Source organism: Dromiciops gliroides, chromosome 5 (genome assembly GCF_019393635.1).
Source record: "Dromiciops gliroides isolate mDroGli1 chromosome 5, mDroGli1.pri, whole genome shotgun sequence".
Lineage (NCBI taxonomy): Eukaryota > Metazoa > Chordata > Mammalia > Microbiotheria > Microbiotheriidae > Dromiciops > Dromiciops gliroides.
The window spans coordinates 50,349,114-51,502,546 of NC_057865.1; the positions used below are offsets into that span (position 1 = coordinate 50,349,114).

Sequence of the window (1,153,433 nt, forward strand, 5' to 3'; positions counted from 1 at the left end):
TAAACAAGTGAATTTCTCTCTCTGAGACAGTTTTCCCATTTGAAAAATCAGAGGACTGGACTAAATGACCTCAAAGGTTCGTTCTTGATTTAAATCTATGATCCCAGGGGAATAAGTTTAGGGACTAGACTTGTGATTCCATTAATTTAGGGAACCAGTGGCTAAGGAAACTTTTTTTAAAAAATCAATACAGGGATTATATTTGAGGGGACTTCTGGGGCAGAGCCAAAATGGCAGAGGAAAGGCAGTGAGCTCTCAAACTCATGACATGATTGCTCAAAAAACTCCAAATAATGCCATAGGACAATGCCTGGAGCAGCAAAAACCCACAGAAGAATGTACTGAAATCATCTTCTAACCAAGAATGGCTTGGAAGGTCAGAAGGAGGGAGCTGCTGTGCTTAGACAGGGGTGGAGACCAACCCCACAGTCACCCTGACACAGATCCAGTCCCAGGAAGGCCTCACCAGAGAAGGAGACCCCCCAGAGCCTCTGAATCAGCTACAGCACCAGTGTCATCTGGAACTAAGCTCACAGTCTGGCTGAGCCTTTGGCAGGGGGGAGATTACAGGGGCCTATGCTGGTACTGAGACAGAACTTGGGTTTTTCACTCCTGCTGGGAACAAGGAGGGAGGCTTGAGTAGCAGTGGCCCAGGTGGGGGAGGGGCACAGGCTCATTAGAACTAACAACCACAACACACAAAGCTGGTTGATTAGCAAATTGGTCTGGAGTCATCTATGAACCAGGGAACAGGCCAGGAGAGGGAAGAACCTGATCCTCCTTAAATCATACCACCTGGGACTTCTGAAGCTTGGGATACTGCAGCCTGGAAACAGTGCCCCACTTTAAGGAACTAAAAGGCAGGTAAAAGAAAGGCAAGATGAGCAGACAGAGAAAGGTGAAGAACATAGAAAGTTTCTTCAGTGACAAGGAAGATTGAGGTGCATCCTCAGAGGAAGATGTCAACATCAGTGCTCCTATATATTAAGCTTCCAAGAAAAATATTAATTGGTCTCAGGTGATAGAGGTGCTCAAAAAGGACTTTGAAGATAAAGTTAGAGAGGTATAGGGAAAAAATGGAAAGAGAAATGAGGGTGATACAGGAAAGATATGAGAAAAAAGTCAACAGCTTGAAAAGTCAAATTGGCCAAATGGAAAAGGAGGTACAAAAGCTCTCCAATGAAAATAATTGCCTAAGAATTAGGATTGAACAAATGGAAGCTAGTGACTTTATGAGAAACCAAGACAAATCCAAATGAATAAAAAATAGAAGGCAATGTGAAATATCTTTTTGGAAAAACTGCTAACCTGGAAAAGTATTTTCTCCTTGACCTGGGAGCTCTGGAATTTGGCTATAATATTCATAGGAGTTTTCCTTTTGGAATCTCTTTCTGGAGGTGATAGGTGGATTCTTTCAATGTCTATTTTACCTTCAGGGCAATTTTCCCTGACAATTTCTTGAAAGATGATGTCTAAGCTATTTCCTTGATCATGGTTTTCTGGTAGACCAATAATTTTCAAATTATCTCTCCTGGACCTATTTTCCAGGTCAGTAACTTGCCCAAGGTCACACAACCAGTATGTTTCCAAAATGACACTTAACCCTATATAGTCTTCCTGCTTGCTATCTACTATACTACATTCCTTCTCATGAGCCCTATGATTTTACTTTGTTAGTTACCCATTGAGTAGAGCATCTGGGGAAAAATAAGTGGGAGGTGACATTTTAGGGTGAAGTTTCATGGATTCCAAAGGTGTAGTATAGTCCCAACATATCCCTATTGAGTTTACATTTCTGCATTTTGAGGTGACTACATTTGAATACCATTACATTGTTAAATTTTCTTAATAAAATGTATTTTTTTTCAAATATCTGTGTGACTTCAGAAGATTTTTTAAAAAAATGTTGCTTCCTTTGGAAAAGGCTGAATGTGTTTGGTTCTTTTGTAGGTGTAAGAAAAAGAACCCACATGGTCATTTGGTCAGAAATAGTTATTTCCCACTTGGGAAATGCCTAGAGTCACTGGGAGCTGTCCAGTACTGAAATTCCTTTGAAGGAATAAGGGCAGAGAGAGAGAGAATCAAATATCTGTCCTAAAATGTATGCAAGCATGCTTGCCATACTGAGTGCAATAGATTGTCAAGAACTTTTTACTGTAGTTCATAATTTATTGGAAACCGGATTTCTAGATAGTTTAACCTGATCTCAGAATGTATATCATGTCTGTGCCTTTGATCTTTCAAATGCCCACATTGTCACTTTGTCAGATATGCAGTCTGCCTGTTTAACTTGTAATTTCATGTTTGTTTCTCTATTAAATGGTCTTCTCATTCCATATTACCCCAATCTTGCTTTTAAATCAATCTTTCTCTCTCATATATATATATATACACATATATACATATACACATATACACATGTACACATGTACACATATACATACACACACATATCTTTGTTATTTGGGACTTCAATGCCCTGACTGACATCCCAACCATCATTCATCCATAGGATGTTAGCCAGTTTCATGGAGGATTCTGGGACACTTGTCTTTGCCTGCTTTACTAATGCCTGAATGGGGACAGGGAAACTAGCACATGATATATATTAACAGACAACACAGAACTAGGAACTGACAAGTTATATAAATATCAAGGTACTACTATTAATTCAGTGTATGACATCTGAAATATTTGTTTCTATTTTTATTTAGATAAAGATTGTGTTAATGCCAATTTAGGCATCCTATGTTCATATCCTTTACAGTGTTTGCTTTCAGATCTCCCTTGTACTATTGTTGACACTTTGGCTTATCTTTACCTCTACCTATTCTAACTCTGAGATTTGGGTTTTCCTTTATATAGTAATTGATTAAGCCAGTAAACAGTGGACCACGTGAGGATTGTCTCTTAAATCCATCTCTTTCTATTTCCACTGACCTTATTACCTTTCACTTAGACTACTGTGTTACCACTCCAAGAATTCCTCTCAAAAAGAGGATTAAAGAATCCTAGAGTATTAAAGCTGAAAGCAACCATAAGGATAATAATGAGTTTTATACTCTCAATTAAAAGTTGAGGAAATGGCAGCCCAGAGAAATTAGGGAGCTTGTACAAGGTCTATCAGTTAGGAAAGGGCAGCACTAGGACATGGATTTGAGACTTCTGACTCTGACCCATGCTGATCTACATGTCTTCAGACATCCCTCATTGAGATTCATCCTCTACATCCTTGTCAGAACCTCCTTTAAAACACCAAGATGTGTAGTTATTCAGCTTCTGCTTAAAGACCTCCTGGGATGTGGCACTAAGTCCCTTGTTTAAAGTAAATAAAGTATATACCCTTTAAAGTGCTAAATAAAGCTATAAACATCCACACTGTCATCATAGATAGTCCATTCCAATTTCGTGTAATTCTAATTGTTCCAAAAATTTCCTTACATTAAGACAAACCTTTCTTGCTGAAACTTTTACCCATTTCTTCCAATTGGTCTGAGTAAAACAGATCTGATTCTTTTTATATAAGATAGCACTTCAAATACTTTAGCCAATTATTATTTCTCCACTATGTCTTTTTTTTTTTTGGTGAGTCAATTGTGATTAAGTGACTTGCCCAGGGTCACATAGCTAGTAAGTGTCAAGTGTCTGAGGTCAGATTTGAACTCAGGTCCTCCTGAATCCAGGGCTGGTGCTTTATCCACTGTGCCACCTAGCTGCCCCTATGTCTTTTATTCTTTATGCCAAATACCCCTAACCATGTAGATGCCAGACACCCTTGTCCCCTCATGATGGTTAGCTTTCCCTGGAAACTCTCTGTCTTGTCAATGTCCTTTCTTTTTTTTTTTTTTTTTTTAGTGAGGCAATTGGGGTTAAGTGACTTGCCCAGGGTCACGCAGCTAGTAAGTGTTAAGTGTCTGAGGCCGGATTTGAACTCAGGTCCTCCTGAATCCAGGGCCGGTGCTTTATCCACTGCGCCACCTAGCCGCCCCGTCAATGTCCTTTCTTAAATGAGATACTCAAAACTAAAATAAGTTTTCCTAGATGTAGTCTGACCAGGAGTAAAAGTTTCTCATTATAGATACTAGAATTTTTACGTGTCCAAAAATGATTCATTTTAAGCTCACAGTCCAATAAAATTCTGGGTATCTTTCTCTTCTCACTGATATCTCTTGTTCTTATGTCACCTTCATTTTTGAATATATTTCTCTTCCCTTCCTTTGCTACCCAGAAAATCAATCCTTTGAACAAAGTTTTATAAAGATACAAATAAAACACAAGAAAGAAACCAACTGTTTTATAAAATCAACCTCCACATCAAAAGGTTGTTAGTATAGAAAATGATATGCAGTTCTTTGTTACTCATCTCTACAAATCAATGAAGAAGGGACCTTTAAAAAAAATCTCTCTCAGGCTGTTTGGTCAATATTATACCATGTTTGGTTCCATTTATTCTTTCCAGTGACAATTGCAGTTTTTTGTATATTATATAATTTCCCCAGGTTTGTTTACTTTACTCTGCATCCGTCCATATAAATCTCTCCATGTTTTTCTATAGCATTGGTGTTGTGGAAAGAGTATTAGATTCCAAGTTAGAGAGTCTAGAACCTAAATGCTACCTCTGCCTTTTACTACTTGGGTGTGAAGTCACTTTAACTGTCTGGGTTCTCAGTTTCCTCAAGTGTAAAATGAATGCCTCAAAAATCCCTCTGTCTCTAAATTTATGATTCAATGAATAATTTACATTCATTGTTGTTGCACAACACTATCCTGTTATATTCATGTACCACGATTTGTTTTGGCATCCTCAGTTGTTTGGCACCTATATGGTTTCCAGTTCTCTGCTATTACAAAAGAAGGGCAGCTAGGATGTGCAGTGGATAGAGCACTGGCCCTGGAGTGGGGAGGATCTAACTTTTTAGCTCAGACACTCACTAGCTATGTGACCTGGGCAAGTCACTTAACTGCAATTGCCTTAAATATTCTGGGACATCTCCAGACATCCTGATCTATATCTTCCTACTGGAATCAGATGGCTCTGGAGGAAAGAGTGAGGTTGGTGACTTTGCACACACTTAAATCTAATTCACTGAAAGTCAAGACATCACCCCAATATCGTGTTCTTCTTTGAGAAGAAAGGACAAACAACAACAACCACCACCACCACAAAACATATGCTTTAAACATTTACACACATACACACACACACACATATATATGTATATATATATATATTTATATATATATATAAAACACATTTATTTTCATCTTTGACAATTGTGATATGTGCCTCCTAATGGAATTTCTGAGTTAAAGGGTATAGATATTTAAGGCTTTTTAAAAATGTATAATTCCAAATTCTGTCCAAAATGAATGAACTAATTTCATAACTCCACCAATAATGATTTCTTTTTCCTGTCATCCTGTAACCATTTTGTAGGTTCTTTTCACATGAACTTTTGTGTAATTTTTCTTGTATTTTATTAACTAGATAGTTTATTTTTTGAACCCAAATGTAGTTTATAATTATCTCTATGATATATCATCTTCGAGAGTTTTGTCTCCAAGTGTTCTACCTTTCAAGTGTTTTGCATATAACAAATAAATGATTATTGCCTGTCAGCTGATGTGTATCCATGTCATGGATTTCTAGTAAAGGTATCATATAATAATCCTCTTTGATGAGGAAAAGACAGAAGTGACATTAGAAACTTATCCAGGGCTTGCTTTACACAAGTTCACATAGGTCCAAATGGATGTCTTTTTAGAAAAATTTTATCATTTGGCCTAAAATTATAACCAACATTTATATAGTAGTTAAAGTTTATAAAACATTTTCCTTAAATTATTTCATTTGAACATTCAAAGAGCTCTCCAAAATAGGCATTGCAGGATTTATTATCTCATGTTTACAAGTTAGGAAACTAATACTCAGGGAAATTAAGGTCCTGCCCATGGTCATGTATCTACTGAGTGTCAGAGGCAGACACAGGGAATGCAATGTTTATCTTGGCAACATTCTTTGTGAAGTGGAGACAAAAGGACACAGTATGTTTTACTTTGGGCAATGCATTCAGACAGGGCAACTTTTCTGAAAAGATATCTAATGAGCAGTTTCAAGTGGGCAATGATTCTTTAAATGGTAGCCCCTCCACTTGCAGGACTGAAAATCTTCTTGTGCAGTAGGAATCCTCGGAGATTCCTTCTGGTTTCTCTACTGGCTCAACTCCAGTGGTTCTCTGTTATATGTATATGTGTATGTTTGTGTATGTATATGTGTATGTATATGTATATCAGATCTAGATAGATCTATATCTGTCTGTCTATATCTATCTGTCTGTCTATATCTATCTGTCTGTCTGTCTATCAAGGATAAAAATCCTTTGTTTGACTTTTAAGTCCTTCACAACTTGGTCCCTTGTTACTTTTTCAATGTTCTTACAATTTGCTCCCCTCCAGACCCCTTATGACTCAATGACTGAGGCCTATTTGCCCTTCCTTGCCCACTAAATACCATCTTCCTGTTCCATGATTTTGCACTGTCTCCATGCTTAGAGCTCTCTTTCCCCATCTCCATTTATTAGAATCTCCAGTGTCCTTCAAGACTTGTGTCAAATGGTACTTTTTAAAAATTTAATACTTTCTTACCCCTCAACTGCATGTAAAAACAATTTTAACATTTCCCCCCAAATTTTGACTTCCAAATTCTCTCCCTCCTCTCCCTTCACCTTACTGAGAAGGCAAGAAATTTGACATTTATTATAAATGTGTAGTCATGGAAAACACATTTCCATGCAAGTAATTCTGTGAAAGAAAACATAGACACAAAACCCCAAGAAAAATAAAGCAAGTAAAGAAAAAGTATCTTGGATCTGAAGTGCCACTTTTTTTTGCATGAAACTTATGTGCTTTTCTCTTCCCCTTAACTACTAGAGTCTTAGTTACATTTCATGTACTCTTTTATCTGTATGTAAATATTTATTTACATGTTGTCTCCCCCATTAGCCTGTGAGTGCCTTAGTAGCAGGTACTATTTTTTGCACTTTTTTATCCCTAGTCCCTAGAAAAGCCTAATACATTTAAAGCATGATTATTGATTGATTTGATCTACCAAAATCAGAATTCATAGATTGTTGGAGCTAAAATGAATGGACCTGTAGTCACCCAGTAGTTAGATAGGCCTTAGATGTATGGTCTTTGATACCATTCAAGGGTACTAAACATTTTTAGATCAATCAACCAAATGCATTGGCATTAGCTTTCTGTGATTTTCTGAATGGAGTCATGAGATCATAGTTTTAGAGTTCTAAGCAGTCATTGATGTCATCTAGTCTACCCCCTAGAATTTACACATGGAAACTGAGGCTTACATGACCTGCCCAAAGTAATATAGGTAGGAAGCATCAGAAGTGGGATTTGAACCCAGGTCATCTCATTCCAACATAAATTCCCCTAGGTGGCTTGATAAATTCTGTTTTTGGTTTGATTCAGCTCAAACCAGTTCAAAAGAGAATTTTCCATGGGAATCTTAAACACTTCAGTTCACTAGCAAATGTTACAAATCAGGGGTTCATTGTTTTGTTGATTTTCTAGACTTATGAAAGTGATGGAGGAAGTGTTAATAAAACAGATTAAAGTTAAAATTATGTCCTTTTAAAATTTTGGGAGAGTCAATTGTTAAACATATATCAGCACACCCCTGTTATGATTTCACAGATGGAAGAACTTGTGACTTACTGTATGTGATTCAGGGATAATAGATTATTTTTTTGCTTGTTTTTCGTTTTTTTTTTAGACAATGGGGGTTAAGTGACTTGCCCACAGTCACACAGCTAGTAAGTGTCAAGTATCTGAAGCCGAATTTAAACTCAGGTACTCCTGAATCCAGGGCCGGTGCTTTAATCACTGCGCCATCTATCTGCCCCTAGGGATAATAGATTATAAATAAGCCCAACATAGGTTATATGTCATCTTGTCTCAGGATAGAACTTGATTAACTGAAACCTTTGTTCGTTTTTTTAAAAACAGTTAGATTTTGAGCACCAGCTTGAACAAAATATAGATTGAAATACTGAGCTTGAAGGGAAGTTAGAAATCACCTAGTCTAACATCTTCATTTTTTAGGGGGACTGAGGCAAAGAGACATTACTAGCTGAGTCAGGAAGACTTGAGTTCAAATCTTGCTTTAGACACTTACTTAGCAACATGACCCTGGGTAAGTCACTTAACCTCACTTAGCCTTAGTACCATCATCTCTAAGATGGCTATAATAATACCTACATTCCAGAATTGTTGTTAGGATTAAATAAGATAATATTTGCCCAGTGCTTTGCAAACCTTAAAGAGCTGTATGTATGCTAATTATTACAATTATAATAATAAGTAGCAGTAGTAATGTAGTAGTAAGTAGTAATGTAGTAGTAGTAGTAGTAATGTAGTAGTAAGTAGTATGTAGCAGTAATAATATTTAGCAGCAGGAGTGGCGGTGGCAGCAGCACAAGGTGGAAGAGGTAGACTTTGACTCTAGATTTTTCTATCGATGAAATGGGGAGACTAATCCCTTTATCTTCTCCCTTCCATGGTTGCTTCTAGGAAAAATGATTTTTGAACCTTAAAGTGAGAGAAATGTTAGCTGGGTTTGAGGGGATTTCTTCTCCCCAGTCTCTGCTCCAGCAAATGTTTATCTCCCCCTTTCTTTTAATTCTGTGAATTCGTTTGTCTGCATGTTCTGGAGGATAATGTCTCTGGGGTTAGAGGTAGAAATTGTATGGACTTTAGGTCTGCTGAAGCTCACCTCAGAGAGAAGCAAAGGGAGATAAAAATGAATAAATATAGGCTCCTCCGATCTTGTCACCAAATGCTACCCCCATGACTCCTAGTCATTTCATAAAGAGTCGTCCAATAGATCCAGAAGAGCATTTTTCTTAACAGAGAGTGAAAAGGACTCATTGGAGGAGTCTCAATTAGGTTTGGCACAGCAGAGATTCTTGGAATCAGGCCTCATTTGCCACACTGTGAATTTGACAGTGCATTCCAAGAAAAGGTTGAGCCCTGTCTGCCTCACTCTTATGTAAGCTTCCAGATCATTCTTTCCACCTCTTCAGCACATCATCACTCCTTTGCCCCCATTGCCACTTGGGAGATTAGTATTTTATATGATAACTACAGTCTATGGTGATAGGATGATAGTGACAGGTTCAAACTGGTGCTAAGCCCCCTGAAGCAAGGCCCAAATATTTTGTCCAATAGGGATATGGTGGGTCACCCCTGGGATCAGAGCAGAGGGTCAAATGCTTTTATTATGCCATCGAAGTGGCCTTGGAACCCATCTCTACTGAGACCCAATAGTTCAGGTCCCAAAGTCAGCTACTTTGAAAAAAAATGTCTTTACAGTGTTATAATATGAAAAGTTCTTATTCTGTCCATCTGAATCTGTATCAGTTCATACAAATCTTCTTTTTCCTAGGTTTATCTCCCAACAGATGTGCTGGACTAAATAAGCAGAATGACACATATTTTTGTATATGGCCAGTTTGGGTATTTTTATGGCCATATTTATTTTTCTTTAATTTTTCTACTTCAGAAAGTAGGAAGGGGGGTCAGCTAGGTGGTGCAGAGGATAGAGCACCAGCCCTGGAGTCAGGAGTACCTGAGTTCAAATCTGGCCTCAGACACTTAACACTTACTAGCTGTGTGACCCTGGGCAAGTCACTTAACTGCCCAGGGCAAGTCACTTAACTGCCAATTGCCTCACTAAAATAAATAAATAATTAATTAATTAAAAAAAGAAAGTAGAAAGGGGAGAAAGAAATTCTTGTTAATTGCAAAAATAATTTTAAAAGCTTAGGGGCCTAAATTATGCATATTCCAACCTTTGGTGGATGTTGGCCAATTGAATGTCTAAGTTCTGGCCTGTTCAGATTATGAGAATGATTTGGGGACTGATTTAAATCATATCAATGACCAAATGATCACTTTTATGCCACTGTAATAGGAAAAACTTGGAGTAATTGTGGTGTAAAACCAAGGGACTGAGTGCTAAGAGATCCAAGCTCTGGAGTCAGCTAGTGGTACAACTTTTGGGAAGTGACTTAATCTTGTTGGACTTCAGTTTCCTGAAATGCAAAATAAAAGAGTTGTACTCACAGGATCCCTGAGGTGTCTTTCATTTCTAAAATTCTCAGACTGGTGACTGGTTTTAAAATAAGCCAAGACATTCATTAAGCTAACTGAATGCCTCCTAAGGTACTGTTGTTTGGTTGTTTTCCAGTCATGTCTGACTCATGACTCCATTTGGGTTTTTTTGGCAAAGAAACTATAGTGGTTTGCCATTTCCTTCTCTAGCTCATTTTACAGATGAGGAAACTGAGGCAAACAGGGTTAAGTTTGCCTGGTGTCACACAGGATCTCTGAGGCCAGATTTGAACTCAGGTCTTCCTGAGTCCAGGCCTGGTGCTCTATCCACTGTGCCAAGAATTCCTAGTTTCCTTTACTTTTGTTCCATATAGGTCCTAGCTCACATTAACCTACTAAGTACCTTATTCAGATTAGTAGTCCCTTATTTCTTCTCTGGTTCCTCTTTGTGGAAGGGTCTTAGCAGCTCTGTAGAAATTTCTGTATTTTAGCAATCTAGTAGTACTTGCTAGTACTAGTAGTACCTGCTTAGTTTTTCATCCTATCCATTATAATCTGAATAGAAGCAATGTTGAGTTATTTTCCCTGTTTATGCGTATTTATTTTGAAATTCTGATATCAGTATATGAGCTGTCAATGTTTTGCATATCAAACACTTTCATTTTCATTTTGACTAATTAACAATGAAGGATCTTGTTTTCCTGTCAGAAAATAGTAGAGTTGAAATATTTTTGGTAGCTTTCTTGATTACCCTAATTATAGATTAGGTATATATTTTGGAGGTCCAATAAGTAATGCTATCTGCAAATACTAAATCCTAATCACTGGCTCCCTGGGCCCAAATGCAAGCTAAAATTCCAATTGAGCCTAATAGTACATATATTTGTGATGGCACCTACAGCATTTAATGGAAACAGAGAGAGTATTATATGTCACATAGAATTGGCTCGAAATTGTTGCATCCTGGGAGTGGGGTTGGTGGTGGTGGAAATCTCTTTAAAGTGAGCATAACAATAAACACAAGTTATTTAAACAAGAGAAAACAGTCATTGACATTTATCAGAGATGTTATTTCTCTAATATCAGCCTGAAAAGATGAGCATCAATTTATTGATTGCTAAACATTTTTCTCCTTTCTACAGTAGATAATGTGTCCAAGCTTGGTTTCTGCAACTTAGTATTGAAACTCAATTTATGGACCGGGAGATTTTAAAGTCAGTTTGAAGCATATCTATCATATTCCTTAATCATCATATTTTACACACATTTCTATATCCTAACCCTGATATCTCTTTTGTTCCAATGCAGATCAACTTTCTTCTACTGCTAAACTAGGCTTTGACATTGGGCCATTTGAGATTCTCCCTTAGTAAGATTTTTGCTTTAGAATTAGAAGGTACCTTTGAGTTCATCTAGTCCAGTTTTACCAATGAGAAAACTGAAGTCAGGACAGGTTAGGTCATTTCCCCAATGTCTCATAGGTAGTGACAGAGTTAATTTATTAATCCAGTACCCATGACTTCCAACCTGATACCCTTTCAATTTCACCATATTGCTTCATTTCATTGTAAATATACATATGCATTTTCAAACTTTTCTTTGAATTCCTTCTTCCATCTCTTCAAACTCAAATGTAATTTTCTCATTATGACCTGATGCCTCTTAAAATATTCGCTAATGGAGACGAATTTTTCTCCCACACTCCCTGACTTATAAGGCCAGGAGGAAGGACAAAGCTACTTCTTATTCCTGATGCTACTTCCAGACCATTGCTAGGTTACCATTACCCAATAATTTCTCTAATTTTTGAAATTTGTGCTTTCTATTTATACCACCTTGTAAGGTTTGGGAATTTTGAGTAATAGAGCCCTAGTTGCTCCCATTCTAAGGCAAATACAGTATTTATTGAATCATATACAAACCAGATTTATTCATCACTCTCAAGGGCACAACCATCTTCCAGTGACCAAGGCTCACAGCCTCAGTGTATCCTCAACTCCTCACTCTCAACTACCCCACATATCCAGTCTTTGTGAATTTTGTCACTTTCACCTTTGTATCATCTCTTGTCTATATCCCCTTCTTTCTACGCATTCACCCACAACACTAGTTTGGGCCCTCACCACCTTTTATCTGGATCACTTCCAAGGCCTTCTAATTGTGCTACCTGCCTTGAATTTCTTCCCCATTCCAGTTCATCACTGCCAAAGTTGTTATTATTTTTTAAAATATGGGTCCAACCATCTCATACTTCCCTACCTCAATGACCTCCAGCATCAGGGCTAGAGGGTGGCACTTGTCACTCACATATATGGGTCCATCATAGGTCAAATCAGTGTGAGTGGTAAAGACTTCATAGCAGTGGGCAGGGGGTTTGTCAATGGTTCTCAGGAAAAGAGGAATAATTAGGAAAATCATCACTGATGTTAGACTTACCTGTTGGAAGACTTTCACAAGCCTGTCCTTTTGTGCAATTCTAGCAGATATGTTTAAAATGTTCTCTAACTGGATAAATCTATATTTTAACTTATTTATGCCTGTCCCATGAGAGTTTCTATGATTTTTTTTATGGAAAAAGTACCAATAAGGCTTCCCTGATCTAAAGATACAAATGAATGGCATTTATAGAGCATACTGCATTATACCTTGACATTCATAATATTATTTGAAAAAATGTCCTGCTTCACAGGGACACTAATGATTTAGCCACATAAAACTTGCCACTATATGAAACCTTGGGTTTTAATTGAGATAAATGTCGGCATTTATATGGCTGTGTAATCATTGTGTGCACTGAAGTGATGGTCTCGTTGCAGGCATTAGCTCAGCCTTACGTAAATATTGTGCTTTATCAGTGGACAAATGTATTATTTATACCTCAAGGCCTCAAATGCAGAAACTTCGAATTTTAAATAGGTGCTTTCTCCTGAGTTCTTTATAGTATAAGGGATGTTTATAGAGTGCAGTAAAAAATGTGTCACATTGCCCCATGAATCATAATAGCCAGTCATTGATTTCATGCAAATCAAAGATTATTTGACTCGAGAAGATGTGATTCTTTACCATCATTAGTTGGTTTGTCTGCCAGCATGGTACATGACTTGAAGTTTAAGATTAGGAGGAATTATGTGACTATTATAAACACACATATATCTCTATCTCTATCTATGTTCATATATATGCATACACATATGCACACATAAACACACATATGTTTATATAAACCCAACAGATGAGTTTAATATAAGAATAAATATAATCATTGATGTTATTTCTGTACTTAAAGATCACAAGTGGAACAGTAAGTAACTTAAATGAAAGTTGCCACCTTCTCATTGACCAGAGTTTATGGCGTAAAGCAGTTCCACTCAGAAGCACTGTTTGTAGACAGTTATTTGGTCAATAATACTTCAATAATCATGTAGAATGTCCAAGGCAGAATTGATCTGTTCCAAGTATGACTGTCAATAGAAGTTAGAGCTTCAAGTGCTGTGTGTAAGTAAATATTGTACAACCTAGTGTTATGACTTCTACGTCTTGACCAACACGACTGGGATGGCATTTATGTATATGTTTTGACTAGGTAAAAGAAGTCATTCTTTGCTTTACTTCTTACCTAGCCTTAATCACTGAATGGGTGTTGCCTCAAGCAAACTGAGACCAGGGAAAGACCTTAACTTAAAAAGGTCAGTATCTCACTTCACTGGGGTCATCTCCAGTCATCCTGATGTATATCTTGCTACTGGATCCAGAGGGTTCTGGAGGAGAGAGTGAAGCTGGTGATTTTGCATAGCTCTCCCTCACATAAATCCAAATTACTGCAAGTTATGACATCACCTCCCGATGTCATGATCCTCTTTGATAATGAAGGACAAACATTAATCCAGTCAAAGATATTGAAAAATCTATAAAAATAATACATTATTTATCATAAAATTGAAATTTGTTAACTTTTTTTTTGGTGAGGCAATTGGGGTTACACAGCTAGTAAGTGTCAAGTGTCTGAGGCCAGATTTGAATTCAGATCTTCCTGAATCCAGGGCCTGTGCTTTATCCATTGTGCTACCTAGCTTTTTAAAGAAAAAATAGTGAGGATTTTTTTTTTAAATTAGTGAAATAGTTTTTAGGGTTTTTTGTGGGGTGGGGTAAAACAGTTTAGACTGATTTTATTAGTGAAATGATTTGGGGCAAGAGGTGAGAGTAGGTCTTGATCTATAATTTCATCAATGTAAAAAATTCTTCATGTGGAAATTTTCTTCACCAAAGTGGCAACTTAGAGTCTTAGAGACTTGTCTGGGTCATTTGGCCATAGTCACACATGTAAATGTATGTTTCAGAGGAAACACTTGAACTCAAGTCTTCCTAGGCCCAATTTCTTTCGTCTTTCCACAATCTCATTCTTCTTCTTGGTAAAATAATTAAATAGAAAGTAAAAGTATAATGGAGAAGCATCTACATTGTATCTGCTTGGCAAAGTAAGACCTCCTCAGTTATATACCTTGTGTAGTGACATATGATTCTTTAAAAAGAATGAAAAATTCTATCTCTTAATTGAAGACAGAAAAAGCAAACTACCAAAGAAAAATATTTTTAAAAGTTTAAAAAACCCAACCTCCTTTCTTACATTTAAAAAAAATATACAACTATTCAGCATATTTCAACTTGCAAATTTAAATTTATACATGATAATTTTAATTGATATATTAAACCTGTGATATATGAAATCCCTGTATATAGTTATTCCAATTCTCTGTATAGGTCCACTCCTAAAACAGAAGTTAACATATGGTTAGTGGTATATTCTTATATTGCTTTCATAAAGGAAACCTAACCACCCAATGGATACTTTTTTTTCTAGCACTTATGTAACACTTTAAGTTTTGTAAAGAGTTTTATAACTACTATTTGATTTAATTCTCATGATAACCCTGAAAGGTGTGTTATTTTTCTTTCTCTTTTACAGATGAGGAAACCAAGACAGAAATAGGGTTCAGTGATTTGTTGAGAATTTCACAGCTAGTCTCTGAATCCGGATTTGAACTCAGTTCTTCCTGACTTTGAACTCAGAGCTCCATGCACAGTGTTGCCTAACTACCTGATCCCTAGTTATTTTCTTTCTTTAGCTCTAAAATGAAGGAAAAATAGAAAATGACTTGAGAAACACACAACAATGAGATTTCTAAAAATATTTATAGTAAGCACACTCTCCATGTTTAATATTGTTTGTTCAGCGTGGAAAGAGTGAGTAGAAACAGAGGTTGATAGTGTGGTAAAAAGTTTTAACAGTCGGTTAGATAATGGATAGATGCCAGTTTTTTTTTTAGGACCACCCTTTTGGGGAGGAGATCAACAGCATGAGCTACGCACACCAGTCCGCCTGCGACGCACGCCAGATTGCCTGCTGAGCACTCGACTTCCGGGGTGCGAGCTTAAAAGGCAAGGAGAGAACGGAAGTGGGGCCTTTTTTCCTGCTCCGCTGGTCTCCTGGCTGCGCTGCACAGACAGACACGGACTGGAGTTTGACTCGGCCCGGCTCTCGGTTAACAGCATGCGCTTGACTTGGTCTCTCGCCCCAAAGGTGGCCTTCCACTTTTGGTGAGTTTTATACGGAATATAGACTAAGCCTAGACTTAAGACGATTTGTATTGTATTTCTACTTTCCTATCCTTCTAATCAACATCACCTTGTGACTACCATACAATAAAAGCTCTATCTAGAAAACCAGAAGCTTCTTCCATTTACTAGTCTGGGAGATAAATTAAGGGAAAGGTTAAGTAGGGTAGATTTATGACCTAATATCCAATTTTAATCTCACAATAGTATGGAAAATTTTGTTACATTCCCAATCCTAATTCAATTTATTTCTTTTAAAATTAATTTTAATATATTTTCCAGTTATACATAAAAATTTTTGACATCCATTTCTGAAAAATTTGAGTTTCAGATTTCTCCCTCCCTCCCCAACCCTTTTTTGAGAAAGCAAGTTATTTGATATAGGTTATATATTTGTAGTCATGCAAAACATTTCCATATTAGCAATGTTCTGAAAGAAAACACAGATCAAAAAAGGAGAAGAAAAAACTAAAAGAAAATATGAACTGATCTGCATTGAGACATCTTTTGTTCTTTCTCTGGAGATGGATAACCTTTTTCATCATAAGGCCTTCAGAATTGTCTTAAATTGGGGCAGCTAGGTAGCACAGTGGATAGAGCACTGACCCTGGATTCAGGAGGACCTGAGTTCAAATCCGACCTCAGACACTTGACACTTACTAGATGTGTGACCCTGGGCAAGTCACTTAACCCCAATTGCCTGACCAAAAACAAACAAATGAAACCCAGAATTGTCTTAAATAATTTTATTGCTGGGAATAGCTAAGTCATTCACAGTTGATCATTGTATGGTATTGCTGTTACTGTGTCTGATGAACCACTTGAACCACTCACTTCACTTCACTTTGATTCAATTTTATATGTCTTCCCAGGTTTTTATGAAACCATCCTGCTTGTCATTTCTTATCACACAGTAGCATTGCATCAGAATCATATGCCACAACTTGTTTAGCTTATTCAACCATTTCCCCAATTGATGGTCATCCCCTCAATATCCAATTCTTTGCCCCCACAAAATAGCAACTATAAATATTTTGTACATATAAGTCCTTTTACTTTTTAGCTGATCTTTTTGATATACAGGTATAATAGTGGTACTTCTAGACCAAAGCATGTGCATAGTTTTATGGTCCTTTCAGTATAGTTCCAAATTGCTTTCCAGAATGGTTAGATCAGTTCACAACTCTACCAATAGTACATTATTTGAACCATTTTTCACATCCTCTACAACGTTTGTCATATTAGTTAATCTGAAAGTTGTGAGGTGATACCTCAGAGTTATTTTAATTTGAATTTTTCTAATTAGTAGTAATTTAGATCATGCAGTAGGTAGAGTATTGGGTCTGCAGTTAGAAAGACTTCTTCCAGTATTCAAATCTGCCCTTAGACTCTAGCTGTGTGACCCATGAGTAAGTCACTTGACCCTATTTACCTAAGGTTCCTCATACATAAGATGAGTTGGAGAAAGAAATGGCAAACTACTCCCAGTATCCTTGCCAAGAAAACCCCAAATGGGGTCCTAAAGTGTTGGACATACTAAAAATCCACTGGACAGCAAAAAGTATGTGTCATGTGTAAAGAACTATGCATTTGAAGAGATATGAAGGTTAAAGTCTTAAAAAAAATTTTTTTTGGTTATATGCTATGGATCATTGGGAGGGGAAACAGAAGTGATACTGAAAGAAATTCCAGTGATGTACAAAACAAAATATTAATAAAATATATTCAAACAGAAAGTTTCAAAATGTGTTGACTGACACACCTTTGCAGAGAGTGTGGGACATGCTCTTCCTCCTCAGCAGTGACTGAACACTTTCTATCCAGAATAGGGGAAAGGCATATTTGGTGTATATTTATTTCAGTATTATACTTGTAATCACTGCAGAAAATGCCCCACCAGGAGTTGTGAACCTATAGTATGAATGGCAGGAGTTAATTTTTTTTTTCAAAAAAGATGTCTCTGTCACCATAGAACTCATAACTAGCAAGAAAGAAATCTCCTACAAAAATAGCTCCAATATAAAATTAGGATCTTGTGATGGAAATTTAGACTGTGAGTTTATCAGTGAAATATTTGGGGGGCAGCTTGGTATATATGTGTATATGTGAGTGTATCTATCTATCTCTCTATCATCTCTCTCTCTCTCTCATATCTCTATCTCTTTCTCATATATAATTTTGGAGGTTGGTTTTCCAGACCAATGATTTCATGAACAGAAATATTTTAAGCTATTCATATATGTGATTTATTTCTCACTAGATTATAATTTCTATGATGGCAAAAACAAGGCTTTATGGAAGAGACACTTGAAAGATGGATCATTTCAACACAACAGAGATGGGGTAGAATATTTCAGGTGTCTGACATGAGAAAAACAAAGGCATAGAAATAGGACATCAAAGGGGCCATGAGAATGTAAGCTCCTCAAATGCAAGGAGTGTTTTGGTCTTATTTTTACATCCCTGGCACAATAAATGCTTATAGATTTATATGCAATTGGTCCGTAGTGTGTAGGGTTCCATAGTACAGTTTGTTTGGAGTATAGAGTATTTATGGGGGAATACTATAGGCTGTGACTAGAAAGGTAAGGTAGTTTCATATTGTGAAGGTTCATGAACTTCAGATTAAGGATTTAAGACCTTCTTCAGTGGTAAAGATGGAGCCATTGAAGGACTTTAGGTAGAAGGGTGATATGATCAGATTTATACATAAATGAGATTGAGGCCTCATTGTGGCATCAAAGTAACCTAGACCATACAGGTAGATCACAAACTTTAGCAAGTTATTCCATGTTGGATGAGTTTTCAGAAAAGGGTTGTAAGCCTCTTATCTGAAGACCAGCCTAAGTTTGGAGAGGCTTATGAAGAGGTCAGATAAAAAGTTTTAATCTTTTTCTCCAGCATGTTTGGAGACAATATGAGACAGTTTGTGAGAGAGTAGAACATTGGATTTAAAAGCAGAGGACTTGGGTTCAAATCCTGTTTCTGCATGACTTTGATTAGATGAGTCATTCAATTTTTTTGGACTTCAGTTGACTTCTTTGTAAAATTAGGGGGTTGGATTAGAGGATACATAAGTACTTTCCAGATCTAATTATTATAATACTATGAATGGAGGGGAGAAATTGGACTTGGGGAGATCAGAGAAGAACTATTATAAGAATTTGTGTTGCTGTTGTTCAGTAATTTCTGACTCTTTGTGACCCTATTTGGGATTTTCTTGGCAAAAATATGTACTTTGCCTTTTCCTTCTCCAGATTATTTTACAGATAACCAACTGAGGCAAACAAGATTGAGTGGCTTGCCTAGGTTTACATAGCTAATAAGTGACTGAGGCCAGATTAGGACTCAGGAAGATGAATCTTCCTGACTTCAGGCCCTGTTTGCTTTCCACTGTGCTCTCTAGCTGCAGAGGGTAATGAAAACCTGAAATAGATGTAGATGAGTGGCAGTGAGTTTGGGAAATGAGGGAAGGGTATGAAAGATATTCTAGAAGAAAGATTGATATGATAGTTGATAATTTGGGATGTGTGTATATGTGTTGTATTATTACAGAGTATAAGGCAAAGATACATCTCTTCAGTATTCAGCATGAGTAATTTGAATACTTACAAAAGTAGGGAAGATAGGGGGCAGCTAGGTGGTACAGTAGATAAAGAACTGGCTCTGGATTCAGGAGAACCTGAGTTCAAATCTGGCTTCAGACACTTGACACTAGCTGTGTGACCCTGGGCAAGTCACTTAACCCTCATTGCCAAAAACCCCCCCACCAAAACCAACAAGAACAAAAAACAAAAAAGCAGAGAAGATTGTTGTCAGATATGATGAACTACTCTTGTTTTTGTGGAGAGTCAGGGAGTGATGGATTATTTTGTTTTATACGTTTGAAGGCCACAAAATATTTGAAAATTTAAGTTTGGAATACTCAAATAGTCCTTGAGTGTTCTTTGGAGTTGATATTTGAACACTTGAAAGAGACTGTATTTAGTGTGAAACTCTAGATGGAGAGAAGAGGCGCAGGAACAGAGCCTTGGTGGACCCACATTTAGGGGGAGACCTTGGAAGTGGCACCAGAAGCTGAGCAATGAGAACTAGGAAGGTTGAGCCATGGAATTAGTTTAATGGAAGAATTTTAGTGAGTAGGGTAGTGTCAGTGCAGTCAAAAGCATTAGAACTGCTGAAGATAAAGATGTGATTTTACATCTGTTAGTAATGATCAGTGGCTAACTTTGAGTGAGAAGTTTTAGTAGAGTTATGGGACCTTAAATCCTAAAGACCAGTTTAGTAGCAAAATGTTTAGCCATATGTGCAAGATGAGGAAGTTGATAAAATGGTAAGGGACAATTTTTTAGAGAAGTTTAATCATGGGAAAGAGTGCAGTCAGATAGCGTTTTTATATAGAGGTGACTTGAGTGAAATTTTTAGTAAAGGAGAAGGAACACGGAGAGGGAAAGATTAAAGATACCAGAGATGAGAGATGAAAATTAATGGAGCAGAGTTGAAGAGGAAGTTTTAAGGAATTGTGGGATCATAAATACAAAAAAGAAAAAAGCGGGGCATGAAAAGTATAAGCTATAGATCTTTCTCTGAGACATGAAGGATGAAGGAAGGGAGAAGTGAAAATATAAACAAATTTTGACAGATGAAGAAAGGTGAGGTCACATGTTTTGAAGTGGAGAGGAGGGAGATTGATTGAGTTCTTATTAGAATACCTCAATCTCAGTCAAGTTGGAGGCAACATAGGCATGTATAAAGCATGGGCTAGGTGTTCCATCATCAATTGTTCCATCAAAGATGGCTACTGATCTCTACCAATAATTAGTAAATATAACGAATGGCTTCTCATTCTAGGTCCACTTTGATCATACTCTATGAGCACCCATGACAGAAAAACTCATTTTCTGAGAGTGAAGGAGGTGGAATCAGAGTTTGAGGATGATAGGAAGCCTTATAAAAGCTCTCATGGTCAATGTGCCACACAAGAGATCACTTCAAGTCTTGTTAGGTTGCCATTAAAATACACTTTAAGGATAACAGGTGATCTACACAAATAAGTTGATGGCTTAAGTCTACATCCACTGTGTGTAGACTTTGTGGCAACAAAAGAAGGCTTATAAACCTCCTTAGATGGAAATAGGATTTTTCTAAACCTACCACCAGTTTCCACAGCAATTTTATGTCCAACAAGCTCCTGAAGTCTTAAGTTCTAAGAAGTAAATACAGCCAGCCTCGAATCACTAATGCTATTTCTTGCCACCCAGCAGTGGCTTTGGAGAGAAAGCTGTATGTAAAACAGTTGCTTTCAAGATTGCTGTGGAAATTAATTTTCTGCAATTCCCTGGTGAGTTCCCAGATTACTCAGCTGATATCAGGAACACGAACCACCACATTCCCAGTTTATGATTGTCATAAAATAATGTTTGCATTCTTCTTATCATTCAACTCAAAGTCTGCCAGTGAGTTGGTTTGACCATTGACTGTCAGTTGCACTCAGCAGAATCTCAATTTACTGTTAAATGAACTGTTTTCAGACTCTTTAGAGGCTAACTTTGAGGAAGAAGTTTTAGCTAATCCATTTATATATATATATATATGTTTAAGTGAGCTACTCATAGTCCTTCTGCTCTTATTTCACTTGCCTTCCTTAATGATAATTTTAGTGGAGGAATAAAATCATTATCACTTATGCATAAAGATATTTATTGTAAAGTATTTGTGCTGGAGCTGGTTCCTACTGGTTCACAAGAGTTGATAGTTAAGTTTTCTGTGTGAGCCTTGGAAATCAGCAAACAATACAAAACAGGGCTCAATTTGTTGTTTTGTTGACCATCTAGACTTCAGAACATGATGAATATTTTAACAAGAGGGGAGAGAAGAAAAAATAAAAACAAAGAAAGTTGCATGGTGACTTTATTTTGTATTTAAAAGGAATAGCAAGGTTTACATAGTAGGTTTGCAGTTTCATGTTCAATCATCCTTTTTTATTCTACTATTCTATGGAAGTGCTTGTGTTATTTCATAAATTAAAAATAATATAAAATGAAAACAAATAATGAAGATTGAACCTTTATGTTGTGAGTACATCCCCCCTTCCCTCACAAGTCTATTGTTAAATGTATTTATCAGCATACCCCTTGACTACTGTGGAGCAGAATTACTCAGTTGCTTAGATATAGAATGTTTTTTTTTCCTGGCACACCAATAGACATACTGTAACAGTAGCACTTTGGGAACTTGAATTGTTATTATTAATGAAACAGTGTATTGGTGGTCTTGTACAGGCCCCTGTCAGGAGTGATCATTAAGAAGAAGGGACTTGTAGCTAATGAGGTACATATTATAACCTGAAATCAAATAAAAAATATGCTGTGCAATCTAAAAAAGAAATATTTGAAGAAATGCAGGATTCTGCAGTAAAGTGTTGCCATTTATATATGAATTTCTCTTCAGGGGGTTTAGCTCAGTGTGAAGGTTTAAATGAGGTGGTCACTGTGGGGAACTAATTACACTGGTCTTTACCAGGCGACAAGGGACTCAGGAAAACTTTTTTTCCTACTGTTTGTTTCACCTTGGGTTTTACTGTGATGACCCCTAACTGGTGTTAGTCCAGTCTTCTTTTTAGCTGAGAATATGAACTGCTCTCTTTAAAAATATAGTGATTGAAATAAAAACTGAAAGACTGTGATTGAAATATGTTTCTGATATGTGAAAAGTGTCTTACCCTTTTGTGAACCAAAATCACATGTAACACTGAACATTTGGAAGGTTTGATTGAACCTTTTCTATGACACTACTATATTAGGCATGTCTCCTAAACCACTAGTGATTAAAAAAAAAGTGCACAACTTATATCCAATTGCTGGCCTCCTCAATGGGGGAGGGATGAAGGGAGAGAATTTGGAACTCAAAGTTTTAAAAACAAATGTTAAAGGGGCGGCTAGGTGGCACACTGGATGAAGAGCTGGCCCTGGATTCAGGAGGACCTGAGTTCAGGTCTGGCCTCAGACACTTGACACTTACTAGCTGTGTGACTCTGGGCAAATCAATTAACCCCAATTGCTTCACTCCCCCCCAAAATGTTACTAATTTTTTTTCATGTAACTAGAGAAAAATAAAATACTAACTAAATTCCAAAAGAAGAAAAGTTAATAAAATTTTCTGAATTTAAAAAAGTGGTATATGTATGTACATGCACACGTGCAGACGTGAACACTCACATTTGTTTTAAAGAAATTCTTTAAGGAAGCCATGAAAGAATTATCCTCTCCCAAACTCTCAACAACTCTACCCCTCACAATGCAAGGGAGCCCCTATTAATCTTTTTCTTCAGAGAGTTTTATATAAAGATCCAGGCTCAAACCCCGAGTTATGTAAGGAATAAAAATAATTTTGGAGATTGACCTAATATTTGAGCAAAGCACTACATCTCTGGAGAACCTTGCAAATCTCCAAACTCACCTAATCCAAATTTAGAAAGAACTTCGTTTTTTAAAATAGCAATATTATTGTCTTGTTAATTAATTTTCTATACAGTCATGATTGGAGTATGAAATGAATGTAAATTAGTTCTAGATGATAATTTCTTTTTAAAATGTAACATAATAAATTTCATTTTTTATTTAAAAATGTCCGATTCTTTTTATCTTTAAATTTTAACCTTACTTATTTTTATATCAAATAATTTTCCTTAATGAAGAAACTCAGTGATTTGTCCTCCACTGACTTGTTTGTTTGAAGATAAAAGTATTATTTACATATATGCATAATACTATATATGTGCATATGTATTTATTTTATATAAATTGAAACTAAACATTTTTGCTAGGTCCATTTTTTTCTATTTATCTAGACCTAGCAAGCCATTTTAGGCTCAATTCTCCCATTTCCACTGAGAAATATATAGTCCTTGGGCCAGCAATGCATAGGCTTAAGAGGATGGACTCTTTCTCTGAAGACTATGGTTTCTTCCCTGTGATTGTAAGAACACATCACAAATTAGGAATTGAATTACCAGTAGATAAGAGTAGCTTTTTCTGTGCTGAAATTAAACTCATTTTCAATTCTGTGTGAAAATGATTATGCTTTATGGAAATTGGTGAGGGCTGTACACAGTGTCATGTCTGCACTAGGGTTCAATAAATTTCAATGCTTCTGCAATATTTAGCACTTCTAAATTAGTCTTTTTTTTCAAACCAGTAAATCCTTTCAAAGTTAGAAATTATGGAATCACAAGAGCTTTTCTCTCTTAGTAATAGGTGCAACCCATTATTGCTTCCTCTGTGCTTATTTTTTGTAGCTCATTGCAATGCCTTATAGGAACAAACTAAGGAATAATCACAATGGCCTGAGAAACTGAATAGAGTAGGATTATGGTCCTTTGCTAAGGAATACTCTATTTTATTCTGGAAATAAAATCAGTATATGCCATTCTAGAGGCATATCGGGTCTATGAAAAAAAAATCAACTCAGAAGAAAATGTTACCTTTTGAAGATATACCAAGGCCCTTTTCCTACTGATCCTCTCTAACTCATATGGTGTTGGTTTTCTCTTAGAGAGGTAATTGAGAATAGTGAGATGGTCTCTGGAAGAGAAGATAGATAATTTAGACATTTTTCGTAAGATTATATACTTTGTGAAGGATATAGTTGTTGGCTAGGTCAAGAGAGAAATTTTGGGGGCAGCTAGGTGGTGCAGTGGATAAAACACTGACCCTGGATTCAGAAGGACCTGAGTTCAAATACAACCTCAGACACCTGACACTTACTAACTGTGTGATCCTGGGAAAGTAAATTAACCCTGAATGCCTGGCAAAAACAAAACAAAAACAAAAAAGAAAGAAATTCCAAGTCTTTTATTTTCCTTTTCAAAAAAAGTTTTATTGATGCCTGTTGCATTTTCTGTTTTTATGAAAACATTTTGTCCCCATAGAAGAGTGCAGGCTCTTAGAAGTCAGAGACCATCTCCATTTTGTTTTGGTATCTCCAGCATTTAGCATATGGCCTGGAACATAGTCATCACTTCATAAATTTTTACCAATCAATTTATAAATCCCAGGCATGTCCATTCTCTTTCTTGTAATGCCCAAAGTATCTGGTGGAAATTAGACCATACAGAGTAGGAGTTCTTAACTTTGAGGTCATAGACCCTTTTGGCAGCAGGCTGGTGAATCCTATAGATGCCCTTCTGAGAATTGTTTTTATTTTTATTTTATTTTATTTTTTGATTGATTGCTTGATTGCTTGATTTAGCATTTCCCCCCACCTTACATGTAAAAACAAACTGTAACATCAATTTTTTTTTAAGTGAGGCAATTGGGGTTAAGTGACTTGCCCAGGGTCACACATCTAGTAAGTGTTAAGTGTCTGAGGCCGGATTTGAACTCAGGTACTCCTGACTCCAGGGCCGGTGCTCTATCCCACTGTGCCACCTAGCTGCCCCAAATACTTTGTAACATCAATTTTTAAAACACTGTGTTCCAAATTCTCTTCCTTCCTCTCTATCCTGCCTTAAGAACTCAAGCAATTCAATATAAGTTATACATGTGCAGTTGTGCAAAACATAGACAAAAAAAAACACTTTAGAAAAAGGAGCTAACAACAACAAAATATACTTCCATCTGTATTCAGACACCATCAGTTCGCTTTCTGTAGATGGATTGCATTTTTCATAAGCCCTTCAGCATTGTCTTGGATCATTGCACTGTTGAAAATAACTGTCATTCTCAGTAGATCATCTTACAATATTGCTGTTATTCTATATACAGTACATTTCATTTCGTATCAGCTCATGTAAGTATTTCCAGGTTTTTCACAATTGGTTTTAAATAATTGAAGGAAGTGTTGAATTTCAGTTGGAGCCATGGTATATCATCAATATATCCCTGGGGGAGCATGACTGATCTAACTTGGGTCCTGTTTGGAAGTCAATATATACAGTGCATAAAAAGCAGTTGTAAGCAATGGTATGCTTTACGGTTTTAATCTCCGAGCCAAATATGTTATTCTTTATGACTTAACTTCAGTCCCTTAATATTGCAGGGAGAGTGCCTAGTGGTGGAAACCCATATGTCAGGGCATGGTAGTCAAGTTTATGAAAGCAGGAGAGTTAATGGCCAGGTGAGGCTCTAGAATATCACAATTTCATGTATTCATGCTAATTTTCCCAATGCTTGTGTTGTATTAACCTTGGCTGCTGAGCATCTGTGCAAGATAGAGCCTTGTATGTTGTGTCCATGCTGCCACATGTGTGTGTGTTTGGTCCATGCATGGCCTTGTTTTGTTTCTGAGCCAGTATGCATCAGTTAGAAGCTCAGACTGGAGGTGATGTGTCATGCAAATACATACTAATTGGTTATCTGATCCTCTGCTTCTGAGCTCATTTCCCTGACACCTGAAAACTTTGCTAGTGATGAGCCTCTTATATAATATAAAAGACTATTTGATTACTCTCTTTGCTCAGAAGATATTGCACTATGGCCTTTATTAAAATTCTGGGATCTGTTGTGGGAAATTTGCTTTCATTTGTAAGATTTTTCTACTTTTCAATAGATTCTGCACCCCTCCCCCCCAACACACACCCTTTCTCCAGTATATCCCAAAAGGTAATCCGGGCTCTTCATGCTGCAAACACCTCTGATGGATAGACTTTATAGGGATGTTTGCTTTTTAATAATTAGACATTTTCAGCTTGGAGTGTCCATGATATTCATGGAGGGTGTTCTGCTAATTCTGCAGATGTTAACTGGGTAATGAGTTGACAACTGAGTGACCTTGAATCTTCAATTCAAGTAGAGGCAAATAAAATAATTTCATTAATTGTTTTAATATCCACCATGATTTATAGATAAATAATTGTAGGTGCCTTGTACATTTTTTTAGAAACTAGAAAGATCTCCCATAGTCATGATCATGGCCAAATTATAGGTTTCAATAAGCAAGAAAAAAGGAAAGGGAGAAAAATATGATTACTTTTTCTCATAGTGAGTATGCAAGGGAAAATGTATTTCTTTGGTAAACTTTAAAGAGATCTATATTTTTTTACAGGTGATACAGTCTTTTTTGTTTTGTTTTGGTTTTGATACAGTCTTAAAGGTATGCTTTGTTTATACCTTATTGGTTATTTACTTTTTTGTTAATCTGTCATTACTCTCCATTCTCTTCAACAAAGTAAGAAAAAGTAAAAGAAACCATTCAAAATAAAGCCTTTTTTACTTACGTAAATAATCAAACAAAAAATTCTCACACTAGCCCACATTATTTTTCAGAATTACTGGAACAATTCATATCTCTACCAAGTATATACCAGTGTTTCTGCAGCCCCTGACATTTGTCAATTTCCTCTTTTGTCATACTTACTGGTCTGATAGGCATGAGATAAAACCTCAAAGTTGCTGTAATTTGCATTTCTCTGATTATTAGTGATTTAGAATATTGTTTTTTCACATGAATGTTGATAGTTTGATTTTTTCCCCTTTAAACCCTTCCTTTTCATGCCTTTTGGCCATTTATATAATGGGGGAATGCCTCTTATTCTTATAAATTTGTCAGTTACTTATATATCTTAGAAATGACAACTTTATCAGTGAAATGTGCTGTAAAGATTTTTCCTGCTTTCTACTTTTAGCAATGATAATTAGTGAAAAAGAAAAACTAGATTTTTTCTTTTGATCATTTAGTCATGACTTCTTCCTCTATTCATCTGATCAAAAAGTAATTGATTTTCCATATTTCCCTATTTTTAATGATGTGACCTTTTATATGTAGATCATGTATGTATTTTGTATTATTTTGATATATTTCATGGGCTATTTATCGAAACATAATTTCTTCCAGACTGATATCTAGTTTTCCCAGCAGTTTTTGTCAAATAGTGATTCTTTCCCCCAGTAATAGGTTTTTTAGTTAATTAAACACTATGATACTGGTTATGAGTATCAAATGATATGATATTTGTAAAGTACTTAGCACAGGGACTGGCACATAGCAAGTGTTCAAAATGCTTTGTCCCCTTTCTTTCCCCCTTATTTAATATTTTTCTCTCTCCCTGTCTGTCTTTTTCTCTGTCTCTGTCTCTCTCCGTCTCTATCTGTGTCTCTCCCCCCTGCAAATCAATTAAAATTTTGTCTTTATTATTTCTAATTTGTAGTACATTTTGGGATCTTCTACTAATAGACACATTACCTTATGTTTTTTTCTATCACCCAGAGCATTCTTGACTTTTTGTTTCTTTGTATGCATTTTAATTGTTTTTCTAGCTTTATAAAATTTGTTGGTTTCATACAGCACTTAATGAGTAAGTTAATTCAGGTCATATGATCAGTTTTATTACATTGGCCCTGTCTACTCACTAATAGTGACTGTTTCTCCAACTATTTAGACCTATCTTAATTTCTCTAGAGTATTTTATATAGTTGTATTCATAATTGGAATCTTGGTGGGTAGACTCCCATGTTACAATTTCTCTAATTATTTTGAATTGAATTTCTCTTTCTGGCTTTTCTTGCCACATATTATTGATAATATGCAGCAATGTTAATGGTTTACATGGGTTTATTTTGTATTCTACACTTTTGTTGAGTTCAATTATATCAATTAACTTCAGTTGACTCTCTAGGATTCTTTAAGTACACCATGATATTATCTCAAAAAGGGATAGTTTTGTTTCCTCCTCATCTGTGCTTCTTCCCTCAATTTCTTTTTCTTATCTTATGTGTATAGCTAGCATTTCTAGTAAAATGTTTTTTGTGTGTGTATGTATGTGTGTATTTAGGTTTTTTATTTTTCTGATTTTAAACATTTTAACATTTAACATTTTTGGCATTCATTTTTAAATCTTTGAATTATGTTAAGAAAATAATAATTCCAATGATTTCTAAACTTGTAAACAGAAAAATGGTTTGGATTTTGCCAAAAGCTTTTTCATTATGTATTGATATATGGCTGATTCCTGATTTGTAGGAATAACAAATCTCCTGAAGTGGTTGCATGAATTTGAATTCACACATTTTTGAAGTTTCACTTATGCCAGTTGTGTATTGGTTCCAACACAACAGAAATAAACAATGTGAATTTGAATAATGCAACTACCTCAGCAATTCATTATTTGTACAAATTGGAACCTAAGTATGTGAATATGCTTTTATTCATATTATTAGCATAATTTATTATATTTACAGTATTTCTTATGTTAAACCAGCTTCCCATTCCTGGTTGAAAACCAATCTGGTCTTAGTATATAATCTTTCAAATATATTATTATAGCCTCCTTACTAATATTTCATTTGACACTTTTGCAATAATATTAATTCAAGCTTCGTTTGGTATTTTTCTTTTTCTGCTTTGTCTCTCCCTGGTTTCTGTACTAAGACCATACTTGTGTCATAGAAAGAAAAAGTGCTTCTTTTAAAAATAAGCTTTTATTTATAGTTATTGTTTCTAACATCATTCCAATTGTCCTAAGTATCCTTCTTCCTCTCAGAAATCCATTCTATATAATAAATAGTATTTTAGAGCTTTTTATGTTTGATAAGTTTAATGTTGGAGTTAATTTGTCTTTAGTTTTTTATAGAATTCAATTGCAAATCTATCTGGTTCTGGAGTTTTTTCTTTAGGAATTTATTTATGACTTTAATGTCTTTTATTTTTAATGTTGGGTAATTTAGATTATTCTTTTGTTTAACTTTGTATTTTACATTTTAAAGTATTAATGTATTTCATCTAAGTTCTCTTTGTTAGCATATAATTAGGAGTTGGGCCAGCCTTTTATTTTATTTTATTTTTTGCAGGGCAATGAGGGTTAAGTGACTTGCCCAAGGTCACATAGCTAGTAAGTGTCAAGTGTATATGGCTGGATTTGAACTCAGGTCCTCCTGAATCCAGGGCTAGTGCTTTATCTACTGCACCACCTAACTGTCCCTGTTAGCATATAATTAGGCAATTTCTGGTAATTGTTTCCCTTTTAATTGTTATATATTATCTTTTTAATTTTTGATAATTTTTTTCCTCTTTTAAAAACTCAGATTAAGTAACAATCTATTCAGTTTTTTAAAGTTTTTAAAGTTTTCAGTTTTATTTATCAGTTAGATGTGCTTTGCTTCTTATTTTATTATTCCCTTCAATTTTCAGAATTTCTACTTTATTACTTATTTGGAGATTTCTCATTTGAGCTTTTTTTAAATTGTAAAAACCAATTTGTTGTTTTCTTTATTTTCTTCATGAAAGACTTTAGAATTGTGAACATTCTTCTCAAAACTATTTTTATTGCATCCCATAAGTTTGGGATGGTGTTTGTTTCTTTATCATGATTTTCCTTAAAGTTTTCTATTACTTCTATAATTTTTAGCTTTTCCCTCCCTTATCTATATTTTTATGTGACCCTTATAGGAAAAGTCCAAATATATAAAGAGGGTACTATGTTGTTAATGCATCTTCAGAAAAAATTAAAATGTCATTGGAGTGTGAAAAACAAAATATTTTAATAATAGAAGCTAAAAATAAAATTAACGAAAACAACTTTAAATAGATTGGGGAATAAACAAAATTTGTATTTGGTCCTTTCTATTCTTGTTATTTTCTCTCTTCATATCAGTCTCTGTGCCTTTATATTATTTCCCTCTTTGTAGTCACTCGATTTGCCTTTAATGTGTGACTTTCTTTTTTTTTAGTGAGGCAATTGGGGTTAAGTGACTTGCCAGGGTCACACAGCTAGTAAGTGTTAAGTGTCTGAGACCGGATTTGAACTCAGGTACTCCTGACTCCAGGGCCGGTCCTCTATCCACTTTGCCACCTAGCTGCCCACAATGTGTGACTTTCTTTTCACACTATACCCCATCTATAGGTCTCCTCTTCTCTTCATCATCTTTACTTTTGCTATTACTACTTAACCAACAAAGCTTAATAATTGATATTTCATTGCTTTTGAACCCTGTGCTGACTTTCCAAGGTTCCCAAATTAGGTAACCAGGGAATCAGATGAAGTGATTTGTGCTATTCTGCTAATAAAAAATCCTACTCTAATGTCTTATTGAGGCATCAGGATAGCACTAAATTCTCCAAGCCCATGCCAATAGAATATAAACTTTGGCAGCTTTTGGTATGCTGGAAGACCTTTGATTACAATCTCAGCAACATAGTGTGTCTACTTAACAAGGGCTAAGCTAGGGGAACACAGACATGCTCGTTACCAATAATCCCATTGATGGTTATGCATGCATTGGCTAAGGTAATCCATGAAACAAAGACAAATAATAAAATGGTCCATGTCCCTTGGGCAGCTGCTTTGCTGTTTCTGCAGTGGGTGTCAGAGTGACAGTAAAAAAGGACTACCAAGTGTTAAGAATCATCCAGTTTTTTGATATTTATAAACAATTCCTTTTATGGTGGCAAAGGATTGGGAATTGAGAGGATGTCCATTAATTGAGGAATGGCTGAACCAGTCATGGTATATGATTGTACTCAAATACTATTATGCTATAAGAAACGAAGACCAGGATGATTTCAGAATAAACTGGAAAGACTTGCATGAACTGATGCAAAGTGAAGCGAGCAGAACCAGGACAACATTATACCTAATAACAGCAATAATGTAGGATAATAATTTTTTCTGGTTTGTGCTTTTAAAACATGACTAATGTGGACATGTTTTGCATTATTGAATATATATATATATATATATATATATATATAACCTATATCAAATTGCTTACTATCTCAAGGAGGGGGAAGGGAAAGGAGGAAAATAATTTGAAGCTAAGAATTTTAAAAATGAAAGTTAAAAATTGTTTTTATATGTTAAAGGGATAAATAAAATATTATTTAAAAAGAATTGTATAGGTTTATGACCACGTATAAGCATAAACGTAGCTATATGTACCCAAAATGTCAGACACTTCTCCTCTGACTAACAAATGCATGCACCAGTGAAAGAATTGAATTGTACCAATCCTGATATCCTTGCCATAAAGGAAACTAGTAGATAGAAGGAAGTTGCAGTAAAATGGAGGAATGTCTCACATTTTCTCCTTAAAGAAGCAAATAAAAGAGTTGGTGTAGTCATTTTTACCATGTGTCCAAAGGAAACAGGAAATATAATTTCATGAAGAATTTAGGCATCTTGTATTTCAGGGCTTTTGTCAAATATTTTCCAAAAGGCCATGATGAAAATAATTGCAGCTTATGCAGTGACAAAACATACTATTAACATTCCTTGAATGAGGAAAAATGACAACAATTAATTTATATTTTAATAATGGTGGTGGTATCTACATATTTGAATAAAAATGTATATATTATGCATGCATATATGTATGTGTGACCTTAGTCATTCAGTATAAAGAAGCTGTGTTTGTTTGTAATGGGTTACACTGAATATTTTATGGAGCCAAATCGACTAAAATAACAATGCTTGTTGAATAGATTTCCAATGGATTTTCAATCCCACAAACATTTATTCAGGGACTACTTAATCAATGCTAATCATTATTCTAGCTACCAGTTATACAAGGACATAACCAAAACAATCTCTGTCCTCCAGGAACTTGCATCCTATGGGACAACATGACAGGTACACAGATTAGTAAATATAAAGTATAGAAAAAATAATACAGTACAAAGGAATTATGAAATGGAGAGATGATATGCTATGGAATGGGGATGGGGGAAATCAAGAAAAGCCTATGAAGGAGGAAAGTACTTGAAATGCCCTCTGAAGAAAATTAAGTATTTCTAGGAGGTGGAAATGAGGAAGATGTGTAATAATTATTGATCCCATGGATACTTCCAAGGTCCACAAAATGGAAACCATTTGTCTAAATAAACTCTATTTGATGATTGGCTTAAGTAGACCTTTTTAAAGGTGATAGGTTTATAACGATTTAAAGGGAGAATAAAGAATTTGAAGTGACATTTCTACTCTTTATAACTCAGTAGAGAAACATTGTGTCATAGCAGAGAGAGAACTGGTGATAAAACCAGAAAGGACTGGGTTCAAGTTGTGCCTAAGATACATGCTGGCTGTGTGATGGGCATGCCATTTAACATCTGTGTGCTCCAGGCAAATCTCCAAGCCTGTAAGTTGCAGAGAAAATGCCAGTCTGCATTCCCTGTAATTTCTGTTGCCTAAGAGTTTCCTATACCAATGAAGCCACATATCTAGTGCTTATTCCCTGTTCCTCTAACTTGATAACATAGAACAGCGGCTGAGGAGAGAGAGCACTGTGCCTGGAGTCAGGAACACCTGAGTTCAAATCTGGCCTCAGACACTTATTTACTTTCCCATGACCCTTGGAAAGTTAACTTCTGTTTGCCTTAATACACTGGAGAAGGAATTGACAAACCATGCCAGTATCTTTGCCAAGAAAATCCCATGGACAAAATGGTCCAGTATATACACAGTAAATACATGGTAGTTTGGGGAAGGAGAATGTTAGCTGCTGTGAGACCAGGAATGGCTTCATGTAGCAGGTGGTACCAAGGACATGGATTTTAAAAGCAGAGGTGTCCTCAGGCAGAGAGTGCATTTCAGGCTTTGAGGACACTGAGCACATGAGAGTTGGAGTATCAGTGTGTTAAAAAACGAAACGAAACAAAACTGCAAAACGGTCAGTTTGACTGAATCATAGAGTTTGGGGTAAGAAAACACTATGTGTGTGCTCCTCCCCCAAATGGCCTTATTTGATTCTGCTAGGTCTATGAAGCCTACAAACTTTTCATTCTTTGTAGGTTAGAAGTTATGAGTATTTCATTTGGTCACTATTCTAAATTTTTTATTGGTTAATGTCACATCCAGGAGATTGCGGAAAATGGTTTTGTCTGTGATGCTGCCCTAGTTCCAGGATGTTTAATTTGCTGAATTCTTGAAGATATTTTCAATTTTATTTGTAATACAGAGGTTTATGATTCAGTTTGTTTGTGAAGGATAGAAAGTATCTTGTATATAATTCTGTCCAATTGAGCATGTCTTTCTAAGTATTTGATAGATGGTAAATGTTTGCAACTTTGGTTATATGTTACATAGTTTCTACCTTTTATTTGTATGTTCTATACCAATTGATATGTCTTGGCTCCTTAAAGATGATCCTTCTCTAATGAAAGGGAATAGGGAGGCATCTGCAAATGATGGTCAGCAATGAACCACATCATTACCATTTTCCAATGAACTGAAAGATGTAGGGAATTTCTTTTATTTTCTATTGGTTATGAAAGACCGTTTTATTCAGTATAGCGAAATTGTTTCCTAAAAGCTCTTTTTCAAAGAGATATATTGTAGGTCTATATAAAAATCATTCCAAATTCTAAGCAAGAAATAAAAACAGACATAAATATGATCAATGGCCTTTTGATGATAAGTATCAGGTAAAGAGTAACATGGGGATTTGAATTCTCACCAAAAGTATTCCTTGTGAGAGAAGAGATTCAGCACAGAATCCAAGTGAAAGGGGGATTTCCTGTGTATGAAGATTATGTTCCTGCTTGCCAGTGATTTTATGCTGGTGCTATTAAAATCTGGAATATTGTAGAACCTCCTGGAAGAGAGCTGAAACAAGATTTTGGCTTGACCATTCTCATGGGAAAGATCAGTTAGAAGAAAAAATGCATTATTTAGGTTCCAACATGCATTTGAATAGACAACTTATACAACTTTTCTCCCACAAACTATTCCTGTGACATATAGTATTAATAGATAAGGAATTGGGCTTGTTATTGGATAGACTCCATTAATCACCCTAGACTACCCATGAGAACAAAGGTCCATAAAAACCAAACAACCAACAAAAACACTAATATTCTGCTTGTGTTATGTATCATTAGGACATGAAACACAATAGTCTCAGGAGAAATAAAAATGAATATCACAGATAGGGCAATGGAAAGGGTGCATTTAGGTAGGTGCAAGAGGCAACATATAAATTAGCAATAAAAATTTATAGGTGAATATGATTAGAAGTTGTCAGTAAAATGCATGCTGGATGAGAAGTTGAGCTCATCATTTGGTAAGTTGATTTGAGAGATGGGAGGAGGACAGCTTGAGTTTTCCACTCCATCTATTCTTGATTTTTCTCCCTTCTTCCTCATTGCTTAACTACAGAATCACCTGATGGAACAGTAGACAAAGACAATGCGTATCTTTGGACAAATTCTTATTATCAGTTAGATGGTGGCTTTAATCTCTCCCAGACAAAAGAAAGTTTCTATAATTTGCAAATGTCATCTTATCCACAGTCCTAATATAGTTTTCAAAAAGATTGACTTTATGAAAATCTTTTGGAAGTAATGACTATATCCACTTTAATCCATGAATGCTAGACTAATTATATAATTGCTTATGAGCTACATATTTAGCTAAGGAGGGGAGGGTGTGATAAGTGAGCAGGAGGGTTTTAAAGGACTTATCAGAGAAGTTGAAGAATCAGAAACCTTTTCAGTGGAGTAGACTCATATCATAAGAAAATAGGAATACAGCTAATATTTCTTAGTATATGTCTTTCTGATCTGTATAAAAATGCTAGCTAGACATTAACTCGTACCTTGGTAAGGAAAAAGTTGTATTAAAGTAATTTATTAAGAAGTAATAGGGGGCAGCTAGATGGCTCAGTGGATAAAACACCAGCACTGAATTCAGGAGTACCTGAGTTCAAATTTCACCTCAGATACTTTACACTTACTAGCTGTGTGACCCTGGGCAAGTCACTTAACCCCCATTACCCCACAACCCCCCCCCCCAAATAAAACCAAAAAGAAGTAATAGGGGCATCTAGGTGGAACAGTGGATAGAGCACTGACCCTGGATTTAGGAGGAACTGAGTTCAAATGCAACCTCAGACACTTTACACTTACTAGCTGTGTGACCCTGGGCAAGTCACTTAACCCCAATTGCCTCATCAGAAAAAAAAAAGAAGTAATAGACTTCATGGAAGGATGAAAGGATGGAATTATGATAACCTCTCTTGATTTTTAGCAAGTCTCTTATTACAGCCATGCCCAGACCAGAGAGTTTACTCAATGGATATGTGCTATTCCCAGGGAAACGATAACAAATGGTATTCTATAGATGTCCTTCCTGGACCCAAAACAATTTTCCATTATAGATAAACTGTGTCAAACTTGTTGCTGAACCAGATTAGAATCTAATAGGGAAATATTTAGCAAAACAAATACAAATATAATAAAACATAGATATTTATTTTAAAACTAAGTTAGTAATCTGTCCATGAGGATCCTTATGGATGGTTAGTGGCCCCAATTTCTGTTTGAGTTTGACATCACTGGCCTACATGACAGAAGGAAAGGGAAGAATATTAGAATTTTAGATGAGACCATGGTAGATCAACCCTCTGGAAAATAGAATATGAATTGAATGACCTTGGGAAATTGAAGAGCCCAAAAGATCATAGATTTAGAACTGAAAGGGGTCTTAAAATGTCATTTAGTCCAGACCTCTCATTTTAAAGATGAGGAAGCTGAGATCCAAAGATGTTAAGTGACTTCTTCAAGGTTAGTCACACAGGGAGTTAGTGGAAGAGTGAAGATTTGGATCCACGACCTCCGACTTCAAATTCAGTATTTTTTTCAATACTGTCTGTTAGAGCCAAGCAAAAAACAAACAAAAACCAAAAAAACCCACACACAACCAAACAAAAGCAAAATCAAAAGAAACCCCACCAAAATCCCAAAAACATCTTGCTGAAGAAAAGTACATATCATAATACTTAAATAGGAAATTAATTATAAATATAGCAAAAGGAATGATTCTATATAAGTGTAGGGGAAAATAAAACACTGGGCAAGTGTAGAGTGTTACAATAAACAGCATGGTATAAAGAGCTGTCCTTGGAGTCACGATCTGGGTTCAAGACCCACCTCTGATACATTGTAGCTGTGTGACCCTGGCCAAGTCTTTCAACTTCTCACTGGCCCCAAAGAATTCTTCAAGACCATAAGCAATGCAGAAATGGTTAATCTACATTTGTAGAGTGTTTTCTCACTTGAGCTTCCCTAGTTTAATGAAATTACAGGTTTAGACCACTGCCAAAATAAATGACTTATATGAAGAGGAATAGAGCAAGCTTATATTCTTTCATTAAATTTCAGAACTTTTTAAAAAGACCTTAAATTTATCTAAAAGAAATTCCCATCTTTTAATTATCAATATTCTTTTTTTTTTTTTTTTTTTTTTTTTAGTGAGGCAGTTGGGGTTAAGTGACTTGCCCAGGGTCACACAGCTAGTAAGTGTTAAGTGTCTGAGGCCGGATTTGAACTCAGGTACTCCTGACTCCAGGGCCGGTGCTCTATCCACTGCGCCATCTAGCTGCCCCAAGTATCAATATTCTAACAGTTTAATGAAAATCAGTGATGATACATGGCAATGTTGAAGGAATTAAAAATGTGTCACTCAAAGAATAATGGAAAGGCTAATGGAAGATATGACCAGCGTGCAATACATAAAAGAACATAGGGAGCAGCTCTGGAGTGATAGATGTCATCAGAAAATGTATGATTATGGGGGCAGCTAGGTGGCGCAGTGGATAGAGCACCAGTCCTGGATTCAGGAGTACCTGAGTTCAAATCGGCCTCAGACACTTAACACTTACTAGCTGTGTGACCCTGGACAAGTCACTTAACCCCAACTGCCTCACTTAAAAAAAAAGTATGATTATAAAAGGGTTGGTTATGTGGCAAGAGGAAGGGATCATGGATGGTCAACTTTTGTGTTCAATTCAACCTTAAAATATCAAAAGAAAGAGATCCTTTCCAAGCATTATAGTAATTCCCTCTCATCCCTGCCCCAAGAACTTACCAGTGACTTGAACAAAGATCATACAGAGTAAATAGATGTAGATGACTTGTCATATACATTGTTAGCTAAAACACTGATGATGTGATCATAGATACATTCAAGGGTTTGAGAGGCTGTGCCAAGAAGATGATGAGTTACCTGTAGATTATTTACCAGCTAGTTTAAAGGAAAGAATGACATTATGAGAAACATGGGGATACATTGTATGGAGAGGCTTTGTTTGGAGTAGGTGCTTAGTAAGAATTTGGGGAATTGAATAGAAGGACTCTTCTCCATGATGAGGACTCTATGAATCTCTAGTACTTGCTCTGAATGCAAGTGAAGAATTAAGCTAATCATTTGTCAATACGAGTATGGTACAGTGGGGCTGGAGAACTGGTACTGGAGTCAGAAAAACCTAGGTTCAAGTCCCACTTCTGACTTATTTTATTCACTATGCAAGTTGGCTATCCTCCCCATGCCCCCAGGCAACACCCTGGGTTATAAACTTCAAGAGCATGTGCCAATCAGCATTGGTAGAAGGAGTTTCTCACTGAAGGTTCCCTAGGGAATTAAATCACAAGTATATATCAAAAAATGTCAGTTACACTGACAAATCTAGAAAATTGATTGTCTCATTATTCTTTTTGGATTATGACAGAAGAGAGTAATGCATGATTAATAACAGATAGTACCATTATAACAACAACTACTGACTGATGTAAGAACTTGAAATCCTTTTAGAACTAGACAGTATACATGTTTTTCTTTACCTTCTGTTATTTCTGAAAAATTCAATTGGGACATAGCAAAGTATATAATTATTGGATTTGAGACTTTTCATTTTAATCAGGTTTTGGGAAAATATGTTTATATCTGTATCTTCCAAAGTCAGCCTTATTAAGTATTTGTAGTCATATTTTTTGTATTTGAAATATAATTTTGATTAGAAATGCATAAAGAATTAGGAAGACTTTTATATGAATTGTTTACTGATTTTGCAAAGCTCTTCAAAAATAATAATAAAAAACCCTCTCAATTTTGTATATAAAGCAGGTAATGAGACTGTCATCCGGCAGCAGTTTATACATTTTTAAGCAGTCATTAAAATGAGTTAATATCAGTATGTAGTACAATAAAAAAGAAAAAAAAAGAAAAAATGGCTTCTTAAAAATTGAGGCCAACACAAGAATAATGATCTCCAATGAGGAGCCTGAACACAGATATACAAAATGTAAATGTGTATTAAAACAATAGCAGCAGCACCATGGATCTTAGAGACCGACCTGCTAACATTTAACTAATGAAATAAAGTAATCGAACTCTGCTGGTTTAGTCATGGTAGTTAAAAAATGAGAATTGTTTTGTATTTCCCTTACTGTCTGTATTGAATTGAGACCAATGATGCCAATAAGGCTGATGAGTCTCTGTAGGAAATGATCCTCGAAGAAAAAGGCTTTTGTCTTTCTCCGAAGACAATCCAATTTCACTGAACCTATTGTTGATATTCTACTAAGTCTATTTTTAAGATTTACCTAACCCTTCCTCTCCCACCAAAAACAACACTGGCAAGAACAACCACTACACCACCATTATATACAACAAAGAACAACAGGTTTGTTTTGGTCACAGAGTTAGAGTTGGAAGGAGCTCTAGTATTATAGTCTGACTCATTTTTCAGATGGGGAATAATGACCACCTAGAAATTTTTGCCTGCCAAATATAGATATGAAAATCTAGAAATGGCGCTAGGTAAAAGGCAGTTAAGGTCCTTGCTCTGTGGGTTTAGTTTTCTTTCTATGCATTCATATTTTTCAAGAGTTTGCCTTTCGTCTCTACCTTCTGGAGAACTTTCATCTGGATGCTCTATATCTGAACTCAATATATTGAAACTCAGCTTATCTGAAATAGAACTTATTATCTATCCTCCTAAACTCATCCCTCTTCTTATTTCCCTCCCTTTCTGCAAATTATACAACCCTTGTTCTAGTGATAGTAATATAAGAAGCATCCTTGCTTTTGACTTCCTTCCAACACTGCACTCAACCACACCATTAGTTGATATGTAGTGTGGATTCCACCTTCTTAACACATTTCTTGCATCTGCCCCCTTCTCTGTATTCATACAATAGTCATATTCCCCATTATGACTATGCTTTCCATTCTTACCTCCAACCCCTGGAACTGTGATCAGCTCAAGTTTTACTTTCTCTTAGATGCCTTTCCTGATCTATCACCCCTTGTTAGGATCCTCCAAAAGTGTATCATACAATCAATCAATCTATCTATCTATCTTTTACCTACCTACCTATCTCTTCATTTATTTATTACTTACCCTACATTTACCTATCTCTGAACATATCCTTTCTGAGAAACATAAAATCTTTGAGAATACAGAATATTCCATTATATTCTGAGCTCCTGGTGGTAAGGGCATGTCATTGTTTAGTCCTTTATCAGTTGTGTCTGACTCTTTGTGACCCGAAATTGGGGTCTTCTTGGCAGAGATACTGAAGCAGTTTGCCATTTACTTCTCCAGCTCTTTTTTGTATTTGAATAAACTAAGGCAATCAGGGTTAAGTGACTTGCTCAGAGTGACCACACCTAGTAAGTGTCTAAGGCCTTATTTGAAGTCAGGATGATAAGTCTTGCTGATGGCAGGCCTAGCAATCTACTGTACCACCTAAGTTACCCTGGGAGTATTTTTTGTCTTTCTTCATATCTCCAGTGTTTAGCTCAGTGTTTGGTACATAGTAGTCACTAAGGAATTGCTTATCAACATTTTATGTTTAAAAAAAAAGGATTATCTATTACACTCTTGTGGTAGAGAAAAATGCTGCATTTAATTCTGGGGCCCACATTTTTAGGAAGGTGATTGATAATCTTCAGATAAACAATCTGAATGGTGAAGGCCCTTGAGATAAAGTCACATGACAATCAGTTGAAGGCAGTTGGAAGAGAAGGCAGTGTGTGTTTGGGAGTGGTTAGGAATAATAGCTGCTTCAAGTATCTGAAAGGCTGCCACATAGAAGGGGACCAGTTCCATTGCACCAAGGTATTATTAATTGTTTTAATTGGATAGGAAAACCATTGATCAGTAATCAAGCCCCTGTATTATGGGATCCAGACAACTTCAATATCATATTCTCTCACTACTAGGTTGCAGTAATTGTTGCCCTGGGTATAATGAAACTAGTGCCTTTAATGAGAAATCCTCAAAGGCAAGGCAACCAATGAAATTCTATGGTGTACTAGAATTCATGGGCTGAGCCCAAAGGTGGCAGCAGAGACATTGCCTTACAGTTGTAGTGCCCAACCTTTCTGAGGTTGTAATGTGCCCCCCTTTTTTGGTCTCCCTCCACTTTGTAGAACTTGTACTTTTAATGTCATGTGGTTGAGAATATACATGATAAAAACTTTCTATGTATTTTCTAATGCATTTCCTTAATGCATTTAAATGAAATTCAACTATGTTAATCATAACTTCTTATTGCATGAAAAATTGCAAGATACATATTTATTCTATCTATATGTGAACATACACATATACATATATTCATATATATGTATACATATTGTATGGATATACATATATATACACATATGTGTATATATATATGTATATTCTAGAACACGTATTTATCAAACTGAATCACTTTGTATAGTTTGTGGGAGCTATATCAAGGTCAAAATGATACTTGGTGCACTTATGCATTCTTAGACCTCCCAAATAACTACACATTTTCCTAGATGTCTTCAGCCTATAGGCTTGAGATGGAAGCTTTAGCAAGGAACCACTAAGCCAACTCCTAGGTCAAGATCCATTGGTAGTTAGCCATGCTTTAACTGGTAAATATTTAAGTCACTTGTCACTTTATTCCTCCACTCCTCCAGCATTCTCATCTTTTCTAGGTTTGCTCATAAAGCCTCTGCAAGCTGCCCATAAAGGAGCACTGCTAATAATATCTTCTTTCCCATCCTGCTTAGCTTTATATTGTCCAGCACATCTCCTTGACTCCTCACCTCCCTCTGCCAGTGATAGGGGAATGAAAAACATTTCTTCTTCATAGAAAAATCAGGTGTCCTTATAGTTAAATACTTCAGATATGGAAAATGGACAGAATGCTGATGGACTTTGAATTCTCATCTACCTCTGGTTGTGATTAAAAAGGGACCTTACCCACATGATATGTATAAATAATTTGGGTATAGTAGGGTGGTCTTTGGTTAGCATGTAGGAGATGGTTATTGATACGGTCTTTCATTCATATCCAAAGTCCAGTGAAAAATAAGTCCCCAGGTTTTATGGAAGTTTATAGATTTTGGTTTTATCTTATTTTGAATGACATATCATTATTACATTTAATTGCAAAATATAAGCTCGTTGAAGGCAAGGACTAATTTCAGTTTCTGTCTTGGCATTCTTAGCACCTAGTGTAGTCCCTTGTATATCGCTAGCACTGATTAAATTGAATTTATTAATCTTTTCCTTGAGCGTATGCACAACTATTAAAACAAAAACAAAATTTAAAAATATTAATAAAATTGCCTACTCAGCAGTTGCACTTGCCATTAGTAGAGTTTTAGAGAAATCTCCCTGGACTTCATTGTGTTTTCAAATCCATTTAGACTCTGGTCTATGCCATATGAACTCCCCCACTGCTCTTGGTAATGACTTTCAATTAATAGGGTCATTTTGTTGCCCATCTTAGTACTCCAGCCAGCTGGTGTCTGTTAGATAGAGGAGAACATTCTAACTTACCTTTGATAGAGTATATTTTAAAGCACTGAGGAAAAATGCATTAGTATAGCTTAACTTTTAAGTCTAACAACCTAATTCTAAATGTTTGGAAATCTCAAATTGTCTATTGGAAATATGAAGACACAAAATGTTTTAATGATTTATCCAGATCTATGAAGCAAATCAGCTGGCAGACGTTAAATTAATTTTAATCCCATAAAAGTAGAGGACTCGGGGCAGCTACATGGCATAGTGGATAGAGTACCGGCCCTGGATTCAGGAGGATCAGAGTTCAAATCTGGCCTCAGACACTTAACACTTACTAGCTGTGTGACCCTGGGCAAGTTACTTAACCCCAATTGCCTCACCAAAAAAAAAAAAAAAAGTAGAGGACTCATTTGCTTTCAGATATCACAGTGAGTGACCAATGTGGAGGGAAATCCAGGGTCACATGGAAGGAAAAAGCTGCTTAATTGTGTTTTTTAGAATAAGAAAATTTAAAATTATAGATTTTGAGTTAAATTCATGGTCCATAAAATTAAAATATAGCTAATATTTAAATCGGTATTTCTATATATTTTATAGTCACTTGGGGAAAGAGTAAAATGCATGGAAGAAAGAAAGAAGAAAAAATGAAAACAAAAACCAAATAACTAGGGAAGGACAGAGAGGAATGAAGAAAGCCAACAGAGAAAAAGCTACTAGGAAAAAACATACTGTGAAGTGGAGGATTCAAATATGTATCATTTGAGATAATGTAAAATGAATGCATTTTTATTTTTATTTATACCACAAATGTGGTATTCATTTCTTCCTTTGAAAGGTGAAGTTATGCATTCCCTGATAATTAAATGGATCTATGTGACTTTAACCCTGTGGGTATTCTATCATCCACAAGATCAAAATTCATTCATGCCTGCTCATCTTGGCCTTCCCTTGCCAATGTCTTCCTATAAGTTTTTCACAATGGGTCCATATAATATATGTGAAGGACCTTTCTTGTTTTAATTCATGACTAGAGGATGCAAAGCATTCATCCCTGATTCTCCCCAAGTGACTAGTCTCTCTCTCTTTGAGTAACCATGTCTATGACAACCCATGTACTCCAAACAGGATTAAAATCAAGACTTTATTTCAAAATATTTCTGAATTTTAAGAAGGCTTTCAAAGCTATTCAGTTGAACTATTTCAAATCACATTTTGTTGAGTAAGCACATTTAAACTTGACAAAGTTCAGATTCAATGCAAAATTTTGAACATATTGCTACTAGATGGTAGCTGGATGAACTAATTTTTCCTAATTTTTCCTATTTCTTATTTACATGGTACAAATCAAGATAGTTTTATAAATGGTTGAACCTGTTAAGATCATGCATACTGGAAGGTACAGACATTTGAAAAGATGTAGCTAGATAGTGCTTAAGCTTAGCAAATCTGTATTCTTTGTCTTGGCCTTAATTCTAGTTTACATGAATGATCAGTAATTTTGTGTGTGCTGGTTAAAGGTTAGATTTGTTTAAACTGCCTATCTAGAACAACCTTATTTCTTCTATTTCATCTCTTTTTTGAAACTGATGAAGTTTTCTTATCAACCTGCCATTCACTTAAGCAGCTCTACACAAAATCAAGTATTGTGTTGTTGTTTTTTTTTTTAAGTGAGGCAATTGGGGTTAAGTGACTTGCCCAGGGTCACACAGCTAGTAAGTGTTAAGTGTCTGAGGCTGGATTTGAACTCAGGTAGTCCTGAATCCAGGGCCAGTGCTCTATCCACTGCACCACCTAGCTACCCCTTCAAGTATTGTTTTAAAGAGATTATGTCAGGATGGCAGGGTGTAGCCAAGATGGCAGAGGAAAGGCAGTGAGGTCTCAAACTCATGACATGATTGCTCAAAAAACTCCAAATAATGCCATAGGACAATGCCTGGAGCAGCAAAATCCCACAGAAGAATGTACTGAAATCATCTTCTAACCAAGAATGGCTTGGAAGGTCAGAAGGAGGGAGCTGCTGTGCTTAGACAGGGGTGGAGACCAACCCCACAGTCACCCTGACACAGATCCAGTCCCAGGAAGGCCTCACCAGAGAAGGAGACCCCCCAGAGCCTCTGAATCAGCTACAGTACCAGTGTCATCTGGAACTAAGCTCACAGTCTGGTGAAAGGGCTGAGCCTTTGGCAGGGCGGAGATTACAGGGGCCTATGCTGGTACTGAGACAGAACTTGGGTTTTTCACTCCTGCTGGGAACAAGGAGGGAGGCTTGAGTAGCAGTGGCCCAGGTGGGGGAGGGGCACAGGCTTGTCAAAGCTGACAACCACAACACACAAAGCTGGTTGATTAGCAAGTTGGTCTGGGGTCATCTAAGGACCAGGGAACAGGCCAGGCAAGTGAAGAACCTGATTCTCCTTAAATCATACCACCTGGGACTTCTGAAGCTTAGGATACTGCAGCCTGGAAACAGTGCCTCACTTTAAGGAGCTAAAAGGCAGGTAAAAGAAAGGCAAGATGAGCAGACAGAGAAAGGTGAAGAACATAGAAAGTTTCTTCAGTGACAAGGAAGATTGAGGAGCACCCTCAGAGGAAGATGTCAACATCAGGGCCCCTATGGCTAAAGCTTCCAAGAAAAATATTAATTGGTCTCAGGCCATAGAGGTGCTCAAAAAGGACTTTGAAGATAATGTTAGAGAGGTAGAGGAAAAAATGGAAAGAGAAATGAGGGAGATGCAGGAAAGACATGAGAAAAATGTCAACAGCTTGAAAAGTCAAATTGGCCAAATGGAAAAGAAGGTACAAAAGCTCTCTGCCTAAGAACAAGGATTGAACAAATGGAAGTCAGTGACTATGAGAAATCAAGACACAATAAAGCAAATCCAAATGAATAAAAAAAATAGAGGACAATGTGAAATATCTTCTGGGAAAAACTGCTGACCTGGAAAATAGGTCCAGGAGAGATAATTTGAAAACTATTGATCTACCTGAAAACCATGATCAAGGAAAGAGCTTAGACATCATCTTCCAAGATATTCTCAGGGAAAATTGCCCTGAAATTCTAGAAGAAGAAGCTAAAATAGAAATTGAAAGAATCCACCAATCACCTCCAAAAAGAGATCCCCAAAAGAAAACTCCTAGGAATATTGTAGCCAAATTCCAGAGCTCTCAGGTCAAGGAGAAAATATTACAAGCTGCCAAAAAGAAAGAATTCAAGTACTGTGGAGTCCCAGTCAGGATAGCACAAGATCTAGCAGCTTCTATATTAAAGGACCGGAGGGCATGGAATATGATATTCCAAAGGCCAAAGGAAATGGGATTACAACCAAGAATCACCTACCCAGCAAAACTCAGCATAATCTTTCAGCAAAAAAAGGGACTTTAATGAAAAGAAGACTTTCAGATATTGGTGATGAAAAGACCTGAACTGAATGGCAAATTTGACTTTCAAATACAAGACCCTACAGAACCATAAAAAATTGGAGCTGGGGACATACCTGGGGTCGTACAGTGGGCAACTGTCTTGTGTCTGAGGCCAGGTTTTGTCTGATCCCCTTGGGTCCAGGGGTGATGCTTTGTCCACTGTGTCACTTAGCTAGGTGATGACATCTTTAGTGTTAAATTGAAGGGTGAAGGGAATTCACTGGGGGAGGGGGAAGGGCAGAGTTGAAATCCTACATGAAAGAAACAGGAAAAGGCTTATGGAGTGGGGGAAGAGATGGGAGAGGAACAGGGCAGTAAATGAGCCTAACACTCATCAGAATTGGCTCAAAGACCTCAATCTCATTAGAATTGACTGAAGGAGGGAATAATGTACACACTCAATTGGGTGGAGTAATCTCTATAACCCTGCAGGAAAATAGGAGGGGAAGGGGATAAAGAGAGAGGGGCAAAAGAAGGAAGGGCAGAGTGGGGGAGGGGACAGACAGAAACAAATCCCTTTTGAAGAATGATAGGATGAAAGAAGATGGATAATATAATAAATATCATGGGGAAGGGAATAGGATGGACGGGAAACAGATAACAATAGTAATCATGAAAAAGAGAAAAGGGGGAAAATTGTACAAAAAATATTTATAGCAACTCTTGGTGGAGGCTAAAAATTGAGAATCAAGGGAATGTCCATCAATTTAGGAATGATGGGAAACGCTGTGCTATGTGATTGTAGTGTAATGGTCGTGTGCTACAGGAAATGACAAACGGGATGATCCTCCCAAAACTTGGAAAGACTAATGAACATCGATGTATAGTGAAGTGAGCAGAGCTGGGAGGACATTGTGCATAATGACAGCAGTATTGTTCAATGAGCAATTGTGAATGACTTAATTACTCTCAGCAATGCAATGATCTAAGACAATCCCAAGGAACTAATGAGGAAGCTTACTATGCACCCCTATAGAAAGAACTGATTAAAAGAACACTTGTGGATTGTACATATATAACCCAGTTGCAATCTTGTGGAGAGGGGAGGAAAGGGAAGGAGGGAGATAGAAAAATTTGGAACTCTAAATCTTATGAAAATGAATGTTGAAAAGTATTACATGTAACTGGAAAATAAAATAAATGTTGCTGAAAAAAGAGATTATGTCCAAATATTACCAATATTGCTTCATCTTGCAAGGTGCTTTTTATTTTACCTGCTTCACAGTTCAGGTTTAAAGGGACTGTTACAAGATAGAATTATGTTTTGGTTCACCTTTGTCCTTTCTAAAGAAAGCCCAATTTCAAAACAATATAGCCTGCTCATAATGACGAGATTACACTGTCTGAAAGTCTAGTACCATTTAATTATGGATTAATTCAGTTGAAAGGTTTTCAAGGACTATATCTAGAATATTCAGGAGGGCAGAGATATTTCACTGTGTAATTCCAAAAAGTCTGTTCTTCTCTTCCCAATATTTTTCTTGAAAGTGAAAGTTCAGAAACATATAAATGTTGCAGTTTAAATCTACTCACAAGAAATCATCTAAACTTGTGAATTTAATAGACTAATACATACCTTACTTGTATGTCTGGTGCCTTTTGTGGGCAACTGCATCTATCACTTTGCTCAAGTACATATCCAATTGAATTATTATTTTGCAGCAAGACCTTCATAACGTCTCTGATCTTGGTAATGATATGTGAGATATTAGTATGTCCTAAATCATGATTTTTTTTTTAAATTGCTCATCAAATGTCTTAAAGTGCTATTTAAGACTATGGCTATAAAAATCTGGACAGATGAACCAAATGATGGATAACTGGATGTCACAAAGGACAGCTAATTAAAAGATCATTAAATTCTGTAAAATATATTTTAAAAAATCATTATAAGCAACCAGATTAGAGAGACAGAGCATTTAATTCCTCATAAATTTCTTAAAATGATATGGTAGGAAGTAATCTCCCAGACTGGGTAAAGAAAGAAAAAAAAAAAGAAATGGGATTTTGATAATGTATCTTGTTACTGAGTATGAAACCCCAGATGAGTTCAGTGCTTCTGGGAATAAACACTCTTCTGGGTTTGTAGGCTTCTGCATCCCATTTGTCAGATGATTGACAGCCATATCAATGAAGAAGATGCATGACTCATAAATGATTGATAGTCAGCTATCAGGAGGAAATAAAGTGCAGTGTATCGGCAGTCAGAAGAACAAAAGGAAAAAATTATTCCTGTCTAGTCTCCATTAATTTTAGTCACCACCACCATTTGTGCTTTCATTGGGAAATGCTAGATGTGCACAGGAAGTCAGCAAGCATACCTTAATGAAAACAGACACAAAGGCTATTACTCTATTTTGTGCCTGCTATTGACAGGTATATATGCAGAATTATGAAACAAATGAAACTGAGAGAGAGAAGATGGGCAGATAAACTAGACTTCTAGGTATACATATATAAGCTTAACTATAAGGTTTGGGGCCACTTTGCTTAAAGTAATGCAAACCTACAAAAAAGCAGAGCATGCTTTATGTAGTTCAAATCTAGTTACATGAACATTTGTCTGGTCCACTGTCTTATCTCTTGGATCAAGTTCCATATTGGTCAACAAATATATATTATGTTCTTACTCTGTGCCAGACATTGTGCTAAGCATTGGGCAGATGCATGCACAGAATAAAATAAACCTAACTCTAAAGAAGCTTACATTATCTCAAGGGAGACAAGTGTATATATAAGTATATGTAGAATAAATATAAAATGCATAAATACAACATAGTTAAGTACAAGGTAGTTTGGAGAAGAATACACTAGAAGTTGGGGTGGGGGTGCTAAAGTCTTCCTGGAGAAGATGGTGTTTGAGCTTCATCTTAAAGGAAGAGAGGTAGAAGAAAGGAGAGAATATATTCTGGAAGGTGCGGAATATCTCATGAGGTGTGAAGAATGGGAGGTGGAGCTTCTTATGTGAGTAAAAGGGGCAGCTAGGTGGTAGAGTGGATAGAATACTGGACTTGGAATTAGGAAGTAAAATCTGGTCTCAGGCTTTTTCCAGCTGTGTGACCCATGTCAACTCACTTAATCCTGTTTGCCTCAGTTTCCTAATCTGTAAAATGAGCTAGAGGAAAAAAATGGCAAACCACTCCAATGTCTTAGAAAAGAGAATTTCCAAATGGAGTCATGGAGGGTCACTTGTGACTGAAAGTGACTGGACAACAAAAAATGCGAAGGAAAGAGGCCAGTTTAAGTGGATTGCCTACTGTGGGAAGGATAATAATGTCCATCAAAGCTGGGAAGATATTTTGGGCCTAGGTTGTAGAGGAATTTAAAAATTTTAAAAAGAGGGACAGCTAGGTGGTGCAGTGGATAAAGTACTGGTCCTGGATTCAGGAGGACCAAATCTAGGTTCAGACATGAAACTTACTAGCTGTGTGACCCTGGGCAAGTCACTTAATCTTCATTGCCCAGTCCCCAAAAATGAACAAAGCAATTTATATTTTATCTAAAAATCATGAATTGGTTGAATAGGAGAATAATCTTTACTTATGGAAAATTATATCAGCAGCAGTTCATAGGGTGGATTATAATGGTAAGGACCTTGAAGCATGGAGACCAGTTAAGCTGTTGAAATAATCTAAGAGAGTAGTGATAAGGCTTGAACTAAAGCAGTAGTTTTTTGAGTAGATAAAAGAAGTAGAATATGAAAGCTCTTCTTATAGGTTGAAAATGAAGGATTTAGCAACTGATTGCATGAGTGAGGTGATGAAGAGTGAGAGGGAAGAGTTGAGGATAATGCTAAGGTTATGGATCTGGGAGACCAGAAGGATGTTGTTGCTTTTGGAATGGCAGAAGAGGGAAAAACTTGTTGATCGAAAGATAATGAGTTCAGTTTTGCACATGTTGATTTGGAGATGTCTCTAGGATATCGAGTTTGAAATGTAGAATAGGCAATTGATAAAGTGAGGCTGATGAGCAGAGTGGAGTCAAAAGCATTATTTTTCTGCTCATTTAATATCAAGATACCTTTGGGAAAAGGAGATTAAATATTTTCTTCCAACTTTCACTCATCTACTTGAAGTAGATACACATATGTAACACCTCTCCCTTCCTCTCCCTCCTGCCCTCCCTCCATCTATCCATGAACACATACTCACAAAGTGATGATTGGTGTATGATAAAATTTTGCAAGATCATCTGATGACCTCAACTCTGAAAGGTCCTCCTTTTTGTGTGTTCTTGAACTTTGCAGAGGCTCCTAGGTGGTAGCCAAGACATCAGTGTTATTGGATTCGCTGGGGCAAGAATGTTTTGATTTTTCAATATTGTCCGAACTGGATATGCTGCAACTTGCCTTGGATTGTTAGTTTCACTTCTTTGGATGACTGATAGAAAATCATTGTGCCATGATTCTTCATAGTTTGAAAGAGGCATAAGTTCCATCTGAGGATTTGAGGTATGTTGATGAGGTAAACTATAGCAGAAAATTTCAGAACAGCAAGACATATTGATCCTCTTTTATGTTGGTTTACCCAGTAGAACCAATGAGAGTGCTTCAGTGAGTTTTTTCTGATTTCCCCAAGAGTACTTTACATCAGTTCAGAAAAGTATTCCCCTGTTTCTTTGTACTTATCATATCATTTTTTTCTTATGATACAGTCATATTTCATTAAATTCATTTGCCACAAATTGTTTGGCCATTTCCCAATTGGTGGACTAGTAGTTCATGTCCAGTTCTTTGGAATTTGAATCAAAGGGCTTTGGAACAGTACCACAAAAACCCCAGCTTTAGTTGTTATATTTTTAGAACAAACTTTAGCTTCTGCTTATTAATTCCTTCCTTCCCTCTCTGCTAGCACATATACAGTGATGCTTGGCTGGATTTTAAGACATTCCATTTTCTTATACTCTTAATTATATTTTGAAGCTTCTGTGGGCTGGGACCAACCTTGGAAGATATGCAGATGTGATGAACCACTGTATAGCACAAACATTAATAATAGACTAATAACAAATAGAATGTGGGATGTTAAGGAATGGTTAGAATGCAGCAAGAAGGAAGGGATTAGGAGTAAAATTCCAGGTAGAGGGGGAAAAATACAAGCAAGGGTTGCACCATTGTTAGCTCACTCTGAATTTCTCTGATTCAGTCGTCAACTCACCAAAGTAAAAGACAACACCCCCTCCCCCCAAAACTAGCTTTCACTGTAATGACTATCGGTCATTCTCAGAGTCAAGGCTAACTCCTTTCATTTCCTAGGACACAAACTGGTATTAGTTTGTCTTCCTTGTTCATGCTGTTCTATTTTTTTTCCTGTCATAACTTTAAAAGATGTGAGTGTGTGCCTCTGTGATGAAGGGTGGGGTATGAAATATAAGAGTTTTTAACTTAGAGTTCATGAACCTGTTCATACACACACACACACACACACACACACACACAAATATACATACAGACATAATGCATAGGATTACTTATATATAGTTCTCTCTCTCTCTCTATATATATATATACGTATATGGTTCTACTATATAATGTTTATTATAATAATCATATGCATTTTGTTTTATGAATTTCAAAACTTTCTGAGAAACGGTCCATGGCACAAAATAATAATGCCCATCTCCCTTCCTCCCATAGAAGAATGAAGAGCTACAGTGGGGAAAGGAAACATTTCTAAACTTCTTTGGTCAGAATCATACTCTTTTACTGAAAGCAATTAGGAAAACTCTGAAATGTTATAGAATTTCTAGAGCTCACACCCAAGTAACAGCTATTTATTCCATATCTGGCTAGCATAATCTCAACCTGGTCATCCAGATTCACTAAACACATTATAATGCTGACAATTCTGGTTATTTGTCCAGTGGTGATAGGGATTTATCTACTGTCTGTAACCTGATCCCCTTGTACCCAAGAGTATAATGTGCAAAATCATTGAGAAAATTTAGGGTGGGAATCTAAGACCTGGGACATACAAAATCGAACTTTCCTTATAGTTTGGGCTCAGTTGTCTTCCTCAAATGCCAATACTATCCTGCCAGTAATCACTCTACCGTGATCAGTTACGGCCCATAGCTAAGACCTGCTCCTCAGCATTGACCGTATCTAGGTTCAGTGGTCTCTCCATGCTACCTTACATTTCATCACCCAAATAACTGTTGGCGTATTGGCTTCTAGACACTCAGACCTGGAAAGCTTCGGATAAGACAGAAACAAATACCTGCACAATGATCCTACCAGTAAAACTCAAAAAGACCCTAAAAGTAACCCTGATTAAAGTGTTGACACCCCTTTGGTAAAAGGGGGCATAGCATGGAATAACTGGGGCTTGCACTAGGAGAAAAGACACATTAAGACATTTCCTTTGCCTTTCCTACTTGTTCTGATTTCACTGAAATGGCCTTCTACCATTGAAGAAAAAAGGATGACTTTGAACAGCTGCGGTATTCAGGACCCCGGGATGCCTGAAGCTGGGAAGAGCTTTCATTTCTGTCTTTCTTCTTCAGAACAGGAGTCTGTCACTCTGCAGGAAGCCTCTTTGAAGTAGCAGAAGCTTAGGGAGAGCCCGGTGTAGAGACTACTCAAAGAGAACACGTTTCTTTTAAAAAAAAAATCCTGTCAGCTAGGAGTTAAAAGTTCAAAAGAATTTTTTCTACACATTTTTCCTGGGCTTTTCATATGTCTATTAATAGGACAGAAGGTGATGTGGCTTAAAGGCTTGGACCAAGTATTTGTGGTAGATTTCTGAGACTAATGAGAATGCTGATTAATGGAATCAGGCTGGGGTTTTTCCATAGCCATCTGGGTTATTATGAAGCATGGCCCAATAGAAGTAGAGAAGTTCCCTGGATCTTGGTGCCACCTTATTCTTTTGGCTCTCAAAAGACTTCGATGGCATCATGGATAGAGTAGTGACTTGAAATTAGGAAATGTTGTGTACAAACCTGCCTCAGATGCTTACTGACTATAAACACTGTTGGTTTTTGTTTGTTTGGTTGCTTTTTGTTGTTGTGCCTGATTCTTTGCGACCCCATTTGGGGTTTTCTTGGTAAAGATACTGGAGTGGTTTACCATTTTCCTCTCCAGCTCATTTTATAGATGAAGAATAGAGACTAACATGGTTAAGTGACTTGCCCAGGGTCACATAGCCAGAAAGGTCCTGGGGCCAAATTTGAATTCAGGTCTTCCTGATTTCCTGAAACGTTGGACAAGTCACTAAATTTCAGTTAGCCTTAGTTTCTTATTTATAAAATGAGGATAAGAATAATACTTCCCAGAATTGCTGTGATGATCAACTCAAATTTTATATAAATACATAATGTCATATAAATATGCTATAAATATATATGTGTGTATATATATATATAATATTATATATATATATATATACAGTGTTTTGTAAAACTTGAAATGTTTTATAAATGCTTTTATTATCTTCATTATTATTATCATTGTTATTAGTAGCAGTTACAGTAGTAGTAGTTATAGTGATAGTATTTTTCATAGCTGAGGAAGTACAGGTATGAACAGAGGCAGCATGGCATAGTAGGAAGAGAAGTACATTTGGAATTAGAGGGCCTAGATTCATATTCTGGCTGTCGGTCTCTGTGTGGCCTTGGCTGAGGCACTTAGTTTCTCTAGGCCTCCATTTCCTTATATGTCAAATGAGTGGATGGATTTAGGTGGCCTCAAAGATCTTTTACAATGGTAAATCAGTACCCCTTTGTGGCAATAATGAGAGATGACTATTGAGCCTCCCATATGCTGCTATTAGTCCAAGATGTCAAGAAAAAGTGGGAGGAATTATCTTCATTCTGCAACATGAGTATGTTTGGTATGACCAGATCAATCTATCAGAAGAATGAGTCAGTTCTTTTGACTCTTACAATTGTTATTCAAAAACAGTCACAAGGATTTTGTACCAGGGCTAAATCTGGGAATTTGGAGACTCAGCATAATATGTGGGATTAGGCAGAGATGTTAGAGCACATTGATGAACCAAGAATTCAGCACTATCTTGGTCTGGGGAGTTGGGATGGGCATCAACTAGTTACTAGATATGAGAACAGGCATTGGATCCAATCCATAGAGTTGTAAAAATTTTATTTTTAAGGTAGCTGTTTGGAACTTAGATCATTTTCCAATAGAAACTACATCATAAATGGTAGTTTCTCAAGTGAGTCCACAAATGCCTATTTAATCAATAATTGAGCTGAGATCCTATGAAGTGATCCTTACTCCTCAGCTTCCTGAGGAAGTTGGATGGGATAGAGGAATAACTAACATGTTGATGCTGTGATACCTGAAAAAGCCTCATGGTAGCCTTGGGATAGAACTTAATTAGGCAGGAGTTACCATTCCTATGTATGGACCATTTGGAACTTGAGTGCTTTTAAATAGGAAGATCACTTTTTATTGCAGTAATTTTCTGGTTGATTCAGGTTGCCATAAGTCCACCACATGATGCTGGGGCCCCTCAGTATTGCTTAGCTTCATGATCTTATTAGAGTCCATAGTTGTTCACTTTTACCAATGTAGATCTCTGTGGCAGAACACATGTGATGACACACAGATTGAATTTATTCATCCCAAGCTAAGTATCAACTAGGCCAAAGGAAATTCTCACTGAAGAGGACTAAGATTGTTGAAAAGAGTGATATTAATTTTAAGGCTCTTCCATGTTCTGGCTGGCCTTGACTATCCAAAGAGCAAAAATAACCTTGAGCATGGGTAGTCTCACAAGAGCATGTTGACCCTCCCCAAAAGGCTTTTAATAAAATAAAATAGAAGGGTAATAGCAAAGAGTAATTTTTAATTGCACAAAAAGTCACCATTCTCTCACAGATTTGATGGAGAGTCCACTTCTGTTTGGAGAGGAAAAAATCCACCCTAGAAAACTCATCTTCAGGTTGTGTCCTGATTGTGATGATGGCTCCTAGTTCCACCTGCTATCTCACGCCTCCTCTCTATTGCTGCCATTACTTTCTATATCCCAAACTGTCACGTACCACTACCCCATTAATTGTTGTCATCTGCTGCAAGATGGTTTCACCCATGAGCTGCTGCTGTCATCTGCTGTTCTGCTGCTTTCCTTGTGATTAGCTGTCATCTGATAGAACTGACATCTGCTGGACTTCTTTCAATGTTTAAAACAGATATGACACCGGAATCTTTCCTTTCACCAACCTTACTTCCTTTCAGTAAAAATACTACAGGCCTGTATGATATTTAGCTTGAAGTAAATAAATTCCTTTCAGAGCCCATTATTCTCTTGGAAGCTAGAATCAAGATCATTTAAATTAATCTGAAGCTTTGACACACGCCAAAGTGACCATTTTCATCACTGAAGTTGGTGATTTTTGCCTCCTCCTTTTTACTACTTACGATTAATTTCTCTTCAAATATTAGATCAGTTGCTTTGATCAGATTGAGTGGACCTGCATTTCTCCCAGTCTCTCAATGTGGCAGCTAGGTGGCACTGTGGATAGAGCACTGGACTTGAAGTCAGGAAGACTCATCTTTTTAAATTCAAGTCTGGCTTCAGACACATACTAGTTCTGTGACCCTGGACAAGTCCCTTAACCCTATTTGCTTTAGTTTCTTCCTCTGTAAAATGAGCTGGAGAAGGAAATGGCAAACCACTCCAGCATCTTTGCCAAGAAAACCCTAAATAGGGTCATAAAGAGTTGGACATGACTGAACTAAATAGCAACAAACTCACTGTAATACAATAACAATATTTTATTTTGTTTTTTTAAGTAATAAACATTTTTATTTATAGTTTGGAGTTCCAATTTTTATCCTTTGTTCCCTTCCTCTCCTCCCCCTTCCCTGAAGTGGTAAGCAATCAGATATAGGTTATACATGTATCATTAGGTGAAACATTACCACATTAATTATTTTGTATATGAAAGCCTGAATAAAAGAAAAAATGAAATAAAGTGAAAAATACCATGCTTCAGTCTGTGTTCCATCAATATCAGTTCTTTCTTTGGAGGTGGATAGTATGTTTTATCAATAGTTCTTTGGGATTGTCTTGGATCATTATATTGCTGAGAATGGTTAAGCCTTTCACAGGTCTTCATTGATATCTCTGTGTACAATGTTCTCTTGGTTCTGCTCAATTCACCATACATCAGTTCATATAAGTCTTTCCAGGGCTTTCTGAAATCATCCTGCTTGTCATTTTGTATAGCACAATAATGTTCCATCACCATCATATACCACAGCTTGTTTAGCCATTCCCCAATGGGCAAATCCTTTGATCTCTAATTCTTAGTCACCACAAAAAGAGCTGCTATAAATATTTTTGTACAAATAGGTCTTTTTCTCTTTGGTGATATCTTTGGGATATAAACCTAGCAGTGGTATTGCTGGATCAAAGGATATGCACAGTTCTATAGCCCTTTGGTATAGTTCCAAATTGCTCTCCAGAATATTTGGATATTTTCACTAATCCACCAATAGTATATTAGCATCCCAGGTTTCCCACATCCCCTCCAACATCCAATATTTCCCTTTTTAAAATAACAATATTTTAATTCTTTCTTTTTTGTGACTTCTTTCATCTGGTTAGAATGTTGCTTTTCCCAGGTTGGGCATAGAACACAATACATCTTTCTTTGTTGTTGTTGTTGTTGTTTAGTAATTTTCAATCATGTCTAACTCACAGTGACCCCATTTGGAGTTTCCTTGGGAAGGATAATGGAATGGTTTTCCATTTTCTTCTCCAGCTCATTTTACAGAGGAGGAAACTAAGGCAAATAGGGTTAAGTGACTTTTCCCAAGTAACACAGTTAGTGTCTGAGGCCAGATTTGAGCTCAGGAAGATGAATATTCCTGGTTCCAGGCTTGGCACCATATTCACTGTGCTACCTCATTATCTAGAGACTCCTCAATAGTTATTTTTGTTATACCTCTCCATCTAGAAGGTCCTGGACTTGAAAGGACTAAGAAGCATTACCTTTATTCTTTCATCTTCAGAAAGATGCTTATGGGAAGTTGGTCATTTCTGCACAAAAGTTAGGTGACATGTTCATGTTATGGTTATAGCTAGACTACATTAGGGGTTCATAAGAAATTTCTACGGTGAATTAGAGGTGGTGTAGTGGTAAAAATACTGGACTTGGAGGTTGATGTCCTATACCTTTAATTAGCTAATTGCTTGGTAACCATAATCAAATAATTTTGCTTTGAAAAGCCTCTGTCTTCTCATTGGTAAAATAAAGAAGTTTGACTAAGAGGTCTTTACAATAACCACCAATACTGATAATCTTTGGGTTTTGTTCCATAAAACTTGTGAGGTCATAAATCACAGACCTAGAACTGAAAGGGTTATCATTTTGTCCAACATCCTCATTTGTCAGATGGGGAAAATGAGACCAAGGGAGGTTCAGTTTCCATGCTAACATAGGAAGTAAGCATCAGAATAAGAATTTGAACCAAAGTTTTCTTACCCAGAGCTAATTCTCTTTCCACACTTACTTTATTATATGTACACTTTAAAGATTCTCTAATTAGATAGGCTTCTTGCATGTTATTGCCTGCCCTCAAACCCCCACCCCCAGTCACCCCATCCAGCGAGTACCTAAATGTAGCTCATAAAGTGTGCAGAGAATATGATAATAATTTTTTCCCATTTCCAACCTATATTTCTCTTTCACTGTCCTTCCTGTCTCATCCCATTCCACCATACCCACTTGTACTCTCCTTCAGGCTCCCAGGGCTTTCATAAGTGAGCTTTTTGCCTTATCTTGCCTGGAACCAGGAGTCTTTGTCATTTCCCAATCATTCCCAAACCATGCTGCCTCAGTCTCCTTTCCCTTCCCTCTTTTCACAACTGCCCATTTGTGCATTCTCTTCCTTCATTAAGATGTAATATTCTTGAGGACAGGGACTTTCCTTCTTGCTTGTCTTTGTATTCACAGAGTTTAACATATGCCTTGCATATAGCAATTCATTTACAAAAATAAAACTACAGGTTTGTACTTCTAAAGAGGAAATGCTGTGGGAAGACATTAAATGAAATGAAATCTTACCCTTGGCTTAATGTTGAAAAATGAAGGTTTAGTTCATAGAAGGAAGGAATATCTGCCTGATAATTATGCCACCAAATGTGTCCTAAATTACATTTTCTTGGGATATTGCTGATTTTTTTCTCCCTTCAAAAACCTGTTCACCTTTAATTTACATACTTTGAAGAAGCTTATAAATCAGCAAAGAGTAGAATCACCAGGAAAGAAGAAGGAAGAACAGGCCCAGAAATGTATTCATGAATACCCAAAAAGGGGGAAAATGAGTTTGTAATTTATGGCCGCCCAGAGGCGGCAATAACTAATACACTGAAAATTTACCCATTTTATGCATCTATTTTGCTTGTTTTACTACTTTACTGTTCATAAAAAGCACATTTATTTCAGCAACTGTCATGTCTCTTGGCATTTATGTGATCTTGGAGCTATGCGTAAAAATATACATTTTTCTAGTTTTCAATTTTTATTGAAAAATTATCCCTTGCCAATTTATATCAATACAATTTGTTCCTTTATAGAACTATTTTCATTGTTCTTTCTCTCTGTGTGTTTTTACCAATTTTGATCTTTCATTTCAGGAAGGCAACCTGAACACTCTTGTTCTAAATCCGATTTAATGTCACATCTGCTTTCAATCTCCTTTCAATTGCAGTCTTAATGGCACTTTATCATTAACTGGAAGGAGGAAAAACATGAGGGGTTTTTATAGAATCCAAGTCACACCAGAGATTATTCAATAAGAATAACATTTCCAATGTACATGAAAATAGCATTTCTCCAAAATGCTCAATTTGCTTCACAGATGTCATGTAATGAGTTTTCATATTATCCCTCTGCGGTAAGGGATATAGAGAGTTTTTACTTACAGATATCTTTCACTGATGTGTTGTTACTCAATGGTGTTTCTATGAAGGAACTGAAACAGCATTTTTTTCTCTAAGTATTGCTCACTGACTAGACTTCTGTCCATAAGTAATTTATTAAAGATGCAATTAAATCCTGTATTTCAGAGACTGGAGAGTTGAGAGGGGCCAGAAAAGACTTAAAGGATGGGTATCCTGAACAGTTCCTCAAAATGGAGATTGTAGAAGGAGCTCAAAAATGGGAGGAGGGACCTGCTCGGCAGAAAGATCCTCAAGAGGGAGAAGCCCACAGAGAAGGAGGGATCTTCTAGTATGGGATGGCAGCTGAAGCATGGAGCTGATTCTGCATTTTTAGTTCTTCATCTCTCTATTGGGCGGGGTATTAGAATCTCTTCATCACTGGTTCTCTAGAATCATGATTGAATGAACATTGCATGCATAAAGTTCTCAAGTCTTTTAAAAATATATGTCTTTGGGCAGCTAGGTGGTGCAGTGGATAGAGCACTGTCCCTGGAGTCAGGAGTACCTGAGTTCAAATCTAGCTTCAGACACTTAACACTTACTAGCTGTGTGACCCTGGGCAAGTCACTTAACCCCAATTGCTTCACTAAAATATATATATATATATCTTTACAATGTTGTTATTTCATAAATTGCTTTCCTAGTTCTGCTCATTTCACAATGCATCCATCTCCGTCATTTCATATAACTCAATAGTTTTTCATCATATTATATATAGTAATTTATGTAGCCCTGCCCCAATTGATGGGTAGCCTCTTGTTTTCTATTACTTTGTATTACAGAAAAGATAGTTATACATATTTTTTCTACATGTAGGAACATTCCCTCTTTCTGTGATTTCCCTGGGGGTATAGACCCAGCAGTGATATGACTGGGTCAAAGGGTATGCACAATTTAGTAACTTTTGGAATATAATACTTATTCTTTTCTAGAATGGTTGGGCACACTTACAGATCTACTAATAGTAAATTAAAGTGATATTTCCTCAAGATTTTTTATTTTCCTTTTTAAATAAACCTTTCCAATATAACAGGTAAGAGGTAGAACCTCAGTGTTAATTTTAATTTTCATTTATCTGATTATTAGTGATTGGAAATATTTTTTCATATAATCTATGTATAGTTTGGATTTCTTCCTTTAAAATTGCTTGTTCATAACCATTGACCATTTATTATTTGGGGAATGGCTCTTATTCTTATAGAATTTACTAAGTGTTTTGCATACCTTGGAATTAAACCTTTTTTAGAGAGACACTGCAAATATTGCTCCCCTTCTCCTCCCTAGTGAACCCTTTCCTTTTGAATCTTATTTGCATTTGTCTTATTTTTGCAGAAACTTAAAAAAATTTTGATGAAATGATCCCCTCTATTTTTTTATGATCACAAACTATTTCTCTATTCATAAATCTGAAAGGCAACTTTTCTTGCTTGTCCGATTTGTTTGTGATCTGGTCTTTTATATTCACATAATTTCCATTTGAAACTCATCTTGATATATGGTATTGGTGTTGCTCTAAACTTTATTTCTATAAGACTACTTTCCAGTTTTTCAAACAGTTTTGGTCAAATATCAATTCCTTGGTTTAATAGAAAAAAATCTACTAGGTTTTGTTTAATTTTGTTTGTCAAGAGCCCCATCTGTTGTACTGATAAATCTTAACTCCCCCTCCCACCTTCTTCCTTCTCCAGCTCTTCTTCCTTCTTCTTACCAATTCCAATCATTTTGATTATTATTGCTTTGTAGTATAGTTTGAGACTTGGTACTTCTAGATCCTAGCTTCTTAAACTGTGAGTCAGGACCCCACATGGGGTCATATAATTGAATTTGGGTGTCATGAAAAATTTGGCAACAGTAAGAGGTTATGTATACCTATTTTATATACCTATATACCTGGAGTTGTGTAAAAAATTCTTAGTCAAAAAGGGGTTGCTAGTAGAAAAACTTTAAGAAGCCCTGTGCTAGACCACCTTCCTCCCACTTTGTTCATTATTCCTCTTGACATTCTTGAACTTTTGTTTCTTCATATGAATTTTACTATCACTTTTTCTAGTTCTATATATGAATCCTTTGGTAGTTGGATTGGTATGGCACTGAATAAGTAAATCAATTTATGTAATATTTTTATCATATTGTGTCAGCCCACTCATGATAAATTAACATTTTTCCATTGTTTTAGGAGTTTATATTTTCTTACAGTAAAAATAAAATTTTAATTTTCATACATTTTCTTTCATAGTCACATTTAACAAAATTCTGTGTTATCTTGATAGTTGCATTCCAAAGTGTCTTTCATTTAGGTTTTTGGTTTATTGGAACATATTTTGGTGAAATGGTTTACAATGATATTTGTGCATTAATTTATAAATTCCTTTTCATTTTTGATGTTTATTTGGGTTTCATATTTTAAAAATTAAATCAACTCATGGTTTATCTGTTTTATTCTTTAGATTATCTCCTAATTTTATTTATTAACTCAATTTCCCCCTCGATTTTGTTAATCTTATCTTTGATTTTCAGGATTGTGCGTGTGTGTGTTTATGTGTGTGTGGGGGGGCAATTGTAGTTAAGTAACTTGCCCAGGGTCACACAGCTAGTAAGTATTAAGTGTCTGAGGCTGGATTTGAACTCAGGTTCCCCTGAATCCAGGACCAGTGCACTATCCACTGCACCACCTAGCTGCCTCGATTTTCAGGATTTTTATTGTCTAATCATCTTTGTTGGTTTTCTAGGATTTTTGTGGGGGAAGAGGACATTCTATGAAATTTGTGGCTTTATTAATTTTCCCTTTGGTTTAAAGGATGTTTAGAAATAGAATAAAAATCTTTCAGAATTCTTTGGCTGCATGCACCAAATTTTAACATGTTGTTCCATTATCTAATTTTCTTTAATAAAATTATTGACCATTCCTGTACTTTGTTAAACTACTGATTGTATCATTATAAGATTAAGATTATAGTATTTAGTCTCTAATTTTTAATTCTTTCCTCAAGAATCTGTCAAATATAATTTCCCTTTGTTAAATATAATTTTCATTACCTTGTGGTCAATAAGGAATGAGTTTAATTTCTCTACTTGTATGTATTTGTGATGTTTTTATGCATATCTATGTGTATATAGAGAGAGATTGTCAAGTTGTAAAGGTGCTATGCACTAATTAGGTATATGTAACTTTCTTTCCATTCCTATTAAATAATCATCAGAGGTCTTTCCTATTTAGCTTTTCCAAAATTCTATTTAGTTCCTTGATTTTCCTTGTTTATTTTCATTAGATTTGTCAAGGTCCAAAAGGGGTTATATTAGGGTCTCTCATTGTTATAGGTTTTCTGTCTTTCTACCTGTTTCTTGTTTATATCACCCTTTAAGTATTTAGGTGCTATGTCATTCAGTGCTTATATGTCGAGTATTGATATTAATTCATTATCTTTGGTACCTTTCATCAAAATGTAGTTTCCTTTTTTCTCTCTTCAATTCTATTTTTTTCCTGTCACTTTGTCTGAGATTATGATTGTTACACATTCTTTTTTGAGGTCAACCAAAGCATAATAGGTTTTGCTCCAATCACTCATTCAATTCTCTGTGATTTAAAAAAAAATGTTTTGAATGTGCTTCTTGTATGCAACATATTATTGGATTTTGCTTTCTAATCCATTCTACTGGCCTACATTTTTTCCCCTGTTCATCCGAATAAAACTTGTTTATTTGCCTATTTCCCTGCATCCTAAAGAGTATTTTCAGCACCAATGTTCTCTGCTTGATGTAATCTACTCCTGCTTTTCTACCCTTCATTATTATTCACTCCTACGCCAATCACAGTGTCTTAACTGTTTTTTTCTTTCCCTTTAAGCCTCTCATCATAAAATGCCCTGAGTTTAGAGTTTGATTTGTTTTTCATTAATTTCCCCCTGAATCTATTTTCCTCATTTCTTCCTTTCACTTTTCCACTTTCTTTCCTGTTTTCCTATGACATGAATGTATTTCTACATCAAAGTGTGTGTGTGTGTGTGTGTGTGTGTGTAAGTGTATGTGTAAAATATGCAATGCTTCCTGAATTTGAATGTTAGCTTTGTAGAAAACCCATGCTAATCTTTTCTGTATACTTTAAATTTTAGCACATGTGCTGCTGAAGCAAATACATTAAAATGTAGTAGGAAATGGGACTAAAAACAGTGAGTCTGATCAACAGAACTTTCAGTGAGGGGTAGAATTTTGTATGTTTTTATCTCTTAAGCTAGATAAAGAGAAGGAAGCATGAGAAAGGAAAGAACCAATAAAATTTCCAGGAGATGACATCTGGAATAATGGCAATCCATAGCCTAAAATATCTATAAACAAATGCATCCAGCATTGGTGATATGTAAGATAAACAAGAACAAAAGGTTAATGCAATATATTGAAATGACTTATTAAAAATGAAAAATTGACAACAACAATAGTTCAGCTATTATGTGCCCAATTCATACGCCTTTAGGATTTCTAACAACCCTTGCTTGTATAAACAATCTATTCTCTATTGCAATTTAAGGAAACTTTGGTCTGGTAGATGTATATCTGATGCAAGTCCAGAGGCAGACTACTATTTTGGAGACCTCTGCTAAGACTTAAATATTCAGAAGGATCTATGGTCTTTTCAAGTTGGGAGTTCTGTTCAATGATGGAGATTATGGCCATCTATGCCAGCCAATGCTTTTGTCCTTACTTCTCCAAAAGATCTCAGTGGAGGTCCACTCAATGCACTATAAGCCTTTTTTTCCTTTTTGTACATGTTCTTATTATATGACTGGAACTCTAGATATCTGTCAGTTGGTCATTCCTTATTCTTGCCATGGCTCTAGCTCATTGTCTTTTCCTATCATATCCTTGATGACATCTTTTAATTCTTTGTTGGCCATATGTCATAGCATGCTCACATCTACCATGTACCTCTCTATTGGCCTCTAGGTGATAATCATTTTTTAGTTCTTTTAAAGCAATTTTGTCTAGGTCTCATTTATGTCACAACACTATTGCAAAGACAGGCTTTTTTATTTTAAATTTTATTGATTGATTGATTGATTGATTTTGGTGAGGCAATTGAGGTTAAGTGACTTGCCCAGGGTCATACAACTTGTAAGTATCAATCAAGTGTCTGAGGTCGGATTGGAACTGAGGTCCTACTGAATCCAAGGCTGGTGCTTTATCCACTGTGCCACCTAGCTGCCCCAAAGATGGGTCTTTTCATTCATGAGAAGCTTGTAGTCAGTAAACTACTTCTTTGAAGCAATCTAACCTATTTTCCTCCTGTTCTTCCCTAGGATTAGATCTCGATCTATCTGTACTCTCTGCCATAGAGAAAAACTTTTGGACAAAAATTTCCTTAAATTGCTACATAGGATAGAGTTGTAGACAGGGTGTCTTTCCAAATGTGTGCTCAGGTTTGGACAATAGGCCCTCTTTATCTACTAGTTCTTTCCTTTGTGCCCCAAAGGTCAAACTGTTGGGTGATTACAGAGCTCTTCCAGAAGGTGGCAGTGTCCTTGAACAAAAGTTTGAGATGTACATCTCATCTTGAGATAAGTATTACTTCTAATAATTATGTATGTATGACTAACATAGATTGTGAATTCTTTTATTGCTGGAAGTTTTAAAAGCAAAGACTCCATGGCTATTTGTTATGAATATTATAGAGTAAAATTCTATTCAAATATGATATGAACTAGCTAGCCATTGAGGTTTTTTCCCACTCTGAGATTTTGTGAAATCTCACCTTTCTGATGAAACCTTTGGTGAAGTAGCTGATGGCCAGGTATGCACTCATCTTAGAACCTCAATAGAGTTCTCTCTGTACTTCTCCTATGCTGCTTCACATCATCTTATATTAAAATTATTTCTGACCCCCAAGGCTCACCTGCTATATTACAAAAGTCTTTGAGGAAAAAAAAAATTGAGACCAAAATGGGCATGTTGGAGAAAAAAAAGCATCAACCAGCCAGTAAGTATTTATTGAATGTCTAGTATGTGTAGTACAGAATGAGAAAGCAAGTAGATTAATCAGATTTGTAAATTGGGATAGAAACGGTAAACGAGGAGCTGGCTCTATAGAAAATAATGGTGAATCAACAAAATATCAGCTCTAAAGAAAGTAGCTTTACAAGTGGACTTTAGCAGTGATATTCTGGAACAAGGGAGTTATCTCTGTGTCTCTTAATTCTGACTTGTCATAGATCACTTATTGTATTTAGAAGTCATCAGAGCAGATGATGAAAGGTGTTTATCTTTTTATTATTTAAAATAGTCCAAATAAACAGTTAATTTAAAATGATAAAAGAATGAATTGCCCATTCTTGTCCATTAAGAGAGAAAAACAAATCCAAGGAGCTTGTTACTTTTGCTCTGATGATAGAGTTAGTCAGTCCTTCTGTATGGGAGAAGTGGAGCCTCCTCCTTTTGTCAAGGCTTCATCTCCTGGCTGCATTGTGGGTCCAGGGCTCCTAGAGCAATCTAATTTAAGGATGTGAATAAGGTTTTCTGTCACTCAGCCCTTCTGATCATTAGTGGTTTCTATGCTACATGTTTGATTCTTTTCAACTATTTTTCCTCCTGCCATAACACCACAGTGAGAAGCGCTGCTGATTTCTAGCTCTTTTTGAATCCCCCTAGATTCTTACTGATTTTGTGCTCACTTAGAGCATTGGGTCAGGCGTCTTTAAAATGAGCAGCGATTACACTGTTCTCCTACCCTACTGATATCTCAGGAGCTGGCCTGTAACCAAACCTAAGTGAATTCTCAGGAGTATTTTTTGACTTGCAAAGCAATCAGAAAGGTTGAACTTGTATTTGCATGAGTTGGTTTCTGTGTTCCTAAAGGGCTTCCAGATTTGATCCCCTGCCACCTGAGCAACCCTGAGCAGGGCCACGGTAGTGGAGACATTATGCAAAGGCTAGCTCCTTTGTACACGCATGGTTCCACCTGAACCTTTTTTAAAGAGATTTTTCATTTTTCTTCCTTTTTAGGCTTAAAGGCTAAGGTGGTCACAAACATATTTGTCGCATAGGAATCACAGACAAGCTTGCTTTCAAATCTTCTAGGAAGGATTGTCGACTAGGCAGAAAAATGGAAATAAGGAACACTCTTGCATGGTTCTTTGAACACAGCTTCCAATGTATTTGCAATGAGTTGGGCACGGAATTGAACTGGAAGAGAACTCGATAGATTGTTTCTGGGAAATTGTAAAGTACTTTTATGACCTCAAGCTTCTCCCTTAAACAAAAGCACATCTTTTTATTAACAATATTCTTCTGCAAAGAACAAACAAACAAACAAAAAACAATATTCTTCTGCTCTTGTAAGGTTATGTGGTACAGAGTACTTAAGTTTCTGAAGAATTGACATTTAGAATCACGCAAAGGACAATGGAATGGAACATAGTGGAGGCTATAACACATGCCATGGTTAAGAACTTGTGCTTTAGAAGTAAGGAGATTGACTGTGAAATCCATGTGACATAAAATTGCATTTGATGTTGAAGCAATAGAGTTGATATGGGATACTTCCATAGATTTTCAGAATTTGAAATTATTTTGTATGGACTTTAAATTTAGTTATATGTGCACATACTGTGCAGAATGCAATATAAACATAATGGGATAGATGGATGGATGGATGGATGGATAGATAGATAGTAAAATTTAAGTTCCCTTAGGGCAAGGACTGTTATATTCTGATCTATAACTAGATCACTTAGAACATTGCTTTTCACAAGATAACCACTTCAAACATGTTCATTGAGTTAAGTTTATTTTGTTTATTGGCAAATCTTATGATTAATTAACTAATTAATAATCACACCAACCATTAATTATCATAAATGAGTCTTAGCTTCTAACTTTAACCTTCAAAGTGCAACCTTTTTATTTTGGGATCACAAATTTCTCCATTTTCCCTCTTTACCTCCCCCATTGGGGGTACAATTAACTAGATCTCTTTCCCCCCCTTTTGTACATATAAGAATTAAGTTGTATAAGTTTTCCTTTTAATTATCTTTTAACTGCATCACATAAATATTGGCATGATGTCTTGCTGTCATTCTCTTAAATATAATGTTGTGTTTTGACCTAGGTTTTTACTTAGGATATTATTATTTGACATCTACTTAGTTTGGCATGTTCTCATTCATATTTCTATCATTGATTATAATTTTTCGTTACTGTCTATAAATACTATGTTCAGTAATTCAAACTTTTTACACATATTGGAGTTCCTTAGGCTTGAACATGTAATCAATTTTTGTAAAGGGCGTATGACTGAAAACCATGTATAGTTTTTAATATTTTCATTCACTAACTGCCTGTGGCATGAAGGATAGACTCAGAGAGTAGAAGAGGGAGGTTTTGTAAGGACTCTATCACAATAGTCCATGAAGGGAGAATTGGGGTCTATACTCTTTTTTTTTTGGTGAGGAAATAGAAAGAAGGGTATGATTATGAGAAATGTTTTAGGGATGAAATTGGGACAATTAGATACTGATTTGATATGAGTGATCATAGAGTAGTAAAGTAACAAACACTAGCATGACTGGGTGAATAGTGATTACAGAAAATACTAGTGAAATCAGAAGAAGAGCATAGAATTTCAGATAAATATAAATAAATATGAAGATGTATAAATATGTGCATATAAATTATATATATATAACATATATATAAATATAAATAAGATAAAGATAACCATCTTGGTCTTAATTTTCAGTTAGGTTTTGATATCTTAAAGGCAACTAGAAATGTGTATCTAGATCTCAGAAGGGAATACAAGATGAGAGATGTATAAATAAAACCATTTTTAAATGTTTAATGTTTTTCTAGGGTAAGTTTTTACTGGGACTATATGATTCTATTTGAGGTAACAAAACAAACTAGACACTAGATCTCCCTAGGTCAGGGATTCTTAATCTTTCTATGTGTCATGGACCACTTTGGCAACTTGGGGAAGTCTATTATTACTATTTTCTCCTGACTCCAATCTGCCTTTTTGTCCAAACTATACCCTGGCTATCTTGTGGTCTCCCTCCCCAATATGAGTATTCTCTTTTTCCCACCTCTGATTTTGGTCTCCCCTTTATGTATTATCTCTTCCCCAACCATTAGAACACAAACTCTCTAATGGTAGGGACTATTTTATTTTCTTGCTTTTGTGTCCCCCAGCACTTAGCCCCATGTTGCCTGACACACAGTAAATACAGGGTGGGCCAAAAGTCATGAAGTTTTAATAACTTTTTGAAAATTATTTTTTCTGTGTTTTTCACCATTACAAGATTGGATTTTTCACACATAATATAAATTAATTACCTATATATTGTATATGATACCATGGTATTAAAAATTAAAAACAAAAAGAGTTATTAAATCTTGAAACCCTTCATGACTTTTAGCCCATCCTGTACCTTTTTTTTGCAAGGCACTTGGGGTTAAGTGACTTGCCCAGGGTCACACAGCTAGTAAGTGTCAAGGGTTTGAGGTCGGATTTGAACTCAGGTCCTCCTGACTCCAGGGCCAGTGCTCTATCCACTGCGCCACCTAGCTGCCCCCATCCTGTACTTTTTTAAGTACTCTCTGTCTCTTTCTCCAATTTTCTCTGTCTCCCCTGTCTCTCTGTTTCTCTTACTATTTGTCTCCCTCCTTCCTTTATTCCTTTGCTTTGTCCATCCTTCCTTCTCTGAACTTCTCTATTATGTAGCTATCTATCATCTAGCTCTCCTCTGAATAAAGATTATAGGTACAGTTATGGATGTAAACAAAATTGCCAAGTAAGAGAGTATAAAGAAAGAAGATAAGATGGCCAAAGATAGACCTTAGGGAAACATAAATGGGAGAGAAGGAATAAGAGAAAGAAGAGCCATTAAATGAGACAAAGAAGGATTAATTTAAAATGGATGATCCCATTGAAGCTAAGGGAGGAAAGAATCTCAAGGAGGAAACATAATAAAGTGAAAATGATGTTTGACTCAATATCAACAAGGATATTGTTGATTTAAGAATTTAAATTCTACTTCTGATACTTCATGGGACCATGTGAAAGTCACTTACCTTCTTTAAGACTTAATTTCCTCCTTTTTAAAACAAGGAAGATCATGTAATCCTGCCTCACAGGAATATCTGAGTAAGAGAATATATTTTAAATGTTTTTAAGCCTTAAAACACCATATCAATGTCAGTCAGTATTATTATCATGGTTAGTCAATACTGTCAAAAGCAGAAAGAGTTCATGAGAGAGAAATGGAGAAGACATTTTTGGATTTGATGATTAAGAGAGTTTTAGGAAAGCAATTTCATTGGAATTGTCAGGGCAAAAATATGTTAACAAAGTATTAAGAGAGTGCATAAAGAAATTGAGGCATGAGATATTGTTAACTTTTTCAGGAATTTTAGCAATGAAGGGATAACAGCCCCAGTTTTGCTCTAGTTTTCATGAAATATTAAAGGAGTCAGATGAAAGCTTCCAATGTGTTGGGTAGATCTTGTTTGGAGGATTTAGACATTGATAAGAATCATTCAGAGTGAGAGGGAATGTGATCTGTACTGGTTGACTGGGTACTCACATGGCTGAGATCACAGTTCAATTCAAGTATAAGATTACTTTGCAAGTCCTGAATTAGACTTTTCCCTGTACTTAGGCCAATTCCATCTAGCAATTTTCAGAAGGGCAGACACATTTGCACATGGAATTTAACACATATTGGTTAGCCCATCTCTAAGAGTCAGCCTGTGAATATGAAAAAATCTACCTACCTGAAGGCAGAGAAAAGCTTAATTTACAGTTTCACAAATAAGTAAAGGAAATGGGAGAAAAAAAACCCCTGAGTTTAAAGCATTATTAAAATTACCTTTTTAAGGACCGACTTTTACAATTTTCTCCTATTTTTCAATTCTATTGAGTGGTTTTTGTTTGTTTTGTTTTGTTTCTGTGGGGAAATGAGGGTTAAGTGACATGCCCAAGCTCACACAGCTAGTAAGTGTCAATTATCCAAGGCCACATTTGAACTCGGGTCCTCTTGAATCCAATCCACTGAGCCACCTAGCTGCCCCTTAAGTGGTTTTCTGAAAGAGCCAACCCTGATCCTGACACAAGGACCATGCACAATACCTTTAGGGTACATCTCATAAAATTTATCTGTCTCTTATTTTACTTTTCCTAGGAAATACCGTGGGCAGGTGTTCTTAACCTAGATGTCTATGAACTTGGATGGGAAAAAAAATGCTGTGCCTTTATTTTCACTGACCTCCATCTAAAGTTTAGCATTTCCCTCAATTATGAATGTAGGCAAGAAACCATAGTAATATTAGACTTCCCCAGACTGTCAAAGTAGTCCATGATGCGTAAAAAGATTAAGAATCCCTGACCTAGGGAGACTTTAATTTGGGGCTCATTTTCTTCCCTCAAATAGGCCAATATATCCTCTGCAAAGTCTAACAAGATATTGAACATAAAAATGGCTTTATTTACATACTAAAATGCAGAAAAGATTCATATCGAAATATCTGTCATCAAGAAAACCTCTTCACTCATCTTTCCCATGAGGTGTGATTCAGAGTTGTGTGCTAGTCAATATCCCCCTTGGACCTACAATGTTCATATCTCTCCCAATACCACTGAAAAGCAAGATCTGAGTTGACCAATTTAAATTATGGCTCTTTGCCACAAATCCTTTGTTCTATTATGTTCAACCAAGCTAGTTGAGAATCTCTCCTCATCCCACCCACCCCCCCATTTTGGGGCTCCATCACTTGGAAATATATTTGTTCCATTTTATGATATTCTGTTCTGGCTGTCTGAGGATAGCAATCATCATCAAGCAGTCATTCTGTCTAAGTTTGAATGCCCCTGTTGGTAAAATTGTTAGTGCCACCACAAAGTAGAACTAGAACCAATACCTCCGATCCAAAACCAGTATCCAAACCCAATACTATAAATTTAGAAACCAATGAGGGTTTTCACCAGGAAAGGAACTCCACCCACCCCTCCCTGTAGGAACAAAAGGACAAAGCTTATATAGGTTTCAATTTAACCAGGAGATGAATTGGGTTTGGGGTACCTGGGAAAGGACAAGGCTGTAAATGGGGGCTTTGAGCTAGGAGTAGGCAAGGTGGTATATTGTGATTGGACAGGGCTGTTGCTCAGGGCTAGTAACAGGAAAAGCTCTTGTTGTTCAGTCATTTCAGTCATATCTGACTCTGTGACCCCATTCAGTCATATCTGACTTTGTGCGCATTTTCTTGGCAAAGATACTGGAGTGGTTCTGCCATTTCTTTCTTCAGCTCATTTTACAAATGAGGAACCTGAGGCAAATGGTATTAAGTGACTTGCCCAGGGTCACACAGCTAGTAAGTGTCTGAGACCAGATTGGAACTCAGGTCTTCATCTGGAGCTCTATAGCTGCCCCTAAAAGATTGGATTGTCCTTGATGTTTCTGCATTAAGAAAGGTTGCAGACAGAGTGGGGGTTGCATGACAAGCAAAGTCAGGGACAAAATAGACAAAATGTAGACAAAATGGTGTTGCTTTGGCTGTCTCTGTTATCCACACCTTTCAGTGTCATCAACTCATTTTTTCTGGTTGTGTTTGGTAGAATAACCCAGTCTACCTGTTTCTTGTTATATAACAACAACTCCCCTTCTTGGTCAAGTGTATACAAGATGGAGGAGGCTCATCGCCTTTTTCTTGGTACAGGCTTGCTCCTTATATCTTAATTGCTTATATCATTTCTGTATACACTATTATTTTTTCCTAATAATTAGACAGGTTCTGATCTACGATTGACAATTTCATCAATGTCTTAATTTGGACCTTAATGTTCTCCAAAAGGTCTGGGATAAGTAGGGGTGCATTATCCCCTCTGCATAACTAAGATATTGAGGTGTGAATAGTCACACTTCTCCCCCATCCCAGTTAGTTACAACAATGTGGGAAAATGGATAGAGAGCCCAACTTGAAATCAGGAATACTTGGATTCCAGTCCCACCTGTGACACCTACTGGTGGTGTTAACCTCTTGTGTTCTAGGTAACTTGCTAAGATTGTAAATTACAGAGGGGATGACACCCTGTCTTACTAAGATGAGATTTCCTTACCTGGGCCTTCCCTTTACCAAATAAATCAATGGTCCAGTCCCTTCCCCTATTCTACAATTACATATGCACACATAATTGATTTGCTTTATTGCTGTTTCCTAAGTTCAGATCCCATTTATAAATCACTTTGGTATTTGCTGAGCACACTAGATATATTATCACATTTGAGTCTCCCAATAATCTTATAAAGGCCAGGACTACTAATATTATTACTGTTTTACAAAGTGAAAACTGACATTGAGTGGTCAAGTGACTGTCCCAGTATCATGCAGCAAGTAAGTGTTGATGGTAAGGTTTGAACCCAGGTTTGACTGTAGGCCCAGCGATCTTCCCACTGTGAGAAAATTATTAATAATAGGGTGTTTTGGGGTTCTATGAGACCCAGAGAGCCTGGCCAGACCTTTCTTGGGGCCAGCCCAGAATCAGGAGAAAGGAAATGTCGTTGGACCTTGGACTGTGAATAGGGATTAAAACCACAGCTACCTGAAGGCTTTTTCCCCTCCAAGGGCTCTGTACTGTGATATGTCAGCCCACTGTCAAATCCAGTAAACCAATAGATTTGAACGATGGTAGCCAATTAGCTTTGAGCAATATGTAAGGGTGGGCTCTCCTCCTGTCCGCAGCAAGCTTACACAGGTACTTGCTCTCTTGGCCTGGAACTTGATGAGAGTGGATGCAGCCCACCATGGTTCCCCACTAACTCTCTCTCCTCTTTTCTAGATAGGCTTTCCTAACTTTCTGAGCCATGTGCTCTCTTTACTTATATTTAATATGCTTTAATAAATGCTTAATGCCCCCAAACTGCAGCAGCCTCTACTTTCTAAGTAATAAATACATGATAAACCCCAGCTACGTTCCCTAAACTTGTGACAATAATAGGGCTATCCCACATATAATTTTATTCGCCACACCACTATGCCATGCTGTCTCCAACTCCATTTGAAGACCTATTCAAAATGCATGTCAGGATGTGATAACTTTTGGTTTATTTTCTTTAGACTAAGATGGATCTTACTTTTGTGTTTGTGTGTGTTGCATGCTTGCATGCATGTGCCACAGGGCATTCTTAAAGCCCACCATATTCTCATAGAAATTATATCAAAATCAGATTAAACTATTTTCTTTTTCATTATTCAAGAAGAAAGGAATCATGTGTTCCCAGGATAGGAAACTCTATCTGATTGCTAGCATCTTTCTGGTAACAGTATCCATTTAGCCACCCTCAGGAAATCGAAAATTAAAGCTAGTCCTGACCTCTATTTGCAAGCAAGGACATTCTTATTTCAGAGAATATGGCACATTCCAGTCTTCACCAAATTGAAAAAAGTATGAATTTTCTCAAGTATAGTATTTCTCAGAAAGACTTCAAAACCCACAAAATCTACCAATTGAACACTATTTTTTTCTAGTTCAGAATGTTGTCTCTAGGCTGAGTGACTTGCTGGAACCTCCTCTCATTGTGAGCACTTTGGGCCTGTTTAGATTTTCTGATGATAATAGGAATATAACTGCCAGAAGGCATGATCACAGTAGCACTTATCCCACCCTATTCTGAAATTGCTCTTAACCTTTTCCTCTTTTTTTCCTTCTTTTTGAACAAGTTTCCCCATTTCTTTGAAGGGAAAAGCTGACTTTCCCCATTCTGTAGGCAGGTTCTGCTTAAAGCCTTGCTGGGAGAATTTCACAGCAGGAGAGCAAAACCATTTTCTTGCCCCTATTTTCAAAATCACTTTTCGAATTACAGTAATATACACAAGAAGCAAATAAGAAAGGCAATCTTTGTGGGCAATAATAGAACATTTATTCCTTAACCTGTAACACAAGTAACATATTCACTTTGTCCTCACAAGTTTATTTTTTAAACCCCCTGATCCCTTCCTCCCCGCCCCCACATTTTACTCTGTTTGAATTGCTAGACTCTTCTAGAAGTAGAGAAAACAAATCAGAGGTTGAATTATTCATATATTTCTCCGTAAGACTAGAGTTTCCAACCAGCAGCGGATACTGTTGTCCTATCAAAATTTGAAAAACCAACTATTACTGCCGGCTGACTTATGTCTTATTCAATAGGTAATTAGATAACAAGTTTCAATATGGGCCAAAATCTGCTGCAAAAATTGGGAAACTACCAATGTATAAAACCTGGCTGATTTGCTCCATTAGTCTAATTATCATAACCTTTCCCTGACACTTAAAAATTATTATACTTATGGTCAAGCAGAAGGAAACAAAAAACAGTGAACTTGATCCATCATCCAAGTTCCTTCCCCAAGTTTCTTACATGTACTTTTTTTCTTGGCAAGACAATTGAGGTTAAGTAACTTGCCCAGGGTCACACAGCTAGTAAGTTTCAAGTGTCTGAAGCCACATTTGAACTCAGGTCCTCTTGAATCCAGGGCTGGTGCTCTATCCACTGTGATACCCAGCTGCCCCTTTCTCAAAGTTTCTTAATGCTGGTCATAAAAATTATGGTTATAACACCCAGACAAACATTAAGGACTCAGTAACAGTGTGAATGAAGAAAAGCAATAGTTTGAGTACTGCGTGGAAGAGATAATACAAAATTTGTATTTGTGTTTAGTAACTGGCCTTAGACACCAGGTGTGTGACAAGTCAATTAACCCCGTTTGCCTCAGTTTCCTAATGTATAAAGTAATCTAGAAAAGGAAACGGCAAACCACTCAAGTATCTCTGCCAAGAAAACCCCAAATGGGGTCACAAAAAAATTAGACATGACTAAAAGAACTTAACAACAAAATCGGTATACAATACTAAAGTTTTGACCATCTTGCCTTTTTCTTAGTCATCAATTAAAATCTATTGTCACTTCCAGTATATAATCCCCACAATAGCTAGGATAGGAAAAGAGAATTTAGCTGGATCTGCTCAGAAGGTCTATTGGGTGAGTGGGGGGAATTAATCATCACCTTCATCATCACTAACATTTATATAGCACTTTGAGGTTTGCAAAATGCCTTACAGGCACATACAAATGTGACCCTGGGGCATGTTACCTCTGGGTTTTTGACCCTAAATTCCTTCCTCTGTTAATACGGGGGTTTGGAATAGATAACCTGTAAGGTTCCTTTTTTTCTTGAAATCAGGAATCCTATAATACTATGATTTTTATTCAGAAAGCCACTAATCCACAAGGCATATAAACATTGTACACAAAATTAGAATTTTAATGTATGATTGGTTACTCCAAATACTAATTAATTTAGTACGGTAGGAATTTGAAATCAGAAGACGTGGCTTCAAATTCTAGCTCTGCCCTTTGCTCCCCCATGGCCTTGAGAAAATTATTTAAACTCTCGGGGTCTGTGTTTACTTTTTTTCACAATGAAGGGATTTGACTACATGGCTTCAGAGAACTAAATCTACAATCCTAGAAGCTAACTACACCTCGCTCTCTTCTTACTGGTCATAGCTGTTTGAAGATCTTAGAATCCTCTTTAATAATAATTTTGGATGGCAAAGAATCGAGCTTTAATGTCCAAGGCCTTGTGAGCGATTGTGAAGCACTTAATGGTCTCCACATTTGCCTGCACGGTCAATGGCCCACTTGCACCAAACTCATTTCCGTAATGCTCTGTAGGGTACTTTGAGTCTGAAAGTCACTATCTAAAACACAAGTCAATTCACTGCTGTTCTCCTGCTAAGGCTCTCTAATATTTCTCTCTTAAATAATTTCTCATCCGTGCATGGGATGAATGGGCCACAATTATTTTCTGCTTCAGTGCTTACTCTTGCCACTTAGAATAATAAAAAACAGCCATATTGTAATAGCCAAAAAAAAAAAAGAAAGAAAGAAAAAAAGAAAAAGAGGGAAAAGAAATCCACTTGCCAGAGATAGAACTAGAATAAAAAGACCATCAGGTTTTTTGAAGAGGAAAAAGAAAAAGATCTAATTCTTTGAATGAACTTTGAACATTTCTTAGCTACTAGACAGTAATAGTGTCCAAATACAGAAGTATTCCCACTTTTTCAGAGGCAAGACAGCTTCAGTTATCTTGAATATACCTGCTATTTCAATTAAAGGAAAACAAACAATTTCTGAGATACATCTGTGTACCAAAGCCTGGCCATTTTGTGCCACAGAAAGTGTTTTCACTCAGAGCTTTACTTTGTCATTCCAAGAGACTTCAATATCCTCCTATTGTCTTGAATCTACGTTCTTGAAGACAATACCAGCAGAATACAAACCCTGGTAGGTCCTACCATTTTTAAAAGGCAATGGGCCTGGTAATAGACATGTGTCTACTACTACTATTCAATGGCCAGACTACCTAAATTGAAGAAGCTAATCATTAAATTGCCCATGGAGGAATGGATTGTTTTTGGTCAGAGCCACTCACCCACAGCCTCCAAGTTATTGAGGAGTAGCCATCTATGTCACTTTGGGGAGACTGACCAAGTGAGTGAAATCATTGACTCTGAGTTCAGAAATATTAGATACCCATTTTTCCTTCATGAAACACGATACAAGTAACATATTAGAAAGGACAGGGAGAGGAGACAGACACACTGGCATGAGGGAGAGAAAAACAGCTGACCACCTAACATCAGGAAAAAGAAAAAAATGAAAATTTCAAAGTAGACAAGGGCAGAACAGCTATGTGGGGCTAATTGACGTAGAGGCCAACAATTGTCCACATCTATGTAATAATGCCTGATAACCTCGCTGTATTACACTGCATAGTGACTCATCGTTAGCATTTATCTAGTGTTTTAAAGTTTACAGAGTACTTTAAAAATATCTCTTTTGATCCTCACAACAACCTTTGTTGTAGGTGCTATTATTATCCCTATTTTTTCAGGTTAAGCATTTTTATTTATATTTTTCTGTTCCAATTTCTATCCCTCATGTCCTCACTCTCTTCCCCTCCCCCTTCCTGAGGCAGCAAACAATTTTATATGGGTTATACATATATGATCATGCAAAACATCACCATATTTGTCACTTAATGAAAGAATGTAAAAAATCGCATGCTTCATTCTGTTCCATCAGTTTTTCTTTGGAGGTAGATATTATGTTTCATCAATCTTCTTTTGGGATTGTCTTGGATTATTGCATTGTTGAGAATAGTGAAGCCATTCACAGTTCTTTATTGATCAATATTACTGTCTCTGTGTGTAGTGTTCTATTGGTTCAGCTCCCTTCCCAATACATCGTTTCATACATGTATTTCCAACCTTTTTTGAAATCATCTTGTTTGTCATTTCTTACCACACAGTAATATTCCATTACCATCATAAACCACAGTTTGTTTGGCCATTCCCCAATTGATGGGCAAACCTTTGATTTCCAATTTCTAGCCACCACAAAAAGAACTGTTATAAATATTTTTGTACAAATAGGTCTTTTTCTCTTTTGGGGGATGTTTTTGGGATATAAACCAAGTAGTGGTATTGCTGGATCAAAGGGTATGCACAATTCTATAGCCCTTTGGGCAGTCTCAAACTGCTCTCCAGAATGGTTGAGTCTTTTCCCAACTCCACCAACAGTGGTATAGCACTAAATAAATAAATTAACTTAGGTAGGTTTATCATTTTTTATTATGTTTTAAAGATTAATCATATACAAAATGACTGCTATGGTAATAAAAGAAAAAAATGAAGGAAAGTGAAAAATTGCATACTTCAGTCTGTATTCCATCAATATCAGTTATTTCTTTGGAGCTGGATAGTATGTTTCATTGTTAGTCCTTTGGGATTGTCTTGGATCCCTTTGAACTAGCAATACCACTGCTAGGTTTATATCACAAAGACATCCCTCAAAACATAAAAAGACCTATTTGTACAACAATATTTATAGCAGATCTTTTTGTGGTGGCTAAGAACTGGAAATCAAAGGAATGCCCATCAATTGGGGAATGGCTAAACAAGCTGTGCTATATGATGGTGATGGAATATTATTGTGCTATAAGAAATGGCAAGCAGGATGATTTCAGAAAGGCCTAGAAAGACTTGTATGAACTGATATATAGTGAATAGAGCAGAACCAAGAGAACATTGTGCACAGAGACAGTAATATTGTTTGATGAAGAACTGTGAAAGCCTTAACTATTCTCAACAATACAAATAAGTTTATTTTCACATGATGTCGGGGGAAAAACTTTCCTAATAATAAGAATTCTCTGAAACTGGAATGACCAGTCTTTTGATATCAAGTCAACAAGCAAGCATCTATCAAATGCCTACCATGTGTCAGACACTGTGCTAAGTGATTGTGGATACAAGGAGAGGCAAATAGCAAAGCAAAACAAAACAAAGCAAAAAAAGAAAAACAAATCAGTCCCCGATCTCAAGGATCTCACAGTCAGATGAATGAGACATGTTCACAACTATGTATATAGAGAGGTAAATAGGAGATAAACTCAGAAAGAAAGCATTAAGATTAAAGAGGACTAGGGACAGCTAGGTGGCACAGTGGATAAAGCGCTGGCCCTGGATTCAGGAGGACCTGAGTTCAAATCTGGCCTCAGACACTTGACACTTACTAGCTATGTGACCCTGGGCAAGTCACTTAACCCCCATTTCTCTGCAAAAAAAATAAAGAGGATTAAGATTGCTTATAAATTTTGTAGAAGGTGATATGTGAAAGAGGCCACAAAAGCCAGGAGGTGTGGAGATGATGGAGAAAGTTCCAGGAAAAGGGGAAAGCAAAAATGCCAATAGCTGGGAGTACTATTGTTGTACGTTTCCTCTCACTGAGCCTCTTCAACCAGACACTACATAACCATTTATTGGGTTTGTCCCTTTTCAGTTATGGCTCTGATTTTGAAATTTCTCCTAACTCTAAGATTCAAAGATTTTGAGTCTTTGATCATCTTCATATATCTGGTTTCCTATCCCTTTACACTCTCCAGTTTTTCTGTATGGTTAAAGCCAATGTGGGGGACATGGGCATGTTTGAGTGGGATTATCACCTCTGCTGTTTTGAACTTTAAACCTCTCTTAATGCCCTAAGTCTTGTTGATTTTTTTTTTTTGCTTTTCAGTAATTTTTCAGTTGTGTCTGATTCTTTGTGATCTCATTTGTGGTTTTCTTGGCAAAAATATTGGAGTGGTTTGTCATTTCCTTGCCCAGATCATTTTAGAGATGAACTGAGGCAAACAGGGTTAAATGACTTGTCCAGGGTCACACAGCTAGTAACTGTCTGAGAACATATTTGGACTCATGAATATATGAATCTTCCTGACCACAAGCCTGACACTCTATCTGCTGCACCACCTAGCTGTCCTTGTTGCTATATATGCCCTTTTTAATTAATACTTTATATACAAACATAAGCAAGTAGTTTTAAGATAGTGATAAATAGTAAGCAAACAGGATACCTTGGACCTAATTGATAAGCTGGGATTAATTCGATCTTCAGGGTCAGATGTCATTTCAGGGTTTTTAAGGAATCTTTAAGGTGAAATTGCTACATAAATGAAAATAACCAACTATTACAAAATGGCCATGCCAGATTACTGGGGGGTTACCAGTGTAACTCCCATTTATGAATGTGAGGAACATATAGAGATAGCACTCCAAGAAAAAAAAGCTTATAATTCTCACTTCTATTACTTTTTAGAGGGTAAGAACAATGAGTACTTAAGAACCATCACATACTGTTTGAGAGGCAGCATGATTTCTGTAAAGAAAAACAAATGTCACTGAGTTTTTGAATGGAACCAACCAGCATGTTAACAGGGGAGACCCATATGATACAAACAATTTAGATTCTCAACAGAGTCTTTGGAAAATGTTTTATATCATCAACTATTAAAAGAATAAAGAAACAAATTTACAGAAACAAAGCTCAATAATCAAGTTACTGACATGGCACAATTGGGAAAATAATCATCAATAGGTAGGAAGGGAGCCTAGGATGGGGATAATACTCAATTTAATTGCCTTAAACTTAGTTTTGTTTTTCTCCACCTCCCTCAAAATAGAGCTTATAGTTATTAAAAAATAAATTTTATATATATATATATATATATATATATATATATATATATATATACACACACTTTCCATTTATGAACTATTTCCTGAATGTTTCCCATATCGATTACGGAAAACATTGATCATAAATATTTATATGCCAATATGGGGGCAACGGTACACTTCAGGGAATGCTCTTCAATTTTTTTTTTCAGAATAATCTTTTAAGAGTCAGTAATATAATTAAATGTTATTGCAAAGTTATTTTTTAAAAGATTAAATTTATGCATGTTCAGTTCTCTATGCTATATGAATTCTATCTCCCTAAGTGGTTGTCTCTTCAGTTATTGATAAAGTAGAGCAGGTATCTTTAATGTCATTTTTGTTTAAGCTAGTAAATTACCTGCCTTCTATTTTGACTCTATAGTGGAGAAACTTTTTTTCCATCATTGGAAATTAAATTTGAATTCTCCAAAGAACACTGTATTGATATTAGACTGTATATACAAGTTATGAACTGGATTATGTTGCATATTTAGTTTATGACATTATTGTAATTTCTTTATTTTTTTCACTGAACTATGTCTGTTGCTTCTTTCCTTTTAAGTTAAGTTTGAAAAATACCTATTGCTCAGATGTCTTCCTTTTGAGCATTTCCCCCAAGTTTTCCCAATTATATTATTTCAAAGTTAGGGTAAATTTTAGTGTTCTTAAACACTGCTTGGTCCACATTCATCCTAAATGCCATTCATTAAAATAATGATATTTTCAGTAATAAGTCATTCCAGATAGCTTAGTTTAATTGATCCAAATGGAATGTAAGCACCTTAGGGTTAGGGATCATTGCATTTTTTTTTTGTACCTCAGCACCTAGGATAGCATCTAACACGACTTTAGCACATAGTAGGTACTTAATAAAGTAATGTGGAATTGAGTTTAATTGAATATTTTAACAAGTATGTGGGGGGCAGCTAGGTGGTGCAGTGGATAAAGCACCTTCCCTGGATTCAGGAGGACCTGAGTTCAAATCTGACCTCAGACACTTGACACTTACTAGCTGTGTGACCCTGGGCAAGTCACCCTCATTGCCCCACCAAAAAACAAACAAACAAGTATGTATATCAGATTTGTAAAAGTAGAATATATTACCATCATCGGGAGTAATTATCCATCAATGAAATTGAAGAAATGATTCTCTGAGATCAGTGCCTTATAAAGTCATGGGAGTAACTTGGGTTCTAGAAGACAGCACGATCAGAAGACTAGCTCTGCTATGTTCTACCATGCTGAAAAGCCTTAGGCAAGGACCTCGTGATTGACAGTCACTTGAGAATACAGAATTTGGAGGCAGAAGGGTAGGTTTGAGACTTGGTTCTGCTGCTTACTACACAGTCATTTTCTCTGGGGTGAATTTTGGGGTTTACTCTCTAATTTTCCTTCAAGTGATAAATGTAGGATTCTATGATCCTAGAACCAGCTTAAGTTAGGCAAGACTGGTCACAAACTGGTGAGTTTGGGGCCACAGCAAAATAATCCACTAGGTTTCTACAAGGGTTGTGATTTGCACTGGTAGAGAAATGGCTAACAGTGAGCAAAACAAAACAAAAAAAGAAAAAGAATCATGAATTAAAATAATAATAATAATAATAATAATAATAATAATGATAATAATGACCATTAACATGTGGATACTTTTTTAAATTAAAAAAAAACTCTTTACATGTCTTATTTGATCTCACAACAACATTGTGAAGTAGGTGCTAACATTATCTTTATTTTACAGATGAAATAGAGTCTGAGACTTCTCCACTTTTATAGAGTTGTAAATGGCTGAGGGAGGATTCAAATTCACATCTCCCTGACTCCAAGTGCAAAACATTGTAGACCAATCCATGTAGTACTAAACTATTGGCAAGTCTATCCTTCTAAGTTTTCCCCCATTAAAAAAACCTATATATTTCATAAAAAGAATTAGAATACATAAAAATATAAGTATTAGAATCATATAATCACAAAACATCAGTGAGTGAAAAAAATCTTCATTTAGCCCACATATCTTAGAGATGAGGCTAATAACAGATAATTCAGGTTATTTGCCTAGGGCTACATGGTGACATGGTGATAAAGCTAGGGTTCGAAGCTAGGTCTCCTGATACCCTATTTTATTCCACAAAAGCTCGTTGACTTTTCTTTGTGGAGCTGGAAAGACCCTATAGATCACTTTATCCAGTGCCCTGACTTCCATTAGATTAGGCACCAGTAACCCCTGCTTTTAACCACTTCTCATTTCTATACTTGGTTAATTGAAAACTCCTTAATATTCTCACTTTGCTTTTTTCCCACCTATTCATTTGACTTCTACAATCAGGATTTGGTCTTCCAGAAATTTACCTTGAGGTGAAGTCCCCAAGAATACTTTGTGTCTGAAAACAGGAGAGAAACTTAATGTTATCCTCATTTTATAGATAAGATAACTGCAGTAAAGAGAGTTTTGAGGATTTGTTCAAGGACACTCCAGCCTGTCTGGTTTCAGCCCAGTATGTAGTGATCTAAAAAGTAAGGTATTGCTTTTACTCAAAACATTTTCCATTTGGTTGAGCATGCACCAATTGTAAATGATGAGCACAATATTGGATTCACCACAAAAACGTTGGATAAGGTCCAAGGCTTTCTTGAATGTTGATGAGGATGGGCTATGACAAATAAAACATGGTGAAGTGTCCAACTTGGCCATCTGATCAGACCAATGTGACATTGCCAAAATGACAAAAAGGGGATGTGTTTAAGACAACTGACTTGAAGTTTCAGGCCCTGGTTTTCCTTGTTTCTCCATGTCTACACCATTTCATTTTACTGATCCTCTTTATCTCTTAAACTTAAGTTTCTTTGCTTCACTGGAAAAGTAAAAACAAGCCAAACCCTAATTGTTAAGTGTTCCCAATTCATCCAAACTTTGAGACAGTTTCTGTCAGAAGTGCCTAATAGAGTAGGTGCAATAAGGTAATATGTTTGATTCTCCTCAACAATTTCCCTCCTTTGAGTTTTTATCCTATAGAGAACAATTTTAAATTGATTTAATTTTCTTTCAATCACTGAACCATACTTATCTATCAAAAGTCAAATGAACTATCAGGGGTTAACAAATGAGCTCACTGTGGTGAAGAATGAACAGTATTAAAACATAGAATGCTTTAACATAGGATCTTCACTTTTCATGTAGGGATTATTTGACACGTCCCATTACCCATGCACTGCTTTGGAAAAGGGCCTCTGAAATGAACCCACACTAGGATGAGCAAAGTTATAAAGTAGGTCCCTGTGGGGAAATCTCCAATGTGTTCTTTGACTCCTTTACACTACTTGTGAAGGACTTGCCTATGAAGATTCAAAGTGTTAGAGTTTTTATATGCCAACAGGAATTGGGAATGTATTTCTGGTGGTCTGTGTTCTACTTCCTCATTCAAATGGAAGAAATGGGAAGGATTAGAGAGAAAGATAACCTTCTAAACTTTATACTTGGGAAAAGTTACTAAACCAGGACTTCTGGAATTGGAAGAAGACAATTGATTACAGCAGATGTTGGTTGTCAATGAAGTGGAGAAATCACATACTGAACTTGGCATTTAGGAGGAAATATCGCTTGAGAAGGCTGACTATCTTAGAACGTTATGTAGTTTAGGCATTGGGGTTTTCCCTCTTTCAGGATTTAAGGGACATAAAGTTCTTGCAGACAACTAAGAGAAATCTTGCAAGTTATGAGTGCTGATTTTGTGTACTCAACCCTCCTCTCTATACTGAATCTTATAATTCATTGAATGACATCATATGGTATACTTAAGGTAATGATCTATTCAAGGGGTAGTATAGTAAAGTGTGGCAGTAGAATAATCTTGTTGCTTGTAGTACTATAGGCCAAGAACAGAAATTTAAGGATGCTTTGTTTTATACATGGTTCTTTGCCGTCAGATCTTTGTATTATAATAATAACCTCCAAGTAGTAGTAATAATAAATAATAATAATAGCAACAACAACAACAATCAATTAATCACATCATGCTTTAAGAAATATTATCTCATTTGATCCTTATAATTATGTTGGGAAGTAGGTGCTATTATTATCATCCATATTTTACATATGAAGAAACTGAGAAAGACAGGTTAAGTAACTTGCCTAAAGTCACACAGCTATTAAGTAGCCCAAGCTCCATTTGAATTCAGGTCTACAAGACTCTAGGTCTATCCTCTATCTACCATACCTGCCCATAGAGAAATATACCCTGAATGTTAATGGGTAGTAAGTAATTAGTAATAAGTAATATATATATATATATATACATATATATATATATAGACATAGACATAGACACACACACATATATACATACACACACACACACACACATATATATATATATATATATATATATATCAGGGCAATGGGGGTTAAGTGATTTCCCCAGTCATAAAGCTAGTAAGAGTCAAGTGTCTGGAGCCAGATTTGAACTCAGGTCCTCCTGAATCCAGTGCTTTATTCACTGCACCACCTAGTATACCCCCAGTTATGGTATATTCTTGAAGAAGAGTATGCCTCTGGATCCCAATAGTTTTTATCTGAGCTAAGATCTAATTCACTGTGTAGAGTGTGAAAGAGAGAATGAATGGGAAAATTTCACATAGCTATTAAGGGCAATAATGAGAAAATGAATTTGTTTGTGTAAAATCATTGAGGTAGCTCACCTATGGACAATGGAATCTAAAGACTTCTCTTTCTTATTGACCCAGAAGCAAGAAATAATTGAAATCTGTTTTGTGTTCATCATTATAGGAATGGTCTTTAAATATGTAACTTCATGATGCTTCATGCTCCATGTTTCATATCCTGATTTCTAGAATTTTAGAGATGAAGAATTTTAGAGGTGAATTTTCCAATTGTCTAATGAGATAGGCTAATTAAAAACTTTAAAAATTCTCCCCAAAATAAAACCCTCCAAAATAAGTATAATTTTGTAACGATTGGAATAACGCCACCTGCTGGAGACTTACTGTAGAAGAGTTCCGCCCATGAAGCAAAGGTCTTTGAGGGCAAGACCAGGAATCTTTTCTTTGGCATCAGGAAGTGACGCGGGCTGGTGGGAGGAGGAAGGAAGAGACTGGTGCTCGCTCTCAGGCTCTTTCCTTTGGACTCTGGTGGAGAGCGGAGCTAGAAATGTGCTCTCCCTTTAATAGATAGAGGAATCTAGGCCTTTCTTCTCTCTTTACCAAATTCTTATTCTCCTTAATAAATGCTTAAAAGTCTAACTCTTGCTAAAGCTTATAATTTATTGGCGACCACTCATTAGATATTTTAGACAAACTAGCTAGAATTTTAGCCCTTAACATTTAATTGTGTTAAAGAGGATACTAGAGTATGTTCAAGATAATGAAACAGCTTTATACATGCTAATAATTATATTTATACAGGGTGTCCCATTATGAAATACCCTCTAAATAGTACTTTGACATTTACAAGGCATTTTACATACATTTCCTCATTTGAATTGTATCACAATGCACTATGAATTTTGCACTATATGTATCATTAATCCCATTTTAAACATGAGTAACTGGGCCAAAGCTCCTCAAATGACTTAACCAAAGGCAAACAACTAGTAAATGCCAGAGGCATAGATTTGAATCCAGGTCTTCCTGTCTGCAACTCTATACTATCCATTATGGAGTTTTACTTCCCTGAGGCATATAGTTGGCTATAGAAATATGAAGTTAATTGGGTAAGGGGGGGGACTAAAAAGTCATAGAGAAATGAAGATGTGAACATGAACATAGTGAGCAATATGGAAGGCCAGATGCATCATGACTGTTGACTAGAGATATAGGTCAAGAAATAATGTGATACACAATTTATAGGCAGCATGAAGAACATGACAATCAACTTTTAGTAAACAACTATTGATAGGTTTCTCTGCCCTCACAGATCCCAGAGCCTACTATCTGTAGTTCCATTTGGTAGTATTGGTTCCAAATATCAGCAGAGTCAGCCATATTTTTGTCTTGGAGAGCTAGAAGGGACTGCAAAAGCTATCTAGATGAATCTCTTCTTTTTATAAAAGAAATTGAGACCTAGTGAAGTTTTGTAAGTTGACCAAGGTTATATGAGCAACAAATATCAGAAGCAGAGTCTGAAACCACATCCTTTGACTATAGAATTGTGCTCTTTCCACTGTACCATGTAATCTTGTGACAAAGGTGATAAAGAAATAGATCCGGAGTGAGGAATACATGGGATCAAACCCTGCCCCTGGCATGTACCCTATCTGTATGACCATGGGCAAGACATTTAGCCTGAGCTTCAGCTGTTATGTAAAGCTTAGCTTTCTGTATATATACCCCTTCACAAACTTTAAGGTGCTTTGGTAATCTTAGTTACTATTGCCATCATTACTTAAAGTTTTCCAGATAAAAAGTACTTTTGCAACAACTTGGATAACTATATGTTCAACTGGTACCCAGAAAATCTGAAAAGATGTAAAAAAGCCCCTCAGTCAGGTGAATCATTCTCTTAAGAATATGGTCAACAATAGAACAGGACAAAAAGCTATGGACAGGCTTTTATCTATATTAGTGGTGTCAAATTGGAATAGAAACAGGAACCATTAAACCATACATAAGTATCCTTGGAGGCCATATATTAACGTATTTTACAAATGTAATGTAAACTATATTTTATTCTATTTTTATTTTGCTAAATATTTCCAAATTATCTTTTAAACTAGTTTAGGCAAAACTTGGGGATGTCGTAGGATACATGCAGTCCATAGTCCCTAATTGACGTCTCTCATCTACACTAGTTGAGGGAATATGCACTTTGATGAGGTAAAAATATAATATATCAAAATAAGTAGAGACATTGGGAATCCTTCAAAACAGAATTCTCATCTTGGTTGTTCTGCTTTATCCACTCTCACCTCCATCTATTCAGACTTGGACTCTGTCTAAAAAGTAGGCTTCCAGAAGAAAGAATTTTAGATCTGAACTATTCTGTCCTGACTTTTGAATTACTATCTGGCTTGGACATTTGGTATCAGTATATACCCCTTGCTTCCAAAACAGTTCAACCCCTTGCCTGTTATTCTACTGTCACAAAGTCTGCTCATTGCCTTACTATTCTAAGAAATACAAATTTTTGATCTGTTTGGGTCTGAACAACACACCCACGGGCTTGCTCCTATTTGTATTTCCCAGAAACTTCAATTGGACTCAACTTTTGTCAGCCAGCTGTAAAGCTCTCCTGGTTCAAAGTGACAGAACTGCTGACTCCTCTTTGGTCTGGTATTCCTGCCCTGATTTTCTATCTTCAGGCTTCAGTGTGGCATGGGGAATGATGGACTTGAAGAGACTGCTCTATCACTGGCAGGTGAGAGCCACACAGCTGCTTGCTTCTAAATGATTTTTCTTGCTCTGTGTCTTCCTGATATTCCATTATCTGGGCAAACCTTCCACTAATTTATTTTACAAGTATGGTTTGTATCTATGAAGATACAAAAATTGTGCTTGAAAAAATTTGCTAATCTCCATAAAAATTGAAAACATGACATTGAATTTAAGCGCAATTTAGTAATAACAGTTTATATGCAAAATCTAGCTTTCTCTAAAGAAAGCCTTTTGGAAAGTTTTGCTTTCTTTTGTTTTTGTTTAGTATAAATGGACCTAAAATGGAAATAACCTATTGTTTTTTCCATCAGTACCAAGGGCCTTTGTGTGAACCAAGATCATTTTGTCAGTGGAGGAGCTATTCTGACCACTTTTAAGAATGTCTGAGTATAATACTGGGCCTCAAGGCTTAAAAAGACTGTAAACATAAACTTCAGAGGTTATGTGGAGGTTGCAAGTGAGGGTAGATGGTACAAAAACATATTTTAATCACTGTCTTTGAAATAAACTTTGATCCAAATGAAGGAATCTGGGCCTCTCATGATGTCTTTAAATATGACCTTAAGGCAGAATTGCTCCTTCTGAAGAGAAGCTTTTGGTCTTCTCATGACATGCGGTATGATCAATGAATGGCAGTGAATAAGAAAAAATACTCAGATCAAAGAAAACTGTATCAGTCTGAATTGGGAATAAGAGAAATAATAATGTGCTTGAATCCTCAAAGTGATAAACTTGTAAGAGTGATACCTCAACTCTCTACCCATGACTGCTCACCTTTCTGACTCCTAATGGAACCAGGACAATAATACTTTTTACTAATTATTTGACAATTAGAGATACTTTATTTAGGTCATGGTGTGTGTGTGTGTGTGTGTGTGTGTGTGTGTGTGTGTGTGTGTGTGTGTGTGTGTGTGTGAGAAATCGACTGACCAACTGACCGACTGACTTCTTTGGAAATCTGTTGAAGCCTATGTAATTCTCAGAATCATGTTTTTAAATACATAAAATAAAATATGTAATATTATCAAGGAAACAAATTACATTGAATGTAGTTATCAAATTATTTTTTTAAAGTTCATGGATTCCATGTTAAGAAAATGTGATTTCGGGGGCAAATGCTGTAACCTTGCTTAATTGACTAGCATGCTATTAAGTGGAACCACTGGTGGAAGATCTGTGGCCAACTGGACATAGAGATTTATCACTGCCACAAGTCCTTCCATTTGTTTGTTTTTTGTTTTTTGTGAGTTTTTTGTGGGGCAATAGGAGTTAAGTGACTTGCCCGGGGTCATGCAGCTAGTAAGTGTCAAGTGTCTGAGGCCGGATTTGAACTCAGGTCCTCCTGAATTCAGGGCTGGTACTTTATCCACTGTGCCACCTAGCTGCCCCTCCCATTTGTAGGAAATAATGCAAAATCAAGCAGGAAGAGTCAAGAGAACAATTTGTACAATGTCTTTATTAATGTAAATGAGAATGTCATTTAAAGATATGAGAACTCCAATCAATGTAGTGACCAATCTCAGAGGACTCAGAATGGAATATACCTATCTTCTCTTGGCAGAAAGATGGCATGTCAGAGGTACAGAAAGAGCATACCTTGTTAAAAGTGGTTAATGTATAGTTTTGTTTTATTTAGTTCATATACACATATTATATACACACATATAAATATATTTATAAAGGAGGATTTTGTGCTGGTGTCTAGTGGGTGAGATTCTTTTTATATAAAATAATAATAATATAAAACATCAATAAAATTAATTTTAGTAATATCATATACATTTAAGACCTAAAATAGTAGTTCATTCAATAATTAGGCGTGGAATATGTGCAGACAGTATTAGTTACTATATTCCTTACCCAGGTCATTCCGACATATTTCTCGAGGAATATATGATCATTGAAAAATTTTAACGATTCTGGCTCATTGAACTGTTTTATGGACAAATATTTTTTCTTAAAAAGTTCACATTGGATAGAAAATTGTTGACCACGATTGTGATGACGTCTAAGTCAGAAAACAGATGGCAATAGTGGCAGATTCAGAGACTGCAGACAGAAAAGCAAGCTTGTATTTGATGAATCCTGCTATGAATGACTGCTTATTCTCTCTCACTATTGTCTCAGCTTTGTCCAGATTGCTGATATGTCGAGGGTTATAACAACATACTTACCCAGCAGTCAATTGTCCAGAGGGAACTGAAGCAGCCATAGCTATTATGGTTCAAGTCATTAGAATAGATGACCCCAAATGTTTCCATCAACCAGTGAGTTAAAATGTCATCTCTGAACTACTTGGTTATTTCATGGTAAGGGCAAGGGGAAATAAGGATTCAGACCCTACATTTTAATTATGGGATGTCTTCACAGCATTCACAATTGGTCTGCAAGTGGAAAGATGCATTTTCAGCAATCTCTCCTCCAAATTGTGTGCTCTCCCAAGGAAGACAAATGAAAGACATGTTTTCTTAACTAGCACATGCTGCTCCAAGTACCACCATTTGTGATTTTTTAAATGAAAATGGAAATTGTTTTTATTTCTCTGACTTTTATTTGCCAGTTGTGCGCAGAAAACCTGTGTGCCTCCTGATCAAAAGTGACAGCTAGAAGTAGCAACCCGTTTAAGAGTGACACATTGTATTACACTCAGCGCATCACCAGTGCAGGGAATTACAGAACAAAAATATGCAAATGGAGAATGGCAGGCACCCATTTAACTTGTGTTTTTTCCCAAAGCCATGTTAAATCAAAATTAGAAACCAAAAGAGCTGCCTCCTATAACTCAAAAGCGCTTCCTTGACATAGCAAATAAATGAGTTGACAATATTACTTTCTACCCTTTCCCCCAACCAAAATAAAAAAGAAAAGAAAAGAAAAGAAAGAAGGAAAACTTAAAAAGAAAACAAAAAATCAGGAAATAGGAAATAGAAGTCATATGAAAATGAACAAGTCTGATTAAATTTTCATCTATAAAATAAAATTGCCTTTTTGGATCAATTTCCTTCCCACAGTTACAGTGGCCTTATTTAATCAATTCACAATGGACCAAATCCTGCTGACCAACTCAGTTTGCAGCGTAGTTTGATTACAATTGACTGCTGAAATCTATATTCAAATATAGCATCCCCTAACCTCTTCTTTATAAGAGCAAATAAAAAAGAACTTTTGCTTTTTCTTTTGTCATATATTGAAAAAAGTTTCTGTTGTTGTTTTTGGCTTAGTGGTGAGAGCATTCTGTTTCTCAGAGATTAATCCATATATGGATAGAGGGGGAAAACTGTTTTTCTTTAGGTATTGAAAAAATGCATTTTCACATCATGGATTTGAAGAGAGTGTTAAATGGGTATGCTGGTTTACAAAATCATGGAATCTCAGAGTTGGAAGGAAGGTCACATGTCATTTAATACAGCTCATTACTGAATAAGAATCCTTTCTAGGACCTGATAAGTTATGAATTAACTTTTAAAAAAAATCTCCAAAGATACAGCACCCATACTAGTCCATTACACTTTGGGATCATTCTAATTTTTAGTGACTTCTTTCTTATATCAAGTTTACATTAACTGCTTTGTAAATGCACCCATTGCTCTTTTTTTCTTTTTTTACCCATTGCTCTTAATTCTGACCTCTGGAGTACAACATATGAAAGCACTTCATATTCTTGACAAAAAGATATCATATATTCTGTCACCCCTTTCCTGTTACTGCTGATATTCTCTTCTCCTAAACAAACACCCTCAGTTCCCTCAACATATGAAATCATGGCCTTTGATTATCTTGATTAGTTTCCTTCTTAACACTCTCAATCTTGTAGCATTCAGGATGGGAATCCCTATTGATGAGTTTGTCTTTCTATGCCAAATATAATACCTATCTAGGGGCAGCTAGGTGGCGGAGTGGATAGAGCACCAGCCCTGGAGTCAGGAGTACCTGAGTTCAAATCCTGCCTCAGACACTTAAAACTTACTAGCTGTGTGACCCTGGGCAAGTCACTTAACCCCAATTGCCTCACTAAAAACAAAACAAAACAAAACAAAACAAAACAAAACAAAAAAACAAAACCTATCTAGATTACCACTGGATCATTTCTAAATCAAAAGATGTCATCATTTTGGTTATATGTGTGTACTACATAATCATTCCCACTTTATGTCTTTTGTTTTCTCTTTGAATCACTTCTTCCATTATTTCAAGGAAAATATTTTTCTCCTTTATATCCAGTCCTTTTCTCCTATAGGGTGGAAAAGGTCTAGCATTTGGTGCATACGTGGTTATTACTTGGCATTGGCAGAGACACATAGTACATATTCTCATAAATAAATGGCAAAATTAACCTTCCCATTTATACTAGATTGATGTGAGATCGATAGACCCTGTTAGCTCTCTTGGTTTCCCCTTATATATGAGATAAAATAACTATTTCCTTCTTTAGATTGTTTTTGTTCATACCTTTCATTAGTCCTCCATAAGACATACCGCTTATCTGTGAAAGGCTTTTCTCTGGTCATTTCAGTACATCTAGGATATTAAAATACTGCCTATACTATATTCTACTATATATATTCCTCACTTCATGAACACAGTGCCTCCATTTCCTGTCATACATAACTTCTGCAAAATATCCTACGTAAATTTTGTGTGATTAATCTTTATATGTGGTAACTTTATTCCCATGATTCATATTGTTCTTTCACTTTGAATTATTTGTAATTATGATTCTCTGAGATCATGGCATTCCATATTGGTAGAAATCATGGAACATGGCTTTTAAATAGTGAATACTAAATTAAAGAAGTTGTCATGTAGCAGGGAGAAATGTGGCATGAGTGTATACAGTGAACAATTCCTCAAATGCAATCTATTTCAATCTTCCTCAACATGTTGGGCTTATTGGGATTGATACCTCATTGTCTATCTATAGCACTTTTCTAGGCTATGTGTATTGTTTTATTTATTTATTTAGTAGGTTGCCTGTCAATCAACAAACATTTATTATGGATTTACTTAGTGTACTAGGCACTGTCCTAGGCACTAGTGATAATCAGACCAAAATGAAAAAGTCTCTATCCTCTAGGTATTTGTTTATTGCTGGTGGATGAGTGAGACTTGAACCCATGTAAATACAAGGCATTTTCATAAGGGAGGTACACTAGAAGAAGGGGATGTCATGAAAGGTTTGATGTAGGCAGCAGAACTAAAGGGAAGCTATGGATTCAAAGATGTGGATGTAAGAAAAGATTGCATTCCCAAGTATGAGGACATCTTGAGCAAAGACATAGAAATGGAAGATAGAATTTTATAGATAAAAAATAGTAAAGTGGGCCATTTTAAATGGGATGTAGTATGGGTAAAGGTATGTAATGTTGAAATAGACCTGAAAAGGGAGATTTGAGTTGTTTTGGCAGTGCTAGTTTGACTGCCATATGAACAGTGGATTGGAGAAAGGAGAGACTGGATGCAGGGAGATCATTTGGGAGGATATTGTGTTAGTCTAGTTGGGAGGTAATGAGGATCTGAAAAAAGGTGACTCTGAGTGGAGAGAAGGCCATGGATATGAGAAATAAGAATGTATAATTTCTAAGATTTGGAAATGATTTCATAGTAAGATGAGGAGAGTGAACAGTCCTTGACTCTGGGGTTACAAAACTTGGTGAACAGAAGGAAACTGATGCTTCCAGATAAAAAAAGGAAGTTTGGAAAATGGGTGACTTTGGGAGGGGAGTGAATGAGTTCAATTTCCAACAGTTTGAGTTTGACACTTATAGAACATACAGTTGAAAATATCCAACAGGCAATTGTTGACAATAGACTATAAGCCAGAAAATACAACATAGGACTAGATTTATAGATTTGAGAGTTATCTCTGTAAAGAAGATAATTAAATTCATGAGAGCTGATTAAGTAATCAAAGGAAAGTATAGGCAGGGAAGAAAGAGAACATATAAAACATTAAAGAGCACCCATATTCAGAGAATGTGCTATGAACTATTAGCAGTATGATATTGTGAAAAGATTGCTGACCATGGAATAATATGATTTGAGTATGAATTATGCTTTTCTCATTAGATTCTGAGATCTTTGGGTACAGAAACTATCTTTTGCCTCTTTTTGTATCTCTGTGGCTTAGCACAATAACTGACATTTTGTAATTTATTTATTGTAGTGTAATGTAATGCTTATTTACTTCCTGCATGCATTTTGGTAAATCATAACCTTTTTGGGTCTTGGTTTCCATATGAGTAAAAGAAAAGAATTGAACCAGGTAATTTCTAGGTTTTATTCATTTTCTGGTAAAGAAAATTGAGGTTGCTTTGAAAAATAGATAGAAAGTGAGCTAAAAGAGTATTGTGGCACAAAAACCAAAGGAAGAGTGTGTAGAAGTGTTTGATGCAATGGGGAGATAATGAAGGATGAGGACTGAGAAAAGGCCTTTGGTTTTGATAATTAGAAGGCCATTGGTAACTTTTGTTTTGTTTTGTTTTTCTGCATGTATTCCTTTTTTTAGAATTTTTATTTTCCCAAATTACATGTAAATACAAATTTTGACATCAGTTTTTTGAATTTTGTGTTCCAAATTCTCTTCCTCCTTCCTTCCCCACCCCTTTAAGAGCTCATACAATTCAATATAAGTTATATATAAGTTGTCATGAAAAACATTTCCACATTAGCCAGGTTGTGAAAGAAAACAGACAAAAACAAAACTTCAGATAAAGGAACTTACAAAAAATTATGTTTCCATCTGTATTCAGATACTATCAATTCATTCTCTGTAGATGGATTGAATTTTTCATAAGTCCTTCAGAGTTGTCTTGGATCATTTCATTGCTGAAAATAACCAAGTTATTCACAGCAAATCATCTTACAATATTGCTGTTAATTTGTATACACTACATTACATTCTGCTTCAGCTCATGTAGGTCTTTCCAGGTTTTTCTGAAAGCATCCTGCTATCTTTTTTTTGTATAGTAAACTACATTTATATAGTACTTTTTAATTTTTTTAATTAAAAGTATTTTATTTTTTTCCATTACATGTAAAGATAGTTCTCATCTTTTGTTTATACAAGCTTTACAATTTCAGATTTTTCTCCCTCCCTCCCCTTCCTCCCCCCTCCCCTAGACAGCAGGTAATTTGATATAGGTTATATATATATATATATATATATATATATATATATATATATATACGTATATACACATAATAACATTAATCCTATTTCTGCATTAGTCATGTTATAAGAGAAAAAATCAGAGCACTGATGAAAAACCTCAAAATAGAAAAAAACAACAGCACCAAAAACAAAAGAAATAGTATGGCTCATTCAGCATCTATACTACACAGTTCTTTTTTTTTTTTCCCTTGGATTTGGAGATCCTCTTCCATTATGAGTTCCCTGGAACTCTTTTGTACCATTGCATTGGTGAGAAGAATATAGTCCATCACAGTAGATCAACACACAATGTTGATGATACTGTGTACAATGTTCTTCTGGTTCTGCTCATCTCACTCATCATCAGCTCAAGCAAGACCCTCCAGGTTTCTCTGAACTCCTCCTGCTCATCATTTCTTACAGTACAATAGTATTCCATTGTATTCATATACCACAACTTGTCCAGCCATTCCCCAATTAATGGGAAACCCCTCAACTTCCAATTCCTGGCCACCACGTAAAGAGCAGCTATAAATATTTTTGTACATGTGGGTCCCTTTCCTCCTTCCATGATTTCTTTGAGAAAAAGACCCAAAAGTGGTATTGCTGGGTCAAAGGGTATACATAGCTTTATCGCCCTTTGGGCATAATTCCAAATTGCTCTCCAGAATGGTTGGATCAGTTCACAGCTCCACCAACAATGAATTAGTGTTCCAATTTCCCCACAGCTTCTCCAACATTTATTATTTTTGTTTTTTGTCATTTTAGCCAATCTGATAGGTGTCGGGTGGTACCTCAGAGTTGTTTTAATTTGCATCTCTCTAATCATTAGAGATTTAGAGCATTTTTTCATATGGGAATAGATAGCTTTGGTTTCTTCATCAGAAAACTGCCTGTTCATATCCTTTGACCATTTCTCAATTGGGGAATGACTTGGATTCTTATAAATTTGATTTAGTTCCCTATATATTTTAGAGATGAGGCCTTTATCAGAAGCACTGGCCTCAAAAATTGTTTCCCAGATTTCTGCCTCCCTTCTAATTTTGTATGCATTGCTTCTGTTTGTACAAATTTTTTTAATTTAATGTAATCAAAACCATCCATTTTGCATTTTATAATATACTCTATCTCTTGTTTGGTCATAAACTGTTTTCCTTTCCAAAGGTCTGATAGGTAGACTATTCCTTTCTCTCCTAATTTACCTATGGTATCACCTCTTATGTCTAAATCGTGTATCCATTTTGACCTTATTTTAGTATAAGGTGTAAGATGTTGGTCTATGCCTAATTTCTGCCATACTATCTTCCAGTTTTCCCAGCAGTTTTTGTCAAATACTGAGTTCCTATCCCAGAAGCTGGAGTCTTTGGGTTTATCAAACACTACATTACTAGTGTCATTTACTACTGCATTTCCTGAGCCTAGCCTATTCCATTGATCTACCACTCTATTTTTTAGCCAGTACCAGATAGTTTTGATGACTGCCGCTTTATAGTAAAGCTCCAGGTTTGGTACTGCTAACCCACCTTCCTGTGAATTTTTTTTCATTATTTCCCTGGATATTCTTGATTTTTTGTTTTTCCAGATGAATTTTGTTATTATTTTTTCTAGCTCTATAAAATAATTTTTAGGTAGTCTGATTGGTATGGCACTGAATAAGTAAATTAATTTAGGCAGTATTGTCATTTTTACTATATTAGTTCTGCCTATCCATGAGCAATTGATATCTTTCCAATTATTTAGATCTGATTTGATTTGTGAGAAGAGTGTTTGGTAGTTGTGTTCATAGAGTTCCTGGGTTTGTCTTGGCAAGTAGATTCCCAAGTATTTTATATTATCTACCGTTACTTTAAATGGAATTTCTCTTTCTATCTCTTGCTGCTGGACTTTGTTGGTCATGTATAGAAATGTTGGTGATTTATGTGGATTTATTTTATATCCTGCTACTTTGCTAAAGTTGTTAATTGTTTCGAGTAATTTTTGAGTTGATTCTCTAGGATTCTTTAAGTATACCATCATATTATCTGCAAAGAGTGATAGTTTTGTTTCCTCCTAGCCTATTCTAATTCCTTTAATTCCTTTCTCTTCTTTGATTGTTAAAGCTAACATTTCTAGTACAATATTAAATAATAGGGGTGATAATGGACATCCCTGTTTCACCCCTGATCTTATTGGGAAGGCCTCTAATTTATCTCCATTGCATATAATACTTGCTGATGGCTTTAGGTAGATACTGTTTGTTATTTTAAGGAAAGCTCCCCCTATTCCTAAACTCTCCAGTGTTTTTATTAGGAATGGGTGTTGTATTTTGTCAAAAGCTTTCTCTGCATCTATTGAGATAATCATATGATTTGGATTGGTTTTCTTATTGATGTGGTTGATTATATTAATAGTTTTCCTAATGTTGAACCAGTCCTGCATTCCTGGTATAAATCCCACCTGGTCATATTCTATTATCCTGGTGATCACTTGCTATAATCTCCTTGCTAATATCTTATTTAAGATTTTAGCATCAATATTCATTAGGGAAATTGGTCTATAATTTTCTTTCTCTGTTTTTGCTCTGCCTGGTTTTGGTATCACCACCATATTTGTGTCATAAAACGAATTTGGTAGAACTCCTTCTTCACGTATTTTTCCAAATAATTTGTATAATATTGGAATTAATTGTTCTTTAAATGTTTGGTAAAATTCACCCGTAAACCCATCTGGCCCTGGGGATTTTTTCTTAGGGAGTTCATTAATGGCTTGTTCAATTTCTTTTTCTAATATGGGTTTATTTAAGGATCATATAGTACTTTAAAGAGAAATTTCCTTACAATAAACCCATGAGGTTGATTATTGCAATGAGAGTAATAGATAACAATTATATAGTACTTTATACCTTACAAAGAATTTTCTTCACAATAGACAAGTAAAGTAAGTACCATACATTTTATTACCACTACTACCACCACCACCACCACCATCATCATCTTACATTGCTCTTGCCTCTACTTCAAAATTTTTTCATAGTTACTATTGGTTTTTTTTTTTTTTTTTTGGTTAGGCAATTGGGGTTAAGTGACTTGCCCAGGGTCACACAGCCAGTAAGTGTTAAGTGTCTGAGGCCGGATCCAAACTCAGGTACTCCTGACTCCAGGGCCGGTGCTCTATCCACTGCGCCATCTAGCTGCCCCCATAGTTACTATTGTTAACTGTGTTTGTGCCATCCTATTCCCTCCCCATGATATTTACTCTATTTTCTATCTTCTTTCACCCTATCCCTCTTCAAAGCTGTTTTGCTTCTGACTGCCCCCTCCTCCAATCTGTCCTCCTTTCTTTCACCCGGCCCCCCTTATCACCTTCCCCTCCTCCTTTCCTTCAGGGTTAGATTACTCCACCCAATTGAGGGTGTATGTTCCCTCCTTGATTCATTTCTGAGTAGAATAAGGCTCACCCCCCCCCCCTGTACCTCTCCCATCTTCCCCTCTATTCCATAAGCTTTTTCTTGCTTCTTTTATGTGAGATACGGTACCCCATTCCACCTCTCCCTTTCCCATTCTACCAATGCATTCCTTTCTAATGCTAAAGATAGCATTCCTTCATATTTAACTCACACCTGTACCCTCTGTCTAAATATACTCCATCTGCTTGCCCTAATAATGAGAAATTTCTAATGAGTTACAAGTACTATCTTCTCATGTGGGGATGTAAACAGTTTCACCTTTTAATATCCCCTATGATTTCTTTTTCCTGTTTACCTTTTTATGCTTCTCTAGGGTCTTGTATTTCAGAGTCAAATTTTCTATTCAGCTCAGGTCTTTTCATCACGAATGCCTGCAGTCCTCTCTTTCATTGAATTCCCATTTTCCCCCCTGAAAGACTAGACACAGTTTTGCTCGGTAAGTGATTCTTCTCTTGGGGTGGTGGGGCGGGTAACTTTAGAAAAGAACAATGTCAGTTCACTAAGGAAGTCATAAGCCAGTTAACAAGAGACTCAGAAGTAAGTGTGAGAAAAGGATGATGAATATAGTGAAAAATTTTTTTTCCTTTTTTCCCCTCCCCCTTTTTTGAGCATAGCTGAGAAAGGGAGGAGGGAAATAGTATGAATGTGAAGAAATGGCAGGATTGAATGAACTTTTTTTAGTATTGGGGAGCTTGGGGCACATGTATAAACATTTTAGACAGGAAGAAGTATGTAATAGATGAGAGATTGGAGATTTGTGTGAGAGAGGGACACAGGGGAAAGATGAGATGAGATTAAGAGTATGAGGAGAGACCATGTCCTTGGCAATGAAAAGGGGTCACATATTTATAAGCAACTATAGTAAAGGAGAAAATGAGGGATGATGATGTTAAGTTATTATAAGATGTTGAGTAGGGGAGAAGTGAAATTTCAGGGGAAATGGCCTCTAATTTCTCACTAAACTATGAGGTCTCATCCTCTGCTAAGCAGGAAAGGGGAGAGCATCATTTGGCAGGCAAAATAAAGAGAGGGTTTATGAAAAAGAGTTTTGAAATGCATACTGTTATATTTAATAATCAAGGTAATATGTGCTTCTATTATTTACATTTTAAGGTTATATTAGTCTTATTAATATAATAATAAGAATATTCTAGATTTCACTAAGTTCCTTGAACTACACTGATGATGGATGTGATGAATATGTCTTGTAAATGCTCCTTTGGAGAGCCTTGTCATCAACAAGGAATCCTTCTTTTGGGGGGATGAGGGTGAGCAGGAAGCTTCTATAATACTCATAAAACCCATGACTGAGCATTCTTAATTATCTCTCCCTTGTCAATACTGAGAGGATAGTCGAGAAAAATATTTCTCAGGTCACATCTCTCAGAATAGCGCATAATTTCAAAGTCTGTGTTGAAGAAAACTTCTTTGAAGAGAGTTTTCAAGGTTGTATTTTGTTTGACTAATTCATATGCTTCTTTTGTTGATCAATAAAGAGTAACTACAGAACAATCTTATATTCCCCATACCTCTCACTTATGTGAGTGAGTGCAAATACTTGTTCAACTACATAAAATTGTCTACAAGTTACTAGACATGTAGTTTTTTTCATATGTTTTGAAAGGATGGTCTTACATTACATAGACCATTCTGATGAAGGATTTATAAAGATGGACAATCAAGCATATAGTGGAGAGTTGCTGATACTATCCCTAGTACTGTCCCTCTATCCCACCACCCCCAGTGACTCTCTCAAAGCATTTCTTTGGAATCTTCTCTTCTTTCATATATCTTAAAACCAATTTCTGAGTAACATTAAAATATTGTCATCCTCGATATGAAGTCATTTGCATGTATTTGGTCAGACCCAACTACCTTTCCTGAATTTACCTTAATTGCTATTATATGTTCCTTAAATTGTACATGAGGTACTGAGGTTATAGAATGTAGGGTTTCTAAAATCACTGCTACTACTAGTAGATCATGACAAAAATGGCATCAGATCTCTTGTATTCTTGTGACTTCATTCATAAATGCTGTGAGTCGTTTTAGATCTCATATCAAATTCAGTAGACCCATCTTTCTCTGAAATTCTTTTCACTATTATACGAGATGATATTGCACATTGTCTTCTGGTTTTTCCAACTTGGTAACATTTTGCAAATGAATTTGTAATATGATCTAGGGTTTCCTCTGGCTGCCTTTGTAAGTCAGTCAGCAATCATTTATTAAGCACCTACTGTATGCCAGGTACTTTGCTAAGTGATGGGGAAACAAAGAATGGCAAAAGGCAATCCCTGCTCTCAAGAACCTTTCCATCTAATGTGAAAAACAACATGCAAACAGCTTGTCATATATATATGTATATATGTATATATATATATATATATACACACACATATGCAGACATAGACATACACATATGTGTATATACACCATATTTTAGATATATACAGATATGCATAATATACATAATATATACATATTATATATGGGTATATATAGCTATAAATAGCATGTAGATGATATGTATATGCATCTGTATGTATTTGTAGATACCTATGTATGTATACAAATTGGAGATTATCAATAAGGGAGATTATCAATAAGATCATCATTAAGAGGGACCAGAAAAGGCTTCTTACAGAAGGTGATATTTAAGCTGAGGCTTGAGGGAAGAAATGGAACTTAGGAAGGAGACAGGGAAGGAGTGTCAAGCTTGAGGTATATAGTTAATAAAACATTATGAAGTCATGAAATGGATGATCTAATTGGGGGAACATCAAGGAGGTCAGTGTCACTGAATTACAAAGTACGAGGATGGAGACATAAGTTGTGAAATGACTGGAAATATAGGAAACAAAAAGGTATTGAGAGACTTTAAAAGTCAAAGAGAAAATTTTATATTTGATTCTGGAGAAAATAGGGAGCCACTGGAGTTTATTAAATAGGAGGAAGTATGAAATGGTCAGATTTATAATTTAGGAATATCAATTTGACAGCTGATTAAAAAAATATACTTCATTGGGGAAATACTTAAGGGAGGAATACCAAAGTAGTAGGCTGGTGAGAGTGAGATGATGAGAAGGTATAAACAACAGGAGTTGGCAGCTGGTTATCCAGTAGAGGCATGAGAGAGTGAGGATCCAAGGGTGACATTTGTGGTGGGAGCCTTACTTATTTGGAGAATAAAGGTATGTTCCATAGTAACAGAGAAGTTAGGAAGAGTGGAGAATTTTGGAGAAAAGGTAGTGATAGAAAAGATAGCTTGGGACATGTTGAGTTTTGCATGTTTAGTAGTCATTTTGTTTGCAATGTCCAATTGGTGGTTGGAAATGCAATAGTGGAGGTCAAGAAAGAGGTTAGGGCAAATACATTACCTTAGGCAGTTGTCAGACTCCTGTAGTCTCCCAATCATGGCTTCTGTTATGCATCAATTAAACATCATTAAGAAATGGTGAATTATTTTCTAATTTTGCCCTTTTTCTGGATTTTTTCCAGAATTGAAAGCTATTTAATAAAACAGGTAAAATTAGAGCTGCTGCCAAACAATATCTTACTATATTTGTCTTTCGGTAAAACCAGTCAGTTGTCTGAATTAAAACTTAAGTGGGCAGTGTGGTAAAAAATGAAAGCTTTTAACTAACATTTAAGAGTTGGCTGAACAATAACTGAAGGATGCCAGTTTTTGAAGGACCGCCCTTTCGGGGAGGAGACTGTGACGAACAGCCATGCGCCTGCTGATACTCAGGAGAGTGTGACCGAACACTCCACTTCTGGGGTGCGAGCTTAAAAGCAAGGAGAGAATGGAAGTGGTCTCTCTCTCTCTCTCTCTCTCTCTCTCTCTCTCTCTCTCTCTCTCTCTCACTCTCCCTCTCTTGGTCTCTCTCTTTCTCGCTTTCACTCTGCACACACACGCCGACTCAGGTTTGACAGCGTGCTCTGGTGATCGGCCCTGGTCCTTGGTAACAGCATGTGCTTGATGTGGTTCTCAGCCTCAGAGGTGGCCTTGGGATTTGGTGAGTTTTATAAGGAATATAGACTAAGCTTAGATCTAAGACTATTTATTTGTATTTCTACTTTCCTATTTCTCTAATCAGCATCACCTTGTTTGTTGGCTAATTAATTCCCAAACAATAAAAGCTAAGTAATCCATCTCTAACTAAAGCTCAGAAGCTTCTTTCTCTTACTGGTCTGGGAGATATATAAGGGAAAGGTTAAAGGGGAGTTTAATGCTCTTATATCCAATTTTAAATCTCACAGCAGCCAGGTGGCACAGTGGATAAAGCAAAGGCCCTGGATTCAGGAGGACCTAAGTTCAAATCTGGCCCCAGATAACTTGACACTTACTAGCTGTGTGACGCTGGGCAAGTCATTTAACCCCAATCTATATTTATGACTTCATGTTTTCATTCCAAGACATCTTTGGTATCTATGTTTATATCTTGTTGATATTAATAATCAGTGTTATTGCACAAAGTTACCTCTTTATTACCTATTTCAGGGAGTATCATATGATTTTGACATATGCATGGATAACAACTTATAAGAAGAGAACTTTGTGGGCATTAGTCAGCTTTGCTGACTCAGTTCTTTAATAACATGCAGTAATCTTAGTGGGATTTTGTGTTTTCAGTTTAATTATGTGATTATAAAGACATCATATATAGTATATCACTTATGAAAGCTTGTGTTTTCCCTTCCCACGTCTTCATCAAGGATATGTGTAGATTATTTTCATATGCTTTTGTAGAGAAGAGACAATATTGTTCAGATATCACCATTTGCTCAGTTGCTTTATTTGACTAATAATGATAGCAATGATACTAGCTAGCAGTTATACAGTGTTTAAAGGTTGGTAGAGAATGGTTTGAATATTACCTCACTTTATTCTAACCAGACTGAGATAGATACTATTATTATGCCCATTTTACAGATGAAGAGACTGAGGCAAATGAACTTAAGTTATTTGCTCTGGGTTACATAGCTAGTAAGTGTCTTAGGTTGGATTTGAACTCCGGTCTTCCCGATTCCAAATCCAGAACTTTATCCACTGGGTCACTTAGCTAATAATAAGGTCTGAGACGTTCCTCCAGGCATAAAATATTCTCCTGTTTTCTGGATATCTTGAGAATTAATTAATTAATATCCTCAACATTGTGTTAAGTCAAATATGAGTCTAATAGTATACTCCAGCTATTGTTTTCATCTCTGTTTCTTTTTTTTTAAATTTTATTTTCTCATATAGCTCTTTCAATGTTGTGATATTAATGTTCCAAAGTTAATGCTACATTGGTATTTATGGAGTAAATATTTCCTAAAGAAATCTATACAGATCATTTCCATTTCTCAAGTTTGTTGTCCTTCTTTCAATTTCACCTTTAAACTCAGCATGATTCCTTAATTGGGGCTTTCACCAGGATTTCTAAAAACTTGTTTTTCTGTCCACTGATATTTGATGCTTTGTGAGATGATATTAATTATGATGTTCTGCAGTTCCACTTGAAAAGATTTTACAAGCAAGTTTTTAGTCTAAACTAATATTGCCTTTATTGGTACCCTTTGTAGATAAACACAAGTGTTTTGTACCCTAAGAAACAAAACACGTGTAAAACAGGTATTTTGGATCTGCTTGTAATGTTTGATTTACATCTTTGAATTAGTATATTATGAAATCATAGTAGTCTGTTTCAATGTCTGTTCATTTTTTTGCTTTCATAAATTGATAGTGTATTTAAATAAGTAAGATGGGAGGATGACTCAATTGTATACAATATGTTCTTATTTTTAATACCTCTTGTTTGTTACTTATTTTGATCTTGGTTTTATAAGTTGATGGATTGACCATGCAAAAATCTGATTGGAAAATGACTTCCTTACTGATGGTCAGTTGCTACCTCTCAGAATATAATCAGCTTGATGTTTTGTGTCATTAATTATTTTATCCACATCCTGATTTTCTTCTTTAAAAAAGCATTAATACGGGGCAGCTAGGTGACGGAGTGGATAGAGCACTGGCCCTGGAGTCAGGAGTACCTGAGTTCAAATCTGGCCTCAGACACTTAACACTTACTAGCTGTGTGACCCTGGGCAAGTTACTTAACCCCAATTGCCTCACAAAAAAAGCATTAATATGTGGGGCAGCTAGGTGGCATAGTGGATAAAGCACTGGCCTTGGATTCAAGAAGACCTGAGTTCAAATCCAGCCTCAGACACTTGACACTTACTAGCTGTGTGACCCTGGGCAAGTCACTTAACCCCTCATTGCCTTGCAGCAAAAAACAAAACAAAACAAAAACCAAAACAAACCAAAACAAAACAAAGCATTTAGAAGGGTCAACTAGGTGGTGCAGTGGAAAAAGCACCAGCCCTGCATTCAGGAGGACCTGAGTTTAAATCTGGCCTCAGACATTTGACACTTACTAGCTGTTTGACCCTGGGCAAATCACTTAATCCTCATTGCCCCGAAAAAACAAAAGAATGAATAAGTATGAGTTTTCTGTATAGCTTATAAAGTTTTGGCTTTCCTTGTTTTAAGTTTCTGAACTATATTCGTAACATATTTTTGTCATACTTTCCTATGTTTATGTCTGCATTAAAATCAACACATATTTGTTTGCTTTTTTTCTTTTAGTGAGGCAATTGGGGTTAAGTGCCTTGCCCAGGGTCACACAGCTAGTAAGTGTTAAGTGTCTGAGGCCGGATTTGAACTCAGGTCCTCCTGACTCCAGGGCCAGTGCTCTATCCACTGTGCCACCTAGATGTCCCAGAAATCAACACGTATTAAAGTATATTTTCATGTAATCTGAAGGGTCTAATTCTCTGTAAATTTTGTCTACTTCCTCATTGACTGCACTGAATATTAAGTGCTTAGGTAGTAATTAGTTCTTTTTCGTGGTCATATTTTGCAAATATTTCTCATGAGTACTGGAATTTAAGCTGTCCAAGTGCTCCATGAAATTATTCATTTTTAGGATGCAATAACCTTCCATAGCTAGTACTCCACTGGCATACCTTTCATTTACCCTGGATACTGAAGTGGCCTTACTCCTTAGCAAGACTAATTCTCTTCTTACTCCGAACAGAATGATCTGTTTGGCATTAAAAGTCCTCTGTAACCTAGCTCCCTCCTACCTTTCCAGTCTTACAGCTTATTCCTGGACAAGAATTCTTTGATCCATTGACATTGATCCCCTTGCCATTCTACAAAAAAATACATTCTATCTCAAGGCTCAGGAACTTTCTCCAACTGTCTCCCATCCTTAAAAAAGTCTTTGTCCTCCATTATACTTACTGACCTTCTTAGCTTCCTTTTTCTCAACTAAAATTCCCTCTTTTACTGGAAGCCTTCCCCAGCACCTCTTAATTTTAGTGCCTTCTCTTTTTATCCTATATATAACTTGCTTTGAATATTTGTTTGCATGTTGTCTCTCCTTCAGATTTTAAGCTACTTGAAAGCAAGGACTATGTTTTGCTACGTTTTATGTCTAGTCACTTAACACTGCCTCGTACATAGTAAGTGTTTAATAAATGTTTATTGATTGATTATTCATTGATGTTAACAATACAGAATCTGATTAAGATTTGTTTCAATAACTAGAGAAATTTCTTAAGTAGTAAGACCATATATTATGGCTTCTCTTACATCTCCCACAATTCTCATGGTGTTCCATAATGATTTGTAGTTTTGTTCATTCATGTGGAGTAGAATTATGTCTCTTACAATGGCAGCAGCAAAGAATGTTTATGCACCAGAATGGCTGTTTCCTGTTATGCTACCATTATTACAAATGAAGACTGTATTATGAATAACCATGATAGGGACAGTGTATGGTCACTGAATTCTGTGGTTAAAATATTCAGTGATGTGCAAAAGAAAGGGAGGACCTTCACTTCAAAACTCTTCTCCATGAATTATGACCCATAACCCAAAGGATCAAAGTTCTGGGTAATAGCACTCAACCTGTTACTTCATTAGCACAGGGGTGAGGATTAAAAATTTTCTGCGTTATTTGATCATTTTATTAATAAATTCAGCAAGTTATTAACGAAAGGATGCTCATTGGCCATCATCTCTCAGACCAAAGACAAAAATGGTAATGGACTCGCAATTTACATGCTCTTCCAAAGAAGTAGGTGGTCCATCACATAGCAATCAAACCTAATTGGTTGATGTGATTGGAGGTGAGTTATATTGAAATAAAGGACTGAGGGGCACTTGGATTGGGAAAATATGTCTATGTAAGGTCATAAATTCAAAGAGTGTAGAACCCACCAAGCTGAGTGGAGCACAAGAGTTTCCACCTGGGTGTGGTCTGGAGCAAGAAAGTCCAAATCATATCAGCAAAGTCTTTCAGAAAAAACCTGAAGGAAGGGGGGGGTGCTCTGAATTTCCTAAAGATATTAGTTATTAATAATTATTTCTCACATAGGGAACTCCCAGGTAGGGATATTTCTTCTACTAATGCTGATCAGTACCTTCTCTGCTACTTCTAGCCTTAGCATTAACAGAACACTGAGATGTGAACTAACTTATTCAGGTTCACACAATTATTTAAAAGTAAGTTATTCTACAATCTATGAATTTCTATAAGCTCCATTCAAAATGAACAAAAGTTAAGCTATACAAAGACAAATTCGGGCCATATATACAGCTTCCTTTTACCCATCAGATGTCCTATTTTAGCTTCAAAAAGTGTCTCCTCAGCCTTGATACTCTGGGGATTAGGGAAGACTACATTCATTTTAGTTTTATAACTAATTAATTACCTTACATCTCACCTAAAGTTCTAACCTTCAAATGAAAGATGTTCACTGCTCTTTATTATTTCTGTTGCCTTCTGTGGGTCTGTTTTGGAATTGGTAAGTTTAAAGGGAATAAACTCTTTGGTCACTAGCATATCATCATTTGCCAATCCTGCTTGTGGTAGATGATAGTAATTGAATACTTGTAAGACAGAAACTGAGGAGGTTTTTGACATAGTTTAGTCTTATTGGATAAAATAATATCTCCTTCTTCACAGCTATTGATCATTAATAACCCTTGATTTAAATATGCTTATTGCTAAATTCATGGTGAATAGAGGTAATTGGGCATACCAAAACAACTCTCTAAGGGTCTTTAAATTGGTTTAAGAGTAAATAATGACTTACAGTCAAATGGATTCTTTCATATAAACTCTTCCTTAATTATTTTTTCTATAAACTTTTACGCATCTAAAGTATGAAAGCATATTGATTTTTCTCCATATAAGATGAATTTTCATGTAGATGTGTGTAGTGTAGAACTAAGTTTCAAAAGAATAACATGAGACACTAGATGCTGAGCCCAAATTGTGCAAATTTATAGATACATATTTCTTTTGGGGATAAACAGAAAGAACTTTTGGAAATACTTTTTTTTTTCCTAGCAGGGAGGATATTTCTGATGCCACCTTCTTTGTGGAGAGAAACAAATGAAGATTATGCAGAGGGTGAAATGCTTTCTTTTCCCCCTGCAATACTTGGGATACTCAAGTACTGAATTGTTTTCCTTGATTGAATTGTTCATTCTGGTAGAGTTTTTATTGGTAATAGGAAAATGGGAATTTTAAATTTGGTACTCATGCAGTTGAAGTGGGGAGGCAGCAATTTTTAGAGTGTGGAGGGCTCTGGAATGCAGGGTTACTCTGAGAACACTAATGGCAAGGCAGTGAAGAATGCTTCAGTACATGATTGGGATATATTTGTTTCCTCCATTCCCTGCGTTCCCTCACTACATTCCCCTTATCCTGGACTTTAATATCTGTTGTTAAGTGAAGTAGAACCTGAAGACAAAAGGTGACAGTGACTTGTTTTGTCTTTTTTACTTTACAAATCAAACAAAAACTTTTCTGAGGCATAGCAAGAAGAACCATGGTAGCCTATTAAGAGAATAAGGGAAAGTAAAGCATTGAGAATAGCAGTTCTAAGCAATATCCTAGAGATATTATATTGTGCTTATTATTTTGCCTCTTTTAGATGGTGGGAGGTATGCTAAATCTATATTCACTATTATGATAACATTGAGCATCATTACCTCTCATTACATATAAACATTTATGTTTATATGTGTGTATGTATGTGTAAGTAAGTGTGAATAATACTTATGGATTGTGTGGATATTATGCTAGATCCTGGATAATTTGGAAGAAAACAGAATTGAGGCAATTATTGAATCTTGAAAGTTGAAATAGACCCCAGACATTACCTAAGCCTGAATTGTCCACATGATGACTAGCCCAAAGGAACTTCAAGCTCTAGCATAACTGACATGTTTCACAGAAATAAAATTATAAAGAAGCTGATCTTTCACAAGAGGTACTCATTTTGTGGGAGAGAGGCAGGCCATTTGTGTCATGGTTGGGACTGAGACTGAAGATGAAAAAAAACACATATTACTGAATATATGGATGAAAACTGAAAAACAAATTAAAAATTAATCATCCGTGTATTTGTAAATGTCAAGATACTTGGTGTCATGATGACTAAACACATAAACACACACATACAAGTATATACATGTATGTACATACACAATTTGTGTATATGTACTCATATACATACACATACAATGACCATGTGCAAGTATGTATTTATACAATTAATTTGTGTATACATATACACACATGCAATATATACATACATATAAAATGAGCATATGCATTTATGGATATGCACAATTCATACACACACACATACATACAATGGGTATTACTCCAAATTTCTTGTCATCCTTTATCTTGGTTCTATGTCTTGGTCCTTTGGTCTATTTAGTCAATATTTTAATTGTTAGGAATTTGAATGAATAAAATGAATTAATTAGAAGTGGGCAACAAGTAAAGATATTTCTATAAGCTAGTGATTTGATGTTTAATTCTTTGACTATGGCAATTCATGAAACTGAGAAAAATATGAAATGGCCCTCAATCAATCAATAACATTTATTAAATGACTAATATACCAAGCACTCCCATGTATGGTTGAATTTTCAGAGTGGGTAGCAGACTAGTAAATGCAATAAAATATTTTTATTTTTAAATTTTTGTTATGAATGAAATCAGAAAAAAAGAAATTGCAGTTCGGTGAAAGGGTGGCTAAGAAGTTCTTAGCTTTAGTAGGATTCAGTCAGGCTTCTGATTCCAAGTTCAGTACTCAATCCACTGTGCCATTAGTAGCCATTTTACTATTTACATTACCTTGCAAGTTGAGGAGTAGGCAACATAAATATTCTATACTCTAATAGATATGTGATTTTGCCAAGGTGGGTACTAACTCTAATAGTACAAAACACAGTTCACAAGTGCCCTTTTTTCTTGTGCTAGTCTTGTTTGCAACTTGTTGTAAATCTTCCATTGACAGCCCATCCAAATGTTAGGGACTTTAAAAAAGTAATTAGATGGTAGAGAAGATGTTGCTAAGTCCCGTCAATTTTTCTTTCATAAAATTTCTTGCATATGAATGCCCTCTCTTCTCCAACACTGTAACCAACCTGGTGTTTAGCCTTATGACATTACAACTGGACCCTTTGCTAAGTGATTTTCCTGCTGTGGCAGGAATCTTTTTCTATTTCAGTTTATTCTACACTCAGGTAGTCAAACTGATCTTCCTAAAAAACAAGTCTCATGGGGCAGCTAGGTGGCACAGTAGATAAAGCACTGGCCCTGGATTCAGGAAGACCCGAGTTCAAATCCCAGCTCAGACACATGACACTTGCTAGCTGTGTGACCCTGGGCAAGTCACTTAACCCTCCTTGCCCTGCCACAAAAAAAAGTCTCACCATATTAACACACAAATCAGCATTTACATTTCTTGTATCATTTAACGTCTCTTGGCCTCAATTTTCTCATCTGTAAAATAATTAACCACCAGCAAAAAAGGTTTTGTGAGATTTAAATGAGATGACACATGGAAAGTGCTTCTCACAACATAAAGCACTATATCAATGCCACATATTATGGGAATAATACTGATCACAACAACTAAAGCAGGTGATTAACCCTTTTTGACAATAAAGATACTAATTTTCTAATACCCACCTCCACACACACCAGTTTTCATTTTTAGATTCTCTTGTTCAGTTGTTTGCAGTCATGTCTGACCCTTTTGACCCCATTTTTATTTTTGTTTTTATTTTTGGGGGCAGAGATACCATAGTGGTTTGCCATTTCCTCCTCCAGACCATTCAACAGATGAGGAAATTGGGGGAAACAGGGTTAAGTGACTTTCTCAGGGTCACACACCTAGTAGGTGTCTGATCCAAGATTTGAACTCCAAAAGATGAGTCTTCCTGACTCTAATAACTGCACCACTAAGTGAATACCTAAGATATCGATGAAGGTACAATGTAATGCAAGAACAATCTTACTTGAGGAGAGGGCAGGTATATTGTCTAAACAGTATTAAAAAGCCCAATAATGACACATTGGGGTCTGCATTCAGATGCGTCTTTTAGGAGATTTCTGAAAAAAATAATTTGAAGACAATTGTCCTTCAATATATCCTTAATAAAAAAAATAAAACAACCAATTTCACTCAAAGACTCTCTGGGCCATTCATTTGGCTTGTAATTTTAAAAACTGAATTAATATTGAAAAACCTAAAAGGCAAAAGGAAAACATGTGAAGTTCATAAATCAGTTTCATGGGAATAGCTAGGTGGTGCAGTGGATAAAGCACCAACCCTGGATTCAGGGGGACGTGAGTTCAAATTGGGCCTTATAGACACTTGATGCTTACTAGCTGTATGACCCTGGGAAAGTCACTTAATCCTCATTGCCCTGAAAAACAAAAAACAAAAAACAAAAAACAAAATCAGTTTCATTTTCTTAATAACAAGTTGTATTCGATAAATGGTAGAGAAGACATCATGAACACATTGGTAAATAATTATTATTTGAACCATAACTATGGTTTTATTGGTGTCAGGAACCCTCAGTAAGGAAAATGCCTCTGTCCATGTAGATCTTTAACTCTTGAAATCTACAGGATTAGGAATTTGATTGGAGGGTCTGAAAGATGGTTCTTTCAGAGTCACACCATCAGAATGTTTCTGAGGTGGGAATTGAAGACAGTTCTTTCCTTATTCTAGATTGCTTCTTTATCTACTATACCACACTAGCTCTTTGGTTCATTTCTTTGGTATTTCTGAGATATGAAAGTAAGCAGAAAAATGCTATGTACATATTGGGTGGGTCTCCTGTGGAGGATTTATGAAAAGACAGAGACAATAATCTCACAGGATGAGAAGGTATGGAAGTTTTCTGATCTTTATTACTATTGGGAGTACTTCACTAGTGAAATATGGATCCATCGAAGTATTGTTATTCCCAAAGAAGCCTAGTACAGATTTGGAAGTTGATGATGAAGATGCCAAGTAAGTTATTCTTTGAATGTAGCCTACCTGTGGAAAGCAGACTCTCCTGATCGACGATTGGGTATCTTTCACACATTTCTGTCTTGAAAAGCTGTCAAATCATGGTAGATAAAATGCACAATGCTGCACCTGATTTCCATATGTCATTTCTACTAGGATAAAAGTTTACAGGTGGGAGAAGAGCTGTGATTTTAACTACAAATGCTCTTGGGATTCATAGCCATTACATGCTGTTGTATTTGCTAGATGCCCAGCAACAAAAATATGCTAAATAGTAAAGAAAAGAGAACTCCCATGCATGTTGTCCATTAAAAATGGCCTGAAATAATTTCTTATGAAACTGAGCTGAATTATGCAGTAATACAGACATTTCTTCAATGATCTTTGGTGTAATAAAATTCCTGATTATCATGAAGTCAGTTACCCCACATCTGATCATTTTGATATTCATATTCCAAGGAAGTATGTGTACAGCACCTCTAAGGATGTGCTATTTCCTAGTTTTTGTAAAAAATATATGTAAAGTAGATACATGAGATTATAAATGTTTAATGATCAAATCTTGATTCAAAACTTAAAAAATATCAGCACCAAACTACCAGAGCTCCTTTCTTTAGGATATGGTTTTCTGGCCTTTACATTTCAATTAAATGTTAACTACGTCTGTCACCACTAATGGAGAAAGTGGAGAGGTTTAGAGAGAAGCCTCTTGAGAAGATAAGACATAAATTTTTTCCACTTTTTCCATAATGGAAGAGAGCAAGGGAAGAAGGGAGAGAGTCAAAACTAGAGAGAAGGAGAGAGACAGGGATGGAGAGAGGGGGAGAGAGAGTGTGTGTTTAAAGTAAATTCAGTTGGGCAAGTGTGCTGTCTTGTTTGGTGAGGTAATCTTAGAAACACAGACACTTTTTGTGCCTCAATGAAGAGAAATGATATGTGAGCTGTCTGCCAATCTATCTCAAGTTATAGTTTTTTTGATATTTAATTTTATTTTTAATTAAAAACACTTTACTATTTCTACCCCCAAGTGGCAAAAACAAAACTCCCAACAACTTACATAACATATATGTATAGTTAAGAAAAGCAAATTCTCACATTTGCCATACATTTCCAAAAGAGACATGTTTCATTCTGAATCCTGAGTCCATAAACTTCTCTTGTCAGGGAGTTGGTAATCTGCTTCAGTGGTTAGTTATTGCATTGATCAGATTTCATAAGTTGTTTGCTTTTACAAAGCTGCTGTTATATACATCCTTCTCCTTGTTCTACTCCTCTATCAACTCATATAAGCCTTCTCAACTCTCTCTCAAACCATCCCCTTCATCATTTCTTACATTCCAGTAAAATTCCATTATATTCATATATTATGACTTATTCAGCCACCTCATAGTAGATGGTACTGTCTTAGTTTCTGGGCCCTTGACACAATAAAAAGAACTGCTATAAATATTTTTATCCAAGCAGGTCCTTTTTCTCCTAAAGCTAGAGGTTGAGTAGTAGCTATAGTTTTCTTAAAATAAATCAATATTACCAATATTCCTCATCTTTAGTGTCCGTTAGCATGGATACAAAGAAATAGAAGTAAATACTCAATAAAATTTGCAGAAAAATTTTCACTGAAAAAAATAATAATATTATTTCCTTTTAGTATTCCCACACTTTGCCTTTCTTGTGTTATTTCTCTTAAGTCTGCATTTAACATCTTAAAAGTTGCATTATTCCCTCTTAGCTTTCAAAATAGCCCATTCTTTGTAAATGACTACAGTGTCAAGGTGATATATTGTTTTTACAATTTATGGTGACTTTTTATTTTCCCAAATGAGTTAAGGAGCTTTTGAGACATAAAATCTTTAATTCCCAAAGTCTTTTAATTGAATTATAAAATGGTGCATTGCTGTAAAGTAGAAAACTAAGGGCAGCAGTATTTTAAACAAATACTTTCCACAATATATATTCCATTTCTATTTCTTAGAACTGTCAAAGAAGAAAACAAATTTAACTCATGAACAAGTTAGCAAATCAATAAAAAATCTGGGAAATATTCAAGTCTTGAATTTCCTGATTTACTGAATCATATTCACAGTCTAGATTTGAGTGGCGTTCACTTTTTCCCTACCATTGCTCTTCTTCTAGCTCCATTCTTTCTACCACAAATCTGTTCCCTTATCCCTCCGAGCTCACAGAAATACACACATAAACATACACCAGCACACAGAGTTAGAAAAGATTTTAGGGGTCATCTGCTCCAAATTGATTGCTCTCACTTATCCTGTTCCTTCTTGTCTCATCCCATCCTGTCATCCTCTGAAGTCAGTGTGGTATAGTAGAAAGAATCCTGCCTCTGGAGCCAAAGGACCCAGGTTCAAATATTGCCCTGATATAACCTTGGATGAGTTGCCTACCCTCCCTGGACCTTAGTTTCCTAATCTATAAAATGAGAAATTAGATTAGATGGACTTTGAGTTCTCTTTTGTTTTTAAATCTTTGAGCCTATCTTTACCTTCAAGCATTGAAGTGTCCATTACAGAAACCTTGTCATTAGGAATAAAAAGAAAATCACATACATACATTAAATATACACATATACATGCACATATGCACACATATACAACACATGTATACACGTACACATGCATTTATATATGCATACATATATTAATGCGTGTGTGCATATTTTTATGTGTATGCAGATTGAATTTTTTTTGGTCATTCTTCTCTTTCTTGATTACTCTGTACCATTTGATACTGTTGATTACCCTTCCTTGATATTTTCTTTTTTCTTGGCTTTGATGACATTGTTGTCTAATTGCTCTCTTCCTCCCTCTTTTACCACTGCATTATCTATCTGATAATGTAGCTTTTCTTTATCCTCCTACCCTTTGAACATTAATGTCAGCCAATGTTTCAGACTTGACTCTGTTCTCTCTCCTCTCCGCCCCCTGCTATTCCTTTCTCCTCTCCCCTGCCTTTACCTGTTTCTCCTTTCCTTTACTCTTTCTTTTCCTTCTCCCCCAATATAATTTACCATAGTAGGGTTAATCATTACTCTTCTTCATATTACCCTGGAATTATATGTACATGTATACATGTCTGTAAAAATGTATACATGTATAATATACACACATATTATATATATCCATATATGTGCGTGTGTGTGTATAGAGAAATGTGTTTGCACTTGTAAAAACATATTTCAACCTGTCTATAGAGCTTCTATACTATGTTTCCAACTTGCTGGATTTATCCATGTGATAACTTGTTAGCACCTCAAACTTCTAATGGCCAACACTGAAGTCCTCTCACAAAAAATATTCCCCCAAAGCCTGTCTGCTCACTGACTTTTCTATTCACATTGATGAAATCATCATTCTGCCAGTCACCCATGACATCTCAGAGTCACCTTTGACTCTTCTCTCTTATTCATTCTATCTCTGTGATGTCATATTTTGTATTATTGTTACATGGGTTCATGCCTTTTCACATAACTAAACTATAAGAACCATGAGGATAGAGATCATGTCTTATTTATACAATTTCCCTTAGCAGCAAGCATAGCACTCTGTATGGAATAACTGCTTAATAAATGTCTGAATGAATGCATCAAATAATCTATCAGTTGTCAAATTCTCTTGATTTTAACATTTTGCATATATTTGTTCATCTTTTACTTTCAACTTCAAGAACTCTGTCTAGTTTGGGTCCTCATTATTTCTTTCCTAGACTACTGAAAAAGTCTTTGTGTTCTCTTTCCTTCAGCCAATACCCTATTCTCACATTCCTTTACAATGCTTCCTGGATAATTTTCTAATGCCTTATTGAGATTATTTTACTTCTCAGATCAAAAATTCTAAGTAGTTCTCCAGTAGCTACCAAAGCAATTTAATTTCCTTATTCTGACATTCAGTGCCTACAAAAATCAGCCCCCCCCCATCCCTTTTTAGTATTATTTCATACTACCTCATTTCCTATAATTTGGCTCCAGTCCAATTGGACTACTTATTCTCCACAAATCTGATCAGGCCCTCTTCCATCTGCGTGTCTTTGGTCACATCATCAGACTTCCATTAGACAGTTTTTGAATGAAATAGCCCATTTCTTCTTATTAAAATTGGTTTGTTTATATGCCAGCTCAGATGTCCTCTATGACCTACTTTCACTTAAAAATTTGTTGAGTTGAATTAAATTGAATCCTTCTTGAAAGTGATCCCATTATGTTTAAAATCCTCATAACACTTTTCACTCTTTTGTGTTCACCCCCATTCTGCCTTGAATTCGAATTTGTGTATATATCTCATTCTCTATTCCAAGCCACTAGGGGAGAGTATCCGTATCTTGTTTTATCTTTATGTCTCCAATGTCTAGACAGTGCCTTGTACATAGTAGGGCTAAATAAATCTTTGTTGAATTGAATAAAATTAAATCCATCAACTAATGCTGTCAGCAAAGAATTATTAAATGTCTTTTATGTGTTGTATCTTGTGGAAAGTAGTCCATTATTTATTTGCTGAATACCAATTGCCTCCATGTTGAATTGAAGCAACTTATCCAAGAACTTTTTATTTGGTCTGAAACTGACAAGATAATGCAATCCATAAATTAGCCATGATTATACATTTTTACTACTGTAGTCAATTTGTACATGTCATATTTCTGCAGTTAAAAGTTTCTGAGCAGGGTTTTGCTGTCAGTTTTACATCTAAGAGGACTTTCTTTAACCATGCAAGCACATATCCCATTGATGTTAATAGGGAATGTGTATCAAGGGGAAAATGAACTCATCAATTTCAGTTCAATTATAGTTGTGGTTTTTTTCAAATGAGTCAAAAATGAATGGAGACAAATATTGCTTTGACTAACATAAAAATCATATGACTACAATTATCTCCATTAAACCACTTAGGCCCTTGGTGTATTCTCTCTATACTTTCATTTATCAGAACATGTCAGTATCTCTCATACATATTCCATAGCTATAAAATTCCTATTTTCCAGATTACTCCCCCCTACCCTTATGTGATCCAAATGATTTTAGAATATAATTATATACAATTTAATTTGGTAGCAAAGCAGAAATATAGAGATATGAGTATTTTATATTAATGCCTCATGCACAAATGTGACATAATATTCTAACTTTCCTTTTTTTTTAAAGAAAGATTAGTAAAATTTATTAGTGGTGTTCAGTCCATGTGAGGCAAGTATTACTGATCATAGGGTTCATTTCTTTTGCTGTAAATCACTTTGCTCTTGGTGGATTGTGGAGCAATACATATTAGTATATGTCCAAAATGGTGTGCTGTTTCTAATAAGAAGTTGCTTAGTTATAAATCCACCAGTGCTTTTTAGCTCCTGAGGACAGGGCTTTTAATGAAGATATGGTATACTGGAAAGTGCATTCTCTTTACAGTCAGCTGATCTAGATGCAAATGCTCTCTCTGCTAATTACTTACCCATGTGATCATGAGCAATAGATTTCATTCTCTAAGTCTCAGCATTCTCATTTATAACATAAAGAACTGAAGTAGGTCAGGAGTTATTTACCTGGGGTCTATGGATCCCCAAGAGGTCTATGAATAGATTTCATTGAGTCTGTGATGAGCAGGCAGATTTGAGAAAATCTGGATAGAATTATATGAACTGATGCTGAATGACATGAGCAAAATCAAGAGAACATCATATATAATAACAATGACACTGTGTGATGATCAAATGTGATAGATGTAGCTCTTCTCAGCAATATGATGATTCAAGACAATGCCAAAAGACTTATGATGGAAAAAGCTCTCCACAAAAAGAATTATGGGGTTTGAATGCAGATCGAAGAATACTATTTTCCCCTTTTTTGTGTTTGTCTTCTCTCTAGTGTTTTTTCCTTTTATTCTGATTCTTTTCTCACAACATGACTAATGTGGAAATATGTTTAACATGATTGTAATGTATAACCAATATCAGATTGTTTGCTGGCTTTGGAAAGAGAGGGAGGGAGGGAGAGGGGGAGAAAAATTTGGAACTCAAAATCTTGCAAAAATGAATGTTGAAACCTATCTTTACATGTAATTGGAAAAAGAATAAAAAAATATTAAAATGCCCAAAAAAGAACCCTGAATGGTGTTGCTTCCAACCAAGATCCTGCAGCCATCAACTGGGGAATTATTTCTATGTAGCTATGAGCTGGCAACTACCATCATTTCCCCTAGTGAATTATGAGCTCCTTGAAAGAAGGGACTATCTTTTGCTTCTCTTTGTATACACAACACAGTGCAATGTCTGGCAGATAATAGATGCTTAACAGATGTTTATTGATTGACTAAATGCAGCAATACTGTTTCAACAGCCATATTTATAGATGACCAGAAAAGTAACTTATCACTGAAAGACTAGGCATTGTCAAATGGTTTGTTATCAGAAATGGGCATGGTTTCAGTCTTTAGAGATACGTTGTCATATGCTTTTCTTCTTCACTCTAAAGAACATATGACCTTTCCATTTAACTTGCACCTGACCCCTCATATATATATATATATATATATATATACACATACACACATGCATACATATATACACATTTATATATGTGTGTATGTATTCTTTCTTTTTAGAATGTGAGCTTCTTGAAAACACTCTTTTATAGAGTTCCTTCCCCAGAATTTAGCATAGTGCATTGCACAGTGTTTTATAAATGTTTTTTGATTGATTCATTTATTTTCAGAAAGGATGTAGATGGCCAATTTTGTAGAACAAGTGCTTAGTACCTGCTCAGTCTGGAAGTTTTGGAAGACTTCTTTCAAGACCACGTGAAAAAGAAAGAGAATAAATCCAAACAGAAGTACTGAGTAGAGTTTGGGCAAACTAATGTGAGAGCTGAAAATTTATGTTTTATATATTTTTAGTGTACATCAGGCATTTACTATAAAATAAATATGTAGCTTGGCTTTGTTCTTGTGTGGATTATATGATGTTTTTGTTATTTTGATATTACTTCAAATTAGCACTTTATTACTAATTTTTCTGCAATTATGATCATGATAAAATAAATTTGATAGTTTCTTGATGTGCCTTACTGAAAATCTTATATCTTGGAAATTTGAAGAACCAATATAATGAAGCTATAAATTGGATTGAATTCTGAAAAAAAGAGAAAGCAATAGCTGATGGAGTGAATGTCAGTGAAAGCTTAGGGGAAATGACCCCGATATAGAGTTAGTTATAGCTAAGGAAAAAAAAATAAGATAGAATCAAACATATAAACTGCTTATCTTGGGGAAATGACAAAGAATGGGAGAACTATCCAAAGATTGGTGGAAAATGCCCTCTTTTAAATTATATTTTTAAATTTTTCAACATGCATCTTTTAAATTTTTGAATTTCAATTTTTTTCCCTAATTCTTCCCCTTTAACCAACCCTTGAGAAGGTAAGAAATATATTAAACATGTGAAGTCATGCAAAACATATTTCCATATTAGTCATGTTGGAAAAGAAAACACAACACACACACACACACACACACACAGAAAAATAAAGTAAGTAAAAAAAAATGTTTCAGTCTTCACTCAGAGTTCATCAATTCTCCCTTCAGAGGTAGATAGCATTTTTCATCATGGGTCCTATGATATTGTCTCAGATCATTATCTTGATCAGAGTTTTTTTCACAGTTGTCCATTGTCACATTATTGCTGTTACCATGTACAATGTTCTCCTGGTCCCACTCATTTGACTTTGCATGAAATCATTTAATTCTTCTCAGGGTTTTTTTTTTTTTTCCTGAAACCATCCTGCTCATCATTTCATATAGCACAATAATATTCAATCACAATTGTATACCACTACTTTTTCAGCCATTCTCCAATTGATGGGCATCTTCTTGATGTCCAATTCTTTGCTACTAAAAAAAGAATAGCTGTCAATAGTATTTCCCCCTTTTGCTTGATCTCTTTGAGATACAGACCTAGTAGTAGTACAGTTGGGTCTAAGTGGGTGTACAGTTTTATAGCCCTTTGGGTATAGTTCACAATTGGTCTCCAAAATGGTTAGACCAGTTCATAACTCCACCAGTATTTCATTAGTATACTATTTGTCCAGCATTTGTCATTTTCCTTTTCTGTCATGGTAAATAATCTGATAGGAGTGAAACAGTATCTCAGAATTATTTTAATATTAATTTCTCTCATCGCTAGTGATTTGGAGCATTTCTTCACGTGACTCTTGATAGTTTTGATGTCTTCTTCAAACTATCTGTAAATATCCTTTGACTTTTCATCAATTGGAGAATGGCTCTTTTTAATAAATAAACTTGCTATATTTTTGCCAGCTTCCTATTTTCCTTCTAATTTTGACTGTATTCATTTTATTTGCACAAAAGTCTTTTAATCTCATGTAATCAAATTACCTATTTACTTCCTGTGATCTTCTCTTTCTCGTATTGGTCATAAGCTCTTATCCATAGATCAGACAGATAAAATTTTCCATGTTCCCTTAATTTGCTTATGCCACCTTTTATGCTGAAATAATTTATCCATTTTGACTTTATTTTGGTATACAATATGAGATGTTGAACTCTGCCTAATTTTTGCAAAACTGCTTTCCAGTGTTCCCCACAATTTTTTGAAAGGTAGAGTTATCCCCAAAGCTTGAATCTTTGGGTTAATCAAATGCTAGATTAATATGGTCCTTTATATCTGTGTATTGTGTACCTAATCTAATCCACTGCTCCACTGTTTTGATGATTACTGCTCTGTAATATAGTTGAAATCTTATATTGCTAGTCTACCTTTCTTTTTTTTTTTTTTGTTTGGTTTGGTTTGGTTTTTTGTGGGGCAATTGGGGTTAAGTGACTTGCCCAGGGTCACACAGCTAGTGTCAAGTGTCTGAGGTCGGATTTGAACTCAGGTACTCCTGACTCAAGGGCCGGTGCTTTATCCACTGCGCCACCTAGCCGCCCCTAGTCTACCTTTCTTAACATTTATTTTCATTGATTCTTTTTATATTCTTGACCTTTTATTCTTCCAGATGAATTTTGTTATTATTTTTTTCTAGGTATAAAATAATTGTTTGACAGTTTGGTATGACACTGAATAAGTACATTAACTTAGTTAGAATTGTTGTTTTTATTATAATGTCTTGGCTTATCCATGAACAAGGAATATTTCTCCATTTGTTTAGCTCTAACTTCATTTGCATGAAAATTGCCTTGTAATTGTATCCTCATAGTCTCTGGATTTGTCTTAGCAGGTAGGCACACAAATTTTTTATATTGTCTTCAAGGGAGGATCTTTAAGAAATGTTGAAAAGGGAAAATTGACAAGTCCTGGCAATAGATCGACTATATGGGGTAAGAGATAGTGAGGAGTCTAGAAGGACTCCTAAGTTGTGAACCTGAGGAACTGAGATCATAGTGTTGCCCTCTGCAGTAATATGGAAAGGAGGACAGTAAAAGGGTTTAGAGGGAAAGATGATGAGTTCAGTTTTGGAAGTGTTGAGGTTAAGAGATGTAAGGGACATCCCATTTTAGATTTCTGAAAGACAATTGAAGATGAAAGAATGGAGTTCAAAAGAGTTTCAAGTAGGATAAGTAGATTTTAGAGTTATCAGCATTGTTGTGGTAATTTATAGAAGCTGATTAATTCTAAGGAAAAAGTCCCTATTCTTGAGGAGCTCATGGTTTTGTTTGTTTGTTTTGTTTTTTTTTTGGGGCAATGAGGGTTAAGTGACTTGCCCAGGGTCACACAGCTAGTCAGTGTCAACTATCTGAGGTCAGATTTGAACTCAGGTCCTCCTGAATCCAGGGCTGGTGCTTTACCCATTGCACCACGTAGCTGTCCCCAGGAGCTCATGTTTTTATGGAGGAGACAGAATGAAAGAATTTATATATTTGCAATATATACAGAGTAGATGGAAGGTAATATCAGTGGGAGGCATTAAGCTTTCAGTAGGGGAGGGAGAGAAGGAGAATGAAAGCATTTCAGATATGGAGGACAGCCATCTAGAAGGTAAAAGGTTACAAGATAGAAGGGTTCTCTGTGCAAGTAAAACCATTAAGGACAATATTACTGGGCAGGAGAAAATGCACTTAGGAGTAGAGTATCAGAAAACTGAAGACATAGAACAGGTTGTGGAGGATTTTAGAAACCAAATACAGATTTTATATTTGATCCTAGGATTAATAGAGAACCACTGGAGTTTTGACAAGGGTCACACAACCAGTAGCTATCTAACATGAGATTTCTTCCTGCCTGTGAGATTACAAATAATTTCTATTCTATATTGCCTCAGGTACTCTCCAGTCAAACTTACCTATTTGTTATTTCCCATATATTACATGTGTCATCTCCTGTCTATATGGCTTTATACAGGCTATCCTGGAAAATACCCTCTTTTCATCTCTACTTAGAATTCCCAAATCCCTTAAAAGCACAGCACCAATGGTACTTCCTACATGAAGCCTTTCCTGATCCCCACAGCTAAGAGAACACCAGTTACACTGATTTTGCTTGGCAAAATTCTTTTAATTAAGCTTAATTGCAGTTGTCTAGTTTAGCCTTTTATTTCCACCCTTTTTCTGACTATGAATTTGTTTCCTTTCCATGTTTTTCCTTTCTTGCTTTTTAATGCCAAGACTTTTTATTGTTATTTCCCCTTTGGAATTTATTATTTTATATGGTATAAGTTGCTGGTATAAACTTATTTTTCCAACAACCTGCTTTTCAATTTTCCTAGAAATTTATGTTGAATAGAAGACCTTCCCTATATATCTAGTGTTGTTAAGTTATGTAATATGTAATATAATTTGGGACCTAGTAATGTTTGTCCAGATATATTCCTATCTATTTTCATCATTTCTCTTGAAATTTTTATTTTTTTTGTTCTTTTTAACTTTTGTTCTTCTCTATGAGTTTTGTCATTATTTTATGTAATTCTATAAAGTAGTCTTTGGGTAAATCAAGTAACATAAGATTACATAATATTAATGTTGTTATAATATGATAGGCCAATCATGAACATTGAATTTCCTCTTTCATTTCTCTAAAATGTTTCATAATTTTATTTAGGCAAGTCCCATGTGTAGGTCTTGATAGATTAGCTTTCTCCCATGTATTTTAAGTGCAATTTTTATTTTTGTCTTCTTCTGTTGTATTTTGCTGTAGTATATAAGTATTATATGCATTGTTAAAAATCCTTTTTAATATCTGTAATAAAATCTGTTAATTTGGTTTACTAGTTTTTTTTAATCAACCATTGTAGAATCTGTAAATATTTTGCTGCCTCCTTGCCAATGCATATTCTTGTCATTGGTTTATACACATACATATTCCTCAGACACTGGACTGGAGGTTGACTAATGATATAGAATGATTCTGATGTAGGGAGCAAGGTAGGTGAAGAACTTCATGATGTGTGAGGTTGAAAGAAAGAGGAGAAGTTTTGGAATAAACATGCATAATAGAGCCATTGGAGACTAGAAAAAGATTGATGTGCAACAGGCAGGTAAAAATTAAGATAATATGAATGTTTAGTAAATGCAAACGACACATTTATATACCTCCTGAAGAATTAGTCCAATGCATGGTGGCAGGAGCAGACAAGATGTATATTAGAAATTACATTTGAAGAATCACAGATGATAAATTACAACATTGAAAGAGGGAAATTGATTCCAATATAAAAGTCAGAGAATAACCTGGTTAACTTTGAGATCAGGAATGCAAAGAAAGTAAAGTGAAATCTGAGCATGGGTTATTGGGACAGAGAAAGAGGGTTCCAAAGTCACTGTGAGAATGAAGAATGGATTTAAAAGGAGCAAGACAGGAGAGAAGGAAACTTAGAATATTATGAGTATAGGAAACGTTCAGGATTCAAGATCAAGGAGATAGAATCTGTGGTGATGGTAGTACCTAATGTAACCCACCTTAGGTGGAAAAATATAGGTGTTACAAATTCAGGATAAATATAACCCTAGGGGAGCAGCTAGGTGGTACAGTGGATAAAGCACCAGCTCTCTAGATTCATGAGGACCTGAGTTCAAATTTGACCTCAGACACTTGACACTTACTAGCTGTGTGACCCTGGGCAAGTCACTTAACACTTATTGCCCTAAAATAATAATAATAATAACAATAATAATAATAATCCTAGAGGCTAGGATCAATATGACATCATGACTTACCACCCACATATATGGGCAGGAAGTTGGGTAAAAGACCACCAATCACATTACCCAGTTTGAGTGACTCCTTTATTTTCAGGTCAGTTGTAACCATTCTTGAATATGTCTGCATTGCTCGATTACCATTTTTTTAGGGACTGTCTTCCTCCAAAGTGTCACACACTTTGTCACTGTTAAGCTTTAGAGAACTGTTTCCTGAGCCCCAAGAATTATTTAGGACTCGTGTCCATTTTGTCTTTCCTAGTCAATGGCCATAGGTAAATCCTCTTTCAAGTGGAAGAAGACTTTTCTATATTTCTGGGAATATTTTCCCCCGCCACAGTTCTCTCAACTGACTACTATCTGTGGCACTGAACTAGGAGACAGGGCCCCCCTGCATTGGAATCATCAACCCTGAGGTTGCTGGTATTATAATAACCTGAAAAACAGAGGTTCTTATTCAGTCTCTTTATAGACTGGTCTTTGAGATATTCTGATCTGAAGGGCCCTATTCCTATAACCTGGACACAATGACATCACCAAGATAGAGGAATAGGGGTTCCACTTTGGAAGCACAGGATGTGGTAATTCTAGTACTTTTACTCCTTCAATAAGTTGAGTGTATGTCTGACCTCTATCCTCAAGGACAGTTCCCTTATGACCCCTCCTTCCAAGAAATAGATTAATTTTCTGTTGCTTTAGATTATTCTTCCTTTCTGACACAGACCCACATACTTCCACATCCATAAACTGGATCAAGTGATATCTCCTGAAAACTCATTTTTTCTTATACAGTGTTCATTACTTTGCCAATCAGAAACTATATCTACTAGAGCTCTCTCTTCATCCTTCTTCAAATGCAGTTATTACATGGGGACCAGAAATGGTATGTGACATTCATAAACTCTCTAGATAAAATGAATATTGGAAATCTTGCCCTTCTCTGGTCTTAGTACCCACTTCCCCTGTACCCAATTTGGAATCTGTACCAAGGTCCAGCACTTAATGCCCTTCCGCCCTTATTTCATTCCTCGGTATTTTACTTTCACTCAATACAAACTCAAACTAATCCATACTATAATTTATTCACTTCCCTTGTTCTACCTCATTCCTTTCTACCTCATTCATTCTGTAATAATTCCATCCTCCATCACAATCATGGACATAGGCTAGATCTCACTGCAACAACAAAACAACAAACAACCATTATATATCTTTTTAAAATTTGCAAGGTGTTTTGTATATATTAGATCTTTTTATACTCACAATGATCCTGTGAAATAGGTGATATTAATATCACTCCTTGACAAATGAGGAAATTGAGACTTATAGATGTTAAATGAGTAGACCAGAGTCACATAAATAGTAAATGTCTGCGGGGGGAGTGTCAGCTCTTCCTTATTCTAAATTCAACACTAGTGACTAAACCAAACTGTTTCCTATGCTGAAATGACAACCATGTTTGATTATGACTGACATGAACAGAAAACCATACGCAAGTCCTTGATTAATACATTATTGCCTAGGCACCCTCAGGTAAGTCTGTAAATACAAGGTGCATAGCAGAGGAAGTTTTCTGAATGGGGGCTCCCCCAAACAATAAAATTATAGGTCCGTTTCCCCTTCTGCCTCTATAGTCTAAAAAAGAAAATAAAACATATCATTATCCTTTATACTGAAAGGATCTATTATTCTACATAACCCATGAGCTAAACTGTTATATTAAATGTATATTTTGGTGTAAAGGCACTCAACTTTTTCTTTTTTGAAAAATGTGAAAAACTTGTCTTTGGCTTAGAATTCTTTTCTTCTCCTTTTCTTCAGTGAAAATTCATAAAGAAACTTATATGCCACAGAATGCTGGCTTTTCACATAATACCACAGTATGGGATATGGTTGTTGAGCTATGATAAGCCCATAGAACATTTCAATACACAATTAAAATCTGAGGTGGTATGATAGTAGATACAGAATCCTAATCATTTTGTTACTCCAGTTACAACCAGAGCTAGCTTTTTCTTCTGTGTTCTGCAGGAGTCACTTAGAAGCACCAGGAAGTAACAGTCTGATCATCCCATGTGATATTACATAAGGGAAAAGACAGCATCTAATGCTATTTTGTTCACTGAAGATTATGAAATCTGTAGTCCATGGAGTAAAGCCATTGGGTTTGGGCATCTCTGTGAAGAGTGCACTACTAGTGCCAGAGAGATAAATCTGTATAATCTGTCTGTTAAGACTCCTTTGGACCACAGTTTTAAAACCTTGAGTTCTTTGAACTTATAGATAAATCACTTAGAAGATTAGACAATTTGGCAAGACAAACAAAAAAAACTTGTAAAGGAAAAATAGAGTGCAAGCTATCTAATTTGATAAAAACAATACTTGCAATCAGGCAGGTAAGCTGAAAATCAATGTGTTGCTTGTGATTATTTTAATTTGGATCATGAAAATTTACCTATGAGACAAGGTCACTGTTACACAGATTCTGCACTTTCTGAGTTTCAGTACTTAGTAAATTAAATGTTGTCAATTAAAAGGGGATCCAAAACTTCAAATATAAGAGTTATGAATAAATTCTCACATTCCATATGTAGTAATATTTATAATATCCTCATGATATTGTTTCTGACAGATCCTGTGGCATCACATAAGTTTGTTCTGACTACATGGTGGTGTTGATGGGTAAGTCATTATTATTTGGCACCTTTTGCTTTATCTTGGAAATTGATACACTCAGAGAAAGAAAACAGAAGGCAGATCAAATTATTTTTGAACCAGGAAATAAGCTAATAATGTCTTATGAGGTAGATAGGTTACCGAACTCAGAATCCAGAGAGCTGGGTAGTAGTCCTGGCATTTACACTAACTAGTTTTGTGTTGCCAGGTAAGTTGTTTAATTTCTCTGGGATTCAATTTCTCCACCTAAAAGATGAGGTTGTTAGATCTAATTATTTCTTAGCATACATCTGGTTCTAATAATCTAGGGATATGTCCCCAATGATACATATGGTTGTAACTAGGATTCCATGTTTCAAGATAAAATTATTCTAATTTATGTTGTTCAAGTTCTATCTTTTAAATAGAGTATAACAGAAAAACTGAAACAGAAGCCTCAGTCTTGCCTTCTTGCTGTAATGATATTGAATTTAGTTAAAATTCATAGATTTGGCTACAATGACCTTAATAAAAGAAACAACAACAACATTAGGTGGAAACTTTTTTTTTTCTTATTTTATCACCACAGACATGAAATTTGCCCAATGAAAGCTAAAGGTAGCATTTCAGAATAAATTAACCTGTGTCTTTTAAAGGTTGGGAGTGTGCTCTGTCCATGGTTCTGAATTGTATTTCTGCATCTTTTTAAATGTATTGCTATTGCAAGAATTGATTTGGGATAAGACATATACAGCACTTAACATATTATTAGTGAAAAATTGTATTTTTGGCTGAAACAACCTCAGGGTAGGAATCTGACATTTCCAAACAGTGGGGTTAATTCCAGCATTATTAGATTATTAGATACATAGGTAACATCATCTGGAGTAATAGGTGGGGGTGGGCAGCATTGGAGGTGTTATATATAGATTAAATGATTTACAGCTAAAAGGTTTCCTAGATGTAATGAAAAACAATTCCTTCCTTTTTTACAGATAAGGAAACAAAGGTACAGAAAAGTTCAGTGATTTACCCAAGGTTAAACAGGTAGTATCATAGCCAGAATTTGAACTGAATCCTTTGACTCTAAATCCAATTCTCCTTTCATATACCACTCAAAAATTCAACTCTCAAAAGCATATGAATAATATGTGAATTTACTTTAACTACATCTCTCTATGACCTTCTTCCTTAGACTATTATCCACAGGCTAGGTTTCATAATACCTCATTTTAAATGTCCATGAAATTACTTTAGGTGGTCCCTAGACACATATCCTGGCATATATTTGGTTCAGAAAGCTGTCCAGTCTGACTTGATTTTGTATTAAATCTTGAATAAACTCATGTGAGCCAATTAGATTTAAGCTGGTTTATGGCTACTTTTGGTTGGTGAATTCATTGACTTTCCACCATTAAGGTACCTTTAAGAGGTGTACCAAACATATCTAGGCATTGTTCTGAATAATGGAAGAAAATGGTATTTTTAAGCTGTGATTCTTATCCTCCCTTCATTTTTATACCTTATTACCTAGATTTTGTTTGGTTCTACATAATCAAGGTGAATGTCTCCTATAAGATAGATTTGGAATTGGTTTAATGGCTAGATCTAGGGAGTAGTCATTAATTCTTCACTGTTAATTAGGAAGTTTTCTAGTAGATATTCCTCAGGATTTTTACTCAGCCCTAAGATAATGTAACAATTTAATCAATGACTTGAATAACACCATAAATTGCATGCTCATCAAATTTGAGGATGTCACAAAGCTGGGAATTGTATAGTTAGCCCAAATGGAGCACTGATACAAAATCCAAAATGATACTGCCAGGCAAGATTGCAAATATGGAACATACAGCCCATAAGCCAAAATGTAGCCCTACAGTAATCCTAGGTACAACCCAAACCAGATAAAAATGTAATTAAAAATTATTTAACAAAACACAAAACAGAATAGATAATATTAATACATCATTTCCTAAGTCAATATAAAGCTCATGGGGATACTTAGGTACAGTTTAGTGGCCCATATATTGATTTGAGTTTGATATCATTGGGTTAGAGAATTGGGCTGAATCTAATTAGATGGAATTTAACAGGGACAAATGTAAAGTCTTATACATGTTTCAAAAAAGTAAGGATCACATGTACATTATGAAAGCATGAATATACTACATTTTATTTTGAAAAAAAACTGGAAGAAGAGGGGCAACTAGGTGACACAGTGGATAGAGCACTGGCCCTGGATTCAGGAGGACCTGAGTTCAAATCCAGCCTCAGATACTTAACAATTATTAGCTGTGTGACCCTGGGCAAGTCAGTTAACCCCAATTGCCTCATCAAAAAAACCTGGAAGTTTTAATGGATTTAAAACTCAATATGAGGTAATGAAGTGATACAGCAACTCAGAAAGTTAATACAATATTAATTTATATTAAGAGAGAATTAGGAATGGCCAGGTGGCATATTTGAAATAGCAATACAGCCAAACTCTCCCACAATTACTCTCTAAACAACTTTAAAATAATGCCTCAAATAAAATTTTAGAGTCACAGAGTCAACAAATGGTCCCAGTGATAAATTTTTCCAGCCTAAGACAACTTAGCAAGTTGGCAGGAAAGGTATATGACACTGGGGTGGGAGCTAGCCTAGAGTGAAAGTGGCAATAGTACCAATGGTGGGCCTTGGAGGCAGTCATGAATGTGACAACAGCAGCTTTGAGAGGTTAGAGATGGTAAAAGGGCCATACAACTGATCATAAAGAGATTACAGGGGACTCTTTGCTGACATTGGGAGCTGCTGGTAATGATTTGAAACTCAGGTATGCTTATAGTTGGCCACAAGAGAACAAAGTTGCAATTGCAAGGAAGAAAAGAGTTTGCAGCTACAGGGAATAAGGGCATTGTTCATAGATTCATGGCCAAGAGAAGAGTTAGCACTTGTGCCTACAGGGGACCTTGGGCCCTACCCAGGTAGATACCAGAGCACAGACAATGAGAGTAGTGACCACACCTCTCCCCAGATCACATAACCTTGGAAGTATAAAAAACTTTCAGACACCAAAAAATAGTTGTGATAACAGCAGAACAATAAAGCCTGAAACATGGAGCAATGCTTTTCCAGTCCCAGTTGAGTAGAGTCCAATTATAACAAAAAGTTCAAGGTCAAGAATAGGGTTGGGGGGAAGGGCAGGGCCAAGATGGTGGAGGAAAGGTCATGACTCTCCCACGTTCCCTACAAATCCATCAACATACCTCCAAAAATAATGCCATAAGACAACCCCTGGAGCAGCACAACCCACAAAAGAACAAAATGAGACTATTTTCCAGCCAAAGACATCTTAATTAGGTGACTGGGATCATCTGTTGTTCGAGGTGAGAGAGGAGCTCAGCATGGCACAGATCCAGCCCCAGGCATGCTGCACCTCCAGAGCCTCAGAATCTTCAGCAGCTACTTCTTAAACTTGGTTCACAGACAGGTAAGAGGGTTCAGCAGCTGGCCGGGGGAGGAGAGGAAGTAGCTGTGATCTCTGCTGGAGCTGGTACAGAGAGCCCATATTCTGAACCAGTAAGCAAACTTGAGCACCAGTGACCCAGTGGGGGAAGGGCACCGGCACTCCAAGCTTCCAACCACAGATAATTAGATTTCGATCAAACTTCTGCTTCCGGGTCAAAGAGAAAGCAGAGCCATGGTTACTTACAGGCCAGGCAGGCTGAGAATGAACCTAATCCTTCCCCCTTGTACTCCCTGAAGCTTAGGTCAGTGCATCCTGGAAGTAGCACTACATGGTAAGAAGGAGTTAAAAGCCAAGAAATAGCTGGTGAAGATGAGTAGACAGAGAAAACAGGATACCATCAAAAGCTTCTTTGTTGGCAAGGTAGATCAAAATATACCCTCAGAAGAAGATAATAACAAAGGCAAAGTTATCACATCCAAAGCTTCCAAGAAAAATATGAATTGGTCTCAGTGCATGGAAGCTCTAAAAAAGGACTTTGAAGCAAAAGTAAGAGAGGTAGAGGAAAAAATGAAGAGAGAAATGAGAGTGATGCATTAGGGTCATGAGAAAAATCAATAGCTTGAAAAGCCAGATTGACCAAATGGAAAAGGAGGTACATAAACTCTCTGAAGGAAATAATTGCTTAGGAATTAGGATAGAGCAAATTGAAGCTAATGACTTTATGAGAAATCAAGACACAACAAAGCAAATCCAAATGAATAAAAACATAGTGGGTATTCTGAAATATCTCCTTGGAAAAACAGTTGACCTGGAAAATAGATCCAGGAGAGAGAACTTGAAAATCACTGGACTACCTGAAAATCATGATCAAAGAAAGAGCTTAGACATCATCTTCAAAGAAGTTGTCAGGGGAAATTGCCCTGCTATTTTAGAAGCAGAAGGTAAAATAGAAATTGAAAGAATCCACTGATCACTCCCTGAAAGAGGTCCCAAAAGGAAAACCTCCAGGAATACTAAAGCCAAATTCAACAGCTCCCAAATCAAGGAGACAATATTGCAAGCAGCTAGAAAAATGGAATTCAAATACTGTGGAGCTACAGTCAGGATACCACAAGATCTAGCAGCTTCTATATTAAAGGACTGGAGGGCATTGAATATGTTATTCTGGAGGGGAAAGGAACTGGGATTACAACCAAAAATCACCTACCCAGAAAAAATGAGTATAATCTTTCAGGGGGGAAAATAGGGCTTCAATGAAAAACAGGACTTTCAGGCATTTGTGATGAAAAGACCTGAAATGAATAGAAAATTTGACTTTCAAATGCAAGAACCCAGAGAAGCATAAAAAGATAAACAGGAAAAATAAATCATGAGGGACATTAAAAGGATAAACTGTTTACATTCTTACATGAGAAGATAATACTTCCAACTCATAAGAACTTTTTCAGTATTAGGGAAGCTGAAAGGAATAAAATTAGACTGAGGACACAGGTGTGAAATTAATATGAAGGGATGATATCTGTAAAGCATTTATTCTTGTTTTTTGTGGACAGGCAGGGTGGGGTGGCTTAAGTCTGGGGCCAGATTTGATCTTGGGGCATCCTGGGTCCAGGGCTGGTGCTTTGTCCACTGTGTCAACTAGCTGACCCATGATGACATCTTTAAAATAAAGTTAAGGGGTAAGAGGAATGCACAGGAAGAAAGGGAAAGGGAGAGGTGGAAGGTAGTTAAGTAGCTCACATAAAAGAAACAAAAAAAAAAGCTTATGGAGTTGATGGGTTGATGGAAAAGGAGTGGAGCACTAAGTGACCCTTACTTTCATCAGAATTGGCTCAGGAGGGAATAACATAAACACTCAAGTGGGTATAGTAATATATTTTACCCTGAGGGAAAGTAGGAGGGGAAGGGGAAAAGGGAGGGAGAGGTGCAGGAAGGGAGGGCAGATTGGGGGAGTTGTAAGTAAAAAGCAAGACACTTTAGAGGAGGGATAGGGTGAAAGAAGATAGAAAACAGAATAAATAGCAAGGGCAGGGAATAGGATGAAGTATAATACAGTTAGCAATACTAACTGCGAGAGAAATGATGAGTGGGATACTATCAGATGGATGTATGAAAAATGCAAACCATCAACAGAGAAAGAACTGATGGTATCTCAATACAGATTGAAGTATAATTTCATTTGTTAGTTCCTCTTTCTAAAGTTAGTTTGTTTTTTCACAACATGAGTAATGTGAAGATGTTTTGCATCACTGCACATGTATAACTTATATTGAATTGCTTTATTTCTTAGGGAGGGGTGAGGAGGGAAGGAGGAAGAAAATTTTGAACACGAAATTTTGAAAAAATCATTGTGAAAAAATTTTTGACATAACTTGGGGAAAATTCTAATTTTTTTTTAAAAAGAAAGAAAAAGATTGGAAAAATGAGTAAAGAACAAAAAGGAACTTGATCAAAGTGTCTACAGTGACAGGAAGACTAAGACCCATACTCAAAAGAAGACAATAATGTGAAAACAGCCACAACAGTCAAACTAAAGCCTCATTGAAAAATGCTAATTGTATATAAGTCCAACAAGAATTTTTGGAAGATTTAAAGAAAGACATGAGTGATTAAGGAAAAATTGAGAAAAGGAATGACAATGATGCCAAAAAAAGTTATAAATAGAGAATTAACAGCTTGGTAAAAGTGACACACAAAATACTGAAGAAAATAATTCCTTAATATATTTTTGTTGTTTTTTTGTTGTATTTTAGAGTTGTTCAACTCTTCAAGGCCTCTTTTTGTATTTTCTTTGCAGAGATACTTGAGTGGTTTGTCATTTCCTTCTCTGGCTTATTTTAGAGATGAGAAAATTAAAATCCACTAAAGAGAACTCCTTAAAAAGCAGAATTCGCCACATGAAGAGGGAGGTACCAAGGTTCACTGAAGAAAGTAATCCTTTATGGGGGCAGCTGGGTGGCACAGTGGATAAAGAACCAGCCCTGGATTCAGGAGGACCTGAGTTCAAATCAGGCCTCAGACACTTGACACTTACTAGTTGTGTGACCCTGGACAAGTCACTTAACCCTCATTGCCCTGAAAAAAATAAAATAAAAATAATACTTTAAAATTAGAATTAGGCAACTGGAAGGTAATGACTCCATGAGACTTCAAGAAATAATAAAACAAGGTTCAAAAAATGACAAAAAGAGAAGAAAATGTGAAATATCAGAAAAACAACTGACCTGGAAAATAAATCAAGAAGAGATAATTCAAGCATTTTTGGACTACCTGAAAACCTTGATCAAAAAAGAACCAAGACATCACATTTCAAAAAAGAAAAGTAAAACATCCCTTATATCTTAGATCCAGAGAGTAAAATAGACATTTTTAAAAATTCAGTGATCCCCTCCAGAAAGAGATTCCAAAATGAAAACTCCCAGAAACATCATAGCCAAATTTCAGAGCTCCCAGGTCAAAGAGAAAATATTGCAAGCAGACAGGAAAAAAAAACTCAATGAAAATATCATGAAGCCATAGTCAGAATCACACAGGATTTAAAAGCTTCCATATTATAGGATCATGGGGATTGGAATATGATATTCCAGAAGGCAAAGGAGCTAGGATTACAACCAAGAATAATCTATCCAGAAGAACTGAATATTCTTCTTTAAGGGAGAATATAGATATTTAATTAAATAGAGGACTTTCAAGTATTCCTGGTGAAAAGTCCAGAACCGAATAGAAAATTTGCCATTCAAACCTGAGATTCAAAATAAATAACCATGAAAAGGCTGAGTTTGACTGGGATTCTACCCACTTCCAATGTATTCTGATTACTTCTATAGGTCAGCTTTTGAAAGTTATATTTTGAATTTATTATATACATACAAACTACAACTATACATAACAGACTCATAGTTTGTGGAAAATCATTTCTTTCCTTTCTATTCTCTGTATGAAAATGCTTATTTTTTTGGTGTCCATTAAGTTCAGGAAATTTAAAAAAGTTATCTTAAAATAAAACTTTTAAAAATAAAGAATTAGGAAAGTTAACTCTGAAACAGAACATTTAGTTGCTCTTTCTTCAAATATTTAAAGTTCTAACTTGTGGAAAAAAAGGGTACACAACTGGTAGGATATGAAAAGAAACAGTTAGGCGTTGTGTAAGGGCAGGGGGAGAACTGCCTAACAATTAGGGTTATACATAATTGTATTTTGTTGCTTTTGTGACATAGTGGACCTGTGCAAAACTTTATAAAAAACAGTATATTGATTTCTTGGCGGTATGGTTGAAAGAGTTCTGGACTTGAATTCAAAAGAACCTGGGTTCAAAACCTGCCTCTGCCACTTACTTAGCTATGAGCCTAGGCAAGTCTCAGAACTTACCCTTTTCATTTAATTTAAATCTGCCTTTCTAAATGCCTTTTAAATCATGTATTAAATGGAAGTATTTATGCCATCTACCTTACAGGGTTCTTGTGACAATTAAATGAAATATAAGTAAATCCTAAAGCATCCTATATAAAGGTCAGCTCTCATTAATACTAATCCTACTCCAACCACCACCACCAGCACTACCACTCATTCTCAGAGAACCAGGTTTTTAATGCTCCCAGTTTCTCTCCTCCCCATTTATACAACCTGTGTGAACTAGTTGTAGCCTGTCTCTGTTGCTTAGATGTTTATCACAGTTTCTATACATGTTTTTCTCTGATGTTTCATCATGGGGTAGAAAGAACCAATGATTCTTGTTTTTTAATCAATCAACAAACACAGAAGTGCTTTCCATGTTCCTCTTTGATGTGAACTTATTTCAGCAAATCTGAACTAATTACATTGTACTATTGACTAGTTAGACAGTGTGACAGACCTTTTAGGTTTCTGTTCTCAGTTGTAATTTGTTAGATCTACTTTAATCCAAATTCTTGCCTTTGTATCTTAGGTCCTAGCATAAGAACCAGTCCTAAACTCCTGATACCTCTTTTTATTGTCAGCTTGTATTTCATCCAGAACTTTATTCAAATTATATTTAACCCTTCCAAGATAAGTCAACAGGAAGAAGGACTGGAAGAAGTCCTCTTCTAAAAATCATGACTGTCTAGTACCCCGTGAATGATATAGAATGAGGTACACCTTCACCTTCTCTTGCTTTTCCAGCTATTGCATACACAAAGACAGTTAAATTAATATCAAGTCCAATCATACTCCATGGCTTTATATTTGGTCATTTAAGTGCTTTAAGAGTTAGATGTGAAGCACTTTGATATACTGAGAAGGGTCAAAGAAAATCCTAGCTTTGCAACTTACATCCAATGGGTTCCAATCCAAGCTTTGCAACTTATTTCGATGTAGTCGTGGACAAGTTATTTATCTTTTGGGGTCTCCAGTTCCTCCGCTATAAGATAAGAGGTTGGACAGTGAAGTTTCTTTGAACTCTAAATCCTAGAAGTCTGAGAGAAGATGATTCTGTCATCAACATTTCACTCTGTAGCCAAACTAGTGATTGCTATTGCTGAACTTACCTAGGATGAAAGACATATACTAAGTTTTCTGGGCTCACATTCAGTGTTTTTCCAGCTATGTAGAGTCTGGAAGAATCTATGATATACAGCATGACTTTTCTGACAGTCTAGTACTCTAGCCACTCTACTGCCGAGGTGCCTTTTTCAAAGCCAATAGAAACTAAATCCAAAGGAAACTAAAACTGTTGTAGAATTTGAAGTTGAAATGTTTATAGCATCTTCTAAATTGGATTAATGAAGAAATCACATATTTCTTAACACTCTTATAGTCCCTTTGAAAAAACTGACCATGTGCTAGCATATAAAGAATTTTAAAGCAAAACTATTCAATACTATTATGCTGCAGCAAAATTAAAGCACAACAGCTTGAACATGAGTGTGAAGTGGAAATAGTTTGCAATGCATGGAGCTGACTCAGTTACTGACTCAGTCATGGTAATTTAAGAAGTTTTCCTTTTAACCTTGAGAGGTTTGACTAACCTTAATAGATGACCAGAGTTGTTATGTTTGTGTTTTCTATGGGGTGTGGCCTATGAGGTACATTATGGCAATAGCTTTCCAGGGCTGCAGAAAACCAGGGCATTGTGGTCACTCTGGGGGAGAACCAATGATAAGGCCAAGTTGCCTTCAGGAGCGCTGGATTCTTGATGTGCCTGATTGAAGTCTTATTTTCTGTAATGATGGGACTTACAGTAGATTCCTGACTCTATGGGAAAACAATGTGTTCATAAAAAATAGAAGGCAATTTGTAGAGGGGGAGCTAGCTGCTGAGAAATTGAAAATCATACTAACAATCACATAAGGATATTTGGTTACTATTAACTGCCATAGTGTGACCACAATGCTCTGCCAGCAGATACCATTTCATTTTTTTCTATGAATCCCCAGGTGCTAACATAGTGCCAAGTACATAGTAAATGCTTTGATTGAATTGATTGATTAAATGTTCTTTGATTGCTTAAAAAATTAGAACCATGATTACCTCCAACACTATGATGAGAAATCAAAGTAGAACATATGTGAAGGAATCAAGGATCAACTAAATAATATAAATGGGATAGAACCTTCTACTTACAAAGTAGATGTAGCTCTTAAGACAATGCAGTAGGACATATGTAATTTTCTAATCTCAATGTTAAAGAATTCTTGTAGTAGAGGATTATGGGCAAAACCTGGACTAAGATACATAACATCTTAGGATGTTTCCATTATATAACTGGATGGGAAAGTCAGGGACATGAGCAATTTTTAGACAATGCTTTTCCAGGACTGTGTGACATGGATAAGAAGGAATATGGAAATCAGTATATTAATAAGCCTTTTTTAAGTATCTATGTACTATGTGTAAGACCTATATTAATCATTGAGGATATAAATGAAAAAACCCCAGGTCTTCCAGGAGTTCACATTCAATCAAAGGATATGATATATCTATATAGGTACCTATATACACATATAATATGTTTTATATATCTATAGATATATCTCTATATCTCTATCTCTATATCAAGTTGTTTTCTTTTTTAAATTTGGTAAGGGGAAGAAACAGTAGAAATTGGTGCTTAAATGGGGCTTTAAATGAAACCAGAGTTTTTCAGAGATGGAAGTGTAGACAGAATGTATTCCAGGCAAAGGGGATAGATTGTGCAAAAGCATGAAGCTAAGAGATGAGACATGATATGTGAGTAATATCAAGACTAGTTTGGCTGGATTGTAGAACACATGAAAGGGAATAATATTTATAATAAAGCTTGGAAATTAGATTGGACCCTGGTTGGGGAAAGCTTTTCATGATAAAGAGGGAAGTTTATATTTAATCCTAGAGATATTAGGAAGTGATTGCAGCAATAGTTCATTAAGCAGTGGAGTGATGGGGTCAGAACCATGTTGTAGGAAAATGGATTGGAAAGAATATAGATACATAAGGCCAGGTGACCAATGGGAAGTTTATTGCAATAGTCTGACTGATATGGAATGAGATCCTGAAATAATATTGAAGTTGTATAAGATCTATTTTGAAGGTGGAATCTGACAAAACTTGGAAACTTAGATTTGTGAGATAAGAATAGATAGAACATCATTTATTAAACACTCTGTACTAAATAATGTGATAAGGCAATTAGTGATACAAATAAAATAAAGTAAAATAAAATCAATCTCTTCCCTCAAGGAGCTTATAATTTAATGGAGATGAGAACACATAAAGGTGAATGGTGGCAATAGAGGGGCACTTAGATCAGGAAATGCACAAGGATAATGAGTGGCACTTAAGGGAATAGGTAGACATTATTCCCCATCTAGGAGTAGTGGCAGCGTTGATGTGATCATAGTTCATGGTTCTAGAATTGAGAGTGTGGAAGGAAAGGGTATCTTCATGGTATCAGGTGAGGAAGCTGGCTGGTGAGGTTATAGAGGAGAAGACAGGACAGTTAGGAGTAAAGTGAAGTATAATTGGGGCTTTTCCTGAAATAGCAGTCTAGAAGATGTCCCAGGGCAAAATTTTCTCCTGGGTGAGAACTCTCTAGGAATGAGTGAGGAGCTTTCCTATCAAGTCTATGTTTTAGATACTAGAATTGACTTTTTAAATAATACCCAGAGCGAGGTGGTGCCATGGATAGAGCACCAGCCCTGGAGTCAGGTGGACCTGAGTTCAAATCTGGTCTCAGAAACTTAACACTTACTAGCTGTGTGACCCTGGGCAAGTCACTTAATCCCAATTTCCTCACCTAATAATAATAATAATAATACCCAGGAGAAAATGGGTAAACAGTATAGATATCAAATAACAGAAACCACTGTCCCTAGCTAAACCAGATCTTCAATCAAGCAAGGTCATTCATTATTTTTGAGCCTCCCAAAGTCTTATTAAGTCTCTCATTAATATCTCTGTTTCCAAAAGGCAAAAGGATGACAATACTCTCCTCTCTAGAGTAGAATGTGAGCCCCTTGAGGAAGTTTCCTTTTTCCTTTTGTACCCTAAGCACTTCCATAGATTGTGTGGCACACAGTAGATATTTAGTCAATGCTCATTAGACTGAATGTAATGCTGCTAGAAAATGTTTGTAAAAAGATTTAGGATGTTATGGGTATTGTCACCTATTTGCCTTTGCATATTAAAGTAGTTATAATGGTGAGGTAATAAATGAAATATTTCATAGGGGAGGAGATTGAGTCATAAGGAAATACAGTGTTGCAAATCTGTATGAGAGTTTGGTTATTCAATGTGATCCTATTCAATAAATGACTTACTTTGCTTCAGTTTTGAATTGGCCATTTTTGGCTTCCAAACACTCTGTAGCCTCTCACTTCAGGGCTTTATTTACCTGAAGAAAGCAAACTGGGCAAGTATACAATCATCTCTAAAGGCTGTGTGTGATCTTTAGGACTGTCCACATGGCCAATGTAAAAACATCAGGAAATCAAGCAAAACCATATCAGTGAAGTTCGTTTGCAGTGTGCTACAGTGCAAAAATACTGTTTTTTAAATCAGAGGACCTGATTTTGATTCCTGGTTCTGCCATTTACTATCTGCATGACCTAGGGAAATCACTTAATCTCTCTTGGTCTCAAATTCCTTACATGTTAGACAAGGGGGTTGGATTATTGAACCATGAAGGTCCCTTGCAGCAATAAGTCTATGGTCTTATAAGATTGTGAATTTTCAGCACTTAGAAGGCCCCCAATTCCCCAGGTATTTATGCATCTATTTCCGTACTTAGCTTTGACTGTGTTAAAAAAAAAAAAAAACAGCCCCTGGGTTTCATTCAAACTGCAGACTTTCAAATAAAAATGTACATTTCTTTCCCTCAAATGCAAATACTATTCATAGGCATTGGGGGATTCATCTACCACTAACTCTTTTTTCACTTCTAATTAGAAGAAATGTTTTGCCCCTTTAGATATAACTATTTGGGTAAAAATAAGAAATTCAGCGAGATACATATTTTATTCCAATTTTATTTGCATAGGATTAATATTTAAATACACCACTAGTTAGAGCAAATGGAAGCAAAACTGTCTGGATTTTGGAGATTTTTCTTTCTTTCCTCTTGTTCTTTTTCTTTTTATTCTTGTTCTTGTTTTTCTTTATTTTTTTCTTCCTCTTTTAACTTGAACAATTTATAGGCCTTCAGGGCAATGCTTAACTAGTACACAAATACTGGACTTCACCTAACTCAAAATGCAAAATTATGATGCATTTTGCCTTTCCCTCAAATGCTCAAAGAGATGAAATCATAATTTTGTTAACCTAGAATTCCAGTTGCATGCCCAATCAAGAATGATTGATTGGAGACGTCAGCAAGAGTGGCAGCTGACATTCCTTCAGTTGACCAATGGATTTCAAAAGGCAAATGAAACCACAAAAGACCCTTAGTCCATTCAGTTAGGTTTTTTCTTTAATCTAGACCATTTCTGGGCTGGTTTTAATTGATCCATTGAATTGCTAGTGAAATGGAACAACCAAACAATACACGATGACTGCTGCTATTCTATTCTTGTCCCTGAGGTAATAGTATCTCTAAAAGAGAATAATTTAATAAATACAGATAAAGACAAGACTTTAATACAATAATAGAAAAAAACTTATCAATCCTATCCAGCTCCCTTAATTTAATGGTCATCAATAACATAGTATTTGAGCTGCATAAATAGTTGTTACCTTCATCAGTATGCAAGACATATCTATCAAGAATTTCTTTCAATACTTAATCTAAGCGAGGGATGCAAGTAGGCAATACTGTAAACACAAACCCAGTAATGAGACAGGGCATAAAGGGAGTAATACGTCTTTATTAAAATAATGAGGCTGTTTGACAGTTCAAATTAAATGAAACCATTTCATATCCCTGCAATTTTTAATTCATTCGCAGCCTCACATTTCAGCAAAAACATTAATTTCTGAAATGTTTGGAGGTGGGCATGTGCAGGCAATATCCTGTGATCAAGCATGTGCTAGTGTGCTATTCTGAGGTGTGCATTTTATTTTCAGCAACTTGAAATCCCTCAGTAACCTTGCATCCAATTAGACTTTAGTGGAGGAATTTACAAGGACAATTTGAATTTACTTCCTTGAAGAAAAAGGAGTGAACTGTCACTTGATAGATTGATGACCTAAGACATAATAGACTGACCTCAGATTGTAAAAGGGTTTTAGATATTCCAAGATTTCAAGCTTCTCTACTGTCTCCCATTCCATCTTCATATTTCTTTTGGGGTTCTGGGGCAGTTTAAGTCTTATAGTTGTTGCCTTAATTATTATCTACTTCTTTGCCTCCCTGCAATGCCATCTTGTACACAAGTAGGCATTCATTAGATTGGTGTTGATTGATGGATATTTTATATTTAGAAACTACTTCCAATCCTACTTCATCCCCAAGCATCTTTTTCAAAAGGATGCCGAAGGGTATTTATGTTGGATACAATGAGTGGTTCTGTTAACAACTTCATTGAGTATAAGCTGTGGAGGCATTGAAAATGATAGTAGAGAGGATGGTCCCTCCCTAATTTTAAGAAGCTGGCTATCCATTTACAGAGACAATATATAAATAGCTTGATAATGCTTACCATATAAGCCATTCACAGATGAAAACTGAAGAAGGGCTTGTAGAACAGAAGAAATGACTGCTACTGCTGGATGTTGTGTGAATAGCAAAGGGCTTTTTTAATATTGCACCATTTATTATATATGTAGTATGTAAGAGAGACAGGGCAAAGAAAAAGTATGCTATTCTTATAGCCAAGACTCTGTAACACAGAAGAGAGCATTAAACATTGAGCTAGAAACCCTGGGTTTAACTCCAGCCTCCCTGTGTGAATTTAGGAATATATTTTCATTTCTCTGAGCCTCTGTTTCTCCATGTGAAAAGTGAAGATAAAGCACGTATTAATTATCTCACAAGGTTATTGTGAAGCTAGGGCTTTTATACTGTAATGCTTAAAATAAGTGTAAGACGTCAGCTACAGCTACCCTATGGGGAGAGAGGGAAAGATAAGATGACAAACATTTATTAAGGACTAACTAGGTGTTAAGTGCTGAGGATAAAAATAAAAAAAACACAAAAAAAGAAAGATAGTCATTGTCTTAAAGGGGCTTACATTCTAATTTCAGGGAGCTGAAAAGTGGAATGATGGTGGGAAGAAAGGTAGAATTATGATACCTAGGTGGGGGTGTAGTTCTCAAGTCTAAAAAAAGCAAAAGCATAGCCAGGGAGGGCATAAAGGTTGGGCAGTTTAGAATGCTTCCAAAAATAGAAGTGCCAGATTGAAATCACTAGGGGTTTGTTTCAGGGTGAGTGCCTGCAGAAGTGGATGGATGTTTCAGGGTAAGGAAATCCCAGAACAAAGTTCCAGGATGAGACTAAAGCTGAGGCATGGTGTTGAAGTCTGGAAAGTCAGAGGCAAGCTGATGATAAAGATGGTGATGGGGAAGGTAGTGAGACTAAATGTTGCCAGGCAGTTCATTTCCTGACACATCAATTTTAAGCAGAGAAATGTCTCATTTTCTTTAGCACCCCTTCATCCTCACAGAAGAGCTGGACCCAAAGTTCAGCATTTATGTGATTCATCTGATTTGTATGGAAATAAATAGAAGCCACAAACAGCTGTTGAACACATGTATACTTTATCTATCTATCTATTTATCATGTATTTATTTATTTACTCACTCGTTTATTTATTTGTTTGGTTTTTTGTTTTGGTGAGGCAATTGGGGTTTAGTGACTTGGCCAGGGTCACACAGCTAGTAATTGTCAAGTGTCTGAGGCTGGATTTGAACTCAGGTCCTCCTGACTCCAGGGCTGGTGCTCTATCCACTGTGCCACCTAGCTGCCCCTGCCACTTAGCTGCCCCAGCTGTTGAACACATGACTTTTTACAGAAATAGGTGGCAATTCAGGACCAGGTCATTAGCTCAAGATATTACAGAAAGGTTATCCTTAAGTAACTGAGAGATTAATTGATTGATTACAGATAATAAAATGAAATTTATAGAAAGTGTACAACATATAACTACATGTTGCAAAAAAATTAGCACCTACTGAATTCTTAGATATAATTAACTGGCCAGAATTATGCCTCAGAAGCTTTTCTTCCTTCATTAACTGACTCTGAATTTCCATAATATAAGTACAGATCCCAGTCTGAAAATTCACCAAATACGCTCTACTGGAATGGGAGCCTTATTATAGAAAAAATATATTCCCCACACTCATATGGACTTAGTACTGATTTATTTTATTTTATTTTTTGCAGGGCAATGAGGTTTAAGTGACTTGCCCAGGGTCACACAGCTAGTAAGTGTGTATTAAGTGTCTGAGGCCGGATTTGAACTCAGGTCCTCCTGACTCCAGGGCCAGTGCTCTATCTACTGCACCACCTAGCTGCCCTCAATACTGATTTATTTTTAAAAACTCAGTGTATGCCACTTTTAATATATGTCACCATACCAAATATCTAAACCATGTGAAGTCAGAGGTTTTCACATTGTAGAGATATAGTAGAAGAAACCAAAACTATGTGAGATGAGGACTAAGCCATATCATCCCCTTCATCCTGTCTGCTACTGAATTGTCCCAAAGGTGCTTTTAGTGAGGTCAGTGAGTATGAGCTTAATTCTAACAGTTTTATTCAATTACAAAAAGTAACCATTTATCCAGCTACATTGACATAAAAGAATAATAGTGAGTAACTTGTCCTCTCATGTTTCCATCCAAATGACATTAAAAAATTAGAATAATAGTGATTACTAATACAAATTTTATATTTGTATATATTATTAAATGTTGTTAAAGGATGCCTTCAGGAAAATTATGCAAAATATACCTTCAAGACAAAGAAGCAAATATAGGGGAGGCCAAAAGTCTGGAAGTCACAAAGGAGTTTCAATATTTAAAAGCTCCTTTATTTTTTGTTTATGATTTACAATACCATAGCATCATACATATATGTATGTATAGGAAATAAAGAAAAATGCTTTTCAAAAATTTATTGAAACATCATACCTCTTTGAGACTTTTGGCCCACTCTAGACTTTATAAAAGAAGAGTGGCATTCTGTTCAACTGAAGCAAAACACTCTACAAAGCAGACATAGGTGTGGTATGCATCATTCCAAAGATTTCCTCATTATGGCTAAGGAAGAAAAAGCATTTTGAATAGTTTGAACCAATGTATTTATTGGATTAATTAAGCTAAAATATAACGTCCAAATACATCTCAGCCCCCTTAAGTCTAATACTTACACTCCATTGATTATTTCAAATTTATTTTGTCTATAGTCTCTCTGGATGAGCAAAGTGTTACAATTGATAGAGTGTTGATCCTGAAGTCAGGAAGAATTGAATTTAAATCTGGTCTCAGATGCTTACTAGCTGTGTGACCATGGGCAAGTCAATTAACCCTCATTGCCCTGCAAAAAAAAAATATTAACACAGTGCCTGGTACATAGTAATTTATATGACTGTTTTATTATTCATTATTATTAATGTTATTGTTAATATTTAATGCTGGTATTAATTATTACACTATTGATATTTATCATAATGATCATTATTAATTGTTTTCACTTTGTCTCTCCCATTAAACTGTGAGAGCTAAGACTGAGCTCTTGAGAGCTAAAACTGTCATTTACTTTTCTTTGTATTCCTAGCACTTGCCATGGTGTCTAGCATATAGTAGGCTTTTAACAAATGTTTAATAACTAAATGCCCCAAAGCATCTGCATTGGAAAGGCCCCAACAGGTCAAAATAATCATCAATGTAACAGTGTTTAACTTAAGAGAATTTCTCTGGGAGAGACATCTTTAACCATCAAATATTGAATGCTAAGCATCTCCAATTCTTTCGGTTTTTCAAATTTCTGCAAATTCCATTCAATTTTCTTCTCTTGTTTTAAGGAGACATTTCACCAAATGCATATTTTAACGAGGTCTAGGGTTACTGTGAAGGAAATTACATATAAAAGAATCTTCCACTCCATATTTTAAAAATTTGAATTTTGAATTTTGCATTTTGAATGCATATAATTTTAAACAACTTAAGTCTATGGTAAATTCTACTTGATTTCCCATCTTTGGGGAACCTTGAAATTCTCAGGATACCTTTATATAGCCTCCCTTTGAGGTCAGTAATTTTGGCCTGTAGAACATTTATACTTTCTCTCGAAGTTATAGGATTTTTCTTCTCTTCTGTCAACTGTTCTCCCATATCTGTATTTTTGAGTTCCACATATGTCATTCTTTCTTTGAGAGCTTCTATTTTCTAAAGAGGTTATCCATTGTGTGTTCTACTTTACCTAACCAGTTGTTTGTCTATTTTAATTTTGCATTGAGTTCTGATTTCCAAACTAGTTTCTATCTTAGTATCTTCTATTAAAAACATTTCTGGGGTAGCTAGGTGGTGTAGTAGATAAAGCACCAGCTCTGGATTCGCGAGGACCTGGGTTCAAATCTGGCCTCAGACACTTGACATTTACTGGCTGTGTGACCCTGGGCAAGTCACTTAACCCTCATTGCCCCACAAAAAATCCAACAATAAAACATTATTTCTTTTGAATAACTCTGGAATTTCTTGCCATTATCCCATGCCTTTGGGAAATCAACAAAATTATCTTTTAATTGTGGATTTTAAGTTTTGTTCACAGTAAAATACATATCTGAAGTATTTTAAACCTTTGAATTTATACCCATTTTCTTACTGTCTTTGGTTTATATGATTGTGAATGAAGTTGGTACTTTGTTTTGTGATTTAACCTTCTATCTTCCAGCCTTTCTCTTATATCCACATTATCTCTGATGTTCCTCCTCATTTTTTCGTTCTTTCTTCACCCATTGTGGTATAGAATCCCAAGGCTGATTATCCTAAGACTCCTTTGTTTGGGAGAACTCTGTTAGGCACCTTTTTACTGTAAGCTCCATGAGAAGACTGTCCTCTGTAAGGTTCCTAGGTACCTTTCCATCATATAAAAATAAAACAGAAGAAAATACAACTACAGAAAAACCCAACAACTTCATCTCTAGCCAACTAACCACTTCTCTAATGTGCAGGAGTATCTAGAATCATTCAACCCAAAGTTATCCTCCACTTCTTTTCCAAGAATGGGAAGAATCAAAGTTGTCTTCTTCTTGTTGTGTAGTGGAGAAAGGCTGTGAGACAGACCAAGTCATTGCCACTAGAAAACAGGGCATGAAATGTTGGAGAGGATGTGGGGAAAATGGAACACTAATGTACTGTTAGTGGAATTGTGAACTGATCCAACCATTCTGGAGAATAATTTGGAACCATGCCCAAAAGGCTTTAAAATTGTGCATACCCTTTCAACCAGCAATACCACTACTAGGTCTATATCCAAAAGAGATCATAAAAAAGGGAAAAGGACCTGCATATACAAAAATATTCATAGTGACTTTTTGTGGTAAGAAAGAATTAGAAATGGAGGGGATGCCCATCAGTTGGGGAATTGCTAAACAAGTTGTGGAATATGAATGTAATGGAATACTATTGTGCTATGAGAAATGATAAGCAGATGGATTTCAGAAAAACATGGAAAGACTTACATGAATTGATGCTGAGTGAAATGAGCAGGAATAAGAGAACATTGTACACAGTATCAACAAAATTTTGTGATGATCACCTGTGATAGGCTTAACTCTTCACATCAATACAATGATCCAAGATAATGCAAAAAACTTAAGTTGGAAAATGCTCTCCTCATTCAGAAAAAGAACTATGGAGTCTGAATGCAGACTGAATCATACTATTTTTGCTTTTGTTGTTGCTTTTTATTGTTGTTCTTGCTTATTCTTTCTTGCATTTTTCCCTTTTGTTCTGATTAATGTGGAAATATGTTAAACATGATAGTAATGTATAACCTATATCAAATTGCTTGCTGGCCCAAGCAAGGAAAAATGGGCTAGGGTTGGGAGGGTGGGAGAAAAATTAGGAACTCAAAAAATGATTTTACATGTAATTGAGAAAAAATTGTTAATAAATTAATTCATTTTAAAAAAGAAACAAAATTTAATTAAAAATTGAAGAAAAAAGAAAATGGAGTATGATATTACAGAATGAAACACTGTAACATACATTTGAGAGATCACTTGGCTTGGCTGTTCTAGTCAGTAAGTAACAAGCATTTATTAAGTTCTTACTATGTGATAGGGGAGCTAGATGATATAGGGGATAGAGTGCCAGACCTGTAGTCAGGAAGATTCATCTTCTTGAGTTGAAATCTGGCCTTAGACACTTACTAGCTATGTTACCTTGGTCAAGTCGATTGACCCTATTTGCCTCAGTTTCTTCATACATAAAATATCCTGGAAAAGGAAATGACAAACCACTCTAGTATGTTTGCCAAGAAAAACCCAAATGGGTCAGAAATAACCAGACATTACTGAAATTATTGAATCACAACATGTGTTAGTCTCATGCTAAATACTAGGTAGAAAAAAAGACAGAAACACTCTCCATACTTTTAAGTTGCTTACATTGAGGTCAATGGAAATGTCAAGTGTAAGCTTTAAATATTCTAGTCCCAGTATGTTATTTCTTGAAGCTTTTGCCATATGTAGTGTCTCTTTCTCTTATAGTGTAGATTGAGATTTAGTGACTATCTGTTAAGCATATACTTTCACCCCCTGACATTTTTAGGTTGGAAGCATTTATGCTAAACTACTCTGCTATATTGCCTTAAAAATGAGACATTCTTGGCTTCTATCTTTCTCTGATCTTCTATTGATAATATTGTTTGTTGCCCAATGCAGCATTTCACACTACCTTGTATTTTTTAAACATTTTTTTGGTGGGGCAAGGAGGGTTAAGTGACTTGCCCAGGGTCACATAGCTAGTAAGGGTCAAGTGTCTGAGGCCAGATTTGAACTCAGGTCCTCCTGAATCCAGGGCTGGTGCTTTATCCACTGTACCACCTAGCTGCCCCAACCTTGTATTTTTTAAATCATAAAAGTATTTTATTATTTTCCATTTACATGTAAAGCTAGTTTTCAACATTTTTTTCCTAAGATTTTTAGTTCCAAATTTTTCTCCCCCCCTTTCCTCCCCCCTCCCCAAAACCTCTGATAGAGGTTATATATGTACATTAAAAATATGTCTGCATTAGTCATGTTGTGAAAGAAGAATCAGAACAAAAGGGAAAACCTCAAAAAACAAAAAAACAAAAACAGAAGTAGCAACATTATGGGTCAATCTCCATTCAGAATCCACAGTTGTTTTTTTCTGAATGTGGAGAACATTTTTCATCATGAGTTCCTTGGAATTGTCTTGGATCAATTGCTGATAAGAGTTAATTTCCTGTTGCTGTTACTGTGTACAATGTTCTCCTGGTTTGGCTCACTTCACCCAGCAGCAGTCCACTTAAGCCTTTCTAGGTTTTTCTGAAATCTGCCTGCTCATCACTTCTTACATCACAATGGTATTCCATTACATTTATATGTCACAACTTGTTCAGCCATTCCCCAATTAACAGGCATTTACTCAATTTCCAATTCTTTGCCACCACAAAGAGGGCTGCTATATTCTTATACATGTGGGTCCTTTTCCCTTTTCCATGGTCACTTTGGGATACAGACCTAATAGTGGTATTACTGGGTCAAAAATTATGTACAGTCTGGTAGCCCTTTGGGCATAGCCCCAAATTGTTCTGCAGAATGGTTGGATCAGTTCACAACTCCACCAACCATGCATTAGTAGCACTACTTTGTATTAAGAAAGGAACGTTGGTATAAAAGAAAAAAGCTCAGGCTTGGAGTCAGAAAGCCAAAGTTCCAGTCCCATGTTAGCCATTTGCTTTTCATGGGACATTCAGCAGAATACAACCTCTGTAAACCCCAGTTTCTTGTATGATAATTATAATTGGTAACATGCTCTAGACAACTTGGAGTCACTATGTGTCTTTTCACTGCTCTTTGAGTCATCTCTAGTTTGATTCTCATGAGATGATGGTGTTTAGTGATTCGCAGCTCTGTCCTCTCTACATTGTGGGACACTCAATGTTTAAAAGGTAGAAGGAGCTTTGGAAGCAACAAGCAGCTTGTTATCACTGTGAGAGCCATGCAGTTTCCAGGTTTAATTTAGATGGAGCTCCTCCTCTTTTTATTCTCGACCAAATTCATTGTGTTTCTTAGTGTTCGTTAAAGAGATAGGTAATGATGGACTAACTCAATAATCGTCTGAATAGAAGTAGCTCTGTCATGTTCCAAGCATTATATATCCTTTAATCACCTTGTTTCCTCTTTTAGCTAAAGCCATTATCTAGTAGCTACCTTTGAGATCATCTAGTCTTGAGTCTAGAAATCAAGTCATCTTTAACATGGTGGGTTCTGAAAAAATATGGGCTTAGAACATGAGTGTTCTAATAGGTTACTGTGACTAACACTACCACCCGCCCAATCTCATTCACAAGGTCATTTTGAGATCCAAATGAACAAGCCATGTAACTATTATGCACTATAGAAGAGCCAGTTATCATCATAACAACTCCAGCATGATTTCTACATCAAACATTCCCCCTTTGGAGAAAAGAAATAGATTCATGGTGAATATGGGTAGACTACATCACTTTACCAAGGAAGAATTGCAAAGAATCTCCATAATGGATATGGTTGAAAGATTTAAGAATAGGAAAGAGGATAGGTTGGTCACATTGCACAAAAGATGGGTTATCAATAGATAGCTTACCTCCTCTACTTTCCCTTTCATACAATAGCAAAAGTTCTAACCCTCCCCACTACACACACACATTCACACACACACACACACACACACACACACAATAAATAATTGGATTAATCGAAAAGACATAAAGACATGTATAGGAGTCATACAGAATGAGAAGGAAGGGAGAGATTGTTCTTTGTATCACTGGGCACTATTGCACCATGGATGAGGTCATAAATCCATAACATTTTTGAAGTATCATCAATACTTTTCTCTAAATGTTTATTACTATTTCAGATATTACAGATTCCTTGAATATTTAAAGCTCTGTTCTCTGCTTCTTCTATTTCCTCTACCCACCCACCCACAGATCCTAGTTCAGTGCTGGGGACATGGCAGATATTCCAAAATGCTTATTCATTAACTGATATGCTCTCTGGTAGGCAGACCAAGTTCACTTATATTTTGAAGAAGCATGGTATAAAAATTGAGTGGGTAGATTCCCCTACTGGATACTATTTTGCCAAAACTTCCTGAAATCCTCATCTATGCTTAGTAGCATATACCAAGGGTTATTTGCCTTAAAAGGTAAGGCAGCAAATCATAAAGTTAGAACAACTGGCTTAAGTAAATAAATATCAACCCAAACAATAGTAGAAGAGCCAAGCTTGACTTCTAGAACTGAAGAGACTGAACAGCTAATGTGTTAAAGAATTTGGTGAAGGTTGGGCAGGCAGCAGCATGGTGAAACCAGACCTCAAATTTCTATTTCCCTTTCAGGAGATTTCAAACTCACTACTCATTTTTTTCTATCTTTCATTGACTCCTCTTAGGCCATGTGAGAGCTATGTAGCATATTTGTGTACAAATGTGTGGGGATCTTGTAAAATGTAGTCCATGCTTCTAATCTCCTTGGCTAACTCTGCCAGTGATTTCCCCTTTCAGGTTTGTTCAGTGTTGACAAGAAATAGGAAAGTGCTATTGAAAACCTAACTCATTTGTTTACTTAGTGTGAGAGATGGGAAATTATTGTGGATATAAGAATGGTTAGACATGAACAAATAGGACACCCACCAAGATCCTTGGGTCACTTGGGTCCCTGGGGATCATGGAACCATAGAAGCATAGGAACAGGCAGAGAATGAATGTGGTTCCTGTCAACCATACCCACTCTGAGGATAAAATTTATTTGAATGACTGTCTTGCATGGCTACTAGTGTTTCACAACAGTTTTGCCAACTACCTGAATAAAATGGGAATCAATTAAAGAGTAGTTAAAGAAATTGTAGTACATGAATAAAATGAAATATTATTGTGCCACAAAGAATGGTAAATATAAAGAATAACCCAGATTTATATTACCTAAAGCAAGGTGAAGTGAGGAGGAGAATCAGGAAAACAATATACATAATAACTATGACAATGGAAATGGAAAATCTAAAGGGACAAAAACAAAACAAGGTAATATAATAACCAAGATTGGGGCCAAAAGAAAGGGGGAAAACATATTCCTTTATTCTTTACAGAGATAGGGGGAATGGATATAGAACTTTTGCTATGCTGTAAATATTCAATGAAGAGTTGATCAGTTTTGCTGAACTTCTTTTCTTAAAATTTCCCCTTTACTTTCTATTTTTTTTTCTTTTATTGGGGGCAGCTCTCTAGGGAAGGGGAAAAGAAGAGGTATATTTGGAAAGGAAGCTGTTTTAAAAATAAAAGAAACAAATAAAATTTATATAATTAGAAAAAGAAAATGAGCAGTCACTATATATGTATGTATACATTGCATATGTATGCATATACACACATGTACACACATCTACCTATGTGTATTTCTAAAGGGTAGCTTTAATTCTTTATGAAGACATAAAACATGTTATATTTCAGTTTGACAATTCCATCATTATTAAACTCTCATATATCCAGTTATAGCATTAGAAACATGGATATAAAACCTCTGTTAAAACCAGCTCACAGTGCTTTGAAAGGTTGGCATGAGACCACACCTATCTAAGGAGAAGTTGCTGACTTTCTCATCACTGCTTTTAAGGCTGGTAAGCAGAAGAGTACCATTATTGCTGACGTTCATGAGAGCTCTCTTGGTCAAGTCTTATATTGAGGCAGTCAGTGAAATCTGTCTCCTTAGGGCAAGGAAACATCTATCATTTTGAAAGTAGTACTTGTGAGGTGTAGAGCTCTGAAGGGGTTTCTTCTACATGAAATATTTATGCGAAAGGGGGGATCGAATGTGACTTTGGGGAATGAGCAGCAAGTTTCAGAACTATTTTTAGCAAGAGCCAGAGTGGTCTGGAAGGAGATGGAGTGGTCTAGAATTCCCAATCTCTTCCAGGCATCTTCTTTTCCAGTCTTATAAATGTCACTTTATCCTTTGGGCGTGTGCCTCCTTTTATTTAAGTCACACTTCTCTACTTCAGATTGGCACTATAACTTAGAAATACACATCTCCAATTGTGTAAATAAAAACCTCATTCTTGTACTGGGGGCCTTCCTTGTTTTCCTTCATTTTTGAAGTGCACCAAAAATTACATCCCTACGTTGGGGTCAAGATATAGTGTATCCAGTTGTCGCTGATGAGACCAAAATGAACTCAAAGCTCTACATATAGTCATGTGAACATCTGGACTGAAGATATCTCCACATTTTCACATCTCATATTTTTTGAGCCACTACAATTCTGCTTTGCTCACAGAGCACAGTGCCTTTTTTATGCAGACACACCATGCTGGACAGTCCTATATCAGTGTCTCCCATGTCTCATAATCAATTCCAAAGTTCTTCAGAGAGCCCTTGAGGATATCCTTGAATCACTTCCTCTGACCTCTGTGTAACCACTTGCCTTGTGTGAGTTCTCAGTAAAGTAATCTTTTAAGCAAAGATATATTTAACATTTGAACAACATAGCCAACCCATTGGAGTTGTGCTCTGCAGTAGAATTTGAATTCCTCAGTTATCTGGTCCTTTGTCTTGCCAGATGATCTTCAGAATCTTCAATGGAAACAATTCAGTTTCCTGGCATGGTGGTGTATAATGTCCAGGTTTTACAAGCACACAACAATGAGGTCAGTATAAAACCTTCCAAACACTGAGCTAGCTCTGGCAATGTGTGCATCAACCTCATAATCTATGTGGACATCCCTGGAAAGTCTATTGCTAAGGTAGGTTAACTTGTCCATAGCATTCAGAATTTCTCCATTTGCTTTAACTAATGGTTCCACATATGAATTATGTGGTGATGCCAGGTGGAGAATCTCTGTTTCATGGGTGTTGTTTGGCCAAAATTGGTACAAGTGGCAGATAATCCATACCCTGTTGTCTCTCAGCCTCAGAGGCTGCACTGAGTGTGCAATCATCTGCAGACAAAAAGTCATGCATCAACTCTCCCTCTGCTTTAGTTTTGTCTTGTAGCCTTTTCAAGTTAAATAATTTAATGTCAGTATGGTAGCTGACTTGGATGCTTTTTGATCCTTGTTGAATGAGTTTGGCAACATTGCAAAAACCATGTTAAGAAGCACTGGGGGGTGCAGCTAGATGGCTCAGTGGATAGAGCACTGGCCCTGGAGTCAGGAGGACCTGAGTTCAGGTCTGGCTTCAGACACTTACTACTTAACTAGCTGTGTGACCCTGGGCAAGTCACATAACCCCAATTGCCTCAATAAAAAAAAATAAAAGCATTGGGGCAAACACATAGCCCTGCTTCATGGTATTGGTGACAGGGAAAGTGTGAGAGCATTGTCTGTTATCCAGAACTTGTGCCAGCATGGATTCATGAAATTCACATACAATACTAATGAACTTCTCCAGGCAACTAAATTTTGTGATTATTTTCCACAAACCCTAATAACTTGATGTGCAAGGAGTAACTTTTGGGTATGACCCCAGTCCATAAGTAGCTGAGACTTGGGCTGATCTGGCACTCATACTGTATGGGTACTTGAAATGGGAGTGAGTAAAGCCATGTAAGAACTGAGCTAAATTGTGAGCCTATTCCTCCTGAGACTGATATTGTGTAGGGGAGAGTATGCCCTGAGAAGTGTGTGCATAGGGGAGAAATAAATGTTTGTATGTTTGCTCGGGCTGTGTCTTTGAAATAAAAGTACTTTTGTCAGTGTTAATTCATGTTAAGTGGTTAAATGGAACTAGAGCACTTAGTCACTGGCCTCTAACAATAGAGGAAACATACTTGGTGGAGTCTCAAGCTGATGAGAGTGGAAAACACACACAAGCTCACAGGCTACCCCTCTGGAACCCTGAGGCTTGACTCTGAGCAAATGGGGCTGCAGTGTTCTTACTACATTAACATACACACAAAGAGCTACAGAAGATCAGAGAAAGAATATCTCAGTTCCACAGAGTATCAGAGGATCATCACTTTAGAGCAGGAAGAGACATTAAGGGCCTTCATGTCTATCCCCCTCATTTTACAGGTGGTAAAACTGAGGTAAACAGAGGTTAAGCGACTTGCCCTGTTCCTATTGCTAGTAAATATATTTGCCTAAACGATTCCTTTACTGAGAACTCATGCAAGGCAGGATTTCAACTCAGGCCTTCCTAACTCCAATGCAACTCTTTCCATTGTGCCACATGCAATAGGGGAAATTTTCCCAGATTGGGGGACAGTCAATTTTAGTGTTCAAGGAAAGGTAGGATTTTCTCAGCAAGGCAAAAGCATTGAGAGTGAAAGGAATTGGCTGAGAGTGAAAGGAATGGCCCTAGAGATGGTGAAATGGTGGATAATCTGTTTTGGCTATCGGGTCAAATAGAATAAAAGTAGGAAACAGAGGCTGGAGAAGTATCCTGGAGTCAAATTATAAAAGACATTAAATCTCTGGCTAAAGAGAATGGACTTCATTTATTAGACATTCAGTATTCACTGAAAATCTCAGTCCAGGAGGTTGATATAAGCATGGCCATGTTACTCTGGCAGTGAAGTATAAGACATAATGGAAGGAAAAAGATGATAGGAATGAGGTCAGTTAGGAGGATATTGGACCAGTTCTAGATCCTGGAAGAATAATTTACACATACTGCCCCTCAGTTTTCCCATAACCAAAACAAGAAATATAATGGAATATGTCATTAGTGAAAATATTACTTATGCTACCTAGTATCCAATGGTTATCTGATCAAGAGATAATGACTAGAAAGGTAAGAAGCCTGGACTGACTGAAGAAATTGAGGATGTATAACCTGTAGAGAAGTATAGGAGGGCATGATCTTCCAGCATTTGAAGAGCTATCACATGGAAGAGGAATAGGTTTAATTTGCTTGGCTCTGGGGGGACAGAACATGAAGCGATAAGTGGAAATGACAGAAAATCTGGTTGTGTATAAACAGGAGGGAATCCTTCCAAATAATTAGACCTGTCCAAGAGTGGCATGGATCACCTTACCAGAATTTGCATTGTTCATCCCTGGAGGTTAGGAGTCAGACATTTTAGAAGATATTATGGAGGGAATTTCTGTCCAGGTAATTATTGATTAGATAAGGTCCCTTCCACCACACACACACACACACACACACACACACACACACACACACACACACACACACACACACACACACACTCTATGTGATTCTAAGAGGGATAGAAAATATAAAGTAGAAGCCAACTGGAAAATATAGTACTACTGAAGAACCAATCACAGATGAGCAGAATTATCTTTTATCCCAAAGCTTCAGAAAATCTTGAAAACTCTTGGCTAGACCCACATTTTGACAGCTTTGGGTCATGTCATCTATGCTAAATGTTTAAGTGGGTAGAAATAAGTGTGGCTAATGTTTCAAATCAAATGAGCAAATATTTATTCAGTACCTGACCTATGCTAGGCACTGTGCTAAGAGCTGGGAAAGGAAAATGAGTGTCAGTTCTTAATGAGCATCCAAGGTGAGGAGCAAAATTCAGATAATTATACAAATAAGATCGATACAAGATAAAGTGGACATCATCACAGAGGGAAATAACAGTCGCTCTAGCATTGAGAGATAACTCTTAGAGAAGGGGAGATATTAGCTGGGATCTGAAGGAAGTTGAGAACCATCGATGAGGAGGGAGAGAATTCCAGGCATGTGGGTCAGCCAATGAAAATGAACTCAGTCAGGAGATGGACTATTGTGTGTGAGGAACATCAAGGAAACCAATGTTACTGGATCACAGAGTACAGGAATTGCATAAAATGTAGGAAGTTTGTAAAGGTAGGAAGGAACCAGGTTATGAGGGCTTTAGAAGTCAAACAGCGACAATTATAGAGAGTGTCCCAAACACCCTTGTGCTGTTTTAAGGTTTAATATCTTAAAATACCACTAACACATTTGGGATATCATATATTTGGTCCTAGATATATTGGGGAGCCACTGGAATTAATTGAATAGGTGAATGATATAGTCAGATATGTACTTTAGGAAGATCAATTTGACAGGTGAGTGGGGAGAAACTTAAGGCAGAAAGACCAATCAGAAGGTTCTTGTAATAGTCCAGGCATGAGATGATAGGAACCTGAACCAAAATGGTAGCAATGTTAGAGGAGAGAAGGGGGAGTATATATGATATATCATGAAAGCAGAATTGATAGGACTTGACAACAAATATGAGGGATAAGAGAATATAAAAAAATCAAGGATGACACCTGGAGTGAGATCCTGGGTAACTGGGAGGATGGTAATGCCCTCAGCATTAATAGGAAACTTAGAGGGGAAGGGTTTTGGTGGTATGAGGAATATTCGGTTTTGTTTTTGTTGGATTTAAGATGTCTACAGGAAATCCAGTTGAAGATGTTCAATAAGTAACTGGAGATACAAGACTGGAGGTTCAGAGTGAGGTGAGGGCTGGATAAATAGATCTTCTAATCATTTGAATAGAATAGTTGAATCAATAGGAAATAACGATATCACTAAGTGAAATAATATAGAGTGAGAAGAGGACAAAGGATAGAACTTTGGGGAATACCCAGACTTAGGAGATATGACCTGGATGAAGATCCAGTAAAGGATCCTGGGGAATGGTCAGTCAAGTAGGAGAACAGGGAGAGAATAGTATCTTGAAATCCTAGAGAGAAGAGAGGGATTGACAGAGTCAGAGTTTACTTGAGGATTGCATAACTAGGCTTTTTTTTGATACCTAAAAAATAGTTCACATATAAAAATTATAAAGGAAATCCAATAAAATAGAGAAGATTTTTGAAGTCAGGCCAGACTTTTGTGGAGAAGGCTGAAATCTCAATGGATGCTTCTTCATCGTACATGGATCTGCCATTGTGTTAAGACAGCAGGTCCCTTATTCTTGGTGGGGGCCTATTAACTGGAAAGTTAGATTATTTTCCTAGCTTTCTTGTTTAGTGAGAAGTTTTGAAGTGAAATGATCAGCTTGTAAAGGGTGTTTGCATTGTATTTAGAACTATTAAAATATGTTTATTCTTAGACCTCTACAACTGTTACTAGAACCAATGCTGGCTTGTCTAGGGCCATATTGTTAATGGGGGAAGTAAGGGTTGAGTACTTGAACAGACTTTAATATGTTATTAAGTAAGGGCCTAGCTTAACTCTAGAGGCAGGTGAATAGGGAGAAGTACCAATTTCTACCTTTTACAGAAATTTCCAAGGAGTTGCCCATGCTATTCATGCCTATTTTTATAGTGAATGTATATGATTGATGATCATATATGTGGAATAATCAGGAGATGTAAATTTAATAAACAACTTTTTATTCTCTCTGAAAACAATGGTTTTGGGTAAATTCGCTTATTATACCAGGGCATTATGAGTTATGAATAAATGAATTCGTCCTTAGCTCCACTAAAGACTCTCTGTGAAACCTTGGATCTTTGCTAGTGATATTAATTTGCTGTAATAGGATTTAAAGTTCTTAGACCTCCAATGTTGTCTTTTGTATATAAATATATTGATTTTGGCCTGCATTCAGTAAAATCTGCCTTGAGTTGTTTTTCTTGGAGTGGGAATGTATTTCACATGATCTATGCTATGGAGAGGCTACAGTTTAACTATAGTAAATGTGTTGTTTGCAAAATATGTTTTAATGTTTAAAATTGTTCAAAAGAGAAATGTTCTTTAAGAAATCGGCTTGCTTAAGCATTTTCTGTCAGCAAAAAAGCCAAGCCAGAGAAATCTTTAAACTGCTGGATTTCCAAATAAACAGACTTAACAGAGTACTTAGGGACTCATGAGCTCTGAGGTGATTGGGGAAAATGGCAGAAGTAGAGACTTAGAAATGATGGGAAAGACCTAATACTCTGGATAGGGGAACATCCAAAGGAAGACTTCTGAAATAGATTTAATATATGCCATTTTTTCCTGACTGGAAAGAGAAACAAACAGAGAGATGAAAAGGTAGGGCTAGACAGCTACCATATTCTTGTCTTTGAAATCAATTTGGGTTTAAAGCAGATGGGGAGCAGAAACAAAAGAGCAACATCTTTTTTTTCTAGCACTTCATGATTTGCAATGAATAGCCAATCTTTGAAGAATTGAAGTGAATTAAAGATTATTAAATGGCTTAAAAAGTAGGCTTTATCCCTTATAAACCAAAGCACCTTCAGAATGGTGGGGATGGAGTAAGGAAGGAGAGGAAGTAGATATACTCAAGAAAGGTTTCTGATCAAAATAAGCCTATTGGTCTATTTTTATCTTGGTGAAAGGAAAATAGCAGATGTTTAGTTCAGAGAGAGTAGAGTTGATAGAAAGTGCTAAAATAAAGCTAAAATTATTATTTTATAAAATCTTGCTTTGAATTGGTGTGTCGCCCTATAGCTTTTTTAATAATAGAGATATAAATTAAGCCATAGGTTTTGTTTTTAGTAAAGATCCTATAATGTAGAGGTCTTTATCAGTTGGGAATTAATCAGTAAACAAGTGTTTATAAATAGACTACTAATTCCAAGCTAAGAACTGGAGCTACAAAGAAGGATAAAAACTAGCCCCTAGGCCCTGCTCTCAGGGAGTTCACAGTATAGTGATATCTGTGAAGAGTTTCTCAAGATCATGGTATATGCTATCAGAACAATTGTACAGTTTATTGGTGCTTACCCTGAGCAATGGGTATAAGTATGTTCCATATTTCAGCTTCTAAAGAGTGTGGCTGAAGATACATTACATAACTCCAGTGATATGCACATGAACATATGCATAAAGGTCTATATGTGTGTCTATGTACATGTACATCTTTATAAAATGCCTGCATTCACCTCTATGCATTGTATATATGCATTTATGGGTATGTTCACATGTGTGTATGCATATGCATATGTTTCTAACATTATTCTGTAACATTTTTTACCTAGTTTGTAGAGTATATATAACACATATGTGTGTATATATACATATGCCCACATATATTCCTCTGCTTCTGATTGTGACTAGTGGTGTGCATTTCTAGAACTGGCTGGAATTAGGAACATAACTGAGTATGAATTGAAAGATATAGAAATTATAGATAATTTAATGCTATGAATGTTAATAATTTTATTGCATAAAATTATAAAACTACTTGGAAAATTGTTATCTATTGAAATAATGTATTATTGGGTATAACTGACGTAGAGGGTCATAGTCAAATGTAAAGCACAAATGGTTTGTTAATGGAAAGCAGAAGAAAAGGTGTCTCTAATAGGTTGAAAGAAAATGATACCACAATTGAATTCATACACTAGTCAAGGTTTTCTCCCCAAGGGAAATGAAATGAAATCTTGACCTCAGCAGCCAAGAGAAATTGTTTCTATTTATTTAAAAATATGAATTGACTGCTTTTTAAAGAATATTGGCTTCATATTGCAACTGAGAAAGAATAGAGAGTATACAGCCTTTCTTCCTTTTTGAATAATGGGATTTTCTAAAAACCTGTCCTGTAAATTCTGTAAACTAATATATGGGGCATAGGAATACATTTAATTTTTCACAAAGAAAGCAAGCACCAGTTTTCAAATTTTCCTATGAAGTAAAATCCATCAATAATCATTTATTATTAAATGTCTACTGTGTTTAAGGAACTGTTTTAAGCATTGGGGAGAGAGATAAAGTTTAGATATGACATAGTCTCTACCTGCATGCAGCTAGGTGGAACAATGGATGGAATACTGGACCGGGAGTCAGGAAGACCCATCTTCTATAGTTTAAATGCAGCCTCACACACTTATTGTGTGATTCTTGGCAAGTCACTTATCCCTTTTTGCCTCAATTCCTCATTGATAAAGTGAACTGGAGACGAAAATGGCAAACCACTCCAGTATCTTTGCCAAGAAAACTCCAAATGGGGTCATAAAAAGTTGGACATAACTGAAAAAGGACTGAACAACAGGAAGCATGGATTTTATAGTGGAGGACCTGGATAACACATTTGATAGAGGCATAATGCATAATATTCTAAATCAAGTACATTGTAGGTTATAAGGGAAAGTTTTGTGTGAGGTAGTTGCCAACTGGGGAAATCTAGGAAGACTTCCTGGAGGAGAAGGTGCTAGAAATGGATTTTAAGATGGGCAAAGGTTAGAAAAGAGAGCAGTGGGCAAGGATTTCATTCTAAGAACAGGAAGAAGCCTGGAATAAGGCAAAAATGTGACTGTGTGGTACATTTTTTTTTTTAGTGAGGCAATTGGGGGTTAAGTCACTTGCCCAGGGTCACACAGCTAATAAGTGTTAAATGTCTGAGGCTGGATTTGAACTCAGGTCCTCCTGAATCCAGGGCCAGTGCACTATCCACTGCACCACCTAGTGGTGCATATTTTGAGGCTAAGAAGTTGTGCAACTAAGATGTGCCATTCAATAGAACCTGAACAGGTGATCACTGAGTTAAGGCTGGAAAGGAAAAGTATTACCAGGTCAGGGAGGTCTGGAAGACCAAGCAAATCAAGTATCTAACTAGTCCTAGGCTCAAAAATCTTCAGTGGCTCCCTATCACCTTCCAGGTAAAATTGGCAGTATCTATGCATAAGAAAGCTTTTTCTGGTAACACACTGAAGAATGGATTGGAGGAGGGGGACATAACAGGTAGAAAAGATCTCTAAAGATGTTGCTACAGTCATGTATCTTGGTGGTAAGGCAGTTTTGAATGAGGATTATGAAAGAGGATGGATTTAAGAAATGTTGCAAAGGGACTCGAAAGACCAAATAGCATTGGATTTGAGAATTGAAGGAGCAGCAAAAGTCATTACCCTAAGGTAATAAACATGGCCAGTGGGGTGACTGATGATGCCACAGAAAGAAAGAGTGAAGTGAGCGAGAGCAAGAGCGAGAGAGAGCAGCAGAAAAGCAGGTTCAGGGAAAAAAGAGCTAGTTCAGCTTGAATTGGGACATCCTGTTGGACTTGTCCTGAATGCAGCTGAAGGTGTGGCTCTGGAACTAGAGTGGTTGGAACTGGAGATAGTGATATAGGAGTCATCTGCTTAGAGGTACAAGTTGAAGGTGTGTGAGTGAATAAGATTACCATGGGGAGAGGATAGAAATTGCTGAAAAGATGGACAGGGTCAGATCATTGGGGAACAGCTACATTAGGGGGTCTGGCAATGGAAGAAGAAGAGAAAGAAGGATCAGACAGACTGGATCTGAGGTAAGAGTATGAAAGAACCAATTTCAAATTTTCAGGGGACTGTGTCTCTGTTTAGTCATTTTCTGGGCCTGTCTAAGTTTGGTACCTATATTTTATTGGTGTCCTGAGGCAGGTTTTCCACATGACACTTTTATCACCTACCACACTTCTATCCTTTCCTGTAGTACCTGAAAATAAGAAGTAAAAAATCAGTTTACATTCCACTCAGACTGACTAAGCTGAGAAATGTAGTAGGGGATGGTCTGATGAGTAAGATTGATGGTCACTGCCTTCCCTTGCTGAAGATTAAGTGCATTGGGCCTGCAATTGTCTCAATTGCTGAGCAACTGGAGCAAGGGGCTTCAGGTTGAACAAAACTCCTTTTAATTTCTGGCAGTAAAGCCAACCCTTATTGTAACCTGTCACAAACTGTTTGCTATAGGAGGAAATGAAACTATATATGTCAAAAAACAGAACTAAAAGAGTTCTTCTTCCACCTCCAAGTGACCCTAGCTCTTTTCAGGGCTCAATCCAAGTCCCATTTATTTTAAAGGAACCACAGTTTAGAGCTTAAGGGACCCTTACAGGCCTTATTGTCCAACTCCTCACTTTACCAATGTGGAAAGTGAATACTAGAGAGTTTGAGTGACTTACTAAAGCCTACACAGTTAATAAACATGTGAAGGTGGATTTGAACTTATGTAATACCAGTACTTTAGCCATTATACCAAGGTACTTTTCCTTGGTCTCTTCTTGAAGAGACTTATCTTAATCACCCCACTTATTAGCTCTGCCCTTTCTCATTGAATATTTATTGTATTTATGTATCTGGGAAGACATGATGAGCTCCTTGAGTGTAGAGACTTTTTTTTCTCTGTATTTTTCTTTGTTTTTATTTTTTTGTCAAGTCCTGTCATACAGTAGGCACATAATAAATACTTGTTGTCATTCCTGTGAAAACTTGTATTAGCCATCTAATTAGTAACTGCTTTAAAATGTAAAATTCTAGGTTCTTAGAGTCCAATTTCATCTATCCCAATTCTTACGTGTTTTTTGTTTTTTGTTTTTTGTTTTTTGCGGGGCAATGGGGGCTAAGTGACTTGCCCAGGGTCACACAGCTAGTAAATGTCAAGTGTCTGAGGTCAGATTTGAACCCGGGTATTCCTGAATCCAAGGTTGGTGCTTTATCTACTGCGCCACTTAGCTGCCCCTCTTACATATTTTTAAACAAGCATTTATTAAGTGTTTACTATGTGTCAGGCATTGTGCTAAGCACTGGGAACACAAATGCAAGTATAAAAGAGAGAGAACATGTCTCCTCCAGGAGCTCAAATTCTAACAAAGGAAGACATTAAATAAAAGAAAGCTAAAAATTTGAACAGGGGTCACCAATGGATACAGGTACCAGGCACAGAGATGCCCCTATAGAGGAAGCTTTGACAAGAATGAGACATGTCTGGCCTGCATATTTTCCTTAACTGGAGGCTATGGGATATATATCCAGTCACAGGAAGAGGTCTCAGAGCCAGAGGATGCTTGCGATATATGAATTCCAAGGCTGGAGTAAGGCTTCAAGATGAAAAACTGGAGCAGGGTAAAGAAAGTCTGGCCTGAAGCTTAGAGTAGGATGAGGCTACGTGAAGTATGCATCCCCTTAATGATATCTCCAATAAGCACTCATCTAGCCTCTCCTTGACTATTTCCAGTTAAAGGAAACTTCCTGCCTCTTAATATAGCACTAATAGGCCATACATAGTGGAGATATATATATATATATATATATATATATATATATATATATTTTGGTGAGGCAATTGGGGTTAAGTGACTTGCCCAGGGTCACACAGCTAGTAAGTATTAAGTGTCTGAGGCCAGACTTGAACTCAGGTCCTCCTGACTCCAGGGCCGGTGCTCTATCCACTGCGCCACCTAGCTGCTCCCATACATAGTGGATAAAGTGCCAGCCTCAAAGAAAGGAAGACTTTGACTTAAGCCCTGCTTCTGATACATATCGACTTTTTGATCCAAAGCAAAGCCCTTAGCAACCCTTTGATGTTCTAGGTTGCTTTCTAAGGCTGAAAGCTGCAGCAGAGTTACCTAGCTGCATTAATAGAGGAAGTTCTCTGCCGCATAGTTCCTGACACTGATTAAATAACAGGTTTGCAACTCAACTTTTTTTTTTTATTTGAAAGGTTTTAGGAAGTTCTTAATGTTGAGTTACAATCCACTGTATAGATTCACCCACTAGCTCACTTCCCCAGAGCAAAAGGCAAAATGAATTCCATCATATAGTTGAAAATAATACATATAGCTGTTCTTTCCTTCTTCAGGCATCAGCATCATCAGCATCACCCTCAGATCAATAGAAACATCCTTACATCTGTTTACTGTCTTGCTTGTCTTCTCCTTGACAAACTCATGCTAGTCAAGGTTTTAGCAGAGCTAAAAACTCTACTACGTGTAGAGTACGTGAGGCCTGACAATGAAACATGCTATGTAGATATACCAGGGAAAAGCAGCCTTCTAAGTGTAAAGGATAGAGCACTAGACTTGCTGGCATTCAAATCCTTTTTCAATGCCCATGAGATCTCATTGATCAATCAATCAGTAAACATTTATGAAGTGCCTACTATGTGCCAGACACTGTGTTAATATGGGTACTATCTCCCTTGGTACAGTTTATTATCCATATATACCTTCTCATCCAGTGTGACTCTTGGCTACATCCTCCCATAAATCCTCCATAGACAATTTTACTCAATGAGTAAAATGAAAGGTCTTCCATTTAATCTCCCTATATTGTTACGATACCCCTAGAGCATGTTGGCTGTCTCATGTTGCTATCATTATATGACTAATTCAGCTCTTTTCAGTCTTGGATGACATTCTTTACATTCCTTCTCCTAATAAATCCTTCACTCCTCACAGGTTAGAGCCTGCTTATATCTACCATATGCCTTTATATTACCATTTGAGGCCCATGAATTTTTAATTCTTTTGAGACTATAGTATTATGTTAAAACAGTAATATAATATAAGAAAAAATTGATATTAAAAATATGGGTTTTTACATCAGTGAGAAGCTTGTGGTCATTTAAAGCACCATACAACCTTTCAAGGGAAATTCTGCCCACCTCCTCATTCTAGTCCTTTCTAGGACCACTTCAGTGATCATAAACTCCATTTGTCTAAGATCTATGGAGTGATGGAGCAGCTCTATGAACTGGCCATCAAGCTGCATATAATATTTCGAATAATGGACGTTTTTATCTACTTCATTTTCCTTGTGTAGAGAGAATTAAGACAGATTTTTCTGATTGATTATGGATCTCATTTAGAAGTCTCTACAATATTCCACACTAGAAAGAAAACATAATATCAGTTACAACTAAGAGTATCAGGAGGATCACACAAGCTTTGGGGAATCCTTCTTCCATTTGTAATCTGATTTAGACATCCTTTATGGCAGTGGTAAAAGTCTTGGGTGAGAATATATCTCCCTGTTCTGTGCTTCATTTATTATTAATTATCACAGTGCTATCTAACAAAGTTATCTATGTTGTTTTATCTTTCAAGAAATCTTGTGTGATATTAATACAAGCTATTAAAGTTTAAAACTGCACTAAAATTTGGCAAACATCTGTATTATGGAAAACATATTCTAACAAGAGAGTTAAAGTGCTTTTAACAATCATCAACAAACTATTCGAAGTGAGATCTTGTATTCTCTATACATTTCAGGCAATTGCATAAGAGTACAGATGTTGGATACCACAGAATATCATTAGAATGTCCTCGATACACATGTAGATTATTCCCTAAAATATTTTAATGGAAAATCAGGCATTTGACTAAATGTTATTCTTATTTTACAAAGCACCCCCATTACTTGGGAATAAGACTCATGTTTTAACTAAATGTTTGGGTACCACACCCTTTTCAAATACCTTGAGACGTGATCCTTCAGTGCCCTCAAAATTGTTAACACCAGCACGGACCACATGTGTATATCCTTATTTGGTCCATTTCAAATGCCCCCTTTTTTTGCAAGACAATGAGAGTTAAGTGACTTGCCCAGGGTCACACAGCTAGTAAGTGTCAAGTGTCTCAGGCCGGACCTGAACTCAGGTCCTCCTGAATTCAAGGCTGGCTCTTTTTCCACTGTGCCACCTAGCTGCCCCCCAAATGCCCCTTTAACCATTGCTTGCCTTAGTGGTACCTTTACTTCACATAGTACACCTAGGTCAGTGGTGTTAGAGTCCAAATATGTAAAGTTTATTGTACACATTTTGACAGATTGTTACCATTTTTTATTGTTTCCTGCCCATCTAGTTTAATTCTTCAATGCTCTTGGTATCATCCATTTAAATGAGTATCTTGCCAGGTTTTCCGTAAACAAATTTTACTTGTACTGCTTTTCGTTGTTCATGATTGCATATACAATTTTCCACCATCAACCTTCATAAGATTTCACAGAAGAGTTTCTATTCTAAAATGATATTGTCTTTGGTTTCTGTCTTTCTTCAGTTGGCAATGATAGCACATATTTATTGCATGTGGTTGTTTCTACACTACTTCAATCTCCTTTTATGATGATTGACATCAATAAAGTTTTCTTAGGAAACAGTGTTAGTCTGTGTCAAGTTCTATTCTTGTCTTCATTTCCCTTTTTATATGTCAGTGACTTGTTTGAACGGCATGCTTTATTTTCTTATTTTCAAAATTTTATTTGGTGTTGGTATTTATCTTTATCTTAACATATTGGTGATTTCATAGCACATAAACAGGAGACTGAGAAATTATTTCTACATCATTAACCAATCATTTTTTGTTCATTAAAATATCATTAGTTGGGGGGCTGCTAGGTAGCGCAGTGAATAAAGCGCAGGCCCTGGAGTCAGGAGGACCTGAGTTCAAATCCGGCATCAGACACTTGACACTAGCTGTGTGACCCTGGGCAAGTCACTTAACCCTCATTGCCCCACAAAAAAATATCATTAGTTATAGTTTTGAGATGTTATTATTTGATCACCATTTTTCAAACATTTTGACTCTACTGGAAGAATGCTGGAAGTATTGTATAATGGGAAGGAATCCGTCCAAGAACCCTTTCAGCTTCTTTCCGTATGTCTGCTAGTTTATTAAGGTCACTGAATTTTAAAGGAAATATTGATTTAATTTGGAAGGTCTTGCAGAGTTTTTATAGAATTTCTCTACTTCCTCACCCTGTGTAACAGATATTGGTACATAAACTACAATCACCTTCATGCTTATCTCTTTTTAAATGCTTATGGTGATTACTGCAGTATGTGATGATCATGTATTAAATTTAAAGATGTTGCTTGTTGCCTTTGACTAAACTGACTCCTCTCATTACTTTATTTACTTCTCCAAGGAGATCATGTGACCCAGGTTTTTAACAGTTTAAACTCCCTTCTATTTCTTGGTTTTGTTTACATTGGAGCTATGAGATCCTTTATAAAGAGAACGCTATGCTTGATATAATTCTGGTATCCCAAGAGTAGGGACAAGGATGGGGATTGGGCCTTTGATTTTTACTTGTATAGGGGACTTCTAGGTGAGTAAACTCCTAACAATGCAGGTTGATACATACATTGGGGGAAGAGGCATGAGGAAGAGAAAATGATACCTGTCAATTGAAAAAAATAATTTAAAAGAAAGAACACAGAGAGGCTAAGTGCCTTGCCTAGAGTCACAGAGACAGTATGTATCAAAGATGGGACTTGAACCCAGGTTTCCTGAATTCAAGGCTTCCTCTCTACCCATCGCATCATGCTGCTTATCACGTTTTTTTTTTTTCCTGGAAAAGAATATCACACCATAATACTATTAATACCACCTAGGATTTCCATAGCTTTTTTTCATTTTTTTTTTGGGGGGGGGCAGGACAACAGAGGTTAAGTGACTTGTCCACGGTCACACAGCTAGTAAGTGTCAAGTGTCTGAGGCAGGATTTGAACTCGGGCCCTCCTGCATCCAGGACTGGTGCTTTATCCACTGCACTACCTAGCTTTCCCCCACATTTTTCCATTTCTAAATCACAATGTTTCCAAGAAAAGACCCCAAGTACTCCTTTTGGGGAGGGAGGAATATTTTTGATTATTATTAGTGAGATTGGCAAAATAATTACATAGTTGATAAGAGAGCTTCATTAGTCTATCCTTTGTTACATTTTTACTATGAATAGCCTTTATAGCTTGATTGCTTAGCCCCAATCCACAGTCTTCTGTGGGAAGGCTATTCATTTGCTCATGTCCTCTTAGTTCTTTGAAATGTCCAAGTGACTTGTACTGTGTGTCAGTTGTATTTATTGAGATTTGTATGATGCTAGAAAAGCCACTTGATATCTATGCATCTCAGGCAGCTCCCTAGCATTTACCCCATCTTCATTGCAACGTGTGTTGAATACATGGTGAAAACAATGACAGATCTCATGCATGTCTGCATTTGTATCATTAAAGGGATCTATTGTAAGATCCAGCTTGATGTTTCCTGAGCCACACTATTTTTCCTTCTTAGGACAGTGGAACAAGGCATAAATGGACAGAGAGAAAGAAAAAGAGACAGACAGAAGCAAAGAGAGGAAAGAGATGGACAGTGAAAGAGAGAGAGTGAAAGAGAGAGAGAGAGAGAGAGAGAGAGAGAGAGAGAGAGAGAGAGAGAGAGAGAGAGAGAGGAGAGATGAGGAGAATGGAAAATAAAGGAAAAAAGGAAATAAATTTACCAAGAATTTACTATATGCCAGGGTATAGTCTGGAGATGAACAGGAAGTGGTACAGAGGCCTGGTTCTAGGCAGAATAGGACACAGGCTTACCCATATGAGACAGGGTACCTACAGATGTAATACAAAGTTGCAATTGGAGGGAGGAGGATGAGAATGACAGATGGAGTGCAGATGGCATGTTGCAAAGATGACTAGGAAGATGTGTATATGTGTGTATATGTATGTATATGCGTATATACATACATATACGCATATACATGCATGATCAGATGATTTCTGTAGTCAACTAGAGACAGAAAAGAATGAAAATGTTTTATTGCCTTGCATTAAGCTTTTAAAGATAAGAACTGCTACTGATGAGAATGTAAGTTCATTGAAGGCAGAGGCCATTTGCTTTCTTTCACCATTTGTATCCTCAGTCCTCAGCACAATGCCTGACATATAGTAAACACCTGACTGATCGATGCATTGATGCTTCTCAATCAGTGAACATGTCTGTAAAGTCCCCAGAGATGGTTAGCATACTCACAGAGTATGCTTTTGCTGTGGGTATTTCTGAATGTGTTGGATCCAGCCACAATTTTCTGTGCATCAGCATCACTACCAATGAGTACATAGATGCCCCACCCCACACAGCTGGCTTTTGAAGCAAGTGATAATCAACATACAGTTATTAAATGCCTACTATGTGTGCGGCACTGTGGATACAAATGCAAAAAATAAGATGATAAAAAAGCCTCCAGTATCACATTTCCCCTTATCTTTCTTGCCTTTTTTTGGTATTCAAATTTTATTAAATTTCATTACTGATAGCACTACATTACTATATGCTATTCAAAATCAAAACTTATTTTTAAATGGCCATGAGGAAGGCACAACCATGCCAACAGGTATTTATGGGTCGTGTCAATGCACATTTCAACAGCAACTTAGGAAAATCACAAATATTTAAAATAATGGCTTTAGGTGTCCAAGTATACAAGTGGGAAAGTGAGCTTTAATTAAATAAGCATCTCACTGGTGATTCCAGCAAGGTTGAAAGTTATGTCCAATGTTATTGTCTCTCTTTGAACCGTTTCCCCAAAATACTCATTGTGAAGGGTCTGAGAGAGCGACCTGATTTCCTGCAGTCTGACATGATCTGGGGAAGCCTGGGGGGTGATCCTCAGAGCTCCCTCAGATCAAGACTGGAGGAAGGGAAGAGAGGATGAAGCCAAACAACTAATTCTTCTGAATAAACTCATCTCTCTGGATCACCCAGGGTTTATAGTCTGTCTATGTAATCTGGTGATTTAGTTCTACATGGGCTTGTGGTTGAAGGTGCTTTGACAAGCGAGGAGAATAAAACAGTTGCACATGTCGGAAAGGAGGCAGCCCAGATTGTAAATGGGATCTGCGCCTTCACCTTCCTTTGCAAGAAACATCATTGTCCTGGGACTGGCATGGAGAGAGATAAGCAAGCCTGGCCACCCCAGAAGTCTAATCACATAACTGATTCAGAAGCAACTTCAAAGCTGCCAAAGGAGCTGTTTGAAAAGCCTGCCAGGGCAGCAGATCCTGCTGCTAGGGACATGCCTTTCAAAGGCCGGCATCTGGGTCCTGTAATTGCAATTCAAGGAGGGCTGCGGCAGCTTTGTAGTTTATCTCTGGTGATCGGGAGCTTGGGCCATTGCGGGGCTGTTTGGACCATGAGGTCTTTCTTGTCTTCATTCACTATAAAAGAATGTCTTGTGGTTTCATTTCTGAATGAATTTCTGTACAATTGCCTTCCCCACCATCCCCAGACTGCATTGGCTCATGTGTGTGGGCGTGCACCTGCTTCATGCTGTGCCTAGCTGTCTCCCTCTCTTCATAGGGCAAACATTACAAAGTTTGCATATGAATATATACACAAACACACACATATACACACATGTGCACACATGCATATATATATATATACATGCATTAGGTTTATTTATATAGCTACAAAACTAATCTCTTTTAATATATGAATATATGGGAGCAGCTACATGGAGCAGTGCATAGAGCACTGGCCCTAAAGTTCAGAGGACCTGAGTTCAAATTTCGCCTCAGACACTTACTAGCTGTGTGACCTTGGGCAAGTCACTTAATCCCAATTCCCTTAAACATCTGGGGGCATCTCCAGTCATTCTGATATATATCTTACCACTGGATCCAGATGGCTCTGGAGGGGAGAATGAGCTAGTGACTTTGCATAGCCCTCCCTCACTTAAATCCATTTCACTGCAAGTCATGACATCACCCTTATGTTCTGGTGCTCATCAAGAATGAAGGACAAACAACTTCTCTCTCTCTCTCTCTCTCTTTCTCTCTCCTTATATACATAAATATACACGCAATATATACACACATACATTTCTTTAATATATATGTATTTGCATGTATGTATAACATACACACATATATGTATATATGTGTATATATGTGTGTGTGTATACACACACACACACATATATATATGTATACATACACACACACACACATTTTGTTGTTTAGTCATTCCCAACTCTTTGTAATCCCATTTGGAGTTTTTTTGGCAAAGATGCTAGGCTGTTTTGCCATTTCCTTCTCCAGATCATTTTATAGATGAGGAAACTGAGCAAATAGAGTTAAGTGACTTGCCCAGGGTCACACAGCTAGTAAGTGTCTGAGGCTAGATTTGGAATCTTTCTGACTCCAGGTCCAGCACTCTATCATACACTGTGCCACCTAGTTGTCCATATATACATAAATACCATATGTATGTAGGTAAACTTCCAAATCTGGCTAATTTGTTCTCTTATAGTTAATTGATGCATGCATAGACCTGTATACATGTATGTATGTATGTATACTTACACACAGAGTACTGAAAAAGGAATGCCTGGTCCATTTTTGACAGAGAAGGCAACAGCCACTAATAGAGCAAGCTCAAGACAAAGGCCTAAAGTAAGATTTCTGTGAGCAGAGATTGAAAAGAAGAGAGCCCTCTCCCTGCCAAAAAACCCAGTATGCTTTTAGCTTACTGAATAATGCCAATCATGCTTGCCCAAATATTTCTCACTTTTTCTTTCTTTTGCCTGGTCTGTACCCTGGAGACCATGGATAATTATCATTGCAGTAGAGTTTAGGGCCATTAAAGTTCTCTGAGAGGATTTCTGCTGCCTTGTTTTATTTCACATGCATTTCTGCAGATCGAAGTCACTTTTTAAAGTTTAATCTGCAGGTCATGGGGCCAGCTATGGTCTTCTGGGACTTCTGGGAAGGTTTTGGAAATGGAAAGGTGGGAGTTGGAGATAGGCTTAGATTTACACAAGCCTTCATTTCTGTCCATGTATTTCCTCAAAACAAAAACAACCCTAACCCATGCCCTGAAAAATATAAGCAAAGTAGGCAACTAAATTTGATCTTATCTACCTTTTTACCTTCTCTTCCATATCTTGCCACCTCTAACACAAGTGGAAAAGAGCTGAGTCATAAATTCAATGTCTTGTGTTCTATGTTTCCTATGTTGGAAAATCATCTTCTACATTTATTTCAGGGAACTGAATTGGGAAGCATATAATATCTCTGCCTCCTACCCTCCCTGTGCCAAGGGAATGTAAGCTTGTTGAGGACAGAGATTGTCTTCGTAGATGATCAGGAACTGGTTCATGGTAAACACTTACTTAAAAAATACTGGCTTCAATTGGAAGAAAGAAATATTACTAAAGCTGATTATTTTAGGGTGAAATGCTCTCCCCAGTCTCGAAAGCTGGAAACATCTTGATCTTTGCCCGTGTTTACTGTGATATAACAAAACCATAGATATTTTGCTTTGCTTATCTGCTAACATCTCTCATTACATGTGGTATTTTCTAGTATCCAAAGTTATTTCTACTGCTACTCATCAAAGCTATTACACTATTTCATATAAGTACTATCCCAGAAAGTCTTCCTCCTGCATCCCCAAATTCTCTTGTTGAAATTCACTTGATTAAGAGAAAATAATCTTGTGTTACTCAGCATACCTCCTTCTCCCTCCCCTCATTCTGACTCCTAGCTAGTGAACATTTCAAATAAAATCTTTTTGATTAGGAAAGTGTCAGAGATCTATTATTTTCCCATCTGTACACAATCTTCCCATTAGAGTTGCAGTGAGTGTGAACCAAGTAATTCTCCTTCGTATAGCTATTGTGTGTCTACAGTGTGGATTCCAGAAGGAAGCTGAATGGAATTTACAAATGAACTGTTCAGACTGAGAAAGCTAACAGGAAAGGGAGCAGCTGTTCTTGGCTTCCTACATCTGGAAATACATTTGCATATGCGTGATTGTTTATGGCAGGCTTCAGTTGCTGAGTGTTTCCCACTTTCTCTTATGTATGTTCATTTTGCATTATTTTGTCCTTTATAGTTAAGGAAGGGATAAGAGAAAGGATTGTGGGAGAAATGAAGGACAATTTTTAAAAATGGGAATGTTTAATCAAGACTTGGAATCAAGAAGAATAAATAGAGTTTCACACCTGTCTCAGACTCTCCCTATCTGGGTGACCTCGAGCAAATCACTTAACCTCTCTGTGACTCGGTTTCCTCATCTGTAATATGGGTATAATAATAGCTTACTTCCCAGGACTGTTGTGAGGATCAAGTAAGTTAAAATATGTAAGTGTTAAAGTATTATATAAATGCTAGCTATAATAATAAATTTATTTCAGCCAGCTCAGTATATATAATACTCTTTGGGTCTTGGCAGGAAAACTTTCCTGATCCTTCCACTGCTAGTGTCCTCCCTCTATAACTTTGTTATTTTTAACTAATATTTTAAACATATTTTAACTAATATGTATAAACATTATATATGTACATATATATCTATAGTCATATGTATATATTGACTTGATATTTTTACTGTATATATTTTGTGTACTTGCCCCCACTATTAGCATGTAAATTCCTTATGAATAGGCATTGTTTCATTCTATGAACTTATAACCACAGTGCATAGCACAGTTCCTGCTACATAATAGGTCCTGGATAAATGCTTATTGCTTGACTGATTGGCTCCCTGCAAAGCCAGATTCATTCTATTCTGTTGCTCTCTTAGCTAATTCAGGACAGATCTGAATCTCAACCTTTCTGCCATTTTGTATTCCACCCACCATGGTATCTTTTTGCAAGTTTATGACAGAGAATGCCATGTTTTTATCTCAATTTCTTTCCCCTTTCCTACCTTCCATCTTGAAAATTGCCCTCTTTCTTGCTCGCATAAATATCCCCCAAAAAGAATTGCTTTAGCAAATGTTTACGAAGGCAGTACATTGCAGTGTTCTCAAATTGCTGAGATATAGTCCCAAAGGAACAAGAAGTCACATTTTTTGTTTTGTGAAAAGTTTTTTTTTCTTTGTTTTTGTTTTTTCACTATGAAGAAAATCACTTTGGGGGTCATTAAGAAATGAATCACACTACTCTATCAGCTTCAGAAAGCCTAAAATCTTATTAGTGAAAGAATCTGTGAATCAATCAGCAATAAACAAAAATACTAGGCCCTTATACTGTACCAGATCACCATGCTTAAAAACTTTATTATTCATATGAATAAATGGAGCTCAGAAAAGTTAAGTGAGTTGTTGCATGTAGTTAGTAGTTTGATTGGGACTAAAGCCCAGGTTGTCTGACTTTGAAATTAGTTGTCTTTATACTTCATCTTTCTGACTTCTTGCCCAGTAATTGACAGATCAAACAAATAAAAACACATTTTACTTATTCCTTTCTCTCATGTATCTTGATCTCTCTTACCCTACACATGAAATCCTACCTGATTCTACATTATTCCAGAGATTGAACAATGTAGAATAATTGAGGCAAGAAAGCCTTAGATCAAATTAGTGTTTTCCACAGATTGCTTCCTATGACTTGACCTCATTTCCTTTAAGGAACCCAAGTTTGGGAGATTCATGCTCATGTTTAAGAATTACAAATTGATTGATTAGGTGATATGTTATATCCAGTCTAAAGGACCAAAGTCTTCTGCATGATACCAGAATTCCTTGGAGCTTACTGGCAGGATGGTGAAGGTAAGAAAGAATGGAACAGGAGTAAATGTTGCTAATAAGAACTCAGCACCAGGAAACATTGATTTCATGGTAGATAGGAATCTTGTTTCCAGTAGTAACTTTCCAAGACCTCTTTATTTCCTCTGATAATTGATATCCTCAGTGGCTTGACTGTCTATTGAGGAGGATCCCCTTCAGAATCATGCTAGAGACTCAGTTCTGCAGCATCTATACAGTCTAAATTAATAATAGTACAATCATGCAGCCTTCCTCACTCAACTGACACCTTCATGCTCCTCCTTCCCTAATTATCTGATGCTTGCATCATAGCTCAGTAAATTATAGTTTAGGCAACTACACATGTTATAATGTTATAATATAGATTTTCATATATACATGCATTTATGCCATAAGTTATCTATAATTATAGCTTCATAACATCCAAACAATTGAGTTTTTTAGTGTATAGATATATGGTGTTATTTAACATCTTACCAATAGTATTGAGGCATTGGATTTGAAGCCATGAAATCCTAGGGTCAATTTTCTGAGAAATTCACTTATTCTCTTTGGTCCTCAGTTTCCCTAATCTGTGAAGGTATCAAATTCAATTACATCTAAGATTCTTTTTAGTTCTATGGTTTTATGAAAATTAATGGTGGAATTTAACCCCTTCAAAACCAAATTCATTGAATAGAGGTTACATGCTTGCAAGGGCAAACAGTGTCATGTGCTTTGGCAATGACTATACAATAATAATCAATCATGTTTATTTAGTGCTTTGCTGTCACAAATGCTTTGTGGATATTAGCTTAATTACTCTTCTTCGAAACCTGGATAACATCTTTTGCACACTAACATACATTGGTCATTTAATAAATATTGTTGACAGAGCAGAGGCAGTCTTTGTTTTGTGGAGGCTTGTCAAAGTGAACTGAGCACAAGGCATTTTTTCTTCATCTCTACTCTTGTGTGACACTATGCCCTCTGTTCTTTCTCATATAGAAAACTATGGCAGTAACAAGGAGCAAGCCATGATAAAATTTAGTCAAAATATTAAAAAAGGTAATTTTATGTAGTGCTAGGGAATCAGTTAGTGGAAGCTAGGTAGTACAGTGGATAGAGTGTTGGACCTAGAGTCAGGAAGTCAGAAAGATCTGAGTCTAAATCTGGCCATAGACATTTACTAACTATGTGACCCTGGGCAAGTCACTTAACCTGTTTGTTTTAGTTTCCTCATCTGTAAAACGAGTAGGAGAAGGAAATGGCAATCCACTTCAGTATCTTTGCCAAGAAAACCCCAAATGGTGGTCACAAAGAGTCAGACATGACTGAAATAACTGAATTACACAAAAGGGATCAGAGGGACATAAACATACTGAGAAATTCCAATCGCAAATATTTTTCTTTTGTAAAACTGAACTCATTTGCATATATGTTTATTAGATTCTTGTCTCTCCCTAGAAAATATTATTACCTTGAACTCTTCTTGTAGGCAATTTTGAAATAGTTTCAAAATTTTCAGAAAGGTCAGGAAGGATTAGCACTGAGAAAAAGCCACTGGACTTGGCAATTAGGAGGTCATTAGCAAGTGTGCCTTGAATGGCAGCATGCCATCATGGAATGATTTCTGGACCTAGAGTCAAAAAACTTGGCTTCTGATCCATACTCTGTTACTTGATACTTGTGGAACGTTTTTCCTCATCTGCAACTTGAGGAGTTTGTACTAGATAGCTTCTAAAAGCTTTCAGACTTGATTTTAATTCTATAGCCCTGGACAAATTACTTAACCTCTCAGTCCTCTAGACCAGTGGTGTCAAACTAAAAAAAAAATGTACGTAAGGATCCCTACAGCCCACACATTGACTTAGAAAACTACATATCAACGTTATCTGTATTTTATTGTAATTTAATGTATCTTGTTAAATGTTTCCCAATTAGATTTTTTTTCATTTGTTTATTTTATTTTTTCATTTATGGAGTAAAACAAACATTTTCATAGCATAGTATAATAAAAACATGATTACACGTAAAACTACAAACCTATTATGTACAACTTGTTATTCCTTTTAAAATATATAGTAAAGTTATGTAAATTTATTTTTTCTTCCCTCCTCCCTTCATCCTAGAGATGGCTACCATTAAACACAAATAGGTATATATGTAAAATTATTCTATACATACTTCTATTTATCACTTCTTTCTCTGTATGTACATAGTATCTTTCTTCATATGTCCTTTATATTTATTTGGGTATTTGTAACAGTCAAAATAACTTTTTTTTTCTTAAAGTAATTTTCTTCGGGTGGGGTAATGAAGGTTAAGTGACTTGCCCAGGGTCACACAGCTAGTGTGTCAAGTATCTAAGGCTGTATTTGAACTCATGTCCTTCCGAATCCAAGGCCAGTGCTTTATCCATTGTGCCACCTAGCTGCTCCTTAAAATCATTCTTCAAACAATCTTGTTACTATATACAATGTTCTCTTAGTTCTGCTCATTTACTCTTCATTATTTTGTGGAAGTTTTTCCATGTCTTCCTAAGATCGTTGATCTCATCATTACTTATAGATAGCACAGTAATATTCCATTACAATGATGTACTACAATTAGGTTTTAATTGGTTCAAGTCTTACTGGGAAGTAAGTGTTGCCTGAGACATGCCACTGAAGACAGGTGTTAGAAAGCTTTGTGCCATGCAGTCTCTAAGACAGGGAGCTGACCTGCTTTCGAAAGAGATTTCATCCAGATGTTTCCTATAATCAGTGAAATCACATATCAAGTTCTTATTGCTAACCTGTGCTCTATTGTTCATTTTCTTTTGACCCCTGCAGACTTGGTACCTTGAGATAACTGATCTCATTGACTTGAATGATCCACTGATTGCTTCTGTGTTTTCACTTCTATAACTATTACCTCTGCTGACATCCTAACTTTCAATATATAGGTCTCTCCATTATGGTCTGTAATCTGGACTGTTCTGTCCTCTCTTCCCAGTCCCACCCCCAGACTAGAAGGAACTGTATAACTCTATGAATTTAGGAAGTCATAGAATCACAGATTTTGAGAGTTGGAAGGAATTTTAGCAACCATCTATTGAAGTCAATACACAAAAGTCCTCCATCCTATAACATACCACACAAACAGTTTTCCAGCTATTGCATGAAGACCTCCAAGGACAGGGAAATTACTACCTCTTGAGGACATTCATTCCACTTGTGGACAAGTTATTTCACCTCTGGCCTTGGTTTGCCCATACTCAAAATGAACAGGGTACAGATTTGGATCACAAAGGAAGTTGGTTACTTTCACATAATATTTCAAAGCTTAGAGATGTTTTACATAGAGTAACTTATTTCATCCTTCCAATAACTCTCTGAGGTAGGAGCCATTATTACCACCATTTTTGGGGGGGGGAGGGGGCAGGGCAATGAGGGTTAAGTGACTTGCCCAGGGCCACACAGCTAATAAGTGTCAAGTGTCTGAGGTGGGATTTGAACTCAGCTCCTCCTGAATCCAAGGCCAGTATTTTATCCACTGCTCCACCTAGCTGCCCCTATTACCACTATTTTACAGATGAAGCAAATGAGGCTCAGAAAGATTGATGCTTCACCAAGATTACACAACTGATAGGGGGCAGCTAGGTGGCGCAGTGGATAAAGCACTGTCCTTGAACAGAGTTTAAATCTGGCCTCAGACACTTGACACTTACTAGCTATGTGACCCTGGGCAAGTCACTTAACCCTCATTGCCCCGCAAAAAAAAGAAAAGAAAAGAAAAGAAAAAAGAAAAAAAAAAGAAAAGCTTACACAGCTGATAAATGTTTGAGGTAGGACCTAGGTCATTTCAACTCAATTTTGATACTCCATCCACTATACTATACTATATCTCTAGGTTCATTAAGAAAATAATTCTGGGGGCAGCTAGGTGGTGCAGTAGATAAAGCACTGATTCTAGATTCAGGAGGAACTGAGTTCAAATCTGTCCTCAGACACTTGACACTTATTAACTGTGTGACCATGGGCAAATCACTTAACCTCATTACCTCATAATTTTTAAAAATAGTAAAGAAAATAATGCTGGATCATAAGTATATTTTGAAAAAAATTCTAGGTGTTTATTAGCTTTAATTTCTGTGTCCTAAATTATACAAAAAACAACACTAGAGGAAGGTAGTCAACACAGAGCATAAAGAACACTGGACCTGGAGTCAGTAAAAGCTGTGTTTAAATCCAGCCTTAGAAATTAGCAGTGTGAGCATGGGTAAGTCACTTAACCTGTTTCTGCCTCAGTTTCCAAAACTGTAAAATGGAGATAATAATACCAGCTACCTATAAGAGTTCTTATGAGGATAAAATGAGAAAAAATATTTAAAGCACCTACCACGGTACCTGACAGGTAGTAGATGCACAGTAGGTGAGTAAAATGTAGACTCTTGGCTTAATATCTGAATGCATGATATAAAACCTAACTTTTAAAGTCATTCTGTTCAAGTGGTAGGAGAAAATATCCTTTTTAATCCAGTTTTATTCTCTTAGATGGGCAATTTAAAAATTACTATTTTTGCTACATGTTTTCTTTTCTCTAACAAAATGTTCAATGGAATGACAAATGTGATTTGTGTCCTAAGTCTGTCTCCAGCAGTCCAGTCTCCTTGCCCATCACAGTAAATGGTCCTTGCACATCATCTGGCTTCACTGTGATCTCTTTTAATTCTAAATTCTAAATAACAACAAATAATCCTGGATGTTTCTGAAGGCACATTTTCCCTTAGATATTTAATCTAAGTTAACCATTCACAGATTTCATTTGTTTTGTGGGTGATTGGGTATGGATGCCACCCACTACCAAAAAGCAACTCAGTACTTTTTCCTATACCTAGTAGATTCTCAGACCCAAAAACCTAGATTCAGAATTTCCTATCACTTTCAAAGTTTCTCTCCTTTCAACAAGAACTACTCATGTTTGGGATGTTTTGTAATTGAGTTTCCTGAAGAATGTATGACACATTGTGACATAGTGTAAGGGGATTTCAGAGTTATCCATTCCCAGTCCCTTCATAATCCTCTAGAAATATATTTTCCTTTCTCCTGTCTATGTTTTAGAAAGCCCCACCAACTTCATACTTCTTAATCTGGTCTTATTTCCTGCTCATCAATTTGGATTTTCAGGGTCTAGCAGAACCTGGTTTTCTTTGAATAACATCATGTCCATAAATTGTTATCTCCATTTTTCTCCCAGTGTTTCTTTTAGGCCATAGGGACTTGAAACCCTGGAAAATTTTTTTCCTTTATAGCCAGAATCACAGGTGACCTTTTCATTGCTACTGAATAAGTTTGCACTCTGTAATCCTGGAGTGACCCTCATCATTTAAAGAGAGATAATGAGTAGCTCTGAATGGCAGTTGGGGGATGATAGAAGAAAATCAACATTAAATGAGACACTGCTATAAAAGTCATGGGTCATCCTGTTGTTATTTTTTTTCTTTTTATTTAACTCTTCACAGTTTCTATTGCTTTAAGTAACTAGTAATTTATAAACTGGGCAGCAAGGTAGCACACTAGATAGAGTTCCAGACCTGAAGTCAGGAACACTCATCTTTCTTAGTTCAAATCTGGCCTCAGACACTATCTGTGTAACCCTGGACAAGTCACTTAAACCTGTTGCCTCATTTATAAAATGAGCTGGAGGAAGAAATGGCAAAGCATTCCAATATGTCTGCCCAAAAAAACTCCAAATGAGGTCACTGTAATGATTGGAATGATACCACCTGCTGGAGACTTACTGTAGAAAAGCTCCGCCATGAGGAGAAGGCCTCTGAGGGCAAGCCATGTGGTCAAGGTCCTTGGCCGTTTGCTTGTGGGTACTGTCTATCAAGGCTACCAGCCAGTCAACTTGAGGAGCCTCCCATTTCTGGGAGGAGAAAATGAAAGAGGAAGCAGATGCTGGTGGGATTAGGCTTTCTCTTTGGCTGCGAGACATTGGCATGGTGGCAGGAAACTTCAGAAGTGGGAGATTAGAAAGGCTAGGATTGCCAGGTTATAAGAAATCTCTTCTCAATCTTTCTCTTTCTTTTACTGTCTTTCAATAAACCCTTAAAAAATTCTAAACTCATTTATCAGTGATTTTAGTCAGTTTCCCCCCAAGACTGGGGGGGGGGACAGATTAGAACCCACATTTAGAATTTTAAACTACACGTCACAAAAAGTCCTCCAAGAATGAATTGACTGAACAAAAATATAAATTCTTCTAAAAGATTGTAAACTCTTAGAGAATAGGGAATGTGTTTTGTTTTTATTCTATATATCTAGCACAGTCACTTCCACTTTTTTTTTGTTTTAGTTAAGACCTGTGATTTTGTCCTTGTAGGGAAACTCTCCATAGGGAACCTTCTACCAAGGCCGATTGGCAAATGATATATGACTTTACATCTCAGGGAGTTGTTTGGGATAAGGGAGGCAGTGAGAAGAGCAACTTATCAAGCAATAAGCCTTTACTGAACATCTAGTATGTGTCAAGGCACTTAGATACAATACACAATCCAGTCTCTGACTTCATGGAGCTTATAATCTATTGGAGAGAAACAACATATGACATGGCATATTGACACATAATTCAGTAGAGGATAGGAACAAAATAAACTGAAAAAATTGCAGGGCAGGGGCATCTTATACTAACCAAGGTGGCGTAGCAAAGTAACAGACAACTAGTATTTAGCAGAGACAGGATTAGAATATGGGTTTTCTTCACTCAAAGGCTGACCCTTTTTTCCATTATGCCATATAGTAGAAACTTAATGTTTGTTGAAATACTTTGATCACTCATGCCTTTCTGAAAAGACCCAGATGACGGGAATTTCAAGTAAGAACCTGAATAAGACATGTTCTTGGGTTGTTGTTTCAGTGAACTAATTCAAGAGGCATGAGTTGAAAAATGTACCAGAAACAAAGAAATGTGAAACACACATGTACATACAACATACCTCTTGGTTTTAATAGGGTTACGTCATCTGCAGATGGGTCAAGGTAGGGAGTGTCTAGCAGTTAAACTTGCCACTAAAGTTTGTGTAGCAGTTTCTTAGGATACCTTTGGAAGAATTTACCCTTTCTTTGAAAACATTTTCTTTCTAAAAAAAACCAGCACCAAAAACAAATACGTAAAAAACATTGCTTCTATAACCTGTTTTACCCACTCAGTGAGATTGAATCCTGTTAGAATATTTGATGAATTTCCATCTTAGCCAACCTCAACTCTATGTTGTTGGTGTTTTGTTTTTGTTGTTTTGGATAATATCCTACCCTCTTCATTTTTAATTCATACTTCCATCATGATGCCTTAGTGCCTAACAAATGGTAAATGTTTAATAAATGCTTGTTAGTGACTACAAGGTATGGCTATTCAAAGTACCTGGGCCATCGTACTTAGGTATTTTTAATAATATAGCACTTAAAATTTACAAAGAAGTTTACATGATCTCATTTGACTTTACAATAATCCTTAGAAGTAGGTGAAACAAATATGCCTATTTTACAGATAAAAGTTAAAGTTCAGAGAACTAAAGTGACTTGCTTTCTCAACATCCACAAGCCACAATAAGTGGCAGAACCAAAATTCCAACCTAGTTTTTCTGTTTGAAGTTTTGATGTTCTAAGTTCCATCTCATAGAAGAAGATATGGGCTTAGGGTGGTAAGCCTTGTCTTAATGAGGTTTAATTTTAATAAGTTATGCTTGCCTACTCAGGTTGAAATATGACATTATAATCTTTTTGAAGTGACTGAAGAAAAGAAACTTCTAATACATTTCAGAGTTGGCCAGAAACCTGAAACAGGATGAGAGAATAACCTTAGTGACAATCAATACAATTACCAAATAAAATATTTTTGCCTATGTGTGCAGCCACACAGAATATGCATTTTTGCTCTATAATCTATCAAAAAAAAGGCCTTGGGGGCAGCTAGGTGGCTCAGTGGATAGAGCACTGGCCCTGGATTCAGGAGGACCTGAGTTCAAATCTGACCTCAGACACTTGACCTTACTAGCTGTGTGGCTCTGGGCAAGTCACTTAACCATCATTACCACCCTCCCCCCCCCAAAACGCCTCGATATAAATTCTTGTTCTGATGGCATTTCAGATACAGAGATTGCTTCTGAATGCAATTGGTGAAGTGATAAAGTTGCAAAAAACAATGTAGACTTTAATGTCTTTGTAACAGTCTTGGCAAAGGTCTTTTTCTTTTAAATAGCTGCCATGTTATACCTTGTAAACAGCTTCAAAATAGGGTCCTTGTCTGATTTGAACATATTTGCTAGTGTTTACTATGTGTACAGCATGATGCTATGAGGGTATAAGAGGAGCAGCTAGGTGGTGGAGTGGATAAAGCACTGGCCCCGGATTCAGAAGGACCTGAGTTCAAATCTGGCCTCAGACATTTGACACCTACTATCTGTGTGACCTTGGTCAAATCATTTAACCTTCACTGCCCCACCAAAAAAAGAAGAAGAAGAAGAAGAAGAAGAAGAAGAAGAAGAAGAAGAAGAAGATGATGATGATGATGATGATGATGATGATGATGATGATGATGATCATCATCATCATCATCATCATCATCATCATCATCATCATCATCATCATCATCATCATCATCATCATCATCATCATCATCATCATCATCATCATCATCATCATCATCATCATCATCATCATCATCATCATCATCATCATCATCATCATCATCATCATCATCATCATCATCATCATCATCATCATCATCATCATCATCATCATCATCATCATCATCATCATCATCATCATCATCATCATCATCATCATCATCATCATCATCGGGGCAGCTAGATGGTAGAATGGATAGAGCACTGGCCCTGGATTCAGGAGGACCTGAGTTCAAATCCGGCCTCAGACACTTGATGCTGACTAGCTGTGTGACCCTGGGCAAGTCACTTAACCCTCATCGCCCTGCTCCCCCCCCCAAAAAAAAAGTATACAGAGGAAGAGTAGAGAGTATAGGGAAGGAAATAACCCTCTATAAAAGGACACAAGATATAGTAAATTTTGGATGGCATAAAATCCATTAGGTCAAATTGTATGCTCTGAATAACCACTCCTCTAACCCAAGGAGTTCAAAGATAGAGGAAAAGGTTTCATTTCTACTGAAATATTCATAACAACATTTTTGAAAGTATTTTATTATTTTCCAGTTACATATAAGGATAATTTTCAATGTTTGTTTTGACAGGAGTTTTAGTTCCAAATTTTTCTCCTGCCCTCCCTTCCCTCCCTCCTCCCCAAGACAGAAAGCAGTCTGATATAGGTCATGGCAAAACAAACAAACAAACAAAAACAACACCTGGAATTAGTATGGTTTTTCATTGACCAGGTGGACCAGCTAAACAAATAGTGATATAAAAATGTAGTGAGATATTCTCTGACCATAATAAATAATGACTATGAAGAAACCAGGTAAACTTGGGATGATTTCTTTGAACTGAGTCAAGAGAAAAGTAACTAAAATAGTCTTAAGGAAAACAATGCTTAAATGACCTCAGGATTCCAACTAAGGCATGATGCTTCTCTTTAAATATCTGAAAAGCAGTTATGTAGAATTTAATTTGTTTTAAAAATAATAAACATTTTTATTTATAGTTTTAAGTTCCAAATTTTATCCCTTCTTCCTTCCCTCCCTCCTCCCTCTCTTATGAAGGAAGCAATAAGATATGGGTTTCATATATATATATATGTAATTATGTAAAACATTACCATATCAGTCATTTTGTACAAGAAAACCTGAATAAAGAAATGAAAGTGAAAAATAGCATGCTCAGTCTGTGTTCAATCAATATCAGTTCTTTCTTTGGAGATGGATAGTATGCTTCATCATTAGTCTTTTGGGATTGCTTTGAATCGTATTTTTGAGATTATTTAAGTCATTCACAGTTCTTCATCTAACAGTATTGCTGTCTCTGTGCACAACATTCTCTTGCTTTTTCTCACTTCACTATACATCAGTTAATATAAGTCTGTCCAGGCCTTTCTGACATAATACTGCTTGTCATTTCTTATAGCACAATAATATTCCATCACCATCATATACCACAGCTTGTTTAGCCATTCCCCAGCTGATGGGCATTCCTTTGATTTCCATAGAATTTAATTTCTTCCATTTGGCCCCAGAGAGATGTAGGAATGATCGGTAGAAGTTGTAAAGGAATACATTTAGACTTGATGCAAATAAAAACTTTCTAAAATGTGGAGCTGTCCAAAACTAAAATGGGATCCCCTAAGATGAAGTGTGTTCCCCATCGCAAAAAGTCTTCCTGAAAAGACTGGATATACTCTTGATGTTTATGTTGTAGTGGGCATTCCTTTTTCAAGAATGAGTCTAGTGGGTAGCTAGGTGGTGCAGTGTTTAAAGAATTGGCCCTGAATTCAGAAGGAGCTGAATTCAAATGCAGCCTCAGACACTTGACACTAGCTGTGTGACCCTGGGCAAGTCACTTAACTCTCATTGCCCTGAAAAAAAAAAAGAATTAGTCTAATTGCTTCACTAATGACATCCTTTCTAGTGCTGAAATTCTGTGATACTTTAAAGACTTTTTTTTTGATGGGGCCATGAGGGTTAAGTGACTTGCCCAGCGTCACACAGATAGTAAGTTTCAAGTGTCTGAGGTTGGATTTGAACTCAGGTCCTCCTGAATCTAGGGCTGGTGCTTTATCCACTGTGCCACCTAGCTGCCCCATAAAGACTCTCAAATAAGGAGGAATACAAAAATTTCAAAATAGAAAAGAAAACTGCACATCTGTTTATAAACTTAATGCTTCTTGTGACTGTGAGGTTTCTCAGTTGTGTTTGCCATCTTAGATTTTTATAATCCTTTGGCATTTTCGGTACCATGAGTTTCTGTTTGGGAGAATTCGGAACTGTGCTCCAGAGAGAGGAAGACACAACAGAAAAGGTAACAAAACTCTGACAATAAGTAACCCAGCTACAGGGATGATTTATTTAAAGAAAGCCTATGTATCAGGGAGGATTAAGCTGGCATTTGTTTATCGAAAGAAACATTATTGAACAAGAGTATGAAATACAAAGATGCTCCTGACCAAAGAAAATGGTGTACAGGGCAAAAAGACTTGGGCAAGAGTAATTGCTGTCTCTAAACCATTTAGTAGATTTGTCACAAGACTGTAGCTGTAGAAGATTACTCTTACGGAGTGATTTTCCACTCTGTAAATCCCCAAGTTTTCCATATAAGAAATGTGTGTTTGGTGTGTCCTGCTTTTAATCTGGTTTGTTGTCCCATGGACTTCTAGTGCCTAGGAAAGATTTCTTCTCTGGGTGTAGACCAAGGATTGAATAAAGGTGATGCAACTTGCCAGAGGGATCAGGAAAAAAAATTTGGAATGTTCCCTTGTTATTTTCCCTGGGCCTATAGTTCTTTATGACAGGAAAATATAAAAATCTCTGGGCCTGTTAGGGGAACAGAACAATGTTTATGAGTCTTCAGTGGAAGGGGGCACAATGTTAAAAAAAAAGGAATGTAATAACTCAGCAAAAATTACATGAAAAATACCAGTCTGGCAAAAAGAAGAATTACTGACTTGAATCAAGAGAAGGAATTAAATTTTTGGCACTCCCACTGACTTACATCACTTAAGGCAATTGCTTAAATTCACTGTTTCACTTCTCCAACCTTAAGGGAAGTTTAAGTAATGAGATGTTGCTCCAATCATTTAAGTTTATAAGAAGAATGATGGTCTCAATACAGCAAAAATATTTATTGAAATACTATTTTTGGGTATAGAGTAAATATAAGGTAATATTACTGAATTCTGTCACTGACATTATTGGCTTATTTCTCTTCTATTGATGTACTGGTAAATGTATCCAGGGGACTTTGTACTTTTGTTGCATTTTAACTTTATTTTCAATATTCTTGTGAGGACAATGTCTTTATTATATCCTATCCTATTGTTAGGAATAATAATAATAAATAACAGAAATTATTATCAATATTAATGAAGGTAGTTAAAATGCAGTGTCTGGAATGATTATGTGTGTCATTCAGGCAGTGTTTGAAGACCAGATTCATTTAACTCAGTGTCATACATAATCAATGTCTGCTCCCACCTCATGATTGATAGGAAATCTCTCTTTGAATTGGCCTATGTGCAGAACATTTTCCATAAATGTAAAAAATACCTTTAAGAAGCCTGCAACATCTCTTTTTTTCCTGGTTTGCCAGATATTAATGGTCAGATGGTTGTTGAACAAAGCAGTGAAGTATCTATTGAAGCATCCAAATACCAATATTAGAGCATTCTTCATTTGCTTTCTCCATTTTCTTTCATGAGACTTCACTTCCATAGTTCTCTATTTACCTTTGAAAATTTGTTGTTTCCTTTGCTACTGTTTTTTGCCCTTTCTCCTCATCATTAGAAGCCTCCAGGCTACCATTACTTTCTGATCTCCTCTCTCTTTCTGATGCCACTTATGCTCATGATTTCAATTATCATCTCTGATTCCTAAATCTACATCGTATTTATCTTCTGGACTATAACCATATATTTAACTTCCTCTAGGAGATCTTCATGTGAATAGTTTTTTGTAACTTCAAGATTAATATGACTAAATTTGAACTCACTGTCCCTTCTGCCCCATAACCAAATGAACTCCTTCCCAATTATCTCATCTCTATTGATTTTTTTATTCTTTTGGTCTTTCAGTATGGATATATGAGGATCATTTGAATACTTTCCAGGATTTCATTACCTATGTCCAATCTACTATCAAGTTGTGTCTTATCATATCCTTTGAAAGATCTCCAAGCATTGCCTTCTGTTCTCTGTTACTACTGCCACAACAATAGCCTTACCCTTTTCTCCCAGATTACTTCAACAGCTGGTCTTTCACTTTCTGTCTCTCTATTCCCAGCTATTCTAAACTCAGCATAATGAGGTTGGAATAGTGCACTGGGGCCAGATTAGAAAAAGGCTAAACAGAAGAATTTATATTTAAACCTAGAAGAACTAGGAAAACATTTGAGCTCATTGAGTAGGGGAGTGACATATATGCAGATGCTTTTGTGATTAATATAGAAAAATGTTATCCAAAAGTGATATAGCAGCTTTTTATTATCATATATTTTCCTCAATCAAATAGAATAATCATTACCATGTAAAAGGTATCCATAAGTTTTGACATTTTAAAGGACCTTCATACTTGAAAAATAAGGGAAGGGGGCAGCTAGGTGGCACAGTGGATAAAGCACCAGACCAGAATTCAGTAGGACCCAAGTTCAAATCTGGCCTCAGACACTTGACACTTATTAGCTGTGTCATCCTGGGCAAGTCACTTAACCCCCATTGCCCCACAAAAAGAAAAGAAGGAAGGAAGGAAGGAAGGAAGAAAGAGAAAGAAAAAGAGAATGAAAGAGAGAAAAAGAGAAAGAGGAAGGAAGAAAGAGAAGGAAGAAAAAGAAGAAAGAAAAGGAAGGAAGGGAAAGAAAGAAAGAAAAAAGAAAAGAAATGATGAGCTCGATGATTTAGGGGCAGCTAGGTGGTGAAGGGAATAAAGCACTGGCCCTGGATTCAGGAGGAGCTGAGTTCAAATCTGGACTCAGACACTTGATACTCACTAGCTGTATGACCCTGGATAAATCACTTAATCCTCATTGCCCCACAAAAACAAAACAAAACAAAAAATAAGGGACCCAATGGTCTAGGTATTTTGTTTGTTTCTTTAAATTTGATAGAGATGAGGCATCATGCATGAGACAGTATAAGAATCCTCAGATGATCAGAAACCCAGTAGGTTTGAAAAACTCTGGTAGAAAGAATACTGGATGGATTATTTCATTGAGTTCAAATATTCTATAATAGCATCAATAAAGAAGTACAATTTTTGCCTCTACTTTTTACTCTTGATATGATAATGTATTGAACCCTAAAGAATCAACTAAAAGTAATTAAAAGGATTAATAACCTCACCAAACTTGCATGATATAAAACAAAATCTCAATAGACCTCTTACTGACAAGTAGAACAATGGAAGAGATGTGGTCCAAGGACCAGGAGTTGAGAGCTGGTTTCTACTGTGAACTGTGTCAAGAATTAGCTATGTGACTGGGAAAATCACTTAACCAATTTGTGACTAAGATATTCCATTAAGGGGTTTGAATAAATTGCTATATTCTACTTTAGATTGAAAGTTCTATGATACCATGACTTTATTCTCCTGTGCTTCAGTTGTTAGATTAGATTTTCATTGGTATAAGGAACTCCCCTCTACCAATGCACCTTGGCACCTTATCTGCAGCTTTTAGATTTAAAGACTTACCTAGAGCATTGACAGATTGAGATTTGTCCCAGGCAGGACCTGTCAAAGGCAGGACCTGAACTCAAGTCCTCCTGACTTCAAGGTCAGCTCTCCATCTGCTATATTATACTGTCTAACATTCTTCTTCTATACGATCATTAACATTATCAATAGTAAGAAAATTCTTCTATAACATAATTAATATTATTGAATGATAGAATCATTTCCACCAGTATTTTGGATTAAAATTGCGTGAATGAGACTTTCTGAAGGGAGCTTTTTTATTTTTCTCTGGACTATGCATTTTGTGTGGTGATATGTGGTGGTGGGCTCAGTACACATGGAAAACAATGCAAAATTTGACTTGATAATAATTTCAAGTCTAAATAGATCTATTTTTGGAGTTTGGTAAATATTGACCATTATATGGTATTTTACCATATACATGATAAAATAGTTTATTATTATTATTATTATTATTATTATAGTGAGGCAATTGGGGTTAAGTGACTTGTCCAGGGTCACACAGCTAGTAAGTGTTAAGTGTCTGAGGCCGGATTTGAACTCAGGTACTCCTGATTCCAGGGCCGGTGCTCTATCCACTGTGCCACCCAGCTGTCCCAAAATAGTCAATTATAAAATACCTTTCTTAGGTACTAGATCTAGATTAGGAAGAGACCTCAAAGGCCTTTTAGTTCAACTCTCTCATTTTATAGCTAAGTAAACTGTGGACTAAGGGAATTAAGTTATTTGACTTTATATTAAAGTCATAGTGAGGAACTGTGACATGGAATTTGAACCCAACTCCCCTGACTCTAGAGGCAGAATTCTTGCCATTGTATCATGTTTAGTTTGCTTTACAGTCCCCAGTTTTCAAGGTGCTATGGAACTTAATATTATTAAATTTAGATAAGAAACATTCCTAACAATTATTAACAGTCTTTATTGTATGTTTTCTATATACTTTTAAACACTTGTTTTTAGCACTTGTTTCTTTAATTCTATTTCTTAACCTCAAGAAGACTGCCAGAGACTAGCTTTGGTTGAGAGAATAATTTTCTTGAAATGACCAAATAGATCATAGCTGTAATACTTCAGTGCTAAGCTATATCCACAAAGAGGCTTAAAAAGTTCCAAGTGACAGTTTGGCAGGGAATGCTGGACAGGACTGAGTCTTGACTGATTTTTCTCAAATCATCAGAAACCACAATTCTGTAGTTAGGACTGATGTCTACAAAATCAATCCCATAATTCTTTCATAAAAGCTTGGCTAACCCATTTGAAAGCCCATCGTATTTCAGATAAATTCTAGGGAAAATTTTTTGCCATGTGAGCAAGAATTGTAGAAAGCATTATGATCCCTTTGTCTACGTATCACTGTGGAAATGGAATCATTAACAAATAGAGGATTACCCCTTTGTTAGAAAGCAAATTATAATTGGGTTTCATAAAGATGCCTTAATGGAAAACTGTTCTCTTATTTCAGTTTTCCTTTGAGATACGTGACTTGTATACATTTTTTCATGTGTGTAACAAAATGAAGAATATTTATGTCCTTAGGCAACTTGAACACCACATGTTATTATGAGAAATGAATTTTGCCAATGGATGAGATTTCTTTATAATGGGAAACTGAGGCATGTAGCAGCTTCTTGATGACTACAATTAGATGAGAGTGTTGCCAGAGAAAGATTTGAAAATCATTGCTGTTGTTATTTTTTTTTCTTTTCTCACATTTATTTTTGTGGCAGACTCCCAAGTAATCTAAAGAATACATATGCAAAGTTGCTATTATCATCCTGGAGGTGAGTAAAATTTAAAACTAAGCAGCTGGACCATCTCTGAAATTTGATGATTAAGTAATTCCAGCCTAGTTTTATCAATGAATGCTTCCAGCTATCCAAAAGGACATCCCTCATGGCCCACTTGAGGTAGTTGAAATTCCCAGTCTTGGAATCATGTTGTTGTTTAGTCATGTTTCAATTGTGCCCAACCCCTTGTGACCCCATTTGGGGTTTTCTTGGCAAATATGGCAGAGTTGTTTGCCATTTCTTTCTACAGATTTTTTTTTTTTGGAGTTTGGTAAAAAATGGTAATTTATAAAATGTCTTTCTTTGGTCCTTGATCTAGAATGGCAAGAGACACCAAAGGAATCATAAGATAATAATAACAGAGTTAGAACTGAGAAGATAACCATAGGACGTCATTTCATCTAAGTTTCTCATTTTGCAGATCATTAGATTATAGCTTTAGAGCTGAAAGAGATATCAAAGGCCATCCATTCCAGGCTCCTCATTTTACAGATGTAGGTGTAGCTGTAGATGTGTGTATTTTTTTGTGTGTGCATGCTTGTGTAAACTGCCAATGTATTTTATGTAACTCTGCATGGATCTGTCTAGATGTGGCTTCTCCCAGAGTGGGGGGCTTGCTTAAGGTCACAAAGGTAGTCAATAGAAGAGACAGGATTTGTTACCAGGGCCAATGACTTGAAATCCATTGCTCATTTGCATTGACTTTATGTTCCCCAAAGGCTCCTATTAAAATATTGACATGTTATCTGGGAAAAACAACATGCCCATTCACACACAAATTAATTATACAAATTAGTTGACACTTAGCAATGAGTTGAGGTATCTGAGGGGAGAAGGAAAGGTATGGCCCTACAGGGTGGGGCACTGAGAGTAGGTGATCTCTGGGCAGGGAACCACAGTGGAGAATCCTTAAAAATTGTAGTGATGTATGGGGCACAAAGAAATAGAAAGGTCAGGGAAGAAGGTTCATTGATGGGGAACTGGGGTTTATGCCATTAATAAATGTTACCAAAATGGATGTTGAAAACTCTTTTTACTTGTAATTGGAGGAAAAAAGAAAAGAAAATTCTAAAATGAAAAAAAAGATAAATGTTGCCTCAAAAATCTTAAATGAGGGGCAGCTAGGTGGCGCAGTGGATAGAGCACCAGCCCTGGATTCAGGAGGACCTGAGTTCAAATCCGACCTCAGACACTTACCACTTATAGCTGTGTGACCCTGGGCAAGTCACTTAACCCCAATTGCCTCACCAAAAAAAAAAATCTTAAATGGTTGGTTATGAACAACATATAACATCAATGTATTCAATTCAACTTGCTTTGCTTTAACTTGAATTTATATACAAGAAATCCTGCCCATTAACTGTCATAAGAAATTTTTAGCCTTTCCCTCTCATTCAACTTCAGGATTCTTTGCCCATTCCTTCATATATATGACTGTACATTTTTAGGAGACATAACACAAATTCCTTACTGTTTGCTATTTGATTCGCTTGTAAATACTCCAGATCTTATAAAGTTTAGCAAAAGGCTCATTACACACACACAATGTTAAAAAATGGGGGTGGTAGAAGAGAGCCAAAAAGCTCATCAAAAGACATGCATTTTGGGACTTCACTGAAAGAAAGAAGTTGGCATCAAACATCTCTGAAGAGAGATTAAGCTGAAGCATTTTACGTTTGGACAAGCACAAATTATATTAGCTTAAATAGTCTCATTAAATAAATTCAACTTGAAGTAAGACTTCCAGCATATTGAAATTGCAATCTAAAGCTCTTCATGCAGTGAAATCATAAAATTTAATCATATAAGTATTTTCAAAATCCATGAAAACCCAGAGAACCTGTAATTTTATCAATATGGGGAAATCCCATCACTAATGTAGATTACATCCAGTTTATGCCTTAGTAGATAAATGTTAGGTAGTTGTTTGAGGAACACAGAAGATATCTAGGTATTACAGGTGAAGAAACTGAGGCCAAGAGAGGTAGAGAGGAGATTACCCTAAATAGTGACAGAGGCAAGATTTGACCCAGTAACTCTGATAAAAAAAATCTAGTACTTTCCCCACTGTTCCATGGGAGAATCAATTTTATAAAAATAGATCATTGAAGGGCAGCTAGGTGGTGCAGTAGATAAAGCACCAGCCCTGGATTCAGGAGGACCTGAGTTCAAATCTGGCTTCAGACACTTGACACTTACTAGCTGTGTGACCTTGGGCAAGTCACTTAACCCTCATTGCTCCACCAAAAAAAAAATCATTGAATATCATTCTGGAAGATATCTTGGAGTTCATCTAGTCAGATTTCCTTCTTTAATGGTGTGTCTGGGGGTTGAATGGGATGGAATTGGGAAAAGGAATAAATGATTTTCCCAAGGTAACACAAGCAGTAGTTCACAAAATTCAAACTCTTAGTCTTATGCCCTTCCCAACATGAGTCAGTAATATTTAACCCTTATTTAAAGGAATGTCTAGGTGATGGGAAACTGATAAAATGCAGTTGGGACACTAGATGACTGACAGTACTAGAGAAAATGGAACAAACCATATCATTTCAAGACTTTTACAACCTGCTCCCAGCCTAATTTTCAAGCTTTATTACTGTGTTGTTTAAAATCTAAATTGTGGTTTCTAATCTCCCCCGCCCAGTTTTTTGGGGGAAGCTGGCTAAAATCACTGATGAATTCAGCAAGAGTTTAGGCTTTTAAGGATTTATTATTTTATTTTATTTTATTTTATTTTTGTGGGGACATGAGCATTAAGTGACTTGCCCAGGGTCACACAGCTAGTAAGTGTCAAGTGTCTGAGGCCAAATTTGAACTCAGGTCCTCCTGAGTCCAGGACTGGTGCTTTATCCACTGTGCCACCTAGCTGCCCTTAAGGATTTGTTAACATATATATTATAAGTTAGTGAAGAGAGAGAGAGAGAGAGAGAGAGAGAGAGAGAGAGAGAGAGAGAGAGAGAGAGAGAGAAAGAGAACAGATTCCTTATAGCATGGAAATCCTAGAATCCTAGCTTGGATCCAGAGAGAAAGAAACAAACTTCCTTTCCTAGCAGTCCACATGAAATCCCTCACCACACCTAATGTCCTGGATGACCAGGGGGACCCTCCTCCTTCTCCCATCTGCTCCCACACCAGTTCCTCCACGAAAAAGAGACAGAGGCAATGTGCCACTTCCTAGTTCCTCTCTCCCTCCCTGAAAGGGGAGGTCCTTCCAATTGATTGGTTGAGAGTGGTCTCTTGCTGATGTCATTACTACACCACCTCTGAGAACAACGCATCACTCAGGGCCAGCCAGGTGTAGTCTCCAGCCAATCACCCTTAAGTAGGTACTTAGTTTCTCAGTCTCACCCAATTCAAACAATACTAAATCAATTCTCAGGTGGGACCCCTGGACAGCTGCCAAATCCCATTATTTTATCACATTACACTTATTTCTCTTTATTCACTCTACAATCCAGTCAAAACATATTTCTTGTTTCTCATGCAAGGTACACTACTTCTCATCTCCATGCCTTTTTTCAGGGGCTGTTCCCCATGTCTGGAATCAGGGATGTGTTTAACAAATGGCTCTCCAAAAAGAAAAAATAGTATGCATGACATAGAAGTTTAATCTGCATTGCAAAAATTTTCTTCATCATTTTCTTAATCAAGACAAATAAGAAAATAAAGAGAACAACAGATAATCAAGAAAACAATAAAACAAACTCTGATTTGTAGTGTTTGCAGGTTTCTGAGGTATAAATGTTCACACGGAAAATGTAATAATGGGCTGGCTCCAACAAACGCATGGCTCTTTCTATGGGGAGTTCACTCTGTATTCATCTCTGCCTTTTAGGATTTCCTAGGTTCTCTCCTTGCCCAATTTATTCAACACTTTCTACAGAAAATATTCTTAAACTTTTTTTGTCATGGATCAGTGAAATCTACAAATACCTTCTTTCGAAAATGGCTTGTTGTGAAGTTAATGAAAATAAAAATGGATGTTTCTTTTCTGCCATCCAAGTTCATCTACCTCCTGAAATCTATCCATAGGATCCATGTATCCCACATGACGAACTCCTACTCCACAAAGCATTTCCCAGTCTTCTCTGATGCTAGTGGCTCCTTGTGTCTAAAAATAGTACCTTTTATCATTTTTTCAAGATAAATGTTATCAATTAATCAAAATATAGCTATGTAATTGCAACTGAATCTATATTTAGCTATCATCTATCCTGTCTGTCTGTCCATCCATCCATCTCTGTCTCTGTCTCTCTTTCTGTGTGTCTCTCTATCTGTGTGTGTGTGTCTGCCTTCCTGACCATCTAGCTGTCCTTCTCTCTACCTACTTAAATGCTGCATACCCTGATTAAATCATAAGGTCTTTGAGGTAGGAACAATTTTACTTTTGTCTTTGTCTCCCTATAGCACAGTACATAGAAAATTTTGTGTGATCACCCACACATTGGATATCTACAAACAATGCAAATCCCTGCTTCATATATTGTTTTATTGATTGTTTAAGAAAGTGATGGAGAAAATGAAAATGTGAATTAAACTTAAAAGTGTCATGTGTATTTCTCTCCCTGTCCCCCACCCCACAAAAAAGCCAGGTGTTAAACATTTACCAGAACATACCTGATGCATCATCATATAATTTTTTACTGTCCAGTGAGGACCACTGGGCCTTTCCACTCAAATTGCAGCTGAAACCTCCTGACTATACTGTCTCCCCCTAGAAAAATGGGAACTCCTTCAGAGCCAGGGCTGTTTTGCATTTCTATTTGTATTTCCAGAATTTAACAAAGTGTTTTGTACACAATAATCACAATTAAATTTTTAAAAATTTTTTCAGTCACCCAACATGTGCGTCTGCCTTCAGTCTCCCCTCTCTAACCATGGAGCCAGGCCATGACTTTAGGCATGATGTAACTAAGAGTAGAATTCAGAACTATAGTGTTAGGTAAAGTTTTCTTTTTTGTTTGGTTTGTTTTGTTTTGTTTTAACCATGAAAGAAATTGGAGAATGCTACAGTTCTCAAAAGTTTAGCTAATTCTTTTGTTTCTATCGTCATAATTAAAGAACACACCAGCATGATTGTTTTAACTCTCATGATATTGTGCTTATGTTTTCTTGATTTCTGATTGAGTCCCACCTACAGTAATAACAAAGGCGAATGAGCATCTCCAGACCAACAGAAAGATTGCCCAGCTAAGGAAGGACATGCAATCCCATGGAATTTACTTTAAAGTTCAGTTGTAATTAATATTTATCCTTTCCACCATATGTCCACCTGGATACCTAACCAAATGCAGTTGAATTCCCACAAAGCTTGCCAAGCTACCGGCTCAGTTTCATGCACCTGGCAGGTGCTGAATGAACAGAAATAGTTGTACCTGGCATTATCTTATGACCATGGTTCAGTGACTCGGTTTCAGAAAGCAACCAGCACGAGAGAACTATATACGAGTGCATAGAGGAAAATTGATAGTTCCTGACATTAAACACAAGTACAAGCAAACGATATGTCTGGTATAGAGGAAGAATGAAAATGGCAGAATACCATGGGAGGCGGAGTCAGAGGAACAGGGAGAATGCATCAATATGCAAGATAGTTTGAGCTTGTCCCAAAGCTAGATTGGAAGCTTGGTGCTCCAAAGAGGGAATTTGGGGCTGTAGATGAGGGCTATGGTGACCAAGCTGGTTTGCACCCATTAGGCCATCTCAGCCATGCTCTGATTCGGTTAGAGAACTGAAGTAAAGAGATTGAGGTAATCATCACTTCAGGAGAGTTCTTTCTTCCACATGCTTGATACAAAGGAACTCGCATTGAAGGTGAAAGGTCAGTCTATCAACACAAGTAGTGGAATTACTTACAAGCCACATCCAAAAGTTCAATGGGAAGGAAAATTACTGAACAATGATAGTGCAGATTGACACCCCCTTCCCCTGGCCCCCTCCATCCCCAGCAGATAGCAGCAGCATGAGAACAAGCTTGAGTGATAATGGCACCCTGCTCACTGCACTAAGGAGCAGAAACACAGATGACAAGTTGAAATAATAATAGTTTTTGCTGCAAAATCAGGTACGCTTGTCCAACTGTAGAATTTGAGAGTTGGAGGAGATCTCAGCAGTGATTTTGACCAATTCATATTTGAAAAAAAGTGGGCATCTAACCTTTCCTTCAAGAACTCTAATAAAGGAAGGGAAATCTTTCTGATGAAGATGATTTTACTTTAGAAGTGGACTTTAGGAGCGAATTGAGGAAGAGAACAAGCATTTAGGTGTCTACTATGTGCCTTAGTTGGGTAGTTAGATGGTACAGTAGATGGAGCTCTGGGCCTGGAGTCAGAAAGACCTAGGTTCAAATCTGGCCTCAGACACTTACTAGCTGTGTGACCCTGGGCAAGTCACTTAACCCTGTTTGCCTCAGTTTCCTCATCCATAAAATGAGCTGGAGAAGGAAATGGCAAACCACTGCAGTATCTTTGCCAAGAAAACCCCAAATAGGGTCACAAAGTGTTAAACGTGACTAAACAACATGTGCCAGGCACTGTGCTAGGTGTTTTAGAGATATTATTTCATCTACCTATTGCTTCTAGTTTTGCTACGATCAAACAAAATTACTATAATCTTTCTTTCATATAACAGCCTTTCAGATATTCGCAGACAATGTACCCAACAAAATTGAGGGCTAAATGGTTTATCTGATTCTCCCAAACTTGCAAAACTGCCCAAAAAAAGAGTTATACCCAAGAAAAAAGGTAATTTTAGCTGCCTCTGAAGCCCAACATAAGTCCAACAATGAAACAACCTGATGAATTAACATCAGAGGAGGCTAATCACTAATCTCTGATGCTCACTCAGCACCTACTCCCATGCCAATCCCCATGCTCTGGCGGGACAACAAAACCTGATTCATGGATTTATGTTCTGGCATCTAGATACTCAATGACTTCCTTGCTGTTGTAGTAATCTCTTCCAGCAACCCCCCACCTTACCATTCCTGCCCTTACCCAAGCATTCTGAAGCGTGCTCTTCCTAATACTACAATACTTTATGATAATGATATTCAGCTGGAGTGTTAAGTAACTGAGGTATCCGAGGCAGGGCCTTTATGTGTGAATGAGGTAATATCAGGCCTGACAGAAAGGGGACAGGCACTCAAGTATGACCAGTTTTGTCCGTGTAGAAGCCATTTGGAGCAGGAACTGAGGCTGGTAAAAATTCCCCACCTGGAAGGAGAATGAAACAGTTTTGAGATCTGGGTCTCAGAAGAACCACTATGAAAGAAGAAGTCAAATGGTGAGGAGGAGAGGGGCAAAGATATGATATAAAATACATAAAGATACCTACCATGTCCCCCCTCAGTGTTCTCTCAGGCTAAAAGTCTCCAGTTCTTTCAATTGACATTACATGCCATAGGCACTCAAAATTCTAGATGCCCTCCTGTGGACTTCTCCACCTTATCAGTGTTCTTTCTAAACTGTGGTATTCAGAACTGAATACATTATTGCAATTGTGATCATGCTAGAACAGGGACAGCAGGAATTTTTTTCTCACTACCAGCCGGAGCTTATACTTTTCTTAATGACTTTTCAGGCTAGTTCCAAATTACTTTATACAATATCTGGACAAATTCACATCTCCCTCAGCAGTACATCAAAGTTCTTATTTTATTTTTCTAACATCCCCTCTAATATTTGTAATTTTCATTTCTTGTCAACTTTGCTAACCTGATTCGGTGTGAAGTAAAATCTGAGAGTTGCTTTAATTTCCCTCCCTCTAGTTATTAGTTATCTGGAGAATTTTTTCATAAGGTTGTCAATAATTTGGATTTCTACATTTGAAAACTACCTCTTCATATTTTTTGACCATTTATCTCTTGGGGAATTGCTTAGTCTTATAAATTTGAATCAGTTCCTTAATTATCTTTGAAAATGAGAAATGTGTCACAGAAATGTGCCGCAAATAGTTTTCTCCCTGCCTGATTCCTTTATAATTGTAGCTGCTTTGGGCTTTAAAAAAAAAAAAAAAAACTTTCAATGTTTAAAATATAATAAAAGTTGTCCATTTCCTCTTCTATAACCTTCTCCATCTCTTATTTGGTCATAAGAATGCTTCTTTTATCTCTAGTTGAGATACCAATTTTCTTCTTTGCTCCTCTAATTCATTTATTATGTGAACTTTTAGATGCCAGTCATGCATCCATTTGGAGCTTAACTTGGTATTTGGTATAAGGTGTTCGGTACCTAACTTCTGTGAAACTGATTTCTAGATCTTCTAGCAATTTTTGCCAAATAGTGAGTCCTTAACCCAGGAGTTGATAGCCTTTGGACATATCAAAGACCAGACTGTTACATTTATCTAATTCTGCCTGTTGTCTAGTCAATCGGTTCCATTGGTTGGCCTTTTTAAAAACTAGTACGAAATAGTTTTAATGATAATTGCTTTATAGTATACTTTGAAATGTGATGTTATTAGGCTCCGTTTCTACTTTTAAAAAAATATCTCCTGAAATTCTTGACCTTTTTTTCTTGCATATACATTTTATCATTTTTTCTAGCTCTATAATCTTTTGGTAGTTTGATTTGTAAACCACAGAATAAGTAATTTAGCCAGTATTATAAATTTTATCACATTGGCATTGTAAGGGGTTAAAATTCTAGATAGTCTGTCTAAAATATCTAACGAGTGGTCGCCAATAAAGTATAAGCTTTAGCAAGAGTTAGACTTTTAAGCATTTATTAAGGAGAATAAGAATTTGGTGAAGAGAAAGAGAAAGGCCTAGATTCATCTATCTATTAAAGGGAGAGCACATTTCTTGTTCCCCTCTATATGAGAGTCCTGGTGAGAAAAAAACAAAAAACAAAAAACAGAGCGTCAGCCTCACCCCCTCTTCCTCCCACAAGAAAAGGTCACTTCCTGATGCCAAAGAATAGTTGCATGGCCTTGCCCTCAGAGGCCTTCTCCTCATGGTGGAGCTTTCCTACAGTAAGTCTCCAGCAGGTGGCATCATTCTAATTGTTACAGCATGACTTTCTAATGAGTAATTAATATCTCACCAATAATTTAAGTTAATTTAGCTTCTTTGCTATTTTATTTAATATTTTTACACAAATGCTTATTAGGAATATTGGTAAATAGTTTTATTTCTAGACATTGTATCTCCCTGAATTAGGTATCAAGATCAAATTTATATCATGGTTAATAGACTTTTTGTCCTGTTTTTCCAAAAAATTTATGTGATACTGGAATTATTCTTTGGATGTTTAATAGAATTGATTTATAAATTAATCTGGTACTTTTTTATTCCTTTGGCAGTTTACGGCTTATTCTTTTTTTTCTCATATTATTATTTAACAAATCTATTTCTTGTCATTTTAATCTAGATATTTTATATTAATATAATTCATTTATTTCATCTAAGATATGTTTTACTGTTATATAATTTACCAAAATTTTTTGATGCTTAACTTTATTTCTTCCTCAATATTTATTTTTCTATGTTTAGTACAATTTGGTATTTCTGTATATATATTAATCAGACTTCTTAACTGTTCACCTAATTGTTTTTATTTTTTTTATTTTTGAAGAAACAGATCATAGTTTAATTTATCAGTTAAATGATTTTTTCAATATTATTAATCTCTTCTTTGAATTTTAGGATTCTTATTTTGTTGGGTTTTTTTTCCTTTTCTTTTCCTTTGTTGCTTTTCTAGTATATTTTTAGTAGCACTCCCAATTTCCTAATTTGTTTTTTCTCTCTTTTGTTTGTGAATATGTAAAGAAAGATATAAATTTTCCCTTAGGGACTCCTTTATATGTATCCCAAAGGTTTTGGTATCTTGTCTTATTGTTTGCATTTTCTTTGATGCCATGTCCTTGATTTGTTTTTTAAATCAGCATTTCATTAATCATCAATTAGTATTACTCTTTTCTTCAAAGGTCCTGTATTAGATATACTTTTATTACTTTATAGTCAGTTAAGATGTACTTAGTATTTCTGCTTTTCTGAATTTTTCTGAGGTTTCTATCTCTAAAATAATGGTCAATTTTTGTAAAAATGTCATGTGCCCAGCAGAGAAGTAGGTAATCTCCTTTCTGTTCCTATTTCATAATCATCAAGATTCTATCATACCTAAATTTCCAAAAGTTTTGTTCAGGTCCTTGACTTCTTACTTATTTATATTTTTGTACATTTATCCACATCTGAAAATGGTATATTCAAATCACCAACTATTTTTAGTTTTATTTTATTTATTATTTATTTACTAATATTACTAATTTTACTGCATATTTCTCCTCCCAATACTAGGAACTTTGTAAGTATTGAGATGCTATGATGTTCAGTAAACATTTCTTTGTTGCCTTCAAACAACATTATTTCCTAGCTTGTCTCTTTTTATCTAGTCTATTCTTACTGTTCTCTTATCTGAAATGATGATTGATATTTCTACTTTTTTTGTAGTTCACATGAAACCTGATATTTATCTCTGTAGCTCCTTATTATAACTGGATGAATTTTTATGTTTCAAGTATATTTCTTGTAAAAAATATTGGATTCAATGTTCTGTTCCATTGTACTATGCTTCCAATTTATGAGTGAGTTTATAACATTCATGTTCGTGATTACACTTGTTAATTCTATAATTCCCTCTATGTGGTCCCCTTATATTTTAATTATTCCTGTTTTTCATTCTCCTTTTTACAAAAAAAATAAGGAAGAGATGAAAGAGGAATTTGCTTTACAGAAGTGATCTATCTAGAATCATTTCTGTTTCTACTTCATTACTTCTCTTTTCTCCCCCTTGCCCTGTTTTTTTATCTTTTAACTTTTTCCTTTCACATGCCCCTCTTCACTTTGTTATTGTGCTGGAGTTTGTTTTAATTGTGATGACTCCCTCAGTTATTCTGCCCTTCCTTTAAATCCCCCTCTTTTGTTTCCTTGTTGAGCATAATGTATCCCTATACCAAAATCTCTCTCTCTCTCTCTCTCTCTCTTTGTATGTGTATGTGTATGTGTATGTGTATGTGTATGTGTATGTGTATGTGTATGTGTGTAAATCTGTGTAAGTATACTCAACCTGCCATTGTCTGGTTCAAATGAAAGTGAAGTTCATTGAATGCCCATTCCCTCCCGCCTTTTCCTCCATGTTTTTATATTCATCATCTGATGTATCTCTAGTATATGACATAGAAATTTTCCTCTCCTTTTTACTTCTGCTCTTCATTAAATTCTCATTTCATTTTCTTCTCCCAAGCCCATTTTTTAAAAAGGACATACCTACTCCTATACCTTCTGTTTATCTTTTTTTTTCTTTTCTTCAGGACAATGAGGGTTGTGACTTGCCCATGGTCACACAGCTAGTAATTGTCAAGTGTCTGAGGCTGGATTTGGACTCATGTCCTCCTGAATACAGGTCCAGTGCTTTATCCACTGTGCCACCTAGCTACTCCCCTGTTTATCTTTTAAAACTTTATCTTAAAGACATTGAAGTTTATGAAAGATATGTTTCTTCTTCCCCTATTATACTGCAAACAGTTCATCATTGAGTCAGCCCTTCCAATTGATCACATGGCTTTATCTTTCTATATTTATTTTGATTCTTTCATTTACAATTCAAAGTTTCTACTAATTTCTGGCCTTTTTATCAGGAATACTTGGCGATCATCTATTTAATTAAAAGTCCAGTTTTCCCCTCTATGATTAAACTTAGTTTTGTCAAATAGGTTATTCATATTTGTAAGTATTTTTATTTTTTGCCTTTGGAATATGGTATTCCAAGTTTTACCTCCTTTAAGGTCTTAGTTACCAAGTCTTTCATGATCCTTACAGCAGATTTATACTTGAATTCTTTGTTTTTGTTTGCCTGGAGGCTTTTTTTTAAAACCTAAAAGTTTTATGTTTGTGCTATGAAATTCCTTGGACTTTTTGTTTTGCTGTTTATTTGAGGAGGTAACTAGATGCTATTTCTGTTTTAACTTTGCCCTATGGTTCTAATAGAGATAGACAATTTTTGTTAATTATTCTTTGAAATATGACACCTACATTTTTTTGGTCATGATTATAATATAGTTTGATGATTCTTTTCTTTCCTTTCCCTGACCTGGATCCCACATCTTCAGTTTTTGGTAGAAGATATTTTACATTTTCCTCCATTAAAATAAAAAAAAAAACCTTTTGATTTTATTTCAATATTTCTTGTCTCAGTGTGTTATTGCTTTCTGTTTGGCTTATTTTCATTTTCAGGTATCTCATTTCTTGAGTAAGTTTTAACATCAAGTGCTCTGTATTGGTGCTTTTTGTCAGTCTTTCCTTCTTAGTTGTCATTTCTTTTAAAGATAAAGTTCTTATCTCTTGTTTCATTTCCTCAGGATGCTCATATGGTTCTTGAGCCAAGAACATTCTCTTCCCTGAAGTTCTACTTAGACTTGTTATGGAGTAGCTATTTTTCTTCTGAATTTGCTACTTGACATTTTCTCAGTCCAAATTATTTTTATTTGTTCATTGTGTTTTCTCAAATTAGCAGTTTCAATTTATGGTTTGGGGATTACTGTTTGAGTCAGATTCTGTTCCCTTTCACAATTTTGATGGTATATGTAGACTGTTTTTTGGCCATGAATATAATAGCTTAGACTGGGCTCCATCTTCCATAGCAAATTATGGGTTGGGGATAGTCTCAGAGTGACTCAACTTATGCATCTTTGTGCCTTGATGCCCTTTCTTTATCTTCCTTGTATAGTTCTAAACCTCGACTTAGCCACAAACCTTACTGTGACCCTGACAGACCCTAAGTAAATGTTTGTCATCCTGCTAGCAAGCCTCCTACAAGATCCCAGGTGATTTACTTTCCAGGTACTGTCCTAAACCTTTCTCTTCCTGTGACTCTTCTGTATCTTGGACATGTAATACAGAGCACTGGACTGCCTAGTCACTGGTCTGACTTTGTTTCCTGCTGTAGTTTATGCCTAGCTGCCTGGACTTTATATTAGGCATGGACTAACTGGATGTTATGCTGGATACAGGACCTATTCATGCAGACCCCAAGGTGGGGGTTGCTGTATCCCCCTCTCCTGAAGAAACTGGAGGGATAGCCTTTCATGGGACATTGTTGTGGCCCTACCTCCTGCTCTGAGTCCAAGTCACATGCAAACTTTGCCCATATAGCCCAACTTGTTTCCCCTGAGACCTTTTGCAGAATTCTAACAGTTTTTCTATGTAATCTTGGAGTAGATGGGGGAGTTATAGCTGCTTTTGTTTTCATTATCATTATTCCTTCTGATGCATTCTTAGAGCTTTACAGGGGTATTGGTGGTGACCTTGAGCCTTTCAAGTTCCTAAAATACCACTATCACCATTTTTCAAGAGCTGAAAATTTCATAAATTTAGTAAACATATCATCGATGCTTTAACCTAAATGGCTGTAGCAGGTACCATGGTTTCATCTGTGCTGATCAGTAAGCAATAATTCTGTATTTCTTTGATCTTTCTTTATCAACAATTTTAACTTCACTTTGTTGTGCTTAGTTTGCCTTGCCTGAACAGCTCATCATGAGTTTTAGCACTCTTGACACTGTTCTTACAATCCTCTGTCACAGTTTTGTATTCATCTTCCATAAGCTCCTCTTGTTTCCATCTTCTCTACAAGTCTCATTAAAAATTTAAGTCTGTGGTGATTTCTCTGTGCATAGATATCAGTTTCTTTGGACAACTTCGATTTTTCTTCCTCATTGCAATTCTTTCTCTTTGTGTCTTCAGAATCTCCTTCTTGGGGGCTTCCCATTCCTCTTGGGCTGAATTCTTGCCTAGAATGTTAAGACAAGGGAACCTACCTACCCTTCCTCAGATTGCAGTTTAATATAATTCCATACGTATACATGAAGTGCCTACTGTTTGCAAGGCATTGTCAGGTGGTGAAAATACCAAGGCAAAGCAAAGACAGCTCTATCTTAGTATCCATATGGATCATCTCTTCTCTGCTCTATTTCACCCCTTCATTCTTTTTGCCCTCCCCATCACATATAAACTAACTGTAATGATAAATATTGTCATTAGTTTAGCTTCACATTTAAACATGAAGAGTAAAGAAAATCTACTTTCTGCATGACTCTTAGTTATTTATTAAAACAGCAAAAACACATCATTTTGCAATGCTGTATAAAGAGCCCCTGAAATAGGATATCTTTTTGCTTTAAAGAGAATGAAGGTAAAAATATATTTAAAGAAAAATTAAAACTAATTTTTCAGTGTTGATTTTTAAAGTAATTCAAACAATGTAATATACAATGAATCAGTATTAATGCAAACTAAGAAGGATAAAATTAATCAGTTTTGCATAATCCTAAATGATGGTAAAGTGAGAGAAATAACTTCTTTCTCAGCATCTGTAAACATGGAAGAATCCTTTTCAGGAAGATTTGTCATTTGCAAACCTCCCTCCTTGGTGTTTTGTTTGGTCAGTTACCATTGCCTAATAAGGTTGAACCAATTACAGCATACAAACCATGTCTTTGAAATTCTTTCTGCTGCCCCAAAGGTCAAATGTCTCAGCAATCTTGTCTTGAAATGCATTGATTTTCTTCCTTTGTCCTAATGAGTCTGCATGCCTGTTTTCCTTTGGAAGGCCCAATTTCCTGAGAATGACTATCATAGTTGAAGACATTAATCCTAGCAGTTGGCTGTTGGCTCTAGCAACAGGATTGACTGCAAAGATTTTCCCCTCCCTAACCATATTTTCCCCGTACCTCCCCCCCCCCCAGTCATGGCATACAGCAACAGGTAGCCCTTTCGATCACCTGGTGAGCAAAAGCAAAAAGATTTTCTAGCAAAAGGTCTTAGTCTTGCTTCAACTTGCAAATGTAATTCAGGAGAAGCAGCACCCAGTTAATATAGATCTCTTATTACAGAGCCGACACATTAATTTATATTAAATTTCCTGCAATTTCATATTGAAGTATGTGAAGTGCTGCTTCATTCAACATCACCTTATCTCGTGTCATTCTGGCCCATCGAACACCCCAGCATTATTCAGATTGTTATTTCCGTATGGTGATTTTGTGCATTTCAATTGAACCCTAGGGTTTATCCATTTGCCGTTTGGAAGTTTCACCCAGAGATGTCCAATGTCTCAGAAGAGTCACATTTTAAAGGCATCTCTCTGAGGGGAGACAAATGAAACTGGGTTGAAGAAATGATCCAGCAGATTGGATGGGAAGTTATTATTTCCTACTGTGACCTGGATCTCCAGAGGTTGGAAAGTATCAAGTAAAAAATCCAGAAAGGCGGCATATTCATTTGTTGCTCTTGCTGCTTGCTGTTTATAGAAATGTTGTTATATTTTCTTTCTCGTTTGTGTGCACACAGATTAATTGCTTTTGCCAGTAATGGATGGTTAGATGAGTAATTACTCAATACTGTAGCAAATTTGTGTGCAGACTGATATGGCTGCCAATTTCTCAAGTCGCTTTATAGCGATCCTTGGGAAATATGATGTAAATTGCTCTTTCTCCTCAAAGCATGGATATGATGAACATCTATATTCTCTGCTATCAGAGTGAAGGGATGGCAGAGATCACTTGAAATACCAGGGACAATCCCATAGTCTTTACAATCATTGCATGATGGAATCTGAGGCCTTTAAAGGACCTCACATAGCTTCTCTTTCAAACTGTTTTATAGATGGAGAAACTGAGATGCAAAGAGAAGCATCCCACCTGACATCCCATAAGCTATGTGATGAAAAATAATCCATCAGAAAAAAACCCCAAGGTTCCTAATTCATTAGAAAAGTTTTTTTTGTACTCAGATTTAACAGCTTAGTTATGTTTAGCTTACATTAATGTTAAAATTAGAGAGAGAACATAGCCTTTGTAGATGGAGGGAGGGTGTTTGAATTAAAAGCACTGGCTTCAGGTACTGACTTTCACATATGTTAACAAACCTGATGGCCATGGGCAAGTCAGTCAGTATCCCGGGCAGATCTCTAAGATCTTGTAGGTAAATTGATATGTAATCTGCATTAAAATCATAGTTCTCTATAAGTATGTATGTATATATATCTATAAATCTCATGTATCAATGCATATATTTGCATGGGTATATTCATACAGATTCCATTATCTATTATTAATATCTACATGAGCTGCAAAGAGGACAGAGTTAGCCTCAGAATTAGAAAGACCTAGTTTGAAGTGGTAGGTCTCATACATTGGTAGGTGACTCTGTGTTTGTTTTTTGAGGCAGCTAGATGGCACACTGGATAGAGTGCTGTTCTTGGATCTAGGAATCCCCGAGTTCAAATCCAGCTTCACATCCTTACTGTATATCCCCCCAGACAAGTCACTTAAACTCTACCTCAGTTTACTCATCTGGAATATGAAGATAATAATAGCACCTACATCCAAGGATTGTATTAAGGATTAAAGGAGAGAATATTTATAAAGCTCTATGTAAATCTTAAATACTAGTAATAACAATAATAATATCAACATAATAATATTTGGAAGGAGAGATATTTGGAAATAATAATACAATTTATTATTATATTAATTTAATTATATTACAAATAAATATTGTTGTGTGATTTCTTGAACATGTAAATTGCTATCCTTGTGAAAGGGGAAGAGAAATATCCCAGGTAGAGGTGAGAAAATATCTACTATATGTTTCATTTTGAAGGTGACAGCTTGATGATTTCCTCAAGCACTACATAACCCCCAAATGAGATCTGCAGCTATTTATAAAATTTTAGTCTAATATACCACACAGAAAAAGACAAAACAAAACCAACAGCAGCAACAACAAAAAAACAAACAAAAACAACAAATGTGTTACTGAAGAATCCCTAAAGTCCAGATTATGGGATGCAGTAAAAGCAAGCCCATGGGCTTATAAGAGCTGAATTCAAGTGCCACCTTTGATACACACTGGCTTTGTGATGTTAGTCAAATATCTTAGCCTCTCAATGCCCCAGGGAATTCTCTCAGAATAAACATTATAGAAAAGGTACTAGTATGTTTTTATAGAGGACAGATCTTCACTGGGAGTTCTTTATAGCAATGAAATGAGAAAAGCAGTGGAATGTAGTAGATCAGAAGAATGGAATGTTCATTGTGTTATGCCATTGGTACCTATACTTTTATATAAGCATCGCAGACCGACAATGAGCTGGGCCAAGGAATGAACAGTTGGAGGAAAGAGAGGGCTGAAATCTATTTGGGAAACTATTCAGTATTTTTTTACCTACCCCAAGCAGCTCTCTGAAACAAAAGGCCATCTATTGAAACCCAGTATTCATCTAGTCATACTATAGGGCTATGAATAATAGAATATCACAATTTCTGAAGACTCATACTTGTGAGGGACCCAAAGGATAGAGAGACACATATTGGATTTAAGTAGACTTCATCTTTTTGATGATGATGATTTGTGCACAGGAATGGGTATATAAAGCACCATCCTGGATATGCCTTATTGGCAGAAGAGTTGAGCTTGGCATGTATCAAGAGAGAGGAAGAGCAGATGGTCAGCATGAGTACTATATTGCTGTCATACAATATGAAAAGGTCCAGAGCAGGTATTATTAACTTTTTCATGTCACAGACCCCTTTAGTAATATAGTGAATTCTATATATCCCTTCTCAGAGGAATATTTTTAAATACTTGAAATAAAATACCTAGGACTACAATGTCAAACAATTTTTGGAGACAGTTATTAAAATATTTTACATAATTTAAATGTTTTCAACTATTTGAATATTTTAAATAGTTAATATTTTCATCTTAATTAGATGAATATTGCACAACTTAATATGTGCTAAATAAAATTTTACAATCCTGAGATCAACATCCATGAGATTAACCCCCGACCCAACTTACAGAGACACATTAATAGCAATTATGGCAAGAGACAGACAAGGTTTACACAATATAAACAATGGATAGGTTTCAGTCTTTGCTTTTGCAGGCAATATACTCAAGAGATCTCAGATTTATAATTAAGAAGGAGAATTAGTTTGTTTTACTTCTGTGGTTTCATCTGCAATGCATATTTTGGACAGTTCCCTTCAAGGCATTTCTTGCCCAAGAATACCAGTCCCTGTGCCAGATGTGAACCTTAAAGCCAGGTCCTCCAGTCTCTGTAAACAACTCTCTATCCATAATACCACCCATACTACTCACATTCATATAATGCTTTAAAGTTTTCCAAGTTTAAACTTTGAAAATTTAAAACTTTTCTCATAGCATCATTATGATACAGTAGTAAAATTCTATTTTAATGATTTTACAGCCAAGGAAATTGAGGCTCTATGAACTTAAACTTCTCAACTGTAATCATATGGCAACTAAGCATTTGAAACTTGAATGCAGGGTGGCTAACTCCATTTCCAGAGTACTTTCCCTCATGCTACACTTGGGCTTATGTTATTAAATTATTATATGCACAATAATTAAAGTAGGTACTAGTGCTAGCTCATATGTATATAATATTCTTTTTTTTAATTTATTTTATTTTATTTGTATTTTTGTGAGGCAATTGGGGTTAAGTGACTCGCCCAGAGTCACACAGCTAGTAAGTGTTAAGTGTCTGAGGCCGGATTTGAACCCAGGTACTCCTGACTCCAGGGCTGGTGCTCTATCCACTGCACCATCCAGCTGCCCCTAATATTCTTGTAGTAGTTCATTAATTTGAGCCTCATTGCCATGCTATGAGTCAGGTGGTAGGAGTATTATTTCTACTTTCAAGATGACAAAAACAATAACCTAAATTCAAGCTGTTGAAGGGTCTGAGGAAGGTTGCAGAGGTCTCATTCCCAAAGTTCTGTTGCTTTCTTGGCTTTAGTGTTTGACCATGTGATGCCTCCATCCATTCAACACTCAGTAAATGCCAGGGGCTCCCTATTAACTCCAGCATCAACTATAAAGACTTCTCTTTGACATTTGAAGTTTTCATACCCTGGCCCCTTCCACCATTTCCAGTCTTCTTATCTTCTCCAAACACATTATGATCTTCCATATTGGCCTTTATGCCATTTCTCATACATGATGCTTTCATCACATTGGCTGTCACCTATATCTGGAATCTTTTCCTTCCGCTCCACTTTTTATTATCCTTGGCTTGCTTCAAGGCTTAGCTAAAAGGGCACCTCCCTCATGATCTCACCCCAATGCCCCCCACCCCAGCTCAGCTACTAGGACCCTTCCCTCCAAGGTTACCTTACTTCCACGCATTATATCTCTTGTATGTACCAATCCATTTACATGTTGTTTCCCCCATTAGAGTGTGAGCTTTTTGAGGACAGAGACTCTTTTTACCATTCTTTATATCCACGCATAAGAGTACAAAATAAATGCTTAATAAATATTTTATATTTATTTATGGATAATGTCGTTCATAGTAGAGCCTTCTCTCTACCCAGAAAGGTGTAGACAGTTCTTTTGTTAGTCACTCATTATTCAAGTAATATCTGTTGTTGTTCAGTCACTTTCAGTCATGTCTGACTCTTTATGACCCAATTTAGGGTTTTCTTGGTAATGATACTGGAAGGATTTGCCACTTCCTTCTCCAACTCAGATGTGGAAACTGAAGCAAACAAGGTTATATCACTTGCCCAGGGTCACACAGCAGGTGGCTGAGCCAGATTTGAATTCAGGAAGATGAGTCTTCTTGACTCCAGGTCTGGTGCTCTATTCACCTAGCCACCTTCATCCTAAATAAAACTCTTCCCTAGTGGAAAAGTTCAATGGCTTCATTCTTCTGCTTTCTCCCCCATTTTTCTTTTCCTACATTTTGCCTTGTTTTGACCTCTGCTCCTTACATCTTTTTTCCTTACAAGTAAAATTAGTGAAACTATTGGTAAAAAGAAGAGTAGTAAGAAACAGTATCTTCTCTTGATTTATTGTAAGATAAAGTGCAGTTTCTATTTTCAACTCAGACTAACAGTCTCTTTTGGAATCATTTGTTCACTATTTTAAAAGTATGAATTGAAAAACAAGGCATTTCTTTCATAAAGATAATACCTATATATTCAAAAGGAATGAAGACCTTAAACAAAGGTCTGGTGAATCCAGTCACCTCTTACCTTTCAATTCCATCTTCAATAAAAATATCCAGATAATTCAGGCATTTTTTTAAAAGACCAAATAGGTGTGGACCAGAGGAATAGAGGTAATTTCAGGAGAGTCTTTTCAATTCCTCTCTTAACAATATATATTCACCTCAAATTCTTCCTTTTCAGCCCTGGGGTTAAAAAATAATTGCATCTACTCCCCCCCAAATAAAACCCTTTACAAAGAGATCATTTAGAATTTTGTTTTAAAAGGTTTCATAACCTCCCATGGAAGAATAAGAAGAAATCTGTTCAAGCTCTATTTCACTAAGTACTGTCTAATGCTTTCATTATATAGCCTCTATTTAGTCTGCTTTCAGGTGATATGGTCTCCAAGCAAGACAAAATGTTGTTAGTTCAAGGTAAGGTTTGGATTGATCTCTGTAGCCTCTGAGGGACCTTTCATCCCTGAGACTCTGACATTGAGTTTCTGGTCCATCTGTAAAGCCTATAGCCACTATTATTATTATTGTTGTTGTTGTTGTTGTTGTGGGGCAATGAGGGTTAAGTTACTTGCCCAGGGTCACATAGCTAGTGTCAAATGTCTGAGCCTGGACTTGAACTCAGGTCCTCCTGAATTCAGGGCCAGTGCTTTATCCACTACGCCACCTAGCTACCCCTATAGCTGCTATTTTAACTAGGCATTTGTCCCCTAGAAATTGTTGGATCACTTAGGACACTTTTTTTGGTACTTCCATGGATCAGTGATATCATCATATATCAATATCTGTACTCTCTGTATTGGTGTCGAATGTGACTTATTCATGTCTTTTCATCCTATGTAATTTGGGTTCATGTTCTTCCATAGGTCCTTTAGAATGTATCTTGCTAACATTTTCAGGATTAGTAGAACCCTCATTACCATTGCCATATTTCTTCAGTACATTTCCTCAATTATATCCTTTATATTAATTCTTGAATACTGGTCATGATGGGAAATAATTTACGGCCTTCTTGGGTATACCCTGAATTTCTTCATTGTCCTTTTGATCATTCACAACTTTCATTCCTCAAAATTGTATAATTCTACCATCCTCATAGCCAAAGCCAAATATATAATCACTAAGAAAATGTGCAGATTGGAAAAACAGGTCTTTTTTCTACATATATTTTTAATTCATTAAATATTTCTCAATTACATATAAATAATTTTAACATTCATTTTTTTTAAATTGAGCTCCAAATTCTCTTTCTACTTCCCACCTCTCTCCAACCAATTGAGAAGGTGAAAATTTTTATAGCAATTATATGTGTGAAATCATGCAAAACATTTCCATATTAGACATTGCAAAAGAAAACAGACAAGGAAAAACAAAGTTTAAAATTATGTTTCAATGTGTATTCAGAGTTCATCAGCTCTCTCTCTGGAGGTGGATAGCATTTTAAATTATGGATCCTTTGGGAGTGAGTATCTTGGAACATTGTCTTGATCAGAGTAATTGTCTTTCACAGTTGATCATCATTAAAATATTGCTATATTTTTGTACAATGTTCTTCTGGTTCTCCTTACTTCATTTTGCATCAACTCACAAAAGTCTTCCCAGGTTTTTCTGAAACCTTCCTGATCATTTCTTATAGCACAATAATATTCCATCACAATCATATATTATAACTTGTTCAGCCATTCCCCAATTTGTGGGCATCCCTTCAGTTTCCAATTTTTTGCCACCATAAAAAGAGCTGCTTTAAATATTTTCGTACAAGTTGGTCCTTTCCCCTTTTCTTTGATCTCTTTGGGATGCAGAGTTAGTTGTGGTAATACTGGTTTAAAAGGTTTACACAGTTTTATAGCCCTTTGGGTGCAGTTTCAAATTGTTCTCCAGAATGGTTGGACTAATTCACAATTCTGTCAAGAGGGAATTAGTGTTCCAATTTTACCATATCCCCACCAGTATTTGTCATTTTCCTTTTCTTTCTTGTTACACAATCTGATAAGTCTGAGGTAGTGTTTCAGAACTGTTTTGATCTGCAATCCTTTAATCAGGAGTAATTTAGAGCATATTTTCATGTGACTATAGGTAGTTTTGATATCTTCTGTATACTGCCTGGTTATATCCTTTGGCCATTTATTTTATTTTTATGAATTTGCCTGAGTTGTTATATATTTGAGAAATAAGGTCTTTATCAGAGAAACTTGTAAAAAATTTTTTTCCCAGTTTCCTCTTTTCCTTCTAATTTTTATGCATTAATTTCATTTATGCAAAAGCTTTTAAATTTCATATGAATTGTAAAAAAATCATCCATTTTATTTCCCATGATCCTCTCTATCTCTTATTTGGTCATAAACTCTTTCCTTATCCATAGATCTCACAGGCACATTTGTCCATGATCACCCCCTTTATGTCCAAATCATTTATCCATTTTGACCTGTTCTTGTTATATGGTATGGGAATGTTGCTCTATGCCTTGTTTCTGCCAAACTATTTTCCAGTTTTTGCAGCAATTTTTGTCAAATGTTGAGTTTTTACCCCAAACTTGGTTCTTTGGGTTTATCAAATACTAGATTACTATGGTCATTTACCACTGTGTATTGTCTAGCTAATTCATTTCACTGATCTACCGCTGTATTTATTAGTCAGTACTGGATTGTTTTGATGATTACTGTTTTGTAATATAGTTTGAAATCTGGTACTACTAATTCACCTTCCTTCACATGTTTTTCACTGATCACTTTGATATTTTTGATCTTTTGTTCTTACAGGTGAATTTCATTATTTTTTAGCTCTATAAAATAATTACTTGGTAGTTTGATTGGTATGGCAATGAATAAAGTTATAAGTAAATTAACTTAGTTAACTTATAATTGTAATTTTATTATATTGGCTCAGCTTACCCATGAATAATTAATAAATCTTCAATTATTTAGATCTGTCTTTATTTGTTTGGAAAATATTTTGTAATTATATTCATAAATAGTTCCCAGCTTTATTTTGGCAGCTAGACATCCAAGAATTTTATATTGGCTGCAGTTAATTCAAAGGGAATTTCCCTTTCTATTCCTTCTACTGGGTTTTGATGGTAGTATATGTAAAGGTTGATGATTTGTGGGGGTTTATTTCATACCCCACAACTTTGCTAAAACTGTTCATTGTTCGTAGATTTTTTAGTTTCTGCCCTTTTTTTGGTTTTGGTTTTGTTTTTGTTTTTGTGGGGCAATGAGGGTTAAGTGACTTGCCCAGGGTCACACAGTTAATAAGTGTCAAGTGTCAGAGGTTGGATTTGAACTGGGGTCATTCTGAATCCAGGGCCAGTGCTTTATCCACTGCACCACCCAGCTGACCCCTTTTAGTTTATTCTCCATTGTTCTCTAAGTATACCATCATATCATTTGCAAAAAGTGATTATTTTGTTTCCTCATTGACTAGTTTTATTCTTTCTTTTTTTTCTTGTCTTATTGTTATTGCTAGCTTTTCTAGTACAATCTTGAGTGGTGATAATGGACATCCCTGCTTCACCCTTTGATCTTATTGGGAAGGCTTCAAGTTTATGCCCCTTACGCATCAATGATTCCTATGCTTTCTAATGTTTCTAAAAGGAATGTATGTTGCATTTTGTCAAAGGTTTTTTTCTATGTCTATAGTTATAGTCACATGTTTTATTGGTTTTGTTCTTGCTATGGTCAGTTATGCTGGTAGTCATTTTTAAAAATATTGATCTAGCCCTGCTTTTCTGGTATAAATCCCACCTGATCATAGTGTATGATCTCTGTGAAATATTGCTATAATCTCCATTATACTATTTTACCTATTTTTTTTCATTTATATTCAAAATTGTTCACTAGTTTTCCTTCTCTGTTTTTGCATTTCCTGGTTTAAGTATCAAAACCATATTTGTGTCATAAAAGGAACTTGATAGGACTCTTTCTTTACATATTTTTTTTCAAATAGTACTGGGATTAATTGTAAATCCATCTGCTCCTGGGGATTTTCTCAAGGGAACTCATTTATGGCTTGTTCAATTTATTTTTCTAAGATAGGGTTGTTTAAATAGTCTTCTTCCTCTTCTGTTTATCTGGTCAGTTTATTTTTTAAAAATTCATACATTTCACTTAGGTCATCGGTTTTATTGGCATGTAATTGGGCAAAATAACTCCTGATAATTGCTTTAATTTGCTCTTCATTGGTGATGTATTAGCTATTTGACAAAGAGTTCCCCCTCAAGGCTCTTACTCCATCTTGACCAAAGTGCTCCTCTCTGTCCTTGAACAATGACCCAAAATAGGTATAGGCAGTGGAGTTGCCAAACAGCATCTTGTCCAGAATCTAGTCTTAGTGTAGGGGTCCCTTGTACTTTCTTTCTGACCAGTTGGCAGGCCCCCTTACTGTTTCTGGTTTAAGAGCTCTTGAAGCTGCTGCTACCTCTGTCATCACCTCCTTGTCCCACCACTGATGTCTAATCCATATGGACTCTGGTTCAGTCTCTTCCCCAATGGCACAGATATCTCTTTCCAAGCTTCTAACTTGTCTTGGGCTGGATAAATGCCTCCCTCTGACCTTTGGTGGCTCTGCCACTCTGTAATTCTATTTGAGGTATTATCCTAAGGTTTGTTTTTTTGGGAGGGGGGGAGGAGGGATTGTTTGGCTGAGTTCTTTCTTTATTCTACCTTCTTGGCTCTGCCCCAGAAGGGGAAAAATAGGTTTTTGCTATGAGAAATCTTAAGACTATTACAAGCACTGGGAAATTTCCCAAATTCATTCTAGCCTGTTGTTTTCATTATCTTTAGTTCTGGACTCAACTCTTTGTCCACTTGGAGTGCCTTGCCCAAGAATAAATACTGATGTAATAAGCCAACCAATCATCTGAGTATCATTGTGTATATAAGACATTTTCTATCAATTAATTTATTTCTGTATGGAATACTCCTGAAAATCACTGAGGAGAACCTGTAATATTCCAAAGCTTGATGCAAACACCATAATGTCACTCAGAAACAGGATCACACACGCAAAAAAAATAACCATATATGGATCATTTCTGCTCCATTTGGAACTTTGTAAGGATTTTCCATGGAATTGATGGACATCTGGTTTGGGTGCACATTTTATTTGTGCCTTGAATGAAAATTATCAGCAGATTATTGAAGTTATCTCTGTGATTGCATTTGTTAATAACTTTTATTTTGATTTTCATATATGCTTAAGAGAAATTTTAGGGGGGGAGACTTTAAGTCTCTATTGTGTAAACTGCTTTTTATGATAAAGTAGAACACAGTTCTCTATTCTCTGTACCATTTACTCAGTAATGAGATAAAGATATGAGCTGCCATTGAGAATCATTTACAAAAAATTCTTAGTTGATGTGTATAATGTCATACAAAGGCATGTATACACTTGGACTAGGTTTGCTCCCATAGCCCATCTTCTAAGGACCAGGGCAAATGGAAATGGTCTCCCAGGGTATGCTAGAACATTTGGCCCATATTCAATAAGTACCCAAAATACTAAGAGCCATTCCACAAAAGATAAGTAGTTCAAAGGATATTAACAAAGAGTTCACACAAGGATTATAAATTATTAATGATTGTTTAAAATATTGCTCCAAATCACAAGAGAAATTGAGATTAAAGCATCATAGACCCAGTGAATTGGCAAAAAGGGCAATCAGTTTGGAATTGCCCTCTCCCAGCCAAAGTGGCCAAATTGTTCATATCCTTTGATTCATAGGTTGTTATGACATATAACCCAAGAGATCAAACACAGAGAAATCTCATAGGAACCAAAATATTCATAACAGTAGAAAAGATTTAGGGCAAAGCAGATGCCCATCAACTGGAATTTTCCAAATTGACTAAAATAAATTGATGTATATTAATTGACAAGAATTGATTTTTATTGTAAGAAGTTATAAATATAAGGAAACAAGGACTTTTTTATGAATTAAGGCAGAAAGAATTAGGCCAAACCTATATGCTAAAAATAGCACACACTGTGACTACAATAGTATAAATGGGGGAAAATACAACAAAGCTAAACAGTACTCAGGTATAATGACAGATCTTGACCCATAAAATGAAGTAAGGAAATCTACTCTTCTTTCCTTAAACAGGTGAGGAGTTTAAAAGTCTGAAATGAAGCCTGAGGGTTTTTTTCCCTTTTTTTCTTTTAACTTTTATTTTTACCTATTACAAGAGAAAACTGAAAGGGAATCTAGAAATGTCTATGATATATAAAGCAAAGGGCATCAATAAAAGTTTTTTTTTTTAAATGACTGTTCTGTTCTCTTTTTCTCACTGAAGACACTTTATAGATATGTAGATAATTCTCATAAAAATTTTATAAAGATGAAAAGTTCGGCATATGACTTGATAGTCATTGATATTCTCTTAATTGTCTGTTGGGGAGCATTAATATCATCTCTGATTTTTTTCCCCATTCTTTTGCTATCTTCCCCTCTCTGAAGATAAAGTCTTTAAAACTTTATGAAAAGACTGTAGAATATTAAAAGAAATCGACCTCTGCGGGCTGCTAGAGCCACCATTCGGAACTAAGACTGCTGTCTCAGCTTCCTTCAGTTACCAGACAACATACGAACAGTGGCTGCCTCTCATTTGTCACCAAGAGGAAAGGGGGGAGAGAAGTCGCTTGGGTATGCAGCATTTACCATGCAATTAGGCGGCCACCTTCTCTCAAGTTAATGAAGTTTATCATGTCACCTGTCAAAACAAGGAAGAGGAAGCTAACTAGCAGAGAAGTCACATGCACCTTGAATTACAATGATCACAGATGTTAGGATATCTGGAAGTAGGAAGCAGTATCAGAGGCTGTCAATTTAACCTTTGCTTGAACAGGAATTCCTCAGAGGATGTACCCCACAAGTGCTTCAGATAATCTCTACTTAAAAAGCCTCCAGGGAAAAACCACCTACCACCATCTCAGGTACCTCATTCCAGTAGGGGACAGCTCTCATATTTAGTTAGGAAGGGTTGTTTGATTATTTCTGCCTAACATTAAGCACAAAAGATTGCTTAGTGTGTGCACTTGATATCTACCTCCTTGCAACTTCAACCTACTTTTACTTTTGCGCGTTGGGATGATGCAGAGAAAATAGATTTCCTCTTCCACATGACGGGTTTTCAGATACTTAAAGGTAGCTGTTGTGTTTCCATCCCCACTTCCCAGTCTTATAGTTTTATAGCTTCAAGAGGTCCTCATCTATCAATTCATCCAGTTTTATTCACCCATCATTCAAGTCATCCCCTTCATTTTACATATCAGAAAACTAGTCTACAGAGGACTGGCCCAAGGTCATCGAGGCAACATGTGACAGAACTGAGATCTCTAGTTCTCTAGTTCTTTCAAATAATCCTAAAATTCTCTCACTATTATAACCATACACCCTTCTTTTTTTTCCCCAAGGGCAATGAGGGTTAAAGGACTTGCCCAGGGTCACACAACTAGTAAATGTCAAGTGTCTGAGGCTGGATTTGAACTCAAGTCCTCCTGAATCCAAGGCCAGTGCTTTATCCACTGCACCACCTAGCTGCCCCAATCATATCCCTTCTTGAAATGTTTCAACCTGTCAATATTCTTCCTCAAATATAATGCCAACAATGACGTGTGCTCTCAACAGGACAAAGTAGAGTAGATTTATCACTTTCCTTTTCCTGGATACTCTGTCCCTCACTATAGCCTATCCTATTGTCATGTCCACTATTTTGGCTTCCATGTTGTACTGTTAACCCATATTGAGTTTGCATTCTGCTCATCCCACCCCTATTATATCATGTTATCAAGAAGAGGAAGCTAAGCATTTAAAGCCAATGAAGATAATGCATGTTTTCTTAAGATGTGCCTTGGTGGTGTCTAGAGGTTGGTGACTGCCTGGAAGGAGGGAGAAGATTAACTGTGGAGGCAATGTGGTATAGAGTATCATGGTCCTAGAGGCAGGGGGGAAGCTAGGTAGTACAATGACTACAGCACTGGCCCTGAAGTTGGAAGGACCTGAGTTCCAATCTTACCTCAGACACTTATTAGCTATGTGACCCTGGGCAAATCACTTAACCTCAATTGCCTTAAACATCTGGGGCCATCTCCAGTCATCCTGCTGTATAACTTACCACTGGACTCAGATGACTCTGGAGGACTGAGTGAGGTTGGTGACCTTGCAAAGCCCTCTCACTTAAAGTCAATTCAGTGCAAGTCATGACAAGACCCTGATGTTATGGTCTTCTTGGAGAATGGACAAATAACAGCAAAACAACAACCTAGAGGCAGCAAGACCCTGGTTCACATCCCATCTTTGATATCTGCTAGCTGTATGAACACGAGCAAATAATTCTTCCTCAGCTATTGGTAATTGTACTTCAGTACCTACTTCACAGCATTGCTGTGAAGCTCAAATGAGAGAATGTATTTAAAACATATTACAAACTTGAAAACACTATATAGAAGTCAGGTAGTGTGATTAAATGGAAATAGTCTTGGCAGAAATATGTCTTTTTTTTTTTTAATTTCAGCTTCTTTTTTAGTGGGTGCCCCAGAAAACCTGCCTGTAGCCTCAGGGGATGTCAAACCCATAGTAAGACATATATAGCTGCGATCTCAGCATAGTGGAGACAACATAAGCATTTTCAATTGTGATGGGGATGGGGTATTAGCAGAGCTCAGAGAAGAAACAAGTGTTTTTTATTGGGGCAGAGATCAGAGAAGAGGTGGAGGTCAAATAGGACAGAGGGTTCAAGGTGGCATCTCCTGAGGTGGAAGCTGAGGTGGAACTAGGCTGCCAAACCCTGTCCTTAAACAGTGAACATTTCTGCTGACTGAGTAAATGGTAGCCTTCTGAGCCAAACGTGGAACAAATAAAATACTTGTATAAAATATGTATTATCTGAGTCAGTTGAAATACTTTTAAAATTACATACATACAAGGCATCTTCCTAGACATTGATATGAATGAAATCTCTACCTCGAGGAGATAATAATCCACCTTGGAAAGATAAGATGCTACCTCACTGAAAATTAAATATTGATAGAAGGAATGCTACATGCCAAACACAATCAATTACCAAAGAATTATAAAGAGCATGTGCTACCAGAACATGGGAAGAAGAGGTCATTTGGAGCTTATTTGTCCTTTTTGAAGAAACTAGGACTCAAGTTAAAACTTGGAGAATGGATACAGTTTAGATAGTTGGAGAAATGGGAGTGAAAAAGCTCAATGTGAGGGGAAGACCTTGGACAAATCCACAAAAGTAAGACATATGTTCAAAAGATATTAAACAGACCAGTTTGTCTGGTGAAGAGGATTTATATGGAGAAGCCTTTTTTTCTAGGCTCTTTCTTTGGCCATTTTCTGTTCTCCTCAATCTCACTTTGGGATAGACCCACTCACACTCTTAAAGCTCACATCCTCAAATGCCATTCTAGTTGTGCCTGTTCTAGATGTGCTCCTTTCCCATGCAGACCCTCCTGGAGGCTGAGAACTGACATCTCCAAGAGCTTTGTCCTCAACTGTCCTCAAATGCTAAAATATCTCCATGGGGACCATCATTAGGACCTAGCTCATGACAAATATTGTTGGCTATAGACATAGCCTGGGGAGTCCTGCCTCTATATATTTACTTAATTCTCAATCACTCGGGGGTCTAAACTATAACCTTCAAATTACCTGGGCATTTCCAGCCCAACCCCTCTACTCACCCACAGCAAGCTATGTTCTTTAATACACTCTAACTCATGAAACTTCTCTCAAATTCAGGTCAGTCATGGAAACCAAACACTAATTCTCCATTGACACTCTGTTCTCCATACTCGGTGCCCCATAGCTCTTGCTACTCTGTCATGAACACCTAGATCCTGGCTTCTAACCACATTTATTCTACTAGTTGGTAACATTGACAAATCATCCTGATATTCCTTTAGAGCCTAAGGAGCAATCAATCACTAGGACTGTCATGAGGCTTCTTCTGCTAAAGCCCACACTTGCTACCTTTTTGGTATTTATCACCCTTGGCAAGCTCATCCATTTCCATAGCTCTAGTGATCATTTCTATGCAGATGATGGTCAAATTTAAATCACTTGTCTGGCCATTCCCCAGAGCTCTAGTTCCATATTTTGAGATGGTTCTAAAACATTTTCCTATGAATATCACACCAACACCTTCAACTTACCTTTCCAAACTGAATTTAGCACTTTTCCTTCATAAATTTTTCTTAACTTTATTTTTTCTTTTTTACAGAAAAAAAAAAACCACACTCTTCTCATAGTAATCCATGTTTAAAATCTGGAAGTTATCTTTGATCCTTAAATCTATTTTTTCTGCTACGTTGAATTAGTTTCAAAATCCTATAGATTAGGATTCTATTGTATCACTTAGCCATTCTCTCTCCTTTCTATAGGACTTCTACTGTCTATACTATAATCCAATTCCTCATGAACTCTTACATGAACTTTTGTAATAGCTTCTTAACTGTTCACCCTGCATCTTGTCTCTTCCCTCTCCAATGTACTCCAATATATTCCTCATATTGTTGCCAAAGTCATTTTCCTAATGGGCTGATCTCCTTTACTCAAAATCCTTCATCAGCTCCCTATTGTCAAGAATAGAAATACCTTGGCGTCGCGTTCAAAGAATTTTATAATCTGGATCCAAATTTCCTTTGCAGATTTAATTTCTTGTATGTCCTTTCACAAACACTGTATGCCAATTAAATGAGTTTACTTGCCATTCTGTCTTCTTCTGCAACTCTCCCATGCTTCTGTATATTCCCTTAGTTAACCACTCTATGGTTGATGTGGATTTCCCTTGTATCTTCCCTGTTAAAATCTTTCATTTTTTTTTCAATGCCCACATTAGGTGTCACATCCACTGTGTTTTTCCTCCCCTCTACTGACAGAAGAAATTCCCTCTTCTCACATCGTATCTTCTTTTTTTTTTTTTTTGCCATTTCTATGAATGAAAAGCATTTATCTCTATGCATTTCACCATAATTATATTGTATTGTAGCCATTTGTAAATGTGTCTCCTAGTGCTACTAGATTGTTAGACTTTTTGAGGATAGGAACTTTGACATTTTAGATATATAAATAGGTATTTGTGTATATTCAGCACCCAGCACTGTGTCCTAAATATATGAGGCACATAATAAATGTTTATATTAAACCAAAGTGGGAGAGATAAAGGCTATTGAGGTACAATGGGACATGCTGTGGGGGTGAATGGGAATGCTGGGCTAAAGCATTTTGAATTTTATGAGAATCCATAGGTTGTGGATATGAATTCTTCTAGAATTCTCAGGTTGAGACACCTACACTTTTGCCAATTATAATTCTTTGGCTAAAAACTGATAACTAGGATAAGATCCAGCTGACCGACTCTAGGAAACAGCCTTTGAGAAACAGGAGGCCAGTCAGAGAGAAGCAAGAGAAGAGCCATGGAAGAAGTTAACCTGGTTACCTATGAATATGCATGGGAGACAAAGGATTGACTATGAAGATTTATGTAATTTCAAAAACTTTACACTATGATTGATCTCACAAATCTATGTATGTTTGCATGTAGTGGTTGAGAGTACTAAAATCCTTTAATATACCTTAAAAAAAAAAAAGAGCCAGTTACTGCTTTTGAATAACAAAACTATGGAAGGGCCTGCATTATCTAGTGGAAGTCAAATTAAATGCAGGGGGCCTGCTCTGAAGAATGAGTCGTATTTGGAAACTGGTTCAGAGGGTGCTATGAGGAATCCATCTAGCAGTGGGAGAAAAAAGTGGTTGCCATCATGGGTCAATGGTTATTGTGGTTCTCTGAAAATAGTATATTTCAAGAATTAGGGGAAGGAATGAGTGAAGACAAGTAGAGAAGATGGAGTAAGAGAACATTGAACACTGAGGATGTGAGAGAAAAAGGGAGTAATTAAGATAGCAACTTCCCATAATTGTTATATTAATAATATAATAATTAGATTAATATCAATCATTCTAATAATTATAATAGTTCATAAAGTGCTTTAGAAATATCTCATTTTATTCTCACAATTACCCTGGGATGTAGGTGCTATTCTTATCCCTATTTTAGAGCTGAAGAGATTGAGGCAGAGAAGTTAAATAATGTGCCCAGGGTTGCACAGCTACTAGGTGGCAGCTAGGTGGCACAGTGGGTAGAGCACTGGGCTTAGAGTCAGGAAGACCCATCTTTCCTAGCTCAAACCTGGCCTCATACCCTTACTAGATATGTGACCCTGGGCAGATCCCTTAACCGTTTTCCTCATTTTTCTCATTGGTAAAACAAACTAGAGAAGGAAATGGCAAACTACTCCCGTATCTTTGTGAAGAAAACCCCCAATAGGGCCTGAAGACTGACACAACCACAACCACAACCAACAGCCAACAACCAACAACAACAACACAGTGTTTTAAGCTGAATTTTGAAATCAGATTTTCCTGATTCCAAGCCCAACACTCTAACCTACTATAATACCTAGCTACCCAAAGAGGTAGAAGGATTTGGGATCTAACCATTGATGAGAAGTTAGCCCTCAAAAGACAAAAGGAAATCTGTTTACTTTTTTGAAGATAATGACAATAATAATAAAAGTAGTAACATTATGGATGTGGGAGGGTAGCATTGTCTCCTCCAACCTCCAGCACAAAACCTTAGAACTTGCCTTAACAGAAATTCTGGAGCTTTTTTAGTGAGGCAATTGCGGTTAAGTGACTTGCCCAAGGACACACAGCTCGTAAGTGTTAAGTGTCTGAGGCCGGATTTGAACTCAGTCCTCCTGACTCCAGGGCCAGTGCTCTATCCACTATGCCACCTAGCTGCCTCTAGGGCTTAGGTATTTTAAAAGCCTACAAAAGAGTGTCTAATTTTTGTTCCTCACAAGAATTTACCACCTTTAGTTTTATCAGGGAGATGTTTGTAGCTATACTTTCTTACTACAATAAAACATTATCATCTGGTGGAAAACACACACTGCCCACCTACAGAGAGAGAACTGATGAATTCTGAGTGCAGATTGAAGCAGACTTTTCTTTTACTTTCCTTATTTTTCTTGTTTTGTGTGTGTTTTTCTTTTGCAGTATGGCTGCTGTGGAAATATATTTTGCCTGACCTCTCAGGCAGGAGGGAGGGAGAAGATTTGAGGATCATTTATTTTTAAAGGATATAATTTAAAAATATTTAATGAAATAAATAAAAATAGAAAAGTACAAAAAAGAACCTAATAACCCATCATTCTAGATCTAAATCCTATCACCAAACCAACTAAGTTGGGGGTGGGGTACAGTGAGGCTGGAATCAACATTATCTTCCTAAAGTCAGAAAAGTTTGCAAAGCACTTTTACATGCATTATCTGATTTGATCTTCACATTAGTCTTGTGTGGATTGGACACCAACCCACTCTGTTGTCATTTGAGAGTGTATTTGTACAGAAATAATGGTCCCCAAGGTGTCAGCAGACCCCTATGTTCTGCTTCCCACCCACTTTTACCTTACACAGCACTCTATTTAACATCTTTCTAACACAATTCTTAACCTAGGTCTATGGGCCCTTAGCACTCTGCCTCTTTCCTCTGTTACCCCTCTAGTTATCCTCAGGCAGATTGTGCCCCCACACCTATAGTGAAAAGCATGGCAACCCCCACCCCCACCCCCACCCCAAAGCTTGGGTATTCCTAGCTAGAAACTTCCAATCTGCTTTGGCTATGACAATATTGAAATACCTGATGCGTGAGAACAGCTTCAAAACTCAGGTTTTGAATTTTGTAGCAACAGCAAAACCACAGTGAATCTATGTCCCTGATATTATCCAAGATCTATTTATTTGAAGCCTCTTTTTTCTCTATTTCTTTTTTTCTCCCCCACTGACAAATGGCTTGGATTGGACTGAAACCGCTGTGTGTGCTTTTAGGCTTTCCTGGAATTGTGATTTGTGGTTAAATAAGTTATCCTTTCTTTCTTCCTTTGATTTAACATTTCATTAGTCAGGTCATCCACTGTTGTACCCGCTAAACCTTTCATTTAAATTTACCAAAGGGCCAGGTTGTTATGAAAATATGAGATGCTATAAAGCATCCTCACTGAGTGGGTAGCACTGTTTAATTGTGCAGAGCCTGGATCCAATCTCCTTGAATGTACTTCTGCACTGGCTGGGATAGCTTGCTATTATTGCCAAGTAAATTATGTCTGTGTCTCTAGCACATGAGAATGTAAGAATATAGCATATCTGTTTTTTTACATTTATTTTCTCATTGCTCATGACCTTGATTTGAGGACAAACTGATGGGCACAGCAAATAAATGCTCTGTGCCTAACCCTAGTCATCCAAGGCCTAGCTGAGAGAAGAGTCTAGGGGCTTCATGATCACCAATGATAACCTCAAACTTTGCCTTGCTGGTCTTTAGTTCTTTGCTGATTGTTGACTGTAGAACTAACCAGATTGTCTTAATGCATAAATCACAGGCTGGTAGGAGATTGAAGATATTTAGACTACCAAAAAGCTATCTTGTACAAGGCTGTAGTAATCAATTAAACCACTTCAGGGTGGTGGTTATTGTTGCTGTTTTAACCAGTTCACGTAAGCTTTGGCTTTGGCGCCATCTTCTCTTGAAGATGTCTTTTGAGGGCACACATTGCTTCATCACTCTTTCATCTAAGAGAAAGTTGATCCATTGGGCCTCCATCATAAAGTGACGAATTTGGGAAGGAAACTAGGTGAATTCACTTTCCTCTAAGGAACCATTTCACTTCTGTGAATACACCTGAGTATTTGCCTTATGGTGATGGGAAATGTTTTGAGGTATATGGTAAAAATTATTACTGCAGTTTTTAGCTGACTCATTTGGGAGGGGCCACACCTGGCCCACCCTGAGGTTATGTATGCTACTGAGGTCAGAAGGAGAACTCTCCATAGGCAGTTTTTGAAGACCTCCCCTTTTGGGGGAGGAAAGATTGAATGCTCCCTGAAGGGAGAAAGAGGCATCTTCTGGAATGCACCCTCGGAACTCTCCCCTTGAGGTGGTGGGCACGAAGCAACTGTAGACTCCCAGGCTTTGGTGAGTTAATTATGGAAAACCCTAAATTCTTTTGAACTAGCTTAATTGGAAATGGTCTGGGGATTACATAGGTTAAGTTTAGAGTTAAAAGAATTGATCTGTATTTCTTTTTTCCTATTTCCTTGTCTTTGATTTTTATTAGTTTTACCTTTGTTGTTTAATTAATTCCCAAGTAATAAAATCTGATCCTTTTGAGAATTAAAGCTTAAAGGCTCCTTTCTTATTGGCCTGGGAGACATATCTAAAAAGGGCAGTTCAGAGGGGAGGGTGAACCTAAAAGGTCCCTCATATTTCTGGGACCCCAGTATTAAGGTGAGTCACCCAAATAACGTTCCATATGTCAAATTTTGGCCCTCACAGGTGTAAGACAATTGATTTATGATCAAATTAAACAGTAATAAACACCAAGATTGTTGCATCTCCTTGGTGTTATGTTGTTGTTGTTCAGTTGTTTCAATCAGGTCTGACTCTTTGTGACTCTATTTGGGGTTTTCTTGGCAAAGATAGTGGAGTGGTTTGCCATTTCCTTCTCCAGCTTATTTTATAGATGAGGAAACTAAGGCAAGCAGGGTTAAGTGACTTGCTCAGGGTCACAAAGCTAGTAAGTGTCAAGTATCATAGGCCAGATTTGAACTAAGGTCCTCCTGAATCAAAGGCCAGTGCTTTATCCATTGTACCATCTAGCTGCCCCCATAGATAGCTTAATTTCATATACAAAAGCAGCTTCTTCCTATGAGGAAACTTTACAAACATAGAAGAAAAAAACCACACATTTCAAACTGATTTATCCTGCTTTCTTCAGTATAACTTTCTTGATTGATTATTAATAAGCCAACATAAAATAGCTTTCTCTAACCTCACAAAAATCCCTTTAAGGAGAAAAAAAATGATGTGCTTATTAGAATTTTTGAAAAAGGTTTATCCTGTGTCAGTATGACATAAATCTCTGCTATAAGTTGGTCTTAAATATAGGACTAATTCAAAAATTTTTTTTAACAACACAATTTGAATCACTTTATTCATGACTTGGGTTCACTTTACTTGTCATCATCAGGCAAAATAATCTTGGTGGGGTCAAAATAGTTGGAATCCATAAGGGGAAGGCCCTGGGTATTCCTTCCTTCCTCCTGTAGCTCTGCCTCCTTATGAACCCATTCCTTCATCTTGTTGTCTGGGAAATAAGTCCCAAAGGTAGAGCCTAAGTCAAGGGCAGCAGAGAGAACACCACTCCCATGTTGCAAAGGTCTATATCAGAGTCCTTGTCAAACCCATTGGAAAAGTTGACTAGAAGAAGAAGTAATTTCTGACCTGGCTAGAGGGAAAATAATACATCTCAGGAGGAAGGGATGTCATGGTAGTTACTTCTTTAACTCTGTAATTGTATTAAAAAAAAAGTTCTCTAAAGCATTAATCCTGTTTCAGTCTATCAATAAGAAATAAGTAATACGGTAAATGTGAAATGCAAATGGGATGAGATCTAAATGCCATGATAAATGCAATATCTGTTATGCTTTGAGTGGGATACTTTCAATACTTGAAGCAGGGAAATATACTATATTAATAATGCTTTCTTACAAGAGATTTAATTGGTCTAAGCTTTTATCAAAAGAGAGAGAGAGAGCTTGCTAATAAGCTCTTCTTACAAGTGATTTCAGCACAACATTTTGGAAGAACTATTGGTTTTGTTCAGACTGTTTATTTTTCTCCAACTGTAGATCCACTCCTTTTGCCACACCTTCTTGTAGGGCCACCACCTTCTGTGTCCTTTGCTGTGATTGCATTTAGGAAAGCATGTTTTCAATGTAGCCAGTAAAGTAATTGGTCTGGATTCCAACTGCTTTCCTCATTTTGGTGAAAACGTATACCATGAGATTGTGTCAAGTGCAATCATTCCTTTAGTGACTCGATCAATTGTGGGGCCACTGCCTGTCCTTTGGACTTTGGTTTTACCACTGGACTCTGATGACTGGAGAAGTCAATGAGGCTCAAGACCTTGTGTATCTTTGCCTCCCTTAAATCCAATTCATGCACAAGATATCGCCCTCATTGGTTGTCTTGGAGAAAGAAGGACAAACAACAAAAAACAACTCAATAGATTTCAGTTTAACAAACATTTTAAAACCCTTCTTACATGCCTAGAGCTAAGAGAGGGATACAGAGGCAAAAATAGTCCCTGTCTTCAAGATGATAGCGGGGTGGGGGAGAGGGAAGATATGCACAACTAATTAAAGGCAAAAAAAAAAAAAAATTCAAGAGAAACACAAAAGAATTTCAAGAATGTCAAAGAGGAAAGCCAATGTTTTTAGCTACTAAATCCCTTGACTCTCTTCTCTTTATTCAACTTCTTCACAGCTTTTGATTCTGTCCATCCCTCCCTTCCCCTAGAATAATCTCTTCTTTATTGGCTTTCCTCAGAGTGCCCTCATTGGGTATACCCCTCTTATTTGTCTGACTTTTTATTCTCAGTCTGTTTGTTGGATCATCTTCCTGCTCCCACTCACTAAGAATGGGCATTCCCAAAGGATCTGTCCTTAGCACTCATTTCTCTTCTCTCTCTCTGCTTTCCCTCAGTGACCTCATCAGCTCTCCCTGGGCTCAATAATCACATAATGAAGATGATTATATATCCATCCCTAATTTCTCTCTCCATTCATGTGATACCAACTCCCTGCAGCTCATCTTTACTGGGATGTGCGATGGTCATTTAAAACTTGACACATTCAAAACAACTCAGCATTTTCCCTCCTGATCTCTCCCTTTTCCAAACATCCCTGTTTCTGCTGAAGATATTACCGATCATATTTCCAGTCACATAAGTTTGCAGTTTTGGAAATATCCTTGGACTCTTCCATTTCCTTCACCTCCAATAACTACATTGTTACCTTTTTTTTTCATTCTACCTTCATGAAAATCTCCTAATCTTTTTCATCCCTTCACTCACAATACCTAAATCTGTTTGAATCTACACACTTCTGCTTATAGACTATTATTTTACTCTCTTAAATGGTTTCCTTGTTTCCAGACTCTTTATTGTCTAATCTGTCCTCCAAAAAAACCCCTGCCAAAATAACCTCCCAAACACATGTATCTGACCATGTCATTTGGTCAGATACCTTCTTTTTTTTCCCCCTTTAATGGTATTTTGTCTTTTTCAATTACAGTAGATTGCTATATTCACTTACTTCCATGTTTTGTGTACCTAACTTATTCCACTGGTCCACCTTAGCCAGTACCAAATAGTTTTGATGATTGCCACTTTATAATGAAGCTTTAGATCAGATGCTTTCTGTAGCTCCCTAGTTCTCTGGGATAAAATATAATTGAATGGAAAATAGTACTGCCCTAGCTTTCCAACCTTATTTCAGAAGATTTGTTACTTATTCCAAGTCTAGCCAAACTAGATTTCAATTGTTTCCTAGACCCAATTAAGAGGAAAATGACTCCTGCTCAATAATTCTCTGGAACTCAGCAGTGGCGATGTGTCAAAGGCTCATTTATTCTTATTCTTGAGAGAATGGGCACCCCAGTGTGCAGCTGGTGGGTGTAAAGAATTGGGGCTCACAGGCCCCATTTTAACCCCTAGTCCCTAATGTGAATGGACCCTCCCCTTTATCATCACTGGTCACTGGTCAATTAACTCAAGGGTTACAATCTACACACAAAAACTAGCTAATTTCCATAATTATTCTTTGGGTTCTTAGCCAATGGGGGAGGTGACATAGGGATAGTTCTTCAATCTTCCCTTATACAGACACAGCCCAGAAGAGGAACTTATTGAGACCAGCTCAGGGCTGATTGAACTATGTGATCTTGTTTGCTGGAGGGGAAGGAGAGGGACTGAGACCTTTGTCCTCAAACAGGTCTGGAGGAGTGTAATTTGCATGGTGACTGTTGTATCCTTACTGAGAGGAGACCATTACCCATTTCCTCACACTGTTCCATCTTCCTCCTCTGAACATTTGCACAAGTCATTCTCTTCCCTATAATGCTCTTGCTTTCTATTCCCCTTTCAAAGGCAGTTATGAGAGTCTACAAGATTCAGCTAAACTTCAGTTTTTGCCATACAATTGGAGGCAATGGGGTGCAGTGCAAAGAATTATTGGCTCAAGTCAGTGGTTGTAAGTTCAAATCCCATCTCTCCTACTACCTGTGCACTTTTGGGCAAGTCACTTAATTGCTCAGGCCTGGACTTAGTTTCCAGGACTGTAAAATGATGGCATTGGGTTAAATGACCTCTGAATTCCATTCCAGCTTTTGATGTATGATGACCCCAGATTTTATGTCTCTCTCCCTTCTCAAGTTATTTTGTATTTATGTACTTAGTAGAACTCTCTTTTAGGCTTTCACTTTTCTTTGCACCATCAAGGGCTGGTACAGAATACCCCAAGATAGTGGATGCTGGGTAAAATAAAAATGTACATAAATTTTTGTAGACCTCTATAACAAAGGTACTGACATATTTTTAATAAATATGATAAGAGATTTACACAGACACTTAGTGATATCTTTATGAATGAAAAGGAATTATACCATCAAGGTGAGATTAAAGCAAGGAGGTTCATTTGCCCCCTTGTTATTTCCTGTGGCCCTAGAATCAACTTAATAAAGAAAAAAAATGGAGAAAGTTGGCAAGTCGTGTATGATAGATGAACATAGAGCATCACTACTGACTTATGCTGATGGTACTGTTAATAAGTGATAAATGGGACAACATGAATGATAACATCAGTAAATTAGTATTCTGTTGTCTGAGTAGAAGGAAAATATAGACTTAAAATAGCAAATTCTTTATGATTCTCAAAGGGTCATGGATTTAGAGCTAGATGAGGACCTTGGAGCCAATCTAGTCCAGCCACATCATTGCATAGATGATGAACGGCTCTAGAACAATTAAATGACTTATCCAGGGTTATGTAGCTAGTAAGTGGTTGAACCAGGATTTGAACCCCTATCTTCCTGACTTGAAGTCCTATTCCCTATCCACTCCACCATGTTGTTCTAATTTTACCAAATAAAAATCATGTGTAAAAGTCCTTCTGCCAAGTTATTGCAAGGGCTAAGATGCTAAATTCCTTAGGAATGGTACTCCTTCCTGCCTCAGAAATAAAGGCAGGGGGACTACATATCTCGGGCCCTGAAGAAACATTTGACAGCATACACTTTGGAATGGAAGCTAGTCTTTGAAAGGCATGATTGTGACCCTAACTTTGAAGTAAGATAAACTAAAAAACCTGATTGCATAATAGCGGGAGTCCAAGATTAAGAGCGATGCCAAAGCTGAGCATCTCAGATGAAACAATGACATGGTTTTGTTAAAAAGCATAAGCAGAACAAAATTAGCTAAACTCCACAATGATATTTGATTGAATGTTAGTAATATCTTTCTCTAAAGTGCATATCTGGGCTGAGGAGAAGCAACCTGGTTTATTCTTGATTCTGTGGAAACATTCTCATTAATGTGCATTACATCTCACCTTTATCAATGTTCTAGAATAATAATCCTGTAATTGCTAATTAAAGCAATTTCATAATGAAACAAAAGTGCATATGTGTCTGATAAATGCACAGTAAATGTATTCCTGATGCTGCCTGCTGAATACTGTATGCTGGGGAAAATGAACTTTTTTTTTCCATTTATGCCTAAGTATCTGGAGGTCTATTACTTACCTGAAAGCTATTTAGCTGGTGTTATCTTAAATGCATGATTAATCAAGCTTGTTTCCCTATTGTTTCATAATGACAATCTGGAAGATAAGGATTTTCTTGTTGCTGGGTTAGAAATTTGACACAGAATCACCTGTTTGTAGGGGGGGAAAGGAAATAATGGCCCAGGGAAACTGGTACAACAGAACAGCTCAGCTGAAACACTTTCAAACCTGAAAGTTTTAGCAAAGCAAACCTTGCTTTGGTAGTTGGTCCCAGAGGACACTAAAGAAAGGTCTATGTGCTGGTTGGTTTTTGTTCTTCACATAAAATCCAATGTATACCTAGGCTGAGGAGAGGGAGGAAGATTTTAATTTGCTTCCACAGGGTCAAAGTCATATTCCCCTGGGTAGCAAGCACAAGACATTGCATTGAATAGGTCTGCAATAAATATTTGTTGCTTTGATTTATTTAGAATCTGGATTCTGGAGCAAAAATCCCTGAGAATCTTCTGAGCATTTTAAGTGAAGCATTGGGTCTTGAGTGGGGATAGGGCATCACAAAGGTGTTACAGTTACCCTTTCCTAAACATTTACTCTGATGTCTTATTGTCATGTGAGGGTGAACCTTGGTTGTCAGGATAAAAGCTGTCAGGTTCTACCAAACTGCAAAGACTTCCAGTATGAACTCTAGGAATCTGTCATGGGAGTATTCTTATAGTCTGCATCAAGGTGGCAGAGGGAAGAAGAAAAGAAAGAATGAAGGAAGGAAAGCAAGTAAGAAAGAGAGGGAAAATTAAGACAGGAAGGATGGAAGGAAAAAAGAAAAGGCAAGAAGGCAGGCAAGAAGGAAGGAATGAAAGAAAGGAAGGAAAGAAGGGAGGAAGACAAGAAAGAAAAGAAGGCAGAGAGGGAAGGAAGGAGGGACACAGGAAGGAAGGCAGGAAGGCAGGAAGGAATTTAGCATGTGCCAAATACCAGACCCTGAAGCTACAAATGCAAAAGTGAAGGTTCTCTGACCTCAAGGAAGTTATATACAAGCGGTGGAGACAATGGGTAATTGAGGAGTGGTAGCAGGAAAAGTCTGGGGATTCAATTACAGGGACTGTGATTGGAGCTGTAGGGTACTTAATCACCACCCATTTAAAAATCACAATGCCAGTATTGATTTGATTCACTGAGTAAGAGGTAGAAAGGGGCAGGACAGAGGGAGTAAGAAGGCGAACCCAAAGGGATTCTGGGTACATTCATGTGAGGTGGCAGAGCACCCATTAAGGGGCCTGAGCAGGTCCCAGTTTCTTGGCCGATTGTAGCTGTATGGGATGGTCCCACATCCATGAGGAAATGAAGCATGTTACTCTGCTAAAGAGCCCTAATCATCTCGCAGCTGTTCTGACTTCAATCTTGTTAGCATATTTACTGTGCCCCTTCTTTCACAAGCTACCAACTTTACTGAGCCAGGTGTTGGACCACCTGGTCCAGGTTTGGCAGGGGAATTCAGAACCCAGCATCATCTCCTGCTCTAATATTGGATGGTTTGCATTTGGCTGGCTTGTGGTTTGGTTTTTATGTTTTCTTAAGTTATGTTTATGTTTTCTTACTCCCAAATGTAAAGCAGAAAGTGTAATATGCTAGGAAATCACTGTCTAGTAAGTTGTAGAGCATATCCTGTTTGGGGGTAGCCACTAGCATAGTGCTTGGCACATGCTAAGCATTTAAGAAATCCTTGTGGATTGATGAATTAAAACCCATTTTGTAAGAAATCAATAGTAAATACAGAAGGGTAACTTTTTCTCTAGGGAAGAAAAATAACTTCTGAATCTTAAGGCCAAAGTTTTCCTGGTCTGAGGTTCCCTAAGGATGATGTATTTGTGTGGTATGTTTCCTAACTACAGGTACTTTAGGAGAAAAGCCTTTTGTTTTCTAGGAGGGAATATTCATAGCAGAAAGGTGGGGAGTTAGAATTTTATTGGCTTAATATATTGAGAAGCAGCAGGGGTTGTAGATAGAGAGGGGACCTTGGAGCCTAGAAGAACTGAGTCTGACCAATACTGACTGTGGGGCCCTGAGCAAGTGACTTAACTTCTTAGTATCCCAGGTAATTCCCTAAGAAGAAGAGCCTCAGGATCAGTTTCTTTACCTGTATGATGGGGATACTAATCACACTTAGCTCTCAGGGTTAATGAGATGATAATTTATGTAAAACACTTTGCAGATGTTAAAGTAACATATAAATACAAGGAAGATGAGGAGGAGGAGGATGTAGATTATGATTGGGCTTTTAAAGATTATTGTGGCTACTGTACTTTATAAATTAATTGCTATTTCTGTTAATGGCTATTGTCCCTGTTTTGGGGGAGACTTGCAACCTGCACTGGGGGGCTAGCTCACCCAAAAAATTGGAGGCTTATCACGAATCTTGTAAAATAAAAAGATTTATTAGGAGAAAGAAATATGGCTGGGGAACAGATAACCTGGGTGACCATCCCACTGGAGTAAGAGAAGACTAGTCTTTTGTATTTTTACCAGACAAAAGGGAGGGAAGGGCATTACAAAGGACTGGGAGGGAAATGTAACAACAGGGAGGAGGTTTGGGAATAATGGTGCAGCAATAAGATATGTGGCACCCATCCATATCTTGCATATCAGTGTACCCGTGCTCAGCAACACCCATTCCTGAGGTGGGAGGCAGAGCTGCCTCCCCTGGGAGAGTTTAAGGATTCCTTGGAGGGTTGGGATCTTTAGCTTTCTTGGAGTCCCACTGCATTCCCATAACATATACCAGCAAAGAATTGACTGTGTGTCTCCCTAACCTCTCAGTGTCAGTCTCAGTCTTCATACATATATAGTCCTAAGAGGAAGCAGGCACACCAAGAGAGAGGGGCAGGAGAGGGTAAAAAGATACTGACCCTGGTGAGGCTAAAAGTTTTATCCTCATTAGATAGAGGTGGATCTAAGCCAATTGGTTATAGCACCATTCAGTTCCATGGATTAACATAATTTGAGGGTGTTCTAGAGAGTCTGCAAAAGGGATTGCCTACTAGACCAGTGTCTAGGTGTGGTTTTTTTTACTTAGACAAACAAAAGAATAAATCTCCATTTCCCCTGATCCCTTGGGCTCATCCCAGGCAAGAGCTGGACTTTCTGGAGGGAGGGAGAGAGAGCAATAAAATTGATCTCTGGGTCTCCCCTAGAAATTCATCATTAATAATTATTTTCTCACATGATGATCACTACATGTTGCCCAGTCCTTGCTGATCTGTGTTGCTGGAGGGACTTTCCTCAGCATAGTTCCCATACCAATGAAATCAGTTCCAGATCAAAGAATAAATATAAATATTGGTATGACTTATTTTACCTCATTTCCTTTCCCACTGTAGATAGAGTATTGCATAGTAGTGCTAGACTTGGAGACCTGATGTCAATTTCTGCTAATTATGGGACCCTGGGCAAGTCATTTAACATCCATGTGCTTCAGACTCCCTAAGACTTATCTACTAAGTCATAGAAGGGTTAATGATCCATAGTGGTGAAGGGAATTCCCATACCAGAATTTCTCCTATGCAAAGATCACTGTGAAGGTCAAATGAAATAATATATGTGTAGTGCTCTATGTATAAATTGTGTTTAGATAAGTATATTTCATTGAAGGGATGCAAAATTTTGTTGATACAGGGACATGCCAGGTAAACAAAGTGCTTCTACCAATGTAAGCCATCACTTTCTCTGAATGTTATCATCTTGGAGAATTGCCTAGACTCCTGAGAGGTCAAGTGACTAACCCAAGATCACACAATCAGTACTTGAACCCAGGTTTTTCTGGCTTCAATGCCAGCTTTCTGTCCATGGTGCTTTTCTAAGAAAATGAAATTCCCCCCAATTGTATTGTGCTTTCACTTTAAAAAAAATACTCTCATGAGAAATTTCTCATTTTCCTTTCAAGAGTTTTTATTCCACCTGACAGTGCATCCTTACAAGCCACCTCCAATGGAATTAATGCCACTATAAATATCTGTAAATATATTTTCTACATTCCCTGCTGTCATATTCAACAATGGATCTTTGTCAGTGGTAAAGAGCCACCTAGCAGTGTCTTAAGTGATTATTTCCCCTTTTAATTGCAATGTGCCTGTTGTGATCTGGCTTCATAACCAGTTAATTATCCACTAAAATAAGGTTCAGTACTTCTTGGTGTTGTTTCGAAGCTTTGCCATGCAGTTTTTCAAACAAGTCCTTCTCTGACATAAAGTACAATGGTTGAACACATTTAACGATAGGACAACCTTTTTTTTCTTTAAGAAAGCAAAAAAAAAACCCCTTGCCACTGTGAACTACCATTGACAAGGAAGAGTGGAGCTGGGCAGATACTCCTTAAGAATCACACAAGGGAAATCTGTAGGAGATTTTCTGTGCCTAGAAAGATGCTTCGGGATGGGATCTTCTTAGCAAGAGTTTCAGATAGCATTCATTTCTGCCATCTGCATCCAATATTTAGAGATGGAGAGGCATTATCAAACCAAATGACAGAAAGTCTTAGTTCTTCGCAGTCTTTGTACCTGAGAGACAGGTTTGAATTAATCGTGGATTGCTTTGGCTTGAATGAAATGAATCCTGAGGATAAAACTGAATTGACTGTATCTGTGTTTTCACAAAAGTGTGTTCAGAAGGAAGGTAAGTCTAACTTTTTTTCTCTCTCTTCCTCCAAGGCAATGGGGTTGAGAGCTGCTTATCATCTCTACTTCTTTTCTTCTTCTTTCAAAACATAAAACTATCTGCCCGTTTGGATTCCAGTGAGTTATTTCTTCTGTAATTGTCTTGCCTGATATAGCTTTCCCCCTTTGTGTTCATGGTTAGAGTTCATTTAGAGATAGTAGTAACCTTAGAGATGATCTAGATCAATCAGTTAAATGATTTGACCAAGGTCACAAAACTTCGATTATAGCCAGTATGTGAAACAAACCAGAGAGGAGCTATCATGAAATAATAGAAAGAGAACTGGCTCTGGCTCAAATCTCACCTTCTTCACCTTGGATAAGGTAATGTGTCCACCCTGGGCTTCAGTTTCCTCTTCTGTAAAGTGAGAATATTAGATCAGATGACCTCTAGAGGCATTTCCAGTTCTATATCTATGATCATGTGTTACCTGGTTCCAGGTTTAATCAGGAAAACAATTATTAACCCTTTATTAAGCAAGCAGCCATACTCTGTGCAAAGCATCAGCTATATAAAGACAAGCAGTGTACATGTAACTGGCACGAATGGGCTCAAGGTGCTTTCCACATTGCCGACTCTTTAGCTATTCTTTTTTAATTTTTTTCTCATATTCTTCATTTTTAAATTTTTCTTATCAACATGCTTCTTCTTCCTAAATCACTACCAGTGGGAAGGAGCTCAGTAAATGTTACACCCATCTCACTTTTAGACAAGTCTATTTAATAAAAAAAGTTACCTTTATTATCTTACTCTCTCTTTATGAAGCTTTCTCATTATTTCTGGTTCTGGTTAGGGGAAGGAGGGCAGTAGTCAAAGTTATGCAAAACAACAAAAAAAGCAAGAAAAGTACATCAATGAAACATTTTTAGAACATACAGAAGAGAGCAGAATGCAATTTGCAAAAAGCAGATCCATGCTAAATTTAACATTTTAAGAAAACCAAGTTGGGTACAATATATTCATGTTTTATATCGACACCACCACTTTCTGCTCTTCTTTCTATATACAGATTTTCATGTTTACTAATCTTTTTCTAGTTCATAATAATTAAAAAAAAAAAACCTTTTTCCTGAAGATTTCTAAATTTGAAAATGGGGGCTTGAAACACTTGAAGAATGTTATCTCATTCTTTTATTTTTTTTCATTCTTTTATAAAAGGGAAAATATATTCTTCAAATTATTGTTTAACGAGTTTATTTTCTGTCAAGATTATAGACTGTTGCTAAAGGAATTATTTGTTGGCATTTAGAAAGGAGAGATGTAGCTAAGTGGCAATGTATGTCATATGGCAATCAATTGAAATGAGAGAGGATATTTAGCCTGATGAAGAGAAGCCTTGGTAGGTAGGATTGGTGACTGTATTTAAGTCTTCAACTTTTGGGTTAAACTAGTTCTGATTAGCCCTTGAGAGCAGAACCAGGAACCAACACCTTCTTTGAATGCTATCTTCTTGGAGAATTGACTCCTGAGAGGTCAGGTGACTAATCCAAAATTGCATAGTCAGTACTTGAACTAGCTCACCACTGAGGTCCTTTCTGACTCTCAAAATCTATAACTCTGCAACATGGACTTATTAAGAACAAGTCATATTCACCTAAACTCTTTAGACATTTTTATGGGGTTCCTAGACTAGTAGATCCAGAAATATAGTATATTTGAATAGAAAGAAGGAATTGGACTGAGTCTCTTATGATATGTGGATAAAAAGTCAGTTGTATGAGATTACATCCAGGTATATTGAATTTTTTTGGGGGGGCGGAGTTGTTTTTTTGTTTTGTTTTGTTTTTGCAGGGCAGTGAGGGTTAAGTGATTTGCCCAGGGTCACACAGCTAGTATCAAGTGTCTGAGGCTGGATTTGAACTCAGGTCTTCCTGAATCCAAGGCCAGTGCTTTATCCACTGTGCTACCTAGCTGCCCCATGATATATAGTCATATTATCATTCCCTTTTCTTTTTCTTCATTTTTTTTCTTTTCTTTTTTTTTCCAGGGAAATGGGGGTTAAATGACTTGCCCAGGGTCACACAGCTAGTAAGTGTCTGAGGCTGGGTTTGAACTCAGGTCCTACTGAATCCAAGGCTGGTGCCTCATCCACTGCACCACCTAGCTGCCCCAACATCCAGGTATATTGAGAACTGGTTAAATGGCCAGAACAAGACAATATTGATTAAGGTATTAATGTTGACCTGGTGTAAATATCCAGTGGGATGCTCTAGTAATCAGTCAATCAATAAATATTTATTAAGTGCCTACTGAAGTACCAGAATTTGTGCTAAATGTTGGGAAGACAAAAAGAGGCAATAGTCAGTCCATGCCCTCAAGGAGTTTACAATTGAATGGAGGAGCTGTCCTGGCTGCTATTATTATTTAATTCTTGTAATCATAACTTAGATATCATGCTCATCAAGATTATATATGACACAAAGTTAGAAGGAACAGAGATATGTTTGGGGACAAAGTCAAGATGTCAAAAGCTGTCAAATGGCTAGCTCAATAAGCTGACTATAATGACATATAACAAAGATATATGTAAAGTCCAACACAGGCACAAAAAATCAATTACAGTCCATGGGGAGATATGACCACACAACCTACTTACTTGAAAAAAAAATCTTGGGCATATAGTGGACTTTGAAATCAACATAAATTATTAGTATTATAATGGAAGCTTAAAAAAACAAGACAAACAAAATGTAAGAAAACTCTGCTCAGAAGAATAGTGTCTAGCATGAGAAAATGATAGTTCCACTGCATTCTACCCTGGTAAGATCACATTTGGATAATTTTTCTGGGTGCCACATTTTTGAAAATTTATTAATAAATAATAATAAATTGTAAAATTGTATAATATATTGTATTCAGAGAAGGAGTCAACGGAGAGTGAGAGGACTGGCAATCTTGCCATACAAGAATTGGCTGAAGAAACTGGGCATGTTAGATTGGAAAAAATAGTGCTTGGGAAGAAGGGAGATTTATCAGTCTTAAATTTTTTTGCAGTTCTCATGTGAAAAGGAGGTTAAACTTGCTTTATTTGTCCCCAAGGGGTCAAATTAGGAGAAATACATGGAAGTGGCAGAGAAGCAAGATTCAGGGTTCATGGAATGAAAAACTTCTTAGAGCTATCCAAAAATGAAATGGGTCACCTCTGGAGAGTTGCCTCTCTTTTCCATGGGAGCCTGGATGAGTTCTTGTTGGAGATGCTTGTGTACAGATATAAGCACAAGTCATTTTCCTCATTGCAAAAGCACTTCTCCTTACATGGATTTAGGAAGACTTAGAAAGACATCTTTCTTTTCAGTTACTCAGAATGCAATCTCTGTGTTAGACACTAGGTGGCTCTCTGAGCTCCCAGCCTAGGTCTCTTGTACACCTGGAAAGAGGTGGATGCATCTCTGCACAGGTATAGTAAAGGGTTCCCTTCTGGATCTGTGTGGCATCTAGCTAGAATTTACTGTTTTTGTCACTGGTCTCGAAGGTAAAGATAGCTTCAGTTCTTCATGATCCCAGCCTCCTAGAACCTGCCTGCTTTTCTACATTATTGATCCTAGGGTTAAAAATTTAAAGTAGATTATTATACCATACTTGAAAGAGGTTTATTTCCCTCCCAATTTCAGGTGATAGAAAAGAATCAATTAACCTTTCTGAGCCTCATCTATGAAATGAAGAGTTTGGATCAAGTGATCTCCAAGGTCTCATCAGTGTCTAAATCTATGATTCTGAGAAGATTCATATAATAGATTAGAACTCATATATTGCAAATACAAAGATATATTCTCACCCAAACCCCACCATACTGTACTGTTAACTGAATATACAAAGTGATCCATGACTCCAGATTGGTAGAGAGAATGCTGAACTCTATGCCAAATACCTGCTGGGATTGACTTGAGTGGTATCACATATACTCTTTGATAGAGACATGAGGGGAAAGGAACTCCACAGAGGAGTTTGAGAGAGTCTACATGTAGACCTTTGAACCATTGGGACTAGGACCCATATGTATTGTTTTTGTCCTTTAAGATCTGAAAATCTAGTTAATGTTGAGAAGGGACCACCTCCCCTTCCCCTACTCCCATTTTTATGTATTTTCTGGTATATTATAATTTATATAACTTCAATTTGTTATTTTATTTGGTTAAGTGACTTCACTCACTAAATCACATGATTTGTAATTATGTGTGTGTGTATAACTAGAGTATAGTGGGTAAGGGCTAAATTGTTGAGTATAACTTAAAAGTTACCTTTTCCCTTAAGAGAAATCTAACAAGTAGCTATTTTTCTGAACCCATACTCCAACTCTTAGACCAGAGATACCAATTCTCCAGTTGAAATATGATCAACCCTCCAATTCTTTTTCTGTCACAAGTGTTGATTTTTCCAGTAACACAGCTTCTAACCTTTGGTGTCTTCCTAAACTCTTCCTTTTTGACTCCACATATCCAATAAGTTGCCATATCTGGTCTTCTTCATCTTTTCCGTCTGTCTCTTTATTATCTACCCAGCCATCCCCCTAGTACAGCCTCTAATCAACTCTTACCTGCATTATTGCAATAGCCTCATAAGTGGTCTCCATGCCTCAAGTCTGTTCTCACTCCAGTACATCCTTCACCTAGCCCCCAAGGCATTTTGCCTAAGTACCGTGTCATTGCCTTATTTAATAAATTCCAGAAGCACCCTATTGCTCGTAGGAGCAAATATAAACTCCTCTGACATTTAAAACCTTTCACAAACTGGCCACAGCCTACATTTTACAGTCTTATTATGGGTTACTTCTGTACACACTGTGGTTTAGTTCAATTGGCACTTACTGCTGTTTCTCAAACATGGCATTACATTTCTTCTCTCCGTTACTTTTTGTTGCTTTCTCCCTTACCTCTGTCTCTTAGAATCCCCAGTTTCCTCCACGGCTCAGTCTCTCTTTTCCATATCTCTGTTCCTACCATCTCCTTAAAAAGCATCTTGTAAAATATCCTGGATCCATTGTGCATATACTTATATGTGTATAAACTATGATCCCCAGTACAACATGTGGGCAACTATTTGGCTTTATGGGCAGAGTGCCAGACCTAGAGTCAGGAAGACATCTTCCTGATTTCAAATCTGGCCTCAGATATTTATTAGCTGTGTGACTCTGGGCAAGTCACTTAACCCTATTTGCCTCAGTTTCCTCATCTGTAAAATGAGTTGGAGAAGGAAATGGCAAATCACTTTAGTATCTTGTCAAGAAAAACCCACATAGGGTCATGAAGAGTCTTATACAACTGAAAAACAAAACCCTAAACAACAAATGTATAATGTAAGTTCCTTCAGGGACTATTTAACTTTTCTCAAAAACAAATTTTGGTGTCTCAACCCCTAACCTAGTACCACCAGAGGTAAGCCCTTAATAAGTACTTGTTGATTGATAAGTACTAAACAAATGCTAGATATTATTATTGAACTTCAACACTGCCCTAATTCTCTTTTCTCCTCCCCTGTGCTCATTACCTTGCTCTCACTTCCCCTCTGGAGTGCCCTTATTTCACTCAGTGTGGAGCCATCCCTTGCTTTATAATATGTTTGATTCCCATTTATAAAATTTACTTGAAGGGAACCAAAGGGTCCTCTTTCTAGGGCTTGGTGGGATTTCTACTGCAAGGCTATTAGAATGGATTGCAACTTTAATGTAGCACCCCTGCAGGGAGGGACTAGCCAAGTATCGCAGTACAATCTAATATTAATACAGAGTATTGGTGAGAGCAGGCATCCTACAGCTCACATCAAAGGCCTCCCGCATAAACTTCCGAATGGAGTCTTTCAGCAGGTTGCCATTGCCAGCCAAGCCATAGAAAATGGAAATAAACCCAGTCTTGTGAACATACTTCCTCTTTCAACAACTTCCCTATTTCTTACATCAGGCTTTTATTTTTTCCCCAGACAGAGTCTGCTGCCTCCACAATCCTTCATCTCCCCTTACAATTGTCCACTAAACTGTTCTTGGCCATCTGTTAAAAGTTAATTATCTTTCCAACTCTAAGTCAGGTCATGCACTCCCCCACAACCATCCCCCTACCCAAAAAATTCAACTGCATTTAGCTCAAGATATTATATCATTAAACTATTTTTTCTATCCCTAATTTTAATCTTTTACTTACCTAGGAAATTCCTCTTATCTGAATGAAAACTTTTTCAATCTCTGATCAATTTGAGACATTATCTATCATTGATCCATTCATTGATCCATGCATATCATTGATCAATCCATCCATCTACACACAAACACATGTTGAGCTAGAAAGGATCATTTAACCCTTTTGTTTTACAAATGAGGAAACAGTCTAAGGAAATTGTCACTTGCCCCAGATCACTCCAGTAGTAAGTGGAAGAACTGAAAGTCAAATGCAGGTCTCCAATTCCCAATCCAGAGCTCTTTCCTGTGCCAGATGGAAGTAAGCATTCACACATTCATTCCAAGGTCAGCAGGTACCAGTGGAGTTTAACCAGTGGTTAGCAGTTGAGACAAAAGAAAGGAGGCATCTTCTCTGCTATTTTCAAAACTAAAGAAGCTGCAAAATGAGAAGCAATCCTCCTCATCCTGCTCATCATACAGCTGATCCTTCATGATCCCATTCAGGGTTTTCTTGGCAAAGATAGTGGAGTGGTTTGTCATTTTCTTCTCCAGCTTATTTTACAAATGAGGAAACTGAGACAACCAGGATTAAGTGACTTGCTCAGGGTCATATCTCTAGGAAGTGTCTGAGGCCAGATGTGAACTCAAGAAAAGGATTCTTTCTGATTCCAGGCTTGGTGCTCCCTCTACTGCAATGCCACCTCACTAACCCCTCATCATGTCAAAGAGTTTATGCCATATGCTGCTCCTATAGTCTATCAATTTCCTACCAAAAAGTGAGAGGCATGTTTCTTTATTAGTCACCTGGTGTTATGGTGGCTTGTTTTGCTTTGTAATAGTATGCAAAAAAAGAAGAAACCATGTCTACCATAGATTGCTTTACAAATATTATCTGATTTTAACTTCTGTTGGGGACAAATTTAATATGGAGAGAGTTAATTGGGTGACTCATCATAATATTGGGGTTCAAAAAATAATGAGGGACCTCCAAAGTTTCCTCCCCTCTGAACTGCCTTTTTTAGTTATTTCTCTCAGGCCAATAAGAGCTTAACAACCTCTTTTCCACAAACAAATCAGGTTTTATTTAATGGGAACAAAATACACAGCAAAGGTGAAATTAATAAAGTCAAGGACAAGGGAATAGGGAAAAAGGAAAATGGATTATCTCCCTGGCTCTAGCAAGGGCTGTCTCAAACTCAAACTTACTTCCAGCTCAGCTAATTCAAAGGGCTGGATTTAACTCACCACCAGGGGTCCATAATTTCTATGGGAGTCAGCAGCCAGTCTCTAGTCCACTCTGAATGCTCCTCCAAGGCCAGAGAGGGGCTGTGAGAGTGAGAGTAAACCACTTCCTGTTGGGGTCCCTTTTTCTACTTTTTTCTCCCTCCCCCAAAGGGGAGGTCCTTCAAGTAGTGACTCCTTCTCAGGGTCAGCCAAATTAAGCTAGGTCTAATAGGTCGGCCAGGTGTGGCTAAAATCTAATCACCTTTAAGTGGGTACTTAGTAGCTTCTCATTCACACCCAATTCAAACACTACTAAGTCAATCAAGTCCAACCCCTGGGCATCTGCCAAATTCCATTATTTTGCCACACTTCACATTAATACTTCCTTGCTATCACTTAACCTGAATGAGTGACTTAGCCTATGTGTTTCCTAAGTTTCCTCATCTAAAATGATGATAATAACATCACCTGCCTTTTGTTTTTGTTTGTGTTGTATGCCTATTGCTTGGAACAAGTATTTAATAAATAGTTGTTGCTTTGGTGATTAAAAAGGTTTGAGAGGAATAGTTTCTGGGTAATTTAATAATTTTATTAATAAGGCCAGCACATTATTAATAAAAGGATAGTCATTTGATTGTCTTTCTTAGACCAAAGACAATCGTGGTGGTGGGCTCAGTCCGAGCTTATATGTTCTCACTTTCACCCTTGGACAGAGAAACTATACAGGCAGAATACACACAGCCTTGGGCTATCTAGACAAAAGGATCAGTCTCCACCCAAGCTTGATTGAATGGAATTTACCTGAGATTGGAGATCCTTTGTATGGCTGGGTTACTTTGGAGAGAGGAGAGGTTTAGCTTGACCTTCAGAGACTGAGGTCTTGGAAATAGAAAAGGGGGGACTCAGTCTCCCCAAATCATGAGTTATTAATAATCATTCCTCTCATTGCCTAGCTTAGTTAGGAATCACAGAATACCACTATTCATCTCCTCTTTCCATTGTCTTCTCACCTTCATTTCCTAGATCTTGTGAGTCACATCCTACAGTTCTGTCCCAATATGTGAACAACATCATACTTCTTTCAGCCCACCAAACATTCATTGCTCTTTCTTCTTTTTGTTTATCACATTCTTCTACTGCCCAGCTTTCTGTTACAGATTTCGAGTGCCTTTTGTTTTGTGAGATTCTTTAGTTGTTCCTCCCTCCTCCACTCTCCCCCTTTTTCCTCCCCCATTTCCATTTTAAAGTATTTCTGGCCTAATTTCAAGAAATATTTCATTTGTTTTGATAATCTACAAATCTGAAGGAGTATGTAGTATGGAACAGTAGAAAGAGTAAAGAATTTAGACTCAGATTTAAATGGATTTAAATTTAAAACCTAGATTTAAATATCATCTGCCACTTACTCCCTGTGTGACCCTGGAAAAGGTATTTCCTTTCTCTAGGCTTCAGTTTCCTATTCTGTAAAATTAAGATGTTGGACCAGATGATTTGCAAGGGTTGTTCTAGTTATAAAATTATAATCTTATAATCCTCTGGCCCTGTTCTAACTTCCCACAGGGGAAATAACCATGATGAAATTGAAAAAAAAATGAATTTCTTGTCTGAGGACCTATGTCTGAATACTGTTTCTGCCAGTAACTACCCATGGGGCATTGGGGTACTTATGTAATTACTATGGCCATAGGGTGTTTGGAGTAGGTGACCTCTGAGGTTCTTTTCAGGTTGAAATGGAGTTGAAGATACACTATGGCATAATGGATAGAGTTGGCCTTGGAACCAGGAAGTCTCTGCTTAAAATCCTGCCATAGCTATGGGAGCTATGGGCAGTTACTCTTAGTTCTTCTGACCTCGAGTTTGCTGAAAAATGAGGAGACTGGATGAGATAATATCCGAGCTCTAAATCTATGTTTCTATGTTAAATTATGATCCTACAAACCTACCCTGTGTATAGAGTAATCATGTATCTAGAATGCAGTCATTATATGGAACAGAGAGAAACAAAGTACATTCATTCTCTGTGGGTCACTGAAAAATTACTATTATCATTTGTACTTATTCTAACAACAACAAACAACAACTGACACCACCACCACCATCCACAACCAACCAACTACCACCAACAACAACAAACAACAACAAATATCATAGCTTTATATAGCACTTACTATATGCCTGGGGCTGTGCTAAGCACAATGTTTGCAAATGTCTCATTTCATTCTTACAACAACCCTCGGAGGTAAGCATTATTGTTATCACCATTTTACAGATAAGTAAACTGAGGCAAACAGTGATTAAGTGACTTGTTATTAAGTATCTGTGACTGGATTTGAGCTCACTTCTTCCTGACTCTACGTCTGGCACTCCATGCACTGTACCACCTAGCTGCTCCTAACTTAGACCTGGGAATGCTAGCTCTCTATCATTTTTGTTGCTAACTCTTGTAGGCTAATTTTCCTGGCAAACTGTCTGTTTACTCTGATGGGGAATTCTAAGCAAACCTTTATTGGTAGAAGCTATTTGTTCCTTCTGTCAGTGGTGTTCCCTCTGTTATTCCTGATCTAAAATTACTTGTTCACTTACTCAGCCTTACTGTTTGTAGCAACGATCTATGAGATCTTATGTAGGAATCCAATTTTTTGTTGCTTCTTAACTTCTGCTCCTCTTTTTAGATTCTGTTGCCCTAATACCTTCAGACCTTTTTCAGACCTTTTTCAGTCCTGTCTCTTTGTGACCCCATTTGGAATTTTCTTGGCAAAGTTACTGGAGTGGTTTGCTATCTTTTTCTCCAGCTTATTTTAAAGATGAGGAAACTGAGACAAAAAGGGTTAAATGACTTGCCCAGGATCTTGGGCCCTATTTGAAATTAGATGTTTCCTGACTCCAGGTCTGGAGCTCTATCCACTGTGCCACCTAGCTGCTCAACTTGGCATGAGATCATAACATTAATCTATAAAAGACATATTATTATCTGACCCTTCCCACCACTCATTTTCCTCATTTCCTTGCCTCTTAAGGTAATTAAAAATAATTTTTTCAACATTTTCCAAACCGATACCTTTTCCTGTTGAACAAGTATCTTTGAGTCAGTTTCCTCATCTTTAAAATGAGTGGCTCCAACTAAACTTAAACTAACCCCTTGTCTCTGCTTCTAACTTTCTGTATTTTCACAATAACATGCCACAACTGCAATATTACCCTTGAACTTCCATTTGTTGATAGTACCTTCTCATCCTGCAACATCCTTCTACCCCACTGAAGCCTTTTCACTGTGGAACATCCCATTCTCATTGCTTTCCCTTTCTCCTATTGGTGAATTCCTCCCAGGACCATCATTTTTTTGGAAGAACCCAGGACAGTCAATCTTTATTCTCCTCTTGGCTCTGATTCTGACTCTTCTGACATCACTGACACCAGACCTCTGGTGTGTCACCTTGTTTAAAGTTCTATTAGCATTTCCATTCTGAAGAGTTTATTTTCAGGGTTCATGAATTTAGAATCTGCACAGGTGGAGAGCTAGGATCTTCAGGGAGACAACAGCAGTGTTCCTTGGATGCTTGCAGCTGGTTCTGCACAGTTCAATGCTAAACACAGTAAATATGCTATAATTGTGTGTTATGCACAACTCATTATACATCCTCCTTTTGAATCATTAAAGTAACAAAACAATGAGCTTTCTCAAAGGAAATCGCCAGCTGTATTTTGTACTTTGGAGTGAAGAGATTTGAATGTGAAAGGCAATAGAAAGGATAATGAAAATTAGTAATGGAATAGACAATACCCTGCCCCCCCCTCATTTAGCCCTTCACCAAAATTGCTTTAATGCCTACTTAAAACACCTTAAAGTGGGTGTAGTGCTTAAGGACAGAGGAGCAAGTCTAGGTGAGAAGGGAGGTTTGGTTTCCAGATATCAAACTCCCCCACTCCTTTGCCTGAGCATCCTACTTCTCTCTCTATTTGCCTTCTTTCCCTTCTTTTTCTATCTCCTGACTCTTCCTTTCCTTTCCCTTTTTTTCCCCTCCATATCTTTGGTTCTCCACAAAGGATGAGTGCACATGCTCATGCGTGTGTCTTCTAAGAGAAGGGGAGGCCAATGAGTTCAAGTTGTAACATGGCAGACTTATGTTTAAGAAACCTAAGGAAGCACTTTCTAATCATGAAAACTCTCCAAAAGCAAGGGGGACTCCTTTAGGAATGGCCCCCACCCCCTTCTTTAATGTCTGGGGTTAAATATGGGAAGTCAGTTTGTCAGGAAAAGGAGGCTCTCATCTATTTCACTGGTCAAGTCATATTAACAATCCCCTCTTCACTGTATCACAAAACATTTATCATTTTCCCCAGCTGGAAGCCCTCAAGGCATTTTTCAATCTTCCATATATTATGTTTCCTCCATATAACTTATTACTAAAAATTTTGGTTCTTAAAAAAAACAAAACATTTCTCATCTGAATATTCCCTTCTAACTCTTGTACAACTATCCCTATCTGTCTCTATCTCTGTCTCTATCGTACGCACACATACATACTTATACACATGCACACAGTACTCACATCATTCCTTTGTCCATTTCCAGGTTTTTGCTAATGTCATTCTTCCAACCTAGAATTCCAACAAATTTGTCTTTCTACCTCTTTCCCATGCTTCAAAGCTCAGCTCTTGCCACACCTTCACTATGAAGTCTTATCTGAGTTTCTCAACTCACACTAATGGTCTCTTTTTAAAATTTCTATTGCTCTGAAAGTCAGTTCCTCACAGCTTAGCACTGATTTTCTCTCTAATTTTTCATGTCTTCAGTCTTCAATTGGATTGTATGCTCTTCACGTCTTCAAAACCCATGGTTAGGCTCAATTTTCAGAACCTCTCAAACATCTTTTTTGATCACTTTATCCTCATCTGGGATTTCTTTTGAGAGCATCCAATTTTGATTGATTTTGTCCGAAGGACCCTTTGCTCCCATGCAAGCATCAAGGTGAACAACATATCACATATGGGACATAATGATAATGATAATAAGGATAACAACAATAAAGCCTTTCACAGCTTATCTCATTTGATCCTTACAATAATCCTGTGGAATAGGTGTTATTTTCATTTTAAAAATAAGGAAACTAACTGAGACTGGGTAAAATTAGTGATTTCATGGGCATAACTTAGTTGTAAATGTTGATAACACCCAACAGAAAATTCAAAGTACCTGTACTTCATGTAAAAGTCAAGAAAACTCACTCTCCTCTGATTGGCTGGCCTTCTCTAGGGGATACCTGGGATGCACACTCCCCACAGAGCTAACTCAGGGATTCTAGAGAGTCAAGCAACCTACCCACTTTAGTGGGTCCAGCCATCTGTTGTGATCTGTGAAATCATAATGATAACAACAACATTTATATAGTCCTTGCTATGTGCCAGGCACTGGGCAAAGTACTTTCCATTATTATCTCATTTGATCCTCACAATAACTATGGGGGGATATGTTTTTATTATTCCAATTTTTATAAATGAGAAAACTGTGGCAAACAGAAGTTAAGTGCTTACCCAGTGTCACACAGATAGAAAGTGTCAGAAGTCTGATTTCAACTCAGAGTTTCCGGAGTTCAAGTATTAGTAATGAGACTGGTGCATTTCATGATTCTCTGTTGTGCCAGTCCTCTTGACCTTTCTATCTGATGAGAACTCCATCTCTCCTGTATTTTCACACCTCTTTTGATCTGTGCCTCTTCATTGGTCTATGTCTCCATCTGGCTTCAGTCCCTCCTTTCCTGGGACTGCTAAGGTTGGACCCCATATGTGAGGTTCAATTTTGAATCTGAGTCAGTGTTAGAACCAAGGCCTTCTAAGTGGGCCAATGAGGCATCAGGACACTTTGCTTAGGTAATTTACACCTTGTCAGTGTGATAGAAGAGGGAAGAGGGCCTTCCTGGCTCACTACTCTGCTTTCCTTGGGCATGTCCACAGCTTTCCTATTTCTCACAGTGACTAACACAGTGTGGGGGGAAAAATAATAACTGCTAAAAATAATACTGCTGGTCAAATGATAGTTCACAATTCACTACAAATAATCGACATGAAGGCATTCAAGGTGATAATAATTATTCTTAAATGTAAAAAGTGGAAAGACTTTCAAGTTTTGACACCCGATTTAAGATATGATTTAAGGTCATGTTGGGTAAATTCTTTGACAGGAGACCAAAGACAAGGGTAGCCATTATCCCCTTTGGTGACATTTCTCTTTAAAGTTATAACTCACCATGTTCCTACCTGCTGCTAAGGGTCACTCATGCTAGAAGTGACTTCCTTTACACAAGACATCAAAGAAATATACATCTGTCAGATGGAGTAGAGAAGTTTATTTGGATGAGTTCAGTGTGAAGTGTCAAGTTAATTTGGTTACTCATTCAATGGCTAATCATTAGAACTCACTGCCTCAGATATACACATGTGTGTGTACACACAAAAAAATGTGTATACACAAAATGCAAGTATATGTATATATACTATAAATATATCCATATATGTGTGCATACACACATGATATATCGCTGGAGAGATAGATAGATAGTTGTCTAATTCTTTCAATCATGTCAAACTCTTCATTACCTTGTTTGGACTTTTCTTGGCCAAGATACTAGAGTAACTTTATAAGGCACAGTGGAAGAATTCTGGATCCTGAGTCAAGAAGAACCTGAGTTCAAATTTGGCATCAGATATTTAGTAGCTGTCAAATCCTGGGCAAATCACAGAGCCTCTGTTTGCCTCAGTTTTCTCAAGTGTAAAATGGGCATAATAATAGTAACTACTTCCCAGAGTAGTTATGAGGATAAAATTAGATAATATTTGTAATATTTCTTAGCATGGTGCCTGGCACATAGTAGGTATTGAATAAATGAATGTTTTCTTCCTTTACTCTACCATGGACCAGATTAACAACTATTTTATTGATGTTTTAATCTTATGTCAGTTTCTTCAGTACTAAAGTGTACGAGATGGCCAGGCATGTGTGGCTTGGGATTTGCATCAATGGAGGGATTGCCCACATTAGTGAGTTGACTGATCTACAGTAGTTTCATATAGACCCTCTACTAATACAGATTGCAACCCTTATTTGTCACAATAGAGCATTTAATGGGTTGCTTTGACACAGAAATTAATTTTGTGTGGCCAAACCTTTGGAAATGAATTTCTGAATTTAACTAGTCATCAGATGACAAACACAGTCAATAACACTATTAATTGATTCAGCCCATAGCACAGTGTTTGGCACATAGTAGGTACTTAATAAATGCTTGTTGAGACACCATTTATATTAAACTCTTTCAAGCTTGGTAGAGTCTTCCAGAAGTTGTATTTCATTGGCAAAGTTTTTGGGAACCTGAAATCAACTCCATATCATGATAATATGCTAGAGATGGGCTTTGGTGGAGAATTTTATTCCTTGCAATAATAATCCTTGTTAAACTTTACCAAAAATACTGATAAGGGGATTTGAGACCATTGTGATGAGTAAAACCAAATGTGGTCGCCTTATTTCTATCCCAAGTTTGGGAAATTTAGCTTGGGTTTCTAATATATATGTTATTTATAAATTAGAAGCTTTAGCACCAGTTTGGGGGCATTGAGTGTTTATTAAAGCATACCAAGTATTAGTAAAAAGAGAACACCTGGGTCAGAAAGGCCTATCTAGTCTAGAGCTCCAGCCTGGCCTGCTTCTTTCTCCAAGTCCTCCACTGCAAGCCTGTTTGAGAGAAAACCTCAGAGTGGAAGCTCTCTCTGCATCAGGAGGAGAGGTGACCCTTACACACTGCTATAAGCTAATTGGCTAGCATCACCCAAATCCATTGGTTCACTAGACTTGAGGGTGGTCCATGAGCAGAATGTCCTGAAGTCAGAGAACCCACCCCCTGAGAGCCAGCATCTCAGGTAGGTGTGGTTTCAATCAAGTCAACTTCAAGTGAGTCAATCAGGAAAGTCAATCCAATCAATCTTTTTTTTTTTTTTTTCAGGGCAATGGGGGTTAAGTGACTTGCCCAGGGTCACAAAGCTAGTAAGTGTCAAGTGTCTGAGGCCAGATTTTAACTCAGGTCCTTCTGAATCCAGGGCCGGTGCTCTATCCACTGTGTCACCTAGCTGCCCCAATCTAATCAATCTTAATCCAATCAACCCCTCAGCTGGGGTCTTTGGGTGTTCCAAAACCCATTATTTTCTCACAGCATTAAGGTAGCTTTATGAAAGTTATATAGATGCTATATGATATAGTGAATAGAAAACTTGTCTTAAAGGTAGGAAGACTTGTATTCAAACCCTCTCTCCTGGCACATACTTGCTGTGTAACCCTGGGCCATCCATTTACCCTCTTAGAGTCTTTGGTAGGGGAAGTTCCTCACCAGGAATTCTCCTTGGAATACTGCAATCATCTCCTAATTAGATTTTCTGCCTCAAGTCTCTCTCTACAACAATCCATCCTTTACACTGTTGCCCAATGTGTAGGTCTGACCATGATACCTCATACCCCCCTCATTACTGAGGTAAACTCTAGTGTCTCTATATTTCCTTCAGGATCAAATATAAATTGATCTGTTTGACTTTTAACATTCTTCAAAACCTGGTCCTATCCTACCTATCCAGTCTTCTTACATTCTCTTCCCTTCCACACACTTTTTTTTTAAAGTGAGTCAATTGGGGTTAAGTGACTTGCCCAGGGTCACACAGCTAGTAAGTGTTAAGTGTCTGAGGCTGGATTTGAACTTAGGTACTCCTGACTCCAGGGCTGGTGTTCTATCTACTGCACTACCTAGCTGCCCTTTCCACACATTCTTATGTTCCAGCCAAGCTGGCCTCCTTTTCTCACAAATAACAACCCATCTCCTATCTCTTTGTGCCTTTGACCTTGCTGCCCCTCATGCCTGGAACAATCTTCCTTAACTCTAAGAATACTCAACTTTCTTTAAGACTCACTTTATGAGTGACCTCTTCTAGGAAGCATTTTAGAATACCCCAGATGCTATCATCATCCTTCTCATCTCCGTTTCAATAAACTCCCTATTATCTCCATGGTCAAATATAAAATCTTCTGGCTTTTAAAGATCTTCATTACTTGGCCCCTTTCTACCATTCCCATCTCCTTATACATTATTCCCCATTGCAAATACCTTGCAATCCAGTGATACTAGCTTCCTTGTTATTCTTCACACAAGACTCTCTATCCTTCAACTAGATAAATTGTCTTTTTTTTGTTTTTGTTTTTGTTTTTTGGTAAGCCAATTGGGATTAAGTGACTTGCCCAGGGTCACACAGCTAGTAAGTGTGTAAAGTGTCTGAGCCCGGATTTGAACTCAGGTCCTCCTGAATCCAGGGCCGGTGCTCTATCCAATGCACCACCTAGCTGCCTCTTAAATTATCTTTTTTAAAAAAATTTCTTTTCAGTTCTATATCTGCCTTCCCTCTCTCCCACTCACCCAGTTGAGAAAGCAAGAAAAACAATTCCTGTTTACATACATGTATAGTCAACCAGAAGTCCACATTGGCCTTACCTAAAAAGAAATAAATGAACAAAGAAATAAATATATGAGGCATAATATCTCAATCTGGACTCAGGCATCACCTCTTTATTAGGAGGTGGATAGCCTGTTCCCTTTTTTTGTGGAGCAATGAGGGTTAAGTGACTTGCCCGGAGTCACACAGCTAGTAAGTGTCAAGTGTCTGAGACTGGATTTGAACTCAGGTCCTCCTGAATCCAGGGCCAGTGCTTTATCTACTGTGCCACCTAGTTGCCCCCTTAGCCTGTTTCATCATGAGTCCTTTGGTCATTATGATGATCAGAAATCCTAATTCTTTCAAAGTTAATTTCCTTAACAATATTGTTTTATTGCATAAATTGTTTTCCAGGTTTTGGTCACTTTACTCTGCATCAATTCATATAAATCTTCCCATTTTTTCTTAGAACCACCCTTCACTTCTTATAGCATAATAGTATTTTTTCACATTCATCTACCATAACTTGTGCAGTCATTCTTAAACTGATAGTCATTCCCTCATTTTCCAATTCTTTGCCATCACAGAGCCTTTATACACATGGATTTTTTCCCCTCTTCCATTGATCTCTTTGTAGTATAAATCTAGTAGTAGTATCAGTGGGTCAAAGAATATGCATAATATAATAGCTCTACCCATTTTTCCACAGCTCCACCAGTATTTGTCAATTTTCTTTTTTGTCAACTTTGCCAATCTGAAGGATATGAGGAAGAACCTCAGTGCTGTTCTAATTTGTATTTCTCTAAGTATTAATTAGAGCATTTTCTTGTATTTCTATTGATAACTTGGATTGCTTCCTCGGAAAACTCCCTGTTGATATCCTTTGACAATTTAACGATTAGGGATTGGCTGACTCTTTGTATTTTCATTGACTGGCTTCCATGTTTGGAATTCTCTTCCTCCTCATCTCTGCCTCCTGACTTGACTGACTTTTTGTTCAGACCTTTGGTAAAGTCCCATCTTCTACAAAAGACTTTTCCTAATCACACCCTCCTTTAATACTATTGCCTTACTTCTGTTGATTATCTCCAATTTATCACAAACATCTGTCTGTCTGTCTGTCTGTCTGTCTGTCTATCTATCTATCTATCTATCTATCTATCTATCTATCTATCTATCTATCTATCATCTTCATCATCTATCTTTCTATCTGCTTCTTGAGAGCAGGGACTATTTTTTGCCTTTAACTGGATCCCTAGTGCTTAGTTAAGTATCTGGTAAATAGTAAGTGCTTAATAAATGCTCATTGATCTGACTCCCTTCCTTCCAGTCTGTATATATCTTATATATCTAGATCTAGATCTAGATATACACATACACACATACATACCCCTTATAGTCTCTTCCATCAGAACATTAGTTTCTTAAGGTAGGGAATGTTTTTATTTTTTACACTTAGTACAATGTCTGGCTAATAGTGAGCACTTATCGCTATGTGTTGATTGATTGGTCTAAAATGTCAGTCATCTAGTCATGTGTTACAGTATGGCTCTTTTTTTTTTTTTTTTTTTTTTTTTTTTTTTTAGTGAGGCAATTGGGGTTAAGTGACTTGCCCAGGGTCACACAGCTAGTAAGTGTTAAGTGTCTGAGGCCAGATTTGAACTCAGGTACTCCTGACTCCAGGGCCAGTGCTCTATCCACTGTGCCACCTAGCTGCCCCACAGTATGGCTCTTAATGGCAGCTGATATTTATTAACAAATAAAAAGGTATCTAAGTGAAGTCAGTTTAATAATTTGTTATTCTTGAGATCTCCTTCCTCTCCCTTTTTGATAGCTGTGTATATTAATCTGGCCAATTGCCTGACTAGCCAAATCCTCAAGATTCTTGCTTTTTGTTTCTCCCAATTCCTCTTAAACTTCTGCATATTAGCCATTATGTCTACCAATTACGAATCTACCTATATTTCCCCCATTCTCCTGCAATACTTTTTGCCTCCTGGTTCCTGATGTGTATCAGAGAACATAATTCAGTGTCTCCATACGATGTTAGAGAAATGTCACATTGGTTGGCACCTGAGGACCTTTTCAATTCTGGAGGATGATTTTTAGACAAACTGAACTTCTCCCCCTGCCCCTCTTGCCCATAAATTTCCAATCTTGCCATATTTGCATTTAATTTCCGAAGACTAATAATGACACACCAACATTTTATTAATAATGTTCAGGATATATATCTCTGGGTGATAAATAAACAATTATTTGGTTTAACAGTCTCTTAAATAATTTGATGACATTCCACACTAAACTACATAAATTGTAGTAGTGAATCTCCTGATGAATATACATGGGTTGAAAAAGTTATGTACATATCGTTTCTCTTTTAGAGTATCTGAAGCCCAATAACCTTAATCATTGGAGTGAATTATAAATCTAAATTAGATATCTTTAATTTCCATATGCTACAATTTCATTTTTAAAATTACCTATAGAAAGCTGGTTCATACTCTATCTGAAGATGACTTAAGGCCCAAGTAATTTTGCTTTGCTCTAACCCCGCAAAAGGCATCCTGGAATAATTGGGAGAGAACTGGACCTGGAGTTAAGGAGGCCTGGGTCCCAATTCTACCTATACTGCTTCTTAGCTGTATGATTCTGGTAAATTATCCAATTTCTCTAATCCTTAAGAATCTCACTGAGATTATATGAGATAAATAAATTAGGATCCATACTCAAGGAAAGAACTCACAGATAGGAGAAATTATGGCATTTAGATGTATTGACCTAAAATATCCCATGAAAGCATATAGAACCATGTAGTTTTTCACTTAAATAAAGAAAACCTGGCATTAAAAAAATGAAAGTGCACACTTACCAAGAATATCAACTTTGGTGGGTAATTCTATAATAAAAGATTTTTCACTTTCTGTTGTATTTTATCAAAGGGTAAACAGGAAAGAACTTAGTATATGCATTTGTTAATGGATAATTCATTCCAATAAAGTCTTAAATTGATAACTCAGTCTCTGGTGGAGGTCACCCTATATCAACACTGGCAGGTCTGGGCATGTCAGCAAGGCTTTGACCATGTTCAGGAGATGGCTCACAGGTTTGCAGGAGAACCAAGCTAAATTTAAAGAGACTAATGGCCCAGTTGGGCAGCAGGTTATGAATTTTTCACCTATTGTAACTCTCTAAAACTATCTATGTAGTTTCAGAGGGATTACAGCATGTGTCAGTGGATTAAGTCCCAAAGTAGACCCCGAATCACAGTCCCTGGCAATGTGGAAATAGCTACTTCACAAGGAGGCTTAGAAGCAGCGGACTTTGTATTACAGTAGTCACTGCAAATAATAACTCACATTTCTTTAATGCTTTAAGGTTTATAAAATGCTTTCCTCATCACCATCCTGTGAGATAGCTAGTGAAGATATTATTCCCATTTTACAAATGAGGAACATTTTCTTAAGAGCTTTTTTATCATTACTCTGCCACTTACTATCTTATAACCACACACACACACACACACACACACACACACACACACACTTCAGTTTAATTCAATAAACATGTATTAAGTGCCTACTAAATGTGTGGCACTGTGCTAAGGAGTAAAGATACAAAAAGAAGCAAAATACAGCCCCTGCCCTCAAGGAGCTTACATTCTAATGGGAGAGACAATATGCAAACATATACAAAACAAGCTATAAGCAGGATAAATAGAAAATGTTTCACAGAGGGAAAGCAATGGAATTAAGAGAGGTCGGGAAAGGCTCCCTGTTGAAAGTGGGATTTCAGTTGGGACTTAAAGGAAGCCAGGAAGGTCAGTAGTTGGAGTGGAGGAGAGAGAGGGTTTCAAGTATGGGGGAGAGACAGGGAAAAAGCGTGGAGCTGAGAGATGAGGAGGTGGGGTTCTTATTTGTTGAACAACCAGGAGGCCAGTGTCACTAATCAAAGAGTACATGTTGGGGTATATTGTATAAACATACTGGAAAGGGAAGAGGGGGCTAAGGTATAGAGGGCCTTGAATGCTAGGCATAACATTTTGTATTTGCTCCTGGTAGTTGAGTAGTGGGGTGACGTGACCAGACCTGTTGCATGAGATAATGAAGGACAGCACCACAGTGGTGGCGGGATCAGCAGAGAGAGAAGGGGGCATATCTAAGAGATGCTGCAGAGGTGAAATCCACATTCCTTGGCAACAGCTTGGATATAGAGGGTGAGAGATAATGAAGAATCCAGGATGATTCCTAGGTTCTGAGTCTGTGGGCCTGGGAGGGTGATGTGGATATTTATAGCCATACGTATCATATGTTTGAATGATAGAATGTGCAACAAATAATATGTGATACAATATAAAACATAATACCATAATGTAATATACAATAGTATAATATAATGCGCAACAAATAATATGTGATACAATATAAAACATAATACCATAATGTAATATACAATACTATAATATGCCACAATGTAATATACAGTAATATAATCTGCAACAAATAACATAATATACAATAATATACCACAAATAATTTGTATAATACCTACAACTATGTGTATTTGTGGATATACAACTATGTGTGTTTATAGGTGTATATACACATGCATAAATACACATACATATGTGGATACAAATATATATCAGATGCATATGAATATATGGAGAGAGAATGACAGTGTACACACACACACACACACACACACACACACACACACGTGTATATGTTTATCCACAGTCTATTCTCACCAATAAAATGTAAGCACTTTGAGGGTAGGGACTGAAGAGGCCTTCGGAGCCTTCACTGTGTAAAGCGTTATTTCAGTTTTGTCTCTTTATCTCTAAGGCTTAGTACAGTACTGTCATGATTGGAATGACGCCACCTACTGGAGACTTGCTGTGGGAAAGCTCCGCCATGAGGAAAATGCCTCAGAGGGCAAGGCCATGTGGCTTTTCCTTGGCGTCAGGAAGTGACGTTTGCTCATGGGTGCTGTCTATCAAGGCTACCAGCCAATCAACTTGAGGAGCCTCCTATTTTCTGGGAGGAGACAGGAAGGAAGAAAGAGAACCTGCACGGAGAGCTCTCGCTCTTTTGGGTTCCTGACTTGATGGTGGTGGTGGTGGCGGCAGAGGACTTCACAGGAAATTTGAGGAAAGATAGGAATGCCAGGCTGTTGGAATTCTGTTCTCAATCTTTTTCTTTCTATTTTTCAATAAACCCTTAAAAACCTAAACTCGTTTTATCAGTGATTTAGTCAGTTTCCCCCAAAACTGGGGGAACAGATTAGAATCCACATTTAGAATCTTAAATTACACAGTACCTTGCATAAATACATAATATGTGCTTAATAGAGATATGTATTGAATAAAATTGTGGCTCCAAGGGAGGATGTGACTAGCCTAAAGTTCTAAAGCTATTAAGTAGAAGAGCCAGAATTCAGACCCAGGTCTCCTGGTCTCCCACCGCCTCCCCAAGAAGGGGTTAGGCACCTCTGAAAATACCGTGGGAAGTAAATTTAATTTACAGAAAAGTAAAATATTTTCTATATGATTTCTCCAGACACATTTATTGTGCATCAGAAAAACATTTAGAGTGAGAAAAGTAGCCATTTTTTTTTCAGTCCAGTTTCATGAGTGTTTGGTCCCCAGGACTTAGGAAGGGCCTCCTACAGACATTCAGTTGGAGCCTGGGGCTGGTATGTAGTCAGAGAAATGTAAGTGAATTCTAATATTAGCTTAAAGAAAATGAAAACAACCCCAAATATAATCCTATTGCAAAACATCAGTCGGTAACTTCCAAAGATGTAACAGATGTCTTGGGGGAGTGTCTCTCTTTTGGCCTATACTCTTCTATTTCACTGATAACCAAAATTGATGGAACTAGATTTTTTTCAGTAGATTTCTTGCTATGCCCCATTCTTTCCAGTTGAAACGTTTACCTCCTCTCTTCCTATGAAGTCTGGGGAAAGAGGGCCTTATTTTCTCTGAATGTTTCTCTGAACAGTCTGGTTTTGAATCTCTCAATTTCAGCTTAAGTGAATTTGAGCCCTGTCACTTCCCACTGAGATGCTCTGTAGCCATTCAGAAATACTTCTTCGTGCCCCCACTTGTGCCCATTGAGTCCAATGTTACAATTGCTAAAGAAAGAAAAGGACTTTCCCTTTTATTTTAGACTCCTGATGGGGTTATCTGACAAGACCATGCAATTTGGGGAGAAGTATTTTTCGAATCCACAGAACCGGCAGAGATGCATATTTGTGAGATCAAATGCCTGAAAACAGTGGTCTCCAAAAGCATTTAGTCATTCACCTCTATTTTTTTTGTTTTTGTTTTTTTGTTTTTGTTTTTTTGTTTTTTTGCGGGGCAATGGGGGTTAAGTGACTTGCCCAGGGTCACACAGCTAGTAAGTGTCAAGTGTCTGAGGCCAGATTTGAACTCAGGTCCTCCTGAATCCAGGGCCAGTGCCTTATCCACTGCGCCACCTAGCCACCCCCTCATTCACCTCTATTGCTTTTTTTTTTTCATAGTGGATATGCTGGGTAAGGGAGGGAAGAGTATTTTTCTAGTGGTGCTAGTATGGCTTCTGCTGTGAATGCCAGTGTTGGGATTGTGTTAAATCAGCCCAGAAAGGTTGACAGCCTTTTCAGAAGGAAAGTTAGGAGCTTGCAAGTAGGTGGAGTGTTGAACTGTAAGGGGTGAAGGGTAGATGGGACTTGGTTGTCTACTCTGAAGAGAGCAGGATGTCACCTATCCACCCACCCTCCAACTGGTTGATCATATGCCACTTAGGGGCCAAGTCAGGGCTCATTTTGTTCGATTTTATTTCAATTCTCACTTGATTTAGAGCTAGAAGGGATTTTTGGTGTGTGGTCTAACTCATTTAATGTAGGAAAATGAAGCATAGAGAATAATTTGCCCAAGGACACAAAAGTAGCAAGTGTCTCTGAATTGGGGTTTGAAACTGCATTGTCCTGACTTCATGTCTAGCATCCTTCTCCATTACTCCAACAGACTCTTCGGTCATACCATGCCCTGTCCCCAGAGATCCCTGATGCCAACTTTCGAGACTGCTGTCTTAAAGGGATCTGGAAACAAAGTTCAGAGCTGGGTTTCATGTTTGTTATCATTTTTTCCATCCTCCTCTCCTGTTATTTTAAATGGCTTTATACTTGATTCTTGCATCAAGTAATACTTTCTCTGCTATTTTAGCAGCTGATTTTATTGTTCAGAGCCAGGTTGTGGATCTTCTTCCCATTTATTTTTTTCTGAGGATCTGTTAAGTGTTTATATTACTCATTAGACTTTGATCTGTATGCTATTGACACCCCTGGTGAGCAAGCTATTTTTTGGGAATGTAAATCAAAGTGTATTCAAAGGTGGGGCTCGAAACTGACATAGAGATTCTTGTCCAATATTTGTAGGGTTGTTTGTATATGCAAATGTTTTATAGCTCAGTATGTTTATTTCTTTTTCCTACTGGCTATTTGATGTTCATTAGAATAACAAACATATTTTTAAACTTTTCAAACAAAAAAAATTGTTGTCCACTTATGAAATAAACAAACTGGGGAAAGAAGTACTTCTTATCTTCTCCCAAGGAACTCTAAATCTGGCTGTGACTTCTTGGGGTTTGTGAGAAGGAGGGCTGAGAGAAACAGGACACCCTCCCGTGTCACCAAATGTCTGGCCACCCAAGTTCTCTTTTTTTCTCTGCCCTCTGCGGGAATCCAGTTGGTTTCAAATGGAGCTCTATGGGAGGTAGAAAACTGGAGGAGAAGAGGAGAAGTAGGTAGTGTTTATGAGAAGGACAAATGAAATCAGGGCAGAATGAGTCACTTGGGCTTGTTCATTGGGAGACTCTGTAACACCTTACTTCTACCCAATTAAGAGGTTGGGAATAAAAGGCAAGGTTGTGCTGATAACATCCCAGGGCATTGTGGCATCCATATGGCCAACTTTATGTATTTTGCAGCACTGGTCAAAAGTCTTACTAACTTTTCCTATGGGTTCAAATTCTATCTGTGTGACTTTCAAATATTAGTTGTGTGTCTTTAGGTAATTAACTTAACCTCTCTGAGCCCTGATTTCTTCAACTATAAAATTAAAGTCTTGGACTAAATGGTTTCTGAGACACCTTCAAAGATAAATACAGGATTTGAAGTCAGTCATCCAACAAACATTTATTAAGTAACTACGATTTGCCAGGCACTGTGCAAAGTTCTAGGTAGACAAAGGCAAAAGAAAAAAATTCATATAAACTATATGAGAAAAAAATGACCATATATGCATGTATACAGAACACTTAAAAAGCTGATATATAGAAACTTGGCAGGAGGGAAGGAACCAGTAGCTGGGAAGAATGAGGAAAGGTCTCATGTAGAAGTTGGCATGATCTATGTCTTGAGAGAAGTGAGATTCTAAGAGTTAGAGGTAAGAGGAGCGAGAGAATATTCCAAGTATAGGAGTAGCTGGTATAAGATGCTAAGACAAAGCATTGAGAAGCATATATGAGGACCAGCAGCTAGGCCAGAATCACTAGGATGTAGGATTTGTGGCAGCCTGGTGGCACAGTGGATACAGCACTGAGCTTAGAACCAGGAAGACTCATCTTCATGAGTTCAAATCTGCCCTCAGACACCTAGTACCTGTGTGACCCTGGGCAAGTCACTTAACCTTATTTGCCTCAGTTTCCTCATCTGTAAAAGGATCTAGAGAAGGAAATGGCAAATAACTTCAGTATTTTTCAAGAAAACCCCCAATGAGTTTACAACTGAAATGATTGAACAACAACAAACACGACTCAAATGGGGTCAGACAGTATTGAAATGACCTAATGGTTTATGGAAGGCAATATAACGTCGCATGCTTGGAAAGGTAGAATTGGTCCAAGTTGTCAAAAGCTTTAGATGCCAGATGAAGTTTATCTTTATCCAAGAATCAGGTAATAGGGAGGGAACCACTGGAACAAGAAGTAAGTAATACCGTAAGACCAATCATTTAGGGAAATTACTTGGAAAGAGGTGTCAGGATGGATTGGAGTGTGAAGAGTCAGGGAGAACAATTAGAAGAAGGCTATTGAAATATCTAGGCAAGAGGTGATGAGGGCCAGGAATATGGATGTGCCTGTGAATGGAGGAGGTATGAAAGATTTGTAGAATGGAGATGAAAAATAACTCAAGTAGCTACTTCTTGGGATTAGTGTGATGATCAAAGGAGATAATGCATGTAAAATGATTTCTACATTGTTTAAACATCAACCACTAAAATTGTAGTATAGTGACCCCCTTAGGGTCTCCTGTCTTATGCCTGGATTAACTTGTATCTTCACTGTGGTTCTCATATTTCTGCACTAATATTTAATGCTTTCACTTTATCCTGCCCAGGGCTGGCTTTTGGGACTAGTGTTTGTAGATTGTGCTTTTAGAATTTTTCTGTGTGCTTCTGGGTTTCCAGTTGTTGGCCAAATGTGTTTATGTCCATAGATGATACTGAGCACCTGTTACTTAACTGCTCCAAGCAGCTGATTCAAAAGCCATTTCTGTTTGACAATGTGTGAGCTAAATATTTTCTTTTCCTTTCTACATGTTGAGGCCCCCTGGCTCTTTCTCACATGTTATACGTTCATATCCCTTGAGAAAGCTATCTGAAGTCTAGAGGGTCATGGTATTATAGATTTAAAGCTAGAATTGACCTCAGAGATCATCTGGTTCAGTTCTCTCATTTCATAGATGAGGAAAGGTGAGGACAGGAAGCACATCTTATTCATCTTTGCACATAGATGTAGCTTAATAAAGGTGAACTTGAGACCAAAAGGGGCAGAGAAAGAATTGTATTGCACTAATATTACCACAGTTTGTATAGAAGTAAAAAAGGATACCAAATAGCAATCTTTTTCTTCTTCTTCTTTTTTTTGGTGAGGCAATTGGGGTTAAGTGACTTGCTCAGGGTCACACAGCCAGTAAGTGTTAAGTGTCTGAGGTCGGATTTGAACTCAGGTCTTCCTGACTCCAGGGCCAGTGCTCTATCCACTGCGCCATCTAGCTGCCCCCTACCAAATAGCAATCTTGTTGGAAGGAGAGCAGCTTAGAAGCCCATAAAGCCTTCTCTAAGATTAAGCTGTGGTGTGGTTTAGGGATTTCTGGGAAATAGACCACAAATCTGTCCTCTTGCTCTTTTCACCTTCCCTCCCTTAGTGCTATCTGTGCTATTTCTATCCACGTTGCCTCTTTATGAAGATGCAGCTTGTTAAATAGAAGTCTTCTGCTTAGCATCTGACTCAGGGTGTCTGTCTAGAAAGTTCATTAAAATATTTTTGTTTTGTTCTTCTGTCATTTTTAGTGGTGTTTCACTCTTTGTGACCCCATTTGGGGTTTTCTTGGCAAAGATGTGGTTTGCTATTTCCTTCTCCAGCTCATTTTATGCATGAGGGAATAGAGGCAAACAGAGAGAAGTGACTTGCCCAGTGTAACAAATCTAGTAAGTGCCCAGGGCCAGATTTGAACCCACAAATTATCTTCTTTCTGACCCCAGGCCTAGCCCTCACTGTATCTATTGACCTAGCGGCCAAATAGTTGACTTCTTGTGTATTTAAAATTGTATAATAGGAGGAAACGTGGCAAAAAAAGATAGAGGACTGCTCTTGGAGTCAGGAAGCCCCACGTTCAAGTCTTGTTTGACATATACTGGCTTCATGAGCATGGACCTCTTTGAGTAGCCAGCACACTGCTCTAAGATTTTAGTTACAGACCAATTGACAGCAGCAATCGTGAGTTTTCCTCCTGAGAATTTTCCAGTTTTTGTTTTTGTTTTGGGTGAGGCAATTGGGGTTAAGTGACTTGCCCAGGGCCATACAGCTATTAAGTGTCAAGGGTCTGAGGCTGGATTTGAACTCAGGTCGTTCTGAATCCAAGCCCAGTGCTCTATCCACTGTGCCACCTAGCTGCCCCTCCTACTGATAATTTTAAACATGGATAAAGTCACACATGTGGATGAAAACAGACCAAAAAAAAAGAGCATACAATGATTGCCATTTTGAGGAATGATAATTTAAGAGAGAGAGGGGAAAAAATTAAGCCTTTTTTTTAAATGAAGTCTTATAAAGTTCTATGTTGTGGATGCGTTTTTAGTCCACACTTTGGCATTGAAATTTTGCTCTATCACTATGTTGGGCTTAATGTGGGCAAATGGATATACCTGAGAAATCTCTAACTATCCATTGGCTTTATTGTATTTTAATGTTTGTGATCAAATTTTAGCCTTTAGTGCTATTAGAAATGGTATATCAAATGACATGTGTGATATGGATTGAGGAAACTACCAGCACATTATGGTATGCTTAAACTGGGTTGTGGAAGCAATGGGAAAATATTTAACTTAAGAGACTTTTCTAGTTAAAGCAGGTGGTGTGTGAAACTTGCTAAAGAGATGAATAATGATCCCTTTCTCCATCTGTCTATATTTAAACTAACTCACTTTTCTGAGTCGAACATTTTCCCTTTCATCTGGCCAGTTTTAGCTTTCTAAAATACAAATGATTGATCTCATAACCATTTACACTGCTCTCAGTTTTCTCACTCATTACCAGAAGGGATTCAGAAAGTCTCATAGCATTTTAGATGAACCCAAAAGAAAGAAAAAGAGAGTATATCTCAGTCATTAAAGTTTCATTTTCTTCTTGGGTCTCTGGACTCTCAGGAAGGCATTCCACCTGACTCTAGGCATTTTCTTTTGCTAGTTCTCTTTAGAGCTTGTTGATACCCAGGGAGAAGCTTATTGCCCTGTTCTATCCTATGTGTTGGGGAATTCACATGGTCGGCAGTGAATAATGAAGTAGCCTAATCTTTTGCCCCAATTAGATAACTAGAATAAGTTTTGTCTTTAAAAGCCAGGATTATATTCAAACTCAGTTTTTCCTGGGGTTGGGTTTCAAACAGAATCATTCATTGACCATTGCGCTATTTCCAAAATTATCAAAAGGAGATTTTCAGATACAAACATACACTGTGGTTAATTATTCACTTATCATTGTCTGGATAGCCATGAATGTATTTCAAATACACATTCTTTCCTAAAATCTATGAAATTCAATTTCAAGTGCTACAGAGAAGCTGCCATAAGGAAATTTTGACAAGAAGAAAAACTGTTCATATAATTTATTTCAAACTGTCCTTATGAAGATGCTATTTGTAAAGAATAAAAACTAGCAAATACAAGGTATTATTGTCATGAGATATTAAAAAGTGTCTGTCTTATGGGTAAGGGTAGAACAGAGGCTAATGTCTTCAGGGGAAACTAAATGAATAAATTAGTGCCCTATTTAGACCTCTTTCAGCAAAACCAAGATCAATAAATCAAAGTTTCATGGAGACATATTTTGGCTTAACCTCAAGTAATACCTTTCTAATAAATAGCATGAGGGGCAGCTAGGTGGCACAGTGGATAGAGCACCGGCCCTGGAGTCAGGAATACCTGAGTTGAAATCTGGCCTCAGACACTTAACACTTGCTAGCTGTGTGACCCTGGGCAAGTCACTTAACCCCAATTGCCTCACTAAAAAAAAATATATATATATATATAGCATGGCCCTGCAGTAAAATGTGCTTCCTTGTCCATATCCAATTTTTAAAAATAGAGTACATTTACATCACATTTTGCTCACATCAACCTCATTGGGTATTATTACCCCTTTTTGACAAATGAGAAAACTCAATCTCAGAGAGACAGTGACTTTCCCAGGGTCACATAATTTGAAAGCATTACTGCTGGGGAAGTGGGGGAAAATGGAAAGACAAAGATTTTTTCAGATTTCAAGTTCAAAGTCTTTCCCCAACACCAAGTTTCCCCATGGACAGATGCAAATAAAAATCCTAAGGTCATACAGCTTAGTTAGAGTCTGAGGTTGGATTTAAAACTCAGGTCTTCCTGATTCCTACCCCAGCTCTTTATCCACTGCTCCAACTTGACCCAAGGCTAACATTTGGCCCCCAGACTCAAACATGTAGATAATGCTTTAAAATGTTTGAACAGAATTGTGTTATTAGAAATGTCATAACAGGGGCAGCTAGGTGGCACAGTGGATAAAGCATTGGCCCTGGATTCAGGAGGACCTGAGTTCAAATGTGATCTCACACACTTGACACTTACTATCTGTGTGACCCTGGGTAAGTCACTTAACCCCAACTGCCTCACCAAAAAAAAAAAAAAGAAAGAAAGAAAGAAAGAAAAGAACAGTTAAATTTTGGGGGCAGCTAGTTGGCACAGTGGATTCAGAACCAGACCTGGATTCAAATCTGGCCTCAGACACTTAACACTGACTAGCGGTGTGACCCTGAGTACTTACTCACACTTAAACCCAATTGCCTCACCAAAAAACAAAACAAAAATGTCATAACAAATGACATGTGTGAAATGGATCAAGAAAATAGAGTCTACCAATGCATTATGACGTAGAAGTACAAATTGATGGGGAAAAGCACATTTAAAAAATTTCTTAATATTTATATCTCACAGAACCATAGAATATCATAAATGGAATGAACTTTAGAGGTCACCTAGACAGCCACTCTATTTTGTAGATACAGTGATGGATGCAAAGTTTTTAAGTTTGCTCGATATCAGCCCACTAGATAGACACACCTAACAGAACTGTATGATATGGTAACTAGATGTCATATCACAAACCTATTGATCTCATTCTCACTGATTTCTTTACAGATCTGTGTGTACCCTTTTCCCTTATTTATCTGATATCATTACAAAAGCCAGAAATTGGCAAATCAAAAGCTCTTTTAGGACCTCCCAAAGGTGTCAAGTACAAGCCTGAAGTGAACTGTATTGTCTGAGCACAATAGTGGTAGTACTTAAATGAATGTTTCTTTAATTGAATTGAATAGAAGATGTGATCACAGCTCAGAAAGCATATAGACCAAATAAGATCAGTGGTTCACTCAACCAAGGATGGTGAGTGCATGTTGAAGTACTTGTTTTCCCCCCTAGTTACATCAACTAATAAAGATGACTTCTAAAGGTATAGAAACATTGTGGAGTGAAGACTCACAGTGATGGTATCATGGGATTCTGTGAGTTTTGTGACTATCTGTGTATAAGTACATCTCCTTTACTCTAAGTTCTGTAAGTGTAGGGGACAGCATCTGATCTAAACATATTTCTCCCTGCATTGGCCTATTGGTATGTCCGTAGTGACTGTTCAAGGAGGTTGTGTTTTATTTAACTGACAGAAGTTAGTATCTTCTTTTTGAGCATCTAAGTAGCTAGGCATGGAATCAGGAACACTCCTTTTCTTAAATTCAAATTTAGACTGAAGTACTGGCTGTGTGACCCTGGGCAAGTCACTTAACCCTGTTTGCCTCAGTTTCCTTATATGTAAAAGAAGTTAAAGTAGGAAATGGCAAACCACTCCTGTATCGTTGCCAAGAAAACTCAAATAGGTTCATGAAGAGTCAGACACGACTGAAAAACAACTGAACAACAACAAAAGTATCTTCCTCCAACTCTTTTCACCCCACAAAGCTAAAACATACCAACCCACATCACCAGAAAAATCCATCTAAGCTCCAAAGCCAACCACCCAAACTGCATGTATGTCTATATAAACATACATACATGCACAATACATACACACTTATACATACATACATGCACACAAGCATACTCGCTTTAACATGTCAATACACACACCTGATTGGAAGTTGAAAGAAACAGAGGGAATGTGTGCGCATGTTCTTTCCTGCTATTTCAAAACACGTCTTTGTACTCATTACATCATTCATCACATCAGAGGCCAGAGAATGTGTATGAGACCTGTTTTGTCTCCATTTTCCATGTGCTCTAGCAATGAACTCGTTGCAGTAATTATATTACCATAAAATGGTGGCTGTCTTATGGAATATGGCCTCTGTTTGTTAACTTGTCATAGCTAAATCCTTCTGGGTTGTTAGGAGATAGTGTCCATTGTTGAGAATAGCTCAGTAAAAAAAAAATACACATATACACCTATATATTTCTCTTATAACATCTCTTGGGTGCATCTAAAGGCTGACAAGTCATTGTAACAATAACATCACCTGGATGCAGCAGCAAAATCTGACTATAAAGGAAAACATTCCCTGCTCCACAAAAACATAGTAAGGCAAGAAAGAAATCTGAGGATATCTGGGAGTAGGTAATTAAAGTCACTTAGGTGACTGGAAGCCAATAACTTGAAAGCACTGAATATTGGAATAATAAAGAAGGGCTATGAGCCTAGGACCATGAATCTTTCTGCCAGATGGCATTTATAATATGGCTTCCTACATGATCATTTTCAAAATATATATAAAACTTTAAAAAAATCATAAACAGCTTGGACATTTAGGTATGATGGGGTTTTTCCTGCTGAATAAATGAAGAAACAAACAGTAAATAATGCAGTCTGCTCTTGCCTCTCATATTAACTTCATCAGAATTCTGTGTTAAATTTCACTAGTTATTTAATCTCTTTATCATATGGTTCCATTCTTTGAGCACTTGATTTGTAAATAGCTTAAATGCTAAGGTATTTATGACAAGACTATTTATGTCAACATTCCCGCATGCACTTGTGTGTGTGTGTGTGTGTATACACATGTAGTTTTTAATTCAGTCATTGTTGGGAACAAACACTGTTATCTTTCATATAGAAAGAGGAATGATAGGATTACATATTTCATTATGATCTTTTTCCCTCAAGAAAAGGAATGTTTTAAGTAAAACAAATGTATTAGTTTGGTGCTCTACATGCCATCCCCTACATTTATACCTTTGCATAGCCTCCTAAAATCCTGAGATCACTTATCTCAGTGGTTGCCTTCTGCAGGAAATCCTCAGTTGCTTTGCTTTCTCCTTAAAATTTCCTTGAGGTTGTTATATGTTTAATGTAGAATATCCCTTAACATAAAATAAGTTCCTTGAGGGCAGGACTTTTCTTTATTTTTTATTTTAAACCTCCAGAATCTAACCGTACCTTCAACATAAGACATGCTTAAAATGTGTTTGTTAAATCAGTTCACTCAAAATTATAGAGAGGGGCGTTGTGAAAACCAGGGCTACGGCCCCCTGAAAAGAAAACATGTGACTAAGTGACTGGAAGTTACCACCTGTAAGTCTTGTCTATCAATGCTATCAGTCAATTGGCTTGGAGCTGTGTGTGTAGGGACCTCTCCTGGGTGGGCCTGCTGAAGGCTTCTGCTCAGGAGAAGGGGAGAGAAGTCTTTTCCATTGGAGGTCAGGAGAAGAGCAGCTTCAGGTGCAGTGAGTGAGGTTTCAAGGTTTCTTTTCTTTCTTTCTCCATGTGTTCTCTTTATTAACCCCTAATATACTTTAATAAATGCTTAATGCCCAAAGGCTGGTGCTAAAGCTTCTAATTTATGGTGACTACACATTAGATTTTTAGACATCACAGTTAGAATTTTAATTCCCATGGGACTTACTCCATAGCAAAACTTAAGATGTAGTATGGAGGTAATTTGTTTTTCATTTGTGTTAAAGACTGTTAATGATAGTTCCTTAGGGCATTTTGGTCCCATTTGAATGAGTAATTTTTAAAAAATTGAAAGAAAGCAGACTTGAACCCAGACATTTTGGGAGATTTGAAAATTTTGAGATAAGTACACATTCCTAAAATGGAGGCATACTATATGCAATAAACAGTGAGCCGAGTATCATGTAGGATTTTGAGAGAGTAAGAGTCTCAAAATTGGAAATTGAAGTATGAAGGTCATAAGATCATAGTATGTTAGAACAGGAAGAGACCTTAGAGGTCAACTATGTTGACCTTCTCATTCTAAAACCAAATACCTCAAAACCACATGATAAGGGCAACAGGTGAACAGACAGATTGCTCAACTAGTATCCTTATGATGTCAGAATAATTCAAGGTGGGCCACCAGCACAATGGGCAGACTCTCCATGGTAAAGCTATGGGAATACTTGGTCAAGAGTTGCATGGAATAAGTAGAAATAGATAGATCTGGCCCATTGGAGAGAACACTTACATTGATAAAATCTCTGATCCATTCTAGTAAAGTGAGACCCAAATTGATCCAAGGTCATAGAGGAAGTCAACTTGTGTACTTTTTGCAGGCAGTGGCTAGCCTAAGCAAATCTTGGAAATAAGTTCTATAGCTTGGGCCTGAGCTTAGAAATTCCAATAACCAAAGACTTTCAGGGCCTGTTGAGGAATGATCCCTCCCTGCTAAGGGATAGGAGACAAAGTGTGTTGTTGGTTTCTCTGAAGCTCTTTATTTTTGTATCTGTCTTTAAGCTTTAAGGAAGACTGGAGGTGATATTATGAATGAACAAAGCTATATTCCTCCAATCCTTAGTACTAAGAGAAACAATGCAAGATGGTACATGTCATAATTTTTACTTGGGAGTTACTGCCTAATTCCTTTGAATGGGATATTTGGGGGATATTTAGATTCTTAGCATAACTTCTATAGTTAAATTACTTAAGCTATACCCATCACTAGATTAAAATGTACAAATTCAGTCTCCCCTGGCCAACATTTCTCCCTTATTTAGACTTCATGCATCATACACTGTGAGTAGAGCTGATGTCTGCAAGCTTTTAAAATTTGAAGGTCAAGAGAAATTTCATTTTATGGAGCTAACCTTTAGAGAGTACTGTAAAGTTTACAAAATAATGTCTATGTATTCTCATTTGATACTCACAACAACCCTGACAGATAAGTAGCATCAGTATTATTAGTACAGCCATTTACAGGCAAATAAACTGGCCATGAGAGGTTAAATGATTTGCTAAGGGAACTCAAATCACCTCACTCTAAGTCTGTTACTTTACCTGTCTTGAGGTTCAAAAGCAAATGATGAATTTGAAAAAGATCTGGGGTCTTCAAAATATTTCCAAAATAACACACCTCAGTTATATTGCACCATCAAAATAAGAAACAGTGAATTTTGCTGCAAACTCAAAGGAGAGGAAAAATTGAAACAATTTTCCATTTTTTTTCATGCAATAAAATTAAACACTTCTTTCAAATGACCTGCTTCTCCACAAACATTACTTATTTGAATTTACTCTTTTCTGTATTGTTCTCACTAAACACTAAACCTTTGAAGCTTTTTTTTTGGTGAGGCAATTGGGGTTTAAGTGACTTGCCCAGGGTCACACAGCCAGCAAGTGTCAAGTGTCTGAGGCCGGATTTGAACTCAGGTCCTCCTGACTCCAAGGCCAGTGCTGCATCCACTGCCCCACCTTTGAAGCTTAATAACACTGTTTCCCTGCTCAATCCTCATGTACCTGAGTCTCTATGATCTTGTTGCGGGTGTTGAGTCCATGGAGGTAATCTTTTTGAACTAATACTGATAATAATGGCGAACATTTATAACACCATGAGACTTGCAAAATTCCTTATGATCTCATTATATTGTCACAACAACCTTCTGTTGATGCGTATTGTTAATATCCCCAATTTACAGGCTGCTAAAGGGTTAATGGTTCACCCAGGGTCACATAATCAGTAAGGTTCTGAGGTAGAATTCTAACTCATTTCTCTCTGCATTCAAATCTTGCACTCTTAGCTATATATTCTCTCTCTCCCTGCAAAAGTCCTCCATTTATTTATATATATATATATATATTTTTTGGTGGGGCAGTGAGGGTTAAGTGACTTTCCCAGGGTCACACAGCTAGTAAGTGTCAAGTGTCAGAAACTGGATTTGAATTCAGGTCCTCTTGAATCCAGGGCTGATGCTTTATCTACTGTGCCACCTAGCTGCCCCCTCCCCCCCATTTAATTTTAAAACTACCTCCCATGGTTTTATTCTAAGTGGGTACACATCAAATATCCTGATTTTCCATTTCCCAGAAAGCACCCAATGATTTCAGAGAGTGACTTCAATCTGGGAGGCAAAAAGCTTATTATTATTTTTAATTAAAGAATTCAGTTCAAAGACAAGGACCTCATGAATGCAGTTCTGTCTAAAGTGTTCATGAGGATGGTGATGCTGACATATGCAGAATCTCTTATAAGGCAGCTTGCCTCTGAACTTTTCATTTATCTCCTAGGTGCAGGAAGCAACATATTTTGTTTTGTTTTGTTTTGTTTTTCCTATTTATCATCTCTAATTCTGGGTTACTCCTTAATTAGTACTGTGGGTCTTGTTTTGGATTCATCAAAGACCCTATTACTTATTGTGCAGCACAATCGATGAAGACAGGAAATCATTGCTGGCTGTGATGAAGCATTTTCAGCATCTATGCTTTCTGAATATTTGCTCCTGAAATGGCCATGGCTTTACCCGGGCAGAGGGAAAGGAACTATTGCAGCTGACCACTGGCCTTCTATATTGATAGCAGGAATGCAGAGGAACACTAAATAGCTTCTGATTAGGTGTCCTTGACCTGGGGTTCCTGAACTTCATTTTAATATTTTGATAACTGCATTTCCATATAATTGACTTCCTTGGCTGTTGAGGGTACTTTATTTTATGTATTTAAAAATATTACTGAGAAGGGGTCTGTCCGTAGGCTTAACCAGACTGCCAAAGGGGTCCATTACATACACAAAGGGGTAATAACCCCCAATTAAGGTTCATTTAGTTAGCGTGCAATTGTGTCTTACTCAAGTAACTAACATTTCCAGACATATTCCATGTTTGTAATATGCCCACATTATTTCTCAATACTTAGTTGGGAGGGTGTGCCTCAGTCTTGCTTCAGGAAAAGCCAGGTGATCCTGGGCCAGTCACTTAACCTCTGTTAGATCATCTGTGAAATGGGAATCATAATATTACCTAGCTCACAGGGGTGTTGGGAGGATTAAAAAATAATTTGTATATAGTGCTTTGCAAATCTTAGTATACAATATAAACACTAGCTGTTAATAGGAAAAAATGAAGTGGGGTACACAGAGAGAGGAAGCATGCAGGACTTGTGATTTCATCATTTTAAGACCCTTCTGGTGTGGAAACTCTGTGTACCAGTGCAGAACAGTAACCACTGCAACTTTCAGTGTTAGAGAGTTGTCTGTGGTCCTGATAAGTTAAGTTAGGTCAGAGAGCAATTGTGGGTCTGATAAGAAGCAGCACTGAAAGCTACCTATTCCTGACACCAAGGCTGGCCCTCTATTCAGTCCTCCACATTGCCTCATTTTGTTTTAACCTAACAATAAAATAGGCACAGGCCATTGAGTGCCAAGGCTATAGTTTCCTTTGGCTTTAAAAGAGGTCTGCTTTGGTGATCATTGTAGTTTAGTGTAAGAATGAGGGCAGATTGAGTAGATCAATCAAATCACTCTCCACCCCCTCTAAAGTAAGGGATGAGAAGCCGTTCCCTCTTATATTTATCAGGAAAGGACACACCTCCATGGTTCACTAGGTATAAATATGGCCTGGATACCTGTAACAGGAAGTTAACTTTGAATTGTCTGAGGGATTTGGTCACATCCTCCCGGGTTTGTAATAAAACCTTCAAGCTAGTTGGAATCAAGATTTTTGGTGCTTTGCCAAGAGGAGATATTCCAGCCAAGCTCTTAGGAGAGAATGGATTTCTTTTCTTTTGTTTGTTTGTTTTTGGTTTTTTTTGAGGGGCAATTGGAGTTAAGTGACTTGCCCAGGGTCACACAGCTAGTAAGTGTTAAGTGTCTGAGGCTGGATTTGAACTCAGGTACTCCTGAATCCAGGGCTGGTGCTCTATCCACTGCGCCATCTGGCTTCCCCCGAGAGAATGGATTTCTGAAGCTAGGTTTCAATGTCAGTCTCCTCAGCCACCCCTCCTGAACTTTGAAAGGCCTGCAGGATTTGGGCTTTCTCTTCCGTGTCCTAGGATCATCCCCGGAATGGTTGATGAAAGTGCCTGCATTGGGAGCCAAAGACAGATTGGACAACATGAAGAAAGTAGATTCATAGTTCTTCGTATAAAGAGCTCAGCAGGAATGGTATCTACAGCATATCCAAGGGGAATGTCTTGGGGATTTCTGGGAACTGTGAGTTATCTCCTTGGCACATTTGCTTTCTAAGTATGAACCTACTCTCCCTCCGCCCCCTCTAATATGCACATGTGAGAGAGTGTCACAGACTTATAGGGAGAATTTTTTATATCAAGGACACTGACATGTTAAAATACCTCTTTCTAAAGGCTAATTAAAGTCTGTCTTGCCAACTGATATCAGCTGATAGTCACAGTGGGCAGCATAGAGGTAGGAGCTTGTGAGGTACAGCACAAAAAAAAGTCTTTTCTCTCTATAGGGTACCTCTAGTCTCTGAGGGGACAAGCAGCACCCACACCCTGAGGACACAGCCTACCAGGGGGAGTGGGAGTTGAGAGAGAGAGAGTTCAGAACTTGTTCTACCATAAGCTTACTATTTTGAGGGTGCTGCTGTTTCTATATTGAAATTTGGTATTTACAAAAGGAAGCTGTCAATCAGAAGAATTTGGGCATTTTCAGCATTTTTGTTTCATGCCCTCCTTTATAAAAGAAAATACTGCATCGAAAACACTGGGTATCTATTGAGGTCGCACATGATAATGCCAGTTGAAGATTTGATCTACTATGTACCTGCAATGATTTTGAAAGGTTGGGAATGGATTCCAATAGCACTTCATGTGGAAAGAACCTTCCCTGTTGTTTTCCCCCCTACCCCAAACTGGATGTAATATTTTCAAGTTCTAAGTTGTGTTGTCATTAGGTTCCTGTTATCTATCTAGAAAGTGCTTTATTCACACATAGTAAGCACTTAGCAAATGCTCATTGAGTTTACATTTGGAAGCAATGTGTAGATTTTCTTTTCTTTTCTTTTTTTGTTTCTTTCTTTTCTTCCCTCCCCCCCCCATGGGGCAATGAGGGTTAAATGACTTGCCCAGGGTCACACAGCTAGTGAGTGTCAAGTGTCTGAGGCTGTATTTAAACTCCTGAATCCAGGGACAGTGCTTTATCCACTATGCTACCTTGCTGCCCCAATGTGTAGATTTTCTAATAGAAAAGACCAAAAAAAATTTACTGAGGAATTTCATTAATATTTTATTAAGAAAGTCCATTCGGGGGGCAGCTAGGTGGCACAGTGGATAAAGCACCAGCCCTGGATTCAAGAGTTTAAATACAGCCTCAGACACTTGACACTAGCTGCGTGACCCTAGGCAAGTCACTTAACCCCCTTGCCCCACCCCTCCCAAAAAGTCCATTCAAATTCTATGCTACTTATTTTTCTCTTTATTTTCCTCTTCTTCCCTTTACTATCCTACTTTTGCCTTTCCAATTTCTTTTCCTTTCCTCCCTTTTTATCTATTTTCCTTTGCATCATTTCCCTTCCTTCCCCTTATCATTTCTTTGTTTTCCCTTTCCTTCCTCTTCCTATTTCCTTTCTCCTTCTCTGTACTTTTCCCCTCCCTTTTATTCTCTCTCATTTCCCCTTGTTTGCCTTTCCCTTTTTCCCCATTTTTCTTCCATTACCTTTCCTTTCCCCTCTTTTACCAAGCCATTTTCTTCCCTCTCTCATTCTCTTTCTTTTTCATTCTTTGTTCCATTCCCTTCTTTTCCCCTTCCCCTTCCTTTCTTTGCTCTTCTCTTTTCCCTTTTCTTTTCACATTCCTTTTCTTGTTCCTTCCCCCCTTTATTTCCTACATTTGTTTTCTTTTAATCACCTTTTTATTAGTGTCTTCCTGTGTACCACTTGTTTTGATGTCTTGCAGTGCTAATTGGTACATTATTGATCATGACCCCTTGGTCTCAGCTGTCCTGGCTGCATTAATAGACTCATATTTGAAAACATTTTCCAAAGGATTGTGAATATCTAAAGGAAGAGTAGCCACCAGCTATCTTTAATCCACTATCTTGTTTATTCCCTTGATGACTACTGTCAGGTGAGGACAGCTTGCTGGTTTATTCCTATCAACATCTATACTCCCAGGTGCTTTATGAAGATAGGAAAATCTCCAAAGTTTGAGGTTTAGTTCAAAACATAGTAAAAAGTTTTGATCCTTATCACGAGTTAGAAATCTCTCAAAGTACTTCTCTATCTGAACAATCCTGTAAAAAGGTTTCATGGGGATCAGTTCTCATTCTTTCTATCTGGGAAGATGTATTTTCTAAGTATTTGTTTTTCCAGAAATTCTGCTCCTGCTCTGGGGTGATATGATGAATCCCAGAAACAGATTTCCATGTTGTTTTAAGGTGTTAAGTGAACTCTTCCCATATGTCTAATTGCCACAGATTTTCATTAATTCTTCTGATTAGTTTTATTACTAATGTGTTGAGTATCATCAAAGCTTTTACACTAGATTTGTAAAGAGGATTTTTTGATGTGTTTCTCACATATTCTGCATATTATCAAAGAGAATTTATACATGTGCATTTGATTTGATTGTTACCAGGTTGGGGGTACCTAGAGGAAACACTGGAATTAAATGAGCCACTTGCTAATACCAATTCACTTTTCCTTCTATTACATACAGCTTTCACAGGACTGTAGATCTAAAGCTGGTAGAGACTTCTGAGGTCTTTTAGGTTGACTATCTTCATTTTCAGATATGGAAACTGGCATACTGAGCTAAAATGACTTGGCCAAAATGACCCATGTAAAAAGTGGCAGAATCAAGATTTGAACTTGAATTACTATTTAAACTGAGTCATTATGATTATTTAATTTCTTTAAAAATATTGTCATAGATACAGACTACTTTCCCTCACTCCTAGCAAAAAAAAAAAAAAAGACCTTCAAATACAAAAATCTATGGCAGGTTATTCATCACTCCTTCCCCTTCTGGTGCTCTTTAATTGTTTCATCTATAAACTCACTCCTGGATTTATGTAAGTGGTTTTCTTTGAAACAGTCAGTTTTGTTAAATACACTGATATTATTTGGCTATCTTCTTTTCTTTGCATTATTTCATTTAGTTTTTTATATTTGTCCATATCATTCACATTTGACATTTTAATTACCTTATTATGTTATTATATTTATTTGTTCGTTCATTCATTCATTCATTTATTATTTATTTAGTGGGGCAATGAGGATAAAGTGACTTGCCCAGGGTCACACAGCTAGTGTCAAGTGTCTGAGTCTGGATTTGAACTCAGGTCCTCCTGAATCCAGGGCCAGTGCTTTATCCACCGCGCCACCTAGCTGCCCCCTTATACTGTTATTTTAACTCAATTTACCACATATCTTTAATTCTCTGCTTTTTGCCAACAATTATACCAAGGGCTGAAGTTTCAAACACATAAAAGAAAAAGTCCCTGGCCTCATGAAGTTTATATTCTTCTGGGTGAGTGGACTAAGATATGGTACATTCACAAATAGGCAGTTCTGTGTTAAAGTAAATAGAGCACTAGATTTGGGGTTCAGATGACCTGAGTTCTACTATTTCTTCAGACACTAGCTGTATGACCTGGGTCAAGTCATTTAAACTTTCTCAGCTACCGTCTTCTCATTGGTAAAAATAAGTATTTGTTTTTCAGTCATTTCACCCATATCTGACTCTTAGTGACCCCATTTGGGGTTTCCTTGGGAAAGATGCTGGAATAGTTGGTAATTGTCTTCTCCAGCTCATTTTATAAATGAAACAGAGGCAAACAGGTACTTATCCAAGGTCACAATAAGTGTCTGAGGCTGGATTTGAGCTCAGGGCTTTTTGACTTCCTGTTTCCAGGTGCAGGTACAGCTCTCTATACACTGTGCCACCTAGCTGTCCTTTAAATAAGTATAAAAGCATGTGTGTGTATATACCACATATAGATACAGTGCATTGTAAACATTAAAATACTATATATGTTAGTATTATATTATAAAATAAGTATAATACAAGAAAAATTGATAAAGAAAAGAACACTCACAACCTGGGAGAAGACAATATAACAGAGAAGGGTTCATGGAGTTGGCCCTAGAGTCTTGAAAGAAAGCAAGGATTCAGAAAGGTGGAAAGGAGAAATTCATTCTAGGCACAGAGAATGGCTTGTATAGACACACTGAAGAAGAAGATGGAATATAAAGTTTAGGAAACAGTGGTCCAGTTTGAGTTGAAAATATTTATTTCAGTCCTGTCAAGTGTGATGGGAAGAAGATTGTAGAAGGTCTTAAATGTCAGGGTAAGGTTTTATATTTCATCATATGGATAATGGAGAACCACTGCACCACTAGGTAGTGAAGTAAATAGAGTGCTAGGCCTGGAGTCAGGAAGACCTGAATTCAAATACTCGATGTGTCACCCTGGGAAAGTTACTTAACCCTTTTTGCCTCAGTTTCCTCATCTGTAAAATGAGTTGGAGAAGGAAATGGCAAACCAAAGTCTCTTTGCCTATAAAACCCCAAACGGGGTCACAACTCAAACACCTGAATAGCGATAAACATTTTTAGTGGAGAATAGAGTATTTGAACTCTTGCATTGGGCAGCCTTTTTTCTTTTTTTTTTTTGTCATATGAGTGGAAGACAGGTTGAAGAAGTGAGAATAGAAACTGGTAGGAACTAACTATAATTTTTCAGGTGAAAAATGAGAGCCTGAAATTAGTTCAGTGGATGAAAAGAAGAAAAAGGGAAGACATGTTAACGAGGTTAAATGGATGATGTTGGATAGGGAAGAATCCAAGATAACAAAAGTTATGAAACTAGGTGACTTTTGTGTAACAGTGATCCGCTGAAAGATATAGGATAGTCTAGAGAAAAAGCAGTTTTATGGGGTACAATAATTAGTTTCAGTTTTGATATGCTGAGTTTGAGATGCCTATGATACCCACAGAAATGTATCTACTTTTGTTCAGCCTGGTATTCCCCAACTGTTGGGCCTATTAGTTTTAGTGATATACACATATATTTGAGTATGTATATATATGTATGTATGTATGTATGTATACATACACATAGAAGCTATAAATAATATTGAACAAAAATAGCTTTTATTTAATAATGTTCTTAGTATATATCCCTATTTTCAACTTATTGAATCAGACATTAAAATTTTAAAGTAATTTTTGAAAATAATAAAAATAATTCCTACAGTTTACTATAAGATTCCACTACAAAAACATTCTCCTAATTTGTAATGCATTAGTGAACCTCATTTTCCAAAGCTGCAGTCACATTGAGATTTATCATCAAAATCACATATTTTTCCAGGCTGATGTGTTGATAATTCTGAGTTTTTCTTAATGTCTATTTTATTAATTATAAGGGAAGTGGAACACGTCTTCAAATCACCAGTTTTTAAATTTGTATAAACTATTTAACAAATTACCTGTTCATACTTTTATGATTTATCTAAAAAGTAAAAATACATCCTTTGAATATTTTATCAGTTCTTTGTGTATGTTCTATATAAATTTTTTCATCTATCATATTTGTGTTAGGTATTTTTGACAGTCTTTTAAATTTATTTTTATCTTGTTTATGCATATTTTGTTGTTATACAGACCTTAAAAAAGGATTTTATGCAATCCAATCCCTTTTTACCATTTGCCCTATAATTTCTTACTTTTATTCAATAGATAAAAATGTCTCACTCCTTCACAGTTGAGATAAACACTATTCCCTTTTCTTCTAATATAGTTTGAGAAAATGACTTTCTTTTTTCAATGTGACCCAGCTAGATTTAAAAATGCTATATGTTCAATCTGAATACATAACAAACAAAAATGAAGTTGATTTGATTAATTCAATTAAATGGCATAAGGTATCAAGGATGATTCTAAATTTATTATTTTTTTTTGCCATGTAGGTATCATAGTTTCCAAATAACATTTATTAAATGAAAAATTATTTCAGTAGCTTTTATTTTCAGCAGGCTTAAAAAGTGTTCACTTTTGAATATACATTTGAATCTAATTCTGGTATTTTATTTTGTCCTCTTAGTTTAGTTATCCAATATCTTTTCCAGAATGATTGATAATAATCTACCAATTAGATAGCTCTGATAATACATGTCATTTTTAAATCCTGATGGTTGAAAACCTTCTTAAAGTACCTTAAAATGATTTATTTTTAGTCCTTTTTTATATACTTTTGTGATACGTCAAACAAGTTCTTTTTAAAGCACAAACACATTTTGAATAGGTTTCACTGGATCTCTAAATTAATTTAGGCATTATCTTTTCAACTACGCTGCTCCACTGCATCTATTATTTCAGAATAAGTTTTTAATTGATTTTTTGTCACCATAATTTTCCCTATTTCCCCTCCTCAAAAACCTAGCTAGAGAATCATCCCAGATAACACATAACATTTTCAGAGACAAAAAAAGAAGTGAAAAAACACAGCATTACTGGTTAATACATAAAAAAATCTGAAAACAAAGAAATGAATAACACACGGACCTTCTACTCTTGTAAAAGGGTGAAATCGAGACAGAGAAGGGATTGTTAAATTTTAAGTTTAAGCAGTTTCACTTTGGAAATTGGCAAATTATATAAATCAGTGCTTTGTTTATTGTTTTCATGATTGCTAGACTTAAAGTGATCGAGAAAATGTTTATAAATCAGATTAAATGGGAAAGTGTGTTTTGTGTACATTTATTTTTCCTCTTGGAGAGGCAGTTTTTAAGCATTGCATAACCCAGGGTGAGGAGATATCTCCTCATCTCTTCTTCCAGGCCATTTTATTTTTGTAATTTTACAACATCATGTTAGATTTTTTGAGGGGTTGTCGTTATTCTTTGAATTTACGTTGTTGTAGTCATTGTATAGTTTGTTTTCTTGGCTCTTCTGAATTTACTCTGCATCAGTTCATGTAAATCTTCCCATGATTCTCTATATTTATCACATTCATCCTTTATTACAGCACAGTAATATTCTGTTACATTCATGTATGACAGTTTGTTTAGACATCTAAATTATTTGGATTTTCTAGGTAAATTACCGTTCCAGCTCCAAATAATAGTAGTTTGGTCTCTTCATTTCTAATGTTAACTTCTTTTCCTCTCATTTCTTGGATAATTATAAATAGAAGTAGAGAATATGGACACATATTTTTTCCACTGTGTATCATTTTTATTATGGTTTTTGTGTCAATATTTGCGATTTTTTTGACACTTAAAAATCACTATATGACTTTTCTAAACAAATTTAGCAACAAATTGTTATTGAATCTTAAATATGTTTTCTGTGGTTGATGTATTATGTTGACACATTTGAAAACATTTAACTAGCCTTGCCCACTTGGTTTAAATTCTAAATGAGTGTGGTATATGATTTTTCCAGAATGCCACTTTGCAGTAAGATATGAAGAGCAGCTTTATTTGAGACAAATATGGGAAGAGTTGTAAAAAAATTATGAATAATGAAATGAGCAGAATCAAGGGAATGTTGCATATAGTAACTATAATATTATTTGAAGAATAAGTGAATGAGTAAGGTATTCTGAGTATTATAAATATTCAAATCAACTGAAAAGTATCTATGAAGGAAGATGATATCTACATCTAGAGAAGGAATTAATAAATATAAGTCTTCACAGTATTGTTTTACTTTGTCCTTCGATCTTGAAGAGGAACATGACATTGGGAGGTGATGTCATGACTTGCAATGAATTGGATGTAAGTGAGGGAGGACATCAACCTCACTCCTTTTTCTAGAGTCATCTAGGTCCAGTGGCAAGATATACATCAGGACAACTGGAGATGTTCCCAGAATTTTAAGGCAGTTGGAGTCAAGTGACTTGCCCAGGGTCACACAGCTAGTAAATGTCTGAGGGGAGATTTGATTTCAGGTCCTCCTGACTCCAGGACAAGTGGTTTATCCACTGCCTATCCAGTGCTTTATGTACTACCTAGCTGAGCCTATGTTTTAAGAACATACAAATATACACATATAAACATATATACATATATAATATATAGACATATACCATATTTACATATACAAACATGTACAAGTATACACATCTCTGTCAAATGGTAGACTTCTTTATTGCAGAGTGGGGAGGGAGGCAGGCAGTTTGGAACTTAAAATATAACAAAAATAAATTAAATGAAATTTTAAAAATTCTATTTGACAATGATGAATAAATTTTAATATTCTGCTAGTTCATTTTTCACTTAATACATTTATATCTGTGTTCATTAGGAAGATTGATTTATAGTTTTCTTTATCCATGAATGTCTTTTAACCAGTCAATCAAGAAGATTTTATTAAGTGCCTATTATTTGCCAGGTCTTCTACAAGGTGCCAAAGGTAAAAAGACAAAGATGAAACAATTTTTTGTGTACAAGGAGTTTTCATTCTATTATAGAGAGGACTTTTATTGGGGCCCTTTTTTCTTATTTAATTCATTCAATTTTTACATCTTTATGCGTAGTAATTTTCCCTAGGGGGGAAAAAAACCCTATAAGGGTGATTTTTCTTTTCTATCTTTCTTGTTTTTTTCATCTGGATTAATGGGTATCATTGCTTTGAGGCGATGAAGGGGATCTGAACTTTGTTGTGGCCCCTCATTCAATAAAGATCAGAAAAGACCTAGTGAAGGAGGTAGAATGTAGCTGAGCTTGGAAAGAAACTAGGAAATAGAGGGTTCTTTCATAGTGTTATTTTTGGGCGGTGGGCATTGGAGTAGGATTCCAAATCTATTTTTCATCTGTGTTGCACTCTCTACATGGAAACCCTCTCTACCAATTCAAATCAGAAAATCACATTACTCTCAGCCTAAGCTACAACTAGGCTGAGGTCACAAGGGTATTTTTCCAGTGTACAAACCTGAGGCAGACACTTCCTTTCCCACCCCAGTGCTTCTACTTTCTCTGCTGTGTTACCATAAAAGTCCCATCCTTTTTCTATGTGGGTATTGTGTCTAGGCTGTCATGGTACCATTGCAATTAAAGGGTTTTGGCCCCTCTCTTAGAAGCTGATCTTTTCCTGCCACCCTGCTCACCTCATTTCTGGCAGGACCTTCTCTCCTTTATTTTTTTTAATGGGTTGCTCTATTCCAGTGCACCATGATGCTCTTTTCTCTCTTCTTTGTCCCATCCTTTTACTTCTCACTGCCTTAAGCCTACATCACTCATACTCCTCAAGAGATTGTCCTATATGCCTGGATCCAACTGGGACAGATTGTCTTCTGTGTCCTGTGGTCACGGAAGTGTGTCACCATTATTTTCTCAAAAAGTTATCTGATTTGGCTATGCCGCTTAGGTTTGGGTCCCATCTCTGAACCCCAACCACTTTCTTCCTCTTTATTCTCTTTTTTCCCAGAGATTATCTATATAACTGAAATGAAAGCATCAAGCCATCTCTGAGCCCTCTTTCCTTCCCCACCCCCCAGGATTGTCTGGTTGGACTATTGCCCAAAAGGTCCCATCCTTCCCATGAGGCCCACCACCTTTCCCTACCAGTGTGTTCCTGCCTCCTACCCCACTAGTGTTTCTTACCTGTGGTATTCTCTCCTCTCCCTTTACCTTCTTTAGGGTTTTGCCCATCAGGACTGGGATAACCAAACTGTCTTAAATTTTTTAATAGTATTTAATTTTTTCAAATTATACGTAAAGACAATTTTAGTATTTGTTTTCCCAAAATTTTGAGTTCCAATTTTTTTCTCTTTCTTTCCCTTCTCTTCCCTCCTCCTAAAATAGTAAGCAATCTGATATAGATTATATATGTGTGATCATTTAAAACACATTTCCATATTATTCACAGCTGTGAAAGAAGAAACAGACCCAAAGGAAGAAGTCACAAAAAAAAATAAAATAGCATGCTTTGATCTGTATTTAGAAACTATGAGTTCCTTCTTTGGATGTGGATATCATTTTCTATCATGAGTCCTTTGTAATTGCCTTGGATCATTGTATTGCTGAGAAGAGCTAACCTATTCATAGTTGATTATCACACAATGTTGCTATTATTGTGTACAAAGTTTTCCTGGTTCTTCTCATTTCACTTTGCATCAGTTGATACAAGTCTTTCCAGGTTTTTTCTGAAATCTGCCTTTTCATAATTTCTTATTGAGTAATAGTATTCTCTTATATTCATATACCACAACTTGTTCACTCATTCCCCAATATACCATCTGTCTGTCTGTCTATCTGTCTATGTATCTATCATACATGAAGGTCTTTTCTCTTTTTCTATAATCTCTTTGTGATACAGACCTAGTAGTGGTATTACTGGATTAAAGTGTATATACAGTTTGGTTGCTCTTTGGGTATAGTTCCAAATTGCTCTCCACTATGATTATATAAGTTCACAATTCCACCAACAGTGCATTAGTTTCCCAATTTTCTCATCTGTTCTCCAAAGTTTATTATTTTCCTTTCTTTGTCATATTAACTAATCCAATAGGTGTGAGGTGGTACCTCAGAGTTGTTTTAATGCGCATTTCTTTAATCAAAAGTGATTTAAAATACTTCTTCATATGACTATAGATATCTTTGATTTCTTCATCTAAAAACTGCTTGTTCATATTCTTTGACCATTTATCAATTGAGGAATAGCTTGTATTATTATACATATGACTCAGTACTCCTTATATTTGAGAAATGAGGTCTTTATCAGAGACACTTGCTATAAAGATTGCTTCTCAAATTTCTGCTTTGCTTCTAGTCTTGGTTGGATTGGTTTTATTTGTGCAAAAACTTGTAAATTTAATATAATAAAATTTTCTAGTTTACATTTTTAATGCTCTCTATCTTTTTTTGGTTATAAATTCTTCCCTTCTCCATAGATTTGACAGGTAGAGTAGTCCTTGCTTTTGTAATTTGATTATTGTATCATCCTTTATGTCTAAATCATGTACCCATTTTGACCTTATCTTCGAATACTGTATATGTTAGTCTATACCTAGTTTCTGCCATATCATTTTCTAGTTTTCTCAGTTTTTGTCAAATACTGAGATCTTATTCCAGAAGCTAGAGATAAAACTGTCTTTTATGCCCCCTCACTTTTTTCTGTAGCTTCCTCCTTGGGACTACTGCACCAGGGAGGTATTATTCTTTGTGCTCCCCTTTCTCCTTTAACTTTTAGGGTAAGACAGCCTTCCTAGTGTGACTAAGCTGCATCTATTTAGCATTACTGTCCTTTGCCTCAATTCTATTCTCTTAACCCCTGACAATCCTAGAATAGAGAATTCTTAGTTTCAGAGCAATGCTTGGAAAACTGAGAAGTTAAATGCATTCTTCTTGTTAGAATGCTTGTTGATCAATTAATCTAGTTAGTGAAGGTTATACAGCTAGCACAAGCCAGAACTAGCACTGCAAGTCAAGCCCCTTTGACTGAAGGGCTATACTTCCATCCATTAGACTCAGGTGCTTCTTATGGCTGTAAAAAAAATGTTGACTACATTTTACACATTGTTACTAATGCTACATAATATTTAATGCCACACCTTAGTTTGCTTCCTTCTTGCATTTCTCTTTTATCATGAAACCTGAAAGTCCTCTTTTTCATTGAAGTCCCATTTTTCCTCTGAAAGACTATGAAGAGTTTTGCTTGATAGGTGATTCTTGGTTGCAATCCCAATTCTTTTGCCCTCTAGAATATCATATTCCATGTCCTCTGATCTTTTATTTTTATTTTTTATTTTTATTTTTTTTGCAGGGCAATGAGGGTTAAGTGATTTGCCTAGGGTCACACAGCTAGTGTCAAGTGTCTGAGGCTGGATTTGAACTCAGGTACTCCTGAATCCAGGGCCGGTGCTTTACCACTGTGCCATCTAGCTGCCCCCCCTCTGATCTTTTAATGTAGAAGATGCTAGATCTTGTGCTGTCCTGACTGTGGCTCCACAGTACTTGAATTCTTTTATTTTTGGCAGCTTGCAATATTTTTTCCTTGATCTGGGAGCTCTGGCATTTGACTATAATATTCCTGGGATTTTTCCTTTTGGGATGTCTTTCAGGAGATGATTGGTAGATTCTTTCAATTTCTATTTTACCTTCTGCTTCTAGAACATCAGGGCAATGTTCCCTGAAAATTTCCTGGAAGATGATTTCTAAGCTCCTTCCTTGATGATGGTTTTCAGGTAGTCCAATAATTTTCAAATTGTCTCTCCTGGATCTATTTTCCAAGTCAGCTGTTTTTTCAAAGAGATATTCCATATTGCCCTCTATTTTTTTTTTATTCATTTGGATTTGTTTTTATTGTGTCTTGATTTCTCACAAAGTCATTAGCTTCTATTTGCCCAATCCTACTTTTTAAGCAATGATTTTCTTTAGAGAACTTTTGTACCTCCTTTTCCATTTGGCCAGTTTGACTTTTCAAGCTATGACTTTTTAAAAATGACACTCCTGCATCCCTCTCATTTCTCTTTCCATTTTTCTCTACCTCTCTAACTTTATCTTCAAAATCCCTTTTGATCACCTGTATAGCCTGAGATCAATTAATATTTTTCTTGGAAGTTTTGGATATAGGGGCCCTGACATTGCCATGCTCCTTTGAAGGTGCACCTCAATCTTTCTTGTCACTAAAGAAACTTTCTATGGTCCTCACCTTTCTTGGTCTGCTTATCTTATCTGTCCTTTATTGACTTTTAGCTCCTTAAGGTGGGGCACCGTTGCCAGGTTGCACTGTCCCAAGCTTCAGGGGGGGTCTTGGTTGGTTCTTCACTCACCTGGCATGTTCCCTCGTTCATAGATAACCCCAGGTCAACTTGCTAATTAACCAGACAGCAAACCTTTGTGTGCTATGGTTGTTAGTTCCAAGGAGTCTGTGCTCCTCCCCAACCTGGGCCACTGCTACTCAAGCCTACATCCTGGTTCCCAGCAGGGGTGAAAAACCCAGGTTCTGCCTCAACACCAACAGAGACCCCTGTAATCTCCTCCCAGTCAACCACTCAGCCATCTCACCAGACTCTGAGCTTAGTTCCAGATGACACTTGTGTTGCAGCTGTTTCAGAGGTTCTGGGGGTCTCCTTCACTGATTCGGCCTGTCTGGGACTGGATCTGTGTCAGCGTAACTGTGGGGTTGGGTTCTACTCCTAGCTCAGCACAGAAGTCGTCTCCTTCTGACCTTCTAAGCCATCTTTGGTTGGAAAATTATCTCAGTACATTCTTTCATGGGTTTTGCTGCTCTAGGAATTATCCTATGGCATTATTTGGAGGTTTTGTAGAGTGAATATGTCATGAGTTTGAGAGCTTACTGCCTTTCCTCTGCCATCTTGGCTCTGCCCCAGAACTCAGCCATAACTGCACTTCTCTTTTAAAAACATATGCCTTATAACATGACAAAAAGGGAAAATAATAAATGTTGGAGAAGCTGTGGAAACATTGGAACACTAATGCATTGATGGTGGAGCTATGAACTGATCCAACCATTCTGGAGAGCAATTTGGAATTGTGACCAAAGGGCTATAAAGCTGTGCATACCCTTTGACCCAGCAATACCACTTTTGGGTCTTTTTCCCAAGGAGATCATAGAGAAGGGAAAAGTACCCACATGTTCAAAAATATTTATAGCTGCTCTTTTTGTGGTGGCAAGGAATTGGAAATTGAGGGGTTGCCCATCAGTTGGAGAATGGCTGAACAAGTTGTGGTATATGAATGTAATGGAATTCTATTGTGCTGCGAGAAATGATGAGCAGGAGAAGTTCAGAGAAACCTGGAAGGACTTGCATGAACTGATGATGAGTGAGATGAGCAGAACCAGAAGAACATTGTACACAGTATCATCAACATTATGTGTTGATCAACTATGATAGACTGGATTCTTCTAACCAATACATTGGTACAAGAAAGTTCCAGGGGACTCATGATGGAAAAGGCTCTCCAAATCCAGGAAAAAAAAAGAACTATGGAATGTGGATGCTGATTGAACCATACTATTTCTTTTGTTTTGGGTGCAATAGTTTTTCTATTTTGAGGTTTTTCCTTATTGCTCTGATTCTTCTCTTATAGCATGACTGATGCAGAAATATGTTTAATGTTGTTATGTATATGTAGATGTGTATATATATGTATATATATATATATATACATTTATATATATGTGCATATGTATATAATACCTATATCAGATTGCCTGCTGTCTGGGGGAGGGGGGGAGGAAGGGAGAAAAATTTGAAATTTGAAATCTTATGTAAACAAATGCTGAAAGCTATCTCTACATGTAACTGGAAAATAATAAAATGCTTTTATTTCTTTTAAAAATCATATGCCTTGGATCGTAATTTCCACTAGAGGTAATGACAAGCTGACAGCGTTATAAAGTTTTTGTAGTATACTTATCATTCTATTGTTCTAAAGTCTCCCTGATTTATTTTTTTCTTCTTTTTTTTCCTGAAAGACTGGCTCTCTCTATCTTACCCAAGTTGGAAGTGCAGAGGCTACTCATAGCCCAGTGCAACTCTGATCATCCCAAGAGGTCAATTTCTGACCTGGACCAGTTTGCAACCTAGTAGCTTCCCACTCCTGGGGAGACATGGGAAGAAATGCCAAGAAATATTCCAATTTCAGCTTCCCCATCAGTTGGGTTTTGGATGTGTACCAACATACCTGCTCCTCTGATTTATCAAAGTGTAATTATTAATATTACTGTTATTAGTAATATCATTATTATTATTTTGAACTTTACCTAAAAAATTTTATATGCCTTTTTCATTTTTGAATGTCATCATCCTGCCATTAATCATAGCACTCACATTTGCTAGATATATCATTCTCACTTCCCAAGCATTATTTTTCAATCCTTTTTTCAAAGATTTTGAAAATCCATTTTGTAGTCCTTACATGTTTTTTGCTGATAAATTTACAATAATTTTTGAGAAATGATTTCTTTGTTTTTAATTTTAATTCTTGAAAATTTCTCTTCATCTTTGGAATTTTTGTGCTTAATAATTAGGTGTCTTTGAGATTTTGTTTTTGCTTTCCTATGAACTCTTTCTAATTGTGAATTATTACATGCTGGCCAGTCAGAGAAATTGTATCAATATTTTTTTTTCATATATGGCATCCAACTTTTTAAAAAATTCTCTACTTTTCCAAGATATCTGTTAATCTAAGGTTTTAGTGTCTTGATTTTTCTTCCAAATCTCTCACTTTATCCTCCATTGACATTAATTATATTTTAAGTCTGGTGACATTCAAAATTTTATCTATTTAATTCTCATTAGCTATTGATTTTTACTTTTATATATTTTTCTGATATCACTAATATTTTAATGCTTCTCTGTTATTTTTCATTTCATAAATCACTTCTTTGTCTCTAGCTTGGATCTGTTGAACTAAAATAGTCCTCTAATTTATTTAATGTGCTCATTTTTCAATTCTTTTAAAAAGTTTGGCATTTATTATCTCTTTTAGATTAATTTAAGGTCTTTCAAAATATATTTCTCTTAATCCCAGTATCAATAATGGTGTTCAAAAGGGGTGATGGTGTATTAGAGCTTGAAGGTACTCAGAGATGATAATGATGATGACATTTATGAGGATACTATTAACTATACTGTATATAGCACCTAGTACTTTAAAGTGATTTCCATGTTATTTCATGTATTATACAGTGATTTGGGGGGGGGGCAGTGAGGGTTAAGTGACTTGCCCAGGGTCACACAGCTAGTTGGTGTCACGTGTCTGAGGCTGGATTTGAACTCAGATCCTCCTGAATCCAGGGCTAGTGCTTTATCCACTGCACCAACTAGCTGCCCCTTATCTCATTTATTATCACAACAACCCTGTGAGAAAGAACCCCTTCTCTATATGACATCATGAGCCAGAAGCAAAGCTGGAACTTGAGTCCAATTGTTCTGTTTTGCAACCAATAGCATTTTCTACTGTTTGTTGTCATTGAATCACTTCAGCCATGTCAAACTGTGTGACCCCATTAAAGTATTTCTTGGCAAAGATGCTAGAATTCGTTTGCCATTTCCTTCTTCAGATCATTTAACTGGTGGGAAAATGGAGGCAAACAGGGTTAAGTGACTTGGCTAGGGTCACAGAGCTATTAGGTGTCTGAGGCTGAATTTAAACTCAGGTTTTCCTGACTCCAGGCCTGGCAATCTATCCATTAGGCCACCTAGGTCTTTCTACTATCAGCACCCAATAGCAGAATTTGTCCATCATGTTAGAAATGCTTTTCTTTTATAATCAGATATGATATTCATATTTGATGGGAAAATTAAACTTTGTACATAGATGGTATAGTTGGCAGCTAGTTTTTGTACAAGACAGAGCCCCAGACCTGGCATCAGTAAGACCTGAGTTCAAATCTAGCTTCTAGAACTTAGTAACCTGCTAATCTTTGCAAGTCACTTACCATCTCCTTGCCTCAGTTTTCTCATCTGTAAAATGGAGATAATAGCATCTAACTTCTAATATTGTTGTGAGGATAAAAATGAGATAATATTTGCAAAACACATTGCAAACTTGAAGTGCTATATAAATGCTACATCTTCTAACCTAAACGCTACCTATTATAAGGGGAATTGTGGTGGAAGGATATTTTCCAAAAATGAACGTGAAATAAAAGTATAGATTATAAAAAAGTGCTAATAATGGTATAATATTGCCTAAAGTTGTATACCATTATAAATTATCAGTGCTTAAAAACAGAATCAAGGCTTCTCATGTGACTGGTCATGAGAATGGGAATTTGAGGGAAGTTACATTCAAAGCTAAGGTTTCCCTGGAATAATGAGAGCGACACATATTTTTTCCCAGTTAATGACCCATACATGCACACTCAGTCATCTGTGTTTCCCTATTGACCCTGGAATACTAATTCTATGACATTCTATGTAGGGATTTGAGGGTGAAAAAAGGGAATATTTGTGAAGGGAAGTAGAATGATGCTGTGTGAGAGGTGTTTATAATCTTACAGCTGAAAAACACATTGGAAGTCATTTAGTTCAACCTATTCCTGAAAAAGGAAGATGCCATCTTCCATCCTCTTGAAGATATCCCTAGTTGTGTCCTTTACCACTCTACAAAGGGACTGGAGGAATGTAAACATTTATATGGTGCCCATCACATGCCAAGCACTATGCTAAGTACTGCACAAATATCTCACTGGTGTGAAGTAGGCACTCTTTTATCCTCATTTGCCAGTAGATGAAACTGAGGCAAACAGAAGTTAATTTTCTTGCCCCAGGGTCACACAGTTAGTGTCTGAGGAAAAATTTGAACCTATGTCTTCTTGACTCCAGTCCCAGAGTTCTGTCCACTGCACCACCAAGTTGTAGGACAGTCTGCTTTGGGACAGTTCTTACTTTAAATGATCTCCAGAAGTTCATTCTGCAAGATGAAATCACCTTGGAAACTCTCAGCTCCTCAGGTCATTTTCCACTATTGCTACAGGACTTGATCATGCCACCACACAGTCTTCCCTGACCCCTCCTATTTTTCATGTTCTACTTATATTTTGTCATCTTCCATTAGATTGTGAACTCCTTGAGGGCAGGTACAATCTCTTTTTTTCAGGGTAATGAGGGTTAAGTGACTTGCCCAGGGTCACACAGCTATTAAGTGTGAAGTGTTTGAGATAAGATTTGAACTCAGATCCTCCTGAATTTAGGGCTGGTGCTTTTATTCACTGCAACACCCAGGTACAATCTTTTTTTTTTTAATTTTGTGGAATAAAACAAGCATTTCCAAAACATTAAACTGCAGGGGCAATCTTAAACCTTTCTTTAGATCCCCAGAGTTTAGCACTTTGCCCGGCACATAGTAGGTGCTTAATAAATGTTTGACTAAGTGAAATGAGGGGGTTTAACTAGACAGTCTCTGATGTCCCTTCCAGCTGTAAATCTATGATTCTACAGTAAGTTCAAATTGAAGACTAGCTTTAAGTAATTTACATGAAAACATAGTAAAGTATAAAAAAGCAATAAACACGTGTGTAAAACCACCCCACCCCAAGACCAGATTGTATTTGGTTTTTCTATCTTTAGCCTTTCTAGCTAAAATCAGAAGAGTGGGAAAAGAATCAACTCAGAAGTCTATTAACAATAAACCTCCCATCACCTGGTAAACCAGTAGGGAGATGCAAGCATTTAATTCACATGTTCTTTCAAGAGGTAAAAAGATAGACTGTAGAAGCATCAGTGATTATTAGGTTTGCAGCTATATAGACAAAAAGAACAGCAATTACTTTACTGCAGAGGGTTTGACCTAATGTCTTCAAAAATCTATTTCACTTTGAAGTCTCTCCTTCCCCCCTTCATTGGAAAGGGTCCCTACTCAAAGGCTATTAGGGCCATGGCTTCCCAGAGCTCATTGGCAAGGAACCTGAAGAACTGTGCCATTATCCCGGCCATCTCTTTCTCTAAGCCTTTGTCTTTCAAAATCTCACAGGCAGGTCTGGATCCAACATCAGTCTCCTCTCTTCACAGAGTCAATGCCCACAAGGCACTGTGCATTTTAGGATGCAAAAAGGAAAATGACTCTCTGCCAAGTTAGCAGCGTCCTGGCCAGTGTTCCCCTCCTGTAATACCTTTGCTTTCGCATAAACTGAGCGCTTAAGAATAAGACTCATTCCTTGGAAATTTTGGTTTATGATCAGATTGATATTATTTGACAAATTGGATGTTCTCTCCTCCCTCTTTTCACTGCCATTTTTTTCTTGTTGAAACTCATATAAGTAAGATTTATAGATATTCAATTTGACAATAATACTAATTGCATTTCTACAGTGCATTATGATTAAAGGCCCCTTTCACGTACATTTGCTTATTTGACATTTACATATTAGTTTTCATCCCCTTTTTAGAGATAGAAATAGGAGGCTCAGTGAGCTTAAACAGGATGCTAATGCCAGAGGCTGGCTCAGAATCTACACTAATTTTCTATCTCACCTCTTTCCTCCCTACTCTGCACCATTCTGCACTTAACATTTTAAACAAGCTACCCATTGAGCTTCTTTTTGAAGTTATTTAGTTTTTTCAGCCTCTGCATTTGAGTTCAACCAAGGTTAGGTTCAGGACAATGGGAAAGTAGCCAGTCATTTCTCATGCAGCCTGCATTCAAGTCCTTTTTTTTTTCTTGATAAACATTGTGATGCTTAGGACAGTCTGTTTCTTCTCTATGGAAATAGCACATCAACTATCTAAAAGCCATTTCCTTTGATGATACATCTTTTTATCTTGAGTCTTTTTCCAGATTATAATAATTTAGAACTGAGATGATCTTTTGTTTCCCCTCACTCATTTTAAAGTTCTTTATGGAAAGGTACTCATGAAACAAAGGGGCTTTTTATTTGAACTGGAATCTGGTAGCCCTAAAAAGGAAGGAGCACTCTACTTAGAGCATTGGCAAAGCTATATGCCCATCCAGTTGATTATCCCTTGATAATACTGTCTATTGAATTTTTTTCCTCTTTTCTATGTGAGTATATGTCTGATTTCTCTTCTAGTAAAAAGAGAGAAATGATGCTCCAGGGATCCATTTACTCATTAACATTTATGAAATAAAAGTAATATATTTTCTAATTCCATTGACTTGACTCTGAAAGCTTCCCAACTCAGACAAAGGCATCTTCTCAGTGGAGAGCTCACATGGCAACAGTATCCAGGTGGAATCAATTTGTTTTTCCTTTCTTTTTTTCTCCTTCTTTAATCTGTTTTCCTTTCTCTATATAAATTTATTACTTTGTTTTTCATTAATATGTACCTTTCTGCTTCTACTAATATGAAAATGGTAGCTTTTCCAAGTTCATTTGAAAATCCAACGTCACTCAATGTGCTCATTATGCCTCTGAAGAGGTCTTTCCCATGGTGGTATAAAGAGAACAAGTGTTGAATTCATGCTTCTATCTTTATTTCTTTTTTTTAAAGATATATGTTATTAAAAAATTAACAATAATTTATTTTCTCATTCTCCCACTGTAAAAAGAAAACAAAAACCATTAACACCAATCAAACAAACCCAATTCTCACATTAGCCATGTCCAGTGTGTATCTTATTCAGCATATTTATTTATCTCCAGTCTTTCAAGGGGGCAGCTAGAGGGTTCAGTAAATAAAGCACTGGGCCTAGAGTCAGGAAGATCTGAATTCAAATCTGGCCTCAGACATTTATTGGCTGTGTGACCCTGAGCAAGTCACTTACCCCTGTTTGCCTTAGTTTTGTCATCTGTAAAATGAGCTGGAGAAGAAAATGACATACCATTCCAGTATCTTTGCCAAGAAAACCCCAAATGGGGTCACAAAGAATTGTATATGACTGAAAAATAACAAAAATTTTCAAGGGATAAATAGAATTCTTTATCATCAGTCATTCTTGAGTCATGACTAGTCATTGATCTAAATTCTCAGGCCTTTTAAAATAGTTTGTTTTTGCAATATTGTGGTTATAGTATAAATTGTTCTCTAGTTCTTCTGCTCCCTTTGCAGAGATTCGTAGAAGTCTTCCCCAGTTTCTCTGAAGCCATCCTTTGTTCCTTACACCATAATAATGTTCCATTATATTCATATGCAATAATTTATTAAGCCATAAGCATAGTTCTTTTTTTTTTGGTGAGGCAATTGGGGTTAAATGACTTGTCCAGGGTCATGCAGCTAGTAAGTGTAAAGTGTCTGAGGTTGGATTTAAACTCAGTTCCTCCTAAATCCAGGGTTAGTGCTCTATCCACTGTGCCACCTAGATGCCCCCATTACTTCTTTTTTGTTTGTTTGTTTGTTTTGGGGGGTTTGTGGGGCAATGGGGGTTAAGTGACTTGCCCAGGGTCACACAGCTAGTAAGTGTCAAGTGTCTGAGGCTGGATTTGAACTCAGGTCCTCCTGAATCCAAGGACAGTGCTTTATCTACTGCACCCCCTAGCTGCCCCTATAAGCAGAGTTCTTATTCTAGTTGTCTCTGAATATTTGTTGCCTAACCTGAGACCAAGAAGCTAACACCCTTTCTGTGTTTGTGTACTTAACAACCACTATTTATTCTGAGTTCAATAAACTAGGACAAGAATATAGTTATCAAATTTAGTATCACATGATGGAGGAAGTAATAATTGAATGCCAAATTGAGGAATCCATAGAGTACTCTGCATACACAAAAAACTTGGTATTGAAAGGGACATCTGGTAATATTGGCAATTATTCTTCATAATCAGGCTTCCTATTATGTTTAAGAACTGAGTATGTAGAATTCAAGGAAGAAGCATAAATGGGATGATAACAGAGTTGAAATGAGCCTTAGAAGTCTACAAATGATGAAACTGAGGCAGAGAGTTATGAATTGATTTACCTTAAGTTATATAGGTAGTAAATGTCAGTACTAGCACTTGAATCCAAATCTTTTGACTCTGAATATAGTATGCTTCTGCTATACCACAAGCAAAAATAGGTCTCTCATTCTTTATAAATCTACCCTTGAAATGTCAATGAAGGGAAGAAGAAAGGAGTGAAAAGTAATAGAAGGCATAGGGGAGTGTCTTTGTACACCATTCAAAACAGGCAATGGATTTATATTTGTGAGTTTCCCTTATTTTCACCTTAATTCCACAAATTAGGTGACATCCTGATAGGAAATAATCATTGGAGAACATCCACAGTCAAGAAGGGCTTACCAACTGCTGAGCAATAATAAGGCATTCACAGGAGTCAATCTCCAACTGCTGCTCTCAGCTGTTGTGTCAATTACATAGGTTTATGGGGCCATGATCCTTTCTATTGCTGTTCCTCAAGGGACTCTGTCATCTCTGTTACCACTGGAAGGAGTTGTATGAAATCAATAGATATAACAGAATCACAGGGATGGGAAATCACATTAAAAAGTCTGACTTTCTTTTTTCATTGCTGGAGGTGGTGACCATGATGCTCCCCCCACCCCAGTCCAATCCATACCTGAAGAAAAATTCACTCTATAACTCAGCAAACAAGTGGTTATCGGCCATTCTTTGAACCCCACCCCCAAATAGAGAACAAATTTTCCTTCTGAATGAGACCACTCCTCTTTTGGTTAGTTCTAATTGTTGGGAAGTTTGTCTCCTTAAAACAAGCCTAAATTTGCCTCTTTCCAACCTTGACCTTTGCCTGTTAGTTTTTTCCTTTTGATACTAAATGGAGAACATCTAAGCTACTTACATGTGGGATTCCATGCCCTTCTTGAAAGACGGCTATCATGGGCTATCTTGACCCTTGGCTTCCCAACACCAGTCTTCTCTTCACCAGGTTATCTACTCATTTCAACAGATTTTCATGTGGCATAAACTTGAATCCTTTCAGTATTGTGGTTGCTTTCTTTATGATGTTCTTCACTTTATCAATTTTCATCTTAAATTGTGGAGACCAGAACTGAACTCAACACTTCAGTTATGACCTTGTGTGGGCAGAATACAGTTAGGCTAGAACCTCTTTTTTCCCAGGTATGCCTTTTAACACAACCTGAGATCACATTACTTTCTATGACTACTGTATCAGAACTTTAGATTCCTGTTGTGTTTATAGACTATTAATCCCCACAAATTGTTTTAAGACAACTTTTTGTTCAACTATACATTCCCTAATCTATAGCTAAATTAATATATTTTTAACATTTTTAACATTTTTTTTTAAAAATTAGATTTATCCCTTTTCAATTTTATTGTTTGAGTTGGCCCAATGTTCTAACTTGTCAAAATATTTTTGAATTCTTACTGTCATCTATAACATTGGCTATTTCTACTAACTTCGTGTGGTCTACAAATATCATAAGCTTGTCCTTGATGGCATTCATCCATCCAAGTCACTGATAGAACTATTATCATTGGACTAAACCCAAATCACTGGACACATTATTCCAAGTTGAAATCCAAGTTGGCTAGTGGACTTTTCAACTGGACTTTGAGTACCTTATACAACAAAATATAAATCTTCAATAATCTACTAAGTAAGGAAAAAATGTCTAGAGGTCTAGGATCTTGTGATATTGTCCAACCTACTTTGGGATGATGCCCTTGCTGATGATGTTACATTTCACTTCTCTGAAACTTAATTTCATCATCTTTAAGATGTTCCCTACTTCACATAATCTTTGGAAAACCTTTTTTCCCAGAGAAATAAGACCAGAGGGTAATATTTGTCTAGAAGTAATAATGGTTGCACTCTTTGTATTTAATTTCAATAAAAAATAATTTTGATAAAAGGAATACCAATGACCAAATTGTCTTGAATGGCACATAGAAAAATCTTTTTGTTCTTTATTCTAATGACATATGTGCCTTTAGAGAATGATTGAATCTTCCAGAATGCACTCCCATGATCCCTTTGTTGACTTTGGAATATAATATATGGTCTCCTGACATCACCAGTTTAAAAGGTGTTGTTATAAAATTATCCATATGTCTGATAGACCATTAAAGTGGAAATGGTAATGTCCAGGGAGCTGAAGACTTCATTACATGAGTATTTGTGCAAGTGAATTGATTTGAACATTGGAGCTAGAATCATGCCATGATCCACCTCCTTTGCTATCATTAGCAATTATTTCATCAAGGGACAAAACAGTATGCCTTTATGGGACATTGTCTCCAGAGGTTTCTGTTCTGGGAACAGTTATATATCATAAAAAGTTCTGGCCTTTGGCAAAACCTCCAGAGAAATTTAATTTCATTGAGAAAACAGACTCTCTCAGGTGTTCCACATAATTTAACTTGCTACTATATTGATTGAGGAGAGAATATTGCTTATGCCTTTGACATTAGGCAGTCTCATGTATGTCCTCTTGCCAGCTGCCCTACTTGGAGCTTGTTGCCTGTTTACCCAGCTGTTTCATTATTTTTCTCCAGTTTGCACCATAGTTGTTTGCCTCTTGTTCTAAAGCCAATGAGCAATGTGGAAAATCAAAGTACATCCTATTAGTACCCAGAATATTTGGAAAAGGTCATCATTGGTTATTGCTTAGTTATCCTTTGCTAGGACAGAGTGACTCATTATTAGTGAGGGGCTGGCTAATCAATAAGTAAGTCTGCATCCCTGTCATGCTGATTGTGTGGGAAGTCTTTTCTAAGGTTAATGTAGAACTTCCTCTGATTTGCAGTGCTGAGCATTCTCTTGGCTTTGGTTCAAGCTGAACTACCACATCCTGGATGGCTCTACCTTCATAGATTCTGTCACTGCCTATCAAGATATTTCATTGCTTCTGACTGTTTTGTGTCATGTCCATGAAACATTTTGCTGTCCATCCTGGTCAGATCTACCCTCTCTTTCTCCTCTAAGATATTCTGTTCTCATTAATTTTCCTCTCATGCTATCCCTGACAAAGATTACTTTTAATGATCATTCCATCAACTCTGAGGGAGGAAATGCATTCTGGGACCAACTTATAGGAAGGTTTTGTTTTTTCTAATCATTTGGAGCTGAGTATGCTGTGTAGTTGATGGCAAGAAAATTTAGCTACAGCTCTGATATGGGTAAGAAGTTTCATGCTCCTAGCTGAGAGGTACATTAATGCTTTGTAGACCTGTAAAGAAATGTCTCAGAGTTGGGGTTAGAGCATGAGAAAAGAGGAGAGAAGGGAGGGGGAGAGAACATTCAGCTACCACTTCAGGCATTAGGGTGAGCAGCATCTTCCTAGAATATGTCAATAAGTGGAATACATGGAATTCTACTGTCTCTAAACCTGGGTTCCTTAACCTTTATTGTCTCATATCCCTCTGGCAGTTTGGCAAAACCTGTGGAGCCATTCTTGGAATTTTATGTTTAAATGCATAAAATAAAAAAGAGGAAGCTGATTGTTTCTCTGAAGTACAGTTATCAAAATGTTTTTAAAAACTACATAATGTATTTGAACACAAAAACTAGTACATCTGATAGAAAATTTAAAGTTACACAAACACAGTTCATGTCTATTTTATGAAAAATTTAAAGTGAGAATAAGTATACCTATTCAAGGTACATATCAACAGGACATTGTAATATTAAATTGTAACATTGAATTAGTTCTGTTTTTATATCAGGCCCCAATGTCTTTGAATTTCTATAATAGGTACTTTCTACTAAAAGCCATTATTTTCTCCCTCCTATAGAACCTTATTTGTTTTCTTCCTTCAACTATAATTGCCAGCAATTTGGTTCCAGCTTCAAGGATCAGTGTAGCACAGTACAAATTTTGCTTACACACACATAATATATGCATGCACACATATGTATATATGTATACATGCTCTCACATACAGATGATACACATATATTATATAATATAATACACATATATTATATACATATATAATACATATATAATATTTATCTCTATCTCTATCTATCTCTCTATCATCTATCTAAAATGTTACGCACCCAAGGTTAAGAGCCCCTGCAAGAATTGAAGTTAAGGATTATCCAATGGATAGTGGAGAGATATAAGGTAGCCAAGATCAGGTTACAATGTATTATAAATGAACACTGGGGGCATCTAGGTGGCACAGTGGATAGAGTGCTGGCCCTGGAGTCAAGAGTACTTGAGTTCAAATCCAGCCTCAGACACTTAACACTTACTAGCTGTGTGACCCTGGGCAAGTCATTTAACGTTAACTGCCTCACTAAAATATAAATAAAAAAATAAAAAATAAATAAATGAACACTGGGAGTATAGAATGAATTATGTAATCAGAACTAGAGGTGGGGAGGGAAAATGAGGTGTTATTTTTTTTTAGCCTAGTAAGAGTGAAGGATAACCACACACTGCCTGCATGCTACATTGGTATGCCAGAAGAACATGACCAAGGCTCTTTGCATTATCTGTGGCACATTCTTAGAAGGACATGAAGGAGTTGCAATCTGCATTTTAAGAGGGGGATCCCCATTAATAGATCATAGATCTATTGAAGTATTAGGAACATTTTGCTAATTGGATTCAATCTTTTTAAGTCTTGTTCTCAGATATCTCAATACCTTTCTAAAACATTCATTGAAAATATAAGTGACCAAGGGCCTGAGAGTTTGGGGCATTAGACAATTTTTTAAAAATCATATACATGGAGTCATTAAATCTCTGTGTTGACTGAGACCTGACGTACCATGTAGCCTAACCCCCAGCCCCTCTACAACATCCTTGACAAGTGATTATACATAGATTAATCAAATATCTTGATGCTTACTATTTTAGAAATACCAGTTCCCATTTCTTCACAACCAGTATTGAATGACAATAGGAAGATGCTAAGTAAGACAACTGGTGCCAAAAAAAGAGGAGACTTTGGAAAAATGCCAGCATCTCATTTGATCTGCACATCTAACAAGTAACCAGTATGCGGTTAGCAATATCTCTAGATTCCCAGTTAGAAGAAGCCAGTCCATTAAAAACCCCAGGTATGTTTAACAATTAGAAATGAGATCTTTTTCCAAATCTCAATAACAATAAATGATACCAATCTCCTTGGGGAAATTTTTAATATTACATCAGTTATTTTAATATTATATCAACTAAAATAGGCACGGATTATTCAGGGAAAATGCTAATGATATATTATATAATATATCAAAATATCTTGTATAGATGAAAGGTCAGTTAATTCTTATCTTGAATATATATATATATATATTTGTGTATTCATATATATGTGTGTGTATATTTTTAACACAAATCCCAAAGAGACAGTCCTTCATTTATATTTATATAAGCATTATATGTTATATATTATATATATTATATTTTGCTTCATCAGCATCTCGATACCAGGTACCTGACCTAGAAGCTGTTGGTCATACTGTGACAAGCCTTAGGCTTTTCTGAAGCCTAACAAGACTGAAGAGGTCTGAGGCCAAGTAGAACATGGGTTGAGCAGCCTGAAACTTGTTGTATCTTTCCCACTAGTTGCTCTCCAAAGATAACAGAGTACATACAGCTAAATATGGAGTCATTGAAACCCCAGGGACAGTAAAAGTCATTGTGTGAAAAGAAGGGGAGAAAGATGGAGTGAAGGAGGGAGAGAAGGAAGGAGGTGGGAATAGAGAAAAGAAAGAGACCTCCAGACCTGCACAGGTTATTAGTCTATGAAGAACTGTATTTTGCTTAGTCTATCTAGAGGAGAGAGGAAAAGATCCTTGTGAGCTTATCTTTTAGTCTTTGAAATTTCATCAAAAATTACTTACAGACCTATGCTCCATCCAAATCCCAGGACATCTCGTTCTGCTTCTGCCCTATTTTAGATAATGAATTTGACTAACAAAGTATCCCTTCCTTTTGACAACTCTATATCCTACTGCCCTTGACCTCTTCCTGGTGGCCATGATTAAAAACTGCATCTTTCATATTCCAAACTCTCTGTCAAATCATACTGCTTCATTTAGGAGATGCTGCCCTTCAAGTGACATGGTTAATTGGTGTCAAATATATCCTGCCTTCTCATCAGGAGAAAGCCAAACCTTTGATTCACTCATATATTACCTTGGTACTCTCTCCCTGAAACCTACCATAGCTGCCCCTTTTGATTTTGGCCTAGATAACTGTTCAGTGTGATCTCAATTATCAGTGAGAAAGCAAGGACCAGTCAGCATGTTCGAAGGGACTGACCTCTTTTTAAAATTGAAGCAGCAGTTTTCTACCAACCCTGAGAGACATCCAAGGATAATAGTGCTTATTTTACAAAGAAGGGATTTGAATTGTTGGCAAAGGTAAAGTGATTTGCAAACTTGTATGTGGCTGTCAGCATTATAAGCCAGGTCCTCTGCTTCCCAGACTAATTAATGTTTCCTTCAACTATTTCACTCTGCCTATGTCGAGTGAGAATAGAACTTCGGCAAAAAAGGTCAATAAGGGAAGTGGGGTAGGGCAATGTCATCATTGTTAGTAATATAGTTGCACAGATTAATAGCATGTTTAATTGGTACCAAAAGAATGTTGGCTAACAAAAGATCACTTACAAGAAGGTCTCTAAGGATTTTTAAGAATTTTACCAAATAGATGTCTCTCACAGTCAACATTTTTTTTAAATCAATCACTTGTATAAAATAAACTATCATGACTGGGCCTTTCCTTTACAAATATAACTGCATATGGATAGATAGGGTGACCAGGATTGAGAAGGGTTTGAAAGTCATGTCACACAATGAATGTTTGAAGCAAAGGGAATGTTTAGTAAAGATTAGGGAAGACAGAGGGTGTGTGTGATAGTTGTCTCCAAATATTTGAAAGGCTATAGTACTGAAAAGGAATTAGACTTTCCAAGAGAGGATGATTATTACAATAGAAGAGTGTTATTGGGAGTCCATATTTGGTCAATGTAAAGAAAGAAAATTTGAAAATTAGAACTATTTGTTATAGAATGTACTGACTTCAAAAGTGGCATTATAATAGAAAGTTTTCAAGTAGATGGTGCATGTGGGGTCCCATTGAACCTGTTCTTTTCCACTGGCTTCCATTTTTCTTTAAGTATTAGACTCTACAATTTTCTCTGGCTCTCCTATTCTTTATTGTTTTTTGTTTTGTTTTGTTTTGGTTTTTTAAGTGAGGCAATTGGGGTTAAGTGACTTGCCCAGGGTCACACAGCTAGTACTTGTTAAGTGTCTGAGGCCAGATTTGAACTCAGGTACTCCTGACTCCAGGGCCGGTGCTCTATCCACTGTGCCACCTAGCTGCCCCTCTCCTATTGCTTTAAAAACATCTATTGATGATTTCTGGTTTCTTTTTACTTTAGTACTTTCCCCATGGAACCCATTCCTTATTCTTGTAGAACCTTCCCATATAGCAAAGAAAAGCTAGTAAGCAAAACCAGCTTACATAGCAAGAGTATCTATCAATATTGGCAACTTTTAGAATTCCCTAGTCTTCACTACCCCCATACCAGACAGAAGAGGTAAATTTTATTACCAGTCTGCTGGAACCAACATTGGCCACTGTATTTATACAACTTTGTTGATACATGTTTCAAGGACTTTGCATAATTTTAACATGCACAAGGGAGACACTTTGTTGGAATAATTTCCCTGTAAAACACATACATGCATACATGCATGTATGCATGCACGTATATATACACACATGTACACATATTCTATTACCAATAAATAATATTTACAGTAGGATTTTATATCCTCTATCCATTTTAGCCAACGAGATCAATGTAAAAATGTGAAATGTTGCCTGCTATAGATTATCATCTGTGACAGCGAGATTGTTTCCTTATCAGAATTTCATCAATACTATTACCAAAGTACACGTGTATGTGTATATATATTACCTTTGAAGGTTTTGTTAACATGGAAAAGTAGGTAGATGGATCAGTGATTACTGATGTTTTCCCATTTACCTTTAAACAAATAAATATTCCATCTAGTTGTGAAAATATTCTTACCATCAGCCTTGCTAAAAATAGGGCATTAATTAAGAAAAATGCAACAAACTGGGAAATGGATAAAATAACAAATATTAGCATAGAGTAACACCATTTACTAAGGAAGCTTAAGTGATGAAGATCAGTTTCTGCTTCAGCAAGCAAATACTTGATCTTCCTGCCAAGTGAGGAGAAATGGTAGTCAAGAGAAACACTAACTTAAAAAAACATTATTTGTAAGATCTTATGGAGGATGGTAGAAGATTGTGATCAGTTTTCCCTCTTAACAAACAATGAGAAACACTAAGGGGGAAAGGTCAGGCTTGTAGAAATCTGGGGGACATTTATTTTAAGAAGCACAAGCAGGCAATACTAGGTCGTATTACAAATTCCTTTCTTCATCAATGACAATGGAGTCATCGCATTTGGAATCTAGCATCCTAATTCTTGATGTGTTCTATTAGAAAGAGTATGTGTGCATGCATGTGCATATGAAAATATACATATATGTACACATGTACACGTATACACACGCATTTCTATACATATACACATGCATATGTATATGTACATATATACATATACACACACACATATATATATCAGAGGAGAGAGAGAAGAAAATTTTCCTGTTTGATAGTTTACCCTCTGTCAAATATCTTGATAATTAGTCCCAAAAAACTATGACAATAAGAATGCTCTCTCTGGCCTAAACCATGTGTTCTTTTATATTTGTCTACTTTCATGCTATTTCTACTTACTCATAGAGCACATAACAATTTGAGATGTTAGTTTCCAAATGTGGTGACCCAACTCTCATAAAGATCATTTAAGCTTAGAAGATGTAACAAGAGAAATAATCCCAAAGAATTTTGATAATAAACTTCTAGTGAGGCAAAAACAGGGAAATGTATATCTGACAATGGTGTTTATCACCATTATTGAGGAGACACAATGTAGAGTACAGGTCAAGAAGGAATTTCCAGTATATTTTGAATTCCTTCAGATTCTCCTGTTTTCAGATGATGTTGTGCTGATTGCACTAAGTCCTAAATTACTGAAGAGCTTCCTGGGGGAGAACTGAAATCACTCCATGGATTTGGCCCATCTATCTACACATGAAAGACAAAGTGGATGAAAAATAGCTCCCCCCCTCAGATTACAACATGTATTTAGTTGGATATCTTATAGAAAATGCCCAATAATATATATATATATGTGTGTGTGTGTGTATGTATATATATGTGTGTATATATATATATGTGTGTGTGTGTGTGTGTGTATGTATATATGTGTGTATATATGTGTGTGTATTTTATGTATATATCTGGGACAGACATAACCAATGTAGAATCAGGCAAACCTGGAGTTGAATAAGAGGAGAATGGGCTGGATTGCTGGATTGCTTTTGGGATAGTACACAACTCTTTCATTGACTGCTAGTTTCCAATGAAAGCAAAAGTCCATATTTTGTTTACTCATGTTACTATATAGCAGTGGGATGTAGAATATCACTTTAATTACAAATAACTAAAAAGAAGTATGAAATCAAGGCCCATGGAGAGACACATATTAGATATCTACAGTCTGAAATATATGATGAACAAGGAATTCTGAAGATCAGGTGGCAAGGACATCATTAAGGAGTGATATGGCAGGAAGTGACAAAGGACTGGTCATGTGATAACTGTGAGGGATAATGTGTGAGATAACCAGACTGCTCCATTGGTACCCTTAAAATACATGAAGTAAGTAAGTAAGGCCTCTGGACTGGTGGGATGATCCCTAGTTGTGAACTTTTGGAAGAACATGGAAAAGAGTTACATAAGATGAGCAGGCATAGATAGGGTACAATTTACATTGTAGGAAAGAACTAAAAAATTGGAGATATCACAGATAAATTTGAGAATTTATGTGTGTGATATGATTTGGTGTTGAATCACCTTTTTTTTAGTAATTTCCAATTCTTTGGTTTTTTTTTGTTTGTTTGTTTGTTTGTTTTTTAGTGAGGCAATTGGGGTTAAGTGACTTGCCCAGGGCCACACAGCTAGTAAGTGTTAAGTGTCTGAGGTCAGATTTGAACTCAGGTCCTCCTGAATCCAGGGCCAGTGCTCTGTCCACTGCGCCACCTAGCTGCCCCTCAATTCTTTGTTGAAGAAAATATTTTTGAAGTATTGATATGAGGCTTCCATATAGTCTACGAGCCCTTGACTTTTCTTTCCTACTCATAATTTTCACTCCTCTCCCATATGATCACCTTTGCTTTGAAGTAAAGGTTTAATATATATGATGATTTGCCTTGAAAGGCCCTATTAAGTTCTTCATAAAATACTTCTTTCTCATCCTGGACAGCATATGTTGTCACATAAGTAGTAATCATTTTCACAATGGACTTTTTGCAGATACTCATCATGAATGTTGTGACACAAAATGATCATTAGTATCAGGAAATATTTCTTTTGGTTTTAATATATTTTATTAATATCTTTTACAGTCTCTAGATTTCTTCCTATCATTTTCTCCCCAGAGATTTTTTTAACAAAGAATTTTTTAAAAGAGGGGAAAAAAACCTAATCAACATATAGAAAAAAATTGGATTATATACAATGTTCCACACCTATAACTTCTGCCTTCCCCTCACCTTTGTAGAAAAATGGACAAGGTGGCTTCTTACATTGTTTATTTGGGGCCAAAAATGGTGGTCATTATAATTTTGTAGCATCCGTTTTAAAATTTTTTGTAGTTGTTGTTCTTTCCAGATCTATTACACACCTAAATATATAGGTTCTGTATATTGAATTTTGAATCAATACATATAAATCTTCCTAAGGTTCTTCATATTCACTATTTCAGGAAAGAAATAGAATCATGTTTCTCTTCATTTCCTACTCCACAGCCATCTCCCCCACATGAATAATCATAGTCTCTCCTACCCGTCTTTAGTTCTGAACCATGAACTGTGACTAAATCATCTCTTTTATTGTTCCTAAAAGGGGTATATCTGTATTACCGTACAGCCCCATTTACCATTCCTTCTGTAACTCTCAGCAAAGTGCTTCTTCATATCTACTCTTTCCCCCATTTGTATGTAACTTCTTTGATGGGGAAAGACTATCTTTGCTTCTATATTTGTTTCACTGGTGCTTATCATAGTAGTAGTTTAATAAATTATTTTACCTTTATTCAGTCATTCATATGAATTGATCCTTACAGCAAAGTGATATTACATTTTATTCATGTGTCACAATTCATTTAGCCATTCCCCAAATTATGGGTATCTACTTGTTTCCATTTCTTTGTCACAACAAAAATAGTTCTGCTATAAACATTTTGGTATAAATGGAACATTTCTTTCTTTTTTAAAAAAATCATTGGCCTCCTTGGAATATGTGCCTAATAATGGAGTCTCTGTGTCAAAGGGTGAGGGAAATTTAGTCACTTAATTTTCATAATTCCAAATTGTTTACCAGAATGGTAGTACTAATGCAAACCTTTACCAGCAATGCATTAATATGTCCATCTTTCAAAACCTTCTCCAACATTGACTGTTTCTATTTTATTATCTTTTTGAACTTCCTAAGAATGAGTTATTTTTGTTCTCATTTCTCTTATGTTACTTAGAATATTCTTTCATATGATTATAATATTTGTAATTCTTCTTTTGAAAACTGTTTATATCCTTTGACCACTTATCTTTGAGATCTCATTGCTTTTTGACAACAGTAATACAAACTCCTTTATCTGCCTCTCCAAGAAAAATCTGTGAGCTAGCCTTCCTTTTAGTTGTAACTTCCATTTGTGTTTTGATTTCATTTATGGCAAGCATGGAAAGTTGAATAACAGAAAGAGATTAATGGGAAAGTGTTGGGGGAGGTATGTTTGTGTTGGAAACAAGCTCCATGGTTTGCTAGCCTAGGAGGGTAGGATGGAACCTGTCTGTACCCTCTGATTGGCTGATTTCTCACCCTTTTTAGTCATCCTAAACCCCTCTTAGGATAATGCCTCTTCCCTCCCTCCCTCCCCACATACACACTTTAGAGACTTCTATATTGATAAAATCACAGATCCAGACCAAAATAAATACAATATCCTGAGAACCCATACTCTTCAATTGCTTAATGAATACCTATGGAATTGAATTGATAGTATATAATTTTAAAATCAACTTTAAAATCTCATTTAATACCATTTATTATTATTGGTTTATGTGGCTTGGTTTCCCAAAAAAGAATGTTTAACTTTGTCAGCTATAGGGCAATAAATACCCAGTGCTAAAATAGTCTTGTTTTATTTTTCTGCTTCCTTCTTTAGGGCTTCTACATGCAGTTTATAAATAACAAAAAAGTCATGAGAGAGAATGCAATGCAGCATACGATTAACAACGACCTTGGTGAGGCCCAGGCGAGCCACCAAAGTTGATGATTTGCAGATTATAGCATTTTTTTACTGAATTGTGTTGTCCTGAAACACTGAATTCATAGAAAAAGAAATGAGGCACAATGATTGAATGACATATATAATGCCCCATGAAAAACCAAGATGCATCCATCTGGTACACTGATATGTAATTGCAAGATTCCAAAGCCACTTAACCAGTAACTAGATTTCAGATTTACCTTGTAAAATCCGGGTAGTGAGTATGACTACCTGATCTTAACAGCACCAAGCTTTAATATGTAACAGCTTATAGGGATAAGGTAAGATTATTGCCATTCCCTTTTCTTTATTCTTCCAAGGTTTTTACTTGTAAATTTGGGATTTTTTTTTTGGAAACCATCAATAACTGACAAATTAACTGAAGAGGAATCACATGGAATTAGAGAAGGCTGCTACCTTCTGGGGGTTTTCATTTCTTGCTGGTTTTGCCATATAATCTTCTACAACCTTCCAACCCTCAGAAATAAAACCCATGTGAATAGAAATATAGGCTACCTATCTTGTCAGTAGCAATAGCCATAAGAACTGACATTCGTGTGGTAGAGAATCCAAGGCCAGGATCTGTTTTGGTTTTGTCTTTGAATGCCTAGCATCTGGCACAGGGCTTGCCATATTTTGGTTGCTTAATATATACTAATTTCTTTTGAGGTTTTAAAAGTGCTTCTTATACACATTATCTTACCTCATCTGATCCTTACAACCTTGAAGAGTCAGCTCTTGGTGAACCAGAGGGATGTATTCCATTTGTTTTGAATCCCATGCACTACCTGGCACAATGTCTTAACAGAACAATTGTTTAATAGAGATTTAATTACCTTAATTATTTACTGGGGCTTTTTACCTCAAAATATCCCAATAGCCTCAAATTCACCATTAGAGCCTCATTAATTTGACTCAAGACTTTTGTCTACCATTAACTTTTTTTTTTAATTTTTTTTTTTTAGTGAGGCAGTTGGGGTTAAGTGACTTGCCCAGGGTCACACAGCCAGTAAGTGTTAAGTTTCTGAGGCCGGATTCGAACTCAGGTACTCCTGACTCCAGGGCCGGTGCTCTATCCACTGCGCCACCTAGCTGCCCCTACCATTAACTTTTGAATCTTTCTTGGTAGGAGAAAGTAACTTCTTATATGTTATATGTTTTATTTATCTATCCATACATACACACATGTGTGTACATGTGTATTTTTGTAGGAAAAGTTAGAAGGTGGATTATTATATGTTATGTTACATATAACATGTAATATATAACATATAAGAAGCTACCTTCTCCTACCAAGATTTATATGTGTTTGTATATATACATATATACATATACATCTATACACACACAAGCTAGGTAGCACAGTGAATAAAGGGCCTAGCTGGGAGTTAGGAAGACTCATCTTCCTGAGTTCAAATCTGTCTTCAGATGCTACTAGCTCTGTGACCCTGGGTAAGTCCTTAACCTTGTTTGTCTCGGTTTCCTCATCTATAAAATGAACTGGGGAGGGAATGGCAAAACCACCCCAGTTTCTTTGCCAAGGAAAACCAAAGGGGTCATGAAGAGTCAGACACCACTGAAAATGACTGAAAAATCTATATATACATATACATATATGTGTGTAGAAAACTTTATATGGCAGTCTATATGTTAACTATCTCATTACCGTATTTATTTAATAAGATGAATGGATTATATCAGGTCTTTTCCATCTTGACTGCTAACACCACATTTTAGATAGTGGGTATATGAGCAGAAATGTGAGCAAATTGTCCACTAAGTTGGGATAAGGGTAAGGGCAATAGAAAAGGATATAGAAAATTGTTAAGGACTGACTTTGTCTCCATGGTTTTGTAGAGGGTTGCCCTAGATTGCTTTGAGGTACAGTGGCCAAGACTTTCACTTGGGGAGGCAGAGTGATGCAATAGACTGAAAGCTGAATGCAGAGTCAGAGAGAGGTAGTATGGCCAGAACACTGAATTTGGATCAGGAAGGCCTGGGTTTGAGTCTTTGTGTGATCCTGAACAAATCATGGGTTTCAGTTTCCTCAAGGACTAAGTGACCTCTGAGATGCTTTTCAGTTCCACATGTGTGATCCTGTGACTTGGGTTTAAATTCCAGCACTACAACTTACTGAGTGACCTTGGGGGAAGTTGCTTTACCTAGCTGGGGGCCAGCTTCTTCATTTGTTTTTTAAAAATAAAAATATATTGAACTAAATGACTTCTACCATTCTTTCTAGCTCTGAGTCTATGGTCCTGTGATTCTTCTTTGGTAGCTTTAATTCCTCTCCCTGATCACAATGGAGAATTTTTTTTGGGAATCTCCTCCATCTTCTCTTCTTGCATTTTCTTTTTTCCTTGTCTTTTACCTATACTTCTCCCTCATATATGTCTTCCCCCTTTTTCTTCCTCCCCATATTTCTTTCTTTTACTTATCTGTGTCCTCTCCTCTCCCTTTTCTCTTTCTCAGAGCTCCAAAGTCTAAGGGAAGGGAAGAAATACTCAAGTTTGGAGAAAAGGGTGCTTCGTCATAGAAATATATTGATACCTCTTAGAACTGGAAGAGCGCATTTGGTCCAGTTTTCCACCTTCAGCAAGGTAAGGATTTTTTTTTTCACTTTTCAGGAACCTACCACAATTTCTTATAACTCCTATTGTGTCTTCTAACTACTCTAGAATACGAGGCATTTAGGACGCCTAAAGTGACAAGATTGGGGAGCAAATCTCCTCAAGCATGGGTTTCATTGATTATTTATCCCAGAGTTCATACATGGTGATATAGATAGCATAATTCCTTAACTTGAGTAGATATTTTAAAAGCCTCTAGAAGAGTTTGGGTTCCCAAGCTCCCTTCAGGATCTCAGTAATCTGTCATCTCTGATTTACATACATATGTGCATGTGATATTTACCAATAGAAAGCAACATGACCCTAGTGGTTAGAAAACCACCACAAAGTCAAGAACACCTGCATTCAAATCTTGGCCCTGATATGTAATGGCCATGTGACCCTGGGCAAGTGATCACCCAACTTCTCCCTGCTCTAGGTTACTCTCTAGAACTAGAAGTTACAGAGAAGCTATGGACCAGCAAGCATAAAAGGAGACTCCACACTTTAATGTTCCCCAAAGCACTGAAATCACAGGTCCCATTCCCATTTAGAGGGTAGCTTTCTTTTTCCAGTATACAAGTTCCAGTTTCTTCAGAACTTCCATGTTATAGCATTGGAAAATACCTAGAACAGTGATCAGGATTCGGGATAAGCCTTGGCAGTGTCAGAACAGAGGTTCAATACATTGTTTTCCCAGTAGTTTAGAAGTTTAGAAGCCTAACTGTGGGATGACCAGGGCTTTGGTGTACCTGAGAGTGGACAGGACATCTTCTATAGGAGAAACTATTTCATACTTCAAACCAGTTGTAGAAAAAACAAGAAAGAGAGAAAGGAAGAGAAGTGAAGAAGCAGGGAAGCAATAAACATTTCCATAGTGCCTTCTCTGTGTTATCTATTAAGTGGTGTACAAATATTATCTCATTTGATCCTCACAACAATCCTGTGAGGTAAGTGTTGTTACTATCCCTTTTTTACTGTTGAGGAGGCTGAGGTGAACAGGGTCAAATGACTGGCTCAGGATCACACAGCTAGTAATAATAATACTAACTAAGTATACTATCTAATAATAATAGCTAATTTATATGATGTTTGCTCTGTGCCAGCCACTGTGCTAAGTGCATTACAAATAGTTTATTTGGTCCTCAAACAACCCTGGGAAGTAGGTGTAATTATTATCTCCACTTAACAGCTGAGTGAGGCAAATAGAGTCTAAGTGACTCACCTAGGATCAACTAAGTGTCTGAGGCTCCTCCTGACTCCAAGCCCAGAGCTCTATTTACTTACTGCAAAGGACCTGCTGGCCTCTTACATTCCAGAAAGGGAGAGTATAACTCACTCTGGAAGAGCTCAAACTAAACTCCCTTGGCCTCAGTTTCCCCTGTCTAAAATGAGGGGGGTTGGAAGAGATCTCTAAGGTCTCTACTTAGAGATGGTCTGTAACAGTAATGGTGTCTTTAATCCTTCATATGTGGGAAATTTAGGCATTTCCATTGATCTTGCCAGCACCAGCGTTAAACAGTCTCAGGGATTCACTTAGAAGTCAAGCACAAGAATAAAACAAGGAGAGATGAAAAAGGAGATGGTGGGAACTTGGTGCCTTGAACATTTATTCCAGTGGTTCACATAAGGGAGCATTTCCCATTTAAGTTTCGTTGTCCATCGCAGCCCTTCCTGGGCTAGTCTCAAAATGATTTCTCTCATTCTTTTTGTGTTTTTCTTGCTCTCTGACTTCAAAATGTTATTTTCTTTATGATTCAGAAAGCTAGACTGGAGAGTTTCTGTTTCCTTTACAAGAGAAACCCATTTTTAAAATCTAGGAATAGAGGTAGAAGGAAAGGAGAAGACCAAAGGGAGAAAGACTTTTGCTAAGAACTTCAACTTAACAAGAATCTGAAAACATTCTGATTTTCTGGTTTTGTTCTAGATTAGTATATAGTTTAAGAAGAAACTTTTTTTTTATGTCCAGACTTGTGATTTTTTGGGGGTAGGGAGTATCTGGGTGAGGGAAATTCCTCTGTAGATTGACTACTATTGTGCAAACCATAGTCTTAGACTGGTGGGTTAAAATAAAATAGAAACTGGGACCATTAATCCAAACATAAGGACCCCTTTGGGCTGCATATTGATTTAATTTTAAAATGTAACATTATCTATGTTTTATTATATTTTATTTATTTTGTTAAATATTTCCCTATTACATTTTTGGGGGAGGGGTCAGGGCAATGAAGGTTAAGTGACTTGCCCAGGGTCACACAGCTAGTAAGTGTCAAGTGTCTGAGGCCATATTTGAACTCAGGTCCTCTTGAATACAGGGCCCGTGCTTTATCCACTGTGCCACCTAGCTGCCCCTCCCTATTACATTTTTTTTGCGGGACAATGGGGGTTAAGTGACTTGCCCAGGGTGACACAGCCAGTAAGTGTCAAGTGTCTGAGCCCAGATTTGAACTCAGGAACTCCTGAATCCAGGGCCAGTGCTTTATCCATTGTGCCACCTAGCCACCCCCTCCCTATTACATTTTAATATGGCTTACCTACAGTTAGAATTGTTGCAGAGGGCCAAGACACCTCTGACTTAGAGAATTTCCCAGAGCACCAAGAGATTAAATGATTTGCCTGGGTCACACACAGGCGCCAGAGGTTTGATTAGAACCTAGTCCCAATTCTAGAGCTAGTCCTCTCCCATGATCACATCCCACCTCACTCGAGAGAAGAAGGTTTAATTTCAGCTGGTGCTGGGTTACTGCCTGGATGCCTTGTTGTTTGTTTAGCTTAATTAGGGTATAGTTCACAGTTGAGGAAAATAAATGAAACACTTGGGTTCCATTGAGGTTTCCAAGATTTATTTAATTAATTACCAGTTTCTATTCCTATCAGCTTCCTTCCTGTTGCAGAAGGCAGTGCTCTACATAGTGAGGATGGTGGGAGGGACAGGGCTCTATCAATTCAGTTCAGTCTCCATTTTTTATTCAACTGTTCTGATTCTTTCATAAGTTGTGATATGTTGTAAAATGAAGGAGACTTGGGAGAGAGGCTGGCTCACTCTTTGGGAGCCACAATTCAGTATAAATTATAAGGATTGGGAGGGAAAGAGGCTGAGCGAGTGGTTAAGGTCCTTCCTACTGCTTGGTGGTCTTGGCAAGTGGTGCTGTGGCAGATGTCTTAACTCCAGCTCATGGTATCTTGGCTAAACCAGTGGTCAGTAATTTAAGCAGGAGTATTCCCCCGTCAGAAAAAAAAGAGCAGGGATAAGAGAATGGGAACAGGGAGAATGAGTTCTTTGTTTAAGAGCAGGGGGCTCTCTTGTACATGTCATGGTCTCAGTGGGAGACAGAAGACCCTTGTTGCACTTCATAATTGAGAGGCATTTTTTTTTGATTTCCAGTTATTTGCTGCCATTAAAATGAAGATATAAATATTTTGATATATGAAGGACCTTTGTTGTCTGTCTTTGATCTCTTTGTATACATCTTCCCATCAGTGGGCTTTCTGTAACAAAGGGTATGATCAGTTTATTTATTTTTTCCCCAAAATTCCAAATTGCTTTGCAGAAAGTAATTCCTCACTCTACCAACAGGGTATCAGTGTCCCTGCAACTTTTCCACCATTGACAATACCCTCATCTTTTCTCAATTTTGCCAGTTTTCTTGGAATAAGGTAAAACTTCAGGGAGGCTTTAATTCACATTTTTCTTATTAATTTGTAATTTATGTTCTTGGGTTTATTGAATGCTGAGTTGTTGGGTTCCATTGTTTCTGATTTTGCCTTATCTAGTATTTACAAAAATGATCAAACAAGACAATTTGGCAGATTTCTTAATAACTGCAATGCCATCAATATCATATTATGCCATTAAATCAGACATGAATTCTCCTTCTTTCCAAGATGTCTATAATATATTTGAATGAAAGTGTCACTTTGGTTTTTTTCTTTGTTGACCTTCATCCAAACGGCCTTCACCATGCTTCCTTCCTCTGATGACGGGCTTTCCACACATGACTAGATCTTCTTGGTATGCAATAGTACTTTTCCTCTTTATCCATTCTATTGGCTTTGTTGAAGGCGTGCCTCTCATCATTCTAGGTATCTATCCCATCCCACAAAGTCTCAGTGCTCACCAGGACTGAGTTGACCTCTTCATATTAGCATTTTAAAGTCATTCTCAAAATTACCTATACTTCGTTTAATTTTGTATAAATCCCTAAGGCCATGGAATTTATTGCTGGCTCTCTACTTGGTTTTTTTTGTTTGTTTGTTTCTCATGAATTACAGTAATTTTCTAATCATATTATTTCCACATTGAAGCCCTTATATTCTATGGCATCTAAATTGCTAGACTATTGGTGGTTTTCTTTTTTTATCAGTTTTATTGATGCCTTTTCTGTTTATGTCCTAGTTATTAGCCCATTGTAGGGTTATCAATTGGCCTAATTTCAATATTGTTTCTCAGGGAATAGGGTGGCCAGAGGAGAGAGAGAGGGAGAGAGAGAGAGAGAGAGAGAGAGAGAGGGAGAGAGAGAGAGAGAGAGAGAGAGAGAGAGAGAGAGAGAGAGAGAGAGAGAGAGAGAGGAGGGGTGGGAGGAAAGAGAGGAAACAGCCAGTCTGTGGAGCAGTTAGAACACTCACAACATTTATCAATTAAGTTTGCTGCCCTCTTATATGGGAGGGTTATGTCTCTCCAAAACAACTACCATAGTAATATCAAAGATTACTGATCACAGATCACAATACAGATGTAATAATGATGAAAAAGTTTGGAATATTGTGAGAATTACCTGTGATGTTTAAAAAATTAACTGTGATGTCTAAAAATCTAATGTGTGGTCACCTTAAATTAGAAGCTTTAGCACCAGTCTTTGGGCATTAAGCATTTATTAAAGTATATTAGGGTTTAGTAAAAGGAACACGTGTAGCAAGAAAGAGATCTGTCTACTTTCCCTATTCTCCCTGCTCCTGCCGCCAACAGCCGGGAAGAACAAAAAAGGGCCAGAGCTAGGGAGCCAACCTCCCTTCCTACTTCCTGTCTTCCTGCTCAGAAGGGGTCATCCTTCAAGCTGATTGGTTGAAGGTGGTCTCCTGTTGATGTCATAGGCCACAGCCTCTGAGAACAGCACCCCACTCAGGGCGGGCCAGGCATAGTCTCGATTTTATCAATCTTAAGTAGTTTCTCAGTCTTACCCAATTCAGTCAATTCCAACTCAATCTTCAAGTGGGGCCCCTGGGCACATACCCAAAAGTGACATGGAGACATGATGTGAGCACATACTATTAGAAAAAAAGGCACCAATAGATTCATTTGATGAAGGGTTGACACAAATCTTCAGTTTGTAAAACAAAACAAAACAAAACAACAAAAAATGCTATATGTGTAAAGGACAATAAAGCAAAGCACAATAAAATAAGATATACCTGTACTCAAAGTCAGAAAGACCTGAGTTTTAGTCTTGCCTGAGACCACTTGTGTGATCATGGGCAAGTTATTTTAATCTTTTTTTTTTGGTGGGGCAATGAGGGTTAGGTGACTTTTCCAGGGTTACACAGCTAGTAAGTTTCAAGTGTCTAAGGCTGGATTTGAACTCAGGTCCTCCTGAATAAAGCCAGTGCTTTATCCACTGTACCATCTAGCTGCCCCAAGTCATTTTAATCTAAAACTCTGTTTCCTTATCTGTAAAATGGGGGCAGCAATAGAATATCCTAATAGATATCTTGTCAGAAATAAATATTGATAAGCATTATATTATAGATAGCTTGTCAGGTCATCCTATCTTGTTTGTCATGAGGACCAAAGAAGATAATGTATGCAAAGCACTTTTCATACCTCAAAACAACATATAGATGCTAGCTAATTTATATATATATATATATATATATATATATGTTTATTAGGCATGAGGATAGGGACTAGACCTATGATTGCATTGGTACAGGGAACTTCTGGTTGAGTAAACTCCTTCTACCCATGTGGGTTAGCACATTCTCCATAATTTATACTCTTAGTTGCCTAGAGGCCTAAGAGGTTAAGTGATTTGACCAGGGTCAGATAGTTAGTATGTATTTCTCTAGGGAAAGTTTTGAAATTAGGTCTTTCTAACTCCATGGCCACCTCTCTCCTTTCACAATGCCATCTCTCATTTTTCTAATTAATTACCTATGCTTTTTGTTACCCTAATGTTGAATTAACTTGCTATAATGAATTGTCTTCTGGATATATTTCTATTGTCTTTGAAGAAAATCTATTTAAAATATTTCCATCAATATTCCTTAGTAAACTATGTCTATAGTTTTCATTCTTTGCTTGTTCTCTCTATAGTCTAGGTATCAGAAGTGTTTTTGCCATGAAAAAAGAATTTGATAGAGTGTCTTCTATTTTTGCAAATAGTTTTTATAGCATGGTTTTTAATTGCATTTTAAATATTTGATAGAATTCTATATGTCCTGGTGGGTTTTCCCCTCTGTGGCAGTTTATTTATGGCCTGCTCAATGTCTTTGTCTGATATTCTGTTGTTTGAAATCCTGCCTTGCATGGTGTTGTCAAATAATCAGTAGACATTCTTTTCATTCATTTATTCATTATATTTCTTGTTTTGTTGATTTGTTTTGGGATTTTTTAGATACTCATCCACTTCCTTTGAATTCTCAGAGTTGCTGGAAAGTAATTATGTATAGTCATTTCTGATAATTATTTTTATTTCCCTTGTTGTGAATTCATATGGCTCTTTTTTTATTCTGATCATTAGAGTTTCCTCTCTTTTTGTTTAATCAGGCTAGCCAGTCATTTACAATTTTGTTGGTATTTTTAGACAATTCTTATTTTTGTAAATAAGTTTTAGTCTATATTTCTTTATTTCTTATATATCAACATCTCATCTAATGTTCAAGGTTTTCTTCTTTTGCACTTGATTTAGTGTTAATTTATTTCCCCACATGTCTAATTGTATGATCAGCTCACTGTTACTCTCCTTTATTATGTTGCTAATGTAGATTTTCAGAGCTATAAATGTCCTTTATTTTTTTTTTTGTGAGTGTGTGTGTGTGTGTGTGTGTGTGGCAATTGGAGTTAAGTGACTTGCCCAGAGTCACATAGCTAGTAAGTGTTAAGTGTCTGAGGCCAGATTTGAACTCAGGTCCTCAGATTTGAATCCAGGGCTGGTGCTCTATCCACTGCGCCACCTAGATGCCCCTATAAATGTCCTTCTAAGGATGGCTTTTGTTGCTTCACAATGTTATTTTGTTTTTATCATCATCTTTATTATGAGACAGCTGGTGATGCAGTGAACAGAGCTGAGTTCAAATCTAGTCTCAGATAGTTATTAGTTATGTGACCCCAAGCAAATCACTGGACCATATTTTCTTCCTTTTCCTCATCTATAAAATGAGCTTTAGAAAGAAATGATAATCCACTCTAGTATCTTTGCCAAGAAAACCTCAAATGGGGTCATGAAAAGTTGGGTATGACTAAAGCAACTGAACAAAAACAACACATCTAGATAGACAGACAGAGACAGTAAACCCATAGGAGTTGAATAAGGTTACTGGGAGAAGGTATAAAGAGGGAAGAGAGGGAGACTTAAGAAGAACCTTAGGGAAGACCTATAACTATGGAGTGTGATTAGGCTGATGAACCAAGAAAGAAACTTGAGAATAAGTGGTTGGATATGTAAGAAGAGAATCAGAAGAGAGTAGTCACAAAATCCCAAAGGGGGAAGAGTATTCAGAAGAGGAGGGATGGGGCAGCTAGGTGGCACAGTGGATAGAGCACCGGTCCTGGAGTCAGGAGTACCTGAGTTCAAATCCAGCCTCAGACACTTAACACTTACTAGCTGTGTGACCCTGGGCAAGTCACTTAACCCCAATTGCCTCACTAAAAAAAAAACAAAACAAAAAAACAGAAGAGGAGGGGTACTGAAAGATCATCAGTGCTGATATTCACAATTAGAGAAACAATGTACAAAGTAATTTCTGTGATTAGATTTTTCAAATAATCTTGCATAATTTAGATGTATACATGGGAAATTTCTTGTTGAAGAGGATATTAAAGGTAGCATATCGCTCTACCAAATTATGTGCTATTCCACAGTTTATCTAAATTTAATATTTAACCTCGACAAAGATTAATAGGTTATGGAAGAGAGTGGGTGACATAAAACTCTGCTGATTGAGAATTATTAGTCTTAGTAGAAGCAGAATGTGAGCAACATACTCTCTTCTGAATTGGCTAGGTTCTGTGAGGCTGCTTGTGACAGTGGAATTCTATCAGCATTCAAATACCCTTGATTGCTACTGAAAAGCCAAACAGAACTATTTTCCTTGAGTTTTGTTTTCTTTTTTCATTGGTATTTACTAATTTAAAGTTACATGACTTGTCTGACAGAATAGGGCTATGAAAATGAAATTAGTGACAATCCTCCATGTGCCCAACTCCCAAATGTACATACCTCAGGACTTTCTCATTAACTTTTCAAAGCCTACCAACTTTTGTGGAATCATTGCATCGAGCTGTAAATGATGTATGAAATGAAAAGCTCCCAGACAGTCAAGGCCTGGGAGAGCAGAGAATGAGAGGCAGAGAGATGGCATAGCAAATGAAAACCATGCTTTATTGGGGCTTTCTGTAATTTCTATTTGCTCAGAATGTATTAGGGAAGTTAAAGGCTTTGTTTGTTGGTTTGCTTTGCTTATTCACATATCACTTTCAACATCAAGAAGAAACGAAACTAAATTTACTATTTAACTAATGTTAAGTGACAATGCAATTCAACAAACAGTAAGCGCTTACCTGTGATGGGTGAGATATTGTGAAAGATGTTTGAAATATAAACAAAAATGAAATTGTCTCTGCCTACACAAACTTCACATTCTTTTGGGAGGAGATGAGGGAGGTGATCAAGATGTGTCCAAGAAAGTATACTATAAAACATGGAATGATGAGCCTATAGGGAAAATCCAGAGAAAATGGTCTCAAAAATGTTGGAGAAAACATCTTACAGGGGTTAGGGAAAGGGCGAATCAGGAAAAACTACACAGAAGTAGTCCTTAGAGACTGACAGCTGAGACCTCAAAGGAGATTTAGGTAAGAAAACGCATTACTATCATCACCATTCATTTTTTGTTCTGCAGGTGTAGAATTTAATCCTCAATTTGGGGTTAGGTTGGAATTAGGTGTTGGGAGGGGTCAGCTAGGTGGCGCCATAGTGCATAGAGTGCTGGACCTGGATTCAGGAAGATTCATCTTCCTGAGTTCAAATCTGGCCTCAGACACTTGCTAGCTATGTAACCCTGGGCAAAGTCACTTAATCCTGTTTGTCTCAGTTGCCTGATCTGTAAAATGGGCTGGGAAAGGAAATGGCCAAGCACTTGAGTATCTTCCCCAACAACTGAATAACAAAAGGTGTTGGGAATTCCCAGGAAACTCCTTCTACTGATGCAATTAGGCAGGAATCTTCTCTGTAATTTTTCAATCTTAGCAAGTTAGTTGTTTAGCAGTAGTGCCAAACTAAAAAAGAAACCCAGCTCACTAAATCGTATGTAGTTGTAGATTGACTTAGAAAGCCACACATTAACATTATCTATGTTCTATTTTATTTTATTTTTAATTTTATTTTGTTAACTATTGCCCAGTTACATTTTGTTTTGTTTTGTTTTGTTTTGTTTTGTGGGGCAATGAGGGTTAAGCGACTTGCCCAATAAGTGTTAAGTGTCTGAGGCTGGATTTGAACTCAGGTCCTCCTGAATCCAGGGCCAGTGCTTTATCTACTGTGCCACCTAGCTACCCCCAGCCCAGTTACATTTTAATCTGGTTTCAGTCATACTTAGATGGCCCTGCTGGCCCCATGTTTGATATTCTTGCCCTAGTACACAGGGAGTTAGTTAACTTGTCTGAGATCACATAGTGAGTTTGTGTCTCATGTGGAACCTTAATCCAATTATTCCTGACTGTGAAGCCAATTTTCTATCCATTATGTCGTAATATGTCTCCTAACCCCTTCTGTGAGCACTAATACTATTAATTTATAATTATGTTAATGATTGTATTGATATTAGTATTGATTGTTACACCTCATGTTAATATTTACACAGAATTTTCCTCTCAAAAATTCAATTGAAGAGCCCTGGATTTGGATGTAAAAGGTCTTAATTTGAATCTCAGCTCTGTTTCTTTCTACATAGGAGGCCTTGGGGAAGTCACTTACTTAACTGATCTTGGCCTCATTTTCCTCATCTACAAAATGAAGGGGAAGCAGGGACTAGAAATATTCTGAAGTCCCTTCTACCTATTGATCTGTGATTCTAGGAACTTCACAACAGTAGGTTTCCCACTGCCCAAAACAATTTTAGGGATGGTTGATTCTTTATGTCTCCATTACTTGAGCCCTTTTTACTGTTTTCTCATGCAGAATAATGGAATCACCTAAGGTCTGATCAGAGAGAGAATGTATGGATTATCCAACCCAACACCCCTGATTTTATGGGTAAGGAAACTGACATGCAGAGAGGTGAAGTCATTGGGCTGAGGTTTTGTAGCCGGTTAGTGTCAACTCTGGGACTAGAGCACCAATCTTTCTGTTTCTACTCATAGGATTAGGTCTGGAAGGGACTGCTATTTCAAGTGTTTCATTTTACAGAAAACTGAGACCCAGATGGATTAAGTGCCTTGCCCAAGGTCACTTACATCATATACTGCTTTTCTTCCCCTCCCCCTGAAAAATAGCTAGTAAGCATAGGTAGGCATGGCTCTGTTGAAGGGAGAATGTATGATTGTGTGTGTATGTGTGGTACTTATAGTCAGAATTGATAAAAGTATAGGGCTATGTCAGAAATAGGTCCCAAGAAAAACTTCTGAATTTTATTTTCTCATAATTAAATGTAAATCACCTAGATATTTCAAAAGTCCTAGGATGAGAGAAGCTTATTGAAGTCATGTTTGTTATTCAAAAAAAGTTAGAAATAACAGGGAGAAATCATGACCCTCAAATCAAAAGACTAAAAACTGGACCACGTGCTTGGCCAAAACATCATTAGGCTGCATTGGTGTTCTGACTAGCCAGATATGGTGTTCTTTGCCCCATGACTGCTCCTCAAATATATCACTTCTGCTCAGTGAAGACCCAGAAAGGCATGTCCTGGCCAGTGAGTGTCAGGAACTTTTCTTCAGGACCTTGGTTCAGATTCCATATTCTTTTGCCCCTTCTCTTCGTTTTATGTGACTTTGGGCATTACGATCAATTCTCTGGCTTCCTTTTCCTTAGCTGTAAAAAAAAGGAAGGGGTTAGACTAGATAGCTTTTAAGGTCTCTTCCAACACTATATATAGGAACTTATGGCCTGCTAGGAAGTACTACATTTACTCCTCTTCACTACACTGGTGATATGAAGCAGCACAGACCTTGACAGCCAAGAGGATGCAGTTCTTGTCTCAGGACAGTAGCAGTTATCCAGTAGAGTAGACAGGACCAATGCAAGGAGTCAGGAGAATATATATGGACAAATGGGTAATTTCATTGTTTAGGAATGGGACCCTATGGTGCTATGATTGCATCACTATCCTCGAAGAAAAGCAATAGGGTAATCTTTTGTGGGTTGGAGGGCAGGCAAGGAGGGCAGGGAGAAGAGGGAGGGGTTAGAAATATGTCTTCCCTCATTAGTCACTTGAACTCCAGATATTTCTATTCTAGCAAGCCCCCTTCAAATCCTTCTTGAATTTTGAATCCATGCCCCTTTCTTTCACTGCACTACACTAATTAAAAACTCCATTTAGTGAAGAATTTATGACCAAACAAGAGTTATTGAGGATCATAGGAAGTAAAATAGATAATTTTGACTACATGAAATAAAAAAGCTATTAGCACAAACAAAATTAGGAGATAAAGAAACTAAGAAACAAATTTACAATAACTTTCTCTGATAAGGTTGTCATTTCTCAAATACAATGAGAAGTGAGCTAAATTTATAAAATAAGAAGCATTCCCTAGTTGATAAATGGTCATGCATATGAACGGGCAGTTTTCAGAAGAAACCAAAACTAACAATAGTCACCTGAAAAAAATGCTCCAAATCACTCAGTTTTTCATGCAAATGAAAACAACTCAGAGGTACTACCTCACACCTATCAAATTGGCTCATATGACAGAAAGTGGAAACAACAAATGCTAGAGGAGATGTAGAAAAATTAGGACACTAATGCTCCATTGGTGGAGTTGTGAGTTAGTCTAACCATTCTGGAGAACAATGCCCAAGGAGCCATAAAACTGTGCATACCCTTTGACCAAGAAATACCAAAGAAGACCTATTTGTGTAAATTTTGGTTTTGTAATTTGGACCTAGAAATCTTATAAAAACAAATGTTGAAGATTATCTCTACATTTAACTAGAAAATGATAAAATAATTTTATGATTAAAAATAAAAAGAAAGGATGAGCAGGATGTTCCCAGAAAAACCCAGAAAGACTTACATGAGCCAATGCAAATTCAAATGAACTATATACAAAGTAACAGCAATTTTGTAAGATGATCAGCTGTGAATGACTTGGCTATTTTCAGCCACACAATGATCCAATACAACTCTGAAGGACTTATGAAAAAATATGATCCATCTCTAGAGAAAGGACTGATGGTGTCTGAATACAGATTGAAGCATTAAAAAAGGGGTTTTTTTTGGTGGTAGCCTTGAATAGTATGAATTATGATCCTCATGTGGTAATCTCTGGCCACTTCTGCTCATGAAAGGTATGCCCTGAGCAGTCAGTGCCTGGAACATTTAATGCCTCTCCTTGGACAGGTCCCCCATGGAGGTAGTATGGTACAAAGGAAAGAGCACTGCTTCTTGGTTTCCTCTCATGTGAAATGAGGAGTAGGGGACTAGACTAGATAACCTTTGACATTCTTTCTAGCTCTAGATCAATGATGCTATGAAATGTGTTCCTTACTTAATAATTCTGTGAAACATACTCCAGTGGGGGAGGGAAAATCCATAAAGGATTTTTGAGCTAAATTCTGAAATCAATATGTACGGGGCAAATTTCCTTTTATTGGTTTATATGCCAAGTTATCTGTATGTGAATCTCATGGCAAACAATCCAGGGGGATGGAAGCAATGTCCAATACATCTGCTTCCAACCACGAGTGTTAACAAGCTTAAAAATAAAAAAAAGAAAGAAAGAAAAAAGAGAACCTCTAAAGCCATGCATTCCTCCCTGGAGAAACATTGCTACTCACTACTGCAATGGATTGCCAGCTGGCCTGACTTATGGTAACATAAAAGCAAAAGCCTTTAAAAATGATGAGAAACAATAGAGGTGGCCACAGTGCCAGCTGCCAAAAAATCCCCTCACTTGCAATGTCAGGCTGCAAACAAATGGTCAAAGGAACCACCTGTGTTATGGGCCTTAAAAGAGAAAATGCCCTTAAATAAAAATAAGTCTCAGGGAAAATAAAAGGCCCAGGCAATCTGAAGGTAGTTTTGGCTTTGCCAGTTCAAGAGAGCCAGCCATATTGCTCTCTTGAGTAAGCCTCAATCCTTGAGTCTATCTCCCATCCCTGTTCTAATATCACTGGAAATTGACAGGAAAGAGAATTGTCTAGGTTTTTTTTTTCTTGGACCACAAAACCCAAAACAAATCCTAAAACCTTGGCCCTCAAGTACTTATTTCTTGCAGCAAAGGAATCCACTGAATTTAAGACTGGACCTAATTAGTGGGATATATTACTAAAACCAATGAAAACAGACATAAAACAGACATATTATCCTATGCGTTTGAAATCCCATGTGGGATAGTTTAGTTGTATTTTCAGTATGTGACACAATAATATACCAGCCTCAATGACTTTAGCTTCATGTCCTCAGGGAAATATGAAAGAGATGATTTCCTTTTTTCTAATGAAGCATCAAATCATAAGAAATTTGATTGACCCACCAAAGGAGGAAGACTTAAGGCAAATGTTACCTGCAATGCCTCGGCTCTGGTAGGGATCATAGTAAGAAAATACTCACTTGAATTTTAGGGTAATGCCCTGAGTGCCTTTTTCTTTGCCCAATTCTTCTTCCAAAAATTCTCTCTGGGATTATAATATGATGGAGTTACTATTGAGCTGATACATTCCACCCCAGAGCTTCAGGTACATTGTGATCTTGTTTCTTTTGCCTTACTAGCCTACTCTTCTGTTGTGACATTTTGGAGGCAATTGAGTTCAGTAAGCTTGGCCTCATTCCCAGTTATGAGGTTTCATCTGTATCAGGTCAGAGGAGATCAAGATCATATGGCCTTATAATAAGAGGTACTCCAGGATATATCTTGGGTCTTTTCCAAACATTGCAATCCCACCTTCCTGGATGGACCTACATATTCTTTTGGGGATGGACTTTCTGAATAGACTTAGCTATTCTTTCTGGGAGTGTCATCCAGTTAGCACAGTGGACAGAGGTCTGGGTGAGGAGTCAGGAAGACCTGGGTACTAAAACAGCCTCAGACACTTCCTAGCTGTGTGACCCTTGGCAAATCAATTCTTCTCTGTTTTGTCGTTGTCGTTGTTGTTGTTGTTTTTTAGCTTCCTTATCGGTAACATGAAGATAGTAATAGCACCTCTTTCCCAGGTTCTTGTGAGAATCAAATGAGATATTTGTAAAAAGTTGTAGCATAAGATCTGCACATAGTAGGTGTTATAGAAACATTAGCTTGCTGTTACTGTTGCTACTATTGCTGCTGCTGCTGTTCTTACTCCTACTCGTACTCCTACTAAATTATCTCCAGTCTTCCTATTTGGCATATTCATTCATTTCACTGTGTATTAGAACCTTCTATTAGATTGATTGGGTTTGAGTAATAATTTACTTCTGTAAGGCATCTACTGTGTTTAATTTTTATGTAATTAGTTGGATAGTTTATTAAAATCTATAAAGGAAAAATCATGCTTATATTTAAATAGTCTGTGAAATATATTAATTATTTTCAATAGAAGATAATATACATAGTGAAGAAGCATGGACTCTATAGAGAATAAAAATGGCTTCAGAGTCAGGAAAATTCGGACTTAAATGCTGTCTCTGACATATACCATTGTGTGTGATAATTGGTCAAGTAACTTAATTCCTAATTGTAGCAGGAATCTATTCACTAAGACTCTAAGTCAAAGGGAAGGTACTGATCAGGAGCTCCTTAAATCAAAGTAATCATAGTTTTGATTTTTAAAAACACTAGGAACTGCTGGTTCTAATAAGTTTTAAATAATATGTTTTCTACCTAAGGCATGCTTCCAGGTACTAAAAACACCGAGAAGACAGAGACTTACAAGGTATTTGAAAGGAAAAGGAAGATCTAATAAGGGATAGGACCTTTGACTGGGGTGGATGGGACAGTGAGCAGTAACAACAGAGAGAAGGCAGACTAGATCAATTCAATTTTGTTTCTGTTTTCTTTGCAAAAAGACAGACTTTTGTCTTTAAAAATGGCAGCACAAAAATAACTAATAAAGAGTTGATAGCCAAGATAAGTAGAGAGATAAAAAGTAAGAAAGCAAGAAAGATCTCAATGAATTCAAGTTTCTTGGCCCAGGACCTGCAGGAAAATGTGATTAAGGAGCCATTGTTTGGGATATTTGAAAGATCATAGAAAATGGGAGAGGTAACACAAGATTGGAGAAGAGCCTTTGGCAAGAGATAAGACTGCTAACTATGGATTCAGTTCAGAATTGATTCTGTTATTTGAGAGTTGGATTTTCCCTCAGCCTAAGATGTAATCAAAGCTCAGAAGGGAGAAATGAATATTTGTATAGTACCTAGTGTATCCCAAGAACAAGTGCTTTACAGATATTATGTCATTTGATTCTTACAACAATCCACAGAGGTAGGTGATGTTATCCCAGATTTATAGTTAAAGAAACTGAAAGGTTAAGTGACTTGGGTTATATATCTACTAGCAGGCATTAGAGATACTAGATAAGAAATAATAAATTAATTTTAAAGTAGGATATAATGATAGAAAGTAAAGGAGGAGGCACAGAAGTAGAGAAAGGTATTAATACTTGTTAACAAGGTATCAACACTCTACTACATCTTTCCACTATAAAGTTATCTCTGAAAGAGTTATAGGAGCAGATTGCTATTGACTGATGGATTGGCCATACTCCTGGATCTTCTTACAAAGCTGGCTTTCTAACATCTTTATCTAGCTAAGGCAGAAGTCAGTAGTTGAAGAAGAACAAACATCCTGAGGGAAAAATTCCTCTTTAAATCTTTGGGGCAGGTGGGATTTCTCTTTCCTCCCCAACCTTCATTGGTCATGGCATCTTTAAGTGGTGCTACTTATCCAGTAGGAGACACAGTTGAAATGCAAGTTTAGTTCCAAGGTACATTCTCAATGGCGGCATTAGACAGAGAGGAGGCAGGTTGAAAGAGTGAGAACTCTGGCAATAAAAATGATAACTGACTGGATCAAGAGGGAATTGGCCCTGTCAATTGAGAGTTAAACTGTGCAAAAGAGAGAAATGGATCTTTCAAAACCAGCAAAAATAGACACTTTGGGCAGCAGCATGTGGATCACATAAGAAGGTAGGAATATTGAAATAACGGAGGTTCTTTATGTACCCCATACAGTTATTCTTTCCACAAAGTAGGGCTTAAGGACATGGTACCCTGTGATCTGGAAAATCCGTGTAAACTTTTTTGGTCCTCCCTTCATACCAGAGAAGTCTGATTTTTTTTCTTTTTCTACTTTGTTTACAATATTAAAAGATACAATATATTGATGTTAAAAATACTAAACATATATTTTATGCATTTCTGAGCTTCTAAACTTTTTCTATTATCTGCTGGCCTTTGCGCATCATCTGTAGCTTCCACTAATCTCCCCCAAATTCCTATTTAATTTCTTATGCCAACCCATGGTATATCAAAACCATGATGGGGAAAGTTGTGATGTGAAAGGGATAATTTTATAGATGTGTATTACTGCTACTTTACTCTAAATTTGCACCTACTTTTATCATGGGTGCTTATCATGAGAGACTGGGCCCCAGGTTTATGGGAATAATTATTTGTAGCCACTGTACTTATGCCTTTGCTTAGTTTTAGAAGTTTTAGTTTTTGTTGTTGTTGTTGTTGTTTTGGTTTTTTTGTTTGTTTGTTTTGGTAGGACAATGGGGGTTAAGTGACTTGCCCAGGGTCACACAGCTACTAAGTGTCAAGTGTCTGAGGCCAGATTTGAACTCAGGTCCTCCTGAATCCAAGGCCAGTGCATTATCTACTGCGCCACCTAGCTGCCCCGAAGTTTTAGTTTTAAAAGACCCACAGAATGACTTAGAACATGGGAGTTGCAGCCACAATATGAGTGCAAGTTGTAGGAGTAGCCCAGAGGAGTACAACTCAAGAATAATTTTAATACAGCATAGAATATAAGTCCTGTATAAAACTTTATAAATAATATAGAGATAAATACTATAGCCACAAACATAATAACATGGATACATATCATATAAATATAATCTAAATATAATTATATATATATAAATACACACAGATACATACATACAAACATACATTTATACTATCAGGTGCTTTAAGGCAAGAGGTACCAAACATGATCCATAGCCACATGCAGTCTATAACCCTCCTCAGTTTAGTTCTAACCAGATTAAAATGGAATTATAACAAATTTAACAAAATAAATAAAATGTAATAAGACATAGATGATGTTACATTTAAAAATTGCTAGTATGTGGCCCATAGGGATCCTTTGTGTATATAATTTTGGTCGTTATTGTTCAGTCTTTTCTGTCATGTCTGACGAGGCCTATAATCCCCATTTGGGATTTTCTCAGCAAGGACAATGGAGTGGTTTGGTATTTCCCTTTTCAGATCATTCTACAGTTGAGGAAACTGAAACAAACAGGGTTAAGTGACTTGCCCAGGGACACACATCTCGTAAGTATCTGAGGCCAGATTTCAATTCAGGAACATGAGTCTTTCTGACATCAGTCCCAATGTTCTATCCACTGAACTACCTCACTGCTTCTTATGTATGGAATAGTGTCTGTCATTTCTATTTGAGTTTTATGCCACTGCTTCAAAGTTTAGAAAGCACTTGTTGTACAGCTTTGTAGAAGGGATAGAATGATGTTTCTCTCCACTCACATTTGAGATAAAGAAATTGGGACTCTAAGAGGTAAAATAATTTGCCTATGATCACACAATTGGTTTGAATCAGAGCCAGGATGCAAACCCAGGTATCTAGACTCCAATTCCCAAACCCTTTCAACTATACCATGCTGCCTCAACAAAGAACCATATGAACATAAAAGATACAGTTTGGGGTTGGACGATCATGGATGGCTTTATGGAAGAGATGGCATTTAAACTAAGACTTGAAGGATTTTTCCAGGCCAAGGTGATATGGGCCAGAGAGTGGAAGGTAATGGGAAGTGAGGGAGTATACTGAAGACTCCAAGCAAAAAGAATCACATAAGCAAGGGAACAAAGAGATAAAGATCTTAGAGAGCACCATAGGCAGGCGGGCCAATATGGTGGGCAGGTACATTAGGCATAAGCAAGTAGAGGTTGGTAAGGCAACATGGAATAGCTCATAAACTGCTTTGGAGTTAGGAAGACTTGGCTTTGAAGCTCAACTTAGCCATTTACTGTCTGTGTGACTCTGGAAGGTCACAGTATCACAGAGTTTGAGAGTCCTTCACTATCTTGCCTCTATGCATCTTTGTAGGTCATGCCCCATGAAAGATTCCCTCTTCATCTACATCTCCACCTATGGAATTCTTCTCTTCCTTTAGGACCCAAGCCAGGTGCTACTTTGTATATGAAACATTTTCTGATAAGATTATATGAAAGTGATTTCTCTATGTTCTCATTTATGTGATAGTATCAAAGAATTTAAGAATTGAAGGGGATGTCAGTACATGTAGAATTTAATATATTAGATTGTAAGCTTCTGGGGAGCAGAGACTCTCACAGTCTACATCTTTATGTATGTAGCATCTAAGACAGAGACTTCTGTATAATAATAACAATAAATCTCTTTTGAAAGGGATTGGTTGGTTCCAGAAGGAATAAGTTGGGAAAAAGATGAGATTCTGAAAAAGGCAGAATTCAGTTAATTTAAAAAAGATTTTCTAATAATTAGAGGCCTCTTCAAATGGATTGGGCTGTCTTAGGACTTAGTGAATTTCCTGACCTGCGAGTTCCTGGAACAGAATTTGAATGGCCATTTGTCAGGGATATTATAGAGCACATTCATGCCTCAAGTTGGGCTGGCTGACCTCTGATATCCTTTCAAACTCTATAATTTCTCTGTTTCTCACCTAAAAGGAACTCTAGTTTCTGCTATGGAAAAAATATTTGCTCAGAAAAAAGAAAAAAATCTGTCCCTCTTCATTGGTTTGGGACATCTTACAGTAATACTTTGCAGGCATAATTAAGTACCTCTTCTTGATCTCTAAATGGATGCATCTTTTATAAGCATTCTTTAAATATTATACATGCCCTGAATTACCAGCAGTAAGCCAAAAGCCAGAAATCCCATAGAGTCATTCTAGGTGATATGATACATTCTAAAAAGCACAGTCTACTGATGTGCAACATATAAGAGTTCAGGGCGATTGTATAATATTTTAGTTAAATGTTTGGTGCTGTGTTATGTGATCTAAACCATGCTAGAATAATGTTTCCATTTAATTCATATTCCTTTTCTTTCTCTTAGCCTCTATGGTTCATCTCAGGGTATTTTGTTCAGGCTGTGTTTTCCTTTCTGCATGCTAGCTAAAGAGAGTTGGTTTCCCCAAAATCTCATTTCTGTTTTGAAATAAATTGTGTAAGGATAACCAGGATGGGCAGTAATGAGGGAAGTAAGGCATAAGAATGGAAAGAGTAATCATGGATAAACTCAAAAGATCTGGGGAAATGATCTAAGTTATTAAGAACCATTCAATTCAAGTCAGTGGCATCTAAGTGCCAATCACAGTATATACAAGGCATTGGGCGAGCTGTTGGGGGTACAAACACACACACACACACACACACACACAAAGAAACATGACTAAGAATAAATGAGCCCTAACTTCAGGGAACTTTTATACTCTCCTGGAAGAAGCCTTTACCAAAGACATGTTATAATTATTTCTAGCTTGATAATTAGTTGAGAGAAAAAAAAGGTAATTTTGATTCCAATCAATAAGTAATGGATCCAGATAAAAATGTTATTTTTTCAAAGGGGAATATTTAATTAATTAAGAAATACTCAGGGAAATTTTAGTAAAGTTGCTTTTGATTGGAAACACTTGCCATCCAGTGAACCTTGCCTGTGGTTTCCTGCAGCAATGTCTTTGGTCACAACATTCCCTAATTGTGCCATGTGCTTTCTTTCCTTCACCAGATCTCCAACTAGTGAAATCCTAATCATCCTTCCAGATTTAGCTTGAATGTCTCCTCCTCAATAAGTGTTTTAGGATTGTCCTTGTTGGAAAGCATCTCTTCCTCTTCTGAGCACTCATTTTATGCCTCTTTTACATACTCATCATATTCTATTTTGAACTGTGGTTATGCATATTCACATGGTTTTTCTTTTTGTTAAACTGTAAGTTTCTTGAGGGCAATGACTATGTTTTGTTTATCTTTAAATCTCATTTAGTACTTAGTACAGTGACTTGAACAAAGGAAGCATTGGATAAATGTTGGTGTAATGAATGGGCGAAATGAATGGATGATTATTTGATGGCTTGAGGGATAACTTCAGAGTCACTTTTGACCTTTATGTAAACTCTTGTTAGTTCAAATACAGTTCAGTTCACTGAGAAGTGGTTCCAAGAAGTTTTCAAAGCATAAATTTTTAAAAATGCATTTTACTTCTAAATGAGAACACTAGGAATTCAAAGGAAATTCATAAAATGCTCAATAAGACACTACCAAACTCGAGATTGCTTTTATTGTTCTATTTCCCCTTGATTAGTTCTCTGCAGTGTATATTCAGTTCTTTAGCCAGAATTCAAAGTGAATGGGGATGAACTTTTAGCTACCCTTCACACATGATCATTAAGAGGCCCTGGCAAGTTAAATTTGTACTTGTGCAATGTGCTTTGCATAAGATAGCAGGCATCTTTTGCAACAAATCAGGACCTTACTATTGTGTGTGTGTGTATCATATCACTAACGAACCATCTGATTTCTTCATTCTTTATTTGAGTGTATAAAGAGAACAACACCAATTAAGTTAGCTTGGAGTGGGTAGTTCAGAAGAGTACATTGGGAATTTTTGTCCAAAGAAAGAAACCTGTGTCTTTCTGTCAATCACGTCGTGATAAGCAGTGGGGAAGAAGGCAAGGGAAGCAGGAACTTTTCTGAGAAATGAACAGATCACATGTTACATCATATTAAAAACCCATTAGTAAAAAGCAATCTGTGGGTATCTATGGATTTCAGTGAATAGAAAGACTTACTTTTTTCATTTTTCCTTGAATTAAAACAGAAATAATGATCCCACAGCTAGGAAAACTATCAGAATAGTTAATTATGCACCTCTTAACTCTTTAGTTACAAGAAACCAATATATTGCAGTGGAAAGATTTCAAAATCAAAAAGACCTGGATGGTAATATCCATTGCCCATTGTAATTTCTAGATTCTGCCTCTATTACCCTGCTTTAAGTTTCATTCAGTCCACATTTATGACCTGATCAAGATTCTCATATCTACCAACTTACTCAAACCCTAACTCCTAGTATATTTTCTGAAATGAATTCATTGCCTATCTCACAGTATTTCTTGTCACTTCAATACAAATATTCACATTTTTTCAAATACTCTAACTTCACTTCCCATGACCTCTTCCTTCACTCAAGCCTAGCCTTCCATAGATCTTACCATACCCCTCAAGTCTTATACCTGTGTTTGTGAATTATGATATCCCTTTATCTGTTTCATAATCTTTTATCATTCAATTGTTCTCTGTGCCTTGTGACCACAAACACTGTTCATCCTCAAAGTGATTTCCAATCCCTCCACCCTTCAGTTCTTTCATAGCTATCATCCCAGCATTGGCTACACACTCTTCTCATTACTATCACAAATCAATTCTACAGTATACTCTAAAATCAAAATTTTCTTGATTTCTCTGCAGTATCTGATGCCATCAATCACCTCCATCTACTTTTTCCTCTAGTTTTTCTAGGATTTGTGAACTGCTGTTTCCTACTTTTCCTGTAACTACTCCTTAATCTCCGTTCCTTCCCTGTCATGACCTCTAACTGGGTGTTCTCCAATGGTCTGTAATAGGACTTCTCCTCTTCTCCATTTATCTCTCTTATTTTATCAGTATCTATGTGCTCAATTATCTTTCTTTCTTTCTTTCTTTCTTTCTTTCTTTCTTTCTTTCTTTCTTTCTTTCTTTCTTTCTTTCTTTCTTTCTTCCTTTCTTCCTTTCTTCCTTCCTTCCTTCCTTCCTTCCTTCCTTCCTTCCTTCCTTCCTTCCTTCCTTCCTTCCTTCCTTCCTTCCTTCCTTCCTTCCTTCCTTCCTTCCTTCCTTCTTTCTTTCCTTCTTTCTTTCTATTTATCATCTACCTATCACCTATAATCTATCTATGCATATACAAATACGTATTTATGTATGTATGTATGTGTCTCCCCCAAATCTCTCTGTTGAGTTCCGATTTCACATTATCAATTACCTTTTTTTTGTGTTTGAAGCAATTGGAGTTAAGTGACTTGCCTAGGGTCACACAGCTAATATGTGTCAAGTGTCTGAGCCCAGATTTGAACTCAGGTCCTCCTGAATCCAGGGCCGGTGCTCTATCCACTGCACCACCTAGCTGCCCCTATCAATTACCTTTTGGCATTTTGAACTGTGTCTCATAAGCATCTCAAATTTAACACACCCAAACAGAACACATTAGCTTTTTCCTCACCTTTCCTTCTTCCCAACTCCCCCATTACTGTTGTGAGAATTGGAATACCACATCCTGCTGGAAGAGATACTGTAGGGAAGTCCCTCCATGATGAGAAGTCTAGTGAGGACAAGCCAGGTGATCTTCAGCATCTGGAAGCTGGCCAGCTTGCAGTTGCAGCTAGAGCCGCCTGTTAGTTCTGTCAAAGTTGCTAGCCATTTAGCTTGGGGCTGGGTGTGTGGACAGCCCTGTTTTCCAGTTGCATGGAGGTTTTTGGGATAAAGCCACAGAGGAGAGAGCATACTCTGGCATGCAAGGGAGAAGGGAGAGAGAGAGAGATGCTGTGCAGCTGGTTCTCTTTGGAACTGCAGATTCCAGGTGGTGGTGAGTTTGTGAGTCATATTTTTTTCCTTCCCCTGTTCCTTTTTTTCACTTTCCCTAGTTCTATTACCCTCAATTGTGTTTTAAATTTGTTCCCATTAATAAATCCTGTTTTGTTTTTTTGAAAGAGGTTGTTAATCTCCTTTATTACCCCAATATTACAGTGAACTGCCCAATTAATTCTCCCCATACTAAATTTGGCCCTTACACTGTCAAAGGCATAACCGTCCTTCTGATCAGTCAGGCTTCCAGCCTCAGTATCATTCTTAACTCCTCACTTTTACTCACTCCCCATTATCCAATCTGTTGCTGAATTTAGTCATTTCTACCTTTACAACATATTTCAAATATGTCCCCTTATTTCCACTTATACCACCACCACCCTGGTACAGACCCTCATCACCTCACACCTGGGCTTTGCAACATCTTGATAATTAGCCTCCCTGCCTCAAGTCTCTCCCTATTACAATCTATTCTCCACTCAACTGACAAAATAATCCCCCCACCAGCACCATAGTATCCCATTATTCAACAAATTCCAGTGTCTCTGTACTACCTCCAGGCTCAAAATGAAATCTCTTAGGCATTTAAAGCCCTTTACAATGTGGCTCCTTCCTACCTTTGAGTATTCTTACATTTTACTACCCCCCCACCATTTACTCTAGCCTCCAATGGAATTGACTTCCTTGCCATTGCTCATATACACCATTTAATCTTCTAGTTCTATGCCTTTCCCCATGCCTGAAATACTCTCTATCCTCGCCTCTGCTTTCTAGCTTCAAATCCTCCCTTCTACAGGAGGCCTTTCATCTTCCCTTCCCCCAGTGTTAATGCCTTCCTTCTGAGGTTACCTTCCATTTTCATTGCATTTATCTTGTATGTACAGTTTTTTTTGCATTCTATTCCCCCATTAGAACATACGCCTCTTGAGATAAGAAGCTGTTTTTGCCTTTCTTCATGTTCCCAGTACTTGGGACTTAGCAGCTGGCATATAGTGGATGCTTCATGTCTGTTGACTCATTGACTGACTTACAAAAATAGTTTTCTTTTAAAAGAAATCATCTCAATCCAAATATAAGAATGAAGCTTTAATCATGGAATTTCAGGAATCCTCAGTTGGTCTCAGTGTCCTCATCTGTTCACTGAGGGATTTCAGCCAAATGATTTTTTTTTTGATGAGGCAATTGGGGTTAAGTGACTTGCCTAGGGTCACACAGCTAGTAATTGTCAAGTGTCTGAGGTCAGATTTGAACTCAGGTCCTCCTGAATCCAGGGCCAGTGCTTTATCCACTGTGCCACCTAGCTGCCCCATCGGCCAAATGATTTTTAAGGTTCATCTATTGGGCATAGCAGAAAACAAACTGGTCTTGAACTAAGGAGAGACTAAGATTATACTGTATCAATATTTATCCACTGTGTAAGTAGAGGGAAGTCACTTAGGTTCTCTGATCCTCAGTTAATTAGGTATAATGATACTTAATAAACAGGATTGTTAGGAAAGTGAGCTAATATAATGTATTATATTGCTTTGAAAATCTTAAAATATTATATAAATGTTAACTCCTTTTTTCTCCTTCACCTCTCTCACTCTTTTCCCTTTCATTCCTTCCTTCATTCCTTATTTCCTCTCTCCCTCCCTTATGCCTTTCATTCCTTCCTTCCTTCCTCCCTCCCTCCCTTACTTCCTCCTTCCACTTCTTCCTCCCTCCCTTATGCCTTTCATTCCTTCCTTCCTTCTTCCCTCTCTCCCATCATTCCCTCCCCTCCCTCCTTCCTTCTTTCTTCCTCCCTCCTTCCTCTTTTCCCTTCCTCCCAGTTTTAATTATTTGATTACTATTTTTATAAGCTTAGAGAGACATTTAGTCAGATAGGTCTCCCCAGTGCCCATAAAATCATATACATAGGTGGCCACCTATGTTGCCTATTCATGTCAATCCTTGACTTTATTCCATTATGTTCCCATAACCACTGCCTTTTTCCATTACTCATGAACTCATAAAGTACTGGAAATGAAAGAAATCTTAGGTATCATTTAGTCTAGTTTCTTCATTTCACATATTAAAAAAATGTGATCTATGAGGGGACTTCCTGGAGATAATACTAATTAGGGAAGTGTATGACTCAGCTTTCCTATCCTCATACTTTTTCGAGCACACCATCCTGGATCTTGAGGAATAGTCTCAATCTCCTTCAGATCTTTTAACATTCATGCTTTTATATTGTACAAAACACTACTGGGTAGTTGTGGTGGATATTTTAGATGAAAATGTGACTTTAGAAGAACCCTGGGGGCCACTTGGTTATCTCACAGACTGATGTTTAGGAAATGATTATTTGAAACAAGTGATTAATGGGTAGCTGTTGAAAAGACGCATAAATGTCTTTAGTTTTCAAGCTTTTGTTTATGTACAGACCACACTGACTCTGGAGTGGTTTTCATTAAAAAGTTGACATTTATCTTGTTGCAATATTTACCTTATTGAAGCAAGTGGCTGTTTTTGTCTTATTCCTGCAGTGAGATATTACAGCAAGATAAAGTAGCCAAGACACGTTAAATGCCAGATTTTAATGGAACTCACCAGTATGTGGTATGCACACCTCATGTGCACAGACACTTACCCATAGAGAGAATTTAGCAAGTATTACAAGTATCTATGATCATAAAACAAACTATAATTTTTAAGGCTCAGGTAGAGTTAAAAGGAACCTTGCCAAAAAGAAAAATCCAACCCTATTTAATGATTTTGTGTCAGAGACTTGGTATCAACAGACCAAGGTTTGAATTGGGTTCTACCCCATATTCTGTGACCCTGGGGGAATTGCTAACCATCTCTGGGCTTCTGTTTCCTCACTGTGAAATGAGAGATGATGGAGTAGAGTTGGGATGAATCTCAGAGGGAATCTAGTTCAACAATCACATTATAGATGAGAAAACTGAGGCCTAAATAGGCTAAAGGAATTGTCCAAAGTCAAAAAGGTGAGAAAGAGAGCCAATATTTCAACCCCAGTTCTCTCCCAGCCAATCTATCCTGATTTCCATTGTACCAAAGGTGCCTCTCTAGAAGATTGTATTAGATGATCTCAAAGCTTTCTTCCAGAGCTAAAATCTTGCAACTCAGGCTTCAATGTTTACCAGCCAATGTTACATAATGAAACTGGGTATGAGATTCCATTATCATTCAATCAACAAACATCAATGAGCTTCCTGCTAAGTGCCTCTGTGCTAGGTACTAGGAAAATAAGCACAAAATGCATCAGCCTAGGTTGTCAAGAAGCTTATATTGAATTGCTTGAGTAATTCTGAAAAGGTGAGGATTTTAGACCAGATTACACAAATTTTTGTAATGTAGAGCAGAATCAGACCATAATCCAGTGAGATATTTTTGTTTCTTGTTTCATTCATATGCATGTTGGGTTTTTTTGTTTGTTTTATTTTTCTTGTTTGGCATCAGATTGTAGATAAACTGAATTTTGGCTTCTTAAAATTAGAGCAAATAGACAACAGCTCAAGATTGGAGCAATTAAGTGATGTGGAAGCTTCTGCAAAGGAGGCCAATGCAAATCAATCTCGATTAGTAACAGCAGAGTACTACATTACCTTTCCATCTTGTTGAGGTTCCAAAGCAGCACTGGCCAACTGTGCCCAATTAAAGGATGCTTTTTCATGATCAACTTTGGGGATTTAAATGGAGCCAGGTAAACACATTCATAAATGTTGACACATGCTTTTATCCAATTAGAAAATAAAATGATCAATACTTGAGAAACAAAATTATTAAATATAGTTGGAAACCAGTATGGCTCCCAACTTCTACTAAGTTGAAGTTTTTTTCTACCTTCATTACTGATTTCTTGAGATGAGTATTTTGATGATGCTTATTTCTAACCATTCCCTCAGTCTCTCATGAACAGGCAGCCCTGTTCCTTTCTAAGTCAAATATTTATATAAGTCCACTTGATTTTATATCCTCAATCTCATTCCCCTTATCCCAGAAATTTCAACCTCTACTTATCAACATCTTTCTTCTCTACTGCCTTCAAACATGCCCAAGTCTCCCCATTCTTAAATAAATAAAACAGCTTCATTAGATTCTACCATCTCCTCAGTGTCTGTCTCTGTCTCTGTCTCTCTGTCTCTCTCTGTCTCTCTCTGTCTCTCTCTGTCTCTCTGTCTCTCTCTGTCTCTCTCTGTCTCTGTCTCTGTCTCTGTCTCTGTCTCTGTCTCTCTCTCTCTCTCTCTCTCTATATATATATATATATATATATATCTTTTCCATTTCTCATGCATTTTTCTCTTGAAAAAAGGTCTATGTGCAACGCCTCCACTTCTCCTTTAATTCATTCCTCATCCTTTTGCAATCTGGCTTTCTATGACTGAAACTCATCTCTGAAAAGTTACCAATAATGCTTTAATTTAAAAAAAACCTACTTTCCATCCATTTCACCTTCTCCCCAGCAGGAAAGAACAAACTGTTTTCCAGTCAGTTTTTTCTGATAAAGGCCTCATTTCTCAAATAGAGAATTGAGTCAAATTTATGAGAATAAAAGTCATTCTCTAACTGATAAATGGTCAAAGGATTTGAACAGGCAGTTTTCAGATGAAGAAATTGAAGCTATCTATAGTCATATAAAAAATGTTTAAATGACTATGAGGGAAGTGCAAATCAAACTCTGAGGTACCACTTCACATCTATCAGATTGGCTAATATGACAAAAAGGAAGATGATAAATGTTGGAGAAGATGTGGGAAAATTGGAACGCTACTGCATTGTTCGTGGAGTTGTGAACTAATCCAACCATTCTGGAGAGCATTTTGGAACTATGCCCAAAGGGTTAGTTCATATCTGTTCATATCCTTTGATCCAGGAATACCATTACTAGATCTTTATAGTAAATAGATAATAAAAAAGGGGAAAGTAACTACATGTACAAAAATATTTATAACAATTATTTTGGGGGCAGAAAAGAATTTGAAATTTAGGGGATACTCATCAATTGGGGAATGACTGAACAAGTTATGGTATTTTAATGTACTGGAATACTATTGTACTATGCAAAATGATGAGTTGCCATATTTCAGAAAAACCTGTAAAGACTTACATGAACTGATGCCAAGTGAAGTTACCAGAAGCAGGAGAAAATTGTGCACAATGATAGCAACATTGTAAAATGATCAACTATGATAGACTTAGCTCTTCTCAGCAATACAATGATCAAAGACAATTCCAAAAGATCCATGATGGAAAATGTTATTCACATCCAGAGAAAACTATGGAGTCTGAATACAAATTGAGGCATACTATTTTCACTTTTTTTGTTTCATTCTTTCTCATGTCTTTTCCCATTTGTGCTTATTCTTCTTTCACAACATAACTAATGTGGAAATATGTTTAACATGATTTTACAAGTATAACCTAATCATATGGCTTGATGTCTTCAGGAGGAAGGAGGCAGAATAATTTGGAACTCAAAATCTTATAAAAAGGAATGCTGAGGGGGAATCTAGGTGGCACAGTGGATAAAGCACTGGCCCTGGATTCAGGAGGACCCAAGTTCAAACCCAGCTTCAGACACTTGACACTTACTAGCTGTGTGACCCTGGGCAAGTCACTTAACATTAATTGCCCTGCCAAAAAACAAACAAAAAACAAATGCTGAGAAAACTATCATTACTTGTAATTGGAAAAATAAAATACTATTAAGTGGGGAAAATTTTAAAAAAGAAACTGCAAAAAAATTTCAAAAAAAAAAAAGGAAAGAAAAGAAAAAGGAAACCCATGTTACCAGGATCAAAACCAGAATCCTAAAATATGTTGTTTACAAGAAACACATTTGAAGCACAGAGGCATACACGAGTAAAGATAAGGAGCTGGAACATTATATATTATACTTCAGCTGCAGTAAAAGAAAAAAACAAACTGGGGTAGCAATCATGATCTCAGTCAAATCAAAAGCAAAAATAGATGTAATTAAAGGACAAGTAAGCAAACTACATCTAACTAAAAGGTACCATAGACAATGAAGAAGTACTAACAATACTAAACATATGTGCACCAAATGGTATAGAATCCAAAGAGGAGGAAATAGGCAATAAAATTATACTAGTGGGGAGACCTCAACTTTCTTCTCTCAGAACTAGATAAATCTAACCACAAAATAAATAAGAAAGATATTAAGGAATTGAAAAGTTATATATGATAGACTTCTGCAGAAAATTGAATGGGGATAGAAAGAAATGTTTTGTTTTTTTCCTCAATAGTACAAGGCTTCTACACACAACTTGATCATATATTAAGGCATAAAAATTCCACAACAAATGCAAAATAGTAAATGTATCCTTTTCATATAAGAATGTAGTAAATATTCTCTTCTCATCTCTACTCTCCTTGACAATTTTGGCAAGGGACCACCTGCTAGATACTCCCACAAAGCTTGGCTGCTGCTTCATTTTTTAAATTACAAATTTATTTTATTTTCAAGTCACAGAACAAAATTGCACACTCATGTTTCTCCTTCTACCTTGCTATTTCTTTTATTTCTCTTTCTCTAGATTCTAATCTTTCCCCTATTTTCTAAGGGTAGCTGTCCCCAAAATTCAAAACTCGGCTTTTTTCTTTTCTGTCCCTATATACTCTGGTTTATTTAACCTTACTCTTAAACCTGCCTCTCCTAACTTGTGTGTGTATGTGTGTGTGTGTGTGTGTGTGTGTGTGTGTGTGTGTGTGTGTGTGTGTGTGTAAATGGCTACATTATCCTTCTAATGTCAGGCTGGTAGCCTTGGTATTGATTTTGATTATTTCTTTTCCCTAAGAGCACATGTGATTGGAGAAATTACTGACTGCATGAATGGCTGAATGAATGAAATAGCTTTTGTTATATACTTTGCACGAAGCATTATGACAAGTAGTTGGGATACACACATAAAAGCATGACACTTGCTTCTGACAAGGAGATTACATTCTAATAGGAAGAGACATTGTATATTGAAGATTTCAATTGCAAGTCAGATGGATAGGTCCCTTAGTCATTCTGGTACAGTGGCAAATCATATGGTAATACACCTTCTTTCATTTTCATTTCTATAGGAAAAACCCCATCTTTTTCTGATTTTGAACCATTTGACAGTGCCAAAGACTTTGGTATTGGGAATTTTCTTTTCTGAGGCTTTAGTAACTGTGGATGATGATGAGCTGCCAATTGGTGGCACTTAGTAGTCGATGGTATTTATGCTGGTTTGATATTAATGGCATATTCCATCTCCAGACTCTTCCTCAGGGTGAACCACTGCTTTTGCTAGGCTGATCTATCTCCCCCATAGTGGGTAGTTGTTTGGTAGCTGCTGGAAATAATTAGTCTCTTCTCCATGGGATTTGTGTCCTTTGGATGATAATTGGAGGGGCTGAGCTGGTATTGGGGTCTGACTGGGGGAGCTCTTATTCCCAGGGTCTTTGGGCTTACCTGCCAAAAACACTTTACAGTATCTCTCACACCCAACCTATCCTCTCCTTCCTGCTATAACCAACTTACAAAAGTACATCTTTGTCTCTCTTCATCAAGACAATGGAGTTTTATTGACTTCTAATCTGCCCCTTATCTATTCTTTCTCCAAATTCCCTTTATATAGCTTTCCTCAAAATTTTATTAAAATTCTATTATAATTATATCAGACCTTTGGTTGCTCCTCATTGCCTCTTGAATAACTATAAAGTCCTGACTGTGAGATTCACAATCTTCTTGATCTAACTTGAACCTATTTGTCCAGCATAATTTATAGCAGGTTTTCTTAAACTGCAGTCTATGAACTTGTTTTAAAAACACTTTGATAAATATTTTAAAATATTTCCTTAGCAATTCTATGTATTTTATTTTATTTTATGCATGTAAAAATATTCTTAGAAGGGGTCCATTGGCTTTACCAAACTTATGAGACATAACCCCCAAAGGTCTTATGACCCCCAAAAAGACTTAAAATGCTGATCTAAAGTAGTATTACTCCTCTTCACATTATCTGCATTCTAGCTTAAAATGCAAGTACATCTCTTCTCTCTTCTCTTTCTACCCTCTCCCATCTCTTGCTTTAGCTTATAATATACACCATGACTGCAATGCAATCACTTTTCCCCCATCTCCATCACCATTCTCTTATATGAAACTCAGGTGCTATTTCTGTGAATCTTTCCCTATTACATCCAACTGGAAGTATACTCTCCATATTCAAATATCTCAAAGCAATTTGCCAAGATCTAGCCTTTGTATTTATCTCATCCTCCCTTATATAAGAATTATTTTCATAGATGTTTTTTTTTTGTTCCGTTAGGTAGCAAAATCCAGGGGAGCAGAGCCCATGTTTTATCTATCTTTTGATTCCCATTGCCTAGCATAGTGTCCCACCTGTAGCAAATGTTTAATTAAAGGAATAAAAACCTGGGCACAAATAGCAGCTTTCTTAACCTACTGTGTGACCTTGGGTAAATTACTTTTCCTTTGTGTGCTTTGGATTTCTGATCCATGAAACCAGATTTGTGTCTAGATTACCTACAAGATCTGTTCTTGCTTTGAAGATTGCGATCCTATAATACTTTAATAATTAATATAATCATGTGAAGTGTCTAAAATATGGAATGAGAATAATTCTAAAGAAGTATATTGGGGGCAGCTAGGTGACACAGTGGATAGAACACGGGCCCTAGAGTCAGGAGGACCTGAGTTCAAATCCAGCCTCAGACACTTGACACTTACTAGCTGTGTGACCCTGGACAAGTCACTTAACCTTCATTGCCCCGCCAAAAAAATAATTTAAAAAAAGAAGTATTTTAATCACATTCCATAGACACAATTCTTTTCATTAGTCTTTCCTCATAGTCACCTTGGGAACTAGAGTTGTTTTTAATGTTTCCATTTAGGGGGAAGAAATAGGAGACTGAAATTTTTAGACCACTTGCCCAACATCACTCCTAAAATATCATCTGTGAAGTCATGGAGTATTTTTTTCTATTTCATTTCCTGATCATGATAAAAGGAAGCTGCCTTCATACTAAAGATTTTCACAACAAGGACATTCTCTTGGGGACAACATAATTTAAAAGTTAAACAACAGGAAAATATCCAAAGCTTTATTTTTCAATGAGAAATAGAAATAGGAGCAGGTAAACATTCTTGGTATTTTAGCTCTAAATGATGCCAGTGAAGACAGCTGAATCTTCCTAGAAGTGACAGATAAATTAAGTGGGTTGGATGAGCTAAACTCTCAGATTTGCCTCTGATCTTCATTTCAGGCAGGTTATTGCATTTCTCAAAAACATGGACTTATGTCATATCTTTTGAAACTTATAAAGCCATTGCACACAAAACCCTGCTTACCATGGTCTAGGATAAATATTCCTTCTATCCTCATCTTCTATCTCCCTTCAAGCCCTTCTGCAGAATGGAAATTGCCTTTCCAAAGTCTTTTTGCTTGGCTTATGATAGGATCAATCTCCCTGAGTTAGTGGTTTGACAAACATGTAATTATCACTGATTTTGGAATTGTCAAAACTACATGGCCATTTGCTGGTAGGAGATTAATGCTTTCTTTTTAATTGATTTATTGATGGGAAATGTCTTGAGGGAGTCATATTTGAAACATAACTTTCATAAGGCCAACTCTGGCCACTTGGTTTCTAAAATTTCTGCTTGATCTTATTTTCTATTGCCTTGAAGAAACCACTCCTTGAGCTACAATATGCAATTACCATTACTTGTTTGAGCTGTTCTGCAGGCATTAGATCCAACATTTTGGAGGTCTCTCAGGCATAGTATGTAATAGTATCAGGAGAAGCAATAGAAGCGGGACAGAAATGCAAAAATGATGTCTTCTCTTCCCCCCTCTATCGTTTTTCCTTCCCTGTTATCCTTTTTGCTTTTCCCTTTCTGTCCCAGTCTCCTTCTCTCTCTCCTTCTGACTTTTGCTACCCTCTTTTCTCTTCTTTCCTCCATTATTTCTCCCCTTCTCTCTTCTCTTTTACTCTTCCTCTCTTGTCTTTCACCCCTCTTCTCCCTCCCCCTTTCTTTGTTCTCTCTCTCTCCTCTCTCTTTTTCCCTCATTCTGCTTCCTTTCTCCATCCCCCTCTCCTCTCCTCTTTCTCTCCCTTTCTCCCTCTTCTCTTCCTCTCTTTCCCCTCTTCTTTTCTCCTTCTCTTCACACATACTATCAGAAAAAAGTCAAAAGCGGAGATTTGGGGGGATGGTAGTAAAGGAATTTAAGCAGCAATCAACAAGCTTTAGGGAAATGTAGTAATCAGCAGCTTGTGAAAACTTGGTTTCATTCTACAAGAAGACCTGAGTAGCAAAGTGGATTTTTAGAAATAAGGGGCACAATGAGCACTAATCAGAGATGAGTGATTGTTCAAAATCATATTTCCAAAATATGGATGTGCTTATATTTCTACTCCTGCTGAGCCAAGAGTGCAAAGCTCATCCCAAATATTTATTCTACATGTCAAAATTTTTAAATTCAAAAGGTATTTTAAATAACAAGAAACACTACTGAAAAAGCCCTTTACTATGCAGCTTACCACATGGACCACATATGTGGTGAAATGAAAAGAATATCGGAAATGGAAAAGACCTGAGTTTTAATTCTGACACAATCTAAAATTCTGCCAAATCTAAAAACACTAGATAAATGCTAGCTCCTGTGTTTATCGTTGTCGTCGTCATCATCATCATCATCATCATCATTGCTGCTGCTGCTAGTGCTTCTACAGCTTCTGGCCTTGTGATTGGTCAACTTATTTCATCTCTCTGAACATCAGCAAAATAGTTATGCAAATAATTATCTCACTTACCTCACAGAGTTGTTATTAGGATAGATAAATTTTTTCAACCTTGAAGAGTTAAAGAATTCTTGGTTGCTGTTACAATTTGTTTTGAAACCTGCTGTGATGCATTTGTACTTTTTTATAGGAGTCCACTATATTTAATTTTATACGATGAATCTAGAAAATATGCACAGTCCACATTTATCCCTGTTCCTTTTGGTGAGTCAAATCTGTTTGAATGGAGAATGAACTGTCATAAGCACAAAGACTTATGTTCTACCTAAACAAAGGAAAATAATGGAGGGTAAGGATTTGTGCTTTAGACAAACTAGATAAGAAAAGTTCTAGAGGTTGCACTTAGGTGATCCAGGGGACAGTTTCAATTATTATATATGTCAAGTTTTGCCCCCATACTTGCCTGCCCATATCACAGCCTTCTGGAACTCTAAGCTAGGAGTAAGGAACTAAATAATCATTTACTGAGGCCTACATGTCCTTATGTAAGTCATTGTTGTAAGTGCTAGGGATCTTCCTGAAAAGATATATTACTGAAGAGAGCAATAGACAATGAGAATCAGTGGTACAGAGTCCAAAGAAAACTGATTTGGGATTAGAATTATTGAGGCTAAAGCTCTTAAACTCTCATTGTCTCCAGGAAGATTTATGTCACTGAAGGAAGTTTTCACACTGAGAATAATCCAATTCTATGAAATCACAGGTATGGGGGTGTTATGAAGTGAAGAAATAGACAATAGTAGTAAAAATATGAAAGGTTATTATAACTCCAATCAAAAGAGTGATTGTTGATATTAGCAAAACCCCAAATAATTAGAAAGGGATAGAAATAAAAAAGAAATCATATGATGCAATGCTTTTTATTTTGTGTAATATGGAGGTGAGGGACAATACATGCTCTTGCCAGTCTTGCCAGTTGAAACTCCATCCAGCATTCAACAAGGCTTGGCAACAGGTTGGGTGATTGGGAGAATAGTAGTTCCTTTGACAATCATTCCAAGGTTAGGAAAAGAGAAGGGTATGGGGAGGGGTGATAATGAGTTGAGTTTTATATATGTTGAGTTTAGGATGGCAAGAAGACAGGTTGTTTGAGATAGCCAATAAGGAGTTGGAGGTGTTAAACTGGAGCTCAGAAAATAGATGTTTGAAAGTGATCAACAAAGAAATGAGAATTATCAGCACATAAATGATAACTGAATTTTGAGGTTACCAAATGAAGTAAGTAATATAAAGGAAGAAGAAGGCCCAGGACAGAACCCTAGGGACACTCACCATTACTGGATGTGACTTGGACAAAGATTCTACCTTTGCGACATCTCTAATATATTCCTCCTTTTCTCCTGTGGCACTACCACTGCTTTGGTGCAGGCCCTCATCACTTCACACCTAGACTAATACAATAGCCTTTGATAAACTCTAATAGTTCCTTGTCACTCTAGGATCAAATATGAAACATTTTACTTGACCTTCAGAGCTCTTTATAACCTGGCCAACTCCTACCTTTCAGGTTGTCTTAAATCTTTTATTCCCTTCCCACATACTCCATGACATTGACTTATTTGCTCCTTCTTGTACAATATATTCCCATCTTTTTATTGTAGACATTTTCACTGATTATTCCCCATGCCTGTAATTTCCTTGTCTCCTGGATCCTTCTAGTCCCAGCTAATATTCTACCTTTTATAAGAAGCCTCTCCTGGTCCCCTTTAATTCTGGTGCCTTCCGCTTATTGAATATCTCTAATTTGTCCTGTCTATATCTTGATTGCACATCACTGTTCACATGTTGTTTTCCAAATTGGACTGTGAGCTCCTAAAATGAGACCTGGCACTACCTTTGGCCATTCTGTGTATCCTAGCTGGTTAGCACAGTGCCTGGCACGTAGAATGAACTTTAAAAAATGGATTATTGACTGATTGGCCAGAGTCTAAAAGTATCTCAAGAGGTTGTCAAGTAATGACAGATTCTTAAAGATCTAAGAAAAATAAGGTATTACCCTTACAACTCTGAGGTTCATTCTGTGGCATCTTGTATGGAGGGTGGCAACATGGTACACTGTAAAGCTTTCACTTTGAAGTCAAAGGACCTGATAATGATTCCTGGATTTTGCTACTTATTATCTGTGTGACCTTGAACAATTCATTTATCTTCTTTGGGGGTCAGTTTCTTCATCTGTAAAATGAAGGATTTGGACTGGATGACTTCTAAGTGCTCTCCCAGCTCTAACTCTGTGATCTATGATCTATGGGCTTATGTCCTGAGACCAGCCATACATCACCAAGAATATCCTTGATAATAAGGATTAGATCACTTTTATGGTCTCTTTTAGCTGTAAATATATGTTCCTATGATTTTAAGTTTTAACAGTCCCCAACAAGTGATTGTTTAGTATTGGCATAAATATAAGAGGAGGAACTCCCATCGTGTAACTTTGGGAAAATATTTCTTTATATAAAGCTTCAAGTTTCCTTTCTTTAGCCCTCCAAGTATTTGGAGAAAGCTATCTATTATATCCAATAAAATATTTTCTTCTCCCAAATAAATTATCATCATTATTTCAACTGATCTTTATATGCCATAATGTTGTCACCATCCACCTTATTGATTGCTCTGCAGAATTTTGGCACTTGTCAGTGGTCTTTACTAAAATGCACTACTAAGCACAATAATCTAGAAGTGGGCCAAATTTGGAAAGCAACAAGAGAATCCTCTCCATCAATCTGGGCATTCTGCTTTCGTTGTTAGCCATCAATGGCAGAAGTTATTTTGGCTCCAATGTTATGTTTTGGGCTCATATTGAGCTGGCAATTGACAAAATCCCCATATCTTTATCATATGTATTGTTGGCTAGCCAGTCCTTGCTGTATTCCAGATGGAAATGTATTTCTTAACCGAAATGTAAAAAAATACAAAGATGTTATAGAACAAAGATCATTTGTACACATTACCACAAAGAGAAAATAAGGGTGCCAATGATACTGTAAAGAATTAATTGTTATTTGAGGTTTTATGACCCCATCTTTTGGCTAGAATTTAAAAAAAAATTAAAAACCTCAGCACTCACACTGGCCTCTGGGGCTCCACAAATGGCATGGTGCTCCACCCACTGGTAGTAGTCATCGCCATGGCGCTGGCACTTCACGTCATCACCACTTGCTGACACCTACATGGGTCTGGCAAAATTATAATTATTGGAAGTCCAGTGAGGGTAGTCATGTGACTGTCAGAGCAGCCAGCCAATTGACTGGGGGCTGTGTGTGGTCAGCCTAGGGTCTGCTGGGACATCACCATTCTAGCTTGAGGCTGGAAGGTGACAGGACGCTGCTGTGTGTTCTCATCTGATTCCTAGGAGGTAGTGTTCAGGTTGTATAATTTCCCTTTCCCCATTTTATTTCCTTTCCCTTGATCCTACTGATCCTGTTTGTGCTTTTTAAAGTTCATTCTTGTTAAATAAATCCTGCTCTGTTTTGAGGGAGGCTGTCTCCTTCCTTGCCCCAGTATTGCGGTGAGCCACTTAGCAAACACTACCCAATTAAAAATTGGTCCCCACAATTCTAAGGGTCTTATAGTTCAAATATCTATGTGTGTACATAGACATATATGCATATAGTCACATACTTACATACATATATGTGTGTGTATATATACATATATGTGTGTGTGTGTATATATGTGTGTGTGTGTGTGTGTGTGTGTATATATATATATATATATATATATATATATATATATATATATATATATATATATATATATATATATATATATATATACCACAAAGAAGCCCCCACCCCCCGCCCCGAGAAGAGAGGCAAGGATTTTGTTTGAGAAGGGTGGTTTTTTGCATTATGTTTTGGGAATATGCTTAGAGAGAAGATCAATGGAACTTGCATTCTCTGAAAATGTTTGGCTTGCTTGCTCACTATTTCTGAGAACTAGAAGATTTAGCAATTCTCTTGTTCTTCATCTTAGCAAGGATTTAGCAATTCTCTTGTTCCTCAACATACCCCTGAGAGAACAATCCAAGAAGAGCTTAGGGAAAGTGTTTTTATTTTTCTGTTCTGTCTTCTGAGAAATTTGTTTGGTGAAATTTGCAGCCTGCACATCTGTCATCAGTGTTCTTTCTTTGTGTGTGGACTTCTTTTCCCTCTTATTATCATTAGTCCTGTTCATCTCTATCCTACTAAATCTGCTCTGCCTCACTCTGGTGTTTTTAAGTCACTCTTCAATTATTAAATTTCAATTCCTCTCAGAAAGTAGTTGACTGATTGAGCCAAATATCTAGTGGAAAGTTGACACTTTGAATGCTTTTAAATCTAACACTTTGCTTTATGTGTGGAGTACACAATGTTTGAATTGCTTACTATATTTTTATTATCCTCCAAGACAATTATGTAAACAATTGTTGAATTTTTTTAGCAAAATATAACTATCACTTTTCCCCACAGAGAATATGTGTGAATATTTTGACTTTATCATTTTAATTCCTAAGAAAATACTAAGGGACCTGAGATTAGGACAGATGGGAAATGGACAACGAATGGAATTCCTAAAATTTCTCTGTAGTGACTAAAGTAGGCAATTAATTAATGGGATTTTATTCTCAATTCTGAATCTTCCATACTACAACCAAGGGTAAAGAACTTAACCTTGCACTCTTTAAATCTTCCTTTCAGGAAGATGAAGGCTATGAGACAATGCTTAATTTGTTTGTGAGATGCGCCCATGAGGATGCTATAAAAAGCCTAGCCTTATTATTAATGTGCCAGTTCTGCTGAGTGGCTCTGGTTTATTTATTGCTATGTAACTGCAATAAGTGCTGCTGTCTTTCTTCTCAATGAATCAAAGCATAAACAACTCACATTTGTGAATTCAATTAATCCATGAATAAGAAGGGTTTCACCACAATTGTATGGGACTACTATTGATTTGTCAGGTCTGTTCAAAAGTCATTCTGTCTTTCTATCCTATCATTCTTAATTTCAACTGTTAACCCTATAAGTTGATTTCTTTTGGGAGCAATAGTACCTGGGTGTGTTCCATTCAAGTATTTAAAAAGTTGTATTTATTAAAAAAAAAAAAAAAAGAAACCCTGAGAAGATGCTGAAATCTCCCATGTCAACACTAGAATTGGAAAAAAATAGTTTGGAAACTGTTTATAGGACACTGTTATAGCCATTTTAAAGCCATTTTAAAGCAAATAAGCAGGTTCATACATATGTGCACAAAATGTCTCAGTAAGGAACACATACATCGAATTTTTAAAGTAATTTTTTTTATTTTTGATCCCATGAAACAACCCAATTTTAACACTAAAATTTTAAGAAATAGTCTAAGAAATTTCAGCTTTTAATATATATATATATAATATAAATATATACAGTAATAAATTAAATGAATTTTCAGTTCTGCAGATTAAAATACAGAATACTTCCAGAATACTTATTTTGTATTTTACTTTTATCTTATATTTTGGTATGCTTTACATTAAAAATACATGACTGACACTCATACCATTAAGCCTTTTATTGAAAAAAATATTATTGCATTTAACTACATTCCCAGGAATTCCTTGAATAACCTAAAAAAAGCTGCATTGCATATACAATAGTGCAATTTACTTAGCTACTATGTAATATAAAACACTTTGTACAGAATACAAAACAGAATTACTAGTTTATATAGTATACTATCCAGAGTATTATCCAGTTCATATAGAAAATAAGCATTTTAAAATCAACTGAGTCATATGGAAACTAATGGTGGAAAACACAAAACATATCTACATATTAAATATTTTACAGCAATCCCTTCCCCAGTGAAGAAATGGACACTTCAGCACCATGGATAAGGGACCCCTTGTAATAAAATATTAAAAAAAAAAGAGGTGGATTGTACCAGTATATGGTTATGGTTTGAAGAACATTTTTAATTTAATGTCATAGTATGTAAGTTAACCTCAAAGTAAGGGTCATGGAGGGAAAGGAAGAAAAAAGCAGGGAGCAGGACATTAGGGAAGAAGGAATTGGGGAATCTCTCAAATTAGGCCTAGGGCATTTTCATTACTATCCAAAACAGAAATGGAAAGGGGGGGAGGGAAAGCCCTTTTGCTTAACCCTTAAATATTTATATTCTTTGAACTTAAATCAGTTTAATCACAGGATCCATTTTAATACAACTTCTTCAATATAGTGCACAAACCATCTTTCAAATATTTTACTAATAAAAGTAGTAGTTACTGATTCTTCTAGACAGAAATTATAACCTTTAGGAATCCTCTAGATGCAAATGGCAGAGGCAAAATTCATATTCTACATTGGAGGCTTCCATATTGTGAAGAAGTTTGAGAGTCTCAAGGTACAATTAACCATTTCTACTTACATTGGAATTGAAGTTGTCATTTATATGGTTTTTAATGATATTCACATTTTCTAATGAAGGCAAATTTCACTTTGAATGGCTCATCCAATTTGAAGAGTCAGTATTAAACTTCATCAAGAAGACTGCTAGACTAGCCATAAATTCTCAACTGCATTAGGTCAATTTCACACATAGCTACTTCAGCAGCATCTACTGATGTTGAAGATTTGGTCCCTTAAATTGAACTTTCAAAAAATTGGAATCAATACTCTTTGTCTTCCTTCTGAATATCAATTAGGACTTGTGTTAGGAGGCCAAGAACATTACAGAGATTTGAAATCATATTGAACCTAATCTCACCCATTAGTATGGTGCCAATTGTAGAGTGTTAGGGGGTGATATTGATGTTCACATGGTGTAATATTTATGATTTTGAAAGACGTTTTACCTAAGTGATACCCTTAAGGATTCAAGCAACATAACACACACCCAGGAGATATCATGTTCACAGGTCATATGATATTGGGCCATTTCTGTTAAGTGTTTTATTAATGAGAGGATTTTATAATATTTATCTCTTTAGAAAAGTTTTACTATGCGATTATAAAACATTCTGTTAATTCCTGGAAGAGACTTGAGAAAAGGAGAAACTTTAAAACTTTGAATGATAGTGAGAAATTTCAGATTATAAGTATATAAAATGAAAAAAAAACAAAAAAGTATATAAAATGTGTGCTTTGCAACCAAACCCAGTTAAGGGAAATACCTGTGTGTATGTTTATGTATATGTATATGCATGTGTGTATGTATATATGTGTGTGTGTACACACATGTATGTGTCTTTGTATTTTCATTTTTCATTTTTTTATCATTTGATTATGTGTGTTGGGATGATATCAAGAACCAGTTTACTCTAACCTTATGAATTCCAACTAGTCTATAGCTGAAGAAATGCTGTTTATGCTATGGGAAAAAAAACATACTTTTCCTTAATAATTATTTCAGTTTTAAGCTATCTATTTTGGTTCAGAAGTTTAGGGTAGGCATGAAAATAAATAATGCTACATTTATTTATGTCTTAAAGGTAAGCAAGCTGACTTACTGAAGCTTAAGCAGTTAGCATAAATTATTTCTAAAATTAAAGTTAAATTTCAATGATTTTCTAATATAAATGTTACACTAGTTGCTGGGCAGCTTACTGAAACTCTATCTCATTAATTTAGATTTTTTTTTTGGCAGGGCAATGAGGGTTAAAGTGACTTGCCCAGGGTCACACAGCTAGTAAGTGTCAAGTGTCTGAGGTTGGATTTGAACTCAGGTCGTCCTGAATCCAATGCACCACCTAGCTGGCCCTAATTTAGATATTTCAAAATATTTGTAACAGAAAGAAGAAAATAGAATAACTTAAACCATTAGGTTTTAAAAATCCATCAACTTCTCAAATTTCTGATTCAGTTGAGAGTGGCAGATAGTTATCCTCCACCATCAAATTTTCTTTCTTAGAAGTGTTTTACCCAAAATGCGTTTGTGTTCTGTCTTCAGATACTGATTGGTAGAAGGAGAGAAAGAGATGAATGGCTTAAAAATCTAATATGTGGCAGGTTATATCCAATTTATGATTAAACAGTTTTGGTCTATAAGTCATAAATCAAATTATATCAATATGTTCAAATTATAGCTCATACTCAACTTGAGGCTGAACCTTTTCTTATCAATACATGTAACACTTACATTTATTCCTGATTATGTAACATATTTCTGTTTTTTTGTACTGTTTAAAAGCTGAATTCAAAAGCCCTATATGTATGTCGATACCTTGTCCAGTTTCTCTCTTTGCTGGGTTCTCTTATGATTCTGAAATCACCACTTATCTTTAGAATTTCCAATCAATCACAAGCTGTCTTCTGCTTTTAGAGACTCTGTCCAATGAATCATGATTATCTTTTCTCTGAACTTTTTAGAATTTTATTTCCTGATCTCCAAAGTGGATATTTGATTATGTCTATCCTTCCCTTCCTATGCTATTATGACCTCTGAGATGGCAGAACCATTTTCTTTCAAAGTCCCCATGACCTCCATTTCACTAAACTGTCCTTCCACATTGGTCATGATGCCTTGAATATAAGTTCCACTAATTCATCATTTAAAGAGATGAACTTGTGCAGAAAGTATTTATTTTTTAAAAGCTGCTTTTTGAGAAAACATGAAAATTTGAATTGATGTCCAGATAATTAATGTCCCACCCATCATGTCTACTATACCCCCCTTTTCTATGCTAGGTTTAGGATATTAGGAAATTATGTTACATATCCTAAGATGTGTACAATTGCTGCTTCCACTTTCTTACCACCCTATTTACTCTATCACATTTTATGGTAAACAGAAATGTATCTCAGAATTCTAGTATCTCAAAATATCAGTGACCTCCTTTTCTAAATTCAATTGTTTTTCCCTTTGTACTCATTCTCCTTGACCCTTCGGCAATACTTTATTGATGCTCTCTTTTTTTCACTTTCCTGATGCTGCATTCTCCTTATACTCATTCTACCTTTATTAGTTTCTCCTTTATTTTCCTCTTAATGTGGTTATTTCACAATATTTTGTCTTTGGCCATCTTCTTTTCTCTACTTTCTGTTCCTTTATGATCATTCATTCTCAAAGTTTTCCTATTTTCTTTATGCAAACGATGTCAAGTATATATCTCCAGTCTAAACTTCTTTCTTCTGCACTCCAAACTCAAATTCCCAAATAGCTATTAGATATTTCTTCTTGGATGTTCAATCAGCTCCTTAAAGTTAACCTTTCCAAGATGAATTCACCATCTTTCCCCTCCAAACCTGTTAATTTTCCTATTTTTTCTATTTAACTACATTCTCAAAATCACTTAGGCTTATAGAGTCTGTCTTTTTTGAATTGTCTCTTCTTCTGGCCCTCCAAGTACTATAAGTCAATGTGTCTTGTCTACGTCTATTTCTAACATATTTGAAACATTTCTTATATCTGTACCCTCCTTTTGAATCTCATTGCTAAAACTTTAATATAAATTCTCATTACCTCTCTTGAAATATTGTAATTGTCTTCTAATCATTTTCCCTAGTCTTTCACTTGTTTATCCATATAACACACTAGTGACCAACCAATCATCTTAATGCTGATGGCTAATAATTAAGCAAACATTTATTAAGTACTTGTAATGTTCATAATCATTGAGAATACCCACTTCTCTCAGGGGTTTAAAATCTAATGGAGGTATAATATAAACACAAACATATCATAAAATAGTTTTGTATTATAGTTATAAGTATAGGAGAGGTAAGAATGGCACGAAAGATTCAAGAAAGGAAAGATTTCTCATAATATTAGGATAAATAAAGGCATCTATGGAGAATGTAGCACCTGAGGTGGGACTTAAAGGGAGAAGATTTCCTAAGGCAGAGAAAAAGATAACATCCCAGGCATGGAGTCTAGTTACAAAGGCATACAGGCAGATGTGAAATATATAGCAGAGGTAGCATTGACAGGACATGTCAACTAAGTGGAGGTGGATGGAGAGAGGAATTAGGTTTTGAGGCTGGGTAACTGGGTAAAACATGGTATGATCAATAAAAATAGAGAAGACATAGGTTTGGGTAAATAGATGATGTCAAAATAAAAGTTCATACTTCTTATTTTGATATTCAAGTCTTACTGCACTTACCCTACTAAAATCTGCTTCTGATCTCCCATTTCAGACTTAATTCATAGCATTCTGAAGTGTCCTATGTTTCAGCCAAGCTAGATTTGCTTCCCCGCTCAACCCCTCCAAACAATATAGTCTCTTTTGTTTTACTCATATTGTCTCCTATGGCTACAGTGTATGTGTCCTTATTATTGTGAGTTAAAATCTTACCTACACTTTAAAGTCCATAACACAAAGGTAATTTCTTTAACCCAGCCTTTCTTGCTCATCCTAGACAGAAGTGAACCACCTTTCCATTGTAAACAATCATGCCACTTAACACCACTTATGTGTTTCTGTGATCCTTCATATAATGTGTCTTTCCCCATCACTTGTATGGTACTCTGCACATAGCAGGTACTCAATGTGTGTGTGTGTGTGTGTGTGTGTGTATCTGTGTATGTGTTGTGTTGAACTTAACTGAACTGAATCTCTCAAAGAGCTGGATCACTTCTAATTTTTCATATTTTATTTTCACGCAAGTTGTACATTTTCATAGAGGAATGTATCTTTTTGACACAGTGCTATTCTCCTGCTTCTTAGATTTTTCTGCACATTTCTGTCTGTTCCATCATAAGTTCCACCTCAAAAAGTCTTGGTGATACATATGGAATCCTACTGATTGAAATTCTTTTAGAAAAGTAAATTCAGAGATGGGGGATTTTTAAGAATAAAATTCTTAAGACAAAAAGAAAACAATTGTATTGAAGAAGAAATCCTAGAAGATGTCTGAAGAATTTAAAACAACTTAAATATTTAAAAGTTATACACAAAAGAAGGAAGTCAGAAGAGATATTTTAAAGGATGAATAGAACATGGCATAGTCTGCTTAAAAATAGCACCGGGGATACTAAAGCTCAGGCTAGTGAGTAAAGTAAAAGTTAACAACAAAGGGGACTCATTATATTGTAGAAAAAATGAAGAGTGAAGAAGGCATATGATCACTGGTTGGTGGGAATGTGATGATCATACTTGCTATATTACCACTGTATTTATTATTCTCTGGCAAAGATAATACATATTGGACAGCAAAAGACAGAACAAAATGATTGGCAGGGAGTTTCTAACCAAGAGAAGCAGAGAAATACTAATGACACACCTGACCCAGATGAATTACATTCTCAAGGAACTAAAAGAAATGGTGGATGTGATTACCTGAGTCACTGTCAGTAATGATTGAAAGAGTGTAGAGAACTACCTAGTTACCACAGAACTAGAGGAAGGCATACATTGTTAGAAGAAAGAAGAGAAAGAGGGGGGAGAGGAAAGAATTTACAAACTATAAAACAGTTGTCTTAACTCTGATTCCTGAAAAAAGGCTTGCATTCATTATTAGAGATATAGTCTAGAAAAGGAAGTGAAGGTTACAAAGAGTCATATAAAGGTGATGACAAACTAAACATTTCATTTTATATCAGGGTTTTATGGGGGTGTGTACATATACACATATAATGATAAAATTTGATAATGTATATATGATATATGATATATACACATATACAAAATACATGTGTATATACTAATTTATACATGTATACATGCATATTTGGATGTTTGCATAATTTATGCAAATATGATAAAGTATTTCACCTATTCTTAAAAAGAGGAAGGTTATGGACTGAATATTAATAGCATGAGATTTGAAATTGTTTGAATGGCTACACTCAAACATTACTCATTAATGGTTTAATATTAACTAGGCAGGAGGTGTTCAGTGGAGGTCCCTTAACATCTGTGCATTTTCCTGTGTTGTAAACCATTTTAGTTAATGACTTGGGTGGTACTGTACTTGCCATTCTTATTTCATATGCATATGACTCAAAGTTGGTGAAGATAACTAACATAATATGTTGTAGAGTCCAGATGCAAAAAAAATAATTTGACAGGCTGACATCTAATAAAATATGACAGAGAAATTTTTTTTTTTTTTTTTTTTTTTAGTGAGGCAATTGGGGTTAAGTGACTTGCCCAGAGTCACACAGCTAGTAAGTGTTAAGTGTCTGAGGCCGGATTTGAACTCAGGTACTCCTGACTCCAGGGCCGGTGCTCTATCCACTGCACCACCTAGCTGCCCCAGAGAAATTTTTTGAAAAGTTTTATATTTGGATTGAAAAATCAATGTCATAAGTATTGGATGGAGTAGGCATGATTGTTGTTTTTGAGTCATTTTTCAGTCTTGTCTGACTCTTCATGACCTCATTTGGTGTTTTCTTGGCAAAGATACTAGAATCATTTGCTATTTCCTTCTCCAGTTCATTTTACAGATGAAAAAACTGAAGCAAATAAGGTTAAGTGACTTGCCCATGGTCATACAGCTAGTAAGTGTCTGAGGCTGATTTGAACTGAGGTCTTCCTGACTCCAGGCCCAGTGCTCTATCCACTTGGCCACTTAGCTACCCATGATGGATGGCAGTATATCATTTTATTTTATTTTAAAAGATGTGGGGACTTCAGTGGATTGCAAGTTCAATATGAATTAGTGATGGGGCAGCCAAAATATTAATTAATTCAATCTTGGGCTACACTAAGGAAAACATAATTTAGGGTGGGTTCATAATCCTTTTTTCGATCTTGATCAGACTACATCTGTAATACATATTTAGTTCTGGGGCTACCATTTAGAAAGGACATTGATTAATATTATAGTGGCCAGTAAAGGCCAGGCAGAATGATGAAGAGCCTTGAGTTTTCCTCATTTCAATATCAGTGAAAGGAATTAGAGATCTTTAGCCTGGAAAAGAGAAGACTAGGTTGGGGAGGTAGGGTGGATATGAAAACTGTGTCTGAGTATTTAAAGAAGAGCCATGTAGAAGAAGGATAAAAAAATTCTCGTTCAGCCTTGGAGAGTGAAACCTGGAACAATAAGTAAAACGTGCAAAGAGACAAATTTACACTTAACAGAAAAAAATTACCTAACAAATTTAACTGATGGTAAGTGCAATGGCCTCTCTTGAGAGTGGGTGGATTATCCATCTCCCTCATTGCTAATTTTCAAGGAGAAACTCAACAATCAACAGTTGGATATATTGTAGTGATTCTTTTCTGAGTATAATATGGACTAGATAGATATTAAAATTTCTCCTGTCTTAAATTCTTTGATTTGTGATCATTTCAGTGACTTTCAAGCCAAAAATATTTTTTCCTAGGACTGACTGCTCTATTTTCAAGATGTCTTAAGCTATGGGCACCAAAATATAGAATATTCTTCAAAACATTCTATGTAGCCAACTGTTTACTCTCTATCTACTTCCATTCTTCCATATTTGCCACCAGCTTTCCATCTCCATGAAAAAGTGGTCTAGCAGCACTAACTGGGGACAGGAGTCTGCTGATTAAAGATTTCTTAAGTTGCTATGCTTTTAAAAGGAACAACACAATCCCCTGCTGGCTGGGATGAGTGAAACTTCAGATCCTTATAGGCTTCAGAAAAGCTAGTCATTTTGGTAGTAAGATGAAATCCTAGCTTCTTTCAAAGATTTCTGGTTTCAGTTTTCACCTGTGTTGATATATACAGGTGCAAAGGTGGTAAATGTTCCCCAAAGAGACCTAATTTTGAATCCTGAATAAAAGCACAGCTTTGTAATTATGCACTTTGTCAATTATATAATCTACTTTTGTTGATCCTGTCAAATTGCCAATGATAAAATATAGAGTGTGGGGGGGGTTGGGGGGTACTCTGTTCACTTCAAAGTTAGAAACACCTCTAACTGAGCCTTAGCTGATGTACTTTCTTCATGATGAAAGCACTGGGCCACCATCAGCATAGGTGAGAGGACAAAGCCCTGGATTTGGAATAAGAGAACTTGGATTCAAATCCCAATTTTGCCACTTACTACTTGGGTATGATCTCGAGTGAGTGATTTCACCTTTCTGAGACTCAGTTTCCTCAACTGTGTAATGTAATGGGTGGAGTATATGACCTCTCAGATTATGCCTGGGTCTTAATCTAGCATCTAGAAAGTAAACTATAGGCTGGTTGAAATCTCACTATTCGACAGTTTTGCCCAATTGTTTTCAGGAGATGCACTTTATAGGATTTTTTATGGTGGCATCTGTTATGTCAAAACAATGTAGCACTGTATTTTTAAGGTGAACAGTTGACTCCATAGAACACAGTGTGTTTTTATGAATGATGGCTAATGAAAATAGAAAAAAAGTGAAAAAGTCACTTAATAGCTCTAAACTTCGATTTCCTTGTCTGTAAAATGAGAAAAGAAGGTGTTGGACAAAATGATCACTAAAGCTTTTTCAACCTCACAAGTTCTAAAATTCTTTAAGTGTCCCAGAGACATAGCTTTTCAAAGGAAAAAAGAGACATCTTTCATACCCACAAGTCCTTTAGAATCACTGGTGATTCATTTTAGACATTTTCTGACTATCTTATCTATTCCTACATGAATCCATCTATGTGGGTGGTGGGTGGTATATTTTGTAAATAAATGGAAGATCATCCAGTTTTGGAAGATTATATACTTTCCCATAGGTAAGTCAAATTTAGACATGAAGTCACATCTGTACCACTCAGCAGGAAATAGCCAAGTACCATTCCATGTCTCTCCTACTTTAGATCAGTAGTATCATGATGCACTATAATTGTTAGAATTGGTGAATCTTTTGTTTTCCCTCACTGGAATGTAGGATGCAGCTACTTCTTTGTTTGTTTGTTTGGTTTTTTTGCAGGGCAATGAGGGTTGGGACTTGCTTAGGGTCACACAGCTAGCAAGTGTCAAGTGTCTAAGGCAGGATTTGAATTCAGGTCCTCCTGAATCCAGGGCCGGTGCTTTATCCACTGCACCACCTAGCTGCCCCCATATGCAGCTACTTTTTCAGAAGGTCTATTTTTACCTTCTAATGGAAGAACCTCATACCTTTTGTAAAACTCCGATGATATATATTTTCTTTTCCATCTTCTGTGTCATGATGTCCCATTTGCCAAATTTTTAACATTGTGATTGCTCCCTATTCCCTTAGGATTTCCTCCTGTCTCCCTCTCAGGGCTATTTCTATTCCATTTAAGAAACCTTCCATGTATCTAATGACCCAAAGAAATTCCTTGCATTCTTTTGCTTTCTCTAGTTCCAGGATCCATTTGTATGTAGCTTGTGTAATGGGTAATTACTTCTATTTCTCTTGCTTGTGATTCCATCAAATTATACTTTCATTCAGGTGGTACAAAGAGCATTGGAAGTAATAAGAAATATGTTGTTGCTGTTGTTACTAAACTGATTGGTTCCTTTGACTACTCTTGAATTAAAGGATCCACATAGATAATCCAAGCTGTGACTGCATTAAAATCAGGATTAAACAGAGTTGGAAAAAAATCAGAATGAGGCAATGACCAGATGGCTAAGTGGGATGGGTGAAGGTGGATAGCAGGGACTAGATAGGGAGGTAACCAGAATTGAATGTGAGGTACATAGGGATAATGATACAGAGGTGAAAATTAGATAGAGGCAAAATGTGTTTAAGAAAAGGGATGCAAGTATTACCCCTACTTAACAAGGGGTAACACTGGATGATAACTCATTTATATCATACTCCAAAGTTCACAAAGTACCTGCTTCCAAACAACCCTATAATAAGAAAATCTAGTCTCCATTTTACAGATTATGAAACTGTCTCAGAAAAGTACTGTGGTTCACCTATGGTCATCGAGTAAATGAGCTGGAACTTGAACATAGTTTTTTTCTGATTTTGTGACCAGTATTCTTCCCATTACACAACAATTGTTAAATGGGGACAACCTAGATTTAGTGAAATAGAAAATTATTTTTGACTAGTGACTTTTGAAAATCATATATAAAGTCTGGTTTATAGTCATGCCACTTGTGAAACTTTGAGTGAATGGAATATTTATATATTTATTGTGAAACAATGGAATAGGATTTTAATCATTTACCTGTATAAATGCTTAATTTTGACACTATATTAAGTTTCTTTAAAACTGGTTTCCCTTTGTGTTTGAAAATTAGTTGATGATAATTTTGCAAGCACTGTTAGCATTCTAGGTAGAAGAGCAAAAGACTTTCTATTCCTTATGATGAATGACAATTATCATACATTTATCCCAATTATATTTTATTTTGTATATATCATCCAATATCAAGTACTAACTATTTGTGAATACTTATTTTTGTAAGAAAATGATAAATATTAAGGCCTTATAGTGATAGGAGAGCATCTGAAATTAACTTGACTGAACTTTTTGCCATTGCATATGGTCTCTTTCTACTCAGGCATAAGACGGTGAGGTAAGAGTAGTCTAAGGAATCTAGAAAATGTAGATAATCAGTCTGTCAAAAGATGCATGCTTTTATTAGAATTAATTACTTTTTAAAATCACTTCCCTTTGCCTGTGTAGACAAATTCATAGTCTATTTGAGTTTGAGACCAATCAACACAGCAATTTCTGTCAAAGAGCCATTTTGTTTCTGTTGTTACCAGACTGATTGGTTGCTTTGACTGAGTATTCTATTCAATCAAAACAATCAAATTGTCTGTGTATGTTAAATATATAGTTCATTATTTGCCAGTTGCCATATTTTTCCTTAAATGTTACTACTATGCCTAGCAGTCCGTCCAAAATGTAACATTGCCTCCTCATTTGTACCTCCTTTTTTAAAAAAATATTTTCAAGTTAGTGGTACTGTTCAACTGAAAAATTAATTTAAAAAAACTGTGAAGATCAAATGCTTAGTAATTCCCTATTTATACATGAACCCCAATCCTGCCAGTTTTCAAGTCCCAACAACTTTTGATTCTGACCACAATCACATACCTCATTTCCAAAACATCTTTCAGTAGGTAGACATGATCTCTTCTTAATACACACCACCCTGCCCCCCAGAATAGAGAGGTAATTGTTAGTTCAAGTGAGCAGAAACATTCAACACTTCTTTTACTCGGTTAAACTGCTGTATTTGACCAGAGCAAGAATGATGACAAAAGTCTTGCCCTTGAAACACAGGTTGAATTAAAGGATTCAGATGAATGATGGAAGCTGTGACTGGATTCAAGTGAGGCCTGAACAAAGTTGGAATAAATGCAGCATGAGGCAATGGCTGGAGGGCTAAGTGGGATGGGTGAATATGGGTAGCAGGGACCAGATGGAGGGGGTGCCCAGCCAAGAATGTGGGGTGCGCAGGGATGATTGCAGGAGTTAGAGGTGAAAATGAGATGGGGGTAAAGTGTGTTTGAGAGAGGGGATGCAGGTGAGCTATAGGGAGGTGTCCTCCATGAGGATTCATGGAAGCAGAGACAGCAAAGTGTTGCAAAAGAGTGTGATGGATAGTTGTGATGGACGTGTGCTGATGGACGGGCATCGGTGGCATTGCGGTGGTGGAGGAGAAGGCAGGGGGACTTGTGGCTTTAATATGTTTGGACAGAAACTGCTTCTGCATATGCTGCTGGGCTTGTAGCTGAAGTAGCCTATATTTGTCTATTTCATCCGGTGTAAATGTTATGGGCTGTTGGGTCAAAGGGGGGGAGATAGATTTGTGGTAGACTTCCTGTTCTATTTCACCATACTTCTGCATAGTACTATCAAAGTAAGAGTTGATATTCCCTTCTACTTCATTCATGTCCATGCTGGCATCATGTCGCTCTAAGATTTTTTGTTCCTCTTTGGTCTCTGATGAATTAACAACACCAGAATATCTAATAGATGGCAGAGCACCAGGGAAATTATTTGGTACTGAGTCAGAGCTTTGTATAAAAGGTTGGGTTCCACTAATGGAAGGGCTCAATTGTTCTTTTGAAGCAGTGTTCATTTTTATGTTTGGGGACTGATAGTCTGTTCCTATTTGAATTATACCTTTGAAAAGACAGTTCTCATCACCAATGTCTAACAAAGCAGCATCGTTCATTGTCTGTGATCCTTCATCCTTGTCTCTCTCAGCACCTCTTTGAATCAAACTGCCTTTACTCTTGGTAACTTTACTTATGTTCCGTGTTTCTTCTAACAAAGGGAACACTGGTGGGTTATGTACGGGTTCTGGGAGCTTAATTGCAAAGTGACTTTGTGAGGGATCCTCTACTTCCATCTGGCAGCCATCTGAAAAGACCTCACCCCTGTTTGTTTGTTCCTGACATTTTTCTGGGCGCTCTCCATCTAAAAACCTCAGGGCTGTCAGTGATGTTTTGTCTCTTTCTGAAATGGGCAGCCCCGCGATCCTCGAATTTCCACAGTCTCCATCATTCTGTGGCCAGTTGATCAGCTCAGAGGTATACTGTACAAGGTTTACTTTTCCCAGGTTGGAACTATAAGAGTTTTCCATGTCCTCCTGAGTCTCACTGCCTTTGTATGGATAATCAGTTTTCTGCCTTAAGAAAGAGGCTGAATTTCTATCGCAAATTCCTGGGTTTTCAGGAGATCTGTCACTGCTCCTAGAATGCCTTGTGAAACAGTTTTGGGTGCTGGGGTCCCCAGTAGGTTGATTGGCTTTGGGGTCTAGACATGAGTGTCTTGTCTTGCACTGCCTTGACCTACCCCGGTTGTGAGTATACCTATATTTTGATTGTTTTTCATTTCTAAACCCACCACCAAGTTTGCAGTTTCCCCTTCTCTGACTTTTTGATGAGAAATGGCTACTCCTTTTATCATTATTGGAACAGGGTAGGAAGCTGTGCTTCCTAGACTGGGCTTTGTGCCATTCCTTGGGGTGGCATTCCTTTTTACACAAATAAAGCAAAGTGTCTCTGCCATTTTCACAGGATCCATGACTTGAACAAGTGCTTCTGTGGCTGCTTGTGCTATAAAGAGAAATGTCAGAAGAGCTAGACTGTCTGTCCAGTGATGACTTTGGAGAGGAGTTCCAACATCTCTCAGAACTTCCAATCCTTTGGCATTCTGAAGCTTCTCTGACTACTTGTAGGTGATTTTCACTCATCCTCCCATGGAGGTCTTTCCCACCATCACTTGCATCGCTGATGCATTCTGTCAGACTGGAACTGAATGCCCAGGGTTCTTGGTTTCCACATTTGTATCTCAAATGAGTATCCCATGTAGCAGATTTATGTTTTTTAGTCCTAGAAACATAGGGAGAAAAGTACTTGAGCTCACTGGCATCTTTCAGGGTAACCCTTTGGCAACCTTGTGAATGTTCCTTCAATGGTCCCATAGATTCTGTTTCATGGGGATGCCTTTCTACTACACAGTCCTTTTTAGAGGCATCAAGATAAGCAGGCACTTTAGGATTTTTTTCATTTAAATCATTTGTACTATATTCTTGTTCATTCCCATTTGGTTCAGAGTTATTGAGGCCTGATGGAGATTTTTTCAGGGAACATTTCTCTTCTAGATTACATTTCATCTTCTTTGGTTTCAGTGACTGATTATCTTCTTGTATCACTCTTCCTTTTTCTTTCATTAAACCTGAGGCTAGGCTCTCCTTTTCCGTCTTATTCCCAGAAGACTCCATACAACATTCTGCATTCTCTTCACTCTGTTTATTAGCAGCTTTTGTGTTTCGAGAATGTTTGAAATCAAAATACAATGGATTGCAGCCATAAGAGAGGCAGGGCTTTGTTTTTGTAAATAACAGAAGCTCTGTGGGCCACTGGAGGCTGGTGCTACCATCTTTACTGAGCACATGGAGGAAAGGCAGTGTTTTGGGTTCTTCTCCATGGCTTAATGTATCTTTTACAAGAGATTCGACATTTCTTTTAGCTGTGCCTGCTTCTTCAATAGATTTTATTCTGTTATCCATTCTAGAGCTGGAAGTTATCTTAATTGAATGTTCTTGTCCCATTGGTGATGGAAACTCATCCAGACATTCAAATAACCTATATTCACTATGCTTACATGTGTTCTGTGGTGTGCAAAAGGGACTTGTTTGGTAGCGATGATAGCTATGGCCTTTTGGAGAGTCCTCAATCTCATTCATTTCTTTTGCATGTTCTTTTTCTCTAAACGAAGAATTTAAATCTAGACCCGAAAGATGAATATGAGATTTGGACACGGAAGGATGGATGTTGATGGAGTCTTGTAGTTTCCTCTCATTGGTATCATTTTTGTCCTTTAAAACTTTAGTTCTCATAGGAACAGTGTTGCCAAGCACCTTTTCTATATGACCTCGGGGATTATTTGTTCCTTTCCCGGAAGTGAGTGGTATATCTCCTCCATCTGAAAATGTATAACCCTTCCAGCTCCCCGTTGTTTGTTTTGTTTTACGGGTGGGGGATTTGGTGCACTCACATGCTTCTTCTGTGTTCTCATTGAAAACTGATGCAGAGGACTCCAATTTTAGATGAGCCTTCCTGGAGAAAGAAAAAGAGACTCCAGTCCTGTGACAAGGATTACTGCCGTCAGAAAGTGGTTGCAGGACCCGACTTCCAAACAGATACCGTCTCTCGGTTTGGAATGCACGCCGATTTTGCATAACCTGACGTTGTTTGCTGGAAAAGCTTCTGGGGAAGTTTTTCCCTTTAAGGAGAACAGAGCTCTTCACATAGCCTGTATTTCTACCATCCTTAAATGGGATAACTTCTTGTTGGAACTGCTTTTCTGGGGCCACTCTTGCGGCTTTGAATACTGGTCCACTTCCAGAAACACTGAAAATGTAACAAATATGATTTCAGTGACTCAGGGAATCAATTCAATACCATAGACATTTTGTTGTTGTTGTTTTGTACCATAGACATTTGAACAGTGCCACAGGGAAGGATTGTACCACTCTTATTTCAGTTAGCCAGACAGAGTTGTTCTGACACATCACTGACTCAGTTTTAAAGACTGTCAGGACTTTCCTGCTTTGTAACGGCAACTTCTAAGCTACCATAAGGCCTCCACTTTCACCTTTAAAAGCTTTTGAAAATAGCCAACCACACAAGAGATAACCAGGCCTCCACCCTATCTTTTCTTAAAGCTCCAAGGGAAAAGCAAAATATTTCCATTTTTTCAAAGAACATCTCCTTCAATAGGGCCTTTGATTTGTCGTCGTTGTTGTTGTTGCTTGTTTGTTTTTTTGCAGGGCAATGAAGGTTAAGTGACTTGCCCATGCTCACAGGAACAATAAGTGTCAAGAGTCTGAGGCCAGATTTGAACTCAGGTCCTCCTGAATCCAGGGCTAGTGCTTTATCCCCTGTGCCACCTAGCTGCCCCAACAACAGGGCCTTTGAAAAGAGCCCTGAAGTCATTTCCTGGGAACTTGAAAAAGATGTCCTTGGAAGAAGCAATAAAAGGACCTTAATAAAAAAGAATTGCATCTAAAGGATGCCAGGTTTATTCATTTATTTTTTTTTTCTGCTTATTCATTAGCTTGTAGTTTGGGTCATCCCAGTTCCATTTCTCTCTATTTTTTGGATTAGTTTTTTTTTTTTAATTTTTTATGCAGAGCAATGAGGGTTAAGTGACTTGCTCAGGGTCACACAGCTAGTAAGTGTCAAGCATCTGAGGCCAGATTTGAACTCAGGTCCTCCTGAATCCAGGGCCGGTGCTTTATCCACTGTGCCATTTAACTGCCCCTGGATTCGTTTTTGATGATGCGGTCTCTTCTCTTCTTAAACGCCAGAGAATCAAATAAATGATAAAAGAAATTATACCAGGTATCTAATAGTAAAGAAATCCAACAAAGGCCCTGGCCTCTGGGAGCTTCTATTCTATTGGAGGGACTCTCAGTATCTGAAATTCCCTTCTTGTTTAGTGCCCTGTTCCCTTCAGTGTTGCATTATTTAAATATACGTTGCCCTTTATATCCCCAGGCCTTAGGAAAGTACCTAGCAAATAGTATGTACTAAAACAAAGTCTTAGATTCCTAATATTTTTTAGTTCAATTGATTCAAATTATCTGGCTCAAGCCTACCTTTCCAGGTGGGCTGAACACTGAACATAACCTTCCTTCACATATGTCTACATACTCTAAGGCAGCGAGGTGGTGCAGTGGATAGAATGGTGGGCCTGGAATCAGGAAGACCTGAGTTCAAATCTAGCCTCAGACACTTAGAAACTAGCTGTGTAACTCTGGACAAGTCACTTAATTAACCTCAATCAGCATTAATTGCTTTATGTGCAAAATAGGGATGATTATAATACGGCCTTCATCCGCAGGTTGTTGTGAGCTTGAAATGAGAAGAAATTTGTAAAGTACTTTTTGAATCTGAAAGTGAAATATAAATGCTGGTTATCATTGTTATTATTATTGCTACTCTCTTTCTCCTCTTTTTGTATCCCTAGCTCTTGGCCCAATGCTTGGCACAAGGAGGTACTTAATTATTATTTATGGACTATTATTATTATTACATTCTAGCCAAACGGACAGGGTTGCTATTTACTCTATACCATTCAATTTCCTGTTTACAAGCTTCTGAGCATGGTGTCCCATAAGCCAGTAATATACTTTGCTGCTTAGAATCTCTACCTTCCTTGAAAGTTCAGTTCAAATATTACCTCTTATATAAACTTTGGACTTGAGGAATTTGTAATGTAATGCAGGAATTATTAAACTTTTTCTACTCACAATCCCATTTCACCCGAGAAATTTTTATGTGACCCCAGATTTATAAAACAAGTATACATAACCTTTTACTGTTGCCAAATTTTTCATGACCCTCACATTCAGTTACATGACCCTCTATGAGGAAGTGGCCCACGGTTTAAGAAGCTTTGATCTAATAGGAGGAAACATACTATAAAGAAAATTTAAATATAACTATATTGAATATTAATTTAACTAAATGAATTATAGGGGCAGCTAGGTGGCACAGTAGATAAAGCACTGGCCTTGGATTCAGAAGGACCTGAGTTCAACTTCAGCGTCAGGCACTTGACACTTACTAGCTGTGTGACCCTGGGCAAGTCACTTAATGCCTATTGCCCCGCAAAAAAACCCAAAACAAAACCAAAACCAAACAAAAAACAAATAAATGAAATATATGCAAAATAGATAAACAATGATTTCCACAGGGAAGACATTGGCAATGAAATACTACCTTGTGTATAGGCAATGTTTTGTTTCTGTTTTTGTACCTAGGGCCTAGAATGGCTCCTGGCACATAATGGATGTTTAATAAACACCCATTGTTAAAAGATGGAATGAATTTAAAAATTGAAAATATGGGGCAGCTAGGTGGTGCAGTGAATAAAACACCAGCCCTGGAGTCAGGAGGACCTGAGTTCAAATCCGGCCTCAGACGCTTGACACTCACTAGCTGTGTGACCCTGGGCAAGTCACTTAACCCCAATTGCCTCACTGAAAAAAAAATGAAAATATGGCAACACAATACATTTATTGTATTATTGTATTATTATTTATTAATATATTATTTATTGCATTATTTATGTATTATTTGTTGCATTAGTTTGAAAAAACTGACTGGATCTGGTCCTATAGTTGGTATGTGTATAATCATCGTAGGAACATCCATGTTGTTTTTGTTGGTGTTTAGTTTTTTCAGTTGTGTTTGACTCTCTGTGACCCCATTTGGGGATTTCTTGGCAAAGATACTGCAGTGGTTTGCCATTTCCTTCTCCAGCTCATTTTATAGATGAGCAACCTGAGGCAAACAGGGTTAAGTGACTTGCCCAGGGTCATACAGCTAGTCAATATCTGAGACTGGATTTAAACTCATGAAAATGAATCTTCTTGATTCAAACTAAGGGCTTTTTATCCACCATGCCACCTCGCTTCCCAGAAAGAACCACAACACTGCTTTTGTACAATATGTTATAAATAGATATTTTCCCCAAATCCCCTTTTGTTTTTGTTTTGTTGTTATTGTTTCGGCTTTTATCATGCTGAAAGAAATGTAGCGGGTTAAGGACCATGAAGCAAGGCATAGGTTAAAATTTAAATAAAACCCACTAATGATATTGGTTGAAAGTTGGTATTCAGATCAAATGCATTTAAATATTTGGTAATAAAAACAGATACCTGTGTATAAAAAGTCAACAGAAAGTCCCAGATTAGGTTGACATATTACAGTAAACTAACTACAATTTCACTTAGAATGAAAGCCACAAAATAGAGACATTTTCCTATGAAATAAATCTGACTACTCTTCAGTGGTGATGTAATTAAGTCACTTACTACAAAGATTGCCTACCATTCATTTAAGCAACAAACAGTTTTTTATTGGGAAAGTGCCATGCATTTTATAATTTATCAGGTTGATAGTGCTAAATTAATTAGCTGCATTAGCGTTCTGCATAATGATTTATAGGTACACATATCGCAGCCTGTAAATTAAATGGGTTTGGAGAAACAACTTTCCTTTTCTGAACTATTCCGTCGATGTGTCATAAAATCTCTATTTCGTAGTTGCAATGGGTTATTAGTATAACTCTTGTTTCCTTATAATTATTAATTTAGTCAGCACTAAAAGGAAAATGCAAATGAAGTAATTACATCTATGTTTGTCATCCAGCCATTGATAATGACATTTACTCAAGGGTTTGAATGAATACAAAGTGATGTTAAAGAATTTACGGAGTAATCAAAGAGATATTACCATTCAGTTTTCTTCTGATGATATAAAATAAACCACATAAATCATACTACTCAATTTATACTAGGAAAATATAAATTTAGGTCCGGTTAATAAGCTAAATACTATTATTTCAGAATCAGCCCTTGGTTCCTTCTTAAAGGGTAGATTAAATGAATAGTTTTAGAAGAAGGGAAAGTCCTAAAATGACAAGTAATTCATTTAGGGACTTTAAACATTAGGAGAATTTATTATGCTTACTTCACTTCTTTGCAAGTATAGTAGATTGTGGGTATGGGATACTCCATATGTTGTTGGAAACTCGGAAGAAGTGAAATATATTTGGAAATGAAGGTAAGGTAAAAAACAAAATATACTGACACATGCACACATGCTTACATGTATACCTATACATGTAATACACATGTGTATGTGTATGGATGACTAGATTAAGTGAGCTAGGTGGCATAAAAGATATAACACCTGGAGTCAGTGAAATCTGAGTTCAAATCTAGCCTCAGATACTTACAAGCTATGTGAAAGTCACTTCACCACTGCCTGCCTCAGTTTACCCATCTGAAAAATGGGGGCAATGTGTCTCCTAGGATTGTTATGTAGATAAAATAATATTTGTAAAGCACTGTAAACCTGGAAGCACATCAATGCTATATAAATACTAGGTATTATATATATATACACATGAAGCATTCATTATTTGGTACTATTTCAGATGCCCCATGTACATGGGTGTGAACTGGTTTAATAATGTTATCCTAGAGGAAAACCAAAACTCTAAAGTATCACCTGAGTTTCTCATTCTTACCATTCTGACTGTTGCCTTAATTCAGCCAGCTGATGTAGCCGCTTGAGTGCTTTTTCTTGTTTCTTCTCATCTTTCCATGACTTAGAAGCTACATTTCGAGCAAATTCCCGTTGTTTTAGTTCTTTCAGTCTCTGGGGGAGAAAAGTTAAAAGGAAAAGGAGTAAATAAATGCAGAGGACCATAATGTGTGTTCTTCAACCTGAAAGTCTTACTCTCCTCCTTTTTGGCCTGATTGTGTTCTAGCTTTCTTGGAATGAAGAGGATAAATGTCTTTCTTTTGTCTTTCCATCTCACTAGCATTCTTCTCCCTATTTCCAGTAGAAAGTACCTCTCTCAGGGCAGCTAGGTGGTGCAGTGGATAGAGCACCGGCCCTGGAGTCAGGAGGACCTGAGTTCAAATCCGGCCTCAGACACTTAACACTTACTAGCTGTGTGACCCTGGGCAAGTCACTTAACCCCAATTGCCTCACCAAAAAAAAAAAATGTACCTCTCTCTCAAGTCCAGACAGAGGTTAATAGAACTGTCCCTTAACTCTCTAAAGAGCTCAGGGATCAGCATTCCTCCTCCCCTTCCTTCTTATAAATGCCCTCAAATTAAAGATACCAGCCATGGTTTTCTCATAACACATGGCATTTCATGCAAGTCCCTGTTCCTCAATGAGTAAGAATCCAAAGAAACATGGATTAGTGCCAATAGTTTTCAAGACACTATATAAAAGTCAGCATATGGAATAGTGAATAGAAAGCTGACTAGCTCCAGTGTCAAGCAGGCTCAGGCTGGTGTCCCACCTCTGACATTTTAGCTTTATTAGCCTGGGCACGGCACATAACTTCTCAATGCACCAGGAAACTAAGAGTAGAGACCATATGCTAATTTGCATTGATAGAAAAAATGTCTTCACAAGTAGTTCTCTGAATCAATCAAATCACAGGTTTAGGCCAAGTACATATCTATGATTTGTACATATATACATATACATTAGATAGATAGATATAGATATATGATATACACACATATGCAAACATATTTTATATATGTATATCTACACATATGCACACATAAAATATATGTGTAATTATGTACTGTATGAATGCAAAAATGAAAATATTTCTTGCCTTCAATGAACTTATATTTTCTTAGTTCCTTCTACCCCTTTTTGCCAGAGGAAGGAACTTCAGTTGCTTACATTTAATTGAGAAAGAAAAAAATGTAGGGATGAGTGGAAGAACCTAGGTAAGCATCTTTAGTACAGTGCTCAAGTTAAAATAGCGCTCAAAGTGTTTAAAGTGATTTGTTATTGTTTCCAACACTAAAATGGCTTGGTATTTACATTCCAGGGCACTCCTTGCCTGCTCAGCTTTCCACCTCTTGATCCTCTACTAAGCACAGATAATCACATTTAACCCCAAATGTCACCAGGTTTCCATGGAAGATCAAATGAACATTCCCTGAGCTCTGGACTCAGGCCTAGATTTGTAGCACATCCGAAGGTCAGTCTTTCTTAATCCAAACACAGAGGTTTAAAACTCTCACTGCTATCTGTAAGTATTTCCCCTGTCTTTGTTTCCAAGGGCAAATTTAAAGGAAATAGATGGAATCCAGATATAGCAGAATCCCCTAGCTGTCAAGTGAAATGATCGTGCTATGGTGGCTTATTCCCTACCTGGAGGACAAAGGTCAGAACCTTTAAAGAACATTAGCGTCTTCCTTGAGAGAGAGTTAACTCATGGGGAATTGTTGTCAAATGACAATGCCCCAGATCCCAGACTGCCACTAAAGAAGCAGAAAGAATAAGGTATAAATATTAACTTCTTAAAGTGAGAAGGGTAGTGGGAATTCATGACAGGAGAGTTTACAGAAAACAGAGAGCAGCCATAGGGGAAATGGTGTTGTCAACCGGATGGTATAATATAAAAAATATATTAGCACCTCCTTCAGGAAAGAGAACTTGTAGAAATAAAAAAGTTGGTCTCTCTGTCTGATACCAAGCTTAAAAACCAAATTTCATTATAGCATTGTCTTTAGGAGGGCCCACTAGCACACCCTCCTTGCTCCCACTCTTACTGTCATAAAGATTTGGTGTCTTCTGGGATAACCCCAGAGGAATCATTTCTATGGTGAATGCCAGCCCTGCATCTTGCCCCATACTTGTGTGCCAGATACCCTTACCTATCAGGGTAACATCCCTCACCCAACCACTGGGAATAATTAGGGGTGGAAATTATATCTTAATCTCATCTTAATATCATCATCTGATACTCTCTGCTTCCTGTTCCTTAGCTCCTGTGTGATTTGGGGGGAAAGTTCTAAATATGGAATCAGAAGATCTTGACTCCAGCCTGTGTGACTGAGCAAGTCACTTTTCTGCTTTTCCTTTTTTCCTCTGTAAAATGGAAGCATTAGAATAGATGGTCTCTAAGGTCCCTTTCAGGTCTAAGCCTATGAGTTTAATAACCTTTTTATTGAATTTTTCAAGGTCACATAAGTAGGAAGTAGGAGAATTGGGACCTGAGCCGAGGAACAGGACTCTTTTTATTAAATCACGTTGCTTCTCCTAACAGTATTATGATGAAGGCAACCTCATTCCCATTATAAGAGATACCTCAAACTTTAATTGTTTGCAAAACCATTCAACTTTTTAAAAAAGACACACACGTTTGAAAAACGTCATTTATTGACACTTGTAATGGATCGGCAGTCACTAGAAAGTACTCTGGGGCACACAGTCATTCGGGAAAATAGAAACCATTTCTACCTGTCATGGAGAGCAGTGTGGAAAGTAAGCAGGGTATTGTGGGAGGCAGGGAGTGAAGAGGGGTGCCATTTCTTCTCTTGACAGTTTGAATGGTAATCAACAAAGCAAAGGGAACTGCTCCAAGAATAGAAAGAAAAAAAATAGCTGCATTTTCCCTTCTAATGATGAAGGGTTGATGCTGGAGAGTAGAGGGAACCAAAAAATATCAAATTATCCCACCCAGAAGTTCACAAACAGGTATTCTGGGACTTGAAATGGAAAAAAAAAATTAGGAGTGTGACCACTAACTGGCCATGACTTTGGGTAAGTCATTTAAATTCTCTCTGCCTCAGTTTCCTTACCTATTATATAAGGTATTTAGACTAACTTATTTCTAAGATCCCTGAATCTGTGATCTTGTAAAACATAAGAGACAAAGAAAAACATGCTTCTCTATACTACGGTTGGCTTGATCTCTAAGACTGGGAAACAGCTGGTGTCTTCACACAGGTTATAGATAGAGATGGAAGGGACTCAGGCCACCCAGCCAGTGGGGTCAAATTCAAATTGAAGCAAATCCCACTAACTTAGAAAACCACAAATTCACATTATATTGTATTGTATTTTAAATCTATTTTGTTAAACATTTCCCAATTACATTTTAATCTGGCTCAGGCCATTTTCTCCTGAATTTTGCTAGTGATAACAGGTAGGGAGTTTGACACCTCTGACATAGTCTTAGAGTTGAGAAAAATAGGGAGCCGAGACAATTGAAGTGACTTACTGAGGGTCACCCAGGTAGACCCTGAATCTTGCTTCATAGTTCTCTGTTAGCTGCCCCTCCCAGATTCCAACCAGTGGGGTTGGACTGATCCAAATGCCAGAACAAGAATTTAAATCCAGGTCCGATGATTATACATCCAGTACTATTTCATTGCATACTCACTTCTTGGCCCCAAGACCACTTCTTTGTGACCTTAATCCTGTCTTGAAGTACAACAACTGTCAATCGAAAGGCTCTTCACCAATTTTTTCCTAATTTTCTAATGGGGTAAGCAGGCTTTTGAACATTTGGCAGCTATGAGCAGGCCAAGAAAGCAATGCTTCCTTCAAAAATAGCTTTCCAGAGGGTAGCCCTTACCTAGGATCTTTCTGTAGCATTTTTCATTTTGACACCTCAGGCATCTTTTCAAAGAGGAATGGAAACATCAATTATGTATTTGGAAACTTTGTTTTGGTTTCTTTTTAAGAACAAAGGCACATAGATAGATATACACTCACACACATATATACACATATATACATGAATATATATACACACACACACACACACACACACACACACACACACACAGATTTCCTCCCTGCCCTCCTTTTCCAGTGTAATGCCTAGCCAAGTAATTATTATCAATAAAAATAATGGAGGAAACTTGTGAGAAGTTACATGCTAATGTGATGATTTTGTGGTGTTTTTATTTTATTTTAATTTTCTTATTTTAGAAAACAAAAGTACTGGGGCAGCTAGGTGGTACAGAGGATAAAGCACTGGCCTGGGATTCAGGAGGACCTGAGTTCAAATCTGGTCTCAGATACTTGATACTTACTAGCTGTATGACCCTGGGAAAGTCACTTAACTTTCATTGCCTCGCCCCGCCCCAAAAATACATCTGAAATATGCTACCTAATGAAAAGTAGGAAATTAAATTAATAAAATAAAGATTGGAGAAGGCATTTAATGTCTCCCAACTTCACTCTCTTCATCTGTAAAAATGAGTGGGATGGAAATAATTAACAACAAAAATAATTGCATTTATGTCACTTTTAGATTTTTCAATTCACTTTATATGTATCATCTCATTTTGTGACAACAGCTCTGTGAATAGCTTCTAATACTATCCCCATTTTTCTGAGAGGCTAAGAGAGGTTAAATGATTTGCTTGAGTTCACATAGTTTAGGAAGTATATGAGGTGGGAGCCCAATTCCTGTGCTCTATCCACTATGTCACTGAGCTGTTCTATGAGGTCTCAATGACCTCTGGGGTCCCTTCCAGATCTAAATCTATGATACTATGAAATCTATGATGCTATGATGATAGCATCATTTGATTGAACTCACAAGGCAGAACTAGAAGTGACCAGTAAAAGTTAAGAAGATGGCAGGATACCAAATAACAAACTACTTCCCAATAAGAACTATTGAAAATTGGAAGGAGCCATGTTAGACAGGGTTGGGGGGCGTGGGTCATTGAGTATTGGGTTCCTCCTCACTGGAGGTTTTTGACAAAAGTCTATATGACACTTAGAAGACATTTTGTGGAGGGAATTATTTGTCTAAATGGTCACGGAGATCTCTTCCAATTGACAAAAGTCTATATGACACTTAGAAGACATTTTGTGGAGGGAATTATTTGTCTAAATGGTCATGGAGATCTCTTCCAATTCAGAGATTCTGTGATCCTAGTTGTCGCTTCATTGGGCCCATATCTAGACTTTGGTCAGTTCTCTCTCTATTCTGGTTGGTCTGCCTTTTCCTCCTGCAGAGTGCCTGATTGTTTCTACTTTGTGATCCCCTATACTCCTTCTTTCTCAAGAGTTACTAAAACTTTGGGTGATTCTGGTGACTTTTTTGTTCCTGTGACTTTCCCCAGTTATGATATGTACACTGCTCTCATTGAAAAGCTTTTGAAAAAGAAATAAAACAAATTTTCTTCCTCCAAATCATCCCATTGGCAGCTCTGATTCCTTTCCATCTCTCCACAAGTTAAAAATACCTAACTAATAAACAATAAGTCTGTTGGAAGGCCCAATTTCTCTTCATATCTTTCCAAATTAACACCACTTTCACGTTCTATGCTCATGGAGACACACCAATCAACTAGAAGGCTCAATAGACACAAAATACTAGGAAAAGATGGAAAAGTCAGAATATTTCTATGAGTTTAGAAACAGATGTATATATTTAACCTGATCATTCATTTTCAGAATATGGTTTTTGTGTTGGACCATTGAATCACAGAATCAGAATTTGACTTAGTTTTTGCTTATCTGAATTTAAGAAAATGATGGAGAAAGTATCATACTACAAATTAAATTTAAAAGTGCATCACACTTTTTTTGGAGAGAGGGGAGAACTAATTAAACATTTACCAGCATTACCAGTATGAGGCCCAATACAGCCTTATTTTCAAAGGATGCATTTCTTATCTCATCTCTCTCTCTATCTCTCTCCATCTCCATCTCCATCTTATCTCCATCTATCTATATATGTATATATATGGTCTCACATATGTGTGTATATATTCATCATTTATCATGTGTATGTATATGTATACACACACACACATATAATTTTCCCATTATTCTTCAGGGAATCCCAAAGGATTATTCTCAAATCTAGCCAAACATAATATCAAAATGTCTAGCTTCTACTATATATCCCATCTTGTAGAATCTCAGTAGCTGACAGGATAACATTATATAAAACTTGTATTCCTCACTTTCCCAATCAGAGTCTGTCTAAATATCACTCAATCATTTATTAAATGTCTACTATGTGTCGCTGGGGATACAAAGTAAAAAGTAAAGTAATCCCTGTCCTCAGGAAGCTTATATTCTATTCAAGGAAAAGACTTGAACCCATAAAAGTACAAAACTAGACAAAATAAAATACAGGGTACATTTCTGGGAGATACAAATAGCTGAGAAGGGGGAAAGTCAAGAAAGACCTCATGTAGGAGATGACATTGAATTCAGCTTTGAAGGAAGTGAGGGATTTTCTGAGGTGGAGGCAAGAAAGGAATGTATTCCAGGAAGAATGGAAAAGTAGAGATGGATAAAGTAAATATGGGGATGCAAAGGCATGGAGATGGGAAATGATAAAGCAAGTGATGTACAATCATATCCTTGTCTTTTGAATATAAAGGTGATGAGCTTCAAGCTCCTGGAATAAGGTTAGTAGAGCAGACATTGAGAGATGATTCTATTAAAGTTCTATTAGTGTTGAAATACACTGTTATGGAATACAGCTTTTACATTTTAATAGCCATCTCCAGCCATGAATCTTACAGTGCCCTATCCATAACCACCTTGATCACACGGGGCCATCTATCATCAGTGACTCAAAAGGTAAATGATGACAAACAATAGAGATTAATTTGATAGGACTGATTTATATGTTCACATCATGCTTAGCTTAGCTTTGTTTGGCAGGCACACAAATATGTGGGAGTAAGGAAAACTGTGTTTTAAAAGAAACAAAAAAACCTTTAGGCTAAATTCTGTCTCCATCTTTGTTTATACACAATTTCAAATACCAAAGGTCTAAATGCTAAATATAATTTAGCCAGCTCTCCCAGGAATCTTATTGCTTGCCCCAAGCACAACGAAACTGTAGAGAGAGGTAATGAGTTGAAAATAGGGCCTATTATCTTCAATGAAAGTTGAGCCATGGATGTTTGCCCCAAACTGACACAACTCTACTAATGCCCAGTTTGCAAGAAGGTAACTTAGGTTTTGTCAATTTAACATGGGACCTAATGCTTCTGTTTCATTAGTTGGTACAACATTTGGATTTTGGTATTTTACCAAGTGTTGATTCATTTATAAATTACTACCCTTTTGGGAAGGTTATTATTTTCATCAGCATAAGGAAAGCTAAAATTATTTCATTTTAGTGTTGGAGCAAGAGAAAGCTCTTAGAAGATATAGGTTTTCTCCTTAAGATGGATGAGAGGAAGATATTGACCAATGGAGAAAAGGTCCAGCTCTTAGACTTTTATTTCCCTTCTGTTATGCAAGTTTCAAACTCAATGCCATCTTCAATTTTTATTCTCACTCTTATCCAATATACTGTCAAGATTTGTCAATTCAACTTCCACTATATTTCTTGTATCCATCCCCTTTTCTCCTTTGAAATAGCCACCACCCAAGTGAAACCTTCATTACCTCTTCTCTAGAGTATTGCAACAGCCTCCTAATGAATCTGCCTACCTCATGTTTCTCCATGTCCAATCCATCATCACACAGTGGACAAAGTTCTGTCTCTAAATCTCTTGTCTGACCATATTACTTCCCATTAATTCCCTGTTTCTTCTAGGTTAACTATAAGCTCTGCAGTTTGAAATGTAAAGTCTTCATAGTCTGTCTCTAGTATATTCCATGCTTGGAATGCCTCACACTTCTTTATCTCAAATACCTTTCTTTTCTCAAAGCTCAACTCATGTGCCATCTCCTATATAGGATGCGCATAAATATCTGTGTAAGAGAAACATAAAATTTTATACTTGGGTTAAAACAACACCACCACCACCACCAACAACAACAACTCCCCTAGACAAATATCATGAAGGAATACCTAGATAGCCATTCATTTAAAAAAAAACTGATAATTTTAGTGGATTGCAACCAGTCAAAATCATGACATGGTGATCACAAAAAGCTACTACTAATGGTATAAGAGATAGTGTGCAGGAAGAAGGAAATGATTGGCCAGTTGTCCTAGGTCCTGGTCAGACTCCATATGAACATGGTATTGAATTTGGAAGGCCACATTTCAGGGAGAACCTTGAGGAAGATTATCAGGCCTGGATAACACAACAGAATTGAGTCTGTTTAGCATACAAAAGAGAGGAAGAGCAATAACAGCTGCTTTCAGGATTGTGGAGAGCTATTATGGGGAATCAAAATTAGCCATATTCTTTCTGGTACAGGAGGATAAGCTTAAGAGCAGTAAGTTGCATAACAGTAAAGGCATACAAGGAAGACCTGTTCAGACACAGATTGGCCAGTAGGCCTGCTGGAGCCAATGACCTCAGGGCCTTTGGCAGAGCCATGCTTCCATTCTACTGGATGGGGCCTTCTAAAATTATTTATTTATTTATTTGGTGTTTTATTTTTACCCAGTTACATGTAAAAACAATTTTAACATCCATTTCTTACAACTTTGCGTTCTAAATTCTCTTCCTTCCTCTCTCCCCACCCACACCCCTGTAAGAAGGCAAACGATTTAATATGTTATACATGTGTAGTCATGCAAAACATTTTCATATTAGTCAGGTTGTGAAAGAAAACAGACAAAAAACCTCAAGAAAAAAAGTTTAAAAAAAGTATGTTTCAATCTGTATTCAGATATCATCAGTTCTTTCTCTGGGGATGGATAGCATTTGTCATGATAAATCTTTCAGAGTTGTCTTGGATCATTGTATTGCTGAAAATAGTCAAGCCATTTATAGTTGATCATCTTACAATATTGCTGTTACTTTGTACACAGTACATTTCACTTTGCATTACCTCATGTAAGTCTTTCTAGGTTTTTCTGAGAGCATCCAACTCATCACTTCTTACGGCACAATAGTATTCCATCATAATCATATGCTACAATTTGTTCAGCCATTTTCCTATTGATGGGCATCTCTTCAATTTTGAATTCTTTTCCACAGATGGGGGACTTATACCACAGACTGGATTCCCTAAGAAATAGGATATGACTAACTTTATGGTATAATGTGAGAGTTGGGTGAGAGAACTTGTGAATATAGTCATATCCCTTTCTTTAGTGGCCAGTATTTTTATACTATATCAGGAAGGCCTCACAATGGATAGAGAGCCAGGCTTAAAGTCAGGAAGACTAATTTTCCTGAGTTCCCAATTTATCCTTGGACACTTACTAGCTGTGTGACCTTAGGCAAGTCACTTAACCCTGTTTGCCTCAGTTTCCTCATCTGTAAAATGAGCTGGCCAGTATCTTGGCCAAGAAGCCACAAACAGGGTCATGAGAAGTCAGACATGCCTGAAATTGACTCAACAACAACAACAACAATTTTCATACTCCTTTTTTTCAAGTCAACTTTTAAAAGCAATATTTGGACACTTTTGCCTTGAAGTTTCCACTGTAAGCATACTGGCCAGGGTCTTGAACAGAGGGCATGATGGGACGTGAGGCAGTGTGGTGCAATGATCACTGGACTAGGGCTCTAATTTTGATGGTACTTTTTGTTGGGCATGAATTTAATCTTGGCTGGGTTTAATATCTTCGTCAATAAAATGAGATAACTTAGATGATTTCTAACGTCTCTACAACTCCAAATTCCATAATCCTACGACCTTTAGGGACCTCTCCAACTTGGGCATTCTATGATCTTTCAAAAGAACATAGCTGAACTTGCAGATGGTAAACCTGAAATATGAGATATGGTATGATATAGATACAACATTGGGAAAGAATACAAAGAATATGGGAAAAACACAAAACAAAAACAGAGATCTGGAAAGTTCATTCTAACTTCAGCCTTTAAACTGGTCCAATGTATTACCTTTAGCTTCACACCATAAGGAATAAAGCTCTAGTTTACAAACTCAAGACATAATATCTGGATTTGCATGGTCATGCCTGTGTCCTAAATTATTTTTATTGCACTCTATTAAGTAGAGCAGTGGAAAGAGTGCTAGATTTGAAATCAGGAAGACCTGAGTTCAAATCCCACCTCAGATTCTTAGTAGCTGCATGACCCTGGGAAAGTCACTTTACCTCCATCTGCCTCAGTTTCCTCATCTTCAACATGAGGAAAATAATAGCACCTAGCTCCCAGGATTGTTATAAGAATAAAATGAAATATTTGTAAAGTGCTATGTAAACACTAGTTATCATCATTAATAAATAATTCCAATCTTTCCTTCAATGAAAAAGCTTTGTGAAAGCTTTTCCATATATTTCTTGTCATGATAACAGGAACCAATTCCAAGCATGGACATTATATAGGTCAAAAGTAATTCCAAGAAATAAATAGTTATACCTGAATGGAATGGAGCAAAGGCACAGAGAGGATAGATACCAAGAATACAGAGTTTATGTTGAGGAGTAGTACAAGATTTTTGTACAAGGAAGGTAGGGTCACATTATTAGGGCCCTGTGTGTAGGAAGACAGTTGTGGATTGAAGCCGATTAATACGAAGAGAGCTCAATACAAAAGTACCATACTTTTTTCAGGGCATAAAGCACTAGATTTGTTGACATCAGAGATATTTTGTGGAGACTGAGATCATATGGTAATAGATAAAGAATTAAAAGAGACCATCAAATCCTCCTTTTAAATATAGACTAGGAAGTTTAAGCACCTTTCCTGAATTCACAGAGCTAGACATTCTTAGAGGTGGGTTTTGAACCCAGGACCTTTGATTTCAAAGCCAATGACATTTTCACTGAGAACAGCAATCCCCTAAGCAGAAGGTATCACAGAGGCTAAAGGTTCAGAGATTACATAGAAAGGATTAACCCAGGATAGCTGGATATCTGGTGGAGAAAAGATAAAATGAGACTGGGAACACACCGGATAATGGGTTTTACCTATACCTGGTAAATTTTTTTTGTTCAACTTTTCACAAAAATATCTGCAGAAGCTATTTCTTGAGGGGTGGAATGTCAGTTTTGCTGCCTGTGTATCCATAGTAACTACTTGAGAAGGGATTATTGATTATCACCGTGATCGTGCTTTTGACCAGTTTTTTGGTTTGTTTTGGTTTTGCTTGATACCTATTATCCAAAGGCATGCTCAGTAGACCTTACTTTGGGATAGTTGGAGAGATGGAGACATTTATAGGTAGAGAAATGGATAATAATGATGATGATAACTAGTATTTATATAGTGCTTTACAAATATTATTTTATCCTCACAACAGCCCTAGGAGGTAGATGCTATTAGTATATTCATGTTACAGATAATGAAAATTGGGCAAACAGTGGTTGAATGACTTACCTGAGGTCACACGACTTTTAACTGTCTTCCAAGTCCAGCATTCTATCTACTGATTGAGCATCTATTAGGTACTTGCTATTTTCCAAGCACTGGAAATACATATACAGGCAAGAAAGGTCTTAGGTATGTTTTAAATCGTCTCATAACCAAGAAAGAGAGCAGTATGTGGTGATATACTGGGAATGCAGACTCAGAGCTTTGCCTACTCTTTCTCTGCTAGGGTACAAACCACATAATGAGATGACCCGTGCTAGCATGTGAACCATAGGAATTACAATAGGCATCTATTTCCCATTGTTTCTTCAGGTAAACTCAAGGAAAGCAGCTGGATAAATGGATAGAATACAGGTCCTTTGAGGGCGGGAGCCGTTTCCTTTTGTTTCCTTTGTGACCCCTAAACCTAGCCCTGTGCCTAGCACATGGGAGGTGCTTGGCAAACAATTGATGATTAATGGATGATGTTGACAAAGGCAAGGTGGAAAACAGTCATTCTAGCTCCAAGAAAGACAGTGCAGAGTAGGATCAATGTAGGGATCAAGTAATCTATCATTTCTTCACTATCGACTTTCTCTCTAATAATGTGGTAAACTTCAGCACGGTATAATGGGTAAAGGGCAAGGTTTAGAGTTAGGAAGAGCTGAGTTTGAATATTCCCTTAGAAGCTTACTAGTTGCGTGACCCTTAAGAGAGTCACTGGACCCTTCTAGGACTCAATTATATCACCTGTAATGTGAGGCAGTTGAACCCAGTGATCGCCATGGTTCCTTCTAGCTCTAAATCTATGATCTTATAACCCTATGAATTCTTTTCTCACTTTAGTATTTGCCAGGATGAAGATTCCTGACCCTGGAACCAGCCTGCTGATGATCTCTTCTGACCTTTCCTGGGCTGCTCTCACTGACATCAGATATGAGGGCTATCAGAAGGCCCATAATCTGACTCTTTAGCAAGCCTCGTGATTGTGGCTTGTTGCTTTATCTTTTGAGAAAGCAGGGACACACCTCCAGGCTACAAAGAATAAAGCACATTTAATTTTTTTAAATTAAATTTTAACAGTAAAACTACTTGATTCCAGAGATTTATAAAACATGTGTCAACAGTCTGGGTATCCTTAGTTACAGGATAAGTTACTGATTTTTTTTCCGGAATCATTCATTCAGAATCATTACCTAGCCCAAGTTTCTGATCAGAAAGGTGAACCTGCAGTCAAATTTTATTTTAAAGAAAAATATATTACCTTTAAGTCAGGAAGGATGCCATGTATTTTGCAAGTCTGATCCAACTCAGAATAAATAAAAAAGGAAACTGAGCAGATTATTCAGTCTCTAGGTGTTTAGAAGAACAGCATTCCTCATATATGTATGTATGTATATATATATATATATATTTATTTATTCCTAGAAACAAGTAGATGCTTGAATCCCTGTCCAGCCTACACACTGTCTCTTCTCTGCTTGGTATCACTGAAGCCAAAAACATACATGGAGATTTCCACCAGCTGATCCATTTCTTCCCTCTTAAAATTAATCATTGTTTCCATCTCTGCACCTTTTATTCGCAGGCTTTAAGGTTCTTTCTGGGAATTAATTAATTCTCACACCAAAACAGGACACTGATGGGGGCAGGTCAGGATTATTAACTCCATTTTACAGATGGGCAAATAATCATATAAAAGTTAAATGATTTGCCCAAAGCTACATGGCAGATCTCCAAAAGAGCTGATTGGAGATCAGGAAACTAATTCCGAGTTAGGGGGGAGGAAAGAGTCAGAGAGTGCATACACGTGAGGTCCCACACACTGAAAAGACTTCCATTTTGTGAATCAAAAAAAATGTCTTGCCCAAGATATGTCCCTCAAGATGATTTTTAAAAACTACATTTATAGATCAAAAGAAACATCATTCTCAAGTATAACAAATTATACCTTAATGAGTACAGTTTGTCATCTGAGTCTTTGAAACATGTTTGAGTACATATAAATTCATCATTATTTCTTGAGGACTGAAGAAAAAAGTATTATTCACTTCCAGCTGCCATTGAATCCTTTCCTTTAGAAAAACGTTGGATTCCCAGAATCCCAGTGCTGCAGAATTGAGAGGGACCTCAGCAATCCCCTAAGCTTATTTTCATAGAAAGCATGAATCCTGTGTATAGCATTTCTTACCCTATGATCATCTAGCGATTTCCAGTCACAGGGAGATCATTCCCTTTACAAATAGACCATTGTTTTGGGGGGAAGCTTTGGAGACACTCGACATGTTGCTTTCTTCCCAAAGACTTTCTCCCTATTTCATGGAGAAATCTTCTTTCTGAGAGCTCAGATTTTCACATGTCTTCTCTGGAACCCAAAACTCGGAAGAAAAGGACTCTCCTTTTTCTAGATTTTACCAGTTCTACCCAAAAGCTCTGAGTAATCATTCTCTTCACTAAGGAGGAGAGTTTTATGCAAATACCCAGGTTTGAACTTTTGGTTACATTGCCATAGTTTGGAAGTTCTTTATATTGAACTGAAATTTATGTCCTTACACTAAGGGTTCGTCTCATGAGTCCTATTTCTTCTCTCTAGCAGAGCATTTTGAATCCCTCTTAGGAATTTGGTCTTAGAGAAGTCCTGGAGCCGATCCAAGTGAAAGGGATACATATCCAAGGAAAGCCTGTACTGCTCCAGCGCAACATATTAGCTGGGCCATAATCTTGTTATACCCTCTTCCCAAATCTGGAACTATAAAAATGCACACAAATAGCAAAAGTCCATTAATGACTGAGGGTTCTGTGGGCCCCAAATTCTCCATCTTTCATTTCCTTCCTCAACCCAAATCTGAGGGACATAGCAGGTCAGCAAAGTGACTATGTCACAATACATGTGACTTTTCTTTTAATGACACAAATTAATTTCTTGAAATGTGTGAAATAGCTAATATTTAAAGCTTCTAGCTGCATTGTAAACATGTTTTTTTTTTCCTTTTTGCAGGGCAATGAGGGTTTAGTAACTTGCCCAGGGTCACACAGTAAGTGTCAAGTGTCTGAGGTCAGATTTGAACTCAGGTCTTCCTGAATCCAGGTCTGGTGCTTTATCCACTGTACCACCTAGCTGCCCCGAAAATATGTTCTTTAAGGCCAGGAGAACTCCCTAGTCAGTCAGTCAACCAACAAGCATTTATTAAGCATTTACTATGCTACAAAGAAAGGCAAAAACATGTTTTCTCTCCTCAAGAAGCTTCCATTCTAATGGAAAAGACCACATGCAAATGATTATGGATGTACAAGTTATGCAGGTAATCTCCCCAAATCCTTCATGGAAAAGTCATAGGGAAGAGAGGTGCCTTTGCACTGATCACTAAGAACACTTTTTTTAAGACAGAAAGAAAGAAAAATCCTAGAAAAATCCCTCTTGCTCCCAGGAGATTTTGTGGCTCTTGTCGTGGTGCTGTCTATATTTAGAAGGTTATTATCTGCTCTGCAACTTTTCTTGCCAGGCTAAGGGATCTTGATAGACACACCCTCCACATTCAGTCCATAAAACAGAACTTGACCTCCCACACCCTTAACCCAGCCATCCAACTGTTTCTTTAAGAGCAATTTCTTGTATTTCAGTTTCTCACACAGCCTAACATTATATTGATTTTTAAAAGCTCTTTCAATTTCTACTTCATCCTCCCAGTCTTTCATGCCTTAGTTTAGGGTCAGTGTTACCTGCTGAGAATATAGCCAGCAAAGGTATTTAATCTGAACCATGCCTACTAATGAAGACTCAATGCTGAAGGGAAAGCATCCTTGGCATTTTATCAATTTCTCCCTGCATGGTAAACCCAATTTTTTAAAAATCACATTCTGTGAGAGATAAGGATTATGATACTAACCTAGCAATGGGACTTGGAATTAATGAAATGGTTCTAAAATATGGGAAAAATCTGACTATCAGCAAAGAAACAGAAATTTACAAAAAAACAAACATAAAACTTGCCTGGTCTTGCCAGTAGTGAAAGGCAGCAGGTATTGCTACTCTCCCAAATTTATGGTCTTCTCCAGGAATGGAATCTCCTTTCTGATACCATTGAATCATTGGGTTGTAAAATAGAAAGCAGCTATTTGGCCCAACATAGGGGAGGTTCCACATGGTTTCTAGCTGTACCTTCATGGATGGTTTAATTAAAATCCTTTCTCTCAGACGATCAATTGAGGCTAATAATTTACTGAAAAACAGGGTATTGGAGAACAGTTCCTGTCCTCCTTAGGGTGGAAACTTCATCCTGTATTTACTCACCTAATGGTTCCTTTTCCTTGAGGAGTCAGAAAAAAAACATCAGATTGGGGAAGAGCAATCAGTGGAGAAAAGAGTGTGTGTGTGTGTGTGTGTGTGTATGGAAGAAGGACATAGAAGAAAAATAACTTTTTAATCTCCCTACTAGAAGCCCCTTTCCTGCCATTTTTTTCCTTTTAAGATGATGAATACTTGAGGATAATAATAACAGGAAAAAATAATGGTAGTAATAATATTACAATGTTTTGTTAAGTTTGCTTTATCTTAACAGCAATCTATCTTCCCTTGTCACTGAGTGACACTTTTTCTTGTTCATTGAATGAAACAGAGCAGTAGATGGCTGTTGAGTAACCATCTGGTGACTTTCTTGGTTTTGGTTTTCAAAAACAATGTTTTATATAACTCTCTCTTTCAATGAGATGAGGGTGGGGTTCCCTCTGGCTCTAGAAGGAAGAACATATAAAGAACTTATAAAGTGGGGAAAACATGCCTTCCTTTCCTCTCCAGGGCCCTCTGTTCAAAATGGGCCTCTTTGTTGGCTTAAGTGAAGAACTGCTCTGCTTGAGCCAGCAGCCTCTAGAGCTCCTAGTGAGTTCTCGTTGGCTCTTAGTGAGCTCTGGCTGAATTAAAAAAAAAAAAAACTTTTATTGATATGTGTTTGTTTTCAACATTTCAAACATTTATAGAATATTCCCCTTGCATCACAAGTTTCTCATAATAAAGTAAAACTAATAATATGGTGCCCTCATTTCAAAGCACACTCAATATTCTATACTGGTAGCACTCTATTTTTTAAAAAATGAACATAAATATATGTTCTTTCTCATCCCTACTTCATTAAAAAAAAGAAAAATAAATTTCTTGTAATAAAGGTGCACATTAATTAAGCAAGGAAAAAACAATGGATGTCTGTATACATAAATGCATGTATACATATGTATATAGATGCATTATATATATATCATTATATGCATTTATGCATATGCTTATACATATACATATGCATGCATGCCATTCTGCACCCTAAATATTTCACCTGTCTTTAATGCATAGCACATATCAGCTTTGGTCCTCTGGAATAATGAATGGTCATTATTTGGTCATAGTTCATACAGTTTTCACAGGTTTTTTGTTGTTGTTTGGCTGTTGCTTTTTGTGTATAGTTGTTGCGGTAGAAATAGTTTTCCTGGCTCTGCTTGCTTCTCTACTCAATTCATGTAAGTTTTTCCTCGTCTTTGACACTATCTTTTTTTTACAGCATAATAATCTTCCATCTCTTTCACATACCACAGCTTATTCAGCCATTGTTCAATTGATTGGTATTTTCTTATTTTCCACTTTTTGCCATTATAAAAATAATGGCTATAAATATTTTTATACAAATAGGACCTTTTCCTCTTTGATCTCTAGAGGCCTAGCAGATGAATATGACTGGGTTGTTTTAGAGAACTTCCTAGATTATAATACTATCTAGCATACAATAAAAGCTTAATAAATAAACAAAACAAATCTCAAGGAGCTTAAGGGATAAAGTTATCCAATTAATAAATGTGAGAAACAAGATTCCAGCCCAGGACTCTTTCCACTGGTTCCAGTAACCACTTAGATTTCTATGCACCTAATTCTGTTGTAGTCCCTTACATACTGTGGTCCAAGGAAAAGGATGACAGAAATATTGTGTTATTTAATTTCAAATCTCAAAGATTTTCATATCAAAGAGATTGACAAGCAGTTCATCCACTTTTTTTTGTTTGTTTTTGTTTTTGTTTTTGTTTTTTTTAGTGAGGCAGTTGGGGTTAAGTGACTTGCGCAGGGTCACACAGCTAGTAAGTGTTAAGTGTCTGAGGCCGGATTTGAACTCAGGTCCTCCTGACTCCAGGGCTGGTGCTCTATCCACTGTGCCATCTAGCTTCCTCCATCCACTTTTATTTATTTATTTATTTGGTGTGAGGCAATTGGGGTTAAGTGACTTGCCCAGGGTCACACAGCTAGTAAGTGTTACGTGTCTGAGGCCGGATTTGAACTCAGATCCTCCTGAATCCAGGGTCAGTGCTCTATCCACTGTGCCACCTAGCTGCCCCTTTATCCCAACTCTTTTCTCCCTCCTAAATTACCCATGTCCCAAATCAGAAATAGTTGAAAGTCTTGGAAACTTATTTTTACATACTTTTTCCTTTTTTTCCCTTCCATTCCCCTTCTCCTTGCTTTCTTTCCCTCTCCTTTCCAATTAAGCAAATTTCAGTACCTTACAGAGTAGATTTCATTCAAACTTAAAATCAGCAGTGCTATCATTTCTTTTTCTCAGGGCCAGATTCACTTAATGTCACTGCTCTAGATCCAATAAAAGAGGAAAGAAGCTAGGAAATATGTAAACCAGTGAAATATACCTCACCTGGGACTTTGTAGGAACCTTTTTAAAATCCATATCTCACCCAGAGTGAATGATGATCCTACAGTCCAAAAAAGGTTCCTTTGTCCTTATAATCATATTAGAGCTTAAAAGGCAATTTCTGAAATATGAAATGGACTTCAATAAATGCCAAAGCATCAGCTCCATTTTGAGAAAGGGAATGGAAACTGAAGGGTTAGAAAGCCAAAAAGGAATCAATCCATTGTGAAATACAAATTCATCAGGATTAGGGAAATATCTGCGGTGCACATGGAATGTCCACACAAACAAGTGTGTATACACACACACACACACACACACACACACACACACACACTTTTTTTTTCTGTTTTTTACCTTCCAATGAATTTGGAGCTGTCAGAGGAAGTAGTCTTGTCAATATCTTCTCTTCATCCCAATCCTCTCTGAATACTATACTTGGACTCTTTGCATTAATATGGTACATAACCCACTCTAATTTGATTTCAGGGGAAGGTGAACAGATTTCTCAATTTGGCCAGAAAAAAAAAACAACCATAAGAGGTTTTTTTTTCCCTCATGTCCAAGTTTACTGGCTTGCTACCACTATGTTCATCATAGTCAAACATTAATCTCCCTTGGAAAAGATATAGAACCTACCTTTTTTTTTTTTTTTTGGTGAGGCAATTGGGGTTAAGTGACTTGCTTAGGGTTACACAGCTAATAAGTGTTAAGTGTCTGAGGCCAGATTTGAACTCAGGTCCTCCTGACTCCAGGGCCGGTGCTCTATCCACTGAGCTACCAATTGCCCCTAGATCCTATCTTCTAATTGGAAACTTTCTTCTTTTTTCCATGCCTCTAAAATGCAGTCTTTAAAGTACTTTTAAGAAAATTATTTTTCCTTCATTTTTCAAACTGGAAAATGAGGCCCAAGGAAGATCGTGTCTTTTGTCAAATGTCACACTGAGAGTCAGTAGCTGATGGGAAGTGGGGTATAGACTCTTTGGGCTGAGCTTCAGACATTAGGTCTCCCTGTAGCACTATCAAACCAAAAGCCATCAGCTGGAAAGTCTTCCAGGACCAATATTCCAATACATTCTTATTGTTGAGTGTCTGAGGTTGACAGGCCTTGCTGAAATATGATCATCCAAAACCATTAAGAAAAAAGATATAAATGTAAAGCCTTTAAAAGAACTGAATTTTAACTCCCCTTTAGCCCATTTGACTTATGGCATCCTGCTTTTTATCATAGCTAACTGTCTTGAAAAAGTTGTCTACATGCATTGCTTTTACATTCTCACTTCCCACTCTCTCCTTATCTACCATCACTTCCCCTCCCCACAAGAAAAAATAAAATTCAAAAAGCATCTGTAAGGCACCTACTAACTTCAGGATACTATTTTAAATGCTATAGATTCATAGACAAAAAGAAAATGGATGCCGACTTCCAGACTTCCATTTTTAAAGATGGTAAACATGTAAAGAAAGAAATATGTACATAAAAATATGAGGAAGGGGGAAAAGGATTAATGACTAAGGGGATCATGAAAGTCTTTGTGGATCAGAGATTATATCAGCTAATTCTCTTCTTTCTTTCTTTCTTTTTTTTGTGAGGCAATTGGGGTTAAGTGACTTGCCCAGGGTCATACAGCTAGTAAGTGTCAAGTGTCTGAGGCTGGATTTGAACTCAGATCTTCCTGAATCCAGGGCTGGTACTCTATCCACTGCACCACCCACCTGCCACCTATCAGCAAACTCTTGAAGGAAGTTAGAGACACTTCTACAGAGGTAGAGGTAAGGAAAGAATTTATTTCCAGCATCAAGAACAGTGCAAAGGCTTGTAGATGGGAGATGTTGTACTGTATTGGGCCTGTTAACTAGCACTCATAGTGCATGTAGACATAATTAGTCTGGAATCATCTTTTTCAATCAGCATCTTCTTGAATCACTTTTCATATTTGATGTGGGTTCCTATCTCCTTTTATTAAACACTTCATTATCTCTGACCTTCAGACACACTGCACTCTTGTGTTTCTCTCCCTATCGCTAATTACTTATTTTTCCAAAGGAAGGACTGAATCATGGAAGTTCAGATTTGAAACGGATGCCAGTGGTGATTTAGACTAGATGCCACCCAAATAATCATGCTGAGCATACCCAATTTAGGAGGTAGCTCGTAAAGAGGAGGTATCCACCATACTCGAAGGAAGACCATTCCAATTCTTGACAAATTTAATGGTTAAGAAATATTTCCTGGCATCGTCTAATTCTGTCTGTCTGTAAATTCTATCTGTTCTTTGCTATGAGTTCTGCCCTGTGGGGCCAGATGTTTAATCGCTCTTTCAAAGATCAACTCACCTGGCTGGCTCCTTGTCTTCTTTCTTACTCTTTTGGGTGAGTTGGTGTCCCCATGTCAGTCCCAGACGTTTTTCCCCTTTCCTCCCTTGGAAATCTTATTCATTCCTATAGTTTCACCTCCTATTTCAATGTAGATGACTACCTGCAGGTGCTCTGCCCAAAGGAATATGTGTTTTGATTGCTTAAACCTCGCAGATGTCTGGAGGTTTAAGGCCTAGATGTTTTTAAGGACCATGCCTTAACCTCAAATCACACTGACCCTCATAGATTTGCCAACAATAGGTTCCAGCCCAAGCCTCATAGGTCATTGTTTGGTCTCTTAATAGCTCAGAAGGAAGGTAAATAGAATTGCTTTTGTTTGGGCCAGAAATCCTGAGAGCCTTCCCCTCCCCAACTTTTTTCTTCCTTCCTTCCTTTCTCCATTCCTTCATTGTTTTTCTTTTAATTGAATTTTATTTTCCAAAATGTATGTAAAAACAAATTTTATCATCAATTTTTTTAAAACTTTGTGTTCCAACGTCTCTTCCTCCCTCCCTTCCCACCCCCCACCCACAAGAACTCAAGCAATTCAAAATAAGTTATACATGAGTAGTCACGGAAAACATTAGCTAGGTTGTGAGAGAAAACAGTCAAAAAACCCCAAAACTTCAGATTAAGGAATTGTCAAAGAGGGAAAAATTTTTTTTTAAAGTGTTTCCATCATTTATTTGTTTGTTTTGACTAGGTAATGGAGGCCATTCTTTGCCACACTTCTTTCCTAGCCTTAATCACTAAATGAACATTGCCTTAGACAAACTGAGACTTGGAACTGACCTTAGCTTAAAAGGCCAAAGTCTCCCACTGCATAGGGGCCATCTCCAGTAGTCCTGATATATACTATCTTGTCATTGGACCCAGATGGTTCTGGAGGAGAGAGTGAGGCTTTGCACAGCCCTCCCTCACTTAAATCCAATTCATTGCTAGTCATGACATAACCTCCCCATGGTCATGGTCCTCTTCAAGAACGAAGGACAAACCACCACCACAAAAAAACAAATCCATATCCCTAACCCTCCCGTCACTTCTGTCTGCTGTATATTTCTTTCATTTCTGCCCTCCTCTCCACACATGACTACTAATGTATTTAAGGCAGATCTCACTTCTCTGGACTACCAGTTCTAGCATCACCTGACCACGTACTTCTCAATTAATTATATTCTCATTGCTAACCAACCCATCTTTCACACAGCTGCCAACTTGAGTTTTTTTTTGTTCTTGTTTTTTGTTTGTAGTAAGGCAATTGGGGTTAAGTGACTTGCCCAGGATCACACAGCTAGTAAGTGTTAAGTGTCTGAGGCCGGATTTGAACTCAGGTACTCCTGAATCCAGGGCCAGTGCTCTATCCACTGCGCCATCTAGCTGCCCCCAACTTGAGTTTTAATGTACAGATCTGTCCCTAATAATCCTGATAAATAACAGTTTTATTATGATCAGGGGCTTAGAGATGGCAGGGATCTTACCAGGCATTTAATCCAAACAAGTCCAGAGAGTCAAAATTACTTGTTGAAGACCATGCACTAAGTAGTAAGTGTTAAAACCACTCGTGCTTCTTCAACTCATTTAACTTTGGTCCATGCTCTCAAACAAATTTGCCATGTGGGTAGCCTCCAAATTTGCTAATGGCCTACACAGTATAGTCCCTAGTGTCCATCCTTCTGGTCATGTGACTGGCCCATTTCCTTTTCCATTCATACATCTCTTTGAGGTTATCATTTCCTGAGGTGCTGCAGTGGGTAGAGTGCTGGGCCTGAGGTTAAGAAGACCTGAGTTCAAATTCAGTCATACACACTGACTAGCTGCGTAACCCTCGGAAAGTCACTTAACTGCTGTCTGCTTCAGTGTCCACCTCCCAGGATTGTTGTGAGGATCAAATGATATATTTTTTTTTAAATACTAAGGGGGGGGCAGCTATGTGGCACAGTGGATAAAGCACCAGCCCTGGATTCAGGAGGCCCTGAGTTCAAATCTGGCCTCAGACACTTAACACTTACTAGCTGTGTGACCCTGGGCAAGTCACTTAACCCTTATTGCCCTTCCAAAAAAAGATACTAAGGGGGCAGCTAGGTGGCGCAGTGGATAAAGCACTGGCCCTAGATTCAGGAGAACCTGAGTTCAAATCCAACCTCAGACACTTGACACAAGCTGTGTAACCCTGGTCAAGTCACTTAGTACTTTTTTGTTTTCAGGGCAATGAGGGCTAAGTGCAGTGCCTGGCACAGGATAAATGTTCAATAAATATTTGTTTCCTTCCTTCCTTTTTTACACATATGTAAATTCATCATATATAATATACTATTGTATTGGGTCCACAACACAACTTTCTATTGCTTTGAGGTAAAACATAATTTTTCAGAGACTGTGATATACCACAATTCACAGTCATAGAATTTTGGTATAAAAAGATTTGTGCTATTGTTGTCATGTCAGGCTTTACCTTCAGATCATTGAAAGTGCTGGGAAAAATGCCCCAAACTATCTATCATATTCCCTTTCTCCCATTCAATTTTAGTTCCAATTCATTTTTTATTCAAGATATATGTAATGATGGGCCAACTCAGAGTGCTGTCCATCTAGTTGTAATGTGAAGCATTTTTCATCTACTTATTTTTTTCTTCTGTGAACAGTCAAGTTAACTCTTGGATGATTGTGGATCTCACTTAGGAGGCTCTGTAAGGTTCTGGGGCTCAATGCAGTGAGGACAATAGTATCCTCAGGCACTTACCATAGTACCAAGAAAATAATACATTCTTAATAAATACTTGATGGATTAATTGAAGATATCACTATAATAAAAATAGTTAGAACTACCATGAAAATATCAGACCCAATTAACAGCAAAGGCAAAATTAGAACTTAGATCTCCTGACTATTCACTAAACAAAATACTGGCTCTTTCTGATTCCATTGCTTCTCCATATATAAAAAAGCACATTCTCTCTCCCATTGGACCTCATTTTGGGACAAGGATATATAGAAGTAACTCAGCCTGCGCCAAATCGGTTTGAAAACAGAATTAGAGTAGAAAAGGAAATCAGGCTGGGGAGGTGATTCTCATAACCAAGAAGCTTTGGTGCTATCCGAAAGAGGAATTATGTTCCCCTCTCTCCCCATGAGGAAGCTAGGTAGTACAGTGGATAGAACATTGGGACTGGAGTCAGGAGGACCTGAGTCGAAATCTAGCCTCAGACACTTACTAGCTGTGTGACCTTTGGTAAGTCAGTCACCCTGTTTGCCTCAGTTTCCTCATTTGTAAAATGAGCTGGAAAAGGAAATGACAAACAATTTTAGTATCTTTGTAAAAAAATGGGGTCACAAAGAGTCGGACAGTGAAAAAAAGTTATTTCTAGGATATTTTCAGACTTCAAGGAGTGAGTCAATGTCTTTCTGTGAGATGTATCAGAGACATTTTATTACTAATAGTACATATATAAATGCTTTTTTTTCTTCAGCAATGGTGGCAGGTAGGGGAAGAAGGGAGGGGAATAGAAAATTAACTTGTAATTCCTAATGCATCTTCCTTACAGACCTCTAATTGTAGCATTCATCCCAAATTAAATCCCTGTAGTGTCACAAAAAGGATGAAATAAATAGCCATTACCAGAACAGAATAACTCAATACCTTATGATGTTCTGATACCTTTATGATAACTCAATCAGTAACTTCTCACCACAGTATACAATTTCTGATGGGCTGTTCAAAAAATGTGCATTAGCATTTGAGGTCTCTTCATTATGGATTCGTGTGGCATCCACCAAAATAGTCTTGGCTGTAATGAAATCACTGGGTATTTATGTAGATGGTCCTAGATTTCCTTAGGTGCTTCCATTGTAATTTGGTATTAGTTTGGGGACAACTTAATGAGTTGTCAACTGATTTGATGCAAGGATTGTTGAGATTCAATTCTTCAGAAATTGCTAGGGCAGTAAAATAAAAATTAGTCCAGAGTTGCCTTCCTATTCTTGGGAGGCAAATAAATGATTATTAACATTTGCAAACAACTTTAAAAATCTAACTAAGCCAATAGTTTATAGCCATCATGATAATATAGATGGAGGGGTGGGATAGTGAGGAGGGACACCTCTTAAAAGAAATATAGCAGAGAGAACATTTTTCCAAGCACTGGGATTTATGATCAGCATTACTTGAAAGCTCCACAGGACTCAATTATGCAGGTAACTTTTCAACATTCATCACTAAGTGAAAGATGCAGCTGGGCATGGTTTATTTCATGTTAATAACAAACCACCAACAGTTAGAGGGGGCAAATTAGATATATTACATCTAGGTGAAGGGAGCCTATGGCTGCAAAGTTGGCCATAATTTTAGAAGTACTGGACAGAATATGATGACATAAGCAAGTAGTGATGATTGTCATTTGTTGCACATTGATGTACATATACATATACACACACATACATATATGCATATGTACACATATACAAACATGTGTACATATGCACATGCATACACATATACACACATACATATGTACTTATATACACACATATATACACATACACATACATATATATTTGTGAGTTGCCCATAAGGAATACAAAACCAAAGTTACCAATGACAAGTGAAATTTGACAAATGAACTTAGGTACTTGTCTATACAATCACGTCCCATGTGTAAATTGTGAACAAGGAAAAAATAAAAGAAATACCTCACTTCAGCCCAAAAGCAATTTCTTTCCCCAAAGAAAGGAAACTGTAAAAATAGCCTTGATAAATTAGTGACTTAGGCTCAGACTTTTTCCTTTCTGAGTTTGCATCAGCATATGCCTGAGACTAAAGAGTGGAAGAATATAATACTAAAATCAAAACTTTGTTCCAAGGAGGATATCTGACTTAACCATTTGCATCCCCAAAATATTTTGGGACTTGAAATCCTAAAGCATTTAAATAATGAGCAGATGACCAGTTAAACATTATTTCTGATTATTTTTGCAAGATTTGCTAATGTTCTAGACTTTGCAATATTTTTTTAAATAGGATACTGTGATTACATTTGCAAAACCATTTTAAAAAAACATTTGCAGTTATTTTTGATGATTTTTTCATTTTCTTCTTTCTAATTCCCTCCCTCTTTTCCTTCCCTCCCTCCTTCCTTCCTTTCTCTCTTTCTTCCTCTCTCTTTCTCTCATGTTTTTCTTTCCTTCCTCCTTTCATTATCTTATTACTGCCATGAGTAAGGTGAAACAAAGTTTGGAAAAGAAAAATCCTTTAAACAACTCACAAAGATTTAAGCACATACTCTCATAACAGCTGAAAACAACAAACTATGCGTGTAGTACACATGATTTCATAAAAGTGTGACTACAATTCTGAGAGTGTCTGTGATGTATAATACTTTCTATAGAACACATTTAATACACTTTCTGTTCTCTGTGAACTTGCATTTGAAAACAGTTTACCACACACACACACACACACACACACACACACACACACACACACGAATATAGGGTGATCTTCCTTTTATGCTTATGTTCTGTTCTCACTCTCCTGCACAAAACTTAATTTGTATATAGGATTGAATCAATCAACAGAAACCTATTATGAGCCAGGCACTATTCAAAGCACACTGAGGATACAAAAGAACAAGGAAGTTCTTGCTCTCAAGTCCTTTATATTATATATAATTACATATATAAGTAAATATAAAGCATGGCCAAGTAAATTGGGAGATAGCATTAGCATTGGGGGTGATGAGAGAAGGCCTCATGTTGAAGATGGTATTTGAGCTGAGCTATAAAGTGGAAGAGAGATGTTTAAGAGGTGAAATTGGAGTGTATTCTAGGATTGGAGTATAACCCATACCAAGACATGAAGATATGAGAAGGAATACTGTGTGTGAAGAACAGCAGGTAGGCCCTTTTTTTCCCTTTAAGATTGAGAGTTTGTGAAAGAGAATGAAGTGTAATAAGTGTAGTGAGCTAGCCTGGGGTGAGGTAAGGACCTTAAGTATCAAACATTCAAATATGTATTTGATCCTAGAGGCAAAAGGGATCCACTGGAACTTTTAGTGACATGATCATATCTAAATATTAAAATATTAATGAATATTGCTTTAGTGGCTGTGTGAAAAGGGTTTGGGGAGAGGGAGTATTCGATGCAGAAAAACCAATTAGAAGGTTACTGCAGATGGGGAGGATCTGAACAAAGGGTGGCTATGTGAGTAAAGAGAACAGGATTGATGTGAGAGATTTATGAAGGTAGTTCCTATAAGGCTTGAATATCGATTAAATATGAAATTGGGTTCAATAAGGGTAGGGAAAGACTTGACAATAACACTGAGGTTGTAAAGTAGGTGACTGGAAGGATGGTGAGTCCCTCCACAGAAAAATCAAAGTTAGGTAGAAGGGTGGGTTTTAGGGGAACAATAATGAATACAATTTTGAATATCTTGAGTTTAAGATATGTACATGATATCCAGTTGCAAATGTCCAACAGGCAATTGATGATAGATTGAGTGGATGATAGGGTCAAGTGAAAGTCTCTTAAGGATGGGGGAATGACTGGGCATGAGCATAGCAGTCCGTAGTTAGAAGAAAATTGAAATTAAGATAAAAAAAAGAGATGATCATAAGTGCCACTTTCCATTGGAGTAGTAAAGGATGAGATCCCACTGCAAGTGAAGGGAGTGACCTTGACAAGGATAAGGGCCACCTCTTTGCTTGACACTGGAGGAATAGAGTAGGGAATTGTAGATGATGACAATGTATTTTGACATAAGTTGAGAAGGAGAGGAAATGCAAGGCAAATGGCCTCTATTTTCTCAGTAAGTATAAGATAAAGTCCTCTAGGGTGAGTTGAGAGATGAGAATGTTGTAGAAGGTTTGAGATGAAAAGAAAAGGCTAATAATATTTGCAATGGGGGATGAAATAGAGTCAATTGGGGAAGAGTAAAAAGATTGTGTCAAGGTAGGGTAGGTCAAGTTGAGATTGTGTGATCAGTAACTGAATCAGGAAGTGGACAGTTCACACAGTTGTTGGACTTTTTCATGAGGTTGGAATTTGTCAAGTCATGATCAGAGATAGGAAAATGGGGCAAGGGATTAGAGAGTTCAGGGAAGTGTGAAGTTGAAGTGGTTAAGTTCCAGCCAGGAAGTCAAGATAGAATATCTTGACAAAAAAAGACAAGACATTGACAAAAAGAAAAGACAAGAAATTAAAGCCAAAGTAAGAGTGATTGGAGGATTGGAGGCCATGCTCAGGCTAGAATTAGTTTTTGTTTGACAGAGAAATATCAAAATTCATGATCAAGGAAGTAGAACACTTGCAAGTGATGGTGAGACTAAGGATATGACCATCCTTCTTGGTGGCTGAGGTGAAATGAAAGTGGAAGTCAAAATAGTTAATGAGATTCATGAACTGGGAGTCCAAGGTACATAAGGGAACATCAATATTTATTTTGAATTCTAATAGTGTAAGAGCTGAGGTGTAATAGAAGGCTACAACCAAGTATTAGGCTACTTAGGAAAGGAAGAAGAATAACTTGGGCTTCTGATAGTGTGATTATATTTGTCATCTATGGAACAGCCAGTCAAGATGAAGATATAATAATTGTGGAAGACTAGCCCCTAAGATGAAGTTTCAGGGTCCAGAAACCTGTGATAAGTATAGAAGAGCTGACACCTCTTTTGGTAGAGGGAGTCCCCAGATATAAGATAGATACTTTGAGAAAGATGATAGGAATAAAAATATAGCTGATAACAATGTCTGTATGTATAACACACAGATATATATATATATATATATATATATATATATATATATATATATATATATATATATATATATATATATGTGTGTGTGTGTGTGTGTATGCAAAATTATCCACATGTCTATGTATACCTATAGAAAGAATCTTTTATAAAAATGGATGACAACATTGAGACACCATCATTTGGTCTTCAGAGTGGTAATAAATTTGCAAGGAATCCCCCATGTTCTCCTGATAGGTTTTATTGATGCTCAGTCTATAATGTCTGGAAGAGATCTAGCCAATGATAAGGGTAATGCAACCTATGACCACAGAATGTAGAAAAACTCACCTACTTACCCTTGATAGAATCCATGACCTACTAAATATAGAACTCTTGCCAGGATCAAACTAACTTCTTATAGCTAAGTCATCCATAGGGTTTCACGGAGGCAGTAGAATATATTGACTAGAGGGCTGGACTTATATTCAGAAAGACCTAACTTCCAATACCAACATGTATCTAACTAGGTAATCCTAGGAAAGTCGTTAAACCTTTCTGCCTTTCAAGCAATTCTGTAGGACAAAGCTACTTTAGTCATAGATGAGTTGCCCTCTACCTTATTTGTTGGACCAAACCCTGAGGGTTTTCCATGGGAGTGGAATCTTAGATTATTCACCTAAACAGGGATTTTCATGGTACACACCTGAGATATCTTGGGAAATGATCATTGATATGGAAGCTCCAAGAAGATGGAAACCAATCTTCCATTTTTATGCTTAATGCAACTTTATCATTCTCCCGTTACATAATGATATTTACAAATGGTACTTATTACATTACAGGTGTATCTAACAATTAAGCAAGTAAGCTCTTGCCAATCGTCAGGTTTGAAAATGACCTTACTGCTCCGACAAGTAGGACATATCAGTATTTTTCTTCCCTGTGTTTTCAATGAACAACATCATCATTGATGTACTGACATAAAAAATGTTCCCATATTGGATAAAAATAAAACTGCCCTTCCTGCTTTATAGAATTAAGATCAACACTATTACCATCCTCGTCTTCCTCAAAGTTAGCAGTTATATGGTGCTTCCAGGTTTGCAAAGCACTTCATATTTTATCTGCTCATAATGACTGAGAGGTGCATTATCATCTCCATTTCATGGATGAGGGATAAGGAAATTGAGGCTGAGAGAGGTTCGACTTACTCAGGCTCATTAAACTATTAAATGTCTGAGGCAGGATTTGAACTCAGCTATTTCTAATGCCTGGTCTAGCCTCTCTGCCCTCAGCTGCCTCAGAATCATGGAAGGTGATAGTTGGAAGGAGCTATAGGGGTTTTAGTCTAAACCCCTTAATTTCCAGAGTAAATTAAGGCTTAACCAAAAATCACACTGTTAATTAGAGGCACAGTCCAAACTGAAGCCCTGCACAATGCTTTCAACTATACCACACTGTGTATTCAACATTATGATTCAGTCAACTTAAATCATTTTAAGCTGGCTTGGAAACTCCTTGCTGTTAAAATGGAGATCTCTAGTTATAGCAAAGAGAAGCCTTTAACCACTCACCCCACCTAGCTGATTACATTTGGCTTTCATCTGTAACCCAGGAGATGTCATTAAAAATCCAGATGAAAGCATTCTTCGACCAAGAGAAAAGAGACTTGGTACTTTCCTTTCATTAGTCATGGCATGATTTGCTCCGTGATGGTTTGCTTGTGAAACAGCGCTGATTTGTGATTGTGTAGCTCAGGGTCACTGCTTTGGTGTGTGCCCTTTGAAGCTGACATTTTCTTTTTAAACTCTATTTTCAGTCACAATTCCCCCCTAAACTGAACTACGAATAGAAAAGCTTGTGTTTACTCTTGGTTTCAGGATTGTAATGAAATGTGATGGACATCTTTGCTGTTATCTACATGGAAGAAGTCTATTTATTTAGCCATTAAACCATTTTCCAGACTCATGTGAGAATAGCAGAGGTCTAAAAAGCTGCAGAATTTATAGACCTTTGAGAATTAATTAGAAGCAGTCATTTCTTTTATTAATACTACCAGAATTTCCTTTAAAACATAATCTGGGGGCAGCTAGATGGTGCAGTAGATAGAGCACCAGCCCTGGATTCAGGAGTTCCTGAGTTCAAATCCGGCCTCAGACACTTAACACTCACTAGCTGTGTGACCCTGGGCAAGTCACTTAACCCCAACTCCCTCCCTAAAAAAAAACAAAAACAAAAACAACATAATATGAAAACATGCCAGGGATAATACAGAAAAATTTGTAAAAAAAAATTTAAGAGCTGCACATTCCAGAATATTGGGATAGGTCTTAGCATTAGAGATGCTTAGGAAAGCCTAATAAAATTGATTATATTAGATGTTCTAATTATCTTAGTTCTTCCTGATGATGGTTTGGATTACTTGCCTTCACCTCACTTACAAAGAATTCTTTCCTCATAATTGCAAAAATGGGGCAGCTAGGTGGCGCAGTGGATAGAACACCAGCCCTGAAGTCAGGAGGACCTGAGTTCAAATTCATTCTCAGACACTCAACACTTACTAGCTGTGTGACCTTAGGCAAGTCACTTAACCCCAATTGCCTCACCAAAAAAAAAATAATAATAATTGCAAAAAAATCAAAATGGAGAGAATATAGGAGGAGTGATTGTGCTCATTTTCCCTTTGCCTTCCCTAACAGATGATTAGAAGCAGCTGGGTGTCATAGTGGATTAGAGCACTGGTCCAAGAAGAGTCAGGAGGATGTTAGTTCAAGTCTCATACACTTCATAGCTGTGTGACCCTGGGCAAGTCACAACCCCAGTTGCCTTTAACATCCAGGGCCATCTCCAGTTGTCCTTATGTATATCTTGCCACTGGACACAGATGGCTCTGGTGGAGAAAGTGAGGCTGGTGATTTTGCATAGCCCTGCAACACTTAAATCTAAATCACTGCAAGTTATGGCACCATCTCCTGATGTCATAGTCCTCTTCAAGAACAAAGGACAAACAACAACACTAACAGATGGTTAAAATAATGTGGTTAAAGGATCATTTCCAAAATTAATTACTATATTGAATACAAACTGTAAAATTCATCCATTTTATTTGTGTTTGGCTAAATTCAGACTGGTGTAATAATCAATCTGGTATTTCAAAGGACCAGTTATGTGAGCATCCTGTCACTGGTACACATTGTAAACCCTCCATCCTGACTGTCCCAAACAGAGTTTCTCATCCTTGCTTCTCCGTAAATTCTTCACCTGACACACTGCACTAGAAACCTTCTTCTAGTACTTTTAACAACTTGGGGATACCAATAGGATATTGGGGCTGTCTATTTTTTACCTCTTGTTCTTCCTAGATGAACAGCTCGTTCCCTCTTCTATGTATAAATGTCTTAGAGAGTATCTTTCTTATCACTACCCTTGAGTAAGCCATCATTAAAATTATGTGCTGGAATTACATTGACCATTAGGTTACCAGAACTTTTGATTCTTCTGAGATAGTAGTATTCCCTGCCTGTAGCCATATAGAATTGCTAGAGGAATACTATTAAAAATATGGGATTTTATGGTAGTGAGCAGTTTAAATCACTGAAAGTGCTGCAAAATTTCTCAAATGTAACCTATCTTGTGTGCTTCCTCTTATCTAATTCAGTCACTTTTACTTGCCCAAGTGAATGTTTTAAAACATTAATTATATTGATATTTTTTATCATCTTCCCAAAATGTATGCCTCGCCCTCCTGAGAATCATCCATTTTAACAAAAAGGAGGGGGAGGTAAGGTAGGAGAAAGGGAGGAAGGGAGACAGAGAGAAGGAGAGAGAAAGAGATGCAGAGACAGAGAAAAAGATAGATGCATGCACAGATATGAAAGGCAGTTTAACACAACTAGCCATCAATCAACTCTGACAGAATATACAAGGCTTTACACATAGTCCCATTTGTGTATGAAAGATGCATTTTCTAAACTTTTCTCTGGTGCTAAACTTTTTCATTGTACTTATAAAATATTTTAGAGGGGGGTTGGATTCAATTTATATTATAGCCAACATGTATATTATTTTCCTCGTTCTTATGTTACTTTGCATCACTTCATGTAAATCTGCCCATATTTTACTGTATTTTCCAATTCATCATTATTTTAGCACAGTAATCCATTACAACAATGGACCCCAATTTCTTTAGCCATTTTCCCAATTGAAGTGCATCTACTTTGTTTTCAATTCTTTGTTACAACCAATGTATTGCGATAAATATATTTTTTTGGTGGGGCAATAAAGGTTAAGTGACTTGCCCAGGGTCACACAGCTAGTAAGTGTCAAATGTCTGAGGCTGGATTTGAACTCAGGTCCTCCTGAATCCAGGGCCAGCACTCTATCCACTGCACCACCTAGCTGCCCCCGGGATAAATATTTTGATATAAATGGAGTGTTTCTTTTTGTCATTGACCTCCTTGGGGAATATACCTCACACTGGTATGTTTGAATCAAAAGTATGGACATTTTAGTTACTTTCTTTGCAAAATTCCAGTTGGTGTTCAGAATGGTGGGACTAACTTCCAATTCCCCTCATGACATATCTGCTAATTTGCTGGATGTGCCATCAAAATTGTAGCATTGTTTTGTCTGTATTTCTCTGATTATTGGTGACATTGAACATTCTTCCATTTGGTTGTTGATAGTTTGTAAATCTTCTTCTGAAAACTATCCATTTCCAGGGTACCCTCAGAATCCCTCTCTTCTTTCAAGATACAACCCAATCAACATCTTCTATACAAAGGTTTTTCTGAACTGCCTTGCTGTTAGTGCTTTCTCTCTCAAATGACCTTGTACTTATTCCCTTTATATTTATTCTGCATATACTTACACCTATGCTTGTTGGCTCCTCTGTTAGAATATAATCTAGTAAAAGGAGATTGTTTCATTCATTATATTTGTATCTCTGGCACTTAACACAGTGTCTGGCACATAGTAGGTCCTTAAATATACATGTTAATTGTTGGTTATTAAGAGATGACACTTGGTCTTATACAATTGTGTAAATTTCTTATAGATCTTGGTTATCCGGACGTTATTAGAGGTAATTGATGCAAAGATGCCTCTCCTCTGCTCCTCTCCTCATCAATAGCTTCTTTTCTTATCCTTCTTGTCTCAATATTGCTCATGCAAAAGCTTTTGATTTCATATCAAAATGATCTATTGCCTCTATTTGTTCTTTGGTTAAGAACTGCCTCCTTAGATCAAGCTGCAAAAGGTACCTGATCTAGTTCTCTACTACTTATTGTAAGGTATAACCTTTTATATTCATGTCACTTATACATATAAGTTGATGGTTTAAACCAGGGATCAGCAAACTACTGCTTATAGGCCAAATATGGCCCACCTTCCACATTTACATTTGTAAACTAATTTATTCTCATTCATATTCTCATTCTCTCTCTCTCTCTGTCTCTGTCTGTCTGTCTGTCTGTCTGTCTCTCTCTCACACACACACACACACACACACACACACACACACCTTCAAGGCCATAAAAAAACAGACAGTAGGCCATGGTTTGCCAACTCTTGGTTTAAACCTAATTTCTGCCAAACTGCTTTCCCGCAAATGCATTTCTTAATTAAAACAATATATGTTTTTTTTCTGATCTTACATCTGGCTCCTTCCTTCTTTCACAGTCAACAATACTGAGGCTGAGTCCCTCTTCACCACTTGCCTAGACAATTTCAGTGGCCCCCTAACTGGACTTTGGTAACACTCTCTCCTTTCTTGAAACTATCTACCACAGTGTGCTAAATAACCTTTCTTATATACCTATCCCACCATGTCCCTTTTGCCTCTAAGATAAAATAGGTTCAGTGACTTTATTTTTACCATTTCCATCTTCTTGAAGTCAATAGCTTTTAAAAACAGGTCAGATTGGAGTTGCAATAATTGCATGAAATGTTTTTCCTCATCTTTATCCTTTCTGCAAGTTTTATATTAGTTTTGACCTTTGCTCTAAACAGTCAATGATCTGACTGTCAATAGATTCTATGATGTTTCTCCCATCAGTAACCAGTAATTTTCTAAGAGGTTGTTTACTTTATTTTTATAATGTTGTTTAGGCCTGTTTATATCTAACACGTTCTAACTCTCTTCCTGGAGCAAGAATGCATGAAGTATGAGTGTGATATTTTTATTCAAACAATCAACAGGTATCTATCAAGTGCTTACTAGGTAGGAGTCAGGCACTACATTAGGTACTAGGGACACAAGTACTTAAGTCAAACAATACCTGCCATTTGAGCCAATACATATATAGTTATTTAGAAAATAGATATAATTCAGGGTTAAAAATGACCAACTAGAGAGGGGGCACTGGAAAAGGCTTCACCATGAGGGTGGTGATTGCTTGAGCTGATCCTGGAAGGAAGCTGGAGATTCTAAAATGTAGAGGTTAGGAGGGACACATATGAGGAATAACATGAAGATCAGTTTAACTTGACTATTTTGTACATGGATGAGACTGTTAGGTAATCAGACTGGATAAATAGGTTGTGGCCAGGATGTGACAAGCTCTAAATGCTGAGCAGGGAAATTTATATTTGATCCTTGAGGTATTAGGGAATCACTGGAATTTAATGAGTGGAGGGATGGTGAGACCATAGCTTTTGGCAACTCTGGGGACAATGGCTGGAATAGAGAGAGACTTGAGGCAGAGGTTAGAAAGCTATTTCAATAGTCCATGTAGGAGGGCCTAAAGCAGGGTAGTGGCTGTTTGAGTAGAGATGAAGGAACAAATGGGAGAGTTTTGTGGAGGTAAAAAGTGACAAGGCTGAAAATGAAGATTTTAGCAAAACATTGAGATTGTGGACCTGTTTGGTGGAAGGATGGCAGTGCCCTGCATAGAAACATGGAAATTCTTAAGAAGGATGGGTTTTGGGGGGAAGCTAACTGGTTATATTTTGGACATGGTAAGTTTGAAATGCATAAGAGGTGAGCCATTTGAAATGTCAAGTGGGTAGTGGGTGATTTGGAATTGTAGCTCAGGAGAGAGGCTAGGACTAGCCATGTGGATCTGGAAGTTATTAGCATAGAGGTGATAATGAAATCCATGGGTCTGATGAAGAGTCTCAGTGAGAGTAAGAGAGGGAATAGTTTGCACGCTAAAAAGTCTGAAAGTCCAAGTGCTCTTTGATTTCTCAATCCCCATTGAACCCAGCTGTTACCAGGTTCCCTTGTATTTATCTTCCCATTGAAGTCACCAAGTATTAAGCTTGACCTAGTTCTAAGCATCTCATGAAGTTCCCCATAGATTTCTGAGCTTCTATGTGTTCTGCAAGAAATGTTATATAATATGTGCATAAGGGTAAATCATTTTAATAGCAGCCTCTTTGCTTGTATGCATCATAAACAGGGCAGCTTTAGACTATGTCCCATGGAATGATACCTCATTTTACCTTTGACAACAAGCTGACACCCAACTCCACAAACTCCTTACCTCTCTGTGGAGAACCTATTCACTACCCTTCCACCTGACCACTACTCTTTTATATATATTTGATTTATGTTACTAATTTCAATATGATCTATCTTCTCAAGTAGTTTAGCAACCCATTGTGACAAAGTTTATACATAAAGATGCTTCCAATTATTTTTTATTTTATTTTTTGGCAGGGCAATGAGGGTTAAGTTAAGTAACTTGCCCAAGGTCACACAGCTAATAAGTATCAAGTGTCTGAGGCCAGATTTGAACTCAGGTCCTCCCAAATCCAGGACCGGTGCTCTATCCACTGTGCCACTAGCTGCCCTTTTTATTTTTAATTTTTAAAAAATGCTTACAATTAAATGAATGTTTACAGACATTCTAAGAATTTGATGATTCTCAAGCCACCTATCCCTTTGATGACCACTGCCTCTATCCCTGCAAAGGCAGGAGAAGAGTCAACAAAGGGTCAACTGAAGGCCATTTATGTTTTTATATATTCCATGAAGTCATGCACATAGTTCCTATTACCTACTATTGGACAATATTTGGGTGATGAGCTTCTTGGTACTCAGTGGGATTGGTTCTTTTCAACAGATGTCCTCTGTTGCACATAGGACCCCTAATGTAACCTCAATGGAACTCACCAGGGCTGCAATTCCACTGGTATATATCCTTTAAGCATCCATCTCATAGTGAGACACTGGTGGAATCACATTTTATAAAGGTGATAGTGGCAATAAAAGCTTAGATATACAAGCAACTTTGTGGTTACAAAGTAGTTTGCATATGCCATCTCATCGGGGGATTTGAGTGAGGAGTGGGAGTATAATCATTCCCAGCTGAGGTTCATAGAAATTAAATGACTTTCTTGTGGACAGACAGCTAATAAGCATCAGAGTTGGAGCTCATATCAAGGTTTTACGATTACAAATCTAGTGCTCTTTTTACCACACTGTGTTCCAAAAGAGTATACAGATTTTTATAAATCCCATATACAACTTTAAGTACCTGGATGCATAAATATTAAGTAAAATTTACCTTCTGTATATCTGGCAATAGGCTATGATTAGCATACTGCAAATGTGTAGATAGGTGGGGGAAGTTTCATCCTGGCCATTAATGTCAATTCTTTTTAACCAATAACTGTAGAATTAGGGAAGCAGTTTTTATTAATAAATTAACTGATACCAGAAGCTAGCAGTGATAAAAAAAAAAGCCATGTAGATAAACTTATAAAGTGTAGCAGCTTGGAAAATTTCTTTCCAGGGTAAAAAAACCTCAATTGTCAGCAATCCTTGACAGAGTCCCTATGGAGAGAGCTAGGTGGCACAGTGTATATACAACAGGGCTACTAGAGTCAGGAAGACTGGAGCTCAAATCTGGTCTCAGACACTTAGTAGCTGTGTGACACTGGGTATCTCATGTAACCTCTCTATGCCTCAGTTTCCTCATCTGCAAAATGGGGGTAATAATATCACCTACCTCCTAGATTTTCTGAGAAGATCAAGTAAAATAATTGTAAAGTGCTTAGCATGGTACCTGGCACATAAGAACTATTATCAGTATTAGTTATTATCAGCATTATCATTCTTCTTCTTATTATTATTATTATAATACTCAGTCCTAAGGAAATGTAGGAGCTGGTGTGTTAGACCATATATTACATTTTTCCTCAATGATATACCTCTCTTCCCCTAACACATAAACATACACATATGGAGCCTGGGCTCTTTTAATTTCCATCAAATTTCTTTGAGGTCTTTGACTGATAGCTCTATGCTAAAGTAAGTATTTTACAACCATTTTTGGTGCTTGGAGTCCCTGTGCTTTTTTGAAAGTCAATATATGACCTTGCCAGTATGTAGTTCTCTTAGCGCCTGGTTGAATCCTGTTATGTAAAAACCAGGGGGCTGTCTATATTTTAGTGTACCCTGGTACTACAGCTTCTCCCATAAGGCTTGTATAATGGTGATGCAGGTGAGTAAAAAATTTACCTGATTTGATCACAGTCACACAGGGAGTCACTTTTCTGACAGGCAGAATAGTAAAAATGCAAATTAAACTCTTGGAAAGAAAGCTTAAATATAAATTTGAATTCAGATTGAAGAATACTGATGCTATTTTTTTTTTTAACCAGTGACTATCACTAAATAAGGTATAGAGATGATATCAAGTTTGGGTCTGGCAGGAAGGACAAACATCACTAACAGACTTGCTAAATGGTACTCCTGTAAGATAATTTTCATGCAGTGGCCAAAGGCAATATGGGAGCTGAAAGAGGTTGAAGGAAATTTAGACTGAATTCAAGGAATGGCAACTGAAGTCTATGGAAGTCAGCTTTTATTTCCAAGGGTTTTTCTGACTGCCTTATTTATTCTGGGGATGAATAACAAAAGTGCTGAGGTAGTCTCTAAAGCTATTAATTTAAAAAAAAGAACTGAAATCCCTCTTGATTTTTTTTTTTCATAGAGGCTATTGAACAGGGAAAGTGGCTAGTATTTGAAGTCAGGAAGACCTGATTTCATGTTTAAGATCTATCAGCCTCAGTTTCCTCAAGTGTAAATTGGGGGTAGTAATAGCACCTACCTCCTAAGGTTGTTGAAAAGATCAAATAAGATAATATTTTCAAAAAGTGCCTGGCATAAAGTAGGTGCCATATGCATGGTAGCTTTAGTATGGAATAGCTGCAATTCAGGTGAGAACTAGCAGATGGCAGCAGAGAGATACTGAAGAGAACAGGTTATTCACAAGGCCAGCAGATGGCAAACAGAGTGGAGGATATAGCCCAGCAGAGACTCTGCATTATGCAACAGTGGAGAAATCAGCTTGCCTCCCATTAATAGACTAAAAGATGATATCAGCAGTTCTGCAGTGACATAAGCAAGAGCAGCAAATGCATATACTTCCCTTGAAATGTGTGTGTTCTTGCCATAAATTTGTTCCCTTTTTCCATCAGTGATGTGGTAACCTGTGAAGATAGTAGACCCACTGGTTCTATGAAAGGGATATTCTTTTTCATTTATTTACTTATTATGCCTTTCATGTTATTACATGTCTTTTGCTTTGAGTAGTATGTCTTCTGGTTGGTTTGGTAAAAGAAACATTGGTGGGGGCTCTGAGTTAAAAAAATCATTGGTGCTGTTTGTTTAAATAAAAGATCTCCCCACTTTTATATCAGCTCCCACCATGAACCCTACCTTGTAACAAAGAAAAACAGTTAAGTGAAACCAACTGTTACAGTAACAATGTTTGACCATATAGTCAGCATTTCACTATTATAGTTTTTTATCTCTCTATAGAAAGTAGGGAGTTACTATGTAATAGCAGTAGGGGGAGAATCTGTAAATGGCAATGGGGAGCAAAGATTATTCCATTTTATGACCAGTCAGCGATATGAGCAAAAGTACAGTCAATGTTAGAAAGGAATACTAGAGGTTTTTCTTTTGTTTTGTTTCTTCACTTCAATCATTTTGAATATGGAGTTCTTTTGGCCTGTAGTCCCACTTCAAGCATTATTTGACTTTGTTTATTTACAAAGGTGGCAGTCAAAACCATTTTCACCCATGAGGTTCTTTAAGATGCTGAAGAGTTCATGGACTTCTGGCTTTCAGAGCCTTTAAAAATGTGCCCATGCACATGCCCACAGAATTCCCTGCACTCTAAATTCCCCTTATATCTAATGAGAGATTTTAAATTTATTGTCTTACAAACCTTTAAGTCCTTTATAAATATGAGCCACAATTACATGACCAACATTTTCTGGCCGTTCTGTCTGTGTTTACCAGTGTCTCTGAACAGCACCTTCTCTTGGGTTGATGATCCCACTTGTTCTTTCTTATTCTTTTCTTTCCACCTTTGTATTCCATTCCCTTTCCCTATTGCAACAGATGCTGACTTTAGACAGTCAATAAATGTTGCTAGACTTATAAATAACCTTATCAGAGAGAACCATCATCACTGTGTTTGTTATTGAAAGATGAGCAAGGTGAGAAACAGGAAAGGTTGATTTCTGAAGTAGATAAATTTAATAAAAAAGTAATTTAAAATTTTAATTAACTGATTAAATTTAATCAATAAAACTGATTAAGCACCTATCAAGTTGAAAGTGATGTGATTCATATGGCAAAGCAAAAGATGCAAAATTACATAGCTCTTGCCCTCAAGGTGCTTTCAATCTAATAGGTAGAAATATAACATAGACATAAATAAGTTTGGTAGAAAGCAGAATGAGGAGAGATTCAAAAGGTTCTATGAAAAATTGGGGAAGCAGAGAGGACTTTTTTGCCAGGGGAATCAAGAAAGCCACATAGAGGATGGGACCCCTGAACTGAATGTTGATGGATGAAATGCATTCAGACACAGAAGTGAATGGGATATGTTCCTAGCATACAGAATGATCTATGAACATGTCCTGTGGTGAGATTGTACAACTAGCACCAGGACCACCATGAAATAACCCTAGCACTGTGAGAGCCAAACTGCAGAGAGTTTCTGAGCAGAGGAGTGTTTATATTCACACCTGTGTACCAGGTAACTTCATGGAGTGGCTACTGAGGAATGGGGTAGAAAGGCTGTAGGCAAGGAGACTTGGTGGACTATTCCAGGAATACAGGTGATGAAGGCTTGAGATTAGCTGGTGACTGTGTAAGTAGAGAGGATAGAAAAATCATCAAATAAAAAGCAAGGTAAGATCATCAGCAGTAGATATGCATGGCAGGAGGAGGGAGAAGGAAGAATTAAAGATGACTCCAAGGTTTTGAGCCAGCGATAGTGATAAGATGATGGCACTAGCTCCAGAAATGTAGAAGTTGAGAGGTCAGGGACAGGTTTTTATTTTATGTTTTTTTTCCCCTTACCAACAGGTAAGAAAAGAGATGAACTTAAAGTCAGAGAACCTGAGCATCGATCCTGGCTCTGCTGCTTCCTATCTGTATGACCCTGGACAAGTAATTTCATTTTTCTGAGCTCCAGTTAAAATAAATGACTACTAAGGTCACCATCGGCTCTAAACATTTTATCCTCGGTCCAGAAAGTAGTGAGAGGCATGAAATTGGGACTCTGGAACAATCTTGGAGCTGGATATTTGGAGTTGGAAGAAATGTGCATAAAAGTGATCATTGCAGGCATGAGCATGAAAAAGATAGCCAAGGCAAAGATTATACTGAGAAGAAAGAAGTGATGAAAGAAACATTTAAAAAGCACCTACTATGTGTCAGACAGCATGCTAAGTACCTTACAGATATCTCACTTGATCCTCACAACTGTTGAAGGTAGAAGCTATTATCATCTTCACTTTACAATGGAGGAAACTGAGGCAAACAGAGATTAGGTGATTTGTCTAGCTATTAAGTATCTGGAGTGGAAGTTAAATTTAAGTCTTTCTGATTCTTGCATCTGTCTCACTTAGCTTGAAGAATGGGAAAAAAGAGGAGAAGAAGCCATGACAAAGGTCTGGGGTGACACCCACAGCAGAAGGTGTTAGATTAGTAGTGTCAGAAAATCATCTCAGGAGTCTAATTATAATTCAAAAACTAAACTGCATCCAAGGCCAGAGATAGTCCAAGCACCTCCAAAGAACCTGGCTATGATACTTCTGAGCTGTGAGACTTTGAGGAGAACATTTAACCTTTCTGCACCTTCCTTTCCTCTTCTGCAGAAGAAAGGTGAACCCAAAGGTCTCCTTTTAGGTCTGAATGCTCTGATCCTTCTTTTCTCTGGTGTTTCCTATCCTTAGCCCATGGAAAAATGTCATCAGCAGCTCCCAGGAAAAAAACACAACAACTACAAAAACAGCAACAAAACCTCAACATCTCAATCCTGTTAAGCATACTGACTCTGGTGGGTTTTCAAAAACAGACACATGAATAGGACACAATTCATACTGGTCTGGAAATCAATTGATATCATGAAGGACACCTCCAAGGAGCTATTTAAAAAGTTTAAACCTCTAACAAATAGCTGGATGAAGAAAACAATAAACCAAACAGTGCAATGTATAAACTCCCTCCTTCTGCAAATGATTTTGGTAGCTTCTCCTCAATTCACTCTCTCCTGTGCAGGGGTGTGACCAGAAAGACAGCCAGTCTCTGCCTAAAAGAATCTTAAGGGAGGGACTTGGGTATTATGGACTACTGAGATTTCACCGCAGCTGTTCCCACTCCAGGGCCGCCTTCTCAGTCTTTGCCAGTAGCCATTGCCAGAGGTCAAGGAACAAACAGATGGTGGGTGGCACTGCAGACAGAAGATGTATTGCTGCTTCTCTGACAATTTCATAATTAAGGCTGAGGGATGCTAGACCAACAGCAGTCTCCAAAAGCAGCAATTTCCCCCAAGCAGCCTCAGGGATTGTAGGAGTGAGTTAGAGGGAGACACTGCAGAGAGGAATCAGACCTGAGATGTTGCCATTTCCTCACTCCATCACTGCCACTTTTCTCTTAGCAGTGATGAAGCAGAAGAGATTTCGCCATTGAGATGGAAGAAGTTTTCAAGGAATTCTCATTTCTGGAATAGTGAGAAATATAATGGACTAAGCATTCAAAGGTGCCTGTTCTACTCCCAATGGTGCCACCTACCAGCTGTGTGATCTTGGGCAAGTAACAGCCTGGATAAGCTACAGTTCACTAATTTAAAAATAGGAACAGTGATACCTTCCTTGGATATTTCACAGTTTTGTAATTTAAAAATATTTCTTTGAATTCCATCTCTTCCCCATAAGCTTTATTTTCCTTATTTTTTTTCATAATGGCTCTTACTTTTTTACACTGTGTGGATAGATAGAGTCTCTCTTTCATACAGACATACATACACATGCATACACATAATCCTCTCTCTTACTAAACAGAAACTGCTTTAAACAGCATCACATACTTTCTTCCTCCCCCAAAAAAATACTGTAAAGGGCTAAAATTCTAGCTATTCTGTCTAAACTATCTAATGAGTGGTTGCCAATAAATTATAAGCTTTAGCAAGAGTGAGACTTGTAAGCATTTATTAAAGAGAATAAGAATTTGGTAAAGAGATCAAAAAAGGCCTAGATTCCTATCTATTAAAGGGAGAGCTCATTTCTAGCTCCCTTTTCCACCAGCGTCCTCAGGAAAGAGCCCGACTCAGAGCGCCCAGCTCTTCCTTCTTCCTCCCACTAGCCAACGTCACTTCCTGATTCCAAAGAAAAGATGCATGTTCTTGCCCTCAAAGACCTTCCTTTCATGGCGGAACTTTTCTACAGTAAGTCTCCAGCAGGTGGCGTCATTCCAATTGTTACAATACTGTATATATATTTATGAAGCAGGTGGATTTCCCCCAATAACTTTATTATAAGTGATAGGATACACTGCAACTAAAGTATCAATTCTTAATTTGAGGTCCATAGGACTTCCAAAGGGGTATTTGGATGGATTTGAGGGATTCCATGAGCTTAGATTAGAAAAAATAATTATTTATTTCAGCATAATTGATTTCCTTTGTAATATGATATATTTAATTTTTGCATTTAATAACATTATAACAAAGGGGGTCCCTAGGCCTGACCAGATTACCAAAAAGGTTCATCATACATACATACATACACACACAGTTAAGAACTCTTACAGGGTTAAGACTATTAAAGTTTTTTGTTTGTTGGGTTTTTTTTGTGTGGTAATGAGGGTTAAGTGACTTGCCCATGCTCATATGGCTAGCAAGTGTCAAGTGTCTGAGGCCAGATTTGAACTCAGGTCCTCCTGAATCCAGGGCCAGTGCTCTATCCAAGCACCAGGACTATTAAAGTTTAACCTGGACAGCTGACACAGGTCTTCTCTTTGAGACACACCTTGAAGCAAGAGAGATAAGCCCATCAGGCTGCAGCCTGAGTGGAAAGGGGGAAACTGAGATGGCTAGAGAGATGAGAGCCGCATCTTGCTCAACTTTCCCCAGCCACCACCAGTGGGGAACGGTCCTCCCTTATATGATCACTCCCAATAAGGGAACATTCCACAGTCAGATGATCAGACCACCATTGGTCCTCTATAAAATCATTTGTCTGTCTCCTACTCAGAGTACCACATCTCTGTGCCATGCTATCTCCCCTTGGGGCTTGTCTCAAGGTTTTCCTTTCTCTAGCACCCAAATAAAATATTATTTGATTCTAATTGGATCTGTGTTGGAGAGGGTGTTATTCTTTAAAGAGGAATTCCTAAGAAACCCCAGCCCCCCCACCCAGTTCCCTCCATAACAGAACCCTCATTGAAATGCTACATTTCACAGAGCAGAGATTTCAAATTACTTTTTAAAAATTTGGTGAAATATAATATAGACTGGTCCATATAAAGGCTGAATGGAGGGAAGTATATTAGACAGTTTAGAGCTCTTATTTTATAAACTCGAGGTTTCATCAAATCTGACTTTTTTATAAATACAGTTATTATTGCTTAGTGCTTAATACATTTTAATCCTCCAATTCACTCTAAGAAGAGTCATTGTGAAAATCTGACCCCAACTTGTGCTAAAAGCTTAGAAGTTTTTCTCTGACTTTCCAGTTTGACCTAGGGAGGAAAAGCAAAGAATAGGAAAATAGAAGAATAAAAAGTGTATAAATCTACATGGAAATTCTAGGGAGAGGTAGATGAAGAGTAGCAGTCAGAGAACTTTGGATTGAATCCCATCTATGCTGCTTACTAGTTATGGGACCTTCAGCATGGTCCTTCGCTTTTCTGGGCCTCAGTTTCTCTAGCTTTGAAATTATCTCTAACATTTCCTTGGCCCACAGTTCACCTTCCTATTAATTTTTAAAAGGTGAATTTCTCTTCCTTTTCCTCTTACTCCTTAATGATGAAGAATGGAATGGAATAGAATGGGAGAACATTTACTAAGAATATATTATGGTATGTGCCAACCACTGGGCTACCACTAGGAATGACACCAAAAAAAGTGAGCCCATCCTTTCTCTCAAAGAGCTTGCATTCTAATGAGGAGAGACAACACATAAAAAGAAGGGTCAGCTTCAAGGCAGATGGCAAGACCATTTATGTTTTTTGTTTTGTTATTGCTGGGCAATGAGGGTTAAGTGATTTGCCCAGGGTCACATAGCCAGTAAGTGTCAATTTGTCTGAGGATTTGAACTCAGGTCCTCCCAAATTCAGGGTTGGTGCTTTATCTACTGTGCCACCTAGCTGCCCCAACCATTTATGTTTCAATAGATACCTTCCTAAATGCCTGATTAGCCATCCCATTTACCCCCAGGAACTTATCTGACTGATGAGATTTGACTGAATAGAAAATAAAGGGGAATGGCAGAGCCTTCCCCATCCCAACTTCCTTTTAGATTTCCTAGAAAATCAGTAGCAGTGACAAGGAGGAAGGGATAGCATGTGCCAGTGGTTTAAAATGTTTTTATTAATTGATTTAATATTCCCCAGAGGTTGTATTTTAAAACAAAGTCAATAGTTAGTAATTAAGTCCTATATGTATTTTGAAGTCAACTTTGCTCCTCTTGAGTGGAAAATTGTCATGTTTAGTTTTTGTGCCCCTAGGACCTAGCACAAGGCCAAATAACAGACACTTGCCAAATGAATCCAAGCATTTATTAAGTGCCAACTATGTGCCATTTGCTGGAAATATAAATACAACAAATAACATTATCTCTACTGTCAAGATCCTTATGTTTTAAATGGGGGATATAAGTCCATGTCTAAGTATATAGAGAATAAATATAAATAAATACAATAATGAGAGAAGAGGGCAGTAGCAGTTGGGAGGATCAGGAACAGCTTCAAGTAAGAGATGCTTTTCTAAGATAAACATTAAAGGAAGTATTCTGTGGGGTAGAGGTGAGAAGAGGGTGCATTTCAGGAATGGTGGACATCCAGTGGAAAGATTCAAGAACCAGAGAGAAAGCACATTTGGCTGATTCATAGGGTGCCAGAATGAGAGTAACATATAATGAGATTGTAAAGGTAGTTAGGGGTGAGGTTGGGAAAATCTCTAAAGGGAACATAAAGAAATTTATATTTTATCCTGCTCACAATTTGATGTTGATTTGTTTCAGTCATTCCTGATTTTTCCTGACACGATTTTGGGGGTTTCTTGGTAAAGATATTGGAGTGGCTTGTCATTTCCTTCTCCAGATCATTTTACAGATGAGAATACTGAGGCAAACATGGTTAAATGACTTACCCAGGGTCACACAGCTACTAAGTATCTGAGGGCATATTTGAACTCAAGAAATGAGTCTTCCTGGATCTAGAACCAGAGCTATATCCACCAGGTGCCACGTAGTTACCATGGATACAGGTAATAGAAACTATAAGAATTTTTCAACCATAGGAGGTGGTATGGTCAGACCTTTTTATAAAGAAAATTTCACCGGAAGCTATGTAAAGGATGAACTGGAATGGAGATATGTTAAAGCAAAAAAAAAAAAATCAGAGATGATTTACATGAATGTAGGTGAAGGGAGTGGCCAAGGGACTGAATTAAGGTGGTAGCAAGATGAGTAAAGAGAGAGGCTGGATGTGAGAATGTGGTAGAAATAAGGGGAATCCAATGGGCTATTCTGTTACATTATTATGCTCAATTATTAGACTATGCTTGAGTTTTCTTCATCTCAGGTTGGGTCTAATGATTTAAATATAACCTGAAATAATGTTGTTGTTGTTTTTCCTAAGGTGGCTAAAATAATAATACTCTGTGACCCAGAGATCCCATTACTACACATAGATTCCAAAGAAATCAAATGTGAAAAACAAGATCCCACATATACCAAAGTATTCATAGCGGATCTTTTGGTAGTAACAAAAAAACCCCTAAAAAACTAAACAAAACAAAACAAAAAACCACCAAAACAATATAGATGTGAATTAGTCAAGAAATGGCTAAATAAACTGTGGCATTTTAATAAAATGCAGTAACTTGGGAAGATCAATACAAACTAATACAGGATGAATTAAACCGAGCCAGGAAAATGAAACATGCAATAACTATAATAATGTAAATGGAAAGAATAACCACAAAAAAGAAAAACAAAACAGAAGGCTGTATAATTAAAAAGACAAAGAGTTGAGAAAATTGTCCTCCCTCCCTTCACAGTAGATGTATGGAAGTATAGCTCCCTATGGTTGTGGAATACTGAATAATCTCTTCGATGGTGTTGATATGCTGGCTAATCTTTGTTACAAGACATAGCTCACTTGGGAAGGGAAGGGGAAGAAGTATATTCAAAAATAGAATACATCAATGAAAATAAGATAAAAATGTTCTTTTTTTCTTAAATCTAAACTGAATATAATTATTGGACTCAAAAGAATCTCTAGGGGTATTTTCCTTATCTTTTGCCATTCCTCCAGGGCTAGCCTACAAGTTGTGATTGAAAAGAAACAAAAATTGTCTTTGTAGTTCACAAATCTATGTGCCTACCTTCCTACCTGAAATTTCCAGTATTAACTCCTTGAGGAAATATGTAGGAAGAATACAATATGTTGGGTTAGCATTCATTTGCATTTTAGCTTGAATTAGCATATCAGATTATACAGCCTTTCCTCCCTTTTCCCCAGAAAGGATTTTAACAAAGAACTGTTTAATTGATGAGAGGAAAAGCTCAGAACTTGGTATTGCCCAAAGTGGAGAAGCCTAGTTGGACTACCTTACATAAAGGCAGCAAGTCCTTGGAATAGTTAACTCTAAAGGAAAAGAGTGAGTAGGTGCCTTAAAAGGACAGCTGTATGTTGTGAGGGAACAACTTCACCTACATCTCAAACTTTGTTGAGTGTTTTGTGAACTATGACTAAGAGAGCCATAAGATCATTTCTATGCATTCTCCCTAAACTAATATGGAATTACATATTAAAATAATTATTACAAAATACATAAAAGGCATCAAAAACTTGTATTTCAATCTAGCAAATTTCTGGCACAAAATAGGGCTATTTTTCTTCTATTTGACTCTAAAGTTTCCTCAACTACTTATAATCCTAAATTCATCTCATTGTTTCAGGCCATCTGGACCTCTCTTTAGCGTTTCCTATATTATACTGAAAGCCCCAAAGTATCCCAAAGTCATGTTAAAATGGTACTCTTTTTATATCTAGTCAACCTTGTAAGCCTCTACTACAGCAGGATTTTGGAGGCAAAAGACCTGAGTTCAAGTCTTGGTTTAGCTACTTACTATGTGAGTGACTTTGGGAGAACTACTTTATATCTATAGACACCCCAGACCTCATTATTCCCTCAATAGGGAAATGGGGTCAGAAGAAACCCAAGTCTAAATATTACCTCTTGATAGTCATAAATCATGATAGCATTTATGTAGTATTCTTTGAGGTTTGCAAAGTGTTTCACATAGGTTATCTCAATCGATTCTTGTTTTCTTGTTGTGTTTTTTTGTGTGCGTGCCTTGATTAGCAAATTGTTTAATTAACCACTCTAGGCCTATTTTTCACATTTGTAAAATGGGACAGTAAATATGGTAGTGCTTGCCTCAAAAGCTCATTGTGAGGATCCTATTCAAAGGACTTAGGAAACTTTAAAGTGTTATACAAATGTCAACAATGACTTCAATAGTATTGGAAGTATTCACTGACATTTTCGAAGCATACTAAAGCTAGAGGAGGGGGTTCCCTGGTGATGGTGTGGTCCTCTAGATGTCTCTGTATGTATGTATATATATATATATATATATATATATATATATATATATATATATATGACATTTGCATCAAACTCAAGTACACTAAAGAGAAATCCAGGATCACTCAAGGGAATTTGGCTAAACAAAGGGGAGGGGGAATCAAGTGAGTAAATAGAGGCAGTGAACTGGATCAGTGATGTCAAACTCAAAGAGAAACAGAAACTAGGCCATTATTCTATATGTAAGGGTCCCTGAAGGCTTCATATTGACCTAGCTTTAACCTGTATTATTTGTTTTATTGTATGTTTATTTATTTTGTTCAATATTTCCCAAATACATCTTAATGTGGTTGGGGCCCAATCAGAAGTATTGGCTATTGGACAATGTGTTTGACACCTCTGGACTATATGATCTCTAATATTCCTCTGAAAGTATCATTCTAACATTCGAACCCAATAGTCTACTGTTTGATAGTCAGGAGAATAAAAACCTGTTAGAAAGAGGTTTATTTGACAAGAAGTGCTGAGAAAATTTGCCAAGAGGAATGTAGGAACATGAGGGGGAAAATTCTTAATCAGACAAAGGACAGAGTAAATTACAAAAGGTAAAGTAGATCATTTCAATTACAAGAAGTTGAAAAGGTTTTGTAGAAATAAAACTGATATGTCTATGATAAGAAAAGGAACTGTCAAATGAGGGAAAATCTTTGCATATATCCAGGATGCATAGGACATTTGAATGAATTTATATGAACATGAGCCATTCTTTATTCTTGATCATAGACAAAGGACATGAACAAAGTTCTCAAGAACAGTAGGGGATTTCTAATTATGTGAAAGATTGTACCAAATCATTGTTAATAGAAAGAATGCTAATCAAAACAACTCTCAGGTTTCACCTCACACCTAACAAATTGGCAAAGATGACAGGAGAGGGAGAGAATCAATGTAAAATAAAAGACACCAATTTAAAAAAAAAACAATCTTATTCTAGGTAGATGGAATGTGTAAAATATATATCCATCATTACAGAAGTATTTAACCTGCAATCCAGGCATTCCTGATGGATTTGATGATACAGTTTAGGGGGTCTATGACTTTGGATGTATAGAGCCTAGAATCAGGAAGACCTGAGTTCAAATTCAGTCTTAGATATTTACTAGCAGTATTACCCTGGGAAAGTTAACCTGTTTACCTCAGGTTCCTCATTTGTAAAATGAATTGGAGAATGCAATAGCAAATCACTGCAGTATCCTTGCCAAGAAAATTCCAAATGGAGTCACAAAGAATCATGCATGACTGAAACAACTTGAACAACAAACTTGGATGGGGAAAAATTGCATCTTTATTTTACGCTTCCTTTCTAATCCTATTTTATTTTATGCATTCAAAGATTATTCTGTGAGAGGTCCATAAACTTCTCCATACTGACTAAGGGGTCTATAACACACCAAAAAATTAAGATCCCACTGCAGTAGAGGATATTTCATAACATGATTGCAGAGCTCATTTTGCTACTGAATTCAATGTTTCATTATAGCTAAAACATTCCTATAATAAGACAGTCCATTGTCTCACTATAATTCAACTCAGGATGTGTACAGGAAGCAAGAGAGAATGCAGAATGTTGTTGATCAGTCATGTCCAACTCTTTGTGACCCATCCTGTGGTTTTCTTGGCAAAGATACTGGAATAGTTTGCCATTTCTTTCTACAGACCATTTTGCAGATGAGGAAACTGAGATAGTTTTAAGTGACTTGCCTAGGGTTGCACAACTAGGAATTAGCTGAGGTCAGATTTGAACTCAGGGAGATGAGTCTTCCAGACTCCAAGCTCAGCATTCCATCCACTGAACCACCTAGCTATCTTTGAGGACAGAAAGCTATGATGTAAACCTTCATCACATGTACTGTTCAGCCATTCATAGCAACAACTTTTAAAACAGGATCAACTCGTCATTACTGGTCTTTCATCTTGGGATAATGATATGCTCTTTAAAAAAGTCATGTGTGCAAAATAGCAATGATCCAAGGCATCATTATGAGATACTGATGTGTATTCTGCTCCGACCTTCCCAAGTGTAGTAGGTTATTTAGCTATGTTGCAGCTAAGTGCTATGCTATGTATTTCCAACCAGATCAAAATGGTTTGATTAGATATCACTGCCAATCCTCATCTTTTTCTGATTTCAAATATATTTTTTTTAAAAAAATATACATTGAGGCAATTAAAAAGAGGTCCAAGAGAAGATGTTTCTCTATACAATGAAGAAAACTTTCTAATTTATATCTCTTATGCCCAGTGGTATGAAAAGCAGCTATAGCATTTTATACTGAATGAACTTGGCCTAAGGCTCTTGAAGCTTGGTTTACAACCACAAAAGGGTTGGTTTGCCCTATGTATTTAGGGTACTAAAATCAAGATATACTATGTATAAACTTCAACAGAATCTTGACTAAGGACCACGACTACTTCCCTTTTGCTTAACAACCTGGCTGATATAAAGCCTGCATCCCCAGCCCAAGCATTTTCCAAAAGACCACCTCCTTCTACCTCCACCCCTTGTCTTTACAGTTATAGAATGGGATGTCAGAAGAAAGAGTCCCTGTATTTTCATCGCACATACTTGCTCCCCATTGTGGGTGTTTTTATGTAATTTATGACAATTCCTTTATTTATTTTTTTTCAGGGAGGAAAAATATCTGGACCTGCAATTTAATCAATATGTGGAACTCCAGGTGTAGAAACTCTCTCCACCAATTGTAGAATCATAGAGCTACCATTGGAACAGACCTAAGTGTTTATCTAATCTAACTTTTCATTTTATCAAAAAGGAAACTAAGGGTTAGGGGCAGTAACTGATTTTCCCAAGGTCAGCCAGGTAGTCAGCACCAAAGGTGGGTTTTGAACCCAGATACTTTGACTTAAGAAAAAAAAATACTCTTTCAATTTCACTTCATTTCCTCCCAGTAAGTCATTTACAGCACATAGTCTTAAAGAATTGCCTGGGGCAGTGAGGGACAGCTTGGTGGTAAAATGGATAGAACACTGGGCTCAGAATCAGGAAGACTCATCTTCATGAGTTCAAATCTGGCTTGATATATATGAACTGTGTGACCCTGGGCAAGTCACTTAACTCTGTTTGACTCTGTTTCCTCATCTGTAAAATGATATGAAGAAGGAAATGACAAACTCTTCCAGTGTCTTTGCCAAGAATACCCCAAAAGAGGTCATAGGAAGTCGGATGCAACTGAAAAATGACTAAACAACAAAGGAGCATTAAGAAGCTATGTTCTTGGGGGCAGCTAGGTGGCACAGTGGATAAAGCACTGCCCCTGGATTCAGGAGGACCTGAGTTCAAATGTGGCCCCAGAAACTTGACACTTACTAGCTGTGTGACCCTGGGCAAGTCACTTAACCCTCATTTCCCAGCCCCACCCCCCAAAAAAAAAAGAAAAAAGAAGAAGCTATGTTCTTGAAGAGGATAACAACATTGGGAGGTGATGTCATAACTTGCAATGAACTGGATTTAAGTGAGGCAGGGCTGTGCAAAGTCACCAGCTTTATTCTCTCCTCTGGAGCCATTTGGATCCAGTGGCAAGATATAGATCCAGACAACTGGACATTGTCTTGAATGTCTTCGTCTGCATCAGAAGCAGGATTTGAACTCAGTTTTCCTCCTGGCTCTCTACTCTCTACACCAAGATTGACCTTCTATCTTGTACCACACTGCTTCTCACCTTAACAACCTTATTCACTTACAAGATGTTCCTGTTGTAGTTCTTGTTGTTTTCATTAACTGATGAACCTAGAAACTTAAAGCACCTAACACATCCTAGAAAAGTCTGCAAGGCACCCACTGGTAAATGTTAGCATTATGTAACTCAAATTTATCCTGTAGCTATCAATTCAGTTTCATGGAGAATGTTTTTATTCTTGTGCTACCAATCTCTACTTTATTATAAGTAATGAGATAAAAATGCTTTAATTAGTTAACACAGGATTTTGTGGAAGAGCAGGTGTTTACATAAGGGGATTAATGATGAGGGGAATAATTACTAGACTTCCCTCTGCCATGCCAGCTGAAAATACAATTCTCATGCTTTTCTCTGTTCATCCACAGAAAGAAGGGGAGGGAGGAAATGGTCCCAGCTCTGAGATGCCATGAGACTCTGGCCTATTTAATTCCCCTCTACATTAATGTAAAGGGATTCTATCAATAGTATATGAACTTCCCCTTAGCATAGCACTGCAGTGCGTAGTTTATCTCCAACTCATCACCCAAAGTGCATGTTGGCTTGTGGGACAGTGGGCTATGCAGACCCAAGCAAATGTCCAGAGTTTCTATCAACAGGAGCTATACCCCTGCCAGACTTCTATTCCCCTCTGATCCTGGACTCTCAGAAACACTCTTCTTTTGGGTATACATGGTATAACATGATATAACATGATATATAAACTGTGTTCACATATGATATAGAGTATAAATTATATATGCATATAAATATATTTGTGCGTATTCATATAGTATAATAATAATGTGATGAATGAATGTGTGTTGGTTTGAATTGAATCAAGGTCCCATCCAGGTCTAAACCCTAGGCCTCAATAATCTCTGGGACACGTTCAAGGCAATACCTGAAACAGGTATTAGCTGGTCCTGTATATAGAGCAAGAAAACTAGGACAGGATCTTTATCTGCCTCTGCTCTTATCAAGGGGAAAAAAAAATCATAATCTGTGACCAAGTCAGGCCTGTCAGCAGGGCCTCACTCCATAGACATGCTGCAAAAATTCAGCAGCTTAGGTTAGCCTTTGGTGGGCTCTGAGCAGAGCAGAATGTTGAGTGGCAGAAAAACGAACAGAAAATATTCTTTCTTCTGACAGACGTGTGTGATTCAGGCTCTATTTTAAAATGCTCCAATCTGATCCTATAGGCATTTCTGTAATTCCTTGCATAATGAAATAGTAAGAATTGTCTTACAATCATTGGGCCATCATTAACAACTATGAAATTAAGTGTCCCCTGGGTTTTTCCAATTTAAAGGGGGTTAAATTGCTCATTTGCATGTTAATTAGCATTCACTTTAAAGAATAGCAAGTGTAAGTCTTTTCAACTAACATTTAATGACAAATTTAGCTTATCTAGCCATTAAATTTAAAGGAATCTCTGCATTATTTCCTAGAGATTTCTTAAGTACTAATGATTAAAGGAATCTCATTATTCTAAACAACATGCAATTTCCAAAGATGAATACTACTAATTTGTCTTCTTTGCTTACTGGGATCAGAAAGTAGGAATGCACTCATAGGGCACCTGGCATAGCAGTTTTTAATGAAGCCCACTGGACTTCATAGACTTGTGGCATTAAAATAAAGGATTGTGCAGGTTGACATTTCAAATTGGAATTTGTTGCCTTAAGACATAAGCCTGTGTTCGATGGCTTTTGATAATTCAGTTTCTGCTACTGAAACATGGCTATATTACATACAATTATTTCATGGGAAAGCAAAGAAAATCACCAGATAGCACTATTAAACTAATAAACTCCATGCCCAAACATTCAGAAAATTAGTCCCTGATTTTAGAAAACTATCAAACATTATGTCAACCTGGGAAGAGAAAAAGAATGGTAAAATTTCTATCATAGATGCTTTGTCAAGAATATATATTTTTCCTCTAACAAAGTGATCACTTGCCTTTTCCTTAAGCAGAGTACAATCTAATTTCAAGACTGCATTATTTTAAAATTGAATTTGCTATAATTTCATGGATATTCCTTCAGTTGAGGATCACCCAAAGGGTGAACAGAGGAATATGAATGATAGTCATAAGCAGATGGCCCTATATCACAAAGAAAGAATAACTTAGGAAAAATGTTATAAAAGGATGTCATCAAAGAAATGTATTATTGAAAAAGATGCTGAGCCAGTCATGTCACAAGAGAGAGGGATAATGCATGCACAGTCCTCCCATTTCATTGCTCTCCTTTTGATGGAGAGGAATTCAAGGAAGGACTTAAGCACATTGGATGGAGCCTTGTCTATAACTACATGCAGATTTGCAAACTGGATAACTCAGGCCCAAAATAAGGCTCACTTTATCAGGTTTAGTGGTCTAATGTGGTCAAATTAGTCAGGAATTTTCCAAAACACACACAACTCATTGTAGTGGAAGGGACCTGGAGAGATCATCAGAAGGACAATAATAGGCAATTATGGAGGCTTTGTACAAGATGTTTAAGCACAGTTAGATTGAAATTTGTATATCATTGAAAGGAATATTCATGCCAGGGAGACCACACATCCACTGGGGTATGGGGCTAGGGAAAGGGAAGGGTATGTCTCTGTATAGTACCTACTGTGTGCAAGCACTTATGTGAAGAGCTTTTTTTTTTTTTTTTACAAATATCTCATGTGATCCACCCAATAACCCTGTGAAGTAGGTGGTGGTGTTACCCCTATTTTATAGATGAGGAAACTGAGGCAAACAAAGGTCCAAGTGACTTGACCAGAGTCACACAGCTATTAAGTGTCTGATGCTGGATTTAAACTCAGATCTTCATGATTCCAAGCCCAGTGCTCTAAATACAGCACCACTTAGCTGCCTTGGAGTATTGCAATATTTATGTAATATATTTGTTTGGGATATTTAAGATTACTGAAGGGCTCTACCCTCGATTCTGGCCAAAAAGTCAGAAGTTGTCCAGTACTGGACAACTCTTCTCTTTGTTTCTCTACGGTAAGTATAATATTGGAAACCAGAAGGAAACCTACTGCAGGTAGGTGTCTATCTCACATTTGTATGTCACTTAAAGGCTTACAAAGTGTTTCCTTCACAACATCATGAGATGATGATGATGAAAACTTTACAAATCAGGAAACTAAGACTTATAGAATTTGTCTGCTCATAGCCAAGCAACTAGTAATGTTAAAGCCAAAATTCAGACCAAGCCTCCTGACTCCAGATACCATGTTCTATTCACTAAGGCCTGACTTTTGTCAATGTTATATATAATCCCTTTCCACTGTGCTTGTATGAATATAGTTATTTGGTTTATACTTGTGAACTATATAGCACTGTGAGAATACCAATAATTCATATAGATGCCTTGAATACAAGAAAAGTTGCAAAGAAGAAAAGTTCAATTTGGTATCAGGAAAAAATTTCCTAATGATCAATGTTGTCCAAAAGTAGGATTTGAGCAGCTAGATAGCTCAGTGGATAGAGCACCAGGACTGGATTCAGGAAGACCTTAGTTCAAATCTTGCCTCAGATACTTACTAGCTATGTGACCCTGAACAAGTCACTTAAACCTCTTTGCCTCAGTTTCCTCATCTGTACAATGAGCTGGAGAAGGAAATGGCAAACCACTCCAGTATCTCTGCCAAGAAAGCTCCAAATGGGGGGTTGGACACAACTGAACAACAACAACAAAGAGTAGGATGTGCTGCCTTGGGAGGAGAGTCAACCAGTCAGTTAACAGGGATTTATTAAGTACTCACCATGGGGTACAGTACAGGTCTTCAAGCAAAGAAAGTTCAAGTAGATCCCAGAGAGGATGTAGAGATTGAACACAGAAATAGAAGGCAGCTAGATGATGTGGTGGATAGAGCATTAGGCCTAGAGTCAGGAACACCTGAGTTCAAATCTTGCCTTGACAGTATTAATAAGAATTATGAACCACCTGGATTTGATGGAGCTGCCTTGTTATCCAAAAGTATTTTATGAAACTCTGGATTAATAGGAGCAAAATGCCCTTTGACTGAACTCCAAACTGAACCCAGATAGCTAGCAGATCAGTCCCTATCTGGTGATTTCTTTCCCCAGAATAGTAAGTCCCTGCCTTGTGGAGACATCTGGGCATCTTCATCCTTGCCAAACTACTTTTTTGGAATCATGTTATCTTATCATAGTGTTTCTTTATTTCCTGCATACTTGTTATAACTGAAATTGTTAAACCAATTTGTATTATGTCTATTCTTGTCACAGTATTGGCTTTTAAGTTGATTTGTATCATGCTAATGAAACTGATAACACCCTGTAACCAATGAACAAAGAGAACTTATATACCCTCAGAAATAGGGAATCTTTGAGCTCCTTCTTTGGAAGGGGTCCCTGCACGATTCAAGCCTGCCTGTTCTTGGGACACATAAACAGGTACTGTTTTTCCATAGCAGTTCTCTGATCTGATTTTGTTTATTTGTTTGTTTGTTTTTTCCCATAGGAGGACAAGTACCAAAACAAAAATTGACAACTTACTTGCTGCGTGACCCTGGGCAAGTCACTTAACCTATATTTGCTTCAGTTTTCTCAATCATAAAATGGGGATACTATTAATGATATCTACTTCCCAAGGTTGTGAAAAGCAAATGAAATAATATTTGTAAAGTACTTAGCAGAGTGACTGCCATATGGTAGGTTCTATATAAATGCTAAGCGCTATCATTATTACAAAGTTGCTTTCAACTTTTGAGATTGTCTGATTAATTATTACTCAATATGCTTAATATATGTTACATATGTGTATCTATGACATATATTTGTTAATGTATAACTCATAACATTACAAAATGTATCTGCATGACACTTTTTAAAAGCTTTGTATGGAAAAAGACATTTTTAATTGCTTTCTCACAAATCAAGCTACACATTTCTTTTTGTTAATAAACACTTTGCTTCAGTGAAATCAGCAGATAGAAGAACTTCAGTATGGTCGGTCTTCAGGGCACTAGAAGGGATGGGGTCTGATGCTTGTGAATCATTATCTTTACCCCAGCTGATTGCCCACTCATTTAAACTACTATATGAATAAAGCAAAGGTTCATACTATTACAGAATGTGAAAAATGCCTTGGAGCTTATTGCAATTGGATTGCACTACACAGAGAGAGATATATGACTGTAGGCATTCTCATGTGTGTGTGTGTGTGTGTGTGTGTGTGTGTGAGAGAGAGAGAGAGAGAGAGAGAGAGAGAGAGAGAGGGAGAGAGAGAGGGAGAGAGAGGGAGAGAGAGAGAGAGAGAGAGAGAGAGAGAGAGAGAGAGAGAGAGAGAGAGAGAGAGAGAGAGAGAGAAAATTTGTTCTACATTAGGTTAATGTTTAATCATTGCTCAAATGTTCAGTGTCAAGAACACAGGAAAATCTTCCTTGAAATGCAAACAGTTTAACAATTGATCAAACCAGTGATTCCAGAGAAAATCAGAAAATCAATTGGGATACTCTGAGGTGTATGTTTTCTCACACATTTCTTCTCATTGAACATTAGACAATTTGGGGGTTAATACTGATCATTAGCCAATGACTTGGCATTAGCTGGAGCACAGGCTTCTATCTTTTATTTTCAGAGATAACACTACCAAAGTTTATGTGCACAGGCTCCTAAAACCCGAGCATCACCAACAGAGCTTTTCCGCCCTGTCCATATAAGAATACAGTTATTTGATTTACATCTGCAAGCTACACAGGGCTATGAAATGATAAAGAATTTATATGGTTTCCCCTCAGCCACCACAAAAGTAGCATAGATGACCATAATTTTTACAGTGGCTATCACTGTGTCATTCAACAATGACAACCAATGTATGAAAGCTCAGAAGGGGTCTGTTGCTGAGAAGACTGCATAATCCATTTCCCAATAATACACTGCATACTCAACCCTCTTTACATTTTATGCCATTAGTCACTAGGGCTCCAGGTGGGACAGCATGAATCAACATAATCCATCCCCATGGTAGAAGGATAAAAAAAAGTTCATGTCTTTCTAAAAGTGGAATATCTCAATCTATATTTCTATTGTCTAACTCTAATACACCTTATTTGCCTTCTTCATGAGGGTGAGTGGAATAGAGTTGGTAACAAGTTATAGGCTCAAGTTTCACTGATAACACTGAGAATATTCCCCATATGGGAAAATGGAAAAAAGCTAAGACTAAATAGGAGTGGGGCAGCTAGGTGGCACAGTGGATAAAGCACCAGTCCTGGATTCAGGAGGACCTGAGTTCAAATCTTACCTCTGACACTTGACACTTACTAGCTGTGTGACCCTGGGGCAAGTCACTTAACCCTCATTGCCCTGCAAAAAAGAAAGAAAGAAAGAAAAAGAAAGAAAGAAAGAAAAAGAAAGGAAGGAAGGAAAGAAGGAAGGAAGGAAAGAAGGAAGGAAGGAAGGAAGGAAAGAAGGAAGGAAGGAAAGAAAGAAGGAAGGAAGGAAGGAAGGAAGGAAGGAAGGAAGGAAGGAAGGAAGGAAGGAAGGAAGGAAGGAAGGAAGGAAGGAAGGAAGGATGAAGAATAAATAGGAAAGAAAGAGTAAGACAATGGCCTAAGAAAGAGTCATAATTTACACGAACACAAAATATTTTTTAAAAATATAACTTGAAAATATTCCTCTCTTTCTCTTCCTCTCTCACTCTTTTTTTGGAAATCTGGGATATGTGCCCTCCCCCAGCCAAATGTTACCTCTCTGGTGCTGCCTGATCCCTTAAGATAACTGTGACTCATCCATTACAGTTTCCATTTTATTTCAATATATGAAGATGTACTGAATCAGGATCTGGAGAGATGTGATTGTCTCACTATTATGGAGTCAGGAAGAGGATAAAGTAACAAAAGGAGATACAAAAAGAAGGGTTAAAGTAATGGAAAGAGTACCAGGATGGTGCATTGTCTCAGAAGCCAAGAGAGGAAAGAGGGGGCAACAGTGCTATCAAAAAGAACTTTGTAGGAAGGATAAACACCAAGAAATGAATCACTGATGGTGGAATTTCAGGAATCAGTAAGATATATTTTGGGTGTGCAAAAATCTCCAAAGAAACTTAGAATCTTAGGGTCAGAGATTCAGAGCTAAAATATGTATTAGAAGTCAGTGAGGGGCAGCTAGGTGGCACAGGGATAAAGCACCAGCCCTGGATTCAGGAGGACCTGAGTTCAAATCTGACCTCAGACACTTGACACTTAACTAGCTGTGAGACCCTGGTCAAGTCACTTAACCCTAATTGCCCTTCAAAAAAAAAAGAAAGAATGAGAGAAGTCATTGAGTTCAGTTCCCTCATTTTCCTTATATGTAAAATGAGGTAAAGAGAAGTTAAATGACTTTCTTAGAGCCACTCAGAAATCAGACTAAAACCCAGGTCTTCATGAATCCAGATTTAGCACTTTGTCCTATGCACTGTCATAAAATACTTAATTTTATAATGCAAAAAGTTGGAAACCCTCGCTAGAGAGGACTACCTCCCCTTAAAAGATGATTTCTCCTTTTCTTCTGCCCCCTCCCGCCCCCCACTGAAGGATTATCTCCATAGAGTTCATTGTTAATTTACCTCAGGGATGAATCCTTAACAGGAGGGAATGCACAGCACTTTATTTCCTTTTCTTCATCATAGAATCAAGTATAAACTAAGAATCTTTTTTAATTTAACATTGTCTTCTTGGAAAAGGGCAATTGATGAAAAGAAGAAAAAAGATGACATAGCATGGCTCAGCAATGGCAATTTAAGTAAGTTTGTCATCAAGATCAAGACACTAATAGAAATGGACAAAACAAAGGAGAGCCCATTATTTGCTTTAAAGCAATTCCGTCAAGTACATTTCAGAAGACTGAAAGCTTATCTTCCTGAAATCCAGTGGGATAAAACAATTATAGAGAAGGACAGAATACATAAATTTAAAGACTTAAGGAAGAAATTATTTTCTACCACTGTCCCCTCCACTCCTCTCCCCTCCACCCCCAGCCAAAGGTATCATCTAGTAAATACACGGGGGATGGAGAGAGGACAAAGCAAGTGAACCTATAGTAAATTAAGAGCAAATGAATCTGACTTCAGAAAAGCCAATAGAAATGCACCTACTATAAAGTAAAGAAAACAATTCAAAACCAGAACCTAACATATGTTCATTTACATTGGAAGCAAAAGGTGGATGAAGAGGGGATTATCACTACAAGGTAGCTAACAGACTTGGTTCAGGAATAGATGTTCAACTAGAAACACTGTTAATAGTCTACTGATTTCCCTCCCCCCACCTTTATTCTCAAAGGTAGGCTTGTTAGACTGAAGGCAGAAGCATGCCTATGTTGCTGCTTATCTTGAATTCTTTCCCAAATTTTCACCTATCCACATCTTACTCATCCTTCAAAGTTGAGCTCAATTTCCATCTTTTCCATGAAGGCTTCCTGTGTTACCTTTAGCTAACTGTGATCTCTTCTTTCTCACTCATTGTCTTACTAACTTGGCAGCAAAATATAAACGGCTTTGATATATTGCTGTCTTGCTATTCCATTCTTAGATTTCTACTAAACTCTTCAAAATAAACTAGAAGACTGTTTGGTGAAGACATTGGAGAGAGGATCCTAGATCAATCACAAGCTAAATGGTCTTTGTGGTTTTTCTGAATCTGAGCTTCTCTGATTGGGTATTAACACATTTCCTGTTGCCTCTTCCACTTTTAGCACCAAACTATATCACTGAAGGGTTTATGGCTTATAATAGTTGGGTTCTGTTCATTCCATTATTGTAGTTTTATTACCCGACTGAACACCTTATATAGATCATCACGGACTTCTTCCAGATCCTTACACCCTATAAGTACTCAAAACTTTTAAGGTTTTGTTTGTTTGTTTGTTTTTTTGTGAGGCAATTGGGGTTAAGTGACTTGCCCAGGGTCACACAAGCTGGTAAGTGTTAAGTGTCTGAGGCCGAATTTGAACTCAGGTCCTTCTGAATCCAGGGCCGGTGCTCTATCCACTGCACCACCTAGCTGCCTCAAAACTTTTAAGTTTTAAGGAGCAGGATCATAGAAGAAGGATACAAACATCACTAATCTTAAACAATGATAGGAGAGGTACTATTCTTATGTTTTAAAGGACTAATATACTATTCAATTCAGGCATTGTGGAACTGTAACAAAACAAAAGTCAATATGGTATGAGATAACTGGGAAATGGGTTAAAAACAACATAGAATGGAACAGAGTAAAGAAAAATCATAGGCAAAGATTTTTTAAATATCTTCAGGATGCAAGAAAATAGAATATATCCAAAATACTGTATAAACAATGGGATCACTAATATTAGATGATGTTTTCCAGGGAAAATTTAAAATAATAAATGTTTAATTGTATAACAGAAATATATTAGTGAGGGAATTGGGATACCAAAAGAACAAATCTAATAAAATCCAAAGATGGATCTACTAGAAAAATGTAGGAGATTTAAAAAAAAAAAAAAAGAAACTGAACCAGTTGTCTACTTAAAAGAAGAAATAGTTCAGGGCATGAACAAATATAATAGATCTTATTTTCATCTCTAGGACTATATTTGGTGATTTCTCATAGTTCCACCTTCGTTTCACACATAGAGAAAGCAATCAGAAGGAAGAGACTAAAAGTAACATCCAAATTCATAGGGACCAGAGGCATGCTTATGAACCCTGCTCCAAGTACTAGCAGTAGATGCTTATTTTTCCTGGTCTAAGGCTAAGTGGAAAATATGTTGACAACTAGTAGTGTGATTCATTTATTTTATCAAAAACTGTGATTGGTTGTCTACTGTATGTAAGACAGTATGCTAAGAAAACAAACAAAAAAACCCAAAACTTCACAATTTCTTTTAGCTTTCCAGACTGTCTTATTTGTGTTGTTGTTGTTGTTGTCGTTGTTCAGTTGTGTGTGACTCTTTTTGACACCATTTGGGGCTCTCTTTGCAAAGATACTGCAGTAGTTTGCCATTCCTTCTCCAGTTTATTTTACAGATGAGGAAACTGAGGCAAACAGGGTTAACTGACTTGTCCAGGATCATACAGCTAATAAGTATCTAAGGCAAAATTTGAATTCAAGACCCGGCATTCCGAGTTCAGTACTCTATCCACTGTACCACCTAGAAACATTCATGAATTTGCAAGTGGGACACCTACATTAGAATCCTGCCTCTGACGTTTAAAAGCTCTGTGACACTAAGCTTTTGTGACACTGTATTAGGTAGCAAAAAAAGAACTTTAGATTTTCTTTCCTTCCTTCCTCCCTTCCTCCTTTTCTTTCCTTCCTTCCTTCCCTCCTTCCTTCCTCCTTTCCTTCTTTCCTTGTTCCCTCCCTCCCTTCCATTTTTATTTAGTCCCTTAAAGCTTCCCAGTAATGGGATGGGTTAGCCTTTCCAATGGTAAGGTGTTCATTGCTAGAAGTATTCGAGCAGAAGTGAGATGACGTACAAGGAATTCTTGCGGCAAGTGAGAGTTTAACTTCTATAACCAAAGGATCATCTTTACTACCAATATTCCATCAATTGGTTTTTACCTAATTAGCACAAATTATAATTCAACCCATCTTATCCCCTTGAATCAATTGAAAGCCAATTTGATAGTACAGCAAGAGCCAAATTAAAGGAGATAGTTTTACCTTGCTTAGTATAGTGCCTTGACTATAGTAAACAATCAACAAATATTTGTTGAATGAATAAAAAAAAACAAGACTCCTAATACTAGGAAAAGACACTTTGTTCATGTAACCCCATCCTAGACTTAGATACAGAACCTTTCACGCCCTTATACCTTCTAAGATGAAGCTTCCTAGTCCTTCACTTTAAAAGGCCATAGAGGCACAAGGAGCAAAACACCCCCCCCCACCTCCAGACTGAGGCATCCCAGGGTAGGGTTCCAGATTATAACAGGCTCCATCACTTCTGATTTGTTAGAGGCCTGTGCTTTATATACCAGCTGCAGAGCCAAGAAGCAGATCAGAGACAGAGCCATTCAGTTTCACTATATAATCTGTTCATCCATTGCTATTGTTTTAAATGGAAATACAAAGGCAAGATAGTCCAGCCTCAAGACAGTCTCATACACCTCTCTGATTCAAACACTGAACCAGACATCAACCGGGGGAGACAAGATCATGCATGGTCGTGTCTCAACTCAAAATGAGTCATAATAAATGACAACAGAAATCATGAACTAATTCCAAACCCCCCAGTTTATCCCAGTTCATGGGACTGAATTCCTCCTCCAGGTCATGGGTCACTCTCCCCTGGAATCAGTACACTGAAACAGGACCTCTTTTGTGCTAAATCTTTCCAAGCAGACCAGCATGGGGAGAACACATGTTTTAAGAATGGACCAGTTTGAATTTTGAGAGAAGCCTGACACAGAAATGAACTACTTGAGAGGGAAAACAAATCCTTTTCTGAGTCAAATGGAGATTATAGGGATTAGCTTCATATGTGGAGAAGCTGAAGGTGAATGGATTCTGTATTATGACAGACAGTTTTAGATACTAATTGAACAGGAGCTGAGGCAGTTGATTTTTCTAATTTGAGATGAAGCAGACTTTGTACTGGGCAGAGAGGGACTTCTGTCACTCCTGAGTATGGTGACGATTTGTTTGAGCATTATCCAGATTTGTAGTTACACTCAGAAGAACTTTATGGCTTGTAGGTTGCCTCGTAAGGAATTAATATTTATTGTTATGTTAACTGTGTTAATAGTTACCCAAGTGTTCTTTTTCCAGGTGGTTCCTTTAATTTATATACAAGTTCAGTTTTCTTTAATAATAGAGTGCAATATTGACAGGTGAATTAATTTAATGAAGAACTCACACTAAAGAGCTAAAAAACCAAGGGACTACTTAGAAAGTATTTGCAATTTGTAGAGGGACCAACAAAAATTAGGCTTTATCCTTTTGTTTTCCTTGTGAAACTTCATAACCTGGGTTCATAGCCGCATAAAATTCAAAAAAAATCAATTTTTAGTATCGGATTACTAAATGTACCAGCTGCTTAAAGTGAAAGCTATAACTTCCAAAAATAAAAAAATGATTTCTATGTATCCAATCTATAATTATAATAAAAACTATTTTTTTAAAAAAACTGAAGTAAAATCCTTGAAACCCTTGTGTTTAATATGAGTTTGCATCCCAGTTACCCACTTCAATTAAATTCAGTAAACATTTATCAGGTGTCAAACATTTATCAGTGTCTGTGCCTACACTGAAGATACAAAAGTAGTTAAGTGATAGTCCCTGACCTCAAGGGGTTTACACTCTAATGAAGGAGATAACATACACACCAATATAAACAAAACAAGGTATAAATAGGATAAATAGGAAACAATGAAAAGAAGGAAAGCACTAGAATTAAGAAGGGTTAGGGAAGGCTCCCTGTAGGAGGTGGGATTTTAGTTGGGACTTAAAGGAAGCCAGGGAGGTCAGTAGTTGGACCAAAGGAGGGAGAACTTTCCAAGCATGGGGGGGAAGGGCAGCCCAAAAGAATGCCCAGAGCTGAGAGATGGAGGGTCATGTTCATGGAAGAGCCAGGAGGGTAGTGTCACTGGACTGAAGAGTATGTATTGGGTGGGAGCTTGGGGTGGGGGTTGGAGGTTAAGGGGTTAAGGTGTGAGAAGGCTGGAAAAGCAGAAAGGGGCTAGGTTATGAATGGCCTTGAATGCCAAACAGAACATTTCGCATCTGTTCCTGGAAGCAATAGGGAGCCAATGCAGTTTATTGAGTAGAGGGTAATATGATCACACTTGTGTTTTAGGAGAATCACTTTAGTGGCTGAATGGAGGCTAGATTAGGGTGGGGAGAGACTTGAGACAGACAGACCCACCAACAGTCTGTCGGAGTCATTGAGACAGCAGAGGATGAGAATCTGTACTAGAGGCATGGCAGGGTCACAGGAGACAAGAGGGGCCATATTGGAGAAAATGAGAGTCATGCTACCTACGTCTCACAGTTTTAAGGATAGCTTTTTGCAAACATTAACATACTGTCGAAATAGGTAGTAGTACTATTAATCAAAGCTGAATTGAATATACAGACTAGATTAGCATGCAATTGCTAGCTCATGATTATCTTCAAAAGGTTTGTCCATAGTTTTAAGGACTTTCTATTATTTTGGTACCAAACCTTTGTGTTTCCTGTAATCTAGTCACAAGAATCCTCTGAATTCTCCAGGCAGCCATACTGATTTTTTTTCTCAATCCCTTCCATATCTCAGATCAAGTTAGAAACTTCTTACTAAATAATTCCCCAGATGTTCCCTAACTTAACATTAGATAAAATCTTGGAGGAAGAAAGAGAAATGAAGTAGTTAGATCAGTACAGAGTGGTCCACGTCTAGCCTCTCCCTTCCCAGGTCACAGGAAAAAAATCAGGAATGAAATGCTCTAATGCTTCAATAGCTCTGTACTGGAAATGCCAGCAACTGTCATTTGAGGTTGGGTATTCCAAACAGATTTCACTTTTTTATAAGACACCAAGTCTTAAGCCTACAATGACCCCTGCCTTGAGCACAAAGAAGGACTAGGAACTCATCCTCTGCCCTGAACATGCATGAACTCCCTCCTTTTCATTTCTTGCTCAGGGATTGATAATCAAATCAACACTACGAGTGGATCTGTGAAGGGCTGACAAACTTCTTCCAGGTAGCTCCACACAGAATCTCCATTATTCTGAGTTTTAGGTTGTCTGGACTAAAATTCCTTTCCCTATTTCAGTTTTCTGAGGTCCTTATCCTGCTCTCCCTTCCAAAATCCTCATTCTGTTGTTAAGAAATTGTCCTTTCATTTAGACATGTGTTTTCTACTCCTCATTAGATATTCTGTTAGATAATACTCTGCTATAATAATTAGCTTATTTTAAACCTAGAGACAATATAGTGGTCCCTTAGGCCCATGGGATTTCATCTTCTTTTGCTTTCTAGAGTGTATTTTAGATTTTTTAAAAAAATTATTGTTATTGCTCTGAGCCTCCAGGAAAATTCCTAACATTTGATCAGAGGTTAGGTGCTCTGTATTAATATACATTTATATCTACAAATAACCCCTGGCCTCTCTGTGGTTAAGGGAAAATTCATGTTACAGGGAATGTTTGGATAGGAAGCATTAGATTATATTACCACCTCTATCGATAGGCACCAAGAGGAAAACCTGGAGAAAGAGGAGACTTTTTTTTTTTTAACTTCCATCAGTCTCCAATTATGTAGGTACAATTGGTGGAGTCAGCCTGGGTCTGAGATATCCATAGAACTGATGTTGATAATGCCGAATATGCCCCTTCTCTTCCTTAGCTCAGTCTTACCTATTCTTTCCCTTTGTGTTGGTTAAAGCTAGGTGGCCTTTTCTTTCTGATTCAACTCTGGAAGTCTTTACTTCCCTCTACTAGAGAATCCCTGATTATTAGATAGTTCTTAAATTTACACAAATTCCTCAGGGCATGTCACACTCCCCTAAATAGGTTGGGTGGATTCAAGGAGGCAGATAGATTGTGCTTACTCTTATTTCTGACTGACTAATTCAATCAAATGTTGTTCTTACTTAACAAAGATGATTATTTTTCAGTGGAATGGGATGATGGTGTCTCTCTTCTCCACCCCCCCTCCCATAGTCTCTATTTTTTTTTAAATGTTTATACATGTTTCTCTTGATAAATTCTTTTTTTTTTTTTTTTTTTTAGTGAGGCAACTGGGGTTAAGTGACTTGTACAGGGTCACACAGCTAGTAAGTGTTAAGTGTCTAAGGCCGGATTTGAACTCAGGTACTCCTGACTCCAGGGCCGGTGTTCTATCCACTGTGCCACCTAGCTGCCCCTTGATAAATTCTTTAAGGGAAGGGACTGCATATTTGACAACTCTGGCTTAATGAAAAGGACCAAAGAATCATCCCACCTACCTTAAAATTCTAAATTTCTTTAGTTGGGTCTATTGAGGACTTCTGTAAATCACACCTTATTGCAAAAGGACCATCCCATTTGAAAACATTTGTCAGCCAACATGACATATGATTAGAAAAATCAAACTCAACAGGGTTTCTAAGACAAAGGTATACAGTGTTTTCTTCAGCAATTTTCATATAAAGAAAAAGTTTGCCAGCTTTGATGGAGGCCTGAACTGGTTAGTAAAAATGGCAGTTACACTCCATGTCAACTTACCTGCTTGTGGGCATGGTCGTAAGAATTGATGTGATTATCAAACTCCTGATGTTTGTGGTATTGCTTGTCACACAACTCACAGTAAAAGTTGGCCTTGACATCTTCCAGGGCTTTGGCTGTGGTCTTCTCCTTTTCGGCATCATCCTGAAAAGACAAAGGTTCTGGTTAGGGTTCTCATTAACTTTCCGGAACCCTGATCTCAGATGAATGGCCTGAATGGCTAACTGGGCTTTAATGAGAATTTGTACAATGGACGATCACTCCAAAAAAACTCCGAATAATGCCATAGGAGAATTTGTACAGTGGTAAGACTCAATGGACACTTGAGATCACCTTCTAGGGGTTCACTGTTCTAGAAACCTATAACAATGGAAAAATGGACCAGATCAACCCCATCTGGGGTTTTCTTGACACAGATACTGGAGTAGTTTGCCATTTCCTTCTCCACCTCATTTGGCAGATGAGGAAACAGGCAAACAGGGTTAAGTGACTTGCCCAGGGTCACACAGCTCATATATATTTGAGGCCAGATTTCAACACCGGAAGATGAATCTGCCTGATTCTAGGCCCAGCACTCTATGTACTATGGTGCCACCTAGTTGCCTACTATATCCTGTATCTGTCTTATTTGCACATAGTTATTTGAAGGTGGTCATCCCCATTAGACTGTGAGCTCCTTGAGAGCAGGGGTTGGGTGTTTCTTTTGTATTTCCAACACTACACTGTATTATCATGTAAAAACACTTAATAATGCTTATATACTTTACTTGTACTTCTGCTCCAGTCAGTCCCTTTCCCTTTCTACACCTAACTTATCACCCTTGCTCCTATAGTCTCCTTCTTACATGCACTATTTATTTATTTATTTATTTATTTTTAGTGAGGCAATTGGGGTTAAGTGACTTGCCCAGGGTCACACAGCTAGTAAGTGTTATGTGTCTGAGGCCGGATTTGAACTCAGGTACTCCTGACTCCAGGGTGGTGCTCTATCCACTGAGGCACCTAGCTGCCCCTAAATATATTTTGTTTTGATAACAACCTAAAATCCCCAACATATTGTTTTTTTGGTTTTTTGTTTGATTGTTTTTTGTGGGGCAATGGGGATTAAGGGACTTGCCCAGGGTCACACAGCCAGTAGGCTGTGTCAAATGTCTGACCTCAAATGTCTGACCTCAAATGTCTGAGGTCAGATTTGAACTCAGGTACTCCTGAATCCAGGGCCAGCGCTTTAATCACTGCGCCATCTAACTGCACCCCTTACATGCATTATTAACAAATTAATTCGGTATAGAAAACTCTACGTTGAGGAACCTCCTTCTTCCAATGCAGCACCTTCTCTGCAAGTTACAGAAAGAGCTGCTGAGAACAAAGCAAAAGCAATGACTCAGGGGCAGCTAGGTGGTGCAGTGGATAAAGCCCTGGTCCTGGATTCAGGAAGGACCTCAGTTCAAATCGAGCCTCACACACTTGACACTTACTAGCTGCATGACCCTGGGCAAGTCACTTAACCCTCATTGCCCCAACAAGGACAACAACAACAACAACAAAACAAAATAAACAAAACAAAGAAAAAAGAAAAGAAAAGTAATGACTCAACCAGCCTTACACAGTCAGTATTTGGTAGTAGTGACACAAACCCAGGTCTTCATGGCTTCAGGGCCAATTCTCTATATATTATGCACCATACTGCCTCTATATTTGCCCTTTTGGAGTACAGATTCTGATCAATTGATCTAGCTAGGTAGCTATCTAGCTAGCTACCTATCTAATACTCATTTTATACCAGTGTGCTAGGGGCCGGGGATAAAAAAAAGAGAAAAACAGTCCTTGCTTCTAAGAAGCTTATATTCTATTAGGAGAGGCAAATATTTGTATGTATATGGATATTATAAATATGTACAAGATACAAGGATTTTTTCTGTGTGTGTGTGTGTGTGTGTGTGTGTGTGTGTGTGGGAGCAAGAGGATTAGGAAAGACCTGATATAAAACGTGACAGTACAGATTCTAAGAAGCTTCAATGAAAAAGGAAGTATGTTCTAGACTTATAAGATAGCCAGAGCAAGGAAACATCCATCCGTCCGTCCGTCCATCCATCCATCCATCCATCCATCCATCCATCCATCCATCCATCCATCCATCCATCCATCCATCTATCCATTCATCCATCCATGTGTCTGTGCCTGTCTTTCTGTCTGTCTGTTCATCTGTCTATCTGTTCTAATCTGAATCTATGATTCTATGATGTAAAGAACTCTCATTGTTGAGACTCATTTCACCAATGAATACTCACCATTCATCTAAAACTTAAGAGTATAAGAAAATGGTTTCAGTCACTGAGAGATTACTGTAAATAACCTGCCCATGATCACATGGCCAGTATGTGTCAGTCAAGAAGATTTAAGTTCAAGCCCTACCTCTAAGACTCTCTGGGCTATGCAAATTAATATTTTTCTGTAAACAAATGACCCTTCTGATATTCAGTTTTAGGTAGAATATGTAATGGGAGAAGAGTAGAGAAAGAGAAAGCTTCACATTCCCTATTTCCAACTAAAATATAAGCCTCTTGCCTTCTTCTCTTCTGCTCTCTAAGGGAAGGTGTGACCACTGTCATACTGGAAATTCCTTTGGCCTGTGGGTTAGACAAGATGTTCCTTTTAATTCTCAAATGTATAATTTTACTATTTTATTTTTGTGTCTGTATCTCTAACACCTAGCACAGTACCTTGACCGTAGTATAGGGATAATATTTTTTCAATTTGTCAGTTGATTTGAAAAATAAAAAAAGAAGCCATGAAGTAATACTTTCCAAATATAAGGTTTTTACATGGATTCTCCTGATACTGTTATTAACCCCCTACTTGTTTTTAATCTAGTCTAGAAGAGATGTTTTAGTAGCTTATTTTAGTAGCTTATTTTTAAATTAAAAGAAAACTTCTTGTTAACCATTCTTACTTATTCATAAAATGGTTGAAAAGTGAATTATTAAATTAGTTTGAGAGTTTTCTAAAAAATAATTTTTTAAATAATTTGATTACAGTGGTTCTTTTTCATTTTGTAAATTGATGTGAATTCTTTAGTCATTACATTCCACAATTAATGTTTTGGAAGTGTAGGGCTATTTATAGAATCATAGATTTGAAAACAGAAGGAATTGTAGAAGACATCTATTACAACCCCATCATTTTACAGATGAAGAAACTGAGGTTCTCAGTGACATCAAGTTCATACAAGATCGTACATAAGTCACGATTCAACCTTCTGACTCAGTATCATAGAGAAACAAAAGAATCATGCCAGAATTCCCTGTTAAGGATTGAGTATACAGAACTATAGGATCTTTGACTAAATTATTCACTTTTTCTTCAAAGTATCAAGTCATATAGACAAAAAAAAAGAATTTCTGACAGCCTCTGGTAGTAGAAATATCAGATTTCAGTTTGGGGTTGTCCCATCAACTCATTGAATGACCTTGGGTAAGACTCTTTGCAATGCTGTTTGTTAATCTCCTCATTAATGAAATAGAACCAATACTATTCAAACCATCTCTTCCCTCAAAGAAAAAGCAAGAGGAATAATCACATTGTTCCAAACAATTATGAAACCTATAAAACTCCTGAGCCCCTTGGAGACTTCAGAGATACAAGGTAGAGGTATCATTTCCAGTGATACTGAATATGTGCTCAGATTATGAAACTGAAGTAGCTGGAAATCAATTTCTGTACTTCATATCTCTTTGATGATAATGCCAGCTCAGAGCTTTGAGGATTGAATTCATATTCCTTACATGAAAGCCCAAATTTGACCTTTCACTCTTATGTTCAAGGGACTACTTCGAGAATTCCGGTATAATCTAACTTGGTCTATTATCTTGGCTCCCCAACAAAACTACTTGCGCGCGCGTTCTCTCTCTCTCTCTCTCTCTCTCTCTCTCTCTCTCTCTCTCTCTCTCTCTCTCTCTCTCTCTCTCTCTCTCTTCAACCCTCCATCCCTCTCCACTCCCCCCCCACATTTAGAATTTGAAACAATTCTCTCTTCTGCTACAATTTACTCTGGAAAGGGATTAGCTAAAGGAAACTAAGGAAGTCTAGCTATGGAGAACAGTGTAGAAAGGGGGAGGAAAAGGAAAGGAAAGGGGAAGGGACCAAAGATTTTGGAGACAACTAAGAGAAAAACAACAGAAATTAGAAGGGTCTAAAGATCAAGGTGAAAAGCCAAAGTAAAAAGCAGCTCACAAGAAGATAAATTGGGAGAGAGGCTTGTTAAGCTGGAAGGAAAAGGTGGGGGGAATGAATAAAAACTCTGAGGACGTAAAGGAAGAAAAATGAACCAAAATTTCCTGGTCAAATAGATAATTCTGAGGACTCATTAGGTGTCATAGAACAATAGCATTAAGAAATTCCAGAAGGAGGAAGGAAGGAAGGAAGGGAGAGGGAGGGAGGGAAGAATAGAGGAGATAAAGAAAGCAGGGAGGAAGGAAGGAAAGAATTAAAGGACTGTATAAGGAATCAAATTTAATTGGAAATGAACTCATAAAAATAGAAATAAAAATAGAAAAGGGCCCACATGTACAAAAATATTTATAGCAGCTCTTTTTGTGATGGCAAAGAATTGGAAATTGAGGGGATACCTATCAATTGGGGAATGGCTAAAAAAAAGTCATGGTATATGAATGTAATGGAATACTATTGTGCTATAAGAAATAATGAGCAGGTAGATTTCAGAAAAACCTGGAAAGAGTTACATGAACTGATGCTGAGTAAAGTAAGCAGAATCAGAATATTATACACAGTAAAAGCAACTTTCTGTAATGATTGCTTCTCAGCAATAAATGATTCAGACAATTTCAAAGGACTCATGATGGAAAATGCTCTCCACATCCAGGGAGAGAACTATGAAATGTGCATGTAGATTGAAGCATAGCATTTTCACTTTTGGGGGTTGTTTTTTGTTTTTTGTTTCTTTCTCATGGTTTTTCCCTTTTGTTCTTATTTTTTTCTCACAACATGACTAATGTGGACATATGTTTAACATGATTGAACTATATAACCTATATCAGATTGCATGCTGTCCTGGGAAAGGGATAGGGAAGGAAGAAAAATTTGGAACTCAAAATCTTACAGAAATAAATGTGGGAATCTACTTTAATATGTAATTGGGAAAAATAAAATGCTATTAAGTGAAAAATAGTTTTTAAAAGGAAACTAGAGAGCTTAATAAATGCAGTAGTAAAAATAATAAAGGTCACAGAGTACAGAACTTATAATTTTTGACTGACATTCTCACCAAAGACATGGAAGCTTTTAAAGTAGAAATAATATTTGGAACACAAAAATTCAGAAACTGAAGAAAATTTGGCAATAACAAAGATGCAACAATGTTAAAAGAATTCAAGAAATATTGTTCATGATGTTCATGTGTTTTGAAACCAAAATATTATATCCATAGCCAAGTAATAATTCCATTCCAAGGAGATATTTCTAACTTGTTGAGGGGGAATGAGAAGAACTGAGTTTAAATCTATTGTTAATTATCTGTGTGACCTTAAGCAGCAGTATGCTGGAAGTGGGTCTGAAAACCCTTTGTTAAATTTTCAGCATGACCATTTACACCATAGACATTTGCAAATACTACAAATAAGGGCTTCATTTATTGCTTTGTTCATTTCCTAGACTTAAGAAAGTTATAGAAAATGGTAATAATGCAGATTAAACTTTCAAAGGTGTTGTTTGAACTTTTTTCCCCCAGAGAGACAGGTGTTAAACATTCACCCCCTTCCTTAGGACCTCAGTTTCACTGAATTTATTAATTGATAGGGATGGACTTGATAATCTCTAAGGCCCTTCTATTTCTGACTGTGATGTGATAAAGCCCAAAGTTACATTGACATACCTCCCATAAATCACCCACGTTTGAAGCTGAGCCTTTATTCAGATGGAGAGCCTTTCACTCACACCAGTAAAACCATAGAATTTTAGACAGTGAAGGGGCCTTAAAAAACATCTAATCAACACCCTCATTTCATAGATGAGGAAAGTCAGGGTCTTGGCCATTAAAATACAGCTAGTCAGTGATAGGGTCGGGAATAGTATTCAGATCTCCTTTTTCCTAGTCTGGCATTCTTTCCCTAACCTCACCCCGCTGCTTTCTCTATGATTTCCCTTTTAATTGAGAACACAGAACTGGAACCCACTGGCTGATTTTCTAATTTACTCCAGGCATGCCTTTTTCCCTAGTGACCAGACTTTTAGCTTCTTGGGCTTGAAGGAAACATGGCCTTAATGATTTCCTAAACCTCAGGAAAAATCATGACACCTAAATTTGAGCCTACATACAAAAAACACTGAATACACGAAGGTTTCTGAGGACAGCAGGATTTAACGGCAGCTCATTTTTCCTTCTGAGAGTGACAGAATGCAGTTTCTGACTTTTCGGCAAGTTTCCAGAGCTTTGATTTTTTTTTTAATTCCCTGCTCATGGACTGACAATTAAACGCTTAGCGTTTGCTTGTGTAACTACATAAATCAGAGGATCTCTCTAATTGGCGGAGGTTGAACATCGGAGATTATTTTTGAGAAATATACATTGCGCTGAAACTGCTGTTCATCAGCATTCTCTCCCACCAACTCCATCTTCTTCAGTATAAATTAATACACAGCTCCTCTTCCAGGAAGACACTTTAGAAAAGGAGCAAGGCAGTTCCCAGGTGCACCCTAAGATAATCACAGAAGCAGCTATTGCCTTATTGCTTAATTATGCTTGTCTGCCACGGGGGAAAAAAAAGATATAATTTCCTGCTTGCTTATCGATCAAATACAGATGCTGCATCACACAAGTTTATAAAGGTCAAGGATTGCTTCCCCGAGTTGTTTAACAGGCAATGTAACAATGAATTGCACATAGGCAAATGAACTCCCATTTCCATAGCACTAGGACCAGTTCCTCTGAGCTGCAAAGAATACTGAGTACCTCTGTAAAGAGCCGCTAGACTCACTCCATTGGAGTTGGTCTCTGAAGGGTTTGCGATACACCGTTTGTAGTGAAAGAGAAAGAGAAGTGCTATGAGCTGGTTTACAATTTTGTCTCCTGATCAGGGTAGAGACTTCGCCCATCACAGGACAGCTTCTCTTCTCTTTCATTAGTAGCAAGGGAGGAGAGAGTATCCAAAGACTAGGAAAATGTGTTCCATGATAAATACAATACCCTCGTGTATCTTGCAGCATACAGAGCTGAAATTTAGGATGGCTAAAGGACAGGTGTGAGCCTTTAGGCAGTGGAATGGAATGAATGGAAGACTCTCAGTGGGCAGAACAATAACTAGGGTGGGACAATCACAGCCTTGACCTATGACAGATAATTTCAAGTCCACTGACAGCATCCCACTTCATCTACGGAAAGAGCTTCAACAAGTGTCCCAGGACCCTTTTCCCTGCCCACCATGAGGTCAAAGCAGTCTCACAGGAGAAATACTTCCTCCCCCTTCTGTGATACCTACAAACACTTCCTCCCTCAATCAATCAACATACACTTAAGTGACAGTTATCTGCAAAGCACTTGTGTTAGGAACTATGAGCTACTTGGCACAGGCAAAGAAAATACTGGTTATGGAGCTATTTGGCATCTCTTCTCTCACTTCCTCTCTGGCCCACAGAAGCAACTTTCTGTCCAAAGTTGGGCACCGGATAGGTTGGGCTGCTGAAGATCCTCTATCCTCAGTGCTATCAGAAATAAAAGGTAAATATGCAAGAAAGGGAGCTTATAGAATATGCTACCATGTGGGAGTGAGAAATGTGAAACCAAAATGGGTTTTCTTCCGGAAACCAGCAATACTGTCTCGTTTATAAAGATGGCAATTACCACCCCATCAATTCAGCCTACAGATTTGTATAATGGTAATGAATATAGACATGTTACATTCATCTAAATTGAATACATTTAAATGAATACATTCATTGTGCATTAGACAGGAAGTGCTTTCATTTAGCTGTTACTCCTGCTGTAACTGCTTATTGTGAAAATGCAATTAATAGTACCTGACATTTCATTTTCTAATATAAGGAAAATCAATGAAAAATGTCACACCGCTAAGTTTTCAAGAAAGTTACCACTGACATCTACTCAATTAGGAGCCATTTATTATATCCAACATTTGTAAGAGATATCTAATAGAGTGGTTGACCATTAAGGGAAGCTGACCTAGACATTGCTCAATTTTTGTTCCAAAAAGTGATTGCAAATATATCCTCCATTCATGCCCACATGGGTATTCTCATATATTTCTATAGAGCTGTGTCTCCAGTGTCAAACACGCCAAGCATGAGTCTGTAGATCTCTATGGCGACAGAGGAGTTAAAATAGTTAAAAGCCAATGATTTTACTTTTAGAGAAGAGCAAGACAGATAAAGGCCAAACAGGGCGGGCATTCCCTTTTTCTTTTGAATGCTGGTTTATCAGACCTGAGAATAAAGACGCTATATCTGGCCTGCTTGTTCTATAACAAGGGATGTTTAAAAAGTTATTGTGCTCACAAAGGCACCCCATTATTTCTAATTGGCTGTTCCAGGCTTCTACCGATTGAAATTCTAATAGGTAATTTACTTTCAGACTTTGAGAAAACTAGCAATTGTGGAAGAAATGTGTTCTATGCAAGTGCTATGGTTCAGATCTTGAAATATTAGCTTCATGCTGGGAAAATGGGTCCAAGTGGGGTAAGCCTATTTAAAGCAGGAGCTTTATTTGCTCAGAAAGGCATGCCTAGGGGCAAAAATGCAAACTATCAATTCCATAATCTCCATTTCCAGGTCTTGACCCCAATTTGATGTTACCTAGTGAAAACATGTATTACCTATCCTTCATCTATTAGCTATTCACATTCCTAGTAGGTTCTTGAAAAGCTTGTTATTATGTTATGGGGACTACTCAGAAAGGAGACCTGCATGTCAGTCTTGAGGATTTACAAGCACCTCTTATGGGGGGAAAAAGGTGGAGACTCATGTCAGACCAACTGTCTTAGTAATGGACAGACAGACAAGATCAAGTTCATCCAAGACTGCTGTGCAGGGAAGATATCTAAAAGCATCCCCATGGATAGCTGCTTCAAATCTATAAGGGAAATACGTTTCCATAGATGTTTCAGCAGTTTTTTATCAACATTCACAAAATCCATTCAATCTATCCATTAAGTAGGATATTTTTTTGTTTCCCCTTCCCCTGCCCCCAAGCCCAGCTATTTATACTTAATATCCAGTTCAAGACCATTAGGAGAGAAGTTGTAGGGCCAGTGGAAAACAGCCCTTGGAGAAATCATGGACTCATATAAATTTAGAATGACCTAAGAGATCATTTAAGTTATTTTCCTCTCCCCATTCTATAGCTGAGAATATTGGCATGCAGAGGGAATCATGTATTCGAGAGAGAATTATATATCTAACGTCACACAGTAGGTCATTGGGAGTCAGGACTAGCTCCTATGTTTCCAAACTTCTGTTAAGTACTCTATCACACTGTTATCTAAAAGAAAACTTTGGACTACTTATTTAAAGAAAAAAAGTCAGATCACAGATAAGTACATTAGATTGGCAGTGTGGCATAGTGATCTAAGTTCAAGTCCTATCTCTTAGATTTACTGGGCTATGTCACCATGGACAAGCCACTTAACTTTAGTGCCCCAGGGAACACTAAGATCATAAGTAGAAGAGCAGTTGCTGGTTCAAGATTGGTAGAGGGAATTCCCTCACTGGAAGCTCCCTACCCTGATGAAACTACAGATTCTGGGGGTGGAAGGTAGGACTAACATCAAAATCTGCTATAGCTATGTAGGCTTTTGTATCAGTGATTCTTAGTAAATCCAAACTGAACCCACAGTCCATCTATTTACCTGATTTTTAAAATTCCATTTATAATACAGCATCGTAATGATGGAATTAAAAAAAATTGTTAGGATGGCAATTTGAGAAAAGAACAGGTCTTATTTATCCTTAGACTTACAAAACCCAGGGAGAAGTATCCTTACCATCAAATCCAGCTCTAAACAACTGAGATGTCCTCAACTTGTTTCCCAGATGGCATTAATACCTCAACCACAGTTGACTTGCACTGTCAAAACATGCTTCACCTTCTAAATTATTATTATTCCATGAATGTACGGTACCTAATGCTTTTCTTATGAAACTTTCTATCTCTTTCATATGGGCACCTTCATTTTAAAAACATCTCATGGGGCGGCTAGGTGGTGCAGTGGATAAAGCACTGGCCCTGAATTCAGGAGTACCTGAGTTCAAATCCAGCCTCAGACACTTGACACTTACTAGCTGTGTGACCCTGGGCAAGTCACTTAACCCCCATTGCCCTGCAAAATAACAACAACAACAACAACAACAACAAAACCAAAACATCCCATTAATGGGATTATGGCCCATTCTCCTCCATTCTACCTATGAGGAAAGAAAGGAACAGATGTAATGTGGCCTTCCTATAGTTGCTTCTCAATTCTGTGGGCTCCCTTAACCTCACACTCCACATCATGTGGAGTAACTAACATGGTCTTTGAAACCAAAGAATCAGAGACTCTTAAAGTTGTTAGAGACCAGAGAGATTACAAAATCAAAATTTTCACCTGATGCAAGCATTCCTGTTGCAAGTATTCTAAATCTGGGTTCCATAGATAGATTTCAGGCAGTCTGTGAGGTTGGATGGGGAAAAATTACATCTTTATTTCCATTAACCTTTGGTTCCCTTTTAAAGTCCTACATATTTTATTTTATGCTCTTAAAAGTATTATTTTGAGAAGTTCTGAGGCCTCCACCAGACAGCCCAAAGGGGTCAAACAGGTTAAGAAGCTCTCTCTATCACATTTGTGGAAACCGACTACATATTCAGAGAAATACAATTAACTAAAGGTGCTGAGGATACCAGACCTTAATGTGATCATGTTGATGATGCAAAAAATGAATTATTATTTATTAATTTGAAGTAGTGGCTCTCCTCAAAAACTACAACTCAAGAGAGAACCTTTCTTCAACTATCCTCTGATTACCCATGTGATTCTCTCTTTTTTTTCAGGGCAATGAGGGTTAAGTGACTTACCCAGGGTCACACAGCTACCCATGTGATTCTCATAACACAAACAGAATGATACTGACCAAAGATATTTCCTGTTCTCAAGTAGGGATGACCAGGACAGAATCTAAATCAGAAAGGGATCCCCTATAAATGATGAATATATGCTCCTGTTTACAGACAATGTTGTGCTGCTTGCATGAAGTCCCAGAACACTACAGAGTCTCCTACATGAGACTTTTTATTACTTAAAAAGTCCAGCCTAACTTTATCTGTATGAGAAAGACCAGACAACCCCTCCTGTTGGTTAGACAACTGACAAAGCTCATCCATTTGTGTATATATCTGGGTTTCACACTACATAAGGGCAGTGAATTGGAATGAATAGAAGAGCAAGCTAGATTGCCTTTGGGAATATACATGATGCTCATAATTTTAAGAAATAGCATATGGAGGGCAGCTAGGTGGCACAGTGGATAAAGCACTGGCCTTGGATTCAGGACAACATGAGTTCAAATCTGGCCTCAGACACTTAACACTAGCTGTGTGACCTTGGGCAAGTCACTTAACCCTCATTGCCCCACAAAAAAAATAGCATATGGCCAGTGGAACTAAACCTATAATTTTATTGATATGATCAATTCATTATTGCAGAAATGCTTCCTACCCATAAAAGTTGGCAACTTCTCTGTCACTTATTTATCTTAGAGAGTTTTATGGGCCTGCCAAGAAAGTTAAGGGCCTTTTTCAAGGCCACATATCCAATATGGATCGGAGGTGGAATGTTGACCCAGGTCTTCTTGACCTCAGGATCAACTCTTTCTACACTAGCCAGTCTAAAAATTAAAAAAGCTAATCTTAATTACACCAACCAACTTCTAGTGATGTGGAATGACTACAAATCATAGAATACCCCAGTCTCTGAAGAACTGAAGTTGAGGATGAGAAGTTGAAGGATGATAATGAGGTGTGTAATGAATATAAGTAGGATGCATCAGGTTTCCAATGAAAAAGTGCCCAGGTGATATGGCTTGAGAGTGTTTTATCATATATATGAAATGACCAGAAAAAGCAGAAAGGATTACCATAGAGAAAATAGGGCATAAAAGATGGATCTCCCCAATACTACATTGATAACCAAAAGAACTAGAGAAAGGCCCCCCGCACAGCAGGTGGATCCCCAATGGAAGGTCTCTTATGAGGATGTGTTCAATAGTTTCATAGGAAAAGAAGATAGGGAAGGATTACAGTCTGTACCATTGGAGAGGGATAAGTACACCCCATAGATGAGATCGCAGATCCATTGTAGTTATTGAAATATCACACCATTAACTCACATTGAGCTTGCAACCAACTGAATTGTTCAAATTTTATTTAGATGAACAGCTACCTACCCAATTCTCTCCTTCATCTTGTGTTTACATAGGATTTTAAAAACCAAAGTCATTATTTTATATGTGGCCCAACATTTCAACCAATCCGGACTTTAATTATCCAAGCCATTAACTATTCTTCCTTGCTTCAGGTCATCCACAAATTTAATGATCATCCTATCTATTCCATTTGTCATTGTTTTGTTGCTTGTTTTGGAGGGAAATTTGAGACCCTATCCCTCTAACATACTCAGGATGGAAGGAAAGCAGCCCTTCACTCATAAATCCAACTCAATTATTCATCAGCATGGGAACTTTGACCTGCTCTATTTCTGATCTAGTCTACTTTGCCCCCATTAAGGCATACTGATGGTCCCCTGTTCCAAGGGGCTCCCCAAACTGGTGCCAGACTTAGTGCAGACACCCTATTGGCTTTAGCCCACTGCAACTCAGAATTCCTGAGCTCTAGTAACCACCTTCATCAGCATGACCAGTAACCATGATTACAGGTGTGTGCCAGAATACCCAGATTTCATTGAAAAAACTGTCTAAGAGGCCAGAACCATGGGAAGATTCCTATAGACTTACTACTACTATTAATAATAACTCGTTTGTAGCATAACACTTTACAGGAGGCAAAGCACTTTTATGTATATTAATTAAGTTTCACAACAACCATGTAATGTCAGTTATACAGGTATATATTACCCCCATCTTGCAGATTAGGAAACAAAGCTTGTCATATAACTAGGAAGTTTCAAAGCCAGGATCTGAATTCACATCTTCCTTGTTTAATTTTAGCACTTTTTTCACTTATCCTATCAGTAGAAGCCCGCCTCACAGATGATGAGGGTGCATTAACCACTCTTTTCTATGATTGTTCAACCATCTGTTATTTAGTCTACATTTCTGAACTTATAACATAAAGATATGAAAGGCTTTGTCAAATGCCCTGCTGAAATCCATATAATCCTTCCCCTGACAGCAATCTAAGAATCTCATCTCCTGTGATGATCCAAAACAATTTCAAAGAACTCATGATAGAAAATGTTCTCAACACCCAGAAAAAAGAACTGTGGATTATGAATTCAGATTGAATCACACTGTTTCTACTTTGGGGCTGGTTTTTTCCCTTCTTTTTTTGAGGTTTTTCCCTTTTGCTCTGATTCTTATTTCACAATATGAATAAATGCAGAAATATGTTTAATGTGATTGTACATATATAACCTATATCAGATTGTTTTCCATCTTGGGGAGGAAGGAGGGAAGGGAGGGTGGGAGAAAAATTTGGAACTAAAAATCCTGTGAAAACAAATGTTGAAAACTATCCTTACAACTTATCCTAACTGGAAAATAATAAAATATTTTAATTTTATTTTATTTAAAAAAAGAATCTCATCTAAAAGAGAAAATAAGGTTAGCTTATCAATCAAGTGATAAATGCCTCCAATGTGTTAAGTGCTAGAGTAGGTTTGGCCTGACCTAATTGTTGATTAATGAATCCAGTCTCTCTCTCAGTGATTATTAAGATAACTGGACTGGTCGGGGCTAAATTATCTCCAGTTCTTCCAGCCAATCCTTATGCAGCATAGTCTCTTTCCTCTCCTCTGGACATGTTCCAATGTACATCCTAAAACAGCACTCCATCCAACACAATATGGTGAATATCGTCTGGCTAGGACAGAGTCCAATGAGGTTCTCACTTTGGTTTGTATACTGTGTTTCTCTTAGAGCTCTAACTAAGGAAGGACCACTGGAGCCTTGCCTTTGGAAAGAAAACTCCTCAAAGACAGGAAATTTGGGAGATATTGAGAGAGATACACAAACCAACGTTATTCCTCTAAGGTACACTGCGATGAGTGTGGAGGTGACCCTGTGTCCTAGGCCAACAAGTAGCAAGATGTTGAGAGTAGAAGCAGTAGGAGCACATTATGACTGAAGAAGCAGCTTGATTGCCTAATAAGGCTTCTCTGAGAGAGATGGGAGTTGGCTGGCAAGTCCCATGTAAGAAGTGGGAAGGAAGGAGGCCCAGCCCTTCCCACCACAGCCGGCCCAATCCTATAATGCCAAAATGGACAAACAGAAGGCTGCCTCCCAACCATGACTGGGAAGAGGGAACAACCCAGGGACCATTAGCACTTGCTAGAGCAACCCCCTTTTGCCCATGTGACAGTCCTAACACAGAGCAGCCTGGCGTATCATCAAAACGTAGTAAGTGCTTCTTGCCCGATGGACAGACTGTGGCTGCAGCCCAGTGAGCCAGTCAATTGGATCAAGACAATGTAGGGAAACGGAAACGGTGCCTCCACTCCTGCTGGAGACTCAGGCCCTCCTGGGGACTAGGAGCCCATCTCTGAGCTCTCTTCCTACTCGAAGATTATGTATCGTAAAAAAAAACCTCTGTGTTTCCACTGATATCTATGTTTTGCAGTCTCTGCCAGCCTGATGCTTTTTTTACTGATATGAGACACAACCATGCATTTTACTTGGGTTATCTATCCTTCTTTTTGTGTGTCCTTTTTAAATTTGAGCTCGTTGGGGCGGCTAGGTGGCGCAGTGGGTAAAGCACCGGCCCTTGATTCAGGAGTTCCTGAGGTCAAATCCAGCCTCAGACACTTGACACTTACTAGCTGTGTGACCCTGGGCAAGTCACTTAACCCCATCGCCCAGTAAAAAACAAAAAAACAAACAAACATTTGATCTCATCAAAAGTCCCCCACACAAACATGCCATTATTTTCCTTGGACAACCTTGATTTTGCCTCCTTAATTGGCTTCTGGACTCTCTTGTCATTCTTTGGCTTCTTTTCAGGCTTAGCTCAAATGTCACTTTCTGCAGAAGGCCTTTTCTGGGGTCTGCAGTGATGGTCTAACTAATCTAAAGTTATTTTCCATCTGCTTTCTATGTTTCTTACATATACGTCTTTATTTACATGTTGGCTTCCCCATAAAAATGTTAACTCCTTGAGACTAGAGACTGCTTATGCTTTTTCTTTCATTCCCCTGCCCTAGGCATACAGTAAATGCCTAATAAATGCTTGGCAACTACTTGATTGATTTTCATTCTTCTATAACTACCTCCCAGTTTATAGGGTTTGTGACATCATGTCCCCCACAGTCTGAAAATTTTAAATATTTTCCAATTCAACAGCCATTTATTAAGCATGTACAATAGACAAGGCACTGTTTTAGGTACTGAGGGTACAAAAGTTAACATGAAAAAACACCCAGAGTCATTGGGAAGCTTATATTCTATAGTACAATCCTTCACCCTTCTTAGCATCATCTGTTCTAATGTTCCCATGAACACAAAGCATTACTTTTATTTGATCCTATGCTTGCCCTCAAGACAACTTAAAATATATATTTTTCAAATTATGCCATTCATCTGGGCACAAGCCAAAGAGAGCTTTTTTGAAAGACTGGACCCAAGCAGGAGCTATTAAATCCAGAACTGTGTTTCTGGGCAAGGGACTACATATGACAACTAGATGTGTAGGGAGCTGCTATAATATCATTCTCTGTGAAAATGTAAACTCCTTGAGAATAGGGGTTGTTTCATTCTTTGTATTTGCATTTCCAGTGCCTCAAACATAATAGGCACTCAATAAATGCTTACTGAATATATATATCTCTGTGCCAAGTTTAAAAATCTGTCTCTGAACTCAATCAATCAACAAGCATCTATTAATTAATTGTTGACTGTCATGAACTTTGTTAAGTACTGAGGATATAAACAGGTTCAATCCAAAATAGCCTTACAAGACCACTTTAAGGTTTGAGAAGATATCTATGTAAATAAACAAACAAATAAATATAATACAATATAGACACACCTAGAAATACATGTATGAATATATGTATATATTCATATATATGCATATATATATGCATCTCATTTGGTGCTCACAACACCCTTCTGAAATATATGATTACCCTCATTTTATAGATGAGCAAACTAGGGTCAAGAAAAACTGCCCCTTGTTCATGGAATGTGTGAGGCTGGATTTAAATTCCAGAGTCCTAGCTCCAAGTCTAGTGTTCTATTATACCATCTGGCCACTTTTCCAATATGGAAAGGACTGTCACCTTTTGGCAAAACCTTTAAGAACATGGGCATGCTGTGCTTTTAGCAGAATTTTCAACTGCCTAGCCTACAAAGAAGAGAGGTACTTGACGTTCATTCCTCTTAATTTCATCTTATGAGATTTGGTTCATTATTTTGGTCTATCAGTTTTCTAGGTTCCTAGATATAAATTCTATCATCTACTCCATTGGGCATCCCTCCTAGCTTCTTGTGAATCCAAAATTTGGTCATAATGCCACCAATGCCTTCATCAGAAAATATCACATAGGATAAGGACATAACCTTGGGAGACCTTGTTTTGCTTTTCATCAAAATTATTATTAGGATCTAGCCAGTTGACCAATTCATAAACCCTTCATAAATGCTCTCTCTTTCCTTCCACATCTCCCAATACTATCTACAGGGTTCTTAGGAAAGACATCATCAAGTGAATTACCGAAAGAAGCATCGATGATTATGTTGCCTCTTGTTTTTGTTGTTGTTGATGGGGACTTTGTTGGCTTTACTTTTTACAGAGCCTGACACACAGTAAGTGCCTAATAAGTGCTTGTTGACTAATGGTTGATTATGGATGTCTACTGAAATATCAAGACAATGTTCGAGATATAATTAGCAACATGAGCAAAAGAATTAGAGCACAAGTAAACAGTGTCAAGAGAATATACAAATTGTCCAGGTTAAAATAGAAGGGACTTGATGGAGAATAACTAATGACACATTTTTATTAGGGGAGAAGGGGAGGGAAAAAGGAAGGGGAAATAAAAGGGAAAGGGAAGGTATGGCAAATTAGGAAAAGACCTTAAATGCCAGCCATTGCAATTTCAATTTGTGCCGATCATCACCAGAAAGCCAAATTTTCCTCCATACATGCAAACATGCACTATTAGCAAATCAAAAACAGTCAGAAAAAGTCACATACTATTCGATTTCTCCCCACAGGGAAGAGATGTAGTATTCTGCGTCCAACTGAGTGATACACTAGGCAGCTGACAAGATTTTATTCTTGTGGGAGCAGTCTTTGTGTTGCAAACTGAATAAAAAAAAATCAGACTACAAAACAAGCAGAAGTCTCAGCCAGACACTTAATCACAGTGCTCTGAGGACACCAGTGCCCTTTACTGCTGACTCCTTTATTTTCCAACTCTCCATGGTGCCATACACTGTATAAGTATGCTTGTTAGAAATAATGCCCCTTATGTTACACATACATTTCCTCTTTTATAAACAGGCTCTGCTTTCTAACACAGAGAGTGGGCTGCTCCTGGCAGGGTTTTTCCATGGCTTAATGCCTTTACTCACCATACACAAGAGTTAATGCCAAAAGGACACTTTTGTTATCAGAAATAACTTTTCCTTTTCCACATTTTTATTAACAATTAATACGTATTGATGAAAGCATATTCTTCTCCTTAACAATCTGCAATGTTTAGCTGCCTGATGAAAAATGTTTGCTCAACACACAACATGAATTTCATCAATAAATTAAATTCTACATTATACCCATTTCTTGGGCAATTGCCAAATGGGTCTAAAAATTTCATTCCTTTGGCATGACTCAGGAGAATCTCGTGTTCTCAAGAATTACATAATGCAGCAAATATTTGTATCTTTCCAATAAACTTGAAAAAAAGGTATTTTCTTTATATCATTGTGCATTTCATTGTATTAGCCCTAAAACCAATGTCATTTAGTCTCAAAATCATCCTACTATTCTTCAGCTGCCATATTTTGGCTCATGTAATTAAGATCACAGGATTTTAAGAGGCCAAGTCCAACCCCTTTATTTTAGAGATTAAGAAGCTAAAGTAGAAAGAAGTTAAGTGACTTGCCAGAGCAAGATAGCTAGTCATTATCTGAAAGGAGATTTGAACTGAGTCCTGACTCTAAGTCCAGAGTCATGTGCATTGGGTCATTGCCTCATATCTTTAAGCCTAGGATGCATAAATCTTTCTCTCTGTGTGCAAATTTTCTTTTCTAATAAGATCTTAAAATCAATTAACATGGACATTTCAATGTACAAAGGATAGAAGGTTTGTATATGAAATGGAACCTATGTATCGTTTTCAAAATGTATATCATAAGTAAAACAACAGTAACAAAACTATCTCGGATATTTGTGTCCCCTTTGGGACCACCTTCTTTTCTTTTTTGTGTATTTTTAGTGTTCTGTTAATTTTCTTTTCTTTCTTTTTTGTGTGTACTACCCTCATTATTCATTTCTTCCTACCTTCTGCTAGAATTTCCTGAGCCTCAATGGAAGACTTGCCTTGGAGCAAATAGTTTAGTCAATCCTACAATCACACTGGCCATGATTAAGAACATTTATCTCCTTTTGTAACTTTGTCCAGTCCTTCTCTTTTAAGTTGGAGGCATGGTTTCCCACTAGTCTTCTTAAGTCCTTACTAGTCATTGCATTGATCAGTTTTTAAGTTTTTCGTGATTGTTTTCCTGTAGTTGTATATATTCTTCTAGTTATTCTCCCCTCCCCTGCCTTCTCCAGTGATTTTATTTTTTAATATTCTTTTTTTCCATCTTAAATTCTGTATTTTTTTCTCTCCTTACTTCCCTACCTACCTTTTTGAGAAGGCAAGCAATTTGATATAGATTATACTGTACTATCATGTAAAAAGATTTCCATATTAGCCATGTTGCAAAAGAAAATGAAGACCAAATAATAAAGTAAAAAGTATGCATCTGCATTCAGATTCCATCAGTACTTTTTTTGAGATGGACAGCATTTTTCATCATAAATGCTTCAGAATTTACTTGGATATTTGTATTGCTGAAAATCCCTAAGGCATCCACAATTGATCACCTTACAATTTTGCTGTTATTATTTACAATGTTATCCTGGTTCTACTCACTTCACTTTCTATCAGTTCATAAAGGAATTCCCAAATTTTTCTGGAACTATCCACCTCATCATTTCTTTCTTTCTTTCTTTCTTTCTTTCTTTCTTTCTTTCTTTCTTTCTTTCTTTCTTTCTTTCTTTCTTTCTTTCTTTCTTTCTTTCTTTCTTTCTTTCTTTCTTTCTTTTCTTTTTTTTTTTTTTTTTTGCAGGGCAATGAGGTTAAAGTGACTTGCCTGGGGTCACACTGCTAGTAAGTGTCAAGTGTCTGAGGCCAAATTTGAACTCAGGTCCTCCTGAATCTAGGGCTGGTGCTCTATCCACTGCACCACCTAGCTGCCCTCCCCATCATTTCTTATGGTAATAGTATTTCACCATAATCTGTTCTGGTTATTCTTATTTCATTCTTCATACAAACCTTCCCAGGTTTCAGTAAATCCATCTGTTTGATCATATTGTAAACTGTAAAAATATCCCATTAATGTAATGGGCCTTAATTTGTTCAGTTATTCATGTAGGATAATTTGTCCAACAATTGCATAACTTTTGAATGCCCACTTTATTTCCAGTTTTTCACTAAAAAAAAGAAAAAAATGCTGCTATAAATGTTTGTATGTATGGGTCTTTTCCTCTCTTGGACCTATTTTGGTGGTATCCCTGGCTCAAATGGTATACACTTTATAGAGGTTTACAGAAGTTTTAGTGACCACATTGCTTTCCCAAATCTTTGGACAAATTCACAGTTCTATCAGCAATGTACCAGAGTATCTCAGCTCTATTTGCTCTCCAATAATTACTTATTTCCTTTTTTGCCAACCTCATTGGTGTGGGGTAGAATATCATAGTCATGTCAAGTGGTATTTTTCTTATTATGCTATGAAGAAGATGGGCTAAATCAAGGTGAAGGCACCCAATATTCATCATGCCTGTTAGCGAATTAGGGAAATATCTACCACAAGCATGTGAAGATGGCCCCCAGCAGAATGGGTGAGTGAGATCTATTTATTCCAATGGCCATGAAGGCAGTTGAAACAAGTGTAGAGTGCGTTGAGCTTAATCAGGCATCAAAGATGCTGAGGACATCCATTGTAGCCTAGGCCATTCCCAGTCCTGTTGATTTTTATCTTGCCACTGGACTTTGATGACTCTGCAAGAGAGACTGAGGCTGGCAACTCTACACAAACAACTGTGCACTTTAATCCAATTTGTGTGCAAATCAAGACATCGCCTGGTATTGCCATTGGTCCTCTTCAAAAATGAAGGATGAAAACAACAATGATATGAAACTTTTTTTTGAACGTTTCCTATGAATATCCTTTTGCTATTCATATTAACATATATACACACAACAATTCCCTATATATCTTGGGTATTATCAGATCATTATCAGAGAAATTTGCTGCCAAGATTTTTCCCTAGTTGACTATTTCCTTTCTCATTCTTACCATACTCATTTTATTTGTACTAAAGATTTTCAATTTTATATAATTAAAATTGTCCAATTATTTTTTACAAATCTAAAAATTCCCCTTATTATGTTTTTGATCAGGAACTCTCTCCATATCTGTACTTGTGAAGTGTATCTCTTTCCCTTCTTTAATTTAGAGGAATTTTTTAAATCTTTAAGTCCTGTGGGGAATGGAAGGTAATAAATATTTATTAGGCACCTATTATGTGCTATGTACTGTGCTAACCATTTTTAAAATGTTTAATTTGATCTTCACAACAACCATGGGAGGTAGGTACTATTCTTCTTTCCATTTTACAGATGAGAAAACTGAGCCATACAGAGATTAAGTTACTTCCCCGGAGTCTCATAGCAGGTAAGTGTTTAAGGTCATTTTGAACTCAGGTCTTTCTCACTTCAGGCCCAAAGCTCTACCCACTGTAGAATTTGGCTGCAATATAATCATTGGGCATTGGTATATTAGGTTTGAGTTGTTGGTCTAAACTTAATTTCTTCCAGACTAATTTTCAGTTTTCCCAGCAGTTTTAGTTGAATAGTATTTACCCCTGTATCTGATATCACTGATTTTTACTGAGTCTTATGCTATTGTGTTTATTTGCTTCTGGGACTTATTTACGTAATCTATTCCACTAACCAACTTTTCCGTTTAACCATCACTTGATACTTTTGCTGATTACAATTCTGAAGTTAAATTTGATATTGCCAGGAGGAGATCTTTCATCTTTTGATGACAGTGATGATGATGTCCCTTGATATCTCAATCCTCCAACTGAATTTTGTCTAGTACTAAAAAAAAAAATAACCCCTTGATGGTTTCATATGGATGCTACTCAATCTATAAATTAATTTAGATAGTATTTCATTTTACTACATTAGACTCATACAAGTATAAACAAATTTATCTTCATCCATCTAAACCTTTGGAAAGAGCATTTTGAGATTGTATTTGTATAATTTCTGTTTTTGTCTTGGTAGGTAAACTCCTGGATACATTGTGTATTTTTTTATTTTTGGTGAGGCAATTGGGGTTAAGTGACTTGCCTAGGATCACACAGCTAGTATATTGTGTATTTTTTTAAACATACTTCTTCTTCTTTTACAATTCTTTTCTTGACCTGTTATAATTCTAACCACCCTTCAAGACTTAAGCAAAATATAACATATTCCTTGATGTGCTATCCTATCTTCCTGGAAATGATCTTTCCTCCTCTAAACCCCCATAAAACTTCAATATTTCAAGCATCTGATTTTTTTCAGTGAAAATTCTCCTTTTATTGGAGCAAAATGCAATCCCTCTATGTTAGAGCCTTCTAACCTGGAATATAAGATTTTTTAAATAACTATTTTAACCTAAATGACTTCTTTGAAATTCTATGTATTTTATGCATTTGAAAGTGCTATTCTGAGAAGCAGTCCATAAGCTTCACCACACTGCCAAAGAGGTCCACGGTATAAAAATTGTTAAGAACCCCTGATCTAAATCCTCTATGGGTATAGACCTACAGTGCTTGAGAACTTTTGCGGATAAAACCTTTTACTCAATCTGCTGTTGGGCCTTTCAGACCTTATCCAAGCTGGTCCTTAAATGAGAGACACATAGTTCATCACCATGTCTATTTAAAACCCTTTCTTAGTCTAGTAGGATATATATATGACTAAGCTCTACTAACATATCCTTCAAGAACTAAAGGTTACCTTCCTTCCATGAGAAGCCCAAATTTTATTTGGATTCTGATTTGCATTACATTTTGTCTACATATTATGCATAAGTTCATAAATAGGACAGTCTTATGTATCATCTACCTCTATATCTTCCTCAGTACTTAGCCCAGAGTACTGAGAAAATACTCAATAACTCTTCCCTGAATTACTGAAGGGAATCAGATATGTTAATTTTCACATTCAAGGTTGGTAAATAGCAAAAAAAAATGGTAGATGATTGGCAAGGCCATTGATTGCTTCCAATTATCATCTATAACAAACATATTTCCATCCTATACAAAAAAATTGCTTGGCCCTGTCCCTAAAGCCATTTCTAAGTAAACAAAATGGAACTGAGATAAATTAAGGGACTTAGCTAGAATCATAAAGCTGACAAATTTCAAAGGTGGGATAAGAACCCATGTTTCCTCGTGTTTTTTCATTAACTCATTAACACTACTGAATGGTTCTTAGTATTTTCATGCAACTCAAGCACCACTTTAAGTATGAATATTCTTGTTTGTCCTTTGATCTCAAAGAGGACTATGACATCATGGTGATGTCATGACTTGCAGAGAACTAGATTTAAGTGAGGGAGGGCTGTGAAAAGCCAGCAACCTCATTCTCTCCTCCTGAACCTTTGCTGATCCCTCCAATTGTTAATCCTCTCTCTGCAAGCTAGCTTCAAATTAAATGCCTGGTATTTATTCCTTTCATATTTATTCTGTACATACTTATATATGTTTGTTGCATTTCCACTAGAATGTAAGTTTCTTATAAGTCGGAACTCTTTTATTCATTGTAGTTGTAACCTTTAATAATGGACAAGATGCCTGGCACACAATAGGTACTTATTAAATATCAATTGATTAAACCCCCAAATGAGGCTATATTTCCCCAATATTTAGCACTTTTCTTAAAAACAACTCTAATCCACTATGACTTCATTTAGCTAAATTAAATCCAGTTTCAACAATCTATTCAGAAACATGTCTATTGAGCAAAAAATCAAAGTTCTAAGATAATGCCTCTTTGCCTTTATGAATACAAATGAATGTGCAAGTGGTCAAATATACTGGACTGAAGAAGATGGCTTCAGCTTTCCATTTCTTTGCAATAAAAACTCTAAAAGCTTTTGTAGTCTCTTATTCTATGTGAGAGTTGTATGAAATAGAGAATTCTGGAAAATGTGGGTAGCAGAGAGTAAACAGAAGGTAATAGAAAAAGGAAGAGAAAAGAATATTATTCAGATTTTGGTTCATGATGTACATAGACCTGTAGGGAGGAACCAATAGCCAGTAACTAATTCCCCCAAATGTAAATGTCCTCGGATTTTTATCTAAAGGAAAACTACACCAGACAGCTCAAATACATGGAATAAACTCTTAAAATGCTCTCTTATGGCAGCAAACCATTAAAGCCAACCTAGCCTGTCTTGTCCCCATCAATAGCCTGAATTTATTTGCATGACTTCAGCAAGAGAATGTGAAACCATGGACATGCTAAAAAAAAAACATAGCCACCTATTTCCAGAACCATTTACAAAATCAACAATAAATGTCATATTTTTCATGCCTTTGGCAATTTTTCTTTTTTAAATCCAGTCATTTTAACTATTAGGGTGTTTCATACAGTCCTGTGGGAAACTGTCCATTTGTGAGCTGCTATAGAAGTTGCCTTTGAGTAAATCTGAGCTAGGTTTCACTGACACTATACTGATGCCAAACTGAAAAAAAAACAATGAAAAGTAGTATGGTGTATCATAGCGGTTCTCAAAGTTTTTGGTCTTAGGAATCCTTTCCATTGTTAAGGACCCTTCTAAAATGCTTTTGTTTATATGGGTTTTATCTATTGAAAATTATAATATTAAAATTTTAAAGTTTTGGTATTTTTATGAAAATTGTTTTGATCTTGCAGCCCCTTGGAAAGAGACTCAGAGACCCTGAAGGGTTCCTGTACCACATGTTGAAAACAACCTTTAGAGTGAAAAGATCTTCAAGAGCCAAGATGAAGTATTAGGGAAAGCCAACCAAGCTGAATTCTTCCAATATTTCCCTCTAAACAACTTTAAAATAATGTCTCAAATCAAATTTTGGAGTGGCAGAGCCAACAAATAGTCAGGGAGAGATATTTTTCTGACCCAAGAAAACTTGAGGCATTGACAGGAGAAGTCTATGGGAGTAGTGGGAATCATCATGATGGGTAGGACTCTATGACATGATATGGAGCAATTTCACTGAGAGCTATAATGTGGGGATGCAGAGCATAAGAGCAAGGGATACTCTAGAGCCTGAAAAGGAAGAAGAGGGCAGCTATCACTTCATTGGTTCCTGCAGCCCCATCAAAGTGGTTTATAAGTAAGGACTTGATTAGCTGGTGTCTTAAGTTTGATAATAATTATAATAGAACCTCTCAGGACAGGGAGAAGAAAGGAAAATGCATTCAATAGAAGGTATTATTTAATTGTTCCCTTGCTGGCAAAGCTCAGATTTGCAACTCATTTCTGTCTTTTATGCGGCCTTTAATAAACCTGTTCTGTGTTTAAGTACTTACTGTTAGAGTAGTACTTGAAGTGGAACTGAGCACTCTTAGGGGAGGGGTAGAAATAAACTAAATCCAAATAATACCAACATATGGATTCAGAACGGGTTGGATTACTGGAATCAAAGAGTCACTGCCAATAGCTCAGGGTCAACATGGTGGGATGTCTACAGCGGAACACATTACAGATCAATAAATTTTATCAGTGACTTGAGTCAAAACATAGGTCTACTAAACAAATCAATAGATGGCACAAAAGGTAGAAGGATGCCTAGCTAACATATAGAATGAGAGAATTGGGACTTGACATCCCCTTGACAGGCTAGAAAACTGGGCTAAATCTAAAAAGATGAAGTTCAATTGCCATAAATATAAAGTCTTGCATTTGACTATTTTAAGAGCAAGTCAATCAATACAAAGTAGTAGAGATATGTGTAGATGGCAGTTTTCTGAAAAGAATCTAGAGTCCTTAGTGAACTGCAAGCTCAGTTTAAGCCCACAATATGATGTGCAGCTTAAAAAAAGTGAATCAAATCTTGAATTGTCTTAAAAGGTACACAGTTTCCAGGAAGAGATGATAGTACCACTGTACTTTGTCCTTCTCAGACCCCATCTATGATATTGTATTGTTTTGTTCAAATATAGGAAGACCTGTGTATGGAGAAGAGATTACACTTGTTCTTTTGGATGCTAAGTGTGCAGAAACAAGAGCAACAGGTGGAAACTGGGAAGATGATAATTGAGACTGTCTATCAGGAAAATACTTCCCAACAATTAGAGCTGTGCAAAAATGGAATGGTTTTCCTGAAGAGGCAGTGGATTCCTCCTCCTTGAAGGTCTTCAAGCAGATTTTGGGTTAGACTTGTTAAGAATAGTATAATAGAGTTTCTTTGAACTGGACTGAACACCTGCTGAAATCTCTTCCATCTTTTGACTTTTGTGATTTATTTTTTTTTGCCCCGGGGTGAGGACCTGGAGGGGACCTAAATATTATTGAGTCTACTGAGAGACCTTCAAGATTAAACAGAGTCTGTGAGAATGAAGAATTGTGGTTCTCTGCCAAGGGTTACATTTATATCTGCATGCTCAATTATTACATTAGAACACTTTAGTCTAAGCATAGTATTCCCCCCACCCCAAATCTTCCCCACAGCACACTACAGTAACTAAGGAATTTGATGTGGTTAGTTAGTTTTATCAATTGTTCTACTCCTCAAAACTGAAATCATTCAATCTACTTTGTTATGTGAACCATTTGTGATTGTGAAAAAACAATTGTCATACATCAATGTCTTAAACTTTTTAATCTATATTCTATTCTTTTGGTGATTGTATTTTTTTAAACAAACCTTGAGACATCTGGTTTCACAAAGGATTTGTCCTAGTCATTATTAACTTCTGGTTTAATCAATTACATTTAAAATTGGAATTGTCTTTAAAATTCCAGCCTGCCCTTCTAAGGAACACCTTAACTCTCTCATCTATTTGCAAAGACCTCTGGACAGGCATTAGTCTCACACATAACATCATTACTATTTCCTTCAAGTAGTTGGCTGTTTCATTTTCCACTTCAGCTGATGAATCTCTTTTGCATAACTTTATGGAAAACTCAAGGTAATAATTTTATAGATAAAGTTTCAATCACACCAGGAAAAGCTTTTCTGAGAGGGAAGCAACATTTCCTACAGAAAACGTGCTGTGTTCTTTCCCCTGGTTGTTATGTGCAATCCTGAGAACACTTATTTCAGAATTTTTCTCCTTCTACCTTGTTACAGTTCTTTGAATTTCTGCCATCTACATAATATCCTCAAGCACCTTTTTGTGTTGTTGTACCAGGCAGGGCTGTTCACACTGCCTGTTCATTTCGATCTATCTTTCTGGCGATAGTTGGGAATTTTTAAATGGCTGACATTAATGCCACTTAATTTTATTCACGGAATGGAGTATGGGGTAGGTGGTGTTGTGTGGGTTTTCTATTTTTTGTAAACAGTTTTGTGGATTCCCTCTAAGTTTGGAATCTTCCTAAAGAGCTAAAAAAGAATTGCTGTTGATGAGATAGTTAATTTATACCCTGAAGACATGGCCTGACACCTGATGAGGTGCTCTTCATTCAGGTGAAACTTCAGTAATTTGGAGGGCAATTTCTCACACTTTATCAGCATTGATGAGGCACTAACTGCGTTCTGGTGACACCCCTTTGAGAAAAGAGGTAATTATTTTTACCTTATAGCCTCTTGAAAGTGGACTCTTTGAAACCTGGCTAATCAAAAATGATTTATACAATGGATTTAATAACAAAGTAGCCTACTTTACAGAATGATAATGAATATATCAGCGAATTTTAAAACCCCTTTTTGTTGCTCTAACAGCTCTCATTGAGAAATATTGCAATATTTTACATTGGGGGAGGTGGTGTTATGAGTTTTCTCTGGTTTTCAGTACTATTGGGATTCCTTTATTCTCTTGGTCAATGAAAGCTCTATCTTGCCTTGACATTGTTGATCACTCTCTCCTCCTTGAGGCTTACGTCTCTTTAGGTCTTCAGGACACTGCTCTCTCCTGGTTCTCCTCCTACTTATCCAACAGCTGTGCCCTCTCACCATAGGCTACCTCAGGGTTGTATCCTGGCCCCCTATTCTTTTTCTTCTAAACTTCTTCATTTGGTGATCTCATCAGCTCTCATGGATTTAATTACCATCCCATGCTGATAATTCACAAATCTATTTATACTCCCCCAAGTGCTCGCTCTACTGACTTCCAATCTCACATCTCCAATTGCCTTTCAGACATGTGGAGCCGTGAGTCCAATAGAAATCTCAAACTCTGTATGTCCATAATGGAACTTGTGAACCCCCCCCCTCCCTACCTTCTTTGTTGCTGTAGAGTACAACAGCATCCTTCCAATTTCTCAGGTTCACATCCTAGGAGTCATTCTGGACTCTTCACTATCTCTTAACACTGCCTCCTCCCCCAATATCCAAGCTGTTCTCTAGCCTGTCAATTTTACCTTTGCAACATCTCCCAAATATGCCTCCTTCTCTCCTCCAACACTGCCATCCTCCTGGTGCATACTCTTACCACCTTACATGTGGAATAAGTGCAAAAATCTGGCCTTGGGTTCTGCCTTTTTCTACTCTCTCCCTACTCCTATCCATCCTTCATTCAATCAAAGGAGTAGCGAGGTGGTGGACTGGCCCTGGAGTCCAGAGAAACTGAATTCAAATCCAACCTTAGACACTTGACACAGTACCTGTGTGACCCAGGGTAAGTCACTTAACCCTCTTTGCCTCAAACATCTGAGGCCATCTCCAGCCATCCTGATGTATATCTTGCCACTGGACCCAGATGGCTCTGGAGGAGAGAGTGAGGTTGGTGACTCTGCACAGCCCTGCCTCACTTAAATCAAATTCACTGCAGGTCATGACATCACTTCCTGATGTCATGGTCCTTTTCAAGAATGAAGGACAAAGAACAACTACAACAACAACAAGAACATTCAACCACTGAAGTGATTTTTCTAAAACACCAGTCTGATCATGTCATATCCATACCCCACCCAACTTAATAAACTCCAGCAGCTTCCTATTATTTCTAGGTTCAATTACAAAATGCTCTGTTTGAAATTCAAAGACCTTCATAACCAAGCTTCCTCCTACTCCTCCCAGCTTCTGACACACTTTACTCCCTGACCCATACTTCCCATACTTTTTTATCCTGACACTCGCCTCCTGCCTTTTCCATGAACAAGATCTTCCATCTCTCAGCTCTGGGCATTTCCTCTGTTTGTCTCCCATGCCTAGAATGCTCTCTCCCTTCTGTTCTGACTACTTACCTCTTTGGCTTCCCTTTAAGTCCCACCTAAAATTCCACCTTCTGCAGGATTCCTTCCCCAATACCTCTTAATTCCACTGTTTCCCCTCTATTAATTATCTCCTTTTTATCCTGTACATAGCTTGCTTTATATGTATTTGTTTGCATGTCATCTCCCACATTAGATTGTAAGCTCCCTGAGGAAAAGCACTGCCATTTGCATCTATTTTTATATGCCCAGTGCTTAGCATAGTACCGGGTACATAGTAGGTATTTAATACATATTTATTTTTTCATGATTGATGTGAACATCTGATTTAGAAATTAGTTAGATGAAAGTAAGCTAAATCAGCAAGAACTGATAAAGATCACTAGATCCTCACCTCCATCTTTTAGGATCCTTATTTTTATTCAAGACTCAGCTAATGTCATCTACATAAATGATAAAATATTTATTAAGTTCTTCCTAGGTGTGGGTTGCTGTGCTGAAAACATGAAGTACAAAAATAAGCAAATAAGGCAGTCACTGCCCTCAAAGACATTTATATTCTAATAAAGAAAGCCAAGACATAAAGGAAAGTGAGAAGGGTGTGAGTAGGAGGTGGGTACATGTTAATGTGCGTGAATGGCATGCTATAGATATGGCCCAGAAGTGACCAAGAAGCCTGGTTTTGTGCAAGATGAGATAAAGCTTCATCTATCAAAGTCCAATGTGTGAAGGACGGCATCCAAGCTTCCAGTGGGAAAGGAATGAGGAAGATGACACTACTGTAGCTGCCATCTTGTTGAAATGATGTAGAAGTCTTTCATGATCTCTCTAGCTGCTTGACCCTTCCCCCACCCCATCCCTGTTAACCTCCAATTTATTTCGGATGTGTTTCATTTGTGTCTATACATGTACATATTGTTTTCCCTGATAGAATATAAGCATCTCGAGGGTGGGTTTTTTGTCTTTGCATTCCTGCCAATTAACACAATACCTGAAACATGGTAGGTGCTGAATGAATGCATATAAATGGATAGATTGGTAAACTAATGATGAGTCACTTTTCCTAAGATAATAGAGAACATCACTAAGCATATATTTGAAACATTTCCGCCCCAGTAGCATCACCAAGTTTTTGCTCCATTTGGCATATAGACTTTGAGAGGTCGAGATTCCCTTTATGCCACAACAAGGCATCGAAGAATGGCTTTGGTGTGGAGTCCATTTTTAATATATCCCTTTTAGTAAATGTATTCATAGTCACCAAAGAAATAAGCTTCTCTAGCAGAGTGAATGAATCAGGCAACTGGATATCATTTTAAGTGTCTGAAAACAAGTCTGTCTAGGATGCCTTGCTTCCTTCTCAGCCCAGAGCATTTTCAAAGTAAATAAAAGCAATAATTGAGATAATGCACTGTCACATTTGCAATCTACTAGTGAGATGCACATGATCCTTTGGAAAATTTAGGATTAGCCAATGGATTCTTTTTCTGGCTTATGAAAAATCTATGCTCCCCAAATTAGGATTTTTTTTTCCTAAAAGAGTTGGAAATTGAAAAAGATCAATTCTAACCACTTAGAGGCGAGGTTAATTCCCTGTCAGGCCCTCAATGAATGGGTGATTAGAGATGCTATGGCTTTGCATTTCAAATGGAGATCCCAACAACACAACATTCAAAGTCAAGTGCAAAATTCTTGACTGTGTTTTGTTTTGTTTTTTAAATCAAAGGACTTTAGGATTTGTGCTTCTGCAAATACAATGTTAGAAGTAACTTTGGAATAACATTCTGAGACAGTCATCAAGGCTGACAGAATCTATCAGATCTTTACTAAGAGACCTAAATTACAAAGGCAGTGGGTTGCAGGTTTTGCTTATCTATCGAGGTTCTTGGGCTGATTGATTCCTTAGAGATCATTTGGCAAGGAGTTCTCATTATTTTCAAAATGCAGCTAAAAAGTGATTTTCTGAGTCCTCAGAAGATGTATTTATTGATGCAATAAAACAATCCAGTCAACTTACTTGTAAGTCTCCCGGGTGCCTAAATCTATTGTGCTATATATTTTTTAACACCTTACTGTTTTAACTAGAGATTACTATTCATGAGAAAGGGGGTGAAAGCCTGTATGTTCCAAGATAAAATGACTAGCATACAATTTACATGAAGTCTTCCCAAAAGCAAATAAAGCAGTTTGTTCTGGCATACAACACAGAAACAAATGAACCAAGTCTTTTAAAATTCAAAATTCAAGGGAAAAGGAAATTGGTCAGTATTTGTTAAGAAGTATTTGACTTTGTGCATTTGGTTATATAATAGGATTTTTTTTTTTTCCTGCATGAACTTCCAGTCCCTACTTTGGGATGGGTACTTTGGAAAGGAAGAGAGCCAGATAGATCTTATGACAAATGTTGTTGGAGATATTAGCTAAGGCAATAAAAAAAAAGGAAAAAAAGAAAAGCTTCTTGCAACCAGGTGTCTTCTTCCTTAAACCCAGACAAAACCTTACAGAATCTACAAAGGGAATTCACTTTCAAAACAAACAAACAAAAAGCAAACTAAGACAACCCCAATTGCCTCACCAAAAGTAAATAAATAAATAGATTTAAAAGGTCTTATTTAATAGCAAGGTTCGGTAAAAAGTGAAAGCTTTTAACTAAGATTTAAGAGTTGATTAGCGATAACTGAAGGACGCCAGTTTTTGAAGGACCACCCTTTCGGGGAGGAGACCATGAGGAATAGCCTTGGGTCTGCTAAAGCGCTCCACTTCCGGGGTGCGAGCTTAAAAATGAGGAGAGAAGGGAGGTAGTCTCTCTCGCTCTGCACACACACACACAGGCTGACTCAGGTTTGATGGCGTGGTCCTTGGTGATAAGCCTGGTCCTCCATAACAGCACGTGCTTGACGTGGTTCTCAGCCTCAGAGGTGGCCTTGGGATTTGGTGAGTTCTATACGGAATATAGACTAAGCTTAGATCTAAAACTATTTATTTGTATTTCTACTTTCTTATTTCTCTAATCAGCATCACCTTGTTTGTTGGCTAATTAATTCCCAAACAATAAAAGCTAAATAATCCATCTCTAATTAAAGCTCAGAGGCTTCTTTCTCTTACTGGTCTGGGAGATATATAAGGGAAAGGTTAAAGAGGAGTTTAATGCTCTTATATCCAATTTTAAATCTCACAAAGGTAAGCTTATATCTTTTTCTGGGGGAAAAAAAGAGTTAAAGTACCATCTAAGTTGTTCAGTTTCTCATCCTAAATGCTTTTTGCTTCCATTTTTGGTTTTTGGTGGGGCAATGAAGGTTAAGTGACTTGCCCAGGGTCACACAGCTAGTAAGTATCAAGTGTCTGAGGTCACATTTGAATTCAGGTCCTCCTAAATCCAGGGCCCATGCTTTATCCACTGCACCACCTAGCTGCCCCCTTTCTGCTTCCATTTGTGGAAGATATATTTTATTTTAAAAATAAGTATCGAGAGGCGGAGCCAAGATGGTGGAGAGGAAGCAGCAAGCTGCCTGAGCTCTCCTTCTGTTCCCTCAAAACGAACATAAAATCAAGCCTCTGGAAGGATTCTGAAACTACAGAACCTGCAAAGAGACAGAGAGACACAGTTCTCCAACTAGAGATAATTTAGAAGACTTCAGGAAAAGGTCGGTCTGACTCGGGCAAAAGGGAGGCCCAGTGCAGGGCAGCAACCCAGCGCTGAGGGGGTTGGGGCAAGTCAGCAGGAGCTGCGGGCCACAGCCGAACAACTGAGGCCCCTGGAACCTGGTTCGAAAATCTGGTGGCCAAGAAGGACAATGGAAAAACCTACCTGCACCGGCCGAGAGGGCCACGAACGGGTCAGGCGGGATCAGACACCAGGGTAAGGCAAAAATAGCCCCTGCCCTCAAGAAACTCATATGAATTTACATATTCAGTACCATATCAAACTATCAGAGAATTATTTAGTAGAGCAAGAAAAATAAGTGACAATTCATCTGAATGAACAAAAGGTAAAAAATAATAAGAGAATTATAAGGGAGGAAGGAGAAGAGAAGGAAGAAAGCTCAGTAGTACTAGATCTCAAATTATATTACAAAGTATAATCATTGAAAAACTTTAGAGGCAGCTAGGTGGTACAGTGGATAAAGCATGGGCCCTGGATTTAGGAGGACCTGAGTTCAAAGCTGGCCTAAGACACTTGACACTTACTAGCTGTGTGACCCTGAGCAAGTCACTTAACTCCAATTGCCCTGCAAAAAAAAAAAAAAAGAAAGAAAGAAAAAGAAATCTAGTACTGGGTTTAATAATGACAGAGGCTGATCAGCACAAAATATTGGGAATATATATATATATATATATATATATATATATATATATATATACACACACACATATACATATATATGTATATACATGTATATGTGTGTGTATATATATGTGTGTATATATGTGTATATATATGTGTGTATGTATATATATATATATATATATATATATGTGTGTGTGTGTGTGTGTGTGTGTGTGTGTGGTTAATATGACTATAAGGATCACCTGGATTTGATGGAGGTACCTTATTATCCAAGGGGAGTTTTATGAAACCCTGGATTGAACTCCAAACTGAACCCAGATAGCTAGCAGATAAAAGACCTTACGTAGTGACTGACTTCTTTTCCTTCAGGATAGTAAGTCCCTATCTTATGGTAACATCTGAGCTTCTTCCTCCTTGCCAAACCCTTTTTTGGAATCCTGTAGTCTTCTCATGATGCTTCTGTATTTCCTCCAAACTTGTTATAACTGAAATTGTTAAACTACTTCTTGCTTCTGGGTTGATGTCTGTATCATACTATTGAAACTGACAATGCTTTGTAATCAGTGGATTAAAACCATATATAGGGAGTCTCCACATGGTCGTGTTTTGTTAACTTTGTTCTTGGGACAATAAAATATTAAATAGATAGTATGTTTTTTCTGTCTGTCTCTGATCTGTTTTCGTAGGAGGAGAGGTATATTTTTTCTGTCTGATTTGTAGGAGAAATTAAACATGACTTCTCTGATCTGGTTCATTGTAGGAGACAGGCAGATATAACATGTTCTCTTTCTAGTTAGTAGGAGATATAATATTATAATTTCTCTGATCTGTTTATTAATTTGTAGGAGAGATTAAACATTATTTCTCTGACCTGTTTGTAGGAGACAGGCAGACACAAAAGCTATATTTTAATAGTCAACTATACATATATATATGTTGATGAAAATTAAAGATAGTTTTTGTTGCCTGTTTCCTACAAAAAATTAATAAACAGATCAGAGAAATTAATTTTATAATATCTCCTACAATTTGTTTCCATACCTGTCCTACCAAAAACAAACAGATCAGAGAACATAATGTAAACAGCTCAGAGACAGACAGGAAAAACATAGTACCAATTTATTTGTACCAAGAAGAAAGAAACATGATCATGTGGAGACCCCTTCCAAAAGGGGCGCAGGGACTCCCTTTTTCTGAGGGTACATAAGGTGTTTTTGTTGTTATTGCTGTTCACTGGTTACAGAGTGTTGTCAATTTCATTAGCATGATACAAATCAACCCAAAAGCAAATACTAAAACAAGAATTGATGTAATGCAAAGCAGTTTTAACAATTTCAGTTATAAGTAGTATGGAGGAAATATAGAAGCACCATGATAAGATTACAGGATTCCAAAAAGGAGTTTGGCAGCGATGCCCAGATGTCCCCCATAAGATAGGGACTTACTATCCTGAAGAAAGAAGCCACCAGGTGGGGACTTTTATTTGCTAGCTATCTGGGTTCAGTTTGGAGTTCAGCTGAAGGACATTTTGCTCCTATTAACCCAGGGTTTCATAAAAAATACTTTTGGAAGGGGCACCTAGGTGGCCCAGTCATTCCCCAATTGATAAATGGCCAAAGGATATGAAAAAGCAGTTTTCCAATAAAGAAATCAAGACAATTTATAGCCGTATGAAAAAAAAAATGTTCTAAATCACTTAAGTTGCCTGTTTGCTATTCCTGGTACATAATAGTTAATTTCCTACCTCAGTGCCTTTGCATGGACTATCACACTTTATTCCCACCCCAGTGTTCTCCCTCCTCATTTTGACTTCTTAGAATCCTTCAATTCAAGTGCCAGCTCATTAATGAGGCCTTTCATAGTCTTACTAATAGTAGTGCTATACTAATCCATGAAAAAAAAAACAACTGTATTTCCTTTTTAGACATCATGTATTTATTTTATTTGTGTACATGTTGCTCCCTCCCTACCAATACAATGTAAGCTTCTTGATGACAAGAACTGTGTTTTTGCCTTTGTATTCCTAACACTTACTATAATAGCAGGCATGCAGTAGGCCATAATAAATGTTTGTTAAATTGAATTTTATCATTTAATTATATAGTATTGAAATAAAAAAAAACCTCCTGCTAATACAGCATCTCAAAGATGGAAGGGAGCTCAAAGGGTAACTCCATAGAAACAAACAAGTGTTTAATAGTTGAGTCTGCACAAAAGGATTCCATAACCATGATTCTACTCTCTCAGTCCTCCAGTGCTAAGCATTTTCACTTGCGAAGTGTACACATAACCGTCATATAATAATATTGATCATGTTATTCACAGTACAATTCAGAACATCCCTCCAGAATATCCAGTTGCACAACTTTTAGTATATGTCCACCCCATTACAATGTCAATGCTTGGTTGGGTTCATCTCTCAATCAAACCCTTTCCTTTGACGGCCTTTTAAAAATTGTGATGCCTTTGGACTGCATTTGGAGTTGGGAGACGGAGGTTTAAATCCTGGTTCCAACTATTAGCAGCTATATAATTGTTAGGAAGGTCCTTAAATTCTCTAAGCCTAAGTTTCAAGTTTCTAAGTTTCATCTTTTAAATGGGGGTATAAATATCTGTGATAGCTGCCAGGCTAAATTGTTAAAAAAAAGTTTTTCATAAGCCTAAGCACTGTTTAAATGGGAGATGTTTTCATTAAATAAAGAGAAATCATTTGATCAGAAAGCTTAATTGGTGCTTCTTAAAAGACAGATCTCAAGAAGCCAGTCTTCCTGAGTTTTCACCTTCCCAATTGACCATCTTAGTATTAATGCTGGCTCAGGACTGGCAGCTACAAGGATTTTTGCTGAACCCCCAGTTCCTAGAAATCCAAGAGAATGTATTTGATGAAGTAAAGTCGCAGCTAGAGCCAAAAATGCAAAGAAAAAAACCCTACAACATCCTTAAAATGTCTTAGCCTGAAGGGGAGTCATTAGGAGGTAGGACCCTATTGGGCAGAATTTGACAGGATGACTCCCCAAGGAGGAAGCACTTTGCAGATTCTGGAACCCTCAAGGCAGTGGGCAGAGATATATAGTCCAAGAGCAAGCAGTTGAACTTGAAAAGTGCCAGAGAAGCAAGACAGAGGAATAGAGGTGAAGGGCGATAAGGGATGCTTCACAAAAATGAATCACACTTGCCCTGGGTTCCCGGGCTATTTTCAGGTTCAAAAACAGTGTCACAATGAATGTTTCTCTCACCTTTCCAAAGCTCCCTGAACTCCTTTAATTGTGTTCCCTCATGAAAACAGTCTTAGGTAAAGTCATCAAGGGGAATTCAACTTGATCAGGAGGCCTCAATATAAGATAATTCATCAATTGTGGACTCCTCTGAGTGATGGTTTCAATTAACATTGGTTGGGCCAATAAACTCAAGGGAAAATGTGTTCCATTCTCATTTGCCCTCAAAAGGGAATAAAATATAAAATATCAGAAATATTGTCAAAGGGATGAATGGTTCAGGAAAGAGTTGGGAGCAAGTGGCCAGGCAATGCCCATAGAGCAGCTCTAGATCCATAGGATTTTAGAGTGGGAAGAAGTTATTATTACCTTCCTGGCCAGGGGCCAGGGGTTCTTAGGTAAGAGAGACACAGAGAGACACAGAGAGAGACACACAGAGAGACACACAGAGAGAGACACAGAGAGAGACACACACACACACACACACAGAAAAAGAGAGACACAGAGAGAGACACACACAGAGACAGAGAAACACAGAGACAGAGACAGAGAAACAGAGAGACAGAGAGAGACAGGGACAGAGACAGGGACACACAGAGAGTGACAGAGAGAAAGAGCAAGCTCTGGAAGCCTAATGAAGTCTATGGACCCTTTCTCATACATACATACGTACATATTTTAACTGAATGAAATGCTAAACTTTAGCTGAAGGTTAATGAAATTAAGGATGTAATCCTACCTCCCCCACCCCTTCCCCCAGCCCTTCATGCTCACAGACAATAAACCTCAGGTTAAGTAGCCCTGATCTAGTCTTAATATTCTCATTTTACAGAAGGAAATGGAAGCTCAGAGCACAGAAGAGACGAGGCCCAAGTTGACAAAGATGTGAAGGAGTTAAGGTTCGAGCCAAATTTTTCTGTTCAAAATCTCGTCCTCTATCCACTACAAGCTGAGTCACCCCAAACTCAAAGAATAGTTTCAGAAGCCGGCTCCTGGATGTTCCAGAGGGACAGATTCCATAGCTTAGGCAAAGGGCTATCCTGTGGAGCTACACCAATTGAGCTTTCATTTACTTATTTTGTATCCAAGCTAACACAATACTTGTACTTTCCTGTGTCCAAGGTTCTGTAGGGAGGCTGTCTGTAATCCATACATAGTGCCTTATCCCCAACCCCAAGCCGGCAATGTTCTATCACCCTGTGAACAAGCCTTGAAAGTTATTATTGTTATGGGCCTATCGTACCCCGTTTTCTGGGGTAAATCAAAAGAACCTTCTCCTTGAGAAATTAAAGGACAGACACACCTAACCAGTCTCCCCCACCACTCTGGGAAATGGGATTGGGTGTGGCTGCTGCCTTTGTGGCATGAGGAGCAAAGAGATGACTTGAGAGATCCAGAGCCGCCCCTCACCCAACTTCCCCCAGCCACCACCAGTGGGGGATGATCCTTCCCCAATAAGGGAACTTTCCACAGTCAGATGATCACCTCATCAGCCGACCATTGGACCTCTATAAAAGTACCTGCCTGTCTCCTGTTCCAGGAGATAGGTATCTCAGAACCACACCTCTGTGCTATGCCTTCTCCCCATGAGAAGAAGTCCAAGGATTTCACTCTTGGTTTCTTTTCCCTAGCACCCTAAATAAAATATTATTTTATTCTAAATGGATTTGTGTGCAAGAGGGTGTCATTCTTTAAAGATGAATTCCTAAGAACCCCTACCCCAAACCCCCATCTATTTCCTCACAACATAATATTATTTGCATCTATCTCTCTCACAGTCCACTGATGGTCAAATTTATCTGTGCACAGGCTGCATCCGCTCTGGGATATCCTAAGCTTTTTGCTAACAGGATATATTTTGATGTACTCATTTTTTGGTTCTTGTATTCTCATCACTCAGCATAGTTCATTGTAAACAGTAGGTTCTTAATGGATTTTTGATGTATGTGAACAATTTGTTGTATCCACTTTTAAAAAAATTGTTGCTCAGTCATATCCAACTCTCTGTGACCCCTTTTGGGGTTTGCCATTTCCTTCTCCAGATCATTTTACAGATGAGAAAACTGAGGCAAAGAAGGTTAAGTAGCTTGCTCAGGGTCACACAGCTAGTAAGTATCTGAGGATGGATTTGAAAACGAATCCTTTTTTAGGGGGGTGGGAGTGGGGCAATGAGGGTTAAGTGACTTGTCCAGGGTCACGCAGCTAGTAAGTGTCAAGTGTCTCAGGTCCTCCTGAATCCAGGGCCGGTGCTTTATCCCCAGCAGCACCTAGGTGCCCCCCCCCATGTTCTATCTCTGGTATTACATTAACTTAATGAAATCTCAGGTAATTCCAATTTAGACAAAGAATCATTTAGTAAATCATTGTTATGCAGCAGGCACTGGACGAAGTGTTAGGTATATTAAAAAAAGGCAAAAGCAGTCTCTGATCTCAAGAAGCTCATGCTTGGAAGACAACATGCAAACAGCTGTTCACAAAGAGCTCATCATAAACAGTGCAACAATACTTGGAGAAATTCTCAGGGGGAAGGCACCTGTATTGTGGGAGATCAGGAAAGGCTTCTTGCAGAAGGTGAGATTTTCGCTGCAATGTGAAGGAATCCAGAAAGACCAGGAGGGGAAGAGGCAGGAGGAGAAGAGGGAGGGAATTTGACATGGATAATCCTCCACTCTACCCCACCACATACATATAGAGACTTGTGGTATGACACTAATCAGAATATCACTTTAAGATCCTAGGTGAGTGGTGATGAGGCCTTTACTCAAGGTGTTGGCCAGGGTAAATGGAGAAATGGGGACATATGGGAGATTTGTTGTGAAGGCAACTCTCTAGATATGTGGGATGACAGAAAGTGAGGAGTCAGGGAAGCAATTGAAGTTGTTTGCCTGGGTGATTGTCAGGAATGTCATCCTGTAAACTGGCAAGGCAGGGAAGGCTATCAGAAAGATAGAAGATGGTTGAAGGCTCCGCCCCAACACCCCAATATGATAACCATTATTCCATAAGACAAAAATAAAGGTCCTCAAGGAGCTTACATTCTTTGATGGGGGGGATGTATAATACTGATCAGTGAACACAAAAGACATTTTAAAAGTATATACAAGGGGGCAGCTAGGTGGCACAGTGGATAAAGCACTGGCCTTGGATTCAGGAGGACCTGAGTTCAAATCCAGCCTCAGGCACTTGACACTTAACTAGCTGTGTGACCCTGGGCAAGTCACTTAGCCCTCATTGCCCTGCAAAAAAGGGAAAAAAAGTATACACAAGGATATATGAGAAGTAGGGACCTTGTTGTTCTTTACCCTTCCTTTTTGCAGAGGACCAGTGACATCACCAAGTGATGCCTTGACTCATGTGTGAATTGGATTTAAATCACCAGCCTCACTGTCTCTTCCAGAGTTGTTGAAATCCAGTGGCAAGGCAAGAATCAAGATGACTGGTGATGGCCCGGGGTCCAGTTACGGATGCTCTGGCCATGAGGGGGAAGCTGACCATGGAAAATACAGTTGATCAGCTTGCTGGAGTCAGTTAGAAAAATTACTCTTTCCTTGGAGAAGCAAAGTAGTTGACTAACCAGGGGGTGGTTGGTCAAACAGATAATAAAGCAGACATGTCAGGAACACCCAGAAAGCTGGTCACCTTGAATTTACAGCATGAACTATGTTGGGAGTCAGTTATGCTTTGCTATGTGATTAGGACCAAGTAGTGACAATAATCTCAAGTTAGAAATGTGGAATTTTATTATTCATATATCCAAATAGCTAACATCACCATTTTCCTGGCTGTTGTCACTTTTCAGTCTTAGGTCTCTCCCCCTCCCCCCTTCTTGCCTCTATAAAATGGTCATTTTCTCCTTTGTTCAGAGAATTGGAGTTTAGAACTCCTCCTAGCCATACCTCTATGTGTTGGCTGATTAAGGAACATGCCATAAACCTGTTCCTCCCTGGGAGTTGAAGTCTAGGCTGCTTCTCCTGGCCATATCTCTGTGTTCCAAATAATAAAAAAACTTTTATTTCAATTTTGATGGGATAGTGTGGGCAAGGAGTTTTTTGAAAGAGGAATATTTTCAGAATGAATCTAGCGGCAACAAGAACAGTAAGGAAGCCAGAGTCTAGAACACTGACTAAGACAAGGAGAACAATGTGTAATAAGTCTTGAAAATTAGACAATTCTTTAGATACTAAATTACAGAAGAGTTGATTATCTCCTTCCTAGAAGAAGTTTGAATGCCAGGCAGTGGTCATTGCATTAATTAAATCATAGTCTTTATAAGAACTGCACGTTTTAAGTTAGACTTGGTGTAGTGCAAAGAACCCCGGACTTAAAGTGTAATGGAAAGAACTTAGACTTCTGAAGACAGGCATTGAAATCACACCTCAGTTAGTAGCTGTGTGACCTTGAACACGTCACTAAAACCACTCTGTGCCTTAATTTCCTCATCTGTTAAATGAGAGGTTTAGATTCAGTTTGATCTAGTGATTCCATGGCAATATGCAGTAAGTTCAAAATGATCACTGGATATCTCTAAGAAGTTTAACTTGATATTTACTTAAAATTGAAACCATGGATAGGTTTTCTTCAATTCTAAAATGTAACTTTAGTGTTCAAATCAACCTCTGATTGGGGTACCTCAGAACAAGAGTTTAAATAAACATGTTGTTGAGCGAATAAAATATATTCCATCTCCAACTGCCCTCCAATGAATAACCTATAAAATGTAGAGCAAATTCTATTATAGCTACTTGGTGAGAATACATTACCCAGACAGTAATGAGCACTTCTAGAGGAGCCGCTGAGACCCGGGGCTTCCTGAAACAACAATTCCAAGAGCTGATTACAGTTTGATGCTGCTTCATGAGCCCTCCCGGGGCAGCAATTAATCCCTTGAACTCATCCTGTTCCACATTTATTTACCAAAAGGACCTGAAATTAATGACAAAAATGTCTCCGTCTCAGAAAGATGATCCCTTTCTGTCAGAAACAAGTATCTGTGGCTCCACCAGTACCTTACATCAATACACGAGCAAGTCTTTGATTCAAGGTTAAAAACATTTAACTTCATAATTTTTTTTCTTTGCAAAATTCTATGGTGGCCTTTATTTCCATCAAGGTATTAATTCAAAAAGGTCTGACACTATAAAAGTATCTAGGTCCTCTCTGGGCTTCACCTGAGATTTGCAATGAGTCATTTTAGAATATCTAAAAAGGAGTTATAAACTATTCAAGATGACATCAATGTTGAATATATTTTATTTAAGGGCTTTGTACCACATGCAACCTACTGGAAGACCTGATATATGCTAGCTTCCTCCCTATTAACTACCCAATTGATAGCATGTTTCTTTAATGGTTAAATCTGTAGGCTCTCTAACTAGAGAATTAATTGAAACAGAAGCCACAATGAATTAACATTGAACAGATGACATTTAATTCAAAAAGAACCATGTAGAAAATTAAGCATTCTGGAAGATGTGACACCATGGTGGGCATTTTCTCATTGTGAATGGTGCTATCAATCACTAGTTTATTCATCCTTTTATTTTTTGTTTTGACTGGCAAGTACGAATCATTTCCCAAATAAAGAATACAACAATCCGGGTCATCAAAGAATGGCTCATATAAGTTCCTCAAAGTGAAACTAAACTAGCTAGATTTGGTTTTTATTAGAAATTCAAATTCAAGAAGCCCAACTTATCTTTTTTTATGGGAACCGTAAAAGGGATGTTGTTGTTGTTTAGTCGTTTCAGTCATGTTCAACTCTCCATGATGTCGTTTGGGGTTTTCTTTGCAAAGATGCTGTAGTGGTTTGCCATTTCCTTCTTGAGCTAGTTTTTACAGATGAGGAGGAAACTGACCTAAACAGGATTAAGTGACTTGTCCAGGGTCACATAACTAGTAAGTTTCTGAGGCTGGATTTGAACACAGAAAGATGAGTGAATCTTCTTGACTCTAGGCCTGGCATTCTATTCCCTGAGCTTAGCTCACCAGATGCCATGATACAGTAATCTTAGGCTGGTACAGGAACAAGTACTATGGATGATAAGACTTCATTCATATATGCATACTTATTTATGAATGCATACACATATGTATCTCAAAACTAGGTCTCTGAATTTCAGGTTCAGTGTTATTTCTACTATATAATGTGTCTCTTGCTTTCTTTATCACCCAAGCTCACTATCTCAGGGTCGTTGTGGGCTCTTCATTCTTACTGACCCCACTAGGTATTCACCAGCTGTTGTTATTTTGCTACAGCTATAGCAGTTATAGTTGTATCTATAGCTGTACATAGCTATAGGTTTGCTATCTGAATGACAGCATCTGGTGGATATGTGGGGTGAGGAAGAGCGAGGAACCAATGGTGACACTAAGACAGTGGACTTGGGTGATTAAGAAGCCAAGACAAGCTTTATTGACAGGAAAGAACACCAAATGCAGAATTGAGACCTAGCTTGAGTCCCATCCTCATTGATAACACATTATAAAATTTTGGGAAATTCATCTAAGTGGGACTCAGTATCCTATCTGTAAAATGAGCAGCAATTAAGTATTTTTAAGTATAGATTTTTTCCAAAGGGAGGATTTTTATTCTTATTTATTTTATTCAGAAGCTTCTTTCTAAAAGCATATTTAGAGAAAAAACACCCAAAGGACCAGGTATAGCAAATTCCACCTGTGAATCCAATATGGAATTCTCATAATTTTCTAAAAACATATTCTTTGATGGCATAATAGTTGTGACAAAATTAGCCAGAATTATTGTATTCATTTTATGATCAAAAATTTAAAAATCAACAATAATTCTTATTATTGATGTCACCATCTGAACCATCTCTAAATCATTTAAAGTCAGAAGCATGAATTGTGTGAGTTCTAATTGTCAAATATTCCTTCAATGATCCTAATTAAGAACTTCCATCAACAGGGAGTTGAATATACTCAGGCAAATGTAGTATTAAACACCCTCTCATTGAGTCCATACTTCAAAGACAGTCTAGCCTAAGTCCCAAAGATAGGGTTGAAATCATAGAATTTTAGAGATAAGATGAAACTAGGGACTTCCATCCACTGGCTCTTATTCTACCTTCTAAAATGGTAGGGTCAAGCTCATATAGAAATGGGAGGCCACTAATCTGTGCATAAGGATCTATGTGGGCTACATATTGACTTAGTTTTAAAATGTGATATTATCTAAGTTTTATTATATTTTTATTCTGGTAAATATTTCCCAATTACATTTTTTTGGCGAGGCAACTGGGGTTAAGTGATTTACCCAGGGTCACACTGCTAGTAAGTGTCAAGTGTCTGAGGCCAGATTTGAACTCAGGTACTCCTGACTCCAGGGCCAGTGCTCTATCCACTGTGCCACCTAGCTGCCCCCAAGTCACAACTTCTTAAGCAACTCTCTAAGAGTTGTAGAAATGGTGCTTATCCAAATGGGGAAAGTGACTTTCTTTTTCAGGGGTTCACTCTGTCATTGGAATCAAAGGTCTAATTCAAGGTAACAACAGTAAAAACAAATGTGACTGTTATTCCCTATGACCAAAACAATTGATTTCTAGAGGTATCATAACATGATGAATAGCAGGATGCTGATCTTGGAATCAGGAAGGTCTGGGTTCAAATATTGCCTCTGATACTAGCTATGTAACCAGGGCAAAGGCTCTTAAGCTCTCTGCATCTCAGTTTCCTTTTCTGTAAGAAGGAATAATATTACTTATATGTAGCTACCTTATTAGGTTATTATGGGGCCCCAGTGAGATAATGTTTATAAAGAACTTTACAAAGGGCTATTCAAGTGTGACTTGTTATTATTGTTACTAATTCTTGTTTACTAATATTATTGATTTAGATCCAATCTGGGATAAGAGCTTTCTTATACTTAAGCTTGATTTACTTTTATATGGATCTAAAGGTTTGATTTTGTTTAAGATTCGACTTGGAATCCCAGGAATCCCCCATATAAGGCCTCTAAACAACTTGAGCCAACATTGGTCAGAGCCTTCCCTGCTAATTTTGGCAAGAAGAAAATTACCTTCAGTCCGTTTGCTTAGACATATATTTGCACAGTGATGGCTATTGCATTAGACTTCCAAAGATAATGGATCCAAGCTTTATAGAGATTTCTATTTTGTACTCTATACAGATAGGAACATTCTTTGAATGTTCTCAACATGGCTTCAGTGGCAGAGGAGGGGTGGAGAAAAGCCTGAGCTACAAAGTAGTTGAGTCCATTAAAATGAAGGGGAATGAAACCTTTAGACCATTTTCTTCTCTCTTGATCTTCAACCCCACAAACACTACAATGACCACTCATACACCAAAGTAAATGCTGAAAAAAAACCAAACTGCTATTTATTTTAAAGAGTCAATAATATTATCTAGTTCAAGATGACCAATCAGTATATTCCTGCACCAATTTTGCTCACTCTTTTTACAAAGGAAAGAAACAAGGAAATTTAAGTGACCATAATTTTCACACCTAAATGATCTTAGTTAAACAAAAAAGCAGTGAGGAATCCCTTGAAGAGCCAAATACATTAAAAGGACACGGGCCAAATTCAGTAACCTTCTCTATAATTCCAACCTGTACAAATATTTTGTCTATATTTCTCATGTCTTAAAAATTATAGGATAGGAGGTTCATAAAATAAAGATCTGGAAGGAATATTAGAGCCTAACAAGTTAATTCTATCATTACTATCACAGAAAAGTTACTTGATTTTCCTAGGGTCACAAAGCTCGGAAGTTTCTGAGATGAGATATAAATCCATGTGTTCCCAACCTTAGGGGAAGCCAGATAGAGTGCCAGGCCTGGAGTTAGGCAGAGTCCCTGAGTTCAAATCCAGCTTTAGCCACTTACTGGCCCTGTGATCCTGGGCAAGTCACTTAACCTTGTTTGCCTCCGTTTCCTCATCTGTAAAATGATTCTGGGAAGGAAATGGCAAACATCTCCACTATCTCTATCAAGAAAGCCCCAAAGAGGATGAAGGGTCAGACAAGACTGAAACACTGAACAGCTTCCTAACTCTAAGCCCAATATCCTACTCACGTTACTATGTCCCAAATCATCGCAAATTTCAAATTCAGACTCTATCTCCATGCAAAGCTTCTGAAGGAAAATAAAGCCCACATATTCATTCCCCTAACCAGCAACCTCTGACAATTGCTGATGCCCAAGTTGGCTCAGTGTTGGGTTTAAAAAGGAAAAACTTGGAAGAGGAAACCTATCTGAAAAGTCATTAACTCACTTAACTCTCACAACTCAGGGCACTATGCACAATATTCAGAAAGTCTGAAACAAATAGGTTATGAGACACAGCACAGAAAAATACCCTCCAATTTTTCTTTGCAAACCCCAGATATAAAATTTTTAAATATTAGCCAAACTCCTTTTCAATTCAACAGCTCCCAAAGCTGCTAAGAACTTAGAACGAATAAACAATCCAGGGAATTTCATTCTGTCTGGGAGGCTTCAGGTGTTCAGCTATTCATTTCAATGGTAACCACCACTTGGGTTGTTTTAGCAGGAAGAATTTCTGTGTAATCTTAGAGTAATTAGTATATAACAACTATAAAACCAAATGAAAGGAAGAAGTCCATCTTGAGAGAAAGAGTGATGGTGCAGTTATTTTTGTCTGTGACCCAGGCTGACTCTGTTAATGAGGATGTGAATTCCTCTAATGATTTCCTTGAAAATCACGCTTAAATCTGGATCACTCTGCTTTGGAATTAACCACGAGCCCTGAGTTTGCTTGAACAAGTGTTATAGATTATTATTAAACGTTAAGGTTGGTGCCTAATGACTTTAAAAAAACTTTATTATTATTGCTAGAAAAGGTGTCTTTTTGTGGTTTCTTTAGTTTTTATTTAAGGATGTAATAAAAAATGAGGCTACTTAGTGTAATCAGTGAGTTTATGACAAGTTGTATAACTTAATGATCAGTACTTGTGTCCCTCATTTTCTTGCTGGAGATCTTAGGCCAGCTTATTAGAGAATAGCGGTGTTTGCCATCTTACCTAAGATAGGATGTGCATAGTTCAATGAACCCTAAAACAATTTTATAGTAGGGTTTTTTATTCTTCCCATAAAAATCATGCTTTAATTCTGGCAAACCTTATACTAACTTTTCAAGATCTTTTAAGAGAGCCGAAGTTCTTAAGTCTTAACGACTCTAATCAATGAAATATCCAGCCTTGGTACAAAGAAAGGAAAATAAGCAGCTTTATTTATATGGGATAAGCTACTCATTTCCTGATGAAAAAGGAAATCACTCTATATGCAGAATGAGACATATATATCTGGGGTTCAGGGGGACTTTGTTTTGCTTGACTCTGATTATTTGTGATCAGGATTTTGTTTTTTCAATGGGAGAGTGGGAGATAGAGAAAAAGAATGTAAATTTTAAATAATTAAAAAGAGAGCTTTAGCAGTAAGCAAGCTATGGACTTATATGTATGATGAAATTATGTCTTCTTTAAAACTTAGCTGCTTTCCTCAGTTTGCAAATAGGGCCCATGTTTGCATGATGCAGAGAAGCACATTCTGAGTCTGAAAATGCAGACCTACAATGGCAGGTGCATCATAAAGTAATACAAATAAGAAAGCAGGAGCCCAACAAAAAACCACCCTGCCAATGGGCATGGTTATAGATTGTATTAATTTTCAGAGATACTATTTAAACTTATTTTTCCTCCCATGAAAATCCTCACAAAGCTCAAATAAAATGGGAAGTTTGGAGTTATGCTGGTTCTTAATAAATACTCATTGATTGATTGACACACTGATTCTGCTTAGCCCCCAAGGGAAGAAGTTGCAAAAAAGCAAATTTAAGCTTAATGCAAGGAAAACATTTCTAAAAATTAGAACTGTCCAAAAGTGGAATGGAGTGCCTCGAGATATAGTAGATTCCCTTTAGTTACATCAAAAATTCTTCAGTTGTTTGTTTTTTTTTTTTGTATCGTGGATCCCTAGGACAATCTGTGGAAGCCTGTTGACACCTCCTCAAAAAATAAGTTTCTCTCACCCTCTCTCCATATATGTATATATATGCATATATATACACATGTATGTATGCATGTATATATACATATATGTATATACAAAGAAAACAAATCTTGTAGAAATTCAATGATCAATTTTTAATAATTCTTGGGCACCAAAGTAGGGACCCTGTATTAGGTCTTTAAATAAAGGCTGCAAGTCAACTCATGAGGTTTGTGCAGAAGGCATCCTTATTCAGACCTAATGGATCCTGGGGTTCTTTCTTATTTTGAAATTTTGTGGTTCTTAGGATTCCTCAATAGAAGTTTCACAGAGTTGGAAACAATTCACATGGAAACATTCAGAATCCATTACATGTTTCAGAGGATAGAAAGAAAGAAAATACAGAGAGTCACGGAGACCAGAGTTCAAATCCTGACTCAGACACTTTGCTGTTTGACCCTACAAGGGTCACTCCCTCTCTGAATTACCTTTTCCTTATCTAAAAAATAAGGGTAATGATAACTAGACTACACAATGGGACTGTGGGGAGTCAAAATCCTTTGTCAACTTAAAATGAAAGGGACAGTGAGTAGACCCGTGATTATATTTGTATAGGAGATCCTGAGTCAGATGGCTTCCTCTACCAAGGTAGATCAGAACATTCTCTGCAACTAGAGTTAACTAAGTTTGTTAAAGCCAGTTTATACCAAATCCTGGCTAGCTAGCTAGCTATTATGTCATGCCTCTAAGTCACACCTGAAACCTTAAAATGCTATGTAAATTTTAATTTTAAAAATTAAAAAAAAAACATGTATGAAGGGCCTACTATGTTCCAGGGACTGTGTTAAGTGGTTTACAAAAGTTTTATTATTTTATCCTCACTACAACCCTGTGAGATAAGGGCCATGGATATTGCTAGTTTTACACATGAGGAAACTGATACAAAAAGAGGTTATGGGATTTGTCCATGGTCACACAGCTAGTAAGTATCTGAGGTCACATTTGAACTCAGGTCCTCCTTACTTGAAATTTAGGGCTCTATTTACTGTGCTACCTAGATGCCCCCAAATAGGGGCAATAAAAAATAGTTAATGGGGCAGCTAGGTGGCACAGTGGATAGAGCACTGGCCCTGGATTCAGGAGTACCTGAGTTCAAATCTGGCCTCAGACACTTGACACTTAACTAGCTGTGTGACCTTGGGCAAGTCACTTAACCCCAATTGCCTCACCAAAAAAAAAGTAGTTAATTTCTAGAGAGTGGAAAATGAGGAAAGAAAAGTTCTAAGTTCTAAGTTTCCTGTTATGATACACCAAGCAAAAATAACAGGCATCACATTTTATGAGATTATTTTTCTAAATGTGGTATTGATCTATTGGATACTAAACTGATAGTCAAATTACATAAATCCTAATGTAGAGGGTGGGCCCAAGGTCATGAAGAGGTTTTAATATTTATTAACTCCTTAATTAAGTCCAAAGGTTGTCATGCCAGGGTGGGAGTGGGGATAAGCTCCCACTCTCTATAAAATGCTCCAATAGCGTGGGTCTCAAATGGCCTCTGACAACCGAAGCCCAACTCCTGGCCTTCTCATGGTGGAACTGTTTCCACTAACAGGAGAAGGGGTGAAGGCGAGTCACTGGTGCCTTAAAACCAGTTGCTTCAGGCAGGTGGGGCTCGTTAGCCTTGGTAGGCAACCCACCTAGGGGAAGGAAACCCTGATTTTAAACCTCTGCTGCCTTGCGGCTATACCCATATATGGGAAAGGCTTCGGGAGTTAACCCCGAGGAAAAATCAGGAGTCAGAGTCCCTTAGGCAGTTGGATGTTGGACATCACATCCCTCTGGCAACTCCTGCTGAGGCACTGGTGCCAAACTGTATTGGCTCTGCCTTTCCTTTGGATCCACCAATGTCTCAGAGAGGGAAAACCTGCTGCATGGGCAACAGCCTGTTTTTCATATTGATCTGCCCAGACCAGCACCCTGGAGAGGACACTCCAGCACAGCCATACTGTGGCCTATGGCTCTCCAGGGTGCTGATCCATGGTCATCCATGACTGGCGGAGGCCTACTACTACTACTACTACTACTACTACTACTACTACTACTACTACTACTACTACTACTACTACTACTACTATACATACAGTATATATAGAAAATAAATTTGAATTAACATGTGAAAAAATCAAGTCTCATAAATGGCAAAAAATAAAGAAAAATAATTTTCAAAAAGCTGTTAAAACAGCGTGACTTTGGGCCCACCCTGTAGTTTGTTGTTGTTGTTGTTGTTTTGTTTTGTCTTTTTTGGCAGGGCAATGAGGGTTAAGTGACTTGCCCAGGGTCACACAGCTAGTGTCAAGTGTCTGAGGCCAGATTTGAACTCAGGTCCCCCTGAATGCAGGGCCATTGCTTTATCCACTGTACCACCTACCTGCCCCCCATCCTGTAGTATCTTATAATCACTAATAATCACAGATAAAATGGATACATTCCTCTTTGAACACACACACTTACTATCACCAGTATATCAATATTTAAAGAGAAGATATGGAGATGAAAGCTTTCTTCAGTTATCTGAAGGGTTGGTTGTCAACAGAAGCGGGATTAGGCTTGTTCTGCCCTAGACCAAAGAAGAGAATGAGGAGTCATGGATTAAAGTTATAGAGAGGAAGATTTAGGTTTTATGTAAGAGTTGAGTGACATGAAAATTCAACAGGACATTCTTCTTCCAAGTGCAAACATTCCAGATTCGAAGCCAAGCTTATACCAGAAAGGGCTTCCTGATAACTGGAGCGGTCTAAAAGCAGAATAGTTGGCATGTAGATGGGTTGTGCTCCCCCTCCCTGGAAGTGTTTAAGCAGAAGCCAAATGAATACTTATTAAGGAGAATTTAGAGGGCTTTCCTATGCAGGGAGGGATGACATTTCGATCCTGATGCCTCTGCTTCTCTGCATTTGGTGTTAGAGACTGAATTTGGATGCCGTCTCCGCCGTTAGGTGAAAGCCGTATAATTGGTCAGGTCACTACCTCTCTGGGCCTGTGTTCTTATCTCTGATAATGCAGCTGTACTAAATGACCTCTAATATCCTATCTATCTTAAAATCTTATTGCCACCTACTAGCAATACTGTTTGAAAATATTTGGAAAATTGTTTATATCCAGGCTATATAAAATCCATCATCTTGGGGTTTAGGCAGTTCATCTTTTACCCAAACATTACGATGCATATTTTGTATTTCCTAGAAAGAGAAGCAAAGACGACCCACCTTTAAAAATGTACCCCATAGGGTTAGGGTATCACTTTGCATCTAAGATGTTAAAAACATTTATTCAATACATATCAATTTCTACAGGGAATCCCATTAGCATATCAGTCACCAAAGTAAATATGGATGAGCCTTAAAGACTCCAGACTATGATCCTGTGGGTAGTGTGTGTGTGTGTGTGTGTGTGTGTGTGTGTGTGTGTGTGTGTGTGTGTGTGTGTGTGTGTGTGTGTGTGTGTGTAGCTCCTGGTCCTAGGAATAAAGGATACATTTCAGGAGGCTTTCAAAGAGTGGTGGAATTGGAGTCAGTCAGAGTGCCCAGCTCATGTGAAGTGATTAATAGTTAATAAATGTTGGTTGACCTGACTTGAGAGGACCTGCTTCCAACCTCTAGTTCTATCATTTTGCTACTTATGTGACCTTTCACAATGTCACCGTGTCACTTTTCTAAGTGAGCTTCCTCATCTGTAAAATGAAGCTTGATTGGATGACCTCTTAGGTTCCTTCAAACTCTAAATCTAAGATCTTATGAGTTCAAGTAGATAATATGATAGAATTTGATGGAAAAATCGCCCTGGGCTAAGTAAAAGTTAGATCAGGATAGTATAGAATTCTATTTTCCAAGCTTAGCACCATATTTGTCACTTTTCAGGTCCAAGAATGGAAATGACCAAAAAAACCAAAATTCTCTAAGAAGTACTGCTTACTCTCCAAGTTACTGGATCTAGGAAGTTTCAGTAATAGCAGTAATAATAAGCATAGCTAAAAGACATAAGCATAGCTAAGCCAGGAGTAGTAACAACAAGCAGAGTTAGTTTTGAATCTCACTTCATTTTCATTACATCCTCATTATCAGGTACTTATTATTATAGGTATAATGAAAAAACTGAGACAGAGAGAGGTTCGGTGATTTGCCTAGAGTTACACAGCAAGTAAGTATATGAAGTAGGACTTGAGCCTCTCCTGCCCCCAAGAACAGCCCTTTATTATTGTACTTAGAAACCTCTAGTTTAGGTAGACAGATAGGTAGATAGGTAGGTAGGTAGGTAGGTAGATAGATAGATAGATGATAGAATATATATATATATATATATATATATGTATATATATATATAAACTCTAGTTATATATATATACATATACATTATTTATATATATGTAAAACATAGGCATATATAGGACATATATATCATAACAAACTAATGTGTCAGTAAGGATTTATGAAGTACCTACTGTGGATGATGTTACAAATACAAAAGTAAGACAGTTCCTGTGAGAAATGGTGATGGTTTGATACATGGTAGAATCTTCTCAGAATAACTTGATACATCAGGAGATCTTCCCAAGGAAAGCATACCCATATAGAGTACAACAGATGATACTAAATAGTATTGTCTGATAGTGAATTACGTCAAACCAGGAAAGAGAAAAGTAAGTTCTTCAGGGCTAGGGATAAAAACCAGTTTGAGCTGGCTCTTGCTGGTATCCTAGAGAAAGCAGGTAAAAGGTTGACTCTGGTCTCTACTGTGCTTGCTTAAGAGACTTATTAATATTAATTTCTCCTCCCCTGTCTAAAATCTCCACCCCATTTTTGATTAGGTATGGAAGGGGTAACCTATCAAGAAGAATTTAGCTAGAAGTCTTCCGGAAAGATTGTGAACCTGTGCCTAGCAACCTATGGTGGCTCAGGGGAGGGATTGATGGAAGCAGGATGTAGGATATATAAAAGGTGCTTGCTTTCAGCATTTGCACTCACTTATTGCTTTTCTTTCTGTGTGCCCATTCTCAGGAGAATGAAATAAAAGCTTTTTGTTATATCAAAGCTGCCTCTGAAAGAACTTATTTTGAGGTGGTCTGCATCTGTTTCTCACAGTTCCTAAACTCAAGAAACTTATATTCTACTCCAAACAAATTATATTGGAATGAAAAAATAATTTATCACACACTCCAAATTGCTTGACAAACAGCAATGGATTGCTCATGGTTAATGATTTACCATTCTTGGTGAATAGAACCCCAAACAAAAATGGATCCTATGCATTTGATTACATTCTGATTTTTATTACATGCATCGAATAATCCTAGATCAGAAGCCCAAATGAAGAAAGGGAAAGCTTCTTGCTCCATTTTCTGTCCCTATCAACTAACAATAGTGCCTTAAATGCAGGAATATTTACATGAACACCTGCTGAAATATTATTAAAGGCGAGTTAGAGACCTCCAGGATTACATGTCAAGAACTGGGAACTGTAACTCCTACCTCTTTCAGCATCCACACAATTGATGTTTGATTCAGGAAAGGAGAAGACTAAAGGAGAAACAAGGAAAACAAAATAGACTGAGCCTTTTACCATTTGATAAATGTTTTTTTTTCCTTGTTATCAGGGCCTCTTACATCTCCTGTCTGCTCATATAAGATACTGACACTCTCCAAATCCATCTGAACAAAATGGTCAGGATGTAAAGCATTTAATTTTATAGGCCGGGGATAGTCAGAAGATTAGATTTTTTCAGATTTTGGCCCTGTTGATACCACAAAGGTTTTGAGGGTTCCATGTCGCATCATTTCTAGAGATGCTCTGCTTTTATCTTTCTCTGTTATGTACTACATTGCCTTCTATCCAAATCTAACTGTAAACCTTCCTCAAAGATCTGGGGACTAAAGCCCTAAATGTTGCTTTTCATGGATCAAAATTTTATTTCACAAGAGTCCTTTTAACTTTTTGGAAGCATAGCTAAAGCAATGAAGGCACCATTAACAGGATACTTTAAGATTATTTCCCAAGGTGGCACCATTGATAGGGATACAACACCCCATCCCCTACTATTGTTCATTTTATTAACACAAGATAATAGGATGTGGATTGACATCACTAAATTTGAGTCCTTGCAGGGGAAGAAGAAAAAGAAAAGAAGAAGAAAAGCATAAAGAAAAAAATTCCAAAGGATTTGTCTTAGAATAGCAGGCACCAGAATTACATATTTTAGGGCTGAATTAAAAGATCTAGAGTAAATATCAGTAAAAGTCTCTTTTAAAAGGCTGGTTATAAAGCCAGTGTCCTCATCTGTAAAATGTAGGTATTAGAATGGTGGCATATTAAAGAGAATGTGCTGAATTTGGAATGTAGAAGTTCTGGATTTGAATCCTGCCTCAGATACTTCTTCACTAGTGAGTGTAACTGTGACTTTGGGCAAGTCAATGAACTCATCTAAGCCTCATCTATAAAATGACAGGGTTGGTCCCTTCCAGCTTTAAATTTACGATCCTGTGATCCTTTAACTAGATGATCTCAAAGGTGCCTACTTTCCTGATGGATCACTGAACTTTTTTAAACTATCTAATCTACCCTGGAATTACTACCATTTAGAAGACAAAGTAAGGGGAAACTGGGGTAAGTGTAAATAGCAATATCTCTTAAGGACAGTGTATTAGAGAGAAGTAGAGTGTATTCAGGTAAATCAGTGTGTTTATTTGAGAATGTTTGTAAAAATCACTTTGTGTGAAGGCTCCAGCCTTAGTTGAGTAAACTGACAGGTCCATCGAGATTTGGTGTGAGTGTGTTTGTGGCAGAAGTTTGGGATATGCTCTATGTCCTAGTTTCTTCAACCCCCTCACAATGGAGTTATATCAATATTGGGTAACTGTGTTAATTCCATTCCCCCTTAAACTTATTTTTTTCTAGTTCTACTGATCCTAGAAAGCAAAAGTAGGAATAATAACTAGAATTAAAGCAAGGGAGATTAGGCAAATGAGGCAAAGTCAGTGGGGGTATTTAAGAGAAAGTCCACTAAATTAGGTGGCTCATGGGTGGGAGGGTCCTTAAGATCCCTTCAGGGGTCGCCAAACTGTGAGATTAAAATTGGATATTAGATCATAAATCTACCCTATTTAACCTTTCCCTTAATTTATCTCCCAGACTAGTAAATGGAAGAAGCTCCTGGTTTTCTAGATAGAGCTTTTATTGTATGGTAGTCACAAAGTGATGTTGATTAGAAGGATAGGAAAGTAGAAATACAATACAAATCGTCTTAAGTCTAGGCTTAGTCTATATTCCGTATAAAACTCACCAAAAGTGGAAGGCTACCTTTGGGGCAAGAGACCGAGTCAAGCACATGCTGTTAACCGAGAGCCGAGCCGAGTCAAACTCCAGTCCCGTCTGTCTGTGCAGCGCAGCCAGGAGACCAGCGGAGCAGGAAAAAAGGCCCCACTTCCGTTCTCTCCTTTCCTTCCGCACCCCGGAAGTCGAGTGCTCAGCAGGCAATCTGGCGTGCGTTGCAGGTGGACTGGTGTGCGTAGCTCATGCTGTTGGTCTCCTCCCCAAAAGGGTGGTCCTAAAAATAACTGGCATCTCTCCATTATCTAACCGACTGTTAAAACTTTTTACCACAAGGTATAAGTATGTTGTAGAAGGGATTCTTGTACAAGTATGGATTAAACAGAATGGTGAGAGCGAGAGAGAGCAAGAGCAAGAAGGGGGGGGGGGCGCAGCCAGGCAGTTCATGGTTCTAACTTAGTTCATTTCTGTGTGAGAAGATAGAATAAGTAAAAACTTGGGAAAGGAGAAACCTTGCTATGGTGTTTGAACTACTCCAATCCCACTTCAGTGAGAAATCCACTAGAAATATGGACATACTTTGTAAGCTAACTAACTTCTCCCCCCCCTCCCCCCGCTTCTCTCTCTCCCCCTTCAGCCATCTCTCTCCCTGTCTCTCCCCATCTCTCTTAAAGGATGGGTAGGAAATGGATGGGAAATCATTCCAGGCATAAGGAACAAAGTCATAGGGTACAGTCACAGGCAGTGAGCAGTCTCTCCCTTTGGCTTGGGTATACAGTACATGAAGAGGACTTTCAGGATACAGATATATTTGGAACAGCTCTGTGGGACAATGCAGGAAGATAATTATTCCACGGTGATTAATGAAACCTTTTCAAAACTATAGAAAACAACACTTGAAGTGTGGTAATTTTCTGACATCAAAGAAGACTTATCAAGTGATTTTATTCATTATTATCAGATTGGGATAAAATGGTGTGTGTCATTATATCTTTCTAAGTGACACCGTGTTCATCTTAGCCCTGTTTTAGGACATGTTCTGCAGTTCCAATATGAAAAATGATACCTAAAAACAATGAAAAGTCTTCACTATTTTGGATGAAAAGTGACGGTGCCATGAGAGCCGAATCACTAATTAGCTTGGCAGATCTTGACATTTCCCTTTTATTAACTAGGACATATTAATTTGTGCTTCAGGATTCAAGCTTTTGAGTTCAAGAGATTTCAAAGTTGTATGGGCACTACTTATGTCTACTCAATTTAGCTCTTCCCCTTCTATATGAACAACCACCCCTGCTGGGTCCATCAGACAGGAAAGTTTCTCGTTGACATCATTGGAAGATCTCTCCCCTCCTTCTCCTTCCCCCTTCTTGGTGTTGTTTAACTGTCCTTGGCAATTCATAATTATCAACTGACACTGAACTGCTTTCTAGAGGAATGTCACTCCTCTCCCACTGGGATTCTGACAGAACTATTAATGACCTAGTGGTCTCAAGAAAGTGGACAAAAATAAACCATGTGGCTTGGATGAAGTGGCAACAATCTGATATTACAGAGCCTCCTTGAGTGTAGGCTGACTAGTCACTTGAAAAGAAGAGCACATTAACATCTGGCACAGAACTTTAAAAAAATTTTTTTAATCTTCTTTTCTTTTCTTTTTAGTGAGGGAATTGGGGTTAAGTGACTTGCCCAGGGTCACACAACTAGTAAGTGTCAAGTGTCTGAGGCCGGATTTGAACTCAGGTCCTCCTGACTCCTGGGCCGGTGCTCTATCCATTGCGCCACCTAGCTGCCCCTGGCACAGAACTTTTAATGAAGAAACTTTCCCATTGCTTCAACTTCTTAAGAATAGACCTAGATCCTGCCAAGAAGAAACTTGATAAAAAACCTAACTAGACCATGTTTCATAGATGTGGCTTATTGATGCTCTTTATGCTAGATAGAGAGAAGAGTGGAAGCAAAGATCCTCTGGTGGGCAGAAGAGAATACACTAATTGCTTCTCTCTCCTCCCTACTTTCCCCTTTCTTTTTTTCTCCATCCTCTCTCCTCCCTCTTCTTGCCTTAGAGTTAAAAGCCTAGTCTTATACACAGACACACAGACATATACCGACACATGCACACACACACACACACACACACACACACACATATATATACACACATACATAAATATATATATTTATATATTTTGTGGGCCCAGGAGAAGCAATTTAATTTCATCCATTTTTTAAGGCATGCTTATGTGTCATATTTTTAGAGTTATTATTATGAGTTTTCATTTCAATTTATAGGAATGGGATTCTAAGTTTATACTGAGCTAGAATTTTCCCAAAACTCCATGTGCTTACTAGTCCTCATCAAATATCTCTCCCCATCCTGAACACACATTTTGTTTATGCAATCTGGTTCAGGTTTCCAAGTAGTTTTATTATATTTATTTATGGACTTTCTTTTCTTTCTTTTTTTCTCTTTCTTTCTTTCCTTCTTTTTCTTGGGGGAGACAATGAGGGTTAAGTGACTTGCCCAGGGTCACACAGCTAGTAAGTGTCAAGTGTCTGAGATCAGATCTGAACTTAGTTCCTCATCCAGGGTGGTGCTTTATCCACTGTGCCACCTGGCTGCCCTTTGATATTTTTTTCAAACAAACTCACAATTACCCCTCCATCCCCACAATGTACACAGCAAAGCACGAACACAATACACAAGATATAATAGAAGTTTTCCTTTTCTTAAAAAAAAAAAGGTCGGATATACTTCAAGAAGTTACTAATAAAGTTGTCCACTGTATCTGACTTCTTTTGCTGACCTTTAAAACTGTCTTATTGTTTATGGCTGTGGTCAGTGTGCATATCAGTCTTTTGATTCTACCTTTTCACTCTACATTGCTTCTTGCAAGATAACTCATGTTTCCTTAAATTCTTTGTATTCTATTACAAACATCAAAACGAACCGGCAATCTCTTGTAGAATAAAGAAAGCAAGACTAGGGAAACAATTTTTAAAATATCAACATTTAAAAGAAAAACTTTGAAAGATTTAAGAACTCTGACAAACACAATGACCAATCATGATTCCAGAATACTCATGATGAAACACGCTGCTCTCCTCCTGAGCAGTGATAGATTCAAGCTGCAGATTAAGACATAATTTTTTGACATGACTAATATATGAATTTGTTTTGCTTGACAATGCATATTTGTTACAAGAGTTTTGTTTTTCTTTCTTTTTAAAGGGGAGGGAGAAAAAATAAATTTTTGTTGACTGGGGAAAAATAACTAAAAAATAAACAGATTTGGAATTTTTCTTAGATAATTCTAAATTGTTTTCTAAAATTGTGGGGCAAATTCATAGCTGTATTAGCTATGAATCATTGTTTTTATTTCCTATTTTCCAGTTAATATCTATAGATTTTTTTCACCTTTCACCCTCTTTGCCAATGTCAAGATTTTACTTCAGGTTTGTTATACTTTGCATTTATCAGACTACTAATAATTTTGAGCACTTTTCCACATAGTTGTAGACATTTGGCATTTTTTTCTCTTGAAAACCATTCATATCAATTTATTCCTTTTCTTTTGGAGAATGTTAATTATATAGATTGGTGTAAATTTATTGTATATTTTAGAAATCATACTTAAGTCAGAAATGATTAATGAAATCAATTTTCCTTCTCCATATATTTTATTCTTATTCTAGCTGCACTGGGTTTATTTGTGTAAAATATGTTGTTATATAATCAAATATGCCTATTCCTATTTGTGTTTATATTTCAATTTTCCCCCTATTCATTATTGAGAAAAATATAGCATTTCATTCTCTTCTAATTTTATAGTGCCTCCATTTCTATTTAAATAATTCAGAATTTATTTGGTTTTTAGTATTCAATACTGAACTAAGCCTATTTTACACCAACCCAATACCCCATTTTACTAATAAAATAATTCTTATTAAATAAGGATTTCATTCCTGTGTACATTGTGTTCTTTGGTTTATTGAAGTAAAGACTATGGTGTGTCTTGCCTTCAAAGTCTTATTTATCTAATCATGTGTTCCACTTAACAGCTTTTAAAAAAATGTATTTTATTCTGTATCAAAGTGTGTTAATGTTAATGATTACTGCTTTATAATATAATAAGATTTGGTATTGCCAAACTGTGCTTATTCACCCTACGTCCCCCTGCCCAACTATTCTTGATAGTATAGTCCTCTGTTCAACATTCAAATTGTATCTCTAAATAATTGTGTTATTTGTCTTCTTCTGAAGCATCTACTTGGTCAATGATTGAAATAGCACTAAATATCTAAATTAATTTGGTTATTATCATTTCTATAACAAAGGAATAGCCCATTCATGAAATATTGAATCTATTCAAGTTTTTGGTTTTCCCTTATTTCTTTGCGGGGGGAGGGGTTGTAGTAGTAGCAATAATGCTAATATTTTAGGAGTAACAGCAAACATTTATATAAGCACCTACTATGTGCCAAGCATCATGTTAAGCATTTTACAGATATTATTTTATCCTAACAACAACTCTGTGAAGGTGCTATTATTATCCTCATTCTACAGATGAGGAAATTGAGGCAAACAAATGTTAAGGAAATGGCCTAATGTCACATGACTGATTAGGGCTTAAGACTTGATATGGACTTGGGTCTTCTTGATTCCAAATCAAACATTATCCATTGTATCACCCAAATGTTTATATAAGGTTTCTTTTTGCCTTGAGAGGATAACCTCCAAATATTTATCCACTTTCTTGCTAATTAATAGGCATTTTCCTTTTTTCATTCTTTATGGCTTTTACTAATACTATACAGAAATTCTAATGATTTTTGTAGAATTAGACTTTGTGAAGCTATTTAAAACTATGGGTTAAATAGAGTTTTGTGAGCTTGTTCCAAACTTGAATGTCATTTATAACATTGTTTCCACAGGAAAATATTTTCTGAATCCTAATCAAATGATTTGCAAACGAACTTCACACATTGGGATTGTCTATAGATGGAGAATAAGGAAATGTGATAAGTTGTTGAGGTGAGAAAAGCATACATCTCTATCTACTGCAAGTATTTTTTTTAAATCATGGATATAGCACGCAAAAAGCAAGATCAAATTTTGGTTAAACTCGATAATTGCTGAGCATAAATGGATAATATTCATTAGACTAAATGTTACACTGGAAACACCCAATAGGAACATTTATTTATTAGTGATTACAGAAAGAGGGAAAGTAGTTCTTGTGCATATTAACTTTAATAATGTTTTATTCAGGCATGCTCAAAGTTCTTATCAGCTTCTAATTATCAATAAGAAAGATGGCTTAGGTCACAGTAAGGGAACAAATGTGCTTATCTAATAAGTCAAGAAATTCCTTCTGACATAATATATATAATGTAAAATGACATGTCACTTGTGGTTGGAGCAATATCAAATAAAACTGAAATGTTCCCACTATGTAGGCCAAGATCATTTTTTTCCTAAAAAGGCAATGAAGACAAACTCCAATTTTAATCGGTCCAGAAGCCTAATCTCTACCCATTTATATAGCTTCTGATTCATCAAAGTTATAAAAAGACAGATACTGAAGGAGTTGACCCCCAGGCTTGACAGATGCCGAGATGACATGTGAGTCAGCATAGTTAAGTCAATACACTTGACTGGGTAAATCTATTTGCCTCCACAGAGGTGAGAGAGGAGCTACATCCAACTGAACCAACATGATATCTTTGCTTAATATCCTTTATATGCTACTGTTAAGTAAAAATACTTTTATGAAATGTTAAATGTTTTGCAAAAGTGTTATTTTGTTCCAATTGAGGAATCGAGCCACCAACAGACTGGCTTAACTAAGGCCTTCTCCAGAAAACCAATGATAGATTAACTCATTGAGTCATTGGAAAATGACATAGAAAACATTAAAAATTAGTATTAGCAAAGTAATCACAATACATTTTATTTAGACCACTCTTTCTAATTTATTTAAATCTTTCATGAACTGTTTCTTAGGACCATAGATTTAATCTAGAAGGGATTCTATAATGGATTCACACAAAGCTAAGAGGTAATGAGTGCAGGAATTATTATATTAATTTGAACAAGGAGGAGGAATCCAAAGTTCAAAGAAGTTAACTTCAAAAGGGTTAAGTCACTTGACAAAGTCATATTTCCATTCAATGTCAGACCCAAGACTCTACTTTGACCCCAAAAGTCTTCTTCCACTATGGTTTTTTACCACACCATGAAGCCTGCAACTAGAAATTAAAGTAGTATAATGGAAAAAGTACTGGATTTGACGTTAAAGGACCTGGCTTTAGATCCTGCCCTTCCCACTTAGCCATTTGAACTTGAGCAAGTCACTCCAATTCTCTGACTCAGATTCTTCCTCTATAGGATGAGTGATTGGATTAGATATGTTCTCTTTATGTTCTTTCTATGTCTTCATTAGTCAGTCATCCTCTTCATGAAGTATACTGATGTTCCTCAAAGCTCTGTCTTATCTCCCAAAAGAGAAAAAGATCTATTTGTGAAAAAAAAAATATTTATAGCTGCTCTTTTTGTGGTGGCTATGAATTTGAAATAAAGGAATGCCCATCAATTGGGGAATGGCTAAAAAAGCCGTGGTATATGATAGTGATGGAATATTATTGTGCTATAAGAAATGATAAGCAGGATGATTTCAGAAAGGCCTGGAAAGACTTGTATGAACTGATGTATAGTGAAAAAAAGCAGAACCAAGAGAACATTGTGCACAGAGACAGCAATGTTGTTTGATGAAAAACTGAGAAATACTTAATTTATTCTCAACAATATAATGATCCAAGACAATCTGAAAAGACTAATGATGAAACATAATATCCACCTCCAAAAAAGAACTGATATTGATGGAACACAGACTGAAGCATGCTATTTTTCACTTTCTTTCATTTTTTTCTTTTATGCATGGTTTATACATAAAATTATTATTATTATAATGTTTTACATAATCATACATGTATAACCTATGTCTGATTGCTTACCACTTCAGGTAGGGTTGGGGGGAAGGAGAGAAGGAGGGATTAAAATTGGAGCCTAAAACTATAAATAAAAATGTTTATTACTTCAAAACAAATAAGTAAACAATTAAATAAACAGTTAAATAAATAAATACATTTAAGAGTAGGGTCAAAACCACCCTATCTTTACCTTTATACTTTTTTTTTTTTGGTGAGGCATTTGGGGTTAGGTTACTTGCCCAGGGTCACACAGCTAGCAAGTGTCCTCCTGAATCCAGGGCCAGTGCTCTATCCACTGTGCCACTTAGCTGTCAAATGGGTGGGGGGGAATGAGGAAAGCTCTTTTTTATTGCTCTTGTCTTCAATCTTTACATTTTTTTCTCTTCAGTAATCTCATTTACTCCTATGGCTTCAACTTTTATGCAAATAACTCCCAAGTCTGTATCTCTGGGCCCTACATTTTCTGAGTAGCAGATCCACTTCCAGGACACCTTTCACTTTTTATTTCTTACCAGAACCTTAAAGTCAATATGCTACAATATGAAATTATTATCTCATTCCCTAAACCTGCCCCTATTGGACACCGCTGCTTCTGTGGCATTGCCATTCGTCTAGACTTCCATGATAACAACCCTGATGTTATTTTTGATTCTTGCATCTTCCTTATGGAAAACATCTAATTAATTTCCAAGTTCTGCTAATTCAACCTCATTAGCCTATTTCAAATTGTGAGGAAAATCACTCCTATAATAATTTTCTGGAGCTCAGCAGTGGTGATGTGTCAAAGGCTCATTTATTGTCATTCTCGAGAGAATGGGTCACCCTTGTGTACAGCTGGTAGAGTGACCAAAAATTACCCATCTTTGCCAGTCATTCACTCCAAGATCCAGCTAAACAGGCCACCTTCCTGTTCCTGATGAATACGACTTCATCTCTTATCTTCTTGTATTTAAATGTGGCTCTCTCACAGTCATGCCTCTCCTCCTCCCTTCTACCTCTTACAATTCCTGCTTTTCTTCAAGGGTCAGCTCAAATACCACTTGAAACACATAAAGCACTTCCTGATTCCCCAGCTTCTAGAGCCTTTTCCCCCAATTCACCCAGATATGTCCCTGCTATCTTTCATGTCTAGACTGTAAACTCCTTGAAGGCAGAGACTATTCCATGCCTGTCTTTGTGGCACAGTGCCTGACAAGAAATAGGTGTGCATCTAGGTGGCACAGTGGATAAAGCACCAGCCGTGGATTCAGGAAGACCTGAGTTCAAATCTGACCTCAGACTAGCTGTGTGACCCTGGGCAAGTCACTTAACCCCAATTGCCTCACCAAAACAAATAAACAAACAAAAAACAAAACAAAATTAGATGAGAAGTCAACAGTTGCTAATGAAGCTGCCAAAGGGGCCTTGTCTTCATTGTTTCCAATATCAGTTATAATATCCAAAGTCCAAAATATGGGGTTCTCCCTCACTGGATCTTGACCTTTTTATTTAATTACTTCTTTAAAGAATAGATCAGCATCCAACTAGAAAAGATTCTACTTTATTTTAACTGGTTTCTGGGTGTTTAGGCTTAATTTCCTTTCCCTTCAATATGTGTAGCTCAAAGTTCTCTAAGGAGGTGTAGTTTCCATATATTGATTCAGATCATATTATTCAATCACACTTCTATTCTCCTTTATCTTAATAAAAGCTAAGTAATGAGCCAGAGTCTCTTCGACCCTTCACTGTAGGCTGGGTACTGAAGCAGTAAGTCATTGAATAAATGCCTAAAGGCCAAAGAAAGTTAAAAGGATTTCCCAAGGTGCCTACCAAATTGTCCGGAAATAGCTTTTTCCACAATGAGCTTCAGCAGAACTCAACAGCCTCGAATCTACAAACTCATCAAAAGTCTCTCTTTGGAAAAGACCTATTTGTACAAAAATATTGATAGCAGTTCTTTTTGTGGAGACTAAGAATTGGAAATCAAAAGAATGCCCATCAATTAGGGAATGGCTGAATAAGCTGTGGCATATGATTGTGATGGAATATTATTGTGTTATAAGAAATGAGAAACAGGATGATTTCAGAAAGGCCTGGAAAGACTTACATAAACTTATGTATAGCAAAGTGAACAGAATCAGGATAATGTTGTGCATGGTGACAGCAATATTGTTTGATGAAGAACTGTGAGTGACTTAACTATTCTTAGCAATAAAATGATCCGAGACAATCCCAAAGAACTAATGATGAAGCATACTCTCCACCTCCAAAGAAAGAACGGATATTCATTGAACACAGACTGAAGCATACAATTTTTCATTGACTTTCTTTTTTTTTATTCATATCTTCTTATACAAAATGACTAAAAGGATAATGTTTTACATAATTGCATATGTATGACCTATACCTGATTGCTTACTGCCTCAGGGAAGGGGGAGAAAGGGAGGAAAGGAAGGATAAGATTTGGAACTCAAAACTTTAAATAAAAATGTTTATTATTATTTAAAAAAAAACACCTGTCTCTTTGTTCTTTCTATGCTTTCTCAACATACCTTTATTAGAGTCCATTTCAATTCCCAATTCTATCCCTTAAATATTAGAGTCATCCTGGGTGGTGCTGGTAATAGAAAATCATAGACTTAACTAGAAAGTGCTTTGGATGTCATTTAATTAAACCCCATAATTTCACAGATGAAGTGATCGAGGCCAGAAGTTAAGTGACTTGTCTAAGTTCATATTGTTGTTACAGACAGAACCAGATCCACAAGCCCAGTCTCCTGGTGCTCTTTCACAGATGTGATACTACATCCCCTATGTTACTAATAGCAAATAAAATCACAGAGCTAGGTTAATGTTTGCTTTTCTTTTAAAATTTATATCAGTGTCTATTTTTTATAAACTTCATTTCCAAATATATTCCTTCTAACCCCTCATCCAGAAAGCTATCTCTTTTAATGAAGAAATTAAGAGAGAAGGGAAAAAAACATAATTCCATAAAACTAACCAACAAATGAGAAGTAAATGTTTTTAAGGGGAGAATTTCCCTGGGGCTAAGTAGATGTTCAAGATAATAATTTTAATTTTTCATGATAGATTATGCATATGGCTTTTACCATATGCATATGGTTTATGAATGGAAAGATTAAAGCTTGAGATTTTCCTTGAATTTCAGCAATGAGTAACTTACCCTGCCATCTCTATAAGGTATTTTCCTATTTATCTGTCCTCTTTAACTGCCACATTATTGAAAGTAATCTTCATACCTCCAAACTCACCATCAACCCAAACTCTCTGAAATGCCTTTTCCCAAGGACATTAATAAAGTCTTAGGTGCTACATACTATGGCCTTTTCTTAGTTCTCATCCTCTTTGACCTCTCCACAGTATTCAGAAAACAAACAAACAAAAACATTTTTGCAGGATACTCTCTGTACCCTTGGTTTCTTTCACACTGTACTCTCTTAATTCCCCTCTTTATCCGTTTCCTCATTTTTATGTCTTTTTCTTTCGTTCTTCCTTTTCCTTCTTTCTTTCTTTCCTTCTTTCCTTCCTTCCTTCCTTCTTTCTCTTTCTTTCTTTCTTTCTTTCTTTCTTTCTTTCTTTCTTTCTTTCTTTCTTTCTTTCTTTCCTTCCTTCCTTCCTTCTTTCCTTCCTTCCTTCCTTCTTTCCTTCCTTCCTTCCTTCCTTCCTTCCTTCCTTCCTTCCTTCCTTCCTTCCTTCCTTCCTTCCTTCCTTCCTTCCTTCCTTCCTTCCTTCCTTCCTTCCTTCCTTCCTTCCTTTCTGGTGAGGCAATTGGGGTTAAGTGACTTGCCCAGGGTCACAAGGCTAATAAGTGTTAAGTGTCTGAGGCCAGATTTGAACTCAGGTCCTCCTGACTCCAGGGCTGGTGCTCTATCTACTTCACCACCTAGCTGCCCCTTCTTTTACTTACTTATTCATCCATTTCCTTACCCCTTAGAATGGCTGTTACCCAGGCATCTGCTCTGGGTTTTCTTTTCTCTATATATATGTTCCTTTCTCTTTAATTTCTACATATAATCTCTTAGAGACATCATCAGCTCCTACAATTTAAGTAATAATCTATATAAAGATAGTCCCCAAATCCCCATGTCCAACTCTTATCTTTTGCATGAAGTCTTCATGTATGACTATCTGCCAATTGGAAATCTCTTCCTCATCTTAAACTAAATCTGTCCAAAACAGATCTCTTTGTCTCCCAACTAGATTATTCCAATACTTCTATTGAGAATACTGACATCCTCCTATTCACCCAGATGCACACCTCATATCCGACATTGATTCTTCCCTATCCTTTACTACTATATACAATTAATTCCCATTTTCTGTGAATTCTACTTGCACAAGTCTGATACTCTATTCATATGGTCACAACTTTAGGAAAGCCTCTTAATGCCTCTTACTTAGATTGCCATAATAGCCTTTTAACTGATCTTTTCACTTTTAGTATCTCCACTGTCCAATCTATTTCTTAATAGCTGTCAGAAAAATTTTTCTAAAGCAGAGGTCTGACTATATCAATGGCTCCATTTTCCTATAGGATGATATTAAACTCCTTAGCATAGCATAAATTCACATTTTCCAACTTCAATTGGACCCTCACTAGAGCAAAGTGGTCTATTTATTCCTTCCTAATTGAGTCTCTATATCATTTTTCCCTTGGTATCTATTCTGAATCTTCTTTTCTTCTGAATTCCGAATCTTCTCAAATTGAGCCTTCTGCTTCTCTCCCCTGATCTCTCTTACTCTCTCACTGCTACTTGAGTTTACTGAAAAATGGAGATCATTGAATAAGAGCCCCCTCTTGACTCCTATTCACCACAAAATCTAATCCCAACCCCCTTTACACATCATCCCCCCCCCCCAAATGGAACTTCTACTCATGAACAATCCCTCTACACATGAGCTCCGTCCCAACCCCTCCTGTCTTTTCCAGCATAATGCAACCCTAATTATCCCCCTGTTCAAATCTTCAACCATTCCTTCTTTTTATACTGTCTCCTCCATCTGTAGAAAAAAAAATCTTTACTAGATCTTCCCATTCCCTCACACTACTATTTTCTATTTCTCCTCCCTTACTCATCTAATTCTCTTTAAAAGCTGCCTCCATTTTCATCTCTTCTCTCCCATTTGTCAGTCTGGATCCCAACCTCAGCACTCATCTTAACATGTTCCCTCAAAGATACTAACAATCTCTTAATTGCCAAATTTGAAGTCTTTTCTCGGGTTTCATACTTCTCACCCTATCTGCTACAAATGGCACAGTTAGTCACCTTACCTACTTAGACAGTTCCTCCTGTCTCAATGTTCTTCATAATACTTTCCCTAGGTTCTCCTGCTCGCTCGCTTGCTCTCTCTCTCTCTCTCTCTCTGACTGCTCTTCCTCCATGCCCTTAATTATTATAATCCATACCACTCCCTCTAACTGTGGTATAAAACAAGGTTCTGTACTAGACTTTCTTGTCTCTCTATAGTCTCTCTTGTCAATATCATTAGATCTCATAGATGTAATTATCATTCCTATACAGATGACTCAGACTCCAGGCTCTACCCTGAGCTTAGATCCTGCATTGCCTCTTGGATATTTCAAAATGGATGTCTGAAAGACATCTTAAACTTAATATGTCCAAAACTCAACTCAACTTTCCCCTTCCAAATTTCAGGACTCTTACATTTGTAAACTACACATTATTCTTGACTCTTTACTCTCCTCACTCTATATATCCAAACTATTGGCAATCTTGTAATTTCTACCTTCCCAATTGCCTTTCTTTCCTTATACAGTCCCTCATCATCTCTTGCCTGGATTATTGTAAGAACCCCTGACTGATTTCCCTGTTTCAAGCCTCTGACCTATCCATTTATCCTACACATTACTGCCAAAGTGATCTTCCTCAGCTAAAACGATGCCCCATCTCCTCTCTATTTGCCAGTGGTCCCCCATTCCTGGAATAATATCCACCCTCCTCACATATGCACAAACAGAATTCCTTTCCTTCAACATGCAACTCATGCAACCTTCTATGAGAAACCTTTCCTGATCCCCTCTATTGTTAGTGCCCTATCTCCTAAACTCCTTGTATTTGACTCATTTGTATTGATTCTCATCATATTTATTCTGTATATATGCATAAAGGTACTTATCTTCTCCATCAGAATGTAAATGGCCTTTTGAATGCAGATTGCTTTACTCCTTGTATTTGTATCTCTAGCACCTAGCACTGTGTGTGGCACACAGTAGACACTTAATATTTACAGCCTGGGTACTGTCTTTTTCCTATTACTTCATCCCTCCCCTTTTCACATACTCTACATTTCAACCAAAACAAATGACCAGTTGGATTCCTCCTCTTTCCAAAATTACAATGTAGGATGCCTCTTCTATTCTAACTCTTAAAATCATTATGTTCTGTCACAGCTACTTCACAGAATCACAGAATTTTAGAGTTGGGAAGGACCTCAGTAGCCTACTAGTTCAACTCCAAATGGGAAAATAATTCCCATTATAATATATCCAAATAATCATCTGGCCTTAGTTTTAAGACTTTCAAAGAGTGGAAACTAACTCTCTCCTCCCACCTCCCTCCAGCAGGAGGCCTTTCCGCGTTCCTTCTTTCCCACCCACCCCCAACTCATCTCAGGGTGCCTCACCTTTCAAAATCACTAACATCTACTCTGTGTACATCCATTCTGTACAGTTGTTGCATCGTAGACTTTCTCATTCAAATGTAGCCCCTTGAGGACAGGGATGCATGTTTTATTTTGTTTTGTTTTTCTTTTTTTTAGGGTGTGTGGGTATCCTCAAGACTTAACACAAGGCCTAGTATATAGTAAGTTCTTAATAAATACTTGTTGCATAATTGACTGACCTCTAAGGGCAATCCATTCTAATGATGTATAGTTCTAATTTTTAGGATGCTTTTAAATTTGTCTCTTTCCTACTTCCCCCCATTATTCTTAATTCTGCCCCCAGAGCCAAGCACAAAATATCTTAATCCCTCTCCCATGTGATTGTCCCTTATATAGTTAAAGACAAATATCATGTCTCCCTAAGTCCTCTTTTCTCCAAGGTAAATATCTCTTGTTCTTTCAATTGATTCTTATCTGGCAATAATCTGTGGAACTTCACCATCATAGCTGCCTTCCTCTGAGAACTCTCTATCTTATTAATGTTTTCCCCAAATATGCCACCTACATATCAACACAGTGGTTTAGATGTGATTTGAGCAGGGCAGCATTTTACACATATTTTCTCTTTTGATAATACATCATCACTTCTCATTGGGGAAGGAAATGGCAAAACACTCTAGTACCTTTGCTGAGAAAATCCCAAATGGGGTCAACAAAGAGTCAAACGAAGCTGAAAATTGGCTGACCGACAACATCATAACTTGACATCAATCCTCCAGCAGTCTTCCAAATGTGCCAATCCAACTCGGAGACTGCATGTGCTCTCTCTCACTTCTGCTGACCAGCTCATTTCCTTTTGTTACTGGTTAGCGGCTCTTTGTCTTGTTTTAACATCTTGAGAATAATACTAATGTCACTGGGTTCACTAACATCCCTTTAATGATACATTCTGGAATGTTGCCAAGAATGAAAGTCAAGTTCACTGGCATGTGCTTTGTAGAATGCTTTGTCTTTCTTTTTTATGTTTTTCTTTTTAAAAATGAGGACAGCCGCCCTTATTCTACTCTCCTGTATATTTAATGTACTCTATGATCTTCCAAAGATCACTGACAGTGGCTCAGTCTTCATACCTGCTTGTTCTTTCAGTACCCCAAGTTCTAGTTCACCCAGCCCCATGACTTGAGGCAGCCAATCACATTCCTGTTCTTTTTATTCTTAACTTCACAAGAATCATTCTCCTTGGCCGAGCAATCAGAAGCAACATATGAATTGGACAGTTCCACCTTCCTTCTGTTGTTCATTATCCTAGGCTTGTCCAGAGCAGCAGCCCTGTCTCTTCCCTGATCTTCCAGATTTACCCAATTTAAATAAAAACAAATAGAAAATAAAATACAAACCCTTTTTTGGTGTCCTTCCCTTTCCTCATGAGCCTTGGGTCATTCTCAGTTTCAGCATCACTGACATTTATGGAACCGTGCAATGCTTCTGCATTCATTCTCTGTTACCTGCCTTACTCATCTATTTTTTTTTTTTGCACGGGGCAATGGGGGTTAAGTGACTTGCCCAGGGTCACACAGCTAGTAAGTGTCAAGTGTCTGAGGCCGGATTTAAAACTCAGGTATTCCTGAATCCAGGGCTGGTGCTTTATCCACTGCACCACCTAGCCGCCCCTTACTCATCTATTTTTAAGAAAATGGTGTTGGTTGAATTCATAATTATGTGTTACATATAATGTATTGGCTTTGTGACCTTGGGCAAATCATTTATACCTTCTAGGCTTCAGTTTACCGTTCTGGAAAGTGGGGATAATAATTTATATGCACTCCCTACCTCAGAAAATTGCTCTGCAGAGAGCAATTTGTAAATGGTAAAAGGCCAATTAAATAAATATGGCAAGTCTCAAAAGTCTTAGTGCAATTTTAAAAAGTGAAAATTACACTAAGCCTTTTGGAATACAATGTATAAGACAGAAACCCAGGAGATGTGGAGTCAAAAGTTCCTATCTAGGTTCTACTATGTATGACTTTGTTTCTAATCTTGAATTTGTCCCTTAGGGCCTCATTTCACTTATTTGTGCCAAGAAGGGACTAAATCTGATGGCATCTAAAGTCCCTTCCAGTTCTAAAACTGTGATCCTATTATTTTGTCAAAAGAAGTCTGACATCCCCCAAAAGAGAAAAAAGATCTATTTGTACAAAAGTATTTATAGCAGCTCTTATTGTGGTGTTAAAGAACTGGAAATCAAAGGGGTGATTATCAACTGGGGAATGACTAAACAAACTGTGGTATATGATTGTGATGGATTATATATATAATATATATATACACACATACACATATATATATACATACACATATATACATACATGTGTATATATGTGTGTATATGTATATGTATATATGTATGTGTATATATATGCATACATGCATGCATGCATGCATGCATACATACATACATACATACATACATACATGTATGCTATAAGAAATGACAAGCAGGATGATTTCAGAAAGGCCTGGAAAGACTTACATGAACTGATATATGGTGAAGTGAGCAGAATCAGGATAACATTATGCACAGTGAAAGCAATATTGTTTGATGAGAAATTGTGAATGATTTAATTATTCTCACCAATATAATGATCCAAGACTGATCCAATCTGAAAAGACTAATGATGAAGCATGCTACCTACCTCCAAAGAAAGAATTGATATTGATGGAAGACAGACTGAAGCATGCTTCTTTTTTCACTTTCTTTCATTTTTTCCTTTTTATTCTAGTTTTCTTCTACAAAAGAACTAATATGGAAATGTTTTACATAACTGCATATGTATAACCTATATCTGATTGCTTACTGCCTCAGGGAGGGGCAGAGAAAAGAAAGGATAGAATTTGGAACTCAAAACTTCAAATAAAAATGTTTATTAACATTTAAAAAAAGAAGTCTGAGATAGAAGAGATTTTTTTTCTAGTTGGGTAGAGTAAGAGAAGTCTTGATAAAGGAGATATTGCTCAAGTTAGACCTTGAAGTATAGTGTTAAGATTTTGATAGGCAAAAGTGGAAGGAAAATATAGATATAAAGTCCAGTGCCTACCTCAAAGCCTTGAATATATTAAGGTGCTTTATTAATTATTGGTTTCATTGAACCGAATGGAATGGAGGTATGGAGGTGGCAAAGTGTGAAGATGCTAAGCCAACCTTAGCCAGAACGTAGTATTACCCAAAAAGGGAACTGGGGTTGGGGGATGTATTAAGCACTTACAATGGTGATGCAGTGTATGGCGTGCCAGGCCTAGAATCAGGAAGATTGGAGTTCAAATCCTGCCTCAGACACTTACTATCTGTGTGACCCTGGGCAAGTCACTTAACCCTGTTTGCCTCGGTTTCCTCATCTGCAAAATGAGGTGGAGAAGGAAATGACAATCCACTCCAGTATCTTTGCCAAGAAAACCTCAAATGGGGACAGCTAAATGGCATAGTGGATAGAGCACCGGCCCTGGAGTCAGGAGGACCTGAGTTCAAATCCGGCCTCAGACACTTAACACTTACTAGCTGTGTGACCCTGGGCAAGTCACTTAACCCCCATTGCCTCACTAAAATAAAAAGAAAAAAAGAAAAGAAAACCTCAACTGGAGTCACAAAGAGATGGACACGACTAAAAAGTAACTGAACAACAATAACAAATACCTATGAGACAGGCACAGTGCTAAAACCTTTACCCATATGATCTCATTTAATCCTCACAACCACCCAGGGAAAATATATTATCACCCCCATTTTACAGATAAGGAAACTAAGGCAGACACACGCGAAGTGACTTACTTAGTATTATACAGCTAGTGTTAGAAGAGAAAGACAAGTCATTGCCCAGTGGGGAAGGCCTTGAATTTCAAGCCAAGGAGTTTAAGGTCATGGGCAAGATAATGATCTGGTCAGAGGAGCTGCAGGCTAGATTAATCTGGCAGTGATGTCAAACATGGTTTAGATCCAGGAGAGGAGGAAGTTAAGGAGACCCATTAAGAGGCTAATACAATAGTCTCATCAGGAAGTAATAAGGGCCTGAGGTCAATGTCTGGGATACCAGTTTTAGCTTTCTTGCCACTGAGTGATAAGCCCTTCCCTAGAATAACTAGGTGGTCAACCAAAAGCAGAAAATTAGTCTATTCCCATTAGGGGCAGGTATTCGGTGGTTCTCTTAAAGTGCTCCCAGAAAATAATCCTGATAGACCAAATATTCCCTCTGGTAATCTGTTTAATTGATGGTTTGTGGTGTACATGTTCTCTGCTATGTAGAAGGGGAGGAAAGAAAGGATGCTGCAATCGAGGTTCTGTAACTAGGAGATCCATCAGAGAAAATGGAGCAGGACACTTAAGAGATTGAGGTGAATTCACTTAAGAAACAATTCATCAATAGATGCAGTCAGTACAATATAATTTATTAGACTCTTCTAGGTATTGTCTGTCTGAAGCAATGGTCTGTGGTGTGTGATTATTCTGAATTCTATTAGTAAATCCCTAAGTGCCTGCATTTCTGTTAGAAATGTTTTTCTGTGTAGCCAGGTCCTTTCTTTGTTCTTTAAAGGGATTATGGATCTAATTTTCATCTTATCTCAAGAACTACTGATCACAGCTCTCTAGGCACATAAGTTTATTATGGAATCACTCAAACAGCCTCATCTGAACTTTATTTCTGTTTATGGTGAGCAAGGATAGAAGTAAGGTAAAAAATGAAGTTTTGAATTCTCCTAGGAGAAGCACCTTGACTTTTTCTCTAGTCAGAATCCAGGCTACTGCCAGATTGATTCCTGTCTCTTGTCACTGACTCACTTTCTATTCCATTTTCTGGCGATACTCCAAAAAAAGTATCACTGACCCAGTAGAATGGCCTTAGGTATAGTCCCACCCACACCCAGCTCTGAGTGATCTGCTGAATGGGATCATTCAGCTGTAGCAGCATGTTCCCATGGAATCTTTCACGTGGACAGCACATTTCAGAAGCAAAGAATATAAGTACAGAAAAGTCTGTCCTGTTTTCTTGGGGATCAGCACCTCTATCCCTCATACACCAGGGTGAGCCTTTGTTGGTAAGGCTTTTCTGTGCCAACACCTTAACAAGGTGAATTCTTTTTCAAATGTTTAACTCCAGGTTAATGCAAATGGATATTTCTTCCTGACATTGATGATATCTGCATCTAGAAAGTGAAACCCTTCCCTAGTTATAATTGCAGACTATATAAAATACTTTGAAGTCTACCTGTCAAAACAAAGCCAGGAATTATATGAACACAGAAAACATTTTTCAAACAAATAATGGCAGATCTAAACAACTGGAGAAATAATTACTTATGGGTTAGCTGGATTAATATAATAAAAATGAAAATTCTACCTAAATTAATTTACTGATTCAGGACCTTACTAATCAAACTAACAAAAATTATTGTATAGAAGTAGAAAAAAATAATAAAATTCATATGGAAGAACAAAAGAATATAAAGGGAATCAATGAAAAAAAAAAGATGTGAAAGAAGGTAGCCTAGTAATACTGGGTACCAAACTGTATTACAAAGTGGTTGGTGATCATCAAAACAATTTGGTACTGGAGAGTGGTAGATCAGTGAAATAGACTAGGTATATAATAAATACATTGTAATAAATCATGATAGCAATCCTGTGTTTGATAAACCCAAAGATCCAAGCTTTCTGGACAAAAACTCACTATTTGACAAAAACTGCTGGGAAAACTAGAACGCAGGTAGCCAGAAACTAGATATAGACCAACATTTCATGTCACATACCAAAATAAGATCAAAATTGGTACATTATTATGATATAGAGATATCATAAGAAAATTAGGGAAGGATGGAAAATTTTGCTTGTCAGAGATATGGATAAGAGAAGAATTTATGACCAAACAAGAGACAAAGAGGAAGACAGGAAGTAAAATGAATAATTCTGAGTACATTAAATTTAAAAGTTTTTGCCAAAGAAAATGAATGCAACCAAGATTAGAAGGAAAGCAGGAAATAGGGGAAGACATTTTGCCATAAGGTTTTTTGATAAAGGTCTCATTTCACAAATACAAGGAGAACTTAGTCAAATTTATAAGAATCTGAGTCATTCCTCAACTGATAAACAGTCAAAGGATATGAACAGTTTTCAGAAAAATAAATCAAAGCTATACATTTTTGTTGTTGTTTAGTTGATTAGTTATACCCAAATCTTTGCAAATCCATTTGGGGTTTTCTTGGCAAAGGTCTTGGAGTAGTTTGCCATTTCCTCCTCTAGTTCATTTTACAGAAGAGGAAACCAAGGCAAATTAGGCTAATTGACTTGCCCAGGGTTACACAGCTAGTAAATGTCTGAGACCAGGTTTGAACTCAGGTCCTACTGACTTCATGGCTGGCACAGTATCCACTGTGCCACCTAGTTGCCTCCAAGCTACCAATAGTCATATAAAATTTCTTTAAGTCACTATTGATTAGAGAAATGCAAATTAAAACAACTCTGAGGAACCAAGTGACACATCAGATTGGCTAATATGACAGAAAAGACATGACAAATGTTGAAGGGGATGTGGAAAAATTAGGACACTAATGTACTGTTGGTGGAGTTGTCAACTAATCTAACCATTTTTGAGAGTAATTTGGAACAGTGCTTACTCTCTGACCCAGCAATATCACTACTAGGTTTGTATCTAAAAGAAATTAAAGAAAAGGGGAAATGACCTTTAAGTACAAAAATATTTATAGCAGCTCTTTTAGTGGCAGCAAAGAATTGGGCATTGAGGGGATGACTATCAATTGGGGAATAGCTGAACAAGTTGTGGTATATATTGTGTTGGAAAACTATTATTCTATAAGAAAAAAACAAGCAGAATGTTTTCAGAAAAACCTGTAAAGAGTTACATGAATTGATGCAAAGTCAAGTGGGCAAAACCAAGAGAACATTGTACATAATAACAGTAACACTGAATGACAATTATATGAATAATTTAGCTATTCTTAATAATACAATGATCCAGGACAATTCCAAAGGATTTATGATGATTAAAAATGCTATCTACTGCCAGAGAAAGATCTGATGGAATCTGAAGGCAAATTGAAACATTTTTTCACTTTATTTTTCTTGCTTTTTTATATAACATGGTTAATATGGAAATATGTTCTGTATGATTTCACATGTACAAATGGGGGGGGGCAGGGCAATGAAGGTTAAGTCACTTGCCCAGGGTCACACGGCTAATCCGTCAGTGTCAAGTGTCTGAGACCGGATTTGAACTCGGGTTCTCCTGAATCCAGAGCCGGTGTTTGCTAGACACATATATAATTGATATAACATTTCTTACCTTCCCAATGGATGAGAGATTGGAGAGAGGGAGAAAATCTAGAACTCATAATTTAAAAATAATCAATGTTTATATATATATTTAAAATCACATTTGAGAATATTTGATTCATGGAGAGTTTTCTTGAACTTGAGCTACACCCTTGGACTTGATCTTTAAAATGAGAGGGGGGGAGGGAACACACACACACACACACACACACACACACACACACACACACATATATATATATAGTAACGATTGGAATGACGCCACCTGCTGGAGACTTACTGTAGAAGAGTTCCGCCCATGAAGAGAAGGTCTTTGAGGGCAAGACCAGGAGTCTTTTCTTGGGCATCAGGAAGTGACGTTGGCTAGTGGGAGGAAGAAGGAAGAGACTAGCGCTCTGTCTCGCACTCTTTCCTGGGGACTCTGGCAGAGAAGGGAGCTAGAAACCTGTTCTCACTTTAATAGATAGATGAATGTAGGCCTTTCTCTCTCTTTACCAAATTCTTATTCTCCTTAATAAATGCTTAAAAGCCTAACTCTTGCTAAAGCTTATAATTTATTGGCGACCACTCATTAGATATTTTAGACAGACTAGCTAGAATTTTAGCCCTTAACAATATGAATGAATGAACTAGAACCGAAAGAGCCAGAAAGATGATGATGAGACTTTCCAGACACATATCTATGCATACCTATTCCCTAGAGTGTTACTTACAAGGACCATTCCCAAACCTACAGCCTGTGTTGGGAGCCATGTAACATCAGGGGAACCACATGTCCTCAGGAATATCGGCCAACAAGGGCAGTGTTGCAGTGATGATGGTTTCTTGGGCCAAGCCAGGATCCGGGGAATGAGGGTTGGCAACAGCAGGGTGACAGTGGAATAACAAGAGTGGCATTGGCAGAGCAAAATAGGGGTTTCCCAAGCACACAGGGAATTTCTTGGATGAAGGTTGCTGGAGAGAAGAGAATGAGGTTTGGACCAAATGGATGAATTTTAGAACAGAACAAGAGCCAGAGTAGCCTGCTTTGGAAAAAGTCACAATATGGCAAAGCAAACTCAAATAATGCCCTTTCCTAATCACAAATTTTGCAGGGCTGGGATGAAGGAAAAAGGACTCACCCCTTAGTGAGTCAATGCTTTCTCCTGAAGGGATATCTTCAACCCTCTAATCATAGCACTATAGGACTAATATATTTTGGTTCTTCAAAAGCCCCATGGAGAAGGAAGAAATTGGGGGGGGGTTGTTGTTAATTGCTTAAGGGCTCTCTGGTCCTTTGAGTTTTTCATTTTTTGTTGAGTTCCTGGGATCCTAGTAGAATGGAGGACTGACCAGAAGGCTCCGTCCTGGTACCATGTGTGCATTTGGCAAGCTTCTGGAAGTGGGTGATAATGTAGGCTTAAGGGGCCTCATTTTCTATTTCTATTTATTTTTCTAACCCACTTACCACAAGGTGAAGAAACAAGCTTTTGACTGGCTGTTGGATATGAATCCAAAGGTATGTAATAGCCAAGCAAAGGGTATTTTTCTCCCTTGGGAGTGATCAAAGCAAGTTCTAATGTAAGCCTTCAAGTACTGGGGCCCTGGTTGGGGTGGGCAGGCATCTGGCACAAGGAGGCCAATGCTTCCACTGCTGTGACCTCTCTCTTCCCAAAAAGCTTATTGGAGTCTCATAATGAGAGAACATCTAGGATAACAGATTATCCTCATCTATAAAATGAGTATAATAATAGCACTTCCTTCCCAGGGTTATTATGAAGATCAAATGAAACAATAATTGTAAGGGGCTTAGCACGGTTTGTGACACATAGTAAGTAATATATAAATGTTAGTTATTGTTATTAGTCATAGTAGTAATTGAGTAGTCTAACCCCTTTATTTTACAGATGTGAGGATTGAGAACTAATATGGTTAAAGGAATTCATCAAAATCCCACAGAGCAATAGATCAGAGGGGAATTCAGGCACTGATCTTCTCAACCCACTATATTTTAATGTATTGTTAGCCCAAATACTTGCATGGGATCTCAGGACCTCTTCCTTTTTCACATGGAGACTTCAATGAATGCCAAATGCAGATGTTGCTATGAGAAAACCTTACTGGAGGACGTAAGGAAAAAAAAGACAATACCAAGATTGAACTCTGTTCATGGAAGCATAAAGCCAAGACTACAGTCCACAGATTATACAGTTTTATATATGTCTGATGGATTAACCACAGGTTAGGAAAATCAGGAAACAACTGCTTGATACGGATGGACAATTACTGTGATTCTAAAGCAATGAAATCAGTGTTCCTGGGTGCAATGCAAAATCATTACTTTAACTTTTTAGTCACAGTTTATAGGTGTGCAGTGGAATAAGGGGAGAGGAGGAGAGAGAATAAGAAAGCACTGAATTAGAGTGACCAATATGCCACAGCTACCCCCTGTAACTTACACATAGTTTTATTGATCCCTGAGCCAGGAAATAAACTGGGTTTCTTTGTTGTCATGGTTTCCATAGTTTCCAGCAAGTGCAAGTTTGACTAGCTCCTTAGAATTCCATGGCTGGTACTTCTGGAGATTATCCATTTCTATGAATATGTATTATCTATTAGTTACTTAATGCTTTCTTAGTAATGATAAAAATTGAAATGTAAAGAGTATTTTAAATGTCTGAAGCCCTTTACATATACCATTTTATTTTTACTTCACAACTACACTGTGAAGTAGACACAACAGTTATTTCAGCCCCATTTTGCATAAGAGGAAACTGAGTTTTAGAGAGGTTAAGGGATATGTTTACGGTCTCTTATCCTAACCACTGGAGGTAAAATCTAAATAAAAAAATTTGCTTGGGGAAGCTAGGTGGCAAGGTGTATAAAGCACAAGCCCTGGATTCAGGAAGACCTGAGTTCAAATTCGCCCTCAGATACTTGACACTTGTTAGCTATGTGACCCTGGGCAAGTCACTTAACCCCCATTGTCCCACCCCCAAAAAATAATGCTTGGTACCAACTCAAGCATTCCTGCCACTACTTCATCCTGGTTCCATTATATTCCCATGGGTGTTTTTAAAGTTTTTTTTTAAGGGAAACTTTAGGCAGTTTATCTAGTACCATCACCTACTTACTGATCAGGAAGGTGGAATTGATTAAATTTAGTGCTCTTGCTTTTTGACAGGATTAATATCTAGAAAAGTTTCATTCCCCCTCATGGAGATTAGGCTAGTTTTTTGTCTATATGTGTAAACATTCTTTCTCTAAAACATTTGGCTAGTCCAGAGGAACAAGTCTCAATGTTGCTATGGCTTCTTGGTTGCCTCAGGCCATGTTGATCAATGCCTGGTCATTGAAGGACTTCAAAAGACCCATTCACATGGAGCAGAAGATCTTCAGTCTTGTTAGATGTCTCAAGGTTCTAACCTTGCCCTACTGGTCAAACCACTGAGGCCAGGAACAATTTCTCTTTTTGCTTATATTTGTACCCCCATCACTTCACTTATGGTCTGGCACATGCAACTTAATAGATGTTGGTGCCTGTCTGCCTAGTCTACAAGCAACTTAGATGAATTAAAATGGGGTTTATATCAAACAACAACTAACAGATGAAAGTCATGTGAACAATGCTTTGTTACTTTCTGCTGTTAGTCCTGTTTTTCCTTCTTTTTTTTTTTTCTGGGCAATTGGGGTTAAGTGACTTGCCCAGGGTCACACAGCTAGTAAGTGTTAAGTGTCTGAGGTTGCATTTGAACTCAGGTGCTCCTGAATCCAGGGCTGGTGCTCTATCCACTGTGCCACCTAGCTGTCCCGTTAGTTCTGTTTTTGAAGCCTTTCTGTCTCTTTCTGTCCTGATAGCAACTCCCAGACCTTGACCTTCAGAAAACCAGGGTCATCTCCACCCCACAAGGAGGCAGCAGAGTAAGATTTAAGTCAAGTTTGTCAATATGAGATCCCTTAAAGATTCCAGATTGGGTTTTAATGATCTCAATTACTGTATATCTTTTGCACACAGTTAGAGATTCTCCACATTCTGATACTCTCAGAAGCAATTCTGTAGTTCGACAGGTACATTATCACATCCCTCCAAGAGGGATTAGGCTATAAGACCTTCTTACAGTCTCATTACTGACAAACACTCATTGATTTTCTCTTCTTGATCATCTTTTGGGTATGTTGAAATTCACAAAAAGTAGATTCCATCAACATCTCTGACCACGTACTGATGTTTACAGATGTTCCATGGTAATAATGCTCCTAGGGGATGATGGTTTAATGCCTCTCTGTTGGAGGATAATGAGTTTAAACATAATTTGGAAGCTCAATGATCTCTTTATTTGGAGACTGATTCAGAGCATGCTGAAGATCCCAATTCATTCTGGTTCCCTGCCAAAGACTTCATGAAAGGGGCTAACACAACATAAGATTCAGGAAGTAAAAGGAAAATATGTTTTGTTTTTGCAACTTTAAATTGGAAAATAAGAAAAAAAACATTCAAAACATGTCCAAACCTAAGTGAAACTGAGTAAATAATTTCGTGAATTACATCCCTGACCCCATAGCTATTTAAATTAATTTCCTCATTGAAATTGCTTTGTATTTACCTACTTCTGGATTAAAGTCATGTTGTTTTGAAGGTATCATTAGTATTAAGAAAATCACTTATTTCTCTCAATTTTTTAACTCTATTGGTTGTTTATTTTACAATCTAGTTATTTATTTTTATAGAAAGTAGAAATAAATTGGTCATGGGATTGAATTTGTGAGATTTCATTCATCCAGTGGTCTTAGGCTCAGTATAGACCCAATATTAATCGTCCTATATGCTAAAATTGTGATTGAAATATAATCGTTTCACATTAATGCAAAAGTTTCCTCTCAAGTTTTCTAGTTTATTTATAAATCTCTTCTTCAATGACCAAATGAGACACTGAAAATACTTTGGCTAATAAAAGATTGGTGACATAAACATAAGAGTTCTAAATATTATTTAATTCTTAGAAAATATTATGTTATTTTGGACTTCAATTCCTTCTTTAAAAACATGTAACCCAAAATCTGAAACACAGTACCTCTTACCAAAAGCAGAAGAAATGGAAATTCCTGTTTATATGTCCTTTAGTCTTACTCCAACTGTTCCTTTAAAATAAAGCTAAGATCCTATGACTTAATTTATTACCATATATAAATTACAACAATAGTAGAGTTGTTTGTCTGGCTAGGACAAAAAAATAATAGTCAGGTTAAGGCCTCTTCAGAATAGAACAATGAGGCACTAGATAATTTCCCTTGTGTATCTATGTTTGAAGATATTTCCCAAGGGAAGTCTTATGCATTGGGCTCTGTTGTAAGTTGTATGAGGTCTCAGACACAGGAAACACTAAAGAGCTGGGGAAATGATAACTCTGTGTGTCAAAGGTCAGCAACTGCTATGTTTTTGACTGGACATGGCTGTTTTAGAGATCTTTGGAGCATCAATACAGGTCATGACACCAAAGAGCTGAAATTGGAAGAACTCACCAACTCATTTCTAAATAACTAGAGAAAGCTTCATTGAACTATGTTTTAGAACCCTCAACTACAAGTCCAGATGTAGAGCCATTTGATGAAACGAAGGCACAGCTTATCACAGACCACTCCATAGGTATAATGAACCCTGTATGTGGCAGCAAGTAGCATGGCCATAGAATGATAAGATGCCTATGGGTCCTAGCTTCCATAAGCTCACTTACAACTATGAAATGAAGTGATCAACAGATATACAGATGAAAATAGCATAGGCAGTAAACTCAAAGGCTGATACTTATTTTCAAGAGGATGTGATACTGATGTTAGTATCCCTAGTTGGGATGTTTTCTCTACTCTAGTCTGAATTGTCAGTTAAGAGTATTTAGTTATACATAGAAGGGCTTATGGTATAAATCAATTTATACCATATTCTATACTGGGTTTAGATAGATGGATGGATAGATAGATTGATGGGTAGATAGATCGATGGGTAGATAGATGATAGATCTACAGTAATGTGTATACACATATACATACACACACACACACACACACACACACAGAGGCACACACACCCCAGTTCATCTCCCTGTATCCTATATAAAAAGCAGTTCTTATCATCCCTCTCATCACTGAATAACCAATTCACATTTTCTGTTAGACATGAATATACTGAATGATAGTTACAGTAGATAAAGGGACAAAATATTTTTTTTCATAACCAAAGCATATTAAAAATGAAGTGAGATAGTAGAAACAAAATGACTGCAAAGACTGAAGCTTCATCTTAATATCATATATTTTTGCATCAGATATCCCACCTGTTTGTTTCAGAAAGGCACAAGAGAAAAATAGAGATGCCTCTCATATCCTTTGGACTAATGGAAGTGAGGAATATCAATTCAACAAGGACCTCTGAAACTTGGGTTTACTTATAGGCATAACAGCTACATGGATGGTGAGCACAGAGGAAGAAATTATGGATAAGGGGTAGGATATGTTTCTTTTTTCAACTACATGTTACTTAAAATTTCAAAATATTTAGTGAATCATGGAAGGGTTTAGCATATCCTAGCCTCCTAAGCAGAGAACTAGGAAGAAATGTTTATTGACACTGGGAAGTGGGAGAGGGATCCAATAGAAAAAAGGGAAACTAAGGAAATGGTACACTAGCTGCAGGGGTGGATAGCCTTTACAAAGTAGACAGAGAAGCTTCCTATGATATCAAGCCATGCCTCCACTGTTGTTTTCAAATGAGGCTTCATTGAGGCATAGAGGTACCTGTGGGCGCTCTAGGATTATTTCAGTTGAACATAAGTTAAATAGGCATTGAGTATGGACCTGTTAGTAGACCATATCATTTATCTAAGCACTTAGCCTAGCTAAAGGCAGACCTGTTGATGACATTAGAGATATATCAATAGATTAAAATACTTGTTAAAAAGAGCATGCTTAAGTCAAGGTTGCAATTGACTCATCTTATCCACTGACCTTTTTATATCATTAGAAAGCCAACCTTCGACCAGAAAAGTGGCAGGTACCTTCCTGTGTTTCACATATTACTTAGAGTGAATTAAAGACTAAATGCAGAGCATATATTAAGAGCTTGCTAAGAGCCTTTCTCTCTCAGTACTTAACAAAAAGCATTTGACACATAATTCCCAATCAATCAGCAAACATTTAGTAATTGCTTACTAGGTGCCAGGCACTTGCTATGTGCTGGGGATACAAAGTAAAAAGTGAAACATTACCTGCCTTCAAGAAGCTTACACTCTCCATTAATAAAAAATATAAAATTGTTAAATTAGTTAAATTAATAAATTTTAAGTATAATTAATAAAATGTAAAGAGAACAAGGGGAACAGGCCAGAGTTGGGGTGGGAGATTTATGGTCTGGGAAATCACAAAGAAGTTCAGCAGAATACTATAGCAGTCTATTAATACACCCTTTCCAGTGGTAGGAGTAGTGATTATTTGATTACCAGTCCCTGAAAAGAAGATTGGGGTGGGGGAGGGCAGTATTTTTATATTACTTAAATTTACAAATGTATATATCCCTATTCCTCTAACCAACCTTGTCATGTAACAAAGAAGGGGTGAGGGAGGTAGCTAGGTGGCACAGTAGATGAAGCACTAGCCCTGGATTCAGGGGGACCTGAGTTCAAATATGACCTCAGACACTTGACACTTACTAGCTGTGTGACCTTGGGCAAGTCATTTAACCCCCATTGCCCCGCCAAAAAAAAAAAAGTAAAAAAAGAGTAACAAAGAAGGGTTGAGAAAGCAATTTGGTAAAATTAACCAAGACTTTATTCTAATCTGACATTTTAAGTATCTATCCACACCCATTTCCCCCTACCTTGGGAAAGATCTACTCATTTTCAAATACAATAATTTTTCATTATTAATCATGTTGAGATAATTACTTTCCTGCATAGGAGGGTCTATAGATACTTAGCATGAGATATATTTCCATACATTCCACCTGCTCTACTCTGTGAACAAATGGGGACAAGTCTGAGAATCAGTGAATCTCAGTTTCCGTGTCTGAAAAACTAGAGAAAGTAGTACCTGCTTCTTCCTTCACATAGGTATTCAGAGGAGTAATGAGATAGTGTCTGTAGTATACTTGGAGTTCCCTGAGGAAAGGCACTGTATAAACTCAAATTACTACATCATTATGATTTATCTTCCCCTTATATAAATAGATTACTATCCACGGCAGTTTCCTTTCCGACTTTTTTATGTGGCCAAAGTGCATTACCCACGATGCCCATGCCTCCCTTGTTCTTCTAAAGACTCTGAGGCGATATAGCATTGGAATCACAAAAACTGCATTATGAAAAATTGTTCTCTTGAAGGACTACTTTGGGTCTCTCACATAAGCAATTTTTGTGGGGTGAGGTCACTGAGGAAGAGTGAGTAGAAAGACCCAAGGGGCAAGCTGAAATACAACTTGTAGCAATATACTAGACATTTAACGGGCCAGCTAGGTGGTGCAGTGGATAAAGCACCAGCCCTGGATTCAGGAGGACCTGAGCTCAAATCCAGTCTCAAACACTTGACACTTACTAGCTGTGTGACCCTGGTCAAGTCACTTAACCCTCATTGCCAAAGAAAGAAAGAAAGAAAGAAAGAAAGAAAGAAAGAAAGAAAGAAAGAAAGAAAGAAAGAAAGAAAGAAAGAAAGAAAGAAAGAAAGAAAGAAAGAAAGAAAGAAAGAAAGAAAGAAAGAAAGAAAGAAAGAAAGAAAGAAAGAAAGAAAGAAAGAAAGAAAGAAAGAAAGAAAGAAAGAAAGAAAGAAAGAAAGAAAGAAAGAAAGAAAGGAAAAAAAAGTTGTAATGATGCAATGAAATGTTCATGGCCAAAAATGAATTCCAATATAGTAGACATTTACTAATCACTGGAAAAGGGCTGAGCAGATAGATCGAATAACTAAGCATGCTGGCAGTACTTCATTAGAATAATAACAGCCATTTCTATGGCACTTTGTTTCACACACACACAAAAAAACCAACCAACAAACAAACAAACAAAAAAAAAACATTTGTACATTGTCCTAGATTGGTTTTCACAACAACCAGGAAAGTCAATCTTTCTGCTATTATTATATGCATTATACAAAGGAGGAAATAAAAGCTGAGTTTAATCAGGAGAAACGTATATAGTTAAGAAGTGTTTAAGGGAAACTTACCAACCATCCATCCATTCATCCATTCATCTACTCCTCTCTACACATCCACAGGGAACATAGTAGCGTGGAAAGAGTCAGGAAGTGCCCTAAAGCCAAGAAGCTTCAGATCCAATCTTGACTGTGTCAGTCACCAGCCATGTTACCATGGGCAAATCCCAGCATCATTTTCTCTTAAATTTCCTCATCTTTAAAATGGAATATAGACACTTATTTTACCTACCTTAGAGACTTGTTCAAGAAAAGCACTTTGTAAATCTCATAGTGTTATATAAATATGAGTGATTATCATTAGAACGATTCCCTCTCATTTTGTTTTCCAAAGACACATCCGTAAGCATGATGATCATGTAGAATAATAAAGCGGAGATGAATTCTGTCAGTAGGATTTCTATTCCCTAAACTAGGGCTCCAACCCTTGGTATTGTATTTCATAGGGTTCTCTCATTTGTTCTCTATAGCCTGTTATTTTGTCCTTAAAATTGTACCTTTCTTGCTACTTCTCCCACCTTGGCTCAAGAATAGAAACCTCATAATATGTTTACTATAGTTGCCTCTTACCCAGGTCCTTGACTCAACTAAGTATCTTTTCTTTCTAATCTCTCTTTTATACCACTGTAAGAGAAATTATACAAGATATCCCTTAAAGTATGCACTTCTTCCACTCAAAAATTTTTAAGTTCTATTCCATCAATTAACTTCTCCAGTCCTTGGCTGTTTTTTTTTCCTCTTTGAAAAAATTTCTAAGGTTTCTTTCAACTTAGTCTAAATCCTATAAATATGAACACTGTGGTAAGAACAATATTATCTATTTTTTCCCCTGCCATGCTCATTAGACAAACTTTTCTTTAAAAAAATCTGCCTCTGGGGCAGCTAGGTGGCGCAGTGGATAGAGTACCAGCCCTGGAGTCAGGAGGATCTGAGTTCAAATAGGGCCTCAGACACTTGACACTTACTAGCTGTGTGACCCTGGGTAAGTCACTTAACCCTAATTGCCTCAGCAAACAAACAAACAAACAAAAACAACAAAATAATCTGCCTCAGGACCCTAATGCATTGTTGGTGGACTTATGAATTGATCCAACCATTCTGGAGAGAAATTTAGAACTATGCTCAAAGGGCTATAAAACACAGGGCAGCTAGGTGGCGCAGTAGATAGAGCATTGGCCCTGGATTCAGGAGTACCTGAGTTCAAATCTGGCCTCAGACAATTAACACTTACTAGCTGTGTGACTCTGGGCAAGTCACTTAATCCCAATTGCCTTACCAAAAAAAAAAAAAAAGGCTATAAAACAGTGCATACCCTTTGATCCAGAAATACCACTGCTAGGTCCATATCCAAAAGATATCCAAAAACAGGGGAAATGACATATATATATATATATATATATATATACATATATATATATATACATATATATATATATACATATATACATACACACACACAGATATGCGCTCTCTTTAGTGGTGGCTAAGAAGAGGAAATCAAAGGGATGCCTATCAATTGGAGAAATGGCTAAACAAGCTGTGGTATGTGATTATAATGGAATATTATTCTGCTATAAGAAATGACAAGCAGGATGACTTCATAAAAACTTGCACTTATATGAAATGATGCTGTGTGAAGTTAACTAAACCAGAAGAATGTCGTAAACAGGTAGGGTAACGAACTGTGAATGACTTAGCTAATCTCAACAATATAATGATCAAAGACAATCACAAAGGACTATTGATAAAGTATACTATATTCCTCCCGGGGGGGGGGGGGCAACCTGATATTAACTGAATACAGACTGAAGCGAACTATTTTTTTTTACAAATTTCTTTTCTGTTTATTCAACTCTTCTTGTACAAAATGACTAATATGGAAATGTTTTGCATAACTACATATGTATAATCATTATCTGACTGCTTACCATCTCAGGGAGGGTGAAGGAAAGGGAGTGATGGATAAAATTTGGAACTCAAAACTTTAAATAAAAATGCTTAAAAATTGGAAAAAATCATCTGACCTATGAAAATCAGATTAATTTTCCCTTAAAAGGCATTGAAACTCTCTTGGAAATCATATCCCTAAAACATGCATTAATAAGATTGGGGCAAAAAGAGGATTATGATTGTGATGGAATTTTATTATGATACAAGAAATGACAAGCAGGCAGATTTCTGGAAAAAAAGAAAAGAAAACAAACAAACAAAAACACCCAGAAAGACTTTCATGAACCGATGCAAAGTTCAGCGAACAAAACCATGAAAACATTGTACATAGTAACAATAATATTGTATGATGATCAAGTGTGAATGACGTAGATACTCTCAACAATATAATGATCTGAGACAATGCCACAAAACTCATGATGCTATCCAACTCCAGAGAAAGAACTGATGGAGGCTGAATGGAGATGGAACGTACAGTTTTTCATTTTCTTTATATTTACTTTGTTCTTGATATGTTCTTTTACATGACTAATATAAAAATATGTTTTGAATTATTGCATGCATATAACCTACATCAAATTGTATGCCTTCTCAAGAAAGGGGAGTGGGAAGGGAAGAAAGAAAAGAATTTCAAATTCAAAATTTTTTGTCGGCATTTTTGTTTTTTTCATAAAATTATTTTATTATTTTCCAGTTACATGTAGAGATCGTTTTCAACAGTTGTTTTTATAACATTTCTAGCTTCAAATTTTTCTCCCTTCCTCCCCTCCCTCCCTCTCCCCATGACAGCAAGCAATCTGTTATAGGTTATATATGTATAATCATATTAAAGATATTTCTGCTTTAGTCATGTTATACAAGAAGAATCAGAGCAAAAAGGAAAACCTCAAAAAAGAAAAACAAACAAAAAATAGAAATAGTATGGTTCAATCAAACTCAAAAATTAAAAAAACTAATAAAATATATTTTTAAAATAAATTAATTAATTAAAGTTTTCAACCTTTGTTTAGATAAGATTTCCAATTTCAAAATTTTCTCCCACCCTCCCCTGCATCCTCCTCCCCTAGACAGCAGGTAATCTGATATAGGTTTTATATATATAAAATACATACACACACACACATATATATATATATATATATATATGTATATAATAACATTAAACAAATTTTTGCATTAGTCATGTTATACAAGAAGAATCAGAGCAAGAAGGAAAAACCTCAAAAAAGAAATAGTATGGTCCAATCAGCGTCCATATTCCACAGTTCCTTTTGTTTCTGGATTTGGAGAGCCTTTTCCATCATGAGCCCTTTGGAATTCTCTTGTACCATTGGATTGGTGAGAAGAATCTAGTCTATCACAGTTGATCAACACACAATGTTGATAATGTGCACAATGTTCTCCTGGTTCTGCTCATCTCACTCATCATCAGCCCATACAAGACCCTCCAGGTTTCTCTGAACTCCTCCTGATCATCGTTTCTTACAGCACAATAGTATTCCATTACATTCATATACCATAACTTGTCCAGCCATTCCCCAATTGATGGGCATCCCCTCAACTTCCAATTCCTTGCCACCACAAAAAGAGCAGCTATAAATATTTTTGTTCACATGCGTCCTTTTCCCTTTTCCATGATCTCTTTGGGAAAAAGACTCAAAAGTGGTATTTCTGGGTCAAAGGGTATGCACAGCTATATAACCCTTTGGGCATAATTCCAAGTTGCTCTCCAGAATGGTTGGATCAGTTCACAGCTCCACAGCTTCTCCAACATTTATTCCTTTTTTGTCATTTTAGCCAATCTGATAGGTATCAGGTGGTACCTCAGAGTTGTTTTAATTGCATCTCTCTAATCAATAGTGATTTAGAGCATTTTTCATACGGGAATAGATAGCTTTGATTTCTTCAGCAGAAAACTGCCTGTTCATATCCTTTGACCATTTCTCAATTGGGGAATGACTTGGATTCTTTCAAATTTGATTTAGTTCCCTATATATTTTAGAGATGAGGCCTTTATCAGAAGTACTGGCCATAAAAATTATTTCCCAGCTTCCTGCATCCTTTCTAATTTTGGATGCATTGCTTCTGTTTGTACAAAAACTTTTAAATTTAATATAATCAAAATCATCCATTTTGCATTTCATAATATTCTCTATCTCTTCTTTGGTCATAAACTGTTCTCCTTTCCAAAGATCTGAAAAGTAGAGTATTCCTTCCTCTCCTAATTTACCTACGGTATCACCTCTTATGTCTAAATTGTGTATCCATTTTGACCTTATTTCTGCCACACTATCTTCTAGTTTTTGTCAAATACAGAGTTCCTATCCCAGAAGCAGGGGTCTTTGGGTTTATCAAACACTACATTACTAGTGTCATTTACTACTGTGTCTCCTGTGCCTAGCCTCATCCATTGATCCTCCACTCTATTTCTTAGGCAGTACCAGATAGTTTTGATGACTAATGCTTTATAGTAAAGCTCTAGGTTGGGTACAGCTAACCCACCTTCCTGTGCATTTTTTTTTCATTATTTCCCTTGATATTCTTGACTTTTTGTTTTTCCAGATGAATTTTGTTATTATTTTTTCTAGCTCTATAAAATAATTTTAGGTAGTCTGATTGGTATGGCACTGAATAAGTAAATTAATTTAGGTAGAATTGTTATTTTTACTATATAAGCTCTGCCTATCCATAAGCAATTGATATATTTCCAATTATTTAGATCTGATTTGATTTGTGTGAAGAGTGTTTGGTAGTTGTGTTCATAGAGTACCTGGGTTTGTCTTGGCAAGTAGACTCTAAGTATTTTATATTATCTACCGTTACTTTAGCACATGCTTCTAATAACATATTGCTGTGCTATAATCAATGACAAATATAAAATACAGAGAAACCTAAATATTTGTATTAAGTAATATTAAACCAAGTAAACCAGGTCAGAAAACCAATATATAAAATGACTACAGCAATGTAGAAGGAACCAGCTATCATGAAACAATACCAAATGAATATTAAAACATTACAATAAACAAGCATGGCCCCAAAGAAGAGATATGAGAGGATATCTCCCTCATCCCTTTGCAAAGGTGTAGAGTTCACAGTTGCATATCTTGTCCACTTTTTTTAGTACATTGATTGGTTTTGCTGATTGTTTTCCCCTCTTCTATTTTCTTCTTCTTTTTTTAATGTTATATGTAATGGCTCTCTGGGAGAGGGGAAAAGGAAGGATATGGCAGGAAATGTAAACTACATAAAAAATAAATCAATAAAAATTACTTTAAAAAATAAAAGAAACCACCCTGAAGATTTCATTGGTTCAGTGGACTTAATGTTCAGTTTAGTTATGGCTCCCTGACTCACGTGTGTGGAGCTGCAGATTTGGTAGATGGCTCACAGCCAAGTGAGATACCACATTTTTCTCTGCTGAACAGACCACAAGAGATTGGCCATATCTAACAAAGACATATGCTACATCCTTTTTGAGCATCCTTTAAGTAAACCTAGTTTGTTAACTATTCAATGACTAAAAGTATTTTATTTCATTTCCCATAACATACCAGGGAACCAGACTAAGGCCCGGTTTATTACAAATGGCCTTTTCCACACAATTTAGCACTTTATCACTTATGGTCATGTTGAACATTGCTGTCTAGAATTGTAGCTCAATGCCTGGGACAGAAATGCTAATTGACCGATAAATTAATTCATACGTGTTAGTCCTGTTGTTCTTCTAGATGGTCAGCTGGCTCCTTGATGGCAGAGATAATTTCTCATATCAACAAAACTTGCCTTAGTGTCTCCAGAGAAGTTAATACCTGCTTCCATTGTCGTTGTTTCTTTCTTTCTTCATTAACATCCAAGGCAATTGGTCTCATTATTTCACAATGATTCTTAACACCTGTGATTGCAGAAAGCTAATTATGCCACGCCTCCAGCCAAGTTAAGGAGTCTTCCTCTTCCCCATTCCCTCTTTTTACCCTCTCCTTCCTTTATAGCAAATAGTCACTACGAATGCAATAAAAGTTAGTTTATCTCTATCTGGAGATAAAACCCATTATGAAAGTACATAGGGGGACAGCTAGGTGGTGCAGTGGATAAAGCACTGGCCCTGGAGTCAGGAATACATGAGTTCAAATCCAGCCTCAGACACTTAACACTTACTAGCTGTGTGACCCTGGGCAAGTCACTTAACCCCAATTGCCTCACTAAAAAAAAAAAAAAAAAGAAGTACATAGGAATTAAACACATCTTAAAACAGTAGGAAATGGAGGTCAGTTCACCAGGCAGCAATAAGGGAAGGAGAAGGGGAAATGGAAACCAGGTCCTAGCTCTTTGAAGTAGGTATAGTCAGCCAAATAGCAAGTTCCATCCCAACATTCCTCAAGTAAGCCAAGCAAGTTTCCAGTTACTCCCAATAATAGTCAGTTGTGTAAGCAGCATCCTGTGTGATTAACTCCCACTGTTCATACCCCATACAAGTCGGCTCAGCACCATGCAACCTATCTCCCTCCTCACAACCCACCCCATGAATCCACAGTCAGACTCAGAACTCTCCCAATATCCTTTTGTTCTTTAAACCCAAGTGATGCCTACCTAGGATGCCAACTCTCTACCCTTTGAGGTCTTTAGCATCTTCCCATCTGCCAGCTACACTACACTATACTTTCCACCATAGCTAGGAAAGTGCTGAGCACATAGTAGGTGCTGGATTAAAAGTGACTAATTAGAGGTTTTGTTGCATGTCTGAGGTTTGGTTTTTGCTGTCAGAGTTCTGACCTTGGTGTTATAGACCACGAGCAGGCAGATTACCTACTGAATTTTCAGAAAACAAACATATACTCTGGAAGTGTCTTGGTTAACTGTAGGTATTTCGGAAAAGGTGAGCTTATTAAGGGGATTATTTTTTTCCTTTGTCTTTGTATTCTCAGTGCCTACCTCTTGGTAGCATAGGGGTAGAGCTAGAAGAGACCTCAGAGTCGATTTAGTCAAGCCTTCTTATGTTCTAGATGAGGAAATTCAGGTCTAGAGAGGCCAAATAATTTGTCTAAAATAAAAGAGGTGAAAAACTAGAGGATCTTTGGATCATAGTTATAGAGAAGAAAGTGCCTTTAGAGGTTATCCAGTGCAGCACTTCTTAAACCTCTTCCACTTGTGACCCCTTTTCGCCCAAGAAATTTTTAAGTGACCTGGGATCTATATGTTATATGAAATAGGTATACATAAGCTTTTACTGTTGTCAAATTTTTTGTGACCCCCTGCATTCAGTTACCCAACCCCATATGGGGTCCCAGTTTAAGAAGCTTTGATCTAGTCCATCCCCCTAATTTTACAACAGAGGAAACCGAGGCCCAAAGATGTGAAGTGACTCACCCAACGTGACATATATATTAAGTGACAGAGCCAAGATTTAAACCCATGCTCTCTGATTCCAGAGCCACTATTAAACACTATGCTGGTGTTTAATAATTGCTTATTTAATTGAACTGTTCCTCTTCCTGAAGGAGGGAACTGAACTGTCCTGGAGAGTTGAAGGGTTCATGACAATTAGAAACAGCATCACTGAAGTCATTTTTGAATATAAAGTATGACCCACGGAGTACTCAGTTAGCTTTTTCAAATTTAATGTGATTTGAGATCTTCCCATTTCCTAGGGAGACAATTTCCTCTGGGAGTCTGACATTAGCAAAGTTCTGACCCCTGAGTCATTTTCCCTGACATTCATTTTAGACTCTCCCTTTTCCCCTTTATCAGATGTCTCTCATTTGTAGCTTTTGGTGCCATGCTCAGGACTTCCTGTCCCCTCCTCCATGATTACACCCTTCAAACATTTGCAGACTGTTATGAAGTCTACCCTTTAATCAACATTTGTCCAGTGTATGCATATCGGCTTCTTTTAATCTCCAAGAACACATGTTGGGGACACTGAGGTGCCCATGCCGACTGAAAACATTTTATTACTTCTGACTCATCTCAAGATGTCTACGCCAGCCGTGATTTCACTTGTAGATTGGGTCTGGCCTCCTTTTCCGGTTTCCAAATAAATCGAGCTAAATCCAAAGCCATGTTTACTGATAGATTTCCCACTGTGCTTCAGACATTTTGATTATCTTTTAAATTAGTACAAGGGGGGGCTTAGATTTCTTGCCTTGTTCATCCCTCTCTGCACAAGAACTATAGAAAACCAATTTCAATCCTATGTTCACTCAGATCAAGAAGATCTTCACAGCTGGGTGAACTTTCTTTTATCCTGTAAGGGGAGAACAGATTTAATCCCATTGACAGAGTTCTTCTCTACCTAATACCTAGATGACAACAGCCCAAAGGACAAGCAATTTATAGAAAGTGCAGGCAGAGTCATAAGAGATCAGAATAACTGAGGCTTTGTGGCAAAGCACTGGATTTAGAGTGTGTTGACTGCATTTGCCCATCCTTTAGCAGCATCAACACCACAGAGAGTAGGACATCGGGATTGGTTGTTTTCCCCCTTTGATTTCATCAGTAGAGAAGAATTACCTCTACTACTGCAGAATGGCATTTTCTCTGCAATTTATAGTCTATATTCTTACAGCTGCCTAGACTACTAAGAGGTTAAGTGACTTTCTGAGGGTCACAGACAGTATTAGCCAGAGGTATGATTTGAACCTGGGCCTTCCTAGTCCTAAACCATCTCTCTATTTACCATACCATGCTTTATCTCTCCTGCTAGGGCAATAATGCATAGGTGGGAGGAAGGGGTAAAAAGTTACTGAAAAGAAATACTTCAAATATATTAGAACAGATTTGTACAAGACCAAGACAGAGCAGTCTGTGGACTGCATGCTATTCAGAGCTCACATGAGGAAACCTGCCGACACACTATTGCTCATCGTAACTATTCAGCAACTGAGAATTGCAATATTCTGGTGGTTTTACATTTTCTCTGTTTTCCTTTCTCTCCAGATTTCCAGATGCTAAGAAAACATTTGGGAATTAGATGGAGAACACAAGCTGGTCCAAAGGAATATTCTGCTCTGTACTTTTTAAAGAGGTTTTTTTTTTTTTTTTTAGTTCTTTTTTCTCCCTCTCTCCCCCAAGTATGACAGGAAACATTCAGGATTGCAACAGAAAGACAGGTTTTCTCATGTTTGCTGCACTGCCTCAAAGCTTTTCCCCTCAAAACCACTCTAACTTGGATGACAAAAAGACTTGAAAAAAATTGTTTTGGGAGCTGTACTCCTTGAATGTTTTAAGGCAAAAAACGGTAAAACAACTTTTAAACCCCCTTCACTACCCCTCTCCACCCCACTTCATGTTTTCACTGGGGTTTACAAAGATAGTTTTCTATAAGAGCTGATGTTTGAATTTTTAGGAGACCCCTCCATAGACACAGTCACATCCATATTTACCATGTCCTCACTACTGTGTTTTCCAAAGGGGAATAATGTTTTCTTTCAATTTTCAGCTTTGACACAATTTATATTTGAGCTATTATATTTCTTTACAAATGTTGCACTGTTGCCCCTTGATGGTATCAAATATGAAATGCATCACCTAAGATAAACCAGGGATTGCAGGATTGGTGCTCTTTAAACAGACTAGCCATTGCTTTGATAGAACTTTATTTGATTTTTAAGAATATGATATAATATATAAGGTGAGGTATAGTAAAGTATGGTACAACATACAACAGTAAGAGAAAACATTAGAGTAAGATAAATCCATACATTGAATATAATTCTTAATATTCCATGAAGTTTTCTCCTGGTTATACCTACGACATGATGAATACTGCTAAGAATTCACTTTCTGAATCAGATTTGTTCTTGAAGCTTGAACCAACAGATAAGAACAATGGATATGACTGGTCTAATTGGTTGTGATAGAGTAACATGGCTCCAGGAGTGACAAATAGGTGTTCTTATTTATGAGTTCTTATTAAGCTTGGGCCATGGGCAAATAACTTGGTCCTCTGACCAGATTTTATTTTGCCAAAAATTATGACCATAATGTTACCCAGTAAACCATTTTCTAATAGATAAAATACCTATTTCTCATTGTTTTCAAAGATCACCTTCCACTCCCAAAGCCCACAGCTTTAACAGGAATATTCTCTTGGTGATGGTATATGGCCAAGAATCATTCTATACCACAAATTCAGAGGAACAAATTTACAATTAAGCCAAAAAAAACCCAATGAGAATGTTTCAGGGGTGGGTGGTAGGTGTCACAGTAAGCAGGATCATTGGTTATAGCATGCATGCAAGAAGTAAAGAAGTCATTAAAAAATCATAATGGAAAATATGAGCAATAAAGTTGTGTGGTCATTACTGAAAATGAGAGATAATACATTTCCAATGTACTCGATTTCTACCTTATGAGATACTTGAGAATGAAAGGAAGACCTCCAGAGTGTGGAGTAGAATCTTGATAGACAATGTATGGGAAAACATGAACAAGAATGGAATATGGTCATAAGGCATGTAATAGTTAAGAGCTACATAATTGGGAAAAGTACCCACCCTGGTGAAATCACCAATCCATTTAAGCATCAAAATAATGAAAGAACCATAATTTACTTAGTCAAGTAAATTTAAAAAGATGATACAATAAAGTAAATCATAACAGGAAAAAAGGAACATATTGTAATACTTATACATTTGAGGACATCGTGATGAGGTATCCTTATTTGGGGCAAATAATGATTTAGTTTCCCTAATGCAGCTAAACAATTGTACAATCAAGTCAGGCACATCAGAAAACTGCATTAGTGGGTGGGGCCTCTAAAGGTCTCTTTAATTTACACCTACTACTTCATGAATAAGAGGGCCTTCATCCACAACCATTAATTCAGAGTCTCAAAATGCTAGATTTACAAGTGGAAATGAATCAGGCTGAAGAGGATTTTCAAAGCTTGCCACTCATAAAAAAGTATAAAAACATTTGCAACCTTGGCTGATCTTGAAACCACGGGGGCACAGCTAAAGTCTATTTTAACTGTTACCAAGTAGGTTGCACAAAGCAAAAGAACTCAAAATTCAAAATTAATTCAAAATACCAGTGCCATAAATTTATAAGGAAATGGCCTCTGGAGATTTTTAACTTTCAAAGCATTTGTAAAAGCCTCTAGTGACTGACTGGTGTTCAGGATTAGGTAGTACAACTAAGCTGGAAACCTATTATATGCAAGGGTATTTATTACTCAGTCCAATCCCATACTTTTGAGAGGTACCAATATCTGAAGAGCATGCCCAATGACTTCTTGCATTTCTCATACACCTGATTGGAAACGTGGTCAAATTTGCTACATCAGGGAAGTAAACTGAGGGCTTCAAGGGATGTTGTCTTCCATGAAAACTTTTGTCCCAGAGAGAAACTTCATCTACTAATGCACACAATTAATATAGTTGTGGAAAGTTATCCATGGGCATTTAGAGGTTAAGTGACTTGCCAACGTTCACAATATATCAGACTGAGGAAGGACTTGAACCTTAATGAATCCCTATGAAATGTGCCATGCTGCTTCTTGCTAAATTGCTCTGAGTCCACACCTCCGAAAGTTACATGTTAAATTGGTTATATGGCATTAGACTGTGAATTCTTTTTACCCTTTTTTTTATCTCCAGTGCGTAACATAGTGGCATGCACATACTAGACACTTGATAAATGCTAAGTTGAATGACTGAACACTTAAAAGCAAAAAATGTTGTACATGATAGATATTCACAGTTTTGTAGCCAATTGCCTTTCTCTGTTCAGCTCTGCTTATGGAAATGTCCACTTCTTTGGTGTCCATTAAAGTTCAGAAGTTTTGAAAAATAATTTTAAAAAATGCCTTTTGTATGTTGAGTTAAAAAAATGTAATGTTCATTTCCTTGGTATCTCACTGCCAGGCTTACACATCTGGATATCTGGGCTCAGCATGCATGCTCTCTAAAAAGCTAAGGAGCTTTCTCTATGGGGAAGTACCATTTTCCTTGGTAAAACAATGAAAGGTAGTTGATGCATTTTTATTTCTATGTCTATAGAATAAGATTGCAAACCTGAATCTTCTACATGCATAGAATGATTTTACTTTGTTTTAAGGGAAGTGAAAGCTTTGTGCATGAGCCTTGGGCATAACTAGATTAAGGACAGATTATTTTGTGGATAGAGGACTTCAAAAATAAATCTTGGAATGACTGCACCTGGAGCCCAAGCTCTGCTCCCAGCAGCACTGTCACTCTGCCCCCACCTTGGCCAGCTGTGGTAATCGCCCATTACAATAAAAGCTCTACCTCTCTCCCCACCAACTGCGTTGTATCATTTCAGGAGGCAAGTGTTTTTGTTTGGGAAATGCCTGCTCTGCCTCAGAAGCAGAGTTAATTGGTTTTCCCTGGCAGTAGTGTCCCTTGCTTCTACCTCCTAGGAGAGTATGTCAGGAGGAAACAGGGAAGGAAGACAGGACAAAAGAAGCAAAGCCTATTTATGAATAGGAAGGTGGGAGTTATTGTTTTTTTAAATGATTTTATTTTTACAATGTAATTGAGCATGTTGAGTGGCAACATGAATAGAACATACATGTACATAGATATAAATATATTTATACATACACATATACATACATATATGTGTATAAATATATGCTGATATATCTATCCATATATATGTACACATACACATACACACATATATGTTGATGTTCTTATTAATTTAAAAAGGAATTGGGAATAATTAATTTTTCAGCATGAGCAAGCTCATCAAAAAATCATCAGATCTCCTGCTTTGATCTAGTCAGTCACTCAGTCAAGGCAAGTAAATTCCTGATTTCATGGAAACTGGGCTTAAGGAGGGGTGGGGTTGAGATGGGAATCACTAACACCTGCTCCAACAGGACACATCCTTCTCCACCCTGAATAGAATGTAAGCTGTTTAAGGGCAGAGATGTTGTCAATTTCTTGGTATCACCATAGACTAGCACAGTCTCCAAATCTCAATGCGTATTTTTTGGATTTAGTTAATCCTTAAAGTCCCTTCCAGGTGCAAAATCTTATGATTCTCTGGGGCATGGACAAAGGAAAAAAAATCACAGAAGAATAAAGCTGGAAGGACTTCAGATGCCATCAAGTGAAGCCTCCTTATTTTAAAGATGAGGGAACTGAGCGCCAGAAAGTTGAAATGTCTTCTCTAAGATCACTTCACTAATAAATTGCAGAGCCAGAAATCAAACATGTGTCTTGTGGTTCAAAGTTGAGTAATCTTTCCACTTTACTCCAGATCATTCATTGTGATAAGTCATCTCTAAGATACATACATTTTGGTTGTGTGGGTGGGTATTTTAATATTTTTTCCCCAATTACATGTAAGACAATTTTAACATTTTTAGTGAGGCAATTGGGGTTAAGTGACTTGCCCAGGGTCACACAGCTAGTAAGTGTTAAGTGTCTGAGGCCGGATTTGAACTCAGGTACTCCTGACTCCAGGGCCAGTACCCTATCCACTGCACCACCTAGCTGCCCCTCTTTTTTTCAAATTTTGAGTTCTAAATTCTCTCCTTCCTGCCCAACTGCCCTCATTGAAAATGCAGGCAATTTGACATAGGTTATACATGTGAAGTCAAGCAAAGGGTGTGTTTTTTTTTAATAATACATTCTATACAGTACATCATACAAAAACCTAGTATAGTCACACTTGAAATCCCAACAATATGCACTCTGAAAGCTTCTCCTTTATATGAAATCTTGCCCCTTAGTGATTTATTATTTAGTTTATAAAAAGATAGAAATGTATATTATGAAAACACAGTTTGTGCCAATGTTAACCATTGTTTCTGATGAGTTCCATTACTGCTTAAAGTCAGCTTTGCTTATATAGTCAGAGTAATTGAAAACACTGTCCTCTTGGGATTACTTTTTTCCACTCTGTATCATTCATATAGGCCTTTCCATGTTTCTCTGAATTCCTTATAGTCATCATTCCAGTAATAATGCATTGCATTTACATGCCACAATTTTACATCATTTTTCAATTATTGAGTGCATTTTCCCCATAAATCTTTGCCATTTTACAAAAGGGCTGCTTTGAAGATATCATTTAAATACATATTTCTTATTACAAATTACTTCCCCCTAGAACACAGATACAAGAGTGAAATCATTGGATCAACAGACATGAAGAACCCAGTTCCACCAGTGATTTAGTGTTCCTATTTTCTCATATTCCACAAATATTGATCCTTTTAAAAAAATCTTACACCGTCCTTGAGAATTTAATGGGTACAATTTGTTATCTCAGACTTTAATTTGCAATTTTGAGCATTTGCTTGGATAGCTATTGATAGCTTTCTTATTTTAAGAGCTGTTTATTCATAGCATTGGATCACTTCTCAATTGGGGAATGTCTCTTAATTTTATGGATTTTTTTGAAGTTAACTTTTGGATGTCAAGCTTTATAGAAGATATTTTTGCAACATTTTGGCATTCCACATATTTTCTTATTCTAGTAGCATTTTTCTTATTTGTACAAAGTTCCTTAGTTTTTACTTTTATTGGTAAATTTAATACATTAGCATTCAATGTTATCATTTTAAAGTTTCTATTCATTTCCATGAAATCCTAAGTTATTTTCTCTTTTGTTTTTAACAACCTAATCTTACTCTCTGCAGTCACACAGTTATTACCAATCTTCATCCACCTATAATACAAATAATGTTTATCTTTCTTTGTCCAATGGTGTTTTAATCCCTGAAACCAGACACAATCCAGATTCCCTCTCTAAATTCCTTTACTGATATGATCTTTTTTAAAAAAATTGTTTTCCCCCCCTAGCTTAGCACAGATACAAGAGTGGTTTGAGTCACTTTCTCTCCCACATCATAGAACTCTTTTTAACTTCACCTGTGTTAACACATCTAAAAAAACCATTGTTTCACTTACCAACTATTCCTTCTCCTTGGTCCCCCAGATGACCTAATGCTGTCATTTCAAATTTCAAGAAATTTCCTCTCTCAATTTCCTAGCCTTCATATTTTCAATGACCATCACACCAAACACAACTTAAAAGCTTACCAACAGTATCAGCCTTTTACTTATTATTTGCAAGCTAATTCCTTTGCCAAGCACTTTGTAGCTATATAGAATACTATAAAAAAGAGTATTAGTCCTTTCAATTAAATTCTGGTGAAATTGAGGCAATAATTAAAACATTCCTAGGCTTCTTGGCTTCCTTCAAGACTTACCTAGAACATGCTCCTGAATAGTAGGCATTGCTTTTATCTTTCTTTGTATCCCTAATGCTTACTAGAACATCTAGCAATTAGTAAATATTTAATAAATGCATGGTGACTTGACTTGACTCAGTTAAAATCCCACCTTCTGGAAGAGGCCTTTCCTAGTCTTGCCCTCCCCTTCCCTCTACCCTTCACTGCTAATGCCTTGCTTCTCAGATTATTCTGTATATACTATAGGTACATATTTGTTTGCATGTTTGAAAATACTATATATAAATATATATATATATATATATATACACACATATGTGTGTGTATGTGTGCATAGATATGTATAGATACAAATGCATGATAAAGTAATATAAGATTTGATGAATATCAGCCCCTTCAGGCTAGGGATCATCTTTTTTTCTTTTCCTAGCTTAGTAACTATTACATGATAAGTACTTAATACTTATTGATGGTGATAATGTGTAAGGTATAAGAATACACAGGGATGAATATTATAACTTCTCTTGTCTGTTTTGACTATCCTGTCAATGTCAGAAGTAGGATTAAAAAACAGATCTCTGTCCCTATATCAAAAATTTCAGGAGTTTTGAGCTATCATTGTTATTATCAGAGAACCTCAGAACCATAAAACATTAGGAATTTTAGTCCAGGGGATCTTAACTGAGTTTTTTAGTCATATTTTGTCAGTTTGATGAAACCTCTGGACCCCTTTTCAGAATTAAATGCATGAAATAAAATACATAGGATTACAAAAAAATTATTATATTCATATATAGTTGTCAAAAATATTCTTTAACACAAAAAAGGTCACATATTCCAGGTTAAGAACTGATGGTCTAGTCCAATATCTTTGTCTTAGAAATGAGACACTGGGGACTAAATGGTGAAGTTACTTGCCTAAATTCTCATAGATACCTAGGGTCCATTACCATTATAAAAAGTACTGGCCCCATCTTACTTACATATGGAGTTATAAACTACTTTATAAACAAAAAACCATGGGGGACAAGTTTTACAGTTCCCCACTGAATCTCAGAATTCTATAATCTCTAGCAAAAGGGAATTTAAACATTTTGGCATTTCAGCCAATGGCTACAATCATCTGGAAGTAATCCATAACTTTCGATTGGCTTTGGGATAGAACTTTCTGGCCTAAGGAACTTAATTTAATAGCATATTAAAAGTGAAAGGGCCAGGGGCACATTATGTGGTGGCTATTTTTCCTGTGAGAAACCATTACATTGCCTTTGAAAGCTCAGGAGATCTCATGTTGTTTTCATTTAATCAACTTTGTGCCCTTGTTCTATCATGTGCTGATTGTGGTGACGCTTTTCCTGTTTCAAAAAGAAGGCTGAAATGGCAGTGTACATAGGGAACTGAAAACCATTTTTCCCTCCTGCATGTAAAATAAAAATTAAATAGTCTTAGAAGCAAGGGGGTTACTATGACCCCAGTTAAATGGTATCATATAGATGTTTAGTTATATTAGATTTATCACATTGCTACACATGTATTCTATTTCTTTGGGGAATTGTAAGCTTCCTGAGAGCAAAGACTGAGTCACATTTTATCTTTGTAACTTCAACAACTAGGATAGTGCTTTGAATAAAGTAGGTGCATAATACAAGGTTTTTGAAATATCATTTATTTATACTTTGCAAAGCAAGACTCAGTGTTGAGTAATGCTTAACATCATTATCATCATCACAGTTATAATAATTATAAGAACTAGAATTTATATAGTGCTTTAAGATTGGCAAAATGCTTTATAAATAGTATTTCATTTTTTCGTCATTTTTTATTCGAGTCTGACTTTCTATGACCTCATTTGGAGTTTTCTTGGCAGAAATACTGGAGCAGTTTGCCATTTCCTTCCTCAGCTTACAGATGAGAAAACTGAGGCAAACAGGGTTAAGCGACTTTCCCAGGGTCACAAAGCTAGTGAGGGCCTGAGGCCAGATTTGAACTCAGGAAGATGGGTATTCCTGACTCCAGGCCAAACATTCTATGCACTATGGCACCACCTAGCTGCCCCTACCCTCACATCAGCCCTGAGGGGTTAATGGTATTATTATCTCCACTTTACAAATGAGAAAACATAGAAGTTAAGTGACCTGTCCAGGGTCACATAACTGATAAAGTGTCTTCAACTCAATTTGAACTCAGAACTCCCTGACTCCAAAATTAGTGCTCTATCCTCTATGCCACATAGGTGCCTTCTTAATGATAAAACCAATGATATAGGCTTGGAAGGAAACTCAGGGGCCAAATCATTCATTTTATAGACAAGAAAATGAGGTCTAGGAAGATCAAAAGTCTTGCTGCAAGGGAAGATTTCAAAGTTGGGATTTATGACAATTGGAGTGACGCCACCTACAGGAGATATACCATAGGAAAGCTCTGCCATGAGGAGAAGGCGTCTGAGGGCAAGCCATTGTCACAGATTTAAACCCTGTATTTCTGACTTAAGTACAAGTATTCCTTTCACTGTATGGTGCTGCCTTCAGGCTGACTTTGGGGTCAGCCAGATCTGGGTACATGAAACCATGGACAAGTCATTTACCTTCCCAGTGACACAGGCCATCCTTTCAGGCTCTAAATTACAGCTGAGCTATTTATTCTTATTAGCAAAGGGCATTTTCATTCTGGGAGTTCCCCCACACTGAGGCAATCCCAGCTCTGAACAAACAAAATGTGAGTTTTGTGCTGGGGGACGGAAAAGACATAGAAATAATTGTCACAGTCTCTATCCTCAAAGAACCAAATTATATTTTCAGTGGTAAGCATAGGACATGTACTCAGAATAATGATAGTTACTATATATGTAGTTCTCTAAGGTATGCAAAGCATTTTTCTATATTATATGTATATATACATATATATGTATATATTTATATAGTTATAAAATCTGATTCTTATTAAAATTTTGCAAGCTAGGTGCCATCATTATTCCCATTTGAAAGATGAGGAAACTGAGGCTAAAAATGACTTATCCATGATTGCACATATAGTGTCAGAAATGGGATTAGAAAGCAGTTTTCTCCTGATTTCCAAGTTCAGGATTCTTTCCACTATGCATCTCTTTGACTCATAGTATTATAAGGACAACAGAAAGGATATTTGTGGGGCACAGGAGACAAACAGTGTTCTAAGAAATTTTGTAAAGGGAGAGACCATATTTATCGGATGTAATCAAAGAAGGCTTCATGGAAGAAGTGATCTTGAAGGAAAATGCAGTTTCTGAAGGCAGAAATGAAAAGTGAATACATACCCATGTGTATCCATAGAGAAGGGAGATAGCACTCCAAGGTTAAATAATAGCTAGCTGTCCAGTTTGGCTAAAACATGGACCAGATGGAGGGAGATAATATGAAATAATTCTAGGAGGGTAGGTAAGAGAAAATTTGTAGATAGCATCAAACAGCAGTTTAAGGAGTTTGTGTTGATCCTTAGAGATAATAAGCAGCTACTGGTTTCCAAATAAGGGAGAAAATAGCTAGAAGCATCAAAAATATCATTTTGGCAAGTGTGCAGAGGACAGACTAGAAAGTAAAGAGACTAGAGGAAAGGAGAATATGTTAGGAGGCTAATAATAGCTAGGGGACAGACAGTGAGGGTCTAAAATATGTGGGAAACTGGAGGGAGAATATTATGTTATTCTTTTTTCAAAAATTTTTTTTTTGTGAGGCAATTGGGATTAAGTGACTTGCCCAGGGTCACACAGCCAGTAAGTGTTAAGTGTCTGAGGCCAGATTTGAACTTAGATACTCCTGACTCCAGGGTTGGTGCTCTATCCATTGTACCACCTAGCTGCTCCAATACTATGTTAATTCTGTGGATGTAGTCCCATATATAAAAACACTTTCCATTTGATATCAACCCAATCACCAAATATAAAAGCATATTAAGCTTTCGACTTTAAAAAGGGTAAAGGGAAAGGGAAAAACAGATGATGAATCTTGTGAATATATCAAAAGGAGAACTTTTTCAAAACCTTTCTGTGTAGTTTTCAAAATCCAATGCTATGACTACCTCTAAACACGAATTTCAAATACTATAGACTTTAAGATCTCATCCTTTTATACCCTATAGACATATGCCCATATTTATGCAAATGTGTGTATACACATGTGTATATGTAGTTTCATGTGCATATAGTAAGGTTAATAAATACCTGCATAGTCCGAGATGCCATAACTTCAGAATACCTGTATCACTATCAATAAGGAACTATGGCATCAGTAGCAGGATTCAAAGCAATTGCAATTTGAATAGTTTTAACCTTAATCCTATCAAGAAAATTACTTGAACTTGGCCAACTGAGTGTCTCTCTGAGTAATGGCTGTTTTTCTGTTTCTGATTGAAAAGATCTTTCATACGGCACAATTTTAATTATTTAAAAAGGTACCCTGGAGTTGATCAATTACCACATTCAAGAATGACAGCAGATAATATGGTTAAAATGGTAGGGAAAACTCCGGCATCTTCTCATCTATGTGGTTTTAAATTTAAAAGAAACACATGAGAATTGTAATAATGAACAATTTAATAATCACCTGTGCCCTGAAAGTGTGATTTTTCTCAATAGTTGTCACATGAGTCTCATCCATTTTAAAACACATTTCTGTAATAGGAGCTAATTACTCATTGGACTGCCAAGCAGGAATTAAGATCAGAGGTACAAGAACCAACTTGCTTGATAATGGAGTGATCTCAACTATGTAAACGATAATTGAGAGGGAATAAATTTGTAGCCAGATAACTGGGGTCCCATGGTATCAACACTTCAAAAGCATGCTTTAAGTGCACTTTTAGTCTACTATTTAACTATGCATGTAACTTGTAAAAATGATTTCTTTGTAAATTTGTATTTGACTTTCAAGAGTTTGTATGTCACATGACTATTCTAGAGACTTTTTTTTTAAGTGAGGCAATTGGGGTCAAGTGACTTGCCCAGGGTCACACAGCTAGTAAGTGTTAAGTGTCTGAGTTCGAATTTGAACTCAGGTACTCCTGACTCCAGGGCCGGTGATCTTTCCACTGCACCACCTAGCTGCCCCTCTAGAGACTTTTGATTCAGAAGTCTGTGAAAAAGAAAAGGCATCGTTTGGGAAAAGGAATGGATTGGAAAACATAACAAAAGATGGGAAGGTAAATGTGGGAGAGGTTATAGGTAAAAGAAAACTAATGTGTTGATGGATCTATGGATTGGTTCAATCATTCAGGAAAACACTTTAGAATTATATTTAAGAAATCATTAAATTGTACAAATCTGTTGACCCAAGGATAGTACCACTGGGATATTTAAGGCAAAGAAAAAATCCAAAATATACTAAAATACTTATAATAGTACTTTTTATAGCAGCTAATAATTTGGAAGGAAAGTGAGTACCGATCAATAGTGGAATAACCAAATCACTGGTGGAATATAGATGATTCAGAATGGAAGATTATTTGAGCCATAAGAAATTATGAACATGAAAAATTCAGAGAAACACAGAAAGACTTAGGCTAATATAAAGCAAAATAAGAAGAAAGAACAGTTTGTATGATGAACAAAATATTACTAAAATAACAGTGTAAAATCAAAATTATGGTAATGCCACAACCAATCATTACTTCAGAGGAATGAGGGTGAAGCATGTCTCCCTCCCTCCAAAAAATAAGTGGTGAGCTATCCATGCAGAATGAGGCACACACTTTCTATGTACTTATTTGTTCTGTGCTGCAGTGTTAAAGTCAGCCAGGTGGCACAGTGGATAGAGTGTCAGCCCTGGAGTTAGGGAAACTAATTTTCCTGAGTTCAAATCTGGCCTCAGACACTTATTGTGACCTTGGGCAATTCATTTCAACCTGTTTGCCTCAGTTTCCTCATTTATTAAAAAAAAAATGAGCTGGAGAAGAAAATGGCAGACAACTCCAGTATCTTTTGCTAAGAAAATCTCAAAAGTGGTTCTGAAGAGTCAGAAATGACTGAAAATGACAGCACAACAGATATCACTTTTTTTTTTTAAAGTGAGGCAATTGGGGTTAAGTGACTTGCCCAGGGTCACACAGCTAGTAAGTGTTAATTGTCTGAGGCCGGATTTGAACTCAGGTACTCCTGAATCCAGGGCCGGTGCTCTATCCACTGCGCCACCTAGCCGCCACCAGATATAACTTTTAAAAGGATGGTTTCCATTGTAGTTGAGAGAGAGACACTGGAAAGGATATCTTAAAAGAGGCTCAAGAAAACATTTTTAAAGGAAAGTGCTAGATCTAGGAAAACTGCTGTTGAAATCTCCAGGCCCTGACACAGCTGCTTTTGCATACTCAGCCAAAATTAAATTAGCTTGTCTTTTGCCAATCCTTTTAATTAACATGGTAACCTAAGATTCTTAGTAACTACACATGTCACAACCCTTGTACATGCTGAGCCATAGGAAGCTCAAATATTTTATTCAATAAACATGTTCTTCTCTCTCCTCTCAACCCTTTTCATTTTAAATTTGACTGTGGCCTTTGTACCTCTAATAACTGTTTCTAAGTAATATTAAATACTAATGGTGACAGTAATAAGCCAAGTTTGACCCTACCTTTGGCCTGTGGACATATTTATAGACAAAAACCTAAAAGATACCCTGGATCGTATAAAAACTAAATTTGAGGGTTACCTTCTAGAGTTTTACCTTTATTTCAATTTCTTAAGGAACCTATAGTAATAGTGAGTTTTTTATGTTTGGAAAATAGCAAGAAACCAGTTGAGATATATAGATGCAAGATTGTACACATGGGGAATCATTCCATTTGTTTTATTGAAAAATAAGATGTACAACTACAGGAGTTCAAAGAAATAAAACTTTGATAGCTTAGGTAAATGAAGACATATGCTTTGGAATATACCTTTCATACTTTTCCCAGGATAAGGAAAACACACCACAGCAAATACCAGGATGCAAAGAGGACAGACATTTCACCAAGAATAGTATTCATCACTGGCCAAAGTATGGGCCAAACATAAATTAGCAAAAGATCCCTCCTGAAATGGATGCTTACTGTTTTCAAGAGAATTGTAGTTTTGCCCCGATCAGGGATGCTAAGATACTACAAAAATATCTTTCTTGTACATGTATTTAAGTGTATTTGAACACAAACATAAATGTGTATTCACATATACCCATGTGTGTATAGAAGGAACATGTCTCTTCTGACAACCTACTGCTATTTTCTAAATCCTAGAACAAGGGTGTGGCAATATACACTTTGCACTAGGGCCCCTTATTTACTATTCTTTAGAAGCATTTGGAATAACAGTCTATTATCTAGTTAACAAGAACAATTACATGCACACACATGCATGGATATGGATATGCATGTGTGTATATGTATGTATGTATTTACATATTCCTAAGCTTACTTCATCTAAAATAACATAAAGTAACTCCTGTTAGTGCCAGAGAAAAACAATGATTTTAATAAATTGCTATTGGGTACCATAAATATGAAAACATCATGACCTGGATAAATTTGCATCATTCGGCTATTAAATCTGCATCTGGACAAGCAATAGAAACAAAACATTAGATGCTCTGAAAGTGGTTATAAATGCACTGTAATTCCAATCTAAAAAGACTGTATAAATTAAGGAGGGGTAAGGTTTTACAGCTACATAATCACATCAGTAAAATGTACAGATATACAGGGTAACAAGAAAACATGTGTGAAACCTATCCCCACCCCAGGCACACACACATAGATGTTTATAAAATGTCAGTGATGGCTTTGCTTTTACAACAGAAATTTTCAAGTATTCACCTATATCCATCCCCAATGAACTCTATGTGATTTTTTTTTTCTTTCCTCCCCTGAGAATTCTGTTCTTTAGGACTCCACAGAATGCAAAATGGATCCTAAATAACAGGGTATTTCTACTTGCAGTATTCTTATTCCAGAGTCTTTCATCAATATTTCAGCTCTAAAACACAGGCCAAACAGTTTAGAAACTCAAAATTCCTACCACAATGTATCTATAAAATGCCTCCTTCCTTAATTTATATACTTCTCCTGGATGCGAATTATAATATATTTATAGGTTCTTTCAAAGCATCTGATTTTTAAAAAAAATTCTTGCCCACATGTTGGACTCAACAGCTGATTAATGCAAATTTAACCATTTGACATTTTTATATCCCTGATACTCAATGACAATTTATTAATTCAATGTTTTTCTCCTGAACACCATGACCTACTTCAAGTTTCCCTAAACTCCTTTCAAATAAACTGGTGCTATGTGGGAACTATGTCATATGAGAGCAAGCAAATATTTATGTTGTGTGTACAGAAACATAATGCAAATTTAACCCTGTCCTATTTTTCATACCTATAAAACTTAATGGTAAGCTTTGGAGAGAAGCAGTTTAACATATAAAGAGCTGGCTTCAGAATCAGGAAGATGGGGCTTCATGTCCTGCCTTTAATACATTCTGGTTGTGTGATAAGTCACTTCATCTTCCAGTTGTCCTGCCAAGTGTCTTAGATTATAAATAGCAGAGCAGGTGCTAATCTGTACTCATAGAGGAAGTGTCTCAATTGGAAGTTCTCTAAAGCAACAAAATCATGTCCAATTTAAAAAAAAAATTGTAGAGAATGAATCATTATACCTGAGTGCAAATCTTATCCAATTTAATATTTACCAGTTTTGTCTTGAACCAAGAAAACTCCAGGACATATCAGGGCAAAGCTGATACCACCTGCTTGATCTGGTGATTGGTCATGACAAAAGAGGTTTTAGCAAGCCTCCTTCTACTATATATATCCTCCAACAATAGCCTATGAGAGAACCAAGACTGGAGTGTATCCTCGAGATTTTTATACTAGCATTAAGGTCTCCCGTCCCCTAAGAGTTCCCTGTCCCCAAACCAATGAAATTCTTGTCCCTACCCTTCAACTCACCCGGCCCTTCCTCCTTACCAATATTTTAACACGTGTCTTAAATTCTCCTGCTTATTTTAGTTCAAATCATAAAAAGATTATCAACAGGGACTTGGAGTTGGAGGAGTCCAGTTTGTAGATAGGAAAAGCATTAAATTCCACTGTGACATAGGAAAAAATGTGTTCATATAATGCTGAATTGAAACTCTGAATGCATTTTCTTCTAGAACTATGATTCTACCTGAAGGTTAGGATACACACATCCTAACATCCTTAATATACATCCTTAGCATAGGATTATATGTTTCTGCCACACTGGAGTTTAGTCTGCATTTGTGGACAAGCCTGGGAACATAATTACCCATTAATTACTAAACCCAAGGGCTTCTTTCTAGTTTTCATCTTCCCCAAACCTTCTGAAATGTATGCTGTATCTAATTAAAAAAAAAAAGTCTACATCTATGTATATAATCTTTTTAAATTTTTGTCATTAATAATCTGTTTGTGGTTTTCCTAATATTGCAATAACCTTGGATTCCTGTTATAAATCCAATCTATTCATTGTGTATTATTTTTGTGATATGTTTCTGTATCCTCTTTGTTAAGATCTTAAACATTTGATCCTCCTGACTTTCTTCCAGATATTCAATCCTCTCTCAAGTCCAGGGCCATCAGATTTTTTTGAGTTTTTCCTTGTTCCTTCTCAATTTCTTGCTGACTTCTCATTCTTTTTCTGAGCCCTTAGAATGGGCATTCATTTGGTTTCTTTCCTTGGACCCTTTTATTTTTTTCTCTTCATTCTTTTTTTTTTCTCTTTTTTCTCCATACTCTCTCCTACCACAATCTATCATTACAATCCCACCACCTTTTTATGGATGACTCCCAAATTTGTGTATCATGCCTGATCTTCCATTGGAGATCCAATCCTACGCACATGCACATGCCCCAGCTCCACATGGTAACAACCAACTTGTCTGTTGATTCACTTCCTCCTTCTCATATCACTAGTTCTGCTATTGACAAAGCCGTTCATCAGGTTACTGATATATTGTTTCATTTCTTCAGATTTGAAATGAATCAGCACATTTGAGTAATATAATAATAACTGGCATCTCTATATTAACCTTCAGTTATCTAAATGATTTGCTTATATTATTGGATTTGTTTCTCTCAACCACAATCCAAAGTCGATAGTGCGGGTGTTATTCTGAATACACAGGGGAAGAACAAGATATCCAAAGAAGAGGAGTGAAACAATCAACCATGGTCACCGATCTACTAAGCTGGTGACTCGGTATTCAAATCCAGCTCTTCCATATTCAAGTCCACTCTGTACACCACACTGGATCCTTCTTTAGCCTGTTCCCTATGCTTGTGAGGACAATCAATAAGTATTTATAAAGCACTAGTGATATAAATAGTCACAAATCTGCAAAGGGGCCCTCGGGGGACTTATAAAAATATAAACAAAACTAGCATGTTTGAAACAACAAAAGCACAAGGAAATATGAATTGTGTAGAGCTTACTTGCTGTAAGAGTGACACAATTTAGAAAAGTTATACACTGGAATAGTGATCAAGACATCTTGATTTAGCCAGCGTTACTCAAAGCTATAATGAACCCCAGATTAAATGCACATGCAGCAGTTTAGGTACTCATCATTTTAGATAGTCTGTGACCATTTTGGGACCAACTCAATGGCCCTCTGGCTAATCCTGAAGAGAGATTTTATAGGCAGTAGGTGACTAGGTGTTGTGGTGGATAAAGTGAGACTGAGTTAGGAGGATTAGAGTTTGCATCCTGCCTAAAATGCTATTACATGTGTGCCATTGGGCAAGTCATTTGATATCTACTTGTCTTGTGTCCTCATCTGTTCAGTGGGGATAATAATAGCACATCTCTCCCTGGGTTGCTGTGAGGATTAAATAAGATATTTGTAAAGCACACTGCAAAACCTTAAACTTTATAAAAATTACATAATGTGTTCAGTTATCTCAATTGTGTCCAACTGTTCATGACCCTATTTGTGGCTTTTCTCAACAAAGATACTGAAGTGGTTTGCCATCTCCATCTCCAGTTCATTTTACAGATGAGGAAAATAAGGCAAATGGGGTTAAGTGACTTGCCCAAGATCACACAGGTAGTAAGCATCTGAGGTCACATTTGAACTCAGGAAGCTGAGGCCTCCTGATTCCAAATCCAGTGTTTTTATTCACTGCTGCCCAAAATGATACATAAATGCTAGTTATCATGATCTTCATCATTATTATTATATGTATGGAAACAGCACTAATCTTAGGTAAATTGTATTGATATTAGGTATAACTAGGTCATTTTCTCTATTTCTATGGATATGTATAGTAAAAAATCTGTTCATCACTGCAAAAAATAAGTCCTAACAAAACAAAAAGTCCTTGGTATCTTGGTCCTAAGAGAGGTAGTATAAGCTAGTGGAGAGAGAGGTGGCCACAGACTCAGGAAGATATGGCTTTAAGTCCCACTTCTAACAAAAACTAGCATTGTGACCTGGGCAAGTCACGAAACCTTTTATGGCTCTAGGTTTAGAATCTCTCTAGGATCCTAAATTGTTGCGAAGGTGCTGACAGGCAGTGGTAGAAGGGATTTCCTGATCATGGAGTTCCCTATTCTAATGAAATTACAGATCTAATTTCTATCATATCTCGATGCTATCTCAAATGATAACATAAAAGTCAAACTTCACAGTTTAATTTAAAAGAGCCAACTAAATTAAAAAAACACCTTCATCTCCTTTGCAATATTCTAGGAATCCTGCCAGTCACTGTACCCCAATGTACGATTTATTTCAAGTGCTATTAGTAGATTAAAAATGTTTCTTCTTGATCAATGCTCTTTTTTTTTTTACTAATTATATCCAAATGATTTATTTGACTTATTAATATATCACAACTATTAAGTGGACACCTTTCACCTTTACCAATGCTATAATTCTAGTTAGGTGTCACTTTATTTTTCTTTTAAAAATCCTAAGATCTAAGCTAACCAATTCTTCAACCCTCTAACATCATACCACCTCCTCATCTTTGGTCTCTTCCTCCCCACAGGTTTTTCCCTTTTAAATCTTCAAAGATACACAGGTTTTCTCAATTTTCTGTTAACTTTCCTTCACCTGATTCTGCTGCCCCATCTAGTATCCTCCTACCAAGAGTTTGCTGTTATAATTCTTGATCTGAACTTACTGCCTTCATTTTCTTATCATTTCTTCCCTACTTGGAACTTTGGGCCAGGTGTTGTCACCATCACTACTGAAACTGCTTTCCTAAAGGTCACTGGTGATAGGTTTCCAATCAAATCCAGTGGAATGATTCTCCTTGACCTTCTGTGGCATTAGACACTACTTAAGGATCCCTCCTTAAAAATCTCTCCTTTTTTAGTTTCCATTATTACACATCATCCTTATCCTCCTGCATATCCAATCACTTCTTCATATGCCACTGAATATACAATTCCTCTTTTTTCACCAACTGCCTACCCCCTAAGATTTAAGATTGAAATTTTTCTGTTCTCCCTCTATACTTAATCCTTGAACATCTTAGTGGTATATATGAATGCTACCATGTAGAATAGAAATTAGAGAGGGGGCAGCTAGGTGGTACAGTGGATAGAGCACTGGCCCTGGATTCAGGAGGACCTGAGTTCAAATCCAGCCTCAGACACTTGACACTTACTAGCTGTGTGACCCTGGGTAAGACACTTAATCCCCATTGCCCCACAAAAAAGAAAAACAAAACAAAAAAGAAATTTGAGCCAGAATAACGCAAGTTTCCTGGGGGTGGGACTAGATTTTTTTTGCATTTTCATCACTTAGCACAGTGCCTGCAACATAGTAGGTGCTGAATAAATACTTGTTAAATCACATTAAATTGAATTGTTTTGCTTGGCCCCAGAAAATGAAACCCTTCCCCAAAATTTGTAGAAGTTACAGAGAAACTTTAGGTTTAGACTAAAAGTAAAGAAAGGATGTGTTCATACTAAAGCTATCAAAAAGTGAAATAGACAGTCTTAGAAGGGAGCAGGTTCTCCATCACCATACATCATCCAGTGAAGTGTTGAAGACCACTTAGCAGGAATATTATAGAGTCAATTTTTGCTCTCCTAGGTCAATACATTTAAAGTACTTTCCAACTCAATTCCTGCGATCATCACTCTGTGAACTTTTCTTCAGCTCAAGTTCAATCTACTTACAAGTCAATCTACTCAATCTACTTACTCCTCCATTATATGTCTAAACCTCATGTATATCAAAATAAACGCATTTCTTCCTCCTCAAACAACCTCCTTTCCCCTATTCTTTATTTAGATCAATATTAGACCACATTTTCAGGTTCACCAGACTTGAGATTTTGGGGTCTTTTTATTCTAACTCAGCTAGTCAACAAGACCTATATATTTCTTTTATTCAATCAGACTGACCTCAACAATCTCCCATTTATTTACTGTGTTCATTCCTTCCTTCATCTTAACTGTGTTGTTATCTCTGCTTGGAAAGCTATTCTGCATCCTCTTCGCCCTTTGAACTTCAACCCAATGTTTCATGAATTAGTTTAGTCCCAATTTGTTTATGAAACCTTCAATGAATATTGCAGTCCTCATCTATAGTTTCTAACATCTAAAGTGGAAAGTAAAGTACAGTCACTATGATGTAGTATAAATTGCGGAGAAGAAAAAAGGTTCCCATAGTTATAGATATAGACATATAGAGAGGGAGATTGTAAAGTATATGCCAGTGAACTTTATTCCTATTTTTTGCCTAATTACAAAACACACTATTAAAGTGATTGTTTTTAGTTAAAAGCATAAACAGTGATCAGTAAAATTCAGCACAGATTCATGAAAAGACATATCATTCTCACCTACTTTTGGGGGGAAGTACAATGAGGGAGAAGTAATATTAGATTAGAGAAATGGCACAATCTCGTTAAACTTCACAAAAGCACTAGACAACACTTTTCTTGCTATACTAAAATGAATAGGGTTCAGTGCAAAGTTCTACACCATTGTTAAAAAATCAGGTACAACAATGTGATCAGAAGCACCTTGAATAGCAAAGAATCCCGGTGAAAAATATTTGTAGACCAAGCAAAACCAATACTAGGTCTATATCCCAGAGATCATAAAAAAAGGGAAAAGGACCCACATTTACAAAATATTTTTGCTGCTCCTTTTGTGGTGGAAAATGATTTGAAATTTAGGGGATGCTCAACTGGGGAAGAGCTGAAGAAGTTGTGGTATATGAATGTAATGGAATACTATTGTGCTGTAAGAAATGATGAGCAGGCAGATTTCAGAGAAACCTGCAAAGACTTACATGAACTAGTGCTGAGTGAAATGAGTAGAACTGCAGAATCAACAATGCTGTCTGGGGGGCAGCTAAGTGGCGTAGTGGATTCCGGAGGACCTGAGTTCAAATCCGGCCTCAGACACTTGACACTTACTAGCTGTGTGACCCTGGGCAAGTCACTTAACGCCCATTGCCCGCAAAAAACACAAAAAACAAACAAACAAAAACAATGCTGTGTGATGATCAACTGTGATAGACTCAGCTCTTCTAAGGAATACAATGATCCAAAATTATGCCAAAAGACTCCTGATAGAAAATACTCTCCACATCCAGAAATAGAACTATGAAGTCTGAATGCAGATTGAAGCATGCTATTTTCACTTTTGTTGTTGCTTTATAATTTTGTTGCTTCTTCTTTCTTGTATTTTTTCCCTTTGCTCTGACTCTTTCTTCTCTTATAACATGGCTAATGTGGAAATATGTTTAACATGATTGTAATACATAACTTTTATCAGATTGCTAGCTGGCTTTGAGAGGGAGAGGGAAGGGAGGATGGGAGAAAAATTAGAACTCAAAATCTTACAAAAGTGAATGTTGAAAACTATGTTTACAAGGAATTTGAAAAAATAGAGGTCTGGTAAAATGAAAAAAAGAAAAGAAAAAAATATTTGTAAATGTTAGTGCCCTATAAGTGCAATCAACAGCATCATATCTCAACTTTTTTTGAAAGAGCTAATATTTTTTGGGGAAGCACTAAAAATGTCCAAATGAATAACATGAAGCTGTATCATTATTTGAATGTCCCTTGCATATTTCTATGGGCCTGGAACCAATTGCCATATTCTAAATATTCTGACCACTTTGAACAATGTAAATTTGAAGAGCATAGATTTTGCAGGATTTATCATTCACTGTGCTCACTAATTCAAACTTAGCTGCACTATGCTCTAGTTATACCACATATGGAGTGTCATGTGTAGTTCAGTGAACCACATTTTAGAAAGAACAAGGCGAAAGGATGGTGAGAAAAGCCTACCACACCAGGATCATTTAATGGAACTGAGGACCTTTAGACAAGAAACAGGAAATTAAAGAACTTATTGTTTTAAAATATTTCCAGATAAACCCAAAGACTCCAAATTTTGGTATAGGAACTCAGTATTTGACAAATACTACTGGGGAAATTAGAAGACAGTATGGCAGAAACTAGGCATAGACCAACATTTTATACCGTATACCAAAATAAGGTTAAAATGGGTACAGGATTTAGACATAAAGGGTGATACTGTAGTTAAATTAGGCAAGGAAAGAGTAGTTTACCTCTCAGATCTATGGAGAGGAAAACAATTTATGTCCAAGCAAGAGATAGAGAATATTATGAAATGCAAGATGGATGACTTTGATTACCTTAAATTAAAAAAGTTTTTGTACAAACAGAAGCAATGCAGTCAAAATTAGAAGGGAGGCAGAAAGCTGGGAACCAATTTTTACAGCCAGTATTTCTGATAAAGGCCTCATTTCTAAAATATATCAGGAACTAAATCAAATTTGAGAAATGGTCAAAGGATATGAACAGGCAGTTTTCTGATGTAGAAATCAAAGCTATTTATTGCCACATGAAAAATGCTCTACATCACACTATTAATTGGAGAAATTCAAATTAAAACAAATCTGAGCTACCATCTGAACCTATCAGATTGGCTAATATAGCAAAAAAGGAAAATAATAAATTTTGGAGAAACTGTGGAAGAATTGGAACACTAATGCATTGTTGGTGGACCTGTGAATTGATCCATCCATTCTGGAGAACAATTTGGAACTATGCCCAAAGGGCTATGGGACTGTTCATACCCTTTGACCCAGTAATACCACTACTAGGTCTATGTCCCAAACAGATCATAAAATAGGGAAAAGGACCCACATGCACAAAAATATTTGTAGCAGCTTTCTTTGTGGTGGCAAAGAATTGGAAATTGAGGGAATGGCCATTAATTGGGGAATGGCTAAACAAGTTGTGGTATATGAATGTAATGTAATACTATTTTCCTGTAAGAAAAGATGAGCAAGAGGATTTCAGAGAAACATGGAAGGACTTACATGAACTTATGCTGAGTGAGAGGAGCAGAACCAGGAGAACATTGTTTTTTGTTAATTTTTGTTTGGTTGTTCATTTTGGTGGAGCAAAGGGGGTTAAGTGACTTGCCAAAGGTCACACAGCCAATAAGTGTCAAGTGTCTGAGTCAGAATTTAGACTCAGGTCCTCCTGAATCTAGGGCCAGTGCTTTATCCACTGTGCCACCTAGCTGCCCCACCAGGAGAACATTGTACAGAATATCAGCAACATTCTGTGATGATAAACTGTGATAGATTTGGCTCTTCTCAGCAGTGCAATGATCTCATGATAGAAACTGTTCTCCACATCCAGAAGAACTGTTGATTGTGAATGCAGATTGAACCATACTGTTTCTACTTTGGGGCTTGTGTTTTTTTCCCTTCTTTTTTGAGGTTTTTTTCTGTTGTGTTCTGATTTTTCTTTCACAATATGACTAATGCAGATATGTTTAATGTGATTGTACATATATAATTTTATATCATATTTCTTTCTGTCTTGGGGAGGGGGAAGGGAAGGCAGGGTAGGAGAAAAATTTGGAACTAAAAATTCTATGAAAACAAATGTTGAAAACTATCCTTACATGTAACTGGAAAATAATAAAATACTTTTATAAAAATAAAAATACATATTTCCAGAACTCTACCAATAACAGCAGCAGCTAATCTTTGTATATTGTTTACTACATGCTATGAACTGTGCTAAGTGCTTTATAATTATTATTCCATTTGATCATTGCAACAACCAGGGAGGCAGGTGCTATTTCTATCCCAAATTTACAGATGAGGAAACTGAAGCAAAGTTGAAATGACTTTCACAAAACTAGTTTCACAAAACCAGTTTCACAAAACTACTAAGTGTTTGAGGCCAAGTTTGAAGTCATTTCTTCTTGACTCTTAAGCTAGCAGTCCATCCAAAGAACCACCTAGATGAATTAGGCTTGTTCTAAAGTGGCTTCTCCAAGATTTAACAAATCCTCTATGGTAGAGAAAAAATATTATCTCATGACTTCTGATTCCTAGTTGAATGTTCTTTCCACATACAATACTGCTTCTCTGTGCTTTACCTTTATCTATTTCCCTAATATGTTCTTTGAGGGTATGTACTATAAATTATAATTCTTACATACCCCAAAAGTACTGTAAATTGAATGTGTTGTTGCTTATTTTGTCTGAAGCTGTGATTTTATCAGTGTTTGGGACTTATAACAAGGGAAAATCCTACTTCAGGAGTTGCCTGGTAACACTGAAAACGTGAGTATCCTTTCCATAGTTACAAACTAATATGTGTCCAAGGTAAGACTTGAACTCAGGTCTTGATGTTACAGAAAAGTAAAATGTAAACCAGTGTAATACAAAAATATTATATATAATGCAAATAGCTATGCATGTATTAATATAAATTCATGATATGTAAATGGAAAACAGTGTAATGAAAAAAGTATATTTTTCAAAGGTAAGATCTTGAACCTAGGTCTCAACAATATGTCCAGTGAAAAGGATACTCACTTCTTCTGGAATCAGAGTTCTGAATCTGGGTTCAAATGCCACCTTTTAACTCTACAACTTATGTGACTGACTGACCGAGTTATTTAACTTTCTGACACCTAATTTGTAAAATGAGGGGTTTGAACAAAGGTCCCTTCCATGTGTAGATCCAAGAGTCTTGAAGCAGGCTATGTGACCCTTCGAAAGTTACCTAACCTCGCTGGGTCTCAGCTTCTTCTCTAAAATGAGGAGCTGCCTCTCCATGTAAAGAATATACACCCAATAAATATTCCTAATTACTTAGTAAATATATGGAGCAATATAGATAGTGGACTGAGCTCTGATTTTAAAATCAAAGAACCTAACATGGAGCCCTGAACCTGTTTGACCTTGCACAAATTAATTAATGCCACCGAGCCTCAGTTTACCCATCTGAAAAATATTAGGATCAGATTAGATCATCTCTCAGATATTTTTTAGCTCTAAATTCCTGATCTCACCTAGCACATTATTATTAGAGGTAGGATGCTACAAATTTAATCATTTACTACAAATTGGAAGAAACAAGGATATGTTTTCCATTTCACCTTAATACAGTAGCATCAAGGTTGTCATTTTCTGCTTTTATACCCAGATATTATTGTCTCAATATCTGGTCCTTCTTTGGAAACCAGTTTCTGTAAATAAGAATTCCTACTCATCATAGGCACACTCTTGGTGAATTTTTATAGTTTAAAAGTAGAGAAGGATTCAGAAATTTAAAAGGCATAAAAATTACTGACCATATAATTTAAAGGAGGGGGCAAGTGTATCGGGCCACAAGTAAAACTATGCCAAAAGCCCAAGCTAGAGCAGATAGAAGTTTATGTGGTATAGTATTTCATATTAAGAGTTTCTAAGGAAAATTAATACGGTAATAAACTAAGCATATCTGATAAAAATGCAAAATCTTCACTTTGGATGCATCTGCTTTGAATACCAACTTCACCCAACTGGTGAAGTACACACCATTAAAAGCCGTTTCTTGAGAGCTGAGTGTGCCTACTATAGGAGGCTGCTAGATGTAATGAATACAGATTACCATGATTTTCCGTAAGTGACTGTAAGCGAACACAGCATCTTTGAATGATCTTATGTACATTAACAAAACTGCAACATTAAAGGAGTTCTTTCTAAAATTGCACTGCATTTTCTTATTCATTAATGAATTTTTGTCTGGTAAGAAAAAAAGAGATAAGACTGGATTCATGTCTCCCTGAATGTTGGCTGATCTGAATCCCAGGGGAAATTTCCTGGCAGAGCAAAAGCAAATCATGAATCTAGTTACTATATAAACTTGATATAGAGATTGTATATGACAGTGGAATCACCCTGATAATAATATATTCTTGGGCTTTTTGCAAAGTTAAAAAGATAAATAATTCAAGAGTGAAATGCATTTGTCTGGAAAACTTGCTTTAATAAATGCCAAGTTGTTTAAATATAGCATATTGAACATGTAGTACACAAGAGAGAAATCTAAAAATCCAGGCATTAATTTTCTACTCCCCTTTATCCCATTTGTTTCATGGCATCTTTTAATTTCCTACTTTTCAAGAAATAATTATAAAGTCTTAAACTGTGTCTACACAGGTACCAATTACTTGATTGCCTAAACCTTCACTCTTTTCTGAACTTCCAACCAACCTCCATGGGACTGTGGCCATCACACCTCTCTGGAACTTCCCCCCAGTAACACCCTTCCTAACTTCCCACCTCTCAGGGAAACATATGGGATGAGTGCAGGAGACAAACTACCACCGCCTCTCCCTGCCTAGTCCACTTCCATCCACAATCTTCCCTTGGACTCTTTTCTAGTGTATACAATAAGAGTTTTTCTCATTTGTTTGGCAGGGAGAAATCGCTGACCTTAGAATCAAAGAACCTGAACTCAAATCAGCAAGTTTTGTCACTTCTTACATGTGTGCCCCTGGAAAAGTGTTCCTGGACCTCAGTTTCCTCACTTGTAAAATGAGGGGGTGCACTAGATTTCCTCCAGGGTCCCTTCCTACTCTTAGAGTTATGATCTTAGGATGCCAGACCTCTTGCTTTCAAGGTCCTTTCATAATGTGAGGCTTACTGAAACCTAGCCTACTCTTTTTTTTTTTTTCTGTTTTTTGTTTTTGTTTTGTGGGGCAATGAGGGTTAAGTGACTTGCCCAGGTTCACACAGCTAGTAAGTGTCAAGTGTCTGAGGCTGGATTTGAACTCAGGTCCTCTTGACTCAGGGCCGGTGTTTTATCCACTGCGCCACCTAGCTGCCCTCAACCTAGCCTACTCTTAGAGATACCACATCTGATGGCACATTCTCCAGGGCTGGCTCTTTTCTTCCTTTGTACCTCTTGATCCATGGGGCCTTTCTAGTTGGCATGGTCATTATTTTCTGTCACTCTCATTTGACCATCCCTTTCATATTTTCCAAATGCTTGTTAGTGTCCTCTATGGAGCTCTGCGTCAATTTCCTTCCTCCCTAATACATTTGGTGTCTCTTTGCCTTTTAATCTTATAGATTTTTCTCCAGTCTAATGCTTTCCTTTCTATTGTAGTTTGTAAAATACCTTGAGGTTTCATGAAGTCCAGATCTTCTCTAGAATTTAGCATTTTCTCCTCTCTATCCTTTGTACAAAATGGGACCAAAGTGATGAAGGGAATTGCACTGAAATCAGTAGGCAGACATCTGAGAATGCAAATAAGGCCCTTAGCTACAAAGTAATTCATTCAGCTGCTACCTGTTATTGAATAACTGAGATATGCATTAATTCAGAATCTATAGCTTAATCTCCTGTCCTTAGATGCTCTCCCAAAAGAAGTGCAATTATTTCCCTCTCCCTAAAGTGGGAAAGAAACCTACTTCAACTATACCCCTTCATTCAATATTTTGTCTTAGTGCCCCCATATTCCAGAGGGGAATGAGTGAAATAGTTTTTTACTTATATAAAATGGTACTAAGTAGCTAATCCATATTATTTTGGTTAAGAATTTTGATTCAGTCTGGTTTAGATGAAACAAGGCTGTTTTAAAATGGGTGTTTTTCTGTCTTACTGACATAAATATAAATGTCTATTCTCTACTAAGAATAAACCAAATGCTCTTCTGATTTAAATATATTCATGTACAATTTTTAAAAGTAATTATAAAATAAAGGTAGTTATAGAATAAAGCAATTTTGTAGCCTCCTACATTTTTGTAGACAAGATGGAAAACTGTAAGGTAGACTATTGTCAGTCAGTAAGTCTATAAGGATTTGTTAAATACCTATTATGTACTTGACAATATGCTAAACACTTAGGATACAAATAATAGTGAAGGACAGTTCCTGCCCTCAAGAAGCTCACATTTATAATGAGAGAGAAAACATGAAAACAACTATGTACAAATGAGCTATATACAAAATAAATTAGTGATAATCATAGAGGGAAGGCACTAGCATTCAGGAGAATTGTGAAAAATTTTTTGTAGAAGGAGGGATTTTTAGCTGGAACTTAAAGTAAACCAGTGATACCAGGAGGCAGAGTGAAGGAGAGAATTGTAGGAATGGAGGACAGCCATTGAAAATGCCCAGAGTTGGCAAATAATGTATCATTTTCAAGGAAGAGCAAGGGGATGCCATTATCATTGGATAGCAACATATATAAGATGTAAGAAGAAAGGGATGAGGAGGGGGAGCCAAGATGGTGCATTAGGGATAGCCACCTGGCTGAATTCTTCCAATATCCCCTCCAAACAACTTTAAAATAACATCTCAAATCAAATTTTAGAGCAGCAGAACCTCAAAGTCTAGGTGAGACATTTTTTCCAACCAAAGAAAATTTAAAAGGTTGGCAGATGTCTTTGACACTGGAGTGGAGGCCCAGAGCCCATACATACAATTCTCAGCCCAGAAATAGTAAAGGGGTGAAACAAATGGTTAGAAAGAAATTAGAGGGGACCATTTGCTGACATGGGTACAGCTAGCCCAGATTGGCAAATCTATTGCCCATACACAATTCTGGTTCACAAGTCCAGGATTGAGAGGAACACTAGGGATTTGTCAGAATAAAGCAGGGATTGTGGTCAGAGTTCTAAGGCAAAGAGGAACAGTAGCACTTTTGACTACAGGGGACCAGGGACACTCCCTTGGTAGAGCCTGGAGTACAGATGATGAGAGCAGTGACCATACCCCTCTTAAAATCACACTAACTTGGAATCATCAAAAATTTGTATACCCCCAGAACTAGCTCTGAAAACAAGCACAGAAAGGCCTGAATCTTGGAACAGTGCATTTCCACCTACAGATGAGCAGAGTTCAATTTTAACATAAAGTTAAAAGTCAAGAAATAGGCTGAAAAAATAAGCAAATGACAAAGAAAGAATTTGATCATAAAAGACAACAATGGCAGGAAAGACCAAAACATAAACTCAGAAGAAGGCAACAATGTGAAAACTGCTACCCAAAAAAAAGCCTTAAAGAAAAATTCTATTTGGACCCAAATTCAACAAGAATGCCTGGAAACATTAAAGGAGATAAAAGTAATCAAGGAAATTTGGAAAAGAAATGAGAGTGATACAAGAAAATTGTGAAAAGAGAATTTATACCATATTCATAATTATGCCTTAAAATTAGAATTGGACAAGTCAAAACTAATGACTCCATGAGACATCAAGAAATAATAAATCTAAGACAAAAGGATGAAAAAAAATAAAAGAAAATATGAAATAACTCGTAAAAATAACTCAACTGGAAAACAGATCTAGAAGAGATAATTTTAAAATTATTAGACTAGGGGGCAGCTAGGTGGTACAGTGGATAGAGCACCAGCCTTGGATTCAGGAGGACCTGAGTTCAAATCCAGCCTCAGACACTTAACACTTACTAGCTGTGTGACCCTGGGCAAGTCACTTAACTCCCAATTGCCTCACTAAATATATATATATATATATATATATATATATATATATATATATATATTAGACTACCTAAAAGCCAGGATCAAAGAAAGACATTCTATTTCAAGAAATCAGGAAAACTGCCCCAATATTTTAGATCAAGAAGGTAAAATAGAAATGGAAAGAATTCACTGATCATCTCCTGAAAGAATTCCCCAGATGAAAAATCCTAGGAATATTAAAGCCAAATTTCAAGGTTAAAGAGAAAATATTTAAAGCAGCCAGAAATAAACAATTCAATTATAAGGGATTATACAAGATTTAGTGACTTCCACTGACTGGAAGTCAAATGAGTACAATTACAACCATTTTTCCAACCCTGAAGAATTCCTGATGTAAAGACCAGAGCTGAATAGAAAATTTGACATTCAATATAAGACTCAAGAGAAGCATAAAACAGTCAACATGATCATAAGGTACACAATAATTTTAAACATTTTGCATTCTTATGTAAGAAGATAACACTTGTAACTCCTAAGAACTTCATAATTATATGGGCAGTTAAAAGGAGAGTTTACACAGACAGAAGATATGAGTGTGAGTCAATAATGTTGGAATCATCTTCCCCCAAACTGAAGAGTTTAGAAAGAGGAATGCACTGAGAAAAGGAGAAATAGAGAGGTAGAAAAGGGAAATTTTTCTCATATAAAAGAGGCACACAAGGAAGAACTTTTACAATGAAAGAAGAGATAGTGGGCAAAAATAATTGGCTCAAAGAGGGAAGAACACACACACAATTTGGAACCATGACCAAAGAGCTATAACATTGTGTATATCCTTTGAACCTGCAATATGACTACTAGGTATGTATCCCAGAGATATCAGAGAAAAAGGAAAAGGATCTATATGTACAAAAATATTTACAACAGCTCTTTTTGTTGTGGCAAAGAATTGGAAATCAAGGGGGTAGTTATCAATTAAAGAGTGACTGAACATGTTGTGGCATATGATTGTGATGGAGTACTACTACTGGGCTATAAGAAATGAGAAAACTTGGCAAGAATTATATGAACTGATGCAAAGTGAAGTGACAAGAACTGGGAGAATCATTCAACACATTAAGAACAATGTTGCAGTGATGATCATCTGTGAAAAGTTTGGCTACTTTGATTAGTACAATGATCCAAGACAATTCCAAAGGGCTCATGATGAAAAAACAAATGTTATCCACCTCCAGAGAGAGAACTGATGAACTCTGAGTGTAAATTGCAGCACAATTTTCTTTTTATTGCATTATGGCTAATGTGGAAATATTTTATGTTATTTCACATATATAATTGATATATAATTTGCCTTCACAGTGGGTGTGGGAGGAAATGGAAGGGAGAGAAGTTATAACTCAAAAGTTAAAAAGAAAATAATATTAAAATAAATAACAAATTAAGATATTTAAAAAAAAACTAACCTAAAAAAGAATAAAAGTATGGGGCCAGGTAGTGAAGGACTTTGAGTGCCAAACAGAGAACTTTATATTTCATCCTACAGGTAATAAGGAAATATTTTTTATTTGAGTTTATTAAATAGGGCCATGATATAATCAGACCTGCACTTTAGGTAGATTAATTTAACAGATGAATAAAAGGATTGGAGTGAGGAAAGACTTGAGACATGGCAAACAACAAGCAAGCTATTGCAATAACCTAGGCATAAGTTTATGGGAGTATGCACTAGGGTGGTTGCAGTATCAGAGTACAGAAGGTAATTATAAAAAATAAGATACGGAGGCAAAATCAACAAGACTTGGCAACAGGTTATTGATATGGGATGTGAGAAAGTGAGAACTTGAGGATGACTCTTAGGCTACAAACCTGACTGACTAGGAGGACAGTGGTGCCCCCAACAGTAATAGAGAAATTCAGAATGTAGACAAATTTTGGAGGAAAGACAATACAAGTTGTAAAGCCATAACCAAAGGTTTGTCATTTATTGTTTTCTGTCTTCTTAGATTGAAGTCTATAGTAGAATGCCTCAGTAATCTGCACTTGCTCCTGGGACATTTAACATTTTTTTCTTTTTCTTTTTTTTTTTTTTGGTGAGGCAATTGGGGTTAAGTGACTTGCCTAGGGTCACACAGCTAGTAATTGTTAAGTGTCTGAAGCCGGATTTGAACTCAGGTGCTCCTGAATCCAAGGTCGGTGCTCTATCCACTGCGCCACCTAGCTGCCCCTGTAACGATTGGAATGACGCCACCTGCTGGATACTTACTGTAGAAGAGTTCTGCCCATGAAGGGAAGGTCTTTGAGGGCAAGACCAGGAGTCAGGAAGTGACGCGGGCTAGTGGGAGGAGGAAGGAAGAGACTGGCGCTCAGTCTCGCTCTCTTTCCTGAGGACGCTGGCAGAGAAGGGAGCTAGAAATGTGCTCTCCCTTTAATAGATAGGAATCTAGGATAAATGCTTAAAAGTCTAACTCTTGCTAAAGCTTGTAATTGATTGGCGACCACTCATTAGATATTTTAGACAGTTTAGCTAGAATTTTAGCCCTTAACAGATGGCTGACCACGAAGAGGAAAGCTAACCCTCAGTCTTCTGATCTTCTAGTTGGGTAAGAAATTTCCCCTCCCTCTCCCTTTAACTGCTAAGTACTGGAGCACTGGCTGTGTTTTCCTTTAAATTTTTTCGAATGGACCTTTTAAACTCCCTAATTACCCTATTTTTGATTTTAGTCTGTTTAACCAGACAAATGGGAGATAAGATCATGTTAATGCTTTGTTTTTGTGGATTTTCTATTTTTCTTTTTATTTTTGTTAAAAGAGCCAGCAACTTACTCACACAAGGAAATATCTCTCCCTCTCCCAACCATGCTTTTTCAGAGAAACCTGAAGAGATTCCTGCAGTTTTTCCCAGTTCTAACAGTAATTGTTGCTTTAATTTTGCATGCCTGGAGGCAATGACCCACCCTCTAGAAGCTTTTAATCCCCTAGCACCTGGAGGCAAAGTGGGGGAAGAGGAATCCAGGCCTGAGTTCAAAATCAAGTCTGATTCAAATTGCTCTGGTCCCTCCCCTCCTCTCCAGACCCCACCCTCTACTCCTCCTATGGCCAAGCCCATAGCTTCCCCTGCCTGGGAAGTCCAGAGATCTAATGCTCATGCGCAACTTTCTCTAACTACATTTGCAGCTTCAGGCTCAGCCCTTCCCCAGCCTGGCTGTGCTTCTGAGACAACCTTAGAAAACCCTTTAAATTCCAGATATGCTCGTTTTGTTCATAATTTTGCTAACCTGCTTTTGTCTTTAATTAGTAATATTATAAAGCATTTGTATGGTGAAAAGACTGACAGACAATATAGAGGGGTTAAAGAAGAAAAACTTGAGCTGAATAAGAATGACAACCATCAACATAGTTCAAGACTCCTCTTCTTTTGCCATGGAAGGGTATATATTTTACAGAAATGTAGAAGTAAGCAGCAAGGTATTGATATGAGTATTGGGGATTTTAGATATCGGAATCATAAGTGTTCTGAATTCACTCAGAGTAATAGTATCAGTTCAGAGGTTACATAGGATTTCTATGCTATTATATATACATTTTGAAATTAATGGTATGGGTTTATTTTCATAGAGATTTTCATGATTTTGAGATTGTGTCTTATACTTAGTTTTTAAAACAAGGAGAATATTTGTAAAAGCTTTTTATAGTCATGTGATCAAGTTTATATTTTGTAATACTCTTATTAATATTAAGTTCATATTCATTTAGATTTCCCTAGTTTGAATTTCATTGTCTTTTATTATTCCACGTGTATTTTCTTCTATTCATTCATCTATCTAATTTTGAAACATGGTTTTGATTTCATAATACAATGTTAATTCTAGGAGTATTGTGCTCCCATATTCTGAGTTGTTTGTTTTTGTTATTTTTTTTTTCCTCAACTGATTATTTGATCAAATTCTTTAAAGCATTTCCTTGGCAAATTGGTTGCCATGGCAAGTGTAAAGTGATTCTAGAAGTATTATTTTTGATAAGCATATTAAAAAAAAAAGAGGGGAACATTTGTAAAAGTTTTCTTTTTTTAAAAAAAAAGTTTTCTTTGAGATTGTGTTGTGCTTTAACTTGTATTTAAATGTTTCAATTTTTCACAAAAGTAATTGTATACTAAGTAAAAAAAAGATATTATTTGAAATTGTTGCATAATTATATATTGTGTTTTGAGTCAAGATGTATTCACATTTTTTGCAATCATTTATTATCCTCAATTTTTAAATCCATATGAGATTTTAAATTATGGGAATTTATCATTTAAGACATTAATTGCCGTTATTCTGAGTTATCAGATGCCAGTTGGCCAAGATGCCATCCAATCACAAGAGGAATACATGCAAGAGCAGACACTGAACTGTCACATGAGGGGAGACATGCATGAAGTCAAGGTATGGCCGAGGGAACGGCTTTTGACAAATGTTGAGGTTGGATTCTCTTGGTTTAATATTTTATTCTCTTTTTCCCCACAATATTGTACAGATGGCTGGAAGTATTCATCCCACCCATCTCACTTCTACACCTGGCTTCTATGCTCCCTCCTATATGCCTGATGCCATGGACATCTCAATCCCATGCATCTGATTAAGTCTGACTCAGTTTCTTCCAATATGTTCGGTGGCATGGACATATATTCCATCCACCTATTTTAAGTCTGGCATACTGTATGGGCAGTACATATTGCTCAAGTGTGGGAATGCTCATATCCCATCATTTCTCTGTTCTTTTATGGTAACCCCCATAATTATCTCAGGTGTCATGATAAATACAGTGTTGAATTTGGCCTTGACACCTGTTACTAATTATATTAGATTTTAAATTTCTCATAATGGCATGAGGATAATTAGGCAGATGATGCAAAAAGTGATAAAACAAAGATAAAAATTATTTTTATTAATTAATATTGCAGCAATTGTCTTCTCAATTACCCTCCATAAGGGGGGACTATAGTAATATTATAATTTTAAAGAATGTTTCAATTTTTGTTTTCTTATATGTTTCATGTGTAACAACTAAGATTATGAATTCCCTTAGACAGGTTTTTGAGAACTTTCATTGTTTGATTTGATTATTGACAAAGCTATTTTAAAGTTGTGTTAAGCTCAATTTTGTAGGAAATTTCCTGGCTGATTACCAGCATCCACACATCAACCCCTGAAAAGACTTCCATTCCACGACTACACCTAGAGGACATCTGAGAAAAGACTTTCAGAGACTTTAAATGAACAGTTTTGATTTGTTGTTTTTGTTGTTTTTTTCTCTTTCTGTTATAATATACACCATCTGTAACATGTATTCTCTGCAGAGGCCCTCCCTTTGCAAGACTAATGTCAAAGCGTCGGTTCATGAGGACAAAAAAAAATCGCCCCTCTGGACAAAACTTTCCTCTCTTCCTTTTCTATATTGTTGTTCACATATTATTAGTTAGCAATAGTTATTATATTGTTTTTACTGTTCCGTCAAGGAAACATTTTGTTTCTTGAGGAACAACAGGGGGGACTGTAACGATTGGAATGACGCCACCTGCTGGATACTTACTGTAGAAGAGTTCTGCCCATGAAGGGAAGGTCTTTGAGGGCAAGACCAGGAGTCAGGAAGTGACGCGGGCTAGTGGGAGGAGGAAGGAAGAGACTGGCGCTCAGTCTCGCTCTCTTTCCTGAGGACGCTGGCAGAGAAGGGAGCTAGAAATGTGCTCTCCCTTTAATAGATAGGAATCTAGGCCTTTCTCTCTCTCTTTACCAAATTCTTATTCTCCTTAATAAATGCTTAAAAGTCTAACTCTTGCTAAAGCTTGTAATTGATTGGCGACCACTCATTAGATATTTTAGACAGTTTAGCTAGAATTTTAGCCCTTAACACCCCCAACATTTTTTTCTAATAACTCAGATAAAGACATAGGATCAAATTTTCAGATACAGTGCTATGAGGTATAGTTAACATGATGGGTGACAGGAAACAAAATGATCTTGACAGGTTAGGTGCTGTACCTAATCAAATAAGATGAATTTTAACAAGGATAAATATAAAGTCATAACTCCTTTGTTCAAAAAATCAGAAAGCTCTCAATTAAATTCAACTATCATTCAATAAGTATTCACTATGTGCAAGGTATTTTGCTAGGTGCTGGGAATACAAAGTCCCATATGGAGGCTCCATTCTTTTGGTTGAGGGGGTGGGTTAGATTATGTGGATAAGAAAGTAAATACAAGTTAATTTGAGGCAAGAGAGCACTGACAACTGGTGGGGGGGGAGGGAAGAGGTAGAAAGGTTAGAGGATTCACGGAGAAGGTCACATATGAGCAGAGCCTTAAAAGAATGCAAGGATTCTGCAAGGAAGAGATGAGCAGGGAATACATTCCAGGCATGGGGAATTATTTGTATTCATGCATATACATGGGAAATGAAGTAATGAGCTCCTGAAACAGCTATAGTTTCACCAAACTAGACTATTAGAGTTGGTGAGGGGCAATGATAGGAAATAGAGCTGCAAAGTTATGTAGGAATCACGTTCTCTTTGGTTATCTTTAAGAGATGATAAAGTTACTAGAGAGTTTAACTGAAGCTACTAGAGAAGGAATGTTTTTAATGATCTAATAAGCAGAGATATCAAGGAAGGAACAACAGTGGAAGACATGTAGTCACCTAAAATCTTTCCCAGATAGTATCAGTCAAATTCAAGCAAAAGAAACATAATTCATTCATGGTAAAGTTTTACAAGCTGTATTTTCAGATGACCCTGTATTCACTGCACCGAATACCAGAACACTGCAAAATCTGCAACTGGCCATATAGATTGGGAACACAGTCTCTGTATGTATGTTTGTACGTATATGTGTTTGTATACACACACACATAATGTATATAATTTATGTGTATATCTATATATTTAAACATAAACACATATACATTATATATACATATATTTTTGTTGTTGTTTTTCAGTGGTTTCAGATGTGTCCAATCCTTTGTGACCCTATTTGGAGTTTTCTTGACAAAGATAGTGGAGTAATTTGCCATTTCCTTCTCTAGCTCATTTTACACATGAGGAAACTGAGACCAACAGGGTTAAGTGACTTGCCCAGGGTCACACAGCTAATGTGTCTAAGGCCTAATTTGAATTCAGGTCTTCCTGACTACAGACTGTATACTCTATCCACTGTACTACCTAGCTGCCTTACATTTCTCTCTCTCTCTCTCTCTCTCTGCACACAATACACATACACACACACACACACACACACACATATATATATATATACATACATACACATATATACATATATTCTCTATTCTCTATATATACACAATCTATACATGGATATTTATATACACACATATACTGCTCATATATGTGTGTATATGTATGTTTATGTATATAAATACATACTACTCATATATGACATACAGCTAAATTGACCACTTATTTAGTCAATTAAAATATGTATATCTTTGAGTGCTATACATGGATGTTGAACTTGGTCCAAAAATGAATAGTGTGAAGAAGTAAAACTGGAATCCTTGAAAGCAACTGGAAGTTTTACACATTTGACCCAATTTTAATTTGGGAAACATAATATTGCTTTCCAGGATTCCAAACTCCCTATTGCTTCTAAAGACCCTGTCCCTTTTTTAAACACCAAGTTTTCCCAGTCATGCTACTTGACTCCCAATCATGGAACACCACACTTAGAACAAATTAAACCTTAACTCAAATACTAAGGAAATACACATATGGTGGAAATAATGGAGGTTGTGACATAATTACAAAAATGATTTATATTTGAAAAGTACTATAATAGATATCTAGTCCATAAACACCCAGAAAAAAGATAGCCTGTTAATGAAGGAAAAAATGAGATACAACAGATCAATAAGACAAGTGTTTTATTCCTACTGTGGAGACAGCAATGAGAAAAGTCCCCATGGCATCAAGTTGGCCCTTGATGTAAAATTAGACCATCATGCACAAAAAGAGTATCAGTTGAGAAAGCATGGTGAGGACACGAACCTCATGAGTAGAAGAAGTATTCACATTAATGAAATTATGGATTTCCCAAAGAATCAGAAGAGAATAAATTGAAAGATGAATTAAGTACATTTTTAAATGATGGAGATTATCTAGGAATGTGGTTTTCGTACTGTTGGATGGTATGTAGACACTGGCAGCAGGTAGAAAAGAGATAATGTATTAGATTAAGGAGTTATTCCTTTACAAGATTTCTCATAACATCAATTCTATTTTGTCCCACTGAACGTATTTGCCAAGGTAATAAAATTCTTTCCAAGTTTTTGTAAAGAACATTTCAGGAGAGGTACAACCGATATTATATGTCATAATGATTTTCACCTTTTTGATTAGTATCTTCTCCTTCTCAAGACACAAACTATAATTTTATTTATACTCAGCATCAGCTGCTCTTTTTGTTGCCAATAGCTTTGGTGATATGCCAAAATAACTGTCAAACCCTTACTTTTTCAGCATGCTAAATCACTGTTCCACTTAACAAACATTCTGGAGCTTGATTCTTTGCTCCCAGACAAATCATTTTCTGTGTGGCTCCATTGAAGTTGATTTGGTGTCGGCTGGCCCTGTCACCTAAACCCTCTTCTTCTTGAATCAGGTTTCATTGTCCCTCATTATTTTCTCTGCTTCCTATTTGAGCCTAATTTTCAGTTTCAGAGATTTTGCTTCAATACTTTCATCCAGCTCATTTATGCATATTATAAACATTCATGCTACTAAAATTGATCTTTAATCCAAGTACAGAAAAGTCAGTCATCGAGTGACAAGGGGAGTTAGCAAATAAAAAGGAAATGAAAGAAAATATGGAGCCTGCTTTAAAGCAATTGCAATAGACCTGGAGGGCTCAGCTGATAAATGGGGATAGCTGCAAGGAACGCTAAGACACAAGTTCCACCTGCAGATGCACCCTCACGTTTCCCATTAATTTGAGTTGAAGATTCAGCTTCAATTCCAATATAGGATTTAGCCCAAGGCCATCCTGGAGGCATTTGGAAACTTAGTCCTACAACCGAGACGGTTTTTGCTTTATGTACAGATTAAAGATCAGAAATGTTAAAGATGAATTATAGGGAACAAATAATTCAGCACCAGAGCTATGAGGATAGTGTAGGAGAGGGAGTATAAAGGTAAGAATTATAATGACCAATTTATTGAGAGGATACTAGAAAGTGCCCTGCATTTAAAAATAGAACATACAGGGGGCAGCTAGGTGGCGCAGTGGATAGAGCACCAGCCCTGGAGTCAGGAGCACCTGAGTTCAAATCTGGCCTCAGACACTTAACACTTACTAGCTGTGTGACCCTGGGCAAGTCACTTAACCCCAATTGCCTCACTAAAAAAAAAAAAAATAGAACATACAGGAGCAGGTAGCTGAGATTGTACAGTGGGATCAGATGTTTAGTCAGGAGGACCTGGATTTGAATCCTGCTTTTGATGCTGGTAAAATCACATACCCTACTTCAGCTTCCATTTCATCAACTTCAAAATGGGAATAATAATAGCATCATCCTTTCATGATTTTTGTGGGGGTCACATCAAATAGGATAACATGGAAAAGGCTTTATAAACCTTTAAGCACTAGGTAAATGTTAGCTATTATCATCATCATCATTACTTAGCTTGAATTTATTTTTCAAATTCTAGCCTTGGTAATAATTCCATGAGGGACTGGAGGCATCTCTTTTACCTAAACTATCAAATTACAGGGTTGGACTAGTTACCTGTGACCCTAAGCCATCTTCATTCAATGTTTTTAAAAAGCAGCTCCAAAAATTATGTTTCTATGTGACAGCATCACTCTAAAATATACTCACTTTCTATCCACACACATAGGTGTAATACATATATATGCATGTGTAGGTATATGTGTACATGAATTTATATATACCTATACATGCATGCTTATTCTAGAAGATAATTGCTTCTATGGAAATATCCATAGGAGGTAAATCATCTTTGCCAATGAGATACTTTAGCAAAACACACTGTTATCTAAAGGACATATATTATGTCAGGTTTGAAATTTTCCCAACTCCCCTAAATGGTCCATCAGGTTGCCTAAAAGAGCTATCATCAGAAAATAATTTAGACAAAGGGCAGTCGAATCTGTTTAGAACAATGCCAATATGGATATCTTGGAATGCTATGCAATGCTTCCATTAAAGACCTGAAAGAAAGGAGATGTGGGCAAATACTGGTGGGTGGTCCTGAGTGGGCTAGTATAACAGGTGTCTCTGAGCAGGCAGAGGATATAGTAAGAGTACTAGGTATCAGAGAGGTGAGAAAGGAAGATGAGTACAAAAAGGAGGACTTGGGTACAAAGTAGAACAAAGAATGTTTGCATTTGAGAGAAGTGGTTGAAAGGATACCTTGAGTAAGATGAAGTGTTCTCAGACTGTACTCTACTAGCTTCCTATTTTATTCTTAGTATTTTTTTCATTTTTTTTTTCTGGAGGGCAATGAGGGTTAAGTGACTTGCCCAGGGTCACACAGCTAGTGAGTGTCAAGTGTCTAAGGCTGGATTTGAACTCAGGTACTCCTAAATCCAAGGCCAGTGCTTTATCCACTGTGCCACCTAGCTGCCCCCTATTCTCAGTATTTTTTTAAGTGAGGCAATTGGGGTTAAGTGACTTGCCCAGGGTCACACAGCTAGAAAGTGTTAAGTGTCTGAGCCTAGATGTGAACTCAGGTACTCCTGACTCCAGGGCCAGTGCTCTATCCACTGCGCCACCTAGCTGACCCCTGTTCTCAGTATTTTAAAAGTGTTTTGATGTCTTTTATTTTTATATCATCCATTCTCAGATATATCTATTCCTTCCCTCATGTTGATACTTACTTTCCTTGTAAAAAAGGTTAAATAAAATCAATGAACAGACACCTTATTTGACAGCACATACAACAATCCACACTCATAGACCTCTACCCTCTCCCTCTAAGGGGTAAAGGTAATTTTTTTTTTTTTGCGGGGCTATGGGGGTTAAGTGACTTGCCCAGGATCACACAGTTAGTAAGTGCTAAGTGTCTGAGGCCAGATTTGAACTCAGGTACTCCTGAATCTAAAGCCAGTGCTTTATCCACTGCACCACCTAGCTGCCCCTGGTAAAGGTATTTTTAAAACTATCTTCTCCATGGTCAACCTTTGTCATTGTTATCATTAATTTATTTTATCATAGAGTATTTGTTATCATGCATTTATTTTATAATCTACTTAATTTACATTGTTAGTCATTAGATGGCACAATGGACAAAAAGCTGTAATCAGGTAGATGAGTTCAAATCCTGCCTCAAGACACTTACTAGCTGTGTGATCCTGAGCAAGTTACTTAACTTCTGTCTTCCTCAGTTTCCTCATGTATAAAATGGAGATAATGTTACCACCTATTCTCAGTTCTCCTTATTTCACCCTGCAGCATGTACATTTTTCCATGTTTGTATGAATTCAGCATAGCACCCACTTAATAAGGCACAATGTTACATTCATATAAGCAGTTCTGCTTAGCCAATCCCTGATAGCAATAGTAGTAATGGTAATAATTGATAATAAACATTGTTTCCACTTATTTGCTGCCACAAAATGTGATGCAATGATATATATATTGTGCTTTTGATCTCTCTCAGGCACATACGTAGTAATAAGATCTCTAGTCCAAAAGGTATGAAGAGTTTAGTCACTGTTTTCTAATGACTTCAAATTGGTTTTTCAGCATGATTGTAAGTGACAGTTCTGTAACAGGGTGCTGGTTGGCTGTTTTCCCAAAGCCTCAGCAACATTGACCCTTTCCTTTTTTTTTTTTTGTCATCTCTGCCAATTTGCTGAGTGTGGACCCTCGAGTTTACATTTAATTTACATTTCCTCATTCTCCAAGTAGCATCAGTTGTGAGAAACAAGTCCTGCCATTTTCCTCTATTGCTATAGTTATATGACCTTTTCTCTAGAATTGATTGTGGTATATGACATAAGTGCTAGTCTAAACCTATTTTAGGTGTAATAAACATCTTTTTAGGTTTCCCCTAGTTCCTCCAAACTCTAAATTGAGAGTCCTTCTCCAAACAGTTTACATCCTTGGATTTATCTAACATAGAATTATCCATTTAATTTATTTGTGATTATTGCTTATATAGTTCATTCCATGTACCTACTTATATACTGTTTAAACTAAGGTCTAATAGTTCTGATACTTACTGCTTTAAAATAAAATCGAGGTCTGAAAGTGTAGTCACACAATCATTCCTATGTTTCCCCATTATTGCACTGAGATTCTGAATCGTTTATTCTTTTTTTTTTTTTTTTTTGGTGAGGCAATTGGGGTTAAGTGACTTGCCCAGGGTCACACAGCTAGTAAGTGTTAAGTATCTGAGGCAGGGTTTGAACTCAGGCCCTCCTGAATCCAAGGCCAGTGCTCTATCTACTGTGCTACCTAGCTGTCCCTGAACCATTTATTCTTCTAAATGAATTCTGTATTTCTTCTAATACCATAAACTAGTACCTTTGTTGTTTTATTATTGTAGCATTAAATTTATTAATTAATTTATATAACATATAATATACACACACACATATATTATATATATAATATAAAATTTCCATACTATTGATGTGATCTAAAACTGAGCAAAGACTGTGTCACTACACTTATTTAAATCTTCCTTTATGTCTAAAAAGAATTTTTGTAATTTTATTTAATTATCTTGGGTATGTCTCAGTAAAATGATTTCAAAGGTATTTATTCATTTTGTTATTTTGAAAAGAATTTATCTCTGTTTCATTTCCACCAGTATTTTGTAACTGCTATATAGTAATTTTAATGATTTCTCTGGATTTATTTTGCATTCTGCATTTAATTGAGTCAATAAATCATTTCAATTAGTTTATTATAGATTTACTGCAGTCTTCTAAGTAAGCCATTGTGTCATATTTAAATAAAAATATTTCTGTTGGCAAATACATATGCTTACTTTTTGTTCTTATCATTTGCATTTCTGGAACTACATTCAATAACTTTGGGAAGTGGTAGTATCTTTGAGCTCTGTTTTTAAATACTATATTCTTTATTAAAATTAAAGATGGATTATGATTTTGATTGTATAATTTTAATAATATTAAAAATGGCCCTTCTAAGGCTTTGCTTTTTTGGGTTCCCAGAAAAATGAGTGCTAAATTTGGTCAAATTCATTTTTCTAAGTCTATTGAAATGATAATGGAATTTTGGTTGGTTTGGCTTTTAATAATATTACATTTGTTATTTTCCTAACATTAAATCAACCACGCATTTTTCTTTTAAAACAATTTGGCCAAAAGGGTTTTTTTGTATATTTTGTTAGGATTTGATTTAAAAGTTGGTACATCACTATCTATTATCCTACAGTTCTTTTTTCTTCTTTAAACCACCTTAATTTAGGTATTAGAATCATATTTATTTCAAGAAAGGAGTTTGAAAGTACATTCTATCTTAAATACTAAGATTAATTTGTGTAGCATAGGCATTAATTTCTCTTTTGAAACTTAGATTAATCTGTTAATTTGTCTAAGTTTTCCTTTCTTTAGTAATTTCTTTGCATCTTCATTTTCAAAATGAGACTGAGTTTTAAAAAAAGACACCTCTATGCCTTGCTTGGTTGTTTGTTAAATAATCATTTTATAGGTAATCATACACACACACATATCTATATGTCTATATATCTATATATCTACACACACACACACACAAATGTATGTATGTATAAAATGAAGAGTTGAGTGGTGTTATATATGTATATGCACAGATGTGTGTGTTTATATATATACATATATATATATATATGATTCTGGTAATTAACTATTTTTGGTAATTCAATTTCCCTTGCTCTTTCTAAATTCATGAAAGAAATAATTATCAATTTGTTAGCTTTTTCAAAGAACTATCTTTTAGCTTTATTGTTTTCATAATTATTTGGCTATTAATTTACTTTTTCTAATATTCAAGATTTTGTTTTAGTGTTTGTTTTGAGTTTATTAAGGTATTAATTTTCTAGATGTTTAGGCTCATACTCCATTCCTTATTCTGTTTTGGCAATATACTTTTTCAAAAATGTAATTTTCCTCTGAGGACTGTGTTAGCTTCATCGCACAAATTTTGCTCTCTTGTCTCATAATTATTTATTTTTCATATAGTTATTCATTTTATATGATATTGCATTTGTCACTTTTCTTTGTGATCACTGTGTTAACTAATATTTTTATTGTGTTTTTATGGTTCATTTCTTTGTTTCTCTGTTTTCTTATATGTAGCAAATTTCTGAATTTTGTTTTCTTTTGCATTCTGTCATTCCCTTTGATTTTATCAGACTGTGAAATCAATTCACATTTGAGGTTATGATTTTTAGGTTGACATTTTCTTCCACTTATTTCTGTTGTATTGATTTTTGCCCATATCCTCTTTTAAGTCAGCATTTTGTCCCTGTGATTATTAGTTGAATCATTTTGGCACTTATTGATTCTCACAAGTTTTATTTCCATTCCCACTATCATTTTCCTTCTTGATTCCAAGTTTCTTGAAAATATTTTAAATTTTAACTTTTCTTTCTATCCTTCTTCCCTTTCCCTACCTTCCTTCCTTCTTTTCTTCTTCTTTCTTTCTCCTTTTCTTCCTTTCTTCTATATATTTGCTTAACTAACCCACCTCTTTGGACTCTTCACCTTTTCTACCCCGATAAATGTATGCTTCAAAATCCACCCCACCATTTTACCTTCAACCTCTTGGTTAAAGGAGCATTCTACTGTAAAACCTTTTTACCAATAATTTTCCATTTATTTTTCTTCCTTCTTATTTCTATCCTCTTCTAATTTATCTGGATTCTATTCCACCATTTCTGGGGATGCTTCTTTTCTATTAGTATCTATGAGACACAAAACTTCTAAAGTATCACATTTGAGCTCTCTTCCTTTTTCCATTTCCCTGTTAGTACATTTATAGATTTTTTTTCCATCATCTTCCCTTTCTTCTGTGTGTGTGTGTGTGTTTCTTTTTATTTGGGGTGGGGCCTTCTTGTACTAAACTTTACACTTAGAAGTAGCAGTTCATACAGGAGTTAGTAAAGTTTAGTGAGACTCATTTTGTGTCTCAGTCGCGAAGCCTAGTCCTACCCTTGTCCATACCGTGATCACTACCTTTCCTGAGAACAGTATATACCATGTATGAGAATAATACTTATTTAAATCTAGCCTTAGATAATGACTAAACTGTGTGAGGCTGGGTAATATACCTAACCTGTGACTCACTTTCCTTAACTGTAAAACCAGAGTAGTAATAGCAACTTCCTCCCAGAGTTGTTGTGAGATCAAATGAGATAATATTTTCACTGCACTTTGTAAAACTTAAAGTGCTATATAAATGCCATCATGACCATCATTGTTGTTGACTTTCCCTATATTTACATACACTATACACACATATATCTATGCACACAATACAAACATATATTGTACACACATAATACATGTATAGTTTAATATAAATTTATACATGCATGTGTATGTATATTCTGTTATAAGAGGGTGGGATTTAATGTACTATTATTTCAGTTTTCCCCTCCTGTTCTCTAGCTTATTTATATCCCCTTAAATCTTCGTCCTTTTATGTTGCTTCTTTGTACTTTCATTCACTCTTCAATCCAGATTAAAAATAAACCAAAGAAAAAAATTCATGCTAGAAGCATGAAGAAATTGATTTCATTGCTTGATCATTTTTTGATAATTATGCTCATATTATTCATGTTTCTCTTGCTTGAGGTGTTTGAAGTCTGAATGCTCTGCCTGATTCTTTCTTTGCTATTGTTATTTTTTGCAAGAATTCCTCAATAATTGTTGTTGCTGTTGAATACCTTGGAAGATACATATTTTTCATTGATTATTAGGTAAATCTTTGCAGGATATGCGATTCTAGACTTCAAAATGGGCTCTTTGATTTTTGCAATATCCTATGTAACATTTTTCTCTGATTTTTTAAGGTTGTGGAATAATCCTGGACTAATTGATGTTCTTTCATCTTGTTACCCAGATGCCTGCAAAAATTTCTTTTAGAACTGAAATTTCCAAATTTAACTATCAATGATTCGAGTGCCATGATTATCTCTTGAACATGTCTGTATATTTGGCCAATATATACATGTCTCTTTAAAACTTCTGGCATGGTTTCTTGTATTTTTTCCTGAAGTACAGGAATCAGTTTTGAAGCTTCATTATTTTTCTAGGTCAGCTCCTTAAGGTTTGTATATGAATCCTGTTTTGAAGGTCTGTCAGTTTAGCTGGTATAGATGCCTGTGAAGAGTGGTTTCTCCTGCTGACATCAGCAGCATATGTCACTCAGGACAGGTCAGGTGTGGCCCATCCCAATCAGTCTGCCAAATTTCATTATTTTACCACAATTCATAATATACACTGGCACAGTGGATAAAGCACCTGCCTTGGATTCAGAAGGACCTGAGTTCAAATCCAGCCTCAGACACTTGACACTCACTAGCTGTGTGACCTTGGGCAAGTCACTTAACCCCCATTGCCCTGCAAAAAAAAAATACACACACATACACACACACACACACACATATATATATATATACATATAAATGTGTGTGTGTATATATATATATGTGTGTGTGTGTATGTGTGTGTGTATATACACATATATATATATATATATATACACATATGCTTTGAGAACTACAATTTTAGGTCAAATATCTACCTTAATATATTATTTTAAAGGTGTCTTTCTTTTAAACTATTATGAAATTTCTTATTTAATAATATCTTAAAAGTCTACAAAATTATCTTTGTTTTTGAGGCTTGGGGCATTTTTTTCTTTATTCATATTTATAAAATGTTATATCCATTTCTATTTTTATTCTTTTTTTTCCTTTATTTGTAATTAGCTTTGTTAGTTTATTTGCTTGAGATATAGTCTTATGTCCAGTCTCTTTAAAATTTTTCATCTTTCATCCATTTTTTTTTATATTCCCAGGAGCTTATTTCTGGGATTTCCTTCCTTGCTCTTTCACCTTCCTCCTTCCATTTCATTAATGTGCATATACCTGTGTTTATTAAATTATTGGGGAACTAGGCTGGGTTTCCCTAAAATATTGCTACTTACAAATTATAGACAATTTCACCAGTTTAGACAGTAAGCATTTATTACTAATTAATATCACATATTATTACCACGAATCTCCCTGACTTCCCTACTAGTCACAGGCTTACAGGCCTAAACAATTACATACCCAGTATACTGAGCCAAGAGGATGAGGAGAGGACATGTGTAGAATCCAAGAGAGTACCAGGAAGAAAGAGAACAGCCTTTTTCTTCATTTTAATTGAGGCAGCTACTTACACACTGATCAAAGCTAATTGGCTACTATGATTCAATTCCATTGGTTGAAGTGACTTGAGGGTGGTCCATATTAAAATGAGCTCTACACTGATGACATCAGGGTCTAATTGGAGACCCCCTGAGGGTAAAGGCCCATTGAGATAGGTGTGGTTTAATCCCTTCAATTCACTGAGCTAGTAACAAAGAATCTATCTGTAACGATTGGAATGACGCCACCTGCTGGAGACTTACTGTAGAAGAGTTCCTCCCATGAAGGGAAGGTCTTTGAGGGCAAGACCAGGAGTCTTTTCTTTGGCGTGAGGAAGTGACGCGGACTAGTGGGAGGAGGAAGGAAGAGACTGGCGCTCACTCTCACTCTCTTTCCTGGGGACACTGGTGGAGAGCGGAGCTAGAAATGTGCTCTCCCTTTAATAGATAGGAATCTAGGCCTTTCTCTCTCTCTTTACCAAATTCTGATTCTCCTTAATAAATGCTTAAAAGTCTAACTCTTGCTAAAGCTTATAATTTATTGGCAATCACGCATTAGATATTTTAGACAGTTTAGCTAGAATTTTAGCCCTTAACATATCTCCATTCCTTGCACACTTTGCAAGCCCTGCAATGGATTAGAACTCCTCTTAAAAATTTACCCCTCTAAAGTGGGGGGGGGGGGAAGGAAGAGAAAGTGTCCCCACCAAAAAACGTTATTAATAATCATTTTCTCACATACCTTTTCTTCAGTATAAACTTTTTGAGTTTTGAACATAGGCATGCCTACAAAGTCTGTGGGTTTGCTGGAATACCCTGCAGTGCTCATTTTCTTTAGTCTTACCCACCCTCTCAGGAGAAGTGAGTGGACACTAGTGGGTATTCCAGTACACTTTCTGGGCCTGTCTATGTTTGTAAATTGTGAGGGGCCAAATGGGTTTCTGCCCAGAGTAAATTATATGAGAAGAGGAATTACTTTAGACTTTTTTTTTAAATCTTTTTATTAATTTTTTTGGTTTTTATATTGCCTCAATTTCTCCCTCTGTTAATTTTCCTACTTCCTACTTCCAGAAAGCCAATATTTAAAGATTTTAAAAAGAAAAGAAAATTGGAAAGTGAGGAGAAAATAATGCTGATTGATGCCTTGAAAATATGTGTGTGTATACATATACATATACACACAGAGTATTCCACACCTGTCAGTTCCCATTCTATCACTGCAAAGGAGTGAGAGGAGGTCTTTAATCTCTTCTTTGGAACCAAGCTCATTCCTTGTGATTTTGAAGTAATCACTTTCAGCTGCTCTTTATTTATTCTTTCCATGTACTTGTTTCCTTGCATGTGCTTACTTCACTTTGCATCAATTCATTTATGTTTTTGCATTCTTCTCTGTATTCATATGTGTCATTTCTTTCAGGACAATAATATTCCTTTATGTCCAACTACCACTAGTTGCTTAGTCTTTCACTAATCATTGGGCATCTATTTTGTTTTTTGATATTTGCTACCACAAAAAAAAGTGCTGTTATAAATATTTGGCATATATGGAGCCTTTCTTTTTATCAATGACCTCCTTATGCCTTACAGTGGAATCTCTAGGTGAGAGATTTCAACATTTTAGCCACTATATTTGAATAACTTCACATTTTTTCCCAAATGGTTATATTAACACATTAATAAGACAGTGATATGTTAGTGTGTCTGTCTTTCCACAACTGCACCAACATTAATAATTCTGGTATTTGATCATCTCTGCCAATTTGCCATTTAGGTTTCTCATACCCTTTCTCTCTTTCTCTTTGACACAGAAGGTCCTTTTCCACAGTCTAGCCAATTCTGCAATACCATATTATTTCCTTTCCTCACTTTTGCATGGCCAAGTAGAATGAATGTTTTCTTCCTCTCGTGAGGTATGACTGGTTCAAGCTAAGTCACTATCATGGAGGAAAAGGGCCAGGGTCAAGCTAGCCAGATCTCAAGACACGACTTTGTGATCTTTCTTATATTGGTTAACACTAGGCATGTGGAACACATCACTCCCATATCTGAGCTATGTGGCTCTGGTCTCTGAACTCCAGGGCTTCTGTAATGTTTCAAGTCAAACCGCAAATCCACTTTCTAACTGTCCAAACTCGCCAGGCTTGGTCCTATCTGCTATGAGGCAAAGGGGGGGGGGGGGAGAAAGCAAAAGCAAAACAACAACAGAAACACTACTACCATGAGTTTAGACCTAGAGGAGCACCTTAAACATTTGCCTCCCTTAATAGATCTCTATCCATATATGAATACTCTGATTGGGCTCTTTCCTCAATAGTTAGTTGACTTTTTCCCAACCTGAAGACTCTTCCCATCCCAGAGATTCTGAACAACCAGTTATAGATGTAACAAATCCTCTCTATCATGAATTGCCTACTCTTGTACTACGACACACTCAACCATATCTTCCAAATGTCTCATTCCAGATCTACCTTCCCCTTATACTGTGCTCTCTTGAATTAATTAATTAATATAATTAACAAACTTACTTTCATCTCAAACCTTTTCCTTTTTCACTCTTTCCATCTTCTTGGACCTCCTGAGACTTGTTTCCCTCCTGCTGCATATTTGGCTACTTTTTAAAATAGCTGGTTGTATTTTCACTCTTACTTACTGGCCAATCCTGTTGGTAGAGTTACAATACTCTTTGATTTCATTACCAACTCTAGATCTTCTACCAGAAACCTACCCTCCATTGACATATGTCTATTCAAATGTATCACTGATTCTAGATCCTGATGAATAACTACAGTAACTCTAGAGAGATTGCTCTTTCCTTCTTCAATAAGTACTGTCTGGCTCATAGTCTCTCTCCCATCCCCATTCCTGTCCTTATACTAGGGGACTTCAATATACATACTGATACATTCTTATACATCCTAACTTCCCAAGTCTAATAAATCTCTGTGACCTGCCCCCTCTCCTATACCTCAGCTACACACAGAGATGGTCATACCCAGCATCTTACCATCATGCACAAGTTTCCCTTCTATGTGATGAACTTTTATCACATTACAAGAGTTTATCACCCTATGTTGCCCTCTGCCTTAGGACCCTTTTATATGACCATTATAACCATTTTATTTGTCTTCACTAGGACCTCTATATCTTCAGTTAGTTCCCAGGCCATTATACCTGCATTGGCTGGTTTTGGGGGGACAATGAGGGTTAAGTGACTTGCCCAGGGTCACACATCTAGTATGTGTCAAGTGTCTGAGGCCAGATTTGAACTCAGGTCCTCCTGAATCCAGAGCCAGTGCTTTATCCATCATGCCACCTAGCTGCACCCATTTGCTATACTCTTGTATCTTAACAATTTAACTCTTTGGTATATCATTTTAACTATATATTATCTTCTACTCTTGCATCCCTTGCCCCTCCTAATATTCCCAATCATGTCTTGCCAAAGCCCAACCTTGACTTATTTCCACTGTCCCGTGACTTTGCTCTTATTCATTTACTACTGATTTGAGCTGGAGTTGATCATAAATCCACAATCACTAACTCCATACTCTCTGTCTCTCTCCCTCTCTTTCTCTTCTTTTTCATCTGTCCCACAACTGTGTCCCCTGTCATAGGAGTGTCATCTCCTCCAAATAGAATGTGAGCACCTTGAAAGCTCTACTGATTATCTATCTGTGTCCCTAGCACTTAGTATAGTACTTGGTACATTGCAAATACTTAATAAATGCCTTTTAAAATTATACTCCTATTATTCTCATTTTATTTATTGAGGGTTGGGGAAAATGGTTCTGGTGCAAATAGTTATCCTGCTCTCATTCCTTTATTGCTCTTGTTATTTTTATCATAACAAGTCACATTTAAAAACTATTGAAGTTTACAATGAGCTTTCATCATAACATTAAGAACATGCACTTGTTCAGGTGAAGGGAAACAATACAGAGAGCATTCTAGTTTTACAGCTAGAGAAACAAACCAGCATCATTTTAATCACTTACCCAAGTAACATAGCTTAATGAAAGCATATATTATGCCAAAACTGTATGAAAGTCACTTTTCCAGGTACTAGAGATAGAAACAGAAAAAGGAAAGAGAGACAAGATATTTTAAGTGCCCAGATAAGTAAATATAAGGCAATTTGAGAGAGAAGAGATAACTCTCCTGCAGAACTGTCTAACAATGAGAAGCTTCAGAGAAGACTTGATAGAGGAAGTGGTAACTGAGCTGTCTAGAAGGAAGACAAGGCTTTTTGAGAAGCAGAGAGGGAGCTGGAGTTGGAGTGCCTTCTAGTAGTCATGGCATAGAATCAGTGCAAATGCACAGAGATAGAGAATTGGGAACACTGAGTTTGTCCTTTTTGCCAGATTTCTTGTGGCCCATCTGTTCTGAGGAATTTGCCTTCCCTATCAACTATTAGCACATTGCTTTTAAAGTCTTTATCATTAAAATATCACATTTCCCTATCATGAAACAAATTTCATCTGCTTCATTTATTAAAATGGTAGAGCTAAGACTCAATGAAGGTCTCCTGATAATCCAAGCCAAATGTTCTTTCTATTCTTTCCATCCTTTCACTATTGGTGGATGTTAGAAGGTGGTGATTGGAGATGAAGTAGAAGCAGCTAGTGGCAAAAGGGGAGAATTAACCTCAGTGCTTACTAGCCAGTCTCATATATTATGAAGGAAAATAATAAATGGAACATATGAGCATGAATATATTCATGTCCTATGCCAACCCTCTCATTGTAGTTAATCATACTTTTAGTTATGTAGTTGTGCTTTTAAAAAAAATTGGTTATCTTGTCATACAGAATATGACAAGATAACCAAATTATGTCATCATAAAATTCTCAACTGAAAATTTGGGGAAAAACAGCAAGTCAGAATTATCCAAAACACACCAGAATATAATCAACAATTTTCTTCATCATTATTTGCACATTCAAAAATATCCATTAGGAAAAGACATTCTATAGATTTAAAATTATATTTGATCTATATTTCTTTTTAATGTACTTTTCCACTGCTCATAAACAGAAAAGTTGTAATAAGCAACATGTATATAGGATTACCAAATCTTTCCACTGAACTTTAAATGGGGAACAATGGTTGGAATGAAGACAAGGATTGCTCATCTCCTTCACTTCAATATTTTACTAACAAGAGTTTCTATAATTTAAATCCTCTTAGTTGCATTACCGAAAATGAAATCCATTTAATCTACCAAGTATACTTCAACAGGCCGTGTTACTTCCCTGATAGAGACTAAAAATCAATAATACACCTACTTCTTTGAAAAGTCTGCCTCCTTTCATTTCTGAGGTTCTCTACTGTGCACAGTAAAGGGATAATTTGGTGTGAATTCTATTTTATATGAAGACAAATGCCTCTTATAACTGCATAACAGAATTACTCATATACAAGTTTCCCGGCAAAATTAACTCATTGTAACAAACATGCAATAGATCATACTTTATAGAACTTTGGGGAAAGAGCCTCGTAAAAGGTTGCATCCTGTAATTCTACCATGTGCTGTTAGCATCTTAAGCATAAAACCATTGCAAGATACCATTGTTAAATAGTTCAGTTGAACATTCATCTTAGATATTTGTCCCTAGAATGGATTAGACTGACCCCACAGAATGGAGGGTTAACACTCTGTCTTCCTGAAAAACCCAATTCTCTTTTTCAATACCTTGTGGCTAGGAAACCATTGGAATGGCCTACCCTGATCTCTAAAATTCAGCAATGACTATGCACCCTATAAAACAGCGTTATTATACAAGTAATACAACAAAGGTCACCTGATCACAGGACATGCATTTGTACCCAAACTCCCAGTTTCCTACAATGAGAGCTTTATGGGATCCTACACAAGACCTTTCTCCAAAAATAAATAACACCAGAAGGCCTGAACTTGATATTTCTTTAGACGAAAACACACACACACACACACACACACACACACACACACACAATTAGCTGGGTTTTTAAACAAAACACACTTTTACAATAATAAAACAGACCTTGATAAATTTTACAATTTTTTTAAGTACCTGAATCATCTGTTAGCTGAATGGCACAGAGGGAGCTTATCACTTTTAAATAAGAAAGTCAAATCGCAGCAGACATGTAGAACAGGAAATGATAACAGGTTCTCTGCTAGCTGCCTCTCCAACTGTCTTATATTTAGTAGGTAGATTAAGTCATGGAAGATTAGAACAGAAGCTTGCTCAGGGCATGTATGAAAGGAGAAAATGCAAACACATTCCCATCACATAACACGTGAATATATAACATGAAAAACAGGAAAAGCTGATTGGAAAAGTAATCATCTTTAAAATGTCCCCAAAGACTATAAATATCCCTAGATTATATTTTATGCAGGATCTCCATGGTATGAAGACAACCCATTAACTCAATCAGAATAACGACAGGAGGGCCATCAGGATGATAAAGCCGGTCTAATGAAATGCAGACAAAGATTAAAAAGAATTAAAAGTGACAAGTAAAATCCATTAGAGAACAGCCTTTAGCTACTGTAATCAAAGGATTATTACTTACCTTGTCAATTAGCAGCTGTGGGTCTCTTGTATTGTTTCTCTCAGTGGAAAAAAAAAAACAAAAAAAGGCCTCTTCTAAGTATCATAAAGGCTTTGATAAGTTGCCTTGTCTTGGAACTTTGCATATACCATGGTCTGTACTTCTACAAATATTTAGAAGTTACAAAAAACACAATCAACTGGGTTCCCCTGAATTCATATCATTTTTACAAATGGAACACACTAGAGAAGGGAGGCAATTATCAGTGGATCCCACTGTACCTTTATCAATCACTGCCAAGAACTACCCTTCACTGTCAATAGGCCCAATGATGCAAAGGTTTTATGTAGTGGAAAAGAGCCAGGCAAGAACTTTAAGTACACAACCCCAAAGGAAACAGCGAGTTAATTTTCCCTCACTCGATGTCTGCAAAAAACCAAAAACCCTCATTCTTATATCCTTGCAAACACTACAGTAAATGGTGAAGAGGAAAGAAAATGTGTAGCCAAAGCTAAATGCCATTCATATAGACTGTGCACAGCCTTTGATAACTACTGGCCACAAATGAGAAAGCACTAATTCTTCAAACAAGTTTTGATTTTGACAGTCATGTTCTAAATGCACAGGGTGGATGTTGAACAAGTAATTTCCTTTGTGAAGATTAACAGAACAAGAACACAAGGGAAAATGGAATTGTGCACAGAATCAATTCATTCCCCTGAAATGAGAAAGCCACATCACTCCCTTTGCCCCAAAGTCAATATTTGTCTTTTTTTATCATTCTAATAAAATCAAGGTTTGAATGACTATTTACAGAAATTGTTATGTTCCAAGCTTGTACTCTATTATTTAATAGGATTAGAAATTGATAACATATTACCTTCTACTAAGATGTATTCTTGTTTGAATTCTTTTGAAATTAATAGCCAATGGATTGCCTATTATTGGCCAAATCTGGTGCCGGATACTGAGATAATCCTCAAGATGTGTATATTCTACATGGGAGGAAATAGATGGATGTAATTAGATATAGTATGTATATAGATAAATGAATGCTGGGGGCTTGAGATAAGGAAGTACATTCCAAGCATGAAGGATGGTCCAAGAAAAAACAATTCCTGTCTCTATAGACTGAAGATGGAAAATGAATAAAGAACAAGAAGTTCCATTAGAATGTAAAATAAGTGAAGAGGAGTAAAATGTGACAGTGTCATAAAAATGGGCTGGAGATAGTTGTAAAAAATCTTTAAACTCTAAACAAAGGATCCTGTATTTTATCACAAGAGTTTTTGAAATTTTTGGTAATGAAACAAATATTAATTTAAATTATTCACTTGCCAGTAAACACAATAAATTTGGTAGTATGAATGCTGGTCCTTCATTATCTCTTAAATGGATCTATGATCTCACTGATTGAGTTGGACTCTCCAAGGATGCATATGTCACTCTCTACCATGCCTCTCCATTTTAGGTATCTCTTTTCCTTGATCTCCCCAAAGTTCACTCCAGGTGAGTCTACCCAATGTGGTAGAAGCCAAAGGTACCAATGGAGCATGTCTTCTTCTTGCCATGTGACCGGATCATCTTCTTTTCTAGTCATTACAACTACTTGATGAAATTCTTTACTCCTATTCTTTGGAGTTCCTCAGTGATTATATTTTCAACACTATATATGTCCCCACTTGTCCTCCCAATCTCCTTTGTCTTCTCCAGGCAAACTATCTCCATTTAAGACAATGATCTTGATAAAGAATGAACTCTGGGTCCCTCAATATTTTGGCTTTCTTCCTCTGGGCACTCTCCAGGTCATCACTGTACTTCTGGAAGTGTGATATCCAGAACAGAATCTACTTAGTCTAGATTTGGTGTGACCAATGAAGAATACAAGAAGACTATGACTGCCTCTTCATTGCTATTCAATGTTCCACAAAATCAAATGAGATTTTTTTCTGGCTGTCAAATCACCCTATTTGTAGCAAACATGCAGGTTACCAAAACCTTAGATCTCTTTCAGACAAAATGGTTATCCAATCAAGTTTTCCCCATCACAAACACACTTGTAAGGGTATTTCTTTCAACTCAAGTATAAGACTTTACAGTGATCTCTATTAAATTTCCTCTTATTAAATGTAGCTCACTATTCTAGATCTTACTGGATCCCATCTGCCAGGGTTTTAATTGTCCCTTCTGGCTTTTTCACATTGCTAAATTGATTAACAGGCCATCTATGCAATAACTGGGAAAAAATCAACCTCTGATGCTTGCTAGCTATGTCACCTTGGGTAAGACCTTTAAACCCAGTAGGCTTTAGTTTCCTCATCTTCAGGTTGAGGTCAGGAGGCAGCTTTTGGCAGGGCTGTGGATTCTGGACAGGTTGAGCTCAGGAGTTCTGAACTGTAGTGGAATAAAGCCATCCACGTGTCTAGGCAGCAATATGGTAAGTCCTCAGAATGTGGGCCAAGGTCTAGCCTCCCTAAGGAGGAATGAACTGAGCCATGTGTGAAATAGAGCAGGTCAGACTCACGGACCTGGGTAGTTCACATGTACCAACACCATTCAACCTCATTGTGATGGCATACCCATTCATTCTCAGAATTCAAACTGTTTGTCAGGCCTGGGTAGATATTTTTTTAGACAACCAAAACTTCTGAACTTTTCCCCAAGAATAATTATCCTAAAATATTCTACTCTAGCACCACCAAGGTAATGTCATTTTATCCACTGGTCACCTAAGTAGAACATAGCAGAATTTGAATGTAAAGATTCTGACTCCTTTGTTCTCCATAAACCAGTTTGTATGTGAAAGAACTAGTGAACACTATAAACAGGTTCCCTGAGAGTAGGAATTGCTTGAATCTTACAGTGTCTGGCACATTGAAAGTGCTTAATAATTAATTGATTTAATAGATCCAGTACTAGCATATCACCTTACACAAAGGAGATGTTAAATAAATAATATGAATTGAATTGAAGAAAAAAAAACAACTTCCCTTTGTCAGCCATTCATCCTTTGATAAATTCACAAGGTTAAAAAAAATTCATCCACTTTGTTTACACAGTGTAAGTTATAAAAACACCTTGGGAACAATACTCAACTTGGCCTATGGTCAGTACCCCTATATCATAATAGGCAAAAGCCACTGGGCTCCCAGAATCATCACTGAAATGGCAAAGGGCATGTAATCTTTTAATATCGTCACAGGGACATACACAGCTCTGTGCAGAGGAATACCTGATGGCCTTGTGCTTAAAGGTTTACAAAGCATTTTGTTCCTTAATACCACCCTCTGAGGTAGGTGTTGTTAATTATTTCCATTTTACAGATGTAGATACTGAGGCTGAGAGAGGTTAAGAAGTTTGCCTTGGGTCACAAAGCTAGTATGTGTATGAGGGAATATTTGACCTCTTCTCTCCCTGACTCCAAGTACAGCATTTTATCCTCTATGCCTAACAAACAATTATTTCTGACTTCATGAAACTAAGGAGTATGGTCAAGAGCAAACCCCCTTAAATTGTATTACTATTTTTTCAAAAATTGTATTACTATTAAGAGATGTGGATCTGAGGGGGTCAGAAGGAAAAGGAGCATCAGTTGATTCTGAGAGTTTGCAGAAAATGGTTAGAGCTAATCCCTGGGTCTATTGAAGAGCATCACACCTGATCTTTGCTGCATGGCATAGTCAGAGACTGTGCTAACTATAAGGAAGATAGGAGCATGGATAAGGAGTTACTCTTTAGGGACAGAATAATAGAGCTGGTGCTCAGAATGTGAATGGTTATGCAATTAGAGACCAAATTCCATCTGAAAGGATTCTGACAAAGACAAAGAGCAGGGAGTGAACCAATCTGCACATGTGGCAGGAGTGGAGCCAGGCGGGGAGAACATCAGGGCACATGTTGACCAATACAGAGATAGAACCTCTAATGGCATTCCACTCCCTGCAAGGTGAGAAAAGTTATCTCCCCCAGGTCCTAGACTCCCCTCCTACGGACACCTGAGTATATCCATAGAGAAGGGATGGGAAATCTACAAAATCAGATTTTCCCTTATACAACCTATCTGAGCTGCAAATTTACGAGCTTCTTCTAGTTCCATTATAAGAAGAACACATCTGAGAGGTAAAAGGGCATGAGGCATGTGTGACAGTCTCATGACAATAAATATCCACTTTTAAATGTGTTCCATGAGATCAGAAAAATGGGTAGTGGGAATGAATTGGGGCAAAGATGGGACTGGTTACTTGGAATCCTACCTCCCAATGCTTAGTTATTACATTCCTTTCCAGCCGTACAATTTGAGGATGAAATAAAATAAGAGAGACCTGTCAAAGCCAGGGAAATTCTCTAGGTACTAGATAGTGAAGAAAGGGGTATAATGAGTTAAGTATTGTCAGAAAGAAAAGAAAATGAAACTTTAGCTAAATAATAATATTCCTCTGATGGGTATACTAGCACCATTTTTTACTCATTAATTTAACCAAGATTTCGCTGATATTCCAAAGGGAGGAGAGTGGGCTTCCAATCCAGTTTTCATTACATATGTTTCCCCAGTGTTTCAGAAATAATGGCGTATCAAAATGTGTACAGAACAAGTCTAATGTAGTCAGCTTCCCCAAATCATAAACAATTTCATTTTCTCCCTAACATATTATTTCCAGTGACTGATACACATGTCCTCAGAGCATACAGCAAGGTAGCAGCAAGATCAACACATTCCAATACTCTTAATTGAGCATTTCCATTGTGATCACAAAAGACCAAAGGGAATCCAAATGTAGTGTGTTCTCTTTTCCTTCCACATAATGCACTGATTAAACTTTATTCTCTTCAGTGCCCAAGTTGCTGAAGCAATAATGTACTGAAGGGGACCTTGGGGGGCTTGAAAGAGTTAATATAACTTGTTCAGTGTGTATCTAACTTACTATGGGCACCATAGGTGGCTCTCCCTCATCCTGACCTTAACAGGATTGTAAACATTTGATGTTACTTGGTGAAATCATGCCCTGATGGCTTTCTGTGGCTGAAGGGGTATGAAAAGAAGACTTATAAATAGGGTTCTTGTTGATTTCATTTATAGAAGGTTCTGTGGGTAAATATTTAACTATATGCTTACCAAAAAAGAAATACCTGCTACATTTAAATTTAATCTGTATTAATTTTCTCCATCCCTTAAAGTTAAGGCAATCAATTAAGCAATAAATGAAGCCCCGATTTGTAGTGTGGGCCAATTTCTGAGATATAAATGTTGACAATTAAAATTTTAACAATCAGTCTCCAGTGGCATTCCAGTAAAACTCACACACTACAACTATTTAGGATCAGACACACAAACACACACTCATGTGTGCACACACACGAACACCCACATGTCCGCATACACATACATTCCCATTAGAGATTATATCAGTGGATACCTGGAACCACACGGTAAATCTTGTCACTAACCCTTCCATGAAATATGATTTTACTGATGTTATAGCCCCCAGCTCCTCTCTTTCAAATTTGGGCATAGAGTCTATATCTATATATTCATCTAATACCATCCAGAAAAAGAAAACAGTTTGGAGAGGCTGATGTAGATGAAAATTTGATATGAGGAATTTTGAGAGGGAGGAAGGGATAGTGGAAGGGAGGAAGGAAGGAAAGGAAGGGAGGGAGGGAAGGAGGCAGCATTTACTTTATGCCTAGCACTGTGCTAAATTCTGAGAATGGGAATATGAGGGCTAGATAGTCCCTGTCCTCTAGAAACATACATTCTAGTAGGGGAGACAATACATAAAGGAGATCAGGGCCATCAAAGGAAGGGATGTTTAGTGGAGTCACAAGGGAGTAGACTGACACACCCTTTTAAGCAGTAATGGTGGTAGTGATTTCTTTGATTATCAGGGCAGAGATCACCAGGATAGAAAGATCATATGATCACAGGGAAGTTCAATCTGATTTCCAGCTATTTGATAATTTCTTTTGAAGCTGACAAACTCAGAGTAGTCTCTTTATGGCACCAAAAGAAAAAAAAAAAACCTTCCAGTCTTCCTCCGTCTATCTTTTCCACTCTCTACACCCCCCCCCCCCCCCCGCCATTTACCCTCATTATACTGTCTAGGAACCTGAGCCCTCCCACTTCTCTCAGTCCATCTCCTCCACTTTGGAATTCCTTGAATCAATGACTAACTGCAACTCATAACCCAACATTTTAATGATTTATTACCTAACACACTGGGTTCACTCACCCCCTAGACCTTCTGCCATTGCCTATACCGGTAACCTTCATTCTTAGGTGAGAAATTAGAACCCAGATCTTCCAATTCTAACCACAGTGCTCTTCTTACACTACTATGGTATTGTGGAATAAAATAATGGAAGAAATAGAAAATAATGACATTGAGAATATTGGTGAGGAGGGTCCTCTAAAAGGGAAGTCAAACCTTCAGACCAGAGGAAATAAAGGCCCCTCAAATATGCACAGTGAGAAGGTAGGCAAAGGGTACAGGGAGTTCACAGAGAATGGTCTCAATATTCTTACAAGAGTAATAAGGATTGGGACCAAGACTGTGATTTCACTGGTAGAGGACATCTAAGATGAGGAAACTCTACTAATGCAAGTTGCCAACTTATCTGCCACATGTAATCACAGTGGTTAAGTAACTTGCCCTGGGTCTCATAGGAGAAAGAAAGGGCAGAGGCAAGATATGCACCCAGATCTTTATAACTCTATCTATTATGCTATACTGACTCTCCATTGCTGAAGTAATAAGAGCCGACATCTATCTGGTACTTTAATATTTACAGAATGCCTTATATATAATATCATCTCATTCTATCCTCACAGTAATCCTATGATATAGATAATGCGAACCATCCTATAAATGAACAAATAGGGGCTCAAAGTCATAGGGAATATAGGAAGTAAAGTGCTAGGATTTGAACCCTGGTATCTTCTGATTGTAAATGCAGTGTTCTTTTCACTATAGTGAACAATTTCTCCAGTCAGGGGAGGCAAGGTCATCTCTTGAGAATTCCAAGGCCTGAATGTGAAGGTAGAGATTGGGAGAGAGAAGAGCAGGTTTGGAAATATCACTGGAGAGAGTGTGATAGAGAATCACTAAGAGATAGAAGGAGAAAAGAATTGCTTTGTTCTGTTCTGTACAGTATAAAAATCTTTAAAAGTGTTCTAAAAAAACAAGTGGTGAAGCAGGAACAGAGAGAACTCATATCCTTAGAACTTAAGGGGCAACTCTAGTCTAAGAGGAATGCAGGACTCAGGGACTGTCAAGCCCTAAGTATAAAACTTGGACAAGTTGAGTCTATTGGACAAGTCAAACCTAAACACAGAAAGAAGACGTCTTCCCTGAAAGAAGTGATTTTTTTTTCTTTCCCCAAGCAGAGTGATACTCATTATAGATGATCATCCCATTATGCATGAGCTCTGGGGAATTTAAATTCTTTGTCTTCTTAGAATCTTCTTGGAAATTCTATGGTTTTGTTTCTTGTGCACCATTAGGAAAATATCCACCTTACCATCTTTGATCCAGCCTACCATTTTTGTGGGTCAATCATCAATAGTGTTAAGAGTTTCCCAATCACTGAGCTTCAGGGCAAAGATTTCACTTTTCTTTATTTGGAGGGAGACTCACTTAGTTCTTCCTAAAATGCCTAGATCTCAGCAAAGCTTTATTTTTTTTCTCTTAGAACTCAATTTTTACAATAGACTTCCAGAGGCCTGTTTGCAGACTTCTAAGAGTTCTGAAAATGTCTAGTTCTTCCCAGTTAAAGTCTCTACAGACTAACCAGCTACATCTCTAGCATATTTCTAAATCACATATCCTTGGGCTATCTGCAAAAAATTTTATGAGTAGCAAAGGCAAGCATTATTAGGAAATTTCACAGACAAAGCTACTGCTTCCTTGTCATTGAGGTTTGGTAATATATGTGTTGCACAGCACACAAGTGACAGAGACCTTGATTTTTAGGAGTTACATCATGCATATAGGTTATTGGTCCTACATGGAAATAAGCCAAATAGTGGGGTACAGTAGAAAGAATTCTGGCGTTGAATGTTATTGGCAGAGGCTATTTGAATTGTGTCTCCCATTCTACTATAAATTGAATACACAAAACTACCTCCATCTTGTCTAGGCTGAGTACAGGAAGTTCTGCTGCACACAATACTCTTTAGTGGAACATAGCCCCACAAACATTGTACCCAACACACAACTAGGAACTTTCTAGGCCAAATTAGTCCATTCAAATGATGTGTGTTTTTGATTGGCTATATACTTTAATTAGGACCTGAAAAAGCTATAAAAGCTAAAATCTTTACCCTAGGGACCCAGAGATGCTACTAAAGAATAAGCTTCCTTAGCAGATTAACAAATATCCTTTCATCATTTTAGCCATTATTTCTATTTGACCTCCAGTCTTGCAGACCCATTGTTAGATGGTATTCTTCCTGTGTTCTCTGGAAACCCAATCTGGAAAATCCTCCAACAGAGTTAGAAGGATCTGGGTTCAAACACTATCTCTGATGCTTACTATGTGACCATGGACAACATTTAACACCCCTCTGCTCCGATTTCCTCACCTCTAAAAGGAAAGGGGAAAACTAGTTGACTCAGAGGTCCCTTTGAGCTCCATATTGTTGTTCCTGATGATCAGAGATGTTTTTGCTTTGGTTTGTTTTGGTTTTTTTGCTTTGTTTATCACTTAGACATGAAGACATTGTGAGTGGAATTTGTGAAGAATTAGGTATGGATATCAGTGAAATCAGAGATATGTAGAAATATGTGACCTGATAGCTGTAAATAGTAACCATCATTTCTTCTCCAGTAAGATGTGAGCTTTTTGAGATGCAAGTTACTTTACTTCTATTCTCATCTTCCCAGGGAATAACTCTCATGCCTTACAACTACTACTACCACTATGACCACCACCACTATTACTAACAACCATACTTATATAATATTTACTATATTGCCAGGTGCTATGCTATGTGCTTTACGATCACTATCTTATTTGATCTTCATAACAACCCTGAAAGGTAGGATCTATTATTATTAATTTTTAGATTATAAATTACAATCATGTTAAACAAATTTCCATATGTCATCTTGTGAGAGAAGAATCAGAACAAAAGAAGAAAAAAGACAAGAAAAAAGAAACAACAACCACCAAAAAAAGTGAAAATAGTATGCTGTAATCTACATTCAGACTATATAGCTCTTTTTCTTCATGTGGAGACCATTTTCCTTCATGAGTCTTTTGGCATTGTCTTGGATCCTGTATTGCTGAGAAAAGTTAAGTCTATCACAGTTGATCATCACATGATCACACGATTGATACTGTGTACAATGTTCTTCTCTTGGTCCTATTCATTTCACTCAGCATCAATTTGTGTACATCTTTCCAGGTGTTTCTGAAATCTGCCTACTCATCATTTCTTACAGCACAATAGTATTCCATTACATTCACATGCCACAATTTGTTTAGCCACTCCCCAATTGATGGGCATCCCCTCAACTTCCAATCCTTTGCCATCACAAAACGAACAGCTGTAAATATTTTTGTACATGTGAGTACTTTTCTTTTTTAATGATCTCTGTTTGCATATAGACCTAGTAATGGTATTTATGGGTCAAAGGGCATAGTGCTATTATTATTTTATGGATGAAGAAACTGAAGCAAACAACTATTGATTGACTTGCCCAGGGTCACACAACTAGTAAGTATATGAGGCCAGATTTGAACTCAGGTCTTTCTGACTCCAGGCACAATGTTCTCTATTCATTGAATCACCTAACTACCCCATTAATAAGCTATATAAATAAGTACCTAATACTTGGTTGTTGAGTTAGTAGAACTGAATAAAACTGGGATGTGGGAAAAGATGAGCATCATATTGTAAAAGCATCAGATTTCTCATTCCAAAACCAAATCAGCTTGATCAGACTTACAGGAATCAGAGCTAAAGAATAGATACTGATAGCAAATGTAACTTACAATCTTAGAATACTTTTAGGTTTACAAAGTTCTGTCCTCACGACAACTCTGGGAGGCACTTATGGTGGCTACTATTATGCCTATTTTATGGATGAGAACCCTAAGGCTCTGAAAATTTAAGTGACTAACTCAGGGTCACAGAGAGTGTTAATGCTAGATCTCTTCCAATGCCCTGTCCAGAGCTCTTTCTGCTGTAATACATCCTTCAAAGTCAATGAGGCTATAATCATTAACTTATAATGTTCTTTTTTTAAATTAATAAAGTATTTTATTTTTTTCCCATTACATGTAAAGATAGTTCTCAACTTTTGTTTATACAAGCTTTCCAATTTCAGATTTTTCTCCCTCCTTCCCCTCCCTCCCCACTCCCCTAGACAGCAGGTAATCTGATATAGGTTTTATATACATACATACATACATACATGATAACATTAAACATATTTCTGCATTAGTCATGTTCTTTTGTCTCATCTGTACCCATCCAAACCAGGATAGGATTTTAGTCTTGCCATCTTTACCCCTGCTTGCCACTAAAAAATGAGAATAAGCTTTATGGTATAACTTAAAATCCAGAATAATACAATCTTCCCTACATAGCTTAGAGAAATATTCTCCTCTTCCCACCTTCACATTTTTCTTCTAATCAAGTTTCTAAATAAACCATTAAAAAAAATTCCTCGAGGACACACATATGCATGCAAAGAAACACACACACATATGCACGCACACACCAGATGAGCTGCAAAAGACAGACTAGGAATGAAAATTTGAAGAAGAAAACTGATACGATGGAGAATCAATCAGATTATTTAGAGTGGACTATGTTGCCAGTGAATGAGTATTGTCACTTTAATTTAACATCCAATATTTTAAAGTTCATTAAATGCAACTAATTTCTGTTACCAAATTGAAGGAAATAGTGCCCTATAATCACTCTTTTCCTTAGGAAGCCAGTTTGAGAAGCAAAATAAAACAGTCTTCTGCAAGAAGCTACGGGATAGGGGCAGCTAGGTGCCATGGTGGATAAAGCCCTGGCCCTGGATTTAGGATTACCTGAGTTCAAATCTGGGCTCAGACACCTTATACTTACTAGCTGTGTGTGTGACCCTGGGCAAGTCACTTAACCCTCATTGTCCCACAAAACAAAACAAAACAAAACAAAACAAGAACCTATGTGATATATAAATGGTTCCTAGGCACCTACTTATCAAACGTAAGAGGCATTATGGCTTAGAAGAGAGAGAGCTGATCTTAAATACAAAAGATCTGGGTTCCAGTTATGTCTCTTACATGTGCTTACTGGCCCTGACACCCTAGACAAATCTACATAGTTTCTCAGTGTTCTAGGCAATTCTCTAAGAATATAAATATGCTGCAACACTGACAAGTGGCAGTGGTCAAGGAATTTCCTTCACAGGGAACTCTACACACCAATGAAGTCACAGGATGGTCCCTAATCCTTTCTCTTATTATATATAAGGCACTGAGCCATGCTCTGGGGCTACAGAGACAAACCTGCAGAATCCCAGGCCTTATGAAGCAAAGTCTGGGAGAGAGCATATATAATTCAAGACCATATTTATAATCGATTTGTTGAAGTAGGAGAGGCATAGTAAGGTAGATAGATAGAAAGATAGAAAGATAGAAAGATAGATAGATAGATAGATAGATAGATAGATAGATAGATAGATAGATAGATAGATAGATAGTTGACTGATAGATGATAGATGACAGATGATAGATATGTATATATATTCATATATATGCATATATAGATATCTACACACATAAAACAATAAGCAAATCAGAGAGCATTATATCTATAAATATTCACATTATATCCCAATATAAATGGGTACCATTATATGCTAGGGAGAATAAAAGAATAGAATAATATTAAATAAAGGAAATAATTATATATGATGCTGACAATAAATAACAAAAGAATCAAAATTGAATGCTATGAAAGTACAATGATAATGTTTGGTTCCAAAGAAGAGATATGAGACAGCAACTCCCCCTGATTTTTTGTAGAGGTAAGGGACTATGGGTATGGAACACTGTACATAATATCACAGTTTTTTGATTCTTAGGTTCATTTTACTAAATTTTCTCCCCTACTTTTTATTTTCTGTTATAAGGGCTGGTTCTTTGAGAGGGAAATGGGATAGAGGATATATTTGTAAATGTAGATGATATAAAAACAAAGCTTATCAATAAAATTTAAATTTTAAAAAGTACTCAAGTAGGAGCATCTAGATGGTGCATGGGATAGAGCACCAGCTCTGGAGTCAGGAGGACCAAAGTCCAAATCCAGCCTCACGTTTAACTGTGTGACCCTGGACATGTCACTAACCCAGATTGCCTCCAAAGGGGGAAAAATACATAAGCAATCAGACAGGAATTCAATCAATATGGACTATAGCTTTCCTAAAAACCTGCAGAAAAACTGGAATTTGAGTTAATTCATTAAGGATGGGAAATAAATGGGCTGGAGAAGGAGGCAATCCAGGGAGAGGGAAATAAGGAGACTTCCCTGAGGAAAGCAGGCCTATGTTTAGGGATGACGGAAAAGTAATTTGAATAATGAAGGGGAAATTATATAATGAAAGATCTTGAAAGTTAGTTAGAGATCTTTAAATTAGATAATAAAGGGAAGGACATCAATAAATGTCCATTAAAAGAATGAAGAGAATCTCAGTTTCCTCATTTGTAAAATCAGAAAATAACTTTCTCTCTGTGTGTATATATTTGTGGCAGGGGCAGGGAGCGGGCAATGAGGGTTAAGTGACTTGGCCAGGGTCACACAACTAGTAAGTGTCAAGTGTCTGAGGTCGAATTTGAACTCAGGCCCTCCTGAATCCAGGGCCAGTGCTTTATCCACTATGCCACCTATCTGCCCCCTTTCTCAATATATTTTAACACAGGATTACTGTGAGGAGAGTGTTTTCTGGGGTTTAATACACACACATTATTGTTATTGTTGCTATTAGTAAATGAAGGAAGCATTTTAGAAAGTTTAATCTGACAGTGGCAGGAAGCATGAATTAAGGTGAAAAGACAGGCTGAAGGTAGAGTGCAAAAGGAGTTGTCTGAAAAGGGAAGACATGGCAGGGATGTAATCAATACAACAGCTGTCTTCAACTATCTGATGGTCTGCCACAGGGAAGAGGGATTAGGTTTGTTTCTTAGGTATGAGCAGGAGCTGTGGAAAGAAACTGGGAGAAACCCAAATTTCTAACAATTAGAGTTATAGAACAGTGGGATAGGCAACCTCAGGAAGGAGTGAGATCCCCTCTCAACAGGAGCAGGACACTGACCTCTCTGCTTTCTTTATTTCATGTGATATTTGCAGGAAAATAACATCATAGCTCTAGTTCTAGAGCTACTTTCCAATGCTTCATTTTACAGATGAAGAAACTGAGGCTCAGGAAGGTTAAATGAATTCTCCAAGGTCAGAGAGAAGTAGGTTTTGAACTCAAGTCCTCTGACTCTATTGGCAGTGTTCCTAAGAGGCAGTGGAACCATATGCATAGAGAGTTGACTTTGGGGTAAAGACCTGGGTTCAATTCCTGACTATGACACATACTGGTTGTGGCAAGTGCTACAGTCAACTCAAATAAATCCTGAGATATAATACAAGTAGTAGTATTTGCAATTTAGGGATGAAAAAAACTAAGGCTCAGGAAGCTGGTTTCTGGCTCACTCTCAAATAGTAAATTGAAGGAATGGACAGAATTTGGACCCAGGACACCTAGAACACAAGACTAGTGCTTTGTCTCATGCATAGGGTACAACGAATCTGGCTCTGGAATTTCGTTGATATAGAGCACTCCCAGGTGAAGAAAATGCCTCTGTTAAAGTAGGGAATCACCTTTTCTGCAACTTAGAGTTTTGGAAAGTTACCTGGAGCACTGAGGGTTAACTTATCTACCTACAGTCACAAAGCTAGTATGTATCACAGTAAGGAGCTGAACCCGGGTCCTCCTGACTTTAAGAGCAGCTCTCCATACAGTATGTACATGTGTAGGTGTGTAAAAATACACATACATACAACACACATATGTGTATATTTGTGCGTGTGTATAAATACACATATAAATATACTCACACACATATATTTAGATGCATGGGCATGTGTGTATATAAACACACATGTGTCTATGTATTGTGTACATATCTGTATGCATGTGCATTTAGAATAAAATCTATAATTACACATGTGTATATGGCTGTGTACATTGTCTACATGTGTACATATGCAGTGTTTGTATGCATACATGTGTATTTACCATGCTTCCTCATGCTCCCAAATATAAGTAGGCAAAACATGTTTCTCAAACTTTACCCTAAATGACGTGGGAGGATATGTTCTTTTGCATTATCCTTGCCTCCCCTCCCAGCCATCCACACACTCACCCACACAAATGTTATATCGTAGAGTTCATAGAATCCTAGATTTAGAGCAGAAGGAGGATCAGACGATAATTGCACTTTCATCCAGTAATATGGCGACACTGGCCAATGGGTTATTTTATGGCATCTTAATCATCAACATGCAGACCTCCCCCAGATTCCTCCATGGTTACCTTGTACTTAAAAAACCCAATTTGCATCTTCCTAGCTACTCCCTCCACTGTGCATACCTGTTGAGTGGCTGCTAGAGTAGCTTCATGAATATTGGTCCCTATTCAGCATAACTCAAGGGGAATGAGCATCTGGTCACCAGAGAGCAATTTGGCTGTGAGAGAACAATTCTAGGAGGTTGTTAAAGTACATCATGTTGTCTTATACCAATGGACTGTGGCCATTCTTTGTTAAACGGCACCCTGTGGCCAGGCTTCCCTCCTCCCTTATACAGACAGTGTTGTAAAGGCCAACAAAATGGGAATTTTAAGAACCTGTGACATCTCTTTAGGTAAAATCAGGGTTACGTTTGCCCATCAGGAGTGACAAAAGATCGACCCAATTCCCAAATATAACAACAATAAAGGATAATGATCAAATACCTGTGGGAGTAAAAAAGAAAAGGAAATCCATTAAAATGTTTCCGCATATCATTTTTATGGTGATAGTATCAATATAAAATTATGTTAAACCATAAAAGCTCTTTTTCTAGCTTGTACTAAATTTTCTGTTTTATGATCTTTTAACAATTAAAAAACATAAAGGTAGAGACTGGATGACAGTAATTATGAAGACGTCATAGGAACCATTAACCTTTACTCTACCTAAACCATTTTGAAAGCTCCCCATATCTTCTCACCCCCAGGGTAAAACGATGTAATATTTGCAGCCTTCTCCTTTTAACATAGCCTTTTTATAATGAGAACAAGGAAGCCATGTCACTGCCAATCAAGCCCCAGCCAGCAAGGGGTATTAAGACAGAAATCAAAACATGAGGTTATTTTAATATTCCTTTGGTTTTTTATTAAACCAGCCACCTTGACAAATGGGCCTCCCTCTGAGAGCACTATGACATCCCCTGGTGTCCTTCTTGATAAATATTAAGATAAATGCCTACATTTCCCCCTTCTCTCTATATGCATAGACAGACTCATAATCTCGATTAATTTTTTTTAAATGATCTCCTTGGGTTTTTGATCCCACAGTCCTCTATCCTTCATAGTGATGCCCATTTAATTTCCACCTATGGTTTTATTTTGTTCTTAGGCAGGAGGAACAGGAGGAGGAATCATTGACATATACTTCAGGGTATCACAGGATCATAGGTGGAAAGTTGCAAGGGACTTTTGCAGTTATCTAATCACCCCCATTTAAGAGATTAGAAAACTGAGGCTCAGAGAAACCAAATGGTAACAAAGTTGGTTATCAAGGTCAGAAACTGAACTGAGATTCCATGACTACCAATACAGCATTCATTCCACTATACTCTAGAATACTGAAGAACATTCTTACTGGCCCAAAACAAAGATGACAGTTGGGATGAGGTGCATGGAACCTGGTTGGAACTGAAGGTACTATAAGAGGCTCAGCAGGTTAAAGGAGCTCACCCAAATTACCTCCAAGATAACTGAAGCCCAAAACACCCATCAAGAATTCATCCTCCAGTTGGTTCCAATCTGGTAATCGCATTATCAGAAAGAGATGGATGCTTTCATCAAATATATGGATAGATACTACTCCCTTCCTTCCCTACTGCTTAAACACCTGTCTTCCATATCATTATAGTCTGACTATAAACCCAAGAACGACCTATCAAGATCCAATAGACAGCCCTTTAGGCATGTAAGAAACTAATTCTGGTTATTTTATGTAACCAGGAAGCCTAGAAACAAACACAGTTAGGAACTAATTAGTGCAAATAATGAATTCTGTAAAGTGGTCACCTTATTGCAATTTACATTATTGAAGACAAAATTATTAGTAAAACATCTGAATTGGTTCCAGGCCAATGGGTATATGCAATGAAAATTAGAATAATGTGAACACTTTACCTTAGTCATGTTCACACTAGCTGTTAAAATAAAAAAAAGTCTACTTTGCTTCCCATTCTGTTGCCTTTAGTAGAGTGGACTTAGAAACACCTCTTTCTATAGACATTGGACTAGGCTATTAGCCTAGTGGGTCTTTACCCACTGGCTTTGCAGTAAGAACACCTGGTTTTCAATCCAGCCTTAGACATTTGTTGTGATTCAGTTATTCCACTACTAAGAACCTCAGTTTCTTCATCTGCAAAAATGGGGGTAAAATATTCATTCTACCTCAGAGGGTTGTGGTGAGGAAAGCACTTTGCTGATGACTGGAATCTAAGCTCATAGAGGGCAGGTGTATTTCAGCACAGTGCCTAGCACATAGATATCACTTAGTAAATGTGATAATTTGCTATGGTAGTACAGTAGACAGAGTTCTGGGCTTGGAATTAGAAAGATTTGATTTCAAATCTGACCTCAGACATTTACTAACCATGTGACCCTGGGTAAATCATGTAATCTCTGTCAGCCTCAACTGTTAAATGGGGTTAATAATAACACTTATGTCCCAGGATTGTTGTGAGGATCAAATAATGTATGTAAAAAGTGCTTAGCGCAGTGTGGCACATAGTAGGTGTTTAATTCCTGGTTAGATAATGGAAGTCTAGAACTCAAGGCTCACTCTACTACTAATGAAGACCTAGAACCTTCTTGATAAGGTTTGTGTTTCAGGGGAATCAGACAAGCTATGGAAAATGAAAGTAACTGCACGGAAAACATGGAACTCAATAAGGCAACACTCTCTCCAGGACAGAAAATGTTCCCAGGTAGCGATGGAAGTCCTGGGGAAGCAATCTAGAGAGGCCTATATTTCTGAAAGAAATGGGAGGCAGGCACCCTGGGACATGACTACCTTGAGGCAGTTCAACTTGCATTTGTTAATCCTAGACTTATAGTAGATCTAGATCCTTCTAGCACCCAGGCAAAGAAGGTAATGACGGACTGACCGTGTTAAATTAGGAATACATAGATATAGATATATAGATATTATTTACATGTTTTAATTTTTAAAATATGTATAGATATAATATATACACTTATATGTATATACATTCATGCATGTGTGATAAATACATAACACGTATGTAATTTATGCATACAACATGCATATAAATATATATGCAAATACATGTGTGTGTGCATACATGTATGTCTATCGATCTAGATTAGAAGTGTATAGATTTGTGTTGATGGTTATTACTATTACTTTTGTTGCTATTTTTTTTTAAGTGAGGCAATTGGGGTTAAGTGACTTGCCCAGGGTCACACAGCTAGTAAGTGTTAAGTGTCTGAGGCCACATTTGAACTCAGGTACTCCTGACTCCAGGGCCAGTGCTCTATCCACTGAGCCACCTAGCTGCCCCTTTTGTTGCTACTTTTGTTATTATTATTTTGGAGACTGGCTCTTTTTAATCTCTTATGCTGGAAGGTCTCTCATAGATGCAATCCCACTGCTCACCAGGAGCTTTAAATTCCTCTCTTTCTAGTCTAGGCCAATTCACACATCCTTAGGTAGCCTGGTGGGCCCTGATGCCATTGGGGAGGAGGCGTCATCTTATTGGTACTACATTAGTGCATACACCTGATCAGCTTAGCCCACAAGAGCTCAGACCTCCCAAACTCTAGCAATCCACCAGGGTCAGCCTCCCAGGTAGCAGGGTTTATAGGCATATGCCACCAGGCCAGGCCTAAGCATTCATATTCTATGTAAACAAATAAAAATTAACTTGGCTACCATATGGGGTGCCGCTTTAGGGAGACAAAACAAAACATTAGGAATGCAAAAAACAATACTATAATGTCATCAGTATCCCAGTGCCATGATGCCACTTCTTCATCTAGTTAGGAAAATTCCTTTTCTCCATTAAACTACAATATTATCTAGCATTGTGTCCTTCAAGGATTTTAACCATTTTTAAGTCATGAACTCATTTGGCAATCTGGTGACATCTATATAACCTTTCTCATAGCCAATTTTTATCAAGCACACAAAATATTTAGAAATACAAAATAAATCAATTACATTAAAATGGATTTATCAGAATATTTTCTTTTAATATTTTCTTTCACAGATCCCAGGTTAAGAACCCTTGGCATAGTGCAAAGATAACTAGGTTCTAGTGCCTCCAACCACTTGTGTTTTGGAGTATCTCTGGCTCTCAATTGCCTCATCTATAAAATGAGGTGGTTGGCCTAAATAATCTCTACAGTCCCTTTTTTTATTGGATTTTAGTATCTTGATACTTTTATTGGGTGGGGCAATGAGGGTTAAGTGACTTGCCCAGGTCATACAGCTAGTAAGTGTTAAGTGTCTGAGGCCCAATTTGAACTCAGGTCCTCCTGAATCCAGGGATGATTCTTTATCCAGTGTGCCAAGTAGCTGCCCCTACAGTCCCTTCTAGTCCTCAAATTAAATGGTCACAAAGTCAATGTTGCACCTTAACAATATCCTGTCATAGAGGCTATGGCAAAAAGGAAAGTTAGAGGCAGGGTTTGGTAGAAAGAGAGCTGGGCTGGAAGTTAACAAGAAGGAAAAGAGAAAGAATCCTGGTGGAGACAGATCTGAAGGATTAGAAAAGTGTCAATGCATTTTTGTATTAAGAATAATTAGCTTAAATGTAAATAATTACTAAGTAAGGTGTTCAATATCAAGTTTCTAATAAGACACAACTGAAAATTGTTGTTGAATTATTTCAGTTGTGTCCAATTCTCTGTGACTCCACGTGGGGTATTCCTAGCAAAGATACTAGAGTTTCCTTCTCTTGCTCATTTACAGATGAGGAAATTGCAGCACAAAGGGTTAAGTGACTTGCTCAGGCTCACACAGCTAATATGTGTCTGAGGTGGGATTTGAACTCAGGTCTTCCATACTCCAGGGCTGACACTATATCCAATGTGCCACTTACCTGCTGGTTTATTCCTAACTTCAAAATATTCTTAAATTCAAAAAATATGTATAACATTATAGAGTCACAAGGAAAATAATGGTGTTAAATATAGGCTTTTGAGACAGAAAAAAGCTCAGAATCAAATCTATAAAGAAAAAGCACGGTTCAAAGAACAGATATGAGAACACAATCCCACTGTACCCATTTGCAGAGGCAGAAGGTTCACAAATGTATACATCTCACATGTTATCAGACTTTTCTGCTATCTTGATCGCTTATGCTGATTTTCCCCCTCTTTTCCTTTATTTTTCCATAAAATATACTATTTCTATAAGGGTTGGGTCTCCGGGAATGGGGAGGGGAAGAGGAACTGGAGCAAATTATAGAAATGTAAAAAAAAAAAGTTGGCAATAAGCAAACCAAACAAAAATGCATTTTGTACTTTTTGAAATTAAATCTGGCCTACCCTCTTCTTTGTGTTGAATTCTGAGGCCAATTCAGTGTCCATCAAAGGTATAAACTGGCACATAGGCTACTAACCCTAATTTAGGCACCTACTTATAATCTTGACTACATGCATTTTACATTTGCCTTCTTGGTGGTGGTGGTGGTGATGGTGGTGGTGTTAGTGATGTTTTCCTCATGTGGAAAGTTAGGCCAATATGTTTACAGTGACTCTGGATCTCAATGAAGAGGTCTTCCAGGCTCCTGGAGGCAATGCCAGCTGTCAACAGCAGCTTCTGAATAATTACGCCTCCTAGAGGGAATCCTTCTTCCATCTGAACTCTTCACACGATCTTTTACCTGACAGTGGTGAATACATTAGATGAACATAAGTCTTTTTCTTTCATACCTCACTTGAATTTCATACTCAGTGGATTGCTGAACAAAGTTATCTCTCTGGTTACATCTGTCATAAACTCTCATACGATTTTAATATATGCATAGAAGACACAATGTGGGAGGAGAGCCTGTAGTCCTGCATTTTTTTTCTTCTAAGTCATATGAATTTTTTTTTTTCAGATCAACAAAATAACAACATGAGCTAAGAAGAAGGATTCTGACTTTAGAATCAGAAGATTCAGGTTTGGATGCTGGTTCTGCCACTTGCTACCTATGTGATGTTGTGAAAAGTCATCCATACTTTCTGGGCCTCAGTTTCTTCATCTGTAAAATGAGAGATTGGACCAGGTGATCTCTAATGTCTGACAAGCTCTGTACCCCTCCCTAGCTACTGGTCATCTTGCCCTCTTTAAATTACTTTGTTTCTTCTTATTTTTTTAACTACTTGTTCTTTTGTAAAATGTCATCTACTTGAGGGCAAGGCTTGCTTTCTGTTTCTCTTTCTACTCTCGGCACTTTAAAAACACACTTCTGCTCTTCAGTCCAGAGATTCTGAATTCTTGCTGTTCCATGAATAAACTAGTTACTCTATTTCTCATCTCCCAGCATCCTCTCTGGCTGTCCCCCATCTCCCTCCTCAACTCCGCCTCCTGGTTTCAATGATTTCCTTTAAGTCCCAAGTGAAATCCCGTATTCTACAGGAAGCCTTTTCCAAGTGCTTTTAATGATAGTCTTTTTTTTTTTTTTTTTTTTTTTTTTGCGGGGCAATGGGGGTTAAGTGACTTGCCCAGGGTCACACAGCTAGTAAGTATCAAGTGTCTGAGGCTGGATTTAAACTCAGGTACTCCTGAATCCAGGGCCCGTGCTTTATCCACTGCGCCACCGAGCCGCCCCTGATAGTGTCTTCTTTAAGGACAGTATGCCAGGGGGCATAGATGCTGTCAGATGGGGAAAGTCACTCAGGTTTCCTTGTCCCAGTAAGCACACTAGTCTCTGCATCTCCTCAGCACCAAGATGATGCATCCTACATAATAATGATGTATCAAACATTTCTTGAATCGCAATAAATGGTTGATTTGGCTAAAAGTATCCCACGTTTTCATTAGACCATTTTAAATGCATGCTTGTACACATGGTATGCTTCCTATGTTAGTTCTACAGGAAGGGTCAATCAGTCCTCTAATGAAGGAGATCACCACTTTCCTCTCTTATATAGCAGCTGTATTTTGCAGGTTTCTTTTTTTTCCCCTGTAATTGATGGTTTACTTTTATCTCTGCCTCAGTTTCCCCATCTATAAAATGGGAACAATCATAGCACCTACCTCATGGAGTTTTCTTCGAGGATCAAATGAGATAATATTCACAATTATTTTAAGTTGCAATTAGTATATAACTGCAGTAGGCCATGTAGCCCAACTTCAACAAGACAAACTCTCATATGGAAATCAGAGGAAGTGGTAGAAGAACATTCTCAAGGTCTCTTTAGAGAACTTTAGTATTGACTATGAAATCTGATAAAAGCACAGGAACATCCACCATGGTGCACTACTACATCAAAGAAAGTGCTGTGCTCCATGAGCAAAGCAAAATCACAATATCACGAAGGACATGTGAGATGTACAAATCTACAGGCATCTCCATGCTAGATGTTCAAATGGACTATTTCTGCCCTACCAGTGGTAGAGCCTTCCAAGCTCATAATATACTTATCAACCATGGTCAAACACACGTGCCCTGACCCCAATATTGTGATGTCATTGGTCCTTTTTGAGTATGAAGGACAAATAACAACAACAACAAGAAATAGATACTAAACAAATGTTAGCCATTGTTATATTCTTAATTTTAATAACACTAAATTATGCTCTTGATTATTCTTTGCTTAAAAAGAATATAATATAGATATTTACCTCTCTCTTCTACCTCATGTAATTTTATTGATCTTTGTAAAAATTAATGTAATTATTCTTAAAAAATTAATATCACTGAATTTTATTTTAAATACTTATCTGTTGACTCCCTCCCAAGCCATAGATTTCTCAAGCCTTGTTTTAAAAGTCCTTCCAATTTTTAAAACTCCTACATTTTCTCCATGTTCTCTTTTGTATCATCCAATCCTTTCTAGTTATTAGCCTGTCTCCTGACCTATATTGGCATTTTCAAACCTGACAAATGACACTCACTAGATTTTAGGTACTTTCTGGTTTTAGGGTTATTCATCATACATGGCTCATTTCCAGTTATTAGATAGAGAATAATCTATACCCTTCTAGACCATATGACTTATAACGTAATGAAATAATTCTCCCCTTTCTCAAAGAATAAGTATCCTTTTACTAGTAAATATCTGGACAGTTAACATCCCATATGACTGCCTCTCTGACATTTTTACAGCCTTCCTTATTTCCCAGCCCAACTTTTTTCATTCCATTGAGAAGATTTATAGCAACATCCAAGTAGCCCCCTTTTATTCTTTATATTCATCTAAGTAGTCTCTGCTGTGTTACACGAGACAGCAATGCCATAACCTTCATTTTAAAATTTTAATTCTATCTCTTAAGGAATTTTCACTCACCTATCATATTTCCCTCCTCTCGGCTTATTTTGACCGAAACTTTTGCAACTGTTATCCCTAAAAACAATCTACCAGTTTGAATGCACTGATTCTAGTAAATGCATAACTTTTTTCAACATTATTGAATAAAATGTACAATTTTTTCTCCTTTCCTCTCTTTTTAAATTTTGTTCTTGGTTGCCTCCTCCCCCTTCTCCTTTCTCTCTCTCTGTCTCTGTCTCTGTCTCTCTCTCCCCCATATATGTGTGTGTAGATAAAGATATATACAGAAATACACAATACATATATGGACATATACACATATTTAATATATGTGTGTATATATATACACACATGTAAATATATGTGTGTATATATACACATGTAAACATAAAGCCATATTATATAACTATACCAATGGCAGATATAGAGATATTAATTTGAAACCATTTTTTTCCCCTGATTCTATAATTCTGTACTAAAAAAAAATGTGCCTTACTTTCCAATTTAGGCCATTTTGTTATACTGGAACCTGAAGAAGAAAAGACTTGGTGCTAGGGGATGGTAATAAGAGTTGAACGACTTGAAGCCAAGAAGATGAGTTCAAATTCTACCTTAGATACTCCCTAGATGTGTGGACCTACACAATAAATCTCTTTCTCTATGATTCACCTTTATCTATAAAATGAACATCATCATAGCATCCACAGGCAAATGAATTACAAAATGCAAATCATTTTACAAACCTTACATTTCTATAAAGGCCAATGATAATAATAAAGACAATGACATTATTGTTATCATTATCATCCTATCTGGGAAGTAATAGGGAACCATTGGATCACTGGGGTGACACAGTCAGACCTACACTTGAGAAAATCATGTTGGCAGCTGAATAAAGGATGAATTGGAGTGGGAAGAAACGTGAGACAGGGAGATCAATTAGAAGACCATCACAATCGCCCATGTGATAGATGGTGAGGGCTTGTACCTTACAGAATGATTATTTTGTAAATAGAGAGAAGGGGACTTATACAATGTGAAAATCACATACCATTTTAGAGGACAGTCTTTTCTTTGTCTTTTTTTTATTCTCTCCCCTCTCCCTCCTCTACCCAGAAGTCAAATGGATAATCCTAAGGCATTCATTGGTCTGATCCCGCCCCTCTCTTGCTTAGGAAGCTTCAGTGGCTCCATATTGCCTTAAAATTAATATAAATTCCCTGTTTTGCATTTAAAGGTCTTTATAATCTAGCTCCAATCAATTTTTCTACATTTATTGCCCACTCATGCCCCTCATACTCAACTTTTTTGGTTTTGTTCTTTTGGGGGTTTTTTTGCAGGACAATGATGGTTAAGTGACTTGCCCAGGGTCACACTGCTACTAAGTGTCAAGTGTCTGCGGCTGGATTTGAACTCAGGTCCTCCTGAATTCAGGGCCGGTGCTTTATCCACTGTGACATCTAGCTGCCCCCACTCACACACAACTTTTAGCAAAACTGGACTACTTGTTTTATTCCATATATGCCATTTCATTCCCTGCCTCCATGTCTTTGTATAGATTCCTCTCCATTCCTCAAGCCCAATGTTTGGGATGTCCTTCCCATTTACGTCTGACTTTTGGAATTTCTATTTCCATTTTAGGACCAGCTCATTGTGCTTATTCAGCATCAGTTATAATAAGGATGTGTGTATATGCATATGTATATGTGTGTCTTATATGTATATATATACATATAAGACCATATTCTTAAGTGTGCCATTATATTTATTCTGTCTTTTTCTTTCTTTTTTTCTTTTTTTTTTCAGTGAGGCAACTGGGGTTAAGTATATTGCCCATGGTCACAGAGCTACTAAGTGTCAAGTGTCTGAGGCCAGATTTGAACTAAGGTCCCTCCTGAATCCAGGGTCGGTGCTCTATCCACTGTGCCACCCTGCTGCTCCCTATATGACCATATTCTTAAGTGCACAAAATTATATTTATTCTGCCTTTTCTGATATACTTTGTTGATAGCTCTTCTTTTCTGCCCCTTCCCACTCTTTTGAAAATCACTTTGTATAAACTTTGTGTAAATATGAAGGTATAACCCAGGGAAATATAAATTCTTTGACTATGGAATTGTTTACATTTTTACCTTAGTAGACCCATTGTCTTGCATAGTAGCTCCTTAATAAATGCTTGTTGAATTAAACTGAAAACATCAAAGAAGTACTTCAGAATTATTTTCACACTAGAAAGAATAGGTATGTTAACTCTATTTTAAGAATATTGTTAATATAATTTACCATGAATTCTACTCTTTTTACTAATGCAATAAAATACTAATAATTAAGGGAAGAGATTATATTTTAACTTATAACTAAAAATTATCATGCTGTTCTTTATATTTTCTCCACCTTAGGTATGAAAAATAAATATACTCTATCAATTAACAATTTCCAGGTATTAATTTTAAAATTTATTTTTTCCAATTACATGTAAAACAATCAATATTCATTTTTTAAAATTCTGAGTTCCAATTCTCTTCTTCATTCTCCCTCTCTGAGATGGAAAGCAATTTGATATAGGTTATATATGTAGAACCATGCAAAACATATTTCCATATTAGTAGTGTTATGAAAGAAAACACAAACCAAAAAAACCTTAAAAATTAAAAAAAAACCAAGTATGCTTCAATATGTATTCATTAATTCTTTCTCTGGAAGTAAATATCTTTTTTTTCAGCATAAGTCCTTCATAATTGTCTTAGATCATTGTATTGTTGAGAATAGCTAAGTAATTGACAGTTGATCATCATATATTATTGCTGTTACTATGTCCAATGTACTTTTGGGTCTGCCCACTTCACTTTGCATCGGTTCATATAAGTCTTTCCAGGTTTTTCTGTAACCATCCTGCTCATTATTTCTTACGCTACAATAGTATCCCATCATAATCATATACCACAACTAGTTTAGCTATTCCCCAATTGATGGACATCCCCATAATTTCCAACTCTTTACTAGCACAAAAATAGCTGATACATTTTTTGGACATATAGTTCCTTTTCCTTTTAAAAAAATCCCTTTGGATTATAGACTTACTCTGGGTCAAAGGGTATGTACAGTTTTATAGCCCTTTGAGCCTAGTTCCAAAATATTCTCCAGAATGGTTAGATCACTTCCCAATTCTACTGACAGTACATTAGTGTCCCAATTTTCCCACATCCCCTCCAATACTTGTCATTTTCCTTTTATGTCAAATTAGCCAATCTGATATATGTAAACTGGTACCTCAGAGTTGTCTTAATTTGTATTTTTCTAATCCACAGTGATTTAAAACATTTTATATGATTATAGAAAGCTTTACTTTCTTCATCTGAAAACTGTATATTCATGTCTTTGACCATTTATCAATTGGGGACAAGGTATTCTTAAACTTAAATTCTGACATTTCCCTCTGCCAACCCTAGGACGCTAAACCTCTATCTTCTTCAGAGTCTTAAAAGAACAAAAGCATAAACTATCCATTCAAGTAGTAAATGCCATCATCATTGTTACTGCCATTACTTCTTTCATTCTTTTCTCAGCATGAAGAGTTAAATTATAGACCCTTTGGTTTTGTCTAAGTCAGAGCAGACATTTCACATCTTCACAACCTTAGGAAAGAATGGTAAATATAACAAATAGATGAGCAGGAATGCATGGGGGAGACTGGCAAAGAACTGCCTAAAGTAATATGATTTCTATTAAAAGCTCCTTTGGTCCTTGTAACAAATGGGTTTGCAGCTGCTAATATTACTCTTAATCCTAACTGCTATTGAGGTTGAAGATGAATATTTTATGTCTGAATTATCTTATACTGACTTTCTAATATAGGATCAATTATTTTATATGTGTTTTCTATGTTTCTGGATTAACTATAGAACCAAGAAGTTCTGATGTAAGAAATAAAATGACTAGGAACAGGTGTTCCAAGTTCGGCCACAAGATATAAAATGTCAAATCAAAAATTATGCAGAGTAACTAATAAGAAGATGAGGAGTTAATGTAGTATGAGGGCATGTTTTGAATGCTAGTAATGTCATTTTAAAAACTTTGTTGTCAGAAGGAACACCTAACAGGTCATTGCTACTGAAAATCCAAACCAAAAGATTTTTAGCAAAGTTCTTACACAAGAATCAGAATCCATTTAATTTAAAATCATGGATGAGGCAAAACCATTAGCTATGTAGCTAAAATTAATGGTAACAACAGCAAATATCTGAACCACTTTGGAAGAGATATAGGTAACCTACATTTCATGAAAATAGTAATGTTATAATAGAATATAGAATATGTATTTCATAAGAATAAAAATCGCTAGCATTTAATAATGCTCTTCTGGTTTGCAATGCACTATACACGTTATTTCATTTGACCCTCGCGACAGTCCTATGAGGCAGATGCTATTATCATTCCTAGTATACAAATGAGGAATCTGAGGCACAGAGAGGGTAAATGATTTGCTAAGTATCACAGAGCTAATAAGGGACCATGACTTGATTTGAATTCAGGTCTCTCCTGACTTCAGATCTCTTATCTACTAGGCTACCTAGCTCATTACATGTTGCTTTAATAAAGAACTAGTAAAAGTATTCTTTTCAGGACCTCTAACAATAAAATGATCATCAGAAAGAAATTCAATATTCCTTGTCTCCAATTAATTTATTATAGAAAATTTGTGAATCATCATGCCAATCATCTCTTGGCCAAGACCTTAGTCATTCAAATTTAGAGAGCTACATGTTGGAGGAAGCCACTTTGGAGTTACACCAGTCCAAAGCTGCTATCTTCTGAATGAGTTAAGAAGGCATTTACTGTCTTCCTCATCCACCATCAGGAACTCACAAATAAGGTATACATGACCCTAAATTTCCATCTATTGATAGAGGTTGGAAAATGAAATGGACAAGACAGAAATAAGTTCCATTTAGTCAAAAAATGCAAGAGGAAGGAAAAATAATTTCTAGATCTTATGCTTGATTTGTCAAGTTTGTATATTTTGTTTAGAGAATCTAAGTTGACTTTAAAGTTCCCATTTATGGAACATTATTCACCCTGCTAAAGAATTCATACACTTGGAAAAGTAGAGGAAGCTTCCTAAATTGTATTCTACTTTGTTCTCTATTCCATTACCACATAGAGTACCTCTCTCAGGTTATAAATGGAGTCTTTGGTAAATAGAGTACTTGTTTATTGTCTTCAAGAATTATCTTACTAACCAGAGTCCTAGTGGATAGGGTATTAATGTACTTTTACAAATCACTATTCTACTCCCCCATTACCATTAACAACTTTAAAACACCTTAAAGGGGAATGAGATCTTAAAAATATAGGTCTTGATGGGAAAGTGAACAATAAAATGACTCTCTGATCATCAATGAAATGAATCTGAGGATCAGGTTTGTGTGGAGTGAAGAATTAGTCAAAAAACTGCTAACTCCAAAGCTAGCATTGGAACCTTGCCAGTCTCTGATTTGAATTTTATTACAGACGGAAAATGGTGTGGCTTTGTTTTACAGGCAGCAATTATTTCAGACCACATGAATATTGATTAGTTTGAAGATTTTGATTCTATGCTTTCTTATGCGGCAATAAACCATAATCCCTTTTTTCTTTCTTTCTTTCTTTTTTTTTTTAAATTTAGGACTAGAAAGGAAGTCTTATGGGAAGTTCATGTTTCTGCATTAATGGATAAAACTGCTATCTAAGTCCCTTGGTAATAATACGAAAATCTTTTTCATCTGCATTAAAACTATAGTTCCAAGTTTCTAAAAGTCAAACTTCTTAAGTATATGACCCTGGACAGGCAAAACCATAGTTCCTGGGACACATAATGGAGTAAAAGGAACATTCAAATCAAGAAGTTGCTAATGTTTGGGTTTTTTTCAGTCAAGTCCAACTCTTTGAGACCCTATTTGGGGTTTTCTTGGCAAAGATAGTGGAGTGGCTTGCCATTTCCTTCTCTAGCTCATTTTCAGATGAGGAAACTGAGGCAAAGAGGGTAAAGTGACTTACACATGGTCACATGGCTTGTGTCTGAGGCCAGATTTGAATGAAAATGGGTCTCTTGACTACAGGCCGAGCACTCAGTGCAATACAGTGCCTCATAGCTGCTCCATAGGTCAATATTAATTCTGTGCAATTGTAGGCAACTGTTCAGTCTGTAATAATGTTCCAAATCTGGTACAGTTTATTGGTTGACTTCTCAAGGATATTTAAGGTGTGGATTTGTAGAAACTTAGTGAATGTCAACAAAGAAGTAGTAGCAGAGAAATGGCTGTCATGCAGGCTTCTTTGTTAAAATGGAGCTGTTTATGATAGTGATTCAGGACCAAGTCATTACTAGCTGAAATCACAAACGATTGTCCTAGAGGAGATAAGATTTTGTGGTGAATACAGAATCTGCAAAGAAATGGTAAAAACTGTTTAACACATAACTGCAGGCTGCAAAAATTTCATGTGTACCAAATACCTACCCTACATGACCTGGTAGTTAGAATTATACGTGAGAAGCTATTTTTTGGTGAAGTGATGCTTGCTTGCTCCAAACATATTTCAGTTTTATTTATTTAATATGTGCTCACAAAATGTCTATCGATCCTCTTTTCTAATTTTTGGTGACAAAGTTTTAATCTTTCTATAGTGCCCTTAGGCTGATGGGTCATGTTGTTATTGTCCCAATCTGCTGTGTTTCATTTTATAATGACTTTTTTAATAATAACATTTTATAGTGGCTCGCCTGAAGGGGACCAAGGTATTTGTAAATGTTGCCTTCATCTATTGGTTAAATTTGACCTCGAAGTACAAGCCTAAATCCTTCTGTATCTCTCTTGACTTGTCTACATTAGAAATGTTACACTTATAGAATCCAAGTCAAGTGCTAATATCTCATTGAGGAAGATTCTATGAAGTAACAGTATTTTAAAATTGGTTTCTCAGTAGAGAAACTTGATGTTATCCAGATACATGAAATGATTAATAAGATGTTTCGGTTCAATTCTCTTAATATGTAAGTCATATTTGGTTCTATTTGGAAAAGATAATGGATTTAAGACTGGGAAGAACCATAATGGGTTTAAATTATTTCCCTGAGAATACAATATTTCTAACAAGCTGTTAATAAGTTGGTCTAAATTTTATTATTTGTTAAGTTTTGAACAAGTTATTCTCAACTTGATAATTTTGGGGGTCATTTTGTAAAAAGATCAATTTTCCATAAGGATACAATATTTCCATCAAATATTCTAGTATTACAATTATACTCTAATTTATTTGCAGAATATAAGCCAAGAATGTATGATTATCAATAAAGTCAGAGCAGATATTATGGTACTTTGGGACCATATAGAAAGGCCACAAGACTTTTAACAGGATGAGGAAATTAGGACTTTGTCCCAGGTCTTTGAAAGTTTTGGGATTGGTGATAATATTTGTATTCTTTCTGTAGGAGAAAAAAAAACAACTAAGCTTATGTGTTACTTAAAATATTGGGGACTAGGCTGTGTTTTCTAAAATATTGCTACTTATAAATTAATGGCTATTGCACCAATTTGGGCAGTAAGCATTTATTATTAATTAATATCACATATTAATAAAGTATTGAACATGTGTTTCCCTGACTTCCCCATTAATCACAGGTTTATAGACCTAAACAATTACATACCCAGCATGGAGAGTAAAAGAATCCTAGTAAGGAGGGCCAAGAGATAAGAAACAGACCCCTCATGTCCCCAGGGATTTCTTTCTGGTAGAGCCAGGTCACCACACATTGATCTAAGCTAACTGATTAGCATTATTCAGATCCATTAATTGATGGGACTTGGGGGTCGGGTGGTCTAGAGATCAAATTCCAACCATCTAGGTGTTCTTCTTCCCCTAGCTAATCAGAAGGATCAATCTCCCTTCCTTTTGTTAAGGTGAAGGCTCATCCCAGGTTGGTTTCTGGGCAGGGGGAAAGAGCAGCTAAACTAATGTCTGGGTTTCTCCCAGAAATTCATTATTTTTATTTATTTATTTATTTTGTTTTGGTGGGGCAATGAGGGTTAAGTGACTTGCCCAGGGTCACACAGCTAGTAAGTGTCAAGTGTCTGAGACTAGATTTGAACTCAGGTCCTCGTGAATCCAGGGCTGGTGCTTTATCCACTGAGCTACCTAGCTGCTCCCTAGAAAACCATTATTAATAATTATTTTTTCACACTTAGAAGATACTCTGCAAGAATAATTATTTAAAATAGGAAGCTACCCAATGGTCCACTTTCTGCCTGGTCCCTGATGTGTCTCAGAAAAGCTTCTCTGCCAGTCAATCCATTCCAAGGCCTCCTCAGAAGCAAATTCTCAATGTTCCTGGGTCTCTGACTCTGTTTCTTCCCACCATCAACAATATCCCAGAGTCTCTTTGCCAACATATGTGGTCATCAGAATGACTGCATGTAGGATTTTATTATGCCTGGTTACTTTTGGTAGTGACAGAATCATACTGATGATAATACTAATAGCTAGCATTTACATAGCACTTGAAGGTTTGCAAAGAAATAACATATGCTATCTCATTTGGTACTCACAAGATTCTTGTGAGGTAAGTATTATTCTTAGCTCCATTTTACAGATGAAGAAACTGAGGCTGAAGAAGGTTAATTGATTTCCCCAGAGCCATACACTTAGTAAGTATCCAATGAAAGATTTGAATTCAGGTCTTCTTGATTCCAAGTCTAATGCTCTATCCACTGAGCCATCTATCTGTTTCAAGGCTTGACTTCTCTTGTCTATTTCTAATTTCTTTCTTGGGTATCTATATGGGTTACAATGGGGTTTAGCATTCTTTTATCCAAGTAATGCTAATAATTAGTATGTTAGACTTACACACTGATAATCCAGGTAGAGTTTTAAAAGGATACCATGTGTGGCTCCCTGTTAGTCCTGGATTTGGCTAGCACTCTTTTCCCCTATTATTGACCCCTCTTGAATAATGTTGGGCACATTAATTAAGATTCCTTATCTGTTTAACTCACTTCAAAGACCACCGAAAGTTGTTTGTAGATAACTTGAAGTAAAAGTTTATGACTAGGGGGCAGCTAGGATTCAGGAGGACCTGAGTTCAAATTCGGCCTCAGACACTCGGACACACTAGCTGTGTGACCCTGGGCAAATCATTCAACCATCATTGCCTTGCCCGCCCCCCCCCAAAAAAAAGAAAAGAAAAAGAAAAGGAAAAAAAGAAAGAAAGAAAAAAGAGGCAAAGAACAGTTCCTGCCCTCAAGGAGTTTACAATCTAATAGGGAAGACAACAAGCAAACAAACACGTGCAAATAAGTCATAAATGGGGTAAGTAGGAAATGATTATGAGATGGGAGACACTAAAATAAGACAGGTTGGCAAAGCTTCCTTCCTGTATAAGATGAGATTTTAGCTGGGACTTAAAGGAAGCTAGTAGGGAAAGATTAAGAAGGAGAGAGTGTTTTGTTCATAAAACAACCAAGAGCCCAGGGCCACTGGATTGAAGAATATATGCTGAAGAATAAGGTGCAAGAAGACTGAAAAGGTAGAAGGAGGCTAGGTTATGAAGGGATTTGAACAGCAACTAAAGGATTTTGTATTTGATCCTGGATGTGATAGGGGGCCATTGACGTTTATTGAGTAGAGGCAAGGAGGGGTGCGTGATACAGTCAGACCTGCACTTCAGGAAAATCATTGTGGTAGCTGAATGGAAGATGGATTAGAGGGGGAAGAGAATTAAGTCAGGCCACACATGGTTCCTGAAACAGTTCAGAAGTGAGGTGATGAAAGTCTGTACCAAAGTGGGGCCAGTATCAGAGGTGAGAAGGGATTGGATTTGAGAGATGCTGCAAAGGTGAAATCAACAGGACTTGGCAACAGCTTAGATATGGGGAGTAAGCGAGATCTAGGTGTCCAGGATGACATCTAGATTGTAAATCGGAGGAACTAGGAGCGTGATCATAGCCTCTACAGTAATAGAGAAGGTAGGAGGGTGGAGGGGTAAGAAGGAAAGATAATGAATTCAGTTTGGGATACGTCGATTGTAAGATGTCTACTGGACATCAAGTTCAAGAAATTTGAAAGGCAGTTTAAAATATAGTTGTGAGATTGGAGGCCAGGAGAAAGATATGGGAAATTATTTAAATCTGGGAATTATTAGCACAGAGATGTTAATTAAATCCATGGGAAGTGATGAGATCACTGAGTAATGTGGTATAGCCAGAGAAGAGAAGATGGCACAGGACTGAACCCTATGGGAAACATGTAGTTAGAGGACATGATTTGGATGAGGAACTAGCAAAAGAGACTCAAGAGAAGTCAGATAGGAGGAGAACCAGGAGAGAATGCTATCCTGAAAACCTGGAGGGAAGACAGACTGCTGTAGCTCAAATCATGTTTCATCCCCGTTGGGTTTGAGATTCAGCAATCTTACAATAATGGCCCTTTTTCTGATTTCTAAAAACAACCTTCAATTCTACCTTATCAGCAATGATTTTCTATAATAACTTGCCACTGAAACTATAGTAGAGGGCATGTCAATTTCTCCTGTAGCATTCTTTTTTAAGAATGCACTGTGCAGGGGGCAGCTAGGTGGCACAATGGATAAAACATCGGCCCTGGATTCAGGAGGGCCTGAGTTCAAATCCAGTCTCAGACACTTGACCAGCTGTGTGACCCTGGGCCAGTCACTTAACCCTCATTGCCCCACAAAAAAAAAAATGCACTGTGCCTATCAGAGTGAGAAAAAGAGTGGATTTGTCATCAGAAGACTTAGATTCAAATCCCAGCACTGCCACTTGCTATGTATCTGATTCTGGGGCAAGTTACTGAATTTTTATGTTGTCAGTTTTCTCAAAAGAAAGGAGTAGAACTAAGTGACCTCTAAGTTCTTTTCTAGTCCTAAATCTCGAGATATCTTTTACGTGTTGCTTTCACACCACTCACTCGGAGACCTTCCTAATTCAAGCTCATATCACCTCTCACTTAGACTATTGCTATTGTCTTCTAAGTGGTCTCTGCCTCAAGTCTCTTTCCACTCCCATTCATCCTCCACTCAGCTGCTAGAGTGATTTGCCCAACATGTAGATCTGACAATATCACTTCCCTACTCAGTAAACCCCAGGGCTCCCAATTACCTGCAAGAGTAAATATAAAGTTTTCTCATAGTATTTATACTTTTATACCTTGGGCCCCTTTCATTTTCCAGTTTTCTTACAATTTATACTCTTTTGTTCACTCTATAATCCATTGACACTGGTCTTCTTGCTCTTCCTTTCCTTTAACACTTTATCTGTGTTTCCGTACCTCTGTTCTGGCTTTCCCTCCTTCCTCACCTCTTAGTTTCTCTCTAATATTTTCCTTCCTCATCTCTCTCTCTTAGCTTCCCTGACATCTCTCAATATTCATATTGAAGCCCACCTTTTTCAAGAGTCTTTCCTTATCTCCCCAACTGCTAATACTTTCCACCTTTGAGATTGCCTTCCTTCAAATCTGTTTATCTCTTACATATACATATATGTGTACATACAAATACATAAATCCTCACTGACATTTTCCATGGGACCTTTGGGAAGTCACTTAACCTCTCTAGGCATATTTTCTCACCTCTAAAATGAAAATATTAAACTACAAGATTGCTCAGGTCTTTTCTGTCTCTAAATCAATGATCTCATGATTCTTCTCTTCATTGAAAATCTGAAAGTGAGGTAGGCAAATTCAAATCTAATGTCATGCTGAGAGGAAATAAGAAAGAAAGTGATCATTCTCTCAGAATAGAGCTAAGGTTTGGGGAATAACTTTTTGGTTATCGTGCATAAAAGCCAGGAGGAAATGTTGACATTTTATCACATCCAGAGAAGAATGGCTGCTAATATTTTAGATCACCACATATCAGTGTTATATCATTTCTGTGTTGGAAGATGTTTTGCTAACTTTCAACCTAGTAGTGGCTTCATTTCCCACTGAAATTGCTTCCTTAAAGCATTTGTACATAAAATACTGAGTTTGCTACATTACAGAGATTGACCTTTATTGATAAGGCACTTACTCAAGGTTTGTTGACTGTTCAATATATTTTATGAAATATTGTGAGGATATATGAGTATAATTCACTTTATGCTTTCATGGAGATCCTTGGATTCAGTTACTACCTGCCATTACCTTGTGGGATAAATTCATACAGTGAATTATATTGCTGTTATTGAAATTTCTATTAATGTTGATAAGTGGTAATATGTTCCTTTTTATAATCTATATTTTTAAAATGTTAAAGATTTTTAGTAGATCTATTAATTGCTGCAAAAAAATAGAAATCTTATCTCTTTGGCATTTTTTAATCAGCAGGGGAGACAAAAAGTACTCTTCCAGCTGAAAGCAGCATTGATATGAAATAGAATCTTGAAGAAATACTAATCTTGGCCATCTTGAGAGGTAGAGAATGCTAGAAAATTTTACACTTATTCATATCAAGTTTTAAATAGATACTGGCTGCAATGTGATTTGATGACTCTTTTAGTTGTCGTAATATTCACCTTCTTGCCCATAGTGTCTAGCACAATGCCTTGTACATTGTTGGAGCTTCATAAATGATCGTTGATTGCTTGATATTAATTAGAATTAAGTGGGGTTGGGAATTTGACAAAATTAAACAATTGACTTTTTAGAAATACCAGTGTTCATGAACAGAATCTATGTTGTATTACAACTGATTGGAGATACATAGAAAACATCAAACTACATGCTTACAACAATCAAAAGTAAGGTCGAGTAACCATTTCATTGGAACATTTTTTAGTTATCAGTTTCCATAAAGAGCAGCTTTTTCCTCCCCCGTCATTTTCCAACTGGGAAAAGTCAATAACTTCATAAAGTTCCCGAATAAGTCATCAGCTAGAAATGTAAACTTTTTTAAAAAAATAATATTTTTGCAACAAGAATTCTGAATAAAGACACAAATGTTAAAATGAATCTGTGGTAGGGGACAGCTAGGTGGCACAGTGGATAAAACACCAGCTTTGGATTCAGGAGTACCTAAGTTCAAATCCGGCCTCAGACACTTGACACTTACTAGCTGTGTGACCTTGGGAAAGTCACTTAACCCCCAATCCCCACCCCCAAATGGATCTGTAATCATACTGCTTCAAAAATGCAAGTTTACAACCTATCTATGTTTACCCATCCTATGAGGCTTTGACCCATAAGTTTGACACAGCCTGCTGGGGGCTTCATCATTTTCTCTTAATATATCATAAGGATGGGAAAACTTGAGCTACCTACCTGTCCTCCCTCACTCATAATATATGAAGTGATATTAATCACACACACACACACACACACACACACACACACACAAAATTTCCTGAGTCTACAACTTTTTACCATGAATGTCACTATATAGATATTGATGAACTATACAATTTTCCCTATTGAATGATTTCTAATTAACTTTTAATATTCATGTTCCTTTGGAAAAGGAATAGAGGTGCTTCAAATCTGCTCAGGTAAATTAAACAGTCTTCAAAAAGCAATGGAAATGTATCTTTAATTAAGGGGAGAGAGTTTCTGTAAAAGTCTTAAAGACCCATTCTCTTAATATACCAACCTGAAAATCCAAAGCAGTAGGTGTAAAAATTCATTTTAACCTATGTTGTTTATGGCAAGTAAGAGGTAATTAACTTAAAATAGGGGGGTGTTGTTTTTTTAAAGAGGTAAGGAAAAGTAATTTGTTTAAATTATTTATGTTTTTCCAAAGCAGCTGCATTACTTTGTCTCAGTGGGAAATGATTAAAAACTGATTTACATTGATCAAATACAGTATATAATAAACTGCAATATGTTGGCATCCCAGGGTAACCTGTATCTTTATAACTCTAAGTTTGGATTACTGAAATAAAACTGTCTAAAATATTCATTTTGTAGAGGAAAGATCTCTGTGTGGGAGATATATGAGCTGGATTCAAATCTTAACTCTGTTAAATATTACTGTTATATATTACTAACTGAGTGACCAAGGGCAAATCAGTTAAACCTACAAGGTCTCAGTTTCCACATCTATAAAATAAGGGGACTAAACTAGATGGCTACTATGGGCCCTTTCACCTCAATATCTATGTCTTATCATCCTAAGAAAAAGATACAACAGATTATTCAGAACATCTGATTAGTAGATACTTCCTATATAATGAGTACCCTTAAATTAATTCCATTGGTTATACTTTGTATGTATATACTCTTAAATAAATTGAATGTGTATATACGGTTGTGGATGGAGGGCTGGATGATAATTTGTTGTTCAAAGGTAATTTATGTTCAAAGTATTCAGAATGACTTCATCCTTTAATCCTCTCATCTAGAAGGTATTTTTTCTCCCAGTTTTTGTTCAGCCATGTCTCTTTGGTACATTTTCAGAAAAAAATCTATTACATTTCTGTGCTTACTTTATAAAGAAATACAGCCATATGCATTAATGACCTTTAGCAACAACACCTTGGAACATTTTATAGTGACGGATGAATTGTTATGAGATAATGTCCTTCTACTTTGTCAGAGATGTCATCCATGTCCAATTTACAGATGACCCAAAGCTAGGAGAGAGAGCTCATGGCTTGGATGACAGAGTCATGTTACAGAAAGAATCTGACAGATTGAAACATTGGGGCAAAACTTTATGTATGGGTTACTAAAAGCAACTGCACAAATACAATATGGAAGAAATGTATCTAGATAATAATTGTCTAGGTAAAAAATAGGAGGTTTTAATGGATTTTAAGTTCAATGTAATTCAACATTGAGATGAAGCAGTCGAAAAAAACGGTAATGTGATCTTAGATTGAACTAAGAGAAGTGTACTAATGAGAATAAGGGAAGCAGTGGTCTTGATATACTCTCTCTTATTAATACAACAGGAATACAGTGTTGAGTTACAGGTACCACATTTTTTGAAAGACACGGATAAACTGCTAAGTATCTAAAGTAAGGTAAAGTGCCTGAAGGTCTTGCTAAATGATGATAGGTTGAGGGACCTTGGGGATTTTTAGCCTGGGGAAGAAAAGACCTAGGGGAATATGGTAGCCATTTTCAAATATTTGAAAATTCCTAACATGAAAAAAGAATTAGATATGTTCAGTTTAATCCCAAGGGGGAGCACTAAGAGAAAAATAGAAGTTATGGAAGGCAAATTTAGACTTCATATAACACTAATACTAGAGCAACCTTATGAAATTTATATGACATTTTAAAGTTTTCAAAGTGCTTCAAGAATTATCTTGGGAGCAGCTAGGTGGCACAATGGATAAGGCAATGGCCCTGGATTTAGGAGGACCTGCGTTTAAATCCAGTCTCAGATGCTTGATACTTAACTAGCTTTGTGACCCTGGGCAAGTCACTTAACACTCAATACCCCACAAAAATAAATAAACAAACAAATAAGTAAGTAAATAAAAAGAATTAATTCTCTCAAAGATAACCAAGAGAAGAAAGGTATGCTTTGTAGAGATAGTGAGTTCCAGGCCACCAAAGTTATCCAAGTGAAAGCTGGGTGACCACTTGTTATTGAGGAGATTCTCAGCTGAATAGAGGTTACACAGGATAGTTAGTTTCTGAGATTCATTCCAAACTTGAGATTGTCAGAGATAGACTGAAAAATTCCCAGTTTCTTTTGCTTAATAACAAAAGGGACCATCCATATTACTCAACTGGAATTTCAACCACTAACATTTTCTGATTAGACATCTTATATGAACATCTAAGGCATGACACACACTACGTCACCATGTCAAAATACTATTTGTTTATGAGAGTGAAATGAGGACACTAGCCATATAAGGAAATAGTTGTGGTTGTATTATATCAACCTCAGAAGGTAAGGTAATAGGTATTAGATATGATTAATTTCCCTTAACAATTCTTTCTGAACTCAACATTCAAGAATTATTTAAGCCCCTCTTTTAACTTCTCACTAGTTGGAGTCAAAAGACGTGGTTCAAGTCACAAACCTACTACATACTACCTGTGGTACTGTGGGAAAGTCACTATATCTCTGCAGTTCATTTTATTTTTTTACTAAAATTATTTTATTTTTTCCGGTTACATGTAAGGATAGTTTTCAACATTTGTTTTCATAGGATTTTTAGTTACAAATTTTTCTCCTACCCTCCGTTCCCTCTCCCTTCCCCAAGACGGAAAGCGATCTGATATAGGTTATATATGTACAATCACATTAAACATATTTCTGCATTAGTCATATTGTAAAAGAAGAATCAGAGCACAAAGGAAAAACCTCAAAAAGGAAGGGAAAAAACAGCTTAAAAGTAGAAACAGAGGGGCAGCTAGATGGCACAGTGGTAAAGCACCGGCCCTGGATTCAGGAGTACCTGAGTTCAAATCCGGCCTCAGACACTTGACACTTACTAGCTGTGTGACCCTGGGCAAGTCACTTAACCCCAATTGCCTCACTAAAAAAAAAAAAAAAAAAAAAAAAAAAAAAAAAAAGTAGAAACAGTATGGTTCAATCTGCATTCAGAATCCACAGTTCTTTTTTTAGGATGTGTAGAACATTTTCTATCATGAGTTCTTTAAAAATGTTTTGGATCATTGCACTGTTGAGAAGAGCCAAGTCTATCACAGTTAACCATCACACAATGTTGCTGATACTGTGTACAATGTTCTCCTGATTCTGCTCCTCTCACTCAGCATCAGTTCATATAAGTCCTTCCAGGTTTCTCTGAAATCCTCCTGCTCATCATTTCTTACAGAACAATACTATTCCATTATATTCATATACCACAACTTGTTTAGACATTCCCCAATTGATGGGCATCCCCTCGATTTCCAATTCTTCACCACCACAAAGAGAACTGTTATAAATATTTTTGTACGTGTGGGTCCTTTTCCCTCTTCTATGATCTGTTTGGAATATAGACCTAGTAGTGGTATTACTGGGTCAAAAGGTATGAACAGTCCCATAACCCTTTGGGCATAGTTCCAAATTGCTCTCCAGAATGGATGGATCCATTCACAGGTCCACCAACAATGCATTAGTGTTCCAATTTTTCCACAGTTTCTCCAACATTTATTATTTTCCTTTGTTGTCTTATTGGTCAATCTGATAGGTTCAGGTGGTAGCTCAGAATTGTTTTCATTTGAATTTCTCTAATTAATAGTGTGATGTAGATAATTTTTCATGTGGCAATAAATAGCTTTGATTTCTTCATCAGAAAACTGCCTGTTCATATCCTTTGACCATTTCTCAATTGGGGAATGACTTGCATTTTTATAAATTTGATTTAGTTTCTGATATATTTTAGAAATGAGGCCTTTATCAGAAATATTGGCTGTAAAAATTGTTTTCCAGCTTTCTGCCTCCATTCCAATTTTGGCTACATTGCTTCTGTTTGTACAAAATCTTTTTTATTTAATGTAATCAAAGTCTTCCATCGTGCATTTCGTAATATTCTCTATTTCTTGTTTGGATATAAATTGTTTTCCTCTCCATAGATCTGAGAGGTAAACTATTGCTTCCTCTCCTAATTTATCTATGGTATCACCTTTTATGTCTAAATCTTGAACCCATTTTGACCTTATTTTGGTATATGGTATAAGATGTTGGTCTATGCATAGTTTCTGCCATACTATCTTCCAGTTTTCCCAGTAGTTTTTGTCAAATACTATGCAGTTCATTTTCCACAGTTTGTCCTTCTAGAAACCATTATGTCTTTCCTGAGGTATATAAAAAAGGAGTCAGATGGTATACTCAATCAAAGGGGGAAAAGGTAGCAATTAGTCAAATGCTTGGTGATTATATAAAAGGAAAGGAGGGAGAAAGGAAGGAGAGAAAGAGGAGAAGGAAAAAGTGAGAGAAGCAGGGAGAGAAGGAGGGAGGAAGAAAAGAAAGAGAGATATGGAAAAGATTCATCTTTCCAAGGCATAGAATAGTTGAAATCTCCTTCACTGAAGGGGGTATCTACACCAACAAGATCAGAGACTCACTAATGTGGCAAAGTAACAACATTAGAACACATTTAACCACTCTTCACCACCTTGGCCTATTTTCTGTTCCCTCATAGAACTTCTAATCTTCATATTTTTCTTCCTTACCCTACTTCCTGACATTTAGCCCCCCCTTCCCAAAGCAGAAATAAATAACATAATCTGAAAACTTAGAGATCTATTTATTTCTTCATCTCTACAATTTAAAAGTGTTAAATTAGGCCAGAAATTACAAAATTATTATTGTTCCTGTTTTGGGGGTAGGGAGAGTGAGGGGACACTGTAAGACTTTTATGAAGAAAGATGTGAGGTCAGATCATGAATGGATAGCTCATCCACTGTTCATTTAAACCAATGTAGATATAGTCATAAAGGTCATGGCTTCAATTTAATATTTTAATTAATTGACTTGAGTATCTCTCTGTTTCTCACTTTCTCTTCCTCCCTCCCTGTCCCTGTCTCTTTCTCTCCCCTCCCCTTCCCCCCATCTATCTGTCTTGATCTCCTTCTGTCCTCCTGGTCACTATGACCTACTCAAGGTCTGGTTATACTCTTTGAACTGCTTCACATTGGCCTTACTCCTTCCATGGACATATACTGCACCCCCCACCACACACACACTCAATATCCACTACAGTGGCATAGGTTGTAATATAGAAGGTACCCAAGCCCTCTGAATGTGAAAATCAGCAATTATATAAACCTCTTGAATAATCTAGTTGCTATAGTTCACTGGAGATCTTCCCATTAGCCAGATCAGCAGATGCATCAAATTGTAATTGCTTTTATAAATAAAAGTAGACTGTAATTGTTAGTATGTGTCCCCATAAAGATCTATGGAGACAAAGTATTCATTTCCCAAGAGCTAGTAATGGGGTCCTGTGTATGGCTTCCAATACACTTACTTTCAACTATTACTCTTTATAGTGGACCCTACACCACAAATAGTTTCAGGCTCTTTCTGGACTAATTTTAGTCAACAGCCCACAACTGGAAATATAATTCAATTTAATTAAACATAAAAATAATTAGTTGTTTATAATTAAATCTGGCAGTTAGTTTTATTTAGCCATATTTGAATCAATGAAGGTTGATGATGTGCGATAATATGAAAAGTGCTATGCCTAATGATATAAAAACCACAATGAAGCAATTCGCAGGACAGGTTGTAAATATTTGTGATTAAGGGAAAAAACTGCCGTCTGCATATCTTTAAAGTGGTTCTCGTTTTACTTCAAGAATTTGGTTGTTACTTGCTCACAGTGCTTTCAGGGTCTCTCAGAGAACCTTGAAGTTATTCGATAGAAATATCAAGTAAGCAGAAGTCCATAGAATCTGTTTGGCATGATTTTCCCTTTTGTTACATTCTGCATCATTTTCCCCAGCTTTTCCAGTGACTTTTGTACCTAGTACATGCATGAGTTTCCACCCCATCCCCTTTCCTCCTCATGAAGAAAATCAGTATGTGCAGAGGAAAGAACACTGACTCAAGAGCCAGAAGCCCTAGATTCAAATCCAGCCTCTGATACCTACTGCCTGTGAATCTCGAGTCACTTAACCTTCCTCGGCCTCAGTTTCTTTCATATATAAAATAGGGTGGTTCTTCCTGTTCTTGACCTATTATCCTCAGATATTTTGAGACTTATTTGAACCATGCCCCCAAAAGTCTAGCCATTTCTTGACCCAAATGGCTTCAAAGACCTCTTCTTCTATCCCAGCTCAACCACACCCTAGTACAATCATTTCTTACCATCTCACAGAATGTCCCCATCTCTTATATTACTACCTATGACCATAACATCCTACCCTTCCACCCTTCCCACTTTCTCAATCACACTCAAGTTTACCCTTGATCTCATTCTGACTTCCGAGCACTTGAACCCTGTATTTTCTCTCAGTTCATCCTCTCCATCCTGGCTTCACTGACATCATGACCAGCCTTCTTGAGACTATGGTCAGCCATTGTAATGATTCACCAGTCATTATGATGGAATCCCTCTCTCCACCCCTTGCTGCTAATCTTCATTCCTGGGTCACCATGATAAAATTGGTTCTGCCAATTCTGTTTCTGGGCATCCCTTGGAGAAAGAAAATATTGAGCTTTCACTTACTAAAAATTTATGGAGCATAACCTCAACAGGACATTCCTTGCTGCTCAGCAATGCTCCCACTACTCTCTTATTGACTCCCTAGCTAATTAACCATAGCAGCAGGTCCAGATCCTTTCCTCTTTCAAACTCCTCAATCGCCCCATGCCCCTCATTCTTGAAGCATAATTTTGTGCCTCCTATTTCACTGAAGAGATTCAAACTATCTGAAAAGCTTCCTCGAACGCTTTCTGCACTCCCCAAAATTCCTTGGTTACATCACTGACTTCTGCACCTCTGATCTCAATCCCTTTGCACTTCAATAAAATAACATTTATTAAGCAACTACTCTGTGTCAGACACTATATAGTAATTGTTGGACTTTCCTCCAACAATTTGTTCCAATTTTTTTTTTCTTATTCAGGCACCTTTAATTTCTCCTTACACACTGGCTTCTGCCCACATTTTTTTTTTGTTATCTGCCCACATTTTTAAAAAAATGTTCACATATTTTTTTTAAATGTGAATTCTACCCAATCCACCTAAAAATGGTTTTTACCCTATTCTTCCATTTCTTTACCAGCTATTCACTCCTCAATCTTTTTCAATTAGGTTTATGCCCATCCTATTTACCCCCACCATTCTACTGAAATTGCTTTCCCAAAGTCATCAATGCCTTCCTTATCACCAAATGTAATTCAGATTTTTTCCATTTCTCAAACTTAATGATCTTTTTTGCAGGATTTGACACTATTGACCACCCTGTCTTCATTTTATATTATCTTCTCCCTTGGATTTTGAAACATATTCCTTCCCTGATTCCAAACCCTACCAATCACTCTAACTGGTATTATGTAGTAGCTGGACTGGTGGACTTGGATGTGATTTTGGATCTTCCCTCTGACACCAAACAGTTGAATGGCATTTCACCTCAGCTTTCTTATCTGTAAAATGGGGTCCCCAATACCTATAGCACCTCCCTTGCTGGGTAATTATGAGGATCAAATGAAATAATTCATTTAAAGTGCTTTGCACACTTTAAGGTAGTATAGAAATACTAGTTACTGCTGGTCATTCAGTCAACAAACATTTATTAAGCTCTTATTATGATCCAGGAACTATGTGAATCTCTGGAGATACAAAAAAGGGAGACAAAACATCCCCTACCCTCAAAGAGCTTACATTTCAATAGGGGACAATATGTAAAAAAAAAACAAACTAAGTATATGCCATATATATTTAGTATAAATGGATGATAACCTCAAAAGGGAAGATAGGCACTATGAATACAGAAGATATGGATTTGAGATGAAAGAAGACAAGAAAAATTACAGGCCATTTTAAGGGGGAATATAGCATTTTAGGCAGAGAGGAGACAGACAATAGATATATATCCTATTCCATATGCCTTTGATATAAATATTCTCTAAAGTGTCTGGTTCTCCACCATATTCTATTTTCCCTTGGCAATTCCATTCCCTCAACTCCCAATGTTTCAACCATATTGCAGGTGATTCCCAAATCTGTGTTCCTACCCTTGAACTCTGGGCTTCAGACCCACAACTCTAACTGCTATAGGACACATCCACTTGGAAATATCAGAAGTAGATTAGATTTCAGATTCAATATATCTAGAACTCAAGTGAATTTGTTTCACCTCAAATGTGTGCCTCCTCCTGACTTCACTTTTAAGGTTGAGCATTGCTATTTACCTCTTTTTATATATTTAAAATATTAGGGCCATCTAGGATTCTTCTTTTGCATTGCTATCTCATACCCAATGGGTGAACAAATTGTATTGATTCTACTACTTTAATATCTCTTGTATCTACCCTGTCCTCTCTACCACTCGAGTATAGTACAATGGACTCAGATCACAAAAATAGTTTCATAAAATGCTTCCATTCACTACTTGCACCCCACCCTCATCACCCTTGAATATGACCTTCATTTTAGATAAATTTTCCTGGTATGCTAAGCAGCATGCTATATATAATACATAGAATGGTAGACTTGGATTTAGGGAGACCCAGATTGAAGTCTTGTTTCCTACACTCATCTAGCTAAGTGTCTATAAATAAGTCCCTTAACCCCTATGAGCCTCAAATTTCTCATATATAAGATGGGGATAATAATAACTATAGAATTAATTATATGGTATTGCTGTAGGGATTAAAAGCAAGGTAGCTTATGGGCACATTGCATATAGCATTGGGCCTTAAATCAGGAATATGAGTACAAAGCTGATTTCAAACACTTTCTGTGTGACCATGTACCAAATAAATCACTTAACCTCTCTCTGACTCAGTTTTCTAACTAGCAAAATGAAGATACTAATAGCAACTGCATTGCAAAGTTCTAGTGACAATAATGAGATCTTATTTGCACAGTACTTTGAAACACTTAAGACATATAAAGACTAGCTGGTATCATGATCACCATCAAATATTGGAAGAGAGAAAGACCCCAAATCCAGCAATCTTTCCGATAGAGCTTTTCTTATTCTCCTTTCTTATTCCAATAGACCATTCTTTTTCTCCTAACCTTTGGAGTTGCACAAAGTTTCCCAGTTCAAAGTCTGAGTGTCCCCCATGTTTCTGAAATTGTATGATCACAGATGTTAGTTTTATCTTTATCTTTAATTTTATCTTTCCAATGTTTAATCTCATTTCATTCTGACTTTTTAAACAAGTGAATAAAGACTAAGCAATGTCTGGAACCCTAACTGATGGTTAGAGATCAAAAATGTACCCCAAAGTGAAAAACAGTTATCAAATGTGTGCCACTCCAAACCAAGCCTGGTACATATATTTTGTGTTTTCAGGTTTTAATTCCAAACATTTATATCTCAGCTTACTTTTTTCATGGCATATGAGGCATTATATATACACGTACACACATATTTATATACATATCATATATATGTATGTAAGTATATACATATATACATACACACATATGTATGTGTGTGTATACATATATATATATATCCCCTAAGCTATAATCATAATAAAAAGCTAGAGTAGCTGATTAAAAAAACAATACATGCTTTTGTTTTGCTAATAGTTCAATAGACTCCTGTGGCAAGAAATCAGAAATTGCACCCTGGGGAGGCTTCTGAACTATAATGAAATGAAATTAAACTCTTTTCATTGTTATTGACAGAATCTATCCAAAGTGTCTCTAACAAAATTGCCTTCACGTCCTTACTTCGAACATCCTATCTGCATGGATAATTAAGGCAGTAATTAGGGTTTGCTCCTTTTGAACAGGTAAGAATTTTCTAAATGGATTGATTAATAAAAATAAGTGATATTTTATTTAAGAAAATGACTAAAAATCTAAAGCTCAACTCTGCCAACATATAAAAAGCAGCCTTACTGACAAATGTCTTCAAAAAGAGACTATACCTCACTCCCCATAAAAGGACAATTCTACAGTTACCAAGCTGCAGCCTTTACATGCCACTCTCTGAAAAATATAAAGGCTGTTGAGCTATCAGATATCTAATATGCCTCAGGTTTTCATACTGCATCTAAGCAAAGGGGATGACTACAACCAGCACCAAATTATAGTTGTCTTTTTTTCTTTAACATGTCCTATGAGAGGGAGCATGGCATAAAGGAACACACTGGCCTTGAAGCCAGGAAGACCTGGGTACAAGTCCTATCTCTGAGACACAAAGGTTGTGTGGTCCTGGCTAAGTCACTTGTCCTCATAATACTCTTCTTCAGTAGTGTCAAAATAAAAATAGAAATGGTAGCCACTAAACCTTACATAAGCATCCCTGCCGGCTCCATATTAACTTAGAAAAACCAGATATTTGCATTATCTATGTTTGATTATTATATTTTATTTACTTTGCTAAATATTTCCCAATTACATTTTAATCTAGCTGGGTCACACTCAGGAGTGTTGGAGACTGGCAGGCATGTTTGAATCCTGTGACCCAGGGGGTTCTCTATGCCTATTCATTTCAGAGATGCGGCTGGTCTGCATTGATAGAAGGCGTTACCTATACTAATAAATCACTGGTCCAGTCCCTATGTCTCTCCCTTATGTGTGTGTGTATGTGTGTGGGGGGGTGCTATGTGGTATTTGGTGTGTGATGTGTATATATGTGTATGTTTGGTGTTTTTGGTGTATGTGGTGTGTGTGGTGTGTGTGGTGTGTATGGTGTGTATGGTGTGATGTGGTGTGGTGTGTGTGTATTAGGAAAAACCATGGGATTGAAGGTAAGATCTGGGTTTGAAAATTGCACTTCTGCTCCTTGGTTGCTGTGTAGCCATGGGAGAGTCACTTAACTGTCGAGAGAGGCCAGCTTTTTAATCTGTAAAAGGAGAATTATGATACTTGAATGATCCACTTCACATGATAGTTGTGAGAATTATAGATTTCAAGCTGGTTGGGACCTTTTGGTCTTTCTTATCCAATCCCTTCATTTTAAAGACAAGGATGCTGAGAAGCAGCTTGTCCAAGGTCACACAAATAGGAGCAGATATGAGACCAGTTATATAAGAAACATTTTGAAAACAAAACAAAACTAAACACAGAGAGGTATCTAGGTAGCATAGTGGCTAGAGCACTGACCCTGGAGTAATGAAGGTCTGAGTTCAAATCCAGCCTTAGATAACTAGTAGCTTTTTGAACCTAGACAAGCTACTTGACTGCTGTCTGCCTCAGTTTCCTCATCTGTAAAAATAGGGATATTAATAATACCTATCTTCCATGGCTATTGTGAGGATCAAATGAAACAATGTGTATAAAGCATTTCTCAAATCTCAAAGCACTATATAGATGATAACTAATATTATTCCTATAATCACATCCTTATCATTATTATTATGTAATATTATGGGACATGAATTAAAGGGAAAATTTTGTGGTAGCTATCCTATCCTTCTTTCATATAAGGGGGCCTATATCATGCTTAGGGCCATAACTAGAAAAATATTCAGGTCAGGAAACAGAGTTGGGTTATTTACCTTGAATGGGATATAACCTGGAAAAGGGAAAAGCTTATGCCTGGGAACCCTAACATTTCTTTACTGCTTATGTATTACCAATAAGGGAAAGAAAAGCTGCTCTGCTTCCAGGGAAGTAAGCTTGAACTGGGATATTGAAAAGGAAGGGAAATATGCTGGACTATAAGAGGTGAAGTTGGGCTGACTACCAGGTCTGCCACTGCTGGAGGCAGGACTGGAAATAGAAGCAAGAAAGGTGGTAGACAAGGTCTGTAACAAGGTAGACAGAGGAGGAAGTACTTCCATGAAGGCGGTGGCTGTTAGCATCTTCTAAATTTGCTACTTTGAGGCAAAGCCCTAGCTGTCCTAACCTAATTAAAGCACTGATGATGACTTTCTTCAGTGCTACAATGGCCAATGAATACTATTCCTGAAAAAGGGATGAGTGGATGAAAGAGGGAAAAAGATTTCTTACAGACCTAAAGTCATTTACTACACCAAGTCTACTTTTATGTGTATAAACAAAAGGGATAATAAACCCTTTCCAGTTAGAAGCTAGTGTGAAAACAATATCATGAAGTAGCACTAAAATGGATGTAAAAATGTTTCTGAAGGTAGTTGATTCTGATTATTATTTGTAATTATATGACTGAAGAAAGAAAACTTAAGCAAAAGAAAGGAAAGCAAGGTAGTATATCTGCAGAAAGAATATGGAAATTCCTACTGAATGACCTTGTCTACTGAATGTGGAATCATGGAACATAAAATCAAATCCTTTCTGCTCCATACTACCCCTGTAAACTTTGGAAAGTTAACTAAACTCTCTAGGCCTCAGTTTCCTCATTTGTAAAATGAGGTAGATGGACTAGCTGTACTTTGAAGTTTCCTTCTGCTCTAGACCTGTGATCCCCATGCTTCTAATAGAAGTATAATTAAGGTAGTACTTAGGGTTTGATCCTTTTGATCAGGTAAGGATTTGCTCTTATTTACAAAAACAAGGACGATTCCTATAGGAGAAATTAGAAGTGTTAGGATGGTATGAAATCATGTCATTTCTTAGGAGCCTAGAAAACCAATCCCTTCTCCCTCCTAAAACTTTCTTGATCCCTGGAACAATGACTCTTCTTCTGAATGATTTTATTCCTATTGAGCAAAAATATGTCCCTCTCACCCCGGATTGGCAAAATATAATGTTTCAAACTGATTTTTACAAGTCTGTAAAATTTTGGTTTCAAACCAGAAATCAAACATAGAAAATCATTTCCTTGGGTGTTGAGAAATACCACTCCTATTTCCAGGTGTGTCCTGATTTCTACATCCCAGCCTTTCTTAGAAACTCCTGCTTACATTGCATTTCATTCAGTTTGTAAATTCACTTTCAGTTTCACATTTTAAGCCTGTGAGGTAATTAAAGCTTCCTCTCAAGAGTGGTATAAATTCACCCTTCTTTGTACACACAACTTCGCCTTGTAATTGTCTTGCTCAGAAGGGATTCAGTGGTACTCAGAAGTGACCATGTTTTCATTCTTTTTGACCAAAGACTTATAGAAAAGGAATTAGTAACTAATATGTGTACATAAAGCTAGTTATAAAGAATAGAGGCAACATGTCATGGTGAAGAGAATGCTAGACTAGGGGCCTGCTGCAAATTCTTCCTATGATACTTGCTAGATTGCATAATATTAGTAAAGTCACATAATCTCTTTGGCCTTAGCCAATTCCCTATGAGTTATGGGCTTCTTCAAGGTTACATAGGGCATATGTGGCAGGTCCATTTACTGCACATTCAGCAGGAAATGTTAGAGTCTTAGATATGGTACAATTTGATTTGGGGTGGGGAGTTCCCACAACGGGAGTTCAATCATGTTGATGACATGACATATCCTTTGTACATTCACATATATGCAGTTGGAGGCACTGGACTTGGAGTCAAGAAGACCTGAGTTCAAATCTTGCCTCAGATATCTACTAGCTCTGTGATCCTGGACAAGTCACTTAACCTCTCTCCTCCTCAGTTTCCTCATCTGTAAAATAGGACAATTTTTTTAAAATGCCACAGAAGGATTTTTGTAAAAATCAAATGAAATGATGTCTATAAAGTGATTTGTAAATCTTAGATCACTTTGTAAATGCGAGCTATTGCCTTCATTGTTGTTGTAATTACATGTAAGTATCATTCTGCTTATATATGTGAATGATATAATCATATCACATTTCCATTTAATATTTTCTTACACACAGAATTCCCTTGGGGGTGGGGAGAACAACTTTGTCAAAATCAACCTATGTGACACTCCCCTCATGACATTAAAAAAATCAGTTCCCTGGAATGCATTATAAAGAATTTTCAGGGCATCATTTCCACATGTGAAGCTACAACATTGTGTGACAACATTTTTGTCCTTCTTTGAAATATTCACATAACTATGAAATGAAAACTACCCCCCCCTAAAATTGAAGGGAAAAATGAGTTTCCAGGAAATGTTGCAAAAGATAAGCTTAGTTCTACCATATCATGCAGCTTAAGGCTTATTTCAACAAAAGATATGTTTTAGGTGATCAGGCTAGAAAGTTAGCTAATATATTATTCATGCTTCACAAAGAAAACTTAGCAAGAAGTGAGACATTGATGCGTCTGCCTTGGAGCCACTGAATAGGTCTCACTAGAAAAAGCAAGTATAGAAATATATCAAGCAGAAGACAAAATGAGGGCAATGCTAGGGATACCCAATGTATCCAAAGCCTTTAGGGAAGTCAGTCATGGATCCCCCATAATAACTGGCTACCATTTTTCCTGAGGTATGAAGTAACCTTCTGTATGTTTTATGAGAACAGAGACTCTTATTTAATGAATTTGTAACACTCCCAGCATCCTTCATGTAGTAGACTGATCTTTTTTTTAAAAAAAATCCTCCTTTTTGTAGAAGCTAGCCTAGAACAAAATCTAACTACATTCTAGGCTTTTCGTCCAACTCCTTACTCCCCCCACCTCCATTTTTTCCCTATTAAAAAAGACAACAACATTGATTTATCAACAGGATTCTCCATCTGAACAGCTCCCTACTCTTTATTTATCTTTGCCTACAGAGTTTACTTAACTCTTTCTTAATATAGTGACGTCTAATTTTTGCAATTATACAGAAAGGAACCAGATATTTTTGCGGGGGAGGGGTTGCTTCTTTCCAAAAATAAGCCTTTTTAAAATATCAGTAATGGACTACTTCTATGTCATCATAATTGTCTGTGCTACCCAAATGTCAGAAAATTACTAAGAGATTATATTTGAAACTCTTGTCCTATTAGCTCCTGGTAATCACAAAAGTTATATTACCACAGGGATTCTTATGCTGGTGTCAATCAACTTAAAAATATTTTGGTCATCATATTTCAATGCACTTGACATCTTTTGTGATACTATGTATTTTATTTCATGTATTTAAAACATCATTTTGACAAGGACCCCAAGGGTTTCAACAGTATCAGAGGGATCCATGACACTAAAAAAGTTCAAAACCCCTGAATTACTGAATGGAGGACCAAATTACAATGAAGATTATACAGAATCTAAGAGGCTATCTAGTAGAGTTCTCTCATTTTACAGATGAGGATGCTGAGACCCTGAATTGAAAATTGGCTTGACTTAGGTCACACAAGTCATAATTATCAGAGCCAGGATTTGAACCCAGATGCTCTGCCTCCAGACCCATTGTACCGCACTGACTTCTTCTTCTTTTTTTGTGAGGCAATTGGGGTTAAGTGACTTGCCCAGGGTCACACAGCTAGTAAGTGTCAAGTATCTGAGGCTGGATTTGAACTCAGGTCCTCCTGAATCCAGGGCCAGTACTCTATCCAGTGCTCCACATAGCTGCCCACCACACTGGCTTCTAAAGCACATTTGTTGAAGCTAGGGGAAAAAATATAGTAATCTTGCTCAAGAGTTCTTTTTAAAAAGATTTAGTATGAGGCTTTTGTTTCAAGCTGACTTGAGGTCATTAAAAGGATTTTTGTACATTCCCTTTCTTCCTTCAACTATGTGCCCAACTTAATTACACCAACGAAATCCATGAAAAGAGAAACCGAGAATACCATGTTGGATGGATCCTGATGGGTGAATTTATAAGAGGACACAGATAAAAGTCACACAGGTTGGGCAGGCACTTACAGGATGCTGCTATCTGCATGACTGGAGGGAGGGAGTATCTGTATTATTAACATCACAGATTCTTATTGAGGGACCTGGGTATTTTTTTTTTTTTTGGGTGAGGCAATTGGGGTTAAGTGACTTGCCCAGGGTCACACAGCTAGTGTTAAATGTCTGAGGCCGGATTTGAACTCAGGTCCTCCTGACTCCAGGGCCAGTGCTCTATCCACTGCGCCATCTAGCTGCCCCGACCCGGGTATTTTTTAGAGATAAAAAGCTCAATCCACTGATTCCTCTTCTCTTCAAGTTAGTCTTTTTTAAAGAGAGGGAAAGAGGAAACAACAAAAGTGATGAACTATGAGGAAACTGAAGGATGAGTACAAAGCATGACGTATCATTTGGAAGCCAGTATCTATTTTATAGTGAAATGCAGTGGCCAGAATATTGCCTTCTTAGAACAATTCAGCTTGAATCTGGGTTATAATGAATTTCTGCAGCCTTTCATTTTTTTTTAAATGAGGCTTTTTAAAAAGAGATTCTTTTTTTTTTATGAACTTTACAAATCTGGTAAGTTATTTCAAAAGCATTTTTTTTTTGCTGGTATCTTCTTCCTTGCATCAAATTTGGAAAATGTCATGAAAATGCAAGCATATATTAATAGAATAATGATATTCATTACTTTATAGTTTTCCAGGCTCCCAAGAAATGACATGATTTCATACCATCCTTCCACTCTGATTTCTCCTACAGGAATCTTCCTTTTATTTGCAAATAAGAGCAAAATCCCTAGTCTTTGGTTCACTTAAGTTCTCTACAATTGGCCCTTTTAATTCCATTTAAGAACACACCATCTTTTCCTTTTAGATACCTCATTTTAACTTTCTGTGATGTTTGCCAGATTTAAAACATTCTGAAGTTCTATTAGCTCATATGTGGTTCATTGTGATTTGAGAGTTAAGTATAGCACAACCAAATAACTATTTTATCTCTGACATACCACTCGGTGACAGTCAAAAAAGATGAGGAGTCAAGAAAGGATTATTTGTTTAGGACTACAAACAATGACAGATTTAGCAAGTATCTGAGAAAAACCTGCATGCAAGTAAAGTAGGGAACAGGCTACCTGCCCACACATCAGTTGCTAATGCCTTCCCCATTCCCCCTCCCTTCATAAATGACTGTCCACCCACTCTGTATATACCTTTTATATGCCTAGGTATTTAGATATTTCCCTCATTAGAATGTAAAATTTATTGAAGGCAAGTGCTCTTTGTTATTTTTTTTTCTTTTTATCTTCTTCACTTAACAGCAGAAGTAGTAGGTACTTAATAAATTCCTTGTTGATTGACTCATTCATTCCTTTTGTTTTGGATACTCCAAGGCTCTATCAATCTGGAACTATTTCCCACACTGTCATTCTGATTCAGATACTCCCATTTTTAATTATAATATTAACTCCCCAAACCTCCCTGTTAAAACGCATTTTACTAGTGAGCAGTGATGTTGTTCAGTCATTTTGCAGTCATGTCTGATCCTTCATAACCCCATTTAGAGTTTTCTTGGCAAAGATACCAGAGTGGATTGCTATTTCCTTCTCCAGCTCATTTTACAAATGAGGTAACTGAGGCAAAAAGGTTAAGTAATTTGTCCAGGGTCACACAGCTAATGTCTGAGGCTAGTGTCTCAGATTTGAACTCAGGAAAATGAGTCTTCCCCTATCCAGGCCAGTACTTTATCCACTGTGCCATGAGGAATAATATATTAACACACTTAGCATTCATATTCTAAAATGATTACTTTATTCTATTAATATTGAGTAAAATATTTTTATTTTATTTATATATTGCATATACTGGTTTTATATATTTTGTCATTAAGTAGAGGTTAGAGTTTAGCTCAGAGCTTGGCAAATAGTAAATATCACCTCCACCACTATCATCATGATACTAGCTGGCATTTATTTAACTCTTTAAGGTTTGCAAAGTGCTTTACAAATAGTATCTCATTTAAAACTCTCAAAAACAGGTGCAATTATTGTTTTCATTTTACAGATGAGGAAACTGAATTTCACAACTAGTACATAAAGGGGAACAGTGGATGATAAGCCCACAAAGGAAGACTAAAACCAAATTGTCCAGGGCTATAAGTGCCAAAGAATGGAGTTTGTATTTGATCCTATAAGCAACAGATCCAAGGGAGCTTCTTGAGTAAGGCGTGCTATGGTTGTAGATGTGTTTTAGGGAATGGCAACTATAGAGAAGGAGTGGAGAAGAAAGAGACTTGAGGCAGAGATTCTTAACCTTGGATCTGTGAACTTTGTAAAATATGATAACAGTAGTTTGATACTACTAGTTTCCTTTTTCATCATTTATGTTTTATTTTACTTGTTTTAAAATATCGTTCTGAGAAAATTTCTATAGGTTTCACCACCCTACCCAAAGGAATCCACAACACACACTAAAGGTTAAGAACCCCTAGACTTGAGGCAAAGAAACTCAATATAAAGTTATCATCAGAGTCTAGGTGAAATTTGATGAGAGCTTGAACTTAGGTAGGTGGTGTAAAAATGGGGAAAAGGAAGAAGCTATGGAGGTAGCATCATGTGGAGAACCAAGGGCCATCTCTATTCCATCATGGATCATGATATTAGGACAGCTCATGGTCACTTTAGCTCCGGCAACAGTAGAAATGCTTAAGAGATTCACCCTCATGGATCAGGCTGGCCAACAAACTTCTGAAATTGGATTAATGGCAGCCATAAGGATGTGTTTGATGGTGAGACTGGTTATATAAAAGTTAAGTGGCAAGGGTTATCTGTGGAGACTATGGGCTTGCTGGGAGGAAAGGACATTCCGTCCAGGTGTTATCTGAAAAAGAAAAATGAGGCCCTTGACTGTGTTAGAGCTTTGGTTAAGTGCTTGTAAAGGACATGTATCTCTTGCCTCTATTTACTGGTTTTCTCAGCATGTCCTGGGAAAGTGGCAGATGACTATCAGTGAGAAGAAAAGGCTAAGATTATTACAGCAGCAGCAGCAGCAGCAGCAGCAGCAAAAAAAAGAAATCTCTACAATCATTCACTGGCAATAGCAAAGCAATGAAATACTTTGCTCTCTGCCCTCTATGTATTAGCTAGAAAAATAAATAGTTATCTGAGATTGGAAAGGAAAGTACGGGGTTGACTCCATCAGGAGAAAAATATGATGTGAATGTTGCTTTTCGGACAGATGAAAGGTTACTCATGGCTGGGTTTCATGAGGTCTGGGCAGTAGCCTGTCTAGTCATTGGGCTATTATCAGAAGAGAACCTCACAAAAACCATAGCTGCTGGCTATCAAAGAACTCACTGTTTAGAATGGATAATTTGAAGTGTGTAAAGATTCAGGCATTGGGTGGTAGCGGAAGACTGTACAGGGAGGCCTGAAGTCTTTCTCCAGACACTGTCAATTTGGCTGGGTGACTTGCCACAGTCTGGCAGGGCTGGGAACCTGAGGTCAGCATGAGCCCTGATTTCTTTACAATTTATTCTCAGGGGGAAAAAAAAAAAAACAAAAAAACAAAAACCTTCCTTTCTGTGGGGCAAGTGATAGAGGATGAGTGACACAGGAATGGTGCTATCGTATCTCCAAGGAAATAAATACACCCATATGCCCAGGACCTCAAAGGAAGGATTGGCTGAACTGATATTTAACATGAAGTTTATGAAAGGACTCATTCGGCCTAAAGGAACTTTAATGCCTCTCTTTCCATGTGCGAATCTATAGAGAAGCTCTGAATATTGTTGAGGTGGACATATTTATATTTATTTTATCTAGGAAATGGAGGAGCAGTAGAGCTTAGCATAGTGGTAATTGCATCCTAGGTATTCAACAAATACTCGATTAATAACAACGACAATCCCCACAGCAGAGCTCTTTAGTATTCAAAGAACACTTTCCTCCCTGATGAGGTATGGCGTGTAAGGATTTAATACTCATTTTACAGATGAAGAAACTGAGGCTCTGAAAAGTCAATAGTAGCTGACAATGATATAAAGATTTGAAGTTTTGTAAGTACTCGACGTACATTTCTCTAATTTGAGCTTCACAGTAATCCCAATACAGAAGTACTATTATTATCCCCATTTTATAGATAAAGAAACTGAATCTTAGAAAAATATTTAAAAAAAAACTTACATTATTTAAGGCTTTACATATATTTAGGGTGTTCTATGTTCATTACCTCACTTGACCCTCATGACACCTCTGTGAATTGTGTAATTATCATCCTCCGTTTTATAGATGACAAACCTGAGGCTCCAGGTTAAGTGGCTTTCTCTGGCATTCACAGCTTGCCAGCACATGCCTTAGACAGGATCTGAATCCAGGTTTTGCTGACATTAAGCACAGTACTCTAGTCACTACACCATACTGCCTCTCTGAGTGACTTTCCAGGGCTACAAGTAATAATTTATCTGATTTGATAGGAAATTATTGGGGAAGGAGACATTAAATTTGGAGAGGGGTCATACACAATTTGCCAACATACTATGATTTTTGTTGCCTTTTATTGAACAGAGGTATTATTATGTTTTCCTCCAAGAAGCTAGAGAAAACATGGAACCAAGCCAGCACAACTTCCTTGACAACACATAGTTGGATGTGATCTGATTAAAAGAGGCATTTTTTGTTGTTGTTCAATCACTTTAGTCATGTCTGACTCTCTGTGACCCCATTTGAGGTTTTCTTGGCAAAGATACTAGGGTAGTTTGCCATTTCCTTCTCTAAGTCTTTTTACAGATGAGAAAACTGAGGCAAACAGAGTTAAGTGAATTGCACAGGGTCACACAACTAGTAAGTATCGGGCTAGATTTGAACTCATGAAGATAAGCCTTCCTGACTCCAGGTCCTGTACTCTATCCCAGGGCTTCTTAAACTTTTTCCATCCACAACCCCTTTTTCATCCAAGAAGTTTTTATACAACCCCACCAAATTTTTGTGACCCCCAAATTCATATGGGGTCACCCACTGTTTAAGTAGCTTTGTTCTATCCACTGTGCCATCTAGCTGCCCCTATGTGTCTAAAGATCCATGTCCCACTTCAAATATGTTTGGAAGAGTAGAAAACATGAAAAATAGTCAATAGATGATATGAAAACTCAAGGGAAAAATTATGAAAATTAAACCTCAAGGCAGAAACAGGAAAGTAAAAACATCCACATCGTCACCTGAGATCAGAAGAGAAAACATTTTATATGTAAAGCTGGTTCTTCAAATATATGTGACCACATAATCGAACCATGACCACAGGGAAAATAGCAGAGGTTCTGACAAAATTGATGTCTCAGTTTGAAACTTACCTATAGAGCAAAGCTGTTCATTGGTTACTAATCTTTCTCTAGGGAGCAGTAACCTTCTAATTCCCCAAAGACTCTTGACTATTTAATTGAACTTATGAGTATGGCTAACTTCAAATTGCTATTCTTTGATAAAGTCACACATTTCATGGCAATAATGCTCAAATAAGGACACTGTGTCCCAATAAAAATTCTCCTTTTGAATTCTTTTCCTTTCAACTCAGTAATCCAGTTGACATTCATTAATGCATACAGAACATTGTGCTAGGCAATAGGGGACATCACTAAATAAATAAATATATAATTCCTGTCCTCATGTGGATTATAGTCTAGTACAAAGGGATCAAATACTCCCCTGTTTGGTCATGCAGTAACAAAACTCAATGAATTAAGTGTAATTGAGGCAGCTCTCAGGGATCCTTATATGTGGTTTAGAGGTTATTGTTTCTCTTTAAAACTCCTCATCTACTAGATCTATTATGGGGCACAATGAAGCAGGGCATTCACTTCATATTGTATTAATAAATGTTATTTATTAATAAATTTAAGATACTATTTTTTTTTCAGGGTAATTAGGATTAAGTGATATGCTCAGGGTCACACAGCTAGTATGTGTCAAATGTCTGAGGCCAAATTTGAATTCAGGTCCACCTGAATCTAGGTCTGGTGCTTTATCCACTGCACCACCTAGCTGCCCCCAATCCTTTTAATAAACAATAAAATATAAATTAAATTGTAAAAAAGCATTAAGGGATTTTTGGTTTTTTGGCTTTTATTAGGAAATAGGTTTAACCACTGAAATTAAACATGTTTATAAATCCCAATATCTATTTCCCCAAACTGGATTAAGGTGACTTTAAAACTCCATATGACCTCAAAAGCTACAACTACCATTCTCTAAAGCAGGTAACAATTTCAAATCCCTAATAGTACAATAAGAAGATAGCCCTTTAAAAAGGTAGTGGCTCCATAATATGCTGTGTCAGCTCTTGCTGGATGAGAAAGCATTATTTGATTTTTTTGTTTTGTTTATTTTTGTGAGGCGATTGGGGTTAAGTGACTTGCCCAGGGTCACACAGCCAGTAAGTGATAAGTGTCTGAAGCTAAATTTGAACTCAGGTCCTCCTGACTCCAGGGCTGGTGCTCTATCCACTGCGCCACCTAGCTGCCCCTGAAAGCATTACTTTGAGAAAATGTTTTCCTGAAGTTAGAATAGACAGCAAAACAAGAGATTCTCCAGAAATTAAACCTACAGTGGAAAGGAGTGATGCTTATCCAGAGGATTGGTAACCTGTAACCAGCACTGAAGGTGATCCTGAGCTTGGATTCCAAATGTGCTTTTTTTTGTTGACTCATACCATTCTTCTGTTTATTCAGCAGTTATCATGCTACCTGTACTCAAAATCTCTAATGGTAGTTGGCATTTACATAGCATTCCAAGCATGCCATGCACTTGATATACATCACACTGTCTCATTTGAGTCTTACAACCAACAGGAGAGGTACTTAGTATACATATCACCAGACTCATTTTGCATTCAAGGAAACTGAGACTTGTGTGTATTAAGTGACTTGCTCATGAACAAACCATTTATAAATGTCACAGTTCTTCCCAATTCCAGACCAGACTGTTTTAATCTTTTATTTGTTTCAGTTATGTCCAACTTTTTGTGACCTTGTTTAGGATTTTCTTGAGAAAGACACTAGAGTCATTTGCCATTTCCTTCACCAAGACGAGCCTGCCTCAAAGCAAATGGAAGGAAGGAAAAGAAGGAAGGAAGGAAGGAAGGAAGCAAAGAAAGAGAGAGAAAGATGCTTAGTTCTACAAAAGTGTTAGTCCCAGGTTACATCCTTAACAGTATAATACTCTAGATGAATTCCTTCAGTTTAAATTTCTCTCTCATGGGTTTATTTCCAATGAAGACAAATAACACATTCATGGTATTAATGAAAGTTTAGGGGTGCCCAACTATATGAACAAGTGCTAAAAAGGTAGAGGCATGTGAGAGATAGAATGACTATACATGGTCTTGGGGAAAGGGAAGATGAAGGTGAAGGTGAAAGGAAAGGGGAGGAAACATTTATGAAGCACTTACTGTATTCCAGACACTGGGCTAAGTGCTTTACAAATATTATCTCATTTGATCCTCACAACAATCCTACTAGGTAGATGTTATTATCTCAATTTACAGATCAGCAAATAGGGACAAATAGAAGGTAAGCAATTTGCCAGGGGTCACATAGCTACAATGTGACTGAGGCCAAATTTGAACTCAGAACTTGCTGACTCCAAGCCTAATATTCTATCCACTGTTTGAAGTAGGAGAAATTTCAAAGGAAGAAACAACGTTAAGTTCATATATTCAATATAAGGAATTCAAGAATGGAAAAGACAAAATGAATACAGGAAAAGTCAGGAAAAGATGACAGTAGTCCTGACCATAGTGGAATCCTGGGAAATGGACAACAGGTAAATGATAGTCTGGGGGTAGGAGACCGTGATCAGTTTAGTTTTCAACGTTCTGAGTTGAAATCTGTAACAAGACCTACCACACAGAGATGTGCTAGAGACAATCACAAATGTGAAGCTTGGGAATAAAGACCAGGTAAAACCTGGATATGTGGGTATGACCAATGTCTTTAAGGTTTTGAGTTCCAAAATTTATCCTTCCCTCTCCTCCCTGAGGTGGTAAATAATCAGATATAGATTATACATGTCCCATTAAGGGTATGATCAATGTAGATAGCCCCAAGTCATGATAGTACATTAACTATCTTAGTAAGTATAATATTGGAAGAGGTCAAGGACCAAAAAATAACAATAAAATTTAAAAAGACTTATAAAGAACATATTTAAAGTATAAGAGAAAGTACCATAGATGAAAAATATATGAACTAGAAAAGGGTTTCATGAACTAGGGGATGGTCAACATTATAAATATTCCAGGGAAATTGAAGAAAATTTCATTGCATTTGCCTAGAAAATGATCAGTGGGGACATGAACAACCATTTTATAAAGCACTTACTATGTGCCAGGGGCAGCTATTTGGCACAATAAATAGATATGGGGTCTGGAATTGGGAAGACTCACTTATCTTCCTAAATTCAAATCTGGCCTCAGACATTTTTTAGCTCTGCGACCCTGGGCAAGTCACTTCTTTATCTGCAAAATGAGCTGGAGAGGAAAATGACAAACCACTCCATTTTTTTTTTTGGCCAAGAAACCCCCAAATGGGGTCATGAATATTGACAGGACTGAAAAATGACTAAATAACTACTGTATGTTAGGCACTGTGATAAAGACTAAGATTAAAGGGAAGGAGAAAACACAGCTTCTACCCTCAAAGAGGAAAGAAACATCACTTAAGAGATTAGGACAGAAACCATATTCCAAGGATTGAGAAAGGAATTTGTGGACAGGAAGTGGAAGTAATATATGTCATGCCTTAGAAGGCAGCATAGAGCTGGAGAAATTGCCAGATTTGGAATCAGAGAGGCAGGGTTCAAATCTAGGCTCTGCTACTCCTTTGTTACCTTAGACTACTCCTTCAACCTCTTTGAGACTCAGTTTCCTAATATGTATAATAAAGGGGTTGGACTAAATGCTCCACAAGGTTTCTTCCATCTATAACCTGAGGAGCCTTGGAAGTGATTGTTATGGACCAGAAAGAAAGAAATTAAATGTTAACTAGGTTTAGCAGAATCAAGAAAGTGATTTTGATAGTATTCTTTTCTCCAGTGACAAAGAAGAGTTGAACACATTTGAAGCCTGAAGGAAGGTCTATGGAAAGGAAAAGATCAAAGATATTTGAGAGGAAATGGTTAATCATGGTATTAAAGTTCAGGAGGAGATGGAAAAGGAAAGAGGTCCAGAGTATAGGTGGAAATGTTGCATTTAGAGAAGAAGAGAGAAAGCTCTTCCTCTGAGATTAAAATTAAGATTAAAAGAAAAAAATAGAAGGTCAGAGATGTTAAGGTGAAGATGGAGGTATCCAAGGAGCCTATGTCATGTGGTCTGCTTTGTAAAGCACAAAGCAACCTTCAAGGATGAGTATATTTTAGTAGAAAAGAAAACATGGGGACTACTAAAGATGACCAGCAGCCCTAGGGGGCCCCAATCCATGTGTTGCCATTAATACTGAATTTCCTCCCTTTATTCTTTGATTTACACCCCAACTTACATTCTCTAGTTGAATCTGTTTCAGCTGGATCTGATGTGGGATGTCTAGAGAGCCAATAAGAGGTGAGTAAAAGGGGGTGATGAGCAGCTACATCCCAAGATAAAGCCACACAGTATGAATTGCCCAGGTGCCCCCCTCCTATACTTGTCTCCAACAGCACTTATACCCATTGTATACGTTCCTAGTGGGCAAGGACTGTCTTTGTTTCTTTCTGTGAATATCTATATTCAGAGCTCAACACCCTGCCTGACACATAGTAAGATTTAATAAATGCACTTTGACTTGATTATACTTCTGTTCTTTGTTTTCAGTTAATGAGATTCTTAGAAATGGATTCTATTCCTGAGCTTCGAAGAATTCAATTCCTCTCTGTAGACCTCTATTTCAATCTCTCTTAAATGAAAGGTTTGGACTAGGTGACCTCTAAACATCCTTCTAGCTGGAACATTTTTTGACTCTATAATTCTAAAACTGTCATCAATTCTTTTATTGTCTTGAAATATACATGTTACCAGGGAAGAGACTTCATGGACTATTCCATCTCATTCAATCTTAAAAATAGATATTTTATGTCAAATGATAAGAATGGAAATTTTTAAAAGATTTGAATAAAACTATCCCTCACCTCCCAAAATCAAAATGAGTTATTTCAAGATTAGGTTGAAAGTGTGCGTGTGTATGTAGGGGGTAGGATTACAAAAAAAAAAAAATATTGAGCTGTGCTACCTATAGTTCAGATGACATGTCAAAAAGGCACAGCCACTGAAATCCCTCTGAGACGAGCTCTTTTAAGCAGAAAGACCTAACTACAGTAGCTCAACCACAAGCTTTCTGACTGTGGTGACTGGTGAGTAGAACAGAGACTGAGTACCAGTACATGTGAAGGAAAGAGAGAACGGAAAAGAATTCTCCATGACTTAAGGCCTTTGAGACTTGACAATCATTTTGATCCACACCAAAAGACTCTTACCCCAAGGAAGGTAATAGTTTCACTCTACCTTGTTTTCTTCAGATCCCATCTGGAGTATTGTATCTAGTTCATGGCACCATATTTTAGAAAAGACATTAAGAAGGTAATGCACAATCAAAAGAGAATAACCAAGATAGTGTTATGCAAGTACCAATGGAGGGAAATGGGAATATTTAGCCTAGGGAAGTAAGATTTAGAAGACAGATCACAGGTATTGTCAAACAACTAAAGGATTGGCAAGTGAAAGGACAGTATGGTTAAAGGTATAATGAGAAATTTCTGCTCAGTGAAAGGGGGGGGGGCAGGAGAGACAATCAGGTCTGATGGATGGAATACTGACCTTGGAACTATGAAGACCTAAGTTCCTCTTGACTTTTATATACACTAGCTACATAACCATGGGGAAGTCAGTTACTTAACCTCATGGTGCCCAATCTAACTCTCTAAAGCCTGTATTGATTACAGATGTTTATTAGGAGGAGAGTTCTTTCTACCAAAGAAATCATAGATTCAGACCTAAAAAGTATAAAGATAAAGGATTTAATGGATTTCTCTTTCTTGGAAGGGAAAAGAATAAGGTTTTATAGAACAACCACTATGTGCCAAGCACTAGGCTAACTGCTTTTTTTACAAATATTATTTCATTTTAAACTCATAACAACCATGGGAGATAAGTGCTATTATTATTCCCTTTTTTACACTTGAGGAAACTGAGTCAAACAGAGGTTGTGACATACTCAGGTCACAAAGTTAGCAAGTATCTGATGCTAGAATTGAACTCGTCTTCCTTATTCCAGGCCCCTCAACTTCTATACATTGTACCTGTTTCCTAAATGTCAAAAAAGGCTTCAAGTGGAAAATGAATGACCGTTTATTAGGGATATTATATATAGAATTCAATTTGGGGAGTAATTGGACTAGGTGATCTCTAAGATTTCTTCAGTAAAGATATTCTATGACCTCAACTCTGAGATTCTCTGATACTACAACTGCTTTCCAGCATAAGTTTGAGGGAAGGGGGTAGGGAAGAGGCTAATATCTACTATTGGAAATATTTTCTGTATAGGAAAAATTAATGAAAGTTGATAGTAACAGAAAACATCCATGAGATTCATCAGAGGAGCTGTCTCCAGATAAACATGTGAGCTGAACCACTTGTCATTCAAGTATTGTAAAGTCATTAGTTCTCTGATTTGTCACTGGTTAAGAAGAAGTCAAATGAGGTTCACTGAGTGCCCACTGGATGCAGAATACTTTAAGATAGAAACATCCAAAATAAAAAAGCTTATGGTTTTGTCCATAATATCCATTCTTTGAACAACCAGTTCACAGTGTACTTCCATCTGGATGCCATCTCTGATTCATTTAGTCTCATTTCCCTTGATCCTTCATTTTTGTTCCCTCTGAATTCACATCCTTTCTGTTATATCAATTCACTCTCTTCATAAAAAAGACTATAATATCTAAAAAGAAGACAACCTTGTTTATGAAGAATGGAGGGACACAGGTGCCAAAGGTATTTTTTGTCAAGGGAGAAATGTGAAAGTTTAAGGTGGAGGACCATAGGGGGTTCAGTAAGTTGCCCAGGGTGCAAGTGACAAAGCCAGGATCTTAAACCCAGGTGCTCTGATTCCAAATACTGTACCCTTTCCATTATACCACATTGACTCCCTAGTAAAGAGCACTGCTTCTGAAGTCATGGGACATAGGATCAAATCCCACCTTTGATAGTTCCTAACAGTGTGACATCAAGCAAGTCATTTGACCTCCATAGCCTTTAGTTTTCTTATCTGGAAAATGGAAGTTTTGACACAGCTTCTGATATCCCTTTCAGCTCTAAATTTGCAATAGCTATGTTGGTGATACTAGACTTTCTGTGGAAAGAGAACCAAAGGTTAAGAAATAAATACTTAGGATGAAAATATTTGATAAGACTTGATTGGTCAGAGAACATGAAGGAGAAAGATGAAGAATCAAGTCCTAAGAGGATGATTTGTCCAATGATGGAATATTTTTTCTCTGGACCAAAAATTCTAGTCTCCTTTTTGGTATTCCAGACTTAAGCCTTTAAATGGAAGCAACACTACACAATTATGCAAAGTTATCCCTTGAAAAAGACTTATAGTTTAGATTCTTTATTTAAAAAAAAAATCAAATAATAGGAACACTAAAAATATTCACGGCTGCATAAAAAAGCAAAATGGATGGAACAATAGTAGTCGTCATGGTTACCTGCATGCCATCATCACACTATGATTATACAATTCATTCCGATGAATAACACAATTATAGACTAACATAATACACAACAATCTTACAAAAAAAGAAAGAAAGAAAGAAAGAAAAATCCCAGAAGCTATTTAAATCAACAAGGCCCCCAGTTCCATAATATAAACTCACCCTCCCTGAATGAGTAATCCAAGTGTTCTGTATGAGCCCCCTCAATTTTAAGATCACACTTCATATAACAGTGACTAAATTATTCATGGAGGTCCAAGGTTCACAAAGTATTGTGTAAAGAGAATGAAAGGATAAAGAAAGAAAAGAGTGGCCAAATTTAGAAGGAAATCTACAAATAAATGGAGTTTTAGTGCATTAGGTGCTTTCATTATAATGATTAAATCTTTATTTATGGGTTTTATAATTTGCCTTGATTATTTTTTTTCTTTTTGCAGCACTTCTTTTTTTTTACAATTACCTCTTAAAATCTGTAGTCAGAAGGTACCAACATGCTCCCTATTTTGCCTTTATCATACTGTATAAGCTGCAAGTCAGATATTCTCAGCCAACCGTTTGTTTTAAATACAGATTTAAATTATGTTAAAACACCTTTTGTGAAATGGTTACATGGATTCGGGGAGTAAGGTTTGAGAAGAGATGTCATAGTCAACAATCATGTCTGCTGCTTGATAATTCCTGCCAATATAAGTAGTTCCTTAACTAGTAGCCCTATAAGATGGCAGGTCTACTTCCTAATGATAAGACAACCTGATAACCCTGGCCATGTGAAAGTAGGGTAAGCCCTCTTTTCATCAACCTCTTATAAGGTGATGCATTCCCAGTACCCGTAGGTATTCCAAAAGTGGTTCAGTGACTACCTTGGGATGTTTGTTGACAGGATTCATGTTTTCCATAAAGGTTGGGCAAGATGGCCTCTGAGATCCATTCTAAGGAATCTGAGATTCCCACTGGCCACATTAAATTAAGGTATTAATAAGGTGATGAACTGAGGTACAATGAAATGAGTGTTAGATTTCAATAAAGAAAACCTGGGTTCAAATCCTGCCTCTATCACTTACTACTCATATAAGCTTGGGCAAATCACTTAACTCCTCTAGGCCTCAGTTTTTAGATCAATGTTATCAAACACATAGAAACAGAGATACTAATTTTTTTTTTTTTTTGGTGGGGCAATGAGGGTTAAGTGACTTATCCAGGGTCACACAGCTAGTGTCAAGTGTCTGAGGCTGGATTTGAACTCAGGGCCTCCTGAATCCAGGGCCAGTGATTTATCCACTGGGCCACCTAGCTGCCCCCAGAGCTACTAAATATTACACAGAAATCCCTATGGGTTGCATGTGGACTTCATTTTTAAATGAAATAGTATCTATGATTTATTATTTTTGCTGATCAATCATTTTCGACATTCTGTGATCCTCTTTGGGATTTTTTGGGCGAAGATACAGAAGTGGTCCACCATTGCCTTTTCCAGCTCATTTTACAAATGAGGAAAGTGAAGCAAACAGGGTGAAGTGACTTGCACAGGTCACACAGCTTATAAGTGTCTCAGGCCAGATTCCTGACTCCAGGTCCAGTGCTCTAGCACTTGACCACCTATCTGCCCCATGTTTTATGATACTTGTTTCTTTTGCTAATTACATATTAATCTGGCTTGACTGTAGACCAACTATGGCCTGCAGGCTGCAGCTGTGAACTCGATGACCTCTGGGAGTCCATTTCAGCTTTAAATCTATGCCATGAACATATGAATTCAGTGAAGCCAAAGGTGAGAGGACCAGTATGATGACATACCAAGGTGACAAAACACTGGACTAAGAGTTGAAGACCTAGATTCTACTATAGCTTCCATGACCTTGGGCCGGTCACCTCACCTTGACAGGTCTCAGTTTCCCTTTTATAAAATGAGTAGGTTGGTATACACAACCACTGTGGTGCCTTCTGACTAATATTTTCTGATTAATTGAAAGAGGCTCCTTACACAGGCCAAAGATACTTGTCTTCAGTTTGTGAAATACCTGCTAACATTTTATCTGTTTATCAACTGTTCTCAGCTCTTGTATTACAAACTGTCCAATGGTCCATTCTGAGCCCAGAAAAGTTAAGCAATGCCAACAAATTGATACAGTGCTCAAGAGCACTGACACCAAAGATGAAGTTTGGGTAATATGCTTCAAAAACAGAGGTATCAAATAGGCTGCCACCTGGATGCCACACTCCCAAATGGATCAAATCAGAATAAAGTGTTACTGGGAAATAGTTAACAAAATAAAAATACAACAGAACATAGATAATGTTAATGTGCAGTTTTCTAAGTCAATATGTGGCCCCATAGGCATCTTTATATAGAGTTTAGTGGGGACTATTCCAAGTGAGTTTGACACCAGTGCATTAAGGAAAAGAACACTAGAGGAAGTTAGAAGACCTGACCAAGAAGCCTAATTCTGCCACTGAGCAGTGGAGTCCCCTTAGGTGACCAATTTAATCTCTCTGAGCCTATTTCCCTGGCTATAAAATTCACTACCTGCCTATGTGCCAAATGTAGATTAAATTAGTGAAGATCAAATGAGACTATGTATTACAAATTAAGTATGCTGTGGTTATTGTTGCTGTTTCTGTTATTTCAATTTCAGGGTGAAGGAGGTGGTAAATCATTCTACTATTCTGTCAAGGCCATTTTGAGAACTAGTTAATTATATTCAACTTCCTCATAATGGAGACCATTCACTGATCTCTGTACTTTCCTATTAGATGAAACCTTTCTCAGGAAAGAAAATGTATTAGCCTTTATTTACACATAACCAAAATGCATCTAACTGTCATGGGAGGATTATGGGCCCCGGTCACCCCAACAATTCCCTGGGGGGTTCAAGGAACTTTTTCCTTGAAACCTCAGGGGTTTTCCCTTGAAATCAAGTAGGCCTCTCCTTGAACACAATCGAGGACACACACACACACACACACACACACACACCTAATGGAGATAAGCGTCACAGATGGAACTGAGCATGCTCCAGGATCATCACCCTACATTCCAGTCATCCTAAGCATCTGGATGAGGTAATCCAGGAGAAGACCACCTGGAACCACCCATCAGCAGACTGCTTAGACCCATCAGGACAAAGTTGACACCCACCACCAGATCACTAACGAGGGATTCTTCCTAGCCCAGCGCAATGTGAGAAGACCACCAGCCCCTCACGCAATAAGAGACTCTTACCCACCCCCATCTAAACCCTATAAAATAGCACCCCACAAGTTAGCCGGGGAAGAAAGCATTTTGTTCTGGCAAAACCTTCCTCCCGGCCGGTTTCTCTTGTACCCCAATAAACCTGTTCTCTTATTCCTAATTAGGTCTTGTGTGAGAGTGTAATTCTTTACAGAGGAATCCTAAGGACCCACGTGCTTTCTCCTATCGGTTTTCCCCCCATAACATGATGCCTTCCCTCAGCATCTACACAGTGGAGACAACACTTGTTTTTATGCTGGAGGACCTGAGTTAAAATCCTCTCTCTGCCACTTAACAAACTGTATGACTGTGGACAAGTCATTTAACTGACTTCTCTGGGTTTCCATTTCCTCTTCAGTAAAATGAGGGGTTTGCCCAGGCATGTTGACCCTTCCATGTCTGTGATCAGAGCTACAGGGGGAGCTGACCTATGGATTTGGCTTTTTTTTTTTTTTAGTGTTTTGATAGCTGACCTTTGTGGTCCTATGTATTTTATTTTATATAATTAAAAATATTATTCATAAAAATGAACTTTAAAGGAGGAAAACTTGCTGAGACACAATGGTAAAGGGAGAATATGAAAATATGAGGAGGGAAGCAAAGAGTAGTCTGACTTCCCTTCTATGATCAGTAACAGAGCAGAAGGAGATAAGGAGAACGGATGGTATAGCCAGTGATATAGACACAAGGGAGGCATTAATACCTGGGGCAGGGTGGATTCAGGCCTTTGTGAATGGGAATAGATGGAAGGAACTAACTAAAAATGTCCCCCAGAGTCAATAAGTAAGTAAATTAAATAAATCACCATCCTTTTATCAATACAGATGCCAAGTAATCAATTTGAAAGGCTTCTCCCCTCCCTCCCACCCCATCCTCTTGGCCAGATTCATTCATTAAAAATAAAGAACTTCAAAGTTTCCTTAAAAGCAAGATGAGAAAATGATAGTAATTTTGAGTTCCTAAGGGTTATGCCAGGGTCCTTCTTTAGATGAAATAAACAATGCTAGGGGGGAAAAATGGAAGCCTGGAAATGTTAGATTCTGGATGTTATTTTTGATGTAAGACTTAGAAAAGAATTATTCCATGAAAAACTTCTTTAAAAAAAATCCGTATGTTAACATTCTGGCTTAGCTAAATTCAGCACTGAGCTTAAACCTTAGGGTACACTTAACATAACACCCTCAAAGCCTTTCTTGCAGCATTTCATTTGTGACTGCTTTGAATTTAAATACATTATCAAATGAATTTTTGACATTTTGTGAAGCTGAATAGGTAAAACGATGGAATCATGCTCCCACAGCCTTTCTTTAGATTCCCCAGCGAGCAACATTTCAATGTGTTTGGGTAAAGAACTCTGGCCTTCTCTTTGGAGCCAAATGCGGGAAATTGGTCTGTTGCCTCCATTCAGCTGGTCCTGGTTTGAGAGGGCCTACCTTACTATTTCATAGTCATCCATTTAATCTATTTCTCTTGAGGGAACTGTGATTTCTCAAAGGGAAACCTAACAAACAGAACTACCTTCTATAGTATCATAACTTTAGATGTGACAGGGATCTTTGAGGTCATCTAATCCAGTCACCTACTACCTACCCTTTTCAACAGTCAGGAACTTTTCCCCTTGAGTGTCAAGGTCTTGGATAATGATGTAGATTTGTTTTAAACTCATCAATATCCTTCTCAGGGAATATGATGTGGCTTTCATTAGATAGAATGCATTTCCGATTGCCAGGATAGGCTTAATTAGTTAAAGTGAAAATATTGTTTAAATATATGCTTAGCCACATGTTTCCTCCTAAGTCATCAATACTTAGCTGATACATTTTCGCTATCATCAGCACAGCAAAACTAGTAGATCACACTTAGTATAAACCCCATGATTCCAGCCTCTTTTCAGTGGATTAATGGTGGTGACCAAAAGCTTAACTCTTGTCTAGAAAAAGATTGTGGCCTTCCCTAATCCTGCCTAAAACCTACCCAGAAGAAGTTCCTCCTTCTATTGAAAGGAAATACCCTCTCCACCTTGTATTCAATTTAGATTCTCAATATATATATCTCCGGGAGGAGCCCCATTGATTCCTTGAGGAAAGTGATAGTAGAGAAATGGGATGGAACCCAGACTATATTTTAGAGTAACTTTTCCTTGTTCAAGAGATTCCTACAAATGTTTCCAGAATCTTGGAGGGAGAGAGAATCATATTGGGGGGGGGGAGGGTTCAGGATGACAATTTGGACATGTCTCATCAAGCTAGAAATAGCTTGGATGTTGATTAATGATAGACTAAATAAAATTGTTTGTGGCAGACAAGCCAAAATCACAGAAAATAGTATTGATAGTAATATTTTTTTCTTCCAAATTAGCCAATGCCAACATTATAGATAAGTATTTTATCAGAAATACTTTGGAAAGTTCAATCCCATTTTTAGACCACTAATCAGATTGCAAATACTTAATGAGATCACCTCACTACCTGAGAAAACTAAAACCTTTCTATTTTCACGGCTGGATAAACACTACATTAGATGAACAATTGTGATGGTTGAAAAAAAGAATCACTGATAAGTACCATTGCTTTGGAAGGTGCCGGGTTCCCTTCTCTGAAGATCCTCAGGCAAAGGCTAGGGCCAGTAGAACATCAAAAATCCTTCTTTGGATATAGTTTGGACTAGAAGACCACCCAAGTTTCCTTCAGAATGTAAAGTCTTAAAGAAAAGCACTGATTGGTTTTTGATTTTAGAACAAGTGACTTGTACAAAGCAAAGGCCTGATCAACCTTTGTTGAACTGAATTCCATCCAACTGAAATCCACCTCTGAGAGACCAGGATTCATATAAGCAGAGATTTAGAGAGTGACCATAAATATACATTTACTCCAAACCATCACCATCAGATACATCCTCCTATAGAGAGCCGAGTTTTACAAAATATACCATGATTAGGAATTCAGGCCACATACTCCTAGAGTATTCAACACTACTTCTTTCAGCTTATTTTCCCTAGAGTTTTACACACACACACACACACACACACACACACCCCCAAAAGACAGTGAATAACTAGCCTAACTAGAGGAGACTAGGACCATCTTCTGTTAAACATCTCTTCTCTGCTTAAGGTTTAAACTGTAGTAAGTTCTGGTTAGTTCTGGCTGATGAAACTGTCCGGCAAGTGTCCTGGAAAATTCCACCTCCCGCATCTTGTGTAGGTTTTCCTGGTTAAGTTTTAGAAACTCTTATCTTCTACTAGGGGTCCATGGTCTCTGATGCTCCTGCTCAACCAATGACACGACCGATCCTAGTGAAGACCCTTTGTATAAAAATCCTATGTAACCCCAAAGTCACAACAGCGTTGTATCTTCTCCTGGAGAGTTCATCCCATAAGTTGTCCATACCAACACTAAGCATATTGCCCCATGAGTTTATAAGTAAAGGAAGCCACATTTTGTGCCATCTTTGACTGCATCTGTCCCCATTCTCTCTAAGAGCACCAATAAACCACGCTAAATAATGTGGCTAAACTATTCTCCTGAACCCCTCCTCAAATGTGCATGGTGGTCAGGTAAGTGAAACAGAGCATGAAAAGGGAAAACTAATCTTATAAATAATTTCTGCAAATTCACATTTAAACTTTTCTGGCTCCCAATGAGACATTTAGTATTTCTAAACTACAAGCAGCATACCGATTGTTCTTTAGACAATGCTTCCTACCTTTTCATTGAACACATTTCTTATTTATGCTATTAGAAACAATTATATAGACACCTGGCATGGCTATCTTGTGGAAAGAAAGACTTTTTCTGCTTATCCATCACTAGCTCTTTACAATCTTGCCCAACCTATCTTTCCAGCCTCACTGTGAATTACTCTCCCCCTGACCTCTGCAATCTGGATGAACTGGTCTCCTCTCCTTTCCTTACCTAAGACATCCTATCTCCTGACTCCTGTCCCTCCTCACCTCCATCTCATAAAATCACCCACTGCCTCCAAAACACATTCAAGCACCGTGATCTTCATGAAGATTTTCTTAATTCCCACCAATAACTTCTAGTATTCTCCCTCTCATACTACCTCATATTTTAATGACTTTGTATTTTTCCTTTCTGTATTATATCTCTTTGAATTATGTATGGGTGGCTAGATAGCAAAATATATAGAGTGATGGGACCTGTAATAAGAAGAATCATCTTCTTGAGTTCAAATCTGGCTTTAAACACTAGCTATGTGAAACCCTTGGCAAGTCACTTAACCCTCATTGCCTCAGCTTCCCCATCTGTATAATGAGGTGGAGAAGGAAATGGTAAACCATTCCAGTATTTCTGCCAAGAAAACCACAAATGGGGTCACAAAAAGTTGCTGACAACTGAAATAATTGAATAACAAAATGATGTATGTGTTTGATATTCTATTTATATGCATATTTTATATATTATATGTTTATCATATACTTTGTTGTTTCCTTTGTTAAATTGAAAATTCCTTGAAAGTAGAGATTGTTTCACATTTTATATTTATATCCTTAGCACCTAATACATAGTATGTGCTTAACAAATAATTGATTAGTAATGAAAAACATATGTATTAACACATACTCATTTCAATTAAATCAAACAAAATGCTAAAGTATGCTGCAAAACATTGGAAAAATAATTTTATTTAATACCACTGCTAGTCTATCTATATCATCTATACCTATGTGTTTATAGACAGAGATACAACCAAACATGTACATATCTAGTTGTGTCTCTAATTCTTGCCATGTGTTTCAAAAATATTTTTAAATAGGATTTCTTCTAAAGGAAAAATATTTTAATGTATAATTCACCAAAATGTCATTTAAATTTCAAACATTTCTTCATTTTTCTTTTCTGCAAGATTTCCAACTTAGCTAGCATAAGGCAATAAAAACCCTTTGATTACAACCATTTTCTTTTTTATTTAGAGAATTAAATGAGATACAGATTTCTCTAGTGGAGAAACAATACTCCAAGTGGCAATAATCACAGAGCAGCTGATAGGCACTCTCTTGCAAAAACTAATGTTCCCCTTTCCACCTATTCCTCTTTCTGTCACCCCATTTTTCATAATCACATTGTAAGAACTCAATCAGGGATGATGTATAACTGAACCACAAGACTCCTAGCTCATGTTTTGACAGCCACTTTGGGACATTCTATTCTATTCTATAAGCTAAAAGAAGAACTGCAAATTTACTTAATGTTGATAAAACAAACAGTGGGGCTAACACTAGGGAATACACCCTTCCTTTCCTCCAGATTAGCATTTGATTTCATTCTGTTTGAGATTCTGTGTTTTAGGCAGCCCTCTTAGATTAGAGGTTGGAGATATTTTCCTGGAATCAATGATAGAGGGAGTTTCTGTTTCTTGGGAAGCTCCCACAAAAACAAGCTTAAATCCAGACTCAGAACAAAACCAGGAAATGTTGACAGTTAAATTAAGTAATTAGTGTTCACTGTAAAGGCTGAAATGATTCTTCCACTAGAATTCTTGGTCTCCTGTATTAAAACTGATTGATCTAAGTCTTACTTGGTAGACAGGATTATATCCCATTGTCCATTTGGCACTCTACTCTTGCCAAACCCTTCACAGATAGGTGATAATAACTCCCCCACAATATACCCCTCACCTTGGAAGAAATCTTAGTACCTACCAATATTAATAACAATAACTTATGTAATAAAAGCTTTAATAATAAAAACTTACATAATAAAAGCTTACATTTGTATGCTGCTCTAGGTTTAAGAATCACCTTTCTTGCAACAACCTCATGAGGTAGGTAATGTAAATACTGTTATTCCCATTTTACAAATGTAAAAACTGAGGCTAGCTCTCCATGTACCACTTATACTGCCAGCAGTATATTTAACCATACCATATTACACTATCATAATTTTCATAAAGTTCAAATAAAATGGAATGAAGAATCCAAGAAGGGTTGAGATCACTTGCAGCCAAGAGAATCAGAGAAGGCTTCACAGTTCAATGACATAACAAAGGTCATGGAGCCAATATATGTTAGAGTAAAAGGTCACAGGATCACACAATTTCAGAGGTATAAAGACCACTTAGTCCAAGTTATACCCAATAACAAACTTTCTTCACAAACATAAGAACCACACTTTTCTTCAAGACCTCCTGGGGGTCTCCCATTGCATCCTCAAATGGTCCTTTCCAATTTGAACACATCTTAGTGTTAGAATTTTTTTTAACAAAGCTAAAATTGTAGCTTCAACTATTTTTATTAGGTGCTTTGCCTTTTTAAAAAACCTTAACCTATAACTTCATTGGCATAAAAAATTACTGGTAAAAGATCTCTGTCTACCAGTGTAGATATTCAAATGCTCTGAAACTTAATAGTTGGCCTATGCAGAGAGAGGGTCACAGTGGAAACACAGCAGAGACAGAACCAATCTTCTTGACATGAAAGAAATAACTGACTTTCTACTATCCCATTCTGCCTCTCCTAAAACTTAACAGATTAAAAATCAATCAATCGGGGCAGCTAGATGGTGCAGTGGATAGAGCACCGACCCTGGAGTCAGGAGTACCTGAGTTCAAATCCGGCCTCAGACACTTACTAGCTGTGTGACCCTGGGCAAGTCACTTAACCCCAATTGCCCTGCAAAAAAGAAAAAATCAATCAATCAATCAATCACATTCATATATATATATATATATATATATATATATATATATATATATATATATATATAAAACTTTAAAATTTGTAATATATTTCACCTGTTAATCCATTTGATCTTCACAACTCATTGTTGTTGTTGTTATTTCAGTTGTGTTCAGCTCTTCATGACCTATCTGGAGTTTTCTTAGCAAAAATACTGGAATGGTTTGCAATTTTCACCTCCAGTTATTTTTACTGATGAAGAAGCTGAGGCATATGGGGTTAAGGGACTTGACCAAGCTACTACAGCTAGTAAGTATCTGAGGCTGGAACTGAATTCAGGAAGATGAGTATTATAGACTTCCAGCCCAGTACTCTATTCACTGTGCCAGGAAAATGTCCTTCAACTCTATGAAGCAGATACTATTATTATCTCCATTTTACAGAAGAGGAAATTGAGACTTAGAGAGGTTAATCAGCTTCCCTTGAGTCATTCACACAGCTAGTAAGAATGTGAGGCTGGATTTGAACTGAGAACTTCTTGACTTCAAGTTCTATGTTCTGCTTACTGTGACACTTAACTATTTTATTCTTTTAAACAGAATCCAGATGTACTTCTGAAATGTGTGGGGGTGTTTACTAGAATTATGAAAAATTATTTAATTGGAATATATTTCATATGTATTTTTCTACCATATTCATATCACACACCAAAAAAAAAAATCCCCAAAGGGCATGACATCAATGAGTTCCTTCAAAGGTTTTCTTCTTTCTACAGGGCATCTTCTACAGGTTGTTTTTCCTACATATAAATAGCTTCCAGTACAAAAAAATCAGGCTTCAAAAGTTTATTTCTTAGTCAGTTGTTTGGAATACAAAACATTTCACCATAGAAGTAATGAAGATTATGGTTACAGGCCAGATGGAAATAAATGTCTATCAACTATCATGTCCTTGAACTATTCTCCATTTACAGTAAAAGATGGTGGGAAAAGGCTGTTACAATATTAGCAATTGAACAAACTTACAATTAAATGGAAAATATTTTATTGTGTTCTGAAGCCTAAGAAAAAATACATATGAAGAAAGATGAGCAAAGAAATGAAGACATTTGTGGAGATTCTGAAGGAGGCTCCTGGGTATTTTCAAAGACTTTGGGGGTTGCTAACATTGTTCCTTTATTATGAATAATTAAACTTAAAAAACATGGCTATTCTGCCCTTTGATATAAGCAAAATATTAGCATAACTCATACAAATCTGCCATTCAAGAGTTTCTGGGGTTCAAAGATGGAAGAAAGAGAAGGAAAAAAGAAAATAGGAGGTAGGAACAGAAATTTGAATGAGGTCACGTTTGCTGAGGTAGCTGAACAAGGGTTGAAAAAGAGGAAAATAGAAAATTATTGTTATTATTATTACTTAATATCAGTAATAACATAGGGCTTTAGGGTTTATTAAGCATTTTACTCATATGAGCCCCTGTATTCCTCATGAGAACCCTATAAGGCAGGTGCTATTATTATTATTCCTATTTTATATGTGAGGAAAATAAGGCTTGGCCATTTCGAGTGATTTGCTCAGGGCTGCATAGCTTATATGAATTTGATGAAGGATTCATAACTAAGTTTTTCTAATTGCAAATCCAGCAATCTTTCCACAGTCCTGTGTTGGAGATATGAGTCAAGTTAAAAGAAGAGTTGAATGACAAAAAACTGATTGACCTATGACCTATGACCAATTCCAAAGAGAGAAAATGGGGAATATTATTGGAGAGGAAAGGAAAGTGATTTATCTATAATCTACCTGGTGAGGGAAAAAGGAGGATTTTGAGAAGATGTATTGGTTCAGAAGAGTTGATAAGTAAAAGTATCCATTCACTGCTGTGAGGACAGGGCAGCTTGCTTGTTGTCCAGAGGTATCAAGAATGCAGTGGAAAGTAAAGGAAAGTGGACATGTGGAGAGTTCAGCAAGAGGATCGAGAAACAGTATGTAAAGATAGATGGATAGACAGACAGGCAAAGAGGTCAAATATTGTCAAGTCTGTTCTTCATAACTAAGAGAATAGCTCAGGGGCAGCTAGGTGGTACAGTGGACAAAGCTGAGTTCAAATCAGGCCTCAGACACTTGACACACCAGCTGTGTGACCTTGGGCAAGTCACTTAACCCTCATTGCCCTGCAAAAAAGCAAAACAAAACAAAACAAGTTAAAATTAAAAAACAATAAAAACACCCAACAAACAAAAAGCTAGCCCAACTTCTTGGAGTGACTCAGTCTTCCTGGGAGGTGATGTGTGATCTCAATTGATCTTTCCCACCTAGTTTCAGCTATACACATGGAATAACAGAAGCAGGATTCAAGAAGATACTGAATTACTGCAACACTGGGACAATCCTAAGAAGATGAAACGATAGGGATAAATTTAGTCTTGGACTTGCATTCAAAAACAATCAGCTTCAGTAGTATAACACGGGAAATATTCCACTTTATCTGAATAATAATTTTAGTGTTTATTTCTGTAAGACTTTTTTGGGGGGAGGGGAAGGGCAATGAGGGTTAAGTGACTTGCCCAGGGTCACACAGCTAGTAAGTGTCAAGTGTCTGAGGCTGGATTTGAACTCAGGTACTCCTGAATCCAAGGCTGGTGCTTTATACACTGCCTGCCCCATGAATAACAATTTAAAAAACAATTAGCATTTACATAGTCCTTTAAGGTGGACAAAGCATTTGATTCTCATACTAACCTTGTGAAACAGGTGGTATTATCTCTATTTTACAGATAAGGAAATTAAGGCTGAGATGAAGTTGTGTGATTTATCCAATGTCATATAGCTTATAAGTGTTGAAAGCAGAGCTTCCTGACTCCAGGTCTGCTTATCCAACTGCACAGATGAAGAATATCTAGGGTTTCTAATGAAGTGAAAAGCCAGTACAAGTCAAGAATATAACACCCAAGAGAGCTAATGCCATCTTAGGCTTCATAGAGGTAAACATAGAGTCCACCATGGAGAAGATGATAATCTCACTGAATTCTGTACTAGTTGGATCAAGTGTGAAAGAGTATATTCAGTTCTGGGGATGCCATTTTGGAAAGGGCATTGGGAGAGTATCCCAAGGAAAGCAACCAGGAGAGTGAAGGGTCTCAACATTATGTCATAAGAGGAAAGGTGGAAAGACTGCAGACATTCAACCTTCAGAACAAAAGACTTAGGACAACATGAGAGTGCTCGAAGGACTGATGCTCGCTATAAGGATTAAACCTATTGGTGCTCAGCACCAAAGGGAAGAAATAACTGGAAATAGAAATTGCAAATGTAGGTTCTTTGTAAGGGAAAAAATTTAAATTAAAAAAAATTCCACTTCATAACAATTAGTGCTTACTCAAAGTAAAAGAGACTTCCTTGGGAGGGAATAGGTTCTCCTTCACAGGAAGTTTTTTGCAAGCAGCCACTGGCTGCCAATTTCATTGGCATGAATCCATGGCAACTTTGTCCAGGTATGGGGTGTTCTAGATAGCTAATCCTGAGATTCCATGATTCTATAATATGTACAACTAATCCTCAGGAATTGGTGAACAAGATAAACATATATTATGAGACTTGTTTCTGCCCCAATTATGTTAATGAATGTGACTAAGGCAAAATAATAACAAATATATAGGATTTCCAAGGGACTCTAGCTCTAAATAAATGAATGACAAATTAATTAAACATAATAAATGTTACAAAATATGACTCAACAATGAAGGTTAAATATTAAGATGAGAGGGCTGCTATGAAAGAAATTAATTGCTCAAATTATAGGATTGTGCCAGATGTAATCTAGACTTGAACCATTGTTCATTTTTAAAGGTAGGGGACTAAGTAAATGACATGAATTTCTAGTGAGCATAAGGCTGCATTTATAAACAACTTCAAATATCCATATGAAAATCCTAAAGTTGAGCCTTTTAAAATATTTAAGTATATAACTGTTGGGTATTTTTATGCCAATGACTATTTTTGTATTCTTTTCTAAACATGGCTTGGTGGTATGTACCTATGGTCAAATACTCCCACTAAAGGCCATGGGGGGGAAAAAAAAAGGTTTCTGCTTTCTGAGACTATTACATCAATGCTATAAAATCAGGCCAGTGAGTTCAGAAATAGATGTGACCCAACAAGATTTTTGGTCCTTTGGTTGCCAGTATCTAGGTACATATGTATGTTGCCTGAAGAAACTAGTCCATATAATTTCCCAATCCAAGATCTCATTTGGATACATCAAAGAGGAAACTAAGGCAGATAAATATTAAGCAAATTATCTACAATCACAGAATTAGAAAGTTTCTGAGGGTGATTTGAATTAGAGGAGGGAGAGGAAATTCTTAAAATTTGAAACCCAAGGACATCCAATTCACCAAGCTAGCATCTAGTATCTTATGCCAAATGTGATTTTTTTTAGGAGGATAGTTCTAAATCTGTGATTCCATCTGTGAACAGAACTCGAAGAGTGGAAATTTTTAGCTCCTATACGAAGTTAACAAGTCAACAAGGAATTATTAAGAACCTATTATGAACCAGCAATCTGCTAAATGCTTTCTGCATGGAGGCCTTCTAAACTGACAATTTATCTGCAACTAGATGGATGAATAAGAGATCCAAAGTGCATGTGGCTCTCTGTGTTTATCATATGTGTATAGAAATAGTTACAGACAGGTGTGTCTATATCTACATATACATATTAATATCAAATATTTCAAGAAACACTTTGGATCTCTTATTCAGCTATTTAGTTACTGTATTTATAGTGATTTTTTTCAAGGTTGTTTGAAAGACCATCAAATTGGAATTTTAATTCAATTTAATTATGTGTATACATATGTGGACACATGTGTGTGAATAAATCAAGTAGTTCTGAAAATCCTTCAGATTTCTAATTCATCTATCTAGTTGTTTGTTGTTTTCTTTTATTGGTTGTTCGAATTCTTCTATGTCAGAATTTTAATGCATGATCATATATAGATTTAAAGTTAGACACTGATTTACATGAAGTCTATAGTATATATAATCTGAGTTGTGTATTTTCATGCAATTGTATGTATGTGTGTGTGTGTGTGTGTGTGTGTGTGTGTGTTCTGATAGTGGAAAGCCCAGAATCAGGAGGACCAGAAGAATTTTCAGAACTCTGAATATAATTCTTAAGGTTGGTAGCAATTTTGATCAGGAAGACTTTAAAATCAGATGGGTTGTACTTACTGGGAAATGATTTCATAAATAATTTATACTTTCAGATTTACAGTTATCCAAAGGGACGTTGGCAAATCACAACTGAGAGATTCACTTATCTAATGGAAATTTTATAAAGGAGTTTCTATAGAAATAAATGAACCAAAATGATGTATTTTCATTATTACATTGACATTAAATCTTTATATAAACATGTAGTGACATATTGGTTTGCAAATAAATTCCGGAATCAACTGCACTAAACAGGAGGTGGTTAAAATGAAAGGAATTGGGAATGTAGAGTTATCGTATGGTGAAAGAATTAAATCTCTCAGAAATAAGGCCATTAACTCAAGCAGAGTATCAGTGAGGTCAAAGAGAGAAGAAAAAGAAACAAGACAACAACAGTCACAAAGCATTCATTAAACACAAAGTAGGAACAAAATATCAGATCCTAGAGATTCTAGAGTGAACGTGAAAGTCTTTGCTCCCAAAAACTTCTCTTTCTATTGGGGAGAATAATGAAGTACAAATATATCCAAAGTAAAAGCAATCCATTTTTTTGTATGGTTTGGGGAAGGTTCTCTTAGCTGGTGGGGCTCAGAAAATTAGTTAATGGCTAACATATACAATACTCTAGTATTTGTAAAGTGTTTTTCATATTTCTTCTTTTATAATAATCCTGTGGGGTGGATGATAATACTACTACTACTGCTGCTACTAGTAGCAGTAGTAGTAGTAGTAATAACTGTTGTTGTTTATCCTGATTTTATTAATAAAGACAGACTAAATCACATAGTTAATAACTATCTCATTATTGCAACTCAGATTTTTCTGATGCAAAATCCATCATTCTATCCACCATGCCACTTAAGGACAAATGGCTTCTTTTATACTTTGGCTAATTCTTCCTGCCTACTTCTTGGATCAAATATAAAGTCCTCTGTTTGATGTTTAAAGACCTTATTGACCTGGGCCCTTCCTGCTTTTCCAATTTTCTTAGGTTATTTCTTTCAATTTCCTCTTTCCTCCTGATGTCTTCCCTGGCTACACCACTCTGGGACATGTAACTTTTCTACTATGTACAAGGAACCTCATTATTAGGAAAACTTCAACATCCTGCAAGATCCCATCATCCTTGGTACTCTACCTTACTATTCTATGAACTAGAAAACATCCATTTAAGGATGGAGTCTGGGTCAGGACATCTCACCTGGATGTTAGAATAGAAAGAGTGTTTGTAAACCCTAAAGTGCTATAGAAATGTAAGGAGAAATATATATCTATAGATACAGAGACAGAGACAGAGACAGAGATAGAGACAGAGACAGAGACAGAGATAGAGATATGTGTATAGAAATGTAAGCTGCAGCTTAGGAAGGAGTTGATTTAGAACCCTGTCTCCTACAAGTTTATGCTGCATAAACAAGATCAAGCCTCTTAACCCTCTGTGAATTTCATTTTCCTCTGAGGAAGTGTTTAACTCATAGGCTTGTTATGAGGCTCAAATAAGACAATGGATGCTTTAAAAAATTTTAGAAATAAGACAAATGGATGCTACTTTCCAGAAAGGGCTTCATAAATGTAAGTAATGACAGTGGTGATGGTGGAATGAGAGGCAGAATGTTTAGAGAGATTGCCTTAAAGTCAGAAGTCCTGGGTTCAAGACGAGTCTCTAAATCATATTGACACTGTGACCCTGGTCAACTCTGTGGTGGCAATGGTAGGTGGTATTAGTTATTGTTGATGGTGGTACATGATTGGTGCACGGTTCACTGATTCAAATTGTAAAGAGCAGTTTTTTCCACTAAGTTTTGTTAGAAAAAGTCACCTTATCTTCATGATGATGATGATGAAGATGAAGAAAAGGGTGGGGTGGTGATTGTTAATATATTAATAATATTTAATGATAATAATTACAATAGCATTTATGTGGCACCTTTAGGTTGGCAAAGTACTTTACATGTCATATTATTTGATAACAATAAAGACAGCCAAGTAGCGCAGTAGATAGTGTGCTGGATCTAAGGTCAAATACAAGATCTGAGTTCAAATCTAGTCTTGGATAATTACAAGCTTTGTAACTCCAGAAAAGTCACTTAACTTGCTGTCTGCTCCAGTTTCTTCAACTATAAAATGGGTATAGTAATAAGCACTCATCTCCCCAAGTTATTATGCAGATCCAATTATATAATATGTATAAAACACTTGTTATATAAATAATAGCTGTTGTTATTATTATTGTCATCATTGTTATAGTCATTATTACCTTGCAAAACCAGCAGTCTCCTTAACAGTGCTAATAAATTCAAAAGCACTAGGGACAGCACCTCATTAAGGCCATTCCCTCAATTCTTTGCTCTCTAAGGAAAGGAAGATAGGCCAGATTCATCAGCAAAATAACAAATACACAAATTCAGTCCAACATAGAATGGTTCTTCCTATCATAACAATTTCTGGATGTTAATGAAAGTATCTGTAAATAAGAGCTCTACTTGCAGTATTTTGAAAGTTGACATCATATTTCTCTACTGAAAAAAATAGTATATAAGTAAAGAATAGCACAAGTTAAATATTTATAAGCCACTATTTTCCCTAAGAGATACAAGCATTCTGTGGTGTTTAGAGTCCTTTTTTTATATTAAATAATTTCCTTTAAAAAAAGCAAAAACAAAACATCTTGTGACTTTTACCAGTAGTACTTGAGAATCCAGAAGTGTTATTATAAGACAAAACTAATTTCTATGTTAATAACAGTTAACAGAGAACAAGTAATATGCTCCAACAGTATGTCCATTGCTTCATAAAACAGTGAGGAAATTCCTTCCAATGATAGAGTCTATCAACTTCTGTCTTAGAGAATTGTATGAGGTTTTAGTTATGAACCTATGGTCACATAGCTGGTTTTTGTCAAAAGCAAGTCTTGAACCCAGATCTCCCCAACAACAAGCCCCAACCAACAAGCTCTAGATCATGCTAATTCTCTTGTAAAGTATACAAGGGGGAGGGAGGGAGAAAAATCTGAAATTGGAAAGCTTGTATAAAAAACAATAAAATACTTTTTATCAGAAAAAAATTTTTAAAAAATAAAGTATACAAGAGGGAAAAAGGTAAATTGCTCAAAAACAAAAAGAAATGTTAGTATCAATTGTCTGGCATTTCCAATTTTTCCTCTATGACTTTATCATGACTGCAGAAGTATGTTCAGGTTTTTGTTTTTTGTTTTTTGTTTTTAGGTTGAAATGTGTCTTTTTCACATCAGGTTATGTGACCACTGGAATAGAATTTACTATCAGCCCTAGATAGTAACCAGAAAATGACTGAGAGTCAGTTAACTCATCAACTAGCTACTTAGTCAAGCTTCTCGAGAGTCAATTTAGTCACAACTGTGGAAGGAAGGAAGGAAGGAAGGAAGGAAGGAAGGAAGGAAGGAAGGAAGGAAGGAAGGAAGGAAGGAAGGAAGGAAGGAAGGAAGGAAGGAAGGAAGGAAGGAAGAAGCATTTATACAGTGCTTATAGTGCCAGGCACTGATTTAAGAACTATATAAGTATTATCTCATTTCATTCTAACAACAAGTCAGGGAAATAGGGGCTATTATTATTTCCCCCATTTTAGAGTTGAGAAAACGGAGACAGATAGAAGTTATATGACTTGCCCAAGGTCATTCAGCTAGTAAGTTTTTGAGGCTGGATTTGAACTTATGTGTTCTTGACTCCAGACCCAGCTCTCTATCCACGTGGTTGCCTCTAATAGATAATGTATGAACATATACAGACACATATATGTGTCTGTATACACACACAAAAACAAATAAACAGTGAGAATGCTAATTTCTTCCCTGTGGAAACTCTCTCACCTAATGCAAATGGACTTTATTCCTCTTAATTTATTATCTTAGAGAATTATCTGGGACACTGAGATGTTAAGGGACTCACACAGTCACTTTGCCAGGATGTGTCAGAGACAAGCCTTGAAGCCATGTCTTCCTAACTTTAAGGCTCTTCACCTCTCCATTCCACTCTGCAGCCTCTCGTGGAGAATGTGTGGATCGTGAAAAGAACAGCTCCAATTTATAAAGCATTTTGTTTTTCACAGCATTTTTCCATTTATTATTTCATTTGGTCCTCACAATAACTGTGTAAGGCAGATGCTAATATTTATCCCCATGATAGATGAGGGATCTGAGGTTCAGAGAGGCCCAAGGTCATAGAACTATAAGTGTCTGAGGCATGATTGGAACCCAAGTCTTCCTTCTCCCAGGTCCATAACTCTATCATCTACTCCACATCCCTTCTTTAATGAGAGCCCAGCTGCCTAAGAAATACCCTCTCTCTCTCAGAGTTTCTCTAGAAACATTTCATAATTCTCTCAGCACTGTAATGGGATGGTAACTAGTGCATCTGATGTAAATCTGCTGAGTATCAAAAAGTCATGTAATCTGGGTTCTCCCACCTTTCCTTCCATCCTCAATCCATCATCTCTAAGGAAGAAGTGGGAGCGACAACTGATGGGGTCATCTTTACCAAATCTGTAGCATAGACAGTTCGTCATAGCTAGTTCTTTTTAGCAAGACTAACTATATTCTGAAACTTCTGCTGAAGCCAGTTTTCTGTTATTCTCTCCCCTAACTAGATATGAAAGCAAGTTAACTTACAGACACATAGGGACCAAGTGACTTTGGTTGTGGTCAAAGATTAAAAAGCGGGAGGAGAAGAGATAATTCCATCCTCCCTCCCCGCCCCCCTCCCCCCACTCTGTACATCTTAAGCAAATTCACAGCTTTTGAATATGATATGGAGCCTGGGAGAACACTCTCAGGAAGAGAGTGCAAACAGGCTTGCTGGCTCCCCCATAAGCACTATTAAAACTCCTGTACCATTTTCTCTTTCTTCAATGAGGGAGAAAAGAGATTGTTCACATTCCTGGATGCAGAGGAGACAACTAGGACCCAGTTCTTTCTGCTGGTACGTGGACAAATCATCTGGGCTGACATTTACTCATCCGCAGGAAGATTGAATAACGTTGACTTAGAGAAAATCCAACTAAGGAGGCCTATTGGAAATTCTGTGGATCCACAACGAAAGCAAATTATAGCCCCGTTATATTATCTACATTGAAAAGGTTTCTTCCCAACTTCTGGGTCCCCTTTTCACACAAAATCTTCATTCATAGTTTCCCAAAGAGGTAGCCATGCTCATTCTTTTTTAATGCCCTCTATTTCCATAACTGCAAAAAGTCATGTTTTTACAGAGAAAATAAAATTCACAAATTGAGGCCCAAAGCCCAACAAGATTGCTTTGTGAAGGCATCAAAAGCCATCATGAGATAATACTTTGTATTATGCAAAATTACCTTTTAATCAATACAAAGCACACTGTCTGCTCTCTTTGCCTGATCCCCATTGCTTTTCTGGGCTGTTTTGGTGGTTTTGTTACTGTAATTAAAGTGTTTCTGCTATGTACACAGCTCCACCATTAGGCCCTCCCTCTCTTTGGGAATGGTCTATAAATTACACACACAGATGATAGTTAATGCCATTATATGCAAATGAACAGCAAACATCTCCCTTGTTCACAAACATTAAGGCCAGAGTCAGAACAGGCAGGAGTTTCCACATTTTCTGACTAAGACAAGCTTTAATTCATTTCTAACCCCCTCCCCATGTGACTGCCATCTTTATTCTACATTCCAGGTGTGTCATTTTAGGCCATGCTTTCAAGATGTATCATTTCTTCATGTGACACATTAAAAAATCTTTGTATGCTGCTTTCATTCATTAGGATTCAAATATTGTGAGAGGGACAGACACAGCACACTTTCTAACGGCAAGAATAAAGAGAAAGAAATTAAAAAAAAAAACATGAAATCATTCAGTTGACTAAGGTCATCTGGACATTAAGTATCAGAAGTCAGATTTGAACTCATGTCCCCTAGTCAAATCAAGTCAGCAAGCATTTACTAATGACTTACTGTGTGTGTGCCTGAGAGTTAGGAGTGAAGTGTGAATAAGAGTGAGCACTGTTAGTCTGGTCACTTACTCGGAGATTCTGGGATAATCTCACCAATCAAGTTATAATCAGTTACACACTGAGATCATGGGAAGGATCTATGATTATAAAGTATGTGTGCAGTGGACAGTAGGGTGACAGAGTACCAAGTAGTAAAATCAGTTTATTGTAGTTCCTATGCTAAAGCAAATTATTCATTCCTAAATCTCTCTTCTAGATATAACTGAATTTGTGTCTGTAAGTAAATATTTCCCTATATGACCTTAGTGAGTACATGAAAGTGTTACACAAAGGAGTTGTATCTACTACAAAATTAAATGTATGATTACAAACATTTGGCATATGGATCATATTAACACTAGTTTGCCTTTTAACAAAATACATCCTCAATACTTTAGAAAATCATATTAAAAATATAAGCAATGTATATAGGTTGGCCAGTTTTCCTTGAACACATTTTTTTTTGCTTCTGTGTGCCATTATTTCTAGGACATGAAAATCTTCCTAAGTTTCAAATTCAAGGATTCACAGCCCCGAGATCTATTTTTATTACCAATAGCATAAGATAGATCAGAGTAGGTCCACTCTAATTCCATGAATTTTTCAAAGTGACACAATAGGAACTGCTAAAGAGATAATTAAGTATAAGTGAATGAATGAAACAATGAATGGATAGGATTTGTTAAGTGATTATTATGTTCTAGACACAGTGCTAGGTTCTGGGGTGACCAGTACTAAAGTGAGACATTCCTTGGCCTCATGGACCCCAGGTTCTAGTATAACACATATATGGGAAGAGAAGGCAGGAAGAACTATTGCTTGGAAAGTCACTGGCATAGTGAATGAAGCTGTAGGGGAGTGGATCACCACATACATATCGAGTAGCAAAAGCAGTATTGATGCAGTTGTAGTTTCTGAACTGAAAAGTATATGGGGATATGTCTGTGAAGGATAGAAGATAGTAGGCAGGAAGATGGCTGGAAGTGATTGTTATGGTTATGACTACAAGGCTGGGTTAGAGTTGGGGAAAGGGGAGGGGAACCAGCTTAAGACGTCCTGATTGGTGGTGAGTGCCTCACGTGGCCCATTATACCTGGTGCACCCTAGCCATACTTCTTTACATCCCAGACATTTTCTTATCTGTTACCCCACTGTCCATTGCACATATACTTTCCAATCACAGGTGCTTCCCATGCTCTCAGTATATGACTAGCTGAAGCCTCTGAGTTCTTTAGAAGCAATAGCAACTGTGACCATATGCTTCTTCAAATCACCCTTTTCCAGCTCCCTTTTCTCCTTAATATTCTCCTAATATGGAGATTGCTTCCATTTGAATTGTCTTAGGAAGATTCTAAGGATCACCTGGCCAGATAAGGTGTTGGACAGTGGGGTCCTTTCTCAAACTAAATTGTCAAACATTTATATTCGACTGCAGAGAGTGCAACTCCCATGGGCCATGTTGTTTGAACGCCAGAAGTACATTTGTATAAAAAGACTATTTTATGGAGAACTCATACAAGAAAGGCTCTCACATGGCGGTCACAAGAAGGGCTACAAGGGCACTCTCAGGGTCTCTCTGAAGAACTTTGGAATTGCTTGCATGAAATAGGAAATGCTGGCAAAGGACTCCCAGTATGTTGTGGCCTCATCAAAGAAGGCACTGTGCTCTATGTGCAAAACAGAATTGCAGTAGTTCAAAAGAAATACAAGTACACAAGTTTAGAGACATCTACTTCCTAAATTTTCATATGGACTATTTGTGCCAATCTGTGACAGAACCTTCCAAGCTCATATCGATCTGATTTGCCACAGTCAGACCCACTGTAATTTGACTCTAACATGGTGATGTCATTTTGGCCCTCTTCCAGAATGAAGGCCAATCAACCAACCAGAACAGTTAGTGGGTAAGGACATAAAAGGTATCTGGGCCTTGGTCTGCTATCAAGTTCACTACTTAATTCGCTTTCATCACGAATCAGGAGAATTTATTCACAGCAAAGTTTATTCATACCTAGTTCTCCTAAAATATTATTCTTCTTTAGCAACTTCCCCCATTACTGAAAAAGGACTACTCAGAGGAAAATGCCCCAGTAAAACTTCAGTGCACATTGTGGATTTCTAAGATAATGACTGGGGGGAAAAGATTAACAAGTGAGTGAAAGGCATTCCACTAACATTTATTAAGCAGCTTCTCTGTTCACAACACTGTGCTAGGTCCTGGGGATGCAAAGAACCCTAATGGCAAAGAGCAGAGCAGCAGGAAAGGCTTCCCATTGGTAGAGTCATGAAGGAAGATGAAGATTCTAAGAGGCAGAGGGTCAACTAAGGCTTCTCATCTGTAAGCCTTAAAAGAACTGAAGAATTCTACAAAGTACATTTCAACATGTGGGGAAACCTGTGCAAAGGCAATCAGATAGCATCTAGCAACTAGGCGAGCTTGGCTGCAATGACTCAATCAGTCATCGAGCATTTATCAACTGCCTTCTATGCACCAAGCACCATATGGGGAGGGGGGGAAGTACACAAAAGAAAGTAATATCAAATAAGTCTGGAAAGGTAGGCTAAAGTTAGTCTTGTGAGCAGTTTTAAATACCAAGCTGAGATATTTGAATTCTACCTTAGAATCAATAGGGAGCCATATAAGATCTTGGAGCACTTAGAATTTCTTTTTATTTCTAGCTTCCTGTTTGAATATTAGGTACATTTAATAGCATGACTTTGGGCATAGAATGGGCACTCAACAAATAGATTAAGTTATTCTAGAGAAACTGGAATCAAGCAGTTACAGAAATCTTGCAAACTTAAATTACCCAGTGTTCCTATGGCTCTCTCATTTTTTTTTTAATTTATTAGCAAGGTCCAAGGCTTGTTTGGCTGGATCTTTGCTCAGCCAACTATTTTCTTACTGTCATTATTTCTCCTCTTAATCTGTGTATCTAATTATCCAGTTTTGCCTAAAGGAAAAAGATGCAACTTTTATCTATATCCATTATAACAGTTCTAGAAAGCTTTAGCACAGAGAAGATAACAATTAAGGCAGGACTTTTAAAACTGGGTTCAATTAACTTTAAAAAATTATTATATTTTGTTTTAAATAATTATATTCACATAATAATTATATGACTATATAATTATATTACATTATAATCATACCATAATTATTATATTCATATAATGAAATAATTATATATAATATGTGTGATATATAAATATATGTTATATATAAATAGAATTATTTTCTTTTGTAATCCTATGAATTTTACCTTAGGCCTTTATATCCTGAGAAACGGTCCATAGGCTTCCTCAGATCGACACAGGCATTTATGACACAGAAATCATTAAGATTCTCTGAGTTAGAGGGACATGATAAAATTTCTTCAAATATTGAAGGATTTTTTAGGCAGCATGAGTTTTCTTTGTTCTGTTTGTTCCTGGGCTCACCAAGGACTCAAGTAGAAGGAATGATGGATTAGAGATAGAGAGAGATGGATTTCAGTTCAAAATATACTGACAATTAGATCTACCCCCCAAAATGACTGCCTTGGTCAGTAGTGAGTTCCAAGTAACTGCAGGTCTCTGAGCAAGGGCTGAATGACCACTTGTCAGGAATTCTGAGGCTGGATTTCATGATGTAAGTAAAGGTTGGACTCTGTGACTTCTAAGGTCCTTTCTAACTCTAGCATTCTATAAGTCCTGTCTCTTTGGGGGTGCTCCCTGAAAATAGCAAATGACCCTTTCTAGTTTTTGAAGGATTTCACTATTGAATACCACAGGGGTTTAAAATAATAAAAGGGAATGTTGACAAGTTCACACAACCTTACCAGATATTGTTGATGTTGCTTATAAAACATAGTCCTCTGTCTTGTTCAGCACACTATAACTTAATTATCAACCTTTTCTTGTAAGTCTTAGAACATGGTTGGGGGAAGGAGAGGTCAGGGATGTCTGGGTTGGATGTTAGATAAAGTTTCAGATTTCTAGTAAATACATTTGATTTGGAAGGATCCTATCAGTCTTAATCCCTCTAGAATCTCTTTTTCCAAGTTGGTAGATCGAGACCTAGGCTTAGAGTCAACACCTGAATCTCAATTCTACCTCAGACACATCATTAACAGCATGACCCTAGGCAAGTCAATTAACTGTGTCTCTGTTCCCTCCTTGGTGAAATGTTAGGGTTGAATTCCAATGGCCCCAAGTTCCCTTCCAGATCAACCAACATCTCTTCTCCTGTGATCCTCTAGAAGTAGAAGCCCTAATCTTTTGGCAAATATCTCTCTCTTTGGTCCCTAAATTAAACCTTTCCTAGGATTTAGGTCTTCAAGGAACTTACAATAGCTCCCTTCAACATTGTCATTGCTGGCCATGGATCTCTGTAAGCCTTTTCCTTGCCCCCTGGTTCTGTGAGGAGAAAAGGCATTTCCTTATTTGGCTTCCAAAGCTTTCTCTGTGTGAGCTTTAGGGCATCCTGCATTAAATCCTGACTGTAACACCCTTCACCCTCCTGGAAATCATGTTTCTGACTACCAAGAACATTCTCTCACATTTGGTCCATCACCTCTCTCTTGGTTAGTTTACCTGAATCAGATTCACTAACCTCCAATAATACCTGTTTTTTCCATCAAAAGCGTCACAGGTGGAGCCTCACAAAAGTCTAAATGGACAGGTCCTGTAAACATCCGTGGAAGGCAGTGAATTTAGAATCAGAGGGAGTGAGTTTGAATCTCAACTCTTCTTTTTACTTACTGGATAATTATGACCAAGTCAATCCACCACTCTGGGCCTTGGTTTGCTTATATGTAAAGAATGTGGGCGTTACTGGTAGGTTTATGTCCCAAAGACATCCAAAAAGAGAAAAGGGTCTATTTATACAAAAATATTTATAGCAACTCTTTTTGTGGTGGCTAAGAATTGAAAATGTAATGGATGCCCATCAATTAGGGAATGGCTAAACAAACTGTGGTATATGATTGTTTTTTTTTTTAAGGATATATGATGTTATTTTTATTTTTTTTATGTATGAGGTATTTTATTTTTTCCATTACATGTAAAGATAGTTCTCAACTTTTGTTTATACATGCTTTACAATTTTAGATTTTTCTCCCTCCCACCCCTCCCTCCCCCCTTCCCTAGACAGCAGGTAATCTGATATAGGTTATATCTATATATCTCTATACATATACATATATATATATATATATACACACATATATATATATACACATAATAACATTAATCCTATTTCTGCATTAATCCTGTTACAAGAGAAAGAATCAGAGCAGTGATACAAAACCTCAAAATAGAAAGAAAAAAAAAACAACAGCACCCAAAACAAAAGAAATAATATGGTTCAATCAGCATCTATACTCCACAGTTCTTTCTTTCTTTTTTTTTCTTGGATTTGGAGATCCTCTTCTATCATGAGTTCCCTGGAACTCTTCTGTACCATTGCATTGGTGAGAAGAATATAGTCCATCACAGTAGGTCAACACTCAATGTTGATGATACTGTGTACAATGTTCTTCTGGTTCTGCTCATCTCACTCATCATCAGCTCACGTAAGACCCTCCAGGTTTCTCTGAACTCTTCCTGCTCATCATTTCTTACAGCACAATAGTATTCCATTGTATTCATTGTGGTATATGATTGTAATGGAATATCATTGTACCATAAGAAATGATAAGCACGATGACTTCAGAAAAAACCTGGAAGGACTTACATGAATTTATGTATGGTGAATTGAACAGAACCAGGAGAACTTGATACCTAAAAACAGCAATAATGTTTGATGAAGAACTGTGAATGACTTAGCTATTCTCAGCCATACAATGATCCAAGACAATCCCAAAGGACTACTGATGAAACATACTATCTACCTCCAAAGGAAGAACTGATGTTGATTAAACACAGCCTGAAGCATGCTATTTTTCATTTATTTCTTTTATTTGAGTCTTATACAAAATGACTCATATGGAAATGTTTTATAGAATTGCACATGTGTAATCTATATCTGATTGCTTATTACCTCAAAGAAAAGAAAAGGAGAAATGTAGGGAAGAACAGAAAGAATTTGGAACTCAAACTTTAAAATATTAATTAAAAAGAAGAAAGAAAAGAATGTGTGTGTTAGACTAAATTATCTCTAATGCCTCTTCCTTCCACTTCAAAATTCTATAATGCCTGGTTAGGCATCAGGAAAGATATAGAATTTGAGATGGACACTGAAGGATGCTTAAAAATTGGCCAAGCAGCTCTGTGACTAAAGAGAAAGAAAAGGAAGCATGTCCAGATGGAGCACATAGTCTCAGCAAAGGAATAAGAATAGATAAGTAAGGGATAATTTTTATTAAGAGGTAAATTTAAAAGTCTGACTACAGAATAGGGCAAATAAAGGGAAATATTGAAAATAGTGGAATGGTGGTTGGATCCAAATTACAGAGCATCTTCAATGCCACGCAGTTTAGATTTTGTCTTATAATAAGATATGAATGCCTCCATTTATATAGATTATTGACTTTTAATTATTGCAATTAGGTGGCACAGCATTGGGCCCTAGAATCAGGAAGACTCATCTTCCTGAGTTCAAATCCAGCCTTAAACACTTGTGAGCTGTGTGAGTCTGCACAAGTTTTCTCATCTATAAAATGAGCTGGAGAAGGAACTGGAACACCACTCCAATATCTTTGCCAGGAAAGCCTCAAATGCAGTCATGAAGATTTGGACACAAGAGAAATGACTGAACAACAATAACACAATTACAGAGAAAAGGTACAATAGTAGAGATTTTTAAAATCAACACATTCTCTTCTATCTTACATACCCACCAAATGCAAAAATAAAACTATGAAGATTCATCCATTTTATAAATTATATAGAATACAATGCTAACCCATTTTTGGCAATCCTAATCTCTTTGTGATATAAAATGAAAATGTCACCTTTGTTTTAAAATTGGTAGAAAATATTGAATGATCAATGAATTACAAGGAAACAATTATGTCATGGAACACAGCTCTTCAGAAATTGTCTCTCCTCTTGGCAAACAATCATGGGGATGACATGTAATTTTAACTAATAAAATGCAAAGTGTTCTGAGGAAAGGTGTCATCTCCTGCAATTTATTGGTTGCTTAAACGATACAAGTAAAATGAGTTTGACTTGTGCTCCACTGTGGAACACTCAGAGTAATAGCCTGTCCTTGCTGCCTTCCTCTCATTTCCCCCATATCTAACTTAAAAGTGAAGGGGGAAGAAATGCCATTTTAATGGTAGTAATCGTTGCCTAATGGCAAGCATGCTGTCAAATTAGCCGAAATGCCCATCGAACAGAAACCTTGTATGTGGTTTGCCAAACTATTAAGGCCATTATGGGAAACATGAAATTGATTTATTTTGCTCATTGAATTAACCTCATCTTGCATACTCATCAGTTCTTCATACAGGGCAAAGTAAATGCACCTTGATGTTTTAAAAAATTAAATTGAACATAAAGTCATTCTCTTTTAAAAGCTAGACATTACTATAATAACAAGAGGGTGACTAAGCCTTCTGGAATCTCCATTTCTTGTAACTAAATGAAGCTTTGGTAATAGAGTCCTCATGGAAAATAAATTTTGTGTCACTGTACACCAAATGTAATTAGTAGCAAGCAGCCTTTATTTTTCTGGGTTATGGGCTCTTTGATCCAGAAAGCCGAGAGACAGGTACTTTTTCACCTAACTACAGGCAATTTAGGGAAAAAGATCAGCTGTCTGAACAAAAACTCAATTTTGAATTGGCACTTGCAAAGTAAATGATGTGGTCTGGTAATTTTTGATATAACAATGAATCTATACACAAATGCACATCAAATAAGAAACTTAAAGGAAAAAATGTTTAAGACATGGCACTCTGGAAAATATATTTCATGTAACAGAATAATTCTACTTTCTGAAGTGGTTAATCAATTTTAAAGTGTGCTTGTCAAATATTTCATGGTACAGTCAACTAATATGTTGCCACTGGCCATATTCCTTTGTTGGACAGCTCTTCTGGATTTAATCTTCCACATGTCATCCTTTGGTTCCCCAGGCCAATATCATTTTGAGCATATAATTAATAAGCATTTTTGAATGAAAGTTTCTCACTTTAATTTTTAAAAATCATTTATTTGTTTAATATTTTATAGGTGAAAAACACTTTTACACAAATTTATTCATTCAGTTAAATTTATTCAGTGCCTTTGGCAAACAATACACAGTGGGAGAATACCAAGATCCATAGGAAATAGTACCTATACTGCAAGACTTTACAATCTCTATAAACATAAGGTATATATAAAAATAAATATGCTAAAAGACACACTATATGAAATTCCATAGAAGTAATACGATTTATAAGTGATAACAGAGATCAAAGGAAAGTGAGGTCACTTTCAACAAATCTAATCAGGGAAGAGTCAATGGAAGAGATAGCATTTGCTTTGAGTCTTAAAGTTGGGATAGATTTTTCAACAGATAGAAATGGAAAATTATAGCCTGTGTTTATAAGATAGCAAGTAGACCACTGGGTTTACCTCACTATAAGAATGTAGAAGGACACAAAGCTGGAAGCAGACATAGCAATGAGCCTGTGGAAGTCTTGAATGCCAAGCCTAGCATTTGGACTTTGTTCAGGAGGGAGTCCCTGAAGACAACTGAGCAAAATACAGTTGTTGTCCAAATTGAATTTTGGGGAGATTAATCTAGCAGTAGAATGTAAAATGGATTAAAGGAAGGAGAGTCAGGAGTCAAAGAGGATCTGGCCAAATCTAAGAGCTGAAAGGGAACTCAGAGACCAGTTAGTCAGATTCATCCTCTAAAACATCAAAAGCACAAAGCTGTTGGTTGGCTAGTTGTTGTCCATTCTCAAAGAAGAGCAAAATGACACCACTATTTTGGCATCCAAGTACAGTGTGTCCAGCTGTGGCCAATCAAACCAATTTGAGCTCAGAAGGCTCTACCACAGGTCAGGTCTAGATAGCCCATATGGATATTTGGAATGGAGATGTCTCTAAATCTGCACATTTCATTTTTCGTTTGAGCTATTGTAATTCTACTTTACTCATAGAACTCAGCACCTTCTTTGATGGAGGTATGCCATACTGGGAGGTCCTGTAACAGTTTCTCACATGTCACACAATTGATTCCAAAATTCTTCAGAGAGACCTTGAGAGTTTCCTTTTATCACTTTTTCTGATCTCTGTGTGAGCGTTTTCCTTGTGTGAGTTCTGTTTAAAATAGTCCTTCAAGCAAACTTACATTTGATAATCAAACAATGCAGCCAGCCCATCAGAGTTGCTCTCTCTAGGTTAGGAATGCTTGGCCATTTAACTCAAGTGTCTGGTACCTTATCATACCAGGTGATCTTCAGAATCTTCCTAAGACAATTCAAATAGAAGTGATTCCATTTCCTGGCATGGTGCTGGTAGACTGTCCAAACTTCACATGCATACAAAAATGAGGTCAGCACAACAGCACTGCAGACCTTTAGTTTGGTAGGCCGTCTAATACCCCTTTTCTCTTACACTTGCCCTTAGAGTCTTCCAGACACTGAACTAATTCTGGCAATGCATGTATCAACCTCATCATCTATGTGGACATCCCTGGAAAGTATACTGCCAAGGTAAGTGATCTTATCCACAACATTCAATATTTCTCCATTTGCTGCAAGGAGTGATTCCATGTATAGATAGTGTGATGCTGGCTGGTAGAGAACCGGAGTTTTATTGGTGCTCATTGTTAGGCCAAAATTAGCACAAGAAGCAGAGAACTGATCCATTCTTTGTTGTATCTCACCCTCAGAAGCAACAGTGAGCAAAAAATCACCTGCCAACAAAAAATCATGCACTGGCTCTCCTTTACTTTAGTCTTGGCTTGTAGCCTTTTCAAGTTAAATTATTTACTGTTAGTGCAATAGCTGACCTTGGTGTCTTTTTTGTCCTCGTTGAAGGTATCTGATAACGTTGCTGACAGCTTCATGCTAACTGAAAAGCATGGGAATAAGCACAAAGCCCTGATGTATTCCATTGGTGACTGGGAAAGGACAAGAGCATTGTCTATTATCCAAAACCCTTGTAAGCATACTGTCATGAAACAGATGTATAATACTTATGAACTTCTCTGGGCAATCAAATTTTGCCCTAATTTTCCACAAGGTCTCATAACTGAAAGTATCAAAGTCCTTAGTGTAATAGCTGAACAATGTGTATAGACATCTGTTCCACTCCTGGCATTTCACATGGGGTTTTTGAGTAGCAAACACCATTTCAACTGCTTCTTGGCTCTTTCTCAAGTCATACTGACTCTTAGATAGATTAACATTTTCCAGGTGAAGGACCAGGCTATTAAAGGGAACTCTGGCAAGAATCTTGCTGGCAATTCCTGAGAGACACCGCCCCACACCCTGTGATTGTCACAGGACAATCTATTTCCTTTACCTTTGTAGAGATGGACAATGGCAACATATTTGAACTGCTGGAGGATAACTTCCTCTTGCCATATAACCCAGAAAATTTCATTCAGCTTTTGTGCGAATTGTGGGCCCCTTGCCTTGTAAATCTCAACTGGAATAGAACCAGCACCAGGCACTTTGCCACATGAGAGGAGTCTGATGGCATTCACAATTTCTTCTTCAGTTGAACATTTAGCTAGAGGGATTGACTTCAACCTGAGGTAGTCAATGACTTCAGCTCTGACTGATTATGGTTTGCTGAGTACATGATGCAAGCATTCAGCCCATCACTTATCAATGTGATTCCATTAGCACTGAGTAGTTGAGATATCCCCTAGGTCTTTGGCCCATAAATAGCCTTCAGGGCATTATAAAAACACTTTGGTTCATCACCAGCACTGTAAAACTGAACTTCATCTATCTTCTTACTAGCCAAGAATTCTGCATCTCTCTAAGCTTCACTTACACTTTTGAGGTAGTCAAACAATGCCTTCTTAGAGATGGATGAACTAGCCTGCTGATGGAGTCCTCATTTTTTATTTAGCATCTTCTGAATTTCCCTGTCATTTTCATCAGACCAATTTTGATGTTTGCAACTATTCTGGCCTAGATTAGTAAATGTGATGAATGCATACCAGTCTCACTTCCACTGTTGTCGATTGTGTGTTGGCTCAGTTTTCCCTCCAAGTTAGCAAGGAAGTGTTCCTTCTCAAAGAAGTTCTCTAATCTGTTAGCATTGAGTCTGGTGGGAGTCATCTTGCCTTGGGGCAGCTAATTTGGTTGAATGTAAATATTTAGCTTAGAAAGAATAAGTCTGTGATCAGTCCAGCACACTGTGCCACACACCACCTTCCTCATTCACATCCTGTCTTTCTCTTCTCCTTACAATGATGCAGTCTGTTGAATGCTGATGTTTGTTGAGAAAGTGCACCCATGATGTTTTATTGTACTTAGGTAAATTTATAACAGTATTGGTGATGAGATCAGGAGATGCACAAGTCTTCAGTAGTAAGTTACCATTGCTGTTGTTGTTTCTGATTCCATTCCTCCCAAGGACTCCCTGCCACATGATAGTGCCTGCCTACTCTATTATTAAAGTCATCCAAAAATATTTGCTTCTCCTCTTTTGTACATTGATCCCAAGGATCTCCAGGTCTTCAAAATTTGTTCTTTTTCAAGGTTCATTATGGTAGTAGCATAGACACTGATGAAGGTGGTTTGGCACTTTCCTGCAAGCAACAATCATATTGTTATGAGCTTATCATTCACTCGTTCTGGTAGGCATACAAGCTCGCTGACTAGATTAGTTTTGATTGCAAAACCTATGCCAGTGCTCTCCTTCACTGCAGCCACTCCAGCAAAAAAAACAAAAAAACAAAACGACACCCAACATGTATCCAGCTCTAACTTCAGTACGCTGTCCTTCATTTGCCAGCCTTGTTTCACTCAGGGTTGCTATTTGAATGCAATACCTGCTGAATTCTTTCACAATAAAAGCCGTCTTTCAGGTCTACTGGATTTTGTGTTCTCCGTAAGTGTGCTTACATTCCATGTACTGATGGTGAGCAGAATCTTCTTTGCAAAAGCTTTTGTTTGTATATATATATTTTGTTTTGACCAGCGGGTGGGATCCCTGTCTACTGCAGTAATCAGGCCAGGACTGGGCAAAGCAAACAATTTTTAGGGCACCTTTTTATAGCCCCTTCTAGAGGTGAGCAGTGTGGTCCTTTAAAAAGGCTACTCAGACACCCAGTGGGGATGCCAAATCCCACTGCTGCTTCAATGCAGTAAGAAGATGGCCCTATGGCCTGGGCCACCTGCATGTAAGGCTGTGATTACAACTTCCATTGTACCCACACCTGCTGCTTCATCCTTTGCCTGTCACCACAGGACTCTGAAATAGGTAAAATGGTAAAGCTGTATGGGTGATGTCTTTTGATTCGTGAATAAATTGGATTTCAGTGAGGCAGAGTTGCACACATTTGTTGGCCCCATTCTCTCTTCCTAGTCATTGAAGTCCAATGGCAAGCCAAAGTGAAGATAACTGAGGATGGTTCAGGGTGTAGCAGATGATCCTGGCATTTTTGACATCTAACCAAGCTCCAAGCACTCCATAACACCTGCTTCAGCCACCTTCGAGGTCACTGGAACAAATTGTTCTCATCTGCCCATTCCAAAAGGGGAAATCTTCACATCCTTAGAGCAGCTACCCTCCTAACTCCCTGAAGGGCTTGATTCCAATGCTTGCAACATTGTAGGCACTTAATAAATAGAAGTTGACTGACTAATAATCGTTTGTTGTATAGGTTCCACTGAAAGACCTCCAATGAGGAGGGAGTACGTTTCATTTTTGGATAATTATAAGGAATTTTAATCTTAAAGCAAGTCAAAATGATTGAATTTCCCCTATTTTTGCTCTCTCCTGATATCTAAGGCCAAGGAGGGGAAAAAATAAACCTTTTCAACAAGAACACCCTTAGAATTTTTGAGGGCACTCCTCCAATCTAAATGTCTCAAGTTCATGCAACCTTTCCTTGGGCATATGACATCATCTCCTATCTTCTTATCCTTTCTACCCTTTACTCAGTAGGCTTCAGTGTGTCTGTGTCTTTCTAAAATGTGTTGCCCAGAACTAAACATAATATAGGGCTAAAAGACCAAAGCAGTAATCCTGACATGAAACAATTATAATAGGAATGGTCAAGAAAGTAGCAGTATGAGGAAGACTTTAAAAGAAAAAAGAAGCCTCAACAACTGATTGTATGGGTGGGATGATAGAGGGGAAGGGGACAAATATGACTGGTTTTAAACCTACATGACTTGGAAAAAGATTGAAACCTTATTAAAAATAAAGAAGTCAGGAGAAAGTATTGCTTTGAAGGGTAAAAGGAAGGAAATAATCAGTTTAATTTTACATATGCTGAACTACATGTAATATAGAGATATTAAAGTATAAATTTCTAACTAATATTTGGAATTTATTATTTCTAACAAAATTAAGTTTGCAATATAGTTTATATATATTATCTTACTTGATCCCATATAGAACTATAGTTTGGGAAGGATGTCAGGATGGATGTCAGATTCAGGAATCATGGATTCAAATGAATACATTTTAGGAACCCAAACAAATTAGAGAAAATATATTCCAACCTCTTAAAGGTAAAGAAACAGGAACCGAGGGACATTACTTGACTCAGTGGACTCATGCAGCTAGTGGGAAGTAGAGCTGAGACTATAACTCCATTGCCTTAAACACCTAAACAAGTGTTCTTTCCAAAATACTAGACAAGTAAGATTTCTGGAAAGAGATGATGAGACCTCCAAGGGAGAGGAAATAGGAAGATAATGCATGCAAATGTACTTTGCAAACCTTAAAATGTTATATCAGTGTCAAGTACTATTATTATTTTATTCTTAAAATACATAGTGACAAAAAAAGAAATCTTGGAGGCAACTTTATGTAACTCTAGTGGGTAGAGTGGGAAATGGACATCATTCACAACTGCAAATGATAGATATGAACTTAAGAGGAAAAGGCAAATATGAATCAGTTCTGATTTTATTATTGAACATAAGCTTAACATAAAATCCTAATGGAGTTCAAGAAAGAAAAAGGAGAGAAAAGTAGAAAAAGGACAAAAGAGGAAAGGGAAGAAAAGAAATAAAGGAGAAAAAAATGATAAGGGGAAAAGGGCAAGGAGGAAAGAACACTGGTTGATTTCATGTGCTTGCTATGTGAGCCTGGGCAAGTCATAGCCTCTATCTACTCAATTTTCTTCTTTGTGAAAGTGAAATGATAGCATCTACTTCCCAGTATTGTTTCAAGGATAAAAAGGAGACAATATTTGTAAAGCATTTTGCAAAGCTTAGAGTGTCATATGTGCATATTATTTATTTATTATTGTTCAACTTGAAGGCTTTGAAGGTGCTTTACTCGGATTATCTCATTTGTTCTTCATAAAAACCTTGTGATAGGGGTCAGCTAGGTGACACTAGCTGTGTGACCCTGGGCAGTTCACTTAGCCCCTGTTGCCCCGCAAAACAAAAACAAAAACAAAAACCTTGTGATATAGATGCTATTATCCCCATTTTATATATAAGGAAACTGAGGCTGAAACAGATTAAGTGATTTGCCTGAAGTTATACAGCTAGAAGGTATCTGAGGCAGGATTTGAACTCAGGAGTTCCTACCTCCAAATTCAGCACTTTATTCAATGTAAAGCCAAGTGGGTACCATAGAGTAGTACTAAAGGAATTCAAATGAAAGAGAAATTTCTTTCATCCTGGGCTGGTTTCGATTTTGTCTAAGCATTTCTAGAAAAGGGGATTATAGGAAATAAGGTATGGAGGGCAGAGGTAGGAAATTGCCAACCACAATCACGTACAGTGAGCAGGACAGTTTCAATGTAGTGAAAAATTTATGTTGAAGAATATTAAGAAAGAAAATCCTGAAAAAAAGGTAAAATATGGTCTGGTTAGAGAGGAAGTAGAAAGCCAGCGTAAAGAGACTAGATTTTGTCTATCGGTTAATGAGAGCTTGTGATGGATTTTGAGACGTGAAAGTGACAAGATAACAATGGGATTTTAGGAATATGAATAGGGAAGCAGTGCACAAGGAAAGGATGTAGGCAAGGGAACTACTTAAGAGTGGACTGCAGCTCAATGTAATACTTTGTAAAAAATGTGGTGGTGTGTGTGTGTGTGTGTGTGTGTGTGTGTGTTGTTGTTGTTGTTGTTGTTGTTGTTTTCAGATCAAGACTCCTTTAAGACAAGGTTCCATTTAAGAAATACCTCTCCACACACCATTTTTCTAGAATTATGTGGATAATTCAATGATCCATATTTGTATAACCAGCCCCACTCCACTCAACACCTGGTATGACCCTAGCAAGAGCACCAGAGAAGGGAAATCAAACTCGAATTAGACTCTATCAAACTCATGGCTTTCTTCAGCATTGGTTTGCCCCAACTGTATCCCTTCCCTGTCTCTGATGTAGAGGCCCATAATATCTTGGCAATATCCTTCCCTTATGGCTACCATCTTGAATTCTTAGCCCTAAATGTTTCCTTATGTCCTCTCTTACTTATATTCAAACATACATAAAAGATTGTTATGCTGAGCATATATTGGCCCAGCTGATATTTTTGTAAAAATCCATGTAACTCTCAAAATTACTGAAACAGCTGGAGAAGTCAGTTATGGGATGATAAAGCCCAAAATTATAGGGTGGCAACTGTAGTCAAAGGAACAGGACAAACAATGTAGACATTCTAAGAAAGAATAATTAGGAGTCAGTGAATGACTAGAGATATACTATGAAGGAGAAAAATGAGTCAGGAAGATATGCCATAATTATTACCAAGAGGTTTGTAGGATAATAGCATCTCTCACATTTTAATCCTTTAAAATACTATGGGACTAGTCCTTTAACAACTATTTGTTTTGCTAATAATGGGTGAGAATGCACCACAGACAGCCAAGCCAATGGGAAGAAATAGATGAGAATTTTAGAAATATAAACCTGGTATGGAGGCATAATTATTTGTTGCAAGATTTTAACTATCCAGGGTTCTGCTGGAACTTTATGCTATAATCAGAGAAGCTGATAAACTGAGTTTCTTTAACAATAATTTCATTCTTATAAAGGTGGCAGAAGCGAGGAGAGAGAACTTTTTTTGCCTGAGTCTAACCAAGAAGGAGGAAGGGGTTGTTGATTTACAAATAATGGGAACCCTGGGAAGAAGTTTCAGATCCCTTTTATTCTTTACTATAGATAAAGGAGAGATAGTCTGATGAAATTTGGGGAAAAATAATGAAGTATTCAGGGAAGATTTAGGAAAGATCTAGGGCATGAAACTCTAAAGGAGAATTAGTTGGTCAAATCTTTTTTGCCAGTATTCTTTTGAGGAAAAATAAATGAAATCTAACTACCCCAAAACAAAATATTTTGAGAAGGAAGATTCTCTCTAAACCGAATGGTTGATCGTCAGATAATTTGCTAATTATTGTAGTTTTTTTTCTTGTTAGTTCATTTGTTTGCTTTTATTTTTGTTTTGTTTTGTTTTTGTTTGTTTGGTTGGTTGGTTGGTTTTTTGTTTGTTTTTAAGACAAGTCCAGAAGATTCTGCAAGGGCAGATAACTGAGAAGGCATACAAGAGGTGGCACCATCCTCTAAGAATCATGTCAGTGACAGGAGTGCTAACTCATAAAATAAGCTCATACTAGCAATGCTAGGAGTAAGAGAAAGAGCTTAAAAAAGAAAATCATATCATAGGCAATAGTGGTAGAATGGAAGGGATAGGAGTAGGGCTTATAGTAGACTATCAAAAGACTATAGAGGCAGAATCACTGGCAAATATGCAATTACTAAACATACGACCCCGGACAAGGCACTTAACATGCCCAAACCTCAGTTTCCTCATGTTTTAACTGGAGACAATAAAGCCCTGTTGGGAGGAAGGTGCTTTGTAAAACTTAAAGCACTACATACATGAGCCATTACTTTAGCTTTAGACCATCCTGTGAGACAAGCATAGCAGAGATTATCATATGTGTTTTATGGACAAGATAACCTAAAGGCCAAAAGGTCCCAAGAAATTTCTCCAAGTGCACAAAGTTAGCAAGAGTGTCATGACAAAAACTTATGCCTCTAGATTCATGGGAGAGTGTCCCTTGCCATGAAATATCTTCCATATCCTACATATCCTATCTGTTTAAGTCATGAGCATTTCTCAAGACTATTGGTTAGACTGTTGGTCAAATACCAACCTGTTTATTTCCGATATGAGTGATAAAAGCCACAGTAGATGATTATCCTTTTTTTCAGGGCAATGAAGGTTAAGTGACTTGCCCAGGGTCACACAGCTAGTAAATGCCAAGTGTCTAAAGCCAAATTTGAACTCAGGTCCTCCTGAATCCAGGACCAGTGTTTTATCCACTGTGCCACCTACCTGCCCCAAATGGTGCATCTTTGATGGCCCAAAGGAGTAGAGTTGACCAGTTGCCATGGCTATCCCCTTAAGAAAGGGCACATATTTTAATATTGTGTACCTCTTCTACATAAAGCCAAGCATGATCTACAAAGTATGTGAATGATAAGTTCTTGCCCTGCAAAGCATGTAAATGACCTGCACAAGCATCCTCGCATAATATTAGAAAATCATGCAGTGACTCCCCGCCCTCACCTTTATTCTATATAGGAAGGGAAGAAATGAGACCTATCATCTGTATGCCATAGCTAGGGTACTGAATCTTAGGGGATTTGAGAGAGATGAAATGATTCGTGGATTAGTGGCACTTTCAAGCCTCTAAATTCTTTGAATTTCTTAAAGACAAATGGCATCACATAGAAAGATGCCATCAATCCTCATAATTATTAGATCCTTTCAATACATGGATCTAGTCTATGAAAATAAGGGAGTAAGAAAAGCCAAGGCACCCAGTCACAAATGGCTTGTGGATTTCAATTTACATGATTGACGTTTCCTTCAAATGCTCCACAATTCACATAGACAGAAACAGGCAGACCATCTGTTTTCAGGTTTTACATCTCCTTATAGCTCAGATGTATTAGCAATAGCCAAACAGAGGAAAAATTACATTCTCCACATGTGATTTGCTACACTTTACAATCTTTCTTCCCGCTAGATATTTTTTATACTAATGGCATGGAGGGATACTGACCTAACCCACAGTAGAGAATTTTTTCTGCTGATGAGCATTATCAAGACAAGGTGACCTCACAGTAGACTAAAGATAAAATAGCCTCCAGACAACATCCTAACCAAATTCCCAAAATGTCAGACCCTAAATAGAGTTTCTGAGGGGCAAATTCTGGGGGGTATGTAATGTCACTAGACCTAAATTCATAAATGTAGTTCTTTAAGAACAAAGAAGATATACAAGTAAAACAAAAAGATATGCAAGTAATCATAAGGAAATGTTAGGGACAAAGGGATTTGTAAGAAACAAACCCAGAAGACAATAACTAAATATTATCAATAAGAAAAGCCTCAAAACATGTTACCATATAAAGAATAAAGTATATGATACACAGTTCATAGTAATAATAAAATGTAGTATACAGTGCTATATTCTGTACTAGAATTGTTAGAAATTATGCAAGAGTTTAAAATGATTATGTAAAAAATTTGAGAGCCCTAGAGAAAAGAACGGGAAAAAATGAGAATATAGAATTGGAAGGAAAATAAACAGTTTAATCTAAGAAATATCACTCCTTGAAAATTAAATTAGACCAGAAAGATATCAATGTCTACTTGAGACAATAAGAAATACTGGGGGCTAGTTTTTTAAAAAAAAATTTTAATTCAGAAACTGTAATGTATCACTTATTATTTATCAAAATAACTGAGCTGAAAAATAGGTCACAAGATAATCTAAGAATCTGCAAACTACTTAAAAATTTCTAGTATTAAAAGCCTATATACCACATCTCAAGAAATCCTGAGTAAAAACTGCCTAGTCCTAATAGAACTAAATAGAAGAGTAAAAACAGAATACATGGGGAAAATGCATCAAACCTTCTTTTAATGAAAGAAGCCTCAAAATCAAAACTACCTGGAACACCATAGCAAAACTTTGGAACTTTTGGTCAATGAAGAAAAAAAAAATACTGGGAATAGTCAAGACAAAAGAAAATAAAAGGTTTAAATACGAAAGATTCACAGTCAGAATTGAAAGAGATCTTCACCATTAAGCAGAAGAAAGCTTTGAATACAATGTTCCAGAAAGCAAAACATAAAAGCTTACAACCAAGAATAATTTATCTTCCAAAGCTGATTATAAACTTAAAAGGGGGGATATAGGGCTTTAATCAAATAAAGGACTTTCAAGTATTACCAATGAAAAGCATGGAGCTGAGTAGATGCTTTGAAATGAAAAAAAGGGTAGTAAAAGAAACATAGAAAGGAAAATACACCTATGTAATTAGAAGGCACTATACACTGATGAATTATTTTTTTCTCCTTTTTAGAATATAAACAAGTGTTCCTGTAGAGTCCAAAGGGTCATAAATGAAGTGAAAAAGGGATAGGAGTAGTTTTGTTATTTTTTTTAATCTTAACAGGTATTTTTTAAAAGTAGGGGGGAAAAGATCAAGTAAGCAAGAAATAAAGGAGATAGAGCTTATTCCCATAATTAAATGTGTGACAAAACAAAGTAAGCATTGAGAAAGTGGGTTTGGAGGAAGTGGGCTCCACATGAATATCTGATCATGATTTTTGCCTTTTTAAAATTTTTCTTTAATCTGATACTGACAAATGAGAATTGAATGTGTGTGGGGGAGAGAGAGAGGGGGAGACAGAGAGACAAAGACAGTGAGAGAGACAGAGAGAGACAGAGACAGAGAGAGGAAGGAGAGAGTTTGGCTTAAAACATGCTAAACTCCAGATGAATTTTGTTATTATTTTTTCTAGCTCTATAAAACAATTTTTAGGTAGTCTGATTGGTATTGTACTGAATAAGTAAATTAATTTAGGTAGAATTGTCATTTTTACTATATTAGCTCTGCCTATCCATGAGCAATTGATATCTTTCCAATTATTTAGTTCAGTTTCCTCATCTATAAAATGAGCTGGAGAAGGAAATGGCAAACCACTCCAGTATCTTTACCAAGCAAACCACAATAGGGTTACAAAGAGTTAGATATGATTGAAAATAATTGAACAACAACAAATGGTCTTAGAGATTTGCCTGAGAACTGAAATGCCAAGTGACTTGTATGTACTTATATAACTAGTTTGACTTAGAAGCAAGACATGTACGAACTTTCCAGGATCCCAAACCAGTTTTTTGTCTACCATGCCACACTGATTCTAAACAAACAGAAGAAATAACTGGAAATAAAATCAGTTTCTTTGATTGCATTAAATATTTTGAAATTTTTGTAAGAAAAAGTTCAAATTAAAGAAAACTAACAAAATAAAGGAAAGTATGGTTAATACGGCAGATAAAAATTTAACATTTAAAATAAGAAACTGTTAAAAAATAGGCAAAGACAATACCAAGTCCCTAATGAATAATAGTCAATGGATAGGAAAAGAAAATAGAGATTGCTAATAATCACTCTTTCAGTCAATCTCACTGATAATCAAAGGAATATAAATTTGGTTTTTGTTTGTTTGTTTTTCAGGGCAATGGGGTTAAGTGACTTGCCCAGGGTCACACAACTAGTAAGTGTCAAGTGTCTGAGGCCATATTTGAACTCAGGTACTCCTGAATCCAAGGTCAGTGCTTTATCCACTGTGCCACCTAGCTACCCCAGAATATAAATTTAAACAACTTTTAAGTATTAGCGTGCACCCATCAAACTGAAAAAAAAAATAAAGTAACAGTAATAAAACTGTTCTAGAGAAACTGAGGCATTTGTTCACTATTGGTAGAATTGTAAACTAGTGGAATCTTTTCAGAAAACAATCTGAAAGCCTGCAGAAAAGTTACAAACACTTTGAATGTACTTTAATGATTCTTTTATTAGGAATACCCTGAAAAAAAAAATCACCAAAAATTTAAAAAAATGTCATGTGTTGAAAAATATTTCTATTAGCATTATTTGTAATTTCAAAATATTTATACCATCTAAATGTTAAATAACTTGTGGTATACTCTCCCCTTTCCAGGCATCTTCTCCATAACCCAGGAAAATATTTCATCCTAGCCATCTTCCTCCCACACCCTTTGGAAACTTTCTCCAGCTACATCAGGAAAGCGACAGCTAGCATACTTGATTTATTTCACTCAGTACTTTCTGTTCATCTCCAGAGCTTCACCTCGCTATGCTCATACCCTACCCCACTTTAGTTCTATAATCATGAACTATGATAAAATCAGCTCTGACAATTTTTCCTGATTAGGTATGTCAACTATTTCCTGATAGCCCCACTCACCACCTTTGTAATCTTTGATACCAAAGAGACTCTTCTTGACCACTACTCCCCTTTGTGTATTCTCTCCTCCATAAGACTGTAAGGTTCCTGAAGGCAGGAACAGTCATAACTTAATACGTGGTTTTTCATTCTTCATTCAAAGAAATGTTACAATACAAGTTACAATAAATAAGAACGAGGAATACAAAGACACTTAGAAATAATTTTATGGATGGATGTTAAATAAGAAAATCAAAATCAGAGCAGACTACACACTACCTTTGGCCATGTTAAAGTAAAAGTAAAAAAAGAATTAACAGATAAGTGAGGGTCATGGAGACATTGAAAGTGTGCTTGACAAAATGCTATGGATATTTTGCATTTTGCATTTTATTTCTTTAAGTGTACATGGTTATAAACCAAGTTAATTGGTCATTTTGACTTTTAATTGCTTATTATGAATTATATTTTGAAAAAGCTAAAGTAAGGTTATTAAATCTAATTCCTTATTTTGCCAATGAAGAAGTTAAGTCTTAAGCAACAATATGAAGACAATTATGATTTTTATCTCTATATTTACTGTGTGAACATTTCACCATTCTAATTATTTTGTATGAAAGTGTGTTTTCTTGTACAGAAAGTCACCTGACATTGCCCATAACATGCTGTTTACAATGTCATTTATGCATTATAAACAAGCAACTTTTCAACCTTATTTTACATAACTTTCTTTTATAGACTCTAAATTTTGGCAAAACTGGAGTAACAGGTATTTACTGACATTAGACTGTCCTAACTCGCTACAGTGTACTTCTTATTTCTCTCCATCACTCCAAATAGTTTTATTCCTTTGAAGCTCAGCTTACATGTGATGACTTCTATGAAGTCTTCCTTATTCTCCCCAAATGAACATGTTCTCTCCTTCTTCAATTTCTTTAGAATATTTTGTTTTGATCTCTCTCTTTTGTTTCAATCTCATCGTCCCTACCTTTTGTCATATTTTGCTATGTAGATGACATTCCCTCCTTGAGCTTATTGGCCATTTTAAAAATCTGTACCTAAGCACATCACATACTGACATAATAAGAGCGTCATAAATAAATGCTCATTGAATTGAAACCACTACAGAATCCCAAAAGCCCACTGTAGTATCATTTGGCTTATCTCTAAAAGCATAAATCTTTGCATAGTGGCTGAAGGAGTACTAGATTCCCAGCAACATTAACACCCTTGTCTACTTACTCTCCCATGTTTAATTAATCTTGTTCCTGTGGAGCTGCCTCCTTTAATGTTGTCTCATCTGACTCTATGGCTTCTCAGAGGCAATTGATTACTTGGATGAAATATAGCATGTTCATAAGCATCTCTTTCATAGGTAAGTATACATCACAGTTCATAGAAATAATAGACTGAAAGCTAGATTGGACCTCAGAAGTTCATCCAGCTTAGCTTCTTTATTATACAAATGCTTAAAGTGAAACTCCAAGAGTCTGGTGATTTGTCCAAGGTTACAAGGAATCAAATACAGGTCCTCTAACTACAATTATTTTTGTCTAGTGTTAGGGTGGAATGCTGTTCTCTTGTAAGAATATGAATACATTACCACTGATAATCAAATGCTTATATTTCATTAATGAATGCAACTCTCTTATATAAATAAGTTGCATAGGATAGGCAGACGTGAATGGGTAGTAATCTGCTTTGTTGGAAGGACTATCCACAAAGATCAGCCCATAGACCCATTGGCATATTTGAATGCAGAAAATTTGCTGTCTGAACAAGTTTGAGTGGTCTTTAAAGGCTCTGGTTGACATCCTCAGTACAATTCTACTTATACATGTGACCTCCTAAGTTGATCCCAAGGGATCTCATATAAATGGACTTCATGATCCTTCATCAGACTGACAGTGCTGTTCATTGGGTCCTGTCCTAAATCTTTGGCAATAATTCCCTGGTCAACAGCTCTGGGGACTTATGGAATTGGTGGTGCTTGAGAATTTGTTGGAGCATTTTACCTGATAAGTCCAAAAAGTTCAAACATAGATTAAGCTATGGACTAAGTTCATTCTAATTGGCTTCGGAGCCGAACTATAAACTAGATATACAGATTTAGATATCTATATAAACTATAGATCTATATACATAGGCTATATATAACTACATACATTCTAGTTGTACAAGTCCCTGGAAGGATTCTACGGTCCCATTCAGGATGAATTTATCTGAGTAGAATGTATGATCTTGCCTTCCTTGATCCATCAAAACTTCTATATTGAGCAATGGCTGAATTTCCCATTTGAAACTATGAGCAAGACTGAGATCTTCAATCCACTGATACCAAGTCAATGATGACCAGAGGAGCAAGGTCTTAGTCAATTTCTGTCTGTCTTTCTCTCTAAAAGAGCAAGATCACCAAATATGGTTCTGTGTGTGTGTGTGTGTGTTTATGAGCAAATGGGACATTGCATGTGCTTGCCCTTTCTACTACAAATGGAAGAACATCACCAGGCATGCTATAAAACAGGAGTGTCAAATGCCCACATTATTCTTAAATGTGGCAGATTAAAATATTTGGAAATGTTTAATAAAATAAATTAAAATACAACATAGATAATATAATTTATGGTTTTCTATTTGGGTTTGATACTATTGCTGTAAAGCACCTACAGCAGGGTGGCTAGACTATCATGACATTCCGCCCCCCCCCCCACATCTAACATAAGGCTTTCCCCCTGTTTTTACCTAGTTAGAAATAGTTGGTGGCACAGTGGATAGAGTACTGGGCCTGGAATCAGGAAGATATGAATTCTAATCTGGATTCAGACACTAGCTGTGTGACACTGGACAAGTCACTTAACCTCACAGGTTAACCCTCTCAGTTTCCTCAACTGTAAAACTGGGATAATAATAACACCTACCTCATAGGATTATTACACCTACCTCACAGGGTTATTATGTGGACCAAATGAGATAATATTTCTAAAAAGTGCTTAGCACAAAAGTTGGCCCTTTGTAGGCATTATATAAGCACCTTATAAAAGCTATATAAGGTTAAGGTAAGCTGTCCCATTACATCTCAGAATACAATGATGACATGTGTGTGGGGGTGTGTATACATATATCATATTGTATTCCAAGACACACATACAGGCATATATATGTGTGTGTGTGTGTATGTATATGTATATATATATGTGTGTATGTGTATATATATATATGTATGTATGTATATAAATCCTCATCATCATCAAAACTACATTGTATTCTGAGACCCAATGACAGATCATATCTTGCTGAGAGATCAATACATTATGTTGATCAATAGACGCCTTTATATCTCAATCCCAAATGCTTATGAGAACAAGCATTTCCACCTGAGTACCACCTCTCAGGAGGAGAATAGTATACTTTACATAACTGTTCTATCACCTTCCTATCAAGTGCCTGAGAGTATATAGCACAATCATCATGAGAAACAGCAACAAGGGGGCTTTTCCCTTTAGGCACTGTTGCCCATTCCACACATATGACCACCATTTCTAGAACTGTGTGAACCATCTCCCAAGTCTTACAGAAGCCTGATCCATACCAAGGCCAGCTTGCCAAAGCTTCACCAAAACTGAAACCTTATTCCCCAAAGCTCAAAGGGAGTAAAAAGAGATTATCATATGCAGACAACCATGATGTATGACATCAAACCTACAACAGATAGAGTCCTCATCCAAAAGGAAATGAATTATGAAAAAGACTATGAACTGAACCAGTTCTGAGAAATGGTTCATGTAAATAAACAATGGTTTATGTAAATAAAGTATATCGAGACATTAAGCATAACATCATGTTTCTCCAGTACAAGTAAAAACACTGTAGTCAGGTACCATTAGCATCCTGAATGCCTGTCTACTTACCATCACATTTAGAATGCTATCTATGCAATTGACCCCAATGATTTTGTTTCATCTATCCCCATGCATTCTCAGAACTATTAATGACTTTGCTAGAATATGCCTTTATCATCAGAAACATCTGTAAAGCATCTCTTTCAATGTCATTATATAGCTGTTATTAACAATGAATTCTTCTTGATCAGCATTAAAATGGGATTTCTCATTTAACATATGTAAAGAATTCTGCAAACTTTGAGGTACTAGATTGATATTAGCTATTATCATGCTTTAAAAAATGAATGCATAAATACTAATAATATTTAGAGTTTGTTAATAATAATCAATTCTCTAAATAGATTCAAATGCAGAGTCCATAAATGTGGGGTTTCTCAATATCTGAAATAGCCCCCCAAATATTTGCAAATACTCCCAGTATATTTTCATGTTATTCAAAGATTTTCCTGCACATGAAAGCAAGCACTTCAGTCACCTTTGTAAAAACACATCCATCAATTCATGAAACCAGTTTGTTGTTGTTGTTTTAATGACCTTATTTCTTCTCAATTAACTCCAAACCTTTCATCACAGTTCCCAGGAGGGAGAAATATAAATCAACACATGAGAGAATGTGTCCTTCCATGAGCCGGACAATAAAACTGGGCAGTATGTATAAAAACAAGCTTTCCTAGTCAGCAGAGTATATTTTAATCAAATTTCACCTTAAGAGTTTATGTACTAGAGGGCAAAATCTGAAAGAAAATGTAAAAACAGACCCCTTTTGAAAAATTTACTGCTTGGTATTCCCTAAGTGACTGTGAAGTCCCTCTTTCACAGGAGATCTGGTTCCTGAAAGATTTATGAAATGTGGCAGGGCAGCATCAAGGCATGAGAGCCATTAATTTAAAAAGACTTTCGTCTTCTCACTCGGGCAGAAACTGCTGAGTCATCACCATTTTTTCCCTCTACCTTTGGCTTTTGGTGATATACTCTGTGTCAAGACAGGATCACAGTTCCCTGACATTAATTATACACAACTAGAATAAACTTTTTTTTTTTTTAAATCTCATGTCCACAAGGGAAAGATTTGGGGGAGGAGGTTCAGGCTAAACTGAATGAGCAAGCTCTTCTTGAGGAATTTCATTTGTGCACTACACATCACATATCACAGTCCAAGCATGCTTTCATTTTAAGAACTTTAAAGAGGTCACTGACATATCCAGGGTTACACATTGTAGAAAACCTAAAATATTAACTTACCAGGTAAGGATCAGTACTGAGTCCAATTTGTTTTTTTGATATACTGAGACATCTGACCTGGACATGCCTTTCCTCTCCCTCATCTCCCCATGTCCCATCAGGTACCAACTCTTGTTCATTCTACTTCCAAAACATGTCTCAAATGTGTTCCCTTCTTTCCATCCATAAAGCAACCAACATAGTTCAGAGCACTGCCCTGTCTCACCTGGACTACTATGAGAGCCTCCTTATCAGTCTTCCCATCTTCTTTGTCTCCCCACTCCAATCCTTCTTCCCCACAGCTATGAATCCTGAAGTCCATGTATGATCATGCCACTGCATTTAACATCATGATTCTGAGAAGTCCATAGGCTTCGAAAGTCCTGGTACAAGGGGCCCATGACATATGAAGTTATGAACTACTGAACCAAGTACTTTCCCATGAGATATCGAATTATAGGTTTTCTTGGGAAATGGTCTTCAGGAGTTACACACAATTTGAATACAGAGTAGGAAAAATACAAAAGATAAACTTATGCATAATGGCATGAATTGTTCAAAGAAGGAAATGTCCCTTCCAGCTAGAGAGAGGGAAGAACAGGAAAGGCTTGCTATATATAAGAAGAATCTAGGCCCTGTCTTGAAGCAATACAAGGATTTCTCTTTTTATTAAATAAAAATCCCCATTTACTCAGATGAAAAGGTATGTCAGAGACCCCAGGATAAGCCACTTGGAGCTCTTTACAGTCAGTTTCACTTAAATAAGAAATCACTCCACCCCACTCCTTGGTCATCCCCAAAGAATGCAGTCTAGTATCCGTGTTTGGCCTCCAAAGATTCCACCACCAGCACTACCACCAAGGACAGAACCTGCTCTAGAACATTGTCAGAATAAACTGATCCCAAAATGTGGCTAGACATTGGGCTTGAAACTGCAGGTGTCATCCTTATTGAGGATTCTATGGACTTTATACCAATGTGATAGTTGGCTTTTTACATGTCAGTGAAAACACCATATAGGGACTTCAGCTATTCTTTTGGGAGGCCTATGATATCATGAGTGAAGACTTCAGGATTCAGGGATATCTTGGCAATATGGGCGTAATGTCCTTTCCCACTAGGGTAGTATTCAAGTTTCTTTTGCCTAGAATTTATTTCCAGAAATGATATCAAATAGACTTCCTTTCACTAAAAGAGAAAAGAAATGGTTTCTTTTCTACCCTAATTCATGGACTAGCTCCTGTATGAAAAGCAACATGGAGGCCCTGCTCCTGAAGGACTTGGGAACTGATTAGAGTCAGGAATATAAATTCAAATCACCTCGGATAATTACTAGCCATATGGCCTTGGGCAAATCACTTAGCCTCTGTTTGCCTCAGTTTCCACATTTATATAAAGGGAATAATGATGAAACCTACCTCCCAGGATTGTTGTGAAGATCAAATGAGATAATATTCATAAATAATTTAGTATATATTAAATGTTTATTATTAAATTATTAAGTTAAATGTTAGTTATTGTTTTTCATTAATTTTATCACTGACTGTTATTATTATTGCTGTTATTATTATCATTTTTTATTTATTCATTTATTTGTTTGTTTATTGTTAGGCAGCTGCTCTGCTGCTCCAGCCTGGCTTGGTACCAGTATCAGCACCACCAAGCATTACCCCAATTCCATTAAATAGCCACCATAGTGAGTGGGGGATTAGAAGGTGGAGGGGGTCAGGGGAGAGAAGAAAAGAATGCCCAGAGGCAGAAGCTAGGGAAACTACATTCCAAAAATCAATCACTGAAATTTATTAACTACAGGTGAGACAAGGCAGCTAGGTGGTTTAGTGCAAAGAATGCCAGTCCTAGAGTCAGGAAGACTTTTTCCTGAGTTCAAATCTGGCTTCAGATTCTTTTTTTTTTTTTTAGTGAGGCAATTGGGGTTAAGTGACTTGCCCAAGGTCACACAGCTAGTAAGTGTTAAGTGTCTGAGGCTGGATTTGAACTCAGGTACTCCTGACTCCCGGTCCGGTGCTCTATCCACTGCACCACCTAGCTGCCCCTGGCCTCAGATTCCTACTAGCCACATGACCCTAGGCAAGTCACTTCACCCTATTTGCCTCAGTTTCCTTGTCTATAAAATGAACAGGAGAGGGAAATGGAAAATTATTTCCATGTCTTTGCTAAGAAAACGCCAAATGGGGTTACAAAGGGTAGGACATAACTGAACAATGACTGAACAACAAATAGGTGAGGAACTATAGTAAACTTAGGGGTTAAAAGAAAAAGTAAATTACATCAAAAGGAGACAACGTATATAAATAGATATGTACAAGACATACACATAGATGGAAGGTAAGCTTCAAAGGGAAGGTGTTTTCTGTGGAGTGGAAAAAGGAAAGTTTCCTATAGAAGGTGATTCGTGGGTTGAGCTTCATAGGAAGTCAAGGAGGTGAGAAGGAACAGAATTACAGGCATGACATTGAGGTGGGAGGTATAGCTAATGCAAAGGCATAGAGATGGAAGACGGTACAATAAGAGGAGGAGAACTTGGGACTGTAAATCCAGTTTGTCTGGAAAGTAGAATGTGTTGAAAGGAACTAATATGAAGCATGGTAATACATGAAATAAAATCCTGGTCTCCAACTTTGGGACTATCACAAGGCTGCATCACAGTCTCTTTCTTCTCTCTCTGTATTTTCTCTGTTGCTGATATTATTAACTCTCATGGGTTTAACTGTCATTTCAATGCAGATGACCTCAAGATTTACAGTATATACCCAGCCTGTTTCTTTTCTGAATTCTAGTTTTATATCACCAATGTCCTATTGCATAGTTGAAGCTAGATGTCCCATAGGCATCCTAAACCCAACATGTCCAAAAACAAAATTAAGCATTTTCCCCCTAAAACCTATCCTTTCTTCCAAACTTCCCTATCTCTACCTAGGGTGATACCATTCTTCCAATTACCCAGGTTAATCTTCAGTTACCTTGGCACTCCAATCCCTTGGTAGCCATCCTTGAGTCCCCAGCCTCCCTAATGCCACATACTCAATCAATTTTCAAGTCTCTCAGACTCAATAACCACAAATCTGTCCTTTTATTTTCATTTCTGTGGTTGCCACTCTACCAAGCCTCTAACACTTTGGTTCTGTGCCACAAGTTTGTCATGGAACTGATCAGAATTCTAAAGTCTTAACAACATTGAAAGGCTTCAGAATTCATGCACTCCATCACCAATCAGCCTGATGGCAAAGCATGTCTCCTTTGTCTTGGCAGAGAGATGAAGGCCTAGAGGTACAGAATAAGATGTGTGTGTTCATACATGGACATTGTATTCATGTAATTTGCTTGCGTTTACTTTACTTCTTTGGTGCAAGGAAAGACTTCCAGTTGGAAAGGATGCAGTAAATTAATGGATGGTGATAGAGAGTACCAAAAACAAAAACAAAAAAAAAGCATCACCATAATATTAAAGATGCAAAGATAGAGAAAAAAAGTCCAGAAAAAAAAGATGCAAAAAATGTATTACCTTCCTTTCAAATGTAATGCTTTTCAAAAAGAAACTGTACATAACATATTGGTTGTTTCATATTTATTATATTTATTTTAAACATTTAAATGCAGTGGATATAATATGACTCTTTTCATTTGAGCAAATTATATAGCACGGACACATCCTCTAAATAAACATGAAGTCAATCCATAGAAAATGTGTAATGTAGGTATTGTTGGGTTATCTTCTTTTTTTTTTTCTAAAGCACTCACCTTTTCTCCTAGGATCATAGGTTTATAGATTAAAGGGACATTGGCAATTTTAAATTGCAAAATCTTCATTTTACACATGAGGAAATTGAGGCAAAGAGCAAATAAATGACTTTCCAAGGTCACCCAGAGACCATGTTTCAGAAGCAATATTCAAAGCAAGGTGTTCTTAACTCCAAGTTCAATGTTCAATGCATTATAGTATGTGTGAGAAAATAATTATTAATAATGGATTCCTTGGGGGACTGAGAGATCAGTTTCTCAGTGACTTTTTTTGTTTGTTTGTTTGTTTTATTTTGTTTTTGCAGGCAATGGGGGTTAAGTGACTTGCCCAGAGTCACACAGCTAGTAAGTGTCAAGTGTCTGAGGCTGGATTTGAACTCAGGTACTCCTGAATCCAGGGCCAGTGCTTTAACCACTGCACCATCTAGCTGCCCCTCTCAGTGATTTTTAACAGAAAAAAATGTAGTGGCCAATTTTGCCTTCCTTCATCTAGGACTGAAAAAAAAAAATTCAATCTCTTTTCTAATGTTAATCACTTTTGTGATTCACTCCAGGAAGGACTGATGGGATCAAGCCACACCTAGAAAATGAATTTTGCCTTAAGCAACATGAGCCAGGCTCTTTTGCATTTGTTTCCCTGATGTCATCTGTAGAGTACATTTTAACTTAGACCACCTTCAAGTCCTGTCAACCAATGGAATTGAATGATGGTAACCAATTACTTTTGATCAATAGATAATGACCTGGCTCTATCTAAAGAGGTAAAAACCCTTAGTTAACACCAGGAGCTCTCTTGAATCTCTCTTTTAGGACAGCATAGGTTCTTATAGGAGTTCTGAACTCTCTTGGGTCTCCTTAAGACCACCTGTTGTCTTTCTGGAAGACAGCACATTCTGGAGCTTTTTCTCCTGTTTGTGGAGCTCTTTCCCTGCTTTCTCAACCATGCTATGAGAAATTAGAGAGACCTGCTGTCAATCCCTTACTGCCATATACTATTAATAAACTAAAATAGGATTACCCAAAATTGATATATATGGCAATAGTAATTTTAAAAAACACAAATGATTAGCTAAAAAGTATGACAAAACAGAAATATAAAATTCCCTAAAACTACAATGCTCTGTGATTAACAATTATAGCAGCAAAAGTCCCTTTAAGATGTTTCTTTATTTCTAGTTCCTTGACACTTGACTTTTGGAAAATACTCAATGGTTAAAAATAAAAAGGAAAGAAGTCAGGCATTCTCCAGGGTAATTAAAACTCAGGTCATGTAGGACTTCCTATCAAGAATATCTCTAGGATTATATATGTGAATGGTCTTTCTCTCCAAACACACCTCAAAGGGTAAACTTTCCATAAAACACTGGTGACACGTAAAACATTTTCTATGAGTTCACAACAAAAATCTATGAATCATACTCTGTCTGAAGGAAAATATTTCAAGGAGAATGATCTAGATATGCAAATGAGAAGTCAGGAACTAGATGAAAGCCTAGAATGATGGAAACCATATTATAGTAGGCTAAGCTGAAAATGCCATGCATTTGAGTGATTCACATTAGAAAAGAGATTGAAATCTTTTTTTTTATTTTTTTTTGTCCCCAGACATAGGCAAAGGCAGGCAAGACCGGCCACTACATTTCTATCTGGGAACTAAGATCCCATTTACAATGATCTCATTTGAATGCTAGTGCCCATCTTGCAAGCACCCAATCTAAAAAAGGAAGAATCACCACCTTCCCCCCATTTTGCAAATGAATGCAAAGTACCTTGGACATTCCATCAGAAGAATCACTTCTAATATCTGAACTAAATAGATCTATGACTGGAGCAAGTCACTTAACCTGACATTCAGTTCTTTTCTCTGTCTGAGAAAAAGAATAATAATGGATCATAGACTAAAGAGGCAGAAGGGATTGTAGAGGTCAATGAGTCCAATTTTCTCATTTCATCAATAAGGAAATAGAGGCCCAGGGAGATGAAATCACTTGACAGGTCAAACACTATAGTATATGGCAGAGTCAAAGGCCAAATCTGGGACCTCTGATTCTGACTCTAGGATACTTTTGTCTCTATCACACTGCTTTATGATGAGAATTGGGGTGAATAATGTAAAGAATACCATCAAACACTACTGAACACTACAGTGGAACAAATAGTCCAGTGGGAGTTATATGACCCTGTAAACCAGAGTTTCAGTGCCAGCTCTGCCACAAATAGGTTACCTTACCATGACAAAGCCACTTCTATTGTCTAGGATTCAGTTTTCTCAAAGATAAAATAAGTAGTTTAAATCATACCCTCTTTACGATGCTTTTCATTTCAGACATTCTATTCTGATAGAAATAATACCACATTCCCTACAGGAAAATTTAAGGGCATATGGTATCTATCTTTAAGAATGTGAGGTTATAGGGATAATGGGGTGTCTGAGTGGCATATTCCATCATGCCACAACATGGCCTGCCATTTAAAATACTGTTAAGTAAACATTGTGACATCTTGGAGAAAACAACACAAAGTGACCACATGACATCAAAAGTCACATGTGTGGGTGACTTTGTGGATCACACATCAGGCCAGCATCTCCCTCAATAGGCCATTAAGTAGATTCATTAAACAACAGCCAGTAATTTTCTCTTTACTACCCAAGTGGCCTTAGTCAAATCGCTTAACCCCTCTACACAATGCAACTGTACTAGATTGATTTTAAGGTCCCCTTTATCTTTCAATCTTTGCTTTTGTGACCCTATTGTGATGAAGATAAAATTAAGTATGTGTCAAAAAAAAGAAAGTAAAGAAAAATCATTAGCATTATTTTTTTAAATGTGCGTACACTCATGCATTTATACAAAAAAACTGACAGTGAACCATGAATGATTTAATAATGCTAAATATCGATAATGAATAACTATATATATATATTTTTAAATTTTATTCATGCATTTGGTCCCTATGAGTACATAATAAAATATTTCTTATAATGAAAATGGAAAAATAAACAGGTGATTTGCCATTAACTGAATACCCAATTTAACTTCAATATGTCACATTTTCTTTCTTTTCTTTTTTTTTTTTTGGTGAGGCAATTGGGGTTAAGTGACTTGCCCAAGGTCACACAGCTAGTAAGTGTTAAGTGTCTAAGGCTGGCTTTGAACTCAGGTCCTCCTGACTCCAGGGCCAGTATGCTATCCACTGCACCACCTAGCTGCCCCCAATATGTCACATTTTCATTGTTGACTTATTTTCTGTTGTAAAATTCAAAGTTTCAATCACTGAGTTGATGAATAGTGACACAGTCCACACTCAGACATCTCTGAACACAATGATCTGATGGCAGTGTCAGTGCTATGAGAAGTCTAGTCTTTATAAGCAAAAGATGGCTCTGCTTTTATGCAGGAGTGATTATATCAGTAACTAGAAATTATATCTTTTTTCTAAAGACAAAAACCAAACCAACACTGAAGAAAAATTTGACTTAGCATGCCCAAATATATAGACTACTTTTTTATTAAATAGTGTTTCTGGGGGCCGCTAGGTGGCACAGTGGATAAAGCACCTACCCTGGATTCAGGAGGACCTGAGTTCAAATACAGCCTCAGACACTTGACACTTACTAGCTGTGTGACCTTTTGCAAGTCACTTAACCCTCATTGCCCAGCAAGCAAGCAAGCAAACAAACAAATAAATATGATGTTTCTTAGCTTATTGTATGCTAGGATCATGATATCATTTCAAGCCCAAGAAACAAATCTATTGACTTGCTACCTATGCATCCATGAGAAAATCAATGAACTTCTCTAGCTCTCAGTTCTTCCATTATTTTCCTTTGTGGGTTTTTATTTTATTTTACTTTAATAGGGTTTTGTTTTGTCATGTATGAAATCTCTTTCAGCTTTTAATCTTTGATCCTGTGAGTATAAAGAACAAATAAGGAGTATAAATTATTAGTGAGATCATAGGATTTCAAACCAGAAGAGACTTTCAAGACCATTTAATCCAACTGTTTCCTTATACAAATGAAGAGACTCAGAGAATTGAGATGACTTGAATATGGCCATGTAATTATATAAGAAGCAGAAACAACATTTGAACACAGATCTTCAGAATTCACATCTTGTGACTTGGGCTTGAATTTATCACTACTAACACTGTCAAAACCTTTACCTTTACCTGAATTTATTCTTTTTTCCTTTTTTTTTTCTTCGTGGAACTTTTAGTTACATTTGGAATCACATTCCTACAATTAACCAGAGTATTTTAAAAAGTGAAAGTGGTTTTATTGATGTTCTTCCATAAATAATGCCCCCCAAAAGTCTCCGAAATGCCTTTTCATCTATTGAGTTGTTCAAGAACTAGCACATTTTGCCTTTTTCAAGTGTTTTCTCTCAGATGAGGGGAGACTTCATTTCTCTTGTATTGGCAATAGTTACAGGGCAATGCGGTATCAGGGTATAAATTTTTTTGAATGCAGTAGGCAAGTTATATAGACGAATCCACTTTCGAATCATTATGTGGAGAAATATGTACTCATTGATGCAAAGAGACTCATTCTCATAGAAAACTTAATGTGATAGCTTTTAATCCAAGATTCCTTAAGTACTAAAAATGGAAAGGAAGCTAAGTTTAGGATGGCCCATTTAATACCGCGACTGCATATCAATTTAGCTTCTCATACTCCTTGAGGTGAAGAGATAGTAGATAGATACTATCCCAATTGTTTTTTCCATTTATGGAGAAAGAAATCATAAAGAATGAGGGGTGCAGGGCACTTATAAGCTTCCTGTTTTAAATGGACCACTTGGTTTAAACACTAAGGGCTGGTGTCAAGATGCTAACTGAAAAGAACTCAAGGCAATGCATGCAAATTCTCATTATTAAAGTTTTTGTCGGGGGCAGCTAGGTGGCGCAGTGGATAAAGCACCGGCCCTGGATTCAGGAGTACCTGAGTTCAAATCCGACCTCAGACACTTAACACTTACTAGCTGTGTGACCCTGGGCAAGTCACTTAACCCCAATTGCCTCACCAAAAAAAAAAAAGTTTTTGTCTTTCACAAGTCTTGGTGTTTCAAGGGGAAATTGCCATTAATTTAGGGAATTACAGGAGAAACAGAATATGCTTGTTTCCAAGGAGAATTCTTTGACTGTGTCAAGAGGAGGGGAAAGTTAGTCCTGCCTACTATAAGATATATGAGACACAAAAACCCAAATTTTAATCATGTCCTCATGCCAAGGGGGAAAGAAAAACAAAGATGCAATACAGCAAACACTGCAGCCAGAAAATATGCAGCACTTTAGCAAAATGCTGAACAACCTCATGTTTTATAAAAGCAGCTTCCAAACATAAACCTTCCACTCCCACATTCTTACAATGGATCTCTAAGGGGAAATGTAAGCTGAATTTTGCTTACTACAAATCCCTCCTTCCTATGTTCCCGTGATCTATTTTCCTCTATCCACCTGTGTTATCTACTCAGGGAAATGTTAGACTACTTGAGAATCTGGATGGCTTTTGTATTACTTTGACTCCATCAAGCAATCATCAAGTAAGTTACTGTCTACTTTGTGCTGGGGTTCCAAAGACATAATTACAACAGTCTCTTACCTCAAGGAACTTATATTCTCTTAGGAAAGATGGAATGTACATGTAAAAATGTATATAAACTATACATAAAAATTGAGAGTTGGGGGCAGCTAGATGGCGAAGTGAATAGAGTACCGGCCCCAGATTCAGGAGGATCTGAGTTCAAATCCAGCCTCAGACACTTGACACTTACTAGCTGTATGACTCTGGGCAAGTCACTTAACCCCAATTGCCTCACAAAAAAAAAGAAGAAGAAGAAAGAAAAAAAAGAAACTAACTAGGAGAGAGCTGTATTAATTGGTTAGGAAGTATGTACCATCTCCCTTACTCCATTATATCTAACTAGCTGTAGATCAGGCCATACTTCATCTCCCATCCATCAGTTAACCCCAGACATCCTTTCCACATTTTGCTTTGGGCACAGTAATCAAGTAAATACTGCAATCCATCCCCCACCCCTGCCCAGGAAATCTTGTGTCATTCTCTTGCAATAATGAGATCAACTTATCATCCTTAGGAAAATCAAAAGAAAACTCCTGTCCTTGGCCACCATGCCCCTCTATGTGTTGTCTCCCACCATTAGAATGTAAGCTTCGTGAAAAACAGAGATTGTCTCTCTCTATTGCATTGTTACCTCAGCACTTAGCCTGAAATATATGATAAGTGCTTTTTATTCATTCATTTATTCATTCTAGGCTTAGAACGAATCCTAGGCTTATGTTTTTGTAAATCCTTATAAAAACACAAAGATGAAAGATAGAGTATTGTGATTCTAAGAAAGAAAAGAAGGATAGTTTGGCTGATTTTAGGTTAAATGAAGCAGAATATTGTGTAATATACCTAGGAAGGTGGGTTGGAGCCAAATAGGGACATTAAATTTCAAATTGGGGAATTTGTGTTTGATCCCACAGATAACAGAACCTCTAGAGGTTATTTAACAGGGAAATAACATATTTATATTTATACTTGAGAGAAATCACTTTGGAAGCTATGTAAAGGATGGTTAAGAGAAGGGGAAGAGATCAAATAGACAAATTAGGAGTTCATTTCAATAACAGGCTATTATAATAGCAAGGAGTCACATGGTCTGAAACTTGGGTAATAGTTGTGTAAGTGGAGAAAAAGACAAATGAAAGAAATGTTGAAAAGGTAGAAACAACCCAAGAGAGTGAAGAATCAGGTATAACCCCCATTGTTATGAACATGGTTAACTAGAAAGATGGGGAAGGTTTTATCAGAAATTTGAGGTTCTTAAGAAGGGGTGGGCCAGGAGAAGGGAGGGGGAGCATGTTCTTTGTTCTGTTTTTGACATGTTAAGTGTGATATGCCCATTGGATATCCAATTTGAAAAGTTAATAGTATTATGTGGTGCAGAATACATAGACTGAGTGACCTCCAGATTGAGATTATAATAGAACATCAGGGCTAATGAGGTTATCAAGTGAGGAAATTTAGAGAAAAGAAGGTCAGGGTACCAATCTTATGGTATAGTCACATTTAGGAGGCAAGATATTGCCACACAATAAAGACTACTCTCTGGTTGCTAGAAGAGGTTTATCAAAGCTTTATGGGAGAAAATGGCCTGAATTTAAGTAAATTAATTTCCCTAAATTGGGAAATGTCCTTTAGGAGACTGTTCATACCAAGTTACCTAATCAATAAATAAGGATAAAACCAACCAATCATTCAACAAGAGTTTTTAATAAGTGTTTACTATGTGCCAAGGACTGGGTTAAACATTGGAGAATCAAATGCATAAAAAACTCCTGCCAACATATAAAATAAAATGTGTAAATAAACAAGATGCCTGAAAGGTCATGATTTCCTTATTGCCAAAATTGAGATATCCTGCAATTTCTGAAATAAAATAGTTGGCTATGGTAAAGACAGGAATATAAGAAGAACCAATGGATCATACTGATTGAGTTGGCTTCTGTGGTTGGGTAAGATTTTCCTGGGTAGCAAAAATAATAATACCACATGTTTATTAAAGTGTAGAAACTTGTAATTAGATAGTCAAGTGCATTCCCAATCTATAAATCTAATGGAGGGCAATTTAAAAATTGAAGTACTTAAGCTAAGATGGTGTCTACTGTCTGGATGATGAAGTAAAGAAGAATGAGACAGAGTTGTCAGACAGATAGGATGAGAAACAGGATAAAGTAGTGTCCTTAAAACCCAGGCAGGGAGGGGGCAAGAGTGAACTGTGGAGTTAGGAATTATAATGGTAGAAATCATACTTTCCCCCTGACATGCTCCTCCCCCACAAAAACAACAACAACAAAAAACCCAGTCATATCTTTGAATATGAAGCTATAATTTTTAATTAATAGAGGTTTAAGAACTGAAAGGAACATTATTCTAAGTATGCCTTTGAACAGCACTAGAGAATTCACTGTGACCTCAAAGGCATGGAATTATGGGAATAATGGACACTAATTTTCTTCTGGACTATAAGCTCCATAAGAACAGGGGCTCATATGTCTTCCTATTCTTTGTATCCTGATCAATGTCAAATATAATATCTTACACTGAGGTGGCACACAATTAGTCTATGTTGAATTGCAGCTCTGAGACAATTCTCCATGAAATATGCCCCCTAGGAAATGGTAAATAATATGAGGTTTGCTGTCATTAATGTATCCTAAAATCATAAAGACAAAGGAAATTCTGAAAAGGTTTCCTCTATCCCCCAGGGCAGATGATAAAGCATCCTATTTTCTTCTTGTTGGTGGGTCTTTGAAGGCAAGTGTATACAAGCCTAAGTATAAAAGAAAAAAATTTTACTTTGTTAAAACAAGATAGCTAGCAGTAGATGATTTAGCTTGATTCAGACAAATGAGTTTGTGAATGGTACTTCAAGGACTCAGAAGGCCAAAAAAGAAGTGGGAGATGGAGATAATGACTGATGAGCCCAGTCTTCTAATTGGGAAGAGTCAGGCAAGTAATGCTCGTGAAAATCACATTGATGAAACTGATCTGCCTGAAAAACAACATTAGATCAAGAACAGCCTGTCACTAGAAATTCTCATAGAATGGGGAGGGGAAAAAAAAAAAAAACACTAGACATTTTGTTCCTTGCTATTATTGCATTGATGAGTTTATAGTTTATAGGAAATAAATTATTTTAAGGATAAAAAAAATTATGCTTATGTGTTAAATTGGTTAGAAGTCACAGTCTTCATTTGGTTAATATAGTTATTTCTAATTATCCAAAACTTCATTTTTATCTCAACTAAATAAATGTTTATTTAGCATCTATTTTAGAGAAATTACCTTTATGAGATTACAGCATAATTAAAATAAATCCCTTGCCCTCAAGAAGCTTACAGTCTAACGCAAGCAATAAGACACCATATAACTGAAACTTATTTTTTTTCATTTCTAAAATGAAGATAATAACTACTCTCCCTGCCTCACCAGTTTGCTGAGAGGCTCAAGGGAGATAATGTTCTTGAAATTTATTTGTAAATTGTAAAGTCCAAAATATATAATTAAAAGGAGCACATAGGTATGAGAACCCCCTTGGGTAAGAAAACTTTTCTACCAATGTACTTTCCCTTTAACTTAGTCTTATGGAGAGTTGCCTTAGAGATTAAATCACTTGCCCAGGGTCATTCAGCCATAATGTATCAAAGGCAGGACTTGGGAACATGGGTATAAGGAAGGATTAATTTATCATGGCACCCCACTTCAATAATATACCTTAATCAGGTGCAAACACTTCTGCTCAATCAAAGGGCCACCTCTATTGAATCAATCAATCAAAGGCATCAAACTGGATGTGAAAGGTTTAATTAATTAGGAAGGAATTAAAACCATTGGATGAAATGGAATGGAGCTACACAAAAATTATATTAGGCTTGGCTGAAGAGATTCAGTCAGACCCTGTGGGATTTTTTTTGAATAAAATAGTAAAGCAGTTATTAACATGTTTGAGTGGCAGGTCATTTCAGTGATAGAAGCAGTTCTAGGGAGCCCCTGAGACTGAAATGCTTGTGGGATGGAGAGCCACTGTTTCTTTCTGTTCTCTTCCCTACCTTTGATCAGTGACCTGGTGAACTTCAAAGGCTGGAAGGTTTAGGATTTCCCATGAGTGTCTCCAGAACGGTAGAGGCTAATGCAATGTCTGCATCAAGTGTCAGGGGCAATAAGCTGGTTGCCTTTAGGAAAGAAAGCTTCAGGACTCTAGAATAGGCCTAGAAGAAAATTACATCATACCTAAGTGGAACTTCATGAGATCCCTCTAAAGGGAAGGGGGTGAAGGAAGGGAAGGAGTTTCAACAAAAGGACTCCCAGGAGTTGTGAACTCTGCTCTTTGCCAAATATGTACTTGAGCCCACTTTCCCCAGGGAGTGTGGGTATACTTGTGGGACAGGGTGCCTCCAGTTTGGGGATGCTTTACACCTTTGTAAAGATTCCTAGCTAATCCTTTTCACTGCATCATGACAGAACTAAGTATAGATGTTAAGACTTTCACCTATGTAGAGATGACAACTGTTACCACTGAAATAAATGAAATAAAACAGCCACAAATACCTTAGTTTTAAGAGTTATTAGTGATCATTTTGCCCAGCAGTTCTTAAATATTTTTTGTGACATGGATCCCCCTGGCAATCTAGTGAAACCTATGAACCCCTTCTTAGAACAATGTTTTTAAACACACACACACACACACACACACACACACACTATTCAGGGTTGAAAAGAAAATAAATATATTGAAATAAAGTTATCAAACTATCTTTGAAAAGGAAATTCACAGACCCAAGGTAAGGACCCCTGTTCAAGTCTAATCCCCTACTCAAGGCAAGAATTCTTTCTACATCATTCCTGATGAGAGCTCATTAATTTCCATTCATGGGGAACTTGAAGCTTCACAAGACAACATGCCATTTGGAGAAACTCTACCCATTAGGAAAGTTTCCCCGGCCCCCCCCCATTAATATTGAGCCACCAGAGTGCCAACCCATAATTCCACCCATTAATCTCAGGTCCTCACTCTAGAATCATGCAGATTGATTGTGAATATTTTTTGAGATTGGAACACTTGAAACAGCTATCATGATACTCCCCATTGTGGTAAACATTCCTAATCTGATTCCCAGAACTGACTGGAGTATGTTCTAAAGTGACCAGGGAAAATATGGTGGGACAATTATCTACTTTGTTCTGGATGTTGGGTTTAAAAAAGTAAATATGGTTAGAGGCAGAGTAAACACTATTAGCAAAGAGAGAGGCCAGTGTAACATTGTGCAAGTGTGTGGAGAGGGGCTGCACTCCAGCAATCAACCACCATCTTCCCCCTCACAGGGTTGAGTGATTCAGGTGATCCCTCTCCCCACCCACTTTCACAATTGTATTAACTTTTTTTGGCTACTATATCATGCTGCTGACTTTTATTGAATTTATAGTCAACTGAAAACATAATTATTTTGTTATTTGAATTGTTAAAAAAAATAGCTTTCCTACCCACACAAATGTTGTTGTTTTTTTTAAAGCTAACTTCAGAAATTTATTTTCATCCTAATTATCTATATTTTCTTGTTGGGTTCAGCACATCAAGAACTTTTTGGATTCCATTTCAATTCTCTAATATGTAAGCTAGCCTTTCCTAGCTTTGTATCATCCACAAATTTTGGAAGGAAGGAAGGAAGGAAGGAAGGAAGGAAGGAAGGAAGGAAGGAAGGAAGGAAGGAAGGAAGGAAGGAAGGAAGGAAGGAAGGAAGGAAGGAAGGAAGGAAGGAAGGAAGGAAGGAAGGAAGGAAGGAAGACCACTTATATAACCCATTCTAATCAGTGATTAAAGAAAAAGATGAACAGGACAGAGGCCAGGACAGCATGACATAGCTAAACTACTTTAATTTATTAATCAACAGTGGTTGAGGAGAGTTGTTTGATTCAAAGTCCCAGACATTTATTAAGGACCTATGAGTACTAGGGAAATGAACTATAACAAAGTAAAGCTATTAGATTCATTGATGTATAATGAACTTTAAAACTTTTTTATATAAAACTCTTTTAATGTTCTATATTCCATCTATCTCCCAGAATTGTTATCAGGATCAGATGAGATAATACTTGAGAAGTTCTTAGCACAGTGCCTGGCACATAGTATGTGCATAGAAAATACTTCTTCCCATCTCCTTTCTCCTTCTTTTTATATGTCCTCTTATTGAGTCACTTGGTGCTTTTTTCCTGTGATTTATACATAGTTAAGAAGATTGTGAAGTATTTTTTTAATTATTCATAAAAATCAAACTTTTAGCACTCTGGATATTAAGTATACATTTGATGAACAGCCCAGTTCATTTTTCAAAATGTTTAAAACAGGATAAATCCCAGGCCATTGAAGCATGTTTATCTCTATTCCTTGGAAACATCCCTTAACTTTTCATGACATGTAGGAAGGTAGAAGGCCATATTGTAGCATTTGCTGATCCCCAACTGGGAGATCAGCAAAGATGCAAGAATAGGAAGAAACAGTACAGCCTCGTACAATTGCTCCAACAATGACCCAAGATGAGGCCCAGACCAAGTAGTAATCAGGGAAGATAAATAGAAAATAGAGCAAGTCATCTTCCCAGGCCAAGATTACAAATTCAACTCACAGGCAAGTGACCCGGCAGGAAGAGTAGAAGAATGGTGAGCCAAAATCATGCACTGAGGTTCAGGAATTCTGAACAGGGCTGGGCTAGGTACACAGTAGTAATGAAGGCTCTTTAACTCAGCTCCAGGCCCAGAGAAGAGACAGGACAGCAGCAACACCAGAGTAGATCATGGACTCAACCCTGGGACCAGAAGAAGGCTAAACCATCAGTGTGATCTCTCATAACCTGTTGAGTTAGCTGAGAGGGTCTGGGATGAACTACTGTCTACTAGAACACCACCTGAGGACAAGTCTGCAGCTATATTACTTAGACAAAAACTATATTCAGACCATGTCTTTGATAAAACCTTAGAGGGCCTATTGAGCAGCTTCTTCCCTCAAAGCACCCTTGTTACCAATAAAAAACACAACACTTAAATACATGAAGAATGTAGCAGCAGGACCCTAGATAAGGCAGGCCAGTTCTATACAAGACCAAAGGGCCCCAAGAGTCTGACCCTAAAACAAAGTCCCAATCAAGGAAGTCTATATGAATGAGTAAACAAGAAAAGCAAAGATGATGTTTTGGGGGGTGTCCAAGAGACAAACCAACGGAGAAGAGGAGAAAAAAGTCCAAATCATAGACAAGGCCTCAAAGGAAAAATAGTACTTGAATGGTTAGAAAAAAAACCATGATAGTTTCTTTTTATGAGTTAAAATGTTATGATTAAAAATAAGAGTGCTAAATGAAATAATTAGGAAAGAAATGAGAATTTTGGAGGAAAGACTCGGGAAGAGACTTAACAGCTTAGCAGTGTAAGGGTCAAATTTAGTATGGGAAGAGTTAAGTGGGTGGCTCGCCGTAGTATTGGGGTAAGAAAGGAAACAGGCTCTTTCAAAAAACAAACCAGGTTTATTAATGGGAACAAGTTCAAAACACAAGAGAGGTTAATAGAGTTAGGAAATCTAAATCTCTGGGGTAAAAAGGCCCCAGGCACCCTGAACCTGCCTCCAGCCCAGCCAGCTCCAAAGAGCTAGCTTTGCCTCCAAAAAACCCCAAAAAACCAACAAAAAAACCCAAACTCACACTACCAATTGTGGATGTTTTTGGACGGGAGGAGTGGGGGTTTCATTGTTTGATGAAGATGACAAGATCCTATTGGCTCATCTGAAATTTTTCTTTAGTATACACTTGAATTAGGAAGTGGATTGCATCAGTGGAACTTACCATTTTTTTTTTGTCCCCCAATCCCCACTATTATGGTCTTTTTGTTATCTTCTCCAGCAACAAGCCATTTTCTCCTTACCAATAGTTGCCAGCTATTTTTGTCTTGGCTTTACCCAGTTAGTACAGGGAAGATGCATATTTTAGGCTTGTTAATTACATTGGGGGAATAGGCAAATAAAATATATCCCCCTTTTATTAAGGAGAACTCTGATGCTCTGGAGGGTTGTCTCTTGTGCCAAAATATGCTCAACCACTATGGAAAACAACTATAGTTCATTTTTTAATAGTCCATCAACAAACATTTATTAAGTGCCTACTATGGACCAGTCATTGCACTCAGGAGGAGAGATACAATACAAATAAAAACATTTTTTGTTTGAATAATAATATTCATCAATAGATATCAGGAATTTAGGAATTTCTAAGATTCTTCAATTGACCACAAACAGTTTTGTATTGTTTTACTGGAAAGCTCAAAAAAACTGACAGTTTACAGCACTGTATGGTCTACTGCAAAAGAGATATGGAAAAGAGTGATCTGTCATTAATAGTAAAACATTAGAATCATAAATTCCCCAGTGTCCTTGATTCTCTTTAATCTGGCTTTAGACCCAAATGCAAATTCAAGACCACATAGGAAATGCATTTAAGGGGAGAAAATGTGAATTTTCAAAGTAAGTTTACAGAGCTTCCATGAAGGAAGAAAAAAAAATCACATTACAGTTTGCAAATACAAATTCTGTCTGATATATTTCAAGTCTGGTTTCCTACACTCCTATTAGTTTAATAGTAATGTACTAAGCAAGAATGAGGGAGGGTGATGATCTGAAACGATCCATGTTCCTATTTTGCCTGAAATGGCTATTGAGACAGACAAATTACCTTTGTCTGGCTCTTCTGGAAAAAAATCAATTCTTATTCATTTTAATAATGCAGTTAGAATGAAATTAAAACTAGATCTTTAAACAATTAAATTCCTAAACACATTTTGGACTTTTCAAAGTAGGCAGCATTCTTCCTGTTGGATTTGTACTTTAAATACTTTTGTAGTCAGAATTCTAGAAATAAACTGAGATCCTTTTCCCCATATATGACTTTACGTCAATTCTTACCTCAAATACAGGTCAAAGATATTTTTTTTTCAATTATCAGGATTTTTTTTTTTGCTTCCCACTTTCCTCCACCCAAAAGGAAAGAGGAACAGAGGAGAGAAAGAAGAGAAGAATATAGGTATATGGGGCTAGAGAGCATCTCTTGTATCATCTAAGAAGAGTCTAGCAAAACATACCCATCAGATTGTCAAGAATGACAAATTTTGGAGAAGTAGAGGAAAACAGATTGATACCCTGTCTATGGACCCATAGATGGGTCCAACCATTCTGTCAAGAAATTTATATTTATGCACAAAAAATTACTACACAATAGCTAAAATGGCTAGACAGCTATACCACTACTTAAATGAGATCAAAGAAAGATGAAAATATCCTAAACATACAAAAATACATAGAGAAGCTCTTTCTGTAATAGAAAAAAAAAAACAAACCCTGGAAACTAAGGAGATGCCAATTAACTGGGAAACAGATGAATTAATTGTGGTATATAAATGTGATGGAATAACATTGTGTTATAAGAAAATGACAGTTGAGGGAGAGAGGGAGGAAGAGAATTTGGAACACAAAGTTTTAAAAAAATTGATATCAAAATTTGTATTTACATATAATTTGGGAAAATCAAACTTAATGGGAGAAAAATAAAATAAAATTAGGAAAAAAAGAAAATGACAAAAAGTTTCAGAGAGGCATGGAAAGATGTATGAACTGCTGAAGAAATGAAGAGAGCAGAATCAGAAGAACAATTTAGAACATTAATATTATAAAATGAATAATTTTATAGATAACTCTGATTTAATTATCAACCATGATTCCGGAGAACTAATAATGACAAATTTTGCCCACCCCATTCCAGAGAGATCATAGTCTAATATACAAAATAAGACTAACAATTCTTAAAGGGCACTCCCCATGACCCATTAACTAAATTTAAATGAGCGGATTGTAACAAATGTGCCTTTCTAAATAAAAATTATCAGCCATTTATGTAGCTATATATTTGTCATCTCCTCCATGGGAATGCAAGTTCTTCAAGGGCAGAAACTGCTTTTGCCTTTCTTTGTATTTCCTAGCATTTAGACCAATGTCTGACACATAGGAGAGCTTAACAAATACTTGTTGGTTGGCTGCCTGAAATAAGGTCTCAGTTAATCAATGCTAGTCAGCTACTTAGCATTTTTAAGAGTTTACTATGTGCCAGATGCTGTGAAAAATGCTAAGTTAGTGCACACTACAGTTGCAAACTTCAGAAATATGGAAACTGTATCCTTTTGCTTCTGAACCACATCCTATTCTTCTCTTTGCCCTCTGAACTTTGCTGCAAAATTATTATGACCCAAATATGTTTTCTCTTGAAAATTATAGCTGAGCAGTGTTTCAGCCTGCACCCTTGCCAGCAATTTGTTGCGTGAGGAGCTCTGGAGGAGGATGAATAATATCAATGATGTCAATAACAATAACTGTATTAGAAAAGTCATGGCATCTCGCCAAGCCCATCATGACTCCACCTAGAGAACCCATGCTAAAGTCATTGGGAATTCCAAGAACCAATCAATTTGAGAATGGTGCTTTATTCAGTCCTGCCAAGCTATGGTAATATTTCTAGCCTCTGCACTCGGTTACTCCTCCAAATGACATTTCAGAGCTGGAAACGCCGTGGCTGTGGAGCTAAATGATAATTCCCCAAAGCATTGCTTTTCAGGACATGAATTTCCAGGAATGAGATACCGCCCACAGCCAGCTGGGTACCAAAGAAAATAATGGGAAATCTACACAAAGATCAAAGAGAATCATTCTTAATGTTTAGAGATTTTGAACTTGCAATAGTGGACAGTTTGTTGAAGATTCAGTCATTTAAAAAGTTATTCTGAAATATGTTAAAGAGAACAGGAATTGCTTACATTTGCATTAATTGGCATTTATAAAAAATCTTGGAGCTTAGTGCAGCTGGTGAATACCTGATGGCCACTTTGTTTATCTACATATGCTATTCCACCACGGCCACATAAATTGTCTCTCAGAAACATTTTGCAGTGCAAATCATGCTGCATATCATTAGAATGTAAAAATTATTACTTCCATATGAAATGAGTACACTAGAATAAGCCTTCAAAATATATTTTTTTCCAAAATCCACCAAAAGGGATCTTAAAAGAAAGGAAAAATAAATATCTTAAAACAGTCAAATAAATTTTAAAAAGCAAGAATTTTCAAATGACTTAACTCGTCTTCCTAGTGGAAAATTCTGATCACCATTACCTTACACACATAGTATGTTACCAAGTCAAGATTTGAACATAATACCAAAAGTTGAATCTAGTTACCAAAATGGAACACTAATACCATAGGATCAGCCTAATCTTTGCTTTTTCCTGGTTAAAAAGGTATATGCAAAATATAAAAGGATAGACTGAAGATAAGGGTAATGGTAGTACTGAGAACCAACAACAGATTACCATTTTGGAATGTGTTTGGGCTGTATCCTTTAAGGTCCCTTTCAACATGGTTCAAAGGGCTAGACTGCATTTGTCTTCCATTTGGTACACCATACTTTATTCCCAATGAAACAGTTTAGTTTGGTTTTGTGGTTGTTTGTTTTCTGGATTAGCCCTCAAAATCATGGTTTCTAGACACTCTTTCCCCAAAATGACTGTGGTTTCATACTAAAATCACAGAAAATACTGACAACTATTGTGTGTCCCATAGAGAAGAAAAAAAAAACATGAAGACATGCATAGCCAACCTAATCTTTCATAATACACAAATATCCATGGCTCTTTCATGAGTGTTTTTAATAGTTAAAACACATTCTGGAAGGCATCAAAGGCAGGCTCAAGAAACTGAAGAAACAAATAGGACTTTTCCTACTTCTAGAAACATGAAGTAGCTTTGAATATGTCAAGACTTTTGGAAAGCTATTTGTTTTCCAATAAAGGCAAAGTGGCAAAATGTATAGAGGGTTGGAACTGGAATCAAGAAGACTTGGGCTGTGAATCTTTCTTCTGACATTTACTAGCTTTGTGACCACTTGACCTTTTGGACCTTCATTGGAAGGAAGGAAAAGATTTTAAGACGATCACACTTGTAAAGTGCTTAATACAGTGTCTGACATAAGGTAGGTGTTTGTTTCAGTCACATTCAACTCCATGACTCCATATGGGATTTTCTTAGCAGAGATACTGGAGTGGTTTGCCATTTCTTTCTCCAGCTCATTTTACAGATGAGGAAACTAAGGTAAACAGGTTTAAGTGACTTGCCCAGGGTCACACTGCCTAGCAAGTATCTGAGGCCAGATTTGAACTCAGGAACATGAGTCTTCCTGACTTGAGACCCAAAGCTCTGTTTACTGGGACACCTAACTGCTCCCTTCATAGTAGGTATTATTTATTTGCTTATCTGTGCACCAGGAGCTACCTCCATTCTTTCTGAGGGATGAGAGGGACTAGAGAGATCATACTGAATAAAGAGCATTCTGAAAATAACAGCTTTTCTTGGTCAGTTTCTCATCACTTCTTGAGGCTGTTGAAATCACTTTCTGATTGTTCTGTTTGCCTCAAGTCTCTTTCCACTCCAATCTTTTCAACTCCCCTAAAACAATGGTCACCACTATCCCTTTCCTCCCCCAACAAACTCCAGTGACTCCCTATTGCCTACAAGATTAAATATAATGTCTCTTTTTGCATTTAAAGCCCATAACAACCTGAACCCTTTCTGCTTTTCCAATTGTTTTACACTTAACTCCCTGATACACATTCTAGTAATCTATTTATTTTCCTTCACATAAGAACCTATATCTCCTGACTCCATGCATTTGCACTGATTGTTCCTAATGCCTGGAATCCTTTTCCTGTACCTCTCTGACTGCTAGCTGTCCTGTGTTCTTTCAATACTTGGCTCAGATTCCACCTTCTATAGGAGATGTTTCCAAGTTATCACCAGATCATCACACGTCTACATGAGAGATTCTTAATTTTTTTTATCTTTGGCAGCCTGGCAAAGCCTACAGGCCCCTTCTCAGAATTAAGTCATTAAATGAATAAAATTAAATACAAAGGACTAAAAAGGAATCCAATTATATTTAAATGTAGTTATTTATTTTTAAAAATACATTCATGAGCCATACATTATTAATCCCTGATATTATGCGCATATCTTCTATGTTCCTAATTATTCACATGTTGTCCTCTCCACTAAAATGGACATCCCTCAGCAATAGGGAGTATATCCCTAGCATTTATCACAGAAGCTAATCAATCAATCAAGTATTTATTGAGCATCTACTATATGCCAGACCCTGTACTAGGTTCTGAGGAGGTAAGTAAAAAGAAAGAAAGAAAGAAAGAAAGAAAGAAAGAAAGAAAGAAAGAAAGAAAGAAAGAAAGAAAGAAAGAAAGAAAGAAAGAAAGAAAGAAAGAAAGAAAGAAAGAAAGAAAGAAAGAAAGAAAGAAAGAAAGAAAGAAAGAAAGAAAGAAAGAAAGAAAGAAAGAAAGAAAGAAAGAAAGAAAGAAAGAAAGAAAGAAAGAAAGAAAGAAAGAAAGAAAGAAATGATAATGATCTCTATTTGCAATAAGTTTACATTCTAATCGGAGAGGAGGGGGAAGTTGCAACAAGTAAATAACACACACATATATATATAATATATTCATATATCCATAAATATGTATATGCAAATGTTGATATACATACATAAATATATACTAAGTAAAATATATAAAATTAATATACACATACTGTACACAAAGTAGTTACAAGGTACTATGGGAGGCACGGCTTGAAAAACTAGAATTAACTTTGAGTGTTTAATCCGATTAATCAATGGTTTCTCTATCACTTTCTTAAGTTTAGACCAGCGGTATCAAACTTAGGCAGGCATCCTTCATGTGGCTCATAACATTCCCCATGGCAGCTGATGGAAACTAAAGTGTAACTGGGAAATATTTAGCAAAGGAAATAAAAACAAAATAGAGCATAGATAATGCTAATATGTGGGGTTTTTAAGTCAACATGTGGTCTAAAGGGATCCTTATAATCCTTATGTGCTGGGATTTTGTTTGTTTGTTTTTTAGGCAATTGGGGTTAAGTGACTTGCCCAGGGTCACACAGCTAGTAAGTGTCAAGTGTATGAGGTCAGATTTGAACTCAGGTCCTCCTGACTCCAGAGTCGGTGCTCTATCCACTGTGCCACCTAGCTGCCCCAAGTGCTGTTGTTTCTATCTGAGTTTGATACCAGATTGCATTCCAGACAATCAATAAAAATTGATCAAACTCTAATTTGTAGCATTTGTGGATTTTCTAGATGTAAATGTTCACACTGAAATTTAACTAATCAGGAGCCAGGATTAGTTGGTTCCAGCACCTACCAGGAGGAAGAGCACTAGTACTTGGGAAGAATCAAGAAAGGCTTCCAGCAGAAGATAGCATCTAAATTGCATCTTGAAAGGAAACAGACACTGAGGTGGAGATAAGGAAGGAGTTCCTCAGGTATTACAGATTGTCAGTAAAAATGTATAGAGATGGGTGATAGAGTAAAGAAGGGAGAGAAAACTGGTTTGGATGAATGGAAGAAGAAAGAAGAAGAAATAATGAACAATGAGGCTGGCACCTAGTAAGTGTTTAATAAATGCTTACTGACTGAACCATTTCAAATTTCATACATCAGAAAATTCTGAATCCTGTCCAGGTCACTGGTGACTGAAAACCATGTGATCATTGCTTGGTGGAACAATGAGAAATGAGACCGGGGACACAGAGTCCCATCAGAAACCTTTTGACTACTGACCCTCATTGGCACCACTTTGGGTTCTTGCTGAAGTGACAGGCGTTGGATAGCTACATCCTGCAGAGAATGAGGTAATTGAGCACACAGCGTACGGGTAAGGTTTCAGAGCCCTGAGCAGACAGAAGGCCAATGGGATTTTTTAAAAAATCAATAGCCAGGTAGCCCTGAGTGAATTTGCTTAAACTACAAAACATACAGGGGCATTATTTTTTTATGTATTTTCAGAGAGGATGGTCATCAATTTCAGGAACTTTACCTGAAACAGTGAATAGAATGCTAGTAATCTTTCTTCCATTCAACTTAAGAAACATTTATTAAGTGCCTACAATATAAAAGCAGTACAAAAACAGAAAAATCGAATAATCCCTGCCCTAAAACAATATACATTTTACTGTAACATTTTTTTCAATTAAATTTCCTAGGTTGGTCCTTCCACCCCTGGCTGATTTTTTTTAAATCAGGAAATGATAATAGCCATAGGTTACATCAGTATTCATGGCAAATCAGACCCATGAATTTACTTATGCAACTGTCATTCTGATCCCCAGGAGAGGATGCCACTAATGAACATTATTGCCTTTTAAATATTACATGACTCTGGATCAATGTAGGTTAATATTGTCGCTATAAATGAGCTTGGATGGAGTCAATGTCACAGCAGATTCCAGGGTGAATATAAAAAGGGACAGGATAATGAAGAAACTTGAAAGAGAATGAAAATATTTTTGCAAATAAAAATCTAGAAAAAAACAATAAACTTCTTAGCACCTACAACTGCATAGAACTATAGCAAACTATCACTTCCTGTGGCTGCCAACAAGGATAGACTAGTTCAGTTTAAAAGTCCATGGTCTTTAAAACCAAATGCATTTCTTTGCTCTAACCAACAGACTTCCAAAGTATAGGTAAAGGTTAAATAAAGCCAGTTAGTGAATTCAAGGGGGACCTCAGGTACAAGGAAGACCTTTGGGAGAAGATCAAATGATCAACAGAGAGCTAGAATCGAGGAACCATTAGGGTTGGATTGATTTCATTAAAATTAAATGTAGTGGGGAATTGATAGGGAGAATCATGGGGAAGGGAGTGATCAGGTGATTTCCCCCAATCCATTGGATTGGGGTGGGAAACAGAGGCTATCAAAGGTTAGGGTAGCCTTTTCACTCTTGTGAGTGGCCTATATTTGCAGTCTATAAAATCAGGGAAAGTCTCATTCGCCCAAATGTACTTTTTTTTGTGGGGGGCAGGGCGATGAGGGTTAAGTGACTTGCCCAAGGTCACACAGCAAGTAAGTTTCAAGAGTATGAGGCTGGATTTGAACTGAGGTCCTCCTGAATCCAGGGCCAGTGCTTTATCCACTGCACAACCTAGCTGCACCCTCCCCCCCCCCCAAATGTACTTTTAAAAATACCTTTCAGGCTTTGATTCACCCATTCACACCTTAAACCTAGAGTACCCTAACAGAACTCAACCTGCCTGGGCAAAATTAGTGAAACAATTGTTAGGAAACTGTGTACCACTCTGTTACTTCTAAACTTAATTAAAAAAAAATATTGCCATGCTCATATTTCTTCTTCTGTTTTTTCCTACCAGATAAAATAGAATCAGATAAGTTATTAAATTTGCATTCAATTGAAATGAACAAAATCATATGTGTATTCACTAATACTCATTCTAAAGTATAATTTTAGAATTAAAAACTATTGAATCTTGGTTTTGTTTATTAATCACCAAAGTAAGAGGAAAGTTGAAAAAATATGTTTCTTGATCTGGCTTCTATCCTTGCCACTCTAGGAAAACAGTTCTGTCAGTGGTTACTAGTAACTTCTTCTTCTTCTTTTTTTTTTTTTTGCAGGGCAATGAGGGTTAGGTGACTTGCAAAGGGTCACACAGCTAGTAAGTTTCAAGTGTCTGAGTCCGGATTTGAACTCAGGTCCTCCTGAATCCAGGGCCGGTGCTTTATCCACTGTGCCACTTAGCTGCCCCCTACTAGTAACTTCTTAATCACCAACTCTGTTTCTGTCCACATCCTCTCTGATTCAGCTATGGTACTTGACATTATTAAGGGCCTGCTTTTTTCTCCATGCTCTCTTCTTCTTTAGCTTTGAACTTGCCATGTTGACCTGCCTCTCTGATGGCTTCTTTGTTGTTTGTGAGAGCTCTTTATGCGACTCCAGATCCTTTAGGGTACAAATGTCAAACATTTTTGTCTTTAGCTATCTTCTCCCTATATATTTACTCTCTTGTCAATCTCTATTCTCCCCATAGCTTCAACTCCTACTTCTAGGCAGATGGCCCCAGCATCATAATCTCTAGCCCTGACCTCTCTCTTGAACTCCAGACCTGTCTTTCTACCTCACTGTCCCACCATGACATGATAATAATATCTCCCATCTTTCCTTTCACTTTTGTCAGAAGCTCCACCTCCGACCCTACATGTTGGAAATCTTGGGATTATCACTGACTTCTCCATCTTCCTGGCCCCTCAATACAACCACTGTGGACATAAAGAAAACTTGTCCCAATTAGTAAAGAACTTGTGATTTTGTTGGCTTGAGGTACTCACCACAAAAGCATATTACTATCCATCTAGGGCTTAAAAAATCACGGAAAAATAAATTTATAGTGGGAAGGGACCTTAGAAATCACTTATTTCACTCCCCTCATTTGAAAAATGAAGAAATTGGGAAATTAAGTATTTTTTTCAAGGTCTCATGAGCAGTAAATGACAAAACCAGTATTCAAGCCCAGAGGCTAAGTACAACATTTTTTCTACCTCCTAGAAAGTTATCTAAGAAACTGATGATAGGTTAAATGGCATAGCAGTTAGGTATCAGGAGCAGGAAGCAACTAAATGGTTCAATAGATAGAACCGTAGTCCTGGAATCAGGAAAATCTGAGTTCCCATTTAGCCTCAGACCCTTGCTAGGCACTTAATTTGCCTCCGTTCCTCATCTAAAAAATGGGGACGCACTGAAGAAAGAAATGCTAAACTACTCCAGAGTCTTCACTAAGAAAACCCACAGACTAAATTCATGGGGTCACAGAGAGTCAGGTACGACTGACTGACTAAACAACAATCAGGGGCAGCGATTAAAACCCAGGTCCTCCTTATCTCCAATGCTCCATCTCTTACTTGATTACCTTCTTAATTAGCATGCATATAGGATCCGGGTAGTAATGTCCCTCATTTTCATCTCTAGGTTTCTGATATTCTGGATAAAAAGATTCTCTTTCCAGAAAAGTAAAATCCCAAAGGCAAGGAAACATCCTGCATGGGCATGATTTTACTCTCTATATATTTCTCAGGATGTAGTATAGTAGAACTGACTTGCTGAGGCAAAGCATGCTAGTAAAATATTCAGTGCAGTGATTAAACTGACAGGTGCCATAAAATCTCTCAAATTAGCAATGGTTGAACTCCTAAATTACTGACCAAAAGTAAAAGAGCCGAGCAATGGCCAGCATTAGCTAGAAGTGGCTATTGATGTCTCCAACATTAATGCCATTGCCTTGCAGAGATAAGAAACCCCCAATATATCACTAGGATGTGTGATAGATATTATTTCATTAACCCACAGTCTATGTCTAGGGTGTGCAATATTATGGATATATGTTGAATGCAGGGATCCTTCTATGATGGTGGGAGCCGAGGTGACAACTTTGTCCCTTTCCCGTTGAATGCTCTACTGAACAATCCATAAGAGGTCATGAAATCTAGGGCATTTACCCCTCCCTCCCACCTCTGCCCACCATAAAATAAAGTTACCTATCATCCATGCATACACACGCAATAATTCTCATTAGTGTTAATGGAAGTTCAATGCATGCATCATAAAGATAATTCACAAGAAATAATTTGAAGGCTGTTTCAAGTATAGTCAGGGGTATTTTCTAGGAGTCATAATCTTAGATTTATATTCGAATGGTATTTAAGCTAGAAAGAAAGTAGTCCTGATTTTTAAGGTATATTTCTCCCCAACTATCCATCCATCTCAAAGATGAACAAGTTCAGTCATTTTTAACACTGTCAAAGATTGGGCAGTACACCTTGATGAAGTCAGACACCGAGACAACCTTACATTTCAACTAGAAGACATTAAAGATCATGCTGTAACTATTCAATTACCTTCAGATTACTTAATTGTTTCACTGCTTCCCAAGAAGACAATCAAATCAAGTCTCTCTTTAAGGTGAACTTTTCCAAAGTATTGTAAGACCTTGTGGTCTTTGTGGATGGGCGGGGCGGGGGGGGGGGTAGAGAGAGAGAGAGAGAGAGAGAGAGAGAAGAGAATTTGAAAAATTTAAGACATTGCTCAATTTTATTATAATCTGAATTCATCCCTCAGCATGGATATTGAATCCCAGACAGTAGGTTTTCTGAACTGCCCAAGAAATCCTGTAAAGAATAACAACTGAAATAAATTCAAATGTCGAAAAAATCATTACATGGACACTCTAAGCTTCACTGAATTTAACTTAAAACATTGCCCATGTCTAAGGCTAAGTGTTCTTACAAAGGTCCGAGAAATTGGCAGCTGATGTTATTTGCAACTAAAAAATTTCTAGTCATCAAAAAGCTAGAGTCAACTTTGGAATTATATATTTTTCTGTTTCTGAGACCAAGAAATAATTTTCCCTGATAAATTACAGAGAATATCTGAAATACCTTTCCATATATAGCAATATATTATTATTTTTTTTTTTTGCTGGGCAATTGGGGTTAAGTGACTTGCCCAGGGTCACACAGCTAGTAAGTGTCAAGTGTCTGAGGTCGGATTTGAACTCAGGTCCTCCTGAATCCAGGGCCAGTGCTTTATCCACTGCACCATCTAGCTGCCCCTAGCAATATATTATTACATATGAAATGTTAATATATAATAAGGAAATGTACTTCAATGATATATAGCTAGATATAAATACATCGATCAATAGATATACCTATAGATCTCTATCTAGCTATATAAATATAGATCTATAACTATAGGTAGATATTATTGTTGCCCATGTGTCCAAGGCCAGATTTGACTTCCAGTCTTCCTGCTCTATCTACTGTACCACCTAGCTGCCATATTTTTGGGAGGAAGCGGGTGAGGGGAAAGACAGAGAGACAGACAGATTGATCACTACATTTCCTGTCTGACCTTAGTTGGAAAAATCACTTAATTATGCTAGGCCTCAGTTTCCACATCTGTAAAATAAGGGGTTAATGCAGATGGCATTTAAAGCTATGTGTATATTACCTATGTCAGTCTGACCTGCTAATGTTTTGTCCTTTGTTCCAAAGTATAAATTATCCCAGGAATAGGAACCATGTTTATTGGTGAATCAATAGCATTTATGTCCTCAGAACACTGCATACACTCTCAGATGTGGGTCATATACGGCTTATTTTTGCTGGTGTTCCCCCATGTCCCTCAACACACACACACACACACACACACACACACACACACACACACATTTTTTAATCTTTTCTGTAAGGGATGGCTCTCTAGATAGGGGAGAAGGAAAGGCTATACTGGGAAATGCCAGTGATGTAAAAGGAAATGATAGAAAAAAATTAAAATCTCAGGAAAATTTTCAAACTCTAAGTGAATACAAAAGCAGGTCATATCAAGAAGAGATTAATAAAATTGGAGAATTTATAATATCAGAAAATTTCCTAGACCTGGAAGGGAATGTATAGGTCTTCTAATTCAATGCTTCTCAATTATCAATCCAAGGAAAATTGTTACCAGCTGACCCAACCTTTTGTTTTTTAATCAAAACTCTCTGTCTTACAATCAATAATAACAATAAATAATTTCCCCTCTCTGTCCTGCAACACTATTATTCCCCTGCTTCTTCTCCCTGGCCCTGAGTTCCCACTCCCTAAGCTGCTAAACCATTTGAGGTAGGTCCCTCATAGACACTATAAGAATTTATCAGGGGGCAGCTAGGTGGCACAGTAGATAAAGCACCAGCCCTGAATTCAGGAGGACCCGAGTTCAAATCCGGCCTCAGACACTTGACACTTACTAGCTGTGTGACCCTGAGCAAGTCACTTAACCCTCATTGTCCAACAAAACAGAACAAAAAACCACACCCACAAGAATTTATCAAACTAAAGTATAATTGGAGTAAAAAAGGACTAATTTACTCTAATCCCTCATTTTACACACGAAGAAACTAAGGCATAGAGAACAAATAACTTGCCCAATTACATGAAAATGGATAGAAGAGGGGAGGAGAAAAGTCAAAGCATTTTCAGTCCTGAAAAATGAAGGTCTTTGCCTAGGAAATTGATGATTTTTAAACTCCTCATGTCACAAAGTGTGACTAGAGAGATAGCAGACAACAAATGATGTTTCCCCAAAGTCCCTTCTTCAATTTGATTAAGAATTTTCTTTCCGGTGACACCGGTGACTTGGGCCAGGGTAAACATCATTGTTGTTGTTGTTGTTGCTGTTTATCCTTCATTCTCAAAGAGGAGGACCATGGCATTGTGAGGTGATGTCATGACTTATGGTGAAATGGATTTAAGTGAGGGAGGGCTATGCAAGGTCACCAACTTCACACTCCCCTCCAGAGCCATCTGGGTCCAGTGGAAAGATACATATCAGGATGACAGGAGATGACCCCGGATGTTTAAAGTAATTGGAGTTAAGTGACTTGCCTAGGGTCACACAGCTAGTAAGTGAATGAGATGACATTTGAACTCAGGCCCTCTTGACTCCATAGCCAGTTCTCTATCCACTGTGCTACCTAGCTGCCCACTACCAGGATCAACATACATAACAAACTAACTCAAACTTCATTTGGAACAAAGGTGGAAAACAGACATAATGATGCTAAGAGGATTCAAATCTGAGCTACGGGATAGTGACATAGGGAAGTAGGGTGACCTTGATATAAAATGACGTAGAGTGAAGTGAGCTAAACTTGGAAAACACGTCCTGGAATTATAACATCTTAGAGAAAAAAGAAACGTTGAAAGACTTGAGAATTCTCATCAATGTTGCCTCCAGTAGATAAAAGATGAAGTATGCCAATTACCTCTTGCCAGAGATGTGAAGGGCTTAGAATGCAGAATGAGACACATTTTTTTGGACATGAGCAATGTGGGAATGTGTTTTGCCAGACAATATATATTTGTTATGAGGGTTTTATATTTAATTGTTTGTTGTTGATGTCCACCTGTGGTAGGGGCAGTGAGATGGAGAGATTGCAGTGCTTATAAAAACAAATATATGGGGGCAGCTAGGTGGCAATGAACCTGGATTCAGGAGGACCTGAGTTCAAATCCAGTCTCAGACACTTGACACTTACTAGCTGTGTGACCCTGGGTAAGTCACTTAACCCCAATTGCATCTCTCTCTCTCTCTCTCTCTCTCTCTCTCTCTCTCTCTCTCTCTCTCTCTCTCTCTCACACACACACACACACACACACACACATATATATGTATTTTTTTTTTGGTCCAGTTGTTTCAGTCACGTTTGACTCTTTGTAACCCCATTTGGGGTTTTCTTGGCAAGGACACTAGAGTGGTTTGCCATTTCCTTCTCCAGCCCATTTTACTGTCTAGAAAACTGAGGCAAACATGGTTAAGTGACTTGCCCAGGTTCACACAGCTATACCAAGTGTCTGAGGTAAGACAAACTCAGGAACATGAATCTTCTTGACTCCAGGCCTGGAACTCTATTCACTGTGCCACCTAGCTTCCCATATATATGTATATACATGCACATTTTTAAAGAGGGTTAAAAATAGAACCAGTGTCAACAAACATTTGGGTTTTGTTTTTTTTGTTGTTCTGTTTATGTTGTTTGAGAATCTATTCAGCTACTTATTCTGGGGATAGAATGTACTTCATCCGAGGCACAAAACATCCACCGGATATAAACCAGCCACTTAGAGGCAGCCAGAGCCCAAGGTTGTATAAAGAACAACCACCAATAAGGAATCCCATCGTGATACCAAGGAGAGGGATGAAGGACCCAGAGCCAACCAAGTGATGGAATAGCGGAATGCTGAAACCTGAATTTCAAGATGGGCAAGTAGACGACATATAGCATTTATCATCCCGAGAGACCGAGACTGAGTACAGAACAGGAATCAAAGCACACAGAAGGTGCCAGCCTCTGTTTGAGGGGAAGGGGTTTAGAGGGAGAAGACTCTGAGAATCAACTTGTTCCAGCAAACCATTGCTTCCCCTTTTCTGGGAAATACCTTTCGATGACTGGTGGTATCAAAGCATAACCTAAAAATAGCACACATTAAAATGTGTGCCAGATGTAGCCGATCTGAGCTCTTTTCGCCCCGGGGTATTTGCCAGCTCCCACTTGACACATCCCAAACGTTTTTAGCTCCCCAAAGTCTCTTACTTATTGCTTGCACAGCTGGTAGCTAAAAATACCTACACTTGGTTCAGTGTGCATCATGCTACTTTATAAATCAGAGATTTTTTTTCTCTGTACAATCTCTACAGGGTATGCTGTCATAACCAGGTCTGGTGCTACCTCTGGGTGTTCAAAGGAGGCATATCCTCAGAGTTGAACAAAAGATAGGCATGGACACATGGGAGCAAGGCCAGAGCTGAGGAACCCTAGGGACAAGTGAAAGCCTGAAAAAAAGTCTGTAGGAAGAAGGAAAATTCTGCAAGGGAAAGCACTAATGTTTCAAATTTTCTTTTTTTTTTCTTTTTTCTTTTTTTTATTCTCAGCCCTGAAGAGAAACCTTTACATATAGTACTTCCTTTATGAATTGTGGTCGGAATGGGAGGCCCAGGAGGGAAATGAAAATCATTAATGAAAAGATTGAAGCTGATTCTGAGATTCATGGTTTCTATCGAGTTGAGATAAGTGAATGACTGAGGTCCAAGGAGAAGTAAGTTACGTGACATAAGTCATCAAAGATTTCTGGAAACATGCAAGAGGGACCCAGTTACAGAAAAGCTTGGAAATGTTTGAGATACTAGGAAGTGAGGCATGATGTCCATGAAGCTGGAAGGAATGCTAAGGATAGGGAAGTAAGGAGAATAGTTTCCAAAGATCTTAGATACAGGACTGTGGAACCAATGACAAAACATGCTCATTGAAAAACAAATGAATTTAGATACAAGTGAGGATCCCAGGTTGTTGGGGAAAAGTGAATCTAACTCAATGGTAAACTGGTGAACAACTGACTTTGCTCTTTTTCCATTCCTTCCAAATAGGGACAAGTTTGGTTTCAAGGTCTAGAGAGGGGCTTAACCTATAGGTGAGTCTTTTGTGGTCCTAGATTTGAAAGTTAAAAATTATAGTAGCAAAGCATTAAACCAGTCATTACATAGATTACATAGGCTTAATTAATGGCTTTTATTTTAAATTATGATTTTAAATAGATGGGGGCAATACCAAGTTTGAATCATATTGTTTTTCTCTTTTACGTAAATACAGTGAGGGCAGCTAGGTGGTGCAGTGGATAAAGCATCAGCCCTGAGTTCAAATTTGGCCTCAGACACTTGACACGTACTAGCTGTGTGACCCTGGGCAAGTCACTTAACCCTCATTGCCCCAGAAAAAAAAAGATAATTACATAAATACAGCAATGTTCATTCCTGCCTTGTTATTTTACAGGTCATTCTCTTATAATTATTTGTCATTTTTCAACATTGTTGACTTAAAGGACCTCTCAAAATTATAGCTAATTTTTAGATTTAAGTTTCTATAGACGGAGCCAAATCTATATTGAAACAACTGGGCCTTTACATTCATGTCACTACTTAAAAGGCATTGATAGCTATTGTATTATAGGAAGAAGCAGCTTGGTACTCAGTTTTCAAGAATAGAATTGATTACCTCTTCCCCAGCCCATCCTCACTTGTCTCCTTCCTTTCTAGAGGACATATGGTATCCTGGATTCTCTGCTGCTGTTTCCCATTAACAGAGTATCATCCAGATAGTCTCAGGACAAAACAGCAGCAGAAGCATGGTTTTGAAGTTCAAAAGTCAGGAAAGGGTCCAGGAGGAGAAGTTAAACAGGTTTGGGTCAGCCTTCACTCCTCAGCAAGTCTCCAAACTCTTAAAAAGTGCTTTGAGAAGCACTTTTCTAATAAACTATACTCTAATAAAAAGAAGCACTTGTTTCTTATTTTTATTCTTATTTTTGGTTTGTGTGCCGGCATAAATCAGACCGGTTTGTAATTTATTACTAACATAGAAATAAACATGTAGTAGTTCTGCAGAAAGAAATGAAATCATAGTTTGGAAAGGACTTCAAAAAAGGGCTCTCTAACATAGTTAGGTCCACTGTCATTGCACTGTTGCTATCCAGTTGAGTGGGAACCAATGGATCTCCTACAATTTCAGAGCCCGTACTTTTTAATTTGTGAGCAAGGGGGTGAGGGAGAGAGATTTGTGGTATCATTCTCCATCATCATCTTGCCTCTTATTCATTAAGAGTTCTGAAAAATACTCACAGATGGCTGGCAACTCACATACATTCACTCCGGTACCCCTGTCAAAAGTACAGGCAGAGCACAATATAAATAAGCATGGGCATTTTCCAACCCACAAATGGGTTGTGTTGCAAGAGTTCATTTTGGAGTCAGTTGTTTGGAACTAAAAACACATTTTCCCATAGAAGCTGTGTAATAAATGGTGGTTAGAGTTCCAGCTGGCCCACAGACGCCTATTTAACCCATAATGTATATTACTAATAGGATTATTTTCCCTATTACTTCTGTCAACTCTCCTCTGCTGTAGACCCAGTCTCCTTCCACCTTCCCTGCATTACCCTGCTAATGGGAAAAAATAGCTCCTGATGCAGCAGCAAGTAAGAAGGCAAAGATTCCAGCTACAAAAGGGTTTATGATGGACATAGAGAGGAGTTGTTGTGGTATCAAGACTTACAGGATCAAGAAAATCCCAAAGGACCAATGATGAAACAAACTATCCACCTCCAGAGAAAGAACTGATATTGAACACAGACTGAAACATGCTATTTTTCACTCTTTCATTTTTTTCTTTTATTCAAGTTCTTATACAAAATCACTAATATGGCAATGTTTTATACAATTGCACATGTATAACCTATATCTGATTGCTAATCACCTCAGGGAGAGGGGAGAAGAGGGAGAGAAGGTGGGATAGAATTTGCAACTCAAAACTTTTAAATAAAAATGTTTATTATTTTTTTTCAAAAAAAAGACTTATAGGATCATAAATTTTTAGAAATGGAAGGGATTGGGGCAGTTAGGTGGCACCATGGATAAAGCACCTGCCCTGGATTTAGGAGAACCTGAGTTCAAATCCAGCCTCAGACACTTGACACTTACTAGCTGTGTGACCCTAGGCAAGTCACTTAACCCTCAATGCCCCACCCCTCCCCCTCAAAAAATGGAAGGGATTTTGGAAATAATCTAGTCCAAATCTCTCACTTCTAGAAACTGAGGCTTATCAAATGATTAGCCCCAAGTCACTCAGGAAGTACATAAAACAGGCAAGACTAGAAAAGCCAGTCCTCTGACTCCAAAGCCAAAGCTCTTTCCATTTTACCAACCTGCCACTTGACTTCACTGGACTCACATACCTAGTAATTGGCAAGAAAGTAGCCTAGAACTCAAGCCTTCTGACTTCGTCTCATGTTCTTTACCTCATAAATCAAGAGAAATATGATTCAAACCTGGCACCCATCTCATCTACCGAAAATGATCATGTCATAGTCACTAAAGCTCCCCCTCCCTGCAAGTGAAGGACAGTTGCTAAACTGCATACACAACCTTCCAACCTCCATCCCCCAAGCATGGCCAAAAAAGAAGGTTGCAGCTTCTAACACTGCCATAGCAAGCAATTATAAGATTCTTCCTCCTTGCCAAGAGGAGTGAATATCCACACACAGCCATTTTCTGACAGATAAAAAAAAAATTAGTTATCTTAATCTGATGGTAAATTTGGCAAGAAAACCCCCCAACATGTGGTGAATTTTTGCAGAGGGAAAACACAGGCGCACATACGCATACTATATATACATATATACATATGTATATGAAACTATGTGTGAATATGCATATGTGTATTACATACACAGGCACAAATGTGACTACACATGCATATACACACCCATGTATATATATACAAATATGTCTATTTACATGTCTAATGTACATGTGTATGTTGTGCCTATATGTAGGTTTGGTACACAGTATTCCATGCATAGTATATAAACATGGGTATGTGTGTAGCTATGCGTGCATGCATGTATGTATGTGAAACTTTTGGCCTTAGTGGATGAATCCCATGGATACCTCCAGGTGGGCACATTCAAATGTTCTCCTTGCCCTTCCATGAGCTCTAGGGACCATTTAGATTCTGGCCATGGAACCACATGTTCTTCTCTTTGGCTACCTTCTGCCCTTATTATTTAAGTTCCTGGAGGGCAGGGACTATCTTTTGCCTTGTTTTGTATCCTTGGGGCTTAGTACAATGCCTGGCACATAGAATTCTAGTAATAAATGTTTATTGATTGATTCATTGGCCTCTGCTCCTGTGACTTCCAAAACACTGTTCTCAGTCACCAGGTTCCTATAGGTAGCATTTCTCTTTTTAGAATGCAAAGTCTTTGAGGATGATTGATTTCACTTTCTATAGCCACAGCTTAGCACGGTGCATGTTCAAGTGTTTAATAAATGTGATTTTTTTCCTGCATGTATCCATCCTCAATCGGGCCCTCACTGAAGCAAGGCAGTCTTTTATTCTTCCCTAAGTGATTCTTTGTCTCACTCCCCACAAAAGCTGGCCATATCCGTTCTTTTTCTCTTCAAGCCTCCCACATCTGACCTCTGTTCTTCACACATTAGACCAGGTCCATATGACCTCTTACCCAAATTACCGCAACCACCTCTTAACTGGACTCCTTGCTTCAGCTCTCACTACTCCAGGCCCTTTTACACATTTGCTATCCCTAAAGACAGACTTGGCCATTTGACTCCCATACTTAAATTTAAGGAGCTTCCTAGTACATCTAGGATAAGATAAAATTCCAAAGTTCAGTCTTTAAAGGCCCTGACGATCTGGCCCCAATACATCTTTCTAGCCTCATTCATCACCAGATTCCATCCTCTACTACAGTCCAAACAAAAAGTCCATTTCCCATCTCTATACCTTTGTACTGACTATGCCCCATGCCTAGAAAGGAATCTCTCCTTAGCTTCACCACATAGAACTTCTCTCCTGTTTTTTTTTTTCTCTGCATGAAATTTTCTCTGATTCCCCCCAACTGCTAGTGCCCTTCCTTCCAATCTACTTTGTATTTAACTACTTTGAATATTATATCTATATATGATATATGTATGTGTATGTGCATATATATACATTCACTTGATATTTATGCTATATATATTTTTATATGCACTGTTAGAAGCTAACTCTCCTTCCATTAGAAGCTCAACTCAATGAGAATACAGCTTATTTTATTCTTTCAAGTTCTTTCAAGTTCAACAGAACTTCCCATCTTACCTGGCAAATAAGGGGCACTTAACTTGTTGATTGACTGAACAATTAATAAAATTTTATTCATTCTTTCCTGTTGACCTTGAGCAATAAAAATGGGTGAATAGTATGACTAAGCCAACTGGTATAAGAATACTTTAAGGAACTAAAATTTTGTCCCTAGGGTTGGCAGACCCTCTTTATTAGTCTCCAAATTAATGTAGGAAAGGCTATGGATTTGACTGAAATCAACAATTATTAAGTCCATACTCTGTACAATGAGCTAGAAAGATAAAAAATTTAAAAGGGCAGGGGGCAGGTAGGTGGCACAGTGGATAAAGCACCAGCCCTGGATTCAGGAGGACCTGAGTTTAATTAGGCCTCACACACTTGACAATTACTAGTTGTGTGACCCTGGGCAAGTCACTTAACCCCCACTGCCCTGCAAAAATAAACAAATAAATAATGAATGAATGAATGAATAAATAAATAAATATGTAAAAGGTCCCTGCCTTTTGGTTGCTTACATTCTAATTAAGGAATATAACCTGCACAGAAGTCAGTAAATCCAATTTATACAAAATTAAACAAGAATGAAAGACTACTAACAATTTTGAGTGGGGGGAGAAAAGAAGGAAAGAGGGATCAGGAAAGAACTCACTGACCCCTGAGCTGTGCTTTGAGGAAAGCTAGGGATTCTACAAGCAAGGAAAGGATGAGGAAGAAGTAAATTCTAGAAGGATGATTTGGGAGAAATGTGCTTGTATATAAGGAACTTTGTGTGATCTAAAATAAAACTGTGCAGAGCTATTGATTTTGAAGCCCATTGCAAAACTGTTTCAGGCAATTTCAAATTGGGCAGTTTGTACCAATTGACCCTGATAAAAGGAAGTTTGAATTCTGAAGAAAAGCCATTCATATGCCTCAGGTGGCATTCACATCAACAGGCAAATGAATGGGAAAGTAATTGAGATTTATTCATCCCTTGAAACAAACATCTGCATAGTCTTTCTAGTTATATAATGACACCCCCCTTTCCCTTTTTTTATATTAGCCACTCAAGAAGTATAAAGTAAAAAAAAATTTTAAAGGACAGTATTTATGATGAAGTCTATTTGTCTATTGAAAAAAAAATTGACAGAAACTTGGGTGGAGATAATTCGTCAAACTACTTCTTGGTAAATTGCTTCCTACATTTCTAGGTATTGCATTTTTAAATGAGCATCTCACCTAATTTTTTAAAATGTATGTTACTGATGAATGAATCAAGCTCACTAGGTAGCCCTTAATAAGACTTATGCAGAACACAGCATAAAAGAATGCCTGTCACCTGGATGGTAGGAATCATATAAAGAAGCTTATATTTTCCCCTATTGATTCTTGTACAAAAACATAAGTTTGATTTATGCTGTTTTTCTTCTTGAAGTTAATTGAATAATAGTTTATTTTCAGTATTTTTTGTTAGAGTTGCAGGGTGCTTAGTGGTTGGCTTAAACTGCTTAGCTCTCTGACTATAAATTTTCTTTTTAGCAAGCTCTCTGACTATAAATTTTCTAAAGATTGTGAAATGCAATGTTTAGACCCTTAACCTCTTTTTATCTTTTTACAACTGTTGTACCCTTATCCTTCTCTTTTAAAATTCAATTCATTGTTGTACAAGTAAATTACGGAATATTTCTATGCCATGAAAAATAATAAATATAAAAAATACAGAGAAGTGTAGTGATATTTAATATTCACTAATGCAGAGTGAAGTGAACAAAATCAGGAAAATGATATAGAAAATGACCAAAATAATAGAGGAGAACAACAACAAGAATTGAAACTGATGCTATGAAACTGTAATGACAAATTTGCCCTCAAAAAGATATGAGGGGCAGCTAGGTGGTGCAGTGGATAGAGCACTGGCCCTGGATTCAGGAGGACCTGAGTTCAAATCCGGCCTCAGACACTTAACACTTACTAGCTGTGTGACCCTGGGCAAGTCACTTAACCCCCATTGCCTCACTTAAAAAAAAAAAAGATATGAGAGTGCATCTTTCCCTTCTTTATAGAAGTATTGTGGGTGAGAGACACATACATGATGTGATTATTGCATGGAGTGTTTGGTGTGCAGTGTAAACCTTTTTTTTCTTTTTTATTCTTACTTATAAGGAATGATTTCCAGATGGGCTAGAGGAGGAGAGATACACTCAGAAATTAAAGATAAAGGACATATTTTTAGTCTAATAATATTCAGCAAACATTTTAAATCCTATGAGATAGATAGAATCCACATAGGGATGCTTATGGTCAGCAATCATGAAATGGTGATAGCAGAAAAGGATACTGCTGGACAATCACAGAAATAGCCAGCCAGTTCATTTCCATCTTTCCAGAATGTAATGATTTACATTCATTTGGACACATTTTTACACCACTAGGTTCCTTGAGATTATGCCCATCACAGTGAGAACAGGTATTCATTAATATATTCCCTAGGTGTGGTAAGAGCAATTAGAGGCAGGGCAACATCATCACCTTTTGTACAGGGTTATCTATTATTAATTCAGTGATATAAGATTGTCCTTCAAAAAAAGATAGAAATGAGATCTCTTATTATTAAAAAAGAAGAATGTCCAAGATTGTGAACACTTCACAAACACATTTCTAGTCTACCAGAGGCTGAAGCCTTCATTCCTGGGCCTTTTCTGCCTCCTCCCTCATTTCCCTCCTTTTTTTTTTTTTTTTTTTGGTGGCAGGGCAATGAGGATTAAGTGACTTGCCTAGGGTCAAACAGCTAGTGTCAAGTGTCTCAGGCTTGATTTGAACTCAGGTCCTCCTGAATCAAGACCTGGTGCTTTATCTACTACACCACCTAGCTGTCCCCCTCCCTTATTTTCCTTCAGGGGACCATCATATTGCTAGATTTCCCCTCTGCTGCTACCCCTAGTGGGTAAGACAGCATGCACTTATTATTCCCTATATGTACTACTGAAACAAAGCCATGCTTGTTTTATAACAGACAAAATACTACAAATATGTTAGCATAGATTAGTAAGTGTTCAGTTTCTGTGGAACAAAGGGAGAAATATTTGGTATCTAAATTTGAATCAACAGTCAGTTCTTCATCCACACTAACAAAAGGGAAAACAAAAGCTGAGATAATCCAAAATTGTTTACAATAGTCCATAGTTTGAAATTCAGACTTCAAACAGAAAAAATGAAGCTGCCTGCTTTCGATTTTATCTTCATTAATTTCATAAATGTTTCCTAAATGATCACTTGAAAGCTACTTTAAACTACCTCCTTCATTTTTCTTTAGCTATCAGAACTATAACCCAAAGACCAGTTTCATCTGATCTCCTTCATTTAAGCAGTGAGGACAGTTTAATTAGCATAGGGGGAACAGGTGGAGTGAGGATGTAAAGGAATGAATGAAGCATCAGAAACACATTTACAAGTACCCTGCATGTGAAACTGAAAACAAAGAAGCCAAGCCCTGGGGAAAGAAATGAACTTGGCAAAAAGTGTCTTCTTCAAGGCTTCCATTCATGTGTTTCTATGACCTCCTCCTACTCCCTCTTACCCTGTACATGGTGATCTTCCAATACCAGTATCCTGAATCTTTTTTTTTTGCCTTTCACTCGATTATCAAATCTGGTCTAGTCCTGCGTACACACTGGTACGCATTTCTGTTCATGAGTTAGCTCTCCTAGTTGTTTTTCCTTTTTAAAAAAGATTTCAGGTTACAGAATGAAAGGTTTTGACCATAGCTAAATCAATTTCAACCTTTTTCTTCTCTTCTGTTATTATGGGATCCAACTGGACAAGATGGTGGATTGTCAAAATGGAAAATGGTCTTCCCAAAAACCCAGGAAGCCCCAGACAAGGCTGATTTATGTCAAAGGATGACAGCTATCCCAGATGCTCTACTTACTCTCTTCCATCCATAGCCTTTGCCTCTCATCCACTCTCTTCAAAGTCTAAATTATTTCTAAGAATTGTAGCCAACCCTAATGTTTTCTCTTTGCAAGAACTGTTTTGAATCATTTTGGTTGGCAAAGTATCCTGAGACAATCAATAAAAGGTGCCCTGACAATGAGCCCTATGACACATGTGTTCAGAGTTCTGCTGTACAGGTGTCTTTGGGATAACTGGGTTCAAGCTCTTTTATAGATGGCATGGTGGGAGCAATATCCTAACTCATTTCCCTCTGCAAGTTAGATTCATTTTTCCTTTAAAGGTATTGAGAACATCCTCAAGACTTGATTGGCTTAGGGGACAAAAGGCTCAGGCACACATCACTATCTCTTCCTGATCATTTGAGTATAAAAGCCATCAGGCATTCCAAGCAAGCTCTGATGCTTGGCTGGAGGACCACAATGGGAAAGTCAGATAAGGGAGTTTTACTGAGCTGAATTGGATCAGGGGTCCCCCCAGAGACTATCCTTAATGAATATCCTTCTCCTTTTATGAATAAGTATATTTCCTTTTGTTAGCTGATAAATAGATCTACCAGTATTTATTCTGTTTCAATAGCAAAGACAACTTATCAGTGTACTTTCCCAAGTCAGTAGCCATAGCAAGAACTCTTCACTAATCATAGGAAGGGCTACAGTGTAAAAGATATTTGACATTTGGAGCTACTTATTAGTGACACTCAGCTGTTGGAAGACTCCATAAGAGTGTACAATAAATAATCCATCATCAGCAAATGACTGTGAGTTGACTATAGTAAATGGTGCTAAATCTACTAAATATTAAAACCCGCAAAAGAACTTTGCTTAAATGCTTTAATCTATGTCTGGACTCAGGAAGACCTGAGTTCAAATCCATCCTCAGATACTTATTAGCTGTGCAACCATAGGCATTTAACTTCTGATGCCTCAGTTTCCTCATTTGTAAAATGGGAATAATAATAACATCTACTTTTCAGAGTTCGTGTGAGGATAAAATAAGATATTTGCAAACAGTTTTGTAAATCTTAAAGTGTTATATAAATGTTAGCTATCATTTTTATCATCATCATTATTAATACTAGTAGTAGTAGAGTCCTCTTGTTCTCTTTAAGGCAAGGCAGGATGAACTCCTATTGGAAACATTATGGATGAGGACTCTTATTGAGGAAAAGATTGGAGTAAACAGCCTCTTCAATCCCTCCCAACACATATTCAGAATTCTGTGCTTCTGTAAAGAATGATCATTGGGGGGGGGGGGTGAGACAATTGGGGTTAAGTGACTTGCCCAAGGTCACACAGCTAGTAAGTGTCAAATGTCTGAGGTCGCATTTGAACTCAGGTCCTCCTGATGGAGGGCCAGTGCTCTATCTACTGGGCCACCTCGCTGCCCCAATAATGATTATGTATTAAAGATATTTTAATGATTCATCTAATGCTTAATATTGAATAGAAATCTTAATTTACAAAATGGCAATGACATAGGGGCCATGTTGAAAAACAAAGTCTGCTGCATGCTGATTTTGGTCCCATGATATCCTACTAAAGCTTCTATGTTTTTCTCTGGGTTAATGCTCTTCAGGATTTAGTAAAAGAGCTAGTAGCCCAATGAAACCCAATGTACTCCTGGGAAAACTAATCTTAGTATAATTTATATTATGGTGAGTCTATAACATGTCCCTGTAAAAATTTCCATTAAAATGTTAAGCATTTCCAGTTATTTAATAAACCCTGGGTAGTTCAGTGAATGAATTAATTGTGAAGTGGTACAAATCACAGGAAAGCTAAATTGATTTTATTAAGTTATTATTATTTGGGGGGGGGCAATGAGGGTTAAGTGACTTGCCCAGGGTCACACAGCTAGTGTCAAGTGTCTGAGGCTGGATTTGAACTCACGTCCTCCTGAATCCAAGGCCAGTGCTTTATCCACTGTGCCACCTAGCTACCCCTTATTAATTTATTTTTGTTCTTAATATATAAGTTATTACTTCAGCAAAATATTGCCCAACATGGATCTCCTAATTTGGCCAGGCTGTTCTATGTATTCTTCACACACACCTTACTCCTGACTGATTCCATGTCTTTGTTCATGGCATTTCCCCAACCTGGCACATTATACTCTACCACTCTGCCAATCCAAATTCTACTCAACCCTTAAGAACTTACAGTCCCATCACCTCATCTACCAAGTCTTCCCTTGTCACTCCAGTTCATGCTAAGCTCCCTCTTTTCTGAAAAGACACCAGAAGTAGGGAAAAGGCCAGAGAAAAATATTAATTTATGTGATGAGATAGTATGCTAGGTAGAACAATGAATTTGGAGTCAGGAAGACTGGAAATGAATCCTGCCTCAGTCATTTATTCTATGAATGGCCTAGGAAAGTCACTTCATAGGGTCGCTGATGAGATCAAGTACAACCTTTCATTTTACAGATGATGAAACTACAACACAGAACAGTTAAATGACTTGTTTGGGGTCACAAGGCTAATAAGTAACTGACACAGTATTTCAAACCCAAATTTTACTCACTCTACTACTAGTCCTCTGTCTACCATGGCATACACATTTAACCTCTCTCAGTCTCAGTTTCTTCATCTACAAAATGGGAATAATAGCTTTTGTGAAGGCTACTGTGAGGTTCAAAAAAGATAATGTACATGTATGTTTTACAAAATTTTAAGCATTCCGTTATTTTTAAAGGTCATTATCTATTTACTCCATATGTCTTAGAAGCATTACAATTTCTGAATAGAGCGTCCCAATAGCTTTGGTACACTAAAGCTGGTTAACACTTTGGTTTATGTTTTGTTTCTGTTTTTTTTTTTTTAAGTAAGATATTTTGCAAATAACCAGAAATTCGTTTTATTAACTCCCTCTCACAGAATCATAGAGTCAGATGATATCATAGCTGAGAAAATTCTTGGAGAGCTTCTAGCCAAAAGTGAGAATATTACTTAAAAGGGAACCGGGACCAAGAAAAGTTAAGCAGACTGTCCAAGAGAGCACAATGAGTCAGTGGTAGAATAAGCAATTTTTCCACTAGAGAAAAGCACTCATGGCCTCTACTATTCATTGTGGCACCTGATTATAAGATAGATTATATCATTATCAGGTACACATTTCTTGCCTCCCTAATTCCACCATATTATCTAAAGGGCAAAATCAGCCTTTTTAATTTTTTGTATGACCCCACCACCTTGCAAAGTATGACATACTTGGCAATCACTGAAGAAACACTTGAAATGAATAGTTCCCTGATAGTCTGTGTCTGAAGGAAAAGAGCTGACCAATACTCTTACAAGTTTAATTATAAAGGAATGTACATTATACAATGCAGGACATTCAGTTTCTGTCTGATGAAATTTTAAAATAAAGGAAAGAATCACAAGACATGCACGTATAACATTACATTATATTGGCAGTGTTTGGGAAGCAGGGTTAACTTGTTTTATAGTCTGTGTTTGAGAGTTTTATCTTTCTCTGAACTAATTTGGGTGGGGGGAGGGCATGATTTTCACAGCGATATAGCTGAATTTGTAAAATATTACGTCACACTATCATGAAGTTCCTCTGTACAGTTCACTGAGAGGAGAGCACAGGTTTTTAAAGGCCTTCAGGTAAATATTTAAATATTCAGTGGCATATGCAAGCCAAAATTAATTAAATTTGGATAGTGCATATAAAATAAAACAGAAGAAAAGAAATCCTGTGGGTCAAAGTAATTTTCCTACCTCAAAGTTCCATATGAAGGTATTTTAATTACATCTATTCTAATTGAAAATTACTCAATTCTACTATAATTCCATTTTTCCAGGGTAATGCAATAATCATAACTGATATTGTATTTTAATATTTTCAAAGTAGTTTATATCCATGAGAGTCTGGTCCACATTTTATACATTAAAAAAACAAAAGTTAGAGAAGTTGAACCATTTACCTGTGGTCACACAAAAGATGTGAGAGGTGGAATTTGAACCTTGGTCATGTTAACTCTAGGCCTAGCATTCTAGTCAATACAACATGGTCTCTCAAAAGAAGATCATAGTTGTTTTTGTTGTTGTTTTTTTCGGAGTCTCAATTTGTGTTTTTCCCGCAGGGCAATGAGGGTTAAGTGACTTGCCCAGGGTCACACAGCTAATAAGTGTCAAGTGTCCGAGGCCAGATTTGAACTCAGGTCCTCCTGAATCCAGGGCTGGTGTTTTATCCATTGTGCCACCTAGCTGCCCCCAATTTTCTTTTAAAAAGGAACTTCCCGTAGGAGAATAAACTTTCTGAATAGCACATTCATTAACAAATCAATGATAGCATTAATGTACAGTTACTTTAAAATAAATTCAACATTGCCCCTGAAGTGGTTGCGTTTTTCCCATTTGCACTGTATGTTTACATTGGACTAGAACCAATGACCATATTCTACAGTAACATAACCTCAAATCATACAAATTATAATATTTGGGACCACTTCAAAGGACTCATTATTCACACTAATTGAAAATTAATTGTATAGTCAGACACTTTAGAAATACTGGTTAATTTTGCCGAATTTCCCGATTTTTTCTGAGAGAAGACAATTAGACAGTGAGCTTCTCGATAGCGGGGATTTTATTCCCCATTTCTTTGTATCTTCTGGGCTTAGCAGAAGGCCTGGCTCATAAGAGGTACTTGACGAATGCTTACTAAATTTTCCTTCTATTCATTTTTTGTTATAAGACATGACTTGCTTCATAGAATTGGGGGGAAAGATATATTTAGAATTAAAGTGATAACAGCACAACATTTAAAAAACATAGAGGCAAGGGGGCAACTAGGTGGCACAGTGGATAGAGCACCAGCCCTGGAGTCAGGAGTACCTGAGTTCAAATCCAGCCTCAGACACATAACACTTACTAGCTGTGTGACCCTGGGCAAGTCACTTGACCCCAATTGCCTCACTAAAAAAAAAAACCAAAACATAGAGGCAAAATAAAATCAGAGTTTTAAAGAGTAATCCTTTAAATTCCATTAAAGTTCTATATCAATGAATCATCACGCTGTGCAAAGGATCCTGGATGGCCAAGGTTATGCCATCAAAGCCAATAATCTACCAAGTTGTATAGGCTTTGAATAAGAGCTGTACCATGACTTGTCCAAGGATTAACTTCAGTGTGGACAGATTCACCACTGGAAGGTCCGAATATCTCTGGCCACAGAGACACATGAAAGAACTTATGAAGTTTTAGGCACTTCACTCTGCTTTGGTAGGAGCACGCACACATACACACACACACAATCTCAGAGATCACAGCTTTCTCAACTATTAAATTGTATGTACCTTTAAAAACCAAACTTGTACTATTTTTATCTTATTGATGAAAGTCAATATGACCTCCTTACCCTGGCTGAACTGATTTTTTTTCTCAATGTTCCCACTTTCTACGTCAAGGACAAAATCATAACATGGAAACATCAGTGCCTTAGATGTGTGGGTTTTTTTTTTCTCTTTTGAGCTTCTTTGAAGAGGATGCTTCACTTTGAGTAGTTTGCTGCACTTAACACACATCAGAATAGAAATGCAACCATTTTTCTTCTCTAGTGATCTGTGTAATGGTTAGGATGTAGGAGGTACAGGGTTGACTTTTAGAATCACAAATGGTTTAGGATTTGGATTGTTAATCAGACTTATTATACCGGGGGAAAACTTTTCACTTTTGAAGTTTAGAAATATATTATTGAAGCCATGTCTCTGGATCATAGCATCAATGTCAGAAGGACAGCTGCATCTTTGTGACCACAAGTGAATGAGAAGGGGCGACAAAAGTGTTTTAACTCAGTCACCATATGTGGATAAAGAGAGGTGCCAGACTTACCAAATTCTCCCTAGGGACTAAAATAATTCTTGAATAGTGAACTCCATTCCCTTACAACACATAAAAGTTATCAAGCATAAGATTTTAAAGAATAAATCCGGCCCCTTGGAAGGAAAATCATGAAGAAAGAAAGAGATGGGGTGGCTGCGTAGAGGAAGGGATAGAGGAAGGAAGGAAGGAAGGAAGAGATGGATGAACAAAGGCAGAAAGGGAGGAAGGGAAGGAGGAGGGAGGGAGAAAAAAGACAGAGAGGGAGGGAAAACAGAGGGAAGAAGGGAGCAAGCAAGTGAGGGAAGAAGACAGAGAGAGGAGGCACAGAGGGAGAGATAAAGGAAGGGAGGAAGAGAAATAGAAGAGAAGGAGAGGAATAGGAAGAAGGACCAAGAGGAGGAGGAAGATGTTAATAACATTAGGTTAAGTATTGTAGCCATTATAATGTACCAAACACTTTACATATATATTCATCTCCCAAAGTATGACCCTGGTGCCTCATTCTGGTGCAGTGTTGCCTTTAGGTTCCAGAATGCAATACAAATGGAGCACAATCTTTGCCATACCACCCACCCCCCAGTTTGAAAGGCTTTCAGCATTAGCTTGGTATATGAGTTTGAATCCTACCTCAGACATTCACTAGACCCTGGGCAAGTCAATTAACCTTTTTTCTTCCACATCTGTGAAATGGGATTAATACTTCTATTTGTACTACCTGCCTCTCAAGGTTGCTGTGAGGATAGAAGAGATGACATAGCTAAACCTTAAGGTAACATGTAAATCAAGTAACATGTAATGAAGAGTGAGGAAGATGACACTGATGACGGACAATAATGACTGTGAGCATGTGACCTGCCCAAGATCACTCTGGGAAATGGGCAATTCTGAGACTAGAACTGAAGTCTTCAAAATCCAAGCCCAAAATTCTTTCTACTACACAATTTGCCTCTATGACTTGTTTTGAGAAAAATGTTTCATAGATTATAAAGAAAAGCAGAGCTTTTATTTTTTTTTTCCCCTCAGTAGCAAATATCCTGACTTCCAGTAAATCAGTTGTGGGTCAGAAGCACTTACTAAGTGACAATCACCACACTAGAGTAGTGATATAAAAAAGGCAAAAAACCCTTTCCCTGGTCTCAAAGAACACACATTCTAATGGAGAAGACAACATGAAATAACTCTGCGTGTGTGTGTGTGTGTGTGTGTGTGTGTGTGCGCGCGCGTGCACACACACACACACACACACACACACAAGAATGTGAATTGAGTCTTGAAGGAAGCCTACTTTTATTTCTACTTCTAGAGTCAGTCTCATTTCTACTCCCATTTCCCATGGGCAGTCATTTATGAATCCTTTTTAAAAATCATATTTTTGGTTTTTTTCTTACTTCCCTGTCACTTTTCAGTATCTCACCTAGTCCCAATAGAACCCTCACTTCTTACAAGGAAGGACAGGTATGCAAAACAAAGTGACATATTGACTGTCTAACAATAATGACTTGCTGTGGGTAGGATCCATCATCTACCTTTAACTAATGAGTTGAAGGCAGAAGGTTTTATCATCAGTCCTCATAGAGTCAAGATTGATCAATGTATTTATCTGTGTCCTATTATCTCTTTTCTTTTATATTATTTTTCTTTTGTTTGTAAATATTTTATTATGTATCAGTTCAAACAAGTCTTCATACATTCCTCTGAATTCCCCAAATTTACTAATTACTGAATTCCCCAATATTTACAATATTATATTACATGAATGCATCATGATTTGTTTAATTATTCCTCAATCAGTGGGAACCCATTTCCCCCCTAGCTTTTTGCTATTAACAAAAGAAATAATGCTACAAATATTTTCATTAATATGGCATCTTTCATTCTATAGCTGACCTAAAAGCAAATGTCCATTACCAGCATTAATGGGTCAAAGAGTGTTCCAGAATGGTTAGACTGATCCAGAGTTCTATCAATAGTATATTGTGTCAGTTTTCCAACTTACCACAATCGGAGGCCATTTTAACTCTTGGTCTTCTATATCTTTCCCAATTTTCTGAATGTGAAGGGAAATTTGAGAATGGTTTAAACTTGTTTTCCTCTAGTAATTTAAAATATTTTTCATTGTGATCATTAATAGTTTGAATTTCTCCTTTCCCTCCCCTACTATCTTTTTCTACTCAATGAAAAGGCAAGAAAGACAAAACCTATGTATATATGTAGAGATATACAAAACAAATGTCCACATTAGCCATGTTCCTTCCCATCCCCTCACAACAAAAAAAAAGGAATAAAAAGGAAGAGAAAAAATATGCTCAATCTATACTCTGAGTCCAACAGTTCTCTGTTTGCAGGTGGACAGCATATTTTCTCATGAGTGCTCTGGAATTTTTGTGGGTCACTGTGCTGATCAGAGTTACTAAGTCTTTCACAGCTGATCAGCATTATACTACTGCTTTACAATAAGGTCCAGAACTCTCTATGACCTCCTATTATTTCTTTAGAGAATAATTTTCAGGAATGTGGCTCCCAATCAAACTACTTGCCTTCAATGAACATTCATTTCCCAGCCTCCATGTTTTTTACAAGCTATACTCCGTGCTAGAAATGCTTTGCTTTCTTTCTTCCCACTTTGGAATTCCTGGGGCTCCCTTCATGCCTCACCTCAAGTGCTTTTTCCTACCTGAAGTCTTTCCTGAGCTCCTTGCCTTTTGTTCTGCCACCTCCATCCCCAAATTACTTTGCAGGTATTGTTTTATTTACTTGTCTGAGTATGTGTTTTTTCCCCTTTCTACAGAAAGTAAACTCCTTGAAGAGAGGGAATGTTCAATTTTTTTTCTCTTTATTTTCAATGTCTACTATATAGTATTCTGGCATGTAACGTGTTTGATCATTGAAATGAACTGAAATAGTTTTTCAGTATTACCTTTGTTTCTTTCAAATGCTCCTCATGTCACTAGTGCAAGATAAAAACAATAATAATAGTAGTTCATATTTATATAGTACTTTAGAGTCAAATAGTATCTAATTTAATACTCATAACATCCTAGGGAGGTAGATGCTAATGTTATACCCATCTTACAGAGAAGGAAACTGGTATAAAGAGAGGTTAAGGGGCAGCTAGGTGGCGCAGTGGATAGAGCACCGGCCCTGGAGTCAGGAGTACCTGAGTTCAAATCTGGCCTCAGACACTTAACATTTACTAGCTATGTGACCCTGGGCAAGTCACTTGACCCCAATTGCCTCACTAAAAAAAAAAAAAAAAAGAGAGAGAGGTTAAGTCACTTGTGCAGGGTTACATGGCTGAGTGTCAGAGGCAGGATTCATACTGAGGTTAACCTAATTCTAAATTAAGGACTCTCTTCTCTCACCACCTAATTGCCTGAAATACATACAATAGGATCATAGAATTAGAGTTAAAAGGTACTTTTAACTACTCCAACTCTTTCATTTTACAGATGAGATAACTGAGTATGAGGAGAAGTGCATGACTTGCTCAGTCACTCAGCCTGCAAGTGCCTGAAATCCGATTTGAACTCAGGTCTTTTTTATTTCAAATTCAATATCCCATATGAATAAAAGTATATATATATATATATATATATATATATATATATATATATATATATAAAATAATTGAACAAGATGGGAAGACATAAGAAATGGTGAATTTACTTAAGGCCGCCTTTTAGATTATTTATATTGTGAAATCTCTCTAAAACAAACTCTGCTTTCTCCCAGTGCCTCAGAACAAATATCCTGACTCTCTTCTTCAGTGGTCATACCTGTTTCTTATCACAGTTACCCATAATTTATGCCAGATATACCTCTCCTACCCTGAACTCACCATAAGATCCATGAGGGCAGATAATGATCATTTTATATTCACATCCCCAGCACTTTGCATACAGTAAGTGCTGGATAAATGTTTGCTGAATTGTGTTAAATTGAATGAAATTTAATGAACCATGAACTTTAAGGTCAACTTCTGTACTGATTTTGTATATATATACACACACACACACACACACACACACACACACACACACACACACACACACACACCAGTGTTATCAATCCTAACTTTATTTCTGCTTTGTTTCTCTCTTAAAATTACAGGTAACTTGGGGGCAGCTAGGTGGCACAGTGGGTAGAGCACCGGCCCTGGAGTCAGGAGTACCTGAGTTCAAATCCAGCCTTAGACACTTAACACTTATTAGCTGTGTGACCCTGGGCAAGTCACTTAACCTCCATTGCCTTGAAAAACAAAAACAAAAAAACAAAATTATAGGTAACTCACAGACAAATCTTGTCCATACTGTACCAAATCCAAGTACACCAGAAATGAACTCTATAAAAACATGGAGATCAATGGACATTAGTTGATAATCATCTTAGTATTTTTGATCCAGCACTGTGATTGCATCACAGTCAAGGCAACTCCTTCTACTGACTCAAACAAGTTTAACTTTAGTAGTTGGGGGGAAAGGGAAGGGCTAAAAGGTCATATGTCTTGGGCACAAGGTCACACAGGTAGTCTGTTCAAAGGAGGATTGAAAGGTGCACCCTTGAACTTAAAGGGCAGCCCTGTTCCTCTTATCACTCCACAACACTGTCTCTCTAAATGTTACCTACCTGTAATAGATCAAATAAGATAATAATTGTAAAACACTAAGAATAGTGGCTGACATAATAAGCTTTATATAAATGTTGTCGTTGTTGTTGTTGTTGTCACTATCACTTGAGTATTCAGTTCATTATAAAGCTGTCACTGGTATCTGCTAATATATTCCTAGTCTGAGATTTCTTAAGCCTGAACTTTATTTTAATTACCCAATTATTTAATTAACATTGTTCCCAGATAACCATTTTTAGATGCCTGCTCAAAATTCCAAATGCAACTCCAGTGAAAAAGATACCCTTATTTCTTAACTCAGTTCAACACCAGACAACACAATAGAGACACTGTCAAATTTAGTACAACAGCCATCACACGATGAATCAGCAAAGAAACTGAATTCTGACTTCACAGCATGAGAAGGCCAAAAGCACCTAATCATATTGCAACTGAACAAAAATGTCAAGACAAAAAATTTTTTTTTCAACTCTAGATCCTACCAAAAGAAAAGCAATTCTCAGAGGCTGAACCAGATGACCTCAAAGGTCCTTTCTAACTTTGAGATGCCAAGATAATTCTATTATTTTTGTATTCTGTCATTTCCTTTCTGCTCAAATTGTTAGCCGATTTTTGTGTTTCTTTCTCTGAAAATATTTATAGAACACTGAAACTTAAAAAAAAGGAGCTCCAGTTGCTTATCTGGTCCTTCCTACAGAACCAGAGGAGAACTTTGGACCATTTATCCAGCTGAGTTTTAAGCTATTTTAAATTAAGAGAAATTCTGTTATCTTCCCATAAGTTATTCTTCCTCTTTTGGTACTGAAGTTTCATTGTCAAGAAAGTTTTACCAATAATACTACCGACATCTTCCTCATTGTAACTTCCAGCTATTATGTCTGGATAAATCTCAGGTTAATAATTCCTTTCCTTAATTGGTGCTTTCTCTTTCAAATAATAAGAATAATTTCCTATCCTCTCTTAGTCATTACTTTGTATAGTTATATATTCTGAGCTGTTCCAATCTTTACTGTTTCTGGATCTCCTCCAACTCACTCACATTTTCCTCTTCACAGAGAATTTTTTTTTTAAAAGTGAACTTAGGTCCATGAGCAATTTCAGCAAGATCATGTATAACAATGAGCAATTTGCGACTTTTCCTGTGATCATATCGATGCTTTGCGCACTGTGAGAACTTACATGTGATTTCCAATAATTCACTCATTCATTCTCTCAAAGTCCCTTAGAAGATGGTGCCAAATGGGACAATTCTTCTCTTCTAACCAAAGCAGTTGAAAGAATAAGAAGATCATGGAATTAGAGCAGGAAAGACATTCTGAGGTCATCAGAGCCAAACCCTCTCACTTTACAGATAAGGAAACAATTCCAAGGAGGCCACACATCTAGCCTAAATTCAGAGAGAATATATATATATATATATATATATATATATATATATATATATATATATATATATATATACACACACACACACACATACACACACATACATATATATGTGTATGTGTGTGTTATATATGCATACAACATGCATACATATATGTATATATATATAAAATACACATGTATATAATCTCTCTCTACCTCTGTCTCTGTCCCTCTTTCCCTCCCTATCCCCATCCCTATCCCTATCCCTATCCCTATCCCTATCCCCGTCCCTATCCCTATATCTATATCTATATCTATATCTATATCTATATCTATATCTATATCTATACCTATCTCAGAGTGGGGAGGACCCACTTTCTCTGACCCCAGGGCTAATGCTCTTTCTATTGTACCACTGGTTAAATGGATGAGAAAGGTCAGATGGGAGCCTCTAACCAATGTCAGAATAGTCTGGGACTTCTATCTGGAAAGATACACTAAATAGGACAAATTCTAGTTTGAACGCAGTAATGTTCTGATGCAAATATAATCATGTGCCCTACAAAGAGGGGCAGTCCTTGACGGTGGTAGAACATTACCAATTAGGCTCCTCTTTATAGCTTCATTAGCTTTGCCACCATCTTTATTAGTGTCCAGGTTAAAAACTACTCATGAGTTTATCAGAGGATTTAATTTAGAGCCAGAATGGCCATCAGAGGTCATCTAGGCCAAACTGCTTATTTTACAGTTATGAAATGGAGGCCTAGAAAGGTTAAGTGACTTTTCCAAGATCACATAGGAAATAAGCATCAGAGAGAGGGTTTTAACCCAGGTCCTTTTACTTTAGAATAGAGGCTTGGAGCCTGGAATAAGTGAGCTTTATAAAACTGTAATTATTTCAATTTGATCTGATTCCTTTATGACCCTATGTATTTTATCTACATGTTTAAAAATATTATTCTACAAAGAGATCCATAGGATTCATGAGATGGCCAAAGGAGTCTAGGGATTAAGAACCCTTGTTTTAGAACTAGCATGCTTTGAACTACATTGCCTCTTTATTTTCATTGATTTGTCCAACAAAGAAGATAAACACCACCCAGATGTTTCTAAAAACAGCACCTCTAGCAAGCACTCAATTAGATTCATACTCTGGACAGAAAGTAAATTGTTTTTAAATTTTTCACCTAGGTTTCTCCGAGTATGCCCAGATTCATTGCCTTGACCATACCTGACAATTAATAAATGTTTGCCAAATGGAATTGGTTTAACTGAATTTTATGAGTAAAATGTTCCTAGCAACATAAAATGTTATTTTAGTTCAAATAACAACATTTATATAACACTTACTTTTGCAAAGCATTTTACATATTAAATGAACATTTATATATAATATCCCATTAACTCCTGATTTTGTATTGTGCACCCAAATAATGTACAATTTATTTTTTTTAAAGACTGGTTTTTCTCCTGGTCTATTCATCCATTATATGTTGGAAAATTCAGAGACTACCATTTTTATTGGGTGATTTTATTTTAAAAAATGTAGAAGAAACAATTGCCACCCATTCAGAAAACATGATCAAAATAAGTGGGAAAATGTATTATGTGCCAATATCCTAAGAAATGGAGATACAAAAATGAGCAAGAAAGATAATCCCTGCCCTCAAGGAGCTTCCATTGAAAACATAAAGGAGAAAGATAGCCAGGAAGGAACATTTTCTACAGAGAAGTCAAAGGAAATATTGGACTCTTCATAGGGTAATGGATTAAGATGTTGTTTCCATTATTGACAGTGTTGGTTTAATGATCATTCTAAGAGGTGGGGTTATAAGGAGATGAATGCTTCTCAAGCAGAGTTCATTGTTCTGGAGGTAAGAGTCCTCATTCTGACAGGGCTAGAAGTTGGACTACAAGCTATGTAACAAAGAGAGGAATAGAAAGTGGCATGGCAAGCCTGAGTCTGGGCAAAATAGGGTGAATGTTTCCAAATCAGTGCCATATACACCTAGCATTGGTGTATGCTAGGAAAGCTTCCATGGGGAAGTCTAATTCCTGAAAAACAGTACAAGATATCTAAGCAATATCTCAGGCAATAATACCATGTCCATGTCATTATAGCCCGTCATCCTTTTTTCTTTGCTTCTCAGGGTCAGGATTTTCATGGGCAGTTACACCGTACTGAACAAAGGGAATAAATATGATTACCATGTGACCTTGGGTATAGAAGCTAGTTTGTTGCCTATATCATTAACACCATTCACAAAGCCACCGGTGTTTATCATGGCAGCCTATAGACTATATGGAACTTACAATCATCTAGTACAAAACCATCATTTTACAGCCAAGGAAACTGAGGCCCAGGAAGGGCTTGTGACTTGCCCTAGACCATATAGAAAATAATAGGAAAGCTTAGATTGATTCCTAATTTTTAAACCCACCATATTGTCCTTGATATTTATGGTTAAATTACCTAAATTTACAGAAAAAGCTACACTGTCTACATCTCAGTTGCCCATATCTTGATCCCATCTTTAGGAGAATTCAAATGACTTCAGCCTTTAATTTATATCTACTGTTGAAGGACCAGCCATATTCAATGCCAGTACAATGCTGTGACCCAAGAAACCATCTGGAGTCTGAGTAGCTCATGTATTACATCAATGAAGAGATTTTTGCTTTTGTTTTTAATTTGTTTTATTTGTTTAAAAACCGTTTTCATGGCTCATGGCTCACAGAAACATTTTTGTCTATAGTTTGGAAAGCTATTCAATACAACTTGACATCTCAAAAACATATTCTTAAAGTTCCTACCACATCAGACTATTTTGATTCTTTCAGTCAGTGAGTTAACAAACACTTAATAATTGACCACTGAATACAGAAAAAAAAAAAACATCTTTGATGTTGAGAGAAATACAAAACTCAGATGCCATAAGACATGGTCATTGCCCCTCAGGATTTACAGTTGAGGGGAATGTAAGTCACAAACACAATAATGTTAGTACACTGTAATACATATGGACATTTCTAGATCTGGACCACAAGGTACCCTTAGAATTGTTATTTCTCTTATCTGTACTAACCATATGTATTAGTCTCTAATAGCCATCTGTATTAATGTTAGAGGGCACGTGAAGCTATATTTGGTACTTTGGCCCCGATGCTGGATACCATACTTATCACATTATCCCTCCTCTTCCATGTGCATTTGAGTCTGATAATATTTCAGGCTTCATAAAATAACTAAATTACTTCATTAAAAAAACTAATTACAACGTTTAGGAAACAGATCTTGGGCTCATAGATTTTGAGCTGGAAGAGACCCTGGAAATCATCTAGTCTAAATCCTTCAAATGACAGGTGAGGGCACTGAGGCTTAAGATTAGGTTGTTGTGTAATTTATACACAGCAACACAGGTAGTAAGGGACAGAGGTGGGATCTGAACCCAACTCCTCCGATCCCCAAAACAATATTCATTCTACTACACTGCAATACTCCTTCTCTTGAGCAAATGCCCACATAACACTCTCCTTCCCTTGGTCATTTTTCAAAATTCGACTCTATGAGTTTTTCTAATATGTCATTCCTAACTGCCACCACTGAAAAAAAATGTCTTCAGTCTATATTTAAGCATGCAATTTCTGCATGTGACAAAACATATGAAGTAGAACTCTCCAAAAATCAAGTTTTGAAATTTAATTACTTTTCAATAAATCCATAGTGCAGTCTACTGGACACATGGGATAATTTACTTCCATTATGGCTCCTTCCATTTTGTAAAAGCATAAGCTACCTCAGCCATTAAATTCAGACATATGTAATTTGGTCTTAATGTGCACTCATTATTTGCTGGCTGGATGTGAAGTCGAATTTCTGTCCAAGGCTTTTGTCTAACTTCATTTCATGTATCTTTAGAAAGAGGCTTTTTTAAAAATAGCACTCTCTCTGGACTCATCCTGTGCACTCGGGTTTCAGGTACCAGTACTGATAGCCCCAAAAGACAAAATGATTAGCTGCTCTTAATTACAGACACCTTCACAGGTGATATAACACACACTGCCAAACAATGACATGGTATTATAAGTACTATCTGAAAAAAAATAAGTCGCCAGGTTAAATCTAAATGCCTTCCCATTTTTCTCATTGTTTGAATGTCCAAATCTACAAAGCTTAAAAAAAATAATAATTTATCCCCCCAAATAATTTTCTTACTTCTACAAAGGAGCAATAGAGTTTCTGCTAATATGGAATATTTAAAATGTGGTTTCCTTCTGACAGTCAGATAGAAGCTAGGAGAATCAAAAAATGTATCTAGTATATCAATCCCAAAATAAAATTTATATGAGTTACAATGAGTTCCCTTTGAGACTCTTTGGAAATAAATAATTCCACTAAAGGTTGAGTGTGTGGCTTCCCTATTTGATTTACTCAGTGTAAATCACACAAAGGTCAACAAAAATTAAATGTGGTTAGTATCCATTAAGCATTAATTGTAGAAAGAATTGAGGAAAAGTACCAAAGGGGGTGGGGTGGGCATAGGAGTACAGTATTACTGTGACATTCAGGCTCTGCTTGAATATTTCCAAGAACAAAGAACTCATATTTTGAAGTAACCCTTCCATGAATGAACAGCTCTAATTATTAGAATATTTTTCTTTAAGATAGCCTAATGATGAAAGTTCTAGACATGGAGTCAGGAACCATTTGGGTCTGAATTCTGTCCCCCATACTTAAACAGTTGTATGTCTTTGATCAAGATACTTAACCCCTGTGGCAATTCAGTTTCCTCATCTGTTAAATAGAGATAATACAATGGGTGAAATAATAATTTCCTCATATTGTTGATGGGGGGTGGGTAGAGATTAAATGAGATAATATATTTAAAGAGTTCTACAAATCTTAAACTGTCATATAAATGTTAGCTATTATTATTATTCATTTGAACCAAATCTGCCACCCTATCACATTTTTTATACTAGATTTGCCCCCTTTTACCTATTTCAGAATACTTCCTCTCTTTCCAGATTCTAGTCCTTCAAGGGAAGGAGAGTACAGTTTGGTGAATTCGAACTGATCCAATGACCAAGTGACTATGGGGATATCAAGCTAAATAAAGGTATCTAATGGGATTCCCCAGCATTATCTGTCCTTGGTTCTGATCCTGTCAACATGTTAAATTAATAGCCCATGAAGACATTAAACATGATTGTCAAATTTGTAGATCCCACAAAGGAGGAGAGAGATAGATAATGTGTTGAATAATAGGATGGATTTTTAAAAAATCTTGTCAGAACTTCACAATAGGCTGAATCAAATAAGATATATTTAACAGGGATACATTCGAAGTTCTATAAATGAGATAAAAATAAATCAACTGCACAAGTACAGAATTGGTAAGAGCTAAACAATGGTTCATAAAAGATCAAAAAGTTTCAGCTCTTTGATTCTTGTCCTTTATAGCATCTAGACAGATAATAGCACTTCCTTTGTCAGTTCTGACCTCCTGAAATACAGTGATAATAGTTGATGGCTAACATTTATATAGCACATTTTATTTGCTACAAATCTTATTTCATTAAATCCTCATAACAACCCTGGGAGCTAAGTGCTGTCACTGTCCCCACTTTACAGAGGAAGAAACCAAACCAAAGAGAGGTTAAGTGACTTGCCCAGAGTCATACATCTAGTAAATTTCTGAAGCTGAATTTGAACCCAGGTTTTCTGGACCCCAGGCCTAGGACCCTACCCACTGTACCACCAAGCTTCCTCTGATGCATTTACAAAATCAAGAGCGACAGATTGGAGAGAGATATATCTTGATTCTTCCTTTTAACTGACCATAATTGACCAGTTTGCCAAGTTAAACCTTTTAACAATCTGGTCCTACGCTGAAAGTCTGCAGCCAGATACTGTGGCATGAACGTGTAATCCCTGCTCCTGGGGCATCCTGAGGCTGGTAGATACTTGAGCTCAGGAGCTCTGAGGTTCAGGAGGGCTCAAGATGATCATGTGTCTGCAGTAAGTCTAGTAGCAATATAGTGAGCCTCTGAGAATGGGAAGGGCCAATAGTCTTCCTGAGAAGGGACAAACTAGCCCAGGTTAAAGGGAACAGATCAAAGCTTCCCTGCCAATCAGCAGTTAGGATCAGTGCTTGACTGGCCACTGCACTTCCAGCCTGAATGAAATAGAGATATCTAATCTCAAAAAGAAAAAAAAAGTTATAAAGTACCTCAAGCATCACTTCAATCATTTTATTCCTCAATAAATTATATGATGGTCAAGGGTCATCCTATTTTCTATATCCTAGATGTAAACTAGTTTCTACATAGTTATTGTATCTTGTACCTATCCACATATGAATAAACTATTTTCATGGAAAGCATTATATCTGTACCTATATATATATGTGCACACACACATATATATATATATATACACATATATGTGATGGAAAACAAGTTTAATTAAATATGATATGGTATTTTTAGCATAAATACTTATAAAATTATTAAAGCATAATCAAAAAATCATTTCAACAAAATAAAACCTATATTACTAATCTGAAAGCTTGTTCACAAAAGTAACTAACCAATCAAACTCACCATTCAGTTTTATTGTGCATTTTTTTTCATCAAGCATCACTTTTGGCAAGAATCTACCAAGGCAAAGGAAGAGCTAAAACCATTATCCAAAGAAAATGACAAGAAAAATGGCAAATAATCCATATGCATATTGAAACTTGCAGCAGTCATTCTAAATTGCTCTAAAATCTTTATGCCCCTCTCTATTAAAAAAATCCCATAATTTTTCTTCAACCAGACAGATTTTGTATAATTCCCTCTGATAGTACTACTGCAACTTCATCAAAACCTTGAAGGAAAGGGCCAATGCTTTTCTTTTGCTTGGATGGAATTAATGAGAAATTTATGAAACTAATTTTTCCTTGACATTTTTCTTACTGAGATTTTATAAAGGAACATACAATTGAAAAATTAGCTGCCAATGTGATTCCATATATCAATATTCTTTTTTTTAATTCTTTTTTTTTTTTTGCGAGGCAATGGGGGTTAAGTGACTTGCCCAGGGTCACATAGCTAGTAAGTGCCAAGTGTCTGAGGCCGGATTTGAACTCAGGTCCTCCTGAATCCAGGGCCAGTGCTTTATTCACTGCGCCACCTAGCTACCCCCTGTATATCAATATTCTAATAGCTTAATGCCTGGGAAATTAGCAACTTTTCAGTTCATAGACTAATGATTCAAAAATCAACTGTTGCTTTAACAAAATGATGAGTTAAATGTAAAGGAAAAAGATGTCTGAAAATTCAGGAAGAGTCATCCCTTTGGACAAAATGGTGCCATATTCACTTTGGGGTACTATCATGGTATATCTTGAGATGAATTCTGCACTTGAATGTCCAAGTTTGTTAAGGAAAATTTAATAATTATAAATTCAAGTGTTAGAGGCAGGATCTGAATCTAGATCTTCTTGACTTCAGGCCCAGTATCCTATCCACTAGGACAGGCTACACCCATTTCAAATACAGGAAAACATGGTTTCTGTTCAGTGTGTCAGTAATTCTCAGTCACAGGGATGATAAAAATGAATTGGGGAGGGGCAGCTAGGTGGTGCAGTGGATAAAGCACTGGCCCTGGATTCAGGAGTACCTGAGTTCAAATCTGGCCTCAGACACTTGACACTTATTAGCTATGTGACCTTGGGCAAGTCACTTAACCCCCATGGCCCCACAAAAACAAAAAGAAAAAAATGCATTGCGGAGGGGGGGGAAGCTAGGTGGCACAGTGGATAAAGCACTACCCTTGGATTCAGGAGGACCTGAGTTCAAATCCAGCCTCAGACACTTGAAGCTTACTAGCTGTGTGACCCTAGGCAAGTCACTTAACCCTCATTGCCCTGCAAAAAAAAAAATAAATAAATAAAACAAAAACAAAAAACCTAAAAAAAAATTCCCAAAAAGCAAAAAATGATATCTTCTAGAGACAGGTGGGTGGCACAGTGGATAAAGTAACGGCCCTGGATTCAGGAGGACCCGAGTTCAAATCCAGCCTCAGACACTTGAAACTTACTAGCTGTGTGATCCTGAGCAAGTCACTTAACCCTCATTGCCCTGCAAAAAACAAAACAAAAATGATCTCTTCTAAAGTGAAGTTAGAAGACTCTGTAAGAGATATATGGCTGTGTAAATCAGCAATGCTAATGACATTGTGGCACCTACCTTCCAGCCTGTTGTGGTCAAGACCTTTGGCATTATCTACTACTGCTTCTCCCTCCCTTACAGTGGAAAGAACTTGGGATTTGGACTCCAATGACCTGGGTTCAAATTCAGGCTCTTTCAACTGCTGAATGACCTTGGGCAAGTTTTTTAACCTCTCTAGGCCTCAGTTTTTTCATCTAAAACAAGGAGAGGAATGAATCAATGACCTTTCAGATGTTAACCAGGTCTAAATTGATGCTCCTCTGATCATGTCTTTCAATTTATCTATTTAAAAACTTCCTTGCTACTTCGTCAATCAGAATACTAGCCCATCTTCTCATGAAATGCAACCTGGATTACTATGCCAGCTTCCTAGCTGGTCTCCCCATCCCCCTTCTCTCCTTATTCCATTCCACACAGGAAATAGCCATCAGTATAATTTTCTTCTAATGATATTTTATTGTCAATCAGCAAATAGTTAAGAAAGATTTACAAGGTATCCTTGAAGTGTGTTAGATGTGGTATGCCAAAGATGCACATCTTACTGCTGTTCAGAACACTTCCATCTACTTAGAACAAGGGAGGAACATGTAAAAAGTTCAATTATAATGCTACATATAAATAACAATTCCATGCTATAATGGAAAACGTATCACAAAGCAAGACATGATTAATTGTTAAATGAGTGTTAGAGGTCATGAGTACCAAGACAATCCAGAGAAGTAAAAGGATACTTGCTGTGACTTGCTGAGGCTTCCTGGCAGGGACAGGATTTGAGGCAGATTTTGAAAAACAGGAGAGTATTCAAGTAAAGCTAGGAGTACAATGTAAAGCTGATGGAAAACTTAGCACATCACTTTCTTCCACAAACATCTTTGACTTCTGTTTATTGTTATCAGGAGGAAATGTATATTTAAGCAGGCAATCATCTCATCTTTACACATATCCAACTGCAACTCTAGCTATTCCTTCAAATAGCTTCCCCACATTCATAAGGACCCATTCTCGTTACTCTCAATAATGTTTGGCTTATGCTTCCATCTTATCTTCCCCCTTCCCTTCCTGTCCCTTTCTCTGTGCCAGGGAGTCCTCTCCTGTTTGATTCCCATACTCTGTTACCTTCCATTCAACTATCTTGTAAACCCCAAGGAAACAACTTCTAGAGATCACTTGTTCATGTGCATAAGAAGCAGATTTATTCATTTCAATGGGAAAATATAGTTATTCATCTTCACAAGGTTCCTTGGGTTATGCAAACACCAAGTTGGAAATTTCTTTTCTATCCCAATCTATTTCCATGAATTTCTAATATATGTAGATTTAATTTTCCCCTCTAGGAATTTTTTCTTGACAAACCCTGGGAAATAAGAGAACACTAGAAGGTAATGGACATATGGGTAAGCTGCTTGAGGGTAGAGACTCTTTTTATTTTCTTTGTATCTTGAGATTCTGGTACAGGACCTAACACAAAACTGGTGCATGAGAAATTCTCATTAACTGGTAATTAACAACCACACCAAAGCTTCCCTTATTCCACATTCCCTCAGAATTTGGAAGATTTAACTTTCATTGCTAAACTTCTGTCTTATAATAGTAGGTTAGCCACACTGTAAGTTTTATAAAAGCAGAGACTACATAGGCTCACTTATCACAGGAGTTGAAATGAACCTCAGTGACTATCTAATCCAACTCCCTCATTTCACGGATGAGGAAACTGGGACTGAGGCAACTTCAAGAACTTGCCCAATATCTCGCAAAGAGCAAGATGTCAGAAGTAAGAAGCTTCCTCTCCTCTTCCACTTCATCTAATCCCTATAGTAACTCTGAAGTATACACAATGAAAATTCAAATTACTGAATGAATATATGTGTGTATATACATATATGTGTATACATGATGTGTGTATATATGAATACACATATATGAATGAATGCATATATATGCATTCATTATGCATTCATTCATTCATTCCACAACAGCTGGGTCATTGGTAAGATTTTCATATGGAAAGACACAAAGCTTTCAGAATTGATGAAATGACACTTTTTTGGGGGGAGCAGGGCAATGGGGGTTAAGTGACTTGGCCAGAGTCAAACAGCTAGTAAGTGTCAAGTGTCTGAGGCCGGATTTGAACTCAGGTACTGCTGAATCCAGGGCCAGCACTTTAACCACTGCGCCATCTAGCTGCCCCGAAATGACACTTTCACCATTCAATCACCCCTGGATTACATCTGACAGGGAGAAGATATGTACTGCAGGCAGTGGTGTGAGGTACCACAGTGATAAAAACCAATTATCAGGATACACAAGCATAAACAAAGATCCGTAGACTCTCAAAGGTGAGAGTTGATCTAATATCATAGACAATGTTCTGGTCTTGCAGTCAAGACTTGGCTTTTAATCGTACATCTTTATAAAGTGTGTGACCACAAGGAAGTCCCTTAATCTCGCTCAGCCCCAATCTCATCATTGGTAAATTATAGTCCCATTTTACATCTCTAAAATGGGACAAAAACAACTCCAGTAATTATTTTATACAATCATTGGAAGCTTAAATGAGCTAACATGAAAAGCTTTAAAAATTTTAAAGTACTCTATAAATGTCAGTTATTATTATAAGTTGAATTTTTTGAGCTGCAAAATGCAGGCCACAGCATGTGTTCTAAACTGTTGGAGGCAGAGACTAAAAATACCTGTTCATCTTTTTTTATTATTATTATTATTCAACTGCAATAATGATTTTCAGAAATATTTATTATAAATGCTGTTTTTAGAAAACTGAGTTTCCATCTTTCCTAGTTATTGTTGAGAGTTGTCTCCATGTTTAAACATGTATTACAATGAGATGTGACAGTTCAATGGGATAAGCATAGCATTTATCTCATCTAAGAGACAGGGAGACATTCCCTCAAACACCTCTGAGAGCTATTAAAAGTACAGTGTTCTAAAGACAAGCATTTCCTCTTCATCTCAAAGCAATCTGAAGTCAGGGGCACATGGCACAAACTCAGAAATTTGGGAGAGATTGCCCTGTTTATTGTCGATGACAGAAATTACTTTCAGAAACAGAGAATGTCTTTAGTGACCTAGTTTTAGGAAGAAAAAAAATCCACATTGGTAGAGATAAACTTGATGTCTTCTCTGTGCTGAGATAGCCTTGGGCTTTATCTGTTTCTACCAACTCGGTATATTCTTTCCCCGACTTTTTACCTAGCAGGATTTTTTCCCCTTACTAGTTACTGTGGTGTTCCTGAGATAAAGCAATACCTCATGTCAATATGTAAATTTCGCATGCACCATGGGAACATAAAGACAGCATGGGTGGGGAAGTCTTATCACGTGTCCATGGCTTAAGTAGGCAGTTATCCACATGAAGCCACGTAAAGACAACATCCAATGTGCCAGGAGAACAGAAGCCACATATTGACACATGGAAGGTAATTAGTCCCATTAAGCAAACGTGCTCTCTCAACAGGTCAGGAAGTAAATAGCGATCAGGGCCAAATTGATTGCAGAGGAAATAAAAAGGGGGAAAATGCAAATGAAATCCAAATGAAGGGAACTTACTGGGTCACGTGACAAATATCAATCAAAGTAAATTGATTGCTAGGGAATAAGGACATTAACGAGGCAATCAAGCAGGCTCTGAGTCTTTGCAACATAAAATCTTCTGAATTAAAGTAACTAGAATTCAACAGATGAATGCAAGCCCAAACTACAGTATTAGAGGGTTCCATGGAAAATCATGAAGCTTGCTATGGAAAAATGGAAAGGGCCAAAGAGAGAAACATTCTCAAGTAACGTGGTAATTTAACAATTAGGGCCAGTCTTTATATTCTTCTGCTATCTCACTTTGTACGAAGAATGACAACTACATACACACAATTTATGGTGGTGGTGGTTGCTGTTCAGCTCTGTCTCACTCATCATGACCCCATTTGGGATTTTCTTGGCAAAGATACTGGAGTGGTTTGCCACTCCCTTTGTCAGGTCATTTTGCAGGTGGGGAAACTGAAGCAAACAGGGTTAGTTGACTTGCGCAGGGTCACACAACTAGTAAGTGTCTGATGCCAGATTTGAACTTAAGTTTTCCTGACCCAAAGCCCAGCACTCTATCCATTGTGACACCTAACCATACCCTCAAAATACATAAAAGTACTAGTCTCTTAAATAGGTTGACTCTTCTTCCTGGAAAACAGCTAATAATTCAAATGTGGGTCACTGAGAAAAAGGTAAAGGAAGCTATGGATGGATTCTTTAGCTGGAAAAGCCGGTACAACTTCTGTTCCCAAATTCCCATAACTTTTATCTCTATATTACTACACAGAAATAATCAATATCTATAATGATGACTCCAACTTAAAGTAATATTTTCAACTGCCATTTGGATTATGCAAAGAAGACTTTTTCTTCAAGACTTGTAGTGCTGTGTTTTTTTACTGTATTATAACATAAAACCTTGTCACCTCTAATTTACAAAAGAAATCCATATGTATGATATCTATATCTACATCTGCACCTACATAAAACCTTGTCATCTCTAATTTACAAAAGAAATCCATATATATAATATCTATCTCTATCTACATCTACACATACATATAGATATACACACACACATATACAGGTTGTCCGTTACTGTATTTGTACATTGTAATAGATTAAAACTGCACTAAGGCTTTTGGGACAGCCTTTATATATCACATACTAGAAGATTCATTTAAGATAACCAGAAAATTGATTTAATTAATCAGAAATTCACTTGGGAAGAATGTGCTATTCTTCAACATTTCTTGATAAATTGGGGTTTATCTTTTTATATTTGAGATATTTATCCTATTTTAATTATATCTTTCTATGTGAATTACATTTTCATCAAGCCAAAAATTTGAAAAAGAAATGGGATGGAAAAATAATGAGAAAGTTTTGATTTGTATGTCCACAATAAGAGACAGACAAAAAAGGAAAAAGACATTTAGATTTCTTTCATATTTTTCTCAAGGATTAGAAATTACTCCCCCTTTTATAATGCATTTAAGCAGTCCTCTTTCTAAAAGTCATTTTCTGTGTGATGCTATGAGAAAATCAGCACCCAAAGGGAGAAAAAAATCTGCTCAGACCAAAGGGAAATTTGAAAATTCCCCTCAATTTTTAGAGATATTTAATACTTGTAGATGATGGATGGGAAAATGAACAAACAGGGAAGTTTTCTTAGTCTCTTGAGTTTAAAACACAATTTCACCCTCACTCAATCAGACAATAAAAGATATGCATGCCAAAATTTAAGATCATTGTTTTCAGTCATCTGTGAAATCAAAGATGCAGTATTTATTATTTTCTCCAATTTATAAGATTCATACATCAATTACATTTCCTAGTACAACTATAATACACGGCAACAAAAACTATCTGAAAATGAAACATCCTGGAAACATCACTCAGAACCAAACTCTACCTTCACCCTTTTCCAGTCTGTTTCTACCACACTGAATAGCTTTAAGAGGGAGAGACAGAGTTAGAAACAGGGGAACAGAGATGGGCCCTATGCAGTGTACCCTGAAAATCATAGAATATTACTTTTGGACCTCTAATTTAAAAAAAAATTCAGGATAACGATTGAAGTTCTCTGAGCACTCTACATATGGGGCCTGGGATCATCTTTATTGTGCCCTAATTTCTCATTGAGCCTTTAGAAAATGTCATTAACTGGCTGATTGACTAACTAAAGAATTTCACCAAGATTGCTAATACCAAACACTTAATTTACAAGAACATAGACAATCAATCTCTTCATTTAGCCCCAGCCATTTCAGTGTAAAACTCCAGTACTTTCTAAGAGGTATAATTTCTGTGGGCAGATACTTCTTCCACTGATGTAGAACCCTATCCTTTCAAATATCATCCTACACACTCCATATCCATGTTTTCCCACATACTTTCCATTGAGCATCTACCCCAGTGCTAGAGGTCTTTCTCCTATTTTTGAGTCTTGGAAGTATTAGGTAATGCTGAGAATGAACTAATGTCTTTAATTCTCATAACATGGAATCAGACTCTTTTTATTCTGGTCCTGCATGTTTTAATCAATGTTTTATTTTCATTATTGTAAATGATTTGATACTGTGACCAAACAACTGAGTAAACATAGAAGGTGTTTTTAACCTGGGATCCTATGGAATTTTAAAAATATATTTTGATAACTGTATTTTAATAAAAATTGTTTCCTTTATAACCATAGGTATTTTATTTGATATAATAAAAAAATCTGAGAAAGTATCCCTAGATTTAACCAGATTGCCAAAGGGATTCACGTCACCAAAAAAGGTTAGGTATCTTTGCAATAAAGAGCCAGTCCTATAGTCCAGTAGACAAGTTCTAGTCAACACTCTGACACATGTTGGTATTGTGGTCCTAGATAAGTTACCTAACAACTGTGAGGCCCAGCAAACTCCCCAGGACCAAAAATATACTGAGAGATCCCCACACTGAGAAAAATCACAGTTGGACAAAAAATCAAAATAAAAATAATATACATAATCTGCTTGTGACTGTCATGAATATTTCTATTGTCCTCTGGCTTATTGACAATTGTACTTCATCTGACATCATGATATTCCATTATTCAAAGACATGTAGAATCACCAGGAGACAATCAAAAAACCAGTCAATTCAGATATAAAAATAGAGGTTTTAAAAATAAAATGTAGGGGGCAGCTAGGTGGCACAGTGGATAGAGCACCAGCCCTGGATTCAGAAGGACCTGGGTTCAAATCAGGCCTCAGACACTTAACACTTACTAGCTATGTGACCCTGGGCAAGTCACTTAACCCCAATTGCCTCACCCAAAAATAAATAAATAAAATGTAAAAATCAGTAAAAAAAAAAAAAAACAACTCATTTTTTTTCAAAAATCAAAACAGTTGTCTAAATGAATAGACTTTTTTCTTATTATATTCACTGTTTAATCTAAATTGCCAAATGGTCAGTTCATTGCATAATGAGGGCTAATTTAAAGTGTACAAAGTATGTTCTCTTTCTCTATATACACATGTATATTCTAATGTGACTGAAAGGACTGCAAGAGAATTAGCTAAGACCTTAACCCCATTTTAGAGATGAGGAAACTGATGCACAAGCAGCTGAATGAATTGTCTATGATTACACATCTAGAAACTGTCAGATGCAGGATTCAAACTTAAGTCCCTTTTCTACCGTACCACATACGCTAAACCAATAAAAACTGAGTTTTTAGCCTAGACTAAGCAAAAAACATATATTTTAGTCAATCAGTTGGTAAAAGTTACTTTGCTGTGTGTGAGATACATAAAAAGGGATAAAGTAGAACATAGGCTTTCAGATTCATTCTTAAAAGGTAAATATGTTTCTTAAAACCACAAACTCACTTTGCATCATGGGAAGAAATACTGAAACAGAACCAGAAAAACAAAAATATACACAACAGCTACAACACTGTAAATGGAAAGAACAGGAACTAAACAATTATACATCATGTTTTGTAATCACAATGGAGTAACCTGGCCCTGGAGAAGAATTAAGAACGTGCACCTCCCCCTTCCTGCTTTGCAGAGGTAGGCAATTATGTGTGTGCAAATATCAGACATGGCTGTTCTTTTGGTTGATTTTGCTGAACTGGTTTTTTTTTTCCTTTTTCTTATTCATATTTTTAAACAAGGGATGATTCACTAGGTAGGGGAGGGAAAGCAATATAATCAGAAGGGAAGTAGTGTGAACACAAAAAATAGGAATACAAATAAAGCTTTGTTTAAAAGAAGGGGAAAGCTGACTTTTCACTTTTTAAAAATAAAGTATATTGGGGCAACTAGGTGGCACAGTGAATAAAGCCTTGGATTCAGGAGGACCTGAATTCAAATCTGGCCTCAGATAATTGACACTTACTAGCTGTGTGACTCTTGGTAAGTCACTTAACCCTCATTGCCCCCCCCCCAATTTTTTTAAATAAAAATAAAGTATATTGATATAATCTGTTTTTACAGCAAAAGTAATTGCCAGACATTCCCTTATTTTCCCTTTCCTAAGAATAGTCTCCTTGTAACAATAACAAAAAAAATTAAGTAAAACCAAAAGACACAATGATTTTTGTTTAACAGCATATACAACTCTTCATACCCATAGTCCCTCACTCAACAAAGGAATAAAAGAAGGTGAGAAGAAAGCCTTTATTGAAAGATTCCCAATACTTTTATCTTTAGTATAGATGAAAATAACATAAAGTACGATCTTTTCATTTCTGGTCTTAGCCAAAGAAATAAATATATAAATAGTCTTTACATTTTTTAGAAATAAAGAAATAAAAGGAAGAAGTCCTTTTTTTCCTTAATTGAACATATTATTCTAAGTTCAGCTGTTCAAAGGAAAAAATAGAGAAAATAAATCCAAGATGCCTACAAATGGGAAACCAATTTATATAAAAAAACTGATTCATTTTCATTATCAATTGGAATGAATAGAAAACTATCAGAATTAATTCATATCTTCTAGCATTATTAATCCCAATGATATATGTTACAGATAAACTAGATAGATAGATAATAGATAGATAGATATAAACATTCACATGTATCTGCAGGTATAAATTCAGAGCATGAATGTTTTCATCATTTTCTATATACTCAAAACCTCAAGAGATTCTGTCTCCTGACATAAGCCAGTCCTTTCTCAAATATATCTATCTGCATGCTCCAGGATCAAGAAAATTCTCCAGCTGGTTAGTAATAAAGCCTAAGGATGCTTTAGTTTAGAGAACTGCTCAGAAAAATGGCTATCAAATTTAGCAATTAAGAGATTGTTCACAACTTTAGAAAGAACAGTTTTAAATATGCACTGAAAAAAAAATATGCACTGAAATTTCCTCCATCTAAACACATCTATGAAAAAAAAAACCCGAATGATATGTTATGTGCTCAAAATGGAAACAAGTCATTGTCAAGAAATGAACCATCTTCAATAATCCAACAGTTTAGGATTTTGTTGTGTGTCGTCTCTCCACCACTGTAGATCACAACATGTAGATCCTCAACAATGTGGTACTGTCTTCAAAAGCCCTAGGCAGAGGGGCAGCTAGATGGTGCAGTGGTAAAGCACCGGCCCTGGGTTCAGGAGTACCTGAGTTCAAATCCGGCCTCAGACACTTGACACTTACTAGCTGTGTGACCCTGGGCAAGTCACTTAACCCTCATTGCCCTGCAAAAAAAAAAAAAAAAAAAAAGCCCTAGGCAGTTAGGTTGTATAGAGCACCTGACCCAGAGTCAGAGAGAGTTGAGTTTAAATCCAGCCCAAGACACAGTAACAACAGCACTTGACTTCTCTGCCTCAGCTTTCTCATCTGTAAAGTGGAGGTATTAATATGAACTACTTTTCAGAATTGTTGTGAGGATAGCATGAAATCTTTGTAAAGCAATAGACAATCCTCAAATGCTAATTATTACCAATTGAGAGTTGCTGATGCTACAAGACTTCACTACAGCTCCCAGTGAATCCTCCTCCATCAAAAAAAAAAATGCTTTGCATACATGTGTGTCCTTACCTGCCCCCCATTGTGGAAGGAAACTAGCTAGCATTTACTTATAAATTCAGCAACAGTTTAGGCTTTTAAGCATTTATTAAAGTGTATCCAAAGTTAGTAAAGAGAGAGAGAGCACATGTCTCTGAAAGAATGGAAAAACACTAGCTCAAATCTACACTAGAGAGACAGAGACAGAGAGAGAAAAGCTCCTTTCCCTAGCCCCTCACACTTCAGAAAGAGCAAGAGTCCCTGTCAATTTCCCCAGAATCCCCCTGTCCAACAGGAAGAGGGCAGTCTCCACACACAGCGCCAAGCTAATTGACTGGTAGCATTCAAGTCCATTGATTGACATGACTTAAAGGAAGTCCATGAATTGTGACTTGACTTTCAGGATGCCAATTTGATCTTAGAAACCTCAGAAAGGTCACCTCATGCTTTCTCTGCACGGGGTGGCGCCCCTGGTTCTCACACAGGTCATACAGATCTTCCTATTTTTTCCTGAATTCCTCATAGTCATAATTTCTACTGCTCACCATATTCCACTATACTGATATATCATACTTCTTTCAACCATTCCCCTATTGATAGCCATGTAATCCCAGTCCAAGCTTTACTTGGTCATTGTTTGGGTTTTTTATGGCTGAGTGAAGGTGAATAGCAATTGTTTCTAATATGGCAAGAAACCCTGAGATTCTTCCCCTCCCAAATTGTTTTCAAGTAGGTAAAAGAGGCCCTTTTTTGTCTTATTTCTTGCCTAGCCTTAATCACTGAATGGCTGTTACCTCAGAAAAATTGAGACTTGGGAAAACCTTAACTTAAAAAGGCCAAGGTTTCCCACTGCATCCAGGGGCCATCTCCAGTCTTCCTGATCTGTATCTTGCCACTGGACCCAAATGTCTCTGAAGGAGAAAGTGAAGCTGGTGATTGCACAGCCCTGCCTCACTGAAATCCAATTCACTTGCAAGGCAAGACATCACCTTCCTGATATCATTGATCCTCTTTGAGAATGAAGGACAAACAACAGCAGCCATGTAATAAACTGATATAAATCATTTGGTACATTTAGACCTTTCAGTTCTAAATTTTGTCTCCTTGAGATCTGTGCTCAGCAGCGTGATAAATGGGTCAAAGAGAATAAACAGTTCAGTTCTCTTTTTTGCATGACTCCAAATCAATAGCCAGAATGGTTGGACAAATTTATAATCCCAACACAATATTAAGGGAGCTATCTTCCCTCACTCCTACAATATTCACTGTTTCCACTTTTATTATCTTTCCTTGTTTTCAGGGTGGAGTTGAAACCTAAGAATTGCTTCATTTTCCATTTTCTATTTCTATTAGAGAACTGAATTTTTTCCACATATTCATTTACAATTTGAAGTTCTTTTTTTAAAACCACTTGTTATATCTGTTGATGACATCTATAGGAGATTAGACCTTAGTGTCATATGTTTGCATCATTTCCTTCTATAGCTTGAAATAGCAAAATATCATCTCTGACATTTTTATCACTTGATAGTTTCTCTACTTATTCTGGCTTCATTGTTTTTATTCATACAAAAGCTCCTGAATTATATTTAATTGAAATTATCCATTTTGCTTTCTCTGATATCGGTCACCTGTTCAGTTAAGAATTCTCCTATGTGATGTTTAAAATCTTAATTGTGGTCACCAAAATTTAAAAGGCTTCAGTACCAGTCTTTGGGCATTAAACATTTATTAGAGCATACAGATATTTACAAAGAGTTCAGAAGGTTATGAAAAAGAAGTCCTACCTAGCCTAGAGTTCCAGCCTGGTTGGGTTCTTCCTGAAGTCCTCCTCCACGAGCCTGCTTTAATCAGGAACACCCTTTTCCAGCCTGAAAGCATTTCATAAGGAGATATATGAAGTTCTCCTTGGTCTACTGCGTAGATAGAATAATGCCAATGGTAGAACATCAGGCCATTTCAAATGGGTTTCAGTACATAATTTGCCAATCATACTCTTAAGCTCTTTATTCATACGTTCGACTTGGCCTGAACTTTGTGGATGGTAGGGCATGTGGAATTTTGGAGTCACTCCCAAGAAAGAGTAGATTTGGGATAAAATCGAATCGATGCGGGCTGGTGGGCCAAAACGAGGTACTATCTCTTTAAGAAGAATTTTGGCAACAAAAGCAGCTGTGGCTCGGGGGCTGGGAAATGCCTCTACCCACCGAGTGAGCTAATCAACTATAACAAGGCAAAATTTATAATGTCCTGCTTTTGGCATAGTAATATAATCAATTTGTAAGTGCTCAAAAGGTGTATATGCTAGAGGACGCCCTCCATAAGCTTTGGCCTTAAAAGCATACTGAAGCCTTTTAAATTTTGGTGACCACAATTAAGATTTTAAACATCACAGTTTGGCGACCACGAAGGGATTTTTTACTAAACCTTAGCATAGCGTTGTCAATGATCAAATTTAGTACATTCCATTACACCTAGCTAAAATTGTGAAATGTATCTTTTTTTTCAAACAACCAATGTTTATAAAGCACCCGTGAGCCAAGAACTGCTCTAGCCTCTAGACATTGAAAGAACAAGAGTAAATATTTCCTGCCCTCAAGGAGCATGTATTTATCAGGGGAAATATGCATACAAAATAGATACATTGTAATGTTGGAGGGAAGGTACTATCAGCTTCTTATAGAAGGTAGCTTTTAAATCGTCTCCAAAGCAACTGGAGATTCTAAGAGAAGGAGGTGAGGAGCATTTCAAACATGGATGGCAGCCAAAGTAGAGAATAGATATGGGAGACAGAGAGCTGTGTACAAAGAACAGTCAGAAGGTTATTTTGGCTAGAACGTAGATTATGGGCAGAGGCTTAATGTGTAATAAAGCTAGAAATATCAGTTGGACTATGGAGAGATGTGGAGAGTTTTTGTTAAACATTACATGATTTAGCAGCTGATTGGATATATGGGATAAGGGTGAGAAGCTGAGAATGACACCCAAGCTAGTAGAAGGAGAACATTGGCCTACACAGGAATAGAACAGTTTAGGAGAGGAGTTTGTGGCCAAGGCCACAGACCCCAAAGTATATAAAGCTTTCAGGGGACCTGTGAACTTAATTTTTAAAGTAACTATATTTCAATGCCATTGCTTCCCTTTGGTAATCCTATGTATTTTTTGCCATGCCTTAATTTTTGTGTGTGTGTGGGGGGGGCAATGAGGGTTAAGTAACTTGTCCAGGGTCACACAGATAGTACGTGTCAAGTGTCTGAGGCCAGATTTTAACTCAAGTCTTCCTGAATCCAGGGTCGGTGCTTTATCCACTGTGCCACCTAGTTATCCCCCACCTCAATTTTTAAAACTTTGTCTTCCAAATTTTCTTCTTCCTTCCCTCCCCACCCCCCATTAAGAACTCAAGCAATTCAATATGTTATACATGCGCAGTCATGCAAAGCATTTCCACATTAGTTAAGTTGTGAAAGAAAATAGACAAAAAAACTTTAGAAAAAGGAACAAAAAATTATTCTTCAATCTGTATTCAGTTTATATCAGTTTTTTCTCTGTCGATGGGCTACATTTTTCATTAGTCCTTCTGATAGCATACTCCTCATCATTTCTTACAGTACAATAGTTTTCCATCCAATCTCATCCCACAATTTGATCAGCCTTTCCCCAAGTGAGTGACATCACCCCAACTTGAATTCAACTTTTTAAAAAAATCTCTTTTAGGATGCCAACCTAGTAGTAGTATTGTTAGGTCAAAGAGTATGCATGATTTTATAGCCCCTTGGCCATAGTTCTGAAATGCTCTATAGCATGTTTGAATCAGGTTACAACTTTACCAAGAATGTATTAATGTCTCATTTTCTCCATTTCCCATGCAACATTTGTCATTTTCTTCTGCTGTTCTATTATCTAATAGGTAGGAGGAAGTACCCACAATTGTTTTGACCTGTATCTCTCCAATCAATAGTGAGTTATAGCATTTTTTTCATATGGCTATAGGTGGATTTGATTATCTCATCTGAAGATTTCATGTCTTTTGATCATCTATCAAATTGGGGAATGGCTCTCATTTTAACAAATTTGACTCCGTTCTCTATGTGTTTGAGAACTGAGGCCTATAAGACAAACTTCAAATTGTTGTTTTTTTTCATAATTACTGTTGGTAACTTATAACCCTCCATCCTATTCCTCCCTTTGATATTTACTCTATTTTCTATCTTTTTTCATCCTATCCCTCCTCAAAAAGGTTTTACTTCTGACTGCTCCCTCCCCCAATCTACCTTCCCTTCCTTCACCCCTCCCACTTTCCCACAGGGCAAGATATATTACTATACCCAATTAAGTGTGGAAGTTAACTAAGATTTTTAATGCATTTTGTAACATTTTGAATTAGTTTTTTTTCTTATAATTTCCCCCCACTATAGTCAGGGCTTTGGACTTACTCTCCCAACTCTTAAACAGACTGGCTTTTGTCCATATTATACAGAAATGCTAATGATTTTATGGATTAGTATTTTACACAACAATTTCCCTGAAACGATTAATTATCTCGCTTTGTTTCTTCACTAATTCTCTGGTAAGTACATCATTGTGTCATCAGCAAATGATAATAATTTTATTGTCTTTTTACTCAGGATAATAACCCTAATTTCTTCTCTTATTATTATTGCTAGCATGTTGAGAATTCAGTTAATATTCAGAGAAGGGGGAGTACAAGAAACTTCCTTACTTTAAGACAGTTGGTATTGACAAAGATTCAAGTTTTTTTTTTTATTCATTGTAAATAATACCACCATTTGGTTGAAGATAAATGATTCTTACAGTAAATACAGACCTCTAATGTCTATATTAATGTTGTTTTTAACATAAATAAGAACTTTATGTTATTGAAAGTTTTCTGCATTTACCTAAATAATTATATGCTATTGTTTTATTGTATACATTATTAAAAATGCCAATTGTTTTCATAACATTGAATCATCCTTGAACCTTTTTTATTAATATAATTTAGTTATATTATTTTCTTTTTCTTTCTTTCTTTCTTTCTTTTTTTTTTTTGCAGGGCCATGAGGGTTAAGTGACTTGCCCAGGGTCACACAGCTAGTAAGTGTCAAGTGTCTGTGGCTGGATTTGAACTCAGGTCCTCCTGAATCCAGGGCTAGTGTTTTATCCACTGTCCCCTTAAAATATTATTTTCAAGAAATACTGCTGTAATCTATTTGTGAGAAATTTATTTTAAAAATTGGCATCATTATTCCTTAGTGAAGTTAGTTTTAGTGATCTTTTTCCTAGGTTTGTGTGTTAGAATGATATTTGTCTTATACAAGTACAGTGCCTTTTATTTTTATATTTTATTATGATGTTGCAGCATAGCTATTAATACCTCTTTGAATGTTTGCTATAATTAGCATATAAACACACCTGGCTGAGAGTTATTCTTGCTGTGGTTTCCCTTTTAGCAATACATTTATGATGTTTTCAATTTCTTTTCTTAAATTAAATTGTTTATGCATTCTTTAATTTACTTGTGTATTTTGTAATTTTGCTGATATTTATCAGCTTTTTGCTTTGAATTCTGGATTTTGCTAACATAGAATTATTTTTGTGTGGGAGGGTTGCATTGAGAGTTATGTGTCTTGCCCAGGGTCACACAGCTAGTAAGTGTCATGTGTCTGAGGCCAGATTTTAACTCACGGCCTCCTGAGTCCAGGGCTATTGCTTTATCCACTATGCCACCTACCAGCCCCTAGCATAGAATTTTGATGAGCAATCTCTGATAATTATTTTCTCTATTCTCTAAAATCACCTTTTCAGTGTTTTTTAATATTGTGCTTTTAGTTATTATTTCTTCATAATTCCAACTGGTCAGTTCTACAGTTTAATTGTTAAGTTTCTCTATTTTTCTCCAATTTACATAATTTATACTTTGTGTATGTTGGGGTTACATTAGAGGCTCAAAGAAACCCTAAGTTTCACTCTAAATATGATATATATTTTGAGGACACCTAAGTGGCACAGTGGATAAAACACTGGTCCTGGATTCAAGAGAACCTGAGTTCAAATCCAGACACTTATTAGCTGTGTGACCCTAGGCAAGTCACTTAACCCTCATTGCCCCACCCCACCCCAAATTATATGTTTTTTAAATGCATTTTCACATGAAGCAAATTATAGGGCTTTTGTTTTCTTAATTTTAGTCTTTCCTCTAATATCTTTAATTTTATAGGGAAATTTAATCAATTTACATTTAGAGTAATGATGGTTAATGTTGTGTCTTTGTATCTTCTTTTAAAATCAGCATTTATTTTCTGCTTTGTTTTAATTTGTTTTAATTAAATCTGATCCCTGGCACACCATCCCACACTCTACCCCCAACCTGCTATCTTGCCTAATCCCAAGTTTCTTGAGTTTTCTTTTACTGATTATCTATGTTTTTTACTCTCTTCTCTTTTCATCTTGTTTTACCATCACCTTTCCCAACTCTTATAAAAGAGTAGAACCCAATTCTTTTTGTGCCTCTATCCCACATCTATTCTTCCATTTCAATTCTGCATTCGTTTCACATCTAAGAATCACAGAGAGGGGGCAGCTAGGAGGTGCAGTGGATAAAGCACTGGCCCTGGATTCAGGAGGACCTGAGTTCAAATCCAGCCTCAGACACTTGACACTTAATAGCTGTGTGACCCTGGGCAAATCACTTAAACTTCATTGCATCCCCCCCCCAAATTATGAAAGTGAAGGATTAACAACAATAATTTTTTTAAATTCTTTTCTTTTTTCTTTCTTTTTTTTTTTTTTGGTGAGGCAATTGGGGTTAATTGACTTGTTAAGTGCCTGAGGCCAGATTTGAACTCAGGTCCTCCTGAATCCAGGGCCAGTGCTCTATCCACTGTGCCATCTACCTGCCCCAACAATAATGTTTTAGAATTGGTTCCCTCTAATGTTAATTTTTGATAGAGGTAGAAGATGAAGTTGGTAGTAAGAGGTCTTTAACCTTGATACCCTAGAAAAAGGATAGGGTTTTTTTTTTTTACCAGATTTTTCCCCCTCGAGGTTTCTAACTTCTAGAAAACACCTTAAAATAAATTAATCAAATATTTTGTCACATAAATTTCACAGTCTTTGAAAAGGGGGAGAAATGTATTCTATATTTCTGATGCATTTACATTTAACTATGTTTTTAGGGTATCTGTTTGCTCATCATGTGTTACTATTGCTGATATTTTTTAACCTAACAGAAAATAAAATTATCTGTGGAGGAAATACACTAAATATTTGTAAGAAAAGTTGTTAAATTACTTGAACTTCACCTTTTAGATTGATTTGAAGATATATTACTTTGATATGCTCTGAATTTCCACCAGCTTGAATGCTAGGTTTTTATAACATCTTCAAGAAACTCTTATTTATATTTTGGCTTGATTTTACATTGGTCAAAGTGCTAAAAAATCACATTCACCCCTTTTATCATTAAAAGTACAAAGCAAACTTCATCTAACTTCACCACTGCTTTGGAAGAAACTGCATGATAAGTCATACAGAAATGATCTTTCCAATACAGCAAATAGCATTTCCTTCAAATGCTTTTCCCAGAGCTGGAACGAGGCATCTGCCTACTTTTGGCAAGGCTTGAAATCATCCCCTCTCCTTCACCCTCAGTGACAGCAGATAAATAATTTTGTATCCTAAAAAAGTTTGCTCATTTAAATCTCTAAAATTAATTTGGTATTGGTACTTCAAGTACAGTGTCCCAGAAGATCAGTGGTTGGCTATGTCCTGCCTGTCAATGACTTGGATAAAAGCATCCATGAAATGCTTATTGAATTTGCAGATGACACAACCCTGAGAGAGATAGTCAGGATGCTGGACAACAAACAGAACTGAAATCCACAACTTTTGGAAATTGACACTGGACCAAACTGAATCAGATAAAATTTAATAAAGGTAAATATAAAGTCTAACACTTTTTTTCAAAAAATCACCTCCACAAATCCAATTTAGGTAAGGTATGGGTATACAGTAGTTAGTCTGATAAAGATCCAGGGCTTTTAGTAGTTTGTTTTTTTCTTTTTTTCTTTTAGTAGGTTTTTTACAGCTAGATGGAACAGTGGATAGAGTGTTGGGAAGATCTGAGTTCAAATTTGACCTCAAAAATAAATTTGACCTCACACATTTACTAGCTGTGTGGCTCTGGGCAAGTCATTTGACCTCTGTTTACCTCAGTTTCCTCATCTGTAATATAAGGATAATCATAGCATCCACATCCCAGAGTTGTTGTAAGGAACAAATTACATAAAAATTGTGAAAGGGATATCATACATAGTAGGTGCCACAAAAATTTTAGCTATTAGTGGACTACTAGCTCATAGCATGAGAGAGAAGCTAAAACTTTACTGTAAGTGTAAGCTGTGAGTGATAAGCCATGCTGTGCTCTACCCTGGTTGGATATATAAATCATTTCCATCAAGGCTTATTATATATCTACTATGTGCATGTCACTATGTTAGTCACTGGGGATATAAACACATACACACACACACACACACATACACACACACACTCAGCCACTCCCCTCAAAGAGATTATATTCCACAGAGTATCTACAACATGCACATCACCCTGTCTAGACACATGAAAAGCAACCAAAACATTTAAGGATTAGTTTGATTTCCTGGATTCCAAGAATCCTTTCCTATTTCCCCTTTCCCTCATTCATTCATTCGCCCATCAGGTTGGCAAATATGACAAAAAAGAAAATTCATAATTGTTGAAGATGTTACAGTGAAACGAGTTTGATGATACATGGTTGGTGAAGCTATAAATTGTGAATTCGTATAAAATTAGGTAGATATTATCATTTTCATTTTTCAGATGAAGTAGCTGAGGCACAGAAGGGTTAAGTGACTTGCCCATGATCACATAATTATTAGTGTCTGAGGCCAGCTTTGAACTCGGGTCTCTTCTCCAAGTCCAATACCTTATTCATTGTACCACATAGTTCCGTGAGACAGATTTTTTTCATTTGAAAGATGGACTTCCTAATTTTCCCATGTGTATTTCTAGCATTAAGTATAGAAATCGGCACATATTAAGTGCTTAATAAACTCCATTCCATTCATTCAGTCAAATCAACTATTTTTAAATTTATTATTATATTTTCTTAATATAAGTAAAACCCTATGCCTTGATGATGAAAGCATTAACTGGGCCTTGATTAATGATGTAAAAAGAATCATTCATTCAACAGTGACTGAATACTTATAGGTGCAAGGCATTGTGGGTGACACACAAAAAAAAATAAGAAAACATCTATGCCCATGACATTTACTATCCACCAAAAGATTTTTGCAATACAAGATGATGAAGATTTAGAGGAGGCAGGGGGAGATCAATTCTGCTGGTAGTGGTTCCAAGCAGTGAAGGAAGGCTCCATGAATCAAACTGTATTTAAATTAAAAAGATGGTTGGGAACCAGATTGTTGCCGTTTGTCCTTCATTCTGGAAGAGGACCATGACATCTGGGTGATATCATGACTTGCACTGAATTTAATTTAAGTGAGGGAGAGCCATGAAAGGTCATCAACCTTACTCTCTCCTTTAGAGACATCTGAGTCCAGAGGCAAGACGTACATCAGAACAACTGGGGATGACCCTGAATGGTTAAGGCAATTTGGGTTAAGTGATTGTCCATGATCACATAGCTAGTAAGTGTCTGAGGTGAGATTTGAACATAGGTCCTTCCAACTTTGAGCCTAGTGTTCTATCTACTGTGCCACCTAGTGGAAAGTCATTATAGGTGGAGAGAATACTGAATGAGCAAACAACATCAAGAAGGGAAAGTCAGGGATAAACTAAAGCAACAAATAGGGGTATAGGGAGAGTGAGGGGGAGAAGTATGAGATATGTATAAAGGAGGTTGGGGCCAAATGGTGGCATGACCTTAAATGCCAGACAAAGGAATTCAGAACTGATCCATCAAATAATGAGGAGGAGACTAGAGAATGAAAGCCAGATGTGGAGTCAGAAAAAATGACCTTAAATCTTTCCTTCTGGAGCAGCTAGGTGGCGCAGTTAATAGAGCACTGGCCCTGGAGTCAGGAGGATCTGAGTTCAAATCCAGCTTCAGACACTTAACATTTATTAGCTGCATGCCCCTAGGCAAGTCACTTAACCCCAATTGCCTCACCAAAAAAAAAAAAATCTTTCCTTTGTACATACTAGATACATACTCAGGGGCAAGTTTCACAGCTTCTCAAAGTTTTAAGCAGTTCTTTAAGGTTACAAATAACACAGTTGTCAACCTGCCATGGCAGAGCAAATTTCTACACTGGGAACTCATTGAAATATGATTTCATTGCTATTATCTATCAAGTGCACCACAAATTAATTTGGCCAAGATGACACAGGAAGAGTCCAAGCTAGAATTTCAATCCAATATTCTTTGATCCATTGGAGTAGGGAGGTATTGAAGACATAGGTGACCCTCTCAGGTAGTTACTGTGATCCGCCTGAAGAAGGATAAGGATATGGTCTATTAGGGTCAAAGTGGGAGCAAGGAGAAGCCGAGGGTATGAAGAAAGATAAAAACATAGCTGTGAAATTTAAACAATCTTCATTTACTCATGAGAATTGATGGCTTTAATGAAGTCTTAATGGAACTAGATTCATTCAAACTAGATAATGATTAACCTTGACAACAGGAGTATAAGCAGGCCCTTAATTAAATATCCTAATTGTTCTTCTCTGTAGACATTAGCCCCTTTCAGTGTTTAGCTGCAACAAATACACACTCCAATGCCACTGTCAAATATTGGTCAATATCGCTTAATATCTTTCATCTTATCTTATAGTTAAATTAACATGTAACTCTTGTCAGGGCTAAATCTCTCCTCAAATACTATTTCAAAACTAATATTATTCTTGTCTTCATTTATTATGTGAGTAGCCCAGTCTATGACCTCATTGTACTCTCCCATCACCTGTAAAATTCTCTCCAGGGATGAACAGCTCATGAATTCAGTTGCAGATGCTTTTTGAACAGATGAACTGTTTTGCATCTATCCTTATTAGAGCTCATTTTATTCACCTCTACTCATCCCCTGAGCCTTGTCAGATTTTTTAAGCTACTCTCTATAACGTTAGTTACCGCTTGCAGCTTAGTCTCCTAAAGAAACCTGAGTAATATACAACTTTATTTCTATTCAGAATGTTATGCATTACTACTGAATAATTATAGATCATGTCAAATTTCTAGGAGGATACTGCTCAAAGCCCCATTGCATTTCATCACAGGACCATATATAATTGTTTTCTTTGCCTGACAATCAAGTCCCTGCACAGACATCTAATAGGTCTAGTGAGTTCAGGAAACATCTTTTTTCATTTTTTCTCCAAGAATATCAAGCGGAACTTTTATAAATGGAACATGAAAATCAGGAGGGGGAAAAACATTGCTGACTAGATGTGCTATTTTCCAGGTTCATTTCTTTTATAATTATAATAAACTCATGCTGCTCACTAATAGTTGAATTGAGAAGTTCCTATTCCCCAAATAGGAACAATATAAAAGCCCAGATTCTATCTTGTTGTTGAAACCACTCCACTTCTATATGCAATGACAATTTTTTTCATGAAAATGCGCTTTTTTAGGCAATTTGATTGGAATGACTCTGAGCACATATTATTAAAGTACAAATTTAAGTCAAGTTTTTGAAACTTGATTTGAATATAGGTATACATTGCTACATTACAGCTTTACTTCATACCTTATTTCAATGTAATTTGACAAACTTTATTATGTGCCAACCCAGGACAAGGAACTCTTTATTCTCTCATTTACTAACCATGTATATCAGGAAATTTCAACATAGTGTTTTTGATTATTTGAGCCTTAAAAATCACAAAGGAGGCAAGCATTGGACAGTGGGAAAAATAATGGATGTTGAGAACTGCAAAATTTACTGAGAACTGATTCCCCACCTAGTCCCCTCTTTCCCTGGCAAATGAATTGCCTGGGGCTGACTGTCTTCGTCATTTCCAGACTCTTGATGGACTTATGGACCTTCCTCCAAGAACTTATCCCCTCCCAATGTTCCCCACCTTACTCCCCGGACTTTATGTTATTATGTAAAAAGGGTCCACCTGCATTAAGTAGTTTCTATTCAGTCAGTAAAGCCTATACTTAACTTAGGAGCTGTTCTATTATTTCTTCTGTCAAAGGTTCATTTACGTTAATTAGCTATATGTCACTTGGGAGCAATCTTTTGGTTCCCTTTTTGTTCTGTTGCCCCATTAAAAACCCTGTCCTCTGTTCTCATCTTTGGGTATTCCTAGCTTCTGAGCTTTGCGATACCACGAGCTATAGTTCCTCTGCCCTGATTAAACACCTTATTTCTCCTATATTGATTGTTTCCTTAATTTCCAGGTTATCAATGTGAAATCAAGAAGAACTGGCTTGGGATCCCACTTAAGTCACTTATTGCTGTGTGACCCCAAAATTCTATTTTTCCTCCGTGAGATTCAGATGTTTTATTTGTAAAATGAGAATGGTAATAGTACCTACCTTCCAGTGTTATTGGATGGATGCAATGAAATCATGTATAACAAGTTCTTTGCAAAGCTTTAAAAATCATATAAGCAAGCCATCAGCAGCAGCAACAAATTGAAATAAAATTCTTTTGATTGCCTTTGAGCAAGATCTGGAGAACTATTTCTGGTCTATTTCCAAGCCATTCTGCCTGCTCTCCAGCCTCCATCTCTAAACCATTTCTAGAAGAGTGATTCCTACATTTGTGGTCTCAGGTTCTGAACAGTGAGCATTCACCTTACCCTTCCCTGTCTCAGGACCTCCTCTCTGCTTAGTCAATATCTGCATGCCATTTCACAGTGTATTTAACTGTTATCTCTTTTCCAATCTTATCTGAGAATAGTAATCAAATTAACATTACCATTCTTGGAAAGGACATGCCAAACACTGGCCTTGGACTCCAATTACCATTCCTTTTGACTTTACTTATTCTCCAGCCACCATTTCCCTATGTTCCACTTCATTATTAGAATGTAAACTCCTTGAGGGTAAGGACTGTCTTACTTCCTTGTATTCCTCTTCCCAGTACTTAGTACACTGGCCATCACATAATAATCCCTTAATAATTTTCTCATTCATTTGTTTTCATTCACTCATTCGTTTACTCATAGCTATGATATCTGCTTCAGGCAAAAGTTGAAATAAACTTTCAGAGTCCATCACAACTCTAAAAATCTATGATTCTAAAAAGGTTTTCTACTAATATAACATATTGAAACTAAATTTTACAAGGCAATCTCTATTCTTTTCACTAGCCAAATGATAAACTTTCATTTCCACACATAGAGCTTTTGAGCTTTCAAATTATGCTAAAGAAAATCAATGACCAATTTGAAATCCTTTATTAATATGGTAATATCTAAATCAACTAGAAGGACAGTATTTGCAAGTACCTTGCATTTCAAAGGACAGAAGAATGAAAACTTCCAACATCTCCAATTCATCATGTAGAAATCCTTCATTTTGATGGATGCAGAAGGTGGGGCATTTGTATTTCTGTCTTTATATATGTGGGTGCTATATACCCCCCATAATTGGTACTTAAATGTTTGTTGAATGATTAATTGAGGTGACTTGCCCAAGGTCACACAGTTAATAACTAAAGAGCTAGTGCTCAGTCAAGATTTTTGATTATGGTCCCAGTAGTATAGTGGAAGAAATGATGGCCATAAAGTCAAACCTGGGTTCAAATACTAAATCTGCTAAATTTGCTTTGGAGAAAAAATATCACAGACTCAGGTTCTCCATCCAAATAATGGAATAAGTCCTACTTGTGCTACCTATCTCAAAGGGCTATAAGGAAAGTACTTTGTATTAATGTTAATTTGATGGACCTTAGGTAGCAATATGGATACTAGCCACCCATCCATGGCTTTTCCAACTCTGGAGACTATCAACTAATTCTGGAGTCTTTAGGCTATGGAGTGTAGGCACTGGCAGGATCTACCATATTGCAAAGGCATTTTATGAGGTACAGGTCAAGAACCGATTACATTCAGACAATCAAGCTCAGCTAAGTACAGAAAAGCTCATTGTCAACAGGCTTGTAATGAATTATTTAGCCACTGCAGACCCAAATAAAAACAAACAAAAAATTAACTCTTTAAGTGTGAATTATTGTTATTTATTCTAAAGATTTATAAATATCTCTGATATGTATACCATTCCAGAGTGATCAAGTACACAACTGGGCTGTCCTTGTTCTTTACTTCTTGTCTTTCTCTTGCTTCTAGGGATGCAGAGACCTTTCATTTCCCCTTAGCAACAAGGCTAAGGAACTTGGGCCCTGGAGGTAAAATTCACATACTACCCTTTTGCAACCTGTTAACAACTCAGGTTAAAAAAAAAATAAATGGTAAGGGGAAAATATAATAGAAACTTTTGGCTGAAATGGAATTATGAACCATTTACAGATTTAAATTATTCATTTATCAGTGAACAATTTATACAATTTATAAAAATTTATAAAATAGTCCCCACCATGTCCTAGGCATTGTGCTAGGTATGGGGGACTCAAAGATGAAAGTGATTAAGTCTCTCCTGTTGAGGAGATAACACTCCATGAGATGGGGTGATGATCTTCATGGATATGGACAGAAACATTGATTGCCTTAAATCACATCTACTTGGAATCAGAGGCTCTCAGAGTTTGCAGAGAACTCAGGGACCATCTAATCCAAATCAAAATGATAATTAAATCTTTGCACTCTCCTTCACCCTTCTTTTCTCCCCAAAAGGATGCCAACTCTACATTCACTAGCTTTAGAGTGAATGACTGTTTTAATCTGCTTTTTGGAAAATTACACAAGTAATTACACTAAGAAATTTTTTAATGAATTATAACTTATTGTCCAACACTCTGAACTCATCCTGAAATGTACAAATAAATCCATTTCTGTTATATTAAATTCAGATACATTAGTGCTGACTTTCATTTGGAATGCAAGTCCAGTCTTGAGTTTTATTTCAAATTGATTTTTTTAGGAAGTTGATCATGTTGATCAAGCCCTATTTTCTTTGAAGATTCTCACTCTTTTTTCTTTAAATTCTGTTTATTAACAATTTTGACTGAGCAATAACTTCCCTGGCAGAAACTATTCAGCTTATTCCCTGATGTGCCAACTATAGCACATCAATTGCAGCCAAGCTGTATCTGTGTTTGTTCCCTCCTCAACTAACTCTCAGATTTACAGACCAACCAGATCAAAGAGAAAGGCCTCATCTCTAGACCTAAAGCAGGTTTTCAGGCTAATCATACTGCTCTGAAATGGATATTTTTAAATTTACATCTGGTTGTTTATCTAAAAATATACTAGAAATCTCAAAGTATTCCAAGAATCTTTCCTTTTTTAAAAAGTTTATTAACTTCACTATATAGTTGAGTTTTAAATTCTGAGATTTATCACATCCTTATTAACATGTTTTCTATTCTAAATATTTGAGGTTACTTACTATATGCATATTTCTTTCATATTCACAACATATGAATTATTTTGTAAATTTGCAAAATTCCATGCTGAGACTAGCATTTTACCATTTTCCCTTCTAGTTTTATGAGAATTTATAGACTAGAACAATGATTTTCACCAAGACATACACAGAGTGAAGTTATCAAATCAAATGGGAATAATAAATTTGACAATGTAATGCCTTGGTTCCTTTTAAAATACATTAAGAAACTTCCATAGACAAGAAAGCCAGCAGAATAAAATTGTAATTGAGTTTCATATACCCAAACCAAATCACAAAACTGGAGAAATCTATAAGACCCTCTGGAACAATTGTGTTTGTGGGATTAACAAAAATTCTTTTTTTATTATTGTAAATTTGACAAACATGAGCATTTCCTAATGGAAAATAGAAAAAGAAAACTATGTATGACACCATGAATCTCTATCAGAAACACCTTATTTTAAGTATATATTAAATTTAATGCAATAATATCAACACTGCTCTTCTTGTCTGCATGTGGCTTTTTTTTTTTTACAATAAATTTTTTGGTCTAGGATCTACAATTTCATTGGTATAAAGAGCTCTTAGTGTGGACACTGTATCCCTGGATACAGATCAACAATTCCTCTATAACATATAATCTCAGAGAGCTGCCCATGGACTGAGAGATTAATATAATTTACCCACATTCACATGAATAATATGTATCAGAATTAGGACTTGATCTAGATCTTCTTGGCTTTATGCCCAGTACTCTGCCAATCGTGGTATGCTGCATCTCAATAATTTCTTAAAGGGTAGAACTACAATATTTTGATCAATAAAAATTACTATGTTCATTTTCACCTGAGCAAAATATTAAAAAATTGACAAATAAAAGTTCATAACCTTCAAACACAGAAATGAGTATTTAAGTGAGCTCAAGATCAATTGATCATTTATTGACAATCATTTATTTAGTGTATACTATGTACCAAACACCTTATTCTAAGTATTAAGGATATACAAAAATGAAATAATTTCTGCCTTTAACAAACATATTCTATTATAGGTAAGATGAGATTTAAGGGCACATTCAAAACTAAAATTGTATAGCAAATCAGCACAGGATAATTTGGGAAGGAAAGCAAGAATGCCACCAGCAGCTGGAGGGATTAGAAAACATAGAATATTGCCCCTGAGCTGAGTTTTGAAGGAAACTGGGGCTGCTGAGACCATTTTTAAAAAAACTCTGACCTTAGGTCCTCTATTGATTATATGCATGCGTGCGTGCATGCGTGCGTGCGTGTGTGTGTGTGTGTGTGTGTGTGTGTGTGTGTGTGTGTGTGAATGCAAACTCATGTGACCCCATTATACCTAATGATCCCCGGCCATGCTCAACCACCATTTTCTTATCTGTCCTACCATTATACATCATCTTCTATTCCTTAATTCTGCCTCTTGTTCGGGAAACTATAATAAATTAAACCTGCCATTGCTACTATAAATGTCACATTAATCAACTCTCCTGTGATTCTCTCTACTCACTTTCCTTGGGACATTTCAGATGAAAGTATCCTTCCAAGAAGACCATTTCCTTATATGTGTGGTTTCCTACCCCCTTTAGAATGTAAGCTTCGAGAGGGCAAGAACTTACTACTTTTTATGTTTGTATTTCTAGAACTTAGCACAGAGCTTGACATAATGCCATTATGTGATGCTTTTATCATTCATTCATTCATTCATTCGTGTATGAGAAAATCCAGGCTTCAGAGGAGTTGGGTGGAGCCACGTATTGGAATAGGATACTAGAGATGGATTATTAGAACAAAATGCATATGCTCATTGAATGGCCATCAAGCCAATCAAATTGTTTATTTATAGTCAATTCTCCTCATATATAGGGAACCCTAGATAATGAAAAATCAAATTATCTTTTATTGAATCTAAAATACAAAATAAATTTGTCCACAGATCAGGGGGACTTCACTTTATTGACTTTCTTGACAACTTTGAGTTAATAAAAAGTTATGCCAATTATATATATATACATATATGTGTGTGTGTATATATATGCATATGTATATTTTTTAATTACACCCACAATCTACAAGTTTTATGGACTTGGAAATAGCTATGTTTATATTTCAAAGGTTTGAATCGGGGCAGCTAGGTGGCACTGTGGATAAAGCACAGGCCCTGGATTCAGGAGTACCTGAGTTCAAATGCGGCCTCAGACACTTGACACTTACTAGCTATGTGACCCTGGGCAAGTCATTTAACCCCCATTGCCCTGCAAAAAAACCAAAACACACACACACACACACACACACACACACAAATATATTTATATATAAAGTCCCAGTTCTTATCACAGTTCACAGAAAGGAAATACAGGAAACCTTAGAGAAGTTCCTGATTCCCCAGTCTAACCCCACTTAAAATATTCATTTAAAGGAACACATATTCCCCCTGCCTTCTCTGACCATAACAGAACACAAGCTCCTTCAGGGCAGATTCTTAGTTTTGTTTTTGTATCTGTTGGGCCTAGCACACTGCTCAATATAATAGCTGCTTAATAAATGTTTGCTAAAGCTATCCAAAGAAGAATTATATTATTTAAGCCAAGACATACACACATAAGTGCCTTATGAGCTGTGCAACAATTGTCTGTCATCACACAATAAGGCAGATACAGATAAAGTTCTGTCTCTTGAGAATTACTTCAGAGGAGGAGTGAAAGTGAAGATAATTGATAAGGTACTTAACAAACAGTTATCTCTAGCAACAAGACCATGCAATGTTTGTTTAGTGGGCCTTTGTAAATATAAAAACTAAACTTCTCTGACTTCTTTCCTCTCTAATATTCACCTCTATAAAAATCGAAATTTGTGTAATGGCTTCATTGTGTTTTTAAGTCAATGTGTTTCTATATTTTATTATAAATTCAAGCATAAGTTGTTTTTAGATGCTTGTTAAGGTGAACTGAATCAGCTGCCAACCAGGGCACTATAAAAGTGGAGAGCTGCCAATACCTTATAACACTTCTCATGTTAGTGGGTTGGTAATATCTATCACTTTACCTAACACATTACCAAGCATATTAGGCATCTAGGTGGTGCAGTGGATAGCATTAGACTTGGAGTCAGAAAGACCTGAATTCAAATCCACTCAGACATTTATTAGTTATGTGACCCCTGGCAAGTAACAACCTCTCTCAGGCTCAGTTTCTTTAGGAGTAACATAGGTATAATATTAGTACCTACCTTGCTAAAGTATTGAGAAGACTAAACGAGATACACATGTAAAACTTAAAGCAGGATCTGATATCTATGAACTGTTTTTTCTTTTCTTTTTTCTTTTCTTTTCTTTTTTTTCTTTCTTTTTTTTTTTTTGGTGAGGCAATTGGGGTTAAGTGACTTGCCCAGTTTCACACAGCTAGTAAGTGTTAAGTGTGAGGTGGGATTTGAACTCAGGTCCTGCTGCCGCCAAGGCTGGTGCTCTATCCACTGTGCCACCTAGCTGCCCCAATCTATGAACTTTTAAAAAATATTTTGATAACTGTATTTCAATATAGTTGGTTTACTTTGTGATCCTATCCCTGCCTGAAAGTGCTATCTAAATGACAGGTGATATTGCAATTAAGTACTACAGAAGCTGAGGACATCTTGAGATACCATGTATGGACACTGTGCTTAATTCTAAATATTGCTCTAATTGTTAGCATTTGTTTTTGCATTAGATGATGCTAGATCAGTCTGCTGTAGTCAATGTCTGTTTTCTTAGCTGTTTTCTCTGTAGACAAGAAGAATAAGCCTAACCCCTCTTCTACATGTTGACTCTTCAAATACTTGAAGGCACTTTTAATGTCCCTATTCCTGGAAGTCATCTTGTTTCTAAAATTTTTGTTCATTAGTCATGTTTGATTCTTGGTGACACTGTGGACCTCTGTCCATGGTATTTTCTTGAAAAAGATACTGGAGTGGTTTGTCATTTCCTTCTTCAGTGGCAGACCTTCTAGATCACACAGCTAGGAATTTTTTGAAGCTGGATTTGAACTCAGGTCTTCCTGCATCAAAGCCCAGCTTTCTGTCCACTATACCACTTAGCTGCACCCATTTCCAAAATCAACATCCCCAATTCTTTCAAATGATGTTTGCTTCACATCTTCTCGTTTAAATTAATTTATGTATACAAACATTTCTATTATGGCCAATCACATATATCTAATTGTGTCATGGAAGTGAATGGCTTCTCTAAAGCTCTTTAGGTGGAATTTAAGCCTTGGTAGATATTAGTGCTAAGCCTGGGCTTTTCAATTCTTCCAACAAAAAGCAAAAATCCTCATTTTCATTTATAAGTTAATATGGATTGTTAGCATAGGTATGGACACACCCATTTATGCGGGTTAAAATTCCTTTTGTTGTATAATCAAAATTAAACTCTTTTAGGTCAGGGACTCTTTGTCCCATACTCTCGAGGTCTCTCTGAAGTACTTGGAAATCAATTGTGAGACATGGGAGATATTGGCACAAGACCATCCAGCATGGCTTGCCTGCATCAAAGAAGGTATACTCTCTAAACAAAGCAGAATTGCAGTAGCTCAAAAGAATTGTGTGATGCACTGATTTAGAGCCATCTCCCTTCCAAATGTTCATACAGACTATTTGTGTTCGACCTATGGTAGAATGTTCAGGTATCACTTACATATACATAATGTATGTATATTTATATGGCTATCTAAAACTGAAAATGATATTACATAGATATAAATATTATTATTAGACATCTTTTTAAAAAAACTTCTTTGGCTTCCCAAGAATACCTAACATAGAATGAGAACTCAATAGACTTTTTAAATAATCTTGTGGGGGAATTTTGTGACTTATGACATACTCTGAAAGCTTAATAATCTAATAAGAAAAATATGTCATGATATGACAGAACATTATAGACTATAATATAAAGTATTAAATTTAAATATTAATTTCAGGTAATTTTATATTGGAAGAGGAAGAATGGCATAGCACAGAGGTGTGTAAAGGCTCCACTTAAACCAGATTAAAATGTAACTGGGAAATTTTTTTTAATATATAAAATATATACTAGAATATAGATAATGTTAATAAGTAGTTTTCTGAGTCAGTAGGGGATCGTTATATGCTATTTAATGGCTCCCATTTCTATTTGACAAGCCAGCTTTAGAGTGAGGAAGACCTGGATTCAAGGTCTACCTCTGATTATTACTGCCTACATGACCCTGCACAAATCAACTAATCTCTCATTGCCTTCAGACAACTCCTTAAGACTATAAATTGCAGAATAGTTTGCTCATCTACAATGTGGAATTTTCCTCAGAAAGCACTATGTCAATGTAATTAACAGTAGTAAAGACAGAGACTAGATCTAATATATCACTGATGTAACTCCCAAATGTGGAAACTCACTCTACCAATGCACACTGACATTGTATTTCTTTTTTCATTCCTTTTTTCTTTTTTTTTTTTTGCAGGGCAATGAGAGTTAAGTGACTTGCCCAGGTTCACACAGCTAGTAAGTGTCAAGTGTCTGAGGCTGGATTTGAACTCATGTTCTCCTGAATCCAGGGCCAGCGCTTTATCCACTGCAGCACCACCTAGCTGCCCCATGACATTGTATTTCTAACTTCAAGTCTTATGTGAGCTTTCTAGAGCCTTTGAAAAGTTAAGTGGCTTGTCAGTATGTGTTAGTGGCAGAACTGAACCCAGGTCTTCCATGTTTTAAGGTTGCTTTAGTGTTGAAAATTGGACTGTTAATTTTGTGGTCATCTAAAAGATGATTACAAATGATTATTCATAAGGTAAGAATTTAGTTTATGTTCTCAGGAACTGGATACTTTCTATGAATATATCATTGAGTATCATTTCATTCTTTGTAGATGCATCTCTCCACACATCGTAGCACTTCAATGCTTGTTGACTGATTAGTCATTAAAACAATAATAATCTCAAACATCTGAATGAAAGAAATCATACACTGAATTCAGTCAAAAAACACAAAAGATGTTTTTTATGTGAACAGAACCTTTGGATCAGGTGGACTACAAAAGAAGTTGCTGCAATAAGTCTTTCCAAGAAAAAAATATGACTCCAAATTCCCTAAAGATTTTTCTGTAATTACTTAAAAAGCAAACAGAATTACATAAAAGCAAACTGACCTGATGTAAGTTTATATTTTTTTTCAATTCTCAATAGGAAAGAATAATGAATAGCTTACTTTTTACTTTATGTACTAGCTACTCTGTATACTATCCAAGATGTGAGTCTGAGATCAATAACACAACTCCCCATGATGCTATAAATGATAATGAAAATTGCTTTGCACAGTCAGAACAAGGGATCCTAACAAATTCGTCTCTATTCCAAGAAAATCTAAACAGTAACTAAAAACATCATGACAAAGTTTCCATTCTTTTTATCTCATCGTATATAGCTGATGTTATCAACTACCTGTGTCCATCTATATTAGGAAATATATTTCATGTGAAATATATTTCAATGCTACACAATCTGTTTTTCAGTCATCTTTTAGTAAACAGTATGCTTATAGACGGAAAGCATTGTCAGGCTTAATATATAGAAAGCAAAGTCTTACCTTTGACATTCAAATTATTGGGAAATCATTATTGATTTCAACAATTAATAAAATTATGTTATCAGGCATCTCTTTGAAAAGAATATAATGGGGTAGCTAAGTGGCACTGTGGATAAAGCACAGGCCCTAGATTCAGGAGGACGTGAGTTCAAATCCAGCCTTAGACACTTGACACTTACTAGCTGTGTGACTCTGAGCAAGTCATTTAACCCTAATTACCCTGCAAAAAAAAAGTAAAATAAAAAGAATATAATGCTTTTGACTGAAAAGTACAATATAAAACTTCCCTACACACTTTAATTATCCATAATGAATAAAAATTTAAGTATTTTGACCAAATTAGTACACAGATTTCTCTGCTCAATTTTACTGTAAGGTTAAAATTAAATCCCCATTTATTTGTCAAAATTGTCTCAATAAACTTATCATAAAGATAAGAAAAATAAAATACAATAAAATGAGAAATTGACATACTTTATTAGAGTCCTACCATCCAACAAAGAGCCTTGCTTAGATCACTAATTAATAAATGTTCATTAAATAAAAGGTTGTCTGAACAGTTCATTCATATAAGTTTAGCTTCCCTTGTTTAATATTTTAATTTTTCCCATTTTTAAGATTTGTGGGTTTTTTATTTTGAATTCTCTCCCTCCCTCGCTCTTTTTCTTCTCCCCTCATTGAGAAATCAAAGAATTTTGATATAGGTTATATATGTGCATTCATGCAAAACATTTCCATATTAGTTATAATGTGAAAAAAATACTGGCTAAAAAAAAAAGAAAAATAAAGTTTAAAAAAGTGTGCCTTGAACTGCATTCAGACTCCATCAGTTCTTTCTCTGGAGATGGACAGTATTTTTCATCATAAGTCCTTCAAAATTGTCTTGAATCACTGTATTGCTAAGAATAACTCATTCGCAGTTGATCATCATATAATATTGCTGTTACTATGTACAGTGTTCTCCTGGTATTGCTCATTTCACTTTGCATCAGTTCATCTAGTACTTTTCAGGTTTTTCTAAGAGAATATGGCTCATTATTTCTTACATGGTTCAGTCACAATTGATGGGCATCCCCTTAATTTTCAATGCCTTGCACCACTAAAAGAGCTGCTGCATATAGGTGCTTTCCCTTTTTAGCCTTCCCTTTTAAAAACCTTCTCCCAAGTTTATATAATTTACTTCCTTGACAATTTTGACTTCAAAATTCAATAGGGGCAGTTATCAGACTGTCCACTACAAGTAATAGTATATTCTTTGCTCCTCACAATGTTTTGGGATTAAACACTCATTTCATTATTAAGTTTTTGATGCATAAATAATAGATTTAGATATCATATTTTTATAACTTAATATGCAAAAACCCAGTTAGAATTTCTCACAAAAATTATTCACAGAAATGTGTATAAATTAAATTCCTAATTTTATTTAAAAATAGATACACACACAATCCCTAATTGTTAAAGATATTTCTGAGATTTTATACTATATGTACATTTCCTTATCCTCCTTCCGCTTTTGTTGAGGTTCTAGGTGGCTAAATATTCAACTTTTAAAGTATAATTATCTAATAAGACAATATATGCTGTAGGGCTGTTATCTTCTGAACATTCTGTTCCCACCAAATTTTGGTAGTACATGGGAAATCCTAAAATCAAATCAGTAACTAAAAAATGCCAGCTTTAATGAAATCACTCCATTGTCTTCTAAAGAAAAAAATTACTGGATAAGCATAAGTTAAGTGTAGTCAATGACAAAATTAAACTATTCATGCTGTAAACCCTGAAGCACCCCATCCTTTCCCCTGCACCACCCCCCAAAAAGTGTAGGTGAAATGCATACACAAAAGCTCTACCTCTCCAATCCCTAGGCCACTATACCTAAGGTTCCATCTGCAATATACCCTTCTTCTGTGTCTCACTCATCCCCTGATGGTTTTTAAATGGTTGGGGATTATCAAGTCTTTCTCAAAGGTGGGCTACTCCCTTTCCCAGCACAACTGTACCTACATCCTATTTGTCCCTGTACTAGCTCCCAGCTGAATTTGTGTTGGATACAAGATTTTCTAGATTGTCCAACATAACAACTATAGCCCTAAAAAAATGTGTGGACCCTCATGGCCTTTACTTTCATGATAAAATCCCAGTTATCCAGTAGAATATTCCCTTAGGATATAAGCAAATTTTCCAAGGTTCACTTGAAACAAAGAATGACCAAAGAATAGTGAGTGGAAAGCTAATGCTGCTGCCCTGGTGACAAGCATTCATTCTCTCTCTCTCTCTCTCTCTCTCTCTCTCTCTCTCTCTCTCTCTCTCTCTCTCTCTCTCTCTCTCTCTCCTTCCCTCCCTCCCACCCTCTCTTCACCTACCTACCTCCCTCCTTTCCTCCCTCTCTTTCATACATTGAATTGCTTTGTCTCTGGCATTTGTTGACAGGAGGATTTGGAGCGGCCATGCATTCTGGAGCCCAGAGTAGAAAATCATTAAAGACAAATTATTGGGAGTAGCTCTCCAGGAAGGAAAGATAAGCTGAAGAATTCATAGGCAAAAGATAATAAAAATAATTGAAGTGTATGTCCATGGTGACTTTTCCTCAATGGATGTTTGGTGTCCACATTCTGTAGAAAATTTGTTCCATAATAAAAAGAGAAATATTTATGTAATGCTGACCATTATAAGAATCTTCCCAAGAGATCTTATATCTTGTGTGTTAAAGGGAATGAAAGAACTGAAAAGAGCAGTATTTCAAATTCCTTTCTGGTATAGTTAATACATCATACTTAACCATCTTTTTCACATGCTTAGCTTTTATGGATAATAGTTCAAGATTCAGGATGTGCATCCTTCCAACATCAAAGCAGCAGGATATCACCAGTTATTTAAAGAATTCTTTAGAGGTCAGTCTAAACTATTGCTCATATTGAAACCATTTATATCCTCATCTACTATACAAGTCAGGAGACTTTGGAAAGAACTCACTGCCAAAAGGGAAAAACATATAACTTTCATTTCAGACCTTGAAAACAGTACCCCAGATTTATACCTTTGACACATACTTCTGTCACTAACTCAGTGTGACAACCTGTTATTCCTCAATGTTAAACCTAAAGACTTGTGGTCTGTAAAGAAGGAAATGAAATTAGAATGAAAACCTATACATACATATCTAAATATATACATATTTACACATATGCATATATGTGTGTATATGTGTGTCTGTGCATACATATATGTAAATGTATCCAAAAGCCATCCTTCTGTCTGATCTGTATCAGTTGGACTTTAATCGATTAGTTTGTTTGGGTTGCTCACCTTGTTAAATGTGCAACAGGTTTTAGAAAAGAGCAGCAAACTTGATTACAGGGATGGAAATAGATGATTTGAGGGGTTACAAGAATTAGAGATGAAGCTACTGGTTCTTTAAAACACCTAGCCACTTGAGAGCATATGGGCTGGGTTAGATGATTTGTTAAGAGAACTTCTAGCTCCTTTACTGGAGGATTTAAAAATTATATTTCCTTCCTTAATCATTAAACTCACATAATCATACTAAGGGTGAAATTTGTTCATTGATTTCAATTATGTTGGACTCTTCATAACCCCATTTGGGGTTTTCTTGGCAGAGATAATGGGACTATTTGCCATTTCCTTCTCCAGATAATTTTACAGATGAGGAAACTGAGGCAAATAGAGTTAATTGATTTGCTCAAGATCATATGGCTACTAAGTGCCAGATTTGAACTCACAAAGATGAGTCTCCCTCACTCTAGGCCTGGCACTCTATCTACTGTGCCACCTAGTTACCCAGGGAAGAAATAGGTCTGAGTACATATAATCTGCTTTTAAGGAAGCTTGAATTTTGAAAGGTGTTTATGCATGTCATTCTCTAATAGAGTAAAATGTTTTCCTTTTAATTTGACTGCCACCATCATGTTTGTAAACATAGTTTGTTGTATGTGTCTTATTTTAAAAAATAACTAAAGTCACAAAAATTAATTTTTTTAATTGTAAGGCTCTATATAACTGGGGAGATTGAAATTTCTTCCAATACAGCTATGGAATTTAAAAAATGCTCCCCCCAGCATTTTTTTTTACCCTGGGTCCAACAAAACTATAATTCTCTATACAGAACACAATAATAATCCCTAATTATATCTATTTCAGGACACAGAATACAATTTTAAAAAACATCTATTATTTACTTATAATGTGATAATCAACCTTCCCCATTTGATTTTGTTCTTTAACATTTCTTGAGTTTTGTTGTTCCTGCTGTTGTTATCTTACATATACAACTTTCTAACATAGTAAGGTACTTTATATCTCTTGACTTCCCTTCAGGAAGATTTTAGACTCAATAAAGGATCAACACTTCTAAAAAGTTCAGAATTCTTTAAAAAAAACTGCCTTTGGAAGGGAGTTACCAAGAAAACCCCTATATTTTTTCTTGCTCTAGATTACTTTAGAGCTAAAAACAAATATGGGGGAAAAAACAATTGAAGACTTCTAGAAGCTTACTTCCTAGCCAGCAGGATGGGGTGATTAAAAAGGGCACTAAGTCCACAAATCATTTTAACAAGATTTTCCCATAATTCTATGACTTCACCTTTCAGTCCACTTTCTAATGTCTTCTGGTTCAATTTCCTTTAGAAAGTAGAAGGAGTTTCCTGGGGGTGAAGAGAAAAGTGAGGAAATAGGCACTAGTATTTCCATTCTCCTGAAAATATAGAGGCAAACTCATTCTTTCCAGATTTCCTTAGATGGTTTCATTGTTTTACTGTTTATCCTAAAGCATTTTCATAGGAAAAAGTTATTTACAAAATAATTCCTTCATTTATACATTTTACCCTAAAACAAGTCACCCATAACTTTATATAAATAAATGTTTTTTTGTTTTATATATTATTTTAAGCTTCCTAGTATAAGAAGCTTGCTTCTTTACTGTAACATTAAAATTATATATTATATTTTATTTTCAAAATATCTTTTTGTGATATAGAGTAGCTGGTAAAATAATGCCCATTCTATGTATGAGAAACTGAGGTACAGAAAACCTAATTGATTGCCCAAGGTTATGCAATTAGACTGTCATGAATCTCAGACTTTCAGCCCAATAGTCTCATGACTCTCTTATGCTATACCACTGCTGATCTCAGGGCTTGATACTTTTTCAATTAAAATAGCTCTTGCTGACCATCCTTCTACTCTAAGAAACACAAAGTCAGCCAAGTACTAGGAAAGCACATGTTTTCTTTCCCTTTAAAAATGCAAAGGAATAATTGCATTTTTAATCATGCTGTTCCAACTTCAGTTCACAAATTTTCACCTTAAAAATGTGTTCCCCTTGGTTTGACTGGCAACCCATAATAAGCTCCTACCTAGATTCTCTCCCTATGTTACTCTACCAAAATTGAATCCTGGGGTTGTGCTTAGCCTGCTGTGGTTTCTACAATCTTGAGGGCCTTCATCAAAGACAGCTCCCCTGGTGTAGCTTTGTGTAGTAAAGCACTAATAATCTGGAAATCTGGACTCCCTCAAATGATTAGAGCAGTTTGAAGAATTTCATTTCAATAATTCCTTTATGAAATCCCCATTAGTGATCTTATCTTTTAAAGTGAACTATATATATATATACATAAAAAGAAATAGATACACACAAAAACCAGAAATAGATGGTAGGGATATAATAGATCTTCATGTGTGTATAAATATATAAACTATATATCCATGTATATATATATTTATACATATATATATATGTCATATGTGCATGTATTTTTTGTTGTTTAGCCATTTCAGTCAAATCTGACTCTTCATGACACCATTTGAGATGTCATGGCAAAGATACTAGCGTGGTCTGCCATTTCATTCTCCAGCATATTTTACAGGTGAGGAAACTGAGGCAAACTGGGTAAAGTTTGCCCAACATCACACAGCTAGCAAGTGTCTGTGGCCAGATTTGAACCCTTGTGAGTCTTCCTGACTCACAAAACTGAGACTTGATGCCCAGTGCTCTATCCACTGTGGCACCCAGCTGCCCACACACATAAATACTTATGCATTTATAGAAATAGGAATCAAGTCACATAAAGAACTCTTGGGTTAGGAAATTCCCTTTGCCAATGCAAATCTACAACTTCTCCCTAGCCACCTCTCTCAATTCATCTTCTACATAACTATTAAACTGATATTTCTAAAACATAGATCTGACTATCAATCCTCAAATTTTCATTAGTTTCTTATTGCTTCCAAGAGAAAATACAAACTCTTCAGAGTACAAAGCCCAAGAAAATTGGCAAGAATCATAAGGGGTTGAGTGACCCTCTAAGAGTCCTACATCAGGATGTCTCAGAAGCAGGTCACAAACCCAAATTCTGACTTTGAGATTGCTTCTATATCCATTTTACCACACAGCCTCTATTGTATTTATTGATACATCTCTCTCCCTACAAAAATGACTTTATTCTGTGAGATCTACTGATAAAGTTGAGTCATTCACATCTAGATAAACTGTTCAATTATTGTTTTTAACACAGAACACCAAATTTTTATCTATTTCAAAGTATATTTCAGAATCTTCATTATAATAAAATGTTTACTGTTTAAAAAAATTCCAAATCCTCACCACTGGTCTAGCTGATTCTATGGCCATTTGTCCATTCCCTTTTGGGGAGACTGAGGGAACTGGGACTGTGAATTCATTAGCATGAAAAAGTCTTCTTCAGATGAAGAGATAATTCATCTGTAACTTACAATCTTAGCTGCCCAAGGTTCTGAGAGCTTAACTTGTTCATGGGGTGGTGGAAAAAATGGTATCAGAGGGAGATCTTGATTATGGGTCTTACTAACTCAAAAGTCAGTCTTCTGTCTCTGAACATCACACTTGGCTCTCTGACTTATACAGAACAATAGTGTATTGATCTGTTTGCAACAAAATTCAATTAATCAGTATTTATCACACTTTGAGTAATCTCACATTAACATATTTGGCATTCTGAAGGACATAAAATATAAAATATGGTCTCTGACCTCAATACCTTAGAGTCTAATTAGGAGGACAAGAAATAAACACATGAAAAGTTAAGTGATAATAGATGAGTTGATTAATAATACAAGATAATGATGCTAGGACTTTGTGACATAGCAGAAAGAGTTCTCACTTTGGAGTCAGAGCCCTAGATCTAACCTTGGTAATGTTAGTTATATGACCTTGAGGAAATAAATTTATCTGTCTCATGCTCAGTCTTCTCATCTGGAAAATGAGGAGATTTTACCAGATGAATGCAAGCCCCTGTTTTAAATCAAGTATTTATTAAACTCTTCCTATATCTCAGGTACCATGCTAGGTACTGATAATACCTAACATTTATATAGCACTTTTAAGATTTGCAAAGAAAAATATGTGTCCCTGTTTTATACAGGAGGACCCAGATTGATGAAGTGACTTGCCCAGCTAGTAAGGTCTTGAAGCAGGAGTAAAACTCAGGTCTTTGCTAAAGGGATCCAATAAGGTAGATTAGAAGCAGCTGCTCAGCTGAACTTTCCCAATATTACCCTCCAAACAACCTTAAAATAACTCCTCAAATCAAATTTTGGAGTGGTAGAGACAATAAGAGATCAAAGTGAAATATTTTTATGGCCTAAGACAACTTAAGGGGTCTGCAGGAGAGGTCAGTAATACTGGGGTAGATACTAGCCAGAGCATACTGCAGGAGCAACAGTGGTAGACCTTAGAGATACTTGCAAAAGCAGAAGCAGTGACTTCAGTAGATCTCAGCCCAGAGATGGTAAAGGGGTCACACAACTCATCAGAAAGGTGTTATAGGGAAACTTTTTCTGGCACTTGCTATAGCTGGCACTAATTGTCCACTCTATTGTCCATACGAAATTTTGGGTCACAGTTTCAGAGCAGAAAGGAGCCAGTTCCAGGAAGAGAAGAGTGCTGATGACTAGTCACAAGGGAGCAATAGCTCTGGTCACAGTTCTAGGGCAGAGAGGAATGCTAGCTTTTGCAGCTGCAGGGGAACAGGGGCCCTTCTTGTGTAAAGACCAGAAGGCAAAAAACAAAAACAAACAAACAAAAAAAAACACCGGAAGGCAGGCTTGGAAAGCAGTGACCAAACCTGTTCACCAATCACATCACCTTAAAAGCAATAAAAACTCACTGGCTGCCAGAAGTATCTTAGAAAACAGCAGCACAAAGAAAGCCTAAAGGTTGGGATACTGCTTCCCTACCCCCAGGTGAATAGAGCCAAACTTTAACATAAAGTTCCAAGTAAAAATATAACCTGGGAAAATGAGCAAACAAGAAAAAGGGAATTTTACCATAAAAAGTTACTACTGTGGTAGTAGATCAAGCTATACAATCACAAGAGAATAGCAAAATAGCTACAACCAAAGCCTCAAAGAAAAAAAATGTGAAGTAAGCACAAGCCCAAAAAGAATTCCTGAAAGGGTTAAGAAAGAGATAAGAGTGGTAAAGGAAAATTTGGGGAAAGAAATGTGAGTGATGCAAGAAAATTATATAAAATAGCTTGGCAAAAAAATAGAAAGAAAAAGGACAAAAATATTGATTAAAATAAAATTTCAAAAGATAAAATTGACCTAATGGTAAAATAGGCACAAAAATCACTGAAGAAAAGAACTCCTTAAAAAGCAGAATTGGCCAAATGGATAAAAGAGGTACAAAAGCTCACTGAAGAAAATAATTCCTTAAAAAAACAGAATTGGGGAAGTAGAATCTAATGACTCCAAAGGACATCAAGAAATAATTTTTTTTAAAAGTCAAAAAAATGAAATAAAAACCCCATAGAATAAATTGTGAAATATCTCATCAGAAAAAAAAAAACTGACCTGGGAAATAGATCAAGGAGAAACTTTTTTTTTTTTTTGTGAGGCAATTGGGGTTAAGTGACTTGCCCAGGGTCACACAGCTAGCAAGTGTTAAGTGTCTGAGGCCGGATTTGAACTCAGGTACTCCTGATTCCAGGGCTGGTGCTCTATCCACTGCACCACCTAGCTGCCCCGAGAAACATATTTTTAAAAATTATTGAACTAATTAAAAGTGATGATCAAAGACAAAGCCTAGATATCATAGTTTAAGAAATTATCAATGAAAACTGCCTTGAAAGCTTAGATCAAAAGGGTAAAATAAAAATAGAAAAAACCTAATAATCACTTCCTGAAAGAGATTCCAAAAAGAAAACACAATAATATTATAGCCCAATTCCTGAGCTCCCAGGTCAAAGAGAAAATACTTCAAGAAGCCAGAAACAAACAATTCAAATATCATGGAACTGCAGTCAGCATCATACAAAATTTGTTAGCTTCCATGTTAAAGTGGATACACAGAAAGACAAAAAAAAAAAAATTCCTGCCCTCAAAGAGCTTACTTTTAAACTAGGGAAGATAACAGGTAAATAAAAAGGTACTAATTCATATGGGATAGGTGAAAGGTAACATTAGAGGTGAAGAAGCTAGCAGAACTTTTTTTTTTTAATGCCTGTTTCTGAATGGTAGAAAATAATTGGGGGCAGAGAGCTATACTTCCCAGCTAAATTAACATATATAGAGAAGCAAGGAAATGGGCAAAACCAATACTATATAGACTTGGATTAGATTGAAGGCCTTGCCTTCAGTTACTTTTCCCTGCAAGTTTGTCAATAAAATTCATTTTCAGGGTAGCTAGGTAGTAAAGTGGATAAAGCACTGGCCCTGGATTCAAGAGTAGCTAAATTCAAATCTGGCCTCAGACACTTCACACTTACTAGCTGTGTGACCTTGGGCAAGTCACTTAACCCTCCTTGCCCCCCCAAAAAAAATGAAAAGAAAAATCAAATGAAAAAAATACATTCTAAAATTCAGTTCCATGACAAGGATATTTCACCAAGTATGCTGTTCCTCTGTGCCTTGATTCAACCAGGGAGAATAATTAGCTTCCCCTCAAACCCCTTGCTGAATCAGATTAGATATATGTCCGTTATTGCTGCTAATACATGTTATATTGCTGTTGTTTTTAACATGATAAAACTTTCATTAATTTTACTAGCTTAAATTTTTCTTTTAATTAAAAATTCTCAAATAGAATAGTCTGTTTTGTCTGAAATTACTATATTTTCCTCTCTGGCCCATTTCAGGTTGTAGTATCTCTCCCAATCCAAATCATTTCTCTCCATTAAAATCCACTTGATTAACTAGTTGAAGGTTATAAAAACAAATACACCTCTTATGGTATCTCTTCAGTGCCCCCAAATTTTCAAGTGTTCCATTCCCTATTGAATAAAGGCCAAAATCTTTACCCTGAGTTCAAGGTCATCTATTTTTAGACTCCAAACTAGTTTCTCAGTCACACTTCCTAAATCAACAATACTCTTATGTGACACTATTCTGTAAAAACACATTAGGCAAAACAATGTCAAAAAGCAATAGTTTCATTGGAGCAATGATATAAAAACAGCTGTGCTCACAATAGACACTTCAAAAATGCTTGTTGAGTTGAATTAAACAGTAAATAAACTGACATATTCATGGGAGTAAAATGCCTCTTGGTCTCAAGTGCTAGCTCAAATTGTTACCCACCTTCCAATTTCCTTCACAGTTGATTGTCTCAATGATATCAGAGGGGGTATGAGTTATAATGTGTTAATGATTTTAATGCAAAATAATAAAGCCAAATTATGTAGGCTGTCATCTCCCTCATAGACTCTATGTTTCCTTTAAATTTACAAGCTCTTCTGTTTGGCATTTAAAGCTTCTTCTAATCCAGCTTCATTCTTTTTTTTTTTTTTTTAAAGACTGGTTTCACATTCATTCCCCTCCTTTATTCTATTTTCCAGTTAAAATGTTCTTCCTCTACATGTCATCTCCTAAATGAGTCCTTTCTTGAAGCTTCTCCCTTTTTAATACTTATTCACACACCAAAATGAATTTATGTATACCTTGCACATATAAGTATACATGTCATTTTAACCTATTAGATTATAAATACAGTAGAAGGCAGGACTATTTCATCTTTCTCATTGTATTTGCAGCATGGTGCTTGGTATATAATAAGAAAAGTTCTAGCTGTGTGACCCTGGGCAAGTCACTTCACCCTCATTGACCCACAAAAAAAGTGACTTATTTCATTGTTATAGGAAACTCTAGTGAAAATCCAGGTCAGCACCTCTTCTTCAATTCAGTCAGTCAATAATCAGGAAACATTTATTCAGTGTCTATTCTATACCAGGTATTGTGCTAAAATGCTGGGGATACAAAAAAAGGCAAAAGACAGACATTGTTCTCAAGGAACTTACTATCTAATGGTTTCACAGTCTTGGAAATTTGTCTAGAGCAATGAGATGTTAAGTAACTTGAGCAAGGACACAGAACCAATATGTGTCAGAAATAGATCTTGAATCCTATCTTATTGGCTTCAAGGTCAGTCCTTTATCCACTACACCAGAGATGCCACACTCATGGTCAACTTCCAGCCCAAACCAGATTAAAATGTAATTGGGAAATGTTTAACAAAATAAATTTTAAAAATACAATATAGATGATGTTCATTTGTGGTTTTCTAAGTCGATATGTTTATTGGATTTCTTTGTATTGAAACTGCACCAAACATGTCTCTAATTTTCTTACCTCTATGCAATTCCCCAGATTGACATGTTCCGATTCATCTCTAACTCTTGATATTCTGCCTATCTTTTGAGGTCCAACTCGAATACCACTTTTCATGAAGACTTCCTTGATTCTGTCATCCAGAAATTACTTCTTCCTTCTATGAAATTCCATTATACCTTATTCCTACCTAGTGTCCATTTATTATATTCTACTTTGTAAGGTAGCTATTTGTATATGTGCCCTACCACCCTCCAGAATTATAAAGTCCTTAAGGACAGGGACTGTATCTTTGTATCTCACTTGTCAATAATACCAAGTAAGTCCACGTGGTATGTACTTGATAGAGGCCAATTGCCTGATTGTTCAATAGGTACTAAATCAATGTCTCTTGAGGAAATCAAAGCAGAAAGGCAAAGAGAAATATATTATGTCATGTAATTTGAACCAAATGCAATTAAGTTTATGCAAACTAGTCAATAACAGATATTTTTGTAAATATAGTTATATATTCAAAATTGGGAGCACATTCATTTCATGCACACTATATAAGACATACAATTGCAGGTATCATATGACCTCTTTCATCATACATTTTGTCTCTTAAATGAAAGCTGCAGCAGATCCCCAACTTATCATTATTGGCCGAAAACTATAGATTTAGTTCCCCTTCTTTTGCATAAATCGATTTTTTCCCTCCTTTAACCATTTTGCTGCTCTTCCCTAAGTGCTCCTCCGATTTTCTACAGTTTTGTTAATGAGTTGACCAATATTGAACTCAATGTTCTTCCATCAAGCAAAAACAAGAGATAGAAAGTTACTTTCCATTTCATGCTCAATCAATACCTTGAGCCACTCAAAGCAGCCTTAGCCCTTTTGTTCCTGTTTAGCCATAACTATTTCCCAAATTTCCCTCAAATAATCAATTGCATGCTTCAAGCAATGCCTCCAAGTTACATCTCACTTTGATATTTTCTGTCTGTACTTTCCTTCACCCTATTAGCTACCGAGTCTTAATGTGTTTCCCTTACCACCCACCTTTTTATTTTCTCAAGATTTAATGATGATGCCTTTCATCCCCACTTACAGATTAGTGTGTGTTGCTGTCAGATTTTTAATTGGAGGGTGGACAGTACCAAATTCAATCTCTTTATATTAAAGCAAACATAAGCTTTTACTGAACTGGGTTGTTGTTATTGTTGTTGTTGTTGTTTTATTAGGCATTATGGTATATACAGAATAATTAGAGAACTCGGGACCATGTCCTTATGGAGTCTGCATTTCTTTACAATGATTTGTCCCCTCAAATAACTCCTGTGAGAGTTTGGCTAGGAGTAGGTGTGGTGGTCTGGGGTAGATCAGATAATAAAATGTATCTTCCAGGAAAAATGCATTATCAGGAAATTCTTCCTTCTAAGCTTCAGCATTGGTACTCACATCTAGGTGAGCAGGGAAAAGGGAAAAGGACCTATATGTTCTAAGGTATTTATAGCAGCTCTCTTTGTAATGGCAAAGAACTCAAAATTGAGGGGATACCCATCAGTTAGGGAATGGCTAAACAAGTTGTGGTGTGATTGTGATGGAATACTACTATTCAGTAAGAAATGAGGAGCAGATTGATTTTAGAAAAACAACAAAACCATGCATGAAATAATGAGGCAAAGTTAAAGTGATTTGTCCAGAGTCGTATAGCAAGTTTAAACCCAGGTATTCCCGATTCCAGGTCTGGAATTCTATCCACAGTGCCACCTACTTGTCAACAATTGCCATTGAGTTAAGCAGTAATTCCCTTTAGAGCCTTCCCTGCTAGTCCTTATCTCTATATTAATAAGTTTCGACCATTACCAGGTACTGCTAGGGATAGAATGACAAAAAAGGAAAATTCCTTCTTTTGAGAGACAGAGACAAAGAGATGCAAAGGGAGACAAAGGCACAGAGACAGACAGTGAGAGAGACAGAGACAGACACAAAGACAAAGAGAGACAGAGAGAGAAACAGTGAGAGTTAGAAACAGAGATGGAGAAAGACAGAGAGAGACAAAGACAGAGAGAAATGTCTGTGAAGGAGGGGTACAAGCAGACTAGTCTTCATCTAGGAAGTAAAAGTTGGACTAAACTGGGAAGGACACTAGAGATGATACAAGACAGGGGTTAAGAGGGGTTGCATCCTAGACGTGGGGAACAGCTGATTCAAAGTTATGGAGATGGGGAATAGAACATTGTAGAAAGGGAAAGTTTTGCTGGACAATAAAGTATATGAAGGAGAAAGCTGTGCAGTGAGCATGGAAAAGTAAGTTGGATTCAGATTGTTTAAGTCTATAAAGGACAACGAGAATTGCTTCCCAAGGGCAATAAGGAGCCATTGAGGCTTTGTCAAAAGAGGAGTAGCATGTTAGACCTGTGCTTTGACAAGTGTGTGTAGGATGGATTGGAACCAGGATAACTGGGATGGAGGGAAAGAAAACTCAATGAAGAACTCAGTTGAACTCTATTGCAACCGTCCAGATGGGAATGGATGAGGACCAGATCTTGGGTGGTCGTCAACTGAGTGGAAAGAAGGAAATGAATGTAAAAGAGGTAGCAATGGAATATAGAGTACTTGTCAAATGATTTGGGTATTAAGGAAGGATGAGGAAAGAGCATATGTCTCCAAGGTTGTGAACCTGGGATATGGGATGCATGGTGGGATCTTATGTAGGAGATAAAGAAGGGGTTAACAGACAAAAATCTAAGACCCTAGTTCTAATTTAGATCTGAGGTCTGAAAGGGATTAATAGATAACTTAAGACTTGGGCCCTCATCAAAGTCAGGGCCTAGGTTCTTGTTAACTGATACCTGGAGGTCTGGCTCCTATTAATTACCCCCATTAATCAACACCCACAACAAAAATAGAAAGAGGCAGGTAACAGAGACCTTAACTACAACAAAAACATAAAGAGACAGGTTAGAGAAACCCTAATTGATAAATGTTAATACTCAGAAACCAAGTCTGAGAATGAAAAACACAGGGACACTCTGACCTTGGCAAATTGAGGTAATATGTGCAGAAAAGGCCAAATTTGTCCCCAGTTCACTTTATGGCATGTAAACCCCCAAAACACACCTCCACATAAAAAGGTACCCACCTCAGGGGTTGGCTTAAGCCCTCAGGAACTCCAAATTAGAATAGGCCCTCCCCTATACCACCCTAAGGTGGAGATTATTATAATGAGACTGATAATCAATTTACCCATACTATAAATATAGCTGTCTTCCCTTTCCCTATTCAAGAGATATCTCTATGATGCTCTCCCTGTGGTCACTCACAGTGTTGCAATAAAACTTGGAAAACTGTGTCACTGAGTCTTGTAATTCTTTGGGACACTTCATGATCATTCTGATCAATTTCCCATCCCACATCAGGATCCTCAATAGAAACAGGATATATAGAAAGAAGTAAGAATTAAGGGAGTGGAAGATAATGAGTTCTGCTTTGAACATACCAAGTTTAAGATGCTTTAGGGACTTCCAGTTGGTTATGTGGGACTGAAACTCAGGAAAGAAGCTTGGATAGAATAGATACAAATAGATCTTGGAGTGTTCTGCTTGGAGACAACAGTTGAACCTCTGAGAGCTGATGAGGTCACCAAGAGCGAATAATTATAAAGAGGAAAGAAGAGACCACTGGACAGGTCCTTGGAATGCAAGCACAGAGAGTTATGGGACATAGAAAATAATTCAAGAAAGGAGACTGAGAAGCAAGAGCCAGGAAGCAGTAAAACCAGGAAACATCAGTGTCCCAGAAATCTAAGGAGGAGAGAGAATCAAGGAAGAAGGGAGTGGCCAACGGTGCTAAATGTTGCAAAAGGTCAAGAAAAAAAAATCCCAAGAGGACCCTGAGATTTGGCAATCCAATCCTGAGATCACTTGCTGATAAGCCTCAGGGAGAACAGTTTCAGCTGCAGAATGAAGTAGGAGCCAGATTGTCTATTTTATAACCTAGGTGCTCTCTTACTCCTAGGCTACAGTCATTTCCATAAGACCTTTATTAATTCCCAATTGGTTAAATCAACTTTCTCTTTATTTTTCTGTTATGGCTAGATTTAGAAAATTAGCTCATTACCCAAGTAATTTAAATTTATCATTAATTTCAAGTTCCCGTTCATTTATTAAATGGCCTCTTTTCTCTCATATGTCTTTTTTTCCCTGGTAAATTTATAAGAATTCCAATTTCTAGTTTTAAATCATCCCAATGGGTGTTTTCTTTCCTCTGTCTTCTTTGCCTTTCCATTTGAGATTCCGCTAAAGAAACTTTGCCAATTCTATATAGTACTGTTCAAATCACCAAGATAAAGAAAGTATGGTAGAATTCCTATTGAATGAACTCCCTCTACCAATGTTGATTGCAACCCTTCCCTGACTTGATGGATGAGTCCTAAAGAGTAGCCAAGAAGGACATAAAAAGCAAAGTTTCTTAATCTGGGATCTATGAACCTCTCCCATCCCCCTGAGGCAAATTTCAAGCAGACTTTGAATTTATTACCAATAAAGATGTTCCCTAAGACTCTTTAGTACAACAAATTGGGAAAGTCTTTTGTTTTGTTTTTTGTTTGTTTGTTTGTTTTGCAGGGCAATGAGGGTTAAGTGACTTGCCCAGGGTCACACAGCTAGTAAGTATCATGTGTCTGACCCTGGATTTGAACTCAGGTCCTACTGAATCCAGGGCCAGTGCTCTATTTGCTGTATGACCTAGCTGCCCCCAGACTCTGAATTTAGATGAGGGAAACAGACATCTTTATTTTCATTAACCTCTAACTGAAATATAACATTTCCTTCAATTATGATTTTAAAAAAATATTCTAAAAGAGAGTTCATATCTTTTACCAGACTGTCAAAAGGGTCTGTGTCTGTGTGTCTCTCTCTCTATTTGTCTGTCTCTTTCACACACACATGGAGGGGGGGGGAGCAGAATTCCTATTATAGAAGCTAAATAACTTGCCTAGAGTCAAGAGTACTTGGGATTTGAATACTCAAGACTTCCTGACTCCAAGCCCTGAAAAAATATTTCATTTTAGTTTGTATCAGAATGGTGAGTGGTATCTGATTCTTTCAATTGCAGAGAAAGTGCTAATCTGAACTAGTAAAGGGAGTGTTCTCACCACGAGAGCCCTATAGGCCTATGCCAATAAAATCATAGGTCCTCCCCCACTCCAAAAAAAAAAAAAAATGTATTTAAACCCAAAAAGTTTGCTGAGCACGTTTCTGGACACAGTTCCAAGGGGTCCCTTAGTGGTGCCCTCCCCCAACCTCACTCAGACATTCATTACTTGCTAGATGAATCAAGTCATTAATTAACATTTCCATTCTAATGCTCTCATTGCATCCCCATTGCAACCCCTACTTGCAGGGAAATTTCACCAAATGCCAGAGTTGAGTTTCTGCCAGCGGGACCAATCTGTCATTGTTGGGCTATTTTTATCTGTCTGTGCCTTCCACCCACATAACCAGTTACTCCAATTAATTTTGGGAGACAATTCTTGCTGTCAAAACGCTGGAGGAAATGCTTGCTGTCCAGTTCTGCAGGGACACTATTGGAGAAGGTTCCCCCACAAGGTGGGTGGGAAGCATCATGGCACATCACTAGGAGAGCCCTTTGAGAGGAGCCAAGCCTTCGACATGGAAACCTGCATATATTTCTTGCACAAAGTTAAGTGTCTAGTAAATATCAATTGAAATGATATTGCCATTGTTACTTCAGCCTAGGAATGGGGTGTGATCCCCAGTCACATATGCCTTTAACGAACATGTCCCTCATGGTGTCATCAAATATATGGAGAGAAGGAAGCACCTTTAGATAATTATTCTTGTTATTCCCCTTTAAAACCTTATTTTTAGGGGGCGGCTAGGTGGCGCAGTGGATAAAGCAATGGGCCTGGAGTCAGGATTACCTGAGTTCAAATCCAGCCTCAGACACTTGACACTTACTAGCTGTGTGACCCTGGGCAAGTCACTTAACCCCAATTGCCTCACTAAAAAAAAAAAAATTTAATTAAAAAAAAAAACTTATTTTTATATACCTAAATTTAAATGCTTAAAGACACACACATCTCTCTCTCTCTCCCTCTGTGTGTGTGTGTGTGTGTATGTGTGTGTGTGTGTGTATGTATGTATGTATGCAATTTTTGTCACCAGGAATTGATATCTGAGGAGACTTTTGTATCTTTTCAAAACAGAATTTCAAAGGCCCTTTTTTTCCTCGTGAAATCTAGATTTAGTTCATCGGCTTCAACTACTGAGTTCAAAAGCTTCTCTAAATGTGACCTGGCATATTTGCCTGCCTTTAGATATGTGGTACAGCATCTGAGATTAATAGAGAACAAGAATAAGGAGGTCTTGGGTCCTGTAGACATCAATAACAGAAACCAACCAATCAAAGTTGGCAATCAAAGCCTGGCATGATTCACATGAACAGCCAACAAACAGGGCTGTGCTACTAGGTGGAGATCTTCAGGGGGAGAAAAATCTATATTCCCAACCTCTTCCATCTGGCTCTCAAATATAAACAGTAAAAAAGTGACAAAATAAAAGTAAAGAAAGCATTTTTACTCTTTTTAAAACTGAGAAACCAAAATTAATGTTTATGTGATTAGCAGATAGTAAATAATATGCTACAAAAATTTACAGCTTCTTTATTCAGTTTTGTCCTGCCTAAGGTTGCCAGAATCCTGTCTCCTCAATAAAAGGACGCTTGGACTTCCCTTGCCTACCTGAATTAGGAGACAAGCTTGGGAATAGTAAATGCTCAGCAAATCATTCTGACTAGGGTTGAGTACCTCTATGTTGGGGGCCAGGGCATACTTAGGGTACAATGATTTCCATGATGCCCAGTGCGTATTTCTTTGTGATATCAGGGTTGGAACAGGAAGAGAGATTGGAAGCCATCTATTCCAAGTCCCTCATTTTACATATGAAAACATTAAGACTCAAGACTGTTAAATGATTGACCCAAGATGATCCAGGTAAGAATTGTCAGAGGCAGTATTTGAACAGTGATTCTCAGATGCAAGAGAGAGATTTAGATGGCACAACCTATTGTTGAAAAATCAAAACATCCTGAAGCACCTTCTGAATCATAGAGATTAAATTGTATTCTTTGAAAAGTTGTATTTAAAGTGCATTTTATTCTATTTTAAGATATCATATACTGATGTGATGTTTTTGATTAATCTCTATTAAGAGATTAATAGGGGCAGCTAGATGGCGCAGTGGTTAAAGTGCTGGCCCTGGATTCAGGAGAACCTGAGTTCAAATCCAGCCTCAGACACTTAACACTTACTAGCTGTGTGACCCTGGGCAAGTCACTTAACCCCCATTGCCCCGCAAAAAAAAAAAGAGAGATTAATAGATTAATAATAATAATAACCTGTCTTGGGTAACTGAGGTTACTGTATTAATATCATCCCATATATACTCAGGAGGGGCAAGGACTCATACCTTAAACTACTGAATGTAAAAGGAGCCAGTTACACCTCCTAATATTTTTTATAATAGTATCTATACTATGCTATACTCATATATATTATACTATATAATATAGATATTTGTATATAATTTATAATATTTTACACATAATATTATAATAGTGTATAATATATTAGGCACATATTATAAAGGTATAAAATATATAACCATATATATGATATGCATGTGTATATATGTATATCAGATATAATCTACATTTATACATGTGCACATCATATACATAACATGTATAAGACATACATACAATTGTATTACAAATACCTATACATGTATAAATATAAACATTTCATTCCATATACATGTATGAATATAAATATGTGTGAATGTATGCAAATGTATTGTATAATACATGCCTATGTGCATGTATAAATGCACATAGACATATATACATATCTGCACACACACATATATGCACATATAAACACATCTTTATATGTGTACTTTAGGTGGCAGCGTGGATAAAGCACTGGGACTGAAGTCAGAAATAACTCGAATCCAGTCTCAGACATTGATGAGCTGTGGAACTTTGGCTAAGTTATTTAAGGTCTGTTTGCCTCAGTTTCATCTGTGAAATGGGGATGATAATAGAACCTACCTCCCAGAGTTATTACAGTGATAATACGAGATAATTGGAATGTGCTTATCTCAGAGTCTGGCACCCAGTGCTATATAACAACAACAACAACAACGATTGATGATGATGATTCTCTTGTTGCTATGTTGTTGTTGTCGTTATTATTTCTTACACAAATAATTCTATTAAAACATCAAACGTACCAGTGCTACCACTATATATCTATGTCTGACAATAGAATTAGAGATGGGTAGTCAACCACCTTTACCTTGATCTCTGTATCTAGACAGATCTAGGTATCTATGTACATCTTCTTTGTGACATCTCCCAATTCTGTGCCTAGCACTTAATACATGCTTAATGCTTGTTGCTTTTTGACTCTAAATAATTGAGCGTGATGCTGAGGTAGATAGGTTTCTCATTAATGGGGAAAGAGGGTGAAGGGGAGCATTGTTTACACTGGAAACTTCCCCAAACTGATAGACTTCCAGACTCAATTAACTTGATTGGCTACTGAAACACTCTTTATCATCTTTATTTCACTTTTAACATTCTTGCTCCACAAATTTCACTGTTTTTCTTTTTCTGAGAACCACAATTCACGCCATATAGTAATTGTAATACTATCTTAGGCACAGGTGTATAAATACGTAACTGTAGGTGTTATGTGACACAAACATACTACCTAGAATTTTAATTTTAGTTCATTTCTTGTTGTGGCCTATGGAAGAGAATTTCCCTCTGAAAATACCAAATAACCAGATCAGTAAGGAAGTAATTCCCATCTTTGCATTCACAGCACTCAAGGGAAGTAGATCTCAAACTTTTTTGATCTTAGGACTTTATCCTTTTAAACATTAGTAAGTGCTCCCACTTCCCCCACCCCACTCCTGGCTCTCTCTGAAAAGAACTTTTGTTTGCATGGCTTATATCTATTGATATTTACTGTACTAGAAATTAAAACATCTTAGTATTATTTTAAAATAATATTTTATTTTCTCCAATTACATATAAATACACTTTTTAACATTTATTGGTTTTGTTTTTTAACTTTTGAATTCTAAATTCTATCACTTCTTCTCTCACTATTCCCTTTCCTGAGATGGCAAACAATCTCATAAAGGTTATGCAATCATGTAAAATATTTCTATATTAGTCATTTTGTTCAAGAAAACTCAGGAAGGGGGGCAGCTAGATGGCTCAGTGGTTAAAGCACCAGCCCTGGATTCAGAAGTACCTGAGTTCAAATCCGGCCTCAGACACTTGACACTTACTAGCTGTGTGATCCTGGGCAAGTCATTTAACCCCCACTGCCTGCAAAAAAAAAAAAGAAAACTCAGGAAGGAAGGAAGGAAGCAAGGAAGCAAGCTTTGGATCTGTATTCAGACTCCACCTGTTCTCTCTCTGGAGATGGATAGCATTTTTCATCATAAGTCCTTTAGAACTGTCTTGATTCATTGTGTTGCTTAGTATAGCTAGGTTTTTCACAGTTGTCCTTCATTAAATGTTGCTGTTACTGTGTACAGTGTTCTCCTGCTGCTTCTCATCTCTTTTTGCATCATTTCATGTAAGTCTTTCTAGGTTTTTCTGAAATCATCCTGCTTATCATTTCTTATATTATAGTAATATTGCATTACTGGGCAATACTGCAATATCAATAAGCCAGTATCTTATAATTTTACAAGTAATGAAGGCATTAAAAGAAACTCTTCTAAATATTTCATTCTAATTTCTGAAGACTGAGTTGAAATTAATGGCTGGTCCTATAGGGCAGTGAGTGATGCATTAGTACCAACCTAGAGAGAGGGCCTTAGAAGAATGTCCTTGAACCTAATTTGTTTAAAACTTTTATCAATGACTTGAATGATGACATGCATTTCATGCTCACCCCATTTACAGATGATACAAACCTCCCATAACAAATAGTCAACTTGAGATCTAAAACATATATTGACAGACTACTAGATCAATGAATCCAATCTATGCAGATGAAACTTGATTTCGAGAAGCCATGATTTGTTTTTTCAGCATAGGTAGACACTCTTTCTATGACAGGTAAAATTTCTTTACAACTTAGTGAGAGTTGCCATGATTGAAAAAGTCTGTCACACTATGGTTAATATCATAGGTACCCTCTCTCAACTGTTTTTGTTTGTTTGTTTGTATGTTTGCTTTTTTTGCAGGGCAAGTGACTGGTCCAGGGTCACACAGCTAGTGTCAAGTATCTGAAGTCAGATTTGACCTCAGGTCCTCCTGAATCCTGGGCTGGTGCTTTATCCACTGAGCCACCTAGCTGCCCCCTCAACTGGTTTTTTGATGGTAAGCACTGAGACGATGCTTTTCCTTTCTCAGGTTGTAGGACTGACCATGGATTTTGCTCCGTTAAGGTATTCACAAACCCAGAGTCACCATCACATAAATGATGAAACATAAAACAAAGATTTTAATGGAGGATTAATTGTAATTGGCAACATATGATTCTTAGCAGTTAGGTGGTGCCATAGTGCATAGGGTACTAGGCTTAGAGTCAGGAAGACTCACCTTCCTGGGTTCAAATCTAGCCACCTGCACTAGCTATGTGACCCTAGGCAAGTCACTTAGCTCCATTTGCCTCAGTTTTCTAATCTGTAAAATGGGCTAGAGAAGGAAATGGCAAACTACTCCAGTATCATTGCCAAGAAATGCTCAAATGAGGGTCAGTTAGGTAGCACAGTGGATAAAGCACCAGCCCAGGATTCAGGAGGACCCAAGTTTAAATCTGGTCTCAGACAATTGACACTTACTAGCTGTGTGACCCGGGGCAAGCCACTTAACCCTCATTGCCCTGCAAAAAAAAATACCCAATGGGTTAAAAAAGCATCAGACACAACTGAAAAAATGACCAAACAACAATGTATAACCCTCCTCTCAGGTTCAAAAAAAATATGTCCAGATTTCCAGTTTAAGGGGAGTATGTTTACTCTGGAGTAAATATAAAAAGAGACCATGTAGTTTTAAGAGGCAGTACGCTGAGTGTGAATTAAGAACTGATCGAACCTCTCCCCACTTTACTCAGGTGTTTAGCAACTTTCTAAAGTGCCAGTCTGATCATGTCAATTAACCCTGTTCAATAAACTACAATTGTTCCCTATCACCACTGGGATCCAATATAAAAACCTCTGTTTGGCTTTTAAACCCATTCATAGCCTGGTCATTTTGACTTTTCCAGTCTTGCACCTTATTCCCCTCTACATATCCTCTGTGCTCAAAGGAAACTAGCCTCCTTCATGTTCCTAGGACAATGAACTCCTTCTCCCTACTCCAGAACAATTTCATTGTTTCTTCTCTATACATGGAATACCTTCTTTCCACAACTCTGCCTCTTGGTTTCCTTGGCTTCCTTCAATTCTGAACTTATGTCCCACCTTCTGCAAAGAGATTTCTCTCTCCATCTTAATGTTAGTTCTTTCCCTCTGGGATTGTCTCTGATTCATCCTCTATATTTCTTACACATAAACAGAGTTGTTTGCATTTTGTCTGTCCCATTAGATTATGGGCTCCTTTTTAGTTTGTTTTGCATTCCTCCTCCATTCCTTGTATCTCCAGGGCTTAGCATCGTGTCTATCCAAAAATACTCACTTGGTAAATACTTCCTGATGACTTGGCTTAAGCTTCATCAATAGACAAAAAACCAAAATGAGCCAGTTATCAAGTGAGAATGTGAGATGTAAGATAGCCTCATCGCTACCTTCATACTCTCAGGAAACAAGAAAAAAAGAAAAGGAATGTCTCCAGTGTGTCAATAAATCCTTTGTGAAGGATTTTAATTTTGGGGGTGGGGTGGAGGACAAGACACATGGGATGAGAAGATGAGGAGGGATTGAGATCCACATCAATCAAAGGGTAGGGAATATGCACCGAGGTAAAATCTCTGATCCATCAAAGAATCAGTTTTACAGTGGTCCCCTAATGCTTTCAGTAGAGATGAAGACATGCTCATTTCCAATATCAGTGTTTTTTCTTATATTATGACTACAAAAATTGAAAAGCACTTTGACATTTGTGTTTAAAAATATCAGCCTTTCCAGCACTAAAACAAAAACTTTTAATGTTTGTTTGTGTGTGTGTGTGTGTGTGTGTTTTAATTCTTGGTTTTAGGTAAGCACAATCTATTAGCAATTATGCCTCTCATAGCCATTTTCAGAGAAGTATCATTTGCAAATGGGCAGATTATTCCAGTCCAAATTCAATCTAGTTCCTCCTGTCTCCTTCCTATTAATGTTACTGTCTGGGCACTAAAGCGGAATTAAAAAGAGGAAATAGTGTGTGCCTATTTGCCTGATATGCATCCCGGGTGCAAATGGTTGATTCTAGAAACCATTCTAGTTTAGGAAGGAGGAAGGTTTATGTACATTTTGTAAATGATCATATCTAAACTATATTATCTTCAAAATCCACTGCCTAATTAATTACTCTGCTTCTAAAATGAAAGAACATGGAATTCTAATCTCAAAGACTACAGATGAGAAATTAGCAAGAGGAACTAAACCCTGAATGACAGGATTTCTGCTTATTCTTTTAAATGTTTTCTCAGTTTCCCCAAATAGAATTTCACTCTTCTAGGTACGCACAATTAAACTCCACTTTTAAACCTGAGAAGTTTAACAATACAAGTAAAGATAGGGTCCTTTTTTTAGACAAAAGCTTGTAATTTTTTTAGTCAGACATGCATGCAGAGAGGTGGTCAAACCTGATGCTTAAATGCTCGTCCAAAATAATTCTTACCTATGTGGTCAGTTTTTAGATGTTATTGCTTGGATTTTGTGTATTTGAACAAAATTCTTTTAATAAATAGTTCTAGACTTGCCTCTCCAATAAAATGCTAGCTCTTCTTTTTTAGGGGAGGTACAGCAGAATAAAGGAGAGGGGAGGGGAATTAAAATTATATCTGGGTATGCATACATATATGGTATGTGCGCATGTTAACATATGCATATGTATGTGCGTGTGTGTATAAACATATGTGATGTTTAAAATCTAACTGCTCCCTATCATGATACATTATCAATAACCTAATGGCAATAAAACAGGTCATATAACTTATATGCATGAAATGGCCAAAAAGAAACAAAGACAATCTTTTTTTTTTCCAACTCTCTTAATTCAATCTTGATACTAACAATAGTAACAGAGGAAACTAGATTTCTGTTTAGATACATCTAATCTCCCCATGGACAAAGTTAGAATATTTTTTAAGTGGAGACTTCTTTGTAAACAGACCATAGGTCTAACTACTACTTCTAAATCTCTTTCCCCAGGTTATCTTGTTTCTGTTATTCTTTAAATGTGTGTCTTACCTAATTTTCCAGTCTTTTTTTTTTCAGAAATTACATATTTAAATATTACTTCAATTTTTTGTACTATAAAAGAATTAGAAGCAAAGCAAATGCTCATTAGTTGAAGAATAACTGAACATATTACATATAAATGGTATGGAATACGCATGCATAAATATATAATATAAATGAAATATTATTTCACCATAAGAATGAATATGAAGAATTCAGAGAAATTTAGAAAGATGTGTTAACTGATATGTAATAAAGTATACAAAGAAAATAAATCATACAATGATCACACAAAAAATTTAAAAGAAAACCTTATTGAAAGACATCAGAGGGGGCAGCTAGGTAGTACAGTTGGATAGAGCATGGGCCTTGGAGTCTTGAGGACCTGAGTTCAAATCCAGCCTCAAACACTTGACACTCACTATCTGTGTAACCCTGGGCAAGTCACTTAACCTCAATTGCCCCCCCCTCTCTCTCTCTGTCTCTCTCTCTCTCTCTCTCTCTCTCTCACACACACACACACACACACACACACACACACACACACACGACATCAGAATGCTAATCAGTGAAACGACTAATCTTGACTTTTTAGAAGAGAGGTAATGAAGTATTCCTCTCTCCTCTTTGCTGAGGGAAGATGAACTATAAGGTGTGAAATAAGGCAGAAGCTGAAATATATAGTCCATGTGTTGAATTACTTCTTTTTACCATATTTCTTTGTTATAAGGGACAATTTTAGAATTGGGGAGGGGGGAATCAGTTACTGGAAGATGATGGTAATATATTGGGGTTTATTGAACCATTAATAAAATATGTATTTAAAAATATTATCTAAGCCATATTTCTAGCCAACATGACTAAAGATAGAAGCCAAAAATCATCAATTTCATTAACAAAGGGTAATCATATCTACATATCATTCAACAAGAGGCGCCCTGTTGTAAAATACAAAAAGCAAGACCTGGGTTCAAATCCTATCTCTGATACATACTCTAGACAACTTAATGTGACCAGAAGTTTCAGAGAAGCTTCTAAAGAGGGGTTTTCTTTTCTCAAAGTTGACTATATCAAGGAAATCACAGGTCTAGTCCCTGTGATGAATAATTATCTCCAACTTAACCTGTATAGTCTTCTTTGTACATAGCTGTTTTCATATTTTTTCCCTCCCACAAGACTTTGAGCTCCTCAAGATGCAAGGTTTTATTTTTTTTGTTGTTTTGTTTTGTTTTGTTTTGTTTTGGGACAATGAGGGTTATGTGACTTGCCCAGGGTCACACAACTACTGTGTCAAGTGTTTGAGATTAAATTTGAACTCATGTCCTCCTAAATTGAGGGCTGGCACTTTATCCACTGCACCACCTAGCTGCCCCCAAGATGCAAGGTTTTTATATTTCTTTGTATACCCCTAGCTTAGTACAGTACCTGACACATAGTAGGTACTAAATAAATATCATTTTCCTATGGGAATGTGTATAGTTGTGTATGTGTTAAGAACTAAAACCTACAGTTTCCACATGCATTTGTTGGAATTAATTCATGTTTATGTTACAATATAATCTTTTGATGGTTATCACAGTACATTTAATCATATCACCTCCATGTTCATGCACACACCATTCAAAATCCCTTTAATTGTCTCTTCCCACACCTCTGAAATGAATTCCTTTCTTCAAGGTCCAAGTCAGATGCTACCTCCTCTATTAAGTCCTTTCCTGATTTCCACTCATCTATTTCATGCACGACATATTTTCCTCTGATTCTCCTCTGTCATTTCTTGTTTGTAAAGCCTATCCACACCCACAGTGCCCCTCTGCTTTGCCCTTTGCATGATACTCATTTCCAATATTTTAGAGACTATAATGTTCCATGACTCACAGAAATACAGCAAATCTCAAGTCTGTCTGTTCCTCTCCACCTCTTCTGCTCTCAAACAGTTCAAAAGCAGTCAGTCTTGATACCATGTTATTAGCCCACAGTGGGAGCACTGAGATAATTTAAATGATGGAATGTGAGCCATCCACACCTCAAAAAACACCAATTCTGCAGACAATGAAAGTTTAAACATGAGTCAGAGCATCCTGCTATCATTGCTGGATGCCAAGAACAACAATATTCCTAATGGGGAAAAAAAAAAAACATCTATTTTTTAAACAATTTCCCCCTACTTGATAACTGAGTGCTATCAACCAGAATTCTAGCATGAAAAGGAGATGTCTAGAGCTGATCCCAGGCCCAGGGCCCCATCTACTACGCCATGTTTCATCTTCATTTATAAACATTCCCACCTATTCCATCCTTCTCATCCCCAGCATGTCATTTTCTATTTCTTTTCCCTCAACTATAAAAAATTTCCTTGAGTAAACTCAATAATCATTTTATATTACTCACTTTCAAATCTATCCAATTTTATCACAGACATATCAAGTTTCACATTGTTTTCCTCATCTTTAAGAGTCTCTGCTGGGGGCGGCTAGGTGGTGCAGTGGATAAAGCACCGGCCCTGGATTCAGGAGTATCTGAGTTCAAATCCGGCCTCAGACACTTGACACTTACTAGCTGTGTGACCCTGGGCAAGTCACTTAACCCCCATTGCCCCCCCCCCAAAAAAAGTCTCTGTTACTCATCTTTCTCCCCTTTCTGGGCTCCACTGCTATCAATCTGACAAGCTCTTTCCCCAAATATCCTCATACCCTTGAACATCCTAAACTCAGTTGCTGATGGACAAGGTAGAGTGAACTTGAGGGCAGGGTTGGAACAAACATTTTATTTATGGAATCTAAGAGCGAAAGAATCCCAACTTCCTTAATAGTGATATCCACAGTAATCACAGGGACAATGTGTGTCTTACTTAACTCTTGCTGGTTTTGTTGACCAATTACTTGACATGCTTCCTCTGAATCAGTAAAATGTCAGTCAACAAGTATTCATTAAGTACCTACTATGTTCCTGGCACTGTGCTAATGGCTGAAGATACAAAGACAAAAAACAGTCTCTGTTCTCAAGGAGCTCATGGGCTAATGAGGGAGACGACATGTACTCAAATACACAAAACCAAGCTACATACAGTATACTAGGATTTTGGAGGAATCACACTATGCCATGCTGTCTTATGGGAAGTACAATATTTATGTGTGACAAATGACTTTTCTAGCGAAAAAATGTAGAATCCACATTAAATGAAAAATATTGGATTTCATTTCGAAAATATATGAAAACTTGGGGCAGCTAGATGGTACAGTGGATAAAGTGCTGGCCCTGGATTCAGGAGTACCTGAATTCAAATCTGGCCTCAGACACTTGACACTTACTAGCTATGTGACCCTGGGCAAGTCACTTAACCCTCATTGCCCTGCAAAAAATATATATGTATAAATATATATATGCATATATGAAAACTGGTACAAGTATTATTTATAGATACGCCATTTTTCAAGAGGTAAAGAAAGATCACAATAGAACAAAGTCCAACATGCCAGCTAGAGAAGGAATCTCTACCTTTTCCTGCACAACCCAAGACAAAGAAAATGTTTTTGCTCAATTTAAAGACAATAAAGTGGTAGGTGGCACTGTGGAGAGAACACTAGGACTGGAGTCAGGAAGACGTGAGTTCAAATCCAGTCTTAGACACTTTCTGGTTGTGTGACCCTCGAGAAGTCATTTAATCCCTCTTTGCCTTGGTTTCCTTATCTGTAAAACAGGGATGATAGTACCCACTTTCCAGGGTTTCTGTAAGGATCAACTGAGGTAATAATTGCAAAGTGCTTAGCAAAGTGTCTGGCACACAACAAGTGCTATGTAAATATTAGCTGTTATTATATTGTTATTAATTATGTTGTTATTTTTATTATTATGAAATGTATTGAGAAAAAATAAACAGGCATTTTTTTTTTATTTTTGTTTTTTAGTGAGGCAATTGGGGTTAAGTGACTTGCCCAGGGTCACACAGCTAGTAAGTGTTAAGTGTCTGAGGCCGGATTTGAATTCAGGTACTCCTGACTCCAAGGCTGGTGCTCTATCCATTGCGCCACATAGCTGCCTCAAACAGACATATTTTAAAGGTTAAATTATATGCCCAAGAACAACAACTACCTTGGACCAAAGGACTTGCCACTAGTGGGAAAAAATGTTTATATACATATGTGTTTATATACATACATGTTTATATACATGTGTGTATGCATATGTGCATATATATAAGTACATGTATATGCACACATACACACACGTAGATATATACGTATGTGTGTATACACACACACACACACACACACACATAGATATGATATTCACTTAGCTCTGTATATGCTATTTTCCCCAAGCAGAATATAAGTTTTCTGGAGGCAAAGACTACTTTCTTTTTGTTTTTGTATTTCCAAGGTATACGTAAATAATTACCAATCCATGTCTCCTAAGTACAATGATCTTTTTTTCCTCTTCTGGGCTTCCTGATTTATAATCGTAGCTTTTGATTTCCCATGGTAGCATCATAAAACTTCCCAGACATCTCTATCACACTACCTGCACTCCACTTAGGCCATCATCTCCACTCCATGAGAATGATAATCTAATCCTAGAACCACCATCATGTTGATAGGCTAGCTCTGTTATTCTCTTTCTTGGTTGCAGCCTCCCACTCCATTTTCTGCACATTTCTTTTTTTAATTTTTTTTTTAATTTTCTGCACATTTCAAGCCATGTCCTTATTACCTTTCCATCACCTCCCCACATCACCTCCCAGATTGCCCTTTATATTGTTTTCTTTTCCTGTTAGAATGAAAGCTCCTTGGAGACAGAAACTGGGTTGCTTTTATTTGTATGCTTGGCACAGTGCCTAGAACAACTAAAATTCTTTAGTTATCGCCATCTATTTGTCCATCTATCTAACTAACAGAGTCATCCAAGAGCAAATTAAACACATCCTCATGCATAATCCTGAGGAAGACTTCACAGGTTAATTAATGATAGCCTAGTATCTCACTCTCTCAGGAATCAAAGATTGAAGTCAAAAGCTTTAATATTTAAAGGTGATTTTTTAAAAAGATGACAAGTCAAGCTGACATTTTTCTTCTTCCATGCATACACAAATACACACACAATTCGACTCTTCATGTGTGGATATTTTCCAGTACCTATGGTTAAAACATAAAATGTTTTGATTTTAGCCCAGGGATTTTTTTTTACCATTTACTTTCTTCTTCAAGATCAAGGGGACCTCAGAAGGGTCCTGTTGAATTGACAACATCCTTTCTCTCCCCTCAGCGTTAGCCAAGCTCTTATCAGGCCACCATGGTCATTTGGGGTCTCTGTAGTTGAGGTGAGATAAGAAAAATCTGGACAAAGTTCAAAGGAGAGTAATATAAATTACTGGAGATGGTCTCAAGGAGGGAAGGCCATGGGGAACAAAATTAAATGGGTTAATATCTCATGTATATGAAGAAATAGTTTAAAGGTAGCAGGGAATAGCTATTCTGCATGTAAATTAAGGATTGGTTTCTTGGCTGATCTGTCCTATAGCTCATTATCTCTTTGACCCAATTCACCCAAAACATAGCTACTAAGATAATGGTCCTCAAAGGCCACTTAATGCATCTTTCTCCTATAGAAGAAACACACAGTAGATTTCTATATTCCACAGTATCAACTCTTAACTCCCATGCCTAGAATTTAAATATCTTTACTCTTTCCTTAATCTTCCAAGCTCCTGGCTCATGACTTCTCCAGATTTCCCCCTCATTATTTGCCATGTAAATTTATATATTGTCTCCCACATACAAATTAACCCATTTCTGACTATCAGTCTTTTTCCCACTGGGAATTCTCTATTTGTTAAATCATGGCTATCATCTCCCCTCAAAAGCAAGAGATGATTCAAAAGTCCATGACTTACTTCCAGAAGCACTAATCACCGTTCTAGTCTCTTTGCACTTAGACCTGCCTGAGACCTATTCCCTGAAAAAATTCTTCTTTTCAATTGAGTATTTCTCTCCCTCATACCTTCCCCTTTTGCCCAATTGAAAAAGAAAAAGGAAATAAGATGCTTGTAACATACATACAAAGTCAAACAAAAGAAAAAGAAAAATCCTGCATTGGGAATTGACTGTAACAATGTATTTTTCATTCTGCATCTTGAATTGATTACCTGTCTGGACATAAGTAGCCTGCTTAATCAAAAGTTCTATGGAATTGTAGTTGGTTATTAGATTCGTCAGAGTTAAGCCTTTCAATATTATTTGTCTTATAATGTTATTATAGAAATTGTTCTCCTGGTTCTGATTATTTCAGTCTATATCAGTTCATGCAAATCTTCCCTGGTTTCCCTAAAACTATCCCTTTTTGTCATTTTTATTGCACAATTGTATTCCTTTCCATTCATACATGATAGTACGTTCAACTATTCTCCAATAGGTGGTCACTTCCTTAGTTCCCAGTTTTTTGCTTCCAAGACAAAAGCTGCTAAAATATTTGTGTACATATGGGTCTTTTTCTTTTCTGTGATCTTTTTGGAATATATGCCTAATATCGATATAACTGGGATCAAAGAGTATGCATTTTAGTGACTTTGGGGACATAGTTCCAAATTGCTTCCCCGAACAGCTGGATCAATTGGTACCTCTAAGAGTGTATTAGTGGTTGGCTCTAACTTCTAATAAGTTTTTCTGTACATCAAACCTGTTTGTTTCTTGACAGCTTCTGCCCATTGCTCTTTGTTGTGCCCTTTGGAGCACAAGAGAACAGGCCCAAACCCTCTCCTGTGGGAAAGTACTTCAATTGGATTTTGAACCAGAAAGCCCATACTTAAAAAAATCATTTACCCTAACTGCTTCATTTACAGGTTGAGTGACTTTCCTAAGTCACTCATAGTCAACAAGCACTGGCAGACCAGGTATTTAGACCCAGATCTCCTGAATCTAGATTTAACATTCTTATCCCTGTTCTACATTGGAGAATTCATCATCACCTATTCTGTCCCTGCAACCCCAGTGATAATATTGTCATCAAGCCAATAGATGTGTAACAAGAGTAATCAGCACAACTCACATTGATCTATTGCAGGTATTAATGATTTCACTCATGCCTCCTCTACCCATAGATAAAAGATGGGTCAAAAACTTAATTAGATTTAAAAAAATATATTGTTGGATGCAGCTGGGTGGCACAGTGGATAGAGCACTGGCCCTGGAGTCAGGAGTGCCTGGGTTCAAATCCAGCCTCAGACACTTAACACTTACTAGCTGTGTGACCCTGGGCAAGTCACTTAACCCCAATTGCCTCACTAAAAAAAAAAGAAAAAGAAAAAGAAAAAGAAAAAAAATATATTGTTGACTAGTATTTTATTTCATTTCAGTATTTTTCCAATGAGAATTAAGTTCTACTTTTATCTCCAAATCAGACATCCCATTCCTAGCATATGGATGTGTGTATGTGTGTATATGTATACACATGTATACGTGTATATATGTATGTATATGTGTTTATACACACATGTATGCACACACATAAACATTTATGCATATGCATACATGCATATATGCACATACACATCCATACATAATCTTTAGGGGTTTCAAAATTGGAGTTGTCAAGGTCTAGAAGTAGAATAAATCAAATGCAAGTTATGGATGACAGGCACAGTACTACATATGTAGTATGGGACAAGTTCTTGTTGAAAGTTCCCCCATTGAATAAATGGGGGAAAAGAGTACTGAGAAGCCAAGAGACTCTAGTCTAGAACCATGAAGCCTTATCTATACTCTGTCCATTTTATACTCTGTCACCCAGGAAGCATAGGGTGCTTCCTCCCTTTCCACTCAGCCCATCCAACTCTTGTTTAGAGAATATTAATCCAATCTGTCATTACCTCTGGAAATGGATGGCAATCAAGTGACCTATTGTTTTGCCTACCATCTTTTTTTGGGGGCAAGGGGAGCAGGGCAATGAGGGTTAAGTGACTTGCCCGAGGTCAAACAGCTAGTAAGTGTCAAGTGTCTGAGGCCGGATTTGAACTCAGGTCCTCCTGAATCCAGGGCCGGTGCTTTATCCATTGTGCCACCTAGCTGCCCACTTACCATCTTTTTTACTTCCAAAACCACAACTCCCTTCCCTGATCACCATTCCCCTATATAAATTGCTTTCCTATTTGTATATAAGCCCCTTGTGGGCAAAGACTGTCTCAATTTTGTTTTTGTATTTCCAGTGCTTAGTACATTACTTGGCTCATAGTAAACATCTGATGAAATTTTCATTCATTCATCTTTAGGGATTTATATAAGTTATAGAAAGAACCTTCTTCTAAGGCTTCTAGGTGCTCTCAGAGCTATACCTAAACTCATCCTCCTTATCTATCCTTAATTTTATACTTACTAATGAAGCTTTTCCTAATCCCTCCAAATACTAGTGTTCTGCTAAATTAAATTTAAACTAAATTTTAACATATTAAACTAATTTTAACATATTTATATCTTATATAATATATAAATAATATACATTTAACTTTTAATAAATAGGACTGTACATATTTTTTATTTGTACTTGCCTCTCATTCCCACCCCCATGAGACTGTAAATTCATTGTAAATATGGATTGTTTCATTTTCAAATATTTGTGTCCCTCACACATGGCCCTTTACCTGGCACACAATTAGCAACTAACAAGTATTTGTTCATTGACTGAAGAGTGGGTCTTTTTTCTAGCCATTTCTCTGCTGAAATTTCCAGGTCTGATTTTTGCATCATTCTCTCTCAGAATTAGGTTTTTCATTATCTAAATATGGACCCTAGCAAATGAAGAGCCTGTCATTTTTAAAGTTTGAATACCAGTTCAACCCCATTTCCCAAAGATTTCCCTATTTCAATGAAACATCTCCTCAAAGTTAAGTGTTCCTTTTACATAAGCTAAAAATCATGATTTGATTACTAAGGTTGGTGTTCTCTCTCCACTCTGGACATCATTTGAAAAAATAAAAATAAAAACTATAGATGTGTTTTGTTTTGTTTTGTATATCTGTTTGAGGTACCTTTCAACCTTATGAGTATATGATTCATTATATCTATTACCCAGGATCCCCAGGAAGAGAAAAATCTGATTGTTCTCTTCCACCTTAACCCAATAAAGAGAGGCTTCTCAATTTTCCAAACTCAAAGTGAAAGCTTCTCACGTGGAGCTGACCCTTTTGCCACCATTCACAGCAATCTCTGTCCCTTTGTCTGAACAGCTATTCTCTCATTTGAAAGTCTTTTCTTGTCGGTAACCTTATCATACATAAACCCATTGACATCTGCAACCTTTCTGAAACCTCGTACCATCAATTTGCCCTCTTTCCTCTGCCAGAAAACTTTCCCCTAGGATATCTGATATTTGAATAGTTCATCACTCACATTGAGGAGTCAGTGGCACTCCCATATTCTGGGCTAAATTCAAATTTGCCGTTTTCCACTTGAGGTCTTTAGCATAGTACTTTTCACCAGCTCTGTTCCCACCAATCTCAATGCTTTTAGGGACTATTTCAGCATTTTTTATGCTTTGTTTTATTTTTCCTCTTTCTCATCATGAACTGCTATGTTCTAGGAGGATTTACCAAATTCATTGGTTTATAGTTCAGAGCTGCCAGGGTCACCCAGTCAAGGCCACTCATTTTTATAAAGAACTGACCTATCTATAGAGGTGAACTTCTCCCAGTGTTCATGCATTTTAAGTGACAGAGCTGAGATTTGAACTCAAGACCTCTGACTCCAAATCATGTATCCTTTTCACCGCAACATAATCTTTTTATCTGCTTTCTCTATCCCCTTCCTGTCATCCTCATTCCCATGGCCAATGTTATATACAAGATTTTATTATCAAAAGTATATACTCTTTTTAAAAAGCTTTTACCATGTTTAATGCGGTTGTACATCTATAACCAAGTCAAATTGCTTTCTGTCTTGGGGAGGAGAGGAGGAAAGGGAGAGGGAGAGGGAGAAAAAAAATTGGAACTAAAAATCTTATAAAAACAAATGTTGAAAACTATCTTTACATGTAACTGGAAATAATAAAATACTTTAAGAGTGGGAAAAAAGGGACAGCTAGGTGGCGCAGTGGATAGAGCACCAGCCCTGGAGTCAGGAGTACCTGAGTTTAAATTCGGCCTCAGACACTTAACACTTACTAGCTGTGTGACCCTGGGCAAGTCACTTAACCCCAATTGCCTCACTAAAAAAAAAAAAAAAAAGAGTGGAAAAAAAAAGCCTTTACCACTCAGCACACAAGCCTACACACACACACACACACACACACACACACACACACACACACACACACACCTTTTTGAATGTCTTACTTATTGCCATACAGCAATCCATGCAATATGACAGGGATTCCTAACTTTTCTGTATTGTGGACCCCTTGGGCAGTCTGGAGAGGACTAAGAAAGTCTTCTCCTAAGAATGTTTTTAAATGCATAAGATAAAATTCACAGAATTGCAAAGAAAACTGTTTTTATTATCATTCATTAAACGATTATTGCAAAGACTTTTTTTTTTAACAAGTTGATGGAACCTAGATTAAGAACCTGTGTTCTAGGAACATCAGATTCTGTCCACTATATAGTGAGATGGGGAGTTGAAAGGAGGGAAAGTCAGAGGTTGGAGAAATGAAGGGGCAAAGAGGAAAAGGAAGTAACAATTACTGTGTCCACATCCTTAAGCTGCTTTATTTGTGTAAGGAAGTAGAATCGCCTCTACCACCACCACCCTGCCATGACCCCTCCCCACCCATTGTTAATTGGGCAAGTCCAGTAACCTCTCAAACTGATGGTATTGACATTAACAGCTGACATTTATACTTTAAAGATGGCACAATAGATAGGATGTAGTCAGGAAGATCCAAGTTCAAATCCTGCCTGAGAGACTTATTAGCTGTGTGACCATGGGTAAGTCATTTGAATTCTCCCACTGCAGCTTTCTCATCTGTAAATAGGGATAATAATAGCACCTATCTCACAGGGCTCTTAAGATCAAAAGAGAAAATATGCTTAAAAGTACTCTGTCAACCTTAAAGGGTTATATAAATGATAAAAATATTATAATTATTAGTAAAGGTTTACAAAATGTTTTCTTGCATTTTTATTTGGTAACTGAGAAAAAAGACTTGTCATTTTTTTGTTTGTTTTGTTTTTCCTTTTGGTTTTTTCTCTAGATAGAGACTGCCTTGTTCAAATAGCAAAACACAAGAGAATATGGAGGGGCTAGCTAGTACACACAATTAGATTTTCCAGCCAGATTTATGTGTTCCCTGGAGACCATCTGCTGTCTTCTTCAAAAGTGTATACCAAGATCCCTGGGGCCACTGCATAAACCCACACAAATGAAAGTGAGACTCAAAGGGGAAAAGAAAAATTAAATGAGAAATCAAAATGAGAAAAAGGCAGTGGAAAATGGGATGGGGGATTATTACTTGTTACTACAGCATCAAGCCTTAAAATACCTCAACTCTAATTTTTTAAACTTAGGTATCATATCTTAAAACAAAATTAGAACTCATAAAGAGAAATTAACTTTTTTTGAACACTAAACATACTCTATGTACAGGTTTCAAACCAGAAATTCCATCATTAGAGATTCGTTTCTTTGCCATAAGCCATTGACTTTCTAGGAATCTTTTTAATATGTATTAGCTTGAATGAGGTTGACACAGAATTGTCTAATTCCTTTGGATATTGGAGAAGGATAACTTGTAATTGGCATATGAATTGAACATATGTATCAGAATTCTTCTAAAATGCTTGAAAACAGTTTATTTTCAGCATTTTATTTGCAACTTCTATAAAGTATAATGTTTCAGAATTTTATAAGGACCAGGTAATTGCTTGCTTTTTCTGGCAAGGTCCCAGCCCAAGTCAACATTTTCATGGAAAATCACCAAAAATTAGAGAAATGTAAATTAATGCAACTCTGAGATTCTACCTCACATGTATTAAATGGGGAAAGATGACAAACACTGGAGGAATTGAGGGAAAATAGACACATTGATGACTCTTGGTATAGCTTTGAAGTGATACAACTATTCTTAAAAGCAGTTTGTAAATATAACCAAAAAGTCACTAAACTATGTGTATCTTTTGACACAACTATAACACTATTAAGCATGTACCCTGAAAAGATCAAATAAAAAGAAAAAAAAAAGATCCATCTGTACAAAATTATTTATGGTAAATCTTTTCCCAGTAGCAAAAAAATTAAATTTGAGGGGGTGCTCATCACTTGGGGAACAGCCAAACAAATTATATCTGCATGTAATGGGATATGATTATGCCATAAAACAATGAAAAAAAAAGGATGGTTTCATGAGAAACCTAGGAAAACTAATATGAACTAATGCAGAATAAATTGAGCAAAAACCCAAACAATATACATAATAATGTTGTAAAGACAAATAACGTTGAAAAGATTTAAGAATTCTAATGAATGCATTAACAAAGCATGATTCTAGAGACTGATAATGCAGTAGGCGGTTACCTCCCAACAGAGAGGTGATGGATTAAAGATATAGATTGAGAGAGGTCAATGCCCAAATCAGTAATTTCTTTTGATTGACTATGCATATTTGCTACAAAAGTTTTCTTTTTCTTTTTCCATAAGGGGAGAGGTAATGGAGAAGAAGTAATACGTGTTGGATATTAATTCAGCAATTCACCAAATATCTAGAGATTTCTAGGATAGAAAATTCTTTACATAGCCCCTGAAAAAAAAACATCTCTGCTCTATGGAACAACAGTCATTTCTTCAAAGGTAGCATCAAAATCCTAAATGTTTGCTCTACCACAGGGCCCAGGTCATCTGAGAATCTTTACAGTGCTGTAAAGAAGAATTTCTCCTTGGCATTTCTGCTGGTGAGCCTACATAATGAAAACGGCAAGATGCTCAAGAAATAATACGCACATACTGTATAAAAATTTGAAAAGGTACCAAGTGAGTTTTCCCAACAGATTTAGGTTAGAAATAATACTGTTGTGCAAGGCAGAGCAATTATTTCTGATATATTTTCTTTGGAAACAGCAGGCCCCAACAAATCTTCAGACTATCCCTTCTAGGGAACGCAGCATGTTGTTTGAAAGTCTCAGTTTCCTCAAACAGCTAATTGCCTTAGCTGGCTGTCTAAATAGGTAGATTATATGCAGGAGAGTTAGGTACTGACCTTCTTTAATTGATGCTAAGCCACTCTATTATTATCTAACGACAGTGCTACCATTCATGCAACTATAATTAAAGTCCCAGGATTCCCATTTCCACCCCCAGGATTTTAGGGCTTTTGACCTGTTTGTAAATGTCTGCTCCAGGCTGAAATCCATAGCTCAAGGTTATATAAATAATAGATTTGGGATATAACTGCTATAGAGACTTGATGCCCCTACAGAGCTGGCTGCTCTCCATGTCATAGGAGTCAGCTTCTCTTATAAAGGTAAAAAGTCTGGAGCTAGACAGACGGTAGTGACCCAATCCAGTGGAAGCAAACCTTTTGGCTGTTGCCATTCGACTTTACTGTAGCTACTTGGTAGGGACATGGGAAAGTATAGCCATTCAAGAGACCTCTAGGAGGATAAAACAAAAAAGTCACGCATCCTGCCTCAGAATGACCTCAACTATCTGACTACTTGCCCAATTAATCAACATGTGTTTTATTGAGCACCTATTGTGTGTCAGGCCCAGTGTTAGATGCTGGGGGTACAAAGATAAAAGTGAAACAGTCCTTGCTTCCAAAGAGCTTACGTTCTAGCCAGCTGACACAAAAAACATACTTACATACACAAAATAAATATAAGATAATTTGGGAGAGGAAACCGATAGTAGTTGCGGGGGGAAGTTTTCCTGTAGGGGATGGTGCTTAAGTGGAGCATGAGATTTTAAGAGACAGAGGAAAGGAGAGCATTTGAGGTCTGGACAAAAGATGTAGGAGATGGAATGCCATACATAAGAACGCCAGCATGGAAATGCCATGAGATATAGATAATGATTGTGAGAGAGAAAGAGAGAGAGAGAGAGAGAGAGAGAGAGAGAGAGAGAGAGAGAGATGATAGAGATATAAAGATGATAGAGATAGATGATAGATGTTAAAGAGAGATGATAGAGATAAATGATTGATAGATGATAGGCAGATGATAGAGATAGAGATGATAGATGATAGATAATAGATGATAAAGACAGACACACACATATATATGTATATATATATAAAATCAAGGAGGAATACTGTAGGCATTAAATAGTCATTTTGGATGGGATGATTGATGTTCTTCTAAGAATTAGAATATGATAAAAGACTCAGTACTAAATACAACAAAAATTTATGGAAAATAATCCATATACACAGAGGGTATCCTGGATAAGGTTTGAGGAAGGAACAGTTGGGCCTCTATAAGCACTATATTATAGTCAACCACATCTCTACAATCACAAAATTGACTAAAAGCTCTAAAGCATATAAGCACCCATTGTACTCATGGATTGTGGATTAAACACAAGAAAACAAAAAGCAGCAAATCAAAATGGTGGCTCTCCTCCAAGGACAGCCCTCATATGTCAGTCATACAAAAGAGTCCTTAAAAGATCTCACAACAGAAATAACTTTAATGCTCTTCTGATGCTTAACATCAAGCAAGGCAAAAACAAACAAACAAAAAACCCACAGAGGCGAATGCTTGCTGATGGTATGGATCCCCATGGTAGAATACAAGAGAGTCACTGTCATGGAAAATATCAATGACAGGGATATCCCAAATGTGGTGACATCTTCCTCATGCTCCTCTCTTTGAACATGGCCTTGTGTTCATTGCATCAAGTTCAGAAAAGGGCAGGGCTCCCTAAATGACATCTGCAATTAACCAATTGAGTTCACCTTCACTCTCCACAGAGGAATAACGTTCAGATGAAGAAAAGGTATTGTCCGGATGACGGCATGCAATCATACAAACTGAACATAGATTTGGTCCCTGATTAACGGAAACATCCTTTGCAAATGGACAGTGAGCTGGGCCCAGAGCTGAAAACAAAGAACAAAGTGGACTGGAATGGCCTTTGGAAATCGTGCATGGTTTTTTAATGACCCCAAGAATTTCTCTGAAATAAAGACACATTTTTTAAAAAGCAATATTCTCCTGGAAAAGTTGTATGGCTACAAGTCGTGGAATACCACAGTCTCTGAAAAACTCAAGCTTATAGCCACCCAAAGGGCAATGGCAAGGGACACAATGGGGGTGAGCAGGTTATAATATTACAAATAAAGAATTACACAGCAAACACGGCATAAAGGAGGTCACTGGAGAGATTTATGATGGGGAAGAGGGAGGTAGAAAATATTGGCCAGGCACACAGCAAGAGTGAGGGATGATAGATGAGCTGCCTATGTGATCCATAGGTATCCATATAAGTTAAGAGATATAAAGGCTTCCAGCATGCTGAATTGGATCCCCTGGGAAGGATTTATGGGACAAAGAGACTAACAAGAGACACATGAGTTGAATAGACATGAATCAGTTGCAATCTGCATTGCTAGAGGGAATACTCATATTGATTAAATCACAGATCTACCAAAGTATAGAAATTAGTAACAATAAAACTATACTGAATTTAATTGTAGTCTCTGGTGACTCAAAAGATACTTTCAGATCTTTCTGGAAGTCAATGCTTCAGATTTGATTGTGAATTTCAACTGTCTATGTATTTATTAGTTTGGAAGTGCTGGTTAAGAGATAGGTCCAGTTGAAAGAATGCCAAATGCCAGAGAGTTTACTGCACTATATAATTTCCAGATGAAGACATGGTAATAGACTCTTTTTGTAGTGCATTACTATGTACAGCAACATATCAATGAGTACTCTATTCCCTATGTATCAATAAGTATTTTATTTAAATTGATGAATAAATCATTCACAGTTGAAACTTTTGAATACATCTGTAATCTAAACCAATCATATTTCGACTCGCTGGTTTTATGGGTGTGGCCAACATCGTCATTCAAAAATGATTTTTTGAAATTTCAAATACATTAAAAGGCTCCAACGGTGGGAGATTTGCTAATCAAGTCCCCCAATTAAAAAAATGTTCATATATTAATTCTTATTCTGAACCATTTCCTAGCTCAGATCCCTCAGTTTCCTATCCCTGGAAAGATACTTCTTTCTAAGATAAAACCAATGTTTAACAAGTGAACTATACACAGGCAAATGTTTCAACATTATGAGCTGTTGTGTCTAATGAGATCCAACACATGCCTCAGTGTCTCCCCTACCCCCACCATGTTTAAAAATTCCTCCCCAGTAGTATTAATGTTTGTGCATAAGTAACATAATTATATGATGGAACTCTGATGAGAAACAGAATACAAAGCATTTTTGTTTAACAAGAAAAAATTGTGACTGGATATTATTCCTGTTTCAAGAAAGATTCCATTTAGAGAACATTCATCCAGATGGGAAATACTCATTAGTGAAAGACCACATAATAGAAATGAACAGGATGCCAATCAAGGGAATGACTACCATGATAATGTTAATTAGGACAGGAAATACTATAGATGAATAGTTAATTGTGAAGTCATGCAGCCAGAACACAGCTTTTCAAGTGAATATAAATGACTGGTAATATTAGAGTCTTTGGAAAGGCAACTTGGCATAGCAGATGGAGGCCTGGTCTCAAAGTGAGGAAGACCTGGTTTTGAGTCTTTCCTCCGAGATATACTCATTGGGTAACAGTGGCCAAGTCCCTTGACTTCTTAGAGCCCTAAGCAGCAGCTAAGACTAAGATGCAGAGTAGATGCCAATCTGCACAGGTGGAGAGGGTTCTCTGACCAGAAACTACGTATGGCAAGGAAACTGGGTACAGATCTCTCAAAACTGAGGGAAATAGTGGACTGATGACCTAGTTCTCCTTCTGTGACTTCAAGATAGGAATGGTCTTCCAGAAATGAAATCTCTGTAGCTGATGTCTTTGAGCTTGCATGGTATTGTACATCCTTTAAAACATGTAGAGAAAGTCACTAGCAGGCGGCCAACATTCCAGAGATTCCAATTAGCATTATTATATAATTGACATAAGTGACTTGAGAAAATAATTTCTAGTTTCTGAACATTCCCCTCCTCGGGATAAAAGCTGATCCATACAATTAATAAAACAAAAATGTAATAAGTCTTCTAAGAAAAAGAAATCTAAATAAATTTTAAATGTATATATCAACCTCACAGTTGTCTACCCAATTACTCTAAGATATTAGCTCTCTCCAGACTTAGACATTATATCTAGGTTTATAGACTGATCCAGTTGGTTGGGCCTCCACAAACTCATACTCTGAAGTCTCTTCCGGGCATAGAAGCAACCCTGGCCTGTATTCAAGCATTTAAAAAAAAGGAGAGTTTCTTTTCTTACACATTGAGCATAAGCCCCCTACCCCTAGCTCCTGGTAACGCTGAGGACAATGGTTTCTATCCCTCTAGTTCTATTTCTCCTCAGCCCACTCCCTGAAGGCTTCATATCCTACTTCTACAAAATCATATTCTCACAATTAAATACAAATTCTCATTCATGTTACTACATTTTGATTTGAGAAAAGGAGTAGTCACCTCTCCCCCTCAGCTGTCTTCAGATATGTCCCATTGTATAGATCTTTCCTCAAAATAAGACAGTTGTTTACAAAACGAAAGGTCCCCTAATAACAAAATAATCTATATCAAACAACCAGCATTGCCCCATGTACTATCCTTATACTCCAATATATTTGAAAAGACAAACATACACAACCCGCCCTCCATCCTGCAATGAAAGGACCCCACTATGATTAGCGATGCTGCTGCTGCTTTACGAAGCTTCTTAAACTCAATAGTAAAACCAAGCTAGGTATTTATTTCGAGGTTAAAATTTTTAAGTATGTCAAATAATATTCCTTACATCAAGTTGGTTTATAAAAGTAGAAAGTAAATATAAAAAAAAAAGTGACATCATGACAAGGATTACGAGATGTATGTGAAATGGTTTGAGGGTGGGTGTATCAATGTCATAAAGCCGAGAGGAAGTTAGATGCTTCAGAAGACAGATCCTCAGATACTTACTGGCTGTGTGAGCCTGGAAAAATCCCTTAGCTATCTGCCTCAATTTCTCAATAAAGATGTCTTTCCTGAAAATAGGGCAGTGCTTCCTATTTGCTACTTCCTGCTTCCTCAAGTCAGAATTAAACATGGCAGAAGGAAAAAATCCCTAATAATCAGAACTACCTGAAGGGGGAATAGCCTCCTCCCTCCCCTTACGGGAGGACTTCACTGCAGAAGCTACATGACCCCTAGTTGGGTCAATTGTAGAAGGATCCCTGCTTAGACCCAAGGTGAACTCTCGGGCCTCTCCCAACTCTGGAATTCTGGATTTGGTCATCTGATATTGGAGAGGTGCATGTCATCAATTTAACAATAGCTTGATCTGATTGGAGAAGTACTGAACATGGAGTAGGGTTTCTTGAGCCTGACTTCCAGGCCTGGAAATTACCAACTGCCCAACTGTAAACAAGGCATTTAAAGTCTCTGAACCTCAGTTTATTCATCTCTAAAGTGGAGACGATAGTATCTCTACACCTCACAGGGTTGTTATGAGGAAAACATTTTATAGACAAAGAAGTGCCATAGAAATGTGACATTATTATTCTAAATAACTCTCGCTACTCTGTCATTTCATGTCCCACGTGGTAATCCCCCATTAGATTGTAAGCTCCTTGAAGGCAGGACCTGTCTTTTTGCCTCCTTTTGCAAACCCAGGGCCTGGAATGTAACAGGTGCTTAATAAATCTGTACTGATTGAGTGACTGATTGATATGCTGTTGTCACTACTGAATCGTTGTCTCTATTGGAGCTGGGGTGGCTACAGCAGACCTAGGTTTCAGATCAGTAGAGAGCAGGATAACATCTAATTTTGAGATTGGAGAGACACTTCACAGTGTCTTTAGCATGGTCTAAAGTTTGGAGCCATCTTAATTAATGGTTGATGTGCCACTTCTCAAGTGATTCAAATTATTTTTGTTCAGCGTAGGAGAATGCCAGTCTTAGAACTCCCTTTACCAAATCTATCACAACCCCTCTATGAATTTAAGAGAGACAACCTAGATCCTAGCTCCTTAAACTATGGATTGTGACTCCATGTGGAATCATGTAACTGAATGTGGGAGTTGCAAAAAATTAGCAACAGTAAAAGGTTATGTACACCTATTTTATATACCTATATACCCAGGGTGGAGCAAAAATTTCTCAATCACAAGTGGAAAAAGTTTAAGAAACCCTGTCCTATTAAACTACGTGAAGAGGAGAAAGATCACAGGATTTGTCCACAGCCTCAAAGATAATATGTGTCACAGGCTAGATTATGCATGGGGAAAACTCTAGATTTGGAACCAGGGGACCTGGGTTCAGATTCTGATTCTATCACTTACTACCTATGTGACCTTGGATCTCAGTTTCACCACCTCTGAAGTGAAGGAGTTACATTCAGTGAAACATGCCCTCTAGCTCCAGGTATATGCTTCTGTGCTCCTCTCTCATAAATTGGAGACCCCAACTGAGATCTGATCATTCCATTACCCAAATGACAGCCCAACAGGATAGAATTGGTCCAAGGGCCTGGAATATTCAAAATAATCATAACTCACACTGTAACCTACATTCTTGTGTGCAACTTCTGTATGATCACAAGCAAATTGGGTTGAAATACTAGTGATTTGGAAGGAGTGCTTGCTTCTTCTCATACACCTTCAGTTTAAACAAAATTCTATTTTTTTTAACATGACACCAGCACTGATCTTCAAGGTGACTTGCTTTCTGAAGCTTAAATTTTCCTTGCTCATGGCTCCCCTCATAGAACAATGCTTCAAAGCCCAGAAAGCTAGAGATAACTGACATTTATTATTAATAACAAAAAAACCCAAAGGCTGTAAAAATGAGCCCCCTCTCCACATCTCTGTGGACTTTTTCGCTCTTAACATCTACTGCAGTCTTTACCTGGAAAGTAACTTTCTCATGCTTACAATGACATTTCTGCTAAATAACAACAAGAAAACATAAGTAGCCAAGTAGAACTACTCAAAGAAGGCCTTCAAAAAATGTCACACCCATAAAATCACTGAGCCAATTCCTGTTCCTGAAGGGAATCGTTATTTTTTACACGTTGTGGAATTCTTCACTGATGTCCCATTGTGAGGCCTTGTCACGCCTGGGGATGAGGGTCATACCAGGGAAACACAAAGCAGAAAGACTTTGACAATAGGTCTGGCAATGGGCCATCTTTATGTATTTGCAGAGGCTCATGCACTGGCTGCCGTGTGTCTGTGAGAGGTGTCACAGATTGTAATTTCTTAAATGTCTTTTCTCCCTCACAGAGCTATTAAATCCTGATCTAATACTGAATCATTAGGTTTGAAGATCTCTAGTAAGTTAATGATGAAAGAGAATTGGAGTGGTGTAGGGAGTTGGATTCAATGTCAGGAAGACCCAGGTTCAATATGACCCTAAGCAAGCTGCCACTTAATAAGGTGACACAGATCCTAAGTAAGTTGAGCTTGTCATTCAGCTTTATTGGACACCATATCCAAAATCTAATTTAGATCTAATCTAATTCAACAAATTCTAATTGTTGAATCCTGTTGAGATTATAATTAACTATTACCTACTAGGTCTTTTCATTTTTCAGATGACCTACTATCCAGTCATGTTTCCACCATTTTGTCATATGAACTTGATTTGTTGAACTCAAATTTTAAGACTTTCTATTTTTCCCCAATCCATTTTATCTTAGATTTAGCCCAACATTCTAACCTGGTGAGACTACTTTGGTTTCAGAATCAGTTATTCTTTGTGTTTATTATACCGCCTAGATTTGTGTCTCCTGCAAATTTGATAAAAATATATCTTTGAACTTATTTAACTTATTGAATAAAATGTTAAACAGCACAAAGCCAAAGAGAGATCCCTAGGCTACACCACAAGAATACCCTTTCATTGATATGGGTACTCTTTCTAGAGGTATAACTCAACCTATCATGACTTCTCATTTTTTTTTTTGCATTTTTACCCACGTCTTTCTATAAATATTCCATAGAGTATCTACCAATATTATTAAAACCTTCCCCCTATTCCTGTATAGCAGTTCAAAACCTGGGCTTGATCTCTCTTTTTTCTTCTTCTTCTTCTTCTTTTTTTTTTTTAAAGTGAGGCAATTGGGGTTAAGTGACTTGCCGAGGGTCACACAGCTAGTAAGTGTTAAGTGTCTGAGGCCGGATTTGAACTCAGGTCCTCCTGAATCCAGGGCCGGTGCTCTATCCACTGCGCCACCTAGCTGCCCTGGCTTGATTTCTCTTACTTGTTACTGTCTTTCATGTGACCAGTTCCCTTCCTTTTCTGATTACATGGTTCCTCAGTGAAATGCTACTTTCTGCACATGAATCATCACTGTCAAACTACATAACTACTTTGCATCTGCTATGACTCTTGTTTTTGAAACTAGTCTCCATATTTCACTCAGACTAGAAGGATAGTCTTCCTCATCTATTCCACTGGGTACCAAGATGGAGAATCCCACCGTGGTGGTGCAACCATTCCCAGTGATAAGAAACAATGTATACAGCAATATTGACCAATCTGTTCCTTTCCCCAACTTTCTGTTCTCCTTCTACTTTCATTGATAAATTTCCTTGAGATTATCTGGCTTAGATGACTACTCATGTATAACTTATTTTGAAATGCTTGAGTTCTAGTGGGTGAGGGGTGGGAATGGAGGAGGAAGAGAAGTTGGAACAATTTTTTTTAATTGATGTTAAAATTTGTTTTTACACATATTTTGGAAAATAAAATTCTATTCAAACTAAAAAAAAAAGATTATCTGGCTTAGATAGAGCTGATGCTAACTTTTCTGTGGGCTTTTTCCCCCCTTCTGATGATTATCATTTGTGTGAAGCAATATTATAATCTTCTAATGTGCTTCTCTTTAACATTTTGCAAATGAGCTTATACTTGAACCAGGTGTTAGTTTAGGTTGCCATGTCTCTGCTTTGAAAGATTAAAGGTTTGCTGATGTATGTGTGTATGAGTATACATGTGTGTGTGAATATATATATATATATATATATGTTCACATATAAGTATATATGTGTGTATGCTTTTATAATATTTGGGGGGGAGGGGGCTTTGCCCTCCTAGTTATATTCATTTGTACTGATATAAGCGCCACTTAAATTTCTCTAAGAAATGATAATCCAGCAATAATTTTAGCTACTTCCCAAATTTCAGAGTAGTTTGCTTAAATAGATTACAAAGAGGCTCTTCTAATCATATACAGTGTCTTCTCATTTTTATCCTTTATTCCATTCTGATATTGATTTTTACTTTTGTCCAAAGTAATGATATGAGTGCAGATAAACCTCTAATTCTGAAATAACTGCTACTTTGGCAACAATAAGTTTCTTGTCTTTTAATATATAATTTCAATGTGTTTTTATGTGCGTTAATCAGTGCATTCCATGTTTATCATTTCCTGACTTTCTTCTTGAAGAAAGTATTCAAATTATGTGTTTATGTTCCCAGCTCCTAGCACAATGACTGGCACATAATAGGCATATAATAAATGCTCAGCAGGTGATTGACAGAAGTTTGAGGTTTCCAATGATCTACAAATTTTGGGCTGTTTTTCATTTCATAATCCCCAGAAATATTTTCCATCATTCTTCCTGTTCCCTGTTTCACTAAATATCAAGATATATGCTGACTAACTTTGGAGGATCTTACTAAATTTCTTTATAGACTTTCAAATAGAAGGGTCTTCTAAATATCCACTAATGTATCTGACCAACATTCATCAGTGACACCTTTAAAACAAAGACCCAATCCATGGGGAATATTGATAAAGCTTTGATTGGACATATCTTCTTTTAAAATACTTCTTCCTGATCATTATGAAGCCCAAAGCAAAGAAATCTGAGAATGTCATCACTTTAGACAGCCAAACTGAGTAATTCAATACCATAAAATATACTATCGATATAATTTGGGTGTTCTGCAACACCCAATTTAATTTGTTTTATAGAAGTCCTATAAAAATAAGTAATTATAATATTTTATTTTTTCTCCCTAGCTCCATCTGAGCAAAAATGATTAAAACAAATCATATGAATTAATTACTAGAAATGTCAGTGAGCATAATAGAGGTTGTGTAACCATCAATCAGCTGATGAAATATCAGATGAACCTTCCCCAAACAGCAGGGGCATATTAGTTAAGAGTGAATTTAATGGGCATGATCCTCAAAAACTCCAGCTAAATTAAAATGATCACCATCAATGGCGTAACTGAATGTTTTATTAAGCTAATGTTTATATGAATTTTTGAGATCTATTTTACTACAATACAATAAAAGAACTAAAGCATTTTCTCCTTTGTCAGATAATAATACTCCAAGGCTTTAGAACAAGGTATTGGGAGACTATAGTGATGAATAAAATACAAATTATTTATATTCAAAAAGAGAGGGAAATAATTTTATTCTGAAATATTTTACAAAGGAAATCAACATTAAATAGGTTTCTTGGAGCCATAAATTCATAGATCTGTATCTGTAAGAGATCTTGGAAACCATGTAATCCAATCCCATCATTTTACAGAAGAAGAAACTTTGGCACAGAGAGGTTAAGTATTTATGTGTTGCCAGTGGACTCTGAAGACCCTGGAGGAGAGAGTGAGGCTGATGACAGTTCTGTCTCCCTTACATCCAGTTCACTTGCAAGTCAAGACATGATCCTCCTGATATCATTGGTCCTCTTTGAGAATGAAGAATGAACAACTTGCCCAAGGTAGACACGTAGTTTGTACTACAGTTCATATTTTAATAGAAGTTCTCTGACTCCAAATGATAAAGTTCAATTACTTGTCACTGAGCATTTATTAGGTACCTACTATATACATAAGGCACTCTGTCATGGTTACTACAGTAACTTATGTTTTAAAAAATATATATTTTCCTTGAAGACCTTGCTTATACCTTGCTTCACTATGGGATGGCATGACCTCTGTGTTTATTGCCTTGTAATACTGCCCTAAGTTGCTGTTGCAATGCTAGAGAAGAATCTTTTATTAATGAACAGTACACAGCAGGGTTCAACTAATAGATTTTAGATTACAAATATAATCTGAGTAGAATCTAATTTTTCTTTAATGAGGTAGCAGGACATACTTCCCAGAGTTGTGTTTTCACTGGTTTCCTGACCTTAGAGAAAATGGGTTGTCATTATGAAGACTCTCAAAACTACCTTCGCATTCATATTACACATCATAGTCCTTCATGCACTCCTTGGTCCAGCCAAACTGGCCTTCCATGACATGTCACCTCATATCTCTGAGACTTCATACCAGCTGTCCCCCATTCCTGGAAAGCACCTTTTGGAATTTCTAGTTTCTTTTAAGATTCAGCTCAAGTGCCTCTGTCTGCATGAAGCCTTTTCTGCTCCCCTCTCCTAGCTGCTAATGCCTCTTAACACCACCTCCCCCCAAAATTACTATTCAATTATGTTCCAAAGTGTGACGTGGAGAATCTAGTACCTGGATAAAAGGCTACCAGGTAACACAAATTTGAGGGAAAAAATGCTGTGAAAAAAAAAGAATTTAAAAGTAACTGACCTTTTTAAGACATATAGGTGGCACAGTGTATAGAGCACTATTATACATCAAGATAAGAAGACTTAAGTTCAAATCCCCCATCAGACGCTCACTAGTTGTGTGACCTTGGCAAGTTGCTTAACCTTTTAGCCTCAGTTCTGCCATTTCTGAAATCATGGTGGTATTTATAGCACTTTCCCCACAGGGCTCTTGTGAGGATTGAATGAGATAATGCATATTATAACAGAGTATCCCAAAAAGCCTTAGTGCAGTTTTAAATAGCTTAAAGCTGTGCTAAGACTTATGGGACACCCTGTATTTTCTATAAATCTTTAAAGCCATTTTAAACCTTAATTGGCTTTTCTGTTGTTGTTCAGTCACGTCCGACTCTTCATGACCCCCATTTGGGGTTTTCTTGGCAGAGACACTGGAAGGGTTTGCCATTTCCTTCTCCAGCTCATTTTTATAGATGATGAAACTCGGGCAAACAGAGTTAAGTGACTTGCCCAGGTCACACAGGTAGCAAGTATCTGCAGTGGGATTTGAATTCAGGTCTTCCTGACTCTAAGCTCAACACTCTATCCATTATACCTTAAAGCAAACCCCAAAACCCAGAGTTGCCTGGAGAATCAGATGAGATAACATACTTTGCAAGCTTTCAATCACCATATGAATAAAAGTCAGCTATTATTACTGAGCCTAACCAAAACTGAGGAAAGACACAATAAGCTTCAAGGTTTTTCATGATAGTGGGGATGTGTGTGTGTGTGTGTGACAACAGGATTAAAAGAAGCAGACTTAAAAGGTACCAGTGAGGATTTAGATTAGACACTTGGAAGAGTTCCTCAGCCACAGAAATTGTGAAAATTCCCATCAGGTTCTTAAAAACAGTTAAGAGTGGAGCTTGTTTTCTGGAGATTTTAAGGAAACTAACAGAACACAGGATTTAACAGATGGAGGAAACCTCATCTAGAGCAGGAGTTCTTAACCTTGTTTGAGCCATGGACCCCAGCACCAAATCACCAAATGTGTTTAAATGCATAAAATAATACACAGAGAATTATAAAGGAAAACAATTATATTGAAATGTAATTAGTAAAATATTATCAGATAAAGGTTCACAGCCGCAATGTCAAGGACATCTCATAGATACAAGATTCATACAGAACACATACAATCTCAGACAGAAAAGTATATATATATATATATCAGACAGTATATTGGAAATAGTTTAAGTGAAAGGAAAGCAGCTGAGTGGTGCATTGGAGAGAATGTGGGTCTGAAGTTAGGAAGCTTCACATTCCTGGGTTCGAATCTGGCTTGAGACACGGACTAGCTGTGCGACTCTGGGCAAGTCGCTTCACTCTGTTTGCCTCAGTTTCCTCATTTGTAAAATGAGGAGAAATGAGAAAAGAAATAGTAAACTGCTCCACCAACTTCGCCAAGATATTCCCGAATCAGGTCATGAAGAGTCAGACATGACTCTTTTCCATGACTCGAAAAAAAGTTAAATGAAATCTGCCTAGAACCAATGTTAGATTATAATTTCATTTCTGAGTTGTTATATTTTTTTTTGCATCCCTTTGCAAATGTTGGATTAGAAGGGTGGGAAATGGGGGCAGCTAGGTGGCGCAGTGGATAAAGCATTGGTCCTGGATTCAGGAGTTCCTGAGTTCAAATCCGGCCTCAGACACTTGACACTTACTAGCTGTGTGACCCTGGGCAAGTCACTTAACCCCCATTGCCCCACAAAAAAAAAGAAAAGAAAAAAGAAAAAAAAAGAAAAGAAGGGTGGGAAATGGAAGGAAGAGGATTGGATTCTGATACAAAAGAGGATTTCAGATGCCTAACACCTGGAAAACTAAGTTGGATTTCTGAATCCGCCATAAAAATAATTCAGATAACACCAAGGAGCTGTAGAGTTAAAGTTAATCAGATCTAATTCAAAGTAGTACAATGACCCCCACCCCCAATTTTTTTTATTAAGTTTTCTCTGCCCTTGGAAACTAAAGTCTTCAATCTATGTTGTTGCCTGCTGTAACGATTGGAATGACGCCACCTGCTGGAGACTTACTGTAGAAGAGTTCCGCCCATGAAGTGGAGGTCTTTGAGGGCAAGACCAGGAGTCTTTTCTTTGGCGTCAGGAAGTGATGTGGGCTAGTGGGAGGAAGAAGGAAGAGCCGGGTGCTCTGACTCGCACTCTTTCCTTTGGACTCTGGTGGAGAGCAGAGCGAGAAATGCGCTCTCCCTTTAATAGATAGGAATCTAGGTCTTTTCTTCTTTCTTCACCAAACTCTTATTCTCCTTAATAAATGCTTAAAAGTCTAACTCTTGATAAAGCTTATAATTTATTGGCGACCACTCATTAGATATTTTAGACAGTTTAGCTAGAATTTTAGCCCTTAACACTGCTTAGGGAGAAGCCTGCTAGGGAGAACTTTATTCTCCAGGAATTCTTTGTACAATGGCTAACAAAGAGTAGGGAAAGTTGTTTAACCTTGTACCACCACCCCTTTTTTCCTGTTTCTTAACTGTCCTATATACTCACACACTTTCTGCTCTCTGCTACAGCACTAACGAGAATTTTGTCTGCTATAACCTGGGATCTGCTCATAGGTGTGATGGTTGAAAGAAGAAATGGGAAAAATCATTCATCTGGAAGAACAAAAGTTCAGGAATATCAAGGGAACTATTGAAAAAAAAAAAGCACAGGAAGGTGGGCTAGCTGTACCAAATCTGAAGCTTTACTATAAAGTGGCAGTCATCAAAACTATTTGGTCCTAGCTAAGAAATAGAGTGGTGGATCAAGGGAGTAGGTTAGGCAGAGGAGACACAGTAGTAAATGACTTTAGTAATATACTGTTTGATAAACCCAAAGACTCCAGCTTCTGGGATAGGAACTCAGTATTTGACAAAAACTGCTGAGAAAACTGGAAGATAGTATGGCAGAAACTAGGCATAGACCAACATCTTACACCTTATACTAAAATAAGGTCGAAATGGGTACATGATTTAGACATAAAAGGTGATACCATAGGTAAATCAGGAGAGAAAAATAGTTTAACTCTCAGATTTATGGAAAGGAGAACAGTTTATGACCAAACAAGAGATAGAGAATATTATGAAATGCAAAATGGATGATTTTGATTACATTAAATTAAAAAGGTTTTGTACAAACAGAAGCAATGCATCCAAAATTAGAAGGGAGGCAGAAAGCTGGGAAACAGTTTTTATAGCCAGTATTTCTGATAAAGGCCTCATTTCTAAAATATATCAGGAAGTAAATCAAATTTATAAGAATCCAAGTCATGCCCCAATTGAGAAATTGTCAAAGGATATGAACAGGCAGTTTTCTGATGAAGAAATCAAAGCTATCTATTGCTATATGAAAAAATGCTCTAAATCACTATTGATTAGAAAAATGCAAATTAAAACAACTCTGAGGTACCACCTGACACCTATCAGATTAACTAGTATGACAAAAAAGGAAAATAATAAATGTTGGAGAAGCTGTGGAAAAAATTGGAACACTAATGCATTGTTAGTGGAGCTGTGAACTGCTCTAACCATTCTGGAGAGCAATTTGGAACTATGCCCAAAGGTCTAAAACGGTACGCATACTCTTTAACCCAGCAATACCACTATTCTGTCTTTTTCCCAAAGAGATCATAAAAAAGGGAAAAGGGCCCACATGTACATGTAACTGCTCTTTTTGTGGTGTCAAGGAATTGGAAATTGAAGGGATGCCCATTAATTGGGGAATGGCTGAACAAGTTGTGGTATATGAATGTAATGGAATAGTATTGTTCTGTAAGAAATGATGAGCAGGAGGATTTCAGAGAAACCTGGAAGGACTTACATGAACTGATGATGAATGAGATGAGCAGAACCAGGAGAACATTGTACATAATATCAACAATACCGTGTGTTGATCAACTCTGATAGACTTGACTCTTCTCAGCAATACAATGGTCCAAGATACTGCCAAAGGACTCAGATAAAAAATGTTCTCCAAATCTAGAAAAAAAGAACTGTGGAATCTAGATTCAGACTGAACCATGCTATTTCTATTCTTTTTCCTTTTTTTGAAGTTTTTCTCTTTTTCTCTTATTCTTCTTTCACAGCATGACTAATGCAGAAATATGTTTAATGTGATTGTACATATATTACCTATATCAGATTGCTTGCTATCTTGGGGAGGGGGAGGGAGGGTAGGAAGGGAGAAAAAATTGAAACTAGAAATCTTATAAAAACAAATGTGGAAAACTATCTCTACATGTAACTAGAAAATAATAAAATACTTTTATGATAAAAAAGAAATGGGAAAAATCATTCCATGCATAATGGCCAGGGCATCCTGAATGAACAAGAGTCCATTGACTTGTTGAGGGTTTTGTTTTTTTTTTATCACTATCCACTCAGAATTCTCAACATGCTCGATAGAACATAAACATGGACACATACGGCTGAAAGTGTAGATACAAAGAGTTGATTCCAGAGGTATGTTGGCAAATGTTTAAAAACCAGCTCTCCAAAAACCCAGGACACACTTCTAAGTTTACTCTTACTAGCATTTTCTCCATCACTTTACTGAGTCTTGACCATCACACAACAATAAATCAAGTTCCATTTGTAGTGCTTGCCTACTCACACTGAAAATTTAACAATCCGGTGACTCTACTACATTCCTGATCAGATCATTGTATCCCTGAAGGGGATGGAGAAAGGAAAAATAACAGCATTTCCCTCCATTTCCTCAGGATCCCTTTGACTGAGAATCTCCTAGCCACTTTGCAGGTGTCACTGATTGACAAACATAGTCAAACATTGAGCAAGAATCCTAGTAGAATAGAATATTAGAGTTTTGTAAATGCCTTTGGAAATCACGTAGCCCAGCACCCTCATCCTGAGGATAAAGAACCGGGAGCCTGGTCTGCTTAAGCAAAAGAGCTCTGGAATTAAGAATTCCAATTCTAACTCTTAGTAAAATGTATGATGTTGGATGAGTCAATTAGTCCTTCCATGGCTAAGTGCCCTCATCCATAAAATGACTAGATAATTGGCAGCGAGGTGGCACAATGGATAAAGCACCTGCCCTGGATTCAGGCAGAGCTGAGTTCAAATCCAGCCTCAGACACTTGACACTTACTAGCTATGTGACCCTGGGCAAGTCCCTTAAACCTCATTTCACAGCAAAAAAAAAAAACCAAAAAACAATGACTAGATGATACAGAGAAAAGCAAAGCAGTGGCAATAACAACAACAACAACAACAGCAACAACAATGCAGCAAATTCCATTTATACAGGACTTTAAAGTTTGCGAAGCACTTTACATATGTTATGTCATCTGATCCTTACCTGGGAGGTAGGTGGTACCCTAATCCCCACTTTACAAATAAGAAAACTCAAGCTGAAAGAAGTTGAGTGATTTGTTCAAGGTCACACAGCTAGTAATTGTACAGGGCAGGATTTGAACTCAAGTCTTCCTGATCCCAAGTCAAGAGTTCCCTCTACCATGTTACTTATCTAATAAATTACCAGGCTTTGCCTGGAGGGACTAACTTCAAATCCTGTGACGAGAAGTCATTTAAACTCTATGGCCCCAAGAGCCTCCATTTTCTCATCTATGGAATGAGGATCATAATATTTCACTGGGCCATTGTGAACTTCATGAGATAATACATCGAAAGTAATCTATAAAGTGTTCTATAAATGTCAGTTATTATTGTTATCTCCAAGACACCTTCTAGCTCTAAAATCTATTGCTTACTAGAGGTCACATGGAAAGTCAGTGGAAGAGGCAGAAATTGGATCTGGACTTCAAACCTAATGTGCTTTCTGCTACAACAGGGAAAGGGATAGTCAGTCAATCGATCAGTAAACATTTACTGGATGCCTAGTGTGGCACTGCATCAAGCTCTGGAGATACAAAAAGAGGCAAAAGAAAGACCAGAACATCAAATATAGGAAGGGTACCCATGACTTGCTTGGAATAGGGGATCCCCAGGTGCAGAAAATCTTCCTCACTATACAGACCAACAAATTCTCTACAACTTATAGTCTTAGAGAAGGGCTTCTTAACCTTTTCATATAATGGAACCCTTTGATAGCTTGGTGAAATTTGTGTACCCCCGTTCTCAGGGTCACGTTTTTTAAAGGTATGAGATAAAATACAAAAAAAATTACAAAGGAAACATTATAATGAAATATCATTATTTATTACCTATAATTACATACATACACATGTGTGTGTGAGCCAAGAGATGGATTGCCTTGTGTCAACAATAGCAGGGAGGCCAGTGTCACTGGATTGAAGAATACATAGTGAAAAATAAGGTGTAAATACTGGAAAGGTGAGGGGCAGGGGGCAGCTGGGTGATGAAAGGTTTTGAATGCCAAACAAAGGATTCCTATTTCATCCTGGATTTTATTGAGTTTGTCTGTGTATAGATGTATAGATATGTATAGATGTGTTTGTGTCTGTGTGTATATTTAGATAGATAGAAAGATGTGTATATAGGAAATGTGTGCATACATATCTATACATATACATATGCCTATGTGTATGTATAGATACGAATATATAGAATGCATAATACATACACAGCATATATAAATATGTATATGCCATAAACAATTTGCTCTTTTTTAATTAGGAGATTTTACATTTTATTATGCAAACATGGCCTAATTCTGAAAGAGTAGCAAAATTCTAGCACTTAAGACAAATTAATAAGTGAAACAATGGATAGCAATCACGGCTTCCAAAAGTTGCTAATAAGCAGGCCTGGAGAACATGCTGATACTGCAGTTCCACTGAACAGAAACTTTATAGAAAACATATACACACATATATTCTATATAAATGTGTGTATATATGTACATACATACACACATATGTGTCTGTATTATTAAATAGACACATAAAGTCTATACATATATGGGTATTGTAAAGGGGCTAAAATTCTAGCTAGTCTGTCTAAAATATCTAATGAGTGGTCACCAATAAATTAGAAGCTTTAGCAAGAGTTAGACTTTTAAACATTTATTAAGGAGAATAAGAATTTGGTGAAGAGAGAGAAAGAGAGAGAGAGAGAGAGAGAGAGAGAGAGAGAGGGAGGCTATATATCTATATATCAAAGGGAGCACACATTTTAGCTCCACTCTCCACGAGAGTCCTCAGGAAAGAGAGTGAGCCACACCTCCTTCATCCCACAAGCCTCCGGTGAAACTTGGAACATCCCAAACACTCGCACATACATCTCCAAGCTAATTGGCTGGTAGCTTTGATTGACAGTACCCATGAGCAAACGTCACTTCCTGACGCCAAGTAAAGCCACATGGCTTGCCCTCAGATGCCTTCTCCTCATGGAGGAACTTTCCTACAGTAATTCTCCAGCAGGTGGCATCATTCCAATCATTACAGTATACACTCATGCACACACATACATGTGTATATGTGTCTATATTACTAACACACACACACACACACACACACACACACACACACACACACTATTCACAGACCCCAGGTTAATAAGTCAGTGTTGCCAAGTTGCTCAAGGCTGGCTCCCCATCCCCTGTATCATGCTGCCCTCTATCTTATTATGCCACTGTCACCCAAAGGCTCTCTCTTGCCTCTCGCCAATCAGCCCACAACTCCATACCAGTGGACGTAAGAGGAGAAAAGAATGTATTTGGTTACAAAACTATCTATATAACCCCTAGCAAAGACATGGAGCTGAATGCATGTGTAGCTGGTCGCTGCCTGGGTCTGCAGCTCACCTCGCGGTAAGATTCAGCTGAAAATCTACAGAGCTGATGGGTGTGCAAGTATCTAACTTAGGGCACATCTTTCCCTTGCAATTCCATCAGCCTGGCTCCAGTACAAGCTCAGAAAAGAGAAGGGAAAAGAGACTTTCCTCTCCCTCATTTGGGAGAAAACATTTCCCGACATCCCTCCCCAGGGCCAAAAAGCAAATTGGCCTCAGTGGTTCCAACGGTTTTACACTGAACCCAATTATTAACTAACTTCAGGTTCCTACATGATGTACAACGTGGAGAAAGCAGTTAATTCTCCACCAAGATTTAGAGTGTGCGTGCCCCTGTATTTTACAGCTCTCCTTAACACAAGAGAATTCTTGTTTTATCTACAGCATGAATAAAAAGGCATTGGCATATAGCACTAGGATATCATCTGCCTACTCAGAAAATGATTAATTTAAGATAAATAGGCACTGGTTTCAGAACACCCTGATTGTATTCCCCATTCTGCTGCTGCAGCAACAGTGTTTCCGGCGTGGTGTTATAAAACATATGCAGGAATCATTCTTTCCCACTCACACACCACAATGCATCACAGATTTAATCTAACTCTCCGGCACTCTACACTGGGACTTAATTTTACTTTGCCATCTCCCTACTATACAAAACACTTCCTATTTAATTTTAACACATAAGCCATAAACTTAGTTTGCTCTTTTTTTATTGCCCAACTTTATGTTTTATTATCCAAACATGGCCTCATTCTAAAAGAGAGTAGCAAAATTTTACCACTTAAGACAAATTAATAAGTGAAACAAAGAATGACAATCACAGCTCCCAACGGATGCTAATAAGACAGGCCTGGAGAACATGATGATACTGGAGTTCTGATGAATAGAAAGTACAGAAAATGATATTGGGTTTTTTTTCCCTCAAAGATGAAATTTTTAGCAAGAAAAGGAGGGGGGAAGGTGGAATGTGCAGCTTTTTTAAGCCTAAAAGACTATTGATTTTGTATTTTAATTCACAAAGAAATTGAGAGATAAAAGGAGGACATGACATGTACTAGAATGGAAATGTTCATTTCTATCCCCATATCATAAAATTAAAAAAATGACTAAGGAGAATTTTTTCTCCTTTTACAAAAGGCATAGGTCTTAGAAAAGGATCTTATAAAATATTTATGAATGACCCTGCTCTCAAATAGATCACCAGAGGCAAATTTCTAACAACTAGGAATGAGTCACTGAACAAGGCTCTCACCACTGACCTCTATCTCTGGAAATTTCGAAGGTCTTGCCTTCTGAAACAATTCAACTAAGGAACTGAAATTGAGCTTTCAGTTTGGTCAAGAAAAGTCAAGACACCCAATGGATAGAGCACTGGCCCTGGAATCAGGAGGACCTGAGTTCATATCCTGCCTCAGACAATTACTAGCTGTTTGATCCTAGGCAAATCACTTGACCATTATCTGCCTCTGTTTCTTCATCTGTTAAATTGTGATAAGCGCATCTACCTAATTAAAAGGAAGGTACCAGAATGCAGAGGAGTTGAGGAAGGCTTCCTATAGAGGAAAGCTTCTTAAACTATGAGTCACAACCCCATATAAAGTTATGTAACCGAATGTGGGGGTCAAGAAAAATTTGCCAATAGTAAAAGATTATGTAGAGCTATTTTATATGCCTATATACACACTGGATGAAGAGATAAGTAAGAATTTCTTGGGCAAAAAGGTTTCATGAGTGTAATAGGTTTAAGAAGCCTGATATGGAGAATGAGATTTTAATTGGGACTTGAAGGAAGCCAGAGAGGCCAGCAGACAGAGATGAGAAGGGAGAGGGTTCTATGTGTGGGAGACAGCCAGAGAAAATGCCCAGATCTGAAAGCTGGAGAGGCTGGTTTGAGGAACAGCCAGGAAGCTGGTGTCACTAGATCAGAGAGAATGTGCTAAGGATCACGCTCTCTGGTCCTTTTACTTCCTCTCCTTCCTCGATATGCCCAAACCTGTTTTTATATCCTGACCTTTGTTGCTTCAGCTTCTCTTTATTCTGCCAGTTCATTCTTTTTATGACTTTTTTTATTCAGTTGTTCAGTTGTACCTGACTCTTAGTGACCATATGGATGTTTGTCCATGGGGTTTTCTTAGAAAAGATGCTGGTGGTTGGCTACTTTTTTCTCCAGTGGGATCATCTTTTTGTCTATGATCCAGGAGGGAAATAGAGGTTAAATGACTTGCTCAGGGACATGCAGCTAAGAAGTGTTTAAGACTGGATTTGAACCCAAGTCCTCCTGGCTCTAGGCCCAGTGCTCCATTCACTGTACCACTTAGCTACCATTTTATAACTTTACTTATCTCTTCATCCAGTGTAGATCCATGATCAACTTCTTCAATGATTGAATTGCTATCACCTTAAATCTCATTAGAGTTAGAGCCTTCTGCTATAATTTTCCTCAAACCAAACCATCAAATTGATCTGCCCTTGTTATAGCCAAACTGCTACAAGATGCTGGAGGAAATCACTAAACATGGCCAACTGGCCCACTAAAAATCTGTACCATATAATTTTTGCTCTCACCTCCCTGGGGATTGATATCCTGTTATATTCTACCACACTGAATATTTCAATGGCATCATCCTTTCTCAAGCCCCTAAACTGTAAGTAGTCAATAGATGAATCATTGTCCTAGGTTGCTAAAGAAAAAAAAATAGTTGAGGGCATCTACACCCACAATTTAACTTCTGTGCAGTTGGCTCCCAAATTTTCACCTCCAAATGCCATCGCTTTCCTGGGATCCAAACCTACCTTTCCAAGTCTCCATCAGACATCTCACATTTCTACCTGGATGTCCTGCCACCTCTTCAAATTCAAAAGACCTTTCAAATATGAACTCATCTTCCTCTTCAAGTCTGTCTTATTGATTCCTCCTATTTGTTAATAGCATCACCATTATCCTGCTCACTCATGCTTGAAAATCCAGGGGTATTGATTCCTTGCTATCAGTGTCCTATCCACATGACATGCTGTTAACCCCACTTATATAATATCTCTTTCAAGTGTCCCTTCCTTTCTATTTCTCGTGTGTGTGTGTGTGTGTGTGTGTGTGTGTGTGTGTGTGTGTGTTTAGTAAGGCAATTGGGGTTAAGTGACTTGCCCAGGGTCACACAGCTAGTAAGTATTAAGTGTCTGAGGCCGGATTTGAACTCAGGTCCTCCTGACTCCAGGGCCAGTGCTCTATCCACTGCGCCATCTAGCTGCCCCCTTCCTTTCTATTTCAACTACTCCCACATAGTCTAAGCTTTCCATTTTATCTTGTTGAAACCACTACAGTAATTTTTGTTTTTGTTTTTATTTTTAAATGAATTCTGATTCAGGGGTTCTTAGGTACAATCCAATCCTACCTCACCCAATGCCCTGCTACCAGAGGTCTGTGGACTGAATCCAGGGGCTCATGAAATTGAGTGGTTAAAAAAATACATATTTATTTTCACTAACTTTTGATTTCCTTTGTAATCCTATTGCCCTGTTTTCCCTAGTAGATTATAAGCACTTTGTGGGCAAGAATTATATCCTGCCTACCTTTGCCTCATTGAGTGTCTAATGTAATTCTTTGCAAATAGCAGGTATTTATTTAATGGTGGTTGTTCGTTGCTGAACAATAGCTATATTTTATTTGATATTACATTATCTTATATGTATATTTTTTCAATATTTCACCAGAAATCCAGAGCCTTAGCTCTCAAAATAACTAATCTCTGAGGCTACTCTGACACTGACAGCTGTATTAAATGTTAAAGTTGGTATGGTCTTATTTATTAATGTTTGCAAGGCAATAACTTCAATCAATACTTCTAGTGATGATCATAATGCCTACATCATGAAGAAGCAACAAGGGTTTAGAGACTTTCCATTGGGCAAATCATTGGTGAGACATTGACTGGAAATTTAAATTTAATGAAGTCTATACTAGTAGGTATGAATAAAATAGACAAATCTTAACTTTATAAAAATCCAATAAAGATTTTCATGAGTAAGTAATTTGGAGTCTCTTGATAAGATATTTGGAATGGGTCAAAAAGTAAGTAGACCTTGTGGTTCTGATGCCTCTTTAAATATCAAAAATCCCCTTATATTAAGAAATACTAAGGCCATTAATTTGGTTTATCTAAAAGATAGTTTGGCCTTGTGCAAATTCAGCAGTTTCCAAGTGTTTAGGGGAAGAAAAGGTGAGGATCTATTTCTTCACAGGTCTCTTGAGTATCTTAATGATTTTCTCATCAATGATCTGACAGGATAAATGAGGAGAATTTACTTCTGGGAATTGAAGAATAGTCAATTTCTCTTCAGTTCCTGGAGGCAGGAGGTGGGGAGGGAAGAATGTTCTTAACAATATCATGAGTTGCATTTTTGTCACCAAATAAACATTGTATTGATATAAAGATATAGATACACATATATGTCTTCTGGATATACATATGTGTACAAATATTTTCTCTATGCTGTAGTTTCTTAAGACAGTGAAGTAATATCAAAACTCAACAAAAATGGAAAGCAATGGTGTCAAAATCAAAGAGAAAGGGGGGGGGGTGGTGGACATTAAACCATACAAGGTCCTTTCGAGGCCACTTATTGACTTAGTTTTAAAATGTAATACTATTTATATTCCAGTATTTTATTTATTTTGTTAAATATTTCTCAATTACATGTTAACCTTGTTTGGACTTCATACAGGCGTATTATGGGTCACATATTTGATAGCTCTGGCATAATGGAAATCAAGAAAACCAAGTTTATATTTCACCCCAGAAACACACTGCCCATGTGACTATGGGTAGTTAAGCCACTTAAATCCTTCAAGACCTCATCTCCTTATCTGTGGGCAAAAGGTGGGAATAATGAAACTCATGATGTCCATTTTGCAGAAAGGATAACTGTAGAGAAATGATTTTATAAACCTTAAAGTGCTATATAAATGTGAATTCTTTTAAAGATTCAGGAATCAACTTATTACATTTATTCATTAGGGATGCACTTTTAGGCCATTATTATTCAATGCAATAAAACAATGGGGAGTGTAACTGAACTGCACTGACATGTCAACTATAGTTAATGTCAGAGAGATGGGCTAATTCCAGAAGAAGAAGTATGGAAAATTTAAGTGATACAGGAAGTTCTGGCTCAAAGCATAGCTAAAAGTTTCTGTGATCATTTAGAGCACAGATTCTTAAACTAGGGACCATGAACTTGGTTTTAAAAAATAATTTGAGAACTATATTTCAATATAACTGGTTTCCCCTGGAATCCTATTTATTTTATTTTATGCATTTAAAAATATTACTCTGAGAAGAGGCCTATGGGTCTTGGACTGCCACAAAGACTTCCATGGCACATGAAAAAGTTAAGAACTAACCCCAGTGTTAAAGGAAGGTTGTTAAGAATGCTTTTTAAAATGCACAGGCCTCCACAACTGAAAAGTTTGCTTATCTTGCTCTATTTCCCTCACCAGTTACTGACTGATTATTTTCCTTTTCAACAACCAACTTCATGAATGAATTTGGAGTTTGGAACCAGAATAGAGTTTGCCTCCATTTCCTCATCTGACCTTCTTCCTTAATTCTTAGAAGTTCAACTCATCCCTCTATTGAAATTGTACCTTTAAAAATCATCAGTTATGCCCTCTTCCTTTCAAAATCTAATGTTCCTTTTCCCTTCTCATTCCTGATGACATCCCGAATGTAACTTTGAATATTCTGGAAAAGATGAGTCACATGTGGCCAGAAAGCTTCCATACATCCACCTGGAACCAGGAATATTGATACTGTAACATTTCTAATAGAACATTTCCACTTTGCTATTTTGCTGTCACCACAAACACTTTAAAACTTATGTCACTGCTTTGTTTCACAAAGCAAGTCTTCCTCAATCATTTCCCATTGATTTGTTAATGGCAGCATTCTCGGTTACCCAAACTCAATGGCTTATAATCATCTCTGATGTAACCTCCTCCTTCATCTCAGATGATGTTCTCCAAAATGAGGGCCACGGTTTGTTAAGGAAATAGAACTCGAACCCAAAAGCTATGTTATCAACAGCTAGAAAGGAGAAAGACAATTTGCATCTTACTTTCTCCACAATAGCCAATCATGGGCTTGTATTGAACACAACCATACCACAACCTCACCTTTACCCACTCCTTTCTACCAATTTATACTCCTTGGCTACTCAGAGAAGATAAAATCTAACTACAATCCAGGCACCTGAATCAGCTTCCTAGGCAACAATTCCTGCCACACTCCCAGAACTGCCATTCCTTGAACCTTCTGCCCAAATCACCTAGTGGCTTCCACTTGGAAGAGGACCTTTAGCAGCAAAATTCTGTCCTCTCGACACTGTCCCACGTGTACCACTTTTCTCTTCTTGAAAGAAGTTTAGCCATTGAACGTGATCAGGTATGGGTGGGTTGTGATCTCCATTGTAACTTCACACAGTGGCTGTCTCCCACAACCAATTCTTCTTTCTTCTTTCTAATGTCCCTATTTATGTCAAAGCACCACCAACCCTTCCAATCCCTCACATTTTCAACCTTTATCCTTGAATTCTCACTCAAATGAAATTGCCTTCTTCAAAGTTGCCAGTGATCTCTGAATTGTCAAATCCGATCACCTTTTTTTCAATTCTCACTCTTCTTGACCTCTTTCCAACAGTTACACTGTTGTTCACCCTCTCTTCCTGGATACTCACTCTGCTCTCCAAATATTTGACATATTTATCTCTTCTCTATTTTTACTGTTACCTCCCAGTCCAAAACCTCATCACCTTATTCCTGAATTACCAAAAAAATCTCTTATCTGGTGTTCCATTCTCTAGATTTTCTCCATTCTCACCCTTTCCATTCTCTCCCATTAGGATAATTTTCCTGAAACATCATTTTTCTCCTATCACTCAAAAGCTTCCAAGGACTCTTGATTGCCAAGGAGATAATATCCCAATCATTCCAAGAGACAGTCTAGGCTCTCCATTCTCTACCCTCTCCTGAGTCATCCAACCTTATTTCCTAACCTTTTACAACACAAACCCTCAGTTTCAGCTAGGATCATCTCCTCGGCTGTTCCATTAACAAACCATATTCATTTCCTCCTTTCTGTCTGTCCACTGATATTCCCCTTCCTGTGATGCTAATGCCCTACACTCTCTATGCAAATCTTATCTTCCCTTCATGACACTGTCAAGTAAAAAGCAAAGAAAGAAAGAAAGAAATGCCACATTTGTATTCAGGGAACTGGAATGTCAAACAAGTCTCTGCTATTTCTTATTTGTGGGACCTTCCACAAATCACATAATCTCTCCAGGCTTCAGGGTCCTCATCTATAAAATGAGAGGATTGAACTAAATGATCTCCGAGGTTCCTTCCATTATGAGATCTCCATTAAACATTGCCTAATTAATTACTCTAGGTACTCTATCATTTTTTTCTTTAAAGTTCTTTTACACTTTTTATCTAAATCACTTAGAAGAATTTGATTAAATGCTGGTTTTATTGTTATTTAGGACAGCTAGGTGGTACAGAAGAGAGAACCCTGGGCCTGAAGTCAGGAAGACTTGAGTTCAAATCTGGCCTTAGACACGTACTAGCTGTGTGACCCTGGGCAAGTCACTTAACCCTGCTTGCCTCAGTTTCCTCATGTATAAAATGAGTTGGAGAAGGAAATGACAAACTACTGAACTATCTTTGCCAAGAAAACCCCAAATGGGGTCACAAAGACTCAGCAATAACTTAATAATAACAAATTGACATTTATATCTATATTTTTTATCCACGCATACATACATGTATAATCTAGTTGAAAATATATATACATAGATATATATGTATGTATATATGTATATACACATATATATGTATATGTGTGTACATATATATATATATATATAGAGAGAGAGAGAGAGAGATGATAGAGATAAAGATATAACTAGGATGTAGGCTCCTCAAAAGAAAAGACAATGTCTCATAATTATGTATCTCCCACAGTATTTAACATAGTATTTTATCGCACCATAGCAAGATTAAAGATCAAATTAAAATCTGTAGATAGGAAATACAACAGCTTTCCTCAGTGACTTCAGCAACATGTGTGTGAAAGAAAAGAAGGACCCATTGACAAGACAACCAAAGGCAAGAAGAGTCTTCATCACTGAACCACAGTTCAAAATCACCATCAACCCAAGCAAGGGAAAAGAGGAAACTCTCTAGCCTTCGCCAAGAATCTAAATGGAAGCAATAAACATCAGAAAAGACATCAGGAAAATGTCTAACCATAAGCTCTCAAAGGGAAAAAAATACATGCCTGGCAAGTTTTCAATTCAAACTGGATTATTAACATTTTCTTCATCACTTTTTAAAATGTAAACAATCAACAAAATAATAAGTCAGCCCCAACTTGTAGCATTTGCCCATTTCTGAGGTAACAAGTGTTCACACCAAAAATTTAACAATCAAGTTCACAAAAGTTCATTGGAATTTGCTCCAGCCCATCCCTGATTTAGGGCAAATCAAGGTTTAGGTGCAAATTCACAACTTACCAACACCAAGTTAATGAGCAGAGCCAAGGATTTGAAGAGCAATGATGGTGGAGGCTAAGGCAATATGTTTCATGCATTTACATGAAGGAATGGAGACTTTATGACTCAGTGGTAGGGGCTCCAAACCCCTTCCTGGTCAATTAACTCAATCTGCTAACTATAGAGAAGTGTAGACACAGAGTCCTGTGCCCATGCAGAACATAATTCAAAATGTGTTTAATTGAATTGCATCTTAATAGAATAACATACTCCAGTCTGCGAGTGATTTTATCCCATGTCAGAAAATATAGTTGCCCTCCTCTAAAACTAATAAATTTTTCCCCTTAAAGTAAATTAGACCTTCCAGATATCATAAAAACTAGATTCAGGAATATCATTGATATAAAAGTTTGATGTGATACTATTAAATTAAAGCAATATACTGGGGACAAGAGGACAGGCAATAGCATTTGTATATTCCATACATGGATTAGCAGTTTTCAGAGAGTGAAAAGACAATTTCTAAACTAAAACTACATTGAAAATAATGGCATTTATCCATTGGGGAATCAGAAGGCACTTCAGGTTTTGATATTGCCAAAACTTGCTTGCTTCTTGATTGGGTGGAGGAAGGAAGAAAGAAATGGGGAAAGCCCAAACCTGAGATTTTATTAGTATAGCTGATTTCCAGTCTGGAAACTTCCCACCACTGAGGCAGATCAGCAACTTAACTTAAAATCTTAAAGACTTCACTGGGGCACGAAGAGATTAAATCATTTGCCTGTAGTCACACAACCAGTATATCTCAGCGGTAGCCCAAGAACTCAACACTTCCTGATTCTAGAGCCAGTCATTTGTATTCAATATGCCACCCTGACCCTCCAGCATTTATATTCATTATGAACATTAATCATCACTGTGTAGTAAAGGTATGAGGAAGTAGGTGGCATGATGGGATAGAGAAATGGGCTTGAAGCCAGAAAGACTTATTCTCCTGAGTTCAAATCTGGCCTCAGATAGTTAGTAGCTGTGTGACCCTGGGCAAGTCATTTAACCCTATTTGCATCAGTTCCACCATCTGTAAAATGAGAAAAGGAAATGGCAAACCACTCAAGTATTTTTGCCAATAAAACCCCAAAGGGAGTCATGAAGAGTTGGACATGACTGAAATGACTGAACAATCAATAGCACATGTAGCAAAGTTAAAGCCTCCAAAGATGTTTATTTGAAATACATATTTATTTATTATCTGCAATTTATTTATTATTAGAAATAATTCAAAAATATCCATTGATTTACTTTACTTTTCTCTTTCTAATGAAAAAGGGGAAGGAAGAAAACAAAGATATAAGCATTCTGATTATTTAGATTCCCAATAACTAGGAGTTGACTATATTAGTTTTCATGATCTGGCTTTCTTTGGAACAACTGGACTATTTAAGGCATCATTCAGTAATAGGAACTCCCCCCTTCCTTTCCAGGCACTACTACTACTGACAACAGGGGGCTAATCCTTGCTTCCGTCAGGGTCTGTAGAGATGAACAGAACATGTTTTCTTGAAGAAAAGACAAGTATCCAATGATATGAGTGGTGATCTCTTATGTGCAAAAACAAGTGTAGCCCCAGAAGACAGTTGGAGAGGAAAAGGACAGGTTGTAGCATACATCAGTGCTCTCATGTGGCTTACAGGCAAGGAGGGAATTGAGACACTCCTAAATGTCTACAATATGATACATGATAAATAAATAGAGGTGAAACACCAACCCATTTTTACGTGGGGTCTAATGAGGCAAAGGTCTACTGGGCTCAAGAATGACTTCTTGGAGGAGACAGGATGTGAGGAAATCTTTAAAGGATGAGTGGGTATCCACCAGCCAGAGATGGTTTGTGATGGGGAGGGCAGAAATGATCAAGTATAGGGAATGATCTCAGGCTAAAGGGACAGAATCTAGGGCAGCAAAAGGCTTATTCATAGGAAAGGGGAGGAGGCACAGAACAATTTTCTTAGACTATGGAGGATGAAATAATCTACTGATGGTTCATTCAAAATTCTTTCAACCAACATTTATTAATTACTTGCTGTATGCAGGTCATTGTACAAGACTCCGAGGGACAAACATGTTTCAGTCACAGAGAGATCCCTTACTTTATAGAGCTTCCAATTTAATGTGGAGATAAGATTTTTTTAAAAAACCATAAAAAGTACCATATACAACCTCTACCTCTATCCCTATTTTCCTTCAAGTCTCAGTTCAAATGCTACCTTTTGTCTGAATCCTTACCTTATCCTGTTAGCTATGGCTTCCTGTGACCACTTCTCCCTACATTGTATCAATGTTGTACCTCTTTATAATATACCTATGGGATGCATAATGGCATCTACGTGGTAAAATGGATAGAATATTAGACTGGGAAGCAGGAAGACTTCTGAGTTCAAATCTGGCTGGGAAACTGACTTACCCTTGTTTGCCTCAGTTTCCTCACCTGTAACATGAGCTAGAGAAGGAAATGGTGAGACTACTTCATCAATATCTTTGCCAAGAAAACCCAAAAATGGGGCGACAAAGAGTTGGAGATGACTGAAACAACTGATCAACAACAACAACATAGATACTTATTATTTCCCTTGTCTAGACTATAATCTCCAGGAGGACAGGGATTGTTTCACTTCATATCCAAATACTTTCTCTCCCCAGCACTCAGAACAATACCTGGCACACAGTAAGCACTTAATTGTGAAATAACAAGTGACATACAAAATAAAGAATTATGCCAAAAGGGACCTAAAGAGCTGTTGATTTGGGCTTCATAGGATGAGCAGTAATTCAACAGGCAAAGATGGGGATAAAGAAAGGATTTCCAGGGGTAGGAAATTATATAAGTAACATATGTGGGTGCTGGCAGTAGTGAGGGAGGACAGAAGGCATTCTACTTTGTTTTTCTTTTTTGTTTTTTTGGGGGGAGGTTGTATTTTTGTTTTTTTGGTGAGGCAATTGGGGTTAAGTGACTTGCCCAGGGTCACACAGCTAGTAAGTGTTAAGTGTCTGAGGTCAGATTTGAACTCAGGTCCTCCTGACTCCAGGGCCAGTGCTCTATACACTGCACCACCTAGCCACCCCAAACACTTTTGTTTTTGGCAGGTCAATGAGGGTTAAGTGACTTGCCCAGGGTCACACAGCTAGTAAGTGTCAAGTGTCTGAGACTGGATTTGAACTCAGGTCCTCCTGAATCCAAGGCCAGTGCTTTATCCACTGCACCACCTAGCTGCCCCCAAGGGGGCATTATACTTTGGCCAGAGAATAGTACCCATGGAAAGAAAGATGGCATGGGTAAAAGTTGTCAAGAAATTGTGGCGAAAGTTTGTAGGGGGCCTTGAATGCCAGTCTAACAAGTTTGAATTTTCTCATTTAGGCAGTAGGGAGAAATTAGAAGGTTCCATCTGCTGTGATCTTTCTCTAGAATTCTAGTTCTTAAAGGGACTATCCCCTTTATTGACAAGCATAATCTTTATGGAGTATAAAGATTTCTCTAATTCCTCTTCAAGATTTTAGACTATATATTGTATTGGAGAATCACATCTACTCATCTGAGGGATCTAAGAAAGTTAATCAGGGTGGTCAAGGAGACTTCACTCCCATTCTTACTAAGCTCATTCTCTGCAGTCCCATCCTCCCTGGTCAAAGAAAATTAGGGACTTCTTCCCCTACTTTTATATACTCAATAATCCATAATCCTATGATTTCAATGAGAAATTTAGGAAGAAAATACAGAGCTTCTTTTTTGTTATTGTTGTCGGTTTTTGTTTTGTTTTGTTTTGTTTTTTGGTGAGGCAATTGGGGTTAAGTGACTTGCCCAGGGTCACACAGCCAGTAAGTGTCAAGTGCCTGAGGCCAGATTTGAACTCAGGTCCTCCTGACTCCAGGGCTGGTGCTGTATCCACTGCACCACCTAACTGCCCCCCAGAACTTCTAATGATCATGATTTATCATGTAGGTTCTATTCCCTTCCTAGAAACAGGGAAATGTTGGTATAGCTCCTTCCCCTTCCCCCAGTTCCTGCTCCCAAGTCTTCCTACACTCAAGGGCTAACGTTCATACCCTTTTTATATGTCATTGACCCCTTTGGCATGTTGGTAAAGCCTAGGTAGTCCTTGCCAGATTCATGTTTTTAAATGTATAAAATAAAATACATGAAATTTAAAGAAAACCAATTATACCAAAATAGAGCTATGAGAAATTGTTTTTTAACACAGCTTACTGATCCTGGGTTGGCAATCTCTAGGGAAAATCCCATTACAGGATCTCAGGGTCAGAAATTTAGAGCTGGAAGGCACATGGGAAGCCACTGAACAAAACCCCCTCAGATGAGGGTATTGCGGCCCAGAGCAGTTCAGTGACTTGATGATCAAATTTATATATATATATATATATATATATATGTATGTATATGTATATGTATATATGTATATGTATATGTATTATATATATATACACACACACATATGTAAAATGTATGTTTGTATATAAATGTGTGTATACACATGCAATATATATATAAATTGGTCATATATATGGAATATTTTACAAATCATAAAATGTATAACATTATATATATGTATATGAAATACTTTAAAATCAGAAAATGCTGTACATGGCATATTTCTTTGTAGCATTAGTGCTGTGCATAGGACCTGGTACATATAAAGTAATTAAAATGCTTGTTCGTTTGATATTATTATTAATGAGGATCAGATACTTAATAAATGTCTGAGGCAGGATTTGAACACAGGTCTTTTTATCCCTGGTCAAATTCCATGTCCCACAACAACACATTCCTTTTTCTTACTACTGGGATAGGACAAAATAGAAATTTAACTCACCCACAAGCCAATTTCTTCTACAAACTGAGGATTTATTTCAAGTGAAGATTGTGCTACATCTCATAAAGGGGGTAGACACCTTCTCTCCTTAAGACAATTTGTATGTAAGGAGAGAGAGGAAGGTTAAATATTTACACTAGATGTTATGAAGCATGTAGACATTCCCACACAGTACATTTATAATCTGAATGTGGAAGAATTAGAATGTAGTTTTCAAGGATAACAATTGAGACTGCAGTAAAGCTGCATTGCTTCTACTTTAAAAAAAAAAAAAAAGGTCATTTAAAAGCAATCTGAGATTCTCTTTTGAGCCATCATCATCACTTCATGTCTGAATCATGGTTACAAACCTCACATTCCAAGCTCTAAGCTCACTTCTCTCAAACACCCATAGGGACTCTTTTTTCCCTCTTTTTTTTAAACCAAGCCAATAATAAAAATATATGATTTCTTAATCACAGATTTAACATTGGATAAGACCCTTAAGTTTATTGAGTTTAACCCATTCATTTCACAAATAACAATACTGATGCTCACAGGGATTGTAATTTATCCGCATCACTCAGTAATTAAGTAGGATAGCAGAAATGAGAATACAGGTTTTCTAACTTCAAATCCCATATCCTTTATACAATACCAAGATACCTACTACTCTTGGTACTTGGTTTTCTAAGACCTTCCAAAATGCCTTTATTTCTACCTCATATCTTTATATTATCCACTGTACCTGTAATCTCCTCTTTACTGAACCTATCGAAATGCTCTTCATCTTTCAAAGCCTAAATAAAGCCCCAACTCTTCCATGAAAGCTTCCCTAAAGATTTCTGGACCTCACTGATTCATTATATTGGAAGCTGGCTTCCAGAAGTTCCCAATGATCTTTGCTTTATCCTATACAATATAGATATAGATAGACAGACAGACAGACAGACAGATAGATAGATAGATAGATAGATAGATGGATAGATAGATGGATAGAGAGATGGATAGAGAGATGATAGATAGAGAGATGATAGAGAGATGATGGATAGATACATCCATATATACATGCAGAGATATATAGTTATATATCATTTTGATCAATGACTTAGATGAAAACAAAAGGAACTAATAAGGCTTAACCTAAATAACAGAAAACTTTGGTGAAGGGTATGGGGAGAGTGTGAGCTTTATGCACACATATGAAGCAATGCCACATAGAAAAGGGTATAAATTTCTTCATCCTCATCCCAATGGGTAGACATCACAAAGAGGTAAGTTTAGCCAATTTAGCCAAGTAGAAGGAATAACAAACTAGAAATTTAGAGCTATTCAAATGAGAACTGGGCTACTGTAGTAGGTACCAAGTTCATTGGAGAAAGAAATGGCAAAGCACTCCAGTATCTTTGCCAAGAAAACCCCATGGACACTACAATCCATGGAGTCATAAAGACTTGGCACAACTGAACGATTTTACAACAACTACAACCACAACAAAGTTCTTTTTTTACTGAATTTATCTTTTTCACTAGAAAGGTTAAACTTTTGTCAGTTATGGTGTAGAAGGGTTACTTTTCCCAGAATAGACTGAACTAGATAGTCCCTGAGGTCCCTTCCAACTCTGAAAGCCTTTGAAATAGCTGTGATTCTCTCCCTTTCTCCTTTTCTGGACCAGTTGAGCATTTATAGTCTAACCCACACAATTTCGTCAATAATAATCAGATCAGAAATAGAGACTTGGAAGAGACCTCACAAGTTATCTACTCCAACCATTTCATTTTACATGTAAGGAAAATGAAACCCAACTAGGTTAAATAGCTTTCTCAAGGTCATGCAGATGATAAATCATAGATTCATAGGTTTGGAGCTAAAGAGTGCTCAGAGGCTGTCTAGTCCAAAACCCTTTTATGAATTGAGGAAATTGAGGCTAGGGGACATTAAGTGACTTGCCAAAGGTCACAGAAGTAATAAATATCAGAGAGGATTTGAATCCATATCCTATGACTCCAAATTCAACAGTTTCCATTATACCATGCTTTTGCTGTTGCAGTTCAGCCTTCAGTCCTGTCCAACTCTTCCTGACCCCATTGGGGGTTTTCTTGATAAAGATACTGGAGTGGTTTGCTATCTCTTCTCCAAGTACCCCATGCTATTTCTCCTATAATTACAGGAAAATACTACCATTTATATTTAAAGTTTCTAAAACATTTAATATACACATTCTCTTTGCTCCTCCCAGCAACCTCTTCTTATTGTGTAATGGGGGTTATTCTTATCTTCTTTATTCTAATATAAGCCTCTTGAGGACAGAAAATCCGTTTTTTCCAATTAACCTCCCTAGACCTCAGGAGAAGGAAAAAACTGTATGTTTATTAACCAACTGATTGTATTATATAGCATAATAGATATAATCTAGACTATTTACATGCACTAATTGGAAATTTTAGAATAGTACATAATCTCATTTATGTAGCATATTAAGTTTTGGCACTTTACATTTACAAAATGTTTTCCCCACAATGACCTTGTGAAGGAGTTAGGATGAGTATTATTTTTCCTACTTCACATATTAGGAAACTGAGGCCTATATTGGTGAAATGACTAGCCTATGGTCACATGGAAGAAGGATTTTGAACCCAAGTCTCAAAGTTCAGCAGTCTCATCAAGGATTGTTTTATATTGTAAAGGTATTGTGCTAAGCCAATTTTTGCGTGTATGTGTGTACAGAAAACACTTTCACTATATACCAAGGAAAAGGGATAAAAGCCATCCAAAATTAAATTAATGTGTGTGAATGTCACCTGACATAGCACATGCCAAGTGTGTTAAGAAGTCATATCTCGTTATAGCAATGCCGTCTGTCCAAGAGGCAGAAAATAGACTTGGTAGCAAAACAAAAATAAACATAATTAGGAGCTCAGTGGTTATTTTGTATTTTTCAAAACTCCTTTTATACTTTTGCTGAAGCATTTGAAGTTTGCAAGGGCTTTTTATAGCACACAATGAAGAAATCCAAAACCACACTTCAAACCAGCTACCCAGGGGAATCCATATTCTTGGCGACAAAAGCAGTTGACAAAACAAATAATCAGAAAAAAACAATGAGTCCTTGTTCAGTTGGAAAAATTAAGAGCCCTAACTCAGGCCCCCATCACCTCTTGTCAATAGCCTTCCAATTGGGCTGCTTGCTTCCAGGCTGCCCCCTCTCCAATCCACCCTCTCTTCACACAACTGCCAAATCGATATAGACCTCAAGCATTTAAAAAGCTTTGGTGGGGGGCAGCTAGGTGGCACAGTGGATAGAGCACCGGCCCTAGATTCAGGAGGACTTGAGTTCAGATCTGGCCTCAGACACTTAACACTTACTAGCTGTGTGACCCTGGGCAAGTCACTTAACCCCCATTGCCCCACAAAATAAAATTAAATAAAAATTAAAAGCTTTGGTGGATTCCCCATTGCCTCTAGGATAAAAGACAGACCCTTCTGGACTTTGAGTTTCTTTACTAACCCTCATGAGTTCTATGGATCAGCCAAGATGGTCTCCCTCCTATTTTTCCATCTGTGACATCACATCTCTTATCTCCATGTTTTGCACAGGATGCCTCTACCATGCCTGTCATGCTCTCCCTGATTATCTCCAGCTCTTGGAATCCAAATTTCCTTTCAAAACTCAGGTCATGTCGACTCATGCATTATGGCTTTCTTGGCAAGTCACTTAATGTCCCCCAACGCCCTCTTGAAATGGTTTCACATTATTTTACAAATATTTTGATTTTACTTATTTGTGTAGAGTAGAATTTCATTTTTCTTTGTACCCCCATTGCCTAGCATGGTGTTTGGCACATGGTAGGCACTTATTTATGCTTATCGGATAAAATGAATGAATGAAAAGTGCTATTGTTCTGACGATGGAGATGACAATAGCCCTTATAAAGCTCTATACAAGCTCAGTAGGTAAAGCACTAGACCTGGAGTCAGGAAGACCCAAGTTCAAATTTGACCTCAGATGTACTAGCTGTGTGATAATAGGCAAGTCACTTAAAAAAAAAATCTGTTTTCCTCAGTTTTCTCATCTGTAAATGTGGATTAATAATATACATAGCACCTACCTCCCAGGGTTGTTGTGAGGATCAAATGAGATAATAATTGTAAAACACTGAATACAGTACTTGGCTCACAGTGTTTTGTAAATGTTAAGTGTTACTATTCTTGTTGTCATAATCATCATCATTATTAATTGTATGACCTTGGGCAAGTCACTTAACAATAATAATGACAATAATAGCTAGACTTTATATAACACTTTACAAATATTACCTCTTTTTCTCTGAATACTTCAATCCTACTCAAATATTCAAGTCTTTCTGACTCTAAAGCCAGAGCTCTGTCCACCGTACCACCTGTTATCCAAGAAGAAACAAGAATCTGAAGATCGGAACTCAGGGTTTGCTTGTCTGAAATGAAGGGTTTTTTGTTTGTTTGTTTTTTGTTTTGTTTTGTTGTGGATTTTTGTTGTTGTTGTTGTTATTTGTTTGCTTGTTTTTGCAGGGCGATGAGGGTTAAGTGACTTGCCCAGGGTCACACAGCAAGTAAGTGTCAAGTGTCTGAGGCTGGATTTGAAGTCAGGTTCTCCTGAATCCAGGACTGGTGCTTTATCCACTGCGCCACCGAGCTGCCCCTGAAAGGAAGTTTTAATGAGGAATTCTTTATGGAAAGTTGGACATTTCAGACTGGTAAAGCTCAACTGAGAAGATATAGGGGGATATAACAGTGTTTTAGAGGTCTTACTATACAAAATGGGCAGCAGAATCAGTTCAACTCAGAGGAAATAAATAAGGTTTGGCTAAGTGTTAGTCAGAAAATCTAAGTGGGCAGAATTCACAGGAAGCTGGCTCAGGCGGGTACACAGGTGTCTGAAGAGGTCTGACCCAAGGCCAAGCAACAGGACGAGGGTCCAGACAAAATAAATCTCTGGGATTCCCACCTGGGCTTGAGGAAGCAGCAAGAAAGGACAATGGATGATCTCAGGAGTCAGAACTAGAGAAAAAGCCAGCATCTCTGAGAAAAGCTAGCAAGGAAGGCCAGAAAGAAATGAGGGCTTTCAATGTAGGTCCCACTAAGTCATGTAAGAAAATAGACCTATAACTCATATAAACTGTCCCTAGTTGTACAGAGGATAATCTTTCAGGTGATGATAATTAAAGTGGGTCTATATTTTAGTTTAATCTGTGTTTGAATTGTGCCAAAGTATAATGGAGAAAGAAAAAAAAAAGGATTTAAAGACATTATAGAAAATTAATTTGGGGGGGGGTGGCAGAAAACCCAAGGTAGCAACAAAGTAAAGTCATGCCAAAGAAATGTCATGTCATTTTTTTCATTCAATTTGGAGCTCTAAGCGATCGTGGGTCAACTTAGTACAAAACTTTACTTTTACAAATAAGAAAACTGAGGTGTCAAGAAGGGGCATGAGCAAAAATAAATGTCTCTAAGAGGTATCCAGCTAGGAAACCTTTTGTTTGGAAGCCATCCTGTGGAGAAGGAGTGAGGTTTCTTTTTCTTCAAATTTCTGAAGCAGCACGTTACAATTGGCTCTGAAGTCAGGAGCCCCTAGGTTCCCAACTCATTCCATAAGCTTAGAGAGCTGACTATGGCACTGAGAGATTTAGTGATGTGCATTCAGTTGTAGAATCCCAACATGTACTTCATCTAGGTACCACATTATAGTGCAGTTAACCTTACGAAGCTCCTTTTTAAATTTACTTATTTATTTTTTGCAGTTTTCATAGACTGAGACTAGTTCTTTCTTAATTCCCCATCCCTGGAAGTGCTAACAAGAATTGAAAATACCTCATGAGAAGTGAACAGAAAAGGACTTAGGGAACTGTTCAAAAGTCAAAAATTGTCTATTTAACCATAGTGTACAAAGGCATAGAAAGGACTTCACTCTCATGTTTGGGGACAACTTATCCACCTCAAACTGAACTCAACATTAACAAATCTGAGTTTCAGGGAAGGGGAATATATCACATGACTACAACCCACTGCTTTCTCTACTCACAAAGTAGTAAGGGTAAGCTTACTTCTTGATACTTTAAGTTTTACCTTAGGAGATAAAGAGCCCCCATTGATGTGATTCCCATTTATACAAATTCTAACACCCTGATACTATTAACTTTTTTGTTTGTTTTTTTTGTTTGTTTTTGGTGAGGCAATTGGGGTTAAGTGACTTGCCCAGGGTCACAAAGCTAGTAAGTGTCAAGTGTCTGAGGCCGCATTTGAACTCAGATCCTCCTGATTCCAGGGCCAGTACTCTATCCACTGCTCTACCTAGCTGCCCCTCGTTAACCTTTAAACAAAAAATAAATACTAAACAACATGACAAAAGCCATTAAGATTCTAAAATTTATTCTATATAAGGCAAAAGTAGAGTTAATCCAACATCACAGTTACTCAATAGAAAGAATCATCAGGAATTATCATAGCATCACAATGCAATAAAGAACTTAAGTCATACTATTCCACCTGTACATTGTGTCCATAGAGAAGAATGGAAATACACATATAGAAACCTCAGAGGTAACGTCAAAAGTGAGAAAAATACATGTCTTCAGGACAACTCACAACTCTAGGCTTTAATCTTTGATATCCTGGATCCCTGCAGGGATAATTTATATCATACAAAATTGATTATCTGTTCTATATTCCCCTCACATCCTCATTGCTCCCCTGCTAAGGAAAACCTCTCTTACACTCCAGCTGATGAAGAAACACCAAGTCACTTTTTTCACAGTCACCTTTAACACGATACTGAGAAAAAGTGTTAAGTCTTTTCAATGACAAGTGTTTTCCCTTAAGCCTGACAAAGGTTAAGTTCTTCTGATCTGCAAAGAGCAGGCAATTAGGTGTTGTCCAATCAGTTCCAACCCTCTTTACATAACAAAATACAGCTCACAGGAAAACATTGCAAAACCCATATTTGCCCTTCTAGTTCTTCCTCTCAAGCTAGATAGGACAGTCAATGACAACATGACAACCTGGCAGGTTTCTCCATTCTCAGGCATTGGTTGAGCTATTAGCACCAAAAGCTTAGTTCTTCATACAGAAACAGGATTCTGCTCTCTCCAAATGAGCTTACAGAAGCTGCTCCAGCCTTTCTTCAGACAATCAGCCAAGCAATGCCTCTTCTAATCAGCAAGATCCTAGCAAAACTAGTGAAAAAGCATCTGTCTCGGCTGGAAAACATTCTCTGTCTTTACTTCTTAAATCATTCCTTCACTCACCTTACTTTCCTGTTTCTTTGTCTAGTTCTTCCTATAGTTTCTACTCAAAATCATTTTCTCTAGCTTCTAATATTTCTAATACCTCAAGTCAGAGCTTCCTAGTGGTAAGCGACTCGTCTTTATCTCCTAAGGTAAAACTTAAGAAATCTACTCATTAACCATGAACCTAATATTTTTATATGATATTCCCATACTTTGGAGGTATTTGCTTTAAAACTCAAAAGAATAGTCCCATGCAAATGAGCTTATGGGCCACCATGTTCTACAACCACGACTTCCTCAGTCAATGTTCTGCCTTCAAACAGATCTCCTCGGTGTATTCAGATGAGGAGCAGTTCTTAATCTGGCCTACAGAACAACCTATGTCCCTCCTCGGTACATTATGTGAGAAGTTCTTGCTTCATAAGTGGACTCTATTAATTTTTCCTTACATAAATGTTCCTTTTCTACCCTCTTTTGGCAACCAAACTGTTCATATACAAAAAGAGGATGCACATTACCATAGCATCATTGGATAAGAGATTTCCCCAATATCCCACAGATATGTCACAGGAAGGAATTAAACCGAGGTGGAGTTTTTGTTTGTTTTGTTTTGTATGTGAATTTTTTTCTAACCAAGACTAGTAAACTATCCATTTGACCACTTTGCCTTTTTGGACATTGATCCTGGGGTCAGAAAACAAGGGTTCAGATCCCCCTTCCGACATTCACCCATGTGACCTTGAGCAATGATTAATATCTATGAGTCCCAATTTCCTGAACTCTGAAAAATAGGACATTGGACTTAGGTGACCTCCGAGGCACTTTTCACATAGAAATCTATTATTCTATGATCCCACAGACAAGTCCTAATTTTCAAGTAACTCTGAACTCCCTTTTCTGTTTGCTCATCATTAGGTATGTTCGCTGCTTGTTAGCACTTTCAGGATGGAAAACTAGGATAGGAAAGAATTGGGTTCAGTCTATAAAAATTATGCAGAAAGAAGGTTTATAAGGTTAATTAACTGACTATAATATGGTTCCCAGATGAAGTGCATGCTGTGAGTCTATTTTTAAATGCAAAAACAAAAAAAAAGATATGAGCTGCAGAAATTCATCTCCAATTTTTTAAATCCTCTGGAGAGAATATTTTCAGTCAACAAAGGATATCAAAATGACATGCAAAGTTTTACAAAGACAGGGATAGATCCAGTGATGAAATTTGGCCTGGGAAACAAGGTTCCAGAAGAATATATAATTTGAATGAACAGTTCACTCAGTGCCATGTTATAGAGCTTCAGTTTACTGTGTGGACAGCTATTTTTTTTAATCAACAAAATTCCTGAATTAAATGGAAGGAACACACTGCTAAAGTACTGTGCCCCCATCATGCTTTGTGGTTCTGTTGAAGAAAGTTCTATCAGCAAAGCATGGCTTCTGGAACATCTGCCAAGCTAGAAGAGTTTTGAACATGACTATATTCAGAAAGGTAGGTCAACAACTAATGAATTGGGGGGGCCTCAGCAACCACTAAATCAACCAAAGCAGGCAGGGGGTGAAATCTGTATCCTTGCTAGCAAGATCCAGGCTGATGAAATTAGCTCTTTTCAAGTTTTTGAAGTGTGAAGAAGTGTAATTGAATTAGAACTTAACCTTGTAAATTTCTTTTTTTTTAGGCCCTCACATGTGACTGTCATTTAAGGAAAGTGACAGTTAAAATCTTCCATTTCTGTGAGATTTTGGGTTCATCAGTGGATTTTTTGTTTCCCAAACCATAAATATCACATATGATAAAAGCTTCACTATATTCTTTTTAAACCTTCATATTAGAGAATAAAAGATATACCGGCAGTGATGATGATGATGATGGTGGTGGTAATAAACTGAAATTTTCTGTAGCATTTTAAAATCTGCAAGGCATATTATATACATTATCTCAATACCCCACCCCAAACCCTATATAGAGGTTTATTTATCTCCTTTTAAAGATGAGAAAAAAATAGCTTTAAAGAAACCAGAAGTAAGCCAAGTCATTGATCAAGAAGGCTTTGGCTGTTAGATCCACACGGACTTGGTGAAAACTGGGGCAATCTATTACCCAGGATCTCTACCTACAGTTTAACAGTGGAGAACCTCCTCACATATGCCTTTCACCATCACCTCTCTGGTTTGACAGGGAAAAGCACAAAAGGGGAGGTTATTTTTTGGGGGGAAACTACTTTGTTGAACAGGAAGAGATAGTGAAATGTAATCGGATGACACAGAATTCCATCAAGAGCTGCCTATCCTTCATCTTGCTCAAAGAGTCAACTTGAGATGTTTTACTTTTAGTTCCAGTTGGGTGACTTTTAATTAGATAATGCAACATCTTAGTGAATGAATACTTGGCTGGACGGGTCTATAGTAACAAGGGATAGATTGTTGAAATTTTAAGCTTTCTGCCTTAAAGTAAACAAACTACTATCCAAATGAAGAGTTTCTCAAGCTCCTCTTAAAGGTGATTGCAAATCGAAAGAATTTGTAAACTGGTGTTGGTTTGAGAAATAAGGCTCTGCCCAACTGAAAAAAACAGAAGAGAAAACAACCTGACAAGCAGTACACAGCTTTGCTTCATGCAAATGTTCCCAAATGGACTATAGTCCAACCCTAAATATATGGATTTTCCTCCTCCTCATCCTTCTGTGTCAGATTTTTATGTGTGCCCACTTTCCCCCACAAATACTGAGTGCATTGATGGGAGAATATGACCCTTTCTCCAGTGCTTTATGGGTCGATTTTAATATACTTAATTATTACTGAATTTAACATGCGAGAACCCATGATATTACTATTCTTTCACCTTATTGCTAGAAAAATGGTTATGTTTCAGATCTAAAAGTGTCATCGTTGTTTTAAGTTGTTGGTTTGCTCTGAAACATAAGTCTTAGATGTTTGTGAAAAATAAATATACTTTCTAGAGCCCATTTATTTCTCTCCATAACTTTAGCAAGTCCACCTTTTCTGACAGTCTGTTCGAATCCATAATTTCATTATTATTTATCCTTTTGTGAGTTTTGTCAAGTTCTAAAGGAGGAACATTAAATTCCCCTACTATTAATACATTACCGTCTAGGAATATTTTGCATTTCAGTTAATCTTTCAAGCATTAATTTGTTATGACATTCCATGTATAAATGTATAATATTGATACTGTTTCAATACTTGTGGGACTTTTAAACCTAATTGTAATGTGGTTTTCCCATCTGCCTTTCTAGATGTAGTTTGGATTTCTGTTTTATTCAAAATCATTAATGAATTGTTGATTTCTTTGATACATCTGAAATATATAATATCCTAGGTACTTGCATACGCTGCTTAAATTTTTGGTATATTCCATACCATTGGGTTATGTTTTCTAATCCATTCTGCAATATTCTTTGTTCTTAACAAGGTAGCCTCTATTAACGTTTACAGTTATAGCAAGCTTTGTTCCCCCCAACATATATTATTGTTATTTTATAAGCACAAGGTATAGCATAGGTTCAGTTGCTTATGCCAATCTAAATCTAATTTCACAACAAAGAGATTCATATCTTCTCTCCTCTTCTAATATGCCTTTTGTTTATATATTTTCTAAACTTTCCTACCCTTACCTTAGTACCTGATAGAAATTATCTTGTCTCTACCCCATCCCACCCCCATATCTTTATTCTTCATGTGCACAACCTGAATTCAGAATCTAATAATCCTCCTTTCCTCCTATCTATTCCACTTAAATTGGTTTTTCCTACCTAATGTTTCTTCAATGTCCATTTTAAAAGGTAGAAGATCAAAAAGATTTTCACTCATTAAAGCATACAAAACATTGTGAATCATCATTTATTCCTGGCTTGAGTTTTGCTTGCCCTCGTTTGCATCTGATCTGTGGTCAGTTTTACAAATCCAAAAGCATTACACTGAGCTTTTTAATTTTTTAAAATTTTATTTTGGTGGGAAGCTGTTGAATTCTTTGATTAAATACCCCAACTTTTCTCATGAAGGAATAGTTTCCATTTTCCTGGATAGCCAATTTGAGGAGGATGGTCAATTTCCCTTCATTTTTCTTCTTGGAATAGAATTTTCCAGGTCCTCTTCTTATTTCTGGTCATGAATGGGTAATCATGTACAGCTTGAAGTAACCCTTTTGGATGTGTAGCTTGTGCCTTCATGTCTGTTGCTGTTTTTCTCTTTTTCACTGAAGCTCTGGAGATTGCCAACTGCTCTTCGAGATGTTATATGTGAGTTTCCTCTCAAATGTTGTCCTGTGGGTACTACTGATCTGCACTTTGTCCTCTGAAGTCAATATTCCAGGGAAATTTATTTTGTGTGATTTCCTGAAATACTGCATTCTTTATACCTGTTTCTTCATATTTATCTGAAGGAACAGTAATCTTCAAATAGTTCAGTCCTCGAAATTTCTTGCTTTCATCTGTAGGAATCAGAAGCTTTTCAGGAATGCTTTTTTGGTTGATTTCATTTTCTTTTGCTATTTGATCTAGTATGTTCTGTTTTTCTATTTGGCAGAGTCTCTTCCTTAGAGAAAGTGCTGATTCATTTAAAGAGACCACTGACTGTTCCAAACCATCAAGTCTCATGTTCATCTTTTTCTGCTCACCTTTCAGTGCCTTTACATCCATTTCTATATGTGCCAGTTCTACCCGCATTTCACCCACTGGGCTGGTTAGCCACTCTGAAGCCATTGGCTGTGGGCTCGGATTTAATTCAAAACATGTTTTGGTAAAAGATGCTGAATTAATTTTTGCTTCTGGAGACTTTTCACTTTCCTTAGTAGTATCATATTTATAGGATGCATCAAATCCCCCCACTTTGGGGAACTTACTCACTTCTGTTGCTTTTTTCATTTTTCAAAGAGGTGATTTTTATCAATCAGGATGTCACTCCTTTCCCTTCTTGTTTTGTTGTCACTCTTTTATATCATGTGTTGCCTTGGTGGTGCTTTTGAGATGACAAAGGGGAGCTGGACCTTTATGTGACTACTCACTCAGCCATTTCGTCAGAACTCCTCCCTCTTGGATTGTTTCTATGGATACACCATTCATTATCTTTCTAGGGTTTGGGATACAGGGGACATAATAATGAGCCCCGCCCCCCCACTATGCTTTAATCATAACAATTGGTCTCAGAAAGGGGAGCAACAATAAATCCTAGGAGTGGTTTGAGGTATGGATTTTCTGTTAAGATGACTGGATCTCTAACAGACAGGATGACTACAGAAAGGCCTGGAAAGACATGTATGAAATGATGTATAGTGAAGTGAGCACAACCAAGACAACATTATGCAAAGAGAAAGCAATATTGTTTGATGAAGAACTGTGAATAACTTGACTATTCTCAACAATACAATGATCCAAGATAATCCCAAAGGACTATTGACAAACATAATATCCACCTCCAAAGAAAGAATTGATATAGATGGAACAGACTGAAGCATGCTATTTTTTACTTTCTTTCATTTTTTTCTATTAATTAAGTTTTCTTGTACAAAATGACAAATATGGGGGGGGGAGAGCTAGGTGGTACAATGGATAAAGCAATGGCCCTGGATTCAGAAGGACATGAGTTCAAATCTGGCCTCAGATATTTGACATCTTACTAGCTATGTGACCCTGGACAAGTCAGTTTACTGTCATTGCCCCACAAAAAAAAATGACAAATATGGTAATGTTTACATAATCACACATATATAACCCATATCTGATTGCTTGCTGCTTCAGGGAGGAGGAAAGGGAGAGAAGGGTAAGGAGCCTAAAATTCTAGCTATGATGTCTAAAATCTAATGAGTGGTCACCTTAAATTAGAAGCTTTAGCAAGACTTTAGACTTTTAAGTATTTATTAAAGTGCATCAGAAGTTGGTGAGGAGAGAGAGAGAGGTAAAAGGCAAACTCCCTCTAAGTATCTAATAGACCCCAGCATCCGACCCTCCAAGCCGAGGTCAGGAACCCAAAAGACCCCTCCCTTAGGGGCTTCTCCCAGAATCCCCCTTGTGAAACCAGAAACAGGGCCGTCCATACACACATACACACATACACACACACAAACACACACACACACACACACACACACACACCTCCTAGCTAATTGGTTGGTAGCTCTAAGTGACATGTCCCAAGGGTGGTTCTATAGATGTAACTTCTAGACGAGGGGCAACTTTCAGATGCCAGGTAACTTCCGGACACTAAAGTCACATGGTTTCCAAGTCACATGCTTTCTCCTCATGGCAGAGCTTCCCTGTAAAATCTCTCCCAGCAGGGAGTGTCATTCCAATGCTCACAAAAGGAAGGAAGGATAAAAATTGGAATCCAAAACTGAAATTAAAATATTTATTACATTTAAAAAAGATTTTAAAAAATTTTTAAATTAAAAAAAAAAGATTACTGAATCTCCTTGACTCAAAACTGGGCTCTCCTTTCAAAAGGAATAGTTATACCTGAAATAACCTTCAGATGAGGCACATAAGTCAAATTCAGGTAGGGGACTTAAAAGTAGATGATGGGCACTGGAAAGAAGGAAAGTGATATGACCTGAATATATCTGAAGTATTGGGAATAACATAGAGGGGTTTTCTTGTCTAGGGGGATTATCATGCCTTCCCTTCTATCTTCTTTCCCTTCATTTTATAGTAAGGAGAACAGGCTCTTATGGTAAATGACCTTCTGTTCTTTTCTTTAGCTCTAGAGAACAAAGAAACAATCTTTCAGTCACATAGGCTCACATCCTTGACAAATTTATCAACTCCTGTTTCACTCATACCATATAGCCAATCCATTGCCAAATCTTGTTTCTACCTTGAGATATATCCCTTTCCCTCCACTCACACAACCACTATCTTTGTTAGACCCTTATCATCTCTCATCTGGATTATGGCCATGGCCTTCTTACTGGTCTCCCTACCCCAAGTCTCCTCCCCCATCCTCCACTTAAATGCAAAAAAAAGATTTTCCTAGAGTATAGGTCAGCCCATATCACCCACAAATTCAATTAATCCTAGAGTCTCCCTATTGCTTCCAGGATCAAATATAAATTTTTCTGTCACATAAAGCAAAGACCTCCCCTTTTTGTCATCTGTCTCCCTTCCCGAAGTGTTCTGTCCTTCTAACTTCCGACTCTTAGCTTTGCTGACTTTAAAACTCACCTCTAAACCTACCTTTCAATGCCTGCTGTAGGGGAAGGGAAAGGAGAGTGGGAGAAACATTTGGAAATCCAAATCAATGTTGAAAAAACAAAAGAAGAAACAACAAAAAAGCAATAACAAAAGTGAAAATAGTGTGCTTCAAACTGCATTCAGACTCCATAGTTCTTTTTTTCTGTTGTTGTTTCTTTTGTTTTGTTTTTTTCCTTTTGTTCTGACTCTTCTCTTACAACATGCCTATTGTGGAAATCTGTTTAACATAATAATAGCCTTTTGGCATGGTCTTTGATAATTGTATTGCTGATAAGAGCTAAGTCTATCACGGCTGATCATCAAACAATGCTGTTGATACCATGTGCAATGTTCTCTTGGTTCTGCTCATTTCACTCAGCATCAATTCATATAAGTCTTTCCAGGTTTTCTGAAATTCACCTGCTTTTCATTTCTTATGGCACAGTAATATTCCATTACATTCATATATCACAACTTGTTTAACCATTCCCTGATGGATGGGCAACCCCTGGGTTTCCAATTCTTTGCCACCACAAAAAGAGCAGCCATAAATATTTGTGTACATGTAAGTCCTTTTCCCTTTTTTCTATGACCTCTTTGGGATATAGACATAATAATGGTATTGTTGGGTTAAAGGATATGCATAGTTTTATAGCCTTTTAGAATTGTTCCAAATTGCTCTCCAGAAGTGTTGTTAGTTCACAATTCCACCAACATTGCATTAGTGTTCCAGTTTTTCCACATTTGTCATTTTCCTTTTTTGTCATATTAGCCAGTTGGATAGGTGTGAGATAGTACCTCAGTAGTTTTAATTTGCATTTCTCTAATCAGTAGTGATTGAGAACATTTTTTTTCATGTGGCTATATAGATAGTTTTGATTTGTTCATCTGAAAACTGCCTGTTCCTATCCTTTGACCATTTTCCAATTAGGGAACATCTCATGATTTTTGAATGATGCTTTCAAGCAATGTTTTAGGTAATTTCAATGAGGACAAAAATGGCACCAAGGTCAGCTACTATACTTATGGTAAATTGCTTAATTTAAAAAGGCTACAAAAGCCAAGAATAAAGTAGAGGGAGGGTTGGTGCATGATTTGTTTGTCTGTTTGTTTGTAGATGATTGTGCACTCAATGCAACCTCTGCAGCTGAGATGCAACAAAGTATGGATCAAGTCTCTGCCACTTGTGCTAATTTTGGCCTAACAGTAGTTAACACCAAGAAAACATGGGTTCTCCATCAACCAGCACCACGCTATCCAAATGTGAAATCATTGGTTACAACAAATTGAGAAATATTGAATGCTGTAGATAAGCTCACTTCTCTTGGCAATACATTTGTCAAGGATATACATATGGATGATGAAGTTGATGCACACATTGCCAGAGCTAGTTTTGTGTTTGGAAGACTCCAAAGGAGAGTCTGAAAGAGAAGAGGTATTAGACTACCTAACGAACTAAAGGTCTACAGAGCTGTTGTGCTGACCTCATTGTATTCCTGTGAAACCTGGACAATATACCAATGACATTGCAAGAGACTTAATCACCTTCATTTGAATTACCTTAGGAAGATTCTGAAGATCACCTGGCAAGAAAAGGTACCAGACACCGAGTTCCTTTTTTCAAGCTAAATTGCCAATACTTGTGCAGAGGGCATAACTCTGATGGATAATCCATGTTTTAATGCCAAAAGTACATCTGTCTAAAAGACTTTTTTTTTTTTTACAGAGAACTCACATAAGGCAAATGCTCACATGGAGGTCAGAAGAAGGACACAAGGACACTTTTAAGGTCTTCCTAAAGAATTCTGGAATTGATTTCAGGACATGGGAGATACTGACAAAGAACTGCCCAGCATGGTGTGCTGAGATCAAAGAAGGTGCTGTGCTCTATGAGCGAAGCAGAATTGCAGTAGCTCAAAAAAAAAAAAAAGAGATGCTTAAATTTAGGGATATCTCCACTCCAAGTGGTTACATGGACTATTTATTTGTGCCTGACCTGAGATAGAGCATTCTGAATTCCTATCGGTCTAATCAGCCAGTTGGATACACTGCACCTAGGCTCCAACATACTGATGTCATTTCCATCCTCTTTGAGGACAAAGGACATCAACCAGCCAAACAGAGATCATTTGTATTCCCACATTACTAATTCAGTGGTCTTGTTTTTAAACAAATATATTTTTCTCAATTTAAACTCACCTAGTAACAGTCTTCAGTAAAATGTCACCAGACACAGAACTAATGTTATCATCTAGAAGAGAGGTTTGACTGAAATCACCCCAAAAGATAGAATTATGACTGATGATCACATTCCACATTAAGAGTTACTTATCCCAGTGAAATCACTGGGATGTGGTGGGGGGAAGGAGGGATATACATTCTATAAATATGAACTATTATTATGATGAAGTGACCATGCATCTTTATGGTGGGTTTTGGTCCTAACTATTGATGTTATTATTTTGAAATGATATGGAATTAACAACATGGCATATTAACAAGGGGGCTACAAATTGTGTACCTTGAAACACTTGAGTAATGGAAGAGGGTCAGGATAATACTGTACTAAGCACCTTAATAAACATTATCATATTTGATTCTAACAACAACCCTCTGAGATAGATGCTATTATCCTCACTTTATATTTGAAGAAACTCAGGCCATCAGTGGTTCAATGATTTGCCCAGGGTCACAAATCTAGTAAGTATCTGAAGCCAGATCTAAACTTAGGTATTGCTGATTCTAGGTCCTGTGTTCTATCAATGATACCACCACCTGCTTCCTGTTGGCATCACTTATTTGTTGAATCACCCATCCTGTTGAAATACCTAGGTGATTCAGTTATAATGAAAGCTTTTGGAGGACCACAGCAAAATAGGAATGAAATCTTAGGTAGGAAGCTATAAGTAAAGAATATAGATTCCATAGTACAACAAGGGTGCTTGGAGGAGACCATAACCACTGGAGTTACCATTGTCTATATGACATTGGCTGGTCAGAGAGGATTGCCCAGGCCTGCCCTTCTCAGGTACTCATTTTACAAAGTTCCTCTTTGCTACCAAAGAGTCTAAAGCTCACCCTGATTTGAATCATTTCAATAGCTCTGTAGCTTTTTCATTTCCACTGCATACTCAAGGACTAGATTAGAAATCCTGAACTTGCTGCCCCAATAATTCCCAATGCTTCCTGCTTTGAGATCAGGGGGTCACAAATTTAGAGTCCGGAAAATCTAGAGAAGTCATCTAATTTAAAATTAACAGCTGAGGAAACTGAGGCTCTGAGAGGTTGTGATTTGTCCTAAGCTAAATAGGTAAGATTTTGAACCCAAGTGCTCTGAATCCAAATCCCCCAGCAACCTTTCCAAAGCCTCATCTATTTATCACCTTTAAATCTCCACTGGGACTCTGCCCAGGCCTCCTGCTCCTTAGGGATAAGGTCTCAGACACCAAACCGAGAGGCCAGCCCATGCTCTACACACAGTGTTACCTTCCAAGTTTGCATCTTCTGCTACTTTGGTCTGAGGAAATGGGCATGGTGCAGAATGTGAGCTCTGATAGACCCTGGGGATCTAATCAATGTTGGTCTATAGTGTGAGAGGCCAGACACAACCACTCTTTTATTCTTTGGTGTTAAAGAAAATAACTCCCCATCCCTTTATCATTAGACAAAGGGAGAAGGTCCTGCTTCCAGCTTAAGTGGAATATATTTATCAAATGCTTAGCACAGAGCCGCCATGTAGTAGTCACTATATAAATGCTTATTACCTTCCCTTCCTACCTCCAAGTTGGGGATGCCTCCCATCCTATATAAAAAATCTGCCTTCCCTTTGTCCTCATTTACTCCTGCTTTTCCCCTCCTTTTTTTCCTCCTTCCTATGCTCTTTATACCCACATTCCCCTGTGCCTTCTAGAATCCCATTCTACCTTTCACAAACTTCCCTTCCACTCCTTCCTCCTATACTTCTCCATATATTTAAATACTTAAAAACCTGAAACTCTCAAGGATACACACCTGTTTTGTAATAACTGTCCCTTCTTTCATGCCTCCTACACATTGGATCAGGAAGAATAATAGATAGAGTCTTTGAAGATTATCACCATTTCTAGGCTCTGCAACAGCTACCACTACCATGGAGCAATTTCTTTTTGCAAATCCATAATAACTATCTATATCACTGTATTTAGTTCTTGTGAAAGGTGTCTACCAGCCCTGAGAAAGGATATTCTTACACCTTTCTTAAGACATTCAGTATTTGGCCCTCAGGCTCATCAGGAAAAGTTAGGGTATCAATCCTCAGAACTAATATGGACAGCATTACTTATCTGTTGGCACATTTATCTCCCAGTAGAACATATACATCTTGAGGGTAGGGACTGTTTTTCATCCTGTCTCTGTATTCTCAAAGCTAGGAATGGAGCCTTGCATAGTAGTAGGTGATTAACAAATCTAGAAAATCTAGATAGAAGGAATGAACAAACCCCACCAAGGAAATCTAGATATGAAAGAGTTAAGTTTGGCAATAATTGGGTGAACATATTTGATCAGAGTTTATCTAGGGAGCAGAAATAGATAAGAAAACAAAACATAACAATTTGATGCATAGAAAAGACAATTTAAAGCAAACATGCAGTGAGAATAAGAAAATGAATAAAAGATACTAAAGGAGGGTCTTTTAAAAGGCAAAAGTTATTGTAATCAGGATCTCCAATTAGGCAATGATTTTAAAAAATTATAATGTCAAAAGAGATAAATGTAAAAATGTCATTATACTGAAAGGTAACATAATGAATATGATAACTGCACATACACCAAGTGGTGAAGAAGTTAATTTCATAACACCTGAGTGGATTTTAAAAATACATGGTTACTATGGGGCAGCTAGGTGGCACAGTGGATAAAGCACCAGCCCTGGATTCAGGAGGACCTGAGTTCAAATCCCGCCTCAGACACTTAACACTTACTAGCTGTGTGACCCTAGGCAAGTTACTTAACCCCAATTGCCTCACCAAAAAAAAAAAAAAAAAAACATGGTCACTAACCAAAAAATAATTAGCAGATTTTCATAGTCCTATCTCCAACCTGGGTAAACCCAAAAGACATGAAAAGTTTTAAATTGAACATATTGTTGAAAAATGCCTAATCTAAATAGGAATCTTAATAAAGCTCATTTTTCATCATCTTACTGTATTGTTGCAAAAACTGATTCTGTGGTAAGGTATAAAGTCATCAAAAACAAATGTAAAATAGCAAATATAATAAACATTCTTCTTAGAATATAAAACAATATTAACAATAATTAAGTGAAATATGAAGAAAGATATAGATCTAAATGGTGATTAAATGATGATTTCTTGAATAATGGGTAAGTTGAGGAAAATATCATAGAAATAATAAACAATAATATTAGAGATAATACAATTGTATAGAGACAACAGCAGAAAAATACAGACCAAATTTGGGGGGACATAGTAAAGCAGTTTTCAGGAAAAAATGTCTTAGTAAACAAATTAATAAAATTTTCAAAGAGCAGGAGTGAACTGAGAATACAATTTAAAAGACTTGACAATAAATTAGTGGCATCAAGTGTAAAAAGTGTTGAAAATTAGTCCATAAATGGGAAATTTTAGAAAAGAAAAAGACATTTGAACTAAGTAAGAAACAAAATTAAGTGTTTTTAAAGACTTTTAAAAATGATAAATCATTAGTTTGTCAGATGAAGGGAGAGGAAAATAAAATTATAAAAATAAAAAACGAATTTAGTAAATTCACGACAGAGAGGAAAAGGGAATCATCAGCAGTTACTAAGCCAATTATACACCAAGAAAAACTGATCATTAGAAGAAGATTAACGAACATCTCTTAAAAAGAATACAACTCTCCCCAAAAAATATAGAGACCTTCAACTATCCGATTTTGGAAGAAGAAATCAAGTAAACCATAATTGCATTTCCTAAGGAATCAGCTTTGGAATGCATAGATTTATGTGAATCATACAAAACATTTAAAAGATAATGCCTATAAGAACTTTGCCAAAACATAGAAAAAAACTCCACACAAACTTTTTTACGAAACACATATGTATTTGATATTCAAAGAAGATAAAGAGGACAATGCGCCAGTTTTAATAATGAATACTGCTTTAAAATATTGAAATTCTCACAAGAAAGCTAAAGAAATATATCCAAAAAAATGAAACACCATGACAACGTTAGAGCCAAACCAGAAGTGCAGTGAGAGCTCAAAATTAGGGAAATCATAACAAAAGATTAATCATATAAATGACAAAGATCACCAAAAAATCAGTTTTTTTTCTTATAGGAGCAGTGATATTTTTAAAAATACACCATTTATTTATGTTAAAAAAAACTATTACAGTTTAAACATGGAAGGGTCCTGCTTGAATATTATCTAAAGCATGTATCTAAAACCAAGAATTATCACATTCTGCAATGAAGACACCAAAAACTTTATAAGTACCAGTACAAACAGGGAATGTGAGAAACAGCGTGATCCACCGAGTCTGCTTAACCAAAAGCCACCATCAAGGAAACAAAATTCTTCTTTCCCTATACCACAAGAATAAGCATAAAAATATTTGTTTGTATATTTGTGTGCACCCAACATTCATGGAAAAAATTGATACTGTAAACTCCGTACTGGCCCTTTAAAACTAGCTAGAATTTCTGATCAACTGAATGGCCCACCAATATATGGAATGGAATCTAAGATCAACCAGCAATACTTTGGGATGCTGGCAGTTGGAGGTTAGTAGAAGGGTAAGCTGAATCTAAGAAAATTATCTAGAAGAAACGAATTGAAAAAGCCTGCCTGAAGGTATACGACAACAAAGACAGAAATAAGAGTATAAACAAGGGGAAGAAGAATAAATTAAAGATGTAACAAACATCACTAGGTATTTAGAAGGGGAAAAGAGATCAAAAGAAGTCACTTCAGGAATTATGGTGTTGGTGACCGGTAACAAAAGTCAGAGTCTGAGTTATTCTATCATTCCACAGTACAAATTCAGTAACATAATTTAGTTTTAATGTGCTGGACAAAAGATTTAAAATCAAGAGGGTCCACTATCATCAGTAAAGATAGGTCTACTGAAAAGCAAAGATGGGCATTCTCTCTCTTTAGCATATAGTCTATAGCTTATAGAATTCCTCATTGGATAACAAAGTCCCAAGAGAGAATTTTTCAAGATAACCGGGGAAGATAACTAGATAGGAAAAATGAAAAAGGTCAAGTTAATATTGTTTTTGATTTTAGCCATGTCTGTTCCCCTTGGATTCTATTGGTAATTATCCCCTTCATCTTATTCCTGAACTATGCAGAATAGCAGGTTGTGACAGTTTATCAAACTATTACTCTTTATAATTGATGAACTGGCATTTATTAAGTGCCTACTATGTGCCAGGCACTATGCTAAGTACTTAGCATACAAAGAAAGGCAAAATACCAGCCCCTGTTCTCAAGGAGATCACAGCTTAATGGGGGAAACAGCCTGCAAAAAAACTGTACAAAAAAGATATATTCAGGATGAATTGAGAGTAATCAGAGAGGGAAGGCATTGAGATTGAAGAGGACTGCACAAGGCTTTCCACAAAAAGTCCCATAACCAATTTTAGTTTCCTCTCATTTACCAAGTAACCAATTATCATTACAGTTAAACTTTTTTTTTTTTTAGTGAGGCAGTTGGGGTTGAGTGACTTGCCCCAGGGTCACACAGCTAGTGAGTGTTAAGTGTCTGAGGCCAGATTTGAACTCAGGTACTCCTGACTCCAGGGCTAGTGCTCTATCCACTGCGCCATCCAGCTGCCCCTAAAATTCTTACTGGGTAACAATCTTGATAAAGCATTTGGAGTCCTGTGATTCCTTATTTTTTTTTGTCACACAGGGACAAACCTGAATCACTAACTGAGAAGCTAACCCAAGGAGATGAGTATACAAAAGAGAAAAGAGTCACGGCTATACAGTGAGTCCAATTGGGATCGTACTGGTTCCTTTGCCTCCCACCATGGGACCCACCGTGGGTCTCATGGTTTTCATGGTTCCTCAACACACCCCACCCACCACCATATGAAGCATGGAGGACGTCATGATCAGAAAATAATAATGCCACAAGTTCCACGAAAAAATTACCTACATTTTCTGGAAGAGAAAAGAAGACTACAATTCAAGAAATTTCTCCTTCACAGAATGTTTCTTGTGGCCAAGATATCAGCAAATGTGGAAAAGAAAAAAATTACAGATTACTATGAGCAATTATATCAAAATATACTCAAGTATCACCTGGGAGAAAATGTGACCGGGATCATCCTTATCTATCCTACAACCATTCTCCACGTCCTCGAGAGCTCCACTGGGACTCTTTACCGAATTCTTCAAGACTACGTTTCTCATGATGAAAATGAACCTGATTTTTTGCTCCAAGATCTAAAAATTTTAGTTGTGTCTCATAACATTCCAACGAGACTCTTCATGCAATGGTACACCTCGGTGGTCACCGTACCTGTGATGTATCTGGAAGATATCACTCAGTCCCAATCTAAAGACGAGGTGGTCACTGACTGCCTCACCCTGGTGCTCAAACTGGGCATGTACCTATTAAGGAATGTTAAAGTAGGCACTAAAGGGCCAGGGGATACCCTGCACAATCTTGTGCCTGAACTTCTTCTCCCTGAAGAAATCATAAAGTATCTGTGCAAAGCTGAAGGCTTCTTGACTCCCGCAGAGTTTTTAAGAATGTATAACAAGCCTATTCATGTGACACTGGATGCAGAAGTCGTGTGGCCTGCCCCCACACCTCTTTAGGATAAAGATGGACTTATTTTAGATTGTCGTAGTTCTCTTCAAGTATGGCCATGTCGACATAGTAAAACAATATATCTAGGGCATTTTAATTACTTGAAATAGAATAATAGCTTATAGCATAGTCACTTGTCCACAGATGCAGGTAAATAAATTCATATAATAGAGCCAATTAGATTTATTTCCTTTTTACTACCTGCAAAATTCCCATGAAAAATTTTGCAAAATATGTTGATAGTAATTTTTTCCACTTACTCATAAATTCAGACTTAGACAATAAAGATACGAGTTAGATTGTTGCTGTCGTTCAGTTGTTTCTAACTATGATCCCATTTGGGGTTTTCTTGGCTAAGATACTGAAGTGTTTTACCATTTCCTTCTCCAGATCCTTTTACATATGAGGAAACTGAGGCAAACATATTTAAGTGACCTACCCAGAGACACACATCTAGTATCTATGGCTGGATTTGAACCACAAAGACAAATCTTCCTGACTTCAGACTCAGCACTCTATCCACTGTACCACCTAAATGACCAAGAATTAGATTATGTCAGACTTAATGTTGAGTGAGGTTGGTATAGGTAGAATTGTAAACTTTTAGAATTGCTTGGGAGGACAGCCTGGTGGTAAAGAGTAAAAGTTACAAAGGAATCATGCACAACGATCCAATAATTCCTTTATTGGGAATATGCTCTGAAAATGTTATAGAAATGGTTATGTATACAATGGTTATTATAGTCTCAATTTACATAATCACAAAAAATAGCAATAGCCTAAATGACCAATAAAGGTAGTTGTTGAATCAATCATGATATGTGAATATAATGGGATATTCTAAATAAGGGGTTCTTAATCTGGCATCCACAGGCCTTCAAGGGGTTCATAGATAGATGTGAGTAGGTCTGTAAACCTGGATCTTACACACACACACACACACACACACACACACACACACACACACACACCCAAAAAAAATCTTTATTTCAATATAATTCATTTCCTTCATGATCTTATGTATTTTATTTTTTGTATTTTAAAATATTATTCTAGGAAAGGAATGCTAGTCTTCACCAGACTGCACAAGGGATCCATAACACAAAAAGGATCCAAAGATCCAAATTAGTTAAAACCAGTAAATATGACTAATACAAATAAAGAACTTAATGAAATAATGTATTAAAAAAACACAGTCAGAAGAGAGGAGTATATACTAAAGTTGAGGGCAGTCACTGTCTTTTGCCTCCCGTTGTATCCCCAGTATTTCACACAGTGCCTGGTATATAGTAGGAACTTAATAAATTTATTATTATTGATTGATTGAAGAGTGAATGAAAAATGAATGAGCAAAGGAATTTTCCTCATGAGGACTTAGAATGGGTATCAGAAAAACTGCTGGGATGCTTGTTGAAATTAATTAAATTGTCAACAACTACTAAGCTACTGATTTGGTAATACTGATATAAAATGCTGGTAGAATATGTAAAAAAAAATAAAACTAGAACTCTATAACTCAAGAGTGGCAGAGCCTATCTAGGATTTTTTAGCTTTCAAAATCTAAACATTCATCTGGTGATCCCAACTATCTGAGAATCATAAAATAGCACGGCTTCTGAAGAATTAAAGATGTAGGAACCAGGAGAACAATTTACACAATGAATATTTTTAAAAAGAAAGAAAGAAAAAGAAACATTGAGAGACTTCAGAACACTCATTAATACAGAATGATGACTACTTCAGAAGACTGGTAGTAAATTTTATGCCTCCCACCTCTCAGTAGAAAGGGGTTCACTACAGGTGTGGTATAAGGCATATCTTTTCCAGCAAGGTAAATGTTTTCATTTGTCTTGCCTTATTATAATTATTTGTAAAAAGGGAGGGTTCTTTTTTGCTGTTGAGAGAGAGAAAAGACAGAATTGATAGTAATGTAGGGGGAAAAAAACAAAAAAAAAAAACAAGAATAAAACATTCTTTAAAGCTGCAGGTCACTGAAAGCATAAAGAATTGTACAACATTTTAAAAACTAAAACAGAGATATATGCCTGGAAAAGGAGATGGACTCAAACAGCAATGCAGGAAGACCGAAGAAGAGCAGAAAAATAGCTTTCATGCTCTTTGGCAATGTCAAGAGACCTAGAGAAAGGCCCCAGCACTTTAAGTATCATCAACCTAGTCACAAATGATTGTGAACAAATCTTTCAATACCAAGTAACCCATTCTTCCATTACTTTGGTTGGATTAAATACTACCTATCTAGTTCAACTCTTAAGTGAGGGTAGGGATGGCATTTTTCCACTTCATTTTATCTCCTACAGAGGCAAGCAAGAGCATTACTTCCACCACCCACCTCCATTCCTCCTCACAAGACAACGGAACAAAGCCAAAGGTAATATCCTAACCCTCCAGACTTGGTACAATAACAATTCATGTTATCCAACTCAACTGGGCCCTCACTGCAGCAAGACGACCTTTTTATTCCTCCCTAATTCCCTATGTCCCCACAGAATCTATTTTAAACTTTCTTTTCTCCCTCTAACTCATTCTCTGTCACGCACTGGCTCTCGCTCTCGCTCGCGCTCTCTCTCTCTCTCTCTCTCTCTCTCTCTCTCTCTCTCTCTCTCTCTGTGTCTCTAGCCCTCTGTCTCTGTCTCTGTGTCTCTCTCTCCCTTTGCGTGTCTCTCCCTCTCTCTGTCTCTCTGTCTCTGTCTGTCTCCCTCTCTCCCTGTGTATGTATGTGCATCCCAGTTAACTAAGAACTTTGCCTAATTATTGTAAAAAATGAGGGCATTCAACATGAGCTCCTCCTTCCATTATCTTCAGAGACCACTAAGTAGAACAGTGTTCTGGTACTCAAATTAGAAAAACTTGAGATCAATGATCAGCTTTAGATATTTGCCAGCTGTGTGACCTTAAGCAAGTCACTTAGCCCGATTGTCTCAATTTCTTTAACCATAAAATCAGGAAGATAGTAATAACACCTGCCTCCCAGGGCTGCTGTAGGGTTAGAATGTGATGATATTTGTAGTTTTAACACAGTGCCTGGAACATAGTAGGTGCTATATAAAAATGCTATTATTATTACTCCTCTCAAAATACCTTGATATCATCTCCCACTCTCTTCTTTCCCCCAATCTCCTCACCAGTCAACAGCTATGCATGTGGATTTTTTCCCCATTCCCTCCAGTCTTCTGCAACAGATTCATCCTTAAGCATGCCTCTCTCAAATCTTCATCCTTTCTCTATCAAGTAGTTTCTAATCTACTGCTTTCCCCCAGTAGTAGGCTTCCAACAGTCACAGATGACCATGGATCAGTGCCTTGAAGAGCCACAGGCAACAGTGTGGCTGTGCAGTCCGATATGGGAGCCGCCGCTCCTACACCCATCCTTAAAAATGTTAGGAATATGTTTTGCAAGACTACACATGTATAATCTATATCAAATGAGGGGGATGGAGAGGGAGAGAATTTGAAAATCAGATTTTTTTTAAAAGAATGTTAAAATTGTTTTTTGCATGTAATTAGAAAAAGATAAAATTAAAGAAAAACCTGTCAGTAAACTCTTCCCTCTCTTCATGGTATCACGTTCCAATTTTTCTCCCTTTCTCAGCCAAACAACTTGAAATGCATCTACACCCACTGCCTGGACTTCTTTTCCTCTTACTGCCTTCTCAATCCTTTGCCATCTAGTTTCTGAGTTCATTGCTCAACTAAAACTATTCTCTTCGACATTACTAGTGATCTCTAAAATTATAAACCAAGAGTCTTTTTTCAGTCCTAATCCTTTTCAACCTTTCTGCTGCATCTGACGCTACTGACCATCCTTTCCACCTACATGCTCTTTTTCTCTCTGGGCTTTTATAACACTTTCATGAATCATCTCCTACCTGTAAAACTACTCCTCAGTCTCCCTTGTTGGCTCATCATTCATCCACATCATATTCCTAATTGTGAGTGTTCCCTATGCTTCTGATCTATATTCCTTTACTCATATCCCCCTATACTCTCATCTTGATAACCTCATCAGATCTCAACAGATTAACTATCAACTCTATGTAGGTAACTCTCTGATCTACACATCCACCCCCCAGTCTCTCTGTTATGTTTCAGCCCTGCATCACCAATCGCCTATTGGACATTTCAAACTGGATGGTCTGGAAACATCCTGATTCAGCATTCAAAAACTGTACTTATTGATATTCCCCCAAATCCTCTCCTCTTATACAAATCCCTATTTCTATAGAAAATACTACCATCCTTCCAGTATCCTAGGTGAATAATCTTGGCATTATTATGGACACCTCACTATGTCCCTTATCCCACATAGTCGATCACAGTTGCCAAACCTTGCTACTCTTAACTTTATGACATCTCTCACATCAATCTCTGCTCCACTCACTCAAATACCATCTTAGTTCCAGCTCTTATCATTTCTCACTTAGACTACTGCAACAGCCTCCTAATTGTCTTTCCTTTCTCAAGTGTCTCTCATCATCTTGCTCCATCCTACACACTGCTGCCAAAGTCATTGTTCCTAAGCACAGATCCTACCATATGACTCTCCTACTCAACCAACTCCATTGGCTTCCTGTTGCTTCTAGAAAAGAACGAAAACTGCTCTATTTAGCTGTCAAAACTATACCACCTAACCCCAACCTATATTTCTTTCTTTTTTGGGGGTAGGGGCCATGGGGGTTAAGTGACTTGCCCAGGGTCACACAGCTAGCAAGTGTTAAGTGTCTGAGTCCGGATTTGAACTCAGGTCCTCCTGAATCCAGGGCCTGTACTCTATCCACTGCGCCACCTAGCTGCCCCTACCTATATTCCTAACTTCACTGGATATTACTTTCCCTCTCTGAACTTGCAGCCAAACAAGCCTTTTCTCTACATCTTAGAAGAAATTCCATCTTTCGTCTCCATGTCTTTGCACTGGTCATCCATCATGCCTATAACATACTCCCTTCCTACTTCCACCTCATAGTCTCTTCCTTAAGATGCAGCTGAAATACTGTCTTCTACATTAAACCTTTCCTGATCCACCCAACTACTTGTGCCCCTCTCCCAACATACCTTGTATTTTATCTAATTTGCATTTATTTATCCAATTTTGTCTGTGTATATATGATATGTATAATATATACACCATATATAATTAATATGTAATTTTTGTCTCGACCATTAGAATGTAAGCTCCTTGATTTGTATTGGTATTCCCAATACCTAGCATACCACCTGACATATACTAAACTTTTAATAGATACTAATTGATTGATTTATTAAACATAGAAGATGCTTAATAAAAATTTATTGTTTAGCAGTCATGATGATAATATGAAAAAATAATAACCAATGATAGCTAAGATCAGATCAACCAGTACAATAATGATAGGGCAATTTCTCTGACAGTAAGATTCAGTATAGATATTTCTTGTCAAAAGCCTATTTAAAGGGGGCAGCTAGGTGGTGCAGTGGATAGAGCACCGGCCCTGGAATCAGGAAGACCTGAGTTCAAATTCGGCCTCAGACACTTAACACTTACTAGCTGTGTGACCCTAGGCAAGTCACTTAACCCCAATTGCCTCACCAAAAAAAAACAAAACAAAACAAAAAGCCTATTTAAAGTAGCTGTAAGATGTTCTAGGGAACCTCTACATTTATCAGCATTTCTGTGTATTTTTTTTTTTTAGTGAGGCAATTGGGGTTAAGTGACTTGCCCAGGATCACACAGCTAGTTAAGTGTCTGAGGCTGGATTTGAACTCAGGTACTCCTGAATCCAAGGCTGGTGCTCTATCTACTGCACCACCTAGCTGCCCCCATTTATCAGCATTTCTAAGGCTATTTGGTCTCCGTATCTAATAATCTGAAGAGATTCTTTTGATTTAATTATCAAACACCTAGTACATTGCAAATCAAAAAATACTAAGTAAATGCACAGCTATCAATACCATAATTATATGATTAATTGTATAAAGAAAAATTCACTGTTAGGGAAAGACTGGAAAAATGTATTTATTTGGTCTCATTTGTTAGGAAAACAATATATAGGAAAGAGAAAGCCAAGAAGTCAAGGAGAGGGGAGCAAGAGAAAAAGAATTAAGACAAGTGAAAAAGTATAAGTCATTTGAAGGACTAAATTTATTCTCATTAAAGACTGGATTTTGAAGGGAAATAATAGACAAAATGATTAACACGACTTCAAGTGAAGATAGAGTTATGTTTAGAAATGTATTTGTTTTGGTTGGTTTATTAATAAATCCTATTTTTCCTGGGACATAAATAAGAATCAAGAAAATAGCTCTCTACTTAATTTTATAGGCTTAGGAATGGCTGTCTTTTCTTGATTGTGGCCAAAATATTTCAGTATATAACTTCTCCCACTCTCCCGGATGTGACTAAGGAAGAGGAAGTTTCTCAGAATTTTTAAATTCTGTGCTTTTTTATTAATTGTTAAATTCGAAAAAGAAATTAAAATTTTAATGAGGTTTGTTTCCTTCTTTACATCCTCAAAATTGATCTGCATAAGTACACTTTGCATTCGTCAACCAAAAAGAAGAGAAAAAAAGATTACTTTCATATACTCATTTCATTTCTATCACAATTCTTCACCAATTTCCATGGAGATTTGAATGTGAAAAATCCACACTAAGATCCCTGCATTCAGACCACATATGACCTTTGCAAATAAGTTTCAAAATCACTTTCTCAAGACTGCATAATCAAGCATCATTTGGGAATGTTTATCTGGAAATGTAATGAGGCTAATGGTTTATTGCAAAGCCAAGGGACACAATAGCTCTTTGAAAATGACCAGAAGGTATGCTGTCAGCTGGTTTATTTGGCTTCTTGCAGGAGTTATTTCTAACTGGCCATAGTCAAATAATATGGAAATTAGTCATTGTCTACCAGCTTCTATTTACTACCTTTTGAAGCAATTAATCAAATATTGGTTCTGCCTGACCACTTTTCAAACCCGAACCTTTCCTTAATAAAGGTCGACATTTATTTGCAAATTTTATCATATTTCTCGGATCTGCTTATATAATTTTAATGAAAGCAGCACTTTGTCAACTTCAATGATTATCTCTAAAAGCACCTGAATAGCTTACTGGATAAAATTAGTCTTTAATGGAAATATATTATTTCTCCTTCGACATTCATTTCTTTAGAGAGTCATAGTTGGAGTAGTAGATTGAACATTACAGTTGGGGTCAGGATAGCTGTCTTCAAGCCTCCTGACACTTATTTAAGGTAAATAGCCATGGAGAAAAATTTACTCTCTCTGATCCTATTTCTTCATCCTTAAAATTGGGGTAATAATTTTTCACTACATAAAAGTGAAAGTTATTTCATAAACAAATGTATATTGGTTAAAATTATTATAATTGAGGGCAGCTAGGTGGTGCAGTGGATAGAGCACCGGCACTGGATTCAGGAGGACCTGAGTTCAAATCCGGCCTCAGACCCTTGAAACTTATAGCTGTGTGACCCTGGGCAAGTCACTTAACCCCAATTGCCTCACCAAAAAAAAAAAAATTATTATAATTGTTGCTTTGTCCTTTGGTTGCTTAATTTAATCCCCAAATCCAGGAAAAGTGACCAGTTTGCATCTAAATTTCTTCACCTGCATTTCGTTCTGTGTTTTTATGTTCTGAAAAGAGTTCTCTTTTTAATTAAAATAAAGTATTTTTTTCTTTTCTGCGATATTGCAAACTACTATCTTGCTAGAATATAGTGGTCATGAAGAGATTTCTCTCCTCCTCTCTTGTGGGAGACCACATGAACAAGATAAAGACAGAAAATCTCCCGGGGATCCTTTGACTCACGGGGGTCCTTGCCATAAAAGTTACATGATCTAATGCCAAAATTCATGGTCCAGACAAGATATGAATGAAAAGAAGAGGGAGGCAATCAAGGTTGGTGATGGAAAGACTTCATGAAAGACTAGAAGGTTATATATTAAGAAGTCACCTCAAACCCGTGGCTCTCCAAACTCCTGGGACCTGAACCAAATTAAAATGGTATTGGGAAATTTTTTTTTAAATAAAAATACAATAGAATGTACAGAATGCTAATATGTAGTTTTTCTAATTCAATATTCACAGGGATCTCTGTGTACAGTTTAGTGTCCTTGTTTCTATTTGAGTTTGACACCAGTGATCTAAGTCTAAGCCCTTATTATAAGGTGGTAGGAAATGGTTTGACCTTTAAAGGAGGGGGACAATTTGGATAGGTGGAGAAGAGGAAAGGAGGATCTTCCAGTTGAAGAAATATTATAAGCAAAGAAAGGCAAGGAAGTCAAAATTAATGATCACTCAGCAGTGAGGACCTCAACCTGATAGAAACGATTAGTATGTGCTAGGGAGTAGTGTTCGATGAGTTTGGTTTATTAGGAAGAAAAAAGGCTATAATTATAGATTTCTTATGTATAGATTTCTATGTATAAAATCCTGTAGTAGGTACTAAAATCTAAAGATAAAAATGAAATGGCTAACTATTGATGGAGGAGAGGGGTAATAATCAATCATTTTTATTTCATCTTCATCATCTTATTCAATGGAGCTCAAAAAGAGTGCTGGGACAAATCACCATCCTGCTATTATTCTTTGATGTTTAGTATTCAGAAAACCACAGTAGATATATTGATTGATTTTTGTAACTAAAAGAAAAAAATCCTGGGACTCAAGCTCATCTTGAGTAGATATATACCCAAAGCGTCTTGGGACAGATCCAATAATAGACTAGACAATGAGGATCAGGGTGACAGTTATCACTTGCATGATGTTTTAGAAGAAGAGCAATGTGATGAGAAGGGATCTGGTCCTGGATTTTCATCTGGATTGAGATCTGCTAGTCTAGAAACTCCGTTGCTGGGGTCATAAGTAATTTCAGTAAGATTTGAAACCAGTTCTTCTTGACTCCAAGACTTGTCCTCCTTAACCTCCGGTTCAACTTCAGCTGCTACACTATTATGTGACTCGTGAAGCGTAGTAACCATAATATGTTGTAGGCAACCAATGGGACAGGAAAAAGAAAGGTGTCATCCAGCAAAAGGAGGTAGGCTAATTATGAAGGAAGAGCAAGGAATAACACTGGTACCCACAAAAAGTTAAAAGACATAGAAATGAGGTTCTAAGTAACTGGGTAGATTTTCTATATAAATTTATTGGTCAGAGAGGAAAACACCATAGACAAGAATCACAGAGGAGGAGGAGGAGGATGAAAATGACAAAAACAATAACAAGTCTATAAAACTTCAAGGTTTACGAAGTGCTTTAGAAATATCTCACTTTATCCTCATAGCACCCCCGAGAAATTGGTGCTATTATTACCATCCCTGTTTTACAAATGAAGAAATTGAGGCAGAAAGAAGTTAAGTGACTGACCTAGAGACACACAGCCAATAAAAGTCTGAATTTGGATTCAAACTCAGGACTTTTTGAACCAGGGTCCAGCACTCAATCCACTGCACTGTATAGGCAGATGGGTTATGAACTATGTTGTTAGAGGGTGTCATAATTCCATTGTAATGATGAAGTATATTATCAACAATGAGGATTAGTGTAAAAGACATATGAGCAGGAAAAGAAGTAGGTCATGTATTTAGCCAGCATAAGAGACAACTGATGAATAGCCCAAATGATGCACTGGTATTTTGAAGCATTCCAAGAATCCAAAGAAAGCCTCTCATGTATTGGGTCAATTCTCTTTTGAGTAAGGGAGGACAAAAATAAGAATTTCACAGAACAAGCAAGCATGGCGGTATTGAGACCTGTATTATGAAAGAAAGAAATGTACCAATGAATCATGAAATCAGAGATCCGGCAAAGTGGAGATGGCCCACAAAGACAACGATAAAAATCATTTCAAATGAGGCTCATCTATAAAGGAATGAATATCTTTACTTTAAAAAAATTAGCCATAAGTGAGTTTAGTAATCAAGTAAGTGTGAAGGCTAAGACAATTTCATTTTGACTTTCATTTCCATGTACCTAGCACAGTTCCAGGGTACAAATTACATATTTAATTAATTTTTGAGGATTGAATGTGTCTTATAAACCATGGGAAAACTTCACATATAGAATATCATTACTACCACTGGGTCAGAACTAGTTTAGCAGTTACCTAAGAATTATCTCCTTGCTTTGTAAACATGTCACTTTTAAACCAAAAATAGCATCTCCCACTTTATTCTGTAAAGAATTAATTGTTATTTGAGGTTTTTATGCCTCGGTGTGCACTGGCCTGGGGCTCCGCAAACCACATGGTGCTCCACTCACTGGTTGTAGCCATTGCCAGGGCTCTGGCACCTCACGTCATCACCAGTCGCTGACACCAACATGAGCCTACATGGGCCTGGCAAAATTATGATGATTGGAAGCCTAGTGAGGGCAGTCATGTGACTGTCAGAGCGGCCGTCCCATTGGCTGGGGCTGTGTGGGGTGTTTCTAGGTTTGGGGGAGGAGAATTGAGCATTCTAGGTGGAAGCTGGAAAGGATGGGCATTCTGCTGCATATTTTCAGCTGATTCCTGGGCGGTGGTATTTTTTCAAGTCTTATAATTTCCCTTTCCCCATTATATTAACTTTCCCTTGATCCTACTGATCCTGTTTGTGTTGTTTTTTTTTTTAAGTTCGTTCTCGTTAAAATAAATCTTGTTCTGTTTTGAGGGAGGCTGCCGGTCTCCTTCCTTGCCCCAATATTGCGGTGAGCCACTTAGCTTTCACTCACCAATTAAAAATTGGTCCCCACAGTTCACAGACCTTATTTCAAAATGACTTTTGACCACTTAAAAAAAATCAGATCCATCCTTAAAGGATGAAGATTATCCCTACTCAGGATATTTAAAAGAAATTAGTCATCAATATCAGAGCTATAAAAGCTCTTAGAGATCATCTACTCCAACCCCCTCATTTTACTGATGGGCAGTACTCAAAGCTGGAATTACTGAATCCCAAGCCAGGGCTCTACTAGGCCTGCTTTGAGGATAAGTCTGCAAAAGAAATCCCCAAAATGCCTTCAACTAGACCAGCATAATTGGGACAACTACTTTGGTTTCTCAAGATGATTACTGTACTTTAAAGCTACAATACTCATTTGGATGCTTCGATTGTATTTTTTTGTTTTGTTTTGTTGGGGTTTTTTTGCAGGGCAATGAGGGTTAAGTGACTTGACCAAGGTCACACAGCTAGTAAGTGTCAAGTGTCTGAGGCCGGATTTGAACTCAGGTACTCCTGAATCCAGGGCCGGTGCTTTACCACTGCGCCATCTAGCTGCCCCCTCGATTGTATTTTTTTAATGAGTCCTATTATATGATTACTTCACCATAACAGAGTAGAAGGCATGATGCTTGTATCAGAAGGCCTTGGCTGGAGCTCTGTTTGACCCCAAAAGGGACCAAAACCCAGGAGCAATAACGGGCAGATGCTGCAAAGAGGCAGTCGCTTAGGAAACACATCCTGGTACTGGACAAAAGTGAGATGGGCCACCTAAAAGTGTGTTGCCCTTCCTTGGAAGTTTTTAAGCAGAAGTTGTACAATCATTATGTTGGTTATATTACAGTAGGGATTCCTTTCACATAAGGATTATACACTGGTCCTTCCAACTCTCCAATTCTGTGATTTTAAGACCTTTCTCTCCAATTCACTGCTTGGGTGATCCTTGATAAGTCTCAACTTCTCTCCATCTGTTTCCTCATTAACAAATGCTAGAGTATTAGTAAGGGTCAGATGAAGAACGTGAGGGCTCTTTGTAAAGTCTAAAGAACTATACAAATACACAGTATTATTGATACTAACAATGCCAATATTATTGTGTAGCATAATAGAGAGCTAGCTGGCCTCCAAGTCAGGAAGATTTGGGGGTTCAAGTCCTCCATCTAAAACATACAAGGGCGAGTCATTTAGTCTCTCTGTGTCCTAAACAGTTTCATAAGAATATACACCGCAGAGAAAAATCAGACTTACATTGGCAGAATGAGTTTTCTATACCAGTGAAGTCAAAGGTCTAACTCCTATCAATATCCCTATAATTATAGCACAGGAGAATGGGAGTTAGTTCTGGAGTAAAGAGGATTGGGGTTCAAATCTCTCCTCTGATGCTTTCTATTCTGTGACCATGCACAAATTACTTTTCCTCAATTTGCCTCATTTTCTTTTCTTTTTGTAAAACATAAGGGCAGGGCCATTCTCTTTCCAATCCAGACTTGTGACTCTATGATTATGATCCTCATATATCATTTCATATGATATAAGAAGGAAACACTAAGGAATATTAAAATTCAGAAAGCCTCATATGAAAATTTCAAGAAGAAGCATTTTACCTACATTCCTAAGGACTGTCTGTAACTAGGACCCAAGTACGAGAGTGGAAAATGGCCAAGCAAAAAATGAACCTTTAAAAATTATAAATATCTAGGGGCAGCTAGGTGGCACAGTGGATAGAGCACCAGCCCTGGAGTCAAGAGTACCGGAATTCAAATCTGGCCTCAGACACTTAACACTTACTAGCTGTGTGACCCTGAGCAAGTCACTTAACCCCAATTGCCTCACTTAAAAAAAATTATAAATATCTAACATTAACATTCAATTTAATGATTGAAAAACAGAAACAAAACCAACAATATCATGGAATTTCTATTTAATAGAATTGATTTTTCTATTGTACAACTTATATTTATTTGATTCAAGGAAGATCTAATTGATATATTCTCAACTCACACATTCAGAAAAGCTATAGACCTGTGTCTTTTTTTTTTTTTCCTGTAAATGACACATGGACTCTGTTTGAAAGAGGAAAAGTTAACTTGTTGAATTAAAAAATTCTATTGTCTTCACTGGCATGAAAGGAGATGCCAATAGCCTTCCATGAACATTATGACATAAAACATAATTTTTGCTTCTGTGGTACCACGATAACTTGACATTTCTGCTCAAATAGTTAAGCCTCTTGTCATCAGTAGGATTTACCTGTCTTCCATGAGGAAAGGGAAATGAGGCAGTATATTACAAAATTCAAACTTACTCATTCCCTTCAGGTTTTACACATGATATTAAGAGTGTGCATGGAGAATTACAGTTCTCCCTCTTGTGGTCAATTACTAAAAATTTGCAATTCCCAGCTTCAGGTTCTGTTCAAGACAGAGAATTCACATATTAAGAAAATTTTCAACCTCCTCCACTTGGATAGTTTTTGGACAATTGCTCCATTAAGCTGCTATGTCTGTTATCCATGAATTATGGACTTGTAGTCCTTAACGCATTTTATATGCACATATAGAAACCGCCCAGGGAAATCTGAGATTGGTCTTTGTCTTTTCTCTGTTGCTTCAATTTGTTTTGCTCACTAAGATGCCAAGCTGAATGACTTTGGCTATTTAAGTTAATACCTCTCTCAAACAGGAGAAAGAGACAAGCTAAAATTCTGTTCAATACTACATGCCTGCATGAATAGTATACCAAGACAACTGTACAGTTAATACAAGACCCCCCCAAAAAAAATAGCTTCTCATCACAAATATCCAGGCAATTTAGACAAAAGGCCCTGTTTGGACTTTAGCTTCCTATGAAATGCCCTCTATTCTCTCTTATTAAACTAAGTCTGGAGGCTTCCCTGCAGAACTTAACAAGTGGGGGGGGGAGGAGGGAAGGGGAAAGGGAAGAGGGAAGCAGGGAGGGGAGAGGGAGACCAAGATGGAGCAAGGGCGGGGGAAGTGGGAACGGAGGGAGAGGGAAGGGAGGGAGTAAGAAAGGCAATGAGAGAGGGGGAAAGGAGTGAGGGAGAGAGGGAAGAAAGGAAGAGACTCTTTTTTTTTTATCCTATAAGACACATGCAAGTATTAACATGTACACAAGGCCTTTCTTGATCTGCTTAGATACTAGTCCATTTCCTCCCAAGATCACCTTTTATTCATTTTTGTATTATGTATCATATACATACTTATATATAAAATATACACACATATATATGTATGTATATGTGTGTGTGTATGTGTGTGTGTGTATATATATATATATATATATATATATATATATATATATAAACTCTCCAGGGCTTATCACAGTGCAAGGTAGATAGAGTTTGCATTGATTGACGGCACATAGTAGATAAAGGGCCATCCTCAGAGTAAGGAAGACCTAGGTTCAAGTCCTTGGTTGGGCACACACCAGCTTTATAGGCCAAACAAGGGCTTTCTCAGAGTCCCTAACTCCTTAAGAAAAATTTTATAGTGATTTGGAGGGAGTTTCCATGCCAGAAGTTCCCCACAGCAATGAAATCATGAGTCCAGAGCAAAGGCCATCTATGTCTGGGTGTGTGATTGACCTGTGATGGGGCACTTCTGGTAAGGAAACTGCCTCCATTGATACAAGCTGGCAACTTGGGCCAGAGGCAGGAGTCATACACACTCGTCTTGTGATGCTGGACCAATGTACATGTATATAACTGGGTGGTATCTTGCAAGCAGTGTTGGAATGGAAGTCAGGAAGACCCAAGTTTGAAATCTGCCTGAGACACTTTTACTCCTTGTGTGACCTTGGAAAAGTCACTTTCAGCCTCAGTGTAATGGAGCTAATTAATAATAGCACTTACTTGGGGGCAGCTAGGTGGCACAGTGGATAAAGCACTGGGCCTGGATTCAGGAAGACCTCAGTTCAAATCTGGCCTCAGACACTTGACACTTACTAGCTGGGTGACCCTGGGCGAGTCACTTAACTCCTGTTGCCCCACGAAAGGAAGGAAGGAAGGAAGGAAGGAAGGAAGGAAGGAAGGAAGGAAGGAAGGAAGGAAGGAAGGAAGGAAGGAAGAGAAAGAAAGAGAAAGAAAGAAAATAATAGCACTTACCTCACACAGCTTTTGTGAGAATGAAGTGAAATCATGTGTGTATGCATGTCTGCATGCATGTGGATGAGGATGCATATATGTGTATGCATGCACGTGTATATGCATGCATCTATAAACATGTCCATGTGTATCTATATATGTAGCTGCATTGTGTATGTCGTGCCTGTATGCATGCTTATGTATGTGTATGCATATATGTATACGTATACATGTGTTTTTATGTACGTGTGTATATATTATATGTATATGTGTATATACATACAGTGTTTTGAAAAACTTAAAGTACTACATAAATGCTAGCTAGTAATATATGTATATATGCCCAGAATGGTTTATTACTTATTCCCTCTGTATCCCCTTATCTTCACTGCTATTTTCACATTTTTCCTCCTTTTTATAGTCAGTATAGACACATTTTATGATAGACAGTGCTTACATTCCAAAAGTCTGGAAGAATCTCTCTATAAGGCACGTTTTATTTTACAATCCCTTAAAGTAGGAGCTATTATAAAGTTGGGTGATGCAGTACACGGAGCACCAAGTCTGGAGTCAGGAAGACTGCTCTTCCTGAGTTCAAGCCTGACCTCAGACCCTGGCTATGTGACCCTGGGCAAGTCACTTAACCCTTTTGGCTTTAGTTTGCTCATCTATAAAATGAGCTGGAGAAGTAAATAGCAAACCACTCCAGTATCTCTGTCAAGAAAACCCTAAATGGGGTCATGAAGAGTTGGAGATGACTGAAAAATGACTGAAAATGTGACAGGAACTGGTCAGCTTTGGCCATCAACATTTTAGGTGCTAAACCAATAGCACAAAAATGAAACTGGAGAACTGAACACTCAGATGGCCTTGGGTAAGTAAAACTACCTCTCTGGAACTCTGTTTCCTCATCTATAAAAATGAGAGGTTTGGACTAGAAGTTACCCAAGGTCCTTTGCCAGATCTAAATATATCAGTCAACAGCAAAGTAGTGGACAGTGGGGGGGGGGGGGCGAACAGCCAGAGGAAAAACAAATGGAGTCATGCTTGCTAATTCCAATACTGGGGTCGTTTGTTAGCTCCTAATGGGAGCAGCTACAGGTGGTGGTGGGTTTGGAAGAGAGAGTCCATGAACAGTCAAATTGTACATATTCCTAAACTCGTTGTTTGGGGCCATGTCTATAGACCAATTGAGGGCTGCTTATGTTTATTGGAGAGGAGCCATGGGCAAGTAGTTCAGGTAGCAATTGTTTCCTCTATCGGTTTTATTCCTTTTGATTCTTTGGTCACAAATAAAAACTGTACAGATAGCCCATGTTTGTGTCCTATACATACTATACTGTGGTGCATGATTAGTGTCAATTAAAAAACAGCAAGTGGGTGGAGCGTCAAGTTTTCCTTCTGGGTAGAGACCCTGGCCATAAGACACTAATTAGAAAAGTTCACACAGATCACACCCTTATTATTATGAGGCTAGTACTATCATCAGGGAAAGAGCAGAGCTAAGGGATAGATAGAGGTGCCCACCTCTATAAGAATCACAACGAGATAAGGATTTCCAGATGGCCTTCTGGAATTGGGTTAAGTGCCTGTCAGGGTGAGTGTGAGAATGCCTAGTACTAATAATTATTGCATAGGATCAGGGTAGTGGCCAACAGCAGCCTCTGGTGGTTTCTGATCAATTTGTTTCCCTTTGTTTGGAAATGGCCATATGAAAAAGTTGATTTGTTTGTGTTTTTAAGTAGATGTTTTTACTGTGAACTTTTGTTTTTTACATCACCTTTATCCTTCTCTCTCTCTCTCTCTCTCTCTCTCTCTCTTTCCCAGACACCCATCCTTAACTTTATTTTTAATTTTTAAGTCAATCAATAAATATTAAGTGCCTACTATGCGCCAGGCATTGTGCTAAGCTCTGGGGATACATAAAGAGGCAAAAGACAGTCCCTAACCTTAAGGAGTTTGCAATCTAATGGGGGAGACAACATGCCAATATATGCAAAACAAGCTATCTACAGGGTAAATAGGAAATAATAGAGAGAAGACACCAGAATTAAGAGGAGTTGGAAAAGACTCCCAGTAAAAGATAGAGTGAGGAAGGGAAAGTGTTCCAGATACACAACGCAGCCAGAGGAAATCTCACTTTAGCCCAGTGGTGCCAAATACACAGCCCAAGGCCAGACACATTCTAGAATGCATCCTTAATTTAAAAAAAAAGAAAGAAAAAAAGAAAGAAAGAAAAATCAGCAAAACCAATTGACACATCAAAAATGGAACTTTAGAAAGATCAAACCAAGACTTTTACATTTTTGCCTGCTTGATCAAAAACCTAAAACCAATACACTCAGAACTAACACTATTCAGGGTGTCCATGTTGGATGATCATCTTTAAACAAATTCTATGCAATATCTCTAACAAAAAACAACAAGCAAACAAACAAAAGAAACAGCCTTGATAATTGGATAAAAGCCCAAGGTATAGCTTCATTTATTTGTTTCCTTGTTTGTTTCTTATTAAATCTCACACTCTGGGGTAGGTCTAATACATGATCAATACTAAAATATCCCAATATGTTTACCTGGCTCGTGTGAATCTTGTTTGTGTCCTCTGATAAGTTAGTAAGGGGATGTCCACCCATCATCCATTTGTTCTTCCTTCCTTCTCGTTATGAGTAGGACAGGAGTACATGGTCTGTCCCTTTATAATACCTTGTTCAAAACCAAACATCTTTTTTTTTGCATTCTTTACTCATTCTTATTCAGAATTCTTTACCTGTTCTGTTTTGCAATCTACTCACTACCTCCATTGCCCTCCAAGTGATACTTATTTTAAATTTTTGGAGTCAAGATTATTACATGACTAATAGGCATTTTAAAAAACCACCAGCAGAATACTGGTATCAAAAAAATGGGCCTTTTTGCAAAGAAAGTTGGGGGCCATTAAAGGAGAAATGTGTATGTATGTTTGTATGTGTATACACACATACATACATAGATTAAAGGAGTTATACACACATATACACATATGCATACATACATTAAAGGAGATATAGATAGATATGTGTCTATCTGTATCTATATCTATGTATACTTTAATGGCCCCTCTGTGTGTGTAAATATATATTTTTGACCCTGAATTATATTTTATCAAAAGAAAAATACTGAAAACCAAAATTGATAAAATAACTCAAAGGTGAGTAAAATAATGAATAAAATAATACAAAAGTGTCTTTGATCCTATATTCATTATCCTTATCTCCATTTCTTCATTCAGTGGGAGCTAAAACTCAAGTAAACAGCATCTGGTAGATACAATAACCACACGTATTTAAGCCAAATTCTCCTTGGCTATAAATTTTTAAATTCCCTCATTATGTCAACTGACTGGCTAATGAGCCAAAATAACCATTCGTCAGCATACTATAGCATGCCCTAGAAGTTTAAATGAAAAGTTATCAATCTCTTGGAACCAAAACACACTTGCTTATCCAATGCTTCTTCCAAACAGTAATGGGGAAAATTTCTAGTGGAAGGCAGCATGTTAGTCCCTTAACATGGGGATTAGTGGTGATACGAGAACATTAGGGAGGGGGAGCAGACTTGGCGATGATTTTTTCTAATCATTTATCTAAATGTTACCAAGTTCCTATTCATATACTACATTCAGCACAATTCAACATTCATTAAGCTCCTGCTGAATACAGAGCACATACCTGGGAGACATACAAAATATAACTGAGATGAAGACACAGGACTAAGGATAAGAGGTAACTCAACAAATCAAATGGTAAATCAATGATTGAGCCAAGAATGGAACTTAAGTTTTTTGACTCCTACTATAATATTCTTTTCATTACACTAATCCCCCATATATGGTCTCCTCCATTAGATAAGTTGGCCCTCTGAAGGATTTGATTGTGTTTACTGTGTTTGCTTTTATATTGGGGCGGGGGGGGGGGGGGAGGGAGAGGGTTAAGTGACTTGTCCAGGGTCACACAGCTATTAAGTGTCAAGTGTCTGAGGCCGGATTTGAACTCGGGTCCTCCTAAATCCAGGGCCAGTGTTTTATCCACTGCGCCACCTAGCTGCCCGATATTGCTTTTGTATTTGTATCCCCAATGGCTAACCCTGAGAGGGTTTTTGGAGCACAGCAAGCAATCCAAAAATACTTTTTTCATTCATCTAGTTATTCCCAATGTCAGGCATGAACTTCAGCATGGCTCAGCAGATGAAGAGCCAATCTCAGCATCAGAAAGACCAGAGTTCTGATGTCTCCTATCTCCAATACATATGGACTGTGTGACCCTGGAACAGTCACTTAAAGTATCAAGGCTCCAGGCAAAATGATTCTCAATTGCAACATTAGAGTAGATCTGCACAGGTAGAATTAATTTTCTCAATGGGGGTTCCCTATACCGGTGAAATCACAGGTGGAGCCACTATCCCAACACCACAGGGCTCCCCTTTTGGAGATCTTTTAAGATAATAAGTCTGTTTTTGATTTGTTTCCATCTTTTGACCTGCAGTTAAATACTGCTGCAGTTAAATACTCAAAAAAATGTATTTTCATTGCGCTCAGGGTTTAAAAGATATCTTTTTCATTGTTGAAGTAGAGAGACCTGCAGTGAAGTTTTTCTTAAATTTTCATGCCATATAATGGTATGGAGGTGACCCTAGATTCTTAAAGACTATGCCAAGGAGTGTTAACTCTTATAGGTCCTAGCATGCTGAAAAGCGTTCAAGTATTTGCTGATGGATGAACAGCTAGATGGCACATTGGGTAAAGTGCTGGGTTTTGTGAAGATAAAATAATATCTGTAAAGCATTTTGCAAACCTTCAAGCACTATGTAAAGGTTAGTTATTGTTGTTGTTGTTGTTGTTATTTTAATTATGTGACTTATCTAAGCACCAGCCCAGTTAAATTCAATCTTGTACTAGGACTATGGTCCCCAGGTTTCTGGCTGAATTAACTGATGAAGACCATGCGCTAAGGGATGGAGAGATATCAATCAGTCTCAGTGGAGTAAGGATACATGCAGATAAAATAATGTTTTTTACTATATTTAAAATACCACTAAGCCCAACGAGGAATAACAAGTAAATAAGGGTTAGTTAATAAGCATTTATTAAGTACCTTCTGTGTGCCAAGTACTGTGCTAAGAGCTAGGATGACAAGAAATGGGTGGGTGGGGGGGAGAAACATGGTACCTGTTCTCAAAGAGTTGACATTCTAATAAGAGACACAATATGCAAATAACTATACATAGTATAGAACAACTGGGAAAATAGAAAGTTGTCTCAGAAGGAAGTGACAAGCAATGACTGTGCACTTTGAGCCCAATTCTACCTTATAGCAGGAAAGGGCAGGGAAAATACCCAAAAATGAGGAAACACAAGAGGCCTGGGATATCAATAGGCACTTGAAATGAGCTCCTAACAAAAGGAATCAAGGATTCCAAGGGGAGTCTGAAAATCCTCAGTTCAGACAATCTTCCCATCAATAGTCAAGAATTTACCATTACTCTAACATGAAACTAAGCCAAACATGATTAGGAAAGCCATAACTAAGCAAAATACATTCCATCCTCAAATGCTGGTCACATCCCATACATATAACCTCTGGATCATACACAACATTTTTGTCCTACCATCGTATTTGGACAGTTGAGATTTGACGAGATGGGCATTTGTGAAAAGTGGAGGTTTGACAAACAAGTTAATTTATAAAGCCTCCAGAAAATGATAGATGCAATTGTTTTGTTTTGCTTGTTTTCACAATTAATACTTTGCACTATTTCAAAAAAGAAACTATTCAGAAGAAATTTCCCATCTGATCAGCGGAGGCAGTTTGGCACTGTAAAGAATCCCACTGACCCAAGAGTTGGAGGAGCTGTGTTCAAATCCCACCTCTGATGCCAAGTGCCTAGGTAACTCTGTAACCTCTGTGGATGCCAGATTCTTCACCTGTAAAAAAGAGGTGTTGTACTAGCTGGCCTTCTGAGCCCCTTCCAGTTCTAACTCTATGATCCTAACTTAATTAACATTTTATCATGAATAGCACTCTATAATTTTCAATGCTTTCACATGCATATCTGATTTGATCTTTACAACAATCTTGTGAAATAGGATGGTTATTATCCTCCACACTTTACAGATGAGAAAATTAAGACACACTTAACCAAGGTCACATAACAAATCAGTGCTGGAGTTGTTATTATAACCCAGCTGTCCTTATTCCTGTTCTAGTGTGTTTTGGCTAACTACTTTTGACTTAGAAGGGGGCACAGGCAGCTCCCTAAGATTACAAATTGTGGAACTACTGTCATTCTATACTGATTGGTAGAAAGATACTTGACATTTGGCATTCTCATTCCAATAAAGTCACAGGTGAAGCTATGCCTGCCCTCCTCCCCCCAAAACGATTCCTGGGCATAGTCAACATATGTGGCTCTAATAGCATCTAACAGGATTCCAATGCATGCCCTTCTAGTGCCAATCAAATGATTAAATTTGATTGCTGGAACAAAGAGGGACTCTTGGGAAATAATAGGGCCCAAGCCTTTCCTTACACATCAAATACTGAACCATGTGGTTATCACTGATCAAGGGTTTTAATGATATTACATTGTGCCACAAGCCCAGGACAATGACACCACTTTCCAATTTCCCTTTGCCAGGCCAGGCTACATTGGTTAACATCAAGCAGCCATGTGTGCAAGTGGAAAAGGGAAATTATATTAAGCAAAAATTCTTTGCAACTGAATAAGTGTTGGAAGCTATCATAAAAATTCAATGCAGAAGGAAATATATGCTGTTGCTTAGTTATTTCCTTCCATTCAAAAACTCCCATGGGGGGCTTCCAAGAAGGTCACCCACCCCACCTTCCCTCCTGGCAAAGATCTGCCATATGTGAACGTGTATCTCAAACTATGCCTGCTTAATAAGGGAGGTTTGTAATTTCACTTATAGGAGTAGTCTAAGGACAGCAGCTCTGTTTCTTATCTCTAGTGCCAATTCCTTGCCTCCATTATTACCTTGATACCAGCAGTTGAAGCAAAAGGAGATGGGTTTACAAGAAATGGAGACAATCAGGGCACTTCCCCCCACTTCTGCATGACCCGAGAAGCCGAAAGACTATTTATTTGATTGCCTGGGGATGGCTCCCAGTGGATTAACATGTTTAAAATGCCCACATGTGTAGAACTGTAATTGCTTAAGTATTTATCACTCTTAACTCACTGCTAGAGAAACCAATTAGGATTCATACAACTGCCCCCCAGTCAAGTGGAAGGACGGACGAGGGTTTTTAGCTGTCAAGAACATTTAAAAAAAAGAAAGGAAGGAAGGAAGGAAGGAAGAAAGAAAAAAGCTGCCACATCCCTATCTTACTTTCCCCTACTAAGCTCCTTAATCTAAGCTGATTAGACTACTTTGAAAGAGAAATATTCAGTTAAAAGAAATGTGCGGACAACACTTCTTTTTTAATGGATCCTCTTCAGAATATCAAAATATGAAAAGTAAAGTGACCAACTTTTAACTTTTTCTTCAGCCCAAAGCCAACAGCAAATGACTATACATATAAACAACTTTTCGCAACAGAGATACAGCTAAGGATTCTTTCACCTAGGTCAAAAATGCTGAAATATAAAAGACAGTTCAATTGTGGGCACTGGGAGATGAGTCTGGCCCCAAGAGAGCCTGGACAGTGCCTCCAATAAGGTTAGAGGAGAATTAATCAATCAATAAACTTTTAGTAAAGCATCTACTAAATGCCAGGGACTGGGCTACATGTTGGGGATACAAAAAAGGAGGCCAAAGATAATCCCTGCCCTTGAGGAATTTACAATCTAATGAATGGGAGAATCCAGGCCTTGATAGAGAAACCACAAGGCAACAGGATTCTTGAACCTTTGGCCCAAAGGTAGGTGCACAGCATAGTGGTAGAGTGAAGAAGAAGATTGTGAAATTCAGGGCTAATGGTGACCATAAGGAGCAAGCCTCCTTGGCTCCTGGAACTCTTTGGGCAAAGACTTATTCCTACCACACTAGCTCTTCTTAGTACACAAGGAATGGCACTCAACATGAATAGATTAGTCAAAATATAAGCAAACGTTGGTATGACTTTACATGAGTCATACAAATTGTACCTAATCATACTAATTTTCCAGCCCATTGTGTCTAAATTATTATCTAGGCATTACCTTCTACTACACTAGTTCATCTGTCTTTTATTGTCATATTCTCATTATTCACTAAAGAGTATGCATATAATAAATAATTTTTTTTGTATTTCAGATGAGAAAGGATAATAAATTTAGCTTCCCTTTTTCTTCTGGCCCGCCACCACTGTCCAACCCACATGGCTCAGCATAACCCCACATCTCGCTTCTGCCTTTGTATCCCCATCACCAATATCTGTTATATAATTAGCACTTAATAAATGCTTCTTAAAGGAAGTAACCCTTTATTCTCCAAGGCCAATACAGCACAAATTAGAAGGTCTCTCCAAAGTCAGAAAGCCTTCAAGGGATGGCCCAGGGATAGACAGTATGCCTGGTGTCTGAGGACCAGCCCAGCTATACCGAGAGAAGTCCATGTCCAGAATACCCACTGGGGAATAAATTTTTGAAACACAAAAACTCTTCAGGAACATCTACCAAGGTAAAGAGGGAAGACAGCCTCTGTTGATGAATGAATGCTCCAGACACACAAAATTACAGATCCTCAAAACATGTCATTGTTCAGTCATTCCTGACTCTTTGTAACCCCATGGACCATACTGTCCATGAGGTTTTCTTGGCAAAGCTACTGAAGTGGTTTCCCATTTCATTCTCCTGTATTAAGGCAAACAGGGTTAAGTCCAAGGTCACACAACTAGTAAGTATCTGACGCCAAATTTGAACTCAAGTCTTCCTAACTCCAGGCCCAGCACTTTATACACTATGCCAATCATTTTTGCATGGTATGTTTTCTTCAGGTACATATGACTAAGCTATACTCTTCTTACCAGAGTAAAACAGTAGAAATAAAAAGACCTACTATTGTGCTTTTAGAACGTGAACCTCTTAAAACAAAAACTCCCTTCCTTTCCAAGTAGATGATGCAAAATAATCTCAATGGTAAGATCAACCTCTTAAGCAACTGCATTATTAATGAACGTACAAATGGGTAATCCACTGTAGATGTTTAAAAACGGACCTATTTTTTAAAAAAAAATTTAAGTATATTGGCTCAGGGTCAAATGACCCAAACTAGCATTTTATTATGTATGACATATTTAGCCTGCATCACCTAAAAGGTCACCCAGACTCCACCAAGGGGGAGAAAGCAGTAGCAATAGCTAGTTGACAAATCTGAGAGCCTTCCACAAAGAATAGCACCAATCCGTGGAAGCTATGGAAAGCTCTGTCTCACCCCAGTTCTATGTAGTAGCCTGGCATAATTGAAATCTCTCTAGACTGTTGGTCAGAATCCATGAAGTATTGTAGACCATACCACAGAAGATGGTCATCTTTGTATTTTGAGAATATGCTAGGGGGGCAGCTAGGTGGCATAGTGGATAAAGTACCTGCCCTGGATTCAGGAGGACCTGAGTTCAAATCCAGCCTCAGACACTTGACACTTACTAGCTGTGTGACCCTGGGCAAGTCACTTAACCCTCATTGTCCCACCGTGGGGGGAAAAAAGGAAAAAAAAAAAGATGCTTGATTTACTAGAAAAGACACTGGGCAACCAGAAACCTCACAGCCTCCTCACTCTGACCCTTACTAGCTACATGAGTTTGGTTAAATCATTTAATGCCTCTGAACCTTTGTTTCCTCATCCATAAAATGAAGCTGAATTATGCAGAAGCTGGAGCACTGATCTTCGAATCCTACTATAAACACTAATGGGGCAGCTCAGTTTCATAGTGCCAAGGCTAGAGTCAAGAAGATTCATCTTCCTAAGTTCAAATCTAGCCTCAGACACTTACCAGCTGTGTGATCCTGGGCAAGTCACTTCACCCTACTGACCTCAGTTTCCTCATCTGTAAAACAATCTGGAGAAGGAAGTGACATACCACTCCAGTATCTTTGCCAAGAAAACCCCAAATGGGGCCATGAAGAGTCAGATAAGACAGAAAAAGGACTGAACAGCAACAACAAAATAAACACTCCAAGATAAGTCAGTGCCTCCGTTTCCTTCGTTTATAAAGTGAAGTTATTGGGCCTGATGACCTCTAAGGTCCAAATCCATGATCTTCTCATTAATCTCTAAGTTACTTCTAATTTTAAAATGCAATTATAAAAAGAGGGAAAATGAACAGTTTTGTAAGCTAATTGAATCTATGAGTCTCAGTTATATTCTTTTATTGTCTGACCAGGGATAAGAAGTAAATAGCTTAAAAGGATGGCAAATCGAGCTAAAAGGGGGGAAATTGGGCAAGACTATTTAAGTCAGACAAATAATCTGCAGCTTTAAATCTGTAGCTACTGATGACCTCTACCCAAGGCAGTGAAAGAAGTCCCCCCCCATATTATTATGGGATCACAAAGCATTATTTTTTAATGTAAGAAGTATAAAGAGGGAATTAAAAATAGAAAAAAAAATACCAGGATGCCTATCCTTTACAAAGGGAACAGGAGCAACCCTGGAAGTAGTTATAGGTTTAACTTTTTTATTCTTAAAAAAAAATTAACTGAATTTGTAAAGGCTTTGATAAAGACTGGGATCTGAGTAACATCTAGTGTGAACCACCGCTGTTAATCATCTTCAAGGGCAGAGTGAGGATTTGGATTGGCAAGAAATGATAGATGTTATCCATCTTGACTTTTGTCCAAGGTTTTTGATTCAGTCTCCCTTGACATACCACTCAATAAACAAAAAAATGGAGTCTAAAGGACACAACTTCAGGGTGATACTACAACTGCTAAAATAAAATGTTTATCAGTTTCACTTGTTGATCTGACAAGCCTAAAGCATAGGGAAAAGTTTCCTTAGAATCTCTTCTCTATCTTGCAGGGTGGCACACCCCATTTAAATGAACAAAAAGACCTTGATGAACTAGGACCTTACACCCAGTAGTCGATGACCAATATCATTCCCCAAGGCCATGCTGTGGAAGAGAGATATGGCCCTGGCAACGATCTTCAAAGTGAAATTGATGCCATCTTTTCTTAATGGTCATTTGCAACCCTGTCATTCATAAATTTAAATGAACACTTTTTAAAACAATCTTACTGTTTTGGTTTTATATTTATTTCCACTTCGTGAGAGATATAATAAAGTAAATAAGTAAAACTAATAATATGCATGGGAAATGCTTTTGATATTCCCCATTTGTGGCATCCCCCATTTCTTTATTTTTTTTAATTAATAGAACTCCCCCCTCACCCCATTCCTTGGAAAAGAAAAGAAAAACAAATTCATTGGAAACAGCGTATAGTCAAGTAAAATAAAATTTTTCAATGGCTATTTATGTCTGAGATACATATGTATGTGTGTATGTATATCACACACACACACACACACACACACACACACACATATATCTAATATAAATACCCCCATATGTGTGTGCCTCATTCCATATCTATATATATTCTCTCTCTGTGTATATATATATATACATATACATGTATATATATATATATATATATATATATATATATGTCACACATATATGTCTCATTCTCATATATAAGTATATGTGTGTGATTCTATATGCTGAAAATTCTCATAATCTCACTGAACTGGAATAAAATTTTCAAAAAGTCATGTTAAGATTTCTATAAACTGATACAGAGTGAAGTAAGCAGAACCATAAATATGTATACTATAGCATCAATATTATAAAAATAAACCATTTTAAGGACTTTTAGAAATTGCTAAAAATGAATGTGTAGAAACAGGAGGACTCTGTGTATATGTGTGTACATATAAGTATATACACACATATAAGTATATACACACATATAAGTATATACACACATGCATATATACACACATATAAGTATATACACACATATAAGTATATACACACATATAAGTATATACACACATATAAGTATATACACACATGCATATATAAGCACATATGTATATATACATACGCACGTGTGCTTACATAACTATGTACATATGTACACATTCATTTAAAGGTATGTTCATATACATGCATTATGTATAACTATCATGTGTGCATGTCTGTGTGTGTGTGTGTGTGTGTGTGTGTGTGTGTGTGTGTGTGTGTGTGTGTGTGAATTCCCCCGAAGCGGCACTTCTCTGAACTTCTCCATCAAGCTCCAGGAAACTATTCATACTGGAACTCATACCTTGGCAGTGTCTTCTCTGACCTAAGGCCCCTCCCTCACACTGGAGGGCCCCTCCCAGAACCTCCATTTAGGGAGCATGCCCAGGTGAGTCTTCATTTCTCTACAGGCTGTCCTCTCCTGGACTTTTCAATCATGTCTCCTCCATACCTTCTCCTACCTTTTCCTACTCCTTTTTATATGCTGTCTTCCCTTTTGAAATGTAAGCTCCTTGAGGGCAGGGACTGTCTTTCCTTTTGCTTATATTCTTATATTAAGCACAGTGCTTACTAAATGCTCAGTGACTGACTGAAAACACCACCACACATAAGTGTAAAAGCAATAACTTTGATCTATACAATGATCATTTGTGCATCCAGAGGACTGATGATTCATAAACTTTTTTGAATTGATCTTTATTTCCAACCAGTATTGCCCTTGAAATATTAATAAATTCCACAAGTTTATTATCCAGTTGTATGAAGTAATACTTCTTATTTATCTTTTTTTTTTTTTGGCAGGGCAATGAGGGTTAAGTGTCTTGCCCAGGGTCACACAGCCAGTAAGTGTCAAGCGTCTGAGGCCAGGTTTGAACTCAGGTCCTCCTGAATCCAGGGTGGGTGCTTTACCACTGCACCATCTAGCTGCCCCCACTTCTTATTTATCCTTTTTTTTCTTCTTTTTCTTTTCTTTTCTTTTTTTTAAAGTGAGGCAATTGGGGTTAAGTGACTTGCCCAGGGTCACACAGCCAGTAAGTGTTAAGTGTCTGAGGCCAGATTTGAACTCAGGTACTCCTGACTCCAGGGCTGGTGCTCTATCCACTGTGCCACCTAGTGGCCCCTCTTCTTATTTATCTTAAAATTAACTGGTTTGCAAAAATGCCCCTTGTCCTAAGTATTCAACAAATAAGGTTCCATTCACCTCATCCACAGCATTTGAGAATTGATGTAACCTCAGTCTTGTCCCTGCCCAGCCTTCATTACTTCAGGAGAAATAATTCTTTTTTTTTTTAAGCCCATTCACAAACACCTACAAATATTTTATCAGTCAAATGTGATAGAGAAACCCAGTTTTATTTAAATCTTCATGATGCAACTATTCTCACTAAGTATCTCATTGTCCACCTCAATTATCCTTCCTCTCTCCCCTTTTTCTATTCTTCCCTTCTTTCTCTCTTCACTCTTTCTCCCCTTTCCCATCTCTCTCTCTTCCTTCTCCCCCTCACCCGCTTCTCTTTCTCTTTTCCTTCTATATAATGCAACACCCAATGTACAAGCTGGAAAAATAAGTGGAATCACAGTGGGTGCCCATCAACTAGAAAATGCCGAAGACACCAGGGTATGTATGAACATGATGGGATATCGATATATTGTACTTTATGAAATTTTGAATATGAAGAATTCAGAGAAACTTGGGGAGATTTACATTAACTGAAAGCAGGGTAAAATGAGCAAAAACGTGAAATCAACACAATAACAAGAAAAAAAGCAATCAGAATGCAAATCAGTTCAGTGACCAATTCTAATGGGGAAACCGGTGGAAGATGATGTCTCCCTCTTCTTGCTGGAGGGTTGATGGACTCAAGAAATGCAGAACAAGGCATATGTCAGAAATGGTTAATGGGTTAATTTGCTTAACTATGCTTCTCTGTTCAACCAATGAGGCTTCTAAGATGAGATTTGGGAGAAGAGGGGAGAGTCATTAAAAAATGAGGATCAAGGTAGCTAGGTGGCTCAGTGGATAAAGCACCGGCCCTGGATTCAGGAGGACCTGAGTTCAAATCCAGCCTCAGACACTTGACACTTACTGGCTGTGTGACCCTGGGTAAGTCTCTTAACCCTCATTGCCCAACAAATAAATAAATAAACAAACAAACAAATAAACAAATAGATAGATAGATAGATAGATAGATAGATAGATAGATAGATAGATAGATAGATAGATAGATAGATAGATAAATAAAAGTGAGGATCTTGTTGAAAAAAATCTTTTAAAAGATCAGAGCTAGAAGAAATCATCCTCTGGTCCATTCTTCCCTTTTGCAAATGAGGAAACTAATGACCAAATATTTTAAGGTTGTTCAGTGGCAAATACAGGATTAAAATCCAGATTTTGATCAGTTCCTAGCCATGTTTCTACCACAAAAAATGCTCAATAATTGCCTAATGACTGATTTTTGTACACAGTCCTTTTGACTATATTATGCAGAACCTCCAAGACAACCAGACCTTTTAAGAGAAAAAAGGAGAAATTCTACTTATTATATAACCTACTCTTCCCTCTATTCAAAACTGCAAGTTTAAATAGTAGGGATATTTTCTTCAACAATCAACAGATTTTTAAAAATAAAATAATACCCATTTCTAGGACACTGAGGAGGCACTAAATAAGTACCTTTTTAAACCAAATATTTATCTGTCTTTTTGAAATATAGGCTTTTTTGGCTTTTTTTTTAAATAATAAAACTAAAGGAAATGTTTCATCCAAGTAAAACAGAAAATACTAGGTCATGAAGATAGCTGTGGATCCAGCTTTCTCTTTCTGCTTATTAATGTTTGTTTCAAAGAGTTCTCATCCAATCTCTCATCTATGAGATCAGACCCATCAATGAAGCAAATAACAACCCATCTGCAAACTCATTTTTTTGTCCCTGTTCTCCCAAAGAACCTCCATAAAGGATGCACCCAATGTGCTGGAAACCTTCCTCTGAGTCTTTATCATAACCTGCGTAGTACTTGCCATCTGTATGCCCTTCTCTCAATACATTATGATCATACATTTCCCCAGATAATATATTTTATGCTGCTTTTTGCACATACCATGGTCAGTAATTTGCAACAGCCTATTTATGCCAATTGTACGTCTCTCCCTTTCCGTTTTGCTAACCTATAGTTTTGATTCTTCAGAAACTGTGTTTTCCATGATTTGCATATATAGAGAACTGTTAAGATACTGTTGCTGTTTAAAAAAATGAATTATTTATTTATTTTTATTTTAAATAATGAACATTTTTATTTATGGTTTTGAATTCCAAATTTTCTCTCTCCTTTCCTCCCTCTCCTCTCCAAGGCAGTAAGCAATCAGATATAGCTTATACATGTACAAGATGCATTATTTAGGGGACAGCTAGGTGGCACAGTGGATAGAGCACCAGCCCTGGATTCAGGAGGACCTGAGTTCAAATCCGGCCTCAGACACTTGACACTTGCTAGCTGTGGAACACTGGGCAAGTCACTTAACCCCAATTGCCTCACTTAAAAGAAAAAAAAGATGCATTATTTAGAGGAACAGTTTGAGATTATGGAAGAGACCATATCACTTCCCAAATGTAATCCAACCTACTCTCCCCCCCCCCCATTAGGTTCTAGGTACTGTTCATTGCCCATCTACAGTGTCTGGCCAAAATCTATATTCTTTAAGGACAACTTCATTGGGTGGTCAGTCCATCCAACTAAACACACATACACATACACACACACACACAAAATTGTGATCACATTAACAAGGCTCAGTAATGTTCTGAGACTTCATTCATTCAACACAATGCCATCTACAAAAAGGAGAAACCAGAGGAACTTAGTTTCTGTACTGGACAATGTCCAAGGTCAAACACCTCTGACAAGAACACATCTCCATGCTTTATGCCTCACTTGATGTTTACAATCAGAGGATGGCTGAACAAAGTTCTCTGTCATCTCTATAGAGGAATCTCGCATGACCTTAAAGTAAGTACAGGAGACGCCTTGTAGGAGGAAAGCCCTTACGGCTATGTTTTGCTCTAGCAAGACAAATGAATTTTATAATCAAACCATAAACCCAGAGGGATCTTGTCTTCTTTTCATCTTTCAATCAACTGTGAAGGCTGTGAAGATATTGTCCCTGCTATATAAAACAATATTTTAAACACCTCAAAATGGTGTAATTGTTAGCATCCTCGTCCTCCTTTTGCGCTATTCCAGAACTATCAATGCAGAGCTAAAAAGAATTCATGAGTTGAGAGCCAACTCTCAACTCTGAGAACTGAGAAGGTTCAGAATCCAAGATGAATGGGATGACTGAGGGTCTTAAAAGGTAATTGTTCAGGGAGCAACATCAGGGAAGCATAGTAAAAAAACAAACAAAACAAAGCAAAACAAAACAAAACAAACAAAAAAACAAGGTAATTGTGTGAGGATCAATCTAACTCCTTTGAGCTGATATAAAAAGGAAAAGTAACCCAAACTGAATACCCAACATTGGATCCCAGCAACCGCCGTTCAAAACATGCTTCCTTCAACACTTCATTCTTCCATACATCTTGTTTTCTGGAATCCTCCACTAATTGACAGAAATTAATTTCATAAAATGAAGTGGCAAATATAAACTGACTTTGTTGTCATTGTTTAGTCGATTAGTCATGTCCAACTCTTTGTGAGCCCATTTGGAGTTTTCTTGGCAGAGATACTAGGGTGATTGACCATTTCCTTCTTTGTTCATTTTACAAATAAGGAAACTGAGGCAAACAGGAGTTAGTGACTTGCCCAGAGTCACACAGCTAATAAGTGTCTGAGACTGGATTTGAACTCAGGTCTTCCTGACTTCAGCCCCGACACTCTATCCACTGTACCACCTAGCTGCCCCATTATTGTCTTTAGCTAATTGTCTTTAGTTGCATTTTGGCTAAGATCTTGGTCCCTACAGAGTTATCTTAAGAGATGTATCTGTGAATTTAAGATTCACTCATGTAATCTCTCCTTTTTCTCCCATCCCTTTACAGGCATGCTACTGATAAAAACAGCTTTTTTTTTACAGGAAGGGGAGAGAGAATGGAAAGAGAAGTTATAAAGCAATATTGCTTAGGCAGCATGAATTGTGGCAAACCTGTGTGACTAATGCATGGAGGTGGGAGAGGACAGATTGAGATCAGTAGTTGCTACAAGTCCTGCAGGAAAGTGAGACAGTCAGGTAGATGAACAGCAGCTGCATTTCCCTGGTTAATCAGCATTTCAAAGACAGCTGTGGGAAGTATTTTGGATTTTTTAGCTCTATAATGATTAGGAAAAGGTACCAGACCCATGATTTCATTGGTATAGAGAACTCCCTCTCCCAGTGTAGGTCAGCATTTTCTCTGCAAGTCACAGAATTCCCTAGAGCAGTGTAAAGCTAAAGTGACTTGCTCAGGATCATAAGCAAGTATGTGTGTGGACAGGATTTGAACCCAGGTCTTCCTAGCTCTAAAGTTAGCTCTTTTTCCATGGTGTCATAGTCCTTGTCCTACAATCATCTCAATTGTATATCAGGACAGAAAATATATTTTTTAAGTTTAATTCTGAGAGAGAAGGAGGGAGACAAGGAGAGGGGAGGGGTGGGGAGAAGGAAGAGGGGGTAAACTGAAATCTTTCCAGGTTGCATCAGGATCACAAAGGAATATTTTCTCTGCTTGTTTGCCCCAATCACATAAAGTGAAAAACTGAAGAAAGGAATCATGCAAGAGGGGAAAATACAAGTAAATACTCATTAAAATACCACACATTGGGGGCAGCTAGGTGGCTCAGTGGATGGAGCACTGGCCCTGGATTCAGGAGGACCTGAGTTCCAATCCAGCCTCAGACACTTGACACTTACTAGCTGTGTGACCCTGGGCAAGTCACTTAACCCTCATTGCCCAACAAAAACAAACAAAAAAAACAAACAAACAAACAAACAAAAAACACACATTATATAAATCTTGTTTGAAGTAAAAAGCTGGTCTGCAATAGATAAGTGCCTTTTTGTTTCTTGTCTAGGTTGCATTAACAAAACCTCATTCATTAGTAAACATATGCACATATTATCTCTGAGAGCTTAAACAACTTCTATTAACTGATATGTCCTTGCCCTAGGTGTCATTATTGATCTGATAATGTAACTGTCCTCACTTTTCAGAAATTAGACAATTATTCTCTAGAACCAGAATCATTTATCATTATGAATTCTGTGATCTTTTTCAGTAAGAGATATGCTATGCAATTTCTCCTACAAAGTCTACCTTTATTTGCTCTTTTTTTAGTCTGAATGAGTTCAGAAGTAAAAATCAAAGTTAAAAACAAAGAATAAAAAAACAAAACAAAACACAATTCTCCTTAAGTTTTCACCATAGAAAGGCTATAAGGCCAGTCAAATGAATTATGGCTTCCTTAGATTTTAAGTCCCTTTGAGGGGAGGGAATGTTCTGGGTCTCTCCCCACCCACTCCCAATCTTTGTATCTCAAGTTCCAAACACTAAATAATTGGTAACTAATGAATGCAGCTATATGACTTTTTGATACCCAAAAGCTAAGATACAGGTTCGGTGTATTATAAACCCTAATGTACAACACATTATTTATCTAGAGATTTATAGGGTTTATTCTCACTTTAAAAAGCATATATGAATACTGTAGCCTGTTGCTCAGATAACTGAGATTAATGATAATCTGACTGTAGTACTTGGTTAGCACTGACATGCTTATGAATAATTTTCTGGTTTGTGTTTGTACCAGAAAAGTAATGGCTTCATGATTTCTCAACATTAACAAAAATTGACTAGGTGAACTTTCATCCTTAGAAAAGAGAAATAAACTAGAATAGGACGAAAACCAAATGTCTAAGTATGGAACAAAGATTTAATGGTTCCTAGTAAGTGGGGTTTTGGTTTTTTGATTTTTTACTGGACCTGTGACTTTGTTAGTGTAAAGAGCTACCAGAGAAAAATTACTTCTTCCCATCCAATCAGTTGTACTTCTGTCATTTTTAGTCTTAGAGAGTTGCATGTGGGACCTAGATGTTAAGTGACTTTTCCCAGTTCACATAACCAGTATATATCAAAACTGGGAACTCAATATAGGTACCTCTTCCCAAACCTAAGACTAGTTCTCTATATGAGATTCTACATTCCATCTATCAATGGACTAGTACCAACACAAAAGACTTTTTCTGATGTCTCTTTGGGATATGGAGATGACCCTTGTTCCCCAAAGCAGCACACTGTTCTATTTTATCTATGGATCTGACCTCTGATCATGCTATGGACTGGGGACCAGCCTAGTTAAGTGGGGAAATACAACACTAAGAAGCTGATCTCTGAGTAATGAATTATTTGGCCATGGTGTCCCATAAAACAGAAAAAATAAAACTTTATCCTCATTCCTGTGTGGCCCTTTTCTATTTCTGCAGCACTGGTGAAAGAATAAGGAAAAGGAGCATAGAAAATGATTTGAATCATAGTTAAAAGATGAAATTGCTAAATCCTAAATTTACAATATAAAAATAAAGAAAGATTATCTCAACAATGATGAAATGGTTAGTCATCTATTTTGGAATCATTTCTATATCAGCTGCCTCTCTCAAGTCAGACCATTGATACATAGAATGCATACCAATTATAAGGACAAAGATGAAAAGTTATGGAGTGAAACTAAAATAAAGTACAAATTAACCTATTTTTAAAGCTATTTGCACCCCAAATTCCAAAAATGTAAAAAAAAATAGACATGGATCTGCTCATCAGTTCCTATGGAATTTTAAGGGATGTAAAGCAATCACTACAACAATAAAGGCAAAAGAAGCAAGAAATTGCTTCAGCCGACAAATACGTTGATCTTGCCAAACGGAGGAACGTGGCAGCCAAGAGCAATACTATTAAAATACAAACTATTATGTAAAACTGACAGAGGAAAATGACAGAAAATTATGTATGGTGCTGCCACATTTTAAAAAATAAAATCACTTGAAAACTACCTTTACATGATAACAGGAAAATCATAAAATGCCTTTAAGATTAAAACAAATTAAAATAAAATAACATCACAAGGGATGCTAGCCTTTGCTAGAATACCTCCAGAGAGGACAAAGCCACAAGTTCCTAGGTTGGTACATTCCATTTTTCTACAACTGTAATTTTTTTTGTCAGTCTTAATAGTATTGCTCCAGTTACATGTAAAGAGAGTTTTCAACATTTGTTTTTAAAAGATTTTAAGGTCCAAATTTTTCTCCTTCCCTTCCCTCCCACCCTCCCCAAGACAGAAAGCAATCTGATATTATGTCACATTAAACATATTTCCACATTAGTTTCTGTTGTGAAAGAAGAATCAGAACAACAGGGGAAAACCAACAAAAAACAAACAAACAAATCAGATTCCACAGTTCTTTTTTGTGGATGTGGAAAACATTTTCCATCGTGAGTCCTTTGGAATTGCTGAGAAGAACTAAAGCTATCAGCTACAACTCTAAATGTGAAGAAGCTTTTCATTACATCAAACATAAATTTGCCCCTTGCCCCTCTCCCCAATGACTTTTACCCCATTATTCCTAGCTGTGCTCTATGAAGGTCTAGCCAAATGATTCCTCTTTCCTATTACAGCCTTTCAAATTCTTGACAGCAACAATCAGGCTCTTCTTACATATTTTCCTCTTTACTCTAAAATTCCCCTAATTCCTTCATCGGATCTTCTAAGAAAAACTTAAAAGCCTTAATTAACTAGGGTACCCTCATTTGGATGCTTTAAAGCTCACCAATCATTTTCCTAAACTGTTGAACCCAAATGTGAAATATGGTCCCACCAAGAAAGAGTGCAGGGCTAGGATCTCTTTGGGTAATACCATCGTGCATACTAAAGCCCTCTTATTGTGACCCAAGATGACATTAGTTTTACCTGGCTGCCATATCTCCCAACTAACTTCCTGAGGGGTGTGTGAGGCCAGATCCATAGATAAATACATATATATGACTTACATTTATCCTAAGTGAATTGTATCTTACTAAACTCATGTTTTCTTATGTTTGTTTTGTTTTTAAAGGAAGGAAGGAATAATGAATTTGCAGAAAGCTTTGCTTGAAACCCAATGAAACCAGATCATCCCCAAAGTATGTAAAGATAAAACTTGGAGGAGGACAATGAATGGATGGAAACCATAAAACATCTGTGACTATGTCTATAACTAATTATTTTTTTTTCGTCAGTGACAAGGGAGGCCCCTGCATTTGGTTTCTAACCTCCTAGTCCCAGATGGCTGAAGGAGTGTAAATGGCATCGATGACAATAAAGACATAAAGAACAGATGGACCAGATCAACTATATACAGAGGAGATTTGTGCCAGAGATGCCAGAATTTCAAAGGCATTGAGGAATCAATTCTCAAAATGTAGGAAAAAGGCAAAGGTAATGAGTAACAGGATAAAACAATTGGGGACATCACTGAAAAAATCTTCCATCAAGACATCAATAATTATCAACTCACATGTCCCTCTTCTCACTTCTACAAAATCCTTAACATCTATCTACACATGGGTTTCCATGATAAAATGTGAGGAAATAGGCATGCTTTCACTTAAGACACGAAATTCTAAAATTCTTTAGAGTCACAAACCTGACCAATAAGTGTGGGGATACAAAATCCTACCGTGATTTTTGTTTGTTGACCAAAAAATAATATTTGGTTTGGCCAAGTAAAATGTAGTCTTTAAGTCTCTTCTTCAACAACTTTTGCCCCACACATAAATGAAAATTACACAAGATTTCTTGATGCAACAGTATTAACTTTATTCAGTAAGCCTCTGATTACCAATATTAAATAAAGTCTAAAACAGGAAAAATTTATTCTTGCCAGATGTTCATCACCTCCATGAGTTTACCCAGTGCAGAGTCCAAATAAAGGAAGTATTCCCTAGAGAAGACAAGACCCTCTAGATGATCCCTATTTGCAGATGACATTGTGTTAAATGCATCAAGCTCTGTAATGTTAATTGCAAAGATGCCTAAACAAGATTCTTAAGATTTCAGGGTAACATTTCACACAGGAAAAATCAAGTTGAAGAATTTCTATAGGCCAGAATGATTTGAAGTTGAACAGAGAGTCCACTGGTTGTTCACCAACATAGATATATTCAACAGAAATAGCAGATGGACAATGAGTTGGCCCAGAATTGAATAGGAACAAGAAACAAAGTTGTCACATTTGAGAGACTGCAGAGTGCTTTTTATAACCCCAAACTTCTCTCCCAAAACAAACCCCCTATTTTTCATGTCAATATCCTGCCAGTTATGCAGTATGACTATAAATCATGTAATTCTATGATCACTGAAAAATCAAAATTGTAAATTACTGAAAAGGGAAATACCTAGAAGTGGTGGGTAAAGACAGCCTATTACTAGTGATGTCTTATAAGCAACATGTTTTATTAAACAATATCGTGAAAGAAGTAAGCCAGAAAAGTAGGCACACTGGAGGAGGGGAGGAGGAAAAGGAGAGGGAGAGATATGTGTGTGAGTATATGTATGTGTATACATATATATGCATACAAAGCATTAATAAATTAATTAGCTAATTAATTATTTGATCTATAGAGACACACACATATTCCAGAAAAGGAGATACACTGGAGACAGATGTGAGATTTTATATATATATATATATATATATATATATATATATGATATATGTGTGTGTTTGTATAAGTATATATGTGTGTGTATGTGTGTATATATATATATATACATCTATATACATCTATCTATCTATCTATCTATATATATATATATATATATGAATGAGAGAGATCTCAAGAGCAAGGGATAATGGATGGATAAACTATATGCTGATATCTAGACCAAGGCCTCTATTATGTTAGACAGACACCATGGGGAATTTAGATGATTTGCTTAGCCATGAGAGAAAAAAGTGTATCATAATCTCCACCATGAGAGGGCAGACAAGAGCTAATGACATCATAGATCATTAAAGTATAGAACCAGAAAGAAGCTCATAATCAAATCAAATTCAACTGCCTTCCACATTGGGTTTTATATATAAAAGTCCACATGGTATAGGATGAACTTATCAAACTCACAGCTAGAGTGGGCCTAACAGGATTAAAGCTGGTAAATGTTTAACGAAATAAATAAAAATGCTACACAATATACATAATGTTAATTTGTGATTTTTCCTGGTCACTATGAGACTCAAGGATCCGGTTCTATTTGAGTTTGACGCCCCCAGGCTAGTTGATCAAAAGCTAGCCTTGAAGCCTGGAAGAGGAGAGGCTGTGTTACCCTGGGCAAGTCACTTAACCTTTATGTGCTAGGTCAGAGGCGTCAAATGCTCACGTGAACCACAACACCCCTACCATGTAGTGGTCTGAACCTGATGAAAATGCCATTCCAATATGATTTTAATCTGTATTAATTTGTACTAATTAATCTGTATTAATTTTTTAAAAGAGAAATACATAAACTTATGTGGTTTTCTAAGTTAATGTATGGCCTTCAAAGATCCTTGGGTACAGTTTGATTTGAGTTCAACACCACTGTTCCAGAACAGGTTCTGAGCAACTCTCCAGAGAGCTAAGTCTAATCTCTATCCATTTCATCTCTCCAACTCTCTCCCCATATCTAAAAATAGATGTGTATACCCGTACAACTCAATCTATATGCACACGTCAATGCATATACATTGCTTCAATGCAAGGCCATCCCTAGGCAAATTTGGGGGCAGCTGGGGGTGGGGCTCAGCTACATTTTACCTTTAGCAGTTTTTCCCTTCCTTTTTTTCTGCTCCCTTTTGCCTTTTAATGCCCTTCCTTTTTTATTAATCTTCCCAAGCAGCCCACTAGCCTGGGCCTACCCTCCAGGCCTTTCCATAAATATAACTGTAAAACAGACAAAATTTGTCTTGGGAGCCCTAATATTCACTATTCTTTACCCTTTCTCTATCACTACCACCTGCATCCCCTCCAGACATTAAGGAACTTCATGCTTTCTCTCCTTCCCCCATTCAGGTTCTCAGATCCTTTATTTCCATTTATTGGGAACTTCCTCCAAGACTGCCAACTTCTTGTGGACAGAGAAACTGTCTTACTTGGCTTCCTATTATTGCCCTGAAGCTTGACATATCCACCTCTGTGATTCCCACAACCTTTTGAAATTAAAATTCCTCAATCTTAGTTCCATGTCAAGTGAAATAAATGATGAGTAAAAATTTCAAGTGTTACCCCTCTATATTCCCATCATCCAATGAACTGTTAAACAGTACATAAAGGTAATGAACTATCACTACATTATAAACAGTAAGCAATATGAGAAGATATATGAGCCAATACAAAGTAAAGTACACATATGTACCCCATGACTACAAAGATATAAATGAAAAGAATAATAAAACAACTAAAATTGAATGCTGCAAAATCAGAAATGACCAAGCTTAATCTGAGAGAAGATATACGAGAAGGCAACTTTCTCTATTGTTTGCAGAAGGAGGGAATTATGGATGTGGAATATTGCAAAATAAAGTTAGGCCTTTTTTGACATGTTGGAAAGTTTTGTGGAACTGATTTTCCCCACATTTAAGAACTTCTTTGCTATACAGCATCTTTGGTGGGGGCAACAAGGAAAGGATATATTGGAAAATAGAGATGAAATAAAAAGAAAAGAAGGGATAGTGAGGTGGGGCAGTGGGGGATTCTGGGCCTGAAGTCAGGAAAACTCATCTTCCTGAGTTCAAATGTGGCCTCAGATGCTTATTAGCCATGTGACTCGAGGCAAGTCACTTAACCTTGTTTGCCTCAGTTTCCTCATCTATAAAATGATCTGAAGAAGGAAACGGCAAACCAATCATGTATCTTTGCCAAGAAAATCCCAAAAGGAGTCATGAAGAGTCAGACACAAGTAAAATGACATCAAAAAGGAAAGATAACAATTTTTTTTTTCATTTTAAATTTAAAAATAAAGGGATACTGGGGCAGCTAGGTGGTGCAGTAGATAAAACACTGTCCCTGGATTCAGGAGTACAATGAGTTCAAATCCATTCTCAGACACTTGACACTTACTGGCTGTGTGACCCTGGGCAAGTCACTTAACCCTCATTGCCCTGGAAAAAAAACAAAAACAAAATAAAAATAAAAATAAAGGGATTCTACCAGATGTCAAACACTGCCCTCAGTAGTATTTGTAGTCTAACAAGGAAGAACATTCTAGTTTTTGCTAAGATGATTGTCATCCAGAGTTTCTCCATACTTTAATTTTTTGTCATAATCCAATGATAAATTCCCTCATATGAGGAAAATGTGCAAAGTAACCACATAATCTGAGTTGGAAAGAATCTCAGAGACCATTGAGTCTGATTAATAGATGAAACATAATTCCCTCTGCAATATGTCAGACAAGTTTCCCTCCATCTTTTGTTTGAGACCTCCAGTGAGAGGAAATCCATACATCTGAGAAGAAGTCCATTACACTTTGGGACTCTCTTGTTGTTAAGAGGTTTTCCCTTCTATCAGGCCCAAATTTGTATTTGCAGTTTCTACACATTACTACTATTTCTGCTGTCCCAGGCCAAAGAGATGAAATATAATCTTTCTTCCCTATCATAGACCTTCAAGTACTGCATAGGCTCAGAGAGCTAGAAATGGGAGGGACATCAGACACTATCTTGGCCAAACTCCATTTTATGAATAAAGAAACTGAATCCCAGGAATGTTAAGTGCCAACCCCCCAAAAAATCATAGAAGCAGTAATTAGCAACTTGAAGTTAGCTACTATAACAACCCCCCCCCCGCCCCCCGCCAAGGCTTTCTTCTCTGAACTAAACACCCTTAAGTCCTTCGAGGGGTCTGCTTATGCTTGAGTATGGGGCATTCCACCAACTTAGTTGCCCAGATCTAGAAACATTTCAGCTCATCAAGTCCTTCCTAAAAGGTGATTTGCAGAAGAGAACAAAACACACCAGATGTTATCTGACCAGGGCAAAAGAGAGCAAGTCTATCACCCCCTGATTCTAGCAAGTCTCTCATTTTATCCTCACATCAGCTAGAAGAGAGGTGCAATAATTATCTCCATTTTGCAACTGAGGAAACTGAGGCAGATAGAGATTAAGTGATTTACCCAGGGTCATATAGCTAGTTAAGTGTCCTGGTCTTCCTGACTCCATGTGCACCATGGCGCCCCCTAGCTCTTTTATAGATCCCTCTCATTTTACATTAATACAAAAATGTTATAGTCAAGTTTATATTTAGTTAGCACAAAAGTTCACCTTTTTGTAAAAAGTCAAAGAAGCTAATTTACTACTGAAACCAGAAAACTGTAGTCTACACCAAGTACGGAACTTATTTCTCTTCCGAAGTAATGAAGACTCAACATAGCCGCTCGTTGCTACTGAGTACCTGACTTCTTAACATACGTGATTGTGGGAATCCTTGAATTTCAACTGAATATTAAGGAGAAGATAATGAAATACTTTGCAGATAGAACCCTTGATATAATCCATGTGTCTTATTAACATATATCTACTCATTATCATCCTACTTGGTATTTTATTTTACATTTCTTTCAAATGGTTAACAGCATGACTTAGGCCAACCAAAGTGAAAGACAAAGTTGAATAATTATCCTTTACAGATAGCCAATTTAGATAGAATCCAGTCCAAAAAGTGACCTTAATTCAGCAGACCTCCAGTTAAGAGGCAGATATATGTCTTTGATTCAAAAGTACCATTAAACCTGAATGGGCAGAGATGGTTACAATAGAAATTTATCACAGAACTGAATAAAAAATTACTGATTATTCCTATTGCTACCGCACCTTTAAAAATACTTAGAGTCAGGCCTCTCGCCTGAGGATACTAAAGGGACTAAATTAAAGATGAAATTTCTTTGAGTCTAGGTCACATATCTTTTCAAATTATCAAGGGAGTTTTCTGCCCTTTGGGGGCATTTGTCTGCACTTCCCAATCTAAGGAGCACTTCTGAAAAATGTACGTAATATTGAAGGAAGCTGACCTCTCATTGGAATAGGCAAAGATAATGACATAGATCTACCTCCTCTGAGCAAAGGAATATGCAATTTCAAGGAGAGAATGCTGCATGAGCTGTCAAACATGGTCCCTGGGCTGGTGTGTTTTCTTTTTTAATATATTTTATTAATGCTTCAAAAACAAAAGGTGTTAGGACTGGACAATAGAGTACTACAGATTAGAACAGCATGGGGTGCTAAAGCTCTGACAAGCTGGACACAGAGTCCTGTCTCTCTCCTTTACCTTCTCCATCTCCTTTGCAACCACGAAAAGCAGCTTATGGGGCTTTGCTTTGGGGAAAGTCACTGAGGCAGAGAGGTTTCTTTCTATTTGTTGAAAAGGCCACAGGCAGTGCATAGCCAGGAGATGGTTTTCTGTCCTCTATCCCAACCTGTACAAGAAGGGGAAGAGCAGACTCAGTAATTCCTAATTTTCATTTCCTGTCTTTGACAGTTATGAAATATGAGCCAGTGGGCAACACAATGGAACTACTCTGTGTGGGGACTTCATCAGCTTATGCACAACACATTTTCATTCTCTTCTGGTGTTCTCCACAAGATGTTCGGAAACAGTGAAATGCAATAAAATACATTGTGGTTTCGATTACTAAGAAGCATTAAATTATACTCGAAGCAATTCCCTAAATGAATCTTTGTAGGTATTAAAGTGAAAAACATAATCATGATGAAAGGACTGCCCCCCCCCCATTTCCTACCCCAGCTCCCACTCTGACAGAATCCACGTGGCTGCACAAAATTACCCATGAAAAGTGTTTTCTTCACACACCATGGAAATAGAGCTGCCACAGGGGCAGAGTCGAGCATATTTATAATAATCAACAGATGCACAGGAGAAAGAGTTTGTTCTATTGAAACGATAGAGTTAATTTCATTAAATATAATGAAATTATCCAAATGGGAATCTAGCCAGAATGTTAAAACTCTCTTTCTGGCTCCCCTTGCATTGTGTTAGGTAGAGAAATATCTAGACAGACAGTCAATAGGCTCATAAATTTATTTTATTTTATTTTTGTGGGGCAATGAGGGTTAAGTGACTTGTCCAGGGTCACACAGCTAGTAAGTGTCAAGTGTCTGAGATCATATTTGAACTCAGGTCCTCCTAAATCCAGGGCTATTGCTTCATCCACTGCACCATCCTAGCTGCCCCTAGGGTCATAAATTTAGAACTGGAGGAGACAAGAGGGGCAATCTAACCAACCCTTTTGGTTTTGTAGATGAGCAAACTGAGCCCAAAGAGATGGGATAGTCTGCTCAAGGTTACAGAAGTAATTACTGGTAGATACAAGATGACAGAAAGACAAACAGAGGGACAGAGAGAGAAGAACAATACCCAAAGTAAAATGAAGTTGGTGGAAATGCTATTTATTCTATCATACATTCTGGAACAAAAATAGTCAAGTCAATGGAATCTATTTTAATTCTAGAATCACAAACCAGAAAAAATCCACAGTGATTTCCTTAATTTCTTTGAAACTCCGGTTACTTATCTCTCAAGTAGGGGTAACCATATTCACCCCCAGATAACTGAGTTTTGCTTTTGGTTTTGTTTTCTTTTCTTTTGAGGCAGGGGCTTTGTAGATGTTAAAACATTATGTCATCATTACTATTTGTGTTTCAAAAAAATAAGCTATCCTCCAAAGGGTACCCACTCTTCAGGGGGCCACTTTTGTTGTTGTTTGGGGTTTTTTTGGGGGGGTTGTGGGGCAATGGGGGTTAAGTGACTTGCCCAGGATCACACAGCTACTAAGTGTCAAGTGTCTGAGGCTGAATTTGAACTGAGGTCTTCTTGAATTCAGGGCTGGCACTTTATCCACTGTGTCACCTAGCTGCCCCCAGGGGGCCACTTTTTAAAACCAGTCTCCTTTTAACTATGTATTTAATCCAAGGAGATTTTAAATTATAGGGGATATAGTGGATAGAATACCAGATTTGGAGTCCGGAAGACCTGTTCGCATTCTGCTTCGGGTGCTTATTAGCTATGTGTCCCTGGGCAAGTTACTTAACATGTATACCTCAGTTTCCTCATTTATAAAATGAGAATAATAACAGCCATGAGGATTCTATGCGGATTAAATGAGATTTTAGATATATAGATGGATATTTATGTATATAATGCTTTGTAAACTTAGAGTTATAAACATACAGAGTTGTTGTTGTTGTTAATAAGTGACTAGGTGGTACAGTGGCTAGAGAGTCAAGAAAGACTTGAGTTTAAAGCCAGTCTCAGATATTTACTAGCTGAGTGACCCTGGGCAAGTTACTTATACTCTGCCTCAGTTTCCTCAACTGTTAAATGTGGGAAAGAATAGAACCTACTCCCAGAATCGTTATAAAGATCAAATGAGGTCATAATTGTAAAGCATTTAGCACAGTGCTTGGCAGATATTAGGCAGTATAACAATGTTAGCCAGTAGTATTGTTGTCATCGTTATCAGTCTTAGAATTTGGGATATAAAAGATCATTGAGATCATCTCATTTACAAATGAGTAAAACAAGACTCAGAAGTTTTAAGTGATTTACCCATGGTCACACAGGCAATAAGTAGAAGAACCTGAAGGGACATCCAGGTTCTTTGACCCCACTCCTTCCACAGAACAATGCCAATGTGCCCACATCTGGTAGCACCTCCAAAAACAGCCTTCCTTGCAGACACATTTTCACAAACATATGAGTAGCCAACATTGTGATTTGTGAGGAGTCACACAGTGGGTTTCTCTTTCAGTGTGAAGGGAAGGATAAAGTCACTCTAGGGTAACTGTGCAGATATGGCCCCTACACAATAATAGATGCTATACTATTTTCATGACTTCTTATTCCAAATACAAGTGATAAAGCCTAAAACAGAGAGTACCTTGGAAGGCAAAATATGAGCGGGGCTCTTATTTCACTCCTTAATTTAGGGATTCCCTGGTCATCTCCTTCTTATTTGGTTTGGTTGATTTACTACAGTTTTGGGGGGAAAGGAAGACTACTTTTGGTTGCTGAGGCAAAGGAAAGACAACAGAATTATTCACAAGACAGTAAGAAAGTGAATAGCATGAGTATGTATACATGGTTCTGGGGGGCAATTTGAGGGTTATGGAGTAATAGCTTTGTGGAAAGGGATTCGTGCACATGTGGGGGTACTTTCTACCAATGTGGAAGCAGCTTTGTGGTTTTTGAGGGAATTCAGAGAGTATATTGGGTGTGTCTGTATTTTTGAAGAGGATGTCTTTGGAAAGGGCCATAGATAAATGTTAGCATTTCACCTGCAAATTCATTTGCCTTAAGGGAAGTAGGGATGGAGGTGCAGGAGGACAAGAGTAGAGGGGTGTGACTGCTTTAAAAAAGATCGCCTGGCAATTGCCATGTATAAGCAAAGTATCTTCAGATTCTTTCGCCCACAGAAAAATGAAATGGAATTTGCCCAAAAGAATTTGCCAATCTTCAAATAAAAAAATTGGCAACCCTAATTATAACTGAACACAATGATTGTGCAGCATAAATCATCTCGATGCTGTCCCCCGTACACCATTCCAAGGCAATGGCCCCATAGCTGGAGTTTGAATGTAAGCTTCCAGGCAATTAAAGACATATCAGAGTTGAAGGAGACCTTAGAGGTCATCTGGTCTAATCATTTGCAAAAAATCCCCTTTGAGACATACTTAACAGGAGGTCACCCATCCTCTGCTTAAACATGTCCACTGATGTGATAGTAAACTCATTACAGTTATCCCTTCTACATCCCTGGGGTTAGAGGTGCAGTGCCCCCTGTGATCTAGAAAATCCACCTAAGATTTTTTTTGGCCCTCCCTCCATGTCAGAGAAGAAGTCTGAATTGTTTTCTCTTCCTTTTGTGGGGTGTTTACAATACTTATTGTAAAATCTGGCTTTATGTTATATAATGCTATACATATTTTATGTATTTCTGAATTTCTAAACTTTTTTCTATACTGTCCACCGGCCTGTGTGTGTCTGCAGCTTACATAAAACTCCCCCTTCCCCAAAAAAATTTCCATTTAATTTCTTATGCCCACCTGTGACATATCAAAACTATGATGGGGAAACTTGTCATGTGGAAGGGATAAGTCTAATTCTTAAAAGATCTCATTCTATTCCTGAACTTTTCTAATTGTTACAAGGTTCCTCTTCATATGGAGTTAAAATCTGTATCCCTGTGATTCCACCACCATTGTTTGTCCTGGTTACATCCTCTGAACTATAGAGAATAAGCCTAATGTTTCTTACAGATGCGATCCCTTCAGCTATCTGAAGATAGTGACAAAATTCTACCACCTCCTCTCCCCAAGCATTCTTTTTTACCAGCTAAACATTTAAAGTTCCTTCAGAAATTGCTCATATGGCTTGATATCCAGTCCCATCTCCATCCCAGAGACTTTCAGAGGTATTGAGTGTTCAGTGTCACTCTAAAATGGGATGCCTAGAACAGAATATATTTACCTGACCAGCAGAGAACAGAGTGAGACTCTTACCTCCCTTATTCTTTTTTTTTTTTTAGTGAGGCAATTGGGGTTAAGTGACTTGCCCAGGGTCACACAGCTAGTAAGTGTTAAGTGTCTGAGTCCAGACTTGAACTCAGGTCCTCCTGAATCCAGGGCTAGTGCTCTATCCACTGTGCCACCCAGCTGCCTCTTAGCTCCCTTATTCTAGAATGAAAATAAATGGTTTAAGATTTCCCTGTCAGTGATGCAACTCAGAATGCTCAAGATTGCTAGTGAGCACAGCAGGAATGAAACAAATGAGACTTTTCTAGTGGAAAGTTTGAAATAGATAATGTCATACATATTGAATTTTTCCTTGAACAAAACAACAAAACAAATGATTTATTGAACACCCATTTTGCATGACATTATGTAAATCCTACTTTCCAAGATTTTCGTAAAAGTACAACAAGCAATAGAATACCCTTAACTTGAATAAAGCCTAAAATAACAACGGTTCAATACATTTCCATTCCTGCCGTAGTATCTGAAAATATTCCCCAGTTTAAAAATATTGTCTCCCTAAACCTATCCTCATCATTTGAGTAAAATTAGTTTAAATGGAAGGCCAAGTGGTGTCTAGTTCATCATCTGTCATTTTTTACAAAGAAATATATTTGATTGGAAACACCCCCCAAAAATTAAAAGCAAAGGAACATTTTATAATCCAAATTCAAGTCACTTTGTATAATTTGACACTCAATGAACATACAAATACAAAACAAATTCTACGAAAGAGACTGTTCTGAATAAAATAGGCTCATACTGAATTAAATGTGATAACGTTATTTAAACATTCACTATTCTCCTTGTTCTTGACATAGCCTTAAGCCTACTGGTATTTCCAGCTCTGTTAATACAGAACACACATTATTCATCAAAGACTACATAGTCATTCATGAGACCATGTTATTTAAGGGTAGGATTGCTTAATGCTACAAATGATCAAATCCAACATTTAATGCTATTCCATATTTAGCATATAAATTAGCTCAGCATGTGATTTTGTTAGTTTTATTTTATTTCCAAATTATAAGGGCAGATTCATAGAGTACAGCACTTATTTTAATTGAGTACTTAAAAGTAACAAACCCAAACACATCATTGCATCAGATTTCCTTGTCATAAGGAACAACACAGTGTAGTCCATTAAAAATTCACAAACTGCACCACTAACACATAGTTTTCATTCTTCTTATAGCAAAAACTTCTTTAAGGTGGCAGGGTGCAAAGTCTGAAAGACCCAACCAGGAAATTATTCTAGTAGGCATTTAAATATTGATTATGGCTTTCCTAGAGCAGAAACCCTTAAAGCCAAGGATCCATGGCTGGTTTGGAAGGGATGGGGAGCTTTTGAGGTGATGTGGTTATAAAAAGAAATAGTATAGTATTTAATATAAGGCAAAATAGGAAGTTACTAATCAATTACATCTACAAATGCTGGATTGAAAATATAAACTCATTGAGCTATTGAAGAGACCTGAGAAGCCATCTAATCCAACCCATTCATTTTTACAAGTTAGAAAACCTAGAGATACAGAGGGATCTGCCCCAGGTCATAAGGTTATAAGGTTATAACCATTAGAGTCAGAATTTGAACTCAAGTCCTTTAACTCTATAAATAGCAATTTTCCCGCTGTACCACAATGCCTCTTCTATTGAAAGTTTCAGTTAAAGAAAAACTTATTTATTCATGTACCTAAGTAAAGAAGATGCACTAAGGCAGCTTGGCATCATAGACAGATCATTGTACTTAAAGGCAGGAAGACCTTGGTTCAAATCTTGCTTTTAGTACTAATGCACCTGGATGCCCCAAGTCAAGTCCCTAAGCTTCTTCTCAACCTCAGTTTCCTCTTCAATATAAATGGAGATATCAATAGTACCTACTTCAGATGACTGTTGTCATGCTCAGGGGATGAAGATATAAGCTGCTTTGCAAATTTTACAGTTCCATGTAAGCATGAGATACTACTATAATAATGATTGGTGTAGGGAAGTATCTATCTTTAAAGTTACACTTGGCCCAGGGCAGCTAGGTGGCACAGTGGATAGAACACCGGCCCTGGAGTCAGGAGTACCCGAGTTCAAATCCGGCCTCAGACACTTAACATTTACTAGCTGTGTGACCCTGGGCAAGTCACTTAACCCCAATTGCCTCACTAAAAACAAAAAACAAAGTTACACTTGGCCCATTCAAAACGACGTCAATTTGAGGAAATTTTGGAAATGTCTTAAAAAGATGTTTGTTCTTTCTCAAGAATATGTCCCTATTTCAGACCAGGAATGGGAAACATGGAGAGTACTGCAAAATTCCAGTTTCCTTAACATGAGGGCATATGTCAGATGGAAGCCACTGCAAGAGAATCACTGTGGTATTTTGTTTCTATCATTTCATATATATTTGACATTGAATACTTGAAGTATTCTGAAATAAGATTTGGTATAATTAGAAAAATAGGGTTGCAACAATCAAAAGATGTCAAGATTATGATTTAGGAAAGAGAACTCCCTTTTGGGAAAGAAACTGGTCATCTGCAGTCCTACAGACTACATTGAGACTCTCTAGCTTCTGGCTAAGAGGAGCCCAAAGGAGTCAGCAAGAGTTGGGGGCTCCCCCGTCATGATAAGAGGCACATCAGACTTTCTGAAAACACATCATGATTTGTATAATGACTCAATCCACACACATTTCTTAAGCAGTATTTACTCAACACTGGCTGAGCATTGGAGATTAAAAAAAAAAAAAGGTAATCTCTCCAAGGGGACAGCATCCTTTGAGGTAAGAGAAGCCATGTGAAAGAGAAGACAAGAGTAGAGACAGTATATTAGTTGAAGAAGAGAATACTTTGAGCCAAGATGTCCATGTAAAGGTATGTGGTAGACATGGCTCTCAAGTTGGGTCATGAAGAGTACTAAGTGCCTTTGATGAGTGGTATTGATGCCCAAATCCCATCAGTTCCAACCAGGACTGAAGCGTGCGTGTTCCCAAGAGCCCTCACTCTGAATGTTGAGCCATTATGTTGGTTACTTCTTCAAATGAAGATACCCAGTTTCACACCCAAACTGAATAACACAAAGAGACACAAGTCAAGCTACAATGACAATTACATGATAATTTGTCACTTACAGATTTTATTTCAATGATGTCACTCCTTTTCACTCTTCATGAATCAACTAAAATAAATCCAAACTCAGGAATCAAGTAAAATTCATTCAAACTCAATCTAGTGAATATTTTATTTCACTTGACATGTGACTTCATAGATTTAGGAAACTCCTGTAACAAAGCCAATCAGCACCTGCTTAGCAATTTATAATCTTAATGAGTTGCCTGGGGATATTGAGATTAAGTGTCTTACCCAAGGTCTCTCTAGCCTCCATACCACTGCCCATTGAATATTAATTTGAAAATAAAGATTCTTTACATCAAAACAAAGGACCGGGTGCAGCTCGGTGGTACAGTGGATAAAGCATTGGCCCTGGATTTAGGAGGACCTGAGTTCAAATTTGTCCTCAGACACTTGACATTCACTAGCTGTGTGACCCTGGGCAAGTCACTTAACCGTCATTGTCCTGCAAAAAAACAAATAAACAAAACAAAGGACCAGTATTACAAATTAAATATGCATTTTTCTGTCTAAATTTCCTTAGTTGGAGGAAATTTGCTTGGCTTTCTGAATCCTGACATGGCAATAGAGGAACTTTCTTGGTCTGAAATGATGGGTTTTATCTAAGTGGATTTTTCTTAAAGATTATCTTTTACTTTCTTTCTAAAATTAAAACAAGGAGGCATTCTTAATATACATAATGGTAAAAGAGTGCATGATTTTCCCATCTGTCTTTTGAAAATTTTTAATAATAATAATAATGATAACAAATATATAATACAAATAAAATATAAACATATATAATGTAAATATAAATAAATATATAATATAAAGGTATGCTTTGTGTCTTCTGAGGTAATGTGTATAGAATCTTAAAGGTTAATTGATAACTCGAGATTTCAAGGGAATTTTTTTTTTCCCTTCTTACTTGTTGATTCTTTTAAGGCAGTTATTTGTTCAGGTTTACTGATAAACATGAATAAGAAAAATATCTGAGCTTGTTATTACTGCAGTGGGGGAGGAGGACTGGTTTCTATGTAAGAAGAAGGGAGGTGAAAATTCCAATTTTCTCTCAAAACAATGAAAAATTTTAATAGGGAACTGCCTACCCTTGATTCCTCTCTTTTCTTTTTCTTTATAGTATGGCAAAATTCATAGGAATATGCTTATTAGACATAAAGGCAGCATGCCATACTTTTTATACATACTTCCCAACAATTAGAAAAGTTCAACCTTCAAATAAAATCTCTGCATTTATACCCTTGGATGAGAAGAGCCAAGTTTTACTTTAACTTTAGGAATATGGCTTGATAACTCCCAAATATTTTATTATCCCTGCAATTCTCACTAAAAATGTAATGTAAATGTCCACTAAAGTAAATACTCTGAAATAAACAGCATAGGAAAAAAAAAAAATGCTGCGCACAGTAGTTTTGACTGTAATAACCCACACTAGCAAACACTAGGGGCAAATGGAAAACTGTGAAAGTACATTTTTAAGAGAGCAACATTTTATACCTGGAGCATTTCCAGATATTTCTTTTTAAATAACCATCCAAGAAACACATTTTTATGTCCACATTTGATTGTGACTCTGTTATTCTCTCTGGTAAAGTAAGTTGGTGTATATTTTAGTTCTGAGATTCTATTCTATGGGATTTTATAGGCATGTCCCTTTTTTATATCATCTCTAATTTTAAAGGAAAAAAAAAAACCCGAAGTTTTGAATTTGACTAGGAATGGCTACCACAAGTAGGGTAAGGTGGGAAGTCAGTTGTAAGTCAAATGGCCAGGCCCTGTTCAATAGCTATGAGAAGAGGTTAATAGTCACTGAAGTTAAAAGGTACACCTATCATTTCTGAGGATTTACTGAGGGCTAGAAAAGTACTTCAATTAAAAAAAGAAGTAAACCAGTATAGTGTCTATCTTTTTTAAAGGGAAAAAGCATGACTTGTCAATTGCGTATCTGAAAACGTAACATCTAGCTCAAGAGAAACACCATTGGGAGGGGAAGAAGGGTTGGAAGAAGGAAAGGAATCATTAAATCAATATGGAAATACCTTGAGAAGAATGAAACACTGACACAGCTTTAAAAAAAAAAGTTTGACAAGTAAAGCCTCTCATTTCATCTCTCAAAATGAACTCCCTAACAAACTAGAAAAACAGGCTAGACCAGAAAACAATTGTACAAGGGACACAAGGGGAGATATATGATGAGTTTCAAATTAAGGGAAAAAAAACTGTCATTTGATGATCCCTAGGGGGACAGTCCTGGACCCCATGCTACATAATCTTTCCATCAATGACAAATTACAAAATGCAGAATATACCCATTATAACATTTTCAGATGTCATCCAGTTGAGGGGAGGAGTGTCCTGAACCTTGGAAATATGTTCAAATTAACAGTGACATGTCACTGTTGGAGTGGTGGTCTATAGTCTGTATAGTATGGTCTATGGCATATATAATATGTAGAACAGGTTCAGTGCCATTAACTGAAAAGAATCGGCCTGGGGAGAAAAAGCAAACTAAAAAAAAGTTTGGGAAAGACTAAGTTGTAAGGTTGGGACAATGGGGTCATAGCAAGATGTTCAACAGGGTCATGAAACTAGCATTTTCATTTTTAAAACAAGTACAATAATGGATAAAACTGTTATTCTCTATACAGAATAATGCTATTTGGCCACCCACTCTCAGTAGGACTTCTATTTTGATAAGAGATTGCCTTAATACTTTTGTATCCTCTTGCCCAAGGTCTCTCTTACTGAAAGGTATGCATTTGGGAAAGAACTGGTCAGGGTTCAGAGTACAATCTGTGGCCACAGAGCAGGGTTTCCCCCCCCCACCCCCAGACCCCAAGAACTCATGACTTACAGCATATACTAACTCCCTGAGGGAACCCTCTCAAACTGAAACAGGAGTAAAAGTGAGTCTGGACCAGTGAAGTACCCCAGGCTCTCCATACACAGAAGCACTCAGGTCTTTATTGGAGTCACATGTCTAGTTCAAATCTCCCCCAACTAAAAAAGCGATATTTGGAAGAAAACTGCTAGAATAACTGAAGGTTTGGAGACCCCCCCATAAATGGTCTTCATTAACCATATGACAGATTGGAGTTTAATACAAGAATGATTTTGCTGACGCAAAAGATAGTTAAACATGTAAGCAGCTTACCAAGGAAGCTTATGAGGTCTCTTATTCGCAAAGATTTTAAAAAATGGAAGAAATTCAAGGAGTTTGAAAATAAAAACTCAATTACCAAAAGCCTCATACAGCCTTAAGATTCTATGGCTAAAAGCTTTGATTCATGCCATGATATCTTATATCTAACTTATTTTGTTCAAATAAATGAGGGCTTTACAAAATCAAACTTTTTATAGTGGATAAGTACCTACAAGGCAATACTTTCCTTCATAACTTACATTTTAGTTCTGTCTTTGCACTGAATACATTTTAAGTTTCATGAGCATAGCCTATATCCAACATAAGCACAGATTTTTCAATGTAACACTTTACTAAAAATCGATTCACCCACATGAAGCATTAAAGTTCACGCTGGAAATTGTCTATAAAGAAAAATGAGTCTAATGTCTAAAACTATTTCTCCCCATTTCATTCTATATGAATTTGACTTTCTCTACCCTGAGCCAAAAGTATATTGTTCCTTGAGTTCATTTACCTACTAAGAATGCAGGTATAATATTTCTGCATGATTCATACTTACATTTTCTTGGAATATATTTGTAGCCTAAAATATCATTAGTGTATAGCATCTTCCAAGGATATAATTAGCATTTAAATCAGAGCCCCCATGCAAGCTCAGTTTCAACTTACCAGAAGCATAGTTTTTAAAATGTTCAGTTTGCTTAAGAATTATGAAATCTCTTGCATTGCAAGATAAAAAGTCAAACAGATGCATCTGTTTATTTTTCTTCCCTTTAATGCTACCTCATGATAAAACACTGGGTGAAATCATGTCACAATTCTCCGCACCTTTCATTGCCTGAGACCTGATGCATCCATATCCTTTTAAAAAGCACCTTTTTCCTTCCCCATAGAGTGAATCTTCCCAAGGCACATGAAGTGGCACCCAAACTTTCCAAACCGGTCCAAACTGGCAGAATCACAAACCTAAGTACCATTTAGAATGAATCCTAAGGAAACCTATACCTCCACATTCCTGCAGCTAACTGCATTCCGTTATTATTTACACATTGAGAAATAAAGCTCCTGACAACCATATGGTGTGAGTACAAATGTAAACAGTCGCATGCCCCTCTCTGTGCGTGGCAGATTTCTAAACTCCATAAACAAGACAGAATGGACTATTGATAAGAAATGTTCTAGGTGCGCATCCCCTGAGTACCGTATTTCTCCCTACCCACCCACACAACACTCTTCTCCCTCTGTTTATTTTGACTCTGGCTGTGTGTATGAGTGCGTGCGTGTTAGAGGGGTTTGGGGGAGAGTTACCGGTGAGGGAGAGCCATTCTTGCATAGGGGGCCTCTGAAGACTCCTTTAATACCACGGTAATGCCCATTCCTGAGATGTCTTGAGCTGATGACCAGGTAACAAGCCATGTGTGTCCGACCGTCCTGGAGGGAGGCGCAGAGTCTCAACTCCTCACTAGACTACGGGCTGGGGGAGTGAATGCGGGCCAGCTCCAGAGGCAGCAGCAGCAGCAGACGGAGAAGGAGGAGGAGGAGGAGAAGGAGGAGGAGGAGCAGCGACTGCTCCCCCCCAACAGAAGACACCATATAGCAGAGGACGCGGCAGCGGCGGTCCGTCCCCTCTCTTCATCCAGTGCCCGGGAGACTGCTTGCTGCCAACAGCAGGCTATACTGAAGGCGGCAGAGGCAGCAGCAGCAGCAGCAGCAGCAGCGGACGCAGCTGCAAACACAGAGCATTGAAGAAACAGGGGAAGCCAGTCCACATGCTGTTCTCACTATGTGCCTGCTAACCAGCCTCTCCGCAATTCCACCCCCACCTTCCCCCCACACACACACACACGCACACACACCCCTTAAAGGACAACTTCCTGCAGCTGGGAGGAATTTGGTAATTCCCACTCACACACCCCCTCCCCTCCAACCTTCCCACCAAGTGTCAACCCCAGGAGCTAAAAGACAAGGATGCTCCGAGATCAGCGCAGGGTCCCAGGACCAGGACGTTCTGGAGGGGTCGTCCCTTGCCCTTCGCTGCCCCTCTGGTGCTGAGCTGGGCTGGGGGCAGTGATGCCCGGGGATCCAGCTGTGCCAGCAGCAGCTGCTGCCTGGGATGTGAGTAGTCAGGAGTCCTTGAGAGAGCCTTTTTTTGGTCACATCCTGCAGACGGTCCCTGTCACCTTAGCTAATTTCAAGGGGGTGAGGGGGGGGGAAGGTGGGTTGGCAAGCAGTGAGATGAGGAGGGAGATGAAGAAGGGAGGCACAACTGATCGGGGTTGGATGGGGGGGGGGAGATAGGGACTCCAGTTGGGGTCGGGTACTCCTCCCAAGCTGGGTCTTTAAGTTCACGTTGCAGCTGACTCGTGGTGGGCTGGAGACCTACGCGATGCTCAGACTTCACGCCGGACACGCCCCGGGGGAGTAGTTGGGGAGCTGGGGGCAGGAAAGAGAAGGACCAGCTGCTGGCAAGACAGCGACTGCCCGAGGGCGCCCCGGCTGCCAAAAGACGGGCCGTGAGGATCCTGGAAGCGGATGCGCTCTTCCCGGGAGCCTCCCTACCCCTCTGCCCTTCATCTTGGTCAACTTTGCGCCCTCTTGTAACTGCGGGGAGCGGGGGGAGGGGGGCGGCAAGCGGGTGAAAGCGGGGAGACAGAGAGAAGGAGGAGGAGAGCCCCTTAATTCTGGCTGTCTCTTTTCTCCAGCATCGCTTCTGTGAATCAGCCAAAGGAAGCAACAGCTCCCCAGCTGGCTGCAAGAATGAGCTATACGGTCCTAAATAGGGCAGATAGATGTGGTATATGGGTAGGCGGCGTGTGTGTGTCTGTACGTAGATCTAAGTAGTTTTAGAAAGAGACCTTCACACAGGATAGAGAATATACCTATTACTATATTCTCTATCTATGCAGATGTTGATCGATAGCTATATCCACAAATATTTGTAAAAGAAAGAACTGTAAAAATTTATCTATACGAATTTGTATACGTGCTTAAAGTTGTGTGTGTGTGTGTGTGTGTGTGTGTGTGTGTGTGTACACGCATATATATTTCTTAGACAACCTTCTCTTTTCCCTGCAATGGGTCCACAGTACATGGCATTTAAGTGAGATTATCTCATTTACTGGGGGAAAAAAGCCACTAGGGAGCAGGCTGAGCTGAGAAAAGACTCTGAGAACAGATTTTCACAGACAGCCAAGGAAAGCCTTCCCTAGAGTTGTGATACAGAGGTTCTGCTCCCCAACATCTCCTGTAGCCCAAACCTGATTGTAGAGTGGAGAGACCTGTTCCATTTGACCCTGGTTGTGATGCTGGGGGAAAAAGATGGAGGAACCCTGTGATTACTCCACCTTCTGTCTCAGATCAAGGATTGATTGAAAAGAGATTAATGTTCCCACTCCTCTTTTCCTTCTCTTTTCTTGCTCCTTCCCTTCCTTTCCCCTCAGTGTTCCATGAAAATCCCAGCTAAATTCACCATATGAAAACCGTCCCTCCTTGAAAGCCTCACTAGCCCCTTAAAACATGTCTAAGGGAAAAATCCAGGTGTAAGTAAAATAATTTGCACGTTTAACCAAAAAGCAAACAACAATGAAAAACAGGTGACAATTCAGATCCTTTCCCTTCAGCGTGATTACCCTAAAAAAAAAAATCAGTTTTCATTTGGCAGTGACTGTGGCTTCCTCAGTAGGACAGTAAATACCATGTCCCTTCCATTTTATACTTTAACTGTTTTTCCCAAAAGTGGTATCATAGATTAACTAGGATGCTTCTAGTTCAAACACATTAGCAATTTACACTCTTACTTGCAAGCTATAGGAGTCATTTCACAGCAGATAAACACCCAATAGACTGTCTGAACTCCAATAAATGAAAATTACTCAAACCTGTAACACTAATTGTAGTACTTTGAGGGTTTTAAATGTTGTGACTGAAATATTTCAGCCCCAAGGACTTTAAAAAAAAAAGAAGAAGAAGAAAAAAGAGTGGCTATTTTATTTGAAAAGTACTCTCTGTTCTCTATTGAAATGTGGGATTTTTAACAATGTTGTTGCTATAGAACTTAGAAACAAATAAGAATTAACTTATAAAGGTACAGTATTTAATGTCTCAGTACCTCACTTCCCAGACAGCTCTTTAAGTCTGTAACTTACAAATAAGTTGTCCAACTGTTTGGTTGGAGGGAATATCCATACTGAGAGTACTCCACTGAGATGAGATCACAGTTCTGGAAAGCCACACACAACAATGTGAATATATTACAGATTTAGAGCTAGAGGGGAATTTAGAAGTTATTAATTCAGTGCCTCCTTTTGCAGAAAGAGAAAATGTGCCCTGGTCACCCAAACAGCAAATTCATCATTTGAATCCAGAACCTTTGGGTCCAACCCCAACACTAGCCCTGACTGCCTCATATATTAAAATATTTGGAGTCATTAAAACAAAAAAAACAAAATTAAATACTTATGCAAGCCCTGAGGCTTAGAAAACAGTACAAAACTATGTGGGAAAAGATGTGTGTGTACATGCGCACACACACACACACACACACACACATATATACATATATATATATATGTATATGTATATTTTAAGATTTAAAGATGTAGCATTGGACCTTACTTGGTTAACCACTATTTTGCCATTTGGGGAATCCAAGAAAGCATTGCTCTGGTGTCTATTTCACAGGCATAGGCAACAGGCAATGATGGGAGCCTAAGATTCAACAGTCCTCAACTGAAACAATTAGGAAGATTAATTATGTCACAACTTCTCAATAGCATGTCAAGGATACAGTCCCTTTTCATTAATCAAAAATAATTCCAAATTAGGAAGCTAAATTATTTTTAAAGATTAGTTATACTGTCCCTAAAAGAAAGTGTTGATTAGAATAATCAAAAGCTTTTTTAAATTCAAATATACAGTCCTATTGTTCTGTATTTCGTCCAAAAAACCTGAAGGTTTTGAAAGCTGCCACAGTATTCATGTTCTTTTGTTCAATTAAACTCATATCCTGAATATATTCAGATTTTCCACCAAACACAACATCATCTACCTTATAATCCTTCAATAGATGAATAATATAGTTATTAAATCAGTCCTTGTCAATTTTGAGGGGGACAGGGCAATGAGGGTTAAGTGACTTGCCCAGGGTCACACAGCTAGTAAGTGTCAAGTGTCTGAGGTCAAATTTGAACGAAGGTCCTCCTGAATCATGGGCTGGTACTTTATCCACTGTACCACCTAACTGCCCCCTGGCTACTTTTCTTAATAATTGAATAGCCTTTACTACTTTAATCTATTTTTGCCCCATCTTTCATTGTTAATCCTGCCAGGAATTCCTCATTCTCCAACTTTACCTGAAAATACTTCTATTTTTTATGGATCTGAGATCCTATTCAAGGCGAATATTCCTTCTGATAGTGTAGTCAACCAATCAGCAATCACTTAGTGCCAGGAACACCCAACATGGGAGATTACTATGTTGGGTGCCAGGTATACAAATATGAAGGATTAGAGTAATCTCCTGATCTGTGTTTTCATTATGATAGGAGATACGAGTACACATATGCTCACATATACATTAAATATAAAAAAGAATAAAATCAAGGTGGATCTATACAAAGTATTCAGGAAAGGGAACCCTATTACTTGGGAGGAGGGATTAACAAAGGCCTCCTCTACAGAAAGCTGGGAAACAATTTTTGAGGCCAGTACTTCTGATAAAGGTCTCATCTCTAAAATATATAGGGAACTAAATCAAATTTATAAGAACCCAAGTCATTCCCCAATTGAGAAATGGTCAAAGGATATGAACAGGCAGTTTTCTGATGAAGAAACCAAAGCTATCTATTCCCATATGAAAAAATGCTCTAAATCTCTAATGATTAGAGAGATGCTAATTAAAACAACTCTGAGGTACCACCTGACACCTATCAGATTGGCTAAAATGACAAAAAAGGAAAATAATAAATGTTGGAGAAGCTGTGGGAAAATTGGAACACTAATTCATTGTTGGTGGAGCTGTGAACTGATCCAACCATTCTGGAGAGCAATTTGGAATTATGCCCAAAGGGCGATAAAGCTGTGCATACCCTTTGACCCAGCAATACCACTTTTGGGTCTTTTTCCCAAAGAGATCATGGAAGGGGGAAAGGGACCCACATGTACAAAAATATTTATAGCTGCTCTTTACATGGTGGCAAGGAATTGAAAGTTGAGGGGGTGCCCATCAATTGGTGAATGGCTGGACAAGTTGTGGTATATGAATACAATGGAATACTATTGTGCTGTAAGAAATGATGAGCAGGAGGAGTTCAGAGAAACCTGGAGGGTCTTGCGTGAGCTGATGATGAGTGAGATGAGCAGAACCAGAAGAACATTGTACACAGTATCATCAACATTGAGTGTTGACCTACTGTGATGGACTATATTCTTCTCACCAATGCAATGGTGCAGAAGAGTTCCAGGGAACTCATGATGGAAGAGGATCTCCAAATCCAAGAAAAAAAAAAAAAGAACTGCGGAGTATAGATGCTGAATGAACCATACTATTTCTTCTGTTTTTGATGCTGTTGTTTTTTTCTATTTTGAGGTTTTTCATCAGTGCTCTGATTTTTTCTCTTATAACATGACTAATGCAGAAATAGGATTAATGTTATTATGTGTATATATATATATATGTGTATATGTGTATGTGTATGTGTGTGTGTGTGTGTGTATATATATATATACATATATATATATATATATATATATATATATATATATCCTATATCAGATTACCTGCTGTCTAGGGGAGGGGGAAAGGAGGGGAGGGAGGGAGAAAAATCTGAAATTATAAAGCTTGTATAAACAAAAGATGAGAATTATCTTTACATGTAACGGAAAAAAATAAAATACTTTATTAATTAAAAAACAAAACAAAACAAAAAACCAAAGGCCTCCTCTAGAATACAGTTTTCTATAGCTACGTCTTAAAGGAAGAGATTTTATGAAGTAGAAGTGAGGAGACCATATCTGAGGCATAGGGAAGAGCCAGTATATTGTAGTATCTCCTATATCTTCAGTCAGTCTACAAGCCTAAGAGCAGAAAACCTGTCATGTTCCTTTCCATCCCCGTGACTCAGTACAATGCTTTATTCCGTCTTTCATCCTATATGTTGTAGTGAATGAAAAGTCCAAGAGGCATTAATTTCTTGGTAATTAATAACCAATTTATTGATTATGGCTATTAAATAATTAATAAAATAAGGTCAGTGACACTCTCAGAAGCTGTATAAAGACCCTTAGAAAAGTGAATATGCCAGACAGGCAGAAAACCACTCTGACTGATTAACAATTAATGAGAGAATGAATATTATATTGAGAGGTGGGCTTATTCTAATGAGGGGCTGGGGTGAAAATGATTTTGATTATGTCACTCTTGAACAAAGAGACTCATCTCTTCCTAGACCACCCCTACCTAGGGCTAGAAAAAAGGATCTATTCTCCGGAGACTCAGTATTATCTAAAGATTATAATGGTGGGGTTACATAGGAATTCCACTAGAAAAGATGGTCTTTACCCTTTAATCAGATCTAAGCTTTCCCAGCTGTACGGGGTCGGACCAAAGATTGAAACCAATCTCATTATCAGCCCTGTCCTTCAGAGGCTGCCTTGACCTGGTAATTATGTGAGGAAATAGAAAGGGGGAAAAACTGGATTTTCCCCCCTCCATGTTAGTAATTAGTTATTAATAATTATGTTTTAATGTATTTGTTGAAGATAGCTAATGAAAATACATTTCTAGAGCCTTTTAAAGTTTACAAAGTAACATCCTCATAAAAGCTCGAGTTAAGGAATCCAGATTTCATTATTTCATTTTTATAGATAAGGCAACTAAAACTCAGAGATATCAAAGGACTTGCCCATAATCACACAGCTACTGTCAGAGGCAAGACTCAAACCCAAGACTCTCCTAGCTCTAAATGAGTCTTTTTCCTATTACATAATACTCTCTTATCAATGATTACCAACAAATCCATAGACACCTATTAATTGCTTACTATGAGTCAGTCGATGAGCTATAGTTGCTGCTGTTGGTGCACACATGAATTCCTTGGTCCATGCCTTACAAGTTTGCCATATTGAATACCCTTGCTGAGTCTCCTTCAGACTTAATCTCTTTACCCATAAGATGTCTATTATAAGTCCTGACTATATAAATGTGCTTTAGAAAGTTGTATCACATGACACATATAAAGTATTTTTATTATATTCAAAGAATCTAAAACATTTCTGTTAAACCTTTGAATATGACCTAATGAATCATCCAAATGTACAAAATTGTCATAAGCTCATTCTGGCCAACAATTTGGCCAACATTTAAGTATTTTTCCTCTCTTTGCCAGGTTCTATTTCATAATGAAGCAGGCAAAACAATGATTCTGTCTGCTTCAGAACCAGCTGCTTTAGAATATGTGTACTATTGTGCACTAAAATCTGGGTTATCTGATAGACAGAGGTCTGGCATCCAAGCTGTGACTTTTGGTGTCATTGAAATGTGTTCACAGAATTACAGAGTTGGAGGAGATTCTGTTGTGTTGCCACAGTTAGAATGCCAGAAGGACACACAGTCCCTCATCTCCAAGGCTGGAGCACTATCCCATTTCCTAATTGTAGGAGCTGGCACTGATCCCTCTTAGGCTGACCATTTGGGTCTGGGCATAGGCAGCCACTATATTTAATCTGTAATCTTGGGGGAATAAAGATCCTTTGGAAGGCATTCAACCTAATTCCCCTGTATGGATAAGACCCTATGATCTTTACCTGGACATTATACAATCTGTTCAGGCTCAGATATGAGATATTAGCCAATCTAGGTAGATATTCATAAATATACTGATGATAGGTATTGGGTTCCTCAGACACTAACTGTGCAATCATGGGTAAATGTGTCTGTTTCCTCATCTATAAAATGAAGAGAAGTCTCATTTGCACTACCAATCTCACAGGGCTATGAGGAAAACGATTTGTCCACCTTTTGGCATTATGTAAATGCAAATCATTATTATCATTATATAATGTCACAATTGTCTTCACTTGGACATCATCTCATCTGACTAGGATTGGGCTACTGTGTGCTGTGCCCAAAATGCACCATCTTTAGAATTTCTTCTGTCATGTCACATACTACACTTCACGCCCACACTGTCACCTATTCCTGGAAGGTACATTGCCCAGCTCAACCCACATTTGACCTAAAGTCCCCAGCAATGACATATTTCCAATAAAGTTATTCACCACCATCATGGATAATGTCTATCACAGAGTCCAGTTTAAAGTGGGATTCCCTCTTTAGACCAAGAGGTCCTACTTACAAATTCTCATCAATGCAAACCTGGCTTCAGAAGACAGATGACAGAGCATGCTTTCCACATCTTGATATTATCCAAGGCACTGAAAATGATAAGGAATTCCTTCTATTTATGAAGAACCTAATTCATCAGCCAAACTGGATCCTCCTGAAAGCAACTTGTTCAAAACTATTTTTTTGCTATCAACATCATCAGTGGTAGTAATAGTCATAGTAATAATATTAGTTCTAATAGTACTACTACTACTAATAGAGTACTAATAGTAGTAATAGCAATAAAGGTTTTAATTGTAGTGACAGTAGTAGTAGTAGTAACTGAATACTAATAGTGGTAAGAGTATTAGTCTTTATGGTAGTAGTAGTAATAGAGTACTAATAGTAGCAGTGGTAAGAGTATTAGGAGTTGTAATAGCAATAGTAGTAATAGCATACTAATTGTAGTAGTAATAGTATTAGGAGGAAGAGTAAGAATTGTAAGAGTAAGAGTGGAAGTAGTAAGAGTATTAGGAATTTTAATAGTGGTGGTGGTGGTGGTGGTGGTGGTGGTGGTGGTAGTAGTAGAAGAAGAAGAAGAAGTAATTACTACTAACAGTAGTAGTGGTGTTGGTGGTGGTGGTATAGTCAAATCATTTAAATTCCTACTCTGTGCCTGGCACAATATGAGGTGCTAAGTATATCAGTATAAAGAATTAGAGGAATCCCCTGATCACAAAGTGTTTATGTTATAATATAGTAGAAGTGGTAGTAATAATGGTGGCGGTGGTGGTGGTAGCAGCAGCAGCAGCAGTAGTAGTAATGGTGGAAGTAGCAACAATAGTAGTTGTCATTGTTGTAGTAGTATTAGTTCCTCCCCTTACCCCCACAAATCCAGGGCTGTGCTAGAGCCAGCTCATACCTAACTCTAGAGAGATTGTTAAATTTTCAGTGAGAGCATTTACACCTCAGAAATAAGCAGATGCTACAAATCAGGTTTGTTTTGTTGATTGTCTAGATTTAAGAAAGTGGTAGAGAAAGGTTAATAATATTAAACTTAAACATGTGTCCTGGGTATATTCTCCCCCACCCACCAGAGCCAGATATTAAATATTTACCAGAATGTAAATCCCTTAACGTAGCGAAATTCTTCTAGAGTTCATAGAAAAAGAACCTAGAAGGAGTCTTCTCATCCTGCACCCCACGGCTGCTGCTTCGGATTTTCCATCCATCCTGGAAGCTCCAATTTTAAGGAAGTGTCCCGAGCATCCACGTTCACTTCTTCATTCCTCTCTAGGATCCACTCCAGACTTTCTAGACTTTTCCACTAGGGAGGGAAGGTATCTTCCCTAATACCTTCTCATCTCCCCCTCTCCACACCCACTCCTTTTTAGCTCTTTTTTATGTGTTATTGTCCCACGTTGGAATGTAAGCCCTTTGAAAGATGGAACTGACTTTCTTTTTGCTTGTAATTTGTGTTCCCAGTCCTTCACACTATAGCTAGCACACTGTAAGTGTGCAGTGTGTAAAGGCTTCTTTATGTGACTTGAAGAAACCCGACAAGGCATCTAGTTCAGATCAGTTCATTACAGATGAGGACATTGAGAACAAGGGAATTTAAGTGACTTGTTTAAGATCACACACATCTTAAGCACCAAAGGTGGGCTTTGAACCCAGCTTCCTTTCCTCTGGAGTTTATGCTATTTATACTAACCCTTGTTGCCTGTGCATTGGGGCAATTAAGAATAAAAAGCAACATAAATCCCACTTATGCCTTTGGTTGTTAAAAAATAAATAGTTCATGGTTTTAAAGCTCTTTGGCAATATCCTAAGAAATAAAAGGACACAACACCATCTAGGCCTCAGTTTACCATCTGTAAAATGAAAGGCTTGGATTAAAATGACCTTTCCATCTACTTCCAGTTTTCAATCTGTGATCTTTGTGACGTGATGATGTTGCCCCATAGAATTAATGCAAGTGAGTTACAGAGTGTGTTGAAATTGACCTAAAGGTTGAAGTGGCAACTGATGCTGAAATAATAAGATGCTTTGAATGCCACTGAAGTCAAAGGGACTATGAAAGACAGTGCTGATAAGGATATTTTTAAGGGCAAGAAAAGTTAGAAAAAGCCTTCTTTGGACATTGCCTCAATAATTAATTTTGCAAAGAGGCATCTAAGGTCGTGCTGCTGCACATTCTGTACTCCGCTCTTATGAGGAAGAGATAAATAACAAAACGAAAACATATATTGGGGATTTATTGGAGAAATAGGTGCAGAGGTTAGTGCAGATTCAGCCCAATGTCCCAAATTGCCTACATCTACCGCTTAGTAAAGCTATTGGGATTTTAAAATATGATCCTGAATCATCATGAAAGGATTGAATTATGTTCCAAATGCTGCTTAAATCAAACATGATGATTCCCATTAGGCCCAGGAGCACCCCAAGACCATTGGTAGTCCCCCAAAGCTTTGCCACAACAACACCCTGCTACCTAGTCGACCGTGCTCCCCTCTCAAAGAATCACAGATTCTTATAGTTGGAAGGGAGCCCAGAGGACATCAAATTCAACCTATAATTAAGAATCCCCCTTGGGGGGGGGGGCAGCTAGGTGGCACAGTGGATAAAACACTGGCCCTGGATTCAGGAGGACCTGAGTTCAAATCCGGCCTCAGACACTTGACACTTACTAGCTGTGTGACCCTGGGCAAGTCACTTAACCCCCATTGCCCCGCAAAAAAAAAAAAAAAAAAAAAAAGAATCCCCCTAAAATATCTATAACTAGTAGTCATCTAGTTTTGGCCTGAAGACCTCTCATAAGGGGAAACCTATACCCTCTATACAGAGCACATATCACTCTTAGAGAACTCTGTTTTAAAATCTCTCCCCACATGGAGTCAAAACCTGCCTCTGAAATGTCCACTTATGACTTTAGTTCTCAAATCAATTAGTGCACTTCTTAGTTGGCTGATGCGAGCACCAATAAGCCTCTATTATGGGGCAATACTATCATCAGTACTCATTCTAACCCAAAATTCAGGCTCAGAGAGTTCTTTACAAATGGAAGGTCATCATCTCTACTCCTAACTCTACCTCCTCTCTATTTCTGTGGAAGGGAGGCCTCCAGGCCCAGTTAGCCATCCTTGTGACCTTGAAATCATTTTTGACTCTTTCCTCTCCATCCTCTCTCACCTTCCAAATCTTGTTGGTTCCACATACATGGCATCTCTGACATCCATCACTCACTCAACTCCCACTCTAATATGGTCTTTCATTCCTTCTTGCCCATTTGATTGTAATAGCCCCCCTGGTTTGCTCTTATTCCAGGCTCTCACCTCTCTTATCCATCCTCCAACCAGCTGTCAGAAGGATCTTCCCAAGGCACAGGTCAGGCCACAACATTCCACTGATCAAAAGTCACTTCCAGGGGCTTTCTATTGCTTCTAGGATATTCAAAGCATTGCATCCACTGAGGACAGTGGCAAACAGCTATAACCAGAGAGGGAAATGTGCCTAATAGGTCATGAACATTCCAGTCTTGTTTTATATTCCATGTTCCAGCCAATTGAACCACTAGATGTTCTGAGATAACATATATAACCTTAAATATTATATAAATGCTAACTTTTTCTTTCTTATTCCTTTAACTCACTATTCCATCTCTCATCTCTCTGCTTTTGCACGAGACAGTTCCCAAGTTTTGCAATGTTCTCCCTTCTCATCTCTGGGTAGCACCATATTGAGACCAATTCCAACAGATATGGGAAAGGTTTGGGAAGAACTTCATGGAATTCAGGTAGCTGAAGTTTTCACAGTTCTGGAGCAACTTCTGGACTCTGAGTTGGAGGGCAGAGGGTTTTTGTTGTTGGTCATTTAGGTTTGTTTGTTTTTGTCTTTAGCCATAATGAGTCATTTTGAATCTCTCTGGGAGAGACAGGGAAAGAATTGCAAAGTAGGGGACATGCACAGAGGAGCAGGGGAGAATCATATTGGGCATTCTCAGTCCCACCAATGGGTCAGGTCTTCCATTTATTGGGGATAGATGGGACTGATGTGATGGGAGAGTAAATCAGGCCAGATGTGATGAGAGAGTAAGTCAGGCCAGATGAACTTTTCCCTGACCATGAATTCAGGCAGTTGGGATGGTGTTTTTTTCCTCCTATTTCTTTCTTCCTATTTTCAAACAGATATATAACTCTAGAGTTTTCTATTCTTTTTAAGTTGTTTATTTGGTGTTTTCAATAGCACTTTAAAACCGACTTTCTTTAAGTAAAAATGAGATGTCATACCTTTTGGCTCACATATTACCTCCTATACAAAACCTTCATTTATCCATTTGCTCCTACTTGCTCTCTCTGTCTGTCTGTCTGTCTCTCTCTCTCTCTGTCTTTCACTGCTTCTGTGTGTGTGAGTGTGTGTGTGTGTGTAGTTATTGGTTTTGGTCATCTTCGGTCATGTCCAACTCTTCCTGACCCCATTGGAGGTTTTCTTGGCAAAGATACTAGAGTTGTTTGCCATTTCCTTCTCCATCTCATTTACAGATAAGAAAACTGAGGCAAACAGGGTTAAGTGATTTACCCAGGGTCACATGACTAATTAATAAGTATCTGAGGCTGGATTTAAACTCAGGAAGGTGAGTCTTCCAGACTCCAGGCTCAGTTGTCCTTATTCATTGCACTGCCTTGCCTGATCTACCTAGTAAAATATAAGCTCCCTAAGAGCAGGGACTGTTTCATTGTTGTCTATATTCCCAGAAACCAGGCCTGCCTGATTATAGTATCTGACATTGCTTGGTCAATCTTTGTTTAACTGAACTGAATGATGAGTGTGGTTCTTCGCAACTATACACTCAACAAATGGTTGTTGAAGTTCATTCACTTGCCCAAAGGCAAGCAGATCAAGCACCAAATTTGAACTCAGGTGCTCTGACTCAGTGTTCTTTCCATTATATCATGTTTTCATAAAAGTAATAATAATAATAATAGGATTTATGTAGCACTTTAAAGTTTACAAAGCACTGTCTACACACACACACACACACACAAACACAATCTCATTTGATTCTCACAACAACCTTGTGAGATAAGTGTTATTATCCCCATTATACAGATGAGAAAACAAGAGTTGAAAGAAAAGTTTTGGCTCTTCTGCTTTCTAGAATCCCTCTTTCCCTGCTACACTGGGTAACCAAGAAACCACCCTAGGCAAAATTAGAGAACCAATGAACCTTAAATGTTTTCAACACTAAAAGTAAACACTATCATGGAATGAAAACTAACTGAAATAGCTACAGACATTTCACTGTCGTTCACCAGTCATCAATGCCCAAGAAACTCCCCAGCGGAGCATTTGAAGTTTAATCCAGTCGTCTATGACTAATAAATCCAGGAGAGGGAAGGGGGAGTGCTGTTCTCTGCTCTTATACAATAGCATTGTTCTCCTCCTCCTCCTCCTCCTCCCCATTTAAAGGGGCTTCACATAGGCAGAATTTGTTCGTTTAGAGTCGTCCTTTTGGTGCAAGTCTTTGCTAGGACCACCCCAAAGTTCTGATGCCAAGTTACTGGGATGATGGTTTTGACAAGAGAAAAGGAAAAAAAAAACTCATACAAGGTTCTGGAAATGGAGTTGTCAGTGCTTCTGGCAAAAAAGTACAGCAGCCAGAAAATCTCCTAGACCAATAGAAGCCTAACACAACCAAATCTTTCCTTTTCATCTCTTCCCAGAGCACTGCCTTGATATTTTTGAGGGCAGGCACCATTCTCGCCAGCTGAACAGGTATCTGCAGAGGATCCTATATCTCTGTTCCCTCCTTCTACTCTTGGAAAAAAGTTAGCCATGTCAAAGTTTCATATTTCGTAAAAACCTCATTTATTTTAAACCTAGTGGGTTTGGTTCACACACACACACACACACACACACACACACACACACACATCCCTCCATACTGGGGAAGGCACTAGCCATGAAAAGGGAAAACCAACCTGCCCTACCTCAGGTCCCAACATATATAACATCAGGGAACAGTAACTGGACACCCCTTACGTTCAAGGTCCAGCGAGAAGGGAGGATACTCAAAGAGGTGTCAGATTATCACCTTCCATACTGGAGTTGCTTATGAACTAATTAGGAAAAGTAGAATTACTAGTAGTAGTAGTAGTAGCAGCAGCAGCTGCAGTAGTAGTGGTAGTAACAGTGGTAACAGTAGTAGTAGTAGTAGTCATAGTAATAGTAATAGCTAAAGTTTATGTAGCTTCTTAGGGTTTGCAAAGCATTCAGCATAGAACATCTAATTATATTTTTGTTATATCTCTGTGAAATAGGTACTATTATTATACCCACTTTTTAGTTGAGGAAACTGAGGCAAATAGAAGTTAAATGACTTGCCCAGGGTCACACAGTTAATATGTACCTGAGGCAGGATTCAAATTCAGGACTTCCTGATTGCAGGTGCAATGATCTATCTAATTTGCCACCTGACAAACAAGGAAATAAATAAAAAATGCATTTAATGTTTGTTTTTAAATATAATTCTTTGGGGGGGGCAATGAGGGTTAAGTGACTTCCCCAAGGTCACACAGGTAGTAAGTGTCAAGTGTCTGAGGTCAGATTTGAACCCAGGTCCTTCTGAATCCAGGGCCTGTGCTTTATCCACTGCGCCACCTAGCTTCCCCCAAATATAATTCTTAATAGAAGGCAATGCATTTCTTTGCAGTAGATACCATCTATGGCCACTTATATAACATTGTACAACACAGATTTTTTAAAAAGCCAAATTACAATCAATTTATAACACTGTTAGATAAGGAGAACAAGGTCACATGATGTGTGTGGGGGGGCAAGGAACATAACCAATCACACATACACACACAGAGCCATATACATACATACAGATGTCTCCTTGTAGACCCTTCAGTTAGGTTTGTGCTTTAATCTGGGACCCCTATGTAGCATCCCTCTGTTCCACTATGGGAAAAGAAATATGGTTTCCCAGCTGTGTTAACACAGGGAGGTTTTCCTCCTTTGGGCTTAAAGAAGACAGACCTCTTTCTCTAAAGGGGAGAAAAATCAATTGAACTATTAAAATTACTAATATAGCTGCTTTTTTATTGTGTGGCAAGATCATTTTGAATTACTACTGCAGACACTTTCAACTGCCTGTTCCTTATGTTTCCCTCCCAAATACAAATTGATATTTCAATTATATTTATTGCATGACCAGATCAGGTCATATTTTATACTGCATGCAAAGCATCCCAAGCCAAATCAGTCATGGAAATGTAATTTGTGCATGTGATATAAATTGGAAAGATTAACAAATTTATCTTCATGTGCTATGCACATTCAGGTACAATTTCTATTAGTCTGTCCTGTCATACTAAAATTATATTTAACCAACTCTCAGTACAGATAGATGGGTCGATCAATGGATAAATACATGATTTTTAGATAGGGATAGCATAACTGAGTTCAGAGTCTGACTTCCTGGAAGAGGCATTTGGACAGCCTTTTTATTTCCTCTTTTATTTTCCCCATGTGACCACTGGATTAACTTTCGTTAAGGGCATCTCATGTTGAGAATCTGTCCATCTTGATTCCCCAGGTACATACATAGATCAAGTTGTGGAATGAATGAATAATTGAATCAATGAATGAAAAAAATTTAAGAACTTACTATGTGGGGCAGCTAGGTAGCGCAGTGGATAAAGCACCAGTCCTGGATTCAGGAGGACCTGAGTTCAAATGTTCAAATCTGACCTCAGACACTTGATACTTACTAGCTGTGTGACCCTGGGCAAGTCACTTAACCTTTGTTGACCAGAAAAGAAAAAAGAAAAAGGAAAAAAATCTTACTATGTGCCAAGAATGGTGCTAAGCACTGATTGGGAAAAGAAGCAAGCAAAGAAAAAATAAAGAGGGAAGGAAGGAAACTGGCATTTTTAAAGATCCTAATATGTTCTAGGTACTATTTAATCCTTATAAAAGCCCTGGGAGGGGCAGCTAGGTAGCACAGTAGATGGAGCACTGGCCCTGGATTCAAGAGGACCTGAGTTCAAATCCAACCTCAGACACTTGACACTTACTAGCTGTGTGACCCTGGGCAAGTCACTTAACCCTCATTGCCCCACAATAAAAAATAAATAAATAAAACAAAACATTCTTTAAAAAGCCCTGGGAAGTAGGTTCTATCATTTTTCCTATTTTACAGTTGAAGAAATTGAGGCAGAGGAAGGTTAACTTATTTTCCTAGGATCATACAGCTAGTATATGTCTGATAGCAGATTTGAACTTGGGTCTTCCTGACTCCAGATCCATAGTCCCTCTTTTCACACTCTAACTGGGTGAGAAAACACATAAAAGAAACTCAGCTCTTGGGCATATAGAAAAGGTTAGAATTCCTAAGAGTTTAGCCAAAAGGTGGAATAGGATTTCTGAAGTTGTAGCATTAGGTCTGATGACAGTGTCAGGAGTCATCAGGCTGGAGAGAAGATACATATGGTTAATGCCTAGATTACCTTAGGAGGCAGTGGCAAAATGATTGGTAAGTCCTGATGCTTCTCCATCTCATCAGAAGAAATAAAGTTGGTGAATCCCATCCAATCCAAACAATGTGAGCGGCCAATCAGCCTGGACGATTTCAGGGTGGTGATGTGAGAGAAGAAGGGAAAGGCAAGGAGAGAGGGATGCCTCTGGTGGTGGCGGAGTTTTCTACCATGTACCCTACAGTATGGGTCCTGGCATGTCCTGTGGAAGGGAGTGAAGAGTAAAAGATAAAGGAGAAGATCACACCCCAGATGACTCTGCCTCTAGTGAAGACAAGCTATAAAGTGTTTGCTGCATTACCAAATTTTATATTTGGTTTATGTCCCCACATTTAAAGACACAAACTCTTTAAAAATGTAGAAGTCATGTGCTTCTGTGCTTCAGAGTAGGATAATTTTTTATATCCTTCTAGCTATAGGCCTGGTTGTTTAGTCACCATTCATTAATCATGTACAGGAAAATGGCCAGGAAAATATTCCTAATAAAAATAATAATAATTACTTGTTTAAAAAATATTTGTAATACTGTAACTCACCATGGGTAAAGGCATAATATCTAATGAAATTCTGGGAATGTGTAAAGATGAAGGGGTGTGTGTGTGTGTGTGTATGTTTGTGTATATAGGGATGTGTTGTGGGGGTATGGTTAAGATATTGCCTCTTCTCAAAAAAGTCCAAAGCTTCAATGCCCATCTCCTTCAAACAAGGAAATGCTGAAGATCAAACAACTTAATTTATGAGGAGTCATGGCCCTGAGGTTGACTATCTTTTGAATGTACCCAGTACTCTAGAAGAAGCAGCAAAGTATAAGGAATAGACAATAAGCTTCCAAGCCCAAAGAACCCATGTTCAAGTCCTACCCCTGACACATAGTTGTTTGACTCAGGACAAATCACTTAAACTCCAGTCTTGTCATTTTATCTTTATACTATGTCCCTACCCTCTCCTTCTCTCTGCTTGGAGAGCCGCCAACCTGGTCCTCTTCTTTACCTCCAAGCCAGATAACTACAGTGGCCTTCTAACCGGTCTCCTGGCCTCAAGCCTCTCCCCATCTCACTCCATCCTCCCCTGGGCTGCCACGATGATTTGTCTAAAGTAAAGGTTTCCTCATGTCATCACACCCTTCAATGAACTCCAAGTGTTTCACTTTCCACTCCAGGATCAAATATAAAGGCCTCTGTTTGGCATTCAAAGCTCTTCACGACCTGGCCCCTTCCTCCTTTCTCCGTCTTCCCACACTCCTTCTGCTCCACTCACTTTACAATCCAGTTCCATTGACCTCAAACATCACACTCCATCTCTACTGGCTCTCCCGAGACCTGGAACACTCCGCCCCCTCACTTTTGCCTCTAAGCTTTCCTTTATGACCCAACTCAGACCCTTCCTTCTGCAGGAGTCCTTTTCTTGCCCCACATCTGCTAGTGCCTTCCCCTTTCTGATTACCTCCCTATATATATTTTTTGTGGGGCAATGGGGGTTAAGTGACTTGCCCAGGGTCACATGGCTAGTAAGTGTCAAGTGTCTGAGGCCGGATTTGAACTCAGGTACTCCTGAATCCAGGGCCGGTGCTTTATCCACTGTGCCGCCTAGCTGCCCCTGCAATACACTTACTAAAAATTTATTGGGGCGGCATATGAATTTTATTTTATGCTCCTTAAAACATTATTCTAAGAAGGGGTCCATGACACAGAAATGCTTATAAACCCTTGCTCTAAGACTCCAAATTTCACAGAAGATACCAAGAAACCAACCTACATCATAAGAGAGAATGCCCCCACCCAGGAATTCCCGATACCAGTGAAACCAAGACTTGTTCCTAGGCTTCTCTAAATTTCCCAAAGTACATACTTAGACTCCTTATGGGCAGGGGCTATTGCTTGTTTTCTCTGGTTTTGCATCCCTAATGCCTGGCACACAGTAGGTACTTAATCCACATTTATTTAATTTCATTTACATTTGGTACAAAAATAATCAGAAACTGAACTCAAAAAGGCACTTGAATTTGAAAGCTGTAGTACTCTAGTATTCTTTTTAAGTACAAACTCCTTAACATGCAAAAATATTTCAAGGATTTTAGGGAGAATCCTATCAGAGAAATAAAGATTAAATAAATAAATAAATGAACAAATTAATGAATGAATAAATGGATGGATGGATGGATGGATGGATGGATAAATGAATAGATAAATAAATAAATGAGTGAATGAATGAATGAATGGACAAATGAACAAATAAGCAAATAAATAAATAAAGTGAGATTGTAAGTTTTCTTCTATGTTTAATTTGCCTGAAACTTAGGCTATTATGTATAAGATCTTCCTGTTCCTTAGTTTTATCACTTTAATATTCCAGAAAAAATGGGATGCCCATTGACAACAAAGCATTTACAAATGTAGAAATGAATGGAAAAATCAGAGAAGCAAGGGGATAGGAAGGGAACAATTAGTAATCTGTTTTGAATACATCCTATTTACTTTATTTGTAACTGTAAAGAGTTCAAAGGCTCATTGATCTCCTCAATATATGTACTCCCACCAACATGTCAATCAAAATCCATCTATTCCTGGCTTACTATCTGTGGAGACTCTTGTCCATGTCCCCCCCCCCCCCGAATCCTTCATGAGGATTCCACTAAATGTGCTATAGCCCTTCCACTTGGACAAATCCCTGGAGTTATCTTTCATTCCTTGCTCTCACTACATGTGCAAAATACCTGATTAGGTGAGATACTTATAAAGCGCTTAGCATACTTTTAGAACATAATAAGAATTTAATAAATGCTGGTTCCATTCCCCCTTTCCTTCTAAGCATGTTTTCTGGATGATGTATTTTATGCTACTTGATTTAAGTTATATTTGAGACTATACTATAATGTAACTCCCTCACTTGCAGCAATCAGCTCTCCACCATCCTTTAGGTTACCCATAATTTGGATTCTTAAGAGACTGGGATATTCCATGATTCTCAATGAGAGGTCATCACAGTGAATACCATGGCATAGTGGGAAGAGGCATAGATGTAGAAATCAGAGGACCTGTGTTCAAATCTCAGGTCTGTCACTCAGGTCTCTGTGTGACCATAGTCAAATAATTTCCCTTCTCTGGGATCCAGTTTCCTCATACGTACAATGAAGAGGTTGGATTTGATGACTTCTAAGCTCCCTTCTGGCACTAAATCAATGATTCTTCTTTTTTTAATGGCATGTTGTTTCAGAGCAGCTTGGTATCACTGAAAATGTTTTCCTTGTTTTAAACCACAAAATGAATAATAGTTGTAGCAGAAGTAGCTTTAGCTGATTTGGTTTTAATCTCAAGTCAGATACATAATAATTTTTAAAAATCAAATAGACATTTCTCTGCTTTCTTCTTTTTATCTTCCACCTGGTCCATTAAAAAAAATTCTGCAAATTTTTAATTTCTTGGCAATGGCAGACTCAGAAAAGACTGCAGAGAGACAAACACAGGCCCTGCAGACTCAAGGCAAGGGAACTATGAGGAAGGAGACAAGGGCAGGAAGCTCAATCAGAGCTTCCAAAATGAGGACCACAGATGAAGGCAAATAAAATGAAGAACTGAAATTGGATAATTAGGAACAAGAAGGAGAAAAAGAAACAGATGATATATTATGAAGAAATTAGAAGAGTACAGCTAACAGGATAGTGAGGGAAATAAAAGGATTATGGAAAGAAACTAGTGGCAAAGAACTTTAGCAAAGGAAGGATTTTAAAAATCATCCCCTCATGGGGCATCTAGGTGGCACAGTGGATAGAGTGCTGGCCCTGGATTCAGGAGGACCTGAGTTCAAATCCAGCCTTGGACACTTGACACTTACTGTCTGTGTGACCCTGGGCAAGTCACTTAACCCTTACTGCCCTGAAAAAAATCATCCCCTCAGTAGAATATAAGTCCCCTGAAGGCAGCGACTTTTAAACTTTTATCTTTGTGTCACCAGGTCCTAGCTCAGTAACTGCTGGTTGAATTGAATTTTTGAATTTACCTCAACCCACTAATCTTACACAGAAAAAGGGAGACCAGGACAATTAAATTAGTTATCTGGAATACAGACTACTCTTAAAAGAACCAAAACTAGAACCCAGATCTCACTTTTAGAAAATAAGACTATTTATCCTACATCTCAGTTTCCTCAGGTAAGAATACAAAAGGTAGAAAGCCAAGGAAAATAAACAATTTTTAAATCTTAAGTTTATATATCATTTTGAGGTTTCTATAGTTGTTTGCTCATTACCTACTTTGTAAAGTAGGTAGAAAGGGTCATTAGTCCTATTCTACAGAAAAGGAAACTGAGGTCCAGAGAGAGTAAGTGACTTGCCCACAGTGACAAATGGCAGTTATAAAACACAAATCCACATCTCCTGACTCCTGAGTTCAATTTTCTTTTTACTTCTCCATGTCATAAATCTTTAAGAGAAAATAAGGAGGGATATCAAAGGATACAAGGAAGGAAACAAAAGGGTTGTGGAAGCCAATGCTACATCACACTCAGGTAATCCTTGTGGCATCGGCCCCCACCTATAAAACCCATTGGTTGTATGACTCAAGCATCACCTTCCTTATGCCTACAAAAAGAGGTCATGCCATTGTGTTAATTATCCTTTGAGGAAGTGCATATTCTGAACTGCCCATGAATTACACTCTATTTGAGTTATGAGCCTACCTAACTTGTAAGGTGAGTCTATCTAGTCAACATGTGAAGAAAGAGGCTGCAGAATCACTGCTGACCACAAGAGGACACTAAGCCTGAAAATGTGTAGCGCTATAGACATATCACCAGGGCTACAGTGACACTAAGCAGTTTCAATAATCCTTTCCCTGGCCAAGCCTGAAATTAACATAGGGGATGAAACTGAATGTTACCCAAATTATTAAGTATTAAACCTACTCTTAGCTCATGAGCCCCCATCCTGAGGTTCACTCTCAGTTTTATGCCTAGTAATTGTATAGATTGTAACACTTAGCAAGATGCCATCACTGTTTATTGTACAAAGAATAAAGAAGTAAACTATGGCATCTATTCCTACATGGAGAAAGTCAGCTGTAACCATCTCCTAGAATTCTTCCTGATTCCCTTTCTAAACTCCACGTTTAGCTTCAGGAAATTCTGACCACGACGTCTTTAGGCTCTTGAGCAAGCAAAGGGCAGAAGTGCATTCATTTCCTGTCTTAGGATCAGTCTAAAAATGGAAGAAAGTGATTGAGTGAGGAAACTCAACTCTCCTTGCTCACCATTCCAGATGGAATTCACAATATCTGGAAGTCTTAGAAATCCCAAATCTTTATTTCTCATGGCTTCCAGACCCCATTTCTTCTGCAGGATTAGATTCCTTCTTATCACCTTGTTCTTTTTCTGTTGTGACACTGTCTCAGAAGTACTGGATTCTAGTCACTTCACACTCATCGTGCCACATCTTCTGTCCAAAAGTGGTCATGTATCCACACTTCTCCATGTCCAACCACAGGCCTCTCCCCTACCTTTTCTAGAAGTCCAAATGAAGGGAAGATGGGAAGCAAAAAGAGAATGCCACAGCACATACATAGTGTAGTCCTATCCCATCTATGATTTCTGATTCCAGATTATACTTAAGGCAGACCAATTTCTGCTTTCAGGGGTTTTTATCCCCACTTTTACAGATAAAAGGAACTAAGGTTCAGAGAGTTCACATAGACAGCAAATCAAGATTGATTTCTAGCAACTAACCTTTCTTTCTAACAGGATCTGGATTAATATTCATTTTGCATAAAATATTTTGGAGAGAGGCCAAACTTCACTGTTTTTATTTTTGAAAAATTATCTGTGTTTCCAGTATCACCATTAATTTTGTTTGTGTGAATTAAGAAAACCTACGAATATCTCTCCTTCTAATATGGGCGAAATTAGAGAATGTGACTTTGTAAACCTTATAGCCATCCATTCTATTTTTAAATAGAAGGATTTTTGTATGTGTGGGGGTTTTTCTGGATGATGAGATGTGAAGGTAATGAATATGTAATAATGTTTTCATACACTTGCCAATTTAATGTGTTTGCATAAATATTTAATACATCAATCTTTTCATGAAGAAAAAAAACATGATCTGCATTTTAATTTTTTAAGCACATATGCCTATTGCTATATTCCCCAGAGGGCACTGTACTACTTGATGCCTACTGGAAAGACAAGTAATCCAGGTACCCTAATTTGAATCTTTAAAGACATGGTAAGAGGCAGCATGCCAGAGTGGAGAAATGGCTGGCCTTGGAGTCAGTAAATCTTTGTTCAAGTCCTGTCTCTGACACATACTAGCAATAAGACCCATGGACAAGTCACACAATCTTTCAGCACTCCCAGACAGCAACCTAAAACTAACCATCACAGAAGAGTGGCTCATATGCATCTGCAGAGGGAATTTCCATACTAGGAGTCCCCTACATTGATGATATCACAAGTCTAGACTCTTCCTCCCCCTCTACCACCAAAGTAGGAAAGACAGACAGAAACAGAGACAGAGAAGCATAGTGTCAACTTGGGCGTTATCATACATTGATTCTCTATTCATCATCTATAACACTAAGATGAGAATCATTTTGTTTATTAATGCCGAGGTAAAGAGAACACTTTATCAAATAGTAAAAACAAAACAAAAATTGATACACTATTAAATGTAAGACAAATGTTATCAGATTATATGAGCAAAAGGCTTTTCTGATTAACTGAAGTTTTTCTTCAATAAGCACCAGCAGAGTCCTTTCACTCATACCAAACCACTATCGACTGGACTATGATTTATGACTCGTCATTGATTGGTTCTCTTCTTGGGTGGATTCACCTCATAAGTGTCCTACTTGCCTGTGCTAAAGATGAGTAACATATTTTCCAACTGCCACATATAGGATGGGCAAACCAATATAGATAGAAGAAAACCTGAAGACAGGAAACAGCATGTAGCAGGGAGATCAAACCCACACATCTACTTCAACTACCAATGATCATCAAGCCAAGAGCCTTGGGAATAGCAGTGCCTGACAATCTACTGGCCCTGCTTCCAATCTAGCTCTCATAGCTTCCACAGCTGACAAATATTGTTATTTTCTAGCATAGCTATTTGTGAACACGCCATTCTCCCTTACTGGACTTTAAGCTCCATGGAGATAGAGATCATGCCTTAGGGATACGTTTTTTTTTAAATACCTCAGTACCTACCCAATGCCTTGCCTATAGCAACTGCTCAAAACGTGTTTGCTCAACTGAGCGGAAAAGGAACAGCCCTTGTTAATTTTGCCACCATATCTTTAGTTAGGTGGGAAGTAGCTACTGCAAAGCATACAAACTTTTATCAAGAAATTCTACAGCCTAAATTCCAAAAGATTCATGAAGAAAAATGCTATCTACCTCCAGGGGAAAAAAAACTGATGGTGTCTGAATGCAAATTGAAACATACTATTTTTACTTTATTTTTATTTTTTTTCCTTTTGTTCTGTTTCTTCTTTTATAAGATCACTAATATGGAAATATATTTTACATAATTGCACATATATAATCTATATCAAATTGCTTACTGTCTTACTGTCTTAGGAAAGAGAGGGGAAGAAGGGAGGAAAAGATTTAAAATAATATCTTATTTTAAAAGTTTAAAAATTAATTAATTTTTAAAAATTCTACAGTCTAGCCCTAGTTTGAAGTTCTGATCAGCTAAATGATATCCCCCTTTGGGTTGCTTCATTTTAAACCTAATTCAAATTCAATAACTATTCCACTCCTCAGAATCTCTCCCTGACTAATCACATCTGAACGCTCCATTCATGCCAGCATCCCATCAGCACTGTGTACACAGCTCCTCACAGAATTCACAAAACACTGAACCACAGACTTAGAGTTCGAAGATATCTCAGTGTCCATTGAGTTCAACACATACCTCCTTAAAAGGATCCTCACTACATACAGCATAACTAATAAGTCATCATTCAGAATTCACTTAAAGACGTCCAGTAAAGAATGTATTAAATCACTGGAAATTGCTGATAATTCTTAGAAAGGATTCTTTTGATCTTTTCCTCAGTGATGGTTTGGCCAGTCTCATATTCAATTACAAGATTTTTCCTTTGGCATGTTAATGTGATAATCTGGCACAATAATGTAAATGACATAAAAGTTAGAAATCACTTTACAAACATAATCTAATTCAGTGTCACAGGTTTATCCAGTGATAAGGTTCTTAATAACTAGTATTTGTATTTATACTAATAACATTTATATATTTATAATAATCACTAGTATTTATATTGTGCTTTAAGAATTGCAAAGCACTTTTATATACATCATTTCTGTTATCCTCACAACAATCCTGTGTGGGTAGATATCACCATTTTACAGATGAAGAAACTGAGGTACAGAGGAGTTAAGTGACTAGCTCATGGTTCCCCTACTAATTGTCAATATTTCTATCTTGGTCCCTCCAGATGCCCAATCCAGCCTCCTCTCCATTATACCAAATCACCGTTCCTTACATTTGCTTTATAATTCCTCATATCATCAATGCTTGCTAAAAGTTTATCTGTCAGATATATGGAGAGGGGAAGAATTTATGACCAAACAAAAAATAGAGAACATTATGAAATGTAAAATGGATTGTTTTGATTACATTAAATTAAAAAGGTTTTACTTAAACAAAACCAATGCAACCAAGATTAGAAGGAAAGCAAAAAGCTGGTAAATAATTTTTATGGTCAGTATTTCTGATAAAGGCCTCATTTCTCAAATATATAGAGAAATGCCTCAAATTTATAAGAATACAAATCATTCCCCAATTGAAAAATGATGAAAGGATATGAGCAGGAACTTTTCAGATGAAGAAATTAAAGTTATCTATAGTCATATAAAAATGTTCTAAATCCAACTCTGCGGTATCACCTCACACCTATCAGATTGGCTAATATGAGAGAAAAAGAAAATGATAAATGTTGTAGGAGATGTGGGGAAATTGAAACACTACTGTATTGTGGATGGAGTTTTGAACTGATTCAACCATTCTGGAGGTCATTTTGGAATTATGCCCAAAGGGGTATAAAATTGTTCATACCCTTTGACCCAGTGATATCACATCTAGGTCTATATCCCAAAGGGATAACCAAAAAAGGAGGAAAGGACCCACATTTACAAAAATATTTATAGCAACTCTTTTTCTGGTGGCAAAGAATTGGAAGTTATGGGGTTGCCCATCAACTGGAGAACGGCTGGACTAATTGTGGTATATGAATGTAATGGAATACTATTGTGAATTAAGGAATGATGAAAAAATCAGATAGATAGATAGATAGATAGATAGATAGATAGATAGATAGATAGATAGATAGATAGATAGATAGATAGATAGATAGGAAAAAAAGAAATGATGGGCTGATGGATTTCAGAAAAACCTGGAAAGACTTCCGTGAACTGATGCTGAGTGAAGCAGGCGGAACCAGGAAAACATTGTACACAGTAATGGCAACATTGTGTGATGATCATCTGTGATACACTTAGTTCTACAATGTTCCAAGACAATTCCAAAAGACTCATGATGGAAAATATTTTCCACATCCAGAAAAAGAAGCATAGCATCTAAATGCTGATCAAAACATACTGTTTTCATTTTATTTTTTGTTTGGGTTTTTTCATTTTGTTTTTTCTTTCTTGTCTTTTTCCCTTTTGTTCTGATTCTTCTTTCACATCATGACTAATATGGAAATATGTTTAACATGATTGTACATATATAACCTACATCAGACTGCTTGTTGTCTTGGGGTGGGGGTGGGGGGAAGAGAGGGAGGCAGAAAATTTTGGAACTCAGAATCTTACAGAAATGAATGTTGATGATGGAAAATGTTCTCCACCACCAGAAAAAGAACTATGGAGTCTGAATGTAGATTGAAGTTTATAATTTTCACTTCTTTGTTGTTTTTTTGTTTCTTCTATCTCTTGGTTTTCCCCTTTTGTTCTGATTTCTAATGTGGAAATATGTTTAACACGATTGTACTGTATAGCCTATATCAGATTGCTTGCTGTCTTGGGGAGGAGGGAGGGAAGGGATTGAAGGAGAAAAATTCAGAACTCAAAATCTTGTAAAAATGAATTTTTAAAACTATATTTATGTGTAATTGTACAAAACTAAAATACCATTAAGAAAAAATAAAACAAAAAAGAATATATCTACTTCCTCTGAGGTTTTTTGGTTTTTGGTTTTTGGTTTTTTTTGGTGGGGTGAGGGTACAATAGGCAAAGTGGAAATATTATATCTACTATCCAATTAAATTAAAACTATAACTGTGGCTGCTCTTTTTGTGGTGGCAAGGAATAAGAAATTGAGGGGCTGCCCATCAGTTGGGGAATGGCTGAACAAGTTGTGGTATATGAATGTAATGGAATTCTATTGTGCTGTAAGAAACGATGAACAGGAGTTCAGAGAAACCTGGAAGGACTTGCATGAACTGATGATGAATAACCAGAAGAACATTATACACAGTATCTTCAACATTATGTATTGATCAACTGTGATAGACTGGATTCTTCTCACCAATACAATGGTATAAGAAAATTCTAGGGGACTCATGATGGAAAAGGCTCTCCAAATCCAGGAAAAAAAAACACTGTGGAATATGGATGCTGATTGAACCATACTATTTCTTTTGTTTTGGGCGCTGTTGTTTTTCTATTTTGAGGTTTTTCCTTATTGCTCTGATTCTTCTCTTATAGCATGACCGATGCAGAAATATGTTTAATGTTGTTATGTATATGTGTGTGTGTGTGTGTGTGTGTGTGTGTAACCTATATCAGATTGCTTGCCCTCTAGGGGAAGGGGGGAGGGAGGGAAGGGAGGGAGAAAAATTTGAAAATTGGAAAGCTTATATAAACAAATGCTGAAAACTATTTCTACATGCAACTAGAAAATAATAAAATACTTTCATTTAAAAAACTATAACTGTGAACATGTGACCCCCTTGTACAAAATCATCCAAGAAAATCTAATTAATTCCTTTTCATATTTTGAAAATACACTCTATATGTATATAAATTATTTACTAATTAGACTAGATAATGCCCAAAGTGTCTCTCAGCTCTAAATCTGAGAAGCAACCAGCCTGGAAAGGTATAATCCATTTAATTTCTGCAATACTGTTCAGTGCTTCACATATGCAGGACCCTTGACCTCTTTCTTCTCTTGATCCTGAACTTTACTTTCCAATGTTTCTCCCACCCTTCTCTGTGCCTACCTTCACATCTAAGTATCAAATCTCAATGCATATGGTGACTTAGTTTTGAGGATCTTGTTGGATTATTGGTCAAATTTCCCCACCTTGTTGTCCTCTGCAAGAGATATAGATGCATAAACTACAAGACCAGGTGTTCCATGAAGTAACATTTCTCTTTGTAACCAAATTCTTTATGGCACAGTGGTTAAAGCACCAGGGACTGGACTCAGGAAGGCCTGAGTTCAAATCCTGTCTTATATACTTAATATCTATGTGACCCTTTACAAGTCACTTAACTTCTGCTTACCTCAGTTTTCTAGACTATAAAATGGGAATAATAATCGCATTTACCTCAAAGAATTGTTATGGGGATCGAAATTAGATAATATTTGTAAAGCACTTAATGCAGTGCCTGACACATAGTAAGTACTGTATAAAAAGTTAATTGCTTTGCTGTTCTTGTTGTTGTTGTTGTGTTGTTGTTGTTGTTGTTGTTGTTGTTGTTGTTGTGTCTCTCCAAGAAGAAGCTTGGAGCCATCCTTCATCTAATCACAAATTCCTTGCCTTATGATTTCATTTATAGCAAGAATATCAATATTGTAATATTATTATGGTTTAGTTCCCCAGGGAGTATATTAACTGGTTGATTTGTTTCAGAGGATCTCATGTTTAAAGCGACAACATTTAAATGAATATTTATGTTTCAACACCACAATGATCTGTCATTTCACTGGTGTGGATCTCTATCCACCAATGAAAGACAGCAACCCAGTCTAGGCAGATGGCTTTCCTTGGCTAGGAAAATCAGCAACTAGGACCCATTCTAGTCATGGACCTTTCTATACGTAGTGAGGAAAAGAAACATTGTCTATCACTGGGCCTATTCTTGAATCCTAATGTTTATAGGAGCAACTAGGTGGCACCATAGTGCATAGAGCACTGGGACTGGAGTCAGGAAGACTCATCTTCCTGAGTTCAAATCTGGTCTCTCACACTTACTAGCTGTGTGACCCTGGACAAGTCACTTACCCCTGATTGCCTCAGTTCCTCATCTGTAAAAAGAGCTGGAGAAGAAAATGGTAAACCACCCACTCCAGTGTCTTTGCCAAGAAAACTCAAATGGGATCACAAAAAGTCAGACATGACTGAAAAGACTCAGCAACACCAAAAATGTTTATAGGAGGTCTAAAACTTGTGTGATTCCTGTCATTCTTCCATGCTTCATTCATTCTTCCTTTGTCACTTCAGAAACATCAAAAAGTCACACAGAACTGAGAGCCATTTAGTATTTTCTTTTCAGGGACTTCCCTGGTCAAAGAATTCACTGCCAAAGGACCAAACTGTTGATCATGAGCTTTTCTCTACTCAGCTGGGATGCTCTGGGACAGCAAATGTTATCTGTCCCAAGGACCACACTCAAAGTCTTTCACTTGATAGAACCTGTAAATTTATACTAAGATGAGACAGACCATAAACTCCTCTAGAGCAGGGATCGTCTTTTGCCTCTCTTTCTATGCCTATCACTTGACCTAATGCCTGGCACAAAAGGGTGCTTAATAAATGTTTGACTGACTGATTACCTCCATGCCACAGTGATGTGTTGGAGCAGAACTTTTATGTAAGAATGATTAAAATAAATATTACTATATTGTAATATAGAACTTTGCAGTTTACAAAACATGTGCGTACAATCAAGAGTAAGGATTAATCTCAGAACATTTTCAGCTCTTTTGTTAGAAAAGTCTTACCACAATAAGCTCTATATTACCCTAGGACAATCTCATAAGAGTTTTCATTCTACCTCCTAACCCAGGGGAGAAAAACAAAGCTTTTACAGCACCGGATGAGCACCCTTGAAGATGGCAGCAGCAGGAACCATACCAAAGGATCTGGGATAATTAGAGCTGAAAATCAGAGGAAAATAGCTATTTCCTAAATGATAGACCCACGAGAGGTGTTCAAATCATGGCATAACTTTACACATTAGGGAGCATGAGTTGTCTGAGGGCATGTTACCTTTTGTACTGGCAAGCAAGTCCATGGGAGATTATACCCCAACATGTATGAGGGAAAAGAGGATTCTATTACTTGATTTTCTCTGTTCTTTATTTTTCTATTCTGTCTTGATTTAGTGCTTTGTGGTTGGAGTTATTGTTCTTGTTTGGTCTGTTGATAGAGTATTCACTGAATGGGTTTAGAAACATAACTGCATAATTATGATTACCTAAAACACCTCACATAAAACCTGAGATAGTAAGATGTACTGATTCATATGGTACCCATGGTAAATGTGTTAAGCAAGAGGGAAGAGACAAAGATCTGTGATTTCCTTGGTTTAGGCAAGACCTGGTAGACAAACTCTCTTTACCAGTGCAGACAAACAAGTCTTCAGCAATGTATAATCTCAGAGAATTACCCAGGCCACTGAGTGGTACTTTGCCCAATATCATACAACCAGGGTCAGGGCAGGTAGTTGGCCCAGTAGATAGAGAACTGGGGTAAGGAAGACATGAGTTCAAATCACAGCCTGAGATACTTGACACTTACTAGCTATGTGACCTTGGATAAGTCACTTAACCTGATTTCCTCAAACATCTGGGACCATCTCCAGTCCTCCTAATATATGTCTTGCCACTGAATCCAGGTGGCTGTGGAGGAGAGAGTGAAGCTGGTGGCTTTGCATAGCCAATCTTCACTTAAATATAATTCTTTGCAAGTCATGACATCCATCTTGGTCCTCTTTAAAAACAAAGAACAAACAACAACACCTAGGGTCAGAGGGAGGATTTGAACCCAGGTATTCCTGATGTAATGGCTGGCTTTCTGTTTACTAAGCTATCCTGTCTCTCAAGGCCCCATGCTACCTATAAATTATCTCATTTTAACCCCACAGCAACCCTTTGGTGTATGTATGAAGAGTAATATTAGTACCATTTTACACATAAAGAAACTGAGCTTCAGAGTGACTTGCTCTCCATCACAGAGATAAAAAGTGGCAGAGTCAACTCCTAACTGCACATCTAGTACTCTTTGTACCATACCATCCTGCCTCCCGAGTAGCACTCCCCATCACTGCCCTGCCTCCCTTGACTAGCCCTTTATTAAGCAAGAAAAAGGCCTCCTATGTACTATGATTTGAGGTATTAAGAGGTCTGCCTCAACAAAAATCTCTCTTCTTCTGGTCTCATCAACTTACCATTTAAAACAAAAGGATGTTTTAACTTCATTAAGACATTGGGTCCTAAGCCAAAAGTCCCACTCCCATATCTCATCATGAAGTGTATATGACCTTAGATACTTTTTTGGGAGAGGGTGTGTGGGGCAATGAGGGTTAAGTGACTTGCCCAGAGTCACACAGCTAGTAAGTGTCAAGTGACTAAGGTCCAATTTGAACTCAGGTCCTCCTGAATCCAGGGCTGGTGCTTTATTCACTGTGCCACCTAGCTGCCCCTTGACCTTAGGTTCTTGAAAGAGATGTGTGTATGGAGTTGTGAACTGATCCAACCATTCTGGAGAATAATGTGGGACCAAGTCCAAAGGGCAATCAAACTTAGCATATCCATTGATCCAGGGCTGTATCTCAAAGAGATCAACTAAAAAGGGGAAAGGAACAACATGCACAAAAAATATTTATAGCAGGTCTTTTTGTGGTGGCAAAGAATTGGAAATTAAGGGGATGCCCATCAATTGGGCAATGGCTGAACAAGTTGTGGTATGTGAATGTAATGGAATACTATTATGCTGTAAGAAATGATGAGTTGGGGGTCAGCTAGGTGGCACACTGGATAAAGCACCAGCTCTGGATTCAGGAGGGTCTGAGTTCAAATCCGGCCTCAGACACTTGATATTTACTTGCTGTGTGACCCTGGGCAAGTCACTTAACCCTCATTGCCACCCCCACACACACACACACACCAAAAAGAAAGAAAGAAAGAAAGAAAGAAAGAAAGAAAGAAAGAAAGAAAGAAAGAAAGAAAGAAAGAAAGAAAGAAAGAAAGAAAGAAAGAAAGAAAGAAAGAAAGAAAAGAAAGAAAAGAAAGAAAAGAACAAAGAAAAAGAAATAATGAGCAACCAGATTTCAGAAAAATCTAGAAACGCTTATATGAACTGATGTTGAATGAAGTAAACAGAACCAGATTCTTTCATATGCTGCATCAGAAACATTGTGCAATCATCAACTCTGAATGACTTAGTGCTTCTCAGCAATACAATGATCCAAGATGATTCCAAAAGACTCATGATGGGAAATGCTCCCCACATCCAGAGAAAGAACCAATAGAGTCTGAATGCAGATCAAAACATACTATTTTCACTTTATTTTATCTTGGTTCCTTTCTTTTGGCCTGTTTCTTCTTTCACAACATGAGTAATATGGAAATATGTTTTACATGATCACACATCCATAATTTACATCAAATTGCTTACTCTCTTAGGGAGGAGGTGGTGAGGGAGGCAGAGAAATAATTTGAAACTTAATTTTTAAATTAATGTTTAAAATTGTTTATATATAATTAGAAAAAATGAAATACTATTAAAAATAAAGCAACAAAAAGTAAAAAAATAAAGTGATACTCTTAGACAATATACACTGTCAGGCTCTTCCAGACTGAAAAGGATTCAAGGATTATCCAAGCAATGACTTTTTCTATCAACTGGGGCCCATCCTAGCTAAGTTCAAAGACTCATCACCCAAAATTACTAAAATAAGATGAAATTTTTTCTGCTACAGCAAATAATGAAGACAATAGAGTAAGGCACAGAAGAGTTGCAATCTGTAAAGGGGAAAGGAATCTCCTCGCTGATGAACTCTCAGATCTGTAAAGAGAAATACTGAAACAAGTCATGCAAAAAATTATACTTAAACTTAATTATTATTTTATTTAATCTACTAATTTAACTCACTAACATACTTTCACTTTGAGCAAAAACAAATAGGAAAGGGACAGCTAGGTGGCTCAGTGGATGGAGCACTGGCCCTGGATTCAGGAAGACCTGAGTTCAAATCCAGCCTCAGACACTTAACACTTACTGAGTTCAAATTGGACCTTAGTCACTTGACACTTACTAGCTGTGTGACCCTGGGCAAGTCACTTAACCCTCATTGCCCTGCAAAAAAACAAACAAACAAATAGGACAGGTAAGTTAGATATCTGGGAAGGAAGGGGAAAGCTGCATTGACCATTAAAAGCACAGGGCTAGAGAGGACAGGAGTGGGCAGGGCAGCACAGTTGACCATGCTGAGAAAGCAGGACACAGCATGAAACCCTGGGTGTCTTCATGGGGTAGGTGTTGGGTGGAAAGGTAAGGCAATTAAAACAGATTAGTAGTTTCCCAACAGGAAGAATGCAGAAGATATGAAGGCAAATTTCACTAGACTACAGTATACCATAGACTATACCAGACTATAGTCTATAGTCCTGCCATCACCTCAGATACAGCAACTAGAATATCCAGGGATGGGAACTATCCCAGAGGCCAGGTTCCCCTACCAAGCTCTCTTTATATTGGATAGTTGAATAAAGTAATATCTAAGGGCAGGGAACTAAATGAAGCATATAATCTTTCATTCATGTGTAAAAATGGTAAACTCAGAGGTTATTTCTTATCTTGTTTTGGGTACTACTTCTGCGTACAAACTGATATCATGCATGCATCATTGAAAAATGTTTGAAAGGTTCTGTACAATTGTTTTGGCAATAAATCATACAGTGCCTCATAGCATTCCTTCTATTCTCACCTTCAACTCTTATTTAAATCATCTATTGTTAGTTAATTCATCATATTTTATGTCTCTTGTCTCCAAGCTACTTGGTGGCAAGGACTGTATTACATATTTGTACCCCATACAAGACCAGCATAGGAAAGAGACATTCAATAAATATTCTATAGCTATAGAGAAGTTGGGTCTGGGTAACTCAATCTGAGAATCTTCTGCATAGTGATGACAATCAAATCCATGAGAGCTGGTGGAATTGCCAAGGAGGATAGTAGAGAAGGAGAAGAGGAAAAAGGATGAAGACACCTATGTTTAATGAGTAGGATCTGGATGAATATCCAGCAAAAACTGGGGAGTGGTCCTATAGCTAGAAGAAGGAACAGGAGTAAACAGTATCAGGGGGACCTACAGAGAAATCATATTCAGGAGAAGACGGTGGTCAACAATATAAAAGACTGCAAAGGGGCCTGACCCAAGGACATTGTTAAGATGGAGGGGAAAACCCAAATATTCTGAAGTTTTGATGTTCTCTGATCAAGGGCTGGGGGGAGGAAAAGAGAGAAGTTCTCCCTGCTCACCCCTATCCCCCAAGGATTTCCTTTCATGGGACTTAACTGGATCTGATTCACCACTATACAGACCTGCTATCAAGATGCCAAATTCAAAACTAGCTAGTTCTTTTTATCCATTCCTCAGCAAGACCAAATTTTTCATCCAGTCCTAATATACTTTCTGTATAGTGTCATATCATTTCATCCACATATTTTCATTCCTTCCAAATGAAGGACTTTTCCTGTACCTTTGTTGTTCCATTGTTTCAGCTTTGTCTGACTCTTCTTGACCCCATCTGGGGTTTTCTTGGCAGTGATACTGGAGTGCTTTGCCATTTTCTTCCCCAGATCATTTCACAGATGAGGAAACTGAGGCAAACAGGGTTCAGTGACTTGCTCAGGGTCACACAGCTACTAAGTGTCAAAGGCCAGAACTGAACTCAGGAAGATGAGTCTTCCTGATTCCATGCCTAGTGTTCTATTCAGTGTGCTACCTAACTTCCCCCTTTTCTGTAACTAATGTAATGCCTTTGATTGATTAATTCATTAAAGGTGTTATTACCTGGTGTCAGGGTATAGAAAAGTAGTGTTAGTTATTTGAAGTAGGGTGAAATGATTGATTCATTCAATCGAACCCCTCATATACTTCTCTCCCTCTACCTCCTTCTCCCTCTCCTCCACTTCACATGCCACCTCCCTCTCTCTTCCTTCCTACATATATATGGTTTCATTGGAGTGGAAAGTTCATGGAAATGCTCTCCATTGATGCATAGATAACTCTAAGATCTAAGAGAGTACTCTGGGGTACTGAAAGCTTAATTAACTTTGCCCATGATCATACAGCCAGTGGGTATAAGGAGCACTTGAACTCAGGTTTGCCTGACTTCAAAGCTGGCTCTCTATCTACTACACCACATTGCCTCATATGAATACATACATAAAGCAGAGAACAGAAAGTAGTGACACAATGGAAAGAACCCCTAATACAAGGTCAATCAACCAACATCTGAATTATAGCTCTCAAATTCCAGTGTGACCTTGGGAAAATTATTTAAGAATGTCTCTGAGCCTCAGTTTCTTTATCTGTCTAGGGGGGTTGGACCAAACAGTTTCCGAGATTCCTTCCAGCTCTCAATCTATGCGCCTATAAATTTATATTTTTCCTTCTATAACTCTATGACTATATGTACAAAAGGGGGCTCTGGGTACTTTCTATAAATAATAAATAAGCCATTGCAACCATAAAATGAACAGAGGATGAAACTTCTGTTGATCTCAAGTGGAACACTTTTTCTATGCTCAACTTCCTGAAGAAGACAGGAAACTAGGACTATTTTGGATTGTGTAAAGGTTTTGAAAATATATGCTTTCATGAGCCACTACAGTGAAATCACGAGGCTTGCTATATTATGCCCATCAAAATTTTATTCAGAGACTATAAATTTCCTGCAAACTACACCCCATATTCAAATATGGAACTGTACTTCAAAATTAAATTTTGATATACACATGGCCATTACATCACATGTGCGTGAACTAATATAATATGCTGTCTTCTACCTAGATACTGATTTGTTTGAATTCAGCCTTTATGTCATTATAGAAAGTGTGTTAAGGAGTCTATAAATCAACAGAACTTCTGACAGCTTGTGTCGTTTGAAATTCTAATATAAATTGTATATGGAAGCTATTGTACTATGCTACATTTTCTTTCCTAAAACAATAGTTCTACTTTAAGCCAAAGTTAAAATAATTTGTTTTTTAAAAGTTTTATGGGTGCCTTTTTATATACTATATTTATTTTTCTAGTTATATACCACCCCTTGTAAGAACAACCAAAAGTTAACCAAAATGGTGCACAAAATGACTACATTTGCATATAAGACCTTCTGTCCCTGTGCTTAGCCTAACCCTTACCAACCAAATTCCACATATAGGGCATGTAGGACAGACTGAATGAAGCAGCAGGGCACCCTAAAGGAGAGGCAGGAGGCGACATGTGTCAGGCAAGTCTCACTACCATCACCAACTTGATCACCATCTCCCTTCAGACTCTGATGGAGATAGACCAGGTCCCTGAAGCCAACAGCCTTGAGAAGAGTGATATTTTCAGCCAACTACCTGAAGCCATCACCCTGGAAAGCTACCCTCTCTGAAGGTAGCCTGGCAATTGCTTCTGCAGGTGCTATGACCCCAACTCTTGAAGACCCAGAAAGGAAAATTCTTATCACCCAAGTCCTCAGCACTGTCAAGTGGCTCAATAATAACATCAAAGAAAAGGTATTACCATATGCTTTTCTACTACCCCCTAAGGACCAGGGAATCCATCCAAATAATTTACAACTGAAACTTTCCTTATGAGTTATCTCCTGTCTCTGCCTTTAGACTGAGCGCTCCTTGAGAGGAAGGACTGTCTTACATTTCTATTTATAATGTCAGGAATTGGCATGATGTTTTGTACATAGTAAGTACTTCATAAATGCTGCTAGATTGTGTTTAATGCCAATTCAAATAATGCAGAATCTGATTTAGTGTGAATAGTAACCTAAAACCAGATCACACTTAATGTGAGACAAAGTTTAGTGAATATTTCATGCACCAGGTAGTCAAGGGGATTTTCATGCCACTAGGTCTTCGATCTGTACTTGCCTATTGTCATATATGGATATGATGTGCTACAGTGTGGCATATTGCCAACAGTTGTGTTATTTTTTGGGCGGTGAGGCAATTGGGGTTAAGTGATTTGCCCAGGGTCACGCAGCCAGTAAGTGTCAAATGTCTGAGGCTGGATTTGAACTCAGGTCCTCCTGAATCCAGGGCCACTGCTCTATCTATTGCACCACCTAGCTGCCCCCAGTTGTATTATTTTTAAAAGAGTCCTTAACAACATGGACAAGAGGAAAAATACAAGTAGAGGGAGGAGCAAGAGGAGGAGGAGCAAGAGGAAGAGGAAAAGAAGGAAGGAAGGAAGAGAGGGAGGGAGGGAGGAGGAGAAGAAGGAGAAGAGGAGGAGGAAGAGAAGAAGAAGAGGAGGAGGGGAGGAAGAGGAAAAAGACGTTTATTATTATATTAAAACAAAAATTTAATGCAATTGAAATAGCCTGAACAATGGTCAGAGTAACTCTAAATTAGGATGTGATATTGGAATACCCAAATCTAAGGTACAGGATGCTATCAAACACACAGATGAAATAACAGAAAATGGCAAATGTTGCTTCATCTTTTTGTATTTTGTAAACAACTACAAGAATAGAAGTGGCAATGATAGAAATGGAGAGTCTTTTAGCTGTCTGGATTGAACGTTTCTATTAAGGGCAGCACTGCCCTCCAGTCTCTCAGGCTCCCAATTGGGCTGGATGCTTTACTCTCTCTCACCTCCCATATCCAGGCTCTTGCCAAAGCCTGTCAATTTTACCTTTGCAGTACTCCCAAATACCACCCCCCTTCTCCTCTGACATGGCCACCTCCTGGTGCAGGTCCTCATCACCTCACACCCAGACTATGAGAATCTGCTGGTGGGTCTCCCTTCTTCAAGTCTCTTCCCACACCAAGCCATCCTCCAAGCCTCCAATCAGCCACTAAAGTGATTTTCCTAAAGTGCAGGTCCAAACATGTCAACCCCCCTACTCAATAATCTCCAATGACTCCCTATCACCTCCGGGATAAAATACAAAACCCTCTGTTTGGTGTTCAAAGCCCTTCATAACCCATTGTACCCTTCCAGTCCTCTTTTACCTTACTCTCCGCCATGAAATCCTCAACCCAACAACACTCTCCTCTTTGCTGTTGTGTGAACAAGACACACTGTACCACTGCTATGGGCACTTTCTCTGGCTGTGCCTCCTTCCTGGAATGTTCTTCCTGCTCATCTCTAACCCCAGGTCTCTCTATCTTCCTTTAAGTCCCAACTAAAATCCTACTTTCTACTCGAAAGCTTTCCTCAAGCCCTCTTAATTCTAGCCCCTTCCCACTAATTAACTCCCATTTATCCTGCAAATAACTTGTTTGTTCATATCATTTGCTTGTTGTCTCCCCAATTAGCCGGTGACCTCCTCAAGGTCAGGGACTGTCTTTGCCTCTGTTTGTTTCCTCAGCATTTATCACAGTACTTGGAACATAGTAGGCACTTAATAAATAAATGTTAACTGACTAGCTGACTGACTGCAAAAACCCATTTCTCTGAGTAGAACAGCCATATGGACGAAATCTCCAAATTTATTTAAAGTAGTGAAAAAGATGAGAATGAAATGTATAGAGTAGACACTTTTACTGTAAGCAGAGAGGTAACCAGGGCAGCAGAGGATGCATGGGGCTACTAAATATATCGAAGCTTTAAAGAAAATAAATGAAGAATTAGGGTTAGGTTCATACACTGATCAATACGTTTTTTTTGTTTTTTGGGGTTTTTTTGTGAGGCAATTGCGGTTAAGTGACTTGCCCAGGGTCACATAGCTAGTAAGTGTCAAGTGTCTGAGGCTGGATTTGAACTCAGGTCCTCCTGAATCCAGGGCCAGTGCTCTATCCACTGCGCCACCTAGCTGCCCCGGATCAATACATTTTTAGTGTAGATGAAACGGGCTTAGTCTAGGAAAGGAGACCTTCTCAAACTCCCAAATGTGAGAAAGAAAATCCTCATCTTTTATTTAAAGTGTCTAAGGATCATCTAACACATTGGAAGGTAATGTAGAAGGTAGAAAAAGGACAACTAGGTGGCACAGCCTCAAGTCAGAAAGACTCCTCTTCCTGGGTTCAAATCTGGTCTCCTAGAATTACCAACTGTGTGATCCCCCCCACCCCCGCAAGTCACTTCACCCTGTTTGTCTCAGTTTCTTCATCTGTAAAATGAGCTTAAGAAGGAAATGGCAAATTATTCTAGTATCTCTGCCAAGAAAATCCCAAATAGGGTCATGAAAAGTCAGACGCAGCTGAAAGAACTGAAAAACACCAATGAAGAAGGGAATTTTAAATTAAAACCAATGCCTATTTATCAGTCTCAAAATCTTCCTGTTCTGAGAAGCTACAACTATTGATCACTTCCAGTTTTTTTTGATGGTCAAATAAAGTATTTGAAGACCAGTTTTCAAATTCTTTTTGTCCAACTGTTGAAAAATAATGCAAGGACAACAAAACCACATTAACAGTCTTACTGATTTTTTTTTTCGTGTTGAATGAGAAAGTAAAAGTCATTTTTTTGCCACAAAATGCCAGAACTTTATTGATTCTCATGGACCACATCGCCACTGCAACATTTAAAGTCTGTGAGAACCAGAGGCCCCGCCCCCTGCCGAGAAAGAATTTGACCTTGGCAGCCCGGAAGTTCATGTCAATCATGTTAAGTCATGTCAATCAATGGACTTGAATGCTACCAGCCAATTAGCTTGGAGCTGTGTGTGGAACTGCCCCACTTCCTGTTCCACAGAGAGCTTCCAGTCAGACAGACTGGGGCTCTTGCTCTTGGATAGCATGACAGGCACTGTGAAGGGGGTTTTCTTTCTCTCTCTCTCTCTCTCTCTCTCTCTCTCTCTCTCTCTCTCTCTCTCTCTCTCTCTCATAGATCTGAGTTGGGTTTTTTTCATTCTTTCAGAGACATGTGCTCTCTCTCTCTCTTTACTAACTTCTAATATACTTTAATAAATGCTTAAAGACTAAACTGTTGCTGAATTTATAAGTAAATCCTAGCTAGTTTCCGCACACACTGGGGGACAGGTAAGGACATACACATTAGATTTTACTTATCACAAGTCTCCTATCAAAGAAAAACTTTTGAACAGGCAATTGCTAAAGCTACAAGAAATGATATGATTTATTTAAGTGACTTCTGGAAAAATTATAACATCTATGATTCAATAAAAAAAAAATCACCATGTTTGGCAACAGTTAACTACAAGCAACACATGCGTGGTATGGAAACACATTTTGCCACATTGTGTAGATAGTGATTTTGAAGGTTTGACTCCTCAAAAGCAGACTGTTACCAAAGAAATAACAAATGTTGGAAAATCATTGGGTTTGATGACCTAGAAAATGACAACGTCCAGGACTTTCTCAATTCTCACTTTACAAAACTAAAAAATGATGACCTTCTTAATTTAAATCAACATGGCAATGCATGTTTGAAGAAACTGACAGGGAGGCCAAAGAGGCAGATAATGTACAGATATGAACAACATCATTCTCAAAGAATTTGAAGATTTCTTTTGAGCAAAAAATTAAGGATGCTGACACTAAAGCCCAATCCGTTCAAAACTGTCAGAATATGGATAAATTTTGTACCTGTACCTACCAGAGGATATATGAAGATTTGAAGAAAAAGAATACAGGTGAATCCACACTACTAAAGCATTTTCAACAATGATAACAATGTGTGTTTTTTTAATCATATCATCAGTTTAGACTTCTCTTTAGAAATGATATTCAGTCATTTGTTTCTAATTTTTGCTTTCTATAAGTACTCTACTTCTATCAGGAATACATTTTTCTTATACTTTGCCATTATATTATAGTAACAAACAAATAAAAATATAATATTTTTTCATTTCTTATTTCCATTGGGCTGGAACCAATTACCATATTTTACAATGGTAGGGGAGGGGTAGCTGTTTCATGGAAATCCTAAGTTGTCTAATAAAATATTTCATGATGAATATTTGTGTTACTAGCTATTGTAACTTCTTGCCAAACAGTTCAATTAAAGCATAATCGAGATAGTCCAAATGATGAGTAAAAATAGAACATATTTACATAGCAGTCTATAATTTATAAAGCAGTTTTGTCACAATGACCTTGAGGTAGTTAAGACTAGAAATACTTAATGCTAGTAAATTGGCACAGTAAATAGAGCACTGAGCCTAGAATCAGTAACTTGAGTTCAAATCCAGCCTCAGATACTTACTAGCTACATGCACCTGAGCAAGTCATTTAACTGCTTCTTGCCTCAGTTCCTCATCTGTAAAATGAGAGTAATAATTACACCTACCTCCCAGGATTGTTGTGAGGATTAAATGAGAAAATAATTATAAAGTGCTTTGCACATATTAAGCACTATATAAATGTTCCCTATGAGCCATTATTAATATTATCATTACCACTTTGCAGATTAGGAAATAAAGGCACAAAAAGAATTTGTGTTACACCACTCATAAAGATAATAAGTACAGGATCCAGGATCCAGGACCCAGGTCTCCTGAAATTCTGTCCTCTTCTTTCTCTAATAGTCACTATGATTGATGAACAAAGATGATGAGGATTGAATCATAATAGGTGTCCTCTATTGATGAAGCACAGGTAAAGATGAATCGTATCATACTAAGTATGCCTGAGAGGCATGGACAGAGCCTGCGGGTACAGTTTCAGTAGTTTTCTAAGAGCAAATGCCAACAATGAGATCCAGTCACTGAACTGATGTTTCCAGTAGGGACCATATCTGGACGATTGACAGCTGAAGCTATATGTCTATAGATGGTAGCCCACATTCTTCTGCATAGAGAAGTAGTAACCTAAAAGTACTGATTCCCTGTAAATATATCACATCATAGATAGGCTATAAATGATTTGTTTGGTTGTAGGTTATAGGCTATATTATGGAACCTGTATCCAATGCCTAAGGCCAAATCTCCTGGGCATAAAGCTCACTAAAGAGACCTTGAGAAAAAACAAGGGTAGATTGTATATGTGTATGTGTTTATGCACGCATGTATGCATGTATGTATGTGTGTATATGTATATCTACCTATATAGGTTTATATACATGTGCATGGTGAATTGTATCACTGAGGGAAAAAAAAGATATCTCCCAACACCAATTATTTGTTCACTTTTTCTTCTCTCAACTTTTTTTTTTGCTTTTTGCTTTTTTACTATGTGGGCAAGTGGGGAGAAAGGAGCTCCTCGTTATTGGGGGGAAAAGAAGTAAAGGAAGAGAGTAGAATATTTGGGCCTTCTGCAAATTGGCCAAAACGGCCAAAATGGCAATAACCAACGTCAGAGGGCTTGTGGAATGATAGGCACATGAATACAATGTTTGTGGAGCTGTGAAATGGTAGAACTATTTGGGAAAGCAATTTGCTATTATGCAAATCAAATTTACTAAAATGTCCATATTGTTGGAGCCAGAGATTCTATTCCTGGGCTTATACCTAAAGAAGACATGAAAAAGAAGAAAGTCCCTACATACAAATACACAGAGATACAGAGATGACAGATAGGTAGGTAGATAGGTAGACAGGCAGGAAGGCAGGCAGGCAGGAAAGCAGACAGACAAACAGACAGATTATGGATGGATAGATAGATAGATAGATAGATAGATAGATAGATAGATAGATAGATAGATAGATAGATAGATAGGTAGGTAGGTAGGTAGGTAGGTAGGTAGGTAGGTAGATAGATAGATAGATAGATAGATAGATAGATAGATAGATAGATAGATAGATAGATAGATAGATAGATAGATAGATAGATAGATAGATGATACAGATAGATGAATGAATAAAAAGGTAGATAAATAGATCATACATACATACATACATATGTATATATGTACATACATATCAGCACTTTCTGTGATAGCTAAGATTTGGAAGCAAAGTAGATGCCTATCAATTGGGGAATTGCTAAACAAATTGTGATACATGAATATAATGGAATATTAGTGTGTTATAGGAAGTGATGCGTGTGATGAATACAGAAAAGCAAGGAAAGATCTACATGAACTAAGCAGAGTAAAATAGGCAGATTGAAGAAAACACTCTATGTAACTACAATAATGTAAATGGAAATAGTACTTATATGCCAAAAAAAAAAGTAAATGTAATAAAATTATAAAAATCAATCAGGACTCATGCAAAAAATGAGAAAATGCTTCCAACCTATTCTCTCATGGAGGTAAAAGGCCCATTGGTGTTACATGTTGCACATGTTTTTATGTGTTGATCAGTTGTGCTGGTACTTTTTTTCTTTTTTCCCTCTTTGGGATACAGACCCAGCAGTGGCATTGCTGGGTCAAAGGGTATGCACAGTTTGGCTGCCCTTGGGGTATAGTTCGAAACTGCTTTCCAGAACTGATCCAATGATCAGTTCACAACTCCAGTGTCCCAATTTTCCCAAATCTTCTCCAGAATTCATCATTTGCCTTTTCTGTCATTATTAGCCAATCTGATAGATGTTAGGCAGTACCTGAGAGTTATTTTCATTTGCATTTCTCTAATCAATAGTGATTTAGAGCATTTTTCACATGACTATAAATAGCTTTGGTTTCTTTATCTGTAAACTGCCTCTTCATATCCTTTGACCATTTATCAATTGGGGAATGACTTGTATTCTTATAAATTTCACTCAGTTCTCTATATATTTGAGAAATGAGGTCTTTCTGATATTTTTTTTCTCTCTAAAGAATCCTATTTGTCATGTGGGATGGCCATTGGGGTGGGGTAGGGACAAGGATACTTAGGATGACTATGATGAAATGAGAAACAGAAAATACCAATAAAACATATTTAAAGGGAAAATGGTCATAAACAATACTTTCATACACTTGCCCTATAGAAAAATAGCCTTAGAATAAGGCTTTGGAGGTGTCCATATCTGATCTTATGAAACCACTTTTATTCATGTTTCTTTGTTATCCTATGGCACTGGATGTTTCAGAAGAAAGGAATCATTTTGCAAAGACATAAACTTTTTCAAAAGGGGCCATTTACGCTTAAAATATGAAGAGCAGCGAGATTCAAGTATGCCATTGAGTTGCAGCAAACTGCTTTGTGGTCCGGGATGTTATAGCAGTCATTTTTTACGAGCAGAAATAAAATATATGTTAGAATATAAATCCTGCCTGGCTTTCTGCAGTCATTGTGGGGTCTAATTATAACAATCTAATTTATAAACAACACATGCGGAGGTTCTGACAGTGAAATTCCGATGAAACCCAGGGTATAGGTTTTAATTACATACAGTTCTAATACAGTGAACACTGCAGCATTTCTGTCATCTTTGAAATGGTAACAAAATGGGGAAGAAAGTTTTTTTGAAATATGAGCACGAAGGTAATGAGATCAATAAATGTCAACTAGAAAAAGTAATCACAACTCCTGAGACTCACTGACCTTTCCACAAATTCCAGAAATAATAGAGTAGCTCGGGATGAGGAATTCTTTAACAATGAGAAACTGATACAATTATAAGAGGAAAGGAAGAGGGGGAGGGGAGCCAAGACCACCCTGTGACACCCAAAACATCACCCTTCCAGGTCATTTTGACAAAATAATTTATTCCCTTGCTTTTCCTTCGAAGGTCACCACCAATGGAGATCACAAGTCTTTCTTCACCCATTCAAAACTCTCCTTGAAGTCTTTTGGGTGTTGGGAGGTGAGGGCCACAGACTTTGATTCTGGCCTGTGCTTTTCAACATCCTAATAAGGTTTAATCACAATGATAAAGAATTTAAATGTCAAAAGTGAAAAATGTGCTACGTTTGCTCTTAAATCACTGAGTTCTTACTCAGTCGCTCTACTGGAACCTGTGTATAATTTAAGCAAATTCAGCATTTGAAAGGGAATTAAATACAAACTGGAAAAGCTGATGCCATGCTTTACTGGCCTATGGAAAGATTTCATAATTACTAAATATTTAATATGCAGAACCTATACTTAAATTACATTATAATGGTCAGAGAGGCACCATGGCATAAGAGATAGAGAGTAGACCATAAAGTAAGGGAAACTTGGGTCCAAATTTCACCTCAGAAGTAGCTACATAACTCTGGGCAAGCCACAGATATCTTTCTATGTGTCTGTTCATATATGTGTGTATATGTATGCATATATATAGTTGTTAGTAGTGGTACAAAGATGTTTCTTTATATATGCATATATAAAGTATATACATAAAGTATATACATAAAGTATATACATAAAGTATATATAAAGTGTATATGTGAGTATATAAATAAACAAACAAATAGAGAGAGGGGGGGGAGGAAGGAAGGAAAAGAGAGAGAAACATCTTTATGTATACTACCACCACCACCACTACCAACAACTAACTAACTAGAATCTACATAGCAACTACCATGGTCTGGGCACTATGCTAAGAACTTTACAAATATTATATCATTTTATCCTCATAATAACTCTGCAAGACAGTTTACTAATTTTCTCCCCATTTTACGGATCAGAAAACTGAGGAAGACAGGGATTAAGTGACTTGCCAGGGGTGACACAGCTAGTAAATGTTTGAAGCCAGATTTAAATTCAAGTCTTCCTGAGCTCACTGTCTTACCCAGCTACTCTTATCTAATATCAGGAACCCATCTTTGTATACAAGAGGGCTGGAATAACCTCTCTCTACCTTTCCACAAAGGTATCTCTGGTCTCAAAATATACTGCCAGAACTAGGTGTGTATTCTCTCAGACCATTAATAATAATTAAAGAAATTTTCATTTATATATCATTGCATGATTTAAAAAATGCTTTCCTCAAAGCAGCTCTATGACTAAGTACAAGGATTATCCTCATTTTGTGCATAAGGAAACTGAGGCTCATAGGGATTAGATAGCTTGTTAAAATCATATGCCTATTAATTGTTATTTGCAAGCTTAAAATCCCAGTTGTCTGACCTCAGATCCAAGGCTCCTTCTGCCATGGCACATGACCTCTTTAGCAGGCCATCATTTAGTGGTACCAGAGGGTCATAAGTTTAAACCCGAAAGGGACCTCAGAGGCCATTGAGTCTAACACCTTCATTTTACAAATTAGAAAACTAAGGGTTGGGGGCAGCTAGGTGGCGCAGTGGATAAAGCACCGGCCCTGGATTCAGGAGGACCTGAGTTCAAATCTGGCTTCAGACACTTAACAATTACTAACTGTGTGACCCTAGGCAAGTCACTTAACCCCAATTGCCTCACCAAAAAAAAAAAAAAAACCCAGAAAACTAAGGGTCAAAGAAGTTGTGACTTACTGGGGTCACATGGCTACTTCCTAATTCCAGGTTTAGCACTCTTTCCAATACACCAGGCTACCCCTTCACTAGAATATCATTTAGTGGCATCACTTAGATGTCAGAAGGGAAAATGACAATATTTTGAGGATCTGGCTATGGAGTCCTATTTACTGTCTTATATGGATGTGAAACCTTATGAAAATTATGTCAGGAAACTACAAGGCCTAATGGGCCAAATTAAGTTTTAATGGCTATGAGCACAGTCCCTGTGCAGGCCAAGGTCAAGGCTAGCTAAGTTCACAAAGGTTCACTTCCTGGTTGGATTCATAGATTTTTATGGTCCGGATTTCCTTTGAAGGATGTTAAATTGTGGAAAAAATGAATGAGGGGCAGCTAGGTGGAGCAGTGGATAAAGCCTTGGATTCAGGAGGACCTGAGTTCAAATCCAGCCTCAGACACTTGACACTAGCTGTGTGACCTTGGGCAAGTCACTTAACCCTCATTGTCCCACAAAAGTTTTTTTTAAAAGAGTGCTGAAAATAAATGAATGGGAAAAAACAAACAAATAGATAAATAGAAGAAGGAAGGCAAGGAAGGAAGGCAAGCAAGGAAGGAAGGAAGGAAGGAAGGAAGGAAGGAAGGAAGGAAGGAAGGAAGGAAGGAAGGAAGGAAGGAAGGAAGGAAGGAAGGAAGGGAGGGAGGGAGGGAGGGAGGGAGGGAGGAAGGAAAGAAGGAAGGAAGGAAGGAAGGAAGGAAGGAAGGAAGGAAGGAAGGAAGGAAGGAAGGAAGGAAGGAAGGAAGGAAGGAAGGAAGGAAGGAAGGAAGGGAGGGAGGGAGGGAGGGAGGGAGGGAGGGAGGGAGGAAGGAAGGAAGGAAGGAAGGAAGGAAGGAAGGAAGGAAGGAAGGAAGGAAGGAAGGAAGGAAGGAAGGAAGGAAGGAAGGAAGGAAGGAAGGAAGGAAGGAAGGGAGGAAGGGAGGAAGGGAGGGAGGGAGGGAGGGAGGGAGGGAGGAAAGAAGGAAGGAAGGAAGGAAGGAAGGAAGGAAGGAAGGAAGGAAGGAAGGAAGGAAGGAAGGAAGGAAGGAAGGAAGGAAGGAAGGAAGGAAGGAAGGAAGGAAGGGAGGGAGGAAGGGAGGAAGGGAGGAAGGGAGGAAGAGAGGGTTGGAGGAGTTTTTGTTGGTGTTAATGTTGCTTAAAGAGGCATGGTTGAAATCAGAAAGAGGTGAGATTATGCCCTGCCTCTGACACACATTAGCTGTGTCAACATGGACAGTTCACAACCTCCAAGTGTCCCAAGAAGTGAAGGACATAAATAACAGATGATCTATGCTGATGAAAGGATTTTTCACACTTCTCAGAGTTTCCCCACTCTGATGAAATCACAGGTTTCCCTTCCCCCTGACAAAAAAAAATCCTATTTGATGAAAAAGATCCTATTTCTTCCATCACTGTGAACAGACCAGGAAACAGGAAATAAAATGTGTTTGGTTTTCTTTTTGTCCCAGAAAGCTTAGAGCCTAACATTATAACAATTTCTTATTCAAAGGCTATTTCTGAGTTTTCACCAATGATGAAAATAAGGGTCCTTTTGCAGTAATGATAGGAGATTAAGGCTCGCGTGTGTGCCAAGTTTGCCTGGGAATTCTGGTCATTTAAATCCCTATTTTGCTAAGTAGGGATAATTGCCTGCCACACACACACAACCTCCAAAGGACCTCTGGAAAGAAGCACATACATCAATCTGTCACACTTTGATTTCTTGATAGGTCAAACTTCACTTCCGATTGCTGGGAAAGTGCTGAGCATATCGCCACCTGCTCTCTAAGTGTAAAATAATATTAACATTGATAATAATCCTGCCTCTGTCCTTTACTTGGAGAGACTTCATGGGAAATCACAACTTTTTTTCATATGTCTTGGTTTGTCCTTCTCCAAAGTGGTGACAGTGACTTATTTCCTATGATGTCCATAATTAGAAAAGGCTTAGAGATGATTTCGAATTGACAAGCAATTGTGCCAAGAATGACCTAGTACTATGCTTGTCCTTCTCTTGTGCTCTCCACATGCTGCATATCCTAAATATCCTGGGGTTGTCTTTTAGTGAATTTCCATCTACATGTACATCCAGAGGTGTGCCAGAGTCAGCTCTTGCAGGCTCTAGAGAGCTGAATGTTAAATAGTCAGAGTGGTCATTTACACCTCAAAAATAGATAAAAACTCTAAAAAATAAAAACCCTATAACTTTTTATTCTTATAAAATCAAGTCTTGATTTATTGCTCTGTTGATTGTTGAAACTTGAGGAAGAAGATGTTATTGATGAAGATTAGACTTAAAAGTGTATTGTGCAGGTTGACATGTGTATATGTATGCGAGTGTATATATGTATGTGTATGTGTATATGTATATGTATACATGTACAGAAAGAGAGAGAGATAAAAATAGATATTGAGAGCCATTTGTTAAACATCTAACCAATAAGGATCCAAAACTACAAATCGTCTTCTTTGGATGACAAAAGGAAGAGGGTAGAACTTAACATGTGACTATTGGTGAAGTAAAATAGAGCCACCAATAGCAACATGCATTCGTGGAATGATTACGCTATTCAGTGGACATTTATTAACACAAGTTAGAGTCAGAGACAATAAACATTTATTATGTACCTAATATGCGGTAGACTCTCAACTAAGCTCTGAAGATCCAAAGAAAAGCGTAAAATAATCCCTACCCTTAAGAAGCTCACAATCTAACAGGAGAAGCCAATACATAAAAGGAAATTGAAAAGTGGAGGGGGAAGAGGTTAGCCGGATCAGTTCGCACAAAGTCAATAACTTGCTGATATGTAGCAATGTTAAACCATGCTAACACCCAATCATCAGAAATGGTAAGAAGGTACAGTGGACCCATGAAACCAAAGACAAAAATGCCTTGATGGCAGCCATTATAGGCATCCACTAAATTGGGGGGAGGAGAGCAGGGATTTTAGCCATACCTACAGTTTATAACACCATCAAAAGTAGCATTTCCAAATATAAATCGCAGGTTATATACATATAGATACACACACATACATACATAACACAATATATATAATGTATATAAATATATTATATGTGATATATATATATATATAACATGCTATTCATTATATTGTTATTTCTACATGGAATAAGATAATACAGAAAATTAAATAGCTTGTCTAGTTTCACAAAGCAAGACAGTCATGTGGTTGAAACTGGAACTTTTAAATAGAAGTGGGAATTTTTAGCTTTCAGATAACTGAAATATTCCTGATACACTGTATCATAGCAATTTCATGCTGAGCTACCATTGTATTCTCATTGTGGGACAGTAAAAAATTCCACATGCATTACAGCTTTGGGATTTTCTCAAGTTCATAACTATTGACAATTTACACTAGGAAAGTTAATAAGACACTTTACCCCATTGTTTACTTTGCTATTTTTAAGCCACCTTCTTTTAAATAGGCCCGGTCCCATAAATGATAGAAAATTCATATTTTTGATACCTTAGTTCAAGTGTTAGAGAGTATATAATTATCCCAAATGCATTGGGAGTGGGGAAATGGGAATTTAGACACTAAACTCTCCTATGAATATTTGCCTAAAAGATTTAAAAGCCTGAAACACCAGAATACATAAAAGTATTTGTATTATAAAACTTCTTATCTAGATTTCAAGTGCTTAAAATTTTATAATACTAAATAAACCATCACTCCCTCTTCTTTGTTGTTATCATTAGGCTTCTGTCTTAATTTGTTTCTACATTATGAGAGTCAATCTTGCATAGCCAATCTTGAAGTCAGGAAAGCCTGAGTTCAAATCCTGCCTCTTATATAAACTGGCTGGGTGATCCTGGCCAAATCACTTAACTCTCAATGCCTCAGGCTCTCTAAGACATCAAGTTATAGTCCTCCTTGGTAGAGTTTCTTCAGTGGAAGATCCTCACCCCAATGAAATTCAGAGGTCTAGGTCTCAGACAAAACATGGAATCACCGAGTCAGAGCTTGAAGGGAGCTTAGAAGTCATTTAGTACAACTCCTTCATTTTACAGATGAGGAAACTGAGTCTCAGGGAAGTTGTGACTTACCCAAGACCACACAGTTATTATTAAGCCCCAACAGCAAGAGGCTCTCTGACCATACTAATTTGCCCCTATTTCATAGCATAAAATGGCTGAAATTTTCAATGATCCTTAAGAAAAATGTTAGGAAAAAAGTCATTCCTTAAAAAAAAATAACTCAATCATTCACACAAAAAAAAGTATTTGAAAGGACTCAGATTAGCCCAGCAACAAATTTGGCATGACTCACTCTGCCTCATCCCTAAAAACATTGAAGAAATAATTATTTCCTATGAGCCTCACCTACTTCTACCCTTCCAATCTGGAAGTGAAATAGAAGAAAAAAAGGAGCAAGGAAATTAGAGCATAAAAAATCAGGATGCTTGCTTCGGCCACTCTTGACTTACTCTCTATCCATAATACAGTGATCCCCAAACCTAGACAGAAACAAAGGTCTGAGCAATCCTGGCAGGGAGGAGGAGGAAGAGAAGGATGGAGGAGGAGGAGAAACAATAACATCAACAAAACCAAAAGCATTTACCTAGCATTCTGAGGCTTGCAAAGCTGTTCATATGTGTTAATTTATTTGCTCCTTACAATGAGAAAGAGGATTGTACAAGAAATTGTGAACTTCTGTAACATAGATATATATTAACCTCAACAAGAATGTAACTAAATGGCTCTATTTGCTTGTATCTGTTGAATTATTTTTTCCTTCTGTGCATCTTTTAAAAATTATTTCATTGATGTTCTTTTTTGCATATCTGTCATAACCCACTCATGCATCCCACCCCCATAGAAGTCTAACTGTAGAACAGATATGTTTTCTATCTGTTTTCTAAAGCTGCTATATGAAACATGTAAGGGAGGGTGTGTAAAAATAGAAAGATCCCTAGATTTTGATTCAGAGGACTTGGTTTGAACCCTAGCCCCGCCACCTCCCACTTGTATTACTATGGGCAAATCATCCTGGACCTCAGTTTCCCCATCAAGAAAATAAGTAAGAGGGAGGGCTGTACCAGATAGGCTTTCTGGTTCTTCCAACTCTAGAGCAATGAGCCTACAAAAAGGTACATGGCATGTTTGTATATGTTTGTCACACACACACACACACACACACACACACACACACACACACACATACCTTGCTAGGTATATGTTTTTCACACTGATGTCCTCATGCACTCCAAAGTCCCTTCCAGCTAGAGAATTCTATTAGCCTATGGTTTTATGACATTCTTGTCTTGTAGCACCTCTATTATTATTTTAACAGGGGTATGTGGGAGACAGGCTGAAGTCATACCAGGTCTACTTACTCACAGGTAACTTCCCCACTAGGTGACAGTATAGCAATGCACTCAATTATACCTAATCCTGTAAAATTTATCTTTGGAGGGCTTCCTGGGCATGTACATTTCTGCATGAATTACTTTCATTTGATAATATAATTGATGGTAACCATCTCATTGTATGAATGTTGATATGTAGTAGAAAGTGTTTTGCATTTGGAGGACCTGAGTTCAAACTTGGGACAAGTCACTGCAAATTTCTATTCTTTTCAGTTTCCTCTTTTGTAAAATGAGGGAGTTGAACTGGATGGTCATTAAGGTGACCATTCCAGCTTGCAATCATGGTCCCAGAGGGTTAAGGGAAGAGCCATGAATGATCCAGACCAACCCTAACCCCAGCTCTAACCTTAATTCCAACATCCACTGAATCTCAGAACTCTGTAGCGACTCTAACACATTGATCAGAATTCTGAAGGCTTTCAATGTCGTTTTCCTCTATATGACTTTGGTCATTATGCAGATTGTTTTCCTTGTTCTGATTACTTAGTTCTGCCTAAGTTCATATGAGCCTTTCCAAGTTTCTGTGAATTCTTTCCTATTTGTCATTTCTTACTGTGTAATAGCATTATTCTTTATAGAGCACTCTCATATGCATTACCTCTTTTGATCTTCATAACAGCCCAAGAGGTAAGTAGGCCAGCATTATTATTTGCATTTTATAGATGAAGAAATGGAGATTTAGGAGGGATTTGCCAACCGTATACAACCAATTAATGATAGTCACAAAATCACAGAATCTCAAGAGTGGGAAGAACACTCAGTGACCAACTATTCCAAAGCACTGTCCAAAAGAGGTCCCTGACAAGTGGTTTTTCTGCCTCTGCTTGAAGGACTCCAAGGAAGGGGAACCCACCATCTTCTTAAGCAGCCAATTCCACTTTGTAGTTAGGAAGATTTTCCTGACATTAAGCTTATCTCGCCTCTTTGTCTCTTCTACTCTTTGCTCCTAGTGATGACCTCTGAGGTCAAGGAGAAAAGTCTTAACTCTCCCCTGTATGGCATCATTTACAAGTATTTGACTGATCATGTCCAACCTTCTTCCCTTCAATTACATTTTTTGCAAGCAAAAGAAAAAAATCCCTAGTTCCTTTGATGGATTCTGCTGTGACATGCACTCAACGCCTTTCACCATGCTGGCTGCCCTCCCCTGGACACGCTCCAAGTTATCAAGGTCCTTAAACAGGGGCACCCATAACTGAACACGATATTCCAGATGAATTCTGACAGGAGCAAAATATTGTAGGACTCACACCTCTTTATTCTTGGAAGCCGGGCCTCTCATAACGCAACCCAAGGTCACATTAGGATTTTTTGGTTGCCATATAACATTGCTGAATCATTTGAACTTGCAATCCATTTACACCCTTAGATTTTATTCAGACAAACTGCTTTCTTGGCATGCCTCCCCCATCTTGTACCTGTGAAGTCAGTATTTTTTTTAACTCTACTGTAAGACTTTATATTTATCTTGATTGATATCATATGTCTTACCTCCTCAATGCATGGAAGATGGGGGTGGATAGAGGGAGAGAATTTGGAACTGAAAATAAAATAAAATTTTAAAATTAAAAAAATATATATCCTTATTGAATTTCATCATATTAGGTTTATCCCAGTACTCAAAACTGTCAAGACTTTTTTTAGATCCTAACATACCATCTACTATATTAATTTTCCTTCTTAGCTTCATTTAATCTGCAAATTTGATGACTGTGCCATCTATACTTTTATACAAGTAATTGATTTTTTTTTAAAAAGTGTTAAATGGCCCAGGGGCAAGGGAAGAAGAGTTCTAGGTACTCAAAAAAGAGAACTACCATAATGTGAAACTATTAATGACTCTGAGTCCAGCCCTCCAACTTGCTCTGAACCCATCTAAATGTAATATATCCATCTTCTAAACAAGGATAGTATAAATTACTTTATCAGGAAATTTGCTAGCATCCTGGTAAATTGTTTCTATAACATTCCATTTATCTACCAGTTTGAACCCCTGTCCAAAAAAGAAAAAGAAAGAATTACTTTAATTTAGCATATTTCATTCTCTTTCTAAATATTCATCAACCATATTTTAAGTCATCTATCCTAGAATGTTCCTTAGGTTTCAAAGTCAAGCTTACCAATCTTTTCAGTACCTAAGAACACAGGTTCCTTTGGAACAACCGACTCAAATTCATTGTAGGCAACTGGCTGCTCTCATGATCTCTTTCCATATTTCAGGTATCAATTCCTTGTTGGCTACTTTCCTTCTTTCATTTCCAATGCAAAGGTCATTCTCCTTGGCAAAGAAAACAATGACAGTTGTGGCAGCAGCAATTACAACAGACATTCAATAAGTGATTACTATGTGCAAGAAACTGTGCTAAGCACTAGGAATACACATACAAGTAGAAAGATAGGCCCTGCCTTCAAGGAGCTTACAGTCTAACCAAGGAGTACAACACATAAAAAAGAGGCTGAAAAACCAAGGTTGTAGGAAGACAAAGCAAAGTAAGGTTTGGACACATCTGCTTTCCATCTTTTGCCATTTATTATCATCCCGTCAGTCCTGGGGCAAGGGTCCTATCCCTCTTTGATCCTCCCTTTTCTCTCAATATGGCTTAAAAACAAATTAATTCTGTTGTCCCTGGCTTCCTTCACCAGCTTCAATTCATAATTTAGCCCTCTTTATAGAATTTTTATAAGACTGAGCCACAATCATATCCAGCTCCTGTTAAGACTGGTCAGGGACCCTTACTCTAATGCTCCTTCTCATACTGAATTGATCTTACTTAAATCTGGCATGCAATCCTAAACATAATCAATAATTGCACTTTTAATAAGATGATTATCATTAAAGTGCCAAGGATGGAAGAGAGAATAGTGATGATAGAAATGAATAAAACATCTTTATGTGAATTTAAATACATGTAAAACTCTCTCTTTCTCCTCTCTCTCTCCCTGTCTCTTCTCTCTGTCTCTGTCTCTGTCTCTCCTCTATCTCTGTGTCTGTCTCTCTGTGTCTATGTCTGTGTCTGTCTGTCTGTCTGTCTCTCCTCTCTCTGTATCTCCTCTCTCTCTGTGTCTGTCTGTATGTATCTCTCTATTTATATATGATAAACTTTTCTCTCTATATGCATATACATAAAACTTTTCAATGTGTATATACATATATGTGTATGTACATGTATACATACATATATATGGAACTGTTCAGTGTTTGCCTATTTTTTCCCTTTCAAACAGTGCTCATTTGAAAGAGAGGTCTCTTCAAAAGACGTGCCATATCAAAAATACAGCCCATGGGAGTTGTTGGATCAAAGCCCTACCAAAAATTCCCTCCTGAGAATAGAGCCAGAGTAAAGATTGGATCGACCAGAGTCTGAGTCAGTAAGTACTGCAGGTTTACCCCTCAGGACACATATATGCACAGATGATGTGGGGGAGTAGGGAGGGTGGGGAGAATGGGTCACAATTCAGGGTGAAAACAGCAGCTTTCTCCACTCTAACAATGATTGGAATACCATATTTATATAGTGCCTTTAGGTTTCTAATACACTTTTCTCCCAGTAATCCTGTGAGATTGGTGGTATAACTAGTTTATGTCTTGTATAGATGCGTGTTTAAATGACTTGTCCAAGGTCATACAGCAAGTAAGTCTGGGAGCCCAGGACTAAGGCCCACTGAACCATAAACCCACTGTTCTTCTTTTTTCACCAAAAAAGGAGCAACAAGAGTTGTCATGATAGCAGGGATTATTAATATCTGGCTTGGTACAATGAAAAGATGTGTCTACTTAGAGCAGAGAGGTATGTGCTAGGAACTAGTGAGAAATGAGGTCAGGTTGATAGGTGGACTAGCATGTGGGGGGGACCTGAAAAAACTGGAAAAATGAAGACTTGATGTGGTAGGAAGCAGAAAGTCACTGAAGGCTTTCAAGCTGAGGAGTGACATGATTAAAGGTGTATTTTTGGAAGATTAGTCTGGCAGTAGGATGCACAATGGATTGGACTGAGAAGAAACTGGGGTCACAGTGGCCAATAGAGACAATTGTCAGGGTCCAAGCATGAGCTGATGAAGGACTGGAATGAAGCAATAACAGCAGGAAAAGAGATGAAGGGATGACTATGAGTGACATTTCAAAAGCAAAATCGAGAGAACCTGGTGACTGTCTCCACCCACTTCTGCTATCTCTGCCCAGATAGGATTACTCATCTGTGACAGAAACGGCTTGGCGAGTTCTCCTGATTCATCTGGGTAAAATGTATATGAGTAAAAGTATTCCACCTCCCATAAATCCACTAATATTTTCCATTTCACAGACAGGTATATACTGCTACCAAAGAGGGCAGCTTCATTTCGTCTTAAGTTTATGAGGGAAATTTTTAAAATAAGGTCATTATCATCAGAACCCTAAAACTTTCCCCAGCAGGAAATCCTACAGGCAATGATTGAAATACAAACTTATGAGTTTTCTAAGATTCACTATAACTAGTGGGCTAGTGGAAAACTACATTTGGGTTGTGAATCTGGAGTTAGGAAGATCTGAGTTCTAATCTTGGATCAGTCACTTACTACCTGGGGGACTTTGGGAGAATAATTTATCCTCTCTGGGACTCATTTAGAAAATGACAGGTAGAATGACTCAGTAGATAGTCATCCTAAGATTTAGGAAGTTCAAGTCTGGCCTCTGACAGATGATACTATATAACCCTGGACAAGCCACTTAACCTCTAGGTTACCCAAGAAAATTTCTAAGACTGTAAGTTTCAGGAAATCAAAGGAATGCCCATCAATTGGGGAATGGCTAAACAAGCTGTGGTATATGATGGTGATGGAATATTGTTGTACTATAAGAAATGATAAGCAGGACAATTTCAGAAAGGTCTGGAAAAACTTGTATGAATTGATGTACAGTGAAGTGAGCAGTACCAAGAGAACATTGTGCACAGAGACAGCAATATTGTTTGGTGAAGAACTGTGAAAGACTTAACTTTTCTCAACAATACAATGATCTAAGACAATCCCAAAGCATTATCAATGAAACATACTATCTACCTCCAAAGAAAGAACTGATATTGATGGAACACAGACTAAAGCATGATAATTTTCACTTTCTTTCATTTTTTTATTCAAATTTTCTTGAACAAAATGACTAATATAGTAATGTTTTATATAATCGTACATGTATAACCTATATCTGATTGCTTACTGCCTTAGGGAAGGCTGGGGGGAGGGAAGAAAGAAGGGATAAAAACTGAAACCCAAAACTATAAATAAAAATGTTTATTACTTTAAAAAAAACTGTAAATTTCAGAAAGGATGCCACACGGCATCAGTAGAGGAAAGTCCTCACTGGGAGATTCCTATAACAAGAAACTCATAGATATGGTCCCTTCAAAAAATCAGTGGATTGGACTCCTTGACTTCTAAGGTTCCTTTCAATTCTAATTCCATCCTAATATGAATTTTTTCTTAGCTGGTACTAAATATTCTGCTCTCCCACATATCCTGGCACTCTCAAATCTATTCTCCTTCTTACAGAATAATAGAAAAGACTCTACCTTTATTCAGAATCAGGCTGCAAATCACAAAAGAATGTTGGCCCTGTCTGGCTGATATAGTATTTTCCACGGTCTTCCTGCCACACTGCTGGTAGAGCAATGGTAGGCCTATTCATGAAAGGAAGTCAGAGTCACAGGAAGTATTTACATACATAATGAGTTTCTCTTTAACACAGAAAGGTGTTGAGTTCCCCCGCCCCCTGTAGTTTCAAAACTTGGTGAAAATCAATTGTAGCCATTAAAATAACACAGCTGTAGAGAGAACGTCTATGGTAGGGATGAAAAGATTAGGGATTGTGGTTGTTAATAGTAATTATTATCATTAATATTAATATATCTAAGTATTCTGAAAATCAGAGGGAAGCATTGTCAATTTTCATCTTAATATTTAAGGGGGTGACTATAAAAACCGTTTTTACAGCCATTTTCCCCTTATTTTTCAAAACCTTCTATTTCCAAAGAAAATGTAAGCCATGGGGTTGTGATTCAGTTACTCATAACAATCTATTTTAAACTCAAATAAATCTCTGACAGCCTCTTTATATAGTTCTTGGGGGTGAGTGGGAGAGGGTGAAAGGTGAAATAGCATAGCAGGGGGTATGTTGGTAGAACTAGAATATTTAGGAGCAGTTGAGATCAATGAGGTAGAGGATTGGGAGAAAGGGGGAGGTTGAGATAGAACCTAGCATAATCTTGAGTTTTATCTTCTGTTGGAATACTAACCAATGACTAAGGAATATTATTGATAGCAATTACAGTGGCATTAATCTCCAATCTTGACTCAGACCTTTTACTCTCACTTTCATTGTGTGTGTGTGTGTGTGTGTGTTTTGTTTTGGTGGGTTTTTTGAGGGGGGAGGGCAATGAGGGTTAAGTGACTTGCCCAGGGTCACACAGCTAGTAAGTGTCAAGTGTCTGAGGCCAGATTTGAACTCAGGTCCTCCTGAATCCAGGGCCGGTGCTTTTATCCACTGCACCACCTAGCTGCCCCCTCACTTTCATTTTTAATGCTAACATAGTTACAAGCTAACCAACCATGCTGGTCCCCCAATCTCATACCCCATGGTTAGTAACTGAGTTCCAACTTGGCTGGTCAGTATAAAACTGGGTACTCTTGGCATGAAGATGACAGTGGTTTGACAGTGATGTATAACCTATATCTGATTGCTTACTGCCTTAGGGAGGGCTGAGGGGAGGGAGGAAAGGAGGGATAAAAATTGAAACCCAAAACTATAAATAAAAATGTTTATAACTTTAAAAAAACTATAAATTTCAGACAGGATGCCACACTGCATCAGTAGAGGAGATCCCTCACTGGGAGATTCCTATAACAAGAAGTTCATAGATCTGGTCCCTTCAAAAATCAGTGGCAACATCAGACACCAATAAGAGAGTATCCACTGCCAGCAGCCAATTCTAACTTCCAAGTGGCCAATGATAATGTACAAACCGGAAACACCAAACTCAGAAAATGCTCTGAGTAAAACCCCAGGATGCTCCTTGTGGACATCAGACAAGCAAACTCCCCAAGAGCCAGAACCATCAGCATGCACTGTGTTAACGGAAGGGTTGAGTTCTCAGCAAGCTCTGTTGGCACAAAAAGTCAATACAGCTTGTTCCTCAAGAAACACCAATTATCCTCTTTGCAGATGTTATTCCCATTTCTCCTGGTCCTGTTTTTTTTTTTACCTGGCTGGTTACTTTTATACTTATGACTACTTTGACCCTGGTCCCACCTCTCACATTGGGCTGGCTACACAGAACAGCATTAATCAGCCAAGCAACTAAGGAACTATATTTTAATGACAGTGGACTTCAATTATCTGGACATCTGCTTAGTCAAATACACTATGGAGGGATATAGTATTAAGATCTCCATTGTCCTACAAAATATTAACAAACAATATTGGAATGAATACTGGTCAAAGAGGGTCCAATTTGAAAAATTTGCCGTTCCTAGACTATTTTATATAGTATTTATAATACTCTTTGTTGTTGTTGTTGAGTCATGTCTGATTCTTCATGAGTCCATTTGGGATTTTCTTGGTGGTTTACCATTTCCTTCTCCAGATGATTTTACAGATGAGAAAATCAAGGCAAATAGGGTTATATGACTTGCCCAGGATCACACAGCTACTAAATATCTGAGGCCAGATTTGCATTCAAGAGGATGAATCTTCCAGATTCCAGGTCTGGCACTCTATCTATTAAGCCCCCTAGCTATCCCATAATGTTCTTTTCTTTGTTTCAACTTAACATGTGAGGGCTTGTTGAACTTGCTTAAAGCATGGGTAAAAGGGAGCCCTTTGCCTAAGTTTCAGAGCATATTCAGGTAGACTCTGATGGTTTCCTGTCCAGGTATTGTGATGATGAAGTCTTTTAATTGACTAATAAATCAGAGCTGAGTGTGCATACCAAATCTTTGTTGTTGATTCCTCTTTCTCTTACCCAACATTTTTTTTAATTAGGAGGATTGCTAACTATGCCTCTAGGTAAGAGGAGAAGCAGAAAGTAACCTTATCAGGGGCAGCTAGGTGGCACAGTGAATAGAGCACTGGCCCTGGATTCAGGAGGACCTGAGTTCAAATCCAGCCTCAGACAATTAACACTTACTAGCTGTGTGACCCTGGGCAAGTCACTTAACCCCAATTGCCTCACTGAAAAAAAAAGAAAGTAACCTTATCTCCCCACCTGACCACCATGAGTCCCTCAGCACATGGTGTTTCTTTTGTGTTCATTATTTCTTGATCTTAGGTGAATAATTGTGCAGAGATGGAAGGGATGAACCTATGGGTCTGAATTGCTAAAGGTTGAAGGAGCTATCAGAGGTCCACTCAACAAAAGTTGGTAGTAAAGATGAACAGAGCTGGTAGTAGCAATAGCTGAGTCCAGTGAAGAGTCAACCCTAGGAAATGAACTATTTGACCCAGCTCAGCAGTGGACTAACTGCTTACCTGAGCTACCAATTCCTCACAAACCTATCAAGTAGCTACTATTATTATCCCCACTTTACAAATGAAGAAACTGGGGGCAGCTAGGTGGTACAGTGGATAGAGCACCGGCTCTGGAGTCAGGAGGACCTGAATTCAAATCCGGCCTCAGACACTTAACACTTACTAGCTGTGTGACCCTGGGCAAGTCACTTAACCCCAACTGCCTCACTAAAAAAATTAAAAAATAAAAATAAATAAATAAATAAATGAAGAAACTGAAGCTAGGAGAGGTTAACTGACTTATCCACAGTCCCACATCTACTAAATATCTGAGGCAGAATTTGAATTTTTATCTTTTTATCTTCTGTCCCCCTCCTAGTTGTGTTTGTGGCTCCCAGACTTCCAGATTATGCTGTGTCATCCTAGAACTTCCTTCAGCCACTGAAGTCTCCTCAAGCTGGAACATCCATCATCCCCTGCAGTCTTCCCCATAAAATCTTATCCCTTCTCCCGTTAGTGAGTACCTCCTGGACCCTCCTCCATTTTGTGGAAGGTCCCAGGGCAGACTTCATTCCCTTCCTGACCCTTTTCCTGGTATGGACTTCAAAATCTCACTGTCAAACCAAGACCTTCTCTGTTCCCCATTAGAATAAAATTTCCTTCAGGGTAGGAACTATCTTTCTTTTTGCTTGTATTTGTACACCCAGCACTCATGCCGCAGTGCCTGGCACTACTAAGTGCTTAATAAATGTTCATTTCCTTACTTCCTTCCTGACTCCAAGGCCAGCACTCCATCACGCTGTTCCACCTAACTGCCTCTAAAACATCAAACATGTGACCTAAACAGTCTCCAAACCACATTGCCTGTTCTCTAATCCACCTCTGCCTTCCATCAGAATTCAGGTATCTGTCTGGACATTGGACCCCGGGTCCTGATAAGTGAGCTTTCCCTTTATCCTGCTTGTAACCAGGCCACCATGCTACCTCCTAGACATCTTTAGACTATGCTGGGAAAATCTCCTTCCAATTTTCCTTCCCCTTTTTAAATGTAAGTTCTGTGGGGTCAAGAACTTATCTTGCTTGTATCCCTAGTACTTAGCACAGTTCTGGGCTCATAGTAAATACTTAGTCATTGTTTTTTTTTTTCATTCATTTATTCATCTGAGGATGAGAAATTGAGGAAGCTTTTTAAAATTTCCAGAAACAGACAAGATTAGAAGTCGATTATATTAAGCCTTTAATGAAAATAATCTCTATGCTGTTTCTACTGTTTTTAAAACTAGGGAAGGAAAAATACTCATCTAAATTCCTCCTATAATGCTAACTTGTTACTAGTTCTCAATCCAGGTAAGCATACATCAGAGAAATAGAAATATAGCAAAATGTGTTTTGAGGCAACAATATTAAATGAAGTATTGACAAAGGGATTACAACTAAAGAGACAAAACATATTCCTTATGATCAAGTTGTATATGAGGAGGGTTTAGTGTTAGGAAAACTATTAGCATAATAAATCATTTTAATAATAAAAACCAAATGATTATGTAGATACAGAAAAAGCCCTTTAATAAAATACAACATTTATTTATATTATAAAAATGGGATTTAAAGTATCTTCCAATAATATGTTCAAAAACATTTATTTACAATTAAGAACTAGTGCTTCTTGGAATGGAGAAATCCTAGAAGAGTTCCTACTAAGATCAAGACTGAAGCAGGGCTACTGGCTATGAACCATTGATTTAAAAGAGTTATAGAAATGATAGGTATAACAATGACAAGAAACTAGAATTCAAATAATACTTTAGACAAAGAAGGAAAATTATTTTTTATTATGGATAATACTGTGGTTTACTTATATCTACCTTGACATAAGACCTAGAAAATCTCCCAACTACTTGCAGGGGAAGGGGAGAAGGGAAGTTTGTGGAGAGGAGAGAAAGAGCTCCAATAAACTGGCAATCACTCCTCAGCTGAAGAGAAGAGTTGTATTCATTTCACAGACAGATACATTCATAGAGACTGAGATGTATGTAGGTATGTCCTACCCAGTCTATATGTACAACTTCACCTACAGCGATGATAAAAACCAGTGATATTCCCTGTTTCTCAGTTACCCACGAAAAGATGTAAGCCCAGAAGACATTGATTTATGTTTTTTTCTTTCCACCTAGAAAAAGAAAGGAAAAGAGTTCTTACTGTCTATCAGACCACCAGGAAGAGAAAAAAGTTTGAGAAAAAGAACCGCCTCAGAAATCCCTGCCTCCCACTTCCATTTGACTCATGTTCCTGGTTATTTTTTTTTTCCTTGATAAGATCTAGCCCTACTCAACTTTGCCCTTTTGAGGACTGGAGGAAATAGTGTACCTTTTACTTTTCTAGCTTTAACAAAGCTAAAGGTCACTGGAAATGTATCTTTTCTAAAGAATGAGTCAGTTTTGAATCAAGAGAATCTTGCCCTTTTTACAACAGAAAATTGCTTCTTTGATCCCTACAAAATGACTTGATGTTGACCACTCAAACAGAGAGCAGTGATCAATGTGGATGGATAAGTCATTACATTCCCTATTCAAAACAGGTAGGAGACAATTTCTGCCATTTGATGACTATCCTTTTACCTAGGGTAAGAAAGTGGGAAATTTTCCACCCCTGGTAAATACATAATGTATGGTGACCATACTTACTACTAATACAAACCTGATTCCCAATGCATCACCAATTTCATCCCTGTTATCTACAATTATCACTTTAAGTATGAACTCTTCCCTCTTTTATGTGTTCTGTTTCCCATTCTTATGCCTACTCAGATCAACCTTAATCTTCTTAAAGTTCACACTTCATTTGAGAGCTCCTACAATACCCCTGGTTACTATGTCTTACGATCCCCTACAATCAATACCCCTACATACTCCATTCTTTCCACAAGTGTTAATTGTAACTACTTGACTTAACTGAATCTACCTATCCCATGACCATGCCATTCCCCTTTTTTAAAAAAATGGTCAGCACTCCTCCAACATAGAAAAATTTGTATTCTTCTTGCTTTCCATTGGTATATCTAGGCTCTTCTTTCAAAGTTTTCCTATTTTTTTTCAGGCTATAGTACCTTCTTTCCATCCTCCTTGACATCATCTATTGGTCTTTCAGACATGCCTTCACATTAATGGATGGATTCAGTACTTTTTTTATAATTTTATTTTTCATCCTATCCCACTTGCTCATGGTCACAACCAGTCCCTACAAGAGCCTGGGTTCACACTTCCTTTACACTGACTCCCAGAGCTTTCATCTCCCTTGCACTTTGACCTCAAAAGCATGGCTACATCCAACATCAAACAGCTCTACTTCCAAGACACCAAACTCTGAAATTTCCCTGTCTGAACATGACCTATTTATTTTACTTCCATCCAATTTTCTTCATCACTCCTACTAATCCTTTTCTTTCTGATCACCAAGTTTAAACCTATCTTTTTCTCTCTTTACTTCTGGCTTCACTTGCCTTCCCACATCCCATAGTCAACCATTTCAAGTCTGCGCTATAAAAGCTCTCATCCTTTTTCTTTCCAATATATCTGCTTTACCATTGCCTAACCCTGAATACATCCTACAGCCTGCTTTCTGTTCTCTTGTTCCTAATCTGCAGTTTTGCTGGAGAAAAATCATGAAACAAGGCCAATTGGCTCCATGGCAAATTCATGTAATCTAACCTCAGCTGGTCTCTCAGAATTGTTTAGCAATTCTTTTATTCGTCAAAGTTGACTCCCTATTCCAGTCCTCATAGCATCTGTTCTAAACGTTTTTTTCCATCCTCTTCAAATCTCTCACCAACATCACTGCCCACATTCTCAACAAATGACTTTGATTCCTACTTTACTGGGGAGAGACAGTTCTATAACATGAGCTCCTTCTCTATTTAATTGTTTTTTCTGTGTCTTCATTCATCCTCTCTTCTTCCCTCCTGTCTTGCTGAGTTATGGCTTGGAAAAGAGGAGGCACATATAAATAAACTGCTTGAATCCTAAGTCTCATCCTTTCCTACTTGTTTAAATATTTTACTCCTTCAACTTCCACTACTTTTTCAGAATCTTTAATTTATTCCTCTCTATTTAATCTCTCCTCTCTGAATTACAAACATATGTAAGTTTTACCTAAAAAAAAAAATGCCTTTGATCCTGTTATCTCCTGAAGACACCGAACAATCACATTCCTTTCTTTCACTACCAAACTTCTTGAAAATCATCTACATTTTGGGATTCATCTTGAGATGAGACTAACACAATCCATGTGAGCCCAGACCCTGGGAGTTCCTAAGTCAAGGGTTACATTTATTTTTATTTTTAAAATGCACATAAACATAAATGTCACATTACTATATTCGTAATCAGCATTTGATGAATATCTACTACTACACATTGGCATACAACTGTGGTTCATTCACCCACACTCTGCCCCTCTCCCACTTCTGTTACTATTTACTGCATGGAAGGAAGCCAAGAGTGTCATCCATTACTGTTCGAAACAGCAGCTATCAGCAAGAAAGTTGACTTCTAATGACTAAAATCAGATTTTAAGGAGAAGATATAACAAAGCTGGTCATTAGAGAACTTCGAGAAATAGCTTATAGAAACATCTTCCATTAAACAGTAAAACTTTCCTTCCTCACCTACTTTTCCATTCCCCATCTCTGACAGTCATAGAACCATTGAACATTAGAAGCGAGGAGAACCTCAGAGATCACAGCAGCCAAATCCTTCTTTATTTCTTCTAGTTTAACTGATGAGGACACTGGGGCCAAAGGAGATTCATGAATTAACCCAGATCACACAGTTCTTTTCTGGGAGAACCAGTGGTTTAGTGGTTGAACACAAGCTCCTGAGTCAATTCTCTTTACCTTACATCATATTTGTTCTCCTTTATCTCTCCATTGTCGGTGGTATCTTATTCCCCGTGGGCACATTGTCTTCCCCAGATTAGCATTTTGTTTCCCCCAGCATCATTATGGCTTCTTCATGTGATGAGGAGTCCCACAGATTATTTCTGTGGATCATAGCAGAAGCTGTGGTGATGTGGGGACCTAGTGCCAAAGATAATTTCTCGGAGAAACTTCTCATTCCTGGACCAAATTCCTGTGCCAGTACACTGGCATTCTGTTCCAGCTTCATCTGCGTGGTTTGCCTCCTGAGATTCATTGCACTTTAGAGGAGGGCAGATGGAAGGGTGGCTATGTTGGAAAGAAAGTGCAAGGGACTTTTGAAAGTGAAGAGGGGGAGAGATGGAAAATGACAGTCAGCCAAATGGTGCCCTCTAGCTGTTTACCCATGTTAAGATTTTAATAGCAAAGCCATACTCCCTTTGGGGCATGAACTCATGTCATATGCAAGCCATGGCAGAAGTAGAGTGGACTCAAGAGTCATGTAAGAATTAGGGAACCCAGCCTGGCTAAAACAAAGATGGGCCAGAGGCAGTTGAAGTCACATGACCTCTATCCACCATATCCCTAAACACGGTCAGATTGGTTGGCAGTGGGATCTAGGAAAGAGTGAAGAAATGTAGCTTCAGACTTGGGAGAATTACTTGACTCCCTTCATGGGAAGCCGAGTAAGGAAAGACATTTTGCTTTGTTAGAGTAACTTGAGGCAGATGGATTAATTAGCAGGCTACTGAAATAGTCCAGGTGAATAGTGATGAATAGAGATTAAGGGTCAGATGGCAGAGATATTGTGGAGAAAGAAATGGCCAGATTTGGAAATTTAGTTGGACATGTGGGATGAGGGAGAGCAAGAAGTCAATAATGACTCTAAGGTTAGTCCTAGAAGACTGGGAAAGTGGTGGTACCTTCATCAGAAACAGGGAAGTCTAAAAGAGGGCTGGGTTACAGGGGAAAGGTAATGAGTTCTGTTTTGGATATGCTGAATTGGAAATTTCCAATAGGCTGTTGATGATTTGGTACTGTGACCCTGGGGAAAATCTGGGGCTGCATATATATATATATATGTATATATATATATATATATATATGTATATATATATATATATAGAGAGAGAGAGAGAGAGAGATGGAGAGAGATAGATACAGAGATACAGAAAAAGATAAAGATACAGATAGATATGTGTGTGTCTGACTCATCTGGATAGTAATGATAATTAAATCAGTGGGAGCTAATGAAGTCACCAAGAGAGAGTATGAAGAGAAAGAAATGAAGGAGACAGAGCTTGAGGAAACTTCTACTCTAACATGGTTCAATTCAATTCAATAAAAAAAATAACTGTGCTTAAGGAACTTAAAATCTCTGTCATATACATCCATGAAACGCTAGAACAAAAAGTGTGCTGTGTCCAGGGAATGTGCTGAAGCTAGCACTTACAAAATAATGGTGAAATTTTCAGCATGAATATTTACATACCTCAGAAATCAGCAAAAGCTACAAAGCTGGGTATGATTTATTGTTTTGTTTATTTTCTAGACTTAGGAAAGTGATAGATAAAATGTTAATAACGTGGATTAAACTTACAAGTGTGTCATGCATACATTTTTTTTTCAAAGAGCCATTTGTTAAACATTTACCAGAACACTCCTTGCTGCAATTAATAGTTGGAATCAGAAGTCAGGAGAGATTAATGCAACAGAGCAGCCTTTTTTCATAATGCTATACCATTCATTGCTATCCCTGATTTGGAAGGATTAGAGGAAATGTCTTGAATGATTCCTAACCATCCCCAGTTTTCTTCTGTCTGCTACTCTCATTTTGTTGCTTCTTCTATAGCTGTCCAAAGGGAAATGGAGCATTCTTGTCACCATATACAGGGACATCTAAAGAGTATGTAAGAGAGGAAGGAAGATAGACAGTTCAGGGATGAACTGGAAAGACCAACAAGTGTACCTGTTCTATCATTTTTCCTGTCCTCTGACTGTTCAACAGCTCTTTCTCACCTCTTACCTCCTTAACTCAAAGCTAATCCACCTACAAAGCTCTGAACAGGATAGGAGATATGAGTGGGTAGCCAAAGATATGGGAAGGTACAAGTGGGAAAAGTTAATAAACTGTCTGGATCTAAAATTAAGTCTGACTTGAAGCCACAGGCATAATAAATGTGGAAGGTGACAGACATGGGACCAATAAAAAAGGCATCCCCAAGGAATTGAGAACTGCCACACCTGGGAAAAAATGAAAGAGATCGTTTTCATAGAATCATTCCATCCTGATGAAGAAATAGTGGCAGTGACAGATATACAATGGGGAAAAGAAATAAAGGTTGAAAAATTCTGTTGAAATGTGTGGATTATTCGGTTATGAGATATTAATTTCTATTTTCTTATGACAAAAGATTTCTGTTTTAGAGGGGAAAAGGAAAAAGTTCTAAGGCTCTTAAATCCATTGTATCTGAAATTCATTATCAAGATGCTCAATTCGGAGCCAGAGAACCTCACTGCTAGTCCCATCCCTGCTATTTAGTAAGTGTGTGACCTTGGTCAAGTAACTTGAACTCTTTACTTGGATAAAATTATCTCTAAGGCTCTTCCTTGATCCAAACCCAATGAGTTGATGATAAAGAGAAGAACTTTTGAACCTGGGAAAGGGAAAGCAAGTAAGAGATTAAGAGGCATGAACGGTGTGGTTCAGAATAGGGATTGAGTCTAAAATGAGTTTGAGCCTCAGGGCAAGTCTAACTCACATATGGCTTCATGTTCCATTCCTTCATTGACACTCTTTGGGTTAATCGAAGCTATATATCCCATTCCTCATGCCCTTCTGTCTTTTACTTTGACTGAAGGTTTTTAATTGTACAGAATCAGAATGCTTTCATGGTACTACCTAGCTAGCTGTAAATTTCAGGTGATGGCTGGCACTGGCTTTCTTTACAAAACCTTAAAGTTGGATGGGAGACAAATGAAATTGGGGTTCTATGCCATATTTTTTTTTAGTGAGGCAATTGGGGTTAAGTGACTTGCCCAGGGTCACACAGCTAGTAAGTGTTAAGTGTCTGAGGCCGGATTTGAACTCAGATACTCCTGACTCCAGGGCCAGTGCTCTATCCACTGCACCACCTAGCTGCCCCCCCCCATATTTTATTTTTAAAGTCATAGTACAGTAATGGTTTACATCCTGCCGTTTCTGTTTTGTCAAGGGACTCTTTAAAAAATATATATCTGCCATGCTGTCTGGATTCCAAGATATCATTTTCAAAGCAAAGAATTCAAAATTACAGAAGCACAATTTTTAGAGTTTGGAAATTATTTAAGTGGCTATCTCTTCTAATCTATACCCCCGAAGGAACTCCACTACAACTTATCCTACCTCCACTTGAAGACCTTGAAGGATAGGCTGAATATACCACCTGCCAAGGTTACCCATTCTCCTATTGAACATCTTTAATATTTTTGGATGTTTATAGATCCATTGTGGTTTTGCATATTTTGAAATTTACAGATTTCCCCCATTCCATGAGAAGTGTCTTGTAACAAATTAAAACCATTAGGTGATTTGTTGTCATTGTTGTTCAATTGTTTCAGTAGTGTCCAACTCTTCATCACCCCATTTGGGGTTTTCTTGGCAAAGATACTGTAATAGATTTCCATTTCCTTCTCCAAGTTGTTTTATATATGAGGAAACTGAGGCAAACAGGGTCTAAGCAACTTGCCCAGGGTCACACAGCTAGTAAGGGTCTGAGGCTGGATTTGAACTCAGCTCTTCCTGACTCCAGGCTCAGCACTCTATCCACCATGCTACCTGTTAAGTAAATTAACTAACAATAATAATGACAGCTAGCATTTAAATAGTGCTTTAATCACAAAGCACTTTACAAATATCTCATGTGATCCTCAACAACCCTGGGGTGCAGGTGCTATTATTATCTCCACTTTACAAATGAAGAATCTGAAGCAAACAGAGGTAAAGTGACTTGCCCAGGGTCACACAGTTAGTAAAAATACAGTGACTTTTTTCTTTGATCTCTTTGAGATATAGGCCTCATAGTGATATAGTTGAGTCAAAAGGCTAGCACTCCTTTATCTATAACTACAAATCACTTTCCAAAATGGTTGTACCTATTTGTGGGTCCACCAACAGTGAGTGCATCATTGTGCCCATTTCTTACAGCCTCTCAAAGATTCATAATTTTCCTTTTTTGTCATCTTTGCCAATCTGATATCATGAAGTCAAATCTCAAAAGGGCTTTAATTTGCATTTCTTTAGTAGAGATTCAGAGAATTTTTACATATGTCTACAGATAATATCAGTTTCTTCCATTGAGAACTATCTGTTCAAATCCTCAGACCATTGATCAATAAAGGAATGGCTTTTATTCTTCCAAATCGCTTGTCTATATATATTTGAAATGAAATCTTTATCAGAGAAACTTGCTGAAAAGATTTCTCCTCCAGTTAATTGTTTCATTTTTAATCACAGGTTTATAGGATTTATTTATGCCAAAACTTTTAAATTTTTTGCCATCAAAATTATCCATTTTATTTTCTGTGATCATCTCTGTGCCTTGTTTGGTCAGGAACTTTTCTCCTGTCCAGAGATCTCACAAACAGGTAACTTCTATCCTTGTTTCTCTAATTTATTTGTGATGTTACCTTTTCTATCCAGATCACATACCATTTGGAGCTTATTTTGGAATGATGTACATAGTGATGGTCTAAATCTAATTTATATCTTTTTTGTCAAATAGTACTAGCCCAGTACCTGGAGTCTTTGTGTTTATCACATACAAAATTCCAGACATATTTTTCATCTGTATGTTGTGTAGCTAATATGTTAGTGATTTCTCAATTATTTTTATTTATTTGTTTATTTGTTTATTGGTGAGGCAATTGGGGTTAAGTGACTTGCCCAGGGTCACACAGCTAGTGTCAAGTGTCTGAGGCTGGATAGCTGACCCCTGATTTCTCTATTTTTAACCATTATCAAGTTATTTTAAAAATTACTGCTTTGTAGTACTGCCTGAAATCTGGCATCACTAATTCCCATTTCTTTTCATTATTTTTCTTGAGAATCTTTTCTATTTCCCTTTCATATAATTTGATTCTTTTTTAATACTATAAAATTTTATTTGGTAATGTGACTGATATAGCATTGAATAAATTAATTTAGGAAGTATTATCATTTTTTGTATATTGACTCATCCTACCCACAAGGAATTATTTTCCAAATTATTTAAGTCTTTCTATATTTCTGTAAACAATTGTTTGTATTTGTATCATATGATTCTTATGTGTGTGTTGGATGGTAAATTCACAAGTATTTTATATAGTCTGTAGTAATTTTAAATTGAAATTCTATCTTTTCTTGCTGGGTTTGATTGGTATTATATAGGAATGCTGATTATATATATATATGTATATATATGGATTTTATATGCTATGTTTGATGAAGTTATTTTAATTAATTTTAGTTGACTCTTTAGGGTTTAAATACACTATTATGTCTTATACTAAAGGTGATCATTTTGGGGGGCAGTTAGGTAGTACAGTGGTTAAAGCACTGGCCCTGGATTCAGGAGGACCTGAGTTTAAATATGGCCTCAGACACTTGACACTTACTAGCTGTGTGACCCTGTGCAAGTCACTTAATCCTCATTGCCCAGCCACCCCTCCCCCCGATAAAAGTGATCATTTTGTTTATTCCTTACCTATGCTTATTCCTTCAATTTCTTTAGCTTGTCCTGTTGCTATAGCCAGCATCTCTAGTACTATGTCAAATAAAAATAGTGACAATAGATATCCTTGTTTCACTCTAAATTTTATTGGAAAAATTCTAGTTTATCTTCATTACCTATTAAAATGCTCTTGGTTTTAGGTATTCCAGTTATCATTTTAAAGAAAAGCCCATTTATTCTTGATTCTTAGTGTTTTAATAGAGGCATTATATTTTGTCAAGAGCTTTTTATATATCTATTGATATAATAATATGATTTTTTGTTAATTTTGTAATTAATGTGGTTAGCTGAATATATAGTTTTTGTCATTTTAGTCAACCTTGCATTCTTGGTATAAATCCAATCTTGTGTGGCATATATAATTTTTGTGATAATCTTTGTTATTTTAGATCCTTGCCTAACATTTTTTTAAAAATATTTTCATCACTGTTTATTAGGGATATTGGTCAAGTTTTCTTTTTCTGTTTTGACTCTCTAGTTTGAATATTAAGACTATATCTATGTCATAGAAGGAATTTGGTAGGATCATTTATTTCACTATTTTTATAAAGTTTCTGTAATATTGAAATAATTAGTTGAATTTTAAAAATATATATAATTTACTTGTGATTCCCTCTGATCTTAGGGTTTGGGTTTTGTTGGGGTTTGCTGGGGTTTTTTTAGAAATTCAATTATGGCTTGTTCTATTCCAGTTTCTTGATTTCTCAATTTCTTGTTCTGTTAATTTTATCCTTTTTTGTAAATATCCATTTATTTTCTTTACAGTATTGGTTTTGCCATATGACAAAAAAAAAACCGTTGAGCCAATTTTTAAAAGAATATCCTTTATTTCTTCTTTATTTGTTGTAATTTCTTACTTTTACTATTTTTATACTGACTGCTGTTTTATATATCTTATTGGCTGTTTTTTAAAAAGCTCACTTTTATTTATTTTTTGTTTCCAGTTTTGTTATTCTCTTTTTTAATTTTTAGTATTTTTCATTTTGGCTTTTATGTGGAAATTCTAAATTTGTAGGTTTTTTAGTATTTTAATTGTATCCTCAATTCGGTAACCTGCTTTTACTTTTTTTACTTAGGATTGCTTTGACTGCATCATATGTATATATATATATATATATATACATATATACATACACATGCATATATATGTATTCATTGATGTCATTATATTTAATGAAATTACTTAACATTTCTATTATTTGCTTTTGCCCCCCCCCAATTCCTTAGGATCAATAAATTTAGCCTTCAGTTAATTTTAATTTTTTTCAGTGGCCCTCTACTACTGTATTTAATATTTTGTGATATTGTGATGAGTAAGGATGTGTATAATATTACTACTTCTCTATATTTGTGGGGTTTTATATCCTAAAACATGATCAATTTTTGATAAGGTATGTATACTCCTTTCTGTTTCCACTCAATAATCACCAGGAATGTACCATACCTATTTTTTAAAATTTTAGTCAGGCCATTAACTTTTTTTGTTAGATGTATCTAGCACTGATGGGGCAAATTGAGCCACCATCCCCCATTGTTATTTTATGTCTATTTTCCCTGTAATTTGTTTAATTTTCCTCAAAGTATTTAGAAGTTATGTCACTTAACACACACATATATATATATTAATTATTGAAATCAATTCATTTTTGTGTCATCTTTAAGTAAAACGGTTTCCTTGTTTAGCTCTCTTGTCTATTTTTGCTGTTGTCTTATCTGAAATCAAAATCACTACCCCTACTTTGTGTCAATCTGAGTCTCATAATAGATTTTGCTGTAACTTTATTTTAATTCCATGTGAGTCTTTATGTTTCAAATGTATTTCTCATATACAGTATATTGTTGACTTTTGTTTTCTAAACTATTCTGCTAACCTCTTCCATTTTATGGGTTAGTTTGGTCCATTCATATTTATGTTTGATAATTAATTATTTATTCCCCTCCATAATATTCTCTTATACTCTTTCTTCTCTGCTTTTCCCCCTTTAACCTTCTCTACACTATCCTCTCTCCAAGTTTAGGGTTTGTTTGGTTTATGATGATTTCCACCTTAAATATTCCTGCTCATTTATGCTCCTTTTCCTCCTCTTCCCATTCCTATTTGTATGCTATTGAGTTTTAAAGTATTCTTATATCAAACTTCATGCACATTTTGCTAGTTTTTATGAAAGCGAATTTTAAATAGCATGTACTTCACCCACTTTTTAATAGCTCAAAGTTATATAGTGCTTTAAAGTTTTCAAAGACCTTTACAATTATATCTGATTTTTATCCACACAACAACCCTAAGAAGTAGATAGATGAGGATACTGAAGCAGAAAGAGGTTAGATGACTTGCCCAGCATCACAAAACTGGTTTCTAATGGTAAATTTGAACTCATCTTCTTAACTTCAGGTCCAACTGTCTATCCACTATGCCACCAGGTTGCTACTTTTTAAATTATAGTTATATATTTCACAACTGTTTAGGTATATCAAGTTCTTGCATCTTTTCTCTCATTTTCCCCTACTGTATCCTTCCTTTCCTCTCCTCTTTTCTTTTTTTTTCCTCTATCATCTTTAAAAGATAACTAAACTTTTTATAGGGCTTCTATCTCATCTGTCTACCTCTATGACCTCTTGTGATATTGTGGTCCTTCAGAACTTAACTTCCCTCTTCTAATAGCATGTAAATATTTCAGCCATATAAAGTCCTTTCTTATTCTTCACTTGTAGTTACCTTTTCATTTTGTTTCTCTTGACTACTATATTTTTATTTTAAAGATTCAATTTAACTTTTTGTAAAAATCTGAAATGTGTGAAATTTCACTAAAAGTTCACTTTTTTCCATACTTAATTGTACTCACTAAGTTATTCTTAGCTATAGATTTTCATATCTTTCTTTTTGGAATATCTCATTTCATGTTCTTTACTCATTTATAGTGATGTTTGGTAAATAGTGTATAATCCTGATTGTGATCCCTTAATAGCTGAATTATTTCTTTCTGGTTGCTTGAATTTCTTCTTGTTGTTGTTTATGGACGTGCTGGATTTTAGCAGTGTTATTCCTGGGAGTTTTATTTTGGGGATTTTTTCCAGGAAGTGATTGGTGGATTATTTCTATTTTTGCATTGCTGTCTTGTTCTAACATGACTAGGAAGTTCTATTTGATGATATCTTGAAATATAATATCTAGGTTCTTTTTCTAGTCATGAATTTCAATAATCTTATTGTTTTTAAGCTAGATATGTCTCAGGGCAGCTATGTGGCACAGTAGATAAAGCACTGGCCCTGGATTCAGGAGGACCTGAGTTCAAATCTGACCTCAGACACTTGATACTTGCTAGCTGTGTGACCCTGGGCAAGGCACTTAACCCTCACTGCCCCACAAAAAAAAAAAAGAAAAAGAAAAGAAAGAAAAGAAAAGGACATTAAAAAAAAAACTTAGATATCTCTCTTTGATTTGCTTTCCAGGATAGCTGTTTGGGACTTTCCAATACATAACAGATTTTATAACAACTTTCAAAAATGAGCAGTATTTTCTTTGGGGGAAATATAGCTAACTCTATCATCTTTTTCATGCAATTAATGTTGTGCTCTCCTACAGGCTTCCTTCTATTCTTTGAAAAGTTAATCAAAATGCTCTTAAATGAACCCAATTCCTATTTTATGATTATTGGACAAATGCATTTGTCTGATTATGGCTTTGCCAGAAGAGATGAGAATTTAGTTGTCCATAATAATGTTGGGGGAGGTTTCTCAAAGACAAATATGAGAGTGAGAGAAGAAAGCTCAAACCTCTGTAAAAGTGAAGCCATGACAGCACTTTCATGTTACACATTAATTGATTGGTGAAAGAGAGGTTTGTTTTTTTTTTACTACTCCATGCTGCCAAGGAGGTGGAGAAGAAGAAAGAAAATACTTATTTGCATTGTCACCTGCTGCCAAAGAATTTCAAAGCCCACCTGAGGGATTAGAACTGGAGAGGCTTCTACCAATCCAAGGCTAAGGGTCTCTGCCCTTTCTAAAAGATTATAGTATTACCTTAGGTGGGAGTATAAACTTATACTAAAGATTCAAGTGCCAAAGACCACAGTTGCCACTGAGGAATCAGAAAAAAAGTTCATTTAAGTAGAGGATGAGTCCAATGTAACATTGGAGCAGTTTCAATGGTATATTCCAGTAGACTGTAAGCCATTCAACTGAGATACTGTGCCTTGCATAGAGTTAATCCTACACAAACATAGAACAGTCTAGCTTGGGATAGTTGTATAGCACTTTATTATAGTATATCATGTTGTTTTTAGTCATCTTGGCTAACTTCTTAATGGGAAACACCAAAGAGATTCACAACTTAGATTGATAACAGGAATAGCCATCCACTAGGGCTACCCTTAGAACCTTAAAAATAGGGAGTTATAGCGATTGTCCATCTTGGGAAACCCTGCCCTACCAGGCTGGGTACAGGTTGAAGGGAACAGGGCAAAACAGAAAGAGAAAGGGGGTGGGGAGAGAGAGAGAGAAAGAAAGTGGAGGGGAGAGGTTTCACATCTACCATCTGTCCTACATTACCATTATTCAGAAATAAATGGCACTATTATTAAAATTATCACTGGAGATGTTGATTAATTGAGAGCTGTTATTTCATCCATGTTTGATGGGTGAATTCCCACCATGGAAACTCCCTCAAATTGTCAACAAGTCGCCCATAATTTCTAATTTAGAGAACTGTTTAAGTCCCTCATAGGGCCTGATTGGTAAATGTCCAGGTATTGTATGACAAAGACAGGCCGGCCTTGAACCCAAGTCTTCTTGACTCCGAGGCCAACACTCTGTGTACAATGCCATGCTGTTTTTTGGAGTTATTATAAATGATTTATGTTATGGGTCCCAAATGCCAGACCCAGGGGATAGAATCAACTTCATTAAACTAAAAACAATGCCAAGATTACCATATCGGTGTCAGTCCTTGACTTGGCAATTCCAAAGAAAACTCTTAGACATCTCCATAAGAATTATTGTAGATCTTATGGCAAGATCCAGCTTACTCATTTAAGAATGCTAAAGGATGAAACTCCTGAACCCAGGAGAATCTTTTGGGGTTTTGTGAAACACAACCAATAAGAGGTGTAGTCTAACAGTCAAGGTTCAACAGTACAGATGTCTGTTAGGGATTGTTTGTTTTAGTTTGGTTTTTAATCATTAAATAAGCTCCAACCAAATGTCCTAACTCTTGTATTAGTCCAGTGGCACATGGGAGGAGCAGCAGCAAGAATCTCAGCTAATTTTTAGTTCATCTCCCCCGAGCTGCAGACTGATCTGGTCTTAGGCTTATATAGAGTAAGTAGGTGGTGTGATTTCATGGGTGCTGGCAAGGCCTTCTTCCCACTCTAACCCTCCCACCCCCATCTGCCTAACATTCCGTCAAAATGGGACGTTTGTCATTCTGCAAGTAGAGATAATGCCCAGAAGGCAGAGATGCTCGTGTTTGAGGAGATGAGACACATTCCACCAGGGTCTATTTGACAGTCATAAGCATCTTGGGGAAAAAGGTTTTGGAAGGAGGGAAATGCAGTCAAGAAAACAGCAGTGGAGACCTGAAGATAGGCAAGGGAAAAAGGTATACCCACAGAGGAGGGAGAGGGTTATACGACTGTGGGGAGCATCAGAGTAATTTTTTCTTGCTTTGCAATTGCCTTCAGGGTCAACCTTGACCAGAGACTCTACTAGAAAATACATAAGAAGCTGGTAAGTTTCTAATTATCACTTAATATCCTTAGACATATCTTTATGCTCAAAAGATAGGATAGATGGACTGGCTGGATTAATGTGAGGGCTATTACATTGGCTATAAAAAGTCAGCTTGGCATCACAAATCAAGTACTGGGCTCGGAGGCAAGCAAGACCAGAGTTCAGATTCAGGCTCTGACACTTGGTGACTCTGGAAGAGTCAGTTAAGTGCTTTATGCTTGAGGCAATGCCCTAGAATTTATCTATGAAGGAACAGATGGGTTGTAATCTGATTCCATGGAAGGAGTTCCCACAGGAGGAGATCCTCATGCTAAATAAAACACAAAGCTTTTGAATATTCATATTATAAGTCATCTGAATATCTTCTACTAATTATAAAAGACAATTGTAATTTTCAAACTTGGGAAAGTCCTACTGATTGCCCAAATTCACTATCTCCTGGTCTAAAGCTGAGCAACTGATCTGAATGTAAAGACACTGATTCTACTTCAACAACCAAAGTGGGTTTTTTTTCTTAGCATTCTAGTATTTACAGGGCCTGAATGTGCTGAGGGACAAAATAAAGGACCAAATGCTAGGAAAACTGTGCCACTTTGGTTGGAGTCCATGACCCTGGAAATACTGGGGGGAAAATAGAATAAGAAAGGAAAGAGATACTTACTTAAAATATATTCTAGGCAAAACCCAGAATTGTGTCCCATAACTATCTGACTTGAATGATTTTTCATGTATTTGACAATGAGAGAAAGACTTTTGGGACAATAGAGGTATTGTACCACCACTGCAGCTCTCCTCTGATCTTGGTGTGAAGGTGAACCTGAAGACCTGGTACAATGATGTACTTCCTGATGGAGAGCAGGGATGGAGGAAAAGCAGGCTTACTCTTTAAAAACGCTCAAAGGCTAAAGGAGTCAAGCCAAGCACTGTTCATCTGATATCAACACCTCAGGTGTCCAAGGTGATCGGCTGTAAAGGTCAGCACAGTGACTCTTACACTTTGTAATTCTGGAGATCCTGAAGACCTTGCAAGTGGAACAAAAGGCTTGGCAACTACTACTAAGCTGGAAATATGGGGCTGTTGCAACCCTGAACTGTGTGTTAGCTGAGAACGAATGTGACAAAATTAAACTAATTTAAGTAAGTTTGGGCAGCTAGGTGGTGCTGTGGATAGATCAATGGGCCAGAAGTCAGGAAGACTCATCTTCATGAGTTTAAATATGACTTCAGACACTTCCTAGCTGTGTGACTCTGGGTAAGTCACTTAACCCTGTTTGCCTCAGTTTACTCATCTGTAAAATGAGCTGGAGAAAGAAATGGCAAACCAGTCCAGTATCTTTGCCAAGAAAAGCCCAAATGAGGTCACAAATAGTCAGACACAACTGAAATAACTGAACTCCAACAACAAAGTTTGGACAAGCTCATCACCAAAGGCTGGGCCAACAATTAATGTTTTGGTGTGTTTTTTATCACAACTCACTAACTCATCTATGAGACCATGATGAATGTGGGGTCTGCTCAGGTGGAAGGAATCCACTTGTCAATGAAATTATAGCTCCTCAAATTATTGAAAATACTTTCCTACCTATTCATCTTCATGTAAGACATGTAACACATTTGTGATTATTTAAAGTATTTTCCAAAAATGTCCAAATGAGAACCTATAGATAAAGAAAACATACAGGGGGGCAGCTAGGTGGCACAGTGGATAAAGCACCAGCCCTGGATTCAGGAGTACCTGAGTTCAAATCTGGCCTCAGACACTTGACACTTACTAGTTGTGTGACCCTGGGCAAGTCACTTAACCCTCATTGCCCCACAAAAAAAAAAAGAAAGAAGAAAAAAGAAAACATACATGAAAAAATAGTGGCCTCCATCACTGATCAAGAAAGGAACAAGTTTAGAATATTTTTGAGGTTCCTTCTGTTCAAGGTGAGTAAAACAGAGAATAAATTTTGAGCCACTGGTGAAATCTTCCTACAAATAATGTTATATCCCATCTAGATAAAAAAAGTTATAAAGTCATAGGTTTAGGGCTGGAAACAACGTTAGAAGTTATTTAATCTTGGGCAGCTAGGTGGCCCAGTGGATGGAGCGCCAGCCCTGGAGTCAGGAGTACCTGAGTTCAAATCCGGCCTCAGACACTTAACACTAGCTGTGCGACCCTGGGAAAGTCACTTAAGCCCAATTGCCTCACTAAAAAAAAAAAAGAAAAAAAGAAAAAAAAAAAAGAAGTTACTTAATCTTGAGATCAAATTTGTAAAGCACTTAGCACAATGCCTGGTACACAGTAAGGGCTTAATAAATGTTACCTTCCCTTTCAAAAAAAAAAAAAAAAAGAAGTTAATCCAACACCCTCCTTCGACATATGAGTATATGAGGAAGATTTGCTATCTGGTTAGATTATCCAGTATTCCAGGTTTTCCAACAGAACACCTGTCAGAGACACGAGGTCATTTTTTTTCCTTAGTTACAAAAATAAAATAGGTTTAGGTATCCTTTTTAATATTTCAATTACTTTATGGTTTTCTGCTATGTGTTTCAGCACAATATTCCAATTTAGCTATCCATGAGGACAGTGTCAAGGTATAATTATTTCCTACCCTGAAAGCTTCATGATCAATTAAAATTAAATGGAAGCAATTCTGAGGTCATGTAATTTTTGGTTACATTTTTCTAATGTATTCTGCAAAAATGCCCCCATTTACTTCACTTTTCTCTTTTTTTTATACAGTGCTAGGAAAATTGCAAACTGTATTGTGCTATTTATTAATCCATAGTGCTATGGCAGCCAAAGAGTTAAATTGGCTGGCTGGATGACTGAAGCAACAGGGCTAGGCCTGGACCAGAATGGGGGCCAAGCTGATAGCGGGCTTGGTGGCTTTGGGGAAATTGTAAAGGTTGCTCCTCTCTCCCTTCCCCAACCCTTGCTTGGTAGGAATTATGGTCACATTGTGAGCTTTGAATCCTACTTCCATGGCACCGCTGCAGGATTGGCTTCAGAATGAAGTGATAAAGGGAGCTTAGAGAATAATGGTAAGAAAGGGAAAAGATATGGGAAGCTGCACCCTGAGAAATTATGAGCAAGTTGGACGGCAAAAAAAGAGCTATGAGAAGGCACCTCGCCCATTTCTTCAGAGAGGTGAGAAACTACGGATGGAGAACACAGAATGGAATCTGTTCTTGCTATGTTCATTTTGCTGAACTGGTTTTTTTTCCCCTCTTTTTATCCTTTGTTATAAAAGATAGGTCTCTGAGAGCGGTAAGGGGAATGATACATTAGGCAATGCAGGTGGTATAAAAACAAAAGAACAATAAAAATTCATTTTAAAAAAAGATAAATTTTAACTACTGAGAGAGAGGACAGAGAGAAAGAAATAGAAAAAGAGAAGGGGGAGGAGGGAAGGTGGGAAGTCAGGCAGGAAGGAAGGGGGGTAAAGAGGAGGGAAGAGAGGGAGAGAGAAAAAAGAAAGACAGACTATTTTTTCTATACTTTTGCTTCTTTTTCTGTTCTCATTCCTTCTTTACCCTAGCCAGCACAGGGGACTATGTTAGTTGTGATTATTCCTGGTGAGTAATAAAGATCAGAAATTATCCTGAGCTTATGTATGCCTCCATGCCTAGGGTCTTCTTGGCCCTGTTAAATTCAATTCCATTAAACAAATATGTTTTAAATCTCTACCACGAGGTAGTGGTAACACTCAGGCAGCTAAGTGGCATGCTGGATAGAGTGCCTAGCCTGGAGTCAGAAAGACCTGAGTTCAAATCTGGACTCTGATGCTTACTAGCTGTGTGACCCTGGGAAAGTCATTTAACCCTGTTGGCCTCAGTTTCCTCATTTGTCAAAATGAATTGGAGAAGTAAATGGCAAACCACTCTATTATCTTTTCCAAGAAAAGAGCAAATGGAATCATGAAGAGTCAGATAGGATTGAAAAATGACTCACAGCAATCAAGACAGTACAGTATAGCACATGGAGTTCACGATGTAGAATCAGGCAGACCTGGATTCAAATCCCACCCGAGAACTTTACTAGCTGTGTGACCCTGGGCAAGCTACTTACCATATCTGTGCCTCAGTGTTCTCATCTCTAAAATGAGAGGGTTGTACTTAATGGCCTTCAGCTCTGGATCTATAACCCCCTATACTCCATCTTCTTCCCTCTCTGCTCTCCTAAGACTGGGCACTCAGTTACTAATGCTCAGTCACCAAATCCAGGGCAATTTTCTGAATTCTCATTCTCCTTCCACTCCCTGTGCCATCTGACACTCTTTACTATCCCCTCCTTTTTGGATGTCTATTCTCCCCTGGACCCACCTAACTCCCTAATCTCCTGGGCTTCTCAAAGCACACTGGCTCTTCTCCTTTACTCTTCCTCCTTTTACCTTCTGCTTTTTCCTGTTGGAATCATCCAATCAGGGTCTAGTCCTTGTCCGACTCAACTGTCTCCTCCCAAGAGGATGATGATGATGATGGTTGATAATGATGACTAGTGACAACGATAACAATAATGATAAACATCCATATAGTATTTACTGGGTGCCAGGCACTGTGCTAATTGCTTTACAATTATTGTTTTTTTGCGGGGCAATGGGGGTTAAGTGACTTGCCCAGGGTCACACAGCTAGTAAGTGTCAAGTGTCTGAGGCCGGATTTGAACTCAGGTCCTCCTGAATCCAGGGCCAGTGCTTTATCCACTGCGCCACCTAGCTGTCCCTGCTTTACAATTATTATCCAGCTTGACCCCAAACAACTCCAGGAGATAGTGCTATTATTATTATCTTCATGTTACAGTTGGGGAAACTGAGACAAATAGAGGAGTTTTTGTTTGCTTTGTTTTTAAGTGACTTGCCCAGGATCACAAAGCTAGCAAGTGTCTGAAGCTGGATTTGAACTCAGGTCTTCCTGATTTCAGGCCAGGCACTCTAAATATTGCTCTACCTAGCTACCTCAAATGCTGTGGATTCTTGTGATTTTGAGGTGATATAACAGGACATTTGAATGGAAACTTCTCATGAACATTTGGACACTGCATCTGGGAGAAGAGGTCAAGATCACACCAACTTCCTTTTACACTTTGGTTCCTTTCTTTCCATCTTTCATGTTTTCCCTGAGTGTTGAGACAGAGACAGAGACAGAGACAGAGAGATTGGTCTATCCCGCCTGGGTCCTATGATGGCTTCTTAATATCAAATTAGGGCAAATGGACTCAGAAAGACCCAACTTCAAGTCCAGTCTCAGACACGTAATAGCTGTGTGACCCTAGGCAAGTCACTTAACCTCTCTCAGCTTCAGTTTCCTCACAATAATAATAGTACCTATTTCCCAGGGTGGTTGTGAGAATAACATGAGATAGCTGTAAAGTTCTTTGCAAACCTTAAAGTAGTATATAAATGCTAACTCTCATGATAATAAACACTTGTTGAATCACTGGTGAATAATCACAATGAATAAAAAAGCTGACCTCTTATGTATCCTAACGTGAAATTCTCACTATAGCTAGAACTATGTTAAGTTATTCCATTAATGGATTTCAATTAGCAACACAAATTACAAGATTTATTATCTCCCCCCTAGCTCCACCTTTACTTATCAATTCTTAATATATTACAGATGCATAGCATTGAAATCAAATGACATCCATTTAGCTCTTACAGTTATTTATTCAAAACTGAACCTATATTATAATATCCTTTGTTAATATCTTTCAGTTACTACTTAACACTTTTCCAGAATTTATCTCTCACTCTTTTTTTTTCAGTTGAAAAAACTCCTCACAAAAATTTGACAGTATGAAATCAATCGTTTCTTGTCTTTTGGGGTTCCACTTAGCACTTTTCAAATTCAATATAACTTGAATCAATTTTATAAGATTTGGTAAAATGCTACGTCAAATGCTTTATAAAAATCATAAACATATTATGACTTTCCTATTTATGGAACAAATTAAAATTCTCCATGAGAACTCCCTTCAACTAAGTTAAGCCTTGGGTAACTAGCCAGTGTATGAAGGAATCTTTCATTATATATTCATTGCTTGGCACCCAATTATTTTCAAGAGTGGAAAATGCATGGGACTGGATAATACTTCAATGGTCCCATGACCCCTAAAGTGGTAGAAAATATAGGCTGTACTTTTCTCCAAAATCTGTCATATCTCCAAAATCTGAGGACAGTCTATAATTGGTGTTATTTTTCTGTCTAGAACTATACATATTTGGAATGAGAAGGTAGATTTTTTTTTCTGACAGTAGAGCAAATAATCTCCAATTTCCTAAAGCATATAACATATCATCCTCTAATTGTTTTCTCAGGCAAGCCCGGTGACTTTTTTTTTCCTGTACTAAATTTCAAAGAAAGCATCTAAGCCAGATGAAATACAATCTAACTAGATTTACAAATTTTTGCTTTTCTCTTCTTTCCATTCTTTCCTTCTTTTTCTTAATTCTTTCCTTCCTTCCTCCTCCTCTTCTTCTTCCTCCTAGTCCCCTCCTCCTCCTTCTTCTTCTCCTTTCTACTTCCCTCCCTTTCCCTTTACTCCTCCCCTCCCTTGCCCTCCCCTCCCCTCTCCCTCTCCCTCTCCCTCTCCTCCTCCCCTTTCCTCTCCCTCTCCTCCCCCCCTTTCCTCTCCCTCTCCTCCCTTTCATTCTGCTTTACTAAAGCTGGAAGTGTAACAGCCACCCAAAAGGCTGACCCTTGCTAACTGGCACAAAAATTTTGCCCTGTGTCATTTGCGATCTGTGTCTATCCTCCCCTCCTTAGGCAACCTGGTGCCCCTGCCCACCCCCCTCCACACACACACGTTATGTTCAAGTGATCATGCTAAGTCCTAGTGATACAAAATCAAAATTTATACAGTCTTGCCTTCAAGGTACTTATGTTCTAATTATAGGATAAATTTAATACTTGTTCTTTAACCCAGCTTGATTTCTTCTGAAATGTGGTTCAGTTTCTCTTTCATTTCTAAATAAATAAGTAAACAAAATTCACCTATGTTGTCAATAAATCGCCTCCTTTCCACTGTGATTGCAACCAGCATAATTAAAGCCATGGTTATTCTTAACCTGTATGTTTATCATTTTTCATCATTGCTTTTTGGCCTCTCGCTCTTTCTCTGTCTAGTCTATTTCCCCTCTAATTCATCATTCTGATATTGTCTATAAAACCTTCCCAGTGTCAACACTCTGATGATGCCATTGCACTAAAAAACCACCAGGGGGTCCCTATTACCTATCAAAATAATGTATAAACTTAAATTTGTGGTAGTGAAAACCTTCCACAATCTGCCTCCACACTACCTTTCTAGATTTATCTGCTACTACTCCCCTTGACTATGTTTCAGCCAAGCTTGACTTTTTTCCTGCTTTTTTTCCTATTACCATACTTCCCTCTTCTTTCTCAGTATCTTTGTTCCAAAATGGCACATCCTCATGTTCATCTCTGATAGCTGAAGCCAATCCCTTCCTTTAAAGACCCCTTTACTGCCCCTTGGGTAGCTAGGGGGTACATTGGATAGAGCCCAGATCTGGAGTAAAGAAGATCTGAGTTCAAATCTGGCCTCAGATACTTACTAGCTCTGGGACCCTGGGCAAGTCACTTAAGCCTGTTTGCCTCAGTTTCTTCATCTGTAAAATGAGCCAGAGAAGGAAATGACAAACTATTCCAGTGTCTTTGCCAAGAAAACCTCAAATGGGACCATGAAAAATCAGACATGACTGAAAAGAGTCAACAACAACAAAAGCCATTACAAAGGGTTATCAGAGTAAATGCTTTTCATTTCCAGCACCAACAAGAAAACAGAATTTGTAAAATTTCTGTTACTTGCTTCCAAGCACATTCAGCACAGAATGGCAGGAACTGCATGTGAGCTCCATTTTCCTGGCAAAACAGTTGGAAGCTCAGCTTAAAGGCTCTTCCTCCAAAGTGAACAGAGCAACGTTGAGTCAGAAAGTGCAGAGGCTTGAGGTGGTTAAACCACAGAATAACCCCAATAATATGTCAGCTCTCCTCTACCCTAGGCTACCCTTAATTCACGGCTACCCAGTCAGGGAAATTCAGGAGCATGACTATAAACTTTCCCTCTCCCCAAGGGAGACATCTGCATTCTCCTGTACTAACCACTCCATATTGTGTCCCCATAAAGAATTAAGCATAGTGATTCCTAGTAAATGAAATATATCCATTCTTGTTTCTTATTTCCATTTGTAATAGCACAATTTTGGTAAGTTAAGACAGATAAGGAAAGTAATTATGGTATAATTGTCAGTCTGAACTGATAGAAGAAATTCTCTTACAGGGAGTTTCCTAGATCAATGAAATTGCAGGTCTCAATAAAAAATGACAGTGTCAAACTATGAAGGTTGACATTATCACCTAATGGCTTTGAGTAACATTATTTAATTTAAAAAAATAACTTCAGAAGGGTTTTTAAGAGAAAACGGGCTACTCATCTACATGATTATGTTATAAATACTGCTGAACTACCCAGTTTGTAATAATTTTCTATATAGACACGTTGTTGATGGAGTCCAAAACCTTTACAGCCTTTATAATATAAAATATGATAGTCTATCAGATATTCTAATTATTCAAAATTAGATACATCTGCAGGAGTTCGCCAAGGTAAGCGTTGAGGACAACTGCAAGCGATAAATGTGGGTTAAAAAAAAAAAAGGAGGCGGCAGTGGGTGCCTCATTTAGAACATGCTGTCTTTGAAATGGCAAATCTCCTGTTAAGATCAAAATGTATTAATGGCTCCTTAGACCTTTTTCATTTGTGGCCCAGGAAAGAGCTATGAAGATAACTGTAATCCACCAAGAGCCCTGTACAAGGTTAAGAAGAAAAATGCAGAACAAAGAGAAAACCTTTGTGTCACTAAGTTATATAGCTGATAGCAGCTAGAAAAATACAGTGCAGACCTTCCACAACTGGCATCTCCGGGACCCTTTGTGTATGACTAACTGCCTTGATAAACGGCAATTACATTTCCAGTAAAAGGTCCTAGGGAGGCAAGGTATTGACCCATCGAAATGAAAAATCCCAAGTCACTCTTTGAAGGCCATTTGTTGCTGTACTTAAATAATTTCAGCATAAGCCCAGAGCCTTTAACCACATAGTGGTTGGATTCATCTGAAGAGCAACAGGCTTACCTCTAGCTATGTACATCTTTAGCTAGAGGACAATAGCTATTGGAAAATAAAAACCGTGGGGCAGCTAGATGGTGAAGTGGATAAAGCACCGGCCCTGGATTCAGGAGGACCTGAGTTCAAATCCGGCCTCAGATACTTGACACTAGACGTGACCCTGGGCAAGTCACTCAACCCTCATTGCCCTGCAAAAAAAGAAAAAGAAAAAGAAAAAAAATAAGATAAAATTTAAAAAGAATAAAAACTGTAGGTGACATTGATATGGCGCTTGGAGGTTTGTCACAGCAAGACTGTAAAGCAGGGATGCACGCGCATTATTATCCCCTTTTTTTACAGATGAGAACACTGAGGTTCAGAAAGATCAAGGGACATGCCCCTAGTAGCACAACTTGTAAAATTCAGAAATAGGGTTCAAATACCATTTTCCTGAATCCTGAACTGAAAGCTTTCTTTACAGCACCAAGCTGTCTTGATTTCAGCAAAATAAATTAGTATTTATGAGTCTTTTATTTGTATATTTTTAAGGTAAAGATGATTGGTTCATGTTAAATGAATAAACTGTTCTTATTGTTCTTTCTCACAAATTACACTCCATCTTGCATCCCTGTATCCTTAGGTTTAGATAAAGTAAAGAGAAAATATCCCCTTTTCAATCCTACCTTACAAAATTTCTAATTTCCTGCAAAGTTCAGCTCAAACAACCCTCCTACATAACTCCTTTCCTCATCCCCTGAACTGCTAGCACGTATTCTGTAAATTACCAGGTGTTTATTTTGTATGTACTTAGATGTGTACATGATATTTTTTCCTACAGAATGTAAATTCGGTGAGAGCAGGGACTATTTCATCTTTGTCATATATCCTTTGCACTTAACCCAGTGTCTGCCACATTCCCGTGATTTTTCATACATTTTCAATTCTCTGTGGTTCCATTTGGAATTTTCTTGGCAAAGATACTGGAGTGGTTTCCCATTTCCTTCTCCACCTCTTTTAACAGATGAAAAAACTAAAACCAACATGGTGAAGTGATTTGCCCAGGGTCATACAGCTACTAAGTGTCTTAGGCCAGATTTGAACTCAGGAAGATGAGTCTTCCTTGACTCCAGGACTGATGCTTTATCCACTGCACCACCTAGCTGTCCACCTGGCACTTGGTAGGTTCAAAACAAATGCGGTTAATTGACTAATTGATTGAAATACTTCACTTTTTTTTTTCATCAATAAATGAAGGCATACATAAGTGAATTCCATAAATCACTATAGTTTACTCCTTGGAAATTCAAACTTTAAACATTAACTATTATCCATAGAAACTTTTCTGACCTTTTTGTTTAAACAAAGCATACTTAAACTCATTTTATCTTCTGAAATTCATTATGGCTCAGAGTCATTAGGAACATCAATTGCTGTACTAGGCGATTATAAACTGATGCCCTCAGGAGTTTTTTGACTGTGTAAATTTATTCCCTTTCACACTCAATGACCCAAACTCTTGTTCTTTGCTAAATGATCTATCTGCTTTTTACAGTTTTTCAGTATTGTTGCTTCATTGTCAGTTTTCATCCTGTATGTCCTTGCTACTACCTCCCATCAGTACATGTGTCACATATGTATCTGGGTGTAAAATAAGACGCTAAGAAGATTCCCTCCTTACCCTCTCCTGAGGAATAAAATGCATGACCCTCATAACCATTATTGCTATTAAAATTCAGGACTGTCTTTGGTTTGTTGTTGCTGACATCTAGGTTTAGCACCTGTGCCCCAAATTTTTGAAGTTGCTGTAAATTTCAAGTCCAAAAAATTGGGGAGAATGCAATTTTCTACTATTTTTCAAATCCATAAAAACAGTAGAGCCCGCACAAAAAAAATATATTTTGATTCAATATTTAGGGCCTGATTTGCAAACCACTCTGCTAGATGAGATTTGCATAAACTTGGGGAGGAAATCACAGATAAAATGTTAGAGCTTTTTTAGAAATGAGGAAGAGCAGGAGAAAAGGCACGAAGGAGAAACGAGTTAGGGAAGACATTGAGGAAGCCACACTCTTTAAGACAAAACTTGAGTTTGGAGAAGTATAATGACTGTGATCCCCAGTCTAAGGTATGCGTTCAGTTATTTTCAGTCGTATCTGCCTTGCCGTGACCCTATTTGGGGTTTTCTGGCAAAGATACTAGAGTGGTTTGGCCATTTCCTTCTCCAGCTCATTTTACAAATGGGGAAACTGAAGCAAACACGGTTAAGTGATTTTCTTAGGATCACACGGCTCGGGAGTATCTGAGACCAGATTGCATCTCACAAAGATGAGTCTGCCTGATTTCAGGCACCATACTCCATCCTCTGTGCCACTTGGCTACCCCAAGTTTAACATGAAGAGGGTATACTTAAGTGGGAAGAGCGATTCTAATTCAGGTCTTTCTGACTCCAAATCCAATAGTCTCTTCACTGTGTCACCTAGATTTACAAACACAAGACTAGAGAAGAAAGGACAAGAAGAAAATCTATAAACTCAATGGGTGCTAAAAAAAAAAAAAACATTAAGGATTAAAAAAGCAACCAATTCAGATATCCCCTGAAAGGGAAAAGGAAGGAAGGAAGGGGCATATCGAGGCATATTTCTGGGACTCCAACTATTATTTGCACAGAGATTTTTCACTATAAAAGCCAATTCAGGTCCTGGGCGGGGTGGGGGTGAAGGACATTGCAAGATGAAGTAGAGAGGAATCACAGACAGGGTCAACTGGAAATTCTCCCTTGGGAAAAGGCTTTTCTACCTTGCTACACACTCCAAATGAACTTAGCTCTCCACTCTCCTTATGGCAAGCTGTACCCAAGTCTGGTGGAAAGTTGCTGGAGAATTATCTTCCCCTTCTATTAGGTCTGAATGTGGGTTATTGGACAAATGCAGACAGCATCACATGCCCAAGTCTTGGAGTCTGCATTTATATATCTAGGGCTTCTAAACAACTATATCTGGGCATCAGAGGTCTTCTGGTACAAACCCCTCATTTTGCAAAAGGGCAAACTAAAAACCAAGGGAAGTTATGTGACTCACCTAAGGTCTCTCAGGTAGTGAGTGAGTGTCAGAGGAGTGATTTGAATCCAGAACCTATGACTCCCGAGCTGGTGCTCCTTTCTTCATACCAAACTGGCTTCCCAGAGTAGTAGAAGAAGAAACGGATAGATGTTCCACACTGAACTCTTAAAGCTAGCACTCATCTGGGTCTAAAATGGAGCATTTAAGCTGTATTAATTAGTAAACCTAAGGACAGAGATACATGGGCAGGATTCTCTTCAAGCCAAAATCTCTTAAATCTCTTAAGATAATAAGTTTTGCCTATGTAAAGGATTTTAAACAAAACATCTTTATTGAAGTTTGGGACCAACTTGTGGGCACCATCTGCCATGTTAGCTGCAAGAAGATACACTTGTGTGATCCTAATAACCACACACAGTGTCTATAATCATACAAGAGCCTTTTACCTATCAGCCCACCCCAAACCAGCCAGCCAGTGAATCTCATGATGAGTAGAACAATTAGACGTGTCTCAAAGGCAGCTAAATAACCCAAGGTTCCTAATCTTTGCTTCTATCCATTTGGGTTTGGTTTTTATGGTGGTTATGAAAGGATGTCTTATTAAATCAGAACAGAAAAGTTTTATTTCTGAAGGCAATGTGCAGTAGGTCTTGACCATAGACACTCATTAAAAATTTCATAAACTGTGTGCCACTGAAGGGATTTTAACCACAATGTCCTGGGCTTATTCCAACAGAAGTAGGGTTCTTCTCCTCTAAGTCCTTTAGATACAAGGATCTTTTTCACTATAATGAGTCAATAAACATTTATTAAGGACTTACATATACATATATGTTGCAAATACAAAATAAATAGAAGATAATTAAGGTTGTGTGTGGTTTTTTATAGTGGCTGGCACATAGTAGTAAGTAGTTAGTAAATGCTATTTCATGTATTCATTCATTTGCTCAACAGACCAGGGGAATTCTGTATGGCAGCTAATTCTATTCATCTATTCATTAATCTATTCATCTATATGTTATGCACTAATCAATTAACAAATTATGCAGGTTCAGGGGACGATACATATAAGATATTTCAGCTATGAGTTAGATTGAAAATTCCTCCAAAATATTTATTTTCTAAAGTGGCATTATGTTTGGCTTCTGTCTCTCTCTGCTTGGCAAGTAAGTCAAGGATTAGCTGGTTAAGGATTTTATTGTCTTTTTTTAACCTTCTTGTTATCACGGCTGATTTATATCAGTTAAACATCTCTATAAACTTACTAAAGTTGGTTATCCATTGGTGTTGGTTGGTGTTGTCCATACTCATTTCATTCTATTGCTATGAAAGAATTACATAGTGAATTTGGACATGGGTTAAAAGAAACGCCTAGAGATGGTACAAAACCAATTCTACTAGCCCAAGATGGCAAGATGTATGTGAAGGACATGTTCAAAGGATAATACTACTTATTTTTGCTACTTGCTTAGGTAATATAAAGTCTAGAGGATCATTGGAATTTGTGTATATTGGGTTTTTTCTCTCCAGAAGATAGAAAGAATTTAAGTGGCATCCTAGCAGTGAAAGATCATTTTATTTGGACTGCATAAGCTTATCCAAAGAAACCTTTTAAGGTTGCTAAATCATGGTGGGACAAGCATTACTCTATGTCTGGGTTGCCTGCCAGTATATACTCTGATCAAGGTAGAGATTTTGAAAGAAAACTACTTAAAGATGTATAAACCTTGTCAGGAGTCATGAAGCCTAGAACAGTTGATCAGCCTCAAGGTGATGCACAGCCTAGGTCTTTCAATTGCATGCTGCTGAACAAGCTGGGGGCCCTGAGATCTAGGAGGACAAAAGCTCTTTGAGGTCACATGTGTCTTAATTCCAGGATACCCGGAGATTTGCTGTAAACCTATTGATGTTTAGAAAAGAGCTATGTTTCAATTCATTATTGCTACATGTTCTTCTGAATATGTTATATATTTGATTACTCTTTGTTCCTCTGATACATGTGTTATGTGTCACTTATTACATAAGATTTCCATTCCTAATTTTATGTAGGTAAAAAAATTCTAATATGTGTTTTATAATTATGTAAAAGAAAGTTTGAAAAGTCCTATGGTCCTTTTAGTGCAGTAGCAAAACATGTCATTTCCATTAATAAAAACTATATCTATGGGCAGCTAGGTGGTACAGTGGATAAAGCACCAGCCCTGGATTCGGGAGGACCTGAGTTCAAATCCGGCCTCAGACACTTAACACTTATTAGCTGTGTGACCCTGGGCAAGTCACTTAATCCTCATTGCCCTGCCCCCCAAAACCCCACCCCCAAAACAAACAAACAAACAAACAAAAACAAAACTATATCTATTTCTAAAGAGGGAAACATTTGATAGTGCCAAATGGAATCGTGGAGATGAAATTACTTCAATTTTTCAGCAGTGCCGAATTTATTAAGTGATTTGGAACATTGCTATATAGATGTAACATGATTTTTTAAAATGTTTAATTGTTAATATTACTGAAAAGAATGTTATCTAGTCCTAATCACTTAGGAATCAATCCAATCATTCCTTTCAATCTTTCCTGCTTTCTGTATTATTAAGTATCAATTTCATGGATTGAATATCCATGTAATGCCAAGTACTCTGGAGGGAAGCTGCCAGTTTCTTTGCATAGAACCATTGTGGGGGATATTTAAGAGAATTTGGACAAGAATCACAAAGGATAGGCAAGTGGGTATGGGTTACAATCTGAACCACTAGAAGGAGTATCTGCATAGTAAATTCATGGATCTATTGAAGAACTGATATTTAGTTGGTTATACTTGTATTTAGCTTGCCATTGCAGTGTCTATAGCCATATTTCAACCTGGCCTTCCTTTTCCATCTTATCATAAGGATCTTTGAAGACTGGAGACAGTATTTTACTCCCAATACAAGTCCTGGAATGCCATGTGTACATTGTTTTTAACAGGAAAAAAAGAATCCTAAGTGTGACAGCATTAGCAGGGTATTCACAGGACAGCCCACATGCCAAAGAAGTGATATTTTTCTTCCCATGAGCAAAAACCAATTGCCAAAAGAATGATTTATTTCCCTCAGTTCACCATAGCATTAGCCCCCATGGGAGTATGCATTTAAAAACCTTAAATTATAAAAATTATTTTTTCCTACTAAAATATATACTTAGGTGACATCCCTCAAATTTTAGCATTCCTCAAATTCTACATAATATGTTCATCTTCCTTTTTACAATAATATACTTAGAAAAATAAGCCAAAATTTTCTCATCCTTGGATAATGTTATTTATGTCAAAAGAAGGCTTACTAATTCCCTTAATGATTCATTCCATGCCCAGCTTCACAGACGGCAAGAGTTGAAGAGAAGGTATCATTCTGTAATAAATGTCAAAAGCATGTTTTATCTAAATAGCTCAACGTACAAGACTGACAAAATTTAGTTACGGATAATTTATACCCTTCAGTGGCCAAAGTAATCTATGGCTTTTCTCAAATTGCTTTTGTCTATAAAATAAACTCAATTTGCTTTAGCGCATGAAGCACAAGTTTAAAGCAATATTTCATAAATCTCTGTCACTGAAGATTAAAGTAATCTTTAATTTACAAATACGGCTACCGACCTATCAGACTTACATTGCTGCACTTTGAAAATTGAGTTAGACAAAATGTACCTGATTTTCTACCTTACCTGTAACTGAAGGCAAAGTTTCTAATAAAATAAGATCACATGATTCATTATAAAGTGTCCTTGAAGTTCTCACATGTTTACTAATGTAGTCCTACTCCCTTCTAAAAGTACAGAATTCTTTAAGGAGCTCAGGAAATGAGTTATTCACGTTATGTCTTTAGGCACCTGAACACTTGGTAAATACAAAGAAGTTGCATCACGGAATGATTAGAAGACTGCCCTTGTAGTCAGCAAAATTTAAGTTCAAATGCCATTTGACAGCTAACCAACCCCTCTATGAGTACAGGTAACTCACCTTGTTGGGTCATCAGCCACACCATACCCACTAACTGTGAGTTTATGTACCACAAGCACACCAAACTCAACATTTCCAAAAATGGGATTCATTATCTATTTTTTTCCCAAACCTAACCCTTTTCCTTACTTTCCTACTTCTGTCTAGGGTACAATTTTGCAGTTTACCATCCAGTCATCCTTAACTTTTTTTTCCTCTTCTTCACACTGTCCTCCATGTTAAATCAGTTGCGAGTTTTGTTACTTCTACTGTCATAATATTTCTTTCATTCATTCCCCTCTCTCCACATAAAGAGTGACAATCCTCATTCAGATCCGCATCAGTTCTTCTATGGCCTAATGCAATGGCCTCCTAGTTGGTCTTCCTGCCTCCATTCTCTCTTTCCCACATAGCTGCCAAATTGATATTCCTAAAGCACAGGTCTGATCCATGTTTCACCTTCTCAAGAACTTCATTGCTTCCTCTTTTTATAACTAGGATACAATATAAACTCTACTATTTAAGATATAAAATCCTTCAAAATCAGGCTCCAAACTATCTTTTCAGATTTATTTCACAATGATTCTCTTTTACATATTTGAAGTTCCTCTTGAACTGGTCTACTTCCTGTCCTCTCTACATTTCACTCCATTTATCACCATTGTGCCCTTGCAGAAGCTGTCTAATTTCCCTGGAACGCTCTCCCTCCTCACCTCTGTCTCTTGGAATCCTTACCTTGAAATCCTTCAAGGTTCAATTCAAGTGCTACTTTCCATACAAGACCTTTTCTGCTCCCCTGAACTGTTAATGCTCTTCCCATAATTTATTTTATTTTGTAGCTCACTTATATTCACTTACCTGAGGGTTTGGTTCTTCCCTCTAGTCAAATACAAACTTCTTGAGGACAGTTGCTGGCTTATTTTTTTTTTCTTGATATCCTGAGCATCTAGTGTGATGTCTGGCACATAATAGCTGTGTCATAAATATTGGTTGAATTGAATGAAACTGGCAGTTTTCTACCAAGTTTCAATGATGGACACATTAATGGACTTGGATTTTGTACGATGTCTGTTGTCTGAGAGTCAGACTAAGTACAATCTTTATCAATCACATCAATAAGATTCTGGTTCCATTGACATTAATACTCAGTAGAATGGCTTTTTCTCCTTCTATGGGTATTATTTGGGTTGGTGACTGCTCACAGGAAAAACTAATAAATTCAATTTCCAACTTTCATAATAGATGTAAAAATATTAACAGATCATCAGACTTTGATGATGCATATTTTATAAGAGCATTTTAATCATCATTGTAAATATCAAGAGACAGATCATTTAAAAAATATCATGTAACAGTTTCCACTTTACTGCATTAAACATTTAGACAGTGTCTTTTTAGATTAATTACAATGTGATTCTTACAGAGCACAAAACCCTTTTTATTAATATACCTTTTCAATAATTTATTCATGAAAAAGCTGTCATGGATGAAATGACTGATGTCTTCATAGCTAAGGAACTTTAATACATTTTCTCATGTGCCACCATCTATAGTCCCAAGGTTATAGAATGTATGGCTTGATACCAAGGGGAGATACTGGGTAGTCTCCTTCATAAGACCTCCCTTGTCTGTCTATATTCCATATTGTCCCAGACAGTCTCAGAAACATAAGTTATTAGTCCATTCTCCAGAAGCAAAGGTTTTCCCAATGAAACTTTTAGTCTGTCATGCCACCCTTTACAGAATCTGAATGGGATGGTTAGGGAAATCATTCTTCTTACTCACGTAGCACTTTAGAGGTTAGAGTCAATTGTTAGGAGCTGCTACTAAACAACATTAAGACTAAACCCCAATTTGGGTTCACTGAACAACTTTCTTTCCTCCATTTCTTCTCTTCTATAATAGCATCACCCCCCTTGGCTCCCAGTACATCCTATGTCTTATCAATTCTCTTGCTATACAGGACCTTTGATTCTTCCTTTGACCAATTATTGCTAATACCAAAGGAAAGAAAAAGAAGGAATGTGAATCCATTAATGAATTGTGCTGATAGTAAAATCTCCTCTCCCTTTTAGTATGGTTGGATGATATAAAAACCAACATGATATAATGAAAGACTGGAGGACCTGGATTTGAGTCCAAGCTCTGCCACTAACTATGTAGGTGATCTTGGGAAAGAGAGTTAATGCCTCAATTTCCTCCTCTGTAAAACTAAGGTATTAGATGATCTGATTTATTTCTAGAGTTCCACCCAGCTCTCACACCCTATTAAATATCTAAATAAATGAATGGATTTTCTGTGCAAGTCTAGACATAGCTATTTGGATGTTTTAGCACTCTTATCAGAAATTCATTGATGGTACATAGATGCCACCAATCAACTTATTATTGGAAATTACCTCTCTTCCTATGACAGTTACATTCACTTCAAAAATACTGAAAAGACATGCATGGAACTTTAAGAGATTAATCACCTTTGCCTTAGTGTGGCAGATAAGATCTTGCTGTAGAAGGAATGTGGATCAAATAATATACTAAACAATATGTGTGTATATGTACATATATATATGTATATATGTGTGTGTGCATGTGTGCATACATGCGTATATGTATATATATATATATATAAATCTCTGTTCCATGTAATCTAACATGTGAATAAAACATGATATTCAAGGGCAAGGTTACCTATAGCATGTCTAGGATTTGTACCCTAGAACTTAGAATTGTGGTACCACTTCACTGATTTCCAAATCAATTATTCCAAGGAGTAATCAATAATTTGCATGGCAGAACATTTTTTTCTAAAGAAAATGATTTTAAACTGCAACATAGACTCACGATCTTTTCTAAGCAAAGGCACAAAATGGGCAATAAGGAAAAATGTAATGACTATTAATCAATTATTATTTCAATAGCGATCACCAATTCTCTTCATAGATTTCTCAGAGGGAAATGTGTATTCCTATAGTAAATATTACAAATCATCTTAAAATATGCCAAATTATTTTCTTCTATCTTAAAATGACTGGTAAGAATAAATAACTTCGATTTACTTAAAAAAAAATCTCTCTGCAGTGTTATTTGGAAAGTAAAGGGTGTAGCTACATGAATATTTGGGGGAAAGAGTCAGATATTTAATATGAAGGCAATACCACCCCTAAATTGACTAGATTGATTCATTTTCGTCCAGATGTCTAAATGCCATTCAACTCAATACATACTGTCCAAAGAAATTTTTAAGGATACATTGAGAATTTCACAAGATGTGAATTTTCTAGCATAGCAAATGATAATAAAAAATAGATTGCTAGACTTTCAAATGGTATGTGGAAAAGTTGATGCAACACAATATGCTGAGATGTCAAAAATCTGTGATTGCATCCCAGTGGGAACGTCCTATATAGGAATTCCCTCCCCATAAAGGGATGCAACACAAATGTAACAAAATTTCAGGATGAAAAATAATCTTGAGATTCTTGGAGGGATAGATTGAATTTAGTAGCATATTAGTCTATGACTGTCATACACATACATAATCATACACATAAATACCATATACAAATAGTATTCTTGTAATATGCAGGACTTGTCTTTGGGGCTATTCTGCTAAAAACATTTTATCAAGTGCTAGATGAAGGCTTATCAAATTTCCAGATTGTCCAAAATGAAGAGAGGCCCCTAACATTGTACAACAATAAGAAACAAAACAAAACAGGTTAGAATGGTTGACTAGAAATAATCAGATACAATTTAGTAAGAATAAAAATTTCCTGCTTTGGGGATCAAAAACTCAGCTAGGGAAGTAGAGGATTTGGAAGGCAGAGCTAAACAAGAGTAAGTGTGAAAATTCCAGGAATTTTAATGGACTTTCAGTTGACTTAAGTCAACAGGGTAGGATGGCAGTCACCATGTGAATTTAAGCTACGTTCATAAAAGTACAGCATCCAGGACATGGGATATGACAGATGATCAGAATAAATCTGGAATATAATGGAAACCAAATATGCCAGTAATGAAGAGTCAGAATAAAATAATACTTAGGGGGGATATGACAGTTATCTTCAAGTACTTTAAGGGTTGTCAAGTGAAGAAGAGATCAGACTTGTTTGGGTTGGTTTCAAAATGGGTAAGACAGGAAACAATAAGTAAAAGTTTCAGTAAGGCGGCTTCTAGCTTGAGAGGAGGGGATATAAAGCTTCCTAATAACTAAAGTTGTCCAAAAATAGAACAGGCTGTCTGCGTTCCACTCAAATCTTCAATGATTGGGAAGGCACAGTACTATATATTCATCACTGAAGGTCTTTGAGCAGAACCCTTGTCAAATATATTGTGGAGAAGATGTCTTTTCAGGTAAAGTTGGACTAAATAAGTTCTGAGGTCCTTTTATAGCTCTGAAATTCTGTTATCCTGTAGCTGCATGTTTAATTTGGAGACATTTATTTATTGTTTATCTAAGTACAAAAGAATTTGAAGTAGAGCAATTCCTTTGATACTCTCTGATTTGAATAATTACAAGATAGAAATTAGACTGGATTACAACTCATTCAAGGAAGAGAAAGCAATTTGGAAGACAGGATAAAGAAATGACAACAAGATTTTGGCAGGACAAATGATTTTTTAAAAATACCCTTTCTGGAGATTATTAAGGAGAAACTTGGGTTCATGGAGATCAGCTGGTCTAACTTCCTCCTGAATATAGTAGTCCATCATCAGTATCTCTAATGGATAATAGTCACAAAGAAAATGGTATGAAGAAAGAAGACTGGACTTGGATTTGGAAAACATGGACTTCAATCCAGCCATACTATTCACTAATTATTGGATTATCATCAAAGCATTTAACCCAAGCTCTCGGTTTTTTCATCAGTAAAATAGAGATAATAATGCTTCTATTACCAACCTCAAAGTTGGTGTTGAGTGAGATAATGTATGAAAAGTTAAATGCTGGAAGACACCAGATATTGTGATACAAGCAAAAATAATAGCTAGCTTTTATAGAGAGATTTAACATTTGTAAAATGCTTTTCCAAATATAATCTCATTATGAGTTGACCCTTGTAGTAGTTCTTTGAGGTGCTGTTATTGTTCAATCATTTCAGTTGTATCCAACTCTTTGTGACCCCATTTGGGGTCTCCTTGGCAAAGACACCAGAGTGGTTTGCCATTCATTTCCTTCTCCAGTTCATTGAGGTAGGTCCTATTGTTTTACTCATTTTATAGGTGAAGATACCCTTTGAATTCAGGTCTTCCTGACTCCAAGGTGGGTACTCTCTCCACTAAGCTTCCTATTATATTATTATTATTTTCTATAACCTGGCTTTCAGGGCTTTCCATAATCTGAAATTTCCCGAACTTTATAGCCTAATCTTATGCTATTGTCCTTTATGCACTCTATACTTCTGCCAAAAAGGACTACCTACCATTAACCTTTCACATCCTAGACTCTCCTCCCTTCATGCTTCTTATCAGTGGTTGATATATATCTGAAAAATGTTGTCCCCAGACTCTGAAATACTGCCTTATGCTTTAAAGACCAACTAAAACATGACTTTACCTAACAAGTTTCTCCTGACCCTGCCAGTGGGTAAATGTCAGAAGGATTCTCCAAAACTACCCATCAGTTTAGCTTCTCTTTTGTACTCTCATCATGTAATCCCAGTGTGTTGATTAAAAATATGAGAGACATGGTTTCTGGGGAATTTAATCATTTTATTGATAGGCCAGCAGATTATTAACAAATGGTCATTTGGCCATCTCTCTTAGGCCAAAGACCCCTAATAGTGGTGGGGTCACAGATTATATGCCCTTCAAAGAGGAGGTGTTCCTGAGGGATACCTAATCACCTCTCATAGGTCAACTTAACTTGGAGGCAGGCTATATTAAAATGAAGGGCTGATAGCAGACCACCCCTAAATCTTAGGCCAACTATTAATCTTCACCCCAGACCAAAATTTGATTGCCCTACCAATAATTTAAAAAGGTCATTCTTCTCTTATCAAGATTCCTGGAAGTTTATATCCCTGATCAGGACCAAAGACACTTGACTTTATTTTATCAAGAAGGACTTTGGAATGGGGGAGTTCTAAAGATAGCGGTTTCTCGCAATAACTAAACCTCCAAGATATTGATTAAAAATAATCATTTCTCAGACCAGTACAGGTATTTGCTTATTTGCTTACTTATCCTATTAACATACTAGACTATAATTACCACAAAGTTAGGGGAGTTTTCTTACCTAAACATGATATTGATCTATAACACCTCATGCAATCTTCTGTAAATAATAATGTTTAATTAACATTTGTTGAATTAAATGATTAGGATTCATCCCCTGAACTGAATATTCTCAATGGCAGGGAACTCAATTCTCCCTAAGAAAACCTGTTCTGTTCCTACATATTCCGAGGCTCGAGGAGATCTGTGTTTTCATCTATGTCAGAGGTTCATTGCTGTTTGGGGGATCATGGATCCCTTGGGAAGCCTGATGAAGCCTAACGTCCCTTTTGCAGAATAATGTTTTTAAATGAATAAAATAAAATACCTTGGGAAAACCATTTAACCTGTTTACTGAAGTTTCCTTCCTCATCCATAAAATGGAGATAATTGCACCTCCCAGGGTTATTTTGAAAATCAAATGAGATAAATATGTAAAGTATTCAGCATAGTGCCTAGCACATAGTAAGGACTATATATAATTATTAGTTATTGTTATTATCTGTGCAGATTTTCCCTCCAAGGTTTCACATCACACCTCACCCCTGCCTCCCTATCCTGTGTGACTGCTGTCCGTGTCTCATTAGTTCACTACAATGGGAGGAAGGGAGAGGTATCGCCATCCTGTTAGAGGGTCTTCCTCATTTTCTCTTGACATTATAAGTTTATCTACCAGTGGAACACATGGGCTATATACATTGGCTGTCCATTTTTCTAGCACAGATGTCTATAAAAAGTTCTCACTCCATGCCTCTTTTTTTAAAATTTCTCTCATTTCCAGAACTAGCCATGAATTAAAAGTGAGAATCCAAAGGAGTAACATGTGGAACCCATAGCTTCCCCAGATTTGGGCCTTTGGAACAGCTTTGTTCACAGTAGGAAAGAAAGAGACTCACTGAGACCACAATGTGCTTTTGGTGAGGAGGTGAAGGGAGGGAAAACTGAAGAGGGGGTCACTCACCTTCCCCTCAGGAAAGATCCAGGAAAGGATTATCTTGCCAGCCACCCATGAAGAAAGTTGGGCTCTAATCCTTCTTTCTATGAGACAGCAAAATGAAACTTTCCCTCCAGGTCTCTTGCCTTCTTCTCACTGAAATGGCCAAGAAAACATTCTCACTGGCTCTTCTTCCTATTTCCGTTCACCCATGGAAGAGTAATGGGCATGAAGAACATATGACATTTATACTTCATGCTTGCAAAGTAATATATGCACATGCATAATACTCATGTATACGTATATATATGCATGTATCCATACCTATATCTATCTATATCTATATGAACTTCATGGCTGCAAAGTACTCCATATACCTACCATGAAGTATAAGTGTATATATGAGAAATGTATATAATGCATGTGTGAATTATAAATGTATATGTGAAATATAAATGTATATATAATCTGACATTTCATTTGAGACACGCAATAACCCTGTAACATAAGTGGTATTGTCATGTCCACTTCCTTTAGGAAAACTGATCTAAGAGTTTAAGTGACTCACACCTGGTTACACAGTTGTCAAGTATTTCTTGCAAGATTCCAGCTCAGGTCTTTTGGACTTCAAGTCCATCATTATAGGGCAACTTGGTTGGGACAGTGGATAGAATGCTGGGCCTGGCGTCAGGAAGATTTATCTTCCTGAATTCAAATCCACCCTCAGGCAATTAATAGCTGTATGACCCAGGGCAAGCCACTTAACCCTGTTTTCCTCAGTTTCCTCATTTGTAAAATGAGCTGGAGAAGGAAATGGTAAAGCAGTCCAGTATCTTTGTCACAAAAACCCCAAATGGGGTCATGAAGATTCAAAATGGAATGACTGAACAAAAATAACCATCATTCTATTCACTATGCTATTCTTTCCGAAAAAGACAAGTCAGGTACCATAGAGACCACAGGAGCAAGGAGCCTACATGGAGACTACATGATGGGAAGACAAGCAGAGGCAGGTTGCAGAGCTGAACATGAAAGACAAACAGAAAAAGCTGGTGGTCTTTCACTCAGTTTATACAGCAGTGCCCAACAGATAGAGAGAGCCATTAAGCACAGGAATTCATGGCCAGAGTCATGAGTCTGGAGGACCCTGAATCTCTCCCTCAAAGGGGTTTGGAAGGACACTATACTCAGTCAAGATTATAGAGGAAACCAATTTGGTTATTTTAATATTCATTTCTGTTCCGATTAAGTTTCAGTTGGTTTTTTTGCCTGGATCTATTTAGTCAGGGAGCAACTGAAAACCTAGGTTCAAGTTAATGTCAGAAATTCCCAGTTTAGGAACTGGGTGGGAGCAAAGAAGTAAATTACCACTGGATTTGCACAGTTCAAACACAGGTTCTTAAGAGAGTTGGAGAGTTCCTTGAGAGCCCAAGGAGGATCTTACCCACCAGAAAGTCTGCATGAAATGAAAGTTTTTTTTTAAAAAGTAAGTTGTCAAATTGAAAAGAAATGTATTAGCATGCTAAGCAAGACTCCTTCTTGGTAGCAGTTTCCAACTGCTAGGGCATAGATTTGGCTTAGATCATTTTTTCAAGCCTATTCAGAGTATGAGGCCAATCAGTAGCATTCTGTAGCATTTGAATGGACTAAATGGGATATAAACTGACCCTATGAAAAGTTGATCTGGAAAGTTCTTCCTTGGAATTGGGTACAATATTTGTGAGGTCTAGGACAGCTAAAGAGTGTCCTATACAGTTTACTCTCAAAAGTCCCCACAGTCTGCAAAGTCTGAGCCAGAAAAATCAGGAAGCACTTATATTCTACTGGGTAGCAGGTTATGGGAAAGAAAGATGGGATTGTGGTATAATCCAAAGACTGGTTTAGGCCTAATGGATCATTCCATTTAGTCCCTGCCTGTCTCTCATTGATTTTACGAAAGAGACACTCTGATTACCTTCCATGGAGTTCACACATCAAAACAGTAATACCTGCCCTCACTGGGTTGTGGTGAGCATCAAATTAAATGTGCCTTGGCATCTCTGAAAGATAAGCTCCATAAAAAAAAAAAAAGGCAACCACTATGATAAGTGACCTGAGTATCTTCATGAGAATCCTCAATTCATCAAGCTGAGCTTTGAGAGAATCAAAAGCTAGGACCTTGAGTGACTTTATGAGTAACCCATCATAATTAAAATATGTCCATTTTGATGATAAAAATAACAATCCAAAATAATTTACATAATGAAGGGGCTTCAAACAGAGAAAAACAAATGACTGACTCATAGAGTCTCAGGCTTCCTTTGGGCAATAGTCCCCACTGTAGCTCTTTGATGCTCAGATAAGACAAAATTACCCAGAAAGTAGAAACTCAGGGTGTGCTTTTTGAAATGATGTATTATAAATGTAATGCTTGGCATCAATATAACCAATCAAACTTTCTTTGCAACAAAATGTTCATCACTTTACATTGTTCTCCCTGTGCTCCATCGGAATTCTTTGTCCATTCCTTCCAATCAATCAGTATTTATTAAAGGGAAGGCAGAGGGAATGAGCCTTCATTAAGCTCTTACTATGTGCCAGGCACTTTGCTAAGTGCTTTACAAATATCATTCCATTTGAGCCTCACAACAATCATGAGAGGTAAGTGACATTATCTCCACTTTACAGTTCAGCAGACTGAGGCAGACAGAGGTTAAGTGACTTTCCCAAGGGCATACGGCTAAATAAGTGACTAAGAATAGATCTGACCTCAGGTCTTCCTAGTTCCACACCCAGTGCTCTATCTACTCTACCATCTAGCTGCCCATTTATTAAGCACCTACTGTGTGTCGGGAAGTCTGCTAAGCATGGGGGATACAAAGAAGGGCAAGAGAGCCCCTGTCCTCAAGCAGATCACAATCTATCCCATTCATTTTTCTTCCCATACAGGCTAGATTAAGTGGATTTAGACCGATAGTTCTTAACCTGGGGTCTCTGCACCCCAGGAATATGTAAACATTTTTCAGGGGGGTTCATGAATTTTAATGATGGAAAAAATTACATCTTTATTTTCACTAAAGGGGCAGTGTACATTTCACTAAATGTGGGGCAGTAGATGTACCTCATCTTCCTAGTTCAATCTGGCCTCAGACACTTACTGGCTGTGTGACCCTGGACAAGTCACTTACTCCTGATTGCCTCAGTTCTTCATCCATAAAATGAACTAGCAAAAGAAATAACAAACCACTCCAGTATCTCTGCCAAGAAAACCCCAAATCGGGTCATGAAGAGTTGATCACAACTGAACAATGACAACAAGCTGGAGTTTACATCACAGAATTGCTAAGAAATTGCTTTAAAAAAAAAACAGCCCCTGGAGCTAAAAAGCAGTCCAGGGACTCCTCTCCTGAGAAAAGATGGGTAGGAAGGAAGTGAAGCTCACCAGAGGAGAGCATAAATTGCTTACAAGAGTCCACTCACCAATGATGGAGTGCTAAGCTAGGAAAGAAAACTGCTTTTGTGAGTATGAGGGGAAATCTTTCTTGCCACTTACCATGCTCTGCTGCTTAATTCATTAAATCAATCAATAAAGAAATACTTCTTAAGCACCTACTTTGTTCCAGGCACTACTTTGGGAGAGAGACTAGCTAGAGTTTTATCCATATAAATCTGGGAATCATCTGTACTGAGATATTGTGGTGTTGTTTAGTCATTTTCGGTCACATCTAACTTTTCTTCATGACCTGCTGTGGGGGTTTTGTGGCAAAGATACCGTAGTGTTTGTCATTTCCATTGAGATGATACCTGAGGGCAGCTAGGTGGCACAGTGGATAAAGCACTGGCCTTGGATTCAGGAGGACCCGAGTTCAAATCCAGCCTCAGACACTTGACACTTACTAGCTGTGTGACCCTGGGCAAGTCACTTAACCCTCATTGCCCTGAGGGAAAAAAAGGAAAAGGAGATGATACCTGAACCCAATTCTTCCTAACTCCAAGGCCACCTTTGTATCCACAATACTATGCTTCCTCTCATTGCTATTTTATACTGTGATAAGAGAATTTCTGGATTAACTTTCTTTCCACCTTTTACTTGAGATGAGAAAGCCACATAACTAGCTACAACCTTTAAAATCAACCTGGAATATTAAATTATCCCCCCCTCCCCAGTGTTAACTGGTTAGTTTGCAAATTCCAGCTTGAGATATTAGCTATAAATCCTGTTACTATCCAATCTTACCTAATACACATTTTTCTCCTTTCTACAATCTGGTCTTTGATGTGCAGATTATTACCTTCTTCCACTTTATTTAAAACCCCCTTGTGCAAATCCTACCTATATAACCAAAACCTACAAAAGGTAGTTTAAATGGCTGCTCAGGGCTCACTGATTTTTGTATACAGTGAGGTTACACCCTAAGCATAATAAACCAGTTTTTATCATACCTCTGCATCATTGATAGTCTAATGGAGAGCAGCTGTACCTATCAACAGATCCTCAGATAATGTTTATCCCAATACAAATGCAAGGAATTACTAAGTACAAGGTAGATATGCTTGATTTTATTAAAATATATAAATAAAAACAACAAAACAATATAATTTCAAGAAAACTACCAGCCCGAGACAAAATCTATGGTAAATATGCAGATCAAAACTACATATCTAACAAATGGAAGGAAATATTTTAAATTTACAAAGGAAATTAAAGGTATATTTTTAGGTGACCTAGAAATTCTTCCTTAGATAAAGAAGTAAAGAATATCTCCTAACTTCTGGAGTTATCTACTGTTAACATTATACCTCCTGAAATGTACAAACAGGATACAAGCCATGAGGAAGCCATTACTTCAAGTGAGGAGGTGAGAACTAACAATGTGACCATTTTTTTAGAACAAGAAATGAAATGGGGTCACATCCCTATGGTACATCACCCTCACTTCAACTTCAGTAGAGGGTCATGGAGCTATAGAAATACAATTTCAAGTTTAGCCTTGGGGTTCTCAAATTTCTTATGTAGAAGCAATTATCACCATAATAACTTTGATTATACCAATAAGGGGAAAGGAAATATTGCTGACATATTAGCTTTGGGCTGTGGAATTCTAAATACATATCCCTAGTGACCACTCAGTAATAATTTCCCACATTGATATATTGCTTTACACTATAACCTCAGATAAAATTCACCTTCTTAGAGAGAATTTGATTACTGTTAATATGCCTTTATGAAATAAGGGATAGAATACTGAGGAATTCCATCTATAATTATGCGTGTCCTTCTTACCTCACAACATTATAAAGCAAGCTCTTTGTGAGTAGGGATTGGCTATTCAGTGCATCTCCCAGTGCTAAAACAGTGTCTGCCCTGTAGTAGGTGCTTAAGAAATATTTGTGGATTGGTTGTTTGACTGATTGAATGAATAACTGTTAAACTGCCATCTTTGAAAGATGTTCTTTGAAAGAATCTGTGAGAGGCACAGAGAGAAGACCAAGAGAAGGTCTTTCCTGAGGAAGCAGTCAATTAACTACCAATGATATTTGAGGAGACTATAAGAGTTAACTTTCCTCCTTCTGAGAAGACTGAATTTAACACTTATTCTATGGAGACTTCCTAAAATAATTACAAGTCTCTGACTGCCATCCTGATGGAACTGAGTTATTAGAACAAGTATTTCTGAGAGTTAGCAGCTGTAGTCATTGATTAAAGGTGGACAAAGAAACCAAAGCTGTCTATAGTCATATGAAAATGCTCCAGATTACTGTCGATTAAAGAAATGAACATTAAAACAACTTGAAGGTACCACCTCACACCTATCAGAATGGCTAATATAACAAAAAAAGGAAAATGTTGGATGTTAGATGGGATGTGGAAAAGCTGGGACACAAATGCACTGTTGGTAGAGTTGTGAACTGATCCAACCATTCTGGACATCAATTTGGAACTATGCCCAAAGGGCATACCTTTTGATCCAGCAATACCACTTCTAGGTTTATATCCCAAAGATATTCCTAAAAAGGGGAAAGGACCTATTTTTACAAAAATATTTATAGCAGCTCTTTTTGTAGTGTCTAAAAATTGGGAATTAAAAGGATGCCTACAAATTGGGGAATGACTAAACAAGCTGTGGTGTATGATTGTAATAGAGTGTTATTGTGCCATAAGAAATGACAAGCAGGATGATTTCAGAAATGCCTGGAAAGACTTATGTGAACTGATGTATAGTGCAGTGAATAGAACCAGGAGAATGTTGTATGCAGTAACAGCATTATTGTTTGATGAACTGCGGACGACAACTATTCTCAGCAATACAATGATCCGAGACAATACTAAAGGACTAATGATAAGTATACTATTCAGCAGCAGAGGAAAAAAATGATATTGATCGAACAGAGACTGAAGCTATTTTTCACTTTCATTTTTTCTTTTCTTTGAATTTTATACAAAATGACTAATATAGAAATGTTTTATGTAATACATGTATAATCTATATCTGATTGCTTACCTCTTTGGGGAGAGGGAAGAGGGGAGAGAAAAGAGGAGTGGAGGCACAAAATTTGGGATTCAAAATTTTAAATAGAAATATTTAAAAGTTTTTTAAAAGGCGACTAGTGGTGATCTTTCTCACAACCAGTTACATTATTTGTTGCTGTTACTAAGCATATAACCAGTTACACTGATTTTTGTTTAAGTCCCTAAGACTGTGCTTAAGAGAGGAGAAAGTTGATAGACAAAGATATTTCTCCAATTTTGATAAATGTGGTGGCGTTTAAAGCTAATTAATGAGAAAAAGGTTGTGACCCAACAGAGCACACTCTTTGACTGCCTTTGAACCAAATGTGGGAGATTTAATAATGTAATAAGTAATCAGAAAATAAGCATATATTGTGTCTACCATGTACCAGGCACTGTGCTAAGTGAAAAAGATGCAAAGAAAGGCAAAAAACAGTCAGAGACCTTGAGAAGCTCATGATAATAAGTCAATTATTGGGGGGAGCATAAGACTTTGGTTTATTTGTTCCTGGGAACACCCAAAAGCTTTTACTCTCACCTTGCAACACATACCAACACTCTCATGCATGAGATTGCTACAGGTGGGTTATCATCAAAACCTTTTACAACACAATTACAAAATGTTTTCCTGGCAACAGCCCTATGGCACTGTAAGTATCATTGTCTCCATTTTCAGGTTTGGAAACTGAGGCTCACAGAGGTTGAAGGGCTTGCCCACCATCCAAAGGAGGGTGAGTGGCAAATCCAGTACTTAAACCTAGGGCTTTTCATTCTAATGTTCCCTGTATTTTCCAGTCATTTGGGTTCTTAGCTATAATTGATGGCATGTCCAACACTGAGTCTCCTAATTTATCCACAATTATATAAATAATTTTAGATTAAAAAAAACATTAGTACTATTGGTTGGCATTGATCAAGAGGAAAAAAAGATTGGAAGAAAAATGAATAAATGCAATATAAAATGGAATATAAATTGAATATAAAAATATAATACAAATGAAAGCTATCTCCTAAAAAAGTCAAGGATATGAACATAGACTACTCGGTCCAGTCCAGGAAACTAGGAATGTCAAAACAGGTAAGTATTTTTTCAACTACTTTCTTTTTTAATTAAGAGCCCACAGATAATGCTTTAAGACATTAAATTTCAGATGAGTTGGAGATCTGCATTGGTGAAAAGACTTTCCACACTGGGATTTCTCTGCATGGATTAGACCACAAGTCCAGACTTCCCCACAAATCCCCCCCTCCAAAAAAAAAAAAGATTTTTTGAAATTCAAGAGCTTACCATTGAGTCATTATACTTTTAAATAAAGCTAAATTATGAACTACAAGACCAGTACTGTACTTTTCCAGGTTGCCAATGTTCTCTGGCAGATGTATGATCAGATACATAATGGCTATGATTGTCAAGGAAAAATGTCACCATCTGGTAAAAATAAAATAAAATAAAAAGTGGTGGGCTGGTTGACTTATTCTAAACTTTTTGGCAAGCTTGTCTTTGATAAGCAGACTGAGAGAAACAGATCTAAATAAAACTTGATCCTCTCTCCTTATTTGAGTAATTCTAAGAATGGGGCAGGGGGGGAAGGAAGGAATAAAAAAAAAGTGATTGTCTTACTCTGTTTTTAGCGTTTTTTCTGGATTATATCTAGCAAATCACAGAAATTCTCACAATGTCCAATAAAGTCATTTTACCTGGCACCATACATTTTTGCATGTGTTTATACTTGTCTTATCCCCTCTGTAAGTGGTAAATACCTTAAGCTCAAAAACTGTTTCATTTTTATCTTTGTGTGTTTATAACTACAAAATTCACTAAAAGGTTTAGCCATTTGTAGGATTCCACTGTGCTTATTGTTTGTCCATGTAGTCCTCTCCATCCCCCCAACCCCTGTAATTGTGTACCCCCTGAAAGCTACCACAGTGTGGAGTCACCTTCTGGGACAGCCTCCACTCAAAACCACAGCTAATGCTTCCCACACCACAGTATTTCTTTTGCCAGGAAACCCAGAGGATACAGTAGTTCAAAGCCAAAGGCATGGAATACACTAGCCCAGCAAAATAAATAAGAAATCCCTCACTTGCACGCAGGTATACAATGCTCCAAGAACACAGAACCAATGGGAGAAAAAAACTTATGTGACCGAGGAATTTGCATGTTAAAAGCCAGTATGACACTTGTAGGAGAAGGCACAAGTATGATCCTGATATGTGTGTAACCAAAGTATCTCACGTTTTTAGGGTGTCATGACTGCTGGAACATCTACGTGCCTTTAATTCTGTTTCTTACTTCCCCACAGAAACACAAATGTCATCTGCTGGTTTGGTGAGATCCCTAGGCTGTGCTTTTTTTGTTGGTGGATATTGTTCTTGTCCTCCATGAGGCTGTTCTCTTGGTTGCACTGCAAATCAGTGTTGTCTGAGCACCTCTCTGCTGCTTCCCCACCGAATCCCAGCTGCTATGTGCTACCTTTTCCCAGAGGGAATAAGATGCTATCATTTTCTTTATTCCATAGCCCCAGCATGCATTTATATTTTCAGTTCTTTTGTGATTCATACTCACAGCAATAGCCAGCCAGCCACCCAGCCTATTTAAACAGAATTGAATAAAGAACAAAGACTAAGTTGTTTTGGGGAAATTGTAAAGTTTTTTTTTAATTTACCCAAAGCTTCTTCCTGGAAAAAAAATAAACATCTTTTTAACATCAATAAGTGATATTATAAGGCTGTGAATCTTTAAACACCCCAATCTTTGAGGAATTGATTTTGGACATTAATTAAATGGCAATAGAGAGGAAAATGGAGAAGCAATATGAATGGGTAACAGCATATTACCAACAAGAGATTTCATGCAAAAAAAAGTCCTGTAAAATATGTCATCAAAAGGGATACATAAATGGAGAAGGGAGTAGTCAAGTCACAGAGCAAATGTTAGGCAAAATGGACGGAGAACCCATGTATTGGGTTAGTGCCCATGTATACCAAGAGAACTTCTAGCATACTTGTTGGATTCTTTGGACAGGATTTTCAGAAGGATGGGGGGGAAGAGTCACCCAGGATAAGAAGTTGTGGGTTACATTGTGCATCACTGAAGAAAGTACTCATGTCAATGAGATCACAGATAAAAACCAGTTTGGGCATGTAAGGTTTCCAGAGCCTACTACAATGTCTTGCACACAGTAGATGCTTAATGAATATTATTTTAATTGTATTATTGAACCAAAGATGAGTTCCCATATGTATGGTTTTGCACATGTTTACAAAATTTGGAAGCAATTCCTCTTCAGTCTTATTGAACACTTGTTCATTTAAAAGTATTCCTTCCATGTGCTTTGATATTGCACCTCCAAGAAATTTTAATTATTCCAAGTATACATTTCAATAGTAGCATTTTAAAAATTTTGCATATATGTGTAATTCTCTCTTTTTAAAATCCATATTTAATTTAAATCCATATTTAAAATATCAAAAATTTAAAAAAAATAACTCCACACTATGACATTCCAATTCCAAATCTTGGCATTTCATCTGGATAGAAGCCATTCTACTTTTCCCACTCTGCATTTATCATGTTTAAGTGGTGGTGATAATCATATTTTGAAGTTAAATGGCTGTGGGTGATTAATATCCATCATTACAGGATTGTGACTGAATTAAAATCAATAGCCTTTTTATTTGCTGTAGATATCTACTGTTATTTAATTGGTGATTTAGTAGTTAATTGAGAAAATCCTTGTTAATGATCTGATGTGGCTCCGAGGGATCGCTAATGATGTTGGGGGGTTCTTCTCCAGCTGAAACATATTTCCAAATCACATATTTGCCTTTCCAAGAGAAATTTTGGTATAGGGAGAGATTGATGTGTAAACATTAAATTAAAGTCCTTAGGTAGCTGTTAACAAAAGTCTCCTTTATGTTAATATCCAATTCAATTTAATAAATCCTTATTAAGTGCCTACTGTTCTAGTTGCTTTAAAAAAAAAAAAGGAAACTCCCTCCCCTCAAGAAGGTTACATTCCATTAGTGAATAGAGCATGTGCACTAGTAAATAAATTCAATGTAGATGCAAGGTGGGGCAGTTAAGTGGTACAGTGGATAAAGCACTGGGACTAGAATCAGAAAGACCTGAGTTCAAATGTGACCTCAGACACTGTGTGACCCTGGGCAAGTCCATTAACCCCATTTGCCTCAGTTTTCTCATCTGTAAAATGACCTGGAAAAGTAAATCACAAACTACTGCAATATCTTTGCTAAGAAAATCCCAAATGCGGTCACAAAGAGTTGGATACAACTGAAATGATTAAATGACAACTGATGTGAGGTAATACAAATTAGTTTGCAGAGGGAGGAAGAGTGGCAGGAATTAGGAAATACCTTCTATAGGTGGTATCACCTGAGCTGTACTCTGAAGGAAGCCAAAGTAGAGATGAGGAGGGAGTAGATTCTAGACTCGTCCCACTGGGCAAATGCATGGAGGTGGTAAATGGAATGTCCTATATAGGAAACAGCTTGCAGTAGTGGTAAATTGCATCCTCCTACCTCCCCGCCCCCCCACACACACTTTTTTTTAAAGAAATATTTATTTTTAGGAGAAAAAAGGAAGAAAAATTTTCCCTGGAACAACTCTTGGAGGAGCATATGGAATATATCTTAGAGGAGGACATCTTTTCCAAGCCCATCTGTCTTCTCCTTAGTTTTTGCTCTTCTTCTCTGCCACTAAATGCTTACTTTGCTACTGGAACCGTTGCTTCTGGTGAGGAGACTGTTAATAGCTCTGGCAACATAAATCTCCAGAATAAAACAGCTGATCTCATCTGTCTCAAACCCCTTTTACTAATTTGAGAATCATTGCCCTTCACAGCCTTCAGAGAAGGGTTTGTCATTTTTAATGTGTGTTATTTGCAATGGCAATATCATCAATTGCTATTTTCTACAACAAGCTCCAATTTCAGGGGACAATTTAGAATAAAAATCTTAAGAAAAAATAAAAAGGTCTATGGCATCAGTCAGTTTCCCAGGAGTCAAAGTGGCAAAAGCAAAAGGGATTGTACACCAGAGGGTTAATATCCATCTATTCTATCATGAAGGGTCTGGGATAATAATAGCTGTAACCTGGAAGGTGAGCTCATCTGATAAAAAAACTGGAAAACGTAAGAATGTTGTTGTTTTTGCTGCTGCTGCTTCTGGTCAGGCAGGTACAACTCTTTGTGACTTCATTTGGGGTCCTCTTGGCAGAGATACTGGACTGGTTTGCCTCAGGGTCACATATCTGGGATGTGCCCGAGGCCAGATTTGAACTCAGGAAGATGAGTCTTCCTGACTTCAGGCCCAGCACCCTATGCACTATGGCGCCACCTAGGTGCCCAAGAATCCTTCTAGTCACCATCAACTAAATGAAATGTTTCAATTAAAGCTTTCCATGTAACTGAGTCACCCCCACCATGCTGGGCTTGGTTACCATAACAAGGAAAAACAAGGGTTCAGGTCTTCTAGTCAGCTTCCTGTGATGAAACAAGTGAAGTTACAATATGCAGTTCATAGCTCTGATGCCTCCTGTCAGAAATTATAATCATCACCCCTACGGCACCAAATCCAACTAATTAATACTGATTGGAATAAAATAGAGGTCCAATAAAATAGGGTTCCAATTAAAATATCAATCACACTTCCCACCAAAATCTATTCTTGCCTTCCTGATTCAGTCAATGGCACCACAATTCAATGTAATTCATCATTCATAAGCTCATTCTGGGATGGTGGTATGATAGGTGTTGGGAATATGAAGGTGAAAACAATGTGAAACAGTTCCTTCCCCTGAAGAGCTTACATTCTATTTAAGGAAAGCAACAGAGAAAACAGGAAAACACATATATTTGTTTTATGTAGATTACAAAGTAATGGCAGGGAGTCAGAGTGATCAGATGACCACTGAGGAAGTTCTGGAAAGGCTTCATTTGCAGAGGCCCTTGAGCTGAGCCTCAAAGGCAGCCAGGAAATCTAAGAGGCTGAGTTTAAGAAGGAACCTGTAGGGGGCAGCTAGGTGGCGCAGTGGATAAAGCGCTGGCCCTGGATTCAGGAGTACCTGAGTTCAAATCCGACCTCAGATACTTGACACTTACTAGCTGTGTGACCCTGGACAAGTCACTTAATCCCCATTGCCCTGCAAAAAAAAAAGGAGCCTGTTCTGGGACACCCCATACAAGGTTAGGGAGGTGAGAAGATGGAATGCCATGTGTAGTGACCAGCAAATAAGGCATGGGGTCTGGAACAAGCTGTGCATGAGAGATGGAGACATAAAACCGCTCTATCAAGACAGTCAGGAGCTGATGGGGAAGGCCTTTAAATACTAAACGGAGGGGATTTTATTTTATCTTAGAAGCATTAGGGAGTCATTGAAGCTAGAAAATCTCAGTATCATCATTGATTTTTCCCTCTAGCTCACCCTTACTCCATATATCAATTCCAAATGCCAAATAATACTATAAAACAATAATCATCAGTGGAATTGACTACACAAGGTAGAAGGGAAAGGAATAAGCATTGATATAGCATCTTCTATATGACAGGTACTATGCCAAGTACTTTCTACAAATATTATTTCATATGATCCTCACAACAACCCTGAGATGCAGATGTCAATATTTTTACAGTTGATCAAACTGAGACAAAGAGAAGTTAAATGATTTTCCCTGGGTCATAAAATTGGCAAGCGGTTTGAGGCTAAATTTGAACTCAGATCTCCACTGCACCATGGCCTCTGAGATTCTATGACTCTATTTATGCATATGCCTTCCCTTCTTCTGCCATATCCACTCATTCCTCAACCGCTAGATTATAAGTTAACCTTCCCTTCAGTGGACATTCATTACACGTTGAATAAATTTTTCTTTTGTTTAAATTTTTACTTATGTATTTTCATTTTTTGTCAACAAATTTTAATACTTAATAATTTATGTCCTAAAAATATTATAACTAAAAGATTCAGAACTGTAGGAGCCTCAAAGATCTTCTAGTCCAAGGCTTTTTAAACTATGGGTGGTAACCCCATGTGGGGTCACATAACTGAACGTGGGGGTTAGCAAAAAATTGGCAACAGTAAAAGGTTATGTATGCCAATTTTAGGAAATAACTTTTTTTTCCTTAAGTGAGGCAATTGGGGTTAAGTGACTTGCCCAGGGTCACACAGCTAGTAGGTGTTCAGTGTCTGAGGTCAGATTTGAACTCAGGTACTCCTGACTCCAGGGCTGGTGGTCTATCCACTGCACCTGTATACCAATTTTAAATACGTGTATACCTGGGGTTGAATAAAATTTTCTCAGGCAAAAAGGGGTCATGAGTGGAAAAAGTTTAAAAAGCCCTGATCCGGTCTACCATTTTAGAGATCAGAGAATTAAAATCCATTGAGGTTAAAGTGACTTGCCCAAGGTCACACAAGTAAGCAGTAGCAGAGTTGAGCTGAGATGTGAATCCAGGTCCTTCATCCAAACTGTAGTGTTCTTTTCCCTTCAGGACTGAGAATATCAAAAGCAAAGAGAAAAGACCTTCAGGAAATACAAGACCAGTGAAAGTTTCTTTTATTCCTACAATTTCTAGTGTTTAAATACCCCCAAGGGGAGCTTCCCTCTTATTTTCCAGTTACTGTATTTTGTTCTTTGTCACTTGCAGAATTTTCCTAATTTTAAGGCTAAGCTTTCTCTTCTTAATCACGTCTGATTATTCTAGTTTAATCTCTTTGTTGCTTTCTAAAGTCCTATCAGAAAAAGAGGTGATCTAGGGGTGTACTGTTGAGTTAGTGATTGTATGTTTAAAACTTATTACATCCTTGGAGAAATTAGAGGGAGACCGAGATACAATGAACACCCACTTTATTAGTATTATTGTGACTCAAATAATCATAAGAATTGCAATCCCAGGCCCAAATCACACTGACTGATTGTGTCTGAACACCTGCGAGTCAGGCACCCTGGCTAGTGGTTTTGAAAGGTTCTTTGAAGAAAATCTGTCTTTTCACGGACCTTCCAACCAGACATCTTGTTCTTTTCATTTTGACCATAGCTCCCTTATGTCATTCCCCACCACACAAAACTGCAAATATGTTCCTGGATATTGTTCAAGGTTTCCAGAGGGACAGAGCCAGAGGGAGTGGAAGGAACGTGAACAATAACTTGGATGTAAAAATAGTACATTTTAAAATTAAACCTCATGCATTTTAACAAAAGTAGGCAGGATTTCTTGCCAAAACTGACATTAATTACAGCTTAAGTAAGTCCCCTCCCCCTCCCAAAAAGAAGAAGAAGCAGCTCAAAAAAAAACATTAACACCTAATAAATGAACTTATGGGGAAGTTCTTTGTGAGGCCTTTTGTCTAAACCTCCCATGATGTCAGGGAAAAGAACTAGCCTGAGCATCCTGCCACGCTATGCAGGCCCTTTGAGGTGGTGAACATTTCAAATTTAGGCAAACAACATGCAAGATTCTGGTTAGTGAGGGTCCTTAACAAAATGCCAAACACTCAAATATTTGTGATACCTATAGGCATTCAACTTGTTTTATGCTTTTTTTAAATGGAAGTAATTTCTAGAGCAGTTTTGACAATTGAATTCCATGGCAGCTGTGAACATACAGCCTAGCTCTTCCCCTATGCTGATCCCCCTTCCCTAGACATCAACCATCTATTCTCCACTCTGTAAATGATCTTTAATAAGTTATCTTACAATTTCAAAAACTTCTAAAGAAAATTACAGATGTGATTTAATTACAATAGTGGAATAGGTGGTTATATATATTGTCATTTTTGTAAAATCCTAATTTTCCCATGTTCCAGCTATTTTGTCCCTAAACAATGCTCCCCAAAGGTGAATCAGGGGAGTAAGTGTCATTTGGTGAAATGTCTTTTGATTAGAAGGAGCCAAGAGCTCTAGTTAGGTTCTATTTCCAACTCTGCCATTAATTTGCTCTGTGTCCTTGAATGATTAATTGACCTCTCTGTGCTTGAGTGCTCTCATTTGCAAAGTCCACCTGCATGGAGGCAACATGGTACTGTGAAAAGAGTGGTGGTTTTAGAATCAGAGGTCTTGGGTTCAAATCCTATCTAATGTGCTAATTAGTCCCTGTATTATTTTGGGCAAGTTATTTAACCTCTCTGGGCCTCAGTTTTTTCATCTGTAAAATGAAGGGACTAGTGTCAAAAATCTCTGGCAGGGGGCAGCTAGGTGGCGCAGTGGATAGAGCACCAGCCCTGGATTCAGGAGGACCTGAGTTCAAATCTGGCCTCAGACACTTGACACCTACTAGCTGTGTGACCCTGGGCAAGTCACTTAACCCCCATTGCCCTGCAAAAAAAAAAATCTCTGGCAGCTGGTCAGGTCCGACCTTACCCAAAGTAGAATAAGTGACTACCTTAGGACCATAGGACCATAGACTGAGACTACCTTAGTGACCACGGGACCATAAATTTAGAGCTAGAAAGGACCTTAGAGGCAGCCAGCTAGTCGAATTCCACCATTTTACAGATGAGGAAGTGCATACAAAGGAGGTTAAGTGACTTGCCCTGGGTCATACAGCTAGTTTCTGAACCAGGATTTGAACTCAGGTCTTCCTGATTCCAAGCCCAGTACTCTATCTACTACATATATTTTTCCTTTCCATCCCACAAACATTTATCAAGTACCTACTATGTGTTAGGCACCTGGAAGACAAAGACAAAAACAAAACTACGAAGACATTGTGCCAGCTTGGGGTGGTAGGGAGAGGAGCAGGTCTAAGCAATGGAGGAAAATGGAGCTCAGTGGGGATGGATGGGTGGGTAACTGAAAACAAACTTGGCTTCCTTCATATTTTCTCTTGAGGAAGCCCTGCTCATAACTTTATTATAAGGACCAAAGGAAAAAGAGTCCTTGAATCTTAAAGCAGAAAGTAGCCTTAGGACCAGAAGCCCTCTGGGGTCCCTCCAAGCCCTCTCTCTCTATCCTCCTATGATCTAGTCCCATCCCTTCATTTTATAGATGAGCAAAAAGGCAGATGTGTAACTTCTTCTAAGTCACACAAGTAGTTTTTGACAGAGCTGGCAATATCCAATTCTCTCTGCTACAATGTACATGACTATGAAAGGACTTTGAAGCAAGAATTAATATTAATGCTTGACTCCTAGCCTGATTGTGTGCTCCCATAGGTGGAGCATGGGCAAGCACCCGCCTTGTTCTATTGTCAGTTCCCATACCCCACGCTGAAATCAACTCATGAAACGTAGAAGAGGAGGGCTACCCAGAGTTCTGGCTTCCCAAGAAACTGTACTAAACTGGGGAAATGATACTGACTGTTTTTATCCTGGCAAAAGGAATCTATAATTAACAAATACTCCAGATATCACTGTCTGCTTTCTGTAAAAACATGGTGAATTATTTGGAAAAGTTCTTGAAGATTATTTTGGCTTTTTGTCTGGTGGCTACCACACCTGTGTTGAAAATAGACAAGTTGCTAGAATTTAAGTAAACGAGGGACTCCACCTTGCCAGAAAAGAAACTAATTCTGCGGCGTTTCTTTTTGGCTGTCTCTGTGTTTGGCTTTTGTGATTTTTCTTCTGGGAGAAACAGATGGCCTCCCTTCCTGATGGCTTCCAGCTAACACTAGGATCACAGGGCTGTTCCAAAATGTCAGTGTTCCCTTGGTCTTATGTCATATTGACTATCTGCAGGTATTATAACTGAGCCTAAAAGAAGCTATTTTTGATAAATTATTTAACATTTCATTATTCTTTAATGCATGTGCATTCTAGGGCTACTAAACCCAACTCAGTACACAAGTCAGTCCCCAAACCCCTCAGAATTTCAGGGCTTGCTCTTAGGGGTTAGGGGTGGGGAGTGTCTTTCAAATGTAATAGTACATGAGCCCCCACTAGTGTTGGCTATCAGTTGATATCAGTTAGTTACCCACAGGTATTTATCATGGTGGTATATTTGATATGAAACATTCCTCTAAAGTGTGTGACCCTCTCTCCCACAAGCACATACAGAGTTTAGGGAGAAGTAGACTCAAATTTAGATACCCCATGTGGCCATGGGGTAACTCCAAGTTCCTTTTAACAGGATGCCCATTTCTTCCCTTTGCTAGGTATTCAGGAAATTTCCTCTAAGTATGGTGTCCATCTTTTGTTGAGCTCCTTGTAACTGCTTTTACTCTTCACATTCAATCTGTTTTTGGCTCCCAATGAACACACTACTGATAAATGCTGCTGCCTCAGGGATAATCTTAAAATGATTATGGAAAGATGGGAAGTCCAAAATCTTCCCTTCCCACAGAAGCTCAAAAAGTTTTCATCTGGCTACAGGAGAAGACCAAAGCTAAAGCTGAGATTCTCTCCCCCTGCTGACACTTCAAGTGACTACTTCTCAAGGGCTTGACTAGAATAGCTCTCTCTCTTGGCTTGCCACTTGAATCTTGCTTTCTGAATTGGTCTGTCATTTTATGCAAGACCCACAGGGCATAACCAAGTACCTCAACTAATCTGAACAAACTTTTTAGCACTGGAGTTTATCCGATGCTTTTCAAGGACTTTTTACTAATAATCTAAAGTATTTGATTGATTGAGGCATTTCTCACCTCATTAAGGTATCAGAGCATATTACACTATATAATCACCTACTTTAAAAAGAGTAGGATAAATTGATTGATCAGTTCAATGACCACCCTTTCCCCAACCCCATCCTTAGACTTTCTGACATATGCTTTTCATATATACTGAAGAAAAACTCTTCTTTATTAAAGAAATTTTTTGCCATTTTTTGTTTTTGTATCATCTATATTTCCCACAGTATCTGTCATTACTTACCACTGCTCTCTAAGAGAGCAATTTTTTATACTTTAAAAAAATGTAAAGAAGAAGAAAAAATCAGCAAAACTAACCAGCATAAAGAAAAATTCACATAGCACTGCATGCAGCATTCCATTCCCGTGGTACCGCTCCTTTGCAAAGAAGTAGGGGGGTGACTTCTTACATCTCATCTTTGAGGCCAAATTTGGTCATAAAAATACTGTGTCGTTGAGTTCCAATTGGAACTCTCCATTTTCTCTCAACAGCTCAGCTAGCTTTTGACTACACAGAATATTGTTCCTCCTCTAAGATAAGCCAATCAACTGAAATCTCATCACCATGCAGATTGATTCAGTTGTTTATACAGGACACCTTCTCAAATTCCCCAGTTACCTCTCTCTCCTTTCCTTGGAGGGCTGGAGGTTGGAGCATTAAACTCTTGCCAAAGCCTCCATTTACAGAGGGCTCTGAACCTTCAGAACTTTCAGGCACCTGTCTATTCTCTATCAGTAGTTCAGCTACATTTTATTCTTTCATTCATTTATTTATTTTTGTTTTGGGCAGGATAATGAGGGTGAAGTGACTTGCCCAGGGTCATACAACTAGTAACTGTCAAGTGTCTGAGGCCAGATTTGAACTCAGGTTCTCCGGAATCCAGGGCCGGTGCTTTTTTCACTGCACTACCTAGCTGCCCCCAGCTCAGCTGCGTTTTGACTTCACAGGATATCATGCCACCATGCCCAGTCTCTGCCTCACTCACTTTTCAGCTTCCTTTTATCTACTGTCTTCCTTCATTAGATTGTTAGTTCCTGAAGAGCTAGGACCTTCTTTTTCTTATTTGTAAGTGCAGCACTTAGCACAGTGCCTGAAACATATTCAGTCAGGTCCAACTCCTCATGACCCCATGCATGGATCACAACATACCAGCCCCTTCTCTCCTCCACTCTTTCTCGAATTCTGTCCAAGTTCATGTTCATTGCTTCCGTGACACTATCTATCCATCCAATCCTCTGCAGTCCCCTTTTCCTTTTGCCTTCAATCTTTTCCAACATCAGGATCTTTTCCATTAATTAATTAATTCTCATTATAGTATTATAATTAATATATGTATTGTAATATAATTATAATATTATATCATTTTTTATAATTGCAGTATATTATAATTCTATGCTTAGAATTATAATGTAGTATTATAATTATCAAATTGAAAATTTGAATTACTGTTGTAGTTTCCACTTGGGAGGGGTGTATGTATTTGCATATGATTTTCCTGATTCTGCTTATTTTGCTTTACATCAATTTATATGACTGAAGGAATGAATGAAGCTGTTATTAACTGTTTACTAAGTATGCAGCTAGGTGGCAAAGTGGATAGGGCACAGTGCTTGGAATCAGGAAGACTCGTCTTCAGGAGTTCAAATCTGACCTTCAGACTCTTACTAGTTATGTGACTCTGGACAATTCACTTAATTCTGTTTGCCTCAGTTCCTCATCTATAAAATGAACTGGAGAAGGAAATGGCAAACCATCCCAGTATCTCTGCCAAGAAAATCCCAAATGAGGTCATGGAGAATCGGACACAATAGAAAAAATAACTTAACAAAAAGTGTGTAACACTATGCTAAATGCTGAGGCTACAAATCGAAAATCAAAACATCTGGCTCTCAAAAAACCCACATTTTAATGGGGAGAACACCCATCTAGAAGGTTTTAGCTGCAAGTTAGGTAGAAAGTCACATTGTCCTAGGGTGTTGTCATACAGCAATGTGTTTTAATGCATTTTCACTAATAAAATAATATCAGTTTCTGATATTGATCTACCTGACATTGACAACGACAGTGGTGGCAAGAGCTTTCTTTTCTTGATCTGCAGTAGCCTTGGCTATGGTATCTGCAGAAACAGTTACCAGGCTACATCTCCCTAGAAGTTACTTCCCAGGATGATGGCTGAGGGCACTGGGTTGGAAACAATAATTTCCAAGACTCTTGTGTTCATAGTACTGGGCTGTCTCCATCAGGATGGGAGCAAAGACGGTGGTTAAGATGATGGGGAAATTTATTTAGTAAAATTCCCTGATTTTTCCAGAGGAACTGTATGAAAACCAAACAAAACAAATCCAAGTTCCCTTATGGTAACAGAGATTGAATGGTTTATATGTAAATAATCAGACATTCTTCAGAACAATAGAAGGACAAACCAAGTAGGTTTCTCTGGAATCTTCTGGAGACATCATTGTCTGCTGTGTAGGCTGCCCAACATCCCTAAACTAATTGGGAGATTACATGGATTTCTCTAATCTGAAAAAATCCCCAGAGGCTTCCTGCTTTATATCCACATTGTTTGCTTTCAAAGAGTGAGCTATCATACTGATTTCTATTGTGCAACTGGAATTAAGAGCATTCTGTTGTAAACCCAAGGAAGCAAGGAGTTAATCAGTTCTAACCTGGCTGATCCAGGGACTGCATAACCTCTCCTTCCAACTGCTTAAATACTCTGCTCTTCCATATCTCAGGGAAATCTCTTGAGATTCCCCATGCAATTGCATGTAACCAAGTTCCCAAGAAGAAGAATAATGGCTTGTCTCTATAACTGTGATTCATTCTGATGATGTTTTTGTGGGCAATAGGTTTCTGTTTAACAGTGGTCTGACTTACTTGGCACATTCTACCTCCTATCTCTCCCTCAAGATGCTTTGCTGCTTCAGCTAAATAGGTTTCCCTATTTTGTGTCTGTGACAGTAGGTGGGGATAGTTGGCTTCTTCTCCACGGAAAATGTTCCCTGGAATAATTAATGGCTGTGAAAGGTGGGTTAGAAGCAGGACTGTTGGTCTGGATGGAGGATGCTTCCATTTCCATTTCCATTCCTTTGCTAAATGTCTATTGGTTGTTGCTGGTGGTGATAGGAAATTGGTCCTCTCTCTACAATGATTTCTCTGTTCAATAATGGATATGGGGAGGGGGCAGCTAGGTGGTGCAGTGGATAAAGCACCAGCCCTGGATTCAGGAGGGCCTGAGTTCAAATCCAGCCTGTGACACTTGACACTAGCTGTGTGACCCTGGGCAAGTCACTTAACCCTCATTGCCCTGCAAAAAAAAAAAATGGGTATAGGGGCTGGGCAGAAAACAAGTATGATGGTTTGGAGAGTACTATTATTCCCAAAGCTCTTGAACTCAGGGTCCTGAGATGTCTCCTAAGGGTCTGAGGAGAGATGCTGGTCAAGGTGATGATGATGGTCTAACTTGCCTGGCACATATTACTTCCTGTCTCTTCCTCAGGGTGCCATGCTGCTCAGAAACATCCCTAGGCTCTGTTCATCTAGCACAGTAATATTCCATTACAGTCATTTCTACAACTTGTTTGGTCAATCCCCAATGAATGAGTGACTACTTTTTTCTTTTTTTTTAACTGAAAATTTCACTGGTATGCATATTTTGATGTATATAGCATCTTTCTTTTTGTCGATGATCTATAATCTCTGGGTCAAAAGGTGTGGACATTTTAGTCACATTTTTTTTCATAATTCAAAAGTGCTTTCCAAAATGCTTGAACCAATTTACGTCTCCACCCACCCTAGGTGGGTCAAAGAAACACCTTTATGACACAATTCCGTAAATACTTTCCAAAGAACAATTCCATTAACAATCCACTTATACACATTGAGAATTATTCTTTCATTTTTTCATATATCAATTTAAAAGATCAATTTCATCCATGTACTATAGGAGACAGAGATTTTAATTGAAAAGCAGAAAGGATTCAACACTCTCACCTCTCCGTCATGAAATAAAGCCAGATTATGAATGCAGGGTCATTCACCCAATTAAAATCTGTTGGCATTTGGGGGAAGGGAGAGAGCTCCTATTCAGAATGGATATAATACATGTGTTCCCTTCCTTCCGAAAGGGCGTTGTGTTTCTTGTTTTTGTTTTTCTGAAAAGATTCTGTCAAGTAAACATTTTAATATAACTGGGGAAAAATAAGGATTTGGGTGACAAGCCTAACAAAAGGTCTGTTAGAGCCTGGTTGTGGACTTAGAAGATACTGGATCAGATTCTACCTTTGATACTTAATATCTGGGTGACATTGGGCAAGTCACCTCCCCTTTCTGGGACTCAGTTTCACCATTTGTAAAATGAGATTATTGGACTAGGTGATCCTTAAGATCCCTTTCCACTCTATGATCCTAAGAACAGGGTCTTTTCCCCTTTTAGTAACACACACACACACACACACACACACGCACAGAGACATTACCTTCCCCACATGCCTTTTTTTTTTTAATTAAGGAAAAGGTAGAATGTATCTAAATACTTAAACATTTTTCTGTACAGGAGTGGTGGATGATAAAGAAAAATGTCAGTATATACTTTAGGTTTTTCATAAATAGTTTCCTGTGGGTTTGTTGTTTGTTGGTTTGTTGTTGTTTTTTTAGAAAACACCTACAAAAATTGGGCTCTGTCTTACCTTTGCAACTTCTTCATGAGCACCGATTGGGCACTTAGAAGTATGGTGTGTGAGCCAGTTGCCATTTTACAGATGACTTGATGATACTGAAATCCAAATAGATTGCAAGGACTTGCCCAAGGTCACAAGGAAACAATATCTTAAAGAATTTTAAAAATAAAATAAAAAGCATTAAACAAATACTTGGCCTTGATTGTCTTTCCCATCTTTGCCTCTTAGTATCACTAGCTCCCTTCAAAGTCTTAGCTCAAGAGGCATCTCCTACAAGATGCAAGTTGTAAGTACCATCCCCTAAATTTTTTGTTGTTCAGTCATTTCGGTTGCTTCCCACTCTCCATGACCCTATTTGGGGTTTTCTTGGCAAAGACACTGGAGTGGTTTGCCATTTCCTTCTCCAGCTCATTTTATAAATGAGGAAACTGAGTGTTTGCCTCAGTGACTTGCTGAGGGGCACACAGCTTGTGAGTGCCTGAGGCCAGATTTGAAATCCTGAAGATCCATCTTCCTGATTCCAAGTCCAAAGCTCTATCCCAGCTGTCCCTGAGTATCATCACTTTTCACTCCACAAATTACTTTGCACTGACTTTGGACTTATTTTGCATTTATATTCAGTATATATTGTTCTCCCTATGATAACATTTCTTTGCTAATAAGGATTGTTTAATTTTTATCTATACATTCCATGAGCCCAGCTTGTCTTAAATACTTAATAAATGTTTGCTGACTGAACAAACAACAATACTAACAGAAGGTTAGGGTTAGAGGAGAATCCCCTTGTCCAACTGATCAATGCTATTGAAAAGTCCAGTTTTCATCTTACTTGGTGTTTGTTTGGGTGTGTTCCTTGATGGCCTTGTTCATTCTTTCTAGAAAATACTGTCTCCTATCTCTCCCTATATAATGAATATTCAAAGGAAGAACAAGCTACATGTAAATGCCAGGCAGCCTAAAGCCCTTGTTAGCCAGAAGCCATTGTCCAAATCAATATGAATAGTTGTTGTAAATTAACCTAGGGCCTCATTCCATGGCTGTATTGTAGTGATAAACAATGTGAATGATCTGATGAACCATTCATCAAATGCAGCAGAATAAATCGCTAGGCAGACCAAACAGGCCACAGTGAACATGAGCTTGGGAAATGGGAATATCAATGCTATGGAAAGAAAACATTTTAAGAACAAACATACATATTGATGCCTATGGATGTGGAGTTATACCCACAGAGGGCTGTCAATATGCATTATGGATTATCTGTTAATGGCTAATATTGAAAATTTATTCTAATAGACCACGCATCGCCCGTCATTTCCTTCGAAGTGGTATTTTGTCATTTTCAACCAAATGAACCAGACAGATCAATAAAAAGCAAGGGATGGAAAGAATTCAATGAAATACAAACATGGAAAACAGCATGTATTAAAATTCAGTTATCTTAGAGTTTATATATAATCAACTATGAAATAAGGCTCTTTGTTTTCCCTAAGTAATCTGCTGCTTTTTTGCTTGTAATGTCAGGCCCTGTTTTCCTAAGGAAGCTAAAATTCATCTCTTCATGTATCTGGGGAAAGACACCATACTGCTGAGAACAGTTTATGACCCACTGTAGGAGAGCAGAAATCTGCCCCCTTAGGTAGTCTCAGCAGGAAACATAACTTGTCTGAGAGGCAAGAGGAAGAAGCTCTTACCCCACCTCTTCTATTTACTGTCTGACTTTGAGCAAGTCGTGTTGGTTCTCTAGGCTTTGATTTATACCTTCATGAAATGGGAGGTTCTGACCAGAGTTCATCTGTAAAGTGCCCTCCAACCCATCCTCCTATTTGATCAAAATAAAGGACCGGTGGACTAAATAGGTAAGGAAATCATATTTTTTTCTTTTATTACTAAGGCAATTTAGATACATTTATGTCTGACAATTTCAATTTTAAGACACATTAATTAAGCACTTTTAGACATAATATTTATGCAAACCACTGATAGAGTAGCAGGAGATTCTAGGACAAAAACTTTTAAAGGCATAGCTACCCTCAAGGATCTTATATTCTATATGAGGGACAACAAGGTACTCACATAAGTACAGAATGTATGTACACACATTAGTAAATCTAACAACCAGGAGAGATGAAATCCTGCAAAACCTCAATAATTGAAATTAGAAAGTTACAATTACGCAGATAATTTTCTCACACACATGAGGACTATGGTTGTCTGGGAAACCAAGATACAACACTAGGATTCCTTTCACTCTGGACCAGTCACCAGAGTCCTTGTTCCCTCAAAATCTCCCCTCCCTCTTTCCCCATCCCCATTCAGATAAAAGCCCAGAAAGAAGGAATTTGCACAGTGACCATGACTTGAGGGCATGTATTTCCAACCTTGTAGTAAGATAGTTCATTGTTACACAATTTGATGAAGTTGGGTCAAAAAATGTCCCCAGAACATGATAGATGTGTACAGCAAAAGCCAGACAGGACACAACCCATGAGGCAGGTATTAATGTCACCAGTATCAATGTTACAAAGGCATTGCACTGTAATTACCAGCACACATCCACCTCGTAGTACAAGATTAAGAAGTAGAGGTTTGTCAGGCAATAAATAATATAAAAAATGCTAAAATATGCTTTTGAATGAACTGAGTTCTCTATTTCAAGGATTCTTCTTTTGTAAAGTACATAATCACTAATCCATCTTTAATGTGATAGGGTCTCTCACACACAGTAGGCTCATAAGACCTGTTTGTTCAGTTAAATTGAATTATTTGCTTTTTGCCAGCTGTGGAGGCAGGGATTGTGTATATTACATTTCTGTATCTACTCCCCTGTAGGAGATGTTCAAAAGGTACTTGTTTAACTAAACTCAACTGAACTGGAAAAAACCTCAGAGGTATCCCTCTTCATCTTCCCAGTTTGCCACAATATATAGTAATAACAGCTATCATCTATATGGCCCTTTACAAATTATTTCAGATACATTGTTTCATTGATCCTTATAACACCTCTGTGAGGTGAGTACTCTGGATAATATTGTCCCCATTTGATAGAAATGGAGGCTCTTTGAGGTTTAAAAGGCTTGAAGGATTTGAAAGCAGGTCTTCTTGACATAAAATCCAGTTATTTTTCCTCTACCATAATGCCTCCCTAATAATAAATTATAAGTAAAAGTAGCTTTGCTTATGCCTGAAAGTATATATCAAGCCTGAACAAGGTCATGACATTCTAGAACATGACAAAAAAAATCTCATCTGTTTAAACAGTTTGCATTTTAGCACCTGGGGAACATGAAATGGAAAGTTTTGAGAGAGAGATTGGGATTATGCAGCATATCTTCTCTCACTTAAAGAACTCAGTGTATTCTCAGCAAGAAATAGGATATGAATAACTTTCAAACTCGAGGATATTTCTCAATGTGATGACTATATTGGGACTTTGGGTTAGGGAACAGAGCATTCCTCCGCCATAGCTAGTATTGGAAGCTTTTCCATCTCTCCCCCATACTGGTGACCTCTCCATAATTGTCCCCACACTACTTGGTGGGCCCAGGCTATCGCTATTCAAGAGGTCTCACGGTGAGTGTTCTTTTCCAAGGCCCACTTTCTCCCACCATCACAAAAGCCCAACTGTAGATTATCTGAATTATACCACTAAGCCTGAAGACTCACCTTGTTCTAGTGGGGGACCAAAGTCAGTAGATGGATCATTGAGGATGGTGGCCAATACCATCCATCATCCCAGGAGCAGGGTTTTTTTTGTTTTTGTTTTATTTTGTTTTTTGTGGGGAGGAGTTAGTCTTCACTCTTCACCACTAAATTTGTCCCCAGTGCCAAAACTCCTACTTAGGGCCCTAATGTTTCTATTTGACCCAAATCCTGGATTCTCTGCTATCTCTGTCATTTCCATATGACAACTTTATGTTATGTCTCTGTCAAAATGTTTCATTTACAGTCTGTTTTTATCTTTGCCCTTTGCTTTAAATACACTATAATCAGGGCCACTTCAAACAACCCTAACTTTTCTTGGTTAAGTGGACCCACCAAAGAGGGTTTTCTGAATACAAAACAAGAGATACTTTCAGAAGACATTTCTTTAAATTAAGGAAGAAAGGTCTCTTCAATCATGCAAAAAGCTAGCAATTTATTCTGTGTTCCCTTTAGTAGCGTTTTGGCTTCCAATGGTAAAATTCAAATGGGAAATAGACATACAGCTTTTATCAACAATATGGATTATGGATACTTAGCAGACTTCTGCCTATGCATGAGAAAATTTGGCAAATGATTTTAGAAGGGTTTCTATTTCTACTCTAGACATTGATATAATTGAAACTCTATAACCAGAAACCTATCTAACAGTGGACTAGCAATAATAATAGCAACTCACATTTTTATCGCACATATCTCACAAGCCTGTGAGGCTTTTATAGATGAAGAAACTCATACTCAAGAGGATTGAATGACTCATTCCTCATCATGAAACTAATGTGTTGGAGGTGGGACCCAAACTTAGATCCCATGACTCCTGGTCTATCAGTCTTTCTATTCTGCCACATTGTGACTTAGTAAATCCATGGGAAGGAAAGAATAAATGAAAAATAATTCTAATGGGTCAATGAGAAAAAAAAAAAGCATTAAGACTGTCAAAGTGGAAAATATATACATTGATTGGTTTCTGTATTTGCTGGTACCCAACTCATCACTTCAGTTCCCTCTGTCCCTCCCTCCATCCCTCCTTCTCTTCCTTCCTCCCTTCCTTCCTTTTGGGAGTCAGGTTTACTTTGTCCAGGATCACACAGCTAAAAACTATTTAAGGCCAGGGTTGAACTCAGATGCTCCTGACTCCAAGGGTAGTGCTCTGTCCACTGTACCACCTAACTGCTCCTTCCTACAATCTTTCAATTCAGACTGTCAAGGAGGAGGATAAAGAAAAAAAAGAGGAGGCAGCCAAGTGGATAATGCAACAATCAGAAGGATTGCACTGTACCCCCATGTCTTCCCACCTTTCTCATCACCTATCCCTCCCTCACCATCCCCATCTCCATTGGCTCCTTTCCATCTTCTCACAAACAGGGTTAGGTGTCCCTAATCTTAAAACGTGTAAAGAATTAATTGTTGGGCAGCTAGGTTGCGTAGTGGATAGAGCACCAGCCCTGGAGTTCAAATCCGGCCTCAGACACTTAACACTTACTAGCTGTGTGACCTGGGCAAGTCACTTAACCCCAATTGCCTCGCTAAAAAATAATAATAATAATAATAATTAATTGTTATTTGAGGTTTTTATGACCTCATCTTTTGGCTAGAATTAAAAAAAATAAAAACAAAAACTAACAAAAAAAACCTAACCTCTGCACACGCACTGGCCTCTGGGGCTCTGCAAACCTCAGGGTGCTCCACCCACTGGTTGTAGCCGTCACCATGGCTCTGGCACCTCACGTCATCACCACTCGCCGACACCTACATGGGCCTGGCAAAATTATAATGATTGGAAGCTCAGTGAGGGCAGTCATGTGACTGTTAGAGCGGCCAGCCAATTGGCTGGGAGCTGTGTGTGGTCAGCCTGGGATCTGCTGGGAAGAAGGGAGGTTTGTTGTTTTTTTTCTGCCTTCATGAAAAAAGAGTTAGACATGACTGAAACAAATGAACGACAATAGTAAAACACAGTATCATAATTTTCTCACCAAAGATGTATTTCTTAACCCCCAGAGCTTGTCCCCAATACTTTATTCAAGCTTCTCTCAAAAAAGTCATCCATGTCCTCCCTCATTTCCGAATCTAAAGACCTTTCTCATCAAATATCTTTATTTACTTTGCAGTTAGGCACTATTAATTACCTTCTTCCATGCTGTTATATATACTCCTCACCCTGGGCTTTGAGAATCATACAATTTCTTGTTTTATTATCACTACTTCTCATCTCTCTTCAGTGACTCCTTTTTATATATCCTCTTAATGTTGATGTTCACTATGATGATGCTTCTTTCTTTGGATCTTGTTTTTTTCTCTATAGTCTCTCACTCATTTGCTTCATTAATTCCTACAACTTTGATTATTATTTCGATGCAGCAAACTCCCAAATCTATCACCATCCTTGAATTTTCCAAAGTGGACAATGGAATCATCTACCTAGGTGATTTACCAACACCTCAAATTCAAAGCATCCAAACTCCTTTTTTTTTTTTTTATCTTTCCCCCAAACCATGCTTTCCCCTCTGATTTTCCTATTTCCCCCAGCAGTAACATCATTTCCCCAGATTACATGTTTAAAACCTGAAGTAACTGTAAACTCTTTCCTTTTTCCTTATTCCCAGCATCCACCAAAGCTTAATGTTCAATTCCTGTAATATCTTTCTAATCTTCTCTTTTTTTCCCTGGCCCTCATACTAGGCTTGGTCCTCATTTCCACCTGAATCCATCTGAATAATTATAGTATATTCCTGACACATCAGATCAACTCTATTCTCTCATCTTACGATCCATTATTGACAACTTTATCTTTCTTATGCATATGCATCCCCTCACATCATGGCTCTGTTCAAAACCCTTTAATGACTTCCCCACCATCAATTAAATAAAATTTGAACTCCTTAGAGTGGCATCATTTGGCTCTTCCTTACTTTTCTCTTATCAGTTCTCTTCATCTGCACCAAACAGAGCCCAAGTGTATTACTTAGCACATCCTACACAATCTTTTAATGCCTCTTCTCTATACCTTTGCTCATGGAGTGCTTACCTCACCACTCATTAACATACTATACTTCCTTTATGACCAATCAGAAATGCCACCTCCTCCATGAAGCCTTCCCTGACATTTCACTCCTTCTATCTCCCTTAGCATTCAATTTGATCCTCTGTTAGCCCTTGTCCTAAATCATGTATCAATTTTGTATTGTTTTTATACAAAAAATGTGTATATATGTAACACTCCTCTACTAGAAAATGAGCTCCATGAATATAGACACTGTCCATTATTTATTTTTTACATCTTTCTCAGCACTTAGCACATTATATGATAAATGTGTAAAATTTATAAAGCATTTGCAAATCGTAAATTGCTATCCCTGTGTGTATATATGTATCTATACATATATACATGTGTGTATATGTATGTATATGCATATGCATGTATATATGTACATGTGTATGTATATGTATGTGTGTATATACATTATGTATATATAGTGTATATACACAAATATACTAGCCATTGTTTTTATTATAAATAGAGTGGGTCCTTCCTCAGGCTTTTTAAAAGTAAAAATATTTTTAAAAAAGAAAGAAAGAAAAAAAAGTCAAAATATAAACCATGATATTCACAAATGACAGTGTTCAGAAATCTGAACAAAACCAATCAGAAATAGAGTAAGGATTAAGTTATTATTTTTTCTCTTATATTGGTATTGATTTTGATTTTTTTAATATCAAGAAAGGAAGACTTAAATGGCACCCATAGCATCAGCTGATTATAGAAAAAAGTTGACTTTCAAGGGATGCTGTGGTTCTTCCCTCATTTCTCTCAAATGCAATAAGCTCATCTTGGTGTCATTTTGTTCTTTCAACTTTTGCAAAAACTTGCTGTTTCTGAAGTGATATGAGAAAATTGAGGCAGACAGAGGTTAAGTGACTTACCCAGGTAAGAAGGAAGAAAGGAAGGTAGGAAGTATCTGAATCCAGATTTGAACTCATGTCTTCCTGACTCTATAGTCCAGCACCGGACCTATACCACCTGTGTCACTGTTTCTAATGTGCCACCTTGATAACCTACATGAGCCTCACTGAGAGGCTGTCCTTTCTATCCCTAGCACTTAGCACAGTGCCTGGCACATGGCTGGCACTTCAATCCTTATTGATTGATTGGTTGGTTGAATGAATGATTGATTAATTGACTGACTGCGGATTGGCTTTGCAAGATCACAAATCCAAACCATTTTCAGTATGAAAAGTGGACAGGAAATAGCTGCTTTTAACTTCAGCTGATTGTAAATATATGGCAATGAATCCAAGTGATAAATTGGAGTATGTGTTGTATCACAGGTGCAGTCAGGCTAATTATCACTTCACACTGAAAATAAGCATGATGCTAGATGCTTCATAGGCTCTTCATTAAAAAGCACCTTGGTTAATTCCTGTGTGTGGTAACCGAAACAGAAGAGTATTTCTTCAAGTTCCAGTTAAGAGTTATATAGGCTTAATTTAACAAAACTCAGTGGTACACCTTTATGCTTTAATCATGCTGTCAGGAATTTATAAGGAATTAAATGAAGTGTGATAATGGATTTTAAGTGAATTTGATATGCACCAATGAGGAATAGTATTAATGACACAAGTCAACATTTATTGAATGTCTTCTGTGTGCTATGGGGAAGGGAAAAGGAGAGAGAGAGAGAGAGAGAGAGAGAGAGAGAGAGAGAGAGAGAGAGAGAGAGAGAGAGAGAGAGAGAGAGAGAAAGAGAGAGAGAGAGAAAGGAAAGAAGGAAGGAAGGGAGAGGAAGAAAGGGAGGGAGAAAAGAAAGAAGGAAAGGAGAAAGAGAAGGAGGGAGAGAGAGGGAGAGAGAGAGAGAAAGGGAGGAAGGAAGGAAGAGGTTTAGAAGGTTTAGATGAGATGGCCAAATGGCCCAGAAGGGTCATTTCAACTCTGAGCATTTGAAAGTGCCTGAATAGCCCATATCTAGAATTTATCTATTTACTATTTATCTTAAATATCTTTAAATACTCTCTACAATATCCCAACAAGTAAAGCCCCAGTCTTTACATGAAGGCCTCCAAGGAAGGAAAACCCACTGCCTCCTGGGTAGCCCATTCCAATTTTGTATAGCTCTACCTGTCAGAGAGTCTTTCTTACATACATTTTAATTTTTAATTTTAAAAAAATTTTTTTGGTGAGGCAATTGGGGTTAAGTGACTTGCCCAAGGTCACACAGCTAGTAAGTGTTAAGTGTCTGAAGCCGGATTTGAACTCAGGTACTCCTGACTCCAGGGCCAGTGCTCCATCCACTGCTCCATCTAGCTGCCCTTCTTACATACATTTTAAACCTGCCTTTCTACAATTCTTCCATTTGTGGTCAGTAGTTCCAATTTTGGATGAGAGCCAAATATATCAAGACTATCACCTCCTTATTGCTAGACACTGTACCTCTCTTAAAGTGGCCCAAGATTGATCACATTTATCTCCTTGGCTACCATATCACATGATTTACTCATATTTTGTTTATGGTCCACTAAAGCCCCCAGATCATTTTAACATCAACTGCTGACTTGCGAGGGGAGCTTTTTCTAGAATCATGATTTTATGATTCAATGAAAATGTCATGGGGCCCAGAGTACCCCAGAAGTTCTCTGGGGCACACCAAGGAATCTTGTCCTTGAGAAACTAAACCAAAGGACAGATATGCCTAGAGAGATAAGCAGAACCAGATCAGGCTGAGCTAGCTTCAGGATCTCCACTCTTCATTCTAGTCTCCCTTACCCCTGAGGAGATAACTTTGGGAGTGCCTGCTTCCTTTGTCCGGAGAAGATGGCTTGAGAGATCTACAGCCACCCTTCACCCAACTCCTCCAGTCACCACCAGTGGGGGATGGTCCTCCCTCACTAAAGGAGCTTTCCCCAGTCAAATGATCACCCCACCCCCCATCAGTCCTCTATAAAAGTTCCTGTCAGTCTCCTGCTCGAGGAGATTGGTACCTCAGAGCCATGTGCTTTGTTCCATGCCTCTCTCCCCATGAGAAGTCCAAGGATTTCTTTCATGGTTTCCCTCCCCACTCCCTTCCCTTGCCCCTAAATAAACTACCATCTTATTCTAACTGCTTTTGTGTGCAAGAGAGTGTAATTCTTTAAAAAGGAATTCCTAAGAATCCCTACCCCTAACCCAAACCCCATGCCCCATTTTCCCCATAACAAAAACATACTTCCCCTCAAAGAAATAAGTTGCATTAGTAAACACATTTTAAAAAAATACAAGGTAAAAAGTTGTACATGAATATTTGATTGCTTATTGTTACCTCCCTGGAAAGAATGAGATAGAATCTGTTAACAATGAATATTGGTTTTGATGGAACAATCATTGAGACCCAAGACCATAAAAGACAAGTCACCTGATGAGTGATAAAGAAAGTGATATGCTGATCTTTTCTATTACCAGGGCTTTAACAGAAAGAATTGCTGAATGAAGCATTCACTTCTCTTGGCAGGGGGGGGGGGGACTCATTGATTTCTAACAGCACAGATCTGTCAAGAGTATAGGTTAGAAGTGATTTTGTAAATTTTCATTTTGCCAAATAGAGTCAACATGGCAGAAGAGCATTCTCTTGAACTGACTGATGATTATCGCATAATGTGAAGTGTCTGGGTGCTGAATTCGCCTCTGATATTGAGGATCATGGTGCCACTGTGTGGAGGCAGCAATCTACAGAAGGCAGGTCAAGGGTCTTCTGAAACATTGGTTGTCCTCAACAGCCGGTGTTGCCTCTAAGTTAGCATTTTGTTTTTAAAAAATGGATGTAAAACTCCCTGAAATGACTCTTTTGTAATGCTTGAGCACAATGCATTTATTCCCAGTCAATCTGCCAATATCTTTGTGCTTGTTCTTAGAGCTGATAAAAGTTGTCCTTCTTGTTTTATTGAATTATTGGAATAGCAAAAACAGAAGGATCATTGACTTTGGAATGTGTCAAATAAAACCTTGCTATAGCCTTAGGTTTGGGTTTTTGTTTGTTTTTACATACCTGGAGGGTGTACTCCTTCAAAATTAAGAGGGAAACTACTCCATCTGGGACAGGGGGCTAATGAAGTATTATTCATGACTACCGCTGTTGGCCTACTCCAATGCCTCATATGTAGGGGACCCTGATTCTCCAGCAGAAGATAAGTTCTGGCAGGTCCTACCAAGGTGGAAAGGCTTTTAAATATAGGCCTGTCATAGGCCCATCTTTTGCCAAGCACTTACCTAGCTAAGTTTAGAGATTCATCAGCAGGTGGGCTACAGGATGATGATTCTGGCCACAGGGACTCTCAAAGAACATCTAATTTAGAGAGGGGTTAGGATCTATGTTGCTAGATACAGTCCTTAAATTGATGAAATGACAAATCCTTGAAGGAGAACTAAGGTTTGTAAAATGCTTTACAAATATTATTTCATTTGATCATCACAACAGCCCTGGAAGGTAGGTGCTTTTATTATTCCCATTTCATAGTTAAGGAAACTGAAGTAAATAGAGGTTAAGTGACTTAACCAGGATCACAGAGTTAATAAGGATCTCAGGTTGCATTTGAACTCAATACTTTATGACTCCAGGTGAAGAAGGAGGAGGAAGAGGAAGAAGGAAGAGCAGAATGAGGAGAAGGAAGAAGAGAGGAGGAAGAACGAAGGAGATGGAGGAGAAGGATAATGAGGAGAAGGGGAAGGGAAAGAAGAAGGGTGTGAGATTAAAATTGGATATTAGATCATAAATCTCCCCTACTTAACTTTTCCCTTAATTTATCTCCCAGACTAGTAAATGGAAGAAGCTTCTGGTTTTCTAGATAGAGCCTTTATTGTATGGTAGTCACAAGGTGATGTTGATTAGAAGGATAGGAAAATAGAAATACAATACAAATCGTCTTAAGTCTAGGCTTAGTCTATATTCTGTATAAAACTCACCAAAACCAAAGGCCACTTTTGGGGAGAGAGACCGAGTCAAGCGCGTGCTGTTAACCGAGAGCCGGGCCAAGTCAAACTCCAGTCCGCGTCTGTCTGTGCAGCGCAGCCAAGAGACCAGTGGAGCAAAAAAAAAGCCCCACTTCCGTTCTCTCCTTGCCTTTTCAGCTCGCACCCCGGAAGTCGAGTGCATAGCAGGCAGTCTGACATGCGCAGCAGGCACACAGGTGTGCGTAGCTCATGCCATTGGTCTCCTCCCAGAAAGGGTGGTCCTTAAAGAAAAACTGGCGTCTTTTAGTTATCCTAACCAACTGTTAAAAAAACTTTCATATTTTTTTTTACCACAAGGGGAAGAAGAAGAGGACAAAGAGGAGGACAAGGAGAAGGAGGAGAACTAGCATTACTATAGCATCTACTACGTACCAGGCACAATGCTAAGCACTTTACAGATGTTATCTCATGTGATCCATTCCAACACCCCTAAAAGAAGGGTACTATTATTATTGGCATTTTGTAGATAAAGCTGAAAGACTTTGAATGGCACTCCCAAGGACACACAGCTAGTAAACTAGTTTAGTTTATTCTCCCAGATATTAAATAGTCAGGATTTGAACTCAGATCTTCCTAATTTCAAGTCCTTCATACTCTTCCCCATTATACCACCTACATCTATCTCCCAGAATTACGAGAATCTAATGAGGTAAAATTTCTAAAGTACTTTACAAACTTTAGAATCCTATATAAATGCTAGATATTCCCCTATCCATGAAGACTCCTGTTGGCTAAGTCTTGAGGAGCTTTGACTGGTCTTTACAAGAATTATACCTCTCTTTTATTATCCTCTTCAATGAATGTTGGACCATGAGTTGCAATCATCAACGTGAAAGACTTTCTTTGGCTATAGCAAATTAAGTATGGCTGTCCTATGACATCGTCTCTCTGGTTGCTTTTCAGTGCACAATGAAACTTACCTACATCAATCCTTTTATTTGCCATTTTGAGCTCTACTTCCATGTCAATATGGCTTCCCTTAAGTCTTCTAGTTTTATTTACAGTGAAAATGCTAATGTAACCATTGATTAAATATTGCTTCTTAGTCTGTATCATCTGTGCACATGTTTCCTCCCCACTTTGATTATAAATTCTTCAGGGCAGGTACCATGTTTTCTAATCCATTTGAAGGTTTGAGAATACCTAGCATAGTGCTGGGTACAGAACAAGAGTCTGATGAATATTTGTTGAATCTAAACACATAACCAAAGAGGAGAAATTAAGGAGTAATCATTTGGATTTTCTGAATAACTTTCTTGTGCTTTCTTCTCTCCTCTCCTCTCTTCTTCCCTCCCCTCCATCCCTCTCTGTCTCTCTCTGTCTCTGTCTCTCTGTCTGTCTCTCTCTCACACACATACACACACACACACACACACACACACACACACACAGAGATCCATATATTTTCACCTGGAAAAACAAAACAAAATATAAACTCTAGTAGCCCCCAGCTTTTCAATTATAAGAAAATAACTCAGAGGAAGAGCATGGAGATGATTTTTTGATCACTTCTAAAAATGTCATTTATTATAACTACTGTCCAGGACTTTCTCTTGAGGAAGGTGGTTTAGGATTAAGTGCTGGGGCTTTGGAATTTGAACAGAATATTGATTGTTCTTTTGATAATATTAGCACTGGCTAGTAGAGCTGGTAATGTTATTATAAGTAGTGAAAAGACTGGGAAGATGATTGTGTACTGTATTTGAAAGCCAAAGTGTGGCATGTTGAAAAATCATCCAGATATGCAATACTTTCAGCCCAGTTTCCCCAACTGTGTTTTGAAGGACAAGCTTTTACAAATTCATAGGTTACAGTGCTCCACAGACATGTAGGAGGGGCAAGTATAAGGCAGGGACAATTTTCTTTTTTTTTTAATTTTACATTTTATTTCTATTTTCCAATTACATTTAGTTTTCAACATTTATTCGTTTTTGGTCAGGGATATTTTCCTAAAGGGCTACTCTCTTTCTGTCTACTTTCATAAGGTGCTGAGTGAGGCAGGGGCAACTCAGAGGAGTGGAAGAAATGGTTTTAATTTTTCATTACAGAGTTTTTGACGTAATTGCTGACTAGTTTGGGTTTTCTGAGAGCACTGCCAAGATGTGGCTATACACTCAATTTTTTTTTCTTTTTTTCTTTTTTTTTTTTTTGCTGGGCAATGGGGGTTAAGTGACTTGCCCTGGGTCATATAGCTAGTGAGTGTCAAGTGTCTGAGGTTGCATTTGAATTCAGATCCTCTTGAGTCCTGGGCTGGTGCTTTATCCACTGCACCACCTAGCTGCCCTTTGGCTATAGACTCAAGAAAAGTGCTTTCATTCTTTAGAATCTATTCACTGACTCATAGCAGTGACTAATTCACCAATTAGAGTCTGGAATAGATCAATCAGTGGTCATTCTAGGACTTCATTTGGTTCAAATGAACAAGCAGTTCTTTTTTTATTTATTATAGATAGAATATTTATTTAGAGGCAATTTTTGTTTTATAAATACCATGTATTGGGCAGCTAGATGGCACAGTGGATAGAGCACCAGCCCTGGATTCAGGAGGATCTGAGTTCAAATCTGGCCTCAGACACTTAACACTTACTAGCTGTGTGACCCTGGGCAAGTCACTTAACCCCAATTGCCCCACAAAAAAATAAATAAAATAAAATAAAATAAAATAAATACCGTGCATTTATTCTGCATGTACATGTCTCTCCTGAAAGAATGGAAGTTCCTTAGGAGCAGGTATTCTTTAATCTTTGGCTTTGTTTCCACAGTGCCTGGTACATACTAGGTATTTAAAATACTTGTTGTTTGATTGTTTGATTGACTGAAAATACTGGCTACAGAAACAAAACAAGAACCAGTCCCTGCCCTCAAGATGTTTGTATTCTACTATATCATAGTCAACATCACCTTCGTCTTTCAAGTCTACCTATCCTTAAAAAAATGCTATGAAAAAGAAGCAGCCTGGGGCAGCTAGATGGCGCAGTGGATAGAGCACCGGCCCTGGATTCAGGAATACCTGAGTTCAAATCTGGCCTCAGACACTTAACACTTACTAGCTGTGTGACCCTGGGCAAGTCACTTAACCCCAATTGCCTTACTAAAAAAGAAAAAAAAAAGAAGCAGCCCACTTTTAGGCATTGGCAATACCCATAATAATATCCCTTATTTGGGAAGCACAGTTTCAGGCAAGAGATGAAGGGTCTTCCAAATGATTTATTTAATCACTGCAGAAACTACTGTAGAAATCTCTGCAGCACACAAGTAAAGAACTCAAAAAGTACCCAACAACCAAGAACTCAAAAAGAATATCATTCCACTGCACCAATAACTCATACATTGTCTCATTTCAGACCCATGACAACCTTCTGAGAAAGTAACTACGGTAATTAGCATCCCCATTTTACAAGTGATATGAATGAGACAAAGGGAAGTAAAGCGATTTGCCCAAGGGCACACTGCTAGTCAATGTCAGATCTTCTTGACTCTACCATCTTATCCACTGCAAATACCTGGCCTCTTGTGACACAGAGAAAAATCCATGCATTCTGGTAGTAAGAAAATATATAAACTCTCCAAGAAGCCTAATGTGAATTCTCATCAAGAAAAGATAAATAACAAGAACACAGACCTGGAAATCTTACTTGTGACACAAGTCAAATGAAGAACTAGCTCGATCACCCCTTCAGAGCATGCCTATTTCCTGGAGATATCCAGCACCGTCAACAAGAAGAGGGTATAGGCCATTCACCTGCCAGATGCCATCAACTCATTTCGGTCATTATGGAGGTATTTGGTGAATTAACATTTTATAAATCACTTCTTCTATGTTTTCTTAAATGGTATCTCCAGGAACCAAGTGAATCAACAGGCTCCCAGCAAGTGAGCAGCTTCTCTCCATTCAGATCAGTGAAATCAGTCACAATATAACATCCAGGGAAAACAATGGATGCCATGTTTGGATGGATGTAATGAATTCGATTACGCTAACACCAAATTAAGCCCATTTTCATTTTGATATTATAAAAAAGCAGCAGGAGCCTTGATAAGATAACTTAGTTTTATTTTATTAAATTTGTTATGTTACAGCTGGATGGATTCAGTCCTCCCTGGGAGTACATTAAGCACATTTGGGCCATGTCTTTACATGCAAAACAGTGGGTCTCTAATTTTGGAGGGTGGAATTACTAGTTTACTTCATTCTGGCCCAAATATGACTACTTTTCTGCCTGAGAGAGGGGAAAGGGTCCTTCAGCTAATTTTCTTTATTGTACAATAATATTTGCTTTGGGTTTTTTGTTTGTTTGTTTGTTTTTGGTCACCCTCCAAACCAGAACCAAGAGGAATATGGAAGGAGCAGCAAGGTCATGAAGCATCACCCATTCTGGATCATTCATTCAAAAAGCATTTATTAAACACCGACTGAGTATATATTGCTGAATAATATTATTAGCTGGCATTTGATAGGCCTCTAAAGTTTGCAAAGTAGTTTCCATTATCTTATTTCAGGATCACAACAATCTTGTGAGGTAGCTATTACTACAAGATAGTTACATCACCAACTTATAGATGAGGAAACAGGTTGAAAGGAAAATCAAAATGACTTGTCATAATCACAGAGCTAATAAGTGTAAAATATAGGATTCACACCAACATCTGACTCTAAGCATAGGTTCCTTTTTTTTCTTTTTTATTTAATAATAAAAGCATTTTATTATTTTCCAGTTACAGGTAAAATAGTTTTTGACATTTGTTTCCACAAGATTTTTAGTTCCAAATTTTTCTCCCACCTTCCCTTCTATCCCCCCTTCCCAAGACATAAAGTGATCTGATATAGGCTATATATTTATAATCATATTAAACACATTTCTGCATTACTTATGCTGTGAAAGAAGTATCAGAACAAAAGGGAAACACTTTGAAAAAGAGGAACAAAAAAAAAAGTAGGAACAGTATGGTTCAATCTGCATTCAGAATCCACAGTTCTTTTTTCTGGATGTGGAGAACATTTTCCATCATGAGTTCTTTGGAATTGTCTTGAGTCATTGCACTGCTGAGAAGAAGGCTAGGTTTATATTCACTATATCACACCATCTCTCACATTTGTAGACTGTTAAAAGGCAGATCCCAATATAATTATCTTAATCACCAAAAGTTTCATCAGTAACCTTAGCTATCTTCTAGGTTCAGAGAGTTCTAAATCTGCAGTTGATTAATAGATTTAGAGGGGTCTGTGAACATGGAGGGGGCAAATTGCATTTTACTTTCCTCTTACTGTAATTTACCATTCCCTTCAATTATTTAAAAACATATTCAAGAAGGGGTCCTTAGGTTTCTCCAGACTACCAGAGGAGTACATGATAGAAACAAAGTTAAGAATCCCTTTTCTAAGACTGTCAATCAAAGACCAGTTGCCAGTCTGTACTGATAGAGGGAGATTCTTCATGGAAAGTTTCCCTAAAAACAACTTGCCAGAGTCTATAGTTAAGTCAATGACAAAGCCAGAATTTCTACCCAGGTTATTTGTCCCTAACTCCAGTGACCCAAACCCACACTTGGTTCCATGGCCAGAAGTCACATAATTCCCCCTTTCACAAATTCTTTATATCTGGACTGATTGGAAATAAAGTATTGGAAATTGGAAATAGAGTATTGTTGTTATTTGTGTCATCATCTGGGATGCTGGGAAAGTTGGACCTGCCAGCAACCTGTGCTGAAATCCAATTACCATTGCTTACTTTACTCAGTTATTTCCAAACCTGTCATCAAGTTAAAGGCATCATTCATAAATATTAAGAAACAGAAAACTCAAGCAAAGCAGGAAAACTTCGAATAAAATCACAGCCCCCTTTGAGAGACCAGCTTTGTTATATCAACTCCTGCACAGCCTCAGGTCATAAAGAGAAGCACCAGGGAGTTGATTAACTAGGGCCATAGTGGCATGAAGCTTGGAAATACGTTTGCTCTTCAAAGGGAGAGCTTTTGATAGCTCTGCATGATACAGTGCCATGCCATTTCCTTCATGGACACCAATTTAAATCCAGGCAGGGTCAGTTGTCAGAGCAGGAGTCATTGGTCCTCAATGGTTATTTATCGGCCCACACTCAATGCTTTGATGTGCTAAGTCTAGCTCCAAGGGGAATAAATGGCTGCTTCACAAAGAACACCTCCTGCCTTGCTTTTGCTTGGCTCCCAGAGTGAGCATCCTCCCTAGGTAATCCCCAGAGAGCAGGGTGGGAAATAAGAGGCAGAAACAAAATTCTCTTTTTCAAGGCTCAATGTCACAACTCGGTTCTCAAAAAAAGGGGAAAAGAGCAAATCATCAGTCAGATAATTATGACAGAGTTGAATTCTCCAGATATATTCCCCAGTATAGAAATGTGCTATGCATACACAAAAGGACGAGGTACCAGCTAGGATCTGTGTTTGTCTAGGGTAATATTATTAATGCTGGTTCCAGATTAAATAAAACGTCTCACTCCAGGCCTGGCTCTCTATCTACTGCGTAATGTGAAGATGTACTCAATCAAGAAATTAGGTCGTGAGTAAGGACAGAAATGGGATCATTCACACACACACACACACACCCTAAAAAGGATGACTTTTAATGTTTATTCCTACATTTCACCACCTTAGAGAAGACTATTATCATCCCCAAATTGACTAACATCTTCCATTCCAAAAGTGGTTAAACTCTACAAGGTGAATATGTTGCAATGAAAACTAAAATTAGATAGATAGATAGATAGAGATATAGATAAAGGCATGAGATCAAGGGTAGATATATTTCCAGGTGTTTTCATCCTTCTCCTTCTGTATCTAAGAAGTTGTGATAGTTCAAAAAGAAATCCTTTAGGTTTTTTGGGATGTCTCTGAGACCCAAAAGGTTCACTTATCCACAAGTTGTTTTTGCTCCAAACATACCTGCCTTTCCTAGTAAATCCCATGTTCTATGCTTGTTTACCTTATTTGATTTGTCAGTGGATACCTGGCAACTCACTGCCTGTGGCAGTGAGTCAGAAGCCAAAGTCAGAAGTCAAAGTGAGAACCAGGTTCCTTCTGGTCAAACCCATGGCCCTTGCCTGCCTCAGTAAGCTGCTCTGAGGAGACAAAGGACCCAGAAGTGTTTCACACGTAAGACATTTACAAGTTTTGTAACTTTGAATGAGTCACTTAAACTTTGTGCCACAGTTAACCTGTTAAATAAAGATGAGCTAAATGTCCTCTAGGGCAGTTAGGTGGTGCAGTAGATAGAGCACCAGGACTAGAATCAGGAAGACTCATCTTTGTTAGTTGAAATCTAGCCTCAGACTCTTACTAGCTGTGTGACCCTGGGCAAGTCGCTTCACCCTGTTTGCCTCAGTTTCCTCATCTGTAAAATGAGCTGGAGAAGGAAATGGCATATCATTCCATTATCTTTGCCAAGAAAACCCCAAATAGAGTCACAAAGAGTCAGACAAGATTGAACAACAGTAAGAATGGATGGCCTCTAGATTCCTGTCTAGTAAGTCTATGATTTTGACATGAGCTAAGAAGAGAGGTGTAGGGCTTGGCAGAACTAGGATGTATCAAGGTCAAAGGTGGTTCTTCTAAAGGGCCACTGAGGCTCTTCCTGCTATGGCCTGAAAACCATCACACCCAAGGTTCCAGAAAACCCCATGGTTCCATCTTTCTCTTGATTGTGCTTATGCCTTTAATAAAAGAGTTCCTTCTTCCTTACTAAGACTGATCCCTCCCACTGTGTGCCCTGGATTCCATTTCTTTCCACCTCCTTCTGGATGTCACTCTTTAAATGACCAGATTCACCTCTGCTTCTTTTTCAACCTAAAACTCCCTCCTATTAGTTCTTTTCTTGCTCCCTATTATTATAAGCAGGTATCCTTCAATTATCCTAAAATAACTTTCCATCCACATCACTACATTCATGAGTACCACTATTCTCTTACTTCTCTTTAGCTAACAAACATTATAACAGAGCAGCTAACACACATTGTCTCCAATTTCTCACTACCCATCCTCTCCACGGCCCCTTACGACAAGTCTCCCACACTCACTGCGCTCTCAAAGATCACTCATTGATAAATGGAGTGTCCTTTTCTCAGTCTTCATCCTCCTTGACTTCTCAGTAACTCTCTCATTCTGTTTATCACATTTTCCTTCTTGAGACCTCCATGAACTTCACACGGCATTTTCACGCCTCTTTCCCTAACCTTGTGATGGCTACTTCTGTGTCTCTCTCATTGGTTCCTCTTCCTTCTCCAACTCTCTAAAGGGAGGCATTCTTCAAAACTCTATCCTTGTCCTCCTCTTCTCTCTCTATAATGTCTTCCTTGGTGAATTTGCTGTCACTGGATTATTTTAAAGTCTCTCTCCCTCCGTTTCCCTATTTTCCTTCAAGATTTAGTTCAATTACTCTTTCTCCAGGAAATCACTCCAGCTGCTAGTGTTTCTCACCAATCTTCATCTTTCTTACTGATATAAATGTCTTCCATAAAATGTCCTCTTTGAGGGTAGAGATTGCTTAATCATTTTTGTATTTTCAGTGTCTAGCACATATTAGGGGCTTAATCAATGTTTGTTGATTGATTCCCCTCTTCTCATTAGTTACTCTCTTCCCAGTATCACCATTTTATGAGGGACCCCAATTATTCTTCACTTCATTCATATACTATTACAGGTTATTTTTCCCTATTAGATACTGACTTCCTTGATGACAGGGACTGTCTTGCTCTTGTTAAGGGCTAAAATTTTAGCTAAACTGTCTAAAATATCTACTGAGTGGTCGCCAATAAATTATAAGCTTTAGCAAGAGTTAGACTTTTAGGCATTTATTAAGGAGAATCAGAATTTGATAAACAGAGAAGAAAGGCCTAGATTCCTATCTATTAAAGGGAGAGCGCATTTCTAGCTCCACTCTCCACCAGAGTCCCCAGGAAAGAGCCTGAGACCGAGCACCAGTCTCTTCCTTCCTCCTCCCACTAGCCTGCGTCACTTCCTGATGCCAAAGAAAAGACTCCTGGTCTTGCCCTCAAAGACCTTTGCTTCATGGGCAGAACTCTTCTACAGTAAGTCTCCAGCAGGTGGCGTCATTCCAATCGTTACACTCTCTTGTAGCATACAGCAGGCACTTAATAAATGTTTTCTTTAACTCTATTGTTACACTAGTGATTTCTACCATGTCTCTAAGTATCTCTTTACATGTATAAATGCTGTATGCAATAGAATGTAAGTTCCTTGAGGGCAGGGACTGAGTTTTTCTTGGTGTGTGTGTGTGTGTGTGTGTGTGTGTGTGTGTGTGTGTGTGTGTTTTCTTTTGTAGCCCTAGCCCTAGGTACATACCTACATTATAGGTGTTTAATAAATGATTGGTGACTTGAAGGGGTGTTCAGAAAAGACTAGCACCTCTGGTGTGAGGGCTTGCCAAGTCCTTTTCAGGGTTGCTCATCCACCTTTGGTGTCCACCTTTCACCCAGCTGTTGTTACCTTGGCTCCAAGAAGCTATATCATGTGCAGCAGCCACACCTCAGTCAAACTGTCTCAGTAGATGGGCTAAAATAGGTTTTGGATAACCAATGGAAAGGCCTCAAACTCATTGGTGAGTTAAGGCGATGTCTATCCCAAACATGTGAAGACTTCCCTGGGCAGAATGGACAGATAAGAATAATTTATTCCAGTGGTCAGCGAGGTGGCTGAAGCAGGTCCTGTGGAGGCTTCAACCTTGGTCAGACATCAAAGATGCCAAGGTCAGGCATGCATCTCTGGCCATCAGCAGGTGCCATGACTTTTGTCTTGCCATGACTCTGGAAGAGAGATCGAGACTGATGACTTTGTGGGGCTCTGCCTCACTTACATCCACTTCACACAGAAGTTAACAAATCACCTGCAATGTCATCGGTCTTTTTCCAAAGAGAGAATGAACAACAGTGACTGAAGGGAGGGGCTCAAGTTGGGGCAGAGGGCAGGTCAGGAAGGGGAGAAAACAGAGCTCAATGCTACCACAGAGCATACTTTCCCCCTCCCTCCAAGGAAACTCTACATCTGTTTCCATCCACTTCCAACGTTGCCTTTCCCCACACCAAGCACTTTACCTTTGTACCCTATTCTCTTATGAGTGAGGAGCTGGAATATGGATGAGAGCCTGTGCAGGCAGGCAGGTAAAGCTTTCCTTGATGGGGTTGTTATGGGAGTATTATGGGCCCCAGTTACCCCAAAAGTTGTCTGGGGAGGTCAAGGAACTTTTTCCTTGAAACCCCAGGTTGGAGTTAACGCCCATCACCAGATTGCCCATGACCCATCATCAAACTACCTTAACCCACTGCCAGACTACTTCCAACCCATCACCCAGTATGGGACATTTTACCCACACTATCTGGGTCCTATAAAAGGGTGCTCCCCAGGCTAGTCGGGGAGGAAAGTGTTTTAAATCTTCCTCCTGGCCAGTGTCTCTTGTACCCCAATAAATCTGTTCTTTTATTCCTAAATAGGACTTGCTCGAGAGTGTGATTCTTTACAGAGGAATCCTAAGGCCCCACATGCTTTCACCCCATAACAGGGTGATTGTCTGTAATGGCTGCTATCATTCTATACTCCCCAAGAAGTCTTTCTCCTTCTCTTCCTCTTTCCCTCTCTCCTCTCAAGGGAGAAAGTACACAGAGGAAAAAAAAATAAAAGGAGGTAATTGAGAGAGTATTTTTAACTATGTGCAAGCATCAGAATATAATCTAGGGAGCTGTACAGACTCAAGAGGCTGCGTTTATTCCCAGGTCTCCTATCACTGAACTCACGTGTCTTTGTAAAAGCAGTTAAAACCTCAGCACTCTTATTTCTGTATTTGCAAAATGGGCACGATAATACCTACTTCACTGGACTGTTGGGAAGCTTAATTAATGGTTGTAAATGATTTTTAGATCCTGGGGGGAGGGGGGAGGGAGAGATAAAATACTCTTTACTCTTCATTGAACTCTGAAGATAAAAAGTATAAAATAAGAAGAACCATTTTTGCAAAAGCAAACTTTTCACGAGGCATTTCTCAGCCAAGCAGCAATATAACATCAATCTCTCCAGCATGGAGGATTTCTATAACCTGTTTATATTTGTCAAGCATTTTAAAATCATTTCTTCTCATTTTTCTGGCTGTATTTGTTTTGGAGATAGAGATGGAGAGAGGCTATAAAGTTTAAAACCCTCCTCCTAAAGGACATTCAGAGTTATTGTATAGACCCCAACAAATTAGAATTTTGAACTCTGGATCCAACCCAATGTTTACTTGGGATGCAGACCAGATAGTCACAGATCTTGCGTATTGGAAGTGTGAAGTCGGATACTAAATTATGTTGCTCCCATTCTCTTAGAAAACCTATCGCTCTTTTTTTTTCTTTTGTAAGCAAAGTTTATGAAATGTCTAATACTAGTTTTTAAATCTTTCTTTTAATATAAATTTAATGTAGAAGTAGGGGCTAGAGAACTGGGTTCAAAATCAGGAAGCTGTGGATTCAAATTTCCCCTCTCAGAAACACTCTGGCTATGGGCTAATCAATTAACCTCTAGTGTCCCAGCCAACTCTCTAAAACAGATTTTTAACTTGGGTTCCATTGACAAATGGGTCTGTTGGTAGATTTCATGGAGTCTGTGAAAATGGAAGACAAAAATATTACATCTTTATATCACTAACCTCTAGCCAAAATGAAGCCTTTCCTTTAATTATTTAAAAACATGATTCTGAAATAGGTTTCACAGACTTCACAGACTGCTGGAGGTGTCCGCCATACAAATAAGGTTAAAATAGCCTTATTCTGAGGGGTAGCTAGATGGCACAGTGGATAAAGCACTCACCCTGGATGAAAGAGGACCTTGAGTTCAAATCTAGGGTCAGACACTTGACACTTACTAGCTATGTGACCCTGGGCAAGTCACTTAACCCTCATTGCCCTGGGGTGGGAGATAAACCTATTCAAAGACTATACATTGAAGACCAATCATCAATTCCCATTGGTGGAAAATGTTTCCTCATTAAAAGTCTAACCAATGAAATTATAGCCCTAATTTATTTTTAAAATATGTATGCTAAAAAATTAAATAAAAATAAAAGTTAAAAACAACAACAACAAATTTTAAAACCATGTATGCTAAAGAACTCATCTTCCTGATTCCAAGTCTAGGGCTCTGTTACAGCAAAGCAGCCTTCTTAGGAAATCTTGAGCTCTCTGCTTCTGTCTTGCTATATCCCCTCTTGAAGGGAGCACAAGTCGTTTCAATGACTTCCTATACACAGATAACTTACAAATGCATAATTCTTTGTTGCTTCCCTGGCCACAGAACACTTGCCCTGAAAGAGCCCATCAACCATAAAAGGAGAGGTGCTTGAAAGGGATACAAATTAGCCCTTGTAATTCACCATACAGTTTCTACTCTATAAGATTATCACAGGGCATCAGTGGACACTCACTACCTTCCTTTATAAATGATTCTGAAATATTCAGGAATTTTACAGTTTATTTTACAGCTCCCTTTTCTCCTGTGTTTTGTTTCTGTTTTGTTGGTGGTGGTGTTGCCTTATTTTGTCTAGTCTTGCTGTTCTATTACAGTTTTCACCATTCTCTAAGAATCTTTTTTTTTAAATTGATTCAATCATGTCTGTTGATCTTGGCAAGGTAATATACAAGCCACTCATATTTTCTCTTCTAATTTTCTAACTGCTTTATTGCTCACATTCCCTTTAGTGTTTGTAGGGGGATTTTTGTTTGTTTCTTTGGGCAAATGCCTGTGTTTTGTTGAAAAGGTTATAAATGCATTCTTTTTTCTTTCTCTCTTTTTTTTTTTTTTGGTGGGGCAATGAGGGTTAAGACTTGTCCAAGTTCACACAGCTAGTAAGTGTCAAGTGACTGAGGCCAAATTTGAACTCAGGTCCTCCTGAATCCAGGTGTAAAGAATTAATTGTTATTTGAGGTTTTTATGACCCCATCTTTTGGCTAGAATTTTTTTTTTTTTGGTGAGGCAATTGGGGTTAAGTGACTTGCCCAGGGTCACACAGCTAGTAAGTGTCAAGTGTCTGAGCCTGGATTTGAACTCAGGTCCTCCTGAATCCAGGGCCAGTGCTCTATCCACTGAGCCACCTAGCTGCCCCATTGGCTAGAATTTTTAAAAACACCTCGGCATGCACTGGTCTGGGGCTCTGCAAACCGCATGGTGTTCCACCCACTGGTTGTAGCCATTGCCATACTGCTGGCACCTCACATCATCACCACTCGCTGACGCCTACATGAGCCTGGCAAAATTATAATGATTGGAAGCCTAGCGAGGGCAGTCATGTGACTGTCAGAATGGCCAGACAATTGGTTGGGGGCTGCTGGTGTTTGCCTTGATCCTACTGATCCTGTTTGTGTTTGTTTGTTTTTTTAAAGTTCTTTCTTGATAAAATAAATCCTATTCTGTTTTGAGGGAGGTTGCTGGTCTCCTTCCTTGCCCCAATATTGTGGCGAGCCACTTAGCTAACATTCCCCAATTAAAAATTGGTCCCCACACAGGGCTGATGCTTTATCCACTTCATCACCTAGCTGCCCCCCATAAATGCATTCTTAAAAGTTCAATGTGTCAGGAGTTTTGATTAGCCTGGATTCTGGGCCCCTTATTGCTTGTTAGGAAAATAACTTATAATGATAGTTCCCCCTTCTACATCCCTTCAAAGCAGTTGACATGCATTATCTTACTGATCCCTATATGAAGGTCATCATGTAAAGTTTTTTCCTCCAGTATAATTACAAAAGCCTATTTCTTTCTTATAACACTTTCATGAAGCATTCACTTTGTTTCTTTGTGTATGTATACATATATGTAACATGCATACACATGCATATGAATACACAAATATATCGTTTTTTCATGAATATGTGTATGTGTATATAAATCTGTGTATGTGTATATAAATGTGTGCATGTGTGTATATTTATATAGACACACAGACAGATTTTCTTTAAACATTCCATGACTTGGTTATATTTAAACATACTTAATCACGTCTGCTTTGGATAGGAAGAGGAGGAAATAAAAGACTCTATGCCTACCTTAAAACTCTTAAAATAGCAGATAGCTTTCAGTTTTATTCTCCATGATTGCCAGACTCAAAGTCTCTTTGTTCTTAAAAAAGAAATTTTCTTAGTCTCATATCTCTTCATTGCAATGCCTGTAGTCTAACCTAAAATCCTTCATTTTTAGCAAGTCTATTTAGCATTCTTGGTGACTGTAAATGTGCAAGGCTCAGTAGAGTACTGAAAATTGCCTGTGGTTTTCTCTGAATACCACGAATGCAAGTTCTGTATTGTGTTAGTCAGAAACAAACCTTTCAATACTAAAATGCTGAAACTTTTCTGTTTCCCTTTGAGCCCAACCTCCCACTAGAATTTAATCAGCCAGTGTTTGTCAAGTATCAATATTGATAAGTCACAGTGCCAGGCACTGTAGGAAATATGAAGTCAAAGTCCCATTTCTTTTACCACCATAGCATCTCTAGTATCCATCTCCTTCTCTCCATTGACCTGACCATGACATTAGTTCAGTCTTTATACTACTGGTCTTTCCTATTGTCATCGCTTCCCAAATGAACTCTACTTCTTATCTATCCAGTTCATCCTCTCTACAGCTTCCAAAATCATCTTCCTAACATACATGTTAGACCATGTCACTTCCCATGCTGAAAAAACTTCAACGGGTCCCTAATTCCTCTAGGATAAAATAGAACTGTCCATCTTGTAAAACCATTCACAATATAGCTTTGCCCTACCTTTCCAGTCAACAAATTGACCTACTTTCCTCTTTCTGGAACCTAACTAGACATACCTAATCTCTGTGTCCTTGTACATCCTATGTCCCATGTCAACAACACAGCTCCTTCTTACCTCCATCTCTTCAAATCTCTAGCTTATTTTGAGACTCAGTTCATGTCCTGTATCCTACAGGATTCTTTTCCTGATTCCCCTTGGTTATTAGTGGGGTTTTTAAAAAATAATTCTTATATTATCATATATACAGCTAGGTCCTCATTAGTGTGAATAATGGATTACCTGTGATAGCTCAAGAAGTACTCAAATTCAAACTACATATTTCCAGTAGGAAACAACCATAGTATACATGCTTATAGCTTTGAATAATGAAGATTTGAATACAATATACAATTGTAAGTAATTTCACTAATAAGAACTTATCTAAATCCCTGTCCTCCCAGTAGAATATAAGCCCCTTGAGAACAGGGACTTTTTCTTTATATTCTCAGCCTCTAGCACAGTGCCTTACATATAGCTATCTTAAAAATTGCTTCTTGGATTGGATTAAATTGAAAAGGAAAGCATAAGAAGCCATCAATGTCCCCAAAGAGCTAGTAGAGAGTACAAAAAGATGAGACATTCGAACACACAAAACACACACACACACACACACACACATATATGCCAAACTAAGAAGGTAGCAATAATTGGAAAATGGATGATGCCATATCTTCATTTAGGTAAATGTATGTGTTTTGTTGAGTGTGATAAATTCACATTATATGATAATATTCCCATTGTCCTAGGAAAAACAGGAATTAGAAAGAAGAAAAAAAGAGATAGAGTTTAGCCTCAAACAAGAAAAAGTAGTTTTCACAGACCTTGCCTATCTATCTGTCTATTTACCTATCTCTTTATATCTGTAGAAGACACCATCCTCCCAAACACCTAAGCTTGAGACTCAATCTAATCTTTAAAATTTTTTTAAATTTTATTTTTTAATGAACAAGTATGTATTTTCTTATGACCCTACATTTCTCCCTTCCTCTCCCTCTCCACTGGAAAAAAGAAAATAGTTGGGGGGGGGGGATCCTTGTAACAAATTCATAGTCAAGCAAAAAAAAAAATCCCAATATTGGACATGTCCAGAAATGTGGGTCTCATTCTAGATAATTAGTTCATTACTGTCAAGCTCTTCTCCAACTCTTCCCTCCCATTCATTCATCCTTCACATCTAATCAATTGTCAAATCTTGCTGATTCACACAACCATCCTTTCTTTATAACTTTATTGAAGGGGCGGCTAGGTGGTACAGTGGATAGAGCACTGGCCCTGGAGTCAGGAGTACCTGAGTTCAAATCCGGCCTCAGACACTTAACACTAGCTGTGTGACCCTGGGCAAGTCACTTAACCCCAATTGCCTCACTTTAAAAAAAAAACAAAAAAATAAAAAAATAAAAAAATAACTTTATTGAAGCCCTCACCACACCTCACCTATTGGTCTATTACCTTCCCAATCAGTCTCCCTGCTTCCCCTCCTTTTGCCCCTTTAATCCAGTCTTCATATCTCTACCAAGTTAATCTTCCAAAGGGACAAGTTTGACCATAAATAAATACTTTCAGGGACTCCTTAGTGATGATAAGAAAAAATCTAGAAACTCCTCTGTTTGGCATTCATCCTATTTTCCAAACTTTCTTCATATTAATCCTCTTCACACATTCTACTTTCCATCCAAACAGCACTATTAGGTGTTTACCAAGGCCAACATACCATCTCCTGAATGAGATACTGGAAAGAGTGCTAGCTTTGGAGTCACAGAACCTGGATTCCAAAACTGCAGTGACTGTCTGTTACCTTTGTGACCTTTACGGAATCATTTGAAATCTCTAGGCCACATTTTCCTCATCTGTAAAATGAGGGTCCTTTCAGCTTTAAATCTGTGACCCTGCATACATACTATTTCTTACTTCTGCTCTCCCATCCCAACCCCAATTGAATTTAAACATCAGAGACTGAGAAATTTTCCCCCTCTGCCCTCTAGGATCTAGAACAATGCTAGGTCCATTTTTGCTGTTGTCCAATCATTTCAGTCATGTCTGACTCTTTGTGAATGAATTTGGAGTTTACTTGGCAAAGATACCAGAATGGTTTGCCATTTTCCTCTCCAGTTTATTTTACAGATGAGGAAACTAAGGCAAACAGTGAGTTGCCCACAGTCACAAGGCTATGGCAATGAGGGCTAAGTGACTTGCCCAGGGTCATACATCTAGAAAGTGTCAAGTGTCTGAGACTTAATTTGAACTCATGTCTTCCTGACTCCAGGACCAGTACTGTATCTACTCTGTCCCCTATCTGCCCCTAACAAGTACATAGTATGGACAAGTTAATAAATTGAATTAATTTGAATGGAAATATAGATAGATGAGATCATGCTATAGTACCAAGCTATAGGAAAAACCAATTTACAAAAAATTCTCTCATCCTTCAAGTGAATTAAGTTCCTTAAATGGGCTGTGGGTCAAAGTATAGCCAAGATATGGGATACAATTAAATATATGAAAATATTTACCATGAACGTGTGTGTGTGTGGGGGGGGTGGATTAGAACTAAAATTCTATAGGAACATCAGCCCAAGCTGGATGAAAGCTCTCAGGAATGAGGTTCTGAAGACACAAAGAAAAACCTTTCCAAAAATGAAGAAAAGGGTAAGTTGGCAATAGAGACCAATGTAGCTGCACAGGGAACTCACCGACCAAATCAGATTTTAAAAGATAGGCATAGAAGAAGAAGTAAGATCCTGGAACAGAGGGTGAATATCAGAGCCTTGTATTGTCTGGTACATACAGGGTCAGAAGGACTAAATCTCAGAGTGAGGTAAGACTGGAAAGGAAAACCAAGGCCATCAAAAAAGTTCACAACCAGAAGAACATTGTACACAGTATCATCAACATTGTGTGTTGATCAGCTGTGATGGACTAGATTCTTCTCACCAATGCAATGGTACAGGAGAGTTCCAGGGGACTCATGATGGAAGGGGATCTCCAAATCCAGGGGAAAAAAAAGAACTGTAGAGTATAGATGCTGAATGAACCATACTATTTCTTTTGGTTTTGGTGCTGTTGTTTTTCTATTTTGAGGCTTTTCCTCATTGCTCTGATTCTTCTCTTATAACATTACTAATATAGAAATATATTTAATGTTATTATATATATATATATATAAAACCTATATCAGATTACCTGCTGTCTAGGGGAGAGGGGAGGGGGGAGGGAGGGGAGGGAGGGAGAAAAATCTGAAATTGGAAAGCTTGTATAAACAAATGTTGAGAACTATCTTTACATGTAACTGGAAAAAAATAAAATACTTTTGTCAGAAAAAAAAAAAGTCACAAACCCTCTCCACATCCTGCATCTAAGAGAAAAGAGAAGGCTCAAAGAAAAGAGAGGATATTGCCCAAGGTGGATGAGATGACAACAGTTTAGGAGAGAGAAGGAAGAATCACTTAATTCTTATTTTGCTTTTTTTTCTCTCTTTGGAGCAGAACAAATATGGCTAATGATAGTTGATGTACAAGATCAAGAAAGATACAGAAACAAAGTTCTTGGGCAACAAAGTGGCACTGTGGATAGAGCACGGGGCTTGAAACCAGGAAGACATCTTCCTGAGTACAAATCTGGTCTCAGATACTTACTAGTCATGTGACCCTGAGCAAGTCACTTCACCCTGTTTGCCTCAGTTTCTTCATCTGTAAAATAAGTTGGAAAAGGAAGTGGCAAACCACTCCAGTATCTTTGCCAAGAAAACCCCAACTGAGGTTACAAAGAGTCAGACATGAATGAAATGCCTCAACAGCAACAAAACAATCCCAATCTGGAAGAGCACAAATATTTTTGTTTTTGTTTTTGTTTGGTTGGGTTTTTGTTTGTTTGTTTGTTTGTTTGTTTTGGTGAGGCAATTGGGGTTAAGTGACTTGCCCAGGGTCATACAGCTAGTAAGTGTCAAATGTCTGAGGCCAATTTTGAACTCAGGTCCTCCTGAATCTAGGGCTGGTGCTCTATCCACTGGGCCACTTAGCTGCCCCCAGAGCACAAATATTTTGCCATTTTTCATTTTAAAAAAGGAAAGAAGGGAGGCTAAAAACTGTAGTCCTGTGGTGTTAAAATTAGTTCCTGGCAAACTTTGAGACTGTATTTTTAAGGATATGGATAGGGAACTTCTGCAAAAGGAAATAGTGATTCCAGAATTGGTTAAGTATACCTTTATTCCTTTTTTTCCCCTCTAAGATTACTAAACTGGTAGATCAATAGAATAAGGTCATTCATTATATTTTATCTAGATTTTAGTAAAGCATTTGATCAAATATTTCCTTCTATTTTTATAGAAAAGGTAGAGATATGGTATTAGATGATGATACAACTGGTCAGGGTCATCACTGATTAATCATGGGAGGTGAGCCTTAAAAACAGTGTCCAGTGGAAGTGCTCCTGGAATCTGTGCTTGGCTCTGAGCTATTGAACATTTTTTATCAAAGATTTGGACAAAGGTATAGATGGCAGGCTCATCAAATTTTCAGATGACACACAGCTGGGAAGGAAGGCTAATGTGTCAAATGACAACGTCAGAATTTTTTTTTAAATCTCAGTAGGCTAGAACCTTGGTTTGAATCAAAAGAGAAGCTGACTTCACAAAATCAAGATGCGGGAGGCATGGCTAGATAGCAATTATGTGAAAGGTCTGTAAGTTTTTGTGGGCTTAATAAGTGTAGTAACTGGTTAGTAAAAGTTAAAGAAATCTATTATGTAGGCAGAGCAGAGGTTCTTAACCTGGTGTCCCTGAACATTTTTTTTTTTAAATACTTAGATACAGGGGCCACTAAATGTCGCAGTGGATAAAGCACTGGTCCTGGATTCAAGAGGACCTGAGTTCAAATCCAGTCTCAGACACTTGACACTTACTAGCTGTGTGACCCTGAGAAAGTCACTTAACCCTCATTGCCCTGCAAAACAACAACAACAACAACAAAATACCTTAAATACATATTTAAATATATTAATAAAATTAAATAAAAATATTTGGATACATTTAAATATAATTCTTTTCCTTTATTTAAAAACATTATTCTGAGATGAGAGTCTATAGGTTTCACTTGACTGCCAAAGGGGTCTATGACACAAAAAATATTCAGAAACCCTACACTTGACTGATATGTATGGGGTAGGCCCAGGAAATTCTCTGACAATGCACTTCATTTGTCAATCAGTTGGTCCACTAGCATTTATTAAGCACCTGTTATGTTCCAAGCCAAAAAGAAATTGTCCTGATTCTTATCTTATTCTCTTATTAACCTGAAACAAAAATGTATTGGGTACCTACTATGTAAAAGGCATTGTTCTAAGAGTTGAAGTAGAAGTCTCTTTGGGCGCTGGAGTTAGTCAGAGGATATGGAATGAAACCTTTAAGGCCTCTCGCAATAGTAGATTTAATGCATGTTTGTTGAATGAACAAAAGTGATTTTCTGATTCAGTAGTGAGTGGTGTAAAAAAGCCTGAGTTTACCTGCTAATTCCTTCTAATTTGTATGTGCACTGTGTAATTAGGATGCATTGTTGTTGGGCTATTATGCATATGCTAATTACCAGAGTTAGCCCATAGAGTCCAGACCCAGTATGTCAACTAACTCCAGAGAAAACCTTGTATTCTACTTCAGGCCTTTGTGTTTTGGTTTGGGTTTTGGGGAGGTTTTTTTTAGGGGGGGGTTGTTTTGTTTTATTTTGTTTCTGTAGTCGGGCTGGCCTTAGAACAAATAAAATTACAGATAAATGCAACCCAGAGTTTTATTTTTCCCCTACAGGTTCTCAATAATTTGGCTCTAACTCTTCGGGGATGACGTTCATGAAAAACCCTATAATCTGCCTTATTGTATTTCTCGGCTTCAGGTACTTCCAAAGCTGTGATTTATCTAAATTGTATTTTTGTCAAAAGGTTATAAAAGGCATAATGTGGGAAGTCAAATGGGATATTGTTAGGGAATTTACCAAATTACTTTGGGTTTCCAGTTAGACCAAATGATTCCCACGCCTATAGCTTTTGTCAGGGTGGAGTTGCTTTGAAGACTCTGAGGGAGCCAAAGCTGATCACAAAGATGAAGATGCAGTGTTTCCTTGGATAAGGTCGCCTAACAGGAGATCTCAGGGAGTGCCCATAGAATGAAAGAAGGTCCAAATCCCAGAGCCCATAAAATCCAGGCAAATGTTGCTCTCGGGCTCAGCCACTGTCCCCAAACTTGATATTTTCACTAGATGTTATATAATCTTCAGACAAAGGGGCCACTCAGTAGTAGTCTGTGACTCAGCACTGCTGGGATCTAAAAGTTGTATGATCCAGATGCTGTGTGCTCCAGATGTTGCATAAGCAATATAATCATCATCATAATAAAGGATCTGGAATTTATCTAGTGCTTAAAGTTTACAAGATGTTTTTTAATTCTATCATATTTTATCTTCACAACAACCCTAGGAGATTTATCCATGCCCATTTTATAGATGTGGAAACTGAAACAGAAGGTTAAGTGACTTCCCCTGGATCACATCACTAATAAGTATCTGAGCCTGAATTTAAACTCAGGTCTTCCTGACTCAAGGATTGGCACTTTAACCACCAAACTATCTATATTCATTTTTAGGGATTCTGTATTTGTTAACAGCATAGTCACTTTTTATTTCAGGGATGACCACAGAGCTCCACTCTGGGAGATTCTATTATCCTGTTTTGGGGCAGCTAGGGGGGGCACCATAGTGCAAAGACTGCTGGACTTGGAGTTGGGAAGGCTCATCTTCCTGAGTTCAAATCTGGCCTCAGTCATTTACTAGCTGTGTGACCCTGGGCAAGTCACTTAACCCTGTCTGCCTCAGTTCCTCATCTGTAAAATGAACTGGGGAAGGAAATGGCAAGCCACTCCAGTATCTTTGCCAAGAAAACCCCAAATAGGGTCACAAAGTATGTGACACAACTGAATGATAACAACAAAAACAAGCACTTGATAAATGCTTCATTCATTCATCTCAACTATGCAAAACACAGTGGTGGACACAGAATCAAGGGGAGAAGACTTGTAACAACAAATAGCTGTCATACAGCCAAGACTCAGAACAACTATCCTAACAACAACACCCAGCCAATGGTGTGCAAAATAAGGGAGCAGGGTACAGTAGCAATAAACACAGTGACCTGAAAAAGTAACTCCTCAGCCCTCAGACAATACCTGTGTGACCCTGGGCAAGTCACTTAACCCCAATTGTCTTCAAAAGTGAAGAGAAGGAGGAGGAGGAGGAGGGAAGAAGAGGGAGTGGAAGGAAGGAGGAGGAGTAACTACTCAGCAAACCGCAAGAGAAACAAAAGAAATGTTCACAGCAAAGGAATTCTTCTGACTGATTTCTAGTTTTTCATCACCACAGTCTAGGGAAATTTCATTTAGCAGCGAGTGAGCCTTTGTATCTCAACAGAACCCTGAAGGCAGTTTACAAGTGCTTAATAAACGCATATTGAATTAACTTGAATCCTGCCACAAGTGCCAACAAACTAACCCTCCACTTCATGCTATGTCAATGGTTCCAAGTCCGTGTCTCATCGAGCCAAGTAGGGACAACCATGTCACAATCCTTGTTTATGGGGTGCTGCTGATTGTAAGGCCAGAGTCTGTCACCAGTGCTTTGTCAGCTGTCCGTATAGCACCTGTTTTCACCTGCTCAATAGCTTACATTGTCCTTCAAGGGTATCCTTGCCAAGAGTTTTCCTACCAAGAGACCATAGATGGTTTTCACGGCTATCCCTCTAGCAGAGTAACAACTGTTACACGTGGCTGATCTGGGCAGCAGAAAAGCAATCAAACAGAAATACAGCTCAGACTTGGGAGGAAAAATGCTCCAGTAGTCTTACTATGGGTCATGTGCACTTATGGTTCATAAAGAAATGTGTTTTCATTAAGTCTTAGAAGTACAGCTCTCAATTTATAAGGGACATTGGCTACCCACCATTAGCCCTCTGAGTTGGCTATCAAAGTGTTAAGAAATTAACACCTTTCTACCTTATCTAGACTTGGCAATATCTCAGCCACCATCTTGTTTGCATAGACCAATGCTGTTGAAAAGCAGATATAAACAATAAGGGTGAAAGAAGTCAGCCTTATTTGGTGCCATTGGTCATAGACCATACAATGAAACTCTTCCTGTCTCTGTTTCTGTCTAGGATCATCATTCCTTCCCCTTATGTGTTTTTAGGCTTCCCCAGAGAGTTGGGGGACTTTTGAAATTTGTCACAAACTGCAATTTAGTCATTTCTTAAGTATATAGATGCAAAAACATAAGATGATGGAGTTCTTGGTACTTCTAAAGCTACAACTTAAATCCAATTCACTTCGAGTCATCACATCACCTCCCCAAAGTCATAGTTCTCTTTGAGAATGAAGGACAAACAACAACAAGAGATACAATCAACCTCATCCCACAACTAGAAGTTCATATTAACTTTCCTACAAACTACTTTTGTTCAGTGAATCTGTTAAGTATGATGTGTGGAGAAGACTTCCCAATAATGAATGGATAAGGGACAGTTATTTTTAATTCTGGGACAGGACCTGTAGTTTCATTCATACTGGGACTTCCCTGTAAGGAAACTAGCTCTACCAATGCAGAATTGTCCCCTTTTTTGCAACTCACAGACTCAGATTGCTTCTCGGTGACTTGTGGTGACTTGGACACACAGAGGCAAGACCTAAACCAAGGAAGTCTTATTTCAAGGTTGGCTCTCTCTTCACTATGCCACACTAGCTGCAAATGATGGTTTTCATAATGGATTTCCTGGATGTTTTTACACATGATGCATCATTAAAATTTAGTGGATTTCAGTCTTCCTACCATGTGGTTTAAGAGTTATGGCTGATCACTGTGGGAAATTATTGGTTCTCATAACATTTGTAGATTTCTTTTTTTAGGACATACTAAGTACAAAGAGCTGATAGGTGTTTGGCATAAAATATTTTAAACCACATCAGTAGCAATAAGTTTGAATGTTAAGCTCATACTCCAGAATCAGAGAGACACTGATGGTTCTGCAGATGCCCTTTGTTCTTCCCTCTTCAGTCTCTTCTGGAAATTTCATCTGCTCTCATAGCTCCTACAACAAAAAATATTAAATTCTCTCTATGGCTTTTAAAGCCCTTCATCGTCTGGCTCCTTCCCATCTTTCCAGTCTTTTATACCTTAGTGTCCCCTGACACATACACCTGCACTCTTCAATCCAGGGTTCCTTGAACTTATTGTTCCTTGAACAAGATCCTACATTTCCTGACTCCAAGCATTTTCCTTTTTTTTCCATTTTTATTTATTTTATTGTTAATTTATGGGATAAAACAAGCATTTCCATAATATAGTACAATTTTTAAAAAATGATTGTAGGGGCAGCTAGATGGCGCAGTGGTTAAAGCACCGGCCCTGGACTCAGGAGTACCTGAGTTCAAATCCGGCCTCAGACACTTGACATTTACTAGCTGTGTGACCGTGGGCAAGTCACTTAACCCCCGCTGCCTAAAAAAAAACAACCAAACAAAAAAATGATTGTAAGTGAAACTCCAGATCCATTGTGTACAACTTGCTATTCCTTTTACATATATAATAAAGTTAACATGCACATTTTTTTCTTTTGTTTTCTTTTTTTTCCTTCCCTCCCCATCCCCTGCCCTAGAGATGGCTTCCATTAAACAAATATATGTATGTATATACATACACATACAAACATGCATATATACATATCTATACACATGTGTACATGTGCATGTGCATATGTGTGTGCATGTTTACACATACATATACATGTATGTGTGTGTCAACAATTTTCAACAACTGTCTCTGGAATTCTCTCCCTCCTCAGCTCTGCCTTTTGGCTTCCTTGCCTTCCTTCAAGTCTTATCTTAAATCCCACCTTCTTCAAGAAGCCTTTTCTAATCCTCCTTAATTTTTTTTTGGGGGGGGGGCTGGGCAATTGGGATTAAGTGACTTGCCCAGGGTCACACAGCTAGTAAGTGTTAAGTGTCTGAGGCCAGATTTGAACTCAGGTCCTTCTGAATCCAGGCCCGGTGCTCTATCCACTGTGCCACCTAGCTGCCCCAATCCTCTTTAATTTTAGTGTCTTCCCTCTAAGATTCTATTCATTTTTATCTGTCATATGTCTTGTTTCTATATAGTTGTTTTCATTTTCTCTTCCCACCATCCCAAGCCCAGCCTTCATACTTAGTTCCTTGATAACAGAAATTGGTTTTTTTCCGCTTTTCTTTCTGCCCCTAGTGCTTAACACATGACCTAGTAGGTACTTAAATGCTTGTTAGTTAACTAATGACTGGCTCCAGCTATCACTTCTATGGAGATTATGCCTAAATCTCTAGCTCTGGCTCTGATCTCTGGAGCTTCTGTTGTATATATCCAATTGCTGGATGGCTGGATTGGCTGTGGTCACTTCAAATTATGTATGTCTAAACTTCCTGCATCTCCTCACCACTGGTTTTCAGGCTGACTCTAATAGTTCTGGATTGTTTTGCTGATTTCCTTGTTCTTTATTTCATGTGTGAACTGTTCTTGAAATAAGATTTCGATTAATATCTGTACTTGTTTTAATATAAAATGGGATTGATTCCTAGATTTTCTATATATCGTTTGTTTATCATATATTGTGGATTCTTCTGTTCCCCTTTTGTTGGTTCGCTATTCAAATTGGTTTAACTCATCTATAAAGATTCAGATTCTACTAAATCTATAGGCAAAGATACAGATATTTATGCAACTATAGAGATGAATAAATGTGGTTAAATGTATAAGTATGGATATAGTTATAGATAAGAGTTCATATGGACAAAGGTTACTGTGGGGAGATATGGGGTGAAAGAAAGGGGGAGGGAGAAAGATGCGTGGATGTGATCTGAGAGGGTAGGTGTGAATGTGTGTATAGATGCAGGTATAGGAATAAATGCAGGGAGATGGAGTTGAAGAGAACGTTACCACGCTATGGATTCTAGGAGCCTGTGCTGAGGTCCTCCCTGCTGCTGATTCTAGTTGAACAATATCTGTGACAAAAGCTTCTCAGAATGTCAGAAGCACCACCTGCCACGATGAAATCCTGGAGTCCTTCTGTTCTCTGCCATTGATGTGCTTTTTGCTCAAGCTTCCAGTCTACTCACCTGGGGCCCGTTTGGCTGCAGTGTCTTTGGGGGTGGGGGAGGAAAGAAAGCCCACCTGTGAAACTCCCATTCCTCCGGTCTCTGCAAGTCTCTAGTTCCCTGCTGGGTCTCAGAAGAGATCTAGCCTAAAACCTTGCTCTCTGGGAACAGAGCCAACATGTTTTCCATTGTACTTTTAGGGCTGTGAAACAGGATGTCTGTATTATGGTTGGAGCTTTTTGAAGGGTAAAGGAAACAAACAAATAAGCTGGTCTCATTTGCCTGAAAAGTCCCTCTCAAGAGCCGATATCTCCAACGAGAGGTTTTGTTGATCATTTAATTCCTTTCTGACAACTGACTTTTTTTTTCTTCCTTTTTCTCTTAGTTCCTTATATTAACTTCAAAATATCAACATCACAAAAGGCCCTTCCTTCCCCGCCAACATCATGGTGCTTCTCAGTTGCCAATGGGCACACTACTCTGGGGAGGGTGTTGAGCTCTGAGTCAAGGCTTGGTGAATACATTTCTTTCTTCTCCTGGTTTCATTTTTTGATGGGTGAGCTTCTGCCAGACCCCCAAACCCAAGGCCAGCTTGAAGAGAGGTCCTTTCCAGAGATGCCCCATTTCAGTAAACTCGCTAGCTTCTGCCATGCTAGTTGACCTCCAGTTTGTCAGCACCACCTCCCGGCATCCTTCCTGGTCATTTTTCTTCCTTTTATTCCCCACCTCTGGGTAGTTTTGGTTTAGCCTTTTCTCTGCCCTGACATTCCATTCTACAAATGGCAGCAGTTTAATGAGTTCCTGATAAAAAACATTACTGTCCCCGCTAAGGCTCATTAAGCACTTGGAGGCTGGAAGAGATCCACCCATTATTATTTTGCCGAAGAAAGCAGCTTGATAATGCCTGTTATTTATGAAATGTGTATGATGTCACCCATTTGCCACCAGCAACTCTCAGCCTTGCACAACTGTTCTGAACCTGCCAGATGTTTCGCCGTTCAGCTGTTTAGTTTACAAATAACTCACGTTTCCATCATTGCCTTCTCTAACTTCCCTTGATCCTTGCTGGCCCCACTGTGCATTCATCAATCTTCAAAGCCCAATCCTGTTACATCACTGGTCAAATACAGTATCAAACATACAGCGATAGTTTGCATTCAAGAAACAGGTACCCAGCAAGCAGGTGACTTTCATGGGAAGGTTCTCTTGGTCAGCAGGAATCACATAGGAGTGAAAGCTTTAGACTCTGAGAACAAAAGCAAAAGGGCTTCATTGAAGTTGTCTTAGAACTGGTCACTTTGGATCTGTTTGAACACTCCAGGTGTAAAGCCAGGTCTCTGCTAAACTACAGGTGAGATAGCTCTCCTTTGGAAGTGATTTTCAAGGGGGTCTCCTTGATGAATGCCTTTCAAGAAGAGTAAAGGATCTGTACAGTTTCAGACAATGCTTGTGGAAAGAGCCACGAGTCTCCCTGTGTGCTTTAGGGGCAGACCAGTGGGATTGTGTGAAGACCTAACATCAAACTAAGGACACCAAGCAGGAGCCCAGCTAGTGGTCTCTAGGCTAGGGTAGCTCAGATCGACACAGTAGAAGCTTGGTATGGCACGTGTGTGTGTGTGTGTGTGTGTATACATGTGTATGTGTGTGCGTATGATGTGTGTGTGTATTTCCTACGTGTGTATATGTGTATGCAGATGAATGTGCTGCATATTTGTGTAAGTGTATGAGTGTGGATGTGTATTGTGTATTTGTATATGTGTATCTGTATGTTTGTATATGTTGGGAAGATTGGAATAGGCATTAAAGACTAAAGAGCACAGAGCTTGAGATAATTGTCTACCTTTTGAATTAAATGACTAGCCAGCCTATAACTGATATCAACAACACAAAAAAATGTGAATTTATCAGATAGAGAATTCGAAGGTTGGGGGTTTTTTGGTTTGTTTTTTGGATTTTTTTAAAAGATATGATGTCTTCCTACATAAATTAATTTGCACCATTTTAATAAATTGGAATACCAATTCTTAGAGATAAGCATGCAGTAATGGAAAGAGCCCTGGTTTTGGAGTGGGAAGACCAGGGTCCCAGATCATCTCTGCCATTTATTAGCTATGTGGCCTTGGGCTAGTTATTTAACTCCTTGAACCTTATAGATAAATTCCCTCATCTGTAAAATGGGAATAATAATATTGATTCTACCAATCTAACTGAGCTATTGTGAGCATCAAATATATGAAAAGTACTTTATAAAGTATATAAATATCTACCATTTATATTATTATGAATTTTAATAATGAGACTATGGAAAAAATAAAATACTATTCCCTAAAAAAAAATGAGACTAATTATTGTATAACCCAGGGAATCAAGCCTATTTGCATAAGACTCTCCTCAGTGGTGGAGAATAGTTGCTCTAAGCTTTGTGCCTGTCACCCCACTCATTTGCACTTGTATTTACCAGAATTAGTTTAGGGTTTTTGTTGTTGTTATTCTTGTTCTATTTTCAGTTGTTTTTTAAGAATTGAGAAAATTATGTTGTAGAATATGGTTTTTTAACCTCTTTCGAGAATCTAGAAGTTTCCAAATGTGGAAAGAATTGTCCAAATGAAGCCTATTGCCATTAAAACAATTGTTATCAACTCAATGGCAAAATCAGGAAACTTTGCTCTAACCACTTGGTTGTTTAGGAACCAAGGAATTGTTAGATTTTGTAGTATTTTTTCCCCTTAAATTTCTACATACTTTAGAAAATCAAAACTTTCAGGTAGAATTGATGTGACCAATTGCCTGAAATTATTTTCTTTCAAAGATATCTACTTTGATCAGCCTGCTCACCTGGGCATATATTAGATATGGACACAGAGATGAACTGGTGCCTTTTGTCCAAGGACCAACTCAGCTCAATTTGGAAAGGATCATGCCCAGAGATCTAGCCAATCTTGGTTAATGGTGTTTTGTTTTGTTTTGTTTTGTTTTTTATCCATCATAGCAATTCATAAAGATTACCTTCTAAAACAGGGAGGGAGTTAGGTTACACACTGATGAAATTATGGAATGCTTGAAGCAATAAAGTAAGACTTAGGATTTGAAGAGGGAAGACTGACATCTCAATCACAGTACTTATATTCTTCTGAAATCTCCAGATCAAATCTGAAAGCATAGTAAATTTACTATGACATGGAAGTGAGATGTTCCTTTGAATTTATAGTTTCTTAGTGGGATGTATCTGTAAGCGTGGGATTGATTGATTTATTCCATTATATTACCCCACCCCACTTAAATAAGTGATATGATGTCCAAACAATCAATATCAATCATGGGCTTATATGTCACATATAGCTAAGTATGAAAAGTCCTTGGAACTAGAGTGACTTTTACAGTTCAGGAAACCTGGTTATGCCTCAGAGGCCATCTATAAATTATTGAGCCAGTTAGAAATAGAGTCATTAGGGAGGTAGAAGCAAATACAGTATTCCAGTAACCCCATTCCCCTATAAGGAATGTCTTGGTGGGGGAAGGAAAAGCTTCAGCTCAGGTCTTGGCATAGACACTTTCTCATCCCCCCATTTTGGGCTAGGTTTTGTGAATGTCAGAATGTCCAGAGGATTTGGGATTTCCCATCTTCTTGTTGATGACCCAGCATGGTCACCCTGAGACAACAGCGACTGGTGGCAATGTTTGCCTTAGGAGCCAATGACTTATTGGATAAAGGTTCACCAGACTTAAGGGGAATTTCTTGAACACTCCATGAAGGAAAGGCAATGACTTCCAGCAACTTGGAACTAAGAGTTATCCTTTTTTGCCACAAATTCTAAGTTTGAGCTTGCTTTCACTTGGACTTTGTAGAGTGTGTCCCATTGATGTATGATGGGATGTCTTTACCGATTGTTCCCAGTGTATGGCCTTAGTAAATAATCCTTTGTAAAAACTAATCAAAGGTGTCTGACTAAATGATTCCCAACAGATAATCTTGGCCAGGAGAAACTCACTGGTGGGGGATTTGAACTAATGACATTAGCACATCACCCCAACTTCTCAGGGGCATGCCCTAGAACTCTGATGGGAAGATATAGCCTTGCTCTGGGACCCAAACCTTGTTTGGGAATATGAAAGTTGGAATAAGGATCCTCAGAACTTACAAGGGCTACATGCTACAAGTAGTAGCCTTGAATAAACTACATGTGGTACACTGGAAAGAATATTAGATATGGAATCAAATCCCATCTCTAAAACTTACTGGCTGTGTGGCCACAGGCAAGAGACTGAACTAGTCTGCTCTCAGTGTCTTTCCCTGTAAAATAAGGGATTTGTATTAGATAGTCTCCAAAATACCAAGTATGGGTTTATTCATCACAATTTTGCCAAGGAGAGTCACTTATTAGGTTAAGAAAGGACCCATTCATAGGATCATACATTTTGAGCAGGAAGGTTCTTTTGAGATCTCTAGTTCAAACCTCTAATTTTACAGATGAGGAAACTAAAAGAGTGGATAGTGTGCTGGACCAGGAGTTGGGATGATCTGAGTTTAAATCTGGCCTCAGACATTAACTAGCTGTGTGACCCTAGGCAAATGACCTAACCTCTGTTTGACTCAGTTTCTTCATCTATAAAATGGGGATAATAACACCCACCTCCCAGTATTATTTTGAGGATCAAATGAGATAATTTTTGTAAAACACTTTGCAAAATTTAAAGTGTTATATAAATGCTAGCTATTATTGTTGTTGTTATTGATAGTATTATTATTATAATTATTCATCCATAGTCAAACAGTTGGGAAGGAGCTAGGCTAATATTTGATCTGAGGTTCCCTGACTCAAAGTCCACGGTTCTTTCAATAATATCGCCCTGCCTAGCCTGCCTCTTCGTGAAAAAATAAATGAATAACCATAAAATGTAAAATGGTTCACTCAGCTCATCTATCCTCATGAAATCTCAGTTGACTATCGCCTCTTGAGAAAGGGCTGTAATAAACTGAGGAGAATTTAGATTAAACAAAAAAGATGCTTTAGTTGATGACAGAAATGTAAATATGACCCCAATTAACGAACCTGTCGATGTTCCCTGTTTCTAGGAGTTAGCCTTGAAAGGGCTAATTTATGTTGTTTAAAAAAATCATAAAGAGAAAGTTTGGCAGAGTGAGCAGAGATTATATTTTCCATTTTAATGACTCGTGATTAACTTTAGAATTTTTACTTTAGTTTCCTTGTTATGCTTTTCTCTTCCATTTTCCTTGGAAAATTTACCCTACACTTCATTCTGAACCACGGCTTTGGGCCTTTACTCTGTCCAATCCTATACTCTCAGTGTTATACGACCAGTAATTGGTTGCTTATCTCTCTTTTTCACCCCTGCCATAGATTTTTCCTACCCATGAGTGTCAATTGCAGAATGTGACCTTTGTGTAGCTTTCTTTTCATGGAGGTTTTTTTTTTTTCCCAGTATGGTTTGGAATTAAAACTAATGGGAAAATTCTCATAATCATCAGAACAGACTTCAGCTACCAACAACATTAGTTTAATGACAAGAACAGATAGGCAGATCTACCCAAGTTCTTTCCTCTCTCCAACATTTGTATCCCTACAGCTGACTGGAATTGATAAGCATATGCTACCTGGGAGTAAAGGAAGGAGAGACTTACAATTAAGGCTAGGCACATTCAACCCCATCAAAGTTATCCAACATTGGCCCTATGCTCTACTGGAAATTTTCCCACATTCAGTCCTGAATTGCCATGTGAGTTCCTAACACAGAGCCCAGGCCTCCAACTCCATATAGGATATTATTGTATACAAACATGTATAAATTACTTATAATATATATTTTTTAATGTTCTGCAGGAGATAGTGCCCAAGCTGAGTCTTAATGAATGCCAGCGATAGGAACTAGGAACATTCTAGGCATGAGGAGCACCAGTTCAAGGCATGGTGAGGGAGATGGTATTTTGTGCACAAGGAACAAGAAATAGGACATTGTGATTAGATTGTAGAGTCTTTGGTGGGGAGTAGACTAAAAGAATGTTTCAAAACCAAAAAAGGGGCCAGATTATTAAGAGCTTTAAATATCAAAGGACTAGGGGGCAGCAAGGTAGGGCAGTGGATAAAGCACCAGCCCTGGATTCAGGAGGACCTGAATTCAAATCAGGCCTTAGACACTTGACACTTACTAGCTGTGTGACCCTGGGCAAGTCACTTAACTCTCATTGCCCCACCTAAAAAACAAATTTCAAAGGACTATATATTTGACATCCTATTTATTGAGTATGGAGATGATACAGCTGAACAGAGAATGGAGTGGAATAGAGGTGGACTTGAGTCAGAGAAATCCATTTGAAGGCTATTTCAGTGGTACAGGTGGGAGATGATGAGGGCTTGAACAATCCTGTGGATCTGTGAGTAGAGGGAAGAGAGTATATGTAAGACATGTTGTAGAGAAATACATGACGAGTTCTAGCAATTGATTAGATGTGTTGGATGAGCAAGAGGGAAGAATGGAGGATAACACCAAGGTTGGAGCCTGGCTAACTAGAAGGATGGTGGTACCCTCACAAATAATAGGAAAGTTAGGGAGAAGGGAGCCTTTGGGAGAAAAGAAAAAGAGTTCTGTTATGTTTGAGATGTCCATTGTACGTCAAGTTTGAAACGTCTCACAGGCAGCTGGTAATTTGGGACTAGGTCTCAGCAGAGAGGCTAGAGCTGGATAAATAGATCTGGGAAAATCAGCATGGAGATGATCATTGAATCCATGAAAGCTGATGAGATCATGAAGTAAGGGAATGATTATAGAAAGAAAAGAGAAGAGGATTCTGGATAAAGCTCTGGGGGACATTCACAGCTAGTTGGCCTGACAGTGAAGAAGATTCATCCAGCACAGGAGACTAAGGACAAATAGGAAGAGAAATCAGGCAGCAGAGTCAGGAAAATCCAGAAAGGAGAGAGGATTCGAGGAGGTGAAAGTAGTCAACAGTGTCAGATGTTACATTAATCATAAACTCTCATATCGTTAAAGATAACTTTTTGTATTATAATGACAATGCGCTAGTCCTGAATCTGCAAACAAATTCCCATGACTCAATCATTTGCTCAGAGTTTTGTGTAGTTTATGTATTGGATGTGATCCATTTTATAGGCTCCATCTGTAGGTAAACAACTACTTTTGGTTAAATTCAACACAGAGATACTACAGACACCAAAAAACTCCAACAATTGTCATTGAGGTTAAACAAAATCAAGGCCAAACATCAGGAACATCCATTGTCCTTTAGTGCATTAGTCAAAAGCCCATCCCCATCCAATTTGGGAGAAGAACTGCTTCAACCTAGCTTAGACTGTTACTTCCTGTGTTATTCTTCATTATTTCATATTCCTCTAGAATTCTCTATTTCACTATTTCTGTACACAAACTTTCAAATATAACAATGAAGAATTGGCTGAGGTGATGCTAAAGGTATTTCATAAGCTACTTAGAAATTACAGACTTCATCTTGAATTTAGCATCATCGTTAATTTATCATTATTATTACAATGGAAATACTCTAGAGAAACTCTTAACTTGTTATTGGTTCTTTAAAACTCAGTGTGAATTCACTCATCAGATGGGCATCTTTCAAAGCTTCTGCTCACACCAAGTCTCTTTCTTGTATCCTGATTCCTTCCTAGAAGAAGGGATCCTTCTCTTCTTCAAACTCTTGTAGCCCTTGCCCAAATGCTTCTCTTATGCATTTGCAAAGCTTGCTGTATATTCTTTTATCTTACAGAATCACAGATTGCTAGAGCTGTAAGGGGCCTTCCTTCTACTATATCTATTGCATGTATCCTTCTCTTATCTTTCCTCCTTAGAAGGAAGGTAACTGGGGCAGCTAGGTGGCACAGTAGATAGAGCGTCGGCCCTGGAGTCAGGAGTACCTGAGTTCAAATCCGGCCTCAGACACTTAACACTTACTAGCTGTGTGACCCTGGGAAAGTCACTTAACCCCAATTGCCTCACTAAAAAGAAAGAAAGGGAAAAAAAAGGAAGGTAATTTAGATTGCTAATTCCTTGAAAATTGAGATGATGAAATAATGCCTATAAAACACTTTGAAAATTTAAAGCACTAAATAAATATCAGTTACTATTGGGTTTTTTGGACCAGACATGTGGTTTCATTCATATAGGGAACACTCAGTGTGGAAATGTCTTCTGCCAATGTAGGACAGCCCCCTTTCCGTCCCTTATTGTCTTAGAGAAGTAACAAGAGACATTGAGAGGTTAAGCAATTTGCTCGGGATCCCACAACCAGCATATGTCAAAGATGGGCCTTGGAACCCAGGGTTTCCTGACTTTTATCCATTTTGCCATGGTTCCCAGAATCAGTTATTATACATTTTCTTTTTTTCTTTCTTTCTTCCTTTCTTCCTTCCTCTCTCTCTCTCTTTCTTCCTTCTTCCTTTCTTTCTTTCTTCCTTTCTTCTTCCTTTCTTTCTTTTTCTTTTTCCTTTTATTTTTTGGTGAGGCAATTGGGGTTAAGTGACTTGCCTAGGATCACACAGCTAGTAAGTGTCAAGTTTCTGAGGCCAGATTTGACCTCAGGTCCTCCTGAATCCAGGGCCGGTGCTTAATCCACTGTGCCACCTAGCTTCCCCCAGTTATACTTTTAATAAAAATAATAATAATTATAAAATTTTAGGTACTGTCCCTATAGTGCCTCAGACCAAAAAGAACATAACAAATGTTGAATTGTATTGAACATGAAGCACTTTAGAACACAGTGATTGGATCATCTTGGCATTTGGGATAATCAAGGGAGAGACCACTGAGGCAGGAGACTCCACCACGTACCCAGACTTTGGAAGCACAGATTGCAAAAAAAAAAAAAAAAAAGCTCAAAGGAATGATGATCAGTGATCAAGTAAAAGAGTATGAATAGGCAGACCAAAGAAATATTAGACACAAATGCAGCTTGCCAGGGGGAGAACCTCTAAACTTTAGCCTCAAGCCCAATGCAATTGGAAGCTGAAGCAATCTGAGCAGTTACCATTTCCTAGGCACACTAGGGATCCTGTAGATAAGTGATTGACTTATTTCTTTTTGTAAATCAATTCCATCTGGTTAACTATGTAAGGGAGAATTCTCTAGGTTTCATATGTGTCTTTTTTTTTTTCTTCTTAAAGCATGCTGTTAGACTTTTAAAGAGGTTCTCCACAGCGCCAAGGCAGAGTGCCCAAATTCCCAGGTAATCGTTCTCCATTCACCACATTTACATGACTTAAATAAACATCCATCTCATGTAAGGAATGTATTTTCATTTATACTTATGACTGGGGAGGGGAGCAGCTAGGTGTCGCAGTGAATAAAGCACTGGCCCTGGATTCAGGAGGACCTGAGTTCAAATACAGCCTCAGACACTTGACATTTACCAGCTGTGTGACCCTGGGCAAGTCACTTAACTCTCACTGCCCCACCAAAAAAACAAAACAAAACAAAACAAAAACAATATACTTATGACTGGAAAAGAAATACTATTTAGATAATCAAAAAGCCATCAACTGGGGTTTCTAAAATAGCACCCCAACTTTGCCTTTCATGTACTTCCTTTTCCAATGGCAATGAAAAAAAGCATTTACCTTGGTGTTGAGGTGAAAGGGGTCAAAGAGGCTTGTGGAACTTCCCTGCAGTGGCTAGACAACAGATCAAAGTTAGCTAAGATACTATATAACATTTATTGTTTTTCATTCATTTCAGCCATTCCTAACTCTTCATGACCTCATTTGGGGTTTTCTTGGCAAAGATACTGGAGTGGTTTGCCATTTCTTTCTCCAGCTCATTTTACAGATGAGGAAACTGAGGCAGAGTTAAGTGACTTGCCCAGGGTCACACAGTTAATAAGTGTCTGAGGCCAAATTTGAACTCAAGAAAATGAGTCTTCCTGACTCTGGGCCCCAGGACTCTATCCACTGTGCCACCTAACTGCCCACGATATTATATAGTGATGGTTTATTATGAAGCCATTTATGCTTTGTCAAACCACTAGAGAGATGGGTTTTTTTCTTCCTGTAGCAATACAACACAATTTCTTTGACAAATCCAAAAGAGCTTATGATTGTGCATGCTGGGATGACTGATAAAGAAAGTTTTAAAAAAAGAGAGAGAGAAACTTAAATTATGTATTCCCTGCAGAACTTTCATAAAGACCACAGTCCATCTTATCCAGATCATGTTTCCAAAATGGGTGTTTAACCTTGAGAGAGTGACAACATCTCTGGGCTTCTTTTTCATCTTAGATGAAGTAGAGGGGTTAGAATCGATGGAGTCTAAGATCCCTTTCAGGTATAAAATTCAGTGAGATCATAGAATTACTTATCTGATGACATTCAACCTAGGAAGATTTGCTCTTTGAGCCACTGAATTAGAAATGAACTTGAAATGTGGTACTAACTGTATTGTGATGTTAGTAATGATATTACTGAAGGCCCATGACTCATGAATGGCAAATATTTCTAATTTAACTCCTATATATTTCAGACCTTGTCCACATATCACATGGTCATTTGGAAAGCTGAAGTACAACATCATGGGAAAGACCAGTGTCATGTCTAGTGGCCTTCTACTAACAGAGAACCAAGCAAAAGACAAGCTGTTAACAGAGAGGGTCTCAGTTTCCTCTTCTGTAAAATGAGGGGCTTGGTCTATGTGTCCTCTGAAGCCCTCTCCAACTCTAATTCTACCAGCCTATGATCTCTTCCAGCTCTAAATGTAACACTCTATGTGGGTGAATCTATTATTACTATTACTAATTCAATTTTAAATTTGGGGATACTGAGACAAAGGCAGAGTGAAATCATTTGCTCAGAATGGCAGAGCAAGTTACCAATGGAGTTAGGCTAGAATTTGAGTCCTGCAACTCTGCCTAACTAGGTGTTCATTCCCAGTGGTATCAAACTCAAAGAGAAAAATTGTAGGCTGCATATGAACTTAGAAAACCACAAGTTCACATTATCTCTGTTGTATTGTATTTGTATTTATTTTGTTAAACATTTCTCAATTATATCTTATTTTGGCTTGGACTGCCATCAGGAGTTGTTCTGGCTGCTTGAACAAACTGTAAGTTTGATACCTACACGTGATTTTGCTGTGTTTGTTAAGTCAATTTCATTAGTGTCTGACACATTTTGCAGTTCTTTTTTTTGGCAAAGATACTGGAATGGTTTGCAATTTCCTGCTCTAGCTCATTTTTACTGATAAAGAAACTGAGGCAAACAGAGTGAAGCAGCTTGCCCCGGGTCACGTAGCTAGTATCTCAGTACAGATTTTAACTCAGGTTTTTCTGATTCCAGATCAAACCTTCTATCCACTGAGCCACCTAGCTACCCAAATGATACCTCTTGTCAACAGATAATCAAAATGTCATGAGACTTATGTGAAAACTAGGTTTATTACAAGAAAAATTAACATGCATGGTAATCCAACAGGTTCATAGATTTTATAGAAGTTTATACTTTTATAATAACAGGATAAAAGGAGGGGAAAATACCAGGAAGGGGCATAATGTGGGAAGGGGAATGGTGCAGCAAAGGAGTAAGAAAAAAAGATGAGAACACCCGCCACTGGGAGGAGCAAGGTGAAGGCAAAAGCCTCATTCTTTTCCCTTGGGAACTGCTAAACTATGAGATAGGAGGGTCTGCTTATCTGCAAAGGACCCCAGCTGCACAAGCATCACAGCCTGGCACACACAGGCTGGCGCCTGTCCTGCCTCCCAAGAATAAGCAAGGAGTCCAGCTTGGGGTACAAGAACAAATTATGTCAGCTCAGGGAGAGCTTTATCCTTGACACATGCAGGGCCTCCTGTATGCTCTGAGGCCAGTGTTTCTGGGAAACATGGCTACTCTAAAAGACAAGTTCAGAGGACCCCTTAACAGCCCTTAACACTCTGCATGATATTACTTCCCAAGGGCATGCTGCTGATGGCTAAGGGCTAGTCTCTCCAATGGTGAGAAGTAAATGTTTAACAACTGGCTCTCAAATAAAGGGGGAGGGGTACAGAGGACACTTTTAAGTTTAATTTGTATTATTACCATTTGCTCCATCACTTTCTTAAAGTTTGGACAACAAGCGAAACAATAAATCAAGTTGTGTTTTGCAGCATTTGCTGATCTCTGAGGTGTAAATTCTCACATGGAAAAATTAGGAGTTGGATCCCATGACCCAATATGTGATGACTCCAGCATGCTCCTGTATCTCACATTTAGCTAGGGCTTCTTAAACTTTTTCCACTCAAGACCCCTTTTCACCCAAGAAATTTTACTTGATCCCAGGTATATAGGTATATAAAATGGGTATACATAACTTTTCACTGTTCCCAATTTTTGTGACCCCCGCCTTCAGTTATGTGACCCCATATGGGGTCACTGGGGTCACAACCCACAATTTAAGAAGCTAGGAGACCTTACTCATATGCTACTACTTTCAGGATTAATGAGAACCCTGTGTGTGTGTGTGTGTGTACTGAAATCTTAAGGAAAAACTGAGGGTTGGGCATAAAGCCAATGGACAGTATGACTATGCCAATGCTAGAAATAATGACCAACATTTTCCTTATATTCTAGCATGGTGCAAGACAACTTCAAATCACATACATTAACATTCATTCATGGACTCTACATCACTGAGATCTTGGAAGGTTTATTTACCGAAGGTGACAAATCACAAAGGAAGTTTTGTTTCAACTAGGAAAAAAACTCTTTAGTTATATCCATCATTATTCCCATGTTATGTCCTAGCACCTTAAGGTCTTTGAGATGTAAATTCTTAGGCTTATTCAAAGCACTCACATACAGTCATGGCCAGGTCTATTTAAACAGTGTGTGCAGGGGGCAGCTAGATGGCGCAGTGGGTAAAGCACCAGCCCTGGATTCAGGAGGACCTGAGTTCAAATGCGACCTCAGGCACTTGACACTAACTAGCTGTGTGACCCTGGGCAAGTCACTTAACCCCCATTGCCCTGGAAAAACAAACAAACAAACAAATAAATAAATAGACAAATGGATAGATTAATTAATAAATAAACAAATAGAGAAATAGATAAATGGATTAATTCACTAATGGATGAATAAACAAATATAAATAAATAGGTGAATGAATGAATGATTAAATTAATTTATTAATTAAGAAGCAGTGTGTGCTGTCCCTGCTCAGTTTCATGATGAGTCAAACATGAGAATAACTAAAGTGAGGACCCCACTTACCCACAGAAGCAGGGCCAATAGGACACCATTTTGAAGTTGTTGGAGAGTTGGATATTTAGCTTTCATCCCATTCATTTCTTCCCCGAGTGCTCTAACTAAAATTATCTTTTCTACCCACTGCTTTGAAAGAGAACATTTTTATCATACACCGTGTCAGAGCCAAGCTATTAATTCATTGTTGGTTGTATTCAGCCCTGTCAGGGCAGGGACTGTCTTTTGCCTTATTCTGTTTTCCCAGAACTTGGCAGAATGCCTGGCACATAGCAGGTGCTCAATAAATGTGCATTGACTGACTGATCTATAACTTCTTCCAATTTTCTGTCTATGGGCTTTCTTTTCCATTCTGCCAAGTGAACCATTACTGACTCCATGTCTCTGCTGTGGATTATGCTCACCTGGACAGCTCACCAAGATGCCTTCCTGGCACCATTCAAATAAGTATTGGAATCTCACTTGAAATCCCACTCACGGCAGGGGTAATGATACCCCTCCTCATATATTCTGACATTTCCCTGCATAAAAGGCATCAGTATAGAATGATAGTTATTGAGCTTTCTCTATGTCTTTTTTTTTTTTTAAGTGAGGCAATTGGGGTTAAGTGACTTGCCCAGGGTCACACAGCTAGTAAGTGTTAAGTGTCTGAGGCCGGATTTGAACTCAGGTACTCCTGACTCCAGGGCCGGTGCTCTATCCACTGTGCCACCTAGCTGCCCCCTCTCTATGTCTTTATACATATTTGGTCCTTTATTTTCTTTATTTCCAAAAAGTCAGAGGATATGTCATTAAACTGCACAATATTCAATTCAGTGTCATATATAGCTGTGCATTGAGTGTTTTCTGATGATGGTGGTGGTGGTGCAGTGGTTAGTGATGATGATAATGGCAAACCACTCCAGTATCTTTGCCAAGAAAACCCCAAATGGGGTCATGAAGAGTCAGACACGACTGAAAGGACTGAACAACAATAAAAACTAGTTTTTTAAAAGGTTTCCAAACCACTTTACATGTTATCTCATTTAATCCTCACAATAACACTGAGGAAGGTACTATTAGTTTCCTTTTTACAGATGAGTAAACTGAGGGTAAGAGAAGTTAAATGACTCACTCAACTGGCCTCATAGAGCTAGTAAGTATCTGCAGCAAAATTTGAACTTAGTTTCAATTCTTCAGAGTTTGTCGTGTTTCGTGACTCACATTCATACCACCTAACCAGAAAAATAATAATATTTTAAAAATGGGTTTTCCCTTGAGAAAATAGATTGGAGCAGGGATATGCTAAGAGCCAATCATTAAAATTTCAATGTGTTCATTTACACCTCAAAAGTCAGTGAACGTTAGAAATCAGGTCTTGATTTATTGCCTAAAATTTAAAAAGTGATGAAGAAAATATTAATAATGTACAGTGGATAGAGCACCGGCCCTGGAGTCAGGAGTACCTGAGTTCAAATCCGGCCTCAGATATTTAACACTTACTAGCTGTGTGACCCTGGGCAAGTCACTTAACCCCAACTGCCTCACTAAATAATAATAATAATAACATGGATTAAGCTTAAATGTGTCTTATATGTCCATCTTTTTTCTTTTTCTTTATTTTTGGGGATTTTTTGGGGGGGGGAGGTTGGGGAGGCTATTGAGGTTAAGTGACTTGCCCAGGGTCACAGAGCTAATAAATGTCTGATGTCATATTTGAACTCAGGTCCTCCCAATTCCAGGCCTGACACTCTATCCACTGCTCTCTTCTGTTGAAGTTAAGACATAGCTACTGATGGACCTCATTTGAGAGATTCTGTAGCATTCTGAGGACTGATGCAACAGGACCTCAACCATCTACAAAGAGGAATATCTGGAAGACATCATCATTTGCAATATGATTCCTTCTTCAACTTTGACTGCTATATTGCCTGTACCACTGTGGTAAAAATACCTTAGGCATTTAGACAGATACTTGATGTTTATCTCATTTGGTATTTAATTTTCAGAGGGTCCTCCAATTAGGCTATCTGTGTTGTAAGATTGTTAAAGGAATCTTTGGGTCTATATATGGGAGCCACCTTCTTTGGAAAGATGCTTTAAGACAATGCTTGGCTCTACCTAATCAAGTCCTTTCTGTTATTTGCTCAGTAACCCATAAGCACAGTGATTCTCATATTCTCTATATAAGTTATCAATTTGTGGTGGCACAGGTGTGATCTATTGTGGAATATATATTTTTAAAACCCTGTCTCTTTCCTATTAATAGCCACACCGAGGATGTCCCAATGCTTGTGTATATGACACTCATAAAATTTTGTATTAAAGGAAAAATAGGAATATGTTAGTTATTTATGCTCTCTTGGTAGTAATAGGCTCTAAGACTTTTTCCTACACATTTCACATCTTTCCATCCTTCTGATAAATTTTAAAATGATCTCTTAATGCCCCTCCCAAATTCAGTGACTTCTAGGGTTGAGCTTCCTCACCCAGTTGCTCATCCCACTTTTGTCTTCTTCACAACCATTCCCCTCTCACCCACTTTTTAAAGTACCATTCAAGGCATTTAGAATCCAACTATGGTAACTCTCTTGTCCTTCATGAAAAGAGTTCATTCTTGAAATCTTTGCCTATTTCTTCCATTTTTTCTCTTTCCTGTTCTTTCAATTTCTTCCCCAAATGCCCTTGGGATGACTTTGCTTAGTTGGGTCTCTTACCACATTTTCTTAAGTCATTTTCCTCTCCCTTGCTTCCTGCTGTTTTATTATATGATCCTGTTCTTAATCTTTAACCTCCTTTTTCCATAACATATTCCAAGTAACTCTATACTCTAACCTGGTATTACCCTTGAGTGAAAAAGATAGTTCTGCTCCAAAGATAGTTCAATTGTATGCTGATTAAGGCAATTTGAAGACTCTCCTTGTTATAGTAATTGATTTACTCAGTTAAACTTTTGTACAAAATTGTTATAGCTGATGTCAATGTCCTTTACTCCATCCATTTCCCATTTTCAGTGTCAATAAGTTACTTTAATAAGTCAGGTTTGGGCTTCATTTTGTTGCCATATTTTTTTTTCTGTGTTTCATATTTTCTTATAGATTTGGGGGGGGGGTTGGTTTTTTGTTTGTTTGTTTGTTTTTAGTGAGGCAATTGGGATTAAGTGACTTGCCCAGGGTCACACAACTAGTAAGTGTTAAGTGTCTGATGCCGGATATGAACTCAAGTACTCCTAACTCCAGGGCCGGTGCTTTATCCATTGCGCCACCTAGCTGCCCTTCTTATAGTTTTATATTAATTTTGGTCATTGCTCTAACATCAGTGGTCTGCCTGCATGAAGGCATGAATGAGCCCTACATGAGGCCAAATGCCTCAATGAAATGTTTCTTGTTGCCTTTGTATGTACAACAAAACCAACGCCAGAAGTTACTCTACATCCCTCTCAAGGAGAACCTGGGAGCAATCTTGAGTCCCAATTTTCAATATTAATAGTTTTCAAATATATAAATAAACATAATCTAAGTTGGACCTGCTCCTCTTTGTTTTCCCATACTACTCCCTCAGAATGCTTCAACATATCCTCTCCATCAATCCTGTGAGGCTATTGGGAACACAAGTTTTGGGGGGAAATTACTTTTAAAAGTTCTCCCAATGAATCTTTATGAATTCATATTTCTGTGTGTCTGCATATGCCTATGTGTATGCATATGTGTCTGTGTGTCTTTCTCTGTCTTTGTCTCCCTCTGTCTCTGTCTTTCTGTCTCTCTGTCTATCTCTCTCTGTCCATCTCTCTGTGTGTCTCTGTGTGTCTCTGTCTGTCTGTATCTCTTTGTCTCTGTGTCTCTCTCTGTCTCTGTCTCTACGTCTGTCTTTGTATGTCTGTCTGTATCTTTGTCTCTGTCTCTGTGTCTCCCTGTGTGTCTCTCTCTGTCTCTGTCTCTTTGTCTGTCTCTCTATCTCTTTGTTTCTGTCTCTTTCTGTCTCTCTCTGTGTCTCCCTGAGTCTGTCTGTCTGTCTGTCTGTCTCTCTCTCTCTCTCTGTGTCTGTCTGTCTCTCCTTGTTATACAATAAGTTAGCCTCAACCTGGAGGCCAGAGAACAGTGACTGTTTAGGTGATTATGATTACATTCTACATTAGCACTAGGCACTTGTTAGCATCTCTACAATCCCAGGGATCCTAGCTATAAAGAGAATATTTTCATTCTAATTGCTTAGGTTTGTAATTGACAATGTTACATCTATTTACATGATGGGTTGTTATTTTTTTTTAACCATAGTGATGACAAACCATTGAGTAATATGCAAAAAATAGAATAAGATGTATTTGACTGCCTATGACTCCAAGAAGCAGGATAAATCTCACAGAAAGGGTAACTCCAGCAAAGCATAAGTATTCATTTCAAAGCATCCCCATAAAAATTCCCACAAGCATGTTTCTTCAATTCAGTTCTATTACATTTTTTATTTGGGCCAGACATAATATGAGAATTAATATTCATACCTTGTTGCTGCCCAGTAAGGCAGAGGGATTTCATTCAATCTATGATCTTTTTTTCAGTGGTTCAGCAATTCTTATGTTTCAGTGAAGATAAAGAAGCAATAGTCAGATCCCTGTTTCCTAAAAATAGCATAATTAATGGCGGTTGTCCTTTGTTATCCTTCTACCTTTCATTCTGGGTTGGGACAATATCTACCTCTTTCTTCAAGTCTTTGAGCATTCTGAGTACTCACTCATTTAGCACTCCACTCTCATCGGATTTCCTCCACCTCTGTTCCACAGGAGGGTATATACTCAACTAATAGAAAACAGCGCATAAAACATAGAGGTAGAGTTTGTTTATAAACAGTCTATTAAGCACAGACACACACTCCACATCATGGCTACAAAGCAAATCACAACAAGCTTGAGGGAATGAGGAGGAAAAGAGCATGACCGTGTAATACCAGCATTATTTAAGAACCAAAATTCTTACTCTTTCACAGTGAAATTGACTCAAAGGGCTTAAAAAAAGTTCACATCCCACTGATTGATTGTATTTTACATCTATGTTTAAGAAAAATTTGCTGTCATTTTCCTCTATTTTTTCAACCAATTTATGAATCAACAAGTATTTGATATACTTCCTATGTACTGTGCTCAGTATGGGGGAAGGGGTACAAAAACAAGAATTAAATAGTCTCTTTCTTTAAGAACTTTCTATTCTCTCAAGAGAAAAAACATACAAGGCTATGGAAAAGAGATACAAGGTGACAGGAATGAGAGGAAGATATTAGCAGCTGGGGTGAAGGGGGATCAGGAAAGGCTTCATGTGGAAGGTGGTGTTTGAGTTGAATCTTAAAGGAAGCAAGAGTCCTGAAAGATGAAGGTGAAGAGAAAGTGCATCCTGGGAACAGTCAGTGAAAGAAGAAGGGCAATGGGTCATCTTTATTTTTGGAAAAACGGTAAGAAAGCCCATTTCATTAGATAATAGGGTGTATGAAGGGAAGCCATGTATAATGATTCTAGAACTATAGCCTGGGACCAAGTTAAAAAGTGATTTAAATTGGAAACAGAGAAGTTTGTGGTTGCTCCTGGAAGTACTAGGGAGCCATTGGAGTTGTTTAAATGGGAGAGGATTATGTCCAGACATGCATTTTTTGAAATTGGCTTTGGCAGCAATGTGAAGCATAGATTGGAATGAACAGAGACTTGAGAATCAGAAGAACAACCTGGAGGCCTTTGGAATACTCCCAGCAGTCACTGATGATGGTGAGAACTAAGGTGGTGACCATTTTGGTAGGAATGTTATGAAGGTAGAAATGGCAAGATTTATCAACTGACTAGAAAAGAGAGAGACAGAAGTCAAGGATAACACCAATGTTGTGAAGCTGAGTGACTAGACCTGTGATTTCATTAACAAGCATCCAGACAATTCTACCTAAATTAACTTACTTATTCAGTGCCATACCAATAAGACTACCTAAAAATTATTTTTAGAGCTAAAAAAACAATAACAAAATTCATCCAGAAGAACAAAAGGTCAAAAATATCAAGGGAACTAATGAAAAATGCACAGGAAGGTGGGCTAGCCACATCAAATCTAAAGCTATACTATAAAGTGGCAGTCATCAGAACTATTTGGTACTAGCTAAGAAATAGAGTGGTGGATCACTGGAATAGGTTAGGCCCAGGAGACACAATAGTAAATGACTATGGTAATCTACTGTTTGATAAACCCAAAGAGTCCAGTTTCTGGGATAGGAACTCAGTATTTGACAAAAACTGCTGGGAAAACTAGAAGATAGTTTGGCAGAAACTAGGCATAGACCAACATCTTACACCTTATACTAAAATAAGGCCAAAATGGGTACATGATTTAAACATAAAGGGTGATACCATAGGTAAATTAGGAGAAGGAATAGTTTACCTCTCAGATTTATAGAAAGGAGAAGAATTTATGACCAAACAAGAGATAGAGAATATTACAAAATGTAAGATGGATGATTTTGATTACATTAAATTAAAAAGGTTTTGTACAAACAGAAGCAATGCAGCCAGAATTAGAAGGGAAGCAGAAAGCTGGGAAACAATTTTTTACAGCCAGTTTTTCTGATAAAGGCTTTGTTTCTAAAATATATGGGTAATTAAATCAAATTTATAAGAATGCAAGTCTTTCTCCAATTGAGAAATGGTCAAAGGATATGAACAGGCAGTTTTTAGATGAAGAAATCAAAGCTATCTGTTGCCATATGAAAGAATGCTCTAAATCACTATTGATTAGAGAAATGCAAATTAAAATAACTCTGAGGTACTACTTCACCACCTATCAGATTGGCTAACATGACAAAAAACGAAAACAATAAATGTTGGAGAAGCTGTGGGAAAATTTGAACATTAATGCATTGTTCGTGGAGTGGTGAACTGATCCAACCATTCTGGAGAACAATTTGGAACTATGCCCAAAGAACCATAAAACTGTTTGTACCCTTTGACCCAGCAATACCACTATTAAGTCTTTATCCCAAAAAGATAATAAAAAGAGAAAAGGACCCACATGTGCAAAAATATTTATAACTACTCTTTTTGTGGTGTCAAAGAATTGGAAATTGAGAGGATGTCCTTTAATTGGGGAATGGCTAAACAAGTTGTGGTATATGAATGTAATGGAATGTTATTGTGCTGTAAGAAACTATAAGCAAGTGGATTTCAGAAAAACCTGGAAAGACTTCTATGAATTGATGCTGAATGAAATGAGCAGAACCAGGAGAACATTGTACTTAGTATCAATGACATTGTGTGATTCATCAACTGTGATAGACTTGGCTCTTCTCAGCAATACAATCACCCAAAATAATTCCAAAGGACTCATGATGGAAAATGTTCTCCACATCCAAAAAAAAAAAAAAAAAAAGATCTGTAGAATCAGGATGCAGATTGAACCATACTGCTTCTACTTTTTTGCGTTTTTCTTTTGAGGGTTTCCCTTTTGTTCTGATTCTTCTTCAACAAAATGACTAATGCAGAAATATGTTTGATGTGATTGTACATATACAACCTATATGATACTGTTTTCTGTCTTGGGGAGTGGGGAGAGAACGGAGGTATGGAAGAAAAATTTAGAACTCAAAATCTTATAAAAACAAATGTTGAAAATTGTCTCTACATGTAACTAGAAAATAATAAAATACATTTATGATAAAAAGACACTATTAAAAACATATGTCTTGGCAAGAATTTTAAATTCCTGAAAAACAAACAAACAGGAACACTTGTACAATTTCTAAGAGACATCTTTCTACCTTATCGGCCCATCCTTTCCTTCTTTTAAGCATCAATAAAACCATGTTCTTTCCTTAAAAATAAATTCCAAGGTGTGTGTCTGTGTGTGTATATATATATGTGTGTGTGTATATATATATATATTCCTTTCCTAGAGAAGGAAATGGCAAACCACTCCAGTATCTTTGTCAAAAAAATCCCAAAGTGGGTCATGAAGAGTGAGATACAACTGAAATGACTGAACAAAATATTCTTCCCAGGAAATTTTCCCTTATCCCCTATTCTCATGCTCCAAATCCTCCCTCCCTGACTTTGTATAATCCATAACCTATTATATCCATTTTCCCTCAGAGATTATTGCAAAAATTAGATTTATCTCTTGGTGGTTGTATTGATTTTATGTTTCTTGCATTGGATTGTAAGTTACTTGAGTAGAAGAGTCGTGTCTACTCACAAATTTGTAACTAGAGAAGTGGTTTTGTGTAGTGAAAAGACTACTCATCTTGTAGAATGAAGAACTATGGGATTTAATTAATGGTAATGGGTATGGGTTTTAATTAATTTAATGGTAAATTATATTATTGAGTTTCCTCATCACTATACCTAGTACCACATTGGTCTGAATTAAGAGACTACCCCTCAAAAATAAAAATAAAAATTTTGTTGAATGGAATTGAAATAGAAGTATTTCTTCTAAAATGGGGTCTCTTTTAAAAGAAAAAATGCATAAGAAAAAATGCACTGAGTTTGGGGGTGGGATTGGGGATTCCTTGAGGCTATAAGTTGCAGATCAGCAGTAATTGCATTTTATTGTTTCAGGGAGTTGACTGGGTCATTGAGAAGCAAAGTGACTTGCATAGACAGGCTCACACAGTCAATATATGCCAGAGTCAGGGTTTGAACTCAGGTCCTCATGACTCAGAGCCTCCCTCCGCCCCCCCCACGTCCTGTTACACCACACTGATTCTGACACTGAAATATAATGACAACAAAACCTGTAAGGATAGGATTGGTTTGTCACCCCACTACTTTAAATACATAACAAGATGTTCCAGTGCCATAATGAGGTGAAACAAGTCTATCATACAATCTGCGAAATGCTTTAGATAAAGTATGAAATGCCCTTGAATGAACTGGAGTGATGCTGACAAGAATTGTGTTCTGATAGGCTGAAAAAACTTAGTCACTATTAGTCATCCTATTGGTATCTATAAAATTGAAGGCCCACTTAGGACCGAAGTTATGGGAGCATCTGGCAGAGATAAGAGACTAGCAAGTGGTCAGTAAGAATAGAGTGTTCCATTTATCTCCCCCCTTGAAAGTCACTTGGGAAGAACAGGGTACTCTGGTTTTGGTTTTTGCCCCTCTCCCTCACTGCCTGTCATTCACCAGAATAGGACCTTATAAACATCAGAGGTTTAGAGAACATCCCATCTTCCGATTGGCATCCTAGCAGTGTTGCTGAAACAGCAGTCATGTCAATCTTGGGGAGATAAGTATAAGCTAGATGCAACCCCATGGCTCCACCAGGATCCCAGAAAACAAGCCATATAATTCCTGAGGGAAATTTCTTGTGGATTCTACAAATGAGGGGAAAGGGGACTTTCAATAACCAATGACTGGGAATCATTCCTTTGCTCCTTGTGTTCTCTATGCTTGAACCCATGTTCCCCTGCATAAATTATGTACCTTTGGAGAAATGTTTTATATTTAACATTTTTACTATTGCACTATAGTAAATAACCATTTACAAAAGCTACAGCACTTAAGGTTAGTTGACTATATTGATTCATAACTGATAATCATGGTGGGACTCACATGATTGGGATTCATGAGATATATAGCACTATAAAGGATGCCCTGAATCCCTCAGGGGTACCCCTAGAGTTAAGGTATGTATAGTGACATTCTAAGGACTCCACTCCTCAGTGTGAATGGCATTTGGGATAGTAGTTTCAGAGGACTGTTACATATAATATTACCATACAAAACTACTTATTATCAAAGTTAGAAAAATAACCATATTCTTGGACTCAATATGTTGTTATTGTTGTTTAGTCTTTTCAGTTACATTCAAGTCTTCATAACCCCATTTGGGGTTTTTTAACTTTCTTTTTTTCTTCTTTATTTAGTATTGTATTTTCCCCAAATACATGTAAAATTATTTTTGACACCCATTTTTAAAACTTTGAGTTCCAAATTTTCTCCATTTGGGATTTTCTTAACAAAGTTATTGGATGGCTTGCCATTTCTTTCTGCGGCTCATTTTACAGATGAGGAGACTGAGATAAACAGAATTAAATGGCTGTCTAGGGTCACACAGCTAATAACTGTATGAGACTGTATTCAAACTCAGATCCTCCTGACTCCAGGTCCCTCATTCTATCCACTGTACCACCTTTATACATGGAAATTAATTAATGCAAATATGAGGTTTTTGCAAGTCAAGTTATCTATACTGATCATAATTCTTTAACAAAACAAAATATATTTATTATGGAGGGATTTTTTGCATTTATTACCATTCAAATGTGGATATGTAATTAAATGTTCTCATTTCTTTTTTCACTTTCATTCTTTTTATTGTTGATATTCTCTAAGATTAGCATAACTATCAGCAAAATACAACAGGTTTTATATAAGATTTGAGTGGGAAAAGGACAACATGTAACCTATATAGAGATAGATTCACTATTGTGAACACCCCCTGACCAAATACCATGGGGCAACCAGCAGTTTTGTTTTGTTGTTGACGGGGGTTTTTTTCCAACAAGATTGTGCCCATGGAATCAACAGACCTTGCTATCTCTTCCTTTGCACAATGCTGTCTCTGACACAGTACCTTTTAGCAAATTGAATGACATATCATAAATTGAGAGTTTAGGAGAAAACAGGATGACATATCACCAGTAAAGTAATGTGACTGTCAAAAAGCTTGAGGTCCAAACTTATTTCTCACTTTCCTCCTGCTGGTTCTATCACAAAATATGGAAGTCTCAGATTGAAATTTGTTGAGTTCTATCTACTTATGAACAGATTCTGCCTCAATGTGTCCTCTAAGAATTAAATGGGCTGGCAAACTCACATTGGCTATTCCTGTGTCCATCAAAGGCCCCAAAAAATCAAATGAATTTAACTTCCATAATTTGCATACATATGTGTATACATAAATACACATATATTTAACATTTTTATCAATTACTTAGACAAAGGGATAGAGAGCCTGCTTAGTGAAAAATAGAGACTAAAATAGAGAGCCTGATTAGTGAAAAAAGGAGAGTAAAGGCTTTAAGGGGCAGCTAGGTGGCGCAGTGGATAAAGCACCAGCCCTGGATTCAGGAGGACCTGAGTTCAAATCCGGCCTCAGACACTTAACACTTACTAGCTGTGTGACCCTGGGCAAGTCACTTAACCCCAATTGCCTCACTAAAAAAAAAAAAGAGAGAGAGAGAGAGAATAAAGGCTTTAGTGGACATCCAATCCAACCTTTATACAAAAGGAATCCCTACCATAATATATGAAATAAGGGGTTGTCCAATTTCTGTTTTATGATAATTTGTACATGTAGAATTTGTAGTCAGGAGAAATGGCCAACATATTGGACAAAAGAATCAATATCCACAAGGGGTTTTTTTATTTTTTGTTTGTTTTTGTTGTTGTTTTTTGTTTTGTTTTGCAGGGCAATGAGGGTTAAGTCACTTTCCCAGGGTCACACGCTAGTCAGTGTCAAGTATCTGAGATTGGATTTGAATTCAGGGCCTCCTGAACCCAGGGCTGGTGCTTTATCTACTACCCCAAAGGTTTTAAATGGTGAGATGTGCCAACTCTAAAAAAGGATGAAACTTAATAGGAATGAATGTAAAAATCTCACTCTTGTGGTTCAAAAAATCAATTTCACAAATATGAAATGGGAGAGATGGGGTCAGACAGCTGAAAAAGATGTGGAAGTTTTACTGGACATCATATGTGACTCAGTAATGTCTTATGGAAGTCAAGAACACACGAAGAGGCAACTATCCAGGACTAGGTGCTTATGGTATTGCTATATGTTATCCTGGTCGTACTATATAGCTAAAGTATTGTGTTCACATTTTATTTCATTGTTAATTAGTAAACTGGAATAGGCCCTGAGGAGAGCATCCAGGATAGTGAGGTAATTGGAGACTATGTTATCTATCATCAATCTATCTGTCTGTCTGTCTGTCTGTCTGTCTATCTCTCTATCCACCTATCTATTTAATCTATCTACCATCTATCTCTCTATCCACCTATTTAATCTCTCTATCCATCTACTTATTTAATCTGTCTCTCTATCCACCTGTTTAATCTATCTTTCTACCTATCTATTTAATCTATCATCCATCCATCTATCTATCTATCTATCTATCTATCTATCTATCTATCTATCTATCTATCTATCTATCTATCTATCTATCCACCTATCTCTTTAATCTATCTAATCTATCTGTGTATATATGTATAGATAGAGAGAGAGAGAGACACACACACAGACAGAGAGACAGAGAGAGAGACAGAGACAAAGATCGATGCAGAGAATAAGAATGTTTGGCCTGGAGAAGAAAAGGCTTGGGGAGGACACGACAGCCATTTTCCAGTAGTTGGAAGACTATAGCCGTAAAGAAGGATTAAGCTAGTTCTTGAACTTAAGTGGCTCAGGGGATGGGGGATGTACTTATAGTCAAGAAAAACTGAGTTCAAATCCTGTCTCAGACACTTGTTAGCTGTGTGATCCTAGACAAGTTATTTCATAGCTGACTGCCTCAGTTTCCCCAACTGTAAAATAGGAATTATAATAGTATCTACCTCAGAGATTTGTTATGAGGATTAGATAATGCATGTAAAACACTTTGTGAACCATAAATTTCTATATAGATGTTCACCCCTTCTCTTCCTCCTTCACCCCCCTTCCCCATTTCCCTCACCCTACCCCAGAGACAACAGAACTTGGAGCAATGGTGAAACCTTGGGAAAAAGTTAGATTTATGTTCCCTAACAATCAGAATTATTGAAAAGTGAAATGGAACTATGGGAGAAGTTTAGTAAAGGCAGGAAGACCACTCATTAAAGACATACAGGACTCAGTTATACTTAGAATCTCTTCTAACTTGGGGATTCTGGGATTCCAATACATAATTCCCCATCCCATTGCCCAAAAAAGAGCAAGAGCATATGAAAACGTAAAAGAAGGAGAAGGGAAATTAGGGGCAGAGTATGTTACATTTCATTTGGCCTCACTGACAGATTGTTATTAGGCCTGTCATCGGATTCTTTATAGGCACTGGGCATGAGGACAGCAGCTTAGTCTCCTGGCTAGATTAGCCTGTCACAGATTCTGTCTCTTGGGACATGCATGAAGGCAGGCATTTGTATAAATCTATATGAACATTTGATTACAGCCAGGCTCCCTTTCCTGTCTTCTGGAATCTGCTTTATGAGACAATGAAGAAAAATGAGAACAGGAGCCTGCATGCGTGATTATTAATCAACACTGATTCCATAAGGCTCCTCACATATTATTCATTTCATAGTTTTCTGGCTGAGATAGGAACACTTTCAGAAGATAAGCTGTTTTCTAAGATTTTACTGTTAGGTCCCCAAGAAGTCTTAAGAAATCACTATTTAAATCTGAAATTTTACAAGAAAAGTGTCTCCTAATACACTTAGAACATTTAGAGCTGGAAAGAATCTCAGATGTGATAGTCCCCTAGATTCCAGATAGCTAGAAGAGACATTAGGGGCTATGTAATTCAACTTCCCCATTTTAGAGAAAAGGAAACTGAGGCCCAGTATGTTTAATAACTTCCCCAAAGTGACACAGTAGCAAGTAACATAGCTGAGATTTGAACCTTGATGCTCAGACACCAAATCCAGTGCCCTTTCAACCATGAAGTTCTAGGAAGTCCTTCATTCATACTGTTTAATCCAACAATCCCACCCCTGGATTTAGACATGAGGAAGGTCAAAGACTAAAAGACAGGTTCTCCATAAACCAAAATATTCAGAGTACCCCTCTTCATGGTAGAAAAGAAAACTGGAAACAAAGTGGGTATACATTAATTGAAGAATGCCTGAACATATTGTGACCTATGGCTGTAATCAGATATTATCGTGAAGCAAAAAATTATGAATATGAAGAATTCACAGAAACATCAGAAGACCTATATGGACTGATACAGAGTGAAGTAAGCAGAAACAGTAGAAAAAGATACACAAAGACTACAATAATGAAAATGAAAAGTGTATTAAAAAGTGATTGGGATAACTGATATTAGCCTCCAAAAATAGATAAGGAAACATAAATTACCCCCATTTACCAAAGAGGAAAAGACTATCAGGGTGCAGAGTATTGCAAATAAAGTGAGATAAAGTCTACTCAATTAGGTAGTTTTGCTTGACTACCATTCCTATGTCCATCAAAGGTCCAAATAGAGAAAATGAATTTAACTTCCCTAATTTGCATATATATGTGTGTGTATATGTGTATCTATATTTAACATTTTAGTAATGACTTAGATGAAGGGATATAGTGCCTCCTTAGTGGAAAAAAAAAGAATAAAGACTTTAAGTGGACATTCAATCCAATCATGATACAAAAGGAATCTCCACCATAACATATACAAGAAGAAGTTGTCTAAGGTTGTCTAGGGCAGGAGTAGAACTTGCAGAAGAGAGCTATATATGAAAATGGTTCTGATTTACAAACAAAAGGCATTAGTTAAACCTATTTTTCAAAAAGAAAACATTGCTTGCAATTTATCCTAGCCATGATCCAAATACAAAGAATATCTGATCTCTATTTAAATGAGGTTTCTTAATCCACAGACAAATGCTTAATGTGGGCTTGAATCATTCTTATATAAACGTTGAATTTTAACAAAAAAGTAGCTTGCATAGTGGATAGCATGCTAGAATTAGAATCAAGAAAATCGGGATTCAAATCCTGACTTGGACACTTACTAGCTGTGTGATCCTGGGCAAGGTACTAAACCTCTGCGTGCCTTAGTTTCCTCATATGTAGAATAAGCATAATAATAACACCTCCCTTATGGAGTTGTTATAAGGATCAAATGAGATAATGTATGCAAAGCTCTTTGCAAATCTTAAAGTGCTATTATTATTATTATTATTATTATTATTATTATTATTACTGAAACTCCACTTTCATCAATAGAATCAGAGCAGCAAGGGCTATTTTGGTACACTATAGACAAGACAAAGAAACTAGAGGAGTCCAGAAAGGAAGAACCATTTTGTCAGACCAAGATGTCAAAGATCCTTGCCTTCTTTAACTGTCTTCTCCTTCCAATTCACTTTCAACATGGTGGCCAAAATCATCTTCCTGAAGCATAGGCATGATCATGTTATTACCCTGCTCAAGAACCCTCAATGACTCTGTATAGTCTCTCTGAAGAACTTTGGAATTGGTTAAGTGACATAAAGAGATGCTGGCACTGGACTGTCTGGCATGACATGCCCACATCAAAGAAGGTGCTATGCTCTATGAGGAAAGCAGAAGTGAAGTAGCTCAAAAGAAATATTAGATATGCAAATTAAGAGAATCTACCCCCCCAAAATGTTCACATGGACTATTTGTGCCCAATCTATGGTGGAGCATTCTGAGCTCATATTGGTCTGATCAGCCACAGTCAAGACACACTATAACTTGACTATAACATAATGTCATTTTGGTCCTCTTCAAAAAGAAAGAACAAAAACAAGAGCATTGTCTCTAGCAGCAAGATAGGTGTTCAAGAGGTGGTCAGAAAAAGCTATACAAGGACAACACTGGCACAGGACCACCCAGCATGGTGTGCCTGCAACAAAGAAGGCACTGGTGTTCTATAAGTGAAACAGAATTGCAGTAACTCAAAAGAAACATAAGATGCACAAATTTAGAGTTCTTCACTCCAGATGTTCATAAGGACTACAACCTATGGTAGAGTCTTCCAAAGTTCATATTGTTCTGATCAGCCAGTCAGACACACTGTACTTTGACCCCAACATACTGATGTCATTTTGGTCCTCTCCAAGCATGAAGTACAATGACCAATTTTTTCTAGTATCAAATAAAAACTCCTCAGCTTGGCACTTCACACCCTTTATGGAATGGATTCATTCGTATTTTTAAAGCAAATTTCACTTTACTTACACTTAATCGCTCTGTTCCAGCTGAAATGGCCACTTGCCATTTCCAGAACTCAACATTTCACTGCCCACTTCTACACCTTTGCCTAGGCTCACCCTCTTCACTGAAATACCTTCTTTCCTCACCTCCACTTCTTAGAATTCATAACTTTCTTCAGGGCTTTGCTCATGATGCACCTTATATTTGAATTCTTTCCTGGTCCCTCTACATGCAAGTGTTCTCTCTTCTCAAATTAAATTTTATATATTTATAATATACATGTGTGTATGTATGTGTATATACATGCATACACATTATATATGTACACATATGTATGTGTGCATATGTGTATACACACATGTGTGTATATACATTTTTTAAAAATTTGCCTATGTACATGTTATATCCTTCCCTATCTCTAGCAGAATATACATTCCATGAAAGCCTAGAATGTTTTTTTTTTTCATTTTGTTCTAGCATCCCCTGCATTTTGCATGGACTAGATGTTTAACAATGCTTGTCGGATTAGATGAGATGGGATGGATTGAAATCCCATCTGAGTAGCACCTTAAGATATTAAGGTTGGCCAATTCAAATCCAAATGTAGGAATGTGCTGTTATTAGCAAGACTTGAGTAGAAAATTTCCCTTCAAACCAAAATTATTTAGACTTGAAGCCTAGTAATATATCATGGAATAAAATCTATTTTTGCAAGTTTGTAGCTTTCCAGCTCTAAGTCTACCTCTGTTTGTGTCCGTTTTCTCATTTGTAAAATGGAGATAATAGCAACTACCTCTGAGAGTTATTCAGATCGAGTGAGGTAATAATTGTAAAGTATTTAACACAGTTCTGGGCACATACATAGGAAGCACTATATAAATGTTAGCCATGATGATAATGATGATGGGCCCATAAAATCCTAAAGAATAACATAGAATCCGAAATAATTCACCATTTCATATCTACAAATTTCACGATTTTCAAAGGATAGACGAGCCTTCCTGGGTAGTAAAGAGAAAATATAGAGAAAGCTCCTTTGGGTTCTTTTTGTTGTTGTTCAGTCAGTTCACTCATGTCTGACTCTGTGACCCCATTTGGCAAAGATACTGGAGTTTTTTGCCATTTCCTTATGCAGCTCATTTTATAGATAAAGAACTAAGGCAAACAGGATTAAGAGACATGAGCAGGGTTACATAGCTATAAAATGTCTAAGGTCAGGTGTGAACTCAGGAAGATGAATTTGGGTTCTAAGCTTCCCTCAGTCTCTGTAACTCAGTTTCTTCATTTGTAAAAAGGAGAGGGATGTTGTTCCCAATGGCCTCTAAGGTCCTTTTATGATCCTATGAGGAAGGCACAATCGGATGTGGACTAATTTCATCCCAACCATATAATTATCATTGGTCCCTAAAGAAACTCTAATAAAATGAAGCCAATGGGCATTTGATCTGGCTCTGCTGATTTCATTAGCAGGAGGAATTGTCTACCGGCGATCTAACTCTTTCTAAGTTATTGCTTTTTATCACCCCACAGGTTTCTTCAGGTCAAAAAGTCACACCTACAGAAACACCTCCTCCTAAGGAATTCCAACAGAGTATCAAGACAGGGATGGGATTTCAAGATGGTTAAAGAAATCAGCAGAATAAATGTTAACTTAATGAATAATTTGTGCTGTCTGGTGGCAGGGAGGGAAATCTTTAAAAAGAGAGACAATGCTGGCTATGGAAGCCTACAGCTGGGTTTCTTACTTTCTAATTTCTTAATCTCCTAAATGCTGGTAGTAAACAGAGTACCTTGGAGCCAGGTTAGTTATCTTCCATGCATTAGCATGGGGTCTGACAGATACTCAGGTGTAAGGAAGCATATGTGCTACTCAGGGGTCATCTGTCAGTAATTACACCTCTGGGGAGGGAGAAACAGTGATAGGCAATTACCAACAACATATAAAAAGCAGTGTTAGCTGCCCAGTATCACTAGTGACTTGTCAACCAGATGTGTTCATTCTGCTGGGCCCCTTGAGGATACCATTCCAACCAAGAGATTTTTAGGAACAATACCTAGGCAGCTAAATCTGGGATGTGGATTTGCAACTGCAACACAATGTCAGATCTTTTGCCTTCAGTACAAGTACAAGGTGACTCCCTGTGGGATCTGTCCATAGGACTGAACTCTCAGGTGGATATTCTACCTGTGTGTATCAATGTGGTTCCCAATTCAACTATTCTCATCTATCTCACAGAGAGAGAATAGGCAAGTTTTTTTACTCTTCCTCAAAAAACCTCTCAAGATCCTTAGAGTTAGTCTCCACTAAAATAATTCTCTTCATCCCAGTGGAATGTAACTTCCTCAAGTGTGAGGGACTTTTATCCTTCCATCCCTAATGCTAAGCCTGGCCCCTTTAAGGAACTTAATTAACATATGTTAGACTAGATCGGAAAAGGGAAGCTTATATGATTACCTTACATAAAAGAGATCCAGAGAGAAAGAGCTTGAAGATGAAATGCAGGAGGCAGAGGAAGACAGGAATGGAGTCACTTGTAGAAAATTCAAAATTAAAATGAATCACCAAGGTTTTCAGAAAATGTCTGACAGCATCTGCCTCATTCCACCCCTGTGGTTTACCACCTCTCTACTGAGAAGAGAGAGGTATATTCTGTTATCTTTAGGTTTCATTTTTCCTTTGCTTTTGTCTTGTCCTTCTGCAAATTGTTCTCTTGGTTCTGCCTAATGGCCAGCTAGATTTTTCAAACTTTCCTGGTAGCTAAGATTATCTTCATGGACTGAGCAGTTTGGATTAAAACTACATTTTCTGGGGCAACTAGGTGGCACAGCGGATAGAGCACCGGCACCTGGAGTCAGGAATACCTGAGTTCAAATCCGGCCTCAGACACTTAACACTAGCTGTGTGACCCTGGGCAAGTCACTTAACCCCAATTGCCTCACTAAAAAAAAAAACAAAAAACAAACAAACAAAAAACTACATTTGCTGATAAGTCATTTTCAGTTGTGTTAAAATCTTCATGACCCCATTTGAGATTTCCTTGGCAAAAATCCTGGAGTGGTTTGTCAATTCCTTCCCTAGCTTATTTTATAGATGAAGAAACCGAAGCCAGCAGGATTAAGTGACTTGCCCAACTAGTATATGTCTGAGGCCAGATTTGAATTCAAGAAAATGTGTCTGCCTGACTCCAGGCCTGGCACTCTATCCACAGCACTGCCTAGCTGCCCAAAATAATGCCGATAGACCTAAAGGAGGTCCAACAATATGTCAAGAATCGCAAAGGGAACCATTCAACTGCATACATTAGACATAACTTATATTCACTTAGAGAGAAGAAAAAAATAAATAGCAAAGTATCCTAAGTTGTGAGCTCACCTTATGTCAATGGTTTGGTGCCTGACATTTTTAATTTCTGATGGACAACCTGTACTTTGCAAACAATAAAGTCTTTGAAGCAAGACAGGAGAGAGATGGGATCTTAAGCTGGATGACTGTGTTCACACTGTTACTCTACATGTATAAAGGGCTTCTTTGCCAAATTGCATACAGGAAGAGATATATAATAGCAATTACCAAGACTGAACTCAAGCTCCATTTAACCATCGCCGTCATGACAGATGAACAAGGCAAAAGGCTATAAAGAGGGAAGGTTAGGAGGGGGCATCCTTCTGTTTTCCAGTTAACTGGCAAGAATTATGCCATTCATAAGACAATGAAAAAGACATGAGGACACTTATTTAAAGTGCTGGATGCTTCCAGAAGCTAGTAGGTCAGACAGCTGATATTAGCCAGCCGGGTTCCTAAAGACATGTTCTGAACAGGGAGGAAAATTCCCCCAGAGTGAGCTTTTGACTGCCTGACTCAGATGTTTCATGCTCACAAGACATAAATATCTATATTAACACCACTAAATAACAGATACACATGGAGAAGACAGAGCTTGATTTTCTATATGGCATCTGGATTCTCTAAGGAAAGCGCCATCTTCCCCTGGAAAGTGGAACAAGCAAGAGGCATAACAGAGCACTCAAACTATTATTATCAAAGGGAAGGTTACTTTTCTAATGCATCTGCCTTGTGTTCCTGTTGTTGCCTTCCAAATTTAGGTAACTTTCTAATAACAGTATTTATTCTTTATATCATTTTTTATAGAATTTAACTCAAAATACTTCAGGGAAGTAATAAATTTATATTCCTATTTATAGAAAAGAGACTAAGAGAGATTAAGCAACTTGTCCACCTTCATACAACTGACAAGTGGTAGGCCTAAGCATCAAATTCAAGTTGATTCATATGCTTCTGAAGTCCATAGGAGCAAAAGAGTTGAAAAAGCAAGCAGATGGAGGTGTTTCAACTTGTGTTGAAGAAGCAAGCAGGAGGGACAGGTAGTTGACACAGTGGATAAAGCACTGGCCCTGGATTCAGGAGGACCTGAGTTCAAATCTGGCCTCAGACATTTGACATGTACAAGCTGTGTGACCCTGGGCAAGTCACTTAACCCTCATTGCCCTAGAAGAAGAAGGAAGAAAGAAGAGAGAAGGGAGAAGGGAGAAGGAGGAGGAAGAGGAGAAGGAGAAGGAGAAGGAGAAGGAGAAGGAGAAGGAGAAGGAGAAGGAGAAGGAGAAGGAGAAGAAGAAGAAGAAGAAGAAGAAGAAGAAGAAGAAGAAGAAGAAGAAGAAGAAGAAGCAAGCAAGCAGGAAAGGTGGAGGTGATTTGGAGGGCTTTGGAATGATGAAGTTCAGAGACTGAATTTGAGTTATATTCTGGATGTAACATTTTAGGAAGATGTTGATAAGGTAGAGGGTTTCCAGAAAGGGGTAGGCCATCAGAATGATCAAAGGCCTCCAGTTCAATCCATATGGGAATTAACTGAGGCACAAGGGTGTTTACCCTGTGAAACAGAAGACAGAAAAGGGGACTTAATAGCTCTCTCCAAGAATCTGAAGTAGATATAGCACTACAAGGGATCTCCATGCCTTTGAACTGGAAGTCACCCATGCCTAGAATACTCTCCCTCCTAACCTATCATTTAGAATATCTAGTTTCCTTTAAGATTCTTCTCAAATGCCACCTCCTGAGGACTTTCTCAGTCTTCCTAAGTGCTAGTGCCTTCTCTTCTAAGGCTACCTTCCAGACCCCTTGTATTTATCATGTGTGTACTGATTTATATAGGATCATATGTTTACATTGTTCCCCCAATTCAAATGTAAGCTTCTTGAGGGGAGAGATTGTGCTTTTATTTTTCTTTGCATTCCTAGCACTTCGTATGGCTCCTAACATACAGTAACACTTAAAATAATCGTTGATGGATGAATTCCAGATTGAATCTTTTACAGATAAAAAAAGTGAGACCCAGAGAGATAAATGACTTGTCCATACTAAGTGTCTGAGGCAGAAGGGCCAAAGAATAGAAGAGGGATTATACTTGTTCTACTAGACTCTTGGAGGTAGAACTAGGGGAAAAGTGAGAAAAGGGAAACCTAAGTTTCACATAAGGATAATCTTTCAAAAGATGGGAGCTAATCAAAGCTGTAATAGGTGGAATAGGAAGCAGCAGAAAGCGTGTACACACGCACACGCACATGCACACGCACACACATAAACACACAAGAACTTTAACAAAAAACTAGAAGACCACTTATTAGGGAGGCTCTGGAAGGAATTCTTGTTTTGGTACAGGTTGGATGCCATGGCCAGTGAGATTTCTTCTAGCTCTGAGGTTCTAAGAGACCCCATTTTCTTTCTCTAAAACTAAGGCTCTTTCCCCTTTGGCAACTCTGCTTTCTTATCTTGTCTCAAGCCAAGGCGTATTGAGATGTATGAGACTATAGTAGTAGGACCTTTTCTAACATCAGGAGTCAGAGAACAATTAATTTGAGAACCACTAAGGGTCAGATCTGCCTTTTCAAAGTAAAGTAGAGGGAAATGCCATTAGCAAAAAGAAGTGGGCAGGCCAAAAAATTTTAAATTTAAATTAAAAAAAAAAACCTATCTGGTGTACAATTTCTTAACCTGGCAGCCACAATGTCAATATTCTTTGTTTCACTTCTAATCCTATGTATTTTAATTTATGCTTTTAAAAACATTATTTTGAGGGGTCTCTGGGCTTTACCCAACTAGACTGTGAAAGGGGTCAATGACACACACACACACACAAAGGTTAAGAACCCATCCTCTAACCAAAATCTATTCTGGCTGCGTGTGCCTAATAAAAGAGAATGTTATCTTGACAACATCTTGGCTTCTGCTTCTGATTAGATGGGTACAATTAACCATTTCAGATCAGTCACTTTAATGACTTTCCAAAGATAGATGAGCTCTCCTTGGTACTGAAAGTGGTGGCAGCAACTGTGATCCTAATCATGATTCATTAGGAGCATAGGTTCATAATCAGAACCCACAGTAGCTGCCCTTATGTTGGTGCTTGGCTCTTTAATCCACAACCAAGAACTGTGGTTTCCCAATTACCTACTGGTTTATTTCCCCTATATAATTCTCTCCTCTGATTATCTGTCTTCCTTCACTCTACCAGTATCAAGAGTCCTGAGGTGACGACCAGGAAAGGCATACATCATTCCCCACTTTTAATCTGCCTTCCTGTAATTCCAGAAAGGCAGAGCTGAAGCAGTGACTGGCCCAGGAGAACTGACATAACAGTAACAATCCTCATTCCAACTCATCTTGGCTATAATCATCTTTGTTCTCAAGAGATCAGACATACATTTAGGCTCTATAAAACCATGCAAGGCCATGTTGCACACACCCACACTCTACCTATTTCTCTCCCTATGTATCTATCATCTATGGATGGATGGATGGATGGATGGATGGATGGATGGATGGATAGATAGATAGATAGATAGATAGATAGATAGATAGATAGATAGATAGATAGATAGATGATGGATGGATAGATGGGTAGGTGAGCTGATGGATGAAAGGATGGATGGGTAGGCAAGTGGGTAGGTAAGTAGATGGTAGGTTATATATGTGTGTGTTTGTGTATACACACATATAATTTCATAGAAGGGAACAGGGAAGAGTCTTCTCTTTTCCTAGATTAACATGATAATTGTTTCAAATAGTTATTATAGTAGATCATGAGCTCCTTGAGAGCAGAGAGTATTTTTGATTTCTAAATATCTTGTTTTTGTTTTTTTATATATGACCTATATGTCCTTCTTCCTTTGCTCTCCCAAAAAACTATCCCTTATAACAAAGAATAAAAAAGAAAAAATTCAGTTGAGTAAAACTAAGCAATACATCTGATTTGCATAACAAAACATTCATATTCAACAAGCATCTATTAACTGGTTACTCTGTGCCTGTCAAAGTACCAAGTGTCGGGTACAAAAAGAAAGGCAAAAATAGTCCCTGCTTTCGAGGAGCTCACAGTCTAATGGAAGAGACAATTTTAAAACAACCATATACAAACAAGGCATATAAACAATAAATCAGGGGTTACAGAGAGAAGGTGCTTAAATTAAGGGGTAGTAGAAAAGGTTTCTTATAGAGGTTGCATTTATACTGGGACTTGAAGGTCACCAGGGAATCCAGAAGGCAGGGACAAGGGTGGAGAACATTTTTGGTATAGGAGACAAGTGACAATCCACAGCGTGGGAAGATGCAATGTTATGCTTGAAAAACAGCAAGGAGGCCAGTGGATCATAGACTACATGGGGCCATGGAGAAAGGTAAGAAGTCTGGAAAGGTAAGAAAAGGATTCAAAATGCAAAGGATTTTCTCTTTCATCTTGCAAGTAATAAGGAGCCCAGGGGTATCTACAGAATAGAGCGTGGAATAGATGACAGAAAGGACATGACATAGTTAGACATCTCCTTAGGAAGTTCACTCTAATAACTGAATGGAAAATGGGCTGGACTGAAGAGATATTTGAGGCAGGAAGACCAACCAGAAGGTTATTGTACTAGTTCAGGTAAAAGGTGATGAGGGCAGCATCAGAGGAGAGATGTTCGGTAGGTAGGATCAACAGAGCTTGGCAACAGATTGGATATGGAGGGGAGTGAAAGAAGAGTTAATAACAAAATCAAGTTTTCAAGCCTAATTGACCAAGAGGATGATTATACCTTCAATTACCTCAACTAGGTTAAGAGGGTAAGAAGAGGTGAATATTTTAGGGGGAAACTAATGAATTCAGTTTGGGACATAGTGACACTGAGATTTCAATTGAACAACCAGTTCAAGATATCCAATAGGCAGTTGGAGATTTGAAAAGGAGAGAGATTATGGCTGAATATGTAGATTTAAGAATCATCAGCATAGAGATGATAATTAAATACATGGGACATGATGAGAACTCCCAGTGAAGTAGTATAGAAGGGGAAGAGAAGGTGGCTAAGGTCAGAGCCCTGAGAAGATATAGTCAGACAGGTAGAATCAGAAGAGAGTCATGTCACAAAAACCTAGAGGGAAGAGATTAACAAGGAGGAAGTATGATCAACAGTGCCTAAGGTTACTGAGAGATCAAGGAGAATAAGGATTAAGAGCAGGGATTGTCTATCCTTTTGTATGTCTTTGTATTTCAAGAGTTTAGAGACATTACATTCTGTTCTCCTAACTCTATGAATTTTCACTGGCTGCCACCCAAGCCTGGACAATTTTCCTTCCTCATTCCTGTCTCATGGCTACACAGTACCTAGAACATAGTTAGGACTTTACAAATGCTTTATGAAATTGAATCTTTACCCTAAAATGTAAAATTTTTATTACAACAACTTAAAGGCAAATAACAAAATGTAAAGAACTCCAAAATAACTGAAAGTGAATGTTGCAGAATTACAAAGAACAAGCATAGCACTGAAGTAAAGATATGAAAAGACATTTCCCTAGCCTATTCCTTTCCAGATAAGGGAAGGAGGTCTTCAGTCTTGAACATTTCATATATTTCCATACTTTTAAATGTAATTATTACTTTTGCTTTTTTTTCTTTTCTTCAATATTTTTTTTTCTTAAAAAAATTCTTTGTCATGTGGGATGGCTTTCTGGGATGGGAAAGGGGAAAGATACAAGAAGAAATTTAGGTGATAATAAAACAAAAAATTATTAAAATTTATTTTTCAAAGATAAGAAAAAGTCAGACATTATACATAGTATTTCATATCCATAATAATTCACCTCTACAAAGAAGGGAAGTAGATATCAGTCAGAGTTGTAATGCCTGTCTTTTCTTCCAGCACCTAGGACAGTGCCTGGTACAAAGCAGACATTTAACAAATGCATGTTACATTAAATTGAATTCCAAGTGACCTTTATACTGGTCCATTCAATAAACTCTTCTCCATTCCTCCCTCCATGCCATCCCCCCACCTCAATCTTACAGGATAAGGAAACTCAGATTCATTAAGTACTATGATACCCTGAAAGTTCCAGTAAAATATATCATTATAAATTCATTTGCCAAGTTCTAACTATAACTCACATCTACAGATGTCCTAGCTTTGCCCTTATCCACAGTTTTCCCAGAATGGTGGCTAAGTGGTTGGTAAATAGAATATTTCTATTCTGTTCATGTCACTATTCTGAACATTTTGAGGTTTGGTGGAAATGTAAGTGAAGCCACAATAACCTGTCTTTATAACCTCTTTGGCAGCAGACAGAGATGTTTACTAAGTGCACAGATTTCTTCTAAAAGCATATATGGTCTCTGCAGAAACAGGAACATTCCTCTGAAGTCATGTGAAACATTGTCTGAACCTTTCAAATAGCCCTGTGGACCTGGATTTGCCAGTGCAGCCACTGGCCACATTTTTCTTTGTGTTACTATGGGAATGATGGAGGAAACATTTCTATTTACAAAAGTGGGGAGGAGATGCTTGCTTCCCCATTCCCTGCACTGACAAGGTACCTGAGAGTATATTTCAGGAAAGTGACCCAAAATTCATTCTTTGTGGCATACTCTTGGGATGAATCCATTTACAGGTAAGCATGATTCTAGAAGATTTATTGTCCAGAAAAAAAATCAATTGAGGCTATACCTTACATTTATGATGGGTGCATAAATGATCATAAGTGAAAAGGTTGCTATGGATATGGGTGTGTGCTATGAAGCTCTGTGTACAAAGGAGATGGATGGTGCCTCTGGGATGGACTTCAGATGAAGCTGCTACTCTCAGAACAGTCACTGTTTACTGTTGCTCCTGTCTGCCTTATGAGCTCCTCAGAAAGGCAACCTCGTCACTTTTACTGACGTGGTCTATTTATTTCTGCTGGCTCACAGATATCCGTGGTGATACCATTGTCAGAGCCAAGGGAGGGCTCCAAGAAGAGCTGGGCCTAGGGATTATGTCACCTTGGACAATAATTGGGCAAGGCTCAGGGATGATGGTCTCTGTGAAGAGGAAGTGGGGCAGCCTGGAGATGAAATGTGAGCACCTCTGACAAAGCTCCATTCACTCCAGGCCAGCTAAACTTTGGGCCATTGGGCCTCCAGGCTTCCTTCCATTTTGTCTCATAAATTGTATGCAAGGGGCCCCTTGTGACTGTTGCCCCAGCACCCTGATTATTTAATCTGCCTGAAACTATACTTCATTTTCTTCTCTACTATATCCTTGTCATTGTTTTCATCCTTCTGCCTTGTTTCTTCTCTCCAACAATCAATCTGTCTGGGGGGTGGGTCATGCAGTGGATAGAGTACTGGCTCTGGAGTCAGGAGGACCTGAGTTCAAATTCAGCCTCAGACGCTTGACACTTACTAGCTGTGTGACCCTGGGCAAGTCACTTAACCCCGATTGCCTCACCAAAAAAAAAATCAATCTGTCAATAAGTCAACCAATCAACAAGCATTTATTAATCACTTACTATGTACCAAACACTATGCTAAGAGTTGGGAAAACAAACACAAGCAGAAAGATTATCCCTGCCCTTGAGGAGCTCACATTCTAATGTCAGATGATAGTACATAAAAGGGAGCTGAAGGGGCTGGTGGTGGGGTGGCACTGCTGAAGGTACAAAGGGTTAGGGACATGATAGAAAAAATCCTATGGACAATTAGGAATGTCTAGAGAGGAATGCATACATTGGTTGGTTGGCCGGCCACTCTCCTTAAAATGGCAGGTCTGGGAGAAACCAGTCAATCAGAGGGAGGCCACAGGGCACAGGGTTGGAAGCTACTTCCTAGGTGAAATGCAAGGGTAGAGTGAGCTGCCAGTATGAAGAGGTTTCTATAACCAGTGGGTGAAGTCCTGTGGAAATTCAGGAATACCGCACCAGAGAGCAATAAATAAGCAATTTATTAAATGTGACCTGTGTACCAAGCACAGGGCTATGTGCTGGGGACACACAGAAGAGGCAAAAATTGTCCTTTCCCTGGAGGAGTAGTTCTTTTATTTTTCCTTTTTTCTTTTTTTTTTTTTTTTTGCCGGGCAATGGGAGGTTAAGTGACTTGCCCAGGGTCACACAGCTAGTAAGTATCAAATGTCTGAGGCAGGATTTGAACTCAGGTCCTCCTGAATCCAAGGCCAGTGCTCTATCCACTGTGCCACCTAGCTGCACCACCCCCTCCAGTAGACATTCTAATGAGGGAAATGAAATATACATATGAGTCAGCTCATAGTTGCTAGTGTTTAATTTAAAGCTAAATTAATTACATTTAGTGCCAAACACTTCACAGTTTACAAAGTCCTACCTCTCCAGTCTTCTTCCATCTTACTCCCCTCCACATACACTGGCTTCCTCACTGCTCCTCACCCGATACTATTCTCCTAACTCTATGCATTCTCACTGGTTGATAGCCAAGCCTAGAATATTCTCCTTCCTTATCTCTGTCTTCTGGCTTCCTTCAAGTCCTAGCTAAAATCCCAGCCTCTGCAAATAGTCTTTCCCAATCCCCCTTGAGGCCAATGTGTACTGTATATACCTTGTTTATACATAGAAGTTTCCATATCTCCCCCATGACTTGTGAGCTGCTTGAGAACAAGGATAGTGGGGTTTTTTTGCCTTTTTATCTCTGTTGCTCAGTACAGTGCCTGGGATATATTAGGTGCTTAATATATGCTTCTTATTTTGACTTGAAATCTATTTTTTTCACTTAATTCTCACAATATTCTAGTAAAGTGGGTGCTCTTATTGTTCTCAATTCACAGGTGAACAAAATGAGTTTGAGATAAGTGACTTATCTGGGATCACATAGCTAATAATTATCCAAGTCCAAATTCTGATTCACATCTTCTTCTTGAATCCAAGTCTGAAAATCTATCCACAAAATGTATGGGAGATAGTCTTAGAGGTGAAGGCACTAGCAGCTAAAGGGATCAAGAAAGACTTCCTTGCAGAAGGAAGTTATATCTTAAATCAAGCTAGAGATTCTATAAGACAGGGATTAAAATGGAAAGACTTCCAGTGTGGGGAACAGCCAGCACAGAGGAGATGTACTTCATGCAGCTAAATTCAAGTCAGCAATATGTATTGAGAGTTTACCATGTGTCCAGCACTGTTTAAGGCACTGTGGGAAAGCCAAAAGAATGGTGTGACATAGTTTTTGTCCTTGAATATAAGGTCCTGTTAGGAAGACAGCTTAGGTATATTTGGTGGAAGTGTTTTCTACATTATTTAAATATTTTTGTTACCAAGGTATCACTTGAGCTCTCCATCTCATCTTCTTATGACTAGCTCATTCCAGCCATACATGGGATGAGAGGACTAAGACCTGTAAGTTACCATGGAAACCATCTAGTACAACCTTTTTTTTTTTTTTACAAATGAAGAAATTGAGGCTCAGAGGGATTAGTTTTCTTTTCCAAGGTCCAAAAAGCAAATAGCAGAGCGAAGATCCAAGTCAGGGTCTTCTGATTCCAATGTCCTTGATAACAACTCTTTCACTTTTCTTACATGCAAGACCTCTTCATTATGAAATATGACCCACAGAATAATTCAATGAAATAATTAGAACTGAGTTGTTCAGGTATCATCAACCACTCTTGGCTTGCCTAGTTCAAAAAAGTGAAGCATTAATGAATGTGACTCTGGGGAAAAAAAAGATATTAAATGTCTCCTAGTTCCTGGTGAGGTTTTTTTGTTTATTTGTTTTGTTTTTGTTCTTTGTTTTTAGCCATTCTATTCTAAAGTTTATTTCCAAGTTGCTGTGATTAGGGCTACAGATAAATGCGACATCTAGAACAGGGCCAGGTATCCTCATTACCAATCAGATTGAGTGATATCCTTGTCAGTCAGTCAATAAGTCTTTTAATGTAATACTAGGTGCCAAGCATTGTGCTAAGTGTTGATACAAAGAAAAGCAATAGACAGTCCCTCCTCTCAAGGAGCTCATAGTCTAATGGGGGAGACAATATCCAGGCAACATAAAAACAAAATATATATGAGATAAATTGGAGAGAATCAATAGATGGAAGGCATCAACACTAACGGGGATCAGAAAAGGCTTCTCATTGAAGATGGAGTGTCTATTAGCCAGGGATGAAGGAAACTAAGGAAGTCAGGAAGCTGAAACGAGAGAAATCTCAACATGAGGGACAGTCAATGAAAATGCTTGCAGTTCAGAGAGAATGTCTTTTGAGAGAAACAAGGAAGCCAATGTCACTGATTGCAGAGTGGATGGTAGTTTGTGAAAGGCTTTGAATATCAAATAGCACTTTATGTCTTATGCTAGAGGTCCTAGGGAGCCATCAGAGTTTACAGAATAGGGGATGGGGATGACATGGTCAAATGGGCACTTTAAGAAGACTAATTTTACAGCTGAGTGGAAGATGAACAAGAAAGGGGAGAGATTTGAGGCAGGGAGACCCACCCCCAGTAGGCCACTGTGATAGTCCAGTTATAAGGTGATGAGGAACTATAGCAGAGTAGTGGCAGTATCAGAAGAGAGAAGGGAGCATATACAAGAGAGATTATAAAGTAAATTTTAACCTGGCCTAGAACCAGGTTAACTGGGTATCATTCAATTGCTAGGATAACTTCCCAAGATGAGCAATCTGTTTTCTTTTTGTGTTTTAGTGGTTTTTCAGTGCTGTCTGATTCTTCTTGACCCCTTTTGGTGTTTCCTTGGCAAAAATATTTGAGTGGTTTGCATTTCTTTCTCTAACTCATTTTACAGAAGAGAAGACTGAGACAAATAGGATTAAGTGACTTGACAGGTCACAGCTACTAAGTGTCTGAGGCTGGATTTGAACTCAGGAAAAGGAGTCTTCTTGACTCCTGGTACTCTATCCACTGCACAACCTAGATGCCCATTCATTTCCTGGCTCCATGCCAATTGGCCCAAACAACTCCCCTTGGAGTGTGCAAAATTTAATAAGAGTTTTCAATCTTGTGAAGGTTTTCAGTTAGATATAGCATGTTCTGTTCCACAAAGAAAAACTATAGATGAAAATCTATTTTATGTTTTGGGGGGGTTTTTCTGATCTGCTAATAATTCCTTCTTTAATGAACTTGTAAAAATCTTGTTTATTCCTAATTTCTGTTAAGAAAAATCTCCAACTCAGGGGCAGCTAAGTAGTGCAGTGGATAAAGCACTGGCCCTGGATTCAGGAGGACCTAAATGCAAATCCAGCTTCAGACACATAGCTGTGTGACCCCGTGCAAGTCAGTTAACCCTCATTGCCCCACAAAGAAAAAGAAAAAAGAAAAAAGTCCTACTCAAAAAACAATCAAATCTATTCAAAAGTCTGAATTTTCAAATTCATAGGGAATGCATTATGGATTATAGGTGCAAAGATTGGGGAGAAAATCAGTATGGGGAGAAATATATGGAAAGTAGGATTTGGGAGAAATGACAAAGATTGAAGGCTTGTAGATTATTCTTTTGCTTGATTTAAAAAAAAGTTACAAGCATTTTGCAATCTTACTCCTCCAATTACCCAGCCCCACTGAATAATAAAAAAGGGGAAAGAAAATTTTCCTGTGTATAGTCAAGCAAAACAAATTTCCACATTGTCCATATTCAAAAAACATGTGCCTTATTCTGCATTTTAGGTCCATATGTAGCATGCTTCATTTTAGATACTATAGAATCATGGTTTATCATGGCATTCATTAATCAGAGTTCAAAATTGTACTTCTCTAGAATGTTTTAAATATATAAATTGTTCTACTAGTTCTGCTTATATTACTCTGGAGAAGTATCTAGTGGTTTTCCTAATTGTCTCTGAAACTGTCCATTTCTTCTTTTTTTCAGCAAAACTTTGACTTATATTATATGTCACCTTTGGGAAGTCACTGAACCACTCTGGGTTTAGTATTCTTATATACAATCAATCCTCAATATTTGTGCATTTGACTTTTTTTATACTTCTATCTATATTCAGATACCATCAGTTCTTTCTCTGTAGATCAATTGCATTTTTTTCATAAGTCCTTCAGAGTTGTCTTGGATCACAGCACTGCTGAAAATAACTAACCATTTCTTTTTCTACCTTATTCTTATAGTACATTCAAATGCCATAATTTATTTAGCCAGAATACCATAAGTTAAAGCTCACTTAGAACTGTCATAAACATTTTTTGTATATATAGGGGTTTTCCCCCTCTTTCTGTAATTTTTTTTGGAGCATAGGCCTAATAGCAATATGGTTGGTTTGCATAACATGGTTGTTATCCTTTGAGCTCAGAGTCTGGATCAAAGGGTATAGACAATTTAGTGACCTTTTTAGGCATAGTTCCAAACTGTTGTCCAGGATAGCTAGAACCATTCAGAGTTCCACCAGCAGTGCATTACTAACCCTATTTCCCCCCATAGTCAGTCCTCCAACACTGTCATTTTCCCCATTTTCACCTTTGTCAATCTGATGAGTAAGAGGTAGAATCTCAAAATTCTTTTAATTTTCATTCCTTATATTAGTGATTTCAAGATTTCTTTGATACCTTAGATATTCTATAGATGCCACAGAACTCTCACACCTCTATATCATGAATACTTTCTTCAACAAAAGAATTGCCAAATGCTAGATCTGATAAGCACCAAACAGCATCATAAAGAATGCTACTAACTGTATTTTAACAGATAGGAAATTATTTATTATGATCATGGAATCCCTGAGTCAGCCTGTGTGATTTCAGGGAAACTATCACCTTGTTAGAGCTTGGATCAGAACTTATAATAAGGAAAAAGAATGGTGATAAAAATATATAAGGGATACAATTCATAATATTTAACTGTAAATAATATAAACACTTGAAATGATTATTTTTAATTGGAAATAGACAACAGAAATGACATTGACATAGACTACAATACTTTCATCCCAAAGTTAAGGCAATTTATATTCATTATTACAAGGCAACCAAAAGTCCCAGAAAGTTCCTTAATCAGCAAATTTATTTATTTAACGAGTTATTTCACAAGTTATTTAACAAGTGGAGAGTGTTATTACAAGGGACTCAAGGCTGTTTCTCCTGCAAATTTTGGTTAATATTAACTTCATCTAACCAAATTCTGTCCCATGGAATATAAAAATTTACTTAAGATCATTAACATTTCTTAGATAAGAAACCAGAGGAAGAATCAAGAATTTCATCTGTCCTTGGTGTTATGTAAATCAACTTCCTCAATTAGCCTCATTGTAAATCCTCTAAATTTAGTTTAATCTTTAACCTGTTAGTTTGTCTTTTATTTAAGAAAATTTGTTTCATTAGGGAATATATGAGATTATGGTCCCATTTAATTTTTGTTCAATTTTTATGACACTGAAGGAAGTACAGATTATGTATCTATTTCTCTTTAACTTATGGCTTAAGAGAAATATACAAGATTATAATATGTACATGAACTATTACTCTGTCATCCTAATAAACATTTTTCCTATAAGAAGTCTTGTCAGAATCCTCATGATTTGTTCAGATTTTCTTTGAGGTTTGAACATTTACTTGAGCATAATACTAAAATCTGGGATTTTACTTCCATAATTTCTGCCTTGAGATAAATAGATATTTGACAGTAGTCACCCACCACATGAAATCATGAAGGAGATATTTCTCCTATAACAAGAGTAATGGTTGCCAAAGGCAGCACTGAATTAGAACAACAACTGAAATGGAAAATTATAAAAGAAAGATATTAGAAGATTATAAGCAGTATTATCTCATAAAGCTGATAGGAGCAGTGGAAGGCAAAAGATGTCTAAATAAAACTTGGCAAGAGATTCAATATAAGAAATGTAATAGAAAATAATGTTAGGGAGTTTAATAAAAAATTAATTACTTTTATTTGGCATTACACCCAAATTTTAAGCAAAGTTATCCTATAGGCAAAGATGAAAAAAAAGATTTGAAAATTTATTTCAGCTCTTTTCTCCAAAAAAAAGATAGTGGAACTTTCACAATTGGACCTTAATGCTTAGAGAGGAAGTAGAAATAGCACTAACAAGAATAAAGATATTAAAAATATGGGGCAACTAGGTGGCACGGTGGATAAAACACCAGCCCTGGATTCAGGAGGACCTGAGTTCAAATCCAGCCTCAGACACTTGACACTTACTAGCTCTGTGACCCTGGGCAAGTCACTTAGCCCTCATTATCTTGCAAAAAAAAGAAAAAGAAAAAAGAAAGATTTGCTCTGGAAGCAATATAATTGGGAGGGCATTGTGGGAATGAATTTACAAGGTATTTAAAGGAGGAAATGAAACAAAAGGCATGGAAATAATCACTGGCCTTACTAATTCTCAGAAAAAGTGACCAAGAAAACATCAAGAATCACTATCTGATACACCTTTTTTTCTATCTATACAAAATCTTTATAAGGGCTATTTATATGTAAATTGAAGGCATCCTTAATGAGGGCATTAAAAGGGAACCAGAAGCCTTCTACCTATGGATCACATCTTGACCATCTCATGATTAACTGAAAAATACAAAAAATATAAACTCAGTATAGACTGTTCATACATACACAATTGGGAAATAGAAATAAAAAATCTAGAAATTAGCTATTGGGACATGGTCAAATAAACTGTGAACGTATCATATTAATTTAGTGGAATATTATTTTGCCATAAGGAATTACAAATGTGAAGGCAGCAAAAAATTATGAGCAGACATGAAAAGAGGTGTAATAAAACAGTAGAACTAAGAAAATGTGCACATTGACAACTATTAAAATGGAAACAATATTTTGTAGAAATGTGTTTTAAATAGCATCAGTACTAAAAACCTTACTGGGTCAATGCCTTTGCTTCTCTTAATATTCAATAAATAACAGACTAAAATCATTTGCAAACAGATTTTATTCAGTAGAATATAACTTCCTTGAGGAAAAGGATTTTTTGTTTTTGTCTTTCCATTCTCCATATCTGTGCTATTTGCTTAATTATTTTCCCAGGATTCTGTTGTTGTTGTCATCAGTTGTTTGGTTTTTTTGTTGTTACTTGTTGGTTCCTACTTTTTGTTTTATTTGCTCTGCCTTTCTTTTATTCATATATTTAAATGAGTGCTCAAGTCAGAAATTAAAACAAAATTTTCTAAAAATATATTCAAAAAGAAAACAAATGACCTAATGTTATTAATTCTGACAGGTCATTGTTGTTGTTTTTTAATTCTAAGAATGTGCTTTATACAAATAATTAATTCACATGGAAATAAATCTGTAGACTTCTAAGGAACAAAAATCTTTTGAAAAGTTCTTTTAAAAATTATTCAAAGGGGCAGCTAGGTGGCACAGTGGATAGAGCACCGGCCCTGGAGTCAGGAGTACCTGAGTTCAAATCCAGCCTCAGACACTTAACATTTACTAGCTGTGTGACCCTGGGCAAGTCACTTAACCCCAATTGCCTCACTAAAAAAAAAAAATTATTCAACACACAATTGAGGTGTCACTCTCAGAAAAAAAAAAGGAATCAGCAGAGTTATTTTGTTTGATACCCATATAAATGTCTCCATTTTTCTTGAATCAATCAAACGATTCATTTCTTTTTCTTTAAATCTCACTATCTTATAGATTGGGCAGGTAAGTGGCTCAGTGAATAGAGGACTGAGCCTGAAGTTAGGAAGAGGAGTTCAAATCTTCCTTCAGACACTTATTTTCTAGGTGACCCTAGGCAAGTCATTTAACCCTGTTGGCCTCAGTTTCCTCATCTGTAAAACTGGAGAAGCAAATGGCAAACTACTCCAGTATCTCTGCCAAGAAAACCCTAGAAATTTTAAATGGAAAGGTACCTTCCAATCACATGAGACCTTATCTGGAGGCAGTTAGTTAGGTGGCAATGGAATGAGAATCAGGGAGACCTGAGTTCAAATTTTACCTCAGCCTAGTTGTGTGATCCTGGGAAAGTCACTTAACCTCTCTCTGGCTCAATTCCTTATTTGTGAAATGGGAATAACACCTACCCTCCAGGGTTGTTGTGAGGATTTAATGAGGTAATACTCATAAAGCATTTTGCAAAACTTAAAGCTCTATAAAATTCTAGCTGTTATTGCTATCAATGCTATAATTAATCTGAAGTGACTACCCAAGGCATATACATTTTTGTGTACACATATGCAATTCAAGGCTGCATTTTATTCAACTGATTTTTTTCAATTAATAAGTGATGGGTAGGGGCAGCTAGGTGGCACAGTGGATAGAGCATTGGCCCTGGAGTCAGGAGTACCTGAGTTCAAATCCAGCCTCAAACACTTAACACTAGCTGTGTGACCCTGGGCAAGTCACTTAACCCCAATTGCCTCACAAAAAAAGAAATAAATAAGTGATGGGTAGAGTGAGATTTTATATTTTCTACATCCCTCAACCATGCTGTGAAAATATGTTCTTCTCTAGTAATCATCTACTAAAAGCTGCTTGCTCTCTTTCTATGTTTTCATCAAGGATACCATCCATGCTCACATATACCATTATATTAAAGATTTTTACTATGATACAAAAGTAGACAAGAGTGTCTGACTTTGTAGAAGCAGCGTGTGGGTATGATTAATAAGGAGGGCTGTATTCAAGATCCTTTTTTCCAATTTTGCCCTAAACATGGGTGCAAATTGAGGCTAGTCCTGGACCTGCCCCATGGAAATTAAAGTAGGAGGGAGGCAAGAGCCCCTGGGTCAAATACCCCCAGCAGAGTAGTATCCTTCTGCCCAAGATTCATGTTGGTCTGTCCCACCTTAGGTGGTACAGTGGATAAAGCACTGGCCTTGAAGTTGGGAGGACCTGAGTTCAAATCTCACCTCAGATACTTACTAGCTATGTGACTCTGGGTAAGTCACTTTACTCCAATTTCCTTAAACATACAGGGCCATCTCAAGTCATCCTGATATATCTTTTTTTTTTTTTAGTGAGGCAATTGGGGTTAAGTGACTTGCCTAGGGTCACACAGCTAGTAAGTATTAAGTGTCTGAGGCCGGATTTGATCTCAGGTACTCCTGACTCCAGGGCCAGTGCTCTATCCACTGTGCCACCTAGCTGTCCCCATCCTGATATATCTTTTTTTTTTTTTTTTTAGTGAGGCAATTGGGGTTAAGTGACTTGCCCAGCTAGTAAGTGTTAAGTGTCTGAGGCCGGATTTGAACTCAGGTACTCCTGACTCCAGGGCCGGTGCTCTATCCACTGCGCCACCTAGCTGACCCCCCATCCTGATATATCTTGCTACTGAACCTAGATGGTTTTGGAAGAGTGAGTTTGGTGACCTTGTACAGCCCTCCCTCACTTAAATCTAATTCAGTGAAAGTTCATGACATCACCCCTATGTCATGGTCCTCTTTGAGAATGAAGGACAGACAACAAGGACCCTCAGATAGACAGAGAAGGAGCAATTAGAAACATAGGAGATCCCAAAGAAGGATACAAATAGCCAAAGCTTGTGAATTCCAATCCTTTTTTTTTTTTTTGCTTATTCCTTGTTGCTACCAGTCCCTAATTGCTGAAGAATCTTTGTTTCAGTCTTTCAAGATTGGGGAATAAGTACTCGCTCTAACACGTAATATTTCTACAGCAATGAAATCACAAGAAACAGTGTTGGAAATGCTCATAGGAGATGATTCTCAAGGGCCTGAGTTTTGAGAAGACTAGGTATTAGAGATCAGGATACAGAGACATCAAGCAAGTTCCCCAGAGGACAAACTATGGAAAGGAAGAGAGATCAGGAATACAATACTTTTATTCTAATTTAATATGCTTTCAAATCCTCTCATATATCTTAGAGATCTTATAGGTAAGAGGGCTCATCACTATGATAGATGTGACAAATGTTTCAGACAAAATTCAGAACTAATTAAACATCAGAGAATCCAAACCAGAAGGAGGAAGCCAATGAAGGTAATATATGTGGAAAAGCCTTTAGGCAGACCTCTGTCATTACTGCACATGAGGGAATTCACACAAGAGAGAAGTGATGTGAATGTAAAGAATGTGGGAAAGCCTTCGGTGATAACTCAAACCTTCCTGAACACAAAAGTGTTTATGTTGCGGGTAGTGGGGAGGAAAATATACATCTGATACATGCAGAAATGCCATCAGTCATGGCTCAGTCAGTTTTTCACTGTTTCAAAAAAATCCATAATGGTCAAAAACCCTATAAATGCATGGCATTTAGAAAGATCATGGTAAACTGGGCTTTGGGAGAACACTGGTGATTCATAAAGTTGATAAAGCCTAAGAGATGAGAAAGCAAAGTTCTTTGTAATTACTAAAGCACCACTAAATAACAGTCATTATCATTGTGACAGTGGTGAAGGTAAAAGATGTGAGAAAGCCTTTAACAAAAACACACACTTTATGGAACTCCAGCTACATTATACTGAAGAAACATTTCAAATGTAAAGGAAGGTAGAAAAGTCATTAGTCAATTCATCATTGCTTCTTCAAAACCCTTAGGTTTGGGAAATCCTATGAATATAAGGAATAGATGTTTTAGATAAACTGACATAGCAGGGGGGAAAAAAAACAGATGAATATAAAAACGTGGGAAAATCTTCAGCCAGAGGCGAACATTTATTCAACGTCAAATTGCTCTGATAGGCAATAAGAATTGTTGTGTGAAATAATATTGATCAACCCTCTATTATCTTTTAATACAGTATGATTTATATTAGTATGATTATGTTAGTGTTTTAATTAGCATGATTTATACTTTAAACCAATATTGCCCTTGACTCCCATGGTTATCTTCTAGACAAGGTGAGCAAATATTTGCTGGCTGATATAATTTCCAGGCTGCTTTAGACTTCTATTATGGTAACTATGTTAAATTGGTTCAATTTCCCTAAGAATGATAATAGAAGCAGCTTTTACATTTTTGTCCTTTTCCCACTTTTCAGTCAGTCAATAAGCTCTTCATTAAATATTAATGAAATAATGTGCTAGAGGGAAAGGACAAGTACAAAAGTGATTGTGATATTATATAATTAATAAATTATTAAAGTAAGTATAAATTTTCTTGTTTGCTTCCATTTATTGAAGATAATTTTAACAAATGTGAACCTAAACTTGCTTGTGGTTTTAATTAACCAAAAGATTTAATATTGTCTCTTCTGTTCATATATGCCAACTATCATTAGATTTTAGAAAAGTACTTTCTTCGCTTCTGTTGAAATGTTTTTGTTTTCAGCAGGAACCTGACTTTTAATTAGGTAATCTTCAAGTGTTCCTAGTAATTAAAACATGGATAATTACATATTCCTGTCAAAGTTGGATTAATTTTCACTTGGCATATTACAAAAATGTAGAAGTTATTTTTATATATTTATCATTGTGTGAAACCTGTGTTTTGTGGATTATGAAATAAAATAGGCTTTTCTGATTTTGTTACATAATCCTGGGATTTGCATTTTCATTATAGAAAGTGGGGTCTTTTGTTTGTTCTCTCTCATTAGCTGTGATAAACATTATATAAACAAATCTAATCTTTTACCTAAACAGTAAAAAGCACTTGTAGTTGTATTAATTATGTATAATTTCCATAATGCCGTGCATATAGTTGCCTATCACCCATCAGCATTTCTAGGGCTTTTAGAAAAGTGCCTCTTGTTTTAATATCCATTTTCAGTGACTCTACCCAAAGAAAGGAAAGGAAAGGGAGGGATCTAAAGCCATATTTAAATTCACAATTATCCATACACACAAAAGATGGAGCAAAAGATGGAACTTAGTGGAGATTTTTCCCTTCCTCTTTTATTAAAAGGATATTTAAAGGAATTTAATTGTCTTAGGGTCATAATGGCCAAAGTATCTGGTAGCTAGTTTCAACTGAGAAATTAGAAAATTGTCTAAAATTTTAATAAGCCAACTAGTAAAACAAATAACCACTAACACCCCAAAAGAGATATTTCCATGTACCAAACTGGGGACATCCCCATTGGGTCAGAATTTATAAGGCCATTAAGAGCCACTTCCTCTCTACCTACATCATTTCACATGCTGACCACCTTCTTCAGTGATTTGGTTAAGTATAAGGCAAAAAGAATGGTCATAAACGTTCCCTCCTTCCTCTTTGGCATGCCAGAGGCCCAGGCCATTCTGAAGACTAACAGGATAGCAGATGTACCTTTAGTTCTAAAGTCTAGTGCCCATCATGATCAGTGGAACGTGACAGAATTTGAGCAACACTGTCCCATGCATGATTTCTTTGGAGCCTATCAAAACACAAGTCAAGATATTGCCTGTCAATAACTGCAAAAGGTAGTCAGTATAATGATTACTGATTCTAATTTACAAATGAGCGAACTGGCCCAGAGAAATTAAGTGGCCTTTTCCAGATCACATAGTCAATGAAAGAACCAAGTCCTCTGACAGATCATCCAGGGCTCTTTCCTTGGCCCCTGGCTCTCTCTAATGCCATGAAACCTTGAAGTGAATACTTTTTTTTTTTGAAGGGCAATGAGGGTTAAGTGAATTGCCCAGGATCACACAATAAGTGTCAAGTATCTGAGGCTGGATTTGAACTCAGGTCCTCCTGAATCCAGAGCCAGTGCTTTATTCACTGTACCACCTAGCCGCCCACTATTAATGCTTTTTTAATGATATTTTGCCCCAAATAATTCCTGACTCTGTTATAAACTTTCTGGCCTTTAATCTGTATTACATGATGTTTATACTTCAAACTACTACCGGCTTCCACCGAGAACTCAGTTTTAAATCCTTACTCTGATATTTGACTCTCTAGGACCTTAGGCAAATTGCCTCCCTTCTCTGGTCCTCAGTTATCCATCTGTTAAATTTAGGGGTCAGGCCAGAGAGCTGAATCCAGCTGCTAACTATGTTAACAAAATCACAACATCCCAGATATTCAAATCAGTTTTTTGGTTTTTTGGGGTTTTTTGGTGAGGCAAGTGGGGTTAAGTGACTTGCCCAGGGTCACACAGCTAATAAATGTTAAGTGTCTGAGGCCATACTCGAACTCAGGTCCTCCTGAATCCAAGGCCGGTGCTCTATCCACTGCGCCATCTAGCTGCCCCTCAAATCAGTTTTACAGAGACAAAGAATCCTTAAGAGATGCCACTGTGTCTCCCACATGTAGTTTCATTGTCATGTCATATTGGTGGGAAGAAAGTTTTTTTCTGTCTTTCTTTTCAAATATCGAATTTCTTCTGGGATTAAGTTCTCCCTACAATTTCGAGAATTAGTTTTAGTATAAAACCACTTTTGAGCCCCATTGTGTATAATTACTATTGTGTTCAAAATGTGTATGGCCATTTCTAAGACCGGAAGGAAACCATGAAGCACAATGAGGAGATAAAAGTCTTCTTATAATTAGACCCCTGTGAAACATTTTCGCTGAAATTCAAACTGCTTGAAGAGATCTTCGCTTTGGCTTCACACCTGAATTTGAAATCAGGAAGGCTTCGTCTGATTAGTTCTAAAATAGAACTCAGGATTAATTGCTACTCTCAGAAGTTAGCAAGTGGGGAAAGTTCGGCTGATGCATTTGGAGATTCAAAAGTAACTGATCAAGCTTGTAGTCTATGGGGAATCACTACCATCGGTCAATAGGAAAATAAAAATGATTGCTGGTCAGCTGTGTCAGCCTCAAATATGAAAAAGAATGATGTAATAAAAAAATCATAGTCAACTTTTACCCCCTTCTGAGTCATTTACAAGGAAGTAAATTACATAGTTAATGATGTGTGAACTTCACTGGCCAAATTCACAGTTCTCTATGCGTCATCTTAGGTTGCATGCCAGACAAAAATAATGTGCTGAGCAGAACTTCATAAACCAACTTTTATTTGGTATTTTGGAAGCATTTTCTGAGGTTCAAAGTACTTTGCAACATTTTCCTTTAGTTATTCCTCAAAACTGCTCTGTTTTCTCAATCCCACTGGATATGATTTAAGTGACTATAAGATGGAGCTAGGTCAATGACAGAGTGGGTTTAGGAATCATACTGGCATTTGAAGTTGCTGCTTTTACCTCACAGAAGTGTTCCAAGGCCAAAATGAGAAAAGCAAGAAGTCCTTTGAAAAACCTGATATCTGAAACCCAGGGTGCTTATGAATCCCAATGGATCTATGGATAGATTTCAGGGGGTATAAGAACTTGCATGGGAAAAACATTCCATCTTTATTTTCACTCGCTTCTTACTGAAATTTTGCATTTCCTCCATTTTTTAAAAACATTATTCTGAAAAGGGATCAATTGGTTTCACTAGACTACACACAAATAAAAGTTTTAACATCCTGGGCTAGACCAATAGAAGTTATTATTTTTTGTTGTTAAGTTGTTTCAGTCATGTCCACATCTTCATGACCCCATCTGCGGTTTTCTTGGCAAAGCTAGTGGAGTGCTTTGCCATTTCCTTCTCCAGCTCATTTTGCAGATGAGGAAATGGAGGCAAAAAGGGTTAAACTTGCCCAGAGTAGCAAGCTAGTAATTACTAGAATATGACTTATAATGAGGCAGCAAGTTATGGTAGACAGGAACTGGCCTTGAAACCAGGCAGACCTGAACTCAAGTCATTAACACATACTAACTATGTGACTCTAGGCAAGTCAGAACCTCACTGTGAGAAGAGTTGTTTCTCTGCTTTGGTGAAGGGAACTTCCTCACTAGATACCAATGAAATCACAAGTTTGTTCTCCTTTCCCCCTTAAAAATGATTTATATTGAGCTAGTTAGTAGGGAATGCATTTATTAACATGTAAAGTTGCGTTTTAATAGTGATAGTTGACATTTACATAGCCCTTGTCTTATGTGAGTCTTTAATTCATCTTTCATCAGGCATTTATTAAGCTCAAACTACGTGCCAGTCTTCTTTCCAATGCTTGTGGTGATACAACTGACCTTGGAACCAGGAGGATCTGAGTTCAAGTGCTGCTTCTGACGCATAATAGCTGTTTGACCACAGGCAAGTTACTTAATCTCTCTCAGTGCTTAGACAACTCTCTAAAAGTAATTTGCTGAGAAAGTATTGACCTGCATAGTTGAAGAGAGTTTCCTCACCTGTCAATTCCCTATGCCAATGAAATCCCAAATCTAGTTCCTATTTCTCTATCCCATACAATGTGCCAGACACCTAGAAAAGGAAGAAAAAAACTGTGAAATAGCTATTTAAAGGCATTACCATTTTGCAGATAAGGAAACTGACATTCAAAGAGGCTGAAAGATTTTCTGATAGTCACACTGCAAGTAATGGAGTTAATGTTGGTATTCAAAGCAAGGTCTTCCGGACTCCAGTTCCAACACTCTTCATGATACCATATTGTTGAAAACATTTTTTTCTTTGTGATGTGGTTTGGTGCTCATTGTTTCTAGTGCCTCAAAATCCTTTGTACAAGTCGATCAATCAATAAGCATTTATTAAGCACCTACTGGGTGCCAAGGACTGTGTGATAAAGCATCCATAATATATAGGTATAAGTGTTCTTTGTGTTTCTTAAATCTTTGGCATCTCTTATTTCTTATTCTTGAACCATAGTGTCCAATGTAGTTTTTTTTCATCTTTGCCTACACCCAGCTCTGCAATGAATGTATATAATGAAAATAAATTATCTCAAAAGAAATCATTTTGAATGATGAACAAGAAAAATCTAGGCACTGTGTCATTGCCCTCTTTTCTTAGTGTGTCTGCCCCTTTCCCCAAGATTCACCATCTGCCTTTTTTGTGGTCCAGGCCAAATAAATGTGTTATCCGGTAATTTTTCCCCATCAGTGTCAGTGGTGTGCATACTCTCTGCAATGTGAGAAATGTCCTGCTGCTTGTCCTTCCAAAGTCCTGGATCCCTAGCTAGGAAATACTGGTTTTTGTCAGTAACAACTCTTATGTCCCATTCGTACAGCATTGGTCTAACTCTAGGATCCAGCCAAGAAAAAAATTGTTCTTCACATTCATGCCAAAAGGGATAGTAGACCATCCATAAAGTAGGTTAAGCCAGTCTTCAAGAGTTGATCAGTTTCGAAATGAGAGAGACAGTTTAGCCCTCTCTGTGACTTTTTCACATCCTCCTTCTCATACCTGGGAACCAGCACCTAAAAAATAAGATGAACTTTCCAAGAACGGGAGCATCCTCCTTTCACCAGATGTATAGTCAATTCGCTCCCTGCATACCCAAGATTTTACATATCTTTCAGAACTCAGAGATCGAGATATAAAATGCAGCCCGAGATGTCACCTGGATTTATGACCTTCTCTGGAGTATGGCGCGTCTTAGGCCCCATGCAAGTGTTATGCTCATCCATATATCTAGTTTTCTCTTCTATGGCAGATGTAATATTGATAGCTTATTCAGCGAGGCACCCAAATATAATTCAAGTTCCAGATATAAATGGGAAACATGTTTAACTATTTCATATGCTGAATATGAAAGAATCCAACTAAACTAAATGCAAAACACCAAGCTACTTTTTTATAACTGGCAGCAGTTTTTCAGGGAAATGACCATTTTGCTAGGGAGCATACCGCCCACTTGTGCCAAGTCCACACCATAGCTTAAAATCAAAAGAGTTAGGGAAGTCAACAAAGCTCACAATGGAGCAGGGAACATCAATCTGAAGCCATTGCTACCCAAGAAAACTCTCCCTGAATTCATCCACACTCAATCAATCCCTAGGGTAAAGGTGTCTCTGAGGTGCCCACAGGCTGATCTTAAAATACTACCATAAACTCACATCTGCACTGCATTATTTAACCACAAGTCCCCACAAGTCCCATCCCCTTGCTTGCCCCAAAGACAGGTAGTATGAGAGAGAAAAAAAGATTTGGGCCCCATTAATACATTAGAGTTGGGATAAATTTACCTCATGAAGTCAACATCATCAGCAGGCAACATACAGCAGACCCTGAAGTACCCAACTCTGCACAGGGCACTGTGTTATGTCCTGGAAGGTACCAATATATAGCTGAATTGTTGTCCCTGCCTTCAAGGAGCTTACATTCTATTGCAAAGTTGAGACACAAGTATACAATTTATATGTTTAGAGGAGGGTGTTTTCAGGCCCCTTTAAGTATTTCAATGGCTACGAAACAAGACTATAAACCTCTGTTCTTTCTCCATCCTAACCTTGACTTTGTAGAACCACTTAAACCTTCAACTTCATCTCAGGAGTCCAATCTTTTAAAAATTTTTAATCATTAGTTCCCTCTCCCCCTTCCTCCTTCCCTCCCCCCACTCTCCTCTCCTCCTTCTCTCCTCTTCCCCCCTCCCTCCCTCCCCCTGACTCCCTCCCTCCCTCCTTCCCTCTCCCCGCCCCTCTCTCCCAACCCCAGCTACTTTGTATTTACTTAGATGTCTGTGTGAACAAGTAAAATGTAAGCTCCTTAGGGACAGGCATTATTTCCCTTTAGTATCTATATCCCCTGTATGGAGCCTAGTCCCTGCTTTAGAGGAGTCGCTTAATGAATGATTGTTGAATTGAATGAGATCTACATCTATTTGGACAACACACTTTTTTCTAACAAATTAAATGAAAAAGAATGACATTTGGTAGAGGTTTAAGTGTTGTTAGCAATGAGATGAAGGGTACCATGGACCCATGGCCTCATTCTCTAAATTTTCATGAGCTTAACTTCCGACATGACCGATCAGAGTTCTGGGAGAAAGGAATGGATATGTTCTCTTATGTTTATTTCATAGAATTTAGAGCTGGAAGGGACCTTGTACAACAAAACTGAAACTGAGGCTCACCCAGAGAGGTGATCCAAATTCTCTAAGCTCACACAGGCAATACATAGAGGAACTAGAATTTTATCCCAAGGTTCATGACTCAAAAACAAAGCCATTCTCATATCTTCAGTACTTAGAACCATGATCGACACAGAGTAGAGGTTATTATTACTGTTGTTATTGTTAATAATATTAATTATTAAGCATTTATAGAACACTTTGAGGCTTACAAAGCACTTCACAAATATCTCATTTGATCCTAACGACAACCCTAGGAAGAAGAGGCTATTATGATATTCCCAGTCCTGCAAACTGAGACAGACAAAGGTTTGTTGCCTTGTCCAGGGTCACACAGCTAGTAAGTATCTGAGGCTGGATTTTAACTCAGGTCTTCCTGACCCCAGGTCCTGGTTTCTATGCACTATGGCTCCCCCTAGCTGCCCTCAAGTCCCTTCTAGCGCTAGGATTTATCTATGATCT

At 37.2% G+C, this 1,153,433-nt stretch overlaps 2 protein-coding genes and 1 non-coding gene across 3 annotated transcripts; 1 reads left to right on the forward strand and 2 right to left on the reverse strand.

Moving 5' to 3' along the window:
- Nucleotides 1-62,602: 62,602 nt before the first annotated feature.
- On the reverse strand, nucleotides 62,603-62,705 carry LOC122730236. Its single transcript, XR_006353432.1, has one exon. It is a non-coding gene; the product is annotated as a U6 spliceosomal RNA (small nuclear RNA).
- Nucleotides 62,706-359,074: 296,369 nt separating this feature from the next.
- Nucleotides 359,075-935,762, reverse strand: ZNF804B (zinc finger protein 804B). Its single transcript, XM_043968609.1, has 4 exons — nucleotides 934,919-935,762; nucleotides 434,845-434,988; nucleotides 367,644-367,774; nucleotides 359,075-362,950 (listed from the first exon to the last, which is right to left on the reverse strand). The coding sequence occupies exons 1-4, from the start codon at nucleotides 935,024-935,026 to the stop codon at nucleotides 359,263-359,265; spliced, it is 4,071 nt and encodes a 1,356-aa protein (XP_043824544.1). The 5' UTR covers nucleotides 935,027-935,762; the 3' UTR covers nucleotides 359,075-359,262.
- On the forward strand, nucleotides 880,082-880,957 carry TEX47 (testis expressed 47). Its single transcript, XM_043968610.1, has one exon. The coding sequence runs from the start codon at nucleotides 880,082-880,084 to the stop codon at nucleotides 880,955-880,957; it is 876 nt and encodes a 291-aa protein (XP_043824545.1).
- Nucleotides 935,763-1,153,433: the final 217,671 nt, after the last annotated feature.

Bases quoted from the DNA above. Each gene is read 5' to 3' on its own strand.
- TEX47 (XM_043968610.1), top strand. From the start codon at position 880,082: ATGAGTATACAAAAGAGAAAAGAGTCACGGCTATACAGTGAGTCCAAT.
- ZNF804B (XM_043968609.1), bottom strand. From the start codon at position 935,026: ATGGCTTGTTACCTGGTCATCAGCTCAAGACATCTCAGGAATGGGCAT. The intron at 367,775-434,844 runs GTAAGTTGACAT...TTTCTCCCCCAG, and splicing joins ACGACCATGCCCACAAGCAG to AGACTGAAAGAACTAAAACA. The intron at 362,951-367,643 runs GTAAGAATGAGA...TTACATTTTCAG, and splicing joins TTAAGGCAACAGTCAGAATG to TGTTTCTGGAAGTGGACCAG.